This window comes from Phyllostomus discolor, chromosome 1 (genome assembly GCF_004126475.2).
Source record: "Phyllostomus discolor isolate MPI-MPIP mPhyDis1 chromosome 1, mPhyDis1.pri.v3, whole genome shotgun sequence".
NCBI classification, from domain to species: Eukaryota; Metazoa; Chordata; class Mammalia; order Chiroptera; family Phyllostomidae; genus Phyllostomus; species Phyllostomus discolor.
Window position 1 is genome coordinate 37,150,619 of NC_040903.2, and position 1,153,433 is coordinate 38,304,051.

Consider the following 1,153,433-nt stretch of genomic DNA (forward strand, 5'->3'; position numbering starts at 1 on the left):
TTAGAAATCATAATCAATATGAATAATTGAAACAGCACTACAATGGGAACTAAGAATTAAAGTTTTTGTTTTTTAAGGCAAGAGTAATTGGTCCCAAAACAGGGGTTTCCCAAACTTTTGGGTCTTTAGAGTCTACACAATCTTAGGAATTATTAAGGATCCCCAAGAGCTTGTATTTATGTGAATTATAGTTACCAATATGTAATCGAAACTGATTAAATGAAAACTGATTATTTTAAAATATATTTTTTATTTGAAGACCATAATGATGACTACACTGAATCTTGACATAAAACATTAATATAATCATGAAATTTTTTAACTGGTGGATTCCCCAAGAGCTGTCCTAAAGTAATGTGTTAATTCAAGAATATGAAAAAGCATAATAAAGAAAAACGTGGGAGGCAAATTTTATTTGTCTTGAATTACAATACCTACCTAAGTTTGAAAATAAGCTGTGAAATACATTAAAATTGAATAATTTGTTCAATCTGATTGGCTTGCTTTCCTGGTTTACTGATAAATACCTTTACCTCAATATGAAAGGTAATTCTTAACCTTCCATGTAATCTACCTACCTTGTAATATTCTACATTTTACCAGAATAATTTCCTGTGCTTTATATTAACTTTATTATATTCTTGATTATTTAAGGGAAAACAAAAAGAAAACCAAAGTTCTCACTTATCAAAAACTAAGTTTCCTTTACAATAATGCCACCATCAAGATTTTTTAAGGCATTATTGTCACTTAAATAGTTAAGCATCTGCCCAAATCTTTCCTGAAAAGGGGGATTATTTTTTTCTTTTGAAAAATCCAGTTCTACATATAGGAAAATATAATAATACTTTCTGGATATTTTTACACCTAAAACTATCAGACTTTAATCAGAGGTTCGCTGAGAAATTACAAAACCTTGTTCTTTTACTTCTTTAAAACGGTAGCTGGAAATATCAAATTAGGTTTGTTTGATGAGTTGCATGGGAACAACTGCCAAATCAGAAGTAACGCTAAAACTTCCTTAAGTTATCCCTGGCTGGCGTAGCTCAGTGGATTGAATGCGGGCTGCGAACCAAAGTGTCCCAGGTTCAATTCCCAGCTAGGGTACATGCCTGGGTTGCAGACCATAACCCCCAGCAATCGCACATTGTTGTTTCTCTCTCTCTCTCCCACTCCCTTCCCTCTCTAAAAATAAATAAGTAAATCTTTAAAAAAAAAAACCAGAAACTTCTTTAGGTTAAATTAATATTGGTACAATGTTATTAATGTAAACATTTTAGAAATATTATACTTCATGGGAAGTCTTTGGGTATTTGTTAGTGCCCTTGCTTTAAATACCATTTGACTTCAGGGAAAACATTGATCAAAACTTTTAAGAAATAGTATTTATAAGTTTTCCTGTATTTGTCAGAGTTCTGATAGTGCTTTGCTTGATAATATTAGTCAATAGCAATGCGATGTTATCAGTCATAATTTTAGTTATCACTTAAAATGTCCATAAGTCATCATTTCCTTTAATTTAAATCTAGTATTTTCTAGACGTGTGGTTCAAAGGGCGGTTTGGTGCACAGCGAACTAATCTATGGTGATATATATATAAAAGATTTGTAGGTTCTACTCCAGAGTTTACTTGATATTTTTGGTATACTCTTGATATATATGTTATATTTCAAGATTTCATATGTCACATTTCAAGATCTTTTTCTTCTGTTAAAAAGTCCATCTATTTTTTAGAAATCAGTTAAGACAGTCACTGACTTTTTTTGAAAGAAAAAGTAGATCAGTCTCCTTCAACAAAGGACAGTCTGAAATGCTTGTGGAAGAGGATTATGCTAGGTACTTCAAGCTATTGATACTTCAAAGAACAGAAGTGGGGAGCATGCTTCTGACCTGACATTGTTAAGATCACTTTTAGACTGTACCAGTGGACTGTTAGAGTTCCCAGAACTCTTTCTAGCTGAGAAGTAAATGGCTTCATGAAAATGCTGACCCACCATCCAAAAAAATAAGAATTATGTAGGATTAAGTGAACTGATGAGGGAAATTTTAATGTTTTTCTTTGACGGGTGAATATTATTAATATTGCTTTAATGTTCTTTTTCCTGAATATATAAGAAAGTATTTTCTTTTTGTTAGGCTATCTGAAACCCAGAGTTGAGTAAACTCTGCTTTTGAAAATTGAAATAAAATATTTTAAATCATACATATTCTCACTGATCGCTGAATACAGAAATTCCCCCCACTTTTCCTTTTATTTTTTATGACAATGTTTATTTGCATAGGTTTGTTGAGAAAAAGCTTCTCTTTGCCAGGATATAAAAGAACAAAATGATTATACAAGGACAGCTTTATCTCAAATGTCATTTATCTCAAGAACAATGCTTATTTAATCAGATATGACAAGTTGCTTTTAAGAAACAAAGGCTGGCTTTATTTGAAATACAATGCCTACAAAACCCTCTCAGGAACTGTCTGATAACCGGTTTGCAAGGTCCAGTCTTACAGGTAGTAAGAAAGGTTCCTTCCTACTGGGTCAAGAGTCTTAGAAAATTTGGAGCATTGCTGTTACAGAACACAGCCAATGCTGTTCTAGAACAGCTATGGGATTCAATTGGCCACCACCAAGCAGCATACTGTCAAGGCAAGAGTTTGGCAAAACATTGCCAAAGGAAAGGGGTTGTTTATTTGAAGGTTAGAGAGATTTAGAATAATGGCAGATTTCTGTCATTAAGTTCTGCTCCCTTTACTTCCCAGGCCGGCACTCAATCCACTGAGCCACACCAGCCAGGGCAAGTCCTGCTCCCTTTATGTCACCCAAAAATGGATAGCCCTGTCTCCCTCTGCCAAGCCAAGCCAGATCAGTTTCAGAATATGCCACTTAAAGTGCCATCCTTGAGAAACACAGAAGTCTGCAGTTCAGCATTCCTGGTCACAGTTCAGCTCCATACATCTCTCACATGTCTGTGTGTTTGGCCAGGCAGGTCCCCGGCAGCTCTGGCAGCTCTGCTGCTGTCTTCTACAGGCAGACCCCCAGATAGACCTCCAGACAGGCCTCCCAACCTTGTGGCAGACTTCCCCCACATGTGGCAGACTTTCAGGCAGACTTCCAGACTTTGTGGCAGACCTCACGGCAGAACTCCAGTTTGTCAGCCCACTTCATTTTTAAATGCTCGGCTCAGAACTTCCTGAGTGGTCGAATGTCCAGCTCTTCTTATGGTGCATTAGTATCTGCCATTTTCATCAGCTCCCCAGCTTCTTTGATCCACTTTCCGGCTTCCATCTTTAGTCAAGGCAAGAGTCCCCACCCACGTATGGGCATCCAGGATGGGCGTCTGTTCTTGAAGCTCGTGCAAGTGCTGCACGAGCTCCCCCCACACCCCCGGGCTATGTCGCAAGTCACTCTGCTGAGTCACTGAGCCAGTGCACATTCTCAGAGTCAGGTACGCAATTTGCAGATTTAGCAGCTCCACTCTTCAGGAAGGCAAGGGATGTTAATCTGCCTTTGTTATGTGATATTCCTTAAAGGCTGTACTTTCTACTTTTGGGGCATTCTTTCCCCTGCCACCCTGTAGGATTTGGGGGGATGTCGGGTACCCTTATTTTCAGGGCATCGAGGCTCTGCACCCCTTTACATTATGAGAAAAGAAAAAGAAACACCCAAAGTTAGCTACTGCAAGTGAAGTAATGTGAAGGGAAGAGATATTTTGGGCTTGTTTAAGAGCTTTCATAAGTCAAAGCTGAAGTTACCGATGAAAATTTCCAGATAAAAGTTAACCTAGTGGTGTTTGTAATTGTTAAATATTACATGGATCTTGATTAGCAGAAAGTTTAAGAATGCCTATATGGTAAAGTCATACTCTTACAGCACCCGTGTAAGTAATCAGACCAAACCTAGTGAGACCAGCATTATTTTGTACTCAAGAAAATATTTCTGTGTTTATTATGATTGTAAAGTAAGGGGAGACTTGTGAAACAATTTGAAATGTACCAAAATAATTACTAGGTATATTAAATGGAGAACTATATGTTATCTATAGTGCACCCTTATGGGTATCTGACTCTATGGGGTCTGCCTTTTCCTTGTCTTTGACCTGCAGTATTTCTCATGAATTGTTGTCTTTGGTCCAAGACCCCCAGTGGCTGTCTGAAAGCAGATAGTACCAAATCCTATAGAAACAACATTTTTTCCTACACATACGCTCATACCTGTGATACAGTCTAATTTAAAAATTAGGCACAGTCCGAGGTTCACAACAATAATTAATAATAAATTACACTTGCAATAATATACTATGATAAAAGTTATGTGACTGTGGTCTCTTGAAATATTTCATCATACTACGCTCACTTTTTCACTTAAAGAAAGTATTTTAGGTCTTCCCTTAGCCATACCCAAATTGCCATCATCTGTACTCTTGCAGTTTGAGACCATCATTAAGTAAAATAAATGTTACTTGAACACAAATAATGTGATACTGAGACAGTGGGTCTGATAACCCTCTTCTACTTAATGGAGGAGGAGCCTGTGCAGCGTGGAGACGTTGACAAAGGGATGAGTTATGTAGCTGGCCAATCAAGACAATGAAAGATATCATCACACTACTTAGAATGGCACGCAATTTAAGACTTATGAAATGTTTGTTTCTGGAATTTTCCACTCAATATTTTTGGATTGTGGCTGACCACCAGAAACAAACCAAGGAAAGTGAAACTGGATAAAGAATGACAACTATATTTTATAACTTTGTAAGTTAAAATAACGAAAATGAGCCTTGACCATGGATGTGCAAATTAATTAAGTTTAGTGGAATGAAGCCAATTATTGCTCTGTGCATATTGACCAATTTTGCATCTATTAAGCAAATTTATTAGAATGTTTATTATGGATTGCTCTTTGGATTTTCCTACAAACTGATCACAATATCCTACTGTATCCCTCATTATTTAATAAATTATATAGCATTATTGGCATATGTTCATTTAAAATATAAGAAGTACACACAATAAGTAGAATACTTGAATAAGTACAAGGGGAATAAATATGCTTTAGTAAGCAGGAGGAGAATGAATATACCTCCAAGGTTCAAGATAAAGCATCTTAAATAAATTTAAAGATCGAATATACAATTAAGTCTTCATTTTGATCTTGCAAATGCTATGAAGATAAAATGCATTAAAAAAAGCTTAGATTTTAAAGTCTTATGTTAGCACATTTTATATATCTTCATTTTCTATAACAGTTTGGCCTATCTCTCAGAAACTATTTTTATGAGCACTGTTCAGTCACATAGTTTTATTGGTTTAAATTGGGTAAAAGGCACAAGGGTGGCATTTCTGAAGCAGTGCAAAAGTTCTGTCACCTAAAAAAAAAGGTATCTCTGAAATGAGAAAAACTAAACTCTCTCTATTGAGTAGTGTGCTCTTAAAGATAGATTTCTAAAAACTGACCATTTTTATCAGCCCACAAAATTTCACATTCCTGCTTTTGCTTATCAGTGTGGTGACAGTAAGTGCCCATTGTAGAGACCATCTCTAGCCTCAGGAACACTTATGTCTAGGAAAGCAACATAAGAAACATTCATTTGAAAGAATGTTGATAAAAACTTCATGCAAAAAGAATTCAGTGTCAATTAAAATTGGAAAAGAAGATTACCAATGAGAATTAGAATATTAGAAGTTTTTGTATTTCTTTCATTAAAAATCATACCTGTAAAAACCTTAAGACAAAGTTTCCCAAATGTATGCAAGCACTTTTCCCCACAGATACCTATTAACCTATCAAATTTGGTTATTTGATACGTTATTTGGTTATTTGGTATTCAATTAACCTATCAAATTTTATATTGTCAGCCAACTTTCAATGAACCCTCCAAAAATAAGGTATTTTGAAAGACAGAAATCATAAATGCTTATTAAAAAGAAGTATGCAAATAGGCAGGAACAAATAGAAATTTAAATCACATGTAATCCCATTGTTACACTTTGTGTCATTTTTGTATGTATTACTTTCATTTTTATAAAAGAAACAATCATTCCACATGTTCTTTAACCTCCAGTTTTTATTATACTTATTACAAACATATTTCTAGGCTGCAAAATAATCTAACACACAATTTTTAATGGCTTCATGATATTGTATTTATGAATGTAGCATAATTTTTAAACTAACCTTATCAATAGACATTTAAATTGGTTTCAGTTTTTCACTATCATAAATTCTACCAGGAATACTCTAATGGCTTTATCTTGAGTACATCTATAATTACTTCTTTAGGATAAATTTCTACTCCAAACAGCGTGGATCAAAGAGTATGCAAAATTCTAGTGCTTTTGATCTGTATAAGTGTTTGATCTCCAACCTCAGTTGTGTCGTCCAAGCTGCAGACCTGTGTTATGTTTGCATTTTACTATTGGCTGCCTTTTCAGTTTTTGAAGATGCTTAAAATCATGAAGACTCTATTCAAATCTTCAGTTATATTTAGTCTCAGTCAGCTGACTCTACATCCTTCTTTGGAGAAAAAATAAAACACCCCAGAAAAGCATTAAGTTTTTACTTAAAATAATTCTGCATCTTATTTGTAGCACCATCTATCCTTTTTACTTCCCTTCAGATTAAAATGTAAATTTTTGTCCTGCATATTGGATTCCATTCTTTATGTTTTCTCAGAAGACCTTCGTGTTCACTCATTTTATCTGTTCTCTATTTTGCATCATCAGCCACTTCCTCTCTCCCGATTTCTTCACAGTTCACTCCAGCTATTTTACACTTCTCCCTCCACAGTCAGTCTCCTTTCTAATGTTGTCTCTACTCACTGTCCTGATTGTCTCACCTCCACATATGCTCATTGCTCTGCAAGTCTGACCCACCTTCCACCTTCACTGCTCAGGCAAAGGTCATGTTTTCACTGATAATCCTAATGCAAACTTTTTATTTTATCTTTATTTCATTTGGGGTTTTTTCCACAACATTTAACGTCCTTGATTACTCTGTCTTTGAAGCATTCACTTTTCTTGGTTTCACAAAAATATTCCCTTCTATTTTTCCTCCTAACATTCTGATTTCCTGAATTCTGAATCCTGAATTCCATGATTTCTGAATTTCTGGTTCCCTCCTCTTCCTCCTTCTTTTCCTTTCCCTTCCCAGTCCCCTCCCTGCTCCCTCTCCCTCTTATTATTATTATTATTCCTTTTTTCCTCCTCCTCCTTCTCCTCCCCCACCTTCTTCTCCTCCTTCTCCTTTTCCTTCTTTTCCTTCATCTCTTTTACTCTCTCTCTCTCCTTCACTCCAGGGGAAGCAAGCCACCACGGTATAAAGGCCCTAAGTAGACACATAGACACATTAAAGGCCAGGAACTGATGCTTCCAGTAACAGTCAGCAAGGGTCTGAGGTCTGCCAGCAACCCCCGCCCCCCCATCAGTTGGAGGTGATCTTACCCCACTCAAGCCTTGAGATGATCTCAGCTCCAGATACTATCATTATTGTACCCACATGCCACAGCCTGAGTTAGGGGACCTGGGTGAACAGCCCACATTCCTGATTCCCAGGAATTGTTATATGTTGTTTTAAGACTCTGTGTCTTGGAGTAATTTGTTATGCAGTAATAGATAAATTATAAAATATCTGACTGGTAAACTGCAAAGATAGCATCCTTTCCAAAAATGGTATTCCGATATGAAATCACTCATTTCTGGAAAAAGAAGCAACAAAAAAGTTTACTTGGATTTCTTTTTGTATTTTTCCTTTGGCTTAGCTCACTTCCTGCCTTTTGAAGTACAGTAAAGTACTAAATCAAGAATTTTCTTGCTTTTTTTTATTTTGCCCTTTAAGTTCTTGACTATTTGGCTATCCCTCAATAATAATGTATTTAATATCTCCTAATGGATTATCCATATCATTAATGTTTAAAAGTATTTTCAATATTTTTATTGTATTTTTTCCATAACCACTCCATCCCCTTACACCCTTTACCCTGATCCCCTCAACCACCATGGTTGTCCATGCCCATGAGGTTTTTTTCCTGTTTGATCAATCCCTCCACCCCCTACCCTCACCCTATATAGTTGTCACCCTGCTCTCCATCCATGAGTCTATCTCTAGTTTGCTTGTTAGTACAGTTTGTTCATGAGATTCCACATATGGGTGAAATCATATGGTATTCATCTTTCTCTGACTGGTTTACTTCACTTATCATAATGTTCTCAATAATATTCTTATTATATAAGTAAAATTCATATTGATCATGGGTAATTTAGAAAATGCAGATAGGTGAGAAAGAAAAATAAAAACCACCCATAATTACATAATCCAGAGACCAACCATGAACATTTTGATGTAAATCCTTCAAGAAGCTATTTTATAATTACTTAGGTACTCTGGTTTTCAACAATTTAGGAATAATACATTGCTTTTTATGTGCCAAGTATTTTTCTGAATACTAAATATATATACAGTAACATATATTGTATATATAACATATATTAACTTGTTTAATCATCATGAGAACCCTCTATTATTGACCCTATGTTACTGATAAGTAAACTGAGGCTTAATATATTTACCTTCACAAACATTGTTTTTCTCACTGACCAAAACAATCTAAAGGTTACTAGTTTGAAACTCCCTAACGTATCATTAAGCATATCTCACTTGTTTACATTTTAACAAAAGCCATCTAGTGGCACAATTTGTCACACTCATAGGTTTGGGTAAAAGATGAAAGAATAGTAGAAAGCCTGACAAATCTTTAATGACTGTTTTTAAAACACACACACACCCACATTTCTTTCATCTCTTCACACAGCCAGTCTAGAGGTCTGCATCTATGCTCACATCCCGGGTGATGTGATCAGGATACAAAGGGGCCACTCTGAGGTATCTACTGACTCTTTCCTCTAACACCTTAAGTTACATTTCCTTATGCTTTATGAGATCTGGAAAACATATGTAATAATATCCTCAGTAAGTTCAGAGAAGCCAGAAAGTGATTTAAAACTTAGTCCATAGCACAGGACGAACTCTGGTATTTGTCTTAACTGCCAAACTCAAGAATCAGTGGAATGCCAAATCAAACAGCATGTACCAACAACCGGGACATCTTTGCATTGACTGAAATTGCCATATAGACTTACTGTATTCTAGTCCAGTGGTCCCCAACCCTTTTGGCACCAGGGACCAGTGTCATGGAAGACAATTTTTCCACTGACCAGGTTGGGAGAGGGGGAGACAGGAGGCAGAGCACAAGTGGTAATGCCATGGTTCCTGGTCCACAGAAGAGGAGGAAGAGAGATGGGGCCACTTTTCTACTTTACACATTGAGACAAAACATCAAATACATATCACACATGTAACAATTTATGATTATAATATCTTTGCCACCTTGATTTCTGGATGATGCAAGAAAATATTCACTTTTTATTACCTGTAAACACAAACACATACAAAGAATATATTGAATTAAATTATATCTCAAATACATTATCATAATTACATAAAACATTACTGTAATATACTTTATACTGCAGATGTAACTATATGTTACTATAGTGTGACCAGTATAGCCACCTTTTCAAGTTTGATCTTTATCAAAAAGAAACTTGTCTGTCTTGTACATCAGTGTATTCCTTAGAATAACTTTGTGACAGGTACATACATTACATGTATTCATTCATTCAATTAATGTATATTACTACATAAGGAAATGAGTTACAGAAAGGCCAAGTAACTTATTCAGGTTCATATAGGTAGCAAACGTCGGTCTGAATTTAAGATCATTCTTAAAATAACCCACCACCATCACTAAGTAGGGAGAAAAAAGTCAGGGAGTTAGTGTTCTGGAACTCACACAAATCCCTAGGTCTGTTCAAGGAATGAGCCAGTAGGAAACATTTTCAGTCACAGAATTTTAGTCCTTGTCAAGCTCTATATCTCTATATACTCATATTATAGATATTTTTGTCTCCGACATAGATTGTGACTTGATAAAGAATAGACCATGTAGAATTCATATTTGCACGATGGAGTTGGAATAGTGCCTGATACTTAGTAGAGACCCAGTAACGGTCTGATGACTTGAATCAGAGAAAGATAATATGTTAGTGGCACAACTAATTTCTAGAAACAAATATCCTTTTCAGAGGACAAGGCAGAATATAAACATATACATGTAAACTTGTATGCATATACATACAGGTTAATCTAATCTACTACCAAAAAATACTCTAGAATTTATTTATTTAAAAAATTGTGCTATTTATTCTTACATGTTTAAACTTCAGTCACCTTTAAAGTACTCTCCATTTGATGCAATACAACTATGATGACATTTTTTCCACTGCTCAAAACAGTTTTTGATCTCATCGAATTTTATGCCTTTTAGTGCTTCTGCCATTTTTCACTTTACCTCTTCCACATTGGAAAAAATGTTCCTTTTGGGGACTTTTTTCATCTGGGGAAACAATAAAAAAAGTCACTTAGGGCTAGATCAGGTGAATGTGGGGACAGGTCATGGGGATCATGCCCTTTTTGGCCAAAAACTGCTGAACACTTAGCACAGTGTGGACAGGTGCGCTCGTAAATAACCCATCATGACATGGGCAAACACATTGAAAGAGTCTTCAAAAAATTCACTGAAGCTGAATGCAAGCACAGCCCCTTACAACAATGCTAGCTGGTACATGGATACAGATGAGTTCCTAGAATACTCACCTAGTGGGGGTGAGTATGCTCACCTGTACTACAAGGGGTCTGCCATCCAAAAGATAATTCGAGTTTTTGGGGAGGTCCCCTCTCATAGCATCAATACCCAAACCAAACTAAAGGCCTATAAAACAATACTTATTTCTAACTTTCACAGTGATAAAAAATTTTAAAATAAAACTAGATTATTTAACAAGGAGAATACATGCCATGGGTTAAAGCTGGCAGTGATGGCCATGAACCTCAAACTGGAAGTAGATGTTGAGTTGTGGAAGGCACCTTGCAAGGAAAATAGTAAGTAAAAGCCAACCAACTAAAATATGGGACAGGTAACAAACAGAGCAGGTAAGTGGTTAGCATTAATACAAATATAGATCAGCACCTCCTACTGGACTTTCTTAATACCACTAATATACATGTTTGGGAAAAAGTGTGTACATACATGTGTGTGTTTGTACATTTAGCAACATACAGATGGACAGGAAGTCTATACATTTAGAATCAGGGTTATCTGCTCAATAGTAACAAGATCCCATATATAGATCCAGCATTCACAAAGAGGGCTCCAATCGGAATAGAAGAGAGACTGTAAAAATAGTTTGTCAGACAGGACATAGAGATACAAAGGCATGTTGTCAAGCACACAAAAGAGTAAAGCAGCTGTTCCAGCTACTCCAAGTTAGATACTGAGCAGGAACTTATTCAATGAATCAGGACAGAAATCATTAAGGTAAACTGAAGTAAACAGGGCAGAACCAGACTTGAAGCAAAACCAATGAGATGTTTCATTTTCCCACTTCTTTCTTTCTCTTCCATTTTTTTCTCATCTTTTTCTTTTTTTCTTTCTTGCCTTCAATAAGGAAGGGAGTTATCTCATAAATTAAGGTCACACATGACAGAATGGTAACATCATTTAAACAATGACAACAGACAAGTAATGATGAGAACAATAATCATCCCAGACAATGAAGTCTAGAAAAACTACTTCTATTGTGCACAAAACCAAATGCTTATCTTTCAGACATTCAAAGTAAAAGGGGAACATAAGGGATGCATTGCTCTCAATAGCTAATAAGGTAGAAAACCAAATTATCAGAAAAGAGATATTTCCCTAGCTCTGAAATTGGAGGAAAAAAACACTGGATTTAAAAAGGAACTTTTTTTGAATCACACAGGTAGTATTGCAATAAGGTCTTTTAGGAGAACTAAAAATAGAGAAGATATAAAGAAGCGTTGGAGATATACAGAATTCGTAGAAACAAGATAGAAAAAATCATCAATGCAAGTGAAGCTGAGACTTATAAGACTAAAGGAGGCAGGTGAAAGTAATCACAAAAGGTAAAGAAACACACACAGAAGTTACAAGTAGTAGAATCATTTTCACAATTGACCAGGACATGACAAAATACAGATGTAAAAGTGATGTAAAATCCCATGGACCACACTATCTGTCACTGTAAATGTCTACATTTTCCCTAAAAAAAGTATTCATCATTTTCATGTAGGTCTCTCTGGCAGAAATCATTATGGTTCAGAATTCTTGTTTTAATGTAGTGGTTACTGAATTAAAATTTTAAGCCATTTTATAAAAATTTATTATGTTATCTTTCAATATCTTGCTTCATTCCTAAATGTCATATTACTTTATAGAGTTGATCTGTTGCTCATGTGAAGGTGTAAGAGAAAGAACGTAAGTTTTGAAATTAGATTCAGTTTTGAATTTAGCTCTTTGGCTTTTGGCTGTTTGGCTTTGAGTGAGCTAGCCAGCCCTTGTTTTTTACTTATAATGTGGAATAAATAACTCACGTATCTGAATTGTTATGGTTAAGTAAGATCAAGTGTACAGTGCCCCTGTGCATTTTTAGGTAAGTAGGGGAGAAATAATGGGTTTGTCCTGTGCTTTGCTCTGATGAGGTTAAGACTCCATATCTTAAATAGGTAAATGAAATAGATATAGATCAGTAGTAAAAAGAAATGTTCAAATAAAAAAACCTAAATATTTATAAAATGAAAACAACCTTAAGAAAATAACCCTATGTCTATTGTTCTTAAATCATTTCACATTCAATAGTTTACTCATTGAGTATCTACTCAACATGAAAAGCATTGTGCTGGGTAATTTATGTGCTAAAATGAATTGTACGTGCTTCTCCAAAATTCTAATGAAGGACAGATACATGTAAATAAATACTAAGTGTTAGTCAAGTTCCGAGGAAAACATGAAACTGTGGAAGGTAGAACAAATGACGAATTTCACAGTAATTCCAGAGAGGGCAGGAAAATAACCATAAAGTTTACCAGTCAGCTGTACATTTAAATAGTTGCATATTATTAAATGTGTGCAGCATTGTAATGCTGTTGGCCTCCCATAAAATTACATTTCTTCTCCAAAAGATTTTAATCATCACGTTTTATCATAAGAAATTCCCAAGTACCACAATTCTGGAGTGAAAGATAAGCAATATTTATGCCCCTGCAAGTTTCATTTCAGTGTTCCCAAGTCAAATTGAAGGCCTGCTCTCTCCTTTCCTAATAAATACAGATCATATTTAGTCATTCTCTTATCCTTGCTCTGCCACCTGAGACCCACCAGGTTTCATAAAGTTTAAAAATTATTTCATTAAAAATATATCTTTGTAATTGACAACCACACAAGTTTAGTTTTATAAAATTATTTTAAGATTTTCCCCTAATTTATTTTGTTACTTAGAAGAGGTTTCAATATTATGGCTTTTCTTAAAGAACCAGCAAAACATTTCCTATAATTATTTAAGGAATTCTTTTTAGATTAAAAAACAATGTTTCTCATAATATTTGTAATAACTTCCTGCTAGAGCACAGAGCTCTCCAGTGTACCAAGGTGGGCTACGGAAAAGTAATCCCTCCTGTTCGCTCACCACAGGCTGATTATAAGCTTGGGAACCATGGTTGGTTCCCAAGAGTCGTATATGGCGGGAGTCCTGTGGTTAGTTCAAATGTTGGTTAACTTATTGCAGAATTATTCTTGAAGTTTTAAGGGTTTTAGAGGAAATAACAGAGCATTCTGGGTTAGGTCACACAAACTTGTGTTACTAAGAGATGGAAAATAAATTCTAATAGAAAATCAAAATGATTTTTTAACCATGCATATATTCAGCAAACATTTACTGAACACTATTATATGCCAGGCCCAGTTTTACTTGCTGGAGAAATATCAATGAGCAAAAAAGACAAAAGTCTTCATCCTCCAAAAGCTTACATTCTGATGGGGAGACAGTTATGAACCAAGACCAAGACCATTACTCACAGGGCCTTAGGCCCATGATATTTCTAGGAGCCCAGAAAAATGTTATAATTTTTCAAAAACAAGAATACAAATATGAATATTATAATGAAACCATCCTGGATGATAATTTTCTTAATTCCAGTGCAGCAACAAAATATCATTTTAAATATATGTTTTATGGAGGAAGAGCCCCACTAAGGCAAAAGTGCTTTGAGACCACATAAGTTATATCATAGATGGGTAATAAACACAATCAATAAGGAAATTATATGCTATATTAGAAGGTAAGAATTTGTATGGAAGAAAAAAAGCAAGTATGATCAAATGTGGGATAACATTGTTTGTAATTTTAAGCAGAGTGTTGGAGAAAGCATCACTGAGAAGGAAAATTTGTGCATGGAATGGAAGGAGGTTAGGTAAAGAGACATACATGCAGGTCTCTAGGTGAAGAGCATTCTATGTGCAAAGATAAGCAAATGAAAGGTCCTGGGAAAGGGGAGTGCCTGGCATGTGGAAAGAGTAAGAAGGGGGCAATTATGACTGCAGCAAAGGGACCTGGGAGAGAGGAGCTGAAGACCAGGCCATCGAGGTGTCAGACTGTATCTGGCTTTGCAGGCCACTTTGGCTTTACTCTGCGTGATATAAGGAACAACTGGAGGATCTGAGGCAGGGTCACTGTTATGATTTGAATTGTACTCCTCCAAAGTTATATTGCTGTCCTAACCCCAGGTGTAACTATGACCTTATTTAAAAAAATGAGGTCTTTGTAAGTACAATCAAGTTAAGATGGGCTCATTAGGGTGAGCCCTAACCCAATGTGACCAGTGGCCTTATAAGAAAAGGGAAAGACCATGTAAAGACCGAGACACACAGGGAGAGTGCTGTGTGATGACAGAGGCTGAATTTGGAGTGATAGAATTGCAAACTGAGGATTGACACCCACCATTGCAAACTAGGAAGAAGCAAGGAAGGATTCTATTCAGATTCTCAGAGGCAGCATGACCCTACTGACATCTTGATTTCCACCTTCTAGCAGAACTGTGAGAAAATAGATCACTGTGGTTTTAAGTCACCAGTTGTGGTACTTTGTTACAGTAGCTCTAGAAAACGAATACAGTCACTCTGTCCTAACATCTTTCTGGCTGAGTGTTGAGAATAAACTGTAGTGAAGGAATGGGTTTGAACCATGAAAACTATCTTAGGTCAAGTGTCCTGGGAAGCAGATTCTAAGACAGAGAATTGCCAACAGGAGGGTCATCGTGGAGTTCTCTCAGGAGCAACAGAGGTGGGCATGGGGAGGAGGGGAAATGAGGTACTCAGACTTGGGTGGAGAGAAAAGTGAAACTACAGTCGAGGCCTCAGGCAATGCACTCATCTAGAGTCATCTAGAAGTAGCAAATGGGCCTCCTTGCAAGCCCCCCTGTGAAGGATATATATTGAACATGGGCTGACTCCCAGGGAGGGAACATAATCTTATAAGACATCAACCTTCAGCAGAGTGTGGATGATACTTGTGTAACTCACCTGTAAGCAGCTTACCTTCCTCAAGTGGTGAAAACGAGTAGTTCAGTCCTGGGGAGAACGAATACACAAAGTGTGCCATCACATATGGGAAGGAAGATATGGCATTTATAGAGGACAGATTCAAACAGTGTGGGGCAACATGGGAGTCAGAGTATGCCCCCATGGAATTTTGTGTGTGTAGGTGGTATCGTTGTGTGTGTGCGTTTGTCTTAGCAAGCATCTTTCATCTGAATAGCTTTCTAAATTTATAATATACTTAATTTGGTGGCCACAATAAACTTGTCATGTAGGTAGAACAGATATTTTAACATGTCTGTTTTATTGATAGGGGAAATAAAGACTAGAAAATCAAGTGACTTCCCAAAACACAGTGATTTAGTGATTAAGACAAAACTGAAATATGAATCCATACCCTGAGCTCTTTGTACTGTCAAAGAGCCTAAAAATTCCTTCAATTATGTGTCAGTGATTGGGCTACACAATCTGCATATTCTTTTATATGCCATTATTTCTGAACCGCCAAGAGAGCTGGTGGTAAGAACTGCATAGTTGTTTATCAAACTCACGTCAATTTCTTCCTGGACCCAAAGCTCTACTACATTTGCCAGCCTCCTTGACAGTGAGGTGTAACCATAAGACTGAGTTCTTATGAATGGAATAGGAGCAGAAGTGAGAAGGGTCATGTAGGCATATAAATAAAATGCAGAGAAATCATCCCTTTTCTCTGTTCCCCACGGTCTGCACAGTACAACCTCAAATGCCATGTGTTTTATAAAGATGGAGGAATCTCCATTAGTCTGAAAGGAGCAAAGGTACCAATACACCAGCCCTCTCCACTGTAGTTTAGAGTCCTGCATATCATATTTAAATCTGATATTGAATAATTTAAGGTAAGAGTATACCAAGATTTGGCTTGTATATGTTTAGTATTTTCACCATTTTGTGAGATGAACTAGGAGAAAATTATTATTCTATTTTTCTATTTGTTAAATCTCTGAGAGACAATGTGGGGATATATATATATATATATATATATATATATATGGTACTCATCTATATAGTTCTCATATATATATATATATATATAGAGAGAGAGAGAGAGAGAGAGATCTCAGATGTATACAATTTCCACTTGGAAACACACTAAAAAAGGAGGGTAATTATCTATATTCCAGTGTCATTAAAAAAATGGCTGGGAAGGAGCCCGGATAGTCTGGCTGACATTATCTGGCTATCTGTAACAAATCACTGGGGTGGAGCTGGTTACTATGTTTAATTTGGCCTGCATCATTTCCCTTCCTTTTGTGGTTTGGATACCACAATGGATAGATCATTACCGATATAGAAAGTCAAGAGAAAAAGTCACTCAGTGAAGAGATTTGCCTTTTCCAGAAGTAGGAAGAGATAAATGGCCAGACAAAGCCCATTGATAACTATGACAATGTTGTGTTGGCTTCTTCAATAAGGAGAATGATCTGTAATACCAGGACTGTTTTCCAGAATCTAAGTACAGAAATGTAGTTGGATGTCAGGTAGGAAATAGAACCAGGGTCCAGAGAGCCATCAAAATCTCTCTTTGCATTTTTTCTAGGCTCATGTCTGAACATGTGGTTTATGCTTCTTTCTTTAGATTAGCATTCTGTTCACTTCTGCTGGGTAGCTTAAAGCAAGTTCTTCTAGTGATAGCATAGTTCGTGTCTCCCGTCAAAAGTGAACTACCCCTGACTCCTGAATTAATATAACAGGGAGAAGAGGGCCACATCACAGCTTATTTGGGAGATGCAAAAGTAAAGAATTTTCTGAGTAAGGTTAGCAGGGTTTTAAAAATCTGATTGTATTTTTCAGGAATATATTGTACTAAGTCAGATTTACATAGCTCCCTATGGTAGAAAACGTAACCATGAATAGCTACTGAGCCTCTCCCATCAACAGTGATGGGTATAGTATACCCTTTGTATACTATAGTCTGAAAAATCTTGGGGTAGGATTCTGAGTAGCCAGCCTTGGGTTAGCTGCCCTTGCCTGGATCAATCAACCATGGCCAAGGGCGAGGCCAAATAGTACAAACAAAGCCATCTCACACATGTATGGGTAGGAACCACTCCCATAGAAGGGAAAATAATTATGAGTCAGGTATCTATCTACTGTTGGTATCTGGCATAGTCTTAAAGGAGCAGGGCTGAGAAGCAAATCCCAGGGGAATGACAATAACTTACAAAGAAACAAATAGTCTATTTCCTTCCTTTCCAGGTTATGACAGTTGTTATTGACAGTATCTGATTGACCGCTATATTTTCATATGTAAAGTAAAAGCACATGTGCCTTTATAAGAGGGAGACCTTAAGAAAAGTGTGGGGTTTTAAATTATGTTTGGATTTCTGGAGACTAGAATCTAGACAGCGGGACGTGATCCTTTTAAGTCCACTATGTTTGCATGAGTGCTGAGTAGTTCTGCAAAAGCCAGTGTCCTATTGCTAACATTTATAGTAAGTGGCTGAAAACATTTGGTGTTGAAGCTAATTTGGAGTTATAAAAGGTAATTTAATTGTGGGTCTAAGACGAAGCTGGAGAAGTTGCAGAAAAAGAAAAAAGGACGAGATGTTGTTCTCTCACGGTCATCCGGAACTGGCATGCACATACACAAATAGTGAAATCTGGATAGAGAGTTCAGTAGAGACTCTCCCCTGGGGAAGAAGAGTCAGGATGTGAAAAACATTAACCACTTAGTTAGGAGAGGCTACTTAAAAAAAATCTAGAACTAGGTTCATTTTCTCTAGATCTATAGGTAAGCTTCCAGGTCATTAATAATATAGAATACACAGATTCTTTTTTGGATTAAAAAACAAAGTGTGGGGGTTAAGTGTGACTTGCTTAAACAAATGAGAAAATAGGTAGTAACAAAATTAGCAAAGGTAATCTCTGGGTAAGATTTTACAATCTTTATAAATGGTCCTTTAAAAATATTTTAATTGTATTTTATTCCATTACCATTTAACCCCCTTATACCTCCCTCCCCTTTGCAATCACCAAACTGTTGCCCATGTGCATGAGTCCTTTTCCTTTTTGCAACTGTCATCCACTCTCCATCTATGAGTCTGTCTCCATCTTGCTTGTTAGTTCAGTTTGTTCACTGGATTCCACATGTAAATATTCCTTTGATGTATATTCCAGGGAGCAGAGAACATCTCTGGGTAGTTATTAGAAGTAAGCTGTGCCATAGGGTGGGCAAATACGTCCTGATTGTCCATATAATCGATGTTTGAGCCATTATTCCTAGTCTATTTGAGTCATTATTCTAGAGGACCTAAGACTGTTTGGGACTCTTATTATGCCATGACATACTGGAATCTGAGTACTATGCCTTTTTGCCTTCTTTGCAGAGGTGATTTAACCCTTGTTACCTTGATTTGTCAGTGTATCTGGGTCCAGTAACATTTAAGATAAAACTGTCTGCTGATGCCTGATTGGGTATTAGAGGGTATTTTTCTTGGTGGAAAAGCTCAGTAGTTAGAAATCTTGTAAACATTTACATCTGGTTGAAGGTTATTTCATATGAGGATGGCGTTGTCTAGTGTCTGCATTAGCCATTCGTTTGCTACTGAAAACCAAGTGTATGCAAGCTCAGCTCAGGGTGGTACATGATGTTAAGAAACGAGGAAGAGTTAAATCATGAAAAAAAAATCCTGATTTTTTTTTTTTTTGATACAGGACTTCCTGGAATAGTCAACTTTTCCTATTAACTTTGTAGCTAACTGTTACCACCACACCATTTCTGAGAATAAAATGAAAAGGGAAAAGGAATGTGCAACTTCAGGAAACTGCCGTTGGGTGTGAGTATGCCTTTCTCTCTCCCTTTGCTTCTTTGCTCCTGCCATGTAGACATGATTGCTAGAATTAGAATTGGGAGAAAAGGCCATAGGCAGCTGAGCAAGAAGATAAGGAGATGTTCACTCACTTCGTGCTGCTTTGGACCACCATAACAGTCCTGGATCACCAATGGATGGGCTATCACTTGAACCAGAAAACAACTTCTGTCTTACCCAGGTTGTTGTTATTTTGTGTTTCTGTTGCTTGCAGCCAAAATAAATCCTAGTCAATATAGACAGTATGAATCATTTCAGAAATATTTTTTGCCTTAAGCAACTCCCCCACCTTCAACTGGATAACTATAAATTCTAGTCAGATAAGAAGGCTTTTACAGAGTTGGAAAAACACAAGATCACTCTGAATATCTATGTATCTTACATACTCACTCCCCTTACTTAACAATTATGACTGAGATGTAGATCATTGTACAAAGTCCTTACCCATACCTCTTTTTTCCCCCCTGTAAATGTGGTATTTGTAAATAGAAACACTGGATTAATGACATACATATTCTATAAGGCAGTTGATACACATTGTCAACTTTCTTTCCATAAAAATTGCGTCAGTGTCACAGGTTCGATTCCCAGTCAGGGTACATGCCTGGGTTGCAGGCCATGACCCCCAGCAACTGCACATTGATGTTTCTCTCTGTCTCTCTTTCTCCCTCCTTTCCCTCTCTAAAAAATAAATAAAATTTTTTTTAAAAAAATGTGTCAATGTATATCAGTAGACTAGTAGCATCCGTATCTCAACATATTTTTGTTAGAGGTCACTGTTACCTTTCAGCTAATTTCATGGGTGAAACATGATGGAATTGGTGATTCTGTATCTACTTATGTAATGGATTTGTATAGGCAAAGCATATTTCCTTATATTTATTAGTCATTTGAATTTATTTTGTGAACAGTCTATCCATGTTCTTTTTCTAACTTTCATGCTGTTGAAGATCTTATTGCATTATTTTTAATTTGAAAAGAGTTTTTGATTAGAACATTTTGATGGCTAGTAAAATATTTTAATTTTGGTAATCCAATTTGATTGGATATTCAGCTTTAAAAATTTGAGTTTGTTTCCATTTGGTAAATATTGATTTTTTTTCAATTTAACCGAATTAAAGAGAACAGTGCCATCTTTTTCAAAAACCATTCTAGCACACAAAGCTACCACCTAGAATAGTATACTTGCTCAAACACCTGTGATGCTATCTTGTCCTTGAGAAGGTGTTAACTATAGTTGTGTAGTGAAAAGGGCACAGGATTTACTGGATTGTATTTTTGTGGAAGGTTTACCTTAGAAAAATATTAGCAAGAGTAAAGGATTTACCAGCAATAAAGTGGAATACTTTATATCTTAAATATGAAAGACCAAGCTCAACAAATTAAAAATAATTTGAAAATATCAAGTTTGAGTCTAAAACACTGGTAGTTGCTATAAAAATTTCTGTCTTAACATTCAATTAAACCTTATAAACAACTTATTTTATTTTTTCCTGCTGTTTTTTTTAAGATTTTATTTATTTATTTATTTTTTAGAGAGGGAAGGGAGGGAGATAGAGAGAGAGAGAGAAACATCAATGTGGGGTTGCTGAGGGCTGTGGCCTGCAACCCAGGCATGTACCCTGGCTGGGAATCAAACCTGGGACACTTTGGTTCCCAGCCTGCGCTCAATCCACTGAGCTACGCCAGCCAGGTTCCTGCTGTTTTTTAACCATCAGTTACTTTTACTCATTTTTTTCTTTTTTGGTTCTTTCTCTTTATTTTTGATTTTTTAGACTCCTCTTTGTGAATACTTTCAGTAACTTATCTAACTTAAATCTTACTTTTCAGTTCACATTTCATATTTAATTATTTAATATAGTTTTCAGTTAATGTTACATATTTTGATAAATATATCAATTTCATTTTGATTTTTAATTCCTTTTCTGTTTTCTCCTAGACCTGTCAAAATGTGATAAGGTTGATTTGAAAAATTGGCCTATCCATTCTGTTTATATTTCATCTGCTACCTGTAATGACATTTAATATCTACATAGCATCTTTCTTCTACATTCCATTATTTTATACTTTTCTGGATATATCCATTTGAGAAATGAATTAAGAAGTTTTCATTTTGCATCTTTTACGAATAAGAGCCTCTTGTCCGAATTGGCTAGTCTCCTCTTTCCAAAATTATTTAAGTAACAAGTGACTCCAGATGTCAGTTTATATTTTCTTTAAATACTTAGATGAGTTCACGGAGGCCCTATGTTAGGCAAATTCAAGCAACCTAACATAAACCTGTGAAAATCTAGTTGGTTTTAATTCAACATCATTAACACTCCCTTTCCATTAAAAAAAGAGAAGAATAACAGTGTGCAAAGCACTGTGGATACAGAGTAATAAGATGTTACACAGATTATTAAAATTTGGAATTTGCATTCAAGGAAGATCCTATAATCCGAGGAGGCATACAGACAAGCAACTATTTTAAAAGAACAAGAAAAAGGCAGAATGAAATAGATACTATTGTAGAGATATCACCAAAGAACTACTGGAATATAATGGAAAGGGTGGTTATTTTGATTCGGTTTGGTGAGAAAGGCTTTTTTGGAGCACTTGGCACTGGAACTGAGCTCTGAAGAATGAATGAGATTTTGATAGTCACTTGTGTTGGGTATGGTCTGTTAATTCTAATGAGGTTTTAGATTTTCAGATATGCTGAAGTTGAAGTCACCTCCTTAAGAGCTCTGGAAGGGTATTAGATCATTCTGAATATATACATTTCATTACAATTTGGCTATAATGTGCTTGTTGGATACATATAATAAATCTTAGTTTCTCTCATAATCATAACTAGAATTTACTTAGAAAGTAACACCTTAGCCATTTCAAACCATCAAATTTTAGAGCAGGAAAATATCTTAGAAATTACCTACTTAACCGTCTCATTTACAAAGCTGGGACACAGAGGTTCAGTAATTGACCAAGGTCACTCAGCTAATTTGAGCAGATTTTTCTTGTACCAGGAGGTATTATTTTGGAACCGCACCTTTCTATGTCCATTATGATATTTTTATTGATATTATGAAATAAAAGTATGGGATTCCCATATCCCATTATCAGAGAAGGATACTTTTAACGTTTGCAATGAACTTCTACACTGGGGCAAGTTTGGAGGAACATAAAATGGACCAAAGGCAGAAAACGCATGAGGACTCGGTACCTGCATAATGGAAATACAGAATAATTAGCACCTGGAAAAAGAGACACCGGCAGGACTTTGTATCTGATGTCGTTTACTCACCTGGGGTGGATTGGAAGAGGAAGAGGGGAGAGAGGGGGAGTGGAATGGGGCGGAGGACGGGAGGCTGGGGAGAGGGGAGCGGGGAGAGAGAGATGCCTCAAAGCCGCCAGGAGAAGTACCCTTTGTTTGACAAACCCTGAAAGAGAAGCCTCTTGTGGCAGCCCTCTCCTTCCCACCTCCAAGCGTTTACCGAGCTGCTAGGTGGAGCCTGCGCGGCGGAGCCGGGGACTACTCCAGATCCGGGTTTTGTCTGCCACCCCTTCCCCCGGTACGAGCCCCCTCCCGGCTCTGGGCGCTCTCGGAGCTCGCCTGCCCGCGGCTCATTCTGGCCTTGGCTGCGGCCCCGGCTGCACCCGCCGCGCGCAGAGCTGCACGGTCCCGGCGCACCCGCGCCCCGACCGGCTTCTGGAGCGTCGCCCGGTCGCCTACTCGCCCGGCCCCGCTCGCCCCAGTTCCCAGGAGCGGGAATGCAGATGCTGTCGCTGGTCCGGGTGGGCGCCGCCGCCGCTGCTGGCTTTTTCTGGACTGCTTGTTGCCTCCGCTCCCGCAGCTGCTGCTGCTGCTGCCGCCGCCGCCAGTGACTCGCCCCCTCCCCTTTCTTTCTTCTCTTTTCGCCTCCGTCGTCCTTCTCCGATTGTGCGCGCGCGCGGGTTGCACGGTTTGCTTTGGCAGAAGCTCTCTCGTGTGTGCGCGTGTGTGAGTGTGCGTGTCTAGAGAGCGCCAGAGCCTTGCTAGCTCTCCGGGAGCCGAAGAAGAGAAAGAACCGAAGAGGCGGCGGCGCGGAGCCCGGGGCCGCGCAATGAAGCACCCACATGCCCGCAGCTGCCCGGCCCTGCCGGCGAGCTAATCAGCGAACTCCCGGGCTCCGGGCTCCGCGGCCACCCGGACACAGCCCTCGGCTGCCAGGCGACTGCTCCGCCCCGCGCGCCGCCGCTGTACACCCGGGAAGGAGTTTGGTGGCCCTCGCTCCGGCTCTTGGCGCAGGTTGCGGGAGCGAAAGGAGACCCTCGGCGGGGAGAAAACCTCGAGTGGAGGGGGAGAAGGAGGAGGATTTGGCGGAAAAGCCCCTCGTCGCCCTTGCGGCTCCCCCTACCTATTCCACCGCTCCTGCTCTCGGACCTAAAGGGGAGGACGAGGAAGAAGAAAAAGAAAGAGAAGGGGGTGGGGTTGGGAGAACTGGATCTAAAGATCGGCTGGGGGGGGATGGTGGAAGATTTTTGGTCTCTTCAGCAGCGTCTTTTCCTAAGCGGCAGCAGCAGCGGGAGGAAAAGCAGTCCCAGCTATGACTGCCGCATGTTAATAGCTGCCGCCTGTGTCCCTTGGCTGCTGCTAGAGAGAGCTTGACTCCGAAGTTGTGCAACTGTGCACTGGGAGAGACATTTGAACCCTCTTCTCTCTTGGCTCCGTTTTTACCCCCTCGGTGTGTGTGAAGCCAGGAAACGCAAAGAAAGACAAGCGTTTGGTTCTTGTCCCCCCCACCCCCCCACCACCCCTTCTCTATAGCTGTGTAACAGAAGAAAGGGAGAAGGAGAGACTTTTTGTTGTTTCCTTGGCTGGGTTTTCCACCCTCCTGCTGCCTTCCCTGCGCTTTGGTTATCATTCTTTGCCGACTGTGGTAGGGGTGTCTTCGCTGGGGCCGGTCGGTCGTTTGCCCCGGGCTCCGTGGCTGGATTGTGGAAACTGCACCCGGCTGCAGGTTGTTGAGCAACTGATGGGACGATCTCAGGAGCCTGCGGTTGCGAAAGGTAATTTATTCTTACTTCCGAATAGTGGTGGCCGGCGTCCGCGGGGCGAGCAACCGGGGGGTGGTGCGGGATTCACGCACACTCACTCTCCCACTCACACACTCGCCCGCACACACACTCATCCGATTGTAATGTGGGTTGGGAAGGGAGCCTTTTGGCTGGTGGGCGCTGGTGTTTGGCACTGGTTTGAGGTTTTTCCAGCTCTTGGGCGATTGGCGGCCAAGCGGGATGAAGGGGAGAGCAGATGCGGTGCTTTCGCAGTCCGAAACGCTGGGGAATAGGAACGGTATCCACCCTGGGAATTTTCCCTCCTCTCTCACCCGGGTGTCATCCTCTGGAGGGGGCTGAAAGCAGACCAGGGGGCGCCTTCTCTCCGCCTGCCCGGAGCCGGTGCTGTTGGAGGTGGGCGCAGGCTAGAGGACCGATAGCCCCCGGGTGAGGATCTGGGTTCTGGGGTGCTGGGGACGAGGAGATGGCTAGCGAGCCGCTATTCTCCCTAGACACCTGCCTGGAGCTTCCGTGGTGGCCGCGTTTGCCCAGGTCGCGCCCCTGAGTCGTGGAACGGAGATGCCTCCCTTCACCCCGCCCGTTGTGTCCCCTTCACGGCAGTTTGGTTTAGACCTGCTTGCCCAGGCTTTGTTAGGCGGTTTGGTTGGAGAAAGGTGTCACTTTCTTGGGTGGTCCAGAGCGGCGCGATGTTGGGAGTGTGCACGGGTTAGGGTGGGTGGGGATGTTGCAGGAATCCAGGTGGCCGGGGAGCGGGGTGGGGTGGGCAGAGTATTGGTGGCCGCAGTCGGCTAGGTTACAGGTAGGAAGGCAGGCGCCCCGGAGCTTCTCACGGGAGAAGGGGAGGCTTCAGGCTGTCTCGGAGCTAGGGTGGCACTGCGCCCTCGCCACTGGAGCTCAGGGAAGCTAAGCGTGCCAGGCCCCCCCCCCCCCCCCGCAGTATAGGTGGGTGGGCGTGTATGGGGGGCGACCTCCCTACCAGGGTTAGTTGGCAGCAGTACGGCGTGTGCGTGTCTGTGTGTGTGTGTTCGTGCGCTCTGGGGATGGCGGGCAGATATTTGCGGGAATGGCAGAGCCTGCTTATCCAAGTCGCCTAGGATCTGCTTAACTGGAAAATGTGATTTAAGGAGGCCGTGGGGCCCATAGGGTTTTCGGGGCAGCCTCACGTTGTTCCCTTTTCCCCAGTGAGGAGCACCTCCACGAGATGCGTGTGGCGCGCGTGAGTCTCTGGTGCAGCGTTCCTCGCACCTCAGATTAGCCCTGATGAGGACCAAGGGACAGTGTAGTCATCTCTCTGGAAGATTGAAATAATCCAGTGAAGCCGGCATAACCCCTGGTCCCTGGAATTCTCTGGCCACTTTCCTAGCTGGGATTGACACATGCCCTGCTTTATTTATGGTCAGAGATATCATAGCAATTGGGGGAACTCGAGGCATGCGAGCCACCTCTGGGTGTCTCCTTCCCGTGCAAGTATGTGGTCCTGCCTGCAGTAGTCAGAGCGCACTGTAAACAACAGTGTAAGCAGCCCTGCCACGGTGTCCTTTACACCCGAACCTGGTGGTGTCTGTTGTGTTTACCTTCCTGGGTGGATTACTCGTTAGGAAGTATAAGGCTTGCACCTCTGGTCTTACATCCTTCCAGACAGCTGCTGGGGAAATGAGAGGCATAGACTCTGGCAGGAAGGAAAGATTGCCTTCTGGGTTTTGCTCTGAAGTAAATAGGCGATCTGTTAATTTACTGTCGTATGGTCTAGCAGCCCTAGTTAAAGAAATGTCATTTTAGAATCTGCAAAGAAACACTTCTTGAGTCATTTCTCAATTGGAGAATGTTCTTTATTCCCCTGTAAGATTAAATAGAATTTAGTCACATTTTCCTGGCACATTTTTCAGTCTGTAATGACACTAAATGACCTGGAGTCCCTAACACCCAGTTTGCGTGGACATGGATTACAGACAGACTCTTCAGCTCTTTTATAGTATCACCGAAAGAAAAGAGGTTTGCAGATAATTTGTGTAGAAGTTAAAAAGATATCTCCATTGAAATACCTCTTAGCCTTGTTTCATCTTGTCTTTTTTTTTTTTTGTAACCAAAGCAAGGGATAAAACTATACCAAGATAAACAGTGTAAAAAAGTTGAAACTGCTTTTTAGTTAAAAGATAAAGATTAAATTCCTTACTTTTAGGTTACCTCTGACTTCCGTGTTTGTTGCCAATGGCTATGTTCTATTTTGTTTTAAAAGTGTAGCACTGTAAATGTAAAAGGGTACTTTGTTTCCAGGTACTATAATTTCTAGATTTCTGTCTTTTTAAGATCTTAACTTCTTGAAAAAGCTTAGGTTGAAAAAGAAAAGGAATATAGACTCACTGATGCCTGATTTTGATTAAGTTATATTTTTATGAGATATTGCCAGTGGTGGTCATCTTAAAAGAAAACTTAGAGAATCGTGATTTAATTCATGAGAATCTAGCTTAGTATTTGTTTCATTTCTAGAGGGTATGTGTTAAAATCTTTTCACTTGCAAATATTTCTGAAGAATAAAGAATACTTGCCCTCTCATTTTAGAAGATCCGATCGATCGTCCCGATTCCAAGCCCTTCCATTAGAAGATTTGATCAGATCTGTCCTTTGTTTCCTAGCAGCATGTTTCCTAGCAGTCATACATTCCACAGGTCCTGATGTCATTAGAAGAGTGTCTGTCCATGTATTGTGCTGCCGAGCTGAAGGTGAACATGTCAGAGTGCTCGAGTGCCATTCCGTAGCAGTTTGTTATCACTAAATGTCCAAGAACCTGCTCTATTGGTGGATGTGGTTAACTGGACTATTTCTGTGAACTCTGGGTACAATGAATGATTAGTATAAAGGTTTATGTGAACTATTTACATTTTTTTTAGACAGACATGTTAGGTTGCACCAGGCATTCCTGGCTGGAGGAGTGATAAGCCAACATGTGATTTGCCTGATGGATAAATGCTTTTGATGTCTCATTTCAAGTTGCTTGGTCTGATTATCCTTTATATTGAGAGCTCTCCTCACAATATGCATGGGGAATCTTTTAGGAGTGATTTTCTTTATGATGATCTTCTTACATTTTGGAGATTTAAATATCCCTGTTCACTGCAAATAGTAGTATGAGATTTACTGGGTGCAGCTACTCTGCCCGGCATTGGTTCTGGTGATTAGAACAGGCAAAATTTTGATGAACTTGATTTATCTTTGATTCCTTGGGAACTATAGCCAAGGAGACCCTAAACAGAAACTAAAAAGACTGTAAAGTCAAAAGGATTGATGTTAGTCAAATAATATATGTAATGCTAAACTGAATTGTTTTTCAGATTTTATTGGAACCACTTTAACTGCTCGTTGAAACTATCTTTGAAAAGGGCTGCTGAGGAGTGACAGTTACTGTTAAAAGTGGAACATTTTTGCCTCGAATTCAGGAAAACTGGTTGTGATTTTTGTATTTAAGAACAAAGAATGATTTTGAGAAATGCTCTGCAACCTTAATTTAGCGTGGTATGAATGGCTAGAGCAATTGGACTTAGAGGGAGAGGCTCTTTCCTTAAATTTTGCAAATAGCTATTTTCCCTTTGATTTCTTAGATTTGCATTACATTCAAAATATGCACTTGCTCACATAGAGAGAAGCTGTATTGTAATTTAGCATTTGTTTGCCTTCAAGGACATATTTATACTTAGATTACTATTGCATTGATGTCTTTTTCTGTTATGCAAATGCATTTCTTTATAGAATACCATATTTTATAATAAAATGTAAAACATTCAAATATAAGTAAGGTCCTTCTGACATTCCCCATGTGTTACCTTGTGTGTGTGTGTGGTTAGGGAGTTGTTCATCAGTGGGGAGAAAAACCCAGATTTTTCATTCATTGTGACTTTGACATTGAGGTTTATTGGTCCATTTGAGAAGGCAGGTAAGTATGCCTCTTGATAGCAACTATGAGTCCTAAGATGTGCATATTTCCCCCAACTGTGTAATGTCATTACCCTCATCTAAGGATCTATGTGGTCCAATTAAATTCATTCTACTTCTGCAGAAGTAGTCAGGTGCATTTTTTAAAAGAATGTTAAGTGTGTTACATATTCACAAATACAAAATGTATTTAAATATGAGCTGTCCTGTTCTGAATTAATTGAACTTTTCCACTGTTTTAGGGAGTGGGTGAAAGGGGAGAGTTCTTCCTAAACTTGGCCATGACAGATTCTGTGGATCTTAATAATGTGTGTCCTGTTCATGTGGTATTGACACTGGAAACAAGAATTTAACATTAAAATTTCTTCCTCAGAGTGACTACATACATTAGTGGTTAATCTTTCATCTATATCATTCATGAGTTACAATTGAATATTACTGGTGGTAATCTTATTTATCATGAAAACTATCACGAGGATGGAAAAATAAATCACCCAAGTGAGTAATTTTGTTTGGTCAAACTCTTGTGTCAGTTATTTTGTAGAGCAGATTATTCCCTCTTCTCAATATGTGATTTGGGGAAACGTGTAGGTCCCTAAAACCTTTTCAGGCCTGTTGAGGGAAGACCAAAATAATGCTAATATGTTATTTGCCTTTTGCTCTCCCACTTTACCAAGTGTGCAGTGGAGTTTTCCAGAAGGTACATGATGTGTGATGACGTCATTGCTCTGATGGCATATGGCATGTATGCTTGTGCTTAAAATTTTTCCCAGTTTAACTAGGAACGCATAAATATTGATAGTTACAAGCAACATAATCCAAATTGCTTTAGGTCATCAATGTTTAAGCATGTAAAAGAGTCTTGAGACCAGGGAGTCTGAGAACCACTGATACTGACTTTCCAAGACCTGCCTCACTGTATTCACATATCTCACCCCATTTATCCATATAAGAAGCCATCTAAAAGGAGAAAACAAGTGCATTGTTCAAGCTTTAAAAAGGCACAAGCAGGTTGGAAATTTTATTACTTGTCATTTTCATTATTTTCTTCCCAACATAGAGAGCTTGTCTTTAACTGTATGGGTCCCCAGTTAGTGAAACTGAAACTTTAAAGTTCTGCCAGGTCTCCAGCATGATATCCTGACAGTAGCAGAGGAACTACTGGGGAATTTGAAAATCTACGCCCCAGGTCTTGATATTCTAATATGTGAGAGGCAGAATGGTGTGGTGGTGAAGAAAAGGGACTCTGTGGTGTGTTTGCCTAGGTTTGATAAATTACTTGACTTTGGGCAAGATATTAGATCTCTCTAGGCCTCAATTTCCTGATACGCTTTTATCGATATCACAGTTGTACCTAATTCATAGGTGGTTGTGTAGATTTGATGGGAAAATACAGGTAAAGTGCCCCAAATAGTTCTGGGCACATAATATATATGCAAGCATTTGCTGCTTTCACTATTATTATTATCATTATTATTTACTACGTTTCATGAGGGCCCCAAGAAACATTAGTCAACTCCCCATATGATTCAGATTGTAGTTATGTTTCACTTCATTGCTTAAAGTGCTATTAAATTTGAAAACTTCTTATAAAAGATAATCTTGGCTTTATTTTACCCTCCTACTTTAAAACTCATGAAGAGTTATTGGGATTTTTTTGTCCTATGAATTAATAAAACACCTTTCTTAGCTTGGGCTAAGTTTGCAGTTGGGTAGAGTATAAATGCCCAATTAAGACTAGATTTCAAAGACCCTTATTGAATATTTATGTATCTTGGGAATTATTAGGGAGGAAATCACTTTTCTGAAGTGATATCAAGACGACTCCCTGCACTCTTAGTCTGTTAATCACTAAGCATCACAACAGGCCGTTTTCAGGGAAAAGAATCCGTGGGGTAATTATGTGCTACAGTTCAGTTTGTTTGTGAGTGGTAACATGCCTAATTCGTAACAGAAGCTCCCATATAGAGGTTAGTTTTACTAGATACTTCAGTTCAAAGGTGAACTGTAATACTTCCAAATGGTACTTACACATCTATTTGCAAACTTCATAGATTATGTATATCCATGGCTAAATATCTCTCTTATACCTGTCACAATTGAAATTAGTACTGTAGCACTTATCTTTTTCAGTACTTTGCTTAATCCTGATTTACACTTGGAAAATCAAAATTATACTCCTCAGATGGATATAGCTGGAGGCTGCCCTAATTAGGGATGTCTCAAAAATGGCCTTTGGAGTAAGAGACACTTGAATATAATCCCAACTCCATAACTCTCTAGCTTTATCACTTCTATCTGGAAAATAAAGCTAATGACATCCACATTGCTGATGTGGGGTGAGAAATAGGAAGTAAATAGAAAAGTACCTGTTAGATTCAGCATTTAATGAAAGATAACTGTCATATTAGCCATAGTATTATTAGAAATGTCCTTAACCACCATTATCAATAAAATTTAGCTAAATCAGATGTTTTATTAATTGATGAGTTCTTGATGAGCTGTGAGAATAGCTTTTATTTAAGTACTTGAGAAAGGTTTCACTTATTTTTGTCTTTACCATGATTTTCCCTCTCTCCTATTTTAAATATTTTGTTAAGTACCTATTTCTTAGCTCTTTATCTTAAAATGTTATGTTTTGCTACTAATTCTCCACCAAAAATCATAATCTTAATGGGAAAATATTTTTGACAGCCGCCAAGTGCTGTGCCTGAAGACTGACTTAAATCACATATAAAATGAAAGCAGCAATTTAACCTCAGACATTTTAAGTTAAACTCCTGATCATCTTTTCACATGGCATCAGCAGCTCTTTAAGTTTTAAGTGCATCAGAATTTTCTACAATGTTGTCAACAAATCAAGTCATCATAAACTTTTAAGATTTAGGGATTCTAATCCTTTTAAAAGATTTATGATCCCAAAATTCATGTCTTCATAAGACTGCTATAAATGCAGATGAACCCTTAAAATTCAGATCCTAACCTTTCTTTAAAGGCTTACAAGTATGGAAAGGGTTATAAATAAGTCCAAATTTCAGAATTAACATCTGTATTCCAGCAACATTTGCTGATAAGAAGAGTTCCCAAATGGTGTGATTTTTACCTGCTATTATCCAGCATTTCCGTTAAAATGAAGAGTATGCAACATGGTAGGTAGTAAAAATGAATGGAAAAATAGGCTGCACATTGGACAGCTGACTTGCTAAATTGTACCAGGCTTAAGTGTTTTAAAGGTTTGAGAAAATGGAAGTCAAGTAGAAATGACACCCCCCTCTGTTTCATCAGCTTGTGTTGGTGTTTATGCATCCCAGAGAGGCAGAGTGTGTTACTATTCAAGACAGCCCCAGCAACTCCACAGTAGTCTGAGCCTGTGAGAATGGGGGAGAGACTCAAGCCTGGGTTTTTGATGTTCTGCTTGGGTGGGTAACCTGAATACTAAAATGCATTCCATTGACAGCTGACCCTGTAAGAGCTTTTTCAACAGTCCCCTCTCTTGTTTTTTTTTTTTTTTTTTTTTTTACCTCCTTTCCTTTCCTCCAAACTCTTCCAAATTCTTTCGAGTAAGAGGAGTTGGTCCTGCTGGTCATCTTTTGTATGAGATTTTATTTCTGGTAAGAATGGAAAGGTTCAACTGGCTTACATTTATATCTTTTTGTTTTATTCCAATTTTCAGTTTTTTTTGATTTGTCAGTGGCTGATGGTGGTTTTCTGAACCTTGACTCAGAATACTGATCATGACTTCAAGGAGTGGACAAAGAGTCTATTGAGAAATAGTTTTGCGTTTACATGAGGCATGTGCATATGTAGACTTCTTTGTATTGATTCTAACTGTTGAATCTGTCAAGTTTTAATCCTATTATTAACTGTACTTGACTTTGGAAGAAGACCTTAGGCACTCACTTTTTTTTTTACACAAAACACAATCATTTTTAAATTTTAGGCATTTTCAGTTGAATTTTACTTAAATTTCCAATAATTTTATGTGTGAGAGTTAAATATTATTTTGTAGTCATTCCAAATGCTGCAACATCTCAGTTGTCATATGGACTTAAATTCAGCTTAATTATTTAGTAAATCAGGGGTAATTCATTATTTCTCTTTTAACTGAAAAGATAATTCCAACTAGCTTTAAGGCCAAATGATTAATTTATTGGGAGGTTATTACTTTTCTCACCTAAGGAATCTTGGTGAAGGATGGTAGTTTACCTAGGCGTCAGAAAAAAAAATATCACCTTGAATACCACTAGGATTTTGTTCCAGTTGCCTGTCCCTACCCACTTTTTCTTCCCTCTGCCTACTGGATTCTTTCCCTTTCACCATAGTCTGAATTAGGTACCCAGTTTTAGACTAATCTATTATCACCAGCTTAGTGGGGTCAGTAAGGATATTGCAGTTCCTCTGTGGATGGACAAATAGCTTGAAGAAAGAAAGGCTCAATTAAGGGAGGGATCTTGTACACAGAAAAAGGCAGAAGGCCTGATAAAACCTGAGTGTCCACTACAGTGATCCGTTGTTAACTGAGACAGACCAGGCATTAGAAGAATTGGTTAGGAAAGCCATTAAAAATGGGTTTACTCTTTTCCTGTAAGCAGCCAAAGAGACCATAGAAAATGGTTTCTTACTTGACCCAGAACCCAACAAAAACATGCAAATCAAGGGATTTAAAGCTTCAGGTTCAAAAACACCTATGAAAATGCCCAGATTATCAAGGAGGCTGTGCATGCCTGAGAAGCCACCAAATATCTGAAAAATGTCATTTACATAAGCAACATATGGCATTCCATCATACGATCGTGGAGATGCCGTTGTACAATGCCAGAAGGGCATTGGACAAAGGGATGGTGTCTCACAGAGTGCTGGATCTTGGCTACTGATGCCTGAAAAAGGCAGAAAGTAATGCCGATCTTACAGGTTTACATGTGGGTTATTTAGGCATTGAGTACCTCCAGGTGAATAAAACCCCCGGGATACACCATTGGCTATAGAGCTCATGTTTGGATTAATCATGTGTGAGCTCCACCAGCCACATTAATATGGTTCTTACAGAAAAGGAACACATTGTTTCGAAACCAGAAGTGGAGGTTGCACAGAAGGAAAAGTTATCCCAGAAGAAACTAAAGAAGCAGGAACATATTGAGTAGGAATAAATGCATAAAATAAATGCAAATAGAAGCAAAAGCAGAAACAATGTGTTTGCAGATATGAATCCATTTATTTCAAACATCTGATTATTTTATTCTTTCTAGTGTACCTGTTATATCGTGCTACTGGTGGGTATATATGTTTATTCAAATTAATTTTATGTTAAGAGGCAGAATTCTCAAAAGTACATCAAGTACGATATTTCAAATAATTGAGTATGGATAACTTTAAAGCTGTCTAAAGAATCCAATGAAAACATACTTCAATCTATTCAATAATAACATTATTCAAATGACAGACATTTAATATGGATCCAGTGTTACAAACTAGAGTCTGGGTAGTGTTTCATGCTGACACTTGACTAGCTGAAGTAAAATGGTGCATTAGAGGTATTATTTGTATAAGGTGGAACACCTCCTGAATATATTGTTTCTTATTTTTCTTTATTCAAAACAGAAAATTGTATTGACTTTTCATTTTTGTTTAGTACCGACCCAATATAAATAGCAATGCAGAAGATCATTTGGTGAATGTTTAAAGGTTAGTAGAAAGAAATCTTAATTAGTAGAACTCCCATGGACCTTCCTTATTGTTGCAAATCTTTGAAAAATAGAGAGCACTAAAAATTAGTAGGCTGTCAACATTGTGTTTTTATGATTTGACATTATTAAGCAAACTTTGCGAGTGTTCCTTTTTTAGGTGCATTTGATTAAATGTGTGATCTTATCTTGGTGAAATAGCCTGCTGGGCTGCCGACAGTAGTGTTCAGAAATGAAATTTGCTTAGAGCCTCTGAGCAGACATTTATTCAATGAGACCTTTCTTGAATTAATGGATGATAGTGAGATTGCACTGATATGTATGTGTGTTCTCTTCTTCGAATATAGGGGTGTTGAGATAAAGCAACAACAAAAATGTAATGGGGTATGAAAGAAAACATTAGGTTTATAAACGAGAACTTAACCTACTTTGTTACAAATGAATGAACTGTCTGTATGAGGGATTCATAGTATCACTCTGAGAGGATAGTATGCTAGTCCATCTGCTTTGTGTTAATATTTCTGTGTTAATTTCCTTTTCTACTACTCTCTCTCAGCTTGGTGGATGTTATTCTGGAATTCCTGCTACTAAGAGCAGAATTTTGATTCCCATTCACTCTTCCCAATGCAGCTTATTCTACATTTGAATGATCGTGATTCAATCATTTTTTCTGCTCACGTTGAATAATTGTGGAATACAGAGATACATAGAACCAAAACAGAAATCATCCAATATTTCATAATACAGTGGAACCTCACATTGTTCATACATATTATTTCACACACATTTTTAACATGATTATCCATGTATTTTATTGATATAATATTCTTGTATTTTAGGTATGTATGTTTGATTTTGGTGCATTGAAGTCAACTATATATACCAAATTGTTATATATATAACAAATTGAGGTGAAATTACATATCATATATATATATATGTGCTTTTTATAATTCTCTTCAATTTCCCAATGCCATTTTTGAAAGCATCCTTTTTAATATTGTAAAATATTTCCTCATGTGGATACCTATGATTTATTTAAACTTTTGTTATTCATGTGGATTGTCATATTTGCAAGGATTAGTAATGTCAAGCTTGGGCCATCCTCTGGTGATTTCTGTAGCACAGAGTTGTTGAAGTACAATTATTGGGGCTAAGAGCAAATAATTAGTTTGACTTTACTTGGTTACAGTGATTCATGTGCATCATTGTCCTCTGTGTATAACTGATCCTCCTAAATTTTCAGAATTTTTAAAAAAGGCTAACTCTCAGTTATGCATAGTTAGTAAAGAATAGTAACTTACTGATGGTCTGGTGATTCTTAAGAATTACTGTCATATATATTAATGTATAAAAGCTGAGGTCAGTAAAATAGGAGTAAAAAGTGAAATTTACTGGCTACTTAAATAGGGTGGTGCTTAATGTCTTTGAATTTAACATAATATTAAAACAAAACCAATCAATGAAATTGATTTTTGAAGAATTAAGAAGTCCACCATCCACTTTATGTGCCCATAAACTTTCATAGTTTAGTTTTCTGCTCTGAATGAATCTCTTATCTTTTAAATTCATCTAAAATATGAACTTAAAGTTCTTTACCAAAGCTCTTATGGAACAAGAGTACTGGTGGGCATTGTTTGGGCAACCCAAAAATGTAAGTATAAAAAGTAGGAGTAAATTGTTAGTGAATACATTTATTATAATTGAAGGTTGTCTATAGAAGGAGAGAGAGGTCAGTAAAGAAAAGTACTAAACAGAATATTATGGCTAATAATCAGTAAACATGCACTCAAGTTTTGCTAAATATAAGGTTAGTTAGAGATCTGTAAATAGGAATTAGAGTGAAGTTCAAAATAGGAGGTGTTTAGTAACTCGTAAGGATGATGGGAAAGAAAAACAGCAGTTGTACAATGTGACTTTTTATCATTTTTACAGTAATGCAGTACCTACTGAAACTGATTTAATTAATTCATTCTTTGGTCAGAGATACTAACAGCTCTATTTTAAACACCATCTTTGTGACTTTTTCCAGTCATAAAGACAAATATTTAAGGTGTATTTTCAGCATCCAGATTGGGAGTCTATTTTCACCTCCCTGTCTATATTTTCTTTAAATCTGCATCAAAATATACTTATAGAACAGTTCAATGGGTGATTAGTAAATCAGTGTATAACTGCATGCACATGCTTTATGGCCCAGGAAGAAACAACTGAATGTGAAAGCAATTTTTGAAGTTGCAAGATAAATTCAAGTGCCATTGGAAATTGCTCTGTACTTGCATGTGGAATAATACAGGCATTGAAGGCATCTTAGAAGGCACACACTCATTTCTTTAAAAAGTATTAAAAACAATTAAAAAAATTCCCCATTTGCTAATCAAGGGAGATGAAGTTTCATTTATGAGAGATGAGGGCTTTCCAGAAATCTGTTACATAACACTGTTCCTGTAGGTAACAGTATTGTATTGTACACTTAAAGTCTACTAAGCAGGTAGATCTCATGTTGTGTTCTTACCACCATAAAACTAAAACTAAAACTAAAACTAAAACTAAAACTAAAACGACTAAAATAAAGTTGTCAAGAATTGTTACTTGCTCCAAGTGACATGGTTGGTTAATAGCTTCTGTTGTCTTCTTTCAAGGAATTTGTCTTGTCCTTGAAGGTTCCCTTTTCTGATTTCGGGTGTGGCATCGTCACTAAGTAGCTGTATCACATTGATCATATAACTTCTTTAGTTTCTTATGTAAACAGAGGGTAAGACTTGGGTCCTTTCTCTCTAAAACAGCTATGAGCTAATAAAATGGTAAAGCTTATTGTAATAGAATATCTCAGCTTGAAAGTTTATCTTTTCAAAAAATTTTAAATTAGTAGGCAGTTGATTTTACAAAAATTCTGTAACACATCCTTCTTATAGACTTAAGGCACAGTAGTGCATGTGGTAATAACATATTTTAACAATCAAATAGATTAGACCTCTTTTTTTGTGAAGGTTTAAAAAGAAATTGACATGAAGTTATTTTACAATCTTTAAAAGCATTAAGATTCTAATAAAGCTTCTCTCACATTTCTCTACATTATATATCTCTACTATTAAGGGTACTAATAAGTTTTTCCTTTTATAACAAGTGATTTTATATAGTTCCTTATACCACCTTTCTTTGCCTTATGTTTAGACATCAAGTAAATTCTACTCCTAGAGTTTTGCTTCAATGGTACTGTTTATCTTAGATCAAAACAACTATAACATCCTTTCATTTATAAAGCAGAAGTGTATTCATTGAATAATGAATATTCATTTTCCTTTTTTAAGGTGAATTTACTTACATAAAATTATTACATTTTATTTTAAAGATTAAGGACTAACTTGCATTTAGTTCTACATTAAATGAATTTTTACTGAAAGTAATAAACATACATGTAGAGAAGTACAACCTACAGAATAAAATGTATATTATTGAGGGACAAAGAGTGAATTAGAAAGGGCACATAAACTTGAGAGTCGGATTTCTAACCCTCTCTTTGTGTGACCCTGGATAAAGTTACTTAACCTCTCCCTGCCTCAGTTTCCTTATGTGTAAAATGGGAATGTAAGTAATACTTTTTGGAGTTATTATGAGGATTATATGAGATAACATACATAATACATATAGCTCACTGATAGCTTTTATAGAATGTGTTACTGTTTTGATTTGTTGAAACTGGTATCCTCTCCTAAATGTGCCTCTAAATTGTTCTGCTTGTTTCTGCAGTTCTCTAAACACCAGTTTCACTGAGTCATTAATCTTTCCATTCACTATATGTTGGTTAGCACCAAGTGTCTGCAGGATGATGGGGATATGGAACACAGCATGGCAGAAAGAGCCATGGCTTTAATAGGCTTTAATAGGACTTGCAAAATCATGGAAATACAGAGCTAATAAGCAATGTATCTATCATTAATTTTTTAGTTGAAATTGTCATAAGTGCGACAGAGGTCAAGCCCTGGATGCTACGAGTATTATGGCAGCAGGACCAGACCTTGTCTGACTTGGAGAGTGAATGGGATATGGAAAGACATTCCAGATCAAATAACATTTGAACTGAGATCAGAAGGTTGAGTAGGCGGCCCTAGAGAATGTGCTGGTTCACTGATCCCTTCAAATTCTGTCATCACAGAAGCTGATCCCAGTTCCAAGCATATCCAGTGAAGGAAGTTAATGGAGCTGAGCACAGGGAAGAAAATTGAGCAAAGTTGCCTTCATTTGGCAATAGGAACAACACATGTTATTTTTCATTTTACAGAGAAAGTGAATCACCATAGAGAATGTTTGAATATCAGTTCCTGCTTGTAATATTAAATTTCAGAATGTCATAAAATAAACTTAACTGTTGGCTACAAGAATGATCAGACACTGTAGACTGAAATGAGAAGACTCCTTAAGATTTATATAGATAATAGAAACCATGATTTCTTACTTTAGCTTTGGATACACATCTGTGTTTGTGACTGAGAGGGGAGTTTTGGTCTAGAAAGTTGGTTTCTGTTAATCCTTATTCTAACTTTTCCCATCGCCACTGGCTTATTAAAGTGTCTGGTGTCTTGTTTCTGAGGAACTCTGTAGAAATGGAGGGACTCTTTAGGTATAATAGTGCTGAACTTGGCAATGCTATGATTATTACTCTTGTCAAGTAAGAGTAGCAAAATATCAATCTGGAAAACAATTGTTAAGAGCATTATAGTATTTTCATTTAGTAGAGACAATTATTCAATTAAGTGTATTATTTGAATTTTTGGGAGGTTTTCCACAGCATGTCATGATAAAGCTGGTTTCATTATTATTTAGAGTAAATCATTTAATATTAATTGCATAATGGTAAATTATGCTCTAGAAAAGAAATAATATTAGTTCAAGAATTTGGGCAAAATGATTAATGTGGTTTAAGAAAATTGTCTTACTGGAACAAAATTTTTAATATAGGAAAGTACTATAATAAGAAGATAGTAAATTTGGAATCACTCATCGTTTTCATCCGTTTATCAACAGATATTTATTGCGTGCTTCCTATGTCAAAAATGTGCAGTAATTGTGTTAGATATTAGAAAAGGGACATAATGAGTTTTATGAGAACATTTGACTCAGTGATCTCAGGCATTCCAGATGAAAGGTTTTCTCATCCTGCCACGCCCTGGTGAATATGTAGGAATCAGCCAAGCAGACAGAGAATGAAATCTCCTGTCTCAGGGCCTAGAGTAGGAACGAACTTGGTGCAAGTGTGAAACTCGGAGAACATCCGGTAGTTAGAATGAAAGTATTCTTAGAATGCAAGGATTGAGAGAGGATGTGATGTGAAATCTGGCTAAGGAAGTCAATGGGAGTAGAATTTGTACTGTTTTTTTAAGGTTAATTATTTTGGACTTTATCTTAGGAGCGATGGGAAGTCATTAAAGGTTTTAAGCAGGGCAATAATAAGATCAGATTTTCATTTTACAAAGATCATGTTAGCTGTTCTGTGTAGATGTAATTGGAGGAGGCATCAGTGGGGGATGAGGAGAGTCCAGTGAGATGAGTGCTTGAGCTCCGGCCATGCCCCTTCCCAGCTGGGAGCGGAAGACAGAGCTTTCCTCTTTCTGGCCTCAGCTGATTCATGCGTAAAGAAGGGGTTTGTATTAAATAATACCCTTTTATCAGGTAGACTCTGATATACTCCACCCTAATTTCATTGTAAAGATATGGAGGAGCTAAGTGATAGTGATCATAGTTTAAATGACATTGCCCGAACTTGTTAATTTTTAATGATCTACCCACTGATACACAGTTGTAATGCTGTATTTGTTTAATCTAATTTATTTTTTACCTTAAAGTTTAAACCTATTCCTTGGAGACCTATAATACACATGACTAGGGTTTATTATATATTTGTATTTTACATGCTGCGTAGAAATCAGACAGTCAGATGTTGGAACTACATTTCATTTAGTTAGGAGGGTGCAAACTACACAAAGTTCTTTCCTTTTGTTCCAAGTGACTTATTTATAAATCCTCATTACTGAAGTGGTTTGAAACAACTCCTATTGTAATCATATCTGAAAAGATAGTGGCAAATGTTTCTTCAGACGCAACAGTGGTCCTATGGTCTGAGTGACAAATGCAAAAAGTTGATGGTATTATTTAAGAAATTCTGAGACATTTTACTTTTATGTTTCTCATTAATAATTGAAATTTTTTATTTCCTTCTTGTGTCCTGCCCTCTAACTCCCTGTTATATATCTCCTACGGAATTGTAACATTCTGCCAAGGGTCTTGATTATTTCTTTTCTTGTTTTTCACCTCTGTGCAAGTACAAATTCACTGAAGGCTGGGACTGAGGTCTGTGTTTCATGTTGATAGCCTGGTTGTTTTTTTTTTAAGATTTTATGTATTTATGTATTTATTTTTTAGAGAGGGAAGGGAGGGAGATAGAGAGAGAGAGAGGAACATCAATGTGCAGTTGCTGGGGTCATGGCCTGTAACTCGGCATGTGCCCTGACTGGGAATCGAACCTGCGACACTTTGGTCCGCAGCCTGCACTCAATCCACTGAGCTATGCCAGCCAGGGCGATAGCCTGGTTGTTTTTAAAGATGGGATATAATATATTACATAAAACATTGTGCATAAAATGCATCTTGTATGGTTTAGAACATTACCAGCATAGATGCTAATAACTGGGCCCTGTTAACGACTCTTAGTAATTTCGAATATGAACTTCAGGATGAGACAAACTTGAGCCTAAATCTTGGAACGGCTATGCAGCACATATTGGTATGTGACTTTTGGTCATTTTCATAGTGACCAAAACTTTCATCAGTAACCTGATACAGTTTACTATCATTGGGCTAATAGTGGGATTGTGAGAACTACAGTAATACCTGTAACATAATGCAGGTACTAGTGCATTATATTAGGTTTGCTTATCCCTAGGTTTGGTGATAAGTTTGGTTATTATTTATGAGAGTCAGATGGGAAAAACAGGTGCTTTCACCCTTGCTCCACATAACAAGGAGTGGAAAACAATTATTCAATCCATCTCTGTTTTTCCTTTGCTCCCCAACTTTTTGTTAGATTAATGCCACATGTTATGTTTCCTTCAACCTTCATGGCCTTCCATCTGGAATCATTTTGTCATGTTACTTCATTCACGTGCATACTGCACTGTCTTTTTTTTTTATCTCTGGTATATTCTGAAAGGAATGGTTATCTGCAATTTATGAGATACAAATGGAAGCCGGAACACTTACAGGCACTTTCAGATAAGAATGCCAGAAATGCCGTTATTACTTATTTTTCATACATTTTATAGGCATATACATAGACTATAAAATACAATTTTAGGTCACACAGAGTTTTCCCTTTCCCCCAATGTGCATTATCCCTTAATCAACTACTTTTAGGATTTGCAGAAAATTGCTTATATTAAAAGAGACAATTAAAAAAATACTATGACCATCAGAAAAAAGCATGTTACAGAGTATGAACTTAGACTCCTTTATCTTGAATGAATTTCATGTTGAAAGGAGTTCAGTATCATAAACACATATAATACCATGAAGAATAATATGTGATATTCAGCAAATTTATTGACAGTTTTCAAGAAAAATTATTAGCATGCATAATGAAAGTAGTTTTCAAAACTATTATGAAGCCAGGTGTTCTGAAAACAATTTCAGATGTGTATGAACTAGTACTTGGTGCCCTTTGCACTTGACTTGTGAGAACTTGCTCTCGAATGTACTCTTGTATTATGATGTCAGTATTTGTGTCCTCTTGAGGAACTGCTGTTTCAATATTAGAAATTCTCTGTTCTCTAATTATAGTATGTAGAGGAGATACAATTTTAAACCTTTCTTGACAGCTGAAAGGACTTTTTGAAAAAACGTAAAAACTCTTAAGTTATTGTTCTGGCTAATCAAACTTATAGTCCTAATGTCTTTAAAAGTGAATTAACATTTTTTCCATGAGTTTTTGAGTCTTTTATTGGAATTAACACTGTCTTCCATAATTAAATTGTTTTTTTTTTGAATGTTGGATTGGAAAGAACTGGTAAACACAGTATGATGTAGTAAAACATATTAAAAACTTATTTGGAATAATTTTGGGTAATTGTAGCAAACCAGATGTTGCTAACTTCTTATTTAATTAGAGATAAAAAATATTCGCAATGTAGTTTTATCTAGCTGTCAGCTCACATAAATGAATGCATTTCAATCAGCATGCTCCCAGTGGAAAAAAAAGAGGGAATATAATAACACTTTTCTATAGCTACATTTGTTGAAAATAAATATTAATCTTCTATGTGGTTAAAACCATGCTGTGCCAATTCTCTCATAACCATAATTGCAGAGAAGCCTTTTAGATTTTTTATTCTTATGAGTTTACGTCTTTTTATCCTTCTGGAAGCATTGTGCTAGATTCTATTTTTCATTTAGGTTCTAGGTCCATGTTGGTTTGTGCTAATCTTATAGTATCTTGAAGCTATACTTGTTAAAACAAGTATACTATACTTGGATAGTTTATTCTCCAAACATAATGCTGTGCAAGGTCATGAATCTTTTTGCCTCCCAAGCCTAAACCTATATCTTTACCTTTCTTGTAAATATGTTGTCATTCATGTGAGAAATTTGAATATTAATATTTTATATATCTCCTGCCCTGTTTTGTTCTATAGCATTAGTTAAGGATAAAAGGTTTCCAGAGCTGTGCTTACTTGTTAGATAAATGTGCAAAAGGTAAAACATTAAAGGAAAACAAAACCCAGACTAAGAAAACAAAATAAAATAAGGCATAAGGCCAAAAAATGTTAATTTCAAGCTCCATTAGAAATGCCAGTGAGAAGAATGGCAGGAAAGCCTGATAGGTACAGGGACCAAACTGGTAATGAATGAGTTTACGTATTCTAGTCTTCTGACTGTGCAGGTAAGAGAGGTAGAAAGGAAAACTCAGACCATAAAGTAAGTAATTTTGGTTAATAGAGTATTAACAATTTCACTTTTGATACTAATAAGAGTTTTGAATTTACATTTATATTCTGTCATAGGGGCCTCCAGTATTGTTATATACAAGGGACTATTGCGAGGTGTTTGATATTTTGGTATAATTGTTGATTTGTATAGAGTTTGGAAAGCTTGTAGGGAAAATTGTTAGCACAGCAGAAAACCACTATAAGCTGTAATAATTACCAGAGCTAATTGATTGTTCCAGTTTATGTGGCTGTTTGCCTTGTGTATTTATTAAGGTACTATGAGAAATAGAGATTGAAGTCGAAATTTTACTCCCATCTGTAAGAGTAATTCTTCAGGACTCACGTGTCAGGTTTTGTCATGTCCTCTTCAGAAAGCAAGTATTGAAAGGGTTCTTTTCAATTGGTGGATAGAAAATTAGTTGGAAACATTTCACAAAATTGTTTATGGAGAGGAAGTAGAATAACAAGGAAGAGGTGGAAATCATAGATATAGTTTTATCTCTTATTTTTACTGTGGCATTTTGAGGAAAGAGCAGAAAGCATAGTTGATTGGCTCTCTCTTCCTTTATGAATATGGCCTACAATACGAACAATGAGGAAAGAGTGATGCAGAATTATCCTTTTATGGGTTCCTCATTGACCTTCTTGCTTCAGTGACCCAATGAATTAAAAATAAAACAATACTCCTAGCTTCTCCTGGAACACAGTGGTTTTGAATGTAGGTGTAGAACCAGACTGGCAAGCAGTGACATCAGTCAAATGCACACTTGTGTGGGAGATTTGTATGTCAGCGTCGTGGGTGTCTTGCCCACACACTATGGGGTAACAACATGTATTTGAGGTTTTTTTTTCCTTAGTGTTGAGGGTGTGTGTCTTAGTGTTTGTGACTTAGTGATTACCTGTGCAGAAGAGGTAGGTTGTTTCGAGTTACTTTGTCATTCTTACATTGTTTAGTTTCTTTCTGCCTCCCTATGCCTTGTGAAGAAACATTTTAGAAAGAAAGTGATCCACTTCCAAGGGCAAAGTGCTGACAGATCGCAGACTGTAAATGAGTGATTTGTGAAAGTGACCCAATGTTGTGTTTGGAAATGCGAGTTCACGAAGTGCTAGGTAAGTGTCTTTACATGAGTTAACCTTTCATTTTAATTGCTTGATGCATTGCTTACTTGATGCATTGCTTAATTGTTACTCATAAAATTTCTATATTGGTAAATAAAACTTATTTTTGAGATAATTTTTAAAAATTGTACTTTATTTTTTTCCAGAGTTAACTTTTGTGAATACATGAGTAGGTCTCAAAGTCAGATTGATGAGAATTTCATATCTAATAAACTACTTTCATTATTATTCTTGCTTTCAGGAAACTTTAAATGAATTTATTTTTGACTGTTATAATTTTTGGGGTAGACATAAATATCTAAAGTTTGTATGCCTTTGTTTGGGTCTTTAGTGGCATTAAAATGTAGGCTACATGTATGTGGAAACTACTTTTGGTCTTTTAAAACTTATTACAATTTTTACAGATTTATTTCTTCTTACTTATATAAAAACATCATATATTTGAGCTTTTTTTAACTGAAGGAGAAAATAGAAAGTAAAATGGACTGGGTCTTTCAGATTTTCTCTGGAGGAAATAAAGAAAAGCTGTGTTATAAACATTACGTTTCTTAAGGACAGAAAAAAAAATGTATACCTAGGGAATGGTGGTGTTTAAAATGCATGGGTAGAGGTTAGAAACTCATAGTGGTCACTTTCGGGTGCAGAAATGAACACACAAGTGCTCACTTGAGGACACTGCCTGGACCTCTACAGACCTGGTCCAGGATCAGCAGCCTGGCCAACTTCTGTGCCAGCCTAGGCTCAGAGTCAGTTAGGAATCCTTGACAGGGTCCCTGAGTGGGGATGGTGGACTCCCAGGCTCTGCAAGCACTCCAACTAGATAGTGACTTAACCATTTCTGATGCCTCTGTAAGGTCAGTGGAGCTTGAAACAGTCTGTATACAAAAAGGGAACAGTCCTGTTCATTAAACTCCAGCTTGTAAATGTAAAGCCAGCCACCCCTGCCTGCGTGAGCCCCCAAACATCACGGGGAATGGAGAAGGGCAAAGTGCCTGTCTTTCACGCTCCCTTCACTCTGTTCTCCAGATCTGCTTTGTATTTTATCCCTTGGCAAAAGGAGGAGAAAAAATCGGTTTTATCATTTCACCCCTAGGTTGTAATTCATGCCTGGGATTTAGCAATTTGCACTCTGGTGCTTTCAGCATAGCTGAGTGGAAGGGCAACCCAGTGGTCCCAGGGATGGGAACAGGCCCATTCTTTTGATAACAGGTTATGACCTGACATTTTCCACAGGAAAAGTCCACAGGATGCTACTGTGGACTAGTTTCCTACCAAACCCACTTTCTTGTGGTAGCTACTGAGGCAGTGCATGGCCTTTTCATTTCTCCCCTTCTTATCTCTATACTGATACAGATATTATTCTTCCCACCTGATCCTCTTCATCCTCAGTTCTGTCTGAGGGGCATAAACACAATATCATTTAACTATCAAGTAATATGATTCATTTTTCAGGATGTGTGAAAATCAGTCCCAATAACCTAGTCAAGATAGTTTATGTGTGCAGATATTTACAAATGCCACAGTGTTATTCAAATTAGCAAAATATAGATTACTGTATATTAACAGACATTTGTTTAATAGTCTTCTCTGTTTTTACTTCCTTCTGCTCTTTAGTGACATCAAGTTTAATCCAGAGCTAAGCTTACTTCATTCCTAGAGAGGCCAGGCCACTAGTCAAAATTGTTCTTTCAGTGACAATCCTAAAGCATCAGGTCTTTGGATTTGGTTCTCTATTTTCTTTCCTGGCCCATGGGCAGAGTGAACATCCAGTGACTATATCCCTGCTCTCCCTTTAATATCTTTTCCATCATTGCTTTTTAAAATTCTTGTTCTCTGAATTATTTTTCTAAGAGCTCTCAAGTTCTTATTTTTTCACAACAGCCTCTCAGAATGCTCCTCTCACCCCCAGTCCTTGTCTGTGGAAGAATTACCAACTAGAATTTATGAAGGCTCTTGTTGGGTTAGGGGTGAGTCACTTTTGCCAAGCTTACATTTAGTTTTCTATTGTTCTTTTCAGTTTAAATATTAGCATACACATTAACATTTCTAAACCCAATTACAGTTATCACTGTTCCCATCAGACATTAGTATAGCCATTCCTCCTAGCTTGGTGAGGATTGTCTCAGAATCCATAGTTATCAACTTGGCTGAGATTAATGACTACTTCTTTAAAAGGAAACACCAGTTTTATTTTAGCTATAACTAGACAGTCTTTCAAACTTGTAAGAGCAAATAAATCATTTCATTTTTAAGTGTTAGAGACAATAATAATTTTTTACTTTCCATAATGTCAGAAATCTGTTTTTCTATGCGTGTGTGATTATTTTAACTTTAAGGTCCTTAATAGCAGCACTGAGATTTCATGAGTGTATAGCAGAACATTCATTTCATGAGATTCTTTCAGATTCTTAGCCTTAGGTGAAATACATGTAACACTGCTGAGGTGAATAACCTTTTATATATAAACAGAATATAATTGACCTTTGTTTATTGGCCTTATTGCATGGGAACATGGAGGAGCTGAAAACCCTAAGAGGTTTCCTGCTTCTACTTCAAATTGCCAGCAGACTACTTGAGGGGCGGCTTAGTGGGAATGTGGCATGAAACTGTAATTTCACCCCACTCTGGAGACACTTAGGAGTTAGTTGGAGATTAAAAAAAAAAACTGATAGAAAAACCAAAAACTACAAAATCCAACTCTTCTCTACTATCCCTAGAATAAATAAAAGCATATGGAAATGGAACTTCATTATCTTCATGAATTGAGGTATTTGGACTCTCAATGACGGAGAAATGGAAAAGATATCCCACTGAGAAATTATATTTGACCTCCTTTAGATATTTAGAACTATATTATTTTAATAATCTGTATTTTAGGAGTAAGTTATTTATCTTAATGATCATAAAACATTTTGATAAATTTTTTTTTCCTGGAGCTCAGCATGGATCCCAGTGCCCAGGCCATGATACATGCTTCCCAAATGCATGGTGCCTGAACAAAGATTACCCTTCGCAAAGGTGTCCACATAAGATGGCCTGGGGAATTTTTTCCTTTTATTATGGCAACACATTTTCCCATAAAGTGTTTCTTATCTCTCAGAATTACATTATAGTCATAATGGAAAAGAATGATCCATTTTTAATTCTTTCCTTGACTGAGCTGTGCTTTGGAATTTTATAACTAATGAAATACAATGTTTCTCTTCTCAAGTTCAAATGTAGATTTTAATTTTTTATTCATGGATCTATCTTTGTAAAACCACTCTTTTGTCAAAAATCAAAGGTTAATAAGCCCTAATTGTTAAACACAGTGAGTAGAAGTTGTGATATGCTGGTATTCCAAAGCTTTGAACATTTGAAATGGTCATCATTTGATGTTCTGTGACATCTGGACTGCTTAGCACTCTAAAATTTTATGTTAAAAGAACTGAGGTATTTTTTTTGTTTTAAACATGTTATTTCAAATTGATATTCAACATAGAGAAAAGTAAAAATAGTAAAAAGAGTTTCCATATATCCCTTTATCAGCTTTGCCTATATCATTTATATAACTGCTGTGTCTCCCCAAAACTCGTATGTTAAAATCCTAAAGCCCTTTGTGTTGGTATGAGAAGGTGAGGCCTTCGGGATGTATTTAGATCTTGAGGGTGGAGCCCTCGTATGATTGTGCTCTTTTGAGTGAGAGTCCACAGGGCTCTTCCCCTCTGTTTCGCAAGGGCACAGAAAAGACAGGCAGGCCATGAACCAGAAAGTGCCATCAAACATCGAATCTGTGTCACCATGATCTTGGACTTGCAGCCTCCACAGCTGTGGGAAATACATTTCTATTGTTTATAAGCTATCTGTATCTGGCATTTTGACATAGCAGCCTGAACCGACTAATAATAACTATAATTCAGTGATCAAAATCTGAAAATTAATATTGATTCAACACCATTAACTAATACTGAATTGCAAATTTTGTTCAAACTTTGACTGTTTCCCATTAATGTCTAGAGATTTTTAAAAATGTGGAGTGACATACAGTTGGAGCAATGTGAGACTGACAATTTTGGGGCATTATTTATTTTGTTAAAATAGTAATGACCAAACTTCAACAAGCCTCTTTTAATACATGATGCTATGAGAATGGTATTCTTTTAGTCTTATCCCGAACTACATATTTGGGTGATAGCATATGAGAAAAGGAATGTTATTACTATTTTAGGAAATGTTTAAATATTGCCGATATTAACATTTTGCTTGTATTCCCATGAAATGATCTTTTTCATGGCATGATACATTCAGTATTTCCAAGTGGTTGTGGATATAGAATCAAGTTTAACATTCTAGTTTGTTTTTCAGATCTGTAAGACTATAAAAGTTATATACTTCATTAGTTTTCTTAATCATCGTAACCACTGTTACAGTAGAAAACAAAAAAGTGGTAAAATGTAAATTTTCCATAAATAAACAGGACTGAAAGGAACTTTATGCATAGTAAACCCTGACTGATGAAAATTTGGATCATTTTTAAAAGGTCTTCCTTCGTCCTTAACGTGTTTAACAACCTGTTTTGTGGGGACATTTGTCTCTGTGCCTGATTGTATGCTGCAGCATAAATTAAATCCTTCTTATTTTGTCAACAGCAGTTAATGGATGGCGAGTTCATTGAGGGAAGGTTTGTTTCCTATTCATCTTTACCTGCTGTAGCTGAGTGTGGTATGGGGCGCAGGGACACGCACAGCACCTGTTGACTCGAGGAGATGGTGGTGTGGAGGCCTCCTCTCTCATCTTCTAGCCTGTAGGCCCAGGCCCTGGCCATTTTGAAATGATTTCCTGTACATTCCCGCTCCTACCCAGTGATACTAACCTACCAGCTGTTGGCCCAGTATGCTAAGCATTTCGTGTGCTTGGGTCTTTGCTTATGCACTGGTCAGAGCCTGGTTTATCCGTTTATGAATAGTGAGCAATTATAAAATGGCCTATGCCAAGTGAGTTTTATAGATAGGAAATTTTTGCTGTACAGCTTTCAAATAGTTATTAATAAGACAATGAAAAGAATTATTTCGGTAGCCCTGTCTAGATATTACAAGCTTCATAATGTTATTTTGAGAAACCTTGAATTTTTTGGCTATCAAGGATTTTTTAGATTTGAATTTTAAGTAAAATACTTCTTGATCTTCAGATTAACACTGGAAATACTGCTTTTTTTCCAGTTAATTTTTTCTTTTAACCATATATGTAGCAATTTGAATTTTGTAAAAGGGTAACTAAAGTCAGGCTAACATCAAATGACTTTATCAATAGAATTCTTCAGTATACTTTTAAAACTTATTTTTATGTCAGATAGTTAAATGTTTCTAACCATGAGGGTTACTGATGTCTGGAAGTTAGTATGCCCTGAGTGTATGTTTTGGCTGTAGCAAATATAACATGTGTGATGTTGCCATGTAACTGAGTCCTTTGAAAACTGGGGACACTAAATAGTACTTCCATCAATAGTGTTTAGACTAATGAGATAATATACGTAAAGCACTTGGAACAGTGTTTTGTCTTCAAAAAAAGACAATAATCATTTTTATAATTTTTTAAGGAAGACCTCAATTTTGGAATTTTAAATAGCCATGTCCATATAATAATATTTTGAAATATTATTGAGGATAAATGAGCAGAGTCATCATTGCTGGGTAATTAGAAGTTACAGTATTAAAACTCATATGACATTTGAATTTTAAGTAAAATACTTCTTGGTTCTCAATACTCTGGTTCTCAAACAATTTGGTTCTTGAACAGCCTTCCAGAACAAATTAAGTTCAAGAACCAGGGTTCTACTGTACTTAATTTTGATATGTGTTTAGTTTCCTTTTAAACAAAAAAAAAGGAAACTAAATATTTTTTAATTCACTTTTGAATGAATTTAGAGATTGTCAAAGCACGGTCCAGCCAGGGCGGCTCACCAGGCAGTCACACCAGTGTTCAGGGGTAGTAGGAGAGGCAGAGAGATGGGAGTAAATTAGGAGTGATAATGGCAATAAGACAACACAAAGGCATAAAATAACAGTGACTTTAATAAAATTTCCCTTTTCTACCACAGTAGTAGAAGTGCTACCGTAGAGGCATTATTATTTTATTAGTCTCCTACAGGATAAGAATATTGCTAAATCCAACAAAGTAAAAATTCAGAAGAGATAATGCATGCAAATAGACGTAAAGAAATTTAACCAAATGGAGCTTTACTTTTTTCATGCAATAATAAGCCCTGAGGTGAGGAGGCCAAGACTAGCGTCGCAGGTTCATGATGGCAGTAACATTGGGAGCTCTGTTTGCTTTCTGGTCCCTGAGCCTTGTGTCACCCTTCTATCCTATGTGTCCTCCTGGTTACAATGTGGACACCTCACTCTCAGCCCCTCATATTCCAGACCTTCTTATTAGCCACGTGAAGGAAGAGAACTAACTTGTTGGAAACATTTTCCTAGGACCGCCCCTAATTACCAAGGTATCTGGGGAAGAAGGCAATTTTCAAATAGGCACATTTCTACCCTGAACATAGTTAAGATTGTTACTTAGGTAAAGGGGGATGAGTAATGAGCAACCAACATCTTGTTGTCATGTTATTATTGTTACTATATTGCAGTTGAATTCTTTTAGATCATTAAGGATAGTCGCTGTCTGATTACAATGAAACACTACTTAGTAGAACTCTCAAATATTGTAAATATTTTAAATGTTGTAGTCTTTCTTTATTATTTATGAATTGTAATGTGGAATTAATAGCTTAAGTTATTAAGAAATTTTAATGAGAGAGATTTTTCCAGTTTGCTTAAACCTTCTTTCTCAGTGTGTTTCTTTTATTTGCATGTTATATTTACAAAAAAGTGCTATTATCATTTATCCCAACCACCTGTGATACGTGTTTTATAGTGGTGTAGCTTTACTTATCTAGTCAACCAAACAGTTATGTGTACTAATTAGAAGTTTATAACCTGGCATGCCTAATAATATCTTGAGGCTTATCAAACTTGAAAATCAGTTTCAAAGATTTTAGTCTTAGTTAAAAGAGCACATCCTCTTGGGGGAAAATTGCTTATAAGAACGAGGCAGGGTGGTGTGGGCCCAGGAAAGCCAGGCTTTTGTCTCATGCAGGCACCCGGTCCACAATAGGTGTTCACTGTGCAAAGAGGGAAACGGAAGTGTGTGGAGTGGCCCAACACAATGAGGATGTCTGTGATGAGATGGTCACAGCAGTCCCCAGGGCTGGACCCAGGGAAGCCAAATATGTGGCAATAAAACTTAAATCCATGTGAGTCCAGTGGGTGGACTTAAGCTGTTGTTGTAGTCTCATTCTTCACTGGCAATTGGGTGGGGCAGAAACTGAAGTAGGAAGACATCCTGTGATTCCAGGTGAGAGAGTTTGAAGAAGGAAGAGGGCAACAGCTTACTAATGATTCACACGGAGAAGTAATGTATGGAGGTTGTTGGGAACGGAAAACAAGCAAGCAAACAAACAAACAAAAACAATCTCAGTGGTGGGTCTTTATGCTTTTCTTTCTTTGGAAATACTGTACTTTTTCATTCCTCATCTTTGCCAGTTCACCTGGCTATTTTAGGCTTATCCTTTAGGTCTCAGGTTAGACCTGCCTCTCCACATCTGCATAACATTGTCTTTCTATGTGTTTCCTTAGCAACTGCACTCCCCTAGCCACAGCACTTATCAGGGCTTTTGTAACCACTAGCAACTTGTTTTATTTCCCAGAAATAGTATCTGTGTTCTTCTTTTGATCCTCGGGGTCCAGCCCACTGCCTGGCACCTGAAAATTGTAATTTAATCAAAGGTATCCATAGTCTCATGTAATCTATGTTGTAATTTACAGTATCTGGATGGGAGTCAATATTAATGTATAATACTGTGGAGGTTAAGTATAACTATACCATACTCTTACAAATGAGCCAGAATGAGACCAGTAACTTAGAGTAAAGGAGTGAAGGGAACACTGTTTGAGAGAAGCATCACTAGACAGATAGATGAGGAGATTATAGAGACATGACCTTGTGCGGGTACTTAAACTCCCAGAGCCCAGTTTCCTAACGTGAAAAGAGTGGAGAGAATGGTGGTACCTCCTACCTGGGATTGGTGTCAAGGTTAAGTGTGATGATATATATGAAACACCCAGAAATAATGCTTTTTGTGGACTAAGAGATTAAGTATTTTTTATATATATTATGTCACACTATATTATTCTTATCTGGATTTAAAGAGATAGGATATTGATTCTGGAGTCTTTTTGCTTAGGTTTGATTTCCAGTTCTACCAATTACTAGTAATATCACTTTGGAAAATAAGTTTATTTATCTTTATATTTGGGTTAACAATAGCACCTGCCTCACAGGACTATTTTAAGGATTCAATTACTTAATAGGTGTAAAGTGGTTAGTACAGTGCCTGGCACTTAGAGAATGTACTATACAATACTTAGTTACTATTCCAGATAAACACTCAAAATGTTATATTAGAAATAGGCCCTCAGCTTTCTCCAGGGCACTCACCAGAATATAGCCCCAAGAGCCATACTATGTTATGGAGCTGTCATGAGCACCATGACTTACTCAAGGTTGTAACCAATCAAGATGACTTCACCTTCAAGCCAGCTTGAATGTGGATAAAGATAATGCCTCAGGAATTCTATAATAGAACTTCATTGCAGAATTATGTGCTTGAGTATTTATTATAGACCTTTAAAACATTTGTTTTAAAATGCATTTAGTTAAATTAGTACTTATTTATTTAAAACTTATTCTATAATTAGTACTAAAATTCATTATGATAAAAGCCATTCTCTAGTTTGTTTGAATACATAGATAACGGTGTAAATATCCCCTAATAATAATTGTAAAATCATATTAATATATTAAACTTAGGTTTTATTAAAGTGCTTCCATGCACATATTTTACTTAGAATTGTGCCAACTACTTAGGCAGTTGTGAGTGGTTGAAGTCATGTGGGTTAAGTTCTTACAGTTCTTTCTCAAATTAATCTCTTTTATCTTCTCTACTTTAGTTTCGTCTGCTTCAGACTTCTTTCTTTTTTAAGGCCATTGTTCTCCCTTACCCTTTTTACTATATGCTACTTTTATATTTTTTTTCTCCCCCTCTTTAACTGCAACATGTGTTGCCTGTTCTGTCCAGGCTATAATGCTAAAATTTTTGAGCTGGACAAAAGATTACATTTACCAATCAAATACTTTGTTTTATAGATCAAGCAGTTGAAGTTGTTGAAAGGTTAAAATAACGTGTTAGAATACTCACAAAGGAATAAATGGCAATAATGAAGTGAATGCGAAAGACATTGTGTCTCCTGGCTCAGCTGAGAAGCCCCTGTGGCAGGCAGAAGGCTGTTTAGATTGGAGCCCATGGACCCCGGAGAAGGAGGTTAAGGAGAGTTCTGGGGTGGTTTACACAATAGTCCAGAAGATATATTGAGGATGGTTGCTGTGGTGCTGACCATGGGAATGTTCCAGGGTTGCAAGGGTCACATTTGTCAGAGATTTCTACAGTGCTTATTAACCAGTGACCACGAAACAGGTGACTTTAAAATATGTGTTCAACATTTAACTAATACATATTCAAGTACCTATTCAAAACCAGGCATTGATTTGGTTACATGGGATCATAAATGAACAACAGACAAAGATCCTGTCCTCCTGGAATGTTTTTCTAGAAGGGAAATGTATAGAGTGCTATAGAAAACAGTAGCAGAGCAGGACAGGGAACTGGAGTGACAGTTGAGGGGATGGAAGCCAGACTGTCATTTTTAAGAGGAGGTCAGGGTAGGCTTCACTGAGGTCACACTTAGACAAGGGTAAACAAGAAGGATAAACAAGAAGGATATAAGGAGGTTTAATTCAACTTTCTATACAACTTTTAATTGCACAGAAATTAGAAAATGAATGTGGAAATGCAAATTTATTACTCATTATCTCTACCTTTTGGGCACGACACAATTCATAGTTATAGATATAAACCCTGCTGTATCGGTAAATAGAATTTCAAGGGCATTTGTTAGGGAAAACTTTAATTTATTAATAGGTAACTTTTACTGATAGAATGAGGATAATAGATATGTGACCTGCTTAGGTTAAGAATTTTAGCATCCTCTTCAGTGACACAGTGAGAACAGTCATTTGGGAAGAAAAAATTTTCTATTTTGAAAAATTAAATTTTCACTAGTGTTATAGTATGTTAATTATATTTTAAAGTGTATTCGGTATAAAGTTACTGAATATATTTTAAATTATATTTACATCATATCTGAGTGAATGAAAGGGTTCATCACTACATTTAAATTGTTTCTTGACACTGGAAGATGTCAAGTGTCAGAACCATTTGTTAATAACTCTGAGTCACATAGCTGCATATTCTGTACTCCCAACTTAAGTAACATTACTACCATATTGTTAGTGTAGAGGTTTATTATTATGGTGAACTAAAAGTGCTCATTAATTCAGAAGTCTTGGTGGTAAAGGGTGAGATCTGTTAAAAATGGTGATTATTGATAGAAAAGCTCTTAATTTATGACAGAGAATAATATTGTAATACTGCACTTTGTTCAGAATTCTTGTTATGGTGAATGTTGTGGTTTGGGAGTTGTATGGCCCATCTGAATTGGCCAAGTGAGAACTATCTGTTGATGCTTAACTGGGAAGAGAATTCTGCAACTTTAATAATCATACTCCAGTTTTAAAATATTCATTGTGGGTCTTATCAATCAACAGAGAAGTTGAAATTGGTTTCCTAAGGCCACATCAGGTGTTGGGTCAGTTTGACACTGACCTGAATATTGTGCTGTGTGGAGTGGCAGAAAGAGTATGCACTTTTGAGTGAATTTTATGTGTGTGTATTGCTGTGAATTTCTTAGGAGGGATCAGGAGGAATTCTGAGAATTAAAGCTGGAGAGGTAGGTATGAGCCTGATCCTTGACCTTGGCACTCCATTAGAGCTTGTGCTTTTTTGCAGTTAGCAGGTGTATGGTATGAATGGAGAGCTTTTGTCCTGGATGGGAGGCCTGTTGCCACTTTGAAAGATGTTAACTACTGAGTCAGGAAGTATGCATGGGAATGGTGAGAAGTGTACTGATGTATAAAATTCTAAAGAAGTAAAATATTCAGGAGTTGATAATTAAATTATATGTAGACAGTAAAGGAAAAGTTAAGGTTGATTTACATATTGCATAACTGAGGGACAGAGAAGATTGTGTCATTTCATGGTCTTGCAAAACTATGAAATAATTGGTGAGAAAGATACAACATTCAGTAAGGGCTTTCTTTCCTTTAAATGTGGCAATGGGCTGGATTCAGAGTTCTGGAGCTAATGGAAGGATTTGGACTAGAGAAATAGACTTTGGCATCTTTGGGTGGGGGTAGAGGCCAAGGTTATGGATTAAATTACTAGGAGACATAAAGTGTGTGTGTAGAATATGGCCAAAGATAAATCCACGAAGAACTCTGACATGGATGGATAAAAAAATATTAAAGGGAAACACAGAGAAATGGTCAAAGAGTAGGGAGGAGAAACACTTCAATTTAATAATGGAAGCAGAGAAAGAAAGTGTCAGAAGTTCTCTATGAAATGTAATTAGTGACCTTTTCTGGAGCAGTTTTAGTGAAAAGTGGTGTTGACCGAAAGATGATTGCAGTGGTTTGGGGATTGAATGAGGGTAAGAACAGACAGCAAGTATAAATTATTTCCCCATTTTTGGGGCAGGAAAAGAGAAAATTTGACTCTGTACAAAGGAGAATTATAGACAGCTGTGTGTGTTGGTTTTTATTTGTTCACTGCATTGCTCAACTTGTACTTTTAAGACATGAGAGGCTGGAGTGGGATTCTGTTGTAGAAGTCAGAAGTACAAATGCAAGCAGAAGAAGGACTAACAAAAGTTCCCAGAGGAGATGGAAGGAAAGCCCTACTTTGCTCTTCTGCATGTGGGCGGATCAGTAACTATCTTATGGCTGTAAGGAATTAATTAGAGAATATGTTCTTGTGTATCTAGGCAGATGCCTAGTGGTAATAGGCACTCAGTAAATGTTAGGTTCATTCAGCCTCCAGATCCTCACTCCACAAACATGCCTTGCTGATCTGAGTTTGCACTTAGTATGGAAAGAATTCAACTGCATTATGCTTTTACTTACCCTGCATTTATGATAGCTTGAAAAGGGGTGAACTATTTGATCTGTAGTTCTTCATTTGCAGTCTAAACCTTTGATTTGGCTAATTTTTTTAAACCACATCTTTCCTGGCTAGGTCACTGATTGTATAAAGCTTTACTAATATAATGCTTATGGTTCAGAATGATAGTGCCATGTGTTAGAGCTTATGGACCGATATGTTGCTTAAAGAAGCCACAAGGAAGGGAAATAAAAATTCTGTAAAGAGAGAGATGAGCACAGAATGAGAAAAGCATAGGTGTGTAAAGCTATCTCAGAGTGACTGAACTGCTTCCTGGCCTGAAGCTTTTTAGGACTTGAGTTGAATTATTTCTAGATCTAATGAAATGCTGTATCACTCAGAAGAACTGGCTAACTGTTGAAACATAGAAAATAAATTCTGCCCCCCTTGGTCTGACCATCACTTTTGTTAGATAGATGATTTGACTATCAAATATTGACTACCAAATACTTTAAATACCTTAGTCAATTAATTTATCTTGTTCTGATTCCTTATTTATTTTACTTTCCCTTAATTCTACCTTAGGGTAGAGAGTAGACTGATGGATGAGACCTCTAGTACCGTGGCCCCTGTGAAGGTTATATCTCTTTGTAAATTAATAAGTTGCCATTCTATTTCTCTATATTCACCTCTGTGGGTTTATAAATAGTGAGTCTGCTCTTTAGATCACTTTTTTTTCTACACACGCAGCCTTCATCGGTATTTTTAAGCATGTGAGAATCCTTCTCTCTGGAATGTGTTCAATGCAGACACACCTTGAAGCTTCTTTGGTGAACACATCAACCATTTTTCTGCTGTATGCATCATGGAAATAAGAATTTATACCATTTAAAGCTCTCCATTTTTTTTTTCTTAAAAAAAAAAAGATTTTTAAAATTTATTTTTAGGGACAGAGGAAGGGAGGGAGAAAGAAAGGGAGAGAAACATTGATGTGTGGTTCCCTCTAGTGTGCTCCCTACTGGGGACTTGGCCTGCAACCCATGCATGTGCCCTGACTGGGAATCGAACCTGGGACACTTTGGTTCAAAGGCCAGTGCTTAACCACTGAACCACACCAGCCAGGGCCTGACAGCGCTTCTTGTTTATTCCTTGGCATTATATGAAAACATATTTACTACATATGAATGTTATTCTTATGAAGCTGTTTAGGAGTTGGATATATATGAAATAAATTTTATGAGCATGCATCAACATGCTATAAAAATAGCAAACTATTTTTAGTGATTTTTAGCCTTTGTAACTAGAGGCCACTGTAAGAAATAGGAGTTCATGTTGTCTGTCTTAAGTTTAAGAAAACATGGTGAATTCTAGCAATAATTCTTTTGACTTATGATGGTCACATGAAGTTGTTTTGGAAAAAGTACTATTTATTTCATAGCTCAATACAGTGAATTAGAGCTAAGTTTCCTCAGTGCAGTATATATCAAAACTCCTGCCTGCCTGATGAAATCATTATTGTAAATCTGTCCAAGCCTGCATTCTTCCACTCTTTTTAGATAAACAAGGCTATGAATTTGGCTTTCTATTTCAGATATCACTACATGAGTATCTTGTGCTCTCCATGTGCATTTACACATGATTTTTGCTCATTTAGTTTTCAAGATGAGAAGAAACTTTATTTACTCATTTTTAGTTGTAGCCTATCTGAGTTTATAGTTTTTTATTTTACTTTATTGTTGTGGCTGAATAGTAAAATAACTTAATAACTTAAGGTTATTTTCCCTAAATTGTTTCTTTTAATTCACGAACAATAAGATTACTGAGAATATTAGGGATCCTTATATTTTTCAAATGTGTAAGGGATCCTTACACATATTTTTCAAATGTATAATCATTTGGGTTGCTAGAAATTTTATGTATGGTAAATTTTTCAAATTTAAGACATTGAAAGCATTACATAAAATGTTATGTGTATGTTGCCACCTGTTATCTATGTGTATGTCATGATTTTTGGTTTTACAGGATGAGGCTCTGTTGGCCATTTAAATATCCTTTTGGCTAATAGAGCTAAGCTAGATGCGTGTTGTTTCATGCACAGAGAGGGTTCTGGTTAGTCTCTGCTCTCTGACGCAGGGTGGTGTAAGAAATAAGATGGAAGAGGTCACTGCTAACACAATTCAAGAGTTTTTTTGTCTGTGACAACTGTATGAATGAAAATGGGAAACCTGCTGTTGTTTTTTCTTTGACTTGAAGTATAACTCCAGTCTGAATGTTGACAAAGATTTTTTTTTAAAAATAGACCTATCGGTTAGCTTTAAAAAAGAAAAACATCTGTAAAATAATTTACGCAGCTGAACTTTTCAGCAATTATTACTATTCTGGAAATATCTCACTAAGTTGCACTTGTTTTTTGAAAACTCTGCAACATCTATTTTTAAAATCTGGTCAGTAATCACATCTGTAGTGCATTAAATGTAAAAAACAAGGTCTCTTTAGGAGCCAGATGATACTGCGCTGTTGCATCTAAAAATATTATGTAGTGAGTGAATGGTTAGGGTAAAGTAGGAAAACACAGTCTGGGGATAGCTTGTAACCCTGACTGTGTTGCTGAGGCATGTATGTGGATGGGCTTTTTTTGCTCTCCTGAGTTTGCTCTGAAGGCCAACAACTTTTTCCTTTTCGCTGATTGATTTTGAATTTTTCATCCTGATTAATGTTGTCATTTGAATGGTAATGCTGACTTTGCAGAAGATGTGATCTTTTAATTAGCAGATGCTGAGATTAGCATTAGGCTGAACAGTAATTAGCATTTGTTCTTATACTGAGAGAGCACGAACTAAGTGCTGCAGCAAATAGAGCTACAGCATCTTCTTTACATTGGCTCTTCAGATCTGCTTTGTAAAAGAGGTTAAAAATTATTGAAATACTTCATCCCTGTGGCACTAAAAGCATTTTAACGAATTGAAGATTCACACAAGAGAAAAATGTTTTCAGTTCATGCTCTCTCTCGATATATGTAGGCATTCTTATTCATATGTGTGTATACATACATGTGCAGTTATCTGAAAAAATCCAAAGTTTTAGTTTTCAGATTGTATTTATTTCAGTAACACTAACGCTCTTCCCAAAGCTGTTATGAGAATCAGCGTTAAATCTATGAGGCCCAAGGAGAGACAGGAGAATGGAGTTAAGAATTGGGGTTTGGGTTCAGGCAAGCCTAAATTCAGATCTCCACCATGCCACTTCCTAGACCATATTATTTGATGGTTTAGTTCTCAGTGTTCTCTGTAACATTAAAATTATAATAGAATTATTGTGAAGGTTAAAACTGATATTTTCCAAAAGCACGCAGAGTACAGTAAGTAACTGATAACTATTACTATCTTTAAAAATCTGCTATGTATATTAAATAGTATCCATTTATGACCTACATTTTAAAAAATGTAGAAAAAGGATTTATTTTAGCTTAGATAAGCCTAGCAAGGTGTATTCTTATTAAAGCCTATAGGATAACTTAATTCCCTTAACATAAATATATCCTCAAGATTGCCTTGCCTTCCCATCTCTGAATAGGACCTCCTCTTCCACAAATTCAATATAAAGAAATGTCTAGTTTTTTTTTTTTTCAAATAAAGTAAAGCTTACTTGACCATATATAAAACCTGTAAAGATCTTTATTTTAATTTTTTTCTAGCTCTTTTAGTGCTGAGATAAAATTTAGTTGTTTAGGTGGTACTTCTATGTTTTCTAACTTCATATTAGCCATTTTAGGGCAGTTCAGTGGAAACATGGAGCCATGTATAAGATATATTGGTAGGTATATACTTAAGAGCTACCAGCAGGTTACTTATAAGTGCTCATTTCTTAATATTTGCCAAAAGAAGTAATTTTCTGTTCATGAATTTACTTACCTGTTTAATTTCAGTTTTATGAGATAAATTCAATTTATCTTGTTCATTACAATGTTTTGCATAGTACATTCTTGATAAATATTTGTATAGTGAATTAATAAAAGTTTTGTTGAAACTAATGATAACTATTTTTGGATATTATATCTATGTGTAACATAATTCTTATTGAGCATTTGCCGTTATCCATTATTTCATTTAAATCACACTAATTATGTTCTGTAATTCTTGTTTTTAGATAAAATATATCTTTATACACATGCTGGTATAAAACATATGGTGATATTAATAGTGAGTATAAATATTTGAAAAGTTCTGGGAATAACTGATAAATCACCTGATTGAGTACATGTAGCTTGTACATATGGCTTTAAAAGATAGAAATAACTTAGAGATGAGATGAATAATGAGATAGGCTTATTTATGACATTTATGGTAGCTTTTATCAGTGTTTTGTCAATTGTAAATGTTTTGGAAGAGAATATGTAGGCCAAGATACATTCCAGAAGACCTTGAATGACAGGCGTAGGCTTTTTTACTTTGTCAGGAAATTGGATGCCATGTAGATTCTTGGATTAGGCATCAGTATATTGAAACTACTTTCATCAGTACCTGTTTTGGCCAAATTAATCTATAAGTGGCTTGGAAATGCTTTTGAAGGAGGTTACTTTTCTTATTTTTTGGATGAATATTATGATGGACTTTTTTAAAATGTGCTTTCTATATTTGATTTTTAGAAAATGTGTAAGTTATTTATAAACAGAATATGTAGTTTGAATTGGGAATAACCTCTCTTCCATCCTTGTCTATTTTTCACTGAAATTTTAGTAAATTATTTTTTATAATTCATAAAATATGTAAATTTAAAAATTATTGAATTTGCTAGAGTATGTGGCATATTTGGACTCTCAGGATATATCTGAACAGTTAATGCCTTGTTCACCTCTCTTACCTGATATGGACTCCGTCCTGCGGGGTCCATGTGTTGTGGCTGTAACAAACAAATTCACATGGACTACAGAAGTTCTATGGAGAAAAAGGGATGGAACGGCTGCTCTCTAAGTGAAAGAGAGGGCCCAGGCCAACAGGCTTTTTTTTTTTGCTTTTCTGGGCACATTACATCAGGATGGTCCTCATTTACTATGCACAAGTTCCCTGTAGGTGCTTACCTTTTACAGATAACTAAGGAAAGAATGTTGCTAATTACTTCAAAGAAAAGGATGTTGCAGATCAAGGGGAAAAGTGGTTGAACGGGTTACACTGCATACTTGGGGGGTTTAACACAGATTTTAGGAAGTTACTTTAAAGATATGCAGTAAACATTTGCTGCCTCAATTCAGGGTGAGGGAGTTTTAGCAACGGCAAACCTCATAGCAACCTAGGTACAATGCAGGCTTGATTCCCCACAGGAAATGGGTTTGGCTCCTGTGTGCCGACCTCGCTCCCCATCTGTTTTCTGAATCAGGGGCTGGGCTACATTCACCATACCACACAGACAGGTTCCCTGTACTTACCTAATAATCCCCCTTTTCCTGAGAAACAGTTATGATTTTATTTGCTTGATTATCTGTTTAATATCTAATTCTTTGCACCAATTTTAACCTCACTGAGGATGGGGATCGTGTCTATTATATTGCACAGTTGTACTTCCAGTCCCTGCAGAGGACCAAGCATGTAGTTGGTGTTCAGTAAATATCTGTTAAATGAGGTGAATGAATGTCTTCCAGCCCGATGAAGTTGTGCTTCAGTGTTTTTTAAACACACAGGATTGTTAATTGCCACAAGGAAGCCTATGAGTATCTATCAGAGTGCTTCTGCAATTTTCTTTTTCTTTCATTTCATAATTTGATTTATTTTTGAAGCAACAGGTATTTGCATTATTTTAAATATTAAACCTCACCTATATGTAGGTTTAAAATTAGGATTAATGTCTGAAACCCCAAGAAAAACCAGGGCTTGGGTTTATCAGTGAGGATTTTTCCAATGAATCAGTTTCATGCATTTTTCATGACCATTAGGACTAACAGTGCAGCAAATACATAGAAATTCCCCGTGCTCAAGTTATCACTGCCTAGAGGCTGTTGGCTAACAGTTTCCCCTAAACTATTTAAGATATGCTCTTATTTGTTGGGTAAATAGAATATACGTGATGATTTTATTTTTGCAGACTGTCATTCTCATAATTCATAAACATGTTCTTTAATTTTAATATTTTAAAATTAAGGAATATATGAATTTTAGAGTTTATTATAACAAATTATTGTTGAAAACTTCTGCACAAAGCACTGTTTTAAATGCATACCAATAATTTATTGTTTCTGGCTTCAAGGAGTTTATACATAAGCTAGTAAGGAAATAAGTAAAGTGTTATAAGCAAACTACAAATCCCATGGGACCATGGAGGCAAAGCGATTTCAATAGTTGTTTGAATATTCACTGAAATAGGTGACATTAGACATGCACATTTAAAGATGAGTAGAATTTCGGATGGTGGGTTGGTAAGAACACCTTGATATCATTGTGCGTTTGATGTAGGAAGTTGGATTTCAAACCGAATGGGAGTTGCACACAAGCATTAGGATACCATCTGCTTTGTTTCCTTGGTAGATCTTAATAAGAAACCAGTGTTTCTTATTAAGACCAGTGTCTAGACCTGTGGCTAAATAGCCTTCCAAAAAATAGCCTTCCCTATAGTTAAAGTTAATCTAGACCAAGAGAGAAAAGAGACCTTGGTCACTCAGACTTTTTACACCTTTCTCTTGCTAAATAGAATGTAGATGTCCATGTAGACTCTTCAGGTTCTTACCCCTCATGTGATCTCTGGTTTCCCTTATGGGTAGCAGTGACTTAAGGAATGAGGACGTGGCCAAATGTGTTTTTCTCTTTAGAGTAGAAGTTTAAACATGAGAGAGGGGATTAGGGTTCCCCCTAACAGTATAATCTTAATAAAAATGGGCTTCAGTTTTAAGTGATATATACTTATGATAGTTAAATAAGGGTTTTTTTAGTTCTAATGTTGGCTTTTGTTTAAAGATATCTTTTTGTTTTGAAGGGAAACTCATTAATATCCATTCTGATTCCTCTTCCTTCAAAGATCTTTAAAAGGAAGTCTGGCTTGTATTAGTGGAAATCTTTGGCAAGTAATATTAAAAGGCTATTATGTGTGACTTGTGAATGAAGCCCAAGGTTGATTTTAATATCGTCATCATAAAATAAGTTAAAGGACATTGTTTCACAGTGCGATCTAATAACGCTAACCACACTGTTAATATTGATTTAAATCCAATTTTTCTTTACTACTGAAATAGTTTAATGAAATACTATATGAGGTCTGTCCAGAAAGTATCAAGCCATGCATTACGAAAAGAGAGATGTTTATTGTAGAAGATACAAGATAGAAGAAACATTGTACATAGGGCAATGATACCTCAGTCCCCTTCAAAGTAGGCACCTTGGGACCTTATACTGTTCTCCCAATTGCCATCAGCTTCCCTTTTGTATTTACCTGAATCTCATTGATGGCCAGAAATCTTTTCTCTTTCACAGGTAATTTTAGTTTTGGGAAAAGTCAGAAGTCACAGGGCACCAAATCTGGGCTGTAACTGAGCTAAGTCACCTGGGTGATTTGATGTTACACAAAAAAATCTCGACGAGATGTGATGCATGAGCAGGCATGTTGTCATGATGAAGCTGCCAATCACCAGCTGCACATAGCTGTGGCCTTCTGAATCATCCAGATAATTTTTGTGGAGTAATGATCAGGCTTAATGCAGAATTTGATGTAGAGTCATTGCTCTACTTGCTCAGTCATTTTGAATGTGATGGCCACACAGTACACATGCTCACTTAGTGGTGCCTACCACTTCCATGGAAGTTGTCATTGTTCATGCATGTGCATTCCAGACCACTTTCCTTGTCTGCCAGGTTACATCAATGTTGCACAAATCATTCCTGTTATATTAACAGTGGCTGGACTTTTTCTGGACAGCCTCACACTTGGACTTACAGTTTCTTTCCCTACAGTGAAGGTAAATTGGTATTGGACATTTGAAATACAGTTCATCAATGGAATGCTTAGATTAGGGTAATTTGTTGCTATTCAGATCTACCCAACTTTCCCAACTTGTCATATTTTATAGAGCAAATATTTGTGGGTTGTGGATTTTAGTATGAGAACTTTGGCTATGAAAGTTTATTAGTTGACTGATTTATGCAGTAGTTAATATGATGAAAGGGGAAGGATTGTGTTTTGCATATCAGAAAACAGATTTGGAAATAAACTTGTGTTTCAGGTCATTCACTCTCTGGGGGAATATTTCCCTTTTAAAAATGTTTTAATGCCCATATAATAGAATAGAAATAAAAGTCAGTTCAGTGGTATTATAGAAGAGTTGCTGAACTTATTTTTCCCCTTCCTGATGCCTAAAATTTACACAAGTAATAAACATAAAACTGTTGTCTCTCTTTTGCTCAGATATATGCAAGTGTTAAATATATAACAACGGTACATTCTATTATGTGAGTTTAAATCTATACTTCTAAGAAAATAAAACTAGCATTTAATCGTTTAGATTATTATGCAGTAACAAAATAAACATAAAGTACAGCCAAATAAAGCCCATTTTTGGATTTCTTGCTATGGAGTGGATGTACCCTGAGTCAGTAATTGGGAATGCACAGATGGAATCAGCCCCGTAAAATCCAGTCTCAAAGTTACGGACTCCGTTGGAGGGAGAAGGATATCAGACTGTTTTACAGCGGTTAGAGAAGTAGGAAGCCCAGCAATCTTCACCTAAATACTTGCACTAAATAAACATTGCGTTGTGGCTTCGCTGGATGATCTGTTTCACCTGTCTGCTTTTTCTACCCTTATTGGCACCCCTCATCTGTGATTAGTATGCCATGTACTGTTTTTTTATATGAACAATGGTAAGAGACATAAAGGGTTTTTTAAAAGGAGACTTCCCTGCTGCTTCTCTTCTGCAGATTCTGGTGTGAAGAACTGGGCAGCAGACTGGTGAGTGGGTTTTAGGCCGTGGTAAATGGAGAGACAGCATCTTGGGCATTTTTCCACTTCTCACCCTCTTCGGACTGAAGCACATTTAGTTTTGCTGTCTTTGCTCCTGCTCTCTGTGCCAGACTGTCAGGAACAGCCAAAGATAAATCAAATAGTCTCCTGGATCAGTGCTATTGCACATGTAAGGTGTTCAGCCCCAGCAGAACCTTGAACACTGCTCAGCAAATTCCTTTCACTGGTCTTCCAGTCAGCTCCCTTTCCCCTATTGTGGTCTCTGTATTTGCATGTACTGTTCTTTTCGTGAAATATCTTTTTAAGAAGTTCCTCTTCAGATAAACCTAGTCCTCCTTCAAGACCATCTGGAATGTTACATTAATTTAGGAAGCTTTTGGTCTGCCCTTTCCTGCTGCCCACTATCTCCAGGTCTTGTCCCTAGCAGTTTTACTAGCTTTCTTTTGTGTGCTGTTAGCATCTCATAAGCAGCAGTGTTGGAAGTGTTTATGCCTTTCTGTCCCATATGTAATCACTGGAGGCCACACCCATGCCTCATTAACTTTTGTCTGGCCCAGTGTGTGGTGCCTGGTTGTTATCTGTGTAAGTCTCTCCTAAGTAAACCAAAGCCTGTGATATGTTGTTGTCAGTTTCAAAATGCAGTCTGCTGGAGAAGCCAGAGTCGTCATTGTCATCATCATCATCCTCACCATCATCATCATCCTGTTAACATTGGTCACAAATATCTTCCTGCTTATAATTATTACCCTTCATTTTAAACACAATACCATTAAGTGATAAACAGATGGGAGAGGAGGAAATCATTCAAAAAATAATCCAGTTTTTCTAATTTCAGATAGGGCAATAAAATACCTTCAGGCAGATACTCTCTGTTATTTTTTTTAACAAGGTTTCCCAGGTTGCAGGCTTCTCTAATTACTGTGAGTAGTCTCTGCACAGTTTGTTAGCATCTGTGTGCTACTACTTATTAATACATTAGCTTTCTCTGTGTGGTTTTTTTTTTACCCTCATCACCTTTTTGCTACTCTCTGTTGCCTCCTAACTATAACTCTCCTACAGAAAATGGACAACTATCTTCAGATCTCGTTTTCATCAGCCACCTGCCAGCTGCTGAGGGAACAGTTGATTTCTGATACATAGTGAAAGGGTGGGGCCATTGGTTTCAGAGCTTCCAAGCTTCTGGTTCTTTTCCCTCACCACCTTAAAAACCCAAGTTCCTTATTACGTAAACTTCCCAGCTGCTATCTGTTTTGTAAGAGATAACCAGGGAAGAGTTTTTGTAGGGTGATTAATAGTGGGACTAGTTCTGGGGAAGCTAGGTGGTGTCCAACAGAACTTGTATCAAGCACCAGTGTCAGGAGTCAGTTGAATGACTATTCTGATGCAGTTTGGAACTCTTAAAGGGTATGATTGCATGAGAAAGTTCACAAACTTTTAGGACCTGATTATTTGCATGTACCCAAAATTGTTGGCTTTTTCCATAGTTAAAGTTAAATATGTAATTTTAGGTTGAAATTTAGGAATATTGGCTTTGAAGATGACCCAGTTTGATGTGAATTTTACAAGTTTTTATTTGTCTTTGTCACGTTATTTGAATTTGTTTTGTAAAGAATAAATGAGCATTCATTATGTCCTAAATAATAGATTTATGAAGCCAAATAAGGTTTCAATTTTTTTTGTAATGGTTCTGAATTGGGATGGATACTTTTTACTAGGATTACCTATTGTGTGGCTTCAAATTTTACCATGTGATTACAGGAAAGATACTCAATTTACAAAAAGTAAGACAACAAATTGAATGCTGCTACTAATATATTATCTTTTAGCAAACATATATAATAATGTAGCAATTTGAGATGGAGATTTTTTTTAGATTTTATTTATTTATTTTTAGAGAGGGGAGGGAGAGGGGGGGAGAGAGAGAGAGAGAGATCAATGTGCGGTTGCTGGGAGCCATGGCCTGCAACCTAGGCATGTGCCCTGACTGGGAATCGAACCTGGGATGCCTGGTTTGCAGCCTGCGCTTAATCCACTGAGCTACGCCAGCCAGGGCCAGATGGAAATTTTTTTAAAGAAAAAGAAATACTTGTAGTCATGAGCATATTGGCTTTCAAAACATGATGAAAAGCAATCACTTTTAGTCTCAGCTATATTCATTTAGCCATTACTTTAACATGCATTTGTTGAGTTCTTACAATGCTCTGGACACTGAGCTATATAATCTTGGGGACAGAGAGTTGAGCACACCACACAAAGAGTCTTCTTTATAGTCCACTGCAATTCAAGGGTGCTTTTAAAAATAGAAATCTTGCCTTCATACTTTCTCCTGTAAGCAGACTAAGATGTATATGGCAACTCATGTGTTCCTGAATTCTGCAAAATGTTTAGCTCTTTCTAAAAGTTCACAGGATAATCACTTTTTGATGGTACATATCACAAAACTTAGGTAGGCTTCTGAATACCTTATAGTTTGTGTGGAAGTTAAAAAACATTTCAAAAGCTTATTTTTTAACCGAACTCCTCACCCATATAATTCACATTTGTTCATTTTCCTGCCTCAGAAGTGTGTTTAAGCACTGATACTTTTCTGACAAATTTCAGTCAGTTACAGGGTTCCTAGTTGAACAATAAAAGAATAGTTTTGCTGTCATTTACATTCTGGAGTTTTGTATTTTAAGTGTATTTTCACATAAAAAGATAGGATCACATCCTCACAACCTCCCTGTAACTTAGGTATACCAAAATTATTATTCTCCTTTCTTAGGTAATAAAATGATACTCAAAAGATGTCCATGATGAAGGTGCTGCTGCTACTGCTGCTGGCTGTCATTTATAGATAAGGAACAAATATTTCTCAGGAACTATACCAGGAATTATATATTATAGTAGCCATGGAAATTATGCATTACTGATACGTATTTTTAACATCTGAGAAAATTGAAGTTCAGGCATGGTAAATGTCTTCCCTGTTGCTTGGCTACATCAGGATGTGAATGCAGATCTGCCTCTAGAACTTTCTTGGTGTCTCTTTCTTCCATGCATACCACTGGATCCCTCTTGTGTGAATTTACCAAAGTCATTCAGCCAGATATTATCAGAGCTGGAGCACACAGATCTTATAGAACATAATCTTGTTCATCATTCCTTGACTCATGATTCATTCAAAAAATATATACTGCATGCTGCCTCTATTTCCATGATTGTTTCCTTGCTGATAGAATTAATAGCAAAAAAACACAATTTGAATTTTCAGTTTATTAGTAATCCTTTAAAAACATGAACCATTCAAATGAATTTGTTTGCTTTATGTTTTAGAGTTTTTCTATTTACTGTAGACATCCCCCACTGGAAGAGTGTAGTAACTTCGTTTGAGCCCCATTTAAAAGTCTGAGGGGCAAGCTGCAGTATATGTGAAGAAACACAGTGTTGACTCACCCAAGTTGAAACATTCTCAATTACTTGTCTTTGCTTCTTGAGCAGTTAGATCAAGCGCTGCTGTAAAATTTTTTGTCATTCTTATAGATTTCAGATTATCTTCTAAAACAGACTCATGGTGAGTTGTTGAAATGCTTCATTTCAGAAAGTTACATATGACTAGGCATGCTCTAAATTGAAAAGTTAAATTAAATTACAACTTATGTAACATTTCTTTTCAAGTATTGAGTTTGATTTCCATTACTTACCAAACAACTCATGAGTGATTTTATTTCCATTGCCTTAGTCCATTTATTGCTTGTTTAAAGAACTCTAAAAGAATTTTCACTGCTATTGTATTTCGTTGACTAAATGGTAAACACTGGGTTAATATAAAAGTATCGATTGTTTTAGTTTTTGGTAAACAATTTGATCTGTGATAAAACCTAAGCTGACATGATTTGTTTGTGGGTTAGTGACACGTGGGCAGAAACGATTAATAGCTAAAGCATCTAAAATTATCTATCTTATATTTGTCTGAAATACTAAATACTCTTCTTTGAGACACCAACCAATTTTTCTTTTAACAGCACATCTAATCAATTTCAAAGTGAAGAAAATAAAGCCAGGCTGAGTTTTGAAAATTATTCCTCCTTGAAATGTTCTGAGTGCTGGAATTTATTTTACAGTTCCAGCTAAGCAGGCTTCTAGCCTGAAAAGAAGGGATGAATAGTGTCTAAATCTGCTTAGGAGAGAGTTTGTTTATTGAGCTACACCTCATTTTCCTTTATCTGTCACTGTGTAAATAATAGGTAGAATTTCTTGGTTGGTTGTATTCTACGTGCACAGCATAAAGCTCAGAGTCAACTAACTGTAGCACTTCTGATTCTTTCTCAAGCTATCTTTTTCTTGCCAAGCTCCTTTCCCCATCTAACCTGGCTGCCTGCAATATGATCCAAACAGAATTATGCCTTTCAGACAATTATAGTCTTCACTGTCCATCTTTGAATGTGCACATTTAGTCTTGAAATGAAATATAGGTCCTTTGTAGGATGAAATGGAAATTACAGTGAAGTTGACTATTAGGTATAAATTGATGTTTTTAAAGCATGTTCAACATTTTGTATGGCAACATTTTCCTGTAAAGGTAATGCATTAGGAAAGATTAGCTATATCTAACAGCATTTATCTGAAAACCCAACATATTAGGGGCTTAAACAGTAGGAATTTCTCACTCTGTAAAAGGAGTTTATGAGTAGGTGATACATACCTCTATGTTGTCCTCATGATCTTCAAAGGCCAAGGCTGTTTGTTGTCTCCTTCAGTATTTTAACTCTAGCTTTCATCCTCAGGATCCCCTCATGTTACCAGATGGCTTCTGGAGCTGTAGCTATCGCCCCTGCATTCCATATTGCAGAAAGGAACAAAGCAAAGCAAGGAGGACAAAAGTAATGCATTTTTTTAGCTGAATCAACAGCCTTCCAGGAAAGTACACAGAACACTTTAATATGTCATTAGACTGAACATAATAACATGGCTACACCTAGCTGGAAGGGTAGTTAGTTGGGAAAACTAGTCTTTAACAGGGTACATTGTCCCCTTAGATGAAGAAGAAAGGGGCAAATGGATTTTATGTGCAACTAGCAGTTATTGTCTATTTATATACATGTTTGTTTACTTTTCCAATTTTCAGTTTCTTCATCTGTAAAATGGGCATAAGAGTATCTTGCACATGGTGTTTGTATGAGGGTTAAGGGGGGTACTGTATTAATGATACTTAGTTCTGGAACACAGTGAACATTACTGTGGTTGCTTTGCTAATTCTCATTTCCCTTATCATTATTGTAACATGAGAGCAGCAGGAAGCCTCAAAGCTTTATGGAGTCTTCCCATATGATGACCCACATTAACTTGTAAATTATTTCACATTTGGGACTATGCCCCCCTGTTTGCAATTGGTATTTCCTATTGTCTCTCTTCCATTATGCCTTTCACAGCATGGATCCTTTGCATCTTCATGCCCTGCATATAACTGAGAACTGGGGATTAGTCACTCTTTGAATTAGAAAAAGATTAGCCACAGCAGTGATTAATCTGTTCTGAAATTTTGGGGACAACGGAGCTCACTGAAACAGTCTATCTATGGAAGCAGCCTACTCATTAGCACAAGGCACAGAGTGGGAGTCAGAATGGAAGGGCTGGCTGCCTTGGGCAAATCACAGGGCCCTTCTCCTCATCCAAGGAGGGATTGGATGGGCTGATCCCTGAGGTTCTTCTTACCTACCTCTTCATGTAATTGTAGGGATCTTCTCTTCAGATACTTTAAGACCATGTAAGTTCTTGTGGTCTTTGCTACCCCTTACATAAAGATGGACAGGGAGGAGCCAACCTGGTAGGCTTTAAGGAGCCCTTACAATTTTACACACTCGAATTTTACTGCCTGTAATACTGACTTGTTTTCCTCTCTTGAGTTCTGAGAATTGTAGGTTATTCAGATTTTAACTACTCAAAATAAATATTTCTGAGAATGAAGTAGTTTAGTGATACATGAATACTCTTTTGTTGTAAAATGGTTATAGAATTGGTTATTGTTCTTTGTGATAATTATTTTCAAAATGCACTCTTGTGAAAGGAACTGGACTGATTTTTCCCTGTATGAGCAGTGCATTATAAATAATCAAGGTCTCCTAAATAGCTTCAGGTAAATATTGGTTCTGGTATTTGTAGTTCTCTGTCTTTGGGAGAGTGCTTATACTCTCAAAGACTAATTTTATCAGCTGTAAATTGGGGATATTTATTATACTTTTGTATAAGTCTATGAGAAAGAGTTAAATAAAATTATGAATAGGAAGCATTAACAATATATCTAGAGGAAGAGAGTATTGTAGTTATTATTTTTATACCTGCACGCCAACTGTTGCTATTATGGAAATGGACTTAGATAGCTAGCTGATTTAACTAGGGTGATGGTCCATTTATCTATCTGTACTCTACTAACATACTATCCGAAATCTAACAGCATAAAAACAATGACCATTTTATTATGCTAACAAGTTATGTGGACAGAACTTTGAAGGAGGCGCAGAGGTGACAGCTTGACTCTGCTCCACAGTTGTCTAGGGCCTCAGTGAGGAAGATTCCAAAGACGGGGGCACCTCAGATCTGAGGCCTGGATGGATCGTCTGGAGGCTTCTGTGCCCGGTTTCTGGGTGGCAGTGACTTGAAGCCTGTGTCCCGCTGGACTGTTGACTCCAGAACTTACACAGGGCCTCTCCATGTGGCTTGGACTTCTCCCAGCGTGACAGCTGTGTTTGGAGGGGGAACGTTCAGAGATTCCCCTCGGCCGCTACTGTATGGCATTTTATGACCTCCCTTCAGAAGCCACATACCATCACTTCTGCTACATTTTATTAGTCGAAGCATTTATAAGCTTTCCAGATTCAAGAAGAAGGAACATAGACTTTACGTGCCATTGGAAAGAGTCTCAGAGACCTTGGGGCCATCTCCAGTGCCCTGCTGTTCCCTGTAGTAGGATGAAAGGTGAAAAAGAATGAACATGATTTGGTTTGGAAATAGTTTTTCTATAAACTGTTTTCAAAAGTAACCATCTAATATGGGCAGACGGCTAAAGGTTTTCATGAAACACCTAAAAATCTCTGTCAATGTAATCCTTATTTTTAATCCTAGTAATCTGAACTCCAGGATAAATCTTTCTTTTAAAAAGTTTAAAAATAATTGTGGTTCTCAGGCCAGCATACTTTATTTTTCTCATATAAAACTTTTCTTTTCCCCAGATTTTTATGAAGATTCAATTGCCCATTTTTAAAATGTTCAGAACAGTAGCAGGTATACTGTAAGTGCAAAGTAAGTGTTTATTTTATGTGTGTGTGTGCATATGCACATATATATACCCACCTGTCAACCCCTTTTAAAATGCCATAAAGAATAATAGGATGCAAATTATTCTTAAGTAAATATAATATTTATCAATATTGTACTGTAAAGATTATCACTACCATACTTTGTCAAAATACTTGAAAAATTAATTTGATAAATATTTTTAAAGGTCAAAATTCATTGTCAGCTAACTTGTGATTCCTTTTTTATTTAATGACAGTGAATGAATATTCTTTCTAAGGGCTGTATTTATAATTATATTTCAGTTGTGTCTCATTAATTTACAAATTGATCTCTGTTATTTATTTGGAAGCAAGAGCATATCATCAAACACAGTTAATAGCTCGGTTGTTAGGATTGTTTTATTTTGGATCATTTCTCATTTGTGTTTCCCTTCTCTCAAATTAAATGAACTTTTTTTTGAAGGGCCCTGATAGCTTATTTAGAAACCTAAGATTATAGCACCCAGTGGTTAATGATCCTATTCTAAACTTATTAAAAGCAAAAAGGAAATATATTTACATCTGAATGACCATATTTTCTTCTGCTCACCATCAAGCCTGCTATTTCAATTTTATTTATAGTGACCTCATGCTAGGAGCAACTTGCATAAGTAAGAGTCTAAAATGATTTAAATAGCCAGGCTAGATATGCCTGATCCTGATACCTTCCCCTCTGTGTGAGGTGAGGACACTGAGGTTTCAGAGTGTCATGCTTCTTTTTAGTTACTCATTCTCCATCTAAGCCAGTTATAAGAGCACCTCTGGCAGTTAACCTTGTAAAACATTTAGGAATCTGACTGCTTTCTCAAAACATACCTGCACCCTCAGTCAGGACTCTACAGGTGATTGCCCCTGGGTGTGTGCCTAAAGATGGTTTGGAAAATTGGTTGGGAGCTTGGCTCTTCCCCAGCTATCAAAAATTAACCTGCCAGAAATTTGCAGACACTACAATGTTATGTTAATGATTCTGACTCATGCACAAGACTGTTGTGTTTTTTTTTTTAAGCTGGCTATTCCAAATTTCAAAGATTCAGCATTTATTATTTGGTAATTTACTTTTGTATTTGTGCTATGAATAGGATATTTGTTATCAGCCTCCTTGACTATCTCAAACCTCTAAGGAGCTGGGTCAGGGTAGTATTTACTGGAGGCAGGTAACCAGTGTTCTCTTACTCTAGTGGTGAGTGTCGTTCTCACTTGCTAGGAAAATAGAGAGGAAAATCTTTGAGCCAACGACTTAATTCCAAGGAGGACTGTTGTCTGATTCCCAAACAGGCCAGGGAATACACTGTGCTGTGGGGTCCCCTTGGGTACTCATTAGAGCATCCCACCTGGGTCACGGGGTGAGAGCCGAGAGAGCGGAGAGGAGCCTAGTGTGTGACATGTGTACAACTTTGCTTATGTGTTCATTGTCGCCCGTACTTGTGTGTATTTGTGATTTAGTATTTAGTATATAGTCAGCCTTTGTACACATTTACAAATTAGTAAGTTTATGCCTGGAATTATTATCTACTTCATAATTAAAGCTTCAAAGGCTTTGAAATTTTATGTATCAGTTACTTCATTCTAACACTACCAGGATCAAACCAGCTGATCTCCAAAGGCTTTTGCGGCTCTAAATCCCTATGATTCTGTGATCCTGATTATTTTTCCAAAATTAAACGTCTTATTTTATGTTTTACCTTTGCTTAATTCTAAGTGTTACCATCATCCTGATCGAAGTGCTGTGCAATCAAGCAGCATTATCAATATTAATGGTTGAGAAAAGGAAGGCTTTCTACCTTTAGCTTTTCCTATTCCAACCACTCAACCTTATTGTGCATTTTCTTTTTCAGTTTCAGGAGTTCCTTTCCATGCACAATCTTTGTGTGTAGTCATAGTGCCTAAGAAGTGTTCACCGTTCAGTCTCCCATTCACTCCCTTTGTGCTGAAGTGAGGTCCAGTCCTTCAGAAGTTTGAAAACACAATCCTAAACTCAGAAGCTTCAAGGACCAAGCAGGAATCATTAAGAGGGAGACACATATTGTGCATGTGCTGCCAGATCCTTGGACTATTTTTTTCAGAATCCAGAAACACAGATTTTTATTGTTAAAAACCCACCTCCTTAGTGCTGTTTGAAATTATTTTGCAACTCTGAATTTAAAAAAAAAAAGAATGAAAATTATGTGACCCTGCAAGACCAGGTCTACTAGTTCGTTCACCCCTACTGTAAACAAGACGTTCTCTCCAGTTCCTTGCTGGTAGGTAATCTGTTGTGAATCATGCCCCCAAGCAGACCCTGCCCTCGGGGATCTCCACTCCTCACTGCTCTGCTCTACAAGTATGAGCTTGCCTGGGAACTATAATTATCCCTGGATTTTACAGGAGTCCCTCAGTCGCAGTTCCAATGCTAATTAAGTTCCTGGACAAATTTCTATCTCTTGAGCCTCAGGTTCACAGACATCCCAGATTCATGCTGATCCTTTGGTTATCCACACACTCAAAACTCTTGGCCAATCACTTTTCTAACCTGTGGGCCCAGAACTTTTGACATGTTTTCTGATTCATTCACTCAGAGGCATCCCTGCTGTTGACCCAGTGCACATGTCAGTACAGGGGTTTCCTTCATTCTTACTATCTTCTCACATCTGTCACTAAGGTGCCCCTTCTTATGGTTTTCAACACACTTGTACTTTTTTACATTACTGAAAAGAATGGATGGATAATGCACCCAAAGTGATTCAAACTGCAGCATATATACGGTAATAACACATCGGATTAATGAACTACATCCGTCTGGGTTGGCAGCAGAGTTGATGTCCTGTTGTTCGTGAATACAGACTTGCTCATTTCTGTGAAATTCTGAAGTGGGGAGTTTTCAAGAAAGGAGCTTCTGTTCTGAAGTTGCGCTTATGACACAAGTTACGGTATTTATAGACTGGTGCCCTGGAGTTCCTGAAATGACTCAGCTGGTCCTTTTATGAAATGGTTTCTCTTATTAAACATCCATTTGATTTTATTTCTGTATTTTCCACTGTATGAACTAGATTGTCATGAGTGATCTTGTCAATTGCCTTGTTGGAACCAGTTAAACTCTGTCTTCTGCATTTCCTTTCTGTGCATGTCTCTTCTCAAAGGGTGGTATTAGAGACACTGTTTGGATTATTTTTTCTAAGGGAGACTTCATTTTTATCTTATGTTTTCCCGGGGGTCTATTAAATGTATGCATTTTTCACAGCAATGTTATAAAAAGATGCTATTATTACTTTTTGACAGAGGGGGACCAAAATCTAAGGAGTGGAAATACACTGCTCATATTCCAGAGGTGGTAAACTGGTCTTGGGAGCCCGCACACAGAGCCCTCACTGTTCCCCGTTCCACTGCACTGTCTCTTGCTTCTTCGTTTCAGATAAGGCATGGGTAGTGTAGCCAGGGTACCCCCTGTAAACAATAACTCCTTTTTCTAGCACCATACAGATCAATTCCTAATAAGTTGTTATGGAAGGCTTTTAAAGAGTAATGTAAAACTCTTCTGTCGATATTTTGAAAAATTTCCTGTTCTCTTTTCTAAACTGAAAACACATTGGTCTGTGTGCTTGCTGTCTTCTGGCCCCTCTCCAATCTCAAGTTCCTTCAGAGATCGCTGCGGTTGTTGGATCTGTTTTGCAAGTCCTCTCGAACAATCAAGTCCTGAGTCAAAGGGTCCAGGAGACTGGAATACTGTTCCAGCTACCAGGTGTTTCCCCAAAACACATTTTCTTCCCTGTGCTTCACTTCTCCTCCTGACCAGTTTTGTGTCTGCTCTTTTCTGTTAAGTGGTCATATTCTTTGACGGGGAATTCTGAAACAAAATGAACATCAGCTTTTTGGCTATATATTATCCTTTTAGTTATCCTTTACCTTTTATACCATTAATCTCAAAATGTGTGCCTTGTTTCTTTTCTTGTTTGTGGGTGTTTGTGTATTGTTTTAAATTATTGCAATATTTTTGGGGGGTATCAAGTTGGTAAAGTAAACCAGAAATAATCTCTTCTGCAAATCTGAGTATATTTTACAAAAATTCGAAGACCTGGTAGCATAATTGTCAACTTTTTTTTGTTTTCTCAGCATGAGCAAGTGAAAGGACTTGATATTTTCAGGAATATCATTTGTATCCCTTCAAGAGAAATCCCCAGAAGTTAGCTTCTTCTGTTTGTTTGTTTTGTAGGGAGAAGTATTGTAAGTTAACAGATACTATATTAAGCACAGGAAGCACATTTTGTGCTTTGCCAATGATTCACTTTATGTTAATTTTTTACCTTCCGTAAGTATAATCTAGAAACAAATTGAGTTTCTAAATTCCGAGCACGACTGAGAACATTCTGGATAAAATCACATTGTTAACATTTGAACCTACTTAAGGTTGTAGTTAGTTCATTTGACACTCTGTAATCTCATATTCTGTTGTTTGTATTTATGGAAGAATATGAGAGATGACCTCCCAAAATCTAGAATCATCTTCTGGAGGGTGGACCCCTTGCAAATACAGGCTTCCCCTGTTTATGTGAGTATTCTTGGAACCCATCTGTATCAGTGTACCAGCTGGAGTTGTAGTGAGATGCTGCGTTTGGTGTCAGTGAATTTTTATACTCCTTCAACATGTTTGCCCATTTCCTGATGGGTAGTGTATGAGCGCACCTGCCCATAGGGAATGTTCAGCAGTTTTTGACCAAAAAAAAGCATGACTCCCTATTCACCCAATCTCCCCAGAGCGACTTTTTTTTATTTCTCCCAAATGAAAAAAGTCCTCAAAGGGAAACATTTTGCCGATGTGGGAGAGGTGAAACTACAGCAAAAGCACTAAAAGCCATCAAAATCAATGAGTTCAAAAACTGTTCTGAGCAGTGGAAAAGTCTCAATAGGCGTTTTGTATCAAATGGAGAGTACTTGGAAGGTGACTGAAATTTAAACATGCAAGAATAAAAACATAATTTTTAATAAGTAAATTCCATTTTATGGGGGTCTCCATCATAAGCTCTACTTTTGAAAATCTGAATTTAATATTTTTCCTATTGAAAACCCTAACACTTTTCTTATTCCTTTTTTTATTTCTTATGCTTGAGATCTTTTACACACTCACACAGACACACACACAGAATCAAATTTTAGCATGAATCGAAACACGCAAGTTGTAAAGCAATATTTCCCAGCTGAACACAAAAGCATACAGAAAAAATCTTAATGTACATTTCACAAAGCCAATGACAAATCTTGGCCATAGTTCTTAAAATCAGTTTCATTGTAAAATATATTCAATAATTTTACTTCCTCTCCTAATATCTTGAGTACTTTGGGATTGAAATGAGGTATTTCTATTAGATCTGTATTCCCTAGTCTATCCCTGACACATTTGCCCTCCTATGGATAATACTGTTATAGTCTGTGATAGATCACAATGCCAAGAAACTGATCTTGGTCCAATTTTTAGCTCTGTTGGATGAAATAAAAAAAATAATTTCCTTCCAAGTTTTGGAGTGAAGACTAAGGACAGTTATTTAAAACAACTGTTTTAATATTTTATTCATGTTTTGTAATTAGTGCTATTTATTATTATTATTTTTATTATTATTATTTTAAAAATCATTATAATCCTTTGGTAACAAGTTTATATTTATAGACCAGTGAACCTATTTACATTTATAGACCATATGTGAATTTATAAAGATCAGTGCTTATTTTTTTTAGTTTGGTATTTGACATACTAACACATGTAGGTCAGGAACACTTTAAATGTATATTATAAGCATCACTTTAAAGAAAGATGGTGATAAGTATTAAAAGCCAGCTGAAAAATTCCATAGCTGATGTATTTTGGCATGATAGTTAACAGCCTTGAAATAAAGAAAATTTTTTAATGTTACTTACTATTTTATCACTACTGTTCTATAGTCCATTCATATGATTTTATTAAGGATTATTTCACTTGAAGCCATTTTGGATACATTTTGCTTACTTGAGGCAGAGGGGTGTGTGTGTGTGTGTGTGTGTGTGCACGCACATGACTTTTGGGCAGAAGGTACAGCAGTTTGTTGTGGAAATGTGTATGTGGTGCCAACTCCCCCACCCTGCTTTTTTTTTTTTTTGTCTGAGAGTAAGAAGAGGTGAATAGGTGCCAGTTAGAGTCCACCAAGGTCTTCATTATAGCTACCCACCTGGCTTTCCCAGGACCAATGTGTTTTGTATACCTCAGTAAGTCTAGGTGTTGGTATATCTACCCAAGACTAAATACTGGTAATCCCAAGGAATCTCGATTGTTGTAACTGAATGGCTCAGACTTGATAAATTGTACTCTGGGTTCCAGCACAAGAAAAATATAATGCCTCCTTCTTTTGACAACAGCAGGGACTTCCCAAATGAGGATACACTTTGCTCTGCTGGCCGTGATGGTTTGATACTGATGATGACTTTTCCATCTGTACTGGACTCCTCTAATGTTTGGGATCCCTTGGGTCCTCCTGTGCTACATAAGCATGTCGCTTGTATTACATCATCCCAAGGTGGTTCGTGGGGCCTTAGGGTGAAGTTTTTGATCTACTTCTCTGGAATGTGTGACCTTGAGGATGTTACTTTACTTCCCTGATCTCTATCGTCCCTTGTCGAAGGGCAATACAAATTGTACCTGCCTCCTGATTTTTCTGTTATGTTAAATAGCACAATGCACACAAAGTGGTTAGTTCTGTATCAAGCACCTAGTAAGTGCTCAGTGTTATTGAAATTAATTAATTGTCATTGACACTCCTGAGATGTTGTGTAACCTATGAATGAGTGAACCTGGAGTAGTATTCATACTTATCCCTTGTAGCTTCTAAAACATCAAAGTGTCTATAAACAATACATTTAACTACCTCAGCAACAATATTTGCATATGTCATAAAAATAAAGTTACTTTCAGAAATATAAGTAGATAATACTGAAAACAGCAATAGCAATAAAAATAGTCCTTAATCTACTTTGCTTCTTTAAATCCCATACGTAAGATAAGAAATACTGATTTGGCCTTTTGTCTGTCTCCTTCCGTGATTTTTGAAGTTGTCCCATATTTGTTTCATTAGCCCTATCAGTTTATGAATGCTTCTCCATCAGCTGAACTTATCTCAAAACTATTTTATAATGTATTCTAATAAAATCTTTGGCCAGCATCTTCTTATTGTCACCATATTTAATTATTTTTTAATCGAGATCAATGGTGATTTAAAAGAAGACCATCACTCCGCAGAACTAGTCAGTGCTCTCCCTAACTCCAGGAGCCACGCAAAGCCATTTCCCCACAGCTGAGAGTCGTTGCCACGCTGTCCTTGCAGTGGTCGTATTGCTGGATGTCTCACTGACACGGTGAGCAAAAGGACGCCAGCTGCAGTGTTGGCTTATGCATCTTCCTCTTGTACTTTTTCTTCTTTTTTTCCTTAAACATGTTTATATTCTGAAATATTCACTTTCATTGGAAATCTGTGAGATTCTATTACAAAGTGATGTAAATCAAGTCAGACTCAAATAGGTTACCAAGATATATGCCAGTGACATATTAGATTTCCTTTTTTTTCTACAATTTCAAAAAAAACATTATTTTATCATTCAATTTAGGAAACATTTGAATAACTTGGTATCTAACTCCATGCCAAAAACTTAGGGGATTCTTAAAGCATGATAAAACTGTTTCTTACAATCAAGGAACTTCAGATTTTATTGGTGTTTATGAGGTGTGTATGATTAAATGTCAAAATATATGATGAACACACTAGGTATTAATACCGTACGAAGTCAGAGTTGGAAGAAATCAGAGCAATTCAGATATTGGAAGATTGTTTCACTGAATATTAACCCATGAAGACAAAAAACATTCAAAGAGGTATTTTAAATTGAATAATGGTTTGGTTGTTTTATACTCTATGGTTGAGAGACAGAATGAATACTCAAATGAACTATATATCTTCCACAGTTATTTTTCCATCTTCTAGCAAAGTAGTTAGCTGACAGCTGTTTATAAGGAGAACCAAAAGTGTGCATTTTTGCCTATTTTTTCCCTGGGCATTTCCTGATTTACTTATTAATAAACCATGAAATTACTAGAAACAGTGTAGTGTAGTATAGTTAATGTCAGAAGCGGAGTGTAAGTATCAGAAGAAAGGCTTTGGTGTAGATAATGTGATTTTGAATTTTATTTTTCATAGCTACCACCTTCTGATGTTGGAAAAAAAATATCCCCGACTGTCAATTTTTTTTTCATCCACAAATATGTCTTTCAGGGTGGTTGTAAAAAATAAGGTAAGTAAAAAGTGCTTAGCAGAGTGTTTGGTGTAGAGTACACCTTAACTCATACACATTTAACTATGACTTGAGTTAAGAGATTGTTTAGGTCTTTTGTAATCTTGTGTAACTGGGTCTAGTTTCTTCCTCCATATAAGAGAAAATTAGCAATTTACCAAGGTGATTTTGAGGATTTAAATTATGGGGTTTGAAATTGGCTGTGTGTGTGTGTGTGTGTGTGTGTGTGTGTGTGGCAGTGTTGGTGGGAGGAATATTTGCCGTAAAAATGGACAACATTACAAATCAGGTATCTTTGTTCTTTCTAGAGCGGGCTTATTATAAGCACAGTGCCAAATAAAAGAGAAGAAAAACAATGCAAGAATATCAGTCAAGTGTGATACAAAGCATAATACAGTGTTTGGATGTAGTATTTACAAGGACATTGGAACCAGCCTGGGCTGTTAAGGGAGCACCTCCTTTGAAAAGAAGTAACATCTAAATTGAGTTCTGAAAGACTAGGATTTGCCAAGCCAAGTGAGAGGACACAAGTATTTGTGGCAGAAAGAAACAACATGTGTAGACCTCCAAAGCTAAGGGAGGATTATTCTTTCAAACAACTGAGTTAGTTCAGGGGGGCTAAATCTTACACTTCTGTGGGAGATAGAGATGTTAAGGGGAGATAAGAGTGAAGCAGTAAAACAGACATCTGGGAGGGGCTTATTAAGGCATGTTTAGAAGATTCGACTTCCAACATTACTCCAAAACTATCTGGGAACATCATCTTAATATGCAACCATCATACATTATTTTTATTTTTTTAGCAGTGCCTCAGATTTTGGGAAATCAGTGGTCACTTGTAGCCATTTCTGTGTATGTGCTGTGGTGGTTCAGCTATCTATAACCATGCAGTGATAAAACATTTTTCTTTTATGTATTATATGTATTGTTTTTTATAAAGTAAAGACTTTTATAAAATTCAGTATGCTGAGTATCTGAATTCTGCCTGATAGTAGTAACACTTTTAAAATTAGAAAATAAGTTTCTTTGGCATGACTTTCCTAGGAACTACCCTTTCTTTTGTAAGTTCTGTTTTATAGCTGTTTCACTTTTACCAGGACGAAATATCAATCTCACTATTGTGTTGTTTCTAAATTTTTGCAGTGTTTGTCTTTATATTCTCTGAACGGTATTATTAGTAATCAACACTGTGAAAACTTTGGATAACCTAGGATGATTCTTGCCGGGGCCAGCATCCTGAACTTATTTAAAATATCTTCCTTGGTTGCTTCCTATTATCTTCATTTTGGGCCCTCAGTTCCTATCACAGTTGTAATGTCATTGTCAACAGTGAGAACATTTGCCTTGACTGAGAAAAGAGAGGGAAAGTAGGAGTTGAGGACTACCGTCTCTTTTCTCTAATGTTCTACTTTATCCAGTGGCACCTACTCATTGACTTCTTTCCTTCTTTATTTTGAATAAAGAGGAACCAATTTATTATCTTTGTGCTGCCATATACAACCAATACTCTTAAAAACTGCTGTAACTCAACCACAGAATGATATGTCTTTTAAAAAATTTCTGGGCAAATTACCAGCACCTCAGGCCTCAGGTAGTGAGGGAGGAGATTTATAAATAGTGCACAGATGTATTAAGAATTGTGTATATATAGATGAGTTCAGACTCCAGTACAAGGTGAAAGTTTCACATTTGAGATTTCTGAAAATTGTTGAATGCAGTTTTGATAGATATACTCATTAGGAGGATAATGAATGGCTACGTTAAAAAGTTAGACAAATAAAAAATCATTGTAGAAAAATTTCATCATTAATTTGTTCCATGCTGTCTTATTTCTTAAATATAATATAGATCATTTCGTTAACATTATTAAATAAAAATAGTTGGGATGAAATTTATAATATGTAAAATAGCATTTAATAGCTATTGGAATTTGTAGTAAAGATAGCCTTGGTTTTCCCAGAAAGAAGGCATTTAAAATAAATATTATATTAATTCACTGCCATTTAAAAGAATGGGCTATTCCTAATGAGAGGAACCTGATGATTGGTGTTTAATCTTTTTTATATTAGCTGTAATTAAATATAAATTATTAAACAATTATCTTTATATATAGTACATTAGAAAAGACCCTGGAAATGTCTGATCTCTGCAAATTTTTGTGTATACTTTTGGCCCTTCATTTTGCAGGAAGAATAAATACTTCTAAATCTTTCCCATTTGGATGGAGTGTCTGTCTACCATGAGGTGCCAGGAAAAGACTTAAATGATATGTCATGTGCTTCTGGTCATCTAATGAAGCATTCAGTGCAATGTGCTTATGACAATGTTATTTGGTCACTTCAAGCTCTATCCATCAAAACTGTGGGCACTTGTTCCTCATACAAATTAAAAAAAGTTTCTAGCTCCAGGAGGACATAAGTATTGAAACAGTGAGGAACAAACTTGCTATAAAGTACAACTAACTGGCCAATGGCAAGTGTAATGTAGAGCTTCATTGCTTCATTGTTGCAGATAAAATAGCTTTTGCTGATTTATCCATTTATGGGAGTTTTTAAAATTTGTTCCAGGTTAATTCTGACTTTCTTTGAAATAAATGGAAATCATTTTGAGATAGACTTGTTGATATCTTTCATTATCTATGTGGTGTCTGCATGAAAAGTAGCAAGTAGATTTCAGGAAGTGTCCATAATAGTTGCAGACACAAACTGTCCAATATTGCGAATTACTGCTCCATAAATAATTGTGGTTGGTTTCTAACTTTAATTTTATTCAGTCTAATAACAAGTGTTGCTCTATAGATAATTGTTGATGGTTGCAGACACTGATTTCATTCAATTAAGCCAGTAACCTTTTTAAGAAACTGCCTGGGAGATAGCCAAGAATTGCAGTCAACTGATTTCTAGGGGAACTGAATTGAATTTGCCTTAGCCTAGAAAATGTTCCATGTAGGCCTCAGCTGTGTTAATTAACCTTTTCCTTAAACTACCCTCTCTACACAGAACTCCAAATGGGCAAACAAAGCAAAATACCATGGTATCTGGATTCAGATTTTGCTCAGAGTAATTATAAACTTAGAAAGACATTATAAAATATGTTTGAGTTATATAGGAAGAGTATGAAGGGTGTTGTTTTTCTAAATCACATTAAAATTCAGATTCTCTCTCCCTTTCTTCAAGTCACTATTGTGTATATTCAACTACGATAAAACCCATGGGTATTATATAAAGGTATACTTTCTTTTTCTTATAAATCCATAATGCTAAATATATCCGTAATGCTAAATATTGTGCTTGCGGTATATTCAGAAACTTGGTCAAACGCGGTTTTTCCTTGTGAAATGGACATTATCAGAGGAGAATGATTGGCCTGTGACCAGTACTGCTAGTACTGAAATTTCATTGTTTATCTTTTGCACTCTCCAGAGTGGGAGAGGGAAAAAACACATTGTGCTCAAAGTATGCATTATGTCCAGGAAAAAAAATGTTTCCTTCAATAAACAAAACTTTCTTAGTAAGTAACCAATACAAGCTTGTCATGACTACAGCCAGTCACATGTAAAGTTATATTTTTGATCATTGTAGTAAGAGGGTAGAAAGTATTAGTGCAATTTCACAACCATCCATCTCTACCTGGGAAAGGTAGCAAGACAAAATGACAAGCTCTTTAAATCATGCTCATTTCAAGGAGCAGTAGTAGATACTACCTTCATATACAGAATATTTGAGCTAATTTTTATTAATTGTATCAACTTGAATAATATTTCTATATTTCTGGGAAATTAGAATCTACCAACAATCAACTTGCTGAAATGCATTTGTGACATGGCTACAGATACTGGGTTTTGTAAATGAAGCTTCATGATCTATACTCATCATGTTCACAGTTCAAAAGATTATTTCCAAGTTGGTTTTGACTGACTGACTTTACCCCAGCTCCATGGCAGGGTTGGCACCTACCTGCCAATTCTAAGCTGTACCTTCTGGTTTTATGTTTACTCCATGATAGCAGCCGTTATTCCCTATCTCCCCAGGCTAAACAAAAGGGGAGCAGTTATATGGTGGCATTGAACAGTGGCAAAGGAATGTAGCAGTTATACTTCGTGTTGTAAATATCCTCTTATCTCTGTGGGCAAAAGCTCTTACTAATATAAGATGAAAAAGTATAGCATCAGGGTTTTGTTAGGGAGGAAAAAGCGAGATAATTATCTAAAATGGGAAAGTTTTAAAATTTACTAGCCTTGAACAATGATGAAAAGTGCTGAATCTAACTGGCTTTTGAATCAAAGCAATATAACATACTGTGGAGGTCAGCTCCAGTAAGTGGAAGGTCCTGGCACACACAATAAGATAATAGGAAAAATTAGTTTCAATCTCAGATTTTTGACCTTCAATGAAATTTCACTCGAAGTTAAGAGAGATAAACTTAAAAAAAATGATCTTCAAAATTTGCATTTTGGAATATTTCTTTTCCTGAGTCCTTGCAAAAACACATAGATTGATGGACACAGATATTTTGGGAAAGTTATTCACAGTGGTGTCAATTTAATAAGGAATTCTTCCTATTCACTTTTAAAACTTACATTTTTTAGTCTTGCTATGTTTCTGGGACGTTTATTAAAGCAGGTAGAATTTGATAACAAATTCAACAGTAATTTGTACCAATTCAGGTTACAGTTCTAATTTTATGGTGAGTCTAAAGTGATTCCATTTTCAGAACAGTTCTCAGGGCTTCCTCTTTTTGTAGACCTTGCACAGCTATATTTTAAGGATCTTTCTGACCTTGAACTTGGTTCTTCATTTTATGGTCTTTCTTGCTTGAGTCTAGATTAGACAGAGCTTCATTTTCTTGGCTTTTTCTGTATTTCACTACTATATTGCCTTTGGAAGAATTTAGAGATACTTTAGAAATATTAAATTGTGCCCATGCCTTTCATAAGGCAGAATATAGAGCTAACTTTTTTTTATTGGGGGGATACATTTTTTGTAGAGTAAGGATTCTGGACTCTTGAGAGCATGCCATTGAATTTTAAAATTATTTCTGTTAGAAAAAGACATTTGCCAAATATTGCTTTGATTCTCTAAATTGTTAGTGGATATTTTGGACGATTTGTAGACAGGGAATTTTCTGTAGTGTCTCCCATGTTGACTAGTGTCAATGCCTTTGCTCTTTAAAATAAATTCCCAGGAACGTTACTGAAGTTATGCGGTGGAGAGTTAGTGTGCAGCAGTGTATTTTCAGTAAGGAAAATGTGCTGGACTATTGCTAATAAATGAATTTTAATTGTTTTGAATAGCATTTTTGTAAATATTTTTATTTTTGGTGTATTATACTTTGTAAGTATTATAATACTGAGCCGAATAATAGTTTTGATGTATTGAATACCATATTTTAACATATATTTGAGATATAAAGCAGAGTCCAGCAAATTGCATAAGTGAATTACAGTGCTAGTTGCAGCTCAGCAGTTACAGTTCTAGTTGGAAAATGATGCCTTTAACTGTTGGAATATATTTATAAGAATTTTTTTCTAAAAACAAAACAGATGTCTCATCTAATAAATTACCTGCATGTGATATTTAAGAGTCATCCATCAGCATTTTTTTTTTACTTGCAGTGAGGGTCACAGCTTCAATTTAGCATGAATAAAAGTCTGTCCCCTGCCCCGCAAGATTAATCGTGCATGTTTTAAGTAAGAGTTACACAGAGACAGTACTTACAACACCCGTGTGCCGTCATTGACCTCAGAGACTGGCCAACCTGCCGACACCTTCCCATTTTCCAGGGCTGCATGAGCTTTAGAGAGTTGCGAAGGCCCAGATCTGATGCATTTGCAGCTAGTGTCAGTTTTCTAATCCTCATTTTGGTTTCAGCTTACCTGCAAAGCTCTCTCCAGGTTCTAGCACAGACTGGAAAGCATGAGTTGATGTTGTCAGTTTGGTAAATCAGGATGCTATTTCTCTTCTAATATCATGATTCCATAAGAATTTTAAAAAGGTGCCTTCTTTTTATCTTTCCCTCTCTTTCGTGGGCTGGCTCATAAAACCTCTATGCCACTCAATTAAAAGGCAGGCTTTCTGTTGACTGAATCTCTTTCAGAGAAGGCAACATCTGTCTCACATTGGAATAAGGTATGGACTATTTTAGTTGTCTTTAGTTTTTTATGTCAATATTTTGATTAAACTATTGTAATTATTCAGTAAGTAATGCAAACGTATCTACAAGGAGGTATTGAAATGCTTATAAAAACACAAAGTCCTAATATAGTAAATTTTGTGGATGTATGTGAACAGGCTCTTAGTCCAAAATCTTGGTAGGGAAAAATTGATGACTAACTTTAAAACTTATGAGTATGTGTAATTGTTAGATTGGCCAACATGCCATTTTTATGATCTCGTATAAATGTATGATTGATTTTCTAAAACATATAGATTCATTTTTGAGAGAGTCTGTAAAATGTGTTTTGCTTTTCTTATGAATTCAGTTTACTAACTGATCAAAATGAGAAATGTATTTAGGGAAAACAGTTGTGTCTCAGTAAGTTAATATTGCTTCAGTTCTTTTGAAGGTTATTTGTACTTTGAGTGGGCAAAGTCAGGTTCTTAATGTAAAAGTCATAGGCTTAATATTCCAATTTGAAATAATTGCCATTTTCCTACTAAATTCATTTTTTTCTCCATGTAGATGAAGAATATAAAATTTCATCTCAAGAATAATAATCCCTTTTATCTGCTGATTAATCTGACCAAATCTACCACTTCTTACTATCAGTTATGTTTTGGTCTAGGATCTAATAAAGTGTATAAGACTTTATTGGACTTGGCTTTTATTTCTTGAGGTAAATTTTATGGTTTAAGAAAGCTACTCATGTGTCTTAATGTCCTGTGGAAATGCACAATGAAATATTTAACATCAAGTTTCCAGCATGCCTTTTCAGTGCTTAATAACTATTCTAAAGAGAAAGAAATGGCTTTCCTTTCCATTTGATTCCAGTTGTGTGTGACATATTAAAATATGAGATGAATTTGGAAAGAGAGATTATATAAAGTTGAGTGTTAAAACTGTAATACAGCATTTATTAATTGGACAAAATAATTTTGAGAAACACTGATACTACCCTATGGTAAGTATATGATCAAATTTTTCACATGGCAAAATTCTTTTAATTCTTTGAAACTAAGGGCATTAATTTGGAGAGCAATCTTAGGAAAATGAGTAATTTTGTCAACTTACTTGTTATTTGCCCTTCGTACCTAGAACTTTAAGAAGTCAGTGGTAAGTGACATTATATCCACTGTTTCTTAGGCATTCAGATAGTAACTTGTTCAAGTAAAAATTCTTGTTAGGTCAGACATAATGGATTCTTGTTGTTACTTTAGTATTTATTCAATGAAAGGGATCAATATTTTTGGCCCCAAGGGAGCTACACTGATAAGAGACTGCAGTGAGTCTCTCTGTTCATTATAAACTTGTGGCTGGCAAGCGCAGTGTCTGCTGTATGACTAATTGTAATTATAACATTATAATTAATTAGACATTTTTTCTCCCTTTTTAATAGCACATATGCTTTGTTAGTACATTTTGCATTCTCCTCCCTTCTCTCTTACATGTGCTCCTATTAGAAGAGATTTTTAAAAACGAACTTGAGAACAATGGGTCTGATTTTGAGAAATTTAACTACCATGCACTTGAACTCTGGACAGAACCCATTTGTTTCAAATTTCAGTACATTAAATCTTTGTGTGGTAGTGTACAGACTGGTTATAACAGAGGTAGAGAAATATTCCTTCTTCCTTGTCATAGTCACCTTCGCCAAGTTTTAGATGTATCTGTGTTTAAATTTAATGAAACTGATTTGTGATTTTTCTGGAGCATGGCATTAAATAAAGCCATGATAAAAATCTGTTTTGCTTTGCTACTTAAAGCACTTTCCAAATATGGCCTAATGCTGTATTCAAGTAATAATGTCACTTACAGAGCAAGCTGTCAGATTTGACTCACTCTAAATTTGGCTAGAGCTATTATTTTAAAAATTAAACCAAAATGCAAGTCCTTGTCATTCCCCAGCAAAAACTTATGCAGATCATCACATTTAATCTAATAGATGATTTATTAACTTGCCATTTAATTCATCTAAGTAAAAGACTCAAGTGAGATCATCGATTTGAGAGCTGGCAGGAACCTTTACAAATCATTTAGGTCTGCTCCTTGTTTTACAGACGGAGAAACTGAGACCAAGAGAAGTTAAGTGGAAAGTACAAGGTTATAAAACTAAAAAATTTTTCCAGAAAAGCCAGTTCCCCTAACTTCTTTTCAAAATATCATGTCAAAGAGATTTGTTACTGTTTATAAGAAATAGTAATTGTTTAAAATTCATGTAAACCTATTTATTTTCAGACCAAAATTTGCTTAGAATTATTAGAGTACAAATAATTTAGACCTGTGGAACTTTCAAGAACAATCACAGTTAAAGGTCAGAATACTCATATGCAAAGGTTAAATGTTAGAAGCCAAGAATAATATTATAGCTTCTAACACTACACTTAAAATTGTAGGTTTCTGATTGCTTGGATTCTGTGTACTTCTTCATTTTCTTAAATGAAAATATTAAAGGTTTAAGTACTCACTGAATGTTGTTGCATGACATTAACTACCATGGGGGGTGTTGAACTTTGAGAGAATTTTACATGCTCCTAGCACCAATATTTTCCACACTGAAATTACATTGTTTGTATGATTTTGCAGTTAGTACTGTTAATGAGAAAAAAAAATATCTGCTTATCTGAGGTCAGACATTCCTAGAAGCATGTATCTGTCTAATCATGATGGTCCTAAGCATCACAGGAGAGGGGCACTTATCCTAGGTTCGACTTCAAATGTAACATGGTGTCAGAGGAAAGAAGAATAAAATGCAAAGGCAATTGGAGAGGTTGTCAGGAAATTAATGTTATCAGAAGCATATTTTTATTATCACTTTACATTGGCAGATGAAATGTAAAAATGGCCAAGAAAGGCAGAATGTCCTAAACACCTGCTATTGATAACAGGTAATACATACAGTAAGAAAGGCAGCATTTCCTTCAGTGTGAAGCCCAGTGCTTGTTATGCTAGAAACACCTATTTTCATTTTTTATGACTTTTCCGAACAATTCCTTCACTGACCATAGTTATGTCAGGATTTAATTTGGAACACCTGATGCTGGTGACTTCGAAATGCTTTTTATATCATGAGTATAGGAAATGGTAATGTTCCTTTGCTATATTTCTTCCTAGGAAACTCTGCCTCATAATAAACTGAGAAAACCTTTGTTTAATGGGAACAACAGAAAAGCAATGACACTTAATTGAATGTGTCTTACATGAGAGGAATATAAGAGACCTTCTCTAAGAAAATGCAGAAGATAGCTGTCATTGTACTTTTTCTATAACATTAATGCCCAGGGAATACAGATAAGTAGTAGTAGAACAAGAATTCAAATCCAGCTCTTTAGAGTCTGAGTCAGGACTGTCAACTCATGTCTTTAGGCGAAGGTACAATGAAATTGTGAAATTTATGTGGATTGTAAATGTTTGCTCTTTACTATTGTATTGCATTGAATGTCTAAGTCAATGCCCTTCAAACTTGACAGAATCAACCCTGGTTGTTGTAGCTCAGTGGATTGAGCATGGGTCTGAGAACCAAAGGGTTGCCAGTTTGATTCCCAGGCAGTGCACATGGGAAAATAAAAATTAATTGATAAAACCTAAAATAAAAAGACTTCACAGAATCAGATGTTACCCAGCTTTTCAAACATATCTCACATGAGGTTATGCTGTAGCACTATGAATTATATGATTATGCAAAAGTAGGTTTGCAGTTGTAATTACACAAAACAATTTATTCTTGTACTGTTATTTAGTAATTAGTGCATTATTTTCTCAGTGAACAACTGTAAACTTACTTTTGCTCCACTCTGTGTAAGTACCCTACAGCTTTTGGTGGCTTAGAATAAGAATATTGTTAAAGATTTTTAGTATTTCAGATCTTAAAATAAATGGGAAAATTTACAAAATAAACCCTTCATATGTGCATAGCACTTTGGTGTACATCCAGTGGACATGTTCTCTTTGAATACTTCCTCAGACAGCTTGAGACACACGGCTGATGAGAATCCAGCTACGGCCTCCACAGGGCACCATGACGCGATGCTCCTGAAAACCAGCACTGATTTCTGCTGTTTTATTGACATATGCAGTATTTAGAATGAAAAGCAGGTTTTGAATGGCTGTGATTGTCGACAATATTGAATTTATTTTGATAGTTTGTGAGAAGAGAATCGTCATTTGAAGTAAAAGTTTTGGAGATTCTATATAATCAAACGCCCACTGAAGAGAATTCAGAGAGCAGTGTAAAGTATATTCTATATAGATTGCAATTGAAGATAATAAATTCTGGTTTAAATTATGATGTGGTATTCTGGTATGGTGTAGTGTATCCTACAATGGATTCTAGTATTGGATAGCCTGGATTTTCTTTCTTATTCTACTTGCTAGTTGTATGACCTGAGGTAAATTAGTCACACTCTCTAAGTCTCCCCATCCTCATCAGTAAACCAGAGGTAATAACAAAATCTAATTATTTTTGTTCTCTTTTCCTTTCTTTATTTGTTTTGGTTATGGAATGAGAAGGTGCATGTGAAAGCTTAATACAATTTCAGGCATAAGTGTTAGTTCCCTTATTATTTTTGTTACTGTTGCTTATAACAGAGAGGACACATGTTGACTCACTCAGGACCATGTTTTTGTTTACTCTGTTGAGTTCATTTGATTTGGACAGGAAAATATTTAAATAGGACCATTGTTATCGGTCTGAACCTCTCTTTTCCTAAGTTTATTATTTGGAGGAAATTGCGCAATGTATGCCTTCTGCCGTTGGCAGAAGCAAGCCGCTGTCATGTCCTGGATATGGAGAATGCCAGTCTCATGTCTTCCACTCCCACTCTTTCCCCACCAGGGCCCATCTGCCCAGCCATTGCTGCAGAGTTGTACAGAGGTATCTTATGCCTGATGGAAACAGGGCTTGTATGGAAAGGCCTTGTGGCATAGTTAGTGCATTGAATAGCTACCATCTGTTTCTTAGCCAATGTTAAAAGACAAAGAATAAAAAAAGAGAAGTGGCATTAGAGAATGAAAACATCATTTCATAAAAGCTGTGGTAAAAGTGTTGTTTATAACCTCCCACCCTCCCCCTCCAACATGTGGCGTGTGAGAGGAGCACAGCTTCCACACTCACCATTTCAAATTCACGGATTCACAGCTGCATGTTACACAAACAGAGGTTTTAATGAATACTTTCTATGTTCACTAGTGTCTGTCCCCCAGATGCAATTTGTGGTAGAAGTCTTAATGGCACTTTGATATTTACCTAATATATATTTTAGTAAGTATTTTAAAACAATTTTTTCACAACTATATCTGTTCTTAGGCCTAAAGAATGCTGTTTTAAGAGAAATTCACATCATAAATATTAATGACTTTAAAAATTGTGAAAATTCTGACTTTTCAATACATAATCTGTTTTCAGCAATCTTAGTTATCATAAAGGATGCTAAAATGACCTTTGGCTTTTTATTAAAAGGTGGATCTAAACACACCATAATCAATGAACGCGGAGTTAAGAAACCTTGAAGTGCAGAGGTAGCAGTGCTGGAAGAAGAAGCTGCTGCAGTTTGAATTGCTTTGGCAAGAAAAACTCAGCTAAAGTGTGAAAGTCAGAGAAATATTTGATGACAGAGTCCTGGCATAAGTAGTTTTGTCCTACCTTTCCACATAAAGAATCCCCAAGAGTTTAATGAGCAAGTATAAAAATGATGAATGCAAAGATTATTATATCAACCACGGGAGTGACTGCCCTCTCCAGTATGAGACTGATGATTTCCAAATTGTATCCCATTAGTGGAAGACAAGAAGAGGAGAACATTATGAGCTTTAAACTATGTTGGCCCCAAATTACAAACATCTAATTCCCTATGACACTGAATTTCCAGCAGAGTGGACCTGCTTATGTTTTATTTAACAATTTGCAGCCTTATATCCAGCCTAGAACTCCTCAGTAAATGTCTTGAATGAAGATTGTATTTATCAGAATGATAGATTTCAAAATAACCTGTTTAGGGTTCACAATATATTTTCCCTGTAGATTTCCTCGACTATGAAAGGTAGAGTGCAAGTCAGGTAAGAACATTGACTGGACATGGAGAAACCTGCTCCTGGCTTTGCCAATAACTTGTTTTATGACTCAAGGGCATTTTTAGCTTGAACTTTATAAAGGGAATAGAATCAACCTGCTATACTATTCCTAAACAGTATGTATTGTCCATAGAGGTGGGACAAAGTAACTGTTCTCTGTTGTCAGTATAGCCTGCTCTACTATTTAGACTTCACTTCCTTCTGTCATCAGATAACTATCTCCTCCATTACACTGTAAGTTTATCTAAGGGTAAGATCTTGTCTTTATCAGCTTTGACGGTGTCTGACATAGTGCTTTTTTATACTTCATGAATTTCTTCAGTAACAACAAAAAGTACCTTTTATTAATAATTACATTTCTAGGGGCACCCGACTACTGTAGCTGAAGGGTATTTGCTCCTGTTCTGATAGGATGTGTATACTCGAGTTCATGTTTGGTAATAAGGAGTTTACTGTCCTGACACTGTGTAATCCCAAAGGAAGCACTGGGCCTCCGGTTCTTCTGTTTTCTTTAGGCATCTGAGAATATCCTGTAGGATTTATCTAGTCTGCAAAGTTGTCTCTCAGAGTACTTTACAAAGTTAAATTAGATCACTTTAAAGGAGCATGCATGCTGTAGCATACCATAGCCCTCACTGTTGCTGCACCCAGCTGCTTGGCTCATTTCCATAACCTGCCTTATTCCTGCAGGCCTTTGAGTGTGAACCCTGTGCAGACAGATCAGACTGGGCATTCGGTGACTTACATATCTAAAATCAAAGCGATGTCGGTTGGCCTCAGGGGAGACCCTGTTGAATCTATTTATTCTCTTAAAAATAGAAGTAGAAAACTAAATAAAGATTAAAGAAGTAGACATTTGTGACCCTACATTTTTTTAAAGCATTAGGTCTGAGACTATAACACGGGTCAAAGACAGGTGTTAGGGAAAGACAATAAACTGGCATCACAGTTCCTTATATAAGAGTGTGGACAAAAAGCAGAATAATGGGCGATTTATTCTGGCAGAAGGAGGAGTAGGTACCTGAATGCAAAGACTGTTAGACAAAAGAAGTTGATTTTCCTATTTATCAACCAGTGCATTTAAATAAAGGTCATGCTGCCGGACAGGAAATAATACATTTTTCTTAGCATCTTCAAATGTTGCTTTCTAAAACAAAGAGGGCTCGTTCCTCATCATAACTCCAGAGCTTCCCCAACCCCATTAGACCCATGCCATTCATATGCATGGATGTTTTAAAACATTTTAAATTGACTTTAGAGAGCTAAAGGAAGGGGGGGAGAGAGAGACAGAAGGAGGGAGGGAGGGAGGAAGGTAGAGAGAGGATTAGAGGTTGAGAGACAGACAGACAGACATCGATTTGTCATGCTAGTTATCTGTGCATTTGTTGGTTAATTCTTACATATGCCCGGACTGGCAATCAAACCGGTCACCTTGGCGTGTCAAGATGATGCTCTAACCAAGTGAGCTATCTGGCCAGGGTCAGGGTCTGACATTTTTAAGCCATTTATATTTTTGAGATTTAAAACTTATTGGGTTCATATATGTATGTTTACAGTAAATGGTTGCTGTTCCTTAATGTGATGAAGGCAGATAACATGTGAAGTACCCAGCATAGGGCGTGATCTATGTGGATACACAGCCATGTTGCTCCCTTTCCCCTTCTCATGAAGTTACAATGTATGTATTTACTTTAAATACTGTGTTTTTGTCAGAGTTTCAGTTGCTCTGGTACAGTCAACATCTTGTGTGGAACTGACTAGAAACCTGAATCTAAAGTCACAAGAATTTAGTGGAAAGAATGTTTGAAAAGGAGTCTCAAAAATTTTAATTCCAGTCCCAGAGCCACACCTTGCCAGCTGTGTTGTTCAGAAAAATTTATTTAACCTTCCTAAAATCCGCCTCTCTCGTTTATAAAAATGGGATAATAATATCTATTTTGTGTACCTCAAGAGACTGTCGTAAGAATCAAATAAATTAATACATTGTAAGTTCTATTGCTATTCTTCATATTATGCCAAGCAATGTAAATGTTAGGAACCCTTTGGGGGAAGATAGATAGACCTTCAGATCTATAGAAGAAGCAGTGGTGGCCTAATCCCCTGAGGGAAGACAGCCAAGAATTTATACCTGCTGTGTAAATTCTCACTTGTGAGGCTTTGTGACTGTGAGCAGTCAACAGTTTCCAAAGGGCTGGTCAGGAAATTAAGAGAACAGATTAAAGTAAAATTGGGTAATGTTCCCCCTGGATCTTTATACTTGAAATTTTTCCACTGAGACACAGCTGATCTTTTCATTTTTTAAAAACAATTGTAGCTGAGTTTGGCTGCCGGTACTCATGGCATGAATCATGTTTATATTCTGAAAAGATGGTCTCTTTCATCTGCCCTTTCTCTTGCTCTCTAACAGGCAGCTAAGGTCTGAAAGTATTTTTTTTTTCCCTCCAAGGTATATTCTCCTTAGATCAAAACTCTGGAGTTCTGAGCAAACATATTAATAAGCCAGTAACAAGTTTACTTTCAGCTTTTCTGAGGCTATTAAATATTTCTTATTTCTGCTAGAATTTGGGTGGAAAATCAGAATCATGACACCAAATTGCAACATATTTTATGAAACGGTGCAGTGATATTTCAAAGGGAAAAGAAACTGCAGAGACGGTTTTGAGCACATATGGAAAGGAGCACATGCAAGCATAGTGCAGTATTGAAACCCAATTTATGCCACAGGTTTTGTATATTTTGCATACAGACAAGCCAACTGGAGCTCACATTGAACAAAACTCCTTTAATAATAAAGTCCTTATGTGGCTACAATTTAGTGCCTTAAACATTGCTGCTCCATGTCTGTTCATGATCATAAAAGAAAAATATTTCAGACTCCAGAAGATCCCATCTGTCTAGACTGGTCTCAAAAAGGATACTGCATTATTTGATAATGGAAGTTGTAATATTTCAGCTAAGAGGTAGCTCCTTTTGAAGTATAGAGATCTATTTGCACTGGGTCTTGAAGCCAAAAAGGTATCATTTCTGAAACGTAGTTTACTTGTCTGTAACGAAACTGCTATATCAAAAGCTGGGTATTCATTAAGATTTCTGAGTGGTGTTTTGTTTTGTGATTATTAGATAACAATGTTTGTTTCCCTGAACAAGGTTCACTTTCTCCTGTCAGTTGGTTGACTGTTTTCCCATTCATGCATTCTGGGTACATTTACTAAGTACCTTTTATAGCAGTGATACAACAGGAGACTGTCGGGAGTCTGGAGGAGGAAAGCATCTTTAAATAGATAATATTTAAGCTCAGACCTAAAGCATTAAAGCTAGACTTATCCTGTGTACAGCTGGACTTTACAATATCTAAGGTCGCATATGTAATTCCATGTGTGCATAACTAATATAATACTCCCTGTGGCTGGCTTTATTGACCATGTTTGTTCAAGCCTTTTCTAGTTTGAGGACTTTCCAGATTTCTGCTGCTGTTTTCATCCCTTCCTATTCCGTCTATTGTTGATTTCATTTTCTTTCCCTAACACCTCCACTCTTGTCTCATGACAAAAGCTTTTGGATTTAGGAGATAAAGGCGATGTTCTTATATTGGTTCTGTTAATAAATGTGTGATTATGGCCAAGTCACTTAACCTCTTTGGGCCAAAGTTGCCTCTTCTGTAAAATGAGGATAATTATGTGTTGTAACCATTTCACGAGTACTACAAAACAAGTAGTATTTCAGTTTTAAATGTACTAATACATGTAAAAGGACTCTCAGAAGTAGAAAATAGGATGAAAATATGATATGTTGGCATACCTTTACCCCAGAAGAGGCTGGCGCTATTACTGGTGATATAAAGCCCAATCAATTTATTGCTGTTTAAAATCATTTTAAACTAGTTTTTTTTTTAAAGAAAAAGATAATCTAATGGAAGTAGAAGTCCTACCTTATATACGGTGCTGTTTTCCATCCATGATACCCCTAATATGTTATATTGCTCTTAAATATACTGTGTCACTTTGGGAGATATTAATAGGGGTTAAATATTGGAAAATAAAGTTCTCCTCCAACTTATAGCTTGTTATTATCAGAGATTATTTTTTCTGAGAAAATTATTTCAGAGTAGATTGGCTTTGTAAATTACAAATAAATTTTTTATTGTGTAATGACTAAAAAGGTATTCTATACATTTTAAAATGGAAATAGACAAGTAATCATGTAAGTCCATGTATACTTTAATAGCAAGGTATCAGAATCAGTTTATATACTTAGCAAAAAGAGGTTAATTAAGTATTTTGTGATAGTTCCACTTAGTGTAATGCTTTGTAACAATTGAGAGTGTTGTCACGAAATTGACACTTACTGACCCGGAAAATACCTGAAATATTTTACTGAATAAGAATGATGGTTCGTGAAAAATGACCTACTTTTTAATAAAACACATTGATAGATATGATTATATAAAAAGTTCTGAAACACAGTACATCGAAATGTTATTTTTAGTTAAGGCTTCTAGTAATTTCTGATTTTTTTTTATTTTTATATATACCTTTAGATATGTCTAGACTTTTAAAAGTTAGAAAATTCTACTGTATTATCAGACAAAGCAATAAAGCTCTTTTCAATTTTTAAAAAAGATTGGATTGTGTGAACTACATCATCTGAATGAGGTGCTATTCCAAAGACCAGTAAGATTCTGATATCCAAAACCAGATTTGAGTTATTTTCATTTTTGCTATTATTTTTAAGTTTTTCACATGTAAGCTTCTGTTTGTTATGACTCTGGCGATATTTTTCTGACCTAACTTTTTTGCACCTCAAGAGTAAAATCTCTTGCACATCAAGTGGTATTCTAATAAGGAACTAAATATTTTAAGAGGATGCATATACTCATAGGTTGCTATACTTTATACAGTAGTAATTGTTAATCATTATGAAGAGCAATGAGGACTTGATTTTTGGAAGAAGCATTAAGTTATGAACAGGTGTTGAAAAGAAGGCAGGATTTAGACTTCAGAAACCTCAGACTGAAGTACTCCTTCCTTTTGATTATTCTAAATGCCTTAATGCCAATAAAGCAAGGGCAGGAGAGAATAGGGCAAAGTAATTGTGTAGAATTTTACTTTCAGATCTGGATATGGTGGCTGACCTTGACTGAGCATTGGTTATTTATCTGGTTCCATCCTGTACATAATTCCATTTCTTATATTGATTTGTGGAAAAAAGTTTTTAATAGGAAATAATTAGATTTAAAAAGTAGGTATGTTCCAAGGTTAGAAAATCTTCTAAGTTTATTATTGTCAATATCATCTTTCTAGAATCACTAAAGTGATTATTAAATCGTTGAAACTACACATTTGGTTTCTCCGTGCTTGGCCCTTAGTCTGTAGATCTTCTAACTCGGGGAACTACATCAGGTCAACTTTTCATTTTTCTATCTAGACTCTAAATAGGGTGGTTGACTGTTGTTTTTGCTTACCTTCCTAAAATGGAACATTAAAATAAAATAAAATAAAATAAAATAAAATAAAATAAAAAGTTATAATTTCAGTTTCCTATAATTATTCATTAAGATGAAGTTTGGGAATATGCCTATCTTGAAGTTTGAAGTAGAAGGCTTCATAAATAGTCTGTAAAGAATCCATTTAATGTGCCTCCATTCTTTTTCTGAAATACTGACAGTTGATAATAGAATTTTTAGTGAAAGAAGATTAAAAAGTGTGAGTCCCATAATTTTAATTGTGATTGTGTTTAATGACTGCTTTCACCAAATCAAATTTAGGACTCTGTAATGAGGTTTTACATCACATTTAAAGTCCACATTTTGATATTAAATTCATTGGTAATCATTTTATCATTCCTATAAGATAATTTTTCTAAGGGTGTTTTTGCACATGTGGTACTTTGCCTAGCGGAAGGTCCTTCACAACTTAAATGTTTTGCTAGTTTTCTTGAATAATTCTTTGGAGGAGTTGTGGCTTCATTAAGGAGATCCCAATACTTTTTTATTTTAATTATCGTTTTAAATTTATATAGTAAATTATTTTTTAAATTCCTACTTTCTAATGTCATCTCATACTGTATATAACTGTTTATTGAGAGTTAATGTTGGTCATAGATTTAAAATAAGTAGCTTTGAAACAAATAAAAATCTGAAATTCCACAGTAATTGGGATTTGATATTGGCCTTTAGACTCAGAATTTAATCAACAGTTGACACCCCCCACCTGTAGTGTGTAGCCAGTAGCTGTTTCCTTTACTTGCTCTTACGTGGCAGACCCAGAATTTTGTTATCCATTCAAATATGCAGATGTGAAGAACTCTCTCTTATTATGTAACATAAATTTTTGTAAGACAGATCAAATCTCTTGTTTAATCATGGTTCACCTGGTTTAAAAAAAAATTACAAGTTCTTCCTTTGTATGTTTTAAGCCAAGGGGACTGTTAAGAAGTCATAATAGAAGGTTATGGTTAGCTGAATAGCCAATCACACTTTGTCTTCAATAAGTTCACCAGTAATTGTACCATACACTGACCAAAAAGATTTGGACAAATAAAAGTATTCTCTTTTTACTTTGTGTTGGTGTTTTCTTTGCAAGTTAAGCAAAAATGTATTGATTAGTCTTCCTGCTTATGATTACTGTAGCTACTACTGGCTTGATGGCAATCTTAGCTTGCACGGAAATTGCCCCTTAAGACTGAGCATTATTCAGGGGAGTGGCCTTCCACTGTGCTCATGTTCTTTAACCTCAGCTTTTTCTTTTTTTCCCTGTTCCCTCCCCCACTCCCCTTCACCCTCCTTCCCATCTCCACAGCAGCTATCTCAGGGGCTGATGGCCCAGGGGCTGATGGCCAAAGGGCTGATTGTCTTTGCCCATTCCCTCATCTCGATGATCACAAGTAGTGCCAACTCTAGTATAGAAAATGAAAGACCTTGCTCTCCCTATTTACAGGTTACTTTCAGAAATGGTACATATTAGTTAATTCTTCAAATACAGTAGAGATCAGACTAGTGGTTCAGACTTCACTGCTAAAGTTCAAGGATAACAAAGAAAACAAATAACATGGTAATTTATAAATGTGTTAAGGAAATCTCAGATCCTGAAGGCTTAAGTGTATTCACAGGGTCTTCTAGTTCTTAGCTGTTTTAGAATCCTGGGGATAGCTTACTCTCTATCAAGTGGAGTGGTTCCAGCATCTCACTGCCTCTGTGTTATGGCCCAGATTTCAGAGGACCAAGCTCAGAGACCTTAATCTCTCCTTATGTTGACATGATTTGTACTGTAAGTTTCCATACTCCAGAGCGTCCCCTTCCTTGTAGTCTCACAACTATATAGCCATACCTGCTTGTATCCACAACCACAAGGTTGAGGTCCTGTCCCAAGTATATAACTGAGCCCAGTGCATTCTAGATTATCTGTCCTTGATACAATCACCTGCCTGTTCCAATGTATTTTAGTTCCCTTTTAATAGATATAAAGTGATTTTTATGTTGTTATTTCCAGATTTCCTGCAAACAACTGGTCAAAGAAGCAATGATTTTCAGTTATGGAATGTTCTTTGGAAGTAATAGTTCGCCATACCATTTTAACACATTTTATAGAGTATTCACTCATTGAAGAGGTACAGCCATCTTCTTTAACCACTGAGATTACTCACACCCCTTTGGAAATATCTGCATCAGGTTGTTCTACTGCTTTTCGGTTTTAAAGAATGGGCAGTTGTTTGCTTCCTATTAATCTACTGTAAGTAATAGGGCCAACGTCTTCACCCATGGGTACAGAAAGTTGTAATGCAAATTTAAATAAAAGCTTAGCACCTACTAAAGGCACCTACCAAGTATCATTTATGAGCTGCGTATGATGAGCCCACCTATGTCTAAAAGTATGCAGAGTTTTAAAGCTTATTCAACTTTTTGTCTACTAAAGAATTGGGAGTACGTATTTTTTTAAATGATTTATTTAATATGGAAATTTTAGAAATTCAATGTAAATGCTCTTAACTGAACTTTGGCTGGCTGTCAAAATAATTGGAGTGACAGTGAGAATTTCTAGCATTGGTGCATCTATTTATTATATTGGTGCATTATATTTATTATACATAACATATATTATATATATTTGGTATATTATACTTACTAAATATACTTATTTGGAACTTGATGGAACTTGTGTAATAAAAGATGTTTTAAAAAATATATATCCTTTCTTTAAAACACCTAAACAAATGGTGAAATTGCATCATATTGGGGAGAGGTGGGAAATCACAGTAGAACAAATGTCAGTGTGTGTGGATTGGCAGATATTGTTTATGCTTCCTTTCCTCCCTTTTCTTTTTTTTTTTTTTAAGGATTTTATTTATTTATTTTTAGAGAGTGAAGGGATGGAGAAAGAGAGAGAGAGAAACATCAATGTGCGGTTGCTGGGGATCATGGCCTGCAACCCAGGCATGTACCCTGACTGGGAATCGAACCTGTGACACTTGGGTTCGCAGCCCACACTCAATCCACTGAGCTACGCCAGCCAGGGCATTTCCTCCCTTTTCTTCTTTCCTTCTTCTTCATCTCATGCAAATTGCTCCCCACCCCAACTCTTAGTTCTTTCTATTTTTTGGTGTATTGTGGCATGGGCTTTCTTTAATCTTTCTATAATAACTTGATGACCTTCATGTCCAAAAATATGTATTTGTGAGCCGGTTGGCAATAGATAATGCATGGTTTCTGGCAATGAAAGAACTACTTAATCTGTAGAGAAAGAAAGAAATATAACTCTGGCTTTATTTAGTATAATGTCGTAACCACACTGAAAAAGACCATGTCTCTTGTTGATTACAGCAAAAGATTTACCTCCTGCACCACTTAAACTGACCTTTGAAAATAAATGATAAATTTATCTTATTAAGTAAAAATACAGAATATTTATCAACAAATGGGAGAACAGACACATATGGTTTTATTTCTCATCTCTGGGATACTGCTGAGTTTCAAGTCATTTGTATATAAAAAAGAGAGTAAGGGGTAGATGTATATATTTATTATGTTTTTTTTTTATGGTGGCTAGAAGTAGTTTAGTAATTTTATTGATCTTAAACTTAAGATATTTTCTAAAGTATTCAATGTTTATCAGTACTTTTTTTTCGCTTTCCTTGACTACGCATGCACCTAGGTTGCTGATGAGCCCATTGATTTGGTCATTAATATATTACAGTTTTCGCTGAGCAACATTGTCCCACAGCCACACTTTGCAAATCCCAAATCTCAGCACCATTCTGTGCCACTTGGTAAGTTGTGTTCTGGGGTGGTAAAGCAGGGCAATCATTCACTATTGTAAACAAAGGAAAACTGTGTGTTTTCTAATCCCATTATTATCCTATTCTTACTTTACTTGGGGATTTAAAAGCACCCAATTTTGAGTGAGACATTCTACTAGAAACTGTTCCAGATTTTGTGAAATGCTTAGTCCTTATGACGCTCTCGTTACATTCCAGTGAACTTGAATTCATAATATAGGACCAAATAAGCATAGAGAGGAGACTAGTCCGTATTAGGAAATTAAACAAATAATCATTTGCTTTTACTTGACAGTTTTGGCTTAGGCTTTTACTTCACCTCTTCTTTTTCCTTTTTCTTCCAACTCATTTATAGAAGATCTACAGAAGACTGTTTAATTCCCTCAGAATCCTTTAAAAGAATGAAACTAGATCTTAAATATATTAAAAATACTTTGATTTATTCTGCTGTAAAATTAATTCTCTTTGTGGTCAGCTATTTTACAGTACCTTGGCATGGGGATATATAACATATTTTTTAAATATACTTATTTGGAACTTGATTTATTTTTTGGCTCACATATTTGAGCCCATAGAATATCTCATTCGGGTCCCAATGCCAAATTCATGTCATCCTCAGAAAACAATGGTGTTCATTTTTTGATTAGAATATTGGAGTCACTTGTTTAGTATTTTTTCAACAATTAAGATTTTCACCTAGTCATGAAAGCTAGCTGGCATCAACCTTGAAATTTTAAAAGAAAGCTTGATTTTTGACAGTCATTTATTTTTTGAAGTAGAATTTAATCTTTTTCTCGAGAATTTTAGAGCATTTGAGATGGGTGACTGAAGTCGTTAAATAAGAGAAGATAAATTCAGTCTGACAGTTTAAGATGGCACAGTATTTATGTACTAAAGCATATTGGTGAATTATATATAATTACCCAGTGAATTGGGAAACTATGTAAGTAGTTAAATATAATTATTCAGTCTGACATGAATTTTTCCCCTCTTTTGTATATGTAGAGGGAGACAAAACCTTGTGGATGATTGGGTGATTGTAAATTCTTACTTAAATTCATCATATTTCCTGAATTTTAAAAAGTCAATATATTTTTTCTAGATGTCCTAATTTGAATGAAGAAAAGGGGGAACCCCAAACTATACACATGCACACACTTTAAAAATATCTTTATTTTCAATTACAGTATACATTCAATATTATCTTATATTAGTTTCAGGTATATAGCATAGTGGTCAGGTAATCATGTACTGTACAAAGTGTTCCCCCCAATATTTCCAGTGCCCACCTGCATCGTACATAGTTATTCTGTATTATTGACTATGTTTCCTATGCTGTATTTTGTATCTCTGTGGCTATTTTGTAACTACCAATTTTTATTTCTTAATCCTTTCACTCCTACACCTCTTTCATGTAGTCCCTAAACCACCTTCCGTTCTGACTACCAGCAGTTTTTTTCTCTGTATCTATGAATCTGTTTCAATTTTGTTTGTTCATTCTCTTATTTAGATTCCACATACAACATATTTTTCAGACTATAAGATACATTCCCCTGCCCCCCAATTTGGGAGAAATTATGATTGTTAATGCTGCTGTTGAGTTCTGTTTACATTTATATTGGTGAAATATTATGTTATATATGTTATTAAATATTTTACCACATTTTTTGCTTCAAAATTTTTTTTCCTATTTTCCTGTAAAACTGAGGCATGTCTTATGGCCCAAAAATACAGGTAAGTGAACTCATATGGCATTTGTCTTCCTCTGACAAAATTTTCTCTTAGCATTATACCCTCTAAGTCCATCCATGCTGTTGCAAATGGTAAGATTTTATTCTTTATTATGGTCCAGTAATATTCCATTGTCTATTTGTACCACCACTTATTTATTATTTATTTTTTATTTTTAAAGACTTTATACTTTTTACATAGAAGTGAAAGGAGGGAGAAAGAAAGGGTGGAAACCATCATTATGAGAGAGAAAAATTGATTGCCTCTAGTGTATGTCCCAGCCTGGAGGGAAGCCACAGCCCAATCATGTGCCCTGACCAGGAATTGAACCAGGGACCTTTTGCTTTGCAGGCCAATGCCCAGCCAACTGAGCCATACCAGTCAAGGCTACCACCACTTTTTTATACACTTGCCTATTGATGGGCACTTGGGTTGCCTTAATAGTTTGGCTATTGTAAATAATGCCACAATGAACATAGGGGTGTATATATTCTTTCAAATTAGTGCTTTAGGTTTCTTCAGATGTATACCCAGAAGTAGAATTGTTGGGTCAGAGGCATTTCTAGTTTTAATTTTTTGAGGACCCTCTGTTGTGTTTTCCATATGGGGTGTACCAGTCTGCAGTCTCACCAACAGTGTGGAGTTGTTCCCTTTTCTCCCCATTCTCACTAACACTTGTCATTTGTGGACTTATGATAACCATTCTTTTTCCTTTAAATATATTTTATTGAGTATGCCATTACAGTTGTCCCAGTTTTTTCCCCTTTGCCCACCTCTGCCTGGTACCTACCCCATTCCCTCCAGTTATACCCTCTCTTAGTTCATGTCCGTGGGTCGTGCATGTAAGTTCTTTGGCTTCTCCATTCCTTATACTATTCTTACCCCCCTGTCTATTTTGTACCTACCTATGTGTATTTCTTAATCCCTGCACCATTTCCCTCCTTCTTCCTTTCCCCTGCCCAGCTGCTAATCCTCCAAATGATATCCATAGCTATGATTATGTTTCTACTCTGCTTGTTTAGTTTTTTAGATTTAGTTGTTGATAGTTGTGAATCTGTTCCCTTCTCATGTTCATAGTTTTGATCTATTTTTCTTATACAGTTCACTTTAACATTTCATATAATAATGGCTTGGTGATGATGAACTCCTTTAGCTCTGCTTTGGGAAGCACTTTATTTGCCCTTCGATTCTAGAAGATAGCTTTGCTGGTTACAGTAATCTAGGTTGTAGGTCCTTGCTCTTCATCATTTGAACACTTCAGCCCCTTCTCTCCTGCAAGTGTGTGTTGCTGTTTTTTTGTTTTGTTTTGTTTTTTTAGAAATCAGCTGATAGTCTAATGGGAACTAATGGGAACTCCTTTGCCAGCAACTCTCTGCTTTTCTCTTGATGCTTTTAAGATTCTCTCTTTATCTTTTGGCATTTTAATTATGATGTGTCTTGGTGTGTTTCTCTTTGGGTTCAACTTGTTTGAGACTCTCTGTGCTTCTTGGACTTGTATGTCTATTTCCTTAACCAAATTAAGGAAGGTTTCTTTAATTATTTGTTCAAATAAGTTTTTAATTTCTTGCTTTTCCTTTTCTCCTTCTGGCACCCCTATGATTAGGATATAAGTACATTTGGACATGTCCCAGAGGCTCCTTATTCTATCCTCAATTTTTTGAATTCTTTTTTTTTTCTTGCTGTTCTGATTGAATGTTTTTTTCTTCCTTATGTTCCAAATTGTTGATTTGATTCTTGGCTTCATCCCTTACACTTTTGGTCCCCTGTGGATTTTTCTTTATTTCACTTAATGCAAACTTGATTTCTGCCTGGGTCTTTTTTTTATGCTGTTGCAGTATTCACTGATTTCTTTAAACATCCTGATAACCAGTGTTTTGAACCCTGCATCTGATAGGTTACTTACCTTCATTTCATTTAGTTCTTTTTCTTGGAGTTTTGGTCTGTTCTTTGACTTGGGCCATATTTCGTTGTCTCCTCAATTTGGCAGCCTCTCTGTGTTTGTTTCTGTGTTATATTGAACTGCTTTGACTCCCTGTCTTAGTAGTGTGGACTATTGTAGAAAAGGCACCTGTAAATTGTGAGGGATGGAGCCTTAGGTAGTCACCAGGGTGGGGCAACCTTTTTTATTGCTTTATGGCTCTGTGGAGCTGGAGAGGGCTCAGAGAGGAGACAGTGCTGCCTGGCCTTTGGAAATTTCCTGGGAGGAAGCTGTCTCCTGGCACTCGCCCTGTTGCCAGTCACTTCACTTTCTCCCTCTGTGCCACTTGTCCCTTCCAGCTGTTGCCCTGGTGCTGAATCTTAGAGGGAATGTGTCCATATGAGACCTAAGTCTGTTGTGTCCCCTTTAAGGGGAGTCTTTTGAGAATTCCACAGTTATTTCCACTTTCCCAACCCCCACTGGTTTTTATAGCCAGAAGTTATAGGAATTTACCTTCCTGGCTCTAGAATCCTGAACTGGGTTTTCTGGTCTGGAGCTGGGCTCACATGCTCCCACTGTATGCCTCCCAATTTTTATCTACCACATGTGCATGTGGAACCACCCATTCCATGGCCTCCTGATGCCATTCTGAGTCTCCACCTATCCCAGCCATCTGGATGAACTGGATTCTTTAAATCAGGGGTGTCAAACTCATTTTCAGTAGGGGCCATGTCAACTTCATGGTTGCCTTCAAAGGGCCAAAATAATTTTAGGACTGTATAAATGTAACTACTCCTTAACTGTTAAGGAGTTGAAATTACACTTGGCCCTTTGAAGTCAACCATGAGGCTGATGTGGCCCCTGGTGAAAATGAATTTGACGCCCCTGCTTTAAATTCTTGGTTTTCGGATGTTTGTACAGCTCAATTTTCTGACAAATCTGGGTGATATTTGTGTTGCGGTGTAGTTGTAATTTTTGCTGTAGTTGTGCACACAGGTGAAGTGTGTTTACTTATGACTCCATCTTGACCAGCAGTCTCTGATGATAGCCATTCTGACAGTTATGAGGTGTCATCTTATTGTAGTCTTAATTTGCATTTATCTGACAATGTTATGTTGAGCATCTTTCCATATATCTGTGGGCCATTTGTATGTCCTCTTTGGAGAACTGTCTGTTCAAGTACCATGCTCATATTTTTAATTGAATTTGTGTGTGTGTATTGAATTATGTGTTCTTTATAAATTTTGGTTATTAACCCCTTATTGGGTGTATCATCAGAAAACATGTTCTTCCATTCAGTAAGTTGTTAGTTTTCTTGATGACTTTCCTTGTTGTGTAAAAAATTTTCAGTTTGATACAGTCTCATTTGTGGGTTATACTTTTGTTTTTTTTTCCCTTGATGAAGGAGATATATCAGGAAAATACTTCATTAAAAATTATAAAAGTCATCACCTTTCTTTTTAAATAGACTACTAGTTTTATGTACATTTATTTTTCAAAATTTATACTCTTATTTTTAGTAAACAAAATGTCTATATTTTTTAGTAATTATAAAAATCAAAGGCCACTCTCATTTTATTAGAGGCAAAACATTGTCTAGCTTTACTTCCACTAATCTATGTTCAACGATTCAACATCACTCTATCTATAGTTGTTATAGTCATATTGTAGAAATGTAGAAGTTGTGCTTTGATGACCATTTGCCCCTTGAACATCTTAGGATGTTAATAATAGACAATGAGAAGAATAGACAATAGAAGACTACAATGAGTGCAGTCTTCTTCAGTGCTGTAGCATGGCCCCCCAGAGTGTAAATATGCCTGATGATCTTAAGTTGACACATTCATTTCCGATATACTTTAATGCATTATATCTGTCTGGTGAATATAACTGTAATGTGCTCTTGAAACATTAAAAATAATATCTGAAAAGGGAAAAAAGTCCCCTTTAAGGTGTTAGAGGTAATGTAATATATTACTTTTTCCACTATAGGAATAGAATTGTTTAAATAAATATAACTGTTGTATGTACATGAACTAAAGTGTAAGTGAATTCTTTAAGCAACTTTCTGAATGGTAACTGGAAATAGAAATACAGAGTGTGCTTGACCTGACATTTTTTCAAGGTACCATTTTTAGCTCTGCATTTTTAAAGAAATTGATAATATAGGATTATGGATTCATATTATTGGTAACTTGAGAAACACTCTTCTTGAGAAATATTATCTGTTTTTATAATATATTACTTTAGTAAGCTAGAACAAATTGTTTACTATTTGCTAAGTGGCTGAGATAATTTTTTGAGATACCCTAGTTGAATAAAGTGATGATGATTTTAGAGACAGAAATCTGACCCAGATGACTTAATAAGATATATGATTGTATTGATTTACCTAATGCATTGCAGGGGTGTATCTGGTTTCAACAGCAGTTTTAAATAAGATTCAAGAAGTGTGATTAGGACCTCTTTCTCCATTTCTTGGTCCTGCTTCTTTAGTGTTGACTCTTTTCGAGTGATGCAAGGATGGTGGTCACTAGAGCCATGACTGCACACTTTCTCTTTCAAATTCTGATAGGTAGGAGAAACATCTTCATCCCATATTATCTTATAAATATCCCAGGACCAATGCCCTTGCCTATGACCAGCTTCATTTGGAGAGTATACCTACCTTAATCCATCTAGGGGGCAGTGAGAATGGCATGTACCGATTGGTTGATGTCTAGGTGGTGTGAGGCCAATTTCCCATCACTGGGATATTTGGGCTACTATTTAGAAAAATTAATGGATGCCAGAGTGGCAGCCAACAGGCCTTCGCTGCAGTAATGGTACGTTTCATTTTTGTAGCTCATAGACTCTGAGACTATTGATGGATTGAGAGGGATGCACAAAAGTTTTTATGCTTTTGGACAGTGACATTAACACCTCCACCTTATTTTTTAGATCTTTTGATTCATATTAATCCACCCATACATTGTATTGGTAAAAGTGGAATGAAACATACAACTGGAGCAGAATATAACATAATTCTTTTAGATCTCCTCTAAACCTGGGGCTGTTTAGAGAAGGGTATTTTCTCATTTTTCTATGATTAATAGTTTGAAAGGGTTTTTAAGGAAGAAAACCTTACTCTCTGGTCCAGCTGCAATGATCCTCTTACTAAACATTTTTTAAAAATCTGGTTTCTAAAATAATTTTATTTCACCAAATATATACTTCCACTTCATTGAGTCATTTAGGAGCTTTTGGCTCTACATAACAGAAGACCAGCCTAGCAGTGACCTTAATCAAAAGGACACTTACTTACTTAATAACAATTCCAAAAGAAGGTGGTACCTATGGTGGTTTGGCCTTGCAATTGAATTATCAAAGACTCATTCTCCTTTCAATATCTTTGGTGTGTATGTTTTTAACTGTAGGTAATAGGATTGTTTTTAGATAAGTTGGCATCAGATCCTGGCATATGATTGAAAGAGAAGTACAGTGGATTGAACAAATATTCTTCTGAAGTCACTTAGGAAACCCCCCCTTATCCCTCATTAGCTACAACTAGGACACATAATAATTCCTAACTGTAAGACAGACTGATAAATGCCACGGTTTCAATGCCTCTAGTAGGGACTGTGCCAGGGGAATGTTAATTAGAATGGTTGTGTGGCTGGTGTCTCCCACAACTCCTTAAAGTAAATCCTAGATGGCTCCTTCATTTTTTTATGGAGAGTCATGGAAAGAAGATGCCAGTCCTACATTGAACACTTTGTATTGAGGTCCACTTTCTCTGTTTTAATTCTTGTACTTATTTCAGTAGTTTTGAATTTGTAGGATAGTGTCACTTTAATAAAATATTTCACATAACTGTAGCTAGATATGCTAATGTTGTTATCCTCACGTACTTCTTCAATTAGAGCACTAGTAGTAAAAACAGGATGCATGGAAATAAATAATGTAGAAAATTAAAAGCATACATATATAATATACACAAACAGAATAGATTATATATTTAGATATGTGTACATGATATCATGTATAGTGGAGGTATACATTTTCATAATCTAGCACAACTGAGGAATTCTAATAATTGAAAATAGCCCATTATATTTTCCTTTAATTTTCTGATTTCCAAGCTTTTCTTTATAGATCCCAATAGGTAACACTATCATTTTTTCCATTTGAAGTATGTCAACAGTGTAGGGTATTAGCAAGAAATGCTTTAGATATATTTTCACCCATAGAAAATGTTAGCATCATCTCAGAGAAATGTTTGCATCATTTTTCTCTCGTTCACACTTTCTCACGGACTAATGAAATTCTTATCATTATACCAGAATTAAATACATATGACATAAATAATTTGTTTCACTGGTTATTTCCAACATTAGAAGATAATTAGCATGCTGCATAGTAAATTATAGGAATATATATTATAGCAATACCTATCTTTATGGCATGGTCATAATCTTTATTATCGTAAAGCACCCATTTATAAGTTATAATGCAATAGTTTTTTTTCTCATGTCATGAGAATCAAAACTTCTAAATCAATTGTAAAACTTTGAACTAAGTAGATATTTGAGTATTGAAATACCAAAGAGTCTCTTCATGATTATTATCTTTGTTCAGGTTGGATACACTTTTTAAAAAGGGATAAAGGAAAATTTAGTGATTCCAATATAATAAAAGAAGATAGTAACAGGAGACAGAAGACAGAATGTCTAGGCTGTTATTGTAGCTTACCTCTTAAGAGCTTTGTGACTCTTGGGTCACTTACTTGAGCTCTTCTTCCTCGGTCTTTTCTATAAAGTGACTGTTATGAAGATTAAATGAAATTATCTCTGTACATACTTAGCATAGTGTGTAAAATATGGTAAACATTTAGTAACTTAGTGCTTGTCATCATTTAATGTTTGATCATTGAAAATACACTGCTTTTCTTTGTGGGGGAGTACCAATTTTTAGCTCTCATGTAAAAAAAGGCAGTTTTAATCATCATTAATTTTTAAATCATGCAGCTAAGATGGGAGGTGGAAGTATCTCCTCTTTGAGTAAGTGTAATGGAAAATGGCTTTTCTTCAGTGTCAGTTGACTGGTATAAGTTTGTAGTTGAAAGTATAAAGCCGCGATTAATACTGAAGTCAGCATGAATCTCCATAAATAAACAGGTACAACTGATAGAGGGGCCAAAATCTCTTTATAATTCCAATAACCTTAACATTTTTGACATATACTCATTTTTTCATTGTGCCTAAAGTATAACATTAGTTGGAGGAAAAAAAAAGGAAATTTAATTGTTTTTTATCTCAATGACAAATACTTCTAAATTTGATGACAAGAAGTAATATAACAACAAAACAATCCCTTGGGATTTTGCAGCTATAGTTATAAGAATAGTAGTATTTACTACAGTTTTTCTGGAAGGCCCTGATAATGGTATGGAAATGAGATTATTGTTTAACTAGATAGTGAGCATGTACATATTTGTAATTATATTTTGCTTATATAGAAACGTGTGTGTTTATGTTTAACTGTGTATACATAATGAAATTTTTTTTTCAAAAATTGGATTTTAAGATTGCCTACACATAGTCCATTCATAGCCCATACTATGCTTTACCTCCAAAGCACAGTGTTGGAGTGAATTATGCAAAGGGAAGAGGGTCTGCCAGGGGGCTTGTCTTTTTTAATAATAACTGTTAGAGACCTACAGTCAAGTAGAGAAAATCCTAATAGCTGGGAGGTAGCTAGCTGCAAGGCAGGAAATACTGAGTTTAAACACTGAGGTGGAACCTTAGAGGGATGAGGTGCAGGTAGATGACTTTCTATGCATAGAAAAGCCTATTCTCAAAATGCTCTTTTTTCTTCAGATTACACCACTGAAAAGAGCCTTCTTGACCAAAAAGCTAAGAATCATTTTAACAGAATGTATACCTGAGTGGTTTGACTATATCTTCTGACTTACAATTTCTTAAGATCACTTGTCCAATTTGAGGCCCCCAAAGGGACAGGAAGAAGGGATTTCACAGACAACTCAAGTGAATGCTTTTATTAGCTTCCTCTGTTCAGTCCCATCTACATTTAGACACACAACACTTGCCTCAAAGGGGCAGAGATGAGCAGGAAACTTTTGGTAAATTGCTGGGACATCTTGTGTAGTAGCTGGAGGTTTTGTGAAGTTCAAGATACCAAAGTTAAGCTCAAGTGCTGGTTATGTTAAGGGGAAAAGGGCCATAGAGCTCACTTACCAGAAGAGAGTGTGGATACCTGGAGCATTTTGAAAGGTATCGGCATAAAACAAAATTTCTACTACATTTCTTTTAAGTTTGTTGAATAAGGTCTTCTTGATTTTACCTGCAAATATATGATTTAAAGCAGTTGCTCAGACATTTCTAAAATTGATTTATTTTCATTTCCTCACAATGATATTAAAACTCTGCCTTTTCCTGTAAATAGGAGTATATGAATAGCTGAGATGCACAGAATTTAGATTTATGACTTATTTTGCTTATTATGTGTATAAACACACATTTGTGCTGAATATAACCTTAGCAAATGCCTTACCTATATGTAACACATCACAACCTCATTCATAATCAGAAATTAATAGACTCAGTTATGAGCCTGATTAATGCTATTGGTTCCAAAGGTTTGTTTACTCATTTTTTAAAATCCTAACCTGAAGATATATTTATTGATTTTTAGAGTGTGTATGAGAGAGAGAGAGCGAGAGAAGGAGAGGAACAGAGAAAGAGAGAGAAACATCAATGTGAGAAAGAATCATTCATTGGTTGTCTCCTGTATGTGCCCTGTTCAGGGATTGAACCCCCAATCTAAGTATGTGTCCTGACCAGGAATCCAACCCAAAACTCTTTGGTGTAGGGGATGACGCTCCAACCAATGGAGCTACTTGGCCAGGGCAAATGTTTGTTCACTCACTTTGTAGAATTCAGATCTAGCAAGGAGTAAACATTGATGAGGGGTCAACTGTTGTGTGACTCTAAATTCAGAGCTGCTAAATTCTAGCTCTGGTCTTCCTATTTGTTACTAGAGCAAGTAACTAAATCTCTTTTTACCAGTTTCTCCACTTCATAAATATGAAAAGCTGTCTTGTGGTTTCTAAGGATTAAATAGGTTAATGAACTTAAAAGTTTCACACAGTGTTCAGAACATAATATAATTTATCCTTTCCAAGTTCTACGTTATATACATATTTTAACATGTGAAATTGGATTCATCATAATAATCATCTATGAATTTAAATGACAACTTATTTTTTCTTTAATGGTACATAAAACTATGTTCTCTTTTATAATCAGGGACATCTGCATCTTACATTTGTTGAAATATGATTCATAAGATTGCATATAATATTCTGCCCTTTAATGAAAGGTGTTTTAATATCATATGAATACAGAAATAGGTTCTTGTTCACTATTAATGCTCTTTCCTTTTCTGTGAAGCTATTATTTGGTGCTGCCAGCCATTGTTTTAACAGTAATGGCTATCTAAGTTTTAATCTAGGCTCTTCTTGTTTTTGAAATAAACATATATGTACATATTTATAAATTATTTTTGATGAATGAAATATAAGCCTCACAAATATAGAGCAAATAGTAGAAGTACTGAAATTTATATAACTGAACGTCAAGTTAATGCTACAGTTTTGATAAGTCTATTTTATTTTTTTTTAAGATTTTATTTAATTATTTTTAGAGAGGGAAGGGAGAGAGATAGAGAGAGAGAAACATCAATGTGCGGTTGCTGGGGGTTATGGCCTGCAACCCAGGCATGTACCCTGGCTGGGAATTGAACCTGGGACACTTTGGTTTCCAGCCCGAGCTCCATCCACTGAGCTACGCCAGCCAGGGCTCGATAAGTCTATTTTAATACCTAACCAAGTTTCCTATAAAAAAGGAAACGTTGGTTTTGTTATGATACACCAGTTTTTTAAAAAAATAAGTATCAAGTATCACACTGATAGTATATGTTATGTGTTTTTAAAGGGATATTTCTATAGCTTCTCTCATCTGAGGTAACCAATTTTTTGTGGCTGAATAGTATGAAGTGTGCATGTAATTTATATACGTTGTACCAAAAGGATATTATGAAATAGTGGCTATTTTTTTTTTGATAACAAACAACAGCAAAGCAAGCTTAATAACATGTTTTTGTGTGTGTTTCTTTGGAAAATTATGTAATGAGGGAGACTTGTGTTTGAGTGCAGTGATGAAAAACCAGAACCAGAACGGGACGTGTTGGGAGTCCCAGGATATGAAGCACGAGGTGAAGTCCCTCTTCACTCGCAACATGTCTTTGCGGTTACCTGAAAGCCTGGGGCTGGAAACGAGGACAGACTCCTTGCCCTTTCAGGGTAAATACCTGCAGACCTCGTCATGAGGGAGCTTCTGATACCCTGGTGTGCCTTTGAACGGATTTGTGAATTCAGTAGATATATGAAATAAAAATCAGCAGTTGGTAGTCATTTTCTTGCCTTATATTTTGATAGATAAATTGCATAAGGATTTAAAATCCATCCGCATAAGGATAATACATACTGAATTAGAACTAAGGGATTTATTTGGTCTTCTTTTTCCCAGAAAACCAAGATTACTTCGTGTCAAAACAGTATCTTGAGAAAGTGTAAATAGCAAAAGGCTTTACTTGAAACTTCATTTGGAAATGAAGACTCTCATATTTCCAAAATATATTATTATTGTAGCATACACTTTTGTGTACCTTTGTTTCTAAAAGTAAGTAGCATGCTTTTCACAAAGCAAAACTTGTTGAATTATGTTTATAAAATATTACTTTGTGAAAGTAGCAGTGCTCAAATATATAGTTTATGTGTCTCTTTGACTCATTAAGTCAAATCAATGAGCCTGTTTTCGAGTCTGACACTGCCCGTTGTACTTTTTTCATTATTGAAAGTTTATTTTAAAACTGATCTGTTTCATTGTCTGCATAAAATGGATGATTCTGATCCCTCAGTGGCAACACTGAAAACCATTACTAAAGAGATCTCAGAGATATTTTTGGAAAAGGGAGTTTCTTTTGTTTGTTTGTTTTCTTGTGTTTCTTGCAATGTATTGAATATACTGCCACCCACCAATCAGTGTATGATTTTGGCTCTACACTTTACAGATGCTAAACTGCAGTTTTCAGGCTTTTGTCAGGGGCAGAGGGATGTCTATATGTATGTTGAAAAACTGGGAAAATAAAAAATACTGAAAGTTAATTTCTAACTTATTAATAGTGATGATAAAATTTTGCCTCGTTTTTAGTTTCTCCCTTGAATCTTTGCAAAGCTTTAGGGTATAGTCTTGTATTTCTTCTGAATTAAATTGTTTTTAGTTTTTACTTTGTTATTTTATTTTATTTTTATTTTTCCCATTACCATTTAGTTCCCTCATATCCCCCTTCACCCCACATATAGTTCTTATTACTAAGAAAATATTTTTTTCCTTCTGTTTTTCACTTGAGTCATATCCCTTTAGTTGAATATACAGGGTATCCTGGGGAAAAGGAGGACTTTTATGTGAAAAGGCACAAATTTCCACCTTACTTTTTTACCTTAGATTGTCCTCTTCTGTTATTACTGATGTGGATTGCAAGGGTGGGAAAATAATTTTTCTTTTACACTTCTGAGTTCTTAGCTGAGACCCCTGTAATAAAACAGATGAACAAGAGAAAAAACAAACAAGTTTACGAAGATGTATATATAATGTACTCATGGGATATACCCAGGGGAAAAATTGAGTAACTAACTGAGGTGGCTAAGAATTTAGTCTTATGTACCATCTTAATAGTAAAAGGTTAGAGAGGTGTTGACCTATTAGGGGATAATAGGTGAGTTTTAGGAAAGATGAACAGGACCTTTAGCAGAATAGGTGGGGGGTATGACAGTTTGTGATAAAGTGTTTCCGGATGTGATGTCAACTCTAGTTTCCTCTCCTGTTGTGAGTGTCAGTCTTCCCTGGCTGATGCAAAAGGATAAGGATTTCCGACAGTTGAGTTCCTTTTGGAGGCTCTGTCTTTAGAGAGGTATAGGGAGTTTAGAGAAAGCCTCTCCCTGCATTTGCTGTTTTTTGTTGTGTGGGTGCATTCAGCTCAAGATTATCAGTATTTTTGGGGTAGGATGTTCTCAACTCCTAGAGTCATATTTTGGGGTGGCATAGTCGGCTACTGTTGGATGGTTTGTTTTAATTGTTATAAGAGATTCTTGTGAGGATTAAAATCAGATATACTCTGGAATGGTACTTAGTACTGTTACCTCTATTACTACAACTGCCCCTGCTACTGTCCAGTGTTAGAATAGTTACTATTTGCTACACTTTCTGTTAATGTGTTTTACTTGCAGAATCTTGTATAATTCTCCAAATGGTCATTTTTACATGTATGGAAACTGAGGCGTAAAGAATCACCTCCTAAAGATTATATAGCTGTTGTATTTATTAGCTAAGGCTTCTAGCTATTTTAAAAAATCTTTTTAACAATTTATGCCATTTTTGTTACAAACTAATTTGACTGTATGTTTTAATTATTGAATATTCTTGAATTAATTAAAGACCTGTCCATGCAAAAGATACTCCAATGGTTTCTATTTCTATGTGCTCTCCTTTTTTCCTTTTCTTTCTTTTTTTCCCCCTAAAAAGCGTGATTATATCAAGAAAGCTCTCATGAATGTATTATAATAATATTAAGGGAAATATTATCAGATTAATTCCATTTATACCACATTAACCAACCTACATTTGTGATCCATCTACTTGGGCACATAAGCTGCTTGCTGCCCTGGTGCTGGTGGAGATAACTGTTCATTCCTCTGTATCCTGTTTTGAATAATTTCATTAAACAAAAGCTTTTGAGTCTTCTTTTGTTGCCTGGAAAAAATGGTTAGATTTTAGGAAGTGTAACTACTTTTGTTATTCACAAATTCCAGAGCCTTTCAAATGTATCATTCACATTCTCTGCTCTACACACAATCAGTCATTATGTCAGCAGCTGTCCAGGGAGCCTCACTTCCATTCATTCAGCCAAATAATATAACCATCCGCATAACCCGTTACTACATTACAAATAATAATACAATTAAATTTTTAAATAGCAGAGTTCTTTACTTCTGTAGTTAAACATTAATTACTTACATTCGGTAGAAATCCCATTGTACATTTTGACAGGTAGGGAAAAGCAATATCTGTGTTGAAACTTAAATTGATTAGATTGATATGTTTTAATAATAGAAAAGGTTACAAAGGGTTCCATTGCCAAATAAATGACTTCAAGTGATTTATTACAGGCAACCATAACTTAATCAGATGTTGGCTTCTGTTATTGTAGTTTAGTGAGTGAGGAATCAAAAAGTCTCTAACCATTTGAATAATTATGAATTTTGAAATCACTTTAATGCACATGAATATCACACATCCGCTTTCCTACACCAAAGATAAAAAGCACATTACAGGTTGAACATTTAGCTTGCTTTTTAATATGTGATATATGTGTGATAAAATTAGGAAATAATTACTTTAAATCACAGCTTGAGAGACCCCCCCCCTCTCCTGCCCCGTGCAGCCTCCCCATCATCTTTCCCTGCTTTCTCTGCTGTGTTAGTTCTGGCATTCCATGGCAATGTTCAGAATGCTGAAATAACACTTCATATATTATAATCAAAGTATAAGTAATAATATTAATTTATATGGCATCAATATGAGGCTGCATCAGGCACACTTTCATAGAACTCCTGAGATCTGTATAACATTGTTAATTAGTGTCACCCCAGTAAATTTGATAAAAAGGAGAAAAAGAACTCATGTGTGTAATGTCAGGTTCTTGTTATTTTAAATGTCCTTGGTATACTCTTCTCTACTAGGTGTGTTAAAGGAAAGGCCCACATTATTGTTAGCATTCTCACTTAATTTTCTTCTTATTTTGAAAATAAAGGAAATGAGATGTAAATGCAGACTCAGATTATTAGGTTGCTGGCAATCTGCTTTTAAATCACATATGGAATTAGAGGCATCAGTCTATATGCACAGTGTTGCCACCTTCTGCAGGACCCTTTGTATCTTGGAAAAGATCTGTTTTACTTTTGGAGTCAGTATCAACTTGAACAAACCAGGGGCTTCATGTGAATTTAAATTCAGTTTGAGTTATATGAAAAAATAAAAAAGACGCACATGTCAGATGACCTGAGGACTGGTTTTCTTTTTCTGTGATGCATATGAGGGCTGTTGGTAAGGATCTGGGGACCTCTTCTTAAAGACTTATATTGTGTATTTGCTCAGTTATTAAGCTCGCAGGCAAGAGCTTAATAATTAGCAGGTCACTGTTCATTAGCAAATTCAAAGTAATAGAGATGATGCCCTGAAAGGATACCAAGAAAATTCTTTTGTTTATGGTAAAAAATGCACATGACATCTACTACTATTATTATTTTATTATTTTTCATTTCAAGTTTTTATCTATTGTCTTAGTTCTCATCACATATTGGGAGGATCCAGTTTTCTTTTTGTAGACAAAGTTAACAGCGTGATGAAGGGTGGATATATTTTACAGTTAAGAATATTTCTTACACTATAATGAATAATTCTCACAATTTTCTTATTTATTTTAATGAAAGAATGAACTTAGGTGATGTTTAACAAATGCTTAGAAGTCATGTTCACTAAGTACCTCATCATGTATAATGCCAAGATTTTATCGCCATGTAATCCCAGTTTATTGGTGTCATGGCCTTCATTCATTGTTTCAAGGCAAATGTTTCTAAAGGGTTACTATGATTTTGCAAATACTTTAAAATCTGCCAAACAACTGTATGTACTCTAAATGCATAAATCTTCCAAACAGATCTGATACAGGATTAATATGAAACTGGAATGGGCCAGCCTAATGAATGCCAAGCTTAATGTACAATCTATTTTTTGAATAAATCATACAAGAAAATTGCAGAGTGTGTAAATTACATAGCCATCATAAATCAATATCCTTTAGATGGCTCTGCCTTAGATAAAGGGTAGCACTGCAGAGGCCACGACATACTTGAAAGTGATGAGAGAAAAGCAGTTAAAGTGAAAGAGGGATACCCATTAAGGAAAGGAAATGCTCAGAAAATTATTCTAAAAGTTGAGTACACAAATTACACTGCCCAGGGCTGTGGTGGTTTGACGCAGAGCACATGGACGAATGAGGTGGTCGGTGCTGGTTTTCACTCGGTGACTGTTGCAGACCTGAGTGAAGATGTTGGCACTGTTCCTGCAGATTTGCCCCAGTGCTTAAGAAAGAGCTCTCTGCATCACATTGTTAAAGTAATTTCGTAATAAAGATTTGGAACTCATTGATAAAGCTGCAAATCATAGTCTCTGTTCTAATCTCAATTTGGTATAAGAAAATTGACTTTCATGAAGGATACTGGTAATCTCTTAAGCATATTTCACTGTGAACCATAAACCCATTTTTTAAAATGTGAAAACAAACCTTTCGACCCATTTTACATTTGTACTGGCTAAATGAAGACAAATATTAGCCAGCAATGGAAAGATCGGGAGTTTAAAACAATATGGACTATCCTGGAAAAACAAGTTTTGTGAAGATATATGAACATTTTTTTAAAAGCCTTTTCACAGGATCATATTAACTGCCAAGAAGTTTTGCCAAACAGATTTTTAAGGGGAAAATCGGGCTATCCTAACTGTCCAAATGTTTTCTCACGTTTCAAACAAGCAGCTGCTGGGAGCTCCTGCCAGTAGTAAACCTTTCAGGCAGCATGTGAGCAGCTGCCAATCTTGTGTCAATATTTTAAATTCATTTGTAACCATCTTCACTGGTGTTAAAATTTTTCTTCCCCCCCAAAAGACCAACAGACAACTCCTTTTGAAGCTTCGTCTCCCTATACAGGAATACACCCCTAGTGGTGAAATAGCCTAATGAGCACTTTCGGTAGAGAAAGAAATATCTTTGGATGTTAGGAGTAAGAACAAATCTCAATTTGTTGATGAGGACAAATCTAAAATAGCAAAAACATTAACGGCCATAAGAAAAATATAAAATAATATCGTATAACACATGAATAGTTCAGCAAATAGTTGTTTGTGTAATGGATTTATTTATTTAGTCCTTATTGCCAGAAATTTTTCTTGTTTTTGTTTTTAAAGAAGGAAAATCCAGAATTTGACCTTCAGAAACTTGTAAATCAAGATTGAAAAGGGCAAGAAATAAATGCCTAGAAAACCATTTGAAGATACCTGTTAAACTTACACACTGGAGAATAATTATGTGCTCTCTATCCTTAGATTATTACAGTGAAAAGATTGTATCACTATCTGTGGTCGGAAGGAGTAGTTTTCCTTAAGGCAGATGAGAATCAGAAGTGCATGGTGTTATTGCAGACATAAATTGAGAGGATAAGTTGGAAGAAGATTGTGCTTCAGATGAGATTGACTGTAACTTTATTTTGTTTACTAAACTAGGAGGATTTTATTAAAAGGGTTATTGATGCAGGTCAATATTAAGGAGAGGATGATGAGGGGAAGAGTGAAGAAACAGATGAGGGTGAGGTAGAGGATAAGAGGTGACTTGTTTGCTTGGAGAATGAGAATTTGCCCAGAGTTAAAGATGCTGAAATAAAGTCTACCAGTGGACACTTGGACAAAAATGGTTGGAAATCTCTTCTGTTCTTGTTTATTTTTACCTAAGAAATAGGTATTTGGGATTTTGTTTTTCTAAAAGTTGAGGAATTTGTAGAACTCTGTATTACTTATTTGAACAGTTTTCCCTTTTTTTCTTTTTTTTCATAGTGCTGACGAAAACTCCTTTAGTCATGGATAGTTTTTGAAATATTTAATTTCACCTCAGAAGTTTTGTGAATTTTTATTATTCAAGTTCAAAAGTGGCTAACATCATTATACATATTAATAATGTTTAAATAATATTCACAAAATAAAATCCTGATTCATTCATATTAGATTATGAGATAACTACAAGATAATGTAATTTTTTAAAGCCCAAATTTCTAGAATTAGTGAGATTAGTGCAAATGAGGTACTCTTTTAAAGTAGTCATTTTGGAAAATTATGCACTTATGATGAGGTTAAGATATTGCTGAATCATTTTTAAAACTTCTCATTGGAATTGTCTTTATAACCAGTAGTGGATAAGAAAGTTCCACTGCTTTGCAAACACCTACCTGAAGTATTTCTTCTGTCACTCAGCTTGGCTCAAAATATATTCTGACATTTCAAAAACTGAAATTTGCTCCCCCCAAATAGGAATATAATATTAAATGTAATATGGACTTCATTGCCCCACCACTGATGTTGTGATTAATGAATATGAAAATGAATTCTAACAGAAGTGATAAATTCAAAGAAGAGGCCCAATATATCTTTATAAATAAGTGGAAATTTTGCTGTATTATGGCATAAAGTTTAAGGCAACTTACAAGGACATTTCTTACTATGTATAAATTCCAATAAACACTTAAAAAATAAGAGATTTTCTAATACCAATTTATGTAACTACCCAAATTTATAATGTTTCCTTTCCATGGAAATTTTTAGTAAATTTAGAGTTAATACACCAAGCATTTGCTTCTTGGGAGAGGAGCTTAGATACTAATTGTGCAGAAGTTTGACTCTGAGAGCCTCAGAGACAGAAAGCCTGCTTTGAAAGCCCAGCTTCAGCCTTTATTAGCTGCATGGTCTTACTAGGAAAATTACTTCATCTTTCTGTAATCCAGTTTCATCTGTACATTGGACATAGTAATAGTGTCTTCTTCATAGGTTGTTTAAATGTTAATAAATTAGCCCTACCTGGGGTGGCTCAGTGGATTGAGCACTGGCCTGAGAACCAAAGGGTCCCTGGTTTGACTCCCAGTCAGGACACATACCTGGGTTGCAGGCCAGATCTCCAGAAGGGGGTGCATGAGAGGCAGCCACACATTGATATTTCTCTCCCTTTCTTTCTCCCTTCCGTTGCCTCTGTATAAAAATAATAAATAAAATCTTTATAAAAATAATAAAGGTTAATAAATTAGTGTATGTGGAGTGTTTAAAATGGGGCCTGGCACACAGAAAATGTTATCTAAGGGTTGACTATTATTAAGGTGTCTTTTTTCCCTTACTAGCAAATTTAATATTAAATGGTCCTCTTTGTGATTTTCACCTGAAAGTAATTGTGACAGAAACTTTCTGGAAAAGTATTGTTATGTGATTAGATCTGTCATTTTTTTTATTGTTTGGAGTCTTACCCTTTATAATAAAGACTACTAAATTAGCTGTTTATGGATTTAACATATCAAGTGATAGCATTAAGTATCTGAAATGTGGGATTTTTAAGGTTATCACAGCTTTCTCAGGTTTTAACGTTAATTTTGTGTTCTTGTTTTCTTTTTATTGAATTTATTGGGGTGAAACATTAACAGAGTCATACAGGTTTCAGTTGCATGATTCCACAACACATCATCTGTACACTGAATTTTATGTTCTTAAACATAAATGGTAAATATAGTTTGAGTCTCTCACTATTTTGGATGGTCCCCTGAAACATGGATTGACAGAAGAAAGATATATTAAATCTTGTAAAAAAATCACAGTGGAAGGAAATGTATTTAAACACAACACAGAATCTTTGCTCTGTTCACAGGGCAGCATGCTCAGTATTAACAGATGATAATGGATGGCTTGTTTTTTCAAGGGTGTGAACATGTTCATTCTCTGCCTTGGGTAGCAGCTGTGGCCGCTGTGCACAGATGTGACAGACTCCAGGTAAATGAGAGCTACAAGGTTGTTTATGTAGCCTCTGCTGATAATTGTTGAATGCGTGTGCAGTAGCCCTCCTACCTTGCTCTTCTGCATTCCTGTGGTAAAGACTTCAGTGTGTGATTGGTTTTGCCTTCAGGTAATTGATTCAATTCTTGTTTCCCATTCTGTAGTGAAATGCATTTGTTTTTAATTCAATAGTTGTGCACTCTCAAGGGGTTACCCACTGTACTATTGTAGGTGAATTCTCAGTGAGCTTGAGGCATCAAGACTTCCAGCTTGTTGGTTTATAATATTTGGTAAAGTGATTAAATACCCCACTCCACCTTTGGGTTATGCTACTGAAAAACAAACTTTTGCATGGCAACAGCAGTGAAGAGGCATTAAAAATATTTTTAAGCTCTATGCTTAAAATCTTGCTTTGTCAGTTCTCACAGTTATTATTGTATGAATGTTTTTGGCTTTTGTATGCTTATTATTCTGTTTCTATTCTTGTGTTGGGTTGTTATAATTTTCTGATTTTTATTTTAGAAGTGAGAGAGAGTGTGTGTAGGTGTACATAATAACATGTTTCTGTGGATCTGATCGTGTCTGTTTTAACAAGCTCCAAAGGGCCTTGGAATAGCTTCTCTTGGGTGTCCTCTCATTGATTTAACACCTTATTAATGAGCATCACTAATACAGTATTTACTCAAATCCCGGAGCATTGTAGACCTCTGATAAGGAAGGTTCTTCCCATCTTCAGTAAAGAGTGACCTGGACGTGCCCTGTTTAGACAAGGCAGCCCTGGTGCCTGCGTGGAATCCTTTGTTTTGGATACTACTGCCCAAGCTGGAGGTGAAGAAAGCAGCGTTCTGGGGCATTTTTATATCTCATTAAGTCATGAGATATGATTGAATAATTAGATTCTGAAAACAAGGTTTTATTATTCAAAATCAAACAACTAGTGTTTGCTATTAATCATAAGCCTTGTGCCTTACATAAACCATTTTCAGGAATAATTTGAAATACTTAGTTCTTTGAAGAAGCAGATTTGCAAATAATTTTTCAATGATTTTACTTTAACTGTATAATAAAAAGGACACACACCCTTCAATTGTGAATCTCTTTCTTGGAAAAAATGGGTTTTAGTCTACCTTTTGATTTTCAGTACTATGACACACACATGTATTAGAATTTTTCCATTATTATATTGTTACAGAACTTGTAAAGCATCTTGTTCCCCTTCTGAGGAGAGTTCAAGGTTAAAGGACCAAAGCAACTATATTATGTATGGTATTGTAGAATGAGTGATAGCACCAGTGAGCCTTCTGTGTGCATAAGTGTGTGCAGCTGGTGTAGGAATCAATGGAGTTGGTAAGGTCTGAGGGACCTGTTTCTAACAGGTTAGCTTTTAGTCAGCTTTAATGATTTCTGCCTCGAGGATAGATACATTCCCTCTTTCCAGACCTTCTGATTTTAAAAATAAGTAGGGCATTTAGATTTCCATGGGAACTTCCTATTAAGTCAAATTTTTTTTTCTATATTCATTTAATAATAAATGGCTTATAGGGAAAAAGATGTATGGTATCTTTCTATAAACCCTTTTGGTTTTCGTCTCCTATCAATCTGGGTTTTGAAAGACTGAGACACATTTAACATAAAATAACATGCACACCTGTTAAGTGTTCGATGATTTTCAACTCTTATATACAAATGTGTAACCACCACCTGAAACAAGATTTAGAACATTCTTATCGCCCCAGAAAGTTACCTGCTGGCTCTCCCCAGTCGATTCCCCACCCTCCGCTTGTGTAGCCATTTTCTAGACTTTTGTTCGAAAGGGTGAAGAAATCATGTCTTTACATCAGAGGAAGCCCACGGGCTGCAGCTACCATTGCTGTCTCTTGCTAAAAGAAAACAAGGCGAACTCAAGTCTGTGGTCAAGGAAAGGAGAGAAAGGAAATGATGTTTCATGCTTACTCCATGCTACTTTGTTTCCATATTGAATCTCTGCATAAAAATTCAGCAGCTTTTTAAAAAGATTTTATTTATTTATTTTTAGAGAGGGGAAGGGAGGGAGAAAGAGAGGAAAAGAAACATCAATGTGTGGTTTCCTCTTAGCGCCCCCTACTGGGGACCTGGCCTGCATCCCAGGCATGTGCCCTAGACTGGGAATGGAACTGGCTACCCTTTGATTCAAAGACTGGCACTCAATCCACTGAACCACACCAGCCAGGGCAGAATTCGGAAGTTTTTAAAGTACCATTTTCTAGTTGTAGGGACTAAGGTTCATAATTGAAAAGTGACTTTCCCAGTGTCAAACAATTAGTGGCCAAGGTGAGAAAGGAAAACCAGAACCATAGTTTTAAAGATTGTTTTTCTGTTACTATATCAGACTTGAAATGTATTTTTGAAAAGTCATATAATAACGAAAAATGGTTATATATGATATTACCACACAATGAGGGTAGTACCTAAAATATCTTGATCATTTATGAAGTGCCTATACCATTCCAAACTACCATTTCCAACCTTACACTCACATTGACAAGGTCATATTCTTATTTTTATTTTTATTTCACAGATTTAAAAAATAGGCATTAGAGATGCTTTCCCAATTTTACATATCTAATATATGAAGGAGCTGGAATTTAAACAGGGGTCTTTAAATTTAAAGACTGTGCTTTTTATGAAAGCATTTTGTTGTTACATTTTAATATCACTGATTTGGTTTTGAAAGAAAACTTCTTGATGAGTTATTCATCCTGTGATAAATGTTCATAAATTATAGATATCAATTGATGATATGAAATATGAAAGTATGCAAACAATATAATGTTCTCAAAGGTATAGAAACGATATTGATAAAAACCATAGAGTTTGTATACTCATATCACATAATATTAGAAAAAAAATAAAATACAATTTAAAGAATACAGCATATTGTATTGAAAGATGGCTTTCATAGTCCAGACATTGGATGATTAGCAATTTTGAGTTTTTATACCATTGTTTGGGGATTGAATAGTACAATTTAATCATACCCTTTCTTCTATCTCATTTGTGAAGCAATTGGGGAATTAAAATAAAACTGCTATATTTAGAATTGACAAGTCTAACTTAGAAAATGTAGCTTGGTTGAACAAGGGAGGTATCTAACTATTTACCCCTAAAATAATGTCACTACCCAATTTGTAGAGGGAGAAGCTGGAGAATCCAGATCTTCCTGAGAGTGCGCACAGGACATGTCTGGAAACTTCCTGGTGGGAAGAATAAGAATCTGTGGTCATGCAGGTCTGTGCAAAAGGGAAAGGACCGAGAGAGGGCCCCGTGTAGGAACAATGACTTTGGTACAAAAACTCTTCTCAGTTCAGTATTACTCACTGAAAGCTGGTCTCTTAGAATTCATCCACTGCTTTGCTGGGAACAAAGAGGGGATGGAGATAGGGTAGGATCTTCCACTCTAACACTGCTCCTGAAATGGAAAGGTAGTAGGGAACACTGACAGTTTCCTGGATGAGTGGCAATGAGAAGTGGGGGAGGGGCGGGTCCCATCTATGTTGATTTGCAGCTCATTGTAGAATACACTTTGAGGTTTCAGTGTAAAGGATAACAAAATGTTTGTATATTCATACTTGAGTGATTTTAAGACTTCCTTAGGGGACACTTAACTACGCCTAACCTGTTCCTTCATTTGAGACTGCTGCTAGTGTGTTAATTCATCCTGGTACCATAACTGCATTTGAATTCACAATAAAATAAAAACCATTACTGAAAGCATCAGTTATTAATAAAAATAAGGTCTGCAAATCTTGTACTTTAATTAAAAAGTGGGGGCTATTAAAAATGAAATATTAATGGAGTCATAAAGGAAAACAATTAAAATGCACATGTAAAACTGAATGAAATAATAGTTCTGAAGATTTACCTTGTCTTAAAAGGGTCTCTGCAACTTTCCTCTCAACAATAGACTGCAATTCTGAAGGTCATGAGGCCAGCTGAGTAGGAATTTGCACAGCCAACGTTACTGAATTGATGATAGGGTGTACAGATAACTGTCTTAAAAAGATAATGCAGTGGAAAATACTATTTATTTTCTCCTTTTCCTTTTTCTTTTCTCTACAATAAAATAAAAGATGCATTTGTTTGTCAAGTTCTTCAGTTATATTTTTGTTGCCCCTGTAGACAAGAACACTGCTTCAAATTGTGTGGCTTCAGAGTAAATTTCAAGAGATCAAAATTTATTTTTGAGTCACGAACATGTAGATCTTTAAATTTGCTCATTTCTAATTGATTTTCCAGAGGGGAGAAATAGGTAAAGGAAGAAAGGAAGTTATATCTGTCGATTTCTTTCCTGGAAATCTATTAGGATTCAGTAAATTAAGAGATGACTTGGTCTGCTATATGGTTTAGGATCTGAAGTCAACACATCTGGTACCCTATTTTGGCTCCGCCACAATTGTACAGTAGGGATTTGGGCCAAATTGTTCAAACATCCTTCTCTTCCTCTTCCTCCTCCTCCTCCCTCTTCACCATACTCCCTCTTCCTTCTCTTTTTTCTCCTCCCTACCATGCCTCTACAAATTAAAATGCAGGAGGGTAAGCACAAGGGTTTGTTACTTGCACCTTATCTACTAATTGTCTGTGTGGAAAATTAGCAAGACAGCTACTTCCACCATAATACTCCTGTATTGCTATGTAGCCATGATCATTTATCCACACTAAAAATCTCATCCTTATGTACACAGCTCTTCTAATAAATCATGTACAGCATAGCAATATCTTCAGATAAGAATAACAACTCATGCTTTAAAGAGGCTAGGAGAAGAAAGAAGGCAGACTGCTGATAACTCATTGGTCCAGAGTATTAGTGTCTAGTTGTTTTCACCAGTGGGTGTACAATAGATGGTCATTGTCCACAAAATCCTCACTACCAAAATGTCCTATCCAAATACAATGGAAGAAAGGATTTGGTTGTCCCATATATCATTTTTCCAAGAAAGCAAGCTGTTCTTGCAGTAGGATGGCAGATGGAGCAGCTTTTTACCAGTGGGGGGTTTTGTTCTCTGCTGCCAAGGATATTAAGAAAAGAAAGAATTATGCTAATTTATCTGTTTTGCTTCTTTTCTAAGCAATTTTACATATAAGAGACTCGCTCATTTTGGGATCTAAGTTGTTATTTTCCAGCACTTGGTGCATACCACAAATTATGTGTGCTGAATGTACGTGGACAATATAATCTTTAAACGTTAGGTATAAATGCCATTTCTGTTAAAGGGACTTCTGCTTGCTGAATTTTAAAAACTCATGGGATAGTTCAAATCTAGAGCATATTCCAGGGAGTTGCTCCTGCTGCCCAATTTCTAAGGTCATGAGCAGAATATGAGAATTTTTAGGAAAGAGGAGATTTTCTTCTCCATAGCTAAAACCTAATATATAAAAATATATGTAAAATGAACTGACTCTGATTCTGATTGCCCATTCAATGACTGTTAATTTATAAAGAGACCAGGGTCATGGAGGAGTAGAGTGCTTAGGCTCTTGGTGAACTACGTTCACTGTGTTGGCTTCTGATATATGTACAATTTTTGTGTCTCTCCAGTCTGTATGGCCTAAATGCCCAGTCTATTTTATCCTTTTTTCTCATGTGAAGAATACTACTGATTTCCGTTCTTTGCCAAGGGCATGGGTTGTTTCAGGGTGTAGTCAAGTGATCAGCCCATCGGGACACACAATTAAATCCTGCTCTTTGGTGCCTTCAAAGAGAATATTTTGCTAGAATTATTAGTTTTCTCAAGCAGTCACATGTGTATTGAAATTGCAAGATCAAATTCGAAATCCTTTGAGCTTTTGGGGAATAAAGATATCATATGAAAATGCTGAGCATCCTCATTACACTTACTACTTTCTAAGAAAGCCTTTTTCCATGTCCTCTAAGATCAGCTTATTTTTTTTTTTTTAGAATTCCTTTGTTCCTTTTTCTTTCATCTGCTGCCTTTTACTTATCCCACTTCAGGGAAAAATGATTGAATCACCTCAGGCTGAGTGCTTGTGGACCCTACACATTTAAAGCCACTAAATAAATTATGTATGCTCTATAGGATTTAGAAAGCATAGAATGGGTATATTCCAGTGTAGGTTGTGATTGCAGATGAGTAGTTCATCTTTTTGGTATCTGTATTATTTTGACATGAAAGGAATTAAAAAGGTATCCAGGTTCCTAGGCACGGACATTCTACTCTGTGCCAAATTTTAACTGTAGGGAAAATGTTTTCTGAGCTTCTCATCTTGACTGCTGAATGATGTTGATGAAAATCCAAATACAGTCTCAACCTACTATTTTTAGTGTATTATTCAGGATAGCATAGACTATGCTGCAGTGAAAAGTGAAAAGTTTTAACAGTAGAGATTTGTTTCTTGATTGTGTAAAGTGCATATTAGGTGATACTTTCGGGCACTTCTCTGTCCATCAGGTGTAGACTCAGGTTGCTTCCATTTTTATGTCATTCCTTCTGGAATAACATGAGAATCCATGTTGCTGTAGTAGTTTACTCAAGCCCAGAGGTTCTTTACTGGGGACCGTTTTGCTCTCCAAGAAACATTTGGTGATGTCTGGAAACATTTTTGATGATCACAGTTGAGGGTGTGTGTATGTGTGTGTGTGATAGTAGAGGTTAGAGATGCCGCTAATCATTTTATAATGTGGAGTACAGGCTCCACATTAACAAGGAAATACTCATTTCCAAATGTCAGTAGTACAATGGTTAAGAAACTCTGCTTAGCCTTATTGTTTTTCATGCATTGTTGAAAATGGAACCTATTATCCAATTGTCTATATACTCATTAATTTAGTCATTGGATACTTAATGGATAACTACAATTATAAAAATTTGTAATTAATATTTTTAAGCAGGAATATATATGTGGGGACGATATTACCTGGGGTATCAGGGAAATCTACCTAAGGAAAGGATATTTAAACTGAGATTTGAAGGATAAGGGATAAAGTTGTAAGAGTAGCATGGGAAAGGGTATGGCGAGGGAACAGTGTTCGAAGCCAAGCTAATACTCCTGAGACTGACAAGAATAAGATTCAACTTTTCAAAGCAAGAACCTGCTCGTTCTTGACCAAGATCTTAACTCACAGGTGCCCTTTCCCTGAATCCCCTCCCTTATTTATGATTGGGAATCTAGTCTGATCGTTGGCCATAGACAGGAAGTGTTTGATTCTCGATCCCAATTCCAGGACAAGGAATTAAGGACTGTGTTCCATAGGTTCCCCTAAATTACTCAAAGTTATTAATAGGATGTTCTGATGTCCAGCCTAAATTAGCCTTTAATACCTTGGTAGTAAGCCTAAGGATGTTAGGCATGGGCTCTGTATGAGGTCAAGAACACAGACTCCAACCAATGACAGTGTTATAAAGTGTACTTCAAGCAATCTTGAAGGAGAGGCTGCAGAGGCAAGTAACCAGATTGGGCTTGAGTTTAAGTTTTAGATATACAGATTTAATAGGACTCTTCCTCTTACCAGAAGCTTCTGGAAACCATGAAAGGAGGTAACCCAGAGCCATAACAGGAGCCAAACTTGTTTGGCTGTTTTTTAAACTGCCATAAAATCATTTTCAAACATATCAGTTTTAGTAAAGAGTCCTCAAAATGATAATATTTCTTAGCAAGTTAAATGCCAAAGGACTCAGAGGATAACTTTATCTCTTTTTCTCCCAATTTTTCATATATGTATCATGTATGTAAATACAGTTCCAGAATATCATAATTTAACCTTATGTATATAGGTATTTATTGAGCATCTGTTGTGTGCCAAATGTGTTTGAGATACTGGAATGTAACAGTAAATGAACGTTTATGACTGCTGTCTTGAAATTTAATTCTACTTGAGGGAGACAGACTGTGACAAGAATTATAATTACCTTAGTGAATAAAATAATTCCAGATAATGCTAAATGTAATTAACGTGGACTAAAAGCTTCTGATCAAGATGAAGGCATAGGTAGACACGCTTCACATCCTCACACAACCACAAAAAGAATAAAAGAATTACAACCGAATCTCAAAACAAGTAATACCGAGAACTGTCAGAAAATTGAACTGTACAGAAGTCCGACAACCAAGGATTTAAAGAAGCCACAATCATCCAGATGGGTAGGAAGGGCAGAGACACAGAGATGCAGCAGAAAGGAAAGGAGACACGGTGTGGTGTGAGAGGCAGTTGTGGAATGGGAAGGGATGGTCCCACATTCATGTACAGTGGATAAAAATCGGGAGGGATACCTTGGGAGCAAGAGATCCCAGCACCAGGCCAGACCACACAGCCCAGGGTTCCAGCACCAGGAGGATATATTTTTATAGCCCCTAACTTCTGGCTGTAAAAATGAGTGAGGGTTGAGGCAGCAGAAGAAACTGCCAGATTTTCATGAAACATCACTTAAGGGCCCCACACCATCTTAAAATCTATGCAAATCCACCCACTCTGGGATTCAACATCAGGGCAACAGCTGGAAGGGTGCCAGTCACATACCAGGAGTGGGTGAAGTGACAAAAAGGGGTGAGTGCCGGGCTGTGCCCTAGAAGCCAGGCATTGGCACAGTCCCCACTCTGAGCCCTCCCAAACAGAGTCATAAAGCAGTGAAGTGAGTTGCCCACTCTGACTATTACCAAAGTCTCTGCCCCACATAATTTACAGGTGTCTATTGCAGGGAGTCAAAGCAGCTCTACCTAATATACAGAAACATACACAGGGAGGCTGCCAGATGGAGGAGACAAAGAAATATGACCCAAATGAAAGAACAGAACAAAACCCCAGAAAAAGAACTAACTGAAATGGAGATAGCCACCCTATCAGTTACAGAGTTTAAAATGCTGGTGATCAGGATGATTAGAGAACTCATTGATTACAGCAAGAATATAAAGGAAAACAATGAAGGTTACACTAAATGAAATGAAAAAAAAAATACACAGGGAACCGATAGTGAAGGGAAGGAAGTGGGGATTCAGATCAATGGTTTGGAACATAAGGAAGAAAAAAACATTCAACCAAAACAGAAAGAAGAAACAAGAATTCAAAAAAATGAGGATAATATAAGAAGTTTCTGGGATATCTCCAAAGGTGCCAACATCTGAATTATGGGGGTGCCAAAAGGAGAAGAGGAAGAGCAAGAAGCTGAAAACTTATTTGAAAAAAAATAATGAAAGAAAACTTACTTAATTTGGAAAAGGAAATAGACATTCAAGTCCAGGAAGCACAGAGAGTCCCAAACAAATTGGACCCAAAGAGGTCTACACCAAGACACATCATGATTAAAATATCAAAGGTTAAGGGTAAAGAGAGTATCTTAAAAGCAGCAAGAGACAAGCGGAAAGTGACCTATAAAGTAGTTCCCATAAGACTACCAGCCACTTTCTCAAAAGAAATTTGCAGGCAAGATGGGACTGGCAAAAAAATACTCAAAGTGATGAAAAGCAAGGACCTATTACCTAGATTACTCAATCCAGCAAAGCTATCATTTAGAATGGAAGGACAGATAAAGTGCTTCCTAGACAAGGAAAAGCTAAAGGAGTTCATCATCACCACACCATTATTACATAAAATGTTAAAGGGACTTATTTAAGAAAAAGATTATCAAAACTATGAACATTAAAGAGTCAATATACTCACAACTATCAACACCTGAATCCAAAAACAATCTAAGAAACAAGCAGAACAGGAACAGAATCATAGCTATGGAGATTATTTAGAAGGTTATCAGCTGGGAGGAAGAGCGGGGAGAATGATGGAAAATATGCAGGGATTAAAAAAATACAATTCGTAAGTACAAAATAGATGAGGATGTTAAGGATAGTATAGGAAATGGAGAAGCCAAAATACTCACATGCATGCATGGACATGAACTAAGCTTAGGGACAGGTATTGATGGAGGGAAAGGGGTTACTGGGCAGAGTGGGGGGCTTGGGGGAGAAAAACTGGGACAAATGTAATAATAATCAATAATATATAGTTAAACATGTAATTAAAATAGAACAAGGTAAAGCTATGCTGAGTGATCTGGGAATAAGGTTCACCTGGGCTCCCCACTGAGGCGCAGGATTTGGGATAAGATCCAAATGATAAGAAAGAGGAAGACTCTTGAGGATCTGGAGTAAGAACAAAAATGAAAAAGCCCCAAAACACAAATTTGCCTTATTTCAGGGGCAGAAAAGGTTGGTTTGACTGGCATTTAGTTTGGTAGGCGAAGTGGAATAAAATATAATGTTAGAAAAATAGGCATGGTCTAAATTATGTAAGATTTTAAAATGCCACAGTAGGAAATTGGAATTGTCTTCTTTTCTTACAAATCATTTTGAAGAGTTATAAAAAGGAAGAATGACATCTGATTCACACCATAAAATGTCATTCTGGTTACTGGCTGGATAATGATCTGGGGTGAGTTGGGGTAAGAGTAGAAGGCAGATCAGTTTTCTAGGTGAGAGATAATGATTAAGTTACTAGAAGTGAATTATGAAAAGAACTAGTGTGATTATGAAAGTGATTTGGAATTGCTCCATTCAGTTCTGTGTGATTTGCATGTTTTTAGGATTGTTTACCTTGGGATCATTTTGATTATTGGAGTACATTATTTTTGCCCACATATTAAATGTCTTATAAATAATATAGGCTCTCTTCTCTTTCCTTCTTTATATTTCTGGGAACTATGTAAAGGGAAGTAGAGAATTTTAAGTCATTTTTCTAATGTCTCTTTTTCAAGATTCATTTTGTTACAGATTATAGTAAAATTTTGGATAATATAGAAATTGAACAGTGTAAATTGATTTCTTTTGAAGCTTTTTTCTTAAGGCTTTGAAACTTTTAAGCTTCCACCCAGGGCTTAATCTTTTGTGGGTATTTATATTTTATCTAGAAAAGGCATAAAAGAGAAGTAAATCCTGAAACTTGTAGATGAAAGCACTATTGATTTCTAAATTCCCTTACAGCTCTGAAAACTTTGGTCACTTTCTGACTGTGTGATTGCTTTGTTATAAATCACAAGGCTTGTTGTTCAAGTATATTAGTATGTTTGTTAGAATTAAATCTGCAAGAGGATCTGGCAGACTACTATCCTAGCTCCTGGTACTTGTTAAAGTAGTATCAATTATTTTAATTTTTTAAAATATAAAGCAGATTTTTGGTGGAATCATGCAAGTACCCTTGTATATTATAAGGCACTTTTGAGCCAAAATTAATAGAATTCTTACAAAGGCTCTGCACCATGTCATAATTCAAGGAGTGGTTAGAGTACATTCATTATGTACTGCCAGGATCCTTAAGGGGTTTACAGAAAGGCTGGAAATGGATCTCCCTACATCAAAAGCTATTAACTTGTTTTTTTCCTTCTTGTATAAAGCATACATTAGCAGGTTTTTCTTTGTGTATTGGGGTTGGTACTTTTTTGAAGGGCACAGTAAGAATAAATTGTGAAATGTGAATGCAGATTAGTGGTGAGTGAAGTAGCTTGTTTCTCAGTCATATTTTTTACCTGAGGAAGGAGAAGCAAAAGCAGAGATTGTAGCTTCTATCTTTATGGGGTAACCAGGGACTATATTAGCTTTCCAATCTGCCACACCCTCGGTATTAACTCTAAAATACTGTGTGTCTTAAAATCTTTTCACTCCTTTCCATTCTGATGTAAAAACCACAGAATGCCTTGGTTGGCGTGGCTTAGTTGGTTGGATCATCATCCTGTAGCCAAAAGGCTGCAGTTTTGATTCCCAGTTGAGACATATGCCTGGGTTGTGGGTTCGATTCCCCCAGTACAGACATGCACAATCCCTGGTCTGGGTGCATATGGAAGGCTTATCAATCAGTGCTTCTCTTTCTCATCATCTCCCTTCCTTTCTCTCTAAAATCGATGAAAAAAGAAATCCTCTGGTGAAATTAAAAAAAGGGAAAAAACTCAAAGAGCTATTTTTTTCTGTTCATGAAAAGAAAAATATATAGGATATTATGATAAGTAAATTATTTTTTAAATTTATTTTTCTTAACTTTTGAAGAAGATTTTTAGAAATAACTCTGGACACTGAGACTCAAGAAAAGAATTTAACTCTGTTTTGTTAATGGGCCAAAGTTTACCTTTCAGAACTCCAAATCCCCCAGCAGCAAAAACTGTCATAATATTGAATGTTTGCCTTACCTTCATATCAAGATTGTTTTGAGGATCAGAATAAGTAATGCTTACAAAAATCTGTGCATTGTGAAGTAGTATAATGTCATCATAGTTCTCATGATTGGAATCACCACTGCTTTTCAGAAGAACTAACTACCCATACTACACTGTCTACTAAAGTCTTCTCACTGTTTTATGGAGTTAGCCCATACTAGCCTACAAAATGAAAAGGTACCCTGGATATGGTCTCTAAAGAAGCAGCATCAGCATCCCTCATCACCCAATATGGTACAACCACAAGTATAGTGCATACATGTTGCACTTGTTTTGCCCAGTTACAGACTCTGTAAAATTTTGATAGAATGAAAACTCCCTCAGCTAAATTTTTTATTTTTTTTAAGATTTTATTTATTTATTTTTTAGAGAGAGGGAAGGGAGGGAGAAGGAGAAAGAGAGAGAAACATCAATGTGTGGTTGCTGGGGGTCATGGCCTGCAACCCAGGCATGTACCCTAACTGGGAGTTGAACCTGTGACACTTTGGTTCCCAGCCCGTGCTCAATCCACTGAGCTATGCCAGCCAGGGCCCAAGTTTTGATTTTTTTGACAAATTTAATAATTGAGAATTTAAAATATTATAAGTAGAATTGTGTTGATTACTACTTAACTTCATGTTACTAATTAAATTTCATGTTTATTTAGCAATTATTAGCTGTCAGATATTTGCCAAGTTTTATAAATTAATTCTCGAATTCAATCCTTACAGCAGTCTTGCATTATTATTCTATTTTAATTTTCAAAAACCAAACTGTAAAACTTAGAGATGTTAAGTAACTGGTCCAGGTGACAACAGATTTGTAAATGGTGTAATAAAGGACCAGGCTGCCTGGTTTTAATATAAGCAATGTCAACCCAATAAATTTGATTCAAAAGGATATTGTATACTCCTGAATTGGACAACTTGATAATATACATTAGATGTCCTAACATATCTGTAAGATATATGTAGTTCTAAATACACTTCAGGGTGATATTTTTTCAGCAGTCTAATAAAATTATTAATCTAAATGTGGAAAAAAATACGCCCAAAAATACTACCTTATTCTACCTGCCAGATTTTTTTTGTGTGTGTGTGAAAACCTAAGAAAATATTAAGGTAGAAATGTAGCATTTTTAGAAACTCAAAAAACACCACTGAAAGAAAACACATGAGAATCTTTCACTTTCTTTGCATTTTGGTGAAAGAAAAATTTCTCTCTACAGCCACTTGGAATCAATTACTAAGTAATTTGATAGAAATCTTCACATCTGTATTACTCTCTGTCCCATATGCTCAAGATATTTAAAGTTTGTCTTTTATTCTGTTAAAACCTTTGGTATATTTTACATGTTTATACTGAGAGCTAAGAAAAGGATGGGGATATCTGGTTAATTCCTGAAAATTGCATTTACCATATTGTGTTAACCCAGAAATTCTTTCCCCTTATCCCATGTGTTGTAGCTGATGTGCAGTTCTGAACATACACAGCCTATAACATTTAGAAGTAGTGAGCTTAGGTTCAATCTCAGCATGCTAGCTGAGACTAGCATATTTGTGAGACTAGCATATTGAGATTCAGTTCATTCTACTGAGCTCAAACTTGATCATACATAAAAATGAAAATGACTATTAAAGTTTTTGTAATCTGTTTAAGAGTGCTATGTAAACTATTAAATGCTATATAAATAATTAAATTAATTACATTATTATCTAATAAACTATATATCCCCATTAATTAAGATGCTCGTCTGTTAAAGTTTCTTACATTGCATTTGCTTTATATGCATGTACTTTAAAGAATTTCTTTTCTTCTGTCATGAACAGAATGTACTCTTTACTGCCCCCCTGCCCCATTTGTATGGTGAAGCCCTAACCCTATTGTGACTACGGTTGGAGATAAGACCTGTGAAGGAGTGATGAGGGTTAGAGAAGGTCAAAAGTTTGGGACCCTAATACTAATGCCCTTATAAGAGGGTCACCAGAGCTCTTTCTTTCTTCTGTGACAACACAGTGAGAAGACAGGGGTCTGCAAGGCAGAAAGAGAGGCTCACGGGGAACCAAAGTGGGTGGAACCTTGATCTTGGTCTGGCCAGCTTCCAGAACACAATAGAAAAAAAATTCTGTTGTTTAAGCCACCTAGTCAGTGGTATTTTGTCATGGTAGCACAAGCTAACTAAGATACCCCTTTGATATACTAATATACCTAAAAATAGTTCTAACAAATAGAGCTAGTAAGAAATTAGTGGTAGGAAGTTACACATACACACACATACAGAGAGAGAGAGAGAGAGAGAGAGAGAGAGAGAGAGAGAGAGATGGAGAGATACAGAGAGTCAGACAGATTTATTTTAAGGATTTGGTGTGGGTTGGAGATTTAGGTAAGAGTTGATGTTGCAGTCTTGAGTGGTTACTGAGGTAGAGTTTCTGTGTTGCAGCCTGGAGGTAGAATTCTTTATTCTTTTGTTCTTTCCAGGGGTGTCCAAACTTTTGGGGTCTCTGGCCACACTGGAAGAAGAAGAATTGTCTTGGGCCACACATTAAATACACAAACACTAAAGAAAACTGATGAGCCAAAAAAAAAGGTTTTAAGTAAATTTTCGAATTTGTGTTGGGCCGCATTCATAGCCATCCTGGACCGAAAGTTGGACACCCCTGCTTAGTCTTTGCTCTGAGGACCTTCAACTTATTGGATGAGACCCACCCATATTATGAAGGGTGATCTGTTTCAGTAAGAGTTAATTGATTTTAAATTTCAATCACATATGAAAACACCTTTAGAACAACATCTACACTAGTGTTTGGTCAAATTGTTGATCATCATTGTTGAGCTAAGTTAAGATAAATGTAGCCATTACACTGCTGTCACAAATTACTACTAATTTAGTGGCTTAAAACAATACAAATTTATTACCTTGCAGCCAGGAGGTCAGAAGCCTGGAATGGTGCTCACTGGCCTAAACACCAGATGGTGGGTTTATGGATGTTTTAGGAGAAAATCCATTTTCTTGTTGTTTCCAGATTTTAGAGGCTGTCCACAGTCCTTGGCTCATGGCCTCAACACTTCATCTTCAAAGCTGTCTTTATTCTGCCATTGTTGCTGCTGGGAATCAGGCTCTTCCATGGGATTATGAGGAAAGCATTCCAAACACACACACACAGGAGATCATGATGTGGCAAGGTTTATTTGGGTGGAATCTGCCCCTGGATTTCCAACGTCCCATTTTGCTTTTTCATGCCAAGGAAAAAGTCCAACCCTGTCTTTAGTAAGGCCACAACAAACAGCAGTATCCAGAGTTTTTGTTTCATATTAAAGCTCAGGCCTTTGGAGCCCACACAGTCTGCTAGAGCCACAGGTGGCTGCTAGAGCCACAGGTGGCTGCTAGAGCCACAGGTGGCTGCTAGAGCCCCACGGTCCCATGTTCCTGGGCAAGAGGAGAGCATGCAAATGAATAGGGCTACTGTGGGTCACGAAATGAAAGAGAGAGATTCTTTGTTTCCCTGGGGTTATAATCAGGAGCTTTTTCAGAATAACCAACCAATCAACTTACCAAGTTTTTGAGGGCTTATGATGGATGGGTCTACATCATAATTAGACTAACAGGCCTCTATGCTCAACCACCACTCACTGCATCCCCCCCCTAGAGTGTGGTACCTGAGGGCGAACAGTGCTCCTGGGGAGATTTCCAGTGCTCCCAGGATTAAGTCTCTTCAGTGGCAGTCCGCTAGAGTATTTGAAGCTGCAGCTTCCTGGCTAAGCAAAAGGCTTATGCTGTCCAATTTATTAAATTCAATGTCTAATATCTTTGCCCTCTTTCTGACTAATAACTAATTACCTACCTACGGTAATACCATCTCCAGTTCTATCTCATTTGTTTCCCTCTTCCCTTTATAAAGGCCCTTCTGATTAGCCCCTACCTAGATAATCCCATCTACAGGTCAGCAGATTTGCATTCCTAGATTCCATTTGCAAACTTAATTCCCCTTTGCCATATAAATAAGATATTCCCAAGTTCTGGGGTTTAGGACAAGGATGTCTTGGCAGGGAGTGTACTTCTGCCCACCTCACCAATGGATCTTTGTGGTCAAAGAAGCATGTCATAATTCTTGAGAACAGACCTTCTCTGTTGAAACAACCTGAGTTGGCAGCCACGGCTTCTCTTCCTAACTGAGCTCATCTGGCAGGTGACTGCATTGTGCCTCGGTTTTCTCATCTAATTGTTTTTTGAAAGGCTGAGTTGATATCTTGGAAAGCACCTAAAAGTGTGATTAACACACATCCAGGAATTGGCTCATTTATCTGTTATTTTTTTTATTACAGATTTCAACTGTGGTTGATTTAGAGAATTAAAAGTAATATAATTGGTCAGGGGAAGGAGAGAGATATAATAATAATTAGTTTCTTTTTTTGTCCCCTTAAACTCCCCTACCCCCAGCAATCACCACACTGTTGTCTGTGTCCATGCGTCCTTTTCCCTTTTTGCTAAGTCCCCCCACCCCACACTCCCCCCGACCCCATTAGCTGTCATCCTGCTCTCCATCTAATAATTAGTTTCTTCCATGGCTTTTCTTTAGGTTCTGGACAATCCAGGATAACTCACTTCTTCTGTTTTAAGTTATCTTGGAATCCAGAGGCACTGTGACCTTTTTATATATGCATATGTACCTACTAAATAAAAGATAATTCATACTTGGAAATGGAAATACAAGGTTAAAGAGCATATTAAAATAAGTGTTTGAAGCAGAGGTTTATTGTGTTCTGGCTTTCTCTTGATCTGAAGGAGGAGGTGGGAGTTTTAGAAAACTATATAGTAAGGTAGTATTGATTGTTTTTAAGACTGTATAGCACTACGAATAATTAAGTCTTCTTAGAGAAAATCAAAAGCAAAATCAGGTTTGATTACAAAATTGACTTCAGGCATAGATTTGTGTTTGTAATTTTCTTGTTGGAAATGAGAAGTAATCTGCTAAGTATTTTACCTATTATTGTTTTAAAGATTCTATTTACTTATTTTTAGAGAGGGGTAAGGGAGGAGAAGAAGGGAGAGAAACATTAATGTGTGAGAGAAACATCAAGGAGTTGACCCAACCAGGGATGAACTCTCAACCAAGGCATGTATCCTGACAGGGAATCTACCCAGAGACCTTTCGCTTTGCGGGTGATAGCCAACCCACTGGGCCACATTGGTCATGGCAATCTTATTTATAATGAATTTGAGAAGATTTGCAGAATATTTTAGTTTGTGTTTTTAATTTTAAGATTTTTGACAGCAATGCCACACATTAAACTTTTTTTTTAATTTTTTTGCATTTTTCTGTGCTCTTACAATTCTTGTTTATGAAAAATATTGTGAATTTAGTATTTACATTGGTATAGATAGGGAGAAGCTAAATTTTAAACAAGCACATGGATAATATACTCTAATAAGTGATATATAAAAGAGGATGCTACATTCTGAAAGCCTCAAACAATGACCTTATTATCATTGTGATAATAGAGTTCTTATTGTGTGGAATTCTGACTTTACAGTTTATTGAAGACCTTACTTAAAAGTATCATATACAAAATTTGTAACAGATTTCATGTTCTTATTTATGATGTAGTGCACTATTTGGATATTAACATATCATATACTAAGGCAGAAGTACTACCAAAACGTGGGTAGAAAGAACTTCTTACATAGCTCAATAGAAAACTAGCACTTTGAAAGTTGCGTGTGACTTCTCATTGAACAGGCTTTTCATTTTTCTGTTTTTTTTTTTTTTAATTTAACAAACAGTTTTTAGCATGTTTCAAAATTAATTCTAAGTTCTGAGGACTGGTTAACAAAATAGAAATGATTCTGCCCCATATGCTTCTTATACTCTAGCCCTTTTTTCCTACTGTGGCAATATTTTACCTTTCCTGGCAGTTATAAGGTGGTATTCTTTTATTAGTGCACATATGAAGTAAATTATTTGAGTAAAAGCATATTTAAAATAATAAGGTCTTATATAAAAAGCCAATTTTATACTAATGAGATTAAATAGCTTACTATGAAATAGGAAGAGAAGGGGGCACTGAGCGAATGAAAAGTTATTGATTATTTTCGTATTACAGAACATTATGTCCCTTTAGGAATAGGAGCACCATTTATCTTGAAAAGGACAAAGTTAATATAGTGCATTAAGAAATAGCACTACAGGGAAACTGGGACCTAGAGAGTTAAATTGTTTGCCTGTGGTTATACTGGTGAGGAAGCAGGGCCCCCTGCTGAGGCTGGTGACTTGGTGTTTCATTCCAGCATGAGTACTGTTAACCCAAATGAAAGCTGACAACTTGGTTTGGGGGTTACCTGTTCTCAGTGAGATGAGTCTACTGTCTGTATGCTGTTAATGTGTACTGTGTTCTGAGGAATTAGAAGTCTCTTTGGCTACAGTGTATGTATTACCTTACAGAAGGAGCCCTCTGACCTCAGGACCCTTATAACCTATTGGAATCCACGTGCAGGTAAGAAAACAGACTCATTGTGTGTATCTCAGTGGGAATTCTAGGAAATATATATGTTTTTCATATAGGTTTCAAAATATGCACTTAAAACTTGGAGAATAGTAGAGGAAAGCAAATATTTACTACTTTTTAAAAGAATTTAATTTTGAATTTGTGAGCATGAAATTATTTTCTGTAGTTGAATTTACTGGTAAATTTTTCTCCTTAATTTTTACATACCTGAAAATATTGCCAATGTGAAAAAAAGTTTATTTTGTTAATCTAAAAAGTGCTATGTATTACACAAGATTTTACAATAAGCACTACTTGTGTAGTTACTATTTGCCATGCACTGGGTGGAAGAAAATGAATTTGCCAATCTTATCCTCAGAAGCTAAATATTTTAAGATATATTCACTTTGCTTAATGTTGCCTCAGATTCATTAGAAAATATACAGTCCTTTGCTGTGTTTTGTTTTATTAGCTGTTTAGACCAGAGGAATTGTTTATAATTATCTATTCATTTAATTTATTTTAGAACCATTACAAAAGAAATAAAAAAGTGAAAAAATTAGGCAGCAAATTAATATTACTTCTAGTATAACTTACCATTAAGCTACCATTAATGGCTTAATGTGGAAAAGCCCATGAACTTTTATTTGATAGGTTGTATTTAGAACAATTTAATGTGATTTATGAATTTCTTTAGCAATGTTACTGATATGCAGCTAACCAATTACCCAGTTTAAAAACATAATGAAAACAAAGAATTCAAAGTTCAATGTTCAAATATACCCAGCCAAGTATTATCTAAGAATTGGTATTATCTGAGAATAGTATTTTTTTGGTAACCTATTTTTGTATTTTATACAATATGCTCTAACTTCAAACACGAATTTATAGTTATATGATCCCAAACTTGGGAAAGCATGTAAGACAGATTGGTAGATATAAGGCACAAAACATTTGGCACTCTTTTTTGTAATGAAGGTTATCCACGGTCAACAGAGAGCTACACAGTTAAAACACATTCGTTAGCGCAAGACTGTTTTAGCCATCTGACAGTGTATTATTTTCAGTGAAATCTCTAAAGTCGTTGGAAGATTTTTCATTATGAGTTTAATATTAATCAGGAACAGAGTCATCATAATTAAAACTTATCACTAAACCAGTTCATTTTTGCTTTGAAAATAAAACAACTAGTGTTAGGGGCAATAATATAATTTTATCTTACGAGTTTAAACATGGTGAGTAGTAATTATAATGAAAAAGCTAGATTTCTTTTGGAAAATTAAAAATTTCCCTTCTTTTGGGGAGCTTTTGCTCAGCTGCTTTGGGGTAAATTTTCAACACAGTGTGTGCTAGGATTGAACCATGAAACTCTCATTGAAGTTAATGGGAATCTCTGGGCTAAATCCAGTCATGCTGTGCGGAAAATGTACCCCCTAACGTTTGAGTAGTTTTTCAGCTATCGTGGATGCTAAAATAGAGTTATTATGGTCCACAGTATAAATGTATATTTAGATAGTTTTAAAAATATTTATTTGATATAGGGTTTCATAAATTGTGATATAGAGCTCCGATGTAATACACTACCTCTTACTATTGAAAATAGTAGTGTTCAGTGAACTAAACTATGCATTTTACTTCCAACAAGACAGAGATGCTATGCTTCATTTCATCTTGATCTTACTCCTTGCTATGATTCTGAAAAGAAACCACAACTGCACAAAGTGAGAGCACCCAATGGATTTGTTAATGTAATGCCATATGTTAGAAGTATTCTTAGAGCTTCCCTCTTTTTCCCCGTTGTCCTTATTTTTAATCTAAATACATTGAAGGCTTCAAATATATTCTATCTAGTATAAGTTACACATTGAGTTTTACTCATTTTTTTCCCCTCTTCATTTTGCTGGTCCAGGCAAAGTACTATGTACATACCCTGTGAAGTGCGCCCCAGCTTCATTTCTTTTTGTTTTAGTACAAATAGTTGTTTTTAATTATATTTTATTGATTATGTTATTACAGTTGTCCCTATATTTTTCCTTTGCCCCCCTCCACCCACCACCCCCCACTCCCTCAGGCAATCCCCACACCACTGTTGGGTCATGTGTGTAGGTTCATTGTTGGCTACTCCATTTTCTGTACTGTACTTTACATCCCCATGGCTTGTCTGGGACTTACCTATTTGTACTTCTTAACCCCTCCCCTCTTCACTCATTCCTCCACACTCCCCTCCCATCTTGTAACCATTAAAATGCTCTCCATAAACATGATTCTGTCTTTTCCCTTCTTGTTTGCTTAGTTTGTTTTTTTAGATTAAATTGTTCATAGATATGTATTTACTTCCATTTTATTATTCATAGTTTTGATCTTCTTTTTCTTAAGTCTCTTTAACATTTCATATAATAATGGTTTGCTGATGATCAATTCCTTTAGGTTTTTCTTGTCTGGGATGTTCTTTATCTGTCCTTCAATTCTAAATGATAGCTTTGCTGGGTAGAGCAAGCTTGGCCATAGGTCCCTGCTTTTCATAACTTTGAATATTTCTTGCCAGTCCCTCCAAGCCTGCAAAGTTTCTTTTGAGAAATCAGCTGAAAGTCTATGGGAATTCCCCTGTAGGTAACTGTTTTTCTCTTGCTGCTTTTAAGATTCCCTCTTTAACCTTTGGCATTTTAATTATAATATGCCTTGGAGTGGGTCTCGGTGTATTCATTTTTGGGGGACTCTCTGTGCTTCCTGGACTTATATATCTATTCCCTTCACCAGGTGAGTTTTCTTTCATTTTTTCAAATAGGTTTCCAATTTCTTGCTATTTTTGTACTCCTTCTGGCACCCCTATGATGCAAATGTTGGATCTCTTGAAGGTGTCACAGAGGCTGCTTACAATATCCTTGTTTTTTGGATTCTTTTTCTTTTTGTTGTTCTGATTAGTTCTTTTTTGCTTCCTTGCGTTCCAAATAGATGCTTTATCATTAAAATGCTTTGCCACTCCTCCTTTTTTAAATGCTTAATTTAGAGAAATTCAAACATATTGTAAAGCTAATTTATAAGATTTTTACTCTCTTATATGTTGTTTTAGAATGACATTCTTTAGTTATAGAAACTTGTGACTTTTTAAATAGTCAATAAAAATAATTTTTAATTATTGGTGGATCAGTGATGATAGAATATTTCTTATTTAACACTTTCTGGTTAACAGGGTCCAAGTAAAAATCATCTTGAGTTTGCTTTGATTGTTATTGTTTTGTATTTGTTTGAAACAACTTCGATATAGGAAGTTTCAGAAAAATATAAGAAGGAAATATAATCTGAAAATATATATTAAATGTGATAGAATATCATAGTGATATAGCATTTGAGTTAAAGGAAATGTATAGTGTTGAAGGTATTATATTTACTTTGGTAGAGGAAACATAGACTAATTCCACAATAGGCTTAATTTACAATATTTAGCTTTTCCCATGTCAAGAACACTTTCATTCACAAGTGATGCCATTCAATATTACTGTTGGGTAAAATCACCATTAGGTACTTTTCTAGAATGATTAATAAAGCACTTGGAATTGGAGAGAGATTACACATTTAAGAGTGATTCAAACTAGTTTGGACTTCTTTAGTTCAAAATATGTTTATATGCCATAAAGAAATACCTCCTATTTAGACTGAAATTGGAAGCCTGTCTTATTGGAAGATGCAAGTTCAAGGGACAGATTTTGTAGTCATGAGCATACAAGCGGTATTTGAAATTCTGAGATTGCAGTAGATCACTGAAGAAAAGCAGGTAGAATAAGAGCTGAAAAGTCTAGAGAAACAATGCACATAAGGGAAGGGGCACAAAGAGAATTTGAAGATTTAGAAAGAGATTGTGAAAATAATATATAAAGAAGAAACAATTTTAAGACAGATGAAGTGATTAAATATCTAGTGTTCTACTGCTGTTGACATATCAACTGAGAAAAGACAAGCTAATTATTAATTCATGAATATGTTTAATAGTTTGAAAGAGAATTAGGCTCTTAAATATTGAAGTGTGAATGGAAAATAAAGAAATGGAAGCTGTCATTAAAATTCTCAAAACTTATGTCCAATTGGCCACGAAAACAAGAATCAAGTACATTGGTGCCATGATATAGAGCAGTAGTTAAAGGAGAATATTGTTTGTTGATTATTTGGTATGGGAGAGATTTGTGTGTACTTTTGAATAGGAAAATGTGTTAATTTGTAGTCCAAAATGGGTCATCTCTGACAGTGAAAACGGGCTATTAGAATTTACTCCAGGACAATACACATATCCTGGAGTTTTGCCCAGCAAATTAGGATATAAAAAGTGCACTATTTATAGATAGAGGGAATTAAGTCTAGTAATTTTTAATTTTAATCTATTGGGTAGACAGGCTGGGGTATCATAGAAAGCTTTTAGGATTTTGGATGATATGGAGACCAGAAACATTGCGACATTTATTACTGAGGTAATTGGATCCAGTGACACTTACCCCATGATTTGTCACAATGTAGACAAAACTTGTAAGGCCTATGCCAATTATTTCATTTAATATTAAAGAGTATTTCCCTTGCAATGAAAGGGAAAAACAGAACACCGTATATGACATTGTAAACAACTTGTACATAGGCAAGTATTCACAGCATACAAAGGGATATGAGAAAGGGAACACCATGTATCACAGGCAGAAATAGCCAGAATTGCAGGATTTTTTTTTAAGATTGATTGATTGATTTAGAATTACTATTAATTTTTTTCAGATATAATCTGAGCAATCTAAGATTTAGATACATCTTTACTTGCGTACTTGAAGCTCTCTTTTTCCCTTTATGAGGAAAGTAGAGTACTTGCCTCATAAATATGGTCAGAATGTTATGCAATATGATTGGCCTCTTTTCGTACTAAGAGGGTCTCATTTGGTTTAGTCTGTTACACTGCTGAATTCACCTGGTCCTCCACCTGCCTTATTGTGTACTGTTCTGTGCAGTTCCTGAAAATTGACCTCTGGTCTATAGTGTTCAGTGATTCAACTCGCTCCACAATCAGGACCGCTCTGTGAATGAAATTCACTGTGGGGGAGTTGATTACTATCTCCATCAGGACTGACCTGGTTGAAAGGGCTGTCAAGCTGCCTGAAATTTGGATGCTTTGGATGTTAGCCATAAGGGATTCTTTGGTCACCAAAAGAGCTAAATTGAGCAGAGATGAAGCACTGAGGTTTATTGATTTCTTTTTCCCTTTGCTTCACAGCAGCTAGAGGATAGGACACAAATTTAAAGGCTCTCCTCTCATATTTAAGTAAAAATCTTTACTCTTACAAGTCTTCCTGATATGATTTCACATCATTTAATAAAATAAATCATTTTATAACTAAAAAAGTATATTTGCCTAGCTAATAGGAAGCCAAAGAAATTTTTGAGAGTATTTGTTTATGCTCATACCTGCTCTTGAAACCTGGTAGTAACCCTCAGAGTTTCCTTCCTGTAGGGATCAAACCATCCTTTGTTTGAGGTCCTTTGAGAAATTAGTCCTTTGATGTTTCACTGAGACGTTTCTTCCTCTTACTTTTTCTTTTTTGTTTCTTTTCTTATTTGCTTAAAATCTAATAATTAGTTTTTCTCCTAATTTGTTTTTAAAAAGATGCTTAAAGATAAGTCAGCAATACAGAAAACCGTAGAGGAGAATAAAATCACCTGATATCTCTACAAAAATAAATTTTGGTAACTTTAGGTCACTAACCTTTTAGATATCTCTTAGTGCTCATATAATTTAATTGATGATGCTTGTAAGGTAAGCTGCTTTTCTTTACTCAACATTACCACTTTTCAATAATTACAGGTCTGTGTTTCTTTTTATGACTGTACAGGGTTCAGTTACTTGACTGATTTTCTAATGGCAGGCATATGAATGTGTCCCCATTTTTGTAATATCATAATCAAAGCAGAGTAGTAACTTTGTCTTATTTATTGTTGGTGTTAGGACAGAGCTGTCCAAGTTGAGCACATAAAGATGTGTGAGCAGAAGACAGCCCCATGTTAGGCAATTTAAGGGTGTTCATCGGAGTTGGGTGTCCTTTAATACTTGGAATCAAGAAATAAGTTGGGGTCACTTGTGAGCACATTTCATCCTCTTAGATTTATTTTGGCATCTGGTGGCAGTTTTTGCAACTGGGAATTTCATGGAAAATGAGTGCTCTATGCCTAAGTTTCTTCAAAAATTAAGGCTGATTAAATTTTTTAGCATTACAGTGGTGCCTCCTCCTCATATTTAATTCCTTCCAGAACTGTTGATGAATGTCCAGGAGTACTGAACTGTTCCCCAGCTGCCCTGAGACTGCTGATCTGTTTCTTCTGGAGACAGGGGTGCTGAGTGGCAAGCAAAGCACAGAGTGCTGAAACATCTTTTTTCTCGTCAAAATGTGATGAGTATAGGGTTTGATGAGTTCTGAAGTGGATGAGTACCAAGGTATGATTGTATTTCCAAAATCTGAGAAGAGAAACATTATTTGGTCAACATGGTCAAGTGGTTCTTGCTTTTTCTAATCAGTTAGGTTCAGGAAGGAGTAACAAAGCTTGCACAATTAGCAGGGACAATTGAGATAGTATAGATGCAGGCTTTTTGGTGAGAAGGTGAGATGATAGAGAGCATACTTGTGCATGGAGGTATTTCAGTGCTCATGGGATTGTTACCATAGGGTAAATACCTACAATTAAAATTTTAAGCTAGAATTTACGTATTATAAATTTTAACATATCTAGCCAAATTGCTGATCAGCAAGGATTTAAAGTAGACATTCTTTCTAGTAGTACCTGAAATGTTTTTTTTTTCCTTGTTGCTTACACCAACAATACTTATTTGTCAGTCTTTTAACCTGGAACCCATAGTAGCCAAAAAATTACGACTAATTATGTTTGAATAAAATTTCTTTAACAGTGAGGTTACAAATATTTTACGTATATTTCCCAATGTTTTTTCTTCTGTTTAAATTTTCATAGACTAATTTTAGTGGTCTTTTGTGTTCAATCATAGGAGCTTTTTCTTAGTGTTTAGATTATTAATCCTTTGTATATCATTGATTATAAGTTATTTTCCCACTTAGACTTTCTACCTTGTTTATGATGGTTTTGCTTTACAGACATTACATTTTTAAATTTATTCAGTTATTAATCAGTGGGACAATTTGGGTTTGAGGGAATATAGATTCTCAAGGCTAACTTTAGCTGTAAATAATAGTTTTTGATTATGCTAAGTATAAATTGCCAGCACAGATATAAAAATTTTGCTTCTAGAGTTAGTTGTTTTTCTAGCTTGAATGCATGAGTTGAAACATAAATCAGTCTTTTCTGATTTGGGGTATTAGGAGCATGAACTTTGAATCTGTCTCATGTAACTTTTTTTTTAAAGATTTAAAAAAATATTTTATTTATTTATTTTCAGAGAGGGGAAGGGAGGGAGAAAGAGAGGGGGAGAAATATCAATGTGTGGTTGCCTCTCATATGCCCCCAACTGGGGACCTGACCCACAACCCAGGCATGTGCTCTGACTAGGAACTGAACTGGCAAACCTTTGGTAAACAGGCTGGCACTCAATCCACTGAGCCACACCAGCCAGGGCTCATGTGATTGTTTATAAAAATGTGGGCACCTTCACTTTTTTGTTGGAGTAAAGTCTCTTTAGATAGTGTGGTTTTATTTCATCTGCTATAAACCAAGACAAATGGAACTGTAATTTTTATAAGTGTGTGTTGAGCATCCATACTTAATCAGACTATTTATTTATTTATGTAATTTTTTTAAAGAGGTTATTTTTTTAAGATTTTATTTATTTTTAGAGAGGGAAGGGAGGGAGAAAGAGAGAGAGAGAGAGACATCAATGTGTGGTTGCTGGGGGCCATGGCCTGCAACCCAGGCATGTGCCCTGACTGGGAATCGAACCTGCGACACTTTGGTTCGCAACCCGAGCTCAATCCACTGAGCTACACCAGCCAGGGCCTAATCAGACTATTTATATGTGTTTTTTATTTATTTATCATTTCAAACTTGTAATATAGGTATTATTGCCTGCTTTTAAGATGTGGAGAATCTGAGGTTCAGAGAAATGAACTAACTTTCTTATCATCATACAGTTAGTATGTGATGGAACTAAAATGTGAATTTAGTTCTGTCATTTTAAAAACTCCTCATTTCCATGACTATATCATATACATATTAAAGTGATGCAGACCCTGTGATCTAGAAACATGGTTTCTAATTGGGAAGAGCATGTATTTAGGGGATATGTGCTATGCAGGCCAATGATTCCTATTTAGGATGGCAACACCCCTTGAGGTTTGGAAATCTGCAAGAACATTTTCATTTGTCATGTTGACTGGGAGCTGCCACCTGTATTCAGTGATTGAGGTACCAGAATGTTAAACATTTTGCAATGGCTACTTTAGCCCCCTATCACAAAGAATTTTCCTCCACATATTTCCGTTGGCACTTCCACTGAGAAACACTATTTTCCCCTGTGACATCTCTGAGCAACATTCTTCTTGTTGTATTACCCCTGCATAGTAAAATGTATACAATGCCTTTTGGCTTTGGTCCTTTAATATATGTATTGAAAACTTCCTAGAGTTATAGAGCCACATGTAGGAGCCACCATGCTAATGGGCCAATAGCTATTACCACCCCCTATCATCTAATCCAGAGTTTTAATTCTAGGCACATTTGTTTATGAAGAGAATATCCAAAGCCTTGATGGTAGTCTAGATTTTACATCATAATTTGCTCATGCTATCTGACTTTTTCCCTCTCAGAATATTTCACCAAGTTCTTCCTTTCCTCTCACTATATTCTGTTGATATTTAACTGCAAGGGAACCCTGCACTCATGCTCTTTTGAATTACTCTCTCTTGTGTCCCATTCTTTTCTCTACTAGCAATGGCATTCTTATTTTTCTTTACATCAGTAGATCTAACCTGCTTTTTAATATGGTGTTCAGTACTTACTCCTCCTGGAAGTCTTTCCTGAAGCCCGAAGTGTAGGGGAAAGAGTTCCTCATCTGTAATTCCAGAATATCCTGTTTCTATTGCTTTTAAGGCATTTACCACTCTTACCGTATGTCAGTTTTCTGATCTTATTTCCCTTCTTGCTTGTTTGATTCTTAAAGATATGGGACAATGTTTATTTCAGTAGGTAAAAGGTTATTGAGTACCTCCCCTGTAATGGAATTAAATGAATGTTTGAACTATTCTTGATGATTCTATCACCAGGGTAAAAATTTTGAGGGTGATTTTGCAGCAAGCTGCCCGTTGTACCAATTCAAAGTATCCCAACAGGGGATTGTATCTTGGAATTTCTTTGTACTGGAATGAACCTTGTAAAATCTTAGTGTATGTCCTCTTTGCAAAAGAGATATTTATATGGTTTTACATCCATCATGAATTTTTAAGTCTATTATCAAGTTTGGCAGTGGACACATTTTATGGATTATAAGGCTAAATCTTTGTTAGAATTTACTCTCTGCAAATGTTTTGTTCTACTTAAAAAAACAATTAAGTAGTTTGTTCTAAATAAGCAATTTATTCAAAGTAGAGTGTAACCAAATATACTTTGTAAGTAAAGTAGGAATAGGAATTAACACCAATAAGTAAGAGAGAACAATTGGACATTTTTTAGTGACTTCTATTTCTATCTTGCACTACATAAATTGACTTACATACAAACTATATCTTGATTAAACCCCCAAAAGAGAACTGTAGTAGGCCTGTGCAACTATTATAAATAATAACACATATTTGAAGTTCAAAAGTACAAGAAGTCACTGACAAAGGGCATTTATGGATAATCAAGAATTTTTAGGCTCAGATTGACAAAGTGTGAGCCAGTCACCTCAGTTTTACAGTTATATTACAAATATTTCTAAAATACTTTAGCATATTAATTTATAAGTAGAACATTATAAGAATCATATATTTTATTTGTATAATAGAATCTTTTAGTGCCTGAAAATCATTTCTTGAAATGTAAAATTTTTAATTGTAACTGTGGGTTTCTAAATGAAGTTATGTGGCCTATCTCCTGAGTCTGGGATCTACTCTGGATAATAATGTTTTAAGAATAATTTGTAATGTGTTCTTGTGATTTATTTCTGTCTCCTAAAAATTATGTCTAATAAAAAGTTTGATTTTTAATTGGGTCTTATTAGTAATTAAGGTTTTAATGTGTCTAAGAAATAAAAACTCTTTTGCTGATCAATGCTAATGACCAAAATTAACGTTGGAATCTTTGTTCAAATAAGTAAATGACTAAAGGTTGAGAGAAACATAAAAAATATTACTTAAATTAATGAACTGCTCTTTCTTATTTTATATATATACATATATATTTCTAGCTTACTTTTAGCTTATAAATATATACTTATATATGACAGTAAGAAAAATCAAACTATTACATAATTCTAATAAAATGGGATGTTTTTATGCTCTTTATATAATTCATTTTAATTTGAAAATATACATACACTAAACATCAATGAAAATAAAACTGTTATCTCAAACTTTGGATTTGTCTTGAGAAAACACTTTATTATATGTTAGATCAAGGCTAGAGAATTTATTGTGGTTGAAGGCTCTGACAATTGGGTTTCTGACATGGTGAGAATCTGCATTCCATTAATGAGTGAACTCACCCACGTGATAAATAGTATGCTGTACAAAGAAGTGAAATGATGAGATTTATTTCCTCAGCTGCGGGGAAATGAGGCAAAGTGCATATGGGTATCTTGACTTAAAAAGCTTTCTCCTTACACATAAAAATGTGTCTTGTTTGAGTCCAAGTCCTGAGCACGTGACATTATTTATTGAAACTTTATTCTCTTTGGACTGTTTTGTAAATTAAATGAAAAAGAATATATTGTAAACTTTTAACTCTGGTGCAGACAGTACTAATATTGCTGAGAGAACTAATGTCTTTATGATAAACTAACTATGTTATAAGGTTTTACCACATAGAGCTGTAATGACTCAGGGACATAATTTGAACTCTTAACTTTTGAATACTTATAATTGAATTAATGGGATTCTAATTTATTTAATGTCCTTTTGTTTAGGGTATAGCAAATATATTTATATACTCCTGGAAATGTACTAAATTAGAAGCTGCCTTAATTTTATTTGAGTATGTCCTTTTTTGTGTTATTTCATCTATTTTGGATATGTTCAGTTCTTATTTAAACTTTCCATTTTATTGACCTTCCTGAACTTTGTATTACCACAGCATCCTTCAATATAAAATCTCAGTTGCAAAGATACTTTAAAAACATCTCCATAGTGTACAAATAATTTAAATTTATTTCTATATTCCAGTACTGGAATAGACTTTATGGAACAGTGAGGATGAGGGAAAGAAATTCCACCCTTGGAACTTTGTAAATTTTTTTCTTCGCTCTGGTGTTTTTAGGGAAGAATGTTGGAAAGAATACGGTGTGGTGGACATTCATTATTTGTAGGAAAGTTTAAAAGGGTATATTTGGCATGGGATAAAAGTAAAAGAAAGCATTTTCAAATTCAGATTAGATACCTAATGCTTTCAAAGCAATAATCAGAGTGCTAACTACCAATAGCGCCATCATGACATGTTGTCTGGGGCAACCTTCCTTTTCTCATACAAACTGATCAGTTTCCACAGGTCTAGAAAATGTGCCTTGGAAGCCAGGCTTCTCTCGCCATAGTTTAGGGGCCTGGGAAGACTTCTGCAGATGTCGCCAATTGCATTTTACTCTATTAATCTCATTTTGGGGGATTAGGAACAACAAACATGAATAGATGGTTTTATGATGTGTATTTTTAAAGACTCCTCTATAAAATGTCTTTTCAGAACTCAATTGAATTAGGTTTGTGAGATAGCTTTGGTAGGATTATTTTTTAATTTATCAAATTGGATTTAGAAAGACAGCTGTCATTTTAATAGGTTAAATGAGGAAAATATCTAGTCTTAAGTTGTATCCAACATAATATTGAATACAATTTTGCAAATGTGTATAGCTGATACATTTGCTCCCTCATTAAACATAAAAGGATGACTATTATATATGACTTGAATTCATAATTTTCCCTTTTGAAAGCACATTAATAAACTATTTTTTATGAAAAAATAGAGTGATTTCTGCTTTTCATGGATGAGCTTGCTTAGAATAATAAATGAGTTTATTAAAAACTAATAAAATGTTGAGTTAATATCTAGTTATCTAATTTTGGTTGAAGAAATGACATTTAATGAAACATGTTCTCATGGAGAATTTGTATTGGGTTATGAAGATGGCCTCGTCCCTCATAAATGGAGGGTACCTAGAAAAGCAGTACTGAATGCATAGATCCTTTGTTATTCTGTTTTATGCTTTAAATTATTCAGCTTTTAAAGAAATATCCTTACTGTTTAAAATTATTCTTGTAATGAGAAATCACAGCATGCATCTTGAGAAATGGTTCCACTTCATCCTTTCTCATTCATCTCCTGCTATAGTTATAGATGCATGAGCGCAGCGTATGGCTGTTCAGGTCAAATTCTCTTTCAGGATTAATGTTCTGGTAGTACAGTTTATCTATTTATTAACACCAAAAAATGTCAAAAGCTTCATTTTTTTAAGACTAGAATGTTGGTTCCTTTCTTCACTTAGAGCAATTTACCCTGCAAAAAAAACAACAGATTTGACAGTTGCTGCCATCAGAGCGAAGACTGGCTGATGATTTGAGGAAATAGGAATAAATGTTCAAATATGTATCAGCGTGCCCACAGTTTCTGTTTTTAGGACAATGCATGAGGAAAATGGAAACAGATCAGAATGATCCGTGTGTATATGTAACAAAAGCTGCGTCTGGTTTCTAAATTTCAGGTTTTGAGAAACATTTCTTCATTCCAGTTAACTATATCTAACTCTTAAGTGACTTCTGTACTGCAAACCAGCATATTATTGTGACCGCATGAAAGAAGTTTTTAGATGTATTATTTATATCTAAATATTTACTTCTGTGACTAAATGCTTTTCATTGATAATTAGAACTTTATTTATTGAAATATTAACAATGAGGAAATCAAGGGTATCATATATATGTGGAAAAGGTGTTGGCTGGGAAACAAGGATTGCATATATCAATAATACAGATATAAGATGTATTCTGTACATATATAAATATAATATGTAAAAGACATAATACACCTACAACATTGAAATTACTTTAAAATGCTGTAGATATGAATGTGCTAATTTAATAGTGATAACCATTTCACACTGTGTGCAAATATTAAGTCATCACATTGTACACTTTTCACTTTTTTTTTAATGCCCTGTGCATGTTACTCAAATCAATGAAAACTACACAAGCTGCACAGTTTTCAACTTGGACATCGAATCCAAATAAACTTCCTGTCAAATCTCTGAAATTTCTCCTTTGTGTAAGAGAATGAATAAGGGTGGCCCTTTTTTTTTTCCATTTCGGGACTCACTGGGCCTAAGGAATGATTTGGTTGTTCGTCACATCCATGTGGATTGAAAATACCTTCCTCTGCACCCATGTTGTGAGATTCTGATGAGTCTGGGCTGTCCTCTAGCAGTGGTGAGGCAGAGGCCCTGTTCCTCTCTTTGATTTTAATTCTCTGGGTAGGACTGTGCTGTCCTGAGAAAGTCTGTCTGTTTAGAGCTTCCTCCTCTAAAAGCAGAGTAAAGAGTGTGGAGGGTAGCAGGATATTTTGGTGGCTTATTTTCCTCACGGTGTAAGTGTGTGGGGAGGTGTGAGGGTGGAAATCAGGCTCATTATGCCTTTCAGTTTATTCGTTTGTTGGTCCCCTGTCAACCTGCCAGCCCTCTCAGTGGGATAACTGCTCTTTGTATAATAATCTGCCAACATTCATGGTGGTGGCATTCACTGTACCCATTCTACTGTGGAACTCTATTACAACTGGGGTTTGAATGCAAAGCTTCATGATATCTGGGTATAAACAGTGTGCCGAGCCACAAAGGCTTCCTTTGTATTTCTTAGTCTTCTTATAATCCCCCCTTAAACACACACACACACACACACACACACACACACACACACAACTAGCTTTGAAGAGGGGATTTTCTGGAAATAGGAAGGAAAACACATGCAGTCACTACTTTGTGCCATAGTTTTATATTGTGGTGATTGGGAAGGGGAGAGGTTTCTAATTTTAAAAACTGATTTGTTCTTAGACTAAAGTGGGCTTCTTAGAGGCTAATTTTCTACCTTTGAAGGTGTAGGTGAATTGTCCTTTGTTTTCTTGCAGTTACCTTGCCTGGCAGGTGGCCACATTGATTGTTCTTGGCATGTGCTTTAGAAGTGCCTCTCTGATCCTTGTGAGCTCCTGCTTTGTTCACAGCACTCCTGTAGGATTCTTAACCCCGAACTCTCTTCTCAAAGAGAGATGTGCCTTTTGACCTCTTTATGGTTGCCTCCTCTGAGCCTCTTTTGTTTATTCTCTCTTGTGTGTGGGTGTGTGAAGTAGTTTTGAGAATAAAAAATAACAGAATCATCAATCAGCCAACAAGTGACAATTACAAACTCAATAGGGAAGGTTTGTTTTCCTTCCCTTCTCACCTCCATCCATGACTTTAGAGATGGAATTCATGCTTCTTGTTCTTCTTCCCTGCACCTCCCTGGGAATTTGCAGAAGCTTTGTGAAGGTTAGGGTGCTCTCATCTTCCTTCCCCCTTTTTCATTTGTTTTGTTGGAATGTGTGACATAGAGGGAAATGATACATTCACCTTTTTGTGTGTGAAAAATCCGTGTAAACTGATATTCAGATAATCACATTATAGTATTAAGCATTTTTCTAGTAATCTGCTTCACATTTGTTTTCTCTTTAACTGATCTTATACCAACTGACCATGAAAGTTGGTGTTTCCTTTGGACATTCTTTGGCATTTTAAGACATATACACCTGTTTATATTATTGAAACTTGGTTGCTTGGGCAGAGTATTGACCTGCATAAATTCTTATATATATATATTATATATATATAATATATATAATATATATTTATATACTCACACACCCTCTAACGATAGCAGTGTTTGCTAACATCATAACAAGTATAGATAGATTCAGGGCAGGCCCCTGGTCCTTAGCCAGTAATTAAAAGAAGAAAATTCTTGTTATATCATGGTCTCTTTAACTTTGAGTTTTAATACATCTTCAGAGTAGCTCTTTAAAGACTTCCATGATGACACAGAATGGAGGAATTCTGTCTTCTTGTATTTTGTGTGTTTGTTTTAATGTGGTTTTCAAAATTAAGTTTGACTATGTTTCAATGGTGTGTGTGAGAGATTGATTGATTTGATTTGACATAGCAGGTACTCTGTTGTGGCACAGAGATTTGCAAGTTAAATACATACCTTGATTTTCATGCAAGGAGCTACTCAGAAACCATAGTTGGAGGATCTCTGAGAAAAGTTACCATGTGTGGCATCTAACCTTAAAAATGTATTGCTCTGTATTGAGGCTCTGCTCATCGATGGAGCTGATTTCACTGTGCATTCTAAATTTTGTCACCAGAATACTTTAATCTATATATATTCTGATTTTAAGCTATGTACTAAATATTGTATAGATAACACCATATATTGGTTTTTATTCTCATTCAAAAACTATTGAATGGCTGATAAGTGAAAGTCAGTGTGTAACTGAAAATGAACATTTTATATGAAGGTGTATTATCCTAGATTTCTAACAAGTTTTAGGTAAACTAAAAGAACATAATGATAACAATTTGGTAGTTGCAAATTAATCACAGGGATGCAGCATGGGGATACAGTCAATAATATTGTAATAACTATGTATGGGGCCAGGTGGGTACTAGAAATATGGGGTGGGACACTTTAAAGTATATGATTATCTAACCATTATGCTGTACACCTGAAACTAAGGCAAAATCATATTGACTGTAATCTGTGATTGAAAAATAACATTAAAAAAAGAAACTTCAAAAAAAGGAATGGAACAATGTTATGGAAGTATATTTTACATTATATTGAGCTTATCAAGTAACACCATTTCTATGTGTTGCCAGACTTGACTCATAATCCTTCCATTTCACACACCTGCAGTAATGCCTAACCCATGCCTCTGCTCTCATTAGTTAGTATTGATGGTAATACGGGGAAGATTTAAAAATTTTCTTTATATGTTCACCAATATAATATTGAAGGGTTGTCCCATCAGACTGACTCTAGCAGTGATTGACCCATTCTAGTATTTGCTCAGAATATTAATTTCTCAGTACTTCCTATTAAACAATTACAGGAATATTCCAAAGTCATAGGTTTATTTTCAGACTCGATGAAAATATATACACACAAGCCTTTAGTGCAATGCTTCACACATACTAAACCTTCCATAAATGATTAATCAGGTGGTCAGGAGTGTCAAGGAAACATATAAATCTACAGTCTTGTTGATTGTGGGTACCAGCACAGTTTTGTTTAATTTAGATGTGTGTTAACCTCAATGATGCAGTTAAATTTAGTTTATTTTATACTAAAAGAGATCTGAGAGACATTTAAGCAAACATCCATGCCCCCATCTTTCTCTGCAGACACTGAGGGAAATGTATACAGAATAATGAATGAGTTGGCATTGTATTTGGTGTGTTTGATTCTGAAATGGAACACACATCTTCAAGCTTACTATAATTTTAAATGCTAAATTATGGTGCCTTAACTTGCAGAGGTTAAGGTCTCTGTCATCAAATGGCACTCAGTTGATAATCATTTACACTGTGCAAGATAGCTTTGTGTATATTTTAAATATTAGCAGAAATGTAAAATTTCTTTTGTACTTAATTTTCAAAATATTTTTTCTTCTGCTTTGTTCTAGTAACAACTTATAGCTACACAGATATTTAAACCACCTTGTTGCTAAAATTGTCTTGCCCTTTGTATACTGATATAAATTGGCAAAGATGGTTCCATAGTTTGGCAGTGGTTCTGCATGATAATGCAGCCTGGGCTGGCCTGGGGGTGGAGGGCAATGCTAGATCTCCTGGTCCTTGGGTTTGTGAGGCTCTCATGTTTTGGAGCTAGTCTGCTGCCAGCTGGCTTATTCTCAGAGTAGGAACTCTGGCAGTAACTCTTCAGACACAGAGAAGGAGTCAGTTCTGTCAAAGTAACTGAGAAACTACATTACTGGAAACACTGTTAAAGATGATTCCTTTTCTACTGGCCCTGGCCTCATTGTAAAGAGGAAGCTGACATGGCACAGGTACCTAGCTGTGCTTATATCTACACTTTATAACGTACTCCATCAGAGGACATAGGGCTTTATTCTGGCAGCTGTGATGTGGTGATCAGGATTGCATTTTAGATAGGACATGCATCAGAGCCATCATCCCTCAGATTCAAATGAAATTGGACATTGTGCTCTAGGGAATAATTCTGCTCCACTCATATCTGACTGCTTGCTGCTTACCAGCGGGTGGCCCGATTAGCCCTATTAATCCTCATTGTAAAGTCCAGCCCAAATATCACCTTCTCAGCAGATCCTTTCTCTCCTTTCTCTTACCTACCACATCTTCTATGTTCCTCATTATTATAGCAATATGTGATTCCTAATTTTTTTTGTCTCCTTCTGGAATGCAAGGACAGTGAGATGGGCATTTTCACACTGTCTCTTTCTGTACAGCTTTATTTTTTCCCAAATCCCCAGTACAATGTCAGGGACACATACGTACTAAGTGCTTAATAAAAGTGGAATGAATGAATATATCATTTGAATCCCTCTTTGTAAAGCAGAGTTTAATATGGTATCACTGGCCTCGAGTGAACAGTGCCGTCATTGTCCACATTTACTACATTAAGCAAGTGTGATTGATATCAGACCATCTCTCTTCTGTGATTTGTCTTGCTCTGGAATATTACTACTCATCTGGTGCATTCTGCTCAACTTTCTTCTTTAAAGACCCTGTTATAAAGCAGTTTTCCACTGGTATTTAGCAATAACAGTAATAAATAACAATTTGTCAAGAGCCAAAAGTCTTTCTTTGGGTTTGTTGAATGGTTTTTCATAGTTTTTTTTTTCCTGTTCTCTTTGAATTGTGTCTGTGTGTATGGAGGCTTGGGTGGCCCTTGCAGTAGTGGCAGTTATACCGGTTTGAGATACCATTGTAACTCTGAAGGCAAAAATGGAAGTAATAATTCTTTTAAAATAGTTTGCTTTATATACACTCCCTTAGATGCAATTGTAGCAAAATAAAATTGAGGTTTTAAAAGTATATGTGTTTTGCCTTACATTCAGTTGAATGAGTTGTGTATGGGTGTTTCGTTTTTCTTTAATTGCAGAACTGTTTTGTCAAAGGTGTAATTGATTGAAATAAATATAATTTTTAAAAATACGGTATTTGTTTATTTTTAGAGAGGGGGAGGGAGGGAGAAAGAAAGAGAAAGAAATATCAATGTCTGGCTGCCTCTCACATGCCCTCAACTGGGGACGTGGCTGGCAACCCAGGCATGTGTCCTAGACTGAGAATCCAACCGGTGACTCTTTGGTTGGCAGGCCAGCACCCAGTTCACTGAGCCACACCAACCAGGCAGAAATCAATATAATTTTGAAGAATAACTATATTTTCATGTTTTCAAAGCTTATTAACATGGGGATATAGTTAATATTTTCCTTTGGATAAATTTTATTTTAATATATTATTACAAAAGTCATTTTTGCATACTTTGTAAAAAATTAGAGTACAGATACATATCAAGTTAAAATTATACACCTCTAAACCCTCCCATTACCCATAGGTAAATGTGGTAAATGATTTAATATGTATTTTTCTAGACTTTTCTCTGTATTTACTGAGTCATATATAGGATGCTATTTTTATATATGCAGTATATGTCTATGTATATGAAAACTACTAATTCATTATAAATAGAGCAATTATATAGAATGTTTTTTAGATTTTGCTTCAAAATTTAGTAATATTTCTGTTAGTACGTAGATATTTCTTTCTTTTTTATCAGTTCTACAGTTTCTTATATACAAAGTCCATAATTTACTTTTTCAATCCCTTATACTTGGACTTTTGCATCGTTTTCCATTTTTTCCTACTTTGTATGTAACTAGTTATAGTAGACATCATGGTAATACTTACTGCTCCAATTATTTTGGGGGACTATGTTTGTAAAAGAGAAATTACAGAGGAAATTACGAAATATATGAGGTTCATCTAGAAAAAAGTCCAGCCATTGTTAATATAATAAGAATGTGTTTTTGTTATATCCATGTAACCTGGCAGCCAAGGAGAGTGGATTGAAATGTGCATGCATGAACAATGATGACTTCACTGTACTAGTCAGTGGGGGAGTAGACACCTTTGAGTGAGCATATGTACTGTGTGGCCATCACATTCAAAATGACTGAATGAGTAGAGCAATGAATCTGTGTCAGATTTTGCATTAAACTTGAACATTCCTCTATGAAACTGTCCAGATGATACAAAAGGCCACAGCTATGGACACCTGGTGACTGGCAGCTTCTTCATGATAATGCTCTTACATCATGTTTTTTTGTGAAACAGCAAATCACTCAGGTGACTCAGTCCCCCTGCAGCCCACATTTGGTGTCCTTCATCTTTGGGCTTTTCCCAAAACTAAAAAAACCTTTGAAAAGGAAGAGATTTCAGACCCTTGATGAGATTCAGGAAAAGATGATGAGGCGGCTGATGGAACTGGGAGAACTGTGTGAGGTCCCAAGGTGTCTACACTGAGGGGGACTGAGTTGTCATTGTCCTATGTACAATGTTTCTTGTATCTTGTATCTTCTTAAATAAAGGTCTCTATTTTTCTTATTATGTGGCTAGATACCTTCCGATAGACCTCATATAAATCAATATTTTGCCAAAAGCACTCTCTAAAATATGGGAGCTCTTTCTTATACAGGGTTATTTTAAAACCAAGGCATTTATATTTTAGGGCAGGTACTTTGTTCTGAATATAAAATAATGTATATTTATTATAGAAATTTAGAATATAGAACTGTTAAATAATTTTAAAAACAGTTTATAGTATACCATCTAGAAGCAAGCACTATTGCTATTTTGATGCATTTACTTCTAGTCCATATTTTCATATGCATAACTTCTACTATGTTGGTATCTCACAATTTCATATTCTGATTTTCTTTTTATTGTAACATAGGCATTTATACCTGTATCACTAGAGACATTGAAATACCAACATATTGATTACTTAATAGTTTATTATATATACTAGCATAATACTTTAAATATATATCTGTCTTTTATTTTGATATTTAATGCCTTCATTTTTGACAATTGTAAATAATAAGGTAAATATCTTTCATGTAAAGCTTTTTCTATATTATGTATTATCTCTTAGGGCATACTAAAAGTTATAGAAATATTAGATCAAATAGTGGTTATGTTATCATGGATTTTGATGCCCTTTGTGGAATTATTTTCCACAAAGTTTGTACCAGTTACAAACTTCCAATCCTTCCTTAGGATTAGAGCATGCCTATTTCAGCATGCTGCTGCTGAAGGGTTTTCATGATGTTTGAAGGGCTATAATTCATTTCACTTCTTTAAGTCCTGGAGTATTATTTTTTTCATTTGTTACAGGCACTTCGTAGTTTTGGCTTCCAGTTACAACATGGGCTAAGTCTCTGGAGCCTAACAGTTTGCCCAAATTATTAAACAGTTCATGACTATTTACTTATTATATAGCTTTACATGAATCATTGGGGGTACCCAATGATAAACTATTGAATTATATAAATAATTAATAGTGTTGAAAACCTAGGCTCTCTCCAGATAAATGCTGTGTAGATACATTTCTTTCTAATGCTTATATTTCTGGGTGATCTGTGAGAAGACTGTGTCTTCTGTATCCATTCCTCACACACCCCATGTTGGTCTGGTGGGAAAAGGGGGTCAATGTCTTCTTAGGTTGCCATTTCCTCTCTCATATTTTTCTTTTGTTGTGTGTATGACAGACTATATTCTTTTGAGACTTTTGTCACTGGTCATTATTCTCTTCTTATTCCTGGCGTGCCTGATCTCATCATTTTCTCATTAGGGTCAGTCTCATAGCTTTCCACTCACTAAACCCTTATCTTTGTTTTCAGTCACTTCAAACGGCCATGGTTTTAACACATCTTAGTGTTTAGGGCTTAACCATCTCATTAGTTTCCCCATCTGATACAATTATCCTAAATCTTAATGATTACCAGATATTTCCTCTTTCAAAACCACAAAAATCAGACCTACTTCTCTGACTACAGTCTCTTACTCTTTCCACTTACTTTCTCAGATACTGTCATATAGCATCAATGCCACTAATACATTAATTTTCTTCTTTATCCATATTAGACCCTGGGGTCTTCATTTTTGCAAATACTCTCTCAAAACCTTGTTCCTCCTCCCCATCTCATTACACCAGCCTGGCAAGGTGCTTCAGCCTGTGTCAAAAGTGATGTGTTAGAAGGACCCTGTCCAGGTGTGGCTCTAGTCCTTGCTCTCATGCTGGCTGGCAATATAACCACCTCCACAAGTCACTTCACTAATCTAGGCTACATAAATTGCAGTGTTTGGACTAGATCATTATTTTCTAAAATATACCAGACCCTAGACCCAGATGTTACATGAATAAAAAGAGTTCCACAGTCAAATGATTTTGGCAAACACAGCATATTATTCCCTCTACAAATTTACAGTCATAACAACATCTTAAAGGCTCTAAGAATTCCTACAGGGAGGAAAAAACAATGCACATCATTAAACCTAGCTTTTCTCAACCTATTTGATTAGAGATCCTCACACAATTAATTCATATCTGCAGACCTTGGGTTTAGTTAAATGCAATTTGAGAAATGCTAGGCTATATTTTCTTTGGCATTATTTATTCTTGATCTTAGTTTCATGTTTCTCTAATTTGTTTTTTGTGCTTGTTCAGTCACTAAGAGGATCTAGGATAGACACACTTTAGCATCCTCACAATTCAGTAAGGCAGATTTATGCTACACATCACCCAGAAATAAAATAGTGCATCGACAGTGGCCCTTCTTTAAGAAGCATTCTTTTGAGGTCAGCAGTATTTTATATGCTCTATCAGAGGAAGAAAAGAACAATGCGTGTGATTTATTAACTACAGCATGGCAAGTAATCTCTTATTCCACCTTTATCACTCAGTGAAAATGAAGGTTTCTTTACAACCTTATTTCAAAGCCACTTAAATGAAAAGGTAGATAATTTTTGGGGGGAGGGAGGAGTGGGAAATGTGTAGATATAATAGTTGCCAATACTTACTTTGCATGGTTTAGTGATTCTGATAGGTTGTTTGAATATGTACAAGTTAGACAGACACATGCAAGTAGAGGATTGTAAAGTTCAAAGGAAATGCAAACTTGATTAACAGAAGTCACTGTCAGAGACTAATTGTAATTCTGCACCATATGAATGCTTGAATAATGTCCCTGAAAAGGTCAGCCAAAGTCCTGCTTCTGTCTACTGTTCCCTTGAAGAGAATTTTCAAATTCCAGTATTTCCTGGCATCATAGAAGTCAAGAGAGCTATAAGGCATGTTTTTTTTTTTTCTTTCACAAGTTAAAGCAATGTGAGAATGTTGAGAATAGTAGTGGAGCCTAATAAAGTGATTTAGCTTTCAATTAAGTTGACTAAGTATACTACATGGGAATCAGAGGTCCATAAATTGTATGCATTCCCCCTTCACTTTCTTTGCTTGTTTCATTGTCTTCAATTTATATTTTGAGAAAATATCTAAATTTGAATTTTTTTCTATATCACTAGCATGTTAAAGATTCATGCCAATGTCATTAGTTATGCATTTTAAAATAATTATGTTGGTTTTATTTTAAATACGGGATATAATTTCCCAAGAGCATAGCAGAAATAATGAATTAGTACTTAGAAATTTTTTTCTAGCTCTAATGATTAAATGATTGCTTCAATAGTGTAATTTTTCAACTCTACATAATTAATGACTCTGAATAAGCAATTAAATTATGTTTAATTTTGATAACTGTTATGATTAAATAATTACATATTTTGTTATTTCTAAAAATTAATTATTTTATTGGCTGTGATGTTGATTGAGTTCTCACTCCTTTAATTTATTGATTTTTGTTTTATAGGAAACATTTTCTAAGTCAAACAAAAAGCCCATGGTAAAATCTTATGTTCATTGCACAGAAAAGAATAAACATTCTGGTCCTCTATAAGGCCAGTGACACATATAACTAACTGATGCAAGAACTGTCCCTAGAGGACAGTCATTAGTGATACTTTTTGAAAGCACGTTTTCTGAGGCATACTGCGCTTTTCTGTCTCTTTTGTCGTCTTATAAAATGCTCAACATTCCATGAATGCCTTGAACAAAGTTATCAAAAGAAATTTCTCCATATTGACAGAGTGCACTTACTTGGTAGCAAAATATTACATTTCAGAATAAATTCCCAAGTTTGTCTATGCAGGGTATAAAATTTCCTGAATTGAAGAAGAGGTTTATGGTGTCTTATTTACTTTCATTGGAGAAACCATCTAAGGAATTACTGGGTTGGGATGATGTAGGTTAGGAGCTGCTTGATGTGAAATAAGACTGAGAGCTTTTTAAGCATTTGTCAAACCTGACTGAAGGCTTTCTACCTGCCAGGCTCAGCTGCTCCTGTGCCCTCCAGGAACTTCGAATAACAGAACAGATATATACAAAGTACTACAGGTCAATAGCATAGATGATCTGTTGGAGTAGAGTGGTTTTATAGGAACAAATTAAGTCATTTCAACCATGGGCACCACTTTGGAAGTTTGGAAGATGAGCTTCCATTTACCTTACCACAATTTCACACTGTGGTAAGGTGGTGTCATTAATGACAGTTAATATTATATACAGAATCAGGAAGTTATGTTTATATCAAACAGAAAGAAACATAAAAAATAGCCCCTAATTACGAAAAATTAGGGTGGTGAAGGTGTTCTAGACCATATTATATAAAGAAATACTGAAAGACTGTTTAGCCTATCAGGGGTATCCGACCTGCAACATGCAGGCCACATGTGGCCCAGGATGGCTATGAATGTGACCTAACACAAAATTGTAATTTGCTTAAAACCTTTTTTTTTGCTCATCAGTTTTCATTAGTGTTTGTGTATTTAATGTGTGGCCCAAGACAACTCTTATTCTAGTGTGACTCAGAGATGCCAAAAGGTTGGACCACCCCTGGGAGGTATGACAGCTCTGTGGGTGTTTGAAGATGCTACAGCCCGTGCTCTTACTATTCTATGCCCTCCTATAAATTTCCAGAGTGTGAGAGTTAATGCAACTTTCAGAGCATCCTAAGTCACCTAAGGTGAGTGTATTAGGAACCTTAAGCATCTCCACTGCTATGTAAAAATTTCCAGTATTGGTAATGAAGAGAATTGTTTTAATCTCTTTGTGTACTTTTCATTACACTCAAAGAACAATTTCCAGCTTCAGGAATTTAAAAAAAGGAAGTATTGTTTTTATTCTTTTTTCTGCTACACATAGGAAGGTATATTAAATTTGATTCCTCCTGGTGACTAAGTCACTTCCTACAGCTATTAGTGGGCGCGTTAGCTCTTTAAGGCCAGCAGGTATCATTTAATGTGTTATTGAAATAATAGAGCCCATCGTGCTATTAATATACCATTCTGCGTTTCAGTATATAACTCACAATTACTTAGAATGGTGTTTTGAACTATAGTCCTACAGTATGATGTGTGAATTCACCTAAAGGAAGAAAGCCAGTGCAATGTCTACCTAGATTAAACCCCCTGATTCACAATTTAAAGTCCCAGAGAAAGTATCGATAATAGCTTAATTCAAATGAAAGGACCTATTGTGTTGATTTCTTTTTTTTATTAAGTTAGGTACTAGAAAATCTTGTATGTTCTGTGAGAAAAAACATTGAAGTTTTGTTCTGGCTTCAAAACCAAAGTCAAAAGAGAAGGATTTACAAGTTTGATCCATCATATCTTTTTTTCATTAATATATTTTTAATACATTTTATATATGCAGAATGTACATTTATTTCATGTAAAACATCAGAATTGAGATACTTCTTGAACTATTATTAGCAAATTTATATCTTCATTCTTTCTGTATCTTTCTAACAGACTATATTAGGATCTTTTTTTTTCTCATTTCTTTAAACAGACTCAGTTGGTTAATTATTCTTCCCCTAATGAATCATTTTGTGTTTGTCATTTATTAAAAGCAGACAAGCTGATTGGTTAATGTTTCCTCATTATCTAAAACCACATGAGAGTACTCTTAATTTTATCACTTTTTATATACATAATAACAGCAAATATTACTGAAAATATGGAAAACCTGGATTGCCAAAAAGAAACTAAATCAACTCAAACCCCCACACCCAGAGACACTTTCATTTCCATGTGTACGTGTGAATGTTTGCAATCAAAGTGATCACATTATGACTATTTTCCTATGTAAGTGATTCTTCATTTTGAAGGTATTTATGTCATAATTTGAAATTGCCATGAGGGTAATTTAAAAATATGTATGAAGACATTTGTTAATTGTTTCCTTTTTTATTTAAAAGAATCACAGCTTGCTTTTTTAACATTCTCTAATTATTCTTCCCTGGGTACTTCAATGAGATCATACGGTAAATAGTCTTTATGATTACAAAGTAGAGTTGTGAGAGAAGAAACATGACATATTCAAATGATATCCTAGTAGTATTGCCAGAATAAATGTAAGTTCTTAAAATACATTAACAAAACTTATGTTCTTTGGAATGTGGAAGCATAATTCTCAAATTAAACTTTTACAAGACAGCATTAAGGTTATTTAATGGCTGCAAATAAATTTCTGTAATACAGAAAGCTCAAATGTGCGAAGGGGACTAGTCAAAGTTGTAAAATATGGTAGATATAGTAATGAATTTAAAAACCTTAATAAATCATGACTCTGCCATTTTATTTGACATTGTTTCATAAACTGGAAAACCTGGCAATCTGATAAATCTGCCTTTTAATATTCAGTTTTTAATTTTTAAATAGATTATTCCTTTGTCTCTGTTACAGTAGTTAGTCTAATCTGTCTTAAGGAATATGGAAATCTACAGTCTTGGCAAATTAATAATACAAATGGGAGTAAAAAATTCTGGACATAAAAAGTAAATGCTATTTCAGCAAAATTTTTGGTATAATTTCAGAAAAAATTTGAAGTGAAAGTTTTGGGAGGGTAGTTATTTAAGAGATATATATTTAACTGAACTGCCTTAAAATAATTATCTTGTTTCTTTAAGAACTGGTTATGATGGAGTCACGAGTAAAATTTTTATGTTATTACTAGTTATCTTTTGCAAAATGGCAGCACCGTTTTACAAAATAACAAACCATTTTGAATCTTATGAAGTAGTGAAAGGTGATAATAAACAGGCTCTTATTTTGGTATTTAGAGATGCCTTCTATCAATATGTGGAATTTTTTCCTCCACAATTTTTAATCTTTACAAGGTATTCACTACATAGCAGAAAACAATAACAATTTAAATAATTAACTATTTGGTTATTGTTTTACTGTGAGTGAAAATATAATAAATATAACAAAATATATTTTCTGTTATAGAAAATATAACACATCATTAATAACACATGGTTATTTTAACCATAAATTTCTGCTTCCTAAATGTTGTACCAGAATCCTCTATAGTATTTCTTTAAGGTTCAACACACTGTGAAGCACAATGCCTCTTTATAAACTTTGATCAATTCTGAACGTCTGGCTGCATCACACACAAGGATGTAACTGTTTACCTGTTTCTTTCAATCCTCACATATGTTGGTTGTAGTGAGGATTAAATTAAATAAAGATGAACAAATACCAGTATCTTTATAAACTAAGAACTGAAAAAAAAATACTAGATGTCATTATTCTCCATTAAATTGTGGGGTCAATGTGGCTTTGTAATACTTACCCATGACTCTTAAAATTGCTTCTTACCCATAGTTAGTGTTTGTTAAATGAATCAGTAAATGGATGGCTGAATGTTTTATGGGTGGTATTTTCACACTAAACCTTGGTCTTATTCATTTCTGAGTTAGTCATTAAAAACATAAACATGCATCACACCTTACATTTATCCTACACATTTATTGAATAGTCACTCCGAACCAGGGCTCACTGTAATGTTGTCAGTACGTTAGAATATATTTTGTCATTTTTAAACTTTATTAGTTTCACAGATATATTGAGCACCTATTATGTATAAGCCAGTAGTGTAGAAAATGCTTCATAAGGGGATCAGATTAGAGAAGGGAGAAAGTTTAAACACAATGCTGATATCCATCAGAGAAAGTAATCTTGGGCTCCAACGTCCACAGAGCATGATCTGTATGTGTAAGATTTTCAGTTCAGTGAACACCGCCACTGTGGTCCTTTTTGACTTTTGCATTCTAGAATAAAGAGTAAATATCGAGTACAGAGTGTACTTTTTATGAAATGGTATGCCTCCTCTAAAATATTGTAATGGAGTATATTCTTTCTGCCTAGGCAAATTGAGACCTTTGTAGTAACTGCCTTTTCAGAAGTGTAAAAGTAAGAGCAGTGATACAGTACTCTTTCTGTTATTCCAAATTACCACTGCAGTACATTCAGGTACCTCATGATTTCAATAAGTTATGAATTGAAAATATTCAATGCATGTTATTTCCCAGATGTCTTGAACACAGTTGCTTCTCCCCCGTCTAGTTGACCCCGGTTCAAAAATCCTAGGACAGGAAACTTTAGATTAGAGACACAGGCTCTTACATTTCCCAGATGGGGTGTGCAGACCGAATGGTCCACGGGGTCTGAGTTACTTATTTGTGTGCTGTTTTGAATAAGCAAATAAATAAGTTTATATTTATATATGTATTTATATACAGTTGGCCCTTAAATAGTGGGAGGATTTGGGTGCTGACTCCCCCACAGTTAAATAATTGTGTATAATGTTTGACTCTTTGAAATCTTAACTACATTGCGCCTTTCACATCCAAGGAGTCAACCAACCATGGATCGAACACAGTCTTTTTGGTATGCAGTTGAGAATTCATGGCTGGGGTTGTGAAAATACAGTTTTATGCCCATGGTTTATTGAATCCATGAATGTGAAACCCACAGATAGGAAGGGTCCACTGTATTTATTGAACAAAATCCACTTATAACTTGGACCCGTGCACTTCAAAACTATGTTGTTCAACTATATGTATATATTCACATGCATGTGCATATTTGTGTATGTATGAGATGTGTGTATGCTATATACACATGCATATATATCTGTAAATACACTACATTGGTCAGGTTTATACAGTTTCTGTTATTTTTAAGATTTTAAAATTTATTTATTATTTTTTAAAAAATGTCCACCTCTTTTTTTAAGATTTTATTTTTTTATTTTTAGAGAGGGGGGAGGGAGAAAGAGAGGGAGAGAAACATTCATAGGTGGTTGCCTCTCACACGCACCCCCCCTCAATGGGGACCTGGTCTGCAATCCATGGATGTGCCCTGACTGGGAATTGAACTGGCAATCCTCTGGTTCTCAGATCGGCACTCAGTCCACTGAACCACACCAGCCAGGCCACATTTTCTTTTTTTAATGCATTTTATTTTATGTTATGTGTGTTTCCATGGAAAACATGGTAAAAAATCCCATTTAGCTATTTAGACATTTGTAGACATAAATAAAAACACCGTGTAAAATGACCAATTTTAGTTCTGACTTTGATCCCAAGGAGATGTCTTAATGGGTAGCTTTATCTTTTAAAAACATTTTTATATAAATGTCTATATATGTTTGCCTATGCATTTTCTAAACAGTTATATATACTTTTCTAAGTTAATCACTTACTACTTTGGGATAAAAGCAAAGCAACTAATTTTGTTTTCTCATATATCATTTTAATTTTTATACTTGGGTTTTTGATATCAAATTTGCTATGGATAATTGGCAAAGGAGGAATTTAATATGAGACATTACCGCATATAATTTGAGTTGCAAAATTTAGTATAGGTAAAACTGTCAAATACTGTGAGACTGATTTGAGAAGTTCCTTCCATTATAAAATAATGTGTAATTAGAGCAACAATGAAGCTTGAACAAAATATTATATAGTTCAAAAATTCTAATTGGTGGCTTTGGCATATGAATAAACTAGTTGAAACCTAGGAAGCGGAAAGAGCAAAGGCTAGGATGAGGTAAAATCTTGATTAGAGAGAAAGCAGGTTGTACAAGGCTCCTCTCCTTATACTTCCCAACATAAATCTGTTGGAAATGAAGAAGAATGTTAAATGAAACTATAGTGAAAGACTACTTAATTCGTTAATGGTGTTTGAAGATCCTTTTAGTGAGAAAAGAAGAGGCTGATGCCTTAGAGTGGCCTACTGCTTGTGACTCTTAAGTTTGTGCTCAATGAATATTTATTGGTGGAGTGACGAGAAAGCCAAGACTTCCTGTTTGTCTTGTCGTTCTCTGTGACATAAAATTAATAGATATGTCACCCTAACCTCAGAGAAAGCAATACTTGTTTTCATCTCTTATTTTGTACTAAAGAATCCATTTCTGGAAATATACACAAAACCTGGATGAGATAGCACCTCACACTTGTTAGAATGGCTATATCAAAACAGACAAGAAGTAACAAACGTTGGTGAGGATGTCAAGTAAAAGAAGCCCTTGTGCAATTCTGGTGGGAACGTTAAATGGTGCAGCCAGTATGGAAAACAGTATGGAGGTCCCTCAAAAAAATATATTTGGTATGTATACTACCAAATAATTATTGGTTGTTTACTATGTGCTGTGGGGTCTAAGTGATTGACTTAAGTTAACTCTTAATCTTCACAACAACCCTATGATAGAGGTAGTGATACATTATTTTTTTCATAGGGGAATAAACTGCGGTTAGAGAAATTAAGTAGCTTGCCTTAGTAATTGGCAGGTCAGGAATGGAATCCTGGGACATCTAGCTACATTAGCAGTAGTCATGCTATTACCTCTAAATTGTGCTGCTTCTATAAAATAGTTTGTTCCAAATAGCTAGAAGTTCTAAGTAAATTACATGCAATATAAAATGGACTTTCAAAGACAAAATTGTTTAAGAAAACCTTATGTTAAGGGCAATGCAAATAATTATGGGAATGAAGGAAGGGTTAACTTGGGAAGAAATTTTAGTGACTAAGGTTGTTTATTTGGCAAATGGAGCACAAAGGTGGCCTATATACCCAGAGAGAATAAGACTTTTTTTTCTTTTCTGATGCTGTAGTGACCCAAATAGAATACTGACTTTGGACTCTGACTCAATAGGCTACTGTAATATATATAAAAATTTCAAAATTATTAATCAGGAATATGAATGCTCTGCCTATTACCTGTGGGTTCAGAGAGGCCAGGACAGTGGGTTCTGGAGAAATTAGCATGATTTATTAGTAGTTCCAAGTTGTGTTCATTTCAATTTATCAGCATGACCTTGCTAAGACTTGTTAAAAGCCTCTAGCATTCACCTTGAGTTTCTGTTCTGCCTTGGTTTGAACACTGATACAGTTTTATGGCCTCGTTTTCTCTTCTCAGTTTGAACTTGCTGGAGGGGGTAGTCTCTGGTTTCAACTTTTGCTACATTCACAGTCTGAATTGATCAGAATATTTAAGGTCAATGGACCAGAATAATTTGTCTGTGGCCCTTTATTGCAGCTCTTAAAAGTCAAAAATATAAAGAATAGATTCATTTTATGAAAATAGGAATGTAGAGACCCTTTCTAATACCAAAGCTTTCACTGCAATGGGTAATATTAAATGAGGCACAGCTAAGTTTTAATATTCTCATCTTAAAATTCAATAAAATGAAATCTAATCTGTTTACTGCTCAGAAGTGTAGTAAGGGTCAAGTAAAATAAAATATTTTCATAAGCTATAAACAGGTCTCACATCTGAGTTTATTATATTATTGTAATTGATTTTTGTTAATATTCTTGCATTAACACTGAATGTATTCTAAAAAGGTTCCTCTCGGAGACAGATATTTTACTCTCAGAATAATCTATTACCCATCTGTTTTGATAATTTCTTATCCTTAAATAATAATAATGTAGTATTCACTCTGCAGAAATTGAGTTGGCTCCTATTATGTATAAACACACGGATTGTACTTAGTTTAGAAGCATTTTTTAAGTTCTTAAGAGAAAATATAAACCAAAGTATAAATGGAAACTTGATTTAACCTATTTTTCTACAATTGGTTATTTGAAAATTTAATTGGGTATCTTTAAGCTGTATAGGGTATGTTACTTTGTTGCCATTTCTGACAAAATATGTGTATTTATATGTAGTATTTAATTGCTGACCATTTCCCCTCTCAGCACAGCTATGCTATCCTTGTTTGAGGAGTTAGGTATCTAGAAGTAAAGAAAGAAATGGCAGTTTTCATTAAATGGTTGTTAAGTGATTGAAGAATAAATTTATGTTTCAAGAATAGCCTCGGTTTCAGAAATAATATTCATCGTAATAGTCAAGTTATTTTAATCTTCATTATTGAAGTATAACATGTATTTTAATAGTTTTATTGTGTTTTTTCTATTATCATTTATCCCAGTACACCCTCTTTCACCTCCACCCAACCCTCTCCCTGCCCATGCAGTCACCACACTACTGTCCCTGCCCATGAGTTCTTTTTCTTTTTTGCTCCATCCCTCCACCCCTCAACCTACTGTCCACCGGACCTACCAGCCTGCTATCTATGAGTCTGTCTCTGTTTTGATTGTTAGTTCAGTTTGTTGATTAGGTTCCACATGGGAGTGAAATCATATGGTACTTGTCTTTGACTGGATTGTTTCACTTAGCATCATGTTCTCCAGGTCCATCTATGTTGTCTCAAGGGGTATAATTTTGATCTTCTTTATGGCCTTTTGAGGTATAATCCTGACTATATTAGTGAAGGTGGTATTAATTTGGTTGCTGTTATTAATTTAAAACTTAGTGGTGATAACAATTTAATAACTTATTTTTAGACCTGGCAAAAATAAATATGTAGATGCTATTTCCACATGAAAACTCTGGCACTAGATCCTTACATGCAGAATGTGATAGAGGAGACTGTATACATTTGACCTCAATTCTGTTTTCTTTATCTGTAATAAATTCCTTTTTTCCCCAAAAGTGAAAGAACATAAAAGGTTTTGCCATAGCTTAACTATAGGTTGCTAACCTACAAGTATTCTCATTGGTAAGGTTATAGATTTCTGCATTCCTAAAAAATGATGTTGAAAAAGAATACTTTTAAGCCTCAAGAAATAAATTGAGTAGAATTCTGAAGAACACTAGCAGCAAGTCAAATGCACTATCTTTGATACAGCATTGGTGAAATGGAACATTGTTTCTCTTAATGCAGTAAAAATGACTCTACACATTAAGACAAAAATTCAATATTATTTTTCCTCAAAGAGGAAAAATTCAGTTATGTAACTAATGACCATATACAATAGCTTTTGTTCATTTCCATAATGCTAATCCTAGTTTTTATTTTATTTTTGTAAGCATTTGTAATACTCTAGTGAAGCAAACACAGTTCATTCCATGGAACATTTGACAAGGTCATTGCATTAAATAGCTTCTTCAGTTTTTGCTTAATTTTCTTTGCTTGGTCTCATTTTAAATTAAAAACAAACATTAAAATTTTCCTTGCTGTTTCTTTTCATAAACGAAATGGCTTGCAAATGCATTTTATCATTTATCAATAGGCAGGAAAAGATAAGTATAAAAAAATAGCCAATTAAAATACCATTACTGCAAAGTCCTGCCCTGAATTGGCTGTTTTTTTTTTTTTCTGTTTGACACACTGGGCACTTTTCCTTGTTGAACACTTTCAGGCTGCATGTCAGCTTAAGCATTGGCATTTGGCAATTTGCAGATACAATTCACTGACAGGATATGTTGTTTTATATTTTAAAAAAATAAAAGGGTCAGATTATTTTTTCAAAGATGATTGACTTAGTAAAATTATAGTGGCATTAATTTTAAATCCTATAATTACAAATAGAGTTCATTATTCATTGGCTTTAAAACATTTTAAGTTTATTATATTGTGTTGATTTGGGGAAAGTTATGACCCATTGCCATATTTATTTTAAACTGCATTTAAAATAAATTTTAAACATTTTTTAAATCTTCACCTGAGGATATGCTTTTTGATTTTAGAGAGAGAGAAAGGGAGAAAGAGAGAGAGAGAGGAACATCAATGTGACACAGAAACATCAATCCATTGCCTCCCATAAGCACCCTGACCTGGAAATCAAACCCACAACCTAGGTATGTGCCTTGGCTAGGGATTAAATCGGCAACATTTTGGTGCATGGGATGTCTCTCCAACCAATGAGCCACCTGGCCAGGGCTTCATAACTTTCTTTGATCAAATAGTTGTGTGTTCTGATTTTATAATTAGAATGCACTAAAATAATTACTTATTAAATTTAATCTATATTTTAGTTTGTATATGATGTTAGGTAAAATAGTATGGGATAAGAAAAATTTAAGGGCATGGATGTCAGTACATGTAATTAGAACTAAATATTGCAGTAGAATTTTTTGTCATAATGCATGATAATAGTAGAGCATGTTGATCTTTTTATCATATTAATCATGTCTATTAAGGCATAAAAACAGAAAACAAGAAATTATGAACTTTTCACTTACAAAGTCACCAAATTTTAATGATATTTTATACATTTTATTTTACTCTTTTTGTAGTTTTTAATTTAAAAAAATATTTTATTTATTTTTAGAGAGGGGGAGGGAAGGAAAAAGAGGGTGAGAAAAATCAATGTGTCGTTGCCTTTCATGCACCCCCTCCTGGGGACCTGGCCCACAACCCAGGCATGTGCCTGACTGGAGTTGAACCTGTGACCCTTCAGTTCACAGGCTGGTGCTCAATCCACAGAGCCACACCAGCCAGGACCATTTTTGTAGTTTAAAAAATACCCCATAATTATAATATTACATATATCTACCTTGATTTCCTGATTTATTTAATTCCCATTGTATTAAAAGTACTTTAAAGTCAATTTTACATGTTGAGGGTGGTTTTATTTAGGCATCAAAAGCCACATTTTCTGTACCAATTTGGTATTAATGACTGGTGAGCCTCTTGACTAAAATATACAGATATGGCTATTTTAGGACACCTCATGAAAGTTGTTTAAAACCAATAAATGCTTTGACCTGTTTGAAAAAAGCAAAAATCAATAAACAATCCAAGGAGCTGATATTTGGTATATACAAAATGTATATATTAAAAATGTATGTATTAAATATATATTAAATGTAAATGTATATACTAAAATATATATATAGAGTAGTTTACTTACATACAATATGTGAAGGAAGCTACAGTATTGCAGAAAGGTTAAGGTACAGACCTTAGAGCCAGAATGATTACTTATGGGCAATTTAATTAGGTGCTGTATTCTCCTAGACATTCATGTGTAGTTAGGGTGGTAAAAGGTACTGATAGAATTTTTGTCCTTTTATCCTCTTCTAAAAGCATTACTGTCAGGTTAAAATCCTGACCATCCTACCCAAAATGTTGTTTTCAATGATCATGTTATAAATTCAAGAGAGAAAGTCTCAATTTCCCTATCTTACTTAATCTTTCAGTGGCTTTTGGTACAGTTCGTCTCTCCTTGAAACACTTTTTCAGGTGTCTTCCGGGTCACCCTACTTTCCTAGTTTTCTGTGTATTTTTCTGGCATATTTCTTAGTTTTCTTCATGAGTTCCTTCCTGTCCATCTGCAATCTATAAATTTTGGAGATTTTCAGAGCTCAGTTTTTGTTTCTTTACTCTTTTTGGCCTGTATTCAGTTCCTTGGTGATATCTTCCAGTTTAGTATTAAATTGTATATAAATGATGGTTATTCCCAAATTCTATCTCTAGCCCAAACATTTACACCAGCTCTAGGCTCACATATTTCTAGGCTCACTAGGTTTAGTACATATTTTCCTAAATAGATCCACTAGGTTTTACAATAGATACCTCCAATTTAATGTGTTCAAAACTAAATTTCTATTGTACTTTCTCTCCACACACCTAAAATGACTTTTCTGAAGCCTGTACAGTCTCAAAAATGTCAACTCCTTTCTTTCAGTCGCAAATGTAAAAAACACAGACTTCTCTTTCTCACACAACTCATACACAGTTCTCAGGCAAATCCTCTTGGCTTTTCCCTATGTACACTGAGAATTCCACCACTTAATACTGCTTGCACTGCCACCACCTTGCAACTAAACCACCATTCTTACCTGGATTATTATCGTACCTTTCTAACTAGTCCACCTGGCTCTCTATAATCTGTCCTCAGCACAACAGCCAGAGTCATCATTTTACAATATGTCATATAATTTTACTTTGCTCAAAAATTTCCAGATTTGTCTCAGGGAATACTTGACGTGGTATGAATAATAGGCCACAAAGTGTACAGCAATGAGGATTTAGCCCCTTGTTAGCTCTCTGATCCCTCCTACCATTCTTCCCCTCTTTTACTCTGTTGCAGCCCTTTAGCCTCCTTGCTGCTATTTAAACATCCTTTTCACCTCTTGCCTGAGGGCCTCTGCCTGGAATGCTCTTGGCTATAGATACCCACACACAGCTTGCTACCTCTGTTCCTGTTCCTTCAGGTTTCTCCTCAAATGTCACCTTCTCAGTAAAAGATTCCTTCGTTATACTCTCCAAAAACTTAAAATCCTTACATACTTTCATTATCATGCACACTGTGAAACATACTATATATTTTACACAGTATCTGTTGTTTTCTAAATTCCTTGAAGTTTAGGAATATTTGTTTCTTTCATTGTTTTATTCCTAGTACCTGGGTAGGGGGAAACTTAGCACGTAGAAGAAACTCAATACATTTGTTGAACTAATCAAATATTGATAGAGTGAATAACTTTACTTAGTGCATACTCAGTTCATAATTTTGACTACTATCATGTTAATGTTTTAATTAATACAGAGTGTTGTATATAGTACTGAATATGAATAGTCTTTATCTTCAGTATTAGTTTTACATATTGATTACATTTCTATGGGAGAAGTAGCTTGTAAATTACCTACCTGGTACCCTCCTGTCAGTGGAGAGAGGCATAGAAGTGAGGGTATTTTTTTCTTTCATTTAATAAAATGCATGAGATGTAGGACTGACTCCACAGAGATCCCTGAGAGGGTTGTCAAAGGAAATAGTCTAGGCTTGAGGAACACTTGGGAGCTAGATAGTTCCGTGTTGCAGTTTGAATGATTATAAATATTTCTAAGATAACTCTGAATACAGTTTATAGTATTCAATCCAATGTAAAATGAACTATTTATTATTCTAAAACTGATAAAAGCCATTAGAAATGATAAATGTGAAACTCCTGAAGAAACTGAGATTATTCTGCCTGAAGGAGAGAAATGGCAAGCTTTAAGTACATGACTGAGGGCATTGACCAAATAATTTCTGAGTTTACCAAACATGGAACAAAAGAAATTAAGAAATGGTCATTGGTCCAAACTATAAAAGTTTCCTAAAGTCAGAGTTTTTAAATATGAAGATATGTTATTAATACAATTATATTTGCATGGTAGGTTTTTTTTTTTTTTTGATGCTCTTCCCTAGAATGAATCTATAAACTAAACTCTAAGAGGAATTTGGATTTTAGATGAGTAAAAATAGCCGCTGGACACAACCTATTTCAATGGGACTTTTCTATCTTATAGTAACAAATAATGAAGGCTAAAATCCTTTAGACATTTTATGAGCATCTTTTTGTAGCACAGTGAGTACTAGAGATATGACACTTTTGAGTATATGGCTTCTAAGGTGAAGGGATTAAACAAACAAACAAAAAAAAACCCTCAGACACAAACAGTGTGGTGATTACTAGAAAGGATGGGGGATGGAGGGAGGTGAAAGAGGGTGAGGAAGGGATGAATGGAGCTGGAAGGAGATGACAGGGGGTGGTGAACACACGATACAATGTATAGATGATGTGTTGTAGAACCGTACCCCAGAAACCTATATAATCTTATCAAACAATATCACCACAATAAATTCAATAAATAAATAAAAACTAAAACCCTCCAAAATAGCTCTTCTTCTAGAAGATGAAAATCAGTAATAATAATAGCAGCTAAATTTATGGGCTTTAATTAATTAATTAATTCTTTGGTGAGCTTATCTTTTCTCATTTAGTTCTTCAAACAATGCTCCAAGGTAGACCTTACTTTTATTTTCATATTACCAGTGAAGAAACTAAGGCTAGGAGGTACTACAGCCCACTGAAGGCTGTGAATCTAATATGTAGCAGATCCAGATATAAGCCTTGTGCTCCCAAACCAGTTCTGTTCTTTCCAATAAGGAACAGAGTGCAATGTGCAGGGCGTGATGTGGGAGCACAGCTGCTTGGTGTGAGTCCTTTACCAGCCCTGGGACTTCCTTTGTCTTTGGCCTTCATTTCTTATATTTATAAAGTGGGGAAAGTTATATTACCTGAATTATTTGTGAGGTGACTCGTCTACGGAAACAGTCCCTAGCATATAGGGAATACTCGGTAAGGGTCGGCGAAAAATAGCTAAATGTTACGACAAGACAGAGAGAAGCATTGTTTTGTTTTGACTGATCACATGAGTGCCAAAAGCTTTATTGAAGTATCTGCTTTTGATTTTAGCCTTGAAATATAAATAGCATTAAACCAGTCAAAGAAAGGATAGAGCAAAAATGAAGTGGTTAAGAACATGGGCTATGGGGTTAAATGGGCTTGATTTCTTGTCCAGGCCCTTTCAATTACTGATACATTTCTAGGTCTCCACTGCCACATTTTAAAATCAGGACAGTGATGTTCGCTACTCTCATAATGTTGTGAAGAGCGGATGGGTGACTGTATGCAAAAGGGCTTAGAACAGGGCCTAGCAGATAGTAAATTAGCTATTTTTATCATGAATTTACCTGCATTTTTAGAACAGATACTCTGGAAGCAGTAAATTATATGAATTGGCAGAAAAAGAATATGGGATATTGAAAACTATAATAGACTTTTGTAAATGAAAATGAGCATACAATGTTATAAATGTTACTAAGATTACTATATAGTTCAGTGTTATTTTTAGAAATAAGTATACATTGCGAAACACATTTAATCGTAAAATGGGAGAAAATATCCAAAACAATTAATAGAATTATGAAATTAACTATGTGTGAACGGAACAAGAGAGGAATGCTAGTTTCTTTTAGGATACAAGTATATATTTGAAAATGTTATTTGTGATGTGTATATAAAATATTTAAGAAAAATGATTACTTCCTGAACACTTCTGCTGTAATATACCCCAGTGCCTATTGTTCATGTTTATTTTTCAAAGCTTTGTATAACCAACAAAAACCTGTTGCCAACAAAAATCTCACTCTCCTCTATTTTAATTCAAAACATAACCTACTGACACCATTGTCCCCTGACTAGCCCTTCACTGCCTTTGCCCCAAGTTTCAGTTCTGTCTTCTTGACACAACTGTCTAACTTGATGAATTTGGAATATATCTTTCAGAACTCTACTGACTCCCTGTGATACTGGAATGACAGCTTCTTTATTTAAGCAGTTTATTGGTATGAGTAATGTTTTTCGTAAATAATGTTAGTTTTAGAGGAGATAACTGTGATAATGATAATTAGGTAATTAGTGGTATTTTTAGAGACTTCCTCACTTCCCACCCCTGTGAAGGGACTCTTTTGTTTCAATTGTTGAAAGGATTGCTGTATTTCTGAAATTATTGTTGGAACATCTTGTAATTATTTTTTCTAAGGCTATAGGAGAAGGGTATTAGCATAAACTTAACTAATGAAATAACTAGATTGATGAATTAATTAAATGATTAATATAAGAAACAAAAACAAGTACATGCATAATTATATCTAAATTGGCATGCCTTCTTCTATCTAAATTGTATATGACATAGTCTTCTTCCAAAAGACTTGAGGATATAAATTTCATTAAGTATTTTATGATGACTATAATATAAAATATTATCAGAAGTGATGACATAAGGCTCTTTTTTGTTTATTAATAAAGAATATACTGATTTCTATCCTTCATTTGGTCAGAATTCCTGAGACAAGGGCCCCAATTTGTTTAAAAAATCTACTGAATTAAAGCTAGTTATATTTAGCTATTTAGGACATTTTGTAACATTTGAAAAAATTTTTCTCTGTGTTTACTCTGTAACCTTTTTTTCTGGAAGTGATACTTACCTCTTGAAATGGTTGTGAGCATATAGGTTAGGGGGCTCCAAATAACAGGACATTCATTTGTGTCATTCTTAATATTGTAGATCTATATTGTCTTGTGACTTTGCCATTTAGTAACTGTCTCATGTTGACAATGTTTTACTTTTTTTTGTGTTGCAAATTCATCATCTTTGGAATGGTGTAATGTTACTTAGTTTAAAACTTACAATTTTTAAAGACATGAATATAAAACATCTAGTGTAACATTTATGGCTTTAATAGCTAAAAAAGTCCTGGGCCTACTATGTTCTCAAGTCAGTTCTGGGTCTTACATAGGTTACTTCTTTTAATATTTGCAATGACATTTTAAGATAGCTCATAGTTCCAATTTTATAGATAAGCAAATTGAGGCACAACCAGTTCAGGTCATTTAAGTTCATGCAGCTGGTGTCAGAGTTAGAATCAGTGATTAAATAGCTTGTCTCCTGGGCCGGGCTTTGTGGATTATTTGTTATTATTGCATATGTATTTCATAACTTATATGTACAATTTGTGAAAAATAACTGGAAAAGTGGTCAAACCACTCAATAAATGGCATATCCTGTCTTCTCTGGGTTTATCATGTGGTGGGTGATTAAATGCAATGTGAAATATTGACTACATAAGGCAACATTATGTTATGTTTGTTTCATATAAAAACCTATTGTGCATCTCCAGTGCTTTCAGTTCTTTTTATTTGAAAACCAAAATAGGTACCTCATGTTTTTGAATAATTATTTACACAGCTGTTTCCTCCACAGGATAGAAAGCTTCTTAGAAAGTGAGCTCTCATATTCTTTTTGTGTCACACAAAGAATAGCGCAGTGTCTAGACCCCAGCAGATTTTGAATAAGTGCTGCAGTATGAATGATTCAATAAGTGAATCCACTAATGTGGATGGAGAGTCAAAGGAGGACATTTGAATTCTGGGACACCGTTTATACACAGGTTGGCATTAGAGCTGAGGATGGGGCATTGGAGAGATCACCAAAATGCAGTAATAGCTAAGGTTACTGCAGTGTGTGACTTGTGGTGGTGTTTTCTCTTCAATAGGAACCATACCGCAATGTCACCATCCAGTTTTGAACAGCTGTGCTGTGATGATATTGTAAAAGATGTAATAAAGAAAAATTCTGCTCTGATGTTCTTAAAGCTGTTTTAGCAGTTATGACAAACCTTACTTTAGGCCTTAGGTTGAATTTCTAGAGGGAACTTTAAACAGTAGGATATTCTCTAAATGACCCCACAAAAATGCTTATTGGGTAGAGATGAGATGGGTATTGCAGACTAACATCATTGTGCCCAAGCCATAAAACTATGGTAATGGTATTATGACTGTCATGCAGATGCTGCTGCCTCAGCATCCTCCAAACCAAAGTTGTTTGGTCTAGCTGAACAGGAAAAATAAAACAACGACAACAAAAAAGGAAGAAATAAAGAGGAGAATAGTGCTATTGAGTTTAGTTAGCTTTGGAGATCACAGCATCAGAGAACAAAACACAAAAACTTTTACAATCTACTATTCAGAAGTTTAACTGATTTCTCAAAAGTGTAAAATGTAACTTTTTTTTAAAGATTTTATTTATTTATTTTTAAGAGAGGGAAGGGAGGGAGGGAGGGAGAAGGAGAGAGAGAGAAACATCAATGTGCGGTTGCTGGGGGTTATGGCCTGCAACCCAGGAATGTACCCTGGCTGGGAATCGAACCTGGGACACTTTAGTTCCCAGCCCATGCTCAATCCACTGAGCTACGCCAGCCAGGGCTTTAAAATGTAAATTTTTTTAGCTCTGCAGAGATTGCTGGAGTGCACAATATTTTGGGAAATGGAAAAGGTATGGAGGAGACTCCCAGCAAACACAGGCTACCTGATGTTCAAGATCATTAGAGCTAAACTATCCCAACAAGAATGGCATCATCCATTCCCTGGTGGCCAGGGGGGTAATCTCCCTGTTGTACACTGTCCCCTAGTTTGGGTGGAGGGCATTGGCAGTTGTGCTGTTGCATGCAGCTTTAAGATTGACAGAAGTCTTGAGGGAATGTTTCATGGCAGCAAACAAGAAGTTATTTCTATTTCAAAACTAAAAGCAGTTCATGGAACTCCTCAAGCTCTACAGCACCACATTTTCCTGCCTAAAGTGTATAGAACTTGTGGAAAACCAGTTAGTACCCTTAGAAGCTGCAAATATTAACCAAACAACCAATTTTCCTTAATCTCTTCTTTCTCTTGTACTCTGTTTCAGCTAACAAAAAATAATGAATATTTCTATTTTGTGTAGTTAGAATTCTATACAATGTCGGCAACATTTTCATCATACAGTGAGTGCAGATTGATGAGAATACTGATGAAAGGAGTAAAGATAATATTTATAGGGCTTAGAAAAGCTATTAGCTTAATTCCATTGTAAAGCTCATTCACTCTCTCAACAAATTAGATGGCTGATGTGAACTAGGGCTTAAAATTTACAGTTTGATGGTAGGCTAGCTAATTTTCCTGGAAATAGGGCAGTAGTGTTAGGGGGAAATGAAGAAATTCTATTTTATTTTTTTAAGAAATAAAGGTGCTTAGTTGTTTTATTTTGAAATAACTCTTCTGCTTCCAATGCATCTCACTAAAGATGTTACAAAGGTTTTAGATGTCTATAAAGCCACAGTTTTATGGCACACTTAAGAGGCAGTAATTTGTCTAGCTTTACTATCAGCTGCAGGGACATCAATGTCTATTGACACATTATAAATGCACAAGTGGAATGCAGCCTGCCTTGCTGATGTGGATGCTGAGTTTCCTTAGTGCATCTGTATCATTTTTTCCCAGTCGAAAGTAACAGGATGTAGCCTTGTAATTTTTTTAGTACTGTATAATAAAATGTGGCCATAATAAATAGCATCGAAGCAAAGAAAGCAGATTTGGACTGACTCCATGTAGCCTTCATCACTTGGTATTGCTCAGGCTTTTAAGTAGTTGTATATACTAAATTGGCTTAATTTGATTAAGTTGCATTTGACTTGGACTGCAGTGAAGTAGAGAAAATATTTATTTTTATTTGCTGTTTAATATTTATGTCATATTTTAGTGTATTTACTTTTGTATTCCATTGTGATATTAACACAGGTTGTCCAGATTATAATCTAAATTGTGCTTTGATTAAATTAGCTGCCTTATAAATTATTGCTTCTGTTTTTAGTTATTGATATTATTGTTATTCTTATCCCTAGTGCTGTTAATTAAAGTTTCAAACCAGGAATGTTGCACATTGCTGACAATCTTGACAGTCGCCTGGGAGTGTCCCCGGAGTGGAATACTGTCTGATTGTTTTGTAGCTCTGTTAGCTACACCTGCTTTTAAAATCTATTTTAATTTTTTATTCATTTTAACAGAATGAAGGTTAAACTTGCAAGTTAAAATATAAAATTTATAAGTTTTTGCCTTTTAGTAATAATTTTGCTGAGCCATAGAAGAATAAATGATTTTGAGGGTGAAAAATGATTTCAGCCTTAACGTTCTCTGCCATTCTCCCAGAAATACTTTGTTCAACTGTGATCTTCAATTTTTAGTGTAATAACATAGCACGCTATTCTTACAATTATCATAGGTACGTATTAACCAATAAATTTAAATTTTGAAATTCATATGGGATAAAATATGCAAATGCAACTTTACCTACGACTGTATATTAAAGTTTTACATGTCCTTATTCTTTTCAGACAGTATTTAAAACCAGGAAAACATGCTTTATAGAAAACAGAACCATACATCTGGCTTTTCTTACATGATTAATGGGAAAAGTTAGAAGAAATAGAAAAAACATTTTTTATTTTATCTATAGCTACTTCCTTTATATCTCCTGAATGCATACTATAAAATAAAATAAATTGGTTATATTCAATAAGAATGTAAATTAATTCCATACCAAGTAAAATATAAAACTCAATGTTTTTATTTAGGTAAGTAATTTGCCTTGTGTTGTGTTTTTGACTAATTATTTGATTACTTTTTAAAGAGTTGTGTTGATAGTTTTTTGGAAAAATTCATTATTTTTAATAGACATGAGAATAAATATGCTTTCTCTCCAAAGAATCAACTAATTCAAAAAGGAATTCTAGTGGACATTGTTTCAAAGGAGTGATAAACATTTCTCCCTATGGTTTTATGATATGGAAATAACTTAAAATGATATATAGAAATAAAATAGATATACGTAAAGTCCACAAAAAGGATGGGTAAGATGCACACATATATACATATCCTCTAAATTTCATCACGGGTATTAACTTTTAATTGTCTACAATACCAATATAATTTGAGCTTATTGGTTTATAATTAGTTTGAATTATACCTGGGTAAAACTTCAGTGATATAGAATCTTATTTGGGTGAATGTTTCTTAGGATAGAGAAAAAGTTTTTGAAAATTGAGGCAAACATCACTTCAGGTGTTTGGCATTTAAAAAAACAAAGAAAAGAAAAAAATGTCCCTACAGTTCTTTCTAGGTAAATTTCAGTTTTCCTCAGAGCTTTAGGTATTTGAGGTGGTTGCTAATCTGTCAATATGCTTCCTCCTCTTCTGCATTCTGTTTGTTAGAGGTCTGTAGAAAATAATGACTAAGTCTTGATTGAAGGCCTTTCCATGAGTCAAGTTTAAGGACTTGTAGTACAATGTGACTTTATCTTAAAAATCTTATTTCCTGATTTAGGACTGTATGTTAGATTGGTGTGATTTCTAGATGTTAGAGTCTCAGATAAGGGACTTATTACTGTGGAATATGAAGCACACCATTTTTAACGATCTTGATACTGAAGATTTTCTGCTTGAAATCTTATACAAAATGAGAAATAAAGCTTCATGCCATGAACTACAGGCAATGTAAGAATGGGACAGAGAAAAGAGGAGAGAGCCAAGGAGCTGTACAATGGAAAGCTGATATTTGATATGTAAGCTAATCCCTTAGTCCTCCAGCCAGATTCTTTCTTCACTGTGCAGAAGCGTCTCTTTATTTTCTTGTTTCTGCCTTCTGATCCCACTGCCCCCTGCACAGTTGGAACATCCCCAAAAGACTTTGGCAGAGGTCACTTCTCAGAAGCTTTTAAACTTTAGTTAGAATGCACTTATTGATTTTTCTTTTTAATGACCAAAGGAATGAGGATTTTTGGAAAGAGCTCATTTGAGATCCAGTGTCTGGCTTGGCAATCCAACCTCTTTTCTACCTTTGAGAACACGTCATTAGACACCGGATTCTCATAGTCAGTAAAATTCAGGATTCTGGCGTGTTGGGTTTTCCTTGGGATTGATATCAGTTGACAATTGAGCCTCTTAGATATGGGAGATAAAAATCATTTTTTAGAACCAAGAGTCAGAAGCTACATGAATATATAAAAATTTCAGTAACTCCTTTAAAAAAATCAATCAAGAGTCTGTGGAAAATATTTGGTAGTGTGTGTTAGTACAACTTAGTTTTAGGCTATTTCCCTACATTTAATAGGTTGAGGTTAAATTGTTTTATTTGTCCAAATTAGTCATCAAAGGAAAGTACATTTTTGTGAACCAAAAACCTGATAATGAAGGATATTTTTAAAGTTTCATGTTTAAATTTGAACATTAAATAAAATGTGACAAGATTTCCTGCATTCATAATTCTGAGATAATTCTCCTATGATTCAGAAAGTGTACTCTCTTAAGTTATTCTGGTTAATGCTGTCTTAGCACCCATGCTTCATATGATGCCCTGGTGTTAAAGGAAGGGTGATACAGAACAATGTTTAGTAATATACATACATTGAATGGTGGTTATTATGCATTGTATTTCAAAATTATGTAGAGATCACTTAAATAGAAAATACCTCCAATGCATTCAAAGTGAATTAATTCTTATGCAATCTTTCAAAAATGCGTGTATTATAAAGAACAAGGTAACTGTAGTTTTTCTTTTTGTATGTCCACATTAAAAAAATATATGAGCTTTACTATGCACATTCTAAGAAGCAGTAACAATTACTTTCACTTGGTTGAGATATAATTAGAAAATTCTATATAATTTATGAATTGTAGTTTTCTATTTTAACAGGAATTTTGAGACCATGTTTTTTTCCTTCTTAAATCCTCTGTATTTTGAAATTTATTTGTTACTAAAAATTCAGTATATTGCCACTGTAATTTAAACAGATAAACATTGATCTATATAATCCTCTTCTTTTTTTTTTTTTAAAGATTTTATTTATTTATTTTTAGGGAGGGAAGGGGGGGAGGGGGGAGAGAGAGAGAGAGAGAGAGAGAGAGGGAGAGAGACATCAATGTGCGGTTGCTGGGGGTTATGGCCTGCAACCCAGGCATGTACCCTGGCTGGGAATTGAACCTGGGACACTTTGGTTCCCAGCCCGCGCTCAATCCACTGAGCTACGCCAGCCAGGGCTATAATCCTCTTCTTAATGAAACTTCTTAAATACTAAAATACTATGTTATATTTTCATTACATATAAAGCAAACTGTTCAAATTTTAACTGTTCTGTCCTAGAACATATAAATGTACTTTTAATAGTTATTATTTTATGATGTAAGTCACATGGTAGATTTTAGTGTATTCTACTAGAAAACGATTATTTAAAAGTATAGAGAATAGTGTCCTGGCTGAAGTGGCTCAATGAATTGAGTGATGGCCTATGAACCAAAGGGTTGCCGGTCCAAGGTTCAATTCCCAGTGTAGGGCCCATGCCTGGGTTGTAGACCAGGTTCTCAGTAGGGGGTTTGTGGGAGGCAACCACACATTGATGTTTCTTTCCCTCTCTTTCTCCCTCTGTTCCCTTCTTTAAAAATAAATTAAAAATCTTTCAAGTATAGAGAGTAGGTACATTTTACTGGAAGTGAAAGAGGCTAGATAATTCTTACTACTATTGTATTTGGAAACCTTGATTAAGGTGCAAATATATTATGTATAATTATAATGATAATTTTGAGGGTAAAAATATTAAATTGAATGTTTTTTACATTGTTAACTTCAAAGCTTTGTATCGAACATAGGTAAACATTACACCAAAAATCTTTTTACAGTTGTATGAGAAACAGAGAATTTATTCCTATGTTATTATTTATTAATTTTTGTAGTATTTTTCATACGGACAACTATACACCTACTTTTGCTTCACCCTGTACATTGCTAACAAAATGATTCTCCTGGAAGCTAACTAAGTCTTCTTAGGGTTAGAGCCGTGAGCTACTTAAACCCCTTTGGCCCCAGCCATTAGTCCATCTTGGCCATACAGAATCTCCACTAAGCAGTGAGTCCTTTTGTAGATACTGGTTCTGGCTTTCAGTAGTAACTCTGCTGTATATTTTACCACCTTTTCTCCCACCATAGACAGCATCTCATTTTTCTCTGTATGACAGAATGCTAGAACTCCTTCTGAGGGCAAATGGTTCACAGCAGGTCATATTTTCTCCTTTATTATGTCTCAGGGCAACGGCTGCATAGATTCTTACATAGGAACAGGCCTCAGCATCTGTGCATCAGTCCTAGTCCAGACTCAAAGAAAGAGGTGCTGTGGGTGTGAGAGCTTTGGGTATATTGGGATGCTTGGAAGAAAATGATGTCTTTCCCTTTTAGTATCTTTAGTAAGACTGAGGGTACAGCAAAAGCAGACCCTTGGAAGAAAGAAACACTTGTATATAGTCTTAGTAAAATACCTGCTAGGATGAGAGTTTTGATATTATATATGCCATGGACTTCTGATTAACTGATTAATTAAGATATTACTACTTTTATGGGGACAGATACATCTTGGTAATAGAATTGCAAAATAAAAGAAATAAGTGAACAGCCTAGTCTTTTGTTTTGATTTTAATAAATAAACACTTTTCTCTTTGAGGGCAAGAACTTGGGATATGCTGCTCCAACCCTCGATATTACACAGTGGCTGGGTGTATTGTGGACACTAATTAAGGGTTCTTCCCTTTGCCTTCCCTGTCCCACCCATCCTCACCCGATCGCATCACATTTCATCCTGTCCCATCCTCCATATTTAGGGCGGCACGCTGACTGTCAACACAATAGATCTCCTATCGTGTATGAATTATAACTTATTTTGATATTCATTTATACCAAATGTAAAAGTTCAGCCTTTTATAAATAAAATGTTGGGTAATACATTGATTAAGGTTTGAGGATGAGTATCTACAGTTCTTTTCCCCTAATAATAAACTATGAGTTTTTCATAGGTTTTATGTTATTTATGTCTTATAAAGATCTGTTGGCTGTTCCAAAATTTTTTTCCTGTGGGAGTTATGAATAATTTGTTCTAATTGTTATGTAAAGATGAAGATACTAAGGGCTAGCAAAGGTAAGGATTTCCATAATATAAATGATTAGTGGGAGGATTTCAATATTAATATTGGTCTTCTGATCAACATTCTATTGTTTCCTTTAATTCCTATTCTTTTGCTTACTTTGCATTAATTTGTGGGTTTTTTGTTTTTTTTTTTTATTTGCTTAAGGTGATGGCTTTGGTTATTGCTTTGAGAACTTTTTTTAAGTTTATGTTTTCAATTGTATTTTTTTCCATGACCCTTATGTCCCCTTATACCCGCCCCCCTACTCAATCACCACACTGTTGTCCATGTCCATGAGTCCTTTTTCCTTTTTGCTCAATCCCTCCACCCCCTGCTTCCCTGCTTCCCTTAGCTGTCATCCTTCTATCTATGAGTCTGTTTCTATTTTGCTTGTTAGTTCAGTTTGTTCATTATATTCCAAATATGAGTTAAATCATATGGCATTTGTCTTTCTTTGGTTTATTTCACTTAGCATAATGTTCTCCAGGTCTCTCCATACTGTTGCAAAGGCTCAAATTTTCTACTTTTTACGCCCGAGTAGTATATGGGTATTTAAAGCTAAAAAGTGCCCTTAAGTACTGCTTTAGTCACAGTCTGTAAATTTTGATATGTTGTGCTTTAGTTTTGATTTTGTCAAAAATATTTTCTAATTTCTGTTGTTATTTCTTCTGGATGTGTGGGTATTTAGCAGTGTTTATTTAAATTTGCATATATTTAGGGATTTCCAAAAGTTATTTTTTTATTTGGACAATGAATTTTGCATGATTTCAATCCTTTTAAATTTATCAAGATCTGTTATTGAATCTTAAAAAGGGATTTGCTTTATGACCTAAAAGCCCAGCAGGAGATGAGGGGAAAGATGGGAGAATTCCCAGGAAGAAATTCCATAGGATCCCCACTCATTACCAGAAAGAGTAATTTTTCTGAAATAAACACTGATTTTATTGCACAACTGGTCAGTTTCTATAGTTCTGAAATGGTAGGTTTTGGCAAATTTGTCCAGTTTGTAATTGATGTAAAAGTTATGCCCCAAGGTACTCTTTTTAAAAATTTTACAATGGATTACTTTTTGTGGGTCCATAAAACATCACACATAAAAATTGTGGTACATTTAGGGCTAAACTTTGCAGTCTCAATTTAAAATACACCAGAGGTTTGTTTGTTCAACGTATTGAGGCTAATTTCATGAGAGGATGAGAGCTTAGTGCTGTGTTATCATGGTATTCAATGTCTGAGAGTAGACAAATGCAGAGAGCATTCTTGGTACAGAGGATTGCTTTAACAAACTACTGTGTCTGTTATAATCTGTTTGAGAGGCCAGTCAGCAGTACAAACTGGTTGATGTGGAAATTCTTTTTTGGTGCAGTAGTGTCCAAAAACTGTTTGTATCAGAAAAAGAATATTCATTCTATAGAGACAGGGTCTTGAAAACTAGACTCTGGATAGCAATAGGGTGCTTTTGTGGATTGCTGAGCACAAAACCATCAAGAAGAAATGAGGTCTCAGGTTACCCTGCAAACAGTTGCCAGGATAGATTTGAAACGAAATGGAATGATGCGATAAGAATACCGCTGCAATATGCTAGGTATGTGGGCCTGCGGTGATAACATGTAGGGCCACACAAAGAGGACAATGCCTTGGAGTCTTGTATTGGCACTATCAGTTGATAACCACGGTAATCTTTATAAGTTACAGCTTTCTAATCTGTAAAACAGAATATGTTTCTTCTCTGCCTAACTCACAAGCCTGTAAGGATTATGGTATTAAAAATGAAATGAAAAACAAATCTGAACACTCTGTGGAAATAATGTCGTAGCACATGATGATGGTTATCAATAAGGAATGACAGTTGATAAGTTGATAGTTGATAGTTGAATGGAGCCCATAGACTAAGTAGGTAGAGAGACTGAAAATGATAATTGGAAAAATGATTTGAATGGCATGAATAAAGATATTTATTTTAAAAAATCTCAGTCCTTGCTGATCTTTTAAAAAATATCACTATTATCTTAGGCAGCAAACCATCTATTAACTGACACCAGAATGATCTTTTAAAAATATATTTGTACATGACACTTATTCATTGTTTCATGAAACTTTGCTGAATAGTTTAGTGGAAATGTCACATAGTTTTGTAATTAATGTCATTAGAAAGACAATAAGTACCTTTTATCTTAATTCTAGACTAATTTTTACTAGGTTTTTGGAATCTCATTTAAATACTAGAATGTGAAGGTTCATTTCAATACTGTTCAGTGTTATGAAATTCTGATGATTGTTTCTTTAAAAATTCTTTTCAGGAAGCTCATTTTTTTACTTATAAATACTCTCTTATCAAATAGTTATCAGTGTGGTGCTATTTGAAAAGCTTGAGGGTATAGACTCTGAATTGGGTTACTTGTGTTTAAGTTTTGGCTTTACCTCTCAGTGTCACAGAAGATTTGTTTGTTATAAAGATTTTCTTTATAACAATCTCAGAGTTTTGGGCAAAAGTTGAATGAGCATATAAACAAAGTGTTTAAATCCTTAAAACAATTTTAAGATTAACTGAGACTATAAAGAAGTATAAAAAATGAAGCTGTTTTAAAATGTAAATAAAATCTTTAAAATGGATATAAAATCACTCTCTCTCTTTTACTATCTATATACCTACCTACCTATCTACTTTCTCTCATACACTGTTCTTATTTCCCATTGAGAAAGTAAATGTGAACTCTCTGAGTGTTACTTTTGTGTGTTCAGGTCACTCCTGAATCCATAGCACTTTAAAACAGTGCCTGGAAGCTGGTCATGTAGTTAGTGAATGAATGAGTAAAAGAATGAATGAATGAAGTTCCTCTACTTTATAAACTTGCTATCTCTGATTAGGAAAAGCTTACTTTGAAAATTCTTCTTTATTAGTATTCATTTTTTAAACCGTGTTTATTTTTGACATTTTATCTAAAGCTTGGATTAATTTAAGTTTAATTTTTCATTAAAGCAGTTCGGTATTGATAACCAAAGTACTTTCATATAATTCAAAAGACCTAGAGGAAAATGGCAATGCTAATTGCTAGGGAATTGCTTTTTATGTCATTTTGAACAGTAATGAAAATATGTTTGTATGGATTAATTTTTATCTAAAACATACCAAATTTTTATATCCTCCATTAGTGCTTTTCTTTGTAGTCACATTGCTCAAAAAACAATTCTAATAGCTCCTTTTTGCAATCCCTTTTAGACTGTTCAGTAATTAGAAATTTACCTTATTACTTCATACTGATAGTGTAATTTGATATGATACCTTCTCCTGCCTATTTGGTTTTCTAATTCTCTTCCTATTTGTCTCCCTGCCTTTCCTTTCCCCGTGTTTTACCCCTGTCCTGGCTTGCTTCCTCTTAGTAGGCTAACTGATTTGTGTAAGCTAGTTCTCTCCATTGAGTTGTCTGCTAACTCTAACATGCCTTAAGTGAATGAAATAGAGTGAATGAATCACGGAGATGTTGAATAGTCAAGCTGTAAATTGAAGATTCTCTGTTCTGTACAAGAAGAAAAAGGCTAAAGGACCTATAAAGATAGCTATATAAACAAATTCAAAGGCACATGTAATAGTCGATTTTTGTTCTTGATTTTGATTTATGTGAGGCCAATATGGATAGTTTTCAATAACTAATGTTTTTAAGCAAAAAAAAAAAAAAAGTAAATATTTCGTTTACCCAGTCAGCATTTTTCAGGCCGTCTTGAGTGCTTTAAGGAGGGGTAGCACAAACTGAAAAAGTAGTCAGAGTCCCTGTTTTCAAGCAATTCAAGTCCTAGTGTAGTGTTGGCAAAATGGAAACATATACAAAGAGGTATGGGAGTGTCAGGGAAGTCCCGACTGGTCCTGTCTGTGGCATAGTGGGTCTGGTGATACCAGGGGAACTTTGTGGAAATGGTAATGTTAGGATTTCAGAATGCATTTTCTAAAGGGAGAACAAAGGTCTAAAAGTGCTGATATTTGGAGGAGAATCTGAGCTGTCATTACCTATGATTGTTCAGTCGTGAAGAGATAGGCTTGGTCTTCTACGAGCAGAGAAAAATACCCTAGGTTAGTGGCCAGTGTTTATAGAATATGCTTGATTTGTTGAAAAAAGGGTTGTGCGGGAAAACCCAAGAAGCTGACTAAATGATAGCTTTTCATTGTCTTTTTAAGTAGCAATCATGTCATTCAAATGTGGACTTAGATTGCTTGGCCAAGTATGGGTGGACACTCACTAGAAAAAATTCAGTGAATTCCCTTTAATATTTTTAAATCATCAAAGAAAATGCAATACTATTGTTAGTGAATATTTTCCTTTAATTTGTAAATTAAACTGTAAATTAAAGTGTAAATTAAAGTGCGTGTAATAGTGATCAATAGTGATTCTGTAAAGGAGAACTCAATTTTAATTTTATGCTAACTAATACCTTACCATATCCTTATCCAACTGGAGATAAGACTTTTAAATAGATAACAAATTGTCATTGTTTTGGCGCATATATGGTTAATTAACCTCCTGCTAATAGCATAATACTACTAATAGCATAGAAAATACTAAGTATGATTAATGCAGCTGATGCTTGTGTGAAGCACTTAAGATTCACTAGAAAGTGCAAAAATTGATATGACCAATTATAGGATCACTAGAAGACCGAAATTCCAAAAGAAATACTTTGAGGGACGTCATATCATTTTTTCTGTAACATGTATGACATTTTGATCATTAATTTAAGAGTAAAAGATATAGAAAAACATTCTGACAATTTAATGAAAAAGAAGGCAACCTCCTCTGTAAATCTACCATTTAGATAAACTGTACTTTTATTTCTTCCTAATACTGTTACAATTGAATATGTTTAGATTATTATATTTACAGTCTCAGTATATGTATACATCAGTACATAGGGGGTATGTATGTAAGTGTGTGTTTGTATGTATGTATGCTTAGGTAGCAAGATGGACTAAGGAATTTCCCAGTTGTTCTTGTGTTTTGTTTTGTTTTCCCCACAGCAGTTCTATCTAAGGTAAACATGACTAGATGTATCCTAAGACCTTAGTTTGAAGTGCCAGTTGCAAGAAACCAGAAAATGTATTGGAAATCTTGGAATATATTTTTTAAAATCATGTGTTCTTTTAATTAGGAAGATGTTTGAATTCTTACCAAATTAATTACCTTTTCTCAGTCAACATTATATTAAATTAGATCATGGAAGAAAATGTGGCACATGTAAATTGTGTTTTGTTTTCATGCTATGGTTTTTCTGTTTTACTTAAGCATTGTGGGGAAAAATACACTAGCAAACAATAAGAAATATTAAAACCAACCCAAATAGTTCTACAACTATAACCATGAAATATTTTTCAACATTAATTACATGTCTTTTTTTTTCTACAGAAATGTTCAAATGTTCTGTAAATTGGAGGAAGAAAACATGGATATTTAGCTACTGAAAACCACATTAAGGTAATAGTATATTATTGTTGCCAGTTCATTTCTTCATAATTTCCAAATGTATTTAAAATATTTATATTCAGAGCCCTGGCTGGTGTAGCTCAGTGGATTGAGCACAGGCTGGGAACCAAAGCATCGCAGGTTCGATTCCCAATCAGGGCACATGCCTGGGTTGCAGGCCATGGGCCCCAGCAACCGCACATTGATGTTTCTCTCTCTTTCTCTCTCCCTTCCCTCTCTAAAAATAAATAAACAAAATCTTAAAAACAAAAAAGCCCTTTAAAAAAATCTTTAAAAAATATTTATATTCAAGTTAGCATATATTTCATGCGTATCACATTGAAAATTAATAATATTGTTTAATGTGTTATTAAAGTTGAATTTTATATATTTTTGGAAAGTCAATTGACATTTCTTGTGAACAAATTTGTAAATAATATAATTCAGAGTATTTACTGTTGTGAGGAAGTATGCTCCAATTATATTAAATATAAATGAACTACTAAAAATAAAAAAAAAATTACTGGTTCTCCACCTCTTTGGAAAGAATAATAGCCATATTACCTTCTTAAATATTTAATATTGAATAACTATTTAATATGTTATTTAATTTGTGCATGTATACCAACACAAAGTGATTTTTGTTTAATTTGTCCCATTTGTTCTTAATTATATATCCAACAGTGAATGTGAATATTAGGAAATAAAGTGTATTCATTTTATAGCAACAAGCTGCTTAATATACAGTTATTTTTAGAGTAATGTTTTTATCACAAATATATTTATAGAGAATGACATAAAAGTCTCTGAAGAACATAACCTTAGGCCAGCACACATATGTGCATCTTCTTCAGCAAATCATTTGAAGGCAAAACAGTCAACAGTAAAGTTGGAATTTCTTTTCTTTTTGAAGCTACTACATTTAATTTCTATAGAGTGACTCTGTAAAGTATATAATGTAGATTATAAATATACAGCTAAAATTAGAAATATCGACTTTGTTATTTTTATATTCAAATAATTCAAATTCATTTTAAATTACTGATATCATTGATATATATTATAAATTACTATCAATCCATTTGCAAGAGTTTTATATTTTTCCTTTTACTTGAAGGTATTGAATGATATAGACTATAAAAATATTGCACTCACCTTTGTAGGCACTAAGTTTTCCAATTGTTATTCCTTCTTTTGATATTTTTACCTTAATTTATTTATCTCTGCTTTCCTTTACACATTCATTCACAATGCAAATGATATTATTCTATCTTCCAGAATAGATATGATTGAATCTACCTTATTTGTATTTATTTGCTTATTTATACATTAACGTACATTTTTAGACATTGTTACTGATTGCATATGAAATAGGTTTTTGGTACTTAATTAAATAAGTAAATCAAATAAACAAAAAGAGACTGATTTAATCATTTAGAATAATGAAGGCAAGTAAGACTTAGATCTGATCTGCTTGCTCTGAAGAAAATAAATGTGGGTGGGAAATTGATCCTCTATGGAAATTGTTATGTACATTTTAAAATAGTCAATGACAAACTGCAAAGGAACAAAAAGGTCACCTCAGGTCACCTTAGGGAGAGGCTGTTGAAACTTTCATGGAAGCTGTGAGATGCGCAGAGGGGGTGTAAGGTTGGGAAGGTGAAGTCATGCACTCCTGGCCAATGGAATAGATTGTGAAAAGGCTCATAAAGGAGCAAGGGATGGCCAATGAAGGACTGATATTTCCAGTGTGGCTAAAGGATTAGCCACATGTGATTGTACAATGTTAAGAGATGAGTCGGGAAAAGTAAGTTGGAACAGTCCATGAAATATCAGATTTACCATACTGAAGCTTAATTGTCTAGCCTAATCTCCAGAGTGCTTCTCCTGATGTTTATTTTCATTAGGAAAATAAGAAAGAATTGAGGCCTTATAACATTTAATATAATGACTGGTATAAGCTCCCAGATATGAAGTTCCTTGAGGAATCGTAGAGATTTTTACAGTGTTGAATGATTGGCACTGTTTGTTTCCTTGTTTTTTTAATTGAAATAAAATCAATATACCATAAATTCACCCTTTTAAGGTGTATAATTTAGGGGGTTTGTTTTTTATACTTTCACAAAGTTGTACAACTATCACCACTGTCTAATCCAAAACATTTTTGTCATTTTTAAAAGAAACCTTGTGCCCCTGAGCAGTTGTATCCCTTCCCCCTTCCCTCCTCTGGCAACTAAAATACTTTCCCCACTCTGGATTTAGCACTTCAATGGAATCACACAATACATAGCCTTTTGTATCTGTTCTTTCTCTCTACTGTGTTGTTTTCAAGTGTCACCCTTGCTATATAATTCAGTACTTAATTTCTTTGTATTGATGTATCACATTCTGTTTATCCATTCATTAGTTGATGGACTTTGGGGTTTTTACACGTTTTGGTTTTTAGGAATAATGTTGTTATAAATATTTGTACACAAGTTTTGTGCAGTTACATGTATTCATTTCTTTTGGACACATACCTGACTGGGTCATATGTGATTGTGTTTTACCTTTTGAGGAAAGTCAAAATTATTTTTACCAAGTGGTTGTACCGTTTTGCATTCCCAACAGAAATATATGAGTGTTCTAGTTTTGCCATGTCCTTCCCAAAGTTATTACTGTCTGTCGTTTTTATTATAGCCTCCAAATGAGTGGTATCTCATTGGATTTTCATGGCAGTGTTTATTTTTAAGAATATTTTAGTGTGCTGATATTGCATGTGTTTGAATAAGTGCATTAATGGAATTATTGTCAGTTTTTAATTAGGCTAGTCCTCATATTTAGACAATTGATTTTATGAAGTATTAAATAAAAATTACAAAATGAAGATTATTTGGTGAATAATGCCCAAGTCAATAATTTAAGAAAACTACAAAATTGACCTTTTTTCCGTTTGTATTACAGGGTTTTTTTTTTCAGATTCATCATATGATATAAAAATTGATAATCTCAGATTTATTATTGAGCAAGTTAAAATGTTGAAATTATCAAGAATACTATGAAAAAGGGCTTTGTCTCTTGTATCATAAGCAATTAAATTTATCCTGAGAACCTATTTTGTCTTGAGTTGTTAGTTAATGATAGCATACAACAGCAAGAATATCACCATTCTTAATAACTTAACATCTGAAATGTAAATGTAAACCTGACTAGCATTTTCAGAAACATTTAAAGTCATGTTCATTTGAGTCATCTACAAAATTCCACTGAAGTTTATGACAAACATTTAACAGAATTATTTGAGATTTCCTGCAGGGAAAGAATAAGATCATAAAGGCGAAACCCTAGTTCTTCCTGTTATGATAAATATGGATGAAATCATGCAAGAACAATTATATGGCAACAAATAAAAATTTATTACTTTATCAGTAAATACTGTTGGAGGGTGACATAAAGAACATTGCTTTCCCAGAAAAAAATAAGTCTTAGAACAAATTTTGTAGTATGAGATATTCACTTTACATTTGGACAAAATACATATATTTTGATCATGTGACAATGTGTGATCTTTGCTAGGTTATTTTTAAATCATTTATTGATGTAAAATTTATGTCTAGTGAACTCTTTAATGCAAAATTGTGTTTTCATCAGCACATCGATTTGTGTAAGTTACCACCAAAATCCAGATGAAAACATACTCATCACTCCCTGAAGTTCTCTCACGCACCTTTGTAGGCAATCCTTCCCACCACCATTACCTTTATGAAACTCAAATTCTATTTTAGTAATAGATATGAAAGAAAATCTGAGAGGAAGCAGAGTCAAGAGGTCAAGTTTGAAAGACAGGTTCAATATATAACCTTGGAGGTGTCACTTATCCTCTGTGCTTCAACTTCCACATTTGTAATATGGGTTGACAGAATTATGTACCACACAGCATTTGAAATAGAGTTTGGAATTTCTAATACTATGTATTTCTATAATAATTTCTTGAACCTCAAAGGAAAGGCATAGTGGAAAATTATTTTCCACTGTAAATGATGACCTCTTTAAATGTATTTAACCACAGTGTCCAAGTAATTTTCAAAATTACAAAGCCTATTAGAATCTTCACTTTCAAAAAAGTTTTGGTTAATGGTTTATTCTTCCACATTCTTAGGCACAAATCCTTGTAGTATTTGCTGAATTTTCTTTCAGACATATTGCACATACGTCTTTACATTCTATCTGACTACTTCTGAGCACCTCATTGGCTACCACCTTGGTCCATAGCACAGTGCCTTCTTGCCTGGGGAATTACAACACCCTCCTCCCCATCCTCCCGCTGCTTGCTCCACTGTTTTCATTGTACCTCCCTTAGAGAAGTGCTCTCTTTTCCACCTCCTCTCCACTCCAGCTGCCCTGGCTACATTGCCATTTGCTTAACACACAAAGCCATTCTACCTTAGCCCACTGTTCCCTCTACCAATCACATTCTCCCTAGTTATACCTATGGATTATTCCCCAGGCTTCAAATATTCTCTTTTCAAGGCAGCCTTACCTGAACATCCTACTTAAAATTGAAACATCCTGGGGACACCTTCTGCCCTGTCTTCCTGCTTTATTATTCTCAAGCCCATATTACCACATTCCACATAATTTTGTATATTGTTTCATCCCATTAATTAATACATTCTAAATATTTCCACTTATAATATTTTTGAGTTTCAATTTTTGTGTTTTTATTGCTATTGCTCATGGATTAGGATATTATATAAAAATGTAACTGGAGATATCCAGATTACGGTTCGTGACTAGAGGAAGAAGGGTTATTTTGGAAATATTGGTAATAGCTCAGATGAGGTATAATAAAGGATCTGCTTTAAGGCAACAGCACTGGGGGTTGAGATGCAGTAACACATTTGAGACTATTCAGAAAGTGAAACGGAGAGGTCTCCGAGTCCGATTGCATTGGAGCAGAGAGCTGAAGTCTCAGTGTAATGACTTTGAGGTTTGAAACTGGCACCCTGATAGCTGTGGCATCATTTACTGACCTTAAAGGAGCAAGCAGGATTGTGTATGTGTGTGTGTGGTTTTTTTTTGTTTTACAAAATAATGTTTTTTACAGAAGTGCTTGTTTTTTTAGAGAAATAATATCCAGAGCTTGGAGTTAATTTTTATATAGGTTAGAGTCATCTCTATAAATATAACACTTTAAACTGAAGGTGTCTCACATTTTTATTCAATGTTTATGGAAACTTAAAAAAAATTTGGTTTCCTAGGAAATTACATTTTCTAATTAAGTTAAAAAATACAGTTAGGAAGTATGGGATGTAAAAACTGGCCATGGGCAGAGGAAAAGCACATTAATTATTCAGACAGTTATCCCTGCTTACTCCATTCTTGGAAATATAGTGGCTGTCAGAATCTGTCAGCTGTAGAGTTAGTGCCCTTCAGAATTTACATACATAAATGGTGACCTTTTGGAAAATTTGCATAAAGATAAGTCTGGCATTCGAATGATAGCTGCCAGTCAGTTGAGGAAATCAAATGTTGTCTGTCAGCAACTGCTTAAGCCATGGAATTGGCCTTGAAGCAGTGAACAGCAAATGGAGTGTGTAGAAAACAACACCTTTTTCACCAAAACAAAATAAAACCTATTTTTAATAGCTTTACAACAGCTAAAGAAGTATAACCAATTACTGAATATCCCTAGATGAGTATTTTTGGTGTATATAGCTTTTCTCACTAAACATTCCTGTTAAAATATTTGTTTTAAAATGACTAAATTTATAAGCTAAACATATAACCATAAGTGTTTAAGTCATAGTTTATATTATAAAATTAAGGTATACTCATTATAGAAAATTTAGAAAATACTGCAAAGAGAGAATATTAATGTTATCCATAATCTCATACCCAGAGAAAACCATGACTAATGCTTTACTGTAAATTCTTAGTTATCTTTTAAATAAATAAATAAATAAACATTCTTATTGCCTCTTAATATGTGGAAGTACCTTTTTTACTAGCAACATACTACATTTTACTCATCATAAATACTACTGAGATAGGCATAGGTTTACATAAATCTTTTGGTGAATAAGTGATTATTTCCTGGAATAGCTATTTATAGGACAGGAATTATTGGGTCCAAGTGTATAACTTTTTAAAGTCTTTGATACATATAGATAACATTTCATTTCAAGTTTTATTTCTACAAGCTGTCACTTTGCTTGTATCCTCGTCACCTTCTATTTCTTAAACATTTTTAAAAGTTATATTTTAAACATCTGGTAAAAGCTTGCCATTTAGTTAAGTACCTTATTAAAAAACTAAGGCAGAAAAATAATGTTCAATTAAAAAAATAATTTTCTATCATAATTATTACGAACTTCAATTTCCTTGTATAGCAGCCTGCCCCTTATCACTCACCTCAACCATCAACCTAAAACTGAAATATTCATGTTTCATTCAGAACAGTGGTGATAACCTAAAATGAAATTAAAAATAATACAGTTAAAAAACTGCACATTCAAAATAATTATACATAAAATGTGTGTAAGATGGGCTGTCAGAGCAAACAAAGTCCATTGCTCATCTCCTGTCTTTCTTTTTTTACACTACATCCCTCGATGTTTTCAACACCTGCGTATCTTCCTGCTTTGGCAAACAGGGCAGTGACCACCATAATTTGGGGATGCAACCAGAGCTCCTTCGGGTTTTTGCATCTTGAAAATACCCGAACATGTTATTTAACTCAGTACTGGAAAAATAAAACAAAAAAAAGCTCATTGAGCATAAACACGGTGTATGAAGAGACAGCTTTTTACTGCTAAAGCAGTTAAATTTTTACTACTAAAACAGTTAAAATTGAGTTTGGGTGTTATGTAGGAAGTCCGACCTCTAAGATGATTGTGATGGTCACTTTCCATTATTTATTAGTTTTACGGGTAAACCCTGAACTCGCGGTGGCCCAGATGGAAACTTGTGTCCTTATCCTTGTACTTAACCACATCTCCTTTTTCTTAAACTGTCCTGTGTTGCTTTTAACCTATGGCATTGAAAAAAATTGATTATGATTCAGAAAAGGCTGTTCATTTCTGTCTGAATCAGGGACGCTATATTGAATAGAGTGAGAACCACTCTCAGCTGTAAATATTTATAGTTGGGGATTTTGTACCACAGCTAAAGGGTAAAAGCAGTTTATTATTGGCATTTTTTTTGTAGGGCAAAGATTTGTTCATGATTTTTTAAACTGAGTGTGCATATTTAACATTTTTATTGAGCACACTTTGAAAAATTACCCATTGTAAATGTTTGAGGAATTTTCACATAACTGTGACTCTGTTCTATTTGCATATCTATCTGTACTTGTAGTTGCTTGCTTGTTTGTTTGTGTTGTTTTCTATGTACAGGTCTGCTATGTGAGACTTGATAGAATTGTGTTTTCCTCACAAGTAGGGTACAAAGTGTTTTCATCACCTAAACATTCCTCCACGCTGCCCCTTTGTAGTCATTCCCTGCCTCTGTGCCTAGCCCTACGAACCATTCATCTGTTCTTCATGCCTGTATTTCTAGAATGTCCTTTTTCAGAATGTCCTTTAAATTAATCATACAGGAGGTGGCCTTTTGAGACTAACTTCTTTCACCCGTCGTAATACCTTTGAGATTCATCCATGTTTTGGAGTAATCAATAATTTATTTGTTCTTTTATGTTAGGCAATATTCCATTTTGTGGATGTATCCTAGTTCATTTATCTATTCACCTGTTGAAGAATGTTTGGATTTGCTTCTAATTTTTGGTGATAATAAAATTCCTATAAACATACATGTGCTGTGTGTGCATATGTGTGCACATAACTTTTTATTACTCTATGGTAAATACTCAAGAGTTGGATTGGATGATATAGCAAGTATATACATTGATTTTTAAGTCATTTCTATGTTTTATCTCTCTTACTGGATTTTGATCCTGTTACTATTTTATTTCTGTTTTAAGTGCCATTGTTATTATATATACCAGAATTGTGCTGAGATAATTATGAATTTTTTTAACACTAACTTGATTATGGAAAGACCTGCTTTTATTAGTTTCTGAATTGAGGTAGGAAAAATTACGTCATCCAAGAACAAAAAGCACCTTTTATGATTTTTCCCTTTCTTGATACTCACTTTGTTTTTTTTTAGAGGATTGTGTCTTGAATCCTTTAGTGAATGATCCCAAAACAACCAACCATAGTAACCACAGCTTAACTGTTTGTGCAGTGGATGTAATTTAGCTGTTTTTTTTTTCAAACTGAAGCTCATTTACGTTTTATACACAAAATGCCTCATTCAGAACATATTTTACAATATGTTCTAACACACATGGTCACTAGCACCTCAGACACAGAAGATTGAATTCACCAAATTATTCAAAAAATTGAAATAGTGAAAATTAAATGTTAATCTTACATAGCATATTAAGCATAGATACCAAATAACCATTAAAAGTCATAAAAATTTTAGAAAATGTAGCTGGCTGGATCTATTTATATCAGAGAAAAGTTTTCTTATGTATCTAAGAGGCTCTGTGCAATACACATTTTGCAAATGTGGTTTCTATTAGGAAGAATGCCGGATCAGGTTACCTGCGCTCTAGTCCTGGTCTTGCCATTAACCTGCCGTGAGGCCCAGGGCACATCATACTCGGATAATCTCTCTGGATGGCAGAATTCTCATTTGTCCAATTAATGAGGACAGTGCTAGATTATCTGTAAAGGACATTCTTGCTCTTAAAAAATAGGATGCTGCAATTCTGTGATGATCTTGGGTCATTGAGAAGAAGAAGGTAGTGTATGTGTATAATATAATCTGTTAGAAAGCAAAGATATATATATTTTTAGAAACTTTTAAATTGAAAACTAGTTTTTATGCTTAGAAAAAATCCACTAAATAGTTCAGAAAGTTTGAATATAATAGAATCATTTATTTCTCTACTGTTCTTTTATATTTAATAATTTTAAAAATTCTAGATGTTTTATATTAAGTAAATACAAGGTGATGGAAAATCATATCCCCTTCTGTTAGTATTATAGGGTTTTATTGAGAACTGTATTTAAAAAGTTTTAGAATTTAATGTCAATAAAATTTATTTAATTAATACCTCCTCTTTACTATGAAACAGGCTTTAGAATACACTAACCATTTTTCAGAGTAAATATGCATTTTTCTAAACAATTTCAAGCTAATATACATGCAAGAAGAGGAAATAGATGAAAAATATCTCCTTTGGTTACATTTGTTTAATGTAGAATAACTCCCACTTCATTAAATAACATATTTCAAAGACTAAGGAATGTCATCATAAATCCTGATGAGGAAGAATGTTACAACAATTTTAATTTATTTAAAATTTTATTTATTTTATATTAGTATCTAGTGTGCATAAGATCTCTACTATGTTCTGGGGTAATGATTATGCTCTTTTTTTTTTTTTTTATATTGTTGTTCAGGTACAGTTGCCTCCATTTTTATTCTGACCTAAAGAGAATCAAGCCTAGTTGGGAGCATAGAAACATGTATAAGTAGACATACTACAATATGTTGCATCCTATAATAGAAATATGAGAAAAAGGGAGTAATTAATTCAGAATAAAAGGCCTTGGGAACCCTTTGAGGAAGTGGTAGTATATGAGAAGGATTTTACTATTAGAGAAGAGAGAATGGACATTTTAAGAGAATGGTTTTGGCAAGGCCAGAGTGTTCATTAGAGAATAATAAAGAACCTGTTCTTGGGGGAGTATATTTTTATATGTTACAAAACATTTTGTATATCATAGTGTACAGATGTTAATGTGTTACTGTTATTTAAAGAACAACATCTCTTGGATGTGTGAGAGATGCATTGCATTGAAGATGGTAAGACAGATACGAAACATGAAATGGATGGCTAGGACTAATCCATTAGCAGTGTGCTGTGAGCTGTTCAAAACATCGCTGTTCTCAGCACTGCACTTTTACATAAACCTTTGAAATGTATAGTTTTAGAACTTATTTTTTCCTGAGAGGACTACATTTTCTCTTCTTTAAAACATTATAAATGTTATACTTAAATAAAAGTTTATTTTGTATCTTTCCAACCCATCTAATATTTAATATATGCATTTTTCTCTTAGGTCCTAAAATATGTTAGTGGAAAAGAATTTGATTGCTTGGGAAAGAAAAGAAAATAAAGAAAGTGGACCTCTTGGTTTGGCTTAGTGCTGCCCTCAGTGTTCTGAGAATGATAATACAATTAATTAAAATGTTCATCCACAAAATTTAATTCCTGAGGAGTATCTTCTCAAATTGGTTCTTACAGGTGAAATGGAAGAAAGTAATTATTTGCTGATTTTGTTGCCAAAAATTATGAATGACTAGATTTTTGTAAAACTTCATGGTAATGCATGTATAAACATTTAATTTCTCCATTATAAATTTCAGTGAAGAAATTCAGATTGGTACATACTTATTGTTATATTGAGTATCAGTGTTCTCAGTCATAAGTTTGTTATTATTCCACAAGTGAATATAATAGATAATGAATCTATAGATAATAGATTTTCATTTCTATATGATATCATCCTTGATTAATTATACTAGATTAGCAATATTTTGGATTGTCTGTTTATGGATAATGTAGTGATAAGTTATTGAAATGAAAGTTTATTTTCAGCATATATAAATGTCCAAAGAAAGTGAATGTATCTTATCATTACACCTTTATCAGTAAATATTTTAGCAGTAGCTTGCTCTGATACCACCTTTGAAAAGCATCACTAGTAGGGAAAGAGAGGAGAAAGTGTATAAAAAGCCTTTGCTATAGATAGAGCTTCCAAAAAGTTATTCTTGTGCAAAAGACTGTGTAAATCATTTCTAATAACTTGGCTTGCCTATACCATGTTAATACAGGTGCTTTTTATCTCAACTGGTGTGTTTCCTTGCTGCAGTGAAAACATGTTATTAGGTTAATCCAATGCCATAAATGTAATAAAAATATGATGGTTATTATATGTTATTAAATCCATTCAACAAAATATCACAACAAAGTGAAGTTTTTATTTAAAAAAATAGCCAATTGTAATCCATTCAAAATAGATAAGAAAATTATAAGATAGCTTGAAAGGTTTGAACTGTCATGGACTACAATGGAATGCCAAGGAGTATGTTTAATTTAAATCAATTTGAAAAACATTGATATGGAGAGGGATAGCTCAACTGTTACCAATACTTTTTTTTTTATTCCATCTCCAAGAGAGCACATTGTGCTGATGTTGAGACAGAGGAATAATGAACTAATGGTCTCCACCAAATTCTATTCACCATAAACTGAAAAACACATCTGATTTGAGATCATTTTTCAGTTGCATTTACTAGAGCCTATTTTTAGCTAATGAGAAGGGTTTATTTGTGAGGTGCTACCTATAGCATGCCATTCACACAAATGCTTTCACATTTCCTGTACATACATGGTGTCCAGTGATGAAATTCTTTTAGCTTCAACTATAGCAGCAAGTGAATTGTTAACAAAGTTTATAATTAATGAACACTATTAGATTCCCCCCATCATTATGTATTCATGTTTGAAAATTTAGAATACAAACTCAATTATAATGGCTCATTTCTGCCATTAAAAATGATAAAATCTATAAAGTGAGAAAAATATTTCTATTTTTTATAATACCCTAGATCAACCAACATTGTTGTCCCTTTTTAATTTTTATGGGAGTGAACATATATCAAATTATATTAAAAGATCCTTGTTATGTTAATATGGAAGGAGAGATTCCTATTTTGACTTATATTTAAAAATTTTGCCAACTCGACTTATTTGAATGGAATTCTTGAGCATTTTATCATTTGAAGGGCTTTGTTCTCTGACTAAATACAATACGCATCTGGCTTTTTCATTTAGTGCCTTTTTGGTCACTTCCAGGTTTAACTCATTAAGGAGAAAACATATTTATTGTTGTAATATTGATATATTATGTAAATTTACCATAAATCTATTTTCAGCAAACTTTTAGTTTATAAATTTACACTAGTAACATGTATTCATATAGTGCTATGACTGGCCTTTTGATACTCCTCTTGTTCAAATTCACATCTCTAAATATCTGTTATGTATCAGGTACTATGAAACATATTTTCATGTAATTTGTTTAATAATCCATGAATCTAGTAAGGGAGATATTATTTTTACTTCTGAGAAAAATGGAAATTTGACACAGTAGAAGAAAGTCTTATATTTCATCATCAGTTTTCAATAAATATTGAAACTATAATATATAACAGCAATGCAGTTTCTATAAGCTAACTTTCACATAAAATATCAGGTCTTATAATTTATCAATTATTACAGATTGCATAAAGTTAGGGCTTTTAAACAACAAAGTTTTCCTTACTTGTATATTAATACAGATGTTTTTCTGTAGCAATTTTGCCTTCTTGTTATTCTCACAACATTTTCTGGAAATCACATAATATTACAAAAGGATTTAAGAACTGGGGCTGATGTGACTGAAGCAGAGACTCTATTTTCCTGGTCTGGCTAGTATTAAAAACATATAGTTGACAAGCTATCTGAAAGGGAAAGGGCAAATGTGGTGATAGGAAAGTATGAGAGCACATCATTTTTAGACATCTGATGGATTGATTACTTTTATAATCCTCCAGAACACTGCATCTTTCTACTCCTCAATTGTTAGTTAGCCATGCCGTATATTTCCCCACCTCTTGTGTAACAGAGCTAGAACACCAGTGTTTCTAAGATGCTGGCTGAGACTAGTCCTGTTCTGTTCTTTGTGTTTTCTAAGTGCTACTTATGAGTACCTGACTCAGGAAAATTGAGAAAATGCAGGACTAGTCTGAAAAAAAAGCAGGACTAGTCTGAAGCAGGACATTTACTGAAAAAAAAAAAAAAAGAAAAAAGAAAACCATAACTGTTCACATTCCTGGGGGCTATGTTGAATCTTTTATCTTTAGGAATCATTTGATTTTCAAAGACACTATTTTATAATTTACATTAAAGAATCTACTTTTCATATCATACTCAAAGATGGTTCTTGAGTGTATAGTTCTAGAAATAGAATGGGTGAGTTATAAATCAGTCAGTGGAGAGCCATAACATTCTGTACATTGAACAGGTAAGTAAATCTGGATTTTGTAAGTAGATACTCTGCTGAAATTTCTGGAGTGAATCATTTTTCATACTGTTTCAGAAGCATTTTTTTTTTTATCACATTCAGCAGACTAGTCTCTGAATGATGAAATAATAAGGTGATGTTAGTTTTGATATATTTTATTTTGCCTTGAAAAAAAAATTGAACAATGTTTCACTAAAACTTTAATCCTGAAAATTTGTCAGTGTCCTTTCGATATTTCCAAGAATTCAAATGAAGGAATGGTTGAAATGAATGTGATAAAGTGATTTTTAAAATGAGGTAACAGACTGTGGAACTCTAAAGATAAAAACTAGTTGATTTTAGCTTTGAATTTCGGATGGTGATTTATTGAAAATATCCATTTTAGTAGATCTTTCCTGAGATATCATAGGGTGAAAATTATTAACTGCTGTAAATGTACTGGCAGTAAATGGCATGGCAGTTTCACTTGAAGAATATGTTTTTTCACTGAAATAAGCTAGCTTATCTTTTTCTTTATCTGTTAACACTTAAAACTGGCAAAGAATTTCTTAAAGTTGTCAGACTTGGTTAGTAAATTTAAGTCATGATAATTCTCTCTATCAACCTTAATCTGCTTCATTATTACTCTGTAAAATAATGTCTCCTATGCCTTTTTTGGCTTTTATCCACTGACTCCATTTATGGAGCCTTTGGTACAGAACACTGTTTTTTGATTGTTTGTTTGTTTTACATTTTGACTTTCTTGGTACACTCCTGAAATATGAACTAACATAATTAAAGGATCTTTCAAAGCCTAATATTTATTTTAAAACTGAATGAGATGCAGAAAATGTAAATAAAGGAATCTTCTCTTTTTCTTCTCTATTACATGTGCTTTTTCCTCCTTCCACAGTGTCTTCCCAACCCCTGGTTCTAATACTTTTCTTTCATTTATTCTTTCTTGTTGTAAAGGAAACAATAACTTACATTAGGGTCACTTGAATTTATTCACATATTCTAACTACACATAAAAGTCCTGAATGGACAATTTATAGGACAACACAATCCCTTATTTGTAAGGAGAATATATACAGAAATACAAATTGTCCGTAGAGTCAAACTTTACTTAATTATTATTCAAATTTCAAAATAGTATTTTAAGTAAAAATCACTTACTTCAGTTAATAGTCAGACCTTTACTGATAGATAAATAGCATTAAATAAACTGTGTGAAGCTCTCAGGAATAGAAAAGATATTTCATATTTCTCACAGTAGGTATTAATACTAATTAGTAAAGGGTACTTCTGATTAGTTTAGAAATGATTTGAAAGTGTGTTTTATGGCTAAAATATAATCTTTAAAACAGATTATTTTCAGTATGAAAAAATTTAATTATATAGATTATATAATATATAAGAAAATTACTAATTTATACCTACTTCATTTTTTGGATCAATCCCACTAATTTTCAGCATTATTTTTTACAAATACTAGATATACCCTATATTTTAAGGTGTTTAGGTTGGTAAATAAAAAGTAAGAAAAAAGTAAAGTAATAATAAGAGAAGTATCACTCTTCTGTAATGAATGGATTAAAATTCTAAATCAATACTTAAAATTACTAGTACTGCTTCTAGTAGTTCTTGACGTATTAAGGGTAGCATTTAACTTTTATGGGCCTCAATTCTACCCTAAATTTTGAGAGCATTGGAGTTAATCACTAAGGTATCTTCCTGACTCTAAATGTTTAATATTTAAAGTGATCCCTCTTGCTCTATAAATTTAAACATCTTCCTTTGGGATTTTAGGCATGGAGAGGAATGTCATTCATGTTTGCTTTTATATAGATATGATAGACAAGAAGCTCAATCAGAATGACTGAGTTTGGTTTCCAAATTTAAAATGTTGTTGTGAATGCTGCAAAATAAATTTGTACTTAGTTATAGTACAGGCAATGAGTATAGTACACGTGCTCAGTGCAAGTGTGCCCCTGAGACAATATGATTTTCTGCAAATGAAAATAATCAGCCAGAGAGCATATCAGCTTCTATTAAAATTCTCATTAAAGAAAAAGGAAGAAATGAGAAATGATCCAGAAAAGATCCTGACTCTTTAACAACAGTGTTTATATGTTATATCTTAATGATGTATATAGAAGCATTAATTATATGTTGAAACTAGAAATGTAATAGTTATAGAAATGAATAAAATTAGTAAAAGTGGACTTGAACTAAAATGTCATATAGTTTCATTTATTACCCTAGTATATTAGACCATCATAAAAAGCTTTTGTTCTAGTCAAACAGGCACATGGAAGATATGAAAAAATACTCTCATACAGTATATAAAAATAAGGAAAACAATGTACTTTATTATCTAGAGGAGACTGGAAATTCAACTAGAGATAATTCCTCTGTTTAAATCGGCATTTTGTGAAAGAGAACCATCACTATATATTGTCCATGAGATGGCCTGTGAATCACTGGCAATGTGAGGTTATGGTAGTCTGAGCTCTTTATCCCTTCCAAACCAGTTATTGTGCTGCTAATTAGAATTGGATACTGGTGGTAGTGGAAATGAGGGAGACTATCAATGTTACTTTGTGTTAAATTTTAATCACACAAGTTAGGACATTCAGAATTATGGTTTCCATGGTAACCGTAACACTGAGCCCTGTGTGAAGGCATTACAGTGAGGGGCTTTGATTAAAAGAAAGTAAACCAGAAGTGAAACAAAATGCTCCATATGTGCAGCTAAAGTTACCAAAAAAAAAAAAAAGTCCAGTTCCCTTGTCCTTAATTATATTTGCTTAATAGTATGTCACGTGTTTGCGCAGTACACTGAAGGTCTGTTGTAATTCTCATGTGGATGCTGTGTTTTCATTAGGTTTTAAATGATTATTTAATAGCACCACTTGCATTTTAAAAATTTATTATTTTCATTTTTAAAATATGTACAAATTTGACTTTAGGGGACTTAAGATCATTCATGTGGAAGAAGATTTATTTTTACTGATTTTTTAAAAAATGTATGAATAGAATTGTAATACTGGGTTTTTGCTTATAAGCTTTCAGTTTGAATATTTTGGTTAAGAAAGCTACTTAAGGTTCAAATTTTATTAACTTATTGTTTATCACCAACATGAAAAGAATCACAAGCAAGAAATGAGATTGATGGATGAAGGGCATGTAGATCATTCGATCTATAAAACCATTGTAACAGTGAAGAGTCATTGAAGATGCTGATCTCTAAAGTGAAAAATAATTGTGGAAGATCTGGGGTTTTTTTAAAGATTTTATTTATTTATTTTTGGTTAGAAGGGAAGGGGGGTGAAGAGAGGGAAAGAGAAACATCAATGTGTGGTTGCCTCTTGCACATCCCCTAGGGGGACTTGGCCTGCAACCCAGACATGTGCCCTGACTGGGAATTGAACTGTCGACACTTTGGTTAGCAGGCCTCCACTCAATCTACTGAGCCACACCAGCCAGGGCTGGGATATTTGTTTTCCAAGACTACATTTTAGTTACCCATGGGTACAATAAATATTAAACTGTTATTTATATTCCTTTCTCATTTTTATAGAAATGTGGCATTTTGCCCTGGCTGGCGTAGCTCAGTGGCTTGAGCATGGGCTGTGAACCAAAGCATCACAGGTTTGATTCCCAGTCAGGGTACATGCCTGAGTTGCAGGCCACAGCCCCCAGCAACTGCACATTGATGTTTCTCTCTCTCTCTCTCTTTCTCCTTCCCTTCTCTCTCTAAAAATAAATAAATAAAATCTTAAAAAAAAAGAAATGTGGCATTTAGTATATAATGAAAAGCAAATACGTGTTATATACATAAATGTGCACATATGTATTAAGCAAGCATGATGGGAAACTCTTGTGTGTGGTGCAGGACCATCAGAAGCTGGCTCAGATCAGAAATGTTTTACGTGTCATAGTACTTATTTACTCAGCATCTATTATGGCTTAGTTATGCTGAAATTGTCATTACTTGAATTTATATGCTTTCAGGAGCATGGAAGGTAGTGATGTTTTTACTGAGAAGTAGTAAAAATAAGGACAAATAATTTTCTACTTTTACATATCTAAACATAGAGAATGAACTGAAATTGGATGAATTGGACTGAAATTTCTCATGAAATAGTTCAAAAAGTTGTAACATATTCAAATCAGTAACATGGATTAAGTGCTTCTCTATTCAAAGTTATTTGCAAAATTCAACATAGTTTTCATTGGTGATTTAAAAATTTGAGGATTCATTCTATTTTGAAACAATGGTCATATCATCTACATGGGTTTGATAGGGCCAATAAGTAGCATGAGAGTAGATAGCATTAATAATTATTATGAGACAACAAGCACAAACCCTGACATCTCTGGGTGGATTGTCATGGATTGTACCTCTATCCATGATCCAGCTTGCTACAGAGCATAGACACAGATTATTCCATTTACCTGAAGCTTTTTCTAGGTAACTAAATCCTGTAGTAATCAGTCAACACAGAATAATTACTGTTATCTTATGATTAGGCCAAATTTCTCTATTACAGTATCTTATGTAGCACTCATCTGTAGCACCTTGCAATCTCACCATTATAATTATTTGTGTGATTATTTACTCAATATTGCCTCTCCCACTAGGTTGTTACCTTCATTAGAGCAGAGCTCATGTCCATATTTGCTCTACATTCTATCCTTTACTTTTGAATACTATATCAACACGTTATAGGTGTTTAGTATTTTTGATTAAACAAATTCATATACCGAATAATATACCTAATAATGCTATGGGTTCTATGAAATATACTGTATTGCTTTATTAAAACACAGAGAAGAGCATTAATGAATTTTGTATATGTCAAATATGCCTTTGTGGGAAGACTAATACTGAGAAGGTGATAATACTATTAAAACAAGGGGGGTGGAAATGGGGGAGGGAGGTGGGGAGGGCTGGGGTGGTGGGGAGGGGTGGGGGGGGAAAGACAGAGAATTGTACTTGAACAGCAATAAAAAACAAAAAAAACTTATTTAAGATTTATGTGATACCAACACAAGTGGTTTTCATAATAAATAAGTTTATTATAAATTATACATAAGTAAAAACTTATGAGATTAACAAAATACATATGAAAATACATGAACAAGAGAGGTAGGTAGCCATTTCAGGTATCAAAATAGTACATAAAGCTGCAAGTAATTTCTCATTTTCCCCTCCATGTTAGTTTTAATCAAAGTGAGAGCTAACAAGAATTTTTGTGGATGCAGATTAAAATGTTAATAAAGGGCTTAGAGTATGTAGCTCACACATATGGCTGCTATGAGCTCCCTGGTATTGCATCCCAGAAATAACCAATTTCAAGGTAAGAGGGGATACATAGGTCTCCCCGTGTAGGCCGATGCCATTGTAAATTTTGTAGATGGAATAATACTACATTGGAACCTATTTCCTGTATGCCTCTGGCTGCCCACAGATGGGAGGCAGGGAGAAACTAGCTGGGTATGACAGATCCCTTTCCTAAACTCATCAGTTAGGGAAGTCATTTTTTTCATTTCAGCACAGCGAGTGTAGAAAGGCTGGCAAATGCCAGAGAGTTAACATTAAATGCTGTTATTTCCTATGAAAAATGAACTTAGGGGACAAAGTTTTTTTTCTCCATCATATTTTACTCATTTATTTATTAAGTCAGTCATTCAAAACATCTTCATAGCAACCTAATGTTTCAGTCTGCTCAGGCTGCCATAAGAAAATACTGGAATGTGGGTAGCTTAACAAACGTATATTTTCTCACAGTTCTGGGGGATGGAAGTTCCATCTCAGTGTGTCTATTTGTTTCTTGGTGTGAACTCTCTTTCTGGCTCATACATGGCCTTCTCTTACTGTGTCCACACACAGTCCATACATGAGAGCTTGAGGGAGGAAGGGAGCTCTTTAGTATCTCTTTTTATACAGGCACTAATTCTATTGGATAAAGGCTTCATCCTCATGACTTTAAACTTAATTCTTAAAGACCCCATCACCAAGTACTATTGCATCCGGGGTTAGGTCTTCAACAGCTGAATCTTGGAAGAACACAGATCAGTCTATGACACCTATTCTGTGCTGGGCTCTGTTCTAGTTAGTAAATATATAATAGTCAGCAAGTCCCTGGTATGATGTTTACAGTCTATTGGCAGAAACAAACATTACTCAAATAATTTCACTAACTAATATATAATAGCAAACTGAAATAAGTTCTCTGAAGAAAGAAACAATAATTTTGAGACCATTATAATAATAAAGAATATATATGTGATGTAAAGAATTTGACCAGAAAGATTCAGAGAAGTCTTCTCTGGGGATTGAGGAGGAGAATGTTCTTGAAAAAGGAATGCGGTTTTGCGGGGGAAACCTAGTCCCTGTAGGGATCATGTTTCCGTAATCTTTCCTGTTCAGTTACTATGAAGGAAAAGGTATCTTGCACTTTTCCAGTTACAATTTGCTTCTTTTTAGTATGCAAAAATACAGGAATAAGTCCATGGTATATAAAAATTACTCAGGTGAATTGGAAACAACTTACCTGAAAAAAGTTCAGAGTCATATCACTTGATACTTCTTTATCCTGGCATTAATATTTATTAACATTGAGGACTCCTCACTTGGGTATAACTTCTAAATAGATTCTTAAATTCATCATTTTTATCATCACACTGAATGAAAAATAAAAATAATACTGTATATAAATAGTTTAGTATAAATTGATACCATATGCACTTTTGTCTTTTATTCTTAAAAAAAGTCAGGTTAGTATCAGTCAAAAGGGAAAATCTCTTTATGTTTTTTATAATCACATCAAAAAGTATCAGAAAAAGTACTGATCAGAAAAGTATCAGTATCATGATTAATGCCAGAAATAAAAAAAATGTCCATTTTTGGACCCTCATAAACTTTGTGTCCTAATATTGCAAAAGAAAATCTACATATTTGGAATATTTATGAGACTAACATAGCAAATGATGGGATGTATATAGACAGCTGATATGTAAACAAAGATGTGGTGAGTATGCTTACAATGCACTCCATTTGACCAGAAGGTCTTTGCTCAGCCCTTTCCCAGATTTGATCTTGGAAAGTTTGAACAGTGGCTACTTACATATTTGAAAAGAGATGGAATTAATTGAAGAGGTAATGTAGATGTCAAGATTCTTTGGGATCATTGCTACTTGTTTATTATGGAGAATACAAAAATATTGGCAGAATAAAAAACAGTGGTCATTTTACTGTGAATAAAGAATTCCATTAGGAACATTTTGTATGCATCGACAATTTTTTTCTATGTGTGTCAGCAACTTAGTCTTAATTGTAATTGGTATTATAGTAACTAATTACCTTTCTAATTACTGTAAGTAAAGGGCACAATTCTATAAAAGGCACTGTTTGTAAAGTCCTAGTACTGAATTTTAATTGCATTGGTTATCATCTACCTTGTCTAGATACATATCTGTAGTAATACCCAAAATGATTCTTTAATTTGGATTTATGATGAAAATAAAACCTTTTGTTGTATTTTCATAGTAAGAGAACTGTCCATTGAACTGATTGGAATTCCAAACTGTATTCTGGAGCATACCATTTATTGTAGTTGATTGAAATCCCCTGTAATCCTGAAGAAAAAATATAAAATGTAAAATTATGGGTAAATACTAGTAATGATTATGGGACAGATGTACATATTTTTTTTAATTTAGGAATGCAAAGTGGAATTTGATCAGATTTTGACCCTAATGTTGCCATCTTGAGAGGCTGCTTTGTATTAAATCAAAACATGTTTTTCACATTGCCAAATGCTAAGCTTTCTAAATAATTAACATTACTCAGTGTAGTGGTCAGCCACAGCAGAAAAAGAATGCATTTTGATCTGCATAATTCAACATCTGGTTGACACTGTAATGCTAAGCCTACCACAAGTACACTTTGCCAGATGTGACTTATGATTGCATTATATTTTATTTCATTCAGCAAATGTATTTGAAAAGAAGTCAAAGATATTACCATGAATAAAGAAACCTCAAACCATTTATATATTCATTTACTGAAGTGGTAAAATCAGTCATAATGAAAATAGTTCACATTTATTGATAACTCCCTGGATGCCTGTATTTGCATATATGTTATAATACCTTGTTAATGTTCTCATCCAATGTAAGAACATTGTATTTGTTTTCTGTGGTATCAATGAGGAAACTGAGGATAAAAAATTGTGACTGGTCACAATTTCAACTAATGTTGAAACCAAGCAGAGACCAAAATGCTACACAATACATCCTCCATCTATGTTGCTAGTGTATTTTTACTCTGCCTATGAGAATAACTTGAGTGGCTAAATTTCACAGATGCAATGACCTAATTCTTATAATATTTAATGAGGTACTACATGCTGCTTCTATGAATTAGCACATTTTAAATATATGTCACAGTACATATAATTAAGAACAATAGATAAGGCATTTTATTAAGATGTCTGTCTCTGGTGAACATATACACTTTATTTCACTGTGTTTAAAATTATTTGGAACATATTTGTGTTGTTAGATAATGCACTTACATAAAAAATTAAGTGAATGTTACCTCATTTCCAGGTTGATATTATTTTACTTTTTTTAAATGATTTTACTTATTTACTTTTCAGAGAGAGGGGAAAGGAGGGAGAAAGAAAAGACATCAATGCGTGGTTGTCTCTTGCCCCAGCTGGGAACCTGGCCTGCAACCCAGGCATGTGCCCTGACTGGGAATTGTACCAGCAACACTTTGGTTTGCAGGCTGGTATTCAGTCCACTGCATCACACCAGCCAGGACCAGATTAGTATTATTTTAAATTTGCGTATTTTTTTCTGTACTTATTTATGAAAACTCAGTAAGATAAGTTATTGGCTGATAACTCATAGGAGCTATCGAACCTTTGTAATAGTACCCATTTATATTTGAAGAGGCAAGGTGTTTCAAATATTTTAACTATAATGTGGTTTTAGAAGAAAATATTCTGTGCAATTTTTTTCAACATGCCAGGTCAGTGCAAATATAAAACACTGTTAGTATTGTTCTTTAATAGGTGAGTTTATCTCCTATAATGGCTAAATGATGTCATTGGTATTTCCTTTAGCTAATAACAGTATGCTGTATGCCGCAAATCACTCAATGGTACCAACTATCATGAAATAGAGTGTAAGGTATTATATTACAACTAAGATTAAAAATAACAAAATAGAATGTTATGGATATGACTACTCTAGTCGGATTTGTATAATTTTATTTCATTGCTGTGGCATTTTGAGTTGGGCAAGTAATTGTTTAAGTAATCCGGCAGGATTTCTGTTCTTTAGTTTCAGTGGTAAAATTTATATTCAATGCCTAAATCTGATACAATGAAACCTTATAATATTTTAATATAATTTTTCAAAATTAACAATAAATATAATTTGAGGTAACTATTTTCCAAGAAGAAGCTAAGATTATAGCCACATGGAAATATTGCGTTAAAGAATTATACTAAAATGATAGCTTTAAAAAACTTGCTTTGATATTATAGAAGGGGATATGTCATTAGTCTTTCACATATTAATTTCCTCTTTTCTCAAATCTATAATAAGAGAATAATCCTTAAGATTAGGGAAAAGCCTGAAAACACAATAAAATCAATATAATAGTTCATCCTTCAATTTCCTTTCATGTGCTATGAAGCCTTCCAACGGTAAGGTTTGAGAGTCTTACAGTCTTACTTGTAACTTCTTGATGGTGTCTTAGAATTGACCACATGGAACAAAATAAAATGGCAGCTGTGTAAATGAATTTTTAGTTTACATTGCATCTTGTTTTACCTTCCAAGCAAAGCTGTATAACAACAGTTTTCTGTTATCACTATGGAACATCTTGAAGAACTGGAAAAAAGCAATCGAGATCCAAACCCCAAGAGATAAAGGAGGCTGGATTAGCTTATAGGATTTCACAAGTACTATATTTATGGCTACAAAAATTATTTTGGATTTTGGCTTGTATTCTCATGTAAATGTGTACATTCTATATCTGAAGGGATGAATTCACTAGAGGATAAGTGAATAAATAAGTAAATGAAAGGATGCTTTTTAAGTGATAGACTCAAAATTTTAAGTGTTTTTCATTCCATAACAAGATTTTTAGATTATATTTATGAGTAATGCATCTGGAAAAACAAGCATCTAAATATGATTGATGGTGAGTCTATATTACGTATTATTTGGGAATAGAAGATGGTGCCAGGGAGAGGAAGAAGAAAAGGAAAATAAAAGAAAACATGTTAAAATGAAGGGTCCCAGTATTACTTATAAGATGGATTTATAGATCTCAGAGAAATGTCACAAAATTTAACACCCCAGCAAGGGTATTTTAAAGACTGCATTAAATAAATATTGTATTCTTCTGTATGCTTTATTTTAGTGGAATTCTTCCCTTCTTTTTGCCTCCAATGGATTCCAAATGTGCCAAACTTATTAGCTTGGCCCATACTTATCTTGCTAGGCCCCAGTTGGCCAGTGAGAAGGCTATTTTAATCTCCTGACCTTGCACCTGGGTATTTGCAGCCCTTGGGGGTATTAGCTGCTGTCCATTTTTCTCCCTCGCTGTACTGCTTGTAAATTGCCTTGTTGCAGCCTGTAAAGAGATTAATTTGATTTGTCTCTGCTTATGAGAATAAGTTACCAGAAACCTCACATCTATTTTCCAGCTCTTATTATTATCAAGACTAACTCTGGATTGTAACCTGTTTTCCTGTCTTTAGCCTTATGAAAATTTACCCTATCAGTATTTGAGTTGGAAATTAACTTAGATTATTCAATTTATCTATATAAAGTCAGTGATGGTACATTTTAAAATTCTGAAAACTAACAGGTATAATTTTAGACTGAGATTCAAATCCAAATTAAATGATAGCTTGATATTTTAAGTTTAATAAGAACATGTTAGTTTGTGTGTTAATGAAGTGTATTGCTTCTTGCTACATCTAACATGCTATTACTAAGCTTGTTCTAAGAGAGTTATACTTATTTTTATAAATAAATTTAAAAGAATCATTAGAAATGAAAAGGTTGTTGATTCATCAGCTAAAATATATTGACTTTTAATTCTAAGTAATTCAATTTCCTTATTAATTTTGTCTTCTTGAATCCTACCATGTTAAAAGAATAATGATTTTTGCTGTGATATTCTGGTACTGGCAACTTTTGCTCCAAGACTAACTCTACTTGGTTCATTAATTTATTTCTCCAGTTACCTTTTAATAAAAGCAAAGTTATGCTTCAGAAACAGTCACTAAAAGTTCCCATTTTGTTGAAAGTTTTATATCTATGTTTATTTTTTCCCAAGCTATTCATTTTCATGTTTATCAAGCAGGATACATACCATTTATTTTATTTTTTCTAATTTTAAATATAAGGCATTGTGATAACCTTAATTAATTGATAGTCCCAAAGTACGAGTCCACATGAACCAAAGAATGGAATCAGAAAACAAAACTGTATAGGGGTGTAAATGTTTCAGTTTTAGATAAAGTCACCTCAATTCACTTATACTCTGTTTTAGCAATATCTAAAAGGAGAATATTACCATAGCTTTTTCAAACCAGAATGTGAACCACAGATTTAATGTTGTACTTTAAAAAAATAATATGTAAACATGGAATCATACAACCTTTACTGGGATTCTAAAAACAATTGTACTGTATTTTTATTGATTTTTTTAAATTAAGGAGATTATTCTATTATTCTATGCAATGGGGAGAACATTTTTTAAATATATTTTTTAAAGATTTTATTTATTTTAGAGAGATGGGGAAGGGAGGGAGAAAGAGAAGGAGTGAAACATCCATATATGGTTGCCTCTAGCACACCCCATTCTGGGGATATGGCCTGCAACTCAGGCATGTGCCCTGACTGGGAATCAAACCGGTGATGCTTTGGTTCACAGGCCTGTGCTCAATCCACTGAGCTACACCAGCCAGGGCTTTTTTATTGATTTTTATTAAAATATAAATATTGATAATGGTTTGCTCTATAAGGTTAACCCAAAAAGAGAATGGGTTTTGCTGTGCCTTTCTTTTTTTTATAATTGTATTTCATTGATTATGTTATTATAATGGTCCTGATTTTTCCCCCCTGGTCCCCCTCCACCCAGCACCCATTACAACCTCAGCAATCAGTCCACCATTGTTCATGTCTATGGGTCATGCTATAAGTTCTTTGGCTATTCCATTTCCTATACTGTACTTTACATCCGCTTGTCTATTATGTAACCACCCTATTTGTACTTCTTAATCCCCACCTCTTCACCCATTCTCCTCCTCCCCTCTCCCATCTCACAACCATCTGGTAACTAACTTCTTTGCTCTTGCTGCTTTTAAGAGTCTCTCTTTATCTTTAACCTTTGGCCTTTTAATTATGTTGTGTCTTGGAGTGGGCATCTGCATCCATCATAATTGGGACTCTCTGTGCTTCCTAGACTTGCATGTTTATTCCCTTCACCAAATTAGGGAAGTTTTTTTCATTATTTTTTCAGATGGATTTCCAATTTCTTGCTCTTCCCCTTCTGGAAAACTTATGATGCAGATGTTGTCCTAGAGGCTATTTATACTATCCTCAGTATTGGGGGGGGGTTCTTTTTTCTTGTTTTTGTTCTATGTGGTTGTTTTAAGCTTCCTTATGTTCCAGTACAGTGATTTGATTCTTGGCTTATCCACTCTACTGTTGTTTTCCTATAAATTGTTCTTTATGTCACTTGGTGTGCCCTTCATTTCTGACTGTTTTTTTTTTTTATGCTTCTGAGGTCCTCACTAATTTCCTTGAGTATCCATATTAACACTGTTTGGGACTATGCGTCTGATAGATTGTTTATCTTCCTTTAGCAATCTGTCTGGAGTTTTGATCTGTTCTTTCATTTGAGACATTTTTCCTTGTCTTTTCATTTTGGCAGCCTTCCTGTGTTTGTTTCTATGTATTAGGTACAGCTGCTTTGACTCTGTTTTTGGTAGCATACCCTAATGTAGTGGGTGTCCTGTAGGGTCCTGTTGCACAGCCTCCCCTATTTCCCAAGCTGGGAACTTGAGGTGAGCCCTTTTTGTGGGCTGAGTACACCCTCCTTTTGTAGTTGAGCCTTGGTTGCTGTTGGCAGATCAATGGGAGGGATTTATCCAGGCCAGTTAGCTGCTAGTACTGGCTGTGACCACTGACCACAAAACTTCACCCTCTGTGGAGGATCAGCTATGCAGAAGCAGGGTGTTAGTGCCCCAAAGTGGTCTGTAGCTGTCCACTGGGTCCACTGGCCCTAGGGTTTCCTAGGTGGTGTAGGCCAAGGTCAGCCTCTACCTGTGTTTTTCCCTGGGCACCCTACCTGAGCTATAAAGCAATCTGAGATGGCTGCTATTTTTGCTGTGCTGGGACATTTGTAGGCAAAGCCAAGGTTTGAATCTAAGATGGCTGTTGCTTGTTTGATAGCATTTAGGAGCAAAGACCAGCCATTTGTATGGAAAAGCAACATGGGTATGCCTGTAAATGAGGTGGGGCAGGAATGTCTAGGAATCACCAAGGCAGGTCAAACAGCTGGAGCCAGGTTGATGGAGTTTCAGATATGGCATCAGTTTATAGGCTCCATGGGAGGAGGGTTTAGCACAGGCACAATGGCCTCTGCTCATCTTGATGCTAGACACTTTAGTTTCTCCCTGTGTACCACAGATGCCTTTCAAGGTGCTACCCTGGTGCTGGAGCTCAGTGGGAGTTAGTCTGAGTAGGTGAGTCTGTTTGTGGGATCTTTAAGAGTAACTGCTTGGGACTCCAGAAATTTCTTCCACAGACTCAATCCTTGTTGGTTTTTGCAGCCAGAAGTTGTGGGGACTTATCTTTCTGGGACTAGAATCCTGGAATGGGGGCCTGGTGTGGGTCTGGGATGCCTCACTTCTAAGATATCCCTCCCCAACTTTTATGCCCATGGGTGTTGGACCACCCCGTTCCTCTTCTACACCCCTCCTACCCATCTGGATGGATGTGGTTTCTTTAATTTTGTAGTTGTCAGACTTCCATTCAGCTTGATTTCTGAGGTTCCTGAGTGACGGTTGATCTATGTTTCAGTTGTAATTTTGATACGGTTGTGTGAAGAGGTGATCCATGTCTGCCTATGCCGCCATCTTGACTGGAAGTCTTTGCTGTGCCTTTCTTTTAAAGAAGTGTTATCTTTATATTTTAAATACACTTTTTGAGTTCAGTTTTTGTATCATTAAAACTTGGCTTGGAACTTAATGGATATGAGAACAGGAAGCTTAGGATAGAAATAACATATTATAACTACATTTTTGTCTATGAGGATAGACATACTAGATTTTGATAATAATGAACCATGTTTTTGTGTGTACAAGTATATTAAAACGCTTTATGAAAAACAAAACATGCTTAAATCAGGTTTTGGCAAATGCATAAGAAGAAACAAAAATAAAACTCTAAAAGTTATTTCCAGTTATTACTTTAAAATAATTGGTGTTATTCATTAGTTTCCACATACAAGTGAGATTATATAATAATTGTCTTCTCTGACTGGCTTATTTCACCTAGCATAGTACTCTCCAGGTCCATTCATACTCTCACAAAAGGTAAGATTTCCTGTAAAGAAATTCGTGTTGGACATTTTAAAATAACTTGAATTTTTCCATAACTTCATCATTGTAATCCTCTAAACATGAGTTTTAGAGGATTCTACCTCTAAAGTAGAGGTAGAATCTCTCAGTCTACCGTTTTCTCATTCTACCAGGACTCACTTACAAAAGAAATGCAGAGATAAAGTTATTAATAATTCATAATGGTTACTGAAGGCCATTTAACCCCAACTTGGATCCTTTTGAGTGTGGGGCACATATGACAGCCAAGTTGAAGCCCATGAAGCCAACCCTGTTTATCAACTCTATTCAGATGTTGTCAGATGCTGTCCTCAAAATGCCCATTATAGCAAAAGTGAGTCCCTAACCATTCAGTGATCATTCTTCTTTATTTTCTTTATTTTTATTTTAATTTTTATTTTATTTATTTTTTAAAGATTCTATTTATTTATTTTTAGAGAGGGAAGAGAGGGAGAAAGAGAGAGAGAGAGAGAAACATTAATGCGTGGTTGCTGGGGGCCATGGGAATCGAACCTGTGATGCTTTGGTTCATGGCCCGTGCTCAATCCACTGAGCTATGCCAGCCAGGGCCATTCTTCTTTATTTTATTTAGAACATTTTCTCATTCTTTCTTTTGTGTCTCATGACTCTGACATTTATAAATAATATAGGATAGTTATTTTAGATATTTTTTGGATAGTTTTACTTTAGGATAGTTTTTTGGATATTTGCTCATGATTAGATTAATATTATACATTTTAGGGCAGGAATAGCACAGAAATCATGTGTTGTTCTCAGTGCATCATTATCAGGAGGCAAGTGATATAAGAAACAATAATTTGCCAGGCCTTCATGCTTTGTACAGAGTTTATGTTACAACAGTAAGAAAGAATGCTACTTAGGATTTTTTCCCAAGAATCCTAAATGGCTTCCCAAATTTTTATTTGCCTCTTCTTATATGGTTAACTGGCTATTTCAAAGGTGATATGATCCATGTTAATAGTTAGCTACTAGGTTTTAATCATTAATGACATTTTTGTATTTTGCATACAATTTTGGCTAATGGCTCTTTCCATCTTTTTTTTTTTTGTTGGAAAAATGATCGGTTCTCTTTGTCAAATAATTAAATTTTGTTTTGTCCATATTCATGTGCTGTCAGAAATTTAAAGCACATCTCAAGCTTAGCTGCTGTAAGGACTGCTTATATTTGATTTACTGGATATCAAAAATGTATTTGGGCATTTTGAGATATCTTCCCCTATTATTGAGAAGATCACTTTAATAATTCAGCTAGTAAAGTGATCATTTTATTTGAAGATGAGAACCAATTTTGAAAGGATTTAAGTATAATTAAATCATTAATATTTTTCCTATTTTTAAAATTAAGCCCTGGCTGGCGTAGCTCAGTGGATTGAGCGCGGGCTGTGAACCAAAGTGTCACAGGTTCGATTCCCATCAGGGTACATGCCTGGGTTGCAGGCCATGACCCCCAGCAACTGCACATTGATGTTTCTCTCTCTCTTTCTCCCTCCCTTCCCTCTCTAGAAATAAATAAATAAAATCTTTTAAAAAAATTAAACATCATGAATGCGTTTGCCCTCATTCATTCATTTTAATATATATGATTTGAATTCTGTGTTTTAAGTCATCTCTCAAACCTCCCACTAGGTACTATGGTTTCTTGTCTCAAAAAGCTCACTCTTTGGCCAGGGACATATTTAAATTTATAATTAAGGTCATGTATCAAAGAATTATATATTCATAATAATTTCAAACATTTTAATATTTATAAACATTTTTTATTTTTCTTGTAAGTGTATGTTTATTTATTTCTAATAAGTACTTAAATAACTTATTTTTTAAATGACTTAAATTATTTTTCTCCTACGTTTATTTTTATTTTTCTCGAATTCTTATAGTTACCATCATACATGTCCTATATGAATTTGATTGGATTTACACATATTTATTTCTTTTTAAAGTTATTATAAATGATTGTGTTTTCATGTCTGTGTGTTCAGTGCTATTTATAGAAGCACAATTAATTTTCATATATTTATTTTGTGTCCTAATATCTTGCTGAAACTTTTTAAAGCCTATTAGATATTTGTATAGATTACTTGGATTTTTTATTTTATGTTTTTTACATAGAAAATCCTGTCCTCTTTAAATAGAGACAATCTTATTTCTTCTTTCAATTGTAGGTCTTTTTCTTTCTTGCTGTATTACAATGACTACGATTTATAAAAGTGGTGAGGTTGGGCATCCTTGCCTCTTCTCTGATGATAGGAGGAAATCATTTAGTCTTTCAACAAGTTAGTTTTCATTTTGTTTTATTTTTGGGGGGGTAGACTCTTCATTTATTTATTCATATTTTTAATTAAAACTATTGGGATGACACTGAATAATAAGATTATATAGGTTTCAAGTAGACAATTCTATAGGCTTCATTCCTTTCTAGATGCCTTTATCAAATTGAGGAATATCTTGTATATTACTATTTTTCCTCTGATATTTTTTATCATGAATAAGTGATGAATTTTGTAAAAAAAATTCTGCTTTGATTAATATGATCATGTAATTTTTCTTCTTTAGCCTTTTTTTAAATTTATTTTTAAATTTTATTTATATTTTTTATTTTTAGAGAGGGGAAGGGAGGGAGAAAGAGAGAGAGAGAAACATCAATGTGTGGTTGCTTCTCATGTGGCCTCCACTGGGGACCTGGCCTACAACCCAGGCATGTACCCTGACTGGAATAGAACCTGTGATACTTTGGTTTGCAGCCCACGCTCAATCCACTGAGCTATGCCAGCCAGGGCTCTTTAGCCTTTCTTAAATGATTTTAGTGATTGATTGTAAATATTGAACCAATGCTGCATCAGTGGAATAAACCCCTTTTTGTCAGGGTATAGAAAATAAACAAATATAAATAAATAATAGTTTGTCCAGAAAAGGTCTAGCCATTATTAATATAATGAGAACAGTTTATGTGACATTGCTGTAACCTGGCAGCCAAGGAGAGTGTACTAGAATATGCATGTGTGAACAATGATGACTTCACTGTACTAGTCAGTGGGGGAAGTAGATGCTGTCGAGTGAGCATATATACCATGTGTCTGTAACATGCAAAATCACTGAGCAAGCAGAGCAACAAATCCGCATAAAATTATGCATTAAGCTTGAAGATTCCTCTGCCGACACTATTCAGATGATTCAGAAAGCTTTCTGGGATAGTGCAATGAGTGCAGCACAAATAAAAGTGTAGCACAAACACTTCAAAGATGGTTGAAAATGTGTTGCGTGTGATCCACGTTCTGGAAGGCCAGCAACAAGCAGAGCACCTGAGAATGTTGAATGTGTGTGAGCTGCAATCAACAATGATCATTGACTGATAGTGTGGGCACTAGAACCTGATCTGAGAATTACAAAAACTGCTGTGTCTGAGGTTTTGATGCAGGATCTTGGCATAAAATATGTCATGGCACATTTGTTCTACAGCTTCTGCTACCAGAGCAGAAGGAACATTGTGCTGCATTTGCTAATGACTTGTTTCAAACTGCTACCGATGAACCAGATTTGGCACCCTGAGCCATCTGGCTTTTCCCAAAACTGAAATCAGCTTTGGAAGGGAAGAGATTTCAGACCATCAATGAGACTGAGGAAACTACACCATGGGAGCTGATGGTGTGATTCCAACAAAGGATTTTCCAGTGTTTTGAACACTTGGAAGAGGCACTGGGAGAGCTGTGTGAGGTCCTAAGGTGCCTACTTTGAAGGGGACTGAGGCATCATTGTCCTATGCACAGTTTCTTGTATCTTTATTTTCTTCAATAAATGTCTCTATTTTTCATTTTACATGGCTGGCTACTTCCTGGACAGTGCTACTACTTCCATATATACATGAATCTCAATTGCTAATATTTTGTTAAGGATTTTTGTGTTTGTCTTTGTATGAGTGTCATTCACCGTAGATGATTTTCCTATCAGGGTAATGTTAGCTTTATAAAGTGAATTGAAAAATATCTCCTCCCCTTCTATTCTATGAAAGAGACTGGAAAATCATCTTTGTGAGTTTTTAACTTAAAAATTCAACTTATTTAATAGCTACAGAGCTATCTAAATTATTTTATATTGAATAAGTTGAGTTAATGTTTTTTGTTTGTTTTGAATGGTCTTCATCTAAGTTGTTGAGTTTGTGCTTAGAGTTGTTTTTATTTTCTTATTATCCTATTTATGTATATAGGGTTTTTAGTGGTATGATTTGTTTCATTCTTAGTATTGTTGATTTGTGCCACATTTTTTGTTAGTCTGCTCAAGTTTGTCAATTTTAATGCTCATATCAAAGAGCAATCTTTGGTTATATTTTTGTATTTAAAAAATCATTGATTTCTGCTCCTATCAATATTATGTCTTCCTCCTGCTTGTTTTTAGTTTATTTTGCTCATACTTTTTCTAGGTTCTTTAGGTGGTAGCTAAGAGTGTCTTTTCACCTTTTTATCTAAAATAAACATTTTTTTAACTCTACATTTTCCCCTGAGCACTGTTTTAGATGTGTCCTACAAATTTTAGTATTTTCTTTTTTTTTTAATCTTGAACCTTCTTCTTTGACCTTTTTGATTATTCAGATATCTAGTTTTTATAGATTCCATGTGTTCAAAATTTACCCTGTTATCTTTCTGTTATTATTTCTAGTTTGATTCCATTTAGTAAGAGAGCACATTCTGTATTATTTCAATTATTTTAAATTTGGTTATGTTTATTATATATCCCATGATATAGTCTATTTTTGTGTGCTTTGTGGGTCCTTAAAAAGATTATATATTCTCCTCTTTTGGGTGGAGTATTCTACAATGTCATTTAGAGTACATTGATTGAGTTTTACTATGCCCTTGCTTATTTATTTTTTTTGCTTAGATGTTCTATCAATTATTAAGAATGGGATGTTGAAGTCTTCAACTGTAACTGTTGATTTGTCAATAACTCTTTTTAGTTTTACCAGATTTTCACATGCTTTGAAGCTTTGTAGTTTGATATAGATACATTTAGGACTGGTATATCTTCTTCTTAGACTGCTTTCTTTTTATCATTATATAGTGTCCCTGTTTGCTTATGATAACTGTCTTTACTTTAAAATAATTTTTACGTGATGTTGATATAGTCAATATTGCTTTTCATGCCCAAGCTCAAAAAACCACTTATTTTTGAGGTGAATTAGAACTTCATTTTCTAAATCTTTCTTTTACTATCACCCAACTCAAAGTAGAAATTTGTTCGCCTGATAGGAAATCCCTCTCTAGTTATTTTTGAAATGCTTTATGAAAGAACCTATATTCAAGTTTTAGCTCTTTCTCTTAAGAACTGTATAACTTTGGGCAAGAAAAATACTTGTCTGTTACCAGTTTTCTATAAAACTGGAAAATGCCATCTTACTAACAAATTCACACAATTGCTGTGAAGATCCAATTAGATGTTTGTGAAAAGCACTAGAGGTCTAATAATAGTATCGACAACAGGAATAATTTATATCTCTATGGCACTTTTAGAGAGTACTATTTATTATTGCTGTAGTTCCTTATTCATTTGACCTGCTTATTTGTCTTACATTTTATACAGAGAAATCATGAAAACTATTTCTACTTACTATGAAGCTAAATACAAGTAGAGAAATTTATCACATACTTTCAGCATGATTAAATTTAATTTTCCAATGTATTAATTGTACAAATTAAACTTTATATATATAGTGATATATTCCATCAAATAACTAAATATTAGATATTAATACTGTATGATGCTAGATAATTCCATGAAGGTGATTGGTACCTATGAATCAGAACACCTTGATGGTACTGATTTAAAGTACGTATAGTAGTCTGCCCTCATTCCTGATTTTGCTTCAGAGGTTTCTGTTACCCATGGTCAACCATGGTCCAATAATATTAAATTGAAAATTCCAGAAATAAGAAATTCATAATTTTTAAAAAGTTAATCTTTAACAATTCATAATTTTAAAATTTCAGATTGTTCTGAGTAACTCGATGGAAGCTTGTGTGTCCTTCTGGGGACAAAAGTTGTCCCTTTGTCCAGTGTCTCCACACTGTGTATTTTGCCAGCACCTGAGTCACACTGAAGCTTGTACAAACCTCAGTGTGACTTGATAATGTCCCAGAAATGCAAGACTAGTGGTGTTGGCCAGCTGGATGTTCCAAATAAAAACTATAAATTGCTACTTGAAGTAAAAAGGTGAAAGTTCTTGACTTAATAAGGAAAAAAGTAACGTACTGAGGTAGCTAAGAGCTACATTATGAACAAGTCTTCTATTTGCAAAGTTCTGAAGAAGGAAAAATAAATGTTTTCTAGTTTTGCTTTCACACTTTAACTGCAACAGTTAAGGCCACAGGTTTTTAGTTAACATGGAAAAGGAGTTTTCCATGGCGTTTTGCATTTGTGGGTGGAAGATACAAACAGAATATGTGTTCCTAAGATGGCTGTGTATTGCACCTGAAAGTTTTGAGCTTATACAAAGACTTCAGCAAGAGAACCTCTGAAACTAGGAACACCAAGCCATTTACTGAAGTAAGAAATGGTTACACAGATAGGAACAGGTTTACTAAAAATACTGTGGTGGCTGCATCTGCTGCTAAAGAAGCTGCTGCCACACTTCTAGTAGAAGAGAAGACATTGATTAAAGGAGAAGGTATTTATATATAGAAAAATCATAGTTTGTATTGAGTTGCATCCTATTGGTAAAATCTGGGGGTCTTGGAATGTATACATTCTCCATAGAAGGGCATAAGAAAGGGTTACTGTATCTATTTTCAATAAGTAAAGATACAACTTGGGACTGGGATAAGCATCTCTCATATATTTATACTAAATATGACTCACAATGTTCATAATCAGACATGAGTTTTCTTTAGATATAATTTGTTCCATCATTTGTTCTTGGCCTGAAAACATCTAATTGTCCCTTAAGTTCAGTAAGATATCACCACCTTTGAGAATCTTTTCCTAAATTACCTTATAATTTATATAACTTTTATAACTTGTACAAGGATGTACTCAAAAATGTCCCCCACAAAGGCATGTAGTGAGTATGTCCATGTCTACATGTTTGAAGTAGAACCATTATGAAATTTCAGTCTATGTGTAAAAGTTAGGGAGTCTTGAGAATCTTTCCTTTAAGGTAATCATTAGAGCCTTAGAGTTCAAGTGAATGTATAACCCTTTATGCAAGTATTAATTTAGTATCTGAAAGGGTAACCGACTAGGATATCTTCTTTAGAATACAATCCTTAAAATATTCCTAACTATTTGAAATTTTCTCAGTAAGAAATAATATTTCTTTGATTTCTTGTTTATTGATTTCCCATCATGTATTTTTAGCTAAAATTGTGACAAACAGATGTCATTACTATGCTTTTCAGTATATACTAACATGTTCTCAAACATGCAATGTTTATACATGTACATGAATACGATAAAATGCAAGTATTATGGAACCTCTTATTGAATACTTGTTATATCATGTATTAGGATATCTAAAATACTTTCTCTAAACATGAAAAAATAAAATTGGTCCTAGTTACTTTCCTGCATAGTATATGCAAATAAATGTTTATAACTAAAATATATGCTAATATATATGCTTCATAGTGTCTAAGTCATTGATATTATAAAGGTTAATCAGACCTGGCTGGCGTAGCTCAGTGGATTGAGCACGGGCTGGGAACCAAAGTGTCCCAGGTTCGATTCCCAGCCAGGGTACATTCCTGGGTTGCAGGCCATAACCCCCAGCAACCGCACATTGATGTTTCTCTCTCTCTCTCTCTCCCTCCCTCTCTAAAAATAAATAAATAAAAAATCTTAAAAAAAAAAAAGGTTGATCAGTTCCGTTGGAGGGTATCACACTATCTTATTAATTAACAATTCTGCAAACACAGTTTTCATTTACACGAAACTTTTGGTTATATGATTTAAGAATGGTTTTCATAAACAAACCAACAAATGACAATTGCTGATGAGGTTGCAGAGAAAAAGGAACCCTAGTACACTGTTGGTGGGAATGCAGACTGGTGCAGCCACTGTGGAAAACAGTGTGGGATTTCCTCAGAAAACTGAAAATGGAACTGTCTTTTGACCCAGCTATCTCACTGCTGGGATTATACCCTAAGGATCCCAAAACATCAAATCAAAAGAACCTGTGCACCCCAATGTTCATAGCAGCACAGCTTATAATAGTTAAGTGTTGGAAGCAACCTAAGTGCCCATCAGTAAATGAGTGGATCAAAAAACTGTGGTACATTTACAAATTTTCTATGCAGCAGAAAGAAAGTAGGAGCTCCTATCCTTTACAAAAGCATGAATGGAAGTAGAGGGTATTATGCTAAGTGAAATAAGCCAGGAGGTGCAAGACAAATACCATATGATCTCATCTATAAGTAGAACCTAATCAACAAAACAAACAAATGAGCAAAATAGAACCAGAGACACAGAAATAAAGAGCAAACTGACAGTGACCAGAGGGGAGGTGGGAGTGGGACAATGGGGGAAAGAGGAAGGGTCAAATCAAGGAACGTGCATAAAAGACCAATGGACAAGGACAATGGCAGGGGGTAGGATTGAATGTGGGAGAACGGGGATGGGCAGGATAGGGGAGAGCAATGGGGGGGGATGGGAACAACTATAATTGAACAACAATAAAAGATAAAAATTTATATATTCTTAATATATGAAGTATACATAGGAGACAGATGGATAGGTCGATATTTAAGATTAGATCGCTAGAAATTTTGAGTTGCTCTCTTGGTTTGCTAATAAAATGTATGTTAAGCAGATAACAGAAAATAGCTATTTTCACAATGAAATTTTAATAAAGATAGATAAAATATTAATTTTTAGTCTTAATATTATGAAGTATTGCTGAAAAATCTAAGGGGACTATATTTTATGAGGGTTTTTTTAAGATTTTATTTACTTATTTCCAGAGAGGGAAGGGAGGGAGAAAGAGAGAGAGAGAGAGATAAACATCAATGTGCAGTTGCTGGTGGCTGTGGCCTGAAACCCAGGCATGTGCCCTGACTGAGAATTGAACCTGCGATGCTTTGGTTCACAACCCATGCTCAATCCACTGAGCTACGCCAGCCAGGGCTATTTTATGAGTTTTGACATCAATTTTGGTTGGGGGGGCATGACTAAAACTTTTTAAAATTGACAAATAACTAGACAGAGATTTGAGATAAAACTTGATATATTTTTCTGCATTGGATACATCTTAATTACTCCCTAAGTGAGTCATTTCAGTTATCAAGGCTTACATACTATGTCTGTACAGTGGAAGCTGAAGATTCTAAGGGGAAGTAACTTGAAGTTGATTGTCCACTACTCCAGTAAAAGAGCTAGGAAAGCATTGATCATTTCAGTAAAGAAACAGATACAGAGTTATTAGGATTCTGATAAATGGAGAAGGAATAGGTGGGAACAGGACTCGGGAAACAGCACAGACAAAGTAAGAGGCCATCAACTTTCATGATATTTTAGGGGATGTGAATCCACTATGGGGATGTTTAGGCAGAGATGGTCTGAAAGATGTATTAAGGTTGATTTTCAGGAGTTACTGAATGCTATGGAAGGGAATTGGGATTTACATTACAGCACCATGAAGTCATCTGAGGCTTGATGAAAGCTTAGGGGGAGAGCATTTCAAGTAGGCCTGTCTGGCAGCAGTGTAGAAGACTCCATGTAGGAGCCAAGCAGGAATTCACAAGACCTTGAGCTTGTGGAATACTAGAAATACAAGGAAGGAGATAGTGTTAAGAGGCATCGTGGAGTGGGTTTAGAGGAATTCAGGTGATCAGATGGGGAAGAGGAATGTGGAAGAGGGAGGTCTCCTACACTATAGCAGAATTTGTGATGTGGCTGACTGGAAGGCTAGTGATGCTATTTTGATGTATTGAAACCACAGGGGATATAGCAGCTAGGATTACTAGCAGAGTGGTCATGACAGTGGGATGTTTCAGACTTGTAAGGCCTCCTGAAAATCTTGCTTATGTTTGTTGGTGATGATACACTTGGGACTGAATTGTTTTGGAACATAGAGGCAAGGGCAAGGTTAACTTGAGATAAGAGTTGGGCATAATGTGTATAAAGTAGCTATAAGCCAGAGAAGGATTGTAGAGTGAGAACGTTTTCTAAAATAGGACTTTGATGAATGTCTCCATTTTAAAAAGTAGAGAATGAGGAGTTAGGGAAGCTGAGAGAAGGGTCGATATTAATTAGAGATTCAGAAGGAAACACAGAAGGAGAGGACAATGTCACAGGAGATATCATTAAACAGTATTTCAGAGAAAATGACAGTTTCAAAGGTCGCAAAAGTTAGGTCTGAAAAGACTGTGTTGTCTGAAAATACGGCTCACATTTAGATATTGAGAGGCAGTTTATATAACATCCTGGATAAGAGCTGACTTGGGAGCATAGGAAATAAAGGGAACCATAGCTTGACAATTTTAAACTGAGACTTTGTCAAAGGAAATGGTGTTCCCCAAAGAAGTACTTCTAGTAAATGGCAAAGTAAAGACTGCTACCTGTATCTAAAGAAACACATTCTTCAAGTTCTTTTCACACTGCACCACGTTGTTACTCTAGAAAAGAAAGTATGGGTAGAAGCAAACTGGAAAGTTAGAGGTGAAGAAGAATCAAGCATTTATTAAGTAAGTAGTTGTAGAGAGAAGACACTTTGGACTATAATCTTCATAAATATATGGGTTGATGTATCATAATGTATTTTAGGTACTGCACATGGTAATTTTACAATAAATGTAATTGAAATGGATTTTTATCTTCACTGCTGTGTATAGAGTTGGGGAAAGTGATTATGGAGTTTTATCAGCATATTTTTTTTCTCTTTCAACATAAGAAAGTAGCTTTATAAATTCTCATGTACACATTTTTGAAAAAACAATAAATGGTTTTAAAAGCTTCTGTTTTTTAGGCAGTATGATTTAAGAAATTAGGGCAATGGCTTGCCTAAGTGCTGGATATTCAGAGACTCTCAAGGTATTATAAATTACAGTTCAGAAATATGAATGGGAAATAGTCATTTTAATTAGGAAGATACACTTGGGAATGAAGTGAGTTTTTAGGGTAATTTCCTTGGTGAGTGTTTTACTGATCACTTGAATTTATTTACCACACAGATATCACAATAAAATAGGTATTTATGGGATAGTTTTTAATTAGAAATTATGGCTTATAGAATTGAAGTGATGAATCATTTTATTTATATTTTAGCTTCACTGGCTCTACTGAAAAATGATCCCATTGACTGCTTTGGAGATTTCTAACTGTATGCTTTGTCTTTCAAAACACCACAAAATTTATCTTATATTTCTATCTATATTAAAAAACTCTGCATCAACAATGAGTTAAAAAGATAATCAAACTAAACTATGAACCTGTACTTTGGCATCAAACAAGTAATTTTGCCTTTCTTCATAACTGAACCACTTTGCAAATTAATAGAAAAATAAGTTATGTGGCTACTACCATATTTGTAAATGGAAATGGGATTGGAAGGGAATCAATCAAACTAGTCAAATTTATGAGCATGAGAACAATAGTCAAGCTGATGAGATGGCTTTGCAGGAAGGGAGGATCTGTCATTCAGAAGGACACATTGATGCAAGTTAGTTCTTTTCTTTTTGTTTGCATTTAATTATGTCCTAAAAGGATTGGTATTGAGAATAAAATAAACATGAACTACAACTTCCATTCAGAGTACAACCTCTGTAGGGAGAATAAGACTATGTACATGCAACTTGCATTTACAATATTAGATTCAAAAGAAAATTTATTCCTACTTTTCATTCTTTTAGCTCAGATATTTTATTCCTACTGCAGTATACATGTTAACATTGCTTGTACTTAAAAGCCACAATTTAAAAAAACCTGAAATACAAAATAAACAAATAAAACTTGAAAGAAGCACTTAAATGATTTTAGTCATTTATTCCTTATAAAGGTATTGCTTTTCAATGCCCCTTACTTAGATAATTATGGATTTAAGAAATTGAATCCACCACTAACTGACTACTTAGAATGATTTTTTTCTTGTGAATGAACCGTCATATCTGATACATTAATATCAGAGTATATTCCACTGAGTATTTTGATAGTAAGGATAGCAGAAGTTTAGTGACATTAAAACCTTGAGCTCAGGAAAGCCTCAAGGTAGTTATTAAAAGAGTAATGAGTCTTAAATAGTAGTTTCTATTCAGTGTCTGATGTTCAAATAGTCATTGATTGCCACTAATACCTGTTCTTCTTCCATACCTCTCGGCCTTTTCCCAAATGTTGGAGCCACAGCTAGTGTAAGTTAAACTGGCCCTCTCTTCATTTTAAATGATTTGTCATTGTAATCATTGTTATCATCACTTGTAACCAAAGAAAAGAGGTGGATTAGGGATGCAGCCTGTACAGTTTCTGTTATTTTAATTAAAACACTCTGTCTTTGTGAGGTATCTGGGGTGAATTGTGCTGCCCATAAAATAGGATCTTTAGGGTGCTTTAAACAATCCCTTTAAAAAGCAAGAGCAATACATGTGAGGGCCATCTGCCTGCAGCAGCTGCTCCCCATCCAACAATTGGCTTCTCTCATTGGATAGTAGGCACCGCTTCCTTTTCAGAAAAAGTTGTTGTCTCTTTTGAGGCCACTCAATAGAAGATGGCCTACTGAGATAGAGGACAACTGTGTTTTATAAGACTTACCTCAGTTTCAGGTAACTGGACCTGTTTGCTGCCACTTCTAACAAATTCCATTGAAACTGAACTGTCCTAAATTATTTTGTGTTGTGCAGAGAGCAAACTAAATGTTAACCAAATTAATTGAACTAGAAAAAAATTCTGTTGTAATGTCACCATATATGAAATAATTGGGATAGAATAGGAGCAAGGAAATCTGAAAAGACAGATTAATATTAAATCTCTCTGAGAAAGGAAGGTATTTTAGGTCATATTATTGATGTCAATAGTAGCTTTTAATGGGCTTTTTAAATAGTGACTTATAACACAATATTTTTTAAAATAAGCTTTTAATAAAATATAATAATAGCAATAATACTTCTTGTTTAAGTGACTATGGTAAGCTAATGAATTTATCTTTGCTTTAATTTTTTCATAAGTAAAATGACAATAACAGAAGTTCATAGTTTTGTTACGGCGACTGTGTCAATATATGTGGAGTTCAGAAAGGCTCTAACACAAAGTTAAATATTTGCTATTTTTAAAATCATTAATAATAGCAACCTGGACCTACTTGCCTTTCCTTTAGCCTTTTACAGAATCTCCTGCTTTGTTTGGAAAACTAATTGATCTTTTTCTCTGAAGATTTAGTGTATGACCATGTTCTTGATACTGGCAGCCAATTATCTTGAAATATCAAAATATAATTGAAATTGCACTGCCACTTTTATGATTCCATGAATGTCTAAAGTTTTGTTTGTAGTAAATTATAAAGATAAAAATGCTGATTCTTTTAAATCAAGTTATTATATCATGTTAACCTGGTTATGACTGTTCGGCGTGACATATTTCTTCCATGCTCATCCATGTTTGTCCATTTCATACCCATAAATTACCCATCATGCAGTAAGGTTTTAATATAAGGCAGGCTTTAACATAAAAGACAAAGTCTAATAAGTAACAAGTGCATTGTACTTTCTCTTAATTCTTTGTGTTGCAAGTGTCTCATTAATTATAATACTTTTCTTACTTATGTTTGGTGTTTTCTATGTTTCTGCTACTTCATTTAGTCATGAAGTTAATTTCCTAAAGCTCAGGAGCAGGGTATGCTACAAAACGAGTAGCCCTATAAGGGCTATTTTAACATTTAGAAATGGGAATACTAGAGCAAAAATGCGTAAAATAGATAAATTAAATGAATAATTTTCTATATTCCAGTAACCCCCCAATGCTTTTCACTGTACATTCCTTATATCTGGTGTTGTCAGTGTTTCATATGTATTATCCATAGTATTGTGTTCTGGGCTCATTATATATAAAGATAGCAGCTTATGTATTTTTCTCATTGGAATGTTTGGTTCACTGTATGTAGATTGTCACTTAGTAGAAGTTTTTTAAAAAAACTGTTAAATGTAATTTATCAACTTATACACAGTGTGTAAGATATTTAGGTTTTGTGTAAGATGGTGAAATATTTACAAAGGCATGAATTTTGATAATTTGTGATTTTGGGTTTCTGAATAGAATTTTATTTAAATTAATCTATCAAGGCAACTCTCTCCCCATCAACTCCTCTGTTGCCAAATACGATGCATAAATTTCACTCTCATCTTACTTAAATGTCATTCGTATTCAGAGATACTGGTCTAATCACTTGAAAAATGACAAGAAACAAAAAGAAATAAGGCACATCTTATCCCAGCCATCAATAAGCTTATATTCTAGTGAACAATACTGGATTAGAAAACTAAGTAGACAATATTTAGGAATTTTTTTTAAAAAGCATGATTTCATTTGAGACATATTTTGGAAGGTCAGATTAATAAGACCTGATGAAAGAATAGTTTCTAGAGTGAACAAGACAGAAGTATCAAGAGTGATGCAATAGTTTCTGGCATCATGGATGACTTATTTATTGATGTGGTGAACATTGGAGGAAGAACAGTGTAGGAAGGCAGAGAGATATTTAAAAATCTTTTTGAAAATGTTAACTTTCAGAAGCCTATGAGACATCCAAGTTGATATGTCAAGCTGAAAATGTGAGTCTGGAGGTAAAGAAATAAAGACTATATTGATCTAAATTGGAGTCGGTAGCAGGGAGTCAGTATTTACAGAGTTGGGATGTAAGAGGTCAAGGAGGACAGTAAAGCAAAAGTCTGAACTCAGTAAATAGGTAAGGGAGGAAAATCAGATAATATTATATACAGCTGAAAAGAGAATTCAAGAGACATGATTTGGTTCATAATATTACAAAACAAAAAGTGTTTCAGGAAAAAGAGCGATTCATTAAATACTTTGAATACTATTGAGACTTAAGTAAGATGAGACTGAAAACTATCCATTATATTTAGCAACAGAGAATTTACAGTGTTGGTGGGGAGAGAGTTGACTTGATAGATTAATTTAAACAAACTTCTATTCACAGTCCCAGAATTACGAATTATCAAAATTCATGCCTTTGTAAGTATTTCACCATCTAACACAAAACCTAAATATCTTACACACTATGTATAAGTTGTTAATTTACATTTAATCGTTTTTTTTTTTTAAAGTTCTACTAAGTAACAATCTACAGTGAGCTGAACATTCCAATGGGGAAAATACACAAGCTGCTATCCTTATATACAACAAGCCCGGAACATAATAATATAAATAATACATATGAAGCACAGACAACACCAGATATAGGGAATGCAGAGTGATAAGCATAGAGGGTCACTGGAATACAGAAAATTGCTCTAGCACTGCCACTTCTAAATGTTGACAGAGTCCATATCATAGGCAATGCACGGTTGTGTAAACATAAAAAAGGAATATTAGGTGGTCCAGTGTTCCAAAGGTTTTTAATTTGAATCCTCAAGTATTCATTAAATATTTGACATAGTCTAATAATAAAGATGATTATTTTGAGATCTTTAACATTTCACAATGATGATTAAAATTGATTACTAACAAATGTTGAGAAGAAATACTATCTCTAAGATCAAAATTGAAAGAATGAAGATTAATTTCCATTTATAAATCTGGATCTCCTAAAATAACCAAAATCATGTCCCTTATTTACTGCATCAACTGTTAACTGTCTCCTCTGCTTGTCATGCACATCTGGCCGGGCAGTTTTTACTCTCAAGTAGGTCATATTTTAGTAGATCATGGTTGAATTGGGAAGACTGACTTGTAAATAAATAGTTACAGGCACATGTATTTAGTTCCTTAAGAGATGTATATATACAAGGAGCATTTCTGAAATAAAGGAGAGTGATGCAATTTGCCAAAGTTCATAGAGAAAGCAGGTGCTAGTGGGTTATGAGCTGCTAATTCCAAGCTGAGACAATATGTTCCAAGGCACAGAAGTGGGAAACAGTATGGTGGCCCCCAAAGTTAAAAGTAAGGCAGTAGGACCATTTTCTTGTAACTTCTGAGATCAGTTTTCTTGAAACCCTAGTGATAAGATTTATACATGAGAAAATTCATACCTCACATTAAATGCAGGGTGGGGTCCAAGCCATTGTCCATATACTGCAGAGACTGTTAGAGCACTGTTTTTAAATACGTGATGCTTCGTGTTGGGGTGCGAGGTCTAGGCTGGAGGCAAACATTCAGGATTGATTAGCAAATGGGTAGCAGAGGAAACTTGTGATTGGCATTTTCAGGAAACTGGAACATATTAGACTTTTAACAATTACCAAATTTGTTTCTTTGTAATGCATAAGATCAGAGTAATTTTGGACTAAATAATGTTGCTAGTACCATAATATTGTTACATATAAATATAGAACATCATGTTTGAGGTGAAGAAAGTAATGACCAGGACAGCATTGATCCAAAACTGAAATTTATTTTATAGTTAAAATATATCCTAAGATTTGAATATATGAGAATATTCTTACATAAAACATATGCAACATAATGAATACTTTTGAAAATCTTTAGGATATATGTTAGAAATGTGAAGAAACCTTAAAAAATATTCATTGCAATTTTGTGATTTCCAAGTTTATTCAACAGTAGTCTTTAATGTACCATTATATTACTAGCAATAAGGCAGAAGCTTTGTATGTTTTCCTGGCAATGATAATAAATTTGACCAACTCCCTTTTTTCATATTCATAGCCTACTCATCTTATCAGTCACTTTGTTTTGTCTGATCTGTAACAGTTTTCATATGTGGCTTTATTACTCACACTGATATTTGAGTTTACATTAAAGCTATCACCTTCTAATTATTGTTTTTTCTCATCCTCCACTATGAAATCATATAGTGGCCCAGAATCTTGTAAAATACCACTTTCATCATGAATAAGTTTCTCCGAAACGTATTTCCCTTCCAGTATAAACTTCTCAGGCTTCTATAACTGAATTGAAGCTTTTCCTTGCTGCTTTGGAAAACTTATCAGCGGTTGAAGGCACATTGTATGCTTCTTTGAATTCCTTGCACCCATTACTTATAGTATAGTCTTTCTGTAAGCATTTTTTCTAATTTATTGAATTTTAGAGAGAGAGGAAGAAGGGAGTGGTGGGGGAGAGAGAGAGAGACAGGGAGAGAGATGACTGCAGTTTGTTCCAGTTATTTGTGCATTCATTTCTTGATACTTGTATGTGCCCCGACTGGTGATCAAATCCACAACCTTGGCGTGATGACTCTCTAACCAACTGAGCTATATTGCCAGGGCCTATGTAAGCAATTTTTTGATGGAGTGATGAGCTAATGTGCCCTCAGTGAGATGATGGATATGATTATGACAGAATGGAAAGTGGTATAAATATTTTAATGCTCCTTTTAGGAATTTTCATGCTAAAATCCACATAAAAATATAAAACCATCTATAGGCATTTGAATCACTCCATCACTTTCACATTTACCCAGTTCATTTCCTTCAGAGCACTAAGTTTTACCTGAAGGGAACTTTGTTATTTATTACATTGCCCTTTTATTTATCTGTTATATAGACTAGGCTCTGTAGGAGACTCCTTTTTCTTCACTATGTTCCCAGCATAGATATTGTATCTGTCACTTGATAAACAGTAGTTGAAATAATTAATTAAATAGCTAAGCAACAACATACAACATTAATGCCCTAAGATAGCAGCTACACATATGTTACTCTCATTCACTGGGTATTAAATTGGAGGAAAGAAGAACCCGGGAGAAAGGTTTTGAGCTAATAAATTATACTAGTGTAGCAAAATCAAGATACTTGTGAAAGAATTATTATATTGTCATGTAGTATTCAATTAAAACTTCCTGATTTGGATGGCATTTGGTAAGGAAGCTTCTCTCTAAATCTATCTGATATGTCTTAACTCTGATGTCACCTGCTTAAAATCACTGAAAGAGGAAAATAGAACTCAGGAAGTTGAAAGACAGTATTTGATAAGAACAAGTTATTATTAGCTCAAACATCTGTCAAGATGTAGTCTCAAGTAATGTTTGTGGATGACCCCCTTATAAATCACAGGTGACATTTTTCTTGCTAAGGAAATAGATATACCATATTTTTGGATTGTAAGACACACTTAAGTTTTAGAGGAGGAAAATAGGAAAAATTTTTGAAGCAAAAAATGTGGTAAAATATTTAATAACATAAATAACATAATATTTCACCCATGTAAATGTAAACAGAACTAAACAGCAGCATTAACAACCATTATTCCTCTCAAATTTGCAGGGGGTGCATCTTATAGTCCAAAATATACGGGTAAATGTGACATTTGCTGAATTTTTTGTTTTAAACAGCTTTCTTATTTATCTTATAACGACCTTTGTAAGTATACATTTCAAAAAATAATCTTCTTTTTTTTTCTTTTTACTCTTTCTGTACCCTCAACTCTTTTTCTTCTCATTTCATCACCTCTTATATACACTTGCACACATACATAAGTGTACAGCACACATACATGAGTACGTTTAACCTGAATACATGCGTCATGCAATTAAAGAAAGTGTTGAAATTTAACTACTCCCATCAATGATGTATCTGTCTGGTATTTCTTCTAACATAGGTCTATGGTTCTTGCATTTAGAATATTTTTTCCACAATTCATTTGGGAACTGATAACTTGTAGAAGAAAGACTTAGTAGTTGGGCTGCTCAAGTCATGTAACAGGTGATTCAAGGACTATTTATAAAGCACCATCTGTTGTCTCAAGGGACTCCTCAGATTTATCAACCATGCCAGTAGATTTCTCATAGTTTGTGAGTGGCTTTTCTTAAGAGAGCACGATGAGTGTGATTGTATGAGTCTAACATCTGCAGATGGTAGAAGTGGAGTTACTATTTGAAAAGTTTTACACAATATGTTGTTTTTAACACAGCATGTTCTAGTCAGTTCTCCTATCACGATTTGTATTGTACTACATTACCCTGATGCTCATTATTCCTTGCATTTTCCTCATTTTCTTTTCCTAACAGTAGTGGAGACGATGGTGATGATAACAACAGCAGCAGCAGCAACAATAACAACAATAATAGAATCACAGTTCACCGTTGAGGTTCTAATTTATAAGTCCTGTGCTATTTAATTTAAACACTATTCCATTTGATCCTCACAACATTGCAAGACTTAGGTTGAATTATTTGTCAGACATTGTATTACTGATAAAGGAGACAAAAACACTGGGTAAATTCAAATTTGAGAGTCTATATAGTGACTACCTAAAATTAATTTTTCCCTGCTTTTTGTACTTCATCTTTCTTGTCAAACTATGTATTCCTATTATATCAAGTTTATCTCTTCATAGATAATTCTTAAATTTATATTTATAATCCCATCCCTATCTTTCTTCTGACTTCCAATCTGTATCTACAAATGTCTGATTAATGCCTTTGCCTGAAAATATTCTAGAAATATCACTGTCTTCCTACCAATGCTGACTCATATCCCACTTGGTTAATATTATCATTATCCTTTTAAATACCCAGACTCACAACATTTGCTTTGTTTCTATTTTCTTTTTCAATTGCTGTCTAGAAAATAGAAGGCAAAAATGTTGATTTTTATCCCATTCTCTCGTTTCCTTCATTGTTCTGTATCTATCGTATCCCACAAATGCAGAAAATTCTGTTAAATATCATTGCTATTCAGCATGTTCTAAAGCCTGCAAATAGCCCTACTAATTACTCATACATGTTACTGCTGAAGAATATTTCTGAATTCATTATAAAGGTTTTCTTTGTATTCCAAGAGTCTTCACTGCCTGAATATTTTAAGATAGAATTATATATTAAAATATTGTAAAAAGAATTATAAAGGGCACCCTTGCCATCTTGGTGTTCATGATTTTTTATAATTGCATGCCCACAAATATTGTTTACATCCAGTAATCTCCTTCACTAATTATAAATGTCAAACAGTAAGATAACTTTTTATTACCTACTAATATGTCTAGGTTCTTGTTTATGGCACTTTTAACTCCCTTGAATATTCTATTCTCAGTACACCCTTATTAACTGTCTTTCTGAATTCTATCCTTCCTTCATTCTGTTCAAATGACATTTCCCAATGGGGCAAAGGGATCTTTTCTATGGCTGAGTGGACCATGCCTGATTCAGCTTTCTCTTTTTTATTGTAGACATTCAATAAATGTTTATTGATTTGAAAAAGCCTGATTCAAGTTCCAATCTAAGCTATTAAGATACAGATAATGTTATAGCTCTTTGTTCACTCAGTGTACTGTTTTTGCCAGAATCATATTGATTTTGATTATGAGATTATTAGTTGAAGATGCCTTCTTTCTAGTAACACCACTTTAGAATAGATAGTATGGTTCAACTTGATGTCCATAGGTTCCTTTTTTAAAAAATTGAGAATATATTTATGCTACCTAGTGAAAATGATGAATAATAGTTTCAACTAAACAAATAAATTGAATTCCAGGGAGCAAAAATCTTTCTTCATTAAAACTGTAAATATTTTATTTTAGCCCTTATGAAGTATTACTTAAGTCAGTAAAACATATTGATTCAATCAGTTTGAATTTGAGAAAAAAATTTAGAGCGCTTAGAGTATACATTTTACTAAGTGCCTGAGAGATAAATAAGGCCCCCTTATCTATGCTTAAAATCAAGCATCAATTAAAGTATTAGGGAAGTAGATGGGAGAGTTGTTTAATTCACATGGCAGAGTTATAGCTAAGTTGAACCTTGAAGTAGAAATCTGAATATATCAAAGAAGTTGCAAGTAAAGGGGAGGGTGGTAAACCTGTTTTGGAGGAATGACTATGTATATTGTACTAGGGAAACAGTGAGTGTAGCTGATGAGGTTAGAGAATCAGATACAGGGGAGAAAAAGGACAAGAGTTTAGGCTTAAAAACTAGATTGGAAAAGATAAAGAAAGCCATTGGAGTTTAAACCAGAGAGATGGCAAGATCATCATTGTATAACACTGAAAGTGCTAGATTGAAGAGAGGGAATAATGTAGGAGGATCATTTAGAAACCACTTCCAGTAAACTAGGAGAGCATATAATGCTTGGACTGGGACAGGGAATTAAGAATGGAAGAAGGGCAGAATGAGAAGTAAAAGAAAGTAGTGCTTAGCTGAGTGTAGGTTTAGAGGGTGATTTCAATGTTCACCTTGAACACTGGGTGGTTGATAGTGCTACCAATTTAATACAGAAAGCAGAAGAGCTTGGGAGAGGGAGCAATCATAATTAATTTATTACAAGCTTACTAAATACGTAGGTTTATATCTAAGTTCCTGAAGTCTAAACATGGTTATGCATCTTAATAATTTGTTCTTAAAAAAAAGTTGCCATGTATTTTTTACTACAGTTTTCCATCCCAAGGTTGTGGTTGTTTTTGTTTGTTTCTTTGTTTGTTTTTAATAGCCAGAATGAGGAAATGTAAAATACTCCTGATCAAGGCACTCACTGCTGTGGGGCATTTTTCAATTTAAATTCATTTTTGTCCTAAATTATATTTAATATGATACATCTTGGAAACATAAAATGGACTGCATAGGATTTTAAACAGAAGTAATGGGACACAGATACGAGAACATTTTGTTCTAAATTTAGTGCACTCTTTCTAAGCCCTTTCTTGGCTAAATCCAGCCAGTTTTATATCAATGAAGTCATATCGTTTTCTCAACTAAAGAGCACTTAGTCTTTGTTTTATGCAACACAGTCTGTTTACCAGCAATTGAAGTAATTTTCCAAATTCCATTTCTACATACACAGCTATTTCTTTACAATCACTCTATTTATTTTTATATGTGAAATGAGGACTTACAGGAACTAATGCTCTAAAAAATATTTCAGGACTTGTTATTTAATCTTACTTAACAGTTACATTTTTCCAAGCAAGTGGAGGTATGTCGTTTTACCATTAACAAGGGTATGGATGATCACTGTCTGCTTAATTTTTTAGTAATTCTCTTATCTAAGGAAACCCTTAAAATGCCCAAATAATCATGTTTACATCCAACATTTAATTCAGTTTTTTCATGTTACTTTAAATTTGAAGATATTGGTGATTGTATATTATGTGTACACCTCATGGGATCATGGTTTTGTCTACTCCGGACCAGTGATGTAGGAGCAGTATATAAAATCAACACTTTTGGCTTTCTGTACTTTCTTTATTCAATTGAAAAATTCTGTATCTGTTTTTCAAAGAAAAAAAAACAGGGTGAAGATAAGCCACAACTAAATTCAAATATCAAAATCTTTCCTTGTAATTCAGTGAAAGTGATGGTGGGTACAGGGAAAGATTCCACTATAAATTATGTGAGATTTATATGACAACTCATATATTCACTAATTTAGATTTAGTAATAGGTGATTTCATTTTTAATGGGTGTCATTTTAAATACATTGCAAATATATTTGATTCTGATGCCTGAATCATCATGTGCCATTAAATGAAGAACAATGATGGAAATTCATTTTATATTTTGTGACATGTGCAAAAGGGCTATATTTGCTAAAATAAAAAGACACTCTTAGTTCACAATATCAAATCCTTTTTATGCATTTAATATCATAAGATTCTGGGATGTAATATCCCATTTGCGAAGATGTATTTGCATTCTTCTTCACTTGGTCTGTGTTTGCTTAATTCCTGTAGATGAGCAGCTTTTAGGAATATTAGAGCCTTGTGTGTTTCATTTTGTTTGTGGTCATAGCCTTCAGTGCTGTTGCCCCAGCCTGCCAATTCTGTGGAATCCCTTGCCTTAATCTCCTTTCCAAACTCTTGCATGGGCTGTGGGCTGCCCTACCCCCTCAACCACCGCCAGATTTGATGAATGGCTTTTGTCTTCATATTTGGACCCAGCCTTTGACTTGAGTTCACTTTGTCTCAGTGTGCTTTTTATTACTGAATTAGGCTTTTATTTTTCAGAATTAGATGTTGGCTTACCTTTCATAGTACATTTTAAAGCTGAGAACTGTTGATGAACTTAAAACATTTTGTGCTTGAGTTAGGTCACTTTTTGTTGACAGAATTTCTCAGTTAGTTGCTTGGTTTATAGAATGACACTCCAACCAGCTGAGCCACACCAGCCAGGGCTGATTGTCTGGTTTTAATTGTGTAAATTAAGATAATATGTTGGTTCATTTTGTCAAGAGAAAAGTTGTCACAGTTTATGAATATGGATCTCCAAGTCTAATTTATCAGCCTGGGGGCATATAATGTGAAAAAGGAGAGAAGTAGGCTTACCTAATATTATGGTATATACAGAAATTGGTATCATACTTGGTAGGTGTTCAGAAAATGTTGTTTTGGAGCTTTACCCATTTTAATTGTTTTTCCCACTAAAAACAGAAGAATAATGATTACATTACAATAAAAGGTAGGTGGCCAAGTTTATATAGTTGTTTGCTTGGGAAGCTGCCATAGAATCACCAATCTCAGTAACTGTGTAATGCCTACTTATGGGCATACCTCTACTGCAAATAACAAAGAATTCTATTATTAGAAATTGGATAGTATTTGCTAAGATAGCTTGGGTCTTAAAGGAATTAATTGTCAGTTCCCTTACTCTAGTTTGTGCAAGACTATATCTCTTGATATTTGCTTATTTCCTAATCTTCACATGAGTTCCAGGAATCCTGTCTTGGCACTGGAGCTTACTGTTTGGTGATTCTTGCATTCTGTATAACATTGACTTTTGTATTTTGATCTTTGATTATAGACATCCCTTGGGTCGCTTTCTCACTTCAGTCACTCTGCTCTTGTCTTACAATTGATTACTGGCTTTCAGCTAACCCACTAACCTATGTTGCCTCAGGACCTACCATGGCTATAAGTTAATTTTGAGCCAGGTTTCATAGTTTTGTTTTCTTCAGTAATCCCTAGATTCTTAGAGCAAACATTTCGGATTAGGTTTCTTGAATCTGTGAGATCAGACTGAATCTATCAAATTATTAAAACATGATACTTTTATGTAAGATTTCCTGTACTGTTTTAGGTTCTACACCTTGGAAGGAAATCTAGTCCCTCACCTAGACTCCAGCTATAGGGGAGGATGCATTTTGCTTGTCCTGCCTGGGATAGGTGGAGAAAATATAGAGGAGCATACTGAAGGTCAGAGAAGATTTATATAAAGGCAAGGGCAATCTTGTTTTTGTTAAATCCACAGTAATATATATTGGTTGAAATCACTAATGGTGTTCTGATAAAATCTTTCCCTGCTTTTTTTCCAGCTGTAAATAGTCAGTTGTGTATTTATTTAACTTCTGGTAAGCCTAGACTAGAACAAAACAATGTGAGCAAAATGTTCGCTGTTACAAAGCTGCAAAAGAAAAGATAAGTGGCAATAGGGACAATGTTAAGAGAAAAAAGGCTTGGGGAAATAATTATAAGCAACCTAGTGGTTAAGAATTAACCTGTCTTGACTTGAATCCTTGTCTATTAGAGTTTGGGGGGCTTGGGGAAAATTACTTCTCTATGTCTCCATTTCTTTCCTTATTTGTTGAATGACGATAGTGAAAGTATGTACTTTATAGATAACAAAATATATATGAAGTGCTTAGGACACTTCTCAGCATTTTCAGCTTTTGATCGGTGTTATACCTCATATCCTAATGACTTTAAGTAACTAAGTTGAAATTTTATTTAAATATATATTATTAGCAGCCTTAAAGGGAAAACATGGCAGTGGACTGTGGACATGATGTGTAGTGTTGAAATTGGCACTACATCTCTTTTGCTAAGGGTCATTGGGGATTTATGAGTTAACAAACCACTTAAATTGAAGTGTTCACTTAGTCTTTTTTATTACAACTAGATTCTTACCTCTTTTGATAAATGATTAGTAAGAAACCTTGATAAATCACTTGGAGAAGTTGGACTGATATTGTTTGAATGTGTCAGACGAGATAAAAATGTACACATAAGGAAACTAATATACTGTTTCCTAGTCGCTGACCTCTGGTGATAATCATCTGTATAGTGTATAGTTTACTAAGAATGATGGAGTATGGAGTGATAAGTTACCTCTTCTTTACCTAAAATGAAACAAAAAAGGGATTAGAAAGTATGCAGACTAATCCTTTTGAGTTTTTCTCTCTGCTAGTGTTCCATTTGATTTTTCTTATACCATTTTTTCCCAAAGCCCATAAAAACATATTTAGTGACATATTTTGGGCCAACTTGTTCATGTGTATCACTTTTTAGCACTTACTTGTTTGAAATGTACAGGTGTACAGTTTGTTCACTGTACAAATCAAGGAGGCAAATAAAACTTGAACTCTAGACTCTGGTTTAACTTCTCCAGGCTTTTGCTCTAGTATGGGGCTGTGTTAGCCCTGAGTGACCATCTTTTTCAAATGAGTTTGCATGAAGTTATCCTCTTGGCTAGCAGCAGCCCTGAATGATTGGGTCTGGCATTTATCTAAAGTACAGGTGACAATAGCATTAGATAATATAATTGAATACTATATCACAGATATGATGCATCCGAGTGTTATTCAACGACATTTATAATTATTCCACAGAGATACATTTATTAAAACATGTGGCATGAACTTACACTCATTTAATATTTCTATGGGGGAAAAACACCCAGTTCTAGTTATGACTGGCAGCTCCTTGAGCTTGTTCTGTGGGTGTCAGGCTTGCTATGACTTTATAATAGCTTGCTATTTTTCATAGCTTCACGTAAACACAAAGCAACATTTTATACTATGTTTATTCTGAACTGTCAATTATCCTTAATTGCATGTATATATCACCATACTAACTAATATTTTGATTAGGATTACAGAGTTATTAATGCTTATGGTTTTTAATAAAATACTTTAATCAACAGTTATGTGATTTGACAATAATAAAGGGCTTTTGAGAAAGTTTCTTTCAGGATTTAAAATTGCTCATTACAATAGTAATAGCTTTCTGCTTGCAATTTAAGAGATCATTTTAGAATAGCATCTGATATGTAGATCTTATACTGTTTTGAAACTTTTGGTTTGAAAAATCCAATATTACTACATTTTTCCGAGAAAAAATTACTTGATCATGAAAACCCATGTCTAGACATATCAATTGACTGGGAAGAACAAGCAAAATATAAAATATTATTTAAAAGGTACAGAATATGCAGAACAATAGGAGTTTAAAGTCATATATAATTTCAAGGGAAAATTTGTAATGGGGAAGTAAAATGTATTAGTGAAGAGAATAGATATGGACCAGATTTTAAAATCTGGCTTTGGCATCTGTTTGATGATTGGCCTTGGACAAATGAGTGCCTTCTCGGTTCCTCAGTTCATTTACATACAGATTAGGAATACTATGAGTCTTTGCTTTGTAATGTTTTTGTGGGTATTAAGTGGAATAGCATATATCCAGTGTTCAGCACAGTGCCTGGAAGAACAGAAAGTTTCATCTGCCATGGTTCCCTGTCCTTGAATTGGTCTTCCTCTGAGTAGCATGAATTTTTAATTAAACAACTGTGACTAAGGTTCACCTTAATTTAGTAGCCTTGGAAAAGAAGGTGAGAAGATTTGTACTACTTTTTGAATTCAGGTTTGAGAGAGAGAGAGAGAGAGAGAGAGAGAGAGAGAGAGAGAGAGAGAGGGAGGGAGGAGAACTTTAGAAAAACATATAAGTCTTTTTCTTAAATTGTTTTATATTCCTATATTTTTATGGATAATATTCCGATAACTTTTAACAGGACACAAATATTTGCATTTTAACTTTACTTCAAAATAAAAATTTATTTTTAAAATAAAATAATGTGAATGTATGCAAAGAGGATTTCTCTTTTGGTGAAATAATACATCATGATGTATTATTACAGTGTACTGGAGTGTGAAGAGCTTGATTTATAACCTGGGATAGTTATATGAATAAATTATGCATTACAACAGTGAGCTGCTTCTGAGATTTATACTACCTTATTTTGCATATAGTCAGAATGAATTTAGCTGAACAAGTGGTAGATTTTTGTGTGCATATATATCGGTATAGATGTATATGTACATATATATGCACACAAATACAGTCTTTAGTCTTTTGTATATGTAGACTCACAAATATTTTTAAATCACAAACTAGATATTAATACAAATATAATACTAGATATAATACAATATATGATTGGACAAAATGGAAGATGTTTTTTTTTCCCTTAATCTGCAAGTGAGAAGAATATCTATGTTTGAAATTTCATTTGTTTAGAGATCACTTGGCCAGGAGACCTGGATGCCTTTCACATTGAAAATCCTCATTCAGTGACAATGATGTTTCACATTAAAGAAACTTGAATATGTGGCTACTAATATACATTTTACCTGTTTGATAAAGAAAAAGAACCCTTAAATAACCACTTTAAAATCTTGACTAAGTTTTAGTTATTTCTCCTTCTGTGTACCTAAGTTTAACCACTCAAAAATAGTAGTGGTGGTATGGGGAATTTTTTTTTTTTTAAGATTTGAAATATTTCAAAGAGGTTACTTTCTAACTAGTGATGACTCTTAAAGTCAAAAGATCAAATGAAGGCTGGAGGAGTGGACAGCATAATGAGAAAAGCATCAAAGTAACATTATTAAAAGTGAATAAAAGGAGAATTAATCATAACTTTGGAATATTTTCAAAGCTGAAAATGTTCTCCTATGACAAGTGTTGTAGATGTGGGCAGTTGAAACAAGAAAAATTAAAAATACAATAAGAGCTTATCTACATCCTGAGGCTGGATGCTGAGATCACAGTAGTCTAAATATTTATTTATTCAGTGAATTTACTGATCATCAGCCATGTGCTAGACCAAGGGTGTCCACCTGTGACCCACAGGCTACTTGTAGCCCAGGATGGCAGTGAATGTGGCCTAACACAAAATCCTAAATTTACTTAAAACATTCTGAGATTTTTTTTGTGATTACATATCATAGTGTGTTTAATGTGTGGCCCAAGACAACTCTTTTTTCTTCCAATGTGGCCCAGAGATGCCAAAAGATAGGACACGTCTGTTAGACCCTGATCTTGTAGGTATGATCAAAACAGACAACACATTATTTTGGAATATATATTTGTTCAGGGGAAGTAAATGACTATGTACTATAACAAACAGCATTATTATATGAATAGTCTACAACTATGCTACTTTGCTATTCTACTCTCTTTTATTCTAATTCTAATTCTAATTCTAATTCTACTCTACTCCAGGCTACTCTACTCTACTCTATTCTGTTTGGCTATGTTCTATCTCATTCCACTCTATTCCACTGAAATGGCTCTGTCATGCCATTTCACTCCATTTTATTCTTTACTAGATTTTGAATTAAGGAAGAAAAAAGACATTTCCAGATAATAGCCCTATTTTATGTAAACACATTTTTATATAAAGATATTTGAAATTCAGTATACATGTTATTTCGGAAAGAACCATAAAACACCTTTTATCAATGTGTTTAGTTGTTTAACAAAAGAAAAATAATCTCACATAAGTATTAGAAATTGTATCTGTTTCATTCACTTGATGTCTACTAAATTGTTTATTCCACATAATTTTAATAATAAAACAAACCTAATATTTGAATGAAAAATTATAAAACAAATTCTAAAGATGCTCCATGCCCATATTTGCTGTGTGAACTAGCCAGAACAAATATAAAGTAAAGCAGTCCCTAGAATTTGGGGAACTGTATAGGACAAACATAATGATAAGTGGCTCAGATAAAACTATGTAGAGATTGTTTTGGGTTCAGTGAGATTATTGACAGTTTTGGAATGAGTTGTATTAAGATGGATCTTAAAATATTCACTAAAAACTTATAACATTGGAAATGACTTTCCATACATTGGTTAAAATTTAGTTACGTAAATTTTATTATGGTAAAATTCAAGACTTTTTATATACTTTTTAGTCTTTTGAAACCATATGTACCTATAATTTTTCCTCACTATGTAGTTTTTATGGACCAGAATACATATACAGATGTACAGTTTGTGTCTTTTACTTAAATTTATATATTATGAGATATCCTCCTTGCCCTTAAATATTCTTTTAGAGTATGATTCACTGGTAGTTTTTATTTCTTTCTAGAAAACAGTCTCCCTTCATTAAACCACAATTTAAAAAATATAAATACCAAACTTAACAACACTTATTTCTAGATGTAAAATAGGGTTATTTAACAGTTAAAAAAAGATATTTCACAAGGTTATATATAGTCATTCTCAAATATTTATCTCTAGTAACTGGTTGTCATGGTGCTTAATTTGGGAGCTTATAGGAAATTGATTATTAAACATAAAGTAGTAAAATATGAGTTTCATTAAATCACTTACCTTCTGATACATTAAGAAAATATTTGAGACAAATTTAAAATTCAAAAAATTCTATTCAGTAGCTCATTCTTTTCTGTGAATACAATTTTGATAGCAGAATTCTGAGTTTAAATCATGTAACAGTCATGTTCTGCCATAGCTTAGTTTGAAAACCTCTGTTAAAATGCAAATTACATACTGTTGAATAATGGGAATTTAATCCAATTAATTGGGCTTTAATTTACATTTTTAATCCCTTCTGACTTGTTTCTTGTTCTTTGTGACAGATCAGATTCAGTATATTATTCTAAATGAGACCTGAACTGGCAATTAAGATTCCTGTGTTCCCTTTTAAGGTATGCTACCATATGTGTGAATATTAGGAAAGTCATTTAACATCTTTTATTTTACTGACTTATAAAAGGATTAGTTTGGACAGGGTTGAAGTCTCTTGGTTATTCTTGAAGGCCTTGGGTTTCTGTATAAAATCATATGTATGTATGTTCAGATTATTGTCCCAGAGTTCCTAATCTTCAAGAGTAAACAAACAACTGCTGATTTTTAAGATCTCTTGCAAAGATGTATTAAATTTCAGTCTGTTTGGAGTTTTTCAAATACCATGGAATTTGTTTTTGTCACAGATTTATCAGAATGCTTTGTTAGTGAGTTAACATGTTTGTAGATAGTAACTGTCTGAAAATAGATTGCTTTTGATAGTTCTTCATTTTTGTCACTATAGATGGTGTGCTTTGCACAATAGTTTTAGACCACTGGTATTGGATTTGTATCTCTTCCTTGGGAAGTAAAAACACATAATTGGCTATGTCCATAGATACAATTAAATATTAGTGTTTTAATTATTAATAATATGATGAAGCAATTGTTAATTATTTTCAATTCAACTATAATGATTCAAGTTTTCCTTATGTTTTTAATCTGAGATAAATGAATTAGTTTTATATAAAAGGAGATTTATACAACAATAAATACAATCTTTGTTAATAATTGTTTCATCAGAAGGATTAATAATTTTAATACCAGAAATATTACCCTCAGTGATGACTGTTTTATGTACTAGATATGTCAATCTTTTAAAGATATGAGCATGATCTAATAATATTTTTGTTAGCTTCCAAATAATAATATGTCTTAGAAGAATTTGGGAAAATAATAGGAATATGAATCAATAAATTCCTGATTTGATCTTAAATACCAATTTATTCTAATTTTTAAATTTATATATATATATAAATTTATAAATATGTAGTGCTTTCTTGTCAAGAGATTGTATTTACCTCATCAAATTATGCAACACAAATTGGTTGAAATACCTAATATTACAAAAATTAATTTTAATTATATAGGAAATATATTTTAAAATATGAATCATTTATTTCCTTTTTGAAATCCTGTTATTTCTATATGTTCTCTAGATATATATATTTTGAAATAGTAAAATTCTAAAGTAGTTTGCATAACACTACGATCTCAGAATTTCAACTCCATCTATTTTTCTAATTTTCATTAAAATGTTTTTTTAAAAAGAGTTAATAATACACTTAAAAATCTTACCAATAAGTTATTTGCACAAAGACGTTTTCATGTTTGTGAAAACTGATGATAATGTTTTATAGGAATTCTGTTGAATATTAAACACAACATTAAGATTTAAAGAAATTATCTTCATATTCTCTTAAATATAGAGGGAAAAAGTAAAAAAAAATATATCATGTATACTTTGTACTTGAGCTTTCTAAATAGGTATTAAAAATATGTTTGTACAGAGACTGCAGTTTAAACTGTTTTTATACTCAGATATTATTTAGTTAGAAATGTTTAATGATATCTGATTAGATACTTTTTCAGATACAGTAGTTTATATATGGCAATAAAAAAAGTAAAATCTGTGTTCTCCTAGAATGTATATTCTAGTTAGTTGGACAGCCATAAGCAATTTGTTGGAAATAAATTAATATATCACTTATTTGAAAGTGCTATGGAGGGAAATAAGATACAGAATCATACATTAAGTTATTAATAAATGTGCATTTACCAAACTGAATGGATGAATTTTGCATCGCAGAAAGGAATTTTAATTTGTCTTCTTTAGCTCATATTCTACTGTATATGAATTAACCTTTATAAATTTGTTACATTAAATATATTTTGAGGGGTGGTTTATACTCAACAAATATTTATTTCTCACAGTTCTCGTTGTAGGGAAGTCCAAGATCAAGGTACTAGAATATTCGATGTCTGCTGAGAACCCACTTCTTCCTTCATAATCAACCATCTTTTGGTTGTTTTCTCACATGGCAAAAAGGACAAGAGAGCTCTCTGGGATCTTTTTTATAAGGGCACTAATCTCATTCATAAGGACTCCACCCTTATGACCTAGTAACCTCCCAAAGGCCCTATCTCCCAATGCAGTTAGGTTGGAGATTAGGTTTAAACATTTTAATTGAAGGTAGAGGGAGGGACATATTCAGTCTGTAGCAGTGTGGTTCCTGATGATTATCTTTGCAAATGGCTTTCTGATTTTCTGACACATCAGCCAAGTTCTCCAGAGCTATGCCTGAGTGTGAAAATATCAGGTGTTGCCCTGCCCATATCAGCTAGTGACCTATCTGGATGCCCTTGTTGTGACCAAAATATCTGCTGGGCTATCTGGCTGGATTTCCTTCTTTTACTTTTTTAAAATTGTTTATTCTATAGCAGTTGTCCCAATTTCTCTTTTCCCCTTTGCCCTCCCTCCACCCAGCCTCCCCCCACAGTAAATGCCCTCTCCATTGCCCATGTCCATGAGTCATTCATACATATTCTTTGACTAGTCCATTCCCCTTCCGTCTACCATTCACCCCTTTCTCCTCCCCTCCTATGGCTATCAGTGTGTTCCATGTTCCCATGTCTCTGGTTCCATTTTTTTTCATTAGTTTATATTGTTCATTAGATTTCAGTTACAAGTAAGGTCATGTGGTATTTGTCTTTTGCCTACTGGCTTATTTCACTTAGCGTAATAGTCTCCAGTTCCATCCATGCTGTCACAAAAGGTAGGGCTTCTGTCTTTCTTTCTACTGCATAGTGTTCCACTGTGTAAATGTACCACAGTGTTTCAGTCCACTCATCTACTGATGGGCACTTGTGCTGTTTCCAACACCTAGCTATTCTAAATAGTGCTGCTACGAACCTACGGGTATGTAAATTCTTTTGAATTGGTGTTTCAGGATTCTTAGGGTATATTCCCAACAGTGGAATTGCTGGGTCATAAGGCAGTTCAATTTTTCAATGTTGTAAGGAAATTCCATACTGTTTCCCACAGTGGCTGTACCAGTCTTCATTCCCACCAACAGTGCACTAGGGTTCCCTTTCCTCCACAGCCTTGGCAGCACTTGTTGTTCGTTGATTTATTAATGATGGCCATGTTGACAGCTGTGACGTAATGTTGAGCATTTTTTAGGTGTCAATGGGCCACCTGTAGGTCCTACTTGGATAAGTGACTATTCAGGTCCTCTGCCCCTTTTTTTAGATTGTTTATCTTTATGGTGTTGTGTCATGTGAATTCTTTATATATTTTGGAGATCAAACCCTTGTCTGATGTATCACTGGAAAATACGTTCTCCCATAAGTCATTTCCCTTTTCACTTTGATGATGGTTTCTTTAGCCCTGCAGAAAAATTTTAATTTGATGTAGTCCCATTTGTTTATTTTTCCTTTATTTCCCTTGTCCTATGAGATATATCACCAAAAATATTGGGATGTCTAAAATTTTACTGCCTATGTTTTCTTCCAGGACTTTTATGATGTCATGACTTATATTTAAATTCTTTACCCATTTTGAGTTTATTCTGGTGTATGGTGTAGGGTGGTGGTCTAGTTTCTTCTTTCTTTCTTTCTCTCTTTCTTTCTTTCTTTCTTTCTTTCTTTCTTTCTTTCTTTCTTTCTTTCTTTCTTTTTCTTTTTTTCTTTTTTTTTTTTTGCATATAGCAGTCCAGTTCTCCCAACGCCACTTATTGAAGAGACTGTTTTCACTCCATTGTATCTTGTTTCCCCTTTGCTGAATGTTAATTGAGCATAGAAACATGGGTTTATTTCTAGGCTGTCCATTCTGTTCCATTGATCTGTGTGTCTGTTCTTGTGCCAGTGCCAGACTGTCTTGATTACAGTGGCCTTGTAGTTTAGTTTAACATCAGGTATTGTTATCTCTCCACCTTTGTCTTATTTCTCAGTATTGCTGAGGCTCTTCAGGGTCTGTTTTGATTTCATAAGATTTTTTGGAATACTCATTCTAGATCTATGAAATGTGTCATTGGTGTTTTAATGGGAATTGCATTCGATCTATAGATTGCATTTGGTAGTATGTACATTTTAATGCTATCAATTCTTCCAAACTGTGAACATGGTACATGCTTCCATTATTTACATCTTCCTCAATTTCTTTCTTCAGTGTTCGATAGTTTTCCAAATACAGGTCTTTTACATCCTTGGTTAAATTTATTCCTATGTACTTTATTTTTATTGTTTCTATAGTAAATTGGAATTTTTTCTTAATTTTTCTTTCGGATACTTCATTGTTGGTATATAAGAATGCCATCAATTTCTAATTATTGACTTTGTATCCCACTACTTTGCCAAATTCACTTATTAGGTTAAGTAGATTTTTGTTGGAGACTGTAGGGTTTTCTAAGTACACTATCATGGCATCTTCAAATACTAACAGTTTTACTTTCTCCTTAACAATTTGGATGCCTTTTATTTATTTTTCTTGTTTAATCGCTGTGGGTAGGACTTCTAGTAGTACTATGTTGAATAAGAGTGGTGAAAGCAGGCACCCTTGTCTTGTTCCTGATTTAAGGGAAGCATTTTTGGTTTTTGCCCATTGAGTATGATGTTGGTAGTAGATTTCCCATATATGGCCTTTTATGTTGAGGTATGTCCCCTCTAATTTCACTTTGCTAAGCATTTTTATCATAAATGGGTACTGGATTTTGTCAAATGCTTTTTCAAAACTATTGTTGCATTAAATATTGAAGACACAAATTTAATCCTAAATGTTAAGTTCATTCTCATTCATTGACACTAAAATTTTAGGTACTTAATGAACAAGTAATGATTTAAAAATCATTAGGAACCAAATCACTTCATTTTTCTGTTACCAGCACAGATTTCAGTAGCCAGCATTTTGAATGTATCTGTATAAACACTACTATATAGCAAACAGACCCAGGCTGGATCAATGCTTTTCATCAAGATTATAGCAGTTTCATTTCCATGTCTCTAAACTGGTGTGAGTCAGCTCACAAGTGCATCCTTTATATTTTGCTATTCATCTGCTCAGAGACACGGCCTTTTCCTAATTAAAAAAAGTAATTAAAAAAACAAACAAATGAAAACATCATAAATGCCTAAGCATTTAACTGTATATGCAATTAAATAACATCTTGTTATCAAATTTATACTTGACCTTTCATTTTAATAGCCCTGGTTATCTCTGTTTAATACCTAAATGGAGAAAGAAATTATTTTTTCAAGTGTTTCCAATATGGGCTTGAACTAAAAAGTAGGTACACTACATTGTTGTTTATGTGTTTATTTATTGTCCTTTCAAGAATGTGAGAAAACCCCGGGATCCACTAATAACCTAATTTTTCTGTTGAGTGAAATTTCCAGTAAAATAAATTCTTGGCTTTTACTAAATGCAGATGCTCCTAGGAAGGATAACAACTTTAACCCTAGCAGAACTTTATGCCTTAGGTATTAACACTTTATTTCCTATGTAAAACAGATAAGAGAGATTGCGAGTTTTAGAAAAAGGGGGGCTCGGAAGGGAAAAGGAAATATTAATGTGGAAACAGTAGCTGCAAAGTAGAGGATCCTGGGTGACTTTGGTCTTGGTTTGGCCCTATTCACTGAATCAGTAGAAAAACATGTTATATACTAAAAGATAATTAGAATGGATATGATGACTTGATAGTGTTACTGACCACTGATAAACTATTTCTTAAATGTCACTTACCAAAAAGAAGTAATAGAGCTGAGTATTGTAGAGAAATTAAAAAAGGGAAAAAGTAGACAGAAAGTTGAGAGTTCTGTTTTAGACTTGGCCAAGTATATTGGGCCACTCAGCCAAGCCAGGCTTTCTGGTGTTACCCAGGAGAAACAACCATTGTTCAAAGAACATAATGGTTGTATAGTACCTGTTGCTTGGCAAAAGACAGACAGCCAAGACTACACAATGCAATCCCTACACCAAAGAGATTAAAGATTAGTCACATTTGGGCCTGGATTATTTAGAGCTGTTTCAGTAACCACTACTCAGATCTTTGCTTTTGAATGAATGAATAAATGAACACATTAATGAGAAGCTTGATTGCATTGCATATGTGGATACATGTATGTGATATAAATGAAGAACAATTTTTGTTTAAAGTGTGTCACTGAAGGGTGCTCCTGTTTAAAGTTGAAACACTCTGGAGTAGATGTGATCTCTGGCTTCTGTGTCAGTTTCTGTGAATATAGCTAAATCACCTCCTAATTATTTGACACCTCATTATCCCATTTGTAAATTTTGCAGATCTTGCTTTTCTTGAATTTTCCTTTTTCATTTAAGAAATTGATTAATCCTCTGCCCTGGCTGGCGTAGCTCAGTGCATTGAGCACGGGCTGCAAACCAAAGTGTCGCAGGTTTGATTCCCAGTCAGGGCACATGCCTGGGTTGCAGTCCATGACCACCAGCAACTGCACATTGATATTTCTCTCTCTCTCTCTCTCTTTCTCCCTCCCTTCCCTCTCTGAAAATGAATAAATAAAATCTTTAAAAAAAGAAATTGATTAATTCTCATTCTCTGTCTCTCATATTTTTATTTTTAAAACATCGAAAATATATATTAATACATATATTCTTTTCTCTATTTATGACTGTGAATACATGTCTCTTTATTTTTACCTGCCTTTTAATCAGTGAATTGATTTAATCACCAGGGGAAAATACTGTAATCACTCGGAAAAATTATGTCCTTGTCACTTACATGTGGTTTGTCATACTTTTGGCCTCTGTCAAAGGAAGGATAGAGTAGACCCTGGTTGAAGCAAGTCCACCATGATGTGTTAGGCAACAGACTGAAAGGGACATGGAGAAGAACACAGGAGTTCAGAGGATAGAGTGTGTGTTTCTCTGTGTGGGGTGAAGGGATGAACTGGAGAAGAGAGAGGTAGCTACCTTAGATGTGATTTACCCAGCATTACTCATTAATCTTGCATGAGACAAATGCTCATATTTGAAACTTGGGAATAATTTGGCTGGTCAGATGCCTCTTTTGTAGGAGGAAGACAAAGCTGTAAAAGTGAGGCAATAAAAACCCTATTAGGATGCTATGCAAAGCATATACAATTGATGATATTTTGTCTTTTAGACTCTAACAATTAATAATCATTTTAATGTACTTGCTAAATGTAATGTAAAAACTAAAAGGATGACCTGAGTTCTTTGATAGAATAATTACTATAAGAAGTACAAATATTCCTCACGATGAAAGAAAATGTGAAACATTCTAGAATATTCAGTGTTGATCTGCATACTCTTGTTTCACTCAAACATATGTTTTCTGAATATATTAAAGTTTGGGGGAAATTATACTGAAAATTTATATGGGTGAGTCAGTCTCCTAATTAAAACTATAAACTACATTTGAAAAAAAAACTCTCCCCCCATATTTCCAGAAATATATCTTTATTTCTCTTTTATATCACAATTGGTAATTTTATCCAAAGCTGAAATTCCATGCAGTTCTTAAGCAAGAGTTTCGGGCTGGGGATGAAGGGGTAGACCTTCTCAGGGGACTGGGATTACTCCACGTCTATACACCTAGTAACATGCTTTATAAACTTTAACAGCATTATTAGCTCCTTTGGATCTAACTACCCATATTTTATTTTTTGAATTGTCTAAAATCGGCATCCATTGAATGTTTATTTTAAGGTGGACATATATTTAAATATATTAAAATTATGACTCCATGAGGAATTTTTTGATAGAATGAAAAATATTCTCCAGGTATTTAAGTACAGTTATGTGATCTTGTGTGAAATTTTATTTGATTGAGAAGGTGTGCTAATATTGAGAGATAAAGCACTGTTACTTAGGCTGTTGCCTTTATTTTCCAGCTTTTTGCAGTAATAAGTGCCAGGGAACACTTGGTTTATAATTCTTTTGACTACTTTAAAAGCCTTGGTGGTACTGTTTGGATAGGAGGACATTTGTCTTTACTGGGGTTCTGAGGACTTGCTATAGTATCCTTTGAATAGATTTATTTTGGACACACTGATTTCCTATTTCAGATATTTAGTATTTAAAAAATCAAAGGAAAGAAAAATAAACTTAAACCCCTATTGCTATGGAATCATAACCACTAGAAATTTTATGCTTCCATTAAATAGAAGGTGTGATGGAAACATTTCTAAGTAATGTAAATTGACTTAGAGGTTTTAGTGGAACTTAGTTTCCTTCTTGGCAAACTATTTGAATGCTAATCACATTGATTTTTCTCCTTGTTAATAATACTTTTCATTAATATTGGTATTTTGTCTTCTGTAAATATTTTGACAAGTTTATTAGAATTCTGTATGAGCTTCAAAATATTTCCAGATTTTAATGATGGTTGATTTATGACCTGAGGAAACGTTCAAATGGCATTGAATATCTGTGCAAAAGTCTTAATTATATCAAATTATTTATTTTCTTTAAACATCTGTTGTTATCCTCACAAAATAATGCATTGTGAAATTCCATATATAACATTTCTGTGCTATGTACAATAATTTAAGATTAAATCATTTAACATATATGAACTTATGATCTGACACATTCACAACACATATCACTTTCTTTTTACTTGTGTGCTGGGGAAGCAATAAATAGCCAGACTCTAACAGTCTTTCCTCTGTAGTCTTTATAGTTATAAAAATTGCTCCAGGCTAACAGCTCTCTAAATCATTGCAGCATATTTTGCAACAGGTGCTGCAAAGGAATTAAACATTAAAGGGAATTAAACAGAGTAGAAACCGCATTGACATGATTTCTTCCATCCCTTCACCCACACCCCTCCCCATGTAGCAGTCACCATCACTTAAAAAGCAATACTGAGTTACCTTTTTTGTGAAACCATGTCTCTGTTTTACTGCCAGGCATGCAAATACTGGCTACCTGGGCTTCGGCAGTTGTTTTCTGACTGTGCCTCTGGTGAATCATTACGAGGCCCAGCTGGAATACCGGTGCTGGGTGGCTAAGAAGGATTTCTTTTTTCAACAGGTCTGTTTTCCTCAAATCACCCTGAAGGGGGCCATTTTTCTCTAAGCCTTTTTCAAAGCGTCCTAAATATTCTGTAATATCTGAGATGATTAAAGTGTAGCTACGATTTTACTTTATCAAAACCTTAACCCCAACCGAGTTAAAAATTATTGCCCTTTGTCCAAAATAATAGTCTTAGAATCTGCATGCAAATAGTGGAGAGATGTGAGACTCTTGCAACACAGACTTGAAATAGGACAAGGGTAATCACTGACACTTGTGTGAAGTTGTTGTTTCTTGTTTAAGGAACTCAATAATAAAGTCTCTGTTATAGTGGCTGGCATAATGGGAGTGAATATTTTTAGCAGAGTCTACATTGTAGACTCAACCAGGGAAAAAGGGCACCTAGCTTCTCTGCTTCAGTCACTTTCAACATAACTTCCCCTTTGTACTGACAGAGCTCCCATTTTTTCCAGTAACACGTTAAAATGTCAGATAAAAGTAAACTAGGTTACTAAATTATAGGTAAAAGTTATAACTAAACTCTTCCTACTATGTGTTCCTTGAGCCAGACTGAGAGTTTTGCGCTTGTATGCTCTACTTGGCTGGGCTTTGTCATATAGTTGTCTTAACTCCAGGGAGCATTACAGTATTGGAATTTTCTCTGTTCTTGATGGGAGGTGCAGCTACCATGACCCCTTCCTGACTCCTGCTCAGCCCTCAGATCATGGAAAGGCAGTAGTGCCTTGTGTTTTGGAGTTCTGGCTCTGGAGTCACCCTGCCTGGGTTGACACCCTGCCTGGGTTGACACCCTGCCTGGGTTGAATCTCTTTCTTTTTCTCGCCATGTGACTTTGTGAATGAACAATGATATCTTCTTGGAAAATTATTTAAATGTTTTGTGCCTCAGCTCCTGAATCTGTAAGAGGGATCATTATAATAGTATATAACTTAAAGAATTATTATGCAGCTTAAATGAATTAAACTCACCCAGTGTTTTGAACAGAGCTGAGCACATACAGAAGCGCAGGGGAAGGCTTCCTGACAAAGTGAAGACCTCTGGTCATAAGCTGTCACAGCCCCCTGGATTTCTCTTTAGGAACGTTGATCAGAGTTGAAGCTGTGTGTGTCTGGGTATGATTCACATTTGTCTCTTTATTTGAAGCCAGTACCCTTAAGTATTTCACATCTTATATTAAAATGTGCCTTTTATCTCTTCCTAATAACATTTATCTCTTGTAAAATATTCGTATTCACTCTTTTAAGGTAGATTCAGCTAGAAAAATAAATAAGTATATTTGGCTGTATGAATCTTCTACCTTCTAAATGTTATCTCCTTTCAAGGTCATTTATAGTTTATATCATGAGAACATTGTACAAAATACAAGTGCCAAGGGAATGTATAATATGGAAATTTATTGAGGGTATAGACATGGGTGATTTGTTTGAAAATTCAAATATAACTTTAAGACCCCTAACTGTGAATGCCTAGGAAGGAAAACGATATTTTTATCATCATTTGTACCCCAATAAAAATTAATTTCATTGTGCTTTTTTTAGGAACAATAATGTAATGCAACTGATATGCTTTCTAAAAGCTGGATGCTTAATTTTTTTCACTATTCACAATTACACTGAATTGGTACTGCTAATTTAAATTCAGCTTTTCCTTTTCAAGCACTTTATTTGTCATATTTTTAGATAATATGTCATAGTAAGATTCCAGATAGCTAAGAGGAAAGTCTTTATTTTTAAAATCTAATCAGAAAACCTGATTTTTAAAAGGGTCGAGGAAGGAAATCTTGATTCCCAATACTTTTCAAAGCAGATTTATTTAAAAAAAAGAGAGAATATGTTGAACTTTAGGATTCAAAAACGTACTAAGTGAAAATTATCTGGGAACTCATACCTTTTAGAGAGTCTTTGTATTCCCAGAGTAGGCACACCTGTATTAACTACATAAGTAATAACTGTAAGTAACAATAGAACCAATAAACAGGACAGTTTTTATCTGATTGACCAAAGCATTCAGATAACAGTGATTTGTTAGAACTTCAGAAGTGGTCACTGTAGTTATTATTGAGCAGAGTTTTTGCTAATTCTGAAGATTCTTGTAAGATATCTGTTCTAAGGTCTCAAACATCATGATCAAGAAGAACAAGGAAACCGCTCGGTATATTTGAGAGTCAGTAAACCAGTTAGCACACAGTAGTTGACTGTGTTTTGCTTTGAGTACTAATTTAAGCATTTTTAACATATCATTGTTCTTCTGTTATATTAATGAAACATTGATTAATAGAAAATCATGGTCACTGTATTGGTAGTGGAAGAATGAAGGAGTAGAACAATCCAAAATGCTTTGGGGTGGCAAAAACTTTTTTACAGTAGTTTTGGGATAAGATATTGAATTAGTTTCCATTGCTTCATGAGAAAAGTTATTCTATCATCTTAAAATAGGTATTATCTTATAATTTATGTGGGTCATGAGCCCAAGTGTTGCTTAGGTTAGTGTCTCTTGCTCTGTGTCTCTTATGAGGTTTCAGTCAAGCCAGCTGGCCAGAGCTGTAGTCTCATCTGATGGCTCAACTGGAGAATAATTCATTTCCAAGTTTACTCTGTGGTCTTCCTGCATCCTGACATGGCAACTGGTTTCCTCCATAGTGAGCCATATACAATAAAGAGTGCCAAGACAGAAGCCACACTATTTTTATTATCTAATCTCAAAAATGGCTTTCTAGCACTTCTACCATATTCTTTTTGTTAGAAGTAGGTCTTAAATCCTGTCCACCCTGAAGGAGAGTAGATTACACGACAGTGTGGATACCTGCAGGCCAGGACCAATGGTATCTATCTCAGAGCTCTTCACCACAGATAAAAGTCTGACCTGGAGATTTGGAAGAGTTAGAAAGAAAACTGTGTTTACAAAAGTATTAAGGAGCATTGGAGAGATAGTCCTAAATGTTAACTTTGGCTCTGTGTCTAATTCAAGATATGATCTTGAGTGAACTTACCTTCTTTAGGCCATAGGTTTTCCCTTTGCAAAGTGACCTGTTGGTCTCAATTATACCAAAGGTTTCTTTATTATTTGGTATTATTTCCTTTTATCCTTTGTATGTGATTGAATTTTAGGAGCCAAGGAATTCCATTGTGTAATAGGGTCAGCAGTGTAAAAATTATGAAGAGACCATTGGATTTAACAATTATAATAAGGCCATTAGGGATTTTTTTCTGATGATATTTAGTGAGAAAAAGAGACAGAACCTATACTACAAATAATTAGAAATTGAAGTGGCTATGAGGTATTGGAGCCAACATGTATTGGTTGCTAAGCTGAAAATTTTAGTAGAGAAAGAGAAAAGACACCTATTTCTATGTTTTTGACTCTGTGTGCGTGTGTCTTTTTTAAAGCATGAGAGACTTTCATATATTCTCGTGAAAGGTAAAGACCAAGGATAAAAAGGAACCTCAGTCCTATTCACTATGTACCCTAGTTACTTTGTCCAGTACCAAAGCAAAGCAAACACAGGATAAGGGCCTGATAAATGTATGAAACTACCTGTTCTTTCTCTAATCTTTGGAGGCAGGAGATGTATGAGTAAGCAGGTTCTAGGTTGAGACTGCCTAGATTGAATAGTGGCTTCAGCACTTACTCATTTGATGATATATATTTGAACAAGTTTATTTTATTTTTAAATCATTTTTTATTGTTGTTCTATTACAGTTGTCCCAGTATTTCCCCCTTTGCCCTCCTCCACCCATCCCCACCCTCCACTCTCACAGTCAATTCCCATATTGTTGTCTATGTCCGTAGGTCATTCATACATGTTCTTTGTCTACTCTCTTCCCTTTTGTCCCACCATTATCTCCCTTCTGTTTCCCTTCTGGTCACTTTCAGTTTTTTTCATGTTTCCATGCCTGTGGTTCTGTTTGGTTCATTAGATTCCTCTTATAAGAGAGATCATATGGTATTTGTCTTTCACTGACTAGTTTATTTTACTTAGCATAATACTCTCCAGATTCATCCATGTTGTTGCAAAAGGTAAGACTTCCTTCTTCCTGTTGCTTAGTGTTCCATTGTGTAAATGCACCACAATTTTTTGATCCAGTTATTTACTGATGGGCACATATGCTGTTTCCAACTCTTGGCTATTGTAAACAACACTGCTATTAACATAAGGGTGTATAAGTTCTTTTGAATGGGAGATTTGGGGTTCTTCGGGTATATTCCCAACAGTGGAATTACTGGATCAAAAGGCAGTTCCATTTTTAGTTTTCTGAGGAAATTCCATACTGTTTTCCACAGTGGTTGCACCAGCCTGCATTTCCACCGGCAGTATACTAGTGTTTTCTTTTCTCTACGTCCGTGCTGGAATTTGTTTTATAAAAATAAAAATAAATAAAAGGATAAACATAAAAATAAGTAAAAATTAAAAGGGCACAAACTCTTTTTACAAGGCCAGTATCATCCTAATTCCAAAACAACAAATAAAGAAACTTCAGGCCAATATTGATGAACTTAGATGCTAAAATCCTCAACAAAATACTGGCAATCTGGATCAGAAATACTTTAAAAAGATAGTACACCATGATCAAGTGGGATTCATCCCAGGGATCCAAGGATGGTACAATATTTGCAAACCAATAAATATAATATACCACATAAACAAAATGAAGGAAAAAATCACATGATCATATCAATAGATGCTGAAAAAATATTTGGTAAAATCCAATACCCATTTATGATAAAAATACTCAACAAACTGGGAATAGAGGAAACATACTTCAACCTATTAAAAGTCATATATGAGAAACTTACAGCCAACAGTATACTCAGGCAAAAATTAAAAGCATTCCCCTTAAGATCAGGAGCAAGACAAGGGTGTCCACTTTCACCACTCTTATTCAGCATAGCACTGGAAGTTCTATTTTTCTCGTCTGATTGCTATAGCTAGCAATAATAAAAGACATCAAAATTGGAAAGGAGAAAATAAAATTGTCATTATTTTCAGGTGACAGTTAGTGTGCATAGAAAACCCTATAGTCTCCTCCAAAAAACTACTCAACCTAATAAGTGAAGTAGTGGGATACAACATCAATCAATATTCAAAAATTGATGGTATTTTTATATACCAACAATGAAATATCAGAAAGAGAAACTAGGGAAAAAATCCTATTTACTATAACAATAAGAAAAAGTAGCTTGGAATACATTTAACCAAGGAGGTAAAAGGCATGTCTATACTCAGAAATCTATAGACCACTGAAGAAACAAATTGAGGAAAATAAAAATAAATGGAAGTGGAATGTTCATGGATTGGACAAGCTCTTAAAGTTATTGTGTCTCAAGTTTTCCACATGTAAAATGTGCATAATTCCAGACTGTACAACAAATAAATGAGGAAAAAACAAACAGACAAGTCCAAAAATATATATAATGTTTATAGTAGGGCATATGACATGCTAAAAATTTAATACATAGTTTTATTTAAGATACAATAACAATGAGGCACTTTCTATTTGACCTAACCAACTATAATTTCTCTTTATCTGAAATGTTAATTATTGACTTGTTTCATTGCAATTTGGTTAAGCAGAAATTTAATGACTTTCTATTAGGTGCCAAACTTTTATGCTACTTGATGGGAACATAAAAACGGTATAAAACGTGACCTTGCCATTTTTAGTCTTATTGTCCAGGAGATATACATATGTGAACCAAGGAGTATAATAAGAATTGTGATAGAATTGTGAAAAAATTATGAATAGACATTTTGAGAAATTATCAGGAAAACCTTCCAGGGGAAAAAGACCATAGATACTATAAAAGTGGGAATTATTCTAAAATGGGAAGAGATTACCAAGTGGACTAGCGATATAGATATTTAGGAAGCCTCTACAATACTACATTTACAATACAGCCAGCAGACAGAACATTTTTCAGAAGTTTTAGCGTAAACTAAGAATTTAAGATAGCCTGTAGGATCCCTTTGAAATATTCAGATGCAGTCTTTGCATGTAGGTATGTGTCTTATTTGAATAACTTCCAAACAGGGAAAAGAAAAGAATGTAAAGAAGATCCTATCACCTTTTGTGAATGATAATGAAAAAAATCAATCTGTCTTTTCGGTGGAAGGCTTTGTTTTGCCTGTCTACCATGTGAGTTTCTAAAAGTTAAGTACATCTCAGACACAAACAAATCTCACTTTGATATATAGGACTTTGAGGACATTGATATTATTCCTCTATTTATTTATATTATTTGTTGAATACAGGGAATTTATAATATATTATTAGTTAGTAAATTTATAAAACCAAAGCAGTATCATCATTGCCCTAAAGTGTTGATTTTTTTAGAGAGATAACAAGCTATAATACTCATTTGTCTAATAAGAAGGGACAGTGAGAACAATTCAAATAGCAGAAAAAACAAAAAATGAGGAATGTTCTTCTTGTGTTCCTTCTATAATTTTTTAATCTAAACAGCAATGAATATGTTAACTTCATCAGCAACATGATGCATTTTTTTAAACAGGAATAAACCTATACATCTCATAGCTTTAGCACTAAGTAATTACCAGCTCTTTAGTATCTAAAGCATAAATATATTTCACTTGAGTGCTATTTTATTTTACTTATTTATCCAAATGCAGTGTATCTTCTGCAAAGATAAATTATTTTTCCCCACAAGATTTTGTTGCTGTTTAAATTAATATAAATTACTGTCTAACTCTCGTTAAATCACTATTGCCCAATTGCGTAAAGTTATATTTTGAATTTAAAATGATTAATCTCTCACCAAAGAATGTGTATGCAGTCTGTAACAATCAATTAAACCATTTTAGAACCATATAAAAAACTACTTTAGAATTTGGAGGGAAATGTGAAATAAATATCACCCCACTGTGTTCTAATTGAACTTTCTGAACAGTTTTCACAAGCTAGGGAATTTTTTAAAGCTTCTTTATCATTGAGGTGTTCTGTAGTAGGATTTATTGCATGCTGTATGTCACAGGATCCCTTAACTCTCTGTGCAAAAAAATAAGGGTAGTTGTTAGAATCACAGAATTTTAAGCATATTTTATCAGAATCTGAAGGGGATGAAATACACTGGGATACCATTAACAAAACTACTATGTAACCTCAGCCAAGAGAGATGGCAAATACTTCATTCTGGGTGAATTCAGAGCTCACTTCTGAAAATGACAAAGATTTATAGTTTCTTTTCCTTCAGTCCGTTGAGTCCCCATGGTACTGTATTCTTCTTGAAGCACACGAGAAACAGTGCTAATGGCAAGATAGCTTCTACAAAGGTGTATTTTAAAGGTGGGTTTGGGAAATGTTAGCAAAGCCACTCCGATTTTTCGAAACAGAGATGAATTGTGACTACCAAGTGCAAGTCTTAATTAATATTCATAAAATATATCTTGCATTTTCTTTGTTTCGTCAAAATACCTGCCAAGATCTTATGTAACCGCAATGATTGTTGAGTTTCCTCGGGAGTCTTGATATTTCATGGATTAAAATTTCACTTCAAGAATATTGAATCAGGGATAAATAAAACTTCTAACTATTATTATCTCAGTAGATTTATAGACTATGTGCATTTAGTGTTAAAATCTACAAGTTCATTGTGAAGCAAATCATATGCTGATGAAAAGATAATGGCAGCCTTTTAATTCCAAAAAGTCCACGATGTTACATAAGTACTTCAGTTAAGAATTTAGACTTTACTGTTAAAAGATAAAACAGCTTTTAAAAAACTTGAGAAAATTAGTAGCATTACAATCTTTCTGGGCCCTGGGGCACTTTGTGGGCTGTTCTCAGTTTGGGTCACAATACTCCTCATATTTATTGTCATATTGATAAATCAGATTTTCTGTTGCATAATAGATGTAGTATTCTACCATCTGGCCAACTCCCTTCTAAATTAAGTGTTCTTTCGACTGACTGTGTGTTACCATAATAAATTCTTCAACAAATATCCTTGCATATCAGTAGTTTTTAAGGGTAATTATGACCACAGGGACTCTTCTTTCTTTTACCTTCTACTTCCTACTTTATGTATTTGTTAAACAAAGGATTTGTACTTAGTTCATTTGAAAACACTGAAGAAATATAGAAAAGAAAATAAAAAGATATTGTACCAGATCTCACTCTTTGTGGTTTGAAAATCATTATACAGAAATAAATATAGCTGATAATATATTTTTAAAAATCTGTATTTCACAGCTTTTTAGTAATTTTGAAGTTCAGTGCATCTAAACTAGTTTCACCTACAGCTTGAAACTCCATATAAGTAATTTGAAATAAATAAAGTTAACTGCACCAGAAAAATTAATGTCATTCCACATTATTCTGTTTTCATCTGGCAATAGGTCAAGCTTGGTGTGATGGTCATTTTTGTTTCATTGTTTTTAAGCTGTAGTAGCAATTACTTTTTAAAAATAGTGATGTTGTATTTAAAATAGCAATGATGAACATTAAAAGTTTTTAAGAGTTGAATCAAAAATCTACTTTTAAAAATAATGATATTAATATTCCATGAATCAGTAAATTCTCTGGACAAAAGTGCTTGGTACAGAAATATGTGGAATCAGGAATTTGAACTGTACCCTTTACCCCCTGTATTCAAGATTATTCCCCAACTGCACTCGTATTTATAATTTATTTGCTTTCTCATAGACATTTGGCAAATGTGTTCCAGTGGTAAAAAGTGTGTGGGGGGAAGGATGCATGGAGCTTAGGGAAGTATATAACATTACTCCTCACTTGGCTGTGTATTACTGAAAATGTGCGTTGTGGTTTATTTTCGGGTTGTGATTTAATCAGTACATTCTGCCATAAAAGTGATCCCTATTTATCTTTATTATTGAAAAATGTTTTAATTATTTTGCTCAAAAGTATATCTGTGCTAGAGAATTTGTGAAAAAATCTAGTAGTGTTTAATGAATTACATTTCTCCTTAAAAGGAGGCATGAAGTATGTAATTTTAAGTTTTCCTTAGTTCTCACATACCATAATTGACTAAATATGGACTTTGTACTTTATATTAAACTATTTTAGTTAATTTCTCAATAAAATGTCTCAAGTCATATGTTTCATTTTTATTTATAAATTTGCTCGAAGAATAGAACATAAAAATAATACTTCATTTAGAACAAAATCTCCCAAAGCCAATAAAAAGTTGATGTATGTCACAATAATTTTTTTATGGGTTTCTCGGATGAACTCCATGCTAAAAGGATTAATGCTACATGTCTTCCAGATAATTTGGTCTTCTGTTTAATTTTAAGGTATACAGGCTTACACTGAGATATGTATTTGTATAAAGGCATATGCACTGATATTGGTATGATTCTGGTAATAACATTAGTGAACCTTTGCTGACTGGGCTGGAACACTGAGTCAACAAAAGTGAAAGAGAAAAGAAAAAGAAAAAAGAAAAAAATATAATGGAGTCATGTCTGAGAGTAGCTAATGGATTTTTTGGTCTTATTGATTTCTGAAATGTATTAATGCTCCTTAGAATTCTAAGAAACATTTTCATTACATTAACTGTTTTAACCATGGGGAACACTGATGTCCTCCAAACTGCCAGTCACATTTCTTTCTGGACTCTGCTATAAGTGTTTATATTTGAATCTCTAAAAAATTTGAAGAATCCAGTATGGGGCTATTTTACTCTTTGTGTGTGAGAAAAAATGGATCATTGTTATGTCTATTTCTTGGATGTGAATAATAAATGATTTTGACACTGGCAGTATTCATCAAATTTGCCTTTAACTATTGATTTATAGTAAACCTTTCTATCTGAATTTTTTAAAATATGCATGTGTGTGCTTTTCAAGTTTTACATATTTTCTTTTTAAACAACCATTTTTCTTTATTTTTTAAGGATTATTTATTTATTTATTTTTAGACAGAGGAGAAGCGGGGAGAGAGAGAGAGACAAAGAAAAACATCAATGTGTGGTTGCCTCTCGCATGCCCCCCCCCCCCGGGGACTTGGCCTGAAACCCAGGCATGTGCCCTGACTGGGAATCAAACTGGTGACCCTTTCTTTGGTTTGCAGGCTGGCACTCAATCCACTGAGCCATACCAGCCAGGGCAAGTTTTACTTTCTATTAGAAGAAAATTGGCATTAATAAGCAACTACTCCCTGAATATAAATCAACTACCCATGCTATAATATTTACATATGTAAAAAAGGACCTATAAACAGTTATTTAAACATACATAAACTTTATGTGAGTGGAAGACACATACACAAACACACACAGGTGGAAGGCAGATACTCAAGAAATATTTGGTTATAGTATCTAACAACTACCTTCTTCCTATGGCATTTCCTGGTGAAAATATGATTGACCATAAGGCTTTCCTCAAATTATACAGTTATACACTGTAGGTATCACACTCCCTGCTGACTTATTACAATGACTGGTAAAGGGACCTGTTCTTTGGAAACCTTTCTAAAAATGTATTTTACTATAAATATGAAATGTTTAGGAAATTGGAGAAGATGTAAATCAGAAACTATTTATTGAGCTCATATTGGGCAAAGCACCATAGTGCATAAATCTTGATTAATGTAATTAGGAAATTTGAGGGCTAAAAATATAGTGTAAATTCTCTAGTAACATGTATGCCAAAAGGTGATATGACTTATAATATTTATATAATATGCTAAAGTTGTGATCCATATTAATATTTCCAATAATGTCATTTCTTTCTTTTTTATAATTGTGATTGCAAAGATTCAGGATATTTTTTTAAACTGAAGTATAATTGGCATGCAATATTATATTAGTTTCAGGCGTACAACATGATTCAATATTTGTATATATTTTATAATGAGCACCACAATAAATCTACCATTCATCACCATACATAGTTACATACATACATACATACATACATACATATCTGTGGGGGTTTTGTGTGTGTGTGATGGTACCTTTTAAGACTTACTCCCTTACCAACTTTCAGATATGCATTAACTATAGTCTCCACATTGTACATTATGTCCCCATGACTTACTTATTGCTGGGGTTTGTATCTTTTGACCCTTCACTCATTTTTCCCACTGCACCTTCTACCTCTAGCATCTATTAATCTGTTCTTTATATCTATGATGTTGATTGATGTGTTTTATATTCCATGTATAAGTATATGTATTTATGTTTCTCTGTCTGATATGCCCTCAAGTTCAATCTATGTTTTTGCAAATGACAAGATTTCGTTCTTTTTATGGCTGAATAATATTATAGTGTATGTGTGTACATGTTATGCATATCAAATTTTCTTCATCCATCCATCCATCCATCGATGGACACTTAGGTTGTTTCCATGTCCTTGCCCTCGTAAATAATGCTGTGATGACCAAGGGAGTGCATGTATGTTTTCTTTTTCATGTGTGTTTTACTTTTCTTCAGCTAAATACCAAAAGTGGAATTTCTAGATCATATGGTGGTGTATTTTCAACTTTTTATGGGAACTCCATAGTGTCTCATATAGTGGCTGCACCAGTTTACATTGCCAGCAACAGTGCAAAAGGGTTCCCTTTTTTATTTCTTGTTAATTTTTGTCTTTTTGAAATAGCCATTCCAAACCGCACACCGTACAGTGCACACCAAACAGATGTGCAGTGATATCTCATTATGGTTTTGATCTATATTTCCCTGATGATTAATGAGGTTGACCATCCTTTTACATACCTTTTGGCCATCTGTATATCTTCTTTGGTAAAAAGTCTATTCATATACTCTGCCCATTCTTTAATTGATTTGTTTTTATACAGTTTTTGTTGTTGTTGTTGTTGTTGTTGTTATTGAGTTGTATGAATTGTTTAGTATTTTGGATATTAATTCATTACCACATGTATGTTTTGCAAATATTTTCTCTCATTAAGTAGGTTGATTTTTATTTTGTTGATGGCTTCTTTTTGTTGTTGTTGCTTTCTGTGCAGAAGCTTTTTAGTTTGATGTAGTCCCACTTATTTATTTTGCTTTGCTTGCCTCTTTTCGGTGCCAAATCAGAAAAAAAAAATTACTGCCAAAGCTGTATCAAGATGCTTTTCAAGCCTATTTTTTTAGGAGATTTATGGTTTCAGGTCTTACATTCAAGTCTTTAATTCACTGGAGTTAATTTTTGTGTATGTCTAAAATAGTGGTTCAGTTTCATTCTTTCGCATGCTCTCAGCACCATATATTGTAGATACTGTCCTTTCCCTATTGTATAATCTTAGCTTCTTTGTTTTAATTAATTAATTAAATATAAGTATGTGTGAGTTTATTTCTGGACGATTCTATTCTGTTGATCTATGAGTCTGTTTTTATGCTCGTAGCACACTGTTTTGATTATTGTAGCTTTGTATTATAATACAATTTGAAATCTGGGAGCATTATGCCTCTAGCTTTGTTTTCTTCTCCCAAGATTTCTTTGGCTATTTTGTGGTTCCATACACATTTTAGAATTGTTTCTTATAGTTCTGTGAGAAATGCTGTTGGAATTTTGATATGAATTGCACTTAAACCATAGATTGCTTTGAGTAATGTTGGACATTTTAACAACATTACTTCTTCTAATCTACGAACATGGAATACCTTGCTATTTATTTATCTTTTTCAATTTCTCTTATCACCTTCCTATAATTTTTGGTATAAAGGTGTTTTATCTACTTGGCTTAATTTATTCTTGGGTATTTTATTTATTTTTTTACTATTTTTATTTTTTAAAGATTTTACTTATTTATGTTTAGAGAGGGAAGGGAGGGAGGGAGAAAGAGAGAGAGACAAACATCAATGTGCGGTTGCTGGGGGTCATGGCCTGCAACCCAGGCATGTACCCTGACTGGGAATCGAACTTGCGACACTTTGGTTCACAGTCCGTGCTCAATCCACTGAGCTACGCAAGCCAGGGTAGTATTTTATTTTTTGATGCAATTATAAAAGGGATTTTTTTTATCTTTCTGAAAGTTTGTTATTGATACATAGAAGTACAACAAAATTCTTTATATTGATTTTGTATCTTGTGACTTCACTGAATTTATTAGTTCTGACAGCTTTTTTAGGTGGAGCTCTTAGAGTTTTTTATATGTAGTATCATGTCATGTGCAAATATTGACAGTTTTACTTTTAATTTCTTTTAATCTTTTAATTTCTTTTTTCTTGCCTAATTGCTCTGGCTAAAGCTTCCAATATTATGCTGAGTATAAATTGTGAGAGTAAGCATCTTGTCTTGTTCTTAGAGGAAAAGCCTTCAGCTATTTACAATTAAGTATTATGTTAGCTGCAGGTCTGTCATATATGGTATTTGTTATGTTGAGGCATATTCCCTGTATACCCATTTTGTAGAGAATTTTTATTGTGTTGAATTTCGTCAAATGCTCTATCCACATTTATTGAGATGATTATATAATTTTAATCTTTAATGTGGTGTATCTTATTGATTGATTTATGAGTATTGAACTATCTTTGCATCCCCGGAAAAACCACTTGATCATGGTAAAGGGTTCTTTTAGTGTGTTCTTTAATTTGGTTTGCTAATATTTTGTTGAGGAGTTCTGTATCTATGTTACTTAGGAGTATTGGCCTATAATTTTCCTTTCTTATAATATCCTCATCTGTGTTTGATATCAAGGTGATTCTGGCCCCATAAAATGAGTTTGGATGTATTTCCTATGCTCCAGTTTTTCTGGATGAGTTTGATAAGTTTTGGTATTAATTCTTTGACTGTTTGGTTGATTTTATCAGTGTAGCTATCTTGTCCTGGAATTTGTTCATAGGAGGTTTTTAAATTAATGATTTAATGCCTTTACCAGTAATCTGTGGATTCAGATTTTCTGTTTCATTATTCACTATTAGAAGGTTTTAAGTTTTCAGAAATTAATCCATTTCTTCTGGTTTGTCCTGTTTATTAGTCTATAATTATTCTTAGTAGACTTTTACGATCCTTTGTATTTCTGTGGTATGAGTTGTGATATCTTCTTTTTATTTCTGATTTTATTCATTTGAGCACTCTCTTTTTTCTTGGTTCGAGCTAAATATTTGTCGACTTTGTTTATCTTTTCAAAGAGAAAGCTCTTGAATTTTTTCATCTTTTTCATTCTCTTTTTAGTCTTTATTTCATTTACCCTACTCTGATCTTTCTTATTTTTTTCCTTCTACGAACTCTGAGCTATGATTCTTATTCTTTTTCTAGGTACACAGAATTTCTAATTTTAAATCATAGTGAATTATTCTAAATGATATTGACTTATTGCTGAATCATGTATCATGTTCAATTTGCTATTTAATATATAATTATAAATTATATAATTTATAAAATTATATTATTTTACTAATACACTGGTTGTGGTAATGAACAGTCATTTATTTAAGACAGCTAGAGTTTGAAGTTATACAATTGTCAATGAGCTAATTAATATGTTATAGTAAACAGTATTGGGATTAATCAAATTAAAAATTTTATGAGTTTGTTATTTCTAATCAAAATCATTAGTAATTGCAAGGTTTTATTTATAAAATGAGCATATAAAGGAATAATAAGAAAACACAAAGAACTGAAAGAAAGGTATTATGATATTCTGTAAACAGCATGTCCTGGTTAATGATGCTAGTAGTACAAGTCCTGGGTTTTCTCAGCTCCCTCAGGCCGCTGGAGGAAGATGGACTTTGGAATTATCAAGTTTTAAAAAACCAATAAGACCCACCACAAATGTGCATGTTCTTCCTAGGGACAAAAATTATGCTGTGTTTTAATGACACTGAAGACAAACTATGAAACACCATCAAATACAATTCATACACAGAAACCTCATGTTAGGAATGTTTGAGATTTATATGAGGTCTGTCCGGAAAGTATCCAGTCATGTAATAGGAAAAGTGGAGACATTTATTGAAGAAGATACAAGATACAAAAACCATTGAGGACAATGATGTCTCAGCCCCTTCAAAGTAGGCACCTTTCGACCTGTACAGTTGTCCCAACCTCCATCAGCTGCCCTGTTGTATTTTCCTGTGTCTCATCAACGGTCTGAAATCTCTTCTCTTTCAGAGGTGATTTCAGTTTTGAAAAGAGCCAGAGGTTGCAGGGTGGTAAATCTGGCTAGAGTGGGACTGAGTCACCTGGGTGATTTGATGTTTCACCAAAAATCTCTGCATCAGAAATGATGCGTGAGTGGGCATGTTGTCATAATGAAACTGCCAGTCTTCACTTGCCTGTTACTGTGGCCTTCTGAATCCTCTGAATAGTTTCTATGGAGGAATGTTCAAGCTTAATGCAAAATTTGATAGAGATTTGTTGCTCTACTTGCTTAGACATTTTGAATGAGACAGCCACACAGTACACATGCTTATTCAATGGTGTCTACCGCCCCCACTGACTAGTGCAGTAAAGTTGTCATTGTTCACACATGCACATGCCAGGCCACTCTCCTTGGCTGCCAGGTTACACTGATGCCACACAAACCATTCTTGTTCTATTAACAATGGTTAGACTTTTTCCCAGACAGATGTCATATATTAAATAAGGTCCCTTTTCCAGATCATGTGGAAGTTTGAGATAAAAAATGCTTACCTGTACCCTGGCTGGATGGCTTCATTGGTTGGAGTGTCATCCTTTACACTGAAAAGTTGCAGGATAGATATCTGATGAGGGTGTGTACCTAGGCTGTGGTTTCAACCCCCAGTTAACACTCATTTGGGAAGCAATTGGTCAGTGTTTCTCTCTCTTCCTTTCTCTCTAAAATTAGTAAACCTATCCTCAGGTGATGATTAACAATATGTTTTCTTGTGTTTTATTTTAACCTATGTATTAGAATATCCATTTTCATTAAAGGTAAAATTAAGAAATATTAGAGGAACAAGAAAGAAGGCCACTATTTTAGTTGACTAAGTAATCTTGTTCTTTCACAAAGAAAAATAACTATCTTCCCTTTATTTTAACATTTTTAGAAAATACAAAATAAAGGATATAAACTGTTTAAATTGCCATTTTATTCATAACATTTAAAAAATCATAGGTATATTAAGTCTTCAGAAAAACAAGGCTGTATTGTGTTTATTTATTTGTTTTTTAAATTTGATTTTAATTGTTCAAATACATTTTTCTGTCCTTTACTCCCATTCCAGCAAACCCACCCATCCCTCCTTACCTCCCTCCCATTTCCACCCCACCCCCTAGTTTTTGTCTTTGACTGTAATTGTCTTGAGATATTTTAGGGAACACCTTATATTTCAAAACTATTTAAAATAAATCAGTGTCTAAAATGAAAGGAGAAAATAATCTTTAGTTTGCTTTCAACTATATCTTGTTCAATAATTGCAGACTTCTTGATAAAGCAAAGTTAGAAAACATACATAAGTATTGATTCTAAAAGCAGGTAAAATAAAGTTTTTTACTACTGTAACTTCCAAAATTGTTTAACTCTCCAAAAATTAACACAAATACAGTTGTTAAATTAAAAAAATAACCTAAAAATGTTTCAATGTTTTCCACAGTGGTGAATTATCACTTTGGCTTTTTATGTTCCATCATTGTGAAATAAATTATAGAATATTTAAATAAAATGTTAGTTAAACCCTAGCTGGTGTGGCTCAGTTGGGTGGAGAGCTGTCCCATAAATCCAAAAAATCCTGGGCTCATTTCCGGGTCAAGGCCCTTTCCTAGGTCCAGGCGTGAATGAGAGGCAACCAATCACTGCTTTTCTTTCTTATCAGTGTTTCTCTCCCTATTGTCCTCCCTTCCTCTTTCAATGAAGTCAGTAAGCTTGTCCTTGGGTGAAGATAGAAAATATATTAGTTAAAAAGAGTGTATGTATAATAATCTGCCAGCCTGGCTTTTTCTGATGGGTTTTCCATTATAGTCAAACTGTTTCCTTACTTTATTTCTAACTACAGCCAAGTATTAAACAATGACACAATATACCTTTGTGTACAGATTGCCAATTTTGGTTACTTTAGAGTCTCTGCGATCCTGAATTGTCCCTGTGAATCACCATTTTGCTGAGAAATGATTGAACAAAGAAGTGATTTATGTATTGAAATATCCATGCAATGTTTAAACTATGTAACTAAAAGATATCTTTCTGCCCTGGCTGGTGTAGCTCAGTGGATTGAGCGCAGGCTGCGAACCAGGCATTGCAGGTTCGATTCCCAGTCAGGGCACATGTCTAGGTTGCAGGTCATGGCCCCTAGCAACCACACATTGATGTCTCTCTCTCTCTCTCTCCTTCCCTTCCCCCTCATAAATAAATAAAATCTTAGAAAAAAAAAATCTTTCCTAAAGGAACCAGGAAAACATTTTGTACAGATCAAAACAGTGCTATGTTTAAATAAATGGGAGACATTGAGCTATTTTAGATTTCTTGATTAGTAAGTAAAATTTTATTAAAAGTTTTTTACACACATTTATCTTAAATAATCTTTTTCAGAATAATTTCAGACAGCCCTTTTTATGCTTCCTTTTTTCAATTTTTCTTTCCTTATACATTTCAGTTGCATAAATCTCTATTTAGAATGGGTTGCTGTTTGGCCTAAATTCATTTAAATTTAACTTGGAGATAATTATATAACACATCCTATTACCTAATGAGAAATTAAAAAAAAAAAAAACAACAAAAAAGGTTACTGTGTAGAATACTATCTTGCTCAAATCCATGAGATGATTTCATTGAAGTTTCTGGTTTTTGAACACTGAAAAGCCTGGACACCCAGAGAATGCAGTGGACAGACTGCTAGGTGAGATTTGTGTGTTCATTTTTTGTGGGTAGCTCTTCACACACTTTCACATATTCAGTGAGGCTGTTTTTTTTTCAAGTATTATTCTTCCCGTTTACCAAAAATTTCTTTGATCCTTACCAATTGTCTTCATTATCAGTATAATTGATTGACTTATCTGTCTGCCTCTAGAAATATAGCCAAAAATATAGCATTATTTGCATAGGCATCTTTAGGAGTCACTCAGTGTATCTTTTTAAATGCAAGTGCTTGACATTTTTACCATTGAAAATATACCAAATGTAGAGAAGGTACACTGAGAGAAATCTGTTGAATAATGATAGCTTTGAATTCTTATTCTAGATATTCTATTGTTATACTAGGTTATTAAAATCAAATAGATTTTGAGTTGTAATATTTATTGGATAAAATATGAATGAATTGTATAATAAATAATTATATGCTATCATATGTAGTTATATAAAATATGCATTATACTTTCGTGAATGGATAAGTAAGTATATTAATGAGTACACATCACATGTTCTGTTATAGAATTCTTCAATTACGGGCATCTAAACAGGACTTGGTTGATATCTTTCTTCTCTGAATACATCCTTTATTCTTCTGCATTTAAATATATTAGCCAAATCAGTTTAGTGATTCCTTTTTCATTCCAAGGACTTCTGTTTGGAAATTTTCCCTTCTTTTCTTTCCTTCCTTTCTTTTTTCTTTAGTGGTTTCTTTCCTCGTAACTTTGTAATTACTTATCCTCAGAGTTAATTGGTGCTTTTTTTTTTTTTCCCATTGGAATGCAGCTCCAGGTCAGTTTCTAGGTGATAGAACTAAGAGAAACAGAATGAGTGAAACAAATGGATGGTTTTGTTCTGATTTCCTTTCATTCCCCGTTTGCCATTTTGCCTACCTATTTAAACCCAAGAAGTTGAGGACACATTTTTGATGGTGAAATAGGATTTTTATCCTGAAAGCTGGAATGCCAATAGCTCCAACTTATACTTGTTTTACATTATTATAGTTACAGTAAATTCAATAATGGATGTAAAATTAAAATGCTGTCAGTGTGTTAGCCCTTAGCTGTAATGATGATTGTTGTTCCTAGTCAAGTATATGCATTCTGCTCTAAAAATTAAATTTACTTTAGGGTTTTTTTTTCTTTTTTTTGAATAATATACTTTGGGGTTCAAGTAGCTATTTTAAGGTTAACTTTTAGAAAATGACCATTTTTATAATTTGCTAGTGACCTATAAATGCTCATTATCAAAACAGTATAAAAATGTATTGATTGATTCACTGATTTTTTAAATGTGCCATTGAGGTTATGCTAAATCTTATTGTTGTAGCTATTGATTTTAAAACCCTAAATGTATATTTAAATAAACTCCCAGTCAGGCTAAACCCACAGGATAAATATTGCATCATATACTACAACCTTAGAATCTCTCCCTTGGCAGTAATGGTCCCTGACTCCCTTTGGATATTTTAGGCACTGATACTCCATAATGGGCCATTAAGGGAAGATGTTTAATTTGAGACCTATCCAGGTGCACCCTACTGAGATGAGATAATTTCAAAACATGTGTATTTTTTCTCCTGCATGGTTGCTACTGTTACACTAACAGCAAGGAATGAAATATAGGAAAGCTATCTTGGAATACTTTTTGTATCACAAAAGACAATAGGTTTCCTTCATAATCTCAAGAACAAGACATTTAAAACATATAAATATCCTTTGTATGTAAGGAGATTCTAAAGGAGTTATTTCTAGACCTTGTATGCTATATACTCTTTCATCATAATCTCTTTTCATTATTTCCACTATTTTTAAAGTTTTCTACTATTTCACGATAATCTCTTTCCTATTAATACTTATTTAAACTGTGTTAAGAAATCTGTTGAAATTTTTAAGAAATGTAAATAGCAGGGTTTAAAGTCAAATTGGTTATATGAAAGAGACAAATGCGACTGACCAGTCATGATAACTAAACCACCTCGGGACTCTTGGTGTAGGCGTCTAGCTCATACTGAGAATTATCTTTCCCTGCATCCCTTTTGGTTTGGGAAGACTTCAAAGAAAGTATTTTTTTCTAGTTTAAATTAAAATATAATTAATATTATAATAGACTGGAAAGAAAAATTTATAAACTGTTGAAAACAATATGTATATATATTTACATTTTTTATTGTTGTTTGAGTACAGTTGTCTCCATTTCCCCACCACCATCCCTCCCACCCCAGCCACCCCCACTTTTCCTTTATCTGTCTAAAGGAAATGAAATGGAATGAATTTGACATTACTATCTTGATTCTTGTTCTTTATTCTAGGCTTTATTTTTAAGTCAGTTATTTAGTAACAGTCATTGTTTTCAGAGAAATCATGTTAAGTATAGGAAATGGAGAACCCAAAGAACTTATATGTATGACCCATGGACATGAACTAAGGGAGGGGGGATGCTGGTGGGAGGGGTTGTACAGGGCGGAGGGGAATAAAAGGGAGTAAAAAATGGGGCAACCATACTGCATAATCCATAAAATATATTTAAGAAAAATAAATGAGGTCTTTCCAAGTGTATTGTCCTGTACCCATACTGCTGTTGCTTGATACAATTTTGGTCATTTAATTTGACATTTAAGGTTTATTGTCCCAGCAATGGCAATAACTTTTTCACCAATCTTAACTTAGTGTTATTTGCAAGGATAATAATAAATTTTAGAGTTTTACAGGAGAACATGTGATTATGCTTGGTTTTAAATCAAACCCTGGAACTTCACTTATAACACAAACTTATAGTACATGTACTGTCATGATTGTCAATCATAAAGTACTCAGGTAATATCTGTTATACAATTGCCACAGAGAAAAAAAGTAGACAGTACTAGTCTATCTCAATGATAATGCCTCTTGAGAGAGAGAAACATCATTTTGTCATTCTGCTTATCACTGCATCCATGTATCATCTCTGGTGTGTACCCTGATCAGAGGCTGTGCTCCCAACCTTGGAGTATCAGGGTGACCCTCTAACTAACTGAGCTACTCATCCAGCATGCTCAGTTTGATTCTTGGAGTTAAAAATCAGTATGATAAAGTCACAAATAACTCTACTTCAAAGATGTATTTTCTTCTCCTTGATAACATTCAAAATATCTTAGTTTTATTTGGGAAAAAAATAGGTGCAGTATTAAATGATTATGCTGATTAGAATTGCATAGATTTTAAAGTCTTTTAAAAATTTCATTTGGGTGATATTTTTTATTTTCTGATTGTTTTCAACTTGTTGTATAATTTAAGAAGCACCTGCTTGGCTCCTAAGAACCTCTAAGTTGAAACATTTTCATGTTATTCACCTGATGAAGTCGATGGTCTTGCCCCTCACCCAGCCCAAACAAGCATGAGTAAAATGGATCCTTGGTATCTATTCAGATGCGCCAAAAACATATGTCATGCTAGGTAGGAATTATTCAGGAGGGAACATAATGAAGACCTTCTGTTTATGATGTTTCTCTCAATCTGAAGTTTACTTAAACATTTTAGAGTACCCCAGACCTTCACCTTACTCTATTCAACCTACTAATCACACCTAGCTATAAGCTCCTTACATTTACATAAAGTGTTGTCCTCTTACAGGCTGCTGTAACAAAAGTACCATATAGTGCAGGTATCTAGTAAACGACAGACATTTATTTCTCACAGTTCTGGAGACTGTAAGTCCAAGATCAGGTTGCCAGCACGATTGGGTTTTGATGAGAGACCACCTCCTGGATTATAGATAGTTGTCTTCTTGATTGAACCTCACATGGGAAGGGGCTAGAAAGCTCTTTGAGGTTCTTTATAAGGGCACTAATCCCATTCATGAGGGCTCAGCCCTCAAGACCTAATCACCTCCCACAGGTGCCACCTACAAATACCATCACAGTGAGGATTAATTTTCAACATATGAATTCTGGAAGGACACAAACTTTGAGTTTATAATAGGTGTGCTGCAGACTCAGTAGTCGATAGATATGATGAAAAACCAGTAGATTCAAATGAATGACAGCCCAAAGCATGGGGTCACTGTCCAGGTAGAGATCTGGCTCCTTTATTTGTGGCCATATGACCTCATTAAGTTCTGTAACCTCTTGGTCCCTCAGTTTCCTTATTTTCATTTGTGAATAATAATAGCCTCTTTCTTTGGAGTTGTTATAGGATTGACGATAATGTGTATATATAAAGTCAGTTAAATGATATATATGTAAGAAGCTCTTATAGTAGTTCCTGATGTAGTAAGGACTTAATAAATGTTAGCTGTTGTTATAAGGATGACTGCTATTTGCCTGGTGCTCTGTAGATTTTGGAATAGATTAACATGTTCCTATTATAAACAGAATTGTTTACTTTAAAATAGACATCTGTTATATTCAGAATTTTTAACGGTAGCTTGCTTGCCCTTACTAATTTCTACTTTCCTAAGAACATAGGAATTAGCTATTATTTATTGTCAGAAATTACATTGTAAAGCAATTGTTGACTTTAGAATATCATTTTAAATAATAGTTATGTGCATTTATAATTATTATTAATAGTTAATGTTGATAAAAAAATTTGAGGTTTTATGAGTATTTCAATTTTTGAAGAGCAAAGGATCTATTTTTCAAATCACATCTATTGTATAAATTATATGCATGAAAGTGTATGAGACCTATGTTTTAGTTTTAAGCAATTGAATTGTTTTCCAATCTAGTTGCATTATTGTAATTATTTATACTTAGCTTAATTTCAGACTAATAGATTTTATTTTCTATTGAACATATCAGTGCCAGAGATTACCTTAATCAAAACCTATTGGAAACAAACTCCAATTGAGTTTTTAGCCTCCGAGAAGAAGGTTAACTCAAGGACACTTCATGAGAAAATGATCCTGTGTAAAACATTAATCTATTTCATGGTTAAATGATATGCTGCCCTAAAGCTAAAAATAGCCAAATTCATTAAATCCAAATTTGTTTCTAAACATTAACAGACCCTTATTAGATCATAACGTTATCTGAAAGAAAATTAGGTAAGACTTATACTCTAAAGAATTATCTTATTATTATTACCTTTGTAGATTACTTGTTTTCTACTGTGGTGTCAAATTATGTTTAAAATACAAAGGAATATGTGTTTTAGTTAAGGAATAAAAATATCATTAGTATTTTGGACAGTGTGCAGAGATCCAGAATTCTATTGACTCAGGAATGTTGTCACACTTAAAAAAAAATAAGTACGGTATTTTCTCCCATCTCTCTGAAATTTTTGGAGTGGATAATAAGGAAAGAATGAAGGAAGAGTGGAAACTTGAGTGAAAGTTCTAGTGGAAATGTAGTTTTATTTCTGAACTACTCTCCCTATTTCCAATTTGATTTAACTTTTTTCTGTATCTTTTGTACCCATCCTTGGTTTTTCCCATCTATTGTTTGCCCTGATTTATTTTTTCTTCCACCCCAATATGAAACACATAACTGTGGTATTTCTACAACTTGAAAAATTGTTGTCCTGACTGTCTACAAATAATCTATATTTTAAATCACCACCTGAACTAGGTGACTGTGAACTCCCACCATACTAACTCTGGCAAATATTGTTACTGACACCATCAGCTTATGGTATGTTTCTTTCCTCTCCATTTTCTCCCATTTAGCACGACTGATTTGATCTTCTAAAAGCATAGTGTTTATGATGTACCTTCTCATTCTATTCCCCTTTTTACCCAACCACTCACAAACTCCTATCAAATGTTGTTCTGTCCCATTTACAATCAAATGTAATGCATTCACTATTTATAACCCTACTGCTGGGATTTTCTCACTTATTGAATGCTACTCTTCCCAGAAATCATTATAGGTCATATATATCACCTTATAACCTCCTTGTGGAATAATAATAGATAATTGTTATTAATTATTGTGGAATTAATAAGCATTAATTTCAGATGTGTACTTAGAAAATATAAGGAATCTACCTTTGGTCATTTGGACTACAGCTTGAAGAGAGAGGAATTAAATACCTTTTTTCACTCAAAAGTTTGTGTCCTGACTTCTATTCCTGGTGTTTCTGATGGCTCTGACTTAACTGATGTTTAATACTTGGTGACAGAAGCTTAGAATTTTTAAAATCTGTCCAGTCATAAAAGACTAAAAGAAACATTGCCATATCCAGGTCTAGGTCAGGGTAAATGCATACTTAGTGTATATGAAATATCTTCTATGTTGTATTTGACTTGAATGTGTTATAAAATATGCATCTGTACAGATAAGTAGTCCAATTATAGCCTTGATTTGGTTGTAATACACTGCCAAATGGATAATAATACCATTGTATCTATAAGTGTTGTAATTCTCTGGAATCAATATTTGATCTCAAATAGCATAATAGCTGTTAAGCAGTGTTAGGCAAGTTTGGAACCCAGACAAAACTATCATATTATGAAAATGCAAAGGCTGCATTATTTTTGTGTGGTGTCATGTTAGGTACTAGCTAAATACCAGTTAGTTTTTAAATTTAATGATTCACTTAATACCTCTATTTCACTTAATACCTCTATTAACTCAGACTCTTTATTTGAAGCCAAAAATAATATACACAAATGAAATTGAAAACAAAATGTTCAAGTATTTAGGAGTAATTTAGAGGGTCATAAATTTTTTTGGAATATACTCACTATAAATATTTATCCTCGATCTTAAAACCCATTACCTGCAGTGGTCTCTGTGTATTTATGTAATGTGTGCCTTCAAATATTACAAAATCTTATTTAAATATTTCAGATTGGAAGCTTTGAAAGTAACCCAATTGAAGTCAAATTCCCTTGTATAGCCTTCAAAGTCCTTCCAGTTCTCCCCTGGTGGATTGTCTGCTCTACTTCTGCTGCTCTTCACTCAGCAGGCCTTACAAACAGTTTGCCATTCTGTAATAGGCTCTGTTCTCTGTTTGTTTGTTTGTTTGTTTACCAGCTCTTCATCCTTCTTTACAACAACATTTAACCCAGAGTGTCCCTCTTCCAAGTGCAGTTTAGTAAAATTGTGACCATTCTTCAAATTCAGGCACAACTACTATTCTTTTCTTTCATGTCTTTCAGATCTTCCAAGCCATGTTGTTTCATCTATTTCTGTATACTCTCTTCTTTATATTTGGAGTTATATGAGTATTTTGTTATTTTCATTTCCTGGGTTATCTTTTCTTCTCCTTTTTCTCTTCTTCCTTCTTTCACACAAGCATTGTGATATAAATATCTCCTATACCCTCTATGACCAAACTCAGTTTACCTTTTTTGTATTAAATAATGATCTGTTGGCACACTATTGCTACAGAAACACATGAGGCTTGATTTAACTCATTTTTTCCTTGAAACTATTAAACAAGATGATTGAGAAGTTTCTCTTTATGAATCTTCAAGGTATTTGTTGCTATTTAAAAATGTATTAATTGCTATAACATTCAGTTCCTTATTGCTACTAGACTTAATATTTAATATAATGTGTTTTAAATCCATAAGTATTGAAAGGAAAGGTATTTGAATGTTATTGTAATAAGAAACTTTCATAAGCTTATTTAAGCAATAAGCTTTGGGTTTCAGAGCCAAAATGTTATGAAAAAGCATTTAATTGTTTGTTTATGATCAATAGTAGGACCAACAGAGTGCTTTTTTAAAGGATTTTATTTATTCATTTTTAGAGAGAGGGGTAGTCAAGGAGAAAGAGAGGGAGAGAAACATCAATGTGTGGTTGCTTCTCATGCACCCCTACTGGGGACATGAGAAGTCTATAACCCAGGCATGTGCCCTGACTGGGAATCAAACTGGTGACCTTTTGGTTTGCAGGCTGGCACTCAATCCACTGAGCCACACCAGCCAGGGCAGATTTTTAATTTCATAATATGCTCACATAGTATATTCAAGTGCGCTCACTTATAAAATAATTAATACATGTTATTTTAGCAAACAATAATAAAACTTTAAAGGGAAGATATTTTTCTGGGTTTCTGACATTGTCAGTTATAGCTAACATTTTTAAAAATTATAAATATATATTTTACTCACCTTAAACTTGTCTAAAGCTTATTTTGCTTCTAGCTGGTGAACATCACAGCAAACATTTTGAAATATTATAGGATAGTGACAAGAGAAAGTTGTATTATAGTCATGTAATTTTTCATCTTTTCCTTAAGAGATAATATATCATAGATCTCCTTTTCACATCAGAAGGAATATTCTATATAGAACTGCTGTGGAAAGACATTTTTGGGAGAAAAATATGCCATCCTTCATTTCCTAGGGCATGGGCAATAAAGCATTGCAGTATATGTGCTTCTGACTGTACAATATTAGTAAATCATGAAAATATGGCGATCTTAAATTTGAATAATGAGCACTAAAATCTCTGGTCTAAGCATCTATGCATAATTACTGTTTATTAAATATGATTTCCATCCTTATTAAATAAATATTTGTCAGAAATACTTGGCTCTTTGGCTTACTATGGATGGATCTTATTTATAAATGTAGTGAGCCATGTTCACATAACCTATAATTACCTAGATTCTCTGTTAAGATGAAAGAAATTTACTTGTTAAAGTAGTGATAAATGATAAAATGTAATAACTACATGAATCTACTTGAAATTTACATCACTCTTCATAAGTTACCATATGTCAATTTTATATCACTGGAAAGGGAATTTGTGGAGGATTGTGATGAATGTTTGATTGTTAATGACTGTGGTTTAAATTTTAAAAATCCATGTACTAACTAACACTGGAATAATACAGATAGCACCCAAATAATACTTATAAACACTTCTAAAATAATTGTTTGTAATAGCTATAAGTTCTCTAAATGTGAAAAAGAAAACATGAAATGGAAAATTACAGTATTACAGTCAGCAATGGAGTTATAGAACTGCATACTAATTAATAATTAAAAGAGTACCACATGGCATTTTATACATTTGGCAGGTTCCAATTATGTAAAAGTAAATGATCTCCAAGAAGACTTATATGACAAAAACAAGTGAAGATGCAAAATAAAATATAAAATTAAAACATATAAAGTTGATGTGGAATAAACTTTGTAATTAGAATTTGTTTCAGAAAGTTTAAAAATGTTATAATGAAGATATGAAAGTATTTTTTCAAGGTTATTATGAGGAGAAAGATACAATAACATACAGTCTGGGAAAATATTTAGAATAAGCTATTTTACAGAAATGTGATTAAGAATAGCTAAAATGAGGAGAACAATTTCAACATGAGTGGCATGCAGACTTTAATATTAATGTCTATTTAGAGTGTAGAAAGGGAATAAATATAAAATAAAAATAGATGTTTTCAAACATGATTTGATATGAAGGATATGAGCAGGAAAAACAAATTATGACACCAGAATTTAAGGTGAGAGTTTCCCCAAAGTAAAATCAATGTCTTAAATTCGGCAATAAGAGATGTAATTCAAGTAATTTTAGTGTATAACAGTACTAGATATGAATGAAATTTGGTCTAAATATAACAAATAAGTGGTTTCCCATACATTTGTAGAATTTTTTTCAGTTTTTGATTTAAAAATATTTAGTGAACTTGACTCAAATCACACAGATTCATAATAATAATCTCAAATATGAATGATGCAAATTAGGATACTTTAATCTTACTTTTTAATTTTGAATATTGTGAGGAATAGTGAAGTTAGGTAGTTTTATTTGAGGACATATAAACTCCAAGTTCCCAGGCAAGGACTGCATTAGAAATATATTCCTTCCAAGCTTGGCTTAGGGTAAGAAGGCTAAACTGCCATATTGTGGTTATCTTTGATAAAAGTTAGAAATGCCATATTTTGAGAATAATTTTAAAGTATTACCATGTTTATTTCTTAATGGGCATTAATGGCATATGAAATAAAGTATATTTTAAACAAAATACTGAAAATCCTTTATAAAGTCTCACATTTAGTACGAGTCATTCATCTCTAGAATTTTCAGGGAAACTGTACATGTCTAGACACCCATGTTAGTTTCCCAAACATCTATGTGAGGGAGGTATGGGGGGCATATGATCTTTGTCAGTTTGGCAAAATACAGGAAACAAAGGAAGATGGTGAGTAACAGACTTGTACTGAGAGACATGCGCAATCATGTGACAGCCTCTGCATCAGGCAATGAAGTACCTTATCTCTAATGCTCAAAGTCAACCTAAAAGGTGAATATTGTTTGCTATCTTAAAGTTGAAGAAACAGAGATTTAGAGAGGTGTGTGACTTTGCCAGCACCAGAATATTAGGTCTGCATGAGTTTAAATCCCTTCCTTGCTTTGCACACAAAAGAAAACCTGTCATATTTTTTAACTTTCTGTTTCTAGAACATCTCACATAACACATTTCGCATTTTGCACAGCAGCATGATTTATTGGTGAGCATACTATTTGGCATTCATATTTCACTGCAAGTCCTTTGAAAACAGCAGTTGCATTTCAGACCTGGAGCCACGCTCTCCCCATTGTGTTCATCACATCAGCACAGGGCATTCTACACAGAGAAGGCTCAAACAGATGCACTGGAGATGGGAATTTTCTTGAAATTCACTTGTTAAATGCTTTATATCTTTAGTAAGTCTTTTTTCATGAGCAATTATCTTGTCATGCAACTAAATGAGTCTCTAATGCTTTTTCTCGTTTCTTTTTCCTCCTTCTGTGTGTTTTTGAAGAGGTAGGTTTTAGAAATGAGTTAAGTGAAGATCCCTTTTGTATGAAAACTGATTGGTTTGGTAAAGTTAATGACAACACATACATTGGGGGGAAATTCCAGAAAATTTTCTTATTTTTTAATGTTAGTATTCAAAGAGTGAGGGTTTTTCTTCCCATAGGTTATGAGCAATCTTGTCTTTCACTTATCTAGTAAAATTTAGGTAGTTTAAGTGGTGTCATTTTATTATACATGCTCCCAAATTAGCACATTATTTTGGGGCTGTGTGTGAGATAGGCAGGCCCTGAGGCTACAATGTGAGAGAGTGTTCTCAAATAATAGCTTTGGTTCCTCCAAATTATTTTTTCCACCTCAATTTACACAATAATCAGGAAAACAAATACTTATGCCTAAATCAAAGGTAACATATCATGGGAGAGGTGCCTTTATGCCCTTTCTGCAATCTTAAACCATTATAAGTGATACATATGGAATTTCTTTCCTTTTTAATAAGATAACTTTCTCCTATTGCTTCATCAATGTGAAACTATATATCTTATAAAATAAACTATTCTGGTTTTCACTAAAGTCAAACTTCACAATAGCAATGCTCCTATTTCTCTCTGAGAATAAAATAATATTCCCTGAAGCTCCAAAGGGAACTGTGTAATTATGTTTTATAAACTATAAACCTGTATTTTTTCTGTTTTGTCTTTCCAATGTTTATGCTGTTCAGGTTCTCCTCTTTTCACAATGAAAGTATTTCAGCAAGACCTATTTCTATCCAGAAACTTGCTACACTGTTTCCCTCCTTTGGAAATATGGATTAAGTAATATCACTATTTCCCATTAAACAATAGGAAATTGATACTCTGAGGGCTTAAATGACTAACCCAAGATTACAGTACTAAAGAATTAGTCACTGAGATAGGGTGGTGTTGACCCAGAGTCTATGCTCTTAACTCCCGTGTTATACACAACGGTACCAGGAATCCAGACAAATATGTGTAATTTTGCCTTATAACCTATGCAAGTACTTCAGAAATAGTTTCAAATTTATATTGTCAAAATGAGGATTATAATATAGTCTTCAGTAAATTATCTCTATTTTTAATGCCCCTTTCCAGAAAAAAATGAATTCATACTCAAAATATGAAGTGACGTGAAATATATATTAATCATCAGAGTACAAAGGAGAGGGGGGCAGAAGGAAGATGCAGTCCCTGCATGGTTTACTGAATTTAGAGGTGCTGGGAGAGACAGGATCATCAAAATTTGGTCATGTTCCCTCAGCATTTGTGTTCTCTAAGATAAATCTGTGCATACTTAGGGGGAGGCAGGTATATCAGTTTGATTCACTAACGTCACTTTTTAATGCTTAAAAATTTTAATGCCTCCCATGAATGTATTTAATGCTTTTAAGCAAGTTTCTTCATCTTGAGTTGTAAGATCCTGGAGAAGGCGTTACATATTTTAGTCAATATTCTATGTTTTCCTAGTCCAGTGCTTTCTATTTCAGTGAGTACTCTATAAACTGCTGCTGAATTGATTAATTATGTTTGAGCATAATTAATGTAAATCTGTGATCTTCACAGATTTACTTACAAAGATGCTTCGAACAGCAATGTAGTTAATATGTAGAATGATTTCTCAATGAATACCAGGACCGAGAATGAAAGTAAAACTCGTATGTTTAACTTTTTTATTTTAAATTCAGAGTAATTACCATGGCTGGATGCTCAGTTGAGTAGAGACTCATCCTGATAAGCCAAGGTTGGGGGCTCCATCCCTGTGGATTCATAAATAAGTGGAACAACAAATCAATGTTTCTCTCTCTCTCTCAAAACCAATAAAGAAATTAGGCTCCTAGTAATGATAATGAATGAATGTTTTAGTAAAGTTAGTAAAGATTATATTTGTAGAAAATATTTATACATAATAAGTGCCAAATATGTTTATACATATTAATGAATTATACAAATTATTTACTAAAATTAATATAATTATTTATATTAATTTGTCCAGTGATACTGATTTTTTCATTTTAGTCTCTTTGGGGTCTGGGAAATAACCACTGTTAATATGCACATAAGTATTGTCACTTAGGTAATTTATTCATTTTTATATATAAATCCTGTACTCTTTAAAATTAAATGAGGAGGTATAACATATTTTCATGAGGATATAAATTTTCTTTTTTTTTAAGATTTTATTTATTTATTTTTAGAGAGGGAAGGGAGGGAGATAGAGAGAGAGAGAGAGAGAAACATCAATGTGCAGTTGCTGGGGGTTATGGCCTGCAACCCAGTCATGTACCCTGGCTGAGAATCAAACCTGGGACACTTTGGTTCCCAGCCCGCACTCAATCTACTGAGCTACGCCAGCCAGGGCAGGATATACATTTTCAATGAATGAAGAAAGCCTCTATTTGACCACCTCTTTTTTTTTCTTGTTTGCAGGATTCGAATTTGGGATATTGGTGTTTCTGTTTTTGAGGAATATTTCTTTTTTGGGTTTTTAATTTTTTTTTAAATCATCGGTTTTGCAATACGGAAGAGGAACCCGAAACACTCCTTTGTTACACATTTCCAACACTCTTGAGGCACTCTCACGCTCAACCACACAACCATGTGGCTGTCACAGCTACTTATCTTCGTGATGCTCTCAGCACCAATAGTTCACGGTAAGGCCTTTAATTAGTTTTTGTGTGATGCTTAATGTCTCAGTTATACTGCTCCCCTTTTTTTAAGTTTTTGCTCTAGAATTTTGCAGCCTTTGCCTACCCTATGTTAATAGAAGTTAGAGTAAATGGCCACAATGCAAATCATAAGCTGCAATAAATATGAGTTTGAATTTTATTTCTTAAGGTAACTTTTGAAATGTATGTATAACCAAAGGTTTAAAAAAACACTGGGGTATTTTATTCTTTATTTATACTACACTTAGGAAAATTCAGCTGAATCATTAAACTATATTACTTATTGTGAATTTTTTCACTTCTATATTTTTATAATTAAAATTATTTTAATGTAGTAAGTATGAACATTTGAAAGAAAACACCCTCAAAATCTGATTTCCCAAACCAGGTAATCATTTGTTTGTGAGTCTTTACTATTCTGTTTAATCTTTAATACATAGACTAAAAACTAAACCTCTCATTAAAGGAAAATTATTTTTGTCATATACCTTTCAATGCAAAATAGAAACAAACACATCAAAATATAAGCAAATACAGAAAGGTAATTTTACAGATACATGGTAATATACTCATAAAAGACTGTAAACCTTGTTTATTTAAACATGTTGGTGCTGACAACACAAATATGTAAGAAATCATACGCCTTTGTAAATGTTATAAAACATATGACAGTTTAGTGAGCGTATAAGACAATTTCTGTGCAACTTAGTACATAACATTCACTGAATTTCAATAAAAACTGGCAAGGTAAAATCTACATGTAGGTTCCTTTTTCACAATTTAAAGATTTTTACTAATTACCATTGGTTTTGCGCTAAGAAGAAAATGGTATAATATAGCCACTATCTCATATGTTCATGGTAATTATTCATCATTTTTTACATATGTGCATGGTAATTAAAGCAAAGAACACAACTGTACTTACCAGTGCTTAAGAGGTCTCAGAATATCATAATGCATCATGTGGCTGAAATGAATTTTAAGCCTCTTTCATTTACTTTTGGTTTTTAATTGATTATGGAAATCTATTGTATTTCATTAGGATGCAATTCCAAATTTGGCCTATGTTCCTGAGTTTCAAATTGAACTGCATTCTGCTGTCATTGTAAGAACTGGATAAAGTAACTTGTCTCTTTTGAGTTGTTCTCTAAAGTTCCCCTGATTTCACACATTTACATCTAACAGATCACTATAATATAGGGTAGTACTTTTTTTTAATGAAAGTAAAATTATAAAACCATAGACAATATAAATTTTGTCAAAAATTTCAAAATGTTTACTTAATTTATGTACTGGTGCAGTCCTTAAACATTCACAAACTTGGGAACATATAACATTTTGTGATATGGGACAATCAAATAATTATGGCACTTTAAATACGTACTTTTCTTATCTTTTGGATTGGCCAAAAAGTCCGTTTAGTTTTTTTCCCTACGATCACTCTGGTAGAGCTTATTTGTCTTTAACTTTTTTGAAATGACTTTGTTAGATTATACTATGATAGCTGTTTTATCAGTGTGTAATTATAAAAATCCAAATTGTTGAGTTTTTATGCGGGCATTTTAATATTGAAGATGGAAGAAAATATGCAACATTTTTGGCATATTATGCTTCATTATTTCAATAAAGGTAAAAATGCAACTGAAACCACACAAAAAGATTTGTGCAGTGTATGGAGAAGGTGCTGTGACTGATTGAACGTGTCAAAAGTGGTTTGCAAAGCTTCTTGGTACTACAGACATTTTGGCCAAATGATTATATGCTGTGGGGCTGTCTTATGCATTCATAGATGTTTAACACCACCCCTGGCCTCTACCCACTAGAAGCCAATAGCAGGAATTAGCCAACATTCTCAAAATATCCAAGTCAATAAAGTTATTGGTGAAAATGAAAAACGTGTCTTTTATTTTAAGGAAAAAACTAAACACCCTTTATGGCCAACCTAATATATATCTAAAGATGATTTTAGTTAGATTTTTGATGTTATAGAAATGCTTTACTCATAAGGTTCTTTTATGGATTGAAGAAATAACATGTGTAAAAATTCTAGCACAATACATGATGAATATTAAGTACTTAAACATGTTAATTTCCTTCATCATACTATCTGTCCCTCTACTTTTAGTTTCAGTAAATTTTAACAACCGGGGATTAGCTCAGAAATTATCTTACCATGAGAAGTGTTTGTTTTGATATTGATGCTCAAGGGGAAAAGAATATATACACTATATTATTTATTTTTTAAAAGTTAGACTAAAAGCATACTTGCTTGAGGAAAGTAAGCTAAAATAGCAGAACTAGTAAAAAATACTATTTTTTTTGAAATGTCTGGTCTCCCAAAACTGATAGTACCTTCTATGTATTTTACTGGGTCCTAAACACACACACACACACACACACACACACGCACACACACACACTTTAAAACCCCTAGTTGGGGACATATGAAATTGACCTGGTATATAAAATGTTATAGGCTAAAAATGTAAATAATCCTTTTTACTGTCAATTACTTTCTATCACCTTTTTCTTGAACCATATACAGGTAAACAATGTGGAAGCTTTCTACTTTAAACTTATCCTTGTTACTGTACTTAGGTATTCTAAAACTTGCACCAAAGAAAATTCAAGTCATTGTTGTCTACCTTCCATAGAAGGCTGCTCCATTGCCTATGTGGTACCGCTCCTGACTGGTAAATAAAGAGCTTCACATTTTAGAACCCAGCTTACTCATAAGCAGAGGAATACATTAACCTTTCACCAATGCTGAAATCTATTCAGATGATATTTTTAGAGTCTCCACCAATCCTGGCTTACAGAAATACTGCATAACTTAAAACCATAGATGATTGAATTAAAATGATTGTCACAATTGTAGAAGTACACTTGTTTCCAAAAATCTCCTGATAACATCTCCTTGGCTAGTGTTGTGATGCCGGCTTTATTACCCTCCTGACCATAGACAACTAACTTTTGGGTATGACCTAAGTAGCTATAATTTTCTCTTGAGTAAATAATGATGATTTTATAGCCATGCACTTTAGATGCATTGGTACAATTAATTCACACAACATTCTTATGGTTTCAACATTTATTATTATAGTCTTTATCATTAACTTTTTATGGTAAAAATATTGAATTATTGAGTGGTAAACTTGACTAATATTACACAGCTATTAAGGGATTCAGAGGGGATTTAAAATCAAGGGGTTTTGTGAGCTTCAGTCTGACTGCCAGTAGATAATAAATTCCTATCAAGGCCATTCTTCCCAACAGAAAATCCTGTAACAACTCTTCTGGTCATTTGGGAGAGGTGAGGCAGGAGTCCAGATCACCCACCCCTTCCATCATGTGGGCGCAAACAGACTGAGCTTTGAAGTCTGACAAACCTGAGATAAAATTCCAACTATGCCACCTGCTAGCACTGTAACCCTTTCACTAGGTAAACTAGTTACTAATACCGGTTCACCCACTGTGAGTCATAAATCTGTGCTAGCTGCTAAAAATATGGCCATGAAAAATATTTTTAATTCTTTCCCCCAGGAGCTTACAGTAATTTTAAAGTTCATAAGCCTGCTTTTCATCTACTGTATTTACATATATACATACATACATGCATACATATATACACATACATACATATATATATATATATATATATTACATGCAGAGTTATTTTAAGAATGGGTAGAATAATATACTACATATAGCTGCTAATACAGTGCTTGGCATTTGGTAAATCTTCCTTGTATTTGATTTTTCTACTCTTAACTATCTTGAAATAGAGCTAAACCTCAGAGACTTTGATAAGGAAAATGAATAATTGTCCTTATTCTTGCCCTGAGAATTGAAAGAATCTTTTTCTACTTAAACTTCAGCATTCAAGTTATGCCAGAAATTTCTAAATACTACTCTCTGAACAAAATTATTATTAAACCAATATGTATCAAAGCTTAGTAGATACTGTAAAGTTTAGTATATAATGGTCAGTATATAAAAATATAATTATAATGTATAATTATCAGTGATACTAGTATATAATTATCAGTGGTAGTAATATATAAATAGTAGTATATGATGCATTTTTGCACGATCTTTACATGGATAAAATTAGAAACCAAGCTAAAGAATTAATTCTGAATAATATTAACATTAATTGAATAACCTTCACAACATCCTAGAAATTCAGACTAGTATTTTATATAGAAAACCAAAATTAATCAGTACATTCACATTATGAATATACACATATATAAACAATTATTTTAAACGAGGAATTGTCTCTAGTTCTGTGTTTTTCTGTCCATATTCTATGTCTCCATGTGCCTCTGTATTTCTGTTTTCCATGACTGTGCCCTCCTCCTGTACAACCATAAAACCCTTATCTATCATGCAGTGAGACCTGGCAGAAGTAAAGAAAAGCAGCAAAAGCAGATGGCCAGTTCTTTGCTGTTAACTAATGACTGTTACATGAAGATAAAGGACTTTTTTGGTTCTGCTGATGCTGTTGGAAACAAGTGAGAATAGTGGAATTGGGGAACACTATACAATGGTAATATGGGCACCTAGGGCTCATACCGACTGTGGAGGAATACCGTGGTCCCGTGTTGGCCTTGGGTAGGAGACGTGGTCGGGCTGTGACTCCACCCAAGCCACAATGGATTTGGAGCTAAGAAGGTGTTTGGGGTACTTAGATATTTTAAATATATCTAATTTTAATTTAACTGTACTTATAAATTGTGTCTTTATTGTAAAGGCAGAAAACAGGATCATTTGAGCTCACTATGAGTGATGGGAAACAATATTTTTATGGTATATTTGCATAGAATATAGGGTTTTAATTTTTTTTTCTATAACTACCATAAGTTTCCTTTTTCTGCAAGCCTATTTCTTGCTGTAAAATTACATGTGTGCTTATACATTCATGGACTTTATAGGCTATCCTGATTTTTATTATGTTCAACAGTGTAGTTACAATAAACAGTTCTTAGCAGGGACAAAACAATTAATAGATGCATATATATTTAGTACTGTACTTTTTATGTGATTTGCATTTTATTATTAACCTATTTTAACAGTTATGCTATTTAATGTGTCAGTGATTTAAAATACTACTCATATGTTTTAACTTTTAATAAGATGAAGTTTGAGAAAGTAGAAAATTACTTTTACTATATAACATCTTACCATATAATTCTTTTTTATGAAGTTATGTTTTATTAAGTGTGAAAAAGCCAGGTTGACTTCTAAGCTCTGCTACACTTTGTTATTTTGTGATTTCCAGAAATTAATCATCCTTGATATGTTTATAATGACTGCCACACTGGGTAATTTGTAATGTTTGCAGTAATATCACCATTTTATGGTCAAATATGTTATACAGAAAATGCTTTGTCATGGTCACGATCTATGTGGTTCCTGCCAAGACATCCAACACCATCTTCATTGGACACACAGGACTGAATTTCAAATGTATGTGTTCTGTAAATTAACGATGCAGTCTCTGATACTACAATATAAAGCACAAACACGCATGGCTGATAGCTTTTCCTTTGTAAGATGGGTTTAGAAACCTTCCCTACACACTCAGTGTGCAGTTAGCAATTTGAAAAGAGTTTTATTTTGCTTTCATACTTGCAAACCATGTTACATGTTTTTATTGTAGTGATACTCATGAGTGACTAATGCATACCTGGAGTAAAATAGCATTTTCTTCAATTCAGTTTTTATATATTTTGCTTCTTTGGGTAGGGAAGGCTACAATCTTGTCTTTTTAAAATGTTTTTTGGGCACAGGGTGGACTGTGGCTGCAGTAAGGTAATCATGCACTTGATGTTTAATTAATTTAAAATACTTGGATATATCATATATATAGATACTTATCTGTTTTCTTCTTTATTGCATTGCTATTTACTTTCAATCCCAATGTAAGAATGCTCTTACTTTTCTAATTTCATATCGTAGCTGTGGTATACTTTTTCATGCATGTATTTCCTCCATTCTGATTGGGAAGTTACTCTTTAATAAACAGTCAAAAAAATTGGAATTCAATAGGAGAGGGTCTCATTGATTTGTCCTCTAAATAGAGACTATGTGTTATATGATGATCTGTTTTAATTTGGCTGTTTAGAATAAGGCCCTGTTGAAAATAAAGTTAGTTCATTCTCTACTTTTTAATTGATCAGTTGATGGGTTTGGTAAAGCTAATAACAGAACATGAATTAGAAAAAAAATCACTTCACAAATTTTTTCTGTTTTTAAATATTAGTATTCAAAGAATGGTGGTTTATCTTTGTATAGATTATGAGTAATTTTGTCTTCCAATTTTGTTAGTAACGACATGTTTCTTTGATTTGATTGAATCTATATGTTCCCTATATTGCAATCAGAGCAGAATTAGTTTCTTTAAATACAGAAAATTTTCTTTCTATAAGAAAAATAAAAATGATCATATATGAAAGAATCATCAAATAGGCTAGGTTACTTAAAGATTTGCAAGAGAAATATACTAGTTAGACTTTAAAAAAGTAAGAGATGCAGGACTTTGAACAAAAACAGCCTGTCATCGCCTATTATAGTTTGTCGAGATTTGAATGTCCTGAAATCAAGGATGTAGCTTACTGGTCAGGTACAAGAACACAGTATCACATATTCCTTTGTCATTACTGAAGTCACCTACTTTATTTTAAGAGTAATTCACCTCATAGAAATTTAAATTAGAAAGCAAAAATCCAATAATCTCATGACCCGGTGATATACTTAATATTAATGTTTGTTAGATTTTCCTGCTTTCCCATGTGCACATATTTTTGTTACATTGTAATGTTGTTAGAAATAAAATTTACCTTTCATTTGACTTAACCTCAAAATGTAGACATTTCTAAGCTCTCACTGAATTTTTTAAAATTATAATATTGTTTCATATGAACAAACCATGGTTTACCTAACCATATGGTGATGGCTCAGCAGTGAAAGTCATTATTATGTTACCATTACAAATATCACTACAAGGAACATGCTTGTTTGTAAATTTGTCTACGTCGTGGTACCTCTGGAAGAAAATATCTTGAGAAGTGTAAAGTTAAAGAATGATTCCTTTTCAGATTAATTAACTGAAATAACTATGTTATATCGATGATAGGAGATGATCAATATGGCCTTGCTAGTTATTACTGTGATTTATTTAAAAGAATTCCACAAGTTTTGGCTACTCTAATAATGAACCAAACAACATATAAGGATAAATATTCAAATATAAGATATAATTAATATTTGAAGGAGTATGATGATGCATTCAGTAGATTCAAGAAATACTAACTTCCTTAGAATTGATGAGACCACTTTGAATTCAGCTAGGTGATTTACACATACATACATACATATCTGTAACGAAGTAACTCATTCATTTCATTGCTCATTTGAGTCAAAACAGCAATGAAATGCATGACTTTGAAAACATCATAGCAAGAAATGTCTGGAGCCCATGAGATGAAAACTATGAAACTTTCGTGGGGGTTATAAAAGAAGACATGCAATATACCATTTTCCTGGATGAAAAGTCTGAGGTTAACAAAATGCACAAATATTTCAAATTAGTTTCTATAGGTTTTTACACAGATGCATTCATAATACCAATGTGAACTTTTCTAGTTAGAAATTCAACAAAAATATTGTATAAAATATATATTGAATATTAAACAAGAGAAAAGTTAATAGAAATGAAAAGAAGAATAGGAAGGCACTCACCCAGTTGATCATAAAAATCAATTATAAAAATGAAATTTCTGAAACACCACTGCAGTCTATTTATTTCTGTTACAGTGTGATAGAAATGCCTCCTCAGAAAATTGAGTGTCTAGAACAAAAGTAGTTAAGTTGGGATCAAATCAATTGTGTGTGCGTGTTTCAAATTATATATTTTGAAGCTTCCAGAGGAAGACTTCTTTGAGCTACCTACATTAATCTCCATTTTTGAACAATGTATTAGATAGGATAAGCTAGGCTGTAGTCACAGTAGATTGCAAAACGAATCATGGCTTCCGTGAATAATTTCTTGTTTGCCAAACATTCCAAGGCATGTAGGTGTTTCTTGTCAGTGTGTGTGTGGTATAGGGGTGAGGGGTGGGAGGTATGTGTCATTCTGTTGCTCTCATAGTTATTCAGAAATCTAGGCTAATGCCATGAGGCATAAAACGTCATTATGAGGGCCATTGCCATTCTTGTCCACAGGAAGGAAGAATGAGCTGTGTGGAGATGGAAAATTTTTTTATGGATATGCTTGGAAGTAATGCACAGTATATCTGTTTCCATTTCCATTACAAAAAACAAAAACAACACAAAACAAAACAAAATGAAGTCTCATTGTCACACCTATGAAATAGTCTGAAAAGTATAGTCCTCTTGTGATAGAGGAAGAAGATAATTATAAAACATATCACAAAGCTTTTTTGAAAAGGAATCTAAGGCACTAATATGTTTTAATGCATAAACTGAATTACTTAAAAGATCTTACTTATATATATATTTAAAGAGGAAAAGGGAGAGAGAGAGGGAGACATCAATATGTGGTTGCCTCTCACGCATCCCCTACTGGGAACCTGGGCCCTCACGCAACCCAGGCATGTGCCCTGACTGGGAATTCAACTGGGGACCCTTTGGTTCACAAGCAGGCACTCAATCCACTCACCTACCAGGGCTAGTGCATAAATTGAATTTTTACAGCTTTATTGAGATATATTTGACACCATAAAACTCACCCTTTTAAAGTGTACAGTTCAGTAGATTTCAGTGTGTGCACGATTGTACAACTATCAGCACAATCAATTTTAAAACATTATTAGTCCTCCAAAAAGAAACCCCATACCATTATGACTCACACCCAGTCTCTCCATTCAACTACATCCCTGACAAACACTATTGTATTGGTACTTTATGTATCAATGGATTTGCCTGTTTGGATGTTTTTCCTAAATGGGATTATAAAGTTTTAACTTTTTGTTATCTGTTCATTTCACTTAACACAATTAAAATTTATGCATATCATAATGTGTATCAACACTTAATTCTACTTTCTTGCCAAATGATGTTATATTTTATGAATATCCCATATTGTACTTACTAGTTGATAGAAATTTAGATTATTTCCACTTTTTCTTTATTCTGCATAATTTTGTTATTAAAATTTATTTACAAGTTTTAATATAGACATATTTTTACTTTTCTTTTGTATACAGTATACTCCTAGGAGTGGAATTGCTGAATCCCACCTTAACTCTATGTTTAACTTTCTGAGGACCTGCAAAACTGTTTTCCAGAGTGGTTGCACAGTTATCCTTGACAATAACATGAGAGTTCTCAGTCTTCCACATCATCACCCGCACTCACTGTTTTTTTTCTCTCAGCCACCCTAGTCTAGATGCTACCCCCTGGTCTGATGTGCACTTCCCCCCTGCATCATAATGTTGAGCTTCTTTACCTGTGCTCATTGGCCATACTTATATCTTACTTGGAGAAATATTATATAATCTTTTCTTGATTTTTAGTTTTTCACTAGTGAGTTCTATATGTTCTTTATAGAAATGCCTTTTTTAGAAAAGACTAGTGGATATTATTGTTAGAATACATCTAGGTGTATGACTTCTTTAGATTGCATATTCTAAGGGAGGTTTTTTTGCCTGGATTCACCCATTTAAATCTTGTCTATTTTACATTCACTTTGAAATCATATACCATTTTCCTATCCTCACTCAACCTGCCCTTTTACTTACATATTTGATTCCTAAAAGTAGTTCATCAATTCAGATTTTTATGATAATGATAAAAACTAGTAATTGTCAGTGATTGAAACTTTACTATAATATGTGAACTGGAGAGTAGTGATTTATATACAAAACAAGGTAATTTACTCTGTTCCTCTAGTAGCTTACAATCGCTACCCTCTAAGAAAATGATAAAGAACACTAAGCTTTAATTATAGTGGCAAAAAAGTTTCTATTTTTGTTCTAGTCTGAATTCTTGTTCTTCCAGACTTTGGGAGTCCTCTTATTTTATTTCTTTATTTTGTGTTTTTGCTCAAATTCTGTTATAAATATTGAGTCTTTAATATTGGAAAACTACTGGATGTCTTCTACTGCATCTTAAGAAAGTTCTGAAATTCATCATGTTGCTTTATCAGGCATATTTATTGTATATTTGTGACTATTCACATTGCATCTACAGACAAAGATGAGAAGAAATCAGAAGAAAACATGAGCTTTTACATGACATGAATCCTAGCATAATTGCATTATTTCAGGCAAGTGGGTTTATTTGAAACATTACCATTTGGGGAAAAAATTAGGAGGAAAGTAAGTAAAAATAATGAGTTCCAAATATTGATACTGAACACATCCTGCAGTTAACTATGAGTGGAGAAGGATGTCCATATTTATAGAAATATTTACATAAAGCCCTGAAGTTTACAGTACTGTCTGATCTAAGATATGTTAGAGCCCTAATTTGCATGGTTCTGTTGAGTGAGAAGAAAGATCTGAAACCTTGGAGTCTAATTCCAATTCTATTTTTTCCAAGATGCATGAACCTAGCCAATCTGATTCACAGTTTCCTTATTTGTTAAAGGGGTAATTAGGCTTATTTTGTTATAGTGTGAGGATTAAGTAAAATAATGTGTAGAAAAACCCTAACACAAAGCCTCACTCATGTAATCCTGGGAGGATGTGGTCATTAAAACATACCTTTTGGAATTAAAACTAAAAAAAAAAACCCAACAACAAATGACTTGGATAGTAAGCAAATTTTATAATATAACGCCATCTTGGGGTCACTTACTCTCCATAGAGTTGTTCAAAGACTTCATTGTGTATTCTTAATCCCCAATTGTGACAGTTTCCCTAATTATGAGCCTACACATTTGTATACACATTCCATCATTATATTTGGGACTCACCCACTGGACTGTAACTAAGTCTTTAATGAGTTACTAATGAAGATTTTAAGCTTAGATCAACATTAAAAATGTTAAAGAGTGTTGAAAAGCTATTCAGAGTACAAGCCTGTTGCTTTTAATTAGACTGTAAGCCCAATAAAATTCCTGTGTTCACTATTCACCCAGGTTTGAAAAACTTGAATAGTGAGTGAAACATGTACCTTACTTTGGTATTATTAGTTTAATGTGAAGTTAAAGGGGAGCAATACATTGAGCTAAATTAGAGAAATCATTGTTTTGATTAAATGAAAAGATAAAAATAACATGCAAAATCAAAGTAGCATTTTATAATGACTAATATTTTGTTGGACTCAGATTTAAAACAGAACAATTTTGTTGCATTAGTGAAAAATAGATGAAGTGAGGAAAATAAGATCCCGATATCCAGTTATGATTAGATCACATAAATTTATAAAAACCTCTATGTTTATTTAAAAAAACAACAAACAGTCATCTTTCACACATTACTGCTTCTCTGCAAGCTGTTAGAATTCTGTCATGAAAGTGGCAATTCTCAACACTACTTCAATTAGATTAGGACTATTCTTTCCTGTAGCTCTTGTTACAAATCAACAATGGTGGTGAGTATTTAACAATGACCCTTTCCCCCCTTTGATAGTGAAGTTGGTGAAACCATGCAAACCTTAAGGGCACATGATTTAATAATGAAGACAAATAATATGTAACATTCAAAGCAATGGGCCAGTATGATGCTGCCCCTCCAGGGAACAATACACATTTGCTTAAAAGGAAGCCTTTTAGTTTAGTCACAATAGCTCAGGACAGTGGGAATAGCTGTGGTAGTCCAGATGTTTTACAGGTCGCAGGCTGTCATGAGGAGTCAGGCTTGATGTCCCACCTCTGCACACAGATAAAAAAAAAAAAAAAACACTATGCCAATTTTTAAAGGTAGGTATCCAATAATAATCACACTCTGTGTGTACCACCAACATAATGTAATTGATCATTTTGACAAGTGAGCTTGTTAACATATCTGCTTTCTTGTTAACCAGCATGTTGCTTTCATTTTGTTTGTGTGTTGAGGAGAGAATAAAGGGAGTAAAAATCTCTGCTACCAGGAAAAAAAAAAGATAAAAAGCTTTCATTCTTCTCAACTATCTTCAGAGATGCCGGTTATGATTAACTAATTATAGGGAAAAAGAACTCACTAATAAGACAGATATTCTGTCAAAATGTGTTTTTTTTTATCCACTGGATTTCCCCACACATCAAGTATAATTGGAAGTGTGATTAAGGGAAAGTACTTCGTAACTATAGTTATAATTTTTTTAAAGAAATGATTTACTTTGCAATACTCTAAAAGCACAGTTTCCTATGCCATTAAAAATTTACATTCTTAAAGAGGGGAATGGAGGAAAGGTAATTAAAAGAAAGTCAGTATTCTTCAAATAATACATTTCGGACTTTTGTTTTTGTTGCCATGGAGTTAAATCAGTTTGCAATATATTTTCAGGCAGGGAGGCATTTTTAGATAGAAAAGAAAAACTATTAGTCACCACTCTTCAATGAATAAGATATATAATATGAATTTTGTTTATTTTCAATGAAAGTACTGTTTATCAGAAGCAGATTATCATTTATAAACGTGTACAACAGAAGCTTTACCCTCTGCTTACTCATTTTAACAAATGTTTGAGATATTACAATCTAGGCAGCCATTACAGTGAATAAGCCACACTTCCTCCCTCTATTTTTAGGACTTTGAAGATGCAGACTTGCAAGCCAATTAAAAGTAATTTTTCAATGTTATTCCTTTTATTTTTAACACTAGGAATTACGGTTCATTTTAGCTTTACTCATAACCAAGTATTTGACTCTTCTGTTATTCTTAGAAAATTTGATTACTTGACTGTTCAGTCTTGTGATGACTGAAAACTTAACCATAATATATTTTATGTCACTGTAACAAACTGCATTGTACAGAAGAAGAGTGAGGAACCTATCTTGAAGGGGGAGTTGATAATCCACATAGGGTATATCGATACTTAAGGAAACAATTCAGACTAGTGAATGAGTCTGTTGAGTTAAATTGAATGGTATCCAGGCATGCTATGAAAGTTGCTTCATCATACACAGGTGGGCAATTAATCACTATTGAGCAACATTCTTATAAGGCCCAGAATTGAAACATAGTTTTCTTTCTGTTCGAAATTTCATGTAGCAATTTTAGCCTCGTGGCATCCTTAGTCATGTGCTTAAATTGAAACTTTTATGACTTTTGTTAGAGATTACAACCCAGCCTATAAAGAAATTAAGCAGCTATCACATACACCTTAGAGAGAAGTTAGGAAATATGTAATCTTTTTATATGGCCAAAATGAAGGTGCTGGAAGAAAAGTAGAGCCTTTCAGGTATGCATAAGGAAATGGGATTGGAAACAGGGCCTTTACATACAAGAAAAGAGTTAAACAATAGTCTTTCCCTTTTTTCTTTCCTCACTTCAACAGCCCTATGTATACAGTGTGGCTCAGAAGTTGGATTCAACATTATGCATCAATCAACCATTTTGTATTTCAATATAATTTGTAGCATTGACATAGTACTTTGTAGTTAGCTAAATACTTTTGCACACAATAGCTTAGTGAATACTTGTAACAATTCAGTGAGTCATAGATAGCAATATCATAGAATAGTATAAAAAATAGACTCAGAGCCATCACATTAATGATGCAATGACATTAAAAATAGTTTTTTAGAAAATAATATTAAATCAAAATCTCTTAGCCATCTTGTGGAAACTTCTTCCAAAGGCATTTTAATAACCTACTGAGCCTTTGCCTTATTTTGTAGACCTTTGATTTTAATTAGAAATAAACCAGCCCTGGCTGCGTAGCTCAGTGGATTGAGTGCAGGCTGAGAACCAAAGCATCGCAGGTTTGATTCCCAGTCAGGGCACATGCCTGGGTTGTAGGCCATGGCCCCCAGCAACTGCACATTGATGTTTCTCTCTTTCTCTCTTTCTCCCTCTCTAAAAATAAATAAATAAAATCTTAAAAAAAGAGAAATAAACCAACCAAAACATGTATGGAAGAATGAGCTAGAATATTACAAGATAAAACAAGTAAAAAGTATGAATTTTTATTTAAGAAAACTATGACATTGGCTTAATCTTAGAAATAAAAAAAAACACATTTTAAAATATAAGAAGAAATAAATTTTATTTAAAAGTAGATATAAAATTTTAGGTTTTTGTACAGAAAGAAAGGGAAATAGTGATATTGGAGGCTGATTTACATATATATATAGTGAATAAATAGCTTAAGGAAATTGTGGGAAGAGTGATATTTGGAAAGCCTGAGAAGTAGGGGAAAGGGTTTCCTACCAAGAAGGTAGTGTGAACAAAGGATTAGGCAGGCATTTATAGAAGGATAGGTATTGTATCCATGATATTAATAGTGAAAGTTAAAACTGAATATGTAGGTCAGAGTCATAGTTCCAACATCTGAAACATAGGGGTGTCAGAAGGAGAAGAGGAAGTACAAGAAATTTAAAATTTACTTGAAAAATTAATGAAGGAGAACTTCCCCTATCTGTCAATGGAAATAGACTTACAGGAGGTCCAGGAAGCTCAGAGAGGTCCAAAACAGTTGGACCCAAGGAAGCACACACCAAGTGACATCATAATTACTTTACACAAGATTAAAGATAAGGAGAGAATCTTAAAAGCAGAAAGAAAAAGAGACAGCTACCTACAAAAGAGTTCCCATAAGACTATCAGCTGATTTCTCAAAAGAAACTTTACAGTCAAGATAATGCTGAAAAGAAGTATTCAAAGTCACGAAAGACAAGGACCTACACTCAAGATTACTCTATCCAGCAAAGCTATCGTTTAGAATGCAAGGGCAGATAAAGTGATTCCCAGATAAGGTCAAGTTAAAGGAGTTCATCATCAGCAAGCCCTTATTATATGAAATGTTAAAGGAACTTATCTAAAAAAAGGAAGATCAAAATTATGAACAGTAAAGTGACAACAAACTCAGAACTATCAACAATTGAACATAAACAAAAGCAAAAACAAAAACAAAAAGTAAGCAAACAGCTGGAACAGGAATAGAATCACAAAAATGGAGATCACATGGACAGTTATCAGCTGGTAGATGAGGAGGATGGAATGAGGGAAAAGGTACAGGAAATAAGAAGCATAAGTGGTAGGTACAAAATAGACAGGGGGAGGTTACGAACAGTATAGGAAACGTAGAAGCCAAAGAACTTGTATGACACATGGACATGAACTAAGGGGGAGGGATGCTGGTGGATGGTGGGGTACAGGGTGGAGGGGGATAATGGGGAGAAAAAATGGGACAACTGTAATAGCATAATCAATAAAATATACTTAAAATAAATACAGTATATTTAAAACCCTACGAGGCCATAACTAACTAGTTAATTAAATGATATAGTAAAATATTACCATAAAACACAAAAACCAATGACTCCTGAGAAACATTCTTAATATGTGAAAAAGTAGATCACTTGTAACACTGATAAATTAACTCAGGTGGTGTTTTGTTTTCAATATTCCTCTCACCTTAGAAGTATCTTAGTACTGCAGATGATTGTTTTGTCTAGATTCCAAGCTCAGTATTATGATCAATAGACATTTGGGAAAAGAAACTAAATAATTGACTGGATTACATAGTGGTTCATTCATATAAGAAATAAGAAAACAGAAACAGTTGGAATTGGTTAGAAATGGTGCTCATTTACTATTTTTTAAATTAGTATTTATAAATCCATATTGATTTCTGAAAGTATATACCATTCAAATAGATATTTTCATATTTATTTCAATCATTAGTTCCACAAATCAGATGAAAACTCTGGTACTACCATCATAAATATTTTGCCTCTTAAATGCTTTTATTTTTCCTTTTTTTTCTTACCTCATATACACCCACAACCAAAATTCAGGAACTGTGATGCTATGATGCCCTTTGATGTTTGAAGACTATGCATAAACATGGGGGGAAATATTTTGATCATTTTGAAGATTTTGAAATGTTAATTTTCATATTGCATTCTTGCCCACTAGGAAAGCAGAATCAAAGTGTTTAAGTAGTGAGAATATCTGAAGTATTTATGTGGACAACTTGATCATGGCGATAACTCATATTACTTTTGATGAATATTAACCATTTTCAATGATTAAAGCAATTCAAATATTTAAAAATAGTGAATTTCTCTTTTATAAAATTGAAGTCTTAATTAGATGTGTAATATTTTACAGTTTTATTGAGAAATAATTGACATGACACTTTATTCATTAAAGGCATACAGCATGATAGTTTCATTTACATGTATTATAAAATGATCACCGCAGTAAAAGTGAAAAAAAAAAGAAAAATAATTCTTTTTGTGATGAGAACTTTAGAATTTACCCTTCTAATAAATTTCCTGTACATTCTACAGCGCTGTTAGCTACAGGCATCATGCTATACATTGCATCCCTGGTCATTTTATGTGACGGTTGGAAAGTTGTACATTTTCACCATCTTTTTCCAGATCCTACTCTCCTCATCCCTCAGCCTCTGGTAATGACAAGTGTGCTCTCCTTATCTATGTGGGTTTTCTCGTTTGTTTGTTTGTTTTCCACAAGTGTGATCACACAGTATTTGTCTTTCTCAGTCTCACTCATTCACTTAGCATAGTGCACTCAAAGACAATTGTGCAGCTGAAAATGGTAGGGTTTCCTAATTTTTCATTGTTGAACAATATTGTATATACTTTACATATACAATACATTTTTTTATCCATTCACCCATTGATGGATACTTAGTTTTTTTCTGTATCTTGGCTATTGTAAATAATACTGCTTTGAATGTGGCAAGCAAATATCTTTATAAGTTAGGGTTTTTTTTTAATCTATTTTGGATGTATTTTCAGAAGTGGAATTGTTAGATCGTATGTAGTTGTTTTTAATTTTTTTGAGAATCATCCATACTGTTTCCATAGTGGCTATACTAATTTTCATTCCCACTGACAGTGTACAAGGGTTCCCTTTTCTCCACTTCTATGCTAACATTTTTTATCTCTTGTCTTTTTGATAAGAGATAAAACATTATTACAAGTAGGAGGTGATTTCTCATTGTGTGGATTTTCTGTGTGCTTTTTTATTTGCCTTTTGTTCATTTGTTTTTTTTTTTTGCTATTGATTTCATGAATTTTTGTATATTCTGAATATTAACCCCTTGTCACATATCTGGTTTGGAAATAGTTGTTCCCATTCAGCAGGGTGTCTTTTCATTCATTCTTCATTTCTTGTGCTGTGCATAAGCTTTTTAGTTTGACATAGTCCTACTTGTTTATTGTTTATTTTGTTGCTCATGCTTTAGGCAACATATCAAAAAATTATTACTAAGATGCATGTCAAGGAGTTTTATTCCTATGTTTTATTCTAGTAGTTTCATGGATTCAGGTCTTACATTTAATTTAAGTCTTCAATTATTTTGAATTAATTTTTGTGAGTGGTATAAGATGTGATGTTACATTTCATTTTTTACATGTGAATATCCAATTATCCCAGCACTATTTATTACACAGACCGTCTTTTCTTCATTGAGTTGTTTTGACTCCCTTGTCAAATACTAGTTGAGAATACATTTTTGGCTCCTAATTCTGTTTTGCTGGTCTACTTGTCAGGTTTTTTTTTTTTTTTTTCCCAGTACCATGTAGTTCTGATGGCTGTAGCTTTATTGTATAGCTGAAGTCTGGAAGTATGACGCCTTCTGCTTTGTTCTTTCTCAGGACTTCTTTAATTATTCAATAAGTAATACAATTTTAGGAGTATTTTTTCTATTTCTATAAAATGTCTTTGGACTGTCCATAGAGATTGCATTGAGAATATAGATGACTTTTGGTAGTCTTAACATTTTAACAATATATGAGCACAGTATACTTTTGTCTTCTTCAATTTCTTTTATCCATGTCTTGTAGTTTTTAGAGGAGACATTTTTCACATCCTTAAATTTATTCCTAAGTATTTTATTGTTTTTATGCTGTTGTAAATGGGATCAATTTCTTTATCTCCTTTTCAAAAAAGATATTGTTAGACTTACAGTTTTTAAAGAAGATAAAAATGCTTTTCTCTCAGAGGAGGATTAGGGAAAACAGCAAGATGTGTTGGCCTTATCATTACTTTCTGTTACAGCACCAAATGCCTTTGAGACATCTTACAATTTTACATAACACAATTTAAAAACGTGGTCTCAAATGGAGATCAGAAAGGAGTATAAGGGGTAGGGACCTCCAAATTTTAGTTAATGCTACAACATTTTGAGGTATTTTTATAGCTAATTATAAGGAAATGCTGTCCCTTATGCATCTGGAGAAGAAAAGGGACATTTATGTTGTGAAGGCTAGCTTCAAATATCTGAAGACAAGTACCTTGTAGGAGTAGCTTGATCTGTTTTTCATCGCCCACCTGTATAGAATTTAGACAAGTGGAGAATGCCAAGGTATATAAATATCAGCTTTCTTGACATGAGGAAGAACTTGCTGTTTCAAAGTAAATTGAGTGTTTTAAGGACATAGGGATCACTGCCTTTTCATGTGAAATGTAGGAGATTTTTAGCAGGGTTGATCGAAGGGTTAATATGTAGTATGCTAGTTGAATGATTCCTTCCAGCCTTGAGATTCCATGGTTCTAATGGAATACAGTCTTATAATGGTGTTTATCGTGAAGACATAATTTCATAATAGCTTCAGGAAGATTTATATTTATAACTAAAATGTTTCCTCCAAAGTTATACCATATCTTAAGTTTGACAGGTACAATATTTTTTATAATGAAAGTTAAGATATTGGCTCCATTCTAATAACCCTTCTCCATGTGGACAGTGTAACAGACCTTCCACTTTTGGGCTCATTGCTGGATGATTCTGGATTTCTTTCTTAGAGATGGTGAATTTAAAGAAGGGTCTGAGATACAGACACAGGATATTCCTTGTTCTATGTTCATAGAACATATCAGAGTCTATTTTCCTTTAATTTAAGAGTCAAATTCTATTAAGCTTCCTGGTGTTTTGTATTCCTTAATCTTACTCTATAGAATCATTTTTTTTTCTAATTCATACCTACTTTTTCTATGTTTGTAGACCTAGCTTTCTCATTCTAGTCTGAGCATGTTCTTTTTTTTATTTGTTTAATCTAAGATTCTTTCATTTAATAGACACTATTATATTTTTCAGTTAATGGTGATTCTACTATACATACATTTTAAATCAATAGTCATTCTCTGCCTAGTCTTGAAGTTGACCTTTTCTGAAATAACTGATCTTTAATTTAGTGGACATAACTATTCCCAATTTTTCCTCTATCCTGCTCTATTCTTTTTTCCCAGGAACTTTATTCTGTATCTTAAACAGATGCTTGATTGCTCCAAAACTAAACTTCTTACACTCTTTTATAAAGATTGTCCACTTGTTGCTTACCTCTGTGGTCTCATTTCTGACCATTCTTTTTCCCAGCCAACCACATACAGCTTCCCGGGCCATTGTGCTATTTCTTGAACAGACTAAGGTGGTTCCAGCCTGTGGGCTCTGAAGAAGCCTGGAGTGCTCTTTACTCCTGATTTTTACAAGACTGTCAACTTCAGACCTCAGTTTTAATTTTACTCCCATAGGTAAACCTTCCATAGAAACCTAATTTGAGAAGCTTTTACATATTGCCCTGTTTAAACCTCCTGCAACTTACTTATCTATATATATAGTATTTTAAAACAAATTTTTGATGTGTATATTCTGTCTCCCACACAAGAATGGATGATGTATTAAAGCAGGTACATGGCCTATTTTGTTTACTAAGAGCTCTAGCACCTAGAAAAGGACTTGATATATAATGGGAACTAAGTAAATATTTGTTGAATGAATATATAAGCACTTCATCACTTAAAATGTCCTTATAGGTTAACTAGGTGGCTGGTGAACTCTTTCAATTTTATTATAACTGAAGCTTGTAGGATAATACATCATTATATTATTTTGCTAATTTCATGTCATAGAGTTGTTATAAAGATGTTAGGGAAACATGCTTGTATGTATTTATGTAAAGAATAATTAATGTTGTCATTTGGTGCAATGAGGAGAGTAATGTTTCAAAAGTCAAAAAATCAGAAGAGATGTCACTGGATTTAAACATTAAAGGAAGCACTTATTTAGAGATTTCGATTTTCACAACTTTTTTGGCTTTAAAACTCGTTTCCTTCTTTGACACCTTTTTCATTTACACAAACTATCAAAATAGCATTTAGACTATCTTTTGCCTGGTACTCATACATTATAATGAGTTGAAGTAAAAAATATCGTTTCCCTACTTCTAATCTAAACTTTTTCATTATTAGAGGGTTGTTTGACATATTTCCCATATCATTTTTTGTTGTTTTCTATAAGGTGGTATTATGTTTTATGATTTGAAAGAAACTGTATTTTCATTCTTACTTTGTGAATATTTTATATGTCAAGAAATTGTTGCTCCATGGTATAAACTTCCAGTATTAGAAAGATGATTATAAAATTATCTTGCATTATTAAATTTCTTATTTTCTCTCCTGACTATTGAATGATGACCATATAACATTATTAATGTGTTTTTAAATATACATCTTATAGTATTTTAAAAATAGTAGTATAAAGCAAAATCTTTTTCCCTGTATGTCTTCTCCCTTCTTTAGCAGGAACATTTTTAATACCATTTCTGATTATTACACAAGTTGTGATTAGTGTAGTGAAATATGTGTTTAATGTACCAATTCCCCAGAAAATGACTGTACTTACAGAGCTGTTTTTCATAGTATACTATATGACTGTTTTGTGAATTATTAAAATATATATATATATGTGAAGTTTTATTTTTTCATTATTGTCTTGGTCTTTCATATTTACTCATGTATGTAGTATGTGCATTTGTCAGTAAGTCACTGTGTATATAAATGACAAAAATATGTGCCTATCCTTTTCACCTGAGTGTCCTTCACAGATTTTAATACAGTGTCTTCAAAAAATGTTAAAGGACCTGAAACATATAAATAAATATAAAACAATCCATGTAAGTGTAACAATACAACAAACAAAACAAAATAAAAAAAACAACCTCTCCAACCTTTTTTACCCCTTACCTTAAGAAGCTTTTTACCTAAAAATATTTAATTCAGTAACCAATATTTCTAGTTACATTTATTGATATGAATGCCCATAATTGACACAAATAGAATGCTGTGAATCTAAAAATATAGATAATGTTTTTATTTTTCAGGTAGCTTTTTCTGCTTTCAATAATTATTCTAATTTTCTAATCATTGTTAGGGATCAGGGTGAGGTTTTGGCTCACTTGAGATAGTGTTTAAGTAGAACATAACTACGCAGTCATTATCACACTAGGGACCAGGAGACATGATCTCTTCAGCTCCAGGTTTGTCTTAATGGGGCCTGGGGTGGCTGGTGTCTGGGGCCTGGGGCCTGAGGCCTGTGGAGTGCAGCTGAGAGTGGTCTGGGGAATAGGCTCTAGCAGGGCTCCTCTGAGGCTGTCCTGAGCTGAGTGGAGTCTGATGGTGCGCCCTGCGGTCCCCGCAGGTGCCAAGCACAATGAGCGACATCCAGCCCTCGCTGTTCCCCTGCGACATGCTGAGCGCAGCCCCAGCGGTGCGCTACCACCCAGACATCTCCTTCAGCAGCCAGCCGCAGAGCGCGCCACTGCTCATCGTGGACAAGGGCCCCGTGGAGCTACCAGAGGAGTTCGTGGTCCAGGTGCCCAAGGAGCCCAGATCCCAGCCCAAGGTGCGGCCACTGGTGGGGAAAGAGGGCTGGGGGTGGCTGGGCAGGGGCTCCTGGGAAGCTCAGCCCCAGGCAGTTCCCCTAATGTGTCTTTTCATGTATTTGTGGCTAATATTTGCACTTAGTTGTATCCTAGCCAGCTGTTTAAAAATGCATGCATGCTCTACATTCCAGCCTTATCGTTATATCAAAATGTTGACCTTCAATTGGATTTGAAATATCTTTCCATTATCACAGGAAATTTAAAATTACTTTAAGTGATAATTTCAACTCTTGTCGAATTTGAATGGTTGTAAAATACAGGTTTTAACATTTCTGGTTATCTGCTTGTTTGAAAAAAAAAACTCATCACTGGAACCTACCAGAATTTGAGATGATGATGAAAACATCTTGGTTAGGAATTGTGTAAGCAGTTAAAGCATAAAACCTTATAGAAAAGTGATGGTTATAGAAGCTAGCTAATTTTCTTGTGGACATGGTGGAAGTGCCTTGTTAGTAGGGTCGTCTCTGCAGTTGGCCAGTGCAGGGAGTGCCATGCAGCCCATGAATCTCCACCAGACAATGTTACATGTTTACACAAAATTCAACACTATTTCCCCCTCAATATTTCATATTTTATTTTATCCATGATATTTAGGCAATGTAACTTTTATTTCTCTTGTTAAACCCTATACAGTCACTTTCATTTCTCTATTTTAACCCCAGGAAATAGTAGGTCAAAAGTAGGTTTACAGTTGTTCATATGGAAAAAATAGTACAATAATTAATACATAATAACACAAGAATAAACTTTGTTTCGTGTACGCACAACTGTAAACTGACATTTGCCCTCCATATGTAATTACATATAATATGGAATATACGAAGTCTCTCCAGATGTATATAACCATGTAATATGAAAAATAGAGACATTTATTGAAGAAGATACAAGATATAGGAAACATTGTACAAAGGACAATGATGCCTCAGTCCCCTTCAAAGTAGGCACCTTGGGACCTCACACAGTTTTCCCAGTCACCATCAGCTGCCCTGTCGTATTTTCCTGAATCTCATCAACAGTCTGAAATCTCTTCCCTTTCAAATGTTATTTTAATTTTGGGAAAAGCAAGAAGTCACAGGGTGCCCAGAAGTCTGGGCTGTAGTGGGGTTGAGTCACCTAGGTGAGTTAATGTTTTGCTAAAAAGCTCTGCACAAGATGTAATGCATGAGCAGGTGCATTGTCGTGATGAAGCTGCCAATCAGCAGTTGCCTATGGCTGTGGCCTTCTAAATCATCTGAGTAGTTTCTGCAGAGGACTGTTCAAGCTTAATGCAAAATTTGATGCAGATCTGTTGTTGTACTTGCTCAGTCATTTTGAATGCACAGCCACCATCTGATGCACCATCTGATACCATATTATGTCATCTTATATGTAAAATTTTCTTTGTGTTATCTATAACATGATAAAGGCTAGGAATCATTTGGGTTGTTGAACCATAAATATCAAATCTTGTCCCCAAACTCAGTCACCTCTCCTATTCCATAATTTCCTCAAGGGGCTATACAAGACATACTGGCAAAAGAATGTGAAATGCCATAATAGTAGTTGAGTTTCTAAGCTCCATTGGAGAATTCTCTGATAAAACAGGTTGGAATACTTTGCTTCAGTTCAGATCCTAGGGAAGTTGATGCATCATAAATCCACTTGAGATTTAAGAGACCAGTAAGATTTAAACCTGACTCTTCAATTACTGCAACCACATAAAAAGAGTAGATCTATGGGAAACCTCGCACTCACTCTGGCTCTGTCCACTCAGTGACACTCATTTGATGGCCTAGAACCTTTCTGTTCAGATTAGCATTTCTTTCTTGGTGGTGATGATTGGGGTAGGGGGCAATGGGGGTGGGTACATATACACCCACAGAAGCATGTAGAAATGGCTCCTATGTGTTCTGATAATTAATACGAATTCTTTAAGAACTTCATTGTCTGTTCTTTTCTGCTTTCCATTTCATATTACCATGTCAAACCTGAAATTCTCAGAATTGGGTGTAGTTATATGTTTCCCAGAATGTGCTTCCACAATGACAAAGTTTTCATCATGATATTCCCTTTTGATTTATATTATAAAATAATAATATAAAATTAACATTAATTAATTTACTCCAATGCACATTCACTCATCACAACTTCTAGCACTAGTGGAGTAGAAAGAAGGAAAGAAGTTTGATTTTTGAGTAGATGTTATAAGTATTTAAATCAGCAACTAACATTAATACACACACACACCCCCTACCTGATGGCAATTCTGTCTTGTGAAAACATTAAGAATATTGGCCAATTAGAATAGTTTTTCCCTATAGAACTTTTACTAAGTAGTTGGCTGAATTTAGGTGTTCCCCAACTTTTAAAGCTTAATAAGACTTTTCTGAATTATGAACTTTTGCTTTTGCAATGTATGAGGAAGGTGGCAATATAATAATGGGTTATGAATTATGTTATCTATCAATTTAAAAATGGGAAAATTATATTCTGTTTTGGACAGACATGGAAATGAGGGTCCAAGGCAACCTTCATTTGATCTCATAACTGGACTCTGAGGTAAATGTGATTTAAAAGGAACCAACAGAATCATGTTAATCTGTTGTGATGAGACAACACTTTTTGAAAGTTGCATTTGTGAAAAACTAATTTTATCAGTGAGACAGAGGCAACTGAAGGTCATCTTTGAGTGCTTCATAGAAAAAACAAAGAAGAATGAGAAAATATTACAGGGACATAATCTTTCTTAGTATAGAGGATGGTGTACACAGCTAGAGTGCTTGGTCAGGTATTAAAAGTGAAATTGAAATAAGAGCTACCACATTATCTTGAGCTTTTCAAATTGAAAAGACATGGAAGAATGCAGACAAGAAAATGTCAGTAAACTCCATTTTCCTCCTTCCTCCGCTCCACACTTCTCAAAACAAAAACAACTGTCTGTTCTAGAAACAAAATACTTTAAGACACAGCAAACTCAGAAATACATATAAATAGTAAAAACTGATATTAATAAATGTGACTGAAAAATAACATTGATTACTAGTAATTTAAAAGATGTTAACCTCTGTTTGTTCTATAGAGAGCCAAGCAAGCAAGGAAGAAATCCAACAAAAACAGCCATAACAACAAAAACAGCCGTAACAACATAACATAACAAAAACACTTATATTGGTTTGAAATTACTCTTTGCCCATTTTCCCCTTTATATTCATTTGACTCCAGATAGCTAATAGTAGTTCTTGAGAGTTAATGAGTGTTTAGATTCATAGGAATTAGGGCTTCATAGCAGAGCAGCAAAACATAAAGAATGAAAAAAAAAAAAAACATTGGTCTCAGAAGACGTTTCTCCTTAGCATATTAAAGCAGAAGGAAGTCTGAGGGCAGATTGCCCAGTTAATGACTAGATATCAAGACTTCCTTGAAGCCAAAGGAATGTTAATGTGTTTTTTATCAGCACTTTCCTTGCTTTAATTGTGATTTTCATGCAGATGCATAAAAGGTTCATTGAGATGATCTACAAATAACTCTCCTGCAAGCCACACAGAGAGTGTACAGGGTTCCTACAAAGTGTTCTCTCAGAATACAGCTAAAGCATTCCAATCCTGACAAGTCATAAACTCTACCTCTTGCAGGAGCCAAAACGCTTTTCCAAGGGGCTTTTGCATTCTGTCAGTTCTTTGGAGAATCACATCAAACTCTACAATCAATATTTTTCCCATTTACCCCAATTTCTGGGTTCTTAAGTTTATAGATGGGAATGCTTTTATGATAATTATAAGCAAGGGGGAAACTCCATTTGTTTTTTTATTACTTTACACAAAAGTCAGCTGTTGAATTATTAAATAGTAGAAGTCCCTTCATTTAGTTTTGTTCTCATTTATCATTTTTAACAACGTTGGACTGAGTGCAGATGCACATTAGGTACTGCACTAAGTGCCAGGAAGACAAAGATGGAGAATTCACAAACTTTGGATCCCTCAGTGTGTATGGGGAGACAAGAAGACTACGGTGTGGCAAATTCTTGCTAAGGGATACCTCTCCCTTGCATTCCAACAGGCAAGAGCCATGTTTGTAAATGGTAGTTAACAGTAGCTTGTGTGTATGTGTGTGTGTGTGTGTGTGTGTGTGTGTGTTTTAGGGGGGAGTGCTCAGAGTAGGAACTGTGTTGTAAGAATACAGAATTCTCATGGGAATGTAAGGAACTCAAGTCCTGGACCTTGAGTATCAGTAAATAATATCAAGAAATCATTCCCCAACATTTGCCCCAGAAAGGGGTCTAATTCTTCTTTGGTTCTCTAACTTTCTATCAGGTTTCATTGCTCCTTTAGAATCGTCTGTCACCCCCAATGCACAACCCTCCTCTTGATACCAACCACCAATTGGCATCCTTCTTGCCTTTAGTTTACATTTCCAATACAGAGAGTTTAATCCCCATTAGGTTAGGTCAGTATCCCTGAGTTTACTCTTAATGTCACTGGCCATTTCATGACCTACATCCACACAGAAGCAATTGTGTAGCAAAGAAGCAATACCAGGAGTACCTGGCTATTTCAGAGGCTGAGTGTAGAATACTATGGAGGGAATATCTACCAGTTCTGGAGGGTCAGAGAAAGTACTACTTAATATAAACTGAAAACTAAACTGTGACCTGACAGGCAATAGTACTCAGCCAAGTACAGAAGTAGAAGAAAGATACTATTATAGATAGAGGAACCAGTAGCAAAAAATGCCTAGTTCGGTATTTGGAGCATAGAAGTCCAAAGGATGACGTCTAGACATTAGTACAGAATGATCTTGAGAAGTAATCAGGGATATGATCAGCATGGTATTATATAACATCATGACGAGTTTGGAATTTTTCTGGTGGTAACAAGGGAATAATTAAATTATTCTTAGAGGAATAAGCAAAGAATGATCTCCTGCCTAGATTTGAAGAATGAACTAGAGGTTTCAAGACTGGAAGATAGGGAGGTTATTCTATTGACATAGATAAAAAAGGATGGTGGTCCTGCCTTAAGGAGTGAAGTACATTACTGATAATGAGGACCAAGTGAAAAGAGTTAGAGATTCATTGGGTATGTGAGTAAGAGAGAGGAAAAGTCCAAAAAGGACAACCAAGTTTCTGGCTGGAGTGATTGCGTGATGAGTGATAATAGCACCTACTCAGATAAGAAAAGCAAGAGGAGACAGAAAATGAGGGTAAGGAACGATGGTATTGTTTCCATTTATAAATGACTCACTCAACATACTCCTCTCAGCAGAAACTCAAATTTCTGATCCCAAATTTAAGAGCACATAACTTAAATACAGTATACAAATCTGAAAAAAATAAAAATGTTATTTGTTGGGCATAAGTTATTCATAAAAGAGGAAAATGTTATTACTACTCTTTGATCATTCTATTTTGGCTTAGGTGTGATAAGCTATTCTGTAACAAAAGAGTATCTGCTAGAATTTTCATTCAATCTTTTTTTGTACTTTTCAGTATGTTGAAAGAAATCTTACTGTAAAGTATGTCTACTTGCATTATATACTTTTCAATACTATAAAAAGAAGAGAAATTGAACAAGGTTAAGATAGTTGAGCTGCCGGACTAGATATATTTGGCATTGATTTAATTCTCAGTAGAATCTTGCATGTAACAATTTGGAAAGAAGCTGGAAAGTAATCGTCTCATATTTACACTCATTAACAATGTAACATAGCACACATTTTAATAAAATAATAACAAAAATAATCTTTATATGTCTTTTTAAGAGCGCCTCAAAGAGGAATCTTGACTGATACAACTTTTGCCTAATTAAAAATAATTGTTAAAATACCTATATCCTTTGAAGACATTGTAAAGCAATGCATTATCTTAAAGACATGGTTAATGTTCTCATTGGTTAAGAGTCTAGGAAATGAAAGTTGAACTAAAAAATAAGCACTTTTATACATCAACAAACAACAAATGTTGAGGATGTGGAAAAAAAGAAATGCTATTCTGCTGTTGGTGGGAATGCAGACTTGAGCAGCTACTGTGGAAAAATATGGAGAACCTCAAAAAATTAAAATCAGAACTTCCTTTTAGCCCAGTGATTCCACTCCTGGGAATGTATACCAAGAATCCCAAAACACCGACACACACACACACACACACACACACACGTGCACCCAAACTTCATAGCAGCATTTACAATCGCCAAGATCTAGAGGCAGCTCAAGTGTCCATCAGTACATGAGTGGATGAAATGGCTGTTGTGCATTTTCAAGATGGAATGTTACACAGCAGTAAAAGAGAAGAAACTCTTACCTTGTTGTGACAGCATGGATGAACCTGGAGAATATTATACTAAATGAAATGAGTCAGTCAGAGGAAGACAAATACCACATGATCTCACTTATATGTGGAATCTAATGAAGATAATAAACTACCAAGCAGAATAGAAACAGGAGCATAAAAACATAGAACAGAAAGGTGATGTCCAGAGGGCGGGGGGTGGGGGGGACTGGATGAAAGATAGTGAAGGGATTAACCAAAGAATATTTATGCATGACTCATGGACACAGACAATGACAAGGGGGTTGACTGAGGGAGGGGAGATGGGGCTGGGGGGAGTGGGGAAGGGGAGAAAAAGCAGGTACAATCATAGTTGCATCATCAATAAAAAATAAAAATAAGCAATTTTAGAGTTGCAGATCTAAGACAACAATTGCAGAACTCACTTAATTGTACACATAAACGTGTTATAATAAACTGATAGAGCCAGGGAAGGGGTGGCAACGTGCATTTGTTGGATTACTGGTAACACAATGATTTGGGAATGGACCCAGTTCTTTTTTATACTGTGTGAACTCACCAATATTACTGTGTAAGTCATGGACACTGGGATGAATGAAGAACAGGGAGAGGTCAATGCATGGTGCTTTAAGACTGATCCCCCTGAACACATACACACAGTAAAGAAGATTAGTAGGCAACACGTTTTCTCTGACTTCAGACCACACCCCCACATGTCTTGTCCTTTAGCTCCAAGGAAGTTCTGTTAATTTGCTAGACAAACCATAGCCCTTTTCTTCTAGATCTTTGGCAAATTATATTGTCTTTGCTGATTGGAATGTTCTGTACTACCTGGGACCTCTTCAGCCTAGCTAAAAAATTGCTACAGGTTGAATTGGGTTGGTTTTCCTCCACTTTCACCCATCCCTAGATCTGCTCTTGACAGAACAATTTCTAATTTCCCCCTGATTCTGAATTAGAGTGGCCTGAAACTTGTGTGTATACATGATGAAAACAGTTTATCTTTACTTCCTTCTGGCTTTTTATAGTTTCATATGATGTAGTTGATTATTACTGAAACATCTGAGACTTTGTTACTCTTAATATATTTTTATTGGAGTCATTTATATTGGCTTTGATGAGTTAAACTTGTGGTATATTCTTATGTTCTTACTCCCAAATTTTTGGAAAAGCTGGTTCTTTTTGTGTTAATACATTATAGTCTGAAGTGTGTAGGTGAAGTCTAGGAATTTATGGGGAGGTAAGGAGATGAAAGAACTTGTAACAGAAGAACAGAGATTAATGTTGCTATAGCAATGGACAACCTTCTGTTTTACAAGGTCAGTTTTTTTGATGTAACTTACTGTAAGAGAATAATATAATGTGGCCTTCAAAGTGCTTATTCACTTCTTGGTTTATATGACAATATAATATTATTTCAGATAAAAGCCCCTATTCATATTTATTGGTATCATTCAGAGAGGTTTGACAGTCTATGCAAAATGGCAGGTCTAATTGATATGCAAAATACATTCTTTGCACATCACTCCTAAAACTGTAATGTACATTTAGGGCCTTATATTTTCATGTGAGAAAAATTATAATAGGCACCTATGGAAGTAAAGTATTGAGGTTAAAAAAAACCTTTGCAGTCCTAAACGTGATTTTAAAGCATTTTTTAAGCATCTTGTTTTTTTTCCCAAAAGGCATAAATATCAGAATGATGTATCCAATTGAAAACAATGTATTAGTGAGTTTGACCTTCAAGTACTTACAGAAAAATGTGGTAAACTCTTTGGTTTCTATTGGCATAAATTACAAATTATTTTCCCTCTCTATCTGAGAAGTATTTGAGCAGCTTTTCAAAATGATATGGGAATTATATTTTTCATCATTACATTTTTCTTGTTACAAAGAATATGAATAATGGAAAATAAATGTTAAACTTTGACATTTCAGCCAAAAATATTTTATTTCCTTGATTTAATTAGGAGTGTGTTGCAGGTTGTTCCCTTAATTATCTGTCACATGCTGATAATTGTATATATGTTCCAAAGGAGCACATTTTAAATTCCTAGTGACAGACACTTTTCAGAATCAGTTAGTTAATTACTAGGAAATTCCTTCCCTTTTCTTCTGTTTCCTTCCAATTCAATCAATGTGTGGTAAGAAAACAGACCTGAAGTATATCCAATGAAGAGAGGAAACTTCTATTATATTTATAGAAGCCTTAACACCATATTAAGATGAAAGGGGAAAGGAAAGGAAGGTATTGTTGTACATATAAAATCATACTTTGGTAGGTAGGCTTATATCTGTGTTATTAGATTTTGTATTATTCATAGAGGGCTACAGTGCAGAAAAGCAGGCATTTGGGCAGAAACTCTATCTTGCATAACATATGTATAGTTAACTAAACTGATGATGCTTTTCATTAATTATTACTACTTAGGAAACTATTTTTTTCAGTGATTAGATACATCTTTAATTCTTTACTGTTCTGTTTTTACTGCTACAGAGAAAGCAGTAATGTAGAATTGAATTACTGTATGAAATTCAGGGTTGGAGAGATTCATAGCTTTACTGTTTATTAACTGTCTTAACCAAGGCCAGGAGCTTACATTTTCAAAACCTATTTTTTTAAGATTTTATTTATTTATTTATTTTTGGAGAGGGAAGGGAGGGAGGAAGAGAGAGAGAAACATTGATGTGCGGTTGCTGGGGGCCATGGCCTGCAACCCAGGCATGTGCCCTGACTGGGAATCGAACCGGCAACACTTTGGTTCACAGCCCATGCTCAATCCACTGAGCTACTCCAGCCAGGGCTCAAAATCTTTTTTTTATCCCATCTGTATCTGGGATAATAGAAGTACTTATATCATTGTTGTGATCATTAAGCATCATATATTGATTTATTAAATATAATTAAGCATTTAGTTCTTAAGACCTAGTTAGCATTTCCTATAACCATATACTACCCCTACCCCCACCCCTTTTGGCTTTTTGTTTTATAATAATCATACAAGAGATATATAGTGGATGGTCTATAAAAAATGTTTATTGAATTTATTTAGTTACTGTTAAATGTTTCTTTTTAGTTTTGGGATGAGACAAGCAACATTCTTTTTTCTTTCTTTTTATTGAGTTTATATGGGAAGCACTGGTTAACAAAATACACAGGTGTCAGGTGCACAGTTCTACAACACATCATCTGCATGACTGTCCTTGTATTTACCACCCAAAGTCATGTCTCCAGTCCATCACCACTTATCCTCCCTATACCCTTCCCCACCTGCCCCCAACCACCCTCCCCACAGCACTCACCACACCATTGTCCATGTTCATGGGTTTTTGAGACAGACTCATACACTCAGACCAACAGCTGTCATGGGTGGAGAGTGGGCTGCTGCGGGGGATGGAAGGATACAGCAAAAAAGAAAAAAAAAGGAGAAAAGCAATGTTCTAAAGTGCTGCCTTTATATTTTGGGCACATTCATGCATTCATAGCTTGGGTAAGTGAACATTGTGTATAAATGGTTAGGAGAGAAAATAACTCAATTTAGTTCACATATTTGTTTTACCTATAATGTACACAGAATGCTCTATGAGGCTGTTTGTTTCCTCAAGGAATTACAGTCTGCTATTCTTGGCAGAGAGAATAGCCAAACCAGTATGCATTTGACTCTGACTTGGTGAAATGTGGTCTCATGCAAGTGCTGTGTGTAGTACTTTAAAGAAGGAGGAAGTGGCATTCTCAGTGTGGGGTGGGGATAGGGAAGAGGGGAGGATAAGATGGCATCTTCACTAACTCTTAAAAAATCCCTAGGTTCCTTTATGAGCATAGATGGGAGATGCTGGAGGAAGGAGGATGTTCTATAATTGAATTATATGTGAACAAATTTATAGTTGGGGAAAATTATGACATTTTCATCAGACAGTGAATAGTTTAGTTTAACCAACAATAAGAACATGAAGAATGAAATAGTGTGGGTGGAGGTTGCAAAGGTAGGTTGTAGCTATTTTATCAAGGGTCTTAAATGTCAGGGTGAGACTTCATACATAATTTTGTCTGTGTTTGGGACTCTGGAAGCTCCTGATCAGAGTTGCAGTTTAGAACCTGTGGAGATTATGTGGGGAATTTTAGGGTAGGGGGGACTTGAAAGTGGAGAGATCAGTTAGGTTATTGCCGTAGGGCAGAAAGTAATGAGTGCCTGAGCCAGGGAGATAGCGATGGGATGGAAAGGAGAGGGGTGATGTGAGAAATGTACAGAGACTGAATCTGCAGTGCTTGGCTACTAATTGGATGTAGGAAGTGAGGATGAGGGAAGAATCAAAGATGCCTAGGTGACTGGGTGGTACCATTCACAGAACTAGAATTCAAGAAGAAGCTTTGGTTTTAGGGGGAAAGATGATAAATTTGGCCCAGGAAATACTGAGTTAGAGGTGTAAATATGTAGCATACTCTTATATATGAATCTAAATATCAAGAGAAGTTAGAAATTTTTAGCATAATGATGATAAGTGAAGCCACTGAGTTTTATGAGATTGCTAACGCAGAGAAGAGAATGAGCATACCCTTACCTTTAGAGAAGGCAAAGTATGAGCCACAGAAGGTGTTGGTACATTTGGTAAATTGAAAGGGAGTCCCAAACTTGTCTTATGCTTTTTCTCTTTAGCAGCCTCTGCTAATGCTAATCCATATAACATTCATACATATGTAGTAAGATAATGACAGAGCATAAGAAAGTGAAAGTGTTTTTGATTCTCAATGATAAATTAGTGATGCAGTGATCTTTCTCAAATGCTCTATATATAAATAGAGCAATTAATATGGGTTTGGGTTTATGAGAATATACGATGGTGTTGAAAAAATATGACTAAGTTTAGTGAATTTCTTCTATTTTTGAAATTTAAGTTCCCTGTTTCTTTATCATTGGTTAATTGTAAACTGTCAGGCTAAAGTAGTGTTGGCATGATCACTCATTAACAGTGTATAATATTTTAAAATATTCATTTCTGGGATGTTGTAATACTTTTTTTTGATCCTCATCTGAGGATATGTTTATTTATTTTAAAGAGAGAAAGGAAGGAAGGAAGGAAGGGAGGAAGGGAGGGAGGGAGGGAGGGAGGGAGGGAGGGAGGGAGGAAGGAAGGAAAAGAGAGAGAGAGAACCTTGATGTGAAAGAGAAATATCGATTGGTTGCCTCCTGTTCACACTCCAACACAGGATCAAACTCTCAATCTAGATGTGTCCTGACTGGGATCAATCCTGCATCCATGGGGTGTATGGGGCAACTTTCCAACCACCTGAATGACCCCACCAGGGCTACATTTTTAGATTAGTAGAAAAACACTGGGATGTTTTTGGATCAGACTTGGAAATTAACAATTAAACTAAATATTATATATTATAATAAACTTTAAGTGAATGGGTATAAATATCTTTATATATAGACTATAGCAAAATGTGAAGACTTGTTTAAATACTTAAGTCATTTTAAGATTTAAGAATTATACTATAGTAAAAATATCATTAATGATAAGTACATCAAACTAGCCTTGAAATATGAGAAAAATAAATTAACATTATTTGCACCATACTTTCTTAGCTGTAAAAATATTTATATCCACCTTAGTTTTTATTTTTAAAAGTAAATACATTAAGAGTTTCATTCTTTAAAAACTTAAGAATTCAAAAACAAATTGACTTTTTAAGTTTCTTAGAAACCATTAGTCATATAAAAGTAATTTATCTCCACAGTTTCATTTCTCAAAGGAAAATTATATACTTTATTTATCTATATTAAATAATATGATCATTTATAGCAATATAAAATAATGTGATTATTTATAATTATAAGATATTATTTGAATGGCCTATGCAGATATCTATTTATTTCTTACTGATGTTTTTATTTTTGTTTTCAGATTTGTTTATCATCCTAAAATAAACATCTATGACAACATAGCATTGTTGAAGAGCTACTTGTATGAGATCTGTTTTTGTATTTACCTCATTTTTAGTTGACCTGCATATATATGGTCCATACCCATAGGCTTACCTATAATTACAAGTATATGTGTGAGATTTTTAAAAAAGATTTTATTTATTTATTTGTGGAGAGAGAGGAAGGGAGGGAGAAAGAGAGACAGAAACATCAGTGCTTGGTTGCCTCTCATGTGGCCCCCACTGGGGACCTGGCCCACAACCCAGGCATGTGCCCTGACTGGGAATCAAACTGGTGACCCTTTGGTTCACAGCCTATGCTCAATCCACTGAGCTACACCAGCCAGGGCTATGTGTGAGATTTAAATGGCAGAATTGATTAGGTAACACATGAATAGAACTCCAGATGGAAATTCTGTTAAAGTCTTTTTTTGTGTTGTATTGTAGTTCAGAGAATGTGGAATTTTTGTAAGACGTTGCTGTCAATCAAAAAATTATTAATTGAAAATTTCAAGGCCTGTTTTTTGGCTTTTGTTTTTCATGCTACATAATTTCTTATTTATTTTTCCTTATAAGATTGTGATTTTGACTTCGAGTTATGGGGCCATGTGACAAAGGTGTTTTGTTAAGAGCATTGGTAGTCTTGTTCTCTGGCCCTGCCAGATTTAGCGGCTTCATCTCTTACAGTTCTCGTGCCCATGCCTTGTTCTGAAGATTGAACTACAGCAGTTAGTTGTCTTAGTTTGTGTTCTCATTACCATGCACTTCTTGCCTTTTTGTTGCTTTTCTAGCTCCAGGCCATATTTTAGTTCTTAGCACCTGGGGTATGAGGCAGTGTAATTTAGTAACCAGGAGGATGGTTTCTTGGACCAGAATGCCTAGCATTGAGTCCTGACTCCTCCACTTTCTAGATGTGTGATCTCTGTATGCTTCTCTCTTATTTTTCAAACAGGACTAATAACAACAACAGCTCACAGGGTTGTTCTATTAAAAGAGTTAATCCATATCAATTAAAAAATATTGTAGCATACAGTTAGCAATGTGCTAGTGAGTCTTATTTTTTTCTGTTCTACTTTATCCTAATATATTCTCTGGAGTCACTTCCTCTAGGGAGCCTTCCTTGATTCCTAGAGGCTGGGATAGGACAACACTATTATACTTTGTCTGTTTACTCATCTGGTTTCCTCCTTGGACTCTGTTTCAAAACAAAGGCTGTATCTTTCATCTTTAAATCCCAAGCACCTAAAATTGAGTATGCTGTGTGGAAGGTACTCAACATTTGTTGAATGAGCGTATTAATTTTTAATAGGATTTTTTTGAGATATGTGCTGTTGTGTGGGCATTTTTATCAATGAAATAATGGTGTCTACATAAATGACCAGGCATGCTGTAACAAAGGTCATTGAACGGAAAGGCTTGCAGAGCAAGATGCTAAGATTCTGGAATCATGTGGTTTATTTACTCAGGAGTGGGCTTGAAGCCCAGGAAAAAGCTATTGGGTAGGTATAAACAGTTAGTGTAGAGTCCATGGGATGGATGGATGACACTTTCTTAATTCTGTTTTGTTTGATGTTGCCATCTCCTGATTCATTCTCTGATGCATCAGTTATTTCTGCTGATGGTGTGGTTACCAATACCAGATAAGCAAGGAATCTCAATAGTAAAACCGGCTTACTTTGTTGGAGAGATGCAGGGACATGCACACCTGACCACAGCTGTATCCCACTGCTTAACAAGTGGAGCTGCTCTGGCTTCATCTTTGTTTCTCAAGCAGGTAACGTACAGGGTCAGAAAGCAGCCATAATGGATGTCACTAAAGAAGGCAGATTTAGGGATGAATAACTTGACCTAGAAGCTTTATGAATAGTGATTATATCCCTTTCTAGGTAACATTCTAATTTGTTCCATTTTTGTTATTGATATTCAGCAGACCTATGTTCATTTCTTTAATATGTCTGTGGGTTACTAACATACTCTCTATTCTTCATACATCTTCAGAATTCTGCCTGTGTCTCCCAGGTTACTTGCCTCTATAACATGTATATTTAATACCTAAGTTCTATCTATCCTATTTGTTTCTTATCTCTATAGCAGATTGAAGATTCTCCATTGAAACTGCAAATGCACATTGCACGTGTAATAGTTCAGCTAACCATATGTCCTGGTTTCCCCAGAGAGACCTAGTGCACACCTGTTGTCCTGCAGGCAGCCTCACTAGTGTCCTCTTTCATTCTCAAAAGCATCCTGATTTGGGTGATAATCTATATAGTCACCTCAGTATTAATCCACCATCTGCTACTTGTAAAACTGTGTGAATTGAGGTAAATCATATAATATCCCACCCATAACATTAGTGGACTGGCTGTTATTTGTAAAGCCCTTGCCAAATCTAAAATTCTTTGACACTTATGGAAAAAAAAATGTAAAGCTTTTTACTTTCTTGAGTCTATTCATGACTACTACCCTGAAGACAAGTGCCTTTTCCATTAAAAATAGATCTAAATACAAATTGCATATAAATGTATGCATTAACTACTTTGAGATGTGCAAAATTACAGTTTTAATTTATACTTGGGGCAACATATTTGAAACATTGTGTCCATAGTCTTTAAAGTTGAAAAACTAAAAGCACTTTTATTAATTTCTTTAAAAAGGGAGTATATTAAATAAAAGGCTTTTAAATCACTATATGTGGCTTTAAAAATATTTTATGGTTGTGAGTTCAACCTAGGCGTGTATTCCTTATCTGTACATTGAATTAAATAGTTGGCAAGGAATACTGGTTTCTGAGGAGGTAATGATTTTAGTTTTCATTATGATATATTTTCAGGTGTTCATGAGCCAGTTCTGTAGGGATTTTAAGGATGATAGGAATTCAAGTAAATAAGATATTTAGCAACAGATTTGGATATCACCTACAGAGGTGAAAAAAAATTACATAAATGTGTGAATTGTCCTGGAAAGGTTAGTGTAGATTTAGAGGGAAGGGAAGAAACTCTGGACAGCATTTCTATTTTTGAATGTTAGTTGTTCCCTGGGTCTTCCAAGTCTGACAATTAAAAAATCTTACCATAGAGTGACTGGGTTTGCTCCCTGCTCCAAAAAATGTTTTTCCAAGAATACATGGATGGCTGAATGTTATAATTTAGTGCAACATTGCTTATTTCCATTTTTTTAATGGCTAGAAAATTTCACAACTTGGTGTTGAGTTTGCTGAACACAGACCGTGTGGGTGGGATTAATATATTCAGTTGTTGTTTCAGTCCCCCTGCATCCTGCCTAGGTGATCTGATACTACTGGAAAAAAAAAAAAGTCACTGTCAGCCTGCTGCAGTACCACATCACTTTTCAAAAGAAACATCAAGAGATTTGAGCTTGGTGAAAACTTTCTTGTTTTTGTAGGTGTATGAAGAAACAGGAGTAATGAAAATTTATTAATCTTTGTATTATTGGCAGTTTCTAAGGATTATTAGTACAGATGGCAACACTTGGCACTTAGATGTGTTAGAGAACTTACCAAACTATCACATTACGATTAAGTATATGTGTGCCTTTTCCTCCTTACTTCATTATACATTTTTGAGAAGAGGAATTGTTTTTTTCTGGGGTTCTTAACATTATGGCTCATGGTACTTAATGGATATTTCTTTAATTTTGTATTAATTATAATGCAAATAGCAAAGTGTTTGTGATATGAAAGCAGTATATGAAAGTAAGAGTAGCTGATAAAGTATTGGCATGCTTGTATGGAGTATTCCTCATGAAGCTATTAAGGAAATAAAAGAAAATAAAATGCATGTGCATATTTGCACACATGTTCTTTCACGGGCCTGAATCTCAGTAAAATAATCAGGTGCTTTCCTTGCACTTCTGTCCTACAGGAGACCAGCTTTCTCCTAGTCTAACTAGTACTGGACTATAATGGCTGCTGTTTGACTTGTTTGCCTTTGGAGGCTGTTCATTAATTCCCTAGGGGCTGGGGCTGGGGCTGGGGCTGGGGGAGGACAGGGAGGAAACGTGAGTGTGTTGCATCATTCTGGGGCAGTCTCAGGGCTTCATTCAAGAACCTTGGTGGCTGCTGTGGTGAGGCATCCTAATTAAAGCGTTTCATTTCCTTTATTCAGCAAGAATTTACTATGCACCTATTGTGTGTAAATAAATGCCTCTATTTAGATAAACAATAGAAATCTGAAGATTTCACTTCTGACTGGGGGGGGGGTGCGGATTACGAACTAATGGATAAAATGTAAAATGAAGCCTACAGGAGAGCAGCCCTGATTGAAGTCATCATGAGGGATTTGAGATGCCTGTCAGGGTAGAATTCCCACGTGCCATGCACTCTCTAATTTTCTAATAGTACGCCTAATATTTATTTATGTCTGCACAGCTTTGCCCTTAGTAATTTCTGAGAAAAACAGACAGTTCTTTTTATGATGCTCTATATTTTTGTTAGCCAGTGAAAGGATTATTTTCACCTCCCATAACCCAACTGTAAAGTGTGGAATATAGTGTCTATGATTCAAATGAAAGTGATATGTTTTCTACCACATGCATATAAAGTAAGGAAAAGATCATTTTGGCTCTCTGAGTATATTACTTATTTCATTCAGTCTGTTTTACAATACTGAGCAGTTAACAAGCTAAAGCAAAATGTTTGGCAGACTTGATGATCTCTTCCCTTATGAGACATGTTGGAATTAGAAGGCCTACCCGAACTTACATGAAGGTCACCAGTTTGTCCTGAGTGTGTGAGGAGAGGATGCAGCCAGATATGCATGGCTGCGTCGAGAGAGGAAATGTCTTGCCTTTATAGCCACAGCAGCTCTTGTTTTATCTTGGAAGTTAGAATAAAAAGCTTGTGTGACTTGGGGTGGGAAAAAAGTTTATCAGCAAGCTCATTAATAACTTGGGACTCAGCTTTTCAAGTTACAATTAGCTGCTCAGCAGCTGTGACCTTCAAGAGCTACTCATTATTGTTCTCGATTGTTCACTCCCACCCTCGAGCTCTTTTCAGAAATAGTTTCTCTGACATCATTGACTCCAGGGGTCAGAGTGAGAAATGACTCTTCAAGCACTCATTTGTAAGTCTTGTTTCTGCAGGATGCTCTGCGTGTGCATGTGCATATATGTAAGGAATCTACTTGTTGGTAATGCCTCCGTGTAAATCCAGCTGTTTGGTCAGATCTCAATTAGGATGATGCCTTTTCGATACAGGGGCATTCCTGGGAGTAGCAAGGAGATTTAGTGGGACTCAAAAACAGAGTAAAACTGGTGATAATACAGGCTCTGTTTTATTTAGATGTTTCAACTAAAAGAAAAAAAATACACATGCTTGCCAAACTGTGTCACGCACTGTGTAGCATCTCAGCGGATCAGCAGGGATTTTAAACATGCTGTGTGCTTGGCATACACTGCAACCCAGAGAGAAAGTGGGGATTAGAGAAACTGTAGTGAAGTATGAAATGAAAGCTCAGCTGGAAAAGGAGGACTGGATTATGTTCAGTTTCTTTGCTTCAGTTCCTTTCGATATTAAGAACATGGGACTCTTAGGAAAAAGGGATGTGCTTTCTCAAGGTGTAGTGCATAATCTTTGTAATCTGAAAGGAGACTTAATTAGGAAAAAGCTATCTGTCAGAAAACAAAGAATGAGCAAATCAACAAGAAGGTTGATAGATTTTGTTATTGATAACGGGTTTTTTGGCAAATTGAGTCTCAGAATTATACCTTGTACTCTTTGGGAAGTCTTGTCAGTGTAACATATATATGATGAAGCTTTTAAAATGCAGCTTTGATGGTTTCCACCTAAAGTTTTGAACATGTGAAGTCATCATGATGTGATGAACAGAATCTCTGGATATAGGACAAGGCGTCCTGGCTTCTAATGCTGACTCATTTCTTTCCCAACCATGTGGACAGGACAGGATCTCGGCCCTGTGTGCTTCAGCATTCTCACCTGTGAAAATAATAAGATTAGCTTCGACTTGGATGATGTCAGATTCTTGGGAAACTACAATTTTTGAATTCATAATCTCTCAGAGCATTTCTCTGTCATCTTTACGTAAACTATCTGTCATTATTACTAGCCTGAGTGATTATGAGAATCATGGAATAATATTTTAAGTAAGTTTCAGAGGTCTCTTCTTTTGTTCTCCAACCTTAGCCTCTCCACTACCACCACAGTTTTTTGTTTGCCATGTTTAACACCTTCAAATGATTAGTTAGGTTACCTAGGTTTTTTTTGTCCTTATTTGTGAATTTTCTAATATATGATTTCTAAAGTATAGCTTTGCATTTTAATATCCAGTAAGATTCTCCTAGAAAAATAATTTTGTAATGAGAAAATTAAAACTGTTGTTAACACTTTCAGCAAAAAGTGGGTACAAATGAACAGCAACAGCAATAGCAATAGCTTATTTAAAATATATGTATCAGGTACTCTTTTTAAGCACTTCACCTGTGTTGACTTATTTAATCTTCATAACCAACCTAAGGTAGGAACCGTTATTGTTTCTTTCACAAATGAAGAAATTGAGGCACAACAAAACTAAATGACTTGTCCAAAATTATGGCAGAATTAGAATTTGAACTCAGGCAATCTGCCATGAAGTCTGAAATCTTTATCACTGTACTATATTTTAAAACTAATACTGAGTAAAATACAATGGACTTTCTTCAAGGCATCTAAGATCCTCATATAGTTTAGACATTAGAATTATTAAACACTTTCCTAAAACTGCACTAAGTAAAGCAAAGTCTTGAGGGGGAAGATGTGAGAATATAGCACAATTATCTAATTGAATTCACTGAAAATAAACCTGAATTCAATGCCTAGGTTGAGATATTAAAGGAGATTTTTTAAAACAATTTAATCAGTACATATTGAATGACTACCACTACCAACTACAACTGATTAGTGACAGAAAGGGGCGTCTTTGGGTGTAGAAAAGAAAGTAAAATACACAACATTACTATGACTAGACTTTAATCTGAGGTTAATTTTGGTATAAGACATATTCCCCCAAAGGTAAAAAAAGAGTAGCCACACATTTTTATGCACAGCATAATTAGGATCAGCTGGACTGAGCTGGGAGGTAACGACCCAGGGGCTTGATAAGCAGAACGAACGAGGACATTGTTATCACAGGCTGAGTAAGAGGGGTAGTCCAAAGTTCACAGAAACTGCCGGCAGCCTGCGGAATCATGGGAAATGAAAGGTCCGGTGCAATATGGGCTGAAGGAGTTCATGTCCCCAGCAGCCCAAAAAAAGTACTGAAGCAGCTTGACTGCTCATTTTGGCTGTCTTTATTTGCTTCACCCCTGGTGAGAGTTCATCCTGAGAGAACCTGGCCAGCAGGTGAGAATAACGGAAAACAGCTGGCTGTTAGTGAAGGCAGAGGTAGAGCAGATGCTATTTTTCTGGTAGAGTTTTTTTTTCCTTTTCCTGACAGCTGGGCAGGTCACATGTAGTTTACTGTTTTAGCCACATATTGTACCGGCCCACCTCTAATCCCATGCCTATGTGCTGCATTTCTTGTATCCTTCAGGGCTGATGTGTCCAAGGAAATGTAAATAAAGGATTGAAAGTTAAGCATTGATATTCTTCAGGAAGGTTGATTTGCTCTCATCTCATAGCTAAATGCCACAGCGACTTGACAGGAAAGCTGTCAGCTCCCAAGAAAACCCTAGAATGGATGCAGGTGAGCTCTATTCAGGTGGAATACCTGGAGAGCAGTTCCTCTGCTTATTTCCAGAGGGCGCTCTCTGCCAAAAAAAAAACAAAAAACAAAACACAAACTGCCTTAGGTGAGGATCCCAAGTTCCCTTGAGTCCAGATGGGTCACCTTCCTTTTTATCAAAGCAAACAATCTGTAAAGAAAGCTAACCAACCAGGCAAATGGATATACTGAGCCTTCCCTATATGTACAACAGTGTTTCAGTAGCAGAGGTGGTCGCGTTTCTGAAACGACTGTAAATTGTTTTAGCCTATTCATGCCTGTAAACATATTTGTTGATATTGTGCTGTGAGGTTGTGGCAAATTCATCCAAACTTTGAAAAACCCTTATTATCAGGAGTGGTCCAAGAGAGGTTGCTTTTTTTTTCTGATAATTTTTGATGTAAGTAAATTAGATAGATTTTTATGTAAATAAAGATGACTGTGAAATGTAATTTGAATCTGGATATTCTCATAAAACATTTAAGCTAGAAGGAACATTTGCGATCACAACTCACATCCAATGACTTACAAATGAGGAGACAGGGCCAGGAGGGTCAAGGAACTTGGCCATCTTTAATGTGGCAAAGCCCAGTTCCATTTCCATTCAGGTTTTACAGTTTCTTTATTGTGAACACATGGACATTTTGAAGTAAGATATTTTACATTTTATTTGTAGTTCAGATAAAAGCATATTTGAGGAATCTTATTATGTCTACAGATTGACATTATTTCTGAGAATTAAAAACACAATTTATGTTCATAATAGAATATTGAGAAAACAGGACAATTTTAAAGAAAAAAAATCATATATCATCCTGCTACAGGCAATTATTATGAAGACTTCAATGGATTTGTAAAAGTCTTTTTTTAATCTGTGTCTCTTTTACTGCAGTTATGATCATACTATCATTTTTATCTAGTCTTCCAGTGATTCTGTCCGCTGATCTCAGCCCCATCACATGCATGTTTGACTTTTTACTTATCCAGTGATGGGTACTTAGGATGCTTCAGATTCTTCATAATCAAAGACATTGTGCCAGGCATTGTCCAAGATGCCTCTTTGAGAATCAGTTTGAGCGTTTCCTTGGGAATGTATTCTGGAGTAGATTACACGCATAGGTAACTTCATTAAACACTGATAAATTGCTTTTCAGAATGGCTGCAACAGTTTTCATTTGAACAAACAGGTGAGGAGAGCTTCCCTTTCTTATGGGCTGCCACAGAAATAAAAAACCTGAGAGATTTCGTTTTGATTCTGTCTGCCTGAGAGATCCTAAGTAGAATCTCATTGTTTTAATTTGCATTGCTCTGATTACTAGTGAGATTGAACATGCTCCTTCAATACTAATTAGCTGTTTGGATGGCTTATGTAAATTGTCTCCCCATAGTTGTTACCTATTTCTCTGTTAGGTTGTTTTTCCCCCTAGGTTGTAAGAACTCTTGATGTTATTTCTTTGCCATTTATAGTTGTGCAAATATATTCTTCATTTTCACCATCCTCTAGAAACCTTTGTGTCAGAATCTTTTATTGAGATAGAATATTTCATATTTTTCTCCCTTTTGTGGTTTGCAGGTGTGTAAGAAACCATTTCTTACCCAATCATAAATATTGTACCTTTTGCATTTAGAATTGCACTTAGAATTAAAATAGATTAACTGGAAGTTTTTATGTTATGAATTAGAAAAACAACATTTTTAGATGTATTGAATCATTTTAAAAAATATACATTATGAAATAATGTAAGCTCTCACTAGTGTTTTGTGATGTTACTTCTATATGACAAATATGGCCTCTTTATTCTTTTTCACTGGTTGGTTAGCCTGTATCAAATCCAGTATGCCACATTAGATTTGCAACATTGACTAATGCCTAAAGAATGTCATTTTTATGCTTTTTCAAAATTGTCTTAAATTTTTTTAAACCAGATTGTCAATTTCCTACCAAAACTTATGATTAGATCTTGATTAGAAATTTATTCAATTTAGATTGATTTGTGTGAAGTTGATAAAGGGAACCATACTAATATCCACTTGAAAATCTAGAGATCGTCCTGGATTTAATTTCTCCCCCCGCCACATTCCTCTTAATGTTTGTGGGGTCTAGAATAGGAACGTAAATGGAAGCTTGCATATTATGTGTCCTAGTTAAGAGTTACAAATAAAGCTATCCCCAGTACTTTCCCCGTGTTTTCTTGAAATCTAGAGGCTAAAGGAGTTCCCCTTATTTTAAGGACAATATTGATAAACATGAAGGTAGGACTGTTCTTCCTATTAAGAAAAGGTGGGAAGATGGGTTCATTTCAGGATCCATCCAGAGGTAGAACTGACATAATCAAACCCTTTAGGGAGACAAGGGTGGGCAATGCCTCTCCCACACCCCAGGATTTCTAGGCAGTTCTAGGCTCTTCTAAGAAAAGAATAGGAGAGAGGAAACCCTGTCTGCCTAGACATTGACTCTAGGTGATTTGAGGAAAACAACTTTCAAGACAAAAGCAGCCATCTTTCCTCTCATTTTTTTGCTGCATAGTCTGTGAAGTTTTCATCCAGTCTCTATATTCCATTTCACACCCCCCAGCCCCACTAGCTAGTTCTCAGACTTGCTTCCTCTGCTCTGTAGAGCACATTTAGCCTTTGTGAGCTTCTGTCTATAATTACCCTTGGTTACTGAGCTGCTCTTAGTCCTCATTATCTTTCACCTAGACTTTTACAATAGTTTCTGTCTGGCATTCCTGCATCTATTCTCACCTTCTTGAAATCAGAGTATTCTCCAGAGTCTTAAGAGGGAACATTTTAAAACACAGGTTGAGTCACATCTCTCTCTGGATTTCAACCTTACAATGGTTTTTCTTCTTTTTTTAAAAAAATATTTTATTTATTTATTTTTAGAGAGGGAAGGGAGGGAGAAAGAGAGAGAGAGAGAAACATCAATGTGCAGTTGCTGGGGGTCATGGCCTGCAACCCAGACATGTACCCTGACTGAGAATTGAACCTGCGATGCTTTGGTTCGCAGCCCACGCTCAATCCACTGAGCTACGCCAGCCAGGGCTACAATGGTTTTTCTTTATTCTTCCAATGAAGTAAATATTTCTGCATTGGTTTAAAAGGCCCTTGCCAACTACGTCCCTCTTTGCATCTGCAGCCTCATTCATATCAGTGCATCTGTATTGAGCCATTGTGCTGGAGTTAGCTTGCATTAACCTGTGATAACCAATAGATAAAATTTCAGGAATTGTTCAAACAAGTTTTAAAACCAATTATTAAAAATATTATATCATCTTACAATTAAGTAAATTACATTGCAGACAAATGCAATAAATTCTCAAAGTTAATCACTTCCTAATTATTTTACTACATTTTACTACTCTGTATGCTCTTGGATAATTTTTAAAAAATGCATATTTGTATGTGATGGAAATACTAAATAATGGCTTGCTTTTACATGTCTCTTCCCCAATTATGTACAGTGAAGTCATACAGCTTGATTTGATAGCTTGAAATCAACCCTGGAGGGAATATTTACACCATAGAAGTAGGCAAACACCGAAAATCAGTTACTTAATTTGTTTTGATTTTGTAGACTTAAAGTGTTGGAGAAATTTTTATTAATGCAAAGTAAACTTAATAGTGTGTTGTGTCTAACTCTTACATTGTGGATAGTACAAAAAGTTGAGTACAAAATCTAGTATTTGGAAACTATTGTGCAATATAGCAAAGTTACTCATATCACTGACAAATGAGTAAAGTTCCAACATAATGTCTTTGTTGTTTTACTTTCTTCTTGATCGTTAAAGCAAACAGAAATCAATCAACATTTATTTTGTAATGATACTCATTTCATCAGTTACAACCATAGTTTGGCTATAGATAAAACAATTCAGCAAAAGTCAGCAACATAGTTCTGTGAAGATAATTGCGTGTATAGACTTTATATCATTGGGCATTGTGTATTTTACATTGCCAATTATTATTGTTTGCACATGCTATGTTAGAAATCTTTTACATCAGTAAAATGTTCAATAAACTTAATGTATGTTTTTATATACATACAGGTGTTATTCTAGAAAGATAGTTAAGCATTTACCAGCATGCCACTGCTCTTCAGTCCACTTCCCACTTATTCATTAAGACCTGGCCACACTGTCCTGGCTGGCATAGCTCAGTGGATTGAGCATGGCCTGCGAACCAGGCATTGTGGGTTTGATTCCCAGTCAGGGCACATGCCTAGGTTGCAGGCCATGACCCCCAGCAACCACACATTGATGTCTCTCTCTCTCTCTCTCTCTCTCTCTCCTTCCCTTCCCTCTCTAAAAATAAATAAATAAAATCTTTAAAAAAAAGCAAAAAAAAAAAAAAGATCTGGCCACACTTCTTTTCCTTCTGTTTTTTAACATCCCTTGTTCTCCCTTTAGGGTCTTTGTGTCAGTTGTACTCTGGGTCTAGATCGTTCACTTTTTCACAGGCAGGTCATCTGCAATCGTTGGCTTAATTGCCACCTTTGTAGAGATGTTTTGTGACTAGAAAAATTATGATTAGTCATTCTTTATTACATAGTCCTATTTTAATTTTCTGCAAAAGCTAAATACTGTTTGTCATGTTGTATCCTTGTAAAATATAAAATAACATGAGACTAGGGATTCTGTGTTGTCTGGTTTAATCACTAGGCCTTGAACAACATCTTGCATTTATTAAGCACTAAGAAGTAGTTTTAACTAAATTAATTAATATCATTAAAACTAGATAGATTGTAAATCTAATGATTATTAAATAATGTGACTAAGAAGTTGATAGAATTGTTTATTCAAGCAATATTAATATAAATTTAAATCTGGACATAAGTTCTTATATTTAAATACAAATCTTGGACTTTTTTATTTTAGAAGTTGTACATTTAAAGATTAATGTTTGAATTTAATACTCAAATGGGGTGATATTTATCAAAACTAATATTGACATGAAAATATTATTTATAGAGTATTTTTATCATCAATGCTGTAGGAAGAAATAAAATTATTTGCTTTTGGCAAAATATAGAAATATCTTGAAATATGTTACATGAAGGTTTATTGTGTCTTGATTTGCAGGAATAATCAATAGCATATTTGCTGTGGAGTAAATCTTTATTTGGGCTGATTCTGGGCTTGAAGTACATCAAATATGTTTGCTTTATGTATTTATTTTTTAAAGTCATATTATGTCTTTTTTGCAAAAATAGTTTTGATGAGAATAGTTTCACTTTGAGATTCAATTGAGGTTGAGAAGATAAGTAGATTCATGGAGGGTGCTAAAAAGACAACATTGTTAAAAATAGTATTTAATACCACAAGATATTGTTTAAAACTGGTATTTAATACCACAATATTGTTTAAAAATTGTATTTAGTACCACACAGTATTAAAATAACTCACATCTCTTAGAAAAGAGAATTTTGAATCTGTGTACTTTTTCAGAAAGAGGCATGTTTACTCACATAGTAATTCAGATATGCATGCATGCGTCTGTGTTTTAATTGGGATGACAATAACATATAGGAATACACATGACTTCGATGGCCTGCAATCTTTGTTGATTCATTTTATAGAACAGCATACAAGGTTGTTTGGGTACTTGGCTGTGGTGTGTGATGAATCAGTGATACTGGCAGTAGTCAAGAGATAACAAGGGGAGGAAATGGATATGTTTGCAGAAGTATTCTTGCTTGTGAGGCTAATTGATTTTGAGAGGATGGCTAAGGCATAGTTTTAAAGCCATGATATATTTATTAATTTATGGATCATTAATCTAGGGAGCTGGCCAACTAAGTGGTTACTTTGTTAATAATGGCTCTATAAATCTAGGTAATTCCTAGCTATCTCACTATTTATATTATAAGTTGAGCTAGTCCTAAGGCCTTTCAGTTCTGCACTGTAAGCTTGTGTGTATGTGACTAGACACTTGCAAGATTTTATGTTGGTGATATTAATCACATTGTAGCTGTATTGTCCTTTTTCATATCAGCTAAACACTTGACCCAAGGGTTACTGCACATATTCCTTTTAGATTAAACTGAGGATTCTGAGGATATTTCTCCAGCACCAGTACTTGAGACAAGTATAACTGTTTGTAATTATACAGTAGTTCCTCAGATTTTTAAATTTAATTATTTCAAAACTTCCTATCAATTACTAACAAGTGCATAGTACTTTTGTGTAATTAGAAAGAGTTACATATGTAATAAAAAAAGTATCTCTCAAAAGTCATAATTAATCAGAACTCTTTATTTTAGCTAGATTTTTAAATATATATCTAAAAAGTCATGATACTGGATATTTAAATGGTAAAAAGTGGTTGTATCATTTGTCTCTTTGTTTTGTTTTCATCATATATCAAAACTGTGTCATAATTCGGGAGGAGACTTAAGGAACTGTGATCACTTCAGGAACACAGAGGTTAACACTGGGGGCAACTGAGCAGCACTAAACTATGGTATTTACATGAGGTAATGTCAGCATTTATACCAGCTGTTACTGCATTTATGTAGAACTCATTACATAAAGAGTTGGGTGTGGCTCCTCTAACTAAGATAACAAGATCTTTTCTCACCCCTTGGATTGGTAAATCTGTAGTTCTAGAGTAATAATTAGTGATTATATATTACATGGCATGTACCATATATTCATCTCAAACAAATAGACTCATTCCTGGATTACTCAAGGAATCAGAGAGAGAAACAATTTGATGAGGAACAACTAAAACTTTAGGTCGTTCCTTTATCTATATTGCTAGTCAAGGGAAGAAAATAATTTGTAATGTTCTGGAAATGCTGAATTTATAGATATGTATATGTATATAGTTACATATATAACTATATATATCTGAAATATGTATCTGTAATATGTACAAATGTGTCTGTAAATATATATGTAACTATATATAGTTGCATATTGTTATATATATTTTCATATATAGTTACTTATATAATATGCATTACAGATACATTTATATATAATTATACATATAATTATGTAAATATATTACAGATATATCCACAGATTATTTATACTTATATAATAATATATAATCTGTGTGAAATCATTTGAAATTAATTTAATTACATAAATATAATGTTAGGAAACAAAATTCCCTCTATACCCTGTAATAAAAACACATGAACAAATGAAACACAAATGGAAGGTTATTAACATGTATACTTCATGTATACATGCGAAACAGGGAAAAATGAGTGACCCTTGGAGGTGGCCCAAGCCACCATCATAAATACTATTCTCAGTTACAGATAGAAGGCAGGTAAGCGTATGCTTGCTGGGGAGTCAGTTTTAGGAGGTAACCAGGAAAAGCAAGACAAACAAGTGTAAAGTCTGTATGCAGGTTTAAACCAGTACCCCTCCATTAATAAGATTCTCTTGTTAGTCATCCTTCTCCTCCTGGTATAGAGAGGGAGACACCCTTACAAATGGGGGTGTCCTTTATAGATGGAAATGCCCTTACAAAAGAGTAACTTCTCTGTTTTTAGAACTTCTGCATCAGCTCTTTCTGAAAATAATCCTTATCCCAAAAGGCACATTTGCTGTTCTTCATAGTTTTGACTGAAATGTGGAAGTTACCAGTCCACTAAGGAGAAGTGAAGCCAACCCCTTTTGTTAGATGGGTTATACAAGGTGGAGCAAAAGTAGGTTTCTTGCTGAAGGAAGTAGGATTCTTCCACAGTGTTGCAAAAATTGCATTTTACAATGCAATACATGCTTAGGAGGATTTGATGTATAATGGCAAGTTTTTCAGGAGCAAAAACAAACGAAAGGCTCAGGCTATGTCCCATCCACAACCAGCGACTCCTTGCTGTGGAGGAATTTTAGCCTCCGAGGCCACAGGCCCACACTACTTCCCACCGAGCCCAGGGAGAAGGGCAGGACCCAGAGCTGCCGTGCCATTAGCCCAGCATCTAGGCCTCCCTTAGTTCAGCACAGTCTCTGTTCCTGCCAACCCATGATCAGCACTGCCCTTTGGACAGCGCAGCTGCTAAAGAAAGAGCCAGCAAGAGAGAGACTCTGGCCTTTAAGTTTTGATTATATTTCCTTGCTCTTGGGAGAGAGTCACTTTCTTTCAAATTATCCCTTACCTGGATCTCCCCAGGTCAGTGCTCTTATCCTATTCATTTTTTTCCCCATGTTTGTCTCCCCCTCTTTATGATTGTCGTGTTGGCTCCTGTGGTGTATGCCTCATAGTAAAAAGACCCCCCTTTCCAGCCCCCTGCACCATGTTCACTTCTGCACATGCCTCAGCAAAGGAATTTCCCCCTCACATTACTCCCCGCATTACTCTGGGGTGTGGGGTGGGGTTGTTTCCTGGGAAATTGGAAAGCAGTCTTTCCAGTGTTTGGATTATTTCCAGTGACTATGAAGCTGCCTTTTCCTAGTAAATGCAGCTTAATGAGATTGCTGGCTCCCTCCTCTTTGGCTGATATCTAACTAGCTGCCTATTTTAACAGGTTTACAGTTGTTCATACAGAAAATAACATAATAATTAATAAGTGATAATATAAGAATCAACTTTTGTGGACTCACAACTGTAATTTCAAGGCATAGAGGTAGAATTTTTTTCTTCTAGGTTTTTTTGGCAGATCTAATAATTAATTTTACATAACCCTGATTAACTAGAGGAAAGATTTTGATTTCATATGTACATGAGCACCGTAAAAATATTAGACTCAAAGACAGTCAAGCAAATGAGGCTTATGTGTTATCCTGTGCAAAGGAAAAAGATAGGGTGTGAAGCTTCAAAGGAAGAGGCAGTTCCCAGGAAGATGAGAAGAGCAGGTATTTGCCCTACTGTGTAGGTAAATCTTTCAGATTTAGAAAAAACAAAATGTATCTGGTAATAGCTTTCCTTCTGATATAGGTCCACTATCTAATTATCGTAGGTAGTTCAGGTAGAAATAAAAAAGGTTTTCCTGGGTCTTGATTGCCTTTAGCTTAGAATAATCTACATGACGAAGTGGCACATTTTGGGGTGGCCATATCTGCTCTCCTATATTTTAAGTTATATATTGATTATAAATATGGAATAAGTGATTATCTAGGGAATAAACTGAGTAAAAATGGAGCAGCAGCTTAGTAACAATAAAAGGCTTACAGATGTTACTAATCCATTTACCAAAATATATTGAATACCTACTAATTATCCAGTATTGTTTCATCATAATCTGTCTCAGAGTTTATTACCAATTTTTATTTTCTAACCTGTAGTTTAGGTGACTGATTACAGACATTCAATTCATTTTTTAATTTTTTTTATTTTTTATTTATTTTTAGAGAGGGAAGGGAGGGAGATATAGAGAGAGAAACATCAATGTGAGGTTGCTGGGGGTTATGGCCTGCAACCCAGGCATGTACCTTGGCTGGGAATCGAACCTGCGACACTTTGGTTCGCAGCCTGCACTCAATCCACTGAGCTACACCAGCCAGGGCAAGTTTTTTTATTTAAATGTATTGTTTATTTTTTCAAAGGGGGAAATCCTCAGAAGATTACCAGGCTGCGTCACATAGTATTACTTCTAAGCTGAGTTATATTTTTCTTTTTAATTTCATATATCATTAGTTTCTGTCATATCAGAGCCAAAACCAGTAGACTTTATAGGATAAAAATATCAAAATTAATTCTTTGTCTTCTTTTCCTGTTTTCTTTTTGTTCTTTGCATTCTGTCCAACATTCAAGCATGTATCTGTTGATATGAATATTTATTACTAGCCTGCAATGTGGTGACAGTGACACCAGGCTGCATTCTGAGAAACAAAGACATGTACCATCAATCTTTGCCTAATAAAAGGATACAACACAGATAATTTCAATACATATTAAAGTCCTTTGGATCATTACACCTGTGCCATTTAAAGTATAAGCTACCTATTCCCACTTAGAAATGGGAATAGGTCATATGTACATATTTCGTATTTGGATATGTTACTAAGTTTTCTGGCCAAATTTCTCTTAATCAAATCTTACATGAACAGGCTGTGACAAAGGTGTAACAGCTGCTATTTCTATATTTTTACTCTCCTTTAGCTTGACATTTCAAAGCCAAAGAAAACATGTGTAAGAGCCTAAGCATCTCTATCTAAAACATAAAACCCAGATCAAAAATAATGAAAATAATATAAATAAATTTCAACACAGTAGACAAAATAGGAAAATAGATTTTTAGGCAGAGGAGAAAGGTAAAGGGTAGTGTGTGTGTTTGTGTGTGTGTGTGTGTGTGTGTTGTTTTAAGATAGAAAAAAAATAGTGTAACTATTAATTATGCTCCCACAATCATACAGTACTTCCCAGAATGCTAAATACAGAAAGCTAAACAGTTTAAGTGACTTAGCATTAAACAGATTCAACCTTTCCTATTGATTACACAACTGATTGGTTGTGTGATTTTGAATCATTATTTAACTTTTATTCCCCATATGGATTTAATTGATTATTTGTCGACCTCAAATATAATAAAAGGAATGATTCCTTAGGCATTAAAAACAAATGCAGACATAAAAGGGAATCACAATGATTCTAAGTCACTGAGCACTTTTCTATCAAGTGCTTACTTACCCTGTTGTTCTAAACATCTCCCTCAGGGGAAGAACTTGGCTCATCAGTGACTAGGAAACAGGATTTTTTCTAGGCTTGGTAGAAATTTTCTAAACTTCTCAATTAACTCTTTTAACTGATATCTTTAGGTTTTCACACCTAAAGATATAATTTATATATCACACATAATTTATATATCAATGTTATGTGGAATTTTCTTGAAATTAATATTTTGTGCATGCCTCCACATACTGGAGGACCAATGAGAAAGTTTCTGAGTGGAAGTTTTTTAAATATATATATATATATATATATATATATATATATATATGTCACTGCCCGCATTGTCAATCTTTGTTTTAGAAATTCACTGCATTATTAAGTATATTTGGCCTTACACAATTTGTAATGATAACTCTTCAGTAAGAATCTCAACTTCATATTACCCACAGACTTCTATGGTAGATTCGATATGGACCATTTTGTTTTACATTTGAAATGTTTGATCCCATTTACTTAGACACTTTTTTCTCCTCATTTTATGTGCTTGATTCACTCATTCGTATTAATATTTTCTATCACCCATTTCATAATCACCATCTGTTTTTGTTTGTGTATGTCTGAGTGTATATGTGACAGAGAGATAGAGAGTACAGGTATAAGAAACATATAAATCTGTAGAGAACTTTTATGAGTTTATTTGAGCCAAAATGACAACACATGCCAGGGAGCAAGTTCTCAAATGTTCTGGTGAATAACAGTTTTGAAGCTTCTTTTATGCTTTTGAAATTAAGGAGGGTCTTAAGGAAGACTGAAAGATTGGAAAAGGCCAAGTTTGGGGGCTGGAATTCAAGATAATTAACAAGATTAGGTGCCCCCATCCACCTTCCAGAGATGTTACCTCTGGAATTTCAAAGGTGTGTTAAGCTAGATGCACAGGAATAATAGACAGGGCTGGATTACAGCCTTCACTGAAGATGTTATATGCCTGGGGGGCATGACTACCCACCATGACCTGCTCAGTTAGGAGTTTATAAACAGATCCCCCTATGAGATTACTTTCCACAGAATCCCACCCCTCCTTTCTTCTTCCCTCTTTGTTTAAAATCCACTGAGAACCTGAGAGAAGGAGGGAGAGGTTGCTTTCCATAGAATCCCACCCCACCTCCTTATTTATCCAGAGAACCTATAAGAAGTGGGGGAGAAAGAGAGACAGAGAGAGAGAGACAGAGAGACAAAACAAAGAAAGGGAGAGAGAACAAAAAAGGGATAGAGAAAAAAAAGATTTCATATCATAAGTGTTTAAAAACAATTACTGACTAACCCATGTTTTTAAACTGTGACATTCCTGCACTTTAATTGCTGTGGCCGAGGTAAATTAAATTGTATGTTAGTGCAGCGGAGAAAAAAACTTTTCTTTGTTTTCTCAGATTCAGAGGATGGTGCCTCCCAATTAAACTGACAGAAGACAAATTAGCAGGAGAAAAATTTCATTTTGTCTGCCCATGGCAGGCTACACAGAAAAGGAGGGGTTAGACCTGGGGGCTTATATACCATTTTAACAAAGGGTAAAACCATGTGGAGAAGACAAGGACAAGGGTGTCTGGGCTTCTGTGGGAGAGGTGGCAGTGGGAAAATGAGTAGGAGATCTACAGTAATAAGCGCATCTTTGGTGGGGAGAGTTGTCTCCAGAACCATTCTCTTATTTCTGGAAAAGGAGCGGACACCTTTACAAATGGACATTTCTTTACAGATGTCGATTTCCTTTAGAAAAGGAAAGTTTATATCCTGTTTTTAGGTAGAAAGTGCAAAGGCAGAGAGCTCCTCCTATGTTTGCTACTTCCTTAATTGTTTTGGATCAAAATAATCCTTACACCAATATGGCATATTTGGACTGATACAGGATGATCTCCTTCATTTCCTGTAGAAGACCATTAATGTCCATTAAGAAAAAAAAATCTCAACTTTTTAGCATGTTTTACTTTTAACATACTGTATACCTTACCTTTTTATTTCCCACTTAAACTTTGCAGAAATCCTAGTAAATAAAATGACAAATTAAGCTATTCAAGAAATAAAGCCATTGCTACATACATTCCCCATTTTTCATAAACATTGAGTACCACTATGTTCCATAAGCTATTCTAGATGCTGAGAACACAGCAGCAGGATAGGAATGAGCAACAGAAAATATTCTGCCCTGGCAGAAAGGCAGTTTAGGGTGAACAGATAGAGGAAAAAGAATGAATATATAGTTTAAAAATATGATATGTCATATTCAAAATTGCTATGGTGATAATAAGTCAGGAAATGGGGATAGATATTGCTGGCATATGGGGAGTTCACAAATATAAAAAATACAAAGAAGATCCTTACAAAAAAGTGAATTTTGATCACTGGCATGTCTTGTGAGAAAGCATTCCAGGTGGAAGGAACAAATAATAAACAACGAGGATGTGAGACAGAAGTGTATTTGAGAAATAGCAAGGAGACTGGTGTGATTAAAGCAGAATTGCAAGGGGATGGGGAATGGGGAATGGGAGAGTTATGGAAGCTGGAGTCATTGTGTGTTGGGTCAGTTAGATTGGGCAGAGCAAGGATTTTGTGATCAGAGGAAAATGAGAGAGCTCTGAGCAGAGCGGTAATGTGATTTGACTTTTTGTTTCCAAGGATCATCCTGCCTGCTGTATAGAGAATAGATTGCAATTGGGAAGGGCTTTCCTTATTTTGAAATGAAAGATTTTGCTATAACTAAAGCTCATAGATGTCTATATGGCCAGTGTTACCGAACCTCGATGTGAGAGTTCATCCACATGAACTCATCAGCCAAAAGCGATGTGCAAGCAGGGTTTTACAGTGGAAAAAGGAAAGGGTTTATTATAGGACTGACCAGTTTGGAGAACACATAGTTAGAGTAGGCAGTTAGTTAGATATTTACAAAAGAGGAGGAGCAAATGGAACAGTGGAGTGTAGTAACCAGCATTGTTCTGCCAAATGGTGCCAAATAGGCACCATCCTGGCTACTCTATTCAGGAAAGAAAGTGTTACAGCCACCTTGCAGTGGGGGTAACCTGCACTGTTCTGTGGGGTTAACAGGGTGGGGGAAGGTAAAATCACCGGAGGGAATTTCTTTTACTAAGTGCATGCACAGCAGAAGCAATATGATGAAGCTGAACTATGAGGCCTGTGCAGGAGGAGCCAAAATGGTGACCATAAGAGGGGACAGGCACCAGCCTGTGAAAATTTTGGAAAAATAGGTTGGCTAGAGGGAGGGCACAAGCACAAGCTTGGGAAAATCCAGGGAAGAGATGGGATATTTGAAAGAAAGCCTGTTCTTTCTCTAACCCAAGGAAATATATGGAAGCTAGACCATGAACCCAACATGTGCCCTTTTTGGAGCATGCTCGTGCCCTTTTCTCAGGTACATACACTTTTTGCCTTCCTTTCTCCTAAACTCCAGGTGTCTGCAGGAGACTTGCAACCCAGGGAGCAGCAAGCAGCAGTAGCACAGTTTCCTTTTGCCTCCCCACTATGATAGCCTGCCCATCCTCTGTCTCTGAGATTGTACTGTTACTTTTTGCTCTAATAAATGTTGCCACCATTGCTTAAAACACCTCCTCTGTTAGTGTCCTTCCAATTGTTTTTCTGTAATACCACTGAAGTAACATGAGCTTATCCCCTGAAAGACCCAGCTCCCCAGTAGCATGTAGGTTACAGATTACATAGGGCAAAAGCACAAGACATCATGGCTTAGGGTTTCAGTTTCATGTTAGGAAGTCATTTGTCATATGTGAAGTAGGGGTAATAGATCATTTCTTCATGTCTTAAGGGTAGCTTTTAAGTCAGCTCCAGAGTCCCCCTGGTTTCATGAAAAAGTATTCAGGAGGTCATTGCACCTTAGGGCTCAGTTGCTAGAACAGAACATTGGTCAGGATATTATCTTTCATCAGCCTGGGACTCAACCTTGTGACCTTTTAGTCAGGACTGGGCTGCTGTCTTCTGTTGCCTGAAAAGTTCATGATCATCAAGGGGAAAGACTAGGTCTGAGACATGTGCAGAGAGAGGAGGGAAAAATGATTTCTAAAGCTAGAGAGACAAATCAACATTATAAGGACCTTTGGTTTCACTACTAGACAATGTAAAAGAGGAAAACTTAGCGATGAACACAGATGAATGTACCAATGATAATAGGTAAGAAGCTATTTACTCAGTGATGAGGATTCCAGGGAGTGATGGAGGTTGCATCAAATTGGGTGAGTGTGCCCATTTTGAGTGGCAGTCATTGCTTATCTCCAGTTGTTAACATGTGGCAAAATGAGCCTATGTTGCTAGGTCTTCACATTTGTTAAGAGAAATAAAAACTATGAACTTTTATGTTAAATGTCTTGAAGTACAGTCATGTACCACATAGCGATGTTGCAGTCAAAGGTGAACCGTGTATATGACAATGGTCCCATAGATTATAATTGGGCTGAAGAATTACTGTTTCCTATTAATATCATAGCTATCCTAACATCATAGCACAATGCATCACAAAATTAATTACCATTGTGGTACAATACCTACAGTACTCAGTAGAGTAATACCAACGTGACATACAAACCTGTAGAGAGATTTTCTGAGAGTTTGAGCCACACTGAGGATATGCCAGGAAGCCAGATCTCAAATGCTCCAGAGGTGGAGAGTTTTAACAGTTCTTGTTATCCATTTGGAAGGCAGGAAGCAGGTATGAGGAAGATTACATGAGAGTAAGAGAAAGCAAACTCGAGAAATCTCTATGATTGGATTACAATATAGTTAACAAGATTAAATGCTCCCTTCTGGGTGGTTATGCCTCCCAGGGGTCCGAAAAAGAGGGTCACTTCTGGCATTTCAAAGGTGTGTTAACCTAGGTACACAAGAATTATGGACAGGGCTAGCTTGGGGCAAAGAAGAACGTTTAATAGACCTGGGGCAGGACTACTTACCCTGACCTCCCCAGTTAGGAATTTATGATCAGATCACCCTGTGAGGTTACTTTTGGTCACTGAACTTGTACATAACCTTTTTCTTCACAGTAACATGCTGTACAGGTTTATAGCCTAACAGCTGTAGGGGAACATAATTTGTCACCCTAAATATATATCTCTCTGACATAAGAATTATTTTAGGCTCATTCATGTGAAGAAACTACACATATGGGAGAAGCTCTGAAAGCCCAGTAGAAGTTATCCTTTGTGAAAGATACTTACATTTGTAAAAGAAATCTCATTTGTTGGTTGTCTCCCTGCTATATAAGTAAGGCTGGGGTGATGCCTTATGTAGAAATGTCTTATCAGTATAGAAGACAATAACTTAAATCTGCAAAACAACCTTACCCTTGTTTGCCATGCTTTTCTTGGTAACCATCTATGACAGACTGACTCCTCCCCCACCCCAGCATCTTTGTCTTCAGCTGAAGATGGTATTTAAGGTGACAGCTGCAGGCATTTTGTCTTGTTAGTCTGTCTTTAATTACCTGGATATCTTAGCCTAGAACCCATTAGGGTAGAGGGAAAATTATTGTTCTTCCCCTGCAGAGCTGTAGGCAATACCATACACAGGTGCTAGCAGGCAGTGCCATCTAGGTTTGCATAAGTGTACTCTCCCTTATTTGCAAAACAAGGATGTTTCCTAAGGATGCACTTTTAGAAAGTATCCCTGTCTTTGGAAAACACATGCCTATATCGATATCATATATTTAAAATACTCTACAGCCCACTTATATTTTCTGGGATGATTAAAGCATTTCTGAGGGTAAGATTCACTAGATGCTTATAGATTGCATTCTCTAATCTATGGACGATAAAGCAGACAATTTCAACACTGGCAAATGATAGGTAAGATAAAGGTGAAGGGAGAGAGATCTGTGCCTAAAGTCGGATCTTTTCAGATAAAAGTTTTAGCAATTTTTTTCCTAAAAATATTTAGACAGAATCCAAATGTGGGTATGATCTAAATTAATGCATTTTTGTCTTAACACATTAATTTTTTCTTAACACAGTTACACAGTAGAATACTTAATTCTTAGTAGCAGGACCATTTACACAGATATTTAATCTAAAACAAATTCCCTTATGGATCCTTAATGAATGCATGGTACAGTCACTTGCATTATAAATCCATCATTGAGTCACAGAAGTTAGACACCAGGAATTGTTAGAGTCTGTAAACCCATTATGTGGTTTTAGTAAAAAGTAAAGCAATAAGCATCAATAACCCATTTGCCATCAATGTGTACCCTCTGTGTAACTGGGCACTTTAATGATGGAATTGCCAGTTCCAGTGCTATGTATAGAGCTGCCTTACAGTGACATTTATGTCATTACTACTGTAAAATTATCTAGCAGGCTGCCCGCCTGTCTTCCATTCTGTAGTGCTCAGATGCTTTAAGTCCCTAGAGTTTTAATTAATAAGAACCTTGAGAAACTAACCATAGGATCTCTCACAGGGTAAGATTCCTTTAGTATGAGAGTATTACTTTGTGGTAAATCATTGATCAGGTTTTCAACATGTGCACCTGTGTGTGTGTTTTATAAGGGATAGTAAAGAACTATGATTCACTCCAGCAGTTTTTCATGAAAAAGGAATAAAAGGTTGCCTGGATAAGAATATGTACAAAACAGCTGAGGTAATATGGGCATTTACCTTAAAACCCTATGCAGAACTTGTGGGTAAAAAACAACAATCCTAATATAGTGTCCTGTGCAAGTTGTTGTAAAAAGTGCCCCAAGTTCTTTAGAATGTCAGAATGTATATCTTGTATTTTAGTAACCCAGTTGAGTTCAAAATATGAAGCTATTGATTTATATCATTCCCCATCACAGTATCCTGAATCTTCTGACTAAAAAATTTGATGACAGCTTAGTTGAATGGAGGTTTCGATAGAACTGTAGTATTTTAAAATCATTTTTCTTATATGTTTGTGGCTTCTTTCTTTATGGACATTTCCAGTCTGCATCAGATGCCCACTTTAGGGGCTGACTAAGGAAAGAAGCATGTTGAAATAGATGTTTAGCCCTTTAGTAAGCCTCTAACCTATACTATTGCTGTTGGTTCCACCTCCTCTTACCACTATCAGAGAAAAGAAACATCTCTCTTTCTACATATTTACCTGTCTACTTATTTTTATATCTAGGTTCCCTGCCTTTAAAAATGCTTAATGAACATAATCATTGTCATTCAATTGTTTTTCAAAAAACATTGATGATTCCTACTGTGGGACTATCTTATTTTAAAGAGGGATCCCATTAAACATCTGGCAGAAATGGCACCTTTTTCTGGACAATAAAGGACACATTTGACAGATACAATCACATCACAAAATTTCAAAGTGCTGTTGAACCATGAGGGCATGGCTTGAATTTTTAGACTCCTCTTTTCATAGTGGTAAATGCAGATGACCCCTTGGGTCATCATAAGAGTTAAAGGAGAACACTACGTGTAAATAATAGTTGTACTGAAGATTAAATAAGAATAATGTTTAATCAAGGAATTGGTGCAGAATATGTGCTTAGTTACACTTATGGATTATCATCACATTTTGTGTATAAATGAGACAATTATGTAATATATTCAGTGCTGTGTTGTACAGAGAAGCTATCTCCAATGGTTTCTCCGTAATTATCATCATCATCACTATCCATTACCATTGACACCTTCCTACTATGTAAAATATCAAACTTTATTCTTTGAATAATGAATAAAATAATCTTTATATGGAAATGAACCAGAGGTTATGGACTGTTTTCCAGTTCCCATTAAATTTTTTAAAAGAATTTATTTATTTATTTATTTATTTATTTATTTATTTATTTATAGAGGAATGGAGGGAGATATACAGGGGGAGAAACAATAATGCGTGGTTGCCTCTTGAGCACCCTCTACTGGGGACCTGGCCTACAACCCAGTCATGTTCCCTGACTGGGAATCAAACCAGAGACCCTTTGGTTTGGAGGCCGGCACTCTATCCACTGCTCCACATAAGCCAGGGCTGCTTCCCATTAATTTTTACATCGTGACTTGAATGACAGCTGCTATTTGCCCTCCCTTTACCAATATACATTGGTTATGTTTATGGCCTGGCTGGACAGTTAAATAAAATTTAGAAAATTAAAAGGTTCAAGAATAAAAGTTTGGATTGCATCTACATTTAGTATGATTACTCTGAGTTTGGCTCTGACTTGTACACTAATAGTCAGTGTGTCTGACACATTGGCAGTAGATTTCTCCAGCACAAATGTTCATGCTTTGTAATATTTTGTACTTAGTGTGTGGACATATTTGTTATGTGTTATTTTTTTCTGGCAGTACTATAAGGGGAGGAAAGTGTGACTAAAAATGTAGGAAACAAGAAGAGCATTAGTAAAATATTTGTGTCTTTTTCACTCTTTGCTTATGTTCATATTAGCCTGTATAGTTTACCAGCCTCAAGAGGAAATAATAAGGTATTTATGCATGGTCATAACCATGTTTTAATAGTCTAGTGTTATATATGTTGTAGAGAACAGAATTAGCTCTGAAGGAATAGAATATGATACTTGTATACTCCCTGAACAGACCATGCTCATTCGTGCCTATTCCATTCATGTGGAATTATGTTCTTTCTATTTGCAACTTAATCATTTCCCTTTGATTCACATGGCAAACTCCTTATTATCCTTGAAGATTCAAGGCCCCTCCCTCTATGCTCCCATGGCCCATGCCATACAGTTCTATTAAGTCACTTAGCCTATTACATTGTTATTGATCATTTGCCTGGAAGCAAAATAGAAGCATAAACTGGGAGGGACTATTCAATGCCTTTTTGTTGCTGATTTAAATCTCTGGTGCTTAGCATTCGGACTAATTTGTGATATGTAATTAATAATTATTTGTTTCATGGACAATGCTTACTGACTATAATGGCTAAATAAAGTATCATTTATATATTCAGAAATCACTTGGACTATAATACCCTTTTCTTGCATTTCAAAATAGATATTTAAAAACTAATGGTCATCTGATAATATTTGACCTTTAAGTGACTAGGGGAAGCTAAATTTCCTAGGGTCAAGTTATTTTGTCCTTAAATTGCTGTGATGATTAGGTTTATCTTTTTGGAAATGGTGGAATAATTTGAGTCCCTAAAGTAACTATGGTAGATACACCCACCATTGGAGGTCACTAAGTGTATGCAGATGGAGAAACCCAGTCCCACCGAATCTGCTGAGTATTCCAAATCCCGTTGAATTTTCTTAAATGTATGTTACTTTTTTAAAATGGAGGGTAAAATACTCTTTTTTAGGAACCTAAAGAAGTCTCTTGTCTCCACCCAACTGACTCCATACAGCCTCCCACACCACTTAAGGCGTATTGTGCATGGATCTCCCTGACAGTGGCAGCAAGACGGTGGGAAAGGGATGAGCCTGTTCTCCAGTTATATGTTCGTTGTCGTTGTCACTAAACTACAGTTGCTCTGATTTGTTTAAGGTTGTCAGATTTTCTTTCAGGTGAAATGTCATGACAGCTTTGGTTGCAAATAACTTGGAAAAGATGTAGTAGGAGAAAGGTAGGGTCTTATGTAGATAAATAAACATGATATCCTTTATTTGAACTGTTGAGGTGCTTAAAGAGTATGAGTGTGCTTTACTAATAATATTGATTAATAATTATAATGCAAACTCTTTTATTAATTCTTTTTGGCACCCAGGTAAAATTAATTCTGCCATTCAAGACTCATTTCTATTAGGACATATTTCTCCATGTTGAATACCTTATTTGGCAGTAGATAAAAGAGGCGACAGTGCCATTTTAAAATGATTCTGAGTGAACATGTATTTCATTACCAGACTCAGGTTTGGAAAAATTGTTGAGAAAATAATGAATGTCCTGGAATATGATAGACTTTTGATTGATCGAGGTTTAATAATTTCAAACTATATATTATTTAAGATCTCATTTAAGCCTAGGTACATGTGTTGGAAGGTTTCCCGACACATCTTTTCTTCTGCAAGAAGAAAAATAACTAATTTGCTACTTTAAAAAAAAAACAAATGGTTCAGGAGACTTATGAAAAAGGAGAGACAAAAGCATCTTCAGGATATTTGATCACTATGGTTGGCCAAAATTTTGTTTATTTTTTTCTGTACAGTGGCTCTTATAGCATGTAGTTGTCTTTAATTTCATTTGAAATAATATTGTTAGATTGTATTGTAACAACTGTCATATTAGTGTGCATTAAAATAAAAAACTTGAGACTTCCAGTCAAGGTGGCAGCATAAGTAAACACGGCTCACCTCCTTGCGCAACCACATTAAAAATACAACTAACAAATAAAACAACCATCACTCAGAACCATCAGAAATAGAATTGAATGGAAGTCTGAAAACTACAGAATTAAAGAAACAACATCCATCTTGTCTGGTAGGAGAGGCAGAGACACAGAATAGGCTGGTCTCTCACATACTTGTGATGGATAAGAATTTGAGAAGGATATCTCTGGAGTCAGGCATCCCAGCCCCACACTAGGACCCCAAGCCCAGGGTTCCAGTGCCAGGAAGATAAGTCCCCATAACTTCTATCTGCAAAAACCAGCAAGGATTCAGTCAGTGGAAGAAATAGCTGGAGTCCCAAGGAGTTTCCCTAAAGAACCCAAACATGGATTTACACAGACTCTCTCCCTCTGAGCTTCAGTACTGAGTTAGCAGCTTAAAAGGCACCAATGGCATACAGGGTAGAACTGCATTGTCTGGCATCAAGTCAGGAGCTGGGGGACAGCTTTCTTCCAGACAGAAAGGTGGGCAGAGGTCATTGTCCCTTTCCTGAATCCTGCCTCCACAGACCCAATAGGCAATTGCCATATCTGAGACTCCATCATCCTGGATAACACTGTTTGCCTTGCCCTGGAGATCCCCTAGAGTCTATCTCACATAACTTACACTCACTGAAGCTGTTAACAGTGACTTCTATATGAATCACTGGTCTTGGTTCATGCTTCACAACTTCCTAAATCCTATCAAACAAGCAGCAGGCAGCCTCAGTAAACCCTCAGCCCCCATACATCTTGCTAAGCAGGCTCAGGCCTGGCACTAGCAGCAATCAGACTAGATTCACAGCCTGGCTTTGCCTGGGAATCTCCAAGCCCAACACAAGTTGCAGCCATCACAGTTTGCCTTGTAATTCATGTGGGGTGCTCTAGACAGAACACGGTGAGGGGGAATATGACCTTGGCCTGCACCACCCAGTAAACCCCAGAATCTATGCACCCAGTGGACAGCTAAAGACCACTTCGGAACACCACTGTTCTACCTCTGCACAGCTGTTCCTTCCAGGAGGAAGAGGTTGTTGGTCAGTAGTCACAGCCAGTCCTTGCAACTGACTGGCTTGGGTAAATCCTTCACATTGACCTGCCAACAGCAATCAAGCCCAACTACAAAAAGAAGGTATATTCATATCGTGTGAAAGGTACACCTCAAATACTTAGCTTGGGTGATAGGGGAGGCTATGCCACTGTATCCTGAGGGCATCTACTACATTAGGTCACACTACCAAGACAGGGAGTCATAGCAGCTCTACCTAATGTACCCAAACAAATACAGAGAGGCTGCCAAAATGAGGAGACAAAGAAACATGGCCTGAATGAAAGACCAGATCAAAATGCCAGAAAAAGAACTAAAGAAAATGGAGATAAGTAATCTATGAGATGCAGAGTTTAAAACACTGGTTATAAGGAGGCTCAAGGAACTTAGTGGGGATGCCAACGGCATAAAAAAAAATGCCAGTCAGAAACTAAGTATACACTAATTGAAATAAGAACAATTTATAGGGAAACAAGTAGAGTGGATGAAGACAAGAATCAAATCAATGATTTGAAACATCAGGAATAACAACAACAACAACAACAACAACAATACCACCACCACCAACAACAACAAAAACAACAACCAATCAGAACAATAAGAAGAGAAAATAATCCCCCCAAATGAGGATAGTATGAACAGCCTCTGGGACAACTTTAAGCATTCCAACATTTCCATCATAGGTGTTCCAAAAGGAAAAGAGAAAAAGCAAGGAATTGGAAATCTATTTGAAAAAATAATGAAAGAAAACTTCCCTAATTAGGGGAAGGAAATAGACATGCAAGTCCAGAAAGCACAGAGAGTCCTAAACAAGATGGATGCAAAAGACCCACTCCAAAATACATCATAGTTAAAATTCCAAAGTTAAAGATAAAGAGAATCTTAAAAGCAGCAACAGCATAGCATTTACTTACCTACAGGGGAGTTCCCCTAAGAGTGCCAGCTGATTTCTGAAAAGAAACTTTGCAGGCTGGAAGGGGTTAGCAAGAAATAATGTAAAGTCACGAAAAGCAGGGATGTACAGCAAAGATTGCTCTACTCAGCAAAGATGTCATTCAGAACTGAAGGGCAGATAAAGAGGTTCCCAGATAAGAAAAAATTAAGGAGCTCATCATCACCAAACCATTATTATATGAAATATTAAAGGGACTTATTTGAGAAAAAGAAAATCAAAACTTGTAACAATGGCAATAAATACATACCTACCAACAACTGAATCTAAAAAAACAAAGTAAACAAGAAGAACAGAGACAGAATCATGAATACAGAGAATGTATTGATGGTTGTTAGATGGAAGGGGAGAGCAGGGGAATGGGTGAGGAGGTGAGGAGATTAAGAAGTACAAACAGGTAGTTACAGAATATTCATAATGACATACAGTTTAGGAAATGGAGTAGACAAAGAACTTATAGGCGTGTATGACTCATGGACATGAAAAATGGTGTGGAGATTGCCTGAGTGAGTAGGGAGTGCTGGGTATAGGGAGGTAAAGGGGGGAAATGACACAACTGTAATAGCATAATCAGTAAAAAATAATTAAATAAAAAGCAGAAGGAGAATCTCCAACTTTGAGAAAGTCTCTTATCTTCCCAAAGCAGAGTTGTCGTCTCTGCCTTGGTGCTTTCAGAGAACTACTAAAGCAGTTATCAAGTTGTACTGACTGTTTCCATTTCTGTTTCCCAAAATCAGAATATGGACTACTCATATTTGCATCTCTAGCACCTACTTCTGTACTTGGCACACAGCAGACAGTCACTCATGTTTGTGGACTAAATAAACAGATGAATGATTATTCAAAAACATAAAATAAAAAACATCAAAATTGGTGAATTTTTGTGCAGCCATTTTAATATTAATGATTAAAGAAGATATGCAACATTTTCTATTATTTCAAGAAAGGTAAAAATGCAACCGAAACACACAAAAAGATTTGTTCAGTCTATGGAGAAGGTGCTGTGACTGACCGAATGTGTCACAAGTGGTTTGTGTAGTTCCTTGGTACTAGTGATATTTTGGCCAAGTCATTTTTTGCTGTGGGGCTGTCTGATGCATTGAAAGATGTGTAGCAGCGCCTTTAGCCTTTTCCCACTAGAAGCCAGTAACAGAAGATAACTGACATACTGAAAATATCTAAATCAATAAAGTCATTGGTGAAAATGAAAAATGTGTTTTTTACTTTCTGAAAAAAATACAGAGATTTTGGCCAACTCAATATTTTAGGATTAATTTTTGAATACTTGAAATTTGATAGCTTTTTGCTAAATAAACATTGGGAAAACCCTTATCAAGAAAGCCAATGTGCTCTGCACATGTTTCTCTCCATTTTGAAACACACTTACTGTTGTTTCATTTCTATTCCTAGAAATTTATAAATTACAATCCATAAATTTCAGAAATGTTTACTGTGTAAATATGAACTATCATTGAAGTTGACTTTGGAAATTCATATTAGCTGGGGGATCCTATTTTGTGATACACACACCGTATTTATACTTCCTTATGTTTGCTTGTTATTGTCATATCATCTATTGCAGTTCTAAAAATTTCAAAAAATTTTTTTTCTCATAAAATTGCCCTAACCCTACATTAGTATTTTAAGTAAACTTAAAATTTACATCTAATCCTATGCTATTTTAGTACTGATGCTGTAGGGTAATAAATCTTATCTGACAATAAAACAGAACTGAAATAGAAAACCAAGACAGTAGAAGTTGGATATATGCATTTGTGCATGTGGTCTTTTCAACTTACTTAGATTTAAGGATCTATTAATATCAATTGTGTTACCACTCAAATAATTCGTATTTCCCTTATTGGTTTGATTTTTATGTATTTATAAACTGTTTTCTTGGCATTCATTATTTCTAGTTTACAGTTTTGTAGAGAAAAGCATGAAAGTATATGGATTCTAGGAAAGGGAAAAGAGAGGATTTGGCCCCATTGAACTACAGAAAGTTTATGAGTTTGCTAGGGCTGCAGGACCAAAGTACCACAATCTGGGTGGTTTAAACTACAGAAATTTATGGTCTCATTGTCTGGAGACCAGAAGTTTGAGATCAAGGTCTCCACATTGGTGTGAGCTCCTTATAAGGGTTGTGAGGGAATGATCTGTTCTAGGCCCTTGTCTCTCCTTAGCTTATTGATAGCTGCCTTCTCCCTGTATCTCTTCGTGTGATCTTCACTCTGTGTGTGTCTCTATGTCCAAATTTCCTTTTATAGGGACACTAATCAAATTGGATTAGGTTGTATCCTAATAACCTCATTTTAACTTAATTATCTTTGTAAAGATCCCATCTCCAAATAAGGTCACATTCTGAAGTGCCAGGGGTTAGGACTTTAACATAGGAATTTTGGCAGTGGACATGTATCAACAAATAACAGGAAGGAAAATTTGAATTTCAGCTAGCAGGGCTGTATCTGCTGTTTGAACTAACTCTTTAAAATATAAACTTTTTCTCTTGGTATCTGTTTTATATTAGAGGAGATTAACAAAATATGTTTTGGCATAGACTCAATATTTTTAATGTGTGTGATTGATGAAGCTAAGACATGTATGATTAATAAATAAAACTGAGTCAAATGTAACATGCAATTCTGAAAGTTTATGCAAGAAAGTTTGCCCTTACTTAAACAATATTTTAAATAATAGATTGAGTATAAAATTTGTACCATTTATACTCTCAGTAACAACATATGTGTGCCAATTTTATTTTTTTCTTTGTTATCATTTAAAAAGTAAGAAATATACTCTTTCCTTCCTCCCTCCCTCCCTCCCTCCCCCTCCCTTTCTCCTGCTCTTTCTTTCTTTCTTTCTTTCTCTCTCTCTCTCTCTCTCTCTCTCTTGCTTGCTTGCTTTCAACACTGATCTATTTTTACTCAACAAAACCTTATAACATCCTTACTTAGATAACATGGAATTGCCAATACTGTGTCATCAATCTCCCACTACTTGAAGAATATTATGAATCATTACTTCACTTCCTGTGTTTTATGATAAGGAAATAAATTCCTGAAGTATAGAAGGGACTTGTCAGAACCAGAATTTATAGAATAAACACTCAACAAATTTTATAGTTTTTAAATGACCTTCAAGTTCATCAGCTCTGTAATTTCCTCAATTAGGGAACTAAGTTTCAGAGAAGTTAAATAACAAGGCAGTCATACAGCTGGTTTAGTGGTAAAGTAAATGTAAAAACGCTAGTTTCGACTTCCAGTCAAGATGGTGGCATAGGCAGACATGGCTTTCCTCTTCACACAACCACATTACAATTACAACTGAAAAGTAGAACAACCATCACTCAGAACTGTCAGACATCAAGTTGAATGATAATCTAACAACTATGGAATTAAAGAAACCACATCCATCCAGACTCGTAGGAGAGGGTACAGAAACAAAACTGGCTAGTCTCTCACATACTTGTTGTGGATAAAAATTGGGAGGGATATCTCGGGAGTGGAGTCCCAACCCCACACCAGGCTTCCTGGCAGGGTTCCAGTGCCAGGAAGATAAGTCCCCACAACTTTTGTCTGCAAAAAACAGCAGGAATTGAGTCAGTGGAAGAAATGGCTACAGCCCCAAGCAGTTCCTCTTAAGGAACCCACACATAGACTCACTTACTCAGACTCACTCCTTCTGAGTTCTAATGACAGGGTGGCAGCTTGAAGGGTACCAGTGGCATACTGGGAGAGGCTGAAGTGTCTGGCACTGGGGTGAGCAGAAGCCATTGTCCCTTTTCTGAACCTTCCCCCTGCAGAGCCATGGGGCTGGCAGGCTGGTGCTGTATTTGAGATTCCATGAACCAGGCTAAAACTGTTTGACCTGCCCTGGAGAACCCCAGGGGTTCTCCCCCACCTAAATTACAGGCCCACTCAAGCATCTTTTCCATATGAATGGCTGGTCTTGGTGCATCCCTTACAACTTGCTAAAAGCAACAGCATCCTATCAAAAAGCAACAGCTGGTCTCAGTGAACTCTAGGCTGGGCACTAGCAGCAAGCAGATTACTTTCACAGCTTGGCTTCATCCAGGAATCTCCAAGACCAGCACAAGTAGCAGCCTTCTCAGATTATTTTATAGCTCAGGAAGGGTGGCCCTGGGCAAAACACAAGGGGAAGCTGACGTTGGCCCACTTGGGAAACCCCAGTGCTAGCCCATTCATTGGACAGCTACAGACTACCTTGGGGCACCACCTCCCTGGTTCTGCACAGCTGAGCCTCAACAGAGGGCAGAGGTTGGTGGTCAGTGGTCACACCCAGTCTTGCAGCTGACTGGCCTGGGTATATCCTTCCCATTGATCTGACAACAGCAACCAAGTCTCAACTACAAGAGGATGGTGTACTCAGCCCACACAAAGGGCACACCTCAAGTACTCAGCTTGGATGATAAGGGAGGCTGGGCCACTGGATCCTACAGGACAACTATGTCATTAAGGCATAGTACTAATACACAGAGTCAAAGCAGCTCTATCTAATACATTGAAACAAACACAGGGAGACTGTAAAAATGAGGAGACAGTGAAACATGGCCCAAATGAAAGAACAGATTAAAACTCCAGCAGAAGATCTAAACAAATGGAGATAAGTAATCTATCAGATACAGAGTTCAAAACATGGATTATAAGAATGGTCAATGAATTTAGTGAAGTCCTCAACAGCATAAAATAGATCCAGTCAGAAATGAAAGATTCATTAATTGAAGTGAACAATTTACAGTGAAACAACAATAGAGTGGATGAAGCCAAGAATTAGATCAATGATTTAGAACACAGGGAAGAAGAAAAAACAACCAATCAAAATAAAAAGAAGAGAAAAGACTCCAGAAAATAAGGGTAGTATAAGCAGCTTCTGAGACAACTTCAAGAGGTCTAATATTCATATCATAGGTGTTCCAGAAAGATAAGAGAATGAGCAAGAATTTGGAAATTGATTTGAATAAACAATGAAAGAAAACTTCCCTAATTTGGTGAAGTAAATAGACATGCAAATCCAGGAAGCACAGAGAGTCCCAAACAAGTTGGACCCAAAGAGGTCCACACCAAGACACATCCTATTTAAAATGCCAAGGGCAAAAAATTAAGAGAGAATCTTAAAAACAGCAAGATAAAAGCAGAGAGTTACCTACAAAGGAGTCTGCATAAGACTATCAGCTGATTTCTCAAAAGCAACTTTACAGGCAAGAAGGGGCTGGCAAGAAGTATTCAAAGTCATGAAAGTCAAGGACCTACATCAAAGATTACTCTATCCAGCAAACTTGTCGCTTAGAATGGTAGGGCAGAAAAAGTGCTTCCCATACAATGTAAAACTAAAGAAGTTCATCATTACCAAGCCATTATTACATGAAATGTTAAAGGGACTTATTTAAGAAAAGGAAGAATATCAAAACTCTATACATTAAAATGACAACAAATTCAGTTATCAACAACTGAATCCAAAAAATAAAACCAAAAACAAACTATGCAAACAACCAGAACAGGAACAGAATCATGGAAATGGAGATCATTTGGAGGATTACCAGCTGGGAGAGGGAAGGAGGAGAAAGGGGGACATGGTACAGGGATCAAGAAGCAGACTTGGTTAGAACAAAATAGACAGGGGGATGGTAAGAATAGTATAAGAAAGGGAGAAGCCAAAGAACTTACACACATGACCCATGGATATGAACTAAGGGGACAGGAATTGCTATAGGGAGAGAGGTTCTGGTGGGGAGAGGGCAAAGGGAAAAAATTGGGGCAATTGTGAAGCATAGTCAATAAAATATACTAAAAAAACTGATAAAACATAGAGAATAGTGGTTTAACTACTTCAGTGATTTCTAAATCAGTTCAAGCAAGGTCAGTGTCAAGGGATAGTTTAGGGGCCTACAGGTAACCTTCACTAATCTTCATCACCTCCAAATAACTAAATATAATAAACAACATATTTAAGGAGATACATACATGAGTAGGAGAGATAGGCAGAGTGTCTGCAATCTTCAGACTATTTAAGTCACAACTTAATTTGGACAGATATTATAGTAAGTGGCCTGTCATTAGGAAGAAAACAATGTATTAAAATTTGAAGACATGACCCCCTCTGTCTTCCCACCATCTAATGCAGGAATCTAGGTATTCCTCAGTCCCTTTCAGAACAGCCACTGAATTCATTGATGTCTTTTGTACACTATTCTTGTTGGGGCAAGAAATAAATTAAGTCTAATTATTAATTTATTGTGGTTTTTCCACTTCCCTGGTGTCTCATCTTTTTCTCATTCAATTTTTATTTATCTTTTAATATACTCAATTATACTATTAGTGTATTATCTCTCTTTATCTGAATTTTCCTTCCCTATTAGTATCTGATCTTATCATCTTTCATTTTTAATCTTTTTTCCATGGCTCCACACCAAGTATCTACAAACATTTTTAAGGCTTTTCCAGCAACACATGCTCCAACAAGCAAAGTAAAATAATAGTGATGATAATTTTGAACAATCTATACAACATACTAACCTTCAACATGTTTTCTTTTGAAACTTTTTCTTCAAATCGTACTAATAACTTGTAACTAAATGTATTATTTATCATTTGTGCTCCAAATCCAGGTTTTCCTTTCTTTCCCACTATGCCACAGGTGGCAAATACAAGTCCCACTGGCTGAAATTGGCCCTCTACCTTGTTTTATCCAGCCTGGTGCCTTGTTTCTACCAGGCAGCAGCACCAAGCTCTCATTTAACTGTTAAGGAGCAGTTACATTTATAGAGTCCTATAATTACATTCAGCCCTTTGAAGGCAACCTATGAGGCTGATGTGGCCCCAGTGAAAATGAGTTTGACACCCCTGCACTATGCTGTAGAACCAATCCTTCATAAATGGAAAATGTAGAAAAAAGGTGTTGTGTAGTGATTGCTTATATTCGTACTTGAGGCTTTGAGGAATTGAGAAATTATACCGTGGTTTTACATACAAGTGATGGAGTCAGAATTCTGTAACAAAGAATTTCTTTATACTCTATGTTAGTCCCACTGTAATAAACTAAAGCAAAGTCCATTAAATACATGTCTTAGATGGTTTGGGTTGCATGATAGATAGATACTCTATAGACAAGGTGACTTATCGACAACGGAAATATACTTCTCCTAGTTCTGGAGACTGGAAAGTCCAACATCAAGCTCTGGGCAGATTCGTTGTGTGATGAAGGCCAGTGCTCTGGTTCATAAATGGCCATTGTTTTGCTGTGTTGCAAGTTGGAAGGAATCTGTCTGTGGTCTTTTTTATAAGGCCACTAATCCTAATCATTAGGGTTATACACTCATGACTTCATCATGTCTCAAAGGTCCCACCTCCAAATGCCATAATATTAGGGATTAAGTTTAAATATAGGGATTGTGGTGGGTGGTGGGGCACTAACACTTTCAGTCTAAAGCTTTAAAGTTAATGGTCTTTTTTAGTTTTCATTGTCATTGAAAACTTCATTATCTGATATTGATTCTTAGTTACTTCATGATCCCCTTTACCTCTTTTGGTTCTGTAAAGCATAATCATGGCTCTCTCTGCTTCTTTAACCCTTTGTATTTTTCTTCATGAGTCCTTCTATTTTTATCCTTTCCCCTAAAATCACTGTAATCCTTGGGATAATCCTTAGCTATCTTCTCTTCTCTAAAATAGTGTTTTTATCACTATGTGAATTATGACTGGTGATGGAATCATAAAATCAATTTAATGGGTTGAGACTAAAATCATTTTAGTGAAGCCAGAATAGAGTCCACCTTATCAGTGAGCTCTGGTGTTGTTTGGAGAATCTTTTGTTTCCATTGTGTGTGATTGAGTGTGTGAGTTTTGTATCGAGACAAAGTAAAAATTGTACATACTACTATGAGTCACAGTCAAAAAAGGTTCAGAAACATATCTGTCTAGATCATCTTCCTTGGAAATTAAAAACAAAAATAATAGCTTCATTTAGATATACTCCACATGCCATAAAATTTATCTTCCTAAAGTCTACAATTCAGTGGTTTTGTTATATTCACAGAATTGTCCAACCATCACCACAATCAACATTTAGAATATTTTCATCATCCCCTAGAGAAATAGTGTGCCTATTAGCAAGCACTCAACATTTTCCTTCAAACTCCCAAGTCCTCAGCAACTGCTAATCTACTGTCTGTCCCTATAGATGTGCCTATCTGGATATTTCACATAAATAGAATAACACATTGTGTTGTATTTTGTGATTGGTCCCCTTTACTCTGCACAGAGTTTTCAAGGTTCATGTAAGTTATAGCATGTATCTGTATGTCAGTGTTTTATTTTAATTTTTCTCCTGAGGTGAAAGTCATATAGCATAAGTTTACCCATACACTTATATGGCATTTAATACATTCACAGCAATATGAAGCTACTACATATATCAAGTTCTAAAACATTTGTATCACCCACTTTATTTCTTTTTATAGCCAAAAGATATTCCACTGTATGAATATACCACATTTTGTTTATCCACTCATCTGTTGGTAGACATTTGGGTCATTTCCATTTCTGGCTCTTCTGAATATTGCTGCTATGAATATTTAATGCAAGTTTTGTTGGCAATCTGTTTTAACTCATGGATTTTGTATTTCATTTTAATTCAGATGACCATCATTTATATTTTCTCAACTTTACATGTGTGCTTGAGATTTACAGGCTAAATTGTTATTCAGCTTTTTGTATGTAAAGACTTAACTAAAATTGACTTTATCTTTGTCTTTTTCCCCAGCAAATGAAGCACCCCTGACAGTTCTTTTTTCTGTTACTAATGCAGCCACCACTATCCACTTTGTTACCCTCCTATCCTTCTTCCCATGTCCAGAGTGGACACAAAATTTGGACTAATTTCCACAAGTCTCTTAGAGTTTCACTCTCTATTATCTTTATTAATATTGCCATTTCCTTTTTTCTGGGTGATTAAAATTATTATCTGGTTATTCTTTTTACTATATTTCCCCTAAATTTTCTCAAATCCATCTTGTTCATCTCAGGCAGATTATTCTTCCTAATGTGCAGTTATATCCAAATTGAGACTCCACTCAAAGATAGCCATGCCTCCTATCTGAAACACCTCCCTACCCTTCATAGTCTACATGCCCTGGGCCCTTGCCTGTCTAGGGCAGTGCTTTCAGCTCACACCTGAGGCACCCACCTACGCCTGCATTACTTGTAGTGGAATGTTGTGGTTGGGCCTGCCCTTGTGGTTTTTTTAGGATCTCAGGGTTCACTTCAGCAACAACCATCAAGGAACTTTGAGGAAAATGATTTATTAGTCTCAGGTGCTAGCGGGGACACAACACTCCCATGAGCCAAACAAGGAGACTGTGGGTAGAGAGAGAGTATGGAATAGGGTTCTGTCCTTATTAGGGTTTCAGAATGGGTGTCCAGGGTTTTGTGGGTTCATTTTTTATTGGCTAATTTAGAGTCTAAGTAGAAATGAGGCCTCAGTTGCCCTGGGATTTCTGAAAGAGAGACCTGAGGTAGGAGTGTCCAGTTCCCTATTTGGTTGTTTTGCTAGTAGCTGTGTTATATAGCGTGGCAATGTGCTTATTGATTATCATGTCTTATGAAATGGATGCCTTGGCAATCAAAAGTTAAAGGTCAGGCATGCCACTATAATAAAAAAAAAAAAGCAATATCAGAAATTCACACACACACACATGCCCCATACCATTTGCCAGTAACGGATACACCGTGAATTTATGGTTTATTTTCTGTGTCCCCAATGAGAAATTAAGATTCATTAGAGTAGATTTTCTTTTTCTGTTAGTTTACTGTTATGCACCAGCCCTTTGCACTATGTGTAGGAAATCAATCATAATTTGTTGAATGAGGCAAAAACCAACCACAGTGCTCTCTTTAACATAATCTAAAGTATATTTTCACTGGTGACATATATTGTCTCATATCATGCACCAGTGACTATAGCAAAACTAGATGCGTTGCCATTTCCAGCCTTGGCTGGTGTGGTTCAGTGGATTGAGTGCTGACCTGTGAACCAAAGGGTCAGTGGTTCAATTCTCAGCCCAGACACATGCCTGCATTGCAGGTCAGGTACCCAGTAAGGGGCACTCAAGAGGCAACCATACATTGATGTTTTTCTCCTCTCTCCCCCTTCTCCTCTGCCTAAAAATAAATAAATAAATAATATATTAAAAAAAACTAGACATATTGCCATTTCCTGACTAAACCTATGTTTTCTTACCTCTCTATTTATTTTAATTTAAACCAGATGGGTGGGCATGGAAATGACTGGGGCCAAGGACTGTGGCACAGGATTATGAGAGAAGTTTGATCAAAGTGGTCCTGAGTCAAGGTTATCGAAGAAGATATCTTTAAGAAGTGAAGACATAGAAGAGGACACAAGATGTAGTCTAAAAAAAACAGTATAAAATCTAAATGAGATTTATATTGAAGAAGAGACTGCAGACATAAGAAAATACGTTTGCCAAGAAGACAATTCAAGGGCTCAGATAAGAGGAACATGGAGGTTTGGGGCAGCATGGAGGCAAATAGTAATATCATTGGAATATATGTGTACTTAGGACCCCCAGATAGCTCTCTGTACCTCTATCCATGCCATTCCCTCTATTCAGAATGGTTTTGTATATGTTTTTTTATTTTCACTTACAACCGTAGCAATATCAAAACATACTCGATATGCAACTTCGATTGACACTTACTATATACTTAACAAGTGATTTGATTTCTGTGAAAGAGGTTTAAATTATCCTCATTTAATATAGAAAAACTGTTCTTCAAGTTTAAGGAAGTTGCTTATGAATAAATAGCTTTTGGATAGGAACCATAATATTTATATTCAGTACATTCATGTTCACCTCCTGGAGAATAAAGCTTATTTCTTGGCATATAATAAAATTCAACAGCTGTTTGTTGAATGAACAGTTCAGTAGATAGATAAATAAATTGTATTAACTTACAAATAATAAGAGGTTCACATCAAATGATTTTTCCCAAATGAACTGTTTGAGTATTTTTGAAGACTTTAATAATACCTGTTAGAGAGTTTTTAAAAATTCTTTTGGCTTGTTTTAAATTCATTTTCTTGGCAAAACTTGCTTTAACAGATTTACTGTTATGGTAAACAAGCCCATAAACTATAGAAAATATTATAATCATGCAATTCATCACTTTCTTAAGTGTAAATATTATTCCAGTGGGCTAACAATTTCTCTACAGAAACTGATTGGGTAACTGTAAGTGCAGAAGAAACTTTAACTTTTAGTAAATTCTATCTGTGCGGTTACACTTATCTGTGTCATTTTTTTGTCTGTTCCAGTGGAAACCACCATTCATTCAGCTCTCATGGCTTTTTATTTTGTTCTGTGAACCAATTTATAGCTCAGTCTGTTCTTAGATTTAGAAGTGAAATTCTTAGCTTACCCAGATGTTGGGATGTGGGAAAAGAAACAGTGTTATAAATGAATATAGTTTAGAAGAACAGTTTATGAGGCATTATGAATTATCTAAGAGACAACAGAGGATCCTATTTTAATACATGTGTTGAAAAATACATTTCCCAATCCTTAGAAAATTTAAACTATGTAACTGGTGATGTAGCAATGTGGTATTTCAAAATTCTATAAATTAAATAATAGACCAGCAACTTGTTATTAATACATACTTCACTTGCATCACTGTTTGTGTGCTGCATAAATAACAATGCATTAATATGGGTCATGTTAAATTAATGCTGCAGAGGTTTATAATTATTACATATGTTTGTGTTCCATGTATTTTTAAGGTCTATTCTGTGATCCAACCTCATCTTTGAGGCCACCCATGTAAAGAAATGCTTTTGGCACTTTGGATCCCTGAGCATCTTTATGTAAATGATCATCTTTTGCCAAGAGTTCAGATATTTTTTCTGTGCCAAATTCTTGGGCCATTTTTGAAATAAGATTTATGAGTCACCTGAGCAAAATCCTTTATATTTGTAATAAAATAGTTTTCTTCTAAATTGATATTAATGTAATATTAAATTGTTTCTGTAAAATAGTAATTGAATGATTAATATTTTTTCATAAAGTTATGAACTAGAATCTCTTGTTTGGTAGAGACTTTGGGCAAAGAATCTGTCCAATTAAAATTGGTAAACAAAAATTTTTAGAAAATACTTCTAACTTGCATTCAACAAATATCTATAAAAAGCCTACTAGCCCTGGCTGGGGTGGCTCAATGGAGTGAGTGACGGCCTGTGAACCAAAGAGTTGCTGGATTAACTCCCCATCAAGGCACATGCCTGGGTTGCAGGCCAGGTCCCCAGTAGGGGACATTCAAGAGGCAACCACACATTGACGTTTCTCTCCCTCTCTTTCTCCCTCCCTTCCCTCTCTAAAAAATAAATAAATAAAATCTTAAAAAAAAACAAACATATAACTTTAGAATTTAATAATTTGAAGATTTAGTTGGTCGTTTTTTTCTTGTTTTGTTTTGTTTTTGTTTTTGATGGACAGACCCTGCCTCAGGTTTCTTTGCACAAACACCACAGGAGGATCCCAGCCCTGAGGGCACACCAGTCCTTCTGTCCTCACATGCGCAGACAGAGGCCTCTACTGTGGAGCCCTTGCAGGGGCCTGGGCACCTTTGGGAACCAAAGCCTGAGCCTGATCCACAGCCGCATCTGCAGCCTGGGGCTTGGTTTGGGCCTTGGCCTTGGCCTTTGGCCAGCACAGCACAGCACATCGTTGTGGGGAGACCCTTGACAATGCAAGCATGAGCAAGTTTTCCCGAGTTTGGAGTGAGCAATATAAGCAAGTCCACTTAACTTGTAGCTACCACCCTTTGGGATCTTGGACTTGATCTCCTTGGGCTTGACCAGGGCCTTGATAGCCTCAGCGTGTGCACTCATGGTCTTGTCATTGTTGGCCTGATGAATCTTCTTCAGGCCCTTCTTATTGTGCTTCTTGGAAAAGCTCATGTTCCTCAGGTTCTTGGGTTCTACACCTTGAGAGATTTGTATCTTTGTGATTGGGGTTCTTGATTGTCGCAATCACCGACCTGCAGTGACCGCAGAACACTACGGATGGCTCATCAAAACACGAGAAAAACATACACAGAGACAACCAGGTCCTGTGGGGAAATAGGAATAGAACAGCCACTCTCTCTAGTGGGGAGCACCTCGCCCTTCCTCCCTAGAGGAGAGCTTCCCGTTCTCCCACCCAAGCAGGCTTTTATTGGGTTTGTTTGCATAAGAATTCAGGTAAAGCTCGTTACTCATTGCTAGGAAGTAAGGGTCAAACAATGGATAACAGAACACTGAGGGCCTATTTTGAGTCAGGGTCAAAGAGCTGTAAAACTCTGAGGAACAAACTTACTTCTTCCTTGGACCCTTATCATTCAATTGAGAGCATTCTAAACAAAGCAGTTTTCACAGGATTTTACATATTCTTTCTTAGGCCTGATCACCCGGGGAACCCGCCCTTTCCAGCACAGGGCTGCACCACCCTCTGTCATTGTTTCAGGCTTAGGTGGAGCAAGGGAACTAAGGCAACCAAGAGATAAGGAGATTTTCTCACAGACAATGAGGACTCTGGCTTTGTCAAAGCGGAGGGGTGAGGGTCCATTACCCCCTTTTACTGTAGCCCCCAAAGTCCTTCTTTGGGGGCCTCCCACGTGATTGTGCCTGTCTTAGGTCGTTCCCCCCTTGTGGGGATCTAACCCATCATTGGCTAACCGACCAAGCATTGGGGGCCAGTTATGGATGAAGTAGCAGAAGTAGCGCTCCTGCCAGAGAGATAAGCCTGTCTCCTTGGTGGCTTATGGTTTCAGGGTTGTTCCCTCAGCCTTAGCCTTGGTGGGGGTTACAGCTTCTGATACCAGGCAGGGCAGTTCCCAACACTTGATACCATTTCTATGCCTTTTGGGGGACTGGTTGTTCATGGTATGGTTTACGAAGTTGGCCATGAACTCAAGCCCTCAGCCCTCCAAGTGCCTGGACCAAAGGAGAACTGAAGATTTAGTTTTTAAATAGAGATGGCAATGTGCCTCTGGACACACTATATAAATTCAGTGAATAAGGTAATCACAAAAAGCAAACAAACAAAAAAAAGTTTCCCCAAATATTAAGAGAATCCTATTTAGATAATAGGGAACTATAACTAAAGCAGCCAAGATTAAAAGCAAAGATCTGGAAAATACTAGTGGATATCCAAGTGATAAAAAATATGAAAATAGATTATAAAGAGGGTATATTGAAAGTTCAGTTCAATCAGTCTGACATAGTTGGCAGGAAGATGTGTCAAATTAGGAAATAATTTTGGATTTATGTATTTCTAATGATCAGTTTGTTTTCTGGAGCTGGGCAAATTTCTAAGAATTAAAGGGATTATTTCCTAAAAAAATAGCTTTCATTTTACTTTGTAATCCTGGGGTGATAACTTGTAGACCTATTAAAATCTGCAAGATATCTATGTTAACGTAAACTCTTTAGAAATAGATTGGCAAACTCAGATTAGAATACCTTAGTATATTAATTATTAATATTAGAAAACTTCCCCCTATAATATTTATTAAAGGTAGCACAGATCTTCTTGTGAATGCTTTCTCAACAAAATTTATTTTTTCTATACCAGTTAAATCAAAGATCTGAAAATCTTTATACAAATGTCAGCATTTTTTTCTCATTTGTTTAGATATTCTTGCAAAGTGATGTGGTTTGATTAAACTGGGAAAAATAATGTACTTTATTTGGTACGAATTACTGAAAGCCATTTCTGAATGTAATTATGCTTTGTGCTCTCCCCTTCAACAACTTACTGATTCAAGTAAATGTCTGTCTGTAATAATACATTTCATTGTCCTCTACTAAGAGTTTGACCAAGACTTAATGAGTGATTTTGAATAACATGAAGCACTGTGAGATTTGAAACTTGTGTTTTAGTAGTTTAAAAAAATACTCTTGTTAGAATCATTTTGGGTACTCCCAACTTTGGTGGGTAATCCACAAATAGATATGTTGCTCAAGCTGTCATTTGGTGAAACTGTGTTATTTTCTCTCATAGTGTCATATTTTGTTTTGTTTTCATTTTCCATCATAGTTCATATGGTCATTCTGAGGTTCTTTAATTATTGAGTATTTAATTGTTTTTAATGTTTACCCCGTTCCCATTTTATTGTAAAACCCATAAGGTCATGAGCCAATGTTCTGTTGACCATTGAGGGCTGTGGGGCTAAAAAATAATACTTTTCCTCCCATCTTCGAAGTTCATTTAGGTGGACTAACAACCAAATTAACAAAGGCATATTAAGGAGAGATCATCAAAATTTTCATGCATGTACATGGGGCATTCTTATAAGCATGGGAATTCTAAAGATATTGAAGCAACATTGGGTATATACAATATTTTGGGCAAAGGGGAAAGGGAACTTATATTTCGGAAATGAGAATGGGCATTCTACAGGGAGTTGAGGAAGAGGAGAACAGACATGGCAGGAAACTCAAAAACCAAGGGCACATTGGGACCCAGCTAAGAGGCCCCTTCCTAAAGCCATCCTGTTTATCATACTTAATTCAAATTAGACTGTGGTAAGCATTCTAATATCTCCTTCCTGAAGGAGTTTTCTTTGTCTGAGTCAGTTGGAGAAAAAGCGGGAAGGAGTCAAAGTTTTTTTCTGGATCTTTTGTTTCTCAATAAACGGCTTAAAATCCATATCCCAAAAAGGCAACATCAGGGTGGCAAACCTGGTTTTCTTCAATAACCACAACCTGGAAGTATCTGGCACTTCCCTTGTGCTCAGTATGTATTTGTTGAATAAATGAGGTTAATCACTGATGTGAAGGATTTATATTGATCATTCAGGCATGTCAAAATAGGTATTTCTCAACCACCACTTTAAACATTAGTTTTTATTTCATAATTTATTTGTTTAATGATAGCAGGAGACATTGAGGTGGGTGTTTGGAACATTCATTTTAATCTATTTCAAGAAACTTGTTGTGTGGCCCTGCAAATGTATTATATAGTTTCTATTAAATTTTATTGTAGGTGGGAAAATGTGTTTTACTAACCTCAATAGTATATTTTGCGGTTGAACAGAACAAGTATAATTGAGTGCTGTATGTGCTCTATGTCACTTCATGACTGTTTTCCTACATGTATAAATAACCCTTGGTTTATCCTTTATCACCTGTTTCCTGTGATTTTTTTTAAAAAGGTGGTTTTAGAAGTCATTTTATATGGCTTTAGAAACTTAAATGTGTGAGCTGATTTTCTGCCTTTCAGGATATTTTTTTGTTTCCTTTATTGTTAGAGAGGAGATAGACATTGATTCATGTAGAACACTCCTGGGGGCTGCCCCACAAAGCTGGAGAGAGGTGAGAGTTCACGTCCGCACTAGCCCAGCAGATTTCACTTTCACTCAAAACATCTTTACTAGTGTCCGGAATTATCTAGTGTGTACTGTTTTTTTCCCTCGGGTTTATGGTTTCCTTTTGGCTACATTTTTAGTCTTCCTGCTTTTTTCTGCTTTAAAGTAAAAATTGGCATTCTTCTATTTACTACTTATTAAAGAAAACTAGTTGCCTACTCTTTTTATTCCAAAATTTGAATATTTGGGATATATCTGGACTTTCTTAGGCTGAGAGATTTAGTTGGCTAATACACTAATATTACTCAGTAGAAATTCACTGCCTTTAAAGCCAGGATTTACATTTAGTATTTAGTGTTAGTTAAGTTCTAAATAAAAATATATTTGTTGAAAATATTGCTAATAAAAGTTTTCATTGGGAATAAAATAAAGAATAAGCATTTCATGTTTAAGCAACATATTCAATTTACAAACTTATTCCTAGCAGATACATTCTACTGGAATGAATATTAACTTTTCAATGCAGTAAACAGATGAGAGAAAACTTAGGTTAGAAGAAATACCAATGTGGAGGTACTGATTTGTTCAGCGTCTTTCTGGTTTGGCTTATCCCCCTTACAGGTGGATTGTGTAGACACAGTTCAACACTGACTGGATATATAAGGCTGTTTTAAGTCTTGTGGATAAAGGATTCATAAACATCATTGTATGTGTTTTTCAACATTAAAGGTATTAACAAAGAAGTTATTACAAGGTTTCTCTCTTCTGTAGATGTATGCTGTTGAATTACAGGCCACTGAACACTCTTTATGCTTTCCAATTAAGTGTGTGTGGGTGTGAGAGAGAGAGAGAGAATGAAGGAGAGAAAGAATATAAACAGGTGCTGGTTTATTCAAACCATGTTTATCCTTCATTAAATTTTCTGTATGTTTCTTCTGTTAAAATCTGCATGGCTGTAGGTTTTCTTGCTTTTATAGTAAGAATGACAGAAGCTTTAAATTCATTATTCACAAAATTATATTTACATACTGCAAGAAAAGTATACTGACTACATTTGAGACATAATACTACATTTTAAAATTAGTGATTTGCCACCTTTACGCAGTGTGTTTTCACATAAAGACAATCTTCATATTAACTTTTTGTGTTATAACATCAGTGTGTTAAACAAAGGAATACTTGAAATTCTCCAGATAGTAAGCGTTATGTTTTGTACTACTTATTTAAAAAGCCCTTGTCAAACACAATAAATATAATATTTAATTTAACATTGCATATTCAGTAACTGGACTTTATTTTACTGAAATTTACATCATAATGATTAGTGCAATTTTTCTCACAACTCCTTATGTATTTCCTGAAATGAGTCCCCTTCTTCTGTTTTCTGTCTCTTGTGACACAGGAGGATCTCTACCTCTTATCTCCCCTGTGTGACTCTCTTGTCCAAGCCTCCCAGCCTTACCATTTTTGGCTGAGCTGCAGTTTCCTGGTGTATGAAGTGAGGATGAAAATATTGCCGAGTTGTTACTGTTTGCAGTTTGACATAATATACTTTTTAAGCACCAACACATGGAAAGCACTCGATTATTGTTAGCAATTATCATCGTCACATCACTGTAAAGAGCTTAGCACAGTGTCTTCCACAATAATTCCCAGACTCGGTTATCTTTCATTCTTATCTGTTTGATTGATCTATTGTCTAATGCTTTTAAAGATAGTTTTATATATATTATTAGGTAATAATGTCTTCTTCCACTGTCCTATACAATTGCACCTAAACTCTGCATCTGATTTTAAGGCTCTTTCAATCTGACTACTGTTTAGTTCTGTCTCCCATCTGGTCCTGTTTCTTTACTGAATATATCTTCCTTTTTTCCCCCCCAACTCTTCTGAGACACAACAGAAATTTTGTGTAAATTTAAGGTGTACTGTGGGTTGATTTAAAACACATATATTGTGAACTGATTATCACAGAAGACTTAATTAATACCTCCATCACCTCAAAATTGCCATTTGTGTATTTGTGCGTGTATATGTTGAGAACATTTCAGGTCTCTCCTAAGAATTTTCAGCTATATATTATTAGTAGAGTATTGTTAACTGTAGTCACCACGCTGTGCTTGAGGACCCCAGAATTATTCATCTTTTCAGTGAACGTTTGTACCCTTTGAACCAACATCTGCCCACTCCCTTCAGCCTCCTCCTGCAGACAGACACATTCTGCTCTCTGTTTCTGGGACTTGGGCTTTTGCAGATTCCACATGTAAATGGGATCATACAGTATGTTTTTCTCTGACTTATTTCACTTATAATGCCTTCAAGATCCATCCATGTTGTCACAAATGACAGATTTTGTTTTTTTCACATGAAAAAACAAAGGGTGAAAGTAGGTATACAGTTGTTTGTATAAAGAACAATACGATAATTAATAAATAATAGTGCAAGAGTAAACTGTTTTGTGCACTCACGACTGTAAACCTAGTTTTGCCCCACCCTGTGTGTGCCACAGCTTCTCTATCCGTTTACCCACTAATAGACACTCAGGCTGTTTCCATGTCCTGATTATTGAGAATAGTGCTGTAATGAACATGTGAGTGCAGATATCTCGTTGAGACCCTCACTCAGGACTCTGAGTACATCTTTCTTTGTTCAGAATTTCTGCCTGGATTATCTTGTCTCTTCTCCTATATTCACATAATGCTTCGTTTTTTCAAGTATGCTCCTTCAAGAAATCTTGCTTGAACACCCAAACACATGTTCATCAACATGTGTTCAGTACTTGTTAATCTGTTCCACATAATTCTTGGTGCTTTATGATATGTGAAAACCTTGCATAGATGTGTGCATTTTCTATCCAACTACAAGCTTCTCGAGTCCCATAGAGACACTTAGGAGGGTCAGGTGCCCATCTCCACTGCCCTGCTCCAAGCCTTCACCCAACTTATCTTGTCATTATACTGCAACCTTTTTGTTTCATTTATTACTGATATGATCTCTTGACTTCTGGGACTTCACCACACACTGTTTTAGTCAGTGTTCTCCAGATTGTGTTTCTAGCTATTGGGGCAACTCTTAGCCCAGTCAAGTTGACATATAATATTAACCATCACACATTAATTTTTATCCCTTTCTTGATTTTATGTAGTAACTTTTCAGAACCCTTTGACAATTTCAGAATCCCATTCTGCGTAGGACTACTTTTAGGCCTGAGATAATCCTCAGTAGGAGAGAGAATTTAAACAATGTCTGTGTCTTATATTCAGTATCTCCCAGCAGACACTGTGTAGGTGATTAGTATGCATTAAACTAGCATATCTTTTTATTTCTTTTGAATTGTATAATTGTTTTCACTGGATTCTTGAAATTATAATTTTTACTCTGAAGAACATTTTAAACAGCCAGTTGGGAGTTTCTGACATTTAGAAAAATATTGGGATAATTGTGATATGTGAAATTTGAAACCATCTTAGAAATTGTATCCCTCATGAATATACTTGGGATACAATGTGCAAATAATTTTATTAAATATTGAGAAGTTACAGCAAGTAGATATGAATTCATTTATTCAAATACTTGCTACCTTTTTAAGGCCAAACTGTGTGGACCATTTTATTTGTAGGCCACCACTTTGTATATGTGTATCTTCTAAAAGAATAATTAATGCTACTCTCTTGCTGAAGTTCTGTAAGTCAAAAGGATAGCTGAGTAACAATTGTTCTTATGATATTCAATTCAGTATAACTCCCCCCCTGTATTTTCAGAATTCTAAATTTCATTTTTTTATCTCAGAACATAATTGCCTTTGTCTGTTTTGATTGTCACTGTGTTAAACTTGATTAAATACTATAACAGCATTTAAATAAAATGTATTCTTTGTTGAATTAGACTTGTTGAAATTCAGTTTATGAGAAGCTTACTGTTCGCAGATGTACTTTTAAAGAAAGTAAATGGTAGGGTGATATTCTAGTGGGTTTCCAATGTTATTTTTACTGCCAAATATTTTGGACTAGATTATTGGAGTACATTTTTAAAAACTTGGATAAATGATTTGGCATGTAAAATGGCACAGAGAAATGCACATCTTTAAGAAAATTATGTTCTAGGCTCTGTTCAAACTTAAAATTAGGGCATTTACTTTATGACAGCAGTTAAGTAATAAAGTATTATTAAAAGACATTGACAATAATGACAAATAGCCCACTTTTAGATATGTAAGTGTCCCTTCAAATTAAGAAACTCCTTTAAAATCATTAGCCTTGACTTACAAGTAGTTTAAGTGCTTCTCTCTCAGGAGAAACCAGATCTGTTTCTTTTTCATTCTAAAGTTTTTGTAAAAGCCTTTTTTCCCCTTCCTATGATCACTGGAAAAACCATGTTTTTAACACCTATTAATCAGTTTTCAGTGCTGAAAACTGATTTATATATTTTATATATACACATATATATTTGAGTAACAAATAAAACATTTTATGTATTTAAAAATTTAAAAAGTGTATATTCTATTTGTATTAATGGTTGTATTAGAATATCTGTGTGGGTAATTCATATTTTTCTTTTATTGATGTGGTCTTTTTCAGTATCTGTCCAACATATTCAAAGTCCACTCTTTAAACATTCCTTCAGACTTGATTGAGGGCTCTCTGTAATTAGTAATGTATTGCCCCAAACTTAGTAGCTTAAGACAGTAAACATTTATTATTTGCCATGGTATAATTTCTTTAGATTAGAATCTGGGTGTAATTTCACTAGTCAGTCTCGCTCAGTTGTCCAAAGGAAGGCTTTCTGGTGGTTGGAGAATCAGCTGCCAAGGTGCCTCACTCACCTGCCTTACAAGTTCATGGTGGCTTTCAGGAGAGGACTCAAGGCTTTGTGCTTGGATCTTGCCATGGGGTTTGAGTATTTTGAAGATGCAATGACTTGCTTTGTGCAGAGTGTGTGATCCAAGAGAGATGCTGAAGCTGCAATACCTTGTTAATGAACTAGTCTGGGAAATCATGCACTCTCACTTCTAAATACCATATGCATTAGAAGAGAATCACTACATAAAGGCCGCATTCAAGGGGAAAGGGAGTACAAATGGTCCTCCAAGTCCTACCCAAGAACTGTGAACATATTTTAAAACTGCCTAATGGGCCTCCTTAATAAAAGCCATCTCCTTCCTAGGTATCTTATCTTCTACTTTGCTTTTAAGTACTAATTTATAATCCTCAAATTTATAAAACCTTTTTTCTGAGTCACTGACCTGTATTTAACTTATGTCCAGATTTTGTTTATGGCACTACCATCCAACCATTTGTTGGTTAGGCAAGAAACCTAGGAGTCATCCTTGTCCCCTTCTCTTTTATCCTAACATTCAATCATCAAATGATATAATTTTTGTTTATAAACAGATCAAATATGTTCTCTACCATTATTCATCTAAAGCAACCATCTTGTCTTTACTGTTCAAAATAACCTTATAATACTCATTTTCTTATTGATGCCTTTAGTCATTTCCTCTAGTAAATTTAATTTTATTTAAATATACACAATTTGGGGTAAATGAAGTGTAAAGGTAAAAATTGGAAAATAAATACAAATGTAGCCTGTTTTGCTAATGATTTTATATCATGACAAACAAACATATAATCCAAGCTACAGATTTCATTTTCTGCTAAATACAGATTAAGCTGCAGCCCTTATTTTTTGAGTGAACCCTTCAGAATGTAGAACAGTCCCATGGATAAACCAGATTTGAACAGGGCATTGATAGCTTGATATATGTAAATGTCTGATTCGCCTGTCCTGTAACTGTTTAAGTACCTTCCCCTTAAAGCAGTGGCTGGACGGTTAGCCCATTTAGTTAAAATATTTCTTTAATAGATACATAGTGCCCTTCTCTATGTTATATATAATGTTACAACCACTTCTAGTTATGCTAACTCTCTTTAATCAACACTATTAACGTGCCGAGAGAGAGAGAGAGAGAGAGAGAGAGAGAGAGAGAGAGAGAGAGAGAGAAACAAAGAACATGTTGAGTGGCATACAGAATGGAAATGACTACACAGCTTGAGAACGTTAAGTGACCTGCTCAGAAGTTGTGCATGGGGTCCATGGTACAGTTCTAGTTTTTCCAAAATAAATGTGGTAAAAAGTAATGTCATTCTCAATTTTGAAATAATAGGCCTGGTTTCACATATCAAATCAATATTCTCTCTAAGTTTCAAGTGAAAATATTTACAGTAATAAAATTTCTCTTTTTTACTTCCTTTTTTCTCTTCTCCCTTCATTTCCTTTCACATTTCATGCTTAATAAAAAAGCAACAAGAAAAGTCACATATATGTATTTAAATACATTTTGTAATGTATGTGAGTTAAACTGCAAATTTATAGCTATCACATAAGTATCTCTAAACTTAATTCTCTTGTATGGAAACCAACTTTATTAGGTTGTTGGCAAACAATTTAGAATTTAACTTATATGCATTTTAAAAGAAGTCTTGCTGAGTTTTTACAATTAAATATCTGACTTTCTTCCAGTAATGTACTGATTATGTTCACAGTCTTGGAGTAGGAGATTGTAAAACTTCACATGAAAATATAGATAGTTGGGTGTATAAAAATGAAATACATAAGTTCAGCAAACATCTAAAATCAACTTCGAACTAGAAAAATATTTGCCACAAATCTTTATATATTTTTTCTACAATAAGATATTTTAAAATGGAAGTATAGATGAATTTAAGCAAGCAATTCAGAGATATGAAGGGGGAATAAACATATGAAGATACTTTTATTATACAAATAAAATAGTGAAAATTAAAATAAGGATACTATATCATTCTTTGTCTAACCCTTTGAAAAAAATTAAAAGAATTGGTAGTATGTAGTTTTGAAGAGAAAAGTACTACTGGGTGAAAGTGTACATTTTTATTAAATGTTTTGACATTTAGTTGTTGTTATTTACCATTTCTGCATTTATAGAAATATATCATGAAACATATTTTGAAAATTTTATTTTTCCAAAATATTATAGCCATGGTACACAATATCTTAATACTTTTTTGCAGTGATATGAAAAAAAAGCACTGGGATATTCCTATATGTTTATCAACATGAGATCAATTAAGCAATGTTTTATATTTAAAAATAATGTAGCAATTCACCATGAGGGATTCAATATAGAAATGAAAATATTTTCATCATATATTGTTAAATTAAGTAATTAAATAAATTAAGGTGTGAAACAATATGTGTAGTGTGATATAATCTTAGCAAAATTTACTTGAGTAAAATTAAAAGAGTGGTGGGAGGAAACACCTAATGTCCATTTTTCCTTTGGAAATGTCTAATAGGAAGGTTGTCATATTGTTCACTGGTTACCTCTTGACATGTTTGAAAAGGTTTGGGGAGGGACCTAAAGGACAAATTTTTTTTCTATACACATCTCCTTTTCTTAAATAAAGAACATTCATTATTTCTACAATTAACTCACCAAGTATACAGATTACATTAATTATTACTTAAAACTATATAATTGTGTATAATTGTGTCTTAAAATTGAAACAGGCCGCTTTATTTAAGTATGCTTATAAACACAAGAACATTGTAATTTTGGGCAGTAATGGTTTCCAAAATAAAAACAAAGAACAAAATGAACACATAATACCTGAGGCTTACCTGAGAATCTTGTGCAGCAAATTGGAAATTTCTATATAATCATTACTTAACATACCAGCCAAAATTCCAGAAAATTCACAGTGCTTTTTTCCTTGTATAAAGAAAAAAAAAAAACTGTTAACAAGGTTTTTTTTTAAAGAAATAACTGTTGTTAGAATAAATAATAGCTGTGAAGTTACTGAAGTGAGAGATATTCTGTCTCTCACTTCAATTAAAAATATGAATTGCAACACCTTTCTTCCTTGGTATTGGTTTACCCCAAACACTGAGCAAGAGAACATACACACTTTTTGTTTATTAAAATTCTATCTCTCACTTACAATTTATTATGTTTATTAAAATTCTATATTTCACTCACAATTAAAATTATGAATTGCAACAGCTTTCTTCTTTAGTATTGGCTTACCCCAAACACTGGGCAAAGCAAACAGACACTTTTCTTCTTTGTAATAAAGAGGACTTACTTTCCTTTCTCCTCCTTCTCATAGCTTTCAGCCGCGCCCCAATACCGATGGCTGTGGTCCGAAGAGAGCTCTCCTGTGAGAGTTACCCCATAGAGCTGCGCTGCCCAGGAACAGATGTCATCATGATTGAAAGTGCCAACTATGGGAGGACTGATGACAAAATCTGTGACTCTGACCCTGCTCAGATGGAGAATATACGATGCTATCTGCCAGATGCCTATAAGATTATGTCTCAAAGGTATGATACTTCTAATATTCTTTTTAAAATTTATTTGCATTGTATTTTTCTGTTATCATTTATCCCCCTTATACACTCTTCCACCTCCACCCAGCCCCCCACACTCCCTGCAATCACCACAGTGTTTCCCATGTCCATGGGTTCTTTTTCCTTTAGGTGTAATCCCTCCGCATTCTAACCCTACCCCAGGGCTGTCAGCTTGCTCTCTATCCATGAGTCTGTCTCTATTTTGCTTGTTTGTCAGTGTTTATTAGATTGGACAGATGAGTGAAATCATATAGTGTTTTTCTTTCTCTGACTGGCTTATTTTATTTAGCATAATGTTCTCCTGGTTTATCCATGCTGTTGCAAATGGTAAAATTTTCTTCTCTTTTTACAGCTGAGTAGTATTTTATTATGTAAATGTACCAAATTGTTTTATCCACTCATTTACCGGTGGACACTTGGACTGCTTCCAAATCTTGGCGATTATAAATAACGCTGCAGTGAACATGGGGATAGTTATATTCTTTTGAATTAGTGTTTTGGGTTTCTTTGGATCAATTCCCAGAAGTGGAATCCTTGGGTTATAAGGTAGTTCCATTTTTAATTTTTTTGAGGTAACTCCATATCACTTCCCACAGTGGCTGTACCAATCTGCATTCCCAAAAACAGTGCAGAAGGGTTCCCCTTTCTCCACATCTTTACCAACACTTGTTTATTAATTTATTGATGATTTCCATTCTGACCTGTGTGAGGTGATAATGTGCTTTTAATTTGAATTTATTTGATGATTAGTGAGGTTGAGCACCTTTTCGTATGTCTGTTGGCCATTTGTATGTCCTCTTTGGAGAAGTGTCTGTTCAGGTCCTCTACCCATTTTAATTTGATTGTTTGTTATTTTGGTATTGAGTTTTATAAGTTCTTCATACATTTTGGATATTAACCCCTTATCAGATATATCATTGGTGATTATGTTCTCAAATCCCATGGGTTGTCTTTTTCTTTTGTTGATGGTCTCCTTTGCTGGGAAAAAAATGTTTTTCTTTGTTGTAGTCCTGTTTGTTCATTTTTTCTTTGTTTTATCATACCTGAGGAGACATATCAGAAAATTGTTGTTGTGATCAAATTCTGAGATGTTACTGCCTATGTTTTTTTTCTAGAATTTTTATGGTTTCAAGTCTAATATTTAAATCTTTAATCTATTTTGAATTGATCCTTAAATACCTGTACTTGGAAAATGGTAAGACACTGAAGAAAGAAATTGAAGAAGATTTAAATAAGTGGAAGCACACAGCGTTTTTGCAGATAGGATGAATTAACATCAGTAAAATGACCATACTACCCAAAGCAACCTGTAGATTCAATGCAATTCCTATAAAGGTATCAATGTTGTATTTTACAGAACTGGAACAAATTTTTCAAAAATTTATATGGAACCACAAAAGGTTCTGGATAGCAAGAGCAATCTTGAGAAACAAGAACAAAGTTGGAGGAATAATGCTACCTGATATCAAATTATACTATAAGGCCATAGTACTCAAAACAGCATTGCAGTGACATAAAAACAGACACATAGATCAATGGAACAGGATAGAGATCCCAGAAATAAAACTATACTATTACAGTCAATTAATACTTGACAGAGGAAGCAAGTACATACGATGGGCTAAAAATACTTTATTCAGTAAATAGTGTTGAGAAAATAGAACAGATACATGCAGAAAAATGGGACTAAACCACTTTTTTATGCCACACACAAGAATAAATTCTAATATTCTTTTCTTTGTGTATTTAACACATACTGCCAATATGTAGCTGTGTGACATATTCAGCATACATAAGAACATAGTAAGTATTGTATAATTTTAGGATAAATTGAACTAGTATTTCAATATTAGATTATCTGCCATATTACTGAAATGACAGTATTAAAATTGCAAATGCCTTTGGGAAATTATTAAAATTCATTAGGTTATTTATTCAGTTTCATGGTCTATTGTATATTCTCTAGAACTGGGTTCATTAGATGAGAAACTAAATTTATTTTTTATGGTTACTAAAGCTGAATTTGATAATTTTCTCTAGAAGTTACAGAAAAATTACCTTAATGCTAACAATTATTTTCTATCAGCATAGGAAGAAGATTATAAAAATTAAATTAACAAGCAATTTTTATAACCTCTAATCAAAATACAGTAAAAATTTTGATTAAAGATTGGACTTGGAAACAATGAAAAAAGTTATTCTTTTAATAATTAATATAGTTAATTCATTTAATACATTTAAGCTTTCTAAATGTTGCCATATTAAAACAGTATAAATTAAGGTACTGTATAATATCACTGGATGAGGAAAAGAAAATCTTCAACTCTAAAGAGACTGGTCAATAGTGATAGATAATACAGAATATTTAAACTATATTAATTTTTGATAAATTTACTAAGCATTGCATTTGTATTTACTATTATTGTGACTCCTCAGAAATCAGAGAGGAAGTCATTCATCTAATATAAGCCTTCTTGCTATTCGAGCACTTGGTCACAGTGATTTTTAAATTATCAACATTTTATTTAGTGAATTTGTTTTTTATTAGGATTTTTTAATTAGGCATTTCTTCTATTGTTTAAAGATTTCTTAAAATATGGGGAGAATCATAGCATATGTAAAAATATACAAATTGATGAATAAAAGTAAAAACAACAAGTCTCAAAGATTTCCTTTCTTGTGTTTAAGAAAGACCTGTCTTATTTTTAATGTTTTGTATTCTTGATATACTTAAAATTCTACATATGTTTGTATGTGATTAAGAAACTGGTAGAAGCAATATCTTATTTTTATAAATTGCTATTATATCAATTAATAAAAGAGATTATAACATGCCAGAATTTTGATAATCAAAACATGTGAGATATATTTGAAGGATAGTGGTCTCTCTGGGCAAATGTGAGGGCTTTTGTTTGTCTATTTTTAAAATATTGGCTCATGCTAAGATGAGTTTTTACAAGAAATAAGATCTTAAAGTTGTGGATACTATTTGATATTAGTTTGGTTTCATTTGGTTCTCCTTGTGTATCTTTCTCATTGTTAATATATTTGACATATATCAGCTGTGGTTACATTCTCTGCTGTTATGCCTAAAAGAAGTCTAATCATTTCATTTCATGTAGATACTGTAATGATCATTCAGGAGTAGTTTTCCATGAGTAGAAAGGGATGGGTACACTGTTTCTGTCAGACCACCAAACTTTAGAATCCATTTGGGGTGTAGATCAAGGAGGAGTTCTGCTTTCCTGTGGTTAGGTTTTCATTTAACATGTAACAGAAGCACTAACTTCACTAGGTCTTTGATCGCAACATGATTTTCATTGAAATTGTTTTAACCTTTTCATTGATATTGTTAATGGCTCCCCAAATAAGCCCTTAATCTTATAATTAGTGTAAAAAAATCATCTGGACCTCCTGAATTACATGGGATGCAACTATAAAGTGACAAATCTGCAGAGTAAAATTGCTTTAAAGTACCCTGAGTAAATCATTTGTGGAAGCTCTCCTGGTGGTTTCTCAAGTAAGAATTGTCACTTAGCTGAAATAACTGTGGTTAATTCTCCATGGAGGCAAGTTCCTTGCTTGTATTTGGACTTGCCCAAAATAAATGCTTTTGACTCTAGGAGAGAAGAAATTGGGTTCCAAATTTTAATCCCTAAGTGTTAGAACCACCATGTCCATATTATAAGCTGCTTTAAAATGAACTTTCAGTCATGCTATTGACAAAGTGTTAAATAATGCTAACAATGACTAATTATGGTATGGACAGTTTAATGCATTTGAACTTAAATCATAGTGGCAAATATCTTTTCTAAAAGAGGTTAGGAATTGTTTCTTTCATTTATTCAGCCCGGAAATCTGATCCTGTATCAGGTTCAAAATATCTTAAGCATATCTCCAGATGGGAAGGTTATTAATAAAAAATTATTTGTGTATCCTTGCATAATCTTGTTAAAAGGCTTTGTAACTTATTTCATCCTCATAAATCAGACAAAAGTCACAGGCAAGGACAAACATGAAACACTTTTATAATATGCAGATGTTTGCATACACATTCAACAAATGCATACATAAAAGTGTATACTAATACATTAGTTAAAGGTAAAAAATTGGGGGCTTGAATCAAGAAGTATGTGGCACTTGATTTGCACATTTTCCCCTAGGGGAAGTATGCAGTGTGATACCTGCTCCACAGAAGCCAGTTTTCCACTGCTGTTCTGATTGCACCTCCTATTCTCAAATCCAAGTGCGTCCTCTTGCCTTCCTGCCCCACAGCCTACAGATTTCCTGGGCGTTAGTGGTTTAACATGATCCCACAAGAAGACTTGTTCAGCTGCCAGAACACATGTATTTCTCTTTCTCAGAACTTCTAATCTCACTCATTATCATCTGAATTCATCTTTATTGCATCTAAATACTTATAACCTATATTATCACATTTTAGACAGTTGCCTTGTCTAAAGTAAACTGTAGGCTTCTAGAGGCCAGGCATTCTGTTTATCTTATCTAAAAATAACTTTTGATGTGTAATGGTGTATAAATGAATGAAAAAATATACTCTCCAATGTTTTCACTTAAAAACTTTCTTAACTCTATTAACTGAGTGATTTTATTTCTTTTTATTTTATATTTAAACACCTCAGAAAGTTTAAAAAATAGTTCACATAACATTGCAATCTAAAGGTGAACATGGCTGTTGGCAACTGGTAACTGCAGAAATTTTGCACTATGAATTAAACTGAGGTTTTAATGTTTTCCTCAGGTATTAATAGAAATATTTCCATTTTTAACTTCACCAACACTTGAGAGTCAATAATAATGTAGTGTACCATGGCAGTTACTCTGGAGTTTGGTGAATAAATAAGTCAGACATTGTTCCTGCCTCTAAAACTATTGTTTTCTGGAGCAGATAAATAACAAACAACTATATCATTAGCCCACTATTTTATTTTATCTCATTTACATTTATTGAAGGGTTAAAAAAAAAAAGACAGAAAGAATACTCTTTCAGCTATGTGTTTGGAAATGTTTGTGGAGATGTAGTGAGGTGGTTTTTAAAGCATGACAGCATTAGTGGAACCAAAAGAGATGAAGGTGGTGTTAGATATATGAGTGGATTATCAACAAAAAGCATACAAGACAACAGCTTCCCTTCAGTTACCCTTCATCAGACCTTTTCCATCATGGCTACACAAGCTTTTTGGTGCTCTGCTGGGCACTGTTTAATCTCTCGAAGGCCTCGTTCTAACATGCCACTGCTTGAAGCCATTCCCCACCCTTCCCACTGGCCCCAAGCCCACCTCCCCCCAAGAGATCTGTTGCACATGCTCTTAAAAAACCTTGATAATTAGCTTATGCTACTATCCCCTTGCCAATAAAAACTCTTTTGAAGTCCCTCTTAAAAACAGGACAAAAACTTTGTTTAAGTGTGGGAAGTTTAAATATCATATATTATGATACCTTATAGCATCTTTTGATGACTCATATTTTAAATATGTGATATAACAGTCTTACTTTACATAGAATTGCATATATCTTTCAAATTAAAAAGGCATTTGTGAATTCATATGTAAATATGCATATGAGTACAACAGGAACATTGTGCATATCATAAGTGTACATCTCAATGATTTTCACAAAGCTCTTCCGACTAACACCCAGATGAGGACACGAAACATTAACAGCACTGCAGACACTGCACCTTATGCCCTGTACCAGCAATATACCCACCTTCCCCCAAATTGCTCCATTCTGACTTTCAACACCCTAAATTAGTTTTGCCCATTTTGTAAATTAAGTAAATGGATTCATGTAGTACATGTTTTTTTGTGTGTGTGTTGGACTTTCTTCATTCAATGCATTCATTTTTTTTATTTAACTTTATTGAAACCTTTTTATATACCACAGAGTTCACCCATATCCTGTGTATAATGATATTTTTAGTAAATTTATTAATGGTGCAGTCATCTCCATAAATCAACTTTAAAGAATTCCATCACCATCGTGAGATCCTGCACGCCCATTGTTGTGAAACTCCATTGCCTTTCTCATCCCGTGTGATGACTAATCTGTTTTCTGTCTATATGACCATCCTCAGTGCATTATTTATTTCTTAAGCTAAAAAATAAGTATTTGAAATCAAGTTAAATTTAGTGGGTTTTTGGGGGGGAATATCAAGGAAATATTACCAGTTATTTCTAGAGGCATGGAGATAAATACAGGGTAGGGCAAAAGTGTGCTTACAGTTTATTGTATGGAAAGTGATATAATAATTAATAAATATTTATACAAGAAGAAACTCTGTGTTTCATGAGCTCAGAACTATAAGCGTACTTTTGTCCCACCCTGTGTGTTGCTTACATTTTGAATTAGGCATTTTTAAAAATATCATCTTTATAGAGTTCCCTATCAAAAAAGGTGCTAAATGTATAACATTGGAGTATTTTAGCAATATCACATTTTCTTCTGTCATAGTCACATCAGGGACATGCAAAAAAAAGAGGGACAGGGAAAATCATTTCTCACATTTTTGAAAAAGTTGTATTTCAGTTTATATCAGTACCACTGCAGGGGATTTTACTGCTTACAAAAGATCATGGTTTCTGTTGTATTCATTCCTGGTGAAGTTAAGAAGTCTTTCTTTCTTTTTTTTTTTTTTTTAATACTTTTTTAGAAGTCTTTCAATAGCTGTAGAAGAAGAAATGCCACTGGCAATTTTTGTATGTACATAGCTGAGTGAATGTTCTGCAATAACTGTGTGTATGTATACATGAGTTTTTCAATGTGAGTATTCTCCTTTGCTCCTTTGACAGATTCATTACATTGTCTTATATTTCTCTTATGAATTTTAACAGATCAAAAACAATTTCTCATATCAGGGACTTTTCCATTTAATTCATGTTCTTTGCAGTGAAAAAGAACAGATAGACACAGAAACTATAATCCATAACTCAGTGCCTTAAGGATTACTGCTGTGTGCATGTTTATTTAAAAAAAGGATTGGGGGTGGGATGAGAGAAGGAAGGATAGTAACTCCCATTCCCAAAGCCTGAATATAGAGAGTATGGAAAAACAGGACAATTTCCATCTGGAGAGCATTCATTTCTTCTCCTCTAATATTTTGGCTCATTGGAATTCTGAGACTGCATTTTGATACTATCCTGTTAAAATGCATCCTAGACCTTGTTGTTATTAATGTAATTTTGAATAAAATTATGTTATATATGTGTAATACGTTTTTAAAGATTTGATTTATTTATTTTTAGACAGAAGGGAAGGGAGGGAGAAAGAGAGGGAGAGAAACATCAGTGTGTGGTTGCCTCCACACACCCCCCCACTGGCGACATGGCCTGCAACCCAAGCATGTGTCCTGACTGGGAATCAAACCAGCAACCCTTCAGTTCACAGGCTGGTGCCCAATCCATTCAGCCACACCAACCAGGGCTATATGTGTAATTTTAAAGTTAAAAAATTAGTAAATGATTCAAATATTTCAAACATAGTTGTGGGTAAATGCTAGATTTTGTTGGGGTCTCTCATGGACTATGGGAAGTATTCACCCTTTGTGCAGCTGCTCTTTAATCTTCTTTTACAGAAACTCAGAATCCCAACATCCTCTCCATGAATTTGCTATTTGAAGGTCCAGATTATTTTCATAACAATATTGCCATATTCTTTGCCTTTTTCACTGTATCAGTTACGGGCACTGATGGTGTAAAAGCAATGGTGGGTAAAATTGTCGGCACCTCAGCTGGTATCAAGGCAGTAGCAACAATGTAGTTTAAATTTTTTTCTCATGTTTAATTTCTAAGATAGTAAATACCAATCAATATAACTCACATGAATGGATAGTCTTTTGGAATCTTAATTTCATAAGACAAGGTAGGAGATTTGATGTTTTTACAAATACAGTTATTTTTTTTTATTTCTTTTATTGGCTGAAATCAGTCAGTTATATTTTGTTCTTGTTATTTTTACAGTGCATAATACTCACTCTGTTTTAAATCAATCTTGTCTTTTTGTATGAGTGAATTATTTTTAAGAGAAAACTATCTGTATGTTTTATATTAGTCCCTATTAATATACAGAGCCTAATGAGAATTAGAACATAGGAATCAGAAAATTAGTGCCATTTTCTGTTCAGACATCCATATGCTTAATCTCCCATAAAATTATAAAAATCTTCTTAAAATTAAAACTGAAAATAACTAAAACAACAGAAACTTAGATCATTTCTTTTTAAATGATGTATACTGCATAGATTAATAGCATTGGGCAGGGTGTTGGGGGCTGCCATGATATAATTCTAAAACACAAAAGTGCTGGAGGAAGTAAATTTATAAGTAGATATACTGGAAAAAATGTTTTTCATTTTATAGGGTCATTGATTTTAATTTTTTTCTTTTTATGTTTTAAGTTAATACTGTAAAGACAGAGTTTGGGAAGTTTGGGGCTGCTGTTTCCTGGTATTCTTTAAATTTTCTGAGTTCTTATTAGTTTATCAGTGTTATTGATAACTCCAGTGAATTTAGCCATTAGTAAATGGATTGTCAAGCAAACTAAACAAAATAGACCTAAAAGGGATTTAAATGCCTGTAGAATTAGTCTGATAGGTTTAACTGGGATTTTTGTTGATCAACATTTGATTTATAAAACATACAAATCCTTTTTTTATTTACTTACAACAAATGATCACCATAGTTGTTTTTCCACCTCTGTCTTTTTCAATAACTTTACATTCTGTGGTCAGTCTGCAGTACTTGACATCTTGTGGGAAGTGCTTATAAGATATTGAGAAATATAAACAGTTTTTGAAATTTAAAGGATACTAGATGAAAATACTTAAGCTAATTACCTTGAGTATAGCTTAAAATCTGGTGGGAAAGAACTAAATAGATTATGAACATAAATTCTGTCGCTGTTTAGTTATATATCGCTGGACTCTGGAGGAAAATAAATTATAATAATATTTAACAGACATTCAGAATAAATGCCTCAGTTTCTCTATCATTACCATGACTTTAAAGATTTCTGGGGCTGTGGGAAAGCAGGTCTCAAAGCATTTTTACTGCCTTTCATTTTCATTTTATTGATGAAAAGAGACTAAGTTACATGAAGTTTAAGAAATTTACCTCAGATTACTCACTCACTGCTATGCGATAGCACTAACATGCCTGCTCTCTTTAGGTACAAAGTCTATGTTGATTTTAGTTTATTTTTACTGTGGTTATTTTTTTGACACTAAGAGTAATTTTTGTTACAGGTAAAGTCTTTATTTAAGTCATCCGAAAAATGAAGTAAAAGATTCATATCCATCCACATTTTATATAATTCAATGTGTTGGTTAAACAAGAGCAATTTCATTTTTTTTCCTTTTTGGTTTACTGAATTTTATATCTAATAACACCTGCACAAAATGCCTTGAGGTGGTTGATAGTAAGAAGACATTGAAGTTGGGATCTAGAGGTGGAAAAAGGCAAGTGTTGCGCCCTCTTAGACCAGAAGGCTAGAGAGGTGGCTGGCTAAAGGAGTTGAGCCAGGTGGGCCTGGAGAGGCCCCATCCTCCCAAAGGGGCAGCACCTCCAGCTTCAACTGGCTGCTGCTTGGAGGGAACAAAAATGTCCGGGGTTGCTGGATCTAATTTCTCCAAGAGTGGCAGGAAATGAAGATGTTTTGATTTTTAAATATCAGAAACAGTGTTTTAGAAAACTCAGGTTTGAATCTGAGACATTAGAAACCAGGTGGTGGTTTTCCTTAGACAAGCAGGGAGAGCCAAGGCTGGGGATGATGTAGGACCAGGGTTGTCAGATGCTTGTGCCTTGATCTTGGCTGGTTACCAGGTGCGTGCAGTTAGTTAACATTTCATGGGACCATGAAACCAAGCCTATGGAACTGATCAATACAGCCATTTAGCTTTATCTTCAGGAAAGTGTCCTGTCTTTGCCTTCAGATTATTGAGGCAGCTTCCCATTAGCTGGAGTTTTCATATCCAAGATATAATGTTCTTAAATTAATAGGAAGCATATTCAGTTGTTATTATTAATAATACTTGTCAACATTTATTGTATGTTTTTTATTTGCAATCTGCTCAAGTAAAGAATTTACCTTTCATTACTTTATTTAATCCTCCCCATAGCACTAAGAAAATACATTTTGTTATTACTTACATTGTGCCAATGGGATCATTAAAGCACTTAGAAATTTACTTGCTGAGTCTTTTAACCCAACACATGACTTATTTGAGAGATTTGGGGCTTTGAGTACTGTAGCAAGGCTAAGTAAATGATGATGTTTTAAGAGTAGTTAAAAACTGCATCCGATTATGACCATGATGGTGAGAAAAGACATTCATTTCCTCTCATGAAAAAACATTTAATCAAATACCAAATTTATTTGGCTCAGGTTTTATCAATATTCAATTATAGCCATGCACAAATTTTATCATTGAATTTTTTGATAAAAACAATTTAATATCACTGTGGATCTGAAACTCTCTATCCTCTAAACCCCTTTTTTATTTGAATCAATTATGTTTATAAAGTGTTCTTGGATAATGTAATAATTCTTAGAAAAAACAAGCCTTGATAGGAAAGAGCTGATTATATTACTAAATATTTCCAGCTATAACTATATGTTAGCAATATTTATTGAGAACCTATGAGCCAGACAATATTCCAAGCCCTTTAATTGAATTAACTCATCTAATCCCTCCCTCACTCCCGTGAAGTGGACACTGTTGTCATCCTTACTTCACTGAAGGGGAACTAAAGAAAGTTTAAGTAACACAGTGATTGGGAAAGCTGCAGTTTTAACCTAGTCAGCCCAGTTCCAAAATCCACGATAACTACTTCAATCTGTTGCCTTGTGAGCTGTGTCTAAAATGAGTACTGGTTTTAATAAATAGGACTGACCTACAAAACAAGTATGAACCAGTCACTGTTACTGAAAAGAATTTGCATGTATGTGCGTGTGCCTGTGTGTTCACCTTCATACATATGAATTAGTGGTTGCTTATTATTTCTACATACACATTTGAGGACATGGCATGGGGATTATTAAATTATCCAGTATTTATTTTCTGCCTTAGAATAAGTTTTCTGGCAATAACACTCAAACACTTGTGGTAAAATTGTTTTGTAAAATTAGATATTTAGTTTATTACATGTTTAGCAGGGCTATATGTAAATTATATTTACTTGTAATCAGGTTTACCAAATAGTAAAAGCACAATATGTTTTTTCATTCACATTGGCTCATTTCAATATATATGCATGGGTGTTTTGGCTTGAAAGACTTGAGGCCTTTCCAAAAATGCTAACATTCATAGCTATTAGTACTATCAGTCATATGAAAATAAACATTTGGAGCTCTTTCTCAGACTTGTTAGTGTATTGAGGAAATAATACTTGGAAGAGAATATCAAATCCACTGGGATGCTGCAATATAAAAAAAGGAAATAGACTTCAAAGGCAATGAGGACAAGGAGAAGAGATGCTTGTTTCAGAAAGAAGAAACTAGATGGTTATGGGTTTGAAGGTGAGTAGATGATAATTAAATGGAATAGAACTTTTTCAGTTAACATTCTTCATACTGATAAATTACTCAGACACTGATGTTTCCAAATCAGAGAAGTTTTCTGTCATTATTTTTTCAAACAAGTTTTCAATTTTTGCCTTTTCTCTTCTGCTCTGGCACCCCTATGATGTGAATGTTGGTATGCTTCAAGCAGAGACTCCTTGTACTACCCTCATTTTTTGGATTCTTTTCTATTCTTAGTCTTTTGTTAGGTTGTTTGTTTGTTTGTTTGTTTGTTTTTGCTTCCTTACATTCCAAATTGCTAATTTGATTCTTGGCTTCATCCACTCTGCTGTTGATTCTATGTAAATTGTTCTTTATTTTAATTAGTGTATCCTTTATTTCTGACTGGATCTTTTTTATACTGTTGAGGTTCTAAGTTCCTTGAGCATCCTTATAACCAGTGTTTTAAACTCTACATCTAGTAGCTTGCTGGTCTCCATTTTGTTTAGTTCTCTGTTGTAACATTATAAAAATGTTACAATTATAACAATAAATATTATGTGTCTGTCACTTTCACTGAAAGTGATAGAAGTGGAAAAACATAAATTCATAGAAGCAGCACAAACCCACATGAGTATTAGAATGCAGTATAAGCCTCATACACAACCATAGAAAAATGTGTCTCAGTTTAGGCACATGTTATGTACCTAAAATTTTATACATTTGTACATGTAAATAAAAATCTACTCTTGATACTATGCAGCAGAATACATATGTGATGGCAGTTGCTGAATTATAAAAGGATGTGAGCAAAAAACAAAAAGAAATTGCAACATAAATCTTATACCTAGATTCTTTCAGTCTGTTGTGCTAGTTTCTTGTGGGAAATAATTGAAGAACATGTTGTTTTGATGCTTAAAACATGTACTCAATGTATCCTTAGAGATGCAACTTTGAAATTACTGTGCCGGTAATGTGGGGATACCTTTGTGTACACACACACATACACTCATATATACAAATAAATGGACACATGCCTCTGAGGCATAAATGTATAGGTATCTATAATGTGTATTTCTGGATGCAGATTATTTTCATGAAAAAATGATATATTTTTCCTGGAAACAGACAGTTACATTGTTACCTAATGGTTCAATATTTCAGAGGCTATAATTTTTCTCTCATTTGTTAAGAAGTAGAGGAATATGTTTCTTATTGATTTATTTACTTAAAAATGTGTGTTAAGAAGATAGAACAGACATAATTATTTTATTTTACTGTTGTAAATACTGATGCTTAAACAGGTAGAATGATTAAGTAAGGTTAAATATGACTCTGACTTTATTTTAAATTTAACTATATAAATCTATTTTCATCGCTAGTTTATTTGGAAGGCAGAATAACTGGCATGTATTATTATGGGATAAAAGTATACCTTTCACTTATTGGCAAGATTTAAAAAGAAACTTAGTTTAAAATGTTGGACTTTACAATTAAAAAATTGTTAGAAGAGGACACAAATTGGAAATGGGATAGTCAACAGTTGTGTGAAGACTTTTTAAAGAAATAAATGTCTCTTGGAGCTTCAACATTATATTAATTTTAGGAAGATGCTTAGAAGTCACCCCCTACTCTTCAAATACTTATGCCTCATCTTGTAGGTTGAGAATATGCTTTGAAATCTTTGCAGCAGACTTTGGTTTGAAATTAAAGCCATGTGCCCTAGGCACATTGGCACCGAGCAATATGGAAGGCTCTGATGTCAATACAAAAATCTGTTTCCCATATGTATAGTCCTACAGTGCTAAAGTGATCATTATTATTATGACTAGAAACATATATTTTTATATTATCTTTTATTGTTGAATAAGGGGCACGTTTCTGGGTTTTGATATTGTTTTCCTATTAAAAAATAAAAGTGCGTGTAAAGAATTCTTGTCTTAGAAAGAATCTCTCTCCATGAGGTCTTTAGCAATATATCAGCTTCATATTCTAAAGAAATAGTTTATGATGATACAGATTGGTAATTTTTCCTCTCTACTTATTATTATTATTTTATGACTTTTTGGTGAAGACATTGAGTTGTGGCGAAATCCTTATATCATATGCAGTTCACCTACAAAACCAGGAAGTGTTGCTGCTGCTGCCGCTGCTGCCGCCATTCTGGGGGTGGGGCTTTCACTTCTTTAAGTTCCCAGACTTCAGGCCTCATTTAAGTAAGATGCATCAGACAGTGATCTTTGTAGACTTTTGAGGAGACGGATGTAGAGATTTTTAGAGAAGGAGGTTATCAGGTCACTTGATTCTGCCAATATTGTTGAAAACATCTTGATAGATCACATAAGGAACAGTTACCTACCCACTGTTTATATTAGTAATTAACAGAATTTTAGGAGAGATTATAGGCAATGTCATCACTCTAGCATTGCCCTCTTAATGAGATAACCAACACAGTGGGGAACAAGCTGCATTTTTAAATTTAAGCAGGCTAAACTGTGGGAGAGAAACTATTCAGAATCAGAGGGAAGGGGTTTCAATACAAAGTTTGTTACTGGTGAAAGTGGTAAGAAGCATTTTTGTAAGGAAATGCCTGTTGGACAATGTAGTCTCAGCTTTTAGAAGACTTCAGGGCTCTTCGCATATATTTTGTTGCTATGTGTTTTCTAGTGCAGCCAGATACTTGTTGGCTTAGAGACCACAAAGCCTAGAAGAATCAGAATTCTCCTTTACTAGTAAAGACCCTCCTCCATAAGACTAGAACTATAATTATTTAAGTAGACGTTTTATATATACACACAGGTTTGGGAATAAAGACAGCTCTCAGCACTCAGAAGATGTTCAGAAAGAAACATTGAACAAGGAACAACAGCATTGTTTTGGTTCCTCCCTTTTTCTCTGACATCTGCCATTCAGTTTAAGGTTACCAGTGGCTAAAAATGTTCCCAATACCAAGCAAATCATACACTTAAATGAGATAAGAATGTTCACCAAAGGTAAACCTCTATGTTCTTGAGATAAAACAAGGTAAAGAGATGATGGGAGGATAAGACAAAACTATCCATCCACTATTCCAAAGGTAATTCCGCATTTTATATGGAATTCAGAAAATGGTTTGCACTTTTCTAGAAATGGCAATGCCACTTACAAAGAATCGCAGAATCCCAGAAGTCTCTGCAGTACCACTTCCCTCCATGTAAACCAAACATGATAAATTGAAGAAGACAAAAGTCTCCACAAGGTGGTGTTTCAATTTTGAAATAGAGAAACTAACCCAGACCAGGTGGCTCATTGGTTGGAGCATCTTCCCATACACTGCAAGTTTGCAGGTTCGATTCCTGATTAGGGCATATACCGGGGTTGTTGGTTCAATTTCTGGTTGGGGCGTGTATGGGAGGCTACTGATCGATGTTCCCCTCTCTTCCCCCATACCCCTAAAATCAATATGCAATCAACATATCCTCAGATGAGGTTTAAAAAAACATAGTGCGTTTCTCTATTTAAGTCTCACAGTTCTTAGAGCACTGGACAACCAATGATCTGATGGAGATCCTGCATAAAAGGACAAATATTTGGTACTGACTAAATTTGAATCCAGATATTAGCTTTGTTACAAGTTTTGTATCTAAAGCCTTTGTGGATTCTTACTCTCTTTTCATCACTGGTCTGTCGAGAGTAATAGTGAAGGCCTGGGCTGGTGGTCTTTCCTGGGTGTGTCCTGGGGCTTCTGACGTGAGACCTGGATGCTTCCTTAAAGTTAACATCTGCCCTTCAGTCCTGGGTGCTGTGGTCAAGCTAATGAAAGAAACTGCATGTGGGAACAGTGACCAAGCCTCATACTAACTGACACTTTTAAAATTAATTTTAAACTTTGTAATCAATGGTATTTTTGCTCTGAAATAAAATGTTCATAAAAGAAAAAAAAAGAGGTGCCATCGCATTTTGCTCCTGGAATGAAATTTGTGAATCTCATGCTGAGATTTAAAAAAAAAATGTTTAAAATTGTACATTATGATTTGCAAAAATGTCTTAAAATAATCTAAAATTTCAAATGAACCTTTCCTTTCCTCTAGTCCAAATTACACTTTTAAAATTCAATAAAACAATTATATATGTTCCACTATAAAAGTAATTGCTATAGTTTTTACAGAAAATTAACATATCTTGTTTATTAACATAATACTAAATGAACCATTGTTAGGTATTGCATAGTAAATGATATAATTCTTTTTAACTGAAAATATACATGTGTGTATGTGTGCACATATATATATTGCTTTTAACAGTAACCAAATACATGAAGGCTATTAATCTGCAAAAAGAAAAATAGAAAACTTATAGGAAGAAACTGCCTTGCACTAAAGTGGACATCAAAGGTTTGCTATTCCGGTTTTTGCAACCTTTGAAGTTGTATTATGATGACTTTCACTTCCACGGAAAATGAGGAAGTATTTTTCACACAATTTGGATTTTCCAAAAGTAAATAATCTTTTCCACTTTTTGAGCAAAGATTGTTAATTTTGTGAGAGCTTGATGTTTTATAAGAAATGTCAATAACAAATGTGTGTCTGCAAGAAAACTAAATAGCTAATGTGATGCTGTTTCCTAGAAGCATCTGGCAACTCCACTTGAGTCGATCATAATAAGTTTCAAGAATATGCACTCTCAGTCATTCCTATTCTACATAAACACTGAAATACAAGTAGTTCTGCTTATAGTCTAAGGACACGATTAAATTATGGGTAGCTCAAGATTCTTGGTTTCAAACTAAATGTATGAGAAAAACCAAAGGCTGTTGGTTTTATTTTGCCAATAAAATTACTTTGATACAAAACATTCATGTTTTACTTTTCAAATATCAAAAAAATATCCAGAGTTTCTCTACTACAGTAGGCCATTCTTAAAAGCTTATGTATGTGAATTGAGTATTGAAAGCTGATGCTGAGCAAGTCCAGGCTTGAGAGTATGAGCAGACTCGGATTAACCATAAACATAAGCTCCTGCTGAAGATGATTCCATATACACTATTTTGCCAGGAATTATAAATCCCTACTGTCTGTCATAGGAAAATGGATGCCCAAAACAGGTAAGGAGATGTTATCTGTAAGGCCTACAAAGCTGACCGATTTCCCTCCATTGCGCACCTGCAGCCAGCCCTTTGGGTCTTGTCTCCTTGTACTTCCAGTCTTGCCCCTTCTTACCCAGCCGCCTTGGTGTCCTTCAACATGAGAGACACACACCATCTAACAATGTCATTAATTCCTCCATTGATCAAGTTAACAGCATAAGCATTGTTCCCATTAACTTACAGAGAAATGCTGTAGATGATTTCATAAGGATATACCAAAAAAAGTGAAAAAAAACTTCTAATAACTGGAGGGCAAAAAAATTCAAAGCTATCAAACAATATGGAGGCAACTATTAGAATTGCAAAAGGAAACAGTGTCTTGCAAACACATTCAATCGATGTGTGTGTATGTATATATTTATTGAAATACAAAGATAAGCTGTGGTGGCTTTAGGGTAGATAGATAGAACTCTGTTGAAGTGAATATATGTGAACAGTGTTTGCTCTATTGGAGTGCTAGCCATATACAGATTTTTTATTATTAAAGAGAAATTAAAAGTTGAATTTTTATGAAAATCCCCTAAATTCTAAAGTTTGGTTATCTTCAAAAATACACTGTGTGGATTGAACAGATATACCTGAAAAAGGTTTTTAGCTTGTACTTCATTGGTATCTACTAGTGGCCAAAGGGACTCAAGTATGAATTATCATGATGCTGATTGCTTCAAGGTAATGAGTGGGGCTCTATTTCATGTTTTACTAAAATTTATTTTAATCACCCAGAAATTTTAATTAGAATAAACAGTCTCCAATTAAGAAAGGACAATATCAAAGTTTGTTTCAGCATGTACTTTAAAAATCGTAGCATATACTGTGTTGCAAGGCTATTTGGGTTGAGGTTTTGAAAGGAGAGGTTAAAGATCTTCAGGTTATAAAACTTTCTAACACAATGTGAAATTATTATGTCAGAATGGTTTTTTTTGTAATTAAATTTAGTCAGAACCACATAGTGAAATAATAAATTATTATAGGCTTATTAGAAATTGCTTTTCCTCAGACATGATGTCATTAGAAATGCTATACCTTCACTTAATAGTAATTTGAGATGTTGCTTAATTAAGTCAGATGAGGCAGGGACACTTTGTCATTGACTTTCATAGTTGAAAAAATATAGAAATGTAACTTTGTAAAATTCCAAATATAACTTCATTATTTGGGGCCAAACATCTCAAATTTGTTACTTTGTTATTCTTTTACTAATTTGGCTGTTTTGCTGTCCTTTTTACCTATTCAACTATATGTGTACAGGAAAGAATGAGTGAGGAGGAAGGGAAATTTTCATCTATGAATTTTATCTTTTTAAACGTGTCTGCTTTCCTTTTATGGGGTTAATTCTTTTATGGGAAGCATTACAAAGTCATAGGTGTGTGGAATTCACTGTACTTTTTATTTGTATTATTATTTGAGAATAGTCTAAATCACTGATATATGCAACAGCATAAAGATATGATTTAGATTAGAAATATTAGGTTGGGTAGGAAGTCTGTTTAGTTTTTTTCCATAAAAGACCCATTTTTCATTTTCATCATACCCTTATTGATTTGGATATTTTGAGGATGTTGGCTCTCCCCCCACAGTATAACATTGATTGTTCTCAATTAATGTCTCAATACGATCATTGTTAACTTCAACTGGTCTACATGACCTTGGAGCATCAGTCCAGCAAGAAATCTTTAGCACAAAACTTTGCAAACCACTTTTAACATGTTCTATCCATCACAGCACCTTCTCCATACACTGCACAAATCTTATTTTGAGTTTCAGTTGTGTTTTTATCTTTCTTGAAAATATGCCAACGATGTTGCAGACTATCTTCCATCTTCAATATTAAAACAGCTACACAAAAATTCACCAATTTTGATAAGGTTTTTAAAAAAGCACTCTGGATGACAGCTGTCATAATACAATCTAACAAAAATTGTTTCAAGTTAAGTTAAAGACAACTAAGCACTATTAGAGCCATCTTACAGAAAATTCAAACAAAATTTTTGACCAACCTGTTATAACTACGGGTATTCCTAGTGGCTTCTTATCAGCTCAATCATGTGGCAATTGTTCTTGAAAGAAGATTATCTTTTTTTTTTTTTTTTTTTTTTGGAAAACTGTTATTTCATTGACTACCATGAAGTAATTTGTGCAAATACATAATTAAAAAATCAAAGTATAGTATACCATATTGATTCTTTTTGTAAATACTATTTTGGGCTATACTCTAAAAACTATTTTAAAACCTTTATTAGGTTTCATAAAGTCATTTATGTGTAAGAATGTGTCTGTTTAATTTTCTTTGCTATTAATACTTAGTAATAGCCTAGCTCTTAAAATTAAAGAAGTAAACATGGTTCTTTTTAAAGTTAAAGAAGAAAACACCAAATATATTTGGGATTTATTTTCAAAGAATTGTTTCATGTTTAAGTGATGCTATTTAGTTCAGTTGCTCTGTATTTAGTATTTTAGGATTCTTTCTCCTGAATTTCCTTTTTCTGTTTTTATGTGCCCAATCCTGCTTATACGACCCAGCTTCACCTAATATTGTTATGCCTTGATCCTTTCCCTTAGGCATGTCCCATCTTATTTTCAAATATGTAATATTGTGATAAAAAATATATCAAATTAGGACCCTCCAGCTTCTGATCTGAATTATAAAAATGATCTGTGCATAGTTGGTTTAAATATATAGAATAAAATGTTCATAAATTATTGGTGGTTACTTTTGCTACTTTTAATAAACTTTCTCCCCGAAAGAAATTCAAATTATACAAATATACAGACAGGGTAGGACCGAATATAAATTTACAGTAGTCAGTACATGAAGCACAGAGTTTATTCTTAATTTCTTATTATTAATTATTGTATTATTTTCCATACAAACAGTGAAAGATGTGTCATATGTAGGGTGGTCTGCATTTTTGTCTAAACAGAGACACTTTTGAAATGAAAGTTGTTGGTGTTAGGAATTATGTCAAGATCGTAAGAGTATATACCAGAGAGTCCTGGACTAAGTAGAACATGGGGATGGAAGTTATCCACCAAAATGAATTATATGCTTATGAGTATTTCATGTTAAAATAAGAAGGATGATACATGTGCCCCTTATAAAAGGACCCCAGATGCAAAAACTTAACACATATTTTTATGAACTGTCTAACCTAGTTCTCTTTGAGAGCAGTGCCATGTTTTGGAACTTCATTCTGAACTTTAATGACTTCTGTGAGTAATGCATTGTTTCTTCAACTATAATGGGTTCTATTACCAAAGATTGCCCAAGGGTAGGTCAACAAGTTGTAGTTTAGAAGATATGTAATTTCAAATTTAGACATGATAGGTCACCCTCTTATATCAGGACTGATCTCTGAAGGAAATCAGGAAGGGGGAAACATTATTTTCAACCTTTGGGGAATACAGCTTAATGTTTCAGTGGTATAAATGATCTGGCAGATGAAAGGAATAACCTTAGTCTAACTATTTGAGATGTCCTCGAGAAATGATACCACTGAGACTACAGTGAGATAGTCAATCGACTAAGGCATACCATATTTTCCTTTATAGTTAGCAAGAATATAGGCAAACATTCAGATGTTCAGTTTATTCTTCTAACATGTTATCTGCTTTTCAGTGGAAAGAAAAAAGAAACAAAGATATTTTAACCATGCATCACAGAAAATTTGCACTATTACATTGAAAAGGAAAGACTTTTATTGCCTTTATGTTAGAAATTCATTTCCTAGAGGTTTAAAAAATAAATACTGATGAGATAGTGAGATGAAGAATGTTCACATATTATCAGCATTAGCAATTTGACTAAAAAGTGATGAAATTATACTTATCAAAATCTTTTAATATTGTTAGGCATAGAGTAAGTGTTCTTTTTTATTTGTTTGTGGCCCTTAAATCCATTATGTCAAAATGTCCATATGTGCAAGAATTTCTGTGTGAGGGAGAAGCTAGAGGTTCTCATAGATCAATCCAACCTGTTAGTGCCTTTGGTTCCTTCACAGAGAGACGTGTACTTCTTTCCATATACAGCCTCACAGTTGATGCTTTGGCAGGTGATTTTCTTTCATATGGTTATCCAAAAATGTAGGGTCTCTCTAACTTGTGATTCTCATTTCCCCTAAGGCTTAGGAGTCCCCTGTATTCAGGTCTCAATACAGGCAGGAAACGTGGACTAGATGCAGAAGAATGCTAAAATCTCAAAAAAAACAAAACAAAACAAACAAAAACACCAAAAACCCTGGTCTGGAATGGCCATTAGTTGTTTCTAGTGATGATCCACTGGCAAGAATGAATCACATAGCCATGCCTGATAAGGGTTGCTGCTAGTCTATAGTTTCTCCAGGTGGCTACTTCCACATTCTGTAATAAAGAAGATTCAAAATATCCAGGAAGGTAACTTGGGCCCCTGAGGTAAATGTATCTTCAGTGAATATCTTTTTTACTTTTTAAGCTAATACCATGTGCATGAGTTTGTTGATTAAATATTAATTGTATTTAAAAATTTTGTACATAAATTAATGGGAAACTATCCTAGTAATCACCAGCTAGTCCACCCTAGTGCTGTAGCATAAACCATATGTGCATTTCCTGTGCACTTAGTGCATTACCACTGAGAGAGTGGAAGTTTGACCACTTAGAGAGAATAAAAGTTGAAAATATGGGCTAGCATTTGTTTTACTTTCCTGTTGGAAAATGTTCCCACTAATTCACATGAAGAAAGAAAAAGAGTTCCTTTATTCGAGTTAAATTGAAATGCGGCCAATTTAAGCATAGAATGAGTATTTTAGAAATGAAAGCTGATACAGATATAGCTCATCACTTGGCAGCATTTTGATATCATTTTGTCTTTCAGCCATGAGGATATTGTGACTTCTATCAAGTGAAGCATTTATTGGTGGAAAGCCTCCTTGCTTCACCTCTAAAAAAGTCTCTACATGATATAGTTTATACTAAAATACTCACTAAAACTGGAAATAATAGCCAAAGACTCACCAGAGGCTAGATGGTGAAAGTAATGACAGGAATAACCATTCCTGTGTTCTGTCCTGCAAATATAGACTTTATTTATTTTATCAACAAAAATATGAGGAGACATTTAACTAGTTGCTACAGAGTTCACTTTAGATAATGACCATTTCCTTACTTTTATGGGATGGTTATTACCTCTGGTACATACAGAAACACAGCTTGAGAGAGAATTAAAAATAAAAGTATTTTCTAAAAATCCTTAAGTACAAAATCACTCTTTTTTATTATTGGGAAAATGGATTATGTTGCTGTTTACAAAAAAAAAAATGATGGATTTAGACCTTTGCAACCTAGTATGTAGAATAAAGGGCCATTTATAGATTTCACTATTCTGAGTACTGCTAAATTATTTACAGTTATTTCCGTGATGTCTGAAATGGTTCGTCTAGCCAATTTGAACACAAGATGGGCAGCCCTGCATTAGGTTTTAGTACTTGTAACTCCCAGGGCATGACTAAAAGCTGCTGCGTGTTCTTCCGGGCGAAAGTGGAGAACAAGTCCTAAAACTTCTTTAAATCTCAACACAGGAATTTATTTGTTTTGTTTTTCTTTTCTGTCATCCTATATAGCTATGTAGGATGTCTATATGCAATTGAGACACAATCCCTAACCTCATAGAGTTGCATTAATATAGCATAATTGTAAGAGGGCCATATTAGCTCTCATGATTAAATCAACACATCTTCTGCCTTACCATGGCCTTCCAGGCTCAACACCATGTGAAACACCAACTCCTGTCTGACCTCATCTCCTGCCATGTTCTCCTTGCTCACCCAAGTCTACCTGTTTGTTGCTTATGGCTCTGAATATGTTATCTTGTTATTGTTCTGTATATGGTGTGGAAAAGCTTTGATGCTGACTTAAATAAGAATATAAATTTTATTTCTCTTTTCTATTTTTCTTTTTTCAATATTTTCTACAAAGAATGGTATACTGAAGACTTATACATAAAATTCTGTGTTCTCTTGAAAACTTCCATAGTTACTTTTTAACATTGTTGTATGTTTATAAATTGGTCAAGGGTAGATATGTTACAGTAGTAGATATGATTGTAATAATAGTAGTACATTGTTAAATGAAACATGTAAACTGAGATGCAAACTGAGGAATATAGGATATATAAAAATGCAAAGTGTGATAGCAACACTGCAACTTGATACTATTGAGTGGAAGGTTCCAAATGTGAAGAGAGAGGTATGTGTTAAATTCCTAAATGGTGTGCATCAAAATTATCAGTGTGAGTTTGTTCACAATTTATTGTTTAGGATACTTTATGGATAATGAAATTTATTCCCCACATGTTCAATTTTAATGAGGTAGAAAAAAGGAGTTTTTACAAAGGAAATAAAATATCTAGAGCTCAAGAAAATATTACAAGGTAGAAAGGTACTACTGCTAACTATATTTGCAATATCACAGTCACTGTCACCAAGCAGCACAGAAGTAAAAGTTGTCACCAGTAGTCTCAAAGTCTGCCAGCATACCACTCGATAGATAAAGTACTCTCACTAATAGCATTATGCATGCTTACACTGAGAATAATCTCAAAAAATTGAATTTATCCCAAGTGGTGAACTTCAAAAGGATCTCTTTCCCAACTTTGTAGCATGCAGTTTAGAAAGTGATTGATCTTATTAAGCAACTGCTGTTGTCTGGCACGAGGCAACTGATGCTTAAGGTCACTGCTTAGTCCATGTTCCATTCATTCCTACTGCAAATACATTCACTGCAGGATGTTAGCAATGAATTGGGGGCCTGATGGCTGAAATGTAAAGACGAGGTTCTGATAGTCTCCACAAGCCCCACTAAATGTAAAGCATCTTTTAGGATAGCCATCACATATTTCTAAGAGAATTAAGGTAAATTTGTCAGGTCTAATAGACAAAGAAAATACAGGGTGCCAAGAAAGGGCATATGGCACCTGGAATAATGTTCACTTTTTTCAGTCTCTGCTTTAAACTCATCTTGTGAAAGAATTCTTCCTTGACCTCCCTGTCTAAAAAGAACAACTACACCGCCACCACATATCCATCAGGAACAGTTATTCTCTCTCCATCTGATTTATTTTTTTTTCAGACATGACTACCAGTCATTATAATGTATTTATTTTTTTATTTATTTTAGTCAGTTAGACTAAATAAAATGTTAGACTCAATTAGGCTGTCAGGCCTGTGAAGTGGAGACTTTGTGCTTTTAGCTCATTGTGATATGTCAGTGTTTAAAACAGTGCCTGGGACATAAAAGTCATAAAATGGGTGAAAGATGTGGAACAAGAAGGAGTGTATTGTCCTCCTTTCCTTTTTTTTTTTAAAGATTTTATTTATTTATTTTTAGAAAGGAAGGGAAAGTGAAAGAGAGGGAGAAAAATAACACTGTGTGCTTGCCTCGCATTTGCCCCCTACTGGGGACCTGGCCCACAGCCCAGGCATGTGTCCTGACTGGGAACTGAACTGATGACCCTTTGGTTCACAGGCCCACACTCAATCCACTGAGCTACACCAGCCAGAGCTTGTCCTTCTTTCTCACTGGAACCAGTATAATGAATTTTCTAAGCAATCTGAATATACAAAGAGGTTTACAGAGAACTTTTTCTAATGAAAGGAAGCTACTTTTTTTTGTAAGAGAATGGTAAGTACAATTTGAAAGGAAAGAAAAAATGATATTAATTTGAGTTATGTCTAAGGATGAAGCTTTTAGAAAATCTAAATTTTGAATTATGATTGCTGTATTTGTTTATAATAATTATTAAATTACTTTAATATGCCTAACATTGTGCTAGGCAATAAGCATAAGAAGATTAGTAAAGTATATGTACTCCCCTTCAGGGGTTCACAGTCAAAAGGGAGTCAAGAACAACTAAAATATATTTAATCGATAATGTATATAGTATAACTAGAAGCCAGTACAAGGCTCTGTGGGAAAAAAAAAGAGTAGAAAGTCCTTGTCATATTAAAGCTTTGAGAAAGTGGTACTATTTAAGTTGAATTTTGAAATATGATAGGGCTTTGTTGCTTGGTTATTCAAAAAGACAAAAAGAAACAAAAAACGTGAGAAAGAATTTATATATTCTGTTTGAAATCATGTGTGAGTGCGTGCATGTGTTCATGTGTGTGTATGATGTGACATGATGGCTACAAACTCTGATGGAGAAAGAGGAAATAAATTATGGTTTTGAATATCTGACTAGAGAATACATTTTTATCTTATTCTCTCAGTCATAGGAAGCTGTCACTGCATTTTAAGCAAGAAAATACAACTTGAACAGGCTTGTGGGGTTTTTTTTGTAAATGATTTCTATAGCCAGAATATGACAAATAGATTGCAGGGACACAGTGTGACAAGGTAGGACATTAACATCTTAGCTGTTCAGTGTTTTCCAATGTTTGTGCAGGGGAATGCTGGTTTTAGGGGACGTCACTGAGTGTGTGTGAAAAAGGATTTCACGGTAAGATATGTTTTTTGGAAATAGTAAGTTAAATAAAGCCAAAGTGTTTTATTATTTGTGTTATTATTGTTAGTATTATTGTAAGTATCATTGCAGAACTTCTTAGCAAATTCTGCATGTTTATATGCATTGTGAATCTCTCAGATAGGGGCTTGTCATACAGAAGTTTCTGAACATGACTGACCACAGAACTATCTACTTTTTCTCTTCCTGCCAACTGCCACCTACCCAATCTTACATGACACTCTTGAATTTTCACTAGGTCTAATGGTTTGTCAGAATTTCTCAACTGGTCATCTGTGAGAAAATTAAGCCATACAGAAAACAACTGAGTGCCTCTTTTGGCAATTTTTCAACCATGATTCATAGATAGTACCACTCTAAATGTATATAAAGACAGAAGCTAACTCGATACATACAGTGAATGTCTTTGGACATTAGAGATTGGTTTTTTTCTGGGACCCTGACTGAGAGGAACATGCTTTGAACATGCTGTTAGAGGTAACAAATTATGAGGGCTTGAGCTAAGGCAATAGCAGTATTAATAAGAAAGCATGTATCACACTCTTTTGTAAGTTGTGTGTGTGTGTGTGAGTGTGTGTGAATTTGTGGCTTACATTGAAACATTATTAGACTTTCTATTTTATATCTTTTTCTGTATTTTCAAAGTATTTCCTGGATTTATAAAAGACACAATGCACTTTCTTGCTCCTGTGACAGTGTCATTGGGAGAGAGCCTGTGCTACTACTGCTCAATGCAGACACCTTGAGGAAAGCACCAGGGCTCAGGGGATTGTCTCAGTTTGACCTTTCACTTTAAATGGTCAGGAATTCAGTTTTGTCTCACCTGGAAAGCTGAGGGATTATAAGCATGGAGGTGAGGGTGGAGGGGTGAGTCTAATCCAGTGAACCAATTCCTAAAGTCTAAATAATCAGTTATTTTACACAGAGAAATCTTTTTTTTTTCCTGATGAAACAAGATCATGTTTAATATATACCACGTTCTCTCGAATCCTTTATGATTTGGAGGCAAATTTCAGACACAGTATCAGTTCATCTAAATATTTTTTTTCCTTTTTTGCTTGTTATTCTATTACAGTTGTCCCAATTTTTCCCCTTTGCTCTCTTCCTCCCAGATCACCCCCAGCTCCCACAGTCAACCCCACCCACACTGTTGACCGTGTCCACAAGATATTGATATATGTTCTTTGACTAAGTCCCTTCCCCTTCTTTCCACTGTTCTCCTCCTCCCCTACGCACTCTGGCCATTGTCAGTTTGTTCCATGTCTCTATGTTTCTGGTTCTATTTTGCTCGTTAGTTTACTTTGTTCATTAGATTCCTCTTATAAGTGAGATCATATGGTATTTGTCTTCACCAACTGGCTTATTTTACTTAATGTAATATTCTCCAGTTCCATCCATACTGTCACAAAAGGTAGAGTTTCCTTCTTTCATTCTGCTGCATAATATTTTGAAGCTGATCACAACACTATGGATGTGTTAACACATCCATAATTAACACTATGATGTGTTAATTAACTCATCATACGTTTTCTTCATTGAAGATATCTATTTGAATTTATCAGTCTGATTTTTTTCTCTACAAAATTACATGTAATCAAGATCTAGTTCTCTTCAAACTCAGGGACATCTTGACATAGGAACAAACTTGTTCTTTAGGAAATAATGGATATGGAGCATATGTAACTCACACAATCTGAGGATATAACTTTCAACAAACTATCTCATCAAATCACAGGAAAGACTTTAGAAATAGAAATACATAAAGATCACATGGAAAATTATGGGAAAATTACACATGGAGAGACAATGGTCCAAAGCAAATTTATTTTTAAAGGTTGACAATGTAAGTTGTTGGAAAAGAAAATATATATTTAAATAAGTTATTTGATCAGAATAATTAATAATTACCTAATAACTATGACTTACGGATATGTTGAAAATTAAAATATTAGAAATAAGTTTTTTTAAAAACTGAGTTTTACTGAAAATATGGAAATATGATTAGTAGGTGCCTAAAACTTATATAATTAGCATTTTAACAGTATAAATTTCAGGTATTTTTTAAAATTTTATTTTGAGAGGAAAATCTATTGAATAGGTTCAGTGGACAAAAACTATTTCCTCACTACTGGAGATTTGATTTTCATTGGCAGTATCCAAGAGAAAAGGAATGTAAGGTTGCACTGTCCCTTAAAAGACATGTAGAATTTGAAGAAGAAACACAAAGATTGCAGAGAAAAGCTTGCTTTTTACTACACTTGATTTTGTGGAAGATTCTTTCTTTTCTTCGTTCTTTCTTATTTCTTTCTTTCTTGCATGTCCTTTCTTAAGGAACTGCACGTCTTCCTTCCTCCTTCCTTCCTTCCTAGAGTAGCGGAGGCGTTCTTGGTTTCTTTACTTCTTCTTTCTTTCATTCATGTCATTCCTTCATTCTTCCTTCCTTTTTTCTTCCTCCCCTTCCTTTCTTTTCTTTTCTTTCTTTCCTTCTTTCTTTCTTTCTTTCTTTCTTTCCTTCTTTCTGTCCTTCTTTCTTTTCTTTCTTTCTTTCTTTCTTTCTTTCTTTCTTTCTTTCTTTCTTTCATAGTCTCTATCCAACTATTGACTACAACCTCCTGTGTTGACAATGATTTCCTGTGTAATTTTAATCAATACCTGGGATAGGAAGGTCCAGATTTCTAATGCTAATTTATGACTTTCAATTCTGTTCTTCATACTTTAAAATGTGACTGTGCTTTCATTTATTTATGTTACAAGTGAATTGTATTGGTCAATTGTCACTTACTTTGGTCTCCAGAAAGGTCATGTCAACATATAATTTCAGCTTAATATTGTGAGCCCTGGAACTGAGGTGTTATCAGGTTTGGAATGGAATCCAGAAAAATTAGTAATTGGGATGGATTTGCCATACTTAAACATGATTTTGTAATTTCTGACTTCTTCCTAAAGTAAAATTTTAAACTTAGGATACAGGGACTATATCTTGTGTTTATGATGTTTTATAAAAATCGAGACTTGCAGGGATACTTTCATGGGGATAATATTAATTAATTCTGATTCCTAAGGGATTTAAACACAAAATGCAAATGGTCTGCATTGTTCATTAGAATGGTATTTTTCTCATTTTAAATACATGAGAATAATACCACATACACATATAAAGCATAGCATTTGAATTTAATACAACAGCTATCAATTTTGATACATGTATTATTTATGACAATTGCTGGCCTTTAGAATTTTTGGCTATTGATTGAGTGCATTTATATTTTAGTTTTTTTCTTCTGTCTTCATTTTAACCTTTCTCTTCATTGCAGTATTTACATTTTCTTAAGCTTCATAACTCAAAAACAGTTAACTTTCTCAAAGCCATTTCATGAACACTTTCTTTCTAGGTCTTTTATTCCTCTCGCTATCCTTGGCAATTACCACCTGATACTTTCAACTCTTGCTTTTCCTCCAAAATTATTATGAGAGCTCCATCTAAGGCAAACACCTCTGCTACTCAATCAGAAAGAAACACCTCTTTCAAAGCTGCTTTACATGTAAAATGGTGAAGAGGCAGCAGTGTCCAAACAGCATGTGCCCAAACACATCATTCCAGTGTTTCTCAATCTACAGCTCTACTTCTTAGTTCTTGAACTATGAATCTTATTGATATAGCTAGAAATGTCAAGGCATCCTCAGCATTTCCTTCCTTCTTGTTCTCTGTTCTTATTATAAATCCTAATTCTTCACTTCTATTACCTACCTATGGTTTCCCTGACTGTTCTATGTCAGCCAAATTCAAGAACTTAACTAACAAATTCAACTTAATAACATAGATTTGATACTGCCACTTAAAAATATTTAATACTGGACTAGAATTACTGTTTCAAAGGATTTTAAGTTCTAGAGAAGTCAAATTTAAGCTTTAGAAGTTACTGAAGCCTAAGCAAAAATGATCCACTGTTTATCTGGATAAAAGTGAATACTTAATAAGGTTAGCTTTAGGATTCTTTCTTTAAAAAAAGATGACAGTTTCTTTTTTAATATATTTTATTGATTATGCTATTACAATTGTCCCATTTTTTTCTCTCCTTTATTCCCCTCTGCCCCGTACTCTCCCACCATTATTCCCCCACCTTAGTTCATGTCCACAGATCGTACATAAAAGCTCTTTGGCTTATCCATTTCCCATACTATTCTCAATCTTCCCCTGTCTATTTTGTGCCTACCATTTATGCTTCTTACTCCCCGTACCTTTTCCCCATTCTTTCCCCTTCCCCTCCCCACTGATAACCCTCCATGTGATCTCCATTTCTGTGATTCTATTGCTATTCAGCTGTTTGCTTAGTTCATTTTTTTTCATTTTATTTTTAGGTTCAGTTGTTGATACTTGTGAGTTCATTGTCATTTTACTATTCATATTTTTATCTTATTTTTCTTAGATAAAGTCCCTTTAAAATTTCTTATAATAAGGGCTTGGTGATGATGAACTCCTTTAACTTGACCTTATCTGGGAAGCACTTCATCTGCCCTTCCATTCTAAATGATAGCTTTACTGAATACAGTAATCTTGGATGTAGGTCCTTGCCTTTCATGACATTGAATACTTCTTTCCAGCCCCTTCTTGCCTGTAAGGTTTCTTTTGAGACATCAGTTGACAGTCTTATGGGAACTCCTTTGTAGGTAAATGTATCCACAGAATCCATGTGTACAAACAAGAACACTTCCCAATAAATGTAACATTTAACTCATACAACTAACTTCTTCCCATTCTGAAACCCATACTAAAATGGCAGTAAATAAATTTCTAAAATATAATGTTTACAACAATGGCAAGAATGATAAAGGAGAGAACAGCTAGATACTTTGGAAACTAGAAAATAGATGGATGAGTACTAATTGACCAGACCTGAGAAATTTCGGTTTGAAGCTGACTGTAGAAAGTCTAAAACTAATCCCATCCAGAGGTCTAAGGTATTGCTAGTACCATGTCTTCCTGGAGGTGGAAACAGAATAAAAATAAAGCTATTCAATAAGTCAGACTCACAAACATGCTCAAAACATGAATCTACTCAAGTGTCTCTTGTATGCTTTTTATCTCTTTTTCTCTTCTCTTCTTAAGTAATAGGCAAAGAAATGGTTTAGATGACTCATTTCCTCCCCTCATATAAGGTATAGATAATGTAATAAATTAGCTGTACTTCCTTTAGGATAGTTCATATCTGAAATTCTTATGATTTTATGAGTTTATTTGTTGCTGTTGTTTGTTTTGCTTTTCTTTTTTGTTCTTCTTTTGTTTGAAGCAATACAATTTCCTTAGGATTTTAGGGGGATTGTCCTCATTCAAGAGTACACTTTTTAAATGAATAGACATTCAGCCTTATTTAGTTTGATTAATTTTAAAATATTTTTGCACATTTTCTCTAACTTTTAAAAATTATTTGTTTACCCATATCTCTATTATACGAGGTCTGTCTAGAAGGTATCCAACTATCGAAGAAGATACAAGGTACAAGAAGTACTGTACATAGGACTGTGATGCCTCAATCCTGCTAATTGTAGGCACTTTGGGACCTCACACAGTTCTCCCAGTCTCCGTCAGCTGCCACATCGTATTTTCCTGAATCGAATTGGTGGTCTGATATCTTTTTCCTTTCAAAGATTATTTTAGTTTTGGGAAAAGCTAGAAGTTCACAGGTCACCAAAGCTGGGCTGTAGAGAGGTTGAAGTCACTTGGGTGATACAATGTGTCACCAAAAAACTCTATGTTGTCGTGATGAAAATTCAAATTACCAGTTGCACATAGCTGTGGCCTTCTGAATCATCCAAATAGTTTGTGTGGAGGAATGTTCAAGCTTAATGCAAAATATGATGTAGATCAGTTGCCCTACTTGCTCTCTCATTTTGAATGAGTCAGTCACATAGTACATATGCCCACTCATTGGTGTCTATTGTCCACACTGAGTAGTACAGTGAAGGCATCATTGTTCATACATGTGCATTCCAGTCCATTCTTCTTTGCTCCAAGGTTACATCGATGTTGAGTGAACTGTTCTCGTTATATGACTGGACTTTTTCCAGAGAGACGTCATATACTTTGTATTAATAACCTGAATGGATTAAAGGCTAAAGGTTGCATGAAAGTATCACAGATTAAAATTTTATATGAAATTTAATCAATAATATTAATGACAAACATGTAGTAATAATTGATAATTTCTGAGAGAGATGTTGCATCATTTCTTTGCTCCTATAGATCTCAAGATGCAGTTGCTCTGTTGAGAAATTCTTAGTGTTTATGATTGTGAGAAAGTTCCGTGTTAAATTAGTAAAATCTGAATGGAAAAATAAATTTTATCAATTTTGATTTATTTTAGTTAAAAAATGTTCAATATTGGGATTTTATCTCATATATTAACACTTTATTTCTATTCTCAACTTTTAAAAAAATTGTGATCTAAACAGTTTTAAGATTATATTTGTATATTAACTGTTCCCAGTATAAACACATTACTTTGTTTTGCTCAGTAGTACTTAGTTAATTATTCTAAACAGCTAATTTTTCTTTTACTTATTGTCACCAGAACAGCAGAACTAATTAATTTGAGTACAACAAGGCAGATTTAGAGTGTGCGTGTGTTTGGTGTAGTTTTAATTTTTGCTGTGAAATTTAAAATTAAAGTGAAAAAACCAATTGTGCCTCTTCCCTGCTTTAAAAGGGGAAAGGCAAATCAATCTTTACCGGCAAAATTTATTTAAATGAGGACTAAGGGTAGAAGAAATTGTTGTATTCATCTGTGTCTGTACTCATAAACAAAATTTTAGTCAGACAATTAGACCACAGTAATTATTCATCAAGCGCCTACCTTCATGCCTGTGGCTGCTCTTGAGATATTTATATCAAAACAGGGCTGCTTCCATTGTTTTCTGAGAGTTTGCAGAACCAAGTTTCAGGCATGTATACAAAACAAGGAAAATATTGGAACTGTATGTCTTTTAAATATTACCAGAAAGTAGCACTTTAAAGGAAAATTATTATACATTAATAACTTGATGTCAGTAAGCCAAATATCTTCATTTCCATTTAAAACATTCCATAAATTCTTCTATATTCAGATTAGTGGTATTCTATTAAAATAAGAGAATATTAACCCAAACCAATATTAAGATTGGCATTATGGCTTTTGGATGAAAAAAGGAAAGTCCATATAGTGTCCTCACTGGATGTTAATAAATCTCATATCTTAGCAATCTCCTCATTACCTCCCATTTCCCCTCAGCTTTTCTTTACAGATCCAGTGTGATCAGTTAGGATTTTTAAAAATATATGTGGCAGGATCATGATAATGGAAATAACACTACTAATAATACAACAATGATGATAGCCAAGAAAAAGAACAGTTAACATTTATTAAACACTTGCTGTTTGCCAGGCATTCTGGTATTTGCTTCATGTGGATAAAAAATTTTGCTCCCATTTAAAAATCAGACCAGAGAGAATTTTGAAATGTTTTGTAAAGTCACACAGCTCATAACCAAAGGAGCTCTAATTGAAATCAAAGAAGTCATGTTCAAGAATTCTAAGAGCTGAGATACCCTACTTCCTCCTCCTCCTCAATAGCAAATTTGCTTATATGACAAAGTAGCTAGGATGATGCCATTTTTCTCAGGAAGAATTAAGCAGAAATTGAGAAAAATAGCTGTTCAGTCTCCAGTCTCTTTATCTCAGAATGAAAAAAAAAAGATTACTAAAAAATGTTTAGTATTTTATCAAAGTCATATTAATAGTCTGCTAAATAGGTAAGAGTTTTAAAAGTTAACTTGAAGTTGTCTGCCTTTTAAACCAGGTACTATATTACTCTTTCTCACTGTGGCTTACAGCAGCAATTTTAAACTGGTGTGATGAAGAATTTTTAAAACACGTGATACCTGACTATTTAGTCAGGGTCATGTAGTCTATTCCCTTAGATTGTCAAATAATAATAATAAAAAAAAAGATAACAACCTACACAACAATAGCCGTCCAGTGTCAATTGGATCAACATTATAACTGTTTTTTGTCAGATCATCAACAAATATAATATTTTTTGGAGTGCTACTGAATTTCAGTACTGCAGACTTTTAGTAATTAGTTTACGTGAACCATGAGATGAAAATGTGGAAAACAGCTGGCTGAGAGTAACATTTCTGCAGTGGGACGGAATGACCCAGTCTCGTCTTCTTCAAACCTTGTTCTGCTGTTCCATTTTCCCTTTGCCACATGGCTTTTTTGTAACTTAAGGTCCTTTTCTGACTCAGTTCACCCATTCAAACCTTCCTGATAAATCTATCTTTACTCACTAATGTCTTGATTTTTCTAAAGGCCATCACAGTCTGCATGCTTTGGGCATTTTAAAAGTGGGCAGAACAAAAAGTGACTTGAAACAAAAAAAAAAGTAAAAAGAGGGATTATGTTCAAGCAGAGCTATATGATTAAAGCCACATAATTTATAAAATATTTTGTATGACTGAGCTAGTAGCCCAAAATACTGTTATCGTCTTTCATTAAGTTTTAATTTTAGGAATCAGTCCTTCTGGGAATATGTTTTTGTAGATTTCTCCTAAGGTAAAATACATTAATCTATTGGGGACTAAATTAGTCTCTTCTACCATTACCTGTATTTGCCAATAATTGTATTCAGTTTTCCCCTGATTTTAATAATTTCAGCAAATAGTTACTGTGTCCCTAATATGTGATAAGCACTGTGTGAGGTGACAGGGAAAACATAGTCTCTATCTAGCAAACAAATATTCAGATAACAACCTGGACAAGTATATTTACCAGTCAGATAGAAGTTGTATGTAAGATTGTTTAAAAAATGGAATCTGAGCTAGCCTAGGGGGCGGGAACTCATCATGGGAAACCACCTAAAAGAGAAATGAGCTAAAACACAGGAGAAACATCAGAAGGTGATTAGAAGAGGAAACAATAGACCAAAGGCTCTTTCAAAGAACTTAAATATTCCATATAAAATGTGTGACTGGCACTCAGAGTTTTGGGTCGTGAATGGGTACACGGTGCAACTAGTGATACAGAATATCTCAGATCCTGAAAGGTCCTGCTGGGCACAGTACAACATTTTGGTTTCTACCTAAAAACAGTAACAATCTGGCCCTGGCCTGGTGATTCAGTAGGTTGGAGTGTTGTCCCAAATGCCAAAGGGGTGCAGGTTCAATCCTCAGTCGGGACACATACCTATATTGGTGGTTCATCTTAGGTCAGGGTGAGTATGGGAGGCAACCAATCAATGTTTCTGTCTCACACTGATTTCTCTCTCTCTCTCTCCCCATCTCTCTCTTTCTCTCTCTCTCTCTCTCTCTCTCTCCTTTCTTCTCTCTCTAAAATCAGTAAAAATATATCCTCAGGTTAGGAATAAACAAACCAACAAATAAACCAGTAACTATCTGTTGAAAGGATTTACACACAGGTGCATAATAATCAGATTTTTTCATTCTGAAAAGATTTGGCTTCAGAATGCAGTTTGAGAGGAGGATATTTAAACTAGAAGAGCTGGAAAACAGCTCTTCTGGATATTGGGGCCCCATGGAGAGGAGATAGCAGGACAAGAAGGATGAATAGCTTACAGAATGTGAAGCCATGTGTTCAGGGTAATTCTTGGGCTTTTTGGTTTACATTACTCAATAGATAACAATAAAAATGTAAAAACTGTAAGGAGATCAGTTTTGGATAGAAAAGTCAACAAATATTTACTGCATGCTTACTCAACCCCTTCCCATTCTGGGTTTCTTGGAAGAATTAAGCCCTAAATGCTATTTAATGTGTTTGTTGTATGCAATGAATTACATCTTTCCTAGAATGATACCAATCATACAACATCCTCAAAAGAACTGAGAAAATAGTCAATTAAGTCATGTTATGTAGGGTTTAATGATCTTCCAGAAGCGTGTTTGAAAAAGACTGGTTTATTTTATGCCAGATATTATTCTATCTATGTCTGGAGTGGAATGAATATGAGATGTTTTTCAGCATTTGAAGTGAAGAAAAATCATTAGCATGACAAGGTTAATTAAATAGCAAAGTTACCCCCAACATCTTATATATTTTGTTGTATATAATGAAGAAATATATTTTAAAAACTTGTAAAATGTCTTCAAAATTACACTAAAATAGTAGATACACATCATTAATATATGTTTTCTCAGATTATTTAGAGATCAAGTTTTCCCTTACATTAAAAAATTTATTCAGATTCTGCATATTTACAACTCTTTTAGAAGCATGCATACATTATTATCTTTGAAGCAGGGAACTAGAAATTATTTTGAAAAATGGCCTGGGTAGTGATATAGACCCAAAAGAACCTTATATATTGGAAATGAAATGGGGAAAATGAAATAATGCCATCTGAACTCTGAACCTGAGATGTAATTACACTAAGGTAAAGTATTGTTTTCCATCCAGTCAGTCATTCAATAGTTATTTATTTGGTGCTTGGTATGTGCCAACAGTGAATACAGCAGTGAACAAACCACATAAAGTATATGTTTGTGGTGGGGTAGACCAGGGTGCTGTTTATATAAGGAATTTGGAAAAGTCCTTGTTAAAAATTCATCAACAAGATCAATTGTATTTGTGACAAAAAGTACATGGACTTAATTTAGGACATTTAGGTACTTTTATTATATTTTTTGCTTAGATGTTTACATTTTAAAATTTTGAATGTAGATTATTTGTCCTTTCACAGACATAGTCACAAGGGAGGTCAGGCAGATATATGAAAATGAATAACACAAAGCTGAGAACTTGAATGGATTCACATAGTGTGAAAGATTACACTTGTACAGCATGTCACTCAGCTTGGGTGTGGTGAGCAAGACTTCTCAAAGAAGATAGAAAGTACTTGAAGGAGCAATAAAGCTAAATAGAGGTGTGGGTGTGGGCATTTTGTCATCTTCAAAATTAATTTTCACAATAAATACATAAAGGGAAAACATTGCATTAATTGGCAATATTTTCTTGTGCTCTATTTTATATTCAATATATTTCTGCATAGAATAGAATAAAGATCAAGTGATTCTGCAAACGTGTAACTATTAGGTAGAACTCTGATTGTCGAGTAAATTAAATGCCATTAAGTTGCATGTTTTTTCCAACATTTTACAGTTACAGTACAAGTTTACATGGCATTTTTTATCTTCATATCAATGAGAAAGCTATTTATAGAGGTGTTAAATACTTTATCACTTTAAAATCTAAAGAATCAAAGAACTATTTTTTACATGATTTAATGACTCATTTTACTTAGAAATATCACTGTGATAGTAATTAAATGACTGTTTTATGTAAACTACCTTTGTCTATAAGTCTTTAAATCCATTTCCTTTTCTTCAAATGTCTATTGATTTGGATTCAACCATTTACGATGAAGTATTCATGCTTGCATATAATTGAGAATTCAGCATACTTCTTAAAACACAAAGTTGGGTAAAAATCAAGTTAGAGTCACTGACGTATGCTACCTATGTTCTCCACACTTTTTAAAAAATATTTTATTTATTTATTTTTAGAGAGAGGGGAAAGGAGAAAGAAAGGGAGAGAAACATCAGTGTGTGGTTGCCTCTCACACTCCCCCCACTGGGGACCTGACCCACAACCCAGGCATGTGCCCTGACTGGGAATCAAACCTATGACCCTTTGGTTCGCAGGCTGGGACTCAATCCACTGAGCCACATCAGCAAGCATTATTCTCCATACTTTTTTTAAGATTTCTTTTTTTTTTTACATCTCTTTTGTATTATCCTTTAGTACTATCTACCCTGTGGCAAGATTGAAGTAGTAAAATTCATTCTTCTGAAGGGATAAAGGACAGCAAAATAATTAATCATTAATTAAAAATTTTATTTCAGATCCAAGGATGTTTCCTAATTTATACTTATAACTTGCTCACATTCTGATTCCATTTTCTATTATATCTTTATGAAAGCAAACTTGGGAAGTAGTTTGGGGTTAATGAAAGAACACAGGCTTTAGAGTGATATCAACATTTAAATAATAGTTTAATAACAATTTTTGTTTATCAGTGAAATTATCTTTATTTAACCTTCCTGAAATTTACTGTCTTAAGCTTTAAAATGGGAATAGTAATAATAATACAAAGATATAGTTTTTATGAAAATTACATGAAATTTCAAATACTTGTCACCCTGAAAAATATCTGACATAAAATAGTGCATATTTTTTTTTTACTTATCATCCTCACTTATTAAAGTAGAAATGTAACATCATATATGACCATCTAAAGTAATGATATACAAGTTCTGTCTGGAAAAAGTCTATCCATTGTTAATATAACCAGAACAGTTTGTGTGACATCAATGTAACCTGGCAGCCAAGGAGACTGGACTGGAATGAGAAGACCTGAGTAAGGATGACTTCACTGTAGTAGTCAGTGGGGGCAGTGGATGCCGCTGAGAGGCCATGTGTACTGTGTGACTGCCACATTCAAAATGACTGAGCAAGTAGAGCAATGGATCTGCTTCCAGTTTTACATTAAGCTTGAGCATTCCTCTGCAGAAACTATTCAGATGATCCAGAAAGCCACAGCTATGGACAACTGGTGATTGGCAGCTTCCTCACGACAACATACTCACCCATGCATCACATTTCATGCAGAGATTTTTGGTGAAATATCAAATTACCCAGGTGACTCAGGCCCTCTACAGCCTAGATTTGGTGCCTTGCAACTTCTGGCTTTTCCCAAGACTAAAATCACATTTGCAAAAAGAGATTTCAGACCATCTGTGAGATCAGGAAAATATGACAGGGCAGCTGATAGCAGTTGGGAGAACTGTGAGGTCCCAAGGTGCCTACTTTGAAGGGGATTGAGGTGCCATTGTCCTATGTACACTGTTTCTTGTATCTTGTATCTTCTTCCATAAGTGTTTCTATTGTTCATAGTACATGGTTGGGTACCTTCTGAACAGGCCTGGTACTGTTTATTATTTTATTATTATTTTAATCTAGATATGTTCTTTTGTTGCTTCTGATTAATATTATTTTTTTTTAATTTTTATTTTCCTCATATATCAAGGGACATTATAATTCTATTATTCTACAAAATTTTGCATCTTGACCTTCTTTTGTGATTGGGTGGGATAGATGAACACAGGGAATAAATGAGGAGATAGAAAAACAAGGGTGTATACCTAGAGAGCAAACTTGGCTAACTGACTCGTAGGCCAAATTGGTACAGGATTACATGGTAGCTCTTTTTGTAGTTAACTTGATAGTATGGTAGGAAAAGGCAGCCAGCATAATAATAATGATAATAATAATGACAGCTAATACTTAATATGATTATGTGCTAGGCTTGCTATTAATTTACTTAATTTTATAACAATCATGATATAAGTACTGCTATTGCGGTATGAGAATTCTGACATAGAGGTTTAGTAACTTGGTCAATAATCACACACTTAGGAAGTAGAGAAGCCTGGATACAGATTTGAGCAGCCTGATCCCAGGTTTTTCTACTCTTAAGTGTTACCCTGCATAGCCAATCTAATGCACCTTACTGTCCCAGCCTACTCCTACTGCTGTACCACAGTGACTTCATGGCAAAATTGGACAAAAATAATGCATGTTTTGAATTCTTTGATAAAGTATTTTAAAACACAGGTGTTGTTGAGGAATAATGAGCAATTAAAATATGATTTACTCATGGCTGAGTTCATTAAGCAATTTCATTTAACACTGCATCTCACTGATGATTAATTTAATTATAAAAGAAGGATAAAATTTTTAAATCATTGTGTTCACTTCTTAAAGAGATAGCTGTATAGAGGTTGGGAACTGCTTTTCCAAAACTTAACACTTTCTGCTTCAAAATATAGTTTAGGGACAGTCCTGTTTGAGATTCTCAGTGTTAGGGAAGATAAAAGTGGACATCACTCTCTTTGATAGTATATAAACCACCCGAGAATAGGTGCTGCCAGTGCATATTAGTGGTACTTTCTGTGTACACGCACCTGTTCCTACAAAGCAAATGCAACCTCACCTGCATGACAGACAGCCTCTGAGTCGGTGGAATGGGAGACTTGCTGCTGTACTTCACTAACAGATTGATGCTGAGAAGATGAGTGAGACTTTAATGAGAATGACATGATTTGCAGATCAGCAAGGTGAGAATGAGTGAAAGTTACCATATACAGATGGAAACGCTTTGATTTCCCTTTTTTATTGTTGTTCAATTAAAGCTGTCCCCATTTCCCTCCATTACTCTCCCCCACCCTACCCACTCCCACCTCCCACATTCAGTCCTCCCCCCATTGTCTTTGGCCATGGGTCCTTTTTACATGTTCCTTGACGACCTTTCCCATTCTTTCTCCCAGTATGCCCCTTCCCTGTTTAGAAACTCCTTTGCCTTAAAGTGTTATGGAGATAGAATAGATTTACTGGTATTTTCATTTTCTAAAAGGACAGTGTGCACTATTTACAAAAACTTGCTGCTGAAACTATTAGAAATGGGATAGTGTATATCTCCCTGGCAATGTAGTGAAATTAGTTATTTCTGCCCCTATTATTAGGTTTTGACTTATATTTTTAGTTTAACAGCATGCATCTTTCATCTTTATTCAGGGCCATAAATTATTAGTATTTGAAGTACTACTTGTTTTTCTTCCATTTTTAAAAGAGCCTAAGTAATTTGGATTCATCCAAAAATCATAATGCAGACTGCCAGACTCAGAGTCATTTGCATTGAACATGTGTGCTAATTGTCCCCATGTGTTGGCATGATATTCTTTAGAGACTAATTCCAATCAATTCTGTCTAAACATTCTGGATTTCCCATCAATTACTGTGCTAAGTCGTTGACAGAATTCATGCCAATCTTTGGGCAAATGGCTCCCAGTACTGCCATTCTAACACCCCAGTGTGAGAGCAACATGTTACTTCTTTTCATCTGTGTGTTTTGCATATGTACCTCGTTTAAATGTGAAAGATTACTCCTGTGAAATCCGTGCTTCAAAGATATTATACTTTTTATAGATCTTAGTGTACTATAGAGGTTGGAAAAGTATTTTATTACAGTTTTTTTTTTAACTTTGGCCATTAAATGATTATAGTATGCTTACACACTTGTCATTATTTCAGACACACTTAACCTTTCAAACTGGTTAGTAGAATGAAAATAGCGCATGTTTTGAATATAATATTACTTAAAAGGTGAAGTAATTTATTTATTAATGTTATTAGAACTACATATAATAATGCATGACATAATGTAATGTATCACGTGTGTTTTTACTACAAGTAATAGGATCTTAGTAAAGAATATCTTGATTGAAAAATCTTTTCTTAAAAAACATTGTGTTGTCAACTGACATCCTATTGTCCTGGAATAAAGAATTGTACAGACATCAGGGACCCAGAAAGCTCCGTGGCTTTCCATTCCTCTCAGCCTCTCTGTTTCCCTTAGTCTGTTTATAATCCTTCCTCCTTTTACTGCTCTAGTTTTCTCAGTCTTCAATATTTTTTATAGTGAAAGTATGTAAATGTCCTAAAAAAGTATCATGGAAATCATGGTTGTATGTCAGCAGTTTAAAAAACCTGCCAAGGCTGGCTAGCCAAACACGCAGGAAAGAGTGCTTGGGTTAGGTTGTAAATCTTGGTTGTGAAGCAGACACATGAACTTCTGTGACATTCATATATAAATATGGTGCCTTTTGCTAGACAGGAATGTAGGTGGTAGTTCTCAAAGAAGTGGTGGGCAGGTACCTTGAAAGATGTCTACTTACATTATCTTTTAGAGCATACTGTAATTCAATTATTAAGCTATTGTGCTTGAACTGGGATAATAGGTTCTCCTTCACTAGCCACCTTCATAGCCTAAATAATTATGAATGCTAAATAAATATTTATTGCATGATTTAATGAATAAGGTAAGGGATGGCAGGCATACCTAGCAGTGTCTCAATTGTGTTGATCATTCCATTATTTTCCCAAGTCCCAAGCTGAAACCAATGTGGCAATTATCTTTGACTAGTGCTTCTCCTGTGTGCTCGTTTACACGATGCTTAAAGGTTTCTCTCGTTGTTGTTGTTTCTTTGCCATGATTAATGAATTTCTACATGTCTCAGTATTTCTAGGGGCATCTCTTTAATCCTGACTTCACCTAGATCAGCACTTTCTAAACTTGGTTTTGTGAAGTAGTCATATCCAGTCAGATATTAATGAGTGTTCTGGGGAAAAAATAATGAAAAGTTTCTAAGGCTAAATAAATTTGGGCTGCATATTGTATCAACCCTTGGAAATTTGAAGTGTACACTAGTGCTTTGAAAAGTTGCACAGTAAAGAAACACGGGTAATGTTGATTATGGCAGCATTTTAAAAGAGTGTTTGACCATGAATCCACTTTCATGGAATATCTGTCAGTATCTCATGGGACTGGTGTTCCATAGATCAGTGTTTGGGAATTGCTGAGGTAGGCTGTTAGATGGGATTCTTGGTTGTTTTTTATAGTCTTTGAATCCTATACATTGCTGAAATAAAAATTATGAAATGGCACCATGTAATGGGTATATAGAAAGTAGTTACTAAACCTATATTTACTAGAATGACTACCTAGAGGAGGAAGAAAATGAATTTAATTAGTTAGAATCAGAAATTAATTGCTAAAATGTCATATTTGTTACCTGAAAAAAGATTAAGTTAATTTCAAAAAGAGTAATTTAATTAGTAGTGTTTTACTTAAAAAAACTTTTTATTTAGCTAGATTCCTAAGACAACTATGACAGAAAATATCTGGAGAGATTCTTAGAACACACACAGCCACTCAAAAATAATAGTTTCTAATAGGATAATCAAACTATTGATTTTGATCATTGCTTCTGTAATATTTATGTGACTACACATACACACACTATTTTATTTTAAATGATGATGCTCAGAAATGTCTGCATTTTAAATTCTTATCCAGAGTGTCGTTTATTTTTGTGTACTAGAAACTTTAAGGCTATAATCATTTTTCCATGTGAAAGAAAATGTCTGTGTACATTATAAAAGTCACCTTAAGGATGAGAAGATATTAGTGAGTCTTTAAATCTCCTTCAGTATTAGCTTGTTCTTTTAAGTTAATAAAAGAAAGCAGTAGTCATCATCAAAGCATATATTGTTTGAAAATCAATGAGAGAACTGCCTTCTGTGTTGTTCTTTCCACTTTAAAAATTTTATCCCCTGCCTGGAACCTTAGGAAGAGTCTTTGTTTAGCCTTTAGATGTAGAGCCTGGTGTCATGCTGGTTAAGTCCATGATAAAAATGAACTTGTGTCTGAGTCTAATCTAGATACTGGTCCTTGATGTTTCATACCAGGAAGCTAATTATGGCCTCCTATTTCAGAGCCTCATTACCCCCAGACAACTTTTTTGTTCTTGTATTTAATTTATTGCTCTTGCTAAGGATAATTACACATAGATCTTACTGCTTTTCTTAAAGGTGTAAATATAAATTATTAATCAATTGTAATTATTAGCTGAGGTAAATGACCTTCCTGAGTTTCCAGAATGTTTTTCACCTTAGTTGAACTCTCATATGTGGTTGGTATTGATGTTCTATATATGAGTCTGTTTAATAGGCTCATTACTTTCTTTAGGGTATAACACTGATAGCTTTTAAAGTTTGGAACTTCCCAGTAATAACATGGATGTTTATATCTTAAATTTTAAAAGTCATTTACAGGTTTTTACATGTGCCTTCACATATATTATCTTATTTGTTCCTTGCAGCAACTCTGTGGAGAGCATAGGTATTATTCCTTATAACAAAGGGAAGAACTGTATTTTGGAGGGTCAATTGCGTTGTGTTCTCATACACATAGTAAGTGTTGGAGCTGGGACTCCAAAGACTAGTTTTTCTTATTTCTTTATTTCTGAGGTAATAATTTGATAAAACCGGGCCCATGTTGTAGTTTGGGTTTTTAAGTGTGGGTGTTGTTTGGGACTCACACTTAGGCTTAGCCTTTATTTCATGTACAAGTCCAGAGTTTATTCTACTTTTTTGTGTGTCCCTTTTCATAATGCATCATTAAAGTGAGCAGAATTCCGGTTTTAATGCTAATTGCAAATCACTTGAATTACAGTCTGAAAGCATATCATTTCACATATTCTAAGGGCACTGAAAAGAAACAAGTATCAGTGTACTGGGAAGTTAAACCACTACACCAGTCAAGAGCTCCTTATAAGGTCAAACCACCTCGCTTTAATGTACCCTGTCCAAACTCTGTGACCTTGCCTACATTACTTAAGACTCATTTTTCTTACTTGGAAAGGAGGCACCATTAAAGGTTTCCCTTGTAGAGTCATCCTGAATATTAAATCACATGATAGATGTAATGCCTTGAATACAGTGTGTCTACTTAGTAAACACACTAATTTTTAGCTATGAAAAAATAATGAAACAAAAACTTCAATCTATATAGAGGCCACTGCAATATGAAAACACACAGGCATGAAGTAGAGAGGGAAATAAAAATGTAAAGAAACAAGACCGTGAGAAAAGACAAATAGAAATGTGATGGGTGTGCTGTTTCTGTTTAGGATGTAGGATGTTGCAAGAGAATTCCTCTCCTTAACTAATAGTAAACCAAACTGAATATACTACAAAATCAGTTAGTTTAGCTCATCAAAGAGTCAGGCCCAAATCAGCTGCATAAATTAAAAGCCAAACTTTTTCAAACCTCTCCTAGGATATACAGGGCCCACGGCTGCTTTCATTTTTGAAATGTAGGAGGAGTAAGTCACGATAGATGCAGTAAAAATAAAACAGCTGAACTTTTAAATTTTTAAATCCTGAATAGAATTCCTAGGAGTCCTAGATACAAGGAGAATCTTTACTCACTCCCCATCTTTTTTCCATTGGCTTTCACTGAGAGCTTATGACAAAGATTGGGGTGAGGGCAACGACTGAAAAGTGTGTCCAGTGAGGAGCAGGTTCGTTGATTCTGCTGTAGACAGAGTCTCAAGAATGAGAACTAAGAAAAATAATACTTTTGCATTCTGGGCCTTACATTAAACTAGTGGCAAAGGCAGCCTGCTACAGGAGAAGGGGCAGGAGAGATGACCCCCCAACTCCATTGAAGGTGTATTGGCACAAGGCTGTTCTTTGCTTGAGCTGTACAGGAGGTGTGGTAGGAGAGGAGGAAGACTTCCTATGCAGCCTGCCTACCTTTGGGGGCAATGGGAGAACAGAGAGAAGCCCTGCAGGTACTCTTCATTGAGTGCGTCATTGTCTGTCTTCCACTGAGAGAAGCAGAAGAAAGTTGAGAGAAAAGTCCATTAAGACACAGGTGCAGAGAACCTACTGATTGAAGTCTGAAGATGGAGCAGGAGGAGGTGCCAGCAGTGGAGTGGGGGTTGAGATCAGAGCTCAGAGAACCCCCACAGGCACCCCAGGCTCTTGTGAATGCTATTGTTACTGAATTCAGGGGGTTCAACACTTTGGGATGCCCTATTCAAGCAATAGACGTGGTTGTTGCAAGGCTGTGTCATTTACTTTTAGCAAGTAAAGGAGAAGGGATTCAGATCCCAAGTTCCGCATCCCAAAGGGAGGCTTAGCCATTGCTTATATACACTAGTTGGTCAATTATGCATTGATTTCTTCTTTGTAGTTGGCTACATTTGTTCAGTTAAGTTCCTGTCAAGTTCTTCCTGTTGGCAGATGGTCTGCAAAATAATGAGCTACATGTTAGCCTTTAGTAAAAAGAGCATTTGGTAAGAATGGCCCAGACTTTGACACCCTGGTCCTATCTAACACCAGGAAATGGCCCTGTACCACTGGGGCAGGAAATGGACTGCTAAGATACACCTGCGAGGTATCTGAGAACAGAATATGTATAAGAACTAAGACAAAATCTTCAGGCAGACTTTCAAGTGAATGTTCTGGTTTCATCTTGTAATGTAAGACTATGGTGAACTGAATTTAGTTGAAACAACAAAAAAGCCCACATCCATTATATTAGTTTCCTAGGTATACCATAACAAAGAACTACAGACTGAGAGGCTTAAACAACAAACATTTTTTTTCTTGTGATTTGGAGGCTTATAAATCTGAGATCAAGGTGTCACCAGAGTTGTTTTTTTCCAATGCCTTTCTCTGTGGCTCATAGCTGGCTGTCTTCACCCTGTCTTCAAACGGTCTTCCCTGTGTGTTTCTGTGCAGAAATCCCCTCCTCTTACTGTAAGGATGCCAGTCATATTGTATAAAGACCCACCCTAATGAATTCATAAAACCTTAATCAGTTATTTAAAGGCCTATTTTCTACCACAATCACATTCTGAAGTACTGGGGCTTCAGACTTCAACATATAAATATAGAGATGACATACTGTATTTTGCCATGCATAATGCACACTTTCTGCCCCAATTTTTGAAGGAACAATAAGGATACACATTATATGTGGGAATAATGGATACATACTGTGGGTATACAAATGGGTATAACAATCCTATGTATAATATGCACAAAAACGTGGGTGTACATTACACATGGCAAAATATTGTCGTTTAGCTCATACCATGTCCCTAAACTAAATTGATTCAGACAGCTATACTAACAAGAGATGTGTTCTGTTCTGTGGGTAGACATTATTCACCTCAGGCCTTCCTGTTCTTTTAAATGCAATGTTCACTTAAATCAAAAAAGTATAAAATACAGAAAAAGAAAAAATCTGATCCTTTGCCAAGAGAAAAGAGATTAAATCAATAGACCTGGATCCAAGATGTTGTAATTATCAGATATAATTTTAAAGCACTTCTGATACTCCTGCCCTGTTAGGCATCATTCCACAAAGGAGAATGCCACTGGTTCAGTTCATGGTCAGGGCACATGCTGGGTTGTGGGACGCAGTCCCCAGTTGGGATGCATGCGGAAGGCAGCAATCGATGTTTCTCTCACATGTCAATGTTTCTCTCCCTCTCTTTTTCCTTCTCCTCCCATCTTTCTAAAAATATATAAAGAAAATCTTTAAAAACACTTCTAATAAATATGGGAAGTATTTGAAAAGGTATACTACATGCATGAATAGATGGGTGATTTCAACAGAGAGAAATTAAAAGAAAGAATGAAATATAAAGCTGGAAATGAAAAATACTGCATACACACACATACACACATATGTACATACAATTCTCTCATGTGCTTACCAGTAATCTAACATGAAAGGAAATGTTAGTGAATCTGACCAAAGAGAGAACAGAAGAAATTTTCTAACTTGAAACACATGAAGAAATAGAGTAACTGATTTCTATGTGACTGTGTGTAATTGGAGCTCCAAGAGGAGAAGAGAAAGAAAAAGAAATACTTCAGTAATAATTGATAATTTTACAAAATTCATGAAAAACCCCAAGATCAAAAAAAAAACAACTGAGAACTGCAAGAAGCATTGTAACCAAACAAAAAAACAAACAAACAGGAAATTCAGCTCCTTATCACCACAAAAGGCAAACTCATGAGGCTGATATTGGTGCAGAATGAAAGAGGTTTATTCAGGTGCTGCATTGTCTGGGAGAATGGTGGACTACCATCTCAAAGCCCATCCCCTCAGCAAGTCCAGGACAAAAGCCAGTGTCTAGAATTCCTGCTCCAATATAAAGTACAGTGCTTTGGATCCAGCAGGTGGCTGCCACAGTCCCCACCCAGGTAGCCTAGCTTGTTTCTGGCTGTTCTTCATTTCAGACTCCATCCTGGAGTTTGTGTGGAACCTGTACAGCCATAGGCATTTTGATTGCTAGGGCAATCTCCCAGAGAGTGTGCGAATGCATTGGTGAATGCATCGCCAGATGGTGGGATGGAGACAGACAGAAAAACAGAGAGACTGAGACTTCTTCATGGAGGCAATAGGCCACATGGCAGGAAAAGGCCACGTGGCCCATGGAGAGAATAGGTGGATGCCAGCGAGTGCAGGTCATGAGCAAGAGAGAGAGAGAGAGACTCTTTGTTTTCCTGGGATTATATTTGTCTGTGAGATGAATCAGATACTTTCCTAAAACAACCAATTTCCTAAACTTTCACATTCTTCAAATGGGTCCATCTCTCAACCAGTCCCCTTTCCCCCAGACTGGACTAACAGAATTCTTTGGTCCAATACCTTCCCTTACATCGGGTTCGACTTCTGTGGCACATGTGCCTGCCTTCTCTTGGTTCCACCCCGCATCTAGTACTAGAAGGTGGAAGAGGGAAGATCCTTTTTTATTACCCAATCATCTAGCTAGCATTTTGTGTGCCTGTTCTAAGAACATCCATCTCTCACCATCTTTGCCAATGGGGGACTCCCAGGTGCTCTGTCTACAGTAACAGCATAAACAGAAACAAAAACACACCTAAATCAATTATAATCAACAATAAAGGAAATTCATGAAAACAACCAGAGACAAAGACATTACTGGAGTGCATGTGGTACAAATGGTGATCAGTTTCTGATCAGATGCAATAGAAGCAAGTGTAAGTGTAACAACTTAAAAATTCTGAAAGATATATCTCTCCACCTAGAATTTTTTTAAAATATATTTTATTGACTTTCCATGCTGTTAATGCTCTAGCAAACATGATGAACATTCCTAAAACCCACCGGACTTTCTGTAAGAAGTGTGGCAAGCATCAACCCCACAAAGTAACATGGTACAAGAAGGGCGAGGATTCTCTGTATGCACAGGGGAAGTAGTGTTATGACAGGAAGCAGAGTGGCTATGGTGGGCAGACTAAGCCGATTTTCTAGAAAAAGGCTAAAACTACAAAGAAGATTGTGCTGAGGCTTGAATGTGTTGAGCCCAACTGCAGATCTAAGAGAAGGCTAGCTATTAAGAGATGCAAGCATTTTGAACTGGGAGGAGATAAGAGAAAGGGCCAAGTGATCCAGTTCTAAGCTTCATTTTGTGTTTTATTATGTGACAGTAAAATCATAAGGATATGTTCAAATATATATATATAATTGGTTATGCTATCCAAATTTTCCCCTTTGCCAGCTTCTACACAGCAATCTCCATTCTGCCTGGAAATTTCCCCACCTTAGTTCACGTTCATGATTCATGAATGTAAGTTCTCTGGCTACTCCATTTCCTACACTGTTCTTAACATTCCCCTGCCTTTTGTGTACCTACCAATTTGTACTTCTTTTTTTATATATAATTTCTTTAAAAAAAATATTTATTTATTTTTAGAGAGGGAAGGAAGGGAGAAAGAGAGAGAGAAACATCAATGTGTGGTTGCTGGGGTCCGTGGCCTGCAACCCACGTATGTGGCCTGACTGGGAATCAAACCTGCGACACTGGTTTGCAGCCTGCACTGAATCCACTGAGCTACCAGCCAGGGCTATGTACTTCTTAATCCCTACACCATTTCCCCCATTCTCCCCTTTCTCATCCCTGTGGTAACCATCTAAATGATCTCCACATCCATGATTCTGTTTCTGTTTTTTGTATAGATTCAATTTTTGATAGTTGTGTTGATTCAATTTATTGCCATTTTAATGTTTATAGTTTTGATCTTTTTCTTAAAGAAGTCCCTTTAATATATCATATAATAATGGTTTGGTGATGATGAGCTCCTTTAGATTTTTCTTGTCTGGGAAGATCTTTATCTGCCCTTTAATTTTAAATGATAGCTTTTCTGGTTAGAACAATCTTGGCTATAGATCCCTGCTTTACATGACGTTGCCTATTTCTTGCCAATCCTGTCTAGCCTGCAAAGTTTCTTTTGAGAAATAAGCTGACAGTCTTAATGGAACTCCTTTGTAGGTAACTATCTGCTTTTCTCTTGCTGCTTTTAAGGTTCTCTCTTTACCTTTTAACCTTTGGCATTTATGATGTATCTTTGGTGTGGTCCTCTTTGTTTCCATGTTGTTTGGGGCTCTCTGTGCTTCCTGAACTTGTATGTCTATTTCCTTCACCAAATTAGGGAAGTTTTCTTTCATTATTTTTCAAATAAGTTATCAATTTCTTGCTCTTTCTCTCCATCTTTTGGCACCCCTATGATTTGAATATTGGTAAGTTTGAAGTTGTCCCACAGGTTCCATACACAATCTTTAATTTTTTGGATTATTTTTTCTTCTTTCTGTTCTGATTGAATGTTTTTTTTTTCTCCCTTATGCTCCAAATCATTGATTGAATTCTTGGTTTCATGCATTCCATGTTGATTCTCCATATTTTTTTTTATTTCACTTAGTGTACACTTAATTTCTGCCTGTCTCTTTTATGCTGTTGAAGTATCCAATGAGTTCCTTGAGCATCCTAATAACCAGTGTTGTGAATTCTGTATCTGGTAAATTGTTTATCTCCATTTTATTTAGTTATTTTTCTGGAGTTTTATTTGGTTCTTTCATTTGGGCTATATTTCTTTGTCTCCTTGTGTTGGCAACTTCCCTGTGTTTGTTTCTATGTATTAGGTAGAGTTGCTTTGACCCTCTGTCTTAGTGGCATGGAGTAATGTAGAAAAGTGAGTGGTAGGTTGGATTGGGCAGAGCCTTATGTAATTGCCAGAGCAGGGCAACACGTGGGAGCCAGGTTGATGGAGTCTCAGATATGGTTCCACTGCTCTGTGGCTCTCTGTGGGGGAGGGGTCAAAAGAGGAACAATGGCCACTGCATGATCTCTGGAATTTTGTCTAGAAGGACGATGTCCCCAAGCCTTGTCCTTGATGCCAGACACTTCAGTTTCTCCCTATATGTCATTGATTCCCTTCCAGCTGCTGTCCCCATGCTGGAACCTAGAGGGAGTGAGTCTGAGTTAGTCCTAAGTCTACTCTAGGCCCTTTAAGAGGAGACATCTGCGAATCTCAAAGTTTCTTCCTCCACCCCAACTGCCCACTGGTTTTTCACCCAGAAGTTATGGGGACTTTTCTCTCTGGCACTGGAACCCTATGATGGGTGGTCTGGTATGGAGCTAGTATCCCTTGCTCTCAAGATATCCCTCATGATTTTTACCCACCACATATGGGTGTGGGACCAGCTCGTTTCCTGTCTCCATGTCTTTGCATCTCTGCCCCTCCTACTTGAATAAATGCATGTGATTTCTTTAATTCCTTGGTTCTTTAATTCCTCACACATACAGCTCAATTTTCTGACAATCCTGGTGATAGTTGTCCTGTAATTTAGTTGAACTTTTTGCTATGGTTGTGCGAGGAGACAAGCCATGTTTACTTGTGCTTCCATCTTTAGCAAAAGTTCCTGCCAACTGAGAATTAATATGCCAAAGAATAGTTTTCAAAGAGAAGGTTAAATGAAGACACTTTCTTCCATTAAAAAATCTGTTTTTCTCTAAAATTCCTTCATTACAGATATGCTGTAAAAAAATTCTTCAGACTTCAGAGAAATGATACCAGAAATTTATCTATCTGTTGATCTTTGAAGTGAAAAATACCTCAAAGAATCATATTTCAACAAATATAAAATAACTTATGTAAATGACATAAATATGTGAATATTTTGACATATATAAGACTACATACTACAATATAATATGCAATATATAAATATTATATATACAAAATATATAGAGATCATATGTATTATTAAGATTTTAAAGACATTTCTCTGATTAAGGAAAATAATAGCAATATACTGTATTTGTAGCATATACAGAAGTAAAATATGGTAAGTACACAAAGGATCTATGGGTAATAATTGGAAATATTCTGTTGTAAGGTTCTTGTCTTTCTTATGAGCTAATAGAATATTTTAAAGTAGACTATGATAAATTAAAGATGCATATGCCAATAGTTTGAGCAATATTTGAAGTCAACACAGAGAGACATTGTTATGAGTTGAATTTGTTCTTCAGCCATATTTCTATGTTAAGTCCTAATGCTGTGTACTTCAGAGTGTGACCTTTTTTTTGGAAATAGCATAATGAGTTAAGATGAAGTCACGATGGTGTGGAGTGAACCCCTAATTCAACATGACTGATGTCATAAGACGATATTTAGACATAAACATGAGCACAGGGTGAAAGATATATCAAGATAAAGGCAGAGATCAGGGTGATGTTTATCCAAACCAAGGGACGCCAAAGATTGTCTGCAAAACATTAGAAGCCAGGTGAAACACTTAGTACAAGTCTTCTTCATTACCCTCAGAAAGAACTCTTGAGAATATTATCATCTAAAACTGTGAGACAATTAATTTCTGTTATTAAGCCACTCAGTTTGTGGAATTGTGTTACAGCAGCCCTAGCAAACTCTGAAGGAACAAATAACAAGCCTGTAGAGAAGATAAAATAGAATAGTAAAAATACTAAATTAACCCATGTCCCAAACAAGGTAGAAAGAAGGAAGAGAAAAACACAATAGAAATTGGATGAAACAAAATTAAACACCTGGTACACCTCGATAGTAGAATTAAATCCAAACATTGCAATAATTGCATTGAATATAAATGGCCAAATGCTCCAGTTTAGTGGAAGAAATTGTCAGACTGGATAATTGTTTGTCAGTTTCTCATAATTCCAAATCTAAATATTTGTCTATGAGTAATTAAACACATAGTCACCAAAACACTTGTGCAAGGATATTCATACAATCTTTATTTATAATAGTCAAACACAAGAAATAGTCTGTTCATTCATAAGGGAATGGATAAACAAACTGTGGTCTATTCCTACAATATGAGGTTACTCACCAACATTAAAAAAATCTGATATATGCCACAATATGGACAATTCCTGAATGAACAAAACCAGACACCATGAAGGACATACTGTATGGTTTCTTGGCAGTAGGAATCAGATGAGTTCTTTTTCTCAGCTAGCAAAGTGAGGATTGAGTAGACCTGGGGTAATGAGAGTATCCTGTGCTTCATTGTGGCATTGTGGTGTGGCATACAAGCTTTTTTTAATCGAGTTTATCTTTTTTTTAGTGACCAGTCTGCACCATGTTTTCATTCTCTAGTACACTACTACCATAAATATTTAATATTAATATTTATACTCTGAGTTTCAGTTTACAAAGTGTTCTATATACATAGTGTTTTCTCATGCTTAAAAATTAGACTCTAAGTTAAACAGGAAAGGCTCAGCATGGTTATCCTACTCTGAAGAGGGATGATGTCACTCATATGTTTATTTATCCAGCAGCAGTGAGGGGATCAGTGCCCAGGACAAATCTTAAATGATGATATTTTGGCTTTGACTCACATCAGTGAACAATTCTGAAAAGCTCTAGTATATAAATTTAGTTCCTCCCCTGCTTCTTACTTAACTTGCCCTTATGTCTCATGTTCTTGGTCTCTTTTGTAAAGAACATAGTTCTCTTTGAGCATCATGTGGCATAAGACTTAGTGACCTGTTGAATTATCCATATGTGCTGAGCCAATCAGTCATATTCAAATTTTATGTCCCAGAATGAAACCTGCTTATTGAAAGCAGACAAGAGACCAGTGACAAGAGAGACTATTTTCTATGTGCATGCAGTAGTCTTAGAAGTAGGCAATATGCCAACCCAGTGTGTCTTTGTATTCTAACATTGCAAACCCATCATTTTCAACTGTATTTTTCTGCCATCCCCCCTTCTTCAACCTCCTCAAGGCTGACGGATGTGTTGTGATGACTGTTAAAAGATCTCAGGCTGTTGAGGCCTTAGGTCTCCACAACTTTCTTAGAAAGAAGATAAGACTTTAAGTGACATTTAGTGTATTATGTGAGTAGTTTCATGTCCTTATAAAATGATCATGCACAATTTTTTAAAGCTAGAAAAACTTTCTCTAGAATTGGATTAAATATTATTTCTGTGTTCAAAATCGGTTGTGAAAACTTTCATCCTTGGGAGATCTCAGAAAAGACATTTCAAGAGTTACTTTTGCAACTCAATGCAGTAAAGGGTGGATATAAATTACAGTCTCTCTGGAAAGTAGGTTTATTATCCAAAGTAGGACTGATTCATTAGGGGAATTTATTTTACTCAATTAATAAAATATAATATCTTGCTTAAGACTCAACTGAAGCAAGTCAAGTATAAACTGAAGTAGCATAGAGGTCATAAAATCTCATTAAAAAGGATTTTAAAATTGTAGTCTCAATAGTGGGCTAGATTAAAGAAAATGAGTCTGCATATTTCTCATTCAGAATTATCTGTTCGTAACCATAATTTTTAAACTTCAGTCATATGGCCTACATTAGGTCCTAATTAATACTGACCATCTTTCAAATAATTTTTGTTATCTATGTAGATTGCTACTTAGTCCTCATGTTACAGGTTATATGAAAAAAACAATCGAGCCCATGTGTATTTCACAGAGGCTGTGTGATATACTCATTGCAATTGTCTGAATAAATTACTTCTAACTTCCTTTCTGACAGCTGGAAACTAGGGAGTGGTTCAGAGTATGATATCCTTACCTCCTTAAACAAGAAATGCTCAGAATAGTTAGCACCTCTTTTCACTGACTAGCAAACTGACTAGCTAAAATCATTTAAACTGCTGTGACCAAATAATCAGTTTAGACCATGATGCTGCCACCAACTAAGGCTGTTCAATAAGCAGAATATGGTAAGAAGAAATAATTGGATATGGCTTATTTTGAATGGGAAAGACTAATTAAATACTAATTTCATGTTTTTACCAGATGTCATCTTTCAAGAGTAATTTATATAGCAGGTTACTCTGCCACTGACGACATCCTTTGGAGGCTACCTTTGCCCTCTGTGGACTGAAACTAAAAAAGGTTAATGACGTCCCACAGAAGATTCCTGTATACATTGCTACCATACCTTTTAAGGGCAGACCATCTGTCTCATTATGTGGGATTTTGTGGGCAAGCCCTCGTTCATGCTATTCTCCGTGTGACTTTATAGATTTGACACATCTCCATTATCCTTTTTGATTTATTTGTTTATGCCTAATTTTTCTCCATATAGTAACTTTAACGGTGTGAAAACTGCTTTGAATTAATTTATCTTTCAGTGATAGTGATCTGTGGCTCAGGCCTTCATGTATATTACACACTTGATATGTATTGTTATTTGTATTAAACACCTTTTATTTAAAAAAATACTGACTTTCACCCACTTGTACTTATAAAAAGAGATCATTTTTAATAATTTTTACACAGTTTAGTCAACAAGTCTCATTTTTATTCTTGAGTTCTATTTGGATGGCCTAGTTTTTTTTCTTTTAAACAAAAATACTGTGTTTTTTCTAGGATAAATTTATTTTGCGTGTGTGTGTGAGAACTAACGAGGTTAAGAATGGAGGGTTCCATTTAATTTTCTTCAGATACTCAGTCTTTTAGATTATATGATACATTTTTCAAAAAATTTAAGACTTTATTTTTAAAGCAGTTTTAAGTTTATAATAAGATTGGGAGGAACAAAGATTACTTTTGTACCCCCTGCCCAACACTGATATAACCTTTCTCATTATCAACATCATTTACCAATGATACATTTTTTACCAAGGAATCTACATTATAAATCACAGTCAAAGCAAATCATAAAACCCAAAGTCCATAGTATACCATCAGGTTCGCTTTTGCTGTTGAACTCTCCATGGGTGTGGACAAAGATATAATGATGTCTAACCATCATTAAATATCATAGAACACTTTCGCTGCCCTAAAAGTCCTCTATACTCAGTCTATTCACCCTCTTTCCCTCAACAAACACTGATCTTTTTATTGTCCGCATACTTTAGTTTTTACAAAATGTCATATAGTTGGAAACATACAATATATAGCCTTTACAGATTATCTGCTTTCACTTAGTAATATGCATCTAACTTTCCTCCTTGTCTTCTTATGGCATGATAATTCATTCCTTTTTATCACTGAATAATATTCCATTGTCTGGATGAATGCAGTCTATCTCGTCACTTTCTGAAGGCCATCTTGGTTGCTTCTCAGGGTCAGTAATTATGAATAAAGTTTCTATAAACATCTTTGTGCAGATTTTAAGGTGGATAAGTTTTTAACTTCTTTGGGTAAATAGGAGTACAGTTGCTAGATTTTTTGGTAAGACTGTTTAGTTTGTAAGAAACCACCAAATTGCCTTCTAGGGTGACTACCATTTTATATTTTCATTGGTGCTGTATGAAGACTTCCTGTCACTCCATATCCTTTTCAGCATCTAATGTTGTTAGTGGTCCAGATTTTGGCCATTCAAGTAAGCAGGTAGTGGTATCTTGTTATAGTAATTTTCATTCCCTGATAACATATGATGTGGAGCATCTTTTCATGTCCTTATTTGCATCTCATAGCTTCTTGGTGAGGTGTCTGTGAAGGTCTTTGGCTCATTTTTTTAAACCCTGTTGTTTGTTTCCTTGTTGTTGACTCTTAAGTTCTTGGTATGCAGGGTACAACAAAAGTAGGTTTACAATTGTGAGTACACATAACACAAAGTTTATTTTTGTATTATTATTTGTTAATGTTTGTGTTATTTTCCATATAAGCAACTGTAAACCTACTTTTGCCCACCCTGTATTTTGGACACCAGTTCTTTATCAGATGTGTCTTTTGCAAAATTTTCTTTCAGTCTGTGCACTGCCTTCTCATTCTCTTGACATTGTCTTTCACCAAGCAGGAATTTTAAATCTTTCATGCTAAATCTAGTATTCTAATGAGTAGTGTTTCAGAGTTTGGGAATGAGATCTGCATATAGTTTTCAGTTGAAGACAACCCTTAATGAGTGATTTTCTGTGCAACTTTGTTGGAATTAGACATATTCCTTTCTACATCATAAATTCATCTAGTTAAGGATTTGTCTCCATTTTCATTCTTATCCATCACAGATATGGTTGGTATTAGGTTTTTTGTTGTGCTTTGTTTTTAGCTTTTAAAAGCCTCTTCCTATGCTAAGTATTCTTCTTTCAAGTCTGTGAAGCTAAATGTGTAATAAGTTATGTTTCTATTTTCTAATTAGAGAAGAAAGAACAGTGTCGAATATGAAACATCATTGCTTTTCACTAATGAACATGGGAGGAAAATGAGCAAACTAGCATTTTTTTAGTAGCCACCATGTGCCAGAAACTGTTAAGCACCTTACATACATCATGTCAGCTACTCCTCATTATATCTTGTCATTCAGATATTGTTCCAATTTCACTGATGGGGAAAACTGAGGCCTAGTGAATGGTGATTGTTTTTTATAGTTCTACACCTTAAAAGTACTAGGGACATAGTAAGAATACCATTTCATATCCCTTCAGTTATTTCTTTCCTGCACTCTATATAATTTATTTCTCTCTTTTAAGTTCTTTAATTTATAGAAATAAAGTTCTCCAACATCAAATTTGACTGTTTTGGAGTAATCACTTTAAATAGTAATACTTTAATGCTGTGTATATTTACCACATATAGGAAAAAAGAACATTGCTGTATATATCGCTTTGCAACAAGATATTTGCAGTAACAGTAAATTTTGAAATTGGATGCTAGAAATAGGTTGTTTCTTTATTTTTAAGATATAAGTGGATCTACCATCACTTTTTTATTAATTAAAATATCAAGTTCATAAGTTTTTTATAATATAACAAGTTATATATTCCTCCATACTCAGTATTTTATTAATAAGATGTAGGTCTATAATTAATTTATCCGTAATAGCAGCATCATACAACTTTGTCAAATAAAAATGTAAGGCTTTAGGTCTCTCTTTATTCCCAGAATGTGTGTATCTTTTACTTGTATTCATTCAATCCTCAGTCAGTTTATAGGTGGAACTTTGCTTTGCCTTTTTATGTTGTTATTCTTTATTTTCTAGAGGTCCTTCATTACTTTTGCTAGATTGATAGTTTACTTGTGTACTTGGTGGTGGGTTTAACCTTTTGTCACATCTCTTTAATGGTGTATCCTTTATTTTAGCAATTAGAAAAGTACAAATGCTCTCCAGGACTGATCCTAAAGATTGCTTATCTTATCTTTCTACAGCCTTTGTTGTTTAAATGAAAGTTTCAGAGAGAGAGTTCCATCGTTTTTTGTAGATGAGAAAATTATTGTATCCATCCCAAGGTTTGTCAGCCTGTCAGGTACAAAGGCAGGGGAAGTACAAGCACCTGCAGTATACAGCTCCTGTGTCACTCATAACCTCTGCACGATGTGGATCCTCTCACTCACCTGTGTGTATGTTTATGGATTGGAGTCCACATCTCAGTTTTCTTTTGTGTTATGGTGAGCCTTCATATTTTAAGAGGGAATTGTGATTTTTGTTCTAGTAAAGGTCACAAAGATTTACTGAACCAACCTTCCCTAGGCTTCCCTGTGACCTTTTTTAAGATGGAGGTAGAGCTGCAACTTATTGTCTTGTGAGCAGAGAACTGTACTCAAGTAACTAGAATATATATTGTAAACAACTAAACAGGTGAAACTGGAGAAGCAACTCACAGTGACTATATCTACCAAGAGAAATAAGAGCTTTTAATTTTTGTCTTAAACAATAGTAGACGTTTTCATATATCTTCTCATGTTATCAGGATGTACGATAAAATGTATTAAGCAGGATAATCAATAAAATAAAATACTATTTCAAAAACTATAATAAAAATGAATTTTGATTGATCTCTCAAATATTTCTTACTTTTTAAAGTAAATTATAATTATTGCTTATACATACTCACTGGCATTAGAAAAAAATGTATTGAATGAAAGCATATTATAAGGCTTCCAAAGATTTTACCAGGTTCATTATGTAGTCATATCATTAACACTTGACTGAAGATTTTGAATTGTACATTTTTTTGTGATGATATATTGCTAAAATTGAAATATTAAATTATAATCATATCTGTTTTACGACTCTGTTCATTTAAATAGGCTTTAAATACTAGCCTTCATGTTTTTGTACTTTTAAAAAAAATTTCCTCTTTAACATGTTTTCTATGTTTTTGTTAATATTTTGGAATATTTTACCATAAAGAGTATATGGCAATAATTTGATCTGAGTCATTATGAAATGAAGAAGATAACCTGACCTCCTGACTATAGGATTACCTTCCTTTACCTTATCTATAGTATATAAAATGATTTAAATAAATTAAAATATGAAAATAATGAAAGTTAATGTGCTTTTTAGATTTATATATGAAGTGGGAGTGAGTTGGCAAAATCCATGCTTATTTTAAACAATGAATAATAACTAATTTATGATGGGAATAGCTTGAAAATCTTTTTGATTGCCTGCTTAAGATAAACAAAAAAGAATGATAGAAAAACACAACTTGGGATCAATGAAAGGACAAAGAGATTTAAATATATAATCAGCCTCAATTACTGTGATTCTTGAACAAAATGAATTATTTTTTCCTACTAGTTTGGTAGTTTTAAAATGTTGGGAGGAAAGATTTTAAATTATGAAGGCACTTTCCATATAAGAAAATGTTTAGAAATCTTAGAAAATCATCAGTGATCCATTACAAAGCAAAGGTGACTCTTGTTCGGATCATATTGCAAGAATAATTGCAATCCCAAACAACACAAATTGGGTGATGTTTACATATACATATATAAATCCTTTGTATTTATATCATTTCCTAAATCACTATAACTAAGTATATTATAAAAATAAATGTCACTACATATATAATTATATATGCTATGTGTCATTTTATGTACATATGACTAAATGCAGTATAATATATACTGTTTCTTAAGTCAGTTAAAAAACACTAAATTACTAACATTTCTGTGGAATGAAAACTCTTCAGAGAGAGACTAGTATTCCTTTTAGGGAGAGTTTAAAATATTTACTGAGTAATGTTTTTTAAAATAAATTATTTTTACTTTTTAAGACAATTTTAGTAATGTTTTTTAAATACTGTTTTTATTATTATTTAAAGATTTTATTTATTTATTTTTAGAGAGGGAAGGGAGGGAGAAAGAGAGAGAGAGAGAAACATCATTGCGCGGTTGCTGGGGATCGTGGCCTGCAACCCAGGCATGTACCCTGATTGGGAATTGAACCTGCGACACTTTGGTTCGCAGCCTGCGCTCAATCCACTGAGCTATGCCAGCCAGGGCTAGTAATGTTTTAAAAATACAAGTTTTATTTAAAATAAATTTTAAAATATTAAGACAAAGAAATGGTAGCTGGGTTAAGTATTTATTTTTAACCAATCTTTTCGATAAAGTTGGCATAAGCTTATCATAAAAGAATTTCTTTAATACACTCCAACAGAACTGGAAATAATTTTTAATGAAATATAAATTGTAAAAGAGAAACACTTTATATTCTGTGTTTTGGCAAGTAGGTAGGTAAGGGATGACCCATAAGGTAGATAACTTGAAAAAAAATTAATACCAACATATGTATGCATGTGAAGCTATATAATTAAATTAGGGAAATTTTAAAATTATTTAATGATAGTATACACAGGCTTTTAATAATTATTTTCATCTTTTTTCTTACCCACTCTGAAAGTTAAAGATAGCTGTTACTGTTGAAATCATAGTGGAAGGTTCTTTGGATAGATTTACCAGAGCAAACAGCAAGCAACGGCTCTCATTCCAAACAAGGTCTGTTACAGCACAACTTACTTATGTGTTTATTGAGTATGAGATGTTCCTGCTATAGTAACAGAGTTGAATAGTTGCTACAAGAGCCCTTCAGTCTCATAAGGCCTAAAATATTTACTGTCTGATTTTTAGAGAAAAGTTATGTTGGGCTCAAAGAAATACATACATACATACATTATATATGATATCACCATATTATGGTATATTTAAAAATGATTTTGCAGGAAAATGTCTGGGTACAGAATGTTTAAGTTCTTCTAAGATTGTCTCTTTTTATGCTTCCCTGACCCCATGGTATTTATATTTCTCTCATAATTATAACCCTCTTCATTATTATGTAAGAGCATTTTTCATATATGGGCTATAAAGAGAATTATTAATTAATATATTTATCAATTACCAAACACTTGCCATTAGCAAAGAAAAATTAGCATTAATGCTGTAAAAGTAATGATGTTCTCACTCCAGTGGTAGAATCACAAATGGTGTAAATCGGCACCTGTGTTGTGCACACGAGAGGATGGAGTCAGGCCTAAAGAAACTCAACCATATTGAGAACTGACGATTGTTAGGAGCTCAAGCTTAACTTAAAATGACTTACGGAAAAAGGAATTACTCCATTAACTAAAAAAGCTTGGGTTTAATTGACTTTAGGTCTCTCTTCATCCAGGTTCTCAAGTGATGCTGTCAGAAATCGGAGATAGCTCCAATCCGCTTGGCCATTGGTTTAGGCAGCACTGGAAAGTATCAGCATAATGGCTCCAGCAACACAAGGCTTCTGTGCTTGTCTTTTTAATCTGAGTTTTAGATTCTAAGAATCTTTTCTTTTCAGAGTTTTCAGCAAAATTTTGAGGTTGGATATGACTGGCTTCTCATGGTTTGCATGGCTACCCCTCAACCAGCCACTGACCAGGTGCCAGTGGGCAAATGGATGTGGACTACATTCAATTAACCTGGAAACTTGTTTTAGGAAAACTTTCCAATAGTGCTCTAATTCCATATACATAGTGTATCCCCCAAGAGTCTTTTTTTGAGATATTTTTAACTAAAAATAATGTCTTTGGTGATAACACATTGAAAAAGTATTCTATGGGGGGGGGGACTACACTCACTGTAACTTTTTGGTAAAATTTAGATTTCTCTTTATTATTTACACCCTAGTAGTAAGCTATTTTAAGAAATTTGAAACTTTCAAAAAAGCTTCTGTTTTTTAATATCTCTGATAATGATAAATTTTGTAATGGATATGACTATTTGACTAAGAAAAAATTACATTTAAACTTTGCTTTAGTACCAACAAGTGCCCCAAAACTGAGGTTATAGTTAATAGCAAACAAGACCATCATTTTTCTGTAGATTGATGGATTCATTGAAAAAGATTTTTAATCAGTGATTTCTATACAGTGGCCACTATGTTAGGCTATAAAATGGCAAATTAGACCTCTGTATGAGTTAAGTTTTTAAATAAGGCTTATTTTAGTTTTCTTCTTATGAAAACTGTAAGTATATAGCTGACTTGGATTTAACTTAAGACAAATGTAATGTCATTATATCTCTAGCTTTTTGAGTAAAAAAATGCATCTTCTTTGGATTGCTGGTGTTCTAGATGCCTTTGAAATATATTTGACTCACTGGCAGAAAAGAAAAATACCTGCAGTCTTGTTACTGCAGGAATCAAGATTGGTGGTTGGCTTAGTCCCCTCAGGTCAGTTTCCTCCAGTGGCTTTTGATGAACTTTCTTGATCACATGGTTTTGATGCTAAAATATAACATGAAGTGATCACTTGATTGACAAAAAGGCACTCATCATTTCGATGAGGCATATTTTTTTATTATTCAGCAGGCAGTGACACAAAGTTTGTGAATCTCAGTGTCTTTAAAAGATTAATATGAGAGATAAATGCCATATAATTTCATTTCTATGTGGAATCTTAAAAACAAAATAAACAAGAACAGAAACACACTCATAGATAAATAGAACATTTGAAGATTGTTGAATGGAAAGGGATTTGGGAGAAATGGGTAAAAATAATAAAGTGGTTAGGAAATATGAGTTAGTAGTTACAGAATAGTCGTGGGGATGTAAAGTGCAGCACAGGGTATAGAGTCAATAACATTGTAATAATATAATAATATGGTATGGTGTCATGTGGATACTGCACTTCGCATGGTGATCACTTTGTAAGTTATATGAATGACGTATGACTTACAGGGTTATTACACTCAAAACTGATGACAGGGTTGTACACTCAAAACTAATATAGTATATCAAATGTAATTGAAGAATTACAATTGAATACAAATTATTATTTAAAAGTTTAATATGAATCACTAGTTTTTCTATATGAGGTTAAATGCACATGTGACCATTGCTGAGCGGAAAAAAAATGAAGGTACATGAGCTGGTTGAAACATACAAAAATATATTCTATTTAACACCTTTGTTTTTATTGCTGCATGCAGTGAACTCAAGAAGTCTTTGAAGATTAGCATACATAGGTATTAGAACCTACATTCCTTAATTTTGGAATACAAATTTAAAAACCCATGTTATAAGTGGCTATATATATGAATTATTTGGTTCCTAGATAAAATTCAAGTCAATGAAACATTTTAAAATTATTTTTTTAAATTTTTATTGAATTTATTAGATTGATGTTAGTTAATAAAATTACATAGGTTTCAAGTGTGCAGTTCTATTTTTGCTTTACCGTTTGTAGATTTTGTTGAGTTGAGATGCAGTAGTTGTGTGCGACATTCCTAGAGTAGCATTTCTTTCCTCTGATGTAAAAAGCTAATGCAAGACTCAGAGAGCTGAAACATGACTTTACCTCCCTCCCCACTCAGCATATACCATCACACTTGCTAGTTAACTGCTTGCTTCTGTCCATTGAGGCATTTTATGTTCAGTTAGCCATTACAAATACTTAATTTTCATCCTCTGCTGTTTTCTTTCTTTGTAATTGCCCATTGCCTTTCTAAGTAGGCGTGCTATATTCATGGCAGTCTCCCAGTATTCTTTGTCCCTTGTAAAAGCAGCAAACACATTCTTCAGTTTGCATACACTTGCCAAATGTCTACTGTTGTGATACTTTTTGTTTCTAAAATGTGTTTGGTTATCAAGTGGATTAAAATGCTTGGAATATGGTAACCAATGAAGAGCATATGTGCTATTCCACCTTTGCTCCGGTCCATTCTGGACTTTCTATCATTTTAATGTAACTTGCTTCCAGCTGAGAAGCCACCAGAGTGGCTTTCTTTCAAGCTGATGCAAGTATCACTCTATAATTAGACCACAGGGAATGCTGCAGAAGGAAACAGCCACCTTCTCCCCCTCCTTTAGGGACTATCATCTCTGCAGCACATTCAAACTGCATCACCCTCCACAGTTAAATTCTCTGATATACATGTACACCTTAGGTAAATAAATGTTTATCTGTAATTGCATATGTTCGAAAATATATTGCCAGCTGCTGGTAACTCAAATCAATATCTGACAATACGGAAATTTTATTCACAAATGTATTTTCTCTCTAGAGACCCTAATCTTAAAAATATGGTGTAAAAAAATTCCCTTTTAACAGTAAGAACTAAGAAACAAGGTTGTCTTTTTAGTTCTTTAGCTACACGATTGCCTAAGCCATTTCTTACATTTGCTCTTCTGAGAAATTTGAGTATTTTGACTAATTCTGAAAACATCTCTTTCTTTGGAGAAAGAACAAACAGTAATGATAAAACAAAATTCTGATTATAGAAATCTGTACTGCAGCATATAGGACATGGCTAAATGTTTTAGGCTACATATTAAAATCAGAGAAAGATGGCAAAGTTATTTATTTTGACATCTGAGATTTAGGTTTATATCTTAATCTTTTGGGGAAATAACAATAAACATTGGAGAGCCAGAGACAGGAGTCTGTTGGAAGCAGAATGTTGCTGTCTACTCCTGTGCCACAGCATAGCCCAGAGGAGCTCGGGGCAGCAGAGGAGCAGTGCTTGTTGAAGGACACTGGAGGATGGCCAGCCACAGTGAAGGGCTCCTGCTGTGCACATATCTACATACAACCAGCTCCTCCTTTTAGGTCCACTGCAATTTCTAACCCCTTTTGTATCGCCTTTCTTTGTACCTCTAGCCATTCAATTTCCAAAGCTGGAGTCAGCCTCCCTTGTAATTCCTACCATTGCAAATAATTGTCAAGACCTTCCAATTTTTACCGCTTTAAATATTTCTTGGGTTCACCCATTTTTTGCCATCTCTGTTATGAGTTCCCTATGCCTGTAGGCTTGTGCTCTACAGATTTATTTTCTCTAGAAATGGCACATCAACCTATATCAAAAGCAATGAGAGGTTATTACTTCCTTGCTTATTACACATTCCATGATTTCACTAACCAAATAGACCAAGTCCAGACTCATTTAATTATGAGTTCAGTAACCTTTACGTGAAGCATGGAATTGCTCAAAGCCTTGGTTTTCTCACTTAGACACATACAGAGCCCCATTAGGGTCATTGTGAAGGCTACACAAGATAATGTACATAAAGCACTCTGCCCAGTGTGGAGCATAGAGGAAGCAATCAATGTGTGTTAGCCATTATCATTTGCTAACATGTTATGCAAAATCTCTGTATTAGAGTCTCTAACCTCCTTTCTTGTTAGCCTGTATCTTCTACTCCCAAACCACCATATGGCTTCTAGATTTGTTTCAATTCCCTTTCTCTTTTTTCCTGAGTGAAATGTCTTTTCTATTCTCTCATTATTTTTACCAAGGTGACTGGTACTCATCTCTTAACACTCAATTCTGATGTCACCTTGTCCAGGAAACCGATCCTGGTATCCCTTATCTTGTCCAGGTTGTCTCTGTTAGTTTACTAGGACTGCCTTAATAAAGTACCACAGACCAGGTAGCTTCAAACAACAAATATATTCCTCAAAGTTCTGAAAGGCAGAAATGCTAAGGTGTCAGCAGGGATTTGCCACCTCGAGACTCTGAATACTATCCTTCCTTTTTCCTTCCTGGCTTCTGGTGGTGGCTGTCAATCCTTTGTACTCCTCAGTTTGCAGCTGCATCCATCCAATCTCTGCCTCTGTCATAATAAGTTGTTCTCCCTGTGCATCTCTGTATCTGTGTTCAAATTTCCCTCTTCTGAAAGGACACTCATCATGTTAGATTAAGGGCCCACCCTACTCCAGTCTGACTTTAATTTACCTAATTACATATGCAACTAGACTGGTTCCATACCTTGTTACATATGCAACAAGACTGGTTCCAAATAAGGTTCATTCTGAGGTACCAGGTTTAACACTTAAATATATCTTTTGGAGAGACACAATTCAGCTTATAACATTGATCCTTATGTGTACTTTCATATTACTTCTGCATGCACACATCTATCACGTGCACTGAATTCATAGCATGTTAATAATCTGTACATGTGTCTGTCTCCTCTATCTTTCAAACTCTTTGGAGCATCTTCCATGTCTCATCTGTCTACCATCTTTGTGTTCCCAGCACAGGGCATATGGTGGACTTTTAATACACGCCCATGATGAACAAATCATTGTTCACTGTTTAAAAAGTAAGTCTTGTGATATAAAAGATTACAAGGATTAATTATGTTACATAAACCTAATAATCTAACTTTTTATTTTTCAATTACTACAAAGAGAACAGAAAGAAATACTTTGAACCAAGAACAGAGAGAATTTAGTTCTTTTCCCAGGGTCCTCATTGTGAGTGCTGCCTTGGGGAAATTACTTAATTTCATCATGCTTATCTATAAAATATAAATGAAGAAAGTTATAGCTTCCAGACTCACTTTCAGGTATTTATATTTTGTACTTTCCATTCTAGACCCACCAGAGACTTAGGTTAATCAGAGAGCAGAGGCTACTTCTAAAGAGCCTAGTATGTCATGTTTCGTTCTTATCCTGGAGGGCATGAGGGTCATGGAAAATAACTGAGAATTATGAGAAAAGCTGAACTAAGAAGCTGGTTGGGAAAATACTAGAGATGGGGGAAGGAGCACACACCAGTAATGGGGCTGATTGGATGTTGGGAGGGGGGACGGGGAGAGTCAGGGAACATTGTTGAATGAATTTTGAATACCTCATCATGTGCCAAATATGAGGCTATAGAGATGCTGGAATCTAAAAGTTCACACCTTGATAGAATGATAACAATTTTTGGTAAATACTATAAATGTAGGAAGTTTTACATTCTTGTGCATGCAAGCTTCAGTGAAACCTCTACTGAAGTTATTAAACCTCGTAAATATAAAATATTTACATTTCCCTCAGTGTTTCCCACTTTAGGTTACCTTTGATGTAGGGAGGTGAAGCCTGTTCTAGTTGTTTTACACATGAGTGAGTAAAACTCAGAAGGATAAATGGCTGGCTTACACAGTTATTACTTTGTACTCTTTTGATACAGATATTTTTATTAAGGCATATATGTAATTTTAATCTTACTTTCTCTGACTACACCCACAAAGATTCCATTCATTTAACTACAAAAAAATATTATGTTCCTTAGTCATTATCAGGCTTCAGGGAGGTTTTTGATAAAGTTGAAAATATTGTTTGTGTTTGGACAGCACCTGATTTTACTGTGCAGCACAATTCTCCCTTAAGAAACTGTTTCTATTTTTGTCTGTATTGATCAAGAGTATGTTAATTAAGCTGTTCATGAATAAAATCCATCATGATGTAAAGATAACTGCATATTAATAATTTCAGCGGATGGCACCCACTGTGAAGGAGGGACAGGGAAATGGGGAGTGCTAACTGACTTCCTTCTGCTCAGTGTCATTTCCACCTTGAACCTGATGGGCCAAAGGTAGAACTGCAGTTTAGATGGTAGAATGCTTTACTTAGTTGCCTATGAACTTGTTTTATTTTATTTGGAACTCTGAATTAAGGACTTAAAAAAGACCAATTTTTTAAAGAAAACTTATTTGTTTTATTTTTACATGTTTCATAATTTATGCCATACTATATTTAGTAGTAATTATGACATCTATAATTCAATAACAATATAGATTGGGTATTTATACCCTCCTACATTGTATGTGGTATTGTCCTACAGTTTATTGCTTTAAAGCCACAAAATAATCACAAATTGTAATTACAAATAAACAGAAACTGAGGGCTTGAGAAGTTACGTATCTCCTCTTCTTTCCCTCAATAGTATGGGTTCATAGGTAGGCTTCTGAGTTTAATTCTAGGACACTTTCTATATCACTAATGGTCTCTAACCTCCTGGCTGTGGATTGCTTCTGTACCTCAAATTATAGTCCCACTTGAATATATTTCTGCTGGGTATGGAATAAGGACCACAACTTTGAAAAAAGACAAATGGAAACACTCCCTGAAGACAATGTCTATCCTCATTATAAACTGTCATCAGTTGTTATCAGAGCATATTAAGATAGATCAACCAACATATCATCTTAATGCCCAGAGCAACTTTAGCAGAAGTTATGTAGTTGTAAGTGATGCATGCCAGCTTTATGGACATGTGGGAAGTTAGGTTTGCACTGTGCCTGAGTTCCTAGGTAAACTAAAATTGTACACACTATCTCTAGAAAGAGGCTATTTGTCAACTCAATACTGAATGTTTATGTAATGTTTTAGAGACAGAGAAATGTCCCCTAAACACAGGAGAAACTTTTGGGAAATTTGACAGAATAATTTATATGAAAGCTGCATTGTATAGATGTTGTTTTTAAAAATTTTGAGTTAAGCCATATGGGAAAACACATTTGCCAATGAGACCTCGGACAAGGGCTTGATCTTCAAAATAAATAAAGAACTAACATGACTCCACTCCAGGAAGCCAAAAAACCCAATTAAAAAATGGGCAAAAGACTTGAACAAACACTTCTTAAAGGAGGATGTACAGAGGGCCCCAGAGACAAATGAAAAGATGCTCAGCATCACTAGCCATCAGAGAGATGCAAATTAAAACCACAATGAGATACTACTTCACACCTGTCAGAATGGCCAACATAAACAAATCAACAAACAAGTGTTGGAGAGTATGCAGAAAAAAGGGAACCCTAGTGCACTGTTGGTGGGAATGCAGGCTGGTGTAGCCACTGTGGAAAGGAGTATGGAATTTCCTCAGAAAACTAAAAATGAAACTGCCTTATGACCTAGCAATTCTGCGGCTAGGATTATACCCTAAGAACCCTGAAACATCAATCCAAAAGAACCTATGCACCCTGATGTTCATAGCAGCACAATTTACAATAGCCAAGTGCTGGAAGCAACAAAAGTGCCTATCAGCAAATGAGTGGATCACAAAACTGTGGTACATTTACACAATGGAATTCTACACAGCAGAGAGAAAGAAGGAGCTTATACCTTTTGGGACGGCATGGATGGAACTGGAGAGCATTATGCTAAGTGAAATAAGCCAGGCAGTGAGGGACAAATGGCATATGATTTCATCTTTAACTAGAAGATAAGCAACAAAAGAAAAAAAGCAAACAAAATATAATCAGAGTCATTGAAATTAAGAACAATCTAACAATAGCCAGAGGAGAGGGGGAAGGGGGAGGGGGCAGTGGGGAGAAGGGTTTTTAGGAACTACTATAAAGAACACATGGACAAAACCAAGGGGAAGGATGGAAGCAAGGGAAGGAGGTGGCTTTGAAGGGGATGGGAGGAGAAAATAGAGACAGCTGTAATTAAACAACAATAAAATAAATTAAATTTTAAAAAGAACTAAAAAATTTGAGTTGAAAGGCTTTCAAAATATGAAGTAATTAATATGGATAGTCTAGAAAGAATTATTCTATTCCATTTAATTTTTAAATATGCTTTGGACTTATCATGACATAATAAATGTTCACTTTGTTTTAAAAAAGGAGAAAAGATATTAAGGGACTGAAAATTACCATTACCTTACATTTCAGTGATAATCACTGTTGTTACAAATCTTTCATAGCTATTCTCTATGTGTATGCATACATACAGCTACATAACTATTTTTAATGTTTTTATTTTACATTTCAATTTGTATGTTTTTTTCCAGTTTGATAAAGAAAAGTGTTACTTCATCATCTTCAATGGTGTCTAGCATCATATACAAGGGACATACTTTAATATATTTAACCAGATTCCATACATTAAAATGCTTTTGCCATAGATTTTCAAAGTAAACTATTGCATTTTAATGTCTTTTTTGGGGTAACTCCTCTACAATTTTTTTTTTGTTTTAAAATTTTATTTGTTGATTTTTAGAGGGAGAGACATCAATTTGTTGTTCTACTTCATGCAATGAATTTATGCATTCATTGGTTGTTTCTTGTATGTTCCCTGATCAGGGATCAAACCCATAACTTTGGCATAGCAGGAAGACACACTAAGCAACTGAACTACCTGGCCAGAATTAAACTGTCTAATATCTTAATATGAGGCATTTTTGCTAGAGAAGGAAACTTGAGGGGATAGGATATCTCAGTGCTGTTTGCCTACCTTACACCGACACCCTCACTGCACTCCTCCCTTCTTCTGCACTAGTGCAGACCTGGTTTGTTCACTCTCCTGTAAGTGGCTCGGTGCTTCAGAGGAGACCAGGGGCCTCTCTGGCCCTGTGATGGTGAACCATCACTGGGTAAAACTATTCATGTGGAGGTCATTCCCTTTATGGTATTGCTTTAGGCATACATGTTGGCTCATTTTGACCAATTTTTTTAAGTGTTTTATGTTTTGCAGAGTGGCTCATACATAGAATATCCTTATTCTTACAATGAGACACCAGAAACTACGTTTTCTGGATTTTATCTTCTTCATGTGACACTTGCAAATGCACTGGCCATCTTAGGACCATAGGACAAAGTCCAAGAGAATTTCGTAGACTCTAAATCATGGTCATAACTTTGTAACCAAGTGAATTATCAAATTGAATCAGCCCATCTTCCAACTTTTAATATGTGAAATGATACAATCCTTACTTTTAGCCACTTTAATTTGTATTTGCTATTGTTTAGCAGATAAATTTTCCTGGTACAAATAGAAATGTCTTTGCAATTTCTGTTCCATTTATTGCTTTCTGATGATACCATAAATCAAAACAAATAGAATATATGCTTGGGATGAGTCTCTCTGTGGTCATCAATAGACATCACTTAACAGAGCCATCACAACAAGCGCCAGTATCAGAAGTGAGAGAAGCATCTTAAGAGGAGAGGGAGCTGTGAGAATTATCAGTCTTCAGGCACCAGCACATGCAGGCTTTCTTGCATCGTTTGTATGAACGGCTTGTCTGTTGCATTAATACTTACAAAGCACAACAACAACTGAAGTTATTTTTATGTAATATTATAAGACAGTACTTCTTTCAAAAATCAATGCATCAACATAAGGTCAGAGTTAGGCACAAATATATGTTTCTCTTGAAAATCCTGCTGTTGAAGTCTTTTTTAAATATATATAGGAGATCGTTCTACTTGTGTGTGCAGGTGGGTGCAAGTACCTGCACACACACAGATTTAGCAGTTTGCTCTCATTTAGCACTTTAACAGCAAATATGCATGTGTAATTCCTGCTATAATTTAATAACAGGACAATAAAAATCTATCTTTTTACATTAAGGAAAAAAGCAAATATAAGGGAGCCAACAGCATTTCTCTAGCTGTTTCCATGTTGTTTTCTTTATGGATTTTGATGTGAACTTACTTCAGTAGCCAACACTAGTAAAATCCCTTTGTTTTTCCAACTCTCTTTCTCATAGTTTGATGTTGTTTCTTTTAATTTTTTTCATATATAAACAGCTTGATTTGTAAATATCACATACGGACAAGAAAAAAAACACCTAAATGATTCTGTGTGACATCCTTAATCTTAGCCCTTTTATGCAGGTAAGACATTTTTGTAGCTTAGGGAAGAAAAGACTGCCTTGCAACATTCTCAGGAAATATGAATTAAGTTTGTATGTGACTTAAATAAATAAACAAGTAGTCTTATTAACTTCCTAACTAACTTTAAGCAAACTGGATGCTATATTTACTTTAGAAAAATACATACAGCCCTGGCCAGGTTACTCAGTTGGTTAAAGCACCAAGGTTGAGGGTTTGATCCCTGGTCAGGGCAAATACAAGAAGCAACCAATAAGTGCATAAATAAATGGAATAACAAATCAATGTTTCTCTCTCTCTTTCTCTCTCACTTTCTCAAAATTAAAATAAAAAATACATACATATAAAATATATGCATAAAAGTATTGCTCCTTTTTACTTAGGAAAAAACAAGCAGTGCCTCTATTTGCTACACTTTCAGATAATGAATGCAGATACATACTCTGATTTACATGGTTAACCATACATGCAAGTAAAGAATGTTTAGTTCTGACATGCTTCCACAAGAAGATGGTAATAAACTAATACAGTTGCAATTACAGTTATTTTTAAATGAAAACTTTTTTTATTATTCTGTTCAGCCTTTATTATAGCATTCAACTATGACTAGAAGATTACAACTTAGAAATCACTGACACAGAATTCCAGACTGAAATGCTTTGCCAAGCAATGTTTGTGAACGTGTTGATTTTGAAAGCGCATTTTCATTTCTTTTCGATGCATGTTTCTATGACTTGTACTCATGCGCCTAATCATTTTACATTTGGAATGGGCTCCATGAATATTCTATGGGTGTTGAATGATGGTCGTAATAATGTCTTTTATGAAATATTACACAGAAAGTGTGTGGAATATTTGGGAACTGGACTTCTTTGCAAGATTATTATATTTTCAAATATATTTCTGTATTTTCAGAATATTATGAAATTAATTTGGGAAATTCCAGGAATAAGCCTTTAAGGTTCATTAAATTATAAATTAAAAATTATAAAACTGAGAATTGCATTGTGATCAAACAAAACATATAATGTTGTTTAGCTAATTTATACTCAAAACATTTACTTGTACTATAATGTAAATATATAAGTGGTGGTCTATGCATCCTTTTAATAAATGTGCATCCTTTCTTTCTTTTTTTAAGACTTTATTTATTTATTTTTAGAGAGGGAAGGGAGGGAGATAGATTAGAGAGACAGAGAGAGAGAGAGAGAGAGGGAGAAACATCAATATGCAGTTGCTGGGGGTCATGGCCTGCAACCCAGGCATGTACCCTGACTGGGAATCAAACCTGCAACACTTTGGTTCACAGCCCGCGCTCAATCCACTGCCAGCCAGGGCTTAATGTGCATCCTTTCAATAAATAAAACTGCATATTATGGAGGCATTAAACTTCATAGCCATGCTCTGCTACCATAACATGCATCTAACTCTATAAGACTTTTGCAAGGTGCCCAATTCAGGAGACACAGTTTTCAATTGTCTTTTTACATAAGTGCTTCTGGTAGGCTGAATAATGCCCCCCATCCAAATATTGGCATCGAAATCCCTATAACCTGGGGATGTTACTTTATGTGGCTAAAGGAACTTGACCTATGTGATGAAGTTCAGGTTCTTGAGATGGGTAGATTATTCTGGATTCTGGAGGGAGGCCTAAATGTAATCAGAGTGTTCTTTTAAGAGGCAGGCAAGAAGGTCAAAGAAGACAGGAAGTGATATCACGTCAGGATCAGGGTTAGAAAAGGTGGAGCCACAAGCCAAGGAATGTGGGGACAGCCTCTGGAAGCTGGAGGAAGCAAGGAAACATTCTCCCCAGGTCCTCCATAAGGAACCAATCCTGCCAACACCTTGCTTTTAATCACATTAATATTCATTTTGGACTTCTACTTCCAGACCTATAATACAGTATATTTTCATTGTTTTAAGCCCCAGAGCTTATGATCTTTCATTTCAAAAGCAACAAGAAAACTAATTCAGTGCCCTAGTTTCTGTAGACCTCCTCACTCACTCACTACTTTGGTCACATTTTCACTTGGTTGTATAAAACTACATTTTTCTAATGTGAGGGGATGTTTGTGAAATAACGTATAAAAAGAAAAACAAAATGAAAGACCTGAGATGGTTCTAAAGAATCACCATATGGATTACATGACTTGGTTTACATGCATTGTCACAATGTAAGATCTCACAATAATTTTAATTTATGATTTAGGATTGAAAATTATGAGTTCTGCCCTGACTGATGTGACACAGTGGATTGAGCACTGACCTGCAAAGCAAAAGGGTTGCTGGTTTGATTCCCAATCAGTGCACATGCCTGGGTTGCGGGCCAGGTCAGGTCCCCAGTAGAGAGCACTCAAGAGGCAACCAAACATTGACGTTTCTCTCCCTCCCTTCCCCTCTGTCTAAAATAAATAAATAAAACCTTTTAAAAAGTTATGAGTGCTTACCATCTTGCTCATCTTAAATTGCCACTTAAATTGCCCTTAAATTTAAGTGGCATCTTAAATTGCCACATAACAACATTGGCACTATTCTTTCTAGGTATATAACTACAATATAAAAATGAGATAATTTGTTTTTAAATCATGATGATTGTTTTATTTTTTTCTCTGACCACTTAGTTTTTTTTTTACCATTTGAGATCTAGATTCCTTTATGATGTGTGCATTCATAGTGCACTGTGAGATAGTTGCATTAGCCTTCTCAGGCTTCTAAGTCAGCAATGAATGCAGCAGGTGTCAGAGCGGCAGACAGTATAAAATAAAGGAAATACTATATTGTCTTGAGGAGGAAAAGAGACTTGTTATTTTTACTGGCATTGAGAAAAATTCTCTTATTATTCACATATGAATTTATGTTTTTATTCATTACTATGTTTTTCTGAGAATTAAAAACTCCTAGTTACCCTGATTACTTAAACCATTTTCAGTTTTTAAACATTACAATATTGTGATGGTGGTGCCTTTTTTGCTTTAATAGATATCTTTAAAATATTTCCTTGTTAGATCATAGGGTTTTATTCTTATCTGATGCAAATACTGCTTTGTCACGTTAGATCCTGGGGTCTACTTGGGGATACTAAGTGTGTTTTTTCAATACAGATGCTTTTGTCTAAATGTCATTTGATAAATAAATGCTAATGTAAATTCATATGACTAATTTTGCTAACAAAAGGATACAAAGCACCTTTGTTTGTTATACTATTATATTTGTCACTCCAGTGATTTTCAATGAAGTTTTATATATTTACATGGCTGAAGAATCGGTTGAGCAATTTCTTAAAATTCCCAGGAATGGCTTATTTGTACACACTGATTTTAGAATGTAATAAGAGTAGGAGATTGAAGAGGTTTTATTAATGGATAACCCCTGTGAATTACACTCCCATTTCATAAATATAATAGTATTTTATTTAAATCATTTTAATGGTACCAAATTTTATAACAAGAGCTGTGGAACTTACCAGTACCATGCTTATGTGTCTATTATATGAGACTGTTTTAAAGTATAGTTATGTTAGAAACATATTTTATATGTTTCATCCATAAGTGTTATAGCCAAATATGCAATAATAGGCTGCTAATATTTGTTTGGATAATGCAAGTTAAAACCAATATTATCTTATTGAATTTAGCAGGAAAGATCTCATTATTTTTATCTATGATAACAGCTTATCTGAATAGTTGATAAACCCAGCAGTATCATTTTTACTGTATGTTGCAGTATGTTGTGGCAAATAGAGGAACTTTTTTGCCCAGAGTTGACTTTTTTTTTGTTTTCGTATGAGCCATTTTGGGAGGGATAAGTTAGCAGCAAATGATTCTGAATCCTATTACTAATCATGTGATTATGTGTACTTCCCTGGCAGTCATCATAAGATATCTACTTAAGTTAAACAATATTGCTTTAAATTTTTTGCTAATAATAGCATTCAATACATTAAATAACATTTATTAAATAAACTTCATCAATAGGTGACAACTATAAACTGGGAGTTTTATATATGGGTTGAATTAAAATGGCACTTTTTTAGTTTATTTGTCTTTTAGCATAGTTTATGTACCTAAATAAATATTCATTTATCCTATTACTCCTTTCACTGTTTGTTCAGAGATTGATCTTTTCAATTGCTGCGTGCTAGCTTTGATTGAGAAGGCTTGGCTCTGCAATGTTATTTCAAATTTAGAACCTCTTTGGAATGCCTGAACCACACACCATGACTGAATGAATCCTGGGCCATTTAGATACTTCGCAGCTGGTGTTTACCTCATCAGATCATCACAGTACTCCTGGGAATCTACCACAGTGAATTACATCGGTTTCCCAGAGTGACCGTACAATGCATGACTCATTCTCCCACAAGACAGCAAGATTGTGGTTTTCAGGTCACTGTTCTGGAGTCTAGTGACTATCATTTGGTTACTGAGATTCTGAAAAGTCATTTAATGTCTCTACATCCATTCCCTTCTCTGAGAAATTGGGAATAGTGATATTCATCTCAAAAAAGAAGTAACAAGTAGTATACTATTTGTGAACATGCTTTCTTAGCTTAAGGGTTACTGAGGTAGAGGGCATTGTTACTATAAATCTTGGACTTAGGGCATCACAAGAAAAGTAGGTTGCATGCAGCTAATTACTTAGGGTTTACAGTTCATTCTTAATGTGAATCTGTTTTTCATGCTTCTACTCTCAAAAGAATTTATGTGCTTTTCTGTGTGTCCCTTCTTCTGTATTATAAGTTTCTCTCAAAAGACTCATCAATCCATCTGGAATGAAATGCTCTTAACCCATCATGGAGCAGGTGACTAATGTTAAGAATGATAACATGATAATAACTACAATAATAAACTGGTTACTTATAGATATTACTCATTTTTATGCATTTTTTATAAAATGCGTAAAAGTTGATATAAGCATATCAACTTTAGAAAGCAGTAAAATAACTGGCCTGCATGTAATGTATGTGTAAAGTGAAGCTCCAGGAGATTTCTCTGGGAATTCTACCTGGTATTTGTCAGTGTCACCTGCTTATACTTCATTCATAAATTGTCAGTTTTCAGGGTAGAAAAATTTTTATTGCATAAAGTTTACGATGAAAAATATTGAAACTTTAATCATGGATAAGCCTTAATACTTCTATAGATTATGAGATTTTTTTCTGTGACTATTACTAGATTCAAATACATTTGACTATATTATTGCAATCTTTTTCTCATCTTATGTTGTGTATTGAAAAATATTTTAATATCATGGATAATGAAAATCACCTTTATATTTATACTAAAAGTACATTATGAAAAATATGAGTTTAAATCAGATGAAAGCATTTAACTTTTCAAACTTTCATCATCTATATTCTTTCTGAATGAATTTACTTTTGATAATTTTGGTAGAACTGTAAAAGTACTATTGTTGCTATAAATTGGTTAATAATCGTTACTCTAATATTAAAGGTAACTTTATTTTCACTCACAATAATTGAAACAATGAAAAAAAGGAAATGACAGACCTTTAGAGTCTTGTTTTTAAAATGCAGCTAGTCTTTAAATAATCAAATTATAATGTAGTTTATAGATAAATAATATTCCAGAGGTTGATTAGCTTTCTCTTTTCATTTTTCAGATTCTTAATTTATAAAAAGTATTTGATATAGAAATAGTGGTAGTGTCTGAATTATTTTTAGAAGAGAATGTTGTAAAGCATTTTGGTTTTCTATAAAATAGTGATGACACAGTGTATGGGAAGGGGCATACAAACCAAAACATGCTGTACCAGTAGTATATTACAGTCATTGTCATCATTTTTGTTTCCTATCAAGTAGCAATGGCAATGACTGCAACACATTACTGGTATAGCATGTTTTGGTTTGCACGCCCCTTCCCATACACCATGTCACAATGCTGTCTCATTTATAACAAATGGCTGCTTGTTTCATTTTTCTGACATATACATCAATCCTAAATATTTTTAAAACTTAAATAATATGCAAATTGGTCAATACACATGTTGAGATAACTGGGGCGGATGGACGATGTGTATAGTGCCCATATTATATTGTTAATCCAGTCTATACAAATACTGTCACTTGAAATTCTTGATTTAAAACAGTTTCCTGTGAAATAAACATTTTCATAAGTGTAAATTTTAACCTTTATGTCCTACTCATATGTATGAATAATAATCTTATTCATTGATATTAAACATTGATTATTTAAATAATAAAAGATTTGCAATTAAATGTTTCTATCTGAAAATTACAAGAATGGACACAGCTTCTAAATGAATTTTATTATTAGATATGTAGTAATTAGAAAAAAAGGTTAATAATATGAAGTAAAACAACAGTAGACCAAGAACTGGAGATCAACAATGATATTATATTTATAGACTATTTACATATCATCACATGTTACTGTGTATACTTCTTTCATTTTTTAATTATTTATACCTTATATGTGTTCCTGATAATAGCTAATTTTCTATAATAATCATAGGAATAACAAAGTTTATATAGCTGCTCATTGTATGAAATCCTCAGATTTATGAGTTTATTTTTAAGGTATAATGTGAAAATTATATTACTCTAATTGCAAAAGCATGTCTTTTCATCTGAGACAGCTTATTGAAATGTATTTTGCATGTGATAGGGATGCACTGCTATTCTTTCAAAAGTCTGAGTACACCAAAATGTTAAGCTACCTGTTCGCAGTGCATGTATGAAGATAGCCACATGCACATTACTGCGACTATATGGCTGGTTGTCTGACAATCATCCCCAGACATTAAATCCACACAACAGAACTTGAGAGTGTGTTGACTTTCAGGATTAGGTGCAGTGCACAATTGCCTGATGAGTACGGAATATTGGCTTTTATTAATCTTTCAGTGATAATGCAGACTATATTTTTAAGCTTAAGACATCCAATAAAGAATCAATTTTAATTTAGGGACTAAATAAAATCCTCATTAAGCCTGACAAATAGTAGCCTCGAGTAATCGCAAAGCATTTTACTTTAAATCAAAATGAGTTCTGCCCTAAATGCTCCCTACTCTGGCAGTGTGCTAGCAAGGAATCAAGAGTATCGTCTTTTTCAGAGAATGAAACATCCCTAAGAAAGTAATACAAAATCTAGTCCTGAGGTACAATATTTCTGAGATGAATAAATAAGAACATAAACACAGGATAACTAGATAATCTCATTCTATAATCTCGGTGTCAATATTTTGGGTAGAATAAGTATTTTTCTTCAGAAATGTCTATCGATTGATAAATTATTAAATTTTAACATTTTTTAAATAAAATTTACCATAATGAAGCCACTCTAAAATGTGAGTCTTTTTCAGCCCTGGTTGGTGTGGCTCAGTGGATTGAGTGCTGGCTTGTGAACCAAAGGGGCAGTAGTTCAATTCCCAGTCAGGGCACATTCCTGGGTTGCAGGCCAGGCCCCCAGTGTGGGGTGCACAAGAGGCAATTACACATTGATATTTCTCTCTCTCCATCCCTTCCACTCTCTCTAAAAATAAGTAAACTCTTTAAAAAAAATAAAATGTGTGCCTTTTTCAGAGTAGGTATCAATTTTATTACAGGTGCATTTACCCGTGATTGAATCAGGTTAGCCCAGTTCTGTGTAGCTCTATTGCCACAAAAGATGTCCACTTTGTATTTGTTTTGATAGTAATATTTTATTATTCTCTTTAGAGATTTCAAGTTATTTTGAATTATAAGATATTGGCATTTGTGGACAATATTATTAGGCTGAACATAAGAAAATGAGAATTAATTCTTTTTTTTAAATTACATTTATTGAAGTGACACTGATAAATAAAATTATATAAGTTTCAAGTGTATAATTCTATAATACATCATCTGTAGGTTGGATGATGTGTTTACACCCACAGTTAGTCTCTTTCAATCACCATATAAATGACTCCTTTTAGCAATTTCTTCTTTCCTCCTCCCTTGTTTTTTTATTATTTGTTGCTTTCAGTTTTATATCCCACATATGGGTGCAATGATATAGTTCTTGAATCTTTCTGTCTGACTTGCCCTGCTTAGCATGAATTCTCAAGGTCCATTCATGTTGTTGCAAATGACAATGTTACGTATTTTTTATGACTGAGTAGTATTCCATAGTATAAATGTGCTACATCTTTTTCTTTTCAGATTTCAGACAATTTTTTTCATTTTTTATTGTTGTGCAATTACCATTGTCCCCACTTTTCCCCCATTACTCTCCCCTGCCCTACCCAGCCCCCACCTTCCACATTCAACCCTCCCCCCACACCGTTGTCTTTGTCTGTGGGTCATTTATACAAGTTCCTTGACTTGACCTTTCCCCTTCTATCCCCAATTATTCCCCTCCAGCTTCCCCTCTGGTCACTGTAAATGTGTTCTTTATTTCCAAGTCTCTGGTTCTATTTGCTCATTTGTTTGTTTTGTTGATTAGGTTCCAGTTAAAGGTGAGATCATAGGGTATTTGTCTTTCGCTGCCTAGCTTATTTCACTTAGCATAATGCTCTCCAGTTCCCATCATGCTGTTGCAAAGGGTGGGAATTCTTTCTTTCTTCTGTGTAGTATTCCAATGTACCACATGTTTTTTATCCAATTGTCTATCGAAGGACACTTTGGATGTTTCCATGTCTTGGCCACCAAGAATAGTGCTACAATGAACACTGGGGTGCATATATCTTTGCAAATACATGTTTACAATTTTGGGGGAGGTAGATACCCATAAGTGGAGTTGCTGGGTCATATGGTAACTCTATTGTTAATTTTTTGAGGAACCCCCATACTGTTTTCTATAATGGCTGTGTCAGTTTACATTTTGCCAGCAGTGAATTGTTTCCCTTTTTCTGCTTCACTGGCTATTAAAGAATGCAAATCAAAACTACAAAGAGATACCACCTCACACCTGTTAGAATGGCTATTGATAACATGACAAGTAATATAAGTGCTGAAGAGGTTATAGAGAATCAATTATTTTAAATGGTTTTACTTCTGGGATAGTTATTATTCATTTCTATAAATCATGGTTTTAGATATATTTTAGTATTTAAATATTAACTTTTTATTATTCTTTTTTGTTTGCCTAAAAGTTTAACACCATATTTTATTGTCTTTAAAATGATTGCCATGATAATCAGTGAGTTTATTTTATAACTGTTTAATAAAATTATGTGGTTATATTTTCTTAATTTGATTTTATAATGACAGTGAGTCTTCCATACCAATATTTTTTGGCCAGTGAGTTTAAGCAGTACTTAACTTTTAAATTAAAATCATGTTGTGTTCAATCAGATATTAAACTAGTTAATATGAGTAAACTGAATAATTAATTTTTACCTCTAGTTTATTTTAAAGTATATGAAATAATTTCCTTGGTAAGTCTAAAATCCTAAATATGTGTGATAGGAACCAATTTGAAATTAAAATTAGTATTGGTGTTAATAATGATTTAACTTTGCATAAGCACATTCTTTCTTTCTTTTTCTTTTTCTTTTTTTTTTTCTTTTTTTGGCTTCAGGTGCAATAACAGAACGCAGTGTGCGGTCGTGGCAGGTCCTGATGTATTTCCAGACCCGTGTCCAGGAACCTATAAATACCTTGAAGTGCAGTATGAATGTGTCCCTTACAGTATGTATATTCCTATCATTTTCTTGTAAAAAGAAAAGATATTAAGTTTTCTTTGCATGCATGGACAAAATATTCTCTATGAAAACAGTAAAGTAATAGCAATTATATGAAAAAACTGGGCAATTTTAATTTTTCAAGACCATAAACTCTTCTTACCATTGGAAGAATTAGATGTTGCTTACATGATACTGCAGCTTTTAATTTTGACTGTACATTTCTGTACACCAATATCTCTTCTAAAACTCACTTCTTAATGTAAGAATAAGAAACATTTTTAAAAAAGGTTGAAAGTGTTATGCCAATATACATTGCTCTAGGTCCAAGTAAAAGGTAGTGAACATGAATAATATCAACAAATTGATAAATTTTGAATTTGGTAGAAAAAATTCTATCTAAGTTTCCTGTGCTGTCAGTATTTCAAGAATAAAAATATGTTCATCAAAGGAGAGTAGACCGAAAAGAAAATACAGGATTACATGAACTAAAATACTCTTCAGAATGTATCTTTTACAGCCACAATAAGTAGGACTTTGCAACCTTTATGTCAGATATGGTATATACCAACAACTTATTTTTTCTTTAGAAATAATGAAGAATCAAACAATGAAAAATAAAACATTTTCTGACTCTTTTACCCAAGGGAAATATCACCATCTCAAAGGAAAATATTTTTGAGCTGTCTAGTTCATTATTCATGAGGTTCCTTAGTGAAGCTCACTCAGGGAATCCTGCATTCTCCTATTAGATATTCAGTTTATCCCAGAGGTACAAAACACCTGAGATCATAAACAAAACCAAAGTTCCAACTCCCTTTGACATCTCAGAAGAAGCAAAGTGTCTAGAGATAAGCAAGATGACTGCCAAGAGACAGCTACAGGCTTGTCTCATTTCTGCTTATTTAAGAAGCAGCACGTTACTCATGAGTTATAAGTGACCGATTTGACCAGCAAAAAGTGAACTGAATTTTTTCAAGTGATAATGAAAGCAAACAAGACAAAGTTTTATTTGTGCTTTATTTATAGTGCGTTTGATTAGATCAAGTTCAGTGAAATTTTATAAAGCTGATTTTTTTAGTTTTAAAAATGTAAGCATGTAGGTTTGGCTGAAGGATCAACTGAGGTTATGCTTGTTACATTGTTATCTCAGGAACCTTCCTATGAAAATAGGAAGTTTATACTGACATTTTTATTTAGTAATAGTTTAAGGAAATACTATTTGAGGTCTGTTTTAACTTACATGGGGCAGCATGTTGCCTTTGTTTACATTACCTTTAGTATGTTTCAGTTAAAAGTATAATTGGTAATACCCTTAGTAAGTTTAACTTCATTTAAAAAATAATCCAAAATAAAATGTAAACCATTCAAATAAACTATAGGGACTCATAGAAAAGGTAGATCGGTTTAGTAGAAAGGGCTCCAGAGATCAGGAAACCTGGGTCTGGTTATGCAACTCACACCCTGGGTGCTTTAGTACAGGTAAGTTAATGAAATTTTCTACATCTCACCTTGTAGATCTTCCCTGATCTGCAGTAAAGTTTGATTTTGACCAACACTGAGCGTTTTTTCTTGTCCCTAGCATAGAGCAAATAGTCTTTCCCAAAGCTGAAAATATCCACTTATTTATAATAGCCATCATTTATTGACACTTACTGCGTGCCATTTACAACATGGGTTAAGTATTTACACAGCCCACTTTATTTAATTCTCACTATATCCTCACTGTTAGGTACCAGTATCACCATTTCATTGGAGAGGAAACGGAGGCTCCATTGGATAAGTAAATGTCTCTTGGAAAATGCAGAATAACTAGAAAATGGCAGAACTAAGACTTGAGGTGTCATTAACACCTGTGCTTAAGGACCCAGCTATGGTTGCCCTCATAGATTTTGTTCTTTATATTTTTATGACTTAGTAAATCTTTAGTATTTGACTTAGAATTTTGTATCAGTACAGCAATGGCACATGGTGAAAGCAAGTCCTCCAAAGACTCAGTCCTCTTTTCTTAGTTCTTTTGCTGTTTACTTTTAAGAGGTTTATATGTCTTTCTAAAAGCAGATGGATCACTGCAAACTTTTATTTTTCTCAACATGTAATGAAGGCTTATGACATAAAGTAGTTTTTTTCCATAAAAAATGCTACCCACTGTTTAGACTAAGGCTCTTAGCAAAGTAGTAAATTAAGAAGTTTTTTAAAATACCTGTATTGTAAGAGTAAATTCTGTGTGTAACACTTGTTAAGATATCCCTATCATATTATTAGAATATCAGCTTAAGAGTTAAGGTTAATTAATGTTTGAAGATTTTCATTTTTTTTATTGTTCTATAAGTACAGTTGTCTCCACTTTCGAATTGAACAACTTGAATAAACAAAGAAGTAATGTTAAGTGCTATTTCTTATTCAATTCAGTAATATCCAGCTTCTTTTTTGAATTTAAGACAACAAAATGCACTGCATATAGTGATATATGTTTTCTTAATATTTATATGTGGACAAATATTACTGATATTTTCTTTTAAACATACTCTTTGTGTGCATTTCCATAGTAATATTGATTTTTAAGGTGATACTTTTTCATGGAAAAATATAGAAAAAATGAAAATATAGAAATATAGAAAGAACTTAAATACTTAGGAAAATATATTGATATCAATGATATTTAAGTATATCACAGGTAATTAAGACAAAAATTCAATAAATTTCATTGTATTACATAGAAAAAATATACAGATAAAAATAGCAAAGGGAAGCTTGCAATAAATTTTCACAGGTTTTTAGGAGTCAGTAAATAGGTACATAATTTATCAATGGTAGTTTTAGAAGAAACTGAGACTGAATCAAACATTTGGTATGGCTTTTATTAAAAGATACTGACCAGAAAGAAATTAAGAAAAATTAATGATTAAAAACAATTTAATGAGGCCACCTTCTTTGAGTGTCTTGTACTCAATTTTTCTGAATTGCTGTAGTCTTTTAACTTTTTTCCTCCTGTCCTTACTTTCTTGTTTGGGTTCACAGATACCCTGTTTGTGTCCAAATTTGGGACAGATAAATCGATACTTTTCTCTGTTCCCATCACACCTTAGTTCCAATGTGACTTACAAACTTTGTGTTTTCTTTTGAAGTTTGATTTTTCTCCTTAGCGATATTTTCTCCCCAGGAGATAACACAGGTATTCCAGAGGTTAAACCTCAGCGTTTACCAATGCCGCATTTTTGCTCTCCTAGCTTCCTTCTTCTCACCTGACCAGCCTCCCTTCTGGTGAGATTTGGGATTGAAGTTGTGCCACCCTTTTAAGTCAAGTTTCCTTCATTTACCCAGTTTACAGAAATAACTTGTGTTAGGAAGAAAACAATAACACTACATAGAGTGTTTCTGAGCAAGGAAACTTACTCTGTATCCTGCTGACAATTTGTCTTTCTTCTAAGGCATACAATTTCACGCACATTAAACTCAAAAAGTGCTCATCTTCTCTCCCAGTCTCGCCTTTTTCTTCAATTCTTTGTTTCTTTGTTTCAGAAATACAAAGCACATATTACTTATTCTAAGAACCTTCTGTCATGATGGATTTTCTTCAGAAGTAGAGGGAGGAAGCATTCAATTTTTAGAGCTACTAAAAATCAATGTTTGATTAAATCAATCTTATGTTATAGCACTTAGGGACTTTCTCACCAGTTACATTACCCATCTGAAGAGTTATGTGGATGGTCGTCTTTATGGAAAGATGTGTAAAATAAGTACTATTAAAACTGAATATTTTAAAAAATTATATGATCTTTTAGTTTAGCTTCTTGACTATAAGAAAAATGTTAGCATTTAAAACAGACAAAAGTCTTTAACTCATTATAAATAACTACAACTAATGTTCAAATAAGTGCATATTTTAATATATGCATATTTTGGGTTTTATTCTATAAATAAGTAATTACATATTTTAAAACTTCATTGTGCTGAAAGGAAACCATATGTTTAATTTTTAAAATATCACACAAATGACAAGATATAATCTGATTCTCAATACACCTCAATACCATTTTCAGTTTCTGACATACAGAAAACATTAAATACATACATACTGCATGATTGAAAGGAAAAAGGAAGTTTAGTTAAATGACTCCATAAGTATTATATCCATTGCTAAAATAATAAATATAAGAAATCCTTGTCTACAAACAAGACCTTATTAATTCAAAGGGAAGCTCTGTTACAGAAGTGCAGATTATATGAATTTTAGTTTCTCCAAGTTGTTTGGTGATTATGGTATATTCTTCAATGCTGCTAGCAGCCAATTTGTTTTTCATAGTCTTCTACATACCTCCATGTAATATAGCAAGTATTGGCCCTTAAATATTATCCCTTCTATTAGAGCAGTGCCAGTATCTGAATAATTTTATTTTAGAATATTTATAACAAGAGGAACGATATTTGTTTTCTCCCTTTCTCTCTTACCAGTTTCTTTCTATCTCTGTCAAGTAGTTTCTATTTCACAATTTCTTACATCTAAAAGATAATCCACAAAGCTTTTGCAAAGGGATCAGTAATTACTTAGTATTTAACTTACACTTTGTATTCCCAAAATATTATGTATTTATGAAAAATTGCTATCATCACTTTAGAAACCAGGAATAATAGATGGGCTATATTTTCTTGGAGTTTCTCATACTAAACTCTCTCATACCTTCAGCTGGCTGTTTCAAATGTTCATGGAAATTATGCTCAACTACATTATATCATTTGCTTTCAATACCTCTCACTTTATCTTTCTTTCTTCACTCAACATCTATTGCAGACCAGGAAATAGGCTAAACATTAGGGTAGAAAGCTAGGATAAAGATTCAGCTCTTAAGGAATGTAGTCAAATGGATCTCTAAGTCCCAAAGTTACTGTATTACTCGTTCAGCAAAGCAATTGAACATTTTGTAGTAGCAGTTTACAGAGAGAAGGCATACCAGAGTGGGTGTTTGCATGAGGTAGGGTGGGAATCTTTAGGGAAGGTTTTCTAGAGATGACCCTTGAGCTGAATCTTAATGAGTATACTTTAGTGAGTTGGACAGTCATTTTTAGCAGACAGAACAATGTAAAATCAGAAGCTGGTAAATGTAAAACCATATCAGTTTGTTGCCTATATAAAATAGAAAACACAAGGTAGAAATCATAGACTTCCTGCATGCTGTGATTCCTCTGGGACCTAATATGCATCACAGTGTGTAGCACAGGTACAATAAACTATTTCTGAATGTAATTAACTGTCATATTAATAAGATGATTGTTTGGAAAGCTTTAAAAACCAATTTTGACTAATTTAAGTTACAAAAAGAAGCCTTTTTTTGGTGGGAGGTTGGCTAGGGGGGTGGATTCAAAGTAGTAGTTACAGAATCAAAGGAAAGAAAGGTGAAAACCAGGTCCAAAAAATTGGGAGCCAGAGATCTAGGGAGCAAGAAGCATGTGGCAGACAGTCTCTTAAGGACTTCCTGTTGCGATGAATTTCAAATTGATCCATCTAATCTAATTCCTGTAATGATCTATGTTGGGTCATCGAGACTGTATGAAATCCAGGATCGAAGTGTTGTTTGCAAGGAAGGAGAATGAGACTGGCAAAGAGCTTACAAGTGATTAGAAAGCCTCAGGCCCCTCAGTGGACTTGCGAGCAAGGACTGTAGGTTGGTGGCTCTGGGCCAGATTCAGCCTGCAGAGGATTCCTGAGGCCTCCCTGACACCTACAAGTCAAATAAAGTCTGGAGTGGCACTGAGCCTGCTTTCTCTTGGGCAACAGCGGGCTAGAGCTCAGGAGGTGCTGCCCTTTTTAAACAGGACCTGTTCTTTGCTACTTGCTGTATTTTCCAGCACTTATTGTGTTATATCTGGTGCACCACAATCGTTTAAAATGTCTCTTGGCTTCTGAAGATACTTAAATTTACAACTCTTGTTCTAGAGCTGGACCTAATCAATGCTAATAGGTGTAAAAGCAGTCTAAATCATTACTACATATATATATTTTTTAATTTGAAAAGATAACAGTAACTTCTTGCACCAACAGTAATTCAACCAATACAAGTATATCAGTGTCTACTATGGGTCAGTCACTGTGTTAAGTGCTGGAGAGAAATAGATTTGGGCTCTTTGAGCTGGCAGTCTCGTGGCTAAGGTAAATAATAAACACATGAACCAATGTATATATTCATCAATGATAAAATGCAAGAAGAAAGTGAATATGATCATATGATCTTGAGAGTAATGAAAGGGCCAACTTATAAAAGTCTGTTCATAAGATAGGATATTTGAAACATAAAGAAAGAGAATGAGACACTCAGGCAAGGAGCCTGGGAAAGAACTTTGGAAGCGTAGAGACTGTCACTTCCAAAGACCCTGAAATTGGGAAGAGGTTGGCCTCGTCTAATACCTGATGCAGTCCAGTTAGAATGGAGGTGAGTCTCTCTTGCACTGGCTGGATTTGGAATGTGCAATATATCATTATTGGCAAAACTCATTTTAATTCCCTTTATGAATATATCAAACCCAAGTCAAGTGAATGTTTAGTGAAATCAATTTTAGGATATTACATTTATCTACCATTTATGTGAGGCAGCTAAAATAATGAATGGGGAAATAGTGGATTTTAAATATATGAGCTAGGTAAATAAAATGAATAAATGTAGTAAGTATCCACTGACATTTCCTTACATCTTTAAACATAAAGGAATTTCTCACAATGACTGACATATAAACATTGAATGAAGTTCAATGGATATTTATGGATTTCTAAGTCTGCTGTGTATCTGGTAATCTGATTTAGTTTACCAGCACTTAGTGAAGACCTAGTTAACTTTAAAACATTATACAATGTCCAAATACCCTAAATGATATAAATATAACTGGTTCCTAATTTCCTAGAACCCATAATCTCTTCATCATTCTATCCTTCAAGTAATCAGATTAACATAGAATAAAAGACTGGAAAGGCAAGTCAATAGTATTTAGTTTTTATTAATATATATTTTCTTCTCACTATACTAATTACTTTTCTACTTCAATTACATCATCAACCAATGCAGAACAGAACAGTAAGTGACATGGAGAAATAAGAAGTGGCTGTTTCTAAGTATGTGCCAATGGCAAAGGTATATTTCTAATTCTTGCTTAAGCTCCCTGTCAGGTCCTACCACATTTTCCCCTTCTTGGCCTCTGACAAAGGGTAACATAATGGTTAAGAGTTAAGAGCCTCAGAATTTCAGTTCTGTCCTTGGAGTTACCAGCTGTGTTATGATAATAAAACTGTTTTACTGCTCTGTGAATGAGTCTCTTCACTTAGAAAATAGGGATGATAATCACTTCACACAGTTTCCGTGAAAATTAAAATTAAATATATGTAAAAAGCTTTGTACAGTGATGTTCATATTAGCAACACTCAGTATATTATAGCCATTCAAATTAATGTGCCTGTTGAATTTCAACACTTTTTGAAGTATTTTGACAATCAGTGCTATTGTGCACTAGGGATGGGAATTATGTAATGCTGTTAACTTGTCCCAGGATTTGAAGAGCCCAGGCATCAATGAGTTAAGCATTCTGTAGCACTCTTGACTATTTGTATAATTTTGCAGACAAGACCTCTGTAAGTCTTTATTTGTTTATTTTATTTTGGATCACCTCTGGATTTTGAGTTTTTTTTCAGAGCTAGTTACAAGGGCATTTTCATTTTTTAAAAGATTTTATTTATTTTTAGAGAGAGAACAAGGGAGGGAGACAGAGAGGGAAAGAAACATCAGTGTGTGGTTGCCTCTCGCACACCCCATACTGGGGACTTGGCCCACAACCCAGGCTTGTGGCCTGACTGGCAATCAAACCAGAGGCCCTCTGCTTCACAGTCTGGAGCTCAGTCCACTGAGCCACACCAGCTAGGGCACGAGGGCTTTTTCTATATGACGTAGTGCTCATTTCCACATCTCACTTAAGAGGTTGCTCTGTTTCATGCCAAGTGATACTAAGATAGATCAGGCAAATTTTTGAATCTACACTCAGCCCACTGTGTTTCTGTGGATTCCTTTCTCATTTACGTTCCTTAATCTGCATACCCCTTGGACTTGCCCTGCTGGTAATGGCAATTGCATGAATCACACCCAAGCTTGCCATTAGGTCGAAACATGAACTTTCCTACTGGTGTTAGCTTTTACTACGAGTTTATCTGCAGCCCCATTTCTCCAATTAGATAGCAATAGATGAGAAGCTGCCAGTCTCCTCAAATGTTTCCAGGTGGGCTCTGGCCATGTCATTTATTTCACTCAACAAATAATGGTGGAGCAACTGCTTTATGAGTCTTCACATACTGGATTTAGGCAATAACAGTGGGATTAATTATAAAGCAAACTAAACCTATCTTTTTATTTCTATAGGTAAAAAAGCTGAAACTTGGAATAAATGAAATAGTCAATGATTATATATTTAAAAATCATTTACTCTTAATTGCTGGTTGAGTTGTCTTTCCAACATGCTTGTCTGTTTCTTTAAATTTCAAAGTTGTTTCTCTACTTTCTAGATGGAAGGAGTGGTTAAGACTATCAAAGAAAAACATATTAAGAAAGATTGTAATATATTCTCTTTGATTGAAATTTGGCATTCAAACTCAATTTCTCATTTTAATTTAAATTCTTCCATGAAGATTTCAGGATTCAAAATGATCCTAATGTGACTGTTTGATTATTTGGTATTTGTTTACCTTCAATACATCTTATAATTAACAAAATTAATGATGGTATTTTGAGACATCAGAAAAAAAAACCACAACTTTCCCAATATTTTGAAAGAAAAGTACAGTATAGGAAATGGAGCAGCCAAAGAATTTACATACATGACCCATGAACATGAACAAAGGTGGAGGGATTGTCTTAGGGAGTGGAGGTTACTGGGTGGAGGGGGGCAAAGGGGAAATTTGAGACTACTGTAATAGAATATTCAACAAAATATAATTTAAAAAAGCAAAAAAAGAGCAATTTTTTTTGTTTATGTGGCTTGATTTTAAGCCTCATGGCCTATCTGATAAGTTCAGTTCACAATTACCAATAAGTGAACCTTTTAGAGAAGGTGGAGCATGCAGCTTGCTTTTATCTTCACACTAACCATTTGTTTTGGAAGCCTTCAAATATGCATTCAAATTTATGTGGCAAATCTCTTCTGGTCTCAGTTTTTTAGAGTAGCTTGAAAGAAGTGCAGTACTTAATAACACTGATATTTCAGATTCCAAAAGAGTTTGCAGTTAAAAAAAAATCTTATGGAACTATGGGAAGAATGAATCTCTCCCAAAAGGCAGAACCTACCACTTGCTTCCCTGAGAATTGTAGGAAACCATTCCCTGGACTTGCTCTCTTCCCCATTCTCCTTACCTATTAGAGAACCTATCTGTGTTAAGTTTATCAACATAACAGGGTAGGCTTGGAAAGAAAGATCATATTCAAATTTGGTGGAAACAGAATTCATTTATTTTTGCAGGAAGACTTTCATTTTTGCTCATTATGTTTGCTAAAGCTGTAATAGAACTTGTAGCCAGTTACTCATGTATGTCAGAGTCCAACAGAAAGTGCGTTTTATGACAGTATTTTGGTCTTATCCTTATGAGTTACTTAAGAAGAGCTATTCATCCAGACTCATCAAGATTAAATTCAATAAAATATCTACCTAATAAGAGAATATTATTGGGGATATTGTTAAAGCAAAGCTCTAAGAATCCTCATTTCACTTTATTATTCATTTACTATTGCTAATATTAAAACGGTTTAATCCAAGCATGGGTCTCATAAATTATGAATGGCATGCTCTGCAACAGATGGCACATGTTACCCTTTTTAAGAATGAGTGAAAGTGTAAAGCATGAAACATAATGCTATTTTGTGTCTTTAGGACTTGGCAATCTTTGTCATTTCTCAATATTGGCCTGCACTGATTCTAATACAAAATTTAAGAGTTTATGGTGAATTATATTAGTTGATTGAATTTTACCAGCTGCTGCTTCTTGAAAGTATCAAATGATATTTTCTAAAATGTTGAAATACATTATTTATTCTCAGGAAGTAGCTTGAATACAGTAGGAACTCTTCCTTAAAAATCCCACTATCATTGGTCCTAAAGTATTGGAGATCCAGAGCTCATAGGGACGAACCTCGAATGACCATTTTATTTTATGTAAATAGTGGAAAGCCAGGACTTTGTTTTCCTCTTTCATGGATAATAGGATGAAAAATCTCATTGTTTACTAGAAATATCCAAATATATTGCTTTTGAAATATGGTTAGTTTACTTCTTTAATGAAAGCATTTTCTTCAAAATTTTTGACCATTCAAATAAATAATGTACAGAACAGAATAAAATAATGTCCAGCACACAATTAGTGCTTGATAAAACTTTACTATTATTATTTTAATGATTTCCATACATTATGGATAGAGTATGTAGCTTATTATTGAAAACACTAAATCATAAAATTCTGAATACCAAGCTATAAATAATATCGCCCACTCCTTACATAAGCACTTGAGATATTCTGGATGTGTTTTTAAGAGTAAAAATTCTGACATTAATCAGTATTCTTTTAGTAGATATAGAATTTTTTTATAGAAACTCAAGTCTAATTTTATATTAGTGATGGTTGCTAGCTAATGATTTGATGCAAATTAATCATTAAACATTTAGAAGCTCATTCTCTGATTGGAGTGGAAACTGGAGTGACTTAGAAACTGATGTCCCAGGAAATAACTGATTGAGAAAGAATATGTTGGGGTATTTAATAAAAATAGACTATAAATCCTCCACTTGATTTTCTTAACTCTTTGTCAAAATGAAAAAAGAAAGAGAAATTTCTGGAGGAAAAATGTGAGCCTTTCTTTAAAAGTAGGTACTGTTCTTTGAACAAGTTCCATGTGCTAACACTATGCTAAATTCTTTGTATACAATAGCATTTTGTTCTCACTGCAAAATAAGGAAGACAAAACTATCAAGTCCTTAGCTTGTCCAAGTTCCCATGCTTAGAGGAATGGCAAGTGCCAATAGCAGAAATGGAATACAAGTCTCTTTGACTCATGTGATTTTGTTCTTTTTCATTCTGCTGAAGAAAGTAGATAAAATATCTTCTTGTCTGAGAATTAACAAGGCTAAGCACTTATCTTTTGTAAAATATTTTACTGTACCCTGGCCTGGTGCCTAAAATGTCTGTGGAAGTTAGCTTGACTGCAGAAGATTTTTAATCACGAGGTAGGGATCGTTGTTGGGAACCTAGTGCTGAAACAAGGAGGCAGAAAAACCAGTTGATGAGTGGGGTGATCACTGTCACTCATTCTGTAACCCTTGCCCTGAACTGAATCTTATTTATAATATGTTTTTGCTATTAATAATTGTGAAGCTTCTGCATTAGTTTTCTACTGCTGCTACATTAAATTACCACAAATATGATGGCTTAAAACACACAAGTTTATACTTTTACAGGTGTAGCAGTTCAAAGTCTAAAATTAAGGTGTTCTCAAGGGTACCTTCTTTTTGAAGGCTTCAGAGGAGAATCTGTATCCTTGTCTTCTTTTTTAAGATTTTATTTATTTATTTTTAGAGAGAGGATAATGGAGGGAGAATGAGAGAGAGAGAAACATCAATATGTGGTTGTCTCTTACATGCCCCTCACCAGGGACCTGGCCCACAACCCAGGCAGGTGCCCTGACTGGAAATCGAACTGGTGACCTTTGGTTCACAGGCCAGCACTCAATCCATTGAGCCATACCAGCTAGTGCTGAGTCTTGTCTTTTAATCTTCCCAAAGTCACCGGCATTCTATGGCATGTGGCCCTTTGCTTCAAGTTCAGATCACCTCATTCCAACTTCTACTTCTGTTCTCATATCACCTCTCTGTCATTGATCCTCTTGCTTCCCTTCCATAAAGGGTGTTGAAATTAGATTGGCCTTCCTGGATGATTCAGGATCATCTCAAAATCTTTAATTTTAAAAAAACATTTTATTAGCCCTGGCTGGCGTAGCTCAGTGGATTGAGTGCAGGCTGCAAACCAAAGCGTTGCACGTTCGATTTCCAGCCAGGGCACATGCCTGGGTCGCAGGCCACGGCCTCCAGCAACCACACGTTGATGTTTCTCTCCCTCTCTCTCTCTCTCTCTCTCTCTCCCCCCCTTCCCTCTCTAAAAATAAATAATTAAAATCTTAAAAAATATATTTTATTAATTTATTTTTAGATAGAGAGGAAGGGAGGGAGAAAGAGAAAAGCATAAATATGTGGTTGCCTCTCGTGCACCCACTACTGGGGACCTGATTGGCAACCCAGGCATGTGCTCCGACTGAGAGTTGAACCAGTAACCCTTTGGTTCACAGGCCGGCAGGCACTCAATCCACTGAGCCACATCAGCCAGTGCTCAAAATCTTTAATTTAATCACATCTGTAAAAATGTCTTTTGCCATGAAAGGTCAACATTCACACATTCTGGAGGTGAAGACATGAACAGTTGGGAGGGTTTTATTTAGCCTAGTTCAGTTTTGTTTGAATTAAGTAAAATTTGTGCTTTAAAAAGTACAACTCAGTACAGAACACATGTAAAGCTCTGTTTTTTAATGAGGAAGTATATCTGATAACCAAATTATCAGTGATTATTTAATGAATATATAAATATTTAGGAGAAAATGGGCAGTTCATGGCTGGTTTCAGACTGATGGATTACATTGAATCCAGGGCACTTTCCTTATTCTTGTACAATAAAATGTCTTTTTTTTCTGGTTACATAAATAAAGAATAAATAATCAAATAAAAATACTACAAACATTTGTGTGAAGATGACAGTGAAGTTTACTTACCTTTTTATCACTGGGGATAAATTCAACTAGCTTAGTAGTGACCATTCTTTTAGGCCTGCCTTAATGCATACGTGGACCAAGTATGATTTTACAAGGATAGGATTTATACACACACATACCCCCACACACAATTTACTGTATATTCTTAACAGTTCTCTCTGTACCCAAGTGTTATTTGGAGACTTTTGCATGAATATAGATTTGTATATATGCATTTACAAAAACGGGATTGGTCATATTATATACATCTTGCTTTTCTCACTGTACAATAGCTTGTGAATTTCACACAAGTCAGCCAAGTCACACAAGTAGAATTTTATTAGCTTACAGGTTGATGTAGATGTAGATGGTATTTTGTCATTCTTCTTTTCATGGAAATTTTTTATTTTGCTATGTATGTGATAAGGTGAATGTTTAAATATTTTCCAGAAAGATTATCTTGGTCGGTTTACTAAGAATCATTTGCTTCATCTTTTCAAACATCAATGAGGCACTTGACACAGGAGAGCCTGTTTGCTGACTAGAGCTAATGGTTCAAGCTATAGAGTAAAGTTGAATGGGATTGAACCTGTGACCTTTAATTCTTCACCAGAGTGACTGACCAAACACCCCTGACAATTCTTAGCCTTTGCCAATGTTTGAGGCATTTGTTTTAATATCTGGACAGTCACTTGCTTTGGAGAGGTCTTATTTAATAAACTTTGGGAGTATCATAACATTTTTCACAGGTAGTACAGCTCACTTACTCAAGGTGGCTTTGAACTATGCAGAAGAGAAGGGACCGTTACACATATGACTTAATTTCTGTAGTGGCAGCGAGGCTGCAAGTTTCATTCTATTTTTTGGTTTTCATCTTAATTTTATACTGTAAGCAGTTAGTAGGTACCTCATGGCAGTCTGTCTTTTTCCTGCACAAATTTACTGATAATATTTTATCAAAAATCATTTGAAATGTTCTGTTGACTCAAACTTTGTTTTACTGAAATCATTCTTCAATATCTCTGCAGTAAATATGACCATTTACCCTCTCATCTTTTACCAAGCATTTCTTCTGCATTGAGTGAAAATGTTATTTTCTATGTATATGTCTCTCTAATTGCACCTCTCAGTTTTCTTTTTATTTCATTTTGGAAATCCTTTTCTACCCTCTTCACTTCCTTTTGTTTTCCTCTTTGTCCTCAAACCCCATAAAAGGAACTATACAACCAGGGACCAGATTATTGAGTTTTATTTGCCTTTTAACTGATCATTATTATTTCAGTTCTCTCTATCTCTCATATTGATAGTGTCAACACCTTTTTTTTAATTTTGAAGAATCCCTTCCCAATTGAATCTCATGTTATAATTATTATTTTACTTTGTTAAATTTATTATTCTTTGAAAAATTCAATGATCCTAATATTCACCAAACATAGTGGGTAACTGCAGTGTGTTTCTGACTAGTCACGTTCCTGGCTAGTCACATGGAAAATGTGACTTCTTATCTTGAAAATTATTATGCTCCAATCTGTTTGATCCTTAGCATCCTTTCATATCCCCAAACTATTGTATAATTTTATCTTTTATAATGCTGACCTGTGTGAAAGTACTTTAGAACTCAGGAGAAAATGTCAAAATTCATGAATAAGAGTACTTACAGTTAAGGACAGGTTTTTAAAAAAATATTTCATTCTTAGCTTTGTAAGACCCAGTAATCTCCACTTTTGTGAAAAGAAAAGCAGTGATTGGAATAATAACAGAAAAGGTACCTTTTTGCTGTACTCTGGTACCATGCTTTAACTCACTATTAAACATTTTTGTTTAGTTTCCTACAATAAGCAACTAGATTAACCTTTAAACTATCATATTCACTTTTCTAAAGCTTCAAAGGGAATATATAACTTTAGCTCAAACCAAATTTTATTCAATTATTTTATGTGTGTTTTAGACAACCCTTTGTCTAAGGTTTTGCCTAACCTTAGACAAAGTTATAGCAAGCCAGAATGCTAACTGGCATGCCTAAAGCTTATGATGTTAGACCCTTAAAATCAGTATCATTAAATCACCAAGAAGTTTCAAAGTGGTAAAATAAAGATTAAGTTAAGTATGAGATTAAGCTGTCACATCAGAGTAATTTGATTTTAAGTCTGGCTCCACCAGCTCCATTAGTAATCATATCCTTGACAGAGACAAAGTTCATCTACTATGAGTTCTCAATGTGAATGAGGTATTGATGTTTCCGTGTTGCTTTGGTCAGTCAATAAGGTTAAAAAGATAAAGTTTATTTAGTTTTCAACATTGCCTTCTTGAACTCAAATGTCTATTTAATTAGATTTTCCACTATTTGGCAAGGAAGGACAGGTGGTGTCAGCTTTCTGCAGGTTAATATTAAATATCATCTTGTGAAATTTGGTAAAGATTATCTACAGTAATATGAAACAGATATACTGCAAGTCTACTTAGAAGAGCATTAGGAAGTCCAAAACTTTTGTCAAGATAGTTAATAATTTCTATAGTCTCCTAAAGTTACAAAATTGAATCATATCTGTGGGTCTTAAGTATGACATTTATTTTCTAACTGGTTTTTGATAAGCTGTAGTATTCTACTTCAAATATTGGGGAAAATGTATACCTTGTATAATTCTCAAAATTCTTTCTGAACAAATCAAGTGATAGTGACTTCAGAACAGTATGTTTACTGTGTGCATTTATTTGTAATATAGGTGCCCATCATGTGATCATCTCATTTTCTTTCTAGTGTAGCACAAAGTCATTAAATACAAACAGGGATCAGCTATGTTTATGATAAATACTATTTAAAAAGAAACTATAACAAGATATATATATTGAGTGGTAAATTTTTAGGGTAGAATTTTTTAATGATTTTTAAAAAGTTTTCATTTATGGATGACCTACAATATTATATTAGTTTCAGATGTATGACCCTGTGATAAAACATTATATAACTTACAAAGTGATCACCCTGATATGTCTAGTACCCATCTGACACCATGCATAGTTATTACAATATTATTGAATATATTCCCTATGCTGTACTTTACATCCCCATAACTATTCTGTAACTACTAATTTGTACTTCTTAATCCTTTCCTCTTTTTTTCTCATCCCCCTCAACCTATTTTTTCCATCTGGCAATTATCAAAATGTTTTCTGTATCTAGGAGTCTGCTCCTTTCCTGCTCATTTATTTCATTTTATAGATTCTACCTATAACTGAAATCACATGACATTTTTCTTTGTCTGTCTGACTTACTTCACTCTACATTCACTCAATGATTAAATTTATCATTTCAGAATCAATACCTGACTTCAGTCTACAAAGTCAAGGGGGATATCCTATTCCAGAAAATATTGTGATTTCTAGGACAGAGTCTTGCCTGCCTAGGAGTTGACAGTTACGTGCAAGTGATATTTATTCTTCATGCTAATTTTTCTTCCTTAAGAAAATAGTATATTTTTAAAAGATTTTATTTATTTTATTTTTAGGCAAAAGGGAAGGGAGGGAGAAAGAGAAGGAGAGAAACATCAGTGTGTGGTTGCTTGTCATGTGTCCCCTACTGGAAACCTGGCTGGCAACCCAGGCATGTGCCCTGACTTGGAATTGAACTGGCAACCCTGTGGTTCATAGGCTGGCACTCAATCCATTGAACCACATGAGCCAGGGGAAGAAAATAATATTTTAAATGTCATTTTAATTGTCTACTTTCTTTTTTTACCACTGTTATTATGGATTTAAGTGATATTTTAGTAATTTATTTAGTAGAATCGAAGTCCAACTAGTTTATATTTTAATTATAATTGCAACAAATGCTGTATCTTACAATCCCAACTACCACAGAGGGGAAAATGTTTTCTCATCTACATTCTATAAATATTTGTTAAGTGCCGTCAATATGAATGGCATGTATTCCTCAAGTTCTATGTGGTCAAGGACTCTACATTTTGTTTTGTTCATATCCCATTATGTGTTACATTATCCAAAATATAGCAGATACTTAATAATATTGATTAAATGTTTAATTGAAAACTAAATAGAAAGATGACCTCAATATTTTTAAGAAGTTTATCACCAAATAGGTGAGATAATACAAATGTACAAATAACTACTGTAGTGCCAAATGTGTAAAGCAGCAAAAAAAAATCATATACCAGGATATATAGAAGTTGAGAGAAATATTAAAAAAATAAATATAAATGAAAATTTTAAGGTACACATAATGGTGGTGAGATGAGTTAAAAATGGACCTCAAGAACCTTTTTAAATCAAACATATTTGATATTATTTAAAAATTGATAAAAGTAGGTGAGGGCATCGAATAGTTCAATGAAATATTAGAGAGAGCCCTATAAGAAAATTCTCCAGGAGTAAGCTTAATAATAATTCTTCAGGAGTTGACCCAGTAATTACTAAGGAAACACTATCATCTGGATTTCTGTTCATTTCTGAATTATCCAAGAGTTGGCCTTTGGTTAAGTTTAGGGGACTTTGCTGTGTCTTTGAACTTGAACTAGTGCCCTCTTTGGAAATCCACAAAGAAAACTTTTGTACTAGTTCTTTCTTAGAGGGCCTATGCTATTAGCATGGAACCTCACTTACTAATTTAAAGTAAATGCAATTTACTTTACCTGCTCTATTTGCCACTAAACTACAAAGATATTTCTGCCACATATAGCCCAGGAGAGATCATTCATTAGGCTATAGCAAATTATTCTGACCTGTACCTTTATCTCTGAGGTATGGAGTAATATTTAGAATACATAAATACTTTTCAGGGGGCTTCACACCATTAGGAATTAGAATGTGACTCATCTTAGTTTTCTCTGTTGGGCATCTCTTATTTTGTAACATTAGTTCCAATGGAGTTATATAATATTAGTGCTTCTAAACTTCATGATTCATTCAAAATACATTTGCTAATCTCCAGTGCTCTCTTTGTTAGGCACTAGGTGATAAGACTGAAGTGAAAGTATAATTGGTTACTGATCTTATAGAGTGGAAAAGGGCTCTTGTGAGGTTTTCACTTAAGTTCTTAAGACAGCCATTCAAGTTCTGATGACATTCTCAAATACCTATTTTTAAAATTCCACTAATTATACATTAAATAAATTATCTACAGAATTTTAGTAGTAGGTGAGTTTATCTTAAGAAACATGTATCATTAAGTATTATAATGATTTTGTGTGTAATTCTCCACCAAGTCATTGGGTATCACTTTCTTTGATTCCAGTCCCAGTTTATAAACTGAGATAAATTGTGTGTTACATGCACTTCCAGAAAATCCAATCTAAAATTTTATCTTATTTAAATGCCAGGCTGTTCTTATGCAATGGGCAGCATTATTTAATCCACTTAAAATTACTTTCTCTTTAATTCTGGGGCTCTGACTTAATTTATCTTGAGATTTCAGCATCTTACTTAAACCATTAGTGTGCTTCTCTAGAAGCCCCCATTTATATGTTTCCATTCAGAATGCAGCCCTGTCAATAATGGTAATAATATCTTATATTTGGTAACAGATTTCATGTAAAGAAGTCTTGAGCACTTTCAGATATAACCTTAATATATGTGACATCTGAGATGTTGTCACAAGCTGAGAAGCATTCCTTCAGGTTTACAAATGGGAAGATCTGATACAGGAGAAGGGCGGGGTTCTCCAGAAGTGATTTTAAAAGGGCACTAAAATATAATGTAATAAGCATTTTATAATGATGGAAAAACAGGATAAGAGTAAATTGAATATCAAATATACTCCAAAGGAATATAGAAAGTTTGCTGAAAGGCTTAAATCAGATTTTGGATTATTTTTTAAAACTTACTTTTTGTAGAATGTGAAATAGGGGATTTAAAAGAGTGAACAGAGAAGGCTCATTATGATTTTTATTTCTAACCCTGTATATTAGTTGTTTTTGCTCTTATCTCTTAACTGAATTTTCAGTGGTTCCCAAACAAATAACGATCACTTACAGAAATACATTCAACTATATGAAAGTAAGTAATGTTCAATGTATTGAATTTTAGAATAAAATATTCTATTTCATTCATTCAAGAACTACTTGAAAAATACTTATTTAACTTGAAAGTATTGTGGAAAAATCATGCTTATAAGAAGTTATATTCTGATAAGAAAGTTCAGATATGTGCTGAGATAATAAGAACATATTTATGTGTTACATATATATATTTTATGTGTTAGATAAGATATTATAGGAGTTCTGAAAAGAAATCACTTGAGAAAATGACCAATATTTGAGAGTCTAATGTGAGATAATCTATGAAAATGTATACAAATAAATTCACAAATACTGTGCCATCTACTTCACAAATATTATGGAAAGTAATAGAGTATATAGTTATAAAGATTGTTTCTGAATTCAAGTGCATATGGTTTATTGGAAGAAATAATTACATAAAAACTCTAGTACTAGACATAATCCCGTAAGTACCACAAAATGGGAATATGTAAGAAGAAATTTAATTCAACTACAGAACCTAAGTAAATTTTACATTAGAGAGTAGTAGAAATTGAGATAGCAAGTTTTGATAGAAGAAAAAAATTTTCCTTTGTTGGTTTGAAAGAAGACAAGAGTATTACTAGAACAATTTCAGAAAATACTATGACTATTGCATTTAGATTCTTAGAAAATAGTAGGCAGGTAAATGAATTAGCAGATGAACACCACAGTCTAGATGTTGAGCAGTTCCAGCAGACCTATGGCGCTGATTATGGTGATGGGAAGAGATGAGAGGGGGCAAGGTGGTAAAGAAAACTTGACAGAAAGATCAAATACTCAAATGCAGTAAAAATTCAGTAATGGGTTAAGCCATGGTCATTGTATAAGTGCTGATGCCAGTATTTGAAATAGAAAAACAAGGCATGTTGTTTTACAAAGTTGTGTGATGCAGTGTTAGGAGTTAGCCTTAAACGCCTTGAGGTGCTGATGAAATATACAGGGGTCAACAGTGTTGATGGCCTGGGGTCAGGGAAAGGTTGGGTTGGGAAAGAAGAATAATGGCTGTGAAGTGTTTGAGTCATTTTGTCTGCAACCTAATTTAATTCTCCAAACTTATTGAGCAAGTATTACTTAAACCCACCATTGTATAGCTAATAAGTAGAGACCTGAGGTTCGATATCCTTCAGAGTTATTACACCTGTTCCACATGCTGCCACTGAGGAAGGAATGAAACATTTGAGAATTATTTGTATGGAGGTACAATTAAAAGTTTAAGAATGGTGGGAATATCTGAAAATAACTAAGCAAAAGGTATAGAACAAAAATTTAGTTAAGTTGCAGGTCTGGAGAAGGAAAACAAGCTGAAGATGTATACAGAGAAGGTATGTCAAAGTTGAAAGCAGCTCAACCAAAATCTAGGAAAGAATCTAACGTCACAAAAACTAGGGAAAAAAATTTTAAGGAAAAAGAAGCACATTCACTTATGGAATTTTTAGCCACTCAATATATTTGGTGGGGAAGTAAAAGATTCCATTTATTGTCAAGTACATTTGTAAGACACGAAATATTGGGTTAGCCAAAAAGTTCATTTATTACAGTAAGATGGCTCTAGTAATGCTTAGTTGTCTTTAACTTCATTCAATTCAATTTTGTTAGCTTATTTTGACAGGTGTCATATATATCTGCATTTAAAAAATCAAAGTTGGTGAATTTATGTGTAGCCATTTTAACATTGAAAATGGAAGAAAGTACACAATATTTTCATCATATTATGCACTATTATTTAAAGAAAGCTAAAAATGCAACTGAAAGGCAAAAAAGGATTTGTGCGGTGTATGGAGAAGGTGCTGTGGCTGATCGAACATGTCAAAAGAGGTTTGCTTGAAAAGTTTCATGCTGGAGATTTCTCGCTGGATGATGCGCCATGGTTGGGTAGACCAGCTGAAGCTGATAGAGATCAAATCAAGACATTAATTGAGAACAATCAACGTTATACCATGTGGGAGACAGGCGACATTCTCAAAATATCCAAATCAATAAAGTTAGTGGTAAAAATGAAAAATGTGCCCTTTTTTGCAGAAACTGTACCAATGTTTAGGCCAGCCTAATAATAAGCTGCCAATGCTGTCCCCCCCCCAATCTTCTAGAATCACAGCATACATTAGCGTGTTAAGGTACCAGGAATTAATTAAAACAGGGTATTAACTTCATGTTAGCTTAGGCATCATCTTTGTTTATTTTTTAACCTAGAAAATACAGATTTGAACATATTTTTAACAACATAACCATATTTAGAGATAGGGTGAAGAGTCTGATAAAAGGATCCTCAAATTACCGGGATCTGAGGAATGTTAATGTAACATTAACAGTGTGGAGATAAATGAAAAGTTTAAATCTGAGCATAAAAATTGGAGGAAAAATGAAGGAAAGTCATGAAACAGACTGACAACTGTGGCTTTACAGAATGAGAATGAAACAGAAAGACCACTAGATTAGTGACTGTGTGTGTTAGAATTACCCTAGAGTCAGGATGGGTACCGGGCTGACCGTAGATGCACCACAGGGGATGGTAGGAACACCAGGCCCTGAATTATTGCTTCTTGCAAATTACTCCAGTCTTTTTTTTTCATGGTTTCCAGATACCACCCCTGTCTTGTATCAATGTTTGGACTAGTCCACCTTGATGATGTTTCACTGAGAATATGTTGCTCAGAAATGGAAACAGCACTCCCATTTTCTTCTCCTTGGCACTGTGTGGTTTATCTCTTTTGATAGCACTATCAAAAGAGGTCATGTTGTCTTGTTTCCTTTGAATTTTGGTCAATTTATCTGATTTAGGTGAATTTTTTTTAATTCTTCTAGCAACTGTACAATATTTGCATGGGAGTAGAACACCTTTTAGAGGTTATTTTATAACTTTAGCATTTGCATTGTCGCTCCCTTACTTCCAACCCTTTATTCCTGCCTGGCCTTTAAAGACTGCAGATCCTCATTAAGACTTCTTTTTCATTAGAGCCCCTAGCTTTGTGGGAATGGTAGAGTTTACTCTCATGCCTTTCATAATGACAGAGGTTTGCTGAAAGTCACCACAAATCATTGTCTGACTGAAGCTTACCTGGGAATCCCTTTGGGTATAGTTATTACCTGTGTTCAGCTTGTTGGGTACAGCTCTGAGTCCTCTTCAATGGATCATCACTATTGTTTTTATTTCTACAATCTGTCCACTTATATACCAACTTATATACCAACATAAACTTTGTCAAAACCATATGGAGTCCAGTAAAATCTTTACTCCTGCATTTCCTGGTTTTCTATCTATAAAGAAAGTGATAGTAATTTGATGTAATATGTGATTCTGTTTTCATGTTTGGGTGCTTAGTGGTCATCTCTTCATTCATTCTAAAATCTTGCTGGTGCTCTAACCTAGTATCACTAATATGTTTCTCCAAACATGTTTTCTCCCTTTTGACAAACAGCATTTGCCTATATATTTCCCCCACAAGGTTTCTTTGTGTTTTATTATCTTTATTTGTGAATTAGTATATCATAGTGGCTTTGGATTCTAGAGTAATTTCCTCAAATTCTTTGCACCTCAGTTTCTGTATCAGTAATGTGGGAATCACTGCAGTATCTACCTTATAAAACTGTTGTGGGAATTAAAAGGATTTAAATCTTAGACTATATCTTACACAGAGTAAAAGCTCAATAAATCTTCGTTGTTATCTTTTCATTACCCTAGTCTTGACTAAGAAGTATGATCCATTTACAACCTTAGTGAGAAAGTGCTTTGGGGAACTATAAATTGTTGATAAATACAGAAGTGTGTTTTTTTCAGTTACTAAGCTTGAGAAGCAAAAACATTATGCTGCAAACTTAGTATTTGATTATTTTTACATAAACAGCTTGTGGGAGATATCTATCCAGTTAAAAATATTCATTAATGGAGGGTTCTGTTTATTCATTCAACATCTGAAAATAGCTTTCTGAATTTGAAGTTAAAATTCCCAGTATCAGAAAGATAGAGTATGGTTTTAGGAAAAGTGGACCAATTTGTAAAAGATGTAGACATAAAGACTGGTATCTCTATTGTTAGGGAGACGGAATTAGGACGGTCTTGCTGGGCAGTGACTCAGAGAGGCAGGTGACAGAGACAGTGGTGCTAAAAAAAGAGCGAACCGCCACTACACCCCCTCCTCCACCAGGCTGTGTGATGCTCCTTTATGATATAGCTCTGCTGTTTCTCTGCTTTGATGTTTATTTTAACCACTTCCCATTTTACATAAAAAGGGTTTGTTTAGAGGCCCAAATGGAGAAAAGATAAAGAATAGGATCTGTGTTCTAGAAGGTGGTTAGTTGTCAGTATGGGCTCAGAATCGCTTAATTCAATTATGTTGAGCGGGATACTCTTTCTCTGGGGTAGTACCTGTGCTCTCTAGAAGACCTAATGTATAACAGCTTTCAAATCTAATTAACAATGCTTCATGGAACAACCCTGTTACTGCTGAAGGATTTTAATGGGGGACATAAAAATTATAATCGCTAAAGAACGTCATTTGCCCAGGCTTTGTTATTTGATGTCACAGGAAATCTAAGATTGACTAAAAAAATGTATTGTGGTCTCTCCACTTACCAATAAGTAAGCATTTCCATGTAATGCATCCTTTTATGTTGAGTATTAATACCATCAAAGAAAGGTAAAATACAGAATCAGAGTTTTGAGTTAAATTAATATTTGTTATCTTTTTAATGTATTATATTTCTGTCTATTCAACTAATTTTAAAGGTGTGTGTTTGACTTTGATTTCCTTAAGGTTGTGTTAGTTTAACTCTTTCAAGCATGTGAACATTTTTAGTTTTCTAATCAGAACCTAGCGGTACTTTTCAGCACATGTACGTGCACTGAGAATATTTTTAAACAAATGATGAATAATGAAAAGAAATGAAAGCCCCAGAGTTTCATGTACTTATCTCCGTTCATGTGTATCCCAGCATGTCCTCTGTGGTGTGCAAGATCATCCACTGCTCAGAGACCCCCTGACGATAGGCCCATATGTGCTAGCAAACCTGAGGCAAGCCTGAAAGGACCCCATTACAAGCATTGCAGAGGGCTTACCTCACCCTGCCACTGCTTGTGTTAATTTATTTCAGACTCAGTGTGGGTCATCCCATCTCACTTTTATTCTTTCCTTTCCTTTGTGGCTATACTGTGTGATTTAACTAAAGGTCCTTCAGAATGCTGCCTTCAATTTACCCATAGTTTAGACTTTCCCTTCGGAAATTCAAGTTTTGTGGGTCATTTGGCAGAGGTATTGGATTATTTCCAAACTTGCCATGTCCTTTTTGTTTAGCACTGATGACACTTTCATGCTTATTCCTGAAAAATACCATGTGAATTTACACTGGCGCTGGAAGAAAGTGGTCGCCGTGCCAACAGTAAGTGTCATTTGGGATGCAGGGAGATTTAGAACTGTAATAAATCGTCTTATTCTAAGTAAAGTATCAAAGCCATAAATCTTACCTTTCAAATTCCTTTCCTTAATTGTAGTTACTGGGTACTTTTTCTTTTTTTTCTATGTCATTAGCAAGAAAGCTTTGAAGACTGTTAATGTTTTTATAGGTACTGTTTTTTTACTAATTTACGGGTTGTTTAAAATCTTAAGGTCTTTGATGCTTTTTTAATGAAAAATTTTTAAGTTGGTAATTTAGAATTTCTTAGACCTATTTTTTTAAAAGTAGGAATAGGACACCTCTGTAAAATTCCAAGAAGCACATGATGCTTTCTACTTATATTTTTATAAAAAATTGATCACAGTTAACTATTACCTATTTAATTCTAAACAATTCTTAAACTTTCAGTTTAAGACCCACTTTACCCATAGAACCTTTTATAAAGAGTCAACGATCTTGATATTATACCCTTGTCTGACCACTGTGTCTGCTTTTTAAATTTAGCCCATTATTTTTGCTCAGTTGATATTTAAGATGGTATTTTATTTTACATTTAAATGTTGCCTAATTGGCCCATGAATTTAATTTTCAATGAGCACAACTCATGTCTTTAGTAAAATCATAAAACTATGAAAGCAAAGAAAGGCTCTTTCCTTCTTTTGTGTTTAGAATTGGTCTTCCTTTTATGAGTCATTTTGCATAAAATAACAAAAACAACAGCAGCAACAATACCTAGGAATTGTCCAGTGTTTCCTCTGTGCCAGACCCTGTTTAAGGTTCACAATGTAAAATAAAGAATTCACAATAAACCAGAGAGGTATGGACTTTTATTGTACTTCGATTTAACAAGGAAACTGAATCATAGAAAGATTCTGTAACCCACCCAATGAAACATAGCTACACAGTAACGAAGCCAGAATTGGAACCCATTTGAAAATAAATGACTTAAAAGTCTTCTCTCAACCACTACAATACTCTGACCCCTCAAAATACCACCCAATGAGATACTTGTTTAATAAATTATTTTTAAATGGATCTATCTGAATTCTGCCAATAAGGGTTAGTTTAAACTTTATTAACGATTATGATCAAATTTGGTATATTCAGGAGCATTAATACTTGGGCTAGGGGATTAAACTGCATGATAGTATAGGGCTTAAGTAGGTAAATCTATCTAATTTCCTGGGTTATTGGTTAAGTCCCATTGAACTGTACCAGTGTGTGGGCATGCCATGATCTAGATAACACTTATTTAAAGAAGCATGTTTTTTATCATAGCCAACTTGACTTTACTATGACTAAAGCTTTGAAATGATTACCATAGAAAACTCAGTGTTTTTTAAAACTGCAATTATTTAATGGAAGTGACTCTATGGTCGTTTGAAAATGTGGGAGGTTTCATCATCTTATCCAAATATGTAGACTCTGTCCTTAAAAGTAATTCTGAAGGCAGTGCCTGGGTGGTAGGTTTGTCCCAGGCTTTGGAGGCAAAGCCTGTATGAAGTTGATATTTCTATATTTATAAAGGAAAGTTTACTAATGACTTTGTTGTTTGGAAACAATAAGTGATTTTTACAGAAAAGCTGAGTCACTCTTGGGACTTGGGCATTGATCCAGTCTTGATATTTAAAATATTCTTAAACTTACACAGGGGAGGCTCTGGCCTTCAGGGTTCTCTCTTCACGATGCCCCTGCACTCTCCTGACACCCCTCCCTGCAGGATCCCAGACGCCTCCCTGCTGGAGCCATTGCCTCATGTTGTAGATGGGGGATCCGCTGATTCTTCTGCTCCAGTGTCAGGCCAACAGGACCACAGCTCATTGAATTTCTGAATTCCTAAATAGTATTTTGAAAGGATGACAGATGACTCTTGAACAATGTGGGTTTTAGGGGGCACCAAATCCCTGTGCAGTTGGAAATTCCCATATACCGGTATGTAGTTTTTGATCTCCAAAAATGTTAGCTACCAACAGCTTACCAATGACATAGTGTGTTAACACATATTTTGTATGTTTTATGTATTATATTCTGAGTTCTTATAATAAAGTAAGCTGGAGAAAACAAAATTTTATTAAAATTATAAGAACTCTTTCTTATAGGCATTTATAGTAGTCACTAAAAATTTGCATATACATGGACCTGAACAGTTTAATTATGTGTTGTCCAAGGGTCAACTGTACACTGAGTAAGGGTATTCTAGGTGATGCTTAGAGCATCTATCAGGGGCCCTGAATTTGTATGTTTACACGTACATATTTAAAACATACCCGACTACTACCAGATTCTTGCCAGTTCTGTTGAATGAATTAAATTTCACTCACAAATACAACATTATTTATTCACTTATTTTGTTGCCCTCTCAACATAACTATTTACTGACCTGCTATACTTATATATACTTGTCAAGAAAAGGTCATACATTTCAAATAAATATAACTGATTTGTTTTTTGTTCATATTGTTTTCATTTTTTTTGTTGATGTTTGCATGTTTGAGGGGCTTCAGCATTGTCAGTACTTTGAGTTATCACACCCCACATGTTACCTCATGACTCCACACGATTTACTGTTCCACCCACGAGATGCTTCTAATTAGACACATAACTTTTTGAATATAGCTTCCTCTTACATCAGTGGTTGATTTTTACCACAAAATACATGTTGTAGCACCACTGTCAGCATTCACAGGAAATGCAAACACATATGATTTGACTGTGAAAGTTTCACCAGGAGAATATATTTCATTGCACTCCTTATAAATGATATTTAGTTTGCAATGTTGAGTGATCATATGAAAAGAATATGCAATGATTGCTGGAGCCTCTTTCTGTCCTTTCCGTCCATTGCTGAGGTTAGGATGTAACTGGCAACAGCGGATGCTATGGACCTAACAGTGCTACTTCAAAACATATTGTTTAGAGATTTTGCTATAACAGGGCAATTGTAGAATGAACACATGCCACTGTTTTAGTCAGTCAGAATACACTGACTTTGAATAGTCAATGAAAAACATTTCTAGGGATTTCTGGGGATCATTGTTAAAAACATTCTATTTTACATTTGCATTCCATTTCTATACTCTGTTATATCCACGAACAACAGTATTAGGATTTTTTTTTAGCATATAGATTTTGGAATGTTACACATCTGGATTGAAAACCCAAGTTTGCCCTGGCTGGTGTAGCTCAGTGGATTGAGTGTGGGCTGGAAACCAAAGTGTCCCGGGTTCGATTCCCAGCCAGGGTACATGCCTGGGTTGCAGACCGTAACCCCCAGCAACCACACATTGATGTTTCTCTCTCTCGCTCTCTCTATCTCCCTCCCTTCTCTCTCTAAAAATAAATAAATAAAATCTTTAAAAAAATTAAAGATCATTGATGTTAAAAAAAAAACAAGTTTTTCCATTGTGAGCTGTGTGTCCTTAGACCCATAGTCAGCAGTCACTTTGCTGAGTCTCCGATGTCTCATCTGCCAAATGAAGGTAATCACTAGATGAATAAGTGAGAAGTTGTGAAATATTAAACTCAATGCCAAGTATACAGAAGTCACTCACACAGAATTTAAAAAATAAAGTATGTAATTCACTACCATATATCCAAATTCCCAGAAGATTTTACTTATGGTTATAGAAGGGGAAAACATTATTTTTCCTTCTACCTTCCTATTTTCTATAGATCAGCCCCTGGACATTGGAATGATGGAAGACATTAACAAGTAGAACTCATGAAAATTTAATATAGATTCTTTGTAACACAGGAGAAGAAATGAAGATCCAATGAAATGGTTAAACCTGAGTATTTTTTTTCTAGGTTTGATGTGGAGTAGAAAGTTGTGGAAAACCATGATAGGACAAAGGGTAGGAGTCAAGGGTAGTAAATTGAGAAAAACTTAGGCCTGCTCTTAGATTCCTCTTAGCATCATCCCTCCATCTTTAGAGATGAGGATGTTCCATTCTTCAGGGGATAGGTAGGACACCTCTCAAAAGAGAGTCTATTGTCCTGCATCAGGGAGGAAGAGGGTGGTCAAAGAGTTCTTCCTACAACTTTTTCTTTCTCACAGCCCTTCAGATTAAAATATTTAGTATTCTCCATATTTTATGGTGGTATATGCAAATCCTCTTTATGGTCCACAGTTACATAACTGATATCACTGTGTAAGCATACTTGTTACCTATTGAAATTCAAGAGATGGCTGTTGTCTGCCTGGAGGCAACTGATGCCTGATTCTTCACTGTGGTTTTGTTTCCTTTTGTCTCTTGATGTAGCTCTCTTTATACACACTATGTTCTGTGTTTCTGCATTGAAATGTGTTATTTTAACATTAAGAATGCCATTTTGACAAAAATGATTGTCATATGCTTTCCAGACTTTCTGTCAGTTAAACCCAGGTACATATCTGACTTGCGTAACACCCATGAATGTGGAAAATGATGAGGACTTAATGTTGCAGCTACTGCCAAATACCCTGCTTATTAAACAGTAATTATATGTACATGTAATGATGAGATGTTATCAGTATTTAAGTATGTAAGTATGTAAATATGAGTGCATATTATTATATCACCAGCTTGATTGCAGTGCCTAGTTTTGTCTTAATAAACATACTGTCTTTTATATTAATTAAACCAGTTGTTAATGGCCTTTTGTGCTAATTTCCTTCAATGAGAAAACATTTTGTAGCCAATTATGCTTGTATGATGAGCACTGAGTGTGCTCAAATTTTTTCTGTATATTCTTCCTCTATCTAGATGTCAGTTTTTATTAATTCATCATTATGTTCATTAGGTCAATCAGTCATAAAGTGTGTATTGTATATCATGTTCATTAAAACATATCAATACATTCTTTTGCTTTTAAATCACTTATGAATATTTTAGATGGCTTGCTAATTTTGTTTGTTAGATTAACTGACCCTGTTCTAGTTCTAGGTGTAAAATATATTCTCAGAATATTAATATTGCAAAGGCTCATTTTCTATATGTAAGTTAGTAAATGCAAATGTATGAGGTGAAATTTCAATTCTTTGTCATCTCTTTTGTACTTTTTATTCAAGGATTGTGGACTCCTTTTAACTATACTGAACAGCAGACAATTTCTTAATGTGCCTTTCTATGACATATGTTACTTTGTATGACATATATTGTAAAGCCAGCAATACATAACATAGAAAACGGCCATTTTTTTAGGAAGCATTATAATAGAGTCTTATGATGGAGGTCTATCTAAACACATTTTCTTATCAAAATAGGAAGAACTATCCAAATAAGGCTAAATTTTAATGGATGTTATCACAGCATAAAATAAAGTGGTAGAAAAGAATTACTACCTCTGCTGAAGGCCTGCTTGTTAGCTGGGTCTCAGCTGCCTATGAACTCAAGATACCTGATCTTAGTGATTTATCTTTCTCTTTCTCCATTCCTGGGACTAACACGAGAATAGACAGGTCTGCCACAACAAATTCTATTTGTTCCCTTTCTAGGTCTTGAGCAGAATTTCTGTGGAATGTGTAAATTTTAGACTTCCAGCTACAAGGTACCTGGAAAGGGCATAACAAAAATAAGGTAGTAACATTGCAGTAATAAAAAATAAATTATTGGAGAAAGTAAAGAAAGCTGCCATGTAAAAAACTATGAGATTAGCAATACCTTAGGCAGTATCTAAAATTGAAGTGAGTGCTAAGTAAACATAAAAGTCACTTTCATGAGACTATAGAAGTTAAAGATTAAGGTCTAGGTACTGTTTTGTTTACATGTGTACACACACACACACCTTTACCCTCTTGGCAGATGCTGCTGGCACTCATAGAGTAGGCTCAGCTCTTACTTTACCCAGACCTGAGGTGAACTATTTCATGGGCAGTCGGGCCTACCTCACTCACCCAATTCTCACTTCAAACCGCTTCTATCTGTCTTTTAACGTTCTGCCATAAGGATTTCCCCAAGGCCAGTAACTTGCTCAGCTGGGCACCCTTCTGCTTGTATTTAGGGGAGTTTGTGCCAGTGAATTTGTCCTTAAACACTAAGGAAGAAGTGTCCATGCACCATTATCTCCACATTAGATTTCTCAGAGATTTGGGCAGAAGTTGGTCCTCCTCGCCAATAGTGGGACCTTCAATGATGACACATAATGTGGCTTTCCTTCCTTTTCTGCACCTTCCTTCCTGTTCCTCCATACCACTTTCCTGAGATCACCTCCCAAATAAACTACCCACATCAAAATTATCTCACCTTCTGCTTGCTGGGTACCCTGAACTAGGACACTATACCCATAGATATATTTGGATTATATTTGAGCAACTGAAAATGTTGGTAGGCATCATCAATCAATGAGTGTTTAACAACTATTATTTAATTATTTAGTGTTACAAAAATATTGCATAGTGTTTTGTAAATCTGGTTTGACAAAATTTTAATAATCTTACCACCTCTTTTAATATTTAATATGTTATCTACCTTTGTGGAGAGCAGCTGCAATCTTATCGGTGAAATAACATTTACGTGTTTGAAACAGTTGGCTGATATTACAGAAAATCTGCTCCTTTCTGGCATTGTACTGATTACTGCATTTCTTGTTAACATACTAATTGGAGTGATGTCTTATTCCAGATCCCCCAAGGCAGTCTCCCAGTTGTAGCAAAGCTTTCTTCCAAAGGTGCATCATTCCAAAGCAGGGTTTCCATATAGTTGGGTCACACAAGAAGTTTTTGGACACTTCACAGAAGAGTGGAATTTCATCCAATCTTAGATCAATGTTTTGGAGGCCGTGAAAGTCAGTATTAAATGATAAGTGGTGTGTGCAAAAAGGGCACAGGTATGGGAGAATTATGTTTCATCCCAGAAGAGATGGTTAGGGAGAGAGTGTCTCTAGAACAAGCTTGTTTGTTTTCTTGGGAGGAAGGGAATTTTATGTGAAATAAACCAGTATATAAAAATGAAAGAAGGCATTCATTTATATAAGCTTTTCAGAAGTAAAATTAAGTATGTCATAAAAATTCTGACATGTATCTACTGAGAGAGATATTTTGTACTTGTGGTAGGTATGTAGATAATACAGTATAGCATTTTACAGCTGTGGGCATAATCCAGTTTAATAAATATCATCATTTTTTTTCCATTGTATTGTCATAACCATGGATAAAGTGACTGTCAGACAGAATTGGGAGAGAGCAGGGTGTGTTTTCTGTGAGCATCTATTCTAAATGTTGCATGCTTGGCCAGTTGGTCAGAATGGCTCTAAAGGATCAATTAATAAGCCCAACCCACTACCATTTACTCTGGGACATAAGAGACTAGAAAAAGTAAGAGTTTGTCTGTCTTCAGAGTATAAAATTCTTTTGCTCTACAGTACTGTCACGAGAACTACTGACTGTATTTAAACATTTTGTTTATTATTCATTTAAGATCTTAATAATGTATAGGAATAAATTTTATTTTGTTTTGTTTTATTTTATTTTATAATATTTTATTTTATTTTATTTTATCCAATTGGAAATAAACTAGGTTTGTTAATGACCTGTTGTTCTGGTGATAAATTTAAGAAAGACATCAACTAACCTAAAATCCAAATAATTAATTTAAGCCATCTTCCTTTTCTAAGTGAAGTGAGTAGCTCAAGAAACAATAGAATCTCTTAGAATCTTAATATACCCATTATTGACCCCTTTCTAAATATTTCCAAGTGCATATCAGAATATAGATCTGGTCCTATTAAACTGCCATTTATTAAGGTTAATAATGTAGCATTGCTCTTGTGAAAAACAACTTATCTCTCTGCCTTCAAGATAAACATGTACTGATTTTAAATGGAAGTGAACTTCAGGGAACTAGACAGATTTATTGAGTTAGCTTGTAGCAAAATGAACTTGTTCCATTTCCACATATTTTTTCTAGTAGTAAAGGTTTTAATCTATTGACGCCATGGAGAAATGCTACACTGGCTACAAAACAGAGAGAGGGCACTGCTCAGTGACAGGGCCAATAATATGTGTCGTGCCGTAAACACTTTGCAAGAATTTAATGGCCCTGAATTCAAATAGGCAATGTATGGTTTACTAAGTTGAACATTCATAAAGGCTGCTGATTCCTCCCAATGCTTAAACTTAACTTAGATGTTATATCAAGACATACATTTTATAGCAGTAGAATAAAATGTGTTTGATTTCAAAAAGAAGGAAAATCCCATTCTCATAGTACTGCAACACACCAAAATTTTACGTTCTGTTCTTCCTTTCCTAAAAGAAGCATTTGATTTTTATATTTGTTGCTAAGGAGATATAATTTTCCATCACAAATCTCTCTTGTTCTCCAAAATTGGTAGGCCTCCCCAGCATGGGACCTCACAATGGTCTTGTGAACCCGCATTCTCTTAACAAGAGAATTGATGTTTAGAAAAGATTTGTGAGTTAAGATGCCATTGAGGAATCTAAAAAATGTAAACCTTCCCTTAACACTCTATAGTCAAAATTTACAACTTGAAATTTTGTTCAAAATATCATGCATTTGAATCTACTTTTTAAATGTGTTGACATTTGAAATAAGTCATCAAAATGTTGTGTTACTTCATTTCTGGGGTAAGAAAAATTGTAAATAGAAGTACCTAATTAATATTAGTCATTCACATTATTTTCATTCTTACTTGCTAGAGGACCATAGCATAAAGGTTCAGAGTGTAGGCAGAAGTTCAAATACCAGCTCTACTGATTGCTACTAGTATTTGCTGAATACTTTATCTATATTATTAAATACTAAATATGTGAGACCAAAAATAACATTTCAATACCATTAAGTAGAAGTGCTACAGAGACTGAAAAATATTTCTTTACAGTTGATTGTAGAATGAATATTTTGCAGAGTAGATCTATAAGTAGATAATGAGAAAAGTAATGGACTCCATGGAGAGATAAGTGTTAGTGCCTCAGGAGGATTTTATGTGCCTACTTAGCAGAAGTAAAAACCAAAAACCATCCTTTTCCATTATTAAGATTTGTCTCCTCCCTTGTTCACATCATTGAACAAACCGTACCACATTCATATTTGGAACCATTTCTCTGTGATCTTGAAAGCATTTCTGTGCCAACATTTAATAACCAGCAGTTACAGTAATACATTGAGTTAGCACTCGATGATGCCTGGGTGAGTGATACAGGGTTCTTTGCCTTCAAGGACCTCCAAGTATTTCTAGAAGAAAGACAGAGAGAAGGTAAAAATACCAAGTACCAAGAGAATAGTAAATGAGACAATATAAGTGACATGTACTAGGCTATTGGCAAACTACAGCCATACGAGAAACATCCACTGGTTTGCTTTTGAACTGGCCTATTAGCTAAGAATACCTTTTATATTTTTAAGAGCTGTAAAATAAAAAAGCATACAAAAAAACCCATATCTGTGCCACACAGCCTGTATGTGGCTCACAAAGCCTAAATTATTTACTATCCAGCCATTTGCAGAAATATTTTGCAAATCCCTAAACTAGAACATTGTTTTAAAAAAAACTCTCCCATGAACTATGTTAAAAGTACACAGTTATTCAATATAGATAGTAAATAAAGTAGTGTTCATGAAAAAATAACTTAGAGCCAAAAGATAGAGTTTGGTTTAACCAGGAAATAAGAGATGTGAGGAGTTCTAACCATGCCAACCATGAGAGCCAGGGTTGAGGAATGACTTTGGGTGTGGAATATGGAATATATACCACAAAAATGAATAAACCATTGTGAAAAATATAGTCAGCATATAGGGTTAGTAAAGCACAAAATCACAAGAATACTACAAGAAACACACTTTTGGAAAGCTATAATAATGCATCTAAAATCTGGAATTTATTTAGATGAATTTATGTTTGCATCCTAATTTTATGTAAGACCAAAAAACTAAATGAGTAAGGATCTTGTGAATTCTGAACTTATAATTGTATTTGTTTTTGTTTGTAGTTATAGAAATCATATGTGTATCATTAACCAGATCATTAGGAAATAAAAGTATGTTTTGCTCTTTGGCTAGTGTGAATCTAGTCTCAAGTGGTTTGGAGTATTTGGAAGACTTCTACCAAGTGGCAGAGTATGTGGTAGCTCCTCAGATTCCTGATCTGTTCCTCAGAAAGTTGGGGTTTTTCCCCTTACTTAATGCCTCCTTACATTTTGTTGTCCCAGTTTTTGTACCAAGTGATCATAAAAAAAACCCTTTAATTGTAAGATTAATTCACAAGATTTGAAGAGCTCTGGCAAAGGCTAAAAGAACAATGTTTAGCCAGAAGTAGAGTAACAATTTCTTTCAGCTTCTAGTTTATCTCATCAGTAAAATTAGGATAGCCATTCTGGTTCTCAAAATATATAAAATTGAGTGAATCAAAAAATTATCACATATTTAAGTGTTTTTAATTCTGTCCAGCTAAAACATTGTGATTTGTGATTAACATCTTAATTCTCTAGCTTCATTTTTTTTATTTGTAAAATATCAGCTGGAACTCAATGACACCTAAAATATATTTCAGTGCCCAAACCCCAGGCATATCAATTATAAAGTATTTATTAAATATCTGGGATTAGATGTAGATTCATTTTGAATGTCTAATTTGTTGCATATCCAGAGCTGGGTATATAGAATCTAGTTATAGTCATAGTCAAGTAACTATATATTTCTCAGGAACAAATGGACAACATTTTCTGAAGAAGCTTCATTTTAGTCAAACTGTTTTGTGTTTCTAACTTCAGCTTCTCTTAACAATCCCCCCTGTCTCTGTCATTCACATCTATTCTTGTCTGTTTTTAATCTATTTATACAGGTTTCTTTGAAAGATTTTGAAAATAGCTTATGTTGCTAAATAAGTATACTGAAAAGCACAAATTCTTAGATTGTAAGCATCCCCAAGACAGAGCTCAGTTCTTCCTCTGTAGCATGCTCAAAATAGTACCACCAAATCCATGGAGTTTCCTCAAGGATTAAATAAAATAATGCACAGGTAGATTGTTCGCATAGTACATGTTCAGTAACTCTTCAGTACTGTGGTTTATTATTGTCTCTGTACTCACAGCTCTGAGGGTCTTGCACATAAGAAATGAAATCAACAGTATATATATATATATATATATATGCATATGTATGCATATATATGTATATACACACACATATACTTATCCACTCTGAAGGACTTTCCCTCTGTATTTTGTTTAGCAAGTATAAATGCCACACAGTTGTTGCATATTGATGAAACTGAGTATGAAAGGTACATCTTTAAATGAAATGTAATGTTGACTTTAATTTTTACCAATAATAACTTTGAAAAATTATTAGTTTTACTAGAGCTGTTACCAACAGATCCTCAAAAGACTCTACTAATAGCACCATTTTCTTTGAAAAAACTAAATTGTTTGAAAGATTTTACAGGTCCATCAATGGATGGAAAAATTTAATACAAAATGAAAAGCGATCTCAGTTTCTGCAGCATCTATAGATACCAAATTTTTTGTTTATTTGTTTGGGCTTTTAATTTTTATTTATTTATTTATTTATTTTTACTTACTTTATTGTTGTTCAATTACAGTTGTCTGCATTTTCTTCCCACTCCTACCTCCACTCTAGCCAAACACACCTCTCTCCCTTGTTTCCACCCTCTCCCCCAGTTTTGTCCATATGTCCTTTATAGTAGTTCCTGAAAACCCTTCTCCCCACTGCCCCCTCCCCCACCCTCTCTGGCTATTGTTAGATTGTTCTTAATTTCAATGACTCTGATTCTATTTTGTTTTCTTTTTTCTTTTGTTGATTATGTTCCAGTTAAAGGTGAGATCATATGGTATTTGTCCCTCACTGCCTGGTGTATTTCACTTAGCATGATGCTCTCCAGTTCCATCCATGCTATTGCAAAGGGTAAAAGCTCCTTCTTTCTCTCTGCCTGGTAGAATTCCACTTTGTAAATGTACCATAGTTTTCTGACCTGCTCATTTGCTGATGGGCACTTAGGTTGCTTCCAGCACTTGGCTATTATAAATTGTGCTGCTATGAACATTGGGGTGCATAGGTTCTTTTGGATTGGTGTTTCAGAGCTCTTAGAGTATAATTTCAGCAGCAGAATTGCTAGGACATAAGGCAGGTCTATTTTTAGTTTTTTGAGGAAATTCCAGGCTCTTTTCCACAGTGGCTGCATCAGCCTACGTTCCCACCAACAGTGCACTGGGGTTCTCTCCCCCCACACCCCCACATCCTCCCCAACATTTGTTTCTTGGTTTGTTTGTGTTGGCTGTTCTGACAGTGTGAGGTGGTATCTCATTGTGGTTTTAATTTGCATCTCTCTGATGGCTAGTGATGCTGAGCATCTTTTCATATGTCTCTGGGGCCCTCTGTATGTCCTCCTTGGAGAAGTGTCTGTTCAAGTCTTTTTCCCATTTTTTAATTGGATTTTTTGTCTTCCTGGAGTGGAGTCCTGTGAGTTCTTTATATATTTTGGAGATTAAACCCTTGTCCGAGGTATCATTGGCAAATATGTTTTCCCAAATAGTCAGTTCTCTTTTTGTTTTAATGCTGCTATCTTTAGCCATGCAGAAGCTTTTTAATTTGATGAGGTCCCACTTGTTTATTCTTTCCATTATGTCCCTTGCTTGAGGGGACATATCCGTGAAGGTGTTGCTGTGTGGCATGTCTGAGATTTTCCTGCCAATGTTTTCCTCTAAGACTTTAATAATTTTATATTTAAGTCTTTTATCTACCTTGAATTTATCTTTGTGTATGCTGTAAGTTGGTGATCAAGTTTCATTTTTTGCATGTAGCTGTCCAGATCTCTCAACACCATTTGTTGAAGGGGCTATTTTTACTCCATTTTATGCTTCTTCCCCCAATGTCAAATATTAATTGACTGTAGAGACTTGGGCTTATTTCTGGGTTCTCTGTTCTGTTCCACTGCTCCATGTGCCTGATTTTATGCCAGTACCAGGCCATTTTGATTACAGTGGCCTTGTAATACAGTTTGATATCAGGTATTGTTATCCCTCCTGCTTTGTTCTTCTTTCTCAAAATTACTGCAGCTATTCGGGCTCATTTATGGTTCCATATAAATTTCTGAAGTGTTTGTTCTATATCTGTGAAATATGTCATGGATACTGATACTTTAATAGGGATTGCATTGAATCTATAAATTGCTTTGGGTAGTATGGCCATTTTGATGATATAGATACCGAATTTAAGTGTTGAATTTAGATTGTGGTTAGTGAAAGCATTTTATAAATTATTGACATTTTCAATCTACACACTTCAGAATGAAATTCATTAGGAGGTATTAGTTTTGGAAACACATTATGTAAAGTCAATATAATACAAGGTGCTTGAGTGGCACTTTTATTCACTGATGCACAGGTATTATTTGAAAAACATAATTTAGAAGCTGAGCCACAGTGATTACCCCTGTCTTTCATCAAATAAAGGATTAGCACTTTATTTACTGAAAAAGACAGATGTCTGTCAGAGTTTTAGATATGCCATATACAAAAAATAATAATGAACTCCACACTTTTTATCTCTATTTACTGAAGTGCTTCTGTATTTCTTGGTGGAACTGAAATGGAATAAGAGAGAACTTTCTATTTCAGAACAGTAGGAATTAATAGGACATGAGGCATTTGACATAAGTTCTTTTGGGGCAATAAGAAATATCCTGTTTCCTTGGCAAATAAATGAGTAACTCATTTTTAAATATTATTTTACCTTCTCCAGAGGAATGCATTGTGTCACTAGTCTCAGGGTTGATAACACTGGAAAGTATTATGTTCAGTCCCCTTTTGTGGAAATCCCACAGTGCAATTCATCATCACATGGAGGCATGAGAAATATTAATTGAATGTTTTCTCTGTGCTGGGCACTGGAGATGCAATAATGAGTAAGATTAAAACATGGATTTGAATTCCAGCCCTACCACTTACGAACATAAGAGCTATGCATCTTTGTACCTGTTACCTCACATGAAAAATAAAGATAATGAGAATATCTACCTCATAAAGTTGCTGTAAGATAATTAAATAGTATTGCAGGCAAAACTTTAAAGCAATATGTGGCAATGCGATACATGCTCAACAGACACAGGGAGATTTCTTTTATGTTGCTCATCTCCTTTAAAGCACGCTCTTGTGTGGATTTGGTGACTGGGAGGAAATGAAGAGCAGAATGCAACAGTGTTTCATTGGGTTGACATGTTGTGAGAACCAGTGGATGATGCTCTGCCACCGAGCAGGGTGTTGATCTTGGTTCTTTCACCTCTTTAGTTTTGGTAGCTCATCTCTGCTCCAGATATAATATATACAACAGCACAAGGTTGTTTAAAGAATTAAAGCAAGGGATTCATGTGAAGTAATTTTTTTAAATTATAAACTGCTATACAAGTATAAACTATTATTTTGAGCTTTTGATTATCCACTTATGGATGACTTCATCCGTGGTTGATTCACCAGTAAATTTTCATGCAAGACTGATTTTTTTTATTTATATAACTACTAGTTTGCCTTCTGTCATTTCCCTAGCTGCCTAGGGGCCCTGCGATGAGAATACCCAAATATATTTTAATAGTCTAAGCCAATGTAAAAGAAAATGCTTCTGTTTAAAATACTGCTATATTTCAGTGAAAAAAAAATGCTTGTTTATAAATTATTTAATATCATAGCCATCTTGTGTTCCCAATAATTAGATTTTCACTTTTATATTATGGAAATATAAGTTATCATTGGATTGTAAGACTTTCCATTTCAAACATTTAAATTGTAGATAGAAAATATGTAGTATGGCTTACAGTTTAAAAGAAAATTTAAGCTACAGTAGAATTAGATACAATTTCATAGGTCTTAGTTATAGCACTAAGAAATTTTGGCCCACACCAATTTTATTTGACTCTAATCCTCAGTGCAATTTGAAAATACGTGGCAATGTATGCATATGCTCCCTCATCCATACCTTTTCTAATTAAAGAATGCAATTGAAAGGTATTACATATGGTATAGGGATGGAAAGAACTAATAACATCTTATTTTCTAAATAGTAACATGACTATATATTACATCTGTTTTATGAACTGTTGGGAAATGAAGGGAAATTGCAGGAGTCCTTTTCTTTCCTATTTCTTCCTTTTATACACAGTAAAATTACCCTTAGTTTGAATTTGTCATTTATTCTAACCACAGGATATAGCTTATGATGTTAAGTTTGACAAAGGACAACAATGAAATCGCTTTAAGGAAACTTATGAATGTATTTGCAGAGGCTGAATGGGCAATAAAAATAGTTTGGGGATTAAAAGTGAAGAGAGAAAAAGAGAAACTAGTTCCAAAGAGGTTTGGAAATGAATAATGACAGTCATAATGTTAGAAGTCAGAATATTGGACCAGACAAAAAGACAAGAGGTCTTGAAGAAAGCCTAACACAATTGACATCGTACAATTCATTTATTTATTATCTTAATACAGAGAGGAGAGAAGGAAGTATTTTTGAATTACGTAGTTAGGTCATTTCAGGTTCTTTTATAGCAACACGTTTTTCTTGCCAAACTAACCCCCAAATCCATCTATGCATTTTTCTTCATTTCCTTTTTTCCCTCCACTTTTATGTTTAATGAGTTGTAGATACAAACTGCTCATTCATTTCACTGTCTTCCTTGACCGTTGAAATATTTAAAGATATTATGCAGATTATGCATTGAACATATGATTTGATATAGTAAATCCAGATTCTGTTTTACCGCTTTTTTTCTTTTTACTACATGCTTAAAATATCAAGGAGGATTAATCATCTTTATTTGAATTATGTATTAATTCAGTAGCTGTTTACTGAGAATTTATTATGTGCCAGGCACTGAGGTTGTAAACGATAGAGTGGTAATCATGTTTCTTGTACCCGTGCAAACCATGTTTGTTTGTCTGTTTTCAGGGAAAGGAAGCTTCTAGAATTAGATGATGGACAAATGACTGGCTAATCCTAAATGTAACTAAGCGTTTTAATGACAAACTCTGTTTGCCTTGTCAGTTTTTGTTATGAGAATATGATTTGTGTGTGCTTGTTTCAATTTAAATTATGGGATTGTTTTACTTCCATCTTGAAAATAGCAAATGCATGATAAATGAGCTACAGCCAGTCATGACATAGGCAAGACCGTAATAATTTTTTCCAAAGTAGAACTGCCAAGTAAATCTTAATTTTGAGTAACCAGAAAATAACAGAGGCAAGCTTTACTTATGGTAGAGCTTATGTCGATATTTCTGAAATTAGGTCAGGACCCAAGAATTAAAAGCAAATGTTTAGCTAATGACAATTAAGAAAACAGAGGTGAAAGGTCTCTGAAAAATAAAAAGGAGTCCATTAAAGTATCACACAGTATTTACTGACCATAATACCTTAACAATACCTTCTACCACATATTCTATTTTCTTCATTAAGTATTTCTGGAAGAGAGGAATACCAGTCACCGAGAAGTTAGGATATTTGCTTTTAAGTATAAGAGCAACTAAGAATTTTATTTGAAATAAGACTAAAGTTGCATGAGTATACATTCAACATTTCAGAATACAAATAACTTCCTTTATAATTCTCAAATAAGATATCTATTTAGAGCTATTTCAAAGAATAAAATCAGTTCTACAAATTTTTTTGTGGGGTAGTCTTTGAAAATGTCAATATCAGTATGATTTTCCACTCCTAGCTTCTATATTGTAATGAGCCTCAAGTCCAAGCCTTTGAAACTATTGATTAAATAATTGTCTAAGGCTCTTAGTTATGCTTCCAGTTGTCAGTATGAACCCAAGTTTGTTAGTATTCCAGTCATAGCATGAAGTGTATTTCTTAGGTAAAAATTTCCCTTACAGTCAGAAAACCCTGCAGTTAGTAAAGATTAATTGAGGATGAAGATAAATTATAATAGTAGAATAGTGTTTTAAGAGTCTTAGAAATATTTACTGTTAAAAATGAGGTTTGTATATTAGTGACATAAGGACTCTAAAAAACATAAACCCATTTTTAACTTGTTAAGCATAACTTGATATATAAGAATATGATTAAGCTTTCAAAAAATCAATTAAGCTTACAATCAATCAATCAATGTAATTTTGACAATAATTGAGGCCATGAGCTTAGGTCAAAGCATAAAAACCTCACCCAAATATACTACACAAAACAATATTTCTCCCTTGTTTTGAAACTTTCCTAGAACTTTAAATACATTTGTCATGCATAATATTTCGGTTTATTCCTTCCTCTGAAATTATCTTTGATTTATGTAACTTCAAATCTGTGCTTTTTAATTTTTAAGTTTGTAATATGGGCCCATTCTTCCCTGACTTTTTTTCCTCTCTTTTTCATTGCTTTCTTTTTTTTTTCCTTGTTGTGATCTAGGAAAATTGTCCATGATGAGGCAAATATTTATAGGATAGTAAAGTTACTTACTACTTGATGAGTTTCATGAATATGTTACAGTTTCCCAGAATTTTCCCTGACTCGTATAGATCAGTACCTGAAATATAATAATGGATTCTAATTTGAAAGATATGTAACCATGTTTGAGGATCTCAATTTATTCTTACATGAGTGTTGAAAAACTCAGTTAAAATTTTCAGAAAAGGGCAGAGCAGTGACTTATTATTTATATCATACTTCTAATACAGATTTTTCTGAAAGGCAGTATTTTTTCCACTATATTATAAAATATTGATGAGTGGGAGGAAGAGAGTTTCTTCAATAGGATTCTAAATCCATTTTTCATGGTGAGAGCATTCCCTGTTAATGGGTAGCCTCATGAGCTGCATTTCTTATAAGACTGACAAGCTATGGAAAATCTTAGGCCCTAGGAAATGACTGAGAGTCCTTTCTTCTGAAGAGATTCATTTCTGAGATGGATAAAATGTGATACTATTATAATGAGTAGTAGTATAAACTTTAGTATTTCAAAAATGAGACTAACTAAACAATTTAAAAGCTTTCTGTGTATATTACTGAGATGCCTTTAAAATGGAAATATTGGTGTTCTTACTATGAATATTGTATTTCCAATTAATAGAGCTGAAAAAAGATATATTTATTTAATCTTAGCTTGATTAATTTTTGACTTATTTTTTCCAAGTTTGTACTGTATTTTCAAGCTTATAATATGATTGTCTTTAAAAAAATAATTTTGCTAGAGGAATGGGTTTGTAAAAACACATATAATGTTCAATAAAGCAAGTATGAGTGAAATAAATTATTTACTTTCAGTTTGGAAGAGGTGATTAAAAAGTGCTTGGCCAATACCGTACCATTAATCTATTCTCTTTTCTCCTTTCTCTCTCTTTACTTCTCTCTCTCCAATAGAAGTGGAACAAAAAGGTAATTAAATACCTTTCATAAATTATATACTATTTATTTATAGGCTAAGTTATTTAACAGTTTAACATTTAGTTAAATTAATTTCGTTATTAATTCTCATCTATTTATGAAAATTTATTTACTGCTTCTGCTGCTCAGCTTCACTGTAATTTGTTGTCCTGACCAGTGCTGGTTTGATTCTTTTATCCCAAAACAGTTTAATAGTGTGAAATTTTCAACTGTGTATTCTATTCCTCTTTATTTTTAAATAAGTAGTTAGAAATCCAGTAGATGGTGATGGATAGTGAATGCTTCAGATTTGTTTTTTTCCTACTCTAATTTTCCATAGCTCCAGTGTGGCTTCCCCTGTTTCTTTATTTTTTAACTATTGAGGGGAAGAAGAGGTGGTTTTCTTGAAATACCTTAAAATAAACTAGTTTAGTAACCAAGAGCTGACTATTAACTAACAAAATTTACATACAATTTTGACAACAATGCCTACCCATCCTTTATAATTATAGTCATCATACTAAAAACCTTGAGAAACTATTCTAATCAGTTTTATTATTGAGTATAAATTGAAAATGGCTCTTGATCTTTGCTATGTAAGAGTTTGATAGTCAACTTTCCCCCCAAACTTTTCATTTCTCCTAAAGTAAAACTTTGGGCACTTTAATAATGTACTTTCCTTTTTAATAACCTCCAAATCCTAGCTTAGTTTTATTTTAGGCTGTTTCTATTGTATCTAGGCATATGGTTTCTGTTAGAGCTAATGACTAATATCAAGAAAATAATACCTTTTTTCATTAATCATTAAAATGCAGGTAAACATCCAAGTTCCTTGTGAATCTCTAATTCCTCCACCCAATATACTTACTATCATTTCAAACATAACAGTAGACTGCATGGTTATGTTTCAGTGTGTTTGCTTTGCAAAAATAGCAGAGCAGTGTTTCCCACAGCAGGTTCAGAAGAATAAATACTCCACTACTAAGAGGCTCTGTAGAAAGGGTCAAACGTAGTTGGTAAAATGTGCTCATGCTTTGGAGATTCGTTAATGTACCTAAGCTATTGGGATCTCCTCCACTGTTCTATTTAACACAATATGGGTTTATATGTGGCTAAGGATCCTCTTTTTTTCTTTCTGTGTAACATGTAGCTATACTGCTAGAAACAGGTGCCTCGAGGACCACCCTTTGGGAAACATTGCTTTATAGCCCCTTCATTACAGATCAATCAGCCAAGCTTTCCTACAACCACTGACCCAATGTGCTACCGAGTCATACTAAAAATCAACTGCATCAGATAATTCTTGCCCACTTCAGTCTGAAGTATGAGCAGCAAAATATTATAGCAAGTAATCTTGTTTTTTAATGCTCTTCTCATGTAACAGTAAAAGGTACATGTTTTTAAGTTCCAATACTACTGTATTTAACAGGACATTTTTAACTGATTAAAATCTAGATCTTGGGTTCTTCTCTGTAACCTTTCACCTTTTCTTCTTTCCTCCTTCCTTCTTCCTTTTCTTTCTCTTCCTTTCTCCTTTGCCTTCCAGTATTCATCCATCACTCATTTTAATTGTGTGGGTTGCATGCTCTGTGTGTGCTGTAGCAGCTTGAAGAGCTTTTTTGCTAGAAGATTCAGTGGCTTATTTGCAGAGTTTTTCTTCCTTTGTTATTATATTTAATTAGTATTGGATTTCTACATATTTCCTAATGATAAGTATTGAATAGCTAGTCTCATCAGAGTGAAAACAATATATTTTTTTAAATTTTTAAATAAGGTGAATAAAACCATTACATATAAACATTGGCATTTGCTATGTCTATGGAATACATACATCACATTTGTAGACATATGTCCCAAAGTATTGTAATACATGTGTACAAAGGTAAAAAACAAAGGAAAGCACAACTACTCATAAAAAGGCCATTTTTTTCAGCAAATGATATCAAAATGATTTCAAACAAAAGTCAAAATAATGTGTATGACTATATTATGTTCTCAGAAGAATGCAGCAAAGTAATTAAGTGGTTGGTGGGTAGTTCTTGTTAGAGTTGCATTCATGTTGGTGAAAAATAAGAATAAATAGCAAAATATTAATATTAATATATTTATTATTTTAACTCTCTCCCTTCCAACAGTTTTTCTTTGTCCTGGACTACTAAAAGGAGTTTACCAGAGTGAACATTTGTTTGAGTCTGACCACCAGTCTGGGGCGTGGTGCAAAGACCCTCTGCAGGCTTCTGACAAGATTTATTACATGCCCTGGACACCATACAGAACTGATACCCTAACTGAGTACTCATCCAAGGATGACTTCATTGCTGGAAGGCCAACTACAACCTACAAGCTCCCTCACAGGGTGGATGGCACTGGATTTGTAGTGTATGACGGAGCTCTGTTCTTCAACAAAGAGCGTACCAGGAACATAGTAAAGTTTGATTTGCGGACTAGGATAAAGAGTGGAGAGGCTATCATAGCAAATGCCAATTACCATGATACCTCCCCTTATCGGTGGGGAGGCAAATCTGACATAGACCTGGCAGTAGATGAGAATGGGCTGTGGGTCATCTATGCAACAGAACAAAACAATGGTAAAATTGTCATTAGTCAATTGAATCCTTACACCCTACGGATTGAGGGGACATGGGATACTGCGTATGATAAAAGATCAGCTTCCAACGCATTTATGATTTGTGGGATTCTGTATGTGGTCAAATCTGTATATGAGGATGATGACAACGAGGCCACAGGGAATAAGATTGACTACATTTATAACACCGACCAAAGTAAGGACAGTGTGGTGGATGTACCCTTTCCCAATTCATACCAATACATAGCAGCTGTGGATTACAACCCCAGGGACAACCTGCTTTATGTATGGAATAACTATCACGTCGTGAAATATTCTTTGGATTTTGGACCTCTGGATAGTAGATCAGGTAAGTTTGATTTTTGATGGTTCCCAAGCAGGAAAATATTTACAGTTTGTTCTGATCAACTTTATTGTACTTTTTAATTTAACTGTCTTTGTGGTCTTTTTTCTGGCCTATGTAGTGAACAATGGTTCATTGTCTTTTCATCTCAATGAATGTTGCTGTTAATCTTCATTCAGCTATAAAAATGTATAAGAAATTGATTCTTTCTCCTTTGGGCAGCTAGTATTCAATATTTAGACCTTCTTAAAGAGCATTTTGATTATCAGCTGATTAATTCCTGTGTAGTGTAGTACACAAAATCTTTGCTAAGATAGAAATCTATCTGTCTAATTAACTGTGACTTGCCTTCACAAGTGTTCTCTACTTGGAAAACATCAAAGGGTTGGCTTGTATTAATGCTTCAGGAGTCCTACACAATATATTCATACAATTCAAAGTGTATTTTTTTATTCCAGTGCTTAAGTGTTAATATTTTTATTTTCTCTATTGCTTTTACCATAATTTTACTATTAAGCTAATCTCATCTTCTTTCTAACTCCGTTCCTTTTTACACATATCTTCTTTTTATTGGATTTATTGGGGTGATATTGTTTAATGAAAATATAAAATGATCTAGGTTTCAAGGTATACAGTGCTATAACACATAAATGTATCTCCTTATACAACTAGGTTCAAAGTTCCCAATACCCAACAACCTTCTCTTACCCAGCCTTTCATTATATTTTAATGTGACCATTATTTTTGCCTTCTCAGACACTAGTGTAATATGTAGCATATATAAAAGTACTCAATAACTCTTTGATGAATGAATGAATGAATGAATGAATTCCTTTCCATTCCTTACCATAATAGAATGCCACATCAGGTAGCATTTTCTCTAATGCCTGAGAGGCTTCAGAGTGACAGCATTCTTTCCATGGCCAGCTGTGCTGATATTATTTAGAATTGCCTTTATGGAAGAAGTCCAACTATGTAAGAGCTTCAAAAGCAACTTCTCTTTACTCAGTCCTCTAGAATATCTGAACTCAAGTGCAGCACCTGACTCACCTCTGTGCAGGTAAGGTTTCTTAAACCAGTGCACCTTTCAATTGAAAACCTAAGCAAAAATCAACCATCCAGAAGATTGTGGGAAAACAATTTTTTTCAGAGCTGTGATATTCTTAATCACAATTTTTATTTTGACACAGAAAACTCTGTTGATGAGTAGTCCTTAGCCTTTTTATTTTTACTTCTAATCGGGACAGGAAGTAATTTCTACTTGTCTCCAGAGAAATAATTAATAATGTAATAAGCTAATAGCTACATATCAACTCTACAAAAAACATTATTATCCATATTTTCTAAATGAGGGATCTAAGATACTCCAGCATATAATTGAGTCAAAAATCTTACATCTGTACAGTGCAGCCCAGTTTTAGTTTCCCACTCCCTTCTGTGACACTAGTGGTGGAAAGAATGGTTACTGATGCGAATCTAATTTGTAGTTCTCTCAATTAGATAATTACTTGGAATTGAATTCTAGAGTTCTTTAGTGGCCCTATTCTTCTGGGCAGAGTACTGAAAAATCTAAAACTTGTTCTCACTTTCCTCTCAAAACATTTTCAGAATATTATACTCTCTTTAGTTATTTTGCATTATCTTAAATGCATGTTTGCCAGCTTTATTTGAAGTTTTCCAGAATGAAATTAGTGGGAAAATGAATCACAACTTGTTTGGTATTGCTATACAAATAGTTTGTATTTGTAAAATTTTGTAGAAACAATTTTTAATGATATAATTAAATCTCATACCCTCAAGAATATACAAATAATTTTTTTTTAATTTTTAAAAAGCCTGTTGAAGAACTAGTGAGACTGTGGCTCACACTGAACAAATCATATTGATATTATTTTAGTAATTATTATTTATAGATTCTTAGTGAGTATCTAATAAATAATAGGTGATATCTCAGGACTTGCTGAGTACTTTAAGAAACAAATGAATGAATTATATACAGGGTCTGGCAAAAATAAGGCCTGCTTGAGTGTGCTTAGTAGGGTAATTATAACATGGGATAATAATTTATAGTTTTAATTTGAACATTTCACCTAAAATGCCATATGGTATGCTTGAGTATGATATTGTTATGTTACACACCTAAGAATTTGTAATAAAAAAAGGGGTGTTATTTGTGTCAGACCCTGTTATGCATAAATGTTTAAAATCTTCTTGTTTAGAATATTAGGGGAATTAGTCCTAAATTTTGCTTTATTGAGATTAGATGTATCTTTATATTTCCCCACACTTAAATATAATGTAGAAGATTTATAATTCACCTCAGTTATTCCCACCCCCACCTCCCACACATAACTTCTTCCTTTCTGTGCTCAGATTGTGGTGAGCTGTAGTAACCTAAAGGAAGGGTTAGCAGGCAATAAGAAGTGCCAAAGCACATTAAGACCTAATGTACTTTTCTCCTAGAAATAATTAGAAGAAATTGAAGTCACCAGCCTTAAACAACAGAGAAGAAAGTGAGCAACTGTTCAATGAATTTTGTCTTCAGAATAGTCTCAGATTGTTCAGTTGATAACTGCAGGATTTCTTCAACTTGGAGAAAGTGGAAAGTGTATATATTAAGAAATGTGTAAAAGTTATGCTCTATTGAAAAATACATTTTGTTTGTATACCAGGTGATTCGGTTTTGGACACCTATAGTATACATGCTTGTAAGCATCAGCACCTGAGTTTGATACAAATGTGAAAGTGCTTCCTCCATTTTTCCTGAGAAGAGCAGCAAATTTAGAAATATCTGATCTAGAATTTTCTTCAAAAGAACTTTTAAATGAGCCTTGTTCCTATCTTACAAAAGATGATGTAAATTATATATTCATCATTGTCTTCAACTGGCTGTTGTAAGATATATATTAAAAACCTCCAAATAATATTTGGCTATTTCACAGTGGTTTGAGTGATTTTCAGGTTGACATTGTGATTCAGAAATAATACCTTACATCAGCAAATGTCAAGAATTTTTAAAACATGCAATACTTGACTATTTAGTCAGGAGCACTGACCTCTTTTCCTATAGATTCTCAAATTTAAAACAAAAATGATGACAGTCAACACAGCATTATCCATCCAGTGTGAATGAATCGATATTATACCTATTTTTGTCAGGTTGGCAAAAAGTATTCCATATTTTTTATTGCGCCACACAATTTTAGTAATTAGTTTTATGTGTGCCATGAGATGAAAAGGTTGAAAATTGCTGCCTTATATATCGATCTGTACAGCGTGGGAGAATCACGTAATTCCAACACTTTCCTTTAGCTATTATCAGTGACTGCTGTTGACTTTCACTATTTAGTTCTTTGTCCCAAACCACCTTGTGCCAGTTCACTACTCATTATTCATTAATAAACAGGAGTGAGGTGAGGTGTTTTTCTTGACTTTCCCAGTTTGTTTCTAGGCTCTTCATACAAAAATTTAAACTTGTCAAATATACAAATGTTTTCCAATATTTCCTACCTAAGAGGGAGGGAGTCGGCCCAAGTTGATAGCAAGAACAGGCAGAGAAGTCTAGCTCCAAAATTTGCCTAAAATTAGTGCCTCTAAGAGATAAAAAGAAACAAATTGGTTGGTTGACATTTAATGAAATATATCAAGCGATGAGTACAAGCAACCCAATAATGAAGACAGGTAACTACTGTCTTGCATCTGCTCTTCTGCTTCCCAAACACAATCCACATTTTCATGAAAACCATTTGAGATCATGTAAATGTGACCATTCTTATATGTGCTGAAGATAGTAGACTCTAAAATAACAACAGAAAGCCTACATAACACAGTTTAGCAATGCAGATAAGGTGAACCTTCTGTCCTTATAATATGCTAATTAAGTGAATTTGTGTCTCCAGTAAAAGCTGTGGCTATGTAATGATGAATAAGAACTTTAAACACACATGACACCTCGTTAAAATGTAATTTCACATTATATATCTGAGCCCTTTACTTTGACAGCTGAGTAATGTGAGTGCTAGGCAGAGAATCTTGAACATTTTGAAACTGACATGTTTAACAGGTAGCTGAATTTGCTTTTTGAATGGTTCAGTTAAATATGGTGCACCCTCAACACAAAAAAAGGCCAGGAAACAGTGGGGTCTTATATCAAACTTGTCCTCAGCCTATGGGTTATGATTGCTTCACAGTTCCACTAGGGATGCCACGTTGTCTCTAAAGTTTAATCTATATCTGTGTTAGTAGCTGAGTGAACTTTACCAAAACAAAGAAAAAAGAGTCAGCTACTTGTTGCTAATTTCATACTGGTCTCTATCTTCATGCATCAGCTGTTTCCCTATCTGCAGAGAAGCCCTCTCTCTTTCTCTCTAATTCTTACTTCTTCCTCACCTATAGTGGCAGCCACTGCCTCAAGGGCATTGTTTCCACTGATTTTTCAGGAGCACAGGCAAAACATGCCACTTTTGCAGTAGCTATTTCATTGCCACGTACCATCAGATCAATTGTGTTCTGTTTGCTGTACCTTTCTTGTTCTTTTCCCTCTTCATAATTGAAAGTTAAACCTTTCCAGAATGGCACCTTTTACTTTTCAGGCTCTGAATATTAAAATCATATTCCTGTATGTACAAAGCAAAGCTGGACCTGGCTTTTACAGCTGAGCCCAGTGTAACATCATCAGTCTAACATCTAGGTGACCTTACCAATAAATTTGACAAGATACAAGGGATAAGAGGTTTCACAAATGTTACTAACTTATTCATTTCTTTCCTTACAGAACAATGTCCCTGATAAATGTATAATTACGAGAAAGCTAATCAAAATCATATTTTACATGTAAGGCACAGTCAAAAAAAGATGAGTTCTTGCCCTGACTGGTATGGCTCAGTTGATTGGAACGTTGTCCTGTAAACCAAAAAGGTCAATGGTTCAATTCCCAATCAGGACACATGCCTAGGCTGCCAGTTTGGTCCCCAGTTGAGGTACATACAAGAGGCAACAGATCAATGTTTTTCCCTTCACATTGATGTTTCTCATCCTCTCTTTCTCCTTTCCTTTCCCTCCCTCAAAAAATAAATAAATAAACAAACAAACAAACAAATAAATAAATAAATAAATATTTTTAAAAGATGAGTTCCCTGGGAATAAGCTTCGCACTCACACCAGCTGTCCATCCTGTAGCCATGTCACTGCTCATTAACACACCCATCCAAGGGCAGGCAGCTGGAGCTGAAAGAGTTCTGTTGCACATTATCAGCATATCTTGTAAGGGAGCTAAAATGAGATTTCTGATTATCTAGGATGTTTCAACTTCTACCCATATTAGCACAGACAAGTGAGAATTGTCTTTATTACATGGTGAAGGCTAACGTTTTCTCTATCTCTGTGTTAGAATTTTACACTGCATAAGCACCTTAGAATAAACTGACAAGAGACAGTATGAATTTAAGCCCAAGGGCATTTCCCTTGTAATAACTAGTTTTCCAATGAAAAGCTAAATTCTCAGATAGTAATGATTAATGAGTAAATAATTTATGATACACAAATGACAGGGAAAATCTACTGTGTTCTATAATTTTATGGGATGAGATGTCATATCTCATTGAAAATAATGAAAAATATCTTTTTTTACATTTAATAAGTATTCTGCCTGTTTATCTTTATGCCTTTCAATAGTAAAAATGCATGACCAAACTCTCTGCATTTACTTAGCCCATTGAACATATAAATGAAAATTATTCAGTGCTTTCTCTCTGAAGCATATTGCTATAGAAGTATTTAGCTTTAAAATCTATATTGTTAAAAATAATGTTAGAAAATTAATTTCAGTAAAAATATACAAGCGAAGGCAAGTTTAAGCATTTGTTGGCTTCATGACTTAGAATGACCACCCACTCCATTTTTTTTCAAAAAGAATAATTATCTTTGAAGAAACTTTTACCTTTGAGAAAAAAGAAAACAGTACTGTCTTTGAAAATACTCTACTAATAAAAATATAAGAGACTGTGGTTTTAAAACATTAAACTGTTCAAAATCAATGATAATTTTGCTATATAACATATATACTTACATATTAAACAATAAGTTTGGAATTTTTTAAAAAGAGAAGCTCACTAAGAGACATAAGGGGTAATGGTTTCTGGAGAAAAAGCTTGGAAGTATAATTGGACATACTGAGTAAAAGCTGAAGATGAACAGTGAGATTTAGACCTTCTGTAGAAAGCAGAAGCAGGAAGTCAAAACTTGGCTTAAGTGAGAAGCCATAGATTGTTTGATTGACGGTTCTTTCTTTTTTTTTCCCCATAACCACTATGCTGTCACACAATTTCTTCTCAATTTCTCTCCTGTCCCTCCCCCCTTTTCTTCCTTCCTTCCTTCCTTCTTTCCTTCCTTCCTTCCTTCCTTCCTTCCTTCCTTCCTTCCTTCCTTCCTTCCTTCTTACCTTCCTTCCTTTCTTTACTCAAAAAAACATGTATTGAAGCATAGCTGAGGCCAAGCACTGTGTTATGGTCTGTGGTTGCAACTATGATCAGGGCAGGCATTGATCCTATCTTCATGGGGCTCACAGAATAACAAATAAGAAACAACAGAAAGGAGGGGGATGTCAAAAATAGTAGTAGTGCCTACTATTACTCGAGGACTGTTTTTTTTCTGGCCATTTATGTAGAGTATTACATTTATCATGCAAAGAAAACAATATCCTAATTTCCAGATGAAGAAAGTGAGGATAAGAGAAGGCGAATAACTCTAATGTCATAAATAAAGTCCAGAGTTACCACCGTATGACCTAACAAAGCAGAGATTTAGCCTGCCTGTCACCACAAAAGCCAAACTCATGAGATAGATGCTGGGGTAAAAGGAAAGAGGTTTTATTCAGGTGCCTCACAATCTCGGAGAATGGCAGACTCCTGTTTCAAAACCCATCTCCTCAACAAGACCAAGACAAAAGTCAGAGTCCAAACTTCCTGCTCTGATGCAAAGTACTGTCCTTGAAGCCTGCAGGCAGATCACAGTCTCCATCCAGGTAGTGTAGCTTGTTCCCGGCTATTGTTCATGTCAGGCTCCCTCCTGGAGCCAGTGCATGGAGCCTGTGCTGCCAGGAGCCATGTGGATACTGTGACCACAAGGTGACAAGCTCCGGGGAGAGAAAGCATGAAAACACTAACAAATGCATCACTAGGTTAGTAAAAGAGAAAGAGAGATGTCTCCTGGTGGCCATGGGCTACGCAGCTCTTAAGGCCACATAGCCCATGGAGAGAACTGGCCAGTGCACCACATGAGCCAGAGTCACAAGCAAGAGAGAGAGAGCCCCAAGCCAGCCAGACACTTTGTTTTTCTGGGATTATAGTAGCTTCAATGTGGGACAGATCAGGTGCTTTTTCAAAATGACCAATTAGCTTCTCAAACTTTTGCTTCCTTTGGTTGGATCTAGTCCCAACCAATCCCTTCTTTCCCCAGGCTAGACTGACAACCTCTTTGGTCTAGCACCTCCCCCTGTGCCATTTTGACTTCTGTGGCACATGGGCCTTCCTCTTACTGGCCCCACCCCAATCTGGTACCAGGACAGGGGTGGGGGCTTTTTCCTCTAACCAATTATCTTGCTAGCCTTTTATGTGCTCCGTGTAATACCTTCCCCTGCAGCCATCTTGGCCGATGGGCAAGACTCACCAGGCACCCTGGACAGACAGTCTACTGGAAACAGTTAGAGTCCTAGTTTGACTTTCTTCTGGGTCATGTCATAGCGAAGATCTATGTTATCAGCGATTAAAAGGGATACAGGTGGCACAGCTAAGGAGCAAGAAGAAACACAGGAAAAGTAGTGTACACATACTAGAATGTAAGTAAGGCTGGCAAGCTGAGGTACCAAATGCAAGACAGCAAGGACCCACCCCCCTTTAGTCAGGTGAAGAATAAGTACACAGTGACTAATGTTGCAGAGCTCCCACCATTCCCTCCAGATTGTGCCAGGACTGTGAACACACACCCCTTAACCCTTAAAAAATGCCAGTGGGTATAGATGAAGAAAATGAGACTCAAAAATGTAAAGTCACCTGTCCAGAAAAAACAAATTTGTAAATGTAGGTGTGGGCTTCGAAGAAACCTAGGTTTATATAACTTTAAATCATGAAGCCAAAACACTTCATATTTACAATGGAAAAAATTATATTCACACAACTATACAATACAATGGGATATAATGGTGAATGGATATAATGCAGTGTGTCTGTGTTTCTAAGTGTGAGGGTGTGTGTGTGTGTCTAGGCAATGCTTGAAGAAACAAATTGAATTATTGGAGGATTAGAAGATGAAAATTTTTCAGAAATTCTGAGCAATGTGAAGTACTTGAGAGATTTAGGGGCTGGCTTTTTATTAGATTTAATTCTACTTAACATATTTTATTTCCATTTGCTTAATTTATATATTGCTGGCAATGCTTTCATGGTTCTTTTCCATGAGCAAGCCTGGCAAAATGTTGAAAAGTAAAACAAAGAAAGAAAATAGAAAGGGAGGAGAGGAATGAAAGAGAAATAAACATATCTTTACTAAAACTAAATAATAAGAAATGAATGAATTCCCCTTTTTTATCAAAGTTGATGAAAGACCACACATTGTAAAATTTAAATAAGTTATTTCCCAGGATTTATTTAATTACCTCATGTTTGAAGGTAAAATTAAGGACAAAGTGTGGAATGCTTATACCTTACCAGTTGGAATGTAAATTGTTATAACCACTTTGGAGAGCAACTTGGCTACATCTAATAAAACCTATGGCTAGATTACAGGCATTTATTATATACTAGCAAAACACTTCTAAGTTCCCTCCCAAGAGAAACAGTCATATTTGTGTGCAGAGAGACTTGCATGAGGATGTTTGTGGTTGTAATCTTTACAAAAATGTAAAAATATAGTATGCCCCAATGCCCCACAGTAGGTGAACAGACACAGGATGGGTTAGGGGAGGAAGACAGAACACAGTTTATGAATAATAAGCAGCCAAAATAGAAGATATACATGGACAACTCTCTGCACTGGCACCAGAAATTTTAAAATCCTGCTCAGTGTGGAGAGTAGAGGGAAATGTACATGATCAGCTATTCCATAGAAAGGAATACACCAAGTCAAGGATTGGTATCTATGAAGTGATGTGATGAGAAAAGATCTTAGAGTGGAATTTCCCTTTTCTAGTGATATAGGTAATGTAGGCCCCTGGGCATCAAGCTAGCTTTAATAACTCACAGACCTAGGATTGCAACTTCCCAAAGCATCAGCAAACTTCATCGCCCATAACTCTGTCTATGAAATCACAAAATTGATAATAAAAGAAGCCCTTTCTTGTCAAAAAGGAAAATTCTGCTCTAAAATTTTAACTGGTTGTGACTGGAATAGTAACTATCACATGTTTTAGCTACTGCATGTATTAAATAATTCTTAAGAATTTAAATGCCTAAAAATCATTGATTATATCATCTTCACTGAATTTTCCCTTAAGTGTAAATACATTGACTTGTCATACACTCCAGATTCTTATGACAGCTTTTAGTGTAACTATAATTTTTAAGCTTTCAGGGACGTAGCAAAGTACTTCAGTGGATGAACAAGACTAATGACTTGGCTGATCATGTTCCAGTGTTAAGAATTTGAAATTCCCCAACACAGGTTCAAGCATGGAAAAACTAAAATTTTAAAACTTAACAGTGAACAAGAAAACATATGTGAATGAGGGTGTTTTTTTTTTTTTCTCTCTGATTTACTACTACTGCAAAAGATAAGTCGGTCAGAATAGCTGTGTGCTATAAAATACTGAATTTCAGGACAGAATCAATATAAGCAATACAAAAAATAATCATGTAGTGGAGTTGAATTGTGTATTGGAGTTAGAGTTTGAAGTCCTATATTAAATAATTAAATCATCAAAATTATTTTTCAAATTCCTTGAATAGGTTATAAAACATAGTGAGTTTTAAAAATGCATTCCTATAGAGTACAGGGGTAGTATTACATATTACTGTGAGATATATATTATATATAGTAAAAAGCACCTTTACAAAGGATAATTTTGCAGTATTTTAATTCATAACAGAGCTATTTGAATTCATATAAATTGAATGTATTTATGATGCAACTCATCTGTATTAGCAAAGAGAGTTCCATAGGTATTCTGAGAAGATACTTACTGTGAGAACTTTTCCCCCAAACACTGCATATGTTCTTCTTGAATATATTGATTTCTACTTTTCCATTAAATGTGTATACAATTATTAGGTCACTTATTAAATGTCTCAACAGTGAAACTAAAACAGTTATGTGATATAAGATGATTTAATGATATGACAAATGTTCATTATGCATTCCTGATTTGAAAAAATTAGGTTTAAATGATTTGGAGTTTAAATTATTATCCATATTCTAGTATTGTTTGTATTTTAAAATCTCCATGAAATTCTTTGAAAATGATTGCTTTTGGATATGCCTTATTTTTATTACATGGAGTACCTATTTTAACAAGCATACGATCCAAAGGTTTAATAGTAGTTAATTCTTGAATACTTCAAATTTGAGTTTTTCTGGGTTATACCATATTTCCAAGTGAATATGTCCAGTTTTTGAAATAGCAAAATAAAACTGTGAAAATTAACCTAATCTTCATCAAGAATAGAGCACTGATAATCTATTTCAAATGTAAAAAATCCTTCTAATTTTGTTCAGGAGAATTACCCAACTAACTAATTAGTACCCCCTGTGACTAGGACATACAAATAAGAACATGCCGGAGCAAGAGAGTGAGAGTAAAAGAGGAACCTTTCTCATTTCTAGGGTATTTTTCTTTGTTAAAGAAGAAATATTTGTAGTTCTTGAAAGTATTGGGTGTTCCTAGTGACTCCTTCTACTCCTTGATTACAGAGTTCTCCAGTGTGTAACACAAGATCGAATCTACTCTGAAATGGGAATCTAAAATGACACAGTAGGCTCATCGCTCACTCCAAAGACTTAATAAATAGTTCTAATGCCCCATTACATTAGTTGGTTCAGTGGTACTCTCTATCAGTTTTCACTTTTAACTGTTCAAACCATCAGTTTTTACCAGTTGTTTGTAAGGAGAAAAATTGCAAAATGAAAAACATAAAAAGAAAATCATAAGTGTAAATATACCGAGGTTGAATTTGAGTGAAAAGAGAGGCAACCATTCTAATCAGAGATGAAATTTAAAACTTTTTACTTTTATCTTGACAGTAAAATAGGTAAGTTTACTAAAATAGATAAGACAGCTATATCTTTTTATGTTCATGCTTATATTTCTGGGAAGGAGTAGGTAAATATGTTAATTGAACATTACTATTAGCCATTAAAACTAGATATTCAATGACTATTTTTAATGAGAGAGAAGGGTCATTTTCATATTGAAATGATATTGAAAAACATTTGTAGAGAAAATATTAGAATGGTTTACCACAATATTTTTTGTAATTATTTTAGGAGGCAAATAATTTTGCTCTAGTGATGAGTGGGTTTAAGCATTTCAGTGAATTAGAAGGCTTTAAAAATATTTATTTGTATAATAAAACTTAAGAATATGCAAATAGATTATAGGTAACTGATTCATAGGTTACATAAGATAATGGATCTCAAAATGTGTTCTAATAGGAACTTGTTATGAATACAAATTTTTGGGCCCATCTCAGATTGAGTCAGAAATTCTGGGGGTGTATCTCAGTTATCTGCTTTAAAAAGCTGCTAAATTTGAGAATTACTGTATAGGCCATAATGCCTAGTTTCTACTAGGTTAGTATACACTACAGAGTGTAACATTAAACTGTTTTTTTTTATCTTTAAATTTCTGTAACTAGTTTTGTTGATTGCCTTTAAATAAGTGTTTTCCAACACTCTTTCTAAAGACTACTGCAAAGAAGAAGCATGAATCACCCAGGGAGCATGTTAAAATGCAGATTTTCTGTCTTTTTCCCATTCCACCAAATTATAGCCCTAAGATACTGATTCTGGATGTGAAGTGAGGCCCCAGGATAGTGTTTTTAAGAGGTGATTCTGGGTTTGAGAAATAGTCATTACTTTAGATTCCCTAATGTTTCAGTAGAATTTATACCTTAGCATAAATATTGTCTTAATGCATTAAGAATCTGTGGAGCGATATATACCAACTATCCCATCTCTGGGCTAAGGCTGCTCTGGCAGTGAAATGCATCACTTTGTTTTATTAAATGACTCTGTTTTGTGTCCTCATAGAATTACTACCTGTGTGGTTGACAGAAAAGAACAGCAGTATGATACAGGATGGACATGTCGCCTCTCAGACTTGTCCTGGCAAAACAAGGTGCCATTCATCTTCACCTTGAATAGCTGGAGTAAATTAGCACAGTGAGAGGAGCACTGAGACTAGGCAATCATGCAGGGCTTTGCAGCTGCTCTTGGTCTGTTCATGTTTTGGGAAAACAAACAACAAAAAGGTGAACAATGGACAAGAAAATAAATTAGACCTGTCACATAGTTAAAGAAATGGAGTCACCAGTAGAGCCTCATTGTCACAATAACCAGTACCTCAGATTTCCATATTTTAGTTTACAGGAAATGTATGTTTCATATTCAAAAGTGGGAGTAGGTAGATTTCTGGATTTTTCATTTATTCATAATTTTCCAAGTGTGTGAAGGCATAGGCCATAACACATGACTCCTATCCATTCCACTGACTTTTCTAAACACAGGCAGATGCAGGACTGTTTTCAAAGGCCTGAGTTCAGTCACTCTTTCTGACTGTGTTAATTTACTCTGGTGGTTCGAGGCTAGCAGGAATAGACTCCGCTTTGCCAACTGAGATCAGAGTGAACCCAGAGAATGCACCCGCCCTGAGCCAGGCCGATGTAGAAACCTGGTCTGGCCCAGCCCCTGCTGCTCTCACTTTTCTCTCTTAAGACAAAAATTTCTGGTGGCTTTGACCCAATAGGACTATGAAATTTAAAAGCATGCTTTCAGATGTGAATTTCCTTGGTATGCTTAAAAGGGATTAAAAAATTTCTATATTTATAATTTTAAAATTAAAATTGTGCATGGAAGTGGTGTCTTACTTAAACAAATAACCATTTTATGAGAAACTTTATGTTGAATGTTTGCTTCACTTCCTTGTTTTTATGTGCATTATTAGTTATTCCTAGAAATACTTGTGTTGGTGACTAGGGTGTGTAGTAGTTACTTGTTCCAGATATCTTTTGTTACATTTCCTTTAATTTTAAAAAACTTTACACCCTCTCTTTCTTCATTTTAGAACAGAAAATACAGTCATTGATTCTGGTTGCATCAAACTTGATTTATTAATTTAAATTATACTGTATTGCAATTAGGAGGTAAAGCAGTTCTGCTCCTGTTCATATTTAAAATAATATGAAATAGTAAAAGCAATAAAGTGTTGTAACGCTTTACATACCTTGGATGTTCTTGCATTTGTAAACTATAGGAAAAGGGAAAATCTAAAATATGGATCCATTTTTTATCTTACTTATAGCCATCATGATTATACATTTAGATTCTAAGTATATTTTCTACAAGATAATGTGGAGGCCTTTTAGATTTTCTGAACTGTTTTACGTATATAGCTAAAAATTTTATACAGTTTACTCTGTTAACAAATACTGAATTCTTAGTTTTGTGTTCATCTCTTTATTCAAGATTTAAAGTGACCTACAATGACTATGTAATAGAACTTATTTTTTTTTTTAACTCACGAGGCATTCTTTATAGTATTAAAGTGGACGGATTACACTGTTTTAAATGAAATGAGTAGGATGTAGTCATCCCTTGGCAGAGTATGGATGAGTACCATAGGCAGAAGTACAACCTGCCTGCATCCTGGATATGTGAGCTCCCCGGTTTTTGACATGCACAGCTTACATTAAATTTATTTCCTTTTCCATTAATGAGAAGGAATAATATTCACTTGTTCAGTCTGTGGCACTTGGCTATTATTTGTTGAGCTATATAAACAATAAGCAGCTGTATCATTGTTTATACTACATGATTTTGCTTATTCATTTAAAAATTTTATGACAGTAGCATGCTTAGCAACATGCTTTTGGTAATGAAGAAATAAATTAGCAATATTGAGCAAAGCTTCAAGTGATGACTTTTAATAAGTAGTGCTAAAAATATTACAATAGTCATCTACAGATAAACATAATAAGCCTCAGACAAATGGGGGAAGATTACAAGAAAAATTACAGATTACAAGAAAAATTACATTAGAATCCTTTGACTTTTTAAAAATCATTTTTATTGTTAGTTTATTATAGCTTTCTCAATTTTTCCCCCTTTGCTCTCCTCCTTCCATCCCGCAGCCCCACTCGCTCCCACAGTTCAATTCCCACACTGTTGTCCATTTCCATGGGTCATTCATACATGTTCTTTCTCTAGCCCCTTCCCCTTCTTTCCACCATTGTCGCTTTCACCCCTCCCCTCTGGTCACTTTCAGTCTGCTCCAGGTTTCCATGCCTGTGTTTCTGTTTTGTTTGTTAGTTTATTTTGTTCATTAGATTCCACTGATTGGTGAGATCAGATGGTATTTGTCTTTCACTGACTGACTTTTCTCATGCAGCATAAGATTCCCCAGTTACATCTATGCTGTTGCAAAAGATTTGAGTTCCTTCCTTCTTTCTGCTGCTTAATATTCCATTGTGTAAATGTATATTTTTTATCCATTTGTTTACTGATGGGTACTTAGGTTGCTTCCAACACTTGGGTATTATAAATAGCACTACTATGAAACAGGAGTACATAATTTCTTTTGAATAGGTGACTCGGGATTCTTAGGGTATATTCCCAGCAGTGGAATGACGGGGTCAAAAGGCAGTTCCATTTTTAGTTTTCTGAGGAAATTCCATACTGTTTTCCTCAGTGGCTGCACAAGCCTGCATTCCCACCAACAGTGCACTAGGGTTCCCTTTTCTCCACATGAGCACTTGTTGTTTGTTGATTTATTAATGATGGCCAGTCTGAAACGTGTGATATGGTATCTCAATGTGGGCTTAATTTGCATCTCTCTGATAGCTAGTGATGTTGAGCGTCTTTTCATATGTCTACGGGCCCTCTGTATATCCTATTTAAAAATGGGCAAAGGATCTGAATAGAATCCTTTGGCTTTTGATTTTAAAAGACTAGTACAGATAAATACATACTCCTTCACATATCAAGAACAGTCTATGTAATTTCCCTGTTTTCCTCCCAACATAAAACTACTACATGGGTAGAAAATGGAAGATAACTTTAATAAAAGATAAGCAATCATCTTTTAAATAATCAATTAACTCCCATAGAAAAAGAACACTGCCAGTAAAGGAGGCAGACAGCTTACCAAGAATCCTGGAATTACATGAGCTTTCCAGCCCAGAAATATTGACAGACATAGTCTGAGTGTGTTAGTCTGCTTCATTTTAGAGCCAAAAAGTCTTAATTCAAGCTCTAGGAAATCCATAATTGGAAAGAATCCCATAATCACTGCTGATATTATTCCTCTAATTATAAGTGACATTGTTGTCTCATAAGTGCACTTAAGAACTCTGGATTTTGATTTAAAAAAAAAAAGTATTCCCAGGCTCCATTGACTAGACCTGGTGTTAGCAGAAAATTCACTTCTGTTGGTTGTGCATTAGTGTCATATAGTATCTGATACAATGATTTGAAATGCTAATATCAGAGTATTTTAATATGGAATCAATTTTGCCTGAGGGCCAAACAGATTAAACATGCACTTCTTGAAATAGTAACTTAGGGTATGATATTATAACTTATTTGGGGGGTTCATTATGATTGTGGCAGGTGATGTTCCTTTATTCTTTTGTTGTACGCCATCAGCAGCGTCTTTCTATCTGGGCCAAGCCGACTAGGTGATTAAGTATATATTCAGTTCCCACAGGCCTGAAGAGGTTATTTTAATGAGAAAAAGTTTTTTTCCCTTGTCTGTACCTGTCAGATATGAGTCTCATATGAGTGGAAAATGCCAAAAGTTATTAAAGCCAAGAGAAGATAGATTGGTTATAGGAGATATTTTGAAAAGAGAGAGATCCAGGAAATTATATATAAAGCCTATGAATGGAGATTTTTTTTGTTCAGTGAGTTATGACTACCCTCAAAATATTTTATTTATTCAACATTTACTGCATGTTCATCATGTGCAAAATGCGTTACTGAGTGTTGTGGAACATAAAGTAAGAGCCTTGCCCCTGTAGATAATAAACTTATAATTGAGTTAGAGAGGCACACTTGAGCAAAGTCACGTTTGTGGTGGCGAAATGGCGCCAGGTGTTAGTACTTGGTTCAGCAACCTCAGTATTTGAGTTCCAGCTAAGAAAGAATTTACAGTTAAGACTCAAACTATAAAAGAAAGTTGATTTAGAAAGTCACAGAGGTAGAAAAAATGGACTCAGGAAACAAGTTACTGAGGCAAAAGAAGGGCCTTTGGAGTTTAGGAGAGAGAGAGGCAGGGAAAATGCCCTGGGCAAAGAGGATGGGGAAAGGCATGGGCACAAGGGAGGGGGAGGAGAGAGAGACAGAGAAAGAACCGAGCTGGCTCTTCTGTGGTAAGGGTTTTTATAGGCAGGGGTTTTAAGGGCGGTCCCAGGGGAGGATCTCATTGGAATATTTATTATTTCCAGGTGTGTCTGGTCAGGGCCGTGATCTTCACTGATTGGTCAGTGCCAGGACAGTGTGTCATTAGTCATGCAGCCAGTCCTGATGTCAGCTGTGGCGTCACTTCATCTGGTTTTGCTGCTTTTCTGGGCCTGGAAATGAAACACAACTGAAGCTTAAATGTTATCTCTAGAGCTTAAAGCTTAAGGAAGTGGTCATACAAGACCTTGTATGGGCATTGTATAAGGCTATTCTCCATCCCCCTTTTCCTCCTCTAAGGGGGTGTACCACATGACTAGTATGTCAGAAGAAGAAAGTTCAGGGGAGGGTCTGACTTGCATGACCTGTGATTTGAAAGGTCAGGATAGTCTATACTGCAGGGCCAGCAATATGAAATTTCAGGGAGTTTAAAATGCATGACCATGCTAGGGGAGCAAAGGTCACCCTCAGTGGGGGAGGTCCATGTTTTTCCAGTTTTGCCCATTGCTAGGCACCTCTGCCCTGGTGACCTTCTGTACCTGGCCCATCATCTTCCTTGCTCTGCTTATGTCTGTTTGCCTACCATAATGCCAAATAACCAAATATGTTAGATTTTTATAAAACTTATCAAATGAATACCAACAAACATACATACATACATATATAAACAAATAAATTAATCTTTCAAAAGTCATGTTTGGCATGGATTAATTTTTTAAATAGGCATTTTGCAAAATTTTACACAGCACTCTTAAGAAGAAGTGATTTGGATTAGATTAGTTTACCTTAAATTATAGAAAATTGCCAATATTTGACAGTTTTCGTGTACAAAATTACCAATACCATATGAGTTGAACTAATATAATACAATGTCTTCATAAATAGTTTGAATCACCAAATGAGATTAAATAAATATGTTGATTTATCAGAGTCAGCTTGGGAGGTGGTCTTCTGGGCATGTAACAAGTGTTGTCATTGGCTCTTTCCTACTCAATATTTTTAATCAAGAACTCTAATGAAGGTATAGAAGACATTTTGCATTGCCGGATGACTGATTGATGAGAATGATAGACTAGATGGTAAAACCAAGAATCAAATGGTTCTGGACAATCTGTATTAATAATGTAAAACAAAAATGATGAAATCTAACATAGATAAATGTAAAGTCCTCTGTTTAGGCTTGTTTGTTTATTACATAATTTCAAAGTGAAAAGATTGCTAGACAGTTGTTCATGTAAAAAAAACAAGCAACAAAAATTAAAAAAAAACTTTTAGTTCATTCTGAACCGTCAAATACATATTAGTTGACTCTTTCTTGGTCAGTCATTGCAAAACATACTGGCAAGGCAATGACCCAAACATAGTCAATTCCTATCTTCACATGCTTACAGGGATTTTTTTTATCAACAGTTTGGGATTGTAAGGATGAATGAAATCTTCAACTGTGTTGATGATGAAGAGGAGGAAGAAGATGATGATGATAAGGCAAAAAAAGGAGAAAATTCCATGCTATTCTCATCAGGGCAAACCCTTTCCTAAGAATTTGATTCGGAACTTCTTGGCACCAGTTTTCTGGACATTGTCAATATGTGATAGTTCATCCAGTGAAGGATGCCTAGTTTGTTGAATATTCTGGGGAACTATGCTTCGTTGGGTGGAAAGGCTCATGGATCATGATGTTTAATGAAAGGCTCTGAAATGTGATGGTCTGGGTTTCAGAATGGCTCTTCCACTTACTAGTTGTGTGACCGTGGGCAAGTTACTTGGCTTTTTGCCTCAGTATTCTCACCTATAAAATGGGAATTGTAACAGTACCTGCATACATCTCTGATTTGTTCAGAAAAGTTAATGAATTAATATTTGTAAAGCACTTAAAACAATGAATGGAACATGGTAAGTTCCATTCATACATATGCTAAAAATGCATAAGAGGTAGGTAGAGAATAGATAGATAGATAGATAGATAGATAGACAGACATATTAATAGTTAAATAAGTAAGAGGCTTTAAGAGCTAAATCGAGAGGTGTCTTCAGATATCTGAAGAAGAGCCTGTGGGTGAGTATTCATACATTTCTTCCTATAGGGAACATGAACAAAAGGTTAGAAACTACAGGGTGAAGACAAGCCCTGGCTGGTGTGGCTCAGCTGATTGAGTGCCAACCTGTGAACCAAAGGGTTGCCTCTTCCTTTCCCAGTAAGGGGCACATGAGGGGAGAGCATGAATTGATGTTTCCCTCTCTTTCTCCTTTCTCTAAAAATAAATAAATAAAATCTTTAAAAAAGAAACCACAGGGTGAAGACAAATTATAATTTTTTGTAAAATATAATTTTAAAACATTTCAATTCAGTCCATTTTATTTTGACAGTGCTCTTCTTTTGTAATTTGGGTCATTTCCAAAATGATGCAGAGTTTTCGTTAACAACCCCGTGATTTGACACTTTTCATATGAAGTAGGTAGCAGTCTTATAAAGATCTAAACACATTTCAGAATTATTTTCAACACGTAATGTGGAAACAAAAGGATTTGGAGCCTGACTACATGTCCAGTTAAGGCTTGACTGCCTACTGACTGGTAGTTTAGCCGACTTACAGTGGAAACCAGAAGTCATTGTCTGCTCCAGGAGCTCTGCTGTAAGACATTATCTGAATACACTCAGATGATTTTCTTAGTCTTTCTTTTTCTTTAAACAAATAAAATCTCAGCAATGCCGTGTTATTACTAGCATTATCAGAGGTTTCTTATAGTAACAGGTTATACTGCAGTGACTTTATCCTTCACAGTGTTTGATTACCCTTAATGGTTTTAGCGAAACCTCTTTGGCTAACATTAACTTAGTGTAACATTTTCACAGTAAAACCTTGGCTATGAGGAAACAATGGCACTTTTGAAATGATATTTCTAAAAATTACTTCCCTAAAAGAGAATTGTTTTTTCCCCAGGCATGCTAAGCCAACAATAGTTTGGGACCACACAAAATAATCCATACAAAAAAGTGTCACCACATCTCCTGACACTGTGACTCAGTGATACTAGGTATGTAGTGTTATATAATTGGACAACAGAGGTTTTTTTTTTTTTTTCCTTATAAATTGGAAGGCTATATATGTAAGATAGTTGTATATACTAGCTGGATAATATTTACAGCTTTATCTGTAGAATTTTAGTTTATGTCCCTACTGCTAATATCTACATTCTTGCTACCAGAAAGCCACTCAATGTTGGCTTGGCTGTTGTTTTCAAAAAGGCCAATATCTCCCTATTAGAAATGTATAAGGTTTGAGTTGTCCTTGGTAAGGAGTCAGGGTTTAGCATTTGGTAAATAGTTCTCTTATTCTTCTTCCTATAGTTTATATATTGACTCATTAATTCAATCATTCCATTTTGAGGGAGGTTATTTGGTGGGCCCTATGTGTGCATTTAACATATATAAGATATGACTCTTACCCAAAATGAATGCAGTCCAGTGGGGGACACTGACTTTAAATGAATACACCAAACAGAAGAAGTACGGAGGAAACTTTAATAAAATGATGGAATAATACTCAAACATTTAAAAGGTATGAGGGACCATGGGAAAGCAAGAAGATGTAAACTATTTGGTGGGCACCCTTACCTTATTACTATACCTATTGCCAACAGAGTGTTACATTTCCCATAGCTTTGTTTGTTTTTACTTTTTATACAAATATCTTATCTGCAAAGACTATCATATTGGAAAGTATAAACACTGAATTCAAAAAATCTTAGTTCTTTCCCCCAAATAAAATTATGAAGTAATAGGATTTTACCCTAAATGAGTTTCTTGTCTGAGAAATATTCTGTTTGCCCATTGTACTTTCACACATTTATTCTTTCTCAGTTCATTGATAGATTTGACTGTGAGAGCCTCTGAGCTTTCTGAAAAACAAAATGGAGCTTATCCTGTGGTACCCCAAATAATCACTGAGTTACAAGTGTAATAATCTATACACTCAAAAGAGGCTTATTAATTTATTGATAAAAGCAAATATTTTATATTCAATGACTCTCGTTTTAGCATAACAATAACTAAAATTAGATCTTTGTGAAGTCTTATTCTGATTATATAAAAGTTTCTTCAGTATTAAAAAGAGGAAATAAAAACTCTCAGAAAAATTGGTGTGCTAATACTGATGGCATTCATCAGAATACAAAAAATAAAGCGATATCTGGCACAGAAATTAATTAATTAAAATAAGTGTATTAACTTTTTTTAATTTCCTGTACTAGGTATGCCCTAGGAGGTTGTTAGAGGCAAGGGGAAAGGCTGGGGGTTGCTGTTTTACCCTGTAAATGACAAATTTTGTGAGTAACTCATTAACATCACAATGGAAGGTATCATTTCTCTATAATTGATATGTCATGCAAGATGAATTATTGTTTTCTACTAATTACATATGCTATACAGGTAGTTTGGGGCATACTAGAATTCTGTAGAACTGTCCAAATTATTCTCACATTAGTTTTCAAAGATTCCAGCATTTTACAAATATAAAAATCATGAAGAGCATTATGCTAAGTGAAATAAGCCAGGCAGTGAAAGACAAATACCATATGATCTCACCTGTAAGTGGAACCTAATCAACAAAACAAAAAAGAAAGCAAAATATAACCAGAATCATTAAAATAAAGAACAAACTGATGGTAACCAGAAGGGAAGGGGAAGGGCAATAACAGGGAAAGAAGGAGAGGATCATCAAATAACATGTATGAAGGACTCATGGACAAAGCCAAAGGGAGGAAGGATTGAGGGTGGGAGGTGGTGCTGAGTGGGGCGGGGGAAAGTGGTTATAGAAAAATGGAGACAACTGTACTTGAACAACAATTAAAAAAAGAATGCCCAGGCTGGTGTGCCTCAGTGGGTTAAATGGCAGCCTGAGAACCAAAGGGTCACGGGTTCCATTCCCACTCAGGGCACAAGCCTGATTTTCAGGCCAGGTCCCTGGTAGGGGACACGAGAGAGGCAACCACACATTGATGTTTCTCTCCCTTTCTTTCTCCCACCCTTCCCTTTTGTCTAAAAATAAATAAATGAAATCTTTAAAAATTAAAAAGGCAAAAAATGAAAATAACTTTTAATTACAAAAAAATCATAGGTACATATGATAGTGAACTTGTATTAATATTTTGCCATATTGTGTGTAGCAGTATGTTCTTTGGAATGTTATTGTGTGTTTTTTACTGGATAATGGGGTAATACCATAAAGAATCTTTGGAGATTTCAGTATTAGGTTCTGCCTGTGAAGGGGAAAAACGATGCCAATGGAATTTAATACACATAATAAAACCATTCAAAACAGTTCTACTTTTTTCAGTGTTCCACTAATTCAAAGCTTTCCAAAACTCCTTGAGATATATTTTATTTATTTTATTAAGAGCTAACCTTATTTCTTAAAGAATTTTTCCATGTTATAAAATTAAAGTATAAATTATATACAATAAAATTCACCCATTTTACTGTAGGTTTCTGTACATTTTGATAAACACACTCATAAATTCACCACCACAATCAAGATATAGAAGAGTTCCCAAAATATCCAGAAAAAAAGGTTAAGTCTCACACTGGTACATAAAACAGATTAAAAGCACATAAATTAAAACTGAGAAAAACTAAGAAAAACAATAGACAAACTGAAGAAAGTAATGAGGCTAAAAATGGATGCTATGTAAACTGGCTACAATTTTGATAGTTAGGACCTGTTTCTATAAAGGAGAACATGACGAAAATTGTTTATCTGTGTTACCAAATATTAAGAGTTTAAAAATATCTAACTAGATGTCATTGTATCCAGACTTTCTCCTTATATGAGACTATCTGCCATAATTTCTGTGCAGATGGCTATCCTCTTTCTAATTGTGTTACAAAAGGTCCAGTTTTGGAGAATGGATTGTACTGCTGAAAATTAATTCCATTATTCCAGTGTAGTAAGTTCTTCCTTACAATGAATCAATATTTTTCTCTGTACATTGCATCCAGTTGATTTTTTTCCACTTCCCTTTGGAGCGGGATGCAATAAATCAACTTCCCTTTAAATACATTAGCCCATCACAAGTTTAATAATTATCTTTTTTCAGTATTCTGCAGCCTGAGCATCCTTAGTTTTCCACTACATATCTTTTGTGACATGGTTTGCAGACTTCTTATCTCCTTTTCTATTTTCATTCTCAACACTAGGTATAAAGTAAAGTTATCATGTGGTCAGTGGAGAGGTGATTTGACTATTATCGACAGTAACCACAAAAAAAAAGTTGCATTTTCCCCATTTTACAGATAAAGAAACTGCAGTGGAAAATCTTAAACTACTCCTAAACTTAAGAGTCAGGCTTTCAATCTACATCTGAATATTAAACCATTTTAATACAGACTGGGAGTGTATTTAAAGTTTAAGCATCCTTCTATTGATTCATGATGAGTTTATGCTTAAGGAAACCACTAGAGCTTTCCAAAGTATGACTTCTTTATGTGAAATATCAAACTATGCCTCCCCTACCCTGTGTATCTGTACAATCTATTGTATATTTTAAAAGTTAAATTTAATCCAATTATGGGATATTAGAGTCAGTTCTTCACTTCTAAAATTGAGCTAGAGAATAAGAACATTTTAATAAGTTTTAATGTATTTATTTGTCATGTTTAGAGAGAGGGAGGTAGGTAAGAAGAAAGAGAGAGACATAGGTTTGTTGATCTACCCATTCAGCGTTTATTACATGTGACTGCATGCTCCCTGACCAGGGATTGAACCTGCAACCTCGGCAGATCAGGAGGATGTTCTAATGAGCTGAGCTACCCAGCCAGGCCATTCATAAAATTTAATAGGAGCCATTATATTAGAAATTCATACATTTATGGCATAAATGCATGCATTAAAGTTTGAGACTTACCTAGACTTTATTTTTCCACTTATTTTCAAAATATTTTTAAGATAATTATACCTAAATTTTAGATTATATCTAATATTTGAAATGAAAAGTGTGTATTTATTTACTTGATTTTACATTTTTTAGAACAGTTTTTACTTAATGATATCAGGAAAAATATGAATATAAATTGGCCTTTATGCACAAAAGGAGAAACTCTCATAGGAGAAACTGTCATATAAGGGATTTATATGACACATTTAAAAGTTGGCCAATTATTACCAAATGTGCTGAATAAAGTAATTGCTTTGTGACTTATTATAGAAGGATCTCAGATTCCACTATCACTTTTTCTAAGGATTATCAAATACATGGAAAATCATTTATAATAATCTTATTCATTTGAAAACTTATTTTTTCTTTAGAAGTTAAAATGTATTGCTGTTTGTTTAGATTTTATAATTATGCTTGAGGTATTATTGCCAAGTGATAGTATACTAAACTTTCTTTTAGCTGACATGATTAATCTTTAAGTATTTAACTGGTACTTTATAATAAAAATAACTGATAATTTCCTTTGAAAGAATTCTCTAAGGAAGGAAATATTTTCATTACCAGTCAGGTGTAATTGCAGTAGTTTTTAATTATTTTTGCTTTTGCCAAAATAGGTTTCTACACTAGAACATACATTATGTAATTCCAATGGCTGCTGTGGGAGTCATTGTTTTGATAGATGTGTGTTTTTCCTTTAAGTATTTGGAGTCTGAAAAGCAGGAGAACTATTGGACCCAGAACTATGGGTCCAAACATCACTTGCTTATTCTATGCAACAGCTAATTGAACTCCCAGACTCCAGTCTCAACATACCCCTCAGCATCCCCCCTCTCAGGTTGTTCTCCACACAGCTATCAGATGTTTCCACAACTCAAACAGTAACTTAAATCCTGTAGTTTATTTTCTTGACTCTCTATTGTTTTTATGATAAACACTATAAAACTTATGAGAAATATGACCTCGACATATAGTCTGAACCATAAACAATGTATAGTCATAATTTCATCTAAATTTATTCTGTTATTGAATGCATTTTTATGTACAGGGTGGGGCAAAATTAGGCTTACAGTTTTTCATATGAAAAATAAACAATGCAATAATTAAGAAATAATAGTACAGGAATAAACTCTGTGTTTTGCATCCTCACAACAGTAAAATGACTTTTGTTCCACCCTGTAATGTCTAAAAAAAAATGTTAATTTAAGCTTAAGTAAAAATATTTTAAATACATTGAAGATTTAGAGAAGGTGGAATAAACCCTTAATATATAATGATTGGCACATTGAATCATGGCAAATCTATTTTACAAAACAAAATACTAAGTGCCATCCCCATGATGCTATAACCTATTTTGCAGAGACTGTCATAGTTGGTAAGCTTATATAGCCTTGAAAGAACCAGATAAGCTGTATTTATTTTGTAGTAACAAGAGACTTAAACATGTGACCTAGGTTAGTTGACAATACACAAAAATGTCATTTAGCTATTTTATCTACTTATAAACTTGTTTTACCAGAGGTGGTGGAAGGATCACTGCGACCTGAACATTTGTAAGTGGGTCATTTTGTTCTCACAAGGTAAAAACATAAGGAGATGAATTATCATAACATCCTGTCTTTAGTATTTTTTCCCACTGCAGGAGTTTATACTTCTGTGATGTCCTTTACTAACATATTCAAACCCGGAAGGAAATTTCTGCTTGTAACGCTTTCTGAAAAGACCAAATTGGTTGGCTTTTAAACTAATTAATGTGTAAAGGGAACACCTGTCTCTTCCTAAATAATGAGGGTTATGTTTTCCCGTGAATTCAGTTTGAGATAATGCTAATTGAATAGCCATGATTCATTTCTAGTTGTCTATTTCTTCCAATTTGAAACAAATAAAAGCTTCCTTTTATTGAGGTTCCTGGAAACGAAAGACAAGTGATTGTTCACTTGCCTGTGGAGATATTCTTAGTGAAGAGGAACTCAAATGCACTTGGTGATGATTGACTGACTTAAAGAATAGGGTAGCAAAGTTGTAAGAGGCACTTGCTCGTTTTTGAGTCCCAGAGCCTAAATGAGGTAAACCAGTAGGTGATGGCTCCTTCAGTTTTCTGTCACATTTGCTTGTGAACTAATGAAAATTTTGAGCGTAGAATACATCTTAACTGCAAATTTTCTAAAGTTACTTATGGCCATTAAAATTATTTCCACATGAATAACTTCTTATCACCTAACCTCTTTGCATGCCTAAGCAGCTCAAAAACTCCTATGAAATAAATGCATTTTCCATGAATAGTTTTATGTCAGGCCACTGAGGAGAAATTGAAGAGCTATTCATAGGATCTTTTTGTATGTCTTATAGAAACAATAATAGCTATTTTCTAAAACAAAATAAAAAAACCTTTTGAGCTCAAGCTAGATTTAAAAAGGAACAGATCAAAGAATGATTAGAGAGCAAGTACTGATTAGAATTCTTAAGTTTCATTCTTTCAGTTCATATGTGACCTTGACAGAAATAATTTTAACTCATTTCCATTTAACTGTGGCTGGAAAGTACATATATTATGCAAATTTGGAAAATAAAATGCATATACATAAAGAAAAGGATCACTTTTCCAACTTATCAACTACCATCTGCAAATGAATACTTTTCAGCTATTCATGTTAAATATATGTATACATAAAGAAGAGTCACTTTTCCAGCTTACCAACTACACTTTTCAAAGGGATAACTTTCAAATATACATTATTTCTTAGAAATGTGCTGATTTCCAAAAAGAAATCCAGAAGAACTACTAGGTTTGTAAAAGATTGTTTTTTATTTATCTCCCTAAACAGATTGTTCTGTAGCCTTGTGGGAAAATACCACTGTAAGCCAATCCTGCTTATTTTGTTATGTTTCATCCCACTCTGTAACTTCTTGCAGTTTGTAGTCCAACACAATGAACTGGTGCCGTCCTTGTGCTCTTTCAGGCAAATGAACCTCTGCACTGGCTGCTACCTTAATGCTGCCTCTCCTCATTCAGAAGGCAGACTCCAATGCAGCTTTTAAGATGGGGATGATCATGTAATTTATCATTCAAATTGGGACACCTGAGAAGAAAAGGTGGGCTAACCAAACAGGAAGTCTGAAAACAGGTGTCAATAGGGCCAGGGCAAAACGGTCACATTACTTAAGACCCACCTGGAGCTTATCTCTTCTGTGATTCTTTTCCCCCAAACAGAGATGCTTGTTTCCTATTTTTGTTGCTTTTGTCCTCTAATATGACACTGAACACACTGTAAACTATTTTTTGAATACATGCCTGTGGCTCTTATTAGAATGGAATATTTTAGAATGAGTTTTATGCCGTAATCACTTTGAATTCTTTTTTAAGTACACTTTATTGATTATGCTATTACAATTGTCCCATTTTTTCTCCCCTTTATCCTCCTTCACCCTTCACCCTGACTCCCAGCATTCCCCACCTTAGTTCATGTCCATGGGTCATATGTATACTTTCCTTGCCTTCTCTCTATCATATATTATCCTTAACTTCCCCTGTCTATTTTGTACCTACCAATTATGCTTCTTATTCCCTGTACCTTTTTCCTCATTCTCCTCCTACCCCCTCCCCACTGATAACCCTCCATGTGATCAATATTTCTGTGATTCTGTTCCTGTTCTAGTTGTTTGCTTAGTTTGTTTCTGTTTTTGTATTTTAGGTTCAGTTGCTGATAGTTTTGAGTCTGTTGTCATTTAACTGTTTATAGTTTTGATGTTCTTCTTTTTCTTAGATAAGTCCCTTTAACACTTCATAGAATAAGCGCTTGGTGATGATGAATTCCTTTAACTTGACGTTATCTGGGAAGCACTTTATCTGCCCTTCCCTTCTAAATGATAGCTTTTCAGCATGGAATAATCTTGATGTCAGACTTCCATATGGTTCGATTTTCTGGCAATTCTGATTGTTTTTTCTTTTTAAATTGGTTGTTGTCCTTCTTTTGGTTATGTAAGGAAGAGAAGCTTTTCTACCTATGCCTCCATCTTGGTGAGAAGTTCCCTTGAATTCTTACCATACTTTTTAAATAGGAAAACTCAATTTTTTTACCCCAGTGTATCTCAGGGATTTCCTCCTCTCATCAGTATTTGTGCCTCATTACTAAGGTAATTCTTGGTGGAGATGGAATAGCTGTCCCTCTGGATTGAAAATAAAAGGAACAAATCAGAAACTAAAGTCAGAGTTCTTATGATATTTACAAATGCCTTGATGGTGCTTTTGAGGGATGTGGGGCTAGAGACTCACTGGCTTAACACATTATATGGTTTTAATAAATATTTGTTGATTAATTAATGAAAGAAATGTGTATTCTAATAATACTTGATTAAATCTGTTATACTTCTGAAAACAGCCTTACTGATTTCTCTTTTACCTGTTTTTCATGCTAATCTAAATGCTTGTCTTTTTATATTTATGTAGTGTTAGTTTTTATACAGCGTTGTTAGTTATTTACCAGATATAACTTAAATTTTTTTCTTTAAAATAGTTTAGACATTAATGGATCTCATTCTAACAAAATAGAAACAAATATCAAATGCAAAAAACAAAAACATTTTGCACCCCTTCTATATTTTGGGGGGTTAAATTGAACATTTTGATTGTGTGGTGGAGTTTTCTCCTCTTTTCTTTAAAATTTTTAAAGTTCATCATTCACAGCCTTCACTTTCTCTCAGGATGGCTTAACCTTTGCTTCTCAAATACAAACTTCTTTGTTTCTCCAAAGAATTAAAGAGATTTTTTAGTAGCCCTTGCCTTTTTTTTTTTTTTTGACATGGTCACTTCAAAGGAAATTTGGCAGCAGTTTTCTTCTTTCAGTTCTTTCATTGCTTTACATTCACAGGGAAGTTAAAGTAATTTTATAACAAGACAATCATAGTTTTGGCTAGAAATCTGGTGTCTTAGAACTTTACAATGCATGATGACTCTTTCAAAATATGAATTGTTTAATTTTTAGACCAATGTGGAAATTAAGCTCCCTGCAAAAGCATATTTCTAAACCAAAGTCCTTAGTATTAATTTGGTGGTCATATTTTTTTCTGAAGTTACCCCAGATATGAGGCAGACTCAATGGTATAAAAAACATAATTTAAGCTGAGAGTTTTCTCACTAGTTAAATGATGATTAACTACAATGATTACCTCATGGATGTGTTGTGAGGGCAAAAACAGAGAATTTAGCACACAGTTAACTTGTCAACAAATATCAACACTATCATTATTATTTTATTTTATTTTTATAACTTTACCTGTACACAAACTGATAAAAAATCAAAACAAAAAGTCTACATGTTTAGCCAAATATTCAAGCTACAAGGGAAAAGAATCCAAAGCATATATCTTACTTAGATTAAATTTAACTATCACATATATGAATTCTTGATTTTTAATAGATTTCCTCTTTCATGTCCATATGGCATATTAGGACGCATGTCATTATTAACATGAACTAATTAATGTATTGTCATTTTGGTTACTGTTTTATTTTCATATCTAACTCTGTAGACTTGTTTTGTGACTTTAGAAAAGTCACTGGAACACCCATTTATTAATATTGGGAGGCATAGCCTTCTATTACTTTTTGCAAATAGAAATATTAGTGTTGAGGGGTGCTCCGTCTGCAGGGCCCCCCCAGCCACGACAAATGAGAATAAGTCTATCAAGACGTGATCTGCTTGGGGAGAAAAGCTGGCCGATCTCGCAATGGAGAAGGGCCCGAGAGGCTTTTCCTCAATGGGCTTTTATTGGGTTCATTTGCACAGGAATACAGGTAAAGCTCATTAATCATTGTCAAGCAGTAAGGATCAAACAATAGATAACATACAAAGAACTCTGAGGGCCTATTTTGAGTCAGGGTCAGACAGCTAAAGAGCCATAAAACTTTGAGGAACAAACTCACTTCTTGCTTAGGCCCTTATTTAATTGACAGCATTCTAAACAAAACAGGTTTCACAGGATTTTACATTTTCTTTCTTAGGCCTGATTGCCCTAGGGAACCCTCCCCTTCCAACACAGGGCGGTACCTACCACCATCATTGTTTCAGGCTTAAGGCATTATCTCAGGCTTAAGTCAGGCAGGGGTAGTAAGGCAGCCAAGAGATTAGGAGATTTCTTGCAGACAGAATGAGGACTCAGACTATGTCATAGACAAGGGGCGAGGGTCCATCACCCCCTTTTGCTGTAGCCCCCCAAGTCCTTCCTTGGGGCCTCCACATGTTCATGCCTGTCTTAGATCGTTCCCCCCTTGGTGGGGAATCTTACCCATCATTGGCTAACCAATCAAGCATCGGGGGCCAGTTATGGATGAGGAAAAATTTGCAGAAGTGGCACCCCTGCCAGGGAGATAAGCCTTGTCTCCTTAGTGGCTTACGGTCCGAAGGTCTTTTTCTTAGCCTTAGCCATCGGGGGGTGACAGCTTCTGAAACCAGGCAGGGCAATTCCCTACAGATTAGCATGATCAAATGATGCTTAAGAACTGCATCTCAATCTTTATTATTCACACTCTCTTTAATTTTTACCCTTGTACTTTATGGACAAAGCCAGGAGCAAGCATTTTCTGAAGCAACTAACTCCCTGCCTCTTGTCTTATATTGTATGCACTGATTAATTACTAATAAAATAGCAAGAGAGACCATCAACAATTACTAGGTTCAAAAACTTCACAGAGATAAAATCATAGGAAATCACATCGAAACTTTTATTATTTCTGAGTCCTGTAATATGTGACTGTCTTTTTTGATAAAATTGAGCAAACAGTATGTACACAGGAAGCAGCACCCACAATTATTTATCTGTGTGTGTGTGTATGTGTTTGTGTATATATGTGCCTGACTGGTGATCTTTGATGCAGGACTAAGTCCCCATAAATGCAGCTACGTCAATCAAAATGATCTAACCTATTTTTGCCAAAAGATTCCTGGCAAAGATAATATCATACATCCACCCCTGCTTATTTAGCATATTTCTTTAAGCAAGAAAAGAAGAAGCCTTTTGGAAGCTTCTTTCTAATGAGTTTAGAACACCAGATATTTCCACATCAGCAGTTAAATGTGGCACAAGAAGAATTACTGCTTCCTTTATGTGACATTTAGATGAAGCCTTAGAAGGTTAGTAACAAGAATAATAACTACAATTATGCCAAGTCCTCTGCTTAGCATATTTCAAATATTGGCTCCTTTAATATTCACAATACTCCAAAGACAAGGATCAGCAAATCTTTTCTGTAATGGACCACATAGTAAATATTTTAGGTTTTGCCTGCTGCATATGGTGCTGCTGGTGCTCCTTGTCCACCTTCTCCTTCCTTTCTTCTCCTTCTACTTCTTTTTCTTCTAACCTTTTTAAAATAAAGTAACAATTCTTAGATCAGAGGTCACACAAAATCAGGGCATGGTCTGATGACCTACAGGCCACCATTGGCTGACCACTGCTTATGAAATATCTATCATGCTCGCTGTGTTACAGGTGGGGAAATGGAATATCCGAGAGATCAACCAACTTGCCCAGTGTTACCATTAACAACAGTGCTTTGATCCCCAGCTAAGATTATCATCTGTAAATACTATCTCCTAATCAGGCTAAAATACCCTGTGGCTCAGAAGGGATTTGATTAACTATGCTGATATTACCTCATTGCCCCAACAGAAAGGAGTGTGAAATAGTGATGATGCAAATGATGGTGATGACAGTAGCTCAATATAAAGGAGCTTAGATTGTGGCAGGCCCTTTGCTTCAGAGATCTGTGTGTGTGTGTGTGTGTGTGTGTGTGTGTGTGTATGTCTGTATATATATATATTTTTTTTTTTCTTTTTTTAAACCCTTACCACAATTCCATGACATGGGATTGTCATTGTCTATTTTTTACACATGAAAAAACTGACACTAAGATTAATACACAAGACCACAGATGTAACTGTAATCAGTACACACAGATCTTGTGTCTCTAAAACCTGTGGTCTTAACCATAGCACTACATCACCTAACCACTGAAGCTCATGTGTTCTGGGATACGCAACTTTGATTAAATTAGTGAAACCTGTCTCAACTCAGTAACAGTGAGCAAAAATAGTGGAAGTGAAACAGGAAAAAAATATGTATATATGCATGTATGTAGATATATACACATATGCATGTGGATATATGTATGTTTAAGATTTCCCTAGTGAATACAGTTGAGGCAGGACCTGAGCTATCCACATGAGATTAAGCAGGAATGGCTACTGTTTTGGAATACTGACTGACACTTTTGAGCATTGAGAGAACATGGCAAAAACTGTTTGGAATACTGACTGACACTTTTGAACATTGAGAGAACTTGGGTCTGCTTTAGGGGTTTCATTCTTGTCTGCATGTCTTTTGGCTGTTTCTTTTTTAAAAATTACATTTTATTGATGATGCTATTACAGTTGTCCCAATTTTTCCCTCTTTGCCCCCCTCCACACAGCACCCCCCACTCCCTCAGGCAGTCCTCTCACTATTGTTCATGGGTCATGTGTATTAGTTCTTTGACTACTCCACTTTGACTACTCCACTTCCAAGACTGTAATTACATCCCCATGGCTATTCTGCAACTAACAGTTTGTACTTCGTAATCCCCTCACCTTTTCACCCATTCCCCCATCCCCGTTCACCATTCAGCAACCATCAGAATGCTCTCCGTATCCAGGATTCTGTCTCTGTTCTTCTTGTTTGCTTAGTTTATTTTTTAGATTCAGTTGTTGATAGATGTTTATTATTTTTTTTGCCATTTTATTGTTCATAGTTTTGATCTTCCTCTTTTTCTTAAAGTCCCTATAACATTTCATATAATAATGGTTTGGTGATGATGAATTCCTTTAGTTTTTTCTTATCTTGGAAGCTCTTTATCTGTTCTTCAATTCTAAATGATAACTTTGCTGGGTATAGCATTGTTGGATGTAGGTCTCTGCTTTTCATGACTTGGAATATTTCTTGCCAATCCCTTCCAGCCTTCAAAGCTTCTTTTGAGAAATCAGCTGTCACTCTTAGGGGAACTCCCCCATAGGTAACTAACTGCTTTTCTTTTACTGCTTTTAAGATTCTCTCTTTATCTTTAACCTTTGGCATTTTAATTATGATGTGTCTGAAGTCGGTCTCTGCATCTATCTAGTTTGGGACTCTCTGTGCTTCTTGGACTTGCTTGTCTATTTCTTTCACTAAATTAAGGAAGTTTTCCTTTAGTATTTTTTTCAAATAGATTTCCAGTTCCTTGCTCAGTCTCTTCTCTTTCTGGTACCCCTATGATGGTAATGTTGGACCTCTGGGAGTTGTCCCAGAGGCTGCTTATATTATCCTCATTATTGGGGATTCTTTTTGTTGTTGTTCTGGTTTGTTGTTTTTTGTTTCCTTAAGTTCCAATTCATTGATTTTATTATGGCTTCATCCACTCAATTGTTGTTTTCCTTTACATTGTTCTTTTTTTCAATTAGTATATCCTTTGTTTCTGATAGTATTTTTTTAAAAGAATTTATTCATTTCTTTTTTAGGTAGAGGGGAAGGGAGGGAGAAAAACACAGAGAGAAGCATCAGAGTATGGTTATCTCTCACTCACCCCCTACTGGGAACCTGGCTCACAACCTAGGCATGTGCCCTGATTGGGAATCAAACCGATGACCTTTGGTTTGCAAGCCAGTGCTCAGTCCACTGAGCCATACCAGCCTGGACTCTGATTGGGTATTTTCTTATGCTGCTGAGATGCTCACCAATTTCCTTGAGCATCCTTTAACCAGTGTTTTGAACTCTTCATGTGATAGATTGCTTATCTCCATTTGTTTACTTCCTTTTCTGGCATTTTGATCTAGTCTTTCATTTTGGCTGTGTTTCTTTGTCTTCTCATTTTGACAACCTCTCTGTGTTTGTTTTTATGTATTAGGTAGAGCTGCTTGGACTCCCTGTCTTGGTAGTGTGGCCTAATGTAGTAGGTGTCTTGTAGAGTCTAATGATACAGCCTCAGCTATCACCTAAGCTGGGTCCTTGAGGTAAGCCCTTCATGTGGGCTGAGTACACCTTCCTCTTGTAGTTGAGCCTTTGTTGCTGTTGGCAGATCAATAGGAGGGATTTACCCAGGCCAGTCAGCTGCAAGGACTGATTGTGACCACCAGCCTCTTCCAGGATTTAGGAAGTTGAGAAGCATGAACTACGACCAGTCAATACGGAAAAGCAGCTTTGTTGGGCCCATACATTGGATGGAGCAAGGTGGGTCAACTGTGTTAGCCAGGTCTTGGGTTTTATGCAGCCAGCAGTTGTGGGGTCTTATCTTCCTGACACTGGAACTCTGGTCTGGGGACCTGATATTGGGCTGGGACTCCTTGTCCCTGAGATATCTCTCCTGATTTTTTTATCCACCACACATGGGTGTGGGACCAACCCATTCTGTCTCTGTGCCCCTCCTAACCTCCCCTGCCACCAGTCTGGCTAGATGTGGTTTCTTTAATTCCATAATTGTTAGACTTCCATTCAACTCAGTTTCTGACACTTCTGGGTAATCATTGTGCTATATTTTAGTTATAATTTTGATGTGGTTGTTGGAGGAGGTGATCAATGTCTGCCTTTGCTGCTGTCTTGACTGGAAGTCGCTAGCTGCTTGTTGATACGAAGCAAAATGGTATTTAGTTAAGGATACTATACTTAAAGTTACTTATGTGAATTGAGAAAGATAAATGCAGTTGTGGTCAGAAAAAGTTAATATCCAGCCATTTGTGTACTGAAAATAATTGACTCAAAGCTGGACTGATGATAGCAGAGGCTGAAGGTAGAATTTGGAACGCTTCACGTTGTTTTAATTAACCTACTAAAATCAAAAAGTTCTCCTTGAATTATCCTAAAATATAATGGAAAATATATGTTTAGATATTTTTGGTGATTTTTCTAATAACATAACTTCTTGTAAAGGGTTATCATGAACAGCCAGGTTTGGACTAAACTCCTGTATAACCTTCTCAATATCAGAGCCAACTGTAGTCCATTGAGCATATTCCTAAGGAGAGGTGCATGAAAATGATTCCCCCATGTATACATTTTCAAGATAATGTGATGACAATATTCTGGAATAATAATTTAATGTTTTTCCTTTACAGTAAATAAATCCCATTGCTTTATTCCCTTGTTTTTTTTTTTTGGGGGGGGGTGTCACCAGGTTTACAGATCTTGTCCTTTGTACATGGTTTATATAGATGAGCCTGCTTTTGTACACAGTTAATGCTGAGATTTGATTAGATTGAAAAATTGGTTAAGTCCAATAGCCTCAAACTTTCCATGAAGATAGCACAGAGTCACCCAGGGTGTTCAGTCATAGGTGACTGCACCCATTAGTATTTGACATTGCTTTTCTGCTTTGGCACTTGTTGGTAAGACTGTCTACCCTTCTGCAAAATAATCTACTTGAGAATATGAGGTCTATCCAGAAGGTAACCAGCCATGTAATATGAAAAAGAGAGATATTTATGGGAGCAGATACAAGATTCAAGAAACATTGTATACAGGACAATGAAGCCTACCTTCTTCAAAATAGGCATCTCGGGACCTCACTCAGTTCTTCCCCTTGCTATCAGCTACCTCATTGTCTTTTCCTGAATCTCATCAACATTCTACAGTCTCTTCCTTTTCAAAGGTGATTTCAGTTTTGGGAAGAGCCAGAAGTTGCTGGGTGCCAACTCTGGGCTATAGGGGGGCCGAGTCACCTGAGTGATTTGATGTTTCACCAAAAGCTCTGCTCAAGATATGATGCATGAGCAGGAACATTGTCATGATAAAGCTGCCAGTCATCACTGGCTCATAGCTGCAGCCTTCTAAATCATCTGAATAGTTTCTATGGAGGAATGTTCAAGCATAATGCAAAATTTGATGCAGATTTGTTGCTCTACTCCCTCAGTCATTTTGAATGCAACAGCCACATAGCCCACATGCTCAAAAGCATCTACAGCCTCCATTGACTAGTACAATGAAGTTGTCATTGTTCACACTTGTACATTCCAGTCCACTCTGCTTAGCTGCCAGGTTACGTCGATGTTTTGCAAACCGTTCTCCTTGCATTAAAAATAGCTGGACTTTTTCTGGACAGACTTTGTATGCTCATTTTTAGAAATGAGGTTATTGATAAATATTTGGTAAAGCTATTATGAAATTGGAGGCTATAGATTATGACTTCTGATAGTTTTGTATAATTTTTTAACCTGGTATAGCATTTGTATGAGAATTAAGCATTTTGAATCTCAATGATATTTGAATGTACCATAAGCACCTGATGTAAAATATTGTTAATAAAAATGATTTATGAATATCATAGTATGAAACAGATTTTTAAATGAAGAGTAGATTTAAGTTCTATTAATTTTCTAGTCTTTTTTATTCTTTAATAGAATCTTACTTTTATGAAAGTAAGGTATCAGGCAGTACATTAAAGTGAAAAAACCAACATCCCTTCATTGAAACCATAGCTTCTTGTTACAAGTAGATCTTTGGACTACCACATTCAAAATCCTGTGGCAATTTAATACAAAAAGGAAAAAGAGCCAACGCAGGTTACTCTGTTGAGGCGTTGTCCAATAAACTGAAATGTCATGGTTTTGATTCCTGGCCCATGCACATGCCTAGGTTGCGTGTTTGATCCCCATTTGGGGAACATAGGAGAGGTCCCTTGCTTGGGGTGCCTACAAAGGCAACCTATGGATGTTTAACTCTCACATCGATGTTCCTCTCCTCTCTCTCTCCCATTGTTTCTTTCTAAAATTAGTAAGTATGTCCTGGGATGAGTATTAAAAATACTTACAATGTCTTATGACATAAGGCATCAATGGTTCCTTCTATGTGGAAGGAGGATGCAATAACAAGTCCAGCATCCCATATAATATAAGCAACACATCCTCGTGGTAGGATGTGTTAAGATTCTTGAGTGATGCCTAATGTCCTCACAAAGCATTATCAAGATATAACAGTGCTTCTTAATGATTTAATGATTTCATGATCTTGAATATATGTAAAATAATATGCATAAGGATTTTTCCCTTGCTAACATATGAAGTGAATTATATGTTATTTAATGATTTAGCAAGTTTTTTCTATTTTTAATAACATTGCTATCTAAATTTTCCAAGTTATTTCCCCTTTATTGCTGCTTCATAAGCACTTGAGTAATTGATAATGTACAATATTAAAAGAATCATGTTAGCCCTCCAAATATTATTATTCAAAAAAGTAATATAAAATATTAAAATGTATCAGTTGTGTTACATGTGGCTGAATTAATTGATTTGAAATTAGTAAATTTTTGAATGGTCAAGGAAAAAAAGCTGAATTAGCTTTCTTTTATAGTGTGCACTTACTAAAGTAAGAAATTATTTCTGCTTCCTAGACAACATGCACATGCTTGCGCACATAGTATTAGTTACAATGCTTTTTAAAAAATATATTCTATTTATTTATTTTTAGAGAGAGAGGAAAGGAGGGAGAAAGAGAGGGAAACATTATTGTGTGGATGCCTCTCAAGCACCCCCTACTGATGACCTGGTCCACAACCTAGGCATGTGCCCTGACTGGGAATCAAACTGGTGACCCTTTGGTTCATAATCCGGCGCTCACCACTGAGCCACACCAGCCAGAGCAGAAATGCTTTTGTTAAAAAGTAAGAAAAGCCTTATTCAAATTAGCTAGCACTAAAAGAAAGAATTGAATGTCTCAGTTAATTGAGTATCCAAAGAGTGAGGCTTGCCTCAGGCCTAAAAAAGGAAGTGTTCATATTCTGTTATCAAGGGCCTTATATCAGTCCCTAAATTTTCTGTCTTCTGAGTGGCCCGCTTTCCGGATACACTCCTTCCACATGGCCACAGATGACCACTGGCGTCTTCAAGCCTATATTCTTCATGGAGTTCAGGTTCTCATAGAAGGAGTATCTTCTCCCTGTTAGTGCTAGCAAGTTCCAGGGAAGAATCTGATTGTGTCTTCTGATATGTAGAACCTCTAGGTAAGCAAACCTGTGTGATGAACTCACATCTTGGAATTTAGAGGATACTTGACAGGGTCAGCCTACCCAATGTGCTTAAACTGAGGAAGATGAATATTGAATGCTGTATGTATCCTGAAACAAAAGAATGCTGGAAAAGAAAATAGACATATTATTCTACACAACATAAAATCATCTAAATTTACACTAGCAGAGATTTTTTTTATAAATTTGAAATAATATTTATTGCTTCTTTGCTGTTTCCCCAAATAGAAATCTTAAAATAAAATCCTTTATGAATAATAAGTAATACTTTAATCTCACTTGAGACAAGCTGAAATATCTCTTATCAGATGCTATTTCTTGAAGTCTGAAGGAAAAAAAAATAAGACTGTGCTATGCAGAATTTTCACCAAAATTCAGATATAATAGGATCCAAGGGATTCATTTAACTGTATATAATATTGCAATAAAAATAAGATGACTTTTTTAGAAATATGAAAATAGTATTTCTGTCCCTTAAAGGGGAAAACTATGAAATAAAATGGCAAACTTATGAAAAAATATTTTCTATTAAAATCTAATATAAATTATCTTAAAAACAGTCCAATTCTACACTGTTATTTTATAAACATTTTCACTTTTATGATAATTTTCACTTTTTATAGGTAACTATACTATAAATTCTTAGTACCTTCAAATTATGCTAATAGTGCTTCTTATTCTTTGAGTGTAAAGCTGAATTGTAACTTCTTCAAATTCCTTTGATTCAGGTTGTAAACAGAAAAGTTGGATAAATGTCAAAAATGAACAATTTTCACAAAAGTTCAGATTTTTCATCTGACAGCCATTTAGCACACAGAAGGGAGCTGTCAGAATTTCACTACAGGAAATTTCATTCTATGCAATGATATATTTTGGAGTTTATTGAAAAGAATTACATGGCAAAATTTACTGTCATCATCCTGTGAGAATATCCATACCCTTTTATTTCTGTTTGTGCCAGTCTGGTCTTATTATGCTTGGGTCATTCTGATTCTGCTTTTGTCAGCCTATGCATGCAATGCGTTTGCATAGAATTTTCTCATTTCAGGTCTTTGGGGGCATATATTAGTCTCTGTGAACTAAACGAACATACTGCAGGTCCTGCTGAGATGTCTTTTGGAGAGATTTTTTCACAGGTCACGTGGATTGATGAAAAGGACAGAGAAATTCTGACTTTATTGTGGAGACAATAAGTGCCTTTCTGTCTTTCTTTAAAAGAACAGTTGATATCACAAACCATACATATATATATTTATATTTATAAAAATCTCTGACTGTTTTGCCTAACAATAACACTATACATATGAAATACTTCATTGCACACTAAACCTGTAAGGAGTATACGGAGTATTTGAATTTTTTGATTGTTCTTTGAGGTACGTTTGCTATGATTCTTCTCTTAAGATTTGTTGGCTCGGGACCCTAGAGGGAAAGTACCCGATGATCACCATTTGTGAGTAATGCACAATCAGTAGCTTTTACTTTGAGATCTATATAGTCACACTACTACACTGCTGACGTTTTTGTCAAATCCAGCTGCTAGTTTTCATACCCTTGGGAGTGGGGGCTTAGAAGTATTAGCATTTTCTTGCTGTCCACCTATGTCAGATTCCTTTAACAAGCTTTTCTTTTCTTTTTCCTTTTTTTTTTTTTTTTTTGAGTTAGTGTTACTGGATGTTTTCTGTTCTATCAGCAGGGAAAAGAAGAACATTTAACATGTTCTTCTTAGCATGCTAGGATAGGCTTTGAAGCAGAACTTTAAAAACATAAGCACAGCAGGCCAGCATCCTGGCTCTGTACTCTAGGGAATAAACCTCTTTGTTATGAATATTATGGTCTACACTTTTCCTCTTGCTGCTTGCTCCTGTGGTTTTCTAGAGGCAAATTTTCACCTGCTGGTTCCCCTTTGAAGTAATTCTAATATCGCTTTTCAGGCACCAGAACCCTTTCTCCTGAACGCATAGTTCCAGTCTTTCTTTTATGTCATCAACTATTTTCAGTTTTGTTTATGCAAGTTTTTCAGTTTATCATAATGATGTAATTGTCACCTACGTATATTATTCAAGGAAATGAAATTGATAGAGTACATTAGAAGAACATATAAAAATAGATCTACTTTACATAATGCATTTGGTCAAAGTGTATTTGGGGAAATTGAGATGTGTCTCATTTGGTAGAGACAGTCAAGAACCCCATGAACGTTGTGTGCTAGAAATGAACAGGCTGAGAAGCTTCTCATAGTAATCAACTTCATTACATTTCCCAATTAAACAAAATTAGTTGCACTATGAATTTCTTTCTATTTTTGAAAGAAAATTCCCCAAAGTTTTAGCCATTTTAACATGTTTTAATTTTGTTTAATATTATTCATACGAATTTTCACCAGAAATGCATTGAGTTCATACAATGTCTAATGCACCTTAGTGTGTCCGAGGATGACAGAGAAGACATAGAAACTAGTTGTTATGCTTCCGGTCCTCATGGACTCTGATATCTGAACTGCCCTATGTAAAATCTTCACTAAATGTGTTCATTTAGATTACGCCTCTAATAAAAGCAGGTTAGAAAAATAAAAGGAAGGTTTGGTTTCATTATTTACAAAACTATAACATGTTAAAATAAATTTAAGGAATTCTAGGATAATATGAGAGTAGCCAAGCTGTATGTGTGTATAACTATAAATACAAATATCAATATAAAATATATGCACATAATTGCTATTCACATTTTCCCATGTTATACACAATTACTGCAGAACACAAATTTTTCAAAATTATACAACTTTTAGTAATGGAAATAAAGAATATAAATTCTATTTCACCCTTTTGTTATCTTGGAATTTGCTATCTATGCTGCACATTGAAAAAGGTTAAATAATTGCTATTTTTAAAAAATATTAATTTACTTATTTTGACCGGTAAATTGAATTATAAGTAAAAATATATGTTCAATATATCCACACTGTGTTCTTTATGGAATTATGTCATAAATAAAATACCATGAACAATACCTCATCATTTTCTCTCTTCAAAAGTACTTTATAATCTGGTGAATCATGTTTCCAAATAGCACACGTGAATTAGCAGCGTGAACATAACAGAGAAGTTCATCCTTACAGAATTGCAGCATCAGCCTTGTGTTCGTTCCTCTGTCAACCTTTCCTGAGTCACCCAAGGAAATTTAATTCTCAGTTATCAAGGTTATTTTTTGTCCTTTTTATAGATAAAAATAAGTATCTACTGAACACCAGCTCTGAGTCACATATTTATTAGACCTACCTTACTTAGCAAATGAATCTCCAAATTGAAGCCTATAATTTTATATCTCTGATTGTAAATTCCAAAAGTTGGCAGTTTACTGGTTTATTCCTGGTATTAGTCACCTGGTAAGCACTCATTAAATATTGTCCTAACGAATGAAAATGTAATAAAGGGGATTAATGAAAGCTCATTCATAGTTCCTTTCTCTTTTGCCATTATTCAGGTTGAAGACATATTTTACTCTGTCTCTGCAAGCTCCAGTAACAGTAACTAGTATAAAACTAACATTAAATATTTTATTTTTAAATTTTACAATTTTAGAATGACTAATGCTTGAACAAAAATATATCATCAAGAAGATCATATCTATTTCATTATCATAGTCCTGCACAGAATAACTGTTATTTAAACACCATGAAATATCTGAGTATTTTTGAGCAATGCAGCTGATATATTAGAAAATTTGAAGCAATAGCTAAGCTTGTCTATATTTAAATTTCCCACTACACAGTCAGATTTTGACTGACAGAAATCATGGTTAAGATTGATTCCTAGTTGACCCAAAATGATTGTCTTAACTTTTCTCCAAAAATTAGGTGACAAAAAATTCTTTTAAAAAGTTACTTTTATTCCTTATGTTTATAATTTTTGTTAAAACTGTCTGAAATGCACATCGTAGCAATGAAATGACCCAAAAGGAAATGTTTATTAAAGGGGCAAGGAGCATAAAGAAAGTCATATTTAATGAAACTTGATTCTGTAGTAGATGCTAATAATCATTATTTCACTATTAATTGCATTCTCAGAGTAAATCTGTTACCTATATAATTTCAGAAAAAATGAATTGACCTAAAATCTTACTTTTATACAGCATTCCTAGCTCTATTTTGTTAGCCAACAAAGTTTATGCAATTTCTACATTTTCTATCATTAAAAAAAAATTTAAAAAGGAACAGGGATAAATAGGTGGAGCATAGAGAATTTTTAGGACAGTGAAAATACTATATATAATGCCATATTGATACACACATATCATTGTACATTTGTCCAAACCCATGGAATATACAAAGCAAGAGTGAGCCCTAATCCTGTGATGCTTACAGTGTGTCAATGTAGGTTCGCCAGTTGTAACACACATACCATTGTGGTGGGGACATTGATAATGGGTATACCTCTTCTGGGGGCAGGGGGTATATAGGAAATCTCTGTACCTTCCCTGTTAGTTTTGCTGTGAATTTTAAACTGCTCTAAAAATAAAGTTTTAATACTAATGCTATTTTTAAAAATAAATAGGTGGTGTAGTGTATGGGAAAGAACACATTACTATGATTTGTATAACTATTATCCTATGTCTGCCTCTGCCTGCACTAGAGAGTGACCTTAGGGGTGTCCTGTGTGTGTCTGGGCCTATTTACTCCTAAATTATACAAGTTGAGTCACAGGATTTATAAAGAAACTGTTCCATTTTTGATATTTTTTGTCTAATTAACTATTTCACTATACGTATAATTGTGATTTATGCTTACATTTAGTTGCAGTGATCAAATTATTACTGTCTTGTGAAATGTTCGCCTATTTCTGATTAAAAGAATGTTGTGTTATCTGTGCTATTGGTAATATTTTATGATGCTGTACATTCTTTTTTTTTTTAAGATTTTATGATTTTATTTATTTATTTTTAGGGAGGGAAGGGGGGGAGAGAGAGAGAGAGAGGGAGAGAGAGAGAGAGAGAAACATGAATGATGAATGTGCAGTTGCTGGGGGTTATGGCCTGCAACGCAGGAATGTACTCTGGCTGGGAATCGAACCTGGGACACTTTGGGTGATGCTGTACATTCTTAATATTGAATATTACATTCTTAGATCCTTAATATAAAGATCTAAATGCAATACAAGATCTAAATGTATTGGAAGGTATGGTAAGCAGTTGAAGGTCCAAATTACCTTTAAGAGCAGGCTTGACAAAATGCAGAGTATCCATATGTTTTAATATGGCAACAACTCAAATAAATAAATACATGTTTGAGAGAGAGAGAGATAGAGGGAGAGGAAGAGAGGAGAATTTGTTTTAAGAGCATGGAGTAATGCCAGAAAGGAAACATTCAGGAAACAGGAAAGAGGCGGACTTCGGGAGGTCAGCAGGTTGTTGTGTTGTCATTTTGTCCCAGTTCGATATGTACCATGTGCTTGTACTACCTCTTCAAATAATTAGTACAGTTAATAAGAAGGAATTTTAGAATGAAAATGAATACCAGTTATTAAGTTGTGTATTAGTTTTTTGTCCCTGCTGGAACAAATTGTGACAAATTTAAATGCTTACACAATGCAAATTTATTATCTTACATTACTCTAGTCTCACCAGGCTAAGATCAGTTCTTCATCAAGACTCTGGGAAGGATCCTTGTCCTTTTCAGTTTCTAAAAGTAGCCCCATTCCTTGGTTCTCCCCCTCCCTCCATCTTCAGAGTCAACAATAGCTTATCTAGCTTTACTCACATAGCATCACTCTGAAGGACGCTTCTTCTTTCCTTTTTGACTTCTAAGAGCTCCTGTGATTAGATAGCATCATCTCCCTATCTCAACCTTTATCACATCTGCAAAGACCAGTCTGCTATGTGAGATAACATATTCACAGATTCTGGGAATTAGGAGGTGAGCATATTCAACAGGCTATCAATCTACTTAACATATGTCAAACTTAAGCAAAATTTTGAGGTACCTCTTATTCCTAAATTAAACTTGCTCTGGCCAAGAAGGAGCCTTAGGAACAGCTCCTTGTATGTCCCATACCAATTCACTGACTGTAGTCACTGACCACTGTGTTCACAGTTTATCTGATTAGGTTTGTCTTTGTTAACGAGTTTTAATATTTCTAAGCTAGCTTTTCGCAGGTCCCCACCCTGAATGCTCACATGCTTAATTGAATAGGCTTTAATATTAATGGATTCAATACTATTGTTTTCTTACTCCACTATATGCCAAACTTGGGCTTTGTACAGTGGTGACAAAGAATAGGAAAGATGTTTGTTGAATAGTGTCGGCAAGGATGTAGAGGAAAGGAACCCCTCATGCACTGTTGGTGGGAATGCAGACTGGTGTAGCAACTGTGGAAAGCAGTATGGAGTTACCTCAAAAAAATTAAAAATGAAACTGCCTTATGACCCAAGGATTCCACTTCTGGGAATGTATCTGAAGAAACCTAAAACACTGATTCGAAAGAGTATATACACCCCTGTGTTCATTGCAGTGTTGTTTACAATAGCCAAGATTTAGAAGCAGTCCAAGTGCCCATCAGTACATGAGTGGGTAAAAAAGCTGTATTACATTTACACAATGGAATGGTACTCAGCTGTAAAAAAAAAAAAAAGAAAGAAAGAAAGAAAAGAAAACCTTACTTTTTTCAGCAATATAGATGGACCTGGAGAGTTTTATACTAAGTGAATAAGCCAGTCAGAGAAAGACCAGTACAATATGGTTTCACTTATATGTGGAATCCAATGAACAAAATAAATGAACAAACAAAACAACAGATTTATAAATACAGAGAACAGACTGACAGCTGTCAGAGAGGAGGAGGATTAGGGGGCTGGGTGAAAAAGGTGAAGAGACTAAGCAAAAGAACAATAAACAATTCATAGACAGCACCGTGGTGATTACCAGAGGGAAAGGGGGGTTGGTGAAGTCAGAAGGGGGTAAAGGGGGGATAAATGGTGATGGAAGGAGACTTGACTTGGGTTGGTGAACACACAGTACAATATGCAGATGATGTGTTTTAGAATTGTACACCTGAAACCTTTATAATTGTGCTAATCAATGTCACCCCAATAAATTCAATACAATTTTTAAAAAGAATAGAAAAGATGTGAGTATGTGTGTGTGTAAAGTGGGGAGATCCACTCTAGAAGTCTTTTATCTAGCTTCTAGAAATCAAAATAATTCAAGTAGATCCGTGTTACTGAAATCTAATGCTTTTTTCTTCTTGTTAGTCTTGTTCAAGTACAGTTGTCTCCATTTTCCCACCACCACTCTCCCCTGCCCCACTCACCCCTACCTCCTACCCTCAACACTACCCCTCTTTGCCCATGGGTCCTTTATACATGTTAAAACCCAGTTTTTTTTTAAGTCTTCCATTAAAAATAAATGCCAGGAAAAGAATTATATGCTTTACTCTCATAGAATGTAACACTATATACATTGTCTGAGAAACCTCATTTTAGAATCCTGATTGTACTGTGATGTAGTCTTTTAGTATTAGGTAGCTTAGAAACAGAGAACTAAATATTTTTAAAGTTTTAGAAATTATATTATATTCACCTTCTCTTTTCACCCTCATGGATATATTTATTGGGTGCAGGGGTTAGTGAGCTATATACTCATGAACAGGATCCCTGGACTTGAACCCACCCACCCTGTTGTGTAACCTTGAAAATAAACTTAACCTTATGGAGCTTTAGTTATTTCATTTTTTGAATGGAAAGTAATGTTTACCTCAGACTATTTCTTAGCATTAGGCTCCTAGAAAATAACTATTTTATTAACGTGATCTTCCATTTTCCAATGTGTTCATTCCTGTTTATTTTTGAAGGATTATAAAAAACTAGAAATTCAGGGATGATAAGTGCTCTGACTTCTTTTTCCATATATTTTTCTAATTTATGCATGTAATGATTGCTACAGTAGGTTTTTGAGACCTCACAGAATAATTTTGAAGCGATGCTTCTAAAATGCAGTGTTTGTCATTTGACTACCAAGTGTATTTTTCACGTTTGTGGAGGAAAGAAAAGATTTGGTATGGTTTTATAAACTGTATTTCCCTCTGCATTTGTGAGCACCTGAAATTCACCATAAATATAAAAAATTCCTCCATCCAACAAAATTTCAACACCAGGACAAATGTGGTATTTTGCAGACTGAAAGATTTTATTTCTTGTTGATTTCTTCCTGGAAATTGCTATATTAAATTTTATATTAAATTCATTTTTTCATAATGTATCTTAGTTTTTAAGTACCATAATGATATTATTATTGTTTTTAAATAACTTTTTTAAATTTTATAGCTACATACCCAAATAACTTAGAACTGACATTATCCAATGTCTGGGATTTGCTTCAACACATTCTGGGATGGGGAAGGAGATTTGGGCACGGACAGGTGATAATGAAAACCCTGAATTGACCATTGATAAGGCTGATGGTAGGCACGCGTAGTGGTGGAAAACTTCGCCTTCTTCCCTTCTAGGATCTTTGGCTGGCCTAATAATTAAGTTGACATTAGGCAGATGAACAGGAGAAAGACAAATTTTATTTCTAACGTAGGGGAGACCCATCAAAAATATGAAACTCAAAAGAGTGAACATAGTAGGAAGCTTTTAGACTAAGAAACCATGTATTTTGAAGAACTGGCAAGACAAAGAAGTTTGGGTTTGGGGAAATAGATTGGTAAAGAAATAACAAGGTTTGCTTATATGTCTTCCTTGGCCCCGAATTCCCTACCTTTGTTGATAAGGATGCCTTCTACCCTCTTGGTACAGGGAGGGTACCTTCACATGGGAGATTTATTTCCCACTTTCAGGGGGACGTAGAGGGGTCACAGGGTCCTTCTTATACTTGCTCTTTCTCAAGAAATTTTAATTCAAAATAACCAATAGGCCAGAGTGGCATATATTCAAGTGGTGTATTCTGCCTCCCTTCATGTGTATTTGTTCATTCTTTCTGTTTTTGTACCTTTTTGAATATTTTTATCATTTTAACCACCTTTTTGCTCACACTGTATCTGTGGTTCCCTGTCCCCTGTTCCTCTTCCTCATCTGGTCTATTGGCATCCACCTATAACATTCCTTCTCGGCCCCGGCCAGCCATAGCTTTTCACCAAGTACCACTTGCCTTTCCCTCAGTCTCAGCCTCCTTTGGTACTGTCCCTCATGTCACTTACCTCAGTTAGATGGTATTGTTGTGCTCTTCCCTATCATCTTTATCAAGATTACATATCATACTTCAGAGTCATCACCCAACCCTGCATCTAGAAGTAAATGTCTCAGTGGAGGGATTCTGTTCTCTTGTTCATATGGTATCGTTATTAATGACCACAGAGAGGGAGTGGGTTCTGAAAAAATACTTGCTGATTGAAATCACACACAGACACACAGACACACACACACCCCACAAGAAAGTTACTTTAATTTCACATTACTCTGTTTTCTGTGTCTCAAGTAATATGCACTGGGGGAAAGCCCATCACTGACCTTTGATCCTTCATCAATGACTTTATATCCTCAATAAGTCAAGCATGAAGTTGTTTCTCTGCTACCTCTTATTTTACTAAATTCACTGAAAATAAGGATGAGTAATAAGAGGAAGGAGAGAAAAGGAAACCTGAGTGAGAAGATAGGTATCAAATTGGCAACTTTTCAAATCTTCTCTTTAATGATTAGTTTTGATTGGTGTTTATGTATTCCCCTGAAAACTGACTTTATAAATGCTAGATGGTTATAGTCAGACTGGGATTTGAAGACAGAAAAAGCAAGCTGCTATAATGCTAGGCACACCCAACATTCCATCAGCACAAACAACACACTGACCTCTGGTGTTTTTCATCAGTAGCTAAGATTATTCTCAGTGAGGAAATAAACTCTTTTTTTGAGGAAGCTTAGCTATTTTCAGAGTATTAGAAAAACTTTGAAAAATTTGCCATGCCATTCTTAAATGCAGTTAGGTATAGGTTCCCTCAATCCGCTTGGATTGTTGTAATAGGACAAAGATGTAAAGATGGAACATGCTAAATATTGCAAAGGAAAATGATAATATTAAAAACCCCAGGAGCAAAAATCGGAGATCTGCTTTATTTTTCTTAGGGGGGAGAAATGTAATATCCCTAGAAAATATAATCAAGATCAGAAGTTGAAATTCTAAAGCAAACAAACAAAACAAAGGCATAAAATCTGCCAGGAGGGATGTAAACTGTTAAACTTGTTTACAACATTATATAGAAAATGAGTAAAATTTAAGTTGAAAAAATGGGATAGGTGGGTAAACCAATGAGGGCTTTGTGGTAGTAAAATTTGTTTCTATTTTATGAAAAAAAGTTGTGTTAGTATTTCGAATCATGTATCTTCACGTTCTATTTGTCTTATTCATTGGTCACATGAATAACTATGAATATGTGTAAAATTTGAAGTAAATCTGTTAGGAAAAAGCATCTGCTACCAGCACCATTTTGTTATTTTACTCTTCGTTATTAAATTTAGGTTTGCACCCTTATCTATAGTTTTGTCTTTTTAGTTTTCTATAAAAGTCATATATTATCTCTTGTCTTCTCTTGAACTCTTCAAATACTGCTGATGGAAATTAAGTTAGGTCTTTTGTGATCATCCTATTTAAAATTGCAACCTGCCCCTCTCAATCTGGGTCCCCTTTAGCCTGTTCTAATTTGTTTCCATTGCATATAATATCATTGATGTATTTATTGTGGAAATTGTTTTGCTGTCTTCCCCTACATAAGGGTGTGGATCATCATTCATTTTGTTCTGTGATGTATGTCAACCAACCAAAAAATCACCTGTCATGTATTAGGCACTGAAGTAATGATTAATGAATTAATGAAGAAAATAATTAATGTATAATAATAATTGCTAAAATTTCTAAGTACTGTACTATGTACTAAGCACTGTTCTAATTACAACATAAGTGTAAAAATTAGTCTTCAAAACATCCCTGTGAGGTCAGTGCTATTATAATCCCGTTATATAACTGAGGCACATCTAAGTTAAACAGTTTGATAGTTGCTGACATTAACATCTAGCTTATACGGCTAATAGCTATATGGCTAAAAAGTGGCCCACTCCAGATACTGACATAGGCATTTATGTTTCCCAGGCACTGTTATGCTAAACTGCCTTTAGTTTATACACAAAGCCTAATGGAAAAAGTACATGTTTTCATAAATAACTAGATCTGGTCCTTTTTAATGTCTCTGCACAACTGAAAGATCATGCCTTGAAGATGACGGCTTACTAAGAAAGGCTTCTACCTGGCTGGTGTAGCTCAGTGGATTGAGCTCAGGCTGTGAACCAAAGTGTCGCAGGTTCGATTTCCAGTCAGGGTACATGCCTGGGTTGCAGGCCATGGCCCCCAGCAACCAACCGCACATTGATGTTTCTCTCTCTCTCTCTCTCTCTCTCTCCCCCCTCTCCCTTCCCTCCCTAAACATAAATAAATAAAATCTTAAAAAAAAAGAAAGGCTTCTAAGGTGAGAGAGGATGCAGGTTGTGGACAATTTTCTATAGGCTCCTGTAAAGGATTGCCTTCCTTCCTGTTCTCTGACATCAAGATTGACAACTTCCACCTCCTTTCACTCTTGATTGTCACCAGTTTCTCAAGATAGTTTCCTGAGTCTAAAATGTGGGTTTGGGGCCTTATCAAATATCTTTCTGCCTCCAAATTCTGTGGTTCTAAAGAAGTAATATCTATGTTCTGATATACAAGTAAAGTATTGACAATAGAAAAAAAGAACAAATAAAAAGCTTTTTCTTATATTTAGTCAATTGACAGTCACCTCCATAATTTTTAGTTTTTGTTCTGTCAATCAGAAATCTCCATCCCCAGACTGAAATCCATTACTCCATTTCAGACCTTCCTCTAAATCTCAGAGTTTCAGTCGCTTCCTCCTAGGGTGGTGTTACCTGCCACGCCTCATCCCCTGCAGTTTGCTGGATTGCTCCATGGAGAGAGAATGAAAATTATGGCAGTGTAAGTTTAAGACTTGATTATCAATAATCTCCATCCTATTCTACTGGCTCTTTAATGTCCCCTTTTACTTTAGGGACATACACACTGTGATCTAGTGCTTCCTGAAGTATCCCTCCCTGTTCAGCACTCTTGGTGTTTGGTGCTTACCTAAAGACCAGAGACTGATGTGGACTTAAAGGGACTCATTACTTCAACCTGAATGTAGGGCTGACATTTCCAAAAGCTGTATTTGTCAAAGTTTAATCACTAAAATCTAAACATATTTCTTCTACGTTTAGCATAGACTTAAAGTCAAAATGCCAGTGGCTTTGCTATTTACTAGCTGCATGTGCTTGAGCAATTTGCTTAATTCCCTCTACTTCTTATATATGAAAATATTAACTCGGTACCTACCTTCAAATCCTCATAGTGATATTGGTTGCATAAAAGGAACTTAGGTATTTTTTGAGTGCATGGCAGTTATTATTATTTGTGGTCAAAGCCATGTTCCTTGATTAGACATGAAATCAATATTATTTTATAGGATGAGGTTATGTTGAACGCATATAAAGTGAATAATTCTTATTTTCATTTACATCATCAATAACGTTTCAAACCAACTCATTGGTAATGACACGGGAACTTAACAACAAAAATGTTTTTGCAACTAAATATGCAACATAGGTAAGTGCCAGATGTTTTTATAATTAAAATAATCTGAAGTTTTTAATAAGCTATATTACACACAGACTGCTAACAATGCACAATCCCTGTCTTATTTCCTTTATAATAGTACCTTTATTGTTCCACTGAAACATGGCCAGAGAGTGCACAATACTCCAGTTACAATTATGAGGGGCTCAGTATATTACAGCAACTCCACTGTGTCTGCTGTTAGCTAGAAGAGTGCTGGGAGCAACAGCAGCTACTATCAACAGGGAGCCATATTAATTATTTGAAATGTGCCTCATAAGAGGAATCAGCAGTTTATTACAAGTTGAATATTACTTTAAACGGGAAGGTTACTCTAACTGTTATCATAGTCTATGTATCATTAACTTTCCTTGTTTAGGAAAAGAGATTAACAACCCTGTAAATTGCTGTAGTAAATGTGTAAAATATAACTGCATATTCCCATTGTAGAAAGAAAGTAGTGGGTCCTCCAATTCTACTCAAACCTTCTTTATATAAAATAGTTTCAGAAATTGAACTGATTCTGCATTTGTGCTTTCTTGTTATGAAATCCAAATTGCTTGCTGGATCATCATTATACAAATACTATACTATACTATAGTTACTATACTATACTACTATACTACTATAATACTATACTATAGCTACTTTGAACATTAGAAAAAAATTGGGGGGTGTTTTATTATACCAGTTGTTTTAATAAGACTCTCATCCTTCAAATCAACTTTAATACTTTAGCTCATAAGACAGAAAGTACATTACAAATACTTATGTGAGCTTGCAGAATGCTTTGTAAGCAAGAGAGAATGACTTCATCTACCTGTTGTTTGTATTGTGGTTATTTTTTTCTCACCAAATGTCATAAACAGGAATAGTATTTTATTAAAGAATGTAAGTAAATCATAAAATTAAAAGTTAATTAGGATTGTAAAGTTATTAAAGCAAGTACCACTCAAATGTTAGTTGAAATTGATGCCAGTCTGCAATGAATAAGTGAAGGAATAAAAAGTGTTTAGAAAAATGTATCACAGATTCATCGAGTACTTAATGTCTGTTTAATCTAACAATTAAACATTAGGACTTACATTGCGTATGTCTTTGGTTTTGGTTTTTCCATTTCATTTTTCTTAAATCATTCCAATTGTATTTTTAAGTATCACTCTACAATAAAATTATAATTTAACAACAGCAACACCAACAACAACAACTGAATTGTGTAAGGAAGACTTATTTAATTGGTGGATGTTTGGACAACACAATGCTTCTGTGTTTGGATAGCCCTGTCTGCACTGTATAGTGGCTATGAATTCAGTGTAGAGAGAGAGAATGTTAATCATCAAACAGAAAAAGTAAAAGGACACAACTGCCATGCCCCTAATGTTTCTGTTTGTGTCCACAGGACAGGCACATCATGGGCAGGTGTCCTACATCTCTCCACCAGTTCACCTCGACTCTGAGCTAGAAAGACCCCCTGTTAGAGGTGAGTTTCTCTTTTTTTCTTCTTAAGTTAAGGAAAATGGAACTCTACCCTTTGATGAAGGCGATCAATTAAGTTAAAGATAGTTGTAAATGTGTATTTTACTATGTAGAATCTGTTTAAAAAGCAGGGGAAATGGTGTGTAAGAAATCTGATGACAGAATGAGTCTTATTTATGAACTACAGTAAAATGTGAAATATGGTTCTGAGAAATGTTTGTAAAGCCAAATAAGAAGTAAGGACGCATAGTGATTCCACTAGTGGAAGCCCAGTTGCAAACCAGCCTAGATTTAGAAATTAGCAGATCACTGTTACATTTTTAATTGGAAATTTCTTCTATTATTTTTCATAAATTAAGATAGCTTAATCTCAGTCATTGACATATGTATTTCCTTATAAATTTATATTTTATTATTATTCTCTTAAAATGTCATTTTAGTACTAGTAGCCTTTAGTTTTAAAATGTGTAAATTAGCCCTGGCTGCCGTAGCTCAGTGGATTAAGCGTGGGCTGTGAACCAAAGTGTCGCAGGTTCGATTCCCAGTCAGGGTACATGCCTGGGTTGCAGGCCATGACCCCCAGCAACTGCATATTGATGTTTCTCTATCTCTCTTTCTCCCTCCCTTCCCTCTCTAAAAATAAATAAATAAAATCTTTTAAAAATAAATAAAATGTGTAAATTAAAATCATGTAGTTTAAGTGGATACCACCTGTTTAAAGATTTTTTTCAAGAAACTGGTCAATATAAATATGAAAATAGCATTTATAATTACATAGTCTACATACAGAATTTGTCTTTCTGCTTTTAAGAAATATATATTGATTTTGAAACATTTTATAATAAAGCTCATGTGATATAGACATGTCTTTCTATTTTATAAATATCAAATATCTTGAGGTTATTTTTTCTTTTGAAAGTAATGCAATATATTTTCTTATACCTTCAGAAGTATTAATTACTTGATGCAATAAAACCATTAGGTTTGATTTTTATGAGCATGTTTTCTACGCATGCTTTTTCTTCTGCCAGAAGTCTCTTTTTCTTTTTTAGCCATTAAGTTTTTACCAGTGATTCAAGGCTATTGCTTATTATTATTATTATTATTATTATTATATTTTATTGTTTGTGCTATTATAGTTGTCCCTGTTTTTTTTCCTCTTTGTCCCCCTCCACCTAGCACCTCCTGCCTCAGGCATTAATCCCCAAACCATGTCCCTGTCCATGGGTCATTCATATACATTCTTTGACTAATCCCTTCATCTTCTTTCATCCAGCCCCACTCCCTTTCCCTCTGACTGTTGTCTGTCTGTCCTCTGTTAAGCTTTTGTGACTCTCTATTAGAGAGGAGCTAAGTAAATGCCTCTGTTCCTCCAGTGCCCCCTGTGCTTGGCTCAGCTTTTACACTTAAGACATTGTATTTCATTGTTGAGTGTGCGTGTTTCCCTTTGTCTTCCGTAAGGTCCTTGAGGGCAGAGAATGTCATAATTATTATTTCTCCTCCAGCCACTGGCCTGTGCTTGGCACATAGTAGGCACTCATACAACCGTATCTAAGTGGCTAAAATTAAAGATGACAACCTAGGTTCTGAAGCATGCACCGTCAGTTTTCAAGGAGAAAAGGGAGTGGGGACAAAAGGAGAATCCTGAGAAGAGGGAGTCAGAGTGAACTAAAGCATAAGTGTGTGCATGTCGTGGCATTTTTAAGGAAATATGCTAAATGCACAGTAAGATGGGAAAAGTTATAAAGGAAAAGACTGGAAAGGTGTAATAGGGCAGCTCATGAAGGATTCTGTATCACATGCCAAGGAGTTTGTATTTTATCCCAGAAAAAATTATGAAATATTTTTAATTTTTACAAACTTTTCCTAAGTCAGTGGGATGTTACATCATAACAGTATCAGCCCTTGATATGAGAACAGTACCTATGACATCAGAATAGAGGATGAGAGGATTGGCAGGGGGAGGCTGTTTCAGTAGGACTGGTAAAAGATGACTGGAAAAGTAGGACCTGTCGGCAATGGCAGGTCTGGGGAACATTTTGAAGAGGCTGGGGGAAGGAAGAGAAATGCCTCTAAGGTTTTTATATTGATTAACAGCTTGGATGCTTATGACATAATCCTTCACCATGAGGAATAGACGAATTTTAAATTGGTGCATTGTCTTAGATACATTAATTCTTAGCAGCATGTTGTTCCTGTGAAAGATGGAAGCCTACTTATGCACGTTGGTGACCTTAATGTAATTCAGTTTTTCAGACATGATCTCAGTATGGTTTGGGAAGAGTACTGTAAAGTCTTGGATAGGATGTGTAATAATCCACTAAAAGTTAGTGGCTTTAAACAAGAAACATTTGCTATAGTTCTCAGAGTTGTTCGAGTCATGTGTGTGCTCACTGGGATGTTTAGCAGTTGGCAGGCAGGCTGGTTTTGCAGGGAAGGGAACTCACATGTGGTAGTCGACTGGATGTCATCTGGGCTGAGGACCATATGGCTCTCATTATCCAGCAGCCCCGCGCAGGCATATTCCCATGGTGACAGGATTTTCAGCAATACCTAGGCAAGTCCCAATGTTCAGACATTTTCCAGGACTCCACCTGCGCCATGTGTGCTGTGTCTCATTGACCAAAACAAGTCAGCCAACCCCAGACTTCAGAGAGCAGAAACAGACTCCATTTCACAACCCGAAGGAACTTGAACACAGAAAGGGAGGAATTTGGGACCATTTCAAACTACCATAATTAGGCAGATAAAGAGTAAAATAAATTGAGGATGAAGTAAAACAAAAAGTGACTGATAAAAATGAAAGGATTTAGAACTAATACACTTAAACTTGGGAGTTCTAGAATTTTCTTTAGTTTACTCAACTGGTATACAGATCAGAAATAAGAACTTCACGTTGACTTTTTGTGAAGATTAAGGGTAACATAGAATAAAGTCTGGCATCTGGTAGGCCCTAGATAGGATGTGACTATTACTATTTAATTTTGAGTTAATGGAGCCAAGCAACCAGCATAACCTTAGAATGATTGTCTTGATACCTTCAAGTTCTCATATCATTCCCTACTTACACTGGCCCAGAGACCCTCCTAAACTGCACGGTGACTAACAGTATTGCAGCTATAGTCAATAGCTCATGTGGTATATATAGTCCTACAGTTAAAATAATAATAATAATTAGATCAAGAGGTTTGTAAAAATCACCAAAATAACATTGCAAAAATCATGTGCTTTTTTCTTAAATATAGTATTTTACTTCTGAAATAATGTTGAGAATGGGATAGATATGGCATAATACCATTACCTTGGAAACAGGAGTATTTCCTTTCAACTATCACCCATCATCTGTATTTACTATTTTAAATTATACTGTAAACTGTTGTTGGAATTTACATGCAGTCAAATTTTTCAAGTAAACTATACTATGTGTCTATTTATGTATATCTATATCTGTAATATTATGCTCCGGTTGGTGTGGCTCAGTGTATTGAGTGCCAGCCTGTGAACCAAAGCATCGCCAGTTCAGTTCCCACTCAGAGCACATACCTGGGTCACAGACCAGGCCCCCGGCAGGGGTCATATAAGAGGCAACCACACATTGATGTTTCTCTCCCTCCCTTTCTGCCTCCCTTCCACTCTGCCTAAAAATAAATAACAATAAATAAAATATTTTAAAAATATTAGTCTGTCTAGAAGTCATCCAGCCATGTAATATGAAAAAAAGACATTTGTTGAAGAAGATACAAGATATAAGGAACATTGTACACATTTTTACATAGGACAATGATGCCTCAGTCCCCTTCAAAGTAGGCATGTTGGGACCTCACACAGTTCTCCCAGTCACCATCAGCTTCCCCATAATATTTTCCTGAATCTCACTGACAGTCTGAAATTTCTTCCCTTTCAAAGGTGATTTTAGTTTTTGGAGAAGCCAGAAGTCACAGGGTGTCAAATCTGGGTTGTAGTAAGGCTGAGTCACCTGGATGATTTGATGTTTTGCCAAAAATCTCTGTGCAAGACCGGGTGCATAGGTGGGCACAGTGTTGTGATGAAGCTGCTGATTACCAGTTGCCCATAGCTATGACCTTCTGAATCATCTGAGTAGTTTCCATGGAGAAATATTCAAGTTTAATGCAAAATTTGATGCAGATTCATTGTTCTACTCACTCAGTCATTTTGAATGCTATGGCCACACAGTACACATGCTCACTCAACAGCATCTACTGCCCCCACTGCCTAGTACAGTGAAGTCATCATTGTTCATGCATGTGCATTCCAGTCCACTCTCCTTGGCTGCTAGGTTACATTGATGTTGCATGAAAACTCTTTTCATTATATTAACAGTGCTGGACTTTTTTCTGGACAGACTATATCTATATAACTATATCTATATCCATCTATATATCTAGCTATACAGAGAGAGATGAGAGAGAGAAAACCTTTCATGTATATTATAGGTTTTTATTTGAATTAATACAATAAGATAAATTAATTTCTTTAAATCAGTTGGAATTTTACCTCCAATAATTTTTTGTAAGATTATATAGTAATATCTTCTAAAGTGCCTGAAAACTAACATTAGCTACTTGTTTTAGCTTTTCTTTTTCTGTTTTTCTGCTGTAATTTTATACATATTATGAATAGAAAAGATACAGCTAAATGTTCCCTCTCCAACATTGATCTGTAGCTGTTTGTATTTTATTTCTTGTCTATGTGTTTGCTAATGTTCTGGGAATTTTTGCTTTATGAATGAATTCTTGTGTATTTTACAGTCTTGACTGTCTTTTATAGGGAAACTATACTTAATTTTTTGATATTTATCAAGCTAGCCAAAAAAATAAGTGTATTAATGTAGTTATATATATCAGCAAAGAGAGCTTTTTAATAGAAAATATGAACTATATAACATACAATAGCACATCATATTGCTTCAGATATTTTACTATTTATTCTGTTATCATCTGAAGTATTTTGGATTACTTAGAATTTTTTTTTGAATAGTGATTGTGCTTTGAGTATTTGAGACAATGATCTAATTATTGGTAACATTGAAATTGTGTTGTAAAGCCCTATCTTGAAAAATAATTATATAATTGCTGTTAAAAATATACATAGATAGAGATATAACAATTTCATTCCTTTTTGGTTTTTGCCTTTCAAGTTCTATATCATGTATGAAACACTTTGGTTTTAATTCACGTTTCATAATTCTACCTCCTTTCAATTTTCTTGATTATTTTCAGTTTTGCTCATTTTTTTAGGGAAAATATTTTGGGAAATTAATATATTTGTTTGTCACTGTATATTTTTCTTTGGAATTATGCATTTTAACTGTGGCCAACAAGCTTTTAGTAACCATATGGAAAATGTTGTACTGTTACCAAATAGCCTGGAATAAAATGTTGTAATCAGCGTTTCAAAGTAGCCAAAATATATCCATTCAGTGGATCTTACCCACTGATGAGTAAATTTGAGAGATTCTGTTCTTTAATTCTAATGTGATCCTACATGGCATTTGGTCCCATAATTTATGTCTATGGTGACTTTATATGTATTCTTCAATTTACAGATTTTATTACTGATTAGGGGTGTAAATTCCAATAGTTTACTAGTGCATTAATGTCACAATGCATTACAAGGTAATTAACCAGAGCTGCCACTATAAATAGAAAAATAGTCACAGCCCTCACTATAAACTACTTCATAAAAGATCCTGAATCAGCATTCACCATTATAGTAATTTTTCTTGCTGTAAGTCTCAATAATTAAGACTTTAAAAAAATTAGCTTTATCGAGAAGGACTATTATTTTTAAACCCTTTCATTATGAAAATAACTTGTTATAATTTTGTAGTTAATTTAATGGGATTGATTATATATTTCTGTATGCAAATAAGTCCTATATGCTTTTCAGATGTATTTCCCAATTTTATATATTATAATTAGAAATGAAGGGCTAATTTGATAATTTTGTAGTGGACTTGTAAATAAGCACAATGAAGTTCTTTGGAAGGCTCATTAGGAGCTTCAATTCCAAAGGTATGTGTCCTCCCTCATCAATTCTCCTTTCTTCCCCAACCTTTATTTTGCCCCCTAACTATTCACATGAAAAACATTCTACCCAGAATTAAGTCTCTTTACAAGTCAGAATCACTCATTGAAGGTAGTTGGGCAAGACTTTGTGGTGGAAGCTGACTCAGAATCCTAAACAGTTGATTACATTATTTGACAATCAAATACAGTTGTAGCTTTGTTATTTTGTTTTTGACTTTGTTTTGTATCTTTGTTTTCCTATAGAATTTGGTGACAGCCTTAGCTGTCAAATATAGAACCTAACCCAGTTATTCTTTATCGCATAACCAGCAATCCAAGTCAGAAAAATTCCTTTTAATAACCAAAAAACGATGAACTTCTGGAAAGCATTTTCCATCTTTGTTGCTAAGATGATATCTTTATGTTCTGCTACGTAAAAATTTGACAGTTTGCAGATACACTTCACCTTCCAAAGTGGTAAACCGCTAGTAATAAAGCTGGCGGGTACAGCATTGCTTTTAATTTGGATAATATTTGTATAATCTTTCTTAAGTAGGGTCTTATAATTAATCAGAAGTCTGATGCTAAGTATAATTTATGCATTTGGTAATTGTTGGTAGTTACCATTTATACTCATGGAAAAAATTGAAAATATTTGGAGACATTTGAAAAACTACATCTATGTTTTTACTTTTTTATATAATAAACTGAGTAATATAAACATTGTTTAATTAGCACATAATCAGCAAGCTAGAATAATGCCAGGCATTAAGTTCCATGTGCAAACTGAATTACATTCAGCAAGTCCATACAATGAAAATATTTTTTTACGTTTAAAATAAACAGATGGTCCTGCCTGCTGCATCTATATTAAAAATAAGCTATAACCAAAGATTTAGCATCACAAATTAGAGATATTAACACATGACATTATCTAGCAAAATGTAAAAACATTTGGAATTGATTAAAATAAAATAGGAACAAGACATCTGGCATTCTTGCTGAGGAGTTTCCAAGCTTGTTCTTTAATATTCATAGTGGCATTTCTCTTCCTCAATAACTTATCTGGTTAGCAGACACTATATGGTAGAACATAATTCCCTAGCTTTAGCCACTCTTCACTCAAAGGCATAACAAAAAAACAGAAACTCTGCATATAGAAGAGTGCTTTAACCATGTTAAACAAACACCAGTTTCCTACAGTGGTAAATGCCAAACATCTTTGCTGTGTTTAAAGTACACTGTGAACAACTACGAGACAGAAGAAGTGAGTATAGCTTGTATTTCTAGCATCAAACATACTATTGTGATACTATGAAGTAATAACTGAATTTGGGTTGAATTTAATTGAACTTAAATATAAATTTAATAGTAAAATGAACATGTTATTCAATATTGTTAGGAATAAGTATGAGGGTTTTTTTTAAATTATGCTTTCAAATATGCATTAAGTTATTGTGTAAGAGCCAACATGTGTCTTTTGAAATAACTTAGCATACTCTTCATATATTGAAAAGAATTATTCTGGGAAGTAGTGTGATCTGGTAGTTTTTTACATTAGGTTCTTAGTCAACATATCTTGGTGGTCTCTCAGTGAGCCTGAGTGAGTGGAGAGATCAAATTTGAATTCTACTTCCTTATTGGCTCATGGAATGATATTCTTAGTGTTCAAAGGACATTAAATGCAAAGTCAACACTGTTGTGATTTGAACATTATCCTTCAGAATCGATGTGACAGGTAGCAGATCCCATGAGCATGATCCTTGACTTGAATATGATGGTTTCCCCATGGAACTGTTGCTGAAGGCGAGGGGAGGGCATGGGAATCAGGATGTCTCTAAGCAGCTCTTCAGAATTTCAGGGTTCTGCTGTCTAAAATTCACATTTCCTCCCTTCCCCAGCTCCTGCCCCACTCCTAATATTGCTACTCTAGGTTCCAGGACATACTACTTTTGGTTTTATTGAGTTTTTATTTTCATTCAGACTAAAGACTACTTTGTCTTGCTCAAAGAGAAAATATTTTGTAATTTCTAAATGTCAGAACTTTTTACATTGAGATATTGCTAGTCAGTAATAATGATAGGTAACATTTATTTGGCAAATTAACTTTAAATCATATGTTCAAACTAAAAATTATCTCTATCTGACCCCTTCTCTCCCAGTTCCCAAAGAGAGCCTATCATAATATTCTCCGGGACATTTTAATAGATACCACCATTTTGAATGGACTTGCTATGAATGCTAAATATTACTATTTAATATCTGCACAGATCCACTTAAACACTTGACATGGATTATTATTTCAATTATTTACCAACTCCATGAAGAAATTAGATTTATTATAGTAATTGTTTTTGGGGGGGGTGGCTAAGACATAGAGGGTTTTTTGTTTGTTTTTTGTTTTTGTTTTTTATCTTCATAAAGATCAGATAAGTATTTAATATTAGAGCCAGAGTCAACAGGATTCGAATTCAGGCATGTACAAAAGTTTTCTATGGCAGTTTTTCAGCTATACAAAAGGAACTTTGACTTAATTTCCAAAACTCCATACTAAAGAAAGTAATTAGTAATGAAATATATTATCAGCCATGGATGGGGCAATCTGACTATCCATAGTATAGTATAAAGAAATCCCTTACCATCTTTATTATTCATCTTAATAACACAGTGTGGCACAAAGAATTTGAACATCTAATGCTATTTATTGCCAAGTGATAAAAAAAAACTTTTTGGTGTGTCTATTATCTTCTTTTATAAAATACAAAGTCTTTATTCTACTGCTGCTCTGTTACCTTTTACTGTTTTCATAGAATATCTTACTGTTGGTCTCCAAAGAGTTATCTAAAATCATACTATAGAAAAAGAAGTCAGCCATTCTGGTAGTATTTTATATATCAATGTACTTAAATTTTATGTTTTATTTGTGATAGAATATTCTATTTTTTAAGTTTCTTCCCAATGTGGTACTATTTATATAATTACCAGAAAATAATTTACCTGTATATGAAAAATTAATGACCTTACTGCATAGAGCAGAGAGAGAGTTGGCTAATAGTTGTGTTGACTGCCACCACCAAAGCCTGGGATGGGGTGAAGAAGGAACTGACCTTGACTTCCAAATAACCGTTTCCCTGACATCTACCTGATGAATACCCATGGCTGCAAGGTTCCAGTTCCTTGGTATAGACACATGCACAGGCATGCATATCACTTAGACAATAGATTTGGAAGATAGGTTATTATAAAAATTATATCTGATAAATTTAAATTCTTTTAAATAGCATTTCCTCTTGGAGTCAATTGTCTGAGATTAGCTAAAGATCTGTTTTCTATGGATTCATTTTTATACCTGGACAGTAGGGGTTGGGACTGTTACAGATGCAACATCCACCTCCATATCACCACGTGAAGGATGAGTGGCTTATGTCCGCCACTGTGCAAAGGTATATGCTTTTGTAGGGGAAGTGCTGGTTTTGGTTATCATCCATCCTATAACACCCCAAACAACATTGGCTTCACACTAAAAGCTACTTCACCTTCTCAATACTAAGCACTGTTCTCTTTGTTCGTTATAAGTCTGATGATAGCAATTGTTTTCAGATCTTAAAAGTGCAACAAAAAACAATTTCTCTCACGAGAGCAGGTGTCGCTCTTGTGTTTGGCATCAGATTCTTCTGGGTGGAGTTACATGGCAGTGTGAAGCTTGAGTATTAATATTTACATTTAATCCTGATAACCACAGTTTGCTAACTGTATGATCGTGGACAAATCTCACAGCCAGAATAACAACCTCTTCCCCAGGATTGTTTAAGTATTAAATATTAAATATAATATGATATGTGAAAGTACTCCAATCCCTATAGAATGCTCTACAAATATTATTTAATATAATTCAGCAGCAACACTTCATTGCTGTAGTTTAAAACTCAGTGTAGGTCATGCACATTAAGATCAAGAAAATAAGTTCCCTAGGGAGTTTGCCATGTTCTTATCCTCATTAAATCCTATTGGTTTCATTATATTATAGTTTTATATGAAAATAACCATACTCTCTGTGAATGTCTATACATTTAAAATTTCAAACGTGCATCAGACAATAAAACTGTGCATCACCTTTACCCATGCTCTCCTGAAAGATAAACTTTCATTCAGTATTCAACTAATATTTTCTATGCGGTTGCATCTTAGGCATGGTTTAGACTGAAGTTAGTGGGAAAGGCTAAAAAAATGCAAAAAACAAATCCCAACTTGAAAAAAAACCCCTCTGAATTATCCATAAAATATGGTATTCCCAGCAGCAAGTTATTTCTTAATATCAGAAAATGTGAACACAAAAATACCCCAAATCTCTCTTGGGTGTAGAGATACTTATGTGATGAGTGGTGTAGGGAGACATAAAACTGAGAGAATGTTATTCCTACTGCTCCAGCCGTGTGTTCGTTGAGTAAAATGGGAAATGAAATCTCCCCCTGCAAAATCCTTTAATGTATATAGTTTAATGCAAGTGAAATTAATTATCACGTGACTACACTATAGTGAGTTACTACTATGTGTCATGCACTCTATAGGTACTGGAAGTATAGTGAGTTTCAAGAGAGAAAAGATGTTTGCCCTCATGGATTTTGCCTTGTCATGGAGGGAGCTAATCAAAAGATCAATTGTGGATTAAACAATCAAGATTATGAATAAGTTAGGATTTATGTGTGTGTGTGTGTGTATGTGTGTGCACGCGCACACACTCATACATAGAGGTAGGTGCATATATATATATATATCTTGATCATATATATGTGTGTGTGTGTGTGTGTGTGTGTGTATACACACACACAATTTTCTTGATATATATATCAATGAAAACCACTCAAGGGAGATGATTAGTGAACTGAACTATGAGGATAAGAGTGGGCTGGTCAAGTTTAAATTTAAAGGCTAGTGTAATCAAAGGTCCTCCAGCACAAAAGTCCTGGGGTGTCAATTTGTGTACTCACTAAGCAAATAACTATCAGGGTCTGTTATGTGTCAGTCTTGATGGACTTGTACAGTTTGCAAGTGTGTCTAGACTTATGTTCACATGAAGCAGCACTCCAGACAGAGGAAACAAACTATAAATCAGCAAAAATAAAAATAAATGAACAAATGGACAGAATAATTTCCGGACCATAGTGAACATGGGCGGGTACTGGGGATACAGTCAGAGTATTTAGGCAGGACTCAGATTGTATAGAGCCTTTTCAAAGGAAAAAACAAAAACAAAAACAAAAACAAAACAGAGCTAGACAGTGGAACGCAAAGTGTTAAAAACAGTTTTTTTCCAAAGAGACTATAGGACAGAATGGGCATCAACTTCGAATACAGCATAGACCAATGGGAATTTATAGCAAAGGATTAGAGTGTGTGGGGGGGAGGGGTGGGCAAGGGGTGGTGTCACTGGATAGAAAATTACTAAAATCAGGAGTGAAGAAGATTCTGGAAGCACTTGATAGGATTTTAGCTGAATACAGGGCAGAGTGATCAGATACCACCAGGGGATGGTAGGGAATGAGGAACCCAGATCACGTGAGGAGGGCAATCAGATATCCAGGGTGGGGGGTTCTGCTTAAACTGCCTTAGCAAGATGCTTGCTAAAACTGGATTTACAAGGAACTGCACAGATGGTCCTGGGAGAGGGTTTGGGCGCCTAATTGAAGTTTGGTCAAGCAAAGAATCTTTGTGAGCCTGTGGGCCACAAAAGCAGTTGGGGTTTTAAGAGCTGTGAGGCTCCCTGAAGGGTTTTTGCAGAGTAATACATAATCTGATTTCGATTTTTAAAAGGTGCCTCTAGCTACATGGAGAATGGAGAATGGCTTAGAAAAAGGTAAATCCCATCTTATTGGTGTGGCCTTTCTTTAAAATTTCACTTACAAGAGGGAATTTTTTCCCTCTTAACCACTTAAATTCTCTGAAGATTCACTTTCCTTCTTTCCCCTCCGTTTTCCACATTACTGGCCTCTCGTTAAGTGTGACTTCTTGTCTCTGCTCCAGAAGCAGCAGAAGAATTTGGAAACAGGTGAATTCAGATAGCTGTGGGACTCACTGCTAAGCCCTTTAGAAGCAAGATCTGAGGGAACACATGCCTGGATTCCAGTTCATGCCTTAGAGGTACAGTCCCTGCTGGGAGGAAGGGTACTGGCTGCTTGCAGATAACCAGAGAAAAGACTGTATCTGCTGAGTCCATAAGGATAAAAATTCTATGCCAGGGACACTGAGTATTGATCCTGTTAAAACAGGAATAGTTGTAGACATGGCTGGTGATTGTAAGGCTATTAATTTATTGGTCAGGTTAGCCTGCCTCATCTCTGGACCTGGGCAAGGCTTCGGTGTCCGTAGCTGGTATGGTGTGAACTAGAAAGAAACTGACTAAAGGATTTTTAGCTGAGGTCATAACAGATCCTTGTGTACTAAGCCCAGCAATTCCGAGCATCCTGTAGACATTGGGAAACCACAAAGGGCTTCAGGCACAGAAGACATTAATACAACTCCTGCATAGAAACCTCCACTGACTCCAGTGTTTAGGATGGATTGAGAGCAGGGAGAATTAGTCAGTTAATTCAAGAACTGGTTCTTGAGAGTGTAAACTAAAAGACATTAACAATGGGAATAAAGAAAACAGGGTGTCTTAGACACTACAGATAAAATAGAAAAAGTCTTGTTGATTGGTTGGATATGTTGAGAAAGAAAAAAAGATAATTTCCTTGATTTTTAATTTGCATCAATTTGGAAAGATACTGATACTATTCTGGAAGATGAGTAATTTCATGTTCGAACTAAAAGTTACCCATTATTAATTCTTTGAAAATAAAATAACTTGAAATATGACTGGAAATTGCTTCCTTTTAGTTTATCAGAGACATAGAAAATAATTTCAGGGGTGTCTGAGGCCTCTAGCTTTTTGTAGGTCATTGAATCAGCCCTTTTGTTACCAGATAGTTACTTCAAGATGTAATTTATTTAGAAAAGTGTGACTAGTGGATTTATGTGATACTGAGTTTGATGAAGTTCTTTTCTGGAACCTGAAAGGCATGTCTGCCAGATTTTATTTCAGTGTTAATGAATGGATAAATAAAGCCATGGCCATAGAGGGCAAACCACCTCGGGTTACCAAGTGGCCCATGCCTTTCCTTTGCTCCACAATTTTGAACAATTTTACTTCTTCATTTCAAATGCACATGCTCATTTGAGAAGGGCATCTCAGGGCATACTTGTTTGTTAGATAAAACCATTCTTGGAGACAGAGCACAGAGCTGCTGGCTGCCCTGCCAGTGCATGAAACTGTAAAAGCATGGAATACCAGCTGGAAAATGTGTTAGCCTTGCATTTCTGAGTTCTTAAAGGAAAAAGGGGGAAAAAAAGAACCCAGCATTTAAGTTTTGCTTCTATTGTTCCCCCCATTATATAAAAATGTAATGTTGGTGTCTTAAAGGAAATGGATTTTAAGAAGCACATCCTCACTTTTAAAATCTTCCCTCCAGAAAAGTGTGTGGTATTATTTTTCTTTATAAAATCTACTCTGCTAAAAATATTTTTGGATGAGTTTAAATGCCCATGAACTATTCCTCTGGAGAATTTCTTAATTGAGTACCTCACTGTGCACTTTATTGAAATGTGTACTTTGAAAACATTGGTGAACCTTGCCATCTTCCATATGGCACCAGCAACAGCCGGAGACTGGGCCTTTTCCTAAGGCCTATGCCCTTGCTACACGGATTTAGAGCAAATCCCCTGTCCTCTGTTAAACCTATCTAAGGTAGAAAGAAGAAAGAGCATAATATTTTATTGAAGCTCTAGTTTTTTCCCTTTTTCTCTTCTTCCTTATCCATTCCTATTACTCTAAAACTATCACTAGTGGTCATGTCCTTAACTTTAACAGATTTATAGGAAAAAGACTTGTTTTAAGTGAGCAGATGGGCCAGTTCTAAGACAAGCTGCTCTATTAATAAACATGCGTGGTGCTTTAACAGCAAAGGAGCCTATTTTGACATTTCTTCTGGGTGATTTGTATAGCCTATCACCATCACACCTGGTGCAGGGACAATAAATGGGCACTTAATAGTCAAGCAGTGTGTGAACCTTCCATTAAACTTCATTATGTCAGGTATAATCATCTATTACTGAATGTCAGACACTTAATTTATGACCAGTTGCCCTATGGAATTAGTGGCCGTACAAATGAATGGTCCATCCATGTCACTTTGAAGGTAAACTTCCCTCTCCTAATACTGGTCCCTTTTGTAAACACATGTAATTAACTTGACATTCCCTTTTGGGAATTTAGAATATAAGATATTTTGTTTATATTTATGAAATTTTAAAAGAGGGCAAATGTAAATTACACGTGATACAAAATTCCACGTGTTAATGAAAATATCCATTTGCAATAATAATGCAGTTCCTTAGTTTCCTTTACAATAGAATTTAAATTTGATTTCAGAAAAGTGACACTGCTCTTGGGGAGAAAACAGAACTCCCTAGAGATCTGTTGTAGAGTAGTATGCATGTAGTTAACAATGCTTTAGTACACATTTAAAACTTGAAGAAAGTAAATTTCATTTTATGTATCTTGTTACAATTATAATAATAAAATAATGTGTCTCCACTGGACAACATAAACAAGTATATATTCAACCATGTCACTATCAATAATCTTATTGCTTATTCACCACCAGAGAGATGGTGAAAAGAGAAAGAAGCTTAGATTTGGGAGAGAGGAGCCGAGTGAAATGCAGAAGAGCCAGAGTGCTTCACGAATGTTCCATAATGGCCCTTCAGGACCTTCTGGCCCTTTTCTTTGGAGTTAGGAACATACAGTCCGAGCCTCACTGTGTCTGTTTTCAGGGTTACCATTAGAGAGAGCTTCAGTTGTTGGGAAGCTCCCCGATCAAAATAACTATCTGGAAAAGTCCCTTTCAGAGTTATCTCAGGTACTGACTGACGACTGAGGCCCTTCGGACTGGGGCAATGGCGAGACCCACTCTTTGGAAAAGAAATCTCAAAAACAGTTTGCAGTCAATAAAATATTAGCCCTTCCAGATTAGGGGGAAAAAACCTGAATGTTGAAGACCAGAAAATATCAATAAACTGATAATAGAATTGGATGGTGTGTCAATGAATCTATATTAGTACCAACTCCATCTTAGGATTGTCTTACCATTTGAAAGGCTGGAGCTACCAACAAGATGGCAGTGCCTATGTCATAGTGTTACGGACCTTCAGGCTTCCACCCAGTTTTCCCTTTCAGTGTGATGCATAGTATTACTCACACTGGAAACACGGTGGTAGATTATTAACTTTTTCAACGGAGTGGTAAACTTAAAGAAGCCATGCATTTTGGAAGGGATATTTTACACAACTAAAAAATGTCATCAAGGAGAAATAAGGCCTAGATGATAGCAGGGGAAAACAGGGAGTTATTCCTAATATCCTAAAGAATTAAAAAGCTCTCATACTGTTAAAGAATTCAGCTGCAAAGTCTCACTATATGGATACATTTGTAATTGGCACAGACAGAGCTATCTCTGATTTCTTCTCTGTGTAGACACCAGTGGCCAATAGACACCCTAGTACATAGAATGGTCTATTGACTTGAATGACTGGAAAGTCCCATTAAGGTACTCATGTTTTAGTAGGTAATCTTTTAATGATGAATATAAATAATATTAAGGTTTATTGGGTGAAAACTCATGCTAAGGTGACTTAGAATGATTCTGGCTGGGACACTTCAGGGTGCAGGCTCCCCAGTGAACTGATGGAGACTGCTGCCTTCTACAGATCTGAACCCCTGGGCAAGTGTAACCAGAAGCCCAGGGGAGCTGGCAGCAAGGCTCAGTTGGCTGGCAACATATTCCAAAACCTGCAGAGGAAGCTTCAGGGAGAAGTTCAAACACTAGACAGCTGACAGGACCTCAGTGCCTTTCTAAGCCACCAGACTGGTGCTTGGCAGGGACCTCTGGTAATTTACTGTCCCTTTCCTGTTGTCGTTTGCATATTTTTCTCACATCTTCATTGGATTTGCCACATAAAAAAAATCTAGCTTGATCATTTGGACCTTATTGGAAAACCTGGTTTTATACTCTCTTGATTAGTTCAGAATCATTGTATCTCTCACCTTTCTAACCATCGGGTTTGTGTAGAGCCACATGTTTGTCGATGGTACCCTGCAGGCAAGATAGTGAGTGTTTTTTTCAGGCAAAATAAAACCCATTAAAAACCATCGCTATCTGAAAATAAGAAGAAAAAATATATATTTATTTTATCTTTATCCTCAAATTTATTTTATTTTTGCCAGTTATGCCAAAACTGACTTGAGAATAAGCTATAGCATATTGCATAAGTGGTAGGAAAAAGATGGGCCGCACTGGATTTTTATGCAAAATAATTAGCATAATTCTTGCAAGGGCACTTGGTTCATACTACAATTTAAAAAATGTGCAAAGGTGAACACTTTGCCTTTTTGTTTCCAGCCCTATTTATAGTGTTTAAAGACCACATTAGTAACTAGCTGCAGTTATCTTACACACTGAAATTGGGCTTAACCTCTGCTAAGGAACAAAGCAAATTCAGGAAAATATACTTTAAAATATTTTGAATCTTTGTAAAGAAAAGAAAATGTTAATGAAAGTAATTTTAAAAAATTTAATGAAATAACACATGGTAGAAAATAGTAATTTATAAATTTATAAACAGTAATGTATAAATTTATAATCGCAACATTGAGGAAGCCCATGGTCTAATTATAATTTATTCAGGGTATGTACCATCACAATCAAAAGACTATAAATAATGGTATTTACAAATCTTACTTTGAACACTAATCATTTAATAAATGTCAAATTTAATAAAAAAATTTGAGATATAGCACCTATTTTAAGCTCTAGGGCAACAAAAATGTAAATTGCTTTCAGTTCAGTAGGAATAAAATAATTCCAAAATGTAAGCAGCTCCCTTTTTCCTCTTGGGTATAATTAGAACCATTATTAAATCAGATCCATTAAACAGCTGGGAATTTGAGAACAATAATTAGATTCATTTCCAGAAACTGAAGGATATCCAATCTAAAGAAAAATGCTATGTGGTCTCCCCTCCCCCCTTACCCTCCGGAGACAGCTTCCAAGACTCCCAGTGGACCTCTGAAGCTGCAGACAGTACTGATTTTTGTATGTGCTATATTTTTTCTTATGCACATGCACCTATGATAAAATTTAATTTATAAATAGGCAATTCCACAGATAGAAGATTCTTTGTTGCCATAGATCTCAGCAACCTCAGCATAAATTTGTTTTTCTTTCCTTAAGTTGAAAACTTTCACCTTTTCACTTAAAAGAAGCACTTTACGGCTTCTCTTCAGCATCTCCAGCACCACTACTCTTGTGCTTTGTGGCCATTAGTGGGTGCAATAGCGGTTACTTGAACAAGAGCACTGTGATCCTAGGACAGTTGATCTGAAAACCTAGAGAGAGCTATAAGTGGCTGAGGGGTATGTGGTACCTACCCCCCGACACACACACACAGTTCCTGGGTGGGACTTCGTGGGTTGGCACAAGACCTCATCATGCCACTGGAAATGGCACACAACTTAAAACTTTTGAATAATTTATTTCTGGAATTTTCCATTTAATATTTGAGACTGGTTGACTAAAGGTAACTGAAACCATGGAAGCTAAACTGTAGATAAGAGGGGGAGGGGAGACTACTGTCAATTTTTCACAATTCACGCTTTCAGTTTATTCCTTTCATATTTTTCACATAAGTTGTGACTTAATCTCTTCATTTTCTAAACTAGAAAAACTATTACACTAAAACTCCCAATTCTATGATAACTTAGAAAAAGATTCTATAACTGGGTTCCTAGTAAACTGTGTAAACTCATTATTGTGTGCACTGTTGAGTAACATTTGCAATGCAAATAATTGAAACCTGGCAGTCATTAAAGTCTAAAAGCCAAGTGGAAACAATTTAAGTGCACTGTTTCCTTTATAAAATTCACTAGAGTTTGTTTTTTTTCTTGTGGGGGTCTGTAATTTAGAGTAGATAGTGTTAAATTATTGATATGGAACTTATAGTCTCTTGTTAATTTTCCCAATCAAATTTGAATGTGTGATATTCAGGACATTGTGCATTTCTAAAACTATGTGAATTTGAAGTATCCTAATTTCAAATCAAGAGATCTGTAAAACCCAAATGTCTTCCTTATGCTAACATTTTCCCTTGAATAAAATATTATTCATGAGCACTTATTATAGCACTTATTAACATTTCATTTTTAAAATAACTGTATTTAGCATGAAACAAATTTACTTCTGTTGAACTTTTTAATATTGAAAGAAATTGGTAAACTATTTCCATTTGTTCTATCACATGAAATCTTTGCCTTTATAAACATGTAATTTAAAATACGACTTTTACTCAGTGTCTATCCAACTGTAACTGTAGGAGTAAGCCTGAATAAAGGAAGGAAAATAAAAATCTAAGATTTAGGAAATATCATTAAAAATGTCGGCAAATAAAATATAATAAAATAAATAAAATAAAAACAAGAAAGGTTACCACTGACTGAATGGCAGTTTTAAGCCTAATACACTGTTTGGTGCTTCACATAGGTTATTTCTAATTCTCATGAAAACTTGGGAAGGTAGGTATCTTTATCCTCATTATAGATCCTTATCTGAGGCTTAGAGAAGAGGTAGCTCATCCAGAGTTATGCAGCTATCAAGTGCTAGAGCTAGGACCCTGAAACAGATTCTAAACAGTAACTATGCTTCTATAGTCAGTAAATGATGTAACAGTGGAGAAATAGTAGCATCTCTTAGAAAACAACTTTAAAAATCACAATTACCATAGCCTTCTAGGAAGAAAAGATCACATGTTGTTATTGGTGAATAAACTTTGTTTCCCAGAGATAGAGTTGGGGGGAGGCATTGCATTATTATTTTAAAGGTAATGAAATGGATTGAATTCTATTTGTCATTATGTCTATATGTAGTTAGGAGTAAGCTTTAGAATTGTATTTTGTTGTTATTTTCAAAGATTTTTGTTGTTCTTTCTCATCAAACTCTCATTGGTATGGGTCGCATTACCCAAACTCCAATCTGTGACTAAATGTAAACAGCATTGCAATAATATTTAGTAATAATTACACTTGTTGGGTTCTATCACAGAGGGGAAAGAGGAAGAAATGTTTATGAACCACTTTGGCCATCTTATTATTCATAAAGAGAAATATCAAATTTAAAATCAAGAAACCTCATGTTTTAGTTTCAGAAAAATGCAGAGCTATTTTAAAGATGTGTTTATAGTGGTTTAAAATTACTTACCAGAAGCAATATGAACCTAGTTCTATAAAAAGGAAACGAAAATAAACAGGAAAATTTTTTATGAGGTTTCTCAAGGTAGTTAAGCATTTGTCTTATTTAGGATTCTATTTAGTATAAGGTTGTCAAGTAGGTAAATTCAAGACCATTCTTCTCTTTGTTGAAGCTTCACATTTGTTTGTATGAATATATGAAAACTATATAAGAACATTACAAATGAGTTGCTTTTGTGGGGGCAGAAAAAATTTTTTCCTATCCTTCTAGGTTCTTTCAGCTGTTCTAATAATTAAATCAACATGAAATAAATCAACAATAGGAAATAAGCAACTTCAATTACATACATACATATATACAGGAGTCCCACATGTGTGAGGGAGTCAGAGACTCAATACATGAGATGTGCAGAGACATAAAGGTAAAATGAGGTACACCTGATATTCTTATCCGAGGAATGAAGTAAGAGCCCCGAGGCTGAAGAGGGGCAGACAGTAATTTACAGGGTGATAAGAAGAGCAGGTGTTCAGTAATTAGATGTTTGCCCTGACACATAGGTAGGTCATAAAAACGTTATTTCTGGTAATACATCTTCCTGTGGGTAAGGCCTCCAAGTTAGAGTCTTCTGGGTAGTTAGGGGAGGGGCAGGAGTTCTCCTGCATTCACAGGGTCTCGATTGCCTTCAGCTCAAAACAATCCACAGGCCAAGGTGGTGCACTTTCAGGAAGCCTGTTCCGAACCCATTAATTTTGGTTAAATATAGATATTTCATGTATAACTATGTGTGTAACATCTTACTGTAGAAAAATTGAAGAATCAACAACTTTGTTGTATCAGTGAGTGGAGTTTTATCACATGAAACTGTAATAACTTCTTCAGTTGAAAGTTAAAAAAAAGAGGTGTGTGCCTTTCACGTTTAAGAAAAGGTCTGAAGATGCTGATTTATTTAATTTTTTTCTCTTTGTTGTATTTAATTGTGAACGAGATAAAGAGATTGGTTCAACTTAATGAGAACTAAAGGCTCTTTGTATACCTTCACTCATTTGTTTGTCTAACTGCCGAGAGCAGATGAAATTGATCTTTTAAGAAATCTGAATTGAATGCTAGTAAACTAACACACAAGTGATCTTCAGAATCCTAGAGAGTTGTGTTGGTAGAGTGACTTCTGCTAAAGAAACTTGATAGGTAGGGTGGAGTGGTGAAATGAAAAAAAAAAGGAGGAGGGTGTTTGTTGGAGTACTTAAACCTATCTACTGCTGCTTTATGTAGTAGATTTAAAATGTGTTCCTAGTCATGTTTTTCTGTGTTTTTATATATGAGGAAGGACCCCAAAACTGAAGTTATTTATCAAAAATTGTGTATTTATTCTTGCATGTTTATACTTCAGTCACCTTCAAAGTACTCTCCATTTGATGCAATACATCTATTGAAATATTTTTTCCACTGCTCAAAACAGTTTTTGAACTCATCAATTTTGATTCAGTTTTGATGCATCTGTAACCCTTTGCCATAGTGGCAAAACATTTTCCTTTGAGGACTTTTTTCATCCAGGGAAACAAAAAAAGTCACTCGGGGCAAGACCAGGAGAATAGGGAAGGTGAGGTACAGAAGTCATACTGTTTGTTTTTGGTCAAAAACTACTAAACATTCAGTATGATGTGAGCAGGTGTGCTCATAAATCACCCATCATGAAATGGTCAAACACATTGCAAGGGTGTAAAAAAATTCACTGAAGCCAAACTCAGCCTCTTACAACGACACCAGCTGGTACACTAATGCTGATGTGTTCCTAGAATACACACCTAATGGGGGAAGCTTTTACTACAGGAGGCCTTCCCTACAGAAATCAATTTCATTTTGGGGAGTCCCCCTCATAACTACAAAGTTTATAATCATATTGTGATTCTTGAATTAATTGACAGGAAAATAAATTCATGTAGTAATTTTTTTCTGTTTGTTATAACTTATGAGATCCTTTCCTTCCTTTTAATTGGTTAGTTGTTTTTTATTTAGTTTTGAGTTTTGGAGATAAGACATATGAAAAACTAGTCTGAAAAAAAAAGGCAAATCCAGGGTTTCAGGTGATGGAATAGAATGATATTACCTTTTGTATTTAAGGAATTAACAATTAACAAGTTTGTGTCTTTAATTTTCACAAAATACACATTAAGTGCTATAAAAATCCTATTTGCATATAAGAAAACAGAAGCTCTAACATTTCATGACTGGCAATAACACATTTTGAGTGTATCCTTTGTGAATCTAAGCCCAAGTTCAAGTTCCAAAAATCCATCAGCATCTCTATATGTACTACTGTCTTTAAGTGGTCAAACACTACTGAAATTCTCTATTTTTGCTTTTCTCTTTTTAAGTGTTTATTTTACTAGTTATTGTGATACTGGCTTTGGGATGTTATAATAAATGTGTTTCTTGTTTTCTGTTTGTTTAGTCATCTTGGTGCTCTCTCTTAAAACGAGACTTTTTTCCTTAAAAGAATGAGCCAGATACTTTTGGAAACAGCCAATGTTTATGAGTTTGCATCTGGATTTGGAAGGAAAGGGTTAAAAGAATTGCCTTTGTTTCCGGAGTATCTATCTTAATATGCTACTGAGGGAAAAGTTTCCTTTTTAGTGAAAGAAGAGATTGTTTTTTGCTTCTTGTTTCAGCTCTTTGTCTTTTAGAAATTGTTTCCTTTTCCCACCCCTTCTTTTCTATTCAAAGTCTGATAAATAATTCCTCCCTGAACTTCCTCTAATCTCAAGTAAGAGTGATAATTAAATCCAGCTGTACTTTTCCAGTGTATACTAAAAATTTGCATCGCGTAGGTTTTAAAATCAGATACTCCACATTTTCATAAAAGACATCCCATTCAAAGACAAACTATTAGATAGTCTCCTCTTACTCTTTTCTTGCCTTCCCTGCACTAGTCTGTCTCCTTTTTTCCTCCTCTTTTGACTAAACAAAAACAATCACCACAACAGTGAAAATCCTAGTTCACACTGTAAACACTGGGAAACTCACATTATCATAATCCTTAGCCAAAAATTGCCTAAAAAGTTGTCGATTACCACAGGTTTCCAACAAGCTGGAGGCTCACTTATGTACTTGCATAAAAATTATTTCGTTTTTAAAATTTTCCATATACATGCTTAGGCTCACAAATATTCTCAGGTGATTTTCAAGTCAAAACCACAACAGCATGTTGTTTTTAAGGAAGTTCTTTTTGAATTTTCTATTCTCCACACCTTCTCATCTACACACTTATTGACCAAAATGAGAAAAAGGTGTTCAAGAAGACAGAACAGGTTTGTTTCAAAGAAGGACAGATTCTCTCTGAGGAGAAAAAGGAAAACAACCATGAAATAATTTCAAAATCATGGATAGAAAAAAATTTCTTGGACAGAATAAAAAAAATGCTTATTGTGAGGAAAGTAATTTCCACGCTGAATAACTGAATGAATAGTGAAATAGTTTGTACCTGTCTAGTATTCTCTTGAAAGTTTTGAGTTCCTTGCTCCCTGAATTTTACTCTTACCTTTGTACTCATTGTTGTTATAATCCATACTTCCACTGAGTGAGGGAGAGGGCATGGAAAGAGGCCAGCATGCATAGCCTGAAATTTGGCTTTAGTTGCCCATAGTAAGAGCCAGCAAAGTTGACATGTGGGTATTTTGCAATCATTTGTTTAATTAGCTGAAACTCCTAAGGGAAAATTTTATGAAATGGCAAACTCCCAAAACCTAACTTAAATTTGTTTGTCTATGTATGACAGAATTTCATAATACAGAGATTTTTAAAAGGTACTAGTGAATAAAACTCTCTACAGTCTAAACCTTCTAGTACCAAAAGCAATATCTTACTGAGAAATGAGAAAGTAAATTATATAGGTTTAAAATATTCTTCATATGAGGAAACCAATGTAAATGTTTTCAGATGACTAAGAAAATCATATTTTGGCTATGAAGATATTTTTACACCCTCTGTTTCCCTCCCTTCTTGTTTCCTGTGGATTTTTCTACAGAGCTAAGTGTATAATCAACTTTACATTCTGTTCTCATCTAAGGTGTTTTTTAATCTAAGATATTTGCTTTTAGAACAACTAAAGAGGTATCTCTAAAGCCTACAGTATCTTCATCATTCTGCTTTAGTGCTTTCAGGGTTTAGATTTAGGTAACTGGTTGACTAAAAGACCAGCGAGCTAGGTTTTCCTTTGCATTTGGCTACATGGGTGCAAAAACATCTGTGCACCGTGAGTCATCTTCCCATGGGAGAGAAAAAGCATCTGGCCGAAGAACCATCTTCTCAGGTGCTCTTGTTTTTTTAAAAATAATTATTCACTGTATCATTTTTAAAAATCAAAATGTTATTAATGTATAGATTCCAGATGAATGAAATCAATCAATTTTGTCATAATCCTGAAACAGAAGTATGACTCCATATAAACTCTACTTGAAAGCAATTTGTGTTTTATATGAAGCTGTATCATTTGCTGTTTCCAATAGCTGATGACCTCAGTATAATTTTCTTAAAAAGATCAGCTGAATGGATGTAGTCATGAATGCATGCAGTCTGCTCTGGAGACGTAGTTTATATGTTGGAGATTGGAAACAGGTGTCCCAGCATTGGTTTTATAAGGGTGGTTACAAATTGCCTGCAGTAGTAAATTATGAGGAAACACATGTAAGAAAAGAAAAAGGCTAACTGAGAAATCTTAGGATTATTAACTCATCTATACAAGTACTGAGTGACTCAAGTGGAAAAGGGAATCAGAACACCAGGAGATCAAATATTTCAAAACGAGGGTCTGGTTGGGAAGGGTGTGATAGCACAGAGGCAGAGAAATGGAGACAGATGTATTTATCATGCTGTAAAAGTATTAATTTCCTTCACTCTTAGAAATTGGGTCAGGTTGATGTCATTTCTAAATGTGTAGATATAAACTTATAGATACGCAAAATCATGTAGTGGAGACAAGCAGACACCCACTGTAAACTGTTAGCACTTTCCTTTTTCAGTGGTAGAGAGTTCATTTCTAGCTGGACTCTTGCTACAGGGAATCAAGAGATTTTTCTCTTGTAGCTAAGGTATGTCTTAGCCAACAATACAGAAAGAGAGAGGTGCTGTGTGCAACTTCTAGGAGCTGTTCTTGAATTAAGGTGGCATTCTTCTTGTCTTTTTTTTTATTATTGTGCTGACTGGCTGTCATATGTGCCATTATATAAGCTCACAAAGTAGACCTTGTGCATTAAAGAAAGGAAAGGACATGACAGAAGATGCCTGATTCCGTACTAGCCCAGAAACCTGTTTTCTCTTGAGAGAGAAATCAAAGGACCTCTTGAATTAGCCATTATTATGTTGGATTTTCTGTCGCTAACAGCTAAACATCCTATCATACTCTCACATAAGATCCACTAATAACGTCACTGTGGACTGTGCCTGTATTACATTCATGAGAGTCTCTGCCTCTCCAAACTGCAGAAAATTGTTAAAATTAATTTGTTTGCGTTTCTCTTCCATCTTTGCTTTCTTATGTTTTTCTGTGCTAGTTTTATTGTAGCAACTATTATCAGTAAAACAAAAATAACAAAGATTTCAGAACAAATAATTAAAGTCTATATATTTACTTTTTTCTCTCTGTAAATGGGGAAAACCCTGGCTGACAGTGAAAAATGTCAATAAATGCAGTGTCGTAGTTTGGACCCCATGCCATTGATGGAGGCTTCATACCCATTCCAACTGCCCTTGCTTTTTGCACATCCTCATCTTTTGATGGTGCGATTCCAGGGAGTCAAACTACATCGCTGCCTTTGGACTGTTTTCTCTCCCTTCTCTCACCACATCCCTCATTTTCTTCTGCTGTTATGTATCTATATCTCTAACACTGAACCACATCCTGTGCAGTTATTTTTTATGTGTCAGTCAGAAACAACTGAACTATTCATCCTACAGGGCATCTGTGTGTCTAAAGGGCATATAGTAGCTATTCATTAAATATTAGGAAAGGAAAAAGGGACTTTTTTTACAGTAAGCCAACTCCCCTGTTTATATTTATTTTTTAAATTTTGTGTGGATAAGTACAGTCATCAAATATATTCCTAGTATGTACAATAAACTTCTTCATTACTGTGTGTTTTGATAGATATGTTTTGCATTTTAATTTTCTGTGAGGCATGGAATATCTTGAATCCCCCTTACCTATTATTTTTAGACTCATTTTTTAGATTTTATTTATTTATTTTTAGACAGAGGGGAAGGTAGGGAGAAAGAGAGGGAGAGAAACATCGATTGGTTCCCTCTTGTATGCCCCTCCCCCCAAACCAGGTACCTGGTCCACAACCCAGGCATGTGCCCTGACTGGGAATCGAACCGGCAACCTGTCAGTTCACAGTCCAGCACTCAGTCCACTGAGCTACACCAGCCACGGCTATTTTTCAGACTATCTCTTAAGAAACTACTCATGACTAGTGGTCAGATCTCCATTATACATTTTTTTCTTCTCTTTTATTAGCAATTATCACTCTGTACTGTGCTATGTAAAATAGTTCATGAAAAAAAACTGTCCACATCAATAAATATTTTTCTATAATATTATTAATGTTGGTATAGTATTTCATTTGTATGAGTATAGGTAGTATATTAAATCAATCTTTATGAGATACTTAGGATAATTCCAACTAGTTCATATTACAAATAACACTGCAGTGAACAGTCTCATAAGTTGTGTGATTATATTTTTGGTACATACCTATATTGTGTTCTTAGAATAAATTCCTGGGTAAGGGAATTTCTAAATTAAAGATTAAGCAAAATGCTGTAACATCTTTTTAAATGTTCATTAACAATTGTACTACAGAAATATTACACCAATCTACCATCTCAGCAGCAGTATATGGGGTGGGGGCAGGGCTCTCCCCCAAACCTCATCAACTCTGTAGAGCCATTGAAAAAGTTTGCCAAGTTAAAGAGAAAGTGTGTATGAGTGTGTGTGTGTGACATGAAAGTAGATGTTACACTTTGTGTATGAAGAATCAGCACACTTTCGTCATAGAATTTTGTTGCCTAAAAGTCCCAAACAAGGAATTTATGTTAAACTAAAATAATTGATAATATTTAACTAGTGATAGAAGGGCAGACTATTTCTAAATCATATATCTAAAATTTTATCTTATGAGCCATAGTCTGATTTTTGGTTACTGTTATTGAACAAAAGGGTGGGGTTGGCTTCCTGCTGCCATGAAAGCCAAACTCGTGAGGCAGTTGCTAGTGAAACAAGAAAAAGGGTTTATATGATCTGGGAGAATGGTGGACTCCTCGTCTCAAAGCCCATCTGCTGAGCAAAACCATAGAAAAGCCAGTGTCCAGAGCTCCTGCTCCAAAGTCAAGCAAAGTCTTTTGAAGCCGACGGGCAGCTGCCAACCTGTCATTTAGGTGGCTTAGCTTGTTCCAACAGCTGTGCATTTCAGGCTCCCTTCTGGGGGGCTGCATGTGGAACCTGGGCAGCCATGGGCCACATGGCTGCTAGGGTTGAAAGGTGGTATAGTCCTGGGCTGGAGAGTGTGCAAACACAGGCAAATGTATTACCAGATAGGCAAGAGGGTAAGAGAGGCTTGCTTCTGGAGGCCATAGGCCGCATGGCCATGGGGAAAACAGACCAGTGCACTGGTACATACAGGTCCCAGCAGTGAGCCACAAGCAAGAGAGAGAGTTTTTTGTTCCCCCTGGATTTTGACTTGGGTGTGGGGCAGGCCAGGGGCTATCTCAAAATAACTAATCAGCTTCTCAAGATTGCAGGTGGGTCTACCTCCCAACCAATTCCTTCTTTCCCCAGGCTATACTGAGAGGTCGTTTTGGTGCAGCATGTCCCCTGTCACCATTTTCACCTCTATGGTACATATGCTTGCTTCCTCCTGGTGTCACTCCCAGTCTGGTGCCAAAGCTGGGAGAGCTTTTTTCTCTATCCAGTTATCTTGCTCACCTTGCATGTGCTCAATGTAAGAATCTCCCCCTGCCACCCTCTTGGCTGCTTGGAGAGACTGCCCTCACCCTTCAACTCCATGCCTCCCAGGCCCTAGTTCCTACATGCAGTGACTTGCCCACACTCAAGGCCCACCAACAGAGAGCAACTCATCCAAAGGCCTAAGCAGAGGAACTCTGGAAACTCTGCATGGCTTCTCAGGCAGCACCAGGGCAGGCCTCAGTGGGAAGGGCCAGGCATCTGCAGGCAGCAGCAGGGAGACAGCGGCAGGGGTGGGGAGGCCACAAGGCACGTGCATGGTTACCCAGGTAGTGCGGCCTCATGCCCTGGTGGAAGTGCATACTGGCATTGTGCTGTAAAACTCAATGTCCTCACCATGACCTTGGGCAGTTTTGAAAACTTTCTTTAACTGGTTTCATGCCCTTAGTACTCGGAAACTCCAACTTCCAGTAACATAATGAGATATAATAATTTTTACTTTTAAGGCTGAAGACATGTATCATGAGCCCCAGCTCCCTAGGGCTGCTGCAACTAAGCACTACATATTTTAATGGCTGCAAACAACATAAATTTATTCTGTGCATAGCTTTGGAGCCTAAAGTCCAAAATTCAAGATGCCAGCTGACCAGTGATGTTTCCAGAGCCTGTAGAAGAAGATCCTTCCTTGCCTCTTTAAGCTTCCGGTAGCCCAGGAGTTGGTTGGGTTGAGGCAGCATAATTTCAATCTCTGACCCCACCCTTCACATGGCTGTCTTCTCTCCATGTGTTTCCATGTCAGGACACTAATCACATTGGACTGAGTGCCCGGCCTACTCTGGTATGACCCCATGTTAATTGACTGTATCTGCAAAGATCTTATTTCTAAGTAAGGCCACATTTACAGGTACCAAGATTAGGACTTCACCCAAGCTCTTTCTGGAGGACACATTTCTACCCATAACCCCTTGTATCTTAAATTTTAATAAAAAATTATAATGTTTTTAGTAATGAGAGAATAGTAGTTCTTACTTGTAGGTTAATAATTTTCATACTATTACCTGATGCAAAGAGATGTTAATTGAATGAGGCTTAAATTTCTAAAAGGCTTAATTCAGCATTCTATGACCAATGTCTTTTCCAGAATCTTCTTATATACAAATACATAACAGCAAAATGAAAATCCATTGAGGATTTTCTGAGACATGCTATTGATGTGACAGGTGTCTCATTCACAGCAGAAGGCAGTGAAGAAAGTTCCAGCTCATTCAGATCTCAGTCCATTACAGTGTTTACAGAAGTGCTTTATGAAACTGCCTAAAATATTTCAGAATAACTGAACCAACTCACATAAATAGGAAGTATATGCATTTAACAAGTTCAGATTTTAGCAATACACATTTAAGACATGATAAGAATAACCAGTTTTCTTCTAGTGAAATGTCTTAGCTACTGTTGTAAAATAATTATTTATTTTAAACTGGCACAATTTGTTTTCCCCTGCTTTAAGTTCTATTGACCCTTTTCTCTTTATACTTTTTTCTCCCAGGAACCTACTATGGAATGTCACTTTCTTTTCCTTAAGTCCCTTTCTGTTGTTTGTATAAATTCCAGTGTCCTTATAAAGATGCTCCAATTCACTTAAATCCAACGATATTTTAGCACTACACTGCCAAGCATTTGCCTCCTTAGGGCCCAGACTTCTAAGTGTTGTGTGCTGTCTTTATAACCCAGCTTCATTTAGTGCTGAAGCTCTCTGTTTCATTAGGATGGCTTCCAATCAGTTTTCTGCTTCTCTGTGAAAATAGGAATCTTTTTTAAAGATTTTATTTGTTTATTTTTAGAGAGAGGAAAAGGGAAGGAAAAAGAGAGGGGGAGAAACATCAATGTGCGGTTGCCTCTCATGTGCCCCATACTGGGGACCTGGCCCACAACCCAGGCATGTGCCCTGACTGGGAAACAAATGGGTGATGCTTTGGTTCTCAGGCCAGCACTCAATCCATTGAGCAACACCAGCCAGGGCAAAAATAGGCATATTTTGTATAGTTTTTGTGAGATGTGGTTCAACAAATGCCACCTTCTTTCATTGGGTACAAACTGACATATCTTAACTCTTGCTCTGTAACCCCATTAAACATTCTGCAGCATTTTGAGGGGTCTTTTTATCCATTTTATATGGAAGTTGCATGTAAGCTTTACAAACAGTTCTGCACCTTCTGTTCCTCATCTCTGATTTCAATTGTCTTTAGTTTAAATTTCGAGTTCTTTCTTACAAATATTATACTCAGTTAATATCTAAATGCCAGCTGCAACTTTATTTCTTACAAACAAAGAGAAAATTCAATCAACATAACCAAACACATTTAGTTTATTCCTAATTTGAGGACTGCTTAAAATATTTTCATATTTCAGTAAACACTGCCGTGGGTATTTTAGGTATAAAAACATTACATGTAAACAGAATGCTTTGGTAAAAACAGATTGATTTGAAAAATATTCAGTTGATTTATATGACATAATATCTAGCATATTCAGGCAGGTTTTCAACGTAATTTAATTTTTCTTATTTCTCCTCTTGTGGACATCAGAATCTTTATTCCTAATAGGTATGTAGTAGCACCCATTGATTCAGGTGTTGATAAAAAACAATAACTAGAGGAATTCTTTGACTCAGAACATTGTGGTGGTCAGTCCACATTTTCTTATTATTTATTGAACCCGTACCATGGGCCATGTGCTCTCTGCTAAGCACCTTATGTTTTTAACTCCTTTTATCCTCACAATAGATTTGACTTATTTATTTTATTTTAAAAGTATAGATATTGAATCTTAGGTAAATTAAATAATTGAATTTCTTACCCTAATTTTAAATGCTATTATCCCACTTCCTACATGCCGATAATCGATAATCGGTGAAATAAAGAGAGCAGAGTGGGTTCTCCTGTCAGAATTCAGTTTCTATCACTGTTCTTAGTGAGATAATGAAGGAAACTTGAGTAACTGAGGGGATAGTCTGATCCATTTTAGATCCCTTTGCCTGATTTTGTTCTAGGCCACAGTTTCAGATCGTGCAGGGAAATCATATTGTTAACGGCACATAAAATGTAAACATAAAAATACTAGTTCTCTGGGATCTCTCTAGACAGCATTTTCTTTGCAGCATTTTACACTTAAAATAGATACTGTATTTGGACAGTGCTATTACTTCTTAACAGCATCAAATACCTTCCATGTTACATAGGATTGTGTTTAAGTGGGAATTTAAATACAGAAGGAAACTCTAAAAATGTTTGTCAATATGCTATTTAGATAGTATCATCCATTCAACAAACAGGAAAAGCCAAAATATAATTTTAGATAGAGCAAGCCTCCTAATTATGAAAGTACAAGAAGTATGCCAAATGGCATGTTTTTAAATTTTAATCTTTATTATAATTTTTCCATTGTCATTTAGTCACCTTACACCCATCTCCCCCAGCGATCACCAATGGCATTTTTAATTATTCAATAATTGAAATTTGAATTAAATGCTTTATATCTGTTATTCTGAAATGTGTAATTTTATCTTATCTACTATTTTATCACATATTATTTTAATACCCAATATTTATCTGTTTCTTTTTAAGTATAGTTATTTAACCAAAGTCATGTTATGCTAAAAAATTATGAAAATCTTTAGCGGTAATTTAGTTGAACAAAGACGTAAAGCTCAGAAAGGGAAATGTATTTATTTCAAGAGCATTTATTAGGTACCTGTAATGTGAATAACAAATTGAGATTCTTGGTTCAATGCATTTCAGTGTCAGTTTTAGAGGACAGTTACTACAGAGTATCTTGGGTAGAGATTTTTGAGGACTTTCTCTCTGGACTAGTGTTTCCAGAAATAATGTATTAAAGTTATTTCGTTCATTTTGAGATAGTCCCTTCCCATGACATGTGAAACTGTTTGTGTTATTGGCATAACATAATGAATGCAATGGTTTACTTTTTTAAATCTTGAAAGACATTCTGAACATGCAATAGTAAATAAAGACTTGTTTTGCTATACAAGTAGAAAAAAGAATGGAAGAGCTTTTAGTTTGCCCAAAACTGATTATGTAGTTATGCATATGTTTATGGAGGAAAAAGTCATAGCTAGAATATATAATGTTAGTATATAACTTTTTCCAAAGCAATTTAAATTTTAGATGTGGAAGTTTATATGTTGGGAGGCCCCCCAGGGTGAAAAACAACAAATTTGAGGGTGGCCATATTACTGTGTTTCCATTTACTTGTTAAGAGAGTTTTTTGAAATATTAAAAAAGAAAAAAAAACTTGTTTTGGTTTCTCTAAATTCTGCTTAGTTAACACTGATGTTATACTGATGCATTATATGGTATAATTTTTTTAAACTGTTTTTAGAGTGCAGATGTCATGGTTTATTTGGTCTGTTCATTGCATTTACTTAGACTTTTAAAAATTAAATATGGAAAAATCTTTATGAGTCAAATCTCAACATGTGTGGAATTACCAGGTAGATAGTTTTGCTCAAAGAAGAATTCTGTTTTAGAGCTCAGTTTCTTACTTTTTTAAAACACATATAACTCCCTCTTTTTGGCATCACCAGCTTCAGGCTGTAGAAGAGAGAAGCTTATTTTGTGCCCCAGAGGAGTGTCCCTACCAGCAGTTCATCCTTCTGTGATCTCCTATTGTTATTTAGCAGAAAGCCTACAGCAGGGGTATCAAACTCATTTTCACCGGGGGTCACATCAGCCTTGCAGTTGCCTTCAAAGGGCAGAAATAATTTTAGGGCTGCATAAATGTAACTACTCCTTAACTGTTAAGGAGTTGAAATTAAATGTGGCCCTTTGAGGGCAACCATGAGGCTGATGTGGCCCCCAGTGAAAATGAGCTTGACATCCCTGGTCTATAGTCAGAACACTCCAGGGCGAGATTTAATAAGCTAGTGTTCATTGATTTCCCTGAGCAATGAAAATATCTTAAAGAAACATAAATGTGGAGAATAAAGTAAACCAGTATCACCTTCAGGGTGTGGTGGGCATCACATGCAGATTCATAATAGTAACCTGGGATGCATTTGCTGTGGCCCATCTCTGTCTGAGACTCTGGTTATTTAGTCTGGTGGTGGTGAAACAGAATTTGCATTGATAAGCAAATTAAGGAAATTTTGATAATTGTAGCCCTTTTATTTCCTGATGTGAATGTTGCCTCTATTAGTGACAGTTTGTGTTACTACTGTTTATTAAATGCGCTATGTGCTAGGCAACACTGTGTACACTTTATAAAGTACTATTTTTATAGACTTACAACAACTTTATGTAGTACGTGCCATTTCTCCCTATTTTATAGCCAAGGTAACTGAAACCCAGAGAGTGAGGTAATATGCCCAAAGTTACAAAACTAATAAATGAGTTTATGGAAACCCCTTGCCTTAAAATGAAACTCTTAACATTTATTTAACAGTTAGTACAAGTCTCAAGGGTTTTTCACAAGATGGGTGAAACAAACAAAAGAATAAAACAGACTGCTCTAACATATGCATTTTACACATGCAATCTAATATCTATTAAACAATGAATTCATTGTTTTTCATTAGAATGACATTGATTTTTAATGCAAAAACCAAACAAAGATCCTCTTAGGTTTTCTGTCAGGTCCCCTCCCTCATTGGCCTAAATCACAATGGACCCTGCTGTGGGAATGACCACTTCTCCCCAGCCAAGGATATGCACAGCTGTCCACAGTCCTTGTTGAGATCTACCTGTTGTTAACTAATGTCAAGGACTGGAATAAATGCATTGCTTTTCAGAGATAAATAATACTGATGTTTTTTTTTTTTAGCTCTATGTTCCACCTTTGTACTTAATCTATTATCTTTCTCACAGTTCACCCAAACTACCCTAACAATTCAAATTACATGCCCTAAATGAAACTTCCTGTAAGTTAAAGGAAAACTTAACAAAAATACATATATCCATAAGTAAGGGTTGAGAAACACAAGATTGAATACGCTTTAAAAAATTTCTGCCAAGTAAGGCTATTAATTTCATATATATATATATATATATATTTTTTTTTTTTAAACAAAATTATCATTGCCTTCATTTCATAAGAGGAAATGATATTTTATATCTTTCTCCAGTGATGAAGGGCAGAATGATAAAAGGTCGGGGTCTCAGAATAAAGGATATTGTTTGAGTTCTGGTAAAAAGGGACACGGATGGCTCTATCTGTGGCGAGAGCCATGCTTTCAGGCAGCTACCTACACTGTCTTTCCAAGAGTTTTCTATTTCCTTATTCCCTGGTTTTAAACTTACTTATAAAATGCTTTTCTTCAAAGTTCAACAACTTTGAGGTGATGCTATGTGTTAACATTCCATTTAGAGTTCAGGATTTTGTGACATCACAAAACCATTTCCTCGCTGGATGGCAAACAGTTTGTATCCCCGCAAGTGTTTTTTTTTTTTAATTTATGTAAAAATATATGTATGTATTTGTATTTATACAAACATAAATTTATGTATCCCTAGTATTTTTCTCTTGGGTTGTTACTCTCCTTTCTTACTAAAAACATTTTTAAGATGTATTGATGCCTAATGTCATCTTTAAAAGAAAAAAAAAAGAAGTTCTCAGTTGCAATTTCAAATTAATGACAATAGTTAATTTGTTTGGTTTTATTTGTTTTTCTTACCATTGAACTGAAGGCACTAATGTAAAAAAATCTGGAATTAAAGAGTATTTAGGGATCAAATATTGTATCTTTAATAAATGTTTTCATTTTTAAGGATTGTTTCCACATTGTTTGTATCTTCTGACAACTAAACGTCCAACAATTCAATTCAGTTCTGACACTAACTCCCAGAATAAGAGCAGACCCCACAGTTGAAAAGCTCAACCAAGAAGACTGTCTCCATCTCAGACACCAGATACAAATAGATGCTTAGATCACTGCACTTCTACCCAGCTGCTACAAATTCAGAAGGTTCCCATGACTCCCTTCCCCCTACTTCAGGTTCAATAATTTAATAGAACAATTGCTAGAACTTTGAGTTCAGGAAAGTGCTCTACTTAGGATCACAATTTTATTATAAAGGGTGCAAGTCAGGGACTGCCAAGTAGAACTGATTTATAAGGCATTGTATGGGGCTGAGGGTGGGGTTTGGCAGAACTTCAGTGAGCTCTGGCCGGGTGCACACACTACCAGTACATCAATGTGTTCACTAACCTGGAAGCTCTCTGAATGTCCTTGTTTAAAAGTTTTATAAGCTAATTCCCAGACACTCGCTTTCCTCCCAGGAGGCTGAGGGGTGAGGTTGAAAGTTTCCACTCCCTAAGCATGTGTTTGGTCTTTCTCGTAACTAGCCTTACATAGGGGCCCACCCAGAGTCACCACCTCTTTAGTATAAACTTCTATGTGGTAGAAAGAGACCTGTTATGAATAACCAAAAACACCCTTATCCAAGGGGTTTAGGAGATTTATGCCAGGAACTGAAACAATGAACAAATACATACAGTATTTTACTATACCACAATTTGATTTCTGAGGAGAGTGGAGTATCATTACTAGATTTTTCTCTCCCAAAACCATCAGCGAGCTTTCACAGTGTGTTTACTGCCTCATTGTTTGCTAATTTTCTTCTGAGCTATTATACAATTTCTCTGGCTATAGCAGAATGGCTATGGAAATACTTGGAAAAATTAAAAAGTACTTTATGTCTCTAAAGCATTATTAGTTACTTTAATTTCTCTCCTGGAATGTTTCAAGGAAAAGAACTTTTTTCTCCTCAAAACACTGAAAAACACTGAAAAAGCATGCTGGTGTCTTCTGTCTCTGACCCACTGAATCACAAAGCCACCTGATGAAGCAGTTTATCTTTGCATGATTTGCATTTCTTAAATTGATGTTTACATATACTTCCTAATATTTGAGATTTAATCATACTTTTCAGGATCCCCAGTTGCTGTCCCAAGGGACAGATCTGTTTATAAAACTTAACAACAGAGAGCCAGATATGGAAAGTATGAGCTATAATGGTTCCTGAACATATTATTTTCCTTTATAACCTCTTTTCTATAGTCTATATTTGAGATCAATTACTTGACATTGAAAGCATATTTAATCTTGTGAGTAGTTAGGGATATTCATCCTTACATTACATTTATTGTTTGCAGATGAGGCTTCATTTATTTTCTAAGAAATCTTTTTGCATAATTATATGCCAGAGAATGTGGGAATGGTTTGCCTCTTTACTGGTAGAAAGACATATGCATGTGGATATGCTGGTATTCACATCCATTAGGAGTGATGGACTCTAATGGAAGTCATCCAGAAAGTTGACTGGTCAATATCTTTCTCATGAATTTCAAGCTAAAGTCAAAAATCTAAAAACATCTAGCACCCAGTTCCTGGTTTTTAATACAATTGTCCACTAAAATGAACCAGATTCCTTGGAGAAATGTCCAGTTCTGGGGCTGGGGCAGAGAATATACATAATAAGCTTAGAGAATCTTATAGTGACAAAAAGTAAGGAAATGCTGAAAAAAATGAAATGATGAGGGTATGTCAAAGAGAGACCAGAACAATCAGCCCAAAAGAACTGCCATGGCCAAAACTAAAATCATTTGTGCAGCAGATTAAATAATGTAACACTAAATTGCAACCTTGAAATTTGAAATAAATATCAGTAAGTCCATACTGATAAAAGTAAATGACTGACTGAATAAATAAATGGAGGAAGAGGGACAAATCACCTGTAAAAAGAATTCCAAATAATTTGTGTAAATGTCCCCCCTCAAAGAGATGGAGCTCAATTCCAACACCTTCGATGTGGGCTACTTACACTTAGTAACTTGATCCCAAAGAATATAGTGTGTAAGTAACAAAGAAAAGTAAGTCTGCAGTGGAGAAACTTGGAAAACACTGCCTCGGTCAGATGACCAGTGCAAACATCATCATCAATAAGACGTTTTAACTGTACATGCACTTGCTATGATGTGATTGCAATGGCTCTTCACTTCTGCGGTCATCCTTCCAAAGACCCACATTCCCAGCCTAACCATGAGAAAAGGACATGAGACAAGCACAGATTTAGAGATATTCTATGCAATCTGACCAGCATGCCTCAGAATTGTCACGACCTTCAAAAACAAGCAAAGAGCAAGAAAGTGTAACAGTCTAGAGGAAGCTGAGAAGCATGGCAACTAAATTTAATGTGATATCCTAGAACAGAAAAAGAAGACATTAGGAAAAAAACAATGCAATCCAAATAAACTGTGGAGTTTCATTTATAATAATTTATTGATATTGGTTTATTCATTTCCACAAGTGTGTCATAGTAATATAAGATGTTACAAATATCAGACACTGAGTGCTGGGTATACAGGAAACTTGTTGCAGTGTTCTCTCTGCAAAATTTATGTAATAAGCTAGAAACCACTTTTTTATTATAAAGTAACAAGTTAATTTAAAAGAAAATTATAAGACCAAAATTCTCACATTCATGAGTTAGTGACTAAATTTTGTTTTGAAGATTATTTTCTAAAAGCAGTCAAATCCAGTAACTCTGAGTAGCATTTTGTATTTGCTTTGCATTTCAATAGATAAGCATTCTGATATAAAAGACATTGTTTAGTGAGTGAATTGACTATTGGTAAAGAATATTGAGATTGATAAGGGAATAAGAGTGAAAATTATTTTTCACTTTTGAATTGTTATGGGGCTGTTGAAAATATCATGACAGATTGAAATATGTCCCTTCAGATATCAGCAACTTGTCATCAATAAAATGCACAACTGGTCCACTTTGGGACATAATAATCCACCTTAAATCGTTTATGAAGGTTGTGAACTTTCAATGAAGAAAATACTTACCTAATAGTCACAGATATAATTCCTTTAGGGTTTTTTTTTTTTTTTTGGTATTATTGTTTGTTTGATTGTTTTTCTCCTTTATCTTCTTTTCTTTTCTTTCTTTTCTTTTTTTCTTTCTTTTCTTTTTCCTCTTTTCTTTTCTTTTCTTTTCGTTTCTTTTCGTTTCTTTTCTTTTTTCTTTCCCTGCCAACATTTATTGAATTCTTACCAAATGTTAGGCTCTGGGGATATAAACTTAGTCCCTAATTTCGAGGAGGTTACAGTCTAGGAAAGGACAGTGAGCATATAATCAATAACAGTAATTAAGTGAACTATTTTTCTGGATCTATTGAGAGCACTGAAGAAAGATTCATCAATTGCAGAGGATATGGGCAATTGGAGAAAGCTTGCAGAACAGCTAATTCCAGAGCTTAAACATATTTTACCACACCAAAATAGTTGGGAAACTGAAGCTGTGGTCACAGGCCTGAAACCGTATATTAAACTTAGGCAATTGCTGGTGTTTGAGAATTTCCAGTTCATTCTAGATGTCAAGATTTTATAATAGAAAGGGTTCTATAAGAGAAATATCTGGACATGCAGGCATATGCCAAGTTATAGGGATGTTTATAAAACTGAGTAGAGTTTTAAATCATAGAGTAAGATAATCAGTAATTCTAGTAGATTTTTACCAAGGGCAATCAAGGAAGGTGGCTTGTCAATCAGAATGTCTTGGACATGCTTTAACTTCCTATCATGCTAGCACTGCTAATGTCATCCCCTATGATAAAATAATATACCTAAAAGTGTTGTTACAAGAGTTCTTAATTGTGATAGGAACAGAAAGTTGAGGAGAGCTTTGGAGGAGCAGATTATAAACAACTGAGAAAGGTGTTAAGCAACTGTTTTGGTAGTCTGTGCGAGGGGTCTGAATCAAGGTTTAGCAATAATGACAGAGGAAGACAAATGTGAGAAATATTGATGAAGCAGGATCATTTGGAACTTGGTCATTGATAAGAGGTAAAGGTAACGATGTCATGAATTACTTCATTACTGAAAGAAAAAGAAGTTGGTTTGTGAAGAAAGATAATGCATTACCTTTTAGCATAAGAAGTTTGCCATACCTATAGGATGCAGAGGTGCCATGCCCCAAAAGGTTAGTAAATGAAATGATCTAGAGCAGTGGTCAGAAAACTTTTACTGTAAAGGACCAGGTAGTCAGTGTTTCTGTCTGTGAAGGCGATGTAAGGTCTCTATGGCAGCTACTCAACTCTGTTGTAGGGGGAGGCAGCCATAGACAATATGTAAATGAATGAGTATGGCTGCTTCCCAATAAAACTTTATGGAAACTAAAATTTGAATTTCATATTCTCTTCACATCATGAAGTAGTCTTCTTCTCCCCCTCCACCAATTAATAAAAAATGGAAAAATCTGCATTAATGGACTGCACAAAATCAGGTTGCAGGGCACATTTAGCCCAAGATCCTTTATTTCTCACCCTAGATCTAGAAGGAAGTCAAGTTGAGAGATAGGAATGTTTTTCCATCGATGTACAGAGAGAAGTCTGAAGTGATCACTGTACATACAGCCATGTGGATGGATTAATGGAGAAGACAGCATGGCTACAATATGGTTTTGGAACTGCCAGAATGTACGGGGTAAGACTCAATAAATGAGACTTGGGAAGGAAAAAACATTCTGTATTGTTATAAATAATTGCATAGTTATTATTCTATACATGTATTAGTTGTGTGAAATACATGTATGAAATTATTGTATATGAATTACATTATCAGCACTTCTGTTCAGATTCTGATACAGAGAAATCTGATCAGATCACTAAGCAGGAGTAGGAAGGGCGGTTGTAGGAGGAGGTTGCTGGAGGCAATAGTAAACAGTCTAGCATGGGATTAGCTGAGAAGCTGAATGGCTCATCATTATTTATGGGCCAGAAGATTTAAAATAAAAAGAGGGCAGAGACTGGCTCTTGGTCTCACTTCCTAGAGGATGCCTGGATAAACGTGCTGCAGCTGCCTGTGTTTCCCAAAGGATGATATTTTGGATGGATTTTGGACGGGAGAAGAAACTCCTGGCACAGCCTAGGATTAGGCTGACCTGGCAGAGGGTGGCAGGGTTATTCTTTGGCTGTTCTAGAGGGGATGAGCTCTGAAGACAGAAGCCTGCCATTCCTCCAAAACAGTGTAGCTTTTGTATCTTTTGTTATTTTAAGCTAATCCTGTAGAAATGAGATAGTAATTAAAAACTAATGTGGGGAAAGATAGGGAAAGGGAGTTGTTAAAGAGTTTAGCCTTAATTGATAGGCTTAAGAGTCTAATGCATTGTGGAAAGTTGTTATTCCAATATTGTGTAGCTTTTGAGTAAAGACGCCTTTCCTTTATGGCCAAACCTTTGTCTCTAGAATTTCACCTAGAGGGTGGTGGCAGGCACTGGGACCCCACTTGCTATTTGGTAACAATTCTTTTGTGTACTTTTCAGTGCTTAGTGGGCTGCTTGTGATAGAGCTGGCATTTGAAAATATTTGGGGGTGGATGGTTAATAAAGGTTTTAAACATTCTGTTTAGAACTGTTTAACACTGGAAGTTGTGGGCAGTGTTTTTTTTTCTACCTATTAATTTAGACAAGTGGGAAGGAAACTAAAGGCACTGCTTAAGACTCTGAAATAATTTGAAAATCAGGTAATAATAAAAATATTAATGATGGTAATATGGCAAATTAGTGGCTTAATGTAAAATTTTTCATACTCTGGTCATGAGGGTGTTAAATGATGTTTGTTTGTTTTTCCTAATTTCTTGATGTTGAAATGACTAACAAAAAACATTTATTCATAAAAACCCTAACCATTAAGTAGATTTTAGTGAATTGTATTCCACATTTCCTCAAAAGCGTTTTTCTCTTTCCAGTTTGTAAGGTTTTGAAAGCATGACCTAGAAACAACAATAACCTCATGCAGGTCTATAAGAAGTAGAAATTCAAATGTCAAAAACATTAAAAACACTATTAGAGGTTATTCATAGTTTAGTTCTGATTAAATACTGGGAAATAACCGTGATAATGGATGTGCAGTAACAATCTGTCCTGCAGCACGTAGTCTTAAAGGGGCCTTATCGTTGCGAAGAGGCAGCCAGTAAGCAGACTCAGTTAGCTCATTAGTGAAACCAATTTTAAAGAAAGCAAGTTAGTGCCTGATTATTCATGTTAAAGAAATAGAATGGCACTATCTCTTTTTCTTGATGCTTGTCTGAGTTAGAGACGTATGGTCTCATTGCTCTTAGACTAATAGCACTAAACTAAAAGCTAGTGGGTGGTTCTCAAGGTAGAAGTCCTTATCCTAGCCTTAAAAAATGGAAATAAAGGGACATCTCTGTGTTCATTATTTTGGAGCAAAGCTTCCAGCTACAGGGTGTACTTCAGAGTTGCATGTGGATTCAGAATTGAGTGTTGATTCACTGGGTTCAGGGTGGCAGCACATGTCCTTTCTGAAATCTCCCAGGTCCTTTCTAACACGCAGCTCTAGGTTGAGAAACACAGGTGGGTGCATGTGTGAGTGCAGTTCTCACATGCCTGTGTGGGTTGTTGGCTTCCTTCTTCCTAAACTGTTGGCATCCAGCTTAGAATAGTTAACCTGAAGAACAGACCCACATTTCTACTCTTTTTTTTTTTTTTTTGGTCTTTTGCCTTAACAATGTGGAGATAAACTTCCAACCTTTTATTTACTGGCATTGTCCAAAATCACATTATCAGAGTTGGAGTTGGAGCAAAATGTGGAATTATCTGCATTGTTGATCTGAAAATGAACAAATTTGCCCACAAGCAGACAGAGGATAATAGCAGCTGCCAACTAATCCTTTTATCTCTCTGAATCTGGGTGGAGTAGAAGACCTTTCCAATGCTGGCAGTCGGTACAGGGTGCAGACGCCAATGTCTGGGCCCGTTTGTTCATGCCAGCATCATACAGACCTTGTCAACCACGCTATTCCATCTGCAGCACTCACCCTGGGGGGGTCACTGAAACGCCCCATTCCAGCACCGGGTCTCTCGGAGCTTCTTCAAGTTACTAGTAGCTGCAATGAGAGAGCTTGCCATGTGCAGCTGCTCTTCTGGGTACTTTGTATTTTCTCATATAATGATCATAAGATTGTGAGACAGTTGTTATCATTATTATCATCATTCTTTTTTTAATCATTCTTTTATTACAAATAAGGAAACTGAGTCTGAGCAACTATAAAGTGACGTACTCAGCTATAGACTGTGACAGAACCTGGATAAGAGCCATGTTCATTCTAACCCTTAGGTCTTTGTTTTTTCCCTACATTATGCTACCAAATACTACTGTGTTAAATGATTCACACTTTCGTGTCATACTGGCAAGTATTTCTACATATAAAATATTAAAATCTGTTTTCTAGTATAGTGAGAGTGTAGGGTACCACTGCATGCGGGAGACACAATTTTGAAATAGGGTAGGTACACAAGGAAAATTGTATCTTTTTTTTAAAGCATAGTTTCAATTAAAAAGCCAGCTTCAGGATCACCAGGGAAAGACCAGGGGAAGATGGGAGCCAAGGAATATAGTGTGATTGTTACAAACAAGGATTTGGAGTGAAACACATATTTGAATCAGAATCCAGTGCTTATAAAATGTCAGCCTGGACATCTGGGGAATAATAGCATCACAGGGTGTTGTGAATATTGCATAGAATAGTATAGGTTATTGATTTAAAGTAATGCCTGATGAATAGTTAGTGCGTATGAAGGTCTGTTTTGAAAAAAATTCTGAAAGATTAGATTACTGGGTTGGAATAAATGAAAGAATCAAAGGGATGAAAGATTACATTCAACTGAGAAGCAGCGTGCTTGAACAGCAGTCTTCACAGAGCCACATCTAAATCGGGACACAGATGATACCTTTCCAATTAGATGGGGTTATGACTACCTATCGGTGCATAATAAATCACCCCAAATTTAGTAACATACACTGTCATTTTATTTCTGCTCATGAATTCTGGGGTCAGCCATTCATCCAAGACATAGGGGAATCAGTTTATTTTTGCTTTGTGATGTCTATGGCCCTTCCTGCTGAGAACACTTGAACATTGAAGGTGATTTGAATGACTAGGAATGGAATCATCTGGAAGCTTTATTACAGGGCTTGATTACTTCATGTTCAAGTGTTCCTAGAACTGACAACTGGGATGCCTACCTGTGGCTTTCCCATGCGGGGCTGGCTTTTCTCAGCATAGTGTCAGCTTTCTGGAAGAGCATGCCGCACAGCCCTCAGAGGAGCAGGTGTTCCAAGAGAACAGCAGCAGCCACACAGCCTTTTATGACCTTGTCCTGCAAGAGGGGTAGCATCCTTCCAGGAACAATCTTTTGGTACAAGAAGGTCACAAGGACAGCAAAGACTCAAGAGAGGTGAATTAAACTCTCCCTTTTGATGAGGGATGGCAAGGAAGAGTGGCCAATCTCCTTGGTTTCCCCAGGACTTAGGGGCTTATCATGGTATAGGCCTTTTAGTTTTAAAACTGGGGAAGTCTCAGGAAAACCAGGGCAGATTGGTTTCTTTATGCCAAGGCCACATTCAAAAGATGCACCAAAGATGGAAACCATGGGGCAGGGCTATATCTATGACAAGTCAGAGTCTAGATCAGCCAGAGCACAAGCACTTGCATGTTTTAGCTGGCTTGGCTCACTTTTAGCTAGTGTCATTTGTTGACATTGTCAAATGTGAGTTAGAAGAGAAGGAGACTGGCCTCTGATAGGATATTGAGAAATCTGGCCCTGGGTGAAACAAAGCCCACTGTTGTCACCTCATGCATGGTCTTTGCTGTTACTTGTAGCAGCTTCGTACCCATAGAGAAACCTCTGCTCTGAGTTTCTGCATACACTTGTGGCCTTAGTCTCCACAGAGGTTTGATTCCCTAGGACTGTAGCATTAGCCTCCCTTGGGAGCATTACAAATTTCTGGACTCTGTCCCAGACTGGCTAAATCAGAATGATTGCGAGGTGACCCAGGAATCCGTGTTTAAATGGCTCTGCAGGGGGTTCTGAAGTTCACTAAAGTCTGAGAAGCACTGCTCCAACACCACTCTGGCACAGCACTACACGCCTGCTAGGTGAGTGGTTCTCATCCTGGGGGTGCATACAAACAAGTTTTGGGGTGTTTTGGAGGGGTGGGGACATAAATTGTAGATCAGACTAAATTCAGCTTCCTAGGTGCCATCACCAAAATGATTCTGATTTAGTAGCTTGGGAAAACATAAGATGGGTGAAGGAACACAGGCCTTGGATTTCAGAGACTGGCATTTGCAGTCTAGCTTTGCCATTTAACATTGTGCGGCTCTGCTCTGAGAAGGGCAAGGTGAACCAGATGAACAGTATGACCCTTTTCTGTTCTGACATTTGTAATATGCATGATACCCTGAACTCACAGACAAAGACCGATGCATTATTGACAAGGAGACATTCTACTGCACATGGTGTCTGGATGCCACTCATTCACAGGAATCCCTGCCCTTTGTCTTTAAAGAAGAATGGTAAAGTGAATATTTACGGTGGTAGCAGTATACACACAGTCACACACATAGGTGCACATGTCATTCCTTTTTTTTCTCAAACATTATGTAATGCAAATCTTATAAATATATCACATTAGTTGTGGGAGGAATTTAGATGTTTTGTAACTACAGGGCAGTAAGTTATTATTGGCAAAAAAAAAAAGTAGAAAAAAGACACAAAACCTCACTGCCAGCATGCAGACCCAGTCTGAAGCAATTGCAATCCTACAAGCATCGCTTCATAAACATTGATTTTTTTGTGTGGCATGGTTTTAGAAAAGACTGGTTTTTAAAGGATATTTTAATTAGGCTCTAACAGGTGTTTGGATTGAAATGCTGTATCGCAGTCATCCATGTGAAAGTTTGGTCCGCATTGATTATTCTGTCTAGCTTTGCAAGAGAGCCAAAGGAAAGTGGTTTTTAAATAAATGAACTTCTGTAGCCTGTATTTTGTATGACTAGCAGGTTATCGTCAAAACCTTGAAAGCAGTGTCAATACATTTAAGTGAAAGATGGTGTACTCCGTCCGAGCTGTTACCGGGGCACACTGTGTCCCTGCAGCTTATCCTTGGAATTTCAGTTCCTCAGTTTCAGTCCTTAGTTTTAAAAACTTAAAGTAATCCACTTAGATCTTTTCAATCATTCATTCAGTTAACTCATGAGTGATTGCCATGCATTCTAATTTATCAGTAAATCTGCAGGATATATTGGAAATTGATCTACGAAGATAACTTCTCTAAGTCAATAATGATTTCTCTACTGAATTCAAACTCCCAATCAGAACAAGAAGGGTCATTAAATACCATTCTCTTCAGTGCCAAAAGCCTTTCATGAGCCTCAGTAAATATTGATATGTTTAGCGTAAAATCCTGGTTCTTCCCTACCTTACTTTTGATTCGAACATTTCAAAGCCTCAGAGTATCAGATACTTATGTTAAACTGAGATCACCAGAAAGCCAAGTTTCAGATGTTATTGTGAAAGTCACTTACTACCTAAGACACATGCAGAAACTATAGTAATGCTGGCTGTGGAAGGTCAGATTTTCGATCTCGTATTCCCTTTTATTTGTGGTTAGAATAACTTTATACTTCTGAGGCAACAAATCAACCTAAGGTCACTAGCAGAAGCTGGAGCAAATAATGGAATTTTCAAGCAAGACTTTTTGAATCTGGTGTGGAACTGACTGAGAAAAAAGGTATTATACATTTATTTGAACTGAGAGAGTTCTATGAATAGTGCCCCAAAGACAAATAAAAGGAACAGGTTAGAAAAACTGGTAAAACTGTGAAGCCATTGAAACAAAATGCAATAATCAGAAGCATAATAAATAATGTTTTGTTTCAGTGGGTTTTCTTGTTGTTTTTTGGGGGATGTACACTGTCATGAGTGTGTTACTTTGATCCAAAATTGGCTCAAATACCTAATGATGCAGAACCTAGGGACTTTTAGCTTATTTGATAAAACATAGAAGCTATTACTTATGAATGAATGTTTGTAATTTGCTAAGTATTTTATTTATATCTCACTGAATGCGATTGCTATAAAACTAAACATAAGATATGAAATTAAATTTTGGCTTTAACAATAAAGTGAATATTTTAGATGAGAATCTTGAAACTTACCAAGAAAAAAAAAAAAAACAAAACAATTGAAGGCACCATTTTCTTCAAGGCGTAGGATGACTCTCTACTATCCTGGTATCACTTCAGCACAGATACAGGTTGCCAGGAAGTACGGTTGACCTAGCTTGACTCACAGACGCACCTCTGGACCAGGGCGGGGCAGGGTATCTTGAGTGGCATTTCACAAGTCTATAGGCACAGGAAAGTGTCTCAAAGCAAACTTGAGATATTTCCACAAAAAGAGGGAGGAAAAGCCAGGAAAGCAAAAATAACAAATATTTAACACAGAAAACAAAGTGGAAATTAGTTTTTACTAGTCTTACTAATGTAAAATAATGTTTTGCTTTATTAATCTCACCTTGTGTCACTTAAGCTAACAGGCAGATCCCCAAATATTCCTGAAACAACAGACACACACACCAACTGTATTTAATAGCAAAATATTACTTCTAAAAATCTTATCTGTATTTCTTCTCCTCCTTGCCTGATTCAGGGTTTCTCAGCCTCTATACTTTGGGCAGGTGCCCATTTGGCATTTTGCCATTTGAGGTAAAATAATTCTTTGTTGAGGAGAGCAATCTTCTGCATTTTGGGATGTTGAACAGCAACCCTGGCCCCTATCCACTGGAAAACAGTATCATTCCTCCAAACTGTCAAAGCCAAAAATGTTTCCAGATAGTGACAAATGTCCCTAAGGGAAACCCCTTTTCCCATTCAGATCCATGGAACTCCTAGACTGCATTTGAAGAAGACTGGTTAGTGTACTAATATTAACATCTCTTTTTGTAATGGTTGTTTCTAGACATGATTTTTTGCCACATCATCAGTATCATGGACCATTAATTTCACAGTCAGTTTTCTGCGAAACAAAGCAGTATCTAAGATATGTTTGGTTGACTAATAACTGTAAATAGTAACAGTAGCAATTCCCTACCCTCACCCTCATCCCAACCCTCCCAACAAAGCTATTTAAAAACAAACAAAACAAACAAACAAACCAACCCACTAAATTTCAGACCCCAGTCACTTCAAAAAAAACTGTGTTAGGCTTTTTCTTTCCACAAGCTTGGAGCCTGTAGGGCTGTCCTCCCAACAGTGTTTCTAAAAGAGAAGTTATGTCTGCAAAGCTGTGCTTCAACATTGCAACCTTACATTGCAACCTTACATTGCAACCTTACATTGGAACAGTGTAACCAACTGGACTGTAATCAACATGTTAAATAAGGATCCCATGTCCAATCATGAAACAACTTTGTTTTAATCCTGTCATAAGTCTCCCTGCCTTTATGGGTCCCCCTGCCACACAATAATCCCATATTTAAAATTCAATGTACAGTTCCATATGGTAGCAGAATTTCTGCAGTTCATTGAGAGTAAAATTTCTTCAAAACTTTGCCTTCTTCTCATTACTGTAGGTGGGAAGCTTGTAATGTGAAATGGTTGCTTATCGGGTTTCCTCTCCATTTCTCCACTTGCTGCTCAGGCTTGGCCAGATTGCCTCTGGCTCCTAGTGGTTTGGTGTGGGAGGAAAAGAGGGCAGGGCAGAGAAGGCACACAGGAAAGTTTTTATGTGATAAAGTTTCTTTATGGGAAGGATAAAGATGAGTCTCTGGCTTGAGCTGGTTTTTGAAACTGAAAGCTCCCATTGAGGAATATTTGAGTGTGCTTTGTGTAAATTGGAATGATGCATGTTCTTCCAGCTGGATGACTACTTACATTTCCTTATTCTGCCCCTGGGAATCCAGCTGTACAAGTCTTCTGCTGATGCTACTTTTTACCTTCAGAAAACCCCCTTCAGACTTCGAGGCCAAGCCCTCCCCTAGTTCCTGAGAAACTCACGCAGCCTTGCTTTCAGCTGTAAAGTAGAATTATAGCTAATTCATAATGTACCTTGGCCTTTCTTCCTCTGCTCCCCTCAAACTTGGGAATACATATTAAGCCCCTATGAATTCTTTCTCATTAGGTTTAAATGAGGGAAAAGCAAACAGCCCAGCCCCTCAGTAACTGAAATAGATTGGATGGTGGCAGATGTCCTGCCTTTGTATGCGAGTGTGTTCACAGGCACATTACCATTCCAGCTGCAGCAGCACAGTGAGCACCTCGGAGTGCCTGCAGTCTTCAGTGACATCATGTTTGCTCTCTGGAGCTGGTCAGCCTGCCTTCAGCATATATGTTTTCTGTGTCAGGAGAAATTTAGGTATGATTGGTACTGGCCCAAAACTATTTCATTGTCTTTCTTCCTGTCAACAGTGAGGCTGGAAAACACCCCAAGCCTCCAAGCTTTCCAACATGCTTTCCGAAACCTCATAATTAAAGAACTCCCTGTACAGTTAGTCTTTCGACCAAAGACTCCTTTCACTTTCTGACATTAACTAAAATGCATCTCTCCCTCGAGCATACCCTCCAGCCCTCTTTGAGGGAATATTATTTTCTCATGTCTGTTGCAATTCTGTTTTAGGGATTAAAGGTAGTGTCACATTGATCAACCCTCCACATGCTGGTTGAAAAACAAAATTAAGTAAGACAAAAGAAAAACTCCTGAGCTCTTCCAAAGCTCATGACATTCAGCTGTACTCCCTGAGAGGCAAATGTAGGCACAGGAGAGATTATGCACAGATTCTATAAGGATCTCACTGACTTTGTCTCAAGCTTATTTTGATTACAATATGGAAAATTCTTGTGTACTTGGCCTTCAAATTCTGTTTCTTCAGTTAAAAATAGCAGAAAGAGGATTATGGTATCAGCTCATATCTTTTATTTTTTCTAACAGATATGCTAGAGAATATTTGCATTATTACTGGTTAGATTAAACCAACAGAAACTTACATCTAAATGTAAATGACTTTTTGAGATAATCATATCAGCACCCAATAGTTAATTAAGTAAACATGACAGTTAATGAGAGGGGAGACCATTAGAGAGAAAGAGAGGCAGGAGACCCAGAAGGTACACCTGCGAGAGGATATTCTGGCAGATGACATAGGACCGAATTTCTCCCAGTTAAGTAGAGAAGATTCACCTTCCGATTCCCTGAAATACTTCTAAGTACATAGTTGTTTTTGATAGTTACTAGAATTGCCCTCCCAAAAATGGTATAGTTGATATATTTTCCCAAAACATTACCAAACCAAGAAATTTGAGTGGAGTTGAATTTAAGGGCATGTAGTGGGGTCTAAGATCAGACAGTGCATGGCTTTTAAAGTAGGAGCTGTAAAATGGAACCTGATTAGTGCATTAATGCTATAGAATATTTGAAGCAGCACCTTAAACTAGTGAAGTCATCCAATGTTTATGGTAAAATGTGAGCAAAGAGTTGTTTGTTTGTTTTGCTATTTGAATTTGTTCCAGTAAGGAAGAACATTATTATTGTTTATTTCTTAAAGTTCTTTAATAACCGTTATATTGGAGTTTTACTAAATACATTTGGAATACTAGTAAAACATAATGGGCATTTTTTTTTTAATTTATACCTTTTTTTCTTTACAGGAAATGTCACTTAATCAAAATATCACTGTTGTGTGTTTCTGATAATAGTATAGTTGATAGTATATTTGTATGAACATGGGCCATAGTCCAAAAAAAGGAATATAATCTAACTTATGTTATGAAAGGGTGAACCAGAGAACCTTTTAAAATGACTGGTACATTCTAAGTGTCTTTCATAATATGCAGGTTAACATGAAATGTCAATTCTGTATTTAGGTCAATACAATATGTAAGAGTAAGGTTTATTTTTTGTTTAAGGGTCTTCTGACTCAATATATAAGATAATTGGTTGTAATGTAAGTTACCGTAATGCTATGGTAGATTTAATATTATTCTTGATAACATTACTATATAAAGTTGTATCTATAAATATACTAAAAAATATATCCCAATGACTTAAGGACCTTGAGATAAAATCAAGGAATATAAAATATTCCATACAGAATAATATGATGACTACTTAACAAATCTATGTAACTCAATCCAGAAATGTAAAATATAACTTATTTTGTATTATTATTTATGGTCTATTCCAGTGCTATGCCAGTTACTCAGTTTTTCCATGGTAATACTTATTAGGCACATGTTGGGTCTTGTACTTATTCAATTTTTAAAACATGTTTTATGCAAACACTTAAATATCTCACCATGTAGCTTACACATTTATCACTTTCAGTGGCAATAATCTATAAGCCATTTAAACTATTTTCATACTGTGCATATTTGTATTATTTCCATCTCCTCCTTAGTAACAACACAAACACACATTACTTTATATAAATGCATGGATTTCTTTTGTAGAATTTTCTTATGATCTGCCCCTTAAGTAGATATATAAAGAAAAAAGGATTTCCTTCTTTGTACACTGTTACTTTTTTTGTAGCCCAGATTTCTTTGTTTGAAACTTATTGTAATCCCATTTTCACTGAAGTTAGTTATGGAAAATCCAGCTTAGTTTGTGATTTAGACATACACAATTAACGAATGGAAGAACTGAAACATAAATGTGTCCAAGGATATGTATTTTTTCCTTTGTTTGCCAATAAATAAAATATGTCTTTAATTTTTAAAGGTCCTAGAAATATGAAAGTATGTTAGGGATTAAGTCTTTCAGGAAGATTCTCTAGCTTCTCTCATTTTTTTTCCACCTTTTTATTTCCTTCTGGGTTTCAGTAAATCTTGAATGCCAGTTCTGAGTCTTCTAAATATCAATAAGTCTCTCTGTCTCTCTCCCCTCTGTCCCTCTTCTTTCTTTCCTCATTATCTTCATCTATGCCCCCATCTATCATTAGCATATTTGAATAGATAATTACCAAATCTACCCAAACTCTTATAACCCAAACTCTTTCTGAGCTCCAGTAATGAATTTCTAATTCTCTGCTTGATAGCTCTGTCTGGATAACAAACTAATAATGAAAAGGCATTTTAGAATGCACACTACCTTTTCCATTACCAGTGCCATTGTGACCCTCTTGTCCTTTAGCCCTGCTGTCTATTATAATAACCTACTAGCTGTTCTTTCTACTCCTTCTTTCTCTTTTCTCTTATCTTCTGTATTGTGTTGCCAAATTAATCTTCCTAAAACAGAACTTCATTCTCTGCTTATAAACCTCAATAGAAGCTTTAGTTTCTAACTAATTTAGTGGGCAATTAAAGTCCTTAGCAAGACAATCAAAATACTGGAAAGTATCACTTCAGCTTACTTTTATAGCTTTTCAACCCAAATTTAAATGCCTTCCATTCATATTATTAGTCATCAGCATACTTCCAGTCATCCCAGATCAACCTGAAAGGTTCTTCTTTAATTTACAAAACATTTACTGAATGCCTATTATGTAGCAGGCACTTAGAGTTTCAAAAATGAAAAAAAAAACAATATTTAATTCCCATTCTTGTGATATTCATTTCACAGATTTAAGATTTAAAACAACAGAGTTCTATAACTGATGACAGCGTGAGTAGAACTTGAATTTCTTTGAATGATGAGGAAGTATACACCAGACACAAAAAGTTATAAACAAGCCAATGGGAAACAAGCCAATTCAATGGGAAAAGAATAGTAGTCTTTTTTACAGATCTTGCCAGGACACTTCATTAGCCTCATCTTAATGAATGAGGCTAATGAGTTGGACTCATAGATTATAAAACACAAAATTAACTCATAAACCTAAATATAAGAGCTTAAACTATAAAATTGTTAGGAGAAAACATAGTAAATCATCATGACCTTAAGTTAAGCAATAGTTTCCTCAATATGACACCAAAAGCACAAACAAAATAGCAAAATGCATGCATTGGACTTCATTAAAACAAGACATAATTATACTTTAGATGTCACTGTTAAAAAAGTGAAAAGAAGCCCTGGCTGGTGTAGCTCAGTGGATTGAGCGCAGGCTGGGAACCAAAGTGTCCCAGGTTCGATTCCCAGCCAGGGTACATTCCTGGGTTGCAGGCCATAAGCCCCAGCAACCGCACATTGATGCTTCTTTAAAAAGAAGGAAAAAAAAAGTGAAAAGAGACCCACAGAACTGGAGATATTATTCATAAATCATATATCTGAAGAGACATGTATTCAGAATATATAAAGAATTCTCATAATTCCATAATAAAAAATCAAATAACCCAATTAATAATTGCCCCAAGGATCTGTAGAGATTTATCCAAGGAAAATATAAAATATCAATATCATGCTAAGATGGACAACGTTATTAGCCATCAGAGACTTGCAAATTAAAACTGCAATGAAATACCACTCTATAAGCACTAGACAGGCTGTAATAAAAAAGGCAGATAACTTTAAGTGTTGTCAAGGATATGGAGACATTGGAACACTCATATACTGCTGCTGGGGGGTTACAAAACAGTGTGGCCACTTCGGGAAACCGTCTGACATTTCTTCATACGGTTAAACAAAGAGCTGCTATGCGATCCAGCAATTTCACTTCCTGGTGTATATCCAAGGAAAATTAAAACATATGTTCACATAAAAAGTGTATGCAAATGTTCATAGCAGCGTTTATTCATAGCAGACAAAAAGTGGAAACAACCCAAACGCCCATCAACAGATGAACAGATAAATACAATGTGGTACATTCATAAATAGAATATAACCCAGCAGTTGAAAAGAATGAAGTACTGATTCATGCTGTTCTATCACATAAAGGAAGTGACAGACACACCCAGATCTCAAACAGACTGGTGTGTTTAGACACTAGGAAAAACTGGACCAGAGGATAGTTAATGGGGTGTGGTTACAAAAAGGCTGTTGAAGAAAGGAGAAGCCCTGCTATGAAGGATCCTTAGTGTTACAGATACACTAAGGAGTTTGAAGGGATAGCCTATAGAGAGGAGAGAACCCTGGAAGGGAGATGAGCAGCGGAATGTAATGAAATGTAATGATCATTGTTAGTTGTGTGGCCTCTTGAAGGAAACTTCTCTCCCTCTCAATAAGAGTGGAGTCTCTGAAACTATTTTAATTTTCCTGTCCTTTCCATACTAGTTTACATTATCATCTACTTAGAAGTGCTAGTGACACTAAAGATATATAATTTATAAGATGATTTACATTTGTTTATTATTTATTTTAGACTTTTCCCATGGGTGAGCTCAGACTTTTATTTAATCCATCTGAAGTCAGTTGCTAGTCTCGATGTTTACCTTATTTTAAAGAATGCATAGCAAGCCAAACAAGATAAAACATTTTGTCTTCCAGAACAAAGCACACAGCATTTTAAAAATCAGTATTTTTTGTTTACCTTGGTTATAGCAGTATTTAAATTTTCACACTGGGATCAGGGTAACTTAAACACTGTCTATGGGCAAGGTTAGCGAAGTATTAATATTCTTTGTTCAGTTTTAAAATTATCATTTAGTTCTAAAATGTAAGCACAAAGTGATCAGAGTTTATTTTATGCTTTTAAGGTAAAATCCTTTTGTCAACCCATATAGAAATTACAAGTCCTGCTTTCAATGCTTTGTTTAAAATGCACTGTAGTGCAGTATGATTTGCATGTTAATGATGTGACTCCAACTGTATAATAAACAGAAAGGGAAAGAAGCCAACTGGTTCCAGAGAGCAGCTTTGTTTGTTTTTCATGATTCTTCCCTTAAATGTTTAACTTGAGAACATATCTATGAGGTATGCTTATGTGAAAGCTACAAATTTGTGATCATTGAATGAAGTGGCAGTGAAGCCAGAAGTTTCATTCCCGGATTTCTCACTCAGAAAGCAACTGGACACTAGAGGCATTTGAACATCTCTGGAAGGCAGACATAACGTAGTAAACAGGAGAGTAGCAGAGTTTGCAGTGTAATCGCCGAAATCAGAAAGCATGAAGCCACTACAGTTTCTTTTTCTCTTACCAGTTCCCTTGCCCATTCTTGACCCCATTCAAGCATGCAATTGGGATGTATGTTGTCCTTCAGTAAAACAGCTAAAGAAAACCACATTTTAAATATTAATGTGTGATTTGTGGAAGTGGGTCTTAAAAGTATTTGAATCACTAGAAATTGAAAAGGCGTAATCTGTGTTTTATGAAAGCTGTTCAATTTCCTTTAATTTACAGGTTTTGAGACCTTTCACAACTTGAAAAGCAACCATCCAGCCATTTCATGTTTAGATTAATGTAAAAGATCCTAAAAGATCCTAAAAACTTTGTCAGCATTCAGTAGCCCTGTCATGAACAAATACCAAGTAGAGGTAAATAAATTCCTGTACATCTGGTTCTCAAACAAAGGTGATTCACCCCTACAGAACATTGGCAACTCCTAGAGATATATATTTTAAAGATTTCATTCATTTATTTTTAGAGAGAGGAGAAGGGAGGGAGAAAGAGGGAGAGAAACATCAATGTGTGGTTGCCTCTCACATGTCCTCTGTTGGGGACCTGGCCTGCAACCCAGGCATGTGCTCCAACTGGAATCAGACCAGAGACCATTTGATTTGCATGCTGGCACTCAGTCTACTGAGCCACCCCAGCCAGGGCTCTAAAGATACTTTTGGTTGTCACAACTGGAGGTAGTACCATTGGCATCTAGTGTATAAAGTCCAAGGATTTTGGTGGTCATCCACAATGCACAGGACAACCCCCTTCACTCACACCCACCCAACAAAGACTTGTGTGTTCTAAAATGTCAGTCACATTAAGGTTGGGAATTACTTCTCTAAATAAAGATATGAATACAAATCATATAACTTTTCATTCTAATTCACAAACTGGAGAAAGACTTAGGGCTTAAGTTACTACTGGTATGCAGGGTAGATCAAAAGGAGATTTACAGTTATAAGTAAAAGTTTTTTCTTGTATTATTATGTACTAATTATTATATTATTTTCCATACGAACAACTGTAAACTTACTTTTGCCCCACTGTGTATAACAATGCTACCCCAAATTTGGTGGCTTAAAGCATGCACATTTGTCGTGTCACATATTATTTGGTTCAGGACTCCAGGCCCAGCTTAGGTGGGTCTTCTATAAAGCTGCAGTCGTAATGCCATGAGTTCACATCTGAATGCTCAGCTGGGAAAGAATCTCTTTCCAAGTTCATGTGGTCCTTGGCAGCACTCAGCACTTTGTGAACTGTCAAACTGAGGGTCTCATTCCTTACTGGCTGAGGTCCTCAGCCCCTTGTCGCATAGCCGTCTCTACAGGCAGCTCACAAAACGACAGCTTGCTTTTTCAAAGCTAGGAGGGAAAGCCTTCTCACAAGACAGATATTACAGTTATAAGTGAGATCAATTGTGCACGTGTTCACATACATCCCACCACCTTTGCCATTTTCTGTAGGGTAGAAGCAATGACAGATCTCACCCACATGCAAGGGTAAAAAATTTTTTAAAAGTATGAATATCAGTAGGTAGGGATTGTAGGGGACATTTAGAAATCTGTCTGCTAGAGGGAGGTTCTTATCTGTTTTTGCATTTTTAAAACTGTTGCTATTTATTAAAAATTCATAGGCTAAATGTTAAAAACTTGCCTGTAAAATATGCATACTGTCATTGAGGGATCTACAGGGGAGACCACAGATGACTGTCACCACCACTTTTTCATTTGTGTGGAATGTTTGCATTGATATCTAAGTGCCCTGCTTCTCTGCAGGCCTGTACTTGATCATTGTTTGTCTGTCCCCTCATCTGTTTCATTTTCTAGCTCTGTATTAAGAATTTTCACATTAGATGAACGATTGGGGATTTGGGATGTGGAAAAAATATCTTGGGTTCTTCTTCATTGCTACTGATGATTCTTCCACATTTAAAATACCTAATTGTAAATAGGTTAAATGGAATAATAGTAACTGAAAGTAATGGGAATTAAATAACAGAAAAATAAGTATTGAATTTCCCTCTACCATAAATTAAATTTAATTTGTTATAACAAAATTTGTTTGCTAGAGCCTTGCTGGGAAACTTTCTCTGTTTACTTTTACATTAACTGTTTGCCTTTGCCTTTCATACAAACCAGATTAGCTCATACACAGTATTGGAAATTAATTTCACATTGTTGGAAATTAATTTCAATGGTGAGAATGTGATACTACAAAGGTTAAAATATTAAAGAGATTCATCATTAAACAAGGAGGCACAAGTGTTAATGAACAAGATTGTGTTGATTGCATTGAATTTTATCCATTTGTGTTCTGGTAAGATATACAAATAACCAGTTATTTTCAGATATTTCCACTAGTACACGTACTGTAAGACATATTCTGTGCTCTTTGATGCATGTGTGATGACTGCTGAAATTGTGTTATGGTGCACACCAAGTGTGCTTTTCACTTTCATAGGAGAAAGTTGCACACATTGTGCATAATTTTTAGGGACATGGAAATTATATAGTCAAATAGATTTTTCTCTTTTTTCCTTCAAATAACTTCCTTTTATGTTTGCACCATTTGTGTAGCTTATATATTCACAAGCACACCCAATATTTATTAAGCACATACTATGTGCCAGAAACTGTACTAGATTTACAATATTGCATTATTATTCATAAGTGTATTTTACCTAATATTTTATATGGAACTAACACTCCTCCTGGTTTAGATACCTGCCAACATCTCTCTGCTAGAAAGTGGTGGAGCTGGTACTCATTTGCAGATGCCCCTTCATGTGGCTCTGCCTAGCTGGTGGTGTAAAAAAAATATCACCCCCAGGAATAATAAAATCTTGAGTTTTTATTCTAAAGTATGCTCTAAAAATAGTAAACATATATTTTTATTCAAGTATGAGTAATCTAAAGTAACAGTTTTACTCATTCCCATTTTCTGTTTGTGATAACTATAGATTATATATTGGAAGGATTAGTGATTTAAAGGGGAGTGTGATGTGGAAGAGAAAGTAGTTAAGATTCAGAAGAAAGTACTTCAAAAAGAAACATTTGCACCATTGAAGATGAGAAAGGGCCTTTTTGGGACACAGGAGATAAATTTAGTGGTTAGAAGGGAGAGAGCAAAGGCGTGGAGGTTTGAGAGGTAGCAGGGTGGGGATTAGCAAGCTTTTAAGCCATGTTTAAAGATTTCAAATTTATAAGATGACCAGGTGGGAGCTTTTAAGGAGCCACAACACCATATTACTTTTCTCAGAGATCACTCCAGGTACAAGATGAAAGACAGATTCTGGGTATTCATGGAATGATGCAGGGAGATGCCAAATATTGACAGCTGCAGCTCCCTGGGTAGACCTCAAGAGCGTTATGCTTTGTGAAAAAAGGTCAATCTCCAAAGGGTTTATGCCTATGATTTCATTTATATAATATTCTTGAAAGGAGGAAACTATAGAAATGGAGCATAGATAAGTAGGTATCAGGAAATAGGATTGGGGGTGAGGGGATGGGTACAAAAAGGTATGACACAAGGCATTTCTTATGTAAAGGTACAAGGTAAGTTCTGTGCCTTGAATGTGGTGGTGGTCACACAAATCTGAACATTGAGATAAAATTGCATATACACGTGATTGCATAAATGATTACAGGTTAAAAATGATGAAGACTAAATATTAAAATCTTGTCAAATTAACAATCATTAACAATCAAATAGGCTTTGATATAATATTGTGGCAATGTAAGTTTTCATCATCAAGGGAAGCTGAGGAAAAAGGTTATTTGTACTGTTTTTGTAACTTCCTGTGAGGTTATACATATTTCAAAATAATGACAAAAAAGACTGTTACAATCAAACAGGAGTGAATTGAGGCAGTTGATTAGCATGCATGTATACACAAAATATTAATTACCTCCTCGGTGTCTCTTGCTGTTCAAGGCACTGAGGATAGATGCTCAGCAAAATAGCAGCAATCTTTCTTCGGACTTTTGGGCTGCCAAAAAGACTCTAAAGTCCGGCCTATGGAGAATGTTGTACAAATTTTCTATACTCCCCTATGTGAAGACCATTCTGTACTTCCAAGAGATGAAACTACTGGTAGTACTTTGTTATCACTTGTGAACTCCATCCAAAGTTATATGGGCCATCTGTAATTTGAATTCCATAATAGTTTGATCTTATTCATAGTATACATTTCAATATTGATTGAAAATGGCCCTTTCCTGTCTCATCCCCCCTCTATTTTATTTCTGAAGCTAAATGCTGAATTTTAAAAAATGGTATACCCTATATGCCTTCCAAAATCTATCTCAAAATTTGAAATACCACATAGCAAGCAAATGATTTTAAAGAAATATTTTCTCTTTATTTACCTGTTTTTTTTTCTTTAAAAAAATGCTTCCATTCTAGTGAGATAAAAGGCTGACACATCTTCCTAAACTGGTTTGGGTAAAGTAAGTAGTAGATTACTATTGGGGTTTTCAATGTCCTTGAAAGACTGAGGTGACAAAGATAAACTTTATATACCTCAGTGTTCACAACAGCATTATTTATTATAGCCAAGTGCTAGAATCAGCCCAAGTGCCCATCAATAAATGAGTGGATCAAAAATCTGTGGTACATTTACAAAATGGAATACTACACAGCAGAAAAAAGGAACTCCTACCTTTTGTGATGGCATGAATGGATCTGGAGAGCATTATACTAAGTGAAATACGCCTGGTGGTAAAAGACAAATACCATATCATCTCACCTATAAGTGGAACCTAATCAACAAAACAAACAAATGTGCAAAATTGAACCAGAGCCTTGGAAATAAAGAGCAAACTAACAGTGATCAGAGGGGAGGGGGCAACAGGGTAATGGGGGAAAGAAGGGGAAGGGGCAAGCAAAGGAACACAAATGGAGGACTCATGGGCATGCACAACGGGGGGGATTGACTGTGGGAGTGGGGAGACAGAGTAGAGGAGACAGTGGGGGAAAAGGCAGGGCAACTGTAACTGAACAACAAAGCAAAAAAAAGATAAATGTTATAATTTTACTTCAGGCTGGCTTGTCTTTATATTATAGAAATGCAGGAAATAATTCACCTTTTTAAGTTAGATGGCTATTTATAGCTCCCCTGAAACAGAGTTGATGGCATCTTTGGATAATTACATTTAATTATAATAATGTTATTATTACTGAATGTCTATTATATGTCAGTATTGTCAAAGTAAATATAGAAATCCATATTTTTCCAGTATAATATTTTATTATAGTTTTTCCATTACCTTTTATCCCCTTTATGCCCTCTTCCTCCTCCTCTACTCACCCCTCTCTCCCCACCTTCACAATCACCTCAGTCACCACACTGGTAAACATAGGAAATTCTGACATTCTGGAAGATTAATTTGCTTAAAGCCACACTTTTGCTAGTAGATAAGTATCTGATATTTGAACCTAAAATCAATGCTCCTAGTAGGACTCCTCACTGCCTTTTATTTTATTATTAATGCAGTAAATGAACTGTTTAGGAAGCTCTCAAGGTCTCCTCACAGGTTTTCAAATATAAGCAAAGTTTTTTTGGAGTACAAGAGTCCAGTATAATCAATCTATTTTATTTACGTGTTTTCTCTAGCAATTTGAAATATATACATGATGTGCATACATTTGTGTGTACATATGTATATGTCTGGATGATCTGTTATGATTGTTGTTTTTTAGAAAACTATGAAAAGTGTTATCTTGTGGGCAGATTCCTCACAGAATCAACTGGCTTCTCAGACTCATTTTTCACTGTTTGTAGAATGCACAGTTCCAGTCTCTTAAACAGAAAACAATCAGGAGAAAGCAAAACAGGGAGGTTTGTGTTATTCTATTAATTTGGAAGGTGATGGGTAGGCATGGTTTGCATGAATGTCAAAAGAAAATAAATTCTTTGGTGCACAGATGAGTGAGGAGAAGCTGCTAAATTCTCAACTTGAGGATTAGTTGAAAACATTTGTCTTAGAGATAAATGTCATGAATTCTGTTCCTGAATCTGTAACAGAAAATACCTTGGCCAAATCACTCAACCACTTAATCCTCAGTTCAACACAGACAGTTCATACCCTTTCCTTTATTTTAGGTGCAAGTAATTATGAATTAATAGTATCTATATAAATATTTAAGCTTCTTGAGAGCCTAGGTCTGTAACTTCTGCTACTGATATTATGGCTATTGATACTGTATAAGCAAGAAATTTGAAACTCTAGTATATTAAGACTTCTTACAAAATTTAATCTGGAGCAGGTGACCACATTATATAATCCAACTTTATCAAATTTATACATAGTTATACTGAAAATACTCTTCGGAATACAGGATAGATAGTCATTCTGTCACTCACCCCTCAGGCATTATTGAGTGTCTAATGAATCTCAGGTAGCATATGTGCATGGGAAACAAAGTAGAATGTCAAATTTTTCTGCACTCGAGAAGAGTCGTAGAGCAGCAATTTTCAACCCATGTGCCACAAGAATTTTTAAAACATGCAATACCTGACTATTTAGTCAAGGGCACTGACCTCTTTTCCCCAAGATTGTCAAATAAAAAGAACTACAACAGCCAACACGGCCATAGCCATCTGGCATGAATGTCCTGTCTTGAACCATAAATACATAGGTCGTATAACAGAGTTACATCTGATCGATCATGTCACAAAATCAGTTCGCATCTGATTGGTTAATTTTGGTAACAGAAATCCATATACACAAGTATAAGCACCTGATTTTTTAAAAAGTCACTATGGAGCAAAAAAAAGGTAGATAATTAATATTATTTTTTGTAAAACAAGCAAAATTATACCTATTATTTTTAGTCAGGCAAAATGTATATTTTTGTGTGCCACAGAATTTTAGTAATTAATTTATGTGAGCCATGAGATGAAAAAGGCTGAAAATTGCTGTTGTAGAGTGTAAATATGTTTTTGGCAGAGTGATGTATCTATCAAGTTTGTAATCTGTATGTTAGTTAAGTGATCTTGAAGGAATTCCAATATTTTTGTGGTTTCACTTGAATTTAAGACCCATTTATATTTAGCTTTCTTTTCCTTTGTATTATTGAGGTCACCTGATAATTGTTTGGTGGCCTCACCAGTGTTAGACGGTGGGCACGGTGAAGAGCTACACTTTGGTTTGTATGACTCATCATCAAGGAGGCCTGCCCACCTTACAAGCTCTTTTAGGAGCAGGACCCTCTTTTGTACAACCTGATATTTCCATTCTAGCAGCTAATCGGACCTCTTCTTTATGTCACACTTAGGTTTATTTGAGATATCAGTGCTTGAGTTGTTTTTAAAGAAATGGTTAAGGCACTTAAAAGAAATATAATATCATCCTTTTTTCCCCTAGATTTTAACTATCAACAACAAACCAAATAACCGTGGCTACCCTAGAACAGGGCCTTATATTTTATCAGTGTCTTGGAAACCTTTGCATTTGTAACAAGGGTGGACAAATATACATTTTAAGCACCTGTAATGGATCAAAGTTTCTAACATTGTGTTCTTAAATAAACAGGAGCTTAAATGATGAGCTCTTCTTTACTGTTCAATTTAAATATTTCATTTCCAAATAGAGAATGACTTTAAAAATTTATTTTAACTTCATACTTGTAAATGTCATGCATAACACCTATATTTCAGTATTGCTGTATCTTCAGAGGTAAACTACAATTCACAACTTAATAATAAGACATACGTCACTGCAGATATCAGGCAATAACTCCAGTAACTAGATAACATTAATGTTAAAACTAGGGAATACATTATAATGCCAAAGCTAGGAGTAAGAAATTATTCTAAATCCTAACAACAATTCAACTACTTACCCTTCTTGAATGTGCTGCTGGTTGTCAAGGAATCAGTAAACTGAAATTCAGATGAATTTATTCCCCCTGTTTGTTTGTTTGATTGATTTCTCACCACCAAGGTTTACTTGATATTCACATAAATTAACACTTGATAGAAATTTTACAGTAATGAGAACACCAGTGTAACTTTACTGTTTGTAAGTCAGGAATCTTTAGGCATATTCTCATAGAAAATTTATAAAACTTCCTGTGTGGACTATATATTTATGTGGTTGTTTCAATTTTAAATAAATAACAGTAAGAGAGGGAGCTGGAGAATTTGCATGAGAAAAACTCTGAATCTTCTTTTATTAAAAAAATACAAAGGGTACCCTGGCTGGTGTAGCTCAATGGATTGAGTGCCAGCCTGCGAACCAAAGGATTGCCAGTTCGATTCCCAGTCAGGACACACGCCTGGGTCACAGGCCAGGTCCCCAGTAGGGGGCATGTGAGAGGCAATCACACAATGATGTTTCTCTCCCTCTCTTTCTCTTTCTCTTCCCTGCTCTCTAAAAATAATAAATAAATAAATATAAATAAATCTTGTTAAAAAAGGAAAATATCAGTTTGACCAACAATTATTGAGCACCTACTATATGTCATTAAGGATCATAGTATTCATATTCAAAAGCCATCTCCTCCTGTCTCTAGTATTTAATAAACCAGAGTCTCAAATTTTTGCCTACACTCCTGGGTCATCACTCTGCTCTTTTTTATATGAATGCGTCCCATACGTTCGAGTCATCATCATCACCACTGCAGCCTCAGATATATAGTTGAATAAATCATTGCCCTCCCTACTTTTCTTCTCCCATTCAGCCACTCTTAAACACAGCAAGCCAAGTGATATTATTAAACGTTAAGTCACATCACTTCATTCCTCTGCTCAAAACTTTCCAGTGGCTTCCCACACCAGATGGAGTTATCACCAAAGTCCTCACCATTACCTGTAAAGTCCCATGTGCTACTATCTTCCACTGTTGCCCTGACCTCATTATATACTGCTTTTCCCTCACACACTCTGGTCCAGCCACACTGGCCACTTCACTGTGTCTGAGCCTTTGCAGATGCTGTTCCCTCTGCCTGGAATGCCACCCGGTTACTCACATCTCTCACTCAGCCACTCCCAGCAGGTCCTCCTTGTCATCTTAGCAACTAGACCATGCCTGACACCCTGTAAAACATGCAGTCTCCTGCCCCAACACTCCCCATTACTTTTCCCTGCATTATGTCTTCTTCTTCTTATCCTTAGCAGTTTGTAATATCTAATATACTAAATTTCATTTTTCATCATATACATTGTTTAGCTCTCCTCCTAACATGTAAGCTTCATGAGGGCAGGGATTTGTTGTTATTGGTGTCAGTGTTTTGTTCACTTCTGTGTCCCCAGTATTTACAATAGCAGTTGGCTCATAGTAAGCAGTAAATAATCCTAGGTTGAATTAAGAAATAAAGAGCAGTATTATTACGTATAGTAAACATTTATTAATCTGTTATTCTCTGTCACTTACTTTGCCAAGTACTTTTAAATCCATATTGCCATTTTTAAATAATTATGTATATTATTATAGGCGTGCATCATTTTATTACACTTACCTTTATTGTGCTATTCAGATGAATTTTTTTTTTTACCAACTGAAGGTTTGTGGCAACTCTACATTGGTGCCATTTTTCCCACACCATTTGCTTTCTTCTTGTCTCTGTGTCATATTTTGGTAATTTTCACAGTATTTCAAATTTTTTCATTATTATTATACTTGTTATATTGATCTTTGCTATTACTATCGTAATTATCTTGGAGCACCACGAATTATGCAGATATAAGACAGCAAACTTAATCTGTACACGTTGTGTGTTCTGATTGCTTCACCAACCAGTCATTCCCATGCCTATCTCCCTGTCCTTGGGCCTCCCTGTTCCTTGAGAGACAACAATATTGAAATCAGGCCAATTAATAACACTACAGTGGCCTCTCAGTGCTCAAGTGAAAGGAAGAGTCACACATCTCTCACTTTAAAACAAAAGCTAGAAATGATGAAGCTTAGTAAGGGAGGCACGTCAGAAGCTGAAATGCCAAAAGCTAGGCCTCTTGCCCCCAGTTAGTCAAGTTGTGACTGCAAAGGAAAGGATCTTGAAGGAAATTAAAAGTGCCACTTCAGTGAGTGCGCCAAATGTAGCAGGAGAACTAGAATTACAAGCGGAGCCTGAAGATGGGGCTGAATTGCGGCAATCTCATGATTACATTTTAACGAATGGAGATTTGCTCTTTATAGAGGAACAAACAAAGTGGTTTCTTGAGTTGGAATCGATTCCTGGTGAAGATGCTGTGAGGATTGTTGAAATGACAACAAAAGATTTACGATATTACATAAACTTAGTTGATAAAGCAATGGCAGGTTTTGAAGGAATTGGCTCCAAAATTTCTTCTGTATCTAAAAAGCTATCAAACAGCAGCACATGCTGTAGAGAAACCATTCACAAAAGGGACAGTCTACTGATGCAGCAAACTTCATTGTTATTTTATTTTAATGCAGTCACAACCTTCAGCCACCACCTCCCTGTTCAGGCAGCAGCCTCAACATCACGGCCAGGCCCTCCACCAGCAGAAAGATTGCAATTTGCTAAAGCCTCAGATGATGCTTAATGTTGTTTAGCAATGAAGTATTTTTTAAATCAAGTCATGTACATTGTTCTTTAGACACAATGCTAATGCACACTTAATAGGCTACATTATAGTGTAAAACATTTTTACATGCACTGGAAAACCAAAAAATAATGTGACTGGCTTTATTGTAATATTCACTTTATCCTAGTAGTCTGGGACCAAAACCATAGTATCTGAGGTATGCCTGTTTGTCCACTTAGTGAAAAAAATTAAAAAATGTAAGGCACAGAGAAGTATTATTTGTCCAAAGTCACATCTCTTTTAAATGATTATTTATCTCATGGTATAATGAGACATTTCTGTTATTATTACAGTATTTATCAACTCGAAGATTCTCATGATTTCACCTTTTAGCATTTCTTATGTTGGAATGTGCCTAGTTATTAAAGGCATGTCAGAGTTTAATTGGCAGAGATTTTTTTCTAAGTGATACATAGAATAATTGATGATGTAACTTCCTTTATATACTGTACATCAAAACCTCCTTCAGGAATTTTCTTTGCTTCATTTCTGAGTCCTTGATGCCCAGCACAAAGTGTAATGTAAAACAAACACTAGTGTATGTATAGTGAATGAATAAATATGGTAGCCCATGTCCCCTCTTTCTGTTTCCTATTTGCTATCTTCATTGGCTTCTATAAAGCCTTTTAGAGAGGCTTTTCTCAGGCACGGAACATGATATCTATACTCAACACTTTATTCACAATACAATGCCTGACATACAGTAGTTGATTAATAAATATGGATGGAATGAAATACTTATAATTTTCAGACCTAAGTTCTCTTATAGGCAAATAATATATGACACACAGTTCATTCATTTTTAAAAAATGACTTTAAATCTGCGTGAAGTTAGGAAATTCACTTACCCTTGCTATACCTCAATTGTATGTAAAGCATTAGCATACTTCCTGATATATAATACAGGTACGAAAAAAGCCAGCTATTATGCTACAGTATTGTTTGCTGATGATTTATTGCCTGGTTATGTGCTGAAAAATGTATTAAGTGTTCTGGATTCTACAGTGTTTTCTAAACTGGCCCTGAACCCTTACTTCTAAAGAATCAAAAATGCCATGAACAGAAAGAAACGAGCTCAAAGAGAACAGCATCCTCCCCTCCCATCTGCAGTGAGCAGGCTGCTTTCTCGCAGATCAAGCTGTTTCTCAATATTCCATGCAAGTTAGTGTGGTTAAGAATGGGGAGTCTCTGTAACAATGCCCAGGTTATTTCTGTGCTGAAAATTTGCTGAATCTCTTGAGACTTCAGTTTTACCATTTCTAAAATGAGGATAATTAATAGCACCTACTCACAAATTTGTTGTCAGAATTAAATGGGCTAGTTCCTAGAAAGTGTGCAGAATAGGCCCTAGTCCATAATGAGTGGGTGATGAGTACCAACAGGTCTGGGCTGTGCCAACACCATTAGAAGCCTTTGTGAGCAGTGTTTGGGGCAGATTGATTTCCAAATTCATTGTGAGGTTTTAGAGGTGTTCCTGTCATTAAATTTTGCATAAATTTTTACATAAATTCCTATAGCATAGAGTCCTAACAGAAAGGGAATTTTATCATTTGCCAGCTATGTAAGCTTGGAAAAACTAATCAATTTGATTTATTTCCTCTCCAAAATGAAGAATACTTATTCAAAGGTTATTAGGAATACTGAATGAGGGCAAATATATAACACATACAACAGAGTTCCTGGTATGATAGGGACCAAACGTGTCTCAGATGACTTTAATAAGATGCCCCTAACTTCTATATTTTAGCTTATAAACTTACATGATGGGGCCACTGCAAGGTCAGGTTGATTAAAAAAAAATAGTTTCATCTGTTTATAATAAGGATATACCTTATGGGAGAATCAGCAGATATAAATGGCTCAAATTACAGAAATAGAGATACTTTCACACAGCTGATAACAAGTGGAATTTTCACTGTCTTGAGAGGCCATAAAACCTAGTACTATAAATGTCTTTGGAAAACAATTATACCATTTTATCACCAGCAATATTAATGTTAAAAAAAAAAAAAAAAAAAAAAAACAAGGTGCACTCAAATCTGCTGCTACTAACTGATGTCTGTGGGGCCAGGCAGAGTTTGTCTTTCACCCCGAGCCCTGGCACAGGGGGCCAAACACTACTTGCTGCATTGTTGTGGTTTTAGTTTTCTTATTTCCTCCATCAGGCCCTTGGGGAGATTTCTTGAATAATTGAGCTTGGATTTAAATAAATATTTGGAGGATGGGGAGAAGGAGCTGCTTTTGGAATCAGCAAAAATATGATATGTTGGAAGAAAGTTAAAACAAAATAAAGGTTCCTAAAGGGAAAACTGTGAGGGGGGTACATACGTTAGAGAGGAAAGGAAAAAAAATTAAAGGGAATCAAGAAGAAAGTCCAGGCACTTTAGGAAAAGAAGGTAAATGTATTGTATTTTATATTGTTTTAATTACCACATTTTTATAAATGCCTGTATTAGCCTGCTAGGCTGCCACAACAAAATACCGTAGACTAGGTGGCTTATACAACAGAAATTCATTTCTCACCGTTCTGGCAGCTTAAAAGTCTGAGGTCAAGGTGCTGCCAAGGTTGGTTTCTCCTGAGGCCCCTCTCCTTGACTTGCAAATAGTAGATTTCCCACCATGCCCTCCCATGGACTCTGCTCTTTCTTTGTTCATAGATCCCTGGGAACTCTTCCTCCTTATAAGGACACAAGTCCTGTTGGGTTAGGTCCAACCGGTAAGACCTCTTTGAAATTACCTCTTTAAAGTCCCTATCTCCAAATATAGCCACACGTAGGCCAGGGCTTCAACATAGGAATTTTACGTGAAAAGAATTAAGTCCATGACAAGGTCCATCCCAAGTAATAAATATATTTTGTGCTCAAGGATAATAATGTTTCATTAGAATTACTTTCTTCAGTCTCTTTTTTATGGAAGGCTCATAAAATGTATGAAATAATTCAGAATGTCATCTTTCTTAGTCTTGATGTCATTTATTTAATTGTAAATTTATAAAGTTTACTTTGTAATAATATCTTTGTCTAACCCAGTTTAAAATTTTTCTGAAAATTTAGCAGGCAGATCTGTGAGCCCTGCCAGCTGGTTGCAGGGCACCATTGAAGCCTCTGTTACCGTTTTCAAATAGTAGTTCAAAAGTGAAGCAGGCAAACCAGGATCCAAAGATATCACAACTGTAGATAGATCAGAGTTTGAAAAGGGATTTGGGCATTTTCAGAAATTGCAGTTTAAAATTCCATGTCTTAGGCAAGTCTTTTTGGAAGTGGGAATGCCTTGTGAAATTAGTATCTTGGTGTGTGACCTTGTGAAATTAATCTCTCTGTGCCTCAGTTCCACCCTTTCCCAACCTTCCCCCTATGAAGGCAGGGACCAGGGCCTTTCAATGTGATAGTGCTCCCTTGGGTCTAGCCCAGTGTCTGACTTGGCCTTAAGGAACTCTCCATTCATTTTTGTGTTTCATAAAACACAAAAATGAAACTGTTGGAGAAACTGCAAGATCACTGCTTTACATTCCCACCTAGGTTGTCTGAGTCTTCTGTCTCCCCCTAAAAAAGCAAAGGAAGGCCAGGGCATCGCCACACCCACTTGGTTGCCCTGCAGAGAGAGAGCTGCTCCAGGCAGCAGGCTAGTGCCCCCCAGAATATCATTTCAATGCCTTATTGTGAGAATCACAGAATATGGAATCTGGGAACAGTGATTTACCTACTGCTTGTATGGTTATGATGCATTTACCATTTGAACTTACATTTTCTCAGTTGTAATAGTAGAAATTCATAGAGTCATTTACTCTGAACATTTTTTTAGAATTCAATGAGATAATAAAGGTAAACAAAAACATTGCAAAAGGTAAAACACTATAGAAATGTTGCTTATATTTACTGCTTTTTGTTAGTATACACCACAAACTTACAACCTGTAGATGTATTCAAAATGATTTATTCTTTTCAAGGCAGACTGAAGGAAAAAAATAAAACAAATCAAAATGAAATAAGCCATTAGCAATACATTTCAGGGGACAGGATAATTAAAATTTTCTTTTGGAAACAAGGTTAATTATGAGAGGAAAATGTTAGTTGAAGTTTTTTTAGTTACTGTTATGAAAGTACTAATCTGTATGAGCACAATGACAAAATCATAAAGAAAATTGTACAATTTTGATAAGGTTTTGTATGTAAGTAGTCATTCAAACTTATTTTCTTTTACACAGTGACCTTTCTTTGATATACAGGCACATGGGGTACTTAATACCATATAATTTCATTACTAGCAATGTCACCAGGTAAGATTCAATAAGACTATACATCTGAAATGTGTCATGTCACTTCTCCCTTGCTGGAGAACAGAGAAACAAGCTCTCAAGGCATATGATACAGGTTGGAGCCTGGCCAAGGTGTTGCTGCGACTCTTCAGTGAATCTAGATCTTTATTTGCAGCATCTAGCAACAGCACGAGTTCTTTCTGGGGCACTGGTGACACCTTGTATATCACTAGTACTTACTCTGCCAAAAGGTGGCATTGAGCAGAGCCCTTGGGAGTCTTACACAGCAGTAAATGGAAAGGGAAGGATGGGGATCAAGGACAACTTTTAAAATTGACTTTTATTCAGCTTAAACTCAAATGGAATGATACGACTCTGCGTGCAGACATCTCTCTGTGGCGCAGTTCCAAGGAAATACGTTCCTTCCTGAGCCTCAATATTAGTATGTCTGTATTAAATGAAGTGTTTGCAATGTATGCCGCACCAAATTGAACTTTTAAAAAATCTTCTTTGTCAGTGTTAGTGCTTCATAAGAGGACTATAAAGACTCAATTTAAATGTGGTTGTTCTAAGATGGAATCATTTTGAGAAAGAGGGGGCTTAGTATCATACCTGCTTATTTTCTCTCTAAGTTGTCTAGTGATTTTTTTTTTAATGTAGAGAAAAATGCACTTATAAAATAACTTCTCCAGGCCTTGGCCTGGTGGCTCAGTTGGTTGGAGCATTGTCTCATGCACCAAAAGGTTTGTGGGTTTGATTCCTGTCCAGGACACACACCCAGGTTGTGGGTTCGATCCTCAGTTGGAGTGCTAATGGGGGGGGCAACCGACCAGTGCTTCTCTCTCACAGTAAACTAACTCTCTCTCTCTCTCTCTCTCTCTCTCTCTCTCTCTCCACCCCATATCGTCCTTTAAAATCAACAACAAAACCATATCCTCAGATGAAGATGGATAAATAAATAGATGCATAAATAAACAAACAAACAACTTCTTCATCCTATTAACTGTTGGAAATTTCAGCTACCCTATTTACTATTTCCCTCTATTCATCTTTTCCCTTCTTTTGTGAAATTTCCCAAATAGACCCTCTCTTCTTTCTTGACCATCCCTGATGTTCACCTGTCTTGACTGAGATTTTATTTACTCTTGATCAGGCACAAGGCTAACAGGAAATAATCTTGAACAAAACACATGTGCATGTATAATACCACTTTGGTGAATTTGAAAAGGCCCCTTAATGGAAGTGGCATCCAATCCAAGCCCAAAGAATAAATGGGAATTGGCTAGATGGAAATGTGCTCAGAACACTACAGCATATTCAAAGAACCCCAGGCAGGAGGAAAAGGGTGCACTTGGGAAATACTGGCAACTTTGTATGGTTTAAGGGTAGAGTTAAAAGATGAAGAAGCGTTATAAACAAACTGGAGAAATAGACTTAGGAAGAGCTTTAGGTGCAGAGAAAAGGAGCCCAGCCTTTGGAAAACAGAGAGAAACCATTTAAGGATGTTAGTCTGGGGAGTAACATATTCCAATTAATGGCACATCAGATATGTCTGACACAGGGTAGAGTATGGTCTGACAGGTTAACTTTAGATAAAAATAAAGGACATTGATTTTTACTTTGTGGTACTCTTGTTAAATCCATTTTGGTGTCATAGTGTGCTCTTTAAAAACCTGAAACCTAGGTCACTTAAATATTGGGCAATAATATATATCATTTGTGTACATACATGTGTGTATGTGTGTGTGTATATGTGATGTATGTGTATATATATATGTGTGTATATATATATGAGGGATATATGTGTATATATGTTTATATGTTTGTGTGTATGTGTGTGTGTATATATATATATTTATATATATATATAAATTCTATGCTAAGTGATAGCTCTATTCAAAATTGTCCAAGTACAAAGATCTTGTGATAGTGTGTCATTGCTTGTTGTCTATGATTTGTGTGATTGAGACAATAGGCTGACAGATCTTTTCAGTGCATGTGGGATTATATAGTTTTACTGTGGTTCAGAAACTTTCTAAATTTTTAGCATTAATTAAATAATATAGTTAACTGCAGTAAATCTCTATTTTTACTTGATAGAACAAAATAAGACAAAGAAAAGCTAGAAATGTTTTGTTTGAAACAAAAACTATAGCTTATTATCAATGAAAAATTCAGTGTCTCTGTCAAAAATCAGAATTTTTAAAATGGTCCGTTCAAGTGTACAAACCGGATAAAACATTATTTACATTAAAGGAGACAGAAAAAATACTGGCAGTTAACTTTTAACTCTTGCCTAACTACTTCATCAAGTAGTATGAAATAAAAAAGAATTTTTCCATTAGCTGGAAAATCTGCACAAAATACATGCTAGCAACACCACCACCAACACATGTTTTTTAGGGCTAATGATTAATAGCAATAAAATAATATTTATTTAATATTTATTTATTTTATTAACTAATTTTGATATTAATAAATTTCCAGTTGCCATTAAATTTTCTTAATTGTGTGCATTTTTCTTTTTGAAACATTTAAACTTTTTTGAAGCATACAAATTTTTATATTCATATTTTTACTGTATGTAATTTTAAGAATTCAATTATACTTATTTCAAAATGTTATATTAAATTTTATATTTGAATTGTTAAGTACTTAGTGTCAGTACTTTATTTTATGAATTATGAATTTTTATTTTCCAAATATAGATATTGAAATGCCAGTATTGGCATTTTGTTCTGATATTGCTTTCATTAGCAAAAAAGGTTAAGTGCTATTTTCATCCATTGATGACGGTGAGCTGAGCAGATTATGGTGACTGGGGAGAGACCAAAATAAACGAGTGAGGCAGGTGCTGTCTATGGAAGAAGAGGAAAAAAGATATTCTGCTTCTTGTGTGAACTTTGAATAAGTATATTTATGAACATTATCATCCACATAGAGAGGGAACACAGAGAAAGAGGAGAAATGCTGAGAAAAGGGGAAGGAAACAGAAGAACAAACAAGAAGACAAGTAACAAATAGCATCGTTTAGAAAATGCTACCATTTCAATGAATCACTGTACAGGAAATTCACGCCCACTTCCTCCTGCCATCTCTGTACTGGTTTTGGAAGTTTTAGATACATCAAATACACTGTGAAGGATTTGGCATTTCTGGGATAGCCCAGTCAAGTTGAGGACACATTAAAGAAAGACAATGAATAACAAACATCAGGAAGCTCACTTCAAGATTCCTTTCAGTTCCTTAAACCTGAGCTACTTTGAATCTGGCTGGAGTCAATTCCCTTAAGACTTCCTGCCAGTCTGTGAGGTTAGGAGTGCTACAGTAGTTTCTAATCTTACAGTGAGGAATGCAGTGTATGTATGTGTGTACTCTTACATTCCTATGATGAGAATATGAATATATATATTTTTCCAGGAAGATGATTTACTACAGTGATTACATCCATAGTATGGGTAGGACATTCCTTTGGATACATTTTTGGTTTAATAACCTATGCTATCTCATCAAGGTGCATAACTACTTTTATGTAGAACCTGAAATACATGTTCCCCTTTTTAAAATAATCTTGGGAAATAATTTGTGGACATAACTAATTGGAAGCTACTTATATTTTACATTAGTAAATGTCAAGTTTGAAAGTTTTGATAACATGGGGAAGCTCTAAAGCATCAGGGTAGATCCATCAAGCTACTTTAATTTGTGTTAAGGATACTATAACTGCATTTTACTTTTCAGTTCATGAGCCCTTTAATTTCTGATTTTTTTTTTTTGCCTCTCCCCATTTGCTGCACCTTTAGATACTCATGCTACACTTAATGTGAAAGAATACTGTGCCCTGGCAGGTGTGGCTCAGTGAATTGTACTAGTCAGTGAACTAAAGGGTCACTGGTTTGATTCCCAGTCAGGGCACTTGCCTGGATTACAGGCCAGGTCCCCAGTAGGGGGCGCATGAGAGACAACCACATATTGATGTTTCTCTTCCTCTCTTTCTCCTTCCCTTCCCCTCTCTCTAAAAATCAGTAAATAAAATCTTTAAAAAAGAGAATATTGTATATGCTTTCCCCCTTTCTATACCAAGTTTGAAAATTCTAGGGAAAGGGCTTTAAATTATAATCCTGTAATTGTATACAAGGGAGGAAACATTAAGAAACTTACTGCAGAGCTTAATTGTGGTATAATTTGTTTTCTGTGATTTGAGAAGAACTGTAAACAAACCTATGGTAGGTATGGGTTAAATGGCTTTCCAGGTACTTTGGAAACCAAAGTTTCCAACTCTGAGACCTTGGAATTGGCTTCTTTTTCCCAAGTTTAAGACACTGAACTGTCAAATAAAAATGGTGTCTAAAGTATTAGGACATTTTGAGGTCCTACTATGAACAAGCAATGTAGGAATTTTCTTTTGAATTTTATTCCAGAAATTTCTACTACAGGACCACTTGGCATGGGAAGCACCACCACCAGTACCACCCTTCGGACCACAACTTGGAGCTCAGGCAGGAGTACCACCCCGTCGATGTCAGGAAGAAGAAACCGGAGCACCAGCACCCCATCTCCAGCTGTTGAAGTGCTTGAAGACATTATCACACAACTTCCATCAGCATCATCCCAAATCCCAGCTCAGGAAGAGAGCTGTGAGGCTGTGGAAGCCCGAGAAATCATGTGGTTTAAGACCCGCCAAGGACAGGTGGCAAAGCAGCCATGTCCCGCAGGAACTATAGGTATGTCTGTCCTACAGAGCTAAGCTAAAGGTGTGTTGTTACTTTGGCTTGCTCTTCTAACATTTTTTTCTTTTCTTTCTTTTTTCTTATCTTTTCTTTTCCTTCCTTCCTTCCTTCCTTCCTTCCTTCCTTCCTTCCTTCCTTCCTTCCTTTTTTTTTTTTTGTTATTTCACATTTGCTTCAATTTTGGACTCATCTAAATGTCAATTTAAAGCAGTGTATTTTCAGAATTTGAAAATGCATTCTAAGGAGGCAACAGGTGAGAATTTGATGGGAACACGTTGAGATCAGCACTTTCCACCCGTGGTGTGTGGTCTCCGGTTGGAGTTACACTTAGGCTGTGGATGTCCAGGCTACTCCAGGGAGACAACTCTTCTCTGCAACAGTTAAAGAGAAAGCTCTGGAATTCTGTGGGCTAGGCTGTTAACGGCCTCAAATATCAATTGCAAAAAGTGAGGTTGAGCACCTGTCTGTTAGAAGACAAACACTGACACTACCTAATTTTTAACAATAGATGTTTGACTATTCTTTTTACCAGTCATTTAGCTGTCCTTGAATAGTTGAAAGCTCTTAACATTGTCAGATTTCTTGCAGGCAGAAATCAGAGTCTGGCTTATTCAACATTCATTACAGAGAGAGCAATCCTGCATTTTCTCCAAGGAATATTTAAGAACTAACTAGCTCTTCACTCCTTCTTTTTCACTGATATGATTCTTAATATCCTCAATTGGTAATCATATTTTACATACACTTTTTAAACCAGAAATTGTCTGATTGTCTTATTGTCACATGCATTGATCCTCAAGGAACTTTTCTTAGTACAGCGAATAAAATTTTCATTATTCCATGTATGTAAGTAAAACAGATACACAATACATATCACTGGAGTAGCATTCTTAGAGGCTGTATCTTCGAGTGTTATTGATTTGTTTACTTTAAGGAAGCAGGCCTCTCTTAGAGAAGTTCCAAAGTGGATGTGTCATTCTGAATCCCATCGTATATGAACTGGTGGGAAGCACAGAGGTATACTGGCTTTTACAAAGGTGCATGCTTATAGTTTTTTCAGCTGAGTAATTAAAACTATTCAGAAATCTACCTTTCCTTTATGAAGGGAGGCCATGTTTAGTTGTAAAGTTTTCTGTGGTAACAGAATCAGGAAATAGTTAGAAACCTTTTCCCTGGCTGGCGTAGCTCAGTGGATTGAGCGCAGGCTGTGAACCAAAGCATTGCAGGTTCGATTCCCAGTCAGGGCACATGCTTGGGTTGCAGGCCATGGCCCCCAGCAACCGCACATTGATGTTTCTCTCTCTCTCTCTCTCTTTCTCCCTCCCTTCTCTCTCTAAAAATAAATAAATAAAATCTTTAAAAGAAAAAAGAAACCTTCACTCTCTGCACTGTCCCCTTAGTCCTGGGCCTCAGTTCCTTCCTCATTGATGTTAGAGCTCCCTACTTCTTATGTTTGTTGTCAAAGTTAGTGAAGCAACTTTATTTGAAAGCACTTTGCCCTCAGAAGTAAGTGACTATTTTTTGGTGAAAACTGGGAAAGAGATTTAAAGGAAGTTTTCAGAGGCCTCCACCCCCACAAGAATGTTCATAAATAGGGCCTTACTTTTGCCTTTCCTGGTCCCTTCTGCTGTGCTGTTGTTCAGGCCCAGACTGCTTCCCACTGGAACCACTGCCACAGCTTCCCACAGCTTCCCACAGCCTCCATATCGCTCCCTCAAATCCTCCTCCATGAGGCCACTACAGTTGTTTCTGTTAATGAGCTCATTTCTCTCATCTGCTTCATGATCTTCATTGATTTCCCAGCACACACAGAAGACAGACAAGGGAGTTTATGGTCTGGCTTTGCCTGCCTTTCCAGCTCCATTAAACAACTCTCCTATCTTGCAGACCTCAGTTGAAAATGCTTGAAGTTGCCCAAACACAACATGTTTTTCCTCCACAACAAATGCCCTTTTCCACATTGTTTTCCTGAAAAACCTGCAGACTGCTGTTAAGACTCACTTGCTCCCTTGCCTCTGAAAACTCAAGCAAGAAGCCCACGAAGACAGGTGCCATAGCCATCTAGTTCATTCAGTGATTCCCCATACCCAGAGTAGTTGCTGGCGAGTGCTTTAAGAATATTGAGGGTTTTTGTTTGTTGTCTTACATTTCTCCACAGCCAGTTGCTATGCATGGTGTTAAAATAGACATTATCTCAGTTTAATGATCTCATTTTTACCTTTGCTCATATTAAAGCATAGCATGGACAGAAAGGCCTTGTAAGAAAAATGGTTTGAATATCTAAAGACCTATTTCTCTCATTATTTTAGGAGTATCAACTTATCTGTGCCTGGCTCCTGATGGAATCTGGGACCCCCAAGGACCAGATCTGAGCAACTGTTCTTCTCCTTGGGTCAACCATATCACGCAGAAGGTAAGTCATGCAACTGACTAAAGAGGTTTGCTAAACCTGGGACCTGTGTTGTTGATCCTCACGGCTGCAAACAAAATAGTCAAGATTTTTTTAATGTGTAAAAATTGTCTCATTATAATTTCATTTATGATTTAATGACAACCTATGATAAACTAATTCTGGAATTTTGTTGTTTTTAAAGGATAAATTTGTGAACTTTATCTAAGCCAGGCAGTATTAATCATAATAATTTTGTTATTGATAAAATTTCTATGGTATTGTGAACTGCAGATATTAAAAAAGTCTAAGAGATACTATAAATCAAGCATGCAAAAGCTTCTAGCGCACATACATGGAGATGTCCCTGTGGAAATAATAATTACAATGAAAATATCTACCTTTGGAATTTAAGCCATTTGATAAATGTCCTGTAACCTAATCATTTATCAGTGTTAAAAGTATACACGTGTGTGACAGAATTTTGCAGACTCAAATTTGCAGGGCTTATTTGGTTGCAATATGTTGAACATTTTTATTATTAATGCACTGTGGGGTTTCGAATTGATTTCATTACAAACAGAGACCAGATGTGCATTTATGCCAAAAGGGCTGTGGGATGAATCTTTATTATAGCAATTTGTGTGGATTTATTCACTCCCAAAATGGAGAGTCCTTCTATGGCACATTAGCTATGCTACGGAATTTCTGAAAGAGACTTTTCCTGAGAAATATTACAAATGATGGCCTTACTAAAAGCCTGTCTGTGCCATTTGCTCTTTCCTCTATTTGTTTTTAACTAGGCTGATCCTCAATAATATACTGTATAATAATCCATAAATATCTACCCAGTAGATCATTTAGCAGATGAGTCGTAACTATCTATTTACCCTAAATCATGGAAGAACAGTGGTTATATTAACTCTAGTTACCCTCTTACATATGCATCTCCATACTTGTTGCTATTCATAATGATCTTCTCCAATTTCAGCACTGTTCCTGCCACAGTTTTTATGTCCTTTGATTTTTATTACAATGTAGCTCAGACCCCAGGGCAAATAACTCTTGCTAGATGTGATCAGATTAAGAGATCAGTAGCCTATCTCCTTACATTGCTGTCTTTTAAGAAATACTCCCTACATACTTAGCCCAGGGGTTAATATTAATTCAGTAATAATTCACCTAGAACGCTGAGTGGTTTTCATGACAATTCCTGAATATGGTTGGGCTATTTTACTGCAGAAATTACTGGGCAACTTTAATGATGCTTAATTCTTTTCTTCCCTCTGCAGACCTGCTAATCTTATGACAAAAGAGATAATTCCTTGCAAAGACCAGACAGCTGTTGTTGTCCATTTGATTTATGGATGGGGTGCTTTTGTTTTCTAACAAATATGTTCCATTCTTCCCAGGCATTTCTGTTTAATCCTGTAGAACAACAAAATTATGCTCTTATAATTTTATTAAGGTTCTAGAATTTAAGCAATTGGAATTTATAATAATACCTTAGCTTGATTACTTACATTTACAAAATCTTCAAAAGTATAACAGCAGGCTTTAGAGCACAGCAGACTGGCTTATGTAACCAACCCAAGGTCGGTGTTGGAGCTCATGTCTTAGTTGGGTCTGCCTTTATCAAGACTTCATGTGTAGCCTCCACACTGGCTAATTGGGAATAGATCATGATTGTCTTTGTATCACATACTCACTGACCTAGTGTCTTTCACTTCTTCCCACCCTCTTACCTGATGTGTCCCTCATACCACTATATATGTATGCTACTCGTTGGATATAAATGGCATTTGCACAGGTTTCTTTTCAAGAGAGAGTTAGTATGCAGTGTTCAAAAAATTATTTGTCTGTATTTTCTCTCTCTCTTCCCCAAAGCATTCTCCTCCAAATCCACACATTTGCTCATTTCCTTCCTTGGTACCAGAGCCCCAACAACAAGCAATGGAACATTGGAAGAGGGTTGTTTATAGTGGAATTCAAAGAGGGAAGCTGAACTGCAAGAGACAGATCAGGAACCCAGAACTAGTAATAGGAGTAAAGTTATTCCCAAACTCAGGCCTGTGGCTGCTGGATCCAAGGGACGACTAGAAATTGAAAGCAGGGTGTCCTTGAGAGGGAAGATGTTGTATAGACGAGAGAGAGAGGCTAGCCTGAAGAAACATTTCCAAAACAGATCTAGGAGAACAAATCCCTGACCTCACTTTCCCCCTTCCTCATTCACCTTCCCAGCCTCCCCACTGGCCAAACCCAAAGGGAAGCCAGAGAAGAGTGATACTCTTAATATTAGTACATGTGAGTCCAACCTGCTAAAGCAGAGAACCTGATGGAGGAGGATAGAAAATGACCTTGAACTAGCAAGGGGAAAATACCCAGTGTGTCTCAGTTTTTAGCTCCTGTTCTCATACCCTGCCTCTCTTTCCATCCCCATCTCTTCCCTTTCTCTCTTCATTCACCCAACTTCCCTCCTTCCTTTCCCTTGCCCCATCCCCTGTCCTCTGCTCTGGCCTCCCCTACCCTTTTCTCTAATGGATTGTTTAATGCCATGTTGGAAAATTAAAGTGAAATGGGAATCTTCAAAGAGTCACTCTTCCCCTGCTTCCTCCACTGTAGTTCTATGAACTTCAGACTTTTAAAGTGAAGGAATGCTTTTTACCCCCATGAAAGCTCAGATGAAAAAAGAAAGGAGAGGGACATTCTCTTCTTGAAACAGTGTATTCAGTTTCCACGCTGCAAGGGATTGTGGGTGAACGTACCCTGGAGTGTGAGGCTCCTCCTTTGGCTTCATAGTGCTTCTGAGGGCTTTAAAGGAAAAAATAGTTCTGGGTCACCGTCTGCATCTACACTATGATCACTAATTTCATTATCAATAATGTTTTCTCTTGTTTGTCAGGCATTATAGACAGGAAGTATACACAAATAAACGGACCAGGATGCTTACTTTAGTGGGGAAGAGCAAACTTTATATTTTCATTTTTGCTAAGAAATGAGTTATGATTTTTCCCCTGTAGTCAAGCCAGGAGGGAGAAAACAGGCAAAGAATCTTGATGGCTTCTGACTCGCAAATGAATTCAGACCACTTTTATAGTGATGGCATTATAAATTAAATTTCATGTGGTAATAGAGAGTAGATTACATTTTAGTAGAGAAAAATGTAAGCCTTTAAAATCAGAATATCGTGAAGAAATTTATTGTAAACAAACTAGCCAGAATATTTTCAGAGTGATGAAATTAAATTAAAAGCATAGTTTATACAGAAAGGGAAAAGCAAAAATTTTGCACAAAGGGAACTTTACCTCAGCAACAATAGAGGTGGGAGGGGAAGGAGAGAGAGGGAGAAAAGCTGGTAGGGGGCTGGATAGGAAGATGGGAGGATAGACAGAAGGAAAGGCAGGTAAAAATAAATGGGTGGATGGAAAAATAGCCAAATCTTCTTACTAATGTTTTACAAATATTTTTGAGTTTTAATTGAAAGCCAACAAATTAACCCAGAGTTCTGTCTTCTCAAACATATGTGGCAAAATATCCTATTTTGTCATCTTTCTTAATGACTGTTTACTAAAATTATGGTCTCCAGCTCCAGCTTGATCTCTTGCTTAGAGTCATATTTTCAAAAAAGGTTTATATTTTCTGGTTTGCATACCTTTAAAGAGTTCATTGCATTTTACAATCTCTCTACTCTTTTTCAATTTAAAATTCTGTGAGATTACAGTTTTGATTAGCTTCCATATTTATTTGCGTGTAAAGTGAGGTGTGCTTCCTACTTCATTACCTGGTCCAACTATTGTATGGAAAAGAAATGCCTGCATTGTCACTGGGAAATAGTCTTTCTATGTCTAGCAAACTGAACTGTCTCTTGTGTGTACACAAGACATTGACAAATTCTGAGGGAAGTAGGGTTCTTCCTGCAATTTTAAAAGAAAGATGTGTAGACCTAGAAAATATCATTGCTATTTTACAATGTAAAGTAAGCCAGTTTCTTGCGCTGGAAGACTAGGTTCAATCCTGTTACCTAGATTTTAATTCCTCCATTCATTTTCAATATAATATGAAAGTAAATTGCTTCTTAATGTTATCAGCACTTGGTGGGGTTTTCAAGACTTTAGACTTGTTTTAACCTTCTTTCAGATGCAAGAAAGAAGCATTTAATTGTTTGCATATCTGTGTCTCAGATTTATAGCAAAAAAGGTAGATCTTTCAGTGAAATAGTACCATGTACTTAAACACTAAGAGTAAATCAATCCTTCATGAATTGTTTTGAAACCACATTAATGTCGGATGTAATAAACCTCATCAAGTGTCAAGCTTATTTCAAAGAAAATTGTTTTTTACATTTGTCTAAAGTTGAAATGTAAATAAGTTGAAATATCCATCTCTGTCATAATTATATTCCTTGAGTAAAGCTGCAGGGTTTCCCCCACCCCTGTTTGAGTCTTAGCTACAATCCCACCATTTCAATATAAGCATTAATTTACTAGCCCTCAGAAAACTCATGCAATTTCTCAGTGTGCATGTGCTTATTTCTCAGAAATAATTTTAGTAGAATTTGGTAAAAGAAATAATAGAGATAGACATTTTAACAAGATCTGTTAGCTAGGAAATGTAAAATAACTATTTCGATCTTGCCTTTGCATAGAAGACTTGAGGCAGATTAAAAATACATGTATATATTTTATTGGAAATAAGATAATTGCCCATGATAACAGTGGGGATAAAAAGGAATTGCACCATCTCAGAAAGACAGTAGAGTAGCTTCCGGATGCCAGTGGACAGAATATGGCTGGTAAAGGCTTGGTCTGGAAAGGCAGCCTTTTAACTGAAATGTGAGCGTTGAGGTCTTAGTGGCTGTGTGAGAATCCAGTTAAGGGCACACCATTGACTCATGGAAACAGGAAGCCTGGGCCTGGCTCTTGGTGCCTTCTGTCCTTTCCCATTCCATAACAGATGGTAAGCCTGTCCATGAACTTGTGAGTCTCTCCCTATCAGGCCCCTTTTTGCTGCTACCACCCTGGTCCACAGCAGCTCCTGTCACCCTGTCCTTGCAGCAGGCCTCCTTTCATTCACTCCCTGAACCCTCTCACTCAGCGATTTTCAACCTTTTCGTGTCCTGACACACATCAATTACTACAATTCTGCAACTCACCAAAACGTGTACTCTATTTCCTGCCAGCCTGACAAAAAGTAGTAGGTACAAACTTGATTCATTCACACTGGACAGCTATTGTTGTGTTAACTGTTGTCAATTTTTTTATTTGACCATCTAAGGGAAAAGAGGTCGGTGCCTCTGACTAAATAGTCAAGTATTGCATGTTTAGAAATCTCTGTGGCACACCAGTGTGCCACAGCAAGCTGTTTGAAAATCACTGCTCTAACTCTTTCTCCAGAGTTTTATTTCAAATGCCAATCTGACTAGACTACTCCTAGTCAGACACTTTAGTACTTTACCTGGCTCTTGGCACGGATCTCAAAATATCCATAGTGACTTAAGGGGGCTGTTTAATCCTCTCCTTGCTCAGCTCCCCAGCTGCTTAAAGCTGTTACAGTGCCCCCTACAAAAGCTGTTCTCTCTACCTGGAGACACCCACCCTCATCCCAAACCAATGTCTTCTTTCCTTAGAGAGGCATTTCTTAAATTATTCCCTGAATTCACACACCAGGTTAAAATGCCCTGAAACTGGGATTCTGTATTGCACTACATAAAATTGAAATTAAATACTTCTGCAATCAATTTATTAACAGCACTTTCCCAAGCTGGTGTGTAAGCTCCTTATGTTATTGGGAACCATTTTGTATCCTATTAGAAATTATGGATAGCACAATTCTATTAGAAATTCAAATTTGGTTAAAAAGCAAATGAACATATAGACAAAATAAATAATTGTTGAAATTAAAAGTAGAAAAAGAGATATTCATACTATGTTTCAAAAAAACTGGATATAATATATATTTACTACATACATATACAACTGATGCTATGTAGATATAGACATGGAATTCTGAAGGTAAAAATAAATGTATTTTTCCCAAACCATGTTTTTGGTTTGGGAAAGCCTGTCTTCCCAAACCATGGTTATTCCAGAGCTTACTTTTTATACAGCTTCTTCCTCCCTTCCTCTCCACTGGCCCAGAACAGTATTCCATTTTACTTGGTTACCTTCAGTTTCCTCTAAAGCTTCACTGGTTGTTCTCTGCTGTTGCCTTCCCACCCCATTTCTAGGGGTCTATTACCCCTGTGCTATATTTCCATAATACCTCATATACATTCCTGTTATTAAAAATTGCATTATTGGATTAATATTATGTCTTTACCCTCTTCATGCTCTACCCCAACCTCAACTGGTAGAGTGTGAGCTTCCCGAGTACAAAAGCTGTATAACATTTGTTTTCCTTTACTCAAGGAATAACAAGTGCCCAAATGATTACTGAGTGAATGGGAGATTTTTACTATGACTTCTTCAGTTATAAGAGAAAAATGGGATCCAAATAAATAGTTACATGATTTTTATTTTACTTTAAAACATGCTTCTCATATTTTTTATTATAAACATTTTTATAACTAATTTATGCCTTAGGGATATGTTTTACAACTTTCTTGTTGGTGCATATTGAGTTTAAGAGTTCTTTTGCAAAATTAATTATATTTATTACTCATAAAGGAATACTTCTTGGGTGCTAACACGTAGCTATGATTTTTCAGATAATGAACTAGTAATTTTCATATTTGACCCACTGTTTTTATCTGCTATTGATACATATATAGTCAGCATTGTCATCTTTTATGTTGAGAACAATTATATTTTAACTTATTAGTCATCCACATTTTCCAATTTTTCCTCACTGTATGTATAAAAAAATTTAAAGTTTTGCATGAAGGAATTACATAGACCTTATTTTCCAGCTTATCATGTTCCACCTGATATTGTAATAGTTAATAATAAAAACTATGTACATCTAAATAAGAAAAAATGAAATTAGATTATAAAAATACCAGTGCTATTATTTCTTTTTTTTCCTCAGCTTGATAAATAATTTGCTTTTCATAATGTTCCCTGATAGATGTGATGAAAGTCAGTGCAGTATTATGTGGTAAACAACAGAAGAAAACAATGTTGTAATAAGAAGACGAACAACATCAATGATAAGAAAACAACTACACAAGACCACAATGAATAACAAAATAAAACAATAGTAATTCTATGAAAACATTAAACTTATTTTTATATATGTTACATAAAATAAACAAATACATTAAACTGATGATTGCTCTACATGGGCTATGCAAATATACAGGAGTGGTTTCTGAGGGAGATACACATTTCCACAAATCCTTGCCAACCCTTAATATTATTAAATGTTTTAATGTTTTGAATGAGATTGTTCTATATACTTGAGGATCTGGCGATTAACAATTTTGATGTTCAAATGATTCCAATTTATTCATTTGTTTAATGTTCAGTCCTGCTAGAAACATTCATTGAATATGCCTGAGTAGATAGTGATGACCTACTTGAGGAAGAATGTTAGTTGTGGTCTTTAGAGCTTTCAGAATACCCATTAGCGGGACTGCATTGAAAAGAGAGGACTTTTCTTTTTGTGACCCTAAGTTCTATATTGCACTGTACTTAATAAAACAAAAATAATTGCTAAATACTGACAATATGTTTAAGTTATAATGGGGCAAGGTATTTGTATGTTCTTATTATCTAGAGCCATTAGATTTCTTCACATGATTATAGGATTAACCTTTATCTCTTTGAACATCTTTGGAATTTTGGCATTTGATATATTCTTGTAAAATGTACTTGAAAAATCAGCATACAGTTTCAGAAAATGAAAAATGCTAGAAACAGCAATAGTTTGCTACCTAGTGCATTAGGAGCAAAATATCTATTCAGTAGGTAAGAAGATGAAGACCACTTTGAAAAGCAGAGATTTTATTTAGAATAAAATTTTCACAGAGCTTAGCAAGCTGTGTGTACTCATTGTATACTAAGTGCTGAATTAGGCACAATGGAAAATTTGTACTTGCCTCTGAGAACTAAAAATACAGTTGGGGATTCATAATGCAACCTCATCAACATCCAATTTGGAAACTTAGAAAAATCATAGGGCAAATAGACTTAGCTACCCAAATGGATAATTAAGGTATGAGCAAGTTTTTGAAGTTAGATTCCTCAGGAGGAGCTTCATAAAGACATGAATTTCAAATCAGGTGCTGTAGAGAAAAATGAATTAACAGGAAAACTCAGAGAATGTATTCCAGGCGAAGATGGAGTTTCATAACTATTTCTTGGCTCAATGATTATACTTATATGCAAAACAGTTATCCACAGAGACCAATAAAATTACTTAAGATGGTTTTCCTTCTTATTCTGTCTTCAAAATTGCAGTTGAAATCTGGAGAGACAGCTGCCAACATTGCTAGAGAGCTGGCTGAACAAACAAGGAATCATCTGAATGCTGGAGACATCACCTACTCTGTCCGTGCCATGGATCAGCTGGTAGGCCTCCTGGACGTCCAGCTCCGGAACTTGACCCCAGGTGGAAAAGACAGTGCTGCACGCAGCTTGAACAAGGTAAAGACCTTAGTGATACAGAACTTCAGAGTTGTAGTCAAGTCAGTGAGACTTGCTTGGTTAATTTCTTTTTCAAATAAAATCAGATCATTCTAAAGAGCACTGCTAGTTACCTAGTCAGTTTGTTTCACTATCTCATTATAATTATGATTCTATTAATCCACCCAAATGATAATCTCTCCATATATGTTTTGAGTTTACACTTCTATTTTTTTATACTATTTACTCTGTTCTGTGTGCTAAATTCTGGCAGGAATAAATATAATCTATTTTGTTTCTATTTTTTCCTTTCAAACTTTTATATTAAAATGATTAACAATAAAATGAATGTCTAATCAATAAGTAGAAATTTACAAAATAGAAACAACAAAAAAGGATATTAACAATTCATTCTAGGTATTTTTTAAATGAAATAATTTAATCTAATTAATATTGTATTTAAAAACTCCCTGGGCAGGTGACTAGGCTTTAATTTTTATTTCCTTTTGATATTTAAATTGCTAAGATTGTACATCACTACAATAAAACTTAAAAGGTTTAATGTATTTCAGGAAATGTGATGGTAAATAATTCATTTTTTAAATTTTAGAAAGCATACATTTTATATATTTTATTTATATTTATACATGCAAATGTATACATTATACACACATATAAGCATTTAATATGTATATTGTATATAACCTATATACTATATAAGCACCTTATTTGCATAAATATATGCAATGTATTTTATACATTTATAATGAATATAATTTATATAACAACATATCACATGGTGAATCAACTTCATGGTAAAACTATATTAGAATTCCTACCATCAAATGACTTGTGTTCTCTGAAAAGTATTTGTGTGGTAGAGATGATCAGTTATTAAAACTGGATTTTAAAGCCTTGAATATCATGATAATCTTACTACTTAAACAGTAAAAATTTGGCACTGACAATGTGCCAAATGGAATTCACTAAATGAACATTTCCTTTTAAAATGAAAAATGACTTTGCAGCATGGTATATGTGTGTGTATATATACATATTTCTTTTGTGCGTTATTAAACTAAGGGTTTCACTCATTAAGATGGAAGAAATTTTTTGAATAGTGATGATATGACATAAGAAAGTCTGATTTTTATCTGGCAAGTTTTTGTTGCAATTTCATCCTCAGAAAACATACTCAGTTTTATCTTTTAGATAAAATTATTTTTTTGAAGAACATAAAGGAGTTATTTTTGTCAGTTAAATCCATGATAAAATCAACCAAGCTCTTGGTAGAATATAATCTACTGTTGCCTAAGTAATCTTGGCATGCTGTGATTTTAATGTGTTATTATGCAGACTGACTAGATGCTATTAATGAATATTGCTGCCAGCTATTGTTATCATAATGTACTGCGAGTGGTAATTTCTATTAATGTTACATATCCATAACATTACTTGTTATAGCAATACTTTGTATCTTTATTTAAAAGTAGTGCTGATGTCTGAAAATATCAGGTAAAGCTGGCAATTAATGTCACATTCTAACTGGCTACAGCTAACCAGCTTGCCTTCTCTGAATATCAAATAACTACATAATTGGCAAATTTCCATTTGTGAAGCTTTTTAATGCTCTCTTTTTTTTTCCCATTTGGCTCTTTCAATTGTTTATATAATGTGGTTTGTCATATGTTAATTTGCATGGTGAGGTAAAGAGATGGGAGGGCAAAGGTTATTCACCTGCTTGCTGGCTTGTTCTCATTTCCTGTGGTTTGCAAGGTTCCCTGAAACAGTTATAACCCATCATATTTGCAAAGTGAACTCCGTACAAATCAATCGTGCTCCATGTTGAAATTCTGGAGGGTTTAGAGTCCTGCAAAACTCAAGATGCGAGTCAATGATCCAAATGACAGCGATGGTAATTGATTTGCACTCATTCCTCGCTCAATTCTTTAGAGGAGTAACAGCTCTGTGCCCATTGAAGAATGCAGACACTAAAGTTAGGAGAGTGTTAGCCACACAAAAGGCAGTGACTGCTTCTCAAAACTGAGTAATTTTCTCCTTCAACAATCAAGGCTATGGAAGGGGAAATAATAGGAAAAAGTAGGAAACCCACAATCTAATTTATATAATTTGGGGTCATTTATTTAAATAGTGAAAGTAAGCTTATTCATCTTTTTTGTCATTGGGAAAAAATGTTTGGGACTGGACATGACTTGCTGTTAATCTTTGCTCAGTAAAACATCATTGTGTATGCAAATAAATAAATAAAAACAGGCTTCTTATTCCCCAGAAGTTTCTAAAATGTATATTTTTTTATTTGGTCAAAACTGTCAAAAGAAATTATTTAAGAAATAAAAGCAGTGGTAAATCAGGATATTGTTTACAGTCTTTAAGTCAGAAGTTACTCATCTCTTGGTATTTGTCCCTTAGAATCAAATAGTCATAGTGAATGGGCACTTCTATTTTTCTGATAAACAGAATTTTTTGTATGTTTGAACTCATAGTTTGTGGTTGCATACTAACCATCTGTATAATATGTAAACCACAAACAACATCATATCTTTGAAAAGTGGGTTCCAAATTTTTTTCATAAGTTACTTAACTTCATATGTCTTCATTTGTGGCCCATGAATTAACAACTAACATGGTGGGAAATGGATCATTTCAAATGAATGAAGTATATTGATTTTTACTAATTTCTACTAAGTTTATTCCAAGATTTCTTTCCATCATTAACAGCTTCACACCATCAAGTTTTCACCTGGGTTGTTCGGAAAGTGTGTTGGCCACTATTTTTCAAGCTAGGGCTTACATTTTGCTGCTGCTTAGCTCTCATTCTCTTCTGGAAAGTAGTACACAACAAAATACAGTGTTTTGTGTAGATGTGTTCTTTTATTTTTCTTGTTCCTTCTGTCACTAACTTGTTTTTTCTATTCTGTGTTTAATCTGCTGTCTTAATGGATTCAGCTTCAGAAAAGAGAGCGCTCTTGCAGAGCCTATGTCCAGGTACTTTCCGAGTTTTTATAAATGTGTTAAGTTGTTGAATTGTCTTTGCTGGTGATAGCATGTATGGGCATCTGAAAGAAAAAAAAATGATAGTAAACACTGTGAACTAAAGAAATTTCAGGGAGGGTACCAAGGGTGGGAATGGAGAAATCATATGAAAGGGTATGTGCTGGAAAGATGTGGCAGTGCCAATGCTCCATAACACAGAGACCCAAAGACTAAGAAGGAGGTGCAACTTGGGGCATCAGAAATGTGATCATCACTAAAAGGTGAGTTGGGTGTAATGTATTTGTCTCTGATTTCTTCATAGAGGTGCATACAAAAACATTTCATTAATATATTGGGCCAGCTAATGTTTGAGTAGCAAGTCATTTAGAATGACAGTCGGCCTCATGTAAGATAGGAATAGTCCAGGATACTTGCTATACCATGCTTCTATACCACAGTATTCAAGGTAGGCTGCGATTAATCCCAAAGTAAATGTAACGTTCCTCCAGTTAACATGGTGCAGTCTGTTTCTAAGCAAGATAAAAACCATTTCAATATTTATGAGTTATGTATGAAACAAAAAATCCCAGTAACAAGCTTTATAGTTCTTTTTACAAGGAAGGAAGGAAGGAATGTAGTGTAGGGGCGGGAAATTTTCCTTTCTTCCGTTCTAGGTTCTTTAGCTAGTCTAATAATAAAATTGATGTGAGACAGATTAGCAGGAAATAAAGAATTTTAACTATGTGTGGGAGCCCTATGAAGACATAAGACTCAAAGGCAGTTGTGCAGTTGGGGTTCATATGCTATTTCTGGGCTACAGAAGGGGATGGGGCCCGGGGCTTCAAAGGGGAGGAGGGAAATGCACAGCAGAATGAGAAGCACAGATGTTTGGTAAACAGATGTTGGCCCTGCCAAGCAGACAAATCTTTCAGATTAAAAATAATGACTTTTCTGGTAATAGCTCTTTTTCTGATGTAGGCCCCCTATCTAAATTCTCTTAGGTAGTTAAGAGAGAGGTAAAAATATTCCTGAGTCTGCTGGTCTTGCTGACCTTCAGCTAAAAGTTATCTGCATGTCAAAGTGAACAGTTTGGGATGCTTTATGATTCTCCCCTTCATCAGGAAGGAAGGAAAAATATGAAACTGTGACTATAAACTTTATCCTTTATGTATATCATGTCATTTTTAAAGAGGAAGGCTAGTTGCATATATAAAGAGAGATACCCTCAGAAACCAAAGTTGCTGGTTCTCAGATTGGCAGTACAGAAACTAAATCTGATCAGTATATTCACAAGAAGGGTGCTTTGTGAGTGAGTCATTTAAAAGGAAAAAAGTAATAATTTGAATATCAAACAGATGTTAGGAAGATAAGTTTTTACATTTTACTTTATGAAATAGTGAATCTTTGTGTCAGAAACTGTTCAAGTTTATTTTTCTAAGGTTTAAGGAAAGAAAATTGCTTTGGGATACATATATATCTCTCCTCTCCCCTTAGTATGTGCACTAGAGTAATGAAAGTATTCTCCAGTAATGAAAGTATTCTCCAGCAATGAAAGCTGAAGATCATTTCTGAGCAATTTTAGAATTGTTTTTGATTGCAATCTGTGCTAACCCCTCAATGGGGCATTGGAGATAATTAGCCTTTCAGTATGTAAATCTATGAAATGCACGGTCATTCAAACACAAATCTCTGATGGAAAATTAATAGCACAGTTTATTCAGTGGCTGATTTCCCGGTGTTATAATTGCTTGGCTATAGGTAAATGTTTCCTTTCCTCTATTGACCAAACATCTTCAAAACACCATATACGCACAGAATACTGGTGAAGAGGAAATGCTCTGTTCATTAATACATGGCACTATTTCTGTTAGTCTTAATTATGCTATGAGTTTCTAGAGTGAATAATACTTTAGTTTATTTTAATTTTAAAGACTTACGTTCACTATTGTTTCCATGTTCAGAGCATGTGTTGAACTCTCTATAAAATAGGAATGAAATACATTAGCAGAACTTTGTGTATTAGATTTGAAAAAAAGACGCCTGGCTGGTGTGACTCAGTGGACTGAGGGCCGCCCATTTGATTCCCAGTCAGGGCCTGGGCCCCCACTGGCGGGTGCTCCAGAGGCAACCACACATTGATGTTTCTCTCCCTCTCTTTCTACCTCCCTTCCCCTCTGTCTAATAAGTAAGTAAGTAAGTAAGTAAGTAAGTAAAGTGACATTTAAAAATTCCCACGAGGCCAGTGCAGCTAGAGCCAAATGAAGGAGAAGGTGGCAATGGGGCAAGAATCTCTGGGGGAGCAAGGGCCCAGATCTGATAGACCATTGCAAAGACTTTCCTTTTATTCAGAGGGATAGTGTAAACCACTGTAGGTTTCTGAGCAGAGAGATGACATGAACTGATAAATTGAGAAAGTGGAGGGTAGATTATAGCAGGAAAACTAAGGGCTGAAACAAGGTTACAATTTATAAATAGTGAGTAGAGGCAGGCTCGTGTGTATACAGAAAAGAGGTTGACAGCCCTGAGGACAAGGAGGAGGGAGGTTATGGGGCTAGGTGGAAAAAGTGAAGAGATTAAGCTAAAAAAAAAAAGAAATCCCAAAACAAACAAACCTTAAAGGCCCACACAACAGTATGGTGATTATCAGAGGGAAAGCGGGGTAGGGGGAAGTTAGAAGAGGGGAATAAATGGTGATGGAAGGAGATTTGACTTGGTATTGTGAACACACAATACAATATACAGATGACGTATTATAGAACTATATACCTAAAACCTACATAATTTTATTAACCAATGTCACCCCAATAAATTCAATAAAAAAGGACAATAGAAATAATGGTCACTTGTAGTAGAAAATGAGTATGAGATGCTGAGATAATTATTCACATTCAGGGCTTTTTTAAGTGGGAAAAACAGGATTTACTAAGGGATTGTATGTAAAGTGTCAGAAGTTAAAATTACAGAAAGTGTTTTGCCTGAGCATCTTGAAGAATGAAGACACCATTTATTAAGACGATTTAAATTGTGACCTATTGGGTAGGTCACAAAAATTTATTTGGGGCATGTTAACTTTGAGGTTCCTATTAGGAACTTTGAGGTTCCACTGCATAGGTGTTAATCATGCAGTTAGATATACAAGCTTGAAGTTCAGCTGAGATGTCAGACTTAAAATAATTTCATAATGTTTCAATTTAAGTGGCATTTACAACCCATGTTCTAGATAAATCCATCAAGGGAGTGAGCTTAGAGAGGGAAAAGGATCTGGGACTGAGCCCCAGGACACTGTCACATTAAGACATCAGGGAGAAGAAGAGAAACCAGTGATGGAGCAGCCTTAAGGAAGAAGGCAGGCCTAGAGAGGAAGGCATCCAAGAGTCCACTCAAGTTCGGGTTTCACAGAGAAGGAAATGATGTCAGGTGCTGCTGGATCTGCTCAGAAAGACTGATACAGCTTTTCAAGGGTAAAAATAAAGTCAATACTTGATTTAAAAATTCCAAGGTCCAGATATTCATTATTATTATTCTAGGTATTATCTAAACATTTTTACCTATTTATTCCTTAATTTTTTGTCTTTAATCCAGACTTTCTGTGAACCAAAGTTGCTACTTGCACCTTTGACAATGTGCAAATTGAATTATGCCAGTTTTACTTGTGTGCTTTTGGTATATGAGACAAGAAGGATGCTAACCTCCATTTATACTGCTACGGAGAAATTAATGAGTATTTTCGAGTTCCTTGTTTGGTCACTTAATTGGCTGTGTGACAAAGAGCTCCGTGGTGCATGTCAAACAACTTTCGGAGTCCTCTAATGATTCGTGCTTTGCTTGACTTGTGATACTCTTCTGTGTGGCCTGTCAGGCTGGATATCCTTGTTAAAGTGGCTCGAATAAATTGGCTAGCGGTGTGCATAAATTGTAGTGTATTAACTACAGCAACAGGGAGTACTTTTAGCAGCTCTTTCAAGAGATTTCAATGTTTGCCCATAAGCATCAAAGCCAACCCAAACTTTCATTTAATATAATTAAAAGGACATCTGAAAGTAGTTTGAATCACAGCAGGTTCTTGAGGTTTGGTAACCCTTTGTTAAAACCATGTGAACTTAATATATTTCACAGCTTGATAAATCTGCACTTGATTTGTGTCAGTAAGAGAGAAAATACAAATCTGTACCCTCCATGTTTCTGGTGTCCTGAACCTATTGCTGAAAGACATTGAGATCAAAGAAAGTGACTTCTATCTACAAAACCAGAGGAGTTTTCTTTAGATTAAGAAGTCATAAGAATTCTCTTCCATAAATTGTAGTTATTAAATGCTTTTCTAAAGCAATCATTGACTCAAAAGTCCATAAAACCATATGTAATGTAAGCAGAGTAAATTATACAGGTATTATTTAAGAGTTTAGACAGGTCAGTTTATAAACGTAGTGATTCAGAAACCTCCGAAGGACAGTGACAGATGTTGATGATGGAAATCCTGCTTTGACATTGCAAGGAAAGTCATTCTGGGAATCTCTCAAAATCTCTGTAGTTAATGTGTCGGGCTAGCAGAGATGGCAGCTTTGCAAAGTCATTTATGACTGGCTCATCTATTTTACACATTTCCTTTACACAAGCAGAACGCCCTGGCTGTCATTTTGTGTGCACTGGTTTCCCAAAGCTTCAGGAAGTAATTTAATGAGGATGAAAAAACAAAAGGCCTTCTGTTTTTAACTAAAATGTTTTAATCAAAAACAAAAGTATTTTCTCACTTATTTTACCAAATGGTATTCTATTCTGTTTTATAATCCCTGATCAAAGCCTGGGTCATTACTTAATTGTAAGATTGTTAATGTAAAGTCTACTCTAATGATCCTAGCTTTCTAAACATGAGTTTACCCTTAGGACAAATTTAAATCCATAGAATGTAAGGAGATAGTTCTATGCAAACAGGAGAATACCCATCAATTTATTTTGCTATCACTTTAACAGTTTTATGATCACATAGCAAACCAGAAGGAAAAAGATATTTAAAGTAGTATTACAGATTTAAGATCCTACTTTCTGGAAGTATCATTAACTTTTCTGGTACAGGTCAGAAAAGAAATGGAAATTTTAAGGGGTAATTTGCAGCAAAGTAGTTGCCTGATGGCTTGGAACCAAACAAATGATATTTTAGTACCGCTCCCAACAGAGTTATAATTTTGTTATTCTCCCTTATCGAATGTATGAATTTTGTACAGCTGGTAGTAACAGAAACGTAACTGTGGTAACTTAAACAAGCCAGGGCTTTATTCTCACATAAAAAAGAAATGCAGATATGACAGTCCAGGATTAGCATGAAAACTCCACATCAAAAAAGCAAGGTTTCATCTGTTTTTCTGCTCTATAATCTTTAGCACATGAGCTTCCATTCTCAATATGACAAGATAGCTACCGAGTTTCTAATCATCATTTCATGCTCATTTCTGAACAGGAAGAAGAAAGACAAGTAACCAAAGATTCATCTCTTGCACTGTGGAAGTCTCACCCAAATACTTCTGACCATATTGTGTGGGCTAGCCATTCTCAATAGCTAAACACTACATTAATTTTGCAGTGTCCAGTGACTCTAGACCTAAAGTAAGAGAGTTATTGGGTGGCTAGCATTCTTAGGTGCAACCAGAAATACTTTGTATTCTTATCTAATGATAAACATTGATATCTTCATCCAGTTTTGATTGAGTTAGAAAGATGAATGTCATATATTATGAAGTAAAAACAAACAAGCAAGCAAAAGCCAACAGATAGCAGCATTATTATAATGATCACATTTGTCTATATGTGTAAATATTTCCAAGTCTGGAGGGAACTACAACGAAATGTCAAAGTGATTCTTTTGGGGTGAGGTGAGGTTATTATTTCATAAACTTTCAGGTGGTAATTAACATATTTCTGTATTTTGTAACTCTATTAGCGTTCACTTTAATTTTTTTTTACTAAAGACATTTTTTTCAGTTTTAGATTTACAGAAATACTGACTGAATATTAGAGAAAATTCCCATATATTCCCCCTACACATGCAATTTCCTTAATTATTAAATTTATATTACTATTTATATTTAACATAATTTATTTTATTACAGTGTACATTTATTACAATTAATCAATATTGATATATCATAATTAACTAAAGTGCTTAGTTTATTCAAATTTCCTTAGTTTTTACTGTTTTTTTTTCTGTTTTAGGATCCTCTCCAGGGTACCACATTACATTATATACATATGTACATACATACATACGTACACACATACTCATATACCTACATGCATGCATACATTACAATATTACAATTGTCATGTCTCTTTAGGCTCCTCTAGTTATGATAGCTTTTTAGATTTTCCTATAGGAATGCCCTTTTAATTTCAGGGAAATATACTGTCCATTAAAAAATAATCTCTATACTTTAAGAAGCACATAGGGGTATTTATTGATTCACTCACATGTTCCAAGCACTGTTCCAGGTGCAACAATTCCAGGGTAAAGACAGAAGCAATTTCTACTCTTGTAGAACTCACAACCTATTTCAGCAGACTGGAGTTTGGAAAGGAAATAAACAGTAAGTCAATCAAAATAATCATGGCAGAAATACTATGCAGAGAATGGAGAATCATGTGAGTCCAAGCGCCTAGCTGGTTATTTTAGATTGTGTACATTTGGGAAGACGTTCTAACAAGATGACAGTTAAGCTGAGTCCTGGCAGTATGAGATCAGCCATATGCCTATCAGGAAAGAAAGCATTCCATGATCAGAGGTCACTCAGACCAAACAAGGTCATCTGAGGAGTGTTTGGAGAGTTCTGAAAATAGAAAGAAGGCCAATATCCTGAAGCAGTCAGTTGAAGGAGAACACAAGTGCAGGAAAACTATGGAAGGGAGTCAAGAAGGGAGTCTGAATACCATTAAAGAATTTAACTAAGGACGTGATGTTATATTTTTGCAAGATTATTTTGGTTGCAAAGTTAGTTTTATTCCAATGTCCATTCTTATAGCTTCAGCTATCACTTTTATGTAGGTAATTCTCAAAACATATTAACTAGCTACTTTACACATTTAGAGCTTCCATTAATACATTCTCTCTACTGCTGAATAGTGTTTTAAAAATGCAGATCTGATCATGACTTGACCCTGATAAAGGCTCTTCATTATTCTCTCTATTAAAAAAATTTCCTTTTTTGGACTACAATGTTTCAGAATTTGACTCTTTTTTTTTTTTTTTTTTTTTTTTTGCTGACTTCCCATACATTTAACCAGCCCCTTCCACAGTATGTAGTATTCCCCTTGGATTCTATACTCCCAAATGACCTAAATACTTGCAATTCATTTCTTTATGCCTTTGTGGTCATAATACCTTGTGCTTAAATCACTTCTAGATTTATTCTCTTTCCTCATCCTTTCATTTCAGTAATTTTGACTTAATCTGTCAACACCCACTTCATATGTCAATTACTCTGAGCATTCATTGTCCCACTTAGTCTAGATAAATGCCCTCTTATGTGAATTTATAACACCTTCAGTTTTCTTCTTATTATAGCAATTATCAACCTGTATTTTAATATCTCTTCACTTTTCTGTCTCTGAGCTCCTTGGAAAGAAACAGTGCCACTTTTATTTCTATATTCTCAAGATCTTTTAAATTGTTACTTAGCACATACAAAGTGACCTCTAAATATTTACTGTTTAAATGAAGCCTCAGACTTGTATTCTCCATTGCCTACTAGTATGTCCACTGCAGTAGAAATTCTCAAAACACTTTACACTCATTATTGCCATCTCTCTCCCATTTTCCCTGAAATTTACCTCAGCAGTATTTTGCCCCACTACTTTATTTACTGTGACTGCATTTGTTAAGGTCATTAATGACATCATGCTGCTAAACTAAATAGTCAGTTATCAATCTATTTTATTTGACCAATCAGAAGCATCTGACAGAGTTGATCACTTCCTTTTCCTTGTTACACTTGGATCATTACAACTCATTCCGTTGATCTTTCTCCTGTTTTGATGCTTCCTTCCAGTCTTTTCTGCTGCTTCCTTCTCTTCACCCAAACCCTTAAGATTGGAGTGCCCTCTAGGTCAATCCTTAATCTTCTTGTTTTTTTCTTTGCACTGTCACTCCCTTGGTAACCTCTCTGATTGAAAAAAAACACTTCTATACTGTGACACACAAATATTATCTCCAGCACAGACTACTCTCCTGAACTCCTAAATTAATTTTCAAGCAAACTTCTCAATAACTTCATTTTATTGAGAAATAGACACCTCAACCATTCCATGTCCATAACTGAATTTTTAATGTCTACCCACAACTAGTTTTATATGCAGTCTTAACCTACTCAATATATATGGTTCAGCCCCACCCTACTGTGTCTTTCTGTTTTGCTCCAAAGGCAGCCTCCTTCAGGTTTTGGAACATGCAAAGCATGTGCTCACTTGGCAACTTTTATTCCGATTGTTCCCTCTGATTGGAATATCTCCTCTAAATATCTACATGGTTAACTCCCTCAACAACTTTGTTTTTTCTGAATTGTTATCTTTTCAATGATGCCTACCTGTATTGTCCTACCTAAATCACAAGCCACCATCTCCCCAACCCTACTCCTGACTCCTGACTCTAAGTCTCCCTATCATGTTTCCTTTTATTTTCTATGGTACTTATCATCTATCTACCTAGGTACCTACTTACGTATGTATCTACTTATGTATCTATCAATCATTTATCAATTTTTTCATTTCCTTGCCAGAAAGTTCAGGGTTTATTTTTCTCTATTTTGTTTAAGCTGTATCCCGAGTGTTTAAAGCAATGTCGGCACATCTTAAATGCTAAAGAAATATTTATTGATGAAAAATGTTCTACTTTAAAGTAAAAATATACAATATTGAACTGATTATCCTTCAAAAGCATCTTTTCCTTGGTTTTTCTCTTAATTTTCTAACCATCCTACAACTTACCCAGAAAAATAATCTATTGTTATTATTCTTTAAAGAAGGGCCTTTTGGATGCTTTTATGTCTGAGTTCATTTTGAAGCTGATGGTAACCCTCTTCCCTTGACTTCAGTGATACCACACAGTTCTGCCTACATTTTCTTCATCTCTGTTGTCCATTAATCCTTCTGCATTTTCTCCCCTATTGTTAGTGTTTCTGCGCCAGCAGTTTTTCTCTCTATACTCATTTTATCTGGACAATGTCAGACATTTCAGAGGCTTCCATGAGCTTATGTAAATTTATGGTGCCTGAACCTCAATGTTGGATATTTGCATAACTTGCAAGCTAAAGGAGTTAAGAACATGCTACCCTCAAATATACCACTTTGACATATTGATTATTTTGAGATGAAGGCAATTGAGAAATATTCAATGTTCTCTCCCTTTCTGCTTAACAGCAAGACCATAAAATTTTCCATGTAGCCGTCAAAGAAGAACATTCTTATCACTAGAGCCTGTCAGTCAAGGCCAAAATGGATCTTTGCAAACAAACATGCTAAAATAACTCTTATCGTCCATTTCTTTCTACTATGCATTTTCTAGTCACTTTCCCTCAATTTACTGCTGCTAGAAGCTTAAACCATTTTTCTTTATCTTGTCACATCACAAATTTATCATTCTTTGTTTAAAAAAGTATATAGGCTCTAAGTGCTACCTGCTTCTTCAGGTCTTCACATTTTCTATAAAAATTCTCGTGTGTGCATACTATTAAGTAAAATTTTTGTGCTCTTCTCCTGTTAATCTATCTTATGGCAGTTTCATTCTCACACCCAGTCACAGTGCCTAACAAGGCAGAGGAGAGGATTTTCCTCACCTACCAGGCTTATCTAAACCTTTCTAATTGTTGCCATTCAAGTATTTTGCCTTCAAAATAGGCAACTCTGAATTAATCGTGTTTAGCACATTCTTCCCACAAATACATTTACACCCTCAACCTTTTAATCAATAGAAAGTTGTCCCTCTTCCTTTATTCCCATTTCAAGTCAATTCATTGCCTATTTCCAAATTCTGTGTACTTTACTTTTTATTTCTCTCACCAGCTGACTTTAATGAATGAACAACTCATTTTAAATATCTTTGGAATGTCTATTTTTCTCCATTCCCAGAGCCAGAATGCATGGATTTAAACCTGGATTCTGCCTTATGTTAGCTAATTATCCCATAGCAAGTTACTTCTCTGAGCCTCAATTTTCTCACTGCAAGATGAGGGTAATGATCATATCTACCTCCCTGGGTTACTGTCAAAATTAAAGAAATCGATGCATAGAAAGCATTCAGATGAGAGTCTAGAACATACTCAATAAATATTAACCATTATAACTTATATCACTCCCCTACTTTCCATTTTTCATTGACTTCTTGTTACCTTTAGGAAGAATTGCAGATATCCTACTGAACATGGTTTGCAAGCCTTTTTGACAACTAGCTTTCACTCACCCATTAATCTGGCCATTGAACCATCTGCACTCTGTTCTGCCATAAGAACTGTTTCCAGTTCCTTGGAGGTGAATGTTCTTTTTCACCCGTGTACCGATAAGCACATAGTCTATCCCTTGCTTGTCTAGTCAATGTGTATTTTAAGCTTGGAATTATTCTGATGGAGACTTTCCAATACAGACCTTGAATCCTATGTTTCCACTATTATAATGCCTCTCACATAGTATCTTAATTACTTGTTTAATTATCTGGCCTCACACTATTGTCATTATTTTGAGGGAGAAAGAACATACCTGTTTTTCTTTCAGCATTCCAGTTGAAGTTACTTAGTTAATATTTGCTGAATGAATGTTGAGTTAGAAAGAAGTTTGTTATGTTTATAGCTCCATTTAATGCCTGTATCACAATAGATATTTATTTGGGAGGATTCAATTATTTAACTATAAGTCATATTTACAAAATAAGTCAATAATAGCTTGCTAAAAACAAATCATTTTTAAACAACAAGTGGTCCCTTGAAGGGGCAGAGTGTTTTCTATGAAATTTTAGTTTCATCTTGTTCTACTCTTAAAGGTTCCTATTATATATTAAGGTCAGTTGTGTTATACCATCTAATTTTAATTAAGACTTGAAAATGCCAGCACTTCACTGTAATACAAAGGGGAGTTTAGAGATTAGTAGTGTTTACATGCTTAATAATATGAAATGACAGTGATTATAAAAAGAAACTTGGATTTATTGATCGGATGTGTAAATATCAGTCACTTAACTTGACTTCTAAAAAAAACCCTGCAAGTTTAAGACTGTTTTGAAGACTTATAACACTTGACCTTTAAAATTTTGATTTGAGTCAATATCTAAACATAAGTAAAATGTGCCCTATTCCATATGATTTTAACTTTATACTCTATTTTATTTTATCTCAACTGAGAAACTTCATATCAAGAAGACAAAAATGAAGAGTTGAAGTTCTTATTTTGAAAAATTATATCTAAATATAAACTAGCTGCATAAATATATTCATAAAACAAGAGATGAGAGCAGAGAAGGCCTGAAAACTTATTTTTATCTCTCTCTATTTGCTGATAGTTAACCATGAAGAAAAATATTTAAACATAACTCTATATAACATATATAGTAAGGCTAAAACAACAATGTGCAGAAAAATTATTACAATATATATTGATAAAGAAATATTACTATCAGAACATAACAGAATACAAAGATGTGGAAGTAAATAGTAAAGTGTTTCTAGGCAGTTTCAAAAATGTCAACTTTTTACTGATTTTTTTTGTTAAAGGCACATGTATTCAGTGCCATGATTAGACTATTACATTTAGCAATCAACAGCATATGTGCAAAAAATAACAAAACACTGCAGTGAAAACACTTTGTTGGAATGTTTTATACTTCTATAGAACAGAAACTAAATAATCTGTTACACAACTGGTCATAAATACAGTCCTGGAATTTTTTGCCCATTCACATGTCTTCTTTGTAGCAGCTGGGCCACGCCATCACTGTGCTTGGCTGAGGTCACAAATCTGTTGTTGCATGTAGCTGCCCTGTCAGTTCTCTGGCTCTGCTCTCTGGCTAAGCTTTGTTTTCTGGAAGTAATTAAAACCTTCTGCCACTCCATAGCTACTGCTGCCGCAGGAACTGCTGTAGCCACCTTGGTTTCGTGGCTTGGCAAAACATTGGCCTCCACCAGCGTAGGGGCCAGAGCTTTTGCCTCTAAAGTTTCCTCTTTTCATGGGTCCAAAATTTGAAGATTGATTATTGTAATCACTAAAAGTATTGTAGCTTCTGCCACCTGCACAGTTGCTTCCATCATTGTCAAATCCATCGTATCCCCACCGCCACCATACCTACCGCCATCACGGCTGCCTATAAAGCCACTTCAACTGCTGAAATTCCCTCCACAACCAAATTCATCAATCCCACCAAAACCACCTCCACAATTACCTCTGAAGTTTCCAGAACCACTTCCACCTCTTTGGCTGGATGAAGCACTAGCCATCTCGTGCTTAGATAGGGCTTTCCTTACTTCCCACGTATGGCCATTTACAAGACGGTATTTCTGAATGACAAATCTATGTACAGAGTCCTAGTCATCAAAGTTTACAAAAGCAAACCCTCTCTTTTTGCCACTGTCTCGGTCAGTTATGGTTTCAATCACTTCCATTTTTCCCTACTGTTCAAAATAATCTCTTAGGTGAGGTTCTTCAATGTCTTCTTTAATACTACTGAAAAAAATCTTTTCACAATTAAGTGGGCACCCTGTCTTGGAGAAGCTTCTCTTGAAACAGCCTGCTTCGGTTCCCCAACTCTTCCATCCACCTTGTGTGGCCTTGCTCTCATGGCTGCACCCACCTCCTCCACAATGGCATAAATGACAGACCCAAAGCCTCTGGAGTGTTTGGTGTTTGGATCTCACATCACCACACAGTCTGTGATCATTTTGCATTGCTGCAAATGGCTCCTCAGACTCTCATCTGCTGTTTCAAAGCTCACACCTTTGATAAATAGCTTTTGTAGTGGTCCCAGCGGTCCCAGTCTCTTTGGGAGACTCTGACTTAGACATGACAACTGCAGGAGGGGAGACTTCAACGATGCCTACTCAGCAGTGTGCACCAGCAGAAAAGCTATTTATTAATTTAAATTTATCTACTCATAGGAGATAATTGCTCTTAACTTTCTAATGGACTGCCTAATAATTTCCATATTTATAAATTTGTTTTGTTTTAACACAAAAATATTTTAAAAATAGTGAACTTACATAGAATTTATTCCCTACTTTGTTACTTTTCTTGGCCTCTTATATCTGTTCTCGATTTATCCTTTAATATATTTTCAGAGGAAATTTTGTTGAAAAAGAGACCTAACCATATAACTCCTTCCCATAAAAACCTTTAATGGCTGTACATTTTCTACACAATAAAGCCCCAAATTCTATGATACTGAAGATCTTCAATGATCTGACTTCTACCTACCATTTCCCAGCATACTGATGTTTTAACATTCTTTCCATGAAACATATATTTTCCTTATCCCAAACCCCACACATTTTCTACCTTTTTTAATATCATCAACTTGCTTATTATGTCCTTTAGTCTCAAATTTGCTCATCATAATCAAGGGAAGTATTTCTCTTTCAGTGTGTAACTCAAAATTGTACAGCTTCTGGGATCTTTTCTTTATTTTCTTCAGCAAGAATTTGTTACTTTTTCTCTTATATGTTGTGCGTTTCTAGCTCTATTCTGGGCTTACTTCCTTCCTTGGATGTTAGGCAAAGTGAGGCAGACCCCATATGTTTTTTTGCTTTTAATCGAGTAGTCAGTTCCCTAGTTCATTGAATACCATACATATCTAATAACACCTCATTGAGTTAGTTACGTGGAAAGTGAGCTTTGGCACACTTAACATTTAGAAATATATTGTTGTGCATAGTGGTCTGCATTCACTACAGTCACCTGTGGTTCTGCTTTTCTCTTTGAACTCTGATTAACTTCTTAATCCCTTCTAATTCAGCCTGTCTTCTTCCATCCATAGTGGTATCTGAGCACCTAGTCTCTCAGAAGATGTCTTGGAAGACATGGCAAAAAGTTCTAGAACTAGAAGAGGATGCTTTCAGTTTTTCTCTTTTATGTAAGGTCACTAATGATTTGATAGTTAAAAATAGGTTATCTGTTTATTGGAAATTTATTAAATACCCCAAAATATCTGAAGGTGCTAAAATTTGCCCCAGGGAAAACACAAATGAGCAAGATCTCTCCCTGTGAACATCACAGTCTAGTCGAGTCATTTAGGCAAACAAGTATATGAGATGCTTTTGATAGGGATGTATGATATAGAGAAAACAAATCAGGTAATAGATAAAATAGCGGGGTCATTCTTCCTAGGTACACTGACAATGAAAGACCTCTTTGAACAGTTGATAGCTTGAGCTAAAACCTGAATGAGTTCATGATTGAAATGCTTGTCTTCTGAAAAATGCAATGGTCATAAGGTTATGTATCTTTTCACAAGGCATTCATCTGATTTAGATGTTTATTTTGTTGGTTTTCAATGAAGGATGAGGGGTAGGTAAGCTCTCCAGGTATTCTGCATACCTAGTTTGAAATGCACTGCTCTCCTGGGTAAGAAATGACATTGATGTGTTTCTCACCCTTGATCCTTTTGTGTGTTCTTGCTAAAGCATCCTAGGCTATTTCACAAGCACATGCTCTTAGAAAAATTTTTAAAAACATGTTGTTATTGGAAGGATATAGGACTGGTTTTCCCAAAATTTTTCACAGTAGTTAAAACAACTAAATCCTCCCTTTTAAAATATGTAAATTGTGAGTATACAGTTTACACCATCTTTTAACAAACATACTACAATTACTGTATTTTCAGACCATAAGACACGCCTAGGTTTTAGAGGAAGAAAATAGGAAAAAAAGTTTTGAAGCAAAAAATGTGGTGAAATATTTAATAACATTAATAACATAATATTTCACCAATTTAAATGTAAACAGAACTCAACAGCAGCATTAACAACCATTATTCCTCCTGAATTGGGGAGGGGGGCTGCGTCTTATAGTCCGAAAAATACAGTATATACTATGAGTAAAACTAGTCAAATGGATTCACTAAGGTCTGAATAATTAATCAATTATAAGACACTCAGTAATGTTATGGAAAGTAAATGTATGTCCAGAAGTACATGGTATGTCCATGTCCCTGGTATGAATCTAAGTGACTTTTGACACTTTTTAATTTATATTTCTTTTTTAGAAACAATCACAAGTCACTTCAGAGTCTAATTAATGAGAATAGTGTAATCTAATGGCAGATGCCCCTATCTTGCCTCATATGAAATATTATGACACTTTTTTGTGTGTAGTTGACTTTATTGATTGGTTAGAAAACAGAAGTTTGTCCAGAGGCACACTGAAATTTAATGGCAGAAGTAGAATGCAAATTTCCAGTGCCCATCTCCTATTTAATTTCTAATAATTTAAAAATGATTACCTAAGTGAATTGCCATTAAAATTCTGGCAAGGGCATTGTTAATTAAATTTAGGTCTCAAAATTTTAGATTATTTCAATCTGTATATGTCAAAACCATTAGGTGACTATTTTTTCTTTCTGGGTCAAGACATTGTGATGAGAATATAAATTTCTTTATGATAAATTCAGGACCAATTTTATTTTCTTCCAATTTTGGAATATAAATTTTAGGTCAGAAAAAATACTTATAGCAGAAAAGAGAAGTCATTGAGAGCTGTTGGACATTAAAGTGATGTCTCACTACCTCAAATTCCTTGCACATTTCTGTCCAACCTTGTTCTACGTGTAGTTAAGCTCATTTCTTTATAATCATATAAAGTGAAAATCAGCCTATTTTAAAGAGATGGTATTGACCTATGAAAACCATGTAAATAACAATTTGTCAAAAATATTTTGTAATAAGAAGTCATTTGTGGGTTAAAATGTACACATGCATAAATGCATAAAGAAAACAAAATATAGATATATTTTTCTTGTCATTGAGAAGTCGTGACCATTTAATTGGCTGTCATTACATTGGTAACAGGGACATGCTAGCAATCTTTACAAAGCTTAAACAAATTGTATTCATTAGACACTTATCATCAAGATTGACTTAATTGGGCTGTCTCAGTAGCAGAAAACATGTTTGTTTGTTCAAAGCCTTTGGAACACACATTATAAACTATTTAATGCACATGTTGCTATACTCTCCCATTCCTCAAACCTCATGTAGTGTATATAAAGTTAAGCTGCATGTAAGGTCTGTTCATGGAGACTTCATTGCAAAAGAGTTATTCATTTCAGATCTCATTTCAGATGGAATATTTTGCAGTTATCAGGCAGGACTTGTGCTTGCTTCCTTGACGACCTCTCTTTTCCCTACATTGGACTTTTATGTCAAATTAACATAAAGATTACACTTTGGGCATTTAGTATGAGCCAGGCAACCTTGAAGTGATTGTATTATTATTGCCAATTTGCAGATGAAGTACAGAGAAGTTAAATAACTTGCCCATTATCACACAGCTAATAAGTGCCAGAGTCCAGGTGGAATCTCAGCAGATACAGTTCTAAATCCCACATTCTGGTTCTACAGAACTTTGTCTTTCAAGCCTTGTATTGACATTTCCTTGCAATCATACTTAAACAATCATTAGTGTTTTTATAGTAAAAATAAATGTTATATTTGTGTATTTACCCACTCAGATTTTAGGGCCATATTTTTTCTCAAATAAACAAAACCTTTTTATTTATCTAAGATTTAACAAAGCGTTTTTATTTTCTTTATTTTTTAAAAATTTTATTGTATTTCTTCATTACCATTTAGTACCCTCATACTTCCCTCTACCCTGCAGTCACCACAATACTGTCCCTATCCATGAGTCCTTTTGCTTTTTTGCTCAATCCTTTCATCCCCTAAACCCCTACCACCTTAGCTGTCCTCCTGCTCTCCATCTATGAGTCTGTCTCTGTTTTGCTTGTTAGTTCAGTTTGTTCATTAGATTCCACTTATGTGTGAAATCATATGGCATTTCTTTTTCTGACTAGCTTATTTCACTTAACATGATGTTCTCCAGGTCCATCCATAGTGTTGCAAAAGGTAATCTTTTCTTTTTGTGTGTGGCCAAATAGTATTCCATTGTGTAAATGTCCCATAAATGTTTTATCCACTCATCTACTGAAGGACACTTAGGCTGCTTCCATGTCTTGGCAATTGTAAATAATGCCGCAATGAACATAGGAGTGCTTATTTTCTTAAGAATTAGTGTTTTGGGTTCCTTCAGATATATACTACCAGAAGTGGAATCACTGGGTGAAAAAGTAGGTCCATTTTTAATTTTTTGAGGTAACTCTTTACCACTTTCCATAGTGGCTCCTCCAATCTACATCCCCACCAAAAATGCCCAAAGGTTTCCCTTTCTCTACATCCTTGCCATCACTTACTGTTTGTTGATTTATTGATGATAGCTATTCAGACAGGTGTTATATGATATCTCATTGTGTTTTTAATTTGCATTTCTCTGATGATTAGTTATGTTGCACATCTTTTCATATGTCTATTGGCCATCTGTATGTACTCTTTGGAGAAGTGTCTGTTCAGGTCCTTTACCCATTTTTTAATTGGGTTGTTTGATTTTTTGGTGTTGAGTCTTTAAGTTCTTTATCAATTTTGAATATTAACACCTTATCTGGTGTAATGGTGAATATGTTCTTCCATCCTGTGGGTTGTCTTTTCTTTTGTTGATGTTTTCCTTTGCTGTACAAAACCTTCTTAGTTTGATGTAGTCTGCTTGTTTATTTTTTCTTTTGTTTCCCTTGCCTGGAGAGATATATCTGATAAAATATTGCTACAAGCAATGTCCAAGATTTTGCTGCATGTGTTTTCTGTTAGGATTTTTATGGTTTTGAGTCTAACATTTAACACTTTAATCCATTTTGAATTTATTCTTGTATGTGGTGTAAGGAGGCAGTTTAGGGCCATATTTTAAGTCCAACATTTCTATGATATACTTGGAAATTTGGGGGGCTCTAATAGAAGGTTTCTCTAAAGACTGTCTCTCAAAGGAAGATGCAGTAGTTGAAAATGTACTCATAATTTATAACTATGAAGAGATATTGCCCTTTATACATTTTCAGTTGCAAAACTAAGATAAATTAGTAAGGAGTGCCTTTGATTCATTGCTATCAATTCAAAGACATGGCATTTTAATTAAAGCAGTCTCCTATAAAAAGGTTCCTATTTAGAACTTTGCATAAGTTGATAATAGTTGTTTCTTTTTTGTTATTTTTTCCTTTTGCATTGTTAACTAAAAAATTAAAAGTAATAAAGGCCAGGATATAAATATTGTATTGTCTTCAAAATATTTTTCCCTGGGATGAGATAAAAATTAATAAATGGAAAATTACTGACTACTGTTAGATTGGCTGTTCCTTACAGGACAGGCATAATTCCTGTGGCCAGTGGGATTTTCAGAGCATTTCTAATGTACTCAGAAGATCATCTAATCCCGGAAAGAATACTTCCTTGAATTTAAGAGATTGGTGTTCTTTATTTGGCTTCAGAAAACAACAAAACTTTTGTTTGTTTGTTTGTTTTCTATCGGGCACCAACATTTTTGGCTTATCCTGTTGGCATCACCCCGATAGAAAACTTCCTGGAAAGCAGCTCATTTTGGTGTGATCCGGAGATGCTTTTGTCTGGCTTCTAGGTCATGTTTTAACTCCCATTCGTTAGACTCATGAAAGATTTTTTTTTAAATGATGCAAAGTCTTCGAGTTCCAAGTAGGACTATTTTACATAAAGGTCCAGTGAAATTAATACTTGGCCAGAACTTGGAATAGCTGGGAAAAATATCAAGAAAAACAACTTTTATCAAAAGGCAAATTAGTTTTTGAGGCTGGTGTTAATTGTCAGCCAAGGTGTTTCATTATGAAGCTGAATTTTTAAGAGTTGTTACTTGGTTACTATGAAAACACCAACCAGAAGAAAACATTGCAATGTACTGTCTATTTCTCCAGTCTCTCCCAATCTCTCTACCAACTTGTCAATAATGTGAATGCTGTTTTAAAACCTATGTGCTGCCTAGAAATTGCTTGTGTTGGCTGTTTATTCAACTTCATTTCTGGATAAGATGGGTATTTCATAATCAAAGGGCTCAGGGATGATTCCGTTCAAACTTGAGATGTATTTTTCTATTTTGCAATTCTCTGTGTTTGAATGAAACCTTAAGAAGGCCTTATTTGGAGAGCTATTTTTTCTTTGTAACCTGGCACATAAAGCTAACCGCAGGAAATATGACTACAGAGATGATTCTTTTGGATGAAGCAATGTGAAATGTGGTGCTTTATCTCTACATGTGAGTGTACCTACTGCTGATTTTTTTAAGGAAAAGCACCTGAGGGCCATAAGTAGCAAGTTCCAACTGTTTATTCCCCTCCACAACAGTAAACAGTGTGAAGGTTTCTCTCCACACATAACATATCCAAAGCTCCTGGGAGTATGTATGCTTTGATATTTTCCCCATTCTGACATTTCACTAGCTGGCTAAGAAAAAAAAAAAAATGGTGTGCTGAGTGAGGCCTCAAAGGATAGGCAAAAAATTCCTGTGTTGTCCTATCTATAGACATCTTTTTAGTTTTTGTTGTGTTCAGCATCTAGTTTTATGGTGATATATAGAAAAATTATTTTCTGTGTATGATGTAATAAAAGTATTGGTTTAAATAACTTGACAGCAATTCACCAGCCAAATAATTTAAAGCTCTGATTATAGTCTTAATGAAGCCTTTGCTGTTCATTCTAAGAAACAAGCATGGCTATATTTTTGTCCTTCCAAACAAAAGCAGGTTTTCCTCTTGCCTCTCAAGGTCTCAGCTCAGGTTTTACAGAACAAAATAATGAATGCTTCTGCTGTGGCATGTCACAGGGGAGGCTGGGACAATACTGAACTCATGCACACTGCTGATCCTTGCTTGCTCGGCAACATGTACACCTGGATGTCTGACAGCTTGGTGGGTTCACTAGAGACCTCTGTCATTCTGTTCATCCTCTCTTAGGCAATGGTCGAGACAGTTAACAACCTCCTCCAGCCACAAGCCTTGAATGCCTGGAGAGACCTGACTACAAGCGATCAACTCCGTGCAGCCACCATGTTGCTGGACACTGTGGAGGAAAGCGCCTTCGTGCTGGCTGATAACCTTCTAAAGACTGACATTGTCAGAGAGAACACAGACAATATTCGTAAGTGGCCTTGGTTCTACAGAAGGGCCAAAGACAGTTGTACAGTAGGAGAGGGAAAAGAAAAAAGTATCTGTGGTGGCCTAGATATTATGAATGATACTCTATTCTTTTCCTATAATTAAGAAGATATCACCTGTCATCGGTTTAAAAAAGCCTTCGTAATCATCTCTGTTACCCTTCTTAGGACATGCCGATATTGGATGTATTAGCTTGAGATCACTTACAGTGAGGTCCATTTAATTTTATGTTAGTATTTAATGTATATTTGTTTATACGCATAAGCTCCATAGTGCAGGGCTTATGATTCACTTCAGTTATTATAGGAGTGCCTCTGAATTACATACTGTAAAGAAATCAGTCATTGAAGTTGGGGGTTAAAACAATTTTTGATAATTGTGTTATTGGCTCATAAAGAATATAAATCTATTTTATTGAATATAAATCTATTTTATTGTATATAAGGATGTAGTTGACAGTTTTATTTCAAAAGATTTGATAAAGCTGTTTCCAACTTATTAGATTTAATGATAGATCAATATTGATAAAATGGTGCAGCTCTAGATTATGAAAGTATTTTTATCTAATGCATAAAATAGAGATATTATTTTGAAAATAAACTTTAAGTCAATGACAAAGTATAAAGATTTAAGTTTGAATTTTAAATTTTAACTCCTGATACATTTAAATTCTTATTTGCCTAATTTTCACAGTTTTTATTTGCTTTATTTTGAAAAAAAACTTATGATTGTAAAAGAATACTTTCTAAATAAAAAATTGAACTACTGTAAAGCATAACAAATAGAAGATTAATTCCAATCTTTTGATTTCAGGACTATTCCAGTGATTTAGGAAAAATTTCCTAAATCACTGGAATAGTCCAGCCATTGTTAATGAAACCGGAATCATTTGTGAGACATCAATGTAACTTGGCAGCCAAGGAAGTGGACCAGAATGCACATGTGTGAACAATGATGCCTTCACCGTACTAGTCAGTGAGGGCTCTAGATGCCGTTGTGTGAGCATGTGTACTGTGTGGCAGTTGCATACAAAATGACTGAGCAAGTAGAGCAAGGGATCTGCATCAAACTTTCCATATATTAGCTTTGTAACATTTCTCAATAAGCGCTCATATCTCTTTGCTATTGACAGAGTTGGAAGTTGCAAGGCTGAGCACAGAAGGGAACTTAGAAGACTTAAAATTTCCAGAAACCATGGCTCATGGAAGCACTATCCAGCTTTCTGCAAATACGTTAAAGCAAAATGGCCGAAATGGTATGTCACAGTATAGCTTGATAGAATCACACTTGTCATCAATGCATTCCATAGCTTCTTGGCTTGGAATTTTAAACATGTTGTTCAAATTACAATGCCCAAGTCATCTGCTGTATGTCTTCTCTTGCTCCACTGTTCTCATTCTCTTGCTATTCCTCCTCTTTCTATGTCCGGCACAAACAGTATAGCAATGGCATTTGTTTTACAATATTCTCAGATTTGGAAATTGTGTCAGTTGCAGTGAAATGTCACAAAGTGGAATATGAGAGATGTTTGAAAATTAGGAAATCCAGATGATCCGACTTTTTCCCTTGAAAGTGATAACTCTTACTATGTTGTCAGATTTGGTTTCTAAAATTTTCAGTGAAAATTTTACTTGTAATTTTAAGGTTACATGGTGTTTTTCCTTACTTACTTCTTTTTGGGGCTAGGTATTTGTATGTTTTTCTTTCACACATCATACAGAAAATTTAATGTGAGGAGATGGTTCTGTGGAGTGGAACTCATAAACATAGGCCAGTTTAAGACTGGATTAAATTCACTGAAGGTATTTAAAATTAAATAAATAAATAATCCCATAGAGATGCTATATCTCAAGCTTCATTAATATTAATTTGAAAATGTATATTTTTGCCAAGGAAGTAAGATCTTTTAACCTGTTAGTGATAGGAAGATGACCTCAAGTCCTAGCAACCAACTCAAAGCTGATGTTTCATATTGCGGGGTGAACTTTTTTGTAATAGCCTGTTAAATAATATCAGGGAAAACAAATTATGTTTGTTGTCAGCCAAGAGAAATTCTTTTTAAGTGCTGGAAATCTTATAAGGTTGAAACTGTAAATCTTTATTGTGTTGCTAATTTGACCATGTGGTTCTAAAGGCAGCAGTAAGATTTTATGTAGAACAAAATCAGAGTCCTATATTAGCTTGCTAACTGGCTTCCCTTTCACCCTTGTCTCCAAATACCATATCCTACTGACAAATGTTCTTCCTGAAACAACAATCTTTCCTGTTTGCTTACAGTTATACTTAGAATGAAATCAAATGACTAGCCCTACCATGTGTTCCCTAGTCCACCTCCTTCCAGCTTCATGCGCCCCACGTCACTCCTATGGTTAGCACTCGCTCTGTGATCCTAACAGTTTAGTCTCAGGTCTTCATTTTTATTGAGATATAATTGACATATAACATACTAATTTGAGGTATGCAACATAATAATTTGATATTTGTATATGTTGCAAAATGAACAGCACAATAAGGCTGGTTAACCACCATAGAGTTACTATTGGCTTTTTTTAAACATTTAAGATTTATTGTCTTAACTTTCAAAATATGCAATACAGTATTAACCATAGTCACCATACTGGACCCTTTGCCCCCCTTCACCCATTTTTTTTCTAATTTTTCCCCACTCTCACCTATGGGAACCCCCAGTCAGTTATGACATGTTTTTTACTTAAGATTTTCAAGTAATATATATCAAGACCTTGTATATCAAGGTCTGTCTAGAAAAAGTCCAGCCATTGTTAATGAAACCGGAATCGTTTGTGAGACATCGATGTAACTTGGCAGCCAAGGAAGTGGACCAGAATGCACATGTGTGAACAATGATGCCTTCACCGTACTAGTCAGTGAGGGCTCTAGATGCCGTTGTGTGAGCATGTGTACTGTGTGGCAGTTGCATACAAAATGACTGAGCAAGTAGAGCAAGGGATCTGCATGAAACTTTCCATTAAGTTTGAACATTCTTCCACGGAAACTATTCAGACAATTCAGAAGGCTTTCAGGATGATACAATGAGTGTAGTACAAAGAAAAGTGTGGCACAAATGCTTCAAAGATGGTCAAGGATCTGTTGAAAGTGACCCACATTCTGGAAGGCCTACCACAAGTAGAGCACCTGAGAATGTCGAACGTGTACAGGCTGCAATCAACAAAGGTTGCCGACCCACAGTGGGAGCACTAGACGCTGATCTGGGGATTTCAAAAACTATTGTGTCGGAGAAGTTTTAACACAGGATCTTGGCATGAAACATGTTGTGGCAAATTCATTCCTTGGCTTCTGCTACCGGAGCAGAAGGAACATCGTTCTGCAGTTTAGGGAACTGTGTGAGGTCCCAAGGTGCCTACTATGAAGGAGACTGAAGGAGACAAACATTGTGCATTGTCCTATGCACAATGTTTTTTGTATCTTCTTCAATAAATGTCTCTTTTTCATAGTGCATGGCTGGACACTTTCTGGACAGACCTCATAATTGAGGTCATACAGTATTTGTATTTCTCTTTCTGACTTATTTCACTTAGCTAATGCCCTAATGATTCAGCCATATTGTCACAATTGGCAGAATTTCTTTTTTATGGTTGAATATTCAAATACATTTCATTGTATTTGTATATACCACATTTTCTTTATCCATTTATCTATCCATGAACTTAGCTTATTTCTATGACTCGTCATTTGTATAATAATGCCTCAGGGAATATGGAGATCTGGTGCATACATCTTTTCAAGTTAGTATTTCCACTTCTGGTAAATACCCAAATGTGAAATTGCTGGATGATATGGTAATTCTGTTTTTAATTTTCTGAGGGACCCTTCATACTGCTTACCATAGTCACTGTACTGATTTACCCGCCGACCAACACTGCACAAGGGTGTTGTTCCCTACTCTTGTTTTGATGCTGTTCCTTGAACACACCAAGAGTGTCCTCAGCTATTTGTGCTTCTTTTTTCCTTCCTGGGATGCAATTTTCACAAGTCTTTGTATAGAAGCTACTTATCATTCAGTATTCAGTATAAATATTAACGCTTTGGGAAGGTTTTCCCTATCTCCCTAAAGGTAGACACTTCTCCCATTAGCCATTTTATGCCAGTTCTTCTTCATAGCACTTACACATTTGCTACCATAAATATTATTGTTGTTGTTGTTATCATTATTATTATTATTTTATTACCTGCTTATCATCTGACCCTCTCTCTAGTCAATAAACTCCATAACAGCAGAGACCTTTTCTAATTTATTCACTGATGTAACACTAGTGCCTGGATCTACTCACTAAAAATTTATCAAATAAATATGTGAACTTTCAGAGACAAAACTAAAGAAGATTGTATATATGTCTACATTAATCATATTATGTTTTGTGTTCATTTATTTTATTGACCAAGTTAATGTAGTGTGTGTGTATGTGTATGTGTGTGTGTGAGAGAGAGAAGAATTAATTTTGGAGTGGAGGATTTGTAAAATACATATATTTTGCATATATGAGATATATAAACTCAAATCACCAAAGGCGCTGGTAAAACAAGGTCAGATGTCATGTTACTGGGGAGAGATCTGAGTCAGGACTCCCGAGCCCTGAGCTTTTTTCTAGGTTCTTGTCTGTCTCGCAAAAGAAAAATGCAAGCGAGAGACAAGACGTATAATGGAAATGAGATAGCAAGTTTGTTTATGAAACACATAGGAACACGAAGCTGCAAGCAGGCACCTGGCTAGCTTAAATGCCCCACGTTTAGAAGAAATAAAGTCGTTAGTAAGTGTGTTCTATACATTTGAGCCGAGGCTGCAAATGGACACCCAGGTAATCTGAGTGCACTGACTACTGGGGTTTAGGGGTTATATACTACAGTCAGTTTCTAGGTTCCCCCTCTGACTGCCGCTTCTAAACCTTGGGAATAATGTACAGCTACAAGGACTTTCTTTCTCAGTTAGTAAAGGCTCTCGGTCTCAGTGAAATTGTTACCTCGGCTCCCTTTCCCAGCACGGAGTCTCAAGGGCTCCCTTCCTCATGTGCTATCCCTGTTGTGATGTTCAGATCACCTGGCAATCTTATGGGACCAGGCTCAGCGCTGCTGAGTTAACTGGTGAGACATGACTTCCTTTTGTCTCCAGATGCCTGCTTTAAGTTCTCTGTTAGATTGTAATGGTGAAGCCCTACTTTATTTTTCCTCGGGCCTCTCATTTCTGGCTGCTACCTACAGTAACAGCAACATGACACCATCCTGCAAGTGGAAATTGGTATGAATATCAATCAATTATAAATCAATAAAATAAAAGTTGTTATAGTCAAGAAGAAAAATACATCAATGGTCTTATGTTAGCCTTCTAAAAATCAGCATTTTTATACTAAATCTTGAGGAAAGAACTAAAATTCAATTCTGTGTTGTAAGAACCCAGAAAGTATTTGGTGAATTACTATTGTTTGCTCTGTACTATGTTAACAGATGTGGATTGAAAGTTAAAAAACATCTCTTTCCTTTATGTAGCTCTTTTCATAATAGATACGTCATATACATACCTCACAGAATCACTGAGGGGCTGGAGAATCAGGCCCCAAAACACATGAAAGCAAGAATGCTGACAGCAGCGTGTACCATTGCCCAGAATCGTAGCTGTCACTAGTGTCACAAGTGAAAGCTGCTGCTGTTCCACCCCCTCCTTCCTGTGTCACTAAATCCTCGTCCAAAGTCCGATGCTAGGGCATCTGATTGGGTACATGTCACTGAGGAGCCCAGAGCAATCTCTTTGCATGGCAGTCTGAGAAAGCAAGTATATGCCAATTTTGTGTCTCTAAATCCCTAAGAGTATGGAATTTCCCAAACATGGAAACACAGTTTAGATGTTGGACAGTCCTCTCCCTCCTCAAAAATATATAATTCATTTGTCTGTATTCCCGCTTGATTTTAAGATTCAAATGACAAAAACTGTGACTTACTTGTCTTAATACCTGTAGTAGTCAGGGCGGTACCTCTTATTGAAGCAATATGAATTCATAATAGAAGGCTTGACCTCTTTAAGAAAGGAAAGATGATTTTAAAAGATGGTTGCTTTTACAGAGGATTATCTGTAAGAGATTATCATAAGGGAAAAAATAAGGTAGAAGTATGTATGGAGATAGTGGCCTTAAAAGAACATAATTGAGGTTTAAGACAGGTAAAAATTTTGCATCCTTATATTTATTTTTATGCAATGTAATGCACATATCTTAAAAGCGTTTAGCTTGTTGAATTTGACAGTTTTATATATATATGTATATATATATATATTTGACAGTTATGGATATATATATATATATATATATATCCTCTATAACGCCTTATAATATAAGCTATAAATCTCTTCTATTACCCAGAAAATTCCTTGGTGCCTCTTTCCATTCTGCTTACCCCCCATCCCCACCTGATGAAACTACTCTCTTCTCATTACTATTATATAGACAACTTGGGTCTGTTCTTAGGCTTTATATAACTGAAATCATAGGCTTTGTATAACTGAATTCATACAGTGTATACTCTTTTCTCTCTGTCTTCTCTAACTCAATATTTTTGGGATTCAATCATGATGCTCCATTAATCAGTATAGTAGATTTTTCTTTATTGATGCATATTATATTGCATTATATTAATATGCCATAATTAATTCTCCTATTAACAGGTATTTGAGTTGTTTCCAGTTTGGTGCTATTATGAATAATGATGCTATAACCATCCTTACACAAGTTTTTTTCTTTCCATTGTAAATTTATGTTTTCACTGATCTAGAAAAAGGTAGATATGTGTTTGACTTTATAAGAAATTGCCAAACTTTTTTCTAAATAGTTGAATATTTTATACTTTCTCCAGCAATGTACAAGAGTTCCAATTTTTCCACATCCTTATCAACATTAGTGTGGACAGCCTTTTTGATTTGAGATGTTCTAGTGGGTATGAAATGGTATCTCAATGTGATTATAATTCTTATTTCCCTCATTACTAATGATGCTGCTAATTTTTATATGTCTTTTAGCCTATCATCTATCTTTTCTTCTAAAGTGTGTGTTTATGTATTTTGTCATTTTAGTCTGGTATTTATTCTTTTGCTGTTGAAAGAAATGTTGTATGTATTTATGAGTCACATATATATTTTTTTCTAGTCTGTGGTTTGCCTATTCATTTTCTTAATGTTACATTTTGATTGACATAAGATTTTAATTTTGGTAAAAATCAGTTTGCCATTCTTTTCTTTTATAATTAGTGTTTCTGGGGTCCTAACTAAGTCATCTTTGCATTCCCTAGGATCACAAAGATATTCTATACTTTGTTCCAGAAGCTTTATGGTTCTGCTTTTTATGTTTATGTTTGTGAACGATCTTGAATTAAGTTTTCAGTATGGGGTGAGAAAAGGATTGAGGTTTATTTCTTTTAATACTTCTATGTAGTTGTTCCAGCATCTTTGATTTCCCTTTTCTAATGAATGACTTGGCACTTTGGTTAAAATGAATGCTTAACTTTTGTGGAGCATATGTATTATACAATTTGATTACAATCTAATTAGAACTATATAATTTAATTGGAATGTACAAAGTGATCACAGTTTCTCCCCAATTTATATTTCGCATTTGCATTTATTTTAGGAGAGATCAGAGTGGCCTTTGTTCTGTATAACAACTTGGGTCCTTATTTGTCCACGGAGAATGCCAGCATGAAGTTGGGAACAGAAGCTATGTCCACCAACCATTCTGTTATTGTCAACTCCCCTGTTATCACAGCAGCAATAAACAAGGAATTCAGTAATAAAGTTTATTTGGCTGATCCTGTGGTGTTCACTGTTAAACACATTAAGGTAAGACAGTAGCATATTAAGTTCAGTTGCCCACATTATCTGTATTTGTTACAGGATGAACACAAAGTCTATTTTTTTTTGTAATATAGCAATTCAAAACCTATTATATAATATTGGCAGTTTTTTTCTGAAATGAGGAAGGAGAATGTTTCTCAATATGTAAATGCTTTATGACAAAAACATTCAGAGATAGATTTATAAATGCTTCTCCATAATTAAAAAGAAATAGCAATATATTCTTTAGAACTGGACATGGCTTCACATAGGATATTACAAGTAATTAGGTCTTTGTGTATAGATATATTTTGTGCTATGCTAAGATTGTATTCTAAATTGAACACAGATTTCTAAAGACTATCCTTTCGGAAGTTTATCCTTTAGAGCAATTGACTCCTTTACTCTGCAAGATACTTTACTTTGAAGTTAATTGGTGTGGTGCTGAGATATTGGTATTAGCATTACTTAAATATTAACTTGTGAAAAAGTAAACTCACCCCTAAGTGGAGGAGAATAGACAACAACAAATTTGCTTAGAAATGATGAGTCCCACTTAATAGGAAAACATTTGTAGACATCTTCACAAAAATTGTAACAGAGTATGATGTTGTGTTGACATAAAGAAAATGTCTGCCTAATTTATGTGATCATAAAGCAGTTATTGGTTTTATTGATTTTTTCCCTGTAGCAGTCCGAGGAAAATTTCAACCCAAACTGCTCATTTTGGAGCTACTCCAAACGCACAATGACAGGTTATTGGTCAACCCAAGGCTGTCGGCTTCTGACAACAAATAAGACACATACTACATGCTCTTGTAACCACCTAACCAATTTTGCAGTACTGATGGCACATGTGGAAGTTAAGGTAAGATATATACCATGAAATGAAAATGCATACAATCAGGACACTAACTGCAAAAAGTCCTGACTCTTTGGGCCAGTTTCATGTCTCACTTAAGAGTTTTTCTACTTCCATAGTATTCTTATTCAGGAACTTTCTGGTGTTCAACCCACATACTTCTAGATGATTCAAAGAACTCCTTTTTTTTCTATTGTCAACATAGTTCATAAAACTGGAGTTTGCTTTTCTCTCCCCTGGTTTTACACTCTATGAATAAATGCCAGATCTCATGAACAGGGCAAGAAAGGACAAGGATCAAAAGCCCATATGGTGAGGTTAGGAGCTGGGATCTGGTATGTGGAAGACTAAGGAACTATACATGGGTTTAAATGCTGTCAAAATGACTCAGAAAAGCAGTCATTGAGCACAATGCAAAATGCATAGTAATGGAAAGAGCTTAGCAGTTCTAACATAATGTAATGGGTTTTGTCCATTCAGGAAGACACTATCCTAAGGAAAAATCCGCATGATAGTTTCCAAAGTCAGATTCATCGCTTACTTGGCAGCATCTGTCTTTTCCCAGCGTGACTCTGGCTATCATGGAAGGTGTGAAGAGGATTTAGATTTTAGATATATTCAAGGCATAAAAATGCAATGTTCTGATTAACATGCTTATGGAGATTGATAGATGAGTTATTAACAAAAAATGATATACTTGTGAATTTCATCTCCCTCATGTCAATAAATATAGAGGACGTATTACTGTGTAACAAATTTAGAAAACAGAAAACTGTAGCAAAGTTTTATCTACCTGTTGTCATTGATCCAAATATTTCCATCCAAAATTTTCTTTGACACTGTTGAAGTTAAAGATGGTACAAGTGTCCCAGAGGGAGACCAAATGCAAGCCCAGTTACGCCTTAAGAGTAAATTGCCTTAGCTGTGTCAGCACAGTTCACATTTTTGTCTTTAAAGAACTACAACACATTTGTCAGGGCATCGAAAATTGATCTAGCTTAGCAATTTGGCCGCACTAACAAATGTTAACTTTGAACTTGGCATGCATTAGTATGGCTCCAGGATTCTATTTTGCAGCTTAGGGAATCATTTCAAACTCAGAAAAAAAAAGGAGAGATCACACTTGAAGCAACAACAAATACCATTTTGCTCAGTTCATTTCATAACAACGTCTGCCCAGTCTGTTATACGAGAGTCCTGACTGACTATTATCGTGTGTCAACAAGAGATATAATGAGTGGAAATCAATATTTGCCTTTATCAGTCAGCCACACAGTATGTATGTCTTGCATTTCTTGTATCACATACTCTTCTGATTACCTGAGTCGGTCCCATTTTGATTTCACAACTTGATGTTTACCCTTGAACAACAGGAAGCAAGTAGATTGATCATATCTAGAAGTCCAAAGAGTTGACACACTAATCAAACTTTCATTACACTAATGTTTAAAATAGAAGGCTAACTTATTTCACAGCAAGAAATACAGCAGGGAGTCGGAACAGTTATTTATGCTTGCAGTTGCCACTTTCTAACTCTGCAGGTAAATCGGTAATGGAAACAAAATTATTTTGGAGAATTTGGTTGACAATCTTGGAACAAGAGCAAGACGAGTTAGCTGAGTAATCTTGAGTTACTGTTACTAAGCCGTGGTTCCCTGATGGCGTGGGATTTCACTCCAGGGCTCAACCTGTGTACTTAGTTGCCCTCACCTTTCATCTGTGTGATCTCTGCCGTTCTTTCAGCCCTTCCTTCATTCTTTCGTTACCACTATTTTTAAATATCTGAATAGAGGTATTGACAAGTTGCCTACTATATGGTATGTTCTCAATAAACATAACTTCCCCCTCCCATCTGCCAGAGATATTTCTAGATTTCACGTTACAGTGAAGCTTCTGGCCCTCAGGGAGCTCATATATGAGGGGAAGGCAAAGGCGAAGGTGAAGGTGCGTTCATGACTCTGAGTAGTATTGTAGTTGGGTCAACATTGTGATGTAGGGACACAGGAGGATCATCCAACTAGGGCGAGACTGCTCTAACAGCACTTTTCAAACAAGTACCCTTCTCTGAAGAATGGGTAGATGTACTTTGTAAGGTAACTTTTGGGCAATTTGCATTCCCCACAGTCCTGCAACATTTTCTTCACTTTGCCTTGGATTCACCATTCTCTCTTGTTTCTTCTTCAGCAACTCACCCTTTTTAGCTTCCTTTGCTGCTCCTCTTCATCTCCATGACCTCCCAAAATTGCTGTGACCCCGAGTGTAATTCTAGATGTAGTCTAGGTACTCTAAGTTGTTTCTTCTCCTTAGGTGATCTCATGTAGTCACATGGCTATAAACAGCATTTCACAATTGCCAGATTTCTATCTCCGTTTCTTAACTACAGACTCATAGATTCAACTGCTGACTTCACTTGTCCACCTAGACTTCTATTAAGTGTCACAATTGTAGAACTACACTGTTGGTATTCTCTCATCTGATTCTATTCATCTTAGTAACATCCTTCCAGATGACATGCCCCAAAACCAAATTTTAATTTGTTTTGTCTTGTATTTTTCTACTCATTCTCACATCCAGCCCTATGAGTGTATCCTGCCAGATCCAGCATCTGTCAGCTTCTCAGCATCTTCAGCACCTAGATTCAAGCCACTGGAATCTCTCCTGTATTTTGTAGCCACAGCCCCTTAATTGGTCTCCCTTCATTCCTCTTGTCCTCTTAAGTTTATTCTCAGCATAATGCCCAGAAGGATACTCTTAAAATGTGAGTCAGACGGTGTCACTCCTCTGATTCATTCTCAAAAAGCAGCTCTATAACCCCTTTAAAATGCAAATTAGGTAGTTCAGACCTTTGATCCAATCTGAAGGACTCCTTATCTCAATAACAGCAAAATTCCAAATCCTGGCTGTATTAGCATCTCTTGACCTCCTTTCCCACTTCTTCCCCTTGCTCACTTGGCTTCAGCTGCACCAGTCTCATTGCCTTTCCACAAAAGATGTCTTGTACTTAAGAGCCATCTCAATCAAGTCTTTGCTCCTGTGTCACCTTCTCAAAGGTGCTTTCCTTTACTATCTTTTTAAAAATTACATATTACCACACCCCCACAAAATACTGTGAGGAGTAAAGAAAACCATGCCCCTGGCCTCAGTGAATTTAGTTTATCAATGCAGAAAAGTATTGACACTGATTTTTGAATGCAGTGCTGAGAGAGAGTTTTACAGCTAGGTCAATATAGGCAGGTAAGAAAAAGAAGGAAATGCTTCTGTCCCAAGGTAGCAACCCAGCTGTTTAACTACTTGACAGTTCTCTCTTGTCTACTGTTTAAAGAAAAACACATGACTATCTTTTCTTGTAGACAGAAAAATAATCATTACAGCCCTGGCTGGGGTGGTTCAGTGGATTGAGTGCGGGTGCGTGAACCAAAGGGTTGCTGGTTTCATTCCCAGTCAGGGCACATGCCTGGGTTGCAGGCCAGGTCCCCAGTAGGGGGCATGTGGAGTGTGAGAGGCAACCACACATTGATGTTTCTTTCCTCTCTTCATCCATTCCCTTCTCTGTAAAAATAAATAAATTATACACACACATACACACAAACAATCATTACAAATATTTAGGTAATGTGATTCTGTATTAAACTCAGATAGTATTTATGATATTTTAAAACATTTCCATTATTGGGAATGATCTACAGGTTTGTTTGTTTTTCTGTTGTTCAGCGGAATGTTACACACTAAATTGAAATGGATACCTCTTCTCTTGCCAGTAATTCTTCTTGTGAACAGCAATTGTAGGAGAAGTATTTTAGTTTACAGGAGGATAAATTTCAAACTAACTGACTAATTAACATTTCTACTATGGTTTGGAAGAGCATTATAAGTAAATGCTTTAGAAAAGGATCTGACAATTTATATCACCTCTTTTCCTGTACTCAAATTATAATTCTTTGGAAGCTAATAAAATAAAATGTCTCCCTACTCTTTTCTGTCAGTTTAAGTTGATGTTGATTTTTATCTTTAAAAGGCTTTACTTCCTCTAGTTTGATGTTTATACTCCTCTTTCTCTCTCTCTCTCTCTCTCTCTCTTTCTTTAACTTAGTGTATCTTATTGCCTCCACCCAAACTTCATGCCTAAGTGTAGGCATTGATTTTGCTTTTTAAAATCATTGCTTCAAATGATTTCTTAATTTAGTATTGATTCAAACAGTGACAATTTGGAAATTTTAAATCTCTACCATAGATTCAGTGTGCCAAAAATTTTATAGACAGACTTTGTCTAGGCTAGAATAAAACATGAGGTACTTTTGCATTGCAAGATTTTGAAGATTCCCATGGAAGTACTTATTTTTTAAAAGAAAATAACTTTATTCTTGAAAGTCCAAAAAGAAATGTTACTTTGAGCTTAAGAAACTTTTATTAGTGAAAAATGAAATGCCTATTGTATGATGCTAAAAGTTGTACACTTCCGTTCCAAAATATTTATGCTAATTTTATATTTTGCCATTTATAGTGTAATAGACTTGAGGTGGAGGTAGAGATTAAAAATCATAACTGGTATATAGTGCTTTAAACAATGTATTCATTTAGGGGAAAAATAGATAACTGATGATTTGAATATCCTCCAAATATGAAATTATTTCATAAAAACAAAATAGTTTCAAAAAATGATCAAATGGAAATATTTCATTATATTAAATATCTTGAATAACTTTGTATTAAACAATTGACAGCCTTCTTGAACCAAAAGCTATTCTTGGATCTTCTCATTGAATAGTTTTATAAGGATGCATTTCCTTCATAGATTTATTTAAATTTGACATTCTTTATTTACCAGTATGAATTTTTATTGGCTACCTCCTCCACTAGACTCTAAGTTCAGTGTTAAGAGCAGAGAGATGTGAGAGAATCAGCCTTGCAGATCATCTGGGGAAAGATTCTTCCAGGAAAACGGAACAAAAACAAAACCCTGAACCCTGGTGAACCCTCGAGTGAGCCTGATGTTTCTGAGGAATTGCAGGGAGAACAGGGTCATTAGAATGGAAACAGTTAGAGAGAAAGCATGTTAGCAGAACAAGTCAGAGGTTCTGGGACAAAAGGTTTTGAAGGTCACCAGAAGGACTTCGGGAATGGATTTTACTTCAGTGCAGAGCTCTGAGCAGAGGAGCCGCACAATCTGCCATATACATATGTAATATATTGATGTTTTACATCTACCAGTTTGATATGCATTTATTAAGGAGATCTATCAGGAGATATATATTTATTTAAAAGGAAACTTCAGCCATGCCCTGACTCTAAATGATATATTGGGTTAGCAAAAAAAGTCCATTTATATTTTTTCCGTAAAATAAAAGACACATTTTTCATTTTCACCAATAACTTTATTGATTTGGATATTTTGAGTATGTTGACTATCTCCCCCGTGGTAGAATGTTGATGGTTCTCAATTAATATCTCAGTTTGATTGCTATCAACTTCAACTTGTCTATCCAACCATGGAGCACCATTCAATGAGAAACCTCCAGCAGGAAAGTTCACAAACCACTTTTAACTCATTTGATCAGTGACAGCACCTTTTCATACACTGCACAAACCTTTTCTCTGTGTTTCTGTTGTGTTTGTACATTTTTAAAACAATAAAGCATATTATGCTGAAAATGTTTCTTATTTTCTTCGATCTTCAATATTAAAAAGGCTACACAAAAATCATCAAATTTGATGTTTTAAAAATATTTTATTTATTTATTTTTAGAGAGAGGGGAAAGGAGGGAGAGAAGGAAACATCAATGTGTGGTTGCCTCTTGCACATCCCCTGTGGGTTACCTGGCCTGCAACCTAGACATGTTCCCTGACTGGAAATTGAACCAGCAACCCCTTTGTTCACAGGCCAGGACTCTGTCCACTGAGCCACACCAACAAGGGGGGCAATGTTTTTTTGTTTTGTTTTGCTTTTAAATGCACTCTATGACTGCTGGCACAATGTAATCTAACAAAATTATTTGGAATGAATTAAAGACAAACTAAGTGCTACTAGGGCCATCTTATGGGAAAAAAATTTTTGGTCAATGCAATATATACTTCTAAAAGTGTGAATTAGATTTTTCGGTGAGAAATGTGTACTTTGCAAGATAGTTTATCTTTATGTAGTTTAGTCTCTCTGAATTTTAAGTTCTCTGAGACATTCAGTATATTTATTCTGGAGTCTTAAATACCTAGAACTAAGTCTGTAACAATTTAAGATATTCTCGAGTTGCCTAAATTCTTGTCTAGACAACCAAGAGTAATACATCCCTTTTACTTAAGAAAAGAGTGACAACTACCACCTTCTCCACCTGTCCACACCCCTTCCCCTGTACCAGAAAGTAGCAAACACATACCTTTTAATTTCCATACAGAGTTTTTAGAATTTTATATCACTTTTGAGTAATAGGAGTAAGACAGGTATTTCAAAATATGAATGGATGCAATAGGAGAATTTTTTCCGCACCACCATGGCCCCCAGAGGACCACAAGACCTCTGATGTCCTTTGACAGATAACATGAATGAAGAATGTTGTGGCCATATCGCTTCCCCCTTGCTACAGTGGATCAGCAATTGCCTATAGCCTTCTTTGATTCATTTCCAGTAAGTTGCTATGAGTAGGGGAAATTATTAAAGGAAGAAGAAGAAAGTTCTATAGATTCTCCACACTGCTTATCTGTGTATAGGACAGGAAGGAAGAGAGGAAAAGTAACATACCTAGTGATAGAGAGGATATTCTTTTGCACCTGTTTTTGAGAAGAGAAATTGGCACCTAGCTGTTACTATGTCTTCTTATGTTTATGAAAGGAAAAGACATATCTAAAATTAGCTATAGGGAGAGAACAGCTGAAATTATGGATTTGGATAAATAGAAACCATTACAAACTTTTACTACTTGTTTCTATCACTCATTTTGTAGAGATTTTTTAGAAAAGTTGAAAAGTGGTGCAACAAACATTCCTCCACCCCTTTTCCTGAATTGATATTTAATTTTTGACACATTTGACTGCCATTTTTCTGCGTATGTTGGTATAAAATATGTTGCTATATTGTTTGATTTCTTGAAAGTAAATTGCTGACTTTATAATACTTAATTCCTAAATCCTTCAGCAAATATTTTATTTTTTTTTAAAGATTTCATTTATTTATTTATTTTTAGAGAGGGGAGGGAGGGGGAGAGAGAGGAAGAGAGAGGGAGAGAAATATCAATGTGCGCTTGCTGGGGGTCATGGCCTGCAACTCAGGCATGTACCCTGACTGGGAATCGAACCTGCGACACTTTGGTTCGCAGCCCGCGCACAATCCGCTGAGCTATGCCAGCCAGGCAGCAAATGTTTTATTAACAAAGATATTCTCTTCTGCCATCAACATACATGACATTTAAAATTAAACAGATGTTATATATTTTATAATCCATACAAAAAGTTGCCCAGTTGTCACAATAATGTCCTTTAAAACCTTTGTTTTTCCCTGCAGGACCAATAGCTTTTACTTGCCAGATCTCTTTTGTCTTCTTTAATGTCGAAGCCTTCCTGCATGTAATTTTTCATGAAAATGCCATTTTGTAGAATCCAGGTTATTTGTCCTGTAGAATGTTCCACTGTTATAATCTTCCTGATTGTTTTTTTTCATAATTAGAGTCAGGTTAAACATATTTGGCATATGATATAGGAGAAGCTGTATACCTCCCACTGCATCGTGAGGCCTCTTACTGAGTTTGATTGCTTTGTTAAAGTTACATTCTACAGGAATATTGAATGTTTTGTAATTGAGAGGAACCTGTATTCTTTTAAAAACATAACATGCTTAGCCCACCCTTTATTTGGCCCTTAAATAATTGAGTACCATCTGTGTCACAGGCAAAGCTTAAGTCTAATTAGTAATGTAGATAAGTAATCAGCAAAATCTGTGTCTTTGAGAAATGTCTTATTGCTGTAGTAGAAGACGATGTAGAAACACACGGGGAATAGCTTTAACTTGACCTGGAGGGTGAGGGAAAGTGCTGTAGCTGAAGTGACATAACTGCTTCAGCAAAAGAGAGTGGCAGGGTTGAAGTAGCATGAAGTAAGGCTAGGTTTTTATGGCTTTACCATACATGTTTTAGCAGATTTTATTTTTTTTAGTATCAATGACATTCTTATGCTGATTGTTTTTATTTCTGGCTCATAGCAGAATTTTTAAGGAGAGAAAGCCCTGTAGTCTTATATCCAGCTTGAGTCCTTATCCTTACAATTTTTAGGTTTTTAAATAATTTTCATTAAATAAGCGTGGCTAAAAATCAGAGAAGGATATGCATCTGTAATTATAGTGAGAAATATTTTATTAGAAGGAAGTAACCAAGTGTATGGAGATTTTAAAAAGTAGAGATTGGGTGAAGACTTCAACCCTCAGAAGGGCCCAGCATGTCCAGTAATAATAGGAATAAATACCATTTTTTAATGTTTACTTACACTAACTCATTTCACCCAAAACATCACAACAGATATTGTTATCATGATTTATTTGCCCTATTTGTAATCTGAAGGGCAGTCAGAATACGAACAAAAATCAAGAGACTCCGGATCCTAATTCCGTGATTCTTTACGTGATTGCCTGTTGTTCCTCAGCAGGTTGTCTGAACTCCCTGTTCCCAGTATTAATCGGTTAGATAACTCATTAAAATTTTTTCTAATGTATCCCAGGATTATTTTAGGGGCTGAATAATAAAATTCTATTAAGAATTATAAAGTTTTCTACAAATATGATTGGTTAAATTCATTGTTTGCCTCACTGTCCTCAAAACCCTTGAGCTCTTGATACTGGAAGGGTTGGGGAAAGGATAACTGTGAAGGCCAAATTAGTTGAGATTTTAATAACCAGTAATCATGGATCTACCTCTATCCAGGTAAGCTTTTCTGAAAAGAGAAATTTAATATAGTGTTTTGCCTTGTTTTTTAAAGCAAGACTTTTTCTTCACAATGAAAGTATCAAATAAGGGATTTATAGCAAGATATCATCATAAGTACATATAACTTCACAACTCTCTGAAAGGTTGTTTACATAGCCACTGTGGAATCCCATGATGTCAGGACTTCCAAATTCAATTTTAAATACAATCATAAGTTGATACTAAGTGTACATAAACTTTTTCATTGATTGTATTGCTTCATAATTAGTGAAGTGAATTTTAACATTAACTAAAAAGTGAAATATTTTTAATTATATTAACTATAATGGCAGTACTCACCCAATTTACTCATGCTTAATACAGTATAATCAACCAACCAAGCAAACAAAACAAGTATAAAAACCTTTTTCTATCCTAATGTTCTAAAAATATTCACAATTTCTTATACTGTTTTAGGTAATAATAATTGAATTGTTCTAAGTTGATGTGTTGCTAACTGTAGTCTATTTGTTTCAGGTCACAAAATTTTGTCTTTTTTAAACTTTGATAGTATTCAGCATTTTGTTTTGCTTTGTTTTGTTTTTAATTTTTTCCTGGCCTTTTTCATTCCACTGTGTCTAGTAAATATGGTGATAAATCTAGAGAACTACTGTCCTCTACATGAATTAGGCTACATTTTCCAAAATTATATATATAACAGGCAATATATATATTGTCTATATATATTGGCCTGTCTAAGACAGGCAATAAAGTCAACTTACATAAATATATAAAAAGAATAAGTATTGTTATTTAAAGATCTCCCATGGTCCATTACTTGATAATTTAAAAGTCCAGTTCAACGAAGTTTGGAACCTTTAAGATGCTAACTTTGTAAAATTTAACATTGGTCCCTACTTATTGTCTCTAGGCCTGTGAGGTAATAGGTCCCAAGGATTTTATCTGGAAGCCCCCCACTCTGTTTGAAATGTAATAAATTTAGTCAAGAGGATGGAAAAATGAAAATGTAATAATTATTTCCTTTTTCTTTTTCCTGGAACTGCTTTAGCTAAGAAAACCAAATGAAAATAGAATACTGGAGTAAAAATGGGTTATGTGTCCGTGTGTGTGCATGTGTGTATGTATGTTCACATTCTATTTTATTCAGTACCTGACACATGTTAGGCATCAGATGAATATTCTTAGAATCAATTTAGCAAACTTTTATTAGAAATTAAATGTTTTGTTTGAGAATCAGCAAATTTGCTGAATGATTCCTACCAAACATTGTTTTAACAAAACCACTGGGTTTAATTATTGCATTCAAAGGATAGTGAAGAAGTATTCACCCATGAAACCTTAGCTGTGCTCAAGAAGCTTAATATAATTGGGTCACACAAGGTAATACAGAAGGATCTGTGGTCCTCCCCACTGAGGGTTAAGTTGTTTAGAGCATGGAGCATGTGGCCACCAGTAGGGGTGATCAACATTTCAGAGGGAACTGAGAAATAGCACGAGAAGATCAAAAGTGTATTTATTATGTAACAAGTCATTATGCACATGTGTTATTACTTCTTAACAGTGCCAATTCATAGTGTTAGGCTTGTAGGAATGGGTCCCCAGCCTTTGAAAAATGGCTACCCACTTTGTATCTATAGGCTCTCTCTGGTAGATCAGCAGTTTGTCAATCAGTTCTTTCACATCTGTGAATTCATCATATAGGCTGCCAATGTCCAAAATGTTCATTATTTTTTAATGCTTCCAAGCATATTGGATGTCAGCACTAGGTAAAATACTACCATGGAAAATGGTTTTAAAGCCCTGAGGTAATTTTGCATTATGGAATCTATATTGAATTCCAAAGAAGATACAGTTTTAATAAAGAAATGAAGAAGTCCTATTTAATCTGACTTCTTTTCTGGTTATATTTTGGAAACACTCTTAAATCCCCCAAATAAGTCAGTTTTTCTCTGTATGAGTCTTTGTCTTGAACCTGCACAACTTCATATAGCTCAGGTAGAGTTAGTTCATCTTTTTCCTTATAGCCTGTTTGGAGTTCATCACACAGTTTTAAAGAAGCATCATATAAATTTCTTTTACTGTAATCTTTTTGTTCATTCTCATCTGTCATATATTTCAAGATTAAAGAAAGAAATTATTGTCTTTTTTAAATTCTTCTTGTATTGCCCTGGCTAGTGCGGTTCAGTGGATTGAGTGACGGCCTATGAACCAAAGGGTTGCTGGTTCGATCTCCTTTCAGGCAACATTCCTGGGTTGTGGGTCAGGTTCCCAGTGGGGTCTCATGTGAGAGGCAACCACACACCTCCCTTTCTCCTTCTCTTCACTTCTCTCTAAATATAAATAAATAAAATATTTTTAAATTTTTTAAAAATAAAATTCTTCTTGCCACATACATTGAAATATAATTTTATAGAAGGCCAATATTTTAATATTTTTCTATGTCCACACAATGATAGCAGTCTTATAGGCACATGTCTCAAGAGACTGTCTCCTCCCATTTCAAGAAAGTTAAAAAGCCCATTAAGTACTTCTGCACATTTTGAGGAAACTGAAAAGTGACCAAAAAATTTCATTACAAAACCTCATTATCACAGGTAAGCAAATCACATCCATTTTCAGAAGCCTTGTTTGTAAGATGCACAGGACATTGAGTAGGTATGAACTGTTCATTTCATTATATAAGAAATTTATAAGCTCAGTGGAATTTTCTAAAATTTACATTTGCACTGTTTGTTGAATATGCAGGTAGATGAGCAAAGGCTACTTTATAGTGCATTAAGTTATCAAATTTTTTCTTTATGTCTTCTAAAGTTTCATTAAAATCATTATAGAAAAGAAGAAGGTGTCTGAAATTCTATTTTAAAAATTAAAATACATAAGAACTAAGCACATTTTTTTATTTGCTATGATTCAATGTATTACTTGATATACTTTAGAAAGCATGATTTTTAGAAAGATCTGCCAGAATCAGCTCCACAGTGTAAGAAGCCAAAGCACTGGTTACAAAAACTTCACCTTTTGTTTACTCACAAGACATTTTATTGCATCATTTGAGTTAGGAAAAGTGACTTTACTCTGGTGCACAAGGAAACAAAACAACAATGCGTGTGTATTCTTCTGGTCTACTCAAGCGTATTCCACAACCATTGATTTCAACTCAGCATTTCTTTTATGGGAAGATTATAAGAAAAAAAAAAAACCTTCAGATTTTACAAAAACTGGCCTGTCTCATCCTAGACTTGTGAGACTCAGCCTTCCTGTGCACATTCACACAACCTTCACTGTTGTGCAGGGTCTCAGAATCACTTCTGCATGTTTTGCAGTGTGCTGTGTTTTGGTTATCTTTCTAATCAAGTTTTGTATGTCCTTCCATGAGTCCTTAAAAATAAAACATGTTCACCTTCTTTTTCAGTGTTATCGCCTTATTATATTATATCATTCTCAGTTTCATTGAGCTATTAGAAAATGTGATTATAGTATTCACAGTGTTATAAATTAAAAGAACACAGTATTGATATAAAACAAAACAGTTAATGCAAAGTCAAAGAGGAACTCAGGATCACAACAGAGTGGTGCAACCATTACTGAGAATGCCCAGTGTAAGCGTGACTGCCTACATTAATAGCCAGGGTGAAAAGCAGCAGCAGTCACTAAGGAAGGTACATAATTGGTACTACCACCATTTGACACTAAAAATAGTGTTGCTTCCAGCCTCTGTTTTCTCATCTGGATTTTTTACTTTTCTTTTAAACTCCTACATCCATCTCTGATCTCTGAAATTTGTTCGTGTCTTAGGGAGGGCTATCCCAGGATGCAAAATCAAGTGCTGAAACAAAGAGATTCTGAGCAAACCTGGGCAGCTGGCAGCCTACCACTAATTTTGTCTCTACTGCATACTAGTTGAATAATCTTGGGTAAATTACTTCTTTTCTGTGCTTCTATTTTTCATATGTAAATTGGAAATAATTTTACCATGTCATAGTGTTTTGTAGGATTGTATATGCTAATAAAATAAATAAGTACTCCTAATAGAATCTGACAATGCAATACCTCATCACACCAGTCAGAGTGGCCATCATTAATAAATCAACAAACAAGTGCTGGTGAGGCTGTGGAGAAAAGGGAACCCTAGTGCACTGTTAGTGGAAATGCAGACTGGTGCAGCCACTGTGGAAAACAGTATGGAATTTCCTCAGAAAACTAAAAATGAAACTACCTTTTAACCCAGCAATTCCACTGCTGAGAATATACCCTAAGAATTCCAAGTCACCAACTCAAAAGAACTTATGCAACCCTATGTTCACAACAGTGCTGTTTACAATAGCCAAATGCTGGATATAGCCTAAGTGCCCATCAGTAAGTAAACGAGTGGATCAAAAACCCATGGTACATTTACACAATGGGTTACTAAACAGTAGAAAGAAATAAGGAACTCCTACCTTTTGTGACAGCATGGATGTAACTGGAGAATATTATGCTGAGTGAAATAAGCCAGTAGGTGAAAGACAAATGCCATATGGTCTCACCTATAAGAGGAATCTAATAAACAAAATTAACTCACCAGCAAAGTAGAACCAAAGGCACAGAAACATGCAACAGACTGACCACATAGGTGGGGAAAGAGGGATAATGGTGGAAAGATGGGAAAATGACTAGTCAAAGAACATGTATGATGTTTAAAAGACTCCAGATACTCCTGAAATCTTTTTCTTACTTTTTTGCTTTATCAGTTCATTTCCTACAGAAATTTCTTACTGATCACTAATCATTTTTTGGTTTATCACCTTTAATCTATCTTTTTATCCTGCCTATATCCATGTATAATTCTCAGCTACTGCAAGACACTAAATATCCACATTTTCTACTATTTTCTTTTCTGTTTCCGTCATTATGGATATTGCAGATCTGGTTCACCAGATGTGGTGGCAGTCAATTTTTTAAAAAATTCAAAGCTAGTAAAATCTCAATAACTTAGAGTGTGCTGTGCTGTGCTTCTGATATCAAAGAGATTTGCTGAATAAGTTTTATTAAATCCAGAGGACAACTAGATATGAATGTTTTTATGTGGCCTTACTTTGCTGCTGTTTCTCTCTCAACAGTTCACACCTGAAAAGATTTAGATTGTATTTTTGTCAATTTGACACGAATTTGAAAATTGTTGCTGAGTTGTTTTGGTTTATTTACTATAAAAATTATAAGAAATGCAGTTACATTGTTCTTCTTACTGTTATTCAACTTTAACCTTCATCCTGTTCCAAAAAGTAAATCCTAATTTCCTCAGACCATTGAGCTCTTTATTTTCCCAAGAGTTTGTAGGGTGACCTTTGTGTCCAATGACATGGTTCCCAGAACTTAGAGCAATGCTGATAACTTATTTCACAGAGTTCATACCACATTTGTCAAAAAATAGGCCTTTTGTAACTTTACTGGCTTCAGTGAAATTCATGATTCAAACCAATGCCTTAATGCTTATGCAATACATTCATAACAAATCAAATGTTCATAGGTTTGCAAAAAAAAAAAAAAAAGAAAACTCACTTTAGCCATATTACAAATACTTCAGAACAAGGTATGTTTAAGAAATAATTTAAAAGTCATACTATTGTGCTTTAAGAAATTTGACTCAACACTAAAATAATTTTATGCAGATAGTAAAACAGGTTCTTGATGATTACTGGTCAAGAGTTAATAATTATCACAGGGTAATTGTTACCTGGGAGAGACCCAAGTCAGGGGCCCCTTAGAACTTGTTTCTCGGTTCTGGACTGCCTTGCAAGAGAAGGATTCAAGCGAGAGACACATATAGAGTGGAAATATGGTGAGATAGCAAGTTTATTTAGGAAACATGAGGACAAAGCTGCAAGCAGGCACCTGGCTAGTCTAAATGTCCCATGAATAGAGGCCATAAAATTGTTATTAAGTTTGTTAGTTAAGTTCGTTCTATGCACTTGAGCCAGGGCTACAAGCAGGAACTTAGATAATGTAAGTATGCCAATTATTGGGGTTCAGGGGTTATATGCCTTCAGCAACTTCTAAGTTCTCCTCTTTCTTTTCCTTTTAAACCTTGGGGATAATGTACAGCTACAAGGATTTCCTTCTCAGTAAAGGTTCTTGGTCTTAGTGAAATCGTTACTGAGGTTCTTTTTCGCAGCACAGTCTCAGGGGCTCCTTTCCTCATGAGCTATCCCTGTTGCGATGTTCGGATCACCTGGCAATCTTATGGGATCAGGTTCAGCCCTGCTGAGTTAACTGGTGAGACATGACTTCTTTTGTTTCCGGTCTCCTGCTTTAAGTTCTTTGATAGATTGTAATGGCGGGGGCCCTGTTTTATTTTCCCTCCAACTGCCTCATTACTGGCTGCTACCTACAGTAACACAAATGTTCAAGCAGCGTTTGGAAAAGTGCAACTTTCTAAAATTATTTTTTAAAAAAGAAAAAAAAATCCAGAGGAGTTCAAAATTAATTCATGCATTTTCATATCGCATTAATTAAATGAAAACCATTTCAAAGTCTCATTCTCTATATTGTTTGCTGACTTATTTTTTAGATAATAACGTTAATAAAGGTAGAAATATCAACATTGGCACAGAAAACCTTGGTATACTCTGATTGGATTATTTTCAAATCATGAAGCAAACATCACATTTTCCTATTCCATGAATTTGGACTTAGTTTTTCTAAATGTATTTATAGATATATTTGAGAGTTTCGCATTGACAGAATGACTAGAAAACATCATTGTTTTAGCCATATTATTTCCCACAATGTGGCATTTACCCTTATGCAGTATTTGTGTTACTCAGTAACCCACAATAATGGGACAAAGCAAAGTCATTGGGGTAAAAATAAAAGAGGAAAATTATATTTTTTCTGTAATTTTTACAACATGTCTGGCATTTTATATAAGAATAGAACCTTATAGAAAGCCTAAAAACAAGTGTTGCTTTAAGAAAAAGTTTTATTATAGAGAGTATAGAATCACTAAACTTCCTAAAAGTATCTTAATTTTCCTCATACTTCCCCATCTCCTCTTAAATTAATCTTTAAAAAATTTTGGTTTATTTTTATTTTTTGTGAGCTTTCCAAGCATTCTTTGCAACAAATTATACTAGTCTATCATACAGACTATGAAAACATTTTTAAATATACATCTGTCTTGATTTGCCTTTTTGTTATAATTTAAGGAAGAACATGTAGGTAAAATTGAATCCTCTATTATGTAGAAGTCATGAAAACAATTGTATAGAATTAAAGTGAAATTCAGATTCTGAAGTTAAAATCCGCCTCCTTTATATGTTTTGGATATTTACAGGCCTAAACTTATCAGTAGCCCAAATAGTATTAATAATGTTAACTAATCATCGATGTTATAAAGTAAAATTAAGTAACAGTTGGAGTGATGCTTTGTATCCTTAGTTAAAATAACACTGACATTTATTCTTATTATAGTTATTATTTTTCTGATTCATCTTGTATCATTCACACAGACTTTTAATTATTTATATGAAGGTTACTGTCAAACATGAAAAAATCCAGAATATTTTCAGATTACAAAGGCAGGAGGCATGGACTTTTTTTTTACCTTCATATATATTATCCTACTTATTCATCACAGTAATCTAAAGCCTGAGTTATTTTATTTCTCGATATATGAGGTTTCTGATAGATAAGTAGTTTGTTAAAAGTAACAACTCAAAATTAGAATGACAAGGTTAAATTCATGTCTGTATATGCTAAGGCTACCTTCATTGTTCTCTTATTTCTATACGTAATTTACCTCCATTGTCATAATTGTCTGACAAGATAGTAAGGTATAACAACATTTTCATTCTCCAGTTCCAATTTTCTGAAACTTTGAATCAAGAATTTAGAGCAAATGATTGAAGAACCAAAGAGTCCCCAAAACTGTGCAGTGGCATCATGAAATGCATGCAGTGCAACTTCTAGTTTATAATCTAAATCTACTATAGAAGAGGAGGATAATTAAAGAGAGATTGATTTATTCAATCAACATATTAATTGTTTCTCTACTCTATGATAGACATTTTTTTGAAGGGACTAGGGATACATTGGTAATCAGAGGCAATAAAACAACTTGTTCTCTTAGAGTGTATTTCTAGTGGACAATAAATAAAAAGTATCAACAAAATATGTAATTTAGTCAAGTGCTAAGGAGAAAAATAGTTCAGGAATAATAGAGAATCAAAATGGGGAAAGATGTTTACAACTTTAGGTAGAGTGAGTCAGGGAAACCCTCTGTGAGAAGGTGACCCGACCTTTGAATGAAGGACTGAAGATAGTAGGTAAGCCAGGCAGATATCTTTCAGAAGCGTATTCTAGGCCAAGGGCACATCCAATACAAAAACTCTGAGGCTGGAACGTGCTTGACATATTCAAAGAACAGAGCAGGCCAACGAGGGTGGAATGAACTGAATAAAGGCAAAAATAGGAAATGATATGCAAGCATACATATCTTATAGTTCTTTGCTGACCTTTATAAAAACTTTTTTTTATTGAGATGGATGAGAGACATTGGATGCTTTCATTAATGAGTCATATTATATGACATACACTTTTTTTTAACTGTTCTGATGAATGTAGAAGGGGGACATGAGGGTTAAAGTAGGAAGATCAATTAGGAAGCTACTAAAAAAATCAGGTGGCTCAAACTAATTTGGTACAATTGAGGTGATGAGAGGCTGCCAGAATCAGAAGGCAGGACCTATAAGATTTCCTGATGGGTTGATCATAGTGTGTGAAGACAAGAATCACTATGACCCCTAAGTTTTTGGCCAGAACACCTCAAAGATGAAGTTGCTATTTACTGAAATGGAGAAAACAGAGGGAAGAGCAGATTTGAGAGGGTGGGGAGTGGAGAAATAGGATAGGATGAAGGGCTCAGTTGTGGACCTATAATCTTTGATACCTTTTTAAACACTCAGGATTAAATGAATGCTAAATCCATACTGACATAAAAAGGGTCAGCTCTAAGGTGATTAGTTCTGAGTGGGATTATTATAATCATTCAAAAACAAATCTTTATTAAAATTTTTTATATGTCAAACCCAGTACTAGGTGGTGGATATATTAACAAGGTATAAGATTTAAAAGATCTCAAGGTACATAATGGCATATAATTCTTGTGCTAGGTGGTTGATTGAGTTTCATGGTGCTCACCAATGTGGAACCTTGGAAATAGAAATGCTAGGTCCATGACCACATTGTTAAAACTATAGTTAGTCATTGTATTCAATTGGCCATCCTCTTGAAGGGGGTTTGGTTGTTCTCATGGCTTGGTCCCCTGGAAGTTCTAGTGTGGCAGAGGCAGACAATTATAAAGAAGACTATACTAATAGCTCTTATTGGTATTTCATCCCCATTGTTCTTTTCCCTTCGTGTTACTGATAAAATTCTAGTTGTGGGTTGTATCCAACGAGTGCTGCTGTCACAGTGCAGCATACACAAAATGCTGGTATTGATGTTTTCGGAGCTACACAGTCATATCTGAAAGGCGAACTAATCACTAGACTTTTTGTTTTCTTTGAGTGCTGTGTACTTTTTGTGCTGATGTTTTGACATCTGGCATTCTTCTCTTAATAACTCTGCATGGGGTTTTTGAAGGACCTGTGAAGGCACTAAGTAAAGTAAATACATTTCTAATAAGGCAAGTACCCAGAAAAGTACAGGATTTTTTGCTTCTATTTTTTTCTTTCCTTTTAGTATTTTAGGTCTTTAGGATACATTTGAGAATGTATTATGCCTGCGATTTTTCCCATTATGGAAGACTGCTGTGCTGAAGGTTGGTGCTTGATACTCAATCACAGCATCTTTCCTTTGAGTCAAAGCAGACAGCAAATAGCCCTCTGTTCAGGGAACCAGGTAGCACTAACCACTCTCCGCTCTCAAATAGTAAAAGTAATTTAAGCTATCAGAGACCCAACACTACTTTAGTAGTATCCCCTGGAGAACAAAGCTGTTAAAGCAAAATTTTATGTGCTTTTCTTTCATGATTTCAGCTCCTTCTGAGAAATAGATCTAGAGTTATGCAGGAATATTTCAAAACTATTTCATTGACAGTGTTCTAGCAGAGTTTTTTTAATCAAATAACAACTGTGAAGTCATATCTGGCAATATGAGAAGTGCTATGATTCAAGTTACAGTGTGGTACCTCAGTTGTGAGAAGAATTTTCACATTCAGAATACTCTTTATATGTGGTTTGTGTAAAACATAAAAGTGTGATGTTTGAATAAAAACAAATAAAAATGAAAAGCCTGGATATTTTTGTGTTTTTAGGGAAAGTTGTCATTGTGGAAAACAACTAAATGTAGTAATTCCCATCCTAAATTAAAAATCAGTGTTTATGATTTACATAGTTAAAAAGGCATCAACTAGAAACACATCTTTTTACTTTCTACTAAAAAATTACCCATGCATATGTTACACTTTTAGTATTTAGACACATATCCATAAAAATCAATGTCATTAATTTATGTCTTTTAATATTTTATATATATAGTATTGTATCATACACACATTTTTTTTTATTTAAAAAATAAAATATTAGGCCCTGACCCATGTGGCTTAGTTGGTTGGGTGGTGTCCCACAAAGCAGAAGGTTGCTGGTTCCATTGTCAGGGCACATGCCTGGGAAGCACTTTCTTTCCCCTGTCGGGATGTGTACAAGAGGCAACGATCAATGTTTCTTACATCAATGTTTCCCTCCTCTTTCTACTTCCCTCTCTCTAAAAATAAATAGAGCAACTCTTTTTGAAAATTAGACTTTTGAGAAATATCCATGTCTCCCACTATAGATATGCAGAATACTGATTTTCTACTACTCTCTAGAACAAATTAATCATTATCAATTTATTCATTCCCTTGGTGATGGAAGTTAGGTGTTTAGTCCTTTTCAAGAAACCTAGAAAGAAAAGAGGAATGGGCAGTTATAGATGATTTCTCAACTCTGCTCCGACATCTAGGCGCACTGATGTGTTGGCCCACTGTAAATTCCGAAGCTTCACAGAAGTGATTTTGAGTGGAGGCACATTACCGTAGGGTAGAAATCCAGGTCTGAATGTTAGAACAAGGACAGAAATGATAGCGGACAGACCAAGGAACATGGCAGGCATGGAGCTCACACAACTACTTTAACAGAAAAAAAAAACACACACAATCTCATACAGAACTTTTCTTGAGCTTTTTCTTAGCTCTATATGCTGTTATCAAGTATAGTAATTCTAAATACTTATTTTGAATCTGTGTATAACAGGATTTATTTATGCAAAATACTTCATGGTTGGAACTTCCTGATCTCCTGAAGCCATTTAATACAAATATAAATCCAGGAATATCCTCATTCCTTTAGATCTTCCACTAAATAAGTGGTACAAATATGTGGCTATTCGTCAGAATTAACTGGATATCTTTACAAAAATACACACTTTTATAACTCAACCTTGGAATGCTCTGACAAAGTATAAGGCAAAGGAATTATATTTTTATAAAAATCCCCCAGTGATTCAAAAACCATTTCCACAGTTGAAATACCGCTATGTTAAGTGTATAGCTTAATTTTTAAATCGAATATTTCCATAATAGTACTTGTTTAAAAAATTAGCCTAGAAGTGATATGGGTTGAAAAACTTTTTAAAAAATCATCCAGAATTCAGTTGATTTGCTTCAACTATTTATATTCTGAAAATGTATGTAGCTACTCAAGGTGCAAACACTATTGACATCCCTGAATATCAAACAGGTGTATACCTCAGAGAAAAGATAAAAGGTTTTACCTATGAACTAGAAAACCCAAACAATTATCTTATTCATTGTGTATGTGGAGAATATTTAGTACATTATTAAAATTGCATGTCATTAATCCAGGCCCTCGTAACTCTTTATAATTGGCTATGCATATTTGCAACTTATGACTTTCCTGTTGTATTCCCAGCACAGTGATGCAGTCCATGACCTTCTTCTGGATGTGATCACATGGGTTGGAATTTTGCTGTCCCTTGTTTGTCTCCTGATTTGCATCTTCACATTTTGCTTTTTCCGCGGGCTCCAAAGTGACCGTAACACCATCCACAAGAACCTCTGCATCAGCCTGTTTGTAGCAGAGCTGCTTTTCCTGATTGGGATCAACCGAACTGACCAACCAGTAAGCAACTTACATTGATATGAGTAAAGAATTTCTCCACTTCTAGCTGTGCAGTACTGGCAATACTCAAGTTTGAAAATACCCTCTCTTCCAGTTATCCAAGATTGATACTAACTTTCAAATCTTATTCAGTTTCCCTCTCATCATGTTCCATTGTCATAAAGCAGCAGCTAATGCTATGGATGTATGAATGTACATTTCCTCAGAAATTTGTTTATAAATCATTTTAAAGAATTGTGTGACTTTATTAGATTTTTCATTCTTTTTAAAAAACTATAGAGCTGAATATTAAGAAAAATAAAATATTTGGGGGAATGGAGTAGTATTTTTTCTAATAAATATAATTGTTATGTTTTGAAGTTTATAATACATTTTGTTTAAAAATTGTGGTTATTATATTAAAATGTATGCCTAAATAAGTTTTTCTAATTGATGTATCTTGGAAAATTGATCAAACTTCAGGTAAATTTTTGAATATATAACCCTTCCAAATTTTGTTTGGTAATTTATATCTGTTCAAGTTCTGTTCACATCTTTAAGTGCCAGCTTCATACTTTAATATTATTGGTACCTTCATTCAATCACATTAAAAAAGATACAAAGTGAGGGCAGGAGGAAGGAATGAAGGGAGAGAGAAACAGAAAAGGAACAATACTAGCTAACTGTTCTTAGTAAAATGATACCAAAAATGTAAATAATGGAAAATAGATAATATATTATACAGACCATACCCATTTATAATTTTGTGAAACCCTTCATATTTAAGATTCAAGCACATAGTAAAGTTTGTTCTCATTGAAATTGAAAATGAAAACTTTCTTTTTTAAAAGACTCGTAGGCATAATGAATAATTCATTCACTTAATGCTATTTTCTAGTATGTGTCCTTATGTATAGAGTACTTTACAATAAACATGCAGTTGCATTTGTGTTTGTGATTACACATTCATGATTAATGGCTGTAAAAGCTACAATTATGCTGACTATGCTTTTAATTGCTTATCATATACAAATGTGACAGACAGCTTTTCCGATAAACACATACATATGAATACACAAAGTACACATTTCTTTTGCCCCCAAAATAAAACTTTCTGATAAAAATTAATAGTTCAAATTCTAACTCTAAAAAACAAGAAATTGAAAACTGTTTTATGTTGCAGAAAGAAATCATTTTATTTTCTTCTTAACTAGGAATTCAAATGGCATGTTATTTCTTTTCATTTAGCAACCGTATTCTTATTTTTGCTTCCTGATGTTACACACCAAATGTTGCATACTGCACAAAACTGATTTCTGACAAGAGCATGAACGACAGTGTTTGATATGAAAACCTTGGGTAGAGTGCAGCCAGCCCAACCCGTCTTTCCTCTCACTGTTGGACAGGTGTCCTCTTCCGCATCACACGGTGGGCCGGCTCTGCTTTCTCTCTAGCCCTCTGATGCTGGACTTCCTCCTCTCCCCCTGCCTGTCATCTCTCAGAAACAAAGAAATTGACCTCTTCGGTCTCATTTCTCAAGGATCACATGAGTCATTGAATCCACACTAATCTGATAAGACCTATAAATTTGTCACCCTTTTCTAGTAGGAGCTATAGATTTTAGTTAAGACTTTTTATAAGAAATGAAGATGCCCTCCAAAGTAGTGAACACTTTAGGAACTAACATGAGAAAATTAATATATGGTCAGCTGGAACTTGTAGTACATTATTAAATATGCCAAACAAAATAGTTCACACTGTTTTAAACTATTGGCTACCTTCTCTGACCAAGCTTGTCTAGAACAATATTTAGTACAATAACAAAAAAATTGAGAGAGAAAGCACACCTGGAACACTTTATTTTAATCAGATCTATTTTTATGCCTATGTAGCATGAACTTTCCAATGCTACCTTGTATCCTTTCTGAAACAAGGCAGGGAAGAAATAAATTAGAATTAATAATAATGGATTAATCATCTATTATAAACACTGTAATTACTTAATTTTAAGAACGTTTCTTCTTTTAGTATTCTCTTTTATTTACTAATAATTAATACATTAACACATGTGATACGATCAAGAAAAAAAAATTCCCAAGATTGATTTGTAAAATCTTTAGACTAATCCCATCGATAAGTATCAGTATACTCTTAGAACTTTTTCCAAATACTATGTTGTGATCCACCAGCCATTATTAATAAAATGTTAAATATCATTTTCAAAGACAGGTTATATTTAAATAAGTTTTAATATCTGAATTTTAAGAATCTCATGCAGATTATTCTTCCGCAGACCTGCATTTTTACTGAAGTCTTGATAAATATTTATTTTCATTTTAGGGTGGTTGATACTATTTCCTTGAGGAGTTGTTTGACTAAATCACTTGTCCCTCCCCCTAGATCGCCTGTGCGGTCTTTGCTGCTCTCCTCCATTTCTTTTTCCTGGCCGCCTTCACCTGGATGTTCCTGGAGGGTGTGCAGCTCTATATCATGCTGGTGGAGGTGTTTGAGAGTGAACATTCACGCAGGAAATACTTTTACCTGGTCGGCTACGGGATGCCGGCGCTCATTGTGGCGGTGTCGGCTGCAGTAGATTACAGGAGCTATGGAACAGATAAAGTGTGAGTTGATGTTCTCTTTCTTTTTTTCTCACTTTTAAATCTACTGGAAACAAAAGCTTAGAATTTTCCCGATAGCTAAGGTCTTTTTATCACTTCACAGCAATCAGTGAAGGAACTGGAGAACCAAATGGGGTAACTCAATTCATGGTTGTACTTTTGTTATAATGCAAAGAGAAAAAAAATGCTGAGATTCAGTATGATGCTGTTTTCAAATGACACACTTTTTCATTATCTTAATTATAACCCTGAGTAATTAGGAAGAAATGATTATTTTAATATTTTTCAGAGCATTGAGGCATGTGTCAAATGGGAATTAAAACTGTGTTTCAGAGGACTGTGCTGTCCTGACACTAACGGCTTCTCTTCTTCCAGACATGTCAGTTCTAGTCACTGGTGAGATCATTAGTCATTAACAGAAAGAAAGGAGCATGGGGAATTTGTGTTTTCCCTTTTCTTTCCCCAGGTGGGTATTGGAGTATAGTGGTATATTTTATTTTCAGTGTAACTTTAAATCGGTGAGATACGTATGTGGAGCCGTCCGGCATACTTTTAAGGAACTCCATGAAAAATAGTTTTGTAACCCACTTCAATATAACATTTGGCATCTTGAGAATGAATAAAAGATTCAATAGGAAAATATTAGAAAGGTGACCAAGATAGATCTCTGATGAATAGCCACATTTAGGACATAGATTGAAGGTTGAAAATTGAAAATAAAAATAGGAAAGAGAACAGGTGAACAGAGCCTTAGAAAGAAAACTACCAAATCAGGGTCAGGGAACGTGAGAAAAAAGTTTCAAGATGTTGTTTCAAAACCATAGTGTTTTTTGTCAAAGTTAACTCAAATAGGGTAAGCATTAAGGGAAAATCATTTGACCTTCGCAACAACTATTTTGATAAAGTGCTAGAAGCGAAGACCAAATTAGAATGTGTGAAAGGAGATAAGTCACTAAAAAGCAGTCTTCAAGTATTATCTACACCCTGAGGAAGTTTGATTGAGAGATAGTGAAAATATTAACTCAAGATAACAGTAATACAGAAAGATTTAAAAAATGGAGCTCTGAGCTTGTCTAATCTGCAAAGCATCAAGCTGATAGGAGGAGAATCCTACAGAGAAAAATGCCTCATTTTTTTTATATATATAAAAGGAAGTTTCTAAAAGGGTAGAAAGGCCTAGGATTGGGTATAAGATGAGAAAAACCTTGATTTGGTACTGAAGTGTCTTTAGTATCCACCAACTCCAGATGTATCCATTGGCTTGCCTATGACTACAGAGCTAAAAAGTGGCAGACATGTGATGAAACAAGTCATGTTTGCTTCCACCACACTGGGGTGTTTTTGAGATGGTAAACATCTCTCCTGAGGTGAGTGTAGAGAGAACACACACAAGGTGGGGCAAAAGTAGGTTTACAGTTGTGAGTCCATGAAACAATTTATTTTTGCATTATTGTTTCTTAATTATTGTATTATTGTTTTCTACACAAAGAACTGTAAACCTACTTTGCCACACCCTGTAAGGTAAATTTTGAAGTAGAAGAGCTTTCCCATCAAGGAGGAAATGCTGACTTCTGCTGAGTAGTCAGGTGGGGTCATCCTGACAGCACAGGAGGTTTGAAAGCTTTGAAATGGGCACTACAGAAAATGTGTTAAGGAGCTAATTAGACGTTAAGAAAAAGATGTCAAAGCAGTAGTGATGCCTCGGATGAGGTTAGGAAATATCCATTTGTTCCAGAGTTAATAGGCCAAATGTCGTGACTTTTCTACCATCAATCAGCAGCTTGAATATGCTGGTGATTAAGCAGCTCACTTCCTGTAAGAAAAGATTCTTGAGGAGGAAAGAACAAGAGGAGGACTCCAGAGTTATTGGGGGGATAGTTAAAGTAGAATATATGCTGGCCCAGGGAGACCAAGAACATGATTAAAAGACCATTTCACTTCTTTTGAATATTCTTCTTGAGTACAATGACAGGTTGCAGAAAGCCCTTTGTCTCAATGTAACTAATAGTAATTACTCTTCAAATCTAACATTGTGAATTGTGGTTTATTTTGTGGATTCCACTGACAACTGTGAAACAGATTAGGAATGCATAAGAAATTATCTAGCGTTGCCTGTAAAGACATTTTAAAGAAGAGGTATTAGGTAGGTCATGGGATTTTTACAAATAACATCTTTGTTGATATAATTCACATACTATAAAATTCACTCTTCACTCATTTTTAGACCATTCACTGTATTAGGCGCCCATCATTTCTATCTAATTTTAGAACATTTTCATCACCCAAAAAAGAAACCCGTGAGAAACAACTCTCTTCAAATCATAGAATTTTATGTTTCAATCAAAGCATTTCCTCTTTAAGATATTAAATTGAATGTCATACTTATTTGTGACCTTATGCTACTTCAAATACTGTGTTTGGCAGTTTGGTTTTGCTCCTTTGCAGTTCCTTGTTTTTATTTATATTTTATGTTGATTTTTTTTCTCTTTGGATATTTGCAAATTTTCCTGTTCGGGAATTAACTCAAGTTTTTTTCTTTGTGTTTTAGTCATTTATTTTGAGACACATGTCATTTTCTGGGTAGTAAGAATCTATCTTTTCTTAGAATCAATAATGTGTAGTCCCTTGTGACTTTGTTAAGTCTTGGGCCATCATTGCTTTAATTTCCTGCACCATAACTGGAAGTTCTCATTTACTGATGTTATTACTTCATGGGAACAGAGGCTAATTTATTTCCCAGGCACTAATTTAAAAACAAAAAAAAAAACAGCTTTAATAATAGTTCAGTTTCACAATCACAATTTTTCCAAACTCAAAGAGAAGTAAAACAGATCAAGACAAAAGAGACGGTAGAGAAAAGAAAAGGATACGGGTAATTGCATTAAAATTCTATCACAGCCCTGACTGGGTAGCTCAGTTGGTTAGAACATCATCCCAATATGCCAAGGTTGCAGGTTCAATCCCCAGTCAGGGCACATACAAGAATCAACCAATGAAAGCATAAATAAGTGGAACAACAAATCAATCTCTCTCTCTCTCTGTCTCTCTCTCTCTGTTTGTAAAATTAATACATTTTTTAGAAGTATTTAAAAATTCTATTACAGACAAGCATAGAACGTTTAATGTCTTATTTATATGTTTTAAATAAAGTTTCCACATATGGGCTGTTAGAATACATGGAAAAAATGTTTTCCTACTCTACGAGACTTCATTCAATCTAATAGCTGCACAGTGCTGTTTGCCCATCAATAAAGCAGGTATTGAAAAAAGAAAACTTATTCTACCATTTTTATTTACTTGAGAAGCTGAAATGGGAAGATCATGTTCCATCAGGAGCTTAATCAAGATATCTTCCCAAAGAGAAATGTAAGCAATGAGTTTTTACACAACTTGAAGGATGGCTGCATGTGTGTCTCGTTCCTTATTGTGAAAATTCTTTGTTGTTCCTCCTCTGTTTCCCCTTCCTGCTCATTCATCACCACATGACTTTTAAAATGTAACACTACTATCTCAAGGTTTTTGCTTTGCTGTCCATGTTCTCATGTGCTACACTCAATTTTTAATACAAATATGTAAACATCACAGTCTTAAAAAAACTAGACTTAGCAAGAATTTGGACACATATTATCAGCAATTTTCTGTAAATTCTTCTTAAGAGCAATGATTTTTATGTCTTGGAAGTATCTTTAATTAATTAATTAATTACTTTTTGGAACCTCATCATTATTAAATGTTCACTCCTTAGTCTGAAACATTTAGAATGCATATAGAATAAAGCCATTCAATGTATAGTACAGTAATCCAAATAATGGATATGGCTCCTCTTTTTCTCCTCTTAACTTATGTGGCTGCATTTTATTATAGTGACAATGAGGTTTTATCTCTGAAACCTTTAATAATAGCAATAGCCTACATTTCTAGTAGAAAATCATATCAATGGTAAGAGAAAATTGTTTTGGTAGGTTAAATAAATATTTTTTGGTACAGATAGTGGTAACTATCATATTCCATGTGACTGATGGATTGGGATGTGTTTTACTTTGAAATGTTATTAGGGATGTTAAATTGGTTATTATGTACAAAACACACACACACAAAGCATACTCAATGTGATTTTGAGAAGTTGCTCAGTTTGCCATCAATTTGCAATGCTTGTAAGAGAGGCCTGCTATTATTTTCTGATGTTACTTAATAAAATTTTTATCTGTACTGACATTATTACTGAGAATGACTTAACACTTAGTCATGAATGACAGTGTGACTTAACAGTCACAATAATCAGACATTTACAAAATTCGATTAAAGACCAATGGAGTCATTTTAAAAATACTAACTCCCAGGAAGTGGACCACAGGTCTAAATTGCACTGTTAATAATTGGCATTTATTCCATTTTATCTATTTGTGTATCTTCCCTTAGTTTCATTTACATCATTATATATGGCCATTTAGTGAGGCCACCTAATATGATACTCAGAAGATAAATGCAGGCATTGACTTTCCAACGATTCAGACAGGACAGATTTGGAAATTCAGAGCTAAATACTTTGATATCATAACCTGAAACTAATCTTTTCATTTAAACTTTAATTACCTCAGTATTACCACAAAATGCAAACAGTTTGCACAACTGATGTGTTTCCAAGAAAAAGGTCACGTTTATAGTTTATAGCACTTGCCTTGTAATCTGAATATGTAACTGAAAGAGCAGTAATTTGTGTGATGGGTAGATTGGAAAAGGACTGGAAGTTGGTTTCAAGAGGAGGGAGCATGTTAGGAAGGAGCAAAGAGTTCAAGTACAGGCTTGGAAATTTGTAAGGGGTTTCTGGAAGATGTCGATTGGGTTATAATCATTTATAATGGATCAGAACATCCTTGAGTACTAAAAGCATAGCCCAGCTCTTAAAAATAAGTGAAATCAAATTTTATGATCTGAAAATTTGTATAAATCATCTATTAAGTCAGATTTGTCTCCCAGTTCACTAGATTAAGAACAGCACTAAAGGGGGAGCTTCTCCCCTGCTGGATAAAAGCTCCGAGATTTCTTTATTTTCACATCAGTACCTAAGTAGCATTAGTCATTTGGGTATAAAAGCAATTATTGATTTTTTAAAAATACTATGTTGTAGTATTATTTAAGGAAGAGCCTAGCCAAGGAACATTGAACTTGATAGTTATCTGCAAGTTGTATGCACAGGTGTATTTAATACATTTCATAGTTTCTAAGCACTGCAAACCACTCAGAGAAAGTTAAATATTTGTAATATTTTCTAAAAATATTATTATCTGATGTTGTAAAATATTCTTGCTTATAACATCTCATTGAGGTGAATAACTTGCAGATACATTATCACCAGATATCTTCAACTCCAGCTTGGCCAGCGGGAAATAGTAAGATAATGAAGAAGTATTTCTCATTGACATATATGAAGTTGAATATTAGACTTGAGTTCTTACTGGAACCAAAAGAGTATGGTAACTTCCACAGCTAGAGATCCCTTTAGGTCACAATTTCACCTACTAGAAGTTTACAATGAAACAATAATAACATATGTTAGTGAGGATGTGAGACAAATTAGAATCCTCATATATTGCTGGCGGCCTTCTAAAATGGCGCAGCTAGCTACTTTGTAAAATAGTTGGGTAGATACTCAAAAAGCTAAACAAAGTTATCATATGACCTCGCAGTTCTACTACTAGGAAAAATGAAAACATAAATTCACTTGAAAACTTGTACACAGTGTTCATAGCAGCATTATTTATATTACGCAAAAAAATGGAAACACTCTGTGTCCATCAGTTAAAGAAAAGATAAACAAAATATAGTCTTTGTAGATGATAGAATATTATTTGGAAATCAAAATAAATGAAGCAAAAGCATTGATACATTCTTCAAAATAGATATGTCTGCAAAACATTCTGTGAAATGAAAAAATCGAATCACAAATGGCTGCACATTACATTATCTCATTTGTATGAAATGGTGGCAAGGACTGGGGAGAGTGACTGTAGATGGGTACACTTTTCATCTGTGTGCTGTGAAAGTATTATGAAATTAGACTACAGTGATCATCACACAACTTGAAATGTACTAAACACCCTTAAGTTGTACACTTTAAAAACAGATCCCTGAACATCATGGTTTTGAACTGTGCAGGCCCACTTAAAAGTATAAACAGATTTTTTTTTTTTTGATAAACACTGCAAGTGTGTTTTCTGTTCATTATGATTTTCTTAGTAACATTTTTTCTAGCTTAATTTATTATAGGAATATGTGATATAATACATATATAAAAATATTTGTCAGTCACTGTTCATCTTTTCAGTAAGGCTTCTGGTGGACAGGAAGCTATTAGCAGTTAAGTTTTGGGGTAGTCAAAAAGTGGTACAAGGATCTTTGACTGCACAGGGGCAGTGCCCTAGCCCCCACACTGTTCAGGGGCCAACGGGATACTGCAATACAACTGTTTTAAACTATCAAAATTTAAAATTAAAGTACTAAAATGTTTACTAATTTATCAAGAGATGATCTTATATTTAGAAAGATCTAATATTTTTACTGGAGATATGTTTCAAAAATCTGCTTGATGCACAGCAAATAAATATTATCATCCGTTCATTGAGAATATATAATTTTCAACAAAACTAGTTTTTATTTTATAACTTTGTGTCTTTATTCTTTTTGAGAAACATATAGTAGCCCCACAGACTTTGAGTCATGTAGAGTAGAATGAAATCAGTCTCAACCAACTATTAGTCATGCATCTGACATATATAAGCATGTATTAAATTAGAACCATCTTCACCTGTACTATTATTTGGTTGATACTAATGCAGAAATACAAATTTTATATTTAGTACAGTTTTAATTTTAATGAAATTTAAAATAAATTACAGTTAAAGCATTCAATTATGAGTAGTGATTACAATTCTTATACAATTGCTTCTTATTAATTTAAGCAACATGGGACTATGAGAATGATTCCAATATTTAGTTTTAATAATTTATAACAGATAGAGCTATTCACCTTTGTAGTCTACCATAAAAACATAGAAGCTATTTTGCTGGAAAAATAGCAAAACCCTTGTTTAAAAAAATAGCTTCTTGGGACATGAAGATAACATAATTTATATCTCATGTATGGGAGCTAGTTTTGAATTCTAAGATCCAGCACTGTAGCTGGACCACAAATGCTAGTCTTGACTACAGCTGATCACTTTCTTTTCCTGTATCACTTTGTCAACCTTTTTTTCCAGTTCATGCACTTGTTCACAAATTATTTCAAGATGAGATGTCTGAATGTGCTATGATGAAAATGGGATTTTAAAATTCTTAATAGATGTATTATTCAACAAGCTTAGAACTAAAGTAATTTTATGCTTGGAGTATGTATTGGTCCCTTTTCCTCTTTTCTCACCCCAATCTTCACAGATGTATGTAGTACAAATGGAGACATGCATCTGTTACAGAAAAAAAAGATTACGTAGTTTACAAACTCTCATAAACAGACTACTATAATTAACTCATTTAAATCCCATTGTCTAATAATAGCCAGAAAGTGTTTACTGGCTATTATTATGTTTGAAAGCAAGAGTAGTTTAGTCTTTGATTTAGGGTCCTATAGAAAAAGTAGCAAATATCATTGTTAATTTACATTACTTCAGAAAATCTGTTAATAGTCAGATGTCTACTCTGATAGTGTTTTAAACAGGCAAGAGAATACAAGATCCCAAGTCAACTCAATGTTACTACATTAAACATGCTAACTTTGAATAGGGGACTACATTCTGGCACTGTTACTAGTATCTAAAAGCATTTTAAAACATATGTTTTGGGTGACATTTATATATATGAGCAATTGACCTAACCTAACTATTTTCTTAAATATGGATTCAGAAATGACTGATGATAATGAAGTTGTGAGGAATAGTTTACTAGTAGAAGAGAATAAACTTTAAAAATGTAGTTTTCTATTGTCTTGTTTTGGGAAATTAATTTGGCTCATTATTTAATTTTTCTCTGTTTTGAGTAAACGGGAAGGTGATCTTTACAGGATTAGTAATTTACATTTTTATGGGAGGTTTATCCAGATATCAACATCTTTCCCACTTAATTTGTAATTATATTTCTTGTATTTTGGAAGAGAATAATTCTGGAAAAAAAACAATAGTTTATCCTTGTGGATTAACTCCATTCTTCAGTGTGTTAAGCTAATAAACTTGTATTGATGCAGTAAGAATTTATTATACAAGGTCTGTTCAGAAGGTATCTATCCATGTAATACGAAAAAGAGACATTTATTGAAGAAATTACAAGATACAGGAAAGATTGTACATAGGACAATGACACCTCAGTCCCCTTCAAAGTAGGCACCTTGGGACCTCACACAGTTCTAGTCACAATCAGCTGCCGCATCGTTTTTTCTTGAATCTCATCCATGGTGTGAAATTGCTTCCCTTTCAAAGGTGATTTTAGTTTTGGGAAAAACTAGAAGTCATAGGGTACTAAATCTTGGCTGTAGTGGTGCTAAGTCACCTGGGTGGTTTGATGTTTGGCTAAAAAATTCTGCAAGAGGTGGGATGCATGAATCGGTCCATTGTATTGATGAAGCTGACAATCAGCCCATAGCTGTGGCCTTCTGAATCATCCCAAAAGTTTCCACAGAGGAATGTTCAAGCTTAATGCAAAATTTGATGCAGTTGTATTGCTCTACTCACTCATTCATTTTGAATGAGATAGCCATACAATACACATGCTCACTCAGTGGTATCTACCCCCCCACTGACTAGCATGGTGAAGTTGTCATTTTGAGCACATGTGCATTCCAGTCCATTCTCCTTAGCTGCCAGGTTACGCTGATGTCATGTAAGTTGTTCTTGTTATATTAGCAATGGCTGAGGTTTTCCCTGACAGACCTCGTATATATTACTATATATGCTGCTATTATAATTTAAAGAAAATGTTACAAAAAGAATTTTAATAGCATCTTTGTACTAGATAAACTTTTTAAAACTCAAGATTTATGGTATATGACAAGTGCTCCTTTGCATTACAGAATACATCTGTTGTCATGCAATTCCTTTTCAGCATTGCTTCAAATAAACAGGCAGTGTGGTCAGAATTCACTTGCTTTTTGAACTTCAAGTCATCTCTTTTGTTATAGTACCACTGTAAACATAAATTATAGATTATACACATATGACTCACTTTCATTTATAAAAGAACACACATTAAAATGAACAGGAATGGCATGTTAAAATCAATTATTTAACAAAATAAATTCTGTTCCTCAATAGCAGGTCATTCTGGCCATTTGTGAGCTGGACTTTATTGTGCTTAGTGCAATAAGTTATTCTTCTAGTATTTGTTTTACTAATCTGCCCTTTTCTTGTCTTGACCAGTGATTTTGCATTGCATCCAAGTGACATTAAATAGCCAGGGGTTATAGAATACTATGACATGGGACATATGTGCCCAGGCATGTAATCTGTACCAGGTGTGATGTAACATACATGTAATATACAACACTTTCATCTTGAAGCCAGAGTGAATTGTTTTTACATCCACACAGGGAACTCAGGGACAGAATCATGAGAACTTTTAAGGTAGTTAGTGAATGGGATAGAGAGGAAATACAGAAAGCTTTGAGAAAGCAGCACATGGCCAAAAACAACAGCAGGTGTGGCCATATGGCAATCAAATTAGAAAAGGGATCCTTGCCACCCTGCCTTTCAGAAGACAGTCACACCCAGGCAGTGCTCAGGGAAGGATGATTTACTTCGTATGTTTTAAGTGTTTCATATTGCCTCTTTCACTGCTCAAATCTGAAGGGAATTTAAATCTATTGCAGCAAGTAGAAGTTGAGTTTTCTTAAAGAATAAAATTAGTAACTTCTAAATGATTTCATGTCCACATTTAGAGATAACTATACCAAAAACACATTAATTTCTAAATAAAGCATTTGCTAAGCTGAGATTGTTTTAAAAAATGTAAAACATTATAATGTCAAAATTTAATTAGTTTATTAAAGTTTACATTACTTTATCTTAACAAAATAGCTAATAAGATTATTTATAATTTGAAATTCCCTACTTAAGCAAAGATACCCTGTAATAATGTAATTAAAATTATTTCTCAAGAAGTCCATAAGCTGCAGCAATTTCAGAAGTTCTTGAAGGATTTTCTTTTAAAAAGAATTTCCTACAAACCTATTTTAATTCTCCGGTTGGGTTTCAAAAACTTGTTTGACCTACAAAAGAACAAGGGCTGTACTATTAACATTCATTCTTAAATGTAACATTAGTATGGCACCATGTTGTGATTTCAACAACATTCTTGAAGTGTGTGTATGTGTGTGTGTTCTAATCTGGTTACTCTTCCTATCTTTGAGGGAAAATATGGTCTTTGTTGAGAACTCAGAGAGACCCATGAATATTCCCACTGTTCTGATCTCCCTTCTGCCCATACACATCTCTATTATGGTAACAAACTATTCTATGGTCAGAATAGAGACAGTGTTCCTATTTCAACCTCAAGGTCTCTGGTCTGTTTCTGCCTGTTGGCAGCACCACACTCTTACTTTCCATGACCCAGTTTTTTAATAGCAGCACACACACACACACACACAAAAAGATAACCAATTACTTAACCTAATGGCTAATAGTTTGTTGATTGTTTCCCTAATAGTGTTTTTTCCAAATAAGATTCTTATGTCTATTTTGAATAAAGAGAAGTCATCTGTCCATGTAAAAACCATGAGCTTGTAGTTAGTTTCTTATTGGAGCACAAATATTATACTTCTGTTAAAATTAGTTTACATATATTTAACTTAGATGGTATCCACATTTTGTTGACTTGAGATATTTTTTTTTCAGGGAATATGGGAATTTTTTACTTAAAAACCTGGCTTTGAACTTTTTATGATTTTAAAAATCACAAAAAAAGTTTTAAAAAATCATAAATACCATTGCTTCTATCAATCATATGTTAAAACTATTAGTATTTTGTCACATTGCTTTCAGGGATTATTAGAATAAAACATGGCTGAAGCCTTTTTGGTCCACTTCTAATCCTTCCCATGTGAGAGTCAACTACTAAATGAGTTTGGTTATTTTTCCCCTTTCAATAAAAAAATATCACACATGCATATCTATCAAAAATGTATTACCTTAAGTATGAATATGTACAGTTCAAAGGTCTGTGGTATAAATTATTCATGTTACTTTTTCACTTAAATTTGTTATGGTGATCAATCCTACTGACATAAAGTTCTACTTCCTCCCTTTTAACTGTTGTGTAACATTACATCATATGAATTGGAAACACTTTATTTGCCTATTTCTCTGTTGATGGACAGTTATAAATTCCTTTCTTCATAGCTTTTCTAGTATTCCATTATTCCTGAGATTTAAGTAACATTTTTATTTAAAAAGCAGTATATTTACATACTTCAGATATAAGCTTTAGACCACTTAGCAAGTCACCCTTGAATAGTTTCAGCTGGAGATGTTTTATTTTTAAATTATGCCTCCAATATAGCAAAATGGCAAATAATTCAAGATATGATTTTTAACATCAAATGTAATTTGTTCAAAATTTACATTAATCTTTCTCATAACTAGTCACTTCCATTTTGTCTTCCTGTCATCCCATAGAATGAAAATGTAATTTCCCAGAGGCTTTAAGAATTGGGGAGTATTAAATGTAGCTGAAATTAAGTGATTAATAATTTACTTTGGGTCATGAATCAACTTCATGGGATGCTAAGGATCATTTGCGACCCCAGAAGCACTAGCGGTAACAATGCACTTTTTAAGACTCAAGAACTCTCAAAGGTTGGCTGCCCAACCTAATTAAACTTCAATCTTCTGATAGCAAATTTATTTCTTCTTTGTACAGAATGTCCTGAGATCTTCTTGACAGGAAAATGTCACTTTGCCTGACAGCTGATAGACAGGTTATGTAGCACCATAATTGGAGAGAAAAGGATAGCTTAAAGCTACTCTATTTAATGGCTGTGTGTATGGCTTTTTCTTTCTTCCTTTTTCTTTTTTTTTTAAGGTTTCTATGACAGACAAAGGCTTTAGCAAATAGGCTCTGTGCCATTTTTTCCTGCTTCCTCCAGGGGTAATTATCTTACTCCATCAATAGTGCTGTCAGAAATTGGGCAAGTAATTCAGCATTTAAATGAACAAGCAATGTAATATTTCCTGTCTCCCAGTGGAATGCTTTGCAACTCACATTCTTCTCTGTCACTCGCTCACTCTTGATGTATATCCCATAACCAGTCCTTGAATGCCTTCTCTCCCTTGTGTTTCATTGCAGATGTTGGCTCCGACTTGACACCTACTTCATTTGGAGTTTTATAGGACCAGCGACCTTGATAATTATGGTAAGAACTCCTAATTAACTATGTTTTCCAGGTCAAGAAATAAAGCTTTCACTATCCCTGTACTGACTATGTTTAATTTACATAGATTAATTTGGGGAAAGCCTATACTTATTTGACCCTACATAACTCAAGCAATTAGACACTCATTATAGTCTACTTTTATATCCGTAAAATACTTAACCAAAACCACTGGGAGAAGGAAACATGCATTTGCAAGTTTATGCTCCTCTGTGGCTCCTGAGGAGCCTGAGCTTACATAATCCATTTGGGGTTTTTTTTGATTTTTGAATAGTGATGACTTTAGGTTGGACCAACATTACAGTGGCAAATGGATAATTTGAAGTATGAATTGAACCAAAAGTTCAAAAAATGGCAAAATAGCTTATTGATTTTTTAATATAAATCTTGAAATTTTAAAATTTAAAACAATTTTATGTAAAAATGCCACAAGCAAGCATCCTGGGGTCATTCATTTTGTTGTCATTTTTAAATACATAATATCTTGATTTCAAATATGAATTATTTATTCTCATTTATATATAATTGTTACTATCATTTGCAGACTGATAATTAAAAATACAAAGCTGTTATCCATTTTTTGAAAAAAATAGCCTCAGTTTTGAATAAAGTATTCAAAAGTCATTTTCTGAAATCCTTTGGGCCAGGTATATTTTGAAGTTCAGACATTTTTTCAGACTTTATAAAGATGATAAGGTACATGTGCTGCATATTATATATTATTTCTGGTGGTAAATAAGCAGTTGCCCCAAATCAAACATATCAACCAATACTCGCAGGAGAGACTAGGCAAGAGTCTGCAACCAGACACTAATAATTCAGCAGGAAAAAAATATGAAAAGCTGAAATAAAGACATGAAGAGCCTTATGTCCATTCAAATTAGGTCTCCCACCAACCAGGTTTCATTCAGGTTAGGCTTTTTGGCTACCCAATGAATTTTTTTTAAAACTTTTACTTTCTTACGCTTTTTAAATGTGATAACCCTATATTACTTTATTTAAATGTGATAACCCTATATTACAAAAGAGCTTTTGTGGGACTTAGTATTGGATTTTCTTAGTCTCCCCAAACCCAAATTCTGGAATATATAAACAATTAAGGTGATCAAGGGCAATTTGACATGGTGGTTTTCTATAATTTACATATATATATGGTATATGGAATTTCACTGGAAGTATTTGTTTTGTATTGTTTTAAATCATATACTCTGTCTGACCTCAGTAATATAACAACTTCATCGCATGCCCCTTCTACTTTAATCCTGCTTGTTTTAACATCAGAATTTAACCAGAATTTTATAACCCTTTTGATCTGTTGGTTCAAAACTAGATCAATTTTAGTATTTGTATGTACTTGGCATAACAGTGCTTTGTACCTCATTGGTATTCCAATTCCCCAAACTGGCTTCTTGCCTTTACTAAAAGACTAGGCAATCATCTATGATCCAATTTCTTTAAAAGTGTAGTGAGAGCTAATTTCCCAGAACAACTCATCTGTTATGTTGAATAGACTTACTTTACTCCAGTTATGGTACATAACAGTACCTTTTACATTTCAGCTTAATGTAATCTTCCTTGGGATTGCTTTGTATAAAATGTTTCATCATACTGCCATTCTGAAACCTGAATCGGGCTGTCTTGATAATATCAAGTAAGTGATTTTTCTTTTCATTCTTTTTTTTTTAAGCTGCCTTATTTTGATACACTAAACTATCCTTGCTTTTAATTGTATTGAAATTTTATAACAGAATGCTAAAAATCAGTATGTTGTCTTTGCTGAATAAAATCGTTTATTGACTATTAAGGTAACTTGATCTGCTTACTTGAAATGAGTATGATGAAGCTCTGTCTTCAAAGAAACACCCCCAACTCTGATTTACTGCATGATAAGATTTTAATATATACATTTGTTTATTTTGTTCTGAAAGCAAACATGAAGTTTCTGGATCCAGGCAGAGTATTGTTTCTTAGCACAATAAAGGCATCAGTTCCCAACAGTCCATGTCCCCATCAGAACAATGTGAAGAGAGCCAGATGGTGGCATCTGCGAGTACCAGAAGGGGGATTCTACACCACAGAGAGGAGCCCCCTAATCATGAATCTGGGCATTTATACAGGAACTGTTATATAGGTGTCCATCTCTCAGGGGAAGAGATTAATTTCTCCTCCTGAGATAGGAGGAGAAACTTCAATTTCCTGATATACAATCAATCATTTGGAACATAAATATATGGTTCCAGGCTTTACCTCCTCTCACCTTTAAAATGTTAACCTTTTTACCTCATAGGAAGTAAATCCCTCCAGATGTCTATCACTATCTACTCAGTCACTAAATCATCTTTTAACTTCCCAGGTTTGCTTTTTAACCCAAATTCCACTTGTCTATGTGCAGAAAACCCTAGCCATGCAGATGTATGAAAATATTCACATTACTTTCCACCCTAGTAGTACTTCCTTAATACATACAAAAAAAAGAAGCTAATTTACATTTTCTGAAAAGAAATACGGTTCCTTGGTATAACCAAAATATTTATCTTGTTCCTTTAGAGTCTATGACATTTAAGAAGACAAATATGTTCAGATGCATTTTATTCATTAATATATATTGTATATTAAATTACCTTTGTGTATAATCTGTCTATGTGTTAATTTGGTTAAATGTTTGGATTTAAATGAATGCACTTTCTGAAATTTCCTGAGGTCACCTGTGCTTTTCATGTGTGGCTGACATTCTCCTTGAACTACTCAGATAGCAGCTCTGTCACCCATTTCCCATCTTTCTACATTGAGTGCCTGACACAGTTCCTTGCCCATAGTAGAGCCTCAACAAATGTCCACAGAATAAATTAATGCATTAAAGACTTTAGTGACAAAAATATATTGATGTTAAGTGATTCATTTTATAGAATCAAATATCTGCCTAAATTAATTGAGAAGGAGAGCTAAGGAATTAGAAAATAATAATATAATGAAGTAAACTAAAATTATCTACTGCAAGTAATAGTCTTTTGTAAGTCTTAATAATACTTAGTTGAGATGATAGTCATTATGTTGTTGATTTGTGTACAATTAGACTGCCCTTCTAAAATATAGTTAAAAAAACAGCCCTCGTTGGTGTGTGGCTCACTGGATTGAGCACCAACCTGTGAAACAAAGGGTTACCAGTTCAATTCCCAGCCAGGGCACATGCCTGGGTTGCGGGTGAGGTCCCCTGTTAGGGGTGTGCAAGAAGCAACCACACATTGATGTTTCTGTCCCTCTCTTTCTCTCTCCCTCCCCTCTGTCTAAAAATAAATAAATAAAATATTTTAAAAAATAAAACAGTTAAAAAACAAAAACAAAAATATGTAGTTTTAGTTCCTTGGACTATATGATCCTGGTAAAATTGTGTTTAGGTAAATTAAATGAAATATTTTCTTTATCACAACATACATTTACTCACTTTCATATAATTACAACATCTTAGTATCTTATTCTTTAGTATAAAACAACATAAAAATAATGATTGTCATTTGTCATGTTTTTAAAGTACTACCAAAAATAAGCAAATAAAACATTGATATTTATGTACTAGCCTTTAACATGTTCAGAATGAGAAAAAGGTCATGTACTTAGTGCAATCATGTATTTTAAAAGATAGATTTGTTCTTTCATTATTCACATATATTTCTTTAGGTAGTATGAAATAACTTTTATGATATTACTATTTAGAAAAACAAACATACAAAAGGAAATAATTACATAGTAGCATTGATGGCATCAAGCTTTATATTTCAAATTAAAGCCTTAAATAAGAAAATTTTGATTAGAATTCTGTCTAAACTGTTCCATACTATAGAAACTTTGGAAAGTTTATTAACCTTACTGAGCCTCCCTATCCTATTTAGAATGGCATAATAATGAAACATACCCAAGCATCAAATGAGCAGAGGAAATCAAACAGCTCATTATGATGCTTTTTAAAAAGTCAATACAGTAAAAAGAGAAATTGGGTACTTTATTAGAAAAGGTATAGAAGGTAGTTTTAAGATGTAGGAAACATGAAGATGGGTATGCGAATAGGAAAGAACAAGGAATAGAGTGGGCAGAAATGTGAGAAAGGGAATCATTGTTACACTTGTGACCCGAGGAACTGTGGGAAATGAGAGCCAGACCATGGTAAAGCAACTCTGCTGCATTAGATTTCATGAAGGACCCTTTTCCAGAGTTACCAGAAGCCAGGCAGGAGGACCATTTTCCACTGAGACTGGGTGAGATAAATGAGTGTGGTGTAGACATGTTGGAACCAGCATAAGGCAGTTAATTGAGGGATTTCTGTCTATTCCACTCTATGAAGTAGGAAAGATGGTCATCTACAGGATATATGGGACTGTTGAAGAGAGATAATAAGAAAGGAAATATATCTTAGAACTTTCCGGAATCCGAAGGACATTTCATTTTATTTTAAATATCTTAACTATTTAAGAAGTGCTTGTAAAGAAATCAATAGGGCATAATTGATCAGGAAAGAAGAATTTAAGAAAACTAATAATGATTTTGAACATTAACCAAAGCACAGAATTTGTCATTTAAAAATTTTGAACAAAAATAAATATTTGTATTTTTAAATGGTATGGGTGATGTTAGAATATTCCTTTTAATGTTATACACATCATTTGTCTGCAAAGTCTTTTTTTTTTGAGTACATGAGATAAAGTATAGACATTAATAATGTTTACTTGCTGTGGTTTCCTATAATTTTATAAGCTTTGTTCAGTTTATTAAAAGAAAAGTATACCATATAAGACTTTCTAGAAGTTGTCTTTCTAAAACAATTCCTTCATTTTTCAAAATCTGTATTGCTTTTACTATACATGTTCTTTCACACCAAATATGTCCTCTACTGGAAATGGGTTTGCTTCTCCCTAATTCACTGCCACCCTTACCTTTTAGGCCGCCATCAACTCTTTACAGAGCCATTGCAGTGGTCTCCTCACTGCTTTCCACATATTGATTCTTGCCCCTGTCTTGATCAGCAAGAGTGATCTTTTCAAAAGTTTAAATCTGACCATGCAACTCTCTTTGGTAAAACTCTTTAGTGGCTTCCTGTTGCTCTTACATGAAAGTCTAGCTCCCTTACGATGGGCTAATAAGTCCTCTTGATCTGGTGTCCCATTCTTTCATCAGCCTCTTTTTAATCCATGTGTGCCTCTGGCCATTCTAGATGTGTTTCTTTGGCTTCATGTTTTATCCCTGCTGTGTTTCTACTGATGTTCTCGTCCTTAATCCTGTACCTTGCTGACTCCAATTGATATAATTTAATTATCATTTAAAAAAATAATTGAATTACATTTTAATTCCAAATTTACTTCACTCATTATAAACACATTTGATTTTAAGCACAGAATATTCATTTCACTTGCTGGTTACTGTATTAATGCTATACTCTGGAAAAAATAAACAAATAAAGTGAATTATATAATATGATTAAAGAGAAAATGAGGTATGACAGTTTTTAAATTTTACTGAAAATAATTAAATTTAAACAATATTTTTACTTGCTATTTGTTTACTTGTACTTTGTCTCTTTTCTATCAAAGTTGGTAATTATATCTGGAAGAATAAAATAGTTCCAATCATTTAAACTTTGTGGTTGAATTTTTGACAAGTTGAAATTGGAGCTTACAGTAACCATTGCAAAACTGTAACCTAATTTTGAAAATATGTATGTATTTTACAATCATACATGTAAAGCATACAGCACATAATTTAATGCCCATATAGAATAGTTTCATTATCTTTAACACCCTATGTGGAAATGTATTGCTGCAATCGGTCCTTAGTGTTTTTCATCATGAAATTTGCTCAACCTCTTATTAAAACCCCATTAAAAATTTACTGGCTCAGCCCTGGCTGGCGTAGCTCAGTGGACTGAGCATGGGCTATGAACCAAAGTATCGCAGGTTCAATTCCCAGTCAGGGGACATGCCTGGGTTGCAGGCCACTGCCCCTGGCAGCCACTCATTGATGTTTCTCTCTCTCTCTCTCTCTCTCTCTTTCTTCCTCCCTTCCCTCTCTAAAAGTAAATAAATAAAACCTTAAAAATAATTTACTGGCTCTGTTTACATATGGAGTTGTTAAGAAGTTGCATGACATGATTCTGTTTTTATTAAAGTCAGACAAACTATCATGAAGAATTGGCTTCAGGAGTGAAATGCTCATTTGATTAACAAATAGCAAGTTCTGTAATTAGTTCTGAAGGAAAAAAAAACAAGTGTCTTCAGTGAGCTTGGACATCTACCACATGCAAAGAAATCTAAGAAGTCTTCTGAATAACTTAAGGGAGGAATAGAAAATGCACCCATAATAACTTACTCTGTTACTCTAGAAGGTAAATTTCATTTTGAGGACTGTTTCTAAATATTGGTAGAAACAGTAAAGTCAGAATTCCATTCAGCTTGACTAGCTATATCATATTAGTCTGTTCCGGAGTCAAGGGTTGTAGGGTTCTAAAAAAACTGAAGGCAGAAAAACAAATTGATATAACCTTGAAAAATGCAATAATCTCACAAGAATATTTTAGCACTTTAAGTTTTCTACTTTAGAATAATATCTTAATAATGATCATTTATATTATTAGATAATATATTAATATATAGCTTGCTTTTTATAATGTATCATCTTTATAGTATAGTTAGAGCAATGTCCAAGAGTTGGAACCTTTTTATGAGAACAATATATCTAGTTCTGAGCTGTGTTAATAAAAATATTCATCTACTTCAACATTTTCTGGATGTTTTGAGGAATTTATTTTTAGTAAATTCCCATTCTTTTCAAAATGTTAACTAACAATATAATATTTTGACATATTAATTTGCATTTTTGAAAAGGAAGCTCAATATAGCCATATAATTCATAAAAAATTAGCTTACATCTCCATTCAATTAACTGTGTTACAGTTTACCTCTCACCACTCAACCACTAAATTAAAATGAAAATTTCAGAGATTTCACATTATTTTCAATATTTAGGTGTGTTGAGACTGCCATCTATCTTGTAAAAAGATTATTAGGTTGACAAATTATTCTGAAGATGTGTATACTACCACATGCCCATAGGTACCACAAATACTTCAATTCTGGGAAATAGTCAGAACCTCAAATAGGTTTATTATATTTATTGTAATAAGGTAAAACAATGTTTAAGGAAATTCTGAAAATGAATATCATCTGTCAGTTTTCTTATTTTCTCCAGAAAATATCCTTGGTCTGTGGGTATATAACAGCAGAAATGCACTGTAACCTTGTCATAAATGATTCAGGTGCATTTGCAGTGTAATACAATCCAAGCAACACTTTTTGGAACTCTCTGTGTTGTTGTGCTATCACTAGATTTGCTTCAAACAAGGTCAGAGATTATTTAGATAGCAGTTAATCCTTTGCTGATTAACTTAATTCCAGCATTTAACACTCATGTCTTTAGAAAATAAATTTTAGTCATTGATTCACAAATCTCAGCTTTATGCAAGTTTTACTGCAAATCTCGTTGTATTATGCTATTTGGTTGCAGCTTTAAGTTTTCTGAAATGTAAAACAGGTGATCTCTTTTGGGGGCCTTTTCTTTAACATGCACTCAAATCCTCCTATAACCTTTCTAGCAACCAGTGTTTTATGCATCGTCGTATTCAGTGCACTTCACACACTGGGAGCTGACTTTTGAGAAAACAAGTTTGAAGGATGACTGTTACAGGCACTCTGGAATTGCTGTGCATTATACCTTGAGATCAAATAATAGTTTCACTCATCGCCAACATAATTAGATTTATATCAGACTTAGGAGAATCGATTTTAGTTTAAGATTGAGAAAGCCTGAAACAATACCTAAGGGAAAAATATTTTTTTTTATAATAAAGCCAAAAAATTAGCAGCTCCTTCATCCTATGTATTTGGCTTGGATTCAGATTACCTTATATCCAAAATAAAATGTGCATTCAGACTTTGGAAAAGGTTGAAAATCAGTTTTTGTTTTTGTTTTTTTTTATGAAACCAGCATTTCTGAAGTAATTGTATACATCACAGCAGAATTAATCTAAACTAACTATTCATAAGACTCTTAGTTTCCCCCCTGAGTGGGATCATGGTAATTTTCATAAGAGTGGAAGAAATAGGAGAATAACTGTGACTATATAACATTTGTTTCATATTACTTACATATTTTCCCACTATAAATGGCATTATATTACAAAGATTTATATTTTAATTTTTTAACCTTTTTTTATTGTTGTTCACAGTTGTCCCACCTTTCCCTGTTGCTCTCCCCTGACCTGTCTCCCCTATCCCCACATCAGTCCCCCCATTGTCCATACCCATGAGTCCTCTATTCATGTTCCCTGACTTGCCTTGTCCCCTTGTTTTCTGTGTTATTCCCTGCCCCTCCCCTCTGATCACTGTCAGTGTGGTCTTTATTTCCATGTCTCTGGTTCCGTTTTGCTTTCCTGTTTGTTTTGTTGATTAGGTTCCACTTATAGATGAGATCATATAGTACTTGTTTTTCACTGCCTGGCTTGGTTTACTTAGCCTAACACTGTCTAGTTCCATCCATGCTGTCACAAAAGGTAGGAGTTCCTTCTTTCTTTCTATTGCTTAGTATTCCATTATGTAAGTGAACCATAGTTTTTTGATCCACTCATTTACTGATGGACACTTATTTTATTTAATTTTTAACTTATGATCTTTGATTTTATTGTTTATCCTTTAATTAGTCATTCATTTATTTAATAAGTAAGAAATGCTAAGATTGTGAGTATATTTTGAAGAGAATTTACAGAATTTGCTCGTTTAATTTATACAGGCTATAAGGGAAAGGAGTGGAGTGTGACTGCAAGGTTTTTGGCTCAGAGTACTGGGAGGGTGAAGTGTTATTACTGAAATGTGCAAAACTGTAGGACAAAACACATTAGAGGTTGATCAGAAGGGAGTGGGTGCAACCTAACTTTTAAACACTTAATAAACACTGCATTGTAAATGCTGAGTAGGCAGTTGAAATAGTGAGAGCTGGAGACTTAAATTTGGTGTCCTCAACTGTATAGATTGAATTTGATCTGATTTAATTTTGTATTTAGTGTTTGCTTTGTATTTATTTTCAGTATTGCTTTCATTTTATATATCTTTATCATCTTCTATAATGGCAAATGATTCTTCTTTTAAAATTTATGACTCATATATTTCCTTTAAAACCTTGACACAGAGATAATTGAAAAAGTAATAACAGTAAAAGCGGTATGCAGGTATGGCAAAAAATTGAGAGTGACTTTGTCACCAGATTGTTTCTCTTGCTGGAGTGTATGTTGCTGTGAAGATGGCCCCTGCTGATCCACACAGTAGCTTGAATTACAATGACACTGGTGATAGGTGGTTCCAGTGCTGGTTCAGTGCCTCAGTGGTGTTAGTCAGGACCAAAGCTCTTTCTATGTTTTATCATTCCCCCCATGTTTGCTGTTGTCATTCACTGTGTCACCTCGAGGTCCAAAGATGGCTCCCTCAGCTCCCGGCATCATTCCTTCAGCTGCATTCACAAGCAGGAAAGAAGAGAGAAAAAAAAGGCCTCTTTTCCTAAGCCTTTCTTCATGGATTTTTTTTCCATGATCACAGTGGGAAATACTTCCCAGAAGCTCCTTGCTAGCATCATGTGTCTGGATCACATCACCATCTGTCATTGCAAGAGTATGGGAAGAGAGCATGTTCTGGCAAAGGGAGCAGGCTCAAACGCCTGTGGAAAGGAATAAGCCAGTCTCAACATTTGCAGAGCTCAAGGCAAGAGTACAAAATTGTAAACAAAACATACTCTAATCTCTGACAGATATACCTTAAAAACCAGTTGGAAAATCAGGTCTAAATTTGGAATCCTTGGACTCCTCAGTTTTATACCAGGATGTGGCCCCTGGTTCAATACCCTTCTTTGTTCTCCTCCTACCCCCCAGTTCTATCCCATACTATATGACACATGGGTCCTCACTCACAGGCATGCGGACATGGACACTCCCGCCTGTATATCTAACTTCTGACCATCCCTTCCACAAACAGCTGTCCCTTGGCTACTCCTGAGGTATAGCAGTACAGGAACTGACTATTTTCTTGGAAGAGTGGGTCAGGGTAGATTTATTTTTAAATGCATGAGACTGGGTAAAATAAAGGGATTGAAGATAGACACATAAAATACAAATACTAAGTATGGAAATCTTTGGTGATGTTAACTTTTAGAGATCTTGAAGAGCATGCAAAGTAGATTGAGAAAGAGTAGCCAGTGGAATTGAAAGAAAGCTTGATCTGGAAGTTGGGTGAATCAAGCATTTTAATTAAAATGGGGATTTAGGCTTGACCACTGGATTTAACAACAGGAGGCTTTATGCATTTGACAATTAGCTGTTTTGGTAGGGTGGTTGATGAAACCTTATTATTTTGATACCTTTGATATCTCAGAACCAACCATTTACCTAGCTCTGTCCCTAAAAATAAAATAGGTTAGATTGCAAATAAAATGGAAAGGGAGATGTTAAACACTACTTGTAAAAACAACTCTTTTCAGATTTTTTTCTGTAAATAAGAGTTGAAATAAAGTAGCTGGAAGAACAAACAGGGTCATCTTGACTCTTTAGTTTTTTGTTTTTGTTTGGTTGATTGTTTCAATTTTAGCATGAGAGACAATACAGCCTTTTTAAATCTTGTATGAATAGACAATTGGTGTTGACAGGAGAAGGGACAATTGCATGGTGTCTACAGGTGAGTAGGCAAGGGAGGGTGAGATCTAATGTACAAGTGAAGACTGGTCTTAGATATTAAATAAGAAGGAGGACAGACAAGACAGTTCATCCTTATGTGATGAAATTATGACTGGGTTATGATAACTTACTGAGCAGCAGATATTTTCCTTTAAAGCCATGTGATAAATTATCATGACTCAGAAGCAGCAAGTATTTATTATGTTCAGAAACATTCATCTACCTGGAAAGAAAGTTACATAATCTTAAAAAAATGTAACATTATTACAAGAATTTTTAATCCTCTGTTTTATATATATGTGTGTGTGTACACACACAGGTCATAAACTCAATATTCTGTTTATAAGATCTATCCATATCTATGTGTGTATGTATTATATTATATAATATATACTATATATAATGTATATGCTTTTCATAAATGCAAATGTCCAAATACTTTATTAACAAGTAAACATGTTATATTTGATACATATTTATTAATATTTATGTGTAATTTCATGAATTTAAGAGACAAAAAATAGGTTATACAGTTTGCAGAAGAATTAGTCATCGATAAAAATTATCCAAGCAACAAAATTCCTGAAAAAGTGTTACAAAATCAAGCCTAAGTTTCTCTTGTGAATATGCTACTATGGATATGGCTATATAATGAAAATGTAATGAAGTCTTATGAAAATGAGAATATTTAATTACTGTAATTAATTTGTCTTCAAATTCTTTGTGAGGTATAACTTGTTCTGGTGTTTTAAATCGTTTATTTATATAATTTTAAAAATTAATGGGCCCTGGCTGGTGTGGCTCAGTGGATTGAATGCCAGCCTGCAAACCAAAAGGTTGCTGATTGGATTCCTGGTCAGAACACATGCCTGGGTTGCAGGCCAGGTCCCCAGTAGAGGGCGTGTGAGTGGCAGCCACACATTGGTTTCTCTCGCTCTTTTTCTCCCTCCCTCCCCCTCCCTGTAAAAATTAATAAATAAAATCTTTAAAAAAATTTTTTAAATTAATGGAAGATCCATAATAGTTCAGATTTTGAAACAAAGAAAATTTAAACTTACTGTTTTTATTTTTTGGGTTTATTTTTAACAGGTAACTGCTATTTATTTTCCTTGAATTTTAAACATTTCACTAAAGATTAAAATCAGCTACATATCTTTAATAATACCATTTAATTCTATTTGGTAAAATTAATTCTTACACATTATGGGCAAAACTTAAAAATATTATCCTAAAATGATTTCATTCACTTTTAACACTTAATTTAATATGGTTTCAGCTTATAAATAATTACACAAGGAATGAGTAGATTGAAAACTTACAACCCAAATATAAATAAAAGAATTTGAATCATTTTTAATTATTTCCAAGCAGATCATTTTAAATATATAAGCCATTTTTTTACCCAGTGATTATTTAAGATCATAATTTTTCAAAGTCTTCAATGAGTGAAGTGCACAGGAAATCTCATTGATACCATCATCCTCTTGTGGTTTTAGAGAGTTTGCCTTGGTTACTGTAATCAGAAACAATTAGAAATACATTTTGCTAACATAGCTTTGTTTAAAGTGATGGAAATTAATTTAAATTAAAATTTTTATTTAGCACAATGATTATATGTTTATAACATTTTCTGAAAATTGACCAAAACTTACTGATTTTATGATTTTGTTGTGAGAAACTTTGAACAGGTAATGTTGGACTGAAAAGATTTTAGCCTCCAAATCCTAGTCAACTCACATTTTGGATGCCTTTTGGAGATATTTAAAGTAAAATTGTTTGGGTGATAAGTTAAATATTGTGTTGTATTTTGAGTCACATACTATAAGTAAAAATTTAGTCGTAGGTTCTGAAACAAAAGATAGATACCCCCTGGTTCTGCCCCCAAGCCAACTGTAATTGCTGTACATAATCAAACATCAATTTGAAATGGTATGTCTTGTTTCTGTTGAAAGTATGTAAAAAACAAATGACAAATAGTTAATTTACTAAACTTTTACCACGTGCAAGGCACAATTCTCAGTCCTTTATAATTGGAAATGTAATCTTTGCTATAGCCATTGGAGGTTTCTAAGAGGGTGATTATTGCACCTCAAGACCTCACTGCTAGTGTCAGAATCTGAATTCCAACAGGCAATCTGGGTTCAGAGTCCATTTTCTTAACCATTCCTATGTACTCTTTGTCCTGTCACATTGCACATCGGTAAGTAAATTAAGTTGTTTAATTTTAAAATACACAATTTCACCTTCAGTTACACATCAGTTTGGACAGAACACATGCTTAATCTTTAAATCCCAATATTGATTGGATTACATGATTACTAAGGGCCCCATTTTTAAAACCCTTAATACTTTAAGTTATGAACTATAAAGACAAGCTAGCAAAATGCAATTGTCAGAACTTTTCCTGTCGTATTAGTCTTTTCAGGATTAGAGATAAAGATTTCAGAACTACTGAATGCTGCTACCCAAGAAGAATGTTGTTCTGGTGATGGTGACTCAGAAAGTACAGTCAGCAAGGTGAATGTAAAAACATTACTGTATGTCATCAAAGCCAAAAATAGAAGGGAACAGTCAGTCACCTGTAGAATATTGCTGAGTGGTCAAGTGTGAGGAGATGAAACAAAACACTTTGGCAATGAGAGGTGCATTGTGGAAATCATGCCTGAATGGAGTAGTTTTTAAGAAAACGAGAAGCAAGCAAGTATGGATTACAAGTACAGAAAACCCTTAGTAAATGTTTAACACACAGGATTCTTAGAGAATTTTGGGGATCTAGGAAAAAGGTTTGTTTGATTATAAGAGTAAGGAATACTAAATTACATATGTTTGATGGGAGTGGACCAGAGAGAGGGAGATAGTGCTGAATGAAGAGAGAGAATGATCATTGCGTGAGCACAGTTCTTGAGAAGCATCAGGGTGTGGATATGCTGGCCTTGTGAAAAGGGCCTTCTTTCATTATAGTAGGAGGAAGGCAATGTGTGAGTGCTGTTGAATGCAAGTTGATAGATTTGCTGTTGGAAAGATGAGAGCATTTCTGCCACTATTTTTGATTGAGTTCTTCCAGAAAAGACTATGAACCAAGAATTCAATGCAGTTTATTAAGAAAGGCTTCAAAAAGATATCAGTAAGAATATAAGGGGTAGCAGGATAGGTAAGAGGAAGGCGCTATTCAAGTGTATGGTTTTGTGTGAAATTTTGTACTGACCCAGACCCAATGGGATCTGTGGAGTGTAAATTATAGTCTGGAGCTGTCCATCTTTGGGAAAACGGAGCTGGGATGATGTAATTCCATACCTGTTAGTAATTGACTGCAGACTTGCTTGGAGGTGGGAGTGAAATGTAAATTCCCAAGCACTTCAGCTGTATGGGAACAGCAGCTGTAGTGCCCAAGGACAATCAAGTGCAGGTCACAGAGGCAAGCCTTTAGCAGGTAAGCCTGCAGCAGGTGGAGGAATTAGTTCAGGAGCTGTACAAGGGATTGTGAGGTTCAGACAGTGCACTGATGCATTTGCAACTGTCCAGTTGTTTCTAATGTTTTAAGGGAACAGGAGGCGGTATTCTGTTAAGGGGGTTGGGCTGAGGAGGAGGTTTGGGATTAAAGGGAAAGGTGAAAATAATCCCCATGGAGAATGGGAGAATCTGTGTGCTAGGGAAATAAAGTTGGCTTGTCAGTCACTGTTAAGTGCCATTACAAATTTGTTGTCATGAATTTAAAATGTCTTCAGTAATCATGTTTGTGTGGTATTATATGAGTGGTATTCATATATCCAAGGGTGGGCTTTTTAACATTGTACAAGGGGAAAGAGGATATTAGAAAGTAAGACCGAATGATCTCATCTGGCTAAGGAGGAAAATGTGAACACGAAGGGAGTGATATGTAGTGGAAAATGGAGAGACAGAAAAACAGAAGGTGTGGAGATGTTAGTAAACAACGATAACAAGGAATAAAAGGTGACAGCAAATATCTGATGACACTAGCATCAAAGGAGTGGGTTTTAGAGAAAGGGTGAGTCATGACTTGGTTCTACTGCCTAAAGGTTGTCATAGAACCAATACTAGAATTTGCATGATCTTCAGGGAAAACACTGTCAGCAGGGGAAATTTTCACTTCGATCATGAAGGTGACAGAAATACCCAAGGATGAAGTTTAGGATGTGGGAGGATTTGTTGATATTGGACTGTGAGTTCAAAGGATAGGATGGAATTTTTAGGGAAGAAGGGAAATGGTGCAAAGGTGAACTGGGAAGGTGACATACAAAGAAATGTTGGAGTAAATGGAAGCAATAACCTGTAACCATTATTGTTGTCCACATGTATCACCTACTATCTTTTCATGATCGATTACCGTCTTGGTCAGTAGAGTCCTACCCAGTAGCTATGGAAAGGTCCCCTAGAGGGGTGGCAACACTATTTAGACTCTGCCTAGAGACATACATGTTCTCCCCAAATTCTGGAAAAAAACCAACATACGTAGATCTTGTTAAGAATCATAACTCAAGCTATACCCAGTTCTTTAAAGAAACCTGAAGGGCTCTAGGATTAAAGGTAATAAGTAGATCACCAGTGATTGGCAAATTAAGGTCATAAACTAACTAAATGGACTGAAAAACTTAACTTACCCTGGATGCATATTAGTGTCCCCCAATTTCAAGAGAGTACCCCATTTAAGTAAAAACAACAAAAAGATAATACATTTCAGTCTTCAATTTTTCTCATTCTCCTATTTTCTAGGAGTGCTAACAGATGTTACTTTGTTATAAAATATTTTTTCTTTACTTCATATTGAAATTGGTGAAAACATACAAACCATAGTTACTTTACATTTAAAAAATATATTAAGTTATTGGATTTGACCCTGGCTGGTGTGACTCAGTGGATTGACTGCTGGCCTGTGAACCAAAGGGTCACTGATTCAATTCCCAGTCAGTGCACATGCCTGGATTGCAGGCCTGGTTCCCAGTTGGGGGCACATGAGAAGCAACCACATGTTGATGTTTCTCTGCCTCTCTTTCTCCCTCTATTCCCCTCTCTCTCAAAATAAATAAATAAAATCTTTTAAAAAATAGTTGGATTTGTAATTAAAAGATGTAGACAGTATAGTGGAATGGTAGGCGTCTCGATCTGCTCAATTCACACTTGAAAACTTCCTAATCTAATTTTCTCTTGGCTAAATCCTAGTTGTTGAGTTTTTCCACTGCATTTAATTATGTATTTTTAAAAGGTCTGCCACCCAAGGCCCTGACACTTTTGTAAATGTCCTGTGTGAGTATGCATCCTATATAGAAGAATGCCAAAAATTGGTATTTTAAATCAGATACTTCAATGTGCTAACACAAAACCCCTCTCAATTCCAGAACTGAAATTGATAGTCTAAAGTTATAATTTAAAACTTTTTAATTGTGTGATTAAGAAAACAGCCATGAGCATGAAAATTAAAAATGTATCAGCATAAAAATTGACATTAATGCTTATTAATATATTACATATCCCAAGTCAAAAAATAGCACATTTTCTCTGTAATAGTCATTGTCGATGCAGTCCTCTGATTTTTCTACCTTCTTTGAATTTATCATATCTCATTCAATTAACTGTAAAAAGGTTTCTAAAATGGCCAGATCTCTCATTCCATAACTTTGATAAGGCAATATAATGAAACAGCAAATATGCAACATCTCAGTTAGTGCTCACAGGACATCTGCTAGTGAAATTATTGTGCTCATTTGTTTCTCCTAGAATTTTTTTCTTTTTTAATGCTTTCATTTTTGTTAGCTTTTCTGTACTTTTTTCTTTTACTAGCTGATAAATGATTTGAATTATTTTATGGTGTGTAACTTCTCCCAGAGTGTCATGACTCTTAATTTTTTCTCTGTTAAAGGGAAATACTTGAATTAGAGCATCAATATTCATCTCTGTGGTATGTGATTTTGAGGTCAGTTTTAATCTTGTTGTTTTTGTTGTTCAGTTATAGTTGTCTCCTTCTGAGGTCTTTTCACAGAAATCCTTTTAAAGTAAGAGTAGAGAATATATACTTCCTTTATTTCCTTTTATGCCCTGTATTGTCTTTTATTAGTCTTAGAGCTTTACAATGCACATTAAGATTTTACATCCTTTAATATCTGTGGAAGACATTTTGTTTCCTTTACTAAATGATCCAAATTTTCAACATCATTTGCTAAATAATCCATCCTTTTCCGCAGAATTGTGTTGTCATGCTGTCCTGTGGCAAATCTCTGTTTCTGTGCCCTCTATTCCGTTCCACGGACACACACTTTGTTCCTTTACTGTTACCACATTATTACCAGGGCGTGTTTACAATCTGGTAGAGTAAGTCCTTCTATTTTGATTACCTCTTTCAAAATTGCACAATCCTAATGGACTTTTACTATTCTTCCACATAAATTTCAGAATCAGTTGTTAAAGCTCTTCTGAAATAGTTCTTATAGTTCCAGGGTAACTTAATCAGTCATGGTGTTTATGCACAATTGTATTTTCCTGCTTAGCAGCTTGTATAGGATTTTTATTAAGTTCTTAAGTGAAATATTCTTAGTTTTTAATTCTCTTAAACTGTACTTATCTGGTAAGTTATTGTCATCTCATAAGTTGTTTTTCTTCTTTTCTATTTAGTTTTAACCTATATGAGAAAAAGGATTATTTGTTACTCGAATATTAGAAATCATATTTGTAACATGTTTTGGGGCTGGAGGCTTTTTTGGGATGTAGCAGCAGATGGATATGTATGTATATTTATTATTGATTTCTAATTAAATTTTATTATCATCAGAGATACATTCTGATTGATGTCCATTTTCAGTCCTTTATTGAGGTTGCCCTTTGGCCTAAAATGTGATTGAGTTAAGAGTTGTTATTTTGCTACTCAGAGCTTTGTATATGGCAACAAAATTGCGTTTATTTATTGTATTGCTTAAATTTTGTCTTACATTTCTTAATTTTTCTCATTAACACACTTTTACAATATCATGTTTAAATTTGTAGTAACAAATTTAATGAAGAACAATACCTCACAGAGGTTCTGTACTAAAGCAGACCTGAAATAGAGACCCTGGGCCTCTCAGTAGGCCTACTCACTGTGCAAGTACCTGGCTTTTGCGCACCCTCTGTGCCAGGTGACTCCTCTACAGTGGCCTTCCACCGTTCCATGTGAATGACAGATTCAAGAATTCAGAGTTCTCATCAATACTCCTACTAATTGATAACCAAGAAATCATAGAGTGACTATTCTTTCCTCGGTTCCATTCAACTCCAAAAAAGATGCTAATGAGATCACTTTATTCATAGTGGAAGTGAGTAAACTAGTGCTTATTAAGATTTAGTTACTCATCCAAAATTAAATAAAACCTGTCCCCAACTATGTTTCAAGGCCTCCCTTGGTTCCATTCATTAGGATATTTAGTGAGTACAGACATGTTTTAAATAGTCATGCTTTTTTTTTATATTTTAGTTATTCTTACAAATAGTTTATAATAAGGTATTTATTCACAGAGGGAGTATGATGAATGTTTCTGTTGCAAGTTGTTGAAAGGAAAGATGATGATACTATGTTGTATGAGAAAGTATAACAGCAGTTCAACCTGTCAAAACACATTTGACAGAATACATGGAAAAGTTATTAATTTCCTGAATTATTTTTCTTGACTGTAAAAGTTTGTATGTCTTCTAAGTTGAAAAAAAAGGATATTGAAAGACTGTAATATATTCTTTAAAGTACATCATCTCTCTGCCTACCAAGGACTTCAGTTTGTCAGCTCTACAGTCATATGTTTTAAAGGGTCAGTGAATTCTGAGACTCAAAGTAAGTCTACAAATTATTGGCCTGTTGATAGCCAGGAAACATTGTGATTTTAATTGTAAGTATCAATAAATAAAAGATGTCAACTTGTAGCTAATAATTTCTGGATCTTGAAATGTTACTGACTAAAGCAACAGTTTTCTTTGATTATAAGATAAAAATTTTTTAAAAATATACTTTTTCTTTACATAGGTATATTGTCAATTATGTGATCATTCATATTCATGGTTTCAAATTTTCAAAAAATTATAAGAAAAGAGATTAACGAAGTTTAATTTTAGAACATATATCTCTTAATGAATTTTAATGAATATTTCCTGTATGATTTTATGCCTTTTTTTAAACATATGATCCAATGACTACATTTAGTGAAATGTTACAGGGCTTTAGTGAAACTGAGTGGGTCTTTGACACTGAGGATATATTGTATTTATGAATTAAATTTAGATTTTGTCATGTAATCCACATAAATCTAGGTTTCTATTTTAATGCTCATTAGGAATCTGGATATACCACATTTCAATTGAAAATATAAAAATTCATAGCATTTATTAAGCTTAAAGAAACTTAAAATGAAACATTGTATAAATAGGCTTCTTAAAGTGTAAATATTAAAGATAACTTCAGAAAGAGGCAGTGATGTCTTCTTTGGATTTCTACTTAATATATGAATTTATAAAACACTTAAAAGCAAACATAATATAGTACTGTGTTTGTATGTTTTCCTATGACCCCTTTTTTGAGGTCATAGGGTCAATATACATCATCAATTTTAACAGCAAATATTTATGTAGTGCTTGTATATATTAAATTTTTGTGTATTTGGATACTTCAAAAGGAAAAGGACTTCTCTTTTTAATCTTCATATAATGGTTAAGAGAGAGAGAGAATAGAAATAAATAATGTAACATTAGAGTGGTATGGTCCCAGCAATATAAAATGCATTTGAATGAAATATAAAGAACCTGAACTTTTTATTGAATATGCACAGCAGCTTTATGAAGAAAGTTCTGTATTTGTCCCCATCGTACAGATGAGGAATCCGAGGCTCAGAGAGGTTAAATAATTATCCCAAGGTTGCAAATGCTCAATGGGCATTCAAGCTCAGGCAGGCTGATGCAGAAGTCCATGCATTCAGTCACTATGATAAACTGGACTTTCTTATATTAATATGAATCATCACATGGTGATATTATTTACTTGCAACATGAGATCTTAAAAATTTATATCTTATTTTCATGAAACATACTAATTCATTTTTATAATAGATGGAGGTATTAAATTTGATGTTTGTAGCTGTCTATGAGCAATATAATAATTCATTATTCATTCTTATAATTGATACATTTTTATACATATATAAAGAAATGTGGTTCTTTGACCATATTGTATAGAATTATAAACATTTGCATAACATTGCCCTGGTTCATGTAATTCAGTAGGTTGAGCACGGGCCTGGAAACCAAAGGGTCCCTGGTTTGATTCCCAATCTAGGGCTCTTCCTGGGTTGTGGGCCAGGTCCATGATAGGGGGCGCACGAGAGGCAACCACACATTGATGTTTCTCTCCCTCTCTTTGTCCCTCCCTTCCCTTCTCTCTAAAAATAAATAAATAAAACCTTAAAATTTTTTTTTAATTGCATAACATGGAGTTGTGGAGATAATACAGTTAAAGTTTCTTTAGTCATTGATTTAATACTTATTGATCTTAATTTATTATACTCAATTCAGCCTAATTTCAGATATTTAACTCATCAACAGTGTGAAATCTGTGTTTAAAATTTTAATATTGGCATTGCTTTCAAATCTACAGTGTTATTGGGATATTGAGGCATGGAAATTAAAATGTTTCTGATATATTTTAAATAATTTATTTTTTTTTGCTTCATTTCATTTTCCTCTTAATAAATTTCATATGAACAAAACAACAATATGTGGCTTTTAGCAGTAATGTTTAATATCAATAAAATAAATGTAATATAATCAATATAATCATCTTTTTTGTTCATAACATTTACATTCATGTTATGACTTTAATACTTTAAAGAATTTTATATATTTATTTATATATTTCATAGTGATTTAAACATATAGCTGTAGTGAAATATAATTCATATTTCTTTCAGAAATGTTGAATTAAATTCTTAAGGACTTTTCCTTTTATCCTTCTTATAATGGTTAAAAAAAAAACAGAAATAGAATGGTGGTATGGTCCCAGGAATATATATTACATTTGAAAGAAATAAATGTCAGTCAGGATTTCTACAGTGTTACAAATTGAGCATTTTCCTCAGTGGGGTACAAACAAAATTTTTAGATTTTTCTCTCATCAGTACTCTTGTAGCTATACTACCTTAAATATCTCTTAACTACTGGTTAGCAAGTTTTGTAATCTTACCTTAGATGTTGATATTTTGCTAGTCTATTCTGGTTAGTAAGTGCCTGATCAATTTAAAAATAAATAACGTCCCATTTAAAACATCCTTCCTAGCCCATGGCAGCATGGCTCAGTTGCTCGGGCATTGTCCCACAAGGCAAAAGGTCACCAGTCCAATCCTTGGTCAGGGCACATGCCTGGGCTGCTGGCCCGTCCCCAGGTGGGGCTCGTGTGACGGGCAACCAATTGATATTTCTTTGTCACATCGATGTTTATCTTCCTCTCTTTCTTCCCACCTTCCCCTCTCTCTAAATAAATAAATAAATACAATCTTTTAAAAATAAATAAATAAAACATTCTTCCTCCATTGCCTGCTAAAATTTGTGGCTGGAGCATTAGTGTAAGTAAAGGCTTCTTTTTCCTTCCTATTTCCATTTTTTCATATATTCTATGAACATTGCAATCCTACAGGCCCTGTCTTTACTCTTCCAGTTTTAAAAACTGGGGATCCCAGGTTAGTAGTGTGGCAAAACATGGTCTCAGAAATTGCTTCTAAGTGAAGTCGATGAACTTGACTTCTTTTAGAATATAGGTAACTGAGTCTTCTTAGTTCTCAGCTTGAGAGATTCACTGTTGATTGAAGGGCAATAGGGAAAACACTGCTTAATATACAGATATGTAAGTATTTATTACCTTTTTCCTTCTTTGAAGAATAAAGAATAATTTTATCTCGAGAAGCTCACCCACATCACTTTATTATTCCTACAGTAACACAAACCAAATTCAAGGGAAAAGTCTTTACCCCTTTGATCTAATTAGTTTTATACTAAGGAAAGTAAATGTAGTTGCATAGTGAACTTGGAAATATTTGTATACTAATCGGGATATAGAGCATGATAACTCTCTTTCTTACCACTAAAGATTGAGCTCAGTCAGCAAGCCAGTTAGCTAATTCCCCACCAATTCCAGAGGATCCCAGAATGTATGAATGTTTAAACTGATGGGGTCAACAATTTTGCTTAATCATTCATTTTCCTTTACTTGTGGGTGATTTATCAATGATCAGATCTTTTAGCTTGAGGATTAAATATGCAAATATGCCTCTCATCATTTCATTTTTCTTTACATCAAAGCTTACCCATCTCTCTATTTTAAAAAGTTCTGTACCATCTAAATATACTATCAGGTTAACCAAAAAGTTTGTTTAGTTTTTTCCATATGATGGCCCTGTTAGTGCCTAGTTGTCTTTAACTTCATTCCAAATAAGTTTGTTAGCTTGTATTGTGACAGCTGTCATATCAGCATGCATTAACAAAAAACACCAAAATTGGTGATTTTTGTGTAGGTATTTTAATATTGGAGATGGAAGAAAACATACAATATATTCAGCATATGATGCTTTATTATTTCAAGAAAGGTAAAAATGCAACTGAAGAGCTAAAAAATTGTGCAGTATATGGAGAAGGTGCTGTGACTTATCAAATGTGTCAAAAGGGGTTTGCAAAATTTCTTGGTACTATTGACATTTTGGCCAAATAATTCTTTGTTGTGGGGCTGCTTTATGCATTGGAAGATGTTTAGCACTACCCCTGGCCTCTACCCACTAGAAGCCAATAGTAGGAGATAGCCAGCATTCTCAAAATATTCAAATCAATAAAGTCATTGGTGAAAGTGAAAATGTGTCTTTTATTTTATGGAAAAAACTAAATGGACTTTTTGGTCAACCTTATAGAAGGGAAATATAAGGAAAAGTTTTAAACCATTTAAAAGAATTTATCTCCTTTATATTAGATTTTAGATTAAATTATTTTATTTTGAACTTGAAATTAGAGAAAGCATATTTTATAGCTAACTTGGTTTTGTCATTCATCATCTGTCTATTTTGACATACTATGAGTCTTTACATCATAGCATTAATTTGTAAATTCATATTTTGGTCAGGACATTTATTCTCTTGAAGATGTATTTTGAGTTACACTTACATGGTACTAGATATTAATAGCCCTTTTTGTGCTTTTGAATTGTTATAGAATATATAAAAATCTGTATAATTACTATTATCTATGTAGAGATCCATAAAAATTTAACTTTGATTCTAATGATCACTTTTAAATATAATCACATTAATATTTAAATTATTATTAATTTTAGAGGTTAGTAAGAACAAAATAATAAAATATTTGACAAAAATGTATGTACTAAGGGAGGGCCCATTTTATTGTTTGTTCCTTCAAAATTGCATATACAAATAATTTTATCTTCAACATGTCATTTATTATAAACCAGAAGATAACATGTTTGTTAAGAATTGCCAGGAGTATCTTAAGCCTTGAGTCATATTTTATCAAATATTTGAAAAGCTGTAAAATAATTGGTTTAGTTTTTTATCCTGGAATGAGATTTTGTTTTAGTAGACCTGTATTGGTAAATCAGAATGGAAATTACTTAGCATTAGAAACTAGTTTTGTAGATTTTTTTTTAGAATTAAAATAATGAATCAGGAGTGTATAACCTTCCCAGCATAACTAGTGACAACATCACAATCACTTTAGTTTGGATCTGGGGAGAGACATTGAAAAAAAAAAAGGTAGATTCTCTAAGCCAGGGGAGAAAACCTGACAAAATGATGGACGGCACTGCCATTTTGTAGGTGATCTATAGTGATGTCTGGATTTTGAACCATTGTATATTATGTAGGTCATTCTAGAAGCAAAATTATTGAAAGGTACTTTTTCATTAACATGAAATTTTATTTTGGACATGAACTGATAAGTGCTCTATTAATTATTACACAGGCTAAGCTGCTATAAAAATACTCTAAAATATGGCAGCTTAAACTTATTATATAAGAACGTAGGAGTTGGTGTACATCTAATGTGTTACCTCCATGTCAATAAATAGCTTCAATTTATAGATCCGAGGCTCTACTGTCACTTTCTCCTAGCAAAAGTGGAGAGAAAAATGGTCAAGAGAAGACCAATTCCAACCATTTAATTGGCAAGACCCAGAAATGTCACAATTCACTTCTCTTCACATCCCAATGGACACTATTTATACACAGGGCTATAGCTAACTGTAAGTGGAAGCAGAACTACAATCTTTATTATTGACTGGCACAACTGGCTGATCCCCACAATTGCCAATAAAATCTGCTGTGTCACACCTTGATATCTCTCTTTTTGATATTTCACATCAAAGGTAAAACATCTCACTCCAGCAATTATAGTGCAAGTACTGTATTTTATATTTTGAAACATTTAGACAGCTTAGTACAGTTTTGTAGAGCATTTCAGCATGTATTTCTGTATGCTAACTTCTGTAACTTTCTTTACTGGATATTGTACTATTCAAATTAAGGTAGAAAGTCATTCCAATCATGAACTTGGCATCAGATTCAATGAGAATGCATACAATGGAATAATTATCACATGTTATATAACTTTTTAATGTTAATGTACATACAAAACTTTCTAGGCACAGCTCACAATATTAAATATGATCATTTATTTGAAATGCTTCTCTTTCACACATCCATAGCATTATTTAAATATCTTTTGGAATTTCATTTCCTAGTTTAAACATCTTTTAATGTCCTAGTCAGGCACTGTCCAATATAACTTTCTGTGAGGACAGAAATGTTCTAGAACTGCACTGACCAATACAGTAGCTATGGAAGCTTTTGAGTACTTGTAGTGTGACTAGAGTGACTAAGGAACTGAACCTTACACTTGATTTCATCTTAATGAATTTAACTCTAAATACACCCATGTAACCAGTAGTTGCCATATTAACACAGTTAGTCACTGCCTGCTCCATCTACAAACTTATTTCCACTGTATCTACTTTACTGCATAATATTACTCCTGAAACATGCTCAAATGAATTTAGGTACTTAATGTTTATGAGTCGGTGCTTTATTTCTTGGAGGAGAAATTCTGTATTTTCAGTGTGACTGTATTCTAGCTTTAAAAACATAATCACTATGTAATATTTACTGAACACAATATAGTCTGGCACTGTTTTTAGCCATTTATATGTGACATATTTCATTATTACAAGAAAGTTATAAATATCACCATTTTGTAGATGGATAAATGGACAAAACCACAGGTTAAAATTTTCCCTACATCAAATAACTAGTAGGTGGCTGAGCTAGGGTGTAAATGCCAAGCAAACTGGCTTCAAATCTCAAGATCTCACTCCATTCTTTACTCTGTCATCATTCTGGAGAGTGAGGTTTTCATCAGTAGTTCTCTTTATTCAAAATGCATCACAGTGGGGGCGTTTCTGAAAGCTGATTTGTGTATGCATACTGTCAGAAACTATTGCCTCTGGCAAGAGGTAAGAGAAAAGAGTGGGCAATTGCTCTTCCTTTTCTGTCTCAGTTCACTGAGCAGCATTTGTGTTTGTAAAAAAATATGATCCAAAATGTCCCTTACTTTTGCTTGCACTGGGATCTTATTTTATCAGAATGATACTAAAAAAATTAGTAAACATAAGTGATCATGAACAGGTGCTTTATGTTTGCTTCTATTATTACAAAAGATTATTCAAATTTTTCTCTGTAAACTAACAGAAAGAATTCTAAAGTAGTCAGGATCAATTATTTTCAAAGGGCTATAATGTTCGGATTTAACTCGGGTCAATTATCTGAAGTTAAAATTACTTAGAAGCATACTGTCCATAATTAAGTAATCTCACCTACTAATATTACAGAATAAGGTGACATGAAATCTGTCATTTTAAGTATGCCCCTAAGCCTTTTCCAGATTGCTCATAAGATTTCTCATTCTCCAGAGAAATGCAATCTCAAGGAAATAAATGTCTCTGTCAAGTCACAAGTAATATGAGTACATGATGAAAAAAATGGAATTTCTTATTCTCATAAGGGATATTACAGTTTTGTAAAATTGACTTTATTCCTTGTTATTTAAGTTCTCATGCTCATTTTAGGATCTGCCTTTTTGATATAAAGGGAAGGTTATGCTGCCTCTTAGGGAGGTGGGGGTCAGAGGCCTTTGGGGACCAGGAGAATATTTTTCATATGAAATTCTTTGTCACAAAATGCTAATGTTGGTGTTCTTGTCTTTATGTCTATGCATTCTTTAGCTATGAGGATAACAGACCCTTCATCAAGTAAGAATGACCTGAATGGCTGATAAATTCTGTTTATCAGTGTGGTCCCATGAACCAGCTGTCAGATCCGTACTAAAAAGTCATTAGAGCTTCTGTCATTCACATTGAGGCAGAAGAGCAAACTGTGCAGGAAAGAAAGAAACAGGCATACAGCTTCTTTGCAGAATTAACATGCTGCAGGTGTACTACCAAAAAAATTCTGCTTCACCTTTTTTAATTGGACATCACCTGTGTTCAGTGCCTCAGTATTAGTAGTTCATGTGGTACAGACTGGTCGCACTATTAATAGCTTTCTCCTTTTGTTGTGATGTGTTCCCCTGTATTGCATTATGTCCTCCCTTCTGTTGTCCGGTTGGACATCATCTAAAATTATTTCCTGATATTTTCAAAGTGATCTATGGGTATGAAACTACCCAATTGCAATTAGTATTAATGACTTTCTATATTACATACCCGAAAAGGAGAAACATGCTTCCTTGAAAAATTATATTTTACATTTCTAATATTATCTCATTCAGTTTGACACATCGCTTGATTAATTATCTAATTGTTTATAAATGTATTTTTTAAATTTCTGAAGCAAAGATACAAGTCTGTACTAATCAAATAAAAATGAACATAAATGTTAATATTTGGATTTCTTATTTGAGCATTTGAAAATTATATGTCCTGCAACAATAAACACTTAAGATTGGCAACCTCTGGGTGACCTTGTTCTAGACTTTCAGTTTGTTCTTCTGGTGAAGAGTCCTTTGTTTTCATTTTCCCCAATGCCATTTCACTTATTTTTTCATGCAGTTGCTTATTTTTTCCTGAGAAATTGGGCTCATAGAAGTTTTATATTATTAACTCCTGGGACCATAATGCATCTTCTAGTGGATAATAGCAATTTGTCTGATTTAATGGCAATTCTTCCCATTTTTCCTTTTTTCCAATGTCTGTAAGAAGCTGAGAGCTTTACCTTGAAAGTTCCCATATTTGGATCTAAATTGTAGGATAAAATATGAATATCCAAGATGTTTTCTAAAACATAAGCCAACATGCCACATACAATTGCAAGTCTCCTTTAGGAATTCTTTACTCAAGAATGTCAGTGTTCTAAATTATACATGTTAACTTTAGTAGATCTTTAAATCTGAAATACAGTGGCTCATGTAAAAGAAAAATGGTAAATATTTGAGATTAATTTGAATAAGACTTTTATAATATTTGACTACTTTGGGACCATATCTTTCTTAAGATGTAATTCTCTTTGAAAACTTTATTAAACCCAGCTTCAACTATGGCAAACATATGAGATTTTGTACCTCTTCATTTTGCAAAGTTTATGTCCCCATAAATAGTTCCCCCTTAATGTAAGTGGAGGATAATAGTCTGGTGAAAATAAATTAGTGTCCCCTATTCAAGGAAGGTGGGTGGCTGGGAAAGCAAAGGTGGGTTGTTTTCATGAGTGTATAGCAATCTAGACTGGTTTGGTCCTATTTGCCTATATACTTTGCAGTTGAGATGTATTCCATTTTCAGTTATTGATTTCTTGTCTATTGGAAATATTTATTTTATATTGATAGTAAATACATAGCACATAACCACAAATATATAGACTTTTGCTGCTGGTTGTTTACTGTTATGCACAGCTTGGAGGAAACTAGGGGAATGGAGTGCGATTGAGAATTTGTCTTCCTTTCTAGACTACTTTGTTCATACCACTCCATCCCCATTCTCAGCTTCATTTTCTTCCTTGAATTTACAGACACTTCAAAGAAGTGAAGGTGCCCTGAGCCTTTAAGCTTCTGTTCAACAGAGCTTCCAATTACCTGATTTCCAAAGTCTAGTCCAACATTTATATATTTATATATATGAATATATGTGTATATATGTATGTATCTATATGCATATATATGCATATATGCATGTATATGCAGAGAGAGAGAGAGAGAGAGCAGTCCAAAGGCTGAAAGAAAGTAGATCATGACCTAGAATGGAGCTATTTTTTTCCCCATCCACTATACCTCACACATATTCTACATAATTATGGTATCAAGTGGAACTTTTAATATTTATATATGTATTCCATATATGTACTGGTTCTTTCAAAATTTCTGTTTTTTATCAGTAAACACTAAATTTTTTATGGAAAAGAGGAAATATGGAAAAATGGGGCAAAAGGGTATCAGTTGATGCACTAATGGAAAGAGATCAATCAAATAAATGTCATCATACCAATGAGACCAGTGGAGACACTCATAGCTTTATAGACTTTTCCCCCTTGTCATGCATCCTAATTACATCTCCATATCATTTGCATATGTGCTGCAAATACGTGAATAATTTAACAGTACAAATCTGCTTTGGCTTAAATGAATTTCTGTGTTCATAACATTTTCATGTATGTCCTTAAACTTGAAAACTTGCATCGCCATGAAAACGTTAAAGTACTTATTACCACCTGTCTTACATTTTCTGTGAATAAAACTTACTGTAACATTATTTTTTAGTGTCAGTCTCTTGGTATGATATGATTCTGTTAATTAAGGACCAATTATTTGATAACCTTTACTTTTCTCTTCTCTCTACAGGTCATGGGTTATAGGTGCAATAGCTCTTCTCTGCCTGTTAGGATTGACCTGGGCCTTTGGACTCATGTATATTAATGAAAGCACAGTCATCATGGCATATCTCTTCACCATTTTCAATTCTCTACAGGGAATGTTTATATTCATATTCCATTGTGTTCTACAAAAGAAGGTAAGCTAGATTCCTCTATTTAAGAATAAATGACCTACCTCCCATGCTGGCAAAGCAACCATAACAAAACCATTCCTGATATGTTTGTCTCTAAGAAGTAGTTACTTCATTGGTTTAATCTTTAAAATAGTAAGAATAAAACAGACACAAAATATAAGCATAATAGTGTTAGTATATGTGGTTAACCTAAGAAAACAAAAACAAAATATTTTTTATTTGGACAGTGGACAAAAAGTATATTCTTGTAGACTTCAACTTATGGTCTTTAATATTCGTATTGGAAGATACATGGAATTGGCATAATAAGAAGTAGCTTCTCTAAGATGTTATGGAGTCATAGTATTTACATGCATGTACATATATATACATTATATATAAATTATGTATACATATATGTGGCATGGCATAAGGAATATATACATTAGTTTCTTTAAAAACTAGTTTTATATACTAGGAAATATACATTTCTAAACATTTTATGATAACATGACATTTCTATTTTTTGAATGAATGATGTAGTACTCAGTAATGATCTCTACTTTTCTTCCAAAACATCCTTTATACAATGTAGGACTTGGATGATATAGAATGCAATAAATAATTTTTACACTAGTATACTTTTGTGATTTTTCACATCTACAAGGACCTAAAATATTCATTGTCAAAGTTAATTTTAACAACTAAATACTTTTATTGCATTCTTTAAATCTCAAGCTATACTATTTAACTCTATTAAAAATGTGGTATTCATAGTTATGATCAAACAGACCCCCAGCTAAGACTGTCTGATCAGAATCCTAGTTCCTCCATTTAAAGTGTATGTGACTTAGGCAAAGTAATTAATCTTTATGCTCCAGCTTCCTCATGTGCAAAATGGGGTAGTAATTAGGAGATATTAAGAGATGACTCTGCAAATGAAATAGCAAAATGTGAACATTTTTTTCTAAGAAATAAACAAAAATAATTATGTTTTTAACACAAAGATAATAAAGAGTAAAGATGTCTCTCTCTTTAGAATTTTGGTTTGAGAGTCTAGCAGCATGAGAAACAAAAGTTGAAAGGATGTCTACAAATACATGTCACTACTATAGCTGGATTGCATTTGATGTCCAGGTATAGATCACCATTCAAAACCAAGTCTTATGTTTTTAGTATATGCAACTTATTTAACATAATTGAAAAAAGTTTAAAAATGCGTAGTCAAACTCAATTTTGTTATTCATTCCTTAGAACAAAGTTCAGCAAATTACAGCTTTTTGGCCAAATTTATTCAGCTTCCTTTAATTTTTAAAGCCTATCAGCCAAAAATGACTTGTACATTTTAAATGGTCACATTTAAAATTTAAAATAAGTACATAAAAAAGATCCTTGGTTTTGCCTCTTGGCTTACAAAGCTTAAAATACTGATTGCCTGGCCCTTCATGAAAAAAATTGCCAGGCTTTTATATAGAAGCTTACTTTTATGTTTTGTAATAACATGTATTAGCATATTGTTCTTTCATTCATTCTGTGTTTGGAATTTTTTTCAATTTTTGTGACACTTTTATTGGCTTCAAGAACACAGCCTAAATCAAAGAACATGAAGAACACAGAATTTTCCCCTTTTTTTCTACAAAAAGAAAATGTACTTCTTTTTTAAAATAGCAGAAATGGTCTTAGGAGATTTTTCTTTTATTATTTTCTTTTAAATTGAGATATAATTAAAATATAGCATTCTATAAATTTAAGATTTACAGTGTATTCATTTGATACACATATATGTTGCAAAATGATAACCCTTGGAGTGTTAGCTAATACCTCCATCACCTCACATAATTACTTTTTTTGTGGTGGTGAGAACATTTAAGATCTCTTTTCTTACCAACTCTTAAATATATCATACTGTATTGTTAACTATAATCATCATCTTGTCCATTAGATCCCCAAACTTGTTCATCTTTGACCTAGCTCATACCATTTGACCAACATCTCCACATTTTCCCACCCCCAAACCTCTGGTAACCAACATTCTACTCTGTTGCTTTGAGTTCAACTTTTTTAGATTCTACATGTAGGTGAGGTCATACAGTATTTTTCTTTCTCTGTCTTATTTCACTCAGCATAATGCCCTCTAGGTCTACCCATATTGTTGCAAATGGCAGGATTTCCTTCTTTCTCCTGGCTGAAAAAATAGTCCATTGCATACATGTAGCATATTGCCTTAACAATTCATTTATTTATGGACACTTACGTTGTTTCCATATCTTGGCCATTGTGAATAATGCTGCAGGAAACATGGAGTGCACATATCTCTTCGAGAACCTGATTTTATTTCTGGGATATATACCCAGCAGTGGAGTTGCTAGGTCATATGGTAGTTCCATTTTTGATTTTGTGAGAAATCTCCATACTATTTTTCATAGTTGTGCCAATTTTTGTTCCCACCAACAGTGCACAGGGGCTCTCTTTTCTCCATATCCTCACCAACACTTATCTCTTGTCTTCATGAAGATTACCATTCTAACAAACGTGAGATGATGTCTCATTGTGGTTTTTATTTGCATTGCTCATCTTAGTGATTTTGAGCATCTTTCATATTGGCCATTTGTATGTCTTCTTAGAAAAAAAAAAACTATTTGTTTCCTCTGTCCATTTTATTACTGGATAGTTTGGGGATTTTGCTATTTATTTGTATGAGTTTGTTATAAACTTTGGATATTAGCCCATTATCAGATATATTATTTGCAAATATTTTCTTCCATTGTTTAGATTGCCTTTTCTTTTGTTGATTGTTTTTTATTGTCTAGAAGCATTTTAGTTTGATGTAATGTCACTTATTAATTGTTGCTTTTTGTTATGCTTTTGATGCCATATTCATAAAATCATTATGAAGACCAATGTCCAGGGGCTTTCCCCTCTGTTTTCTTTTTTCTTAGGACTATTATGGTTTCATGTCTTATGTTTAAGTCTTTAATCCATTTTTAGTTAAATTTTCTGAGTTGTGTAAGATAGGGGTTCAATTTCATTTGTCTGCATGTAGTTATCCAGTTTTCTCAACATTATTTATTGAAGTAATTATTCCTTCCCTACTGAGTATTCTTGGGTTCATTGTCAATTATTAGTTAACTATATACACAAGGTTTTATTTCTGGGCTCTCTATGTTGTTGTTGCATGTGCCTATTTTTATAACAATGCCATACTGTATTACTATAGCTTTATGGCATGCTCGCATACCCAGAAGTATGATACCTATAGCTTTGTTCTTTTCACAATTGTTTTGGCTATTGAGAATCTTTTGTGATTTTAGGATTTTTTTTCTAAGTCTGTGAAAAATACCATTGAACTTTTGACTGCATTAAATATAAACATGGCTTTGGGTAATATGGATACTTTAAAACCTTAATTCTTTTAGGAAGTTTTTCTTAAGCCATCTGATTGAATTTCAGCAATATGCCCCTGCTACTGTAGTTGCTCATGTTTTCATTAAATATAAAATATTCCCTTTGTGAGATATTTTGGTTTATAAGATTCAACTCATTAGCAAAATCAAACTCTGAGTTGTGGTTTGTTGTTCAAAGTATCAATTGCATGTTTGTGTCACTAGTATTTCCACTGGTGACATTAAAGTTGTCAGTTTTTCTTTTGTCATGCATTCAATTATGTGTTACATCTCGGAGGGTTTCATGATTATTTTATTTCTGACCTGAATGTATAAAAGAAATGTCCCATTGGTAAGGCATATTTTCTTTCCCATCTTCTTATTCTAAAACAACCTCATATTAAAAGAATAACATATTATACATGATTCAGGTAAGGTGGAATATCAGGTGGATTAGAATACACAAATGGTTAAATAATCAAATAACTTTTATTGTAGTCTAATGATAAACATCTCATGGGCATGGTCCAGTAAGTAATATAAGTTCAATATGGGACTCAGCATCACTAGATATCTTGACTTGCTGGTTGTTTATATAGTCAGTTCAGAACATTAAACTTTGCTCGAAAATGTAAATAGTCCATGATGAATTCCTGTGGCATATTCAATACTGCTGCCTTTGTAACAGGAAGGGAAGTGGTTCTCTTTCTCTTTACTCTCTCTTTTGTCTCTTCTCTCTCTTTTCTAAAATATTTGTTTAGATTTAAATCACTTTATTAAAAAAAAAAACACTTTCTCATCTGAAAAGAATATCCCTGGTGGAGTATATGAGAAAAACAAAGTAGGATTTAGGTTCTGATCAAAGTTGAGGTTCTTGGAGATGCTTCATAAATTCATTACAAACTCTAAACTATAATTGATAGTACCTACCTTTGAGTAGAGGTAATTTTAAGCTCTGTCAAATCTAATTAAAGCAGTAGTCCTTATTTTTTCCAGATGCAGAAAAGGAAATAACCTAATGGATCACTTTAGTAATGTTATTAATATAGAATGCTTTATTCAGTCATATATTAATGTTACAAATGTGGTCCCTGAGAAAGAATTTTCTGATTATAAAACATCCATGAAACTTGGATTTTATTCACATAAAACACATTGCTTAATCTATTTGTCTTTCAGGTTACTTTTATTACTTAACATTTTCATTGTTACTTATCTGTAAAATGTAGATAATAATTATTTTCCAGAGTTATTAAGAGGGCAGGGTCTAGTATAATTCCTGTGACTTCGTGATAAAAAATTGGAAGCTTCTTTATCCCACCCTTCCAAACTCACACATATCCTGGGCACATGCATGTGGGTCGGGCTTATTTATTTTAATAAAGTAAACAAAACATGAATTGGCTTCTAAACACTGAAAACAAATAATTATTTCTAATTAGTAATAAATGTAGCATGGAAGAGACTGATTTGAAAACAGATCAATGTCATTTTAAATATACTAAAGAATATATAATTTGACATTCCATACCAGAAAAAGGCCTCACACATGGGTACACCGTGCCTCTCTGATTTGCTCATGCTGTCCTAAACACTTGGAATGCCTTCTTGTCTCATTAATTTCTTCTTTTAACTTCATCCTCTAAACTGGCTAATACGGACATAGCTTTTGAAAATTCTCTCAGAAGTCCTCTTCTCTCAGAAACCTTCTCGTTTCCCCCGCCTGTTGTCAGCAGGCTCTCCTCCCTGCTTTGATTCGCCTGACTCCGTCATTGTGCCTATCACAGAGTAATCACACAATATATGTAGAAGTCCTTCAAATAAATCTGAACATACTCTGTCTCTGATTTGCTATAGTTTTAACAGAGTGAGCTTTAGGATATTAATACATAATGTTTTAGGTTTGATTACTAATTTTAATACATCATTCATACTTTATTTTAGTTTTAATTAGAAATAACATTCCTCAAAATGAATATATTCATAATTTGAAATAAAATTGCATTGGAATATTACATTGTTACAGTTGTGGGAAATATAAACTCATATGAAATCAGTGTATAAAGAGCTAAGAATAACCTTTTACAGTGTTACTTCATAATGAATGTAAATTTATGGCTATAAAACCAACTGATCACATGTTCCAGGATGTAGTTTCAGGTAGTGAACCTGTAGTTAGGATTATTTTTGTTGATGTTGATGGTAGAGGTATGAGTTAGGTCAGTTACTATTTATTTTTCTACATCTTGTTTGATTACATAGGCAATAACACAAAATTTAAATGTGATAAAAGTTATCCCAAAATTGTTGATGTAATAGTTTCCTGATTGAAAACATCCACTAAAAATGCTTATCTCAAGCCCTGGCTGGCATAGCTCAGTGGATTGAGTGTGGGCTGTGAACCAAAGTGTCGCAGGTTTGATTCCCAGTCAGGGCACATGCCTGGGTTGCAGGCCATGGTCCCCAGCAACTGCACATTGATGTTTCCCTCTCTCTCTCTCTCTCTCTCTCTTTCTCCCTCCCTTCCCTCTCTAAAAATAAATAAATAAAATCTTTTAAAAAATGCTTATCTCTCTTTTCCTGTGATTTTATATTGTAACCATGATTAAGAATTTAATCAGCAATTCTATAAAGCAAAGCAATCACATTTCTCTGTGATTATTGAATAAAAACTATTTTGAGAAAATAAATGTAAAATATTTAATCTTATATTCTGAAGTTGCAATTTTGATCTCTTTTAAAAGAAATGACCTTCAAAAAAATATAGATTTAAAAAAATGCTTAAGCCCAATGCATTCTTTTTTTCTGTATTTAAATATTCCCTCTCTTCTTTTTCTCCCACTCCTCCCTCCCTTTCTTTATCCCTGCTTCTCTCTATACATTCCTCATTACACTTCTGTGTAAAGTCAGTTGCACCAATAGCATACTTCATATTAAATTTATGAACCTAAAAATAGTGGCCAGAGGATTCCTACATTTTGGTTCTTTGAACTAAGAGGTAGTATTGTGGTGTGATTGGATGTGTGTGTATGTTTGTGTGTGTGTTAAAGTTTGCAAAATTTCATGCTTGATGGTATGAATATCATTATTCTATATTGTAAAAATATGCTGAACAGACTTTCTTGTTTCTGTAGGGCAAGGAATTATATCATCTAAAAGTAAACCCATATATTTTATACCATAGTTCCTAGCAGAAACAAATGACTCACTAACAAAAGCTAATATTTAATTGGCTAGGTAAGGAAAGAGTACGGGAAGTGCCTGCGGACGCATTGTTGTAGCGGCAAAAGTACAGAGAGTTCCATCGGCTCAGGGAAAACATCTGGTTCTCGGACTCCTGGGCGCTACTCCACGGGCTCACAGGTAAACCATGGTTGCTAATTAAAGTGAAATATCTTCTACCTATATTTTCTTATGGGTTGCTGCCCTTCCTTGATCAGCTCTAATTTCTACCCCAAGTGTTTGCACATCAACTGAATGACACAAATTTAAGAAACTAAATTGCAATAAAATCATGAAATGTAGGGTCTCTGTGTAATTAATGACATCAGATTGGTTCAGTTGAATGTGTACATAGGTAAGGAAAGGAATTTGGTACTTCAATCCAAATTATAAGAAAATAATATTTTATATGTGGGATCTTAATTGCATCTTTTAGCCAGTGTAATAATTGGTATCACACACTGAAAATATTTACTTATTAAATGGTATGTTTAGTAAAAAAAGTTATAACTCATACTGTATTGTTCACTAATTACTTGAAGAACAAGTCAAGGTAGTAAAGGATACTGTAACAGCTTATGTTTAAACTTGTCTAAATGCCGTTCCATCAGTCCAGCACTAGATAGAGTCGTTGCATTGTCCCCCACCAGGGAATCTGTAAACTTTTAGGTAACCTGCCAGCCATCTTCCCAGGCAACAGAACATCTAGAGCATCTACTGCCAAGCCCTTAAGGCAGCCAAGAACTAACAAATCCCAGAATAGAAAGAATGTCATTGGTCAAGTAGATGAGAAAATGAGTGGGAGACGAATTCAAAGGAAAAATCTAAAGACAGATCCATGAGTAATTGTAAGAGCATGTAAGAATAAATCTTATTTTGATTACTTTAGAAAGCAAGTGGAATGTTTTTTTAAAAAAGGAAGTGACAGGATATCATGAAAGTCACGTGACTACTATATAAATAATGGGGGCAAATCCATTGACAAGACAAAAAAGTGAAAATTCTATCCACCTGTTGCTCCTCTATATGTACTCCCTGTCTAATCACTTTTTAAAGTTTGGCAATATCTATAATCACAAAATTGTATTCACCGAGAAGTATATAGGATTGGTGTGAGTGTGTGTATGTAAAAATTATGAGTGAAGTATTGTCCTCCTCACTTTGGCCTTCCTTTAATTGTTGTCATTTATCTTTTACTTTCATTGACTTTTTAGGTGTATTTACTTTTATTGTATGATATTTGATATTTTAAAATGCATGTAACATTTATTAAATGAGAAGCATAGTAATAAAATGAACACTTGTGCATCAACATGCCGGCTAAAAAAGAGAGCATTTTCCAGAAGTCTGCTTTCCTCTTTCTTGAAACTTCTCCCCAATCAATCCCTATGCCATTCCACCAGAGAAAAACTTCTAACTTTTGTTTTTCTTTTTTTTTTTACTTATTTTAATAGCTTTTCCATCTCCAAAAAGGATGCTACTTAGTATAGCATTTTTAATTCTTTATTTTCAGCAATACCTTATAATATATAGTCTTCAGTACCTTGTTTTTTTTTAACCTCCATATTCTAAGCCTCACTGTGGTTCATTCCATGAATTTTTAAATGTTGGCTTTATGCTACATACTATATATTTTTTTCTTCTGCCAGTGATACTTTTTCCCTTTCCTTATTTTCATATTTAATTATTGTTTTATGTAGTAGAGAGAGCTAAGTTGTTAGCTTCCTAGAACCTGAGGTAAATAACTGAATTCAAATACGGGTTATTCCACTTCCTAGCTCTATAACATTGGACATTTTAATTAGCCTCTGAATTTCAGATGAGGCTAATGAATAAAAGAGTACCTATTCCAGGGAGTTTTTCTGAGGTTTCAAGGAGTGAATCCATGAAAAACCCATACAGTCATGCTTTGGTACTCGTTAATTCATTCTGGAACATGTGACAAGGGCCGAAACCAATGAGTAGTGATGATGAAGTGCTTTCTCTTGCTAGTGACATGTGACTCATACAAATTCTAGCAAGTGCAAGAGTCCTGAGCAAGTGCTGAATGCCAAAAACATTTTTTCACATAAAATTGCAATGAGTCCAGGATTTGACAAGCCCTGAAACTGTTGAGTACCAAGGTATGACTGTGTTATAGACCTACAACACATAAAGAATGGACATAAACTATGCATTACATATACCCACATATGATGTTTGCCATGTAGTAGGCATTATTTCAGTTGTGTGATACATCAGTTAAAAAAAGACAAAAATCTGTACAGGCTCTCAAATACGGGGTAGGCAAGAGTATGTTTACAGTTGTGAGTACACAAAACAATTTATTCTTGTATCATTTATTAATAAATGTATATCCATATGAACAACTGTATATTTACTTTTGCCCCCTGTATCATGTAGATATTAAACATTAGATACTGAACATTAAATGTAAATATAAGAAACAACGCATGGTGTTATAGAAAATGGTAATGTCTGTGGGAGGTAATAGTAGAGTTGAGTGCATGGAACACAATTCTAAATAAGGTAGTCTAGTTAGGTGTCTTGAAGGAGAATGAGCAGAACCTTAAAACTGATGAAGGAGCCCCACACCTATATATGGCAAAAGAGCACTCCAGGCAAAGGAAACAGGTATACCAAGCCCGAAGCAGAGGCATGTCTGGCATATTAAGGAATGGAAAAAGAACAGGTATGGCTAGCTTTGGTAGGAGAAGCTAATAGAAAATGAGATAATGGGGGCAGCTCATGTAAGTGTCACCTAACAAGATCACAATTTCATGAACTCTCAGTTACAATGTCACTTCTTCTGTGCAGTATCCTCAGAGTATCCTAGACAAGGACATATCCCATTTTATGTGCACTTTCTAAAAATTTTAGTTATGTGGTATGACATTTGCAAAAGTGCACAATGAATTCTTACACCTCCCCTTGTTAAATAACATAATATTGGGACCCCCGGGAAACCCTTTGAACCCTTCTCAATCATCCGCCTCCAAACATGACTATCTCAGCCTTTGTCAGTACATTTTGTTTCATGTGTGTTTGATACTTGTTCACATGAAACCATCCAGAACATGTCCTTTTTTACTTTGTTTCCTTCTTGAACATCTACATTGCTTCAGGAGGCTATGTTCCTTTTTTAATTTGGTGTTTTGGAATCATTCTATAATGTATTTATTCTTTCTACCATTGATTGTCATTTGGGTTCTTGATCGTTGTGGGTTGTAATAATTAATGTTTCTATGGACATTTCTGGGCACACTATTAGACATTTTGGGATTGCTTTTCTCCTTTGGATTTCCTAGGTTAGTATTTGGTATATAATAAAAGGTAATTAATATTTTAATTCATTAACAATAAAACAGATGTTGAAGCTTTGAAATATTTTTCAGTGGAAACATTCTCAATGTTTCTAACCCTACACCAGTTTTCTTATTGTGCCTTTGTTTATTAGATTTGCTCTGTGTGTGTGTGTGTGTGTGTGTGTGTGTGTGTGTGTGCATGTTTGCTGACCCACATAACAAAATAGACAATGTTGCTGAAGGATAAACATGTCCCTAGATTCATAAAACTGATTTCTAGATTGGGTACTCCTATTTTTCAAACACTTCAGATACGCTTGGCACAAAACCCATTTGTGAGCTTGGTTTCACTATTGGTAGTCATAATAAATAGTCCTTACAACTGTTTATCCTTGAAAAAATCTCTGCAAAGGTTTTGTTTTCTCCTCACAAGATTGTTTATACTCTTTTCGATCCCTAACACAATAAAATAGCAAAATAAAATTAACCAGAAAAATAATCCCCCCAAATGGAAAAATATTACACTACTTTCTTGAATTGTCCAACACTTAGAATATTGATTTTGAAAATATAAATAGCTATGGAAGAATTTTCAGTTTTCTATAAACTGAAGCAATGAATTTCCTTGTGAAGCAATGAATAAGAATAAATCAACTCTTTCTATCTCCTTCAAAAAATGAAAAGTCAAAATAATATGAAACTTATAAAATAACATTGGTATTCTTACAAATTAATGGAAATGTTAAGTTCAGAAGCATTTTCATAATATTCTATGTTCTTTTCTTGCCAAACTCTTTTTTGCAAGATTTTGAATTCTTGAACTAAATATTGTGTTAATAAAACTGATAATTTGATGCATATTTCAATATACCATTTTCATGAGAGTTACAATGAAAGTAATTTGTTTTATCTTGAAAAATAAAATTATACTATCTACATAGAGTACATTTCTGTATATCTTCAACATGTTTAAATTGGTAGAAAGCTACATTTATTCTTTTTCATAATTATAATTATTTTGGGTATAGGCATTGAGAATTATACTTAATAAGTACCAATTATTATTAATTTAGTTTCTAATGTTCTCATGCACCTGTACTGCAAGCATGTAGAAATTGTATAATTTCCAGATGCAATAACAAAGGTCTCATGCAATTCAAAAAGAAAAAAAAAAAAGATTTTTGTCAACATTCCCTGCATCGTGAGTTGATTTCCTTTTCCTTTCCTCCATCAAGAGCCGGATCCGCAGAATGTGGAATGACACGGTCCGAAAGCAGTCAGAGTCTTCCTTCATCACTGGGGATATAAACAGTTCAGCATCACTCAACAGAGGTAATTAGAAATGTTTTTTTCATATTTATTACTTTGTGATTACTTTAAGAAGTTCTTGAATTCAATGCTTTATTTGTAACTTCTGGCCCTTTTTGCATGTGGTAGGAATATTGCAAGGATATAAAACCTGGTTGAGTGTAGCAGTGTGTTCCATTATTCATAAGCCTTTTTTCTTTCAATCCTGAATTTTCAGGAAATCTTTTCTGAAAGGAAGTTAGAAAACAAGAACTTTCTTTTTTCTAGTCATCTGCCACTGCTATAAACTGGTGAGCTGTCAAGCCTCGCTGGAAGCAGAGAAAATGGGCAATTATGTGGCTATATAGTCTGCTAAGCATCGTAGAGTTCCACATTGTCCCACACATAGTGCAATTGCATAGTCTTTGTGGAAGTACAAATACACTGTCTAATACATACTTAAGGCAACCTGTGTACTTGGGGAGAAAAGTCACATCTAAATATCTAAAAGACTTATTCAGATAATATGCAATATTTAGAGATCTAAAAGAAAAATACTTTATATGTACATATACGTATATGTTATAATTTTTTTGTGTGTGTGTGTGCTTCAATTAAAATATTCCTAGGGCATAATTCAGTATTTTTAAATGAAGTTCACTTAATGTGCTATTTTGTTTCTGTTTTGTTTATGCTTGATTTATGTTTTATTCTTTCTCTCTCTCTCTTACTCTCTTATAGTGTGTGTGGGTATGTGTGTGTGTGTGATTAGAATTAATTTTACTGCAAATAAAAATGCATAGATGCATTATTTGTGGAGAACTAGAGTACACTACAGTCAGTGATGGCAAATATTTAGAATACAGTATAGTTTTTATCTAGGAAGGTGGTATTTGCGTGTTTATTCCAATCACACCATCTTAAAAGAGACATTTTTGATGCATATATTCAGAAGTTACTTTTATGATCAACATTGTTATTTTTTCTTACCAAGCTATGATTATCAGTTTGTTTTAAACCTGTGTCTGTCAGCTTCTCGTTACATTTAAAAAAAATTCTACATATAAACAAATAATTTAATGAAGTTATAGTTTATGATGAAGAAAGAGTCACATGCTCATGCTCTTAAATTACCTTTACTCAAGCAAGTCGTATCTTCTTTACATAAAAGAAGTTAGGATATGTAGCATCCCAAGTTGAATTTGATACAGGGATCCATGTTATATATAACCTTAATTGACTTTCATGTTGCTTTGGTAGTGATAGAGTTACAATCATCTGGTGATGATATTAAATACTCGGCATCACTTTTGCTTAGCTAAGAACAGGATACTAATGTACCTCCAAATATGAAGAAAATATATTAAAATAAATAATTTTGTGTTTATATTTTGTTTCATTATTAATTGATTTTTGTTTGCTAGAATATATTTATTTACATACTATCCGCTGAGTATTCTTCTCTTTTAACATTTATTTTTTATTTTTTATTGTTAGTTTGTGTTTATTCAAATATGAATACTTTTGACAAACTTTCAAATTATAGAGAACAAATTACTTAAAAATGCTTCCAAATTTTAAGAACTAATTTACTTCCAGAGTGACAGGTTTTCTTTATTTTTTTAGATAATCCCATCTAGAGAAAATTTACAGTATGTTCCTAGAAAGAAAACTATCTTTATTAATATGATTTATTTTCAGAAGTAACTTACATCTAATGATTGTAGAACCCATGGGATAATTGTTATTTAAACCAAAAATGAAATAATATGATTTTAAAGATGCACTGTTTATTTGCCTGCTATGATAATGAATAAATATATATAAAATTATTTTGTCTAGCAAAATGATCTAAATTTATGTAAAAACAATAAGGCATGCAAATTTAGCAAAACCTATTTTAAATGGTTAATTTTTATGACTTTCATTTTAAAGTCAATCACATTATATAATATTGCTGAGCCCTTTTTAGATCCTTTTCAAGAATTTTATCAATTTGAAATACATAAAATGTAAATGACTTGGTCAATTTGAAATATATTTATAGAAAATAACATTTTATATTAACTGATCTATTTTTTAAAATCTTTAGTTTTAAAAGATATTTCTTAAAGTTACTGAAGAAAGTATAAAATTTCTTGTGATATCTGGTAAGTCCCTGTAACGATGACTTTGGGAGAGAATTCAATTGTATTTATGATCGAAGTGTGTCCAGGCAGCCATCTGCCCCTGCAGGATGTATGTGCTTCCTTTCACCCAGTGACTTTGATGGTGGTAGACATCATAGTGATCTTCTTGATTTCCTGAATCAATTTTCTAGCTCCCCAAGTTAGAAACTCCTCAATTTATTCTCATCTCACTATTTTTTATCTTAGATGAGTGGAATACTTTAAAATTTTATTTCTTCGTATTATATCTCTGAAGATAGTCTTTAACCTCCTTCTTTAATCTTGTCTTATTTCCCAGGGTCCTATCTCCCCTGCATTCAGGCGTGTGTATCATATTTAGGTACGTGGCATCCAAGATTCACCTTTCCAGATAAACACGTCAGCCACCTCAGCCACATAATTATTCACCTCTGTTTATTCCAAAGATCATATTCTCTATTATTAAAATAAAAATTTTAGGTACTGCATCTCTACATCTTCATATATTCTAACTTCCCATTCATTCTTAGTTTCTTACAGCTAGCATTTTTTTTTAATTCAAACTCCATTTTCCTTTCTAAGTTAGTTATATTAAATCTCTTACTTTTGCCTTTAGAACAGAGCTGGCCTTTGAAAACCACAACACATTGTCTAAAAATTAGTCCTATTTTCACTGCAGGTTTTCTTCCCTATTCCTACCACTGCTTAATTCAGCAAAAGAATGATTGTTTCAAATTTCTGTATGGCATATCATCTATTCTTCTAAAAAAGAAACCATCATTATCATCTTTGGGATCCATTAAGAATAAAGCATCTACCATGCAGTGCAGATTCCTTCTCAATAGTTTTTATTTTTTAAAAAACATTTCTAATGTTCTGTTGAACAATCTCGTTGCTTTCTTATATATCAGATTAGCTGTCTACATTTCCCAATGTGATAAACTTTATTACTATTGGGATTTTACTCCTTGGAATCCTAGGAGACCCTAGAAGATTACCGATCATTTTCAATTTGTGTAATCATTCTTATATATTCTCTTTGGGATTTTGTCACTTTTCATCCCATCCCCTTAAAAACTTCCATTACATCTGCCCTTAGGATATCTATACTTATGAACACGACTTCCAAATGTTTCCTATACGTTTTCAAATATATTTTTCCCTGCTAACTTGTTTGCTACTATGTTACACACTCACACAGATCCAGAACTCTGAGCCCAATACCGTAGGACTACTATCACGTTAACTTCTCCTATGCCACTGTATACACACAGATAGAAGGACCTTTGCAGGAGACCTAAGGTGATGCTTAAATACAGAGTTTCAAGTAAGGTTAACTCTGATTGATCCAAACCCAAGTTTTCACAAACCCCACTGTAGGGCCTATTCAGTTGTTCACTTAAATATTTACTGTTTTCACACACCTCAAAGTCATTCCCCGGTCTTCAAGATCCTTTCAGGTCTATTGAAAATCTAATCCAAACATCTAGTAGCTCCAATTTTGTTGGAAAAGTAGAAACAATATGTAAATAAAGCAATCTTTCACACCTGTGCCCCCTACCCACAATGCCTGCTGGCCCAATCTCCTCTTGCACAGTTTAGATTAACATTGCCTCTAAAACTTGAGGTTGACCCACACATCAATCATTTGCTGAGAAATTTCTCTGGTCATTTAATTAATTGTTAAAAATATACTTTTTTGTGGATCTATGTAGAAATTGGGAGGTTTTCTAAAATTAGAATTTATTAGGCTTTTTTTCCATCATGAATAATGTAATTGCAATACCCATTTTTTATTGTTAGTTGAATTGACATCAGAAATTACAGTATGAAATTAAGTTTTCCTAAGTAGCTGCTATCAGTACATTATGGATGTGTGAATTACAAAAAGGTGCTCCCATGTCCACCACAGTGTGGATTTATTGCAAAAACATGCCCCACCTGTGTGGCAGATTTAGCAAAAAGGTGTTTCTTCTTTTGGAACAGTGGCTTGGCGAGCGTCGTGGGCTTTTATTTCCCCTGCCTCTCATTGTCCATCTCATCAGCCTCCCACACAACGCAGGGTAGATTTTTATACATGGTGAGCTGACTGCTAACTCTGTACTTATTTAAGCCAGATCGAGGTGTTCTGTGGCAGAAGACTGATCTGTAGAGGTGCAGCACTTATTTCTTAATGCTAATGCATTCTCCTATGGAGGTTCAGAGTCGTATTAATCTGTACCTACATTCTTAGTAAATGCATGTAATCAGTAAACTTATGATGTCTTTTGGCAATCTTTTCATAAATTTTAAGGGTAAATTTAGACTCAGTGACACATTACCTACTGAAAAGCGATCTCCCTTGTTAGAAACATAGTAAATAAAAAGGAGAAAGGTGCCATCAAATAGACATTTGCAAGTAGTTGACTTATGTACAATAGTTTTGAGAATGGAGTTTAACCCAGAGATTTCAGTAAACTGCTTAACTTCTCAATAGCCATACACTAGGGATATAAATAATTCCCACTTCAGGGGCACCTTGAGGACACTAAGTCAGTTAATGTGTGTTAATTGGTTACAACAGTGCCTGGAACGTAAACCTTATTGTTATTATTTTATTCAGAAGTTTACTTATATTTTCTACAAATGAAAACTGGTTCTTGCCAGTTTACATCCGTAAACTTTACAGTTTACATCTGATTACTTGTAAGTAAAATTTATCATTCAGTACTGAAGGTTTCCTTTCCTTTTTTTAATTTTCTAGTAACAGGTAGGATGAATGAGATTGTTACATGAATATCAAGTAAAAGAAATAATTTACCTAAAGTGTTGCTACCCTTGGTGGTAACAAAAAGATCCGAACTAATAAAGTCAAATTGTCTCTTCTAAATCAGAAGTTAATCATCTGCCTTAGTTATACTTTTCACTTCTGATTTGTGACCCTGTGGTAGCACTTAGGAAATACAGGTAAAATATTTCTTCTTCCTGCCTTAGATAATGATATAAGCGAGCACTGTCTTCCGCTCTTTCGTTCAGGCCTTATCCTGCCCCCAGAACACTAGTTCGATTCAGACAGCCCTGCTGAATAACCGGTTCTATAGTGGAGCCGAGCTGTGACTCATTCCCATTTTAAACTCTAAGCCTGTATTGTCTTTCCCAGCGGGCTGGTCACTGAGACAGAAGAAACTCCACAATACATCACCTGCCACCTCATTAATATTCAAGCTACTAAGCATATTTTGCTTTTTATGTTTTTGAGGAAAAATGCAAATGAAAACATGTAAGTGGTGTTTTACTATAATTAATGATTTCTGTAAATTAAAGCTACTAGGGCGAAGCACTCCTCATTCACTGCACTTTATTAATGTCAGTAAATACAGTTTGGCTCATATGCATGAAATATGTCATATGGCCCCAAAGCCTTGCTGTTAGGAAGGATTGCAAAATCACTGTTTGTAAATATTAACCAGATCCTAATAGAATCAGACACCTATTTGTGAAACGTTTAACAGCAGTTAATGATGTGCCTAAGAGTCCTTGCAGAGCTAACTAATCAGAGTGGCCTCTATAATGAATTACTTTTTGTTATAAGCAGGCACTATGAAGATATGAGTGCAAATATAGGATGTTATAGCATATATAAATATTTTTTGAGATTTGCCGTTATATTTATGCCAAGTGTTATTTTACCTTTATATTTTTTATTCATAATTGAGGCAACAGAACTGTCAGTTTCTTTCCTTTGTACATGTCACCAGTAAAGAGAGTGAGAAATGTACAATAAGAAAATCTGCATTAGGAAAATCATTTCAACAGCACAAGAGCAAAATAGCTACAGATTTTAAGTGAGACGCTCTGTCAAATAGATAACTAAACAATGCTCTTAATATCCTGATTTTTAACTCAAGGAGACTGAATAATTTTCACAATGAACTCTCCTTTAAAAAATGAAAAATATTAAATGTTGATTTCTAGTCAGTCAGAGGCAAATGTTCTTGCTGTAAACTGTTAGCAGGACCTGAAAAATAAAAAGTGTTAAATGCTTACCCAGTGAGACCTTTCAGTGCTTTGCTTTTAATTTTCTCTTTGATAAGAATTCTTCAAAGCATCCAGCCTCTCATGGCCAGCTATGCAATAGTGAGAATTATTATTGGTATTGTTACTATTATGTCTTTCATAGGCCTTTTCATAAAGAGAATTCTTCATCTATGTAGAGTAGATTTCTTATTTTATGGTTTATTATATTTTTGCCTTATATAATTGGAAGTATTTCTTACCTCTTTAATATCAAACAGCTACAATGAGATACCACTTAGTTTTGAAACATTACTGCTGTTTCATATAAGTTGCTAATATGTAATAATTTAATAATATCATCTCTTTTAGAACTTAATGTGAATACTCCCAACCTATCATCAGAAATTGCCAATATTCTTTTCTCTGATAGAATACAATTGCCCCTTTATACTTTTTGATAAATTTGGGATTTCTCCTTTGGTGTGCATAGCCATCACTAATCTATTGCACACTGTTAATTATTCATTATTGTCTTTATGTCTATAAAGAAGCTGTTTTTTTTTTTTTTAAATAACTTGTCTAAGATAAGATGGCAAAGTCTAGATTCCAAACCAGGTTTTCTGACCACAAAGCTCTACTCATGATAACAAAAATTTTCATTCTTTTCTCTTAACTGTTTTTCATGAATCTTGCTCAAGCTTAGAATAAAGACATTTTTCCAAGATTATTTCAAAATGATTTTTGAAATATATTCAGCTTGCATGAATATAAGATATTCTTAACAGCATAATTATTCATACATTTACTTCTTATTTTCCTTCTACTTAATTATTTTCTAAGTATAATTCTTTAGTGTGGGTTTATCCAAATCATTTAAAGAAAGAAAAACTTTAAAATACTGTGGATATATCAATTCACAGTCAGGGCACACGCCTTGGTTGTAGGCCAGGTCCCCAGTAGGGGGCATGTGAAAGGCAACCACAAATTGATGTGTCTCTCCCTTTTTTCTCCCTCCCTTCCCCACTCTCCCTCCCTTCACCATCTCTCTAAAAATAAATAAATAAATCTTTAAAAAATAAAATACTTGAGAAAAAATACTGTGGATATATGGGGAGATGGACTGGCCAATACATATGACTTTTATAAAACTATTTGATGTGGAAGATGCTAAAGTTCAATGGTAACACTTAGGTTGCAAGAAGAATTTTATAATCATTCTTCTTTCCTGGAAGCACTCAAGGTATTTCATTGGTAGAATCCCTTTATATTAATTTGTAATTTCTTATATTTCAGTAAAAGGATGAGCATTTTAGTTGGGAAAAAGAGCCTGTTAATAAATCAGGCAAAAAACTTCAGCCTATAATCACTTAGTAATAGAACCAAATATGTAACTTTTCCCAGATCTTTGTACTCCTGAACTTGGTAGTCCTTGAAATTGTGTTCTCTGTCAGGACAACAGAGCAATGCCTAGGGCAAGTAAAAAATCTATTTGAGCTGACTTCAAATAGACAGTGATAATGTTATACACTCAACTTCTTATTACATGTATGTGCTAACTTGGTTTTAACAAAACTGAAAAGTCTTATAATTCCAAATCTAAAAACAAACAAAACTTAACCATACCTCTCATCTGAAAAATATTCTTAGTCTATTATAAACATAAAAGTTGTGATGATATAACATACAATATATAATAGTTAACTAACAGAATGGTCACTTTTCAGATTATTATTCTAAGAAGTAGATCATATTAACTTACATCTGATATTTTGAAAGTGCATAGAAATTAATTCAATTACATGAAAAATTAACATGTGGAAGGAGAAGTTAGATTTGGCAAGAATATTATCTACATTTAGAAGAAAAGATAAATTGTTATTACAAATAATTATGTGGTATCCGGTTAAAATAGAAAGTGTTGAATTGTATGCAAAGACTTCCACTTCACGTAGCTCAACTTTATTATACTTCATGCTAGTTAAAAGTAAGTGTTTAGTCCTGGCCCCATAGCTCTGTTGGTTAAATGATCATCCCAACACACCAAGTTTGTGGGTTTGCTCCCGGTCAGGGCACATACAAGAAACAGCCAATGAATGCATAAATAGGTGGAACAAAAAACTAACGTTTCTTCCTCTCCATGGCTCCTCCTCCTCTTTCTAAAAATACATTAAAAGTAAGTGCTTATATGATAGGTTCTCCCACAATTTTCATAATAGGCTTTCTTTATAATTTATCATTATAAGGAATGACAGTGCTTTAAGAACTAAGACATTGACAAAAAGTAATTTCCAGCCCCAGAAAACAACTGGTGAATTAAGAAAGATTTGAGAGGATATACAGATTGAAGGGAGATAGTTAATCTTGATATAGAAAAGTAGAAACAATATAATTTTCCTGAAACAGCCTCAGTCTAAAAACAGATTTGATTATGATTATGATGTAAGTCTTCTCTGAACAGCATTGTCAGGAATATCTTTATTCACAGGAGCCTTTTTAAATTCTTACCCACTTTCTCAGACCTACTTTTTTCAAATGTAGGTGCCAAATTTAAAATTCAAGTTTTAGCCAGAATAGATCTTCTGCATGTATGCTCAAATAATTGGCACAATATCAGAAAGCATGCTAACATTGGGCAGAGAATAATATGAAAAGTCATGTTTTCTTCACATTGGTAAATTATTTTATACTGTTAGAGAGTTATTATACTTCTCCTTGTTTTAAGTTTTGTTTTACTCAGCAAAAGTGCAGAAGCAATGTGGGATTTACAAATAAATATAGCTGTGGATTGACTATGTACCAAATACTACATACTATATTCTTCCTAAAAATGACTGTGATTTACTGCTGTACTGCCTGTGGTGAAGCAAACTTGGTCTGCTTGGTTTGGGTTCAGTATTTTTTGTTTTGAATTAGACTGATATATTCAAAATATCCAAATTAATAGCACATGGAAATACATGCATTTGACCATAAAAGATAACTTTTCAAGATGAATGACTGTATAGTATAGGTCATCATTTCTTCTGTAGACTAACTACTTCCTCTATTCTGAAGCAATGATTTACCAAGAAATTTGTGTTCCAGTTCTATTCGTGTTGGCTTGAGCAGTCAGAAAATTCAAAGCAGAAAATGTTAACTGCTTTGCTTTCAGCTAATTATGCAAAATACAACAATGGCTATAAATGGCACCAATTACTTCATCTGCAACACAATCATGTTGCATTTCATGGCAACAAAAATATCTAATAATAAAATATAAAAATAATAATGTAAAGCTTTTAGAAGAAAATACTTTAGATTTAGTTAAAGTTCTCAAAAACAAAATAAAATTCATACCTAAAAGAACAAGGCAGATAAGGTTCTTTTCTCAAAATGTAAAACCCACTCATAACAGGTGAAATATTGGGAGAAGGCATAAGCTACACACAATGACCAACAAAGTGTTAGTACCTGCATTGCATAAAGAATGTCTAAAACTCAGTAAATAAAACTCACCAACTCGATATATACATATATGTGGGAAAAAAGATAAAAACAGGCAATTCATGGAATAAGAAACCTTTATTGCCAATAAAAAGGTGAAAAATTACCTATCTCTCTGGCAATCAGGGAAATGCAACATGTAACACTGTCAAACTGGCAAACACGTCAGCCCATCAGTACTGAGTCCTGGCCACAGTTAGGGAAACATACATTGCTCACGGACGTGTGAACTGGCACAAGTACATTTGGCAGCATTTGACAATATATAGTACATTGAAAATGTGGACAGCATATCACCCAGTCATTTAATTTCTTAGTACAGTATTTATTGTAGAAAAATGCATGTGTCTGGACAGAAAAACATACATAAAGGCAGTTAATGCAGAAAAGGGGGGAGTAAACTAGGTAATCTAGGATTCACAACTCTAAATCTTTTAATTTATATATTAAAATGGAGGGATTACTTCTGCACTAAGAATGTTTCATTTGTTATTGAACTAACAATAATCCAATATGTACTCTGGAGAAAACATGTCATTGAAATCCATATTAATAGATTCCCAGTGAATGAATTAGCTATTAAAAGAACCTGAAGTATCTCAGAACCATTTGAAAGAAATTTAATAGGCAGGTTGATTAAATTTTAATAGCAAACTTGTTGGCTATTAAAAGTACACAGTGTGATAAATCAAGATGTCAGCTCTTCAATTTATAACTTTAGAAAAAAATGATCAAAGAGTCATTGGCTTTCAAGAGAATATTTCTTCCCTGACACTTTGTAATTCCATTGATTGTCTGAACACAAAGAGTAAAAAAAAAGTATGAAATTATGGTGTCTGTGGTTTTTAAAGTTACTTCATTTAACTTTTAAGTATAGCATTCAGGTTCTTTTCGTGTTGTTATTATAAACAGCTGGGTCTTTATTCACATGGCTGTCTCTGCTGTATAAAGTCGCCTTTGAAATGGATCAATCATTGCCTGAACTGTCTTTCCGTAGATTATGTGTTGATATTGTTTTATTAGACAGAAAAGGGAAAAAAAAAGGCAACAACATACTTAAAATAGGAAAGGCCTATTGAATCAGTTCTTCATAGTTCTGGAAGCCTTTTTTACATATTTACATTTCTTTTATTTATTTATGTTATATAACTTATATAACACATGTACCTAATGCATTTTACATACAATTGTGACAGTTTCATAATTTCATAGATGCTATCTCCTGGTAAAATGCCCCTTGTGTTACAGCGAATTAGTATTTTATTTCTATAGAAAACACTAAAAACACTATCACTAGTGACATTCTACAATGTGGGCCAAAGGAGGTTTACGGTTTTTTGTGTGGAAAATAATACAACACATAAATAATACAGGAATGAACTCTGTTTCACATCGCACCTGTGAAACAACTCTTGCCCCACCCTATATTTACTTGCACAAGATGAAGTCTCCACTGTGGACCACAATTAAGGTGTGAAAACCAAAGAGGAGGCATTGATCAATAATAACTCTGCTTTAACTGTAACTCTTAATTTATGTATATCAGCCAATGTATATCATGGAGATGACTTCGTAAATGAAAAAATATGTCAAATCAAGGGAGAGAGAACCATCTCTCTCCCAAGGGAGAGCAAATGGAATGGGGGATGAAGTATATTATGAGGTATATTAAGGAAGAAAGAACTATCTGGTTAAAAGTGTTTTACTGAGATAAAATAAAGAGAACATCTACCATCCTATATATTTATAACTTACAAGAATTTGATAATTGAGGTATATTGATACAGGACTGCTCAAGAACAGTTGTATTAATTTGGTTCATTAGATCACCATGGTCTTGAAATACAGAGTTTTGCCCATTCAATATGATCAATAAGAATGTAAGTACATTTTAAAAAATGTAGTACATTTTTAAAGAGAAGTATGTGAGACAGAGCAGAATGACAATTCAAGTTATTTTAAGAGCTTTGCAGTACACTCTTGTTAGCCTGCTGTCAGGAAGAAACGTTGTTTGAATTATGTTTCTGAGTGATATAATACAGATTCAAGTGGGATCCAACTGTCAGCTTTTTTCAGATCTGTTCTTTACTTCATGATTTCAAAGCACACTGATCTGCCTTGGATCATTTTTTTCCAGTCCTCAATTATATGCATCACACTGAACTGGCCTAGACAGTACTGTCATTCAGAGCCTTCCAATGTCAAAACACCTATTTTATTTTCATGCAGAAAGACATATAACAGTGTCATGGTAAAACTGTACATTCAAAAAGAGCATAGTCATTATTACTCCACATAAATTTCTCTCATTGAAAAACATTTATATCAGACCTGGCTGGTGTGGCTGAGTGGATTGAGTGCCAGCCTGTGAACCAAAGAGTCGTCTGTTCGATTCCCAATCAGGACACATGTCTGGGCTGAGGGCCAGATCACCCCCAGTAGGGGGTGGGTAAGAGAGGCAACCACACATTGTTGTTTCTCTCCCACTTCCCCTCCTTTCCTCTGTCTCTAAAAATAAATAAATAAAATATTTTTTAAAAGAAAGCCGTTTATATCAGCCTCCATCTTCACGTATAAATACATAAAAAGAAAAAGACTCTTTTTAAAATGAGTATGATTTTACACTTAATCTTTTTTTAGTAGCTGTAGGGTCTGACTTTCAAGTAATTGTTAGAAAAACATTCCTAAGTTTTCATATTAAATGTGAAAACCCTATTTGCTTTGTATCACACTTTCATCAGAAATAAAGATTTTGTGGTTTGGCTTTTTGTCGATTGCTTTGGTAGTGATTCACATATAATGAAATTCAATGCTAATTCCTTTTCTATGGAGCTAATTCTTGGTTCCTATGGCCAATAAGCAGGTATTACTAGACTACAGCCAGGATTTAGTGAGTCGCATCATTAAGGAAAGACTATTTTTACATATCTACTTCGAACTTTTCACTTTCTGCCTCTTTTCCCAATTGGAGCTTTTTATTTTGATTCATTGTTTTCCCCTCTACTTATTAACTACATTTAGTATTGACTGTTTATTTCTGCTTTAAAAGTTTCACTATCGTAGGACCTAGTATAATGTTAGAAGAAAATAAATCACATTAGGTATTACACAATAGACACTCTTAAAAAATGTGCTCCAAGTATAAAACTACTCATAGTTGATAAAATGACTCTGTTTTAGTTCTGTATTTTCTTGATGCCATAGATTTCACAATAAGATTTTTCATTAATTAAGCAGATACACATTGAGCTATAGCAACTATTCTAGATGCTTGGAATGGAACAATGAAAAAACCCCACATACTCCCTGTTTTCCTGGGGCTTACATTCTAGTGAAATTTGCACATAAACATTCTTTCACAGTGTAGAGTTGTAACTTTCTTCCTCTCCATCCGCAGCATCAATTTACTTGTGTCTTCACACAGACCAAACAGTACGCTTAACTTTGCACCTGAAAAACAGTGACAGGTGGCCTGTAAACAATGATCCTGGAAGTCATCATCGATTTCACAGCTTTAGAAGGAAAGTTTTCAAATCAGAAGTTGAAGGGAAGCAGAATAGATAGGATGGACAGAACCTGGGAAAACAGCATCAGTATTCAGAGAGACCTGAGTAAACTGGGCAAACAACCAGAGACAAACACAATGGACTCTAGAAGTCAAGTGAAATGCAGTGTAGCTCAAAAGAAAAGTTAAAAGTAACTACACATTAAAGGTAGCAGAAGACAGGTTCTTTACAAATTTGGGGGTAAAAGACCTGGGCATTGGCAACAAGCTGTTTAGTTTTCAACACAGTGATTGCCACCTTTCGAGGTATAATTGAAATTCTTAAAGGTGAATAGGGAGTGTAGGAACCGTGTGGTAATAACTCCTAGGAAAATTATGCTTGTTTTGGAGAGTAACAGAAAGAATGATCTCTTTAAGTCACTGCAAGCCTTGGTGTCCAGGAAAAACATGAAAAAGAACTGACTTCTTTCAACAAGTGAATCAAATGAATAATTGTTTGGTTACTGGCTCATATCTCTTTCTTTAGAACCATCCAACCCCATAGAGCTTTAACATAACTATACCCCTCGCAAAGCACTAATCACCAAACTTAACATTCTACTTTGGATTTCCTGTTACTGAGCCCTCACTTGAATTATAACCCTCCATATTCAGGACTAAAGTTAGTTCAGTAACCTTGATTGCATTGGTTTCAAATAGTGCCTGGTATATAATAGTGAGTGATAGTAAAAAGAAAATATGATTATTTTTCTACTAGAAAAAGGTCCTCAATATCAAGGATAAAGAGCACAGTGTTTCACTAAATTTTCACTTAATTAACTGATTCTGGGTAGTACCTAGATCTGAGGAAGCACACAACGGAAGCCATGTTGCCGAGACTGAATTTTGCCCCGTTCTGTAAACGTTGTGTCATAGCTCAATTGTGTGCCCATAGTGTTTCTGCTGTTGGTGCTGGCCTTTCAGCCTTACCAGGGACTGGTCACAAATACAATGAATTTTAAAACTCCATCTTCCTACGGTTCTACAAAATAGGAAGGTCACTTGAATAAAACATCTTCAGATCATGTTTGGGAAAAAAAACTGTCTTCCTACATTAATAGTTTCACAGATAAAAGTACTTTAAAGTACATCCCTGGACCTTTTTTCAAGTTAGAAAAATCTGAAAATGAATTTTATGCTGGAAAAAATATAACCAGCTGGGTTCTCTAGGAAAATGTTGATAGCTTCACTATGATTTTATTATTCCATTTTGGTGTGATTATGTTTTTCTGTTGTTGTCGTTCTGCTATTCTCAGATTTTTATAAATCAAATGATAAACAAAAACCAAAGTATTAAGTCACCAGCTTCTTGCTTTTGCTTGGTTCATCACAACTGAATACTTCCTTTATTCTAAAGCACAGATTATCATCTTTTTAAAATGTCTTTATACTTTATTTATTTTTAATGAAGTACAATTGATATAATGACATTATATTAGTTATAGGAGTGCAAAATTATGATTCCATATTTAATTTGCAAGATGGTCACAGCAATGAGTCTGGTAAACACCTGTCACCATATGTAGTTACAAAGTTTCTTTTCTTGTAATGAGAACACTTAAGCAGATCACCTTCCTTTACATCAGCACAAGAAAAAATGTATATAAAACAAAGGAATTTTTTATCTTTAAACTGTATAAAGCAAAGGGGGAAAGTAGCCTGCAATCTTCTCAGCCTACTGTTTGTTTTCCAATTAGTTCCAATGAAATAATGTGTAGTAATGAAGAGAAATATATAGAGATGTGGATACAAATCCCAGCCACAAAGATTTTACCCCTTTTTTTTGATCTGTGACAGATTGTAAAGAATATGAACTATTTTATATTTGTAAGGTTTTCCCTAGTTCATATTGTTACTTATATCTTTCATTTCCTATTAAAATGCTTAGAGTAATTTTAGAAAGTAATGATTTGTATTAGAAAATAACAAATAAAATCTTTTAAAAAAAAGAAAATAACTTTCCCTTTTACTTGAAAAATAGACTAGACTAATAAATATGTAGTAGCAGGTATAACTTATATGTAATTTGCTTTTTAAAAATTTTGTGCAGACCAAATCTTATATCTAAGAATTAATCTGAAATTTCAATATACATGTTTAAGATTTATAATATTTCATTTCTTAAGTGAAAGGCACTATAGCCAACTCTTTTTAGCTTTTCTTGTTAATTTTTATATATTTAATTTGCTAATGGGAAATAATATCCTGTTATATCCATTATATGATAAATCGATGATCTTCCTTTGCAATGTATAAAAGTACTGTACAATATCAGCCAACAGTCATCAGCACATATTGAAAATGTTGATTCTAGTTCTATGCTCATTCTTGTCAGATGTATAAGATGCAAACACGTTTTCTTTTTTCCTGAACAAACTGAAACTTTCCAGTTCTAGAGATCTGACAAGCTATATTGTCCTTTAAATGAAGAGGTGTTAACTACACAGGTTGGAGGTTAAAATATTTGTTATTTGGCTGAGAATTTACCATATAGCAAATAGCTATGGTTTCAACACTTTATTACTCCCAGGCCAATTTTTTTTCTTCTCATTTGTTTAACATACTCTACAAGTGATTAAATATTTATTGATTTATTCAATATCAATTACATTTTCCTTTGAGATCATTGTGGATTCACTGGCAGTCATATGAAATAATGCAAGTAATGAAGTAATGCTCTACTTGATCATCTTACCTTTTACTGGGTTTCCCTAAAAAATATCTTATAAAACTATACTACAATATCACAACCCAGATATTGACATTACTATAACCCTCCAATCTGATTCAGATTTCTTCAGTTTTTTTATATTTATCTGTATTTGTGTGTATGTTTAATTCTATTGCAAGAGTACATTTTTGTAATATACGAAGTCTGTCCAGAAGGTATCCAGCCATGTAATATGAAAAGAGACGTTTATTGAAGATGATACAAAAAACATTGTACATAGAACAATGATGCCTCAGTCCCCTTCAAAGTAGGTACCTTGGGACCTCAAACACTTCTAATTGCCATGAGCTACCCTGACATATTTTCCTGAATCTCACTGATGTTCCGAAATCTCTTCCCTTTCAAAGGTGATTTTAGTTTTGGAAAAAGTCAGGAGTTGCAGGGCACCAAATCTGGGCTGTAGAGGGGCTGAGCCATCTGAGTGACTCTTATGTTTCACCAAAAAACTCTGCATGAGACATGATGCATGATTGTTTTCATGATGAAGCTGCCAATCACCAGCTTCATAACTGCAGCCTTCTGAATCATCCTGATTGTTTCTGTGGAAGAATGTTCAAGCTTAACACAAAATTTGATGCAGGTTCGTTGCTCTACTTGCTCAGTCATTTTGAATATGATGGCCACACAGTATATGTGGTCACTCAACAGTGTCTAGTACCCCCACTGAAAAGTACAGTGAAGTCGTCATTGTTCAAGCATGCACATTCCAGTCCACTCTCCTTGGCTGCCAGGTTACATCGATGTCACACAAACTGTTTTCAATATATTAACAATGGCTGGACTTTTTCCAGACAGACCTTGTATGCCACCAAAATCAAGATCCAAAGTAGTTCCAATCACCACAAGGATGCCTCATGCTGCCCTTTTATGACCATACCCCTTTACTTCCCCCTTCCATCTCTAACCTCTTGCAATCACTAACATATACTTCGTTTCTATAATCTTGTCATTTTCAGAATATATATATGTGTATGTGTATATATGTATATGTGTGTGTATGTATATACATACATACACACACATATGAGAATAACTGAACCATACGGTATATAACCTTTGGTATTATCTCTTTTATTTGGTATAATTCTCTACAAATTCATCCAACTATTATATGCCTCAGTGTTTACTTTTTATTACTGAGTAGTGTTCCATGGTATGAATGCATCACAGACTGTTTAACCATTCACCAGTTAAAGGACATCTTGGCTGTTTCCCATTATGTGGTCTTACAAATAAATCTGCCATGAACATCCATCTGCAGGTCTTTGTGTAAACATAATTTCTGTTTCTCAGATGAAAATCCAAGTGTACAATTGGGGGGGTGGTATGGTATTGTACCTTCAGTGTTATAAGAAACTGCTAAAATATTTTGCAAAGTAGCTATACTGTTTTACATTTCCTCCAGCAAAATCTGAGTGATCCAGTCTCTCTTCATCCTTGCCAGCATTTGCTTGATATTATCACCATTTTTATTTTAATTATGTAAGGATATCTCATTGTGATTTCAATCTGTTTTTCCCTAATAGCTAATAGAAATTCTTTTCATGAGCTTGTTTGACACCTTTATATGCTCTTCCATGAAGTGCCTATTTATGCCTTTGCTCAATTTCTAACTGAAATTTTTTGTATGTGTTTTGTTTGTTGATTTTTTATTGTTGACTTTGAGAGTTCTTTCTATATTGCAGATACTAACTCTTTGTTGGATTGCAAATATTTATAATTTGCAAATATTTTCACCTCATTTATAGATTGTACTTTCATTGTTTTCTCTAAATTAGCATATGCTAGTATGTTCACCCTGTTTCTATACAATGTGTTTTCTTTTTCTCAGTCATTTTTCTTTCTTCATCATCTAACATTAACACATTCTATCATTTCCATGCCTGCCCTAATTATATTTAATAAAACTGCTCTTCTGATTTTTTTTTTTTGCTTTTTGATTAAGTGGCTTTCAAGGGTGGGAGGTTGCAACTCATACTGATGGTATGTTAGAAAATAAGAATATCTGTTCACAAGAGATGAAATAATCTAACTTTGTAACTTTGGTCTGCCAAAGTCCAAACAACCAGTGGGAAAATGGAAAATAGAATTTTGTATATTTGCTTGATACCATGAAGTTAATATTTTATTTTAAATATTTTAAAATAATATCCGTATGATCATTTTATGAGATTTGTATATCCACTTAATTAGTATACTTACTATGGTGTACTAATGAGAGTGATTATATTTTATTTTATTTTAATTTAAATAATTATTCTTCATACAATTTTTAAAAATGTCAAAATCTTCTGTCGTGTCAACAACTGCTCTCCAAATGAGTGTTTGATCGTAAGCGTTGCTGTTTATGTTTTTTTTTTTCCTTTTATTGAAAACAGCCCAATGGTTTCTGTGAATGAGGGTATGTTTTATTTAATTTTAGCTCTTCTTTGTTTTTAACTTTTTTCAACTTTTATTTTGTGCTTTCTCTTTTGTTTCTATGAAAGACTCTACTTTGCTTTTTTAAATTTTTATTTTTAGCAAGCATGGGAATATACTCTTGCTTATACTTTGGAAAAGAGAACACCCTAAATGTGGCTTAATCAACATTGTAAATCATTTTATTTCTTTCCCATCGACGCAGATATGTGCATTGTTGGAAACATGTGTGCTTTAGCAGCCTATATTTTTTAGTCTAATTAGCTGCCTGCCTGTAATCAGGGCTATATCAACTGTTGTCATTCTAAATGTTTCCTTCCTTTTTTTCAAACACATTTGCCTGATTGACCTTTTTTTTCTCTGTCTTTCTATGGGGCTGCTCCAGGAGCCATGGCTAATCATCTTATAAGCAATGCTCTGCTTCGTCCGCATGGTACTAACAATCCCTATAATACATTGCTTGGGGAACCGGCGGTCTGTAACAACCCTTCTGTCAGCATGTACAACGCACAAGGTGTGCTGGAGTTTATCTTGATTTTTTCAAGTGAGAGTCCCATTTTATGTAGCTTTTATGGCCACATTCTATTTTTCTTTCCTTCCTCCTGCCTTTTCTTTCTTTTGGAAGCAGACACACAGATTTCTTTCACTTTCTATCACTCTTGGTGCTTTTATTTTCCATTTTCCTTAGGCTTTCCATTTCCATTTCCAAGAAATGGATTCCTTCCTCCTGGTAAACAAATTGCTCGTTTCATCAATATGCGTTTGTTTCTTTGTAATGTTATAAAATGTGTTGTGACTTGTCAATACTTTTCTTGTTGTTGACTGATTTCTATAATAAATACCTATGCATTTATTTTGAGAAATAAGGTATTTACCTAAGGTAAGTATGATAACACTTGACCCACTAGTCTTAATGTTATAAGTTCATAAAATAATTGAACTATTATACAATGAAGCAAATTCTAAGCACAAAACACCAGTACTGATGAAAGCATTTATATTGACTCCAGGGAACATTGCATTGATCTGAAACATGGAGCAAAGACAAGTGAACTGGACGTAGCAGATCAGGCTCTACCCCAGCTTTCCATTGCCCATGTGAGCTGGTTCAGGAAGGTTACAAAAACCTGTTTTCTATTGTGTCTATGTGTGAAGAACAATGCTTTTGAATATGGTTCCTCTATATCCTCTGGTTTTAAGTGATATAAAATTTAATTGTCTATGAAACAAATAAGCATAAATAAATCTCTTTAAACAATTTATAATATTGAAGACAAGATATTGAAAATATGTATACCATATGTAAAGAGAGCACAGGAAAAAATATTCAAATAAAAAGTTTTTTAAAGAATAATTCTGGTCACTCTTCTACTTATTTAAAACTATATAGAGACTTCCAAGATTCCTTCTATTTGGATGTGATAGATTAGAAGTATTTTACATTTCCAGACAGTTTTGAATAAATTTCTATTACCCTCTGTGAGAATCTCTGAAGGAGTTTTTTGTTTGTTTTTCTTTCTCAGTGAAAGGTAAAAGATTAGGGACATGAGATCATAAAATCTGGTGTGAATCCTTATTCTGGAAAAGCATGTTTGTTTCAACATGACCATTGACTGTCTAAAACAATCTGAGCTTCCACTTAGCGCCTTGCCAAATACAAAGGATGATTTTAAATTATTTCTAAATACCAAAGTCAGTAGTTCAGAAGTAACTTCAGGAGCACAGACATTTGTTAACAGGATAGCATAATTAAGCCAATTTTAAATTTGAAGAGCTTTCTTAAGGCCCATAAGTGCAGGAATCAAAGTTTTAGAATCAGAAGAAGGAACAGAGCTCAGTAGGTCTTCTTTACATTGCTGGAATTCTGTCAGCCTGTGCTAAAATAGTTTCTCTAATGGTACCCTTTCCAGCTCAGAACTTCATATATAGTTGACTCTTGAACATCAGGGGAGAGGAGCGCCCAACCTTCATATATGGCTTTTGACTCGCCCAAAACTTTACTACTGATAGTCTGCTATTGACTAGAAGCATTATCAATTACATTTGCAATCTATTAACACTTTGTGTGTTATATGTATTATATAATGTAGTCACAATAAACTTAGAGGAAAGTGTTAAGAAAATCATAAGGAAGGGAAAATACATTTACAGGATTTATTGAGAAAACTCACGTATTAGCAGACCCAAGCAATGCAAACCCAGGTTGTTCAAGGGTCAACTGCATTCAGCTGTTGATATGCTCCATTTGTTGCATATCTATTTTTTCCTTCCACTGAGCTGAAATTTGCCTCTGGCCATGACACTTAAGATTTGCCTTCTAGAGCAAAGAACAAAGAATTATGCTCTTTGTGGCCATCCTTGAAATACTTGAAAGCAGCTAACCTGTCTTCTTTTCAGTCCTCCATTTCCCTAACAACATAACCTCAGTAGCATCCATACGAGATAGTTTCTAGGTCCTTCTTCATGGTCACCCCTCCCCTAAATTTTCTTTCATTTGTCAATGTCCCTATTTCACTTCAATGAACTGTACATTACACAATGCACCTGACATGGTTTGACAGAACAGTTTAGTAGACCTTATAATGGACTTTTTAAAAAAATGGTATGAGACAGAATTACTTGCATCATCATAAACATTTCAAAGTATGCTGGCATAGTAAGTTTTGAGAGATATTAAACAAAGATTTACAGCATATCTGCAAATTGAAACTATTTTATAGTATCATGCAAAAAGTTGTTGGAAATTGTTTTAAAACAAGTAATCAATTTAGATCACATTTTGGTCAGCTTTTTTGCTTATTCTGATATAATTTTAGTGTCTATACAATAAAAAATTAACAACTACCATTTTATATGTTTTTTTCTAATTCAGTATCTACCTTAGTGTCTTATTTTTATTGATATTCTAAATTAGTAGATTTTTCTAAGGTTGGAACACTTATAAACACTCTCAAATTAAAATTTTCATGATGCAAAATTTAAAATAATAACAGACTTAAAGTTTTATTTCTATGGAACTATTACTGGACATTGCTGTTAAGACTATCATTTAATATACAAAGGATTCTTCTGAATGGATTTGTAATTTATGCCAGTAAATTAAATAAATTCTACTGAATTTCTTAAATATAAAATAGTAAATAATTTCATTATTGTTTTTCAGACTCAGAAATGCAATGGTTCAGCTATGTGATGTTTTAATATTTTTAAGATGTTAAACTCTGGTAGTGCTTAAAATAATTCTTTTCACCACTGACCCAAAAATAAATCTTGGTGATTGTCATATTGCTACTAACCTTATATTTTCAGATGAATGCGCTTATATTCTTACTGGCAAGGTGAAATCTTACATGAAATATAGGTGGTTCGGTACGTACTGGAGTGGTTTATATTGAATCACCACTTGGTTCTGTTCGATGGGTACTCTGATTCAGTTGCACCAATGCCATCAAGCAGGGAAGCATTCAGATTTAAAGTATCCATTTTTATTTGTAGTGCCTTTATTTAAAATATGTAAAGCTGTGTTTATAGTGTTACTGAAGCTTACTGAGTTAGGATTAAAGGTAAATAGTATACTTTTATCATATTGGATTTAGATTGTAGAAATATTTAAAACTTCATTCATAGTATTTCTGGGCCATTATCTTCTGCAAAAATTGGACAATTCAATTTTTATAAAATCAGTTTCATTATAGATAAACTTGTTCACAAAACATGATAAAAGGAGGAAGTCAAGATTTCCTAAAATAATTTATATTTTAAAGTAATTTAATTCAATTCTAAAACTTTAGACACATATCCTTATGATGGAACAGAGTGAAGAATATATTACAGATTATAGTTTGTAAGAATACAAGGTTATATTATATTTATATAACATATATAAATAAATATTCAAAGCCTAAGGCAGATGTGAAAAGAGAGAGATAGTATCCAGAGCAAACCCAGAAGATCCCCTTTCTGACCCCACTTCTGCCACTATTCACAGGGTGCTAGATAAGGCTTAGATGCTCTTGGTTGCAGCTTTCTCATCTCTGAAAAGCAGGAATTGAACTTCTTATCTCTCATGTGCTTTTTAGTTCTAAAATTCTGTCTTTTAAGGAGGGAGCCATAATGAATCTGCAAATGATTTTCCTCTGTGCTATATTGTTTGGCTTTTGATTTCTAGTTCTCTTTCTAAAGCTATTTTGAAAATATAAAGAAATTCCTCTGCATTTTGAAATATAGTTAGCCTTATGCTAAGAAGCAAATAAACATTTGAAGTACAAACACTTATTTCTAAAGCAGTGGTTAAATCGTAACAAGTCAGAATCTCTTGAAATGATCTAGCCCAATGAATTTGCTGGAGTTTTGGGGATTTTCTTGAGGGGAAATGAATGATTTTACCTTCCTGTAAACAAAATCAGCAAGAGCAGTTCTTTTGACCTGATTAAAATATAGGGTTTAAAAAATAATTTTGCTAGGACTGTTTTTAGTAAATCAGCTCAGAAAAGTTTGATTGCATATGATCATGCAACTACTCAGAAGAAATCAATATTGATGGTGGTATGTTTCCCCTCCTCACATTTTCTTGATACAGAATAATGATTGGATTTAACCTTTTTTTTTTCTTCATAGTTAAACAACTTTTGAATGTGAGCTTCGGGACAGTGTTGATCAGTATTATTCACAAATGAAAAGAAACATTTGTATAAGTACAGTAGGAGGAAAATAATCTTTGTAAATGGAAAGAGAAGATACATACGGGAAAAATTATGAAAACCTTCAACTATAGTTTTCTGTCTGTATATAAGCTAAAACTATAATTTTACTAAAAATTTTTCAACTTAATGGCATTTCTTAGAAGCAGGCATTTTTCTAACATACACATGTACACACATACATATATATATATATAAAATGTTAAAATATAGTTGTGGAAATAGTCATGATTTGCCCTCAAATTTTTACTCTCTTTGGTTGGTGTGATAATCTTTAAAAAATGTGTATTTGTTTGAAATTTATAAACTGCAGGAATGCTATTAAAGATTCATTTTATTAGCATGTATTAAGGGGGGTTCTTATTTTCTGACTAATATTTCAGTATTTTTAATTATGATAAACCATGTAACACAGACTCATAAATTTTGGGACAGTGGAAATTATTCCTTTGACTCTTTTTTCTGCATATCATCAATTTGCTTTTTACTCATGTTCCTTCTACTGTCGCTGTAAGCTTACTTGTTGTTTTTTCTTTCTTTTTCTTCATGCTGTCGTTTAGAGCCCTACAGAGAGACAAGTATGGGAGTAAAGCTAAACATTGCATATCAAATGTAATTTTTTTTAGTTCACTTTTATTGCATCACATATAGATGATGTAGTTATTAAAAACAGTTCATCTCACAATTTAAAAACTAAAGAACCTATAAACCGACTTATATTAACATGTTAATAGAGATTAGACGCTTTTGTTGTCTGATTCTTTTACTGTGTTACATAATCAACATAGTTGTTAAGTCTCATGTAATGTTCGTGTGAGTTAAATTGTTTTTAAATTAAGCGTTTATTTTTTGCTAATTCACAAACTTTTAATTTTTCTTGGTACATTTAATCATACAAATGTATGTCATATGCAACATACCCACTTTATTTTTACTATGGCTGTCTTCAACCTGTGCCTAATGCATTGACAACAGAAATGATAAAAACGTTTCAATGCATTAGTCACCCAACCATAACCATCAAGCATACTCTGCAGCAGCAATCACCCATCACATACGGCCCTTTAAAAAGCATTTACTTTTTTTTCTGAACATTGTGGATTTGTCTACAAGATATCTTATAACACGAAAATAAATTGCTTCACCCTATGTCTGTGATGGCTGCCTTTTAATGTATTTTATGCATTGTTGTTTTTGAAAACTGTGACTTGAATACAGAGTATTCATCAGAAGCCTATGTAAAAATTTACATATTTGGGACACTTTATTTAAACCAGCAGTGAACTATTCAGTTTGGATAAACATCATTGCATCACAGACATAGAATGAATGCTATATTTTCACAAGATAGCAGTATTTTGAGGTTTAACAGAATTCTTCAATTAATTATTTTGTAAAGAAATACCTTTGCTTATTTACCAACAGTTAATTGAATGTTTGTTTGATTTTCTTTTGTGGTTGCATTTGCAGTGAGTTATGGAATTATTATAGATTCTTGGCTTTCTGTTCCTTTAAAAGAATGCAAAAAAACGTGAATAAGCATGTGTTCAAATTTGTTTCACTACAGCTGTTCCTTCCCAGAATACAATGTTTAATCTCTTTTTAGACCCAAAGTTGAATATATACACAAAATCATCACTCATTTTGAAATGGAAACACTATGTTTTTAGAAATCAAATTCTGTGCCTTTACACATTCTTTACACATTATTTAGGGTCATTAGATAATACTCCTAATGACCCTAAGTAATTACTAATGGGTTAATATAAAATAGCAATCAAAGTGCTTGTAGCAGGAGAACAAAGTAGAAAGTAATGACAAATATTTTTGTTTTGCAAGTTCCTATGTGCAAATTATTTTGATGTGCCATTTATTTGACTAAACATTATTTTATGACTACATCATTCTAACAAATTAATTGTAATCCTTTTGTGGTTTTCTATGTAGGGATTATTTTTACTATTATAAAATTATATATCAAATTATTAGAAACCACTTGATTCTTTCACTTTCACCTTCACCAGTATATTTAAAGTACCACACAAAAATTATGTTACTATTATATCTATTTCAATGTTAAAACAACATGTTAAATCAAAGGTAATTCATTATTACATTGACTTTGATGTGTATAAATTGAAAGCTATGAGTGATCACACCAAAATTTTGCATTATTTTTTCTAAGTTCTAATGAAATAGATTTTAAATAATTTTAAGCAGTATTTGTGTGTAAATTGCCAATTCATAGTTTTTAAGATGTATTTTAAATCCATCTTTTCCATTTATAAGATTTCTATTTTCCAAAAATACAGATAGATATGTACATTAGATTTAATAGTGTTTTTTTAGTTCCAAACATTTTATACTTAATTTAAAATGCTAGCAATTTATACATGCTTCCCAGTCATTTGTTTTTGATTTTGTGTTTGTGTGTGTTCTATGGCCACTTGGATATAAATGTCATAGTGTTTTGTCATTTTTTTTTCAGAGGGGCTTCTGAACAATGCCAGGGATACAAGTGTCATGGATACTCTACCACTGAATGGTAACCATGGCAATAGTTACAGCATTGCCAGCGGCGAATACCTGAGCAACTGTGTGCAAATCATAGACCGAGGCTATAACCATAACGAGACCGCCCTAGAAAAAAAGATTCTGAAGGAACTCACTTCCAACTATATACCTTCCTACCTGAACAACCACGAGCGCTCCTGCGAACAGAATAGGAATCTGATGAACAAGCTGGTGAATAACCTCGGCAGTGGGAGTGAAGATGATGCCATTGTCCTGGATGATGCCACTTCCTTTAGCCACGAGGAGAGTTTGGGTCTGGAACTCATTCATGAGGAATCTGATGCTCCCTTACTGCCCCCAAGAATTTACTCCACAGAGAACCACCAGCCACACCATTACACCAGAAGGCGGATCCCCCAAGACCACAGTGAAAGTTTTTTTCCTTTGCTAACCAACGAGCACACAGAAGATCTCCAGTCACCCCATAGGGACTCTCGCTACACTAGCATGCCGGCACTGGCTGGTGTGCCTGCCGCAGAGAGTGTTACCACCAGCACCCAGACCGAACCCCCACCGGCCAAATGTGGTGATGCCGAAGATGTTTACTACAAAAGCATGCCAAACCTAGGCTCCAGAAACCACATCCATCAGCTGCACACCTACTACCAGCTAGGTCGCGGTAGCAGCGATGGATTTATAGTTCCTCCAAACAAAGATGGAACCCCTCCAGAGGGAAGTTCAAAAGGACCTGCTCATTTGGTCACAAGTCTATAGAAGATGAAAGAGAAATGTAAATCGACAAAACTGCTAACACCTGGTTGACTGTTCTGAGTTGCTATAAGCAGTGGTAATAATATGTGTACTCCTAAATCTTTATGCTGTTCTTGAATGACAAACACAAACTCTCAGACTTCTTTTTTTTTTTTTTCAACTGGGATTTTTAGGTCAGCCCAGGGGAGAAAGATAACTGCTGAAATTCCCCTGCACCCTATCCTTTCCTGTCCTTTCCCCCCTCAGATGGAGACTTCATTATGTTAATGAACGAGATATGAAGAAAATGGCGCTCATTGTGGCCTTGTTGAATTATGTTGTGTTTGTTCTAACATCTCTGATGCTCTGTTACTATAATTACAAGGACCTGATTTTTAAAAGGCCAGAAGAGTTGTTGGAAAATAGTAACAATGCTGCATCTAGATTGGAGTGCTGCACAAACAAACATAAAAGCAAAGCAAAACTGTATCACATAGTGGTTTTTAGTCACTTTCAACCTGAATTCATCACAGTGGTAATAGCTGTGGTCTACAAAATGAAACAACAAAATTAATAGCAAAACGGAAGGGAATTCTAGGATGATATGCTAAATGCATATTTAATGATTTGCTGTATTAACTGATGATAAAACTAATGGCAGAAAAAATGAACAATTTCTATGTAATGTACAGATACTAGCATTGCACATATAGTCTGCTTTCTGTTCCTCCAGAATTTGAGTCCTGTTAATGTAGTGCAAAAAAAAAAAGAGAGAATTTTTTTTTCTTTTGTGCTGGTCTTGCAAGTTTGTCTACCAGTAAGAGAGCAAAGTTTTCTCCTTTTTTTGTTTTCTTTCTTCACTTTTCCTTTTTTTTTTATTTTTTTTATTTTTTGCTTATTTCTTTAAAATGTCACCTGGCAAAAAATAAGTAAATAAATAAATAAATAAATGATAAATAAATAAATAAAACTATCACTTTATAAGAATCATTTTCTAGTAATGCAAACAAATTATTTTTTACAAAAAATAAAATAAATAAAATTAGATTTACTTCCCTCACTATATATCTTTATTCAGTCAGAATATTTCCAAGAGCATTTTTGCAAATTAGAGCAGGACGAACTTTTATGTTTACAGTGCACATCTGTTGTAATGGAAGTTATTCGGCAAGCAATTCATCCACCAAGATGGTAGCTATGGTTCTAGAAGTCAAGAGGTGTCAATAGAACTAGTGGGGCTTCTGCATGTGAAAAAAAAAATGGTATCCTATAGGCATTAAAGTGCTGAATCTTCAGTCTGAACCCAAGTGGGTACCTGCACTACCACTTTTTAAAGGAAATTCACTCCCTTGTAGTAAGAATCAAGGTCAAGTTATTTTGAAGTGATTTTTTGGGGGGAAAAACCTCTTCTGTTTATTAACAGGAAAATTTATTTATTTGACAGGATTTTAAGTAATGTAGGAATACAAGAGGTAAATTAGCAGCACATATAATTTTTTTTTAAATTTATGATCCATTTTGTATGGTCTCAAAGTTGGATGACCTCATTACTAATATTTGTTGTAAAAGTGAAACTTGTTTGCCAACCAATAAACAACTGATTGAGATTTAGTAGACATTGTATTGATGTATGTACTATATGATTAATTATTCTTTTTATTTTTCTCACCTTTCTTCCCTTCTGTTTTCAGTATATAAACTTACTTAATCCTCTATGGCCCAAATGAGGCATGAAAAAGAAATCAATCTGCTTAAAATGAATAACCTAAGCACAAAATTATACAGTTTTTTGCAGACAGACTAAACCAGAAAAAATGGGATGGGCATGTTTATGTTGGCTGAAATAAGATCCATAATTTACTTATGAGCAGGTTAATTTATAGGTTATCATGTGCTTATTTATAAACCAGATACAGTCTCCATGTGCTTATTATAAAAACCACTTTCAATCAGAGATTTAAGTATTAAATTGGCGGGAGTGGAGGTAGATCATACTTTTTCCTCCCTTGTAAACTCCATTTTCATGTTAGAAATTGAAATTCACACAATTGGCAAAATGTTGTAAGAAAAAGAACAAAGAGAATATCCATTTTATAAAGATAGTATGGCATTTTAATGCTATTTTTTAATGTACATATAGGGAGAAAATTGAAGGAAAAATGTCCTTTCAGATAAACTTTCTAGATCTCATTACTGAAGATCATTTATCAGCAGTGTCCAAGCATGGAGCCTTGCCTAGGGCAAAGCTAAAACGAATTTGCCAAGTTATAATTTCTCTTGTAGTATGTAATATCTTGGTGATTTCCTTTTCTTTTTTTTTTTTTTACATTCCTCAGAAATCTAAACACCATCCACCTATAAGTTAATTTCTTAAAATGGGAAGGAGTAGTTTAGAGACTAGCCAATTATATATATTGAGCAGGTTATAGTTTATTGAGCATATATAGTTTAAAATACATAACAAAAGACAACATTTTGTGCTGGGTCAGAGTGCATCACAACCTTATTGTCATCTCAAAATACCTGATGCATCATTATTTTTTCATCCCTTGACATGAGTATTTTTTGTCTACAGATTTTCTTTAAAATGTAAAGTTTAGGAGAACCACAAACTTTAGCAGATATTAGATTTCTCATGCCACACTATGGCAATATTAGCACCTGAAAGATGGTTAACTTGTCTGGAACAGAGAATCCATTTGCCAATGAAAGAACCCTTTTTAGACATACTGAAGATAACTTCAGAAAACAGCAGTGCGGTCTGTGGGTGTTGAGTACCTAAGCTTGTTTTGCCAGTCCAGCAGTAATCTCTGTCAGTAAAAAAGCTAGTTTCACAGCTCAGTGAGGAAACTACCTCAATTCAGTTTGCTGATGCTGCCAATTCTGATTTTCTGATATTGCTACCTCCATGGCCACTATCTTTTTTGTTTCATTATATGGAAATTTGAAGCAGGTAGCCTCCCCAGCTCTCCATAGACCAAGTAGAAAATCTCTTGAACACATACACTGGTGCAGAAGGCCTTTCAGTACTGTCAGTTACAACCAAGACCTTAAAATGAAAGGGTAAGATTTTGGAACTCTCATACATTATAACTGGTGTGCTTTCTGAGAGACTTAAGATCCCAAGGCTTTCACAAGAAAAGATTGTTCCCCCAAGTTTTAGGCAACAATAAGGAAAACAAACAGTGGATAAAGGAGTTAACTATATCCATTTCAACAGAAATTTGTGTATATCTATAATATATTCATTCAGTCCTCTTTGCACTAGCAAGGGTTGAATTCCTGAACTTGAATCTTTTTTTACATGCATTTTCATATGTAACTATTGATAAATTCATAATTTTGAAAGATGTCTTGTTATTATTACTACATTTGGTTGACTCATATTTTTAATACCCTGTGACGTTCATGACCTTATCTGCGTATTTCTAATGTGTGTATCTGATTTTCCATTAAGAAGTAAATTTGCATAAACAGATATACACATTATCTGAGAGCTGTAAAACTGATGTCAATGAAACAAACCAATTGTTACTTCTTAGTGAAATAATGTTTTTATAACATTTTACACTTGAATTTTTTTCTCTCTAAGGTCTATTTCACATGAAAATTTATCAGGGCACAGACTGACTGCATGTTTAGTTGATTCAAAAACTGTTGAAATATTGCACAGCTCATGTTCTTAATTGATAATATTTATAGAGAAATCTAAATTTTGTGAAGGAGAAAGTGGTTGGAAATCCAATTAAATTTTTTATCATCTCTCTTTGTTTCCACATTATTAAAGTTTAAAACACTATAGTAGAACAATAAATTGTTATACTAAAATAATGATAATGCCAAAATTCTGGCATAAGTATAATTATATTGAAGTAAATATAATCAGTAAAATTAATCAAATGCAAGTAATGGAAATACTCTTAACTTCCTGTTAAAAAAAACATTCACATTGATGCTAAATTAAAATATATTTTATGACCTGTATTTTTAAAGACCTAGTAATCTAAAAATGTTGACATATTGAACATTTTTTTAAGATTTAGTGTTTTTTTATTTTTTAATATAAATGGATGTGATGAGACTTTTCATAATAATGGAGATAAGCATATATGTAAATTAGTAATATTTATAACAAACCCATAGACTTAATTTTGGGCAATGATTTTGGGCCTTTTCCCCACATATGTTCCAACCTTTCGAATGGTTTGCTCACTTTAAAATATGATATTAAAAACTTTAAAGACTGACTTTCTGCATTATTATAGTCCAAAAGGGAGGGGAAAATATTTTCTGGGTTGTCTAAATATCAATTTCAAATTAATAATCATCTCCTGTTAGTAAGAGAATAATCAGTTTCTAGAAGATGCCCACCATTATTGTACCAAAGTGCTACTGCTTGGGATGTTTTGGGGAGGAAAATAAAATAAAACCCTATGAACCTACTATGCATGTCAATTCAACTTCAGAGCGAGAAAAAGAAGCCAACCCTAATTTGATTTTGAGAGATTCTGAAACTATTGACCTAATGCCCTTTCTTTAACAAAAATACTTGATACAAAATAACCATATGTATGATCTTTCCAGAATATTATAGTAGTACCAAGGTATTAAATTTAAGTAGTTCATGTTTAATAAGTCATAACTATAACTTAAAACACAATTACTATGCATTCCTAACATTTTAAATATATGTTGGATTTCTACACCTCCATAAATTAGTCAGGAACATGGAAGCACAAGAGTGAAGCAGCAGCATCACAAAATCGCTTATGGAAGCATTTTTGTGCAAATGAATTCTGCATGAGAAGCCTCTTTGAGCTCATAAAATAGATTTGATGGATCCCAGCTATAAATTTAATTTTGTAATCAGCAATTATGTCTTCTTACACCATCTGAAAAATATTGTTAAATATCTAAATTTTGTTTAGGCTAGTTGAAATTAAAAAGTGTTGATAGCTGCTTCTTTCCTGCTTAGGCCATAAGAGGAATCTTTTCTATTTGCTAATTAACCTGATTACTTCCTCTTTGCTTTTAAAGAGAAGTTGATCTTTAACTTTCAACTATACACACATCCACCTACTCTGTTTCCTTTTACTTATAGCGAGCAGAGGGAATAGCTTATTTACATATCATGAACTTTATGATTTTGCAATAAAACAGGTAGCTACTATAGTTTTGCATATTGTCATTTGAAATAAAGTTACCGCTGTTTGCTCTTTTTTAAAAAATAATTAAAAGTCTGCACTTCTTTAACATTTAAGACCTTTAAGTTATTATTCAAGTGTCTTCATTTCAACTATGTTTTTGATGTTTCTTTCTCTTAATATTATGTCACGCAGATTTTTCTCATTTAAGTGCCCCAGTAGTGTATTTCAAGGTTAAATGCAAAGTATGCTTATTAAGAAGTCATGAAAAAGAGCTCTGATTTATATGCAGATATCAAGGAAGACTATACAAAAAAAAAACCCTATTGTGATAACCAAGTCTTTTCAGTCACAATATGGACAGAAGGGGGGTGAAATCAAGTTGGCAAGTTTACAGTGAGGTAGCAGCTCCTAAGTTAGAGTTTCAGATAAAAAAGTTCCAGGAAAGAAATAATGAAATAATTCAGAGTGGTAAAAATCTTAAACATGGTATGAAATTCTATTGGTGTGCTGGAAAAAAAATTGGAATTTACCATATTATAATTTTATCCTGCTGACTCCACAGCAAACTCTAAATACTTTTAACACTAAATATTTCTTGTCTAGCTACACTTTCTCTCAAGGAAACAAATATTCTATAAATATTACTTAAATATAAGTATCTTTGCCTCAATTCACTTTCACTCTCTAATCTGCTTACTCTATTGTATGCCAACACGGTTAATGCTACTTGTAGCTTTGTACCTTTTAGAGCTTTATTACGAATCTTTCTAATAAACATTAATATTAACTTGGAATTATGTACATTGTGCAAAAAAAGCTCATAGCCAAACAATATTCATATTACCAGGTAACTCATTACATATGTGAATATTACTTTGAAGCTGAACAAATAATTACACTTCTGAAAATATTACTCTCAAGTCCTGTCTATTCAATTGTTGTAGTCAATTGATAAAATTCTGCAGTGTACACATGATGTGCTATCAGAGTACTCCATAATCCAAATGTATCTAAAAGTATTCCCAATTATCTTCATTCTAGAATATACAAGGAAAGAACTTGAAAGATGAGAGTAAAGCCAACTCTTAAGGATTTAATTTATATCAACACTGTCACTCAGAACAAATAATTTTAAAAATTAGAATATTTTACTCTGTGATCTAAGGGAGAGGTCAATAAAGATTTATAGTTAGTCTAATATCAGAGACCTCTAAATTTTAAAGGTATAAAGTTTGTCTCAACAGCCCAAGACTGCAGAGTTTCACACTCCATTGGCAAGAAAATGTATTTAAAATTCATACCTAAAGCGGCTTTTGAAAGTTTAAGAATTCCTCTGATTCTTCTCAAGGTAAAACTGGCAAAATGATCCTGGCTTCAAAATGAAGCATACCACTGACCTCTAAAAATGTTTGGCAATATTCATGAATGTCATCAACTCGTTTGTGATGCCTAGAGAAGAGTGTCCTCTTATGCTGACCACAGTCTTGTCCTCTGGAGCATTTTTTAATGCCTTGAATTTCAAGTTGTCACAATGTCTTATGTTCGAATGCCATTATGAATTAAGAAAGATGAAGAAAAACATTTAAAGTTGGTTGTCATGCCTCACTTGAGAATAAAGATTTCCTTTCCCATCCTAACTAATAAAGGATGATGTGTCTTGGAGCAGAGCTGTGGATAATCAGACCGTGTTCCTTTGGAAACAAGTCCTCTTTGTATATTCAAACACCAATCTCTGCCTACAAACTAAAAAATCAAATTGTGCAGAACTGTAGAAAGAGCTTGATTTCTCTTCTTTTGGCTTCTTTGAATGCTTGGGAAAGTAGAAAAATAATTTGGAAAAGATTTTCATACTGTTTTCCCACTCACCAATCATTAAATCTAATTCAAGATAATATATCTTTTTTTAAAAAAATTGTAGTTTATTTTAAACACTAATAACTAATTAAGCTATTTCTCATTGATAAGAAAAATAACTTTTTAGGAACAAGAACATAGCTATTGCAGGCTTTGGTCTCTTAGTATTCTCATATATTTACACATGGCATTAATCTTATACACCTACAGATTTCAATCTACTGGATTTTTTCCCTTGTACAATCTTTCCAACCTTTTTTCCCCTTTAATGCTCTGTACAATCACATGTAAAATCATGAGCTACAAATCTCAATAAAAAGTGTCAGTAAACAATAAGTGATGTAGTCACTCTTATTATACGGCAGTATCAAAATTTTGCTTTTGGGACAATGTTTCCAACTGCTGAACTCCTAATACATATTTCCTCATTTTCCTCACACCCTACTATACTCCTTTTCACACACTGGAAATAAAATGTGAGGTCTTTTTCTAAATTATGTTTTCAGAGAACTGCTGTGATGCACGGCTAATTGTTCATTTCAGGAAGGTAGGAAGTTAAATTAAGAATTTACTGTTTGTCCTTAAAGCTGGCCAATAATGAGGTATAATCAAACGTAATCTTATATTCACTGCCTGATCTTACTTCTCCTCATCGCAAACTGGGGAGGAGGTCACTCAGTCATCATTAAACCTCTGCTCCCATGGAGAGTTTGGAGATCTGTGCTATGACATGCCACTGTTCTTTGAATAATGGTCACAGTAAGTATCAGTCTATATTTTGTGTCATAGAGATAGACATCATATGCTTAGTATTCTGAAATATTAGAGATCAGCAGTTCCTGATTGCCTGCTATTGGCCTGGCATGTTATATTGTTTCATTTAATATTCCCGATAATATGGTGAATTAAAATTTTTGTGCTCACTTTACAATTTAAATTCAGATTCACAGTCATAGAGATAGTGAGTTTTGAACCCCAAATCTCTCAATCTGAAGTCCATTTTATTCTTTTTAACCATGTTATACTAAATCAAATAAGAAATTAGCCTGTCCCTTTTCATTTAAATAAGGGGGAATAAGAGGCATTTGAGGAAACACTGAAAACACATTGAGCCTGCTTTTAAGGAGCTCAAAGTTCAAAGTCTATTTTACTAGTCAGTTGAGAAAGAATGAGGGGCACTCGATTCTATATCTTTGAACAAATTGCTTTTCTAAGAATAGTGTTACTCAGATCTAAAATAAATATAATACCTATTTTATATGCAATATACACTATACTTGGCAGACATGAAATTCTCATCCAGAAATGTCTTAAAACAGATTCTGCTTCAGTACTAAATAGACTCCGTGTATGTGTATCATCTCATTTCTATTATTACACCACCCCACTCCCATACACATAATGGTTACAGAGTAACAGTAGATTTCTAAATCAAATTCTGGTTTAAATGCAATTCTTAAAAACATGACTGGTTCATTTCATTACCAGAGTATGTATAATAACTGCAAGTTCCTTAGTCTTTATGTACGCAATTTCTCAATATTTATGTGTACACAACAGTTTTACCAACTACTAGTGCTCAAATGCAGCATTTTGTAAATATTCGGCAGGTCTCATTTGTTGGAAAAAATGGTTTTGAGTTAAACATATTTAGGAGATGCCAGGGTAAACAAAATAGATTTTTTAAAAGATTTTATTTATAGAGAGAGAGAAAGAGAGGGAGAGAAACTTTAATGTGTGATTGCCTCTTGCAGCCCCCCAACTGAGGACCTGGCCCTCAACCCAGACATGTGCCCTGACTGGGAATCAGACTGGTGACCCTTTGGTTCACTGACCAGCACTCAATCCAGTGAGCCACACTGGCCAGGTCTAAATGAAATAGATTTTTATTGTAGGATTTCAGAGTATACATTGCAAAACTACAAATATTTGTATATATCTGTTTCCTAAAATTATCTGACCCTGAAATCCTGAAGAACAATAAATTGAGAAGTATTATTTCATGGAACTCACCAGTCAAAATGTTTTTTGTACAGCTGCATTTTGTTTGTTTGTTTGTTTTTTTCTTCATGTTACATCAATGTAATGCTCAGCAGTGATTCTATCATTATTAATTGGCCTATTATAATTCATAATAAAATAATGCTCTAAAATTAATGCTCTAAAATAATGCTCTAAAATAATGCTCATTTAGTATCTTCACTAAATGTCTGGTCCCAGTCTTTAGGTGGAGAAAGAACAATTAATGAGAAGAATGCTCCTGAAGAAATGTCTTAACCATAGAATTCCTTTTTTTTTAGTAGAACTTCCTGTCTTATATCAAATATTCATTTGGCTTCAGCAACTATATACAAAGATAGTCTATACCCAACAACTGTGTTTCTCATTTACACATATGCATGAATTACAGGAGAATCATGTCAAAATGCAAATTTTGATTTCTGTTTGTCTGAGGTTCTGGATTTCAAACAAACTCTATGGATGCTTGTGCGGCTACTCCACCAAGCACCGAGGTTCTTAGACTGTCTCTTCCTCAGAAACACACTATGCCTTGCTATGGAATCTTTCCTCTTCATGGCTATTTCTAAACATTAGGGAATATATTACCTAAAGGAGAGGAGAAACAGAATTACTAGATGGTGTTCAATCTTATGAAAAATCTGTAAATATTTTTGGAAATATAGAGAGAGTAGATTCACAAAGTTAGTAATGAAAACATTGCTACCCCACCATTTTAGGTCAGAAAAGACATGGAAAAGGAGAGACTGTCTATATACATGCATATATGTATATATCTCACAATGCATAAATACACAGTTATATTACTATACATATACACAATATGTACTATACACACTTGTATATATGTACAGCATATATGTGTTTGTATCTATATGTCTGTGCATATGTATATCAAACAACACGCATATATGTGGTAATTGTTTATTATGAAAGAAGATTTTAGCAAAGTGATAGTTTCCTAATAAACACCTATTGAAAACACACTATAAATAGTTATTAGAGAAATTTAATTTTTGAGTATGTAAAGGATCTTACTATTGCAATTGGAGATACTTGCTGATCTATTTATATGCAAAGTGGGGAATAATCACATAGCTTATGACAAGTGAAAAATTAAAGAATGTCCAAAAAGTAATAGTATTTTGAAATTTATTGATAAATCCATTTCTAAAAATATCAATTATAATTAAATACAGTATATCCTCACTTAATGTAATCAATAGGTTTTGCAACCTTAAGCCAAATGACAGAACAAAACCAATTTTACCAAAGACTAATTGACATAGACAGGAATTAAGTTCCTATGGCGTCTCATCAATGTTATATAAAATGACTTTGATCTAAACTATGTTCTACAAGTACCTCTGTATGTGTTTCATTTCAACACTAAAATACTTATTGCCAGGTAAGGACAAAAGTCAACTCACACTTCTCTACTAACCTGAAGTACTTTGTCCAGGATTTACTCCCAGTCACAGCAGCAGAAAAAATAAATGTCGGAGTTGAAAGTATGAAGAATGTTAGCCCTGGCTTGGTATTCAGCTGGTTACAGCATTGTTGAGATACACCAAGGCTGTGGGTTTGATCGTCAGTCAGGACACATGCAAGAATCAACCAATGGATGCATAAATAAAAGGAACAACAAATTAATGAATGTTTCTTTCTTCCTCCTTCTGTCTCAAAAAATCCCCCCAAAACCCAATAATTAAACACGCTTTATAGTATCAATAATGAAGTATTGAGAATGTTAATTAATTTGTTCTGAAGATTTTATGCTTAAACTGAAACACAAGATTTAGTCCATATTAGTGATTGTGTGTTAAAGTCAAAACATATCTCAATATTTAAAAAAAATGAATAGTTATGAATTAGGTAATCCTTATTATCTAATTCATGTGATCTTTCAAATAATCACAATTCTCTAAAAACAAGACTCATGTCTGAATATCCAAAACATTAATTCTTTGTATATTTTCAGTTTGAGAAAGAAACTTCACTGAAGCCTTTTATGTTTTGAAATCTATGATTTGCTTATGTAATATGTAAGAAAATGTATTTTATATTTAGTATATAATGTTAATTCTACCAAGTAAGCCATATTCCAAATATTGTCAGTTATTTTTAAGTATTGGAAAAAAGATGAGATGTATTAAAATATAAGCTCTTTGTCTTGAACTTTATACTTCTTAAAGTTAGCCATCTTCCACAATCTTGGAAAGTCTTTTGTGTTAATTTTCACCCTTCCATTGTAAGTGATAATATCAGAATTCTATTACTTCAGTTAATTCAGAAAAATAAAGAAGAAATAGATTCAAACTGAAACAAATACAAACTTTCTTTGTAAATTTAGTCTTTTATTTTAAATTTTCATTTTGAAGTATAACATGCTATGTCTTGATAATATAAAATATTTAAATTAATGGTCATTGTTTTACAGTTGTAACCTATATATGCATAAATTGACTAAAAGGTTAAATATGATAACTAATGATACTTTCAGTTTTAAAACTTCAAGCTGAAATAAGCTTAATTTTATTAATATCTGAAATTGAGGAGTGAAGACTAACTTGAATCTCTGTGAAAAACACAATAATTCAGTGTTATGTTTTATTCATTTATTTTGAAAAAAGATGAGTAAACTTATCTTCCTATTTTCATGTGTATTGTGAGGGCCAATGAAATAATTAGCTCAGTATTTCTCCTTTTTGGGTTTTTTTAGAAGTATCTAAAACATTTTTTTCTTAAAGAGAATATTTGAGATACTGTTCCTTGGCATATGTCATCACTTAGGCTGAAATAAACTCATAAAAATTCTGTACAGGTTTGGATGGTTTTTACATGGATACTTACTTGGTGTAGATAGCAGGATTCTGAAGAAACCCATTGAGCTCCACCCTTTGGACCAGACCTGGTGCTTGCTAGGTACAAGTGAGGGCCCACTGTACACACTGGCTCCTCACTTCTCCTGGGGTGGACTTGGGTGAGTTTCTCTGGTATCCCAGGCCTCCTGTTTTAAGTAGCAGGGCATGACTTTGAACTGTTCCTAGAAAATCCTCAAGGTGAATAAGGGTGGAATAACTCAGAGGGTGAAAAAAATGAGTTGCTGCTTTTAATTTCAACTTTTAATTGGATTGCTCGCTGACAGCCTGGGCAAAGTATTTGCTGGTGAAATGAGAGACTTAACTCTCTTTAGCTATAGGGAAAAGGATACTTGCTTCTTCATCCTGAATAGCCAATGGGGTGACGACAGTTGTTTCAGACCCCAAATAGGGGATGGCAGAGATGAGTAACACATCCTAACCCCTGTGCAATTAGAAAAAGCTAGCTATAAAATTATGCAGAATTAATAGAAAGAAAATTATTAGAGACTGTCTCAGAAGTTAAAAAGGCTTTTTCCCTTAAGCAAAAATGAGACTATGTAAAAAGATTTATTATTATAAAAAAAGGGAGATAAAGAGGTTAGATAACTGAATCTATTTATGATGTGGTTTAGGTGTCAGCTCAGTTCTTTAAGGTGTTAAAGATGGCAGTCTGATCTTCTTAAAACAGGGAAGGCCATTTGGAACTTGACTTGTTAAGGACAGATGTAAATTGTAAGATGCCTCCTAAAGAGAATTTGGCTCCAACTGTTCTCTGTTTGTGTCTCTATGTGTAGGTTTATATACATACATTGTAAATGTGAGACAATTTTCTACCTCCAGATGGTATTGTTAAAATTAATTTAAAGGAAATAACTTGTAAGCATTGGGTATTTTAAAATTCTCAGAAATATAGAACTAATTCAAATGCATTTTAAGTTCATGTGATCTAAATTTACTCTTCAGTAAATAAAAGCTAGCTTAAGTTTGTTGGTTTAAGTAAAACAGACGTGTCTTTGAATTCAGCCCATGTTAATTATTCACTTGATGTCTAAGAAATATGTTTATAGAGGTTATAAATTTTTTTCATAAATATGCCATGAATACTTATTGATTACTTCCTAGTTTTTATTAGACTTTGAGATTTTTAAGGGTTAAAATTTCAATACACTTAGGAATAACATTGTGATCTTTCAGAAGGGCCCCTGGAACACCTCAAAAGATTTGAAATTGCATAGCAAACATTTTAAAATAAGTGATAAAATTTCCAGGGTATATTGTATGGGTTTAAAAAAATTAAACAAAGTGTCAGTTTATGGGAAACCCAACATGGCTACTTGGTTCTTCCCTGCTCCCAACAGCCCTTTTTTTTTTTTGTATTCTTTTATGCATCCCAGTGCATTTAAGCTGCACGTAGGTGAAGGAATTTATGAGTTGACATTATTGAAAGGAGACACCTTACACTATTGCCAAGGTCTGATAAACTCACTTCAAGAGCATTCCAAGCTGGTGACTGCTTCCTTTCATAGCAAACTCCCAGGACCGAGGAAGACTTTAAAGATCATTGACTGCTACCTGGAGATTAAGTTTATTGGAAAGGATGTCAAATAAAAGACACTCTTCAAACTCATTGGAAGGAAACTTATCAGATGCCTAACTGCAAGTGGATGTCTACCCCTGTCTATGGACATTAAAGACTCGCTGAGAATGAGAAGCCATTGACATCCGAATTTGACAGCTACCTGAGGACATCTACAAGGCCTGTATGTATACCCAGAGATTAATATTGAACTCTGAAACCAATCGTTTGATTGGCCTTAGCTGTCTGCTAATGATATTAGTCACAATAATCATTATATTTGTTCTTCAGTTTTGTCTATATAGTCCAAATCTTTATAATTACTGAAGATGCATAAGATAACTATTAATGCTCTTCTCCTGGTTTATGTAAATATACTACTAGATGCCAAAGACAGAAAAATGAAATGGAAGGCAAAACTCAGATCATGATAGTTCGAAGGATAGCCATCATCCGGAGTGTGGTTTTTTTTTTTTTTTTTTTTTTTTGTTCACAGTGAAAATCATGAGACCTGACTGCCTTCCTTTTGCTTGTCTTTCCCTTTTCTGAAAACTTGGTCCTTAACTCAGATTGTGTGGTTACACTATCTCCCCATCTCCAGTGGTTAACAAGGTAATACTGATACTGAGACTTCCTAGGAATGAGGCTTCCTGGCCCTGAGGCCACACTCTGACCTAATGGCTGGTCATCAATGCATGCTTCAAACTGATTTATGGCCACAAGGGGGAACTGTGGATGAACAAAGAGGGTTCTCTAGAAAGTAAACTCACAGGGTGATCTGATTATAAATTCCTAACTGGGCAGGTCATGGTAATAGCCATTCCCCAGGCATATAATTTCTTAAGTAAAATCCTTATTTTTCCTTAAGAAAGTCCTGACCATTGTTTCTGTGCATCTAGGCTCACAACCTTTGAAATAAGCTGCAACCACCCTCAAAAGAACACGTAATTTTGTTAACTATCCTGTAATCCAGTCCCCACCTTGCTTGTTCCTACCTCCATGTAATCTTCCTTAGTCTCCCTCCTTAATTTTAAATGCACAAAAAAAGTTGCAAAACTGTTATTCCCTGGAGCATTTCAGATCTTGCTCCCTAGCATATGTTGTCAGTGTTCCAGGAGAAACTCTCAGAAACTCAGTTCTTCTCCCCAATACAGTACAGAATTAAAGATCAGCAAGTCTATTAGCATGCAAGCACAGTTTATTATTGATCTGTTCTCAAGGAAGAGAATGGGCCTAGCTAAGGTCAGGGTCGGGGGATGAAAGTCACATGTTCAGGGTGAAGCAGGGTAAAGGGTGTGAGGGTAAGGGTGGCCAAAAGCTGGGGTAACAAGCACAGGGGTGGTGAGGGCCAGGGTGGGAAGTGGGAGTGTGGCCAGAGACCATGTGGCCTGAGGCTGGGCAGCCTGGCCAGGAGGCCAGAGAGCCAAGAGTGCCAAGCAACGTAGTCCTTGGTCCTGAGGACTTGCATAGTTGGTGGGATGGGACAGGATGAAGAAGTTACATATAGCTTTCCAGGGGGAGGGGAGTTGTGAGTACCCAAAAGTATTAATGGGCTTCTTCCTTTAGGCACTATGGGCCTTGTCAGGTCTTTCAGGCCTTGGGATGAAAGCAGAGTTTCAAAGACAATCTTTCTCAGATAATGTAAAAAGATCTACAGAATGTCAAGGACTGCTGAGTCAGAGGGTGGGACATGTATCCCTCCTCCTCCCTGCCTTTGTTTGCTATCTATCCTACCTAACATCAGTGGCTCAAAGAAACTTTATTTTTAAAAAAGTAGCCTATGACTCACTCCATACCAATTAAATCAGAAACTCTGGGGTGACACCCAGGTATTAGTAATTTTAATTAATAATTTTTGAAGGGCACAGGCAATTCAATGTGCAGTTTGGGCTGACAATCACAGAGTTAACTGTCCAATAAATATTGAATAAATATTTTCATTAATTGTGTTTAAATACTCTCAAAATATTGTAAACCATTTTTAAAGTATGAAAGATATATAGGAAAGCCCAATGTAGAAAAATGTCTTATCCTCAGATGAGTCTAGCGAATCACTTAAATGAGGTTTTCTCCTAATTTAAAATGATAGGTCCTGGGCCCTGGCTGGCGTAGCTCAGTGGATTGAGCGCGGGCTGGGAACCAAAGTGTCTCAGGTTCGATTCCCAGCCAGGGTACATGCCTGGGTTGCAGGCCATAACCCCCAGCAACCGCACATTGATGTTTCTCTCTCTCTCTCTCTCTCTCTCTCTCTCTCTCTCTCTCCCTCCCTTCCCTCTCTAAAAATAAATAAATAAAATCTTAAAAAAAAAACTTATCTCAAAAAAAAGATAGGTCCTATATTGTTCAAAGGAAAGTCAATTGAATTATTAAATCATATTTTCACAATTTAATTCATAGAGCAAAAGTTGTTATTCAGCCCCTTTTCACAGCTACTGCTAATGTGCTCGGTCCCGTCATTGAAGCCAAGGTTGCTTTGGGGTGAGGCCCTCACTTCACCTGGGAACTACCACTCCCAGCAGTGCTCCTCCAGCACTCACCCACACCACAGCCTCCCTTTCAGAGTTTGCCTGCATCTACTCAGCCCTTATCCTGCAGACCATGAGGTGACGGTGATGGAGAATAAGACCAATGCCTTCATTAAAGCAGCTGGTGTAAATGTTGAACCTCGCTGGCCAAGCTTGTTTGCAAAGGCTCTGGCCAAGGTGAACATTGGGAGCTTCATCTACAATGTAGGGGCAGTGGACCTGCCCCAGCTGAGGAAAAGAACATGCAAGCAAAGAAGCATCTGAGGAGTCTGACGATGACATGGGCTTTGGTCTTTGTTATTAAACCTCTTGTGTAGCACATTCAATAAAAAGCTGAACTCTGAAAAAAAAATTCTTATTCAAAACTTCCAGGTTTCTATCACCATTTTCGAGGTCCATGAATACTATCATATTAGAAAGGAGTCAGTTATTCATTTACATCAAGCAGGATTCACAGACAGATATCAGGAATTATTTACATGGAACAGAAGACACGACAACTTTTCCTTGGATATTTAACTTATCAGACTGCATATCTACTTGGTATTTATCACAATGTCACAGCTGTCCAAAATTCTTCACTTTGTGAAATGAATTGCCTATATGCCATAGAATGAACCTGTGAGTTGATGGATATTTTTTATTATTCAAAATGCATAATAAATGATAAATGGAAGTTATTCAATATAACTCCTAGCTTAGCTTGCTGTATATTACTTACTGGCTTAAGCATGGGTAATTTTATCTTCTATTATTCTTCACAAAGCTGTAATTAAACTTTCCTCTCCTCTAGCCAACTATCACCTCCATCTAACCATATCCACGACCCATCTCCCTCAGGTTCAGGCTAAATGCCATCCCATGTCATAGAAATATGGGATCTCTTTTCTCTTCTTAAATCTTCCTCTCAACCTCATTCTCAGTCTTCTGTTATGTTTAATCTTAACTTTACACCCCCCATTTGTTTCTGTGTTCCACAAAGGTCATTTGTTTTCTGTCTGATTTTTATTTGTTCCATAAATCAGTAACATCTTCTCCCACTCAGTCTCGAGATTTACTCATCAGTCAATCCTTTCCCTTGTTTGCCTTCTTTCTTTTAATATTCCCAGGTCAGCCTTTGCCTCAGCACTTAACCCAAATTTCTTGAAATTTTATTTTATTTTATTTTTTAGAGACAGGGGAAGGGAGGGATAGAAACATCAATCGGTTGCCTTGCCTTCTGCATGCACCCTGTGCATATCTGATTTTTGTTTTTCCCTGTGTGCTAGCTTGATTCTTTTCTACAGAAAGGCAGTATTTTATGGCAGGTAAATATCTAGACATTGAATCTAGACTGCGAGTTAAAAGCTTTCTTTCCCCCATTTTCTAGTCTTATGATTTTGAGCAAGTTCTTCTTTGTATCTGTTTCTTCCTCTGTAAAATGGGGATAATTAAAAAAATCAACCAAATAGAGTTATTGAGATAATAAAGTTAAAGTCATAAGTTACCAAAGTATTTAGAACAGTCCCTGGCACATAATAAATGCTCAAGAACTGTTCCCTATTCTTATTGTTGCAACAGGACAGTATTTTTTGTAGACAGAGTCGTGTTGGCAGCAGCCTTGGACATGCAGTCAAATAGCTCCGTGGAAACATGGAAGAGCTCTTAAGTTAGAACTACCACAAGAAAGGGCTCAGATTCACCATGCTTGGTTCTTAAACTTTACTCTATACCAGTTGTGCCCAGGGGATTGAGTACCAGGATTGGCATATCCTAGGTTACTCTTCATATTTCTCCAGCTAAAACAGCAGTCTTAGCAGAATCTGGCTTGAGGAGAAAGGTGGACAAACACATCTGTGTAAGCATCAGTTCTTGCAATGGTCCAGTTTGCCCAGTCTCTCTGAAACATGGGCCTCATAAAATTCACTGTCCCATAGCCAAACCTTGCTGCACAGCCAAATGACCTTAACTTTTTGTTTATCTGTACTCACATCCATTCCTATCTCATCAGTGGAATGTTAATCAAAAGCAAGTATTAACCTCACAATTCAATCAATATTACAAAGCTTCTGGTTTCTACTGGCTACAATTACTTTCTATCTTTTCCTTAATAATCCTCAGTGGTAAATATTATAAAATCAGAACTGAATGTTTAGTTCTTCTGCTCTTCTCTCCTACTTACCAAGGTCCTGAATTTCAGTCTGTAAGATTGAAAATTGCAAGTAGGGAAACACCGCTTTTTCTAAACACTTACGTGTCCTTGAAAACATAATTAAATTGGTTTTGATGAAAACTCTTTTTGAAGAAAAAAAGAGTAGAAATAAAAATGCTATTAGGTTTAATCCAGGATTAGCAAGAGATAGCCGGAAAAGCTGTTATTCTCACCAAGCCTAAAGGCTTGGAGCTGAAGGATACACTCCACTACAATGCATACAAATAAATAAGTGAATAGTCACATGTGAAAGAAAGAATGCTGCCACCAGTTTGAAACAGTCTTTTGGATAAAATTGTGGGAATTTTTTCCAGGCATGCATTTGCGCTTAAGTATTTTATTCGAGTATGAATGGCTGACCTTATCTTCCAATACAGATACATGCATGCACAAGCCCACACGTGCACATAATTACTGGAAGGGAGAACAGTGAGCAAAATATATACAATTCTAGCAATAAAACAAAACAATAACAACAACAAAAAAGAATCCTAACATTCCCCCCCTAGGTTCACAAAGATTTGAGGATGAATATTTATGGAATATATTCTGGGGTCCTACATATTCTTGAGCCAAGAAGTCACAGGTCTTCATATAGTAATGCCATAGGATTTCCAGCTCTATCAGAAGAATGTCAGAAGCAAAACAAAATTACATTTTGGCTCCTTCTGCTCCACGATCTCTATGTATGCAGAGTAGTGTTTTATTTATTGGTATCTTCAGTTTTATTCTAAGTGGTTATGGTTATTGATATTTTTGTAAATGAACAAAATAAAAATTACACTAGTATTTTCTTTTTTTTTGAAATATTTTCACAAATATTAAAAACTAAACAAACGTAAAAAGTAATTGAGTAGTTTAAATTTAAAAAAAGAAATATTTTGAAGGGTTCCAAGTCTGAGATGCAGAAACTTGAACATACATCAAAATAAATTATTATTTCCAGTAGATTTAATTTAAAACAAGCTACAGGGGAGATCATCATAAGAAGATGATACAAATCTTTCATTAGGATAATTAAAGCCTAATTGTGATTTAATTACAGATAAGATTAAATTTTGTGGACTATAAATTTTAATTGAATAATATTACTTTATTGAAGGTTTACCAGATGTAAAAACCTGTATTTCAAAATTACAGAAATTGTTTATTAAAAAAGATTTCTACTCCTTTGTTAATGTATATAGGCTTTATGTTAAAGCAGTAAAGCCTAATTTCAGGACCCTAATATGTTTAAGGTGATAGAGTGATCAACCATTTCTTGTCACCCTACATAAATGCTAACAACATACAAAATCAACATATGCAGCACTTTCACTTTTCCCAGAGGAAAAACAACTTTGAGAACAAGCCAGAATATTGGGGATTAAGTCACACTTGGGGCATATATAATTCTAATGCCCAAAGTGTCTGAAAATGGCTTCAAGAGACAGGAGTGCTTAAAAGGATTATAACTCTCAAGACTACTGTAACTAAGCGTATTGTACTACAAATAAACCCTGATGTGGCTGTTACAGAAAAGGGGTGCTGTGAAGATCATTCTTTAGAGGGAAAATGCAAACTGCTGTCTACGCAAGTGCTAAAACCTGTTTGATTAAACGAGCTGAAGATCTGATGTCCCCAGTGCTTAGGAAGCTATTCAGCAATCATTTCCTTATTGCATTTTAATTATCCCATTAAATATTTATTTACTACCACATATTAAGTTATAATACATAGCACATTGTTACAATTTGGTGGAGTAATAAATACATAACCACTGCTAGATAGAAACAGCTTAGGCAACTAATTATTTCCAATTATTTCACAGTCACTTAACACTATGTCTAGAACAATGAGTTACCCATTGCAGGCATTCAATAAATATATATAAATGTTTTAATGAGAAGATGGATGATGGCCTGACCTGCATTTTATTAGCTCTTATCTGATCTTCTTTATAATAAACCTTATAGTGATCCACTTAGAACTTCAACTTGGTCCCCAATCTACATTAAACCAGGTTGGGAAAGGAAAGTAACAGAAATGGCAGAATGTAGAGGGTTGCTTTTAAATAAGGGTGTCTTTTCTTCCCCCCACACATCCTGCAAGGTTATTTTCTTTGCCAAAAGCTGGGCGAGAGTATGCTGACTGTTAAAAACAGAGGCACATAAGACTGGAGGGAAAAAAGCCTTTTGAAAACTATTTCTATTTTTGTAGTTCCTCAAAAGAAAAGAAAAAAAAAGATCTACTGATCTCAAATGAAGCTTATAAGTTCCCCAGTGAATTGATGTTTGTATTACACATATTGTTTAAGAAAAAAGTTAGAAAAAGTTATGAAGGCTTCAAAATATCTCTAGCATGATGACATTTCTGCAGCAATGAAACATAAGCAGTTACTCGAAGACTTGAGTCAGTGTTTCCCCAAATCTTTGACAAGCTTCTGTTCATTGAGATATTGTATGTGTGAGGAAGGGGGACGAGGGGCTTCTGTGTATCAGATACATTCCAAGAGACTGGATTAAACAAATTTAAACACAATTCTTAACTGCAAGATTCGCAGAAGCTTCAGTACACTGACCTTTATTTTGAGTCTCTTCAAAGAAAGCATCAACTAAATATTAAGAGGATAAATGATGGGATTGAAAAGAAGGAATCAAACGAGAGAGAACATTAGAGATTCATTACTATATCCATGACCCATTGATTTCTAAACCTAGTTCCCAATCAGCAGGATCTTAATCATGTCCAATTTCAAAAGTTAGATGCTGGAGAGGAGTGACTCACTGCTTGGTGAATAAACAAGTGCATGTTACCTACACAGTCATCATTGTTGCTCTCAGAGAGGCAGGGGTAATCAATGCATGGCTTGCAGCTGTTGTTCCAATGGAGTCACGCCCATTTGTTTGGTGTCATCTCTGGCTGCTTTTGACTATAGCGGTAGGGTTTGGTATGTGTGCAAAGACTTTTGTCTGGCAAGTCTAAAATACTTAGTAACTGCCCCTTTTTAAGGAAAGGTTGACAAACTCTGCATTGGTGGTTAGGGATACACGCTCCAGAACCAGAAAGCCAAGTTTCAAATCTTGCCTCATTGCTGACTTTGGGCAAGTAATTTAACCCTCAGTTTCCTCATCTGCAAAACATGAATAATGATTTTATCTACTTCATATGAAAACATGTTAGTTAATCTGTGGAAATCACTTAGAACTTGTGATACACATACGTTACTGATATATATACAATGTGTATAAGTAAACTATTATTACTAATAAAACACTGATATTATTTTAAGATTGCAACTAAAAGTCCTTATGACCAATCTAAAAGTCTATATGACCAATCATTTCTTGTAGCTAAAGGTGATCAATGAGACATAGGTAGAAATAATTGATAATGTTGCTTCTGGGAAGACTTCTTAAATGGGGCTGCCTCCGCTGAGCAGTGTGTGTTTTATCCTTCTTCCCTGGCCTCTTCATTCTTGTTGGAAAAGAGCAATGATGGTCAGAACTCTAGCATTCATCTTGGACCATCAGGCAACCTTGAAAAAATTTCTATATGCTAAAGATGTCAAGAGACCAATGGAACATTGGTTTCTGCTGAGCGTGCAACTTCTGGGTGACCCTGAATTATTCACGTTCAGATCTTATTTACCTGAACCAAAAAAAATTCCTACCTTATTTTAATTATTGTTGTTTAGAGTTTTTCATCACATGCAACTAAATGTAATTCTTAATTGATAAAGCAGCGTATCAACTAAAATATTATTTTCATTTTTTGACCAAGTTGGGAAGAAGTAATAATAATGCCATTTTTTAAAATGTAAGAGTGACAGAGCTCTGCATTTCAACATTCAGCTGAGGGTTTGCATCAAGGTCCTGTTTCAGACAGCTTAAAACAGGACAAGTCCATTTAATTTTAATCTCTTCATGGATTATGCATTATTACGGCAGAAACCTCAGCTATCATTTTGTTCTAGCACAACATAATTTCCCACTACTAGCCAGCAGTTTCAGAAGAGTTTTCTCTCAAGGTTGTAATCATTATGACAATGGCAATGAAGTACTTAGTCAAAAGATAGTAAAGTGTGCTTCAATTAAAACCTGATAGCAACACAAATCTTTGTTTTCTTTCTTGACTCATGCATAACAGCTGTCTGTACCAACTCTTAACTCTACTCAGTCAGAAACCAGCACTAGATAAGGCTTAGCAAGGGCTAAAATGGCAAACACACTGTGAGAGGCAGCTACTTAAGAAATGCTATATGATCCTATAAAGGAGGTGATGGTCACATAGGTGATTTAACTTTTCTCTTGATAAGACCATGTTCTTTTTCTGTAAGACTTTAGTAGGATGTAACTCTCTATTAAGGTAATACATGCCATGCATGACTAGAAGTATATATCACTTAGAGATGAAGAGTGGTTATCTTATTGGTAAAATCACTTGATAAAATGTAGCTTAGATGGACATTTCTCCATCTTTTGCCCACATACAGGTACCTCTATTACTTGGAATTAAGAGAAGCCAATGGGAAGAATATAACTAGGTGTGGTGGCAGGTGAAGAAACTAGTTTTAGCAAGTGGTTTATGTGAAAAAAGTGAAGATTATTAGAGCTAAACATGTAAATCCTAAAAATGACTCGAGGTTTCACTTGACAGGTTCTAAACAGATTACTGTCCATTGCAGTCATGCTAGTACTTCCTTTTTCTGGAAACAGACATCCAAGTTAAGTTAGGACAACTGTAGACATATTTTTATAAGTATGTTCATATGAAAACAATACCCACTTAAAGATTACAACAAAACAACTACATAAAAACAATCCCCGAAGCTAGTATTGCAGAAACAATAAAAACTGTGTGATGGCCTCTTCCAGCTTACTCATTGTAAAAAGTGAGTCCTTACTAAGACACAATCTGACTCCCCTCTTCACTCTGAATTCACTTCTTGTACTCTTCCCCTCATTCTCTCCTCTTGGCCACACTGTTCTCGATGCTAGTCCTTTGAGAAGACGAGCTCCTGCTAGAGGACCTTGCAGTTGCTGCTCCCTCTGCTGCAGAGCTCCTTCCAAGAAAATACCCAGCTGCTTCCCCCACATTTCCTCAGGGATTCTTCTGATGGTCAATCTGTCTAAAAATCCAGGAGTCTCCTCCTAACTCTTTGTTTAATTTTTCTTGTGACATATTAATTTTAATTTATTTATCTGACATATTTTCTGTCTCTCCAGGTTACATTTCCATGAGGGTAGCAATTTATGCCTGTGTTATTCACTCATGTATTATTCCCAGGACCTGGGATAATACATAACATATGGTAGGTACTAAATAAATATCTGTTAAATGCATGAGCACATGAGTGGATAAGCAATAATGAAAGTATTTTAAATAGCATTTTGTAAAAATTGCTACCAAAACCAGTTTGGTGCATATTCTTCTAAACACTTTCTAGGGATATGCCAATGTATATTTGTGATTGTGTATATTTTTATACCCACATATATCTATGACTACATGTATTTATATATACATATTTTTATAGTTATATATTTTCCTAAACTACATTTTTATTACAGATTTAATGTTACTTATGAAAAATACTTTTATGCAAATGTTTTTTAAAAGAAGTCCACAGATAGTTTCCTCCAATACATAAATATTTCTATCATTTTTATTTTTATTTTTAATATCATTTTATTGTATTATTTTCCATTACCATTTATTCCCCTATATTGCCCCCCCTTGTAATCACCACACTGTTGTCCATGCCCAGAAGTCCTTTTTATTTTTTGCTCAATATCTCTATCCCATACGCCCCCATCTTAGCAGCCATCCTGCTCTCTAGATATGAGTCTGTCTCTATTTTGCTTGTTAGTTCAGTTTGTTCATTAAATCCATCATTTTTATAACAGTATGTTTTTCAAGCAGGTTCAGCTTCCAGTTTAAGTTAATTCTAGTTTTCTGGTATTCTTTTTACATATATCTTTTATGCTTACATTAGTGTATCTGTAGATAAACTTCTAGAAGTAAAATAGCCAAATCAAAGGTATGTGCATTTTAACTTGTTATGAAATGTTTTAAATGCATACTAAAACACTCAGATAAATATAAAATTTCCTCTACCTTTAACCATTATCAACAATTGTCCAGAATTGTCTTCTCTATACCCCTATCAATCTCCTATCCATTTTATTTTGAAGAAAATGTTTTTTATGAATTAAATTTTTATGCAGTAAATCATGTCATTTTATTCACACATAACTGAATGTCTATGGTACATCAACTGTTTTTATTTAAGCATAACTGTGATATCATTTGTACCCCTTAAAATAAAAAAAACTTTTAAAATCCTCAAATATCTGGTTAGTGTTCATATTTTCAATTGCCAATTCTTTTATAGTTTGTTCGAATCAGGAAGCACATGTAGTTCAATCATCAAGGCTAATTAGGTCTCTTTAAGTCTTTTTTTTTCTTGCTGTTTTTTAAATTTATTTAAAAAAAACATGTTGTTTGCCCTGTGCAATTGAGAACAACATGGGTTTTGCTTTATGCATCACTGTGATATTTATTTCCGGGTTCTTCCATTCTCTACATTATCTCTACAATAGCAGTTGGATCCAGGTCCAATTGTTTGGCAAGACTTCTTCACCTGTGATGTTTGCTTTCACTGGGAAACAAATGATGCCTGGCTGTCTCCCTTTACGTGCTGTTAGCAGCCAATGATAATCATGTTGATAAACACATCAAAATGTGTGTCAATACATTTCCAATCATTTTCATTACCCAAGACTTATTTTCAGTGGATTTCTCAAGCAAGATTCATGGGAACAGTTGTTGCTGAGTTCACAGATATTTTGAAAAGTTTGATTGTGCCTTTTTATATTGTAAAGCAAGTTTGTCTATAAAAAATAACTTGCTTTTGCTTTTCTTGACTATGTAAAATATGGTACATATGTTACCCCTGTTTTCTTTTGGCATAAAGGGCAGCTGTTGAAAATCTAATTACAGTCTGATTTTTGTTTCTTCATAAGCAACTTGGTCTTTTTGCCTTAATGGTTACAGTTTTTTTTTTCTTTTTCTTCAAATTCCTGGGGAATCATAAAATATGTCCTCAGTGTCAGCAGTTCTGGGTCAAGTTTTTCAGCATGAATACTTTTTCATTATTGCTTTTATTTCAGGAGAGTTTTCCTGAACTATAACTTTAGTATTTTTTTGTATTACTTTGTATATGGAAATCATTATACGTATACTGAAACTTACTATTTTTTTCGATTTCATTGTATTTTTTCTTTAAGAAATAGTATTAAAGATATACTGAAACTTGTTTCCCCATATATTTTATATGTCCTTTCCCTCAAATTTATTATTCTTCTCTTCTCATTTTTTAAAAAATTCCTTTTTCATTATATATCTTTGAAGAAATTATCTGAGTTTAGTAGCTCAGATACTCTCTATAATTATTTTTGATTACTGTGTTTCCTTTTTCTTTGAATTTGTTCTAAGTTCAATCACCTTATTAGAACTTTTAAAATTCTGATATATATTGTTCTTTCATAACTTCTATCATTTTATTACATCTTTGAGTTCAAATAAAATTTTTAGATTATAATTTTCATCTTTTTTGAGCATGTCTAGCCTCTTTCATGTCTACAGAAGGTTTTCTGCTCCACATTCTATTGCTGCTTCCAAGAACTACTTGGGTTTCAAACCAATCAATATCTGAAGTCCATTTCTATGTGAAATAAGTTTTCCTGAACTTTTAGAAAGGAGAGGTGGGCCAGAGTATTTTTTCTAGCTTAATAGGGCTCCTCTTTCTTTTTATAGTTAATAACTGTGGGTTTGTCCTTTCTAACCTTCCTGGCCTGGTCCCCCTCTATTTTTATTTGTACCTTCTCTTTTCTTTGCTTGTGTTATCCCTGCCTACTCAACTTGGATTCTGTTCCCACCAATTTCTTCTCAGCATGGGACTTTGTGCTAGATGGAAGTTTTGATTGGTAGTTTTGAATGTTTATAGAAATTAGGCTGAACTATCCTGTCTTTACTCACCATGGAACTCATGCACCTAGGATATGTAATGTACAAAAAGGAAAATCCCTTCCACGTTCAGCAGTTGTGCTTTCTGGTGAAGATCTGTTAGAATTCAGGGCTTCTCCTCTCTTTAAGTCATTCAGATGCCCATTTGCTTTATTCCTAATCCTCCAATAGATGGTATACATTGCAATTTTATAGCTATTGATGATTCATTCCCTTTTGCCTATATTTCAGAGTCCATGGAGATTCTTTCTCATTTTTATTGTAGTTGCTAGCTGTGACATTTTGGGCTTGCTGTCTTGTTTCTGTGTCTATTTTTATGATGGAATTTTGGAAGAACCAACATTATGCCACTATAACCATTTACAGAATTTTCTAGAAGAGTGAGTATGTGGATTTTTATTTTTAATAGATAATAACAAATATCCCTCAATAAAACCTTAGTTGTGGTACTCACACACAGTTTATGATAGTTGGTTTTCCCATACCTTGGCTAACATTAGATAGTATCATTAGTTTTCATCTTTGGCAGTCTAACAAGTGGACAGTTGTATGTCACTCTTTTATGTTGCCTTTTGTGATTGCAAATTAAGATGGAAGAGGTATGTTGAGCTATTATCATGGATGTAGGAAACAATTATGTATGCTTTCGTATGGATGAATACATTATATCTTTTGAACATATTTCTAACAGGTTGGTGGATTTTTTGTGTTGGTTTATTATTTTAATATATTAATAAAGTGATTAGGTTATTTAGAGAATATTAATATAGTAATCCATATATCATATCTATGTCTTTCTTGTAAATAACCTGTTATTTAAACATTCTATTATCTAAAATTTCTCTGTTTTCTTCAATGATTTGAAATGCCGTATTTCTCACTCTTAAATTATAAAAATGTACTTGGATTGACTAATGAACATTCAATTCTGATTTGCTGAACTGTCTACTCTTCTAATGTCCATTTGAAATTGCTATCTTTATAATATGGTTTAATATCTATAAAGCTATGTCCCTTTCAACACATTTTTCTAATTTTTTTAATATAGAAATTTAGCTATAATTTTCACTTTCAAAGGAAACGAGTGGCTTGCCTGAGGTCATGCAGCTAGATGTGGGTAGAGGCAGCATTTGAAATAAAATCTGTCCAAAATGTGTGCTCTACTTACATAGTTTCTCTTTTATAAAAATCCAACTGTTTTCATTCAGCAGGAAAATAAATATGTGGTGTATCATGTGTGCCGGATTCTGTGCTAACTGCGAAGGCTACAAAGATAAATTACTTTGTTTCTGGACTTGAGAGCTTATGGCTTAATATCTTATTGTTATCCTTTTTTATTGCCAATTTTCCTCTAGAAAATCATATTTAAACCTTTATGAAGCCTTTTAAATCCACAAAAGTAGTCCTTTTTAATATCATAAATATATCAGTTGGGCACAGAGACAATAACTAAAGTAATTTTTGGCTGCAACTATTTTATAGGAGATGAATGCTTAAAAAGGAATAAAAGCAAGGTTTACATTTTAAAAATAACAGTAAGTGTAATGTCTTCTACAAAACAATTGCATTTGGAGTTCTCCTAACTCCTAACTCATGTTCCCTAATTACTCACTAAAGATCATTTGATGCATTAGAAAAGGCTCAGGTTTCACATCTTTTCTCCCTATAATAGTCATTTACAGCTGCATACATTGTTACACTGAAAGTGACTTAAAACAACAATATATTTTTTAAAGATTTTGTTTATTGTTTAGAGAGAGGGGAAGGGAGAGAGAAAGAGAGGGAGAGAAACCTCAACGTGTGGTTGCCCCTCAGACATCTGCTACTGGGGACCTGGCCTGCAACCCAGGCATGTGCCCTGACTGGTAAATGAATCAGTGGCCCTTTGGTTCCCAGGCCTGCTCTCAATCCACTGAGCCACACCAGCCAGGGCTAAAAGAACAGTATTTTTAATCTCATGGTTTCAGTAAGTCAGGAATCCAAATGAGGCTAAGCTGGGTGTTCTGCTTCAAGTTGTAATCAATCAAGATGTCTGCCAGGTCCACAGTCACTGTAATGTTCAACTGAGGAACTGCTTCCAAGCTCAGTCACCAGGTGGATGACAGAGTCAGGGCCTCAATTTTTCACTGGCAGTTGATCAGAGGCTGCCCTGAATCCCTTGCTGCCTGGACCTCTCTCTATATAGCATACCTCACAACACGGCAGCTTGCTTCATGAGAGCTGGCAAGCAAGAAGACAAGAGAAGTGTGTACTGGTAAACGGCAGATTTTAATCTAGTCTCAGTAGTAACTGCCCATCACCTTTGCTGTATTTCATTCACGAGAAGCAGGTCACTAGGCTCATCTCGAGGGAAAGTGGAGGGGATCCTATAAAGGACATGAATAGCAGGAAGTAGGAGTCATTAGAGATCATCTTAGTAGGCTCTCTAGTTTGGAACTAAATGCTGTACAAGTTTTACCTCATTTGGTATTCACACAAGGTTACAGGCACAACCTAATACCCTTTCCCCCTTGTTATATTTGAGGATGCCAGGGCACAGAGAATCCAAGTCATACATCTAGTAAAAGCCGGCAGCCCATTTCCAATTCCATGATTGCCACTACTACATGGGAAACAAATTTGTTTTTTTTATAGTCTCTCTAAATATTGTGAATTGGACAAAGTCTACTTCATTGGTAATAACTAATTTTGAGACCCAAATTATCTTGGAGGTAGACTTTTGAGGTTCTGTTTGAAAGGAAAAGCCAGCAATGAGTTAAAGTCCACGTAAACATCACGCAGCAGCTGCACAGCAATTTCATTAGCCTGTAGCAGTTATTACCTTGAACTGTGAAAAAACTTAAACAGACACAAACCGTTTGCAGATAATTGTACTGACATTCCTACTTCATTACGTTAGTGGAATTGAACTTGTGGTGCTGATGCCAGGGTGCATGAGCCCTTCCTTTAGGAGGAAGACATGCCACATGCCCTTATTCTCAGTTGAATGGAAGGCTTTTGGTAGAAGGTGGCTTTGCAGCACAAAGATACATTCACTCAACTAACAGAACAATCTTAATTAAAATATAGTAATTTTTAAATGGTTTCAGATGATCCTGTGCATCCTGTTCATTGAAGTGAATACCTAGAGTTAATGTTTTACCAATATGTGGTATATTCATCCAATGGAATATTATTCGGCCATAAAACCTAATGAAGTACTGGTACATGCTACAACATAAATAAACCTCAAAAATATGGTGCTATGCAAAAGAATCCAGTCACAAACAACTATATATATTATTCATGTATGTGAAAAGTCCAGAATAGGTAAATCCATAAAAGTAGAAAGTAGATTAATGGTTGCCAGGGGCAGGGGAAGGAGAAAATTCAGAGTGACTGCTAATGTGAATGGAGTTTTGTTGGGGAGTGATAAAAATCTTTTGAAATTAGTGGTTATGTTTGCAAAATTCTATGAACATTAATAACCACTAGACTGTATATTTCAGACAAGAGATTTTTATGCTACATGAGAATTATATCTCAGAAGTTTATAAGAAAATTTCATTTGCCTCAATGTGAATTTGTCTATTTTTTCCTATTACATTTTATGTTTTTACACCTAACGTAAAAATTCACTAAAATTTAAATAACTACCTTTTTGGGGAGTTGTTCCTTTTACCATTAGTAATCATCTTTGCCCGTATTTTTTGACTTGAGGGTCATTCATCTAGTATTTATATAGCTATGCCAGCTTTATTTGATAAAGATTTGTCTGGTTATAACTTTTTAAAAATTGTTTTGTTTTCTACTTTCTTGTTTTCCAGTCAAAATTTTTCTTTTACAAGTAGCAAGGCTCTTGGAAAGGCCCTAGTGACATAATCATTGGTCATATGTTTGGTTAAATTTGCAGTATAAGGTGTTTTGACTGTAAATGTTTAAGATTGATACTTTTTCCACTGTTTCCTCTGCCATACGTTCCCTCTTGCTGTGTGGCAATGCAGTGGCCATGGGAATTTGGGGGGCTCAGCTAATGTGGTAAGTACTTTAGATATTAAAGTATATGTTAATGTGGTTTATAGTCATGATTTTCTGGATACTTAATTCTTGTTTGCCATGTTGGAATGAATGCCTTGTTGGAGCCCTTGGATGGTGTGCTGTTCTGAATCACCTTGCATCACAGCACAGAACTTAGGGCCCTGAAGCTGAACTGCTGTATGAGCTTGCCATCCTATACCTGGCACCAGAAGTGTGTGTGAGCTAGAGGAGAAATAAGTTCTGAAAAGTATAAATGCAGAAACTTATCTGGGGAAAATTCTTCCAAAGAGATTTAACATTGTAAGCAGAGGATTTGGTTCTTTTCGATGCTTCATCAAAATAGAAACTCTCTTGTATCAGGTAAATCACTGACTCAGTAATTCATGTTACTTAGTAATTCACATGTATGATTAGAAATATACATGTTTCTTAAAAAGTATCTTACATAATACAATCTGTTAGACCTCCTGTGTTTTGTAGGACGCTAACCTACAGAGGTATAAATCAGAATATCAGTGTGTTCAGTTTTATGTTTTATGCGCCTCGGTATATGGAAGCACATGTTAGTATATTTGATGTATCTTGTCCTTTAAGTCCCAGATGACATGGTTCATACTTAAAAACTTTTTTTCTGCTGATGTGACCCAAAATACTAATATCTGTGAATATATCATAAAATATACCACACCATAAGTCTATGAGTACATTGTTATTTAATATTATTTACTTGCACAAATATTTTTTAAATGCCCTGCAACCTCGCAGCTTATATATGAAACAAATTCAGAAAAGTTTTTCTAATTTTGACAAAAATCATTTAAAAATCTACATGTTAGTAATAAGACATAAAGCTAAAACTTTCAATAATACCAATATTAAAAAACATGTTAGCCATGTTTTAAAAACAGGAATTGTATTTCTATTCTGTTTACTGAAAATTTTTCAAAATTATTATTACATGAAGAGCAATAAAAAGTATGCTGCCAAAAAATTTAGGCAAATACTGTATGATATAGGTGTGTTCAAAAGGAAATTTTTAAAAGGTTTATTTATTTATTTTGGCTAATGGTGTTTATCAGCTTTTTAAAACTTGTAATTTGTTATGACTTTTTTCTTATTCTAATGAATTTTAAAATTTTATATCTAATTTTAATTTATTCTTATTTGTTTTTTAGAGAATTATAAATTAAATTAACTGGCCCCTTACAAAGCCTGGATTTGTGTTTATCTCCTTCTCTTGGAATGGTCATTATTTCAATTTTTGTCATTAAGTGCATTTGAACAGTGTTATTGGTTGTGTTCAGGATTAACAAGTAGACTTTAAATTTGCATTGAAGTTAATCTACATACTTGGGGAACAGGAAGCCTGATATTTCTTCCTTCAGCTCCTCGTTTCTGTGACAGTTTTATAACACCTGTGCTACTGAAATGTTCTGATTGCTACAAATGTGTGGGTTCAGTTTAAGATTTAAGGTTAGGTGGGTCTATTAGCTATTCAGTTATAGAATTCATCATTGAATGTTTACAGGAAGTTGACTTGGCCAGAGCCCAAAAACTGGATATGTTTCAATGACAGTGCTTATTTGTAAACATTTTGCTTAATTAGGCTAAACCTTTAGCAGTTAAATATGAATAGATACTGTGTGAATAATAATGTAAGCACCAGAGTAATTTAAACTACCTTTATCTAAAGGAAAATGCCATTCTGGTGCCTTTGTTAGCAATCAACATATGTATTTAATATAAGACTTTTCATCATTATAATTAACAACCGAGCTTTTGAAAGGAAAATGAATGATTTTAAAAGGCAGTTTACTCAGATTATGGATATATAATATTCACTCATATGTCACTTAATAGATTTTTCTATCATTGCACATCTGTAAGTCTAATTATTGCTATCTTTATTTATTTAGAATCAAATTCTAAAGTAACAGATGTACTTAAATAATATATTTGATGCAAATTTTCATTAGAATAACGTGCATGTGTGTAATATATTATTATGTATATACTTGTGCCTGCTTAGCACAGATTTTTAGCACTTTTCATAAATGAGGCTGTGATTATGATTCCCAAACTCATGTGCTTTTAGATGTACAGAGATAAAGTACTTTATACTTTAAAGTACAAAGTTAACACTCTTTAGGTTGTATGAAATGGAAACCCGCTCTGTTTGAACAACATACCTGGGCCATGGGAATAGAATTAGAAGGGGAACACACTAAAGAATCCATTAAGCTACTCTCACAGTGTCTCTCACGTCTGTTTCTCTCTGTATAAGGTGCTTTTTCTCCTTTATTTGCAAAACAGTTTTTCTCTTTCCTGTCCCTAGGTAGAAAATGACTACCGACACTTGCTCTGGAATTTATGTAAAGTTATGAGGTAATTGAGAAATGCTAAATTGACTTTCTTTGGGTCTTGGTTCTTAATATTGGAGAACAAACTGATTGGTTGAGTTAAGGGCTAACCCCTGGTGTGAATGATGATCAAGTGCGATCATGATAGCTGCCATTGTAGCTGAGTGAGAAGCTACAATGGAGAGAGGGAGGAATATTTTCAGAGAGGAGATCCTGGAAGACAATTTAATAAGTGTCTCTTGTATATGTTCAGAGGCTACAGTTCTTATCCTTACAGTAACAACATTAGTACTACTAGGGTGCTTGTTAGAAATTTCGACTCTCAGATGCAAATTAAAACCAATGAGGTACCACTTCACACCAGTCAGAATGACTATCATAAACAAATCAACAAATAACAAGTGCTGATGAGGCAGTAGAGAAAAGGGAACCCTAGTACATGGTTGGTGGGAATGCAGACTAGTGTAGCCACTGTGGAAAACAGTATGGAATTTCCTCAAAAAAATAAAAATGGAACTACCTTTTGACCTGGCAATTCCACTACTGGAATTATACCCTAAGAACCCTGAAACGTCAATCCATAAGAGCCTATGCACCCCAATATTCATAGCAGCACAATTTATAATAGCCAAGTGCTGGAATAGTTCCAATAGTTCCAATTTTATATATGAAGGATAGCATAATATATCCATTGACAATGTACTTGTAATGTTTCTAAACTTTACTGCTATGACATATTTATATTACTTACCAAGAATATGGCTTAATGGAAAACTCAGATGAAACAAGTAATCCAGGTAACCTTGATGAAGATGTTTAAGATAAAAATCCTCAACTCTTAAGTATCATATACTTTAATTTTTATGTAATCATATGGTATGAAATAAAATATTATTAGCTAAGTGCTATTAATGCTAATTACATGCCCAAAACTTTTCTAAGTAACTTACATAGATTTTTCTGGTTTATATTTGGTTGTGTGCAGATTACGATCTACCATAACTAAATTTTTATAAATATAACTGTTTTTAGCTAAGTTTTCTTTTCCATTTTTACCACTTGAGTTTGGGCTATGGAGTTGGACTGACCCGTATTTGAAATTGGGTTCAGCCTGTTACAGATTGCATATACTTGGGCTACTTACATCAATTCCCTAAGCATGAGTTCCCTGTCTGAAAAGTGAAAATGATAATTACAATTCTTTTACAGAGTTGTGAGAATTAAAAGAGAAAATTAATGTGTCTTGGTATAGAGTTCTCATGAGTAAAGATTAATTATTATTATAATTGTTTACTTGATTTTATGTTCATCCTTAATTTCATTTGGTTCATGACAAGTTTTCTCATGTTGCTTTTGGAAATCAGTTTTATTCTATCTGATATCTTGGGAAGAAAAAGTTTCATTTTTTGGTCAGCATGTGGCTGGTTAGAGGGTTATTGCTATCAGGTCTCTTTCTTGAAAATACTATATGTTGCCTGTATTTGGTTATAAACTCCATTTGCAGTTTTAAACTTGATCCTTCATTTAGGTTGACTTCATGTAATTTTACTTTATTGAATATATACTATGTCAGAAACAGGTAAGCAGAGAAAAATCAACAGGGATGACATTGTTTGATGATGTTTATAGATATTTTTGCAGTGCTTCCTTCCATAAATAGAACTTTAGCTTCCCGATTTCCTCATTCAATATTAGATTTGCCACAGATAATCCATGCAGCATTTTAGAGGTCAGAACCTTCAGGTTAGAAGTTTTGTGGTAAATTTATGCCTTCCTATAAACATAAAGGCAATCCTTAACCTCATAAAAATAGATTTTAAAGAACTTGGCAAATATCATTTAATATCTCTGTATGACATTGGGTTAGGGAGAATATTATTCAGATTCAATATTTTGTTTTATTATTTCTCATACATTTTACAAGATGAACATTCAGGTAGAATGTATCTCACATAATAACACTGAATTCTTTATTCTTTTGTCAAGTTTTATGTTTTTTTCTCAAGTTTGAAAGCAACAGAGAGATAGCCTTAGGAGAGACAAAGAACAAAATGTCATATTCATTTCTGTCATGAGTAATTGGAAAAGGTGAATTTAGATATAAGGGTAAATTGACTTATTAGTAACCCATCTCTGTATTGGATTAACTCACCTCACTAATGAGAAATTACACCCTAGCTGTTGTGTCTCAGTGGATTGAGTGCTGGCCTGTGAACCAAAGTGTCACTTGTTTGATTCCCAGTCAGGGCACATGCCTGGGTTGCAGGCCAGGTCCCCATTTGGGCATGCACAAGTTGCAACCACACATTGATATTTCTCTCTTTCTCTTTCTCTCTCCCTCCCTCTAGAAATAAACAAATAAATTTTATTTTTAAAAAATGGGAAATTGCACAGTCCCAGAGTTGATGTACCAGACATCTTCCCCACCCACTTATGAAGGAAACAGCAAAAACAGCAGAACACATGCCTCCTGCAGACCACATGGAAGCACAAATGTTACCCAAAGACTTATGTTCAGTTCTTTCTTCCAGAATCATCATCAGAAAAATCATTTTTCCTTCTATGATGAAGCTAATTTGAGTTTTATTCCATTATTTTTTCTTCTCAAGGTGAGATGTCACAAAACTTTAGTATAACTATGGAGTTGAAGACATCCTATGCACTGGTAAATAATAGCATTCTAACAGTCAGGGTAGTTTACAGAAACTAATGGTAACTTGTTCACGTGTAATGTTTTAATTATTATTTTATATTTTATGTGAGATTAAATGAGAATTCGTAATACCCTCAGAAAAGTAAAATTTAGCCCAATGCTTACAACTATGAATTCAAATTTATCTTAACTTTGAATTTGTAATTAAAATGCTGTTAAATACTTTTTACCATTGACAATTAAAGGATGCACCTTCTTTTCTAAACCTCTTCTATATTCATGTATTTTCTTTGCTTAACTTTCTAATGTTTTAATAGCTTTAGGGTGAGACTTTGCTCACTAGGTAGGATCTAAAGCAAATGATTAATTGTAATGCAATTGCATGGATAAAAATCTCAAGTATCAAATTTATTTTTACTTTTCCTCTTCATTGTATCAACTCCACTTACTTTGAATCCTCCATCTCCAATCTCAATCAGAGTTATACATCATGGTAAGAAGCTAATCTCTTCCCATGACACTGTGTATAGGGAATGCATAAGAAAGCCTTGGAGACAAGATATATTTTTCAAATCTCTAGGCTCTAAGTTTTAGTGAGTAGACAAAGAAGCTTAAGTTATCCTCCTTTTCTGTTTTCCCCCTATTTTCTCTTTTTCAGTTTGTTTTGCCTACAAACTTTTTTAACCTTTCTTTCCTTTTCTTATACAAGGCTGGACAAAAGTGCTATTATGAGTACCTGAAACACAGAGTTTATTTGTGTATAATTTATTAATTATTTTTCATGCAAACAACTATAAACCTACATTTGCCCACCCTTCTATTTGTAGTAAGGTACTACTTTTAATGCTATCAATTTTATAATACAGTAACAAAATCACTTTCTAGTATATAAAAATCTACTACCTTAATTGTAGCTTTCAAGACTTTTTTTCTTAAATTGCAACTTTTATCATTTAGTTTAATTGAGAATTGTATGGAACAGATTTGGGGACATCATTTTTTTCCAATATAAATATCCGCTTAAAATACACATGTTGGGTATTAGTGACATTCTTAAAGATGATTAAACTATTCTCTCTGGACAGTTTGACAGCATTCTTAATGCATACACGTTCAACCATCTGGTTTACCTAAAGGGAATTTAAAGGATGATGTCACCAGAGTACCTCATCTCATTGAAAGCACTGAACTGAATACACAAGAGTGTTATTAGAAACATATGTTTGGTTTAACAAAGCCAACCATTTCATTCACTGTAAGCCAGATTCTATCAGTGACAAAAATTTCTCAGGAAGTTAGCTGGCACTTGAATATATTAAATTACTACTAAAGGGCACAACATCCTCAAACTGTTCTCAAATGTCCTTTGCACCAATCAAAATACTTGATTTATTCTAAGAAGAATATTCTCCTCTTTAAAAAAGCCCATGTGTTATAACTGAGAAGGTATAGAAAAGTTTTAGAGAATCCATATACCATCGTTAATATTCACATTTAAAACAAGTAATATCAACATGTAATCTTATTAAAATTATTGACTTATTTCCAAAGAGGTTTAAAACAATGTTTAAATTGCCTGGCTTCAGAAAAGAAAGGCAAAATGCATTTTATGAGTGACTGTTTAAAAGAAATAATAAGAACAATGTATTCATTTTCGGATGACCTGGTGTTTCAGTGACTTCATTTTTAAAGGAAGACCTGTTTATAATAAACTACCCTTAAAGTTCAAGACACATTATAACAATAATGCCATTAAAGCAAAAGATTAAGAACTATTTTAAAATGATTGAGGTTAGAATACAATAAATTGCCAGGCATATATTTAGTCTTTAGAGTGATTTTAAGTTTTCTTTAAAATATCACTAGTGCATGTCCTCCTCTCGAGTAATACCATATATGTATTTTGCATAATGCATTCTTGTGTATGGAGTGCACCCATGTTTGTGTACACATTATATATTGGATTCCTATACACATTATTATACCCATAGTATGTAATCATTATACCCATCTATAATGTGCATTCTTATTTTTCCTTCAGAAATTTGGGTAAAAAGGTGTACATTATAATTTATTTAAAATTTTTTTTCCTGAAAGACAAAAAACAAATTAGCAAAATTCATTTTACTATTAAAAATGGTTTATCCCAAGCAGGGAATTCGGTTGATAAATACCAACCAAATCAGATTTCAGAGAAAAAGGAAGAAGATAAGATGGTTTTGGAGAAGGAACCAACTACACAGATTTCCAAACGCTCTTTTTAAATCAGTTTTGATGTAGTCACATTATTCACTGAAGTTACAATGTTATATTGCAATGCTTCAGTAATATATTATTTGCTGTATTTTTTGGTGAAAGCTAAAACCCTCAAAATTAATTTTTTTCAATGTAAAATAACACAATAAAAATATACCTTAAAGTCAGTGAAACTGATAAAATATGTAGAAGACATAAATGACCTAGACATAATGTGGCCTCTTAAAAGTGCATTTTGTGCTTTCGTTTGTTGATGTACCAGATTACAAATACAGAATGGCCTCAAACTTATCAAATATCATAAATGCAATATCATATTAAAACATGGTGTATTTCATAGGCTGGTTAGTTTACCCACAAAATGCAAAGTACTTCCAAATTGCAATATTTTTAGGAGATAGTATAGTATAGTGAATGGGGCATGGGTTTTGAAGAACAAAACCAAAACAGTCTGAGTTTTAATCCAAATATCTTTATACACTAATTTTGTAAATTGGGGTCAATCTATTGAAGTTTGTTTTCACTTCTATAAAATGGGGACTTCTTCAGTTACTATGTATATAATACATACTTATTTCAGTTACTAGGGCTTCCTAACAAATCACCTCAAACTTAATGGTTTACAACACATTCAGGGCTTTAGTGGGCTCAGAATTTAGAAAGAACATAGTGGAGATAGTTTGTATCTGCTCTACAATGGCCTTTGTCCTAGCTGGGAGACTTGAAGTTGGAGGCTGGATTTATCTGAAGCAATCAACTCGTACACCTAGAGAAGATGCTACCTGCCATCTGGAGCTCTCAGTACCTCTTCACAGGAGCATCTCCGCATACAGCTAGTTCAGGCTTTCTCCTAGTATGGTGGGTTGTAAGCATTAGTGTCCTGAGAGTGGAAGCTGCATCCATGAGGGAACTTAGTCTTGGAACACATAAGATCATTCTGCCATACCCTGTTGATTAAAGCACCAACAAGTTCCTACCCAGATACCATGGAACCCCACCTTTGATGGGAAGAACACATAGAATTGGGTGTTTATTTCATGTGGCCATAATGAGAAAATAAAATCTATACTTCTTATAGCTTCAGATATATTAGCTATTATCACTATTATATGATATGGTATGGAATTGTAGGGAAAGAATAAGGATTTAGAATCAGGGTGTTTTTCTACTTGATGTAAAAATCTTTGTCAGAAAAACCGAGTGTCTCTGACAAATTATTCATCTATTTAAAATGAAATTAGTAGGATACACCTTTTTTTGAAGGGTTACTCTATGGATTAAAAAGAATATACAAAAGAACTTGACATATACAAAATACTCAATAAATGCTCCCTTACTGCCTCCACTAAATTTTGGCTCTATAGGCAATGTCACGAAAATGCCTCAGCTGCTGCTGAATCACAGCTCACAATAAACCAGAACAGTTGCTAATACATCACAGGGATGAATTTCTGTTTAGAAACAAACTTCAAACTTCAAGCAGTGTGTTATAGAGAATGCAAATGAAACATCTTATATGGAAAAATGCAGTGTCACCAACAGGCTTGAGGAACAAATTGAATCATAGACTCAGAATCTTAGAAAAGATTCTGGCTGCTGATAGGGCAAAATCCACATGTTATAGATTAGTGAATCAAAACAGGTTACATTGCTTAAATTTATGCTCTAAGGAACAAACCTGTTGCTGAAATCCATGTCTGGTTACCTGTGGGTTCAAGTCTCTAAGACATAACTGCACATTTTGAACCTTCTTTATGTCCTTTCTCCCCAGAAATGGAATCATGTGTTAATGACTAATGAGCATGTTATTATTGTGAATATGATGAGGTGATTACAATAAGTAATGAATTGCTATGTCTTATGATGGTTTTTCAAAATCTTCAATACAATAGAAGGAATACTTATGTCATTATAGTAAACAAGCTAGAAACTGAAGCTCAGAAATAGCTGAAGCCATTTCCAGACAGTTTCCCAAATGCACGTTTCTGTGTTTGAATTCTTATGACATTGTTTAATCAAAAACCCACATGTAGTTGGATCAACCATAGACATACCCTGGGCAAGTCAGTTTTTCCACCGTGGAGTACAGTGTAGGGGTGAACAAGAGATCAGAATCAGACTGCCTGGATGGGACCCTGCTGTCAGTTTACTTAACTTTACTGTGCTTCCAGTAATAGTTCGTGATCATGGGAACTACATAGTGGTTTGGTTTCCTGTTGCTGCTATAACTAATTGCCACACATGAGGTGGCATCAGACAACAAAGTTATTCTCTTACACTTCTAGACTCACAAGTCCTAAATCAATTTCATTAGGTTCAAGTCAAGGTGTCAGCAGAGCTGGTTCTTTTCCTTCAGAGGCTCTGAGGGGAAGGTCTTTTGTGTTATTTTCATGTGTTTGTTTGCTTTTTTCAACTTTCAGTGGCTATCTGCATTCCGTGTGACTATATTTAGGACTCTCACAGATAATTTACAAGCATCTTACATATCAAGGTACTTAATTTACTTTAAAAGTTTATTTATTTGTTTATTTATGTATGTATTTATTTATTGCCAGATTAGGGAATAGTCACAGGTACTGGAGATTAGAATATAATTAGGAGCCAATATCCAGCCTAAAGCAAATGGGTTGAGTCATATAAAGTACTTCATATCTTGCCAGGCTCTAAGTAAATGCTCAATAAAATGCCAACAATTATATTATTATGAAATATGGCCAAGTTGTAGTTATGTACACAGATATCACTTTCTTCTCTCAAAGGCACACCATTGCATAATATGTCATTCAAAGAATATGGATGACAAGAGCAACACAGATCAAAATTATCTGTCTCTGAGCCTCACGCAGTGGCACAGCTGGGATTCCAGACACATCCCAAATTTCTTTTCCCCACATGATCCTAAGAGAGTGCCTCTGTATTCTATGATACTTTGTTTCAAACTATATCCAGCTTTATTTTAAATCTTCTTTCACTTCTTTTCTGGTTTTCACTCTTGATCTTTTTGAGCTGTAAAAATGTCCACCTTTGCCTTTTCACGTATCAACTGACATTTTGGCACTCTGCATCTCAGCTCTGTCCCTGACAACTGGGTTTATTCTGCTCCCCATAAGTGTGCAGCCATGGATGAGATGCCATACTCTTTTCTGTCGTCCTCACTCTGATGATTTGATCCCACTGTTGAGCCCTTTTCCTCCCATAGATATCTATTTATTTCTTTTTGTTTTTGTTATATTTTTACTTATATTGTACACTCTTCGATTAATTAACATATAAATGTGTCTTATAGCCTTCCCTCAAAAGGCACTTCAAGCAAATTTCCCCAGGCTAAATTGGAGGACATTACCATCAGCTGCCTAGGTGACAGGTGATTCAGATGAAAGCTTTCCTTTTGCCAAACCTGTGGTGAGTTCTCTGTTGAGTCAGGACATGCCTAATTATTTAAAAACCTAGTGTACATTAGGCTTGTGTTGATGAACATGAAAGCCACAATCTTTGCCCAAGAAGTATTAAGTATTATAAGTTCAAAAAAAACCCAAAATAGGTCATTATAATTCAGGGTGGTATACCCAAAGTTACGATATTCATGGTGTTATGGATGGGAGCACATAGGAGAGACAACTAACCCTGATTTGCAGAGTCTGAGGAGAGATCCTTAACGAAAATGGTTGGTAGGGTGAAATTTAAAGTATCAGCTCTCTTTAGACTAACAAAGTGCAAGAGGGGACAGGATTCATGACTGCAAGGAGAATACAGTGTTTAAAGAAGAAAGAAGAGCCTGTAGCAAAGTCTTGGAGAATTAAAGAGAGGATGGCATGTGTAAAGTTCTGAGCAAATTTCAGAGTCCCTGAAGCTTTGGGTATGACAGGAGAATGGGAAGAGAGAAGACAGGAGAGGTCAGCCAGCTTCTGAGAAACTTGAGAGTCATTTTAATAAGTGTACATTTTCTGTAAAGAGTAAAAGGCATCCTGTAAAGAGGGGTGCTAGTTTTAAGACTAAGGTTCAGCAAAATTATTCTTCATGCATATTGCAGTGGGAAAAGGGCAAATGGCAAGATTGGAGAGAGACTGGTTTAGCTAGTGTGGAGCCTGTTACAGACATACGGTTGAAACAAGACGGTGGCTTCATCCTAAAATGGCAAGAGAGGAGTTCTTGGTTTCTCTTCAACAGAGTCTAGTTTTTTTTTTTTCTTTCTAAATTAAATGTCATACTTTAGGGTGCATTCACAGTTTTTCTAAGGAGACTCTACCTTTGTGTTAGAAGAACTGACAAACTAAAATTTATCACATATCACTTCTAGGTCTTTTGGCTAAGATCAAGTCTAAAATTTATCGCATACTCACAGATATGGCTCTTCAATCAATCCCTTGTCACACATTTACTTTTTTAATTATAATTATTATTGCTTAACCATTATACTGGTTTTGTTTCTCCAACTCTCCCACAGAATTAGATGGTACTGATTCTCACAGGACCCACAAATCAAGAAAAAGAAAAGGCTACAAATTTGTCAGAAAGTTGCGCTGTTTAGGAGAGTAAGGCATTTCTGTGAAGCCCTAGGGAATCTTTTAGCTGAAAGAGACTGTTGACAGTTTCCTCCTGCGATTTAAGAGGTGTTGGAGAACGGTCTTGTTAGAGACAATGAGGCAACATTTTCCCATTCTGCTCCTTTCTTCAACTCTTTTCAGGGTTGTTTCCTGGTGTGATTCTAGAATGTTGTAAGGTGCTGAATTATGAGTAAATCCAAACAAGAAAAAGGCAGAGTAACAGCTTTCACAACTAGGAGATGAGAGAAAATCTTTATCTGATGGATTATTTTCCTCTCCCTTGTGAGAAATGGTCTTAGATTGTCAAATTGTGTGAAACATGACCACAACACAGTCATTAGGAATTCATCCCATTATGACAGAAATTGGTGAGACTTGTGGTTGCAAAACTCTGTACACCGCTAGTCTTTGCAAATGATGTGGGAGAAGCACTGTTCTTGGGTTTCTAGAGTGTGATAGAATTCTTTATTTTTTTATTAAAAGCATATTAACAGTTTACACAGTTGTCTGCATTTTCAAACACCTAAAATAGGCAGGTCAAATTTCAGTATGCCAATGTTTTTTTCTTTGTGTGTTATACAGAAGACATGAAATTACTATTCAAAGATAATGTGAAATAAATCAAAATGAAAAAACAAAACAATAAACAATGTAAGAAAAGATAATTTTATAGTATTATAGAGAGGACTTTTAAAAAACATAAAATAAATGAAAGAAATCACAAAAGATGAACAGTTATGTCCCTTGGAAAAATTTATATATGCAAAATTCATCAAACTTAATGTATATGAAAAACTGAAAGTAAATTATATGATTAAGAATTGAAGATAGCCCTGGTTGGTGTGGCTCAGTTGCTTGAGTGCCAGCCTGCAAACAAAAGGTTGCCAGTTTCATTCCCAGTCAGGACACATGCCTGGGTTGCAGGCCAGGTCCCCAGTTGGCGGCGTTCAAGAAGCAACTGATTGATGTGTCTTTTGCACACAGATGTTGATCTCCCTCTCTTTCTCCCTTCCTCCCCTTCTCTCTAAAAGTGAAAAAAATAAATCTAAAAAAAACTGAAAATAGTTTACAATCTTAACAACTTTAAGAAAACGCATAAGGAAATCCTAATACTTGAAGACAGGGTTTGGAAATAATTCACAGAGAAATAGCAATAGTCTCTAACTATATTGTGATGAACATTTTGTTTATACTTGAATTCTCCTGCAGTCATTTTCCCCTCTTCTAACAACAGATTTTGAACTTTATTTGTTGAGTCTGCCCCAAACCCTAGTGATAAAGTATATAATTTAGGCTCAAGTCAATCTATAGTTCAGGGCTGTGCATGTTTCCTAAGAAGATCCATTCAGATCTCAGTCTTTTTCTGGGATCTGGTAGTAAAAAGGCTTTTCCATTGAACTTAAACTTGAATCTGAGAATACATAAAGTTGGAGTGATTACAGCCATCTTATCACAGGGTAGAGAACAAAGAATAAATATAGATTAAAAAAGGATAACAAGTAAGCAAATAAAAAGACTAGAAGATGATGACAGTTTTTGAGCTTAGAAATCCAGCTGGGCCTGGAAAGTAGTTGCAACCTTTCTGCAGAACTGTGTGTTATAATAATATTATCTCAGTTGACCCAGAAGATATAACTTAATACATTAACATGTTAACATACTCATATTGCTTATACCTGGATGACATGATCACTGATGTTTTTAATATTCTTTATTATATTCTATTGTATTCCCTATTTGTTTCTAAAATGAAATGCATTCCCTTTGTTTTTAAAATTTTGTCTCTGTATTACTTTTATAAATCAGAAATATATACTTTTTAATGTGTTAATTAATATGATAAATTGTATGGACAACATAACAATGTATATGGATTCAGCTAGGCTTAACAAATGTTAATTCTCAGGTGTCACCAAAGTTAACCAAATTGTGAGGTTTGAGGACATGGTCCTCCAGACTGCTGAGTCTGCCAAGACTTCTGACATCAACTGAATGTTTGGAGGGGTAATCAAAACCACCCTCAATTTTAATAATTTTCTAGAAAAACTCACAGAACTCACTGAAAGCTAGTGTATTCATAATTACAGATGGTTACAGGGAAAGAATAAAGACAAAAAATTAGCCAATGGAAGATATGCATAGTGTAGAGTCTGTGAGGATCCAAACACGAAGCATCTGTTGTCGTCCCATTGAGTTCTTTCTTGGTGGTATCCACAGTTCTTACGGAGCTTCAGTGATTGGTTTCTCATGTAGTTTCACTCACTTACCAGGTGTATCACTCTGAAATGGACTGCCAGAACAAAATGCTGTAACAATGTTTTACCCAATCACCCCCCAACAAACCTCATTTCCAAATGTCACCACATAAGGAGTTAGAGCTTTCAACATATGATTTTTTGGGGGGGCACAAACATTTAACCCATAACTCCAGGTCAGCTGATATCATATGACTAAAGACCCCTATTTCAAACTACAGGATGGGTCTTTCTAGCATGGTCAGCCCTACACTAAGATCTAGTATGGCCAGCCCCCACCCTGAGCAAAACAGATTACTGCATAGAAGCTGAAGGTAAATGTCAGACCTCTTTTTGGGAAAGGTCAAATTCTTTACTATACACAAGGATATATATACATACATAAAGTTACCTTTTTTTAAAAAAATGGTTTAACTTAGTAAAGTGCAATAAATAAATAGCTTTATTCATTATTCTTCACCCTTTACTGTCTTCTGATACAGAGACTCTTTTCTCCACCCGCTGACAATATCTGTGCAGATCCTGTAGCTGTATACAGTTACTGTTGGCTATAAAAACAGTCTATCTGATCTTAAATTAATTTTAAAGATTTTCCTCTTCTTCACATCAAATCAGTGGTCCGGCCCCTACAGTGGGGATAAGGCTTAGTCTTTTCCCCTCCGCCTCTACCTTTTTTCCAATCTTTCTGATGTACTTTCCAGATAGGATTTCAATGCAATAGAAAAACAGAGCAAATAGTTTAATGGTTGAATACTCCTGTAATACAGTTTTCCATGCACTTGGTCATATTAGTCATTCATGAGTTTATGTAAGCTCATACACAACAGGTCATACTTTTTGGCTGGCCTCTTCCCACTCTTTTCTTAGTTCTGTTCCCCAGTCCACAGCTCCAGATCAAGCCTGCTGACCCACAATGGCATTCTCGTGGCCCAAGGGAACTCATGCCTTCTGACTCCACAAAATGCTGTAGAGCTACCTGCTTCCTAGGCTGTCTTCTCCCTTCACTTTGTCATTAAATCTACTAAAGATAGCATCCTATTCTAACTTTCCAGAAATGTGTACCAGTCTTTCTCCTTATACATACCCCCAAATCCTAGGGAGACACATCAGCTTTTCCTAAGAATTATCTCATGGCCTATGTCATAAGGAGATGTGTTGCTTAGCAAGCTTAAGGTCCAGATAGTGAGAAAGATGCCAGTCCTCCCTTTTATGGATAACTCTTGTCTTGATGAATGATTCTTTGGGGCACCTCTCTTAACTTGGTGGTGGTGGGACAGTAGAGACACAGAAGATAGAAAGAGAGAGGGCACAACATTTTCTACTCTTATACTTCCTTTAAGTAATACCCTCAGTGAATCTTCCAGTCATTTTTAACAAAGACTGAAAGTAGTAAGGTAGTTGATAGTTAAAGGAGGGATTTAATCATGTCAATAAATTTTGTTCACTATGCATGTTGCTTTTTTTGAATGTGGGAGTAATATATCACTTTGTTTGCAACTTTGGGGATTTAGCCAAATTTGTTCATGTTGATAGAAAGTGTCCCAGTCAACATCCATGTACATATGACATATATTACTACACTAATTTGCTGCCCACAAAAGCTAAGGTGTATTGAATTTAGATAAACTTAAGGGAAAATATTATTTCTGATTGATAAGTCTTATTGTAATTTAGCATTTCCTGTTTCTGGTTTAGAGAAGCAATCCTCCAAAGAAGGGATCCTCAGACTCCCAGAATATTAAAGATTCTGAGAAATCAAGAGAATGCTCTGTACAAAACCACAACAAAATCCAGTGTGTTAAAATAACATTCATTTATTTCTGAGCATCTGTGTGACATATGGAGTTTGCTTGATCTCAGTGGAACTTGACTACATGGTGTTCTGTGAGCAATGGTGACTGGGTCCTTCTTCTAAGTTAAGGACTGAGGCAGATTGGGTGGCCCTGCTTCAGTGCCTTTCATCTTCCTTGTGTCAGAGAGGTAACCAGAGACATCCCTTCTTCTCATAGTACCAGCAGAAATTAAAGTTAATAAGTCCCCTATCTGTGGCCCCCTCCAGTCGAGGCTTGGTATTGGCACACTGTCACTTCTACGTAGTTGCTTTTGGTCAAAGGAAGTGATTTGACTGAGCCTAAAATCAAGAAATGGTGACGCACACCCACAATGAGGCAAATGGCAAGTGTATGGGTGCAAAGAGGGGGACAAAACATCAAGATGATAATTTGAAAAGTGGGCAAAAAACTACCTATTGGGTCAGAGATGAGTTCTAATGGTTTACTTCAACCTCCAGTGAAATGACTTCAGACAAGTGCTGGTGAAGACTTTAAACAGCTTTCAAACTTAGAGTCAGAACCTATCTCTGCTACCCTTTATCTGAGTGACCATGAGTCAGAGGCTCTACTTTCATAGAGTTTAACTTCCTCATAAGTGGAGGTAAATAAAGAGTAATAAATTCCACTTCACTGAAAAATGGTGATGAGTAAAGAAGATAGTATGAATGATTAAATAATTCCCAGTTTTATGTATTGTGGGTTTTTTTTACCAGCATCATTTATATATTATATTTCACAACTGCCATGTTTTTTCTTAATCCATTCAACTCCCTTTCAGTTTGGACAGTAGGTGTGAACTTTTCAAGGCTTAATAACCTGTATTCCATAACTTCTTTTCTTCTTCATCAGCTCCAGCTCCCTTACCGGGCACCTCCTCTCTCCTATTGCTTTACTACTTACCAACCCATTTTACCCAATGTAGTAATATAGTACTTGAAAGAGAAACCTAATCCTACAGATGCACATACACATACTTCATCCTTCTTGAAATGGCCAAGAAGTTAGCACAGGGTATTAGATAACAAATCTTGCATATTATCTTTCCCCTTTTCCTTCCATGTCTTGTAACATCCTTCCCTTAATTTTTTACAACTTTTATATCAATTTGTCCTCTACCAGGAGTCCTTTCTCACTTTCACTAATTAAATCTCCCTCTTCTTCCTTTTCATTCAATCACCATTTCCTTGGCCAAGCTTTTGCCAAGACCTTTTACCTTGGTCATTTTACCCATCTCACAATTACCGTGTATGTTCCTGACACATATGTAGGGTAAGAAATAAATATTTTCCTCTACTTGTTATAGGTTCTGTAGCTGGAACTCTGTAAATTAAGCTATCCAAAGACAGAATAATAAGAGAAAAATGGAGAGGTTTATTAACAAGTGTATTATGCATTTATACTTGAGAGCACTCAGTGATGAAAAGTAACCCAACAGGTTTACTTAGACTTAAATACCAACCCAGGCTAAAACAAAGGGAAAAAGGGCTTAAGCTTCCAGGTTGGAGGGTGACTAGGAAAACTATTGTGACTAAGGGTTGTTCAGTGAGGTTTACTGTGCAGATTTAAACTCAGTGGGTACAGTAACTTCTTCGTTAATAAGAACTGTTTAGAGTCTTCCTCTTCCTGGTGCAGGTGAGAGAGACAAGGTTTACAAATGGAAATTTCTCCTATAAATGGAAATTTCCTCTACAAAAAAAATGTACCTTGTTTTTAGAGCCTTTCTTCTATCTATTAGTCCTCAATGGCCTGCAGTTCAATGCAATCCATATGCTAAGGAGGCATATTATTGTGTGAACATTATTAATGCCTTTCTTATTAAATCAATTATAGGTTCCAAAAAGACAGGAAATATGCTGCATCAGTCACCGGGATATCACTATATCTTGTAAAGCGCCTTCCCCAAGTTCAAGAAATATGTTTATTAGAATATTTTGACTTATTTCCTATAGTGTATTTAAAATATTTTATAATATCTAGGATTACATTATGGTAGCACAAAAAAACAACATAAAAGGAAACATTGCGTATACATGCTCATTTCTGGTCAGAATAATTTTAACTTTTTTTCTTAGAATCTGATTTCTTTTTTAAATCAAGGTTTCTCTTAAATTATGCCTCTCAGTATGTTCATAACCTCCCTTTCTTTCATTATTTCACATGATTCTGTTCTTTCATCTTCAAAATGTCTATTCAAAATAGTGAACCCTGTACTAACCTGATTCCATACCCAGAAAGCCTGAATTTTGATAAAACCCAAGGGCTAAACAATCTAAACGAAACACTGATTTACATGAATGGATGAAGTCTTTACCATCTCAAATTCCTGTTATAATTTGTTTCAGAAGAACAGATCCATGTTATGTCTATTTCTATTCCTTTCCTCATCTGTGACAGGGGAATGAGTCATTAGAATTTTAATGTCAGTGTTACATGCCAGCAGTGGTCTGTGGTTAGCTAGTTAAATATTCTGAATTCTGACTGGCTAAATCCATTCTACCTTTATTGTAAGAGAACAGGAATAGGCTGCTAATTAAACAAGAGAGCATGGAAAAGGTCAAATGAGTGCAAAATTATCTGTCTATCATTAAATGCTGACAGAATTAGAAGGCTTACTTTTTGTGACTGAGATTGAAATTGGAACATAGAATGTCACCACACGAATCCTCTAGATTGACAATGAGTGTGGCTGGGGTGGAAAGGTAAAGAATTAACTATTTAAAAATATTTTATATGAAAATTCTGAAGGGATGTGTTTTTAAACCTCAGGATATGGTTCCAATAATGAAACAGTGTTTCAAATAACAATGGGGTGGTGATAAGGTGTTGGTTTGAACCCACTGAATGCAAAAATTTTTAGCTAAATATTTCAAAAGAACCCAAGTTCTCTTCTTGAAGCAATTCGTGTTTCACTATGTTAATATAACTTTCAGTTTGATCTTATGTTTGCATTTTTTAAATGCAAAAACAATTGTTTTGAGTTTGAAAATTGCTATTCTTAGAAATAAATATGTCTCTATTTCATAATAGTGTTTGGCTACATGTTAATCTTCATACTCAGTTCTCTTTCTTTTCCCAGAAAGTCTGCAGATGATACTCTTTTGGATTTCTAATTTTTCATGTAATTAAATAGACTCAAGTATATCGTTCTACAAAACGTGTTTCCTTTGCTGTTGATTGGCTCAAATTTTGCTTTGAACACTTTCTCATTAATTAAAAAAATCATAATAATAACTTTCTGCCACATTTCTAAACTGAAATCTCTGTACCAGCTACTGTGTTGATCCCACCATCTCTTACAGAATCCTTTTTGCCTGCTGCATGTACTATGTATCAGAAGCCTCATTGTGGAAACAGGAGGAGGTTGAGTCTAATGACTAAGTGAAGATTGCAGTTTTATCTGTATGGTTCAGTCTCCTCTGTCCCTTTATCTTCCTAAGTGTGGATCTTTGGCAATCAAATTTATTTATTCATTTGCTGGTGTTGAGGCCTCTACAAGGTCATCTGAGGAGTTCTTTGTTTTATATGGATAACAACTCTAAAGCACTTGACCATTTATCACAAGTTGGATTCTTTGACCTAACAATTGTTTTGTTAGCTAGCAGGCTTAGAGGAAAGATTTTTGATCATTAGTATTGTGGACATGCAGTCTGTAATAGAAATAGAAATTTTGAAAGTTCAGAAGCAGCAGTGGATAGAAGTACAAGATAAATTATTGTTACTCTCATGACAAAAGTAAAGAGCTAAATTAGCTGATCCAGAAGAAAATGAGAACACCATGCTTACAGATAGAATTTTATATTTTATGAAAGTTGAGAGAGGTAGACAACAAAATCTTACGTGCAAACTAATAAAAAAACAGAGAAGGCCCAGAAAATAGAAGTCGCTATTAAAGTATGTGATTTATAGGTCTGCCAGAGGGTACTCTGAGAGTCCTGATTCCAGTGAAATTATTTGAAAAATCTATTTAGAGATGTGCAATGTAGAGGGCAGAGGAAGAGTGAAATAAAATTGATAGAATCCTTCACCTTCATATTCTCAACACCTGACTTAAAGACTCAGTAAAAGTGCACTTGGCAGTATTTTAAGTCTATGATATATAAGGAAGCTGTGTCATTGTCATGAGTCCCCATTAAAACTGACTAAGATTCACAGTTGGATTAGGAGAGTTCAGTTTGTTCAATATTTATGCATATTGAGGATAACACTCTTTTTTGTCATTTTAATGGGGAAGAACAATCAAACTTGGAGAATGCCCTGAACTTGAGATTTTGTGTTTATAAAATCCAATTTTCTTTTTATTATGCCTCTTTTGGATTATTTTATTCTTGAACTAGGAGATGAAAGGGTGAAATAAAGGAATATTTTACATGTATGTGGGCTACCAAAAAATGTAAGAGGATGAAAAAATACTTGTACACAGTCGATACATTTGATGTGGTGATAGAATGTGGTTCAAATGAGGCAATGTATCAAAAGATCTCTGATAATTTCGAATACCTCTTTTAGTGATATTGTTACAGAAGCCCACCAGTATTGTTCTAGATCAGCTGTGGGGTTCTAATGCCCCCCTCCCCTGCAAGAAGCATGACTGACAATACAAGAGTTTGTTGAAAAAGGAAACGGGTTATTCATTTAATGAATAAGGTTATACAGAGTTAGAATAATGGCAGATTTCTGCTGTTAAATCCCACTCCCTTTGAAACACCCCAAAACACATAATCCTGCCTCCCTTTGCCAAACCAGACCAGTTTCCAAATGCACCATGCAGAGGTCCTGTCTTTCAGAGAAGGAGAAGTCTGAATATCAGCCTTCCTGGTCACGGTTCAGCTGCAAGGTTCGCTCACGAATCCAGGTGGCTAGGCTGGTCCCCTGCAGCTCCATCAGCTCTGCCTCCACCTCCCCCAAGGAGACTTGAACCAGGTCCTCCACCTTCCCTCTGCACCCCCAACCCTGGTGGCTCTGGACTTCTGGCTTTTGGATCTCCTCTATCTTACTCCAGACAGCACGGCTTTTCTTTTCTTCTCTTACTCCAGACCACATGCTTTCTCTCTCTTCTCTTTTAGTCCACCCTGATTTACTCAGCTTGTACTTCTAGCGTGATCTCATATCCAGTCCCTCTGATGATCTGTTAGTACCTGGCATTTTTGCCAGTTCCTCTGTATCTTTTATTTTCTTTTGGCTTTCATCTTTAGTCAGGGCAAAAGTTCCCAGCAATGCACAGGCATCTGGGTGGGCATCTGCCCCTTGCCTCTCATGCAGGTTCTATGTCCTGGCTATGTCACTAGTCCCTGAATGTTCTCAGTCACATATATAATTTTCCCTGGGTGGCAGCCCTCTTCCCTTCAGGAAAGCACAACTATTAACTTGCCATTGTTATGCAATGTATCATAAATGATGTATTATCCACTTCCTCCTTCCTCCACTCAAGGATTGTGGGGGATACACTCTGTACCCTGTTACTCTATTTCAGCCTTACTCTGTCTGCAACACATGTAAGTATCATACATGGCTGCTCATAGTAGGAAGAGGGAGTCTAAGGTCATCTTTGTCAGTTGCATGTCTTTAATAATATTAAACTCATGAGTTCACTAAAAGTGATGTAAGAATAAGAGGTAATCACAAAAATATACTATTTCTATGATCTTTGAGCTTTTAAAGGGCTCTTAGGGGTAGCTGAAGGAACAATCTATCAAAAGCATTGAGTACCTGCTATGCTCTAGGCATTGTGCCAGGTGAGGAAATGGGCTACAAATAAACCATAAGAACCAGTTAAGACTCTTAAGTAACAGACTATCTTGACTGAGAAAGGAATTCTGAAGTAATACAAAAGAATAATTCAATACTGTGGGAATGCAGCCTAAGTGCTTAGAATATGTTGACTACCATTAAATGTTAAATGGGATTCATTCATTCATTCATTCATTCATTGGAAGAGTAGAGATGCCGCTGGAATGAAGACGTGAGTGCTTGTCTCCTCAAACTCTGCTAAATATTGGAAATAAGAATGGGAGGAGGGAGATGTTGCATGCAGGTGGGCAAACATGACCTTTGATAATTTCTTTGTAACTCAGCTACACTTCAATATATTATTGCAGAAAGGTGAAGAATACAGATGTAAAGGAGGAAAAATAATTTTTCTTCCACCCTCTAAGATCTTGACTGAGACACTGTATAGTAAAAAAAATTAACAAGAGAAAAACAAACAAGTTTATTAACATGCATGCCTCATTTTTACATAGAAGATACCCATGGAAGAGTGAGTTATTTTGTGAAGCAGCTTTGAACTAAGGCTTAAATACTATCATCAGCTAAAGATAAAAGAAAGACAGGTGTGCACTTAGTGAGGGGGCATAGAAGGCCAATTATGGGGAGGCCCACAGTAAAAGCTCAGTAGACAAAGATAAAGTTTGTTATGCAGATTTAAGTGAGTGTTCTCTCTACTGATAAGGTTCCTTGGTGATCAAAGCCATACTTTTCTTCCTGCTACAGAGATAGAGACAATCTTACAAAGAAAGATTTCCTTTATAAATGTACATTTTGTGTTCAAAAGAATAATTTCTCCTTGTTCATAGTGCTTCTGCATCTGCTGTTTCTCAAAATAATCAGCTCAATATAATGCTCATGCCAAAGAGGCATAGCTTGGGGTGACATATTCTGTTATCATTAAAAAACTATAAGAATGACTTGATTAAACAATTATGTAGGTCAATATAACCTAGAAGGAGATTAGTATGTCATAATTCCCTTAATTTTGTATAGTTTTCAAAATGCACAAAGGTGTATAAAAGTATCAGGCAGTTCACTAACACAAATAATTTTATCCTTCAATTTTATGTTTGTGCTATAGTTAGCTTTTTGAAAACTCTTACTTTTCTTAAATAGAGCCCCCCAAATTATATGAGCTTCTGGCTACATAAAATGTTTATCCACCTGAATACATATAGAGTGCTAATACTATAATTTAAAAAATTCATTTAGTTCAATAAACATACATCTTAGTTACTTAACTAGAAATAAGTTTCAGTTGTATATTTGGCCCAGTTTTCTATCAAACTCCTAACAATGAGACTGTAAGTATTGATAGGCTCACAATGACAAAAGAGGACAGACACTGAAGGAGACCTGGAAGTTAGTTAGAATTATAACTGGGCAGCACGGGGTCTGGCCACTTGCCACCTTGCATACCACAGAGATTTGTGGGGAAGGAAATAGGTTTTTATTAACAGGGTTCCCAATTTGTGGGGGCTGGGAGCATTCCTGCTCTGAGTTGAATTTCCACAAAGCACAGAAAACCAGCCACTCTCAGGAAGATTCTAGTCCAAATCCACGTCCAGAAGTTCTTCATTTTTCTCTAATCAGCTCTGTACCAGATCTACATTTATGGTTCCTTAGAGTATCTGAAAGAGATTTGTTATTCCCAATTATACTCACTTATTAAAAATAGTCCAGTTTTAAAACTGAACCTCAAATTCTATTTTACTTATTTACTTATTGTTGTTCATTTACAGTTGTCCCACCTTTTCCCCATTGCTCACCCCTAGCCCGTGACACCTCTCTCCCACAGTCAATTCCCCCCGCCATTTCCATGCCCATGAGTCCTCTATTAAAACAAAAAGAATCAAACTCTATTTAAATCTCGTTTTACCACCTCTACTTTGAGTGAACCAGATTCCCGGCTCTAGGACCTGAAGGCAGTAGTGATTGGGATAGGCTGACTCTAGAATACATCCCCTACCTCTCCCAGGTCCAAATTTTTTTCTGTAAGGAATTAGGGGTAAAGCTTAAGGGACAAGACCAGTCATTATTTAAGTGGGAAGTGATAGTTTCCTCTCGTAGGCTGGAGCTTCTGAATACAAGCCTATTCAGGAATGCCTAGAACTCCAGCTGTCCTTTTGTCTCACTTAGCTGAAATTCCCATTGATTTTCAAAGCCAGAAGTTATGGGAACTTTTCTTCCCTGGCCTGAGAGCCTGGTGTGGGGCTTGGACCCCTAACTCCTCAGGGAAGACGTCTGCAGCCCCGATAATCTTCCTGTGTCTCATCTACTGGACTATGGGTGTGGGGCCTGCTCCTTCCTTGTTTCTACCCCTCCTACCAGTTTTAACAAAGCTTCTTCTTTATATCCTTAGTTATAGGAATTCTGCTCAGCTAGTTTTCAGGTGATTTTCAATGATAGCTTTTCTGTAATGTAGTTGTAATTTTGATATGGCTGTGGAAGGAGGCAAGTGCAGCATTTACTTACTCTGGTGTTTTGACTGGAAGACTATGGTATTTCTTCTGAATCACTAAGGCCCTAAAATAGTCTAGTCTTACTTGCAGCCTAGTGAAAATTTCAACCTCAGACCAACTTCCAGAGAACCTGTACATTTTGATGGTTTGCTGAATAAATACAGTTTTCAATTCTATATTTAATAATAGAGAAGTACAGCTCCCTAAATATTGTCTATAGATACTTTCAGATATATACAAAGTCATTTTTGTCATGATTAAAATGTTTGTGAGATTGAGATTTTAAAATTCAAACTAATAAACTGGATAAACTCATTGTTAAATGGCAAAGAGTCTTCAACATTATAAAGAGGATGTATCATTTAATTTTTCAAGTATTTTATCTTTCTAAATGAATTTCTAATTAGTGAACACACGCTGAAAAAGGTGAAAATATTAATGAGCTATTCATAGATGTTTCACAGAATGAGGTCAAACATTATATACATATGTATATATTACAGAGAAAATTCTCATTATGTAAGATAATTGTGTCACTTGTCATAAAATTTCCCCAAAGAGATTATAGGTGGCATAAAATTGCAGGAAGCCAATTATCTGATCTTTCCCCTTTTAGTTATTTTCTCCTTTTTATCTATAAATGAATCTTCCTATTTGCTCATTTCTTTAAATCCCTTTAATTACAAATGGAAAAAAAAAAGAGATAAGACTGAACAAAATGAGACAAGAATATCTACCAAAAATTTAAAATAAAAGTTTTCTCACTTAGCAAATGTGAGAAGCGCCTGATACTTTCATGAAATGGCACAGATGTTTGGAGGGATAGAGAGTGTAGGACAAGATTTACACCTGTCGTTTCTCTCCATTATTCTGCATTTATAGAAACAGTTAACTTATGTTATCATTTAAAAACTGATATTTTCTAATTTAATTACATGTATTGAGTTGGTAACATGAATTGATTTTCAGTTTAAGCATTTCTGTATCTTTTTTCTCCTTATTTTGCATTCTCATATTTTTATATTATTTTTGCTTCCTTCATAAAGTTTTATATTTCTCTGATGTAATGTCCAAATTTGGAAATTGAAATAAAACCCAGGTTGACACTATATATGAGCAGAAGTATAATCTATTTTCTATTTTGGATGTTTCTATTTTGGATTATAATTATTAAGGGGACCCACTAACAAAGGTTGGCTTGGCAGAGGATTTAACCATAGTGTTATATAACATACAAATTGTTCCACAAGGCAGCAACCTACCTTGAAGGAGCCTATAAGTATTATGTCCCTCATGGGTGTTTAACCTAAAGGTCAAGGCTGAAATTGTATGCAATATTTTAAGCATTTGTTTGTGTGTGTATATTGTATGCTTGTGATTTTTTTGCAGGGTGGCCCATTAGGTATTATCAGATTCTAAAATCTGAGGGTCTATGACTCCCAAAATTTTAAGATTCCCTTAAACCTCAGTTTTCTCTCTCTGTATCATTCTACAAGAAAAGGAGATTAGTTTCTTTTCCATTTTAAATGTTTCACTGAATAAATGAATTAACCTGCCCTTTAACTTATAGAGGCCATACATTACTTTGGTCATTAAAATGCACTAGCACTATTGACTTTGATAGGCTGTGCTTAAATAAAGACTAGTTCCACTTCATTTCCACACCCTTCAATACCATCTGAGTGATAGTCCTGAAAATCATACATTTCATTTATTCCTTCTAATGATTTAATTCAGTAAGCTTAATAAGCTTATCTCTAGTTAATGATAATATGATATTTATATGAATCCAGGGTATGTGATAGGACTGGATTCTTCTTGCTTATGTCAACCTAGACAGTATTTTCATGGTATCAGATACCAAAAATGCATGTGAGACAAATTGACCTATGGAAATGTTTAAAGAAACTGATTAAGGACCTACTTTTTTGTTTCTTGAATACTTTCATGTACTTAGGGAATATATAAGAAGATCATGGTCTCAGGAGAGAATTTTATAAAAGAAATTAATAAAGATATTTCTTTGGAATACCCTTGGAGAGAACTGTTGTCCTATTGGCTGAACAATTCTCTTTTGATGGAGAGACATTTAGAGAGAGGCTACCTTCCAATCCCAAGCTTGAAAAGGGCAGACTTCTAGGTTCTCTCACTTGAAGACCTTTGAAACAGTCATGGAACTTTGATTCCTTACGTATGCTTGGCCACAACAAAAGATGGTAAAGCAAAATGCATCCTGAGGAAATCCAGAGAAAGAGAGATGTGAATGACAGCTTTGGTGGCTGCTTTGGGATTGACCCACCCTCTCCAAGCTTGTCAAAGCAAAGGATGTATGATTGTTTCTGGTGAACCAGATGTAGGCCATGCTATCAGGGTTTTGTTTGGGGGAGAGGGTGGGCAGTAGGAATGAGGGCTGGAAGTCTATTTTGGGGTTAGGGAAGGGTCACAAGAGTCCACATGTAGTAGGGACAGATCAACCCAGAACAAGCAAATTTTAGTCAGGAGAAGGGACAGGGAACCATCTTGAAAATTGTAAAATAAAGATCGTGAGATTCAGCTTTAATTATTTGCCAAGGACACCAAGGACATCCAGCTTCACTGGTCTACTTTGCCCAGAGAACACAAAGATCCAGTCAAATAAATCTGCTAAAGAGTCAAAGAGCACATTATAAGTAAAGGAAGTGAGGAGCCAGTAGTGGATAGCAAAAGCATCAGGCAACATCCTGATCCACCGTCCTTAAGCTTTTTGCGGGGGAAAGGAAGATATTTAAAGCTACATCAAACTTGGAATACACTGACTATCTTACTGTGGATATTCTAATTACCAAACTGAAATAGTATTTGCAAGTCAAAGTAACTGTATTGTGATCTATTTCCTAAAATTGTGCAAAAAAGTCTTAGAACTTAGCTCAACTTCCATTCAGGGCTACAAGAAGATGGTCTCTATTGAAGAAAGTTGAAAGGGATGGTGGGAGAGCAAAAGAAAGCTGGTTTATTCATGTCTCAATTCCTGCTTCTTCTCATACCATATGTGCTTTTAAAATAGAATCCGGGCAATTAGTATTCATATTGATAATTAACTTTTTTAATGCAATGTACTATCTTTTTTTACCATGCTATTGGTGAAGAGATGTTGAAGTCTCATAGTACTTAGATTACAACTAAAATACTTTAGTCTCCATCATTTTATTATTAAAAAGCTTACAACATACATGCTTAATACTTCACGTGTGTGTCATATTATTTCAGGTTATAATATAGTTCATTTTAAAACTGTGATTCTCAGAGAAATTTGGGTCCTACTTATGATACTGAGATTTTGTCATCCAGGGTCAAACCTCATGACTCTACACTACCATGCCCCCCCACATCTCCCACTGGAGATGAGAAAACTCTGACTTTTAGAGACAGACTGTCTGGAAGTCACAGTGTGAAGTTACCTTCCAAACAAATTCAGCTATGTCATGTTTAATATCAGATTTTAGTGACTTTCTCGTGACTGTTTATCAGCTCTCTCAACTCCCAAATGGTTCTTTCATTAATTGTTCCTCCTTTTAAAGGCTCAATATTGTCAGGTCCTTTCCCACAGACCACTGTTTTATTCTGCATGGCAGAAGGGCTGTCTGAAATTCTGCTGTTCTTAAACACAGCCTGGTATCATTTAAGCATGTCGCCTTGATGGTAGTGACGTCACTCAGGTACTTGGCCTACAAGGAACTAGCACAATTTCACTTATTTCATTTTAATGGTTCCCCTTGGTTTTGAGGCTATAAACTAAAATACCACTGCAGTCTCCTCCAGCAATCTCAAACTTAATTATTCCACTCCAGGAATCTGTCTGATGGCCCTGCAGAGGCCTGCCTTTGCACTGAAATGTAGTCCCTTATTGTTTGATGAAATTACCTTCCTTTCATCTTCTTTTTTAAAAAATTATTTACAAACAACATGGAAAAGCACTTCTCAGCACAATTTAATAGGTGATTACCACAAATTTGGGTCAAGAATTTTGATTGGATATTTATTTGTTAGGGTTTTCTTTTTATTCTTTCCTGTGTAATCATGATAACTCTTTAAATACTATTCCAAGTACTGGGCATTGTGGGTAATGTGCTGTAAATTGCCAGGATAGCTGACTCAAATCTTTCTCTCTACTAAGTTTTGATATTATTTATTAAGTTTTATAGCTTAGATGACACATCTTATATGCCCATCTCTCCCAATATCTTTTTTGCTGCTTTGAGCAAATTCAGTTCTATAAACTAAAATTTCTAAGTGATTCTGCAGAGGGCAGAATAAAGAGACAAAAATACATTGCAAAAGAAAGAGCCTGAGAGATCAGCGATGCAAATGTTGTCATTTAAAATACATAGCTATCTATGAAAATGAAAATGGTCAGCAACATGTTTGATGAGCAATCAATTTTTTTTTCAAATTTCAGAATATTATTTTTATAATTTGAATAATAAACAGGAAAAATTCAGTCTGTTCATAGTCAAAAAGAAAGTTGAACTGAGAGCCAGAAAACCTGTAATACTATGCAAGGGATGGATTTCGACTCTATTCATCACATTGGCCTACGAGGACTAATAGGAAACTTACTTTTTGTTTCCGCCTCACATTCTTTTAAGGACAAAGGAGAAGCCCACACACGTGTGGTGTTTTCTAATAATAACATTTTCTTTCTATTGATAGTTTCTTAACTGCAGGGGAAAAATGGTAGGGTGAGAGAGGAAAAAGTGAGAGACTTGCATTATTATACTTTATGTGTGTAAGTAGGTTTTAATTTTATTCTTTTCAGTGTAATGTTCTCATCTGTGCAAGAAATTAACTGCATGAGCTTTTAGTATGCTCAAGTCAATAGGTAAAGCAATAAAATACAACTAAGTAGAAAGGGCCACCATTATGCACATACTTTAGAGACATTTATTTAATTCCTTATGTGGATAGAATGTTTACTTATCTGGTCCAGAGCTTCACACAAAACAAGAATTAGATTTTCTCCATTTTGAATTTATAATCCTACTTTATTTAACAAGTGAGGAATTGGGAAAGAAAAACAGATGCAGGGACAGATACTATTTGGAAAAAAGAGCCAGAGTTAAGCTAAATTCTGCTTCACTGTTTGGGGGTTGGGCGAATGTGGAGAAAAAGAGATTGAATTTACACCCATGAAACTATGAACACCTTTCCTAAAACTGACTGATATTCAGTGAAGCTCTGTTTTAGTCCCAGTTATCACTTTTAAAATTATGGCTGGTTGGGGGAGGATTGGTAAGAACCTCCAAGAATGACAAATTACTACAGACAATGCAGACAAATTCATATTTCACATAATATTTTGTCTCAAAATGAAAGGTTCCCCATAAAATGAGTTACAATGCTTTGCAGGCACATTGGTAGACATAGGTATTCATAGACATTATTTGATTAGTCTTAGAGATAAACTAAAACTAATATGAAGTCCACATAAAGAAATGCCTGTTTAAAATCTTCTTAAGAACTAATATCAAATCTTTATTATTGCAGGCTAACATACCAAATTATAAAACCTACACACTGTTGCCATATAACTGAAGCATGCTGTTTTCTACTTAAAAGGAAATAATAAGTTAAAATGAGAGAATAGTTCTGAAAAGACTTTAAAAATTTGTATAAACCTATAGCTTTGTTTCTTATTTTCTTCATAATAGATTTCCTGCTTTTACTACCTTTCCAGAGTCATTATCTTCCATATTCAAAAAAGTAAAGGTCAATCTGTAAAAAAATTATCTTTCTGTTATGAGGGCTGATTTATTCAACAAATATTAGTTAACAATATGTAGTGCTTTGTAGGTTCATTTACATGTGTTTCACTGTGTCCATCAGATGGAAGACTTTTAGGCGGGGTGGGAGATACAAATTTCGTGGTGCCTGAAGCTAAAAAATCTGGGGAATCCTTTTAAAGAAGTACAAAACTACAAACACATAACCCTGGGATGTGTTTGGAAGGCGTGTGTTCCAGTGAAGGCCCTGATGTTGAAGCTACATTAGCTTCATGGTTAATTTCACCCTGGTCTCTTGTAATCTTATGGAAAGCAACATTCTTTTACACTTTGAATTGGAAACAAATGGCATTAACCTGAAAAAAACGAAGAGAAAAGAATACATTCTTCTTTCCTTTTCTCCTACAATGACGAACAAGATTTTCTTCAACTTCTAAGCATCTAATGGTGATAAACATGCCTTTCTCTACCTCATAATTATAAAGACACAGATTTTGGCCAATTGATCTAGATGACAGATATCAGGAGAGTATAGATAACAGGATGAAGAAGAGCCTTGTCAATTTGGTTGTTCACTGTGTTTCTATTGGAACTTCTCCTTTTTCAACTTTAATAAGTTTTATTTGAATGCTTACATATTTCTGTAATGGCCTGGTGTGCTTGTGGGCTTACAAATATTCAGCAATGTTGTGTTTAGAAGCTGCCAAGACATTCAGTACCCAAGAGGCTCTTTTTGGTCTGTGTCAGCTGTGCTGCTCAGGTGGGGTTGATGATCGTTCTTTCTAGGACTTGACAGTTGTATTTCCAACGTGTGAGGAGTGTTTCTGATTGTTTTCAGTGATGGGCCTAATCTGGGAGTAACAAAGCTCTTATTTCCTCCCCCACCCCCCACCCTGGGGCCTTCAACGCTTCAACCTGTGGGACCAGGAACTGTCTTTTTTAAGAAGTGAGAGAAATTGCAAGTATATTTAAACAAGTTTGGGGGAATATAATCTGTGAAAACAGTTTTATTATTCAACACTTCTGAAATGTGGAAATGAAATAAACAGAGCAAACCTCTAAGTACCAAGGGACTGAATTGTTTGTAAAACAGAAGAACTAACTAAAGCCTGCGTGTTTTTGGGAGCTTCAGATACTTAACATGCAGCCAACGTAAAAGAGAGTGTAAGCAAAAGCTCCATGCTGCTGACCAGGAAAGTAACCCTATAGATAGATACTGAGTGATCTGGAGCTAACCAATACGCAGCCTATATCAAATTACTTAAACTTATATCTGTAAAAACATCTAGAGACAGCGTTTGGCTTTTTAACCTTTAATTCCTAATTGGATATATTTTTACACATTATGAAGGAGTTGAAAAGTAATTCAATTGTGTTTTATAATTACAAGATATTTCTGCAGGAGAAAATGTCAAACCCTAAAGTTCAGAAGATTATAGAGAGGTAAAAATTCTTGAAAGATCTTTCTAAGGAAGTGAACATTTTGATCAACTTATTAGTGAAATGATTCAAAATCTGGATTCTAATTTTAGGTAACTCTGAGCCTTTAACATATTTTTAAATAGTTTTATTGAGTACATATTAATCTTTTAAAATATCTAAATACATTTTAAAATGTCTGGTTCTCTCCACTATAATTTAGATTAAATATCAGATAAAGGGTAGACATAAAACATTTTTTGGGGTGAAACATATTTACTTCATGTGTTTTCCATTTTCTAAAACAATCCCAAATTCATATAGGTTTCCAATATAATGTGACAGTATTGGCATAACACTTGACATATGATAGTTATATCAGTCTGGGTTCTGATTTGTAAGCCACAAAAACAAAGTCTGGCTAACTTATCAGAAAAGGAATTTATTGGAAGTGTATTAGACCATCACTCATGGGCTTTGATGGGAAGACTGGTAAATGAGGCTGAGGAAACAGGAAACAAGGGAAGCATCACCATTGGGATTCTCAGTTGTGGTCACATTGCAAAGTTGCATGGTCTGGTCTCCATGACCAAACATGGGGGCTACTGAAAATTGCCCCCCTGAGAAGACATTAAAAACCATGCCTTTGTTTTGCCCTCACATCCAAAGCTCAATATTCAGTGTCCTAGTTCAACTGACTGAACCTAGGTTAGGTGCCTCTACCCTACTGCCAACATTATGGAGAAATGGTACCTGATTCCCCTCAGTGTGCCAATTTACACTCCAACTGAGACTTAAACAAGGGGAGAACATCCTCTACCAACTTAGAGGAAACTCTGGATAATGGGAAGTTAAATAAAAACAGATGTCCTCTAAAGTCGGCATTCCATAATAGACAGAGACTTGATTCTTGTTATTTGTGGTAGTTTCGTTCTAGAAAGTATCCTTAAACACTGAGTTAGTAACTACTAAGGTTTGTAACTAGGGAAAAACACAAGGTTAAATTCCTGTAAAAGAATCAATATATAATGTGTTTCTATTTGTGTTTCTGTTTAAAGACATCCTATTTAATATATATTGTTATTCTTTCACATTGAACTCACAGTCAACAACTCTATAACTAATGCCTGAATGAAGGTTCTTTAACACATGTATTTTCTCAGCAAGGCACATCACAGCCTTCTTGCCCTTAGGGACACTAGACCACACTTTGACACTGTGCGTGGGGGACATTTTAAACAGCAAAACCACCAACAAAAAGCACAAAAATGTAGAAAACGTGGTGTGAAATAAACTGTGAAAAGACACTCATTTATAGTATGAGAGCTAAAACAAGGCAGAGTGTTACCTCGTTCGATCTCTATTGACAAGTGAATGTCCAGCAGCTGAAATTTGTCACTATTCTGTGCATGAGTATGCCTGCAGATGACAGCAAAAGTGCAGTGAGTATGGATTTGGGGTAACAAACAAGTTTCACCCCCAGTAGCTGAATACAAATATAAAATGTGAGGATAATGAAGGTAGACTTTATATACATACATATGTGTAGTCAGGGTTGGACAAAATTAGGTCTACAGTTGTTCATATAGGAGTAATACAATAATTAATAAGTAATAATACAAGAATATACTTCATTTCAAATACAATTGTAAACCTACTTTTACCCTACCCTGTGCCTGTGTACATAGAATTATCTACTGCTACTGTGATTTTGAAATCTGTAAAGCACATGCATGCACATAAAAGCTGAAATCATAGTAATGTAAGTCAGTGATCTAACATATATGAGAATTGTGTGTTGGTACTGTCACCTTTAATTTTTAAAATTCTTATTTCAATTACTAGATATATGTGATAATGTGGAAAATTATATATTTGTCCTTTATTTGATTGTCTTTTAATTGCTCATACTTTGAAAAGCTTTTTATATCTATGAATTTGCTTATCATTTGTGGATTTTAGTTTTGCTTGGATATGTCAAAATCCTTTAGTTGTTATTCAAGTATTAATTATGAAAACCTAGTGTCCACATCCTGTATAATATTTTCAGATTTTAAGCTCATTTAAAAGTAACTATCTAACTAATTAATTGCTCTCCTTTCTTCAAGGATACTTCAGACTGAATTAAAGTTTTTATTTCATATACACATCTGATGAATTGGGTAGACCTCATCAGTAGAATGAGTTTCCTAAGCATTTGTCAAATTCAAGATATTAAAATACAAATAAGCCTAACTCCTGTCAACATTCCCACCTGTGGATTCTTTCTGGGAAAATAGCAAAAAGTTGGTATGGCTTAGTGCTCTGAGTACTTTAATATCTTCAGTCTCCTTCAGCTTTCTCTTGGTACACTGACTTTTGACATTTGGTTTTGTCCACAGAGATAACGATATGAATTACATCTCATGAGGAAATGAGGAGGAAATTCTATCAGATCCAAAAGCCTTGCTGCAGATGGAAAATCTTACCAGCCTCTACAGTCAGTGTTAGTATTGTTGTTACCTCTGGCAAAGGTGGATCAGAGCCCAGAGATAGGACTGGGTTGACACAAAGCCTTGGATCAAGGACATAAAGGCTTTTACATTAACATAACGTTGGAGAAGGGAGAGAGAACCAAAAAAAATCACATTAGGTAGAAGTGGTCTGGCAGACACCTCAGTTTAGACTTTGAAGAGACCCAGTGGAAATATACCAGAAAGCAGGATTCAACATCTAAGAAATCAGAGAATGAGTATGACCGATTTTAGAAATTGCAGGCTGCTTGGCCTCTGCTCCATTTTTTACTACCTCTTAGAGTGGGCAGACTCAAGCCCTGAAATATCATTTTAAGCAAGAAGGTTGGAAGCTTGCAGGATAAGGTCAGACATGTTAAAATAATCTTTTGGAAGTAATAGGTCTACGGTAAAATTAGGTACAAGTGTATGAATTTCTGAAGGAAAGTGAATTCAGTTCTTGGAAAACAATAAAGAAAAATGACAAAGACTCCAAGACCTAATATTTCATACATTCATTTATCTGAAATAAAAGAATTTCTCATTTCTAAAATAAAAAATACCATAATTCATTGATTTGTAACATGTGCTTTTTTATATTTTTAATGTCTTTGAAACCTGGAGGCATCATAATCAATGGCATTTAATAATTAAAATTAGATAATGTTTTCCTTCATGAAATGAATACAATTGAAAGCAAATTAGATTTGATTGAATATGGTATTAGGTCTTACATTTAGAAAAAATATGTTCATTAATAAAAATAAGGTTAATATACAAAATATACATTTAAAATAATTTTAATATAACACTGTGTAATTTAAAATGAGATCAATGGATCCCCTTCTGGGATAAACATTCTGTTATTTTATACAAAATCATTTTATATATGTGTATGTGTATTTTTTTCTATAAAGAGTCTGGAATTTTTGTGTAATTCTAATTAGTAATCAAAAAGGGAAAAACATTGTAAATAATCATACATAATTAATTTTAATAGCCCAAATGATGATTGCATAGTAGATGACAATAATGGTTTCTAACTATTACATTATAATAATTAACATGGGTAGAATTTTTTTTATTATTCAACTAATACCCCACAATGTAACAGGCATGAGTGGACCTAGATTTGCAGTAGAATTCTTCTCTTATGGTTAGGAAGAAAATGTAGAAAAGATCTTTTAATACATATCACTGAATTACATTTTTAGTGTCAAGAAACAGTTTTAATTTTATACTGATACTTTTAGAAATTAATTAAGTATAAATCAAATTTTATAATTTTAGAATAATTTCTTCTAATTTCCAAAACAATAGTTTCTTTTTGGAGAAGTAGAATTGACCTGGAATAGTTGAATTTTTAAAGGGGAAACTCAGTATAATAGTCCCCTTGGTATTGAAGATCAGGCTACTGTGGAGAAGTGACCAAAAATTTTCTTTAAAAATAAAATAAGAAAAAAAATTAAATTGTCCTCTGTCTATTAAGACTCAAGATGAAGGACTTTGATTTGTCCCCAAAGATTCAAAAAACATGGGGAAATTGGAAAGGGTGGACCTAGAAGAGAAACAATGATGTGAGAAATTGAGAAGTAAAGAAAAGAAAAGGAGTTTATAGATTCTTTGTGGCAAGGACAGCTAGGAATTTAGGAACAATAATGGCTGATGAATACACAATACAATATATGGATGATGTATTATAGAATTATACAGCTGAAACTTAAATAATTTTGTCAGCTGTCATCCCAATAAATTTAATTAAAAAGGAACAATAATAGCTACCATTTAATTTTTAATCTTCACTTTTATTCCTCAGTCATCATCCCCCAGTTTAATGTGGATTTTGTAGAACATCCATACAACAGCATTGTGTTATACCTTGGGGAATAAAATAGGATTAAAAAAATGCAGTACAGACATGCCTGAAAATGCACTCTTTGCAGCCAGACTTACCTAGGTTCAAACCCCTGCTCCAACATATAATTACCATCCTCTCTGTGTTCATTTAACTTAGTTCCAACATGAGGATAAAATATACTTACTTCACAGAGTTGTTTTTAGGATTAAATCAGTTAATCCATGTAAAGTTCTTATCACACTGCTAGAAATATAGTAAAAAATTAAATAAAATTTTTGGGATAAAATAACACATAGAGAACCTGAGCAACCTGTAGGAGCATTGGCTTCATTAGGTAATTGAAAAATGAACAAGGAGCAAGGATTTAGTGTGATGTACCCTGGTGATTCTAAGTGTCTTCACTGCATGCCCCTTTTGTGTGGCATCTTAGGAAGGCTCAGAAATAGTAAGAGGGTGAATGAACCCACTCCAATTTCATTCAATGGAGGCTTGAGTTAATTTTATAAGGATATTAACTCAGGAAGGCTTTCTTACTTTGGAATATTCTGGTTGCATATGCAACACAGTAAGTGAAGTTCGGTGATCATGCACCTCAGAAATATCTTCTGTTACTAATATGATGTATTGGATATACTTTTTCCCCCTCACAGTCTTAATAAAATTATTTTACTTTTTGTTTAAATTATTTTAGTTTTGAATGAAAAATTTGTTCAATAATCATTTCCATTTCTCTGGAATGACCAGTATGGAAAAAAAACCTTTTGTTTTCATTTTTTTTTAAATTGCATTTGTTGGGGTGACACTGGTTCACAAAACCATATAGGTTTTAAGCATACAACTTAACAAAACATCATCGGCACAACTGTATTTCATTGTACACCCATCACCCCAAGCAAAGTTTCTTTTTTGTCCCCATTTCCCACCCTCTGCTCACCTCCATCCATCCCCACTCCTCTTCCCCTCTGTCTAAAACCACACTGTTGTCTGTGCCTATGTGTAACGGATACCTGCCTGCAGTATCCATCTTGGCTGCAGATGCTCATCAAAACACAAGAAAAACATACACAGAGACAACCAGGTCTTGTGGGGGAATAGGGGCAGAAGGGCTGCTCTCTCTTGTGGAGAGCCCCGGTTAGCCACCCTGTCTCTTGGAGGGCACTGTATCCATTCCCAAGCAGATTTTTATTGAGAACACAGACTTAGTTTGTGGATTTACAGTCTGGCAGAAAATATCAAAAGAAGTAGGCGACTTACAAAGGTGCAGATAGAACTTCCACTGTGATTCTGGGCAAAGTTTGGGGTTTTTAACATATGAAAGGACTACAGATTCCAAAGGTTTCCTGTCTGTGCCTTTAAATTCCAAGTTAATAACATCCTCCAGCAAACAGATCTCACAGGATCTTGCATATTCTATGTCCTAGGCCTGATTACCCTGGGGGTCTGCCGTTTCTGGTCTGGGCCACCCCTGCAGGCCTGAGTTAACAGAGAATACAAAGGCAGCCAGGAGACTTGGATTTCTCACAAGGACTCAGGCTTTGACAAAGCCGAGGGGGCAGAGGTTGATGTTGATCACCCCTTCATTTCCACAGCCCCGAGTCTCTTCCCTTAGGGCATTCCCATGTGATCGCGTCTGTCTTAGATTCATTCTCTTTCTTAGAGAATTGTTAACCTGACTACCGACCATGCAAAAGGGAAGCCAGGCATTAGAACAGGCAGCATTCATGACAGGGAAATAAGTTTTGTCTCCTTAGTGGCTCCTGGTCCAGAGGTCTTTCACTCAGCCTAAGTCACGGGGGGTTACAGCTTCCTGAGACTAGGCAGGGTGGTCCCCAACACCTATGTTTTTTTTGTTGTTGTTGGTTTATTTAATCCCTTTACCTTTTTTCATTCATCTCCCCAAACCCTCCCCTCTGACAGCTGTCAGTCTGTTCCATGTATCTATGCCTCTGTTTTTATTTTGTTCATCAGTTTATTTTGTTCATTAGATTGTACCTATAAGTGAGATCATATGGTATTTGTTTCTCTGACTGGCTTATTTCACTTAGCATAATAAACTTCAGGTCTATCCCTGCTGTTGCAAAAGGTACCATGTTCTTTTCTTTTCTTCTTAAACAACCCAGTCACATTCCATTCTATTAATGTACCACAGCTTTTTTGTCCACTCACCTAATGACAAGCCCTTGGGCTGTTTCCAGATCATGACTGTGTGAATAAGGATGCAATGAACACAGGGGTGCATATATTCTTTAATATTAGTGTTTCAGGTTTCTTCAGCTATATTCCCAGAAGTGGGATCACTGAATCAGGCAGTTCTGGTTTTAATTTTTTGATGAAACTCCATACTGTTTTCTTTTTATACAATGATGTTATTTATTTATTTTTAGAGAGGGGAAGGAAGGGAGAAAGAGGGAGAGAAAAACATTAATGTGTGGTTGCTTCCTGTGGGTCCCTACTAGGGACCTGGCCTGAAATCCAGGCATGTGCCCTAACTGGGAATTGAACCAGCGACCCTTTGGTTCGCAGGCTAGCAGTCAATCCACTGAACTACACCAGCCAGGGATCCATATCCTTTTCAAGAGTGGCTATACCACTCTGCATTCTCACTGAAAGCACACAAGGGTGCCCTTTTCTCCACATCCTTGCCAGCACTTGTTGTTTGATTTATTGTTGGTAGCCATTCTGACAGGAGTAAGGTGATATCTCATTGTGGTTTTCATTTGCATTTCTCTGATAATTAGTGATATTAAGCATTTTTCATACATCTATTGGCTATCTGTATGTCATTTTTGGGGAAGTCTCTATCTGGATCCTTTGCCCATTTTTTAATTGGCTTGTCTCCTTGGTGTTGAATTTTGTAAGTTCTTTTATATTTAGAAATTATCCCTTTATTAGATATATCATTGGCAAATATGTTCTACCATTCAAGGGTTCCCTTTTTGTTTTGCTGATGGTTTCTAAAAAAGTTTGATGTAGTATCATTTGTTTACTTTCCCTTTGTCTCTCTTGCTAAGGAGATATATTAGCAAAAATATTGCTATGAGAAACATCTGAAGTTTTATTGCCTGTGTTTTTTTCTAGGAATTTTTTGGTTTTTAGACTTACATTTAAATCTTTAATCCATTTTGTGTTCTTGTGCATGCTGTTAGTTGGTGGTCTTGTTTCATTTTTTGCATGTACCTGTACAATTTTCCTAACACTATTTATTGAATAGACTGTCTATACCTCATTGTATGTTCTTGCCTCCTTTGTCAAATATTGATGGACCTTATTTTTTTCGTTACAATAGTAGATGGGATTTTTTTCTTAATTTCTCTTTCTCATAGTTCATTCTTAGTGTATGAAAATGCTATGGATTTCTGAATATTAATTTTGTATACTACTATTTAGCTGAATTCATTTTTTAGTTCTAGTAGTCTCTTGGTAGAATCTTTGGGATTTTCTATGTACAGTATCATGTCATCTGCAAATAAAAACAGTTTTACTTCTTCTTTTCCAATTTGGATACCTTTTATTCCTTCTTGTTTGATTGCTGTGGCTAGGACTTCCAGTGCTATGTTGAATAAGAAAGGTAAAAGTGGACATCCCTATCTTGTTCCCAATCTTAATGGGAACACTTGTAGTTTTTGCCCTTTGAGTATGATACTGGCTGTGGGTTTGTCATATATGGCCTGTATTATGCTTAGGTATGTTCCTTCTATTCTCACTTTGCTAAGAATTTTTATCATAAATGGGTGCTGGATATTACCAAAAGATTTTTCTGCATCTATTTATATAATCTCGTGGTTTGTATCCTTCATTGTGTATGTGGTGAATTACATTTATTGATTTATGAATGATGTATCATCCTTGCATTCCTGGAATAAATCCCACTTGGTCATGGTGTATAATCTTTTTCATTCAATGCTGTATTTGATTGCTAATATTTTGTTGAGGATTTTATCATCTATGTTCATCAAAAATATTGGCCTATAATTTTCTTTCTTTGTAATGTCTTTATCTAGTTTTTGAATTAGGATAATCCTGGCTCCATGAAATGAGTTTTGGAGCCTTCCCTCTTCTTGAGTTTTATGAAATAGTTTGAGAAGGAGAGGTGTTAGTTTTTCTCAGAATGTTTGGTAAAAATCACCTGTGAAGCTGTCTGGTTCAAGGCTTTTATCTGTTGAGAATTTTTTATTACTGCTTCAGTTTCATAAGGTGTAATCTGTCTATTCAGATTCTCTGATTCTTCCTGATTTCTTTTTGGAAGACTGTATGTTTCTAGGAATTTATCCATTTTGTCCAGGTTGCCCAGTTTGTTGGCATATAATTATTCATAATATTTTCTTACAATCCTTTGTATTTCTGCAGTACCATTTGTTATCTCTTCTCTTTTACTTCTGAATTTATTTATGTGGGCACTTTCTCCTTTTTTCTTAATAAATCTGGTTAAAGGTTTTTCAATCTTATTTATCTTTTCAAAGAACCAGCTCTTGGATTCATTGATCTTTTGTATTTTTTTTTCCAACCCTATTTCATTTATTTCTGCTCTAATCATAATTATTTCCTTCCTTCTACTCACATTGGGCTTTGTTTGTTGTTCTTTTTTAAGTTCCTTTAAGTATGAAGTTAGATTGTTTACTTGAGTTTTTCTGTTGTTTCTTGAGATAGGCCTGTAATGCTATGAATTGCCCTCTTAGAACTGCTTTCCCAGTGTCCCACAGATGTTGAATTTCTGCGTCTTCATTTTCATTTGTTTCAAAATGTCTTATAATTTCTTTTTTTAAGATTTTATTTATTTACTTTTAGAAAGGGAAGGGAGGGAGAAAGAGAGAGAGAGAAACATCAATGTGCGGTTGATAGGGGCCATAGCCTGCAACCTAGGCTTGTGCCCTGACTAGAAATTGAACCTGTAGCACTTTGGTTCACAGCCCACACTCAATCCACTGAGCTACGCCAGCCAGGGCTCTTATGATTTCTTCTTGGATCTTCCTGTTGACCCAAGTACTTTCATTTTCTAAAGCAAGTATTTTTTTTCTTTTTTGACAGTGGTTATTCGCTAGCTCATAATCAACTACTTCTAGGTTTAACCAAGAAAGTCACACATCTAAACACTTCATAGTAACTGAGTCGACTCTTGATGTTGAAAAATATTACATCTCAATTGTATTTATTGCAAACCTTTTCACACTTTTAATTTTGAAAAATTTGATGAGATGCTAAGTGAATATTTAATCCAAAAGCTGTACTTGGCTGCAGGTATTCTTGACAATCTTTGTAAACAAAAGGCCATTTGATGGCAAAAGAATGACTTGCTCTATTTTTATTTTTATTTTTTTGACATTTTTTTATTAAAGAGTGAGGTATGGAGGGAAAAAGAGAGGGAGACAAACATCAATCAGTTGCTTCTTGTATGTGTCTCAATGGGGACCAAACCTGCAACCTAAATATATGCCCTAATAGGGAATCAACCTAGCAACATTTTGCTTTGTGGGATGACACTCAACCAATTGAGCCACACTGGTCAGGAAATCTATCTATTTTTAAAGAGCCTGAGTCAGAACAACTAATCTGCAACAGTTGGTGTTAGAATTGGCAGTGGAAAAGGAAGAAAATAAATTTGTAACATAACCTAGGAGAAGAAAAGAGAGAGATTATACAAGGAAACATTTATTTCCAGAAAAATTTTCCCCAGGCTCCTAAAGATTTTGCTTTTGTTATCTTTCACTATTCAACCTTCAATTGTAATATCACTTGCTGTAAGTACATGTTCTTTAGAACAAGTAGCACATAAAGGCATTATTTATTTCACTTTTGGAATTTAAGTTGTTAAATTTGTTGCTGGCATTAAGACTAGTAAACTACAGCCACTTTGGGGAATATTGTAGACATCTAGAATTGGGAAAGCTTATGATCAGTAGAAAACTTATTGGGAATTATAGATATGTTGGCTGGTGGCAGAGTTGATATGAAGAAGACAATGCACAAAGAAAAAAGAGAACTAACAGAAAAGTTCTCTGAAAACTGCCTTTGAGGTTATATTTTCCCTGAAAGCTGGTCCTAATCAAAGTTTCCAGGGAAACTGGGTTACTTCAAAATGGAGATGCTCTAGCTTGAGATGCTTTGAATTTATTTATTCAGCTCAAGGCATTTGCTTTCTCTATATGTTATTTTAGGATTATGATGCCAGATGTTTCTTGTGCAGAATGCTGGCAATGAAATTCTTCACATATTTACCTTTCGATTCCTATCTGGGAGGCTTTGACTGAATACTGCATGACTGGAATTAAAACAAATATGCAATCCAACTTTTTAACTTAAAATTTAATAACTCTTTTCACAGAGGCATTCTTATCAAACTTAATATCATTGACAGTAGGCAGTTTCCTCAATTTTTGTTGACTCTATCTTGCCTGCAATCACTGCGTATGAAATAAAATTAAAAATATATAATTACAGTCCTCTTGGTAGGCTGTTGACTATTTTGAGTTAAAAAGCATTCTGTGCTGGCAGCAGCAATGCAGCAGCAGTGGTCTCATTTCCTCTCATCCACTAGGTGCCTGCTTAATTACAACCTTCCATTTACTAGCTCTTTGGCTGTCTTCCATATTTGCTTGTATATTTTTTTCATTCACTTCATCACCCATTTCTATTTCATCGAGTAACACTTAACACAGACTGTGCCTGTTTTGCTCCCTGACTTGCACACATTCTGTTGAGCCATTTCTATAGAATTGATTTTAACTTTTTTTTGACTCAGAGAAGAAAGATATTTAAAAAGTTTGTCTTTAAAAGTTTTTTTTTAATGTCAGAACATTGTGAGAAGTAACAGAAGAGTGTAGAAATCCTTTCAACTGTCAAATTGATGAGTAAAATGGAAAATATTGAAAATAAAATCAAATGGTGGAAGAGTGTTTCTGCCATATAATTAATTTTGTTAATTATTTTTAATGAAAGAAAATGTTCTTAGGATTAGTTTTCCAAATTGTTTTGTGTGTATGTACATAGATCATATAAATCTTTAAATCATCTAAATATTGAAGTCAATAAATAAGATATGAAAAATTCATTTACTTATTCAATATGCAATTATGATTTGTATAAGTACTTACTGATTATGTATATTTAATTGTATACAAGTTTCTGTATAGCTGAAAGAGTTTTGGTATTTTTGAAGTATTAAAACTCTGCATGATGCATTAGATTGAGTAGAATTAATTATATTGGGTCTGGCTTAGAGTGAATTCAATTTTGTAATATACATGAAGACAGGGAATGAATCTAATTTTCTAAACACCATACTCTGAGACTGGGCTAAATATAATGCCCAGCACAAAGTAAATTCTCAGTAATGCTTGATGTATATGAATATGAGGATTTAGGTGAATTATTCCTATGGCAGGCATAAAAAGGTACACTTACAGAGTTAACAACAGCACACAGCCTGATATGCATAACGAAGTTTGGCCAAATGCAGAATGAGTTTAACCTTGTGAAAGCTGTTATAAGCTTTTGTGAGAAGGTTAGAGGGAAGCAGAGGCAAAGAAAATTCCCTCTAGAAGCTTAGAAGACAAATATTAGCTTTTATAAATAAAAATAAAGATGACTTGGAGTCCAGGGAAAGATTGAATAGAAAGGGAAAGAAAGGATTACCTTAAGGTGATGAACATGTTTTATATCTTAATTTTGGTAGCGCTTAAATGAGTGTGTACATTTGCAAAAACTCATAGAACTGTCCGTATACCTAAACTGGATGATTTTTACTGTTTATAAATTACATCCTTCCATATAGTTGATTGAAAAAGTGGTCATAAGCAAATACATACATACATACATACATACATACGTACGTAAAATGGTGATTGTCTTTGTTAAAAAACTTTAGCCAGAAAAATGTTTTACAACATGATTGGAAGCCTGACCTGGAAATAATTTGTCAACTTGAAATGTTGACTAGAAAATCAATGACTCTGTCATTTTTATATTTCCTAACTGTTAGCCAATGCTGGAGCAAGGCACAGAAAACAGAGGCCAGAAAGGACCAAGAAATCTCCTTAAATTCTTTAATTATTATTAGAGAGAATTAGAAATTAGGGTCACTCGATATAACTCATTTTTGAATAAGCATATTTTTATAATGGCATCAAACTTTATTATTTTTAAATGATATTCTATTATTTATTGTCCTTATCTCTAATTTTGCTGTCATTGCTCACTTTTTATTCAGCCAACAACAGATCTGCCTCATTTGCTGGGACTAGCTTATGTTTGGCTATGTGTTGAAGGGTCTGCATTATGAAGCCTTATGTAACTTCAAATTATGTGACTCTTTCAGCTTTCCTATTGGAATGCAAGCTCTCTGTTCTACCTTTATTGCTTAGCAATAAAGTCATCATGTCATATGCTGTACATAGATCAGACAATTTGAGGTTTGGTTTTGTTTATTACTATCTTTAACAACAAGTATGCAATGTGTTCTTATTGGACATTTTACCTCCAATACTTTCAATTAGAATTCCATTTCCGTTTGCATTTAGCATCTATGGTTATGTCATAATGACCATTTTTCATACTGATTAGCTGTCCACCACATTTTGAACATTCCTCATGTTTGGGATCATTTTCTTCCTTTAAAAAGAAACCTTACCTGAGGACATGTTTATTGATTTTAGAAAGAGGAGAAGGGAGGTAAGGGAAAGAAAGAGAAACATTGGTGTGAGAGAGAAACATCAGTTGGTTGCCTCTTGTTTGTGCCCCAGCACTTCACCCAACCTGCAACTTAGGCATGTGCCCTAACTGGGAATTAAACCCTCGACCTTTCTGTTTATGAGACAATGCTCCAAGCAACCAAGCCACACCAGGCAAGGAAAGATTTTCTTCCTTTTAAGACCTATTTGCTTAGAGAAGATACCAAGAATTTCTTTTCCCAGCTTTTCTTGCAACTAGTTTATGGAATTAGAAGGCTCTACCAATAGAAGCATCTACCTAAGATTTTGGTTTGGTAGAGGAGCTACCATTATGTATTGGCTGTTACCTTATGTACTAAGCAATAAATTTAGGCATGTTGTCTAACTCTCCACCATCAGTGGTGTTTATCCATTTGTGAATTTATATCTAGAATCTCATATGAATCTTTAAAAACATTTCATGTATTTTTTTAGAGATGGGGGAAGGAGGAAAACATTGATGTGCAAGAGAGAGAGAGGAAAACATTGATGTGCAGGGGAAACATCGATGGGTTGCCTCTTGCATGCTCCCAGCAAGGGACATAGCCCACTCCTCTAGCATGTGCCCTGATCAGGAATTGAAACTGTGACCTTTTGGTTTGTAGGACGATGCTCAACCCACTGAGCCATACCACTTTTAGAGCACATAAGAAGTTCTCAATGAGTAATTAAAAGAGGATGAAAAAAATTGATCTTGATTTGTTTCAGAGATCATTCTGTGTGGTATGTCTGAAACATGGGCTTCTTCAGTATTAGAGTAGTACTCAAGAATATCCTGAAAGACAGTGAGGAAGAATAAATATCCTAATGGAAATAATTTCAAGCAATACCTCTTACTGTCTATGCAAAGTGATCTGTAAACCAAATGTTCACTAATAACATATAAATATACATATACCATGTGTATGTTGTGTATGTGTGCATGTAAGCACATATCTAGACACACACATAATACAAATTTTTTCCATATATGTCTATTTATTTATAATATGCTTTCTAAACATAGTGGAACTCAAAAGTAATCCAGAAGAACATATGACACTGACACAGGCCTGCAGTGTCTGCAGTGTTATGGGTGAGATGAAATAAATTCACATGGAGTACCAGGTCCTGTGGAGGAAAAGGGATGGTGAGACTTCTCTCTCAAGGGGAGAACAAGCCTTGGAGTGCCTCAGCCACCCTCCCAAGAGGACAGAGACTGGATCCTTGCCTTGAGAAGCTTTTATTGGATTCATTATGCATAGGAATACAGGGTGTATACTTAAAACTCATTAACCCTTATCAGGCAGTAAGGATCAAATAATAGATAACAAAGAACTCTGAGGGCCTATTTTGAGTCAGGGGCAGATAGTTAAATGGCCATAAAACTTTGGGGAACAAACTCATTTCCTGCTTGGACCCTTATCATTTAATTGGGAGCATTCTAAACAAAGCAGGTTTCACAGGATTTTACATATTCTTTCTTAGGTCTGATTGCTCTAGGGAACCTGCCCTTTCCAGCACAGGGCTGCACCCACCAGCAGCATTGTTTCCGGCTTAAGGCATTGTTTCAGGCTTAAATCAGACAGGGGAAGTAAGACAACCAAGAGATTAGGATACTTCTTGAAAAAAGAAGGAGGACTCAGGCTTTGTCAAAACCAAGGGGCGAGGGTCCATCACCCCTTTTCTGTAGCCCCCAAGTCCTTCCCTGAGGGTCCCGTGATCATGCCTGTCTTAGATCACCCCTCCCTTGAGAAATCTTACCCATCATTGCCTAACCAATCAAGCACTGGGGGCCAGACAGGGTGAAGTAAAAGAGGCAGAGGTGGCACCCCTGCCAGGTAGATAAACTTTGTCTCCTTAGTGGCTTATGGTCCAGTCCAAAGGTCACTCACTCAACCTTAGCCATGGAGGGTTTATAGCTCCTGAAACCAGGTAGGGCAGTTACCAACAAATAAGTATGTACGTATGTACATAACTATACATATATATATAAAATATATATACACACACAGGTGTGTATATATATGACATTGAATTAATTCAATCTATTTAATTTTAGAATACCTAGCATGTAAGTTTTCACACTGTTTTTTTATTTTTATACTTATTTGATGAAATAAATTACTCATTTTCCAAATGTCTTCATTATAGAAAAAGAGATTAGGAAATTCTCAACATCACCCAATTGATCTTTCTGAAATAGTGTCACATTTTTTTAAATTTCAAGGTATTTCTACTCATTAAACATAACAAGAGAAAATTTTCTATTTCACTGAATAATATAAAAGTATATCACACATATGACTTTTAGAACATTATTTATTTAAAATAATATTAATGGTTTGAGATTACTTTCTTTATTCTCTGCTCAGTGATTTGATAAGTCCAAGTAATTATTATTATTTTTCTGTATTTTAGTGATGCATATTATTTTAGGAAAATAAATTTATATTTTTCAGAAATGTAAAACTTTGCTATGATTTCTTCTCATTTCTAATCAAGTCCTATTTAAGCAAAATCCCATCAAAGGCAATCTTTTCATTTGTTCTGATGGTCCAAGCTAATATACTGGCCACTTTTCAGTCTGGTACTTGTCTCTGAATGGCCAGTTTCTCGTGCGGGATCTTATTCTTCTTTAGTCTTTATTAGGCCCTCACACCTAATTTAGGAATCTGAGAGGCATAAAGTTTGTGCAGGTTTGTAATTTGAAGTACTGTTGTGTTTTTCTTGCAGTATATGGTGGAATCTATTTACAATTAAAGATAAAGAAAATCAAACAGTAGGGAGCACTTCCAAATATCTATTCTTCAGGTCTCTTGACATTCAAATATTTCTTCTGGGTTTTCTGTCTTTATTTTTTCTGGCTTCTAGTGCTTTCTTTCATTCAAGTATTTGAAGGTGGAATACTTAAAATAAATAGACCAAAGGAATCATGTCCTAGGTATATAGATCCAAGAGCTCAGTTCTGATGTCTTCTGAGCACACAGAGCAAAACAGCAACTGGGCCTCCAAGGGTTTCTGGCAGGTGTAAGAAACCTGGAAATGACACAGCTATTCTCACAGGAGTTTGTGTACACTCATGTCAGCAGCAGGGATTGCATATGAAAGAAAAGAAATTCTCTATTCTGCTCACTGGCTTCTCAACAGGCAAAGCACTAAATCCCCTGCTCTGTTCCATTTGTGGATTTTAATGGATGGGGCTGGTACACAGGATAAAGCCATTTGGCACAAATGACATGTTGGCATTTATACAAGAATGGTGATTTTAATTTTATCTTCATTACAAATTAGCTAGGAGAAAGAAAGAAAGAAAGAAAGAAAGAAAGAAAGAAAGAAAGAAAGAAAGAAAGAAAGAAAGAGAGGGAAGGAAGAAAGAAAGAGAGGGAAGGAAGAAATTAAAGAAGGAAGGAAGACCCTGTTGTTTTTTCAAACACAAAGTTTTGTTTTAAAATTTGGTTTCCAGGAATAAAGAAACAATAATTAAAACACAACTTGCCTATGTCCTTTTAAAGTGGTTGGTTAATAAGCTTTGGCTTACAATTTCAATCTGGAATTTCCCTAGGCTGCCCTATTTATGATAGAGGCTAGATTTTACAGTGGTGTTTTATGTGCCTGGTCTGCATTTTAAAGCCCAACCCTGTTGTTTAGGACCAGAAATGGACACAATTTAATTTTGTTTATTATAGAAATCAAGTGCTTTTGGAGAGAGACTTGTGAGCAGCTGTTTAATACTGTCTTTCTGCTAATAAAGAGGTTCATTTCTCTTGCCCTCTGAGAAAAAGCGATTCATGAGATTTCTGGAGGCTCTTTTTCTACAGAAATACATATCTGCTGCCAGGATTTAGTAGCAATAAAGATTTGCTGTTAATTGGTGGGGCTGTCTGTCTTTGACAGGTGTCAGTTTAAGACCTACACTGCAATAGGAGTTCTAGGGATTCTGCAAAGAAGACATCAATTATCAAAAAATTAAAAGAGAATATCGCTTTTGTTATATAATTTCCCAGGTATTTTTTTTTCACTTTTTGTACCTAAATTCAGTATAAAGTAAGTTTTTGGAATAAAGATAGGCAAGAATTATCTGCCTTCCTCAGAGACTATGTCAATTAAGAAAAACTTAAATTTTCTTTTGAAAGCAATATAATTAAGGTAATTGAGAAAGATTTAAGATGAGATGATTTTTTTAAAAAAGATTTTTTTAAAGGTGCCTTTATTTATTTACTTTTTAGAGATGGAAGGCAGAGAGAGAGAGAGAGAAACATCAATGTGTGGTTGCTGGGGGTCATGGCCTGCAACCCAGGCATGTGCCCTGACTGGGAATCGAACCTGCTATGCCTGGTTCGCAGCCCACACTCAATCCACTGAGCTACGCCAGCCAGGGCAAAAAGATTTTTATTTATTTATTTTTAGACAGAAGGGGAGGGAGGGAGAAAGAGAGGGAGAGAAACATCAATGTGTGGTTGCCTCTCATGTGCCCCCTACTGGGGACCTGGCCTGCAATCCAGGCATGTGCTCTGACTGGGAATCGAGCCAGAGACCCTTCACAGGCCTGCACTTGATCCACTGAGCTACGCCAGCCAGGGCAGATGATAGTTTTAGTAGTTGAGCTGATGATAGTAAATAGCTAAAACTCATTGTCTCTTGAAGCAAGGCTTTGAATATAGTATTTGACATGTCTTATAATGACATTTGGGGGACTATTAGACTTACTGGAAAATCAAAATGACATTTAGCCATTTTTGATACTAATATAAGTAAAAATGTACCTCAAGGTGAGAGATTCTCTGAGTCTTTTACCGGCTAGATAGTTCTGGTTCCGTACCCACTATTTCTAATCTCAGGGTTTTTTTGGTAGTGCTAAGAGATTGATAGTCAACTTTATTTAAAATTTACAGTGAGTCAAAGAATAACAAAGCAGATAATTCCCCTTTTAAAAAATAAGTTTATAAATATAAACTTTATATGAATGGCTTTGACAGTTGGAATAACACTGAAGAATTATTAAATGGAGTTGGATTTGTAGCACACATAAATTTCAGGCCAGATACCCATTTAAACACAGTTTGAGGAATGTGCCCTGGTAGATTTCTAAACCCACGCAGGTTGTCTTGTGGGTAGAGAGTGCTTTCTATATTAAGACTACATGGGTGAGGTTATCTTTCTGTTATGTGATTGTTTTGTTTCTTATTTTACATGATTTTGGAAATACTAGTTTGGGTTTCTTTATTTATTTGTTTTTCTTCTATAAAAAGTTTTGGATTTTTAAATTTATTGCAGAAATAATACATTTTGACTGAGTTGTGAAAAATGATTCAGAAGCAAATTGTTTAAGAGTCAGATAGTTTCTGCCACCTGCCTGCCTAAAGAGCTGAAGTATAAAGTACAGGTTTTCTTTCTTCCTGTTGGTAGCACCTTGTGAGTCTACACTCCAAGATGACTTGTTTCCAGTTTTCAGCCTAAAAAATAATATTGAATTAGGTGGTAATCAAAATATACAGGATGCCACCTTGGAAGTTTGACTTAGGACAAAAGCTGTTTAAAATACAAGATGCTAGTTAGATATATGCTTATGTTCATTTATTGAAAATGACATTTTTAATAAGAAATTTTAGTGTATGAGACTTTTAGGATACCAAGGAATGATGTTACTTCAAGATCAGAAACGAGGACCTTGAAGCAAAAAGGAAAAGAAACTCGGAGACCCGATGACTGGACTACGCCATCCCCACCCTGGACTATCTGTTAGGAAGATTACAGTTTTTTGTTTAACCCTGTAAGACCTATTTGTTTATACTAACTAATATATTTATCTAAGCAAATTGAAGTGGAAAAAGTGTACGAATTAATCTCTCTGTCTCTGTTTCTCTCAACCCCTCATCTCCTCTTTTGGGGGGTTGGGAAGATATGTATGTATATATCTCTATGACATAGTATACATTCACCGAAGTCCACTTTGCATGAAAGAAAATAAAGCTTGACTTCAACTTGTAGGTTCTGTGTGAGAGGCATTCACACTTTTCTCCACTGCACGTTTTTACAGTATTTATTACTTATGTGCATGGTCCACAGTCCCTTTTATCAAAGAGTAGACTCATGATGATGAAATATGAGAAAACAAAACCTGACACAGAGTGGCACTCAGAGAGTGTTATTTCCTCTAGGATATGAGGTAGACAGAATTCTCAGAGTTTGCATAGGGATTGGGAGTGCTTTTTAGACTTTTTGAAGGTCATGCTAGTCTTGTTTCTGTTGTAAAATGAAATTACTGACAGTGACGTGTAGTTAGGCTGTAGAATACTATTTGAGAAAAGGGGTGGATTAGATTTATATCCTATATTTGCAATCCTGTTGTTCTCAGCTGAATAAAGATAAAAGTCAAATTAGCTGATGTCTTGTAAAGAATCAATTTCTGTTTTTAAGAATTTTTAATCTTTGACCAAGTAAATCTTTATCAGGCTTTAAGAAGACTGGTATTCCACATGCATATATGTATCTACAGTATGGGTCAAAAATAGGTTTACCATTGTTCATATAGATAATAATAATACAAAAATAAACTTTTGCGTACCAGTAACTAACTGCAAACCTACTTTTGCCACATCCTGTATTCTTTAGTATTTTACATACAGAATGACAATTCTTGTCTTATTATATGTGAAAATATATTGGTGGCTTTCCTTACTTGGCCATTTTAATCTGTTTTCACAGTTCAGTATAGGAGAAAGCTGTTACTTGACCCATTCACGTATTACCCCCTTGCCACATGGAAACATTTAAAACAACTTGAACTTTATACATGAGCATGATCCAACTTCTTAGTCTTGTCCTGTATTTAAAAAAAATGTGGGCATTTTCATCAATTAATTTTACATATGTTTCTAGTCCTCTGTTTTTATATCAAGAAGCAAAATTCATGGAAATAATACCAGACAGTGATCCTGTATGAATGAGATTTTCTGTATAATTATATGTGTCCTAAAAGTTTAAATAACATGTGGATCAACTGACAAATTTTGGGGTGCTTAGTTAAATTGAACAAGTTTACTTTTCAGTGGTTGAAGACTGTTCTGGAGAAAGAAAATGCCTTCTCAGGTCAGGAGACGCAGGTGCACATGTATCTGTTACATGTGACCTGCACATACCTGTTTTCTTAGCTTACCAGTGAGGGACTGGAATCATCAATTGCAAAGAATGGCAGGTATGTTTTTCTAAGGTGGTGAATGTTTATTATGAATTGTGTTCTGTTATATTGAAATTGAGGGAAAAATGTCATTTTTTCATGTTTGTAATTCCCATAAATTAAGTTTTTGGCCAAATTACATCATCTATGATTATAAAAGATAGTGTTTTCCAGTTAAGAACCAAGCCTTATATATATTTTATAATACCTTCCCCATCTGTTTTAATACTTATGGGATCCTAGCCTATCCCTGTGAAATTTCTTATTAATCACATATCACATGGAAAGAAAAAGTCTTGGAGGTTTAATGACTGCTTGAGCATCTTGAGTTAGTTCTTGAACAGAGATTTTTCTGATTTTTGGTCCGTTATTCACTACACTGTGCCACAACTACCTCTGACCTCATGTTATTAGCCTCTGTCAGGAGACAGAGGAAAACACAATAAATAATATAGAAACAGTTAGATTTTATCTGTGATATACCAAATGGCAAGTTTAGTACAGGTAGAGCCTGCGGTAGCTGGGCTGCATGTAAACTAAACTTGCGGGGAAACAGAAAAGGCATGTTTGAGAGAAAGTGCATTCAAAAGGGACAGAGGAGGTGGCCCTGGGTTCCTTTTTTTTTTGTTCCATTCCTTGGCCACCCAAATGATGAGTTTCTTCTCTTCCTTTTATTGAAAGAAGTACAAAAGGGAACTGATGTTTTCAAGTAAGTGATACATTCAAAAGGCATTTTTAATTTTGCTTTAATTCTTAGAAAATGGAAAAAGTAGCTCTATTTCTTTCCACCATGATCTGTGTACAAAGAAAAAGTTAAAATTCTAAACTATGAATGATTTTAGCTGAATGATTTTAGCTGAATTTAGAAACAGTCAAATTCTTCCACAAGCCCAGTTAATATATTATTGTGAATTACTGCAATTATTTGAAAAACAGATAAACCTTTCTGACTGAATCCAGCCATGTAAAATAATCTAATACTCAGCTCAGACAATTATTTCATCTTCTGTGAGGATTCTACTGAAATTATAGAAAAACGTTAACCATCCCCTGCAAAATAAAGATTATTGTTGTTAGAAATCAAGGAAATTTTCTATCAGAAAAAACAAACAGACAAAGAGTTAAAGGGTTTCCTAGAGATGAGAAATCAAGTAATGACACTGAAGGAGAAAGAAAAGAAAGCTGTGGCCCTGGACAGTAGACATAAGCATAGATCTTCTCTAGAAACTCCAAGGTCAGAATCAACAAGTACAAATGAGAGTGGGCCAGGGAGCAATCAGCACTGTGATTCATTCAAGAGCTGCCTCTTTCTTTTTCGTGTAAATAAATAGACTGGCAGCAAAGACTTTTACCCCTGAGTCTCAAGCCAGGAAACTGTTCTAGAAACAGTTTTCAATTGCCCTCAGGGGTGAGTTCATTGGGTCCTGAGAAAGAAGCACATCGGGATTTGTGGTAAACATAGATTTGAACAATGGAAGCAGGATAAAGACTCCCTGCCCCTCAAACAAACCTTTATGTATTCCTTTAAATTTGTGAAATGTTATTGGGGAAGAGAGGTTTCCACTTGGGTTTAAGGAAAGTTAGGAGTCATATGTTTTTAAAATCCTTTTTAGAGGGGCAGTTATCAAGTCATGCCAGAGGAACAATGAGATAAAGGTATGTGCAGGCAGCAACAATTGTGTCTTTACTACCACTGGTGAATCATAGAACTGATTGTAAGATGCAGCTAGATTTCAGAAGGGTTACATGTGAGCATGTGGATGTCTTGAAACTGATGAAACAGGATATGTACACAAGTGGATGTGTGTGCACATGTGTGAACAGTGTCTGGCAAATATTAAGTCTTCTATGTATTAGCTGTAATTATTATGATTATTATTATAACTTTGATGATGCCCAAGAACAACGGTTTGTATACTCTGTGACTGACAAATGTTTAAAACTCTTTCTATTGCAGGAAATTTTGTAGCTATTTTGAAGAATCCTTTCTTGAAAAAATTGACTGTGTATCTGTGATATGGTTGATGCATTTTTCACTAACTGCCAACTGCCCCACTTTTTGTCAGTCTGTTCCATGCATATTCTTTTTGTCAGTTAATAGCACACTCCCAGGAGGTCCTCTTGCATGAGATTTAAGACACCTCTCTTTTTTATGTATAGCACACATCTGTTCTATGAAAAATACTCAATAATCCTGAATTCAAACTAGTCTGGAATCAGAGTGATCTTAAGGCAATGTCTATTCTCTTTTGTCCCCTTCCAAAGCAGCAAATCAGTACATCCATATTTTCAGATTAAAAGTCATAGTCAGAGCCCTGTGCCCTAAGCCCCTGTTCCTTCCCTCCTCCCCCACCTTAGAAACATCCTATAAACAGGGCTTGAAAAGGCTAACTAAGATTACAGTAACGTAATAAGATGACACTCAAACTACTAACAATGCTAATGTTTGCGATTTGGGACTCTACGTACCTGTGGCACATGTAAGGAGACTTTATGTTTCGCTTTAAAACTCTCCTTTAAAATTTGCAAAATAGTGCCAAATGGAATGAATGACTTTTAAAAAGTAGCATTGTGTCTATGAACATATATCTGTGATTCATGTCATGTCAATATCTTGGTAAAGAATTATAATTGCCTAGTTCCATTCCAGTATTAGTTACATAGATGCAGCCTGCCCTGGCTTATTCTTACCTTAATGTTTCATGTTTTCTACTCACCACCATGGTCTCACGCATGCTCTTCTTTCTGCATAAAATATGTAATCTCTAGGCTCCTGACACATATCTACTTTTTTCATGACTAAATTATCATACCACCTCTTATAGAAGGTTCTCCTCTCTTTGCCTCTGTGCTTTTCTTTAAAACATCTTGTAACAAACTATATTACCCACGTGTAGAAGAATTATAGTAACAATTATATCAATAAAAACACTAAGGTGGTTCAAGAAGCTTTTGTGTTTCTAGATAGTTCATCTACCCCCTCCTAACAGAAAGCTAGTATTGGTTATTATTCATTTTTCCAACTCCGGTTCAAAGCATAAGGCATGGCAGATAATAGATAGATATACACCATACAGAGAAACTTTGAATAGATATAATCTTGTTAAGAATACAGAGTTCTTTGTAACTCATACTTTTTCCACATGTGAGAAAGTAAATAGAGATATCTGTTCTATTACTCATTTGATCAAGTCTGTCTTACAAACTAAATCCTACAATTATATATATATATATTGTGTGGCTTCTCTTTTCTGTTCATTTTCTGAAAGTAGCATATAATTTTCAGTATCAGTCCTAAAAAAAAATCATCCTAAATTCATTTACATTAACTACAATTCCCCAGATAAAGTACAGAATTAGAGACTTTGTATTTAAAAAGTTCTCTATAGAATATCATATTCAGCTAGCCATCATCCCATAGTGGATAGAAGTTATTTTTTATGTTTGTTTTCAGTTTTTGTTTTTATCTAAACCATATTCCTTAAGAAATTATTTGAAAAACAGATTTGAGAGTTTGAAGACCATTCAGAATTGCTCAAGAACCAGATTTTAACTCTGTTAAGTCCAATCTTTACATGAAAATTACAAATGTAAACATATAACTTTTCTGAAAGGACAAGGACTTTCTTTTGCAAACTTTATAACTTTTCTTCAGCTGGTCTCAATGCCTTGACTTTGTCTACCCTTCCTGGAAAGTGTTTTTCTCACCTCTTCAGTTGAATAAACTTATGCATCTTTTGGTTCCTTATTAAATGTCACTTTTGCTAGGAAGCCTTCCTTACCAGCAGATGCTATAGTCTCCTTGTTATTTCTTTCATGGCCTTCTGTTATTTTACTTTTCTTTTTTAACTTTCCTTTATGGTTTTATCGAAGTTGACAGTATTCATTCATTCATTTATTCATTCACTCACTCATTTATCTATGCAGTTTTGTATTTGACATCTCTCTCTTGTTCCTATATATCACAAATTCCATTAGGGCAAGAAAATATACTTGTTTTATTCTTCACTGTATCCAGTGATTAGCTGAGCACCTCACACACTATAGAGTCTCTACAAAATCTAGTAAGAATGAATTACAATAATCATGGGCATTAGAACAGAGTTTTGCAAGTAATTGGATAAAGTGGGGAGGATGGGTATGATTTGCCTATATGGGTGAATGCAAATTCTTTCAGTCATAGAAGACCTGCTTCCATTTAAACATTTTTATTAACTTTTAATTTTTATTTAAAAGATATGCAAAAACTTATTTGCCACATCAGCATGTCTTAAATAAGTGAGCAATTAAAAACTGCAGTGTATTGCATAAGATTGTCTACAGTGCACATCTAATTACTTAGGGCCTTTCTACCGGTAAGATACATCCTGACCCTGCCATGTAAGTCATGCCCCAAATGTAGAATCCCTTTTTCTAGCTGATTTGTACTTGTTTCTTTCCATTCTTGTGGCCAAGCTGTTTTTTTCCTATTGATACTTTAATTTTTTTTTTATTTTAACAGACACAATTGATTAGTTAGAGGGGAGACATTTTCAGAAATGAAAATGCTATAAATGATTTATAATATTTGGAAAATGTTCTTTTCTCTTCTGCTTTATTCATCAGCATAAAGAATAAGCATCCTGCCCTGGCTGGTGTGGCTCAGTGGATTGAGTGCCAGCCTGTAAATCAAAGGGTCACCAGTTTGATTCTCAGTCAGGGCACATGCCTAGGTTGGGGGCCAGGTCCCCTGGCGGTGCAGCAGAGACAACCACACACTGATGTTTCTCTTCATCTCTTTCTGCCTCCCTTCCACTTTCTCTAAAAAATAAATAAATAAAATCTTTTAAATAAAAAAAAAAAGAATAATCATCCTCACACACTTAGCTTGCAGCCTCTGCAGCAAAGCAAGGAGGGTGCTACATTCAGAGACAAACCAGAACCCAGCACCAAAAAATTCTTTAGTTTGTTCTGAATAAACCTCCCAGCTTCCCAAATGCACACAGATACTGTGAAGGCATGGTTGATCTAGACCAGGAGTGCCAAATTCATTTTCACTGGGGGCCACATCAGCCTCGCGGTTGCCCTCAAAGGTCCGAATGTAATTTTAGGACTGTATAAATGTAACTACTCCTTAACAGTTAAGTGGGAGCTCAGTGTTGCCGCCAGGTAGAAACAAGGTGCAGGGCAGGATAAAACAAGGCAGAGGGCCACATTCAGCCCACTGCCTTGTGTTTGCCACCTGTGATCTAGACAGTGAATAAAATAGCAGACAAAACAGACAAGTCCTATCTCTCATGGATCTCATATTCTTAAGAGATTTTAGTTAAAATTGTAGTTGTTGGATGCCTTCCTGTGTGACTTGGAATAGTGATTTTTCCTTGCTGTTGGCCCAGGATTTGAGTGAGACCAAGATTTGAAAAGGTGATGTAATCCTGTTCTTTAGGTTGCAGATACTTGGTTAATAAGTTGGTTTTCAAATTGGGGTCACCTCAGGTCACTCTTGGAAACAGAAGTGGTGAGTGAGCTCAGCACCTAGTATCTACCACTAATACCACATTTGGGAGATTTTGTTGTGGCAGCTGAGTCAACAGCTGGGATTCTAAAATCCCTAATTTGCACACAGGATTTAGCTTTCTCACCCACAAAATCATGGTCCTATATTTACCATCTGTGTGTCACTTTATATTTATGAAATTATAAAAAAGAGCTTATTGAGAATGTAAAAAAACATTTTTGAAAATAATTTAAAACCATGAATCTGTGGCTTAGAAATGCAGTTCTTGATAAGACACTGTTTATTACATACAACAATAATCTTTAACAAAGAATAACTCTTAGCTAGGAACTTTTGAAAGGAATAATTATTAATTTAAAAAAATCATGACCCATAGAAAAGGCTGCCTATTCCTTTCACCAATAATAGCATAAAGCCTTCTAAATCGCTAGAGTTCATCCAATGCTTTATTCTCCTCAACTAGATCAATTTCAATATACTACAATAGAAAGAAAAATGAAAGCTAACTTTTTGGCACCTTCAAACGTCTTTTATTTTTTGCCTTCTATTCAGAAGGCATTTCTTTTTGCTAGAGGGTTTAAATTGAAGAAACAGCTGCCAAATTTCAGGTCACTTTGTCAGGTATAGGGCAGTTTGAGAAACGGGGAAACCTGATTCTACCAGGCTAATAGGTGCAGGTGGGAGGCAAACCTCTGCCAACAGTTCCCATCAGTATCGTTAGCCGTGCTCTCTGTAAATAAACATCCTCTCTGAAAAAGAGCTTCTAGGTATTGCGCTGCTACCTCTGAGTGGTACGAGCCACAAAAAAAGAAAAGAATAATTAAAGAGGAAGTGTTCCACAAACAGGCTACAACATAGACTGAGGTATGATGCTGGTCTGGGGAAACAAAGCACTTGATTTCTGTGTTCTTCTATAGAGCAGTAGGTGAGTTCTCACATACATCATTCTCTTGATAAGTAACCAGTGAGTTATTCTGATGTTTCTGTAGTATGGTCATCTTAAGTTCGCTGTTTATAGTAATTCATAGATAGAGGGGATCTTAGAGACAAACCCATACAGAGGAGAAACATCTTCACACTTGCGGTTTTCTAAAACTTTAAAGTCATGTACTTGTGTTTTTAATTGCAAATGACTGAGTTCAGGGGTGAGTGGAGGTTGTTTTTTTTGGTTTGTTTAGTAGATTATCAATTCTAATATGTTGCTTAGTTTGGGGAAGAGAAATTGCACTCTAAATGTTTAGTTACTCTTTTCTCCAGACTTGGGATGCAATTAACATTAACTTTTACAAGGACATTGTCTTTCATTAAAAAGTTTTTAGTTATTAATCTGATGTTAAAGTTGAGATGATTTTGTTTGTTTTTAGTAAGAATGTTTCAGTGTCTGTGCTGCCATAAACGTACAGCCCTAATTCGAAATGATTGTCCTGAAGTAAAAATAAGGAACTCTCATTGTGGGGCTTTAAAAGAAAGGGCAGTCTTCCAAGAGAATTATAAACAAATCGACCTCTTAAGATTTTCATTCTTATCTAAAAATTCATTCTTTGCCAGTAAATCTCATGATATTTTGTGGCTAAGAAAGCACAGTTCTTAATGGCCTATTATGCTCCGGCTTCTGCATCCAGACAGGTAAATGCAAGCCCATGCCTCATGAAGAGTGATTGATTTCGTTACATGCGCATAATTGTTCTATTAGGAAGAATCAGTTTGTTAGAGCTTCCGGGAATGAATAAGTTGGAGGTGAAGCTGGTTAGACTTACCTTGACATGGAGACAATCAAGTGAGGAAAAATCAATTGGCATCTATTTAATACTCCATGATGTGTGAAAACCATTCTAAGAAATTAAGTTGCTTTTTATTTTCTTTTTCTCTTGAAAGGTAGAAATCAGTACTTTCTGTTAAAATGTACACTTTGCTTATAAATAAAGGTAAAATGTGATTTCAAAGTACATGAAGCTTCTTTTGAAACAAAACTTCATTTTAATACATAATTTATAAATACTGCCAGTATGGACTCTTTATAGATAAGGCTGTTGTACTTGGGTTTACCAAAGGACAAAGGGGTATCTGTCAGAAAGAAGTTAATATTGTAAGGGTAAACAAAATTATATATACTTACATGTAAAATAGGTATATATTACATATATATACATATACATAATTTGTATTATTCTTTAGGCAATGTGATATACCACTGATAGAACCATAGGGTTATGATACTGTAATAATGATAATGCATTCAATTTTTTGACTTTTTGCAATTGTTTGCAGAGTTCTGATTTTTCACAGAGACCCTGTAAATTAGCCACTTTCCTTTAATCCTGGTTACTCATGCGGAAAGACTCTCAAAGTCATCTTCATTGTGGTACCAGACTTGAACTTGATTCTAGGTCTTTTGAATCTTTAGAATATCTAGGTAATGCCACCTCTTTTATATATAATAAAATCAAAATTTTGATATTTCCAATTTGTTCAAAAGGAAAATTTTAATTGACCCATATTAAAATAAATTTTATTGAATTAATTAAGAATTTATAAAAATGTATGTTTATCCTAATCCAAGGACAGTGTCTTTTTTACTGCTTTTAGAGAGAGGGGAAGGGAAAAGGGAAGGGAGAAAAACATTGATGTGAGACAGAAGCATTGATTGGCCACCTCCTGGACGCAACTGGACTGGGGATCACATGTGCAGCTTAGATACGCATACCCTGACCTGAAATCAAGCCCACAACATTTTGGTTACAGGGCAGAACTCCAACCCACTGAGCCTCACAGGCCAGGGTTATAAATACATTTTATATAAATAATTTGATTTAGATGCAAAAATTAAAATAGCAAGTCACTTTTCTTCTTTATTTTATCTGTAACCTTTGTCAGTTTTCTGTGAATCATTTCAGATACAGGTCTATGGTTTTAACCACAAAAGAATATGTACACACATACATATACCCTCTCTCGCTCACACACAGTGCTATCTCGGATTCATTTATTTGTAAATGAGTTATAAAAATAAACAATTTTCACCTTTTTTCTTGCAACCTGAGTTTTTAACTTGTTACATGTGGAGAAATTCTTGTATTTAAATAGCTATTCTGTTCTTTTAAATTACTACATGAAATTGCTTTATATATAAAGCTGTAGTATTTGTAACCATTTTTTGTATTGTGATGGACACATCTTGCTTCTAATTTATTTTCTTTAAACAAGTGGATAGTTTGTACATATTTGGTAAGAAATATTGGAAATTTTTCAGAATGAATTCCTAGAGGTAATGAACACTGGAAATTTGCCTTTCATCAAGGTTCTACAAATTTTTACTCAATAAATTGTTGGAGGAAGTCACTAAGAGGAGCAGATGGGACTGCTGATTGAGCTTATGAGCTAGATGCTGGCAATGGGAAGTTCCTTTGCCCCAACCACTGTTATTGGAATGGACCTTCTGCCCAAACATTCCCATAGTGGGAGCCATTTCAAAGACAGGCCTGAGAGAGTAAGATGTTAAGACCATGTGGACTGAACGTATGACTGAACCAGTTAGGGCTCTATGTAAGCTCTAAGGTTTGGTGGGCATGTGAGATCATGTATTGCTGCTACTCAGACAAAGCCTGGTAGGTAAGTTTCCTTAAGTATGATACCTGCCACCTACAAATCTGGAATTGTTTACATCTTTCTTAGGTTTTTCCTTGTCCTCTGTGTACAGGGGCCAGTTTCAGATTTTACCCAGGAGCTCCTGAGGTAACCACTAACAAATCTACCAACTCACTGTATTGGAAAAAAAAATATATATATACATACCTCTTGCATTTTTATTCATTTGGGCAATAAAAGTGGGTGTCTATTTAAAATACTATTAAGTGTGTTTCAGAAAATTTTCATTTGTTTAGCAGCTGGCCACATGCATTCCTTTCTTTGAAATAACTTAATAAACATAGTCCATTTTTTCTATTGGATTATTTGTATTTTCCTTTTGATTTTTATAAGTAATTTTCATATTAAGAATATTAATCTTGCTTATCCAAATTAAACTAATTTCTTTATTTTGACACTGGACTTTTAACTTTTTAATGTGTCCTTTATATTTTAGATGTTTTATATTTTTATGTAGGTCAATAGGCCTATCATTTTTTTTTATAAATTCTAAGTTTTGTGTTTTGCTTAGAAAGACTTTGTTACCTCTAATTTAAAATAAACCATTCCTATCTTTCACAAATTCAGCTCCTTAAGCTACTCGGATTTTTGTTAGGTGTAATATAAGGTAAGGTGAAATAAGAATTTCACTGTATTTTAAAAAATATAAACAATTTCTAACTTATTTGTTAAATAAGCTGTGCATTTTCTACTGATTTTAAAGGTCAACTTATTAATGTACTAAATTACTTGCACTTGTTTATATGCAACATGAGTCTGTTTCTGGAATCTCTGTTCTACTCTATTGCTCCACTTGTCTTATCAGATTTCAATTCTTAATTTTACTCTGTATTTCTCGAAGCTTTTACTAGAGTATGTTACCATGCATTATTTCTTTTTTTTCTAAATTGTCTATTTTTATTCTTTTACTTTCCTGTAAAGATTTTCCATTCATTAGAATCAGTAAAGGATTGGAATTAAATTAAAGAACTGGAGCATTGCTTTATTGACCCTTCAGATTTAATTTAACATAGTTCTAATCTTTGAGAATGATTTCTCTAGTTTGCCTATTTTGGTAATTGCCAGTGATCCTTGCCTTCTGGTATTTATGTTCTTATGTGTTTCCTCCCAAATTAGACCCAGCTATATTCAGTAAGCTTTTCTCTAGTATTTCTCATTGATTTTATCACTCCTTATAGTATTTACATATATTGATTACTGTCGAATTTAAAGGGAAGATTTTACTTGCTAGGATTCTAGGCAAAATTCTCATCTCAAGAAATACAGTAAATGGATGATGGGTGACACTTTGCAAGTGACTAGTCATGGTTGGAAATGTATCGAGAATGGAGGAAATGCAGTGAAGGGTGAACCGTGAGACAGTGTGGTGGTACTGGAACAAATGTAAGGAGAGACTTTTAAAACCCTGAAAACAAAATGTGGGAGTATACAGGTCTAAAGAGAGTTTTTAAAATGCCTACCAGTATGATGGCGCAAGCTGTGTGATATCCCTGGGCCTCACTTTCAAATCTTCTGATTAGTCATTGTGTAATGTAAGGAGTTAGATTCATGTTTCTTTGTGATGAATCCCAGTTTTACAGCTAGAGCATGCATGCCTTGTTTTACCTTATTATATCTATTATTTAATATCCTTTCTTTCACCAACTCATTGCCTTCACCTTATTTGCAGTCCAAATCTGCTCTTCTGACTCTGTGCATCAATGCATGGAAATATCATCTAACTCATGAACTAAAATAGAAACAACAGTCATCCTTAACATTTGCAGTATTAACTTTCTTAATTATTAATTGAGCCTTGTCAAGATTCTCCATGAAATATCTTCTTGAAATCTGTCCTCTCTGATCACAACCTCACCAACACTGCTTTATGTTAGAAACTCAACATCTATGTTCTCAACTATTAATACAGCTCCCTGATACTTGTGCTTATGTCCAGAATTTGTATCTATAAACTATTCTTCCCTCTTCCTAATTTTTGTGAAAAAATGCAGATATGATATCTTTAGATTCGAGAGAAAACCTTAAATGCCACTAAATCACCACCTGTTAAATGTCCAGATATCTCAGGGGTGCATGCTTGGTTCATCATCTTGGCCCACTCTATCTTTGGGGATTACACTACAAACCAGAAGAATTCCCTAGTTTCCCAGAAGCATTCACTGTACAGAGAGTCCATTACTGAGTTATCTTAGCAACATACAGTTGGTCCAGGGATGGGCAATACACAATGAAAGGGCCATCTAAGACCTTTTTTTTTGCAGGCGGTGGAGGGGAGGCAGAGGTATAAGAGGAATTTACAGGTGGGCTGGGAAAATGGAGAGAGAAAAAAATTGAGATTAAAATTTTGTTTGAAATTGTATTTCTCTCTATATGCAACAAGAGCTTCTTGTGTGAATTTAAGGGACTGTTGGCAGCCATCTTCTCCCTTTCATGTGGCCTGAGTAGCAGAGATAGCAGGGATGCTGACAAATCATTTGAACACAGTATCAGAAAGAAGCACATATGAGAGATGGAAAGAACACACTCAGATCCCTTGAAACCTATTTGCTCCCATCTTGAGACTTGTGTTTCTGCTTGTCAAAAAAATAAATAAATGAATCAAAATATAAACAACAACAAAAAACCTAAGCCAATAAACTTAATTACATTGGGGGAAAAAGAGAAGATACAAGTAGTTCTACTAATTACTAAGTGAGAAAACATTATAGGAAAAGTTTGTTTAACTTGAACATACTTAAGGAATTGAGAAAGCTTTTGAAATTTGTTATATCTACACTAAAAGCTATTTATATTATTTTACAATATTGAACATTAAAGTTTGATAAATTAACTATTAGCAGGATATTAAGACAAATTCATTTGTCTTTGGCCTTAGTTCATCTGAAATTTGAATCTCTGCCATTAGTTCATTTTTTTCTCTGTAAACAGAAATTAATATATAACTGGAATGAGACATCTTTTCTCAGTTACGTATGAAGTGAGGAGAACTATGTCTTGTGCTTTACCTCCAATTCACCTGTTCATGGCTGCAGAGTAATTTCTATTAAATTACAATGAAAATGTAAGGTATTTGAAATTTTTCTGGCATTCCAGAATTGAATATGAGGCTGAAAGGTAAAGATAAATGGTCCCTAAACATCTTTAACTTTAAAGAAGGCCACAAGCAATTAAGTGTAGAATCTTCCCACCCTTCCCACTCTAATCCTGAATGTTAATCTTGAAGCATTAGCTGGGCTGTATTGGAGACAGATATAATTATGTAACTAGGAATTTAAGAAAGGTAATTTCTGAGTGTAATGAATTCTCTAAAGCACATAATCACTGTCATTTGATAGAATGAGATTAGGGCAGGGACTTCAAATAGTGTGGTCAGCAAGGACTCTGAAAAGATGGTGTTTTGGTTAAGATCTGAAAGATGACAATGTTCAGCTACCTGAACATTTCATAGGAAGAGCATACCATTCAAAATAACAGCAAGTGCAAAGATTAGGAAGAGGGAGTTGTTTTTGTGGAACAGAAAAAAGTCCTAGGGGCATGTGAGGGGCATAGACCATAATAATTAGTATTATGACTTTTAATGTATTTGCTAGAATAAGTGTGACTATAATTATATAAATGGTTTGGCCTTTTCAATTTTTCAGCACTTAATGACAGTAAAAATAACAATAACATATAGCTTCATTGTACATTAAGCTTTTTTTATTTATTTGAATTATTACAATTAGAAAAACTGAATAATTCTTAGACACTCATTGCAAAATCAAGTCATGTTCTAAATGTAGAATGAGGCTTGTTTTCATAAGAAATATCTTTTATTATAGATATAAATATCCAAAATTATATATACAGTTCTATCAGCACCATGGAGCAAGAATTTTCTGCTAACACCATTCAAATATTGTTTGAATGTAAAAGGAAATACTATGTACTCTTTATATTACCTTTCCTGCACAGTTTGAACTTGTTTCCCTAGTGTAGCTGATTGATAGGATTTTTTTTCTTTTTGGTCAAATCATGGATCTCCTTTCCTGTATCTGGAAGAATTGGCAAGTACCTACCTTTTAACTTACTGTAAAGCTTTCAATGTCATCACTTTTGAGCATTTCTTTACTTTGAGATCTTAAGAGACTAGCATTAACTAATGGAGTACCATGGCGATTTTAATCCATTGATGACTTGCAGGAAGTTATCGTAAGTCAATATACAAGGTTCATCAGTGCAGGGTGTAAAGCCGCAGAAATTGACTTGCAGGCATAGGTATACTTCAGTGCTATCGTTATTAGCTCCATTTGTCAATATGGAGACATGAAGGCTAAGAAAGATTAATTGAGTTTGCCAAGATTACAAAACACTGGAGTGACAGAAATGGGAAAAAAGTCTATGTTGTCTGACACGCAAATCTTAGCTGAGTCCTACATAATATTGCCTCCAGCTAAAAGCTACAAGTCTGGTGGATAACAGACTCAATGCAATGCTTTTTATTGTGACATTTCTATAATTAATGACTAGGGATGCCTTCTCTGTTCTTTCTAAGATGTTAAACTGTTTCTCAGTAGGTTCTCAGTCATGAATCTTTGTACTTGCCTATATTTCTCGCCCCATTGACTTCACAGTGAGATGGAATACAGGAAAGATGTAAAGCCTCTGCCCTTTTTTCCATTAGTGACAATATTTTTCCACTTCAGTTACAGGTTTAAGCATAGGCTCTTTGTTAGCCAATTCATCTAACACCTCACTTACAGAGTCCAAAACATACAAATACTTCCTAAATCTTTGTGTTCTTACTCTATTAATTTCAGAGACGAAGTTATACATTTTCCTTTTTTTTACTTTATATCTTTCAACATGAAATATATATGGATTCTGCAATTACTTTCATATAGGATGGGTTACCAAGGATTATTGATAAAATCCTACTCATTTGTCAGCAACTACTTTTTAATTTCATTTCTCGTGGGCTAAGAATTGTCTCTTAAATCAGATTTGCCTTTGTGAAAGTAGTAATATTTTAAGAAATGTAGTATGGCATTAAAGTTTTCTAATCAATAATATGCTATGATACATTTAATAATTTTCTTTCCAAATTCCAAAGACAATTGAAAAGTGAACACTTTTCTTCTTCAAAATGTGCTGAACACACTCGCAATAGTATAACTTGATTTTTAAAAAAAAGAGACTATAGCAAGGCACAAAGGAAAGCAATTGCAATAAAACATGTTGCTCTGGAAGCAAACGTGACTGGATAATCAGTTGCCAGTCAATTGAGATTTTACCCTGGATCAGACATCAGTGACAGTAAACGTGGACACAATATCCCAAATCTGTTTTCTTAGTAGGTAATCTTTAAATTATTTGGGTGATATACCCCATGCATTTTACTTAGGTATATGCATTATAAATTCTGATTGCGTTTAAAAATTTAAAACAATCAAGATTACTTATTTTGAGCTTTTTTGATATGTTTTGTCATGGTGTTTAACCAATGTGGTTTAAAGTTATAATTATCATGCATATTTCCATGTAGTTTCAATTTATTACATGTGATTTAACTAACAGTAATTAAACAAAGTGGATAAAACTTAATTTGCCATTCTGATTACTACAATTCCTTGGCTATTTTTTTTTGTATGCAAGAAACTTTACATAACATAGGAATCTGTTAAAAGAGTTAACATTTAATCTAAATAATTTTTTTCCTTCTTTGACTGATGGACAATTTTTAAAGAATGCAGTTTGTCAAGAAGCCTTTCCTTTTCCTTCCTTAAACCCCTGTTTCAAACTAGTGCTAGCAATTTCCTGTCTATGATGGCATTCAAGACATGAGATATCCTTGTCTTTGAGAGTAAAGGACATTTGTGTGTTTTTTTTTTTTTTGAGGTGCACTTTTATCACTGACAACAGTAAAACTGCTTTTTGAAACATCAAATTCAATAAAAAAACTTTTTTAACTAAAAACATTGGAAATAATATTTTGTTTCTTAACCAAAGGAGCATATAGCTGAATGCAGGATATTTATGGATTTTCTAAATCCATAAAAATAAATTATAAAGAAACAATGAGGATTTTTTAGTAAGTGGCAGCTTAGTATGTAAACTATTTGTGAAATTATACATTAAGAATCAGGGATTCTAACAACAAGTAGTTTTAAAATATAAATTTTAATTTTCAATGAAGGTATGAGTTTAAAAACTGAGATGTCACTGGAAAAAAATAAACACAATAAGTTTAAAGATTAAACTTTTATATCTGTGTATTTGGAATAACTTACTGTCAATTAGAAATAATATTCATTCATTATTCATTCATTTGTTCTTTCATTCATTCTCCACATTTGTTGAGTCCATGTCTTTTGGACACCACTGAGATCCTTATTTCTGAACAGATTTAATCTTTGTAAATGACAGGAAATTTACCTAACTATATTGTGACTTGCTGAGATAAATTAGATGAAAAAAATTTTTAAGGATTTAATTTAAAATCCACAAATTTTAAAGTCTTAAAATTTATACTAGTGTTGGCAAAAATTATAGTTCCAGTGAATCTTAAAGGGAATTTAAGTTAGAATAAAATTTTATAGTCTTATAAGTATAAAACTTTATTCTATTAAGTTAAAATAGTAATAAATCTGTCACATTATCAGAACCTACACACATAATAGCTATGAAATTATTAAAACATTCACTAGCAATTTCTACTTTTAGCATCTGTGAAGCAACTCTAATTCATATTAACAATTATAATTAGATCATATTTTTTTATTTTCTAAGCACAGAAATATCCCTGTCTTTAATTTCTTGGTTCATTGATTTGCAAGATTCCTAAAATATAAATTTAGAAAATGTACCTTAACATTCAAAATTAGTAAACATATATGATAGGGGCAAGGTGATACTATAATATTTTATTTTAAATATGTTCTATTTTATTGAAACACTGTATAGCCAAAGGGGGGAAAATGTATGGTATTATACTCCTTACCAACAAAAGTTTAGGTAAGAATTCTTCTATCTTTTTTTTTAAGTACAACTATGAAATATCTTCTATGTTCTTTTCCTTCTTGAGTAATGCGTAAGCTACTTAGGTCCAAGAAAACATAACTTCTTTTCAAAGGTGGGGAATATAATATGTTAACTTATTTCCCATGGGCATAAACATCTGATGGTGTCCACAGTAGAGTCCATTAATAACTAGAATGTGCCTGGAGTTGCAACTGTGTCTAAAATGGAGGAAACTCTTCTTTGTTTGATTTCTTTTCTTTTTTTTTTCTTGTCTCCTGGCCTCATCTTACCTATGCACAGCTCTGGTTCACATAGAATCCAAGAATAATGGTCAGATTTTTTTCTAGATTTGCTACTAAAGTGAATCTGTTTACTTCCACTGACTGGAGGGACACCATTTAGGCATTTGGGGTATAATGATTTTTCATTTTTAGTTATTTTAATGAAAAAAGACATTAGCTCTGAATTAAAGGACTTTATAAGTTGAAATGAATAGGTGAATACAGGATTAAGGTTACTTAAAGATTAATATATCCTTTAAATTTTTTTACACCATGGAATATTAAATCATAAAATGTACCAAAATGAAAATAAGTCTCAGACCCATTTACTCTTAAAAATATTAATTTATTCATAGTATATACAATTATGCATACACTTATTAATATTCATAACATATAGCTGTGATATTATTAACCTAATGGTAATGCAGTTGATAATGTGTCACATGAGCTTTCCCTGTAATGTACAGTCTATAACTGGAATTCCACCTGAATACACTTTGTCCAGACTCTTGCCAGGTTGTCCTAGTTGAGAACTTCTGGTAGTCTTCAAGGACTCTAGACACAGGCAGACCTCATTTTATTGAACTTTACTTTATTTCTCTTTGTAGTTATTGCACATTTTAAAAATTAAAGGTTTGTGGCAACCCTGAATTGAACAAGTCTATTGATGTCATTTTTCCAACAGCATTTACTCACTTTGAGTATCTGTGTTACATTTTGATAATTCATACAATATTTACATTATTACATTTTATGTATCTTATATTATTATATTTGATGTCATACATATTTTATATTATATATTACATGTCATATTTGTTATACTTAATGTTACTCTTGTTATTTTGGGGCACCGTGAACCACATCGATATAAGATGGTGAACTTAAGTGATAAATGTGCTCTTACAGCTTCACTGTGCTCTTACAGCTTCACTTAGTGGTCATTCCCTGGTCTCTCTCCCTCTCCTTGGGCCTCACTATTCCCTGAAACACAACAATATTGAAATCAGACCCACTAATAATTTTATAATGGCCTCTAAGCGCTCAAGTAAAAGAGTTACATATTTCTCACATTAAATCAAAAGCTAGAAATGATTAAGCTTAGTAATAAAGACATGTTGAAACCAAGAAAAACTGAAAGCTAGACTTCTTATGCCAAACAGTTAACCAAGTTATAAATGCAAAGGAAAAGTTCTTGGAGGAAATTAAAAGTGCTACTCCAGTGAGCACACAAATGATAAAAAAGTGAAAGAGCTTTATTGCTGGTCAGGATAAACTATCAAACCAGCCACAACATTCCCTTAAGCCAAAGCCTAGAGCAAGGGCCTAACTCTCTTCAATTCTCTGAAGGTTGACAGAGGCAAGGAAGCTGCGATGGAGAGTTTGAAGTTAGCAGAGGTTGGTTCATGAGGTTTAAGGAAAGAAACCTTCTCCATAACATAAAAGTGCAGGTAAAGCAGTACGTGCTGAGTATATAAGTTACAGCAAGTTATCCAGAAGCTCTATCCAAGATAATTACAGAAGATGACAACACAAAACTGATTTTCAATGTAGATAAAACAGCCTTATATTCGAAGAAGATGCCATCTAGGACTTTTGCAGGTTGAAGGAGTCAATGCCTGGCTTTGAAGGACATGTTGACTCTCATATTAGGGACTAATACAGCTGGTGACTTTTAAGTTGAAGCCAATGTTCATTTAACATTCAAAAATCCTAGTGCCCTTAAGAATTATGTTAAAACTGCTCTGCCCATGTTCTAGAAATAGAACAACAAAGCCTAGATGATAGCACACCTGTTTATAGTGTAGTTACATGAAATTTTTAAGCTCACTGTTGTGACCTACTGTTTGGAAAAAAATCCTTTCAAAATATTACTGCTCATGGACAATGAACCTGGTCATTCAAGAGCACTGATGGAGATAGAATGAGATTTGTATTCATGCCTACTAATGCAACATCCACTCTGCAGCCCACAGATCAAGGAATACTTTTGCCTTTCAAGTCTCATTATTTAAGAAACGCATTTTGTAAGGCTATAACTGTCATAGATAGTGATTCCTGTGAGGCAGCTGGGCAAAGTAAATTGAGAAGCTTCTGGAAATGATTCATCATTCCAGATATCATTAAGAACATTTGTGATTCATGGGAAGAGGTGAAAATACCCACATTAACAGGAGTTTGAAAGATGTGGATTCCAACTTTCATGGATGACTGAGGGGTTCAAGGCTTCAGTGGAGGAAGTAACTTCAAGATATGCAGAAATAGAAAGAGAACTAGAATTAGAATTGAAGCTGGATGATATGATGGAATTGCTGCAAGAAAACAGTTTCTTGAGATCACATCTCTTCTTGGTCAAGACTTCGTGAAGATTGTTGAAATGACAATAAAGGATTTAGAATATCGCATATACTCGGCTGATATAGCAGTGGTGGGATTTAAAAGAACTAATTCCAATTTTGAAAGAAGTTCTACTGTGAGTAAAATGATATCAAACAGCATCACATGCTATAGAAAAATCATTCATGAAAGGAAGAATCAGTTGATGCAGCAAAGTCTATTGCTTTCATATTTTAAGAAGGTATCACAGCCACCCTGACCTCAGCCACCACCACCCTGATCAGTAACCTCAACTCTGAAGCAAGGTCTACCCCCAGCAAAAAAAAATTACATTCGCTGAAGGCCTAGATGATGGTTAGCATTTTTTAGCAATGAAGCATTTTTAAATTAAAGTATGTACATTGTTTTTTTTAAAGACATGAATGCTATTTTACACTAAGTAGACTACAATACAGTATAAACATAACTTTGACATGTGCTGGGAAACTGAAATTATTTGTGTGACTATATTTGCTTTATTTCATGGAGTGGAACTGAACCCACAATATTTCTGGAGTTTGTCTGTGCACCTTTCAGGTCATTGTTCACCACATTCATCAGCCACCTGGCTCTAGGATCCTGACCTCCACACTGCTCACAGTTTACTATGTGCTCTGCATCATGTCTTCTCATCCTTGATCTTAAGACTAACTTCTCTCAGGTGACCGTGGCTGGTCCAAACTGCTTTAAGCTTGGGCAGGAAGCAGGATTTTCAGTTCCCCATAGGACTCACTGAGAACAGGCTGTAATGTTTAACAAGATTTTACTGAAGGCTTGGGAACAATAGAAGAGTAATATAATACAAAGAACTTTAAAAAAGATGCTCAGTAAAGCTACTCTCTGTGCGAGCCAGAATCAATCCCATTCTTCCTGCACCCAGCAGAGTTTGACACATAAAGGTATATTGAATTAATTAATGCAATTAAATGCTTGTAGAGTCTGCACATTCAATATATTCACAGGGGTTTTGAACTAGAAGTCCTTTCATCTCTAACCTGTCAGCTTGCACAGGGATTCAGTTCTTCTCCCCTCAAAAGAAAGAGACTTTGGAAAGGTCTCTTATCCAGGTCCCATCTCTTCAAAGTTAGCATAGGCTAAGCCATTTTCTTATGTTTTTGAATTCTTAAGAATGATTTCTGAAGTTATCATTGTTATAACACTTTCATTATTCTAAATATGCTATACAATGTTATTTTTAAGTCCAAAAATTACCATTGTTCTAGTTGGTGTGTTATCAGGCAATGACTCCATTCTCTGTTTGAATTTCTTCCCCCTACCTTTTGTTTTTTTTCTGACCCATCCTTGCAGCTAGGTACTCTTACTGCAGGACCCTTCATTGTAGGGAACTGGTCTGCTTGGCAAGGGTGAATGTGGTTCAGCCCTGCACTGAAAAGCCAACAGGAATGAAGTGGAAGGTAAGAGCCAGACCCTCAGACAGGTTTTCCCGTGGGAACCAGGCCCAGAAAATGCATCCAGACTGTTTTGGCTTGCTCTTGCTAAAACTCTCTTGCCCTGGTCTGAAACAGTAGATGTTTATTGCCTATCTTCAAGGCAATTTCCAAAGTCTGTATGAATTTTCCCAAGGATGGAGTGTACTTAGATTGCCACCTTTCCTTTCTGCATTTATTATTTTCATTTCCTTGATCGTACCTAAAATGTAGACCACAGCATTCCTTGGAATAGATAATAAATCCTTCTTTGATGTAAGACCCAAGAGAAACAACAAAAGCCTGTCCAGGCAAGGGATGGGGCACTTTCCCTGGAGAGAGTGGCCACGGGACTCTCATTTTAAGAGAGTATCCATACCGTCCTTCTCTGCTGGCTGGAGTCTGCCACACTTCATGCCTCGTTTCTGCTCAGTTCCTGCAAGCTCCTTTCCACCTGTTCCATTTCTCTTTGACTCCTGTGTGGCAACCCTGCCAACTCTCCAAGTTCACCTTTCATCTGAGGGAAGGAAAAAGTAATATCAAAGTAAAAGACGTTCTGTAATAACTGTTCACTGAAACTGCCCTTAGGAAATTTTCTGAAGACTTCTCTCAGGGTGACGTCTTCACAAGAATAAATATGACAAGAAATTCTGAATCCTGATGAGCCCAGCTCTCCCGGAGTCAGGAGCTCTCTTTCTGAGGCGGCCTTTGGTGCACGGGACCAGACCCTGAGCCTGGAGCAGCTATCAATTTAAATGAGTGTCATAATGACATGGACACATACCTGTATTTACATTTTGCCCAGTGCTTTATTTTAAAGCTAAATTTTTGTGTTTTCACAGTTTCAAACATATGGAGTTTGGAGTATGGAGCAAAATGCTAACAATTTTCTTTACTGAGATATTTCTTTAAAAGGCTTTGAACCCACACAAGATTTTATTTAGCAAAGTTTTAATTTTTCTATAAAAATGTAATATAAAAAGATTAGGTAATTAGAACATGTATCATTATTAATCTTTCTTTTAAATATTTGCTTATTTACTTCTTATTGAAATGGCAAATCACTTACATGAGTGGGTTATCAGAAGTGTGGTGTTTGAGTACATAGAAAAGGTAGTTAGGAGATTCCCAAAGTGAAGTGGAATACTGCTCAGGGTCAGATGTAGAAGAGAATTTATTTTACTGACGGCAAGGTAAACCTACTGGCCTAAAGCAATAGTGGACATTGCAGAGTAATAAAGAGCCTGTTTGAATTAATGAAGATAATTTCTATTTTAATGTCAGTGAAGAAATTTTGCATTGAGGGAAACAATATAGTGAATTAAACATGTTTAGTTTATTAAAGATATCAGAAATTTTACAGTTTTTTTGGATTTAGTGTGTTGATGTTATAGCTGTCTATATTATCTAATAAACTGTCAACACTGTTGTATTTTATTCTAACATTTAAAAAAAGGATAAAATCTATGCCTTCTGTCCACTCTAGAGTTAAATTTGTAGTGGTACATCTCATTATTCACACGAAGTCCAATAGTTCTCTTAACTTAATAACAATAATTTTGGGAAAAAAATGTCCAAATTTCTGAAGTAAAACTCAAGTGACAATTATTTAGGAAGCAAATTTCAGGTGCAGGACTTTCTTGTGAAGGAAAATGCTCTGAATCATTTTCAACATTTGATAGCATCTGTGAATCTCCATTGTGAATTTTTAAAGCAAAAAAAATCTCATTAGTGAAAGCAACTGAACTTTAGCATCTACTTAAGAAAACAAAAATATTCCTTATTACGTAGTATGTGTGTGTACACTAGAACTTGCAGTGATTTTGTTACTAATGTAACAAATGAGGCACCGCAAATACAAGCACTACATGTAAGCTAGAGAGATAAAACCTGGGAGTACATTGTTATTTAAACTTTGTGACAAATATTGATGCAGGTGCCAAAATAGGTGCCAAATTTTCAAATTATCACCTGGTTTATTTACAAGAAGGAAAAGCTCATGCCACTTAGCAGAAATGTTTGCCGCACTGTGATTCTCACACCTACTCTCTGTGCAAAGACAAGCCCTTAAACTCTTCCATCTGTGATGGTGCCATATTTCATTGAGAAAAATCTATACCAATTGTACAGCTATGTAGTAGTAGCCAAACATAGAGGTTGAGTAGTTCAAGGATTACAACTTATTTTGAAATCTTAATTTTAGAAACTAGGGAGGCCTTTTTCAAGGAATGTTTTTGCTGGATTTCTCAAAACAACCCACAATTGAATTAGTAAAAAACTCAATCGTCATACCTCCAGTTCTAAATTAAGCACATATGCGCAAGTAAAAGGAGAATGTCATTGTTATGTTTAGTTTTATGCCTGAATGTATTCTACAGACTTATCCTAAATACTCAGTCACTGGTTAATTAGCTATCTCTAATACTCCTATTTTAGAGTGCCAACTGTTCACACTAAATGTGTTATCTTTTACTATTTGCATGTGTGGCACTGTTCTTGTGAGCTACTGATACTCATAGAAGTCAAAGCACTATAGTACAGTTAGATGTTAGAAAATTTTATGTATGACGTAATACCTGATTGTTCGAAAGAGTGAACATTGACAAGAGGCCTGTGTGCATTGGTTGTTCCAAACGCAGGAACAAAGATGTGTCAGAAACAAAGCTGCACATAAATTTCACATGATATAAAACTTCTGTGAATTGCTACAAGAAATAATCTGCAAGTTAAAATGATATTATAAAGTGTCCAGTATTCTGGGAACTGGCAGAATTTGGCATTTGAAATTCCACATCACTTGTTTATTGCCTGGCTGCCCATGAGCAGTCTCCTAAATTCCATAACCTTGAGTTTGCTTTTCATAGTCTGACCCCTAGTCACACTTTTCCACACATTCCTTCATAGTGAGTAGCTCAGTGTCACTAGAGCTCCCTTTCTCTGTGGAATCTCAGGATTCTCATGGTTTGGGTCTGTGAGTTGCCCTTATTTGTCTTTTATTCTTTATTTGTTTTTATCCTTTAGTGCTTCATTTCATGCAAGCTCCACCCCTTGCTCTATTTCATTCTTTCTTCTCTCTTCAACTGACTATGCCAGACCAAATAAACCAGATACCTGAATGTGTAGGGCCAATATTTGAGAACCCACTAAATATCTTAGGATCTAACTTCTATCAACCCAAGTACTCATAAATTCCTAATTTGGTTGACATACTATTTATATTGTTGTTTGCATGTAAAATGTCTATAAATTCCATACTTTGAATATGTTTTAATACAATTGTTGCATTAACAGTAAAATATTTTTGCATCTTTGTTTTTTCTTGTGACCCACTTTTACTTCCATCACCATTTTGTATACGTACACATACACACCACAAATTACTGAGTGGGCTAGACATGCAAAACATCCTTATGATGCAGCATAGAATAGAACAGAAATTCTTACCACCACCACTAAATGGTTTGGAGCCCTAAATTTATTTTTTATGAGCCTCCTGTGCCACTACTTTGGAAAAAGATTAGATTATTTTATGCAAGCGGTTTTCGGCTTTTTAGACTTGGATATTATTAAATTTTTAGTTTCAGTGGTTTTGTAAAGTGATTTCCATGGAACTATCTTTTTTCAAAGGTTCTGTGCCTTCTTTCAAGCCTGGATTAATGCCATTGAACTTGTCCTTTGATGCTAATAATTTAAAAAGAATAAAAACTCTTTGTGGTTTTTTTATTCAATGTAATTTAAGCTTAATTTATTTCTCGGTAATAGCTGCTTGGTAAGATTTACATCAATGGTGAGGACTAGTTGGAGTTTGTGGTTCATTATTGAACTAGCATGAATAATACTGAGTCCATTTCTGTAGTCTGTCTGAAATCCTTGGCTCTCTACAGAAAATCTGATTTTTCAGGTATATGAGTATATTTGGTTTCATTCAATCTAGAATTATATATTGTACATGAGCTATTCTGAATGATACAATGTAGGAATAAAAAGACACGAAAAGACAAAACAACATTAGGTAATTTTCTCAAGTTACTATAATGTATTAGGGAACACAAGATGATTGCAAATAGCTGTATTAAAATTAAAACATGAAAATATTCTAAAAATGGTAAGATGTACTGTTAGAATACAAAGAAGGGAGATTTTTCATTGTTTGTTATTCTATTTCCACATAATAATACCTGAATATCTCTAAAATCAAGTTTTGGTATGGCAAGAAATTTTTAAGACACCTTCTACAAATTTTTCTGCCACCACATTTTTATTTCCAAAATATTCTCGAAGAATGGCTATTTATAAATACACTGCTTTTGACCCAAGAGGGTACAATTGGTAGTTTTACTTGATTTTAGCAAATAGTGTAAACATTGTTGAAAAGCCTGGTGTAGTATATAATTCTTTGAAAGAAAATATTCTGATACATGTGCTTAAATCCCACATGAATTATTAGGAATTTGGAAGGTAAAAATTATTGGCATAAAATATTTCAACCCATTGAAGAATAGTGTGACAATTATAAATAAGATGGTAAGGCATTTGTTTATAATTTCAGAAACCAACTAGTATTTAAACTCCTGCAGCTAGCAGAAAAAAAAAAAAAAAAACCTTCAAAAGCTTACAGGAGATTCATGATGGGATTAGAGATTTACAAATTAGAGTCTTAGGGCCAGAAATCTGTTTGGAAGATGGATCAGTGAACTTACCTTGAACTTATATTTATTTAGGAAACTTGTTATTTTTTTATAGTATAGTTGCATTGGGGTGTCTAGGTGGCTGATAGAGACAGAGAGAACACCATTCTCAAGCCAACTATGTCATAATCACTGCATGAGACCATCAATTAAAGGTTTTACTGTGTTAAATAACTTAATTTCTTATTATTACTTTCCTGGAACATTATCCATTGGCTTGAACACATACTAAAATTATTTGTATTAGCAGTAACTGAGAAAGAGTATTTGTATAACAGCATTTGCTATTCTTCCTTAACAGGTTGTTTATAACATATATACTACTTCAGCATGACCTCTGATAAATATGATGCATTTTCTATGTACTTATGGTGAATTTGCTCTTTAGATGAATTCTGATTTGGGGTGTGTATGAGTTTGATAGAAATTCTGTAACAAAATGCCACCGATTGGATATCCTAAACCTTAAAAATTTATTTTCTCACAGTTCTGGAGGGTGGAAGTCCAAGATCAAGGTGTCGGCAGGTTTGGTTTCTCCTCAGGCCTCTCTCCTTGGTTTGCAAATGGCCATCTTCTCCACAGGGTATCTCTCTGTAGGTTCTAATCTCTTTTCTTATAAGGAAAGTGCAAGATTAGGGCATACCTTATGACTTTATTTAGCTGTGATTACCTCTTTCAAAAGCCCGTCAGCAAAGAGCTTTAACGTATTGAATGGGACACAATTCATTCCATAACAGAGAGTTACAGGAGTTTAAAGTTGTTGAACAATAAGAAACTAAAAACTATGCTGAGTTACCAGGGAAATAGCATATTTTATGAAAAGATGGTTTGTCTGATATTGACTGGTAACTTGTGTCACCTGTCAAGAATGGTAAGAATCTAGAAATCATTCATAACTCTTCACTCTGCTATTTAATGAATTTACTTGAGAAAACAAGATTTGTTCTCTTTCTTAAATATCCATTCAATCTATCATCTTTTCTTCAGTTGCATTTTGAATATGTTAATTTATATCTTAGCTAGATTACTATGGAAAATTTTAAATTAGCATTTCTGCCATTCCTTTCAATTTTAACTCCTTTCAATCCATTCCCATCTCAACATCCAGAATGATCTTGGCATAAGCTCTTCAGAATTTCCTATGGATCATGGATTGAATGAAATTCTTTGCATGATTTGAAATAACTTCTGTCTACTTCTGTACTTCTGTCTTCTGTCTACATCTCCATCCTTTTCTTCCTTTTCTCACTCCTTACACTCTATGCTTCATTCAGACCAAACCTGCAAACTTGAGAAAGACCATATTCCCTCCTACCTCTGGTACTTTGTATAAAGTGAAGTTTTAGCCTGGCGCCCTTTCAACTAAAGATCTTATTCATAGTAAAGGTCTCATTTTAGATATCACTTCTCTCAGGAAGCCTTGAATAACTTTCAAATCTGCAAGAGGTGCTCTTTTGGGGTACCATAGAAACTCTTTGCGTGTATGTGTGTGTGTGTGTTTAATTAATTAATCCAAACTTCTCCCATGATAATGTTTCTCTCATTATATCAGAATTCATTTTTTACCAGTACACATAACTACAAAAAATAAGCTTTTTTAAGAGATAGGAAGCTTATCTTGCTTACCACTCAAACTGTAGCACTAGTGTTGTATATGGCACATCATAGGCATTAAAAGAGGCTGAAGTTACTGAATAAATGATTAGGTCATGGCATTCCTCCTAATATATATCACTTTTTAGTAGGTCAGAGATTAATGGCAGAAAATTATCCCCAAGTTTTCCTTAATTATATTTCCTTTGTTATCTTCAATATTTTCATGTTCTGTTTCTATCATTTTCTATACAGTATAGTTGTCTGTGTTTTTGAGCCCAAGGATCAGGTCATTGCCTGTATTTTTTTTTTCACCTTGCATGATATAGAGAGACACTTGAAAGATGCTGATCTATTGTATAAAGTGACAACCGGGATAAATTGAAAACCTGAAGCACAGAGACCAAATTAACCAAGAGGTAGAGAGTGAAAGGACAGTCTCTCTGACAGAGAGAATGCTTCAGGGAGCTGAGGTGCTGTCATCAAATTTCTGACTGATAACCGAGCCGGTAGCTCTCATTATGAGATTGCTTTAGAAAGACAGGAGGCCCTGAAGCAGTGTGTGTGTGTGTGTGTGTGTGTGTGTGTGTGTGTGTGTGTTTTAAGGGAAAAAAAGGTCTGTCCAAACACCAATGTTTTAAATTGCATGTGGTGATGAATTAGAGCTTTATTTCCCAAATAATGAAACTGAAGACTGACTGTAAGTGAGTGAAGCTTGAAAAACGAACTCATACAAAACACCCAGGAAAAAGAATGCCTGTGTAATGACTGGGCTGCAAACCTATCATTTCTAACTACATGCTATCAGTTTCATCAGAAACTGGGTCCACATTTGTAAACATTCAGTGCAATAATAAATTTCAGAATGAAATTACCCTTTACTTCAAATAGAGACTTTGACTATACCATTAATATAAAAATGTTATATACTCTTTGTTTCCTTGCCTCATGCATGCTTATTTCTTCAGAAATATTTGTATTACTATTGTATCCCTTTAAAAAGTGTATATTGAGCATATCAAGTCCTCTGTGGACTGCAAGTAAAAATGTTAAAAAATCATACTTACAAATCATGCTGCTTCTATGAGTAGAGAGAAACTGCCTTGCTGTTCCTGAAAGCTTGCTTTTTAGACTATGTGGATTGAGATAATGCACTGTTACTGAAATTTTACTCCTCAAACAGGAAATCTTGGGTAAACAAAATACACTCAACTAGGGACTATATTTGCCCAGCTACAAGTAACAGATCAACTGTTTAAAACTTTCTCCAAAGACTTAGAACACCACCAGGAATAGAGTTAAGGTTGCTTTCTGTGGGTTGTTCTAGTAATTACTTTGAAATTAGTAATTAAACCTACACCTATCAAGTAATTTCCATGGTATATAGGAATGTGCTGGACAATGGAGTTGCAAAAACAAAAATTCTAGCTATTCTTTCTTTTTCATTATATATTTCCTTTCTTAAACTATTCAAAGAAATGTTTTCCCCTTGCACCCAGGGTAAATTAAAACTAGAAACCATGGTTCACAGGACTCCAACCTATGTGATCTAAGTTTGTGGTTTCTCCCACCACCTCCTCCACCTTCACTGGGATGTTTATTTTGCCTGGAACAGAACTCTTTCTGATCTTCATATGGCTTACTCTTCCCTTCTCTCTTCATATTCCCTTCCTCAGTGAGGCTCTCTCTGACCATACCATTCAATAGTCACTTCCCACTCCACAACCCTAAGTCTGTCTCTATCGTCTTCCATTGCTTAAATAGCACATATCACTATCTGAAATGTCTACATTAAGGAAAAACAAACAAACAAAAAAGAATACAAAAAAGAAAAATTCCCATAGAATGAAATTTCATGGGGGAAAGACTAGTCTGTTAACTGCTACATTTGTATTACATATAAGTATAGCCAATGGGAGATGCTTGATGGGTATGTGTTACATGAATGAATGAAATTCTAGAGAGGCATTGGCAGTTCAGAGGACTATGGCATATGGTGCCATAGTCTTGCATGACGCAGTAATTTCTGAAAACCTGGAATGGCAAAGAAGACAGAGCAAGTCCGTCAAAATGCTCTGCAAAGTGTTTTGTCCAGTCTCCCATTAAATGTATGTTTATAAAATATATTTCAGCACTTAGACACAAGAAGGATGTTGAAATTGCCCTTAAGTAAGGCTTCAACACTGAAAGACATATTTTAAATGCTAATTTGTTCATCAATTTACACATTAGACACAATCCTTAACATTCTTTCCTTAAAAATGCAATTTTTAAGGAAATTTTAAAGTTTTCCTTAAAAATTTTCTAAAACCTTGGTTATAGAGTCAATTTTTATTAAAACATTTTGAAAAAATAGAACATTTTGGTAAATAGAACTTATTTACCACTTAAATATTATTTTTATTAAAATGTGTAAATGTGCTCTGGCTGGTGTGCCTCAGTGAGTATATTGAGTGCTGGCCTGAGAACCAAAGGGTTGCTGGTTGGGTTCTCTGTCAGGGCACATGCCTGGCCCACAACCCAGTTCCTAGTAGGGAGCATGCAAGAGGCAACCACACATGGATGTTTCTCTCCCTCTCTTTCTCCTACTCTTCCCCTCTCTTTAAAAATAAATAAATAAACTCTTAAAAATATGTGAATATTTAGGGAGCTGGATTTCTTAAAATAGACTGACTGTATCTGTAATAAGTACATGTGTTATAAAATAAAAGTAGCACTTCTGGGTATCTTAAAGTGTGGCTAAGTTTCAAACCTTGCAAATGCTTTACTACAGTATGCCAAGAATATCAGCCACTTTCAAAAAATAGTTTGGACTAAATGTACACATATGTTAGGCACTGTATCCCACATTGTTTAAACTGTTTAAACTGCTTAAACTCTATCCATCTTATTTTAAAGACTGTACTTGCAAATACTAAGGGTGCTTTGAGAATGTTTGTCTACCAATTTCCTTTTTAGTTTGAGAGACAGTACTCAATATAATAAATTACCTTTCTGGTAGAAAACCCATTCCAGAAAAGCCCTCTAAAGTGAATACCTATTAAACTAGAAGATCTTTAAAATGAATACATTTTATAATGAAAAAAGGAAATTGAAATGCAAGACACTGAAATAAAATACCTGATGTTCAAAGAAAAAAAATGAAATCTGGTAACCTGTAAAATTTAACTTTTTTATCCATGTTTCATTAAATTAAAAAAAAAATCAACAGATATAGCAATAGAGGTAACGTGATGTAGCAAATGTCATGCTCAAGATATCTTTTTGTCCTACATTATTTTAACATTTTAATTCATATGAATGAACTATAGCATTGCAGATTGCTTAGAGTTAACTTTAAAAATCTGATATCGTAAACTGAGTTCATGGGAGGATATGATTCATAGATGAGCAGTTTTGAATTGTACCATTGGGCAATGTTCAGATTGAATTCTTACATTTCCCATCTACCCTCCAGGTTCCTTGGAGCAAAGACTGTTGAAAAGCATGCCTCAGTAATATCTCCTTAGATACACATGCTTCTGGGTGAAAAAATAAATTCCACCTATAACATAAACAAGGTGATTCTGTGTAAACCTCTCTCGATCCCTTCCCCCCTCTCTGTCTCCGGTCCCCCCCCCCACACCCTGGGGAAACTTCCTGACAAGTTACCTTTAAAGCAATTCAATGACTGTTTTCTCATTCAAGTCCCAAGTCATATGCAGTGGAGTTTGTCAGAAGGAAGACACTCCTGAATGGCCATAATAAGAGATGCTCTTCTAGCTTGAAGTTTGCAACATAAAAGCACTCCAGGAAGAATGAAATGGCAGCTGGGAACAGCACTTTAGGCACTGGAAGCAATATAGCAGCTGTTAGTGGACAGCATTCCTCTTATAGACGTCTTTGTGATTTTCTTAGCCAGGGACACATCTGCGAGTCATATGAATCTGCCTCAAGATTAAAAAATTCATTTACACTTATCAAAATGTCTCAGGGAACTATTTGAAGTGTCAGAGTCCTTTGTAGTTTTTATAAGGAGGCCGTTTCAGAAGCAAAAAAAAGTCATGTATTGGAAAGGCCAGTTTTACATTTCAACTAAAAAGTTTCTTATTTTAGGACCAGAACAGTAAATTTTTGAAAGAGGGAAAACAACATTCTTTATGATAACAAAATAGTTGTTAGTAGAAATCTATCGGTATACCAAATTCTTTTAATGTTCTAACTCATGCCACCACTTATATATTAATTTCTCCCTCTATATACATGTATGTACACATATGCATATAAATATATATTCTAGAATAGAGCATATGATAGGTCCACTTAACTGAAGGTAATTATGTAATGCATGTACATAGGGCCTTTATGTTTTTCAAAGGATATATTTAATTTGAACTTCAAAACAGAAAAATAATATAAGGCAAATATTTTTATTTCCATTGTGAAAACTGGGAAAACTAAGACCAAAAAAATTTTTCTCTGGTCCTCCAAAACTGTCACAGAAATCCAATGCAACCCTTCTAGTTCTAAATCAACTGTATGCCTCACATAGTGCTTCATTCAAGGTAGATGTTCATTTTTTATGTAAAAGATAATTATTTTTATTTTAATATTAAGTAATATGTGGAATTGAAATTATCACATGAAAAATCATTTAGAAACATTAATTAGGTAGTACTGGTGACACACAAAATTATTGAAATTAGCTTAGATGACATGTGGCTTTGCTGAGATGTAGAGGCATCTATCTTGTAACAAGACAGATAAGCAGCTAACAGATTACTACTTAATAGTAATTAAAAGTTCTTGAATGGACAAACAGAAGTGGAGACCAACCACTCAAATGTGACGTCATGATTGCTTACTTAGATCCTAGACCAGTTCTAGGGCCCATAAATTGTGATTTGAACAGCAGTAATCTACCTGTTCTCCCTCTCAGAAGACCTATGGTCATTTATTTGGGTAACTATACACTAGGAAAGGGGGAATAATCCATCTTTAGAGGACTCCTGGATGCAGGATCTCAGTTGACAGTGATATTTGGGATCCAAAGTGTTCTCATGGTCCCCAGGTATGTGATTAGGTAATAAACAAACAGAGCTCAGATTCATCTTGCAGGAGGTTCACTGGACCCACCTTGACCCCAGTCTGTGCTGATTTCTCTGAACCTAAATGGATATATTTAGCTGTTGGCACAACCCTCACACTTCTTTCTTGACCTGTACAGTAAGAGTCAGAAGAAAAGGCCAAGAGGAAGCTCTTGAAATTTACCATCGCCTCAAGATAATAAGTCAGAAGGTACTAGCCATTCTCTGATTGACAGGGAAAGGAGGCCATGTTGCTGTGTGTGTTGCCGTCCTCCAGTTTTCCCATGGGATCAGCCTGAAGCTAGTCTTTGGCTGAGACCACGTGTTTATTTGCTTTCTACTTCTGCTTTATCCAATTTGAATCTTTCCCTTCTCCTGAGAACACTTCCCCAATAACTCTTGAACATCAATCCCAACTTAAATTCTTCTTCAGGGAACCAATCTTATCACATTTAAAAGAGTATCTTCCTCTCCTTATGATCTTTTACTTTTTACCCTCTCACCCTTTTATTTTATATATAAAAACCACTTTATATTATATTTCTAAATAATTATTTTAAGATTTATTTAAGTGATTTATTTAAATGACTCTGTAATTAGATTCTAAGCTCTTCTGTGTTCAGATATTTTGTACTGTTTATTAATTTAGCTTAGATAAAATAGGACTTAAGCAATAATAGATTCTAAAACTAAAATTTGTCTTGGAGTGGGTCTCTTTACATCCATCTTCTTTGGGACTCTTTGTGCTTCCTGGACTTGCATGTCTATTTCCTTCAACAAATTAGGGAAATTTCTTTCATTATTTTTTTCAAATAGATTTCTAATGTCTTGCTTTTTCTCTTCTCCTTCTGGCATCCCTGTGATGTGAATGTTGGAATGCCTGAAGTTGTCACATAGGCTGCTTACACTACCTTGTTTTATTTTATTCATTTTATTTCTTGTTCTGATCTGTTGTTATTTGCTTCTTATGTTCCAAATCATTGACTTGATTCTTGGCACCATTCACTCTACTGTTGTTTCCCTGTAAGTTGTTCTTTATTTCAATCAGTGTACCCTTCATTTAGGACTAGATTTTTTAATGCTGTTGAGATCCTCATTAAGTTTTTTGAGCCACCCTATAACCTCTGTATCTGATATTTTGACTTCTGCATATGACAGATTGCTTATTTCCATTTTGTTTAGTTCTTTTTTCTGGTGTTTTAATCTGTCCTTTCATTTGGGTCATGTTTCTTTGTCTTCTCCTTTTAGCAGCCTCCCTATGTTTGTTTCTATGTATTAGGTAGAGCTGCTATGACTCCTCTCTTGGTAGTATGGCCTAATGTAATAGGCAGCCTGTAGGATGCCAAAGGTTAAAGTTAAAAAGAGAATCTTAATAGCAGCAAGAGAAAAGACGTTAATTATCTGTAGGGGCATTCCCATAAGACTGTTAATTGATTTCTCAAAAGAAACTTTGTAGGCTAAAAGGGACTGGCAAAAAACATTCAGAGTCATGAAAGCAGGGACCTACCCAGTGAAGCTATCATGTAGAACCTAAGGACAGATAAGGTGCTTCCCATACCAAAAACAAACAAATAAATAAACAAACAAAAAACTAAAGGAGTTCATCATCAACATACTATTATTACATGGAATGTTAAAGAGACTTTTAAGAAGATCAAAACTATGAACAATAAAAGAGCAATAAATACATACCTATCAGTAATTGAATCTAAAAGAAAAAACTAAGCAAACAAGAAGAACAGAGACAGAGTGATGGATATGGAGAGTGTTTTGACAGTTATGAGATGGGAGTGAGGTGTAAGGAAATGGGTGAAGGGGTAAGGAGATTAAGAAGTACAAGTAGGTAGTTATAGAATAGCCATGAAGATAGAAAGTATAGTATAGGAAAAGACGTAGCCAAAGAACTTATATGCATGACACATGGCCGTGAATAATGTGGGGGGATTGCCTGAGGGAGTGAAGGGCACTGAGTGGAGCAGCAAAGTGGGAAAAACTGGGACAACCACAATAGCATAATCAATAAAATATAATTGAAAAAATACAAAATTTTGTTAAATAAATATATGAGTAAGTAAATGAATTTGAAATATTTAACTTTTATTTACTTTTTAATTGCATTGTTCTTAAGAATTTAAGAGTTTATATAAATAGAAGTTTAGTTTTATCCTTAGATTATTTTTTTTCCTATTTACAAAATGAGTTATTCTCTTTTGATGTTGATAATCTATATCTTGGGTGTTCCAGCTTTATGCTACTATTCATCTATATTTTGAAAAAAGAAATGTTCCTAATTGTTTTCTACTGGTTAATAGTCATTTTATAAATGGAACAGTACAATTTTTAATTATCCCAAGATGCCATCAATCTAAAGAATGTCAAAGTTTTGCATGTTTAAGCTTCTGAAACTCAGTGTGAGGTGGTGGATATATTTTACTATACCCTGTAAGTTACAAAACCCCTGTAATTTTTGGTATTGAATAAATTTCTGAAATTATTGTGGTCAATGGCAATATTAACTTATATATTTCCCTTTTTCACTTAATCTAATTGACTGAGTTATTTCATTACATATTTTATAGTAGCCTTTAGAACATAGTGAGATAAGTTAAAATATAGTTCATTAAATCAAGAGGTTGACATATACTAAGACTAGGTAGACAGTTTTAGGTTCTCTCTAATTGTCATTCATATTATAAAGCTTAGGGATTTAAAACCTGGAAACAATATTATTTGGTGGGAGTTTGGAGGCAACAACAAGAACAACAATATTTATTTTGATTTATTATCTTGAGGAAAGTTTCAAATTCAGTTTGGTATCATAAATAAAAGTATTATCAAAAAATTAAGCCCAATAGAGGAAGCATTAGGAAAACTGATTTGTCATCCCAACTTTGCTATTTACTAGCTTTGTGATCTGGGGTACAAGTAATGTCATCTGTAAAATGAATATGTGTGATTAATGTTGAGTTAGTGATAGTATAAATTTCTACTGTGTTTTTACTCCACCCTACTCTTCTTTTATCCCCATACATGAGCCCCTTTGAGTCATGAGGTCAGGTTGCTTACATGATCACAATTGTCAAGCCAGTGAATAGGAACAGCACATGCTTAACTTTCCTAACAGTGCACAGGTAAAATTAAGAGATCTGGAAGACTGCTTCCTGGATGCTACAGATTGCTTGTGTCCCCACAAATCCATAGGTTAAATCCTCTCAGTGTGATAGTATTTGGAGGTGAGTGCTCATGAATGGGATGAGTGTCCTTATAAAAGAGTCCACAGCGAACTCCCTTGCCCTTCTGCCATGTGAGGTTACAGCTTGAAGGGGTCATCTCTGTATCAAGAAGTGGGCTCTCACCAGAAACAGAATATGCTTTGACCTTGGACTTTGTAGCCTCTAAAGCTGTGAGAAATAAATATCAGTTGTTTATAGCCACCAGTCTATAATATTTGTTAGGTAGTGTTACAGAGTGCAGCCAAGAGGGGGGCCCCAAATAGGCATTTGAAATGGGGTCCAGAACTTAAGGTGTCCAGGAGATTTTGGGATGTCTCCATCCCCCCCGCTGCCCAGGGTGTGGGTTGGGGGAAGGGACTAATGGAGCGGGGCCATTGAGAGCTGTTTAGCATAGCAACAGCATGCAGCTAAGCTCTGGCGTGGTCATTTAATATATCTATAGCCTTTGACTGGTTGCATAGATATGTTAAGTAGCTGTGATCAGCTCTAAGCCAGGGGAATGGAAGTAACTTCCCCACAAATTCCCCACCCAGATGTAACTGGGGGAGGGGAGGGTCCCCTGCGTTACAGTGCCTGTGTGGGAGCTCAGAGAGAATTGGCTCCAGGACATGGGGCCACGCCTGCCCAGACTCAAGATGGCAGCCCAGTAAAGCTGGAAGGACACGAGTTCTGGCATGCGAAGCCGAGTGTGGGAGGAGTCGGAAATGAGGCTGCAGAGGAAGATTGGCCACGGGGATTTAAAAACCCAGATTTGGCGGCCATTGGAGGAGAACCATGTGCAGCCCTGAGAGGAGGAGAACCATGCTGCTTTAGGGAGGAGAAGCATGTGGACTTGACGGAGTGTAGACTCCTGCAGCCCTGAGGAGAGAACCACTCGACCTGGCAGAGTGGGGCCCCCACAGCTTTAGAAGGGGGAACCACCACCTGGTTTTAGCAGAGATCCCGGTGATTCAGCCGAGGGTGCTGGGAACCCAGGGAGGTCTCCCAGTTGAGATCGAGTACTAACTGGGAAGAACCAGAGGACTACCTAAGCCATGGACTTCTATTTCCTTTCCTGAGATACGGTACTCTGGACTGGGCAAAGGGGGAAGGAAGGAAGGACTGTGTGTTTGTGGGTGTTTTAAGGGACTTTGGGATTTTGGTGAAGACGTTAGGTCACTACTTTAAGTTTGTATAGCATTAAATAAACATTTCCTTTTCACAAATCTCTGGCATTGAGAGACGTCTTTCCTCTGGCGGTGGACATAACAGACCCGGGGCCTTCTTTCAATAATAGTATATCATCCCAGGCCCCCCTTGTTGTGTTCTGTAACAGTAGCAGCCAAAACACTCTAAGGTGGTGTTTTGGTGAATTGTATCCACACTAGAAGAGGTTGAGTTTCTGGGCTGAATTTTAGACATGGCAATGATAGGAAGTGAGAGTAGATCCTAATGAAGGAAGAGAGTCTGTGCTCTAACCCCTTAACTCCTGAGTGCAAGCATTCACATAATAAAATTGGTATATTAAAATTTGGTATCATAAAATTACCAGATAAGTTTGGTATCTGAGAGTTTAAAGAAGGCATCTTCACCAAATTTGTCAGTAAAACATGGGAAACTTCAGTTGTGCAAACATTCACTGGATAATTAAGGCATGTGAATAAGGAAAGATAGACGATTATCAGAGTTGGTCACAGGATAACCACATAGTCTAGCTTGCCCAGGACCGTACTGACTTACATTTGCTTTTCAGTAGTATTTGTCTCAGACACCGTGTCCCAATTTTGAATGATAAATTAGATGACCACCCTAGCTGTAACTAGCAAATAGGGTTTTAAGTAGCCCTACCAAGTTTCCCAAGCACAAGATTGGGATAAGAATGTAGCCACATTTTACTGTGTTGCAGTCAATTAACTGCATTTAACTTGGGGCACTTAGATAAACAGAGATGTACCTATGGTAGTATAATAATTTACATGGCAGTGGGTACATATGGTGAAATGTTAAACAATAATACCAAATATCATGACCCTTCTCCACTCATGTCACTACGGCACTTTCAAACCCCTGGGCAAAAGGAGCTGTAGAAGGTTCTACACTGATTGATTATAAACTAAAATAACTTTATCTGAGGCTGAATAAGATTATATATTTTTGGCAATCACTTGGAATGAAAGTTTGAAACTAAGTTCAAATTAAGTTGGACATAGTTTTTAAAAATATGTATGTAGCTTGAGAAATGTGTGCTTGCTACAAGTACTTCCGAACTCTGAGAAGTCCTATAGGTCCTTAAAGAGGCATCCAGGGCAAGAAGGTGTCTTGGGTGAGGTTTCTGAGTATAACACCTCTGTCTGCTTCAACCAGCTCGTTCCTAGCTGTTAAAGGTGTTTTAATTGAAGAAAAGATTTTGCTTCTAAAATAATATGAGAATCACCTTTATTCCTCTATTTTTCTCACAGCCCATATCTGATACAAGTCTTTCTGCTTCTAGTTTCAAAAATCTGACATTTCCTACTATCACAGTTAATCACCATGTTCAAAACCATTATCGTCTTTTCACCTATATTGTTGCAATAACCTCCCAACTGGTTGCCTTTGTTATCCTACAGTCTATTCTCAAGAGAGCAGCTGGATTAATCTTTTTAAAAAGGTACGTAAAACCAGGTCACTTCTGTGCTCATGACTCTTTAATGGTATTCAGTATCCCGTACACCCCATATGACCTGCCCCATAAGGTGCCTCGTGTCACCCTACGTGAGCTGGCCCCCTCTCCTTACTATCTCTCTGATCTCATCCCTTTCCAATCTTATCTTGCTGCTCTGTTCTAGCTGGCTTCTGGGCATCTTTGCTATGTGCACAGACACGCTAATTATGCTTCTACTTCAGGGTTCTTGCATTTCCTATTTACTAGGACTAACCTACTCTTTCCCCAGAGCAGGCACTAAAAAATAAATTTAATGACCAAATGATTTCTAAGAACATTTCTATGACTTTTGTTCTGTAATTACAAGAATTTCTTGCATTGAAATACTTGGAATTGAATCAGATGCTCTCACAAAACACTGTTCAAGTGATGAACTCAGTGTCTATTGCAGGGCTACAGTGTCTATCTCCAAAATGTCTACTTGACTTTTGATGGGAGAATTTTGAACCATTGATGCTAGTACCAAAGATGTTACAAATGACATACATTCAACTACCGCTATTTATAGGATAAAAATACCACTGCTTTCTTATACCATATAGCAAAAAATCTAAAAATTGAATTTATTGTTAACATTATGAATCTTATAATTTTCATTGTAATAAATTAAAAGAATCATGTCTTGTGTATATCATATCAAATACTTCCAATCTTTTTCACTTATTTGGATATTACTTATAATTAGTTTTAAGATCATGCCCTAAAATCACAGACCAAGAGTGTTAAGCAGCCATATATTATTCCTAGAAATGGATACTTGAAAGCAAACTTATCAAGGGACCTTTATTCCTCTATTTTTCTCACAGCCCATATCTGATACTTGTTCTAATGATCAAGTCATGTAGCTTTTTGAAGACCAAGTTAATTCCTATTTCTTATGTAGTCAGCAGCCACTAGGATGGCCCCCAATGGTCTTCACCTACTATTCACACCCGTAATTCTGTCCCTTTGACTGTGAGGTGTACTTAAACTTGACTCATTTCTGATGAAAAGAGTATGAGGAGAAGAGATAGGTAGTCATTACTGAGATTATGTTATAAGAAGTCTATGGTTTCTGTCTTGGGTTCTGTCTCTCATTGTTACATTGCTTGTTTTGGGAGAGGTAAGTCAGTTATCATGTCTTAGAGCAACCCTTTGGAAGATCTCATATGAGTGAACTTGGAAGCGTATTTCTTGAGCCCTGTAAATAACCACAAGAGTAAGTTTGGGCATTGGTCTTCTGAGGACTATGAGCCATATGTGAACTCAAAATTCAGCAATTCTCCCTAGTTGACTCCTGAGATGCCACCAGCCCTGGCTTCCACACTGTGGTCTTGTGAGAGATGCTAAGGCCAAAAAAGACCCCAGCTAAGTTACTCTTGAGTCTCTAACCCTTAAAGTCTATGAGATAATATATGTTTGTAATCGTATCTTAAAATATCATAGGAATATCATATCTAGAGATATGTTACCTAAGGACAATAGTATTAATTATTGAAAGTTCTACCCTCTGTCTCTTAAATCCCTCCATGCTTTTCTAGGTATAATCAAACTAGACTACAAGAACTGTCATTCCCACAAGTCAGAGAGTAAAAATAGTGAACTTGAAAAGAAATGTGATTTTGCATTGTGATAAATCTATTAAATGGCCAAATAGGCACATAAAGTATGTTTAATGTACATTAATTTCATCTTAAAACATTGTTCTCTTAAAAAAGTCAATTTCCTAAATAATGTTTCCAACTTTAGTCTAAAGTAATAAAATTAAGACAAATAAGTCAGAGTGGCTGCTCTGGCCCTCTTGCAAGGTCACCTAGAGGAGACTTAGTTCTGAACAGATCGAACTGCCTTAAACAGGCAGCAGTAGACAGGCTGGTCAGAAGACAGCAGCCTTAATCTTCATGACTCCTGTCCATACATTCCACCCTAACATTAATGCCCTTTGAACAGCACAGTGTGATCCTTCTGGTTCACACACATTGCTACGGTTTTAATTGCTTGAAGGGTATTGACATCAATCTGTCAGTCTTGGCTTTGCTGTGTTATGACTCTAGTACCAGGAACCTCTATCATCACTGGTCCTTTTATTTGTATAAGGGGAGAAATCTTTCAACATTATTTATATAACTAGCACCTTCACAACTCAGAGCAGCAGCCTGCAGCCTCAGCTTTCATCCAGTCTTTTACAGCCTTTATGTTATATAGAAACTTCGGTATTTTCAACTTTATTACTTTATCATAGGTAAACTTCAGTGTGCATTTCTATAGATATGTGCAGACAAATATATATAAACATACACACATACACTCAAATCTAAAAATTTTCTAGATAAAATCAGCATATAATTGTATAATAGTTGATAAAATAGGTGAAGTAATAATTATAATAATTTTACTATGTAACAGATGATACCTTATATTAAAGTACACATAAGAAATACCCTATTTTTGTGTTTCCATTAAAATAGGTAACAAAAAGTCATCTAATCACTTACACACACACACTTTTGTCCTTAAAAATCATTTAACAACAACATGCTGCTATTTTTTCAGCTATTTTCATAAGCAAATTATCTTTAGAGTCTCTGACCATAGTCCCCAAATTTATTTCTTGGATTAGTTTTAGTTAGATATCAACATTATATACTAACAATTCACAGGTCATGTATATTTGGAAAATGCTGGGTTAAATAAAGTGGGATAAACTTTGTCTCCTCAGGAATATTAGATTTTAATATGCTTATATATATTATGGATGTGCAATGGGAGACCAAACAATGCAGCATTTCTCAAAGGAACTGATAATTTCCTTTAGATAATGAAAAAGAAGAAAGGAAGGCAGGAAGGAAGGAAGACGGGAAGTGAAAAATGGGGAGACACACAGTACTTTCCAATGGGTTAAAAGACAAAAATAAATAAATAAAGCAATTCACTGGTTGGAATCTGCCTTGCATGTTATTGGGCACTTTATCACAATGTTAAGTGTTTCTGGAGCTATCTATCAATGAGAGAGGGAGAGAGAGAGGGAGGGCGAGAGAGAGAATGAAGCATTTAAGAGAACTAGAAAATCACTAGAGGAAATGAGGAGATGCTTAGTGACAGGCATCTTTTAACTATCCAGCAGCTGGTGGTCAAACTTGGGTGAGGTACATAAATGAGCATCTCTTCATTAGCAGCCTTAATGTGGGAGGAAGGTGATGAGAACATACAACATGGTTTTTCTACTTTGCCATTTTGTTTAGATCCCTTTAAATAATAGCATTTTTTATCTTACAAAAATGAGACAATGATCTATTAGAATACTTCCTTCTGTAAAACAATGTTACTACATTACAAATCCACTTGACAATGTAAGATCCATTGGTGAATAGGTTCCTGTGGGTGAATATTGACAGGTACTAGATGTGACCAGTAGATACTTGTTTCATAAAAATGACTCAAATCCTGGGGTGTCCCTATATTTCTTTCTCTGTTGATCCTATTTCTTAAATATTTCTCTAATCTCAACACCATCTTTACAGGTTACTCTCATAGATTCCTTACTTTCCTCCTAGACTGTTGTCTTTCTCATCTTCCTACATGCAGCTTTGTCTTTCTACAATCCATTTTCTACTTTAGCACTAGAATTTTTTTTTCCTAAAGTAAAATCTGATCATATTCCTCCAGTACTTGTTTGTGGAGGCTTTCTGTTAACTACAGGGAAAAGTTCAAACTATCAGGTTGTTACCATGATAGTTCAGTTATTTCATGAGTTTACGCTTTTAAACCCACACATCCCTTACCCAAAATGCCCTCTTCAGTTCTGTCCACTTGACAAGTTCTCAGAACTAGTTAAACAAAATCAAGATAGCTCAAACGTAATGGGGAAAATTATGTTTTCTTTAAATTGTGCATTTAACCTTAATGAACAGGCTTATTTTTAACATGAACCTTTATTAAAATCTTAAAGACATTTTATTTTTTTCTTTGTCCTTAAAAAAATAAAATTATCTCAATGAATTCTAAGTAATCCCAATGCTTCTAGAAAAGAAAGTGAAAATATTGTTAAATAATTCTCCCACCTCAGAAACATGGGAGAGTTAGAAGAGAGCAGGATCACAAGTGTTTAATGAAGTTTTGAAATGTGAAAAAACTACTTAACTAATTCCCAGTAATAATTATGACTAATAGTACATTACCAATTGACATTTTATTGTGCTATAAAACTTACAGACATTTTCCTGCATAAGTACTAAAGTATTTACTTAATTATTTGCTGAAAGAAATGTCCAGATCTGAAGCTATATAGAGCAATTACTTTTATCTATCAGAAAAAAATAAAAGAACAAACAACAAACAATAGCTTTGTTAGAGAAACTTTTCTTGACATCTCACTTCTCTGTTTAGCAAGCATAGATTCAATTTTTTCTGGAGCTGATTAAAATATATAGGCACATAGTATTCTTGAATGAATTAATCAAGAAGAGGGTTAGTGGCACAGAGAGAATTATCTGGTATTGTAAGAATGTCACCTGAGGCACTTACAAAGACTTAATGTAATATTAAGTGGATAGTGATTCTCAAATACATCAGTCAAACCATATAGTCAAATCTATAGGCAATGGCCATCTTCAATTTTCTTATGTAAACAAGGTTGGTTTTTAATTTGACATCTTTGCTTGGCCTATTTTCTCTAAAATGAGATGTCTCTTTTCGTATAGTTCCATGTACTTCCCCTCAAAATTAAGGACAAGGTTTTCCTTGCCAAGAGAATATATGTAGCTATTGAGTACATATACTCTAAGAGCTGCATTTATTTCCTGAAACTTGCAAAGGAAAATGATCAGAAAAGTAGGAAGCTATAGAGAAAGGAACTGTACCTATGTTCAATTGAATCTTTGGCCTGCTCCACCCAGGGAAGCACACTTTGTGAGAACCAGTGGAATTATTCTGAGCTGCTAGAATATACTTCTAATGAATCCATGGCATAATAGGTATTCAAAGAGACCAACCAACCTCTGGATTATGGAAGTTAGGCCTTTGCCTTTTTTCTCTTAATTGAATATAAATGTGATAATCTGCTTCCCCCAAGACATATTTAAACCAAACCTTAATGGTGTCCTGATTCATTAGGTAATGTCTTTAGTATTATAATTTAGTGTTTTTCCTACAGAAAAAAAAGTTTGAGCTAATCTCTGGTCTGTATATAACAGTATAATTTAAACACTCTGCTGTATTTCTACTAAATGAGCCACCAGGAGCAGGGTGTGTTATATGGGGCAGACATTTCTTTCTTTAAATCATTTTGCTCTTCCATACTCACAGAAAATCTCTCTCGTTTGTTAGATCTGTTTGATTTTATGCTTTTTTCATTTTGCATTACTTTTACTAATATTCATTTTCTCCACTAATTTCTCTTTTTCTGATTTCCCCCCCTTAGATTAGCTCAATTCCACTCTTATTTACCCAGTCCTAGAGGTGAGGAAAAGATAATCAACCATAATTGGAGAGATTAAAAAAATAAACTGGACAGCTAGGAACAGGGCTAAGGAGACCAGAAGTATCATGGATTGAACTGTAAAGATACAGCTAAATGTTTTCCTCTCTGAAAGAAACAAATTTTAATTCACCAATTAATAACTTATTCTTTCTTCTGCCCAGTACACTCTTCTAGATCAATTACTGCTTAGCTCTCACTTATGTTGGGACTCAGCTCATACTCAGATATCACTTCCTTTGAGAGGCTTTTCTTAAACTCTCAGTATAAGATACTGCCCCCTTCACCGCTTCTTTCATAGCAACATGTTTTAATTTCCATGTGTTACTGTGACTATCTGAACATATTTTGTTTCATCATATGTTATCTTTTTCCAATAAAAAGTAACCTCTATGTGGATGAGGTTTCTGTTTTTCTTGAAATCTATATCCCCAGTATCTAAAGCAAAAACTTACTTTAAAAAGTTTATAAGAAAGTTCTTTCTCTTTATAACTTTATAAGTTCTTTCTCTTCATAGCAAGTTATACTTTTGTTAGAGAGTGGAATAACTAGAAAAAGACCGAGTAATAAAATGCCTCCTGTAGACCATAATTCCAGGTTCAAGGATGAGAGAAATTGATATAGTTAAAAACATGTGGGGAAGGCTTCATACAGGGTGTGAGCTTTAAAATAACCTCTGAAGAAAAGGCAAAGAAAAAAAAAGGGGGCACTTCCAGGCAAGGAACAGCATGTGTGGAGATATTGGGGTAAGAATTATTCTTAAATACTCTTAAATGCTTTCTTTCATACCACCCACTTCTAATTTTTTAAAGCATTAGTGCCATTAGAAATTATCCTACTGATTTTTTTTTGTGAACATAGAAACAGATATTTAACACTACAGCTTCCTGAAGGAACTGGGTGTAAAGGCATCACTTGCCTTTGCTCTCAAGTGTAGCACTCAGTAAGGCTGTGTTCAGTGAAGTGCTGTCTTTCTGACAAGACAGATGAGGCAGCAACATTGTGAGCAGCAATTGTAGACTGTGCCGGCTGTGGCTTTCAGAGCAGGGATTTATCAGGCTAGTCTGGATTTCATTTGGGACACCTTAAGCGCATTTTCATGAGGATGTCTACATGGGGTGGCATAAGAGTTTCTGACTGTTGCCGTAGGCCAGCGTACACACACGGCCTTCTCTCACCTTTTGCTTTAGAAGCTGACTGTCAATTTATCATTTTCTCCGTCTGAAAAACCCTCTGCCTGAGGATCATTTTATTTCATGGGGTGTTTAGTTAGTGGAAGGGAGGCAACTAAGTATGACATTTTTAATATTGGAGAAGGAGGACGTAACACAACTAATTTTTCTTGTGATTACCTTTGGCATTGTCTTGTGTGCTTGTGGTGTTGTGAGGATGCCTGTGTGTTTTGCGTGTGTGTGTTTTCCTGCTCCTTTACTTCCTCCTCTTTTATTGCCACATTGACAGGAATGGGCCTTTCTGGACCGCACCATGTTGAAATAGAAAGAAATCCATTTTGAAATAGCTGTTTTAAAGAATAATTGGTAGACAGAGCTGGAAGCCACTGGTAGAAAAGAAAGGGGGATACAGATTGTAAATTACTGGAGATCTAAGTGTTATGAAGATTTAAAATGTTGAAATACACAGATAATACAGCTTGGATTTACAAAATAGCAAGGAAAACCTTAATTAGAGGCATCATTTTCTTATTTTCTGGTAAGGTCATAACCACAGCCAAAGACTACAGCTGACATATAGAAACTGAGGGCACCATTTTTATTCAGAATAAATAATCTTGCATTTGAAAGTTTCTATGTTATGAGTGACAATTTTTATGGTTATTAGTGACTTCCTTAAAAATTCTGTTAAACATTGCTCTGAAGCATAGTGATATACCAAAGACCTGGTTAGCAGTTATTTAAAATCTTTTCTCAATGTGTAAATAATATTATATATGTTTAGAGATGTGTTATTGTGACATATTTCTATAAATGTACCATTGAAATTCTAAATGCAGCTGTCGTTCAATTTTAAAAGGTTACTTTATGTGCAACAGTGTAGAAAAATTATTAGAAAAATTATAAATACAGTCAGTTCCCTCTTCATTTTAATGATGAGTTCTTTAGGTGTACATAAGCTCTTTAATTTGATGTAGTCCCATTAGTTTATTTTCTTCCTTTATTTCCTTGCACTGGAAGGTATATTGACAAAAATATTGCTACATGAGATATCTAAAATTTTATTGCCTATGTTTTTCTCTAGGATTTTTATGGTATCATGACTTATATTTTTCTTTTATTCATTTTATTTTATTCTGGTGTATGGTATAAGTTGGCGATCTAATTTCATTTTTTTTGTATGTACCACTCCAGTTTTTCCAACACAGGTTATTGAAAAGATTGTCTTTATTTCATTATATGCTCTTGCTTCCTTTGTTAAGTATTAATTGGCCATAAAAATGTGGGCTTATTTCTGGGCTTTTTCTTATGTTTGGCTCTTAGACATATGAAAAAATGTTCAATATCCCTTGCTATCAGAGAAATGCAAATCAAAACCACATGAGATATCACCTCACACCTGCCAAAATAGCCATCATTAGTAAATCAACAAACAACAAGTGCTGGTGAGGATGTGGAGAAAAGGGAACCCTAGTGCACTGTTGGTGGGGGAAAAAGATTGGTTCACCCACTGTGGAAAACAGGTTAGAATCTCCTCAAAAAATTTAAAATGGAACTGCCTGTGGACCCAGAGATTCCACTTCTGGGAATATGTCCTAAGAATCTGGAAACACCAATTCAAAAGAATACATATTTTTTCACAATGGAATACTATGCAACAGAAAACAAGAAGAATTTCTTACTGTTTGTGACAGCATGGATGGAACTGGAGATAATTATGCTAAATGAAATAAGCCAGACATTGAAAGAAAAATACCATATGATCTCACTTATTAGTGAAATCTAGTGAGCAAAATAAACTGATGAACAAAATAAACTATGAGCAAAATAGAACCACAGGCATAGAAACATGGAATGGACTGACAGCTGTAAGAGGGGAGGGAGGAGTTGAAAGAAAGTGAGGGGATTAGTTAAAAACAGGTATGAATGACCTATGAATGTGGACAACTGTGTGGGGACTGACAGTGGGAGTGGAGGCAGACTGGGCAGAGGGGATGAAGGCAGAAAACTGGGCAACTGTAGTAGCCTAAACAATCAAATACTTTTTTTAAAAAGATGAAAAAATAAAAATAATAAAATAATAAAAATTCAAAATAAACAAGAGGATATAGTAGATAAGGGTAACTCAAGTAATGATATTTTGGTTTGCACTAAATATAAATAAAAAAGGAGGATAAAACAAACAGCTGACCTTATGCTCTCAGTTCAATAAGCTCTTAACTTGAAAATATGTCAGTATGATATTCAAAATGCAATCAATTGGGGTGAACATTTATGAAGTTATATAAATAATAACATAAATAAAACCACTAAATTAAAAAAAATTAAAATTAAACCAGAAATAATTCATATTCCTTTGAAATGTTACCTAATTATTTCAAATCTGCTGGACTTGATAAAACAGAAAATAGAAAAATTTAAAAAATATCTAGCATTCAAACAGAAACACAATATAGTGTCCAAATTGTGATAAAAGATTTATGGGCTAAGGGACAAAACTGTACTTGATTGTTTGTGTTTGTTTATTTATTTATTCAATCTTTCATTCATTTATGATTTTTATTGTGCTTAGTAACAGACCATTTGGTTAGCTGATTGAATTAATTTCTGTATTTAGTCTGATTTAGGAATTTCCCAGTTGCTCCTGATGGGATGTGGGCCAAATTTCCCATGCCATACTTTATACAAGAGGCCATATGGAGGGAAAGGTATTGCCTAGACTGGCTTATGTGGGTGGTTACTGCTTTGGGCTCATCTCAATATTAAATTGAAAAATAAACTACATTTGTCTTTTGTGACTCAAGTTTGACTTTCTGAATGTTTTTCTCCTTTTCATCCATATTCCCTTCATTTACTGATTCATTTGCCTTCTCAAAATCACCTATCCTGCTATTTTTCATCACTTTATATAAGGCAATTATTTATGAACAATATTTATAGTTTTGGGATGCAACATCATTCCCTGTCAAGAGAAAGTCAAATTTTAAGTTGCTAGTGGGCATGGAATTTGGGGAGCTAGGGCATGGCATTTAGAGAATGTCTATTTCACAAGGAAAAATATGAAAGAACAAAAGAAAACTAATATTCATTAGATGCTATTGTTGTGTGCCAGTTACCTTGAACATACATTTATACATTTTATTTTATTTAAGGACCAAAATAATCTGATGAGCTAGGAATTATTGTCATGATATTATAAATTACATGTATTTTTGGTAATGAGGCCTGAAAATTACCTATTTGATTTGGCTGCCAAGTATGCGACCACCCATTATAAAAGGTTTAGTTTCCATTAACTCAGAGTTCCTCTAAGGTAATGCAGTCCACAATGTGAACAGATGTCACATGTCCCTATGCATGTTGTCCTTTGGGAATTGACACAAGAATGCTGACACCGTGGACCTTGCTATTGTTGCAGATAATAAACTGTCCTTCACCTCTCATCCAGGAGTCTCATGTCTTCTACCAGCATGCCTGAAACTGTGGAAAGCTCACTTGTCAGGTTCCAAATAAAGTAAAATCTTTGATCCCTTATAGTTCTTGATGATGATGTCATGAATTAATTGGCAATTTTATTTTCTAATTGTAGTTTTATTTCTTTTAGTGATAAGTGAAATAATGGTTTATAGAAAAGAATAATGACTTCTTAGATATGATGACATGTGGTAGCTGTATATATCTATATATATATATAGATAGATATTCACATATATATATACACACACACTCCTGCATTTATACAGTAGAGAATTAATGGCATTCATGATTTCTCCCTAAGGATCTCATCAAAGCCCAATTTTTTTGTAGCACAGAGCTGACCAGAACATAAGACAATCCCAGTATTTTCATTTGAAATTAGAGCTAGAGAGAAGCTTCACTTTAGCATTACTTATTATCTTTACATAACCCTTATTAGAGTTCTCTTTGGAAAGCATTAGATACTGGCCCACCTAATCAGCTCATACTTTTATTCTCACATTCTATTCCCACCTTATAAATAATATCCTGGGAAATGTCCTTGGAGGAGCTTGTTTGACAAAGCTGGCTTCAAGAATTTTTAGACTGTAACACTGTCTTCCTTTCACCTTTCTTTAATGAAATCAGCAAGCCAATTTATTACTTTGGAGTGAGGTAACTGTGAAAGGCCAAGACATTCCTGTTGCACAGTTATATATTATCTGCACTGTAGACAAGCAACATGGGAAGACAAAGCATCATTATAAAATTTGGTGGTAGGCACAGAATTAGAGTAAATGTTATTACTGTCATTCTATTGTTAACTAGCACATGATTAAAAACAAAGTACAAAAAACACTGAAAACACATCCCTGAGACTTGGCTCAATGTATCATTTGCCCTGCTGGTGTAAGTCTATCTCAATGATATCATTCTTCAGGATGATTACATATACAATAACAAATTCCGGGCATAAGAAAAATACTAGCACTTAACATAAGAAACGGTTTTCATATTGAGATATGAGAGGAAGTATACTGGAAAGTCCTGAAAAAGAGACACATGTCTCCTGTGGGTGTTGGGTTGAAAGGGCACTTGAAGGTAGCTGGTAATGTAGATGCTATCTTCAGCCACATGCAGAACTAGATGGCAGACAAAGCCAAAGTATTAAGAGAAAGCTAGGTGGAAAGATGAAATCTCCAAAATCACTAGACTCCAACTCTGTCACTCTGTACTCAGCAAACAACTCTCCTGGGCTCATAGTGTATACGGTTCTCTTTTTTTCTTCCTTTCCTGGCAGGGGTTGAGGGTGGTGGTGGGGTGGAGCAGATCTGAACAGAAGACAAGCACTGCCTGGGCTCTCACCTATTTCTCATCACAGCTCTTTTCATTAATTTTCAGCTTAGTTGAATTCTTTGCTGAGGGGAAAATTAGTTTTTTTTAATCATGTATAATCATTGGTCTTCATTTCCCTCCTTTTTTTCTGATGCCAGGTATAGAATTCTGTTAATACTTGGAAATAACAATGTAGTATTCTTTTTCTTCAATGTCCTTATGAGAGATAGGAAAAGAGTATTTAATGGAAATAAAAATTAACCAGTTTATGATACAAATTTTTAACCACTGCAAATAAATACTCCATGTATCATACTTCTACATATGTAATTAGTCATTATTATTACTCATTATTTATACCTTTTTAGTCATTATTTCTCTAAACAAACAATGGCTTCATGCACTGTATAATCTGTTTTATGTAATTGTGGTTAGTACTTGCAATTTTATCATATTTATTTAGTTTTAATAAAATTATTATATTTATTTTTATGGCAGTTGATTGAGAATTTCAGTATATCAGATATTAAATTGAAATTCATATTTTCAGACTATAGTTCTTAATGGATTTATTATCTGATTGAGGTTTTTCTACATTATGCACTTTAATATTTGCTTCCATTGATAATTATAAAAGCACTTATGTATAAAAAATGATTTTCCCATCTCAGCTATGCCAGGTGCATTGTTCTACAGGGAATAATTTTCTTTCATAATCACAAAAGTGCCTCCAAAGATAGTTTTGTACTATTCTTTTGTAAGAGTCTTTTGAAACATAATATTTTCATGACCACATATAATTTCCTGAAGCCTTTTCATAAAAGGCTAAATGCTAGCTTTTATCTCACTTACTTGATACAATTTTTCACATTATGATCACAGGTTTTAATTTTCTTTCAGCAACTTATTTTTAAACTTCAAATACTAGTAGAATTCTATGTAGCTTCCAAACCATTGATCAGGCTATTATGAGGAACACCTCATTCTCCAACATGATCCCCTGTGTTACTTCTCTTCACACTGACTGCAGCTACCAGTGGAAGAAAGGCCAAAGTGAGATCAATGCAATCACTGAGTATGAATGAATAGTGACCTCTGCAAGGTAGAGCCAATGCTTTGGGATTGGGTATGGCAACAAATACGGGGACCTGTTAATTTTAAGAATGCCCACCAGAATAGGAGCTAGAACACATTAAATATTCAGTATTAATATAGATATGAGCAAGACTCAAATATAATTGGAAATATGTTTGATCTGAGTTCTAGATTCAAGAAGCTTCGCTATTATTATTTAACATGGTCTGTAAAGTTCTGTGATGCAGTAAGATTGTACGTAGTAAGTGGTAAAAGAAATGTCATTATATCAAAACAATATAGCTATTGGATTTGTTTGAAATTGCTTCTCAGCTGATGCTCCTGAAAAACCATAGCTTACACAAAATGAGAATTTATTATTATTACTGTTGTTGTTATTATTTCTTCACATAAATAATATTAGAGGTAGGATATTTAGTGTCAGGATGAGTTTCCTAATATCATTAAACAATGAAGCTCTTCCTCTTGTTTGCTTCATCTTCCTTAGGGCAAGCTTATTGTTTCCAAGATAGCTCTCGACCCCAATTATCATGATCTACCCTGGGCAAGAAGGGTCAGGACAAATGTTAGGGGGGAAAGGGTCATGGCTAGGTGAGTCTGTCCTGTTATTTAATTCTTTTTCTTGTAAGTTCCACTTGAGGTTTTCTACTTACACAGACTATGCCCCATGATCATTTCTACTCTGCAAGTGAGGCTGAGAGACAGTTATTTATTTTCTAAAAACATTTTTATCTTCACCCAAGGACATTTTTTTCATTGCTTTAGGGAAAGAGGAAGAGAGACAGGGAAAAGAAGGTTAAACATTGATGCGAGACAGAAACATCAATTGGCTGCCTTCTCTCATGTGCCCTCCCCTGATCGGGGGGGAACGGGAAACCTGGGTGTGTTCTTTCACCAGGGATGGATCGAACCCACAACTTTCAATCTGTGGGATGATGCTCCAACCAACTGAGCTCCACAGGCCAGGGTGAGGCAGTTTTTAAAGTCATATTGATATATCAAATAAAATCAGGAATCTCTTAGTAAGGGAGATAAGAGGACCATTGTGTAGGACAAAAGTAGTTTCTGTTATGAATTAATGTGAGAAAACCAAAGTGAAGCAACTAAAAATTCTTGGATATAATTAAACATTTATATGTTGATTATATTTAACATGGACACACAAAATCTAATTCATTTTTATATGCTAACTACACTCAGAATTTGAAATGTGGAAACAGTAATAAGCATTACCAAGTATCAACCATAAATACTTAGAAATTACTCTACAAAGAAATGTATGGTACCAATTTGAAGTTTTTGCATAACTCTGTTGAGAAAAAGGTTTTAGTAATTAGAGACTATACAGTATGTTGGATGAAAAATAGAATGGTTTTTAAAAATCAATTATCCCCAAATTAATTTATTAGTTTAGTTTAAAGTCAGTGAAATATCAATGTGGTTTCCTCTTCAACTTAATGCTCTAAAGTATAAAGACAATATAGAAGATATTAATAATAGTAACAAGGATAGATTTTCCCTACCAGATATAAAATGTTATCATGTTATTAAAAACAAAATAATGCAATTATAAAAATAATGAGGATTAGAAACCAGATCCATAGAAAAAAATAAATTGCCATAAAACAAAATTTTATATATGTGTGTATATATACATATTACTTATCATATACTTAGTACATAATAAAGATATTACAAACTATTAGGAAGAAAGTACAATTTTTAAAAAATGTATGGAAAAGTGGTCTATAAAACAAATATCAAGTTAGACCATCATCATATCCAAAACACCCAAATTACAGATGAATTAAAGTATTAAAAGTAAATGCATAATCAAACAACTAAGAAACAAATGAATTTTAAAAATCCAGTAAACTCTCCTAATAAGCTTATTTTGAGGCTTAATGTTTAATACAATTTTTGGCTGAAAGTTATATCACAAGGAAATGAAAAGACTAATAAATTTACAGACTAAAATTTTAAAACTTTCTCAATGTTAAAATACCATAGACAACACCTGAACATTCAGGAACATTTCTAAAGTAAAAGTGATAAGAAAGAGGACATGAGGACGTGGCTGCAGCCTGGCCAGTCAGTGGTGGGGTACAGGAAATCATTAACTGGGAAGTGTTTTGTTGATGGTATAGAATAATTAAGCCACAAGATTCACAAAAAGAAGCCTCAATTTCTATTCATAGAAGGCTTATTATAATTGGCAACTTTTTCATACTATACTGGTAGGTTTTCTACAGATGGACACTTCCATAATGTGCATAATTACATCACCGTGAATAATATTAAATCATAACCTTAATCATAAGTTCTAATAGATCAACCCAGTATATTGTCCTGCTGCACTTATACAACATAATATATATAAATCTGTTTGTCTCTTTTATAACCTCTCAAGTTTTGTTACTATATTCTTCCCAATAGTGTATTTCTACTTAATATAGTTTATTGCTCTGCTGCCATCCAAGAGGTTTCTATAGTTCTTGTGTTCCTATTTATTCTTAGAGTGCCTAAGTGAACATATCTTATTTCAGCTACTATAAAATGTCTGCTAGCTACTTAGAAATCATTACATTTTGGGGAAAAATAACTTTAATTCAAATTGAATATTCATAGTTCTTTAAAAGGTCTGACCTTACTCAAATGTTACCTTAACAGAGCGATTGATCTCAGGTGATCAAGCAATTGATCACTAACTCCAAAAGACAAATCTTGTCTTTGAAAATAAACATGAAATGCTTTTTTTGAATTCTAATAATATCTTTGCCTTTAAAAATATGAAAGGTCTTTATCACAGAGAAGATACAGAAGTATGTATGAGAAAATTGATATGTAGTAATTGGTTTTTTTGATCTTTAACTTCATTATCATTGTCCATGAAATAGACTTTACACACCATAACTAGGTCTTTAGGTAAATTATATGAGTGTTTTAAAAAGAATTCCTGCCTTTGTTCTTGGGAAGAAAAATTTAATAAAACTTTTCTTGACTCAAATAAATAATTGGCTTTATTTTGGTTAATATTAATTCAAGGCCTAGAATGATCACTTTGTTGGATATATTATCTTTGAACATATGAGGGAATGAAATTCTTCTTTCAGATAAGAGAATTACTTGTTGACATGAACTATTTATTTATGCTTATCTTTACTATTATCAAAAGAGTGGCAAAAACCCAATTTACTCTATTATCTTATTTATTGAAAGTAGAACTGAGCTATGTTCACACAAAGCAATATATTTAATTATATTAGTTATATGATATGTGTAGATATTTATCATTAACCAAATATATGAAATAAAAATCATTAAACTTAATGTTTATGTACTATGCATAATTTACACAACAATTAGTTAAACCTTTATTTTCTTCTTCCACATTTCTAGATTGAATACATTTTACACAAATATTTTAACAGATACTTTAATAAGATTTTTTGTCTTTTTAAAAGTCTACCTGTTTCATAATAAATTGCCTTCCTTTTTCTTTAAGGGAAGATATTGGTGTACAATCATACTCACTGCTCTGATCCATGAACTGTCAGAACGATATGATAATGCATTTGAAATGATTAAATAAAAATCCTTCCTGAGTTGCTGTGGTGTGAAGGCTAAGAGACAAGGCTATTTTAATGGACTTGCACAAAAACAATGTCATGATGTTCCTGTTTCTGGCCAATGTGGATGTGTTTTCTGCTTGGACCTTGTATTAGTTTGCCAGGGTTGCCATAATGAACTACCACAGATTATATGGCTTCAACAACAGAAATAATTATCTCATAGTTTTGGAGGCTAAAAGTTCAAGATCAAGATGTTAGCAAGGTTGATTTATCCTGAGGCCTTCCTCCTTGGCTTGTAGGTACCTATTTTCTCTTTGTCTTTACATGCTCTTTTCTATGTGCCTGTGTCCAAGTCTTTTTATAAGGACACTAGTTACAGTGGACTAAAGCCCACAGCCTCATTTAACTTTAATTGCCTCTTTAAAAACTCTATCTCCAAATATAGTCATATTTTGAAGTACTGTGGGGTTAGAACTTCAACATTTAAATTTTTAGGGGATATAATTCAGCCTATAACAGACTCAAGTAAGACATTAATCTTTCTGCCAAAGGACTTTACACATCTCTATCATCATCACAGTAGGCAATACTGTAATGATAATAAGAATGCTGACTGGGAAAGAAAGAATGTAGCTTATAATCAACACAAACAAAACAAGAAATCTGAGGTGAATGAGTGCTAAAATACCCAGTCCTTCTTTTTAATTAATTAAGTTGGCAGCAACCATTTTGGATAACATACTGGAAGGAAGGAAACTGGTATGACTAGGTTTACTAATTTAAGGTATGAGTGCTCAATATGTAGTTATATGTCTATGTACCAGAATGCCCATGTGACCAAGACGACCATGAATAATATGTCAGGTGGTAAGGGCTCTGGCATTCCAAAGTGAGGTGCTAGACACTTAAGCTATACATGAAACTGAAGAGACCATAATTCAATTTTTCAATCTTTAGTTTAAGATCTGCCTCAGTTTCAAAGGTTGTTCATGGAAATTAGAGGGAAAATTTCTTAAGAGATGCTTCTATTTGTTTAAAAAGGAATAATGGAGACTATGCTTTACCTCACTTTAAGTTGCACGTGGGTCTTGATTTATGGTATTTGCAGTTTGGGAGCACAGGGGACTTCTATGCTATTAGATTCACATCTGAACACCTCCTCTCCCATGCTCTCTTTGTTAAAAACAAGAAAACAAACAAAAAAAAACCAAAAAACCAGAGTCAAAGGCTGCATGAAATGGCCTGTCACAGCAGAATAGAGTGCTACATTAGGAAATTAACTGCACTGTCACTCCCAATACAATAGATCAAGGCTATATGTTTCTTGTTGACCAAATCTAGGCCATATGAAAAGAGAAGGCCAGTCTTGGGTTGTCTTACTCTATCTAAGAGCAAAAGACAAATTGAGTAATGGGAGAGATCCTGAGAACCTTAATACTCCATGAAAGAATGGGATCTTTAAATGCCTATCCTGCCCGAAGTGTACCATGACCCTCTGGACACTACTAGTCATGTAAAATGTTCATGTCCAACTCAGGAAAGGGGAGAAACTTATAATTAAAATATAATTCAGATTATATGTCTATTATTATTGACATATAGCTATAATTCAATTATTTGTCTATTACAAATGGACATTTTAATTGTATGGATGAGATTAGTCTGGTAACTGTGAAGAGAAAACTTTTATTTTCTATGAGTCAGAAGAGAAGTTTTTAGGTTTGTACAAGATTTCATTCAGGGACAGGAAAGAACCAAATATACATATGGGTTTAGATGAGCTTTGAGGAGGGAGGAATAATATTGGATTCTGAATTGCATGCAAGTCTCATTTGTTCAATTAATGCTTAAATGGAAGTAAATTCTGCTGAAGCCTCTGGAATTATGGTAATAGTCTTGTAGGGCTCTCTTCTTGCCTGAATATCCATGGAATCTTTATCAAAAAAGGTAATAAGTAAGTCTACCTTCCAAATTCTTGTGGATTTACCTTGTCATGTTTCTCTGAGTTCTGTTACATTCCTGTTATGACTTCCACATGTGGCCATGATTGATCCTTTATCATCTGTAATGAAGGAAGTCTGGCTAGGTTCTCATATACATAAAACACCAGCACGATCCTTTAAAGGCGAATGATTGCACTCTGTCTACGGTGATATGAGGTCTGCTGGAAAAACTCCAGCCATTGTTAATATAATGAGAACGGTTTGAGTGACATCAATGTAAACTGACAGCCAAGGAGAATGGACTAGAATGTGCGTATGTGAACAATGATGACTTCACTGTACTAGTAAGTGGGGGCAGCAGATGTCATTGACTGAGCATGTGTACTGTGTGGCCGTCACATTCAAAATGACTGAGTGAGTAGAGCAATCGATATGCATTAAACTACATTAGGCTTGAACATTCCTCTGCAAAACTATTTGGATGATTCAGAAGGCTGCAGCTATGAGCAAATGGTGATTGGAAGCTTCACTGCAACAATGTGCACACTGATGCATCATGTCCTGTGCAGAGATTTTTAGTGAAACATCCAATCACCCAGGTGACTCAGTTCCCCTGCTGCCCAGATTTGATGACCTACAACTTCTGGCTTTTCCCAAAACTAAATCACCTTCAAAAAGGAACAGATTTCAGACCATCACTGAGGTTCAGAAAAATAAGATGGGGCAGCTGATGGTGATTGAGAGAATTGTGTGAGATCCCAAGTCATTGTCATCTGTACAAATACGTGCAATGTTTCTTCAGTTAGATTGCAACCTGTGGTCTTCTGCAATTTTTAGCATGCACGTACATCATCTTCAGACACTCTGCAATCTACATGCTAAACCAAAGACTCCACCAAATGCCAATATTGCTGCCACTCATCCCAGGAGATCAGACAGGTATCACTTGGCTATCATTCAAGGATGGCAGCCGGTAACCCTGACTCCTTTCTGCAGAGGCACAGTCATGCCAGCCCTGCCTTCCTTTCCCACCTTCATCCTCTGCTAGTGGAAATTCACAGAGAAAGGTACAGAAGGAATAGCGGGCTCTCTCAGTTCTCAATAAGTCACTTTAGTACATCGACTTTTTAAAACAGGTACTTGATTTCTGTAGTTTCAACAAATACGATTTTAAATGGTAATGTTTCCTAAAGTAATAAATACATATCCTAATACAAACAGCCTGAGACAAACTATAACCTGTTTGAAATCATAACCTGCCTTGAAACATTTGTAGAGAAGTCTATACTAAGTAATAATAGAAAGAATGATCTTAATACCACCAGTTAAGGCTTCCTTATTAAGAAACTGAAAACGGATATGAGAATTCTCTCTCTCTCTCATTCACTCTCTCTCTCCCTCACGCACACCTATATACATATTATATTAAATAGTCATAATCTATTAAGGTTTCCTTATAAATTATAAAGACAGTAAATCCTTGTTCTCATAAAGTGATTAAGTTTAAAAACCCTTGATTTAGGTGAAATTTCTTTATTACAATCAAACTTTTATACTTAAAATTGGGCAAAACAAGGTAAACAATTGATATATTACAGAACAACAACCAAGAGGTTGTATTCTGTAAATTCTGTATTACATAATTAAACCAAGGGGTTTAATTCTACCTGGTGTCAATGTAATATATGGATACATTCCATGGTTATAATTGTGTATTTTAAGGTAGAGATCTTAATTATGACTGGTAGATGGGTTTTGTCACTGAAGCAAATGCATTTGTAAAAGCATTAAAAATGATGAATTTGCATCTCATTTGATGAATGTTAAATACTTTGAAAGGATGAGCTGTACCTGCACTAAGGCCTAATTGATCCTGGTTGAACACATGAAAGTTCACCATTGATAGAATTGATCTGAGGAGTTAGGATCAGTATCATCACATAAAATAATCTAGTAAGTAATATACTGTAAGCAACAGTTGCCTCCTTTCCAGCTCCTTTGATGTTTACTGTATTTTAAACTTACCATAAGAACTACAAGTAAAGAAAACAGGAACTAATTAAGCAAAAATACATGTAAACAATTTATAAAGTAACTTTTGGGGTTAGAGTAACTCAGCTGCATCCTGAATACTGTGTATAAAACAGGATTTTCTTTATTTATTAGAGTTTGCATAACTTTTAAAAAGGAAACAAAATGTTGAAGTTTAGAGAGGAAGAAACCCAGGGAAAAAATTGTACAGTGCTCTGTTCTCCACATTATCAGATTTCCTGGAAACAAAATGGCAACCAAAACAATAAAACACATTTACCAAACCTCAGCATTCCTCATGTTGTAGACCCTGAGGTGGAGAAAATGATAAGCAGTGAAAGTAGAAACATATTAGAAGACAATAGCTTAACAAGTAAGGAGGCAAACAGAACAGTATGCTTGAAATATTGCAGGCCATTGCCACAATCTTTTCTTTATTGAAAAATGTTGTGCCCTGAAAAACTTGCAAAATTTATCACATTATTTTTGTGATGGTGGCAGCAGAACAGCAGTCATGTGATCACATTTTCACAGAATTCAGTAACCCAGAGATAGCATGCACACAAGAGCCTAGGTCTAAGGCAGTCAGCAATGATGTACCAGACCACACTAATCAATCAGAATTTGAGCTCCTGCTATTCTGACAAGGCTTCCTATTATAAGCCATCAAAGCAGTTTAAAACTTGATAGTCCCACTGTTCTGTTTTTAATAGAACAGGTATGTACCTCAGCTGCTGTCTCTTCCTGTATTGAAAAACTGGCAAAACATTACACAATGCATCTGCCTTAAATATTTGAGACGGACTATAAAACATCAAGGTGTGTGGTAATAAATGTATCAGTGATAATGGGCTGTGAAAGAAATGTGCATAAAACTGTCAAAAGGCAAAAAAAATATTAAGGAGCAGGACTGAAGTCAGAACAATCATTTTGCTAAGAAGGCAAGACATTTGGTGGAAAGAAGTTTGGATTTAGTGGTCAGGAGACCTGACTTTGTGTCCTTCCTTGGATAACAGGCAAGTCACTAAGTCTCTCCTGGCTTCGCTTTACACATTCAGGAAACAAGAACAGACTGGATGGTTTCCAAGCTTCCTTCTGAGGCCAAAAATCTGATGATTCTTTAGTGATTTACACTGTTAGAAAGAAGACAAGAAAATTCAAATTCTTGCTTAACAATCTTTAGATGAGAAGAAAATGATCTTTCTTTTGAACTTGAACAAATTATAATTGGTTAAAATGTGTTTGCATGTTGTAAAAATCAATTAAGCCATGTAGGCCATTTTTATGTGGCATGTCATTTTAAACTCTAGAGGGAGCCCCAAATTCCTATATTGGAGCTATTGTAGATCTTGGGCCTTTCAGCAGAAACTGCAGAGAATATCTCCTTATGCTTTGTTAACCTCAAAATGTACATGTCTTGTAAGAGATAGCCTATGTTTCTGATCTTTTCTGCTGTCCAGGTGCTACCTACGTAATATTCAACATCAGAATGCTCTGCTTACAAATTAAGTGTGCTAACATCAAGTACAGAAAAGAGGCAGTTATGATAAGATCAACAGAGGTAAAACTTCTGAAGTAAAATTATGCAACAATAGGTACACTAAATACAGAATCTCAGAATAAGTGAGATAGATTTAAATAAACAAAATAATGGATTTATATTTTGCCCTCCTTTAAATCTTTAAGTGTTGTGTTAACCCTTATCTTATGTATTGTTACAAAGTGAAAACAAACTTTTAAAAAAATAGCAACCTTCAGGGAATATCTCACTTTAGTGAAAATTGTGTTTCCTTAATCTTACTCTCTCAGAGAAATTCTTTCCCTCATACGTCTTTACTTGTTTGCAGTGAATATTCATAGCAAAAGAATAAAACAAAAAGTATTTTATCCTTAGCAAAGCAATAAAAGCTGTAGAAAGCTTTGAAACATCAACACAAAATCTTGTTTGTCCTAGCTAGCCCATTTTAAAGGCATATAAAAACAAAACAACTGTCATCAATATGACCTACTCTCTTTTTTTTCCGAGTCTGTCACTCCTACTACAAGTGGCTTGCTAGGCTTGACTTTCTCCATTAATGAGATTCGTTCAAGAAGAGTTGTCATTTTCCCAATAACACTCTCGGAGAGCTTTTTGACTCAGCAGCCCCATGCTTCAAAATCTCAGAGTTGTAGTCCATGTGCACAAACATGTACCACCGAGACTTTTTATTTCCAATCAGCTCTCCTCCCAGTAGTGTTTGCAATCTCTGTTAAAGAGCCATTCAGAATAAAATGAAGGAAAATATAGGAGCAATTGAACTGAACATCCTTTTTATCTACCTTTAGAAGACCCTCCTTTCTGCGTAAAATACACAAGAGAAAACATGATTGTTTGGCTGCTACTTGCATTTCATTATCTAAGGGTATTTTACATTTTGCTTGCTTTATCTTTTTTTATTTTTTACTTAATTTTTATTGTATATTTTTCCCATTACCATTTAGTCCCCTTTTACTTCCCTCCCCCCAGCAATCACAACACTGTTCACTGCTGCCCATGGCCATGAGTCCCTTTTCCTTTTTGCTCAATCCCTCACCCTAACCCACCTCCCTAGCTGTCATTGCTTTATCATTCATTATCATTATGGAAGCTTCTCCCTAGGTCTCTGAGTTACTGTGTTTTGCTAGTTAAATCAATAAAACCCTTTATGGGAAAAAAGAATTGAGTTAGAATGTTGTCAATAATGAATGGTTATTGCAAGGAGCTCAGAGAAAATAATTAAGATGTGGAAATCTCTTAAGAAACTTTTGCAAACCAGTTGTAGATGTAATCTATTTATGTAAATGTTGGGCTTACATTCTATAGCACCTTTCACCTGAACAGATTACTAGGCACTTAACAATTGTGACTCCTATTCTCATGAATGCATAGTATATTCTCTCCTTTCTCTGAAATTGTTTTCATGATGAAACGTTGGATTTGCCTGATAAAATTTGGTATAGATTATTTAGGCAAGACATGTAAAAGAATGAATGATTCATTTGAGTCGATTAGATCGCATCAGAGTGGCTCAATGCGCACACATGCACACTCTGGGATCTGCGGAGGCCAGTACTACGTCTCAGACAGAGGGATGGCTTTGCGTTCCCTCTGCTGTTTCCTGTCTCACAGCCGTTACTTCATGCCTTTACTGCCTCTGTGACCGCGTCGTTTCTTTTTCTCACCCAAAATTCTCTTCATTTAACCTTTCTCAGTCGGATATATGAGAACTTCCATTCTGTATGGTTTTTGTAAGTTTCCCCTCAATAAATTGTAATTGTGGCAAGTTATTTTGGGGAACTTTGTTCCAATATTTATAAAATTCAAATTTTCTAAGATCACACTTCAGTATTCCATGCTCCCTAATAGTAGGTCCTTATTGTCTTCACTCACTTTCTCGTTAAAAAATGAATTTCTCTATGTGTGTCCCATATGAAAACTTACTATACACTAGCCTCTGTACCCAAACCAAGATGGATTTGTAATTAAAAATAATTTCATGGTGAATTGTTGCTGTGTGGATTAGTTGCAAATGAGAGTGGGAAAATAAACATTTATGAAAGATGGAAAATAAACATTTATGAAAGATGTGTATTATTCAGCAATAATCTCATTAGAATAGTGGAAGAGAGTGTTAAGAAATTAAGTGCTACCTATTTGAAAAGAATAGTAAAGAGAGAGAAGTTGTTAAAATGTGCTCCAAAATAACCAGTAAAAGAAGAATAGAAGGTAATAAGATTCTCAAACATTGAACCCAGCAGTACTCTGCTTTGAGTATTTGTGTGAGAGTGTGGAGTTACACAGAGACCCAGTCACTGGGGAATGACCATGCTCCAGGCGCTATGGAACTGTCTGCACTTCTGATTAACTGGTACTTTTGGGTTTATATGCCAAACTGCAGTGATAAAGAAACTGAAGAGAAGTTCTTTATGGTTTGCAGTCACACAGAATAAAAGCCTATTGCTGAAAATTAGACAAGGAGATGCAAATAGTATTATCATTGTTCTGGCTAATTTATAGTTTGTGACTTTAAATATATTTTGATGTACCTTTTATTCTAAACTTGGAAACTTCTGTGAGGCAGAGCAATGAACAAAATTATTTCAGATCAGGTACATACCTACCTAGTTTACATCTCCCTGGCTTTAAAAGTTAATTGTCTCTAAAAGCATGACATTAGATATATCCTTACTAAAATGGTTGAAAGGAATGATTTCAGGATAACGTGAAATTACAAAGGACTTCACAAATTAAGTTAATTCTCCCTTGCAATGGCCTTTTCAGGTAGAAAAATATTGTCCTCCTGTAAGTGGCAGTTAAAATTGAAATGTATTTAAAATAAATAGGTTAACATAGAAAAAAGAATTAATATTATATTAGCTCATGACCTGATGTTAAAACTTCTTTCCTGTTAAAGGTTAAGGCCTTGTTGGGGCAGGGACCCTTTGTGTCCTCCTTGTAAGGACAATGGAGTCAGTCAGGTTCCCTCACCAAGGTGTCTGAGAAAGCATAATTTAGCAGCGTTCATATAACCTTGAGTAGGTGCCTGCATGTGTGAAATGAAGCTCTGTTATACAACTGCAGGTCAGTATTCCCACCTTGCTGGCATTGTGTGCACTTAGTATATAAGGGAGTCAGGACTTCCCGCCATTGGATTTACAGCTTGCCGTGCACATGGATCTCACAGACCCAGAATAAAAAACAGGTTCAACATCCCCACAGCTACGCGAATTTTCTTCTGTCTGCTCAAATCTTATATGAACCTGTCTGGCCTTGAATTGCTTCAGGACACTCCTCATCATTTTTAACAACATTATTTTCATCAACATTTCATTGTCATACTAGTCATGTTGGCATTGCATATTGAAATATTCTTAATGACACTCTCCAGATGCTGACAGCATATGATAGATAAATACTTCTAAATAGTCGCAGTTCAGGCTTTCTCTGTTCTGGTCTGCATGTGAAAACATAGCAAAAAGGGAGGCACGGAAATGAAAAGCACAAGCATTCCTTCATCTTTCAGAACTTTAGCTAGGGAAGCAATAAGTAATGTATCTTCTTGTTGAGCTCTGCACTTTATTTTCTTATCTTCTTCCTTTCTCTTAGCTCTAATTACAAAATTATTTTCTTATATATATATATATATATATATATATATATATATATATTTTATGATTTTATTTATTTTTAGAGAGAGGGGCAGGGAGGAAGAAATAAAGGGAAACATCAGTGTGTGGTTGCCTCCCAAGCACCCCTTACTGGGAACCTAGCCCTCAACCCAGGCATGGGCCCTGACTGGGAATCAAACCATCAACCCTTTAGTCCATAGGCCCGTGCTCAATCCACTGAGCTACACTAGACAGGGCTCTTATGGTGTTTTGCATAAGCAATGTCAAGATTTGTACTGAGCTCTAAGTACTATGTAATATTTCAGCTTCCAATACTTTTAGTTAAAATCTGGTACAAAAGGATGCTTTTACATAAAAGTCTTATTGTATAATTTTGTTCTAGCTTTTTTTCCCCTCATGTTTTTTCAACTATAAGATTCAAGTAATTTGAAAGAGGCTCTTTTGCTTGTTCTAACTTTCAGGCTTTTCTACATACTTACTAGGAGGTAATAAGAAAAGTGATTTACTTGTTTATTATAGAAACCATTCTGAAAAGAACAATATTTATTTTACATGCAGATCAGTAGTGACAACGTTAAACTTTAACTGAATCGTGTAACCCTGGAACAGTGAAGGTTAAAGAAACACCCCCAGCACTTTTATGTATCTGAAACGGCCTTACTTTGAAGAACCATTTTTCCCCACATGACTCAGACAAGACACATGGATGCTTTTCCATTTACTTATGGCAAGGCCAGATACAGACCCTCCAGATTCCCATATTTTTGCTTTCTAAATGATTATGTCAACTGCTTGTCTAGCTAATCAGTCTGAACAACATGCTTGTTAACCAAACTTTGGTTGAGTTTCCTCCTTTCCCTCAGGCCCCCAGACATTGACACACCCTTAGCTGGAAGTACCATACGACCTTTTTTAAAACCTCTTCCAAGCTCTTGTTGAGGCCTCAGGATAAAATATTTTCCGATCTACTTTCTACTATCCTTTAGTCTCCCACCCCCACCCATTTTGGCTTCAGTTACTCTTTAATTTAAAAAAAAAAACAAAAACTTTTCTGCCCAACCTTTGAGACACTTCAGGATCTCACAGCCTGAGCTGTCCCCTTATGCAATAGTCCTCCGCCCCATTACAGTCCCTTTCCCTCTCGAAATATTTTTTTCTAATAAAGTCTTTCCTTGTCAAGATCCAGAGTTATTCTTTTAATTGATTGATTAATTGATTAATTGATTAGTGGACTGTTTTAATTTACATATGATTGGAATACAATATTCTATTAATTATATTAGTTTGAGGTGTACAATATAGTGATTCGACATTTTCCTACCTTATAATGTAATCACTCCATATTCTAGTAATTATGTTAGACTTGTTTTTATTTGACATCTGTTGATAATTGTTAGTTGATGATGACATTATATTCAGCCAGTCCCCTAAGTATGGTAGAATAAATAAGGTAACTAATATATCTACCGTAAAGTATTATCAAAAGATTTAATATGTAATTACTCTGCCAATGATGAATTCATTGTCTTTCAGCTACAAATTTACTCTTGTTTACCTTTGTGATAATGGAGCTGGGATATGTAAACTCTTGCCAGCTGGCAGAATGCTATGATTCATCAATAGAGGGCACTGGAGTGACTGTGCAAGGTGACAGCTGTAGGAAAAGGCTTTCTTTCCAGGTTCAAGGTCTCCATTCTTATTATTGAGCCTGAGACTCCAAACCCCAGCACAGACAAGCTCCAGCTGCACCCTCAGGCCATGTTCTCCCTACCCGCAGTTCTTCTAAATGCTCACATCCTGAAAGCTGATTGTTTCTACAAACTATTGTCAGCCCAAGCCCTCTGACAAGTTTCCTCACCACTGACAGGCTGTGCTTCCCTGTGGCAGCCATGTACTCTGTTTGCAAAAGTTTGAGTCTCGAGCTATGTATCTCAGAGGTCTTAGTTCCTTTTTGTTCCTCATCATTTTTCTTCCTCATTCTAGGCAGAGTAGCTGCCTTTTCTCACCTACAGCTTCTAGGTTCCTTTAAAGTCCCCTTATTTAGTACTTAACAATGTTTCACTGGTTGACAATTCTTTATACTGAAATTTATTTTCTTTTTTCAAATAGGCAGTGTAGATTCTGCCCCCTAACTACCTTGACTGACATAATGAGTGAGTAATACATGTTTCTACAGGTATTCTTGTCCTTGGTTTTCAAGTGGACTCTAGGCTTAATCATTCCTCCAGTCTTAATCATCTTATAAAATATACCCCCTTATTAAATCATACACCCAATCATTCAGTCTGGAAATCTGTGAGCCATCCTGACACTCCCTGTGTTCTCTCCCCCTAAATTTAGCTCACTGTCAAATCCTGCAGATTCTAACTCTAAATGTATTCCAAATTGTATACTTTTTCCAATCTCTACTCTACCATCCTACATTATTAATAGGTTCTTAAGTGGCTCTCCTTCTGGTATTGTTTCTCAGTGAGCTTACATGATGCAGGCAGACTGATATTTTAGAATACAAATTGGATCAAGTTATTTACCTGATTGAGATATTTTGATGGTTTACCATCACACTTAGGATAAAACTAAAATTCACTAATATAGCCTGTAGGCTTTCATCACCATCTGCCTATTAATTACCTCTTCCCTCATAATATACTTAACAAAACCTGTCCTTTTTTTTTGTATAAAAATACCATTTTTTAATTCCAAGAAAATATCATGCAAGGTTATCTTTTGGAGACATTTAAAATGTTACTGGGATTCACCAGGGTGTTTTAAACAATGCACATAACTCAAACTCAGCGACCACAGTGGGCAGCTCAGTCACACGCGGATGATGACAATTGTGTGGTGACTGCTGCCTGGCTGGTTGGTGTTTAGAAATTGCGAAACACCATCGATTGTTCAGACACAATAGAGTGATAAAGTGCAATAACATGTGAAAATATGTTTTTTTTAAATGTATTTATTGATTTTAGAGAGAGGAAGGGGGGAGAGAGGGAGGGATTTATGTCCCACTTGTCTGTGCATTCATTGGTTGACTCCTGTATGTGCCCTGACCAGGGATCAAGCCCCTAACCTTGGCATCCCGGAGCAATGTTCTAACCAACTGAACCACCAGCCAAGGTCAAAATGTATATTTTAAGATTGATAATATACTATATATAATAATTGTGTTATATTTATTAACATCTATTTAACATCTGCCTTGTGGCTAGACTGAAAGCCATGTGACCTTTGTCAACAATTTCATTTCTAGCACTTAAAGCACTCTCATTTAGTCTGTATTCATAAATATCAGTTTGATAAATACATTTGGCATTTCTAAGGACTTAATGATAAGATTCAAGGTATGTATTTGTAAAAGGGAGAAAAAAAGGTTGTTTTAGCCAACATGATTATCCAAACCTCTGTGGCTGACCTTGAATAACAAAGGTAACCTAAGTAGGTACCGAGAAGCCAGGGATTAGAGAAACAAGAGAGTCTTTTAGTTTCCCTGCAGCTTACCTCAAAGGGAACAGTATATGGACTTGGTATGTACTGGTTGCTGGGGTACATTTCCCTCCCTGTATTTCCTCAATAAAGCATAGAGGCTGTGACTTGGAGATGAGCTATGTGTCACATGGGTACAGAGCATTAGAGTATAATTATAGTGTTGAACGTTAATTAGTATATTAAATCAGTAGCCAAAATCATTGTTCTTTTTAATCTTGTCATTAGTTGGATTCAGGACCAAAGGAAAAATACTGTAAAGTAGATAATTGACTGTATTTATGTGTCCTGTCGTCAGTTGGAGGGCCATCCTTACCTCTCCTCTAACACGTGGTTTCAAATCATGTCTGAGTTATTAATTGTATAAGCTCTGACCATGGATATTGCCTGGCAGGAGCCAGTCAGCATATTCAATCACGCAGGAGTTATAAATACTTATTAATGAATAAGTAAATAGAAAGGACTCTCTGCTTCTATGGAAATATTGCTTCCATTTTAAAGGAGTAGAAGACACTTTGGATGAGATTACTCCACATCTCAAGGTCAAAGCCAGTAAAGAAGGCTTGCATGTGGGGTGTTTTATTGTGGAGAATCTGTTGGCACCAAAAGAGTATAAGAACTTTGAAAACCAGAGAAATTTCAAGACGTTAGAGGAATAAACCTCCAGACACTATTTTAAGTCTAGAAACAGCAGCAAGCACACTGGGGAAGTGTCAGGGAGTATAGAAGGAACATACTTAAAAAGGAGCAAGGTCACCAAAGCCAAATTAGATCTATATGATCTATGTACAGGCTAAAAATACAGATTTATTTATTCATTTAAAAATGCTTTCTTAAGCACTTCCAATACATCAAAGAAAAAAAGAAGACAAAAATCCCTGCCCTTTATAGAGCTCATGTTCTAGCAGATTTATTGAGAACTTACTGCTCTTAAAATGGTATTCTAAGGGCAGCAATATGTGAGTTATCACTAGGTTGACTTGAGCCAGTGAAACCTAACAGAAAAAAAGAGGTGTGGCCTGATGGAATAACCCGGAGTGACTCCCTGGAGAAACACTGAGAGGAAGTACTGAGGAAGTTCTGAAGGGTTCCTTGTTAAATTTCAGATGTAAAATCAATAATTAAAGCTTTTGGGCTAGTCCTTTATTGAGGAATAGGACACATTAACTTGATAAGAAAAAGAAATTAGGATATATTTGAAAGGAGCCTAAGAAGATAATATTGACATATCTTATTTTTAGATTAGTTTCAATATGATTACTCCCTTAAATAGCACACCAGGAAAATATATGTAATTAGAACTCAAAGGAAAGATATAGAAACATAAAATATAATACAGGGAAACTGGGCAGCATATTAGCAGATGAAGTCTAATCCTGGGTTAGTTAAGCATTTAATACTAACAATAACTTAAAAAATAATATCTTCACCCAAAAGCAAAGAAGGAGCATAAAAAAAGAAAGTAGTTTTAGGAGAGAAGAAAGGGAATAACTTAAGTAGATGAAAATCCACTGAGCCTGCCCAAAAGGAGAAATAGAGGAAAAGGGAGCACTAGGGGGTATTCCAATAAAGCAGAAGAAAGAGTTGGCAAACAAAACATCTGCCATTGTTAAAGTGCTAGAAGTTACCAAGTTATGGAAAATGGAAAATTTGTCAAAAGAACAATTTTTGAGGTAGGTTTATGGTCCTTTTCAGAATTTCAAGGCACATGTTTCAGAAGGATCAGATATACATTTTTTAAAAGATTTTATTTAGTTATTTTTTAAACAGAAGGGAAGAGAAAGAGAAAGAGAGGGAGAGAAACATCAATGTGTGGTTGCCTCTTGTGCACCCCTCACTGGGGACCTGGCCTGCAACCCAGTCATGTGCCCTGACTGGGAATAGAATCGGTGACCCTTTGGTTCACAGGCCAGTGCTCAGTCTGCTGAGCCACACCAGCCAGGGCGGGATCAGATGAACTTTTGAGTGAAGATTCTTCTGAGGGTAATTTTCCAGCTGGGAAAAAAATATAGTGAGGAGAAACTTTTCTTTAGTAGGCAGGTTTCACGGGGCTAAGCAATTTGCAGAGAAAGAAGCAATGGTAAGTGGCTTAAAATGCCAGATGGGAAAACTTATCATGTAAGACCCAGACTGTGGGCAACCTCACTGCAGATGTCCACAGTGTGCATGAAGATGGTTCATCACAAATATTAATTGCTAGGAAGGAATGGGTTGATCCATCCTATATCCCTCACTTCCTGATAAAGTAAACTTGGTAAATAATTAGCCACTTTTTTTATCCATTGACATTAAAGCTATAGATTGTACACACCATCAGTCTGCACAAGCTAACTGGCACCCTGCTGAAGTGAAACCAAGAAGATTTTTCCTTTATTCATAGTACCTTGATGGTCTGAACTTTTCTTCAACAATAGAAACCTCTGGCAACTTTAGAACAAAGTACAGACAACACTGAGAATGTAATATCACTTATAGATACTTAGGAATTCCTCATATTCTTTAAATGTTATAAGTCTGGTATAGCAATGGTATGTCTTTGTAGTTATTAAAAGATTCTTTAGATACAACAGTACATACGTATATTAATAACAATTTTATTGATCATTGTGTACCAGGCACTGTTGTTTTAACATCTTTATTTATAATGTAAAATATAAATAGATTAGGGTTTAATTAATTCAAGCTTAAAGACTGAAAATGAGTTTTTTCATTCTTGAGAAAACCAATTGAAAGGATAATTATTTGGGTTCCATAGGACTCCTCTGGCAGAGTGTGAGCAGAGAAAGAAATTGAGAATGGTAATTGTGGGATTTATTTCCTGGAATTTTAGTAATTTTGAAATGGAATTAAATTTTGGACTTTAATTTTTGTTCCTGGATTTTGATAAAGAGAAGAGAAATGAATGGTATTTAAATATGAGGCATTTAAATACGTGTGTTCTTTGAGGTATATTTCTGCCATCATTGAAATGACGGGCAAATTTTAGGTAAGTTGCATCAGTTTTTGTGACATGCTGTATATTTAGGTAGGAATTATTCTAGAAAGCAGTTTTAGTTTATTTTACTCTATAGGCATGTGAAAGTATAATATTTTGACTTAACCTAATATGCTCTTTAGACAAAAACTAACTGCACATCCAGTGGTCCCAGGGTGATATTTAAAAATGCATGTATTTGGTATAGGGCAATTATATTAGGGAGTGAGAGTGGAACTAACCTGAGAGAACAATGACCTCCTCCACTCAGGAGCATAGCCACATCCCAGTTTTAATTATTAAGGGTTAATTGTTAATCCCATAAGTTAAAAAGAATAAAATTTGGGGAATGACTTATTTTCCTATCCAACTATTACCTGGGGAAATCATTTATTTCAGCCCTCAGAAGAGAAAAGCATTGTGAAGTTAACTTTTGCTCTTCTTCCAGTTTCCCAAGTCTTTCCCTTGCTAAGTGCCTGAAACAATTTAAAAGAAAATAAAATTGATCACCACGATAATTTTTGTTGAGAACTGACTTCCATTTACTAGTGTTCTAAGTATTTCAATTTTGATGTATTATGTTGTTTTTTGTAAATTTTTATGGATTTCTATTTATTTGCTAAATTTATTTAGATTTTGTACTTTTTTTCTAATCAATTTTAAGTCAGTTATACATATACTACTTGCAACATAGAAAAAACTTGATTCAAATTTAATACTAAACAATAAGATATGAGTTGGAAACCCCCAAATATCTATCTCTAGTATACTGGATGGAGCAATGTTAACAATAGGCTCTTAGGTAGAACACTTTATTTTTTATTTAATATTATTTTTTAATGTTTTGTTAATTTTATTATTATTTATTTATTTGGTGGAACATTTTAAAGTTTCCAAATTGGAAGGCTTAAGTGTATCCAAAATAAATAAAACTTACTTAAAGATTGAATAGGATTTGGAAATTTAAACATCAAAGTTGTGTAAGTTGTGGTATCTGGATTCAAGATGGTAACTGGGTATATGTGATTTTTCTAAGACTTTTTTCACATATTTATATCAATTATTCTGAACTAAGTATTGCATTCATGATAATGCAAACTTAGAGTTAACCTAAAAACAAAATTTACTATAAAGGGAAAATAAATGGATTTTGGGGAATCTTGGTGGTTTATACTTCAAAATTACAATTCATTATAAAGCAATTATTTCCCTTCTGCTCATTTGACTGTGTTTTCATTTTATGCTTAGGTGTGAAAAACATTTAGTATGTTCCAATTAATTCCCTCTTGTTAGACATTTAATTTTACTCCTCAATTAAACACATATTATTGGATATTGAAGTTATGCCAAATTATTTTCAGTTAACTCACTGGGCAATTGCAATGTATAACTCTTTAATTGAAACTAAAAATTTAAATGAATTAGAATCTAATTAAATATAGCTTAAAATCTATCTGTGCTTATATCTTAACTCTGCAAAATGCCATTTTATTTTTCTGTTATTTTGATTGCACTTTAGGAACATATGTGTTAGGGTCACTGATGATAAATATTGATTATAATAATTATTACAATAATTGTCACTGAATCAGTTAGTCTTTTCTAAAATCACTTGAGTTTTCTCTAGCATTTAATACTGCTGAAATATTCTTGTAACTCTCTCCATTACTTTGATATAGTTCTACAACATTGTACTGATTCTTCAATATCTCTAGTGCAGCAATTTTCAACTGGTGTGTCACCAGAATTTTTAAAACATGCAATATTTGACTATTTAATCAGGGACACTGACCTCATTTCCCTTAGATTGTCAAATAAAAATAAATGACAACAGCCAACACAACAATAGCCATCTGGTGTGAATGAATCAAAATCATACCTATTTTATTTTCAGATGGACAAAAAATATGTTTTTGGTATTCCGTAGAATTTAGTAATTAGTTCATGTGTGCCAAGAGATGAAAAAGGTTGAAAATCACTGCTCTAGTGTAGCTTACACAGTTGTTATTTTCTTCTCTGGTATGTACCACTTCTCTTTGTTCTTTCTTATGTTTTTCCCCTTTTCTCTCTTTTTCCATGTGATGTTTCTGTCTTTACTTTTTTCTACTGTTAGCCTATTCTTCCACTTTTTCTTTCTCTCCTTTTTTTCAAATTATCTGTTTTTCTCTTCTTTATTTTTTTCCTATTATCCTATTTTTTTATCCTGCTTTTGTATTTTTCCCTTCTAAATGAAAGCAATCCTATAATTGCTGATCTTAATTATGTGTGAATTTCCTCCACACCAGTGAAAATTTCTAACTGTAGTCTAAAGATGTCTTGGAGGGGAGGGTGGTCTCCCTTTCCTTACTACATTATTTGTGTGATGTCAGATTTTCTGCACATACTTTGGCCAAGACAACACATCACATTTCACATCTGTGAGATATTTATCCCAGCCCTTGAAATCTATAGATGTTTTACCTCCAGTGGATTAATTTAAGGATTTGGAGATGGGGAGATTATTCAAGTGCCTCTGACGTAGTCACAAGTATCCTAATAAGAGGAAGTCAGGAGGCTGAGAGTTGAAGAAGATGTGATGATGGCATCATAGGCCAAAGTGGTGTGGCCAAGATTTGAGAACTTCTGACCACTAGATATCTGACCACCCATTTCAGAGTTCTGGCTACCAGAACAATAAGTTAATACATTTTTATTGTTTTAAGCCCCTAAATTTGTAGTAATTTGTTACAATAGCTATTGGAAACCAACATAGGATTTGTGTCAGGCTGGTGGTTGAAGAACTTTAAAGATAGTAGATAGAGGGGATAGTATATAGTAGAAATGTGATAGTTTCAGACACAGAGGGGTAATTGGAAATTAGTAGTATTATTATTTTTGTTACTTATCTTTTGACCCAATAATTTGAGATGTCAGCTTTATCATATATCTAAGTTTCATATGCACTTGAGTCTGTTTCTGGGCCTTCCATTTAATTACAATAGTCTGTCTTCTATTTGTACTTCATTACCACACTGTTGTAATTGCAGAGGTCTTAATGCTTTAATTTTATGGCAGAGCTAGTCACCTCTTCTCATTAAAAAAAAATATTTTCCTGGTTATTTTTGCATGCTTTTCTTTCCGTGTGAACCTTAGGACAAACTTTTTTAACTCTACACTATTTTTAAGAGTTCCCTGGTTGACTTTGGAAAGAGTAAATTTTAATAACCACTGGCTAAGAAAGCAGATGGAAATGTAAAGGATGGGTATATTCTGACAGTTTAGAGAAAGGTCACCAGAATCTGTGGAATTTTAAATTCACACTCTCATTAAGTAATTATTTGTAATCCACAGGGTGATTACTATTTTAAAATGCACTTTAGGACAATTATTTTAGGGATTTTTTAATTTTAATAAACTACACTGAAATTGAGCAGCCATAGCTGTATTAATTGCCCAGCTTGATATGTGAGAAAAATACAAAAGTTTATCCTTTTAATAAGCTATTCAGGGTAATTTTCCATACCCACAATCTTCTTTTTTTCTTTCATCTCTTCAATTTTTAAAGGACTATTGATTCATAATAATAAGTTGAAAATGTTAGCTTATTTAACTTGCATGGACAGGGAAACCACAGCAGATATAAAATGATTTTAAAAAGCATGGTCTTTGGGGTTAAAAGTAATGTCGTTGAGAAAGTATAAACCTCATGTTCAAAAGTCTCCATTGGCTTCCCATCGCATTCAGAAATATTCCCAATTTCTCCATATGGCCTGCATTTGGGCCCTTGGTTACCACTCTGCTCTCACCTTTCACACCTTTGCTGCTGTGCCCACTTCCCAACAGCCTCAAAGGCCTCCTTGCCTTCGTCAAGTGCATTGGTCATGAGATGGCCTCAGGCTCTCCACATTTGTTTTTCTATCTACCCATTATGCATACAGTTTACTTTTCTCTTCATTGGTATCTGTGCTCAAATATTAATTTCTCAGATAGATTGTCATTTTTCTGAATGTTGTACAGCAAAACAGATGACAGAAATCCCAGTGTTGAGGAAGGGAGACCAGTGTGAAGAGTGTCACAGGTACTCAGACAGGCTACTGTGGCCGTCCCATGCAGACATGCATGTGACAGTGACTGTGAACTGGCACAACCTGTATGGAAAACTCTCAACAATATTTACTAAAGCAGAACATATGTGTGTGATAGGACTCAGCCATTCCACTTTCAATTACCTACCCAGGAAAAATGAGTGTATTTGAACATCAAAACTTATGTACAAGAATGCTAAGAACAGCTTTATTTGTAAATGCTTTCAGACTGGAAATAACCCAGCCACCCATCAATAGAAAGGATTAATGAATTGAGGTACATTTCCAAACTAGAAGTTCAGAATATACTTGTATTTCATGTTTTCCATTTTAGAATGAAATGAAAAAAAATGAAATACCATAACACATACCAACATGGATGAATCTTACAGATCTAAGGTTGAGCAAAAAGAGCTAATCACACATGTCCATGTTGTATGACCACAGTTATATTCACTTCAAGAACAAGCCAAAAACTACAGAATAGGCACTACCTTGGGAGATACATTGAGCGAGTGGCCCATGAGGCAGCCTCCTGAGGTGTTGGAAATGTGCTATATCTTAGTTTGAATGTGTGTGTGTGTATATATATATATATATATATATATGCAAAATTTATATAGATTTGTATTTTATGTAGAATTTATATAAATTATTTATATAGATTTATATATAATTTACACATACATAGAAATTATTGATGCTGTCAACTTAAGATTTATGTACTTGACCATATATAAATGACAACTCAAAAATTAAATTAAAGAATATTATTTCAGCTTGATTCACTGTGAGCTTGGTGACATGGTACAATTCAGGATATCTTCTGGAGATAGGGTTAATGATATATGCTGAAGGGAGAATCTGTAAGAGAAAAAAAGCCCTTAAAGATGATTTCATTGATTTTGGAATTTCATGAGTTGAGATGGGGAAGATTTAGAACAATCTCCTAAGAGGAGATTCAAGAACTTCCTCAACTTTGCTTGTAACAAATGTGTATATCTGTTAAACATACACATACATATATGAAAATACAATATATAAATTGTTATAAACAGTTATAATAAAATGCTCTATGTTTTAAAGGAAAAAGAAAGAAATACACTCTTTACCCAAATAGCTATTACTCTCTGATTTATAATTTGCAATTGATGTTATTAACACTAAAATGGGGTAAATAATATTAAACTGTTAGGCTAGTTTCAAGATGAAAGTATCTTACAAGCCCTACAGTGCACAGGTGGCAAACATAAGGCCTGCGGGCCGAATCCAGCCCTTCACTTTGTTTTATCCAGCATGGCACCTTGTTTCTACCCGGTGGCAGTGCCTAGCTCTCACTTAACTGTTAATGGGTAGTTACATTTATACAGTCCTAAAATTGCATTCAGCCCTTTGAAGGCAACCGCGAGGCTAATGTAGCCCCCGGTGAAAATAAGTTTGACACCCTTGCTATAGTACTTTGTTGCTGGGAACTCTCTGTAGGAAAAATGTCTAGCTGAACTTCCTTCTGAAAAAGGTACATTCTATATCTGTGCCATCCAATTAGTAGCCATTAGATACATGTGTACATTGAGTACTTGGAATGTGGCTAGTACAACAAAACAATTTAATTTTATTTAACTTTAATATGAATTTTAGTGTAAATAGCCACATGTGGCCATTGATTATAGAACATACTGCCATTATTAGTACCAGAACGAATAGCTGATACAGCCTTCCTTGTTAAAATGATTGTGCACTAAGGTACATGGAGTATTTTGTCTCTATAAAATTAACCAACTACCTTTTTTGGCTCATTACTAGCTGAACACTGTACAGATATGCTTGCTTGAAACCTTTGCTATTCACAAGAACCATTTAACTACTACTACATCTTGATCTAGTTGAACTTCAGAAATTCTTATAACAAAATACCTCTTTGTTAATCAATGTGAGTCTCAAACAACCAATACCAGCCTGTTCTCTAGTAATGATACAAAGATGAAATTATCCTTTCATAAACAATAAGATATTGGGTTAGCCAAACAGTCCATTTAGTTTTTTTCTGTGAGATGGCTTTAGCAGATGCTTACTTGTCTTGAACTTTATTTGAACCAATTTGTTAGCTTGTATTGTGATTGCTGTTATATCAGTGTGCATTTAAAAAAAATATCAAAATTGGTGAACTTTTGTGCAGCCATTTTAATACTGAAGACAGAAGAAAGTAAGCAACATTTTCAGTGCGTTATGGTTCATTATTTCAAAAAAGGTAAAAACACACAAACAGATTTGTGTAGTGTGTAAAGAAGGTGCTGTGACTGATCTAGTGTGTCAAAAGTCATTTAAAATTTTGTTTTGGAGGTTTCTTGCTAAATAATGTTCCAAGGTCAGGTAGACCAGTTGAAGTTGATAGTGATCAAATAATTACATTACATGAGAACAATAAATATTATACCACATGGAAGATGGCCAACATATTCAAAATATCCAAATCAATGAAGTTATTGGTGAAAATAAAAAAATATGTCTTTTATTTTATGGAAAAAACACACAGATGACTTTTTGACCAAACCAATATAATAAACCCCACTTTTGATTTGTCCCTGTCTCTTCGCTTTCTAACATTCCCAGTTCATTTCCTAACGCCATGTGTAGGAAATGCTCCCTGATCAACCTGCTAAGGGTCTAAGCACATATATATTATTGTTTTTCCTGTTAGATGAAAATTTGCTTACAGAAATAAGCACTTTTCTAGCTATGCAATCATTTCTTTGCTATTAATTAGCTATGCTTCCAGAATAAATTATGTACTATCTGGAGGTTATAGTTTGTTCATTTACATGATATGGGGATATATCTCTAAAGCCCATCTTACCTATAAAACATTGTCAATAATTCATAACTTTAACATAAAAATATGTTTTATTGTTAAGGACAATATCAGAAAAATCAGAAAAAACTTCAATAATAGCCAAATTCACTCTATCTACTGGAAATCTTCCATTTAGTTATTGCCGGTTTTAGGGCTTGGAGGAAATTTTAGGTCTCAAGTTTACAGACCACTGAGCTTAAGGTTAATCACAGACTACTTAAGATTTAAGTGCTATATTTACAGAACTAGCAATTCTCTTGGGAAAACATACCTCAATTGGGTTTGCCACACATGCCAATCAGATAATTTTTTCTAAAATGGGAGAGAGAAAACTGTTCAAATCTATTTAATTTCTTTAATACACTTGACTATATAGTGAGACAAAATTATATAAACATCAACATTAAAGGAAAAAGGAGCAGTTATACATTTCATATTTATTACCATATTAGAAATAATGCCATTAATGGTACTCTCCATGTATTTGAATTTATATATATATTTATGTATGTATATATATGTATATGTTCCAGTCTGTCCACAAAACGTCTAACCATTATTAACATAAAGAGAATGATTTGCACAACAGCAATGTAACCTGAGAGCCAATGAGAGTGGACTGGAATGCACATGTGTGAACAATGATGACTTCACTGTACTAGTCACTGGAGACTGTAGAAACTGTTAGTGAGTGTGTGTACTCTGTGGCCATTGCATTCAAATTGACTGAGTAAGTAGATGAACCTTCACTAAACTTTGCATTAAGCTTGAACATTCCTTTGCAGAAACTATTTAGATGATTCAGAAGGCTGCATCTATGTGCAATGGGTTATTGGCAGCTTTATCATGACAACATGCTTACTCATGCCTCATGTCTCATGTAGAGTTTTTTGTTAAACATCAAATCAGCCAATTGGCTCAGCTCCCCTACAGTCCAGTTTTTTCTCCCTGCAACTTCTGGCTTTTCTCAAAACTAAAATCACCTTTGAAAGGGGAGAGATTTCAGACCATTGACGACATTTAGAAAAATACATTAGGGTAGCTGATGGCGAGTGGGAGAACTGTGAAGGGAACTGCCTACTTTGAAGGGAACTGAGGCATCATTATCCTATGTACAATGTTTCTTTCACCTTATATCTTCTTCAATAAATGTCTCCATTTTTTATATTTCATGACTAGATGCCTCCTTGATACATATATATATACCTACATACACAGATATACACACACATATACACATTCATGCCCATATAGGTGTATGTACACATGTACTCATACATATATAGCATACCTTAAAGGATAGATACAATTATGGCAATGGTGTGTGTATATGTGTGTGTATAGAAACAGTCCCCAACTTACAACATGTCAATGTATGATTTTTTCTGCTAATTTATGATTTTTAAACTTTATAATGGTATAAAATCAATATGCACTCATAAAAACTGTAGTTCAAATTTTTATCTTGCCCAGGTCTAGGGAAATGTGGCATTATACTCTCTTTTGGTGTTGGCCAGTGGCAAGCCACAGCTCCCAGTCAGCTATACAATCATGCTGGTAAACACCAATAATCTACACTGTACTCTGTTGCCAGTGTTTTTTTTTTTAGATAATGTGTTTTTTTTTTAATTTTTGCACCTCATCATGTCTATGAAATGCCCATATGAGTGCCAGTGTGTTTATAACTGTGTATATTAATTGTGAATACAACTGTGCACTGGTTGTCAGTACAACTGATTATGTCCAACTTTAGGCTAATGGAAGTGTTCTGAGTACATTTAAGGTAGACTAGCCTAAGCTCTGATGTTTCGTAAATTAGGCGTGTTGAATGAACTCTCCACTTACAATGAGTTTGTCCAGCCGTAACTGCACCGTATGTCAAGGAGCATCTATCCATCTACCCATTCTCATATATCATATATGGTCTGGAGCAGAGTACATGATTTCAAATAATTGCAGATTTTGATTTTCAGTAACTTTTAGACTATAAGTTATCATTCTGACCTTAAGTGATAGTTGAGCCTTATAAAATAAGAATACCAAACTCTAACATTTTAATTATAATTATAAAACAAGTAACTCAAAATTACATTAACCAGCATGCTAAACTGAGATAAATATAGATTATTTGACTGATATTTGCATTGATAATTCTGTTATAAAATATTAAAAATTCTATAAGGGCTCATTCATACCTATGAAAGAATTTTCCACTAGAGGTTGTACAGTTTGAGGCATCCAAGGCATATGGTTTGAAGATATGAGTTCTTGAGATGGGCTGCTAGAGCTAAACTGGCTTTGCCATTTGTTAAGAGTGTGATCTCAAGCACTCCATTTGTTTATCTGTCAAGTATATATGTAAAGGGTGTAGGATAATGCCTGCCACAGTTAATATGACCAAAATTGTAATAAGATAGCTGAGATCCTCCTACTTCTATAATTCTATTAATCATCTCTGTTGAAGAGAAGAAATTGAGGGTTTCTTTAGCCATATAATACTCAACAATATGAGCTCTTGATGCACTTCCATTCTTTTGCTATCATATGCATTTATATTAAAGAGTAGTTTACAGGACCACTTGCAACTTGCAGTAGTTGGAGGTGATTTGAGAATAATGTATTTTTCAGGGTTGCCAAGAGAACCAAGTTGAGAGAAAGGGGAGGGGAGATTATGAGATATTAGGTAGTATGATTATGCATGTTGAGAATTCCCATGATTTGCCATGTGTAAGCTACAGGCTAAGGAAAGTTGGTGGTATAATTCAGTCAGAGCCTAAAAGCATGAAAATCAAGGGAGCTGAAGTTAGTAAGTCCCTGTCCCAGGGCAGGGAAGATGAGTTGTCCTAGCTCAACAGTGATCAGAAAAAGCAATTCCTCTTTCCTCCACTGCTTGCTCTATTCAGGCCTTCAATGAATTGGATTATGTCCACCCACATTGAGGAAGGCAACCTATTTTATTAAGTCTGTAGATTCAAATGCTATTCTCACTCAGACACAGTCTCACAGACATACCAGATATTATGTTTAATCAAGGTACCTGATGGCCCATCAAGTTAACACATAAAATTATCCACTGTAGGTGAATATGGTAATAATTGGAAGAATTGTACCATTTTGTGTTTGTAATCCAAACATATACAAAATGAAGGAATCATGTGATTTATATACTATTAATGTATCTTTGTTCTGACTTTAGCTAAAAGAGAGTAAGCGGCTCTCCATTTGCTGAGATGCACAAATATTGTTTAATCTGAACTCTTTATAAGAGTGAAATGAAGAACATTGAAAAACGTCAGTCTTAAACCTGGGCATCAGTTAAACAATCTATTCAGAAAATGTACTAGGTGGAAAAGAGAAGGCCAGTTCTTAACTTGTATGGTCTCTATCTCTTTTCTTCTTTGTAGAGAATTAGACATCACCCCCTATAAACTGATGGAGAATGGAGATAACTCTTGATGATTTAAATGAAACTAGTGGTTGTTTCTCCAGAGTAATTCAGTTAAAGGTGCTCTACGTTGATCATCAATGAAACAATTTCTCTTTCCCTTAGTTTCATTCTGTATGGAGAATTCAATGGGAAGACATTACATTTCAGATCATTTTTACAAAGCCAAAATTTTCTGGACAATATTTAAACATTGTGAAGATTGTGAAAGTAAAGATTATTCATTTAGACAGTATTCTCAATTCAACAATAGCTCATTTCTAGTATTTAATTGCATCATGTTCCAAATGATATCCAATATAATAGGAAAGCTTTCCCAATCACTGTTTTGAATATTTCATCTAATTAGAGAACAGATATTTTATGTTGTGAATATAATCTAATGTTGTAGGATATAATTTCTATTTATTACTTGAATGAAGATGAAAGAATGATTAAGAAATAAATGTGTAAATAAACATTTAAAACAATGTGAAATAGGCTATATTAGAAAACAGTTGTAAACTTTGTAGTTGTACTAATCTTTTTTAAAAAAGGTTTTATTTATTTATTCTTATAGAGAAGGAAAGGAAGGGAGAAACAGAGGGAGAGAAATACTGATGTGTGAGAGATACATTAACCAGCTGCTTCTCATATACACTACCACCATGCCCCAACCAGGGACTGGGCCACAACCTAGGCATGTGCCCTGACCAGGAATTGAAACAGTGACCTTTCACTTTTTGGTGTGATGCTCAACCAACTGAACTACACCATTCAGGGCAGTTTTTTTAGTCTTTAGGATTATATGTACAAAAAATATATACTACAACCTTACACCAGAGCAACAAAAATAGTGAAAAAAATAATATGAGAAATTCCATTAATTTAGTTAAATGCAGTTTAGACCCAGAAATGCACCCATTCAAATAAAGAATTAATCATCCATAGAAAAAATAAACTTTGATCAACATTTCTCATTTTATTTGAAGACTAACTCAAAGTAAACAATTCAAAACTATAACACTTGGAGAAATTAACATAGAAGAAAAACTAGGGCTTGGTAAAATGCTCTTAGACATGAAAATGAAGGCATCATCCACAAAAAAATCAATAATTGGGACTTTATAAAAATTAAAACTGGCTGCTTGGTCCTTTCTTCATGAATCCAGACCCAGCAGAGGGAGCCACAAGTTGTGGTTTGCTGATAGTTCCAATCAGGTTGCTGAAGGTCAGTCACAGGCAACATCTGACATAGATCTACACCAGAGTCCCTCCAAAAAGGCCCAGAAACAATACATCTACTGGGAAGCTTCAGACAACAACAGGACAAGATCCAATAAGCTTCATGAGCAGCTTATCTACAGGGAGATCTCAGCAAACCATGGTGAGGTAAATTCTGCTTCATGTGATCAGCACCTGCACAGCAGCTTGTATACTATGTTGGGGGTTGAGCCTTGCAGTCACCAGCCTGAGTGTCAATATCATGCATGAATGAGCTAATAGCAATCAAGACTCAATTAGACTACAAGTGACTACATAATGTACAAAAGGGACATTCCTAGAGCACTCAGCTCAGGTGATCATGGAGACTGTACCACTGGGACCTATAGGATACATACTACATAAGACCACCCTACCAAGACTAGGAGTTACAGAAGATCTACTTAATACAAAGAAGGACATAGAAACCATAAAAAAAGGCCAATCAGAAACAAAAAATGCAATGTCTGCAATGAAGACTGCACTAGAAAGAATAAAAAAATAGGTTAAATGAAGCAGATGATCAAATCAGTGATTTGGAAGAGAAGGTTAAAAAAAAAACACCCAAGCAGAGCCCTAGAAAAAGGATTTAAAGGATGAAAATAGTTTAAGGGACTTTTGGGACAATATGAAGTAAAACAACATCAGCATCATAGAGATACCAAAAGATATCTCTAAAAGAGAGAGAACAAGGGATTGAGAACCTATTTGAAGAAATAATAACCAAAAACTTCCCTAACCTGGTAAAGGAAAAAGACACACAAGCCCAGGAAATACAGGAAGTCTTGGAAAAGATGAACCTGAAGAAAGCCTGTACCAAAACATATCATAATTCAAATGGCAAAATTTAAATACAAAGAGAGAATTTTAAAAAATACAAGATAAAGGCAGTCACCTACAAAGGAACTCCCATAAGACTCTCAGTTGATTTATCAACAGAAGCATATCAGACCAAAAGATATTGGCATTCAGTATTCAAAGTGACCAAAAAAAAGGACATACAAACAAGTCTACTTTACCCAGCAAAGCTATTATTTAAATTTGAAGGAGAAATAAAAAGCTTACCAGACAAGAAAAAGCTAGAAAAAAGTATGTTAACACCAAACCAGTAGTACAAGACATGTTAAGGGGGTGAATGTAAAAAGAAAAAGAAAACAAACAGATGAACATAGTTAAAAAAATGAAATGAGAATTAATGCATACCTGTCAATAATCACTTTAAATGCACATGGTTTAAATGCTCGAATCAAAAGACGTAGAACAGCTGAATGAATAAGATAACATGACTCATGTACATGATGTCTTCAACACATTCACCTCAGAACAAAAGATACACACAAACTAAAAGTAAAGGAATTAAAATATATATATTTCATGCAAATTGAAAGAAAAAGGTGAAGCAATACTTATCTCTGACAAAATAGACTTTAAAACTAAGTCTATAGTAAGAGACAAAGAAGGACAGGCACTACATAATGATACAGGGAATCATCCAACAATAGGATGTAACTCCTGCAAACATTTATGCACCCTACATAGGAGAACCTAAATAAGTAAAGCAAATTGTGCTGGACATAAATGGAAAGATTGAAATTAATAGTCATAATAGGGGATTTTAACACCTCATTGTCATCACTGGATAGATCTTTCAGGCAGAGAATCAACAAGGAGATGGCGACCATAAATGGCATACTATATGAAATGGATTTAATGGATAACTTCAGAGCATTTCACCCCAAAGCATCAGAATGCACATTTTTGTTTTTAAGTACATGTAAATTGTTTTCCAAGACATAAATTGTTTTACAACATTTACCTATTGTAAATAGCACTGCTATGAACATAGAAGTGCATAAGTTCTTTCGAATTGGTGTTTCAGGATTCTTAGGGTATATTCCCATAAATGAAATTGCTGGGTCATAAGGCAGTTTTTAATTTTTGAGGAATTTCCATACCATTTTCCACAGTGGCTGCACGAGTCTACATTCTCACCAATAATGCACTTGTAGAGAAAATTCCTTTTCTCTACATCTTCAGCAGAACTTATTGTTTGTTGATTTATTAATGACAGCCACTCTTAACAGATGTGAGGTGATATTTTATCGTGGTTTTAATTTGCATCTCTCTGATGGCTAGTGATGTTGAGCATTTTTTCTTGTGCCTATGGGCCCTCTGCATGTCCTCCTTGGAAAAGTGTCTATTCAGGTCCTTTGCCCATTTTTAAAATTAGGGTATTTATCTTCCTGCTGTTGAGTCATATGAGTTCTTTTTATATTTTGGAGATTAAACCTTTGTTTGATGTATCATTGGCAAATATGTTCTTCCATATACTCAGTTTCATTTTTATTTTGATGATGATTTTTTTACCCATGTAGAAACTTTTTAATTTGATGTAGTCCCATTTGTTTATTTTTTCCTTTATTTCCTTCGCCCTAGGAGATAGATAAAAAAAAAATATATTGCTATGTTGGTTGACTGAAATTATACTGCATATGCCTTCCTCTAGGACTTTTATGGTATCATGAATCCTTTCTGGCTTATAGAGTTTCTGTTGAGAAATAAGCTGATAGCTTTATCATAGCTCCCTTGTATGTTATTAGCTGTTTCTCCCTTTCTACCTTTAAGATTATGTCTTTAAATTTTTAATTTTAATTATGATTTGTCTTGGAGTGGGCTTCTTTGGGTTCATCTTGATTGGGACCTCCTGTGATTCCTGAACCTGTGAAAGGAATTTGAGAAAAAATAACAAACAAAGCCCCAAGTGAGGAGAAGGAAGGAAATAATAAACATCAGGGCAAAAATTTTAAAAAATGAGTCTAAAAAATGGAAAAAGACTAAATGAAACCAAGGCCTCATTCCTTGAAAAGATAAAAAGAATTGAAAAATATTTAGCCATATTCATCAAGAAAAAAAGAGGAAGGACCCAAATAAGTAAAATTAAACATAAAAGAGGAGAAGTAACAACTGACACCAGGAAATACAAAGGATTGTAAAATAATGTTATGAAAAACTGTGGGCCAACAAATGGGACAGTCTGGATGAAATGGATAAGTTCCTACAAACATAAAATGTTCTAAAGCTAAATCAGAATGAATCAGAAAATCTTAAAAAACATATTACAACTCTTGAAATTAAAGCAGTAGTAAAAAAAAAAAATCTCCCAACAAACAAACACCTTGGACTGGATGGCTTCACAAGGGAATTTCACCAAAAAGTCACAGAATAACTAACACCTATCTTCCCAAACTATTCCAAAAAATTCAAGAGGAGGGAAGATCCCCAAGCTTATTTTCAAGGCCAGATTTATCATAATTTAAAACTAGGTAAAGATATTACAAAGAAAGAAAATTATAGGTCAATATCCCTGATGAACATAGATGCTAAAATTATCCACAAAATATTAGCAAATGAAATACAGCAATACAATAAAAAGATCATACACCATGACCAACTGGGATTTATTTCAATGATGCAAGGTTGGTATAATATCTTCAAATCAATAAAAGTGACATACCACATAAAAAAAGTGAAGGATAAAAATCACATGATTATATCAATAGATACAGAAAAAGCACTTGATAAAATCCAGAACTCATTTATGATAAAGACTCTCAGCAAAGTGGGAATACAACAAATACACCTCAACATAATAATGGCCATATATGACAAACCTATATCCAGTATCATACTTAATGAGCAAAACTTTGAGCATTCTGCTTAAGATCAGGAAAAGAGACAGTGATGTCCTCTTTCATCACTCTTTTTCAACATAGTACTAAGAGTCCTAGCCACAGCAATCAGGAAAGAAGAAGAAATAAAAGGCATCCAAACTGAAAAGGAAGAAGTAAAACTGTCATTATTTGCAGGTGACATGATACTGTATATAGACAACACTAGTCATTCCACAAATAAACTGCTAGAACTGATATATCAATTCAGTAAAGTAGCTGGGAACAAAGTTAATATCTTGAAATCAGTTGAATTTTTATATGCCAATAATGAACTATCAGAAAGGGAAACTAAAAAAAATCAATCTCATTCACAATTGCTTGAAAAATAATAAAATACCTAGGAATAAATGTAACCAAGAATGTAAAAGACCTGTACTTAGAAAACTATAAGACAATGAAGAAAGAAATTGAAGGTACAAATAGGAGGAAGCATATACTGTGTTTATGGGTAGGAAGAAGTAACATAGATAAAATGGCCATATCACACAAAGATATCTACAGATTCAAATGCAATTCCTATCAAGATATTAATGGTGTATTTCACAGAACTAGAAGAAATATTCCAAAAAATTATATGGAATTACAAAAGACCCCAAATATTGGGTTTGCCAAAAAAGTTCATGTTGTTTTTTTTCAAATATGGCTCTAGTAGAACTTTGCTGTCTTTAACTTCATTCAGAACAATTTTCTTAGGTTGCATTGTGACCACTGTTGTAACAGCATGTGTTAAAAACATCTTATCAAAATTGATGGGTTTTTGTATAGCTATTTTAGTATTGAAGATTGGAAAAATACACATCATTTTTTGGCATATTATGCTTTATTATTTTAAGAAAGGTAAAAAACAACTAAAATGCAAAAAAAGCAAAAGATTTGTGCAACATATGAAGGAGGTGCTGTGACTAATTGAAATTGTCAAAAGTGGCCTGCAAAGTTTCATGCTGGAGATTTCTCACGGGATGTTGCTCCAAGGTCAGGTAGACCTATTGAACTTGATAGTGTTCAAATCAAGACATTAATTAAGAACAATCCATGGTATACCACACAGGAGATAGCTGATATATTCAAAATATTCAAAAGAATAAAGTTATTGGTAAACATAAAAATGTAGAGTCTGGAGTTTCCTCAAAAAATTAAAAATAGAACCATGTTATGACCCAGTGAGTACATTTACACAATGGAATACTTCTTGGCCATAAAAAAGAAGAAAACTGTATCCTTTGCAACAGCATAGATTGACTTGGAGAATATTATGCTAAGTGAATGAAATAGGCCTGTCAGATTAACACAAATATCATATGATTACTCATGTGTGAAATCTGAACAAATTGAACTAACAACCTAGAGACACACATAAATAGAGATCAGGTTCTCTGGGCAGTGCTGGTTATGGTACTTGAGGTGAAGGGATTGATCAAAAAAGAAAGAACTCTTGGACACAGACAACAATTGTGATTGCAGGGGGTGGAGTGGCAGTGAGGGGTGTATATGGAGGTGGAAGAGGACATATGGGGGATAAATGGTGATGGAAGATAGTAATAATAATAAAAATAAATTTTAAAAAATTGAGTAAAAATTTTTAAAGGTTAAAACTATTTGGAGTTTGATAAGAGTTAAAGACAAGCTACAGGCTGAGAAAATATTTGCAAAGATGCATATCTAGAATGTACAAAGACCTCTTAAAACTCAATAGTAAACAAAAACAAAACAAAACAAAATAAAATAACCATTCCAATTAGAAACTAGGCAAAGAATGTGAAGAAACAAGGCAACATTTCACTAAAAAATATATAGGGATGGCAAATAAGTACATACAAAAATTCAATATCACTAGCCATATGCCAAATTTTAACCAAAATGACATATCCCTAGATAATTACAGGAAGAGGTAAAATTAAAAACAGTGACCGTAGAAAATGCTGATGGGACTGCAGAGAAACTCGATTTCTCATACATTGCTGGTGGGACTATAAAATCCAGAGCCCATGTAATATTCCACACGAGAGAGAACTCTTAATATTATTTTAACATAAAAAACTTTATATCACTTCTTTGATTTTATCACCATATTTTAGTACAATATTTTAATTAGCCTATGACTGAGTTTAATCTTTATAAGACAAATTTTCAAAAATTTTGTTATATATTACATTTTAAAATTATACATAGTATACATAAAATATAGGTTATCAGTGTTTTCACAAATTGTTTCAATATTAGAAAATATACAATTTTACTTAACTAAAAGAACGTGTAATAATGAATAACTGTTAAGTGTTTAAGTCTATGAGTACTTAAAATATTACCAATTATATAGATGATACATTCATTTAATTTTAATTTTTTGATTGGTCATTACTTAACTTTTAGGTCTTAGTGTAACATTTTATTGAGTTAATACTTTAATCTTTGGATACCTTGTCAATTTCTAGAGGAACACTGTGCAACATTAGTTAATAATCATTATCTATACATTTTTTATTTTATGTATGATAGAACACCTGTATATATGCAATTGCATTTGAAAGACCTACCTTAAAATGTATTAATCTAATAGATTTCTGTTTATAAAAATATTTTTTTGAATTTCTACCTTTATTTTGAGCTTGGAAAAACAGAAACTTGGTTACTTTAGATAAAATTAGTAATTAACATAAACTATTAGATAATACTTGGTTCAAAAGTTATATAAAAGTATTAATATATTTGTCAGGCCTGCCATAACAAAATACCAGAAACTGGGTGGTTTAAGTAACATACATTTATTTTCTCACTATTCTGGAGGCTAGAAGTCCAGAATAACAACAGAGCTGATACTTTCTCAGGCCCTTCTCCTGTTTGTGGTTGGCCATCTTCTCCCTGTGTGTTGACATGGTCTTCACTCTGTGTCTGTGTTTGAATCTCCTCTTCTTTTATGGACACTGGTCATGTTTGATTACAGTTCACTCTAATGACCTCATTTTAATTTAATTACTACTTTAAAGGCCCTATTTAAAGGCCCTATCTCCAAATATAGCCACATTTTGAGGTAATAGCAGTTAGGACTTCAACATATGAATTTTGGGGAGACACAGTTCATCTCATAACACACATACATATTTATGTATACAGACCCAATACACATACATACACAAGATCGTGAATTTGGTTTGGTTAATCTCCAATATTTCATTCTATAGAGTTTTTAAATTGATGGAAGGAACTGTTCTCTTGGTTTAATTTCGTCATGCTTAACTCTTGGGCTAGATAAAACTGAAAACATTGATAATATTTTCTTAGTATTTGCTATGTCACAGTACTCAAATGCATGAGCTCCTTAGTCATAAGTGCTATTTTACAGCTATTTCCCTGAATCAGTCATACAACAACAACAACAACAACAACAGGAAAACCTAAACTTTATAGAGACTGAAATTACCACAACCAGAAACTTTTTTTGTGATCACTCTCCACAAAGAGGTGATCAGACTTGGAGTGATCGTGTCCCCAGATGATGCTGATTTTTTGTCCAGCACAGGGAAAAGACTAATTGCAAGGGAGGACAGAAAACTGTGGCTACCAATGATAATATGACACATATTTTTGGTTTCAAAAATTTATTTTCCAGGAAGCTAAGAGTGTAAACCAGACCCACTGCCATCAAAACCAAAAACATAACAACAACAAAAAAGAATACTTTACTGTTTACTTCAGGAAATTGCTGTAAACCAATTTATCCTGGCAAACAGTTTGCTCCTCCGGGCAAAATAGCTCTTCTCTCCAGAAAATAGAACGATCACTAGTGCAAAGAGTGCACATGTCATATAAGATTTTACTCATCAAAACCCTCACCTTGCTATGCCCACCAATTCTAAACTGTTATGTCACAAACTATGCTCAATACCATTCAATTTCTTGTATTGAACCTTGAACTTGGTTTTCCAAACTTTGTAGGTATCTTTTCTTGATCTCCTTCTTCTGAGATGCAGTTAAGATTCTGTCAAAGTGGTGTTGTCCCTTACAGTCAAAATGCTAATAAATAGAGCTTTGTCCTAATAACAGAATTTTTATGGTCTTTTGGGGAATATAACAGTTGATATATTTTACACCCGAACAATAAATAATGTGTTAATGTTATTAAGAATAATCCTGTAGATATATGAGTATTTACATTTGATTTTGAAAATTTTATTTTCATTTTCTGAAAATTAACTATTGTATTCCAAATAATTAAAAATAAGTTAAAAAAAAACATGCAGTGCTTATATTTTGATAGTTCAATACTTAATCAATTCAATTCTTTGATATATCAATTTTAAAAATTGGTTCAATGATGAAATTTGATGCAATAAGGAAGTTCCAGACACTGTAGCTTGACAATCTTACAATTTTCTTTTCCCTTTTTATTTCCTGCCAATGTTATCTTCTCATTATAAAGGCTGAATGTCAACTTATCACTTTCCAGCCTCTCTTGCAGTAAGGCTAGACCACAGTTCTAGCCAAAAAGTTAAAGCAGAACTGTGTATGTGTGTAAAATCAGTACATATACACACACATGGCATCTGATATTCTCCTTGATAGAACAGGTAGTGCTTTGAGGGTAGAAGCTTAACTTCCTTTCTTCTTTGGACACTGATATTTGAGGATGTTATGCAAAGAAATTCAATATTAATCTTACAGTCATGAAGCCAAGGCCTAAAAACACAAGTGGTTTACTAAGAATGATGGTATAGAAGGACTCTGGATCTTGGTGAAATTGAGACATTGAACTGTCTTTGGAAATACCTAGCTTTTGACTTCCTCTTAGTTCTAATAATTATTTATTTAGTTATTTGTGAATAGATTATGCCATAGTTGCAGCCAATCACATTTCTAATTTAAATGTGGTCCCCAGTATTTAGTTTGAGTAACAGGTTATTTGCTAAAATATTTTTTGAATATGAGATAATAACCTACAAGAAATCAACATTGTATGCCCTCAAAGAGATATGTGAAAAATTAACACCTTTTAAAATCAATTTGTCAAATATAAAAGAATAGAATTTTCACAGTAAGTCAAATTTAAACGTCATATACTATAGTAAGTTTTCCAATGAAAATCATTTTGTCACACACCTGTGTACATGTCTAAGGCTTCAATAAAGCTTAGTGATGGTGAGAAATAGTAATAAGGCCATTTGCTTTTTGAACACTTATCACATTTTTCTTATACAACTCAAAACAAACATAAAATTTAAATAAAAATCCTGTGATTTTAAATAAATAAATAAATAAATAAATAAATAAATAAATTTCCTTGTAAAAAGTTAAAATGATAACAAATGTCTAATTTCTTGTGTGAGTTTCCTATGAAAATGATCAAGACAGAAATAAAGAATAGCCTATAATAACACTTAGAACTAAATAATGAATCTATTCACAGGTTTAATACTTCAAAAATATTCTCATGTGTTGTGATTATGGGACAATGAGCATTATTTTATCAATTAATGCACTATGGGTAGACCCATAATTTCCCATCAGAAACAGTGTTAAATGCACTGAAACATTCTTAGCACATGTTTCAGTTCTCTGTGAACATTTTTTTTTTCATTTTTGTTCTCTTCTATATATTTGAGCAGATCTGGGACTCTCACCTTTATGAAGGCAGACAAAATGGTTTTTGCTTACAACTGTGTCCTTCAAATAGAGGAAAGCATCTGATACATTTTCAGAAATGATAGCAGTGGGAGCAGTCAATCATAACTCCATGACTCCATTTAGGGCAGGTTGAATGGTCAGGTCTATGTCTATTGGTTATTTACAGCATTATACACTGAGCCATACTGAATAATTTTCATTAAGTTATAAGAAAAATATTTAGACAAAATTTCACTATGGACTTTGGAAGTTTTATAATTTTGCAATAATGTGAAATTTAAATGTGTACATGGATCTAAGTGAAACTAACTTGAACATTTGTTTAATAGTCATAATTTGTATTTTTAATCTTTTTCATTGAACAGAAAAACATTTTTAATGTATGTAATCATTGGGGATACTTCAAGCTGAATAAAAGGACACTGTATAAGAGATTTTTGTCTTTTGTTTTTTCTTAACAATTATTCAATGTATTTTAAGCAGATTCTCCTTTTTATTTGGCCTCCATATGCGTGAGACACATTGGACCGCTGCTCACTTTTTCTGATAATGTATTTGGTTTTGAAATCTTGACTTCTTGGCAGGTGTAATCCTAGAAGGCAAAATGAGCAGACTACAAAGATGTCAGGGGTGAATACAGCAGAAAAAATATTTTATGATCATTTCTCACATAAGTCTAACATAGCACTCATATAATCTGAAAGAAATCAATGAGACACAAACAAAAGTAGTGATGTTTATGCAAAAGGACTTGCATTAAATTCTGAACAGTTAAGTAGAATTAAATCAATAGATTTTTAAAATATATTATTAGAAAGGTAAGTGAGTTAATTTTTTAATGTTATAGTTTTTGTTCCTGGTATTTACATCTCCATGTGATACTTGTATCACACTTTCTGAAAACTTGAGCACCTAGACCCTGATGACAGAAATGTTTGTGGAAAGAGCAGACCATTACAATTTTTCAGACTACACATTTTAAAATGCACTTTTGAAATTTTTGGCATAGATAATAGCTTAACTTGAGAGTATCCAGAGTCAAGGTAGAAACCATAATAATACATTTGGTGAAATGCGCTGTGATATTAGAAGATTTCTGCTGTATGTGAAATAAAGGGAGCAGATCTGAGAGGATGCAATTCATTAGAAGTTTTATCCTCAACCAGGCTAGGCCCTGGGATATGCAACAGAAACTTTGAGATAATGGGGATTTGAGAACACAAGGGAAATATCTTCTCACCTCTCAGGTGCCGAAAATGTGACCAGTCTTTCTGGAGTTGCATCACATTGCTCTAGCATGGTGACCCCAGAAGAACAAAAATGGTAGCATGTGGTTTCTAGATCGAAAAGTCTTCATAACAACAAATAATGGATTTGAAAGACTCCCAAAGACAGCTTGTTCTTGATGCAGGGGCACTATACAAGCCTGCAGCACTCCTTACATGCCACCTCTAGGTGCCATCACAGGGAAAAGGAAGAATAAAGGACAATTCTCTAGTAACAGATTTTAAAGATGAAATTATTAGTAAATTTCAGAAATTACTGAGTTTACCTGAAAATATCTAGGTTCAGTTTTTTGTAATCACATAAAATGGGGGTTTGAAATACAGACTACTTTCAGTTATAAAGATATTTTTTAAATATCATTGTATTGAGAAAAAATGTGATAAAACCTAAATTTTCAAAAGCGAATTTTTCAGAGAAAAAATACATGAATTATAAAGATGTTAGTAAAATTTCAGTAATACACACAAGAATGCAGAAGTTACTATTAATTTCTTCATAATTCACAGAGAATCAGGATACTCTTTCACCTTGATGATGATTTGAGAAAGTCTAAACATAAATTTAATACTTAAACATCAGTCCTCACAAAAGTAAAAATAGCATGTATGTTATGCAATTACAAGGATAAAAAAATCCAAGAAAACATTGTACACAGGGAAAAACATGCATTGAATAGCAAAGAGGTTCAAAATATTTTACTAAATAAAATACAAAAGAAGAAATGTGTTAGCTTTGACAAAAAATGTAAACAGTTAAACTTTATGCAACAACAAAAAGTTCCTTGGAATGGGTCCCCAAGCAAAATTCATCTATATGATGTGTATAGGGCTACATTTAAAATGACACAGAAAGCTAAAATGCAAAGAATTCATAAAGTATATCCCAAATGAAAAATAAACAACTTCAAATGCAAGTATTAATATATTCTTATGAGGCAAAATATTGTACAATTCAAAGTAGAAAACATTAAATTGAAAAAAGATGGCTATTTGTATTTATAAACAGTACAGTCCACAAGCAAGCTATATCTCTTATGAAACAATGAGCTACAATACAAAATATAAGAGACTATCAAAATGCATAAAGGGAAAGAGAAATGCTGGAGAACAGAGGTGGCAGAAACTTTATTTTACTAAGAAATTTTACCTAGGGTTTTTTTTATAGCTCATTGAAGTAAAATCGAAATAAGTATCAGTGAAAATGTTTAAATGATCATTTCATAAATGAATTACAGTAAATTAAAAACACATCAAGAGAAATTGACAATATCTTTCTGAAAAGGTGAAAAATTACTAATAAAAGTTAAAAGAATTCAACATAATATGATAAATATTTCTGTCGTGACATGCACAGTAAACAAATCGGATGATAGGTCTACTACACAGTTCAAAGTTCGAGGGAGTGAAATCTGAGCTGCATCCAGCCAAGGGGACAGAATTCAAAGGAGAACCCAAAGGGTAGAGGGAGGGTAAGAACCTACAGGGAGTGAAATGGCCTGGGAAAACCACAAAGACAGAAGAGGGCAGGTTTTAGTGTGGCTGGGACATTGGTGCATGATGGGAAGTCAGAAGAGATCAAGTCTGAACACATTATCAAAGCCAATTTTTTTCTATGATGGGTTTAATTCTGAAGGATCTTTAATAATTTAAAATATTGTTTCTATCAAAATAATACATATGCCAAGTTTTAAAAGTAAAATTCTTACTCTAAGTGTTATAAAAGTATGGTAGTGGACCTTAATTCCACCCAGATGCCTCTACTTTTTGGGTTTCTTTTAGTATTTATCTTCATATTTCTAAAATATATGTATATGCAAGTAGTTCTTTTAAAAAAATTTTATCTGATTTTTGTCACATTTCAAAAATATTTCACTAAATTTGAGATGCATATTCCCCCACCTTATCTTAGAGAAGTTGCAAATCTTTTGAATAAAGTCAGGCAGTGTTTCCACATAAAGCAAATTAAAGCCAATGTGATAAACTAGGAAAACTATGTCAGTATTGTTTTGTTTGATTTTTGCTGCAGGACAATAATTACATTGGCATTTCACAGTAAAATCCTATATAAATTTGTGAGTATGTTGCATCTAATAATGAATTTCTGTGTGAAAAAATCTAAATTGTCCATTCTGTGTTGATTTATTTGAAATTTACTTTGGTTTCATGGCTTACATAAAATGTTAAGTTTTTGGGATTAGGTTGCACAGTGGGTTTCAGAAGAGTTTCAATAATTTGTCTATGTGGTTCACAATATTTGTTAAAAGTTTATTAAGATTTAAAAATAGGTTTAGAAATGAATGTCCTCTAATGTAAAATGAAATGTATCTTTTACCCTCTCTTCTTCATATATACAACTTTATGTTCCATTATTCTAATATACCTACACCACAGTTTTTGATGAAACAGTAATTTAAAAAGTGTGTGTGTTTTTTATAGCTGAAATGTATACCATGTACTGTGATGATTTCCTTTTAACTTTACATATTGGATTTTAATATAGTCAATAACACTTTGTTTTTCATTTGCTTAGCTTTCTATCCATTTTATCGATAATTTATTCCCAAATTCTCTAATAGAATTGAAAATAAGTCTTAGAAATAGTCATTAGACATTCTATCCATTTAATGCTCTTTTAGCATAAAGCACTGCCAGAACACTTTGTTCTCCTTCTCTGCTGGACTGTTTGTTCTTTAGCTCATTTCTTCTCTGCCGTCCTATAAATCTCTTTCTTTTTTTTTTTTTTTTGACTAGTATCTCTATTGTTTTTCGAACTCCTGTTTTCTCTGTACTGATTTTCTCCCTCATTTTGGTCAGTACATTTACCATTAGCTTTCTGAAGAAAATTTCTGAGTTATGAATTGTTTAGCCTCTGTTTGGCTTTATCTTTTAAGTGTTTAGGTTTTTAGCTTTTCCTGAGCTATTAAACCATATGTTCTTAGGCCATTTACTTTCTTGTCTGCTATTTTTTTTCCATTCCCTTTGTCCTAGTGACTTAATTTTTGTTTTAGACTTTTACTATTCATTTAAAGATTTTTTAAAAGGCAGATCCCTGTCCTCTGGCATTCATGCCATTGTGTAATCACTTCCCCTTGAAGGTAGTCTGGACCTAGTCACTCACAACTAATGAATAGTATATGACAAGCCTAATAGGATTTTACCTCTGAGATTAAGTTACAAAAAGACCGTGACTTTGGTGATATGTTCTCTCTCTCCTGCTCTTTCTCATTCTTGCTCTCTCACTAGCTCTGAGGGAGTAAATTTCCATATCACGAGTTGTCCTATACAGGAGCTCATGTGGCAGGGAGCAAGGGGAGACCTCTGAACAATAGTCATCAAGGAATTATAGGCCCTCAGCCCAATAGGCTGGGAGGAACTGAGGTCTGCCAAAGAAATGAGCTTAGAAGAAGAGACTCCCGCATTCAAGTCTTCAGATGAGCTTGCACCCATGCTGACACCTTAATTGTAGCCTTGTAGAAACCCTGAAGAAAAGTTACCTTGATAAACCACCGTGAAGTTTCTGACTACTATAGGTTGAATTTTGTGTCCTCCTCTAAAATTCATGTTAAAATCCTACTCCCCAGATTGTGATATTAGGAGGTGGGGGGCTTTGGGAGATGAGTAGATTGTGGGAGCAGAGCCATCATGAATGGAATTAGTGGCCTTGTGTGATAAAATATGCTGAAGGAGACCTCCTTCCCTTCTGTCTTCCACGAGGTTATATCACAGCCAAAAGCTGTGTGTCAGGCTGTAGACTCTCACTAGTTTGAGAATCTGCTGGTGTCTTGATCTTGGACTTCTTGGTTTCCGGAATAGTGAAATATAAATTTCTGTTGTTTGTAAGCCATTCAGTTTATTTATTTTTGTTAGAGCAGCCTGAATAGACTAAGATTCTGACTCATAGTAACCATGAGGTAATAAATGCTTGCTGTTTCAGGATGATGAACTGGGGCTATTCATTGCATAGTAATAGGTAAATAATGTAGAGAGATTTAAGGAAAGCATGAAGACTTTCACATGTATTCAGTTTGTCACATTGGAGTAGAAACATGAAAGCTCTTTATTAGAAGTTGCCATTTAATTTTTAAAGAGAAAGTAAAATGATGATTGTTTTTAAGAGTTACTATTTGGAAACCTCATAGGGAAGATCCTGGAGAAAGCAAGGCTGAAAGAAAGGAGCTACTGAATTCAGCAGATAAGAAATGAAGAGTGCCAGTAACCAGAGAGATTTAGATGTAATGAGTAAGACCAAAATCAGTACAGAACAAAGTCTGAATCCTGACCTTACTATTTACTAGATACACAAAATTGCTTTACCTCTTATATCCTCAGTTTTATCATATATAAAATGGGAAGGGAATACTGTTTTGCCTGACAGGATTATTGTGAGATCAAAGCAGAGAATAGATGTGAAATGTCTCAGCATAACGCCTTGTACAAAGTGAGTGCTCAGTAAGAGAGTGGCATTGTTCATGGATATTCTCATCTATCCCCATTCTAGCCTTACTGCTCCCTATTCCTACTGTTCAGATATTATGTACTCATGGCTAATATGAAATCAAATTCAAACTGGATATGGAAATTCGGAACTCTGAGGAAAAGTTTGAAGAAGGTATAATTCTGTTGCTTTACATGTCTTTACTTAATTCAATTTAAAACCTCTCTCAAAGGGAAGAAAATACAACACTAACAGAAAGACTTGCTTGCCTACCTTATCCTTTGCTGATAATTAACCACTCTGTTTCCTTCTGCTCAAGCTAATTGTGTGTTATTTAGGAAGCCTTTGAAGATAGGCAGGGTTTGGGAACTTTTAACCCACCTCCAAATGAGTTTATAGCCTGTGATCAGTGTTTGTTATTAGACAGATATCTTTGTCATTTTGCTGTTTTCTCAGAGAAAATAATAAGAGCAATTGGGAGGCACCTGGAGCTCTTTGACAGCTCTTAGAGAAACTAGCGGGATTTATTTAGGGAAGGATTACTAATTCTGTACTTAAGAGAAGGAGTACATATAGTGGGACTGAGCCTTTGCAGCAATTCAGAGTGGAGAGGGAACTTATTGTGGAGAGACCAGCTGAGTTAGCTTCAAGATGATTCCTCCCTTATCCAGAGAAAAAGGGGAGAAAGAGAACAGTTTAGTTGTATACGGGGCAAACATGTGTGTGTTTCTAAATTTAATTGACCCCAATATGACCCTAGTAGTGTTGATTGCCATCTTTAATACATACAAGTGAGGATGCTGAGGATTTCAGACACCATCTTTGCTCAGTGTCACATAGCTAGTAAATAATGCAATTCAAACTCAAGCCCCTGCTTCTAAAATTGGTACTCCTTCTTTAGTAGGTGGACAGGCATAAGCAGAGGAGGAATGAACGCTAGGCCAGGTGCCGAGGGTCACCAGGATACAGAGGCATGGGTGCTTAGAAATGGGTAAAACTATAAACCCTTGCACAACCACTTTCTTAAACATTAACCCATGGAGACGACATATAGGTTTTAGCTGTGTGTTCAGCTCCTGCCCCAGAAAAACAGCAAAACCGGACAAGGATGCCATGGCTGACATCAGGACCGATTTCAATGACTAATGACTGATTGCCCTGGTGCTGACCAGTCAGTGGAGAACAAGACCCTGAGGCTATACATGTGGAAAACTGATAAATATTCAATTGAGATTCTCCTCTGAGACCTCCAGATGAAGGCCTTTAGGATGGAGGGCCCAGTGTGTCTCTGTCTAAGGAACACACCCCACCCTTTCCCTCACCCGTTTCCCCCAGGTATGTTTTTCTTGTCTCTCTCTTCCTCCTAAGCTCCAAGACCTCTGCTTTTGCCTGTGTAACTTGTTTCCAGAGCCCATTTCTCTTATGGCTCACTTCTACCTCTGTGACTTTCTAAATAAACTTTCTTTGATACTTTGAGTCTTGGCTCTGAACCCTTTTTTAGCCAGAACTCAAGTACCAAAGTCTTTCTCCACTGGTCTAATACCAGGTGTTATTTTGCCACCAACATTTCTACTACAACAGTGATTCTTTGAGTGTGGTCTTCTGCCCAGCAACATCGATATCACATTTTAAAAAGTGAATTCTTAGGCTCCAATCCAAATCTTTTGTATCAGAATCTCTGGGAATGAGGCCCAGCAACATGTATTAACAAGTCTCCAGGTGATTTTGATGCACACAAAAGAGTAAAACCCCACCCCCTTCTTTGTACTACATCATGTCTCTTTCCATATGATATTACATAAGCATTTGAAATTTAGAGAGGAAATGGGTATTAAAGTTGGGAAGTTTCAACTTGGTGTTTATTGTTCTGATGACACTTCCCTGAAGGTATGGCACTCACAGGCTAGATCAAGAAGGACACTAAAGGGTGTCCTTTACATTTAATATCTATGTGTGAATATGAAAAAAGGTTAGCTATGGAAAATAACCTCACAGAGTGATCTGATCATAAGTTCCTATTTGGGCAGGACATGGTGGGTAGTCTTGCCCAAGACATTTTTATTATATTACTATAAATTCTTCATTAAAAGGTTTATTTTTACACTAAGTAAGCCCTGTTCATTGTAGCTGTGCATCCGGATTAATACACCTTTGAAGTAAGCCATAGGCACCCTCAGGAGAGCACATTATCTTTTTCACTACTCTGTAATCCAAACCCTGCCTGCTTTTCTCCACCCTCCTTATAATCTCCCTTAGTTTCAAATGCATAAAACAAGCTGCAAAACTGTTGTTCTGCAGAGCATTTGAGATCTTGCTCCCTGGCACATACATCAGTGTGTCTCAAAAAAAAAAAAACTCTTAAAAAATTTTCTGCAGGCTTGGATATTTCTTATGTTGACATGTGAAGCCATCAGATAACTGAGATTGAAAGAATCCGTTTAGTTAGGGATCCCAGCAGAGGAGCACATGGGTGGAGAGAAAGTGTGGATAATGTCACTAGGGAGAGCATGAGATGGTTCAGGGAGAGTTTAACAGTGGGGGATTGTAACTGTAGAAAATTGTAACCCACCCACCATTCTTTTGACATTTTTTCTATAAATGCTGACTCTGACTACTGTGTAGTTTGTAGATAAACAGCAAACTGTTTGTGTAAGAATCCTAAAAACTAACTTAAAAAATGTACAAACTCTGACCTTCAGTCATCCCAGCTCTGGGAGATTTGCTGACCTTCAACTATAAAATCAGGATAATGTAAAACCAAGGTGATGAAAACCAGGATACTCATGCCAGACCATCACTTGACCAAGTTCGAGGTCCTTATCAGAATGGACTGTGCTGGTCTGCACATAGAGAACTTTTCCACACCTTTCCATTGATCTGTTCTGCTGTCTTTGTCTATCCTTAAAAAAACCTCTGCTCACAGTGAGATATTAATATGGACTTTGAGATCAGACTCCCCCATATTCTTGAGATGCCAACACTTGAATAAACCCCTTTCCTCCTTACCGGCACCTGCCTTACCAGTCTGGCTTTTGCTGCAGCAGGCAGTGGAACCTGCATTTGGTTATAAGACCACACTCAGCAGAGGGTATTTTAGTTGACCATGAGGGAATTGTTGATTCTAATGCTCATTAGGAAAGAATTATTTGGGGACAACTTTAGAAAATATTTGGTATAGGGTATTGTGTTAGCTATGATTTGCCTGATGCAAAACAGCATTTCTTTACCCTTTTATTAATTTTTAAGGGAATTTTCTTCCAATCTACTATGGCCAACCTCTTCCAAGTTGGGCTACAGATGCCAGCCTACTACACTATTAAAACTACTTGTTGCACATGTATTGAAGGTCTATAGTAGGCTAGGCAGTAAACAAACAGTATAAATTTCCTAGTTGATAATCTAATCTAAAAGAAGAAAGACACACATGTGACAAAAATCTAATTTTTTTGACCTAGAATCTTAGATTAATGCAGGAGGGTAAAATTTAGCTTTTTGTTGATGCATACTAATTCTAGACTGTAAGCTAAAGAGTTAGCAATTAAATTGTTATGTATCACAAATCAATTAAAAATAAATATGGTAAGCAGATGTGACATTATAACTAGAGGAAACAGAAGCAAAAATAGATCATTTTACTTAAACAAATGAACAGATGCATAAAAGAAAACAAAATGAGCAAAACAAACACTTGGAATAAAAATTTTTACATTAAAAAATGAAGTAAAAAGGAATCATCACCCTAAATTGGGATATCTGGGGTGGTAGAGTGTTGTCCCTTTGTTTTCTTGGCAAATATAATTTCATAGTCATCCGTGATCAGCATAAAGACTTTTACGTTTCCAACTGCAGGTTTCTCCCCAGTTTAGATCTCACTTGTGCCAAAATGTCAGGGAGTATTGCCACTCATTCTAGGTTTCTGGACATTTAATATTCAAGATGTCAAGTAAATGTAGCAAAGCTCACAGTATGACCCTTGTGGCCATGCCCATGGCTCCCACACTTGCCAGAATTAATTTGGCGATGGTGTGTGGGTTCTCACCAAACCTAGGTCTGGGCCTTGTTTGGACCAGTTTTCTGTGTACCCGGTTGATTCAGAATCGCCTTCTTATCATTAGTTTATTATACTAGGAAAATACAGAAACACATTTAAAAAAATTAAAAACATGTAGGGAAAGCACTCTTATGGGTTTTCCATAAATGGAGTTATAGAGTGACAGAGTTCAATCAGCTCCCCTTTAACTTCCTCTTCCATCTTCAGGCAACCTGTGTATTGTCAGGTCTCCCAGGCAATTCTGATGTATAATAAAGTGTGAGAACACATGGACAGACATACCCTATTCAAATATGTACCCTTTATTCTGTAATAGCAATATTGAATTTTCACATCTGGCTTATATCTCTAGCAAAATGACATTTTTGTAGAGAAATTTTATAGTATATGATACCTGACTATCAGGCAGTGCAATATAGCAGAAAAAGTACTGAGTTTATAGTAAAAGATACAATTTTGAATCCTGCCTGGGTCATGAACTACCTTTGCTACACTAGAAAAATCATTTAATATTTTTTACACTCAGTTGTCCTGGTTGCAAAGTAGGATGCTAATTATTTCTAACTCACAGAGTTGTGTTACTAACAAAAAATATGTATGTTAAACTGTTCATTTTTGAGCACCTGTTATGTGTTTGGTACGATGCTAGAATCTAGAGATCAAGTGAACAAGACATAGCCTTTTCCCTTAAGAAATAATAGGCAATTCCAATAGCGTTACTGCTGTGGGGTAATCTAAGCACATAGCTCATTTTGTGTGCATATTTGTGGTCAACAATTAGGGATGACTTCCCAGAGAGGTGTTGTATTGAGAGAAAGATGCAACTAAAGCAGGAAGAAAAATTCTATAATGGAGCTGAGTGGTGGGTGGGGCATTCTGAGTAGAATAACACACAAAACATGGAGGCAAGAAAGAGCATTAAGCATTAAGGTACTACAAGGAGTTGATGTGTTAGTTGAAGCAAAGGTGGGATTTTGAGAGATTATGAGTGTGTAAACAACAACCAAAGCAGTAAAGGCTCTATAAACCATACCCTGTCTCCACAGAGCCTGTGGAATATGAAGAATTTTAAAGGAACATTGGCACAATTAATTCCACATTTTGTAAAGGTCACTTGGCTGCATTACATAAAGTGGGCAGAGATTCTATTTAGGTAGTTGTTATGATAATCTAAGCAAGAGATAATAATGGCTGAACTAAGACAACGTATTGGACAAAATAAAATGTAGAGATTTGAGGGTTTAATGAGATAACCTCAATGGCATTTGGCAACTAATTGGATGTGGCTGGAATAAATGTATTAATTTTTCCAGACCTCGTCAGCCTATAGTTACAAAATTGTTTTTAATAGCCAGATTATCATAGGTTGAGGGTTCAATGGTCAAATTGCTAACAAGTCATCCTGTTCTAAAGGTCTTTTTCCTCCAGGGGGTTTTCCAGGCTGCTGCTGCTTGTGTGCTCAAGGTCAAGTCCTGGAAATTCTTCTGCTCTGTCCCTCCGCCAATCCACCCTATGACTGCCTGTTTTGTAGCCCATTCTGCAGTCTCCAGTCTTTTAACACACAGGTCCTCTGCTGGATTGGTGGCTGCTATCACCTTCCTGGCTGTAAGGAGAACCCTCTGTTCTACCAGTCATATATCTGCTGCTGTAAGGGGGGCATGGGAGAGCATATAATTTGGGGATCCTATTTCTCTAAAGCACAGCTGAGACCAGGCCATAACTTTTAACGGTATTTTCAAAAGGTCCAGGGAACTAGGTTCCAGTGAAATATAACACAGAAATTAATATACAACAATTTGTGGATTGCATATCATTCTAAAGTTCCTTATCCTGCCTCATTGCCCACTATTCTTGGTGTGGTCAGGAGTATCTGAACCCCCACAATGAAATTTTCCAAGATCATCACACCTTAAATTAAGACTAAATCTCCCTTCAGCTTTGGAGAGCAAAAGAAGATTTTTCTCTCACTCCAAATTAAGGTTTGCATCTTTTTTTTAAACATTTTTTTATTTTTGTGCAAGTACAGTTTTCCACCTTTCCCCCCCACCCCTACCCACATTAGCCCTCCCCAACTCCCTTGTTTCCACCACCCCTTCCATGTTATTGTCCATGTGTCCTTTATACTTGTTCCTGCAAACCCTTCACCCTTTTCCCCTATAATTCCCTCCCCCCTCCCCTCTGGTCACTGTCAGCCTGTTCTCAATTTCAATGTCTTTGGTTATATTTTGCTTGCTTGTTTGTTTTGTTGATTAGGTTCCTATTAACGGTGAGATCATATGGTATTTGTCTTTCACCACCTGGCTTATTTCACTCAGCACAGTGCTCTCCAGTTCCATCCATGCTGTTGCAAAGGGTGGGAGCTCCTTCTTTCTTTCTGCTGCATAGAACTCCATTTTATAAATGTACCATAGTTTTTTTTTTTTTAGAGTTTACTTTTTAAAAAAATATATATTTTATTATTATTTATTTTTTATTTTAGTTTTACTTTTTTAGAGAGGGGAAGGAAGGGAGAAAAAGGGAGAGAAACATCGATGTATGAGTCGGTTGCCCTCTCACATGCCCCCAACAAGGGACCTGGCCCACAACCCAGGTATGTGCCCTGATTGGGAATTGAACCAGTGACCTTTTGGTTCACAGGCCAGCACTCAATCCACTGAGCCACACCAGCCAGAGCTATACCATAGTTTTTTGATCTATTCATTTACTGCTGGGCACTTAGGTTGCTTCCAGCACTTGGTGAGAATGGCCATCATAAACAAAACAACAAACAAGTGTTGGAGAATTTGTGGAGAAAAGCAAACCCTAGTGCACTATTGGTGGGATTGGAGACTGGTGCAACCACTATGGAAAACAGTACAGAATTTCCTCAGAAAACTAAAAATGGAACTGCCTTTTGACCTGGCAATTCCACTGCTAAGATTATATCCTAAAAACCCTGAAACACCAGTCCAAAAGAACCTGTGCACTCCCATGTTCATAGCAGCACAGTTTACAAGGTTTGCATCTTGGGTTCTGATTTCTTTCTGGAATCTGAATGATAAAGAGCATGTCCATTTTCCTTCAGGAGAAACCTTATCACTATTCATACTTTTATGATCTGTTTCTATGGCCTTAACAAAGCAACATAACATAATAGTACAGCATGAGTATAAATAGTAACATACATAGAACATGAGTAATCTTATCCTGTGGGCTGATAATACATAGTTTAATTTCCTTTCTGTCTTGTTTCACCAATGATTTCAGAACCTTGGGGTTAAACTCACTCATAATAACCTTGTTGCTTATATGCATACGTGTTTTTGTTAGCTGTAATACATTATATGAATATAAATGATATTATTTTTATGCAAAACACACAAAATCTTAATTATTTAGTCTAATTCAGTGAATATTGAAGAAACATTGTTCCTTATTCAGAATATGATGATATAAAACCTTATGCTTTACAGAGTTTGATTTTACAAGACACCAGAAATAACAGTAGGTGGAACACAATCTGTTTATGAGAGCTTGCCTCACCAAGTCACTAAAATACTAAGCAGATATGATTTTTCACTAGAATTTATCTGATAATAAATTTTTAGTAAGGTGAAATGAAAAGGAAATTATATTTTATAATACTCTTATCAGGCTCACTCTTATGTCTTTTTTTCCCTTCTTTTAGAGAAGGATCATCACTCTTTTCCTGAAGTTATAAAGAATTTTTACCTTGTACATCAATTTTTATCAAAATTAGCCTGAAGAGCACCCTTATATATCATGATCTTAGAATCTGTACAATATAAGTTATATGACAAACATTTCTAGCTTCTGGAAATGAAGATTTGAGCTAAATAGAACTAATCCAGGCAGATAAGAATATTCATGAAAAACACTCAGATGAAAGAATAATTTTTAAATAAAGATAATAAACAATTGAAAATGAATCTTAAGGGAGGCTCTGGGGTAAAAAAAAAGAATCCCTTGATTTTAGGCTCAAATGAGAAAATATTATTCATAGAGCTTACAGAGCATTGGAGATATGGGAGTGCTCATCCCTATCATAAAACCATCCACCCCAACCAGGCCCATTTCTGCCAAAAATTAGGTAATTGACTCTCTACTTTGAAGACCCACTCGGCCATACCTTCCCAGTAAGCGTAGACCCTTCTTTCCAGGATTTCTCTTATTAATTCTCAACCCACTTAAATTATTTCTGTCTTATTAACAGGCTACTTCTTCTGGCCCCTCTGTGATCTGTGTCTATATTTAGTCACTCTGGGGCCTCTACTTCTGTTGCTGGTTAAAGGCAGTAAGTGGTGGTGGTGGTGGGGGGGGGGGGGTTGAAAATGATTCTCTGACCATGGACTGGATTCAGAATTCAGAGTAGAGTAAAAAAAGGATCAAAGTTTTCTCATTGTCTAGAATATTGCTGCTCTCAATTTGCCTGTAGGACGTGAAAATGATGTCTTTCTCCTTCTGTTGCCCAAGAAGAGGGCAGCGGACTAAATATGGACCACTGTCTCCTGCCCTGGAAGAAGCTGTCAGGATTTACCACCCCCTCGCTTCATAGCAGATAAAAATGAACTCACTTCAACCACAGCTTACTGCAGAGCAGGGAGTTTCTAGCTCCCCTCACACTTAGCTAGCTAGGTTTACATTAGCTGTCTATGGGAAACTGTCATTTATTGCTTTGCTTTATACATTGGCTATTTTATACATCATCCTTTGAACGTACTCATCTTATTGCAGTGGTTATAGATTTCTACTTGTTTTTCTCCCTTAAGATACATTGATTTCATTCAAAGCCCAGACTTTGTTCCTTTAATATGTTCTACCAAAGAGGGCTTGCACCAGGCAAATGTTGAGAAAGAAAATGTTCCATCTCAATCAGTGTTCCAGAGAACCTACACGCTGGTTTCTAGACTCATTACCCTCTTCCACCCTTACTATCTGTTGCATATGCCATGATTATTGCCCAGTTTTGAGGTGGCATAAAATCTCCTGTTGAAGCTGAATAGTGAGAAGCTAGGGAAATTCCTTGACAAGTGGAAAAAGGAAAACTGAGACAAAGTAATCAAACAAGGCCAAACAATTTGAGCAATTTGCAGCCAGCTAATGAATTACAAGATTTTATCTTCTCTAGCCAAGGACACTTAGGCGCAAATGGCTTACACTTTCTATACTGTTCTGGGGCAGACTGGCCTTGGTCCTGGTCCCTCTTCAATAACATTCTTTAAAAATAAAACTTGCCAGAAAAATAATCTTGATCCATTTATACACACATTTTGATGAATCAACATACTGAAGGACACATCTGAAAAGCTAATGAATACTGTTAAGATGCTCTCTTTAGACATCCCTGAGGATTCTGGCCAAAGGCCAAAGAAAAATAAAAAGATTCAAGACAAATAATCAGCTGCACACACTCCCTCCCAGGAGCATGCCTGCATTTTTCCTTTCCCTCAGTTCTTCCCCCACAAGCATGCATCTCCTAAACTCTGAGACCCCAAGATACTTGCAACCCAGGAAACAGTGGGCAGTGGCAACTAATCCCAGGCTTAAGCCTTTGAACCTGTCTCCAAGTCCTCCTTTTTCTATTTCTCTCTCTAGTTAATTCTTCAACTTTAAGCCCTTCCTTTGTTTTATTGTCTCTAGCTTTAGTGAACATACTCCCAAAATCACATGGATTACTGTTGTAAAATCTTTCTTAATGAAGAACCCACACACTACCCGCAGGCTTCAGGCAGACCCACTCTGGGCCCAGACCCAGTCGGGTGACACTGTGGGCTAGTGTGTAAATACATAAAGATATTTCTGTACACAGCCTTATTATGTTATGGTTCCTGGTTATGGTTCCAGACTTTACATTACCTATCAGCAAGAATTTTAACTGTTCTTATATGAAACATGGATCTTGCATTTGTCTGCTGAAACTGTATTGTGAGAATAAACAATCTTCTCACAGCTTCTGAGTCTGCATCTGTATGTCATAGACTTCTTTTCTGTTACATGTATAACCAAGAGCACATGTATTTTCTGGCGCATCTCCTGTATATTTTTCTGGTTAAAAGAACATCTTTCTCCATATTATCAGTCAAGACTAAATGTTGTACATGACACAATCCCAATCAAAATGGGTTTACACAAAATTAAATTTATTGGATCCCATAACTAAGAAGTCCAATTGCTTCACTATTCAAACCATGTCATTAAAACTTGTTTTATCTTTTGCCATTTCTCGGCTTGTTTTCATATACTTGGATCCAAATGGTAACAAGATGATTATAGAATCTTCAGTTCTTACATAAGCTTGGGCCTCACAGGAAAGGGCAGGAATATATTTTCCAGAAATGAGAGCAAAATGTTCTTTCATAGCATAAGCTCAGTTTGGGTTTATCTGTTCAATCCTTGACTATCACTGTGGCCAGGCAAATGCAATCTTCCACATTTCCAGGGCTAACTAACACAGTATTGGGAGATGGATTTGGCTCTCACAGAGGCAAATGGAATGAGAAGAAAATCAGGATGTGGTTATCAGAAAAGGCTGGGCAGCGCAGACAACAGACATCACTGTAGCCTCCCTAAACTTGGTATGTGGCAGTATGCAGAAAAGACTTGAAAAATGTAATTACCCAAGTATAAAAGATGGCACCACAGAAACTGTTTGATTTAGTGACTATTTGGAAGCTTGATAACTTGGCAGAGTATGATATTCTGGACATTAAGATTTTGAGAAAGACAGAAATGTAGTAGAAAGTTTTTGAGTATGCAATACATGTTATAATACATATTTTTTCAAAGCTCAGCTATTGTCCTAAACAAAAAACACTTTGAACATCAGGAAGTAATTTCTGAATATGAAATAACAATTATGATTATTCCAATAGTTACTTATCTTTAAATTGTACAAATCTTCTCATTTGTACTGACATAGGTAACATTTTATAATGTCATTGCCTATTAAATACAGTCTATGTATTCATTAAAAAATACCTTTGATATATCCTCTAGGGTATTGCTATGAATGATAGCTGGAAGAACATATTGTCTACATTTTATTTTATTAAAATAATATTAAAACAGTTCTAGAGGGAGCAAGTAAAATATCAATAATAAAAATATTTCACTCATAAAACTGGAGTATATGAGTTAATTCTGGAAATAAAAATCTTCTGAGAGGGAAGATGGTGGCTTTACTCTAGGCAGCATTTTTCTCGGCTTCTGTGAAGAGGGGGGAAACTCGCGGATCGGTGGAGAAACAGAGCAAGTGGGCTAGATTACCGAGTCACTTTTGAAAGCAGGACACCAAAAATTATTGCACTCACTGGAAAACCAGACAGTAAGGAGACGGCTACAGGACAAAAGGGGCCCAGGGATCAACGTGGGGTCTAGGGGTGTGCAGACCCCAGGCCCACCCGTTGCTCCGGGGTCTGCCCCAAGGCACCTGGGAGAGGGAAGTTGCTGCTCCCTCCCCCGAATACGGGGGGTGAGCAACTCCAGGGGAGAACGTGTTGCTAAAAGGAACAGATTGGCCAGTTGGACTGGGAAAAAATCGCCCAGGGACTATGAACACCCGCCCAGAGGCCTGAAAGGAGTGAGGGACACTAGCCGACAGGACCAGGGGCAGCCTGGAAGTGCCCCCGCACCCCTAGCCCGGTGGAAGTTCAGATCGGTGGAGAGTACAGAACCGGGCTACGCTCAGCTCGCGCCCCATAGGGAGGCCTGAATCGCACGCTGTGATCCCGGGAGGGACGTGGCACTTGGTGTGTTCCTACAGTGGTGGCTCAGAGATTTCCAGCCAGCCCAACCAGGGGAGCTGGGAAAGGCGCCCACACCTGGTCGGAGTGCGGTTCGGCGGGGAACACGGAGCTGGAAACGGCTTGGCGCGCACACCGTCAGGATGACTGACTCTCGCGCGATTTGATCCCAGAAGGGTCGCGGCGAGGCGCTTAGGGCGATCCTAGACCCTGAATGTCAAAAGTTTGGGGGAGGGGCATGCCCTTTTACGATCCCCAGGGAGGGCGCAGTGAATCCCAAAATGTCGCCGGTGCCTCCTGGGATCATAGAGCTGGAACCCTGCAGGACCCCGGAGTCTGGAAGAACGTGGAAGTGAGATCCGAAGAGCCAGTGTGTTCAGGAGCGCCCAGGCTACCTGACAGACCTGCTGAGGTCTGGCTGGGAGGGAGAGAGAAGCATTTCAAAGGTCCCTCAGCCAGCTGAAGCCAGCAAGATCAGAAAAACTGGTCTGGCCAGTTAAAAAACAACAAGAGGTTTTTTTTGTTGTTGTTTGTTTGTTTTTTTGGTTTTGTTTGTTTTTTCTGGCTGTTGTTGGTTGATTGATTTTATCTTGTGTTTTATGTGACATTTTATTTTTCAATTCTTATTATTTTTATCTCACCATCCCTTGTTTCTCTTCCATTCATCCTAATATTATTCTTTCTACTCCAAATTTATCTCTCCTGCACTCCATCTTCTGCTTTTCTTTCCTTTTTTTAATCTTGCAAGTTACTGTAAATTTGTATTATCTTTTTCTCACTCTTCCGACATTTTTTATTTTAATAATATTTTCCTTTCTGTATAATCTCCTTTGCTTGGCTGGTTATACTGTCATTTGATAGGTTCCCCCTGGTATCTCAGTCACAAGGTGTTGATAAGTTACTATCCTTCATCTGTGTTCCATTAATACGCCTCTCAAGGTTCTATACTCTTTATTCTTGTTATCGAGACCTCATCGATTCTGCCACAAGACTGTCACTTTACTATTACTGCTAGTAAGACCTAGTCTATACAATTGTAAATGCTTCTCAATACCCCTGCCTGATCTCAGCCCACTTTGCAATTTTCTGAACTATACTATTGTGGGGGTTGTCTCTATTCTTTTACTCACTACTCCTATATACTAATCTTTAGTCCAACCCTACCTTAGAATCTGACCTCCTACAGCCTCACAGCTTTCTAGATCCAACTAACAATCCTCTTGTCCCCAATAAGAGTCTTACCTTCTTTCCATCCTTTCTAAAACATGGATAGTGGGGTGGAGGATCACGGTTAACACTATAAGGAGCCAAAGGATAACCCATCTCTTCTCTACTGGCTGCTAAAGTAAATATCATAGTATACTGTCTTGCTGTTTTAAACCATTTTGCCTTACTCCTCCAACTGATCACAAAAAAGACTAGGGGGAAGCTGTGAGCACCAGGATACACGAAGGAGATTGCACCACTGAATCTCACAAATATTCTACCACAGAAGTTCACACCATGATTAAAGGGAATTAGAACAGATCAAATTAACAAACAAAAAGAAAAAAGAAGAAACCCACAAACAATGAGAAAACAAAGAAACAACCCCCAATTGAAGGGAAACGAGGGAGCCTCAGGAAAAATGCTAAATGAAATAGAGGCAACTCAACTATCAGATAGTGAGTTCAAAACAATGATTACCAGGAAATTCAATGAACTCACAATGAGCTTTCAGAAATTAGAGGGAAATTACATCAATCTCACTGCAAACTATATAAACATGAAAAAGGAAATAGAAACTCTCAACAAAGGTCAAGAAGAAATGAAGAATACAATTTCTGAACTGAAGAACATAGTAGAAGGAATGAAAAGCAGGCTTGATGAAGCAAAAGATCGGATTAGAGAGCTGGAGGACAAAGTAGAAAACAGCATCCACAAAGAGCAAGAAAAGGAAAAGAGGCTCAGAAAGAATGAAGAGGGATTAAGAGAAATGCAAGACAATATGAAACGTAATAATATCCGTATAATAGGGATACCAGAAGGAGAAGAAGAAAAGCAAGGGATTGAAAACCTAGCTGAACAAGTAATGAAGGAGAACTTCCCTAATTTGATGAGAGAAAAAGTCACACAAATCCAGGAAACACAGAGAGCCCCAATCAAGAGGAACCCAAAGAAACCCACCCCAAGGCACATCATAATTAAAATGGCAAAATTTCAAGACAAAGAGAGAATCTTAAAGGCAGCAAGGGAGAAACAGGATGTAACATACAAGGGAGCCCCAATAAGGCTAACAGCTGACTTCTCAATGGAAACACTTCAAGCCAGAAGAGAATGGCAAGAAATACTTCAGGTAATGAGAACCAGAGGGCTGCAACCAAGGCTACTATATCCAGCAAGGCTCTTGATCAAGATAGAAGGCCAAATAAGAAGCTTCCCAGACAAAAGAAGTCTAAAAGAATACACTTCGACCAAACCAGTTTTGCAAGAGATTCTAAAAGGACTGCTTTAAGGAAGGGAGGGAAAAGAGAGAAGAACACACGTACATAAAAGACAATGAATAAGTACCTATCAATAATAACCTTAAACGTAAATGGATTAAATGCTCCAGTCAAAAGACATAGAATAGCTGATTGGATAAGAAAAAATGACCCACATATCTGCTGTCTACAAGAGACCCACCTCAGGATAAAAGACCTACACAGGCTGAAAGTGAAGGGCTGGAAACAAACCTTCCAAGCAAATGGACAGGAAAAAAAGCCGGGGTAGCAATACTCATATCAGACAAAATAGACTTCCAAAAAAGGTCCATAAAGAGAGACTCAGAAGGCCACTTCATAATACTCAAGGGAAGAATCCATCAAGAAGACATAAATATTGTAAATATATATGCACCCAACATAGGAGCTCCCAAATATATAAAGAAAATCTTAGAGGACTTCAAGAAAGATATGGACAGCAACACAATTATAGTGGGAGATTTTAACACCCCACTATCAAAAATGGACAGGTCTTCTAAACAAAATATCAACAAAGATATTGTGGCATTGAACAATACCCTTGATGAAATGGACTTTACTGATATATACAGAACCCTCCACCCAAAAGAAGCTAAATATACATTCCTTTCAAATGTACGCGGAACATTCGCAAAGATAGACCACATGATAGGACACAAAACAAGCCTCAAGAATTTCAAGAAAATTGAAATCATACCAAGCATTTTCTCAGACCACAAGGGACTGAAGCTAGAAACCAACCCGAAGGAAAAAAAACCAAAAACACTCAAAATCATGGAGATTAAATAGCATGCTATTAAACAATGAATGGGTCAAGAATGATATTAGGGAAGAAATCAAAAGGTTTCTGGAAACAAATGAAAACGAACTCACAACAACCCAAAACTTATGGGACACAGCCAAGGAAGTCCTGAGAAGGAAGTTCATAGCGATACAGGCCCACCTAAAAAGGTTAGAAACATTCCAAACAAACAGCCTAACCCTACGTCTACAAGAACTCAAGGAACAACAACAAAGGCAGCCCAGAGCAAGCAGAAGGAAGAAAATAACCAAGATCAGAGCAGAATTAAATGACATAGAAACTAAAAGCACAATTCTAAGGATCAATGAATCCAAGCTGGTTCTTTGAAAAGATAAACAAAATCGACAAGCCTTTAAGTAGGCTCATCAAGATAAAAAGAGAGAGGATCCAAATAAACACAATCAGAAATGAAAGAGGAGAGAATACAACAGATACCACAGAAATACAAAGGATTGTAAGAAATTACTACAAAGAGCTGTATGCCAAGAAATTTGAAAACCTAGGTGAAATGGACAAATTTCTAGAAAAATATAATCTTCCAAAACTCAATGAAAAAGAAGCAGAAAGTCTGAACAGACCAATAACAACAAAAGAAATTGAAGCAGTAGTCAAAAAACTCCCAACACACAAAAGCCCAGGACCAGAAGGTTTCACAGGAGAATTCTACAAAGCATTTAAGGAAGAGCTAACCCCTATCCTTCACAGACTATTCCAAAAAATCCAAAAAGATGGGAGTCTCCCAAACTCTTTTTATGAGGCCAATATCATCCTAATTCCAAAACCAGATAAAGACACAACAAAGAAAGAAAACTTCAGGCTAATATCACTGATGAACATTGACGCCAAAATCCTCAACAAAATACTGGCAAACCACATCCAACAATACATTAAAAAGATCATACACCATGACCAAGTGGGATTCATTCCAGAGATGCAAGGATGGTTCAATATTCGCAAGTCAGTAAATGTAATACATCACATAAACAAAAGCAAAGACAAAAACCACATGATCATATCAATTGATGCAGAAAAAGCATTTGACAAGATACAGCACCCATTCATGATAAAAAACACTTGGCAAAGTGGGAATAGAGGGAGCATTCCTCAACATAATAAAGGCCATATATGAGAGACCTTCAGTCAACATCATACTTAATGGCCAAAAATTAAAATCTTTTCCACTAAGATCAGGAACAAGACAAGGCTGTCCACTTTCACCACTTCTATTCAATATAGTACTGGAGGTTTTAGCCACAGCAATCACACAAGAAAAAGAAATAAAAGGCATTCAAATCGGAAAGGAGGAAACAAAATTGTCACTGTTTGCAGATGACATGATAGTATACATAGAAAATCCTATAGACTCTACCAAAAAACTGTTTGACCTAATCAATGAATTTGGCAAAACAGCAGGATACAAAGTCAATATCCAGAAATCAAAGGCATTTCTGTTCACCAACAATGAAACAGCAGAAACAGAGATCAAGGAAAAAATTCCATTTGAAATAGCAAAAAGAAAAATAAAATATCTAGGAATAAACCTAACCAAAGAGGTAAAAGACTTGTATTCAGAAAACTACAAAACACTGAAGGAAGACACAAACAAATGGAAACATATATAGTGTTCATGGATTGGAAGAATTAATATCATCAAAATGTCCATACTACCCAAAGCAATTTACACATTCAATGCAATACCTATTAAAGTACCAATGGCTTATTTCACAGACATAGAACAAACACTTCAAAAATTTATATGGAATTATAAATGACCCCAAATAGCTGCTGCAATTTTGAGAAAGAAGAGTAAAGTAGGAGGGATCACAATACCCGACACTAAACTATACTACAAGGCCACTGTAATCAAAACAGCCTGGTACTGGCATAAAAACAGGCACATAGACCAATGGAACAGAACAGAGAGCCCATAAATAAGCCCAAGTCTCTATGGTCAATTAATATTTGACGAAAGAGGCAGCAACATTAAATGGAATAAAAATAGCCTCTTCAACAAATGGTGTTGGGAGAACTGGACAGCCACGTGCAAAAAAATGAAACTTGAGCACCAACTTATACCATATACAAAAATAAGTTCAAGGTGGATAAAAGACTTAAATATAAAATGTGACACCATTAAAGTCCTAGAGGAGAACGTAGGTAGGAAAATCTCAGATATTTCACGAAGAAACTTTTTTAGTGACTTTTCTCCTAGAGCAAGGGACATAAAGGAAAGAATAAACAAATGGGACCTCATCAAAATTAAAAGCTTCTTCACAGCTAAAGAAAACAGTATCAAAATTAAAAGAGAACCAACTGTATGGGAAAACATATTTGCCAATGATACCTCAGACAAGGGTTTAATCTCCAAAATATATAAAGAACTTACACGACTGCACTCTAAGACAAGGAATCCAATTAAAAAGTGGGTAAAGGACTTGAACAGACACTTCTCCAAGGAGGACATACAGAAAATCCAAAGACACATGAAACAATGTTCAATATCTCTAGCTATCAGAGAGATGCAAATTAAAACCACAATGAGATACCACTTCACACCAGACAGAATGGCCATCATAAACAAAGCAACAAACAACAAGTGTTGGAGAGGTTGTGGAGAAAAGGGGATCCTAGTGCAATGCTGGTGGGACTGCAGACTGGTACAACTGCTATGGAAAGCAGTATGGAACTTCCTCAGAAAACTAAAAATGGATCTGCCTTTTGACCCAGCAATTCCACTGCTGGGACTCTATCCTAAGAATACTAAAACACCAATTCAAAAGAACCCATGCATCCCAATGTTCATAGCAGCACAATTTACAATAGCTAGATGCTGGAAGCAACCAAGATGCCCATCAGTAAATGAATGGATCAAAAAACTATGGTACATTTACACAATGGAATTCTATGCAGCAGAAAGAAAGAAGGAGCTCCTACCCTTTGCAGCAGCTTGGATGGAGCTGGAAAGCATTATGCTTAGCGAAACAAGCCAGTCAGTGAAAGACAAATACCATATGATCTCACCTTTAACAGGAACCTAAACAACAAAACAAAGAAACAAGCAAAATATAACCAAAGACACTGAAATAGAGGACAGGCTGACGGTGACTGGAGGGGAGAGAAGAGGGAATTCAAGGGGACAGTGGGAAGGGTTCACAGGAACAAACTTAAAGGACACATGGTCATAAACTAAGGGGAGGGTGGTAATGGAGGGAAGTGGGGAGGGTGGGAGGGGGGACTGGATTGGGAGTAAAAAGGAGAAAACTGTATTTGAACAATGATTAAAATAAAAAAAAATTTTAAAAATCTTCTAAAGCTTTGGGGCTCAGATAAAAGATTGAATTTTCCTTCCACATCCACATTTCTTTATACTTTATATCCTAGCAGGTAGGTCATTTTTAGCCAATATTTGTATTTGTAACTGTAACTATATAAACTGAATGGAAAATTATGCCATGTGGATATCATACAGTTACCTTTCTTGATAGGAGAAAACCAAACTTTCAAAATTAAGAGTTCAAAACTTTAAACTTTGGAAAGCATTATGAGCAGGTTTATTATGAATTGAATCATGTCCCTCCAAAATTCATATTTTGAAGTTTTAATCTCAGACTATAACTATATTTGGAGATAAGGTCATTAAAGATGTAATTAAGTTAAAACGTGATCTTTAGGGTGGGCTGTAATCCAATATGACTGGTGTTCTTATAAAGAGAGGAAACTTGAACAAATAGACACCAGAAGAAGACCATGTGAAAGCATGGGAAGAACACTTCAGGAGAATTAACCTGCTGACATTTTGATCTTAGATTTCCAATCCAGAATTGAGAAAAAATAAATTTCTGTTTTTAACAATATGTAATTAGTAACTAAGTATGGCCCTGGTCTAAATAATCCATTACCATTCATTGAACAAAATGTGTCTGGACCATAGAGAACAAAAGTAAAATTGTCTGAGATGAAAAAAAAATAACATCCAGGGAATGTAGGACCTTGTTGGCTATTGAACTTGATCTAAAAAATAATTTAGTGAAGGGAGTGACAAAATCAGATATGCCATTCAAGAAGTTCAATCTAAAGGTAATAAAAATGAATTAGACAGGGCCAAAGTGAATTTATAAAATCCATAAAGGATTACATGCTAGGTAAGAAATAAGGCCACTCCTGACAAGAAGTAATAGGAATGGAAAGAAATGGATGAAATTAAGTAGTATGTTTAAGAGCTACACTAAGGTTAGAGGACATGGAACATTGGTGAATAAGGAGTCAAGGACAATAATCAGGTCCTAAGTTGAGGAACTCGGTAGACAGCATGGACACTTACTGATACAGGAAAAAAGTGGAATAAAAAGTTTCAGGTAAATGATTCTACATTCTGTGGAAGAACATTAATTACTAATTAAAGATAATATTAACTACTATTAATTACTGTTGAGTTGTCAAATATTTCTCAGAGGGAAAAGCAAGGAAAACAAGAGAAAAGATAAGGAAATATTTTGTTATTAAAGCTAAAGGAAGGATGTGTAGCTAAAGAATTAGCTAGCGACGAGCCATATCAAGTGACACTGGGGATAGGGTGGAATAGGGTAAAATAAAGGTGTGGTCTGAAAGATGACAATTAGGCTGACATAGAGACCTCAAGAGACACTAAAAAGTTTCTGTTGTGGAAAAATCCATGTTTTTTCTTGGTATTGGCAAGAATTGAGGAGTGGTAGAAAGAGCAGAAACATAGATAAGAAAAAGGTTAGCTTAGTCAAATGCATCTCTCTTCCCTTATTCTGCCTCTACCTATCTCTTTACTAATTTCTCTCTTTCCACCCAAAAGAGTGGCCATTAGTATATTTGGTTGCAGCACAGGACATTAATTGGGTGATATTTTATGTGATGGACTACTCAGTCTTAGGTATGGACTATGTACTAAGGCAAATAGTACTCAGTCTCTATTTGTTCTCTATATTTTGTCTGAAAAATGGGTATGAGGTGAGACCAGTGCCTGTTCTCCAAACCTGTTTCTTTCTTACTCAGCAAACAAGAACAACGGGGCTTCACATAGACCTTAAGAAACAACTAATCTCCAAACCAGCCTGCAGCATGAATTAGAGAACCAGATTCTTATCTACTTTTGATAAAGTTATATGCTGATTCATTTTTTGACAGTTTCTTGTATTCAGGTATCTCCACTGAGACCCTACTGCAGAATGTTAATAGATAGAATAATATTTAAACAATTCTGGGTTCCTGCTCTGAACACCATGTAATTCCAAACAAACCTTACATCTAAACTTTTAACAAAGTGCAGAGGAGTAGAAAAGGACAGTATTTAAGAATATATACATCCAAATATAAAGGGGACAGTAGACAGGGAGAGGTTAATAACATAGGAGAGAAAGATAAGTGACTGTATTATTTTCCTTAAAGAAATTAGATCAGACACAGCTGGAGAGAATGCATATTTACTCCACTGTAACATGACAAGTAACAAAGAACAGCTGCAAATACAGATAGATATGAGGTTAAGAATTGTTTGGATCTGGTAACTTCTGGTTTCTGTATTAAATAGTCGGCAAGGTCATTTACCTAAGTGAAAATGAAGAAGGCTTGTTAAGGGTTGAGGAAAGTAGAAAAGCTTTGAAATCACTCTTGCAGAGAATGGGAAAATGAAAGACCAGAAAAAGGTTATTGCATTGTCAGGGTTATTGGGTGTCCAGCTGAATATGACAAGCAAGTCCAATGTTATGGAAATGCTGTTCTTCTCCAATGGTGCCCAGAGACCTGGGGAGGTGGATGATTGGATAAATAAGATAAGTTTGGTATTTTCAAGGTAGGGTGGGCAACATGACAAAGGATAAGTAGGTGAAGACAAGAAAGGTAGATGATATATAGAAAGCAGAGGCTAATGGGGTAGATCCAAAATCAATTGTGTCAGGAAAATTAATTGATTAAGCATGCTAAAATGATGGGTGTGTACTCAGAAACTGGAATGCATGAATTAATGATGGAACCATTTGAATTATCTGAATTGGGAGTAAAGAGTTCTGGGGTGAAGGGATTAACCAAAGAACATTTATGCAGAACTCATGCACACAGACAAAAACATAGGATTGGCTTGGGGAGTCAAGAAGATAAAGCTGGGTGAAGGTGAGAAGAGGGAGAGAAAGCTGGAACCACTGTAACAGCATCAACAATAAAAATAAAATAAATTAAAGAGGTTTTTTTTTTTTTTTTTTTTTTTAATCAGGAAGTGTTGTCTTCTGACTCTCCATTACCAAAACCCAAAGCCTCGGTCTTTACACTTATGTTTCTAATTGGAGTCTCAGCTACCTCAGGAGTAAAAGAAAAGTCAAATAATTGATTTTTAAAAGCTGTGACTTCATTATATGATAGTATGCCAATCCCAGAATTTTTAAAAGAATTGAATATTTTGAATAGTCCTTTAATTTTTAGATGATCTTAAGTCATTTATAACCTCTTTTTTATTTTTGACCCAAGCTTTTCCAAAATGATGTCAGGACTTCTGAAAAATATATTGCTAATGTTTTCCAAAGCCTGGGTTTAATCAACAAATATAACTGAACATCTGACTGTCCTGTATGTAAACAAGATACACCTATATATTTTTATATTTTTAAAAATATTTTCTATTAAATTGAGTTTTATAATATGCTTTAGTATTATAACATATAAATATGGCAAAACATATTCAGTAACTTAAATTTCAATGCAATCCATAGTATATAAAAATTTAATGTAGGAGAGTCTTAAGAATAAATTATATTATTATTTTCTTCAGCTGTATAATTAAATTGTATATCTTTAATTGTTGGGAGAATTTCTATTTCATTCTTTTGTAGCAACTATGACTGATATTATATGTACATATATACATACATGTATATGTGCATTAATAGGTTTATGCATGTAATATATGCATGAATATATACACACATATGTATACATACATAGAATTTAAATTATAAATCTGCGTTTCAGTGCTAACAAGTTGATAAAAAACTTAAACTTCGTACCTCCTGAATTTTGTGCAGCTCACCCTGGGACAGTGTCACAATCTGAGGCTTGGGGTTTCAGAGGAAATAAGTGGTTCATAGTCATGAAATCACACAACTCGAAATCCAGTACAGTATTTTTTGTTCCTTTCTTCTTGGCTCTTTCCCCTTTTTCAGCTAAAAACGAGGTGCCTCTGTTCTTGGCAGGGCTGGTCTTGTCCCTGGTGACTTGATGGAGCAAGCAAATATTTCAATTTGATGTCTGATTGTACCACCATTAAAGGGCTGAATAATAAATAAATGGAGCCCAGCTGGCATAGCTCAGTGGATTGAGCACGGGCTGCGAACCAAAGCGTCCCAGGTTTGATTCCCAGCCAGGGTACATGCCTGGGTTGCAGGTTGTGACCCCCAGCAACCGCACATTGATGTTTCTCTCTCTCTCTATCTCCATCCCTTCCCTCTCTAAAAATAAATAAATAAAATCTTTAAAAATAAATAAATAAATAGAAACATGGCTATGTAATTTTTGAGCCTTGGAGAAAAAAATCAACCTGGAGAGGAAATTGACTTTATAATTATCCATTAAGGAAAAGAAATTCCTCAAAGTGGAGAAGACTGTGTAGCACTATTCTTAAGGAGAATAGTGCACTAAGCACTATGCCTATAAAAATCGTGTTGAACAGTTTGGAAGGAGGAGCCTGGAAGGGAGTATATTTCTTACTAGAACTAGTTCCTTCTGAATATGTCATGTGGACAATGAATAGCACCAGCAGCAACTATGAGAGATTAGTAAGGGGAGGCCACATATGATATTTATTTTCTAGACTGTGAAAACTAGAGAGTTCTGGATCACTTAAAAGCAAAACACTTATAATGACTTGAGTAAGTGGATGGCTGGTATATAGATCTTGATTATTTTGGAACAAGAAAATGTCACATTACCTGAATACTGAGTGCTGAAGCAACTCACATTCATCAGCGCCTATTTATTAAGTGCCTACCTCATTCCAAGCAGTGTTCCAGGTATTGTTGTTTGAATGTTGAACAAGAAAAAATGTCTTCTCTGACAGAATTTACATTCTGATGGGCCAGTCAGCCTGTAAACCAGTAAAAGAATGGATATTTAATATTATGTCAAGTAAGAATAAGTTGCTATGAACTAAAAAAGAAAACTATTTCTGTCTGGACTCAGTGCAACAGGAGCCATGCACAGGTTTTTTTCCCTTCCACTTAATGGAACTACATCAAATTAAAAAAGCCTCTGTATAGCTAAAGAAACCATCAGCAAGATGAACAGGGAACCCACTGTATGGGAGGACATTTTTGCTAATAATACAGCTGACAAGGGTTTAATCTCAAAGATATACAAAGAACTAATACAACTCAATGTCAGTAAGACAATTAAGAAATAGGCAAAATACATGAATAGACACTTCTCCAAAGAGGACATATAGAGGGCCTATAGATATATGAAAAAATGTTGAACATCATTAATCATCAGGGAAATGCAAATTAAACCCTCAATGAGATGTTATCTTACACCTGTCAGAATGGCTACCATCAATAAATAAACAAAAAACAAATGTTGCCAAGGATGTGGAGAAAGGGAAACCCTAGTGCACTGTTGGTAGGAATGTAATCTGGTGTAGTCACTGTGAAAAAAAATATGGAGTATCTTCAAAAAATTAAAAATGGAACTCCCTTTTGATCCAGTGGTTCCACTTCCTGTAATATACCTCAAGGATATGGAAACACCAATACAAAACACATGTATCCCTATGTTTATAGCAGCACTATTTTAGAAACAACCAAAGTGTCCATTAGTAGATGAGTGCATAAAAAAATATGGCACATTTACACAATGGGGTACTATGCAGCAGTAAAAAAAAGAAGAAACTCTTGCATTTTGCAACAGCATGGATGGACCTGGAGAAAATTATGCTAAGTGAAAGAAAAATAGCATATGATCGCACTTATATGTGGAATCTAATGAACACAGTAAATGAATGAAAAAAAAATAGTAACAAAAGCTTAGATACATAAAACAGACTGACAGTTACTGGAAAAAGTGGGGGATGAGATGAAATATGGTAAAGGGATTAATCAACAAACATTTGTGCACAACTCCTGGACACAGATAGCAATAAGGGGATTGGTTAGGCTGGAGAGGGTGGGACTGGGAGGATGTGGAGAAAGGGAGAAAAAGTGAGAACTGGGACAGCATAAATAATAGAAACAAAACAAAACAAAAAAGAGGAAGACTATATAGTGTGCTGGAAGTAGTGACTATTTTACATAGGTTGTCAGATGAAGTATAGATGTATGCATAGGTTTAATATTTATTGAAGTGTCACATAGAGTGAAATTTGTTTTTTGAGCTTGGCAAATGTGTCCAGCTGTGTAACTAATATCCCAATAACAATGTTGAGTATTATACCTTTGCAGTCCATCTTCACTCTCAAAGCCAAAGATGATTGATATTCCTCACCATAGATTAGTTTTGCTTACACTTGAATTTCATGTAAATAAGATCATAGTTTATGTCTGCTACTTTTGATTAACATGTCATTGAGATTTATGCAATTTGCATTTATTAAATGTTCCATTCTTTTTTATTATTGAATAATAACCACAGATAAATATCATTGAAAATTTGTTTTTCCATTCTCATTTTGATGAGCATTTGGGTTGTTTCCAGTTTGGACCTCTTATGAATTAAACTGCGCTGGACATTTTTAATAATTCTTTTTGTGGGCACATGTTTTCCTTTATTTTGGGTAAATAGTTAAAATTTGAATTACCATGTCATAGAGTGCATGTTTAAGTTTATAAAGAACTAACAATTTCCCATAGTAGTTGTACCATTTTATAGTTCTGCTAGCAATAGCAATGTATGAGAGTTCTTTATTAAAATCCTCCCCAATATACGTTGTTATCAGTCCTTTTGTTAAAAAAAAATCAGCTGAAATAGAGAAAAAGAGATATCAGTTTGTTTTTCCATTTATTTATTCATTTATTGGTTGCTTCTTGTAAGTGCCCTAACACAGGATCAAACCTATCACCTCGGTGTATTGAGAGGGCACGCTAACCAAGTGAGCTACCTGGCCAAGGCCATTGTTGTGTCTTTTAATTTTACTCATTCTTCTGGGCTTAAAATGATATCTCATCACAGTTTCAATTTGCATTTCCCTAAAGACCAATGATTTGGGGTCTTTTCATATGCTTATTACCATATATATATATATATATATATATATATATATACACATATATATACACACACACACACACACACACACACACGTGTGTGTGTGTGTGTGTGTGTTCTCCTTCTTTGGTAAGGTATCTGAATAAGTTGGTTTTTTTTCATTGTTAAATTTTTAGCTTATAGGGTCATTTTGTTATATTTATCTAGATGCTCTTTATACATACATACAAAAATGTAATCCCTTGTCAGGTACATGCATTTTCAACTGTATACATTATATATGCATACAGATATCAGACATAGTTGTTACCAGTAATTTTTCCCATTTCTGTGGATTTCCTTTCATTCTTTTCTATATTCTTATTTTTCTGTGTCATTGATTTCTGCTCTTCTCTTTAATATTTTATTATTGTACTTGGTTTGGGTTTAGTTTTTCTCTGTATTTTTTTCTAGATTTTTAAGTTAGAAGTTTAGAATACAGATTTTATACCTCATTATTTTCCTAATAGAAACATTTAAAACTTTAAATATATACTTACTACTTCTTTAAATTCATTTTTATATGTCATGTTTTTATTATCATTTACTTTGAAAAATTTTTGCTTGTGTCTTTTGTATCATTTTAGAGTGTGTTGTTTATTTTCAGAATATGGGGATTTTTAAAAGATATCTGATTGTTACTGATTTTTAATGTACTTTATTTTTTAATTGTTTTTCTAATCCTCACCTGAGGATATGTTTTTATTGATTTGATAGAGAGAGAAAAAGAGAGAAACATCGATGTGAGATAGAAACATAGATCAGTTGCCTCCTGTACATGCCCCAACTGGGGATTGAACCCACAAACTTTTCTTTGGATGTGCTCCAACCAACTAAACCACCTGGCCATAGCTGAATTTGAATATAATTTAGTTATGGTCACAAAATATACTGTGCACACTTTCAGTCTTTTGAAGTGTGTTGAGGTCTTTTTTATGACTCAGTGTACAGTTTGCTTTGGTGAATTTCACATGTGCTGATAAAATGTGAATGTGTATCCTGAGGTTGTAGGGTATAGTGTTCTCTAAATATTAATTTTTTCAAGTTGGTTAATCATTCAAATCTCCTATATCCTTCCTGATTTTTTTTTGTCTAGTTACTCTCTTATTAGAAATTGATGTCATTGCCCATTAGGATTTAGATTTTCATATTTTTCTCTAGTTCTGTTAGCTTCTTCTTCAAGTGTTTTGAAGCTTTGCTATTTTGATCCATATACTTAAAAGGTTGTACGGTTTTAATAGTTTCCTTTTGTTGATTGAAATATACTTACTTATCTCTGAAAATATTCCATCTTAAAAGTGTACCTTGGTACTAATTTAAGTAAATACAGAGGATGGTGTATCTTTTTCTCTTAACACTTCTTTTTTTTTTTTTTTAAAGATTTTATTTATTTTTAGAGAGGGAAGGGAGGGAGGGAGAGAGAGAGAGAGAGAGAGAGAGAGAGAGAGAGAGAGAAACACATCAATGTGTGGTTGCTGGGGGTTATGGCCTGCAACCCAGGAATGTACCCTGGCTGGGAATCGAACCTGAGACACTTTGGTTCCCAGCCCGTGCTCAATCCACTGAGCTACGCCAGCCAGGGACACTTCTTTAGCACATAGTTTAAATGCATTTATTGATAACAGAATATTTGGGGTCTTTTTTTGCCAATATGACAATTTCTCTCCTATAGCTGTAGTGTTTAGTAGACTTATATTTAGTGTAATTATTGATATTACTGGGTTTGAATATGTCATGTTGGTATTTATTTTCTATTTGTTTCTTTTTTAAGATTTTAATTGTGTTGTTTATTCTCCATTCCTTTATTTCTGTGTTCATAATTTTGAGTTAACCAAACATTTTATTCATTTTATTTCAACTCTTTATAACTCTTAAATTTCTTTTTTTTAGTAATTGCTCTAATTATTATAATGTGCATCTTTAGCATGCTAGAGTCTACTTTTAGTGAATATTGTACCACTTCATGTGAAATGTAAGAATCTTATGAAAGTATAATGTTGTTGGTGGTGAAACCGTACCAGGTGTAAGGCCTTGGTTCAACAACTATGGTAGTTCTGGTTAAGAAAGAATGCAGAGTCAAGACTCAAACTATAAGAGGAAGTTTATGTAGAAAGGTGCAGAGGTAGAAGTGAGTGGTAGAAGAAATGGGGTCAGGAAACATGTTATACAGGCAAAAGAAGGGCCTTTGGAGCTTAGGAGGGCTTCTGTTTGGAAGTCTCAGGGGAGGATCTCAATAGAATATTCATCAGCTTTCCAGGTGTACCCTCTCAGGGTTGTGGTCTCCTCTGGCTGGTCAGTGCCGGGGCATGGGGTCATTAGTTAAAGCAACTGGTCCTGAGGTCAGCCATGTTGTTTCTCCCTCTGAATTTTCTTCTTCTCTGGGCCTGGATCAGAAACACAGCTAAAGCCTAAAAGTTGTTTCCTTAATGCTGAAGGAAGTGGTCTGGGCAAGGGCTTATACTTTTTACCTGTTGCTAGGCACCTGGAACTCTCCACCCTGGTGAACCCCTGCACCTGGCCTGTCTTTCCTACTCTTCTCCTGCCTATCTACCTACAATTTCATTTATATCTTTTAATCTTTTTGTTGTTTACATCAAAAAATTGTACTTGCATGTGCTGTATAATAAGATAGTTTTTTTCTTTAAATATGGTTTTAAATGAATTAAAAGAAAAAATTATATTTACTTATATATTTATATTTCTCATATTTTTTAGTTTTATTTGATAACCTTTCTTTAGCATTTATATTCATTTAGTCGTGATCTTTTGGCAATATACGGGGTCTGGCAGAAGTAACACCTGTTTGATTGAGTGTGGTTGGTACGGTAATAATGTGAGTGTAACAATTCATAGTTTTAATTTGAACATTTCACCTAAAATGACAATGGTAGGCTCAAATGCAATATTGTTCTGTTACAAAATTACATGCTTATGATCTTGTAATAAAATATTTTGTAATAAAAAGAGGTGTTAATTTTGCTGGACCCTGTATTTTTTGCAGTTTTTATCTCAAAATGTTTTGCTCTTAGCGTCAGTTGTATTGGATGTGGGAGCCTGTGTTGGCACACTTTAAAGAAGTCTTTACATTATTTTTGATGAATCAGTCTTATTCTGCTTAAGTGTGTTTTTTTCCCCTGGCTGCTTTTATTCTCTAGCTTCTTTATCATAGAAAGTCAAATCACTTAAAAAGCTTTATTTTCCATTTATAATCTTAGTGGGTGTCAACAATTAGAGATATTTTTTGTGCATATAGGTTGTCAGAAACAAATACTTTTTTCCTTGTTCTCTGCATGCACTCCCAAGCTAATCTATCCAGTTCTTTGGTTCAAACATTATCTTATGCTTAGATATAGATCATATTCAAATGTATTTCTCCAGTTTCAGTTCCACCCCCACCTGACTTATAGGCTGATATACCTAAACTTCTGCTTACTATGTTATGTTGCTGGACTAAGAGGCAAATCAAAATTAATAGATCCAAAATCAAACTGTTGGTAATCTTCCACACCTACACAACAAAAATCTTATCTTCCCCAAGTGTTCCCTATACTAGTAAAAAACAATCTGTTCTTTTTGTTGCTCAGGTGAAAAACAGAGAAATTCTTCACTTGACTTCATAAGGACATCACACTGATAAGTAATTCTTACTACATATGCTTTCAATCTTGAATCCCAGTGAGCAAAAAGACTCACTGCTAATCACCTCCAGACCTACTACTCTGGAGCAAAATCACCAAAATCTCTCACCTTGATCATTGCAATGGATTCCAAATAAGTTTACTGTTTATATTGTATTTCTCAGCCTTAACAGTCTTTTCTCACAACTGTCATATGCTCCCTTAAAAATGCAAATCATAATTCCACTGCTCAAAACACTCCTGTTTCCCTACCATACCTAGGAAAACAAAATAAAACAAAACTTGCAAACCCTCAGTAAGATTTAAACAATCCATGTGATTGGCTCCCAGCTACTGTCCACATGAGAACCACCCACACCTGTAGAGAGTTTTATAAAAGTTTATTTGAGCCAAACTGGTGACATATGCCAGAAAGCAAGAGCTCAAATGCTCAGCAGAGTAACAGTTTTGCAGCTTCTTTTTGGTATTTGAAATTAAGTAGAGGATGTAAGGAAGATTGGAGAAAGCAAGGCAGGGATTGGATTACAGGATATTTAACAAGATTATGTGCTCTCTTGAAGGTTAACACCCCCTTGGAGGGGTATTAATTCTGGAATTTCAAAGGTGCGTTAACCTAGATGCAGAAACACAAGAACAACAGACCGGCTGGTTTAAAACCTTTCACTAAAGAAGTTATAGACCTGGGGCATGATTACCCATCACGACCTGCCCAGTTAGGAATTTATGATCAAATTACCCTGTAAGGTTACTTTTCCTAGAACTCCTGTTTTTCATTCACACTACTTCTCTAGCCTTATTATCCACCACCCTTCCCCTGCCTTACTCTGTTATAGGAACATTGATCTTACTGTTCCGATAACAAATCAAAGTTCTTCCCAGAAATTCATATTGTTCTCTCCCACATGTCACTAAGGTTTCTGCTCCATAAAAAAAAATGCTTACCATGATAGTCCTATCTAAAGTAGCAATGCTCCCACTCTTTTACTTTTTTCCTAGTATCTGTCCCTTTTTGACACAATTGGTTTTTAGTTTATTATATTCCTTCCCCAATACCGCATAGGGTCATGGAAAGCAGGGACCCTCTCTGTCTTGCTTGGCGTTGCATCCCCAGCAACTTTCACACTGTCTTGTTGATAGCAGGCAGTCAATAAATAAGTGCACGGATGACTAAATGCTTTTGTGCTGTAGATACTTTATCTTCCCAATTCTGTGGGCATTGAGACTCAGATAATTTACTCTCTGATAAATTGGGATTACTTTCTAGATCAAAGAGCAAGTAATCAAGCCTGATTTTTAAATAAAGGAGCTTTTAACAAGGAATTTGTAGATGTCAAATTTTTCTCTCTTTCTTCCCTGCAGATACCAACACATCTCTTGGAAAGAGCACACATAAGTGGCTATATTTTCACATCAGAGACACAGACTATAAATGCCATATGTTTTGAGGTAATGGTGTTGCTAGGACTTTTAAGACTTGTATTAAGAATTTTTTAGAGAGTTTCCTGGCACCTATTCCCTATTGAGGAATGGCTGTTCTCCAGTATGTTCTTTCTTTTTATTAACAAATTTCAAAATTATTATTACTATCAAACACAGATATGTACATCTGGTGGGTTCTTTAAATAACAAAATGACATTAGAGTCACATCAGTTAAATTAAGTATTAGAAGGAGCTCCCTGTTTATAACATCAAGTGTTAGGTAATGAGGTGGCTACAGTTTAAATTATTTATTATTTTTTCTTTAAGTTGGCATTATTGCGCTTTTCTCTTTTCTCAGATGAAACACTTCACTAAGTTTATGGCATTTGCTAATTAGATTAGCAATTACCAATTAAGTTAAATTTCAAGGAACCAATCAAATTTTATATCTTGATTTGTTACATTATCACTAATTAGAATAGCAGTTTTTACTTAACAGATTACACGTAAATTAAGATAATTCAGTCAATTTTTAAAGCCCATATATATTTTACTAATTGGCATAGTGATTCATTAGCTTATATTTAAATGTAGTATGTCAAGTTAGTAAAGAATCATGTGACAGTTCAATTTAAGACTGTGTGAAATATAGGAAAACTATTAGGATAAACGAGAGTTAATTAATTTCAAAAATTGTCCAATTTCATCCTGGTTTAGTTAAGTGGTGAACATTATGTTATGCTTTTGAAAACAGATAAGATGTGGCTGAGTAGCATTTGGTTGTGTAAATGTACCACAGCATTTTTGTCCACTCTCCTACTGATGGGCACTTAGGCTGGTTCCATGTCTTGGCTGTTGTAAATAATGCTGCAGTAAACATAGGGGTGCATATATTCTTTCAAATTAGTGTTTTGGGTTTCTTTGGCTATATTCCCAGAAGTGGAATCACTGGGCCATAAGGCAGTTAGTTGCATTCTTAATTTTTTTAAAGATTTTATTTACTTATTCTTAGAGAGAGGGGAAGGGTGGGGGAAAGAGAGTGAGAGAAACATCAATGTGTGGTTGCCTCTCATGTGTCCCCCACTAGGGATCTGGCCTGCAACATAGGCATGTGCCCTGACTGGAAATTGAACAGGCAACCCTTTGGTGAGCAGGCCCATGCTCAATCCACTGAGCTATACCAGCCAGGGATGCATTCTTCATTTTTAAGCATTAACTCCATACTGTTTTCCACAGTGGCTGCTCATTCCCACCAACTACTCAGCTGTAACAAAGAAGGAAATCTTACACTTTGTGACAGTATGGACAGACCTGGAGAACATTATGCTAAGTGGAATAAGCCAGTCAGAAAAAGACAAATATCATATGATGTCACTTGTATGTGGAATCTAATGAATAAAATGAGCTAACAAGCAAAATAGAGACAAACTCATAGATAGAAAGCAGGATGACAGCTTTTGGGGTGGGAGTTAGGGTGTTGGGCTGGGGGGTAGAAGGAGTGAGAAAACAAAAGAAAAAAAGAAGAGAGAGAACAAACTCATGGACATGGACAACAGTGTGGTGATCACCATAGGAAGGTGGGTACAGAGAGTTGCAGGAAGTATAAATGGTGATGGAAGGAAACTTGACTTGGGGTAGAGACCACACAATACAGTGTACAGATGAGGTGCTGTGGAATTGGGCACTTGAAGCCTGTATAATCTTGTTAATCTGTGTGACCCTAATTAAAAAAAAAAAAAGAAAAGAAAAGACATAGGCTAATTCCTTTAATAAGAATACGCACAAGCCCTGCCTGGATAGCTTAGCTGGCTAGAGTGGCATCCAGATGTACCAAGGTTGTGGGTTTGGTCTCCAGCCCAGGCACATACAAATACAAGAAGCAACAAGTGAAGGCATAAATAAGTGAGACAACAAATTGATGTTCCCCCCATCTCCATCCCCCCCTTCTTCTCTCTCTCTAAAATCAATCAATAAAAATAAAAGAATAGAACAGGCTGAGCATAAAATATAGTGTATTAAAAATTGTTAAAGAACACATTTTAAGGAAATGGGACTTTCATCTAGCATGCACTACTGGGCATGCCTTTCAGTGGGTTAGCAGCTGAAAATGAGCTGGCCCGGCCAGAGGCATGGTGATATTTCAGTTTTTTTTAAATCTCATTGGGTTTTGGCATCTGGATTTTGAAGGTTATTCAAAAGTTTATTTCTTTTTACTGACTTTTAACAAATATTGTATGAACAATTCTACTGCCAGATGTTTTTTTTTTTACTATTATACTGAGATACATCAAAGAAGATGTGTATAATTACACCAGCATGATAAAATAGGTATAGGTCTGTAGTGTAAACAATATCCTATGAAATGAGTATCAAATGCTTAAATTTTATCCACACCTTACTATATTTGCCATATTAACTACATTAACAGCAATATGCTATTGTCTGGCTATATTTACTTTGTTTAAAAGTTATTTTAGTCTTGTGCACAAATTTATACTATTAGCATAGTTTTGTAGTCTTAGGCCAAACAGAAATGTGAGCAGAAAAAATTACAGACTTATTCAGTTATATACTTGTATCAATCCTGAAACTGAAATCTGTCTCACATGACTATTATTAATTAACATACTTTAGATCTTTGCTCTTTTGCTCTTGGTTATGATCCTAATAAGGTAAAAGGTGATGCAAATTTACAAATTAACAAATACATGTATATAAGATACTGATAATTAAAAAGGAGTTCCATCAACCAATGTGGATAACAAATATATAATCCTCTATTCTTTACATCTCAAATTAGTTATTTGAGTATATTTGTATATATCTCTTTATCTATTACTGAGTGGTTAATATTTGCATGTTAGTCTTTTTTTGTGAAGGGGTCTTTTACAGAATCCACCTAAAGATCTCATATACAAATGGTTAGACAGTAGCTCTGTGATTTATTCTTTCCATTAGAGGGAATTTTCTTTGGGAAAGAAGTAGACCCAGTTTTATCCCCTTGTAAAAATGTTAATGGCAGAACTACTGTTTGGCACACAATAATAACAATAATACTGACTAGTGGTGGGGCCTATACCTATGGGATAATTGTAGCCCATTAGACCATGTTGTCTATCATAGCTCGTGGTAAAAACAAAACGCAAACAAAATAAAACAAAAAACATCTGTATTTATGGGACAGCTCTCTGGAAAATGTCCTGTAAGTTATCTATCTGAATAGAAGGTTCAGAGATTTTATGACCCAGACAATGCTCTATCATATGGAGAGACAGATGCTTGCATTATGCTGGATCTTTCTTTGTTGGCCTGTGCCTTGAAATTATTTATATCACCAAAACCATTGGTATAGCTGTATCACTGGGTTAGATGTCTTATTCATGTGAGTGAGATTTAATAATCTGATCTTTTGTGTTGTCATAGTTTGCATCTAATATTTCTAATATTTTAGGTTAGCTACATGGCAAACTAAGTATAAAAAATACATGATTGGATGAAACATACAAAGTCACAACCACTTAAAATGGTTATTATTTAAGCATATGAGAAAACGATAAGATCCTGCTGTTAGGCACGCATATTCCTAAAAATTCATCTTTTATTTAAGAAACCAATAATTAATGAAATGTAAGGTAATTTTCCTGGTAAACCTAAGTATCAATCAATTCAATTTTTATTAGGATTTGTGGAAGAGGGACTGTAATACAAATGCCTTTAATTTTTTTTTATTTTTATTCATTTTTATTTTATTCTTGACAAAGGATAAAGGAATAGGAAAAACTCAATTAAAACATTAATTTTCAGACATCTATTTCAATACTGTTATATCTCCATTTGCTTTAAGTTTTGATGTTCTCTTTAATTTAACTTCTATTATTTTATTTCCTCCTAGTTTTTCTCTCACATTTACCCATAGACTCTGTTTTGTCTTAATCATATTCATCTCCTGCATAATTTTTCTTCCTACCAATAACCTGTTTCATTTTTACATGTCATTTTTCATGCCTATATAAATACAAATGCATCTCATCCATAAACTTTTGCATTCGTTTCCCTGTTTCTTTTTGAAGTCCAAAATGTGCCATTCTATTCAATAAATTGCTTATATTAAAATATTATAATTCAGGGAGATACATCTTCCACAATTTTGATTTTGATGAGATATTTTTTCCTAAAATGACCTAACTACATTCTAATCTTTCTCCCTCTCCCTTCCTCCTACTTCTGCCTATTGTCCCCAAGAAAAAAACTACCTATGTGATAGGGAAACTGGGAAACACTTATCAGGCTTCCAGGGAACATGAATTAGCTTTTACTTCATGTTCTAGGTCTTCCCAGGTCAGCTGTTATACCCTCACGGGAAAGTTTGCCTGAGACCAATTATCCAGAGGTCGACTAATTATGTCTGTCTAACACTGGGATTCACTAATAGATTGAATATCCACTCTCCAATGAGACTATGTATCCTAAGTCTCCCTTTATTGAAGTTAATGATAACACTATTGCACTCAAATATTAATCTGATATAACCTGGGGAAAGCGTTGGGAACCTAACTAATTACTAGGTTTCTTTATAAGACCTCAATAAATCATTATTTGTTTAACTTATCAATGAACAATAGGTTGTTTCTAGATTTATGTATTTACAATAAGTTTTCAAAGGAAATATTGGTAGCTGTATTTTTGCATATTTGTCTAATTTATCCCTAGGGAAATTGTATAAAGTTAAAATTGCTAAGCTGAATATTTTTACACTTTAAAAATCTTATAGATATTCCCAAGATACTGTCCAGAATATTCACTAGCTTATTGTCACTACAATAATGTATAAAATTATTTTTCTATTATGGCATCTGATTAGTTGTTTATATTTCTATTTATTTTATACACATGAGATGGAGGAAAATTTCATACATTTACCATCATCTATTTTTCTGTAAGTTTCATATTTATGTCCTATGCTTTTCTATTTTTCTTTAAAATTTTATTTGTAAAGGCTTCTTTTATATTAAAGAAATTTATCATTTCTTGTATGTGTTACAAATAATATCTTTTTACACTTTCATTTATTTTTTACTTATTCTTTATATATGTATCTTTAACATGCGTATGCTTTTAATTTTTATGCAGCAAACTTCTTCCTGTTTTTTTTTTTTTTTATGGCTCCAGGATACCAGGTTTAAAAAATCCACCCCTTTTTATCACTACAGAATAATACAACAGCTATCATTTTCTTGACTTGAACAGTTTTTCTACATTGAAAAGAAGTCTGGGGGGAATGTAATTAGACTAGCGGTTTTCAAATTTTTCCTTTCTATAAAGATGAATAATGTTTGAGATTGGCTCAGAGGTAGCAGACAGTGAAGGAAAGTGAGTCTAAAACAGCCAAAAACAAGTGAAGAAACTGCATTAATAAGAAATCTGGGAGAAATGGAGGAGTCAGAAGTATTTGTGATACGGAGGATTTGATAGGCATCTCTTTAAAAAGTCATTCAGAAGATTGTGTGTTTTCTACTATGTAATACATCTATAGAAGGAAAAGTCCAGTAATAGGTGGTATTTTCCATAACACTGAATGATATAAAGATTGTATCTATTTTCATTCCAATTTGCTCTACTTTCCAAAACAATTTTAAACATAATTCTCTACTTTATTTGTAACTCATTCATCAATAAATAATTCAGGTTTATGCAAATACAAGGAAATCCTTATCATCCTAAATGTACTTATAGCTATAAATCATATAACAAATGTTATTTTATATAAAAATATTAAAGTCTAATATGTAATCTATCACTGTAACTTTAAACTGGATTAGCTCTAGAGTCAAAATAGATACATTTAAAAATGTTTTTAATCAAGTTAATACTTTGCACACGTTTGATATTGATAATACAACTTATGTTCAACCTGTATACTTTTGAAATAAAATAGTTTACATTCGTTAGATTAAAATGTAAATATAAAATACTTAAGCACTAGACTAACAGAGGAAAATTTGTATGATTTTGGTGAGTGATAGGAAATAATATTAAAAAAACAAAAGCAATTTTGGAAAAGTAGACATAGCTAATTATTCAGAAGTAGTTATATTATTTTATTTTATTCTTACTGTTTTTAACAACCCCTTTCTCCGGGGCTGATTTTCAATAGATTGCAGTGAGGGAGCTACTCTGTTCCATACAAATATTTGATTTGATTTGATATGGGAAACAAGTCCCATAAAATGTTATATAGCAAGTAATACAATAAATATTTAAAATGTATATGACAACGAGTTAATATCCCTAGTACATACAATACCTCAAAGTGATGAAAAATGATCAGTCACTCCCCAAATTGGTAAAATATTTCAGTGATCAGTTTGAATTAGAAGGAAATCTAATATTTAAACTTTTTATGATAAGAATCTAAGCCATTTTTGGATACAGTCTATAAGAATGAGGTATAGTTTATTTTATATTGCCATCATTTTGAAAGAAAATATAACTATAGCCTCTAATTTTGGTGAAGTGTGGGGAAATGAACATCATCATACATTTTTAATGGAAATAATAATTTCTACAGCCTTTATGGAATATAAATTGCCTCTGCCTTTAAGATTATGAAAACAATAAGCCTGACACCTACAGTATTTCCTAGAAATCCTGTTTTGGGGAATATATAATATGGAAAAAAATGAGAACATATATGATACAGATAGGATAGATTGAGCGACAGGGGGTTAGGGGAGAGAGATTGAGGGAAAGATATATATATCTTAGATATATATTTTATATAAATATATATTATATATGATATATTTAATCAGCCTTGGTTTACTGAAAAGATATTGGCAAAAATTGAATGTTTATTAACATTTACCAAGAAAGAAATCATTTTTTTGTGGTGTAAATATATTATATATCATGAAAATATTTTTTTATTTTTTTAAAGACTTATTTTTAGAGAGGGAAGGGAAGGAGAAAGAGAGAGAGAGAAACATCAATGTGTGGTTGCTGGGGGGTCATGGCCTGCAACCCAGGCATGTGCCCTGACTGGGAATCGAACCTGCGACACTTTGGTTCACAGCCCACACGTGCTCAATCCACTGAGCTACGCCAGCCAGGGCTATATCATGAAAATATTACAAAAAAAGAGGTAGCTCTGTAGTTTTTGACCTGCTATATTTTAAGTATATATATAATCTCTGTATAAAAAGAATAAACACAGTGTCGCAGGTTCGATTCCCAGTCAGAGTACATTCTTGGGTTGCAGGCCATGACTCCCAGCAACCGCACATTGATGTTTCTCTCTCTCTCTCTTTCTCCTTCCATTCCTTCTCTAAAAATAAATAAATAAATAATCTAAAAAAATTTTAAAAAAGAATAAACAACCATCAACTTTAGAATAATTTGAAAAACAGTGATTACATTTTAACAAAACAGCAACAAAATTCTGAGAGAGAGACACAGAGAGAGAATTAGCATTATAGAAAAGAACATATTAGTCTGTTAATATTTGTCATTGAGAGGGTGGAGAGGAAATTAGAGAATTCTAGAACAGCTACTGATATTATACATTTTTCAAATGTTTACAGACAATAGATCCCTACCATTGTAATGTTGAACAGAAAGTTAATACAAGGGATGTGGAAATAAAAGACAATTGGAGTAAATGTAAATGATTTAAAAAGTGTAAAATGTTTTAAAAATATTAGTATCATTATAAACATATTGTGGGACACTAACTTTGCACTTCTTATTTAAAATATTCACTCTGTAAATAATAAGTTAACAAATAATTTCATCATAAATTGATCATTTCCACTCAACTATTTGAATAAAAATCTAACCATGTGTGCTATTATTATAAAATCTGACATATATGAATAAATACAGGGTCAATAATATAATGATTGCTAAGTTTAATTAGGAGAAACTGCATGTTTGAATAGATTATCATTCTGAACTATGCTTTTTTCCAGTGAGAATGATTTACCATGAATCTTCTAGCTTTCTAAAATTGAAAAAAAAAATATATAGATATTACTGATATCCTAGTTCAGCAGTATAAACTATTTTTAAACGAAAGGAATCCCTTCTTCCTAGAGGCATGATAGCCACAGTTTCAGCTTAGGTGGGTATGAAGCTGGTTCACCTAGAGGTATTGGGTATCCACCATTTCCATCTCCTGGAGCTCAGGTACCCTCACTAGGTGCTCTGGTGTTAAATAGACAGGGAAAAGGAAAAGGGAAAATATAGAACACAGATTCATGAAACAAGAGTCTTGCCCAGTCACACCCAGTCCCAATGACAGATAAAAGCAGAACTGATGTGTTCTTCTCCTGAGCACCTTTCCCAGAAGTGCCACGTATCAACACTTTAGAGGTAATTTGATGACAAGACAGTTATTAAAACTATGAAAGTAGAGGACGTGTGTAAAAGTGAAACCAGGACACTGTCAGAACATTGTGCTATTTGTACCTGCTTCTTCTCAGACAGGCCCTGCTGTGACCTGTCCACTGGCTTGGTCCCTCTGATGATGAGAGCCGACTCTCCCAAACACATTACCTCTCCCCAGCCAAACACTACAAAAGAATGTAGTGCTCCATGGAAAAAATCATGGTTAAAGACAAAGCACAGAATTTTTTGTTTAAATTTTAGTCTTAGTGAATAATCATTTTCTTTAATTTTTGGTGTTTGGAACAATCTGAAATTGCAAATGTTTACATAATATATTCTTCTTTATAAATTGTTCTTTAACTCATAGTATCAGTATTTTATTAAATTAATGATCGACTTACTGATTCATTCATTTGTGTACGTTTTCATTAGTTTAAAATTTACTTATTGTATTAGACAGTTCTCAAGACACACACACAAAGAAAGACTAGGGAGAGAGAGAGAAATGGATTTTAAGGAATTATGCAATTCTGGGAGCTAGCAAGGCTGAATTTTTTTTGGTATCCTGGCAGACTGGAGACCCAGAGAAGAGGTGATATTGTGGCTCAAATGTGAAGGTAGTCTAGATGCCGAATTCCTTCTTCCTTGAAGGATGTCAGTGTCTTTCACTTAAGGCCTTCAACTGATTGGACAAGGCTCACCATCATTATGGAAGGCAATCTGCTTTACTCAAAGTCTATTGTTTTAAATATTAATCACATCTAAAATATTACCTTTAGAGCAACATCAAATCTGCCATTTTACCAGACATCTGGGCCCCATAGTCTAGCCAAGTTGATACATAAATTTAAACATCACCCTGAATTTCAAACACAAAATGGCCTAAAAACCTGTTGAGCACATAACTTGTGGTAAAGATTGAAAAGGAAGGAAATGAAGATGAGGGACAGACATAAGGTCAAGTAACTAGACTGCAATAGGAGAAGCAAAGTAACAGAGACTTACAAAATGTCAAGGGAGCTGAGAGTAGGAAGTGAATCATTTCACCTGAATCTAAAAGAGGTTCATTGATGCTCCAGGTGCCACCTACTTGTCCAGAAATTTGGCCCAGAAGAGCAATAGCTACAGTTAGAGAGAAATTTAAAGAGATGTGTGAAGCTCCACCTTGGGGCTTATGTGGAACTTGTTCTAGGCTCAGTTCCAAAATATTTGCAAACTTAAACAGGGATCCAATTTTATAGTGAAACCTAATACACATTGGGATCTTTCTTAGTCTGAGGAGTTGTCTTAAAAAAAATCCCTTTTCCCCAGATAGATTTTTATTTTGTAATCATAATATATGACTATTTGTTTGATTAAATGTGCAGAGTTTTTGGAAGTCTTTTTAACTGCTTTAAACTATGAGCTATGCAGTTTTTCCATTTGAAATTTTCATAGCCAAATCTTTGCTTCAGCAAATCACAAAGCATTTGTTGCGGAGTTTTGGCAGCTAAATTCACTCCAAGCACAGTGGGCTGTCTTTCTTCAGTGCACTGAATTAGAGAAACAGTTCTATACCCTGAGGGCTTTTGGAGTTTCTTTGTTCAGCAAAGAATTGAATCATATTCCTGAAAGTGGATCTATTTCTTTCAAGGTTTAGTTTAAATGATCATTGACAAATCAAGCTAGACACTAATTAGCTCTCTTATTGAGATTAACATATTTTATATGCATTAATGTGCATATCAGAGGAGACACACTGTCAATCTAGATTTTATTAAGGAATGTTACATACCTTCCAAATAGTTTGTAATGGTAGATGATTCTAGAATGCTGTCTCACCCTGAACTAGTCTCTTCCTTCCTTGCTATTTGTGATTTAGTCACACTAGCCTTCTAAGTTCCTTGATCTCTTCAAGACTTTCCATCTTAATGCCATTGTACTTGCTATTCCATTGGGCTTGGAACACTGTTTTCTTGTTTCTCCTATGGTTGGCTTGCTCTCCTAAAAGAAGCTATTTAGGGCCATCCATATATAGCAGGTTTTCTCATCATGCATTTTTCATCTGTGGTCCACTGCTCTTTATCATAACACATACTTTATTTCCTCAGTATCCACATTATGATACTAAATTATTTTGCTTATTTATTTACTCAAACCGAGTCTGTTTCCTCCATGAGGAAGTATGCTTCCTTAAGACAAAGAACCCCCCACGGTCTTTGTTTCACACCTACATCCTTAGCACAAAATATGAACAAATTTGTGTTTCTTGATGAAATAATAGAAATAAAAACAGTGTGTTCGTGATGGTGAAATAAAATGTTATTTGAAAGTAAAGTTCTTAGAAAAAAGTCAGGCATGTAATAATATTATAGTTTCTGCTTTATTTTAAATGAAATGTCAATAATGATAAACATCAGATTCCAAAGTAAATGTGACATAAACAACATACACAGAATTTACAAAAGGGAATTGTCTATATCTTTAGACCCTTTGCCTATATCCAGCATACGAAAGAAAGAAAGAAAGAAAGAAAGAAAGAAAGAAAGAAAGAAAGAAAGAAAGAAAGAAAGAAGGAAGAAAGAAAGAAAGGTTAGATTGTGGAAGAAGCAGGAAGACTTTGTGAAGATATTTCTTTAAGGTAAGTTGTTATTCTACTGGTTCCTTGACCTCTTACCTCATTTACCTCTTTAAAGCTCAGATAGGAGCACAAATAAGATCAGTTTGAGTATGGAAGAGACATAAAACTGGAATTAACTCAGCCCAGGAAATCCAAAGTCTGCGGGGCAGCAGAATGACAGCTGATAAAAATGACAGACTTGAGAGTGACTTACATTCTCAGAAATTTTCATTCTAGAGAGGAACACATATTCTTAGGAGCTTAGAAAAGAGTCACAGTTATTAAGAATTAGAGATATTTGCGCCAAGGTTAAGGAATGACAGAAGAGTCCCTAAACATGGAGCTCTCTGAAGGACCCAAGGAAGCCCACAGGAGAAGATGTCAGCTTTAAACATCCTCTAAGCCCACAGAGCATAAAGCCACTTATTCAAGTAAAATGATGAGGATGAAAAAATGCCTTTTCCATCCTGTATCTTTTCTTAGCATCCCCACCCCCTACACTCTCCCCACCACCTTCCCTTCCATGCTTATTTAGCTTTAGCCAAGGTTAACAGCATTGGCTAGGAAGAGGTAGCACAGTAGGTCAAGGGAGGAGTATAAATGCTGACCTTATCCCTTTCCCCAAAGGCAGGCAACATCTACTATACATCTTAGCTTGGAAGGTGTTGAAAATTCTAATTCTCAGTAGAGATTAAAGCATTGGAATAATAGCTGAGTTGTATTGCAAGGAGAAAACAACTCTGCTGACAAAAATGAATGAGGAAATTCATAGGATATGACTAAATATGCACCCATGGTGAGGGACAGATTATCTCCACTGAACAAAGTTTTAAAGAGGGTCAAAAAGAGAAATCTGTGTGTTGATCTCATCTCATGAATCAGGTATTCCAACATGCTAGTTACAGGAAATTTTGTTATCCAAATTATTCTTTTAGAATTTCTAGCCCAGATTTGTCTCTCTTTCAATCCATTTCCCATACAGCAGCCATATTTTAAAAAGCACAGATTAGATTGTGACAAGCCCCTGCTTAAAACCCTCCAATTGCCCTTTAATGCCTTTAGAATAAAATTTAGTCTTTTGACCATAGCATATGGGATCTATATGTTTGGCTGTTGCCCAATTTACTGACACATTTTCTTGCATTCATCTCTCTAATCCCTGTTCTTCAAACACATTGCCTTACTTTTGATTCTTAGAATATTCAGGTTCATTTCTGTCAGAGAGCACTGTTTCTCCATCCTGAAATAATCTTGTCCCAGATTTTATGGCTGTTTCCTTGAACAACTCAGATCTGAATACAAATCATCCTTCTACAGTTAGGCCTTCTCTGAACTCATAATTTAAATGTGACCCTTTATACCTGTCCTCTGTGGGTCCACTCTATCCTTCTCTACTTCATCAACTAGTTCTATTTTCTTCACATGGTCTATCATTGTATGAGGTTATTTATTGATTTGTCTGCTTGTTGTGGTCTGTGGCTTGCATCAGATTATAAATTTCATGAGAGTAGTGAATTAGTTTACCACAGAAACCCTGGTATCTAGTATGTGCTGAATACATTTACTGAGTGAAGAATTGAAACCAAAATATTTATTTAATTAAATGAGTAATTATCACATAGTTGAGTTTATTTCTGTTTTAAAACAATTTGATTGTAATCTTTAAAAATCCATGTACATGTAACTCTATAGTTTTTGATGTGATGGTAGCTTTAAATTAGTTTTTTTTTTAAATTTTGAGATAGTTCAATTACTCATGTAAGTTATGTCCACCATATTAATAAAATATAAAAAACTCAAACTAATTTTTTACGGTGTCAAAATTTCAAGTATTTTTAAACAGATTAGACTTATGTTTATCTAAAGCAGTTAGGTAATAAGATAGGCCAATTCATAGAATATTTTGATAAACTAAGTGTTATCATATAGTATAGGGATTGATGCATAATTTCCCTGGAATCATATTAAAGAAATCAGTTTAAAAGTAAATGCAGGTTAGTCTATACTTTTGATGACTCTAAATGCTGAGCAGAATTCCAGGAATTCTGCATTTAGGAATACTGTAGAATCACAAGTATTGGTGTTGGATAAGGTAGCGGGACCCTCTGCATCCCTAAAGGATCACTTGTTTCTACTTCTCAACTTCCAATAAATAAAATGTTACCACATGGGTAGGGTTGGGATAGCACTAAATTTCATCTTTCCTTTCTTTACATAGAAAGTGCTACATAATCTTAACCAAAAAGTCTGGGAATATAAAGAAACTATTCTGCATAGACAATCATATCTCCTTCTATTGATATCTTGATAGAAATTACTTAATTTTAATTTTTCCTTCCAAATACTGAGTTGGATTAGACCACTATGTAACTGATAGGATGAGATATGAGTGTGACTAGCAAGCATCTAAGTGGAAATGCTACTAGGGTTCTAACTTCCTCTTGTCATTAATTAAATGTTGATCTCATAAGCTGCTGTATGTTTATAAATGTATTCTTAGTATCAATCAGATAGTGTGGCAAAAAACATCATAAAATGGTATGGTGGCTTGTTGGGAACCGCCCTGACTGGTATCAGAAGCTGAAACCCCCGCCTAGGCTAAGGCTAAGGGAACGCCCTTGGAACCGTAAGCCAGCAAGGAGACAAAAGCTTATCTCCCTGGCAGGAGTGCTGCTTCTGCTGCTTTATTCATAACTGAACCCCAAAAAGCTTGGTCGGTTAGCCAAAGACGGGTAGGATTCCCCAAGGGGGGGAACGACCTAAGACAGGCACGATTACTTTGGGAGGCCCCCCAAAAGAAGGACTTGGGGGGCTGCAGCAAAAAGGGGTGATGGACCCTTGCTCCTCAGCTTTGACAAAGCCTGAGTTCTCCTCGTCTGGGAGAAAATCTCCTTATCTCTTGGTTGCCTTAGTTCCCTTGCTCCACCTAAGCCTGAAACAATGACAGGGTGGTGCAGCTCTGTGCTGAAAAGGGCAGATTCCCCGGGTGATCAGGCCTAAGAAAAAATATGTAAATTACTGTGAAACCTTCTTTGTTTAGAATGCTCTCAGTTTAATGAGAAGGGTCCTAGGAGGAAGTCTTACAGCTCTTTTACCCTGACTCAAAATAGACCCTCAGAGTTCCTTGTTTTCTATGGTTCCTTACTTCCCCCTAATGAGTACTGTACTTTACCTGAATTATTATGCAAAATGAGCCTAATAAAAGCAGGTTTGGACGGTACATCAGCGCGCTCCTCACTAGAGGGGGTGGCCATTTCATCCCTACTTCTCCACAGAAACTAGTTTGTCTCTGTGCGTGTTTTTCTTTGCGTGTTTTTCGTCAAGCCATCCGCAGCGTGGCTCACTGCTGGCCGGTGACCTACGCAACAGTGGCTCTCTACCATTTTATGGTTTTTACTATTTAAGTAAAAATAGAGAAGAGAAACCAGCAGTCTCCAAGGTGATTTTGCATGAGGATCAAATAAGGTGATATGTGTAACGATGTTTTATTTTTAAAGGATGTATTTTCATTTAACATGCCTGCATCACATTGCACCCCAATTCATTTTTTTATTTGTTTCCCAGTGTTCAGTGTTATTAGGTGAGGTAAAAGCCCCATTTATTAATTAATAGAAAGTTTTATTATTAATAAAGGTTTTATTAATTTTGTGTTTCTACCTCAGTATTTAACAATGGTCTTGTCCTGGTATCTGAGAGGAGAGCAAGCTGATAAAGAACGAAAACAGATCCAGAGTAGTCTTTAAAGAAGAAGGGGCTCACCCTAACATAACATATCACCCTAATATGTTATGGGTGATAAAATGAGTGGTTCAATATTATTAACTGTTTAAAAAGAGTACTTTATATTACTTTCTTAGAAAGCTGGATAGTGGAAAGCCCTCATGTCTGTAATGGGCTGTAATGCCCACAGTACAAGCATATGTGCATGCCACCACTGGAAGGAAGAAATCTGGGCTAAAGGGGAAGACTGCAGCACAGAACCCACACCATTTGACCCTCTGATAACTGTGGGTAGAGGGTAGGGAAGTACCTAGTGAGACTTTTTTTTGTCATAATCCTTCTGCTCTGAGTCAAATTTCTCTTCCCATGTGGGGCTCTGTGGAGAGACCACTGACCCTCAGTGTCCCCTGGCAGAGCCCGGAGTGCTGTGCGTCAGTCAGCTAGCATGCAGGCAGAGCAGCTTAGTGTGCCCGGGCTGCCCTTGGATTTCAGGCAGTGTGAAGAGAGTAGAAAACTCCTCCATGCCCTGAGAGGGGATAAAGCAGTTGCTATGTCTGACTGGGTTAACAGCCAAAGGGAACCACTGAGAGGTGGGGAGAACTCCTGCTGTGGAGGTCTTTAGGGATGATCAGTTTTGCTCAGGGAAAAAATGAAAATCACAGCCAGTACTCCAGCAGTCTGTGCCACCACATACTGAGTCAAGGGGTGATTCAAAGGAATGGCAAGAACTTGTTCTGATCCATCTAAGATTTATCCCATTTGTTAACCTGTCTCAGATCTCAGCTTTGGATGCCCTTGTCACACTCAGTGGCCAGGTGACAAGTGGCATCATCATGGAAATTAGAGAAGCCAGAGAATGGTACAAGTTCTCTTTTATGTAGACTTGACACATATGTGCTCCCCGCATAAGAAGTTACTTACTTTTTATATATGCTGCAAATGCTAACTGGTAAGGCTGCACAGAGGAAAAGGAAACCATAAAGATTAAACATGTATCAAGAGAAACAAAAAAGACTGAGTTACCCACAGTGACTACATTATTAGATAAGACTAAAGTTACCAGATTGGAATATCTATCATCTCTCTGTGTATTTTTTACCACACTACCTCTCCCCAGTGTCCAGTAATGGTAGGTTAATATTAGCAAGAAAAATAAATGAAGAAAAATTACCTTCAATTATTTAAATGCTTCCCTGATAAACACTTTATAATAAATAGATTTATATTAGTATGGTCTTCCAAAACACCCATACAGAAATACTTCTGTATGTATTTTTGACAATTTCTTTTTAAATATTTTATTTATTTTTAGAGAGAGAGAGGAAGGGAAAGAGAAAGGGAGAAAAACATCAATGTGTGGTTGCCTCTCATGCACCCCGTCCTGGGGGCCCTATTTGGCTTGTATCCCAGACATGTGCCCTGACTGGGAATTGAACCGGTGACCCTTTGGGTTGCAGGCCAGTGCTCAATCCACTGAGCCACACCAGCCAGGGCAGGTATTTCTGACAATTTCTTATTAATATTAAAGTTGAAATTAGAATTGAGTTAAAGGGAAAGAACATTTTAAGAAGAGATGGTTTTTAAAGAGAATACTTAAAATTGAGCACAATCTGACCATTCTGGAACTCTTTATCATCTCTTCTACCTATTTGTTTAATTTTTTTAATATTACTTTTTCAAAAAGGTGCTGCAAAATAGGAATTTATGTTTGCTGTATACTTGTCATTTTTCCAGTTATGACTATAAGTGGAAATCATTAAGTGTTCCTATTCGTCAGTCCACTTGCATCTATTATCAAGAAACATACAGTTAATTGTTTATAAAAGATGCTTGCAAGAAAGGTACTCTTTGTGGATGTTTGAGTGTAGTTGAGAAAGTTTGTGGATTTGTTGGTAAATTGAGAAATTTAATAGCTTGGTGTTTTGATTTTTCCATCCTTTCCTTGCACAAAAGACTGCAGTACTTGTGATTCTTGCCTGAACACTTGAGCAAAATCTTGCTGTCCTGTTAATTTGAATATCCCCCTCATCTCACATCTCAGGTCATTCATCTAACATTCTCAATTCAACTCGCAATGGAAACCGTGGTGGTGGTATGCATACTTGAAATCCACAGATGAATTAATATATTTATTCAGTAATTCAGTTTCCTTCTTGATTAAGTCAATTGCTAGAAGTATTAATAGGGTATCTTCGAATTTTGTCCCTAAGCACCTGGTGTAGGTGTTAATATGTAAATAAGCAAAAGAGCAGTTCCCAAAGGAGAGCAGGGGCCACAACTGACAGGAAGATGCATCCATGCATAATGAAGAGCTGGATGCATCCCATTTTCGCTGTAGGACAGATAAGCACATTGTAGGTCTGTGAGGTTGAGGCAAAGGAAAGGTTAATTCTCATAAGGTCATCTTTTTCTACACTAACTGACTAATAATAGGATTCATTAGAATTGTTTAACTTCTGATCATATGAAACTTAGATTTTGCATTTCTCCTATTTTATAATTTGAGAATAATCTTATAGATGTCACAGAGAGACCTATTCTATATAAAGATAATTAATTTAAATTAAAGTTTTAATTTAATTGAATCATCTCTTCTTTTTTAACATATTTTATTTTTTGTTTAATTTTATTGAAATTGTTGTTGCAGTACAATTTTCTATCTTTTACTCCCATCCCAACCCACCCACCCAACCCTCCCCTTCTCCCTCCCATTTCCACCCGCCCCTAGTTTTTATCCATGTGTCCTTGAATCATCTCTTCTTAATGACTTGTGAAATGTAGATTGGTACTTTTAAATGCTTGAGAGCAGAGAACAATAGAAAAAAAGAAGAACCAGAGGAAAAATGAGAGTACAGAAAACAGTACTTGTTTTTCTATGTATGTTTGCTGCAGTAAATTCTCAATAATTATTATGAAGCCAGAACACTAATGTAAATTAAACACAGCCCAGAGACGAACTTGATAGGACTTTCAGTTTTGTAAAGATACTAGATTCATCAACGAGGCAAACTTTTTTAGCACTCACTATGGACAAAGACATCAAATTCAATGAACGATAGTAGAGGAGGGAGAAAGACCTATAATAACGCTTACTTGGCATCAAGTATTATTCTTAGACATTTATGTGAATTACCTCCTTTGATTCTTGCCCTTATTCTAGCTTTATGGTTGAGAAAAAGTGTGACACTGATCACTGAGGTTAACTGGTACAGGGCTGTATGATTATTCTGTTAGCCATGAGAGTTGAGGCCATGATGCTACAGCCAGGAAATATAAGACATGTGAGAGCTTAACAGAATAAAGTATACTGGGTCTATTTCTTCTTCATGTTCTAGACTCAGCTGGTTTGGGAAGCCTTTCTTAGAGTGGTACCTCAGGGGTCCAGGTTGCTTTCATCTTGCAACTATAATACTTTAGCTACAATATCAAGAATGCCTATTTCTTAAGGTCATCATGGAAGAGTAAGGAAGAGTAAGGAATTGCTCAGGAGGACTATAACCAGACCTGGAAATGGCAAACATCTCTTTATATCCATTGTCCTGGAAAATGTAGTTGTGCTGTGTATCACAGGAAGAAATGGATTGATGAACATCTATCAAGTCTCTGCCACCATTAATGTGTAGCATAGTCAAGATTTCAACCTAGATAGATGTACAGGGTCCACCCTCTTAACTGTGTGTTTCTTACAAAGAAACATTTACTATGCAATGTAGTAAATGATGCTAAGCAGAGAAATAAATACAGGAGAGTGAAATGAGAGTACCTTGTAGTCAGTGTGTCTTCATTAAACTCATATCAAAATTGCATGTAACATAGCAAGTTTGGCATTTGTCTTTCTGAATAAATCAGATGACCTGTCAACACCACTCTTTGTTATAGAAGTGTTTCTTTGTAAAAGAAAACATTCTTATGGTTTGCCAATCTTTTTTATTATTTAATTGATTGGGGTGCATTAGTTAATACTCGTTTCCCAATCTTATTGCATGTTTTTTTTCATTCTGTTGATAATATGTCTAACCTAAAAAGGGGATAAACTCCTCTTGCTTTTTCCTTATTCAGCTTTAAAACAAAATTTACACATAAAATATAAACATCTACAAAACCAGTAAGATTCAAATTAACGTTAATTTAATATGACAGATAAGATTATTTTGCTAAAACTGAATTGCTGTTCCCATTGTGACTTTCCATCTTGATTGCTATATTGCTATTCCTTTGATTTTGACATGAGTCAATTGCTCTTGGCCTCTGTGACTTGAAATTTCCTATCCTTTTTTTTTCCCTGTTTAAATAAGGGGGAAACATTTGTTCACTTAGCACTTTCTAGTATCATTTTCCCTTTGGTTAGCTTTGGTGCAAAATCCAGTATTTATATGTTAAGTTGGGCTCTGTCTTGTACATGTCTGTGACACCAAAAGTTGAATTGCCTGGAGGCAGTTTATAAATATAAATGCAAACATGGGCACTAAAATTGTCTAACAGAATTCACAAATGTAGTGGATAATTTTTTTAGTGTGAAACTCGAAGATTTCTATGAATAATTGGGGACATACAGGGACCTGCGCACAAACTGGTAAGGAATGACTCAGGGTGTGGGTTCTTTAAAGGCAAAGAAATAGCTTCACTTGTTTTTCTTTATTCTTTTTTAAATAAAAATGCAGGGTAAGTGTCTCCACAGAAGAAAAGGAACAGGGCTTTATTATTTGCTCCAGAGAAGCTATGTATAATACTGGCCAGCTTGGAATTCAATTCTTCATTTCCACTTTTTAGTACTTTATTGAACCTAATTTGTAAACCTTATTGAACCAGATTTGTAAACTGTATGCTTATTCAACATAAAATATTTCCTGGAATACATATGAAAATTTGAAAAATGGGTTTGTTGAGCAGGCATTTTTAAATTTATGTTATGTATAATGCTATAATCTGATATTTTGATGGATACCTGAAATAATAGAAATTTCTAGTATAATAAAAGTTCAGAGTCTTATATTTTTAGAGCTCTGAATTTCCTGAAATCAAAATAATATATTATTCAAAGAAATAAGGATTAAAGTCTGAATGAAAACTTAAACAAAATACCTCCATTTTGGTTTTTTTCTTCAGTTTCTTTTCTACTCTTTTTGATATTTCCCCCACATTTCTTTCCTTTATTCCCTAGTCCTTACCTTCTCTTTCTTCATTTTCTTCCTCAGTAAAAAAAAAAAAAAAAAAAAAGGATATGAAATGCATAGTTTGTTTAGCATTGAACATTTGTTTAGCATTGTTTAGCTAAGAACAGGGGATTCATAGAGGTACAGGAAACAGTCTTGGATTTCAAGGAGATTTCAGTCTATTAAGTGAAGTAGAAGGAAAAACAATCACTAAAGTATTGAGGTGATGGGCTAAGTGCTATAATAACTAAATTTAAATGGAGAGGGTTAAGCGAAGGTCTAGGCAAGTCTTGAGGCTAGATAGGGGTGAAAGGGCTTCTAAAAACCCTCTTTTAGATTGAGTCTTTAAGGGTGTGTAGGCTACTCAGGTGGTCATGAGATCTTGGGGAGAAAGACATTGTGGGCCATATAACAGATTAAAAACTGTATATACAAATAGGGATTGGCTTTTAAATAAGCCTGTTAGTTCTGTTGGGCTTCTACTGGTGGTGTTACACCAAGTACTTGAAGTGTTTAGTAAACAAAGAAGTATCGTAATCCTCTCCCCAAATATTCAATTAGGTCTCTATCAGGACTGAGGTGTCATCATTTTAAACAACACTCATTGTTTCTTAAGCAGATAGTCCAAAGACTGTGGTTTTATAAACTCTTCCACATTTGGTTTTTAAAATATAACAACAGGCCTGCAGTTGTATTTGGGTATAAAGGTTGAATAAGTTAAACTGTTTTTCATAAGTGAATGAGAAGAATTGTTGGGTAGAGTGGATAGGGGCTGTGGGAACACATTTATGGAGAAACAACTGTGAGAAGAGAGAAATCTTTGAGAATATGAAAAGTAGGAATGCTTCCTGTGGTAAAATGAATTGTATAAAATTGTGCAAGTTATAGCAGTGCAGGGGATGAAGACCAGTAATAATAGGTCAACTTGAAGTGTCTGTGTTATTTTAATTAAAGAAAAAAAAAGCCTCCTTTCTCCACCAAATCTTTAGTGGAAACTACTGCACAAAGAGAGTTTGCTTTGTGTATGTGATTTTTTCAAGAAAGTTGATAAAATGCTCTGCTGGTAATATGCTGGAGCCAGACTCTGTACTAGAAGGAAAGAGCCACTTTGTAAATTTTTAAGGATTTTCTGAGATGGTGGTTAAACACAGCAATTATTAAAAATTAAATTGTATAAACATATAAGCAAGTAAATCACATTAAAAACAAAGTTAATAAATACTGAAAATGTATCACTTTCTAATTCTTTACCATTATTTTTACCATCACCTAGTACTATTATCATTGCTTTTGTGGTTGGTATTGTCAATTGTATGTCTATGCACATGTAGATGTGGTGCACAATAGCCCATCTCTTCAACACTGCATTTTGTGTACTGATACACAGAAATTAATCAGTGGGAGAATTTATAGCATGAAAATTTTCAAGCATTACAGAAAAACAGTAGACTTCATTTGTTTGTTTGTTTGTTTATTTAGAGAGCTGCTTGTCAAACATTTATCTGAATGTAACTGTCCTACTGGACTATTTTCTACTTCTTTCTCCCTTTCCTTCCTCTCTCCTTCCCTCTCTCCCTCCCTCTCTTCTTTTCCCTTTCTCATTTTGCCAATCCCTTCCCTCTTTCACTTCCTCCCTTTCTTTCACTGTCATATCCTTCTTGCTTTCCTTCTTTTTATCCCATCCAACCTTTATTCTCATCTTCTATTGCCATAGGACGTCCCTTTTGTTTTTGGGAACCACCTATGTGTACTAATAGCCTGTCTACGTTAGATGCAGTAGTGCAGTAGAGCATAGGACTTAGGGCCAACCAATCCACACATCCACACATTTTATCCTCGGCCACAGCTGATTCAGGGTGATGTACTTGACTCAAGTCAGGTGAGTCACAGTTGTAACTTCTGCGGAAAATTCTAGGATTTCTGTTTTGAAGATCTAGGAGAGTGTCAATTTCTTTTCTTCTCTATGTGATTCTCCAGGGTAATAGCTTGGGGATTGCTGGAAGTAATTTAGTGGCTATGAGGAAAGATGGGTTGAGATCAAAACCAACACTGGAAAAGGAACTAAAGACACAGGAAAGTAAAGTGGGTCCTGGTCATGTCACTTGAGTCCTAGATTAAGCTACATCTGGACTATTCACCTCCTTGAGCTAATAAATTGTTTTTTTTTTTTTTCATCAAGTGCATTTGGAAAGGGTTTTCTGGCTTTAGTTATATAACACCTTCTAACTGAAACAGATCGAGCCTGTGTCTTGGTCCAAATAGCACAAAACAGTTATCATTCCTAATGCCTGGTGGGATAGTCAGAAATCAGGAGAAGCAAGAGTCCAGACAGAGCCTGTGCTGATAGCAAGGTCGCACATGTGGGAAAAACCCTGAGCTCTCAGAATTAGTACTGGTGGTGATTATATTACTTAACTCTGTTTCACTTTACTATCTATCCACTGATACTTGGCTTTAAAAAAGTGATTACTTTTAATTTTGCTCTTATGAAGTTATAGAATCTGTATTTCTTGGTTTGTTTTATGAATTTTGTCTTCAGAGTTAGTTAAAAGAGAAATTTCTTGAGGTCAGGGACCATATATATGTTTTCAACTTCACATCGCTTGATGTGTTGCTTTGAATTAGCAAGTGTTCAATAGTGTTGTTGACTAACTAATCACATCTTATTGCATCTTAGACAGAAATATTATAATTTCAAAATTTTCCTGCATTTCCATTATTTATTATATGACTCTTTTGAAAATTATATATTACCTAAAGTGTCTCAGCTAAAAAATGGATAGTAAATTGGGCAAATTAGATCAATAACCTGTATCTGTGATAAATTATAAGAAGGAGATTAGAGGAAATGATAGAAAATAAATTCTCCTGTTAAGAAGTTCATGCATTAAGTGGATTAAAACAGTTTATTCCTAGGGTGACCATACATTTCTAGTTTGTCTTTTATGCTGGTGAAATTATTAATAGCACTGTCTTTAATTTTCAAAGATGTCCCAGGGTAGAATGATAAATTTCTTTCTCCAACCATTACTCCAAAAGTTCCCGAACCTAGATAGTGCTTTGAATTATCTGGAGAAAGTATTTTTAAATATTATAACATGTTTTAAATATATTAACATAATATAAAATAACAGTAATATATATATCAAAATTTGAGAAATGTTAACATGTTTTAACATATTTTAAATTAACACATTTTCTTTAACTCTTTTTTTTTAAGAAAAACAATATTGCAGTTTGAATGAAAGAATTTCTTAACCCTACCCCATTTCATTTTCACCCTCACCAGAGGTCACCATTAAAATATTGGCATATGTCCTACTTACATAGGTATGCTTTATTTACATTTTGATTTTGACTATAGAAGAGTTAGATTGTAGTAATTTGCATATAGTTTCATATATTTATATATGTAAAAGTTACTAAAATGAACAAATATGTATATATTCCTATGGAAACATTTCAAAAATATGGATTTCTCTAGGATATTGACTCAGACTGCTTTGGGGTTGTTGTCAGAAATATATATTGTGCTGTGAAGACTCCGCTGTTCCAACAGACTTGGGAAATTTGATTATTGTCAGATCTCAAACTAATTTACAATGTTTATTTAGGTTTAAAATATCTGGTTTCATGAGCTAGAGATTCAATGTTGAATATAAGCAGTAAATATCTCAGGATGAAATCTGATAACGTTAATCAGGTCAATTTTTCAGTGATCTTTTAAAATATAGCTTGGTATATTTTCCCTTTATAATATTAGCATATTAGTTTCCAGGGGTGAGTGAATCATAGAATTTGCACCTATTACTTCAGTTTCCAAAGGGGAGTAGGCCAATTAAATTATATAGTGGTCAGCACAGACAGTATATTAAAAATTAAATGTAAGTAATATGTGGATATAAACAATGTTGATATGTAACTGAATTTCAGGGAGGGCCAAAAACATTTTGGAAGCCATTAACGGTTTCAGAGACTAAGTTTAGAGAAAATGTCCTTTATATACTGAATAAAGAAAAAAAATTATGGAAAGTGCCAAAAATGGGCTTTCAGAATAAAAATAATTAAAGTAAAATATAAAGGTATAAACCATAGTAGATCGCTGATTCCTGTACACACTGGAACGTATCTAATTTCAAAGAGCTCATTAAACTTATTGAAACCCTTACTGTATTATATATTTGACTTCCTTAATCATTGAATGTTTGGTCTCTCTCTAACCAAAACCAACTGATCTGTTGTGCTCTGATTATACAGAGTGTTTACACATTTCTCTTTCAGTCCTAAAGTAAGTTGTAGATTTACTTCATACAGTGCTACTAATGTTAGAAAGCAATGTAGAAGATAAACTTTGAGGCTTTGCCAGACCATTTCAAGTGACATATCTTACATATTCACATATGTATTGTATGAAATTTCTTTGACAGAGTCTCACTACCATCCTTTATCACCAGTCATCAATTGGAAAGACAGCGACATATTTCTAAAATTTCCACAAAAGATTCAACAGTGTCTCTCTCTGTTCTTGAAACTTACAGTGAATTTGGCACTTCATCTTTTTACTTAGTCTTTTGGAGTCTCAAGATAATAGAAAGGGAATAATGGAATGGATAGGATAATTTGGGAAGAAATTGTGTTTGCAACTGAGCAATCAAATAAATCACCCTCTCAGGAAGACAACAATGGAAAAGCTTTTGGCTCTAACAATGGGATAAAGGTAAGCATTCAAAATGACACAACCAGGGCTAATGCAGATAATAGCTTGTCCATCATGGCAATTGTTGCCAATTAATGTTAATAGAAGTATATAGAATTTCATAATATTGCTGGTAGCCATGGCTAGAATATTGTCAATCTCAGTACACGTATCCTTTATAAAACACCTAGAATGAAAAAGTGGAGAAAAATTAAATCAATGCTTTTTTACTGATGGTAAGGGAGATCTTAATTGAGAATCACTTTTTTAAAGAAGTGTTTTAGAAGAAAAATAAGTGGTTTCATATTTCCCTTTATTATCCAGATGGTTCTCAATTGTGGTCTCACAAAAGTTTTGACCTCATTAATCTACTAATTAAATATTACAAGTGCCTGGATCTGTATGAAGCACTGGAGATATAGAAGTGATTAAGACAGTTGAGCCACTGCTAATTATAGCACTTAGTGCTAAGAATACTTCAGGGGAATTACCGAGTACTATGGAAACATGTAAGAAATTTACTAACTCAGGCCTAAGGGCCAGGATATGCTTGTTGGGGAGACAGAAATAAATGAAGAATTGGAAGAAAAGTGAAAGTTAAGCTAAATGAGAAGGGAGGATAAGAGGGATGTGTGTGTTCAAGTCCCCTTAACATTAAAAGTATGTGCAAAGACCTGTAATAAGGATAATATGCTTAATACCTAAAATAAGTTTGCTTTGACAGAATCTGAAGAGGGGCAGGCAGTGAGAGTGGTCAGAAATATATTGCTGATAAATCATGCGATGATTTTAATATTTGATATTTGAATTTTATTATAGAACCCGTTAGTAGTCATTGAAGACTAGGCTTGATCAGACTTGAGTTTTAGGGAGATTGTTTTGAATCATTGTGGAGAATGGGTTAAATGGAGGTACAAATGGCAGCAGGGGGAGCTTTCGGTACTCCAGTTACACCTAGATAAGGGTATGACAGATGAGAGAAATAGGCGGATGCGATAGATTTCAGGGACAGCACTGACAACTACCAGGGCTAGTTTCGACAATCAATTAGGTGATTAACTGGATGAGGTAGATGGTGAAGGGGTAAAAGGAATTAAGGGTAACATGTAAATTGAATATTGCTATAGGTAGGTGGGAACACTGTGTTGTGGTGCCCTTGAATGATATAGAAATCACTGGAGCAGAAAATTATGAAAGATGCTACAAATTGAGTGAGATGCAAACGTTTGATTTAGATGGTTGTTCCTGGGAGTTTCTTGGGCTGGCATTAAGTTTATGAGAGTCACTAACATTTAGATATTAACTCAATCTATAGGAATGAATGAGACCTTTTAGTACATGGAATAAAAAGAGACAAAGGTTCAGCATAAGATTTCCCTGGGAAAAAAAAACATTAAACAGAAAATCATATTTTAAAAAGGAAAAGCTGGGAATGTGGAGCAAAAAATAGAAAATAGAAAACTAGGGAAGAATTAGGACATGTAGAAAGGTTTGTTATGAGATATAGCTTCCACAGAATGCAGTCAATGATAGAGGCCAATTAGATCAAGATTTTTGTCCCCTTAACTCAGTGAGACTGTGAAATTTGCAGCTCAATGCCCCGATCTCATCTTCTGGAAAGGAGATGATGTTGGAGCAAAAGCAGCCCTGAGTATGGATCTCACTCTGTTAATTCTTATGAACATATTCTTTTCTAGCACAGCTAAGAATTTTTGTATTCAATTTGTCCAACTTGTAAAGTCAAAACTTTCTAGACAATCATTACTGAAAGTGGAATTATTCTAGAATTTTATTTATTTTTTTTTGCAGAGTGATTAGATAGTATAGGGACCCAGTTATATCTAGGGATCTTAGCTACAATTTGTATCCTTACAAGCACCCAATTGCTTAATTTCTGACTCTATGGGCCAAAGAAATATATTCCCAGGCAGATTATTGAGTTAAAATCAGATTTTGAGGCCCCTAAAGCTATAATTGTTTTGCTTAGTGAATTTATATTCCTTGCCTGATATTCCTTCTCTGTTTATTTGCAAGAGAAATCCTTCTTCCTTTCCTCCCTCCCTCCTTTCCATCTTTCCTCCCCTTCCTCTCTCCCCTGCTTCCTTCCAAATAGTTCATGCCCTGGGTAAGTCTATTGTTACAAACCAAAAGTACCAAATACCTGAGGAGTAGTGTCCTTGGGGGAAACAGAGCAAACTGTTGGGTTCTTACATCATCTAAACAGGAAAATTTGGAATAGATGCAGTATTTATGATATCAGTTAGAAGATTAAACTTTCTTTCAAGTTGTTTTGTTGTGCGTGTGTAGTGTAACTACAGCACTTAGTGTACTTGCTCTAAGATTGAGTGCCAGAGAAGTAGTACTCATAAGAAAGAAGTCTTAATTTGACTATGATGAGTTATCACTAAAGATATGTCTTGATAACATGAGTGCCATTGTTTTCATAAATGTGTACACGCATGGTGGTGATAAAAATAGTTCCCTTACATGGAGTGCTCAGATATCAGGCACAGTGCTAGGCTGATGGTACACGTCATTCTAATCTTTAGGTACATACTATCTGTTCAAATGAGGAACCTGAGTTTCAGAAGTTTAAGTGACTTTTCCAGATCCAATTAAAAAAGGGGTTTCTAACTTTTCAAGCTGGCCAAAGAAATGGAGAAACTGTATTCTTATCTCAGGCTACAAATTCTTGGAGAAACTGTATTCTTATCTCAGGCTACAAATTCAGTTCTTGGATAATAAAGAAGGTGCTATTTAGTTATCTGGTAGTGATGGAAAGTAGAGGAAAAAAAGAGGCTCGGTCTATGGGTGCTAATAAAACAAAAGACCTGAAGTACACCCACTTAGAAAATATTATCTGGAGTCAGGCAAAATCTTCCTTCTCATCTTTAGCTATGTGTTTCATTTTTATGAATTTTCTGACTTTTCCAAACTTGCCTTTAGTACTCATTTAACTTGCATCTACAACAAATAGATGCAAGCTTTTCTGGGCCCTGCACCCAGCTGGAAACAACAGGTCACTTTTAGTTTGTTCATAGCAGGCTCAGAACTGTCGTTACTCAGCCTAAAGCTTGGCATTCAGCTGTGGCAATGGGTATGAGGGCATACTACCAAAAAACAATATAAACATTTGAGTAGTTCTGGGTAATAACTGTACATTTTAACCCTCTGGCTACTCTAAGTGATGAAGGTGAACCTTAGCATCCAGGATGAGTTCCTATTTATCTTAATCTTCCTTGACAGCATATTTGTTTCTCTAGGATATATATTACTTATATTGCCAAAAGTTAATTTTATGACAGGACATACATATACTGAACAAAAGCAGTGTTACTGTCTTTCACAACTTTTGTTTAAATAAATGTAATTATAATTTTAGTGACACCAAAATAAGTTTGCAAAGTTTAAACTTGCCTTTGCAAATTCAGATTTAAAATAAAAAAATCTATATGCAATTACAAGCTTCAAATTGAAAGGATGTTGTGATAATATGCCATCGTCCACTCCCAGCTGTGTGTCACTTTGAGTCATGATTTTCATGACTTAGCCTCTGAAATGAAACATTTGTTTTCAAGGTAACATCTCAATTACACTATCATCTATAACAAAGTTTAAGGGAAAAGAAACACAGTGTAATGTGAAAAACACTGAAATATTTATGTTAGACACTCAAAAGTTTTACAAAGAAATCTCTAAAGACTGCATGTGTGTACGGCTGCATCCCTGAAACAATCTGGTGCTGTCATCCTGGGGGTTTGTTTGTTCTACAACTTCAGGATTCAAGGAAGGACAACTTTTTTGGTAAACATCCTCTGGCAGTTGATGTTTGGAGAACAAATAAACCTATCTTTTTATATTGCTTTATTTTAGCCCCAGGAAGGTATTAAGTATTATTGTAACAATCTGCTTGTGTTTGGTATCATGTCTTTGCTTATATGACACCATAATAGTCATATTAATAATGACTAAAAATGTGATCACATTAAACTGTTTGTTTCAAGCTGTGGTTTGCCCTACAGTGCTACTATTGTTTCCATTTTTGTTATGCATACAAGGTAGAACAGTCTCAAGCAAGTCATTGACAAATGTTCTTAATTTCATTGCTGGGACTGTGTTATTAAATGTTGTGAGGAAAATGCTCACATCATGAGTTGTTCATCTCAGTAGCCCAAGTTGTGAAGTCAATTATTAATTTCTATTAGCTATAAGATGGTTTGGCTTCAAAAAAAATCTTACACGGCAGAGGAGTTAAAATATATATAACTAATAATTTATACATATACTTCCACTATGAGTGGACATTCTTTCACAACCTATGTCCCCAAGAGTCTCCTAGAACCAGTGGTGAAACTGAAAAAAACAAGTAAGGTCCACCTTCATCTTGTAGCTGGCACAGAGAGTCAAATCTGCCGATCCAACATATTCAGAACTTTAAGGAATTATTTTGCTTTGGATTTAAATCCTCTGCTTAAAATGGGTGGTAACTACAGGGAGAAAGAATTGTGAAATTCTGTCCTCATAATCCAGTAGCCTCTGCACTAAACTGTAACATTTACTACCATTAACAAGAAAATAAGAAAGGAAGGGAAAAATTGTGTGTATTCTGTATATTGCAGTAATTTTGCTGATTGTTATTATATAAATATAATTAAAATATGTGTAAAAATGTGTGTGTGTGTAAGCATGTGTGTTTTAATTGAATCAAGTAATAGAATGCATTACTTTGTTTTAGTAAAGAGACTGAAATTTCAAACACCTGCAAGACCCTCTCTCCTTCCCTTAGGCCAAAGAGGTTAAGTTAAAGGAGGTAATCGGTATTTTTACCTTTACCAAAGAGCTGGAAGATGCTCTTCCAGCTCTTTGATGTTATTCCTAACCTTTGCAGTTCTCCTAGATATTGTTTTTGCTTTATTACTTTGGCATAGAAGTGTGGTTTCAGAAGCTTCTACTCACCTTTTTCTTTGAAAATAACCTACACTTCATGGGTTTGGGAACCAGTATGATTATATTGCCAGCCTGCTAAGAGCACTATGAGAACACATCAGACCACATGACATTATTTGACCCTCATAAATTTGCACTTTCACTGCTGGATCACCAAAATACCTTCTGTGACCAGAAATTAATTATTAGTTTAGAGCCCAGTGGTATGCTGAATAATGTACCCCCCTCTGATATGTGCCCATATTCTACTCTCCAGAACCTGTGAATGCACCACAGAATTAAGTACATAGATACAATAAATGTTGCTAGTTACCTGACCTTGGGATGGGAAAAGACACTGTATTATCCAGGTAGGCCCAACATATCACAAGGTTCCCTATGAAGTGGAAGAGGGAGGCAGATGACGGCATCAGAATGCTATGATGTGAGAAAGACTTGACCACACATTGTTGGCTTTGAAGACAGAATTGGACCAGGGACCAAGAAGCGTGGGAAGCTTCTAGAAGCTGGAAAATCAAGAAATCAGAATCTCTCCTAGAGACTTCAGAAATGAAGTGCCACTCACATATTTGTATTTTATTTTATTTTGTTACTATATATGTATGCAAATTTATTTTAAAATTATATTGAATTCAATATTATATTAGTTTTAAGGGTACATACAGTGATTAGACATTTATGTACCTTATGCAGTGATCAACACAATAAGTATACAATATTACTGATGATATTCCCTATGGTGCACAATATACCCTTATGGTTTATTTTACAGCTAGCAATTCATACTTTTGAGTCCTCTTCAACTTTTTCCATCCATTCCCTCCTCTGCCTTTCTGGCAACCATCAATGTGTTTCTGTATTTATGAGTTTGTTTCTGTTTTGTTTGTTTTACTTTTTATATTTCACATATAAATGCAACCACATGGTATTTTGATTTCAGCCCAGCGAGACCCATTTCAGACTCCCGATTTTCAGAGCTTTGAGTTTGTGTAATTTGTTACAGTAGCAATAGAAAACTAATACAGAGCCTGTGTCACATAAATCCTGGAAAGTCTAGATGTTTCTATTTTCCCAATGTGCGGTTAGCTTGGTTAATATTGGCAAGTTCTTTTGTGAAAGAAATGTATAGCAAGAACTTATGATGCTGTTCATTTCTCTCTCATGGGTACCCATTCTCCCCTTCATTCACAGAGTTTCGGGTCTTCAAACTGACTTAGAGGCTTTAATTCTCTATTTTGATTGCTCAAGTCAGGCATTATTCATCTGAACTAGATGTTTTCCATATATACTAAAATAGTGGGCCTTGTTGGGCTTCTTATCTAGATTGATTTTAGAGACCAGCAAATGTACATTCATGTCAAACGATTCTGTCAATACTCTGCCCTTACTGTTTATAACAGTACCAGCACTCTCCTTGCCTCCACATGTCAGTGTTGCTATTTGGCATCATTCTTGGAGCCTGCAATCCTCCTGTAATTCATTTCAATGACACTATTTCCAATCTTCATCTACTCTGGAAAGTCACCATGGTCCTTTTTAAAGTGCCACCAATGTAATTCTTAATGACTTCAGGAGATAAGGTCTAAGGTCTTATGCAACCTTAGTCAGATTAGGCTACTATAGTGAAATACTAAAAACTGAGTGGCTGAAACAACAAATGTTTATTTCTCACTGTTCTGGAGGCTGGGAAATCCAAGATCAAGCTGCTGGCAAATTCAGTGTCTGGGGAGAGTTCTTTCCCTGGCTTGCAGGTAGCTGTCTTATTGCTGTATCCTGAAGTGGCACATGTGCACAGGTGCATGCACATGAAGAGAGAGAGAGAGAGAGAATGGTATCACACTCTGGTCTTTCCTTATAAGGAACTAATCCCATCATGAAGATCCTGCCTTCATGACCTCATCTAAACCTAATCACCTCCCAAAGGCTCCACTTCTTAACATTGTTACAGTGGTGATATTACAGGGTGTAGCCAAGAGGGGGGCCCCAAATGGGAATTTGAAATGGGGTCCAGAACTTAAGGTGTCCAGGAGATTTTGGGATGTCTCCACCCCCCCCCCCCAGGGGTGGGTTGGGGGAAGGGACAAATGAAGCAGGGCCATTGAGAGCTGTTTTGCATAGCAACAGCCTTGCAGCTAACCTCTGGGTTGGTCATTTAACATATCTATAGCCTTTGGCTGGTTGCATAGATAGGTTAAGTAGCTGTGATCAGCTCTAAGCCAGGGGAATGGAAGTAACTTCCCCACCCAGAAGTAACTCCCCCACCTAGATGTAACTGGGGGGGAGGCGGGTCCCCTGCGTTACAGCGCCTGCATGGGAGCTCAGAGAGGATTGGCTCCAGGACATGGGGCCACACCTGCCCAGACTCATGATGGCAGCCCAGTAAAGCTGGAAGGATATGAGTTCTGGCATGTGAAGCCGAGTGTGGGAGCAGTCGGAAATGAGGCTGCAGAGGAAGATTGGCTGTGGGGATTTAAAACCCAGATTTGGCAGCCATTAAGGAGGACAATCAGGCTGCTTTAGAGAGGAGAACCATGCTGCTTTAGGAAGGAGAAGCACGCGGAGTTGACGGAGTGGAGACTCCTGCAGCCCTGAGAGAGGGGACCATGCGGCAGCCCTGAGAGAGGGAGAACCACACGGCAGCCCTGAGGGAGAGAACCACGCGTCTTTAGCAGAGTGGAGACTCCGGCATCCCAGAGAGAGGGAACCACGCGGCCTTGACAGAGTGGGCCCCCCCCCTCCACAGCTTTAGAAGGGGGAACCACCACCTGGTTTTAGCAGAGATCCCGGTGACTCAGTGGAGGGTGCCAGGAACCCAGGGAGGTCTCCCAGTCGAGAGGGAGTACTAACTGGGAAGAACCAGAGGACTGCCTGAGCCATGGACTTCTATTTCCTTTCCTGAGATACGGTACTCTGGACTGGGCAAAGGGGGAAGGAAGGAAGGACTGTGTGTTTGTGGGTGTTTTTAAGGACTTTGGGATTTTGGTAAAGACATTAGGTCACTACTTTAAGATTGCATAGCATTAAATAAACATTTCCTTTCCTTTTCACAAATCTCTGGTATTGAGAGACGTCTTTCCTCTGGCAGCGGACATAACGGACCTGGGGCCTTCTTTCAATAATAGTATATCATCCCAGGCCCCCCTTGTTGTGTTCTGTAACAGTGATAGGACTTCAACATATGGACTCGAGTTCCAGCCAAGATGGAGGCATAGGTAGAAATCCTTCACTTCCTCACACAACCAAAAGGATACCAACAAATTTAAAAATGATAAACAACCAGAAGCACCAGAAAATCAAAATACATGGAACTCCGACAACCAAGAAGTTAAAGAGACATTCATCCAAACTAGTAGGAAGGGTGGAGATGGGCAGCTGAGCAGAGAGGATGTGGGGCAAGGCAGGGCTGGCTGAATGGGAAACTAAAGACTCAAAACCTCTATCTGTAAAAAACGGAGGGGTTTGTGACAGTGGGAGAAACTCCCAGTGTCACAGGAGAGTTCACTAGAAAGTGGGACTGGAGTCAAGCAAGCCAGCAGCATTGTGCCCTCTCTGACCCCTCCCCCACAAACAGCACCAAAACACAGGAAAGAGGGTTGCCCCACCCTGGTGAATACCTAAGGCACTGCCCCTAACAACTTAACAGATGCTCCAAGACAAAGAAATATGGCCCAAATGGAAGAACAGATCAAAGCTTCAGAAAAAGAGCTAAGCAGTAAGGAGATAGACAACCTATCTGATTCAGAGTTCAAAACACTAGTAATCAGGATGCTCACAGAATTGACTGAGCTCAGTCGCAAAATGAAGGAAGAAATGAAGGCTACACAGAATGAAGTGAAGCAAAATATACAGGGAACCAAAAGTGAAGAGATGGAAACCGGTACTCAAATCAATGATTTGGAACAAAAGGAAGAAGTAAACATCCAACCTAAACAGAATGAAGAAACAAGGATTCAACAAAAATGAGGAGAGGCTTAGGAACCTCTGGGACACCATCAAGAAACATCTGAATCATAGGGATGTCAGAAAGAGAAGTATAACAGCAAGAAATTGAAAACTTATTTGAACAAACAATGAAGGAAAACTTCCCCAAGCTGGTGAAGGAAATAGACTTCCAGGAAGTCCAGGAAGCCCAGAGAGTCCCAAAGAAATTGGACCCAAGAAGGAACATACCAAGGCACATCATCATTAAGTTACCAAAGATTAAAGCTAAGGAGAAAACCTTAAAAGCAACATGAGGAAAGGAGAGAGTTACCTACAAAGGAGTGCCCATAAGACTATCAGCTGTTTTCTCAAAAGAAACCTTATAGGCAAAAAGGGGCTGGAAAGAATTACTTGAAGTCATGAAAGGCAAGGACCTACATCCAAGATTACTCTATCCAGCAAAGCTATCATTTAGAATGAAAGGACAGGCAAAGTGCTTCCCAGATAAGGTCAAGTTAAAGGTGTTCATCAACACCAAGCCCTTATTGTATGAAATGTTAAAGGCACTTAACTAAGAAATAGAAGATCAAAAACTATGAATAGTAAAATGACAACACACTCATAACTATCAACAATTTAACCTAAAAAACAAAAACTAAACAAATAAATAGAACAGGAACAGAATCACAGAAATGGAAATCACATGGAGGGTTATCAGTGGGGAGGAGGAGGTGAAGAAGTGGGGGGGAATGTACAGGGAATAAGAAGCCTAAATGGAAGACATAAAATAGACAGGGGGAGGTTAAGAATAGTATAGGAGACAGAGAAGCCAAAGAACTTATATGTACAACCCACAGACATGAACTAAGGGAGGGTGGATGTGGGAGGGAAGAGGAGTACAGGGCAGAGGGGGGATAAAGGGCAGAAAAAAAGTGGGACAACCATAATAGCATAATCAATAAAATATACATAAAAAAGATTTTTAAAAGGACTTTAACATATGAATTTTGGGGGACACAAACATTCAACCCATAGCACATCCTCCCTGTGACAAGGTTAAAGGCTGTTTGTCTGTATTCATGATAAATCTATTCCAACAGTTCTATATCACTACATCTATGGATATTTTTTAACATGTAGGCAACTCCATTTCCTTTATAGGGTTCCTCAAGAACTGCCTCTTCCAGGTTTTTGAATTCTTCATGTTTCTTTTAGTCGTTTGTTACAACAGGCTCTTGGTCTGTCAGAGCTTTTCTTTAAGTCTTTTGTTACCATGTGCCCACATTTTAATGAAATTAAATGACTTTTTTTGCATACCATTGTTAAGATTTCCATCTTCCAATGTCAACTGGATCCAAACTATCTTCAAACTCCTCTGGGTTAGAAAAATAATTCAGGTTTCCTCATTGTTTGATCTGTTGCTGGCAGTTTTGTTCTTTATTGTCTTCTTGGCCTCTGATTTTACTAGCAGGCAACTGTATCCACTGCAGCTAGTTTCGCAAGTAGGTACTCACCAGAAAGCATGAGTTACCTGACAAAATCTTTAGGAGAATCAAGGAACCAAGTTTCATAGTACAGGAGCATGGTAGACACAAGAAAGCATCCAACTGTCATGTGATTGATTATCCAGACAAAATCTTGTTATTACTGCTTGCCTTCAGGGACTCATAAAATAGAGGGAAAATGAAAAGGTCACAAGGACAAAAGCACCTCAGTGCAACTGCTGCACAATAATTAATTGCCTCTCCACAGTGTTCATCAAAAGAGCCACTTGTGATTGACTTATGTTACCCTTTTGCCTTCCAATTCCCATATAGATACATTTGCTGAATAAAACTCAAGTCACCTATGGAGCTTCAGTTATTAAAAAATTCTATGAATTTAATCCATTTTGAAAATAATTTGTTTTATTTAGGGGATTTCTGTTACAGTAGCATAATCTATTCTATCCTAACTATAATAGAGTAATATATACACATGTGCATGCATTTATACATGTACACACATGTAGATATGCACATCTATATATGGTATATATTCTTTTATAGCCTATTTTATTTTTTGCTAAGAAATATGTTTATCATTCAAAAGTTGTTTACTGATTACTTACTATGTCTTTGCACTTTTCTACATGCTGATACTACATTTTTTAAATGCTGAGCAAAGCCTGAACAAGAAAAATATATGAAGAAAATCATACACACACATCAAGCAAGACAGCTAAAAACAAAAACCAAAAGATAATCTTGAAAAGTTAGATTAAGATATTCCAATAAAAATGACATTACAAACAGAGGAACAACAATTCAAATTTCGAATGATCACTAACTTCTCTTTAGAAATCATGATGATGGATGGCATGAAATAGTATCTTTACACTGAAAAAAAAAAACCTCTTTGTCAAAGCAGACTTTTAAAACCAATTAAAATATACTTTATAACCCTGGCTGGTGTAGCTCAGTGGATTGAGCGCAGGCTGTGAACCAAAGTGTCGCAGGTTCGATTCCCGGTCAGGGTACATGCCTGGGTTGCAGGCCATGACCCCCAGCAACCGCACATTGACGCCTCTTTCTCTCTCTCCCTTCCCTCTCTAAAAATAAGTAAATAAATAAAAATCTAAAAAATAAGAAAAACCCACCATCCAAATGTTAAAAAAAAATAAAAATATACTTTATAAATGAAGGCAAAATAAAGACTTGCAACAGACAGTACTAAAATGTTGGATGGCTATATTAATTTGAGATAAAATACATTTTAAGATAGAGCATTTAATGATAAAAGGATCAATTAATAAGAAGGTCTTATAAAAATTTTGGGTGCATCTAATAACAAAGCTTCAAAATACAAAGCAAAAATGAAGAGATTTAAAGAGAGAAATAAAATGTCACCCACAAAAAAATCATTAATTGCTGAAACAGATATAATATGATCTGAATAATACTTTACCTTGACCTAATTAATGTTTATAAAAAATTACACATAATAATTGAAAAATACACTTTTTTAAAGTGCACATGGCACTTCTACCAAGGCAAAATATGTGCTGGATTATCAAACTAGTCTCACCAAATAAAAGATTTAAAATGATATAGAGTATGTTCTCTGATACAGAGAGAAATTAAATAGAAATCCATAACTGTAAGATGTCTAGGAAAACCTCAAAATATTTAGAAGAAATAACATAATTCTCAGTAGTCCATAAGTCACAGGAGGAATCACATAGGAATTTATAAAATATTTCAAACACCATGAAAATGAAAATGGAATATAAGAAAATCTGTCTGCTGCCTAGGTTTTAGAACACAGCCCATACCTACGTGTTTCTGTATTTGCTGACTGCTTTCCTCCTAATGGCAGAATAGAGTAGTTGAGACAAAGAACATATGAACAGCCACAAAGTCTAAAGTTTTTACCATCTGGCTTCTTACAAAACGAGTTTGTGGACTCTTATGTTAAGCCATCACTCAGAATATGTACCTATTGGTGGGATGGGGATTTTGGCATATTGATTATTTTGTTTCCATACCTGTACTAATTAAAAGTCACAAATGAACTCTGGCTGGTGTGGCTCAGTGGTTGAGTGCTGCCTGCGAATCAAAGGGTCACTGGTTCAATTCCCAGTCAGGGCACATATCTGGGTTGTGGGCCAGGTCCCCAGGAGGGGGCACACTAGAGGTAATCACACATTGATGTTTCTCTTGCTTTCTCTCTCCTTTCCCCTCTCTAAAAAATAAAATAAAATCTTAAAAGTCACAAATGAAAGTTGTTGGTTTCAAGGGTGTGAGAGATCAAAAGGGTGATTAATATGCACCAAGTACTAATGTTGTTATTGATTGGGTTCTGAGTACAGACAGCATCGCTGCATAGAGCAACTGTGTTCAAGGTAATGGCCATACCCTATCTGAATGTTTTTGTTAATACAGATATAATTCTTATTTATTTATTTTTGGAAAATAGAAATGTATATAAACACAGAAGTAAGATCTCTTCATGGAAAATGACTAAAAAAGAGAAGAAAGAGAACTTGGAAATAAAACTCTAAGCTGTATGTTGGAGCACATAATTTAAAATTATAATTATGCATTAGAAATTAAAGAGAATGTTGCTTTTTTTGGTTTGAGTTTAATTTCCTTCTGATTGAGAAACAATTGAGAATGAAGTTACAAAGCCAAAGCAAAATTTGATTTTAAAATTTACATAGCCAGTGTGAAGTAACTGGCTAATATTCTGCACCTAAGAGAATCCAATTCAGACAAATTTAGACATCAACTACCTTTGTATGATTTTTGTAAGACTTTGAGGTGATAGCATACTTGTGGACTACCTATGCTTGGCACATGATAAGCACTCAATAATTATGGAAGTGTTTTTATTGTAATTATTTGTATTTCTCTTCAACACGTGAAGTCATTGCCACCATTCCCACCATAGCTACTAAGGGAAGCTCTCACCTGTAACATAGACTTTATCAAAGGGTCTAGAACAACAATACTTGACATGTATTAAGAATGCTTTATGGTTCTTTCAGTTTTGTCTTTCTTGTGTTCATTCCTAGAAACAATAAAATATTTGTGAAGCTTTAATATATTTATCAATTGGCTTTATAGTGACCCAACAATGAACTGTCATGGAGAGAATTACACAGGTGTACATATGTGTGTGATAGACTCATGGTTCTTCGATATTAGAAGTGCTTCCAGGGGAAAGATGATAAACACTAAACCTCTGTGAGAGTCACACAGCTTTTAGAAGACAGATTTTTATTCTCTTTCACCATAAGAGCTAATGTAGTGTCAATGACACTTTGCAAACAAATAAACAATGCTTCTTCTGGGGCTGCTAAATTTGATATCAGAAAAGAGATGATAGATTGCACTCACCATCTAGTCAAATTATGTTTGCAAGCTATTGGGTGACAACATGTAGTTTAGGCAATCAATCAATTAAAAAATCCCAATATTTGTAGGGATTGATGGCTATTGTTCCATTAGGTATCATTGTTGCATTATTTTAAGAGTGCTATTAGCCACAGGCACAGGCAAAATATAAGAACTAAATGTTAAAAGAAAAGGTGACCTTCCTTCTTGGAACATATATAAATAGTAAATGAGCTCTATACCCTCCAACATTGATGTTTCAAGGTAATTTAATAACAAGACCCTTAACTAAAATACTGAAGTGTGATACTATATATCACACTTAGAGGCATTTGCTGCTTGTGAGGCAATTAGTTACAGTGACTTTTCCAATCCCACCGTATTAAATTCAATTAATCTATCATTGGTTGAAAGATACCTTGGTTTTATTAGACGTTTTCTAGACATTCACAGTCATTAATAACAGTCGTATATTCAAAGTTGTAGCCTGGAGAGACAGGTGTTTATTCATTTCCAACACAATGGATCAGACATTATATTTAGTTTCTACAATAGCTGTCTGTTGGTCAAGGTCAAGTGTGTATGTGTGTGTGAGTGAGAGAGGGAGGGAGACAGAAAAAGGGAGAGAGAGAGGCAGAGAGGAAAAGAGAGAGAAAGAATGACTAGAAGGGAGAGAATTTTATTGCTCATATCATTTTGACTTTCAAAATAACCCTTCCTTTAATCCCTCAGACCAGGCTGAATTTTCATGCTAGTCTGCTGTCTCCAAGAAGGAAGAAACTAGATTTGTGTATTTATATGTGATACTTTTAAGAGTATAGTGCTCTTGTAGATATTAATTCTGATTCCAAAGGAACAGTAGTTGATATTAAAACTATTAGAGAGTAAAGAAGGGAAATGACATGGAATAAGAATGTATCTCAGTTAGTCTAAATGACAGTCCACAAGTGACATTTAAAGAGTGTATGTTAGTCATTAAGAACACCAGCATTGGGGTCAGAGACACATGAGCCTGAGTCTCAGCTGCACTCAGGGACTTTGCTGAGATGGCAGAGATTGGCTGATACTGGGCAAGGTAATTAATTACATTCTCTAAATCTTATTTTCAGCATTCAGCAATGGGAAAACCAAAAATACCACTGCATTGGCTTGTGTGAATTAGTATTAACATCATCATGTATTTGTTTCATGATGTCTAAACAAGCAATTATATATGCTATGGACAGTGTGTTGCATCTCTAAGATGTTTGAAGAGTGTGCAGCACTCTGCCTAGTACACGGCAGAGAGAGAGTACTAAAGAAACAGCACCTGCTGTTCCTCATTGCCTAGCAATCAGGCATTCCTTCTTTCAGTTTTGCAAACAGAATTCTGATTTTGTTCGCATTTGAGGAAAGATATGCTCTGCACGGGGTATAACTAGTGAGAGATTGGTCAATTATATTTCAATTATATTAATCATGGTTTGTTTTTTTTTTACCTAGTTTAGGATTAAGCATGTGATCTTGTTCTAGCTAAAATGATGTAAAAGTAACGCTGTTGAGGGACTTTAAGGAAAAATGTTTCCTGTCTAATTAAAAGAGAGAGCTGGCCCTTCACTCACTCCCTTCCGAACTTTGCCTTTGAACACAGTTACATGCAACTATGGAGTCTATAGCAGCCTCTGGCAATCATGAGGGAAGAATCCAGAGAATCATAAATGACAGAAAGGCCTGACATGGTTGAACTGCTGAATTAACCTGTGAACTTCTTGTCATTCAAGATTTATTAATATAACCACATGTTTAAGCTACTGGACAGTAGGTATGCTATTACTTGAAGCTAAAAAACATTTTAAGGCTATAGCTATATTTAAAATGCATGATTGCATTAAGTTCTTTTGGGGGGAAGTCCTAAATGAAGAAAAAAGAAATAATACTCTAAAATACTTAAATTTAATCATTGATATATTTCATTTATACTTTTATTCAACACATGTTTTTCAGATCTAAAAGTGAAACAAAACAGATGAGGTACTGGATGGGGGCAGATACTAAACAAGTTAGGCTAGTTAATGATAGTTAAGCATCTTGTTCTAAAATTCCACAGGACTTGGAACTTTGCAGAACAGAACATTAATCTGGCGTTGCCAGAGCAAGCTTTCTCAGAGTCTCTGCAAAGTGAGGGTAGAGTGATCTCTACTAATATTGCTTCAAAGATTGGAGATTAATGCTATCATTTATTATTTAAGCATTATCTCTAACCTCAATAAATAATAGCTGAATGAATGAGCAAGTGGTAGATTTTCTCATTGGTACTAATAATGGTATATTTTATCTAAAGTTTAGTTCTCTAAAGAGAATGGAGCACAATTCATTTTAGAAGACATCACTTAAAAACCACTTATTAGAAATTTAAAAAAGGTTGTTGAAATGTTCATGAACTGAAGGCCCTTGGACAGATGACATTGATGCTTCATTTATTTTCTTGTGGATTTTCTATTCTGCATTATATTGCAACACTAATAATGTATCTTTCACTTCAACCATTTAGGCCCAAATGAAATTTATGTTTGTTTGAAAATAGTAGTCTAGGATGATCAAATACAATTTCCTTACTTTATTTTTATTTTTTTTATTGTAATTGTTGTTCAAGTACAGTTTTCTGCCTTTTACTCTCATCCCAGCTCCCCCAGCCCTCCCCATCTCCCTCTTGTTTCCACCCCACCTTTGTTTTTGTCCATGTGTTCTTTATACTTGTCTCTGCAAACCCTTCCCCTTTTCCCCTGAAATTCCCTCCCCTCTCCACTCTGGCTACTGTCAGCCTGTTCTCTATTTCAGTGTCTTTGGTTATATTTTGCTTGTTTGTTTGTTTTGTTGTCTAGGTTCCTGCTAAAGGTGAGATCATATGGTATTTGTCTTTCAGCACCTGGCTTATTTCACTTAGCATAATGCTTTCCAGCTCCATCCATGCTGTTGCAAAGGGTAGGAGCTCCTTCTTTCTTTCTGCTGCATAGAATTCCATTGTGTAAATGTATCATAGTTTTTTGATCCATTCATTTACTGATGGGCATCTAGGTTGATTCCAACACTTGACTGTTGTAAATTGTGCTGCTATGAACACTGGGGTGCATAGGTTCTTTTGGATTGGTGTTTCAGGGTTCTTAGGATATAATCCTAGCAGTGGAATTGCTGGGGCAAAAGGCAGGTCCATTTTTAGTTTTCTGAGGACAATTTTCTTACTTTAAAAGAGCCAGGTAAGTATAGCTCCTCAAAGTATAATTAATGCACAGAAAATTTTATTGACATAAAATTCAGTATATATAATAATGACTCTTAGAATATCAGTATATATGTGGGTCTTTGTTAATTTTCACCTATTTTACTGGTATATACACAAAATCATATAGGGGAAAACTAGATACAACTAATGAATTTGCAGTCATATTGAATTTAATAAAAAGAATAGCATATATTCTCAAATCATCTAAAGAGTTATTAACAATAATAATCAGTTAACATTTATTGAGCATCTGTTTTGTGCCAGACCCTGTTCTGAGCAATATATGAATATTAAGTCACTTAAACCAATGACATTACTCTTTTTTTTTAAGATTTTATTTATTTATTTTTAGAGAGGGAAGGGAGGGAGATAGAGAGAGAGAGAAACACCAATGTGTGGTTGCTGGGGGTCATGGCCTTGCAACCCAGGCATGTACCCTGACTGGGAATCAAACTTGCGACACTTTGGTTCGCAGCCCGCGTTCAATCCACTGAGCTACATCAGCCAGGGCTCCAATGACATTACTCTTACTGGTTTTATTTTACAAAGGGGGAAACTGGGACATGGGGAGGTTTATTAACTTGCTTAAAGATACACAGCTAGTAAGTGGCAGATCTGGGACATAATCTGGGATAGATCTAGGCACTACTATCGGTTCCATGCTCTTTTTTTTTGAGATTTTATTTATTTACTTTCAGAGAGGGAAGGGAGGGAGAAAGAGAGAGAGAAATATCAATGTGTGGTTGCTGGGGGCCATGGCCTGCAACCCAGGCATGTGCCCTCACTGGGAATCGAACCTGTGATACTTTGGTTTGCAGCCTGCACTCAATCCACTGAGCTACGCCAGCCAGGGCGGTTTCATGCTCTTAATCACATAAATGACTTGGGGAAAGTGAGATTTATATTAGTAAGTCATTTGTAAGTGCTCATGATTCTGTTCTTTTATGCTTAGGGATTATGAGAAATAAAAAAAAAATCAATACTGTTTTGAGTAAATATTAGTGGTTTCTTGTAGGAAGAGGGATCTTCCTAGAAACCTGAATACATCATGTTTTATAAAAAATATTTGTTTTTTTTTTTTTTTAGAGAGAGGAAAGGGAGGGAAGAGAAAGGTTGAGAAACATTGATCAGTTGCTTCCCACACACACCCTGACTTGACCAGGGACTGAACCTACAACCTAAGAATGTGCCCTGACGATTGGCTGGATGACACCAAAACCAGCTGATCATTGACCATTATTGGCTGGATGGTGCCAAAACCAACTGAGCCACACCAGTCAGGACTGAAAACATTCTGCTTTTGACAAGCAGTATCTAAAGGGGGGTGTGCATTTGCGCAGGACAAAGAGCAGGAGAAAAGGCACCAGTGCAGGAATGAGCATATAATACATATGGAACTTCAAAACATGGATAAAAAGGGTCTCAGAAAAAGTAAAGTTTGTATGTATGTTTTGTTTATTCCTGTTCTTTGTTGTCTGCATGCTTTTCTATTCCTCTCAGATCCTTCTACAATTAAATGATGTGACATGCCTCATAAGGACTCCTTAAAGATGTCCACAGCCCAATGCCTGGAACATTTGAATAGGTTAAGTTACGTGGCAAAAGGGACTTTGCAGATGTAATTTACATTATACACTTCAAAATAGGCAGATTATCCTGGATTATTTGGATGAGCTCAAAGTCTCCCCTTGAGCCCTTAATTCTGGCTGGAATCAGGAGAATGCAAAACAGCAGATGGCAGAGGAGATGCCACAGAAGGGAAATAGGCCTAAAGCCTGAAAGCTACTGAACATACTGTTGCTGGTTCTGAGATGTAACATGTAAGTACTGGAAAGAAGCATCTAAGAGTTCAAGTGTCCCTGACTCACAACAAGCAAAGAAAGGGAACAAATTCCATAGTTTTAATGGAGCAGAAATGTGCCAACAATGTAAATGAGCTGAGTGGCTTTTTCTCCAGGATTTACAATAAAGAACACAGCCCTGTGAACACCTTGGTTTTCTCCAGAGAGACCCATCTCAGGTTTCTGAGCTAAACCTTGAGAGTCTTGCAATTTACCAAGGTTGTGGTAATCTGTTATGACAGTAATAGAAAATGAATACAGCTAATGTGTAGGAGATTATATTTGGACTATGGAGGAGGCAAGGAAGGGCAAATAATGGTAAAACTTCTATCAAATCCTGATAATAATGGGAATATAAGAAGTCTGTCTGGAAAAAGTCTAGCCATTGTTAACATAACCAGAATGGTTTGTCCAACATTGATGCAACCTGGCAGCCAAGGAGGGTGAATTGGAATGTGTATGTGTGAACAATGAAGACTTCACTGTACTAGTCAGTGGGGGTGGTAGATGCACTGAGTGAGCATTAAAATGACTGAGCTGATACAGTAATGAATCTGCATCACATTTTGCATTAAGCTTGAACATTCCTCCAAAGAAACTATTTACATGATTCAGAAGGCTGCAGCTATGGGCAACTGGTGATTGGTAGCCTCGTCATGACAACATACCTGCTCATGCATCATGTATCATACAGAGGTCTTGGGCCAAACATCAAACCAACTTGGTGACTCAGCCCCACTACAGCCCAGATTTGGTTCCCTGTGACTTCTGGCTTTTCCCAAAACTCAAATTACCTTTCAAAGGGAAGAGATTTCAGACCATTGATGAGGTTCAGAAAAATACAACAGGGCAGCTGAAAGCAACTGGGAGAACTGTGTGAGGTCCCAATGTGCTTCCTTTGAAGAAGAATGAGGTGTCATTGTCCTGTATACAATGTTTCTTGTATATTCTTCAATAAATGTATCTATTTTTCATGTTACATGGCTGGATACCTTCTGGACAGAATTCATGTATAAATCCAAAAAACTTTTTCTCAGATTACTGTGGAGACTCATATTAAAAATTGTCCTTACCAATTTTTCTATCCAGGTTTTTAACTAAAGTCATTATTTCTCAAGGCACTTTTAAGAATGGTTAATTGAGTAGATTTTCTTTCTTAATTTTCCTCTCTGCATAGCATGAGTTTTCATTTAACTGGGATTTTTTTTTTTAATTTTAGTCAATACTTACAGGAAAACAGTGGGACAAGGATAATGTTTACTTTGAGAATTCTTATGATTAGACATTTTATGGATTTTTATATGGAGGGGTGAGAGAAAACAGTCTTGCTTACTTGTATGTTGAAATATAAAAAGAAAAAGTCATTTGTCATGAGAAAATTACTGGTAATGTAGATTAGTTGTGGTTTCTGAAATTTGATGTTTATGCTTCTTGCCAAGAAAAAAATTGCAGCATTGAATATGCTTTTCCTCTTGGTGTATCTCTGTATTACGTTTCTTATTTCAGGCTTTATCATAGTCTACTGCCCTCATGTGGATCTGTTTGTGAGGACTGAAACCAACTGCTTAATTAAATAATACTCAAGTTAATAGCTTCATCTTTCCTCCTTTTACCAGTAATCTGTTTAGTTTTATGTCTACAAAGGTAAAAACACTTAATTTTTAGATAATTATTTTTCAACATCAAAGATGCAAAATTTATCTAAAAGGATCATTCTATCCTACACAAATTTTTATCAGAAATTTAGGAAAATAACCAACAATCCTACTGAGCTTAGGGCAGAGGCTATATTTTCTTTGGCTGATTGAATTAAATACTTTTTGTTGATTAGCTATTTTTGTTGTTACAGTGGAATAACTGAAGCTATGTTAAATAGAAATGTCTTTTATTGATCAAGCTGCTAAAATTACTTGGCACTAAAGAAATGTACAATTTAAAACGTTACACGCTTAAATCTTAAGTAAAAAAGAATTACAGAGATCATTGGGGTGAGCTGAATTCTAATGATTCAGATTATGTTTATCTAATTTCTTTTGAGAATAGCTCTCATGTTTTAATTGTGTGTGTTTTATTTCAGTTTGATTCCAGAACATATACTATTGATTACCTCAGTGTTTAAATAAAAAAAGTAGCTGAAATAAATAATTTGTATTCTGTTTAATTGTTCTATTTCAAAACAAATAGTTTACAAGTCCCCAATGTTCACTGCAGATACGGCCTCTTTATTGTGATTCCACAGTTTAAACTAATAGAACCCAAGTGTACACAGATATAATAAATAATTATTCAGATATTTAGATTTCATAAATGTGTTTACTTTTATAACCTGGTTATAAGGCTAATATATTATTAATCTAAAAAGTTAGGGAAAACTTATATAAAAAAGGTAATAAAAGTCACTTATGACAACACTATCAATATAGTGTTAATATTTCAGGGAGGTGCTTTTTAAAGACATTTTATTTTGCATATTAATGGGCTACATTTTGAGAGAAAATTGATATATTATATGCCCTTCTTATCACAAGATCTTCCTCTTTGCTAGTCCAAGAAATGCTGGGTCAGGGACCCCAGTTCCCGCAGTGCTGGAGCTGAGAGAGAGTGAGTCCAAGTAAGTCTGTGCATGAGCCATTTAAAAGGAACTGCCTAGGACTCCATAAGCTCTCTGTCTCCCTCAGCCTCAATGCCAGCTGGTTTTACAGCCAGAAGTTATAGGGATTTCTCTCTCTGACACTGGAATCCTGGGCTGGGGGACATACTATGGGGCTGGGACCCCTTACTCCTCAGGGGAACTCTGCAGCCAAGATATCCTTCCCATTTTTTATTTTTTCATTTTATTTTTTAAAATATTTTATTTATTTATTTTAAACAGAAGGGAATGGGGGAAGGGAGACAGGAAGAGAAACATCAGTGTGTGGTTGCCTCTTATGCATACCACACTGGGGACCTGGCCCACAACCCAGGCATGTGCCCTGACTGGGAATGGAACCTGCAACCCTTTGGTTCACAGGCTGGTGCTCAGCCACTGAGCCACATCAGCCAGGGCCCCTCCCAATTCTTACCTGCCATATGTGAATGTGGGACCAGCCCTGTTATGCATTTCTGTCCCTCCTACCAGTCTCCATGTGGCTCTTTGTTAATGCCCTTGTTGTAGGACTCTCATTCAGCCAGATTTCAGGTGGTTCTGAATGATAGTTGTTTTGCAGTTTAGCCCCAATTTTGGTGTGGTTGTGGGAGGAACTGAGTCCCACATTTACCTGTGCTGCCATTTTGCCCAGAAGTTCTTTAGCCACTATGTCAAATTTTCTATTTTTCCTTACAATCAGTTCTCAGATTTTTTAATTCTTTGATCAAAATTTGATAAGTTTTGTGGTTCTTTATATGTTTATATTTAAGTATGTTATTTTTCATAACATTTTGCAAATATCTATGCCACCTTGTAAAGTGTAGTACTGTTATTTGAAAGTCAGTTGTGCCCTGGCTGGCTAGGTCAGTTGATTAGGGAGTTGCCTGGGTATGCAAAGACTGCAGGTTTTATTCTCCATCAGGACACATACAAGAAGTAACCAATGAAAGCATAAATAATTGGAACAACAAATTCTCCCTCTCTTTCTTTCTTTCTGTCTTCTCTTTCCTTCCTTCCTTCCTTCCTTCCTTCCTTCCTTCCTTCCTTCCTTCCTTTCTTTTTTCTTTCTCTTCTTTCTTTTTTCTTCTTTCCTTCCTTCTTTCCTCCCTTTCTTTTTCTTCCTTCCTTTCTTTCTTTGTCTCTCCCTCTCTCTAAAAATCAGTAAATAAAATCATTTTATTTATGTATAATAGCATCAAAGAAGAAATAGATTTTGCAGAATCAAATATACTATTTATGTTTTCTTTTGTATGGCAGCTACTTCTTACAAGCAGAAGTGTTTCCCAAATTTCCAAAATAGAATAAATGCTTTTTCTATTGAATTTTTCCTTAGAACATTGAAGTAATGTTAGTCTGAAAACACTTTTTTTAATTGTGCATAGTTTCTGAGATTATCTTTTGTTAAAGAAAAAAACTCTTATGTTAAAAAGTCTTAGAGTTTTGTTCCAGTGCACAGAAGAGTCAAGGGTTTCTGCTTTTATGATGAGAGTCAAGCAAAACACTAGATGTAAAATATGTTTATATAAATAATCACATTTCTAGGTGAAGTTTTAGGGATGCCAATATCAAAGTATACCTGGAAAAAAATGAAAGCTCAATTCTAATAGGTTCTCAAATATATATATCAATATACAATTTTTATATTGATTTAAAATGGCATTGGTTATTCTTAAAATATTTTTAAAGTTTTTTTAATAGCCACATATTTTCTATGAAATTCCTTGAGATGTTACTTCAAAGTATCTTTCCCTTTGGATGCACTTATTTTTAAAGAGTTAACTATGCAAAAAAAGTAAGCTGTGCCTCAAGAATAATCATGCTGGGAGCTAACCTCCACCAGAAAGGTAAATCTGCTGAGGCTGTACAAGGCGGAACTGTGCTAATGCCAGTGCATTTTATTTGGATTGAATTTCCTACAACTAGATCTGAATTAACCAGAGCCCTCAATTTTTTCCCCTTTGGTAGAGGTCTGACTGATTTGATTTCAAGTCACTTGGGATTTTAAGAAACAAAATCCTCTCCCATTAAAACTGCATGGTGTTTATGACCACCACTGGGATGGTTTAAAAAACAATGATAAAAGTGGACTTATGAAAAATAAAGCTGGCTAATTACAGCAAATGGGCTTAATTTAAGAACCACAGGTGCCTCTTTTATAAGCTTTTGTTGAGCTCTTGCCCATAGCATGTTTATAGGACAAGGTTCGATCTGAAGTTTTTGCTGTGGCCAGCTTTAAATGGGAAACAGTTGTTCACCTCTATTTATAGTTCAGATGGTTCAGACCACATATGATGTCATAGTAAGGAGAAAACCTTGGAAAGCACGTTTCTGCCTTGAGGAATATTACATTTGATTCATTATTTATAGAATTTAAGTAAAACAATTTCAATTAATGCCCCGGCAAAGAACCCCTTTGCTAATATATTTTTGTTTTAAGTAGAACTATAGAGGGACTTACTGTCTAGTTCACAGATTTTACTTTTAGAAATCTGTGGCATGAGAAGCACTAACATATATTTAGAGAAAATATTTTTTGTTGAAATAACTTTGGGTGAAGTGGATATCTATAAGATTATAAATAAGATGTGTGTTATTTTATATTCTAAGACCTAAAACATTTCTTCAAGTATATGTATACATTTTTGCACTGACATTTAATTTGCAAGTTGCTTTATTTAATTTGGTTATGTTAGTGAATATTTATTTAGAAAAGCCTGTAATCTCCAAAAGTGAGAATATCTCTTCTACTCTTTGCCTAACTCCTGACGCATATACTTGGTTGATATATTTTTAATGGATGTGATAAGCTTTTAAATCGTCTAGGTGCTTAGAGTTTAGGTTGGTTCTTGAGGTCCTTGTGTTTATAAATCAAGCAGGCATCTAATCTTGTCCTGGAAGAGTTAGAACTTCTGGGCTATAATGAAAGATTTAGACTAGAATTACTTAGAGAGATTCAAAGAGGAAGCTAAAATACCTCAAAGATTACCCTCTTGAAAGCCTAGGGCAGTAGCAAGAACAACAAAAATTAAATGTTGCCAATTACTTTTTAATATAAAAATTATATCATAAACAAATGACCTAAAATTCAGTAAATGACACCATTTCAGATATATTTAATCTGTGCATAGATTAGAATAGGCTATGATATCCACATATTAAATATAATTATAGGTGTGCAACTATTTGTTTTTGATATTTACCAGGGAAAATTTCACACAAGCCATTTTGGTTTATCTTTTACATTAATTTCATGGTTATGTTTGGAAAGCATATGTTATATACCAGAACAAAACCCTGAGTTCTTCATCTGTTCAATCAAGCTGACAATGCTCTCTTGCAGAATTCTTGTTAGAATTGAAGGGGCTCAGTGAATGGTACGATTGTGTTGTTTTTGCATTAATAGATATATTTATAGCATTTCTTATTTTAACATATCACTCTGCTTTGTAAAACTATTTCTTTATCAACAACTACTAACTAAACAGGCCTTGAGACTCACTCACTCATGCAGCTCAAACATGAGCATATATCAACAGTAACTAATATAACCCCCAAATTACTACATTTTAAGGAAAATCATATGTAACTTTATATCCATCAAAATATATTTCCATTCTTATCATTATTTCATATTTTAAAAGGACAATCCTGACTACTGAAGAAAGATAAATAGGCAATTTCCCCATTATTATGATTAAATGTTATCTTAACAACAGCAGTTTATTTGACACCTATTACATTGAAAATGGCATCCATAATAAAATTATTACTGACCTTTACAATATAAATATTATCCCAAGTTTATATACGGTAGAAATGAGAGTTGAAGAGGTTATGTATTTTGTTCAAAGTGACCAAACATTAAGTAAATAAGGTTTCCCTGACTCCTGCTTTCTCAGTGTTTCTGGAAATGCAGCCATCAGCTCCCCTTGGGGGGAGCTCAGCTAGCCAACTGATGTGTATAGACTTTTAAGTCTAGAGCTAGGTTAACTTTGTTTGGAAGGTTTAAGAATAACTTAATATTGCTTAATCTTTTCTGTACTACTGTTGCTACAAAAATATTCGATTCAATTTTTTTTTTTACATTGGCATTTGAGCACAAATTATAAAGCAATAATAGAGTAAGTAAGGTAAACATATATCTGAAGGACATTCCTGACAGAAAACAATCATAGGTAAAATGCAGTGCAGTAGGGCAATTTTACATATTTTTTAACTTCATTTTGCCATAAAATGAAAAATAAGAGTCAGAATTTTAGTTTTATATTTCCGGTATATCTCTTTTGATAAATGTACTCTTATTTATATATTATAATATATATGCATTTCTAATTATATTTATAATTTAAATTAAAAATATATTGTAAAATCTTTAGTCACTGTATATTATAGTGTCTAGGAGGCTTTGAAAAAAGACTCCACATAGCATTTAGAAAGTGGAAGAATTACAATAGTAATTCCCAAATTCCTCTAGGTAAATATTAAGTTGTACCTCTGCCCTGAAAATAAGAAACATTCCTTGTTTAGGACAGATTTCTGCATCTGCTCTAGCTCTCCAACCATTTGTTCTCCATGGCTCTTGGTTCCCCCTCTAGAAATTCTGTCTTTTCCTATTATTTTCTTTGTATTTATTGAAGGAATAAACTGAAGAATATCCCTTCTTTAGAGGCTGAGGAATATCCTGCCTGTAAATGTTTGGGATCTAAACATTCCTCCTCAAAGATTGAATGTTTGCCAATAATTATTTAGTTTTACCATACCAGGTAATAAATAACATTTTAATTTTATTATTCACACACCGATCTGTGATTATTTTAATATTTCTATATGTTTTTATTGTAGACTAAAATACTTTCTCCATAAATATACATATTTAAGATTGATTAATTACTTAGCCTAGTGGAAACAAGGACAAAGACACATTTAATGTCTCAAAATTTTTCAATGAAAGAGATTGATGAGTATCAAAAGTTAAAACATTGCATAACAAGTATTGTAAAAACAGTTTGTGTTTGTTAAATTTTGGGAACATAGAGGAGCACCAGCCTAGCACAAAAAATCAGAGATAGGTTCTTTTTTTAATTATGTTTTATTGATTATGCTGTTACAGTTGTCCTGATTTTCCCCCTTTATGCCCCTCCATCCAGCACCCCCCTACTTCAAGCAATCCCCCCACCCCCGCATTGCTCATGTCCATGGGTCATGCATATAAGTTCTTTGGCTACTCCATTTCCTATACTATACTTTATATCCCCAGGCTATTCTGTAATTACTTATTTGTGCTTCTTAATCAGAGATAGGTTCCTATGTATGGTAATTTTTTTGAAACCAAGTAATAAAGAGTAACTAGCAAGAGGATCTGGCATGTTACAACAGAGAATGCATAAAATCAGAGCATTCTGGGAAACAGACATTCATTTGAGAAAAAGCAAATGACCTTTCATGGGTGACCTACAGACAGTGTGGTGGGAAATGAGAGGAGGAGAGTTAGTTGACATAAGTATGTTAAGCAATTTGAATTTTATCTTGTGGATCATAGGGAAGACGGTGATGTATTAAAAATAAGGATCAAGTTTAAGTGTGAATAAAGGATTTGCAGGTAATAATTAAAGGAAAAAATAGTCATACTGGAGCCTGAAGGTAAAGGTAGAAATGTAGAAATTCCAATGAACTGAATTTGGGTAGAGATAGTAAAGCAATGTGGAAAGAGATTGAGAATATAGGATTTAGAAAGTTTTTTGACTAAGTGAGGGTGTGGGAATAAGGGCCAGACAATGATTCTCAGCTGTCTTATTTCACAAAGAATATTTGAAAAGGAAGAAATGATTTTACATGATGAGATTACCCATGCTGAGACTGAATGGCCTGTGTTTTATCTAAGTGGATAGTTAAGTATAAATTTGGATATGTTTATGTCTAAGGCTAAAAAAAAATCCAAACAAATAAACACAAGCCACCTATATATGGGTGCTGTGAGTCCAGGAAAGAGTTAGAAGTAAAGGAACTGGTAGAGAAGTAGAAAGGGTAGTGAGATGACAGATGTGAGGAAACTTTTTCCATGGAAGTGAAGAGGGAAACTTTTGCCAATAGAAAAGGTTGTGAATAGTATTGAAGTCAAAGAGAAGTCAATCAGAAAAAAAGGTCCAATAAATGGGGTCGCTAAGAAATAACTGATGGTTTTAGGGGGAGCAATTCCAGGATAATGTATCTACCTAGATTTCTGAACAATGAGATGAAAATGTAAGGGAAGGAAATGGAGATATGGGGTATTAATATTGTTATACTAATACTCATAATTAAAGTGGAGTATTACTCAACTTGATAATGAAAGAAAGAAAAATATTAGGAGAAAACTAAGGTCATTTATGTTCTTAATATTTCTTAATGTTTGGAGAAACTCTAGCACTCTCTTGGGATGGGTAGGGTGGTAGGGAGAAAGGCAGTGAATTAAAACATGATGCTACTTTGAGCAGGGTACTAAGGAAGAGGCATGGACTGACCATGGAAGAAAATAGAACCAAGTGATGAAATAAAAGATGTTTCATCTTTTGAAAAGGAAGTAGACAAAGTATTTATGAGAATATACTTAAAGATTATCACTAAATTTTTAAGTGATAAAATTAAAAATTTTTTGCTTTCAATTTATCTAAATATTTTGGTTTTTGTTCAATATACACAGATTTTCAGTGTTGAACCTAACAGCAATATGAATTCTCTAAAAAAATCTACCATCAGAAATAGCAGAAACAAGTAAGTATTGATTGGATATACTAAATCAATTATCTTGTCTCAGAATAGAATTGGAAAATAATTACAGTGGGGAATTATACTCTGACCTCATAGAGCACAGCGTGATTGTCACATTTAACCCACTTTCCTATATTTTATGTGTTGTCAGGCTGATCTCCTTGAGGTTATAACTCTTCAGTTATGATTTATGAAGAGTAACAACTTGACCTGTTTTTGATAATTCATCTCTGGCTATGAAGTACAAAGTGACATTTCAGTACCAAATAGCACTTTATTTTTGCCATATGTTAAAATATACATCCAGGAAGTAAGATATTCTATGATTTTTGCAATGATTATTCTTAAAGAAGCATTTCTTAGTGGATAAGACAGCAATAATGATACAATGAATGAAGACTGTGTGCTACTGGTAAATTTTCATAACCAGTAGTAAACAGAAATCACAGAGATCAATCATAAGGTATCATACATAGTCAGAACATTTAAAGAATATTATCAGATAAACCAGAAATATATAATATATATATCTGGAGTTCTTGATACCTAAGGAGACATGGCTGGGTTGGGAGAAAGAACTAGAGAGGAAGGCTGGAGGAAAAGGGCAGGTACTGGGACTGTGCAATTTAAAGTCAGGGTGAAGGAGTGAAAAAGTTCCTTCTCCCTTAATAGCTCCGAGGATGGGGAATCTATGTAATGTTCCCTGGCCACTCCTCTGGCTGGTCTTTGTGTGGTCATACTGCCCAGTCTTATTCTTTAGTGACTTACTGCATGAGTCACATGGCTTATTCTCTGAAGTATGCCCCATTTCCTTGTGATGTTAAAAATGCCTTTACCAAAAGAAAAGTTGAAAGTTTTTTGTTGTAAATGAGACTTAACAGACTTAAAATGCAAATATGCTTAGAAAAGACAACAATTTTATGTAGTATAATTTTATCATAGATAACAACCACAAGATATGGTTGGTGTTAGATTTATTTTTATTGTGAAGCTTAAATTAAAAGGGAATTACATACATTGGATTCGTGAAATGAAGAACACTTGCATGAAGGGAGAATGGGCTTACAAAAGACGGGATTCACACAGTTGCACCTGGGTTTTTCAGACATTCAACAGGTCAGTAGAAAGGCAAATGTGAAAGTATTTTTGCCTTGTAGGTCATATTAGATATAATTATTTTTGGTTGCTTTTAACTAGTCTTACATCATATAAAGACAATTGATACCAGGGATTTGACAATGTACAAAAGAATTTGTTATACAAATTTCATCCTAAAACCATGTTTTGTTTTGCATATCTAATGAAGTAAAAGTAAGATACAAATGCATTGGAACTTGTTTTTCTATCAGCATGACAGGCTTTTTAATATTCTCTAATCCTTCTCACATTGACTATAAAATAATTATTTACAAGTGAAGAGCACACTATCCCAAGTGGCCACAATTTTAAATGCAAATATAATTCCCTAATGTATAAGAGCACATACTTCAGTGTTACAAAGGGCTGTCTCAATTTTATTTTCATCTCTTATGAGTTAAGAGACTTTGGGGTGGATAAGCCTCAGATGCCATATACCATATACACTAAGTAACTACTTCATGCAGTTTTAATGAGTATTAAATGATAAGATGCACATGGAGCACATAGTAAATGCTTACTAGGTGTTAGTGAAAAAGAAGAATCTTCCCAACAATAAAGCAGAATTGCTTGCCGTTTAATAGTACAATAATATGTTACTTATAAGCGCCACTTAGAAAATGGTCCTTTTCTTGGATTTAAAATTGGTTTAAAAGACTAGCTACTAAAACAGCAATTTTGCTATGTACAAGCATAATATGTATGTATATATGAGGGGGATCAAAAATTAGAAATTATTTATAAAAATTGTGCATTTATTTTTACATATTTCAACTTCAGTCACCTTCAAAGGTGTACCTATTCAGACTTTTCCCCTATTGCTCAAAGCAGTTTTGAACTCATCGATTTTGATGCCTTTTAGTGCTTCTGCCATTTTTTGTTTCACCTCTTCCACATTAGCAAAATGTTTCCCTTTGAGGACTTTTTTCATCCTGGGAAGTAACAAAATGTTGCTTGGGATGAGATCAGGTGAATAGAGAAGGTGGAATGTGGGAGTCATGCTGTTTTTGGTCAAAACCTGATGAACACTCAGCATGGTATGAGCAGCTGCACTCAAGCTACCCATCACGAAATGGGCAAACACATTGAATGAGTCTTTAAAAAATATCCACTGAAGATGAACACAGCTTCTCACAACAATGCCAACTGGTACACTGATACAGATGGGTTCCTAGAACACTCACCTAGCTGGGGAGGCCTGTACTACAAGGGGCCCACCCTCCAGAAGATAATTCTGTTTTGGGGTTTCCTTTCATATGTGAAATAGATTCATTAGCAATAGGAAATGCTTAATTTTTACTAGTATAAAGAACTTAGTTTTAATTTAAAAAGTATCTTTGCTATAAAATTCTATTTTCTTTATACTATTTTATTTTTAATAAATTGTGGTACATAATTGGATAGAGTTTACATACCTGGGCTTCTAGAAATGGGTGAGGTTCCTGACAAGGGCCATTGGAAGTTGTAGGTGGTCAACAGCTGGATCTGGAGAGCTGGCATGGGAGGAGCCAAGGGTAAGCAGCCTTACATCCTATGTCTAAGGTCAGCTCTGGGCCCTGGTTTGTATCTATTAAATTGATAATACTACTTTCCACGTATTGGAAGTGGAAACACTTCAAGAGATTATTGATTTCAGCTTCCATGGAATCAAAATACTCAGACAGGAAAAGCAGACTTATGTTATCTTAGAAAAATGAAAACATTGTCTCATAATACCTTTAATGAGTTAATAAAAAAAACACTCTTGCAAGAAAAACAGTTTTCCTATATAAGTAATCTGCTTCATAGCTAATCTTTTATTAGTTATGGTCTGTGCATTTTTACATCTTGATTCTCTGTTAGATCATTATAGCATCTATCTGAGGGTAAATTTCTTTCTTGTTTTTAAGATTTTATTTATTTTTAGAGAGGGAAGAGAGGGATATTATATATATATGTGTGTGTGTGTGTGTGTGTGTGTGTGTGTGTATATATATATATATATATAGAGAGAGAGAGAGAGAGAGAGAGAGAGAGAGAGAGAGAGAGAGAGAGAGAGATCAATGTGCGGTTGCTGGGGGTCATGGCCTGCAACCCAGGCATGTACCCTGACTGGGAATCGAACCTGCAACACTTTGATTTGCAGCCCATGCTCAATCCACTGAGCTATGCCAGCCAGGCTGAAGGCAAATTTCTTAGTCTCATTTTAGTAATGGATACTTTAACACTCAGTTTAATACAGTAGTTTGGCTAAGGATGCAGGCCGATGGATAGCAGGGCAAAGTTACACTGCTAGTGAGGTACATGTTTTTGTTTTTTTTTCTATTTTTAATAACAGTATGTCATTGGTCACATGAAGCCATTTAATAAGTCTCCTTTTATGAAGTATGATCCAGGCCATTATCCCAATAAATATGTGTGTATACATTTGTTTTGTTGTTGTTGTTGTTGTTGTTGTTGTTGTTGTTTTGGTGAGGAAAATTCTATGGACTCATTCTAAGTGGGGCATTCAACTTGAACTTTATTTTCTGGTATTGGTAATATCTACTGATGAGAAATTTCAACAATTTAGCATAGCTATGGAGAGTACAACTTTGGAAATCAAGACTTGAAATTGAATATCAGTCATGTCACTTTCTAGGTACAAACTTGATAAATTTTGCTAAGTTTTCTATTCTGTATAAAAGCCATAATTTCCTCACATGTGAAAGAAGAATGTTAATAATACCTTGGTTATTGTTAAAGGTATTATTAAAGGAGGTACTGTATGTAAAAAAAAATAAACATTTAACAAATGGTCCCATTAATATGATTTTTAAAAATTATTCAGAAACCTTGTTGATTTAGTCAAAGGACAAAAGGCATTTGTTTTTCTCTTATATTATACTTTTCAAAACTCACTATCTCCTTCCCAGACTGCCCATCTACTGAAATATAATGGCCAGTGAATTATAGAATTTGTCTAATTTAGAGTTTAGGAAGGTTATGTAATGTCCAAAAATAAGTATTGTAGGCTTTGTTGGCCATGTGGTCTGTTGTAACTACTCAGCACTCTGCCATTGTAGTACTAAGTCGCCACAGACCAACCCATGACACAGGCAACACATAACACATGACACAGACAACATATAACACAAACAACACATAAACAAGAGGGGGCTGTGTTTCAGCAAAGCTATTTTCAAAAACAGCTGTAGGTTTATTTGGGCCTGTGGGCCACAGTTGGCTTACCCTGATAAAAGCCATTGCTAAATAGTTTATACACACACAAATATATATGCATATATATACACATGTATATACATAAGTTGTGCTTATGCACAATTAAATATTTTTAAGTATTATATGTATTAATTATTTACAAAAGAGAATTGCTTGTTTTACCAAGTGGCATTGTTGTATCTCTCTTTTAATGTAATTCTGATTTTGGAATAAGGAAAGAAAATACCTGCAAAAAATAGGAGAATATATATATATTTTTAAAGATTTTATTTATTTATTTTTAGGGAGGGAAGGAGGAAGGGGCAGAGAGAGAGAGAGAGAGAGAGAGAGAGAGAGAGAGAGAGAGAGAGAGACATCAATGTGGGGTTGCTGGGGGTTATGGCCTGCAGCCCAGGAATGTACCCTGGCTGGGAATCGAACCTGGGACACTTTGGTTCCCAGCCCACACTCAATCCACTGAGCTATGCCAGCCAGGAGGAGAATATATTTGACAAGGTTAAGTAGCTCTCAAAATTTTTCACTAGACCCACAATAAGAAACATCTTTTATAGCATGTTCCAGTTATCATTCACACACATACTGATCTACCCCTCTTATATCGCATTCTGTTCCATTCTGTTCCATTCCATGTCATTTTATTCTATTCTATTTCAAGCAAATTAACATAAATCTATACTTACATTAAAATTACATCATAACCTAATGAGTTATAAACTACACTTTAGCGAATGGTGGCAGAAGTGTCAGGAAACCCACGAGAAAGACCTGTGGATTGTTATCCCAAACATATTATCTCCCATCAAGTTTAAATAATACCACTTGTCATAAAAATGAGAAATCAACTCAGGTCAAAGCCATTCATTAAAAATAAAAAATATATATTCACCTGAGAAAATAGTGAAAAAAATAATTCTATTACAGAAAACATCTGTTCTACTCCTCCACCCAGTCTCATTTCCGACTTGAACAATTTGTGTCTTGTTTTAACTTCCATATCTCTATTCTTGACATGTTGATTTTGACACTATCTAGTTGCTTCCTGCTAAGGAAATCACCATCGTTATATTCTTTGACTCCTTCTTTTCTATATCTTCTATCACAATTAATATGGATAAAGGTGAGAATGGATATTGGAAGCAGATAGGGTTTCTCCCATATAGAGCTTTTGTCTCATCCAAAGATTTCTAATTGTCTTTCTTCTAGTAATACTGTTTCTAGCAATCTTTATTTTTGTATGGGTTTCTGTCTCATGTATAGTATGTCAAGTGTTTGAGTTTTGTTATTACTGTTCTCCTAAGGTCCTCTCCTAAAGCCCTCATCCACTAGGGCCATCTGCATCTACTTTAGGCAGTTTGCTCATGAATTCCTTTCCATTCTCTACTGAGAAGCAAACATTGTGTTCAGATCTCATTCCTTCCTTCCTTTTATACTTGTTCATTTTGCTGTAACTCATTGTGAGTGGGGAGAGTAATTCCTGCTTACCTGACAGTATTTCACTCCAGCATTACTGTTTTGTTAAAACGTTAAACGCATTTTTGAATGATTCTAAGCTTGCAGAAAGTTTTAAGTACAATAGAAATAACTTCCTTCCTCCCCTCCGTCTCCCTGTCCTCTTCTCACACTTCATTTCCTTGCCTTCCTTTCTTCCTCCCCTCTCCCACTTATTTTCTTCTTCCTCCAAATAACTTTTCTGAAAACTATTAGGGTCACCTGGTGACATTGCTACATTACTTCTAAAAGCACTGATTATGTATTTCTTACAAACCAGTACATTCTCTTACAGAGTCACAGTACAATTACGGAAATCAGAAAATTACTACCATTTTATCCTCACACCTCAGTTTTTCTCAGACAAGTCTCAGCAACTGTCCCAGTGATTTTCCTTGCAGAGAAAGGACCTAGTCCAGAATTTCCCATTGCATTAGGTAGCATGACTCTTATGCTTCCTCATTCTGAAGGATTCCTCATCTCCTCTTTGCACATTTGAAGCATATAGGTCAGGTCCCAGGTGTTATTTTGTAGAGTGTCCCTGTAATTTGGGTTTATTTGATGTTTACACTCAGTGTTTAGATTCAGTTTTGCATCTTTGGCAGGAAGAAATCACAAGTGTTGCTGGGTTCCTGGTGCACACTTTGAGGGAAAACCATTTTTGATTTTCCCAATAATGGTGTTAACTTTGATAACTGGATTGCGGTGGTGTTTGACAAGTTCCATTGTAATTAGTTTTTTCCCCCTTTGAAATTAATGATTATGGGGAAGTATTTTGATACTGATTTCTTCAGTGGCAGATAACTTATTACTACTACTATTCAATACTCAGTTACTCCATATTTGGTTTATAGAATCCGCTTCAGTTTGATTTTCTCTATCCCCTTCACATTTCTTCCTAATCACACAATGTGGTGCTGTGTTCGCCATGCATACTAATAGCGACAAGTACACACACTTACTCTGTGGCATGAGACAATTCCAGACTCATCTAGTGCTTTCTCTAACCTCACTCTGCAATCAGTCATTTCTCTGAAAATCCCTGCTTTGTTTTAGTGGACAATACCACTTAGAAACAAAAATCTGGACACGAAGTTTACTCATTGCTCTTAAGGTGTCAACTGCTTGTCAGCCATCTCAGTTGTCAGAGTTAATAAAAAACTAAAGACTTTGTGAGTATGTACACATATACATCAGTGATGTGTAACATGGTTTGCTTGTTATAGGAAAAAGTTGTCTACAGGAAAGAGAATACTATAACCCATTAAATAAACTTTGGTGAAATTCTTTTGTTTGTTTTTGCAAAATTTCTTAAAATTTATCTGAAATATACCTGGCTAAAGAGCTAACTAATGAATCAACAGTTTAGTTTAATGTCTTGTTTAAGACCCTTGCCTTGTTATTTTCCTCTATTCCCCCCAAACATTGTAAGTTAAAACTAGTAAATCCTAAACGTTCCCCATCCAATCAGATCCCTACCTTTAAAAAGTATTCTTTAAATCACAAGTTCATATCACAAAATCTTATAAATAGCTCACTTCCTTTAAATATCTGTCAAGATGGTGTTCTTCCATATTGCAATATTTAAATAACTTAATTTTGATTTATTAATAGATTGTCTGCTGAGATTTGGGGTATTTTTATGTGTGTGTGTGTATACATATATTTATCACATTTACAAACTACTTAAGTTTCCTCCATCTATTATCTATCTATATCTACATAACTGTATATTTTCACGGTATCTAAATCCATAGGTGTAGTGATGTTGAATATTCAGATATGTATATATAATGTGTATGTGTGTGTACATTTGTATATATAATAAAACATGAGTGTTCCTCGGGAGTTTGGAAGTAGAGGTAGTCTAACCAGATTGCTGGGTTGGCAATAACTGCTATATCGAACTTTGTACCCACCAGGAAAAGTGAGGTAGAGACGACCTATTCCTGCAGGTTCATTTGGTATCAACACTCCAAAACACTTCTTAAAGCTAAGAAGATCTCTGTAATAACACAGATGCCACTGTTTTTAATTTTCATATTGAGCTATTACATAGTTATTTCAAAGAGCATAATGTTTGAAAATAAGGATACCATTAAATGTATATTACTGCACATTTTAAAATGGTACATGCATTATATAAAATAAATAAAGTTATATTATTATGCATTTATTTGTTAATGTGTGCTAATATAGTCACTTGTTATTTCTACTCTGCTTTCATAGAACAAATGATAGCTCTATTCTGAACTAGCTTATGGGTTCGTGACTTAGATCTAGGAAGTAATAATTAGGAAAATTATATAGATCAATTGCATTCTTTTTAATCATAGAGTAATTTTTATGATATTGGGCTCCATATGTTAGTGATCATTCTATTACGGTTAGACATACACTATTTGTTTTGTTTGTATCATAAGAATTATAAATGCTTAATAAAAGTTTAAGATAATTTAAATTTTAATATATTATCTGATGTATTTATACATTTATTTTAAATACTTTCTCATAATTTAAGTTGGGAATATATAGAAAATGATGACAACTTCAAGTGCTTCAAAACTGTGTTTACTGCTTATTTTGCATTTGCAAAGTGTTATGGTGTGTAAAAGTAATACGATCTAAGAACCCAGTTCTCTAGAAAAATGCATGAGGAATAAAGGTTAAGTATTATTTGCAAAGATACATTTAATTTAATTCATATCATGACACTACAACTAATGAGTTAAAATGTAAAATAAAAATAGATTTTAAGAAATTTGCTTAGCTAAGACTTTTTGAAGGAGATGAGTTTTCAGCTGCTTTTAGTAGAAGAGAAAATCTTGTTAGAAATTACTAGTACGAAGGTATTTTCTTGTTACCTGCCAAAATGAGCCTGAGTGTAAAATCCCGCTATTAAAATAATTTCTTTATATATTTTCTCAACATTTATGATACATTTCATTTTTGAAAGTTATTATTATTACCATGAAATCATTTCCTGCAATCTTTAAATCAAGCTTTCATAGATAAATTTAACCATGGTGCTGTGGTCCTTTCTCCTATAACGAACTATATTTGGAGCTTTCCACTTCTTTGGAGCATGTAATTTTTATCAAAGATTGCAGGTATGTAATAGCTTCCTGTTATAAGCAAATCATGATGATAAAATATCACCTCTCTTTTGGCACGTGTGTGAAGTTTTCAGCAGTATTTCATGTAGATGACAAGTATGCATTGACACTTAAATCTATTGTATATTGTATACTTTTTTATATTTTGATTTAGTAACCTAAATCTTTATACAACTTTGTCTTTTAGTCTACATATTGTAATTATATGGAAAATATTGTGGAATAAATTGAGTTCTAAAGGAAATTCTATTACCGAAAACATCTTCTGGGGGAGAAAAAAAGTTATATAATCTCATAATCACATAGATTCCAAGTTTCAAATTGCTCCCAATCTCTTTATAGATGGCCCTCTCAAAAAAATAAGTACTCATAATACTTGACCTTGAGCTAAGTTAATGTTGTGCTCTCAGATGCTGTGTTTTAAATTCAGGCTTTGAGTATCATCTATTGTTATAAACTCAAGTCCTGCATTATTGCCCTATAAGTGTCCCAATGAAAGAGCTTTTTCATTTTCCACAGTTTTCCTCATGGTAAAGAGGTCAACTTCACCCATAGATCTACTCTTACGTTTGGTAATACTTGTTATAGAGGCTTTTGGAGTAGATTTCTCACTCTGTAGAATGCTTTGGATCTGTCATTGAAAAAAAACACATTATATTCAATAGAAGCTGTGCTTGCATGTAAACTATGACAGGAGCTAACCTTTTATTGTGGGTTTTTTAAAGCATATTTTTTACCTGACTCTTGTTTATGGTTTTTATTTATTTTTTTGTACCTCTGTGAAAGTTTAGTAAGCAGTTTATAGAGTCCTTAAGGAATGCAAGATTTTATATGTTTTCTGTTGAAATATAGAACTGATTATCACTCAAATGTCAGAGGTGCTACCTCTATTAATTGACAACTGTCTCAAAATACAACCTTCGGGAGAATATTTTTGAATTGGAGAAGTAGAGCTGATAGAAATAGAAATAACACAAAAAGCAAAACATTAGCCCTCTGTGCTTGTCTACTTTTTGTCTAGTGGCGATATGACACTGAGCAGTAAATTTGTTTCTTTAACCAACCTTCTCCAATTTTTAAAAGGAATCTTAAAGTGTATTTCTTAAAGCAGTCTCAGGCTTACAGAAAAATTGAACACTGAGTAGAGGGGCTTCTCATATACTCCCTTTGCTTTCTCTACCTGTTGCCTCCCCTCAAAAATTTCTCTATTATTAACATCTTGCATTAGTGTGGTACAATTGATTACAGTTGATGACCAATATGATACATTATAATTTACAAAAGTCAGTAATTTACATTGGGTTCAGCCTTTGTGTTTTATAGTTCAATAGGTTTTTGACAAATACAAATGTCACATACTCACCAGTAAGATCATCTAGAGAAGTGTTCCACTGTTCTGAAGTGCCTCGTGCCCCACCCATACATTTCTCCTCTTTCTGGCGCAACTCCTTACAGCTACTGATCTTTTATAGTCGGCAGATTTTTGTCTTTTTCACTATGTCATATAATTAGAAGCGTATAGTATGTAGCCTTCCCAGACTGGCTTTATTCACTGAGTATACGCACTTAAGTTTCCTCTGTATCTTTTTTATGAGGCTTGATATGTTCATTTACTTTGATGGCAGATAATATTCCGTTGTATGGACATACCTTAGTTTATTTTTCTTTTTAAAAAAAAAATAACGGTTTTTCTTTTAAAGATTGATTTATTATTTTTAGAGAAGGAAGGTAGGGAGAAAGAGAGGAGAGAGAGAAACATCATATTGCGTTGCTGAGGGCCGTAGCCTGCAACCCAGGCCATGTGCCCTGGCTGGGAATTGAACCTGTGATACTTTGGTTCACGGCCCACGCTCAATCTACTAATCTATGCCAGCCAGGGCTTAGTTTATTTTTCCATTCACCTATAGAAAGATATCTTGGTTTCATCCAGTTTTTGGCACTTATGATTAAAATTGCTGTAAATATTTGTGTGTAGAATTTTGTGTGAATGTAGTGTTCCACTTATATTGATTAATGGATTGTATGTGAAACAAAGCAGAGCAAAGCTAAACAAAACAAAACCCAACAACTGTCTTTTAAAGTGGCAGTATCATTTTGCATTCCCACCAGCAGTGAATGAGAATGTTGTTGGTCCACATCCTCGACAGCATTTGGTGTGATCAGTGGTTTGGATTTTGGCCATTCCAGGAGGTGTATAGTGCCATCTCATTGTTTTAATTAGCAATTCCATAATGACTTATGGCGTTGAGCATCAATTTCACATGTGTATTTGCCTTCTTTTTAAGGTGACTGTTCAGATCTTCTGCCTTTTGCATTGGGTAATTTCTTTTCTTATTATTGCATTTCTAGAGTTCTTGCATACCTTGGGGATAAAAAACCTTATTTTTAAATTAAATATCTACTTTCCAAATGTTTTCTCCAGTGTGTGGCTTGTCTTTTCATTTTCTTAGCAGTGTTTTTTTTTTTTTACAGAGCAGACATTTTAAATTTTAATGAAGTAACTCTTATTGATTTCTCCTAATGGGTTATCTGTTTGACGTTATATCTATTGCCAAACCCAAATTCACCTTGGTTTTCTCCAGTTTTTTTCTAGAGGCTCTTTGTATTTTCTACATAGGAAATTAGTTTTATTTCTCCCATTCACATATAGATGACTTTTACTTCCTTTTATTGTCTTACTGCATTAGCTAGGACTTGAGGATGATGTTCAAGAGGGTATATAAGAAGGGACATCCTTGCATTCTTCCTGATCTCAGAAAGCATCTAGTTTCTTACCACAAAGTATGTTGCCTATAGGTTTTTTGGTAGATGTTCTTTATCAAGCTGGGAAACTTCCCCTCTAATCCTTCTGGAGTCTCTAGGAACAAAATGTATTCTTGCTTTTTCAGCTTCTAAGGCCTTCTGAATTCCCCAAGCTTCATCCTCCAGCTTCCTCCAGCTTCATAGTATATCACTCCAATATCTACTTCCATTGTTGCATCTCCTTTTTATGAACTTGACCTTCTTAACTTCCTCTTAATAAGGTCCCTTATGATTATATTGAACCTCCCCAGGTAAACCAGGTTAACCCACCCATTTCAAGATCCTTAACTTAATCACATCTGCAAAATTTGTTTGCCATATAAGGTAACAAACATAGCCACTACTTTTGAGGATTAGGACTTAAACATGTTTGAGAGGCCTTTACTCTGTCTACCACAGTAACTTTTTTTGCTTCCGTCTTTGCTTCTTAAACTTTACACATTCTTTTTTATCCAAGTGAACTATCCTTCTATGGTGAAATTTTCTCTGACCCATTTACTAGCATTTGTTTTCTTCTTCCTGTATATAAGTGCTTACATTTGTTCCTTGACTTATTATTTATATTTGGTTGGGTTCACAAAAAAAAGTCTTTTAACTTCTCTTATTGTCTTCAGCATTACTTCTATTAGTTGTCTTTCCTCTTTTTTATTACTGTGCAATCTTAAAAATATTTATTTAACAAAAATTTTATGCTCTTATCATATGTTCAGTCCTGTGATAGGCACTAGAAAAAATATTATAAACAAAAGAAACATCTTTTTGTATTAACAGAGCTTACAAGTCACAACAATATTTAATTATAATATGGGGTAGATTTAATGGAGATAAGATGATATGAAATTATATAGTAGAACTGAGCTGGTTTGGTGGGGCAGGAGTGGTGGTAAATGATGATGATGGTGAAGTTTAGGAAAAGCTTAGACTTTTACAAGGATGTTAAAGTCATACTTGAAGTTTGGGAGATGTTCCAGGAAGAGAACAGCATATAAAGAGGTTCAAGGAGTTGAAAGAAGGTCAGAGAGACTAAGTAATGAGAAAAGAGAAACGGCTTAAAAGCCATCTCAAAAGGCTTTTTAAGCATTGTTGCTAGTTCTCCCTGGTATCTGTGGGTTTTAAGCAGTAAATTATCATTATTATATTTAAGTTTTAAAAGGATCACTATAATAAGTGTGTTCTTTTAAAAATATTCATTCCTTATTTTTTATTATAGTCTACAGTAATTTTTCATATTACCTTCTATATATAGCCTACTGGTTAAGAAGATTTTGTCACTATTTACTGCTGGCAGTCTGCTTTTTTTCATAAAGATTTATTTATTTATTTATTTTTAGAGAAAACGAAGGAGAGAGAGAGAGAGAGAGAGAGGAACATCAATGTGTGGTTGCCTGTCATGCAGCCCTAACTGAGGACCTGGCTCGCAACCCAGGCATGTGCCCTGACTAGGAATCGAACCAGTGTCCATCTCATTCACAGGCCAGTGCTCAATCAATTGAACCACACCAACCAGGACTGGCAATCTGTTTTTACTTTAAGATAACAAATTTTTAAATTGTAATAAATTTAAATTTTTATTTAAGTTGAAACGAAAGTAATGCTAGATGCTCCAGTTCTTGTGCAAATCTCTCCCTGTGCAATCACTTGTTACTTTGAGCTTATCAGTTTAACAGTTTCTCCCAAACAGACTGAAAAAAGGTCAGAAGAAGTATTGTAGTGATACAAGTATGCATATTGAATTACCAGGAATACAATAAGTGTTCAATATATTTAAATTAAAGAAAATACTTAATTTAATTTAAGAATATTTGTTTTTACTTATTTCAGGAAGTATAAAATTTCACCAATAAATTGAGTTTCACCAAAAAGAATTTGGATATTTGTATTGCTGTAGCAACAATGCACCTTTTGGTGTGTCTTTATAATAGTCACCAGTTTTCTATTTTGCTTTCTTTAAAAATAGGAAGCAAACACACTGTTCATCTGGAAAAAAATAATGACAGTATTAAACATAATTAAAATAATGTATGTAGTTATTTTACTAGGTGTCACCATGTCCAAAAAGAGTAAAAGGTGTGTTTTATAGCGTAAGTCTGAAAACTCATGGGAAAATATATGACATTTCACATATTAACTACTCATCATGATGATTTTGAGATTCTGTGACTATTTCTATAAGAAACCATGGTAATTTAGGAACTGACTTTCTTCTCTGATGATCTCACAAACCTCAGGTTATCTGTAGATCTTAAGTATCCTTTCTATAACTCCCTGCCTCTCTAACTGTGCCAGGTCAATACACTGTTGTTTTCTCGAGAAGAATGTTGCCCTCCCAAATTTCATTAATTAATGTTAACATGTTTGATTCCATCTAATTTACCATGTGTCTCATTTGAAAGATACTTTTCATTTTAGAACTATATTGTACATAAGAAGAAGACAAGTAAATTTAGTACATGTCAGAGATTGATTGTGTACTACATATCACAAAGAGAAAAAATACAAGTGTTCACAGGGGTAGTGAAGGAAGGGAATGAATGTTAAGTATGTCTTATTTTTGTGTGTGTACATGCATGCATGTGTGTTATGCTATACCTGTACATGTATACACACAAAATAATAAATGTTAGAATTAATGACATGAGACTAATGAATAATAATTCATATAAATCCATCTTGTCTGTGGGGCAAATATTGTCCTACTTTGGTGAAGGCAAAAAGAAAAAGAGTAGTTATTATATGCTTATTTGTATATTCTGAGGAGTATCTCCTTTTGATAACTTTATCTCAGATTCATTGACTAAACAAGTTCAAAGAGAGAAATACCACATATGCTAGAATGCTTAAATAATGTGGAGTCAGGCATCGTACCTTTCACCACTACAGGCTTCACAATTGCTTCCTATGTAGACATTAGATGACCATGATTGCCGTCTTGTATCATCAGTTGTTATGAGGATTCATTGGAAAAGTGTTTATATAGTAATCAGAGAATGCTATTTTTCTCAAATTTGAGGTCAAGAAACAAAGAGATTAAGAGTTATTTGGTGAGTAATAATCTCTAATACCCCCTTGGTTTTAGTTCAATGCCACTTTTAATGTAAATGGAAAAAGAAGTTGCCTAAGTGATATGATCTGAAAGTTGCCGAAGAGTTTATTCATGTTTTATGAAATGCTATCCCCCAACAGCAATGACAATGTGGGAAATTTTCATATGTGTTATTTAATTTCTTGGTTTTAAAACTTTGTAGACACTAATAAACTGGTGATTTCTTACATTCATGCCATGCCTTGGAATGTACAACTCTTTTCATATTCAGTATTTATTTAATTGTTATTTAACTTGTGATTCAGGCATTTTAAAGATGGGTATTTCAGAGTTGTGGGCCTGATCCACATCAGGCCTGACAGAGGAACACAACAGTTTTGACTCCAACGAGCCTGAGAAATCTTCTGCTCACCTGGCTATGGCTGACAGAAAATAAGAACTGGGAAAGTTTTCCCCCTTGATGGATTTAAGGCAAATTCATTTATCTCCCATCAGCAAAGATAAATCCCAATGTGAATGGACATAGGTATGTTATGAAGGGAAATTACATCAAGAAAATTCCATACTATAAGGACAAGTTCTAGAAAGCACTTTTAAATAAGAGTATCAGTTATTGAGAAGGAACATTATATTATCACTAGATACCCCACAGCTGGGAAGGGCCTAAATAAGGGGGGGCAGGGGAAAGTACAGAAAAGGTCACTAAGGAATATTTCAAAATACTTTGTGTCCTGGTTCTAATCTAAACTCATGTTTCCCTGTGCTTTGGCTTGCATTTAGTAATTTAATTATTAATTAAATCATTTATTCACCCAACAATTACAATGAATCAGGTGCTGATTTAGATAATGGAAATGCATCTGTGACCAAAAGATAAAAAGGCCTGCCTCCATGGGTAACAAGTTAAGGTTGGAAATATAAACATTATCCTTTCCCCTATGGCCCTGCTACCTGCCATGCTCTTTCCTTTTTTAACTAGTTAATGTTTACTAATTATTAATATTCGTTTTAATTCTCTTGTCTTTCAGGAAGTCTGCCTGAATCAACTTACAATCTGGATGATATTCTAATATTGTATGTGCCTCTAATATTATATAACATATTTCTTTAGTGTTATCATTTTTTCTTACTTAAAGCCATGGTCTTGGTCATTTTTGTATGTGATCGCTCATACCAAACCCAATGTCTTACACACCTGTGCAACCCAGGTTTGTATGACAAAAGAATCAACTTTCTTTGCAGATATGATCAAGAGCAATCCTTGCCTTACTATATTACATAACTGTTTATGTATACACATATATATATTTTTTATTGCTGATTGAATTTTACTATATGTTTGGCTAAATTTTTCAGTGTGTTTTTTTCATTGATCAAATGACTAGATATCTGTTAAATTCTATGTCAGCTTGGAACTGTGTAGTCATGTTTTTCCCCACCATTGAAAACAGTAAAATAAAAAATATATATAAAATAATTTTGTTAATAGATAAGGCAGCATGGTATTCACAGTTAATATAACTAGCACTAACTATTCTGTCTATACCTTTAAATTCTTTAAATCCCCTATGTGGTAATAATAAGTTAAATGTTTGTGAATTAAATACAATTCCACTTTCACCTCCCACACACACAGCTAATGACTGACATTCTTACTACCATTTTGAACAATTTTGAGCAGCACATTAGCCCAAAGATAATAAAAAAAAAGAACAAATCCCAAACCCATTAGGGAGAAAAATTACCTGTGGAGCTGGAGTTGATCTGATATATCCAGCGAAATTGGGGATAGCAACTTGAATAACGACCCGGAAGACTGGCAGAGTGATTGATAGACTTCTATAAACCCATGGGGCTCGTGGAGGATTTCTTTGCTCTCCCTCTGCAGTCGCAGCAACTGGCATGGTTCTTTTAATCTGCAGCTGAAGTGTATTAGAATATATGATGAATTAACATGGATTTATCTTCCTTTTCTCACTGTCACTTTTATAAAAATAGGAAAAATACACTATGAGACATATACATTAGTCACTTTGTATTTCATCATGATCCCTTTCCTCTGTGATTTGTTTACTTATTATCTATTACTCCTCATCAACTTAGTTTTATTTAATTCTGCTAAATGAACATTTAACTGGTTGCTCATAACATCTATTGGCCCATTTTTCATCCTTCCCTTTATAATTCTTCAAACAATTCTTTCCTCTCACTAACTCATTTAGTACTTCAGAAACCATGTGAAGAGTAGACATGTGAACATATATCTGGACTGACTTTGCTGTTCAATGACTTAATAGTTGGATGACTTTGGCCATGTTACTTTCTTTTATGCATATCCTTATTGTGAAATAAAGAAATACCTCACAGAAGTAATGGAGATTGAATGAAACTGCAAGCATATCATCTAGAACTCTGTAAGCACCCAGAGGTATAAATCCCTTTCCTATCCATTAGTATAGCTCTTTTTGTGACTATATTTTCACATTTTTATTATAAGAACTATAGAAGAAAAACATATATTTAAACCCTAATTTTATACATAAAGAAATGTAGTTACTAGCCTGAGTTCGCTTACCTAGAAAGACTCAGAGACAAAAATCTTTTGATTATAACCTGGGTATTCTAGCTCCCACTAGTCATAGAATTTTTTTATTAATAAAGGGGAATAGATGGAAAGGAACTATTAGGTTTTGATGCTTACTACATGCCAGGTTCTGTGCTAAACACTTAATTTTCATTATTTTATATAATCTCCACCACAATCCTGAAAGGTGGGTGTTTATTCTACAAGTAAATTTAGACTCATGATGGTTAGTTTTCCATTGCTCACCCAGCCAGTTATTATGGTGAATTTTAGATTAAAACCTAGCCAATAAAAACCTTAAAATCTGTACTTTTAAATTATTATGCTGTTTTTCATGTTTGGAAGGATCTTAGGAACACAACCTTCTTTTATTAAATGAAATTTGGTCTCTGGAAATCAACTTATTCAAGATAACACCAGTACTTATTTTCTCAAACTGTGCCTCATACATGTTCATTTGGAGTCTTTTAGCCTGTATTTGACTCATTGCTCTCCTATAGCTATGTTTACATATTTCAATAATTTTCTTTTTCACTAAATCTTTCATTATGTTTTTGCAAATGTATGTGTATAGTCACCAGATTAATTTATTTATTTTTCAAAGGAGAGAAGATAGTTATTGTTAAATTTTTGTTAATTTTTATTGTTCATTCTATTATAATTGTCCCAACCCTTTTCCCCTTTTTCCACATCCACCCAGTTCCTCCCCGCTCTCTCAGGCCATCACCCACACCATTGCTTGTGTCTCTGAGTGATGCATACATGTTCTTTGGATAATCCCCTCACCCTCTTTCCTCTAGTACCCCCATATCCCTCCCCTCCAACAGCTGTCAGTCTGTAAAATCTCCCATTATTTTTGAGTCTACATGTCCTCAGACTATTTACTGAAAAAAGAACCTTTGGTTCTCACCTTCAGCCAGCAGTGTACTACTCATTAACAAGTAATTCAGTGTCTTTCTCTTCTATTGGCTTATATAATAAAAAAATGCTAGTGACTAATTTTAAAGTACCCTGCACATTTTAAGTAACACAAGTGATCATAGCTGCATATATCTAATAGCCTCAGAACCTCTTAAAGGTATTTCAAGTTTATGTACGTAGAAATATGACTACTTTAAAATATGTTATGCCAAGGGAAATAAGCCAGGCAATGAAAGACACATACCATATTATCTTATCTTTAACAGGAACCTAAACAACAAAACAAACAAGCAAGCAAAATATAACCAAAGACACTGAAATAGAGAATAGACTGACAGTGACCAGAGGGGAGAGGGGAGGGAATTTTAAGGGAAAGGGGAAGGGTTTACAGGAAGAAGTATAAAGGACACATGGACAAAAACATTGGGGGGGTGGAAGTGGGAGGGATGTGGGGAGGGCTGGGGGGTGGGCTGGGATGGGAGTAAAAGACAGAAAACTACTTGAACAACAATTAAAATTTTAAAAAAAATTAAAAAAAATATGTGTGTGTATTTCATTCTTTTTAGCACAAAGTCTATTTATCAAATTATGTGTTTATCGTTGTCCCTATTTTAAAAGTTCCCCATTTTTATTCTTTCTATTCTGTTTTTTTATATTCTCCAAATTATTCACCTTTTCAGATCATCTGCTCTTAGATTTGACTGTCTTAGGAATCCTCTAGATCTTCAAAGTAATAGCCACAAGGTTTTAAATATGGCCCTCTTCTTAGATATGTGAAATATAGTTGTCATAATAACTGACTTTTAATGCAGATGACATCATTTTGACATCATAATAGAAGTGAGAATTCTTTATTCTGCCAAAATAAGAGATTAGAAAATTCACTTTTTATAGCAGGCACAAAATGGTAAAACCAAACACACTAAAAAACTTATAACTGACCTTAGACATCTTGAAACAATCACATCTTTGGCAATTTCTTTATGCTAATACCTTGTAGAAATATACTTGGCTGTGAGCAGAAAGCATATTTTTCTTAGGGATGCTCTGCTATTGAGGTTAAATCTCTCAGCATTTATTTATTTATTTATTTATTTATTTATTTGAACAGAGATCTGTTTATGTCAAAATTTTATATTCATGAAGCTTCTTTCTAGTTTAAATTTAATTTTACAAACATTTTCCCATTTGATCTTTGGAATACAGAGTGGGACAGAAGAAGTTTTACAGTTGTTCAGGTGAAAAATAATAAAATAATTAATAAATATTAGCCCAAGAATAAACTGTTTATAGCTATGTTTCACTTACAACAGTAAACCTATTTTGCCCCACCTTGCACATCTTCAGAAAGAGAGTTAGGTATTAGAACTAGTATTTCTAGTTCTCAAGTAAGGAGAAGAATATTGAAGTTAATTTAAACTAAACTGTTTGTGCTAAGGTATTAAATATTTCTGCAATAAAATTAATCTGCTAAATATTTGTTTACACAATTCATTAAAATAATTTTAAATGTAAATATGTATGTGTATTCATCGTAACATTTGAGTAGTGTGTCAGGGAGGGGATTTTGGATCTTTCCAGAATGCTATTTTTCTAAATGAATATGCACCATAGTTATTGTTGTGATCAGCAATAATAATTTTTTCCTTTAGTATCAGTCCCCCTTCTTCAGAGCCTTTGTGCTCTCAAGATAAGACAGCATCCCTCTTGAGTAAGGATACAATCATCGCTTATGTTTTTGGAGGAGACATAAGCTAGGAATGAAGAAAAGCCACTACTGTGTTTTATCTGGCTTCTTATAAATAAGCACTCTAAGGTCAAGTGAGATTTTATGTTCCTGTGCTCTTTATTAATTGTTTTAAATTATGATAAGGGGCTAAAACACAGGGGTCTTTCTAATACATTTTTCTAAATATTATATGTGTGTGCATGTGTATACACATAATAATATTTCAGAAGAAAAAGGCAAAAAAAGTAACTTATAATAAGTTTAAAGACAAGAAATGGGAAAAAACATGATGCTTTGACAGCCAGAGTGATTTTGTAGAATGGTCCATGGCCATGTTGGAGGCAGTATGTCAGTTTGAAGAAAAAATTCTAAATTCATAAAACTATTTAGCTTACAGCCTTAAGCAAATCTGAAATGTGAGTTTAATTTTGATGTGCAGAGAAATTCCATTATTCATACAATTATGATAATCATGGCCTCTGAAGTTATGCATGTCTCTTTAAGGACCACATTCGTTTGTCCGTCTGCAAATATTTTGCTAATAAGATACAGTTTGTCTCACCTAATATGCCATTTTCATGCTGTTGTTAACATTATTAAATTTGTAATTCTGTTTTTATGCTTGTGTGGCATTATATCCCCAATCCTCAAAAATGGACCCATGACTGAAATGTGGTTCAATGAAGCATAAAAATTGATGAAAAGAGTAACATAAATAGTACAACCCAAAATAACATCATAAACAAAGAGTGAACCAGTCTCCAGTGGTGAATAAGGAATGCAAATTTGTATATGCTGGGCACACATCAATCTGCAAGTGTCATGATTTCACATATGCAGCAGGAAAAGAAAAGTGCAAATAAGAAGCACATTTATGAATATCTAAAAAAATGAATTATATATGACTGGAGATTAATTTACCACCATTCACCAGTTCTTTTTCTGTTATAAAGCCTTGTCAAACAGAAGCATACATGTCTGACAGGATTATTTCTTGAAAGATTAATGGATGTGCTCTTTCTGCTTCCTTGTGAAGTCTCTCTTTTGTACCCTGAGGAATATTCCATTCTCCTAGACCACATAAGTAAGGGAAATCACCCACTTCGTCATCGTCAATGAAAAGACCAAGATAATACAGCAAGGGAAGGAAAGAGAAAAGAAAAAGAGGAAGGGAAGACATGGAGACGGGGGATGGAAAAAAAAAACAAGGAAGAAGAGGTCAAAAAAAGGAAGAAGAGGTCAAGGAAATAGAAGCAAGGATGGGAAAGAGAGATAAAAACCCTTGATCTTACAAAGAGTTAGGCAGAAAATATCTTTATTTTTAAATGCCAGACACCTGTATGAATCTTGGCTAACTGCTGAGCTATTGTTTTTGTTTCCCATGGGCAAGTCTACCAACAGGTAAACTGCAGCCCTCTGATTTGAACACCAATGAAATTGTCCTGTAACCTAAAGATACTACTTTAGTTTTGCTCAGTTCCAAATATCTCATTACCTGTGACTCACCAACCAACCGTCCTACAGTCTGGGTCATGTTCTATGCTCACCCAGTAGCCTGAGACACCAGGTTATCTGGTGGAGTGCTGGTGATAGTGGTGATGATGGTGGCGATGGTGTTGTTTTTCGTTCATTCAATGGTTAGTGGTTGGAGGGAGCTAGAAGCAATAAATTGGAAATTGTCATTCGACCTGGGATGTCTGTGAACATAGGATCCCATTTTAAAGCAATTGATTCTTTTATTCTTGATACAGTAAATTAAGGGAGATTTTTTCAACATGCATAAAATGATTTGCATGCATTAAAATTGATTAATGTTGTTACTGAAGGTAGAGAAAAGACAAAATGTAGCAGATGCATTTAAGGTTTTACTCTTTATAGCAAAAACAGCTTAGAAAACAGTATAGTCAAGGACAATATTAATGACAAGTATCACTATCTAAGAGAAAGCAGAAGAAGCCGTTGCCAAAAATCTTTTATGGAATGATATTTTAGGATGATGCATAATATTAATTATGTATTAATGAAAGAAGAACAATTACTATGTTGTAGGTGCTGCAGATGTTTTGCTAAACAGTGAACGAAACCAAATATGCAGACTGTGAATAAATTCTTGGCTTATGCACAGTGTAGATATGAGAAAATTATAGTTCATGACTTTTAATTCTGTTTATCAATGAGACTGGATAGGAGATTTTTCCTTCGCTTACTATTTATTCTATGGCCTTGGCTTTGTGACTGTGGCTTTGCAAGGAAAACTGGGAAGAAGAAGAGGGGGTAACTGTGCGAAACAATTTGAGGGTACTTTAATCTATATACAGCTTCACTCACAGTGAATATTTTGTGAACATTGAAATGCGTTCTAGCTTTGATTTAATTTATCAAGAATTAGAAAAAATGTTAATTCAGTCACAATGTGGCCACCTAATCTGTTGTTTAGTGAAAAAATGGGCAGTGAGTTCAACAATCTGCTTTTGCATGTTAATATACCTTCTCTGTGCTGGGTAATGTGCTCACATGACTTTTCGAAATTGTTTTGTTAAATGCTGTGTCCACACACTAAATAACATTCGCCTATTTCAAGTAAATTTCTTGTTAGCAAAACAACCATATATATCAAGTATGTTGAATTATTTGAGCCTATCATTCAGAACTGAAATAAAAAATAATACTGAAGATAAGATATTAGGATTTTCAAAGTTGTGCAGCAAATTTTTTATCTTTGATATTTTGATTGTTTTCTTATCAGTTGATTCTAATTTTCAGATGTTGAAGAAAAATATCAATGAGATAATATCAAATGAATTTAAAGATCACATTAAAACACAGTAAGAAAAAAATGCAAAAAAGAAATTTAGTAACAAACCTAACTTAGAGTGAGTTAGGAATTCAATCATTGATCTTCATATCCATTTATCTGGGTAAAATGATTTTGAAAATGAATATTTTAAAACTGGATGGTTATAAGCCTGTAGGCAGTAATTTCATTTAGTCATTATTGAAACTAAGAGGACTTTTAATGTCCAACCTGAATGTGGACATCTTATCTATTAACTGCTGGCCTTATTGAAGACTCCATACTTCATAAAGGGGAATGGGAAAGCTTTCTCAGCTGAACAATAAGGAACCTTAATTTAAAATCCATCCATTATTGTGATAATGACAAAATTATCAGGCGCTGCCTTAAAAGCAAACCCTAAGGTTTATGAATTCACAGTGAGTGCTATGGGCCTGCGGGGATGGCCTGCAAAGTATTTGTTACTGGTACATGTAAAGCTGAACACAGAAATTGAGAAGAAATGTTTGGAATATTTTAGAGTAATTTTACAACCTACTGTGTACAACAAGCATGTGATCAGTAAATTTACTTCATCAAACAGGTGTAGACCAGTTTGGGCGACATTCATCTTGTAGAGTAAGTTGATGTGGAGTGAGATGCTGATGTTTAGTGGGTCACAGTTCAACATGTGGTATTTTAAACTTAGTTTGTAAATATAACTCAAAAAGTTATATAAATTAGACAGGAAAAGTGTCATCTGTGTGTTTTACTGCTTTTTTATTTCTACATCATTTAGTGAATTAATTAAGCCTGACTTTTAATTTATAGTTTAACAGTATTATGTAAAATTAGAAAAGTACATTTATATCATTTACTTTTACTAATGAATTCTAGGTAAGAAAATATTCTTCACTGATCTACTTTATTTAGAAGGGAAAAAAGACTTTTCTGGATGTTACAGAATGGTAGAATGAAAAAAAGATTTAAGCTTAGGCAAAAAGAAGCTTTATTAAAAAACGATTGAAATAGAAGGTAGGGTACTGTTGCAATAAGGAGAGGGAGATTCTTGCAATAGAGAAAACCCTCTGACCATGCAATGTACAAGTCTCCAATGTCAGGCAGAAAAAAAAAAAAATAAACAAAGATGAGTAACAAGACTAAAAAGAACTGAATGAGGAGAGGGGAATGAGTGGTGGTGTGATCAGATTGTTAATGAAAAATATTTTTTCTTGAGATCCACTCATTCTTGATTCTTCAGAGGGGCTGTTAAAAGATTAGCCTACATTCCAGTGCTGGATCAGGGTAGGCATGGGTCAGGTTCAATGAAGTGTGTTTTGAACAGAGGAAAGAAACTGAACTAAAATTTCCTCAAGTAAACTTAACAGGCATGTTTTCCAGCTTGGTCAGTGAGTACATATAGTTCACATAATTATGGATTAGACAAAGACTTGGAATTTGGTCTGAGTCTAGCTTTGTCATAGCTAAACAGGTGGGGGGCATCCTGGATTCTTACCTAAGTCATATGTGAAAGAGTGTTCTTTGCAGTAAGTTGTTTTACAGAACACAAAATGATCCAGAGTGGGCAAAGCAGGTTCTAAGAACTAAAGTCCCTAGGACTTTTGTTGCCATTGTTCTTCATAGTTAGTTAAAACATCTGTTTTGGCAAAAGTCAGTTGTGTTAGGTTCAAACATCTTAAAACAGGAATGTTTAAAATGAAAAAGAGGGATATTCATGTAAAAGATTGTATTAAAGTATAGATACAGAAGTTGAACCCTGGAAAGGATCCAGGACAGTAAATTTGAAGAGGTTGATGGGTAAAGATCTTTCAGTTTTACAGCATGAACTGTTATATTTCTTTTAAAATTTTAAAATAATTTTTGTATTGTTATTCAAGCACAGTTGACTCCATTTTTACCCCACCACACACACTTACTCTATCTATCCCTGCCTCCACCTTTGAACTTACCCCCTTTGGCTTTGTCTATGTGTCCTTTATGCATGTTACTTGATGGCCCTTCCTTTATTTTCCCTCATTATCCCTTTCCCCCTTCCTCTCTGGCTACTGTGAGTTTGTTCTTTATTTTAATGTCTCTGTTTATATTTTGCATGTTTGCTTATTCCGTTGATTAAATTCCACTTATAGGTGAGATTATATGGTATTTGCCTTTCACCACCTGGCTTATTTCACTTAGCATAATGCTCTTCAGTTCCATCCATGCTGATGTGAAGGGTAGGAGCTCCTTCCTTTCTGCTGAGTAGTATTCCATTGTGTAAATGTACCATAGTTTTTTTTTTTTAATGCTAATAATATGTTGATGTTCCTGGTGATGTTGTTCAGTTATCTCTTCTCTAAGATCATGCATGACCCTAACATTTTATTGGACTTCCTGATCATCCAGATGGCAGATTGTCCAGGGATAAATCTGACCCATGCATCAATCGTCAAGTCTCCTGAATTTAGTTTACAGTGCTTCTTCAGATGTTGAGGGAAATGGCCTGCTACATGGCAATCTAGAGTTCAGATGAAAATTTAGTCAGTTAGATTTTAGCTATTTATAATACCAAGTTAGGAAGGAAAAGGATAGTTGGAAACATTAGTTGAGGTATAAACAGATATCAAAGGTAACTAAAAAGAGTCAAAACATTATAAGGGTTGACAGTGTATGCCACATGAAAAGATCTAGTCTAATTTACATGTAGATAACAAAACTAATTTTTATGTCCATCAAATGCTTATAATTTTCAAAGCAATGCAAGATAGCTCGCAACAATTAATATGATCAGAATAGCCTTTCTGGTGGTGATGATCTCCCCATGGCAACATGCCTTGCCCTAAGGTCCTCCTCCATCATCCATCTCTAGAAGAAGAAACACAAGACAAAAGTGTGGTGCAGATCCCCAACTCCTACTTCATGGGTGTGAAATGCCCAGGATGCTATAAAATTACCGCCATCTTCACCCATGAACAAACACTATTTTTGTGTGTTGGCTGTTCCACTGTCCTCTGTCAGCTTCCATGAGAGAAAGCAAGGCGTAAAGAAGGATGCTGCTTCAGAATGAAGCAGCATTAAAAGCATCTGAATCAAAGTCCCAATAAACACATTTTGGATACATAAGAAAAAATGATCAGAATATGGTAATCTGCATGACTGAATAATAGTTTTCCTTTAAAATACAAAATTTCTCCCTGTAGTCATTTCTCATTTGTCAAAGATAATGTCACTAAAGAACATCTTGAAACTTGGAAGCCAAGTCAAGAACTTATCATCAGATTTCACCTGCAGTGAAATTTGGATGAATTTTTCTCTTCTGAATGTCCATAACATATGCTGTTTCCTATGCCTGCAAGGAAATGTACTTCCTTATTGAACTGAAAGTCTGGGAGATCTGTAAGCTAGGTACAATTCTTTGTATGTACAAAATAAGATACTAAACTATCAGCAATACTCCAAGCAAAAACCATAATCATTCTTCATCATTTCATTCATTCCTGTGTAATTGGTTCTTTTTGAACCAACTGTTTGAGATTAACAGTGTCATGAACACATCTACTTGTACACTAGAATTCCAAAAATTCTGACTCTGTCCAATGGTACGATCTCAGTTATTTAAACAACGCCATGTGAAATCTATGCCCAAAGGTACTTGGGAAAGTCATTTTCTGAGGATCTCTAAGACAGTCTTTTTTTGAACCCAAAACATTCTGCTCTGTAGCTGATTTGCAAGTATTTTCAAGGAAGCATAAAACAAAAACTATGTAGAGTGAACACAAGACTTTAAAATAGTCATGATTAACTTAGTGCTGATAATTTTCAAAGGCAAAAGATATGATGAAAGTTAACTAAAACTAGTGAAACTGCAAGAAAATTTGCTTGTTTTGTAACATGCAGAATGAAGTCATTTGAAAATCAGTGAAAATAAAAGATTTTTAAATATACAAAAGAAGATTGTAAAGAGTCATAGCACAAAGTAAGAAGAGCTTATTTTCTTAAGTAATTAAGGTCATGATAAAGTCAAAATAAAGCACAAAAACAATTTTGATGATACCAATTTTTTCCCTTTCGGGCAGATTGTTCAGAAGGTAATGATACACCTTTATGACCTCTTATTAAGAGTGGACCAACAATTCAAGAAAATTTCTTTTGCATCAATATACTAATTTACACAAAAGCACTTTCCAAAAAATTCTTGTAAATAAATCCATAAAAGCTTTGATAGCTCTGAGCACAACAAATAAATTGTTTCTTCATGGAAATTTACAGCCTTCTATACTCATTCAGGTTTCCTCCTACACTTCCCTCTTTCTCAAGTAGAACAGCTAAATAGTGTATATTGGGACAAACCTACCCTCTTTTCCCTTAAAAAATTGTTTTTCTTTGCCTTGTATAGAAACTTGTTTTTCTCTGCCACTATTCTTCTAGTAGCATCTCATTAACATATCGATTATATATTTTACTATGTTAACATTTATTTCACAGAGAAAACTATGAAAAGGGTAATTGTGAACTATCTGTTATAGACCAGAATTTTGTAATAAAGCTTAGGAATATACATTTTCTGAATTTTTATAACCATTTATGTCCTTATAATATAACTTCTTAATTTGGTCAAAAGTGGACACATTTCTAAACAAACCCAAATACACAGAACCTGAAAAATAAGGCTTATATTTCAGTATTTTATCTTACTTAGGTGTCTCAAGAATAGACATCAATTAATCTAATTTAACATAAATCTATGATTTTGTTATTAAGAGATATTGGAGATTACATCTTCAAAATGACATACCATAAAAATAATTACTGCTGAATTAAAAGTTTGTTAAAATAATGATTCAATTGATTAATCATAAATTTATATTTTTATAACCTTTTTTTAAGAGACAGAAGGAAAGGGAGGGAGAAAGAGAGGGAGAGAGGCATCAATGCACCAAATGTGAGAGAGAAACACTGATTGGTTGCCTCTCATACACACTGTGACTGGGACCAAAACCAAAACCCAGGCCTGTGCTCTGACCAGGAACTGAACTGGTGACATTTTGCCTTGTGTCACAATGCCCAACCAACTGAGCTACACCAGTTAGGGCCTTTTTTTATAATCTTAAATATCTAATAGATGTAATGAAAGCTTATTCAATCAGTAAAATGTGCAGGTTTAGGAAGAACATATTTAAATAGAAAAAGAAATGATGGTTTTAGCCTTAATTTCTGACAATTTTAGGAATGTCCAACTAATATAAACAGATTTATTTCTAAGCCAATCAGAATAGAACTCTTTTAAATTTTATAATTTAATTTGACAATACCCTCCAGAGGTAGGAAACATTGCTACATAATTTATAAACACACACACACACACACACACACACACACACACACACACTATGTTAGACTGCTCAGGCTGATAGAACAAAACACTTTGTCATTCTTTCTGGTAGTCCTGTCTGTATGGCTTTTGCTTCTGTGGATCTTAACTGGGGCAGCCTGGCCTACTGAAACCTAGGAGGTTGTTCACACCTTCAGAAATTGGGAAGAATCCAGCCTTGTCTTCTGAGCCATGGGAATAGCAGCCTTGGTGATCTCTGAATTAGGGGTTTTGTGGGGAGGTGTCATTCTTTTCTTTTCTTGAAAGATTGTGCATGCATATCACAACTTAATAGATTCATAGTCCTGTCCTGCAGAATCCCAGAAATCTGACAGCCTTTCTTCATTCTCTTATTTCCTCTGTTCCCATTAGTATCTGCTGGTTATATCCCAGCATTAGAGGTGATACCTCTAATCTTGGCTTCTGCTGAGATGACTGATCAAATCCATGAACTGCATCCATGATTTCTTTATTAAATGATTGTTCAGCTATATACTTGGTGTTCACTTCAGAACTTGCTTCTGCAGTTTTTGCAAGATGCATGGTTTGAGAATTTTTCAAATCTTCAATTTTGGTTCCTTTTTGTTCAACACTTCCTTTAATTGATCTCTCCTTTTGTATTTTACTATAAGTGGTAAGGAGAAACCAATTCTCTAATAATTTGCTTAGAAATCCCCTCAGCTAAATATCCAAATTCATCACTTTAAAATTTCTACCCTGCACAAAACACTTAAACAAAATATGAACAAGTTCTTTGCCACCTTCTAATAATAATTGCTTTTTCTGCACTTTCTAATGATCTGTTTCTCATTTTCATCTGAGACTATATCAAAATCATATCTAATGTTCATATTTCTATTAACAATCCCTTCAAGATGACCTATTCTATTTCCAGCATGTACGGCAAAACTCTGCTGACATCTACCCATCATTTAGTTCTGGAAAATATTCCACATTTTTACAGCAGAACCTTATGTCACAGTTTCAAAATATGAATATTAGTCTATTGGGGTCAGCATAACAAAACACCATGGACTGTGTGGCTTGAACAACAGAAATTTATTTTCTCACTGCGTGGATGCTGGAAGCCGGAACCAGCATGGCCAGGTTCTCATAAGAGCTCTCTTGAAGGTTTGCAGATGGCTGCCTCTCACATGGTCTTTCTTCCACACGTGCATGGGGGATGGTGCAGACAGGGAGGTAGAGAGAGAGAGAGAGAGCGAGCCAATCTAGCATCTCTTTCTCTTCTTATAAGGACACTAGCTCCGTTAGATTAGGGTTCCTCCTGTATGGCTTCATTTAACCATAATTACCTCCTTAACATAGTTACATTGTGGGTTAAGGCTTCATTATATGAATTTGAGGAGAGTGGTACAATTCACTTCATAGAACAAACATACATGCATATACAGACAGATGCAAATTCAGAGCTTATAGTTTCATGTTTAAAATTTCACCCATGGGCCAGACGTAAACACAGTAATACAAAGCTTACTGTTTTGTAGAAATTATTGGTTTTCAGCATTGTTCCATATTTATATATTTTACCAGAATTGTATTTCTGGCAGATGAGAGAATTTGAGATTACTTGCTCAATATTATAATATAAACAAATAATACAGAATAAAATTCATATATGGGCAACCTAGGAATGTAGAATTTTTCCTTTAATCATAAACTAATTTAAAATTAATCATATTTTTTAGAAAATAAATTGTTGTAATTGCTATTGATGAACAAATGATTATGAATTTTGAAAAGCATCATAACTTACTTCATTTTGGATAAAAGTTAAAAATGAACATTCTGAGATTGACTGAAATTACTTTAAATTTCAATTTACATTTAATTCCAGAAACCTCTCTGAGATTAGCTTTTCTACCCATTTTATTAAAACAAAGCATAAACACCACATAGATATGCATTATCCTAAGCAAGTCATCAATCTCATCCAGTTTAGATAAACTAGCAAGCAAGAAGCAAGCTCATTTGTCATATTAAATACTTTAAGTATTAATATGCCTGGTATTCATCAAATGTTTATCAAAAGATTTAACATAGAAAACAGCTATTTCACTCACAACTTTTTGCTAATGTACAAATGTAAGATAAAAATGATAAAAATGTAAGAGTATGATACTGATTCTCTACATTACCACTTTTGTACAGTCAATGAACATGTATGATTTTTGCAATTCTTTTTCCCTATGTCAGTGGAATTTGATGTTTTATTTCATGCATATTTTAATTTTTTGTAATCGTTATATTTTATAAAGCTCTAGCTATGACAAGTTAGTAATTTAAAAAGATTAGAACTATTTCTTCATTAAGAATAGTTTAAAGCCCTGGCTGGCGTAGCTCAGTGGATTGAGTGTGGGCTGGGAACCAAAGTGTCCCAGGTTCGATTCCCAGCCAGGGTACATTCCTGGGTTGCAGGCCATAACCCCCAGCAACCGCACATTGATGTCTCTCTCTCTCTCTCTCTCCCTCCCCTCTCTAAAAATAAATAAATAAAATCTTTTAAAAAAGTTATAAAAAAGGAATAGTTTAAAAAGCATGGATCTAGAGCATTCTGTGATATTCTGTTCCTATTTCTATGCTCTTGTCTATTACCCTTGCTGCCATAAACTTCTATGAATTAAAAGCTAATGTCTAATGTTGCTACCTGGGACACTTTGGCCTCCCTTAGTAAACTAAAAACCACCCCCAACTTAAAATCATCTCTGATAACTTGTACATTCTCTTTGTTATGTTTACATTTGACAAGGCTCTACCCACTTGTATTGTGAGACTAGCTTCAAAAGGTAGGTACAAATCTGCAAGTTCAAAAGGGGCAATGGCTGTCTAAGAACACAGGATTCACAAAATGTACTAAAAATGTTCATTATTGTCATTTGAAAATATTTTCACGACTTCAAAATATACAAGTCATAGTTGTCAAAAAAATACCCACTTTCTTTTATGTGCCAGGCATATATGTTTTTTAATGTACTCAAAAAGAGTAGAGCCCAGGAAGAAAAGTAAATATTAAGCAAGTTATTACAAATAATATTGATTCTGCAAAGACTTACATGCTTTTGATTATGAAAACACTTTACAGGATGTATATTGGAGCATATAACAGGGGCTATGGTAGGACAAATAATGGTCCCCCAATGAGGCCTACACCCTAATCCTTAGAACCTATGAATGTTATCTTTTATGAGAAAGTGGACCTTGTAGATATGATTAAGAATCTTGATTGTTCTGGGTTATCCCAGTAGGTCTGATGCAATCATAAGGGTCTTTATAAGAAGAGGAGATCAGACATACTAGTAGGAGATGTGACCATAGAAGCAACCAGTTGAAGTGAAGGGAGAAAAGAGGCATGAGCCAATGTATGTAGGTGGCTTCTAGAAGCTGGAGAAAACAATAAAAACAAATTGTTCCTTAGAGCCTCTCTTAGAATCCAGGTGACACCTTGATTTTAACTCATTGAAAATGATTTTGGATTTCTGACCTCCAGAACTTTATGTTGTTTTGAGCTACAGAGTGTGTGATAAATAGGGAATTAATACAGGGACCTAATGTTTGTAGTTGAGAGGCAGATATGGTTTTCCAAAGGAATTAATATTTAGTCTGAGGCATAAAAAAAAAGCAAAAAATTTTCAGCTTTACCTGGCAGAAATTTCCAGTTGAGGGACATATAGTATATGGACTTTTGGACATGACTGTATCTAGACATAGTTATCAGTTATATGGACTAAAATCTCAAGTCACATGGCTGACCTCAGAGTAAGGAAGGGAGGATACAACAAAATTACAAAAAAAAAAAAAAATACATGAATGGCAAGCCTATAGAGATAGGTAAGTAATTTGGGCCATTTCTGTAATAGATGGATAGTATAAATACTGGGTGTTACAGGAAACTCAGCCACATTTCTTGTTTAGTATGCTTTATTTGTTTGTGTTAATCAAGGAATTTTACCATATCATCTAAGATGTTGAATTTAGGGGCATAAATTTATTCCCAGTATTTTCTTACCTTCTCTTTAATATCCATAGGATCAGTAGTGATATCTCTTTTTTTATTCTCAATATTGATCACTTAAAAAACTCATTTGACTAGAGATTTATCAACTTTAGTGATATATTAGAAGAATCAACTTTAGCTTTATTGATTTTCTTGGTTGTATTTCTTCTTTTATCTATTTCATCTTTTTTTCTTCTTATATACTTCCTTCTTCCTATTTCTGGTTTTATTTCCTGTCTTTTTTCCTTATTTTTGTTAAGATGAATCTTAGATCATGGATTTAAGGTCTAATTCTCTAACATAGACATTTAATGGATAAATATCACTCAAAACTGGTTTTGCTGCATCTCACATATTTTTCTATATAGTGTTTTCATTGAGTGAAATATAGTTCAATGTATTTTCTAAACTCTGTTGTGATTTGTTCTTTGCCTCATAGATTATTGGGAAGTATGTTGATAAAATTATAACTGTTTAGAAATATTTCAGTTTTTCTTATAATATTTTGTTTTAGTTCACATGACATATTATAATTTCAACATTTTGACATCTCAATAGATTTATGGTTCAGATTATTTATATCTGTGAAAGTTTCATATACATTTGAAAGGAACACGTCTACTTAAACCATTAGGTGCATCTTTTTTCCCTGTTCTTTATTTTCTGTCATTCCTTTTCTCCTCTTTGTGGGAAACAGGATCAATAATATGGCATTGGTATGGTCAAGATGGCATAAAGTATATAAAACAAAATGGAGTCACTATGTCAACCAAGATGGCTGTCAGTCAGCCATGACACTTTGGCTCAAGAGGGAAACTACCTAAGTCAGAGCAGACATGTCTGGCAAAGAGACACATCTAAGATACCTACACACATGATCAGAATAGCCATGTCTGCAAATCAGGACCACCCATACAGAGGCTCCTGGGAAAATTCCCCACTTGCTATTAGGGGTGTCAAGGCATTCACCAAAAAGACCCAGAAAAGAGGAACACAGACTTTCAAGTTATAACTGAGGCAGGTTCCAGATCACTACTTGTTGGGAACTGCCCTGCCTGGTATCAGAAGCTGTAACCCCCACCAAGGCTAAGGCTGAGGGAGTGGCCTTGGACCATAAGCCAGCAAGGAGACAAAAACTTATCTCCCTGGCAGGAGCACTGCTTCTGCTGCTTCATTCATAACTGAACCCCAAAGCTTGGTTGGTTAGCCAATGATGGGTAAGATTCCCCAAGGGGAGAATGATCTAAGACAGGCACGATAACGTGGGAGGCCCCCAAGGAAAGACTTTGGGGGCTACAGCAAAAGAGGGTGATGGACCCTCGCTCCTCAGCTTTGACATAGCCTGAGTCCTCATCAGCCTGGGAGAAAATCTCCTTATCTCTTGGTTGCCTTTGTTCCCTTGCTCCACCTAAACCTGAAACAATGACAGGGTGGTGCAGCTCTGTGCTGAAAAGGGTTGGTTCCCCGGGTGATCAGGCCTAAGAAAGAATATGTAAAATCCTGTGAAACCTGCTTTGTTTAGAATGCTCTCAGCTGAATGATAAGGGTCCAAGGAAGAAGGAAATTTGTTCTTTAAAGTTTTACAGCTCTTTGACCCTGACTCAAAATAGGCCCTCAGACTTCTTTGTTATCTATTGTTTGATCCTTACTTCCTAGCAATGAGTAATGAGCTTTTGCCTGAATTCTTATTCAAATAAAACCAATAAAAAAGCCTCTCCGGAGGGGGAACAGGGCACTCTCCCCAGACAGGGAGGGTGGCCAAGCGGTGCACTCCCCATGTGAGGAGTGGCCCTGCTGTTCCTATTCCCCCACAGGACCTGGTTGTCTCTGTGTATGTTTTTCTCGCGTGTTGACGAACATCCGCAGCTGAGATCGATACTGCTGGCCAGTATCCTCCACACTACTGAGACAGCGAAGCTCCACACACCAGAGTGCTGCTCCGTGCCTCACTGATCCCCCTTGGCATTGACCACCAGTGGCTCTGCCCTGCTGGACTGAGGACTGCCCTGCTGCCCACCTGGCTCGGGAGATCCTTGCTAGAGGCTGATACTCCCTTTCTCACCTGCTGTCTCTCATACCTGTAGAGTGTGACTATGGGACTCAGGTTTGTTATTGCCCATTGATTGCTCTGCATGTGTGTTATATTTTTCTTAGATTGTTAGAGTATGAGGAGGATATTAATGTATATTGATGCTCTACTTTGAGTGAACCTGTATTCAGCAAAAGCTGAGTAAATTGCATAGTTACCTTGTGTGATTCTTGTCTATTCCTTGGTTCCTGGCTGCTCAGCAGGCAGCTAGCCAAGCAGTTGCCAGGCTGACTCATAGGAAAGACTGTATCACACATATGCTCGTGGTACTCCTTCTTTTCCTTTGTCTTCCCTTCCCTTCCCTCATCTTTACTCTCTTCTGTTGGTCATTAAGATTTTCTCTTTATTTTAGTTTTCAGTAATGTTTATGATGTGCTCAGGTGTGTTTTCTTTATATTCATATATTTATGCTTCTTGAGGTTCTGTGAGCTTCTCGAATCTGTGGATTTTTAAAATTTCTTACTTGAGAAAATTCTGAGTCATTATATCCTCATGTATTTTTTTTCTGCTTTTTATTTCTTGTCTTACCTGGATTTGAAACATAAGTATATTTTAAGGCCTTTGATATTTTCTCAGGTCTTGAATGCTCTTTTTTTAAAAAGTATTTCAGTTTGGATAATTTCTATTGATGTATCTAAAATTCATTGTTTTTCTCTCTGCTTTATCCAATTTTATAATAGGCCTATTGATAGATTTCTTTATTCCATAGTATTTTTTTACTAGTGTTTCCATTTGACGCTTTTTTTCCTCAACAGTTTCTATTTGTCTTCTGAAATTCCCTCCCTATTTATGGGTTTTGCCCATTTTTTCCCATTATATTATTTAAATATTAATAATAGTTATTAAAGTTGTTTGATAGTTCTGATTTGATCTATCCCTTTTTATTGTTGTTCAAGTACAGTTGTCTCCGTTTTTACCCCACCACATCTCCTCCACGCCCCCATCCCCATGTACCAGCTCTTTCATTTGGTACTACAGTCTGTTTTATTTCTTGACGACTGTTTTTTATTACTTTTCTAAATGTCTCATAATATTTGATTGCTGGGTAATATGTGTAAAACAACAGTAGAATCTGAGGTAAAAAATATTTATGGTAGGAAATGGGTGTACTACTCCTCAGGCCATTACTATGGTTGGTTGTGTTAATCTAATTAGTAGATGAGCTATGTTAGGGTTTTGTTGGTATATTTACCTTTAACATTCCATGGGGTCCAAATGCCTCCATCGGTGGGATATTTCTACCTTGTTCATTGTGTGTGTAGATTAATATCCTAGAGCTTCTTTAAGCAGGTATCACAAATGGAGTGGCTCAAAAAACAAAAACAAAAAATTACCCAGTAAAATTACCCAGAATGTTACAGTTTCACAAATCTGGAAGTGGAAGCTAGAAGTCTGATATTAAGGTATTGGCAGGGTCATTCTAGGCATGTTTTCTAGCTTCTGGGTAATTCTTTGGCTTGTGGCTGCATAACTTCAAACGTCACGTGGCATTTTCTCTGTGTAGGTGTCTCCAATTTCCTCCTTTTATAAGAACATCAAACCTGTTATATCAAGGACCCACCCTATTCTAATATGACCTTATTTTAGCTAAACGCATCTGTAATGAGCCTATTTTCAAATAAGGTATACATCTGAGATACAAGCGTTATGTGTGCAACATATGAATCTTGGGGTGCAAGGACACAAATAAACCCAGAAGAGTGAATATGAGAGTGCTGGATGGTTTAACGTAGTGCTGCATCCACTACTTTCACCAGGTCCTGCACACCTGTGCTGCAGAAGGAGTATTCACTCATTACCCTTTACTGGTAGGTTGCTGATGCTTGTTATTCAATGTCAGACTTGTTTGAGGGGGGCAAGAAATGCTTTTCTGTCAGACTTAAGCAGGACCTGTGTGCCCGAGACTAAGAGTGACACTTTCCCTGATTATCTGGTCCTCCACGCATGGCAGACAAATTCTCCTTCATATGTGGTACAGAGTCCCCAGGGCCAGTGTGTTTGCTGCTCCTCCACTTATGCCATGCAAACTCTTCCTTGGGTTGGTAAGGAGTCTTGGCTGTGAGTGCATTTCCTGTTCTTACGGTAACAGTTTTTGATTTTGTATCTGCATAGCTCCAAGGCCCAAGAAGATTTCCTGCTTCTGCCTCCATGGCAGATGGCTTTGGTTTGTTATATTAGAGTGGAATTGGGATGAGGTGACAGGTTTTTTATCTCTTACTCAGTGGCATTTCATCTTTGTCTGGAACCAGGGAGTGAAAAGTATTCTGTCCACATCCATCAACAGGGAGCCTTAGCTTCTACTTCTTCCACTAGTAGCAATTGATCTCTACTTTGGACGTGGTGAAGAGAGGATTTCCTTTCTCATTTGCCATTGCAGTCAACTTTCCTTTTCTGTCAAATCACAGTTAGGTCATGGAGAAGAGTGGACTTTTTGCTTCTCCCACAGAAGCAGTTTACTTTTGTTTTGAACAGAAAAAAACATCTAGCAGCTTTCCACCCTGTCCGCCAGCAGCAGCTGATCAGCATCTTGCATTCCTGCACATCATGAGTCATTGATGTGCTTCTCTAAATATGAGTACTTTGCTCTCAATCCTCCCTTCACAACAGTGCCACAAGGGGAACTCATTCAACCCTCTTGCCCTGTCCCCACTGATTCTCATGGTAAATGCCCATAGAAAAAAGTTGCAGAATGGGGACAAATGCACCTTATATTATACAATGCTCTCATTATTCTACACAGTTACTCTAACTCCTGAAAGAGTTGTTACCCTTGAGACTAAATTTACCTTATATCTAGGTAACATCAACTTCCTCGTGAGTTCAAAAAATTAGGCTTTTCTCATCAGTAGTTTTGGAGTGACATTATTTTGTGTACATTTCAAGTGTTAGAAGAACACTTTCTAATTATATCTTGAATTATTCTTCCCTCTCATATTTCTGGTACATTCCTCACAAGCACCTATATTTTTTATGTCAGATTTCCATTCTCTGTCTTTTCATACATCTTATATTTTCTTTGATAACATTTCCTCCTTGTTTATTTCCTCTGCATTATCTACTTTAGATCTTTGATGATAATTTACTTACTGACTTACTGACTTATTTTAAGATTTAGTTTTCATCCTTTCTCAAGACAAACAACTAAGTCCAGAGAATCTCACATGTTTGCTTCCCTTTGTGTTTCACTCTTCCAGCTTTTTGCTCTTGTTTCATAGCTGTCAGACCTCCTTACAACCTATTGAGGACAACAAAGAAGGTTTTCTGTTATTTTTAAGGTCACTCTATAAAATCTTTTCTAGATATAAACAGTTTTCATTTGAGTTTCAGGATAATCTTTTTATTCTCTGCTGCAAGACTTGTTTTTCCAGTGTCACCAAACGTTGTTTATTTTCACACTGTTGTTTCAAACTGGCATTTGCACTCAGGAAGCATGTGTGTGACTTACAGTCTCGCTAAGTGTTCTTTGCATCGGACAGATTTGTCATCTCATTGCTCTGACATGACCAGAAGGCAAATTGCATTGTACAAATTCTGGCAGAATTTCTAGCAATGTCTTGAGTACAGTTAGGAAATGGGTGTGAAATAATTGGGCCTACTCTCAAAAGCATCCACAGTGTTGAGCACAGGTCTGCTGCCTTCTGATTAAGAAATCAACTGAATTAGATCCACTTTCTACCTACTTTCAAGAGCAGAGCAACAAGTTTCCTTTGTTTCATAAGCTAGAGCAGAAAACATGGTTTAATTAATTAGGTTTGTCAATGTAGCTCTATGGTTTTTGTCACTTAAAGTTTCCCTTTATTTTTGGCAGTAAATTTAGTGACTTTATTTTAACATTATTACATAAAAAACTACTTCCTCCTTTCCTTTCTGGGCATCCATGGAGAAGTTGAAAAGGTTGGATCAGAGACTACCAGCCGGACACCATTTTTTAAACGGAAAACCTAACATGAAGTTTTCAAACAATGACATGCTATTTCTATGGTCATCATATTGATGTTGAAGTTGGTGGTTTTTGATAAAGTAAGTAAACAGCTGTTTGTTACTGATACAGCATAAGAGGTGTGTGGAACTTAATCATTGAACTGCATGTGTGGTTTAATCAATTGTTGTCAGATATTTATTGAGTGCCTAGCAGGGGTCTGAGCTATCAAACTTCCACTGTGGCATCACTGTATGAATTTCGGAGCTTTGAAATTTGACAGAGCATTCTTAAAGCAGCCTTACCTAAATTCAGCTATTCAGGCTGTTACCTAGTTAGATAAAATAGAACTTCTGTCAATTTTAATCTGTGCTAGGAAAGAACATCTAAATTAAAATCAAACAAAAATGGTATGCTCATTTCCCATTCAATTTTTCTCCCAGTTTAGCAGATGCTTTACCCTCTGGAAGTCTGGAAGACACATAGCAGAGCTCTGTGCTGTGATGCCCAGGTTCTCTGCTCCGCATTTCTGGGGACAGTCAAATTGGGTCTGAGCACTGTGATTGCTGATTGGGGTTTGGTGGAGAACGCAATAGGATATTGAAATCCTGGTGAGTGCAGTCATAGAAATGATAAACATTCTAAAATTGTAACCATAAGTTGAAATAATGTGGTAGGCATGGGACCTCCCAGAATGGACTAGACCTATGAAAACCTTCACATGTTTTAGAGTTTTATGTCAGTGAAATGAGATTGATAACTAAGGGCTCTTAAGCAAATACTTTGTTCCAAATTTATTAGGTATCAGCATCTATCCACCCACTTCTCCCACTGTCTACCTTTTTAATATGATTAATTAGGGTGTAGAGAGTTATATTAACTTGTACTACCATAGCTGCCTATGGTAGAGTTACATTTGGCACTTGTAGCTCTGTGGGTGTAATCCTGTTCTCCCCCTCCTCTAATATTTCACCTCCAATATGTAGGGTGTACCATTTAGGTTTTGGAATTACAAAGGACATTTTGACATTTTAGGGCTTAATGTCTAACTAAGGGATTTCAATATGTCAACTTAAACCAAAAATTTGTACAAAAGATAGCACATGAAAGGAGTCATTTTAATACAAGGAAAACATAGCAGAGACTATTCATGACTGGAACAGTTTGGTATGTCCCTGTGATTTGCCAGAAAGCAGTCAAGGTATGTAGTAGGTATCAGGCTAGCCTGAGAGTCTCAAGAGTTGGCTCAAACATTAAGAAATAACAACAAAAATATTTAGAATTATAGTTGTAAGTCAAAATGGGAGCAAATGATATCACAATAATTATCATTAGGACTAAGGGAAAATCAGCAGTCTTCATTTTCTGTCTTCTGTTTTTGCATGAGATGTATACCATGCCTTTTTTCTTTCTTGATGGTTAATTTTTTTCTTTTCTTTTTTTTTTGTTTAATTTTTATTGTATTTTTTTTCCATTACCATTTCATCCCCTTATATCCCTTTCCTCTAGCAATAACCACACTGTCGTCCATGTCCACGAGTCCTTTTTCCCTTTTGTTCAATCTTTCCACCCCCTCACCTCCCCTACCCCACTAGCTGTCATCTGCTCCCAATCTATGAATCTGTTTTTCTTGTTAGTTCAGTTTGTTTATTAGATGCCATTTATGAATGAAATCATGTGGTATTTGTCTTTTGCTGACTGGCTTATGTCATTTAGCGTAATATTCTCCAGATCCATCCATACTGTAGCAAAGGGTAAAATTTTCTTCCTCTTTTATGGCCAAGTAGAATTTCATTGTGTAAATTTTCTCATAGTTGCTTTGTCAACTCATCTATTAATGAACACTTGGGCTGCTTTCATATCTTGGTAATTATAAATAACATTGAAGTGAATGTAAGGGTGCTTACATTCTTTTTACAAGTGTTTTGGGTTCCTTCAGATATATTGCTAGAAGTAGGATCTCTGGGTTAAAAAACAGATCCATTTTTAATTTTTTGAGGTATCTCCATATTGCTTCCCATATTGGCTCCACCAGTCTGCATTCCCACCAATAATGCAAAAGGGTTCCCCTTTCTCTACATCCTCACCAGCACTTGTTTTTGTTTATTTATTGATAATAGGCATTTTGACAGATGTGAGATGGTATTTCATTGTGGTTTTAATTAGAATTTCTCTGATGACTAGCGATGTTGAGCATCTTTTCATATGTCTGCTGGCCATCTGTACATTCTCTTTGGAGAAATGTCTATTTTCAGATCCTTTGCCCATTTTATAATTGGATTGTTTGTTTTTGGTGTAGAGTTTTATAAGTACTTTATAAATTTTTAACATTAACTCCTTATCAGATATATCAGCAACTGTGTTCTTCCATTCTGTGGATTGTCTTTTTCTTTTTGTTGATGATTTCCTTTGCTGTGCAAAAACTTTTTAGTTTGATGTAGTCTCATTTGTTTATTTTTTTCTTTTGTTTCCCTTGCCTGGGGAGATATAGCTGATAAAAATTTCTAAGGGCAATGTCTAAGATTTTGCTGCCTATGTTTTCTTCTAGGATTTTTATGATTTGGGGTCTAACATTTAAGTCTTTCAACCATTTTTAATTTATTCTTGTGTGTGGTGTAAGAATGTGGCCTAATTTCATTTTTATGCATATAGCTATCCAATTTCCCCAACACCATTTTTGAATAAGCTACCTTTAGCTCATTGTATGTGGTTGCTTCCTCTGTTGAATATTAATAGACTATTAAGGTGTGTGCTTATTTATGGGCTTTCTGTTGTGTTCCATTGATCTATATGCGTGTTTATATTCCACAACCAAGCTGTTTTGAGTACTATGGTTTGATACTAGGTAGTGTGATTTCTCCAATATTGTTCTTATTCTCAGGATTGCAGCTGCTATGCAGGGCCTCTTGTGGTTCTAAATAAAGTTTTGAGATATCTGTTCTAGTTCTGTGAAATATATCATTGGAATCTTGATAGAAATTGTGTTGAATCTATAGATTGCTTTGGGTAATATGGATATTTTAATGATATTAATTCATCCTATCAATTAACATGGTATGTGCTTCCACTTATTTGTATCTTCTTCAACATCTTTTTTCAGTGTCTTATAATTTTCCAAGTACAGGTCTTTTACATCCTTGGTTAGGTTTATTTCTAGGTGTTTTATTCTTTTTTGAAGAAATTGTGAATGGCATTGTTTTCTTAATTCCCCTCTCTGTTAGTTTATTATTGGCATGTAAAAATGCAACTAATTTCTGGATATTACTTTTGTCTCCTACTACTTTACTGAATTCATTTATCAGATGTAGTAGTTTGTTGGTAGAATCTTTGGAGTTCTGTATGTACAGTATCATGTCATCTGCAAATAAGAACAGTTTTACTTCTTCTTTTCCAATTTGGATGCCTTTTATTTCTGCTTTTCATCTATTGCTGGGGCTAAGACTTCCAGGATTATGTTGAATATGCGAAGTGAAAGCAGACATCCCTATATTATTGTTGATATTAAGGGGAAAATTTGCAGTTTTTGCCCTTGGGTATGATGCTGGCTGTGGGTTTGTCATATATGACCTTTATTATGTTTAGGTGTGCTTCCTCTATCCCCAGTTTGCAGAGAGTCTTGATCATAAACGGGTGTTGGGTTTTTCCAAAAGCTTTTTCTGCATCTATTTATATGATCATGTGGTTTTTATCCTTCATTCATTTTATGTGGTGAATCAAATTTATAGATTTGTGAAGGTTGTACCAATCTTGCTTTCCTGGAATAAATTGTACCTCATCATGGTGTATGATCTTTTTAATGGATTACTGTATTTGGTTTGCTGATATTTTGTTGAGGATTTTAGCATCCATGTTCATTAGGGGTATTGGTCTATAATTTTCTTTTTTTGTAGTGTCTTTATTTGGTTTAAAAATTAGAATAATTTTGGCCTTGTAAAATGACTTTGGGAGCCTTTCCTCATCTTGAGTTTTGGAAAATAGTTTGAGGAGAGGTGTTAGATCTTCTCAGAATGTTTGGTAAAATTCAACTGTATAGTCATCTGGTCCAGGACTTTTGTTTGTTGGGCGTTTTTTTTATTACTTCTTCAGTTTTATCAGGTGTAATCTGTCTATTTTGACTCTCTGATTCCTCTTGATTTACTTTTGAAAGATTGTTTCTAGGAATTTATCCATGCAATTTAGGTTGTCCAATTTGCTGGTATATAATTGTTCATAATATATTCTTACAATGTTTTGTAGTTCTTTGTTGTCAGTTATTATTTCTCCTATTTCGTTTCTGATGTTATTTGTTTGGGTCCTTTCTCTTTTTTTCTTGATGAGTCTGGTTAAAAGTTTGTCAATCTTGTTTACCTTTTCAAAGAACCAGCTTTTGGATTCATTGATCTTTCATATTATTTTTAGGCTCTATTTCACTTATTTCTGCTCTAATATTTATTATTTCCTTCCTTCTACTCACTTTTGGTTTTGTTTGTTGTTCTTTTTCGAGTTTCTTTAAGTGTGAAGTTAAATTGTTTATTTGAGCTTCTTCTTGTTTATTGAGTTAGGCCTGTAATGCTATAAATTTTCCTCTTAGGATTGCTTTCCCATTGTCCTGCAGATTTTGGATTGTTGTGTCCTCATTTTTATTTGTTTCAAAGTGTCTTTTGATTTCTTCTTGATCACATTGTTAACCCATTCATTGTTTAATAACATGTTATTTAGCTTCCATGTCTTTCTGTGTTTTTCAGTGTTCTTGTGTTCAATTTCTAGTTTCATAGTGCTGTGGTCATAGAAGATACTTGATATCATTTCAATGTTCTTAAATTTATTGAGACTTGTTTTGTGTCCCAACATGTGGTCTATCTTAAAAAGTGTTCCATGTGCACTTGAAAAGTATGTGTATTCTGCTGCTTTGGGGTGAAATCCTCTGATTATCCATTTAAATCCATTTGATCTGGTATGTTGTTTAAGATTGAGGTCTCCTAAAGCAATTGCTTTTTAAATATCTTGGTAACATGATAAAAATAGTTAAACATTAGTGTCTACCTGGAACAGTTTAAAAATGTCATGTGTTTGGAAGCTTTTTAAATCATATTATAAGGTCACTCAGCATTTGCAGCTTACAGGATTTCAGGAGTGAAAGGAAGAAAGTTCTTTCTTCCCTGTATGGACATCAAAGTCTGATCTGTCTACGAGGTTATAAAATGCCTTTGATGTTCTGCATAGGAGCCACCTATTATTTATGAATGCTTTTAAATTTTCAAGTATTTATCACTCAAGAGAGAGAATAAGAAGGGTACTTTAAGGAAAGAGGTGCATAATGAGCTCCAAGGTAACCTAAGAAATAAATGAGAAAAGTTTTTTGAACAATGAATCTATTGGTGTGCTGAAATAACTTATTTTTAAGTATATTTGAATGTTTGTCAGGAAAGGTAAGTAGTAGACAGGTTTGAACAATCAGGTTAAAACATTTGAATTTTTCATTAGGTGATTGGGAACAATAAAACACTTGAGGTGAAAGGGAAAGTTCCAGTAGTATTACAGGAGGATAAAAGTGGCAGAAGGGTATTCCATTAAACAGAGGAAAGAGAGTTTAAAGGCAGAGTATAGTCAGTTTTTCTTATACAACAAACAGCCTAGGAATATCAGTGGCTCACAGCAATAAACTTTTATAGCTTCTCTTTCATAGCGTGGCAGATCTTTTGAATCACTTTGGATTCAGGTTGCAAACTGTTTAGGCTTGTTGTAGAACACATGTTGGAAATAGGTCTGCCCCACAGTGTCTCATCCTGGAACCAGGGGTATTTCTCTTGGCAATGACACAAGCACAAACAGAAATAACTGCCAAATTTCAAATCCTCAGCTTAGAACTTGTTATTGTTTCTTCTGTCTATACCCCTTTGGCCAAAGCAAGTCAATGGACAAGGTCAACATCAGTGGGTTAGGAAAATATACTTAACCAATTCTAGTAGTACCACAGCCTTAGATGATGAGGAATATTAAAGTAACATCATGGTTCAGAGAAGGAATGAAGAACTTGGGCCAAGAACCAAATCTTCCATATAGAGACAGGTTTGACCTCACTTAAGCAATCTAGATTTATGAAGGCAAGAACTTTGACTAGTGTAACAGAAAAAAAAAAGTAATTATAAGAGGAGAAGAAAAAAGAGACATTTCTTATAAGAAAGGAAGGGATTTTCAGACTGATCTGATATCACAAATCCTGGGAAAAGATTCAAAATCAATATTAAGTTTCAAATGTAGAAGACTCAGTGGATGACACAAGATATGCAATGTTTATTAGAAATATGAAATTTGAAAGTTGTGTTGACTCTAAAAACCAAGTGTGACTAACTCCAAAATTCATAACCTCAACCACCATGCTGTATTGTTATCAGTCATATTATTTGCATAAATAAAGCACAACCATGATTCAGATGTTTGGAAAATTGGTCAAGTCATCATTGTTCTTACCTATATCCATTGGTTCAGTCTCTCTATGAACCGAATGGGATCTCTACATGTCACAGTCTAAATTTTTTTTTAATATACTTTTAAAGATTGTATTTATTTTTTAGAGAGGGGTAGGGCAGGAGAAAGAGAGGGAGAGAGATATTTATGTGAGACAGAAACATCAACCAGCTGCCTCTTTCAATCCCCCAACTGGGGATCTGGCTCATAACATAACCCAGGAATATGCCCTGACAGGGAATGGAACTGGCGACCCTTTGGTCCCTAGGTCAATGCTCAGTCCACTGAGCCACACCAGCCAGGGCACTTAGTCAATTTAAATTTAAAGTAATTATTGACAGATATGTACTTTTTGATATTTTAATTGTTTTCCCACTAGATTTATAACAGTTGGTCTACTATCTTTATTATACGCTTGCCTTTATTAGTGAGATTTTTTCTTCATATATTTTCTTATTTCTAGTTTTAGCCTTTCTTTTTTCACTTAAAGAATTTCTTTTAACATTTATTGTAATGCCAGTTTAGTGGTAATGAACTCTAGCTTTTGCTTCTCTGGGAACATCTTGATCTCTCCTTTAATTCTGAATGATAACCTTGCTGGGTAGAGTATTTTTGGTTGCAGATTTTTCCATTTCATCCTATTGAATATATTTCAACAGTCCCTTTTGGACTGCAAAGTAACTGCTGAAAAGTCAGATCATAGTCTTATGAGCATTCCCTTGTATGCTACTAGTTGTTTTTCCCTTGCTGCTTTTAAGATTGTCTCCTTATCTGTAACTGTTAATAATTTAATTATAATGTGTCTCGGTGTGAGTCTCCTTGGGTTAATCTTTGAAACTCTGGGCTTCCTGGACTTTGATGCTTGTTTCCTTCACCAGGTTAGGAGAATTTTCAGCCATTATTTCTTGAAATGGGTTTTCCGTCACTTTCTCCTTCTTTTCTCCTTCTGAGAACCCCATGATTAGAATATTAGTATGCTTGATATTGTCCCCAAAGTCCCTTATGCTATCCTCATTCTTTTAATTTTTTTTTTCCTTTTCCGTCTTCCAACTGGGTAATTTCCACTATCCTGTCTTCCTGATTGCTGATCCATTCTTCTACATTATGTGATCTGTTGAGGATTCCCTCCATTGCATTTTTTAAAAATTTCATTGTTATATTCTTTAGTTCTGTAGGTACTTTCTAGTCATTTTCATCTCTTTGCTAATGTTCTCATTGAGTTTATCTACTTGTCTGCAGAGTTTGATAAATGCCTTTATGACTGTTATTTGGACTCTTTAGTAGATAACTTCAGTTTCATTTAATTCTTTTTCCTGTTCTTTTGTTTTTGTTTTTATGTTTGTTTGTTTGGAACATATTCTTTCATCTTCTCAATTTGCCTGTTCATTTTAAATGTATTAGGCATCTGCTGGTCTTGAACAAAGACCAGCTTCATCTCCTGGTCTTAGACAAATGCTTCATTCAGAAGTTGTCCTGTGGGATACAGTGGTGGAATCCCCCTTGTCACTAGAACCAGGTGATCCAGAGGTGCTCTTTGGGTGGACCAGTGTGGCCACTGTTGTGGAAGGCCACAACTTCTATGGACACATTTGCAGACCAGACTGGTCCCTGGCCCTTTGACTGTGAGTCCTGGCCACAACAATCACAGGCTCACCGGTGTGCAAGGCAAGCCTTCACTGTGGCTGGCTTCAAGGCCCAGCCACATTGTTGCAGACGCACTACTCTGTGCTGGTGCCAATGGAGGCCACCAGCTTGATCCTAGCCTGGGTGGGTCCTCATAGAAATGCCAGGTGAACAATGGGGTGAACAATGTTAGCAAGGTTAATAGAGAATGTCAGGAATGCCACCTGGCAGTGCCATACCAGCTAGATTAAAGAAAAGGGGATGAAAGGGTGCCCACCAGCACCTCTGACTCAGGAGAATGTTCCAACAGATCTCTGTCCCTCCAGCACACACCCTAAAATTAGTCAATGTATCATCTTCACAAATGACTGAGGTAATTTTCAAACTGCTATCTCTGTGCTGGGGCTGAGAAAGCACAACCTGGGTTTCCTACAACTGTTTGGCTCTCCCAGACATAAGCCCTGGTAGTTTTCAAAGCCAAATGTTACAGGGGCTCCTTTTCCTGGTGTGGGTCCACCACCTTAGGGCTCAGACCCCTTGTTCTTCGGGACAACCTCTGCAGTTGTGATATACCTTCCAAGGTGAGTCACCACATGGAGAGTTGGGGGGTAGGGTGGGTCCTGATAGACTTAGTTTCTACCCCATGTACCTGCTTCAATGTAACTTTCCTTTATATCTATAGTTATACAGAATCTGTTCCACTAGTCTTTAGGTCATTCTCAAAGATGGCTGTTCTATATGTAGCTGTTAGTTTAGTGTCAATGACAGGAGGTAAACTCAGGATCTTTCTACTCTATCATCTTAAACTTGAAATTAGAAGTCTTGCTCTTGAGTCACAATTGATCATGTCTGTGAAATGTCATTTCTTATGGTTGGTGCACTGTCCCCAAAACAAACATGTCTCCAGATGGGATCACCAGGTCACTCTATACCAATTCTTTATGACATAGAAGCTATTATGCCTATGAACCAGAAACCAGATAATTTAGTGAAAAAAGTCATAAATATTATCATTTGAAATAATGTAGAGAAATCAATAGTTTTTTTTATGTGTTTGTCAGTACAGTTATGTACCACTTAACAATGGGGATACATTCTGAAAAATGTCTCATTAGATGATTTTGTCATTGTGTAAACATCATAGAACACACTTACAGAAACCTAGATTGTGTAGCCTACTACACACCTAGGCTATATGGTATAACCTATTGCTCCTAGGCTAGATAAAAGCCTATATAACATGTTGCTTTAAAAAATGGCATGAGATTAAATCAAACAGAAAAAGAAAATGATGCAAATAAGAGATATAAGCACGAGATGTATGAGGCTGCTGCTGGCTGCTGCTGAAAACATACTGTTTTATAGCCAACTATTTTCTTTAATAAATAGAAAGGATACATACTAAAAATGATAAAAAATGTAGTATAGTACACAATCCAGTAACATGATCATCTATTATCATTATCAAGTATTATATACTGTATATAACTGTGTTATACTTTTATGTGAGTAAGACTGCAGTAGCTTTCTTTACCCCAGCATCACCACAAACACAAGAATAATGTGTTGCACTATTATGTCATGAAGGCTACAACATCCTAGGTGAAAGGAATTTTTCAGCTTCATTATAATCTTATGGGACCACCATCGTACAAGCTTTCCATCATTGACAGAAATGTTGCTATGTGGCTCATGATTACACTCATTTTGGTCTAGCAGCATAGTAAAAACTTTTCTGTGCATTTTTCTCTTCTCTTTTGGGCCATCAAGCAGCCGTTGCTCTGTTTTCCAATTATTACAATAGAATAAAAGAAAAAGAACATCACGTGATATTCCCAGAATACCACATCAATGGTCTTTCTTATTTACATTTTCTATCTTATAAGGGAATAGTTATGTCATATAAAAGAAAACAGCATATGTGGTGGGTATAAATAAACCATCAAAAGATAAATAAACAAAAATTACAATAAAAGTAGTTATAAAAGTAATTTGCTTGGAAAATATAATTAAATTAAATATATTTACCATTTTTGCATTATTTTCACTAAGCCATAATTTGGACCAGTGAAATACACAACTCAATGAAATTATAACTGTAAATCTAAGTATTTTCCAAGAATAGAGAACTTGAGTTATGTAAATGTAAAAATTTTACCCCTTCAGAGCTGTTGAAAAGGAATAAAAATTGTTGAGTGGCTTGAACTTAAATTTAAAGTCAAACTCAGGAGGTGTGTACTCTTTCCACTGGAGCTAAATTTATAGTTTAACCTTGACATTACCTTATATGGAGGGGTGAAATGCCAAAAGGGTTGAAACAGACAAAAAGCAATTGATTGTCATCAAAATGTTAATGCATTATATTTACACAATATGAACAGGGTTTATAAATTCTTAAAACTTACCACACCATGGGTCCAAATACAAAGTTGGGGTTTAGAAATAAAAATGAGTAGATAACAGGATTATGGTTGTGTGGGGAGGATACGGGGTGGAAGAATCAAGTGAAAGGGGTAAAGGACTCATGGATGTGGACAACAGTGTGGTGCTTGTGGGGGGAGGGATATAAGGGGACTAGACACTAATGGAAAAAACACAGTAAAGATCAATAAAAAAATAAAAAGAAATTCTGTCTTCTAATGGATTGTATTTTCCCTCATGTTGCTGACAACTCCAGTATTAAGTAGTAGAAACAGTGATAAAACTACTTGTAGAATATTTAAAACTGTCATACTTCTAAAGTCATTAGAGACTTGAGTTCTTTAAATGAATGTGAAAAATGGAGATATTTTGTTTTGTTTGTTTGTTTGTTTAACATATCCTCATAATATAAGCTAACACAACAGAGACTACTACAGCTAATGTAGTAGTTAAGTATCAAATTTTCCGCCTTTATGTAAGACCATAAATTTCTTGTCCTATTGCAGAGCATTATATTTCTGTCCATATGTTATAATTTCTATGACTGTTAAGCCATCAGATTTACAAGCTGTTGATTACATTTTATTTTTTTTTCAATAACTAAAGAAAAATGCAATATGATGTCAAGGAATAAGTAATAATGTTTTTATTATTTATTGTATAAAAAGTCCTATGTATTCTTTCCAAAATTTCCAAATATATTGTTTCAAAATTAAAGAAAAGAACAAATTATTAAGGAGATTCAAGTTCTAGGATGATGAATCAACTGAAGGAAAATAAAAATTCAGCAGTCTCTGAGAAAGCTATATTATATAAAGTATTTTAAAAATTACTTTTGTTTTTAACTTTTTGTTATATTAGCATCCAGAATATGAAAATTACAGTGTGAAAAATACGTACATATGTGAGCAGAGAAAAACCACTTAGATATGAACATATGAAAACTTATATAAGAAAAGAGCAGCATAATTTAGTGGAAGTCATACGGAATAAAGCCATAACTAAGGTTTTACCAGTCACTACTTCCATGGTTATGATTTGGTTACAATTCTCCCTTGCACTTAATTTCTCCCTCTTTTTAATGAGGGAAATGAAAACAAAGGCTTCATAGATTTAATCTGATAAAATTAGATCATATGTATGTATAGTTTAGCATGATAACACAATACTTGTGTAGTAAATTAAATAAATGACCTCTGTTACTGTTATTGTTAGATTATCTCATTGCAGAAACATATTGTGTGCCAGTTCATAATACCCAAGGCCTGATAATTTGAAGACTATAACATCACCATCCTTTGCCATGTATAATGTGCTCCCGTGTATAGTGCACACCCGCATTTTTGGTCCAAAATTTACCTGGAGCTGGAGAGTTGCAAGGTTCAGAAGGACATATGGGATCAGAAATGTTGCTATAGTCATTTTTGGAAAATGCAGCCGCCCTACCAACCAAGGAACAAAATACAATTTCCTTATCAGTCCTTCTGATCTCAGCAAATCTCACTATTCCTTGTTTGTTCAAACCCCAAAACAAGGAATAAGCTTTAATTTACCACTTTCTTTTCCTCCCTACATCAGCAAGTCCAGTTGTCATCACCAGTGTTATTTATCCTGAATCCCTCTCCTTCCATCCTTTTTCTTTGTCCCCACTAATCCCAACATATTTTTCTTTTTCTGTAAACTTCACTAGTCAAATCCTTACACATGAAGCGGTTCTTTATTGTCTTTGCCCATGCTGTTCTCCACCTACATGTGTTAGCCTTGACAACGAAAAATAGCTAATGTCATTTTCTTGCTTAAAGCACGAAAAGCATGAAATATTTTTCTTAGTTTTCTTATATAGAAGAATAATATGTGTATGAAATATTCTAATGGTAGGAATTGTAGACAATGAAAAAGAATAACAAAAACATCTTAAGTGTTTGTTATTGTTTAAATGCCGCAGACTTTATATTCAGTTGCTTTCTGCCTTGGGATGATATACAAGAAAGATTGGATGTGTTTTTTAAACACTCAGAACATTGTATGTTTTATTGTTACTTTTCAGAAAGTATATTATTGTTTTCTCCTACAAATGAGTACACAGGTCAGTTTTTTTTTTTTTCTCTAACCATAATTTTGTATTGGGTCCTAAAGCTCTAATTTTCTGTGAAATGTTTCCAGTATATAATTATATAAGACAAACAACTACCTGGTAAAGACATAGACTGTTTATATATTATTTACTATGCCTATTGTGCTGCTTCCTGTTTATATAAAATGCATTTATTTTTATATCAACTGAAGATAAAAAGTAATAAGATTTAAGGTAAGTTAAAAACATATTTCTCAATATTCTCTGTATTTTATCAATTTTTAAGCTTGATTTTCCTTATGCTCAATAATACATGTACACAATAAAAGTGATTTCTTCAAATATAATCTGTAATCTATTATATAAAATACAGTATATATTTATATATACACATTTATTTGCCCACATATTTCTTCAGTAAGAATTTTAAATTATTGTATTTTCTTTTCTTCACACATTTTATGTGATAAAATTCACAAAAGAAGCTTGAAAACTGTGTAATTTATATTTTATGAAGGCTTACTTTCTTATAATCTTTTTTGCTTCCTCATGGCAACCTTCCTAGTGACAGTTTTTATTTTTATTTTTTGAACAAACTATGAAATAGTATGTATTGTGTATGCCTGAGGCATACATGTATACCTTTAAGCAGTATGTGGACTGCTCTTGCTTGATCTATGCAAAATGTACTCCATATTTACTTCAAAATTTACTTCAGAACTTGTGTATTATTTTAGTTTAATAGAAAGCATTTTACACTTAAGCTATTGATGCAAATAGACAAGCTTTGGGGAAATGTTTTTACCTCAATAAATTTGGAATTTTATTTAAAATGATTTTATTTTTTTAATTAGTTGTGTTTCATCCAGTGTTTTTCAGGTTTTTTCTAATTACCTTAAGCCTTGAAATATTATTTTTTAAATTAGTTTCTATTTACAAATGATTTTAGCAAAACTTTACATTTCATAGAAACTTTTTTAAAAGTGGGAAATAAATATTCTCCCGAGAGATAACTTCTTTCATTTATTAGAAAAAATTGGTAATCTGCAGTACACAATTTATATTGCATAATAATGTATGTAAGAAAACTTTCATTGATAAATTAATAAAATTATTTAGTATTTGTACTCTAGATGTTTTGGGTAATTGAGATAATGGACATATAGTATTATATTTCAGGTATACAGCATAATGCTTTGATATATGTGTATATTGTAAATGACTTCAAGTTTTGCCACCCATATTTATAATCTGTTTTCTTTTGTGATGAGAACTTAAAAGATCACACTCTTAGCAATTTCCAAATATATTGGGTTGGCCAAAAAGTCCATGTGTTTTTTTCCATAAAATAAAAGACACATTTTTCATTTTAACCAATAGCTATTGATTTCGATATTTTGACTATGTAGGCTATTGCCTGTGTTGTATGACATTGTCTCCATTTGATCTTTATCAAATTCAACTGGTCTACCCGACAGTGGAACATCATCCAGCAAGAAATCTCCAACATAAAACTTCTCATACCACTTTTGACACATTTAATCAGTCACAATGCTTATCATACACTGCACACATCTTTTTTTTTTTGCATTTCAGTTGTGTTTTTACCTTTCTTGAAATAAGAAAGCATAATATAGCTAAAATGTTGTGTATTTACTTCCATCTTTAACATTAAAATAGCTACGGAATATTACCAATTTTGAGAAGGTTTTGTTTTTGATGTATACTGTTATGACAGCTGTCACAATACAACCTAACAAAATTGTTTTGAGTGTAGTTAGACAGCTAAGCACTGCTAGAACCATTTTAGAGAAAAAGAGACAGACACATTTTTTTGGCCAACCCAATATAATACAATATTATTAACTTGTACTCTAGACTTTGAAGTGATTGCATTAGTCATTTACTACTTAGTAGCAAGTTACCACAGATGTAATTGTTTAAAACAACACATATTGATTATCTTACTTCTTCTGTGGCTCAGGAAGCTAGCCATGGCTTGGCTAGGTCCTCTTCTGTAGGTCTCCTCATAATGCTTCCATCAACCTGTTGGCTAGGGCTAAAGTCTCATCTTAAAGTTTGAGCTAAGGTCTGCTTCTGAACTCATGTAATTTTGATAACATTCAATTTTTTGTATCCTGTTGTGCCTCAGCTTCTCACTGGCTTTTGGTTGGCACATCCTTCTGTTACTTGTTTTATCATAGAACACAAGCTGAGAAAGCAATAGGAAATACTTGTAAGAGGGAAGCACAATCTAATATAAAATCTTTATTGACTTCATCCTGAATGTAAGGTGAGGTGTTCTGAATCAAAAACAATTTTCAAAATTTATAATTTAGCAATAAGTGTTAGCATCCACACGTTCTAATCCTTATGCATAGTACTACAAAATGGAAGCGTGTCAACTGTTGTAAGGGAAGAAGAGCCTGACCCCTCATAGTGAGGGGAGGGGTAAAAGGATTACTCTATGTTTATCATAGCACTTTGTTAGGTAAATAAAATCTCTCCCCAGTGTCTGGTCTGCTACCTTAGAGAAATCTCCAAGTTTCTGGGCCTCATTCTTCCTTGAAATATCAATCCTTAGAAAGATAACCATTACAGTTCTCCTGGCATCTCGGGGATGTAACCCAGCAACCTACTCCTTGCTGCAACCATTTAGTCCTCTAAGCAGATCAGTCTCATTATTATTTTGAGTTATAGCAACTAATTGCACTAGTGATTACAGATCTGATTCTCATGGTGTGTGAACAAGTTTTCAGGAGACTAGGACTTTTGCATGAATGTTGAGAAGTCCAAGAAAGTTTATTTTTCCATGGCAACATAATCACAGAAGTGATATGTCACTACTTTTGTCATATTCCATCACATAGTTAGAAGTAAGTAGTAGGTCCCACCCACAACCGAGGAGAGGGTATACATGGAACATGAACACTGGAAGGTCCTTGAAGGTGGAGAGGACTGGGGGCTATCTTGAAGTCTATTTGCCACAGCGACCTTCAAGATATCAAAAAAAATGAAAATTAATATAGCTAAAAGTAATTATATTGGCTTGTATTTAGAACAACAACTTTCAAAGATTTACTTTTACATTAACATAGCTTGAAACAAAAATTTTGTCCTTTGCATAAAGAAATTTTAGATTGTTGAATCTACAGTAGACATGTAATAAATTCACATGACAATATTCTATATTTGGGTTATCTCAAATTAAGTTTTAATTGGCCTTCTTTAAAAAACCTTGTTACCATTTTTCTAAAATCAATAGAGATTTTTTTAAATTAACGGTAGGCTGTACCTTACCCAAATGTAATATTTTACATTTTATAAGGTACTTGTTTGCCGCATAACAATGTAAAGAATATGAGAATTTTTAAGTATACTTTGCCTGCAAAGAAACCACATGCAAGAAAGTTTTTCTAACTCAAGTTTATCAAGCTACCAAGATGAAGGAAGTTCTTTAATACAAGTTTACCAATCATTTGATCAAGTTTCCTTTTATGTATCTGATAGTTATTTTTAAATTAATGTTAAAAAGACCAATAAGCAATAGGCACTGAAATTAATTTTCTGATAAATATATATGTTTTCCACACTGGTATTTCTTTCCTCCCTTCTTATTTTTTTCCCTCATCCTCCCTTCTTCTTTCAATTAAACAATCTTCTTAAATCTATGAAAAATTACTTTGTGGAAATTTCCTTGCTCATTTTCAATATTGATAGGCTTTCCTTAAAACTGAAAATGCTAGAAAATGAGAATTTTATTGAGGAGTCCCTTGACATTAAACTGCTAAAATGTTTAATCAGGCCAGGGATGTATTTTTCTGTAAATTATCTCAATTGGTTCCTAAAAGTCTACCGAAGAACTCTTCAAAATATAGAAGCAAATCTGAGTCTTAATAGTGAGAACATAGAAGTAAAACACAGAGACAGGTCTTCTTTAGAACTGAAGCACAGTTTATTGAAAAGCTATAGTAAATATAAAATATCAACTGGTTTCACCACCAGCATTTCTGTGGCTAATGAGTGAAAATCAGAAGAGAACATTCCTGCCAAATAAACTAGTAAATTGTAGGTCACCAGAGTGGGCCATGAAATTTCCCTGAAACATGAAAAAGTATATGTCTTTTTTTTTACTTTAGAGTATAATAACATTGTTATTAATGCTTATTGAATTCAGAGGATGTGATTTTACCAGAATAGGACAGTTAATCTTATTTTGTAGTATTCTGGACTAATAAGTGTCCATTCTTTTAGTGGTTTAATTTCTTCATTGTTAAATAAGGGTGGACTTCAAAATATTTAAAATCTTTTTAGTTCAACTATGTATTGACTTTCATTCTGTTTTCCTTTTGAAATCAGTATTTGTCAGGTTCATATTATCCTCATTCTCTAAGATTACTGGAATACAGATGATTGTGTGAATTTTCAAGGACAATTACATGACAATGCAAGATGAAAAGTAGGTTGTATTTTAAAGTATGATTAGGCATAAAAGTTCAGGAAAAGTAAGCCAGTTGAATTTAATTTATTAAGCAATAAATTAAATATATCGACCTACTGGACAGACATAAAAATATATAGTCATTTGTTCTTGTAAGAGAATGCAGAGATGTCGTGTTGTTTCACCCAGACAGTGCTCCCTCAGAAGGTAGTTTTCTTGGCTCCAACTCCATTTGCCCTCTGATCTTACTCTGGTCACCAATGACCTCCGTGTTGTCAAGTCTACTGGCATTTCTCATTTTTTTGTTTGACTACTCACTAATATTCAACCTGTTGATGAATTTGCCTATTCTTTTATGTTAAAAGTAGTCTTTAAATCAATTTCATAATACCATGCACTTTGACTTTGAGTTTTCCTTTCCTCATGTTTTCCTCTGTTTCCTTTACACAACCTCAGGTTTTCATATTGTGCTTTTGTTTTCTCCCTCATGCTATATACATTTACCTTGTCAAGCTCACATAGTCTCCATGCCTTTAGAAGCCATTTATACACTGATCTCTCTCAAAATATGTCAGTTAAGACTTTACTTTTGAATTCCAGGACCCGTGAGCAACAATTTACTCTTCATCTTCATTTGTATATCTCTCTACCATATCAGTCTTCATAGGGATGAAATTATCTCTTAATTCTGCAAACAAACCTGTGCCTCTTCCAGTTTTCACTCTTTAAATAAGTGACACAACCATCGACTAGTTACTCAAAGAAGAAAATAGAACAAACCACATTTGATTGAATACCACATCCAATTTTGGGCCTCAGAAAATGGCCTTGCAAATTTGACAATTTATCTCCATCTCCACCTCATGCCCCTTTTTTAGTTATCTTGCCCTATCATCTACAATAGTTGCTCTTCCACTCTGACTCCCAACCAACACAATCTGCTAACAGAAGCCAAAATTATTCCAAAATATAAATCATATAATGTCGTTTCTCTGATTAAGTATTTTCAATGGCTTTATATTGTATTCAGAATAAAATTTTAAAAATTTGACCTTACAATGATGTCCTTTTAGCTTCATCTCTAGTCACTCTGTCATCATACTTTCTGTTTTGGCATTCAGGCATGGTCTGGACTATCCCCTTGTAATTTCACCTATGTTTGCTTTAGCATACCTCTCCATTATCTGACTGCCTCTATTCCAGGCTCAAAATTGTTTTGCCTAAATAATTCAAGATCATTAATGAATTTTGGCTTAAAAAAGTTTTCCTCAAAAAGCAACAACAACAATGAGAAATATGCTTCCACAATCCACTGACCTACATACATTATTTTTAAAATAAATCTCAGAACCAGTTTACTTAATTCATAAACAGCATCAGTTTCTAAGCATAACTGTTCATTTCTGTGATTATTTACTTGCTTCCTTCTCCCACTGGACAATAAATAATGAACATTGTTTCTCTTTTTCCCAAATTTTATGGCCACATTTTAGTATAATAAACAGCATATAATGAATGATAATTATGATATAATATCCTCCCCAAAGTTCATTTTTTCCTAAAATCAAAAATAATATTGTGTATGCTTATTTACATATTTCTATTCTTTTCTGGCTCATCTTTTACCTCTTATTCTTCTAAAGCTCACTTATGTTACCAGGATGTGCTTATCAGTTCTTTTTCAAAGTACTTCAAATCTCTTTGTTGATCCTTTTGTTGTGGAGATATGCAATGCCTATGAAATATCATTGTCAAGCTTTATTAATTTATAATTTATTTTTTCTTTTTTCCCTACCCTTATCTATGATAAATTTAAACATGTATCCTTAAACCTCTTCCATAATTTCTTCCTAGGTTTCATATTAACTTTCATTCTTATGGTTTTCTAATTCATCCAGTAATTATTCTTAATGTTTTTAATAATTTCCATTCAATGAATTTAATAATAGGTATAATAGCACAATAGTAGCTCTTCAAAATTATGTATTACATTTCAATAACCTCTTTAATAATTGTACATAAGAAGAGTGCTTCTATTTCCTAAAACTGCAAATCTCAACTCAGCTTTTGTGTGTCTTTTTGTTGATAAAGGAGAATGAAATTGGTTAAAGGATTTTAACCTTACTTTGCCTAAGTGAGAGCTTATGCAATGAGAATTTATATAGGAAGTTGACTTCCAGAGCTGAACACTAGTCTTGATTTTCTTCTCTACAATAAGAAAATATATATGTTGGGGAGAGGTGGGGATACAACAGAGTACTTAATTGAACATAAGTTCAAGATGTGCATCAGGTCTTTTTCTCGATATAGTTTCCTCTAAGGAAGGTATCAGAAATTCTGATTACCAAGCCATTAGGTTTTATAGGCAAAACTGAGCACAATTTACAATAGCCAAGTGCTGGAAGCAATCTAAGAGGCCATCAGTAAATGAGTGTATCAAAAAACTGTGGTACATTTACACAATGGAATACTATACAGAAGAAAAAAAGAAGGAATTCCTACCCTTCACAACAACATGGATGAAACTGGAGACCATTGTGCTAAGCAAAATAAGGCAGGCAATGAAAGACAAATGCCATATAATTTCACTTATAAGTGGAACTGAATCAACAAAACAAACAAGTGAGCAGAATACAACCAGAGACATTAAAATAAGAACAAACTGACAGTAACTAGAGAGGAGGGAGTAAAAGGATAGTAGGGGAAAATAGAGGAAGGGCCATCAAAGAACATGTATAAAGGACTCATGGACAAAGCCAAAGGGGGTAAGTTTGAGGGTGTGAGACAGGGATGGGTAGGGTGTGGGGCTGTAGTGGGGTGCAAATGGAGACAACTGTACTTGGGCAACAATAGAAAATAATAAAAATGACAAGATAGTCAAGTAGAATTGCAAGTAAATAACTTGCTTCATATCATGTAATATAATTTATTTGGCCAATTTCTATTTGGTGACTTTGTCAGCAAAATTTAAAAAGAGCTAATTCAAAACTACAGCAAACAAAAACCATAAATGGTTTCTTCTTTACACAGATAGCTTTGTACAATGTGGTATAACTAGCAAGATCAATCTGGAGATAGGAAGATTGCATTTTTTTTTCTTCAGACAAAGAAATAATTAAGTTTGAGTATCTCCTGGGTTATCCAAAAAGTCTGTTTAGTTTCTTCTGTAAAATAAAAGACACCTTTTTTGTTTACAGCAATATCTTTATTGATTTGGATATTTTGAGTATGTCGGCTAACTCCCACTATTGCTTCTAGTGGGTAGAGACCAGGGGTGCTGCTCCACATCTTCCAATGTGTAAGACAGCCCCACAGCAATGTATGATTTGACTAAAATGTCAATAGTACCAAGGAACTTCTCAAAACATTTGTGACACTTTCAGTCACAGCACCTTCTCCATACACCGCACAAAATTTTGTTTTTGCATTTCAGTTGGATTTTTGCCTTTCTTCAAATAATAAGGCATAATCACCAAAAATGTTGCATATCTTCTTCTATCTTCAATACTACAATGGCTGCACAGAAATTCACCAATTTTGATAAGGTTTTTTAAGTGTGCACTGATATGACAGCCATCACAATACAAACTAACAAAATTGTTTTGAATGAAGTTAAAGACTACTAAATACTATTAGAGCCTTTGCATGGGGAAAAAAACTACACAAACTGTTAGGCCAAGCCAATGCATTATTGTTATTAGTATCTATACACATTTTTAATGTGTTATTTGGACAGTATTTCTTTTACAAAATTAATCATATTCTTTAAATAGGTGTTGTAAGGGACTCAAACAGAGATGAGTCTTGTAGTGATTGGGTTGGTAAGTGCTATCCCTTATTGCTTATTGCTTGCTTCACTTTAAAACTCATTATAGACTTCCAGCCAATATGGAGGCATGGGTGGATACACCGTACCTCCATGCACAACCAAAATAGGGACAATGACAATTTAGAAACAGAATAACATCCAGAAATGACAGAAAATTGATCTAAATGGAAGACAGACAACCAAGAAGTTGAATTAGACCCATGCATCCAGACCGGTAGTGGGGGCAGAGATGAGCAGCTAGGCACGGAGAGCAGAGTGGTGGAACTGGGCACCTAAGGCATCCGGGGCACACAAAACCACAGGGGGTGGACCCTGAGTGCACAGGCAGCAACTGGCAGACACTGGCCTAGGGTTGGCAACTGGCAACTGGCAACCGGCAGACTCAGTGAGGCAGCGATTGTAAAGCAAGGCAGTGCGTGCAACCCAGAATCACAGTGCTGGGAAATAGAGCCTCAGGACACTGATTGAGGTCACCTGTAGGAGCTGAGGTAAATGGAGAAACACCTAGCCTCACAGGGGAGGTCCTTGGAGGGTCCCATGGTGTGCATAAGCCCACCCACATGGGTATTGGCACCAGAGGGGCTCAGTTTGCTTGGAGGAAGCAGCAGAGGGGACTGAGGTCCCACGGAGAATGGAGCAACCGCCACTGTTCCCTCTCGACCCTGCCCCCACATACAATGTCACAACCCAGCAACTAGGGTGCCCTGCCCTGGTGAACACCTAAGGCTCTGGCCCTAACTGTAACAGGTGTGACAAAACAAAAAAAAAAAAAAAAAAAAAAAGAGAGAGAGAGAGATAGCTCAAACAAAAGAACAAATCAAAGCCCCAGAATCCATCCTTTTAAGCAACCAAGAGATAGCTAGCCTATCAGATGCACAGTTCAAAACACTGGTGATCAGGAGGCTCACAGAATTGGTTGATTTTGGTCGCAAATTAGATGAACAAATGCAGGCTACGATAAGAGAAATGAAGGAAAGTGCACAGGGAGCCAATAGTGATAGGAAGGAAACTGGGACTCAAACCAGTAGAGTGGATCAGAAGGAAGAAAGAAACAACCAGACAGGAAAGAATGGAGAAATAAGAATTAAAAAAAAAAAAAACAAGGAGAAGCTTAGGAACCTCCAGGACATCTTTAAACAGTCCAACATCTGAATTATAGGGGTATCATAAGGAGAAGAGGAAGAGCCAGAAACTGAAAACTTATTTGAACAAATAATAAAGGAGAACTTCCCCATTCTGGCAAATAGACTTCCAGGAAGTCCAGGAAGCTCAGAGAGTCCCAAAGAAGTTGAACCCAAGGAGGAACACACCAAGGCACATCATAATTACATTAGCCAAGGTAAAAAGGAAGGAGAGAATCCTAGAAGCAGCAAGAGATAAGGGGACAGTAACCTACAAAGGAGTTCCCATCAGACTGTCAGCTTATTTCTCAAAAGAGACCTTACAGGTAAGAAGGGGCTGGAAAGAAATATTCCAAATCATGAAAGGCAAGGACCTACACCCAAGATTGCTCTATCTAGCAAAGCTTTCATTTAGAATGGAAGGGCAGATAAAGTGCTTCTCAGATAAGGTCAAGTTAAAGGAGTTTATCATCACCAAGCCCTTATTTTATGAAATGTTAAAGGGACTTATCTAAGAAAAGAAGAAAAAAATGTGTATAATAAAGTGACAGCAAACTCACAATTATTAACAACCACACTTAAAACAAAACCAAAAGAAACTAAGCAAACAACTAGAACAGGAACAGAACCACAGAAAAGGAGATCACATGGAGGGTTAGCAACAGGGCAGTGGGAGGAGGAGAGAATTAGGAAAAGGTACAGAGAATAAGTAGGATAGATGGTAGGTAGAAAATAGACAGGAGGAGGGCAAGAATAGTATGGGAAATGTAGAAGCTAAAGAACTTATGACACATGGACCTGAACTAAAGTGGGGAATGTGGGTGGGAGAGGGTGTACAGGGTGGAGGGGAGTGAAGGGGGAAATGGGACAACTGTAATAGCATAGTCAATAAAATATATTAAAAAAACTCATAAATTTACCCAAGTTGTCTATATATTAAACACTTATAAAGATTTTTAAAAATTTAGTTGTTAAACAGCAGATTTATAATCAACCATACTTTATGATGGGAAATACATATTTTAACATACATTATTATAAGAATAAATACACAAAACAAAAATCACTACCATATTCTGATAGTCAATTTACAATTGAAGGACAACAAATTACAAAGTACAATTAGCAAATGTAGGACATAAATTTTATCCTGATTCAGTCAAGATTTTCCCTGTTTTTGCTAATATCTTTTTCATTATGACCAACTGTTCTGCATTGATATGGTTAATTGCTTGCTGTAGACAATTATCCCACTCTCTCTGCACTTCTGCATAGCTCACTATTGTAGGGCCTCTTGTGTCCACCCAGTTTAACATGCTCTGCACCACTCTGTGCTTGATTCATCCTACGAAGTGTCAATATTGTCAAGTATTTTAATCTTAGCAAGTGTCCATACCATCAAACACTCTAGTGCTTTGTTTCTATACTCAGCATTCTCTGTTTTTCTATGCTGGGCTCTTCTCTCTGGTCATAGTAACAGTCTTCCCCTTTTCACCCAAAAGCAGAACGCTGAAAACTAACTCAAATATGAAGCACTCACTTGCTACTTGTATTTCAGTCTAAAAATGAATAGCTCACCCTATTTAATCATTACTATTCTGTTATATCTTTCTACTAGAAGCAAAGCCTAGTCTTTAACTGTTCTGTCATGTCTTTCCTAGTATAATGAAGGCAACAGATGTGTATGGCTGTTCTAAGTTTTCTTTTAATTTATAAAAATATGTGCTGTAGAAACATGGCAAAGCCTTTAACCATTTCTTAATTGGTAGCAGAGAAATAAAATCATAGTCCTAGTTTAACTTTTTAATTAGCTTATATTTTCTATAAAAATGACAGCTACTTAAAAGATTCATGTGTGTATGTATATATAATACATAGAAAATTGAACACTTTAATATCATAGATCAAATGTGGAAACTATTTTAAAAATAAAGTCACAGTGGTCACATTTATATTAAATATTTCTAAATAAATGCTGATGATTAGAAGTCAATTCTCATAGATAACTGTTGTCTTATCAGTGTAACTTTTTAGATATCCCCTGTTAAAAAACACACAGTGAGATGGTTTATCATCAAACAGCAAAATATATTAAAATAGATAAACAGGCCAAAGTCTACTTGCATCTATTTATACTGTTTCTTGAGCAAATCATCATTGTTTCTCTGGGTCCTTAGGCCTTTGGACTTTGACTGGAAGCACACTGCTTTTCAGGATTTCTAGTTTGCAGACGACAGATTGTGGCACTTAGCTTCCATGATTGTGTGAGCTAATTCCTTATAATAAAACTCATTGGATAGATATAGGTACAGGTATAGAGATAGGTATAAGTATAGGTATATAGGTATACATTTTACTGGTTCTATTTCTCTGGTGAACCCTGACCAGTAGAGTGGGTAAAAATATAACTATTACAGTTTGAGCACATTATACTTACAAGTATAATGCTATTTACTTAAAGAAGTGTAAAATAATTTATTGAGGATATAAAAACAGAAGAAAGGATTTTCACAGTCATCAATTTAGTCACCTAGAATATGATGCAATTATTTGTTCCTTTTCTGGGGATTTTGTTCAAAGAAAGAGAAAGAGAGAAAGCATGAAAGAGACAATAGAAACCCATGAACTCTAATTCCATTTGGAAAAAGTAGAGCTCTGACATATTAACAGAGGAAATTGCTTTTTCAAGTGTCCATATGCCTAAAACATCCCAGCAAAAAAAAAAAAAAATTCACAATATAATGAATTACAAAAATTAAAGCTATTAAAATGTTGTGTTATTAGAAAAAGGACTATTTTGTACAGCTTAAGGTGTGCCATGGCGGTATGAATAGCAGTGTTGTCATTAAAAGGTCTATGCTGTCACTGTGGCCACATGCAAAGAAATGGACAGAGAGGTGTGGATCGTAACAGGACATGGTGAGGTGGAATTGTGAGCTGAAACCATGAGCATTCTTCACTTTACATGATTTGACAGATAACTTCTTAAAATTGATTTGAGAGAGAAGGGGAGAGAGAGAGACAGAGAGACAGATTTGTTGTTCTACCTTTTTATATATTCGTTTGTTGATTTTTGCCCATGCCCTGACTGGGGACAGAACCTGCAACAACCTTGGTGTTTTGGGACCTTGCTCTGATCCCACTGAGCTACCTGGATAGGGCTGATAGATAACAATTTTAGAAAGCTGAATGGGAAAATGAAAATATGTGTTATATATCTCATTTCTTTATCTATAAAATAGAAGAGAAGAAGGTATTCATAATGCAAAGGTAAATCAAGAGACAGAAAAAGTCCATTAGAAAATCTAATTTCCAGACATATCACTAATCCAGAAAAAGAATTTAACCTAGAATATGTTTCAAATGTAAATTTCAGGCTACTGGGAAATTCTATATAATGGAAATAGTTATTAAGCAGTATATTTTTTTCATACCCAAATGTAATTTTAACAGCATATGAAAAGTCACTCTTATTTGCTTAAATGGCAGAAAGCCAACTAAATCAACATCATTTGAACATTTTCTAACAATGTTATTTTTAGTTTAGTTAAGAGTGAAGCACACAATATCATTATTACTTTGAATTCATTTACCCATAAAATGATTTAATATTGATTGTAGGTAGTATTCTTCATTAGTAAGCCTATTGTTATATTTATAGCACCAATTAAGACCACTTTGTTAAAATCATATTTTGATGCATTCTGGCTTAGGGCTAATGCATTTTTTAAAAATATGCAATTATTACAATTGACTTACAATGGCTATTTTGGTCACTTTTTTGTAAGATAATAGAGATTTTTTCTCAACTGTGCATCAAGGAAATTTAAGGAAAACAATTAAATCTATAAAACGTGAACTTGCTTTGATCCTCTCACTGATTTCAATAACATTCAGTAACTTAAAAGAATAATCAAGACACTGCTTTACAACTTTGGTTAGTGCAATATCCCAGAAAATAAAGAACTGGTCTATGTATACTTTTAATATGAAAGATCATTACTTTTTTGTTGAAAATGACTTCTTGGTCATTACAGGATAGTAATTATTCTCTGTGTCATCACTAGTCTTGAATGTATTAACACAACCATTGTTTAGAAATCAGTTAATATACCATTGCAACTGAAATCTGCAGGAAATCTCATACTGCTCCCTTTCATGAACAGACCTCACAAAATGCCACGGGAATGAGTGGGAAGCAGGCCCAAAACACCAAGCACGACTGCCCTTGATGGACCTTGCTTTTTTTCCATATCCAGGGGATTATTAAATCTGTAAAATTACTTAATATTAGATTTTATAGAAGCCAGCTGAATAATCAGAATATTATCTTTTTCTGGAAGCACAGGTGAGAGAAGCAAGATAAAGGTGCATTCCAAATTATTTCTGTAGCCAAGTTTCTTGGGAAAGAAAACATACTCTTCTCTCTTAACTGGAAAGTAAAAAGCCATCCTTAAACAGAATCTTGTCCTTTTATTTCCTTTTGCCTTTTATAATCATATAATGTTTATATTTTTACTATTTTTCAGTATGCAGTATCACTTTGGACCCTTACTATTATTGTTATACTGAAAGTACGTATTTTTGAAGATTCTTCCCTATCTTTTTGAGAACAAGATTACTGAAAGCAAAGGGGAAAAGAAACTTTGATATTTTCTGCTGTTTTGTCAAAGAGCCCAGGAAGGCCTTTATGAATTAGCAGTTAACTTAGCTGCCAGAGTGTCTGGTTCCTTTCTTGTGAGTCTGACACCAAGATATGAGTCCCTGTTTTTCCAGTGAAAGGATCTTCATGAGGGGTAAGGGCTGACGACTCTTTGAGGAGGTACCGTTTGTTCCTGGTTAAGTTGGACAAAGTTATTGAATTATTAAAAGGATGTAAAATCAGTGACCAAGCAATTGCACTTACAGCTGTTTCCCAGCGTTTTTGCAGCAGTGTCTCTGATGGCGTAGGATATTAAACCAGGGACATCTGGTGGACTGCCTGGTGTGCCATTGCCCCATTCTAAAAACTTTTAGAAAAGTTTTTAGGAAAATTTTATATGCAATGCTATAAACCATCAGTATTTTATTATAACAATAATAAAATGTTTTATATTATTATATGAGATTATTTATCTTTTGCTTAATGGCTAAATTAATTTTCCAGTTACTGAAAATCTAGGTGGGATGGAGAAATATCACTACTTATCAGCTTCCTTGTCTGGGCAATTCCCTTCTGTGAAAAAATAATTACACATATAAACATATAGATATGAATGTGGAACAATATTCCCAGCTTAATGAAGTGTGTCAGAGAATCCCTGCAGAGAAGTGCGGGGATGATGTTTCCAAAGGGGTGGGTGGCACCATCCAGCACTGAAATTTTCAATAAATGAATCTTATTACTAGGAAATTTAGTGAATTGTGCCATGCCAGGGAATGATTCATTGACTTCACTCCTCAGCCTTTTTCACTAGACCAGACATGTTCAGTGAAGAAAGTAATTCATACATTTTTTAAACCATTGACACTACAATTTTTGTCACATGTAATAAAAGGTTAAAAAAACTGCATATATTACCAAATGATCAAGCCTCTTTTTCCAACTGTTAATTTCTATTACAAGGGTATCATTAAGTACATTCTAACTGTTCACAGGCTTACAGTTTGTGAATGTGGATGCTCAGCCTTGAATGATACCTGCTAAATAATTCCAATTGGTGAGCAACTTGTTAGGTAAACAATGAATCCTTTCAACCTTATTCTCACATTTACCCATTGTCAGGACATCATTATTTTCCTCTTTAAAGAAAAGCGGCAGATAAATTTTGACTAATGTATTCTATGTGCCAAGTAAATATTTATCTCTGTAGATGAAAAAAGTCTTAGATCACTTCAAATTCCATTATAAATATAGTCCAAAGGGGTTTAAGTCATTATTTTAACTTACTATGTACCACCCAGCTGAAGACAGATAAGACCAGGATGCAAATAATTTAAAGCTAGAGGATCTCAGTAAAAAATGTGTTGCTATTGCTGAGTTCAGAATACAGAATGGACACGGTATGAACCCCCACTCTTGCATTTTATCTGTTAGAGTGTAGTCCCATCTAAGTATATGTCTCTATGTTTCCCAGTTGAAAGAAATATATACATGTTAATATTTGAAAAAATTATTTAAAAGTAATTTCATAAGTAAATCTGTCTTCATAGATATATATTTCTATATGTGGGGAGAAAAAACAACAAAATAACCAAAATGCTCACTGTTAATTTATATAAATTGTTATATTACAACATTCAACTGAGTGAATTCAAATATATAACTGGTTTTATTAAGCAATTCATAATATGGTCAGCATCCCATTTAGCAATCAGAAGGGTGTTTGGAGGTGTTATACAGAATGAAAGTTTTTTATAGGAAGAAGGATGAGGCAAGGGGGTTATTAACAGAATAAAAGAAAGGTTATTTTTTTTTAGACCAGGACATATATCTTTTGGGGAAAAGATAAAGGCAAAGGATTTTATCAGGCAGCTGCCTCTTCTTTCTGTAAGAGATGGAAGGTGCCTACTTGACTAATTACTGGTAGTTGACCAGAATATTCTAGACTGCTTGATTAAGGTTATATTTCTGGGAAAGTTTAAAATAAAATCAGGTCAGGTATAAAATCTAGCTTTTTCATCATGAGCTTTAGCACAAGTGATGCCATTTTGGGGTTGTTGTAGGTGGAAATTAAGTTCTTCCGAGAGATCACGAGAAAAGCACTTCAAAGACTCATGTGCATGAAACTGTGGCGCAGCATGGTTTATTCATGTGGAGACACAAACTGCTCCCTGGGTTTCCATGTCCCATTTCCCTCTGTCCTACCATGGAAATAGTTCAACTGTGTCTTCAGCAAGATCAAGACAAAAAACAGTGACTCAAGTTTCTGCTTGATATTACAGTACACTTCAGTTGAGCATCTGGCTGGCTTTGTGTGTGTTTTCTAGCTTCAGCCCATTTCAGTCTGCATTCTGGAGCCTGTATGTGGAATTGCACGGTTGCTCAGGCCACTTGGAGAAAACAGATATCCTTTTTGTTACTTTCATAACATTGTGGGTGGGAACTTTTTTGAGCTCTACTAAACCTCAATCTGCCTAGAAAGTCCATGCAACTGTGTGGGGGGTTTTTTTTGCCCCATTTTCTTTTGCATTATTCTGCTGTTGCTCTGTGTCTTGGGACACTTTTCAAGGTTCTATTTGCATAACATATAATGCAGTCATTTTTCCCTGGAGACTCACTACTTCACTAAGGTGTTACTGGTAGATAAGGTACAAGTGCACACTGGTCTCAATTGCCTAAGATATGTCCAGGATGAATTGGTTGTATAAAATAACAAAATGTATTACAGAATAAATTAAACAGACCATTTATCTGTTTCTACATCCATGTTTTCTTCCTTTCCTTTCTTTTATAGGAATGTAGTTTTCTTCTTTCAAATGCAGACTTTCCCTCTTACCTGAGATTCTTGTTCCATCTCTTACTTTCTAAGGCACTTGTGTCTACATTTAATTCATGTCTCTATACTGACCCATCCTGATGATAGTGACGATGATGATAGTGATTATGACAGCTGTATTCATGTGGGGAAAGTCAGGAAAAGACAGACCATGCCAGGCAGTTGAATAGAGGGAAAGTAACATAAGAAACTAGTTGTACAGGTCATAAAAGACATGAAAAAAACAGTTGGGTGATAGTGTGGCACTCAGAACTTAGCAACAAATGAAAGCTGCTATCACTCCTATAGCTGGAGGTACAATGGGATAAGATGGTGATACCAGAGCTCAGGGACTGATGGTCTCCAGGGATGCTCACATCCTGAAGTAGAAGCAGCTCTTACTGAGACCTGGTATGGAGCTGAAAGAATGAGAAATAGAAATACCTTGGCTTGTTTTAGTTGTGTCCAGGATCTTGGAACTAATTAGAAGCCAATAGACAAAGGCACCTGGGGAACAGAGGAGTCAGATAGCTGTGGTGTGGTGTAGAGCAGAGCAAAGGGCATCTGGGAATGAGTCAGAGAGTAAACAAACCAACCACAGTACTAATAGCCAAGGAATGATAGCACACGTAATTTTACTAACTTGTAATGTCAGCACTAATATCTATACTTTACAGAAGAGGAAAGTAAATCAATGTTATGTTAAAAATGGTAATAAGGATGAAGAACAGGTTGTTTAGGGTGTAGGGAAAATAAGAGGAATGGAAAGAATATTAATCCTTCTTTTAGTCATCTTTAGACTAATTAATGTTAAAATCAACATATATCTTTTCAGTAAATAAAAACTAATGTGAAAATAGTTATCTTCCACTAAAAATTTCTTAATTCCCAGTTTTTCTTTGATTTACTTCTCCATCTCTCTCAAATCTTTTATAATCAATCTTCTTGAAATATTCATAAATCATTTGCCTCTAATTCCTACATTTTACTTACTCTATTCTTTGCAGTATCTTATAATTCTCCCATATCATTGAAATAGTCCTTGATGAGGGTCTGAAATTAATTTTCTTTTTTTTACCATTAAAGACAGTGGGTATTTTTCATTCATTCTTACCTGTCTCATTTCTCTTTTTCTTGAAAATGTTTCTTTTATGCCTGTTAGCATAAAAAGCATTGCAATTTATTTTTGATTTTTGATTTTCAGGAAGTAAGTTGGAGAAGGTAGAAAAGAAGGCCACTTCTATACCTTCTCATAAACTTTATGAAGATATCAAGCATTTCTACTTATATCTCATTGGCCAGAACTAAGTCATAGGTGCATATTAGCTTAAAGAAATACTGGGAAATAAAACCTTTTAAGAGAGTGGCAATATGTTTTTCTAAAAGTCGCTTTCTGTTATTAAAAATGAATGGATTTTGTGAGATGCCTAGCATTTTCTATCAAAGAGATTATGTTTGATATCTGTAGTTGGCTCAATAAAATAATTTTTTTAGATTTTATTTATTTATTTTTAGGGAGGGAGATAGAAAGAGAGAGAGAGAGAGAGAGAGAGAGAGAGAGAGAGAGATCAATGTGCGGTTGCTGGGGGTTATGGCCTGTAACCCAGGAATGTACCCTGGCTGGGAATCGAACCTGGGACACTTTGGTTCCCAGCCCGCACTCAATCCACTGAGCTACGCCAGCTGGGCTTCAATAAAATATTAAGTAGATGATTAAAACAACACAGTGGAGTTAAATATGTCAAGAGAGGACATGGTAAATTACCTTAGACTTCAGGAAAGTAATACACTAAGATGACTTCATAAGAGTTTAGGAGTTATTTATTTTTGCTCATTTAAGAAATTTAACTGACTTTAATGTAGTGTTATGCCCAGTTGATATCTTTCTTCCTATGTAATATTCAGGTGTTCAATTATAAGTAGCAAATGTATAATAGAATTTAACAATAATTTTCCTACAGTGATAAATGGACAGAAAGGGGGTAAAGGAGTTTAGAGTGTTGCAAATAAGTGATTATAGTGGCATATTGCAGAGTCAAGCTGGACATAAGCAAACCTGGGGGAGGGCTATTAAAAAGATAGTTATAGCAAGAGGGATGGAGAAAGGTTAGGACTTTTAATGTCTGAAGTCCACATTTTAGATCTGGTTGGATTTCTAATGAAAGTAAAGCTAAATGTGGAAAAGAGTTTCTTACTGTAGAGTAGAGACGAGAGCGCAAGAACCTAAGGGATTGGGTTGTGGCTAGTTCATCAAGGTTTGTGGTGAAGAAGATGAGTATGATAATGATGTAGGGAATAATTTTTTGCCCTAAGAGATGATTGCAACAAATGATCAGGCATAGTTTAGCAGATGGTATTGAGATACAAGAGAGGGTAGAATAAGAGAATGTTATAAGCTTTGGATACCATTGAATTCCTCCAAAAGCAGTTTGTGTGGGGGGGGCGGGGGGGGAGAATTATGATGTGAATGTAAGTGTTAAAGAGGAATAAGAATGCTTAAGTTCAGCTTTTGGTCCTGTGGTTTGTGAACTGAGAAAGAAAAATATTAAAAAGACTTTCTGTTAAGAGTATTTTGTTAAGAAATTCCAAAAAGCGGAGCCAGGTTTTAATTGAATGGCAGCCAGTCAATGAGAACATTTAGCCCCAGGGGGGGTTGCTGGTTGCAAATTAGAAGACTGAATGCATGAAGGAGAATGGAAGATGATAGGATAAGATTAAAAGTGTATAGAGAGTGACATGGAAACTAGTATTTACTGCATAGAGAAGCAGTTAATTGTATGGCCTGAGATCCTGTAGTCTGAAATGAAAGGCAAGCCCAAACACCTATTAACTCAAACTTTGCACCTTTCCAATGATTTACTGAAAAGCAGATCCTTGAAGTTTTGGGTTTTTTGATGGTTAATGATGGGGTCATTATTGTGATTGCTTGTTTAAATTTATCAGACTTTGTATAGTTGGTTTATATATTGATTTAATATTTCTAGTGAAACAATCAGATTTGCCAGTAAAGTTGTTCTCTAAGGAATGCAATAAATGAATGGAGAACATGGATAGGTATCACACCCTGTTAGCTATGATTGTATATAAAGAATTTCCATCTAGATTTTCCAAAAATGTGCTTTAAAATATCTCCAGTTGAAAATGATCAAATTCCTCCCAAAACAACAACAAAAAAACTTAAGTTGATACAAATGTTTGTTTTATATAGAATCTATACACAAATGTTTTCAAAAACATAATTTATTTTAAGTGTAGAAACTTTATAAGTACATAAATATATATTAGGATTTCCATAAGTGTATATTGGCACGGAAATAAAACCTTTAGTATTTTAAGATGTCCTCTAACTACATTAGAAAGAGAGTGAGAGACTGAATATGCAAATAGAAAACACCAGACTTTGTATAAAAAGTAAAACTCCTAATTCACAAAATTGTGACAACCAGTCCACAAAGCCAACCTACAGTCTCTTTACTATGGGATCCAAATGGTAATGACTTGATCAATAAATAACAACTTTCCTAATTTTGCTCCAACTTTCAACTTAGGACCAACCAGGAAGTTTCAACTATACAGCCTACCCAACCACACAAGGTGCTCTGATTCTAGTTAGTTCATCTCCAGTTTCCCCACACCAGCAACTTCCAATCAGAACCTTCCATTGTCTACCATGGAGCTTTCTCAATCTTCTGTGTGTCTTTGAGTCTCTGCCAAGGACAGTAATGGTGGCTGACTTTCTTTGCTTTATAGCAGCTCTAAATAGATAGGCTTTGCTTGTTGTATTTTGGGGTGTTCTTCCTTTACTTTTATAGGAGTTACATGAAATTGTTTCAAATAAGTACAAGTAAGCAATGGACAATGAATATTTACTTTGAGTCAGATCATTATGAGATAAAATGCAGTGATGTTTTTTAAAATAATATGTTAGTGTTCTTTAAGATGTTCAAAGAAAACCTCTGCTTCTTCTTACACAAATATGGAGAAAATACCTTTAAAATAGGCAAGTTCTTTGACTACATACCTTAATATTGATTTTTAAGGCCTGGTGAAAGGCTCATATTTTAGGGAGAACAAAACGGTTTCCACTGGCAGTACTTGTTTTAAGAAGAAAAAGAATGAGCAGTTTCTTGTTTGAAATTCATATATGAATATAGTACATTTGGCCTTTCATTTGCCAGAGTTTGAAGAGAAATTTATCTCTGGAAACAATATTTACTATGGTAGAGTGTAAATTCTAGGAAGTCATATCAATAATAATAACAACCATGATATTAAAACAATTAAAATAATAGCATCTATTATTTACTGATAGCCCACAATGTTTTAGCCTGCTTTTCAATGAATTTAAAAGAAGGCTAATACATACTTCTCATTTAAGTCTAGCAAAAGTCCCATTCAGTAGAGTTTATCTTTTTTTAAAAAATGAAGAAACTAAACTTTAGAATATTCACGTGAGTAGAGGCAAGACTGAAATTCAAATCCAGTAGTAAATGGCTTACACATCATTAGCTTAGTAGTTCTAAGATTTTTCTGAACCTTTTGGAATAACTATCTCAACAATACTTTTAAAAAGTCAAGTTTGAAAGAAGTTCTCTAGTAAGTCCTACTTTTTTGATATCATTATTTGTTTTTGCTTTAGTTTTGCTTTAAGGCAGTAACAGTAAGAATTTCAATAATTTTATCGCTTCATTCAATATGCATTGAGCATTTATTCTCTGTGATGCACTCTTCTAGCATAGCAGATAAAAAGTGAAAAATCCTTTGCATACCAATTGCTTGCAATCCAGTAGAAGATATATCCACACACACAAAAAAAAACACCACCAAAAAAACCCCCAAAACAATAGAATGCTACTTACCTGATGAAGAGGGGGGGAGAGAGGGAGAGAGAGAGAGTGAAGTGAGAGAGAGGGAGAGAGAGAATATGTAAAGAAGGTTTCAGAAAAAGGATAACAATATTTCTTTTCTTTAACAAATGTTTGCTAAACACTGACTTTTTATTAGGAACTATTCTAAATTCTGGAGCTATAAAGCATAGTTTCTGGGTTTTTTTTTTTTGTGTGTGTGTGTGTGAAGATTTTATTTGCTTTTAGACAAAGGGGAAGAGAGAGAGAAAGAAAAGGGGGGAAATATCAACATGTGGTTGCCTCTCATGTGCCCCCTACTGGGGACCTGGCCCACAACACAGGCATGTGCCTTGACTAGGAATCAAAAAAGAGATCCTTGATTTGAGGGTACATACTCAAACCACTGAGCCACACAAGCCAAAGTCCAGTTTCTGGGTTTAAATTGCTTACATTCTAAAGGAGGAGACCAATGTGCATACAAATAATAGCAGTGTTATAGATTTTATGGGGTTTCAAAGAAAACATCTTTTACTCTGCTTAGATTGCCAAGGGGAAAACTAAATGTAAAAAATATATTAGTTATTAGGTGATTAAGTGGGGGAAGGTTAGACCTGCACATAAGGAGAGCACGTTCTGGAGATTTTCAATTGTTGGAGTTGTTCATTTATTATCAAAATTGGGGAGAGAAGAATTAAGAGAAGTCCTATTGAGCACTCACTTAGGTGTTTACATATTTTTGTTTCATATAAACAGCAGTTTATTTCTCTTGAAGATCAGGATCTATCAGCCAGACTGATGATTTGTTTCCTTGCCATCAGAAGCCTGAAGTGTTGAGAAGCAACTGTAGCATACATTTTATTGAGACTATTGATGTGCATTTTCTTGGAAGGATTCTGGTCTGGGGACTTAGAATTCTAGAAGCTAAACTGAAGAATGGGAAGCGTGAATCCTACAATTCGGTCACTGAGATAGATGAAGAATGAGGTCACCCCTAAATTCACCCTTTGGTTCCAGATTTATTTTTTATTTAATTTATTATGTTTATTGTACTATTTAATGGTTCTTGATTTGGGATGAAATCCACGGTCTGGAGTTTATGTCCCATTCTTACAGTATCACCTCTTAAATCTAGCACTTCAACCAAGTATTCAAAATGCTGTCCTAATGCTCCATTAGACTAGCAGTCACAGGGCAGTGCAATATGTGGTTGGATCGGTGGATCCTGTGTTCCTTTGCCCACTGTCACATGTCCTTTGCTGTAGAGTGGTTCCCTTGGTTTGAGGTGATGTAATACATGATGGTGTTCTGGTAGAATAAATAAACATTTTGCAACTTTGTCAAGACTTTATAGGTAGAAAAGGAAAATTTACATCTAAAATGTGTGTCCATTCCCATCCAGGTGAATCATTACCCTTTCCAGAATCAAAAGATACCATGAGGTCAGCTTGCCACCAATTGCTGTTTGGTCTCCCAGAGAGGCGATTTTCCTGGAATTATCTGGGTTCTGCACTGAATATTTTGTGTCCTAGAGAACCTCTCAGTGTTTGGCAAACTGGAACGGTTTGATCACCCTAGATGGAGCTTATTAGGGGCTCTGTTTCAGTCTCTATTGACGGTAGGTTGGACATTGGGCAGCAGCACTGGCTAGATTAACTTTTATAATAGGAGCCCAGGTTGTTGGGCCCATGCATAGGCTCTGTCTTTGTCATCATGGCTTGTTCATTTATAAGCCCAGTGTGCCATAATTGACATAACTGATGTTAGAAGCTGGCTTAGTCAACTGGCTGTCATTACATCTACTTGTTTGTTTAAACTTCTTATGTGATAGATGTTCACTCATGGACATTAACATGCAATGCAAAGATTGTACATTATTACTCCCATTGGTCTGTCCATATGTCTTCACCATAGACTTCTAATCTTTTTTTTTTTTCTCTTGGCTCCAGGTCCCAACTAACAAGCTGAGGCATTTGTCAATGCTCATGATTCTACACACATTCTTCTATCCAGTTGTCCATATTTAAAGTTCTGTTCTCTTTAACTGAACTCCTTTTACTGTATCAAACATTCATTTCTGCCTACCACATTACCCCTCCCCCAAATCAGTGATTTAAAACCTCAAGCATTAGTTTTTCAAGGCTTTTCTGATTGATGGCTGTTCTGATTATCTAGTCCAGGCTCACCTGATCTCAGCTGAGGCCCTTTATGCATCTTTAGTCAGCTGGTGGGTCCAGTGGGTACTGACTTTTCTAGGATGACCTCAGCTGGAATGACTTTTCTGTTTCACATTCTATTTTTGCATGTTAGCATAGGCATGTTATCATAAGAATAGGAAGGCTCCATGAGAATAAGCAGAAGCAATCAAGCCTCTGCTTTCATCAGAACTGCTTCTGTGCATTGGCCAAAACAAGTCCATACCCAACCTGGCATCAATGTGAGATTGCACTGTGAAAGAAGTAGATATAGTTGAACATGAAATAATGGAACCAATAACAAAACTAGTCCACCTCAGGTACCAATGTGTTTGTCAGAATTCAATTGGGAAAAAAAAATACTATGATTTATTTTGGAAGGTAGAAGTTTAATATAGGGATTAAAGTTATACAACTGTGGGTGGAAATAGAGAAGTGAAGGTCTGGATGAGAGAACCTGGAGGACTGAAGAATAATCATTAACCTTATCGACCTAAGTTACTTGTGTCAGTGGGCAAGTGGACAATCAGAACTCTGTACACCTCTGAGAAAATGAAGTCATCTGGCCACAAGAGTGAGGCCAAAAAAAGGGGCTCACAGCTGTGGCTGAGAGAACTACCACCTGTGTGGCAGGTGTTCCCAAACGTGTGTTGGGGAATTTGAGGCTGATTTTGGTCGGTAAAGTTAATAGCTAGAGAGCCTGGTTAGACACAGAGCAAGGGTGGGATGGGAGACAAATTAGGATTCGCTATGTCTCTCACTTTAGTACTCAAAGAACATAAAGCAGTCTCCCATTCATTTCTTTTCTACATAGTGTGTCTCCATACAATAGTCACTTTGACATAACATTTATTTCAAAATTTACTAGGTTTACTCACGTTTTACTTGTTAACTATATATAATGACATTTTCTTTTCCAGTCTCATTATTACCACTCTCCATCTTTCTTCTGCCCCCTTATCTCAATATTTTTAATCTACTTCCTTAAATTCTGTACCCTGAAAGAAATTTTTGTCATTTCCCTTTCCCTGAGTTTTATGGTTATTTTCTTTCAACTAAATCTTCATCTGACTTGTAGCCAATCCTATTAGGCCCTACTTCTCTATGAATTAGGTGTAAATCAGTATTAAGTTGTGCCTGACTTCAATTGAGTGGCTTTATGGAGATCTTATGTCCTAAAACAGGATTTATTCTAATGGGGAGTATAGGCCCTACTGGATATCAGAAAAGATGTTTTGGTACAAGAAGGAGACTTGCATTTCTTAAGTAACTTGATGCATATAAGCACTGTACTCATACATGGATAAACCTTCTGAGAAAACTACAGGTTGTAATTTTTAAAAATTTAAAAGTGGCTGTGTCAGGGGCTGATATCCAGGGGATAACTTCTTGAAAGGGACTGATGCAAGCTTGCACTATACAGCTTCAAAGGCTGGGAGATACAGGAAAGGAGTGGGATATAAAAATAAGTCTCCTCTTTAATATATCCTTTTAGAATTTTCAAAGTTCTATTTGCTGTGATACAAGACACAGAATGATGCGTTTGTGACATACACATTTCAAATTATGAATCTATAATGTGAAATATAGATTTCATATTAGAATAGTATATTATAATGAACTTCTCTGCTACCAAGCTTAATGCATTTATTAATGGTGGATATATCTGTTATCATGTTTCAACAAAGCACTCACGTACTCACCCAAGTAATGGTTGATTATATGTAACACTATTAAGTGATTAAGCTACACAGTTGTTTTTTGCATCATAAATTACACTAAGAATATGCATTTGAAAATATAAAGAGCATAGGAACCAGAGGTATCAATAATATCCCAAATAGTGGAGCACAGCCAAAACAAATAAAATTTCCCCATGACAAGTCATTTTATTCCTGTGTTTTAAAACAAGATCATTTCGGTGAACTCCAACACATATACTATTAAGGGTCAAATTCATTAGCTTTCATTACTTTTCTTACTTCACACCTTTACATTTGTGTTTTCTGAATGGATACAAATCTCTTAATAACCTGTAAAGAATATGTTGCTCATGAGAAATATATTTTAAAATACTATCATTTTAGGGGCAGCAGAAAATTTTGTCAAAAGTCAGAAATTCAACTGTTCTTTAGTCTTTCTTTAGTCTTTCTTCATTCCAATGACAAGAAAACCTTGGAGTACATTTTATATCATTTTCAGTGAACTTTATTCATGCATAAAACTATAGAACAATATCAAGAGATCTGGTATTAGAACATTAGAACACTGTTTTTGTTAGAATTTGAAGCATATAATGCAGGGGCATAAGAGCTAATGGTTGAATGATTTTTATGTAGAAAGGCAACTGAGAAGCATTGTATAGAAAGTGATTTAAACGATTTTTAACTCTATGATACAAATCATGCTGAGTCAGTCACTGTGATTTTCATAAAGGCATGGCTATTTTTTAAATGGGACCGAACTGAACTAAAAGTCACAAACCTATTGTATTTAATACTTTTTTTTGAGATACTGGTAGACAAATATTGTATTAACATCATTAAAATATTAATTATATTCCTAGATATATTTTAGAAATGATACAAATTAACTAAAAATTAAAACAAATCAAAAGAAGTGTTCTTTCTTGTTTGTGTACATATTTCCCCCACATACGCACTTGGTGTGTAAAATATCATAAAGCTTCAGTATGATTCTAATTATTAATGCCATATCAGTAATGTCTGACAAGAGAGGGAAATTGTTGTCAGCTTCAAACTGACCACAGTCCAGACAAACCCATTCATACTCCTTTAAGTATCTTTCCGTAATGAAATTATTACATTCAGAACTACCACGTCATCTTTTGTCTTCTCGCCCCTGACCTTACTCTTCTTGCCTTCCCATTCTGACAAGATAAAGCCACTGTTTGCTTACTGTGTAATTTGCTCTGTAATGATGGTCTGTCAGCGTATCTGGTTCCATCGGCACCGCTGAGAGTTTGTGTGACGTCATTTTGCCTTTGAAGCAAAGATTTTTTTCTCAGAAGCCTAGACAGGCATCTTTAGTCTGACTTTTTTAATGTATATATCCAAGAACATTTAATGAAATCTTGTCTGGAAGAGTAAAAAAATAAGAACCAATGTAAATACCCTCAAGTGAATGATTAAATAAATTATGTCATATATAAAAAATAAAATGCTATGCAGGCATGAAAAATGAGGATAATAAACATATACTGACCAGGAAATAGGTTTACATATGTTTTTTTTTTTTTCAAACTACTTTCTAGATTAAAAAACAAAAGCTGAGAGGTAAGGTAATCTAAACAAGTTTCCCTAGTCAGTAGATGTTGAATCCAGATTTGAACCTCAGCCTCATTAGACTTCAGAATCAATGCTCTTTCCTGTCATGTACTGCCTTCCTTGTTAAACCAATTTTTATACACATTTTTGTATAATGAACACACAGTAATAGAAGCTCTGAGATTTAGCGGGCCATGAATTTCTTCATGAATCTGAAAACTATGACGACTCTGCCCTACCAGCAAACTCACACATACATAAAACTGCATGATCTTTTTTTTAAAATTAAGATTTTTTTAGAGCAGTTTTGGGTTCACAGCAGAATTGAGGGGAGAGTGCAGAGATTTCTCATATACCCCTTATATACACACGCATAGCCTCCTCATTAACAACATCATCTACCACAATGTCACATTTTTTACAACTGATAAACCTACATTAACACATTATAATCACTCAAAGCCCATAGTTTATATATGGTTCACTTTTGGTGTTGTACATTTTATGAGTTTAGAAAAATGTACAATGACATGTATCTATCATTATAGTATCAGAGTATTTTTATTATTCTAAAAATCCTCTTGTGCTCCACATATTCATCCCTTTCCGCATCCCCAACCCCTGCCAAACTGATGATTTTTCTTCTTCCCTGATTTTGCCTTTTACAAAATGTTATGAGAGTATAACCACATGGTATATAGCCTTTTCTCAGCTTCTTTTACTAAGTAATATACATGTGAGATTCCTCCATTCTTTTCATATCTTGATAGCTCATTTCCTTTTTTCTTTTTTTATTATTTTATTGTAATTGTTGTTCAAGTACAGTTTTCTGCCTTTTATTCCCATCCCAGCCCACCCCCCATCCCTCCCACGTCCCTCCCATTTCCACCCCTTCCCCCTTGTTTTTGTCCGTATGTCCTTTATACTTACTTGTTCCTGCAAATCCTTCACCCTTTTCCCCTGAATTTCCCACTTCTCTCCCCACTGGTCACTGTCAGCCTATTCTCTATTTCGGTGTCTTCGGTTATATCAGACTGACTTCTAAACCAAATAAAAGGTTCTGTTAATATATAATATATCTTAAAGTTGTCTTATATACCATTTTCAATCTATATTTGTTTGTCAATCAGATACTCACTTTTTGTTATGTTAGTTTTCAGTTGAAGTAAACATGTATAACATTAACTGAATATGTTTATTTTTCTTGGCATTTTCAGTGTAGCTTACACAACCAAATGAATATTAATGAAGATGAAACATTACCAGGTTGGAGCTATATATGGGAACTAGTGGTGAAATCTCAAAGAGAATTTTTTTCTCATATTGCCTATTCAGAAAGTATTTAATTTTTTATTCCATGTTTTTCTAAACTTCAGTTATTTTGTAATACCTCCCATTCCCCATGGAAAATTACTTAATATAAAATAAATTTCTTTCATATAAGTCAGTACTTGCTAGTTTACTCAATTAAGGAAAAAAAGAAAAATCATGAATTTGAAGAGGTATAAAATAAATGTAAAATTAGAGAAAAAATATAATGTAGGAAAAATTATTGGGCATCAATGCAAGGATGGAAGTGACTTAACTATAACCCATTTCATGAATTTGAACCTACAGATACTGTAGATCCTAGGTCTTGTGTCTAAACTACAGATTATGCTTATGATAACAGAGGCACAAACCATCTTCCACATCACCATCAGAACCACTGTCTATTGGCTGTGAAAAACAATGGCCACACTGGTTTCTGGTAACTAATTTGACCCTATCTGCCTTATTTATTTGGAATTAAAAAAAATAGTTTGATTATAATTAGAGATATCTGGTGAAGTGATTTTGCTACATATCAACTGCCTAATCTTTCTTTAAGCTTAGAAAAGAAAATAATCATGTGATAAGCATTATAAGATTGTCAACCAGAGGTTTAGTCTGAGGCAAGACACACGTATATCAAGTCTTTTATTGCCCCCCCAGAAAAGTGTGTGGTTCCTGCATCTCACTAAATTTGACAATAGATCAACATTTAATGATTTGTGTTAACATCTTGTGTTCCTTAGTAAAGGGCTACTTACCTAGGTTTTATTAAATCACAAAGGTAAATTTTGAAGTGTGATCAATCATTTTTCCCTAAAATTAAAGCAAAAAATATCAAATTCAGGTTTTCCAAAGGATTTATACCTTGATATTAAAATATTGAGAAGTTATGAAAATGAATACTTGACATAGCTATTATGTTTTGACTTTTGGCACCCTTTTTATCTAGGGCTCTAGGCCAACACAAGACTTTTGGCTGATTGAACAGGGTAGGGAAATCAGTCCAAGAACAAGCTGCTGCAATGTCTACAATAACCAGCCAAAACATACGGACAGGTGATTTCTGTTCTACAATCCAAAATCCCACTCTGTAGATAATGCCGATAGTTTGAACAGGTCATGCAAAATGAGTGTGCAACTATTTAATTTAATCAAACTGTCTACAGCTAAAATAGAAGATACCACAGATGTGGTCTAGAACTGTAGAGCATGGAGGCCTCATTTCATCCATTTATTCAAAACATAAATTCTTTCATTACTGGTGTCAGCCAATGTGTGAAAATAAGCCGGAGTGGTCATCTCTTCAGGGAAGGGGTTAGAGCCTCAGCCTAGGAGGCTCTGCCTAGGAGATGCTGAACTTCTCAGCCCACAGAGAAACTGTGCAGGGCCTGGGAGCTTTGAAAATTGGCTACTTCTGTAGTTTCTACAAAACTCATACTAGCAACAATAAAATCCAGATACTAGACAAATCTACAAGACTGGCTTTTTAAGTCAAAACTTCTGTACCTACATAACCCTTAGTGCATATAGCCATGAGTATAGTTTCAATAAAAATGAAAAATGGTTCTGTATTGACTGGTTGCTTATAGTCAGGTTCCCTGCTTGTTTTATGTAAGCTCCCATGATAAGAACCTTGAATTTTTTTCTTAGCCAGCCAGAAACACTTAGAATATCTCTTTTCTTCTTTGAAATGTGAGAATCAATCCTGGCTGGTATGCCTCAATGGACTGAATGCTGGCCTGTGAACCAAAAGGTCCCCAGTTTGATTTCCAGTCAGGGCACATGCCTGGGTTGCAGCCGCAGGCCAAGTTGCCAGTAGGGTACACGAGACGCAGCCACACACTGGTGTTTCTTTTTCCCTCCCTTCCCCTCTCTAAAAATAAATAAATAAATAAACTCTTAAAAAGAAATAAACATGAGAATCACCCAACAAAGTTTCTATCAGAATTATTATGAAAACATTGTATTTGGCAGAAAATAAATGAATTTTCTAAAATACTAGTGGGATAGTTCTAAATGTTGGCTGGACACGATAAAGAGTGAAAGATATGTTCAGTATAATCATGAAACACTTCAGGGAGTCTGAACCATCCCTGAAAATTTTCAAATCTTCAAGGTGGTCAAATTCAGGTGAGAGTAGGAAGAAAATTAATGATATGTGCTCTGTACCTACTAGCTGAGGTACTAATCCTTCACAGTTCACTGTAATGGAACCACTGAGGTCAGAAATCACAGCATAACTATAGAGCATGATAGTCTTACCATAAATACCTCCACAACATATATTTTTCAAAGTAATTTGATTCCACATTGCTATAGAAGTGTTATGTTTTACCTTAGGGAATTACTATAAAGAAGCAGTATTGAAGATAATTGCATTTTGCTAGATACTCTTCATATGTAATTTAAGAGTTTTGAATTCTTCAGGACCTATATCACTCTTCACTATTCCACACCTGAAATTTGGTCTCTGATCAACACTGTCAGATTATTATAGAAAATTAAAAAGAAGCCATAGGTAAAAATGTTCACACAAAGATAAATATACAGCACATCTATGGATCTTGAAAAAAACATATGGAATGTAAAGTAAATAATAAATAGTCATGATGTATTGGCTCTTGAGAATTACCTGCAAGAAATAGACTTTTCTACCAAGGATGCTGTTGTTGCACTCTATCATATTTGTTCTTTTTGATTTATAGTTTGTGTTTTTATGCCATGCCTTCAGTAAGCACTAACTGTTGAACATGCTGTGCTCTGGTCCCAAGTGGAGACCAGAATGATTGGATGATTGTGACTTAATTCTTCCTTATGGCAGCTAACTCTACAGAAAAATGATAACAGTATAGTTTTAAATAATCAGAAAGGTGTGGCTATTTTTGTTGAGGGTCAAATGGTACCTACAGACTGCAGAGCCTTATGAATTACACATAACAGAGAAAGCAGTTGTAGTTGGGGAAATCTTCTAGGAAATGACAAGACTTGATTGGATCATTAAAGAATGAAGAAAATATTCCTAAACTGAGAGGAGGTAAAGAGAGCATTGCAGGAGGTAGACAGCCTTCCAGAAACAAGGAAGAGCTTGGGATTTGTGGTGAAGAGCCGACTTTGGCTGAAACAACTGATTTCCAATGGCAAGCAGCTGTGAGAAGATGAGACCTGCAGGCTGGAGCCGGAGGGTAAGTGTATCCCTGCCCACAGATGGTCGTTAAAGGGTTCCAGGCCACCTCTCCCCTAAGCACTGCAGGTCAGAGAGGGAGAAAGAAGGTGACACTAAGGCAGGGTTGTGTGAAAATTTATCAGTGTTAAATTTTTTTCACTCATTTGTTGGGACTTAAGGCCTATGGAGATTTATCTGTAATTTTTCTTTTTTAAAAACTCCATTAAAACTTCTTGAAGCCTGATTTCCACAGAAATCTTCCTGATCTATGTGAAACACAGGTACCTTTTCCTCTAACTTAGACCCTGAACAAACCGAAGCCTCATCTTACTGTTATTATCCTTTTGTGTATAGGAAAGCAGTTCCTAAGCCTCCTTCAAAAGAGGAAATAGCTTTTTCTATTCCTCAGGATCTAAAGTGTTTCTATGACAACCAACTTTTTACTCTCCTAGAACCCTCTCAATGGCCCTGGAGGTCTCAAAGACACCCCCATGTGTTGGCTTGTGTTTTCTCACAACAAATCACTTTGGTCTGTAGCAGAGAGGGTAAAATTATAACAGTTTGTTGATGAAAGCTCTGAGATTGACTAGGATCTTCACCTTCAGAACAGTTGATTGTCTACCAAACATCATGTACAGCCTCTGGCTACATAAAATACACTCTGAAAACACCCTCACAGAGTTTGTCCTGGAGGCTACTTGAGATCAGATAATATGACACTGTTATCAGACCCTAGTTGTCTGTTAGATAAGGGTAGAATCTCTGGGTGGGAATGCTTCAGGGATCGAGCAAGTTAAATTTATCAAGCACTAGTAGTGGAGATGACCTAGGAAACAGAAAGAGAAGTTACAGTGGCAGACGAATGAGGAGAAGGTATTATCAAGGAAATGTAGAAAAGAAATTTCATGAAGAAGGGAATTATCCATGTTACAGTCAGAAGATAGGACACACATACACACCCACACAGACTTCTGCTGTATTCAGCAATAAGGATATCATCAGTGACCTTTTTCCAAAACAATCCTAGCGAAGTGTTTGACATCAAAAAATGTGACCAAGCAAAAAAAAAAAAAAGAAAGAAAAAGACCTAATAACCTCAATAATAGTGTTTTTTCTATTAGTGTTTTCTTGGAAGAAACAAAGAAAGATCCTGTAAAACTATAGGGTAAATCGAGTCAATACAATATTGTTTTGTTTAGGTTTGTTTTTTAAGGTGAAAGTGTCATGGTTTTGATTAAAAACTGAAAAATATAGCAAATACCATAGTCCCTCCTTATCAGCAGGGGATATGTTCCAAGACCCCCAGTTGATGCCTAATATTGTGAATAGTAAACCCTATATATATTGTGTTTTCTCCTATGTGTACATACCTATGATAAAATTTAATTTGTACATTAGACACAATAAGAGACTAATCATAAAATAAAACAACCATAACAATCTACTATAATAAAAGTTATGCGAGTGTGGTCTCTCTCTCAAAATATTTTATTTACCGTACTCACCCTTCTATTTCTTATGATGATATGACATATTGCCTACATGATGAGATGGCTAGATGATTGAGATAAGCATTGCAACTCAGCACTAGACTGCCATAGAGGTTTTCTGAACACAAGCACTATGATATTGTGACAGTAGATCTGATCATCATGAAGGCTATAAGTGACTAATGGTCAGGTAATACATACAGTGTGGTTACACTGGAAAAGGGAAGAATAACATCCGGGCAGGACAGAGCAGGACTGCAAAAGATGTCATCCCTTCACTCAGAATGGTGCACAACTTAAAACTTGTAAATTATTTGTTTCTGAAATTTCTATTTAATATTTTCAGATACCTAAAATTAAATATTAAATTAAATATTGATTGTGTGTAACTGAAACCATGGCAAGTGGAAATGTGGATAAAGGGGACTACTATACAGGAAGAGAAACTGAATACACAGGGTAAAAAGAGGCTAATTAATAGAACAATGCATGAAGAAAGAGGAAGAAAGGTGGAGAAATTGTTATTGACCAGAAATAGAGTGTTTAAAAATGCACCTTAACTTTCCCTAAGAGTAGAGATAAGGAGATAAAAGTAGGTTAAAAAAAAAAAAAAAAAAAAAAGAAAGAAAAAAAACAAAGAGAAAGAGAAAGCAGAGAAGTATGTTGGTAGCTGAAAGAGGATTAAAAGGTTCTGATCAAGATGGAGGTGTAGGTAGATATGTTTTTCTGATTAACTTTGTCACCAAAAACATATAAGTAAAGGTCAGCACTACGATTGTGGAGGAGGTAATAGATGCTCACAGAGAAAGCAAGATCTATTTCATGTAATAGTACAATTGTTTTCAATCTGAAAATGATCTCTGTCATTTTGTCATCATCTATCAACCCTTTGCTTGCTTCAGTCTTTTCTCATCCCATAGCATGATATTCTAGTCACTTACTGGAAAGAATTCTCCACTCCCTATGTCCTCCATGCTTTGCTCACATGTTAAACACAAAGATACCCTTTATTTATGATTGTATTCATGCTGCTGAATGCTACTGGAGAACACCACAGGATAAGTTACATTATTTCATTTTAAATCCATGAACATAAATTCAATTGGTAACTTAACACGTACTAGACACCCAACTATTTTTACTTAGGAAATTTGCCTGTTCATCTTCTCACAGGGTATTTTTTTTTCTCTTTGTAACATACTCATTTCTTTCTTCTCTTCCTTCCAAAAAAATGACTTTACCTCACACTTCACTAGGAAAATTGTAACATCAAATGGGATACATTCATCTTTTCATCACCAAATTTATAAATCAACCTGCAGCTGCCTCCATATTTTCTTTATTTTTACTAAAAGGGTGAGATTGTCTGACTTCCTTAAAGCCCAGTTCTTCCATGTGTGTAATCAATACTATTGTCTCTTGTTTTTGTAAAGACATATCTCATCTATTTCCCATCTATCTGCTCTATTAGAACTTTATCTGTTCATTTCCATCAGCACACTACCTTTTCTCTTCTGTAAAATGAAACTCACAGAGTTTCTTGTATTTAAAAATGCACTCAATTTATTAAGTCAAAGATGTAGTATGCTTGATTCTCCTAAAGGTTTCAAAGATGTAGAAAATAAGTGTAACCCTTGTAGTATATTTCAATAATTTCAAATTGCTCATTATGTCTACATAAGTTTTAACATAATTTATCAATACCATGTATTTATTCAATTCTCTTGGACTTTCATGCCACTATTAGAATTACATTTATTAATCAAGGAAAGCTTCATTTACCTAACCAAGGAATGTAGGGTAGCCATTTTTTTATGAAGAGTTGATCCTTGTCCAGGAACTAGTTGTGTCCCCAATGTAACTGAAACTACACCTGGCACTAGTTTGGTTGTGTCTCTTCTTGTTCTAAGTTTTGCAGCTATTTCAGTGTCACCTTCAGATCCTACCTGTTAGCAACAGCTACCTGTGTCAGTGAAACCTAAATTTCATTTTGTAACACAGGATATTGGAGTCAGCAGAATATGTCTCCTTTTTTTGAATTTGATTCCATTCTTTGTGCCAATCTTTGAAAAATCCTTTCTGACCCTTGCTTAGCTCTCCTGGACAAATCTGATTTAGTGTATCTAGGATGGGACAAAAAAAATCTTTAGTTTTTTATACTTTTTATCTCCTGTTCTACAGTGTTTTTATAAAAGCAGAATCTTTATCATAGCAATACCTATCAATATGTTTTAGCTTATTCTCTATTAAAAATGCCTTCTAAGATTTCCAAATATGCTTCATTTCTTTACTTTTTTAATGGTCACAGATTCTTGATAACACTGTAATATAACCAGTGTCTACTTCTTTACCTACATTAAGGAAGAACAATACTCCTACTTCATACTTGAAGGAGGACTACATTGAAGGGCAATTTTTATACTTCCAGTTATGCCCACTCAATCTTCTACTTAAGATGACTGACATATGATTGGAGATATAGGGAGAAGGAAGGGGATGTATGTACATGTATAGCTTTGAACCAGTTAGGGTATAAGTGAAATTTTGGTAAAGATGCAAAGATTCATTGGATCTAACAGAATTTTACTTCTTTTTTAAATCTTTGGCCCAGAAGTTGGCAGAAGATTCAAGGCATGCTAGCTGAGTGTTCATCTATCATCTTCAACACCTGGCTTCCATTTCCTGATATAAAGTGGTTGGTCTAGTTGTCACTATTTTCTAGCAAGCAGGAAAAAGGAAAGATAAAATGAAGAGCAATAAGTTGTTTTTCCCCAAGATGGTACCTTTGTGTTGCACATATTTCTTCTATTCTCAATCCATTTGAAACTGGGGCCCCTTAGCCACAATCAAGGCTGCGTGGTGTTTTAAATTAGGGCTCATGTGGCTCAAAATCAAAGGGGGAGGTGGGTGGTTAACAAATGGGTGAATGGAGAGGAAGGGATGATTAGCAGTTTCTTCTCCCCTGGGCACTCAGTATGAATGAATATCATTTCTTTTACACTTCTCTCCAAAAAGGCAACACAAAGTCCCATTCTGTACAAAGCCTACCACCTCTGAGTAATATGCATTGCTTTTCATTGAGTCTGGAAGTTAGTATTCAGGATTTGGTGACATATTCTTTAATAGATGAATTGCTTCCCTCACTGCCCAATTGTGCCACCCCCCCCCCCACACACACACCCATACACAGTATAATAAAACAGCATGCTGGCAATAAAAGCCTCTTTTGGCCATTTAGAATAGAAAGAACAGGAGACATATAGTATCACTAGTGCAGAATAATGATTATGCTGGGTTTTGTTGAACAGCCACTGTAAAGTCTTTGTTATTGGTGTTAGATTTTGGTTCTTATCTGATTTGTCCTTGGCTTTTGATTTGCTTTTTGCAAGATTTTTTTCATGCCCATTATGTAGTCACTGTTTTTAATTACTCACACTTTTATTTATTTACATTGTTAGGTCCATTCTTGCTTTCTCAAATTAATGGAATTACATGTGGTCATATAGTAGAAAAAAATCTTGGCTGGTAAGAAAAACACATTATGATCTTTGCTACCATATTTACCTCACTAATCTTAGTGATATATATTAGAAAAAGATTCTGTAAAACAATAATGATGAAGCCCCACAAATACAGTCAGTTAAATAAGAGGAAATTTATCCTTCATATAAGAATCCAGAGGAATATTAAGGATCCAGAGTGCTTAGGTGACAGATAAAAAAATGTGATCCAGAGACCCAGGTTTCTGAGGTGCCCCCACTGTCCTGAATACACAGCTTCCATCTCTGATGTGCTATTTGAGCCATCTCTCAGAAACCAGACATGAAAAGAAAAGTAGAGGAAAATAAATACTCTTTTTAAGGGTATTACCTGGAATTTATTCATATCATTTTATTACTTAATGTGGATCACACCAGAAGCAAGAAGGGCTGGGTGATGTGGCCTCTAGTTAGCCATCTATTTGCCTTGTTAAAATTCAATGGGAAGGGGGTACAGTTCTGAAGTTGTGAAGAGGACTGTGATAGTGGGAGATACTTAACAGTATCTACCACATCTTGCTAGAGGATAGCTGCATTCTTCTACTGTTTATGCTCTTTATGTAGAAAATATGCTGCAGTTGAAAACCAGGATCTATTTTTTTAAAGATTCCTGAAAGCCAGTTTTGTTTATGTACTCACTGGAAAGGATTGAAGCAAGTAAGGCAGTGATATTTTTTTCCCCTCACACGTGGATGAATAAGTGGAGTCTACTCTGTAGACCCAATCCACCTTATGGATATATCCCATGCTTTGTAAAGAAGGGAAAACATAAGAAATTGTTTATTAGCCACAGGTCTAGCTTCAGTCTCCACTTCAGCTTTACTAGTTATAGATGTGGCATTTGGGTCTCAAATATTGGGCTGGACAAAAAGTTTGTTTGTTTGCTTGTTTTTCTGTAAGATGGCTCTAGCAGTGCTTAGTTGTCTTGAATTTCATTTAAAACAATTGTGTTAGATTGTACTGTGACAGCTATCACATCAGTGTGCATTTAAAAAGAAAGGGAACCAACCATATTGGAAAACATAGTTGCCAATGATACCTTGCACAAGGGTTTGATCTCCAAAATATATAGAGACCTCATTTGACTCAATGCCAGGAAGACAAGCGATCTAATTAAAAATAAGCAAAGGACCTGAACAGACATTTTTTCCAAGGAGGGCATATAAGGTCCCATAGGCATAAGAAAGGATGTTCAACATCACTAGCTATCTGAGAGATGCAAATTAAAACCACAATGAGATGCCACTTCACAAAGGTCAGAATGGACCTCAAACAAATCAGCAAACAACAAGTTGTGGGTGAGGATGTGCAGAGAAGGGAACCCTAGTGCACTGTTGGTGGGAATGTAAACTGGTACAGCCACTGTGAAAAACACAATGGAATTTCTTTAAAAAAAAAAACAAAACCTAAAAATGGAACTGTCTTTTGATCCAGTGATTCCACTGCTGGAATTATACCCTAAGAATTCTGAAACACCAATTCAAAAGAACCTATACACCCTTACGTTCATAGAAGCATTATCTACAATAGCCAAGTGCTGGAAATGGCTTAATTGCCCATCAGTAAATGAGTGGGTCAAAAACCTGGGGTACATTCACACAATGGAGTACAACACAGCAGAAAGAAAGAAGGAACTCCTACCTTTCTGACAGTATGGGTAGAACTGGAGAGTATTATGCTAAGAGAAATAAGCCAAGTGACAATTGACAAATACCATGTGATCTCACCTATAACAGAAACCTAATGAACAAAACAAACAAATGTGCAAAGAAGAACCAGAGATATAGAAACAAGAAACAAACTGACAGGTACCAGAGGGGGAGGGGGAAGGAAGGACAAGAAAGGAAAGGAGGGGAAGGACCTAGTTAAAGAACAAGTATAAATGACCCATGGACATGGACAACAAGGTGAGGATTGACTGTGGGAGTGAGTGGGTTGGGTGGAGCAAGGGAGAGCAATGGGGAAAAACTAGGACAAACTGTAATAGAACAACAATTAAAAAAATCAAAATTGGTGAATTTTTGTTTAGCCATTTTAATATTGAAGATTGAAGAAAATGCAACATTTTCGGCATATTGTTTATTATCTCATGAAAAGTAAAAACACAACTGAAATGCAAAAAAGAAAAAGATTTGTGCAGTGTATGGAGAAGGTGCTGTTACTGATTGAACATGTCAAATGTGGTTTGCGAAGTTTTGTGCTAGAGATTTCTCAGTGGACAATGCTCCACGGGTATGCAACTGGGCATACCAGTTGAAGTTCAGAGTGATCAACTCTAGTCATTAATTGAGAACAACCAGCATTATACCATAATGGAGAGAGCTAACATACTCAAAATATCCAAATCAATAAAGTAATTGGTGAAAATTAAAATTGTCTTTTATTTTATAGAAAAAATCATATGGACTTTTTGGCCAACCTAAATTTTATTACTGTGTGTGTGTGCGTGTGTGTGTGTGTGTGATTTGATTATGAATTTGGCAGGGAAGAGAGTGGTGTAATTTATCAGTTCTCAAATACTGCAAAATCTCCTATTCATTCTTAATGGAGATTGCTGAGCAGGTGGTAGCTCCTTCACTTTACTGAAATTTTCTATATCTAGTTCACCAGTGGCCATCGTATTGCCTCCATCCATGGATATATTTCAGGTTTCACTTTACCCAGCCTCTCAGTGATCCTTTCTTCTACTGGTTAGTTTTTTTTTTCCTCTCATTTTGACTCCTTTTTAAAAATTCAAACTCTAATCATTATAGGCCCTAAGGATTTGGTTCTGAAACTTGTTTTTCTATTTCCTTTGTAATAAGCTGTATTATTGTTCACAAATATTTGTCCTTCCTTTCTCCTTCACTGCTAACCTTGCAATGGGTAATTGTAATTTTTCATCCCATTGGCCAAGTAACTTACATAGGTCAACTTAATGTGAGCAGATCTGCCATATGCCAAATCTGATCAGAAACTATTTAAATACAGTGACATGATTTGGTTTAGCTTCTATCGTTCCCTCTCTATTATGAGAAAGGTCATGGTCTAGACCGAAGCTCTCTCTTTGACCTGGTCTATAGAATTAAAGGGGCAGATGTGGAAGACACAAATCTGCCCCCCACAGCCTAGAGCAGAGGCACAGCTATCACACAAAACCCATGGAAAAGTAGTGGGAGATAAACCAGCACCGTTGTTGGCCACTCACATTTTGAGGTCATTATATACAAAATAGACTATCAAAAGCTGACTAATATGGAAAATGTCACTTAGAAATGTTCTATTCCTAAAACAACAACAACAAAATAATATATGTAACATTGGTATTAGGACCAGTTGAAAGAAGAAAAGAAAAGCCAAAACTTTGTTATTAAAAGCTGGAAAAATTATGACCCATATTACTGCAGTGAGAAGAAAACAGCAAAACCATCAACTGTGAACATTTATTTGAAAGTCAGATAATGTGTCTAATGAATTGGTGGCTTTGACTGATAAAGTTTGGAAGCCAGTTGTTACTATAAGATAGGCATCCCCAATCTCCAGACCACAGAGCAGTACCAGTCTGGGCCTGCCAGGAACTGGACCACACAGAAGGAGGTAAGTTTGAATGTAATGCACTTAAAACCATCCCCCTACCCCAGTCCATGGAAAAATTGTCTTCCACAAAACGAGTCCCTGGTGCCAAAAATGTTGGGGACTGCTGGTATAAAGGTTAGATATTAAGCTGCATTTGATACAATTCTACAAATAAGAGATGAACTCAGGAAAAATTTTGGCCTGTTTTCAAGAAAGAATGAAAAGGAAATCAGGGTGATAAAGGTGAAAGGATAAGCAGTACAAATTGCCAGTTATAAAAATAGCTACAGGGATATAAAATACAGCACAGGGAATATAGTCAATGTTATTGAAATAACTAACTATGTATGGTGTCAGATGGGCAGGAGACTTATTGGGGTGATCACTTTGTAAATTATATAAATGTCTAAGCACTCTGTTGTATACTTGAAACTAATATATGTCAAATTGAAATTTTTTAATTAAAATTAAAATAATTGAAATTAAAACAAAAACTGAACCAGTTAAAAAAAAGAAAAGGATAATAGGGGTTTGGGTATCTGAGACTTTCAGGACTGGGAATTATAATGAGTTCTTTTTTCTAATCAATAAACCTAACCTTGAGAAATGTTTTGAACCCAAAGCCTCATTGAGATGCATCCTTAGGTCAGTCAAAGGCCAAATCATGATATAGCTATTAAGTCACATGCTCAAGGGGACACACAAGTCAAAACCACAGCTTAATTCTTTGTTTAAGACCTCTGAATGGATTATTTCATGCATCTTATGTATTACTGCATAAATGTCCTCAGATAAATCTTTTTTAGGGTACATAAAATAGCTTAGAAAAAATAAGCTAAGAGTGTGATCCAATGAAAGCTAGCTGTGCTAAAAATATCAGTAAGTAAGGTTAGAAAAGCATGTCTCAAAAAATTAGCAATGCCTATTGGAATATCAAACCGACTAGTATCAAATATGTAAAAAAAATCCACCATATTTTTGAGAGATTTGTACTTTTAACATCACAGTTAGTCAGTATAAAAAAGCCTGTGATTGTGCAATATGTTAAGTCTTGGCTTCCAATTTCCATTGGGAAGAAAAATACTAGAAAACTTTTATCATTAGGTTGCCAAGGGGATCAATCAAAAGGAAACTTTCCCAGAAGGCAAAGTTTAGACCCATGGAGAACAAGGAACAGAGGAGTTCCTCCCAGTGGACAAAGCCAGAGACTGAGGAACATACTTTACTAGTAATGTGTTTCTAGCTTAATTTCAGGTATTTAAGGAACAGTGATTGATTCCTGCATGCCTCTGATTATTCTCTTTTCAAACAGTAATGCCTTTTCATAGATATTTCACCATTTAATGACTGATGTGTGAGCTGGAGAAGTGCCATCATCTAGGTATAAAGCAGGAATGGTCACACCATGGTGGAGTTACAGTTTGATATATGATTTGGTCAGACAGGTGTCTTCCTTGGGGTGTGTTTTCTGTGCAGAAGGAAGGGAACTAAATGTTTGTGACTAGGAGGGCATAATGTGTTAATAGATTAGTTATAATTTTCTACCCCTTTCTTACCTCCATCCCTCTATATAATTGAAGAAGTCTGTCTCCTCTTTCCATTAAAAAACAACCACCAAAATGAAAAAGAAAACTTGCCATGAGACTTACTTGGAGAAACAATGAGTTGTTTCTCATAATGTTGAGAAGCAATATTTTGTATAAAGTTGATCAAGCTAAAGCATTAAATATGATTCTGTGGAATTGCTTATAGTCTTGATTAGGTTTCTACCAAAAGAAAGGCATGATTTGTATAGAATTACTTCTTCAATCTGGGTCCCAGAATGAGAAGACCTGGAACAGGGACTCAGAGAACCCACAATGTATATATGTAACAAGAACAAGAAATAAATTTCCATTGGATGTTTCTGGTTATTTTAGGGGTTGTAAGTTGTAAATCATCATATTATGGTATCTAGCTGGTATTGGGAACCACCCTGCCTGGTGTCAGAAGCTATAACCCCCCATGGCTAAAGCTGAGTGAGCGACCTTGGGACTATAAACTACTAAGGAGACAAAGCTTATCTCCCTGGCAGGGGCACTGCCTCTGCCTCCTTTTCTTCACCCTGCTTGGCCCCAAGCCTGGCCAGTTAGCCAATGATGGGTAAGATTTCTCAAGGGAGGGGTGACCTAAGACAGTCATGGTCACAGGGGGCCCTTAGGGAAGGACTTGGGGGGCTATAGCAAAAGGGGGTGATGGACCCTCACCTCTCAGCTTTGACATACATAGCCTGAGTCATTCTGCCTGTGAGAAGTCTCCTAATCTCTTGGCTGCCTTACTTCCCCTGCCTGATTGAAGCCTGAAACAATGACAGAGAGCAGTGCAGCTCTGTGCTGGGAAGGGTGAGTTCCCTGGGGTTATCAGGCCTAAGAAAGAATACATAAAATCCTGTGAAAACTGCTTTGCTAAGAATGCTCTCAATTTTCTGATGAGGGTTCGAGCAGGATATAAGTTTGTTTCCTAAAGTTTTATAGCCCTTTAGCTAACAGACCCTGACTCAGAATAAGCCCTCGTAGTTCTTTGTATGTTATCTATTGTTTGATTCTTACTGCCTGACAATGATTGATGAGCTTTACCTGTATTCCCATGCAAAATGAACCCAGTAAAAGCCCACTGAGGAAAAGGGTCTTGGCCCTTCCCTTTGAGAGACTGGCCACCTTTCTTCCCCAAGCAGATCATGTCTTGGTAGACTTATTCTCATCCGTGGTGGCCAAAGGGACCCTACAGGTGGAACCCCACCATAAGCTGGCAAGCGTATTTCTTATGTTTGGGAAATTTCTCTCTAGTTAAGTTCCTAAATCCAAGGTGAAAGCCAGGTATTCACTTTTCTAGGTTCCTCTGCAGAAAATACACAGACTTGTAAACTAGTGTCTTCAAAACTAACTGAACTTGTCTACAATGAACTTTATAAGAGACCAATAGGAGGAAACAGGTACCACATGGGGCCCACTGTTTAGCAGAGGATTGTGGTGGAGGCTTTTAAGAGCCATGGTGGTAGAGAATCAGCATCCAGTGTTCAGGATCACTGATGCCAAGAATGATTTCTGGTCTGAGAAGCAGTGACTCGCTGGCACGGTGTAGTTTGAACATAGTACCTATTAATGTGGACTCCAAGCCTATTCCCTCTGCCCTTCCACAGATTTTGCATGTTATCTACAAAGCTTTAATAAAACATTTTACTGCTTTAATTTGCTAGAGTGTGTTTTAAGTTCCTTTTTGTCCCTTTTCTTCTCCTTTCTTCCTTGCCTCACTTTTTCTCTCCCTCTCTACCTCCTTCCCTTCTCTCAGTCTTTTTGTCTTTCTCTTCTTGCACATGATGCATGAATGATTCACTCTGTTTCCTATGTTATGGGTAGACCCTTCATCTAAATATCTCCATGCTCTGGATACACTGAACTTCTGGAGGTTCTAGAATACTGTTCAGGGGTGTTGCCCTTTTACCATCCAAATCTCTGAACATCCTTTCTATTTATTTATTCTATAAAAGCAAAAACTATAATTATATTGTTTATTTATTTATATTATTTTTCTTTGACTACAATATAAGCTTTTTGACATCAGAGATCATTCATAATTTGGTCACTCTTTTACCTCCAGATCCTATCACAATACATATGGCATGATAAAAAATTAATGCAAATATTGGAGTGAAAGTGTGAATAAATGGTTGAGTGAAAATTGGATAAGGGATTGAGAAGTGTGATGAAGGTTTGGAATGGTTACTTGGAGGAAAGGCAGAGGGAAATGGACAAGGATTCCCAAGCAGTGTTTAAGGTCCAGCTGTGGCTGGAGGATATTAATGTGTAAAACATCTACATTTTTATGCTATTTTTATTTAATATAGCTTGGCAGCAAATAAAAAAAAGAGAGGCTTGGTCTTCATCTAGCATTAGAGCATTTTTGTTATGGAAATGAAGTGAGGGGGAAGAATATGAGAGAATTGACAATATTTATGAGCAAGTAGTTTAGGTAATTTACAATAGGATCCAAGCTAGGTAGAGAAGTGAATTTTGTAAGATTGAAGAAAATGGAGGAATCAAAAAGAACTGAAGTCTAAATGTAGTGTGAATAAGGATGTCAGACAGTAGAGGGTTACAGTTCTAACCAAAGTATGGTATATTACATTTTATGTTTTCTGAGGCTGGAAAATAACAAGTGATGATAATTACCATAATGTAGCCAAGTGTATGAATACTGAGATGAAATACATGTGAAATTCTTTGAAGATCAAGAAAAGGTGAGAATGTATTTTGGTTCACTCTTTCCTTTTGACTTTGTAATCAGCCAAGATAATTTTTGCTGTTTTATTTTCTGAAACTCGAGCTTTCCATTACTGAATAATTTAATTTAATGCAATTCCACAGACATTTGTTAACATACCATCCAGGCTACAATTAGCCCTCCAATTATGTCTACGTGAATTAGGTAAAGGCACTCCTTCCTGTGGGTAAAGGAAATCTACACCTGAGTATACAGTTGGAGAAATAGCATGCACTGTGCCATAGGCCCCACTGCTACTCTAGCTTGGTACTCTCATGCTGGGCACATCTTGCACAAACATGCACGGTGACCTCAACTTTACCTCAGGAAAGAAACTGTCAGGGAAGAGGAAAGGAAAGGCAAGGAATTACTGAGTCCCTAAAATGGACCAAATACTGTGATAAGGGTTTCGAACATGTTACCTCTTTTAATTCTTACTGCAACTATAAATAAACAGAAGTTAGTATCTCCATATTCCACATAAGGCCATTCTGTTTCAATAAGGTAGGTAACATGCCCAAGTTTAAACAGCTTTATTAAATGATATATCTATAGTATGAGCTCTATCAGTTAGTTGTTTTTTTTTTTTTTTCCTACTCAGCAAATAAACACTGAAGTGTATGCCTTAAAGCAATACTTTTTAAACACCTTTTTCTCATAATTCTGTGGGTTGTCTGGGCAGCTCTTCCAGTCTAAATCAGTTTGGCTAGAAAGAAGCTAATAGTCTGGGAGGCCTCACTCATGTATTTGGGAAAGGTTCAGAGCCAGGGAAGGCTTGAGACTTTTCTCCATATTGTTTTTCATTATTGAGGAAGTCAGCCCAAGCTTATTCACATGGTGGAGGCTTTTTCCCAGCAAGTATGGCAATCACCCAGTACATAAACACTTTTTAAGACTCTATATTATTATTTTCTAATGTCCCACTGAGTAAAACAAGTCATATAGCCAGGTCCAAATGGAAAACCTTTCTTTACCTTTTAATAGGAGGAGAGGCTTATGAATACAGGCAAAGGAAGACTTTGTGGCCAGTTTGAAATCTACCATAAGAACCTAATGGAGGGAATAAGCACAAAGGAAAAGGGACTCATGTACATGGGCAACAGGGTGGAGATTGCAACAGGGTGGGGGGGGATCAAAGAAATAAATGGTAATGGAAACAAATACAATAAAGAAAAGAACCTGATTTCTAAATCATGTTCTTCCCATATCACATTCTTCACTGACAGTTAATTCTAAAATGAAGACAACATTGTCCAAACCCTCATGGAACTGTGTAAATAAAAGAAAACATCTACTTAGAACCTGCTAAGTACTTAGCATCATCCTAGGAACTTCTCATTAACTCATACTCATATTAGGAAGCTAGAAACTGGGGAATAATGTCCTCTTTCAGGCAGTCGAGAAGTCAATAAACAGGATAAATAATGTATTAGAAATTCAAGTAAAGTTCTACAGAATGCAGTTATAAATGATGATAGAAGTATCATAGACATTAAATTAATCAAAAATTTCTTTTAAGTCATTTTTTTGGATGAGGAGCTTTTCTTCACAAAGATCCTATTACATAATAAAACAGAGCTAGTTTGAGGCTTTAAAATGTGGCCACACTATAACCACAAAATATTGTTAGAAAAAATATACACACATGCAAATATAATACATAACATTTAACCAATTACCTATAGACAAATTGAGTGTGTATGGATGGGTGAATGCCAAAATTCTTTCAGAATAGCCTTGATAGATCTGATAAACCCAATGTGTTTGACACAACTATCTTTATCATTAGAGCTGTTTATTACCAAGTGCTAGATGCTTCCCACAGAGTCCTTTCTTTAATCCTCACAGTAGCATGAGGCGGGTAATGTTATTGCTCTCACTTTATGTATGGGGAATTTTATAAGGAACCAAGAGTTTAAGGTACTTACCCACAATCCCATATACAACTAAATGGTGGAACCAAGATTTTAGTACAATAGTCTTACACCAGAGTTTGAACATTTAACTAATAAATGTATCCTGCTTCAGTTTCATCAACTCTTTTTATGATTAGTTACTTTTTATGATTAGTTACATGACAACTACATAGACATCCAGTCTTTGAGATAGCCCAGTTCCTTTCTGAGAACTGTTGGCCTTTTTATTCATTTGTAGAGGAAAATTCAAAAATATATTATGGAGCATTCTTTATATTCTCTCAAATTCCATTCTTCTTTCCTTTTGGGGGGAGATAATTACAAGCTAATTGGGGCCTTTCATCTGGATATAAATTAGGTTTCACTAGTAAAATGCACTTGTGTGAGTTCTGGGAGGTGATGATAAGGCAGAATCTTTCTTCTTGAGGTGTCTGCAAGTGTGCAGATGTCTGTCCCTGACTCCTGCGTTCATTCCCCGTGTTCAGACTGGAGCTGTGGCTACGGTGGGTGCTTGGTCAGGTACACGAATCCACAAACTGAGCTTGGGTTCCCTATTCTCCTGCTTCCCGTGTTTGAGACACAGCTGTGGTGGCAGTGCAGGACAATAGTGGTCTCTGGCTTCTTGACTAAATTCCAGCCATAGCCTCAAAGGCACCAAATTCTGTAATGATAAAACAACTACACAAACGCACATAAAAAGCAAAATTTCAAATTAAATGTGCAGAGTGATCTGATACAGGGGGAAATCTATAGTATATGAAAATATGTGAGAATCCATTCTTCAGAATCTAAAAATGTATAATCACGCAGAATGTTGCTCTGAGAATTAATTTTTCTATTTAGACATATACTATATTTTGTACTGTTCTTTTTAGTATATTCTCCAGAATATATTAAAATTTTAAATATTATTGCAGTTATTGTGTTATGGTTGCATCATATTTTTAAGAGTATAATGTTCTTTGTAATACATAGGTTACTTTTTTTATTTTTATTATATTTGTATCTAATTAGAATGGGCTAACTAATATGTTCACCAAGAATCTGTTTACTGTGGTTATTTTATCAGGTTACAAGTAGAAGATTAGTGCTGGAGAGGCTATCCAATCCAATTTTTCAGGCGATTAAACTGAGGCTTGGAGGTTAAGGGGCTTTGTCCAGTAAACACATTTATTTAACATCAAATTGGAAACTAGGAACTCATATCGAACTATCGAGTTTACTGTTCTTTATATTGTCCCACATTGTATAGATAGGGAGATAACTATAGAAGGATAAAGGATAGAGGAAACAGAAAAAAGAGAATAGAGGAACAACTGTTAATCAGGATAAATTCCAGGATGCCCCCGGTGTATATCCAGAATGTTTTAGGCATACTCCAGAATGATTTGGAGCTTCTAGAAGCTGGGATATCTCAGTGATGCAGATGCATGTGGCCATTTAAGACTATTGTATGGTAAAGGACAATATGAAAAATCACTTTTGAAATGCTCTGATTAAACTCCATTCTCAGATCTCATTTTTATTGTCCAGACTCAGCATGGGATACCACTGGTCAGATTCCTAGTTGAAATTCTTTCCCTCTTTGATCCTCAGACCTTATTTTTCCCCTTCTGTTTCTTGACTGATCTGTTTGACTCTCCTGCATGGGCATCCTTTCCTCTGATTGTCACTTAATTGTTTATTTACTTATTTTTTAATTGCCTTTTCAATGTTAATGTCCTTCTCTACAATAAAAGCAGTGGTTCTCAACCAGGGGCAACTGTCAATGTCTGGATGCATCATTTGTTGTTACGCCTAGGGGCACATTAGCATCTAGTTATATTTTTGTGCACCTTGTGTAAGAAGATGGATGTGTGGTGATTAAATTATGATTGACCTGAATGCAGTAATGCTGTTTATCAAGCCCTACGGTAAGAGAACAGAGCTCTTTTTAATTGAAATGGATTTTATTTCAATTTCATAATGCCTAACATAGAATAAGCATAGAATGAGAAGGATGGGAACGGTGAGAAGATATTCCATTTCTCACCATCTCAGTGATTACCAGACACTAATGTTTTATTTCTACCAAATTAGATACTTTATGAAATAGATAAGAAAAAAAAAACAAAGAAAAGGTAACATGATAAAATGTAGAATTACATACAATGCTTTTTATTTCTGTAAAATATGTTGATTTGGCTCCAGATTAAAAGAAGATTTAATGCTTGGAACACTTGAAAATTTAAAGGACCTTATCTCATGCTTAGCTAATTATTTTGACAGAGGTCAAACTGATGTGTGCTTTCCCATGCAAATGAGTTTGTGGCAAACAAGATGACTGCCATCTACATAAACACTCCATAACTAATTCCTGTCTCCGCAGAGATTAAGTAGTGAAAGTTAGCAATTAGGATTCAGTGACAATGTTTTCTTCTGCAGTTGATTAGTGAATGGAATGTTCATCTAGTAAAAGGGCTATAAACAATTCCACAAATTATTTCTCTTTTTGAACCCAGACTAGTCTGTCTTCTACATGTGTGCGGACGTCTCTATGTTTGTTTTCTTTTGAATTCTTCCTCTTTTTGACACATTCTCCTCTAGATTCCCAGGTAAAATTTTTCAGTGTGATCCTCTCTTCCTTATGACCCATTCTCCTTTACAATTTTATTGGTTTTTATTTGTTCTCATATCATCTTAACAGAGTGTTTCTTAAACCTCAGGGCAGCTGCCCTGTTATAAACACTCATGAATTTGTGTCAAGAATTATGTATTTTCAATTGTTTTCTTTTTTATTTCGATGACTTTATTTTGAATTCATTTCAGTCGTCACCTCAAGCTAATTTTTTAGAAACCTAAACTACTTTCATCCTATTATTTCCTGGCTCAAAATCATCAGTTGATCCCATGTTTTTCTAGATCAAATACTGCTTATTTGAGGAATTTGATAATATCCATAATCCTCCCAATTGGAATGGAATGGAATCTCTCTTATTTGATCTTTGATAGTCCCCAGGAAGCTCTTCAAAATGTAATTACCAAATGTGTTCCTTTTTACTTCATTCAGGCTTTATCTTAGCTTTGGAATAGGTTTCTTTGTTGACTTAACTGGTTATAACCTATCTTTCAGAATCCAGGTCAAGTCACACTTTATCTTCATACTCAAGTCCTATGATGCATCCTAGTTACAGCACCCCAGCCTGAGTTCTGAGACCACTGGGACGTGGGTTCCATTGTCCGGAACAAAGAAGTGTGACTTCCAATGCCAGAGTGTGGTGAAAAGGAAAGGAATTGTTTATTTAAAAGTTATACAGATTAAGAATAATGGCAGAATTCTACCATTAATTCCAACTCCTTTTACACTCACAATCACACACACACACTCCTGCCTCCCTTTTGCCAAATCGGGCCAGGTTCAAGATGCCAGTCAGAGATACCATCTTTTGGAAAATTAGAAATCCATGGCTCAACATTCCTGATCACAGTTCAGCATTTGGGCATCTTCCATTAACCTGTGCTTGTCTGGACAGGTCCCACAGTTCCCAGTACCTTCAGTCATGTTGCCATGTTCTCTAGCTTTTAATAACCATGTGGCACCTCTTTATACACCAGACGTCATGGTGGGCTGGTGGAGGCTCTTCTTGGCAGATCCCCTACTCCTTCCCAAAGCACACGGCAGAGATACAGAGAGCCCCCCATGGCTGCCATGCCTAGTTTAAATCCTGGCCTAGAGCTTCTGGTGTGACCCCATTTCCAATTCTTCCTATAATGGGTTATATTCTGCTGGTCTTCTGTACAGTTTACATCCCCTCTGGTGTCATTATCAGTTGGGGTAGGCATGGCCCATTGACACAGGGTGAATCACCTTCCTGCTACTTGTGCAGATGCTGTAAGCTTCCCCCTACATCATGAGTCAAAATCATTCCCATCTCCCTGGCTCTAAACAAGCAGCAAAGCTTTTTAACATAACTGTTAACCTACCTGAGTTACCATAGATATGCAGAGTACCTTTCAGTGGTTGTCTTCTGCTTCCTCCTGCCCCCAAGCCAAGGTTCCTGGGGGACATCTGCATTTTGGGGTGCTGTATCTCAACACATCCATTACATCCCCTCTTCATATGTAGAGGAGCAGTAATTTGTATAGTACTTTTCTCATATATTGTGTTCGTCGGAAAGTTAGTTTGGTTTTAAGTAAAAATAAAAGACAATTTTTTCATTTTTACGAATAACTTTATTGAATAAGATATTCACCATTTTGTTCCACTACTTTCTTCTGTCTTTCAGCAAATTCATAATCCATCTCCCCAAAACTTTTTATCCTTTTGAGCAAAAAACTGTTCCAGATGCCTTTTGCAATCTTCCAGAGAATTGAAATTTTTTCCATTAACAGAATTTTGTAAAGACCAAAATAAATGAAAATCTGAAGGTGCAATGTCTGGTGAATATGGCAGATGAATCAGAACTTCCCAGCCAAGCTGTAACAGTTTTTGCCTAGCCGTCAAAGAAACATGTGGTCTTGCATTATCCTGATGGAAGATGATATGTTTTCTGTTGACTAATTCTGGATGCTTTTTGTCCAGTGCTGCATTCATTTGGTCTAACTGGGAGCAGTACTTGATGGAATTAATTGTTTGGTTTTCCAGAAGGAGCTCATAATAGAGGATTCCCTTCTAATCACGTCATATACACAGCATCACCTTCTTTGGATGAAGACTGGTCTTTGAATGCGGTTGCTGGTGGTTCATTTCACTTGTCCCATGATCTCTTCTGTTCCACATTATTATAAAGTATCCACTTTTCATTGCCCATCATACTTTGTTTTTAAAATGGGACATTTTCATTATATTTAAGGAGAGAATCACAAGTGGAAATATGGTCAATAAAGTTTTTTTCCACTTAAATTATATGGAACCCAAATATAAAGCGATCAACATAATCAGTCTGGTGCAAATGATTTTCAATGCTTGATTGGATATTTTGAGTATTTCAGCTATCTCCCGTGTGGTACAACTTCGATTGTTCTCAATTAATGCATCAATTTGATCACTATCAACTTCAACCAGTCTACCCAACTGCTGAGCATCATCCAGAAAGAAATCTCCAGAATGAAACTTCACAAACCACTCTAGACATATTCGATTAACCACAGCAACTTCTCCATGCACTGCACAATCTTTTTTTTCGCACGTTTCAGTCGTGTTTTTTCCTTTCTTGAAATAATAAAGCATAATATGCTGAAATTGTTGCTTATTTTCTTCTACCTTCAATATTAAAATGGCTACACAAAAAATTCACTAATTTTGATATTTTTTAAAATGCACATTGAAGACTATACTTTCAGGGATCACTTCTATACTTCGTTAAGTGCATGTTGATATGACAGCTGTCACAATACAATCTAACAAAATTGTTTTGAATGAAGTTAAACACAACTAAGTGCTACTAAAGCCACCCCACAAAAAAATGAATATTTTAGCCAACACAATATTACAAATTGTGATATAAATGTTTAGGTTTCTGTTTTTTGCTTTACTATATTAATGACTTTTGTACATTTATATGTAGTTTCTATTTATGTAAAGATATAAATTAGGGAAGTGGTATGGAGAGAATATAAATATTGCAAACACCTACTGTATTTTTTGGACCATAAGACACATCTAGGTTTTAGAGGAGGAAAATAGGAAAAAAAATTTTGAAGCAAAACATGTGGTAAAATATTTGATAATATAAATAACATATTTTACCAATGTAAATGTAAACAGAACTCAACAGCAGCATTATCGACCATTATTCCTCCCAAACATGGAGGGGAAAAGTGCATCTTATAGTCCAAAAATACAATAGTTTGTTTTTTGGTGGTTAATTTTGTGTGTCAATATGACTGGGCCATGCGATGCCCAGATATTTGGTCAAACATTATTCTGGGTATTTCTATAAGCATATTTTTGGATGAAATTAACACTTCCATTAGCAGAATGAGTAAAACAGCTTGCCCTCCCTACTGTTAGTGCGACTCATCCAATCAGTTAATGTCCTAAATAGAACAAAAGGCTGACCCTTCACCTCATCCTGACAAATCATTTCTTCCATCTGACTGCTTTAAAACTAAAACATTGACTTTTTATTCCTGCCTTTACAATCAAAGTGAAACATTAACCCTTCCTGGATCTCAAGCTAGATCTCAAACCTTTGGTCAGCTACTGTGCAATCACCCCTCCTGGTTGTCAGGGTTTGGGATTCAGATTGGAAATAAGCTATGGGCCCTCTGAATTTCCAGCTTGATGAGTCACTCCATAGATCTTGGGAATTACCTGCATCCCTAATTGCTTGAGAGCCAATTCCTTACAATCTCTCTCTCTCTCATCTCCTTCTCTCTCTCTCTTTCTGTCATTCTCTCTATATATCTATACACACATATTTATTATATCTATATAGATGTAGATATGTAGATATATAGATATTTCTATATACTCATATGCATATCTCTCTATAGACATACACATATAGATGTATAAATACATAGTTATATAGATATAGATGAGAGACAAATAGATACAAGTAAAACTTATTGGTTCTGTGTCTCTGAAGAACTCTGAGTAATACAGGTTTATCTTGCCTATCTGCCTTCACATGACTACTTACTAGCCTATGAGTGGAGTAAGAAGAAAACGAAAAAGCAGAACACCAGCCCTACCCTTTGGAGAAGAATGGGCTCAAGGAAGAGCAAAGAAGCAAGTTCTAAACTTGTTTTGTGACTTATTGGTTGCATGACATTGAGTACATCATTTAAAATCTCTGAGTTTGTATTTCTCATATACAAAATAATATACCTGCTGCCGTTTTCTCAGATTGATTTTGTATAAAGAAGACAGTTCATGTGCAAACACTTAGATGACTGTTAAATATTAACAAATAAATATTATAGCTATTACCATTTTTTAGTTAAAGACAGTTCTCTCATCAAACTACATTAAAAGATTTCCCAATGCCCCCGAATAGGCAAAAATGCCAATGGCATGTCAGAATTCTAACAAAAGCACAGAAATACCTCATTTCTATTATTCATGCCTACCACACAGGAAGTTGGAAAGCTTTTCAATAGCTAGATAAATTAACATTGTATCTCAAATAGCATTAGGCGAGCTCTGAACTAGGCTAGGATGTGTTGCATATGGGGAGACAGATCAGCCAAGCAATACATTTTAGGTTAAAATTCTCACTGGGACTGTAATTTAAACTAAAGCTTGGTGCTTAGAGAAGAAAAAAAAATAATAATAAAAAGCACACAAAGCATAGTACTGTAAGTGTCCTTTCCTTACAACAAAATTGAAAAGTACTAATGCATTCCAGTTTTAGTGTAATAATTACATGCACCAGATATTTTAAAGTATTCACAAAGCAACATATGGCTTAGCCGTTCAGCTGCAGTGGAAATGTGGATTTTTAAGAATAAAAATTAGTTTGAAAAGCAGCAGGCAACAGTAATCTTGAATCCCCTGTATACCCGTAAACTGGAGGAACCATCTGTACTGTGTGCAAGCTGATGACCTTGGATTAATTCTAGCAATGTCATTACCCAATTAGTTGAGGAAGGAAAGCTACTTGGGAATTACAATTACAGATCTTTTAAAATTGTGCAGTGTCTTTATTATCAAAACTTAGTAAATCACATCTGTCTTTTCTTTCACCTAAAGAAGACTCAGTCTTCTAGGTACAATAGTGAGCAGGCCCTAAATCATATAATTATGCTACTTGAGCATACTTCAAGTATGTCTGCTCTAAAAAATAAGATAATGACATTTCTTTTATAATCTCATGCCTTCTTAGATGGGAATGCCTCCATTTATTAGAATAATTTCCTCTGCTATAATAAACTACTTTTAACCAAAGAGAAGATATGTGTGCATACCAAATTATGTAGTAAGTTCCACATTTTCTGGCTCTACTTGCTCTTATTTTATAGAAAACCTGCTGTGCCTCTAGCATTCAATGTAAAGAAACTGACTAATAATTCTTGGGCAATTAGCAGAGTGTTATTTTTGTTTATTGGAGTTGTTTTAAAAAATAAATTTTAAGTTCTGTAGTGCTCTTCAGACAGAAATTTCCTATTTAGCTATCTATCCTTACTATTTAATTTGAAAAAGCTTTTGACAAGCATGTGATTTTCATAGAAAATCTTATATGTGGAGAAAAATGTATGTTTGTGACATTTATGGGCATAGTGTAGATAACATAGTGAAATTAACATTACACACAAATGCTAATCAATATTTATTATACTCTAATTAAAATGGCAATATTAAAATTAAACTTCAGAAAATGTTGTCACTTTGCATACCAAAAAATTACATGACAACTGTCATTAGCAGTAGTCATGATTTTTATAGGAACCTTTCTTCTTTTTGTAATTCGGTTTTTAGAAGAGACAAATGATTGACAATCTGTTTTTAATGTTTCTATTTGGCTCCACTCTATATGATTACTTTAGTTGAAGAGCGAGAGTGGTTTTTACAATACTATTCATGTATTCGTTCGACGATAAAGTGTTTACTGCATGCCTCTGCCGTTGCAGCCACAATTATACTCACTGTAGACATAAGTGAGAACAGCACAGAAGAGAAAAAGCAAAGGAAGAGAACAACAAAAAAATACAAAAAAAGTAAAGTAACAAAACAAAAAGCAAAAGACACCTTGGATTCTAGAAAACAAGAGAAGAAATATTTTAAGAAAGAGGAAGTGATAAACTTATCAAGTGGTATTCATAGGCTGGGTAGAAGGAGCACTGAGGATTTACTGAGGGACCTAATACACAGGATGTCACTGGTGATTTTGACAACAATGATGGGAGGGGAATAGTGGTGGCAGGTGATACCTGGAGAGAGTTCAAGAGACAACTGAAGAACAGGAAGAAAAATAAATGACAATTGGCCCTGGCTGGCATAGCTCAGTGGATTAAGCGCAGGCTGTGAACCAAAGTATTGCAGGTTCGCTTCCCAGTCAGGGCACAAGGCTGGGTTGCAGGCCACGGCACCCAGCAACCGCACATTGATATTTCTCTCTTCCTCTCTTTCTCCCTCCCTTCCCTCTCTAAAAATAAATAAATAAGTAAATAAAATCTTTTAAAAAATAAATGACAATTGAAAACACCTTTGAAGTCTTATTGTGAGAATGTCTGGGTCAGTCCCAGCCACTATAACAAAGGACCCTAACCTGAGTGGGTTAGAAGCAACAGAAATTTATTTCTCACAATTTTGGAAGCTGGGAGTCTGAGATCAGGGTACCAGCATGGCTAGAATCCAGTAAGAGTTGTTTTCCTAGTTGCAGACTTCTGAATTATCATTGTAACATATGACAGAAAGAGATAAGAGAGCTTTCTGGCCTCCTTTCAGGAGGAAACTAATACCATCATGAGGGCCCAATGACTTAATCAATGCCCCAGAGCCCCACCTTCAAATACCATCACACTGGGAATTAGATTTTAACATAGTAATTTGGGGGAAAACAAACATTTAGCCCATTACAGTGAGAGAAAAGAAAGGGCAATTATCTGAAGAAGGGTATGAGATCGTGGGAGAGTTGGTTGGTTGGTTGGTAAATGGGAGATATTAAAGCATGATTTATCCTTAAGCTATGGTTCAGATGGAAAGGCAAAGGCAATAATAAAGCAATAGCTCAAAAGTGTAGGGGCAATGTATTTGAATTTGTTCTTAAAATGTAAGTCATACTGGGGGTAATCACTGATTGCATCTGGAGTGTAGACACACTATATGGGTACTGATATAGGTTCAATGAGTGATTTGGTGTTTGGTGTGAGGAAGAAGATCTCTAGTTGTTTTCTTTTTCCCCTTTCAGTTTCATAAAAATAATACATTGCCTAAGAGTGAGTGAATAAGCAATTGAAATACTAAATTAGGAGTGGGTGTCAAAAAAATGGGTGTCTTATCTCCTCTCCTTTTGGATACCCAATTACCTGTTTCCCTCCTCTCCTCTCCTTTTGGTTACCCAATACCCAATGTCTGTTTCAATTTTGTTTTGCTTTGTTTTGTGTATTACATTCCTTTTCCCTATCTCTGCCTTTCCTTTCTCTCTGCCTCTCTCTCCTGCCTCTTCCTTTGCCAACTTCAGTATTCTCTGAAGCCTGTGAATTTCACATTTGGAGGAATATACTAAAAATATATAAATTAAAATACTATACAATGAACTATATATAAGATGCTGATAAATGCAACCAAAGATATTATCCACTGATTTAAAATGTAAAATTTCTATAGACATAGTGGACTTTTTAAATAAAGAATTAAATGAACTGAATTTGCAAATGACTAGTTTATGTCAATGCCCATCAATGATAATCACTATGTTCACAATACTGATTGACCTTGACATACTGCAAGATTCTTAAGAGCTTTCTGAATTAATAGTTAACTGTTGAATATTTTAACTTGTCAAATTGAAGACTATCAATTCTATACTATTCAAGATTCCAGAAAGTTTCCTCTGTGAGAGTTAGTATTCAAAAATAAGTCTTGATAACACCAGTTAATTTTTAGTTTTCTCTCAAGAGAAGGTGAGTCTCCAACAAGGCAAAGACTTCAATTTTAAACCTCCATATCACTCAAGTGACATTATAATTATGAATCACCTTTAAAAACTCATTACTGTTTGAAAAAAATGATCTTTTGTCAGTTAAAAAATAGGAATAAAGAAGAAGGAAAAAACACCCTAAGCACTCAAAAAATACATTTTTATTAACATATCAGTGTAATAGTAATGTTGGAATGTATTGTGTGTGTATGGTTTATCTTGCATCTATGATTAATTTCTGTTTAATTAGCATAGTGTTGGTAGAACTTGTTTGTAATTGTTGGAATGTTCAACACATGAATGATCACTGAGAAAAGATCCTCTTGACAATAACCTTGGTGAAGCCTCAAACCTTTAAAGCAGCTGTGTGATTTATAGCAAAATGATCGTTAATGAAAAAATACAAATTAAAAAAGAATAATGAAAAATTAGTGACATAATTTTATAACAGATTATAATGCTGTTACATGGGATCTTATAACTGTGTTTAAATATTTATTCTGCCACTAAATAAGTCTGTGACCTTGAATAAATCATTTAATCCCTCTTAAAATAAGTCCAGGATATTTAAAAAAGTCTACCTTATCACATGCATTCAGGTAACAATGATGTGTGTCATGTGATGTGTGTGTGTCATGTGACAGTGTCTGACACACATTAGTTCCTTTGATTATTTTCCTATAGAGATAAAGTTTACATGCAGTGAAATAAATAAATTGCAAACATACAACTCACTAACATTGATAAATTTATGTAGACAATAGCCACCACCCAATAAAAAAATAGAATATTCTGATTATATTTCCCACATGAAAAATTTTAAAAGATTTTAGTTATTTATTTTTAGAGAGGGGAAGGAGGGAGAAAGAGAGAGGGAGAGAAACATTAATGTGCAGTTGCTGGGGGTCATGGCCTGCAACCCAGACCTGTGCCCTGACTGGGAATCGAACCTGCGATGCTTTGGTTCACAGCCCATGCTCAATCCACTGAGCTATGCTAGCCAGGCCACATGAAATTTTTCAATCAATATCTGCCTACATGTGTGAATGCAATTTTTATTCAATTTCTATTATTGTAGATTATTTACTTGTTTTCATGTGTCAAGGCTTTTTTACGACTGATAGATGAGGCTTATTTAGGATAATTTTGTTCTTTTGATAAATTGATCTTTTATTCAAATTAATGCCCTCTTTATCCCTAATAATATTCCTCATTTTAAATTCTAGTGTATCTCATCTTAATAAAAACACTCTAACTTCCTTTCAATTAATGTTTGCATAGTATATATCTTTCTATTCTTACTTTTAACCATCATGTATTTAAAGCAAATAACTTATAGACAACAAGTCTTCGTTTTTCAATTCAGTCTTACGAATTCTGCCTTTTGTTTATTTAAATTTATTATAATTACTTTTGGTGGCTGCATTCAGCTTTACCAGTCTATATTTCTTTTATATTTGTACTATTTTTTCTGACTTTTATGTAATAATCAAATTATTTTAGTCTATTTTAATGCCTCTATTGTTTTTTAAGTCTAGGTTTTATATATTTAGCTTTGTAGGGATTATAATACATATCCATAATTTATCATAGTCTTCTGAGAGCTAATGTAAAATTCATGTAGAATGCAAGACTCATGCACTATCCTCTCACTTTTGTGAGGCTGCTACACACACACACAAATATGACAAGCCCTGCATTAGGATTTTATAATTTTAAACTGTTAATTGTTTTGTTTGTTAGTAAATAAAGGGAATACAAATTAAGATTGTCTTTATATAGTTTCTGTATTTATCCATGTGTTTTCTATTTCTTAGGATTTTCATTCCTCCTTGGAGAGCTGAGATTCCATTTTGCATCATTTCCCTTCTCTCCTCAGAACTTCACTTAACAGTTTTTATAATTCAGCTCTTATGAGAATAGAGTCTCTCAGCCCCTGTTTACTTGAAAATATCTAATTTTTCTCTACTTTTGAAGAATGTTTAAATTATGTAAATAATTCTATGTTGATATACATATGCACTTTTCTTTTAAAAGATTATAAAGATATCATACTATTGTCTTCTTTTCTTCACATTCTCTGACCAGAACTTAGCCAGCATTATTACCAACACCCCCACTTTATATAAAGTGTATTTTCTGCATTAGTGTCTTTCAAGATTTTCCTCATTTCTGGTTTTCTGCAGTCTGACTGTGATGTGATTAGATATGCATGTATTCATATTTATAAAACTTGGAGCTCTCTGAGATTATGTTTTATACTCTTTTAATATTTCTTTGAATATTATTATTTTATTTTCCATTCTTTTTTCCTCTTTGAGGAAAAAAGACCCAATTACCTATATGTCTGCTTCAATTTTGTTTTGCTTTGTTTTGTGTATTACACTCCCTTTCCCTATCTCTGCCTTTCCTTTCTCTCGGCCTCTCTCTCCTTCTGCCTCTTCCTTTGTTTGCTAACTTCAGAATTCTCTGAAGCCTGTGAATTTCACACTTGGATTTGTACTTCCTGTTCTAGAATTTCCAGTTGTTTCTTTTTATCTTTTTCATTTGTCTGTTGAAATTATCATCAGTTGATTATTATGATCAGATTTTCCTTTAATTTTTGAATAATTTTTATTATCTGCTTTAATGTCCTTAGTTATTAATCTACCTTCTTTGTTATCTAAATGTATGTTTTTATGTACTGCTGCTTCTCTTTACTATGGATTAAAGTTTTCTGTTTACATTTATTAATTTTTACTATAATCTGATTTATTTTAAAGATAATGTTTTCTGTAATGTTCCTTGGAGAAGTTGTGTTCTAGATAGATAATATTTCAGTAAGTGTCTGGTTAACTTGAAGTCCTGGATTCTTGATTGTATGCTTTCTTAGAGCAGGTCTATCATTGCTTAACTTTTTAGTCCTGGAGCAAATTTCTTAGGCCTGAAAAACAGGCATGGCCATTATTTGATTTCAGGAGAAAACCCAGGTAGGCGTGACCAACCTGAGGCCCGTGGACGCATGTTGCCTAGAACTGCTCTGAATGAGACCCAACACAAAATCATAGACGTACTTAAAACCTTTTTTTGGCTCATCAGTTTTTGTTAGTGTTTGTGTATCTTAATATGTAGCCCAAGACAACTCTTCTTCTTTCAGTGTGGCCCAGAGACACCAAAAGTTTGGACACCATGAAATATACCAATTTCCTTTTCTCTTGAGCTGTTAGCAACCTGTTGTTTTCTACTGGGACCCTTCTACTGGGCAGGCATAGTTTCTGGGCATTTTATATACATGATTTGAGGCTTCCCCTGTGTGTCTTTCTTTTTCAGTTTGTTCTTTCCTTCAAATCCCAGAAGTCTGGCAGCCTCAAACTTTGTCTCATGACACCACAACCTAATAAACCTGAGGCATTTTTCTTTAGTTTTAGCGACTCCATGACCTTCAGATGTGGTTTTGCCTTCAGAGAAAATCTGTATAAACGTGAATCTAATCCCGTGCATTTTTTTTATTTCAAGATTCAAATTCTCTCCAATATTTGTCTCATTTTGCTCCTTCAAGGAAGTTTATACTTTGTCCAGAGGTTATACTTACTATAGAGTACAATCCTGGCTGGAGTGGCTCAGTGGACTGAGTGCCAGCCTGCAAACCAAAGGGTTGATGGTTTGATTCCCAGTCAGCAGAGCACATGTCTGGGTTGCAGGCCAGGTCCCCAGTGGTGGGTGTGTCAGAGGAAACCACACATTGATGTTTCTCTCCTTATTTTTCTCTCTCCCTTCCCTTCTCTATAAAAATAAATCAATAAAATCTTTTTAAAAATCATAAAGTTTAAGTCCACCAAAAGTTATTCCACAAATACCTGTCTTTCTTTTTTAATAAAAATAATTAGTATTATCTATATCGTTATTAGTAATTACTAGTGCATGCTAAAGTTTAAAGAATTAATCTATAACCATATATATAATATATGGAAAATATATTTTTAAAAACATAAGGTGCTACCTGATTTGCATTGAGATATCTTAGATTATAATAAATATACTAGGAAGTTTAATATAAATTCACTTTTATTTAAGCAAAATTTAATTTACTAATACAAAAAAAAGTTTCTCAAGCAGGTACACCATTAAGAAAAAAAATAGTGATTTATAACTGGGTTGATTTTTTATTCAAGTATTCATTGGTAAAAGTTAATAAAAATTCACTTTATTTAAATAAGACCATAAGTTACAATATATAGTAAACTTTGAGACCTCATAAAATGTAGTTTACATTGGCTAAGCAAAATAAAGTTAGATGAGGAAAATTAAATCTATCATGAGAAGTACTTGGTGATCAGCCAAAATTGTCTTAAAACTTCAGAAACCTACAAAAAAAAGAGAATTTAAAAACTAAAATTGTGAGGAAATTTTGAAGTGGAATACATTTGTTAATATAAAGTATTTTTGTAGTCATTAATTACAGTAATTAGATTTATTTTTGAGTTTTGTATAATTTATTTTTAAATAATTTAGTCCTAGAGCTTTAGACTGAACATTTTTGATCTTGCGAATATTCTAGGCTTTTCATCTTGGTGCTTCTAATATTTCTTTATTCCTGTGCTTTAAGAACTCCTTCCAGGTCCACCACCACCAGGTATATTCTAATCTCAGGTTGCATTTGCCAGCTGTGCAAAGTAGAACTTTTTTCACTGTGAGCTGAACAAATTGCTCTAACCTGACTGGCAAGATCAACGATGTAGTGTTATTTTTCTTATTTTATAAAGTGAAGTTGCAAAGCCTAGAACTGTACCTTCACAGTTTATTGTTGAATGGGAATATTGAATGAGGTGTTTGAAAATCACACATCATATCTTTCACACTGCACTGTTGTACTAGTAGTCACCTTCAGCTGAGCTCGGAAATGTGAGAGCCTCACAGCAAGCCATGTTTACCCTACACTGCTGTGAAGTTCATTCTTTACCCAGAATTTCCTCAGCATCCCAAGTTGCAGGCATGAAATACAGCTCTTCCATCATTTCTCCCCCCACCCATGTTGTGTCTACTTTGCCAGTTTGACAGCCCAAAGCCCCACAAAAGATTTAAAGGGCAGAATTTCAAAAGGTTTCAGAGGAAATGTGTCCCCCTTCCCTTTCTCTAGGCAGCTTTGGCTGTACGTCTGGGACTTTAAATATTTTATTCTGTAAACCTGGAGCACACATGTTCTTCTTAGCTGTACTCTGACACATGCTTTCATCTGACTCTTCTATAGTAAGCAGGCAGAAAAGAGTTTCTGCCTCCTTCTGGGGTAGTATTAAACTTTTATTACTGAAACACTCACATGCCTGAGTATGGTAGCCAAAGTTCATTGCTGTTATATTTCCAGATCATGCAGGTATTTAATTTTTACATCAAATAGTTGGAATTGGAGCAAAAATGTGAAGACACTGGGGATGTTTTCAGGATCAGTGTTGACCTAGCAATGACTTGTTGAAGAAGAAATAAAGGGTTTGGATATTGAGCACAAATATTTTTGCATGTTGAAATTCAGAATACTATTCAAAAATCATATATTTCAGGTCTACTATGTATCGGTAACTCTGATAGATACTAAATAAAAAACAGGAGAGAATGTGTCCTAAAAATCCTTATAGATATTAATTTCTAATGTATTTTAGAAATCTGAGTCATAGCATGAAAAAAATTCCTTACTATTATTCTGACTAGACACATCCAGTCCCTTTACCCTCCAGGATCTGCTGCCCTGAGCAGCAGAGCTGAAGGTTCAGATTCACAGAGAACACTTCACACCTCCTGTTGGCTTTTCAACTTGTCAAGGATATGCTTATATGTCTGTAAAAGTTTCTTCATAGATTTTATAATTGAATATCATATTTTAACCCATTTTATTCATTTTTCTAAGCTGGTTGTGCCAATCCTTTTAAAGCTTTTTTGTCTTTCATTTACAAAACAAGATTCTTAATGTGAGAAGAAGAGTAAATAGAATTTGCCTAAATCTAGGTAACTTGAATGAATTCATTTTTTCCTGAAAGTAGCTCTGTAGTAAGTCACTGGAGATCTGCAAATTCCTCCATGAAATCTTTATAATTTAAAGTAGAACACAAAGAAACTGAGAATTCTTATTTTTTTTTTAAAAAAGCAATGAATCTAAAAACTACAGAAACAAAAAGAAAATACAACAAAAAAGCAAACAAGCTGAAAAGTCACTATCACCAAACTACAAGGACAAAAAATCAGTTTAATCCTGAGAAAACATCAGAATCTTTTTTGTAACGTATGTCAAAAACAATTCGTTTTCTTCTGAACAAATACATTAGCTATGCAGCCCATCACTTTAGCAATTTGAAAGCAGCTCAGAGGAGATAAGAAGATGGAAATGGGTGGGTAATCTCATCCACAGGAGAAATCCACAGGGTAACGCTTCTAATTTCACATAATACTTCATGGAAAAGACACAACAGAAGAATCATAATCATATCACCGTCCCTTTGGCCTGTGCTTCACATAAACCTCACCAAATTGGTTTTGTACCATCAGTCCAGGGCTTCCAACAGATAATTTTATGGTGTCAGTTTTATTACTGTTCTTCTTAAAACAAGAAATGACATGAATTTAGACTATGAATGGCAGGGATTTTAGGACAAAAAGGTAATTTTTATCTCTGTATCTTAATTTTAAAAAAATCCAGAAGAGACAAAAAGACTTTGATTGGAGCAATGATACTAAAAACTTTTGCTCCTCAGACACTTTCACAGTCTGAAATAGTTGTTGAGTATAACACAAAGCTTTTCTTTACTTGAGTTACCTATGGCAATATGCACTGTGTTAGCAATTAAAATCCATTTTCAAAATTTGAATAATAACACTCACAGTGATAACAAAATATATTTTAAATAAAATAACTTCAATTTAGAAAATAATTAGTGACATAAAGATTAAAAATATTTCACAAATCTCTCTAATGTCTGGTATAGTAAAAGACACATTTTTTGTTTGTTTTGTTTTTAATATGTCTCTGTATCCGAACTGCTATCACACATTATTTTATTTTGTAGAACATGAAAATCTGGCCTTACAGAGATATGTAGTTGGAAAGTAGAAAATTATTTCCATAGCTTTTTCACATCTTTGGAAATATCCTCTGTTGATTCTACATCACAACTCAATGTAGTAATTTTTTGTTGGTCAATTGCTATATAAAATATTAAACAATATCAATGAATTTTTTGTACGTTGTTACCTTAAAGTACACTGTCTATCTTGAACTTTGGATGCATCAATTCCCTGTGCATTATTTTTGGAAGATATCTGTTCACTGAATTATGGAACTCTCCCAAATGTTGTCACATTTCACTATATGAATGAAATATGAACACTTCGCCTTCCTTAACGTTACCTCTGACATTATCAGACAATTCTTTACCTCTTGGGAACCTTGAAGTTCATGGGAGCAGTTAGACATTTTCCAATATTCAGTTGTTTTTCTTAATTTCTTGGCAACATACTTGTCACTTGCTTTTCTCTACATGGCGGGCTCACTTTGTTCATTTTCAAGAAAATGCCTCTGACAAACACTTCAATCTGAACAGGCATAGTTTGTGTGTTGGACAACCTTTCAAATAACAATGACACTTATTCTTTAGCTCAAACCACCACACAAGTATACACATTTCCATACAAGCTTTCTGTGATACAATCATTGTACTTTATTATATAGCAGAAGTACTTCATGTGTGCTTCTCATATCATTGCACAGAAAATTAAAAAGTAGTGTACACAACAGTTGATACTTCTAGATGTAAGTGTGGTGATTATAGGGGGACAGGGGTATAAGGGCAATAAATGGTAATGAAAATTACATTAAAATTATTTTTAGTTAAAAAAGAAAAATTACTATTTACATGGCAGTTTGTTGTGATGCCAATAATTTCTGATTTTTTTAATAAGAAAAAGTTACTGGGGTTCAGATATACACACTATAGAAAATCTTTTCTTGTTACTGCATAAAGCTATTTTAAAGAAATATACTATACTGGGTATGAGATTTGGGGAGTAAGGTTGCACTTTGTGACATAACCAATTCCTGTTTCCACCACAGTTGAACTACGTTTTCCTATAACCTATTAACTCAATTACACTAAGTCTGGTGTGTGCTTAGGTAGATTGGCATCAAGGTAATCCAGTTCAGGGAGTTTTTAATATACTGGTTAATGAAAAATGAATTCCTCTGTATCTCTTTCAAATGTCCCACTATCAAATATATTTGCTGCAAAATCTTAATTTCAATAAAATATAAGCACCATAAAAATTAAAAATCAGTATGTTTACTACTTCCTCAAGGACATTCATAGTTGATATTTATAAGTTTTTCAATCCAGGTTCACAAAATTGAAGAATGC

General features: G+C 34.9%; 1 protein-coding gene, 3 long non-coding RNA genes, 1 other non-coding gene and 3 pseudogenes across 28 annotated transcripts; 3 read left to right on the plus strand and 5 right to left on the minus strand.

The window, feature by feature from the left end:
• The first annotated feature begins 22,815 nt into the window (after positions 1-22,815).
• Positions 22,816-778,183, plus strand: ADGRL3 (adhesion G protein-coupled receptor L3). 24 transcript variants are annotated; one of them, XM_036021022.1, is made up of 29 exons: positions 85,235-86,690; positions 86,831-86,893; positions 194,342-194,410; positions 291,766-291,989; positions 313,575-313,778; positions 381,120-381,333; positions 461,351-461,460; positions 503,988-504,002; positions 506,126-506,926; positions 558,551-558,631; positions 631,033-631,335; positions 633,651-633,754; positions 642,130-642,315; positions 645,262-645,300; positions 665,318-665,501; positions 666,651-666,773; positions 673,165-673,373; positions 674,059-674,235; positions 695,078-695,287; positions 697,667-697,887; positions 710,209-710,275; positions 711,853-711,944; positions 736,342-736,368; positions 738,945-739,113; positions 745,710-745,835; positions 750,235-750,331; positions 768,991-769,119; positions 773,866-773,883; positions 775,794-778,183. In XM_036021022.1, exons 4-29 carry the CDS (start codon positions 291,935-291,937, stop codon positions 776,591-776,593), a joined length of 4,761 nt encoding a protein of 1,586 aa, XP_035876915.1. In that variant the 5' UTR covers positions 85,235-86,690; positions 86,831-86,893; positions 194,342-194,410; positions 291,766-291,934; the 3' UTR covers positions 776,594-778,183. The 24 variants fall into 24 exon arrangements, with proteins under 24 accessions (XP_035876991.1, XP_035876938.1, XP_035876945.1 ...); XM_036021098.1 differs by lacking the exons at positions 85,235-86,690; positions 86,831-86,893 and adding an exon at positions 22,816-24,379 and having other exon boundaries at positions 773,866-773,917; positions 775,794-776,253; XM_036021045.1 differs by lacking the exons at positions 85,235-86,690; positions 86,831-86,893 and adding an exon at positions 22,818-24,379 and having other exon boundaries at positions 631,048-631,335.
• On the minus strand, positions 43,278-60,849 carry LOC118499601. Its single transcript, XR_004902102.1, has 3 exons — positions 60,197-60,849; positions 56,857-56,864; positions 43,278-43,290 (listed from the first exon to the last, which is right to left on the minus strand). It is a non-coding gene; the product is annotated as an uncharacterized LOC118499601 (long non-coding RNA).
• On the minus strand, positions 104,301-104,379 carry TRNAC-GCA. Its single transcript has one exon. It is a non-coding gene; the product is annotated as a tRNA-Cys (tRNA).
• Positions 333,449-337,035, minus strand: LOC118499605. Its single transcript, XR_004902106.1, has 2 exons — positions 336,771-337,035; positions 333,449-336,567 (listed from the first exon to the last, which is right to left on the minus strand). It is a non-coding gene; the product is annotated as an uncharacterized LOC118499605 (long non-coding RNA).
• On the plus strand, positions 429,033-429,451 carry LOC114493312 (annotated as a pseudogene).
• On the minus strand, positions 638,545-651,987 carry LOC118499602. The gene is made up of 3 exons (XR_004902103.1): positions 651,748-651,987; positions 649,886-649,890; positions 638,545-638,555 (listed from the first exon to the last, which is right to left on the minus strand). It is a non-coding gene; the product is annotated as an uncharacterized LOC118499602 (long non-coding RNA).
• On the minus strand, positions 657,217-658,395 carry LOC114491399 (annotated as a pseudogene).
• A 284,730-nt stretch (positions 778,184-1,062,913) lies between the features above and the next one.
• On the plus strand, positions 1,062,914-1,063,162 carry LOC114491308 (annotated as a pseudogene).
• Positions 1,063,163-1,153,433: the final 90,271 nt, after the last annotated feature.

Coding starts and splice junctions, on each gene's coding strand:
- ADGRL3 (XM_036021016.1), top strand. CDS start 291,935: ATGTGGCTGTCACAGCTACTTATCTTCGTGATGCTCTCAGCACCAATA. Junction 381,334..461,350: donor TATAAGATTATGTCTCAAAG/GTATGATACTTC, acceptor TTTTGGCTTCAG/GTGCAATAACAGAACGCAGT. Junction 633,755..642,129: donor TCAACCATATCACGCAGAAG/GTAAGTCATGCA, acceptor TCAAAATTGCAG/TTGAAATCTGGAGAGACAGC.